Genomic DNA, 990,066 nt, shown 5'->3' on the forward strand with positions numbered 1-990,066 from the left:
CAGGCTGAATGGGGCCCTGAGCTGCCTTAGCTGGTGGTGGTAACCAGCCCACGGCAGGGAGTTTGTGCCCTATGATCTTTAATGTCTTTTCCATCTGAAGCCATCTTATGACTCTATAATTCTGTTGTGGTATTTTTTAAAGATTTGGCACAAAGGGTCAATACTTTACAGGATAGATTTGCACACAATAGTTCCATATGCAATAGATATTGACTTTTGAGCTGTCCATGAGCTGTCCATGGCGTAAGGGCCACATTCTGCTGTTTTCAAGTAGCTTGTGTGAATTTTTGTTGGTTTTTCGTCTGATATTTTTTCTTTGCACAGAAGAACAAAACTGATAATGGGAAGTTATAGGAAAAAGGAGTTACCTTTTTCCTATAACTTCCCATTATCAGTAGTGAACATTAACAAATCTCTTGTCTAGGCTATTAAAAGAAAGTTGGGATCTACATAACCATGGAAACCCAGCTTCCAGCCCCCTCAAGCACATGACTGCTCCAAGCAGGCAAAGCCCTGGCAGTGGGAGGGTCTCAGCCAGCGAACCCTGACACTTCTGCTGTTCTTCATTTGCCATGAAACTAGATGTTAAATCTTGTTTGCATTCATATTCAGTAGAGTCCTCATTGTGGAATTTGACTGAGGGAAAAAACTATACACCTAAAGAAACAAGGGAGGATTTTTTTTGTTAACTTGAGTGAGTTTTATGTGTTTTTATTACTATCATTAACTTGTGACTTTACCATGGACCTGTTTTGCTTTAGGTATTTGCACAAAATCACAAAATGAGACAGTACTTGTGAGGAGTTTAGAAAGCTTACAAATACAAAGTACCTGGACAAGGTACCTGGACAGAATGAAGGTCCTTGTTTCACCACATCATTTAAAAACAGGCTTACTGACAGTCAAACTATCAGAAAATCAAGTCTCTTTATGGAATCAACGCATAACCAACATCAGCAATACACAGAAAATCTGTGCTGGAGTCAAAAGTTGAATCTACATTTCCTATGTACCACTGTTGCCTCAGCAACAAAACCTTACTATCTTCCTACAAGAGGCTTTCATCTGCTGATCAGCTGGTCAGGTGCTTTTCACCAGAACAGACTTCACTACAAATTTAAAAACTGCCACTATCACACTTCTTCCCCTCCTCCATAAGAGAAGACTACAACCAGAAATCTTCATCAGTGTGACAGAAAAACCTGTTATCTTCACATGCCAGGTGTTCTGGATGATAACAGGGAAGGTGTTGAAACAACATGCTATTCCAACCCTTACTCTGTTTTTAAACCTCTCATTTCAACATTTTGTTCATTGGAAAGTTCAGCTTTCAACTGAATTATTTTTCCTGAGATACTGTGCTGCATAGGGCTGTTTACAGAATGCTGGCATCTTCAATACGTAAAACTAGATGGATAATCTTGCTTAGGAATAGCTTCAACGTTGTTATTGATGAGTGATGCATCCAACTTATTAGTCTTGCATTCAGAGTGCCCCCGCACATCCCAAACATTTTGCAGGGGGCTATGCCATGGGGCTCTGCAGGCACCAATGGGACTGCTCAGGTCACACATAGAAGGGCAGCACCTCCAGCAGCAAGTTCAGACTGAAATTCAACCATGCAATGGCGCTATCAGAAACCCCTGTCTTGTCTTCTTCTACACACACCTGTCAGGATTATTTTCAAACACACGTAGCTCAGTCTGAATATTATTTACTAAATCATTTTCAAAGAAACTTGAAAAATTTCTCCTTGGAGAAAAAAATAAATGACACTACATATGACAGTTGATAATCATGTTGCCTGCATCTATTTTTAAAATGATAATAATTCAATGGTGAGAGCTATGTGCAAGACAGAGCATAATATGGACGCTATTTATGTGCTCTTTTATGCGCTCTTCCTGGTGCTGCTGAAAGCCTGAAGAGGGAAAGTCACTTGGCTTAATATGAAGTGCCCATATAGAGTAAAAAAGACAGCAGTAAATGTTGAGATTGTTCATCCACTCAGCATCCAAAGTACTAAGCCATCTTCTGAGGATGAAAGCAAACCTGGAACCATGACTGCTGTTCTCTGTCTTTTCCGTAATAATTCAGTAATTACAGCTGGGACACAAGAAGTTAAATGAGTTCAGCCACGGTCAGGGTGATCAAAGATAAATCCAGAGCACTGAATATCATTCTGGAGCACATATAGCCTCATACATCAGCTAGTTTTGACCTCCTCCAGTTAAACATACTTTCAGTGAAGAATCAGTACCTAAATTTCTAGCCTTTTGTTTTGTTGATTTTTTTGTTTCTTTGTTCTGTTTTTGTTTTGCTTTGTTATATTTTTTCCCAAACTTTCCTGGCAAGATTATATGCTGGTTATAACCCACGAAGGCGTAACATAAGGTATAAATTTGCTTCTTGTAATGCAGTCCCTCCAGCAGACTGGTATTCAGAGGATGGATTACTACCAAGACCAGTGCAACCAGAATATTTCAAATGGCTGTTGGCTGACACCTGGTGTGGTTACATTGCAGGTGGGATATATCATCTCTAGAGTTTGTTTAGTTGACTCAATGGCTAACAGAAACTGCATGTTCAAGGAAACTCCAGGTTGAACTGGGAGGCACATAATGAACTCAGATACCTCAAAGAGTGTCCTAGAGACAGGTTATTTACTGCTTGGACTTGAGTAAAATTTAGACATGTATAAGAAGTGGTATTTTCTTTTAGCATCAGTATTCATTTCCAGCATCTGACAGGGAAGTTAGGGATTATTCACAATATTGCATTTCCCTTTCAAATAGATTTGCTGAAAACAGGAATTCTGTTTATATTACAAAATCTGACTTCAGCCCTATAAGTATAATGAAAGCTTTGCATCATCGATGACAGCTGTATGACAGATCTAATGTAGTGTGAAGAGTACAGTTCTCAAGTAACTGAGAGTTTCACCATTGCTGCAGACAGATTTACTCTGCTGTCAGTGCTGCAGAACATGCCATTCCCATGCCAGCCAGCTGAAGAAATGCTCTGGACAGATCGCGCTGCCAGTTGGAGTGCAAGAACACTTTCCTCTTACAAAATTAAAATGTCAGATTTAAACAAATATAGACACAGCATTGTTTGGAAAAACGTCCAAAATGAGCAGATGTAATTACATCCTGTTGGAGAAACAGTGAGCTCAGTTATAAATTGAAAAGGTTCTGCTCACTATCATTACCAAATAGATGAAGTGTTGTGAGAGGGAGAATGGGAGTGGTGGTGATGCCAACTGTTACACACCAGGCACTGGTGTGCAATGGCAATATCATTAAGTGATATATCTGGTAACTATAAACCATTCAGTGTCATTCTTCTTTCCTTTTGAACCCCTAAGAGCTGACTGAAAACATTTTAGCCGTCACTTGTAATTCCACCTGGTCATAAAATTCCTGCTGTGTCGTCAAGTGCCATGTTTGTTGAAATATTTAGAGGGAGTGAAGGGAGTTCGTTCTCTCTATTCCTTAAAGCAGCCAACTTAGCTTTTTCCTTATCCTTATGCACTCTGCATTAACCTTTTACTTCTTACTAACTAACTTAACTGTTAATGAGAAGCCCTCTAAATATTGACTCTTTAATTAAGCTCATTCCAGCAAACTGACACAGAAACCTGTCAGAGTTATTATGAGAATACTGTACTTTTGCACAACAAAAATGAAACACAAAGTATCCCTGAATTCAAGGCTTCCTAAAGCATTGGTACGCACTCCATTTCTTGGTGGAAAACTCTAAATTATCAAATCTATATGTTTTACTAAGCATATAGAAAAATATGGGGAAAGGTATTGTTGTTACCAGTTACAGAGCTGATCATTTTAACTTCATCACTTCCTCTGCCATCTGACTGCACAGAGAGTCCTCAGAGGGTATGGGGACTCATCCTACTGCTCTGTACAGCTGGACAACTACACTTAGGCATCTAGGGATTGTGCTGGCTAAACAGAGGGGGATGTTACAATTATAAGCACCTATGAAAGCAAACATTCATGGAGAATTTTGGGGCAGGGTTGTTGTTGAGTTATTGGGGGATTCTATAAATCCTCAATCTGGATTTAGGCAAGATTTACCTAGATTAAATCACACTAAAACTGCAGCCTAGAGGAGCAAAAGCCACTATAAGGAATATTTCCTTCGTAATCACAGACCTGATGTCTGAATAAGAACAATGAATGTCTGAAAACTTATCTGTGAAAAAGAACTGCAGGAAAATCTGTCTCTCGGACAGACTCTTTTATACTCACCACAAGTTACGTACACATTCACTTGGGAGCTCTTGCACTGTCATTCATAAAACATCCAACTATATTTGTTAGACATCACATTTACGTCTCTTTATGGGAATTACAAACATGTTCTTGTTCCTAATTCACTGAAATAATTCCCGTTACTACAAATCTAAACAAATAGAAGAAAAGAAACAAACTCCAAACAACCGCTGTTGATTGATGTCTGGCTTTTAGTAATTTTTTCTATTATCAGCACAACTAGTGGCTTCATACAAAAACATTATTTGACCATAAAGAGATTATCTTCTTCATATCTACATCAGGTCTTTAGTAAGAAATATGCATTCTTCATAGCATTTAGTAACAAACATCCAATTACTGGCTTGAAAAGATTTTGATGGTATGTCCTGCCAATACCAATTAAGTTGATATTGACTTCTGAATAAGTGTATTCCCAGATTTATTGACCCAAGAGTTAAATATTAATCGAGAAGATGTCAAGGTCAATATTCTCTGAAGCAACAATAAATCTTCATGTTCATCAAAATAAAAATGTTGCGCCTAATCTCATGTATACTGAAATCTGTTGCCCAGATCTCCAGTCTCTCTTTAAGTATTTCATGTCACAAAGGATGTTTACAACAGAGCAAAATGAAAGGAATGGATGAGGGTGGAGATGGAAAAGAATAGCCAGCCAACTCAGGGACTATTTTCCATGATATTCTTTAAAGTAAATCAGCTGTTGTTCCAAAGTATGCCATGAAACATTTCAATCTGTAACCAAAACAACACAGTGAGTACATGCGCGTGTCTTCATCAACTGCAGAGGTTGCTCTTATAGATCATGTGCTCAGACTATGACTCTTCATCCAAACTAAGTTAAAGTAACATAGGGAATGATATTTCTGTCTTACAGTAATGAGTGGGGTAAACCATTTCAGCCTTATTGGAAATTTCCTATTATGAAAATTTTAATTATGAATAGTTGTAAAACTAATTAGATAATAAAGAAATTTCTGACGCAAAGACATCCCACTTCTTTCCTATAAATAAAAAACACACATTCAAAAATAAGCAAGTTTCAAGGTTTCATTTGTTTCATTTGTTATAACCAAGCAAAATTCAATTTTTATACTTGATCTGGTATTGAATTTGCTTTACAGATAGTTAGAAATTTTTGTAGTTGGCTGAAGTTAGATAATATCATTTATATTTCAACCATGTGAATTATTTGCATTTGTAGGCTCAATAGGGATATATCATTTCCTGGCTACGAATCTTTTGGACTCAATGGGAAGGTGTCCAACAAAAGACTTTGCACTGAGCTTAACTTTTATCTAGCTCAGAATTAGAAAGGTAAATTCAATTTCATTAAGTCCAGACGAAGTAAAATCACAGAATTGCAGGATGGTTGATGTTGGAAGGAACTTGTGGAAATCAAGTAGTCCAACTTCCCTGCTCAAGCAGAGTAAATAAAGATAAATAAAGGACTGTATTAACATGTAGATTCATGTTCAGCTCTGGTATACATTGTTGAAATAACTTCTGTTCTACTGGAATTGCTGTCATTTCAGCTGAGCATTGAACTGGGGATGTGAAGGCATATATAGTACTCATAAAAGCAAAAATAAGGAGTCCTGATGAAGTAAGATGTAGATCTGAACAACAGCCTAGCTCATTGCCTAATACTAAATTAAACGGTTCAGATTGAAATTATGATGTGGAAGATCAATGTAGAGCCTCATCAACTAACTCCCTGTTCAATGTTACCTGCTCAAATCCTGCTTCTCTTCAACTCCTGAGACTAGCTCGGAGAAATGGAGGGAAAGTAAGATCTGGTTGTGCACAGCTGTTAGCAAAAAGCAGGCACCTTCTTTATTAGTGACTGTTACAAGACAAAATAACAATTTTTTACTTTATTGATTAAGAATGGTAAAGAGATATTTTCACTGATAAACTGATGTTGAACAGCAGACTCCAACAGAGCAACAAAATAAACATACAACTAATGCTCAAGGAGCAGACTACGTATGGAAAATCCTTAACCCAACTGATTTATTGCACAAAACCAAGACTTTATGTCTATGGATCCTTGCTACAGATGGAAGGACAAGTACTTTCAGGGCAGAAGAATAAACAGTGCGAGTTGAGATGTCAGGGTGGGAAACCACTTTCCAAGAACTGGAAGAACAGCCCATAAGACATCAGTGATTCCTCATAACATTAGGAGTGGTAAGATCATTTACCATGTTTACTCTACAACTGTATTCATAGGAAAGTAAACAATTTAAATAATCAGTATTTTGTCTCTATTGAAACGTATGGTCACAAGCTGTATGTACATGCGTTTTCTGAGTTTTTATATGAGCCCAATAAGACACAATGCAATATTTCACACACATTGTGTACTACATGGTAGAATTCAACCTCGAAGTAAGAAGTTACTTTATTTTGCATGTAGATGTTCATTAATTAGTTATTTTTCCATACAATAAATTCAGATAAACAGAGTTTTTGATCAGAAGGTTTACAAAAATCATGTCAAAGTGCATGGTCCAATATCAGTCACAGGAAACTTCAAATAATTATTTGTATTGCTGCAGACTCTTGTGTACCTCTCTCTGAAATACTGAAAATCCATCTCATCATTTATTTATTTTCACACTACTTGACACATGAGGGAAAAAAAGTGAAGAAATTTGTTCTTATTTCATCACTGTCGCTTCAGATATTTAAATTAAAATCACCTGCAGTTAACAGCATTCTTATTCTTATCTCTCAAACCTTGTTTTTCTTGTCTCTCGTTTGCTCTACTGTGAACTGTCTTTTTTAATTCCTACAGGGAAGTTCCCATAGGTCTGTTCTCAGTGGCACAGTGGTAAATGCTCTTGTCTTTCAGCTGGTAGAGCCACATTTACATTTCATTTCTCATGCCATCTAAAATCCTGAAAAATAATCAGAGATTTATGTTTCACTGTTTCTATACAGTTTAGGCTATTGTAATATGAAAATCTTAACAGTATTCTCAAATAGAAATGTCAAACCAAAAATACAATTATATCAGGTATTCAAGTGCCTGAATCTCGAACCATATTGTTCTACTGGACTGAATCTCAAGCCATAGAGTTCTAGGGGAAGAGGACAAAAGTAATTCTGTAGGTAAATACTGTGGCAGAGCAGAGAGATAGTGCAGTGAAAATTGTTTGGTTCACATTTTGACTTAGGAGTGTATTGCCATAACTGAATTCCATTTACCAGCTAAGACGATTTTACTGAAACCTGACATTTCTGAACATTTGCAACATGGAAAATAAATTAGCAATAACATGCATATGGAAATAAGCCTGATAGATTTTACAGCTATGCGTCAACTGCTATATCAAAAGCTGAAGAAAACTGCAGAGAAAACTGAAAGCATGATTCTTGTTAATTCAGATAGGAAAAATTTAGGGAGCATATACTGGCTTTTAACTGCTGTTGTTTTAGCCTTTTAATCAAACTTAGTGTTCAGGTAAAATGATAAGTTAGCAAAACTTTTATACACCCAGAAAAATGAAAACTACCACAGTCAGCTTCTCATGCACAACCCCATGAATGCCTTTCTGCCAAGCCTACAGGAGCCCCCTACAGATCCTACTGCTCCAGTTTTGGATAATAAATATGGTGATGCTTTCCATAAAATGGCTAAATGTTTGGGTGGTCTTCTAAGAACAGCATCCGTCCACTGTAAAATTCACTGAGACTATCTGACTTTGTTCTTATGGATCACAGAACTGTGAGATGATAACAAATTTCACTTTGTCCTGCCCTGTCAGATTCAGCACAGAGATGCAATTTAAACACATTATCAACTTCAATTCATTGATGCATAGTGCCATTGAATCAAGTCTACAAGAGCTTTAGTCACTCCATTAATAGGGCTATCAATATGCTTTAAGTTATGATGTACATTACTGATTTGCCACAGGTATAAGTCTTGTCCCAAATTGCCTCCAAACAGTTCTGCTCAAGGCACTTCTCATTCAGGGGGCAGTCCGGTACTAAGGTCTAGTGCCCCTTCCTTCTTCCAATTACATGTTCAGAACATTTCTTTTCTTTTGATTTTATCACTGCTTAAACTGCCATACCTTCATAGGGAGGTACTGTCTGTTCCTTCTGGAGAGCTTCACTCTTCACCTCCAGCATCCTCCAGCCTTATTGCACATAAAGCCATTGAACATCAGTGAAGCCAAGCAGAGTAGTGACTTCTGCACTCTGAACCTTTTTTGATTTGTATCTTCAGTTTCTATAGGGTTAGTCATTACGAGGCCAACATTTCTGCCTGTGGTCAAGATAAATCCTCAGGTGCTATTCAAATCCTTCCATCAGCTTCTTTCTCCTAAATGTTCAGGGATAAACATTTCAGCTTGACTCTTCTTAAAATGCAATTTTATATTTAAAAGCAAAAAAGGAAAATTGAGAATGTATAACTACTTCATCTTTGTGCAGGCACTGATAACTCAGTATTTGGATTTACAGATTGCTCAGGGATATGTATCCTTATCCCATATGGCAGCAGCCCAACCTGAGAGTTTTCCTGTGACACGGGGAACTCCCTTCCTCACTCAGCCTGGGAAAGGCAATCTAGGAGCAGACTGTGGTTCTTAGATGTTGATTATGATTCACATGTCAGTGGTAAGATCAAGGAGTTAATTTGTAGTCTGGCAATTCTTGTAGAAAACTTGTCCTCTTGGGACAGCTTTTTCTTTATTTTACAGTGTTTTAAAACCAGTGTATTTTCACTGTCTTCTGCAAATCAAATAAGTAAAAAAAAAAAAAAGTTATTACTTTCAGTGTCACTGGAAGACTTGACAGAGAAATCTTCATTCACAGAACACAGTTTTACTTCAGAGCTCAGTATTTCTCTAAGTTAAACAAGTATGCTTTGAAAAAATCTAGATGCAAAACAAACCCAAATCTAATATTTTCTAGTCCTCACTGTGCCATTACTAATTTATTCTTTATGTAATGAGCAGCTGAGTAGCAGACAAATTATTACTACTTTTCTCTGAGAGAAAAAAAAAAAAAAAAAAAGTTCTTCTGAAGCAAGCCAGAGCATTCACTAGTTAGTCTTCAAATGGCCTTGGATAAAACCAGAATCCAACAATCACAAGAAAATATTTCATAAAATTTCTAAATTTTCTTTTTCTGAAAAACACTTGTAAGGAAGGTATTCCCTTTCATTTCCTAGAATGCTCAAAATCCAGCTTCATTTTTTTTTTTTTAATAATGAAGAAAAGGCAAAAAAGCCAGAAACATAACACCTTGCTATAGGTTTTGGTCTGGTGCCATTGTAATCAGGTGTTTATGTTGTAGTAGCATGCAATAATGCAAAATACATACATGGTGGGATCACAATGCTTATAAGCCATGTTCAGGTTTTAGATGTCCTTTCCTCAGTGCCAATGACGTTGACTTTAATCCTAGTAGATGTTTCTGTTGCAAAGCAGTCGTAATAGGTCACTGCTGAACTGTACGGACAGCTTGTGTGGGAGAAAGGTTTCCTATCTGTGTTCATTATACTTGTTATACATGGAAGGGGAATGATTGTGTTCAGATCTGATTTAAGTTTCAGATGAGGGTTCAAAACTTTGACCTAACCTTAAACTTGGATTTGATGTTGTCCATGTACTGCAGACTTACTTTATAAGCTGTCTGCCTGTTCTATGTATAAAGCAGAACCAGAATATCATCACAATTAGTGTGGACTTGCCCTAAGTTTGATTCCCTTGATGTAGGTAAGATTTTGAATCTATACATTTAACTCCTCTGGGAATTAAAATATCATTTCTTGGGTTTTTCCCATGCATCTTTAAAAGCCATATGTTTGCTGTCCATTTCCAGATTCTTCTTGAGATCCATGCATGATTTACAGAACCCATTATCATTCAAGTACTTCACATTTACTTGCTCTCTTCAGCAATCTAAAATATGGATTACATTTCCATTCATATGTTAATACTGTGCCACTTGCTTTGAAGATCAGTTGTAATCATTCATCTGTTCCTTTCCTTATGTATACTTTCTGTGAGAAAATAAATGCTTGACTAGTCAAATACATACTAGAACATAATACTAATAAAAAATAACTATTGAAATGAAGTGTAAGACCTTCAGATGTCTTCATTTCTTTTTTTTCTTTTGCTGTAACTTTTTCACACCCCATCAAATTAGCAAGCTGTTTCAATAATATTAGGGTTCACTGACTTTTTAAGAAAGTGCAATCTGTAAGAACAAAGACATGCAAGTCAGTTTGTCCAAAAAGCAAGGAAGATTGGCATTTCATTCTTGAAATTTGGGATTACTGCATAATTTCATTTAAATAGGAAAAAAATACATGAGATCCCTCTAGAGAGAAATTATTTTTACATCACTGTAATAAATATATTAACACATCATATATTTTTATTTTTATTTTTTAATGAAAGTAAAGTGTTTTCCAGTGAGGATAAATGAAAAGATAACTTCTAATGATAGTCCGAAGAGATAATACTGTAGAGATTATTGGGTTCAGAACTCTTTATTGGGATCAATACTAGGAAAAGTTCCGAGTACACTATCCATTATGTCAGAATTATGCTTTATTCCCGTAGTAGCAGAATATATATTTTATAGGCACTGTGCTTTACAGGAACATGTCATCATCTTAAGAATAGTGAACACAACAGTACCTCATTTCTGAGAGCGAAAACTGTTGGGGAATCTCTGCCTGCAAAAGAAATTGAGGATTTAATGATCACAAGGACCCATCAAATTGCTACTACGTTATTTATTCAATTTTAGCTGGCAGACCAGACTCTCAGAAACATTTTTATTATAGCTTAACTAATTCCTTTCAAGAATATTCACAAGTGGTCTATTTCAAAATGAAAGAGAAGACTCTATTTTACAGAGTCTCAGCTATTATTTTGTGATATTCAGAAACTGCTGCACTATAACCTTGAAATGAAATGGTCAGGAGAAAGAAACGCTATAATTTTATGTTATTGAATATATCATTTTAAAAGTCTCAAATAAAAGAAAAATAATCCATTGTGACAAATCTGGGTTTACTTGCCTTTGATATTTTTCATTTTTTCTTCTGGTCCTCTTCCAAGTGGAAATAAAAATCAGAAAGAAATGAAGAATACTAGGATATGGAAGTAGTAATCTTATTAAATTTTGTCAGTCAGAGCTCATTTTTCCTTAAGTCTCTGTAACACCTTTCCTCTGAATTAATCAACTCACAAGTAGAATGTGGTTCACATTTTAAAAAGGGTTCTTTTCCCCCTTGAGATACAGCTAAGAAATTGGCAACTGAAAACAAATAGGGTATGTCTTCCTGGGATGGAGTTGATTGCCTCAACAAACAAGTCAGATTGACGAAACCATTGGATAAGATTGTCACAGCAGTTTCTGTATCAGACACTTCCCTGAACCATATTGCAACTCTTGATTTGCATAACTAAATATAATTTTTGCCATCTGCATAATGTGACAAACAACTGGCAATAATTTTTATAAAGCCTTTAAAAGATAGTACCTCGTAAAGGTGCCTCTTCAGACAAGCACATGTCAAGATCCACTGAACTGAGGTAAAATACCGAAGGATGTACAAGTAGCAGAAATTGGCAAGCGATCCTGATTGACTTTCTATGAATTTCTTCTACCATTTATTATTATTATTATTATTATAAAACATCACAGGGGCCATCCACATCCTATAGAAGATTTTGTCAGCAGTTTTCTCCAACTTTTTTAAAAACTATACAAAAACACATATTTTTTTTTTTTTACCTGCTGCAATACACATTTGTGCTGAGGAATTTAGCTGTAGAACCTTATTGCTATATTATGTTCTCTATCACTCCTATGATACTCCAGGAAAGTAGAAATGAGAAATTTATAACTGTAAAAGGAATCTTTTCACCCCTTTGGGCAAATATGTCTCTAAACACTTTTAAGAGGAACTTCAAGTGTTATTACTTTAGTAGGCAGTTATCTTTCTTCAAGCCACAGCTAGTACTCACCTGTCACTTGCAAGTCCACTGAACTCCCTCTCTCTTTAAAGCAATCCAAATCAAAATGGTAAAGAATCAAAATAGTTAAGAATGGTATTATTACATAACATTACATCCAAAATGCCACTGAACTAACTGGAAATATTTTAATTCTGGCAGACATATGAGACCTGCATTTGCCCTCATACCAAAATGCATCAGAATTAATTAGGGTGAACTCAGCAAGCACACTGACTCCAGTCTTTTCCCTTCTGCCAGAAGTGAGAGGGTGGGTTTGTTTTTGGTATACATGCTGTAATAGTTCCATGAAGAAGAGGTTTGACTAAAGAAAATCTAGGAGCCCTTTTCCTCTTCACAGGACCAGCAACTTAGCAACTTTGTGTTGTACTTCTGAAGGTGGCTCCAAACTAAGTTTCATTTCCAGTGAACTTCCATCTCAGCACAGCTTTCTGTGAATTGGTTTCATTTCATGCATACAGTAGAGTCACTCTCTGGTTCTTAGTCCTTACACATAGAGTGGCAAAAAGAAAAACACTGTTTCTGTTCAGAATATAATGACTCAAATAGATGATGAGATAAATGGTAATCACCAGAGAAGAGTTCATGTTTAAAAGCTGTCAGACTTTTCTGCTTATTTCAAATCTTTGCTAAAAGTAAATCACTTATTAAATACTCAAAGGATATTCATTCTGTCCTTGAATTCGTGACATCTCGTCCATGTTCACTGGACTCCACAGATTCCTGAGTATCAAATCCCTAAAATCCAGCACTCTTCACCAATCACTCTTCACCAATCACTCCAGTTTCTTCTCAGGATGAAAAGAGACAGTGATATTTATGTCTGTTAGAGCTGATCATTTTGTAACTTCATGCTTCCAGATTATTTGTCTGAGGTGACAACTTGACTCTGCGGCTCAGATTCATTCATTTATTTGTAGACACACTTAACACAAGTGAGTTGCAAACTCAGAGCATTGAGTTTTTGTTGAGGACAATGAAATAAGGCCCTGGCCTTTGAGAGGGATTTGGTAGTATTCTGTTTGTGTTTGCTACTTTTGGAATATTCTTCTGCGTGCTGTGTTTCCACTAGCTCCAGCTTGTGGATTAAAAGAAAAGCAAAGCTGGCATTGCATGTACTATATAATCAAAGCAGTGACCATTCCCAGAAAAGCAGATGGGATTCCTTCTTTTGTTTTCATTCACAAGCCTTTTGTTTCAATCTTTATTCAACATTTCATGCAGCCTGGGCTGTAATGACCATGTCCTGGTGGACTGTGATTTTGAGGAATGTAGGCATGGCAAAAAGCAGAATCAGGACCCTGAAATTCAGGAAAGCAAAATTCCAGCTGCTCAAGGAACTGCTGGATGGGATCTCCTGGGAAACTGTCATTAAAGGCATAGGAACAGCTCTTTAAGGACACCTTTCTCAAGAGCAAGAGCTCTCCATCCCCCAGCAGAAGAAATCGAGCAGGGGATGCAGGTGACCAGCATGGCTGAGCAAGGACCTGCAACTTAAACTGAGGGAAAAGAGGGAAATGTACAGGAAGTGGAAGCAGGGTTGTGTAGCCTGAGAAGAATATAGGGACATTGTCTGCATATGTAGAGATAGGACAGAAAAGCCAAGGCACAGGTAAAGCTGATCTTGGCAAGGGATGTGAAAAATAACAAGGGGTTCTATGGGTACATAGGCAGGAGGAGACAGATCAAAGACAGTGTCCCCTTCTGATAAATAAGGATTGAAAACTGTCTTCCTCAGACACGGAAAAAGTTGAGGTGCTAATGAGTGCTTTGCCTCAGTCTTCATTGGTGGTTAGGCTCCTCCCCATGTCTGCCAGGACCGTGAAGCTCTAGGTGTGGATGAGAGGAGCAGATTCCATCCCACTGTAACAGTGAAACAAGTCTGAGACCTCCTCATGAAACTGAATGTATATAAATCCATGGGGATGGATGATATCCATCCTAGGGTTCCGAGAGAGATGGCTGATATGGTTGCCAAGCTGCTCTCCATCATATTTGAAAAATAATGGCTATTGGGCTAACTGGAAAAAGGGGAACGTTACTCCCATTTTTAAGAAAGGAAGGAAGGATGACATGGGGAACTACAGTCCATTGAGCCTAATCTCTGCGCCTGGGAAGATTATGGAGCAGATCCTCCTAGAAGCTATGTTAAGGCATATATGAGACAAAAAAGGTGATCTGCGACAGGCATCATGGCTTCACCAAGGGCAGATCGTGCCTGACCAATCTGGTGGCCTTCTATGATGGAGTGATGGCATCAGTGAACGAGGGAAGGATGGTGGATGTCATCTGCCTGGACTTCTGCAAGGCCTTTGACATGGTCCCTCACCACATCCTTCTCTTTAAATTGGAGAGGTGTGGATTTGAAGGATGGACTGTTCGATGGATTAGGAATTGGCTGGCTGTATGCAGCCAAAGGGTTGTGATCGATGGTTCTGAGTCAGGCTGGAGGCCGGTCACAAGCGATGTCCCTCAGGGGTCAGCCTTGGGACCAGTGCTCTTCAACATCTTCATCAATGACACAGACGATGGCATTGAGTGCACCCTCAGCAAGTTTGCAGATGACACCAAGCTGAGTGGAGCAGGGGGAAGAGAAGCCCTCCAGAGGGACCTGGACAGTCTGGAGAAGTTGGCCATGTGAATTTAATGGGATTCGACAAGGCCAAATGTAAGGTGCTGCACCTGGGTCGGGGCAATTCCAGGTATTTATACAAACTGGTGGAAGATTTCCTTGAGAGCAGCCCTGAGGAGAAGGACTTGGGGGTCCTGGTGGAAAAGAAGCTGGACATGAGACAGCATGCATCCCGGAAAGCCAACTGTGTTCTGGGTTGCATTAAAAAAGGCATGGCCAGCAGTCCGCCTCTACTCGACTCTTGAGAGGCCCCATCTGGAATACTGTATCCAGGCCTGGGGCCCCAGAAAGAGCTCTTGGAATGGGTCTGGAGGAGGGTCGCTAAGATGATCAGAGGGCTGGAGCATCTCTCCTATGAGCAAAGGTTGAGGGAACTGAGCTTGTTTAGCTTGGAGAAGAGAAGGTCCAGGGAGACCTCATTGTGGCCTTCCAGTACTTGAAGTGAGGGTATAAACAGGAGAGAAAACAGTTGTTTAAATGGGTTGATAATGACAGGACAAGTGGGAATGGTTTTAAACTAAGACAAGGGAGATTTAGGTTAGATATTAGGAGGAAGTTTTTCACACAGAGGGTGGTGACGCACTGGAACAAGTTGCCTAAGGAAGCTGTGATGCCCCATCCCTGGAGGCATTCAAGGCCAGGCTGGATGTGGCTCTGGGCAGCTGGTCTGGTGGTTGGTGACCCTGCACACAGCAGAGGGGTTGAAACTAGATGATCATTGTGGTCCTTTTCAACCCAGGCCATTCTATGATTCTATGACTCATTGCCACAAAGATTTAAAAACTGTTTTCTAAAGGTTTCTTAGAGGAATGTGATTTATCTTCTAATAGATACAGCCCTCTCCAATTTGACCTACAAACAAATACTCATATTAAACCTTCTAGCTTGAAAATTGACAAGGGCTGATCAATCAACCTGTACATACAGGGCCGTGCCACCACATAACAGACATTGGGAACAGGAATGAGAGAGAATAGGAGAAAATACACCATAAGCCAGTAGTGGTGCAGTTCTGAAACCTACAGGAAAAGTATAACTTGCTCCATATGCCCTAGAACCACCCAGTCCCTTGTCCTCCAATTGAACTGAGATGGAGAATGTAGGGCATGAATTCATATCAGAAACTGATGCTATTGGAAGCAGATCAAATGGAAATCAAATGCGTGGAACTGTCTAGCCCCACATTCAGCCCCTGGACGTTCATTACAAGTAACTATACTGACCCCAGGTGAAACCTGACTCCTCTTCAATCCACAAGTTTTTCATTTTCTGGGCAGTTCTTCCTGTCTCTTTAGTGCCTGAATGTACTTAGCTAAATTTATCTGTTCTTTCTGCTGTTATCATTAAGAAAGTTTCTATTGGATATCTTTCACTTGATATCATTGTATCCCTGATCAACAACTCAACCTACATACATTCTGTGAAGCCTTGCAATACCTTCAGACACCAACCCTGTTTACATACGCTTTGTCTATTCTCTTTTACTAATAAAGTACTGTCACCCAACAGGATTTCATATCCCATCTGGCATGAATATAAAACAGAAACTACTTAACTGAAGTTTTTCACTGCCTGTGAAAAACAACTATTCTTCATAATAATTTTAAGGAAGATTTAACATTATGTTTTGTACTAGAATTGAGCAGTAACACACTCCTGGCGGTAACTATGGGGCAATGTACACCTATGGAGTCAGGACTGCATGGCAAAACAAAGGATTTTCAATATTCTCAGAGTGCTCCTATGGTGTTAGAAGTGCTGATCTTAGCATGTCAAACTGCATGCAGGAAATGAAAAGCAAGTAACAAGATGAAAAGGCTCTGAATTAAAAATGTCAGCAGTATAACCCTTCCAACAAGAAAGTAAACTGATTCTTGCTTAACACTACATTCCATAATAATAATTATTGTTAATAATAGCAAGTTAATTAGCCCTGTTCTGTACAGAGCAGATTGCACTAGGAATAAGATTTAGAAACTGTAACATGTCTATGGAAGTTTCTCTCAGTGGGAACTGCTTACCCAGTTTTGTGGCAGTAACATTTTGATGCTGTAAGGTAGTTCTGATACCTGCCGGCCTTTATCATTTCCTGCTAGCAGTTTTCAAGTAGTGTCCACTGACACGGTTATTTTTTGCATTATCCTAAAGGAAGAGCTGAACAAAAAAGGTGAGTTACAGAGGTATTTGAGCACATTAAGGTGCAAAGAATTACCTACTCATGACTTACAGAAGCACCTAAGTAAAATAGACTTTATCTAGACAGTAGTCATTGCCAGCCTGATCCAACTGTGTTCCCCAAATTTCCTTTCCACAGCTGGAACTGGTTGTATCTACCATGCTTGCAAGGATAATGTAATAACTTGCACACATGTTCTGCACTGCTGGAAAGTCCCTTCTCATGAGCCTGCAGGACTCAGGCTCAAAACTTGCTGATGGGCAAATTCTGGCTTGGATGTTGTCTCAGCATCTCTCCCATCAGTGGAAGCTTCTAACCTTATAATCTTTAAATTCTCACAGAGAAAAACATTTTGAAGTTTAGTATGATAATATAAAAAAATTGCACAAAGTTGTATGAAAAAGAACACTGCAAAAACACTGAAAGATTTGACATAGACAATGAAAGGCAGCCTCTGAATATTGTTTAAAATGTTTATGTGTATAAAAGTTTCAAGCAAAATCTTTGAGCAAAAGTATTCTTCTCAAGAGAAAGCACTATGCAAGAAAAATAATAAGATGAAATATTCCTTAAGTATCCATAATATCCATAAAGTGCCATTGCATTGTAGCTTCATTGGCTAAAAGCACTAATAATATCACATTAATTAAAGTGTTAAATTATCTCCCACTAGAAGTATCAGAGGTCTCCTAGCTCCAGCTGAACTGAGACACTTTATATCCCATTCATGTATGCTAAGTGAAAACCAAGAAGAGAAGACATAGCTATCTCTCAAAAGTTGAAATGAACAAATATCAAAGAGAGAGACAAGTCACAGAGTGACAAGACGATAGAAACAGAACAGTTTAGGCTGAATTCAAGGAAAAGAATGTCTTAAGAATAATAATGCCCCTGGAATAGTTTTTAAATGGAAATAATAGAATCCACAGCTCTAGGGATAAGTATAAGCACAGTAGAAAAAATATGGAAGAAAACACAGCTGGAAACAATCCTGACGTGACTTGAGATGAAGCAGATTATTTTATTTGCTTTTGTTCAACTTTAATACCTGTGATTCATAGTGGACAAAGACAAAAATTAAACAAATCACTTAAGTGTTCCAGACTTGCAATGACAAAATTAGTTTTCCAAGTCTTTTGATCGTTCCAGGAAAGTATTTATTATTCAGAATATATACAGAAAACAATTCATAGAAAGGTTTGGGTTGGAAGGGACCCCATGGATCATTAACTACCAGTGCCTATGCCACAGGCAGGGTCGCCAACCTCCAGATCTGCTACTAGTCCAGGCTGCCCAGGGCCCCATCCAACCCGGTCTTGAGCACGTCCAGGGATGGAGCATCCACAGCCTCTCTGGGTAGCTTGTTCCAGTGTCTTGCTCCGATTTATAGGAGGGAGAGGAGGTTCTTTTAATATTATACAGCCAGCGTGAGATTAAGAAACAACAGTTCAAATGTTGGTTCAACCAGTTTATTATAAGTCTTGATTAGGGTGATGGGGAAGGGGAGGACGGACACTATTATGAATTAGGGTAATGGGGAAGGGAAGGAGGGCGATAGAAAAGACAGAAAAGAAGAAGCAAGGAGTCTCTATAGGAAGCAAGAGGGAGATAGTCACCACCATGGATCCAGCGTGGCTCGTAGTTCAGTCTTTGATCTTCAGTAGTGGTGGGTAGTCGGGCAGTGTAGTTCTGTTGACAACGATGGCAACGACGACAATGACTATGGCGATGATGGCTCCTTTTCAATGCTTTCAAAGTGGTCGAGTCAGCTCTCTTTGGAGTGTCAGCTCAAATCCAAAGTAGTTGAGTCAGCTCTCCTTGGAGTGGGAGCTTCTGGCTCTCGGACCTCAGCAGGAAACTCTTTTGTTCCTATCTTCCTGGCCTTGCCAGCAGATAAGAGGGAGCAGGGAGACACCAACTTGTATCTTGCCTTCACAGGATACAATGGTATTATCCCCCAGTCTCTCATAGCAAACAGGAGTTATTTGGTCACAGGCTAGATCTTCCGCCAGTAAACTGTCCTGAGCACTATCTTCCAAAGGCAAACAGCTAAAATTGTCCACACACTGATGTTGATTGCCATACAGCAACACCCATCACTCATATTCTAGACAAGTCAGTCTTATCACAAGAAATACCTCAGGAAGCAAGCTTTAAGCCAAAAAACAAAGAAGGATTCTCACATCCAGCACCTCACCACTCTCTCTGTGAAGAACTGACATCCAATCTAAACCTCCCCTCCTTGAGCTTAAAACCATTCCTCCTTGTCCTATCACTGTCTGCCCTTGTAAAAAGTTGATTCCCCTCCTTTTTATAATCCCCTTTTAAACACTGGAAGGCTTCAGTGAGGTCTCCTTACAGCTTTCTCTTCTCCAGGCTGAAAAGCATAGCTCCCCCAGCCTGTCTTCATAGGGGAAGTGCTCTAGCCCTCTGATCATCTTGTGATGTGAAAATTACATTTGCAATGAAGTCCAATTTCCCTTGCACTTTTATTTTTATTGCCATGGATACTTTCATCTTTATAAGCATTAACATAGAAGATTGTTAAAATATGATTTGTGATATTACGATTTTTGAAAAAAAATCCTGAAATCACAGCCTTCCTCTAAACTGAGATCCTTGGAGAGAATGAATACAGCAGCATTTTCCATCAGTAGATGAGAACATTCAAATTTAGGACAATGAAAAAATGACTGGTTATTGAGAAGTCATAAATATATTCTCTAGAAATTTTAAGGTCACAAATGTGAGAAAGATTTTTGTTCACAAGGTCTCTATCCAATTTCTGTCTCAAATCTGTATGCTAGTTATAAGACAATTCTTTCAGAGAGGTATCTCTGAACATCCCTCCACCCTTCTAGTCTGCAGCCACTTGAGCAGCCACTGTCTTCAAGAAAAAGTGACAGACCTTGAGAAATTTGTAAGTTTGTTCAGAGTAGAAGATGTCAAAGCATAACAGAGCATACTGTACAGGTGTTTTCAGCAGTTCTTCCTATGATACCCTGAGGGCAATAGTAACTCCTGAGTGTTTCCCATCAATGATTCTGACTGCAATATAGAAGATGAAATATTTCAGGTAATCCAGCTTCTGTCCAGAATGGTAACCACATATATGATGATGATTACATTTGTCTTAACAATGGTATATCTCTTTATACTCCAGGAACATAAAAGTTGGGCCATTCTGAAGCTGGAGCAAATAAGCTGTCCCAGCTTTCAATGATAATAATATTTTTATATGAAAAGAACGAGTAATCAAACATGAGATTTGGGTTCTCCTAAGATGCCTTAGTTTTGTCTGTTCTCCATACCTGATTTTTTAACCATATCTGTAGACCAATATCGTCTCCATTTATTTTTATTGTGTTGTTATAGCAAATTAGTTCTAAATTTTGATTCACTTAAAAACAGTAAGGATAAATAGAATTAATACCTTTTATTTATTTAAGAATTCTTACCACATTTACCTTCATAATATATTATCTTTTAGTATGTAAAACATTTTCTGCTCTGATTCCCTGTTCTCAGATGCATGACATTGTGTATTCAAGTACATAGCAATCAATAGACCTATCAGCTCTGTCTGCTTTATTTATTACTTCTCATTTTCACTAACAAGAAAGAAATGTAAGAAGTAAAAGTCTAGTTATTTTAGATAAGTACCACGTAGTTTCCTTTTTCTTTGAAAAAGTACATAGTGTTCTAATTTCCCACTCATCATCCCTAGCAACTTATCAGGGTAGGTGGAAGCACATGCATTGTCTGCTTCTGTGCTTGCGACACACTGATTGACAGCCATGCATGTTGATCTTGCCTTTCCAATAGCAGAGAGCAGTAATTTGCTCTTCTAATTGGCTGCAAATTTCCATGGCCAGCTAGTTCATTATGAAGGAATAGAAAGAAAGACAGATGGAAGAAGATAGAGACAGAAAATCCACTACTAGAGTTGCTAGCGATTGTATTCAGTCTCTTCATAAATTGAAAATGGCTCACAACTATCTAAAGATTTCTGAAACTATAAAATGACAAGTGATTTCACTTTTCACCATCAGTTACATATTCTAAATATCAAACATTATAGATATATAGGATAATTAAATTAGTTTTTTTTTCTTCTCTTTTTTCTCCTCCTGTTAACTGATGCTTCTACTTACATTGGATTTAGGATCATTAGAACTTGCTCATATCTGGATGAGCAAAGAATCAGCCAAAATCTGGTACAATCTATTTTTCCAGAGAAATTATCAGGAGCATCCGAAGGCCAGGATAACAAGACATAAAAATCCACTGCTTTGACTAAAGCTTTAAAAGAATCCAAAGTATGTTATAATCTGTAGATTTAGGGCATTAAATCAGTGCTTAGATAAAAACTTAAGTTAGAACTAGCTTCAGAGAAAAGGGAAAATTGATAATGTCAAAGAAGTAGCTCTTTTTCTTGAATCAGAAGAGAAATAACTATTGAGCAATTAGAAATACTGTCTTTAAGGGCCAGGATTCCCCCCCAAAAAAGATACTTACTTTATGTTTAGCCATCTAAAGTTAAATATTCAGCCTAAGTCAACCTTCTAGATTAACTTTGTAGGTGAAAAGAAGTCATCTCCTGTCTTCCATTATTTGTATTAAGGAGGAATGAAATAGCCATTCAAGGCACATCTTATAGCCGGTTTAGAGCAAACAAAAATTTTAAGTTGCAGAAGTTGATTTGAAAACTACTAATCAGCTGCCTACAATGAGGCACAATAAAAATCAGGTGATCCACAAATGTTTTTGGTATTTCTGGCCAACAGTGTGCTAGTACAAGAGAAGAGGAACTGAAGTGCAGAACTAGTGAAGGGCTTAGGCACCTCAGCATGGCAAAAGCAAAATGTAGGTACTTAATGAAAAGCAGTGCAAATTTGAAAGCAAGAGAAAAGCAGAATGCAGACCAGAAAGGACCTATACTTTAGACTTGCCTTATTATTGTACTTACTAGCTTGCTCTGGGTCTTTCATGAGTTACCACCAGTTCTCTGAGCATCTCAGAATCTAAATTCCAGCATTTCACACTCTGATCAAGAGATAATAACTTTTTTTTTTTTTCCTGAGAAATATGAGCATAACAATCTTCTTTTCTTGTCTATAAGTATCTAAGGTGTGGGAGGCAAAGGGACGAGGCCAGACTCTTTTCAGTGATGCATGATGATATGACAATGGGAAATGACCACAAACAGAAGCAAAAGAGGTTCTACACAAAAGTGCATAAGAACTTCTTCACAGTGAGGGTGACAGAGCACTGGAACAGCCTTCCCAGAGAGGCTGTGGAGTCTCCTATGGAGACTTTCAAGACCCTCTTGGATGCCTGCCTGCAACCTGGTTTACAGAGCCTGCTTTAGCGGGGGGTTGGACTCAGTGATCTCTAGAGGTCCTTCCAGCCCCTACAATTCTGTGATTCTGTGATTCCCAGTTCAGATCAGCATAAAACAGCAGTTTGTGCTCTTCAAAAGAAAAAGGAAAAATGCATTAAATCTGCCAATATTTTTCTATCTTCCTCCTCATTGCTATTTATTTATTAGTCTAATAGACTAATCACCTATGAAAGAAGTCTTGAATGACATACATATGTTTTTCTAGATATCTGTGCAGGAACAGGCTTTATCGAGAGATTTTTAAACCATCTATTATTAAGTTTCTATTATTGAGTACCTATTAAACTAACTACATTCTATTTTTACTTGCATCCATCCTAACAAACTTTTCATACTGGGTGTCCAACTTGTCCTTTGATTCTGTAATAGGAGCCTCAACTATCTGACTCTCCCTTCCACCTAGATTTACCTGAAAGCTTTCAAAAAGATAAATTCTTGTGAAATATTGTTGAACCTCAACATTAATGCTACAAGTCCATATTGTTAGATGACCCTGACACAGAATACAAGACAATGTAAAATCTTTAGTCCTCAGTCTGTGTAGCAACATTTTTTTCACTAGCTTTTAAGTTTTCAGAAGCCAGTAGTATTTTAATCTGCAAGAGGCTGTGAATAATTGTGCATTAACATGACAGTGGAAGACAAAGGTTCCTGCAGATTGCATATCTAAGATTGCTGTTAATGTCTACATTACTTTAAAAGTAAACAAATTCCTACTTGGAGAGATCCAATGAATATCAATTGCCTACTTGCTAAAGAATATTAACATTTCAGCAAAGAAATTCTCAACTGTGCTATAATTTTCAAGGGATGAATTTCACAAGTAATTATTTTTGGAAAAGAAAACTTAAGCATTTGAAAGTATGATAAATTTTCAGAGATCTTATTCTCTTCATTGTCTACACTATTATGGTTCTTAACATCAAGCCAAACACTAAAATGGCCAGGTAATGAAGCAAACCTTCAGATATAAAATGTAATTTTTTGGTATTAAACTGAAAATCAATATTTTAGTGCTACATTTTAAACCACCTGCATTTATTTTATCAGTGGTTTAGTATAACAGTCCAACATGCCTGGTTAGGATGAGAATTGTGTCTCTGAGATAGATCCACATACCTCCACTGATATCAACAGGATGAGTTTTTCCCATTGATTTCAGCTGAGTTTTTGGCATGAGGCTGGAATGTAAGGATTAGGTTGCTTCTATAAGGATTCTTACTTAGGTATTTGAGCCAAGATCATCCCAAGATCAAAGGAGTTTATTTTTGGAACATGGGAAGTGTAAGTAGACCATTGCAGAAAGTTCTGCAACCTACAGCAATATGTTTCATGTTCAACTCCACAGATAAATAAAAAGCTATCGAATTCTAGGACCCACATAACTGAGCCTGGCTTATCATTTTATCCATGAAATGACTTTCACTAGTTATACTATATACCGCGTCCTGAGCTGCATTGAGGAGAAAGGACGGGCTCCAACTACAAACACGTAAATAGAAAAGAGAATTGCTTGAAGAGCCAAGCAAGGGCATCTAAATGAGAGCCAAGTTTCTCTTCTCAGAAGTGTCCATACAGAAATCAGAAGCAAAAATGGACCAGCAGGGAGAAGCAGTCAGTGATGCACTATCTGGCTGCTGTATGACTCACTAAGAAAGGTCAGGTAATGGTTGTTCATAGATGAGTCTTTGCTGACCATGGATTCTCATTGTCACAAGTGCTACCATGCAATAAGTTGCTCCTGACAACCAGCATATCTTCCCTATGTGAACATCCAACTGCAGGCCTTACGACTCTGGAAAAACATTTGTTGACCTCAGTCTCAAATAAATTAAGGCAAGTTGATCATCCAGAATGATTATACTCTTTATATATTTAATAGTTATACTTTTTAATGTCAAGGCTGGGAAAGACAGTGGAAAAGCCTTGAAGACCTGCACTGTGTTCTGGGCATAGGGACATTTCTCTAGGACAAGGACTTAACCAGATGCAGACATCACACTGAAAGGAGACAGCTCATCAACAGGCAGCTCATCAGATTTGTACTGATAGAAGTTCCTGCAAAGCCAGAACAGGCATGTGCTATGGAACTATGTGCCATATTTTCTGAAGCATCAAACATTCACATTGTAAATACAGATGGCAAAATGTAAATTGGGTGTAGCATGTCCTCAGCTGTGATTTCAGTATTATTTCTTCCATCTAATCACTGATATCTGAGAAACACTCAATAGACCCCAGAGTGCACAAAGTATATTAAGAAATGCTAGAAATGTCAATACAGCATGTGAGCATAGTCAAGGAAAGAAGGCTATTCCTTGAGATATATCCCATTGGTTCTGTGAGAACAGCAGTGTTAGCAATGCTTGCAAAAAGCTATTCCTGCTCTTGATGTTGCTAACACCCATGCTTTTATCACAGCCTCACAACATTTGGCATTTTTCCTAAATCTTCAGGAATTGTTGCTTTTTTTTTTTTTTTAATGGAAATTTCCTACTCCTTACAGGGTTATCAGAAAGTCTGAAAATGTACAAGCGCAAAAAGAGACTCAGAAATCTGCCAAAGTATCATTACTTTTAATACTAGGATTTTTGATGTGCTTCATAGTTTTAAATTGTAGTACTGGCTTCTCTTGTAAATTATAGCTATTCATTTTGGCACTATTATTCACTTAGTTATGTCTTCATATTTGGCTAGCTGTGTTACTGAGGAATCTTAATCCAATTTAAGGATCTAAAAAGCCTGAATTAAACAAACAAGAAAATCAAATAAAACAAACAAGAAACAAAAAAAAAAATGATTAGGTCTGGATAGAAAACAAGTTTCCAGTTCACAGATTTATTTTTCAAGAAATCTGATTTTGGTTAGACTCAAATGAAGAAGCAAATCAACACAAACATTATGCCAGACCAGCAGCTCCCCAGACATGGCAACCACTCAGTGAATACAGTTCCCTTCTTAAGTTTGCTCAGAGGCTTCTGGCACAAGGGAAGACGTTTCATGAGTCTCCCTGAGGGAAAGGTTCGCTGCAGTTTCCACAATTCTCTCTCTATTTTTTCCTTGCTTTTTTTTTTTTTTTTTTTTAATAAATAATTTGATGAAACACTCAATATCACGTACCACACAGATATTTTGTCAATGGTACAGCTGGACCTGATTAGGTAAAAAGTCAATAAGACTCTAGAAGGCATATGCATCTGAACTTTTCTTTCTTTTTTCCTTATTTTTTATTTATTAGAGCTACTGTTGTATTCATCTTAATGGAAATAATGACAAAAGTGAAAGTGTTTCTAGAGCAATGATAGCCAATAACCATAAATTGATGTTCCAAATTACTATTGGGTGAGCAGATCAAAAATTCTGAGCCTTTTAAACCAGCAAAGGTTTAATCTTCAATACCAAAACCAAACTCTCCATAAAAAGCAGGCAATACGACAGGTTAACAACAGGCTTTAATTGGAAACATGAGCCATGGAAAAGTGAGAGACCTAATCGCTTCTCCCAGTGATCAGTTTATATTTCTTTCTTCTTCTGACATTTAACACTGTCTTTCATCTACAATATTCTCCTTTTGAGGGTCCTATCAGGGATTGTCTGGATAGAGTATTCCAGAGCTGATGAAGCACAGAGTATCCTGTGGCACCTTGGGATGCTGCCCTTGGTATAGTTCTCTGGAAAACTGCAGAGAAAATGATGTAAATAGATCAGTGTAGAACAGTTAGATTTTTTTTTATTGGGTTCGTAACACAGTTGACTGTCAGTTAGGAATTGGTATTGGAAAGGAATCAGTAGACATATAGGGATAGATGGGGACTGAAAAATCTTCTGTTTGGAAAAGGAAATAAAGAATGTGGAAGCTGGAACATATACATGGTAATAAAAAAATTGTCTGAGATAAGCATTCAGTGACATCACGTTCAAAATAATGGTTGTAGACATGCACAGAGCACAGCTTCAAGCAGTAGAGCTTCCAGAATGAGGGATCCCACACTGCCCCGGTCTTTAATCAATCACTGAGTCTGACTAACAGGACAGGAGGGTGATGGCAGAGAAAACACTTGCCATTGCACAAAGCAAGCAAACTGACAAGTTTAATCTCTCATCTTTATTCATCTGTTTTGACTATCTCTTATTGTACGTACACAAAATGAGTAACAATGAAATAAAGTTTAAACTTTCTATCATGAGTAGTTTTGCACCATGGGCACTGCAAACAACTAGCAGGTGGCTTATGGAAAGTGTATAAGCTAAAATGAATGAATATTCATGAAGTGCTTGGATGAACAGGGAGAAGCACGGGTTCACTTGTCCCATGAAAATGGGTGAAAGTCATGTTTAAGAAGCTAGGCAAATCTTCTATAAAGCTCTAAACTGGGGAATAGCAAACGTGTTTTTCACTCCCATCTATGCCTTATTCTTCCTGATTGAATTTGAGTGAGTCTCTAATTATTTCCCTGCTTAAGTCCATATTAGAGTAGCAATATTTTCCTGCCTTACTGTGGAAAACAGTTATCCAGACATTGTGCTGATGGGTGCAATGGAACAATCTACTACTATACATTAAGATGAAAATATGTTCAAATGGATGGTGTCTTTATCACTGGAAAATGTCAAGTGAGTAAAGTACATTCATTTTTTAAAGGTTTCTTGTATGTGTTTTGATATAATAAGAAACAAACCACCACTGGGGGCAACTGAGTCATCTCTGCCCTTATTCAAATATTTTTCCTTGAATGCAACAGAATCAGTATAAAATGGAGTAATACCACAGTGAATCAGAGCTTTTGTTTTTCTCTCTGGAAGTTGCGTTAGCCCTGCAGTCCAAAACAATTATTACCATGTAATTTATTTCCACTTTATTATGTTCCTCTGAAATCAGAATTAGAGTTTGCTGGTTATGCAACAGCTCCCCATATTCATTTCCCTACACAATGAAACTTCAGTTGGGAATACACACAAATTAAGGATTCAAATCTTTCTAAGAAGTTCTGCAAAACTTCCTTTATAGCTAGCTTCTATCAAATCCCATTTGGTTTTATAAGCTGCTGAAAACTCTAATCAGAAACATCTGGGCTTATGAGCTCCAAACAGAATGTCATCTATATCTTACCTTCTTCCTTGCAAGAATCCCCGAATAACGTCAAAACGGCATGCCTTTCTTAATTCAAACATTTGGCAAAACAGTGTTATAATAAATGATGTAACGGGGAAGATCTTAATAAGAAACATGTGCACAGATCGCTGAAGGCAATCTCAAAGTATGTCAGAGTCTAAGAATTTACCACAAGGAAAAAATACTGACGTAAAAAAATGTAAAAAATGTTTATGTTCAAAGTTGTTTGAAATGCAATGTGAATAAAATGCATAACAATACCACACAAGTAGACCACAAACTTCTTTTCACATTTGTGAAGTTACTGATGGGTTGGAACAGGAAAGTAGAGATGCTAGTGCCCTGACTAGCAGCTGCTTACAAATGCATTTATTGTCCATACACACAGGTCTTTCTGTGGTGTTTTATCTTCTGTGCAGTTGAGACTCATTTCAACAATTGTGCACATTCAGCCACTTACATGGGATAGTAAAAGATAATTATCTCTCTATTTTTGATTGAAACTCAGGCACATAGAAGTCAAGTCAAAACTGTTCCTCTAATCTGAATGTAATAAGTGTCAGGCAATCAATTTATCTTACCTGCTACTGCACTGAAAAAATTGTGTTTCTGAATCTTCCATTGCTTTCAGATGAAGAAAACAGCATTTGGCCTCCATGAAAGCCATGGCCAAGATTTCTGAAAAAAGAGGTTCCAAAAATGAGTATGTGAGCTTGAAGATCATTAGTAGCATAGGAATTTGCCCAAGGACCCTCCTTTCAGATTGACCAGACTCTCTATGTTTCATCACAGTCCTTTTTTTTCCCTCTCTTACTTTTTTTTCATTCATGCATCAGCCCAACAACAGCAAGGTGTCAGAAACATGCTACTGAAACACATGATGCTCTGTAAAGTGGTGCTGGCAGGCAGGGCGGCTGCTGAGATTGCAAGCAAGGATAATATAAAAAAAGTGCTCATCAAATGTCTTGCCTTTAGGGTCCAGGAGGAATCAATAGTGAAAAAAAACTAACAAAGAGACTTGGATGTGTTCGGAAGAATGAATTATGAAGGTGGACAAGTGAGCATCCTGTCAGCCTCTCAGAAATATAAGCCTGACTTCTCTAGGAATCAATGCCCTGGGCCCACAGGCTGAGATGCAAAGGTGCTGAGAGCCTCTGAGGCTTTTGAGTTTCTTAAGGGCAGGGTAAGGTATGATTGAAAATATTTGAAGTATGACAATGCATTGAGTGGAGATGTCTCTACTGTGTCAAGTACTTGATTACAAGAGCTCAGTGACTACTGACAGTATGTATCTGACACTCAAATTTTTTGCTCCATGCTGGGCTACTAAGCGGAGTATGTCGTTTTCATTCTTTCTTCTTCATTCTTTCAACTTTTTTCTTCCTTCCTTCCTTCCTTCCTTCCTTCCTTCCTTCCTTCCTTCCTTCCTTCCTTCCTATTTTCTTTCTTTTCTTTCTTTCTTCCTACCTTCTCTCTCTCTCTCTCTCTCTCTCTCTCTCTCTTTTCGTCTTTTTCCTCAGAGTTTCTCAAATTCTATTTTTAAAGCTGGAGACAAATTATTTCAAGGTTTAATTTAATTGTTATGTGAGGCTATGGTGTTTGGAGGAGACCTGAGGATGGCCTTTTAATAACAAACTCGGTTACTCCTAAGTATGTAAAATATTTTGGTGTTCTACAAAAATAATGCTGATTCTGTTCAAATACACTCACTGCTGAGATGCTGCACTGAGCTCCAATATTTTTAGACCATTTGGGCCTCAGGCAATCAATCTGAAGTAAATGTATTTATTTTAGCTTATCCCTGGTGTAAACAGAGAAAACCTGAGCATCAGGGTAAAGGTCATAATCCCATGGGCAACATCTGCTCCATAAAATTTGGAGGATAATTCTGACAGCATGTGCAATAAAGCTCGACAGTTTTGCTCTGGGTCTCAATCTTTTCATATCCCTCCAAATCCCTCATTCCCAAAATGTTGGCACCTGTCAAATTTTACCTGCTGTGTCTGACGGGAGTGGGTCAACTGTTGGTGTTGGACAGTGTCCCAGCAGAAGACAAAAACTACAAGCTTTCATTCCCTCTTATCTTTACTCTCTAAAACAGGAAGCAAGAGATCTCTCAGATAAAACTTTTGTTGTTGGTGGGTTTTTTTGTTGTCATTGCAACCTGTAATTATTTATCTAAAGCAAAGCTGACAATCGTGCAGATAGAACAGATAGGATTTTTATGCTACATTTTCCTACAGCATTTTGCCACATGAATACACACATTTAAAAGCTTATACTGTTTGTCTTAATTTGTTTTCCTATCATTGTGCTATAAAGCAACAAATGGCACTTATTAATTGTTTTATTCATGATTTCTTGCTTTTGCACCCCTTACAAATGCCTGACTTCTCAGTCATACATATTGTTACGAAAAATTACTTCATATGTCCTAGACAAAGGGGAAAAAAAAACATGTATCAGAAACATTTATTATTGCAAAGTGACTTATACGTGACAAGCATGTCATACAGTCTTACAAGATTTCAGATTTAAGGAGATCATAATCCCTCAGATCTCTGGGATACGTAGACGTAACACATTATTGCAGACCCATTTCTATTTTTTATCTGTGTTTACACAGATTACATCCAACAATGTCTATTTTCTGTGTGCCCTAAGTTGTAATTTATAGATATAGCTGTAATTTATATATATAGTTCATAACAAACTGTTCCTGCTCACAAGAGCTGAAATGCGTAAAACGTAATTTCTTCAGGGATATTAGGCATTGGGCTTTTATCTAGCGAGGCTATTCCAAATCCAACCTAATGAAACAGTTGGGTTAAAACCTCAGTATATTTATAGCAAAGCAGCTGTACTTATTCAAGGCATTTTATTTTTCCAAGTAAATAACGGTCTATCTTTCTTTTTCAAATTATTAGAAGGAAAAAAAAATTGGCAACATATGAAAGGAAAAAAGCAGACATAAGAAACACATTCCTAACATGGAACTGCACTGATATAATGAGGACCCTATTCTGGGAATTTACCGAAGTCGGGACATATTAGGAAGAAAATGGGGAAGTTACTGGCAGACATCTCTCTTAAACTCAGAGATATTTTCAGATGAGCTCTGGATCTTAAAATGTCATAAATCAAAACAATTCTGACCTGCAGATCCAGCAATCTTCCCTAAGCTGCATGTGATGATGCTTTACCATTATGACTGGGCTACAACATCTTTCTTTATCAAAATGAGCTGAAATGAGGTCTTACTCCTACAAACCAGTGTAATCACAGGAACACAGCAAACACTGTTCTATGCCGCTGTGCATAAGAAGTTCCATTTTGTATTAAATGAGATTTAACTGGCAATAAGCAATTATTTATAATGCTACACAGAAAGGCTGTATAGTAAGAACACATGCAATTGTGTTTTCAAGCTTAACTCTGTTTCTTGACTGTTTATTGCTTGATTTCTGAAAATGTGTGATGCATTAACACCAGGTAGTTATTTGTTTATTTAAGATTTAGGCAGATTTAGAGAAACTACGGTGATATTCTTCCATATATTTTACTATTACTTATACAGTTGACAAATTGCCACATCCCGAGGATATATATGGATATTTTTGAAGTCTGGACAAAAGAATCACATGCAGCATTTGTATTTATCAAAAGTTCCCTGTCAATAAGTCAAAGACTTCCCAAAGCAAAGCATTATGTCAACAGCCAAAACTCTCCATATTAGCAAACTTAGTTTAACACTGAAAGAGACAACATGGATCACTGAGTCCAGCCCCACATAATCTCAGTCAAGTGTGTCATTCTTACTAAGGCCAGAAGGGCGGACGGGGACAATCTCTGTCCTATGGACCACCAGGTAGAGAATGTTCCACGGGACTTATGCCTTTTCACCACAGGAAACAAAAAACTTACAGAAATGATAATGTGCAGTAGCAGGAGAAGTTGAGTCTCATCTGTGGTGTAGACCCTTGCAATATCCAGAAACTCTTATACCTATATTTATGCTAAACCTATAAAAGAAAATTCTTCCACAAAGAAAATCAAAGGACAGACATTTAGTTAATACAGGCAGCATTTTACAGCTTAAGAACAACAAGTGGTCAGAACTGTGAGAGATTTTACTGATTCCTCCATGTGCTGTTAACATCTTTGCACTAAACCTGAACTACAGTTATGAGATTGAGATAAAAAGACAGATAGGAAAAGAGAGGCTCAAGGCAGAAATGCTCGTAGACCTCAGAAACAGATTTCTAAATCTCAAAACACAGCTTTTCTGAATTACAGTGATAACCTTTTATTGGAAGCTGTCTTGTGCTTCTTTTATATTTTATCATTGCAGCACCAACAAAAGTGCACTTGAGATACATGGCTGGGGATTCAAGCATGATGACCCAGCCTCTGCAAAAGAAACATTCTCAGGGTCACACAAAGTGCCTTGTTTTTTCCCCCCATTAACAGCATGCTTCTGTTGGTTTATGTTTGATGAGATCTAAAGAGTACCCAAATTTACACCTGATAGTTATTATATACACAATCCCATGCAGGATTTCACCAGGACACGTGCCTGACTAGCAGCACAGCATCATGAGTGCCACATCAGTATCTGCCATTTCTGCTCCATGAATAAACATGGAGTCAGCCTTCAGCCTGAGCAGGAGATGGGATTGAGATGCTCCAGTCAGGACTCAGCACTCAAAGAAATCATGTTACATGCAACTTTCTTCTTGAATGCATATGTGACAACCCTCTTCCTTGCACTGTGCCCTCAGACAAGCTACAATTGCTGTAATACTGACTTGTGCCACTGGTACCTGGTTCAAGACATGAATGTTCCAATGTCAGATAATGAGGGAAGAGTCTGGTAGCTCCTCCACATATTTTCCCATGCAAATGTCTGTTTTAAGAGTACCCCCCAGTTAGGAAAATGAGTTTACGTGTTTATTTAGCTGTGGAACATCCGTGTGAGCAACAATAGAGAGGATAACACTTCATGGACATGCTTCCTTATGGAGTTTTTGTATGTTGAGAACTTCAAAGCTGCCCAGTGCAAACATCAACCTTGTCAAGTCTCTCCATAGACATGTCTACAAAGAGGAAGTGAATAAGACAGTAACTATTCTAGCAACAAAATAGTGGAGAAAAAACAACAAGCAACCACTGGATAAACCATGCATTTCCACCCACCACATTGCCTCTTTGGTGATGTTACCACAGTTGCAGTTTTTACCCTGTAGCAATGGATTTGTCTGTATTCCTGTGGTGTAATTCTGCTAAAACTGTAAAATCATACACATTCCACATGCTTCAGCAATGTTTAAATATTTTGTATTTATTTTTTGCTTTCGTTTAACATATACAAAGTTTCTTCTTAATGTTACATTTTATCTTCTCAGACAAAATATTATCAGCCACAGATCAAGAACAGACTAATTCTACTGTTTTTACGTTACTGCGATTAGTAAGTTAGAAAAAATATTTACTACCACAAAATCTAACTAGCACAGAGAAAAACTGGCCCAGGGCATTGATTCAATTCAGAGGAGAAAGCAAGAATCAACAAGAACCAAAATATCTAGTTAACCCAACAGGAAGCTGTGGAAATAGTTTGCCTCATGATGGTATGTACAAATCCAGCTTTGAGTGTACATGCTTTGAATGACCAATGAAATAAAAAAAAATCCATTTTAAGGAAGTATGCACTCTTTGCCTAACTTTTCCTACGACTTATGTGTTAAGAGATATGAAAGATGCTATTCTAATATGACCAGCCAGCTCTCCATGCATCATTCTTGATTTTTCCAGAGGTCACATCTATCTGATATGGTAATCCAGTGCATCTGAATTCAGTCTTGGTTTAGCATCAAATGTAATAAAGATGTTGAGTCCCAAGAAAAACTACTGCACTTTTCTGAGGAAAGTACATTGTTCTAAATCAGAGAGAAATGAAATTCTCCCCCATCAGGTGTATATGAATTCTGTCCCAATCCAGTGTATTAGAAGATGAATTATAATTCTGATAATCAAGAATTATAATAATCACAGAATAGTTTTTAATTCTGAAAAGCATAAGATTATGCATTTAAGATAAATATAAAAATAAAAACAAAAATAAAACAAAAAAATAATTCTGATCCTACATTTTGAGCTTTTGGAAGAAAAACAAATCTAACTCCACATTTGTAATGAAACAAAAAAGGTAATGCTTCACAGTTGGCAGGTCAGTGTGAGCTATATAATGGAAATTGTGGCTGTTGCAGCTCAGGATTTAAAACTAGGGCTATCAAAATAAAGTGATGGATGGTATGAGATGTTTTACAATATCCAAACAATTTTGCATGTAAGCAACTTCCATTGCAATGTGCTGGAAGAACAGCAGTTCTGAATACTCTTGGTTATAGTTTTCAGCTTCAGGTAACCCAGATGGGATCAACAATGCAATACTGGCTTCAAAACAGCCCACATGAGAAGGGAGTCAGGCACAGCAGCTACAAACCATCTTTATTAGAAGAGGGTTAGCTGTTTCCATAAAAATTGAATGGGTATTAGACTCAATCCCTTCAAATCAGAGCTCTGAATGAAAGAGGAAAAAACGAACTGTAGACGTCAAACAAATTTCTGGTGAAACTACAGACTAGCCTATAACACAAACATAACTAATGCTTGCTATATCAGACAATGTAAAATGTAGGCCCCAGTCTCCTCCTTGTTCACTCTCAAAGTAGTGGGAAAGAGGAGAGCTGGAAGGCAATTATGGAACATTGATTATCTTGGTAGCTCAGCCCCTGCCCTTGGGTAGATTGCACCGTACTGACAGATCACATGTAAGGTGTCAGTGAGAACACCCCTTGTCCATCTCCTGTCCCATGACTACCATTCATCATTTGAACAGCAAGAGGACAAAATTCCAGCAGATGGCACTCCACAAAACATAGCATCATCCCAGTTCTGGCTGCTCTGCAGGAAACCAAAGACAGGGCTGATGCCCAAGGGCAGAGCTTAGGGAGAGGTGATGCACACAGAGCTGATGTACCAGAAATTCTCTCAGGTATAAATATTTATAGGATTTGGGTAATGCCATTCACTTTATAAGCATAAAGTGCTACAGTGTAGAAAGCCCTCACCATCCACTGCAACATTCAGTGCTAGCAGTGTGGCTCCATGCAGCCACGTGCTTTGGGCTGGGTTTGCACTCCGAAGCAGGAACTCCTGGATGTAAGAGCTGTCTGAGCAGGAACAGTGGAGAAAATCCAGGAACAAGTTAAGAGAATAAGCTGCAAGTGTGTGTGCGTGCAGGAAATGGTAGCAGAAAAATTACTGCAATGAAGACTAAAGCTGGCTCCCGTATATGCAGAATGGTGAAAGAACCCTGATAGCTGCAGTGCTTGGCCATTTGGAGGGATCCTCAGCTCTGACTCCAGCCCTTCCTGTTCCATGTACAGCGAAAAGCAATTTCGAGCATTTCTCTTTTGCATCTAATCCTAATCTTGGCTTTTTCATTAGCTTGGGAGAGGGCTGGTGACTCCCACATTACCAAGAGTTTCTGTTTGTTTTCAGAAATGCTGCTTGCAGCATTCCTCGGAGATTTGCCTTCCCATTTGCACAGAGTAAATAAGCACACACATGTGCAACATTTTCTGAAAACCCTGTACAGCCATGAAAATTGGGCACTCCTCCACATGCCCTTTTTTTCTAAACATGAACTTTGACTTAACTGCTTCTATCAGTAGATTTTAAACATTTTTCTTTTTCTTTTTCAACAAAAAGAAAAGAAGAAAGAGGATAACGACTGAAAGAATAAAACATAGCCAAAGTAACTGCTTCACACTTCCTGGGAAAGACTGAAAAGAAAACGTTCATTTATTAAGCAATTTTACACTAGGATTTTTTCTTAATTTCCAGTATCCTCTTATCCACAGTGGTTTCACATGGCTTTTAATTATCTTTGTTCAAATGGCATGGTCCACATCCTTACTCCTTATTTCCAGTATTTGACGTTCCATGCCAGTCTATAGTCTTCATAACTGAGCTGCAGACATTGGTACTCTTGGTCAGGAATTTACAGTGTACCTTTATTCTTTATTAGGAAAGGATGACTGGGCAAGGTTGGAACTACTGATGATAGCAATTAGTAAAGAAAAATAAAAACAAAATAAGAAAGGGGAAATCTGTTGCATTGCTATAAATGTCATTATGCTAAGAATGATAATTCGGTATTTCACAGTATTTTTTCCATATTAGAATTGTATAAAAGTTACTGTTTGGTATGTTTAGATCACTTATAAAGGTCCTGTATTTTCCTTTCAGCTCAGTCAGTCACTGTAACAATGGCTTAAACCTTCATCAGACTTGTAGATATAATTTTACTGACTTTAACGTAAACGTTTCTATGTTAGATAAACAGAACAATAGAGGTAAAGCTGCCAAAAAACTCCTTGGGTGAGTTTCATGCATGGAGCTGTAGGAAGCCACAAAACAACTAAACATTTTACTTCTACTGTTTCAAGCAGTTGAAATAAGTTGGTTACTGTATCATAAAAACCTTATGATTTCTACTGACTTTGACAGATAAAAAATAGGGAAGCAAATCCTATTTCTGAACCATGAATGGATAAATATGTGGCTATATCAACATTTTAAAAAAAGATTTACTTGAAAAGCCCAAAGCATTTCTGAAACCAAGTGATTAATTCCTGAAAATTCTCTTGAATGTAGATACAAAGACATAAAAGGCAAAAGATATAGAAAATTCTAATCTGCCTGATTATACTTCTTTAAAGCTTTCTTCATTAAAATGATTTTATACATGTTCTCCTGTCATGAGTGAAAATGGACTAATCTGAAAAAAAAAAAGAAAAAAATTTCCCTTCTCTCACACTCAACTTCCCATACACACGTGCTATAAAAAAACTAACCAGAAAATACACTACTACTACTACTAAAACTGATTTGTTCTCAATTACCTATGAACAAGTCTAATTATGAACAAGTTCAGGTAGGATATATTCATTCTTTCTCACAGTCCTCTTTCCAGATAAATTCTTTAGCAGGGTCTGATAGGACAAAGGAAAATGGTTTCAAACTAGAATAGGGCAGATTTAGACTGGATCTAAGGAAAAAGCTTTTTAAGGTAAGGGTAGTAAAGCACTGCAACAGGTTGCCCACAGAGGTAGTAGATACCTCACTCTTGGAGACACTCAAGATCAGGATGGACAGGGCTCTGAGCGCCTGATCTAGCTGTTGGACTAATGGCCTTTAAAGGTCCCTTCCAATTCAAATGATTCTATGATTCTGTGACTGCAGCCCTACAACTAGCCCTTGTTAAAAGTCGTGTCTGGTTTTCCATCAATTCTTAGTCAGCACTAATTGTACACCCACTACATGCCTCTTACCCAGCAGGAAATACTGATGGTCTGTGATGCAGAAAACTCAAATATTTTTCTCTGTCTACAGAATTTTGAGCCTTTTTCTACATTACTGCTTTAAACACAAGATCATTAGAAGTCCTCAGTCCTTGAAAATGTCCTCCTTTATCTGGCATACAGAAACAGCAACTTGATAGAAATGAAGAGAGAGATGATGTATGACATGGCATGATATATGATGTATAAATTACAAACATAAAGATGATTAATTCCCGCTGGGAAGTTACATAAATTTCAGTCTTCTCGTTCCAAGTACCATTTAATAATACTGCGCGAATGCTCTTTAACCCAAGCCAGTGCTCTAACCAGAGGGCAAAATTTCGTGCCTACTCTTCCTTGAAAACAAATTTATGCACAGTATTATCAGGGTGTTTAGTTTTCAAAGCATTTTATAAGTCTTACTGAAACACAGTAGATAGGTTACCATTCCTGCATTTGCAAAGCAAGTGAAGTGCATGGTCTTGGAGCTTGAATATTTTCAAATTTATTACACTATCATGGCCTGATTTTCTAAAGCACAGCATATACAACACAGTATATACAAAATCATAGTACATACAATGAAGAATTCTATTCTTTTGTGCAAAAAACAGAAAACATCACAAAGGTACCATGAATATGCAATATGCACTGCATTTCAGTACTGCAGGCCTGATCCCAAAGCCAACCAATTCTCATTGTGACTGTAAGTATCCTGAACAATAAGAGGTGAATATTTGAAAATAAAGAGGTGAAAAGAAATGCCTTTCCTGCAATACCCTAACTCTAACACATTTTTATAAGTTGGTGAGTGTAAGGAAAGATGCTATAGACCTAACATACTTGCGAGTCATGCACACCATCTGATTAAGCCTTGCCTCCACATTGTTGTTTCTGCATTTCTCCTGTGATTTCTTGAAGTGCTGTGGTTGTTCCCCAGGTGGACATCCTCTCCCTACTGTAGGCCTGTCCCCATATCCTGGAAACCAGTTTCTGCCTCTATGCTGATGCTCCTGAGACAGCTATGGCTGTGTCATGATTGAGGCTGCTGCTAGGACCCTCGTGAGATCTGCTGAGTCCTAACACCAGGTTTTAAAAAGGGACTTAAAACTCCCTATCCAGGTAATTCCGCTCACCTTATGTTTGTTTCCAGCTCTGTTAGTTCTCTGAGCCTTTCCAAATTGCTAGAGGAGAGTTTGCATGGGGTTGACTTTGCTGAGTGAACAATTTATTTTTTCTGGTTAACAAAGAAAGCTTCAGACACCAAAATGAAAGTGAACACCTATTTTTTTTTGAGCAAGAATGAATGACCAGCACTTCATAGAAACATTCCTGAATCTTAAAGGATCCAACACCTTGGAGAAGATAGAAGGCACATAAGAAAAAAAAAAGCCAGATCCATTCCCTAGTGGTATCATCAAATACATATCTGTATCTCTTTCTGTCATCTAATTATTGTGCTTTCTGTCGTGTTGTCTACAAGGATGGAATATAAAAAAAATCAACTCCTCCAAAGAAGTTTCAAATCTGGATTATGGCCAGACACAACAGTGATTGAAGTAAGCAGATGGAAGAATAAGGGCTAGGATATGGAGCAAGCTTTTTCTTGGTAAGTAATAGTCTCAGCATAACACCTGCCTACTGCTGTCCTCTGATCACTGCAGAAAGTGAAGCGTTAGTAGTAACAAACTTTTCAAGTGCCATGGTTTTGCAAAAATGCATAAACTTATAAAGATTGATCACTCATTACAGTTAAAATCACTACTTGAATCATTTCTAAGATCTTAAAAAAAAAGAATTAGAAAGGTAGACAGTTATATTCTTTATCAAATTGAAGTAAAAAATATTAATGCCCCTTAATATAGAAATTGTTTTGATAATTAATTTTAACAGGTAAGCTACACAAATCTATAAAGACTATCTTATTTGCACTAAGAAGAGGCAATGGAAATGATTTAGTAATTCTTTTTGACCAGAATGGCCTTGCTATTTGAAATAACAACATTTATGTATCTTCCTGAAATGTACAAATACAAAACCAACATTGAAAATGCGTAATTTTTATCCATTTCTTATGAGTTAGGTTAATGTCATCAAAGATACAGGGTGACTCCCTTGGCAGTGACTGAAAATACGTTCAATCTTCCCATGAATAAGAATATGGTGGAAAATCTGTTCTGATTCTTTCTTTGCAGCATATCTTACCTTTTTTTTTTTTTTTTAAGAACAAATTGGATAATTTCAGAAAGATATTAGTTTTAAAATGAATGCTTGAGAATTTGAAAGCATACAAACTAAAAGCAATAAATTTCAGTATTTTTCAAACACAAAAATGATTTAAAAAAATCACATTTTCTTCAATGACATGTAAAAATGCATACATTTAGGTCAGACATGAAATACAGTCATAGTTGGGCCAACTAAAAATTTGGGTCCATGTAACTGAGGTCTCCTGTAAAGAAGTAAAAATAAAGATGTAAATAGATATTAGCTTACCTACATGGAATGATGCAACATTTTAGCCTATTTCCAGCACTCCTTTATAAAGTGCAGCCCACAAGAGACAAGACACTGTCAAATTTGAGACCAGCTTAGCTAATACCAGTAGCACCCCTTTACTACCTAGGACTGCCAATATATTAACCCACATAACAAATTATTAATTCATTCAAGGCTCCTGAGTCTGGAAATTATGGAGGCTATTAATCTTCATTTGGAAGAAATGCCTTAATAGGGACAATTTTTAAACTGAATTGCGTATTAGCAGCCTAACCTTTAGGTCAAGAGGTGCTCACATGTCAATTTAATGTGGAAGTCAATGGGACAATCAGAATGAAGAAGCACTACTCAATCTAATGATAGCAGAACTGATTCTCTATTCATAACAGTATTGGTTTTGTACAGCCTTATGGCACAGAAGATGTGGTTCAGTGGATGGAGTTAGGTCACATGACTCCAGAGACATACGTTCAGTTGACTCTGCCCAATCAGAATCATTGAAATGATAAGGTTCTGGGGCCTCTGGAAATTACCTAATCCATCCACCTTGCTCCGAGTAAGGTAAACTGCAGTAAATTGCTTAGGGCTGATTTGCTTAAAAACAGATGGTTTTTAATTATCTTCAAAGATGAAAACTCTGAAATGTCTCTGAGCAAACTCTTCCAGTGTTCAACAGCCTCAAATTCTTACCTATCCTCAGAAAGTGATCTTGGAGATATGTGATTCTGCCTGTTTTTACCCATACTACTTATGACATCTGTTTGAATTATAAAGCTTTCAGAGCATGAACCACATACACAATTATGTAATTGTACAGCACAAAGGTCAAGGGATCTAAGAAATCCTACTGGAAACACAAGTAACTATCTGCCTAGAAGATCATTCAAGTTGAAGGTGGAAGGGAAAACCAGACACATCCCAAATCGAATATAATTTGGTGTTCAGGAAATCACTTGATTCCTTTTGAAGTATTTATTTCTGATGACAATAGTTCTTTCTGCCTTCCTCTCCATCCTACCAAAAAATTCATTTCAAAACCATAACACACCTTTAACACCTTTATTTATCCAGGGGCATGTTCATATTTTTTACATTACCTCATTAATTACTTTGGGGTGAAAAGTAATGGACTGAGCAACATAAAGTCTCAGCAGCAGAGCTGTGGAAAAAAAGCACTGGAAAAGACAAAAGAATAGGTGCTACTGTGTTCAGCAAATGAGACCCTGGCTACAGCAAGGAAAAGCAAGACTTGCAAATAAATATTTGTGAGAACAAAATATGATTATGGCATGAAGGTTATGAGAGCTCAAACACTTAGGCAGAAGCAAACCAAAATGCCTGTCCTTAAATGAAGTATCTCAAATTAATTAAATAATCTGCAGGAAAATTCTAGCATTATTTGATTGTGTATGCAATCTGTTCCTTTTTTGTGTGTGTTTATAACTACACAATCAGTTAGTTAGAACCATTTTCCTTTTGAATAGTGATAAAAAATTCAACGCCTCTGCCAGTCTAGCAAAGACAGTATTTCTTTCATTTCCAGCTAACACATAACGAGGCAATGATAAAGTACAATATCTTTTCCTCACAGCACATGCAAACACATTTCCAAAGACAACATCAGAGTCATTTGACTTCTGAAATTTTTTCATCTATTTTTATACTCTCTGCGTTCAACACAGATCTCTCAACTGAGCAGTAGGAACTAAATTTTGATGCAGACCTCTTCAAATTGAGTGCAACTGCTCATCCTCAGGATAGGTCAGGGTTCTATGCTCTTGCCCCAGGTACTCCTTGGGAATTTGGAACTGCCATACAATATACAGGACAAAAATTTTGAACTGAAATCTTGATTGAATCTTCTATATTCAAATCATTAGATTTAGGTCATTTTATCAGCTGAAGATACAGCCCTCTTTTTACTTGAAAAGTCATCTGAAAGCCGACCTTCAGCATTATGGATCTGGCAACAGTGCAGTCCTGTTCTGTGAGCTATTGTTGATGGAAGCACCTGTGAAGAAATGTTCTTATTGAGTAAAATGGACAATAGTAGCATCACTGAGCACGAATTTTCATATTCTGAAAATAATGCCAAAACAGAACAATAACATAATTCAGCCTCCTTGAATGCACTTTTGTTTAACTTACCATCCCAAGGACAAAGCAGAGCCCATCACATGCTTTTAATCACGAATGCATCAACTCTAGGAGTATACAAACAAAATTGAAGAAAATCTCAGTGATGATTTCCTATCAGGATGCTATGCATAAGTATGGTGGTGCAAAAGCTTTTATGCCAATCATTTGGAGCACACTCTATGTGAATGGCAGACAGAAAGGATTAATAGTCTCTATGTTCATCCTGGTATTCAGGTTTTGCGGTATTTATATATAAACACTCCGGAACGAAGCCCTGGTAACTCAAAAGCATGTTTGGCATTCACCTCAGTGTGATAAGATTTTTTCCTCAACATATATCCATGGCTAGACAATCTTTCAGCACAACCAGCTTTTGGAAACAATCTGGATGTTTTTTACAGTTGTGAAAAGCATCCACAGTGGGGAGTACAGCCTTGCTGGATCCTGTCCTGCTTGGCAGGAGAAAACCCTATGCCTCCTGCTGTCATGGGACAGCACAGTTCAGCAACTCTAATGAATGTAAAAGCTTGGCAGTGCAATGGAAATAAGACATCACCCAAAGAAGTTGTCCAAAGCTTCAGGCTTGCTGAGGTCAACAAGTTGAGAATTTGGTCACTTACACTGAGAGCAAAACTGACCAAAGTGTAAATATTTGTACCAAGGTTTGTTCATGCTCATTCTGTACAGGGTGACAAGCACTAGGTGAGATTGTGCATGTTAGAGCCATCTTCTGTAAAATCCTCACTGTGTCATGTTTTAATTTTATGAAAACATATCTACAAGTCATGTGACCTTTTATGAAATCTCCACAGTGATATCTGTATGAAAAAACAACACTTCTAACTTCAGAAGTATTTATTAACTTTCATGCTCTTTGCAACCACATTAAAGCACAAGAATTCTGACATGGAAAGGTGATTTCTGTGAAAGCAGTGACAGAAATATGAAAATAAGGGTCTGAATGGACATGCTGTCACAACTTTACTGGGAACATGATCAGAACATCTCTAGAATAATGTGCTTTCATTTTATCTTTTATACGTTCATAAAATATTCATCTTCTTTCCCAGCTACGTCGCGAGATCAATCTCAGCAGCACTGTTAGTTCATATGAAATGTAAAATGCAACTGATTATAGACATGAAAGAGAAAAGCCTTATTTCAGTCTAATCCAAGGGAAATGAAAATGCAAGTAACAGGGAAGAATTCAGAGGTTTGTTAATCTAAGATATTATCATATACGAGGGATAAGTAAATATTTATATTTTAGTTGAGATAAATCACTTAATACTAAATATTATAAATGAAATGGAGATATTGGAAATTCCAATTCAGTGCAAGATACAGGCTAATCAGCATTATCCAGTGATGCAATAACTAATGCTATCCAACGAGGCTTACCAGTCACTATGGGGTAATTTAAGGTAGTCAAGAACACAAACTAGTGCCATGGTAATGGAGAAGCAGTCATTTGAAACACAGGCAGTTATCCAGCCACTTAATTTGATATTTTTAAAAATCCCAGCCACCCAGGCATTGTGTGCCATTACGGTTTCAACAGCAGTAATTCATGGTGTAAGTTGCACTCCTCCTCCCATTCACAGTAACAGATATTTGTATTTTGCTATCTTTCTAGTGTCAGGCCAGATTTAAAGGATTATTTTTCTATGCAGTTTTGTTTCTGTCTACTTCTGTCTCCATTTGTGGGTGTATACTTGTATGCAATTTACATCCAAATCTCTGTGGAAAGAGGCCATCATTTGTTTATTTTAATGGCTCTTACCAAATTTATTTTGACAGCTACTCTCCCACAGCTTAGTCCCTGGGGAGGTTGGTGACCTCCAACAAGTTTTCCTTATCTCACCTTAATTAACACTTCAGCAGCTAGCAAGAACAGCACAGGAAGTATGTAATACCGAGGCTTGATGAGAAAAGAGAGAAAGGAAACTGGAAAAGACCACATTTAAACCAAAGACCACGCAGAGATGGTCAGGAGAAAACAAAATGTCTCCTGTAATCTTTCAAACTAATTGTAAACTATGCTATTTAGATGAAACCTTCTCTTTCACTTCTTCCTTTCTGAAGGTTCCACTTATTTTTCACACGGCATGAAGACGATTTTCTTCACATATTCTTCACAGATTTGATCTCTGCAAGAGCTACTGACGCAACAGTAATAGGTTGTGTAATTCTAATATATATACATATTAGAAAATTCTGAAGTCTACAATTAAACAAAAGTTCATTTGGAAGCTCAGATGGCTAAAACTATGGATTATTTTATTTAATCTTCTTTGATTTTGTGGTAAAATAGAAAAAAAGTGTCTTTCATCAAAATATTCAGAATTTGAAGGACTTGGAAAAAAATGCTTTAGATAATTAGTTGAATGTTTTAGCATTCTGAAACAAAAATTATCAGAATCAGAAGCTGGAATTTGGAAAGAATAGTATTATTCATAATAATATTTCAAAATCAGTCTCATTAAAGACATGAGTAGCAGAAGATAATATCATAAAAAACTGCAAAGGTTAGGACTGCAGTTTTTAATAGAAGAAAGGGATCCTAAAAGCATTAAAACTCCCAGCAAAAGGTAACTAAACCAGCTAAGAAATTCTGGAGCTCTGCCAGTGATAAGATTACCTACTACAATATTTTTAAGCAACTAAGAGAATAGACTTTTTTTTTTTTTTCTTCCTGAATTTGGATTTAAACATCTGAATTCTGCCAGGTCCTAGATCAACATATGCGCTGTGGTGGGAGCTTGGCTGTGGTGTCCAGAAGCCTCACGTAAGAATAAGGCTGCTGAGTAGCTGACATACTAAATAGAAAACAGTGAAAGAGAAACCAAATTAATCATGCCTACTTAAAACCGTAAAAAATAAGAGATGAAAACATTTACGTCCAGTCACAGAGGAAGTATGTGCTGAAGAAGGAAATTTCACATTTTCTCAGTTCAAGTCCAATGTTACAAATACACGTATGAGATAAGGGAACTCCATTGCTGAATAAATAATAGTAAATAATATATATATGTATTTTCCCGTTTGGCACATGCAATACATCATTTTCCACTTGAGGAAATTCACTTATCTGAAAACGGACTATATTCTAAACACAGATAGAATTCAGTTATTTTTTCACTGACTCCATAGTGTTAGAATAGGAAAGATAATTTTACAGCTACAAAATACATTTACCAAAGTCTCACACTTCAGCTTACTTATGGGATCGGCACAACTTTAATCCCAGAAGTATAGTGATTTACAGGCTTCTGTGTTTAAAGGATCAGATGCAAAAGGATAATAGAAGACATTTATGCCATATTTGGTGAACGTGTTTCATTACGTGCTGTTGTTACTTCTAACTATACGAAATCTTTTGTGGTAGATACCCTCACATTCACACTTGGGACTGCTTCATGCTTTTCTAGGGTGAGATCCAAAGGAAGGAACTAACAAAAAGGTCTTGGCAAGTTCAACAGCTTTTTTCAGGCTCTTCAGGGGCCAAGCAGAAAATATGCAAACTCACCCACTCAGCCACGTGCTGGACATTTGCTCTGCCAGTGACAAAGATAATCTTGTTTTACAGCTACCCGTCTACTGCTGTAAAAATGCAACTGTCATCTGAGTGTAGCTGCTACAAATGAGCCCTATATGAGGTTTAATTTCCCTGCAATATATTTCAAAATCAAGATGAAAAGAAATTGCATTTCCATTAGCGCTTTACTACCCTAAGCCCTGAGTATATGAACGAGTGACGCTATAATAATAAGACTTTATCCAAGTACAGTCAGCCCAAATCTTTAAAAACTTATCTCTACTATAAAAGAATGCTGCAGAGAAATACTGTATCCCTTAGTTATCTCAGCAGCAGGACACTCCTGATGGTATACAGAAAAGGAGATCGCTGCTGTAATCTCTGTCCCTCTCAACTCTAGATCCTAGTCAACTCTCAATTTCTCAATCTTAGTCCATGTGCCTTCAAATTCCCCTCCCATCTTCAGCTGTCCATCCTTACAGATCTTTTATTTCACTTCTGCATGTTCTTTTTTTTTTTTTTTTTACTTTAAAGCTAGTTTTGTCATAGAGAGCTTTGCATCAATTCCCAGGTCCACTCAATAAAACAGATGAAATGATCTGCAACAGACGTCTCTGACTGGAGGAGGACACCATACAAGTAATACTGGGAGAACACAAACTCAAAAACTCTACTTTCCCACAGATTTATACTGAGGCTGATAATGAGTCGTAATTTAAACTTTTGTCATTATTGAAGCATTTATATGGTCTCTCATCCATGTGAATTCTGTTTAATAAGAAGAAAGTTCATATTGCAGCCTTTGGGACATTTACAGGACCTAGCCAGCTGCCTATTTTCATGTAATAACTTAATTATATTTGAGATAGATTTGGTGGAAACTGCCCAACAGCTTCAAAAGTTATTGGAGAAATAAAGGAGACACAGCCAAGCATGATCGCAAAAAGGACTGTTTCCATAGGAACCAAGACAGAAAACAGCGATACAGTTTGTGAAAAATTTCATTGCAGAGTCACTTTAATTGAAATTTTAAAAATATCTGATCAGCTTTACATCACATGCTGTAACACATGACATTTCTCCTACCTTCCCCCATCCTGTACCCAGCCAGCAGACCCTTTCATATACTCTTTTCCTCTGTATCTTGCAGAAGCAAAAACTACACTTCTCAAAGTCAGGAGGTTGCTCTGCCTGTATTTGTCAATCTTCCCTTCAGATGGAAATTATTTTTTTCGGCAAGACAAGCTTCTCAGAAATATGTGCCAACTGCTATACTACACTGCTTGCACACGTGTTAGGCATATGACAGAACAAATTAAATGGAAAGTGCACAGGAGCAGTGGGCTGGACTATCACCTGCTTCTGAGTGCTTAGACAGAGAGAAGCACTTGGGGTTGGAAATGCTGCTTCTTGGTAGCTCAGGTTATGTAGGATTTAGATCTGGTAGGTGACAGCAAGATGATTTTATAGAAAACACATCACTACCACCCCTCTCCTCATTGTGCCCTTTACAACATTCAATGCCCACCAGCTGTGATGCTGCTTCTGTCCCATGGGCAACATTAAAAAGTATGCCCACGTACAATACAACTCAATAAACTGAAGTGTGAGACCTCAGAGCAGGAAAGCGTGGCAGGGTCTGTGTACGTTCTTAATGCTGAGATCTAAGTAAACGGCTGTTTTGTTTTTCCTGCCACAACCTGAAGCCTATCACTGGATTCTCCCTTGTCAGAAGCAGAACTCCCAACCAACCCCTCCACACATTCCACAGCATCCTTCCTCCTCGCGGACTTGAGCTGAAATGTATTACTCCATTTCCTGAACTGCTGCCCAGAGCTTCTCACTGCAGTGGTTGAGCCACCAGCGCACCTCATCATCCTGCAGCTCTCCTGCCTGGGCAGGCTGATGGGAACCATTCCCGTGCCGCCCCTGGCAGGCCGGGCCCGGGGAAGCCCTGCCGGAACGGACGGTGGCCGGGTCACCTCGGACGGGAGCCGGGATCAGCGCGGCTCAGGGGGCTCGAGATGTGCCAGAGGCGGGGAGCAGCACGAACGCCAGCTCGGCGAGAGGCCCGGCCGGCAGGCGCTACGGGGCAATCGGCGGGCAGCTCAGCTCCCGGCACCTCATCCCCGGGCTCCCCCTGTCGGCCGTGGCCGCCTCGCGGGGCAGCGGAGCCGCCGGGCCGGGAGCACCGAGCCGCCTGCCCGCCCCCCGCCCGGCCGCTCTCCGCCTTCTGCCGGCCGTGCCAGGCAGCCTCTCTCTCGGCCTTCACTACCGGGTCAGGCGAGGAGGGAACGCCGAGGCAGCGCCCGCCCGACTCCGCCGCCGCCGCCACGCTCCTCCTCTCCGCGGCCGTTCCCTCCCTTTTCCCCTCCCTCTTTCTCTCCCTCCCTCCCCGCTGCCAGTTTCTCTACAACTAGTACATCCACACGCAGGGTCCCGGCCACCGCGGCTGCCATGGATATCAGCTAAAGCGCCGGCGGCCGCTCGGACCGGGCAGAGAGGCTCTCCCCATTCCCGCTCCGTCGCCCCGCGGGGCCGCGGCGCCCGCTCCCCTCGCCGGCCGCAGCGCCGAGCCTGCCCCGAGCGTGCCCCAGCGGAGCCCCGGGGGAGGGGGGCAGAGAGAGGGAGGAGAGAGCGGCAAGCAGAGCGGGAGTCGGGCAGAGCATCCCCACGGCAATGTCCAAGGGCTTGAAGAAGAAAAGCCACTGGACGAGCCGAGTCCACGAGATCGTGATCGTGCGGAACCCGGAGGGGCAGCTGGGCTTCGAGCTGAAGGGGGGCGCAGAGAACGGGCAGTTCCCGTACCTGGGCGAGGTGAAGCCCGGCAAGGTGGCCTATGAGGGCGGCAGCAAGTTGGTGCCGGAGGAGCTGCTGCTGGAGGTGAACGAGACCCCCGTGGCCGGGCTCACCATCAGGGATGTGCTGGCCGTGATCAAGCACTGCAAGGACCCCATCCGCCTCAAGTGCGTCAAGCAAGGTAAGGCGGCGGCCGGGGGGCCGGGCCGGGCCGGGGGGCGCGGGGGGCGGCGGCCGGGGGGGGAGCAACTTTGTTGCGGCAGTTTGACTTTCCCCCACCCGCCGCCGGCGGCTGGGGGAGGAGAGCGGCGCTCCGCCGTGCCCGCAGCCGGGCGAATTAAATGTGCGTCAGTGACAGCGCTTCGCCATGCCGCTGCGAGGGGACGTGGGGGGGGGGCCGCGCCGCGGGGCCGGGCCGGGCCGGGCGCCGCTCCGAGGCTGCGGGCGCTGCCGTGGGGCCGGAGGAGCGGGCGCGGCGCGGTGCGGAGCGGGGCCGCGCTGTGCTGCGGGGCGGCTGCCAGGGGCCGGGGAGCGGGCGGCGGGGCGGCGGCCTGAGCGTGCCGCTGACGGACGAGTGGTTCACCTGGAGCCCCGTGAGAACGGTCGCCTGATCCCGGGGAGAAGTGGGAGGGAGAGGCGGGGAGAAACTTTCTGGAAAGAACTCTTCTGTCTTTCCAGTTTGCGCTTATTTATTTTTGAGTGCTTGAATAGCTCCCATGCATTTCCAGGAAAGTCAGTAGGTGCAGCAGATGCTGTTTACGTGTTTGTTTCTGCCTTTTCCAACTCAGCCGAGTTGGGGTAGCTGCGAGTGCGTGCGGTGAAGCTGCTGCTGGCGCAGCCCCGCGCAGCGCAGCGCTGGAGCTCCGCTGGGAAAGCCGCGTGCCCTCGGACCGGCGCGCTGCGGCGGCTCTGTGCGGCTCTGTGCGCATCTCCCGAGCGCGCGGCTCAGCGCTGCACAGAGCTGCTCAGAGCTCGTCCCAAACTTGGGGGTTTCTGTAGTGGGAAGGGATTTGATCTCATTCATCGGAGGTGTGCGTGCTCCATAGCGACAGCCAGTAGTCTTTGCTTGGAGGACGTAAAGGTGTGTTGCTGTGACATAATTTTGCGGTTTAACTTCCTCATTTTGATGGAAAGTTTGTTGTTTGAAGTGGTATTTGTGACACTTCTGAATGCTTGAAACATATGCTACTTATTAGTTTACCTGAACATGGGAAAATTCATAGAAAGTTTGACTTTCAGGCCTTCAGAATGCGCTTTAAAATATATCCACTTGCCTACATAAGGTCAAATACCTTAATAAAGACATGCTCTGTGGTTTTCCTGTTGGTCCTTTTGGGTAAGTAGTGAAGTACGTTGTAGATCATACACTGACAGTCATAAGATGCAAAGAGATATAATAGTTCATGTGATAAGTGGAGAGGAGTGTAATGAATTCTGTCTTGGAGTGTGGTGTCATCTCTGGGCACCTGAACTCCAGGAATCTGCTCCGTAGTTGCCTCTCTTCATCAGTTTTAGTGTGAGAGGTCTTGCAGCATCTGGATTAAAAGAAGCAGCAGTGGAAGTGTCAAGAAGACAAGGGTATATTGTCTGCTAAACTATTTACGTTCTTCTTTGCAGAAATGCTGTAGATACTAATCTGCACTGATGCCAACTTCAGGTTACGATGGTATAATACATCAGTCAGTTTCTGTCCCACTTCCTCACTGTTCTTCAAATATTTCACTTCAAGTCAAAGCAATCCCAAGTGATTCACTAATATGTGTACCCTTAATACAGATGTCTGTCATACATGAATTAGGGACATTAGTCAGTCTTTTAGTCTGTAGATTACTGCAGGTTTCCTGAACGAGACTTGGAGAATGTATTCTAAATCCTACCTAGGTTATGTATATGTGTAGTATAGTAGTATATATGTATACTTCAGCATGTTAACACTGCAGTTTTGATGTGATTCCTCCAATACCAGCCAGATGACTGCATGTTTGGAAATAACAACTCTGCATAGATCTTTGGACTGACACTTCTTGGTTCAAATGATCTTTCTTGTGCTCCAGCATCCTTTACTTTGCCAAATGGAGAGGCCTTCTGGAGCTAACTTCCTATGTTTAAAAAGAGATTAATGTTTTGTGCATTTAATCACCTGATTCCTCCTTCAGTGTAATTCAGTCTAGTCGCTGCACTCCTTAGTTAAAAGCACAGACGGCAGACAGCCACGTTACTCACCAAGATAAAATCCCCAACAGTACTTTGCGGCTGTGTGTAGGAGAGAAAAAGCTGGGCAGTCAAATCTTTATGTTTTTATAACTTTATTCTCATTTTAGTTATAAAACACCGTTAGTGTGCTGGAACAAGGTTAATGACTCTATTATCATTGTTTCCGCATAATTTATCAATGATACCTCTGTAAATTAAAATAGTATGACCTTGAATGCACCATGTGACATGACTGGAGCTGCTTCTACAGAGCTGTCTGAGTATGAAGTCACAGAGATAAACGTGGAGGAAGAGTGCTGCTATTTATAATGGGATGCTTAGGAGGCTTATTTGAAAGTTTTGACTGAAATTTCACCTGTAGATGAAAGCAAGGTCTAGCAATTCAGTTTACAGATATTAATTTAGTGTAGGAAGTACAGGAAAGAAAGGTATTTCCATAATTTTTTTTTTTATATTGTGTTTGATTATACACCACCACTTCTGAAATAATGCAGTGCTTTATTTTTTATTGCATTGAGGTGAAATACTTCTAAAATGAGTCCAGTGGAATGTTGCTGTTTTATGGGAGCTAAAAGTGTTAACTTAGAAAAAATAAACGTATGAAGTAGGATTTGCTGTATATTGTGAGAAGGAGTGAACATCTTGAGAAACTAATTAGCAGTTCCGTGATGAAATCCTCCATAGTACTCTTGTAATATGACACCCAATAAAAACAGTTTAACACAGGAAACCATTGCCTGGCTTTGCACTGGGAGGAAACACTCTGGAACCATTATTGTTATCATTCAAAGCTAATTGTGAGAGTTCATTGAGAAACATTTCTTGGAGACTGTTTCCTTTTTATTGTTTTATTTATTCGTTGCAACCTACTGATAGTGCTACTGTTGGCTAAATCAGAGATTCTCTTAAAACACATTGGGTGAAATCTTGGCCTTGATGAAGTCAATGACAGAACTGTTCTAGATATCATATAAAGGAGACAGGATTTCCTCTGTAAAGGCCTATGTGTTTCTTCCTGTGTCAGAATGTTGTACAGCAATCAAATTAGCCAGGTATATTTGCAAGTTTTATGTGTTTTGAAGTTCTGCTTACTCTGGTGAAGAAAAGATCCTTACGCTATCTGAAATAAATCCTTATTTTCAATTGTGGTTGATTTCGCATGTGGGACATTTTAGATTAAGTGCTTTCTTCCCACAGATGCACAGATGCTCAGTTGTAAAAGTAATGTGTTAAGGAAAGGCATCCTAATTTGGATAAGTAATCACACTAAGAATCCTATTAGGAGCAGTGCTGTCTCCAGTTCCACTCTCTGTTTAACACTGCTGTCTGAGATCCATAGTATCTTTCTCCAGTAGTTGCCATCAGTAGGCAGTGTGGGTCCGTAATGTGCACAGACTGCACAGACTGCAACTCAGCTTTGTTTTTAGTTTGAAAGGTTTTAGGAACTGCCGATTCAACTGTACTGCATAAATCAGGTTCTTTATTCTTTGTAGAGAATTATAAACTTCTTTGCAGAATCCCAACAAAGGGGCTGAGAACATGGATTTCAGAAATTGGGAGTAGTGCAGCAGATTTTGTCTTGTCATTGTTGTGTGACACACCTCTTCCTCAAGGACAGTGCTTTAGACATAATGAGTAGCCAGATGATCTAATTGAACAGTTTAATTTACTTCTAGAAGTAACTAGGTAGTTGTGTTGCCACATGGAATTAGTGGATTCAGTAACACTGATACTTTATATTGACACTTTTTGTTGTGTCTTATTTGTCTCTAGATCATCCGACTTTGAGCATCAACTGTAGCTCCTTCTGCAAAAAGGATTTAGTACATGGTGCAATAAGGGACTTGCCTTTATTAATAAATATTTACTTTTTAATTAGTTTGTCCATGAATTTCGTAATTAAAACTGACCTTACAGTTAACTGTTATTTTCTTTAAGTCTCTGACATGCCTTTCAGAGAAGTATAGTCATAGTTTCTTTTTTTTCCATAATGATACCCTGGGTGTGTAAATAGCATGTCAGCTGGTTAAAATGTTAGTAAGTTCCTGCAGATCTCTTCGTACATATTTCTGTACATACTGTTATATTTTTAAGATGATTATTTGGTCATTTAATTTTCTTCTGCATTCATTAAATATGATATGCGTGGAGATTTTTTTTTTCTTCTTCTCCTGGATGTCAATAAATGCTGTCTTCTAAGATGTGAATGTTGTATACAACTTCTCTCCCTAATATAAACAAATAGTAAGCTGCATGATTTTCCCAAGTAAGAATCACAGGTCTCATGCAGAGAACAAACCGAAAGAACTATGAAAAATTGCATGGTTGCGTTTCTGGTACAAAACATGGTGATACTCTTTGAAAAAAAAGAAAGAAAGAAAGAAAGAAAAGTACTTCAAATCTACTCCTTTTTCCTACTTTCTGATTTTTCAGGTTTAACTTACCCTAGAAATTAAATTGGATTCTTCTTTTACCATTACTTCATGCCGTTCTTACGTTTGCCCATCTGTTTTTAAAGACCATTCTAACTGGCTTGTGACTCATGTATCCAGTGATTTACTCTTCAGCTCCTCCCAAAAGATAGTGATGTTTCATGTCAGGAACTCTGTGTCCACTGGCAATAGAATTACATTCATCTGTCTTTTTTCTTCTTTGAGAATTACAAATGTGCCATTAAAGGACAGGAGCATGACTTTGTTATGACATCATTTCCTTAAAGAAATGAAAGAATTAGGATACCTTGATTAGTTTGAGTAACTTATGCTTAAGTTCATCTCATACTCACACCTGTCTGTCTGTTGATACTCTTGACAAAAGTACCGGTGTGAGTAGTAAAATTGTCTGCCTTACTTTATACTTGCTTTCAATTCACCTGCATTAATTCAATATTGATGAAAGATACGGATTCCGAGCTTCTGCTTTCAGCATTTAAGATCTTTTCTTCGTTCCTTACAGATGAGGAGTTACTTTTGTGATATGAAAAAGTTGAGTAATTGTTCCTCTATGTTTTTTATATATAAAAGTGTGTACATGAAAAAAGTGCTCCTTCCAAAGGGATTTACATGAGGACGTGGTCATAACTGTGATTTAGGAAGGATGATGGAGGTAGGATGCTGCACTAGTTGTGGAAGCAGATGTTTCTTGTTCTTCAGTTCCTCATAGCGATATAAACAAAGGGATTTTTGAAGGTTCGGTTCTGAGGACAGAGTGGTATACCTTGACTGTACTAACATTCTGGAAAGAAGTTTTTTTCTTCCATGTATCTAACACATGGTTATAAATATGTCAGCATACAACATCTATGTTGTAGGTTGAGAGTGGATAAGACATTGTGTAGTAATGTTTTTAGGAATGATTATAATGATTATTATGGACTTCTGCACTGATTTAGGGAGTTCTTCATGTATGTTTCGGTGCATCTATGTAATGTACTTAAAATGAACTTCTTCCTTCTAGTGTCCAGTCGATGCACAGAATTATACACTATTTTGCAGTAGAAAATAAAGTCATCATGAACATTGAAATATGATTGAATAGATGGATGCCTACCTAAGCAGGTGCAGTCCGTAGTGCAGAGTTTGAAGGTATTGATTTCAGTACCAGAATGGCTATCTCTCATTTTCATTGCTGAATGTCATTGCAATGCTGGCCTTAACTGAATTTTCTAAAATAACCAGGGCTGTGAGCCCAAGTCATCTTCTGATCTCTGGAATGCGCAAAATGACTCTGTTGTTAACAGTATTTCTTCTGCTCACCTTATTTGTTTCAAGTTAGCTTTCTTTCAACCTCATAGAAATTTACCAGTAAAAAGAGGGGGTTCTTTCTCTCTGGCCATTTGTATTACTTTCCTAGTTTAAGCTGAGGCTACCACAGTGGAAAGTAAGATGGCAGAGAGCAGCAAAAGAAAAGGAAGAGTGTGAAGGGCTTTAACAAAAAAGAACTCAATCTAACATTTCTGAAGTGAACAGAATTTTTCATTAGTAATTGATAATCTCTAACACAGATTTTTCTTACTGTCTTAATGCTCTTAAATTGTTAGTGTAAGGTTGCATTTATTCAAACTTTTTATCCATAATATGGACTCCTTACTAGATGCTTAGTTGATAGAAGGCTGTTGCTTGTATATATCTGCCACATATTTACCCTTTTTACAATGGGTAAATCACAAATGCATTACTTCTGCATTCTCAGTCAGTAAATGCAGATTGCTTGGATGTAGGCAGATTCATCAAGAGGTATGTTGTGGTCATCATGACTCTTCAGTTATCTTCTCATTTATATATATTATTACTATTAATATCTGTGTAATGCTGTTTTATTTCGCCTATCAACTTCAGATGTTTCTCCTGGAGGTCTTGGATTAGTTCCACAACACATGACCTCAGTAGAGAGGGAAATAAGACAAGGCACAAGATGGATGAGGTAAAAGGTGAGAGAAAAAGTCTCAGGAAAAAAAGTTAAGAGATTATTTAACAAAATTATTACTGTTTTTAGAAGCCACATTAAGAGAGACTTTACACCCTGGGAAAAACTTCCCAGTATTGGAGAATTTCCCCAGGCAATAAAGTCTCTCTTGAATTAGTCAGGAAAAAAAAAGTCATTGCTTGGACTGTATTTCCTTGATCTGCCTTTGTTCCTCGAAATATATTGAAATCTTAAGTTAGGCTAAAGCTGACCCTTTAAAATCTTTGCAGTTGACTTTCGAATGAATAGTTATTATTCTTTCTTCTGTACCAGAAATCATAAGTTATTCTTAATATGTCTGTGTTTACATCTAAAGTTTTCACTGAAGTGGGGTGAAACAGTGGTTTGCCTCGAGAAACTGCAGAGAAAAACTGGTTTGAAAGGAATTCTCAGAATGACTTTCATATATATGTGTGTAGCATCATAGAATCATAGAGCAGCCCAGGCTGGAAGGGACCTCAAAAGATCATCAGAGCCAATCTTTTGTAGGAAAAGGAAGTCTAGGTCCCATTTCAGGAGATCTTTTTCCTGTATAAGCTCTTTTTGTTTGTTTGTTTGTTTACTTTATTATAAATTGAGATAAACTGCATCAAATATTTTCTAATGTTTTACTTTCACATGGATAGTTCCTTAACTAGTACTAAATGAAATGGCTGTGTTAGTGTTTCTTATTTTCGTACTAAGTCCTTTGTGCTTAATCAGCATAAAGAAATGTTATGTAAATCTCTCATGCTTCCAAAATGGTGCATTAGTATAAACAAGGATTAGACTATTTTAATTCTGCATTCTGTTTTTATCAGAGCGGTTTTTTATGCTTCAGAGTACTGCAGAGGCCTGTTGCAGTTGGATGCCTGGATGCTCCCGCCATTTGAGTGCAATCCTTGCAGAATGGGAAAGGCAGCAGCTCTTTAACTCTTGTTGTAGATTGGGGCAGGAGATGAATACCTCTTCAGTTTAGCATGAGCTTTGGTTAGGTTAAGTGTAATTATCCCTGAAATTTAGAGCAGAACAACTACATTGTGCTGCAAAACTTGCCTCAAAACTCAGTTCTGCCAGGATGCGAACAATGCACTTGACAGAATTAGGTGGGATGCTGTTTATTATGTTGACAATGATTGTTTTACTGGTATTTCTGATTTTTCTTTCAGTGTGGGTTTGTTATATGAGTTGTCATTTCTAAAAAGTCTGAAACCTTTTGGTGAGAAGAACTGCCTTCTAGTATGACTATTTCAAGTTGGGAGTCTCTTGTTTCTATGACAATGTAAGTTTTTATATTAAATATATAGTTAGCCATAATGACTTTCTTAGCAGTAGTTATTGGACACATTCTGTAGTTCTGTAGATCTGTAGTTCTGTTTGTCAGTGCTTCAGTCTTAGTGATAGAAACTCTAAATTAGATAGAATCAAGCAATAGAATTAAGAGAAAATACACATTTTAAACTAATGTGAGGCTTCTGCTGCTGGTAGCACAAGTCTGTTGTCTCAGTCTTTCTGTTACAGCCTCTGGTAGAGAAGGCTGTTTGAAAAACCCTAGCTATACTGCATATAGGGAATATATTTCCTGAACAATTTAGTTCTTCTTTTTATCTGCTCCATTTACTTGTGCAGGAACATTTCCCTCCCCATAAACTTCTAGAAGAATTACTGGAATTTCTGATAAGCCAATAAGAAGTGCTTTTTCAACACTCATTCTGTTTGGTCATTTTCCAGTGAAAACAGCATAAAAGACTTCAGGAAAAGAATGCACTACAGTGCTGGAGGTTTTGTTAGGAAAAAGAAAGTAAAATAAGGATTTTGGGTTTTGTTAATTAAAATTAAAATTCATTAATTAAAATACCAATTAAAAGGTCTTCTGGTTTCATACTTACATTGAGTTTTTATGTTATGCTTATGGTACTTACGTACTAAAGTACTCTTCAGAACAGATGAATCCATAAAATTTAAACATGTCTCCAGTACATATGTGTGAAATATCGCAGAGGTTTTGTGTACAGTTAATCTGACTTGAAGAAGTGTAACAGCTGCTTTGCCTCAATAGAGATTTATATTAGTGTATTTGTTTGAAGAGTAATAAAATTAATGTTTCTGAATGTAAAAGTTGGAGAAACAGAAGGTGTTTGAAGGTGTTTGCTCTCTTAGGAAACACAGCAGATCCAATTGGGATCTGCTAGGTCAATATTAACTAGATTACTAGTAAGGAATAAGCAAGTTACTCATCAGTAGCTGTAGGAACTGGCTTTAGTGAGCTGCAGAATTCCACCCTTTCTGGTGTGTGTTGAGGAGACTGGTAAAGTGATTTGCAGCTCAGACATTAAAACAGAAGTCTTAACATATATCTCTCTAGACACTAATATTATACTTATTATTAAACCATCTGAATAGCTTCCAGATTCTAAAAATCTTTTACAAAAAGAGCTTATTCAGATGTCAGCACCAGGGACTTAACCATGTTGTCCCAGCCAACCTCAGTGAATTTCAGTGCAGGGAGAAAAGTAGGACTACATAAAACTTGCTTGCGTCTTAGGCTTCCTGATACAGGTTACTAGATAGTGCTTTTGAAAACTTTAAAGATATTGCTGGTTCTTGCAATGGTAGTGATTATTACATCATGTGTGCTCTGTTTTTGTGGGTTTTATTTTAAGTCTGTCTAGCTTTTCAAAAAGGAACTGTCTAAAAATGTATGGTTTACCAATAGAAGTGGCATTATATTTTTTTCAATGCAGTTGGAAATTTAAGTAATTTATCCTTAACAAAACTTTATCACTGAAAGCATTAATAGTATTAGTGTGCCAGGACAAAAATCAGATCTCACAGAGACAGGTACTGCAAGCAAAACAGTCACTGCTGTTAGGAGTTGATAGAAGCTGATGGGACACAGTGGGTTGATGGGAAGGGATAGTGAAGTGACTTGCCAGAGATCTCAGGTCTATCAAGAGCAGAAAGAAGAGCCCTGCAGTGTAAGTTAAAAGTCTATACAAGCAGTACTGCAACCAAGTAGGGACGTGAAACCGAAACATTGTGTAAGGCAAAGCAACCTGTCCTCTTCATTTTGAGTTTCTGTTGATCGCTCGAGTAAAATATTTTTGTAGGTCTTTACATTAAAATGAACTGGCCCTACAGCGAAGCCCTTCACGTCCTCTTCTTTCAGTGCTTGAGGCCTGTGCTGTGTTAAAGGTTATTAGTGAGGGATCAGAGTAGGATTTTACCGTTTACAAACAACTCAACTTAGCTCTTGCGGAATCCGCCCTCTTTTTTCAGGAGAAAGCAGTTGCATAACAATGATTATATCCAGCTGAGATTCTGCAGTGAGGATATATATTTTTCTTTTAATTTCCTTTTTTGTCCAACAGTACTTCTAGGTTCTTTAACTAAAACTGGCACAATGCAGTGTAGTGTGTTGTCAGCATGTATACTGATGAAAAGGTTTATGTCTCCATTTGGCAATCACATAGCAGTACTGCTGACTGCATAGCGCCCTTCAGTGGGTAACTTGTTATGTAGTCAGTGTGTTGGGAGTTTGATCCTGATGTTGATTGTGAGCACACTATTGCCCAACATTTGCTTTATTAGTTCATTGAGTGTTTTTACAGGTACAGTCATTCATAGGACAAAGAAACAAAGGAAACCTTGGAAACCTGATGTATCTGGCCTGATAAAGGATGGCTGGTGTGCAGTACACAGCAATAACACACAACTATTTAGTACTGAAGATATATAACATTCTATGTGGTCAGTATCTCTATGGAATACATAAGATAAAGTGGCATTTGGCCAAGGTAACTAAGTTAATAATTCATACTCCTAAAAGGAAAAAAAAACACAAAATGCATTATCAGAGATCTGAACTGCGCTTGACAAAATAGCACTGGGATCATTCTCCAAAAGTCCATCATCTGTTCTTCACTGACCTTAATTCAGCATGCACTTGGACTGTGCATACATTCCAAGCGTACTTGTGACAGCAGGTGAACATACAGTGTTTGAAGGGTGCTAAGGACAGCCTGCACTGGAGAATACTGAGATTTTTTTTGCTTCATTGTATGTGCGTGTGTCTGTCCCACTGCCATCAGATGGATAGGGCAGCCAAATGGGCAGGCTCTTAATCTGATTTTGAGTCCATCCTGCAGAGCAAGTCTGTATAGTAATCTCCAGTGCCCTTTGGTGTAGAACTACACCTGGTAGGAATTCTTCCACTAATATCTGAAAGATTTCTATCTTTCTCCTTTTTTTATTTTTCTCTCTCCCAATAGAAAACGGAACCAAGTGACAAAATGTTGAAGTCTGTATTTTCTGATGTTTCTTTCTGAGTTTAGTTATATATGTCTAACTCTGCAACATTGCTAGACATGGGTACAGAGAAAAGAGAGCCATCTACTCAGTCACCAACTACTAGCAGTTTTTAAGTCCCTCTTTGGAAGACTTCCTATCAAGAGCTGACCACATCTCATCCTGTTTATCTTCCAAGATCTGATGGATCATAGAACCAGTGTGGCATTGCTCTGAGTCAAAAGTTTATGCACATGTTTATTCATATTTTGCTAGAAAACAGTGTTGCATCACTGCTGAGAGGCAATTTTAGATCAAATCCAGAAACAGCTGAACAGCCTAGCCTCTATGTATCTATATGCCATTTTTTTTTGCTTTGTCTGGCAGCTACCAGTACTTCTGTCTCCTGAAAACAGCCTCCAGTTAGGAGAGGTGGACCTGCAATGCATGATTTGCATGAGAACTTTTCAGAATGTCAACTGAATGGAGAGGGGAAAAAAAACCCTCTAAAAACAAACAAAAAAACCGAAGATATTTCACTGAAGTCTCCAAGACAAAAATTTGTTTTTGTATTTTAGATTATTTTTATGTCTTTCTGTTATGAAGAGCATATTTGTTGAATTTGAATTTGTGTAATTATTTTCTAGTTCAAGTGGATACATTTTATTGCAAAGTGTTTGCAATATTGCAAAAGGCCTTTGCAATGGTTAGATTTTTTAGAACTCCTGAAATCTCCCCTGCTGCTCGAACCTGCACACTGCAAGGGCTGTTTGACTTCCATGACTGTTTTGCATTTCATATGAAACTTATCTTCAAAAATAAAAGAGACCTTATGTAAGATATAAAGATTCTTACATTTGGAAAATAAAGAAATCAATTTGACTAACGCTATTATCAATCACATAACTTTAGGATTTGACTTTCAGGGGCTAGAAACTCTGCAGTTTTCCCGGAGAACATAAATTGCAGGTGTTCTCCGGCTTTCAGGATGAGATGCACATGAAGTAATTCCTTAAAATGTGTGAGCCAAATGGAGCTGCCCATGCTGAGCTGCACAGTGCCTGGCTCAGCTGGAAGTGGCTGCCAGCATCAGAAATGCTCCATGTGCCTGCTGAAGGCTGCTCCTGGCCGCAGTAAGAGCAGTCTGTTTCCAGTGCCATCCGAACATAATGTGATAGCTGCTGACTGCTCCATCCCAGGGATAGTCATAACTACTTCCACCTGGGTTTTTTATTAGTCAGTTTGAAGACCTTCTTTTGCTCATTTGCCTTTGAAAAAAAAGTTTGTCTGTTAACAATCAGCTGGGCGTCATGTTTGCTTGCAAAGCACCTGCAACAACACATAATTTCTGCTTCGCTTATGTCAAACAAGACAGCCAAGAATTTCATGTCTGTGCTGATTTATGCTCTACTGGCTGGAATTATATTGGAAGTGCATTAATTTTATGTGTCCTGCTGAGGTTTGCTTTATTTTCACTTGCCAATATCAACTACTCAGGAAAATTTTGTATAAGTATTATCAAGTTCGCAATATAGTTTGGAATATCTTGTGTTTCCTTGAGAGGAGTATTGCCAATTGACCGTAGATCTTACATTTCCATGTGTTAGAGCTGTGTTCTAAAGGTTTACAATGCAGTTTTGCCTATGGAAGCTGTACACATACACTGCCCATGATTTGTCTTTCTTAGAACTGCTTAAGAAACAAGGGAATTTAGTATGTTCTTGATTTTCAGAAACGTTTGCAAAGTTTTTCTGTGATGGCTTGTTATAAAGAACAATCTGTCTAGTGAAGAAATGTGAGGAAAGAGGCAGAAAAGAATTAGGAGTGGAAGACTGTGCTGAGTAGTTCCATCCAGTTGCCTAACAGACTACCAAGCTTTGTTAGTCTGTAGTACTGGTACTTCTGCATAAGAATTTCCATTGCAGCTACATCTTACGAGATTACATATCCTAGCATAGAATACTCTGGTTGTTTTAATAAAGGCAGATAGCCTATAATGGGAGAGGTGGTGCAATGATCAGATTTTCTGATGACTCCTCAATTTTTCTCTGCTGCTCTAACCTGTACACTGCAAGAGCTGTGTGTTTTGTATTTTATGTGAAACATGTCTTTGAAAGTAGAAGAGGCGTTATGAAATTTTGCTGGGAGCTGGAAATGTTTTGCCTTCAGAGCCCTGGCACAGATGCAGAGGAAGGATTGTTACTGGCCACATTCCACCAAAGGAAATGGAAGAAGACCAGAGCTGATGCCCTTACCATGACTGCAGGAGGAGAAAGTATGAGCTGTTCATCCTGTTGGAGAAAGGAGTGAGTTTGCTCCCTTCACAGAGATGATCCCATTCCCTTGTGCTCATGGAAGTCATGGGTGAAAGAAAAGTTATATATGTCCTTAGGTCTCGCTGCACAGTCTCCACAGAGAAACTCTGCTCTCCTCCCCTCCCTCCTTTCCTCCAACATCCCTTCCAGTTAGATTGGCACCTAAGGAGGGAGACTGCCGGCACTTCCTGCAGAGTATAGCAAGGAGGTGCTGTTCTGAACTGGTTCTGTCATACATAACCCCTGCTGCTGGAGGCCAGCACTGTCTGTGACTTAGCATTGAGTCAGGAGGCTTTCTGACCCAAAGGGCTTACTCACTAATTAGCTCTTTGCTTTACCTCTTCCTTCCCCAGCCAAGCTGGCTGTCCCACAGGCGATGCAAATGGGGCAGAAGCCGGTGCTTTGGCAGGCTCTTCAGTGGTGCCTCACAAGCCAGAAGTGATGCGCAGATGTTAGTTGAAAAGTCTCAACAGCTTATTAAAGTAGTTTGTTATTCTTCATCATGTAATATAGTTCAACTTAGCAAAGGAAATAAATGTACTTAGTTTAATAAGTTTTTATATACCTCTCATTTTTTTTGGTCAATCTGTATTACAAAAAACTTTGGAGAAGTTGTATACTTAATACATAAGTAGCTAAGTTAAGATAATATTAAGGATTTCTGAATAAAAAAAAAAAAAAGTCTTTAATCCAAATGTATCTAGCATGTTAAATGTATAAAATGTCATCTTTTCATGGTTGTTGTCTTATTTAGAGCATGCTTTCTTCGTTACATTAGCACAGGAGGTTCAGTTTTCCTCTACTGTGTCAGAGCAGACCTTAAGCAACTTCCCTTATCCGTGGGTTGGGTCCCTACTGGTATGTTGGAGTACGTTCAACATTGATCAGGAAAATTTTCTCTTGTATCACAGTATCCATTTCTGTGGTTTGAATGTATTTACATAGATAATCTCACAGTGTTTCAAAGACATTTGAGCACTTAGGTGTTGTCGTGCCTCTTCCTTGTATTTTTAAATATGTCTTGTTCTGTAGCTCAAATAACAGAACCCTCAATATATGACGTTGTTGCTATAGATGGTGTTTAATGGACATAGAAAAAAGCCTCGATATTTATCAGTATTGAGTCTTGTGGTAACCTTAGTATTTCAGTGTGAATGGAGGAAGAGTTGGAGGTAGGCTGCATAAGCACTTTTTAGCCAATTAAGACAGACCAGTCCGTCACTTTTTGAAAGCTCACTTATATAGAGTTATTTATATACAGCAGTACATGTAAAGGGATCTGTATATTATGGTCATGACAAAAGAACAGAGGTATATGATACATCTTATTTGATACAGCAGTGAGATGTGTCAGTGATAACATCACTGTCTTTAGTTATCACCTGTTCTTAACTGGAAAATCTACACATAGTTTCAGTATTTTCCATGGGATGTTTGAAATGTGCGATGATGTAGATTTTAAGATATTTGACCAGATAAAGCAGTGGGCAGGCAATCAGGTGATCAGTGTCTGGTTCTCTAGAAATCTGAAATAAATCTCAGTCTCTCTGCTGTAGTTCCCCACTGATAATAAAATCCTTGATGATAATAAAATCATACGGAGTATTAAACTAATAATACGTCTGTTCCTCAGAAAGATGATCTGAGCGCAAATCCATTAAAAACAGTGCATTTGTCTTTGGTAGTAATAAGGATCATATACTGATATGACTTGGAACAATATAATTGCTAAATATACAGTATTGGTCTGATCCTTGAAAAGTATACTTTGACAGCTGAAAGAGATCCTGTATAAATAAAAGGTAAAGGAATAAAGTTTTTTAGCTCTAGTGTGTATTTTTCCTGTTCATTTTCTTCCTGTGTAACTCCCTGGCCCCGCAGATTTCCCATATCAATTTTGAGATAGTATTCTAATCAAGTCAGTGATCTCTTCGATGGTGTCTTTCTTTTCTTTTTTTTTTCAATCTGCATGGCAAATAGAGGCTTTTCCATTAGTTGAAAAGTGTTTTTTTTTCTGCTGGAGTAGTGTATAAAAGTATTGGAGACTTTTTAGAGGTGTAGTTTCTCTCTGCTGGCTGGGAGAGGTAAGAAAAGCTCTCACAGAATGCATCATCCTGAGAATTTTACCATACTGTTTGCTGAAGGTTTTATTTAGCATTTATTTAATATCTGTGGCCAAATATTTGCATTTGAATAGTTCCAGACAATTTCTTACTTTCCACGAGAACAGTAGTTAATGTTTGTGATTATTATCCTTGCAATGGATTTTTCTCTGAGAGTCCAAGGAGCTATCTGCCCCAAAATACGTTTCCACATTACTTTGTTATTTTTCTTCTACATCTTTCTCATTTTGCATTTTTTCTGTTCTATTTCCACTTAGATAATCTTCATTTTCCATTATAATGAATAGTCTTGGAAAAAAGAAACAACAATTCTTGAAAAGGTCTTGATATATATTTTACATTTAAAAACAGAAAAAATCACCTGTCTGAACAAATGTAAGATGTAAATAGGCTGAAAGAGATTGCTTATGTTTGGGATTTTTGTTCGTGCTCAAAATCTGCTGTCACTAAAGACAGTATAAATGCTGACTGAATCTACTATGGCTTGCTCTGTGTTCATGGGCAAAATTGAAAACGTAACATGCTTCATTCTGTTCTTTGTATTTTAAGGTACCAAAGGCTTTTCTTCTACCGTTTATGGGGGCAATTTACGGAGGATAGTTTTTTTTCTAAAGCTGCTTGGGTTTTTTTCTTCTGTTTATTTACCTCCCAGAAGCTAGGTTGAATACCTTGTATTGAGTAAAAAGAAACAAGATATTTGTCTTTGATGTGTAGCGAACTATTATCCACCTGAAAATTATCTTTCAGGCTACTCCATGTTTTTGTTTTATATTTCTGATTTATTATTTATAATTATCACAGAGTCTTAGAATCATAGAATGGCCTGGGTTGAAAAGAGCCATAACAATCATCTAGTTTCAAGCCCCCTGTCATGGCCAGGGTTGCCAACCACTAGGCCAGGCTGCCCAGAGCCACATCCAGCCTTTGAATGCCTTCAGGGATGGGGCATCCAGTATGTCCAGCATGAAGAGTTATTGGGAAGGATTTGCTGTTATTCAGTCCTCTAGAGCACAAAAAAGCCGAGATTTTATTTGAAATGATCTTTGATTCCATTTTTGTACTCTAAATAAATGCTATCTGAACCCATCAAAGATACATAGAAGTCAGATACAAAGAATAACCACTGCTGTAATTTTTTATCTATAATCTGTAATCTGCTGCCCACAAAACAATTGAGATGAATGATACTATGAAGTCCAGTTGCACAGTTTGAAAAAAAAATCTCTATATGGTAAATTACTATTGCAAACCTCTGTTCAGAATGGAGCAGTGCTGCAATACAGCTGGTGTAACAAGCAGAAGAGAAACTCTAGGTGGCTGTGTCTCAGTAGCTGAAAAAGTAGCTTATAAGTGAAACATACATAAGGTTGTTGTTATGATCACCTTGTCTGGCAGCAAGGCAGCCATGAGTTACATTTTTGCATTTTGCACAATTCTGACTCTTTTGTCAGATTTGGGTTTTAAAAATCACCCATCAGCTGCAGTGCAGGTAGACGTATGCATTTTGCCAAGCGGATGTATCAGCCTTGGATATATTTCTATAATTATGAATTTCTAAGGTGAGAATTTTCTAGTGTATTCTAATATAAAATCTTCAGTTTAGCAGTAAAAAGGAGCTCTTTTACTGGTTGATTTACAGAGTGGTTAAGGTTAGTATTAGATTAACCTAGAATGAAGGCAAATTATTTTTCTATATATGATAAATGAAAGAGAAACATAGGTAATAATGAAGACTTAACCAAATTTTCCAAAAGCAATTTTAAAATAGGGATTGACAGCCTTACATGAGATTTACCTGAGAAACTAGGAGCGTTTTTTGGATTTTCTAAAATTTTGTTGTTTCATTGATAATTTATATAAATGCTGAGCAACTCTATCTTGTCCTGATGTTAGAATTATGGGTGCTTGATGGTTTTGAGCAGTAAGCCCTGAGATCAAGCATCCAAATAATTTTTAAATTAGAGTGCTGAAGTTGATTTTGAATTAATGAAATTCATAGCTTCCCTCTGTCATCATTGATCTCATTAGGAAGTATGGCCACCTAATGTTTTTGAAAATGGTGTCCTAGGATATTAATATTATGAGCTTCTCAAACCATAAAACATTGAAAAAATGGAAGCTTTAATACATAATAGTCAATATTAGGTTACTATAGGCAGTGTCTACTTGGGGATGCAATTGTGTACACCTACAGCCAAACGTATCAAGACTAGGATTTTAAAAGGACATGAGAGAGTAGGAAATTACTAAATTGTAATGATCCTTTTGCAACTTCTTCTGACAGAGTGAGATTTCAATAGTTGGTTAGCACAGAATCCCAGAAAGAGCAGTAGGACCGTTGAGCACTGTTGATCACCAGGAATTGAGGCCAGAGTTTGTTTTGTATTGGCTGTAAATACAACCTGACTTCAGTCACCATCACAGCTATCTTGTTCTTTGGGGTTGCAGTGTAGGAGCTGAATATGGTGGGACTGTTTTCTGTTTTCTGCTCCCTTGTGATGTGTGGTTTAGTTCACTTAAAAGCCATTTAAATTTCTGACCAGTTCATTTCATTTGGTATTTCCTAATTCCACATAGCAATACACGCACCTTATCCAAGGGCAGTGAGCCTGGAGTATTGTTTGTTTGCTGCATGTGCTTTCAAAATAACAGTCCCCTTTATTGAAGGGGAAAAGAAAATGGCCATATGTATAACAGGTGCTTACAGATCACTTCTTGTATTTGTGGAAGAGAGAAATAATAGGATGAAGGTGAAGAGGAGGTGAGATGAGGGCTTTTTTTTTCCTTCTCTTCTTTAGTGGGAATGCCACACATTCACCATAAATAATTAAGTGACCGTGGCTTATTCAGATGTTTTTGCTTATTGTAAAACACGTTGAAAATCCCAGGTTACATATTCTTCAGAAGTGGTGAGTTGGAGGATACCAGTAATTCTCCATTTACATAGCTGCAGTGTGAAGCTCTGCACACCACAGAGCAGCAGATCTCTGGCTGAGAAGGTCAGCTCGTGCATTTGTGTGGTGTGGATTTGGAAGGTAAAGAGCAAGATATTTGTTGTGCAGGTCTCTATGTAGTGGTAGACATGTCAGACCTAAGAGACCTGGGCAGCATCTAGCATGGCAGCCCTTAGCAGCCTTGGGCCCCTATGCAAGCATGAGGAGATGGGTGTATCTGGCATACTGTTTAGGACCTATTTGTACGATTTGGAACATGTGTACAGTAAGTTGTTCTGCATATCTCCTGCAGCCATTCATGCAGAAATTTCTGAATATCCCACTTACTACAAGAATTGAGAAACTTTGTGGATCCCTTGTAAAAGAGAAGGTTGTTATGTACACTTACCACAACATTTAGTCACTGCCAGACTGCTTTTGGCCACTTGATATGCAAAAATCAGTATTTACTAAATAAATGTAAATATATACATTACATTTCTGGAATGACTGGCAATAGATACGGAGATGTGAAAATTGCCTCAGGAGTAGGTTTCTTTTTCAGTATCAGCATCCTATCCTATGGAAAACAAAACAAAGCCCCACAAAATGAAAACAAAACAATGCCCCACAAAATGAAAACAAAACTAAAAGGAACAGCACTGAGTCTAAATATAAATTAGTTAACTCTTTGATTTTAATATGAGCTACTTATAAGAATAAGACCAAAATTTTGATGCTTCAGTAGTGCAGAAAGATGGTCCAATGAATCTTTGTCATCAAATAAAATTTGATTTGATTGTTGTGATATAAAGTCTAAGATTTTTTCTTTTGTTTGATCATAGGTGACTCCTTATAAGCTCTGTATCTGTTGGTATTCGCTTAAACAGTACAAAAGCAATAGAGGATAAAAGTAAAATTCTCTCTAATGATCTTAAAAGTACATGTGTTAAAAAAATATAAATGAGTTTTGAAGGATACCATAAAGTTATTGAAGGATACCGTCAAATTTTGAAGGATACCATTCCTTTCAGTACATAAATGGAAGCTACAAGAATGAAGGGGAGATGCTTTTTAGCAGGCTCTGTGCTGATAGAATATGAGTAAATGATTTCAAGCTTTAAGAGGGTAGATATAGGTTAAATACCAGGAAGAAGTCTTTTGCAGTGAGGGTGGTGAGGCAGTGGAACAGGTCACCCAGAGATGTGATGGATTCCTCCTCCTTGGAGACTTTCAGGGTGAGGTGGGACCAGGCTCTGGGCAGTCTGATCTGGCTGTGGTGTCTCTGTTCATTGCAGGGAAGTTTGTCCCTTCCAACTCTCAGGATTCTGTGATACTTTCTAGAGATTAAAATTCCAATCCATTTAAATGATGAGAAAACAAAACTAGAGATGGATTTTATGTCCTGGTTTTGGTGTTTTTTCATTGGATGGCAAAAGAATAAATTAATTTCTTTCTTTACTCCTATCTTACCACTGACATGGTCACCACTACATGGTGTAGTGATTTGCATGTTGTGATGGTGCTCTGTACATAAGGACAGCAGATTTGATCTCTTATTTGTGATGTGCTTGTGACTTAATCACTTTGGGTAGTAACTGGAACAGATAATCCCTTTGGAGATTAAGGAAGTGCTACAAAATCAGAATATGATCTTGCAATCCTTGATTACTTGACCAAGGGCCATCAGCTCTGCTTTTTGCTGCTTCTGCTGAAAGATAGAATGGCAGCTAGTGAGATTTTCATGTGGACACTTCTGAAAACTTCATGCACTCATAGACTCTGCTGATTGTTGTCCAGAGTGCGCGTGTTAATACAGGATTATGACTGTGAAAGCTTTATTTATTCTAACCTAAATGTGTTTGTGTACGAGTGTGAATCAACTGGTTTTAATTCCTAAATAGGTTGAGGAAAAGTAGAGTACAGCTCTTCTTTGAAAAGCAGGAGAGGTTTCTTCTTCAGCAGCTTGGCTGGATGTCCTCTGCTTCTCTGTTTTCTAAGGATGTATGGATTAAGGAAAGAGGAAAACCACTTCCAGCTGCTTGATGAGTGGGTTGGAACAGCACTACCCCCTAACGATGATTGAAAGGTTGTCCTTTTTTTTTTCTTTCCTCCCATATCTGAAAATCCCTTAAAGATTCCTTAAATCAGAGAATCTCTTAAAGATTTCATAAACAATAGCAGAATGACTATTTTTGGTTTTGCCAAGTTGTAGTAGTTTGTGATGTTCAGGACTCACCAACCCAGTAGCCCTTTGCAGTTCCTCCTTCCAAAATCCTTTGATCTACAGGTGAAAGCACAGCTCGTTTCTCAACTTTCATACACAGTGTTCTGACCGTTGGCTCATGTCAATTCCTTAGTGCTGTGTTGTCCCACCATAGGAAGAGACATATCTTCAGTGCAGTTTTTGAGACCTTACATTGTAAAACTTCTGCTCCATTTACAGAAATGAGGAAATTGGTGAGAGATCACTGCTAAGCTCAGAAACAGGTTGTAGAAAATATTTCTTACATAGATTTCAACTGAGAATGAAGCATAGGTTACTGGAAAGTGGAGTGTCATGGACGCTGAGCCTCTGTGAGGAAAAGAAGCTTATGGTGGAGATAGTTTGTTTTTTTTTGTTTGTTTACTTGCTTTTTTGCATGTTTTTTTTTGTTTTGCTTTTTCCTTTGAGCAGCTGCAGATAAACAACACTGTTGTTTTGTATTGTTTTCTTATCTTCTGCGGTAGGAATATCTAGAAACATTTGGAGACCCATCCTAATCTAATTATTGTAAAAATCCAAGAATCCGAACAAAATTAAAACAGGCCAAACAGTATTTTTCTTGGTTTTGACTAATTAACAGCTTATATTTGAAGACTGATTTCAGCATCTCAGGGCTAAAATGGCATACCAATAACCAGTTCAAGCTGAAGAATGATGCTTTCACTGTTTTTAGTAAGTAGCAGAAGCCTGAGAATATCAGAGCATCTGTGCTGTTTTCCCCATAGGAGCATATGCAACCGCTGTGCGGTAGTTCACATACTAAAATACATAGTGCCCAAACTGGGTGAGCAATTTTTTAAGTTGCCCTCATACATATTTATAGAGTGAGTGAGTTATGAGTGTCTGGCTTCTCTTTACACTTCATTGTTAAAATGTATGCCTATATGATCAGATATCCATTACACTCTGCCATTTCACTGCTCAGCCACTTTCCCAGGGAATAATTTATTTATCCTTTTTATCTGCTTGTTTATAAAACTAGTATAGAAATGAATTCTACATAAGAGAAAATGAGATTTTGGCTGGGGGAGGAAATATGGAGCATAAGAGAATATCTAGAAACCCTGTAGGCTGAGAGGATGCTCTGTTTCAGTGATGTTGTTACATCCTTCAGTGGTACATCAATTCTGTATTATGTCGGAAGCAACCCCTGCAGTTTCCCAGCCAGAGTGTCTTGTGAAGTCTCTGAGTCAGCAGATAATGGAGACAAATTTGGGATTTAAGAGGATTCTTAGAAGAGACTCTTTTTTTTCTTTTACATTTACATCAAAAACCAGAGCTTCTTAAAAGCACTTTCTTGGTCTTGCTATATTTAATTCCTTTTGCTTTTATTCAAGTGCTGAGTTCTGTATGTTAAGGTTTTTATACCATCCTCATCACTATTGTTTCTGAATGCTTTGAGTACTATACAAAATGACATGACAAACATCTTTCACATGTTGCTCTTTCATCCTCTCCCCAGGGAAGAATCTTGCCTGCAGTGCTGTGTATTTGTAAGACTTTTGTTGCTAGTTTTGTTTTTTTTTTAAACTATATACATGTTGCTGTAAGTTTGTCGGAACAGGGTGGTTCAAAAGAGAACCCTTTGTATTTGGAGCAGAAGGAGGTGAAGGTTTTGAATTATCATCTAAGTACCTCCCATGTAAATCTGGCACAGGGTAGTAGTATTCCACTGCTTGCTCTCTGGTTTTTAAACCTGGGGATATTTTTATGGGCTTTTACAAGACATGCTAAGGGGTTACTGTGAGAAGGCTGAAACAAAAGAATCAGTTTTGCCTTTAGCTCAGAATGTGGTGAGGTCAGCGGTCATCCTGATTTGTGTTTGTGATCTGCTTCCAGCTCCTATGAAACCTCTATATGGGACAAATCTCTCTCATTCTGTTGCTTCCCTGCACAAGTGACAGGCAGGGGATGTTCACAGATGTGATTAGTCTTGAGCTCTGTGTTCAAGTGCAAGCCAGCACTATGGCAGTGGTACATTTTACAGGAATATCAAGGCAAGGAAATGAAGATAATCTTGGCCCTTCTGTGTACTGTACCGAGTGCAATGAAGTAATATGACAGACAGTAGATTGAAACAAATATTCTTACTGTCAGTGTTGCCTGGACATTTCTGTTACAGTGACCAATTCAGACGGAGCCTAAGGCTGCAAAATGACCTTAACTGGCAGAGAGAGCTCGTTGAAAGTCACTTCTCAGGCTTTTTAGGAAACTGGCTGCAAAAACTGCCTGTTTGGTTCTGGCCAACTGCTTTTGATTAAGGCCTGAAAGACGTGAAAATATTTGCTTGAGTCTGGGCTTAAGAAGGTACTGCAGCGGACAGACATTTTTTCTCCTCCTTTAAAAATGTAGAGAATATCTACGACTTGCCTTTAACTGAAACTTTTTTTTTTCTCTTATCTGACCAATTACATAATTTTAGAGCTATATTTGAACTACTTTCTCTTTTCCATTGCATGTTTTTCCAAGGCCATATAGGTTATACTATAATAACATTCATTCTTATGTTCAGAGTTGCAGAAGCACTGATTCTAGACACGTGAATTTATCCATGAGTGTTCAGCCAAATCTGGACTTTATTAGCTGACATTTTAGGACATGTCTGATCTTAGAATTCATAGCTTTTTAAGACCCCACATCGTACCTGCTGTATAATTTTCATAGATAGGTTTCTTTTTCATGAAGGCTCTAACATTGTCTTTTTTTTTCGTTGCTCAAGGTTGTCTTTTAGAAATATGCTTCAGCTTGATTTAAGGTTCTTAAGGGCAAGTGATTCATGATAAGTGAAGTGTTCCCCAGTTAATTATTTAAACCCTTAAAAAAAAAAGCTTCATTTCTAGTATAAGTTTCTAGCTTGATCTTCTAGTAGTTGAACTTCATTAGGCATTTCACTCAAAATTAAACAACTCTCTAGTATCAGAAATCTCCTTGCATTCTGAGAAGATGACTAAATTACTCAACACCTGACCCTTATTCAGTAATATTTGTTTTCCATATTTCCAGGTGTTTCTGTAGCTCCTTTAGAATAATTCCAAAATTATCAACATCTGCTTAAAGTGTAAACACCAAAATGAGAAACGGAGCTCTGAATGGTGAAACTCTGGGCATTGTTTTATTACTTATGTGCTTCAGAATATGCATGCATCATATAAAGTTACTTTTAAAATCATCTTGTAAGTATAACATGTGAAAATAGCTATTCTGACAAATGCTGTGGGGAAATAAGACAGAGGTCAAATATCTAACATTACTTTGCAGTGAAAAAAATAATAATCCATATTAACCAGGAGTCTGTCCCCATCCAGGATCTTTGAAAACAGAATTATGTCATACTGAGTGGCGCCCTTTATCAGTAACCCAGTCATTAGCGGTGCCTTTAAAGTTGAAAGCAAAGACAAAATGAATTTGTTGGATGGACTGCTTACTGGATAAGGAATTGTCTGGATGGTTCCGCTCAAGAGTTGCTTTCAACCACTTAGTGTCCAAGTGGAGACTGGTGATGAGTGGCAGTCCTCAAGGATCAGTGCTAGGACCAGTGTTATTTAAAATTTTTGTAGGCACCATGGGCTGAGTGCACCCTCAGCAGGTTTGCAGATGACACCAAGGTGAGTGGTTCAGTTGACATGCTAGAGGGAAGGGATGTCATCCAGAGGGACCTGGACAAGCTAGAGAGTTGGGCCCATGCCAACCTCAGGAAGTTCAACAAGGCCAAGAGTAAGTTCCTGCGCCTGGATCGGGACAATCAGTGCACAGATAAAGGTTGGAGAATGGCTTGAGAGCAGCCCTGAGGAGAAGGATTTGGGAGTGTTGGTTGATGAATGATTCAACATGAGCTGGCAATGTGTGTTCACAGCCCAGAAGATCAACCTTATCCTGGGTTACATCAAGACAAAGTACGACCAGCTGGTCGAGAGAGGTGATTCTGCCCATCTACTCTGCTCTCATGAGACCCCGCCTGGAGTACTGCATCCAGTTCTGGAGCTCCCATCACAAGAAGGACATGAAGTTGTTGGAGCGGGTCAATTAGAGGGCCACGAAGATGATCAGAGGACTGGAGCATCTCCACTACGAAAAGGCTGAAAAGGGCTGGGGCTCTTCAGCCTAGAGAAGAGAATACTCCAGGAGGACCTTAGAGCAACCTTCCAGTACCTGAAGGGGGCCTATAGGAAAGCTGGGAAGGGACTTCTTATAAGGGCATGTAGCGACAGGGTGAGGGGAAATAGTTTTAAACTGAAAGAGGGTAGGTTTAGATTTAGAGTAAATATTAAGAAGAAGTTCTTTACTGTGAGCACTTGAACAGGTTGCCCAGCGAGGTTGTGGATGCCCCCTCCCTGGAAGCATTGAAGGCCAGGCTGTATGGGGTTTTGAGCAACCTGGTCTAGTGGGAGGTATCCCTGCCTATAGCAGGGGTTTGGAACTAGGTGATCTTTAGGGTTCCTTCCAACCTAAACCATTCTGTGATTCTATGAATTTTGTGAAGTGCAGTAGGGAAGTGGGACAAAATGACGTTTGGAGATTAAACAATTAATGAGTCAGCAAGCTTAGGGAGCATTCCTAATTGCAGTTTCCCAGATGTGATTTTGCAACAAAAGTAGCAAATCAGTTGGTTTCCCATGCTCCACTCAAACACCATAATTGCTAGAGGAAAAAAAGAACAGTCAAGATCCATTCTCTTCCCGGAAGGATGGAGTTAGTGTGGTAACAACCACTCAAATGAGGGCAATACAGCTCTCACACTGTTTAAGAAATCCTACTGTAGTTCTGACATTAGGCTGGTCATTACTGAAACTTCAGCCTCAGCAGATTAAGCTTGGTCTAGCTAGACAGTGTGCTACGTGCTGCACTTTTCTCTAACAGAAGATAGCCTGATTGTTTAGGACATAGAACAGTTCTTTTAGGCACCAGCACCTAGAAGACAGTGCAGGATCTAATCTGATATCTGGTGTAGATACACCTTCTGGCTGGCCAACAGAACTGCGTGTGTAGGTTCAGACTGCCTTCCAGTGACCGAACACATCAAGATCAGGTAGCACGGAAAGGGACATGAAGGAGGCTAGTAGTTCAAGGGACAAGTATGTGGATCTGCCACTTACAGGGAATAAGAATGGAGAGCTAAGAGGCAATTATGTAGAATGGAAGCGATGCAGAAGGGAAAATTAGATCAAATGAGAGGAGTACTGAGAAGAATACGCAGATCCCAGAAGGAGAGGTGCAGAGGGGTTGGTCACATACAGGAGATGGGAGCATGAACCTCATTGCTGAAATTCCTAAAGACCTGCTTGTTCATCTGATTTGCACACTGCTGCCTTTGGCTTCATTTGCATGGCTTACATACCAGAAGATATGATTTGCTGGTGAAAGTTATTTAATTTATAAAAAAGCAATTTAAGAAGCACACTATCAAGAAGGTGCTTAGGGCATGAATAATTACATGTCATATAGGAATACAATGCCTTAGAATCATAAATAAGAGAAGTTTAGCAACATTATTTCAGTTTGTAAAGTTTTTACTAGAAAGCATGTCAGTATAACAAGTAACATATTAATGTCTTACCATGGTAGTAGTCAACACAATTTTTGCTCTGAGCAGAGTGAATGCAAACCATAAATAGCTAGGGCTTTATATAGTGTTTTTCCCCCATCATTCTTAAGATAAAATGCTAAATTGCATCAGCAGAGTCCTGCAAGAAAGTGGATTATTTTTTTTTTTTCCTGCTTTCACTTGAAATTGTAGTTTGACAGTAGTCTGTCTCGTAGACTTGAGTTTACTGGTCCTTGAGATTGAAGCTTACAGCCCTAAATTCATCTTCTGCATTGTGAAGGCAGAGAGTTAGGATCCTCAGGGTGCATGGTGCAGGGTGGGAGATGCTGCTGGTATCCTTTGCATATCCTCCTGCTACGAAAACCTGCCCATTGCCTATATGTGTGATGCATGTGTACAGCTACTGCTTAATGTAGATGCTTGGGATACAAGTGGTCTTTTAGAAGAGACCGAAAGAAGGGTGCCATTTACCTTGGGGTGTGTGTGTGTGCTTATGCACTTGCCTATGTAAATTGTAAGATCCCTTGACCAGGAAGTGGGAGGCATGAGTAAATTCTCTTTTTATTTGCTGCCTTCTATTAAACATCCTCACCCTAGATGCCAGGCTAGCTTATAGCGATAAAATAGTGATAAAATGCACAGTACTTAGAAAATTATATCATGTGAAGAACCAAAAGCTCTGCTTTCACTTTATGTTTTTTTCTTTAACTTTGCCTTTAAAGAGTGAAATCTTTGGAGCTGAAGTTATATTCTCTCGCCATTTATCACATCTAAGGAGGGACGTCATAGCAGTTGAGAGCATTTTACTCTGAAACACTCTTTTGGGCAGTTAATAAGTTGCTCAGTATATGAACTTATCAAAAACCTGAATTTAAATGCCTAAGACTGTCCAACCCACTGGTCTATATATACTTAAATCAGCATAAGAAGAGTGCCTTACTAAGTTGTGCATAGTAGTGGCTGCTTTTTTGAGATCTGGGGATAGGTCAGAATTTGATTAACCTAATTTGTCATGGAATACATGGGTAGAATTAACGTAATATTTATGGGAATCCTAACCTGGTTCTTGTGTTGTTTTGTTTTTTTTTTTAGCATAATCCCTATAAGGTCTCTTGCTATAATATGTTTAAGATAAATTTCTTTTTAAAAATATTAGAAAGGATTGCATGATTTAATTCTAATTACTAAATATTACTTGCCTTATACATTTGAAGTTTAAACATTCAGTAATCGTTTTTCCTTTGAGAAATGTCAGAATTACTGCTGGCTCCATTTATTTCTCATTCCATGACTTCCACATGAGTAAGGTCATGCCACCATTCATTTTACATCTGATTTTAAGGTCAAATGAAGAGTGAGACTGAACCTTGGTTACTGGTAGGCAAATGTATTAGTAATTTTTCACATTCTTCTGGTCTTACATGAAGTGCCATTACCAAATGAAAATATGATGAATCATAATCAGTTGGCATTTGATGTGATCTGGTAGGAATGCTGAGAACTGGCTGGAGTGTTGAACTGAGCTTGATCTAGGACTGATATTTCTTTCTGAATTTGATAAACAGTCTTTGGGCCAGCACCTTACTCCTATTAGCATTCCGTACCTGGATTAAGACTTACAGTGAGCAGATTGAGCAGGCCGTATATTTGCTACAGTTGAGTTTTTACATAAACAAAACTCTAGAAATAGCATGAAAAGCCACTCTGTGTAGGAGGGCAGTCACTGATACGGCTGCTTTGTGAGCTTTCAGGGTAGAGAGATCACTGGCATGTTTCAACACTGTTTACCAGGCATGCCATGCTCGTGTAGATGATAGGGCTATAGCTAGTCATCAAGTTATTACTCCAGAATTGTTATTACTCCTCAAGCAACAAATTATTTTGATGTAGCACGAAGAATTATGGGTATTAGAGAATGAATGGAAGATTTTTTTTTTTCCATTTTCAGCATCTCTGAGTTCTTTTGTGTGTCTGCCCTGTACTGCTTAGTGCTCAAGTTTGTATTATGACAAATCTTGGAATATAGTATCTTTCCCTGCAGGAAATGAGCAGCATAGAAAAAGCTTACACCTAAAATTTCAGGAAAATTGAAGCTTGCAGGATAAAGTAATGTTTTGCACTGTAGACAGAAAAATAGTACATCAATAATTGACTGGATACTGAGATTTAGGTCCAGTTTCACGCCCGCTTCTTTTTTTGCGTAACATAGCTATAAAGAAACTGAACTGGCTTGAATGCTATGCTATAACGCAGACTGTGTTCACACCACACTGATTATGGTCTGTCTGCTCAGGCAGTAAGCAGCTTAGGATACAGACTTTTTCTTCATACTGAACCTACCAGTATCAGATCGTGATCTCAGGGGATTTTGTGTGGTATACTTCTTAATGATATGTGAATAGCAGCTCTACGTAGTAAAGCTCATTCCTTCCATGACTCCAGAAAATACTTTTTGCTGATGTCTTCTGTATATAGAACTGTGAAGTGTTTTAAAATGAGCTTAGAAGTTGCCCAGTGTGGGTGTGGAGTGTCTCCACAACCCTTATTTTTCTTTTCAAATGTACCTGGTAGGTTTAGTTCTGGTGATTTTGTTTGTTTGTTTCCTCCTGGTTGTTTTTTTTTTTTTTTCCCCTTCTGGCAGAATCTTTTTTTTTTTTTCATAGCATATACTAATTTTAGAAAGTTAATATAACCTTTCAAATTTCCAACTTGTAATTCAGTAGTTTATTCTTGACTATATATCAGAAGTTACATAAATGGTAATAGTGGTAGGATGTTAAAGGGGTAATTATCTACACTATTTCAAATGCTTATTTCTAAGTGTCTCATTTACTAGCAGCACTTCAAAGCGTTCTTTTCAAAAGAAAAAATACATCTGGTCATGAAGACTTTTTCTAGTAAAAATTGCCTATCAAATTTAGGTCTGGACAGTTATGCAATGAATCAAAATAAAAACTATAGTCCTGATCAGTACACTCAGCGTATTAGTAAAGTCATGGGAGCTAGTGGCGCATATCATAATTGAGAATTGAGTCTTCTTGCATAGACAGAACTTCTGTGAAACTTAGCTGCTGCTATTTTGTTTTCTAACATAACTTATTTATATAGAATCTTGATTTTACTTGAATATATTTTAAATAATTTAAAATAAGGACTGTATATTTAAAATCTATTGTAGCAAAAACCCCTTGGAAGCAGTAAACACAATAGAATGTATCTTTTAATTCTTCTGAGGATTTTATAGGTCTTTCCATCTGGCAGATTAAACAAAACAAAACAACAAAAAAAGAAAGAAATACACTGTTAGATCTAATGGATAAACTTGTTACACCAAGGAGAAGTTCAGGTTACAGAAAAATTCATGTGAAGCAACATCTGTGTCACTGTAGTGGTGCCTCTGAGGAGGAAGAGGCACTAGCAGTGAATGAATGAGTTGGCACACTCTGATAGAGAAAAAATGGTCTTTGTAGGTGTAAGGCATAGAAATTTGCAATTAGCTGAAGGTACATGGATATAGGGATTTTTTCACCTTGTTGTGGGCAGACGAATTCCTCAGGTTTGTTTTTTGATTTGTTTTGTTTTTGTAGCCAAAATGTGAAGTTGTTTTGTGTATTTCAGTTTATTTTTTCTTCTTGCAATATGAGAACAATCCAATAGTTGGTAAAAGGAAAGTATGCTAGGTTTTGAAGAGAAATGCCCATTGCCTTAGATCCACATCCCAGAGGGTCCCCTGAGAGTTCTTGGTTTCTCAGAGCTTTATGGTGCTTGGCAGCTTTTAGTCCCTTACAGTGAAACTCATTGCAGTACAAAGCCATCCACTGAGGCATTGTGCTTAGGTTTCAGGAGATAGAGCTTCAAATTCTATGAAGTCTTTAAAATATGAAGATAATTTTTAGGAGTTCAGATGATGAAACAGGATCCAGTTAGATACTGTGTAAGCTGACTACGTGAATGGTGTCTGGAGAGCATTCCCACTGCTCTCCCTGCACCTGCATTGCAGTAGTACTCACACATACATTTCTCAATTGCTTTCCTGTAAAAATCCTATTTGGGTCACTACTGAAAACAGGATTCCAGCCAGTCAATAAAATTTTATTTGGTAGGAGTTTTACTCCTAGATAAATATAAATAGTGGAAAAAAAAAAATAGAAAAAGAATGATAGAAAGAAAGAAAGAAACAACAAAAGATGCTAACACATCTAAGTAAATGTAGCATGTGACCAGTGGAATCGAGTTAAGAAAGAGTCCAGCTGTACAAGACAGAAGTGTTCCTTGTGATGAGAGATGAGCAATGCATATTGGGTGTGCTACTGATTTGGAGAACAGTCATTCTATTTTTGCACTGTCGTAAGCAACTACCGCACAATACCTCCTCGGGAAGGCTGTTACAATGCTACACATTATTTCAGCTGTACTTAATATTCTGCTGGCATTTTCTTGATAAATCTATTTTTAAAGGCTACAATGAGGTGGTAAATGTTCATTCAACAACAAAGAAAGCTGCAATTAACAATTTAAAAATTTCTGAAAGAGAAGCAGAAGTTCACGAAAACAGTAGTGGATTCTGGCACTTTTGTACAGGAATTCAAAGGATATATGAATAGTGCAGGGATGGGCATGCCTCTGGTGTGGGTTTGTACAGATCACAGAACAACATCTCTGTCCACCCTCTTCTGTAAGAGAGCTGCAGAGGTGTCTTTAAGACCCAAAAGCTGTGATTATCCAAAATCTTTGATCCATTAGAAATTCCATCTGGAGCGCAATGAGTGATCTCTGAGAACCAGTTAGTGCCTTTCAATGTAACAAGTTGGCTGTTTAAATGACCAAATTTGCCTGGAAGAGCCTGATGTCTGTGAGGCTGTACAGATCTACTGGTGCCATCGTTATGTCCCTCTTTCTCACCCCTTTAAATTCTCTGGTTGGTCTTCTTCAAGACCTCGTTTGTCACAGGCAGCCCCATGTCAGCTGGTTCCAGAGTACACCTGTATCTCTTCTTCATATGGGAACAGTACACATGGCATCATAACTTTGCCAAAGTCTCACAGTGTAATGAACTTGTTGCCTAGGAGTGTTCCAACAGATTGGTCACCAATGCAGTATTAAGGGCAAAAAAGCTGAAGGGACTTGCACCATGGTTAGGTATAGCTGCCCTTGCTCCCAGATGAAATGTCTACTTTGAGTAAAAAAGTTTTAGACTTTCACTATTTTTGCCATTCGGTTCTTTCTTATATGCCAGGTGGACTGTTGGGTGGAGAAAGACAACACTCAGCTTTCTGGAGAAACATCTTGGATGTCCACATAGGGTTCCAGTGTTCTCTGATCTCTGGTAAACTTACACTGCAGTGGGACATCCAATAGTCAAGATCATGCCACTAGTGTGAGAGACCAAGCTCTTTCCGAAGACAGTGTCAGATCTTGGCATGGTCCCCATCCTGTAGCAGGCAGCACTTATGCCTGAAACACTCCAGCATGTGCTCTTTGCATTGGGACAGCCAGTCCTCCTCTTCCTCCTTCTGCCAGCAGGCCCCCGCTCAGAGGCAGACAAGACTCAACTATTCATCCTCAGGCCATCACCATTTGAGAACTGGCTATGAGCCCTCTGACTGAATTGCACACATCTGCCAACTGATGTGAAAGAGGGCATGTTCCAGGCACACAGCCCAGATCGTGGAGAAGAGAGTTCTTCCTTCCTCCTTCTGGACAGCAAGCAAGATTTGGACATTGGTGAGTCTGTTTTGGGGTCTGAGTTTGGGAGAGGGGAGATGTATTGGGATACTCCTGGATGATTGTAAAGGGAGCAGGTCTGAAGTTGTAATCGTTTAAAGCAAGGCAGGGACAAGGACAAGCTCATATCAGAGAAATGGGTCATTTTCATGATCAGGATGTAGCAGCTTACGAATTTCAGATTGTCTTGAAAAAAAATGCATGCTCAGCTATTACCTGTGCGACAGTCTGACATATCTCTGATCAGGAGAGTCAGGTTGGGGTGACAGCCTTGTCCCTCTCTTTATTCCTAGAGTCATCACAGGAAATGGCTTGGAATGAATGGATTTTCCTGTATCCTGCTACTTGTCCAGCAGAAGTTGTGGCTGCAGAGAGCACACCAACTGTGTACAGATCTCCTGGCTCCAACAGTCCTGTACAAGTGCAACTAGGCCATAACAAAGCTCACCAAGAGAGAGGATGATCAGGAAGCATAGCTGCAGCAGAACTGTGTCAAGCAGAGGTTTGGTACATTTGAGAGCATCTGAGGTAGAAGAACCATGTGGCACATGAGGAATTCCACACACTTACGACTCCAGACACTAAAGCTTGACTGCCATGTTCCTGGGAATCTCTAAAACTCCCAATCACATGGAGACACATAGTCATCCCACCTCATTTCCAAGCACAAGTACTTAAAGGACCTGATATGCAGGCTAGCTTCATGAGCTTTTGTATTCTTAAGCCTAGGAATTCTACTCAGAAGGCTGCATCAAAGGGCAGTGCAGCTTTGGAAGGAGTGCCTCCAGACTTCTTGAAACCAGCAGTGGAATGGTTCATAGCTCTTGGTGGGACTGAAGGTCACAGTATTCTCTATTTTGTTTCTGTTTTATTTTTGTTGTATTTGACCCTGACATTTGCAGGATGAGGTGCTTGGTCACAGTCTGATAATTCTAATTAAGATTGAATATTTTGTAATGTAACGAGTAAGTGGCCATAGAAAACTAGAAACTTTCATATTTTGCTTAGTACATTTTAACATTAGCCTGTGCTAAGTGGATACTATTTATTAGGTTGTGCTCGAGAACATTGAATATTTTTGTACTCTTTCTCTTTATAATCAGCCAGAGCAATAGAGAGCAACGAAGGCCCCTTTGGGGCATGTAATTTGTTTGAACTTGAGGCCTTCCTCCCTAAAAATGGCCAGTTTCCCAGTCTTGTGTGGCAGCACTATCTTGACCTGATGTGGTCCCACTTAATAGGGGTACGCTTATGAAAATTTATGTATGGGGCGATTCTGCTTGTGGACTCTGAATGTCTGCTGAATTCAACAAGAACAGCTGTCCTCTTTTTAAATGTGTTTTCTTTTTGCTTGTCAGTGTCCCATTGTGGTAGGTAATACACAGAGTTAAATATTGGTTGTCTGTCAGGTCTGTGCCTTGCCAGTATCTTTTTTATATAAGGTAATACAGTTGCCTTGCACTTGTCAAACTGGAAAACAAATGTGGTAATGAATAAAGTAATTTTTGCACTGTACATTATGTGACTGTTCTCTGTACTTGGTGTCCTTTGGAAAGATTCTTAGCTTTATATTTGCCTCAGCCATCCTATGGAGTTTAAATTCCACTTGTTCCAGAGTTGGGGGACAGTCTGAAAATGAACTGTTAGTTTCTTATAGAAAGAGAAAAATGGGGAATTTGGCATGGGCTGGAAGGACCTGATTCAACAGCACATCAGTTGTACTGAAGAAAGTAACAAACGTTAGCATACATGTGACTGGTATTTTTTTTCCAGGAAAACTTGAGGACTTGGCAGGCATGTGGGACATGTGCTGCTGTTCCTTATGTTGAGCGCTGAGCACTTCTATAGTTCCCAATGGATGGAGCTCAAACAAGATTGTTATTTTCTTGCATTAAAAAAAATTGCTTTTGATGAAGAGATAGGGAACTTTGGCATGAGATAACTCATAAAAAAAGCTACTTGCTGTCCGTTTTCGTGTCAGTTAGAGTAAAAGCAGTCTGTTGTTTGCAGGTCTTCTTCAAGATGTGATAGTCTGTATCTGACTGTCTCAGAAAGACAAATGTGAAGAAACAGTGGAGGAACTGTTGAAAAGAAAAAAAATGAGTTTGAAAGGATTGGAAAAAGAAGGGAGATTGAAACTGCAAAACAAAGGTGATGCATCATGCTGGCAGAGGGAGATCTTGATAGCAGAGGGAAGGCTTTGCAGTGCATCCTTGTTTCCAAGTGCTCTGTTACTTGGGTTAAGTCTCTGCAGGAAATTTTACCTGAGGTAGACTCAGAGACAAAATTTCTATCAATTTAGCATCTCACTGCACAGTCACCCTGATCCTATCAGGTGCTGAGTGCTTCTGCGTTCCTTTGCTGTCAGAGGGAGGAGAGTTACTCCTCTAACTTTGCGGAGTCAATATTGTTGGTGCTCATCCATTCCAAATTTCTGTTACAACGTATCTTCCTTTCTGAAATGCTGCTTAATACAGCAGTTCCTGTTACTAATCCAAGTGATTTTAAACTAACACCAGGCAACTACTGTGGGTTTTCTTCAGGGAGAAAACAGCCATAACGTTGACAAAGTTAGGTGGCATATTTTTTTCCTCACGGATTCTTTCTTTCTAAATATACCTGTTAATCTATATAAACACAGAGCCTCCACTAAATGCATTTTTGTTAAATTTTGAATTTTGTTTTTGAGCCCGTGACAAATATTGTAAACAAGCAGTAACTACCAGTGCTTTTGCGTGCCTTGAACTTGATCAAGAACTATTTGCATTAGTGCATGTATTTTGTGGCCTTTTGGAATTAAACAGAGAAGACAGCCTTTCAGGAAGTCTTAATGCCTCTCCATATGGCAACAGTGGCTTGTTGTGCACATGAGGTTTAATTTCTTCTCAGCTACGAGACTTCTTAGTTTCTAGTGCATGCTGTGTTCCTCTTATTTTTTAAAGGAGCAGAATGAAACTGATGTAAAAGGCGCAGTTCATTAACTCCTATTTGTGTGAAACTCCCTGCAGATATATTTTTTTATTAGAACAATGGAATTTAGTGTATTTAAAGATCTGGAATTTCTCTTATTCAGTGAAATAAGTTTTAATATAATTATTTGGTAACAGGAGAAAAAAATTGCTGTATGAAATTGAAGAATTTGCTGGAAGGCCTGTTTGTGTCTTTAGAATAATAAAATAAATTAACTATAGATTGATACAGTACAAGAATTACAGAATATGAAACAATAATACTATTAGAAACAGTTTTTTTCTGTGGTAGGTGTGATTAGCTGGATTGTATCTGGTCTATAAATTTAATTAGAAATTAATAATCAGCACCATGGTTGTCTGAACTGCAAGATTAAGTTTAAAAACTCACTTGAGGTTTACTTAATCTGAATTTGATTGGTATCACACATTTTTTAATGTCAAGAGATTTGATTTCCTTAACCTTAAAGAAGAGGCGGGGGCTCAGATGCTAGGATCCAAAGTAAAATCCAGTATACTAAAGTCCTTGGAGGATAAATCTCACCAACCCAGACAGCAATCCAGCAAATTTACTTTCCAGGACTGCACAGCACATCAAGCATCTCTTTTTTTAGCCTGAAAGCTTCCTGGTTTTCTGTTAGGAGGAGATAAGTGCTTATGTTCTGCCTACACAGTATTTGCTGTTGGGTTTAGGCAGGGAATCATTTATACCTCAGCTGAGTCCCCTAAGAAACCCCAGGCAGTTAGGAAATGAAGCGACTGTTTCAGGCTGAATGACTGACCATCCTCCCATGCTGTCTAAAGAGCATCCAAAACACTCAGCTCCTGTGATACATGCAGGTAAGGGCTGTATGAAGGCTGATGCTATTGTCGATTGGCATTTCTTCTAGTGCTTTCCTAAAGATAGCTCTTACTGGAGTGATATTAGCCAAGAAGGGAATCCCTATCTTTCCACACTGCTCTTCATGAAGCATGAAGGTTTCACCAGACGTGAAATGAGTACAGTGTTTCCACACTCAGGATGAACATTCAGGCATACACATTCTTTGTGTTAGAATTGTCTGTTGAGAAGGGAGGCCATAGAAAACAGAACCATTTTTGCCTTTTTGTCTGTTTTTCAACAATATCCCTTAGAATTTGTGCAAAGTCGAAGTTTGAACAAACCAATGGACTCACTGCTCTACCTCTGTATTGTTAATGATGTGTCTCTGTGTACGACATATGACAATCCCTCATAATTCAGTTGAGTTTTGTATTTTGCTAGTGCTTCGTGCCCTGCAGTATGACTATTCAGTTATTGCCATGATTATAAGCATTGATCCACTTCCTGAGGAAGTACAGTACACAGCACTTTGATACCTGGAGTTGCACTTCATCTGTGCAGCCCATATCATATTAATGCAAAAAAAAATCCCTTCCATTAATTACTAACACCAAGCTCTTTAATATATATTTAACGTAAGAAGTGTTATCAGATCTCTCTCTCTCACAAGGCATGTAGAAGACCTTGCTTTTGTCAGTCTGCTTGCAAATGTCCTTAATAAAACCCAGTGACTCCAGCTCTTAGTCTGGTGGCACATGTATACAATGCTAACTAAAACAGCAGGGATCTGGACAATTATTGTTGTTACAGTTGAAAATTACAAAGGTTTGATCCAAAGCAATGTTCTTAAGGTGCTGAGCAGCCTTAGCTCCAGGAACTTTAATGAATTAGAAAGCAGGGAGTGAACTAAATTGATCTGGCATGAATTAATCAAGATACCCCATAAGCCACTTAGCAGAGTAAAACGGAGCAGTGTTTGAGTGGTCAGACATCGCTATGTAAGATACTGCTCTAACTCTCAACAGGAAAGTTATGTCTGGGGTAGTACATGATTATTTCTTCCTTGATGGATGAGTAACTTGCAGAATGATGAAATAAGTGGTGAAAAAGGCCTTAACTTGAATCAGTTTTAGAAAACTTATATTTTTTTGATGAGCAACATGCATTATTTAGTTAATTGCTACTTTAGTCCTTTTTATAGATACTAATTATGGTAGTTTGAAGAGTGTATTGGAGAGAAATATATCTCCTCTTCATCATAGAGTTCCATGTGCACTACAGCATGAGAAGATGGGGACAAATACTCCTTTTCAGGTCAGAAGCTACTATGAGAATTCTGCAGCTGTTGAAACAAGGTGATTTCTTTCTGAGAAAAACATGACCTGTACAAGTCAATGAGAGTAATGTAGGAGCTTTGACTCATGATTATGTAGCAAATAGCTGCAGCACTTTCAGATGCTATCAGCCTTGTAATAGAGATGTCAGAGGAAGTACATATGCTCACATTTTCAGTCACGCCAGTAAAAAGCTGATACTGTAGCTCAAGCCAACTTTTATCAAAGTGCTGCAGGTACTTGGAGAGAAACAGTACTATAATGGAGTTGAATCAGTCCAGGCAAGATAGAAGGAGGGCTAAGACATCTTCTGCAATAGTTTTTGGGCTTTGGATCTCCATCTCCAAAGAGGTCACAAAGCCCATCTAAATTTAGGAAAAAGATGCGCAATATTTGGCAGTAATACTCTTATAAATTTGGCAGTACATGTACATCCTAATGCAGAGTCCAAGGAACAGGAAAATGGGTTTCTTTTCTAACGAATGCCATACTGTTCATTATTTCTGTACATGCTTCATTTTTGAGAATTTCAGTTAGCGTCTGGACTATACCAGCTTTTCACTTAGGCATGAACATATGCAGAAGTTTGTGGAGACTTTGTACACCAGAGTGACTCCTGCTTGCTTCCCTCACATTTCTGAAACTATCCTTTGTTGTCGGGTTTAGGCAGCAGCTCTGAAAACAATGTCTCTGTAAACCCAGGACTTCCAGCCGACCAGCCTTCCAGGCTTATACAGAACTTGTATGAGTGTGAACAAACGTGCTTGGAACATAACATCACTAATGGTTCAAAGACAGCCCGGAGGTAACAAGCAAGAGCTATTCTTCATGCTGCTTATCCACAGCTGTGTAGGCACAGTCAGGGACTTGAAGAGGAAACACTCATTTTTTTGATTGCTTCCCTGAATTTTCGACCAGTTCCTAAGGAGTTATAGCTGTACCTGCAACAGGTGAAGCAATTTGTCTCTTCAGAAGCTGAGCCACATAACAAAATAATCTCTGACATATTTTTGTTGAGTTTTGCTTTTTATGGGCAAAGAGATTATAAATTCTTATTCAAAGAATAATCATGTAAAAATGGGGATTACATTGGAGACAGTATGTCCGAAATTCTGCATGCTCAACAGTGATAAATTATACCACTTAACGTATCAGGAGCTCAGTGAAGCAGTGTTTTCTGAGGATGCCTAGAACTGGAGAGTTCTATAAAGTAATGGAAACATGTAGTAACTGGATTTCTCAAAGGGTAAAACAATTACAAATGAATGTGTTTTAAAGAACAAGAGGATATAGGGCATTTCATGTATTTAGTCCATTCTTTCCCCATGAGACAAATATTTCTGTGAGTAAATGAGAAAATTATCTGATTACAGTCACTAAAATAATTCATGTGATTTTATTCATCGTATAATATGTCAAGAGGAGATGCATTGCACCCATTGCTTCTAATATTGGCAGGGCTAGAAAGGAGACTGCATTACAGACTGAAGAATGCTACTTCTGACAATAATATTGAGCCTAAAGCCTTTTCACACAGTAGAAAAAAGAGCAGAAACTACGGGTAGTATTTCCCACATATTTTATGGTTTTGTTGAGAGCCTCTGATGGAATTCATACGAGCTTTAAAAAAAAAACTGGTGATGATGTGGGCTTAGCTATTTTCTTCAAAAGCAGAATTTCTTGACAGTTCTTGTCCGCTGTGCTGGATGTGCCCTCACCAAGTATAAAAATTAAGGTAATGCTTCAGCTGAATCTCCTGGACCTTTGTGTACCTTTGGGAGTTCCACAACAGCAAAGATAAAAAAGTCAGTGGAAAAACAACAAAACAGAACAAGCAACCTTGGCTGAGGATTCGGGTTCTTTTCCTCTGAGAAGCAGGAAAACTTTTGAGTTTTCTTCATTACTACTACTGGAAGCAAAATCCTTGCAATAGCAGCTGGCAGCTGCTCTGAAGACTGTGCTTTGTCTTCAACAATATTCTTGTTGGGAACACGAAATTCCAGAAGTCTGTCATGTCCTCAAGACTGCAGGCTGGGATTACTTACCTTTTGCAGTTTTCTCTAGAACTCCTTGGACCAGCAAACTCCCTTAACTCATTTTCTGCTCTGTATAAAGATCACGAAGCTGACTTTTTGCCTCTGAAGCTTTGTCCAAAGACAGAATTGGTTCTTCCTGGTGTAGTCACCTGCGGTGTTTCTCTCCTATTTTAATCTCCCTATTATCTGCTGCTTGGATCTCATCCATAGTTTATAAGAACAAAATGGTTCAGCAGGTAGGTTTTAATCCAGATTTGGATTTAGGATGAAGTATGATCATATTTTCTTTTGTAGCCTCTTCCAGATTCTTATTCTTTTTACTTATCTTTATCTAAATTAGTGAATGGGGGAGACTGGTGACCCATTGCTCCTTCCCTTAATCAATGGCCACAGAGGAGTGTTTGCAGAGGTTGAACCCACTCAATATGTGGAAGCTGTCTTCTCTTTTTATCTTCATTGTTCTTCTAAATACTCATTTGATACAAGAGTTCTGGTTTACCTGACTAAGGGCAGGGGAAAAAAACATGAAACAAATAAAAACCAAAAACAAGAAGAGTCTTTAAAAGTGTGGGAGAATTCATAAAAGCTAGTCTACCATGCATTTTTCTCTTGTATTTCAATTACAGTGTGATTACTAAGGTGGAAGTTTTAATTAAAACTTCTTTTTGGTAGTCTAGGTATTTAAAATGGCTTTCACTCATGTGCTTTTGAATATGACATCAATTGAGATTATATTTTGTGTCTTGAGTGACCAGCCTTTCAGTGTCTTAGAGACCTTCCCCCTCCTTTAAATTTCATTAAAATTAATTAGTGGGCTGAAAAGTGTTTGAAAGGGCTTGATGGATAGTTGGAAAAAAACATGCTTGCTTAGGATCCATCTCATTAGTCAAGTATAAGACAGAGTAAAGTGTTCATTACTGCAATGTTCAGTGCAATCTACTCCAAATTTGGAAAGCATTCGGTTTTCAATTTTTAATGAAAATTTTGAGCAGCTTGGGATTTTGTGTTCTTTAGACACAAAAGCACTAGAAAGTAGAAGTTGATGGAACCAGCTTTACAGTACATGGGGAGGAATCGCATCATCCTTCTTCACCCCTCCACACTGTTGAATTTGATATTAGTGAAATGTTCAGGTCTGTAGGTTGTAGCTTTCTATTCTCTAATCTCAAATCCAGGGGTTTGCTTAGGGTTTTCCAAGGGAAGTACTGAAGAAATCTTCCAAAGTCTATGGGGACTGTAGCACAAGAGGAAAGGTATTAGGTTTGCCAATGCCCATTTTAATTCAGTACTGCATGTTGGTATCAGCCGATGTCTAACAAATAAAAGAAAATAACATGATATTTCTATGGTTACTGAACTAAAGCTATAAATACATACATGGCTAGCATGTATGTATTAATCTAGATAAAATGAAGTACTCTCAGAATGTCCATCATTATAGGAATGATGATTTAATTAAAATAATATATTTCAACTCAGAGCTCTTCACAAGCCACAGAGAAGCACAGAAATGTTGGCCTCACTAACACAGAGGAGTTAGTGGTTGTATGAAAACATGATGCACAGCAATAGGAAGAATACAAAATGTATGGAAGTATCTTTCAATTCAAACCAAAGTTATACTGATAGGAAATTTGCTTTAGGGTCCTTTTGCCATTTGATCTGCTTTCAGATTGTTCCCACGTAAAAAAAACAAATTCCAAAATATCCTCTTCTAGATTTGCCCTCATTTATATGATACTGACCTCTTATTTAATTTAGTTTTAATAGTGGTTTTCTCCAGCACTTTAGAATTTACTGTTCTTGCTTTTAAGATACTGATATTCTGAGTTGCTAAACTGATTATATGAGTTTGCATAAATTGAAATATGTTTTTGTGTATTTAAAATATTTCTAATATTTATGTTTGACCCTTTGATCTTGGTTTAAAAGCTCCATGAAAAGTCTGACTGCAGTTCTGATGCTTTTTTTTCTGTAACACTGAATAACTGCAAGAATGTTCTAAATTTGAGATGCTTTTACTGTTCATACTTTTCTAGTCATGCTTGATGTACTTAAGCAATGAAGTGGTAAACTTCTGCCCAGAGTTTTGGGGATTTTTGCAGAGAAATACAAATTTACTCTTAAATTTTGCTGGTAGAGGCTATTTGGAATACTTACAACACTTACTGCAGAATGTGATTGCAAATAGGCATGGGTGGCTTCACTCTTTTTTCTTTTTGATGCTTACCTGGCATTACTGGATTTAACCTGACCAGATGTAGTATGTTGACATACGCATTGTATGACACACGAAGTTAAATCCAGTTCCCTTTTAGGCCTTGAACAACTGATACTTGTTTCAGTAGAAAATAAGAGCAATGTAGCATAGCCTGTGAGGGAACACACTGTAAGCTGTTTATGAGTAAAACCTTGACATTCTGCTTGCTTTCATCATCTATTTTATGAAACCAAAGAGTGAAAACAATTTTAAGTACTGAAAAGGATATTTTAAAGGTTGTTTCAATATGTGCAATATTTTCTAATTTAATAATAGATTTAATTTATAATCTAAATGACCTTCATCAACTTGAAAGAATTTCAGATTTGACACTTTGTGAAATTGTTTCCATTAGAAATTTTACACATCATTTAAATCTGTGTGAAGAAATACAGCATCACCAAAATTTAGCAGTGGAGTCTGGCCAAGTAGATTGTGTCTGTGTCATCCTGTACTGTATTTCTCAACCTTTTCAGCCCATTGACCTTTACTTCAAGCAAAGAATTTTCACGCTCCTCTTTGATTTACTATTAAAGTGAAAACAAACAAACAAAAAAAGCTGAAATGTTAATGAAAATAAGCCTGTGTAATTTATTGGTATGTCTGTGTTTTAAAAAGTTAATGCTTAATATTCAGCCTTGAAGATTAAAAGCTTTTGGGGAATAAGCTTTGCTATTCTTTGTATTTGATTTAAACATCTATCACTTGCAGCCTGTCTTAATTACCTTCATGAACTCATATGGATTCCAGAAAACCTCTGAAGTTCATGAATTTTCTAGCAACTGTCCAGTATTTGTTCAAAATAATATACCACGTAGATGGAAAGTGTTAAATGTTGAAAGCTACATCTTTACAACAAAGTCTGCTAAAGGGATGCAGAAACTGCTAGAACCTAGGCTAGTATCCAAAAAGAAGTCAATAAATTGTTCCCAAGAATTGCATCTTAATGACAGTCTGTGGATAGCAGAACTTTCTGTTTTATGAGCTCTTGGTGCAAAAAATGTATTTTTAAAATCAAAATTTAATAAAAAATATGTAAGCCAGCAATTTACTCGATGACTGGGAAAATTAGGTTTTACACAAGTTTCACCTTAATGCAGAAGGCCACACATAAGACTGATTGGCTTCAGCTCTGGTTTGCTCCTCCCAGGGTGAAGAGGCTCAGAAGAGACCTTATTGCTCTCTACAATTTCCTGTAACGAGCTTGTAGTAAGGTGGGGGTTGGCCTCTTCTTGTGTAACTAGTGATAAAACAAGAGGTAGTGGCTTCAAGAGTGGTGAGGCATTGGAACAGGTTGCCTAGGGTGGTGTTGGAGTCACTGTCCTGGAGGTGTTAAAGAAAAAGGTAATGTGGCACTGAGGTATGTGGTTTAGTGAGTATGGTGGTGGTGGGTTAATGGTTGGCCTGCATCTTAGTGGTTTTTTCCAACCTTAGTGATTCTATGATTCTATTCTAATATAGCCACAGTTACTTTCAAGTGATTAAATGCCAGTGGAGAGACAAGAAAGATGAGAAAGTAGGAAATGGTGAGGAAAGAGAGATTCTTTTCAGTAGTTATTCTTTATCGTATCCCTACAAGTTTGGGTGCTATTGTCTCTACAGGAAAATTATTCAAGATTCAGAGGTGTTTTTCCCGTACATGATGCAATACACCTGCTTCTGCCACATGGTCAGCAAAGGGCTGCAGATTATTTCCCCTTCATACCATTTAAAATCCAAGTGCTGAGGATCTAGAACTGCAAAAAGATTTGCACGTATAACAGCTTGCACATTGCTTATGTTTTTTGAGGGTAAGTTTTAGGTAAGAAAAGATTGTCTTCAAGTCCATGCTTCCTTCCATCCTCTCTCACTCTTCTGGGACATAGGTGTTGTCTTTAGCTGGTGGGAACAGAACCACTAAGAGAATGGCCTTTCCTCTGTGTGGTGACAGTGCACTTGCCAATCCGTTGAATACAGATGGAGATTGTTCCTCCTCCTTTCTTCATCTGTATAGATCGTGAAATATGCTGCTTGTTGATAAGCACACTGGTAAATTTCCAGCACTAGAGATTCAAACTTTTATTCAACAAGGAATAATGCTAATAGAGAAATGCTTCCTTACCATGTTGCATCACAAGACAAAGATAGCTAGCATTACACAAATGGGTACAAAGAGGAGGAACTTTGCTGTTTTATGTGGCTGCTCAAATTACTAAGAGGCAAAAACTCTTTAAAGAAAAAAATTATTTTTTCTAGTTTAGAGTCAATAAATATGACCAAAAGAGGCACTTTTCAAGTAATAAATGTTCAGAGCTCAACATAAAACCTCAGAAAAGGCAATTTATACTGTTGGTTTCAGCCATTATTTTCTTTCTGTATGTGCAAATCATTCTAGGCTTAATACATAATTCACATATGTTAGTAAATTTATTTATTTTGATAACATGTAAAGATTTTGTCTAAAGAGAAAGAGATGTGAAAGCACAGCTACTAAGTAGGATCATAAGATAGGATTCATTATCTTCACGTGTATGCTGGATGTTGTCAATAGATCATTTAATATAATTTGGCTCCATCACCAACATCACACAAAATTTAAAAGGCATTAGCAAGTTAAAAGGCAGAGATGGTCTTATTTAGATCTCTACCTATTGTGTTATCTCTGAAATGATAGGAAGAAAAGCCTAGAGACTTTAAAGCCTTCTTTGCATTGTTTAAAACTATTAATTCAAAGCTGAGAAATTCTTCGTTGGTCATAGGATTCTGTGATGACATAGAAGGGAGCAAGTTTGTAATTTCATTTCAATTCCTTCTCTTTTTGTTTTCCCAGCAACATGTTGAGCCTTCTTCATAAGAATTTTTGTCTTCCTTAGTTCACTGTAGACTCATATGTATCAGAGATGTCAGCAAGTCTAAGACCAGTATCTGGATAGAAAAAGATGATGTGATGCATCGTAACTAAACAGCTTTTAAAGAAAGCAGCTCAAGTAACTTCCCAATGAATGTCACTGTAAAATCAGAGGACTTAAAAGATCAGAGATTCCATCTTCAGTCATTCCTAGGGCATCAACTACAGTAGGTACCTGGCAGACATTGAGAGATGAAGCCTCCCTGCACACACTGAGCAGTGTGCCAGAGAGTAGTGTTCTACAAAGCATCTTATGTTTGACAGGCAGGAAGTCCTGTTTCACTGTGTTCCAAACTCCCCATGCCTACCGAAGTGGTATACCAGTAGTCCTGTCCAAATAAGATAGGACTTAGCTGCTTACCTACTATGTATACATATGTAGATGTTCATTTGCTACAGCACAGCAAGCTCTGGATACTGGCTGAAGAAGACTGCACAGCAGTCTTCACAGCAGTCTTTACTGAAGCATGAAATGGGGAGATTTTTTCTTTACAAGATTCTCTATGAAGAATTACATAAGCGGGCAAATGATCAGGTCAGCCACCTCTTGTGGTAACTCTGGGCAAGATTACATATATTTTAATGCCCCCCTAAATTGTTGTTAATTTCTCATATTTGTTTCATGATCTTGCATGTAGTATTTTTTATGATGTAAAGTGTTAATTTCTATTTAACAAATTACAAGATTGAGGGTTTATTTATTTACTTTTGGAGTTAGTTTTTGTTACAATCTCATTGCTTTGAGGTATTTTAATGCAGAGTTTGTCAGAAGTGGTGAAGTAGTTACTATTTATTAAAGAGTTGTTTGCCTACAAAAGATGCAATATCATGAAACTGGTCCATGTCCTGCCAAGTGACAACTTGTTGTATCCAGAAGTTGCTCTCTGAGCTGAAAATACAGAATTCAACATTATTTAATGCTGTTTTGATCTCCATGACATTGTTGGCTGCAACTTTTTATCCCAGTAGTATTGTCATTGAGGGTACGGGAATGACCTCCTGGAGAATTTCCAAATAGACTTGTACTTTACTTGTGATTCATTATTCATTAAAGGAGACAATCTATACAGCTTTTTTAGGGTAGTCTAGTATGGCGTGCTGCCTCATCCCTTGTTCTCTTCTCTGTTGATAAGAAATAGAGGCTGAGTTTTCAGGCATAGGAGGGCTGCTTGTCTAAAACAAAAGGCAAGAAGATGAGTGAAAAACTGTAAGGCCCTGTTTTAAAATGAAAATTTAGTGTTACACAGAATTAGTGTAGCTAACAGAACACAAGCCAAACACCTGGAGTCATGTCCCCAGCACACATATGCTCTTATTGTTGCTCCCTTCACTTTGGCAGCTAGGCAATGGCCAGGTGATAAATCATAGAGCCATACTTAAGAACTAGCAAAAAGGCTCACACAGACCTCCACTTCCACCAAACAAAAAATGGAACTTATTAAACCAATTTCTCCATTAGTCCCTTTTTGAGACTGATTTAAGTTTAAAAACTTCCAACAACCAGTTCTGTAGTGAATTAGGTTGCAGCCATCTTGGAGTTGCAGTATTCAGAGGTGGTCTTGACAAAAGTATATACCAAAGTGGCATTTCTCACTGTTTTTGGATGAAGGGCACAGTCCATGGGTCATACTGGCTGAGAAACCCAGATGGCTGAATCTGCTGAAATAATATGTTGCTTTATTCACAGTGATGATTAAGGTGATGTGAAAGGAAAGAGTATTGAAAAAAGCACTAATAAACAAATTATTAAAGGCAGCTGAAACAATAAAGTGAAAGAGATTAATATATATATACTGCAGTTATTCTGATGCCCATGTTTAGTATTTAATTATGCCCATAATAGACATTTTAGAAAATAGCTGGAGGACATCCTTTCTCATGTACTAAGCTTCTCTTGCACAAACAAAAGCACTGGGGGATGCAAGTCAGCATTTTATTAATTGTGTAAAATTGAAGATATCAAGATAGGCAGTTTAATTTTGATTAAGAATATTCCCCAGTCCAGAGTAAACAGTATGTCATTTTCCTAGAAATATTTTCCAGCTATGTAAGTAGTGAATAGTTCTGCTTAATGTTGAATTTTGAATAATACAGATGTAACTTTCTGAAATACCAGGCATCTGTGACTTTTAGCACAGGCCTTTATTTCTCCCTTCAAAGACCAGAGTTCAGCAAATTACTTACTTGTATATGTAGTTTCATGTGTGTAGATGCTCTTATTGATTTTAGCTTAAACTTATAAGCTTTAAAGCTTTAATTTGTTTAATTACATTACTGAACTAGGGCCAGAATTTTTAAAAAAAAAAAAAAAAAACACTTCATGAATTGAGTTCTCAGAGATGCTATAAGATTCAATTAAAATTTGTAAATCATTTATTATGGCATCAGTCAGTACCCATTGTTAATTTGTACTTTGTTTACTGATAAGCTCAGGATAAAAGCCTGTGTGCCAGAAGTGGAACATACTTTGCTTTGCAATGATTGCACTATGTGACAGCCCCAAGGAGGGGCATTTTTCTGTAGCAGTATCCTGCATTGTCACAGGAGCATCCTACAACTACAGTGTTAATGAAAGGAGAAGGAGACTATAGAATGATGGAGAAAGCCTCCACAAACTGATGGGGGTGGAAAAAAAAACACAGTTGTAGATGCAGAATGTGACATGATTTTCCTGCTTTTTTATTTTTTTATTAGCTTTTAAGCAAAAAAAAAAGATCCTTTGATATTTTCTTATCTGTAATTTTAAATAAACCACATATAGTTTATTTATAGGGCTCTCTAGGGTCAGGTCTATAACTAGTCAGAGCTTATTTAAGTCAGGACAGTTGCTAGAGAGATAGCTTTAGCACATAGGGTGGTAGTTATCTGGAAATGTATCATCTGATGGAAGAAAAAAAAGACAACAAAAAACCAACCAGCTAAAACCAAAAACCACACTTGAAAGATACTTTGCCCTTTGAGGGTCAGTATAATCCTGTCAGTATTTAAAATGGATTTCCGTACTGGCAATGTGACTGCAGTTGGTTCTGCACCAGGTTCCTGGTTCAGTGAACAAAACTCAGAGTCTGTGTCACTTTGAAGATAGAATAGTCTCTCTCAGGACGTACTGTCAAACGTCTGATGAGATAAAGTGCTGAAGCTTTGACTGTTTCTTTAGTTATGCTTTGACTTCAGAGTCCTTTGGGTTATTCTTTATTAATCTGAAGAAATCACACCTTCTGGCTATTTCACTCTGTTTGAATTGCTAAACAAGCCTGACTACTCAATTTCTAATTCCAAAGGAGTCCTCTAGATGATATGAATGACCTCAGGCAGTATTTCTAATACCTGAAGTGTTTACCAGATTTAGGTACTAGATGTGTAGTCAGTATTACACAGCCCTACTATGGGAATTTCTTCGGAGGCAGAAAAGTCACAGCAGCAGTATTCTATTTTTTCAGGCTTAATCCTCAGTACTGCGTATATAGTCTTCAGTTCTCTGTGCTCTTGATCCTAACTGACTAGCAAAAAAAATTAATCACTCTTTCATGTTAGCTATGGTTGCTAGTTTTCTTGGTTTTGGTGTATCACAGAATGTTCTACTTCACCTTCCCACATGGAAACTCTTAAACCCAACCTACAAGTATTGCAATTTGAGAAATCATTCTCACATAGAACAAGAGACGAGGTAACTTCTTCGTTAGTTTCTTACTTTATCTATAGGCTTGATCTCAGTTGTTATCCCCAAATACCAGTTGAATAGTAAATATGAGTGCTTTATAGAATCTGGAGAACAATCATGGGAGTTTTAAGGAAATTTTTCTCTATATCACGATGTCAACTAAAAGCTGCCAGAGCCAAGCATGAAGAGAGTTCTCCTCCTACTGAGAATTTGCTGGGCTCTTCTATTTGTATTATTCACTGATACGCTTATTGAACGTTGAAGTTACTTAATGTTTTAGGAGGCAGTGTATTTTCTTAAATCTATTCATCCCAGAGGGCAGAAGATTCAATTCCTTCTTTTTTACACTACTTAGCGCACAATAAAAGCAAGAATTCAAGGGTAAAAATTCGAGGCTGGCAGTGCGTACTCTCTTGAGATTAATTGTTGTCTCAAGTTGGAGATATTGGCCACGTATTCCTTTATTCTAAAGTCCTTTTCTGTTTTTGTTTTAGCATTTCAATTATACTGAGTAATTCTGCCCTGATAATAGCTTCTCTGAAAATAGATGTTGTTTGCTCTTATTTTATTAGCAATGATTCCTGATGTAAAATGCTGTGGAGGATGAGAGATTGGTAACACAGTAGGTTATTTATTAGCTGCTGCAGTAGAGGAACTTGGCAGAAAACCATTCCAATCTACTGATTGTTTTATGTTTTGAGCAAAATAAGCTTAATACTTCAGATAAATTCCTAGTTAATCTAAGTATTTTCATTCTTCTGTAAAAGAATTCCTAAAAGCATCTTCTTTAAAGGTTATATTTGCAAGATCTCAAAAGAGCCTCCCATTTCCTTCATCCCCATTCTGTAGCTTTTTTAGCCATTTTCCTACTCTTGGGTCATTCTGGATGTTGACTGTGCTCCAGAGGACTCTCATTCACTCACCTTTCCTTTTGCTTCTTTCAGATGTATAGAACTTCATGCCTCAAAGTCGATTTTTCTAACTACCACCTCTTAACAGTTATCTTTGCTTGTCCTAATGGCCCAAGTCCTCCTGATGCATGCTGAGAATTAATGCAGGTTAGTTAGCAGGATGCAGAGAAATGGTGCAGTGGTGCAGTTCTTCAAGAAGATGCTAGTATGTGCTCTTAGAAATCTGGTGAGGTCACTCAAGTCAGACTACAAATCAAAGTGTAGTCATAGCGTAGAGCCTGAGTTGTCCTGCAGCAGTAAGTCCTAAGTTAGTATGGACGTGAATGAGAGAGTATTTGTGGCAATGTAGACCTTGATGCATGGAGCCACCATAACTCTTACACAAGATTTCCACTGGGTTTGACAGTCTACACTGAATCACACAACCCCACAGCTATTACTAGTACCTAGGCTGTTTGAATAGAATATGTGTTTACATCTTTGTGACCAGAATAGTAGAATAGATGTGTCATGAAACTGGCAACAGTTTTCCATAAGAACCATCAGAAAATTGTGGGAAAAAGGCTGTTCTAAGGACATCTCATTGTTCTGTGACAAAAACTAAAGATTGAAAAACCTAAAGAAAATGAACCTTTTCACTCCGGCAAATAAAATACCAGGAAAAAAATATCCAATCAGCTGTCTGAATTTTATTAAAAATATTTATTTGTTTTTCCTGCACCTACCTCCAACTCATTTATCTCCCATCTCACCTCATGCCATCTTATTCCTCTTACAACCCTCACCATGCACTTACCATATTCTTTCAGTTTATTAGCTCCTCAGGCTGTTCCAAACGCTTCTTATCTCACTCCATTTTCATGTGCTATCTCCAGCCACAGAATGAATTTCCTCACCTATAAAGATTTACACCATCTCAGTTGTTTCTCAGTTGTTTCTGAATAATCATTTTTTTCTTCTGATCTTCAGCCTGAACATCTGTGGTAATAAATGTTATTTATTCTTTCACTCATTAGATTCTTATTGCTCACCCAGATGATTTTGCTCTTTACCTTTCCTTTGCATTGTAAATTCCTTTGTATTGGTTCTCTAAGAATTTATAGTGCATCTGTTTTCATGAAACTGTGCCTGGCTTTCTATTAATGATATTTGAGCTGATTTGTTTGAATCTATGGCATTGAACAACTCTGTGACCTTCAAACATGCTCTGAAATTGTGGAGTAAGCATTCAGGTTGATAAACAGTTTTCACTAGAATCATCAAAAAAACTTGATTTTATGTTTTTTGTGAGGGAGGAATATACTTACAATATTTAACTATATATTTTTAACATAAGATTTTGTTCAAAAAGAAGTTAATTCCACTTTAATATCAGATTTGTGACCATTTTCTTGCTAGATTCAAGTCTGTTAGCACTGTTCTGTAGAGGAAATATTGCTTATGTAGATCCATTTTTCTATGAATATGAAAGGGCATGAATATTTCCAGAATATTAATGACATTTAACTCTGGTTATAATGTTATATCATATACTGTGCTCTCATTTTTTGTCTTCTCCCATTCTCTGCTTTTTTCCCCAAAGCAATAGAAACTAATAAATTTTAAAGCTTGGATATTTTTCTTGCAAGAACTGAACCAGAGCCAAGAAGAAAAGGAAGAGTCTTCTGACTGAATGATGTTCTATAACAGAGGTGTTGGGAGTAATTTGTTCAACTCATGCTAAAATAAACAAACAGATGCTCTCTAAATTTCTTTTTATACTAACAATGTTTCATGAAGTGTAGAGCATAAACTGCAGTGCTACCATTGAGGAGGATGTCTGTAGCTTATTTCATTCGTTTGATGGCATTTTGGTACCTCACACACATATTTTGAGAGCTCCACTTCTTTTCCAATATGGAAGATTTTCTGTTTGTCCACCAAGATGCCTTTCATAATAAAATAATATATTTTCATTTATTAATACCAGAATTTTGTTCCATTATTACATGCTCCTGATTTTTCAGAAATTGGTGTAAAATGGAAAAAAATCAGGCAACAGTTAAAACCAGAAATCCTGCATTCACTTTGTGGAAAATAACCTGTGGAACAGGGTCTTAGTCACAATACAGAATACCAGCACTCTAGTACAGCATATGGTTTCTTAGAAACAAAAAAATAATTTCATAGTGGATGGATGCAATATTGAAATTGTATGAATAAACTTCTGATATTAAAATGTCTGATAACATCATTAAGGATTTTTTGTTATTATTCAGATGTTACTATTTGAGAATTGGTGTCATTAAATAGAACTTCCTTTCTCTACGGTTAGAAGCAAGAGGAATGACTCACCTATCTAACCATAAGGGCCTCATGTTATGAGACACATGCTAGAGTATCCATAATATTTGCTTTGGGTATTAATTTATACCTTCATTAATCTTTTTAAGCTGAAAGCTGGTGATAGGAAGACTATCTGGGATCATTACATGAGATATTTGTGTTTACCATGATGTGGAGTTCAGATTAAGACAGCTGAATAGTTGTACGTGTATGAACTGAGTCTGTAGCATCCCATTACAGCAATTGGAGATACAGTCAGTAAGGATTAGCTCAGGTGTATAATGTAAGTGCATGCTGCAGCTGGAGATGACAGAATATATCACCTGGCTTCCAGTGGCTATCCAGGAGCATGCAGTATTCCATGGCTCCTTTGTATTATCTGTCAGTCCACCTGCATATGCAATGAATGCCCTTAACAGCATTCAGATCTAATGCTTAAGCAACCACATCCCACACAGTGAAGACTACAGACTATTCTGCTCACCAGGAAATATCTGTCTAGCTCTCCACTGACTATCTTGATTAGAATCACTATTGACTATAAAAGTATTGTTGATTCAGTTGACCTCACATAGGTAGTTGGAGCCACTGAGGTTTCCTTGAAATATCTGAGACATTGGGGATACTTGTGTGGCTCTCAGATATGCCCCTGCATTCTAGACTGGTACCTGAAGGACAAGTGGATTTACTATAGCACATGTAAGTGACATCAGGAGTCTACGTGTAAGCCATGGCTTCAGTTCACTTTAGGTATTTTATTCTGTGAGTTGAATTCAGTCTGCACTGTGCATCTCACTGAAACAGATGTGTTTTATTTTGTATGTTAAATCATATATATTATGTTGAATTTTTCCTTAAAAAGTAATTGAATAATGCTGACTGGTGCTAGTTTTGCTAGCAGTACTAGTTCTGATCAGCAAATAGTTTCCTGAATAGCAAGTGTAAGGCTAAGAATACTTAGGCCTTCTCTTTTTCATCCAGTATGACTGCACTCTGTTCTGTGAATGAAAGGGCAGAAAAGTACCAGCCTTTGGCTGATATCGTAGATGAACAAGCCAACATGCATTGCCTTCATTGTAAACTGCAGCAAATTGAATGCCCTACTCCTATAATATAGCTACAAATTATTTTTCCTCACACGGTACATAAAACTTTATCGTTTTTTTTTTTTCCCCAGAAGTTTGTAGACTATATATTTGCTAGTAAATAAAAATTTTCCTGTGACATTTTAAATTGATCTGATTCAAACAGTATTTGAGATCACTAATTCTTGTGATCTTGAAAGGAATGGAATGGAATGGGCCTTATAGACCATATAATTCCTTTGCCATGGGCAAGGGACATCTTCCACTAGATCAGATTGTCCAAACCCTTTCCAGCCTGGTTTTGATCACCTCAAAGGATGAGCCATCCACAGCTTCTTTGGGCAACCTGTTACAGTGCCTCACCACCCTCATAGTGAAGAATTTCTTCCTAATGTTTAATCTAAATCTACTCTCTTTTAGTTTAAAACCATTGCCCCATGTCCTATCACTTCACTGTCTGATAAAGAGTCTCCAGCTTTCCTGTAGTCCTCCTGTAGGTACTGGAGGGCTACTCTAAGGTCTCCCCAGAGCATTCTCTCTAGGTTGAACAACTTCGACTTCACCAAGAAAAAAAGGTTTTTATGTTATATCAAGTGTTTGTATGAAGCTGTAGATGCTAGTAAGAGAATGAAGTTCTTATGCGTTTAAAATCTCTTTATGTGTAGCTTATGTGTTGTGGTTCCTTCAGAGAATAGTACATTTCAGTGACAGTTTCATTTTTTATTTGTACATATGAGCTGCCACTGGAAACTTGTCTACAGGGATTTTTTTTTCTTGACCTCACTATTGTCTCTAAAATATATATGTGTAAATATATATACAAAGGACTGCTTTGTAAATATTGTCTTCTAGATCTGTCCACAAAGTTTTCTTCCAATCATTCTTCACCATTACTGTTACTTAGATTATATTTCTGTATTTGTTTAGATTATATTTCTGTATTCACCTTCAACTTTTGCATAGCTTCTCTTCTTCCTTACACAAAGGACCTCTTTTCCTGCCTTTCTCCCAAATTTCCAAATGCAGATAACTTTCCCTTCTCTTCTTACTTATCTTCAGACCTTTACTTCTTAGTAAGTAAAGCTTACTACTTAGCTTCTTAGAACTTCATTTGTGAATTTGTCCTATTTAAGTGGTTAATTCCTATTTATTTCTTTCCCTACCATCTTTACACTGGAAGAACAGCTCTTCTTGTTGCAAGCTTTTGTTTTGTTACCAGAGCACTCCCGTGGTGGTTGTGCTTTGCCCCAAGGTCCTGGAAGAGGCAGCCTCTACTATTTAATCTAGTCCTCGCCCTTCATTTGGTTTGCTGTGTGGCTGGAGAATATCAGTAATGCATATATAGGTGAGTTTTCCAACTCTGAAATGAATGGGTTAACAATCTCCCTCACAAAGATATTGGAAGTATTAATTATTTAGCACAACTCATTAACAGCTACTGCAGCTCTTAATGATTACTTACTACATCGTAGAAAAGGTTTGTTCTCAGTGACTTTTTAAGGATATTGGATACACTTCATCCAGATGATTATTTCAACTGTAAAAATTTTAATAATTTGGGAGCCATTCAGAGACCTTACGTAAAACTCTGCCTTCCGCTGAGTCAGTTGGAATTCTGCTCTTAACATCCCTGATGCCAGGATCTCATCAATTCCCCTGTGACCAGCTGCAAAGATAGTATCTGTCTGCACCAATCTAGGGAGGAGAACTGCAGCAAGACTGCAGTGGTGCTGGTAACTCTGTGTTGGACAATGGAAAGGTACTGAACAATAAAAAAGGATCAGAAAAATACTTTAAAGAATCAAGGAGCGGAGAAAGGTCCAAGGGAGGAAATCAGCCTTTGTTACCATCTACTGGAGCCTTATCCAGTATGAATAAAGATTTGCATTCATTTTGGCAGACGTGATGGTGCTCTTTTGACTCACAGTTAGCAGAAATAGAAATTCATGGCAGTTGTAATTGCTCAACATTGCAAGTGATAATTTCAATATTGAGGTTTGTTCTAACAGCTTTCAAGTATGTGCTACTCTGTGAGTACTCTGGATTTTAGCTGCATGTAGTGCAGACATTCTCTCTTAAGGAAAAAAATATTGTAAAACTTCTGATGCTTTTAAGTTTTGGCAGCTTTCCAATAACTGTAATCATAATGTTCATTTATGCAGTACCACAACCCTGAGTTGAGGTTTTAATCATTTTAATTAAGGGTATTATTTCATTCTAAACTCAAAAATATGGGTATAATCAGGAAGTATAGTGTTATCTTTGACATTGATGTCACTATTGGGTTTGCCTTCATATGCACCATTTATCAAGCGGAAAATAATTGCTGTTGATAGATTTCTGTTTGTCTGTGTTGCTTTTAAAACTAAGAATGTTGCAATTTGACTATGTAAGGTGTTCTCTGTGCGAGTGCTGTGTAGCAGTGAGCAGTTTCTGTGTCTATGAGGCCAAACTGTTTATCTAAGAGATGCTATATACCAAGATGCTGCAGTTTCTACTGGCATTGTTTTCACTTAGTGAGAGGCTGGGACTTCTCAGTGCCTTTTTATAACTTTATAGCTTCTTCTGGTTCCATAGCTTGTGCTCCTTCTGTCAGCTTTCACACAGATACTGCATCCCTGTTAGCGATCATTTCAGTTACTGTGCTATTTGCAAAAATAATCTGATTCTGTGTGACCACAGTAAATACCCTACCCTAGGAATTAAGTCTTAATCTCCCATTTTGGGTTGGTGGCCTAACAGCCTTTGTACTTTCTCCTGCTTTTAGTGTGTTCTGCTTCTTCCTTCTGCCCCAATGCATCTCTCATTTAGTTGAGCGAACATCTACTGATCTGTCCATACCAATATTATACAAACTTCTGATTCTCCAGTGTAAGACCTGCTAACTGATTTTGCTTATCTTACTTACTCCTGATCCTTTGACCCTAAACAATGGGTAGACTGGTTGGCTTCCAGTCCTGTTTGGTTATTTTCCATTCCCACTGCAGTACCATTTAACACCTGAAGCACTTTTAGTGACAGTCTAATCAGAGTTCATCAGAGACCATTGACTTTGTCATTCATTCTCTGCTTATTTGATAGCTAGATGTGAGTATATATTCCTGCTGTAAAAGTTCTTCTGCCTCACTGACCACTCTCTGACTACTGATGTGCTGTTTCATCTCCGTGTAGATCTACAGTGTCCACCCTAAGAGGCAGTCGTGGTTCCCCAGCTGCTAATGGGAGAACCAGTATAGAAAGATCAGATGTTGCTTTAAAAGATTTTGACATCTTCACTAGGTGATAAAAGATGAGAGACATTACCTAAATAGATGCTGGACCTCTTTGGAAAAATGCTTGAGATAGGTCAAGTGATAATTATTTTAAAAGAGGTAAGAGGGTTAGAGCTAATGTGGACCATCACAGTGTGCGACCAGCTGTATATCATGAGCTAACTGAATTTTATCTAGCTTTTCCTTTCTTAATCCTAGTTCAAAATGTAGACTTTCAAATATTGTATGACTTCATATTTCTTTTTACTGCAGTTTTTAGGTAAACCAATTTCCAACAATAGACACTGGAAAGGATAAAAACCCTAGTATTTATCATACAACAGCCTTGTTCAATTCTTTGTTTTCTGGAGAATTGAGGGTAAACCAAGGTAAATCTTTCCTGTATTCTACATGTGCTTTCTAAATAAGGTGCTTGGTGTTGAGCACTAAGCTGTGGAAGAATTTATCCATCTGTTCCATAGACTGCTGTAGCAGTCTTTCTGTTAATAGATACCAGTAGTAACAGGTAGACTTTAAGCTGCCAAGCCCTAAGATTCACATAATTATTCTGAAATTCCTGCCTTCATGGCAGTGCAGGGTAGCTGATATCTGTCCCAGCTTAAAACCCCCTTGCTCATGCCTGCATCATGTTATCCTGAGATTTGGTGGGGTCTGTTTTACGGAAATTCTTACTGCATGTTGCATCAATTCCCAAACGGTATAAAATCCTCTGTTGTCATATCTGATTTATTTTTATATTCAAGGTTGTAATTTTAATACATCTGTTTTCCTGCCCTGTCAAAGCACTTTTATCACCAAATCTCATTATATCCTCACTACCTGGTGACTACAGCATATTGCAAATAAATTTTCTGTATGCCTGTTGCTTATTTATGAAACATATGCTCAGTGTTTGTCCAATACTCTGGAAGCTTCTCAGAAGGCAACATGCAGCACCTGTTCTTGGTTAAGGAAAGGGCTGCTGATTCTATCAGAGACCTATTAAGGATCCCTGTGCTGCATGCTCAAAACTCCGCTGCCGAAGGGAAGAAATAAACTGAATAACATTTATTGATTGGTTTCATTGATGAATGTCTGCCTAGCCACTATGTTGTCCTCATTCAAATCCTTCCTCAGGATTTTTCAGTGTGCTACCATGCATTCACAGTAGAGCAGCTAGCAAGTATTGGCTGCTTATGAAGCTAATCATCAACATCTGCTACACTCTTCACACTGTTTATGATTTTCCTTACTTACTTCCTGTCGTATATTTAATATGATTCCAAAACTTGTGGATTTAATATTTTTCCTATACAGGTTCACAGCTCTAAATGCATATAGGTGCATCCCTAGTATGAGTAAATATTTTTAATAAATTTCCAGCTTGCTTCAAGAAGGTGATCTATGAGAGAGCTGCTAATTTCATCCACAAGAAATATTTACTGCTCCATCTCTTTGGGAGAGCAGCTTCTGTGCAAATAGATTTAAAACCTCAAGATGACTCACAGATCATCACCTGTTTGAAGAATTCCCATGGATTTGTGGAACTGGGACTTGCTGTCTCTCCAGTTTTATTTAGGATCTTCTGCTAGCTTTATGACCTAATTATGTAATACAATCTGCCCTTTGATTTTCAGTTACCAGTCATTCTGAAGTATTTTTTAATGTGTATGATTCTCTTAAAATTCTTAAAAGTAATGTAATTTATTCTTACTATTGCTGTTTTTAATAACCCATTGTTAGAGGTATGGGGCTTTATTTAGATAGAAGAATGTTTGATTGTAAAAAAGATTTTTAAAAAGTCTGTTAATTTTCTGTAGGACCTCTGTAGTACTTCATATGAGGACACAGAGACCAATGAAAGGTAATGCAAGAAATGACTGAAATTTGTGTTCCTTTTTCAACTAGGTTAACTAACGTTGCTGGGAATGTGGTTAGGGAGTTTTAGGGGGTCCTTTGCTGTTACCGTGCATTCTTTTACATTTGAAGAATCTTTTTTTCTTGCAGTTTCCTTCTTATCTAAATCCTTCCCTAACAATATTTTCCTTACCATGAGGCTAAATAGCTTACAGTCAGCCTGATCCCAGAACATCCATTGACTCCATCTGAATTTTCCATATAGAACAATTCCATGGCAAGGTGTTAAATATTAAATCCACTGTAATATTCTACTCTGCTCTTGTGAGGCCGCATCTGGAGTACTGAGTCCAGGTCTGGAGCCCCCAGTACAAGAAAGATAGAGAGCTGTTGGAGAGGATTCAGAAGAGGGCAATGAAGATGATCAGGGGACTGGAGCACCTCCTCTATGAAGACAGGCTGAGGGAACTGGGCTTGTTCAGCCTGGAGAAAAGAAGGCTGCGGGGTGACCTCATTGCAGCCTTTCAGTACCTGAAGGGAGCCTACAAATAGGAGGGTAATCAACTCTTTGAAAGGATAGATAACAGCAGGACAAGGGGAAATGGATTTAAGTTGAGGGAGGAAAGATTTAGGTTGGATGTCAGGGGGAAATTCTTTACAGAGAGAGTGGTGAAGTAGTGGAACAGGCTGCCCAGAGAGGTTATGGATGCCCCGACCCTGGAGGTGTTCAAGGCCAGATTGGATGAGGTCCTGGGCAGCCTGGTCCAGTGTTAAATGTGGAGGTTGTTGGCCCTGCATGTGGCAGGGGGTTTGGAGGTTCATGATCCTCGAGGTCTCTTCCAACCCAGCCATTCTGTGATTCTATGATTCTGTGATTTTTCATTATTGCTTTGAAGTGTCATTGAAGTAGATTTAATGGCCAAAGCTGGGGAGGCAGCAGAGAAAAAGTTGTTCACAAAGTCAAGGACTCTAATGTACAAATATGAAGGACAGAGAGTCTGCATTAATCAAATCTGCCAACAAGAGATCCTAAGAATTAATGAGTAGCCAATTAGAGCAGTTTGTTCTCACATAAAGACTAAATGCCGTATTATACCATTGATCCACACCTTAAACACCCATTGATTTTTTACGAGGTGTTTCATCTATAAAAGGGTAGTTAAAGATAAAGCTTTTTGTGAAAATTAATTTGAAGGCGATAAAGGAAGGTATAACTATAGTATGCCAAATTATTTAAGAAGATCTACTTTTTGGAAACTAGTACATTACAATGACATACGCTGTGTCTGGAGCTGGACTGCCTAAAGAAGGACATGGGTTTACTCCAGCTAGTCCAGAAAAGAGCCACTGAATATGGGCTTGGAGCATGTCTTGTGTGAGCAGAGCCCGAGAGATCTGGGGCTGTTTGATCTCTGCTAGCAGAAGCATTTTTTCGTGGTCAGACCAATAGATCTTGTGCAAAGAGAAATTACATTGTTTTTTCTTAGACTAAATGGTTCTGAAGAACCATACAGTTTTTGCAAATAAGAAAATACTGTTCAAAGGGAGGAAAACACCAAGAGTTAGAAAAGGAGAACTAACATTAGTTCAGGTTAGATATCTGCAGAGGTAGCATAAACAGGAGGGGGAACGGCTGTTTACGAGGGTGGATAGTATAGACAAGGAGGAATGGTCTTAAGCTGCAACAGGGGAGGTTTAGGTTAGATATTAGGAGGAAGTTTTTCACACAGAGGGTGGTGACGCACTGGAACAGGTTGCCCAAGGAGGCTGTGGGTGCCCCATCCCTGGAGGCATTCAAGGCCAGGCTGGATGTGGCTCTGGGCAGCCTGGTCTGGTGGTTGGTGACCCTGCACATAGCAGGGGGGTTGAAACTAGATGATCATTGTGGTTCTTTTCAACCGAGGCCATTCTATGATTCTATGATTCTATGATTATTCTGTCTGGGGACTCAAGGTTTGTGCAAATCTATCCAAAATTTAATTTTTCTTTTTCTTCACAGTAACATTTTTTTAAATTTATTTTACAGTTTGAGTTAATTGAACAACATAAAATGTAAATAAGCTGTGCAGCAAAGCAGTGCTTTACACAGAAATAGAAACCTATCTGGCTGATCAAATTTCTAGCCTTTGACATAAGGTTCCATTGCATTAATTACAAATTACATTGTGTTATATGGTAGGTTTCGTAATAAGAAAATCTATTATAGTTACAATTAATATGTTGCAGATAAAGTGACTTAGTAGAGAAGATTAGATTTGCTCTTCTTCTATAAAATGATTGGTTTTGAAGGGATACAAGAAAGTGAAATTACATCTACAATTAAAATTCAGTAAGAGCCAATTTCTTGACTCTTAACAGTGCTTTTAAAAAGTGCACGCTGTATCTCTAACACACGTTTCAGCAGACTTAGAGTAACTGGAAAGTAGCATGAAGATAGTGCTGGCATAAATATGAAGTTAGGCGTGATTGTTCTAAGAAAGCATGAAACCAAAATAGTACCGGACATGGAAGCAATGAATACCTTTATGTTTAAGATATGCTTACATGAGAGGAGATTAATGATACATAGTTGTGAAAATGAATTTGTTTAAATCTGAGCTATTTCCTCTTTTTGTCCTGGTAGGTTATGGCTTAATGAGTATTTGTCAAAGTTAATGCTGTGAAACTGAGCTGTTGCTTTTTCTTGGTGAATAAAACGTGTTGTCTTCCTTTGTATTACGGAGTCTCTTTTAAAAAATGAAGAGAATGCAATGATTAATACATACGCTGCTAAATTCTCAAAAACTTGATGCAGCTGTGGAACAAGAACATTTTGCTTCCTGTGAAAAAGTAATGAGCTGTATAAATACAGGGATCAAAGCTTAAAGTTGCCTGCATATGATGAACGGCTTATCTCTTTGGAAACTTAATCTTTGTTCAGTTTCTTGATATTCTGAGAACTGCTGTCAGACTTTTCCTTACTTGCTCATTCAGTATCACATTCATTATGGTGCTTATGGTCAGCATGAAAGAAAAATGCTTGGTCTCTTTATGAGGTGACATACTTGGAAATAATACAGCTGCTACTGCTGGCTTCACAAATAAATAAATAAAAATAACTCATGGCTTCCCATAGAGCAGCAATGAAGCAAAGCTTTTGTCAAGCCTTTATCAAAGGCATTTGGCATAAAAGAAACAATTATGATGATAAGTTTTAACTGCATAGATATACCCTGAATCTTGATCTTTTAAGAAGCCAGTATAATCATACATTAATTAAATATATAAATCTATTTTTTTTCCTAAAATGTGTTTTATTCTTAGCCAGATATTATTTTAAATAAACATTCTTCCTTTGGTTGAACTAATAGCAGATTTTCTGGAAAGGATAATTTGTCTTTTCTTAAGGAATTTTCAAGCAAGAAAGAAAGTCTGACTTGAAGTATTCAGTGTTGAGATTGTTCTCAGCTTTCTCTGTCATGAAGCCCTACCCAAGGAACTGAAAATACAATTCCTATAAAAAAATATACAAAACTGAGAACCTGGGTGATAAATAAATGTCTTTGCATGAGATACCCATAACTTGTGATCATCTCGGCTGTATTTAATTTGTAGAGAATTTTTACCAGAAATGAGATTGCAATGGTATTACTCATCATTCAGATATTGTTTAATAAATGGATTTATAAAAACATGCTTCAATTAATTTTAGTGAAGTAATAAGGTTCAGTGTAAGGCAGTATGAGCATTAGTGAATACAGACTCGTATTCAAGTTGAAATTAGTATGAATTTGGGAAGACGATAAACAAAGCTCTGAATACTTGATATTTTCTGTAGTTCATGTAAATCATGCAGGCACTGCAAGATCTTAAAATTATATGCAGAGAGGCAATATATTAAAATATGTTAGCCCAGTATATGAAGCAGTACTTAGCAATAATGTTTGATGTTGCTGGTTTGTTAGCTGCGTTGATCACAAGATAGAAATTGTGTTAGCTAACCACAGTTGCCAGAAGCACCTTTAACTGTTTCAGGTTAACTTCTGTGGTGTCAGTGGAGTTACTTAGGCTGTGGAAGGTGAGGGTAGTGCTAATTTAAAGCACAGCTGTTTACCTGAGCATGCTGCTGAATGTTCAAACACTGCAAGTTGCAATTGAACATGCCAGTGCCCTGCAACATTCAAACACAACTGCACTAAGTTCAGGGTGTTAGGACTTAAGCGGTGTCATCTGGGTCAACTTTTCATAGGACATATGCTTCAGTTTGGCATAAAATCTTACAGTGTGTTTAAACACTGAGCAAAAAAGTAATAGTTTAATGCTGCTTATCTGAAAGAAAACTTTGCATTTGGTTTTCATAGGTCCTTTTTTTTTTTTTTTCTTTTTCTTTCTATACATTGGTTTCATCTTGAAAACTTGTTTTTAATGCTTGTGTTTTTTTATTGTTAGGGTTTTCTGAGGCAAGAAAGTTCTGGCCTATGGAGAGGTGATTTCTTAAAGCTAGAATTAGCGCTTCTGCAATTTCTACTATACTAAAGAACAGTTATTCTTCATGCATTGAAAGTCTAGCTCAAGTACTCAAAAATTTGTACACATATCCCTGATGACCTAAAAGATGTAGATTCCATGACACGGAACATCCAGAAGAGAGAGGTAGGCTGATGGAGCTCCTGCACCTTCAGGAGCACAGGCAGGTTTCCAGAAACCTTCTAGGTAATTAAACTCAGGTTTATATGAGCAAAAGGAAATTAAACTGTCTTCTAATCATATTCTCTATTTGAAATGTACATACATGTATATACTTAACTGTAAACAAATGAATAGTCTCATGCAGCGCATTGGTCATAGTATATACAGTTATTTTGAGAGATTATCTCAAAATATCTTGTGAGATCTCAAAATACATTTTGAATCTTCTTTAGAATGTCTTTTGACATCTTTTATCTGTGGATTGGCCTGGGCAATCCGCTTTTGTTGTTCCTCCTTGAGCAGAGAGGGTTGGGTGGATGACTACCAGAGTTCCCTTCCATCCTGAACAAATCTTCAAGAGACAGTTGTTTATAAGCAAATCATGAGCTAATAGAGAGCATGCTGGTAAACTGTGCTCGTAAATGTATAGTTCTGTTCTCACATAATTAATAATTCTTTCATACTGAACAGTACTGGGCTTTCAGCACATTGTTTTTTTATTGTTTTCTTTTAATGTGGATCTTTGAAAGGTTGCATGATTAAAATTCAACACATATATAGTTGCTTGCAGGGTAAGAGCCTAAATGATATCTCATAAGGTTGTCTGAAACTGATACTACACTAGATCCTTTGCACAAGCTTCTTGTTTGCCTTCATGTTAGCCTGAGTCTTCCAAAATCAGATTATTTCCACCCTATCTGAATTCTCCTCTATAGAATGACATTGTTCCTTGGCTGTGCAACTAGCCAAAATCAAAGAATTTTGAGCACATTGGGGAATTCAGAACATGAACTGCTGGCCTCAGTATTTTATCACTGCTAAATTAGGATAATAATATTTTCTGTTTTCTCAGGCTGCAGGAGCTGACCTCAGAACTGTATTGGACTTGACTCTGCTGAACAGATGTTGTAATAAGATGATAAAAAAAATCTAATTTGTTCCGTAGAGGAAAGGAATGGAAAAGTATTTTATTTACATTAAGGCATAACTACATTAAAACAGTTCAATGAAACCTACATATTTAAGAAAGGTATTACTAAATAAGGTTAGTACTAGGGTTTATAAAGTACTTATCTACAAGCTGGTGTATCCCTGGTTGCTATGTACATATTGATCCACTAAAAATATAGCAGTGAGAGCTCCTGGAAATGGAATAGAGAAAACTGGAAGCCTAATGAGGCAACTTGAAAACTTGAGGCTAAGTGGAAAGTCAGCACAAATGACCTGCTCTATGGCAAGAGCTAATCACAGTCATTTGATCCAGTTGTAGTATGCCTCCATCCATAGAGCAAAGGCTGTTATCCTCTCCCTGTACTAACCAGTTGCAGATTTTTGTTTTCTGGAGCAGCTGATTTGAACCCAGAGTCATCTTTTTTTCAGTATATGATTCCCATGCATAAATTGGAATCCAACAGGTGTGTATTCCAGCTGGTGAAATCATTACCTTGCACATTTCTAGGCTCGTGACCTCTAACAGAGACTGCGGTGCTCTGTGTTTTGTCAAATTCCTCATAGCATCCTCATGCCTGAACACAGCACTGAAGAATGTTCAGTGGATTCTTATGCAAGTCCATTGAGCTTGGCAGGAAGAGTGCCTGCGTGGCCGTGAGAGCAGGGTTGGTCTCTTTTCACTGGCAACAGGACGAGGGGACATGGCCTCAAGTTGTGACAGGAGAGGTTTAGGTTGGATATCAAGAAAAACTTCTTTACAGAAGGGTTGTTAAGCACTGGAATAGGCTCCCCATGGAGCTGGTTGAGTCACCATCCCCGAATAAATTTAAAAACGGTTTGGATGTGCTGCTCATCACGGTGGACATGATTTAGTGGTGGGTTGTTAGAGTTAAGATAGTATGGTTATGTTGTGGTTGGACTTGATGATCTTGAAGGTCTTTTCCAACGTGAGCAATGCTATGATTCTATGATTCTAAGCTTTTGCTTGGGTTGGGCCTTCCAGATGTGGAAGAGCTGCTAAAACTGAGAGTCTGGATTACAGTTCTTGTCTTCAGCCCTTTCTGGATGTCACCCTAACTTGAATAATGCTATCCTTCCTAAGTATGGATCCAACCCATGAAACTGCCAACAAATAATGGGCATTTTTTGTCTTTTGTATAAATTACAGAAAAACATGCACTGTCCTTATTTTAGGGTAGCATACAGCAAAGCTGAATGTTCTATATGAATGGATTCTTTTAGTGTTTACATTTTTCTATTATTTTGTTCATCCTTAAATAAAAAAAAAAATCATTATAAATATTTTAGATGTTTTCTACTTGTAAGTTCTTTTCCCACAGCTGGTGGTCTATTTTGCCAACTTGGGTTAAAAGAACGTCATCAGTTGGAAATCTAATCCATATTAAAAACAGTTAGAAGGAGAATAAATTACTACACCTGCTAATAACTCCCTACTAGTCTTCTTGTTTATTTTCAAGGTTTTCTTCCCCTCTGCTCTCTCTCTGATCATTCACTCATTGCTGTGAAAGGCCGTACTCCCATTGACTTTGCTAGGTGCGGGCTTTAAAGCTTCACAGAGGTGGGTGCAAGGCTCAGCATCTCATGCTGGACTGCCTGGAGCTGCTCTGGGGCCGCTCCCCACCATTTGTATTCATGTATCAACACTGCAGAGGCTGCTCTTGGTAGAGATTTTGGCATGATGTTTGAATCTGCTAGCTGTGTCCCGCTGTGGCAGAGCAGAGCATAGGCAAGCTGATTTGACATGCATCTTGTGCCCTCTGAGACCCTGGCAAGCAAGGAACTGACTGTGCAGGGAAGCCGAACTATGCCCAAAGGATCAAAATATGCACAAAGCCATAAATTAAGGGGAAAGAAGGAACAGAAATGCTCATAAATAAATTGATAGCTTTACTTGTGCGTTTATAAAATATATTCTGTAGCACACAGGCTCCTGAGCTCATCACCTTCCACAGGGCACCTAGGAGAGTTGTGAATGTAAAAACACTACCAGCAGATGGAAAGCTGCTACGTTCAGCTTACACAAAGCTCCCTGTCAGCCTCTGACTCATCTACCCACCTGTCAGCCAGGTCAGGTTTGACATGTGCTTTGCTTTCTCTGCCTCAGACTGATTTCCATCCCATCTTAGCTCATGGCATGCCCTCTTCACCTGGACCTGCAGGACGACATCACCAACCTCCCGTCAGATCTTTTCTCAGTGGGGTCTCTTTTAGGATGCCTGAAGGAAAAGAGGCTATGAACAGTGAAAAACTATGCAGGAAGTTTGGCAGAATCTGGATATCTAATAAAATCATCTGTTTTTTTATCATCAGATGATGATTTTCAGCTGATTACATATCAAAGTACCACCTCCTCACCCTCTCTTCTCTTCATGCATACATACAAATAAACTGTCAATAGCCAGTCCTCCCTCCAATTCAGCATTTTGGAAGTGAGACAGTGGCTGAATCTGTGTGACACCCACAACTCAAAAATCCACAGCCACTACAACAGTGCAGCTACTCACCTGGTTCAGCATTTTCCATTAGCCAGTTCCAAATGCTTCATGAAATATGTTACTGCCCCTCAGTATACAAGCTATACAACTACAAGCCTTAGAAGAGAAATTTCTTGCTGTGTCCAAGTATCATAACATCTCACTTTTCCTGCAGAAATTTTTCCTAGTTCAGAAGGATATTTTTGTTTGTCACATGCATACCTTTTCTGTTTTATTACTATTCTTCAGCCCCGAAGTAATGATTAATTTCTGCAATGTGTGCATGATTTTCATCAGTTAGCAGAAATGATGATTTAATTCTCCTGTAAAATGATTTCATCTTAGATATTTCACTCGCCATAACAGCTTGATTGATCTGATGTGAATACTTTTTTTTTATTACAGTAAATCACTGTGCAACTTTACTACAACATTTTGTTACTTCCTTACTTCAAGAGATAGCTCAAAATAATTACACTTCATTTTCATTTTGAAGCTTAGTTGTTTTAAATGAGTCATTGATAAAACTGTTAATTTCCTAATGTAATTCAGAATCCAGTCTGCTAATTTTAATAGCCATCTGCTTCACTCTGAGTATAAGTGCCTGGTTCCACCGTGAGTAGTGCTGTCTGCCCACCATAATTTTGTCTTTTCCCCTATGCTTTCAGCAGGCACACTTCTGAAGATGTACAGGATACAGCCTGTCTCATTTAAATACTCATTACTTTCCTTTGACTGCATGGGATTTTTCAGCACCTTGAGACTTACTGAATCAGATCAGGTACCAACCGCCTCCATTGAAAACAGAGGAAAACAAACGTTACAGAAATGCATTTGGTATCCAGCCTGCCCAACTCCTTTTGGAGGTGGGAAGCAGTGCACCAGCGACTACCTCTTACATTTTAATAAGGAGGCTTTTCATCCAGGTAGGGAGCTATGGAATTTTAAAGAACCCATGAAAAAAGAGTAAGGAAAAGACACCAAATTTTAGCAGTCTTAAAATCACTATGCTGGGCCCTGCATTACTCTGTGCATTAAAGTTCTAGCTTTTGCCCCCTGCCACCTGTGTTTTACCGTACATAATTACTGTATTTAAAAACAAACAAACAAACAAAAACACACAACAAAACCAAACTGATCCAAGAAGAAAGGTCTAAAAAAAAATCTAGATTTCTCCTTTTTCACCAAAGCCATATGCACAGAGTAACACCGTAGGGTAGGCTTCTTTCTGCATGCTTTCTCTTATGACTTCAAGACTCATGAATAGCTCCTTAGAGTAACTGCCCCACTTCAAGTCGCACTCAGGATATCCATGGAGAGACTTTCCAGGGAATATCTGGTTGCATAAAATATTGTATCAGTTAGCAAATATAATAATAATACCAACATCATCATATCATCATGCCCAGAAATGCACAAGTGAATAGGTTTAAGCACATAAGGAATTTTCGGGATGTCTAGTGGAATAGATAAGGAATTCAAATTTTTGTTTGAAAACAGAGTAAATCACTATCCAGAACTTCAAGGGGACTTTATTACCTTACCTATCAACTCAGACAGAATAGAATTACACTTAGTTTTCCCTTTAACATAAATGAAATGATTATGAAATACAACATAAGCTTTAAGCTGACCTTCTGAACTTAGCATATAGAAACGTGAGGAGAGAGCCCAAACCAAGCCATAGATGAGTCTGCAGTGAGCCTACCTTCATTAACACCTTAATTAGCACCAGGGAATTCCCTACCTGCTGGTTGGCCTTTCAGTTATCATTATTCCTTGGTGGGAGTCTAATCAGTATGCCAGCTGCAGTTGAGAGACAGTTTCTTCTCTCAGTCTGTAAGTGTAAAGGTGTAGAAGGCTCATTAATTACTGGACTCTGTGTTAGTGGATTTGGCTAAACAGATTGATCCTTTTTGTTAGCTTTATCACTACCCAGTCCCTCTGATCTTCTGTTGCTCTGGTGTGGGTTGATGCAGGAAGAGAAGGTAAAGTGTACTTGAAACTTGCTTGGGAGGAAGTAAAGAGTCTCAATTAACATGATGAGTCAATAGGAGGTGTCCTTTTGGAGATGAAGGAAGGTATGTGTGCATAGTTGGGTTCTAGGAAGAACTTTTAAGGCTGTGCAATGTGGAATAGATTAACTTGTATTTGGGGGGGGGGGGGGAAGGTAGAAGATGCAAAACTTGTACTAGGAGGTAAAGTGTTATGGAATGGTGTGTAACCTCATGAAAGCTGAAAAATCTTATTTTTGTATTATATTCTACCAGCAGATAAAATTACTGGCACTTCATATGGTGCTATTATGTGTGTTGCTCCTGGGGTAAGGTCAAATACTCAAGTTGTTATCCCATATACTGGATGAAATGTATGCAAGAGTTTGCCAGGAGCTTTTGAGATCTATTCTGATTAGGGAAGAATTGATTAGAATGCGTAAGGCAATAAAAGTTGTTTTTGCAGAGTTAAAAATAGTGTTTTTATGGAAGTGTAAGTGCTGCAATCATCCCTTTTTTTTTTTTTTTTTTACCTTCCTTAATATTGAAGAGTTTGATCTGTAGATGTTTGAAGTAGAAGTTGAGCCCTGTACAGAAACACACTGCACCAAATTCTCCACTCGGAATCTCATTTTGAAAATAATTTTCATGGAGACTAGTCACAAAAGTAAGTGAAGGTGTAGTTGTATCTTTGATTGTATCTTTGACTCATAGACTATGTGGATTTTAGTTGCAAATGGTACACCTGAAGGAGAGGAGTGTTTTCTCCTTCTGTTTCTCTCAGTCCTACCTGTTGTGGAGTGCTTTTTAATTATTTACCCGAGGGTTATAATGCACATCCTGCTAGCTGGTAACTGATTAGATTTTTCTGCACCAGATAACTCTGCAAGAGTGACCATGATCCCCATCATGATTCCCCTTTACGCTCTGAGATAGTTTTCTCTCTTAGTTGATTTTCAGTGGCTTTAGGGCGCTCATGTCCTGCTGCTCTCCCAGTAATTAAATTTTATTCTTGATCATGTAGATTTTGATCATTTTGATGATCCTTTTGGTGTTGGAAAAACATTCAAAAAGGACTTTGGTATCTGTTTTCTTATGTGGTGGTGTCTTATGTCCTGCATTTCAAATGGCTTAGAGTAATATCTTACACTTCTTGGTTTTTATTTTTCATTTTTGGTGCAGTGTTTTAGCTAGTGAATTTTTTTTTTTAAATCCTAACTTCTGTGTGTGGAAAGCTGAGTGAGAAACCTACAGCTAGTTATACCTCAAGTTGAACCACTTGACGAGTTGAAGTGTGGTCTGTGTTACATAATACTGATCACAAAAAGCCCATGAATTCTTAAGTATGTACTTTGATACTGCCTGTCAGATTGATTTACTCTATGTAGATTCCTCCACATGCATCTCATGCATCACTTCTTGTGAGATACCTGAATAGAAAGAAATTCATCTTGCTGAAGTCAGTGGCACAAGAATTGGGCACTAAGCATGACTCTGGATTGTAGCATGTGCTTTTTGCTGAGAGCTAGTGTTAGGGTCCCTAATTTTTCTTTTTTTCTCTCTTTCTTCATCTTTTTTTCCTTCTTTTCTTCAAGGAATTGTATTCTTAATTATATGCATTTTTTGCTTACAGATGGATAAAGTATTTCTATTACTATGATCTATAGCTGAGATTTGGGGAAATCCATCTTAAATTCCATGATTTTCTGTGTAATGTAACCTAACATATACTTGGAGTGCTTTAAGGGAGGATAAATGTTCCCTTTTTTCTGTCTTTAGATGTTCTTAACTATTTTTGCCTATTAGAGCTGAAAGTTCTTCAGAGCAGGAAACATGTTTTACTTTGTATATCTGTACTGGACGTCTCCTGATTTCCTTTATTTTTTATTTTTTTACTACTGCCATTACTGTGCAAATAATGATAATAATAAAAAAATCATAACTGCAGTGTTCTTTCTGCAAAACCTGTTCAGTGAAGTACTTGCTCACTCTTAAATCTGTTGTTGTGTGACATCTCATAAAGAATGGAGTGTGGTCTTGGATACATCTCATAAATTATTGCTGTCCATGTTGTGTAATGTTCCTTGGCTGAGAAACATAAAAGTATGAAATACTGTTTAACCACTTCCCGCAAAGCACTGTAAACTCCAACATCCGTAAATATCGTTCTCTTATTTCAGTGCAGTTTACAAAGAACACAGCATGACTTAAATAAAAATCTCATGTTTGTGAGTTGGTTTTTCCATAGCCGGTGACACGAGGGTTTCTCAAGCCACACTTGTATCTGCTGCTACTGCTTTGCTGCTTCTGTGTTCTCCAACTTTTGTTATGCAATGCTTGGTAAGGTCTTTAAATCCTAAATAGAGCTGGGAACTGAAGATAGGTATATTTATTAAATCTAACTATTGATAATGATTTCTCAGTATAAAGCAATACATACTCTTGTAACATATAAACAAGATAAAATTCAAATGTACTTGGAATAGCCTATAGAAAAATTCCAGTTAAATTTCATTATTTAAGTCTATTTGATAAGTGTATATGAAAAGATAGAACTTCTTAATTATTAGTAAGAGAAGAATATGTTTTAAGTATGTGCTACATAAAGATTTTTTTCAAAGCTTAAAAGTGAACTGTTAACAGTAGTTTTGAGTGCTTTTTTTTGGTCATATTTCAGCATGGGCTGGAATTAGAATTAAAAGCAGGACTGTTCAGTACTCATTAGTTTGAGCATCAACAGTAGGCTGCTGCTGTGGGGACAGTGTGCAGTAGATCTGGAGACTTTGCTTTGCATAGCTGAAATGCATAAATTAAGAAATGCATCTATGCTATCATCTGCAATTAGTAGGTATGCAGTTGGAAGGTGAAGTATGTTCTACTTATCCGGTGTTTATCCACCAGACTTGGATTTAGAGAACCAGCATTTGGACTTTTTCAGTAAGCATCCTTGCACTTCTGCAGTATTCTGGAATCAGTGTTGGCATTTGAGAAGGCTATTACTGATTATTTTGGTTATTTGGTCACCTTCTGGTACGTAACATATACTCATCATACAGAAAGCACTTATTGGAAGCTGTCATTTTCAGTAGGTGGCAGGAATGTTCTAGGAATCATTCTTTGATTCTATGAACATTCAGCAATAAAACCACTGCATGCCGTACATTCCTTAATAAAGGCTTTGAGGAGACTTCATTTGAAAGCTGCTGTGTCTACACTCAGTCAGCTGACAGAAAGATGAAAGAAGGAGGCAAAGATCAACTGGTTCCCAGTCTTCTTTCTTGAACTCCTCCCTGTCCCGTGCTGGCTCTGCAGTCCTTGAATCAAATAAACTTATGACTACAGATCTTCTTACTAAGCCAGAATTGTAGGCTTCAATCACTCTGAGGTATTTCTGTTTTGTATAACATGAAGTAACATATTTAGACGACACACAGAAATTGAGCATTTGATCACTGAGCATTCAGCTGGGCTGTTTCTGTTGTGGATAGTTTATTAGCCAGAAAGGATCAATTTAAATTTTCAAGGAAGTTCAAAATTTCTTTATGCCTCAGTGCCTAGCATATATGTGGAACACTAGTCCAGTTGTTAACTCTGAAGAATTGATTCAAAATGAAGTTACTCTACTTGAGAAACATATTTCAGGAGAAGCCAGGGATGCTCATTCATTCTGTGAACTGGCATAATCTCATTGTTGCACTGCGCATTTAGGACTCCAGAACTTTCCTGTGATTCTGAGAACTTTGGCAGCCAGTGCAAAGTGATGTTCTATTTTTAATTTATTTTCAATTTAATAGCAACATGCAGGTAAAATATTAGAACTTTTCAATTAAATTTTTCTTATCATGTTGTTAATTCATCTTGTTGGATGGTTTGCTTTTCTCTATTCACCGAATATATGTATCATATATTATGATGATTATGGAAAGGTAAATAACTGTGTTCCTTAGAAGCAATATAACATCTTACCATTGTGTTTTAAGTTGTGGCAAAGATGACAAATTAAATAACACTTGTGTAGTGCACATAACAGTGCAGCAAATAAAACTTTAAAGATAAATAAAAGGCTTCCATGGAATACATCAAACGGAATTTGTTCTTAGGAATAACAAACTTGTTTGTGGTTCTTTTAAATGACAAACTAGAAAAGGAAAATATAACAATAACATGAAACAGAGATGGAGTTTATGCAGTGGTAGGAATTAGGTTATTTTGCTCACAAATCAATTCAAATGAATCCATTAACCTATTTTTTCCTATAACAGAACATTTATATAAATATTAAGAATGTGGATTTCATGTATTGCACATGGGCACAGAAAAATGGCTGCAAGAGATTTTGCAGTCTTTGTAGCTTTTTGTATTGAACCAGTGATCAAATAACCAGGGAAGTCCTTTGTGCAAACATTACTACATGTCTAACAAATCATTTGGTTCTTTAAAAAAAGACTTTCTAAATGTATTATCTCTTCTAGTGCCATTAGCCTGGAATGCATCTTATGTTGTTTATAAAGTACAATGTACATTTGCAGCACTAAGAAGCTTTTATTAGTAATTAGGTCAATAAAATTCCCATTTAAAATCCCTTTATTATCTATGTAAGTGACAAATTAACCCTCTGCAGAAATCACATATATTCATCAGACCAATAATGCACACTCAAAGGATATCTCTAAAATTAATCAGTAATATACCGTAATAGATAACATAGAAAGCATGCAGATTACATTATCAGATAAATTTCAGTAGTGTGTCTCTATTTAAAATAACTTAGACATCCTCATGTATACTTGCCATGGGCTGTTCCTAGTTTTAAATTGTCAGTTTTCTCGACTGAACTGTGGAACTGTCCTGTCCCAGTCGTTCAGTTGTTCTCGTTAGAGATTCTTTAGTAATATAAGTGATACTTGAGTTTCTTAGATATACTTTCTATTATTCTATGAAAAAGTGCACTTTTCACTTTTGGAGGGTTTTTTGAGTGAGGTTTTTAAGTGTTTTTTTTGTTGTTGTTGTTTTTGTTTTTTGTTTTTTTAGTAATGGATTTCTTAGCAGCTTGTTGTGAACCCAGTTTGTTTTGCTCTATCGCCGGGACCTTTTCTTAGCCTTGAGTAATATTCTCTTCGTAGCTCAACTAAGCACTGCCTTCCTCCATGCTGTCATTGCAGCACTTGATGTTAATTCAGTGTTGTACCCTGTACGTGTCTCTCCTTAACATTTGTCTTGCAAAGCTGTCCTTTCAAGTCATCTTCCAATTCTCCTACAGACTTCGCCATTTCTGAAAGCTCTTACCTTCCCAGTGTTCAGAGTGAGAAAAGGAAGTGTGTGTGTGTGTGTGTGTGTGTGTGTATTTATTCCCTTCCAGCTGCCTGTAGGCCTGTTTGTGAGCTCATATGGGTTTCAAGCACACTGTACATTCACAGTGCTCAAATTGATGTATTCCACAGTAAAAGCTTTGGGTTGTGTTCCCTTGTCAGCAGTTTTATAGTATTGGTTATGATGCTGCCATTAGCATTAATATGCTGCATCCATTTAAAGGCGATGTGATTGTTGCTAGCTGTGCTTCTTGTTTGCTGAGCTTATTTTGTTTTACTAGCTTTTATTTTCCTTGCTGTTCTCTGATGTAAAGTTTCTAAAATATGCACACGTAGCTGCAATTTTCCTCCTGAGGCAGTTCTGTTCCTTTTAAAGGTCTTTATATTTGGGTCTGGCAGAGTATTCTTCCCTCTGCCTAGCTTTTGCTTTATCATCTTTGGCAATCAGTAGAGAATGTTGTCTGTGGTTCCCTTTATTTTATCTCTGCATAGTGGCACCTTGATTTGCTTTTTATCTTGCCTTCATGTATTTTATAGAAAGATCTGCTTTTATTTGAGGGGCTCTGAGAAAGTGTTAACTGAGTTTCAGTCACTTGTTTTATCTACAGGGTGAAAAAGAATAGTGAAACAGAATTTGGTTATTCTGTGAAAAGACTGACAGTCAGAGTAGACGAATATTTCACACATCCTTTTCTTCTTGGTTAAGGTGACAAGGAATGCATACATTTCTGTGCAGATACTTGTGTAGTAAAACACGTTATTGCTACACACTTCCTGTATGAATTTTGGGACGTGTGAGTGTTCACATTAATGTCAATTTCTTTGTATCTTTGTAACTTTCTACCTAATGAATTTTTTTCCTCTCTTTAAATTTGACTTTATTCTTCATGCAGAAAGTCAAAATACTCAACTTGTCTTCCGTTTCATGCTGAAAACAATCCTATGTTGACAGTAAACGTGCTCAAATACTACAACAGAATGATTTACAGCATCTTCCACTTAATGCTTTTGGATAAATAAGATAAAAACTGATTTAAAAGATAAGCTATCTGAATTTGTGACTATTTCAGACTGAAAAGTGGTGGCGGGTGCCGGAAAAGATCTGGGAGCAGATGTAGGAGCACTTCCATGGCTTTGCAGTCTGAGAAGGAAGCCTGTGGATCTTGAAAGCATCGCATTTGTGCTGTTTTAAAGCTTTATTTTGAAGTATCAGGTGTTTTAACCCCATCCCGTTTTCTTACCATAGATGTCTAATAGAATAATCTTCTGTGCTTTAAAACCATTGCATTTATTTGATTCAAACTGCACTAGTGTGAGTGCCTGAACATGAAAGCATTCATTTCTTTTCACTGCAGCTGCTTTACATATGTAGGTTTACTCAGCAGATGCAATTTTTGTCTCTTGTTTGTTAACATAGTATTTAAATGAGGTTCTAACATGGTGAGATGTACTGTTAAGATGTTGTGTTCATGCTACAACAGCTCAATGCCTGCTGCTATATTTCATTGTCACAATCAGCTAAAACATGAGAGGATTTCTCTCTTTTTAAGAGTTGCATGCTTTTGATAATTAGATGAAAAGAGAAAGCACTGCTCACAACATGGAAAAGGGAGGGGAGGGGTGAAGTTCTTTATTAATGACCATTTGAAATAATTTGCTAGTCAGTCTTGAAGAGAGAAAACAACCATGTTCTCATCAAGAAGCCCACCTTAGAAGACTGACACTATTGAGTATTTCCCCTGCCTTACTCATCTGTACTTGGAAACCTGTTAGATTTAATTTTATAGTCACTTAATCCTTGCATGTAATATTTGCAGAGAGACTGTTGTGTCACAATTCTCGTTCTTACCCTCTGTCAAATCAAAACACAGTGCCGACAATCTGCTCTACAACCTGTCAGCTGTCCAGGGTTGTCTCTGCTCATGCTGCTCGAACAGATTTCTTGAGCCTCTGCTTTGGCTTTATTTTTTGTTCTTTTTATTTTGGTGTAGTATTCCCCTTGGCTTCTGCTGTTGCTTTCACTTCTTGATTTTCTTAGCAACCCAATGGTAGTGTACAAATCTGAAGTCTGTGAGTCAGAATTCCTATTATTCTGAACTCCTGGAAAGTCTGAGAGAGTTTGCAGTCACTCTGCATTTCATGGAGAACTGGGCTGAATCTCTTTTTCATCTTATAAATGTTATGGTATGAAGAGAATTTTCATGATCAAAAATATGATTTTTGGGGAGGGGAAGGAATGTCACTGAGGTGTTGGAAATGTTTTTTATTTCTTTGTTGTTCTTTTTTATTTATTTATTGCTGTGAAGGAATTTAACAAAAGAAGTTGGAAACCTATTAACTGAAATCATCTACCTCTTATCATCTACCTTTTATGATCGTAGCTGTTGAATGGACCTGATGTTTAGTTTTATGTCCTTTTGGCATTAGTCAGTCATGATACAGATCTTCTCAGAAGCTTGTGACAGCCTGTACATCTGTGGCTTTTGTTAATTCCAAACAAGTTGTGGTGGACAAACTCCGTGGTTTGTTTGTTTGTTTCTTAATTGACTGCAAAAATATACAGAAAACTCGGTGTTTTTAAAATGTAACATCAGGCCTTGAGTGTATGAAAACATAGGTTAGGTCGGATCAGATGACTGCTACTTCTTTAAAATGGCATGATTCTCATGTGTTATTGGTATTGTTGTAAACTGCTGGTCCCCTGCCACAGAGTATATGGGTACAGAACTAAGCAGTTGACCGAAGGGTGGGAAGACCTCAGTTAAGCATCAGTTTGCTTTTAGTGGACTTGGAAAGCTTCTGTACAAATTTCCTGACAGGCTTTCTTCCTAAGAAAGCTCACTGTATTTGAATCACTCTAGATCACGATTTTTTCAATGATTTCTCTTTAAAACTGAAATGAAAGCTGTACGTATTCTTGTAAGGGTGCAACCAGCAGTTGTTGACAGTTTACAGATAAAACCGTTCCAGAACAAGGGAATGAAAAGCTACATTAATAATGGGTAAAGTTATTTATGTAGAAATGTGACTGTTGCAGAAATGAAACTACAAAGGTCTCATTCCTCATCACCTTTTTTCTTTGCTGTTTCCATGCTCTTCTCATGCTGTCGACTACCTGTGTTTCCACTTTCGATTAGGACTGGTCATTGAAGTTCTGAGCAGTTCATTGTCCAAAGTCCATCAGAATCAAATAGCACTGGATAAATTAAGTATAGCTTTTCCCTCTTGTCTGAGACCCCTTGTTCATTATAGGCTTTTGGAGATCTCTGTTGGATTGGTTTCCACTGAAGGGTACTTTATTCTAAAACAGAACTGACAGAGTAGGTGATCCTTTTCTCTCTGCTTTTCTCATGGTCATTCAGGGCATACTTCTTCAGTATTCAAATTTCAGAAGGAGGTTCAAATACCTACTTGGCTGTCATGTACAGAGTGAGTTAAGTAGGGAGAGAGATTGAAAGAAACTCCAATGTGTCTTGTTTGATGAGATTGGTTTGTCATAGACTAGTGGAAAAAATCAAAGTGAATCAGAAAGTGAACAAATAAGATGGCACATGGGTCTACCCGCATCTGGGAAGCTTTAGAATCCAGTTATAGTTCCAGTTCCACTTGTGATTTTTTTTTTTTTTTTTTTCCTAAAGAATAGTGTTTTGACCTTTCCATTTTCACCTGTGACCTATGCAGATGGCCACAGGTCCAAGCTCAGGCTTTTCTGCCGGGCCAACGAAGTACATAGTTTGGAGCAAATCGCCCACCCTGGAGGAGCGCTTGCATCTCAGGAGCTCTGATCTGGGCTTCGCTATACTGCAGAACTTAAGAAATGCATGTGAAAGAAAGGATTCTGTTCCCTCCAAATGAGGGAAGTTAGCTGCAATACTTCCAAAGATAATGCTCTGAGAAGCTGCTGGATAAAAGTGGGGCAACTATTTATAACTTGAATATTAGATGACCCCTGGACTTCCTTGAAGGTAGATTTGAAAATCTTGTTTTAGAGCAGGTGCTGATGTATGAAACCTGGGTAAAGAAGAGAATGCTGAGGATTTGCAGATGAATATTAGATTTGCAGCTCTGTCTTCTCCATGTTTGTCCTAACTGAATTAGATATCTTCATGTTCAACTTGTTCTGTCTTTCTTTAATCCACCTCAGTCTGTGAACATGCTAATGGAATTAGTTAAGGCAGATCTGAAATATAGATTTGTAGAATTCCCTGATGCTCTCTATGGTGAACAGTTGAACTCAGAGTGAGCATCTTTGATTTAGATACCCAAATTGTAGCTTTTTAAACTTGAAAAAGATTAATCTTATCTTTCCATGCTAAAAGGAAATGTAAGAACACAACCAACTTGCTTAAATGTTTCAGAGTAAGTGAATGACCATTTCTGTATTTAGCAATATTATTAATGATTTTTTTTATTTTTTTTTACCCATCTTAAAGTCTTGTGTGAGCCTTACACTACACTAGTTTAAAACATCTTAGATTAACTATTAACATTTTCTGAGACCCACTTGCCCAGAATTATTATCATCTGCTATATAATGGTAATGCTAGATCCCATAGCTGTGAATATACTTTTTGGCTCTTTTTTTTTTTTTTTTTTTTTCTTCTTTCTTAGTTCTACCTGATCTGAATAGTCATTGTACATCTTATTCTAAGCAGTGTAACTGGATAATAGGTATAAGGAATTGGCTGAACAGTTTCTTTCTGATAGATGGCCCCATACAGTATAGCAAATAGCGACGAGTGGCTCTCTTGGAAGGGTTTGATCAATAAAATTCCCCTGGATTTATGATCCCATTGTCTTTTGTCTCCTTACAGACTAGCAGTTGCTGTTCTTCTAGGCCTGACTGGCATTTGATTTATAAGGTGAAACTTTCTGCTTTGTCCAGTTAAGGCTGTCATTATAATACGCTGATACTTTTAAGGTACCAAATAGTAAGATACAAGTCCTCTTGTTGATGGTTAACTAGTTTGATGCTGAGGTTCTTACACTGTGAGATCCATGTACAGTTATTCTGAGGAAGTTGGAGGAGTTCAACATGTATTAGTACAAATGCATTGGAATGCAGCCAGGCACCCTCTGTTACAGGTTGTACTCAGTATGGGTGAATGTAAGATCAGCTGCAGATGGACTGGTAGACTGGCAAAGACAGGACTCTGGATGTCTGTATTATACAACACAATGTAAAACAGGCATCAGTGGTGAGAGCATTTCCCTGGGTTTACTCCTACTTAGCTTCTGCTCCCTAGCTAGCTGCTGCAGTTTAGGTTATAAGCCTTGGTATAAACCCCTTCAGTTTTCAGTCATAAATATTTTATCATCAAAGCTCAACTGAACCTTTTTACTAATTTGCTAACTCTCACTGGTCTCTGCTTAAACGGCATATATTTGACTTAAAATCAATCTGCTGAGATGCTAGTGTCCTGATTATCTCCATAAATCTAGAATATATATATTTTTTCCTAGAAATATGTTGAATTTCTACTGATTTTACTTGGGCAATACTGGAGGGTCAGGTAAATCCATTTCCTAAATTTGAAATAAACTTTGGTTTGGTTATTCGGTTTTGTTGTTTTAAAGAAAAAGATATTTCAACTCAGAAGGGCCTTTAAGGTGTAGAGTGATGGCTGAGATAGCGTCTATATTATCAACAGCTGGAAATAAAAAAGGTGAGGAATGGCCTATAGGCTTGCCTAATAGGCATAGGAACTGCATGTATGAGAAACGGAGTGATCTGGATGTTGGCTTTTATTTATAGGAAGGAGCAGCTTCGATCAAAGAGTAATGTTCAGGAAGGATGCTTATTGCTCACCAAGTTACAAGCCTGCTTTGCATCTCTGCACATATTTTCCTCAGTAAAAATATACTGAAATTAATAGGAATGTGTAATCACTGGGATTACACAAACAAAAACAAGATAATCAGTCAGTCTTATTTACATACTGGACCTATTTGACCTTAACTGTATTCTGTCTGCAATATTGCAACTCTTACATTAATGTTCTTGAGTTCATTTTTTGGATCTAGAGATTGTGCTGCACAGCACCATTTATCTAGGGAGATAGGTTTCATACTATTATTGATGGTAGAATTCTTCATGGTAGAGATTTTTTATTAATGAGAACAACAAAGACTTTGCTGATTTGTCACTTGTTGATAACTTGATTCTTTAAAGTATTCCACCCCTCTTTTAGACCCTATTTTTCTCTCCAAACAATGACCTCCAGTAGGATTCATTAATAAGAAGCAGGACATTTACAAGAAGGACAACTTACAGTAATATTAGCGTGACATTTTTATCTGGGGTTATCCAGCCAAGGAGGGCACACAACCATTGGGTGACTCATGTTGCCCAAGAAGGACCTTGGAGGATTTGTGGAAAACACAGCTGTGCTCACTGTGGGACCTTTGACTGCTTTCAAGTCTGAAAGGCTGAAGTTACACCTCAGTGTAGTTGCATCACCAGCTTCATCAAGTTTCTGTGACTCTTATTTCTTGCTGTTCAGCTTTGCCCCTACATTTTGCTGTATCTATTTGTTGCCACTGTACTTACATCGCACTGTGTCTGTGCTGTCTTAAATTTCCCTGTTCCTCTGAACTAATGTTCCCCATATAACCCACAGCAAAGGTAACTGTACAGAACTTTTCCTCAGTGTTTAGCAAGGAATTCTAAAACATTAAGTTGTATATCCTGAACAATATCTTATTATGATGTGATCAGTTTCCATCTTGAACTTTATTTGCTCTATGATTTTTCACCGTCACCAAATGTTACCATTCCCTATGGAGTAAATAAGTGTTTAAGACGTATACTTCTTGATCCACTGGAACATTCTCATAAGATAGTATGAATCCAAACACTTTTTGTTGTTGTTGTTGTTTGTTTTTCCTGTTTGTTTGTTTCAGATATCATGAGTAATTGCTTCTTAAAGCTCAAGCTCTATGAAGTTGTACTGAGAAAGCTTCAGGTGTAAAAGTGGCAAGATGTTAGTCCCCATGTTTTTGGGAAAAAATGATAATGTGACAATAAAAGTGCATCAGCAGTGGAAAGAAGATAAAATCCCAAACCTTTCTTAAGCCAAGCATGCAATTCTCAGGGTACCAGATGGTGTGGCAGAGTCGGTGAGGTTTGTGTTCATAGAAACCATGTGGTCTGAAGCTCATTATCATTGTTCTCAGGAAATATGTTACAGTCCTGAAAATGTTCACTGGTAAGCATTCTACTCCTCCAGTTTTTCATAGCATTTGAGCAACAATGATCAGTTACTTTTGACAAGGTTAATGTTATACCACATTTAGGGGATATATTTTACTGATGAAGAGCCAGTGTTTTTCAAGTATATAATGTGATAAACAAACTTAATTAAAAAAATTCTGATAACTTCAAGAAAATCTAAAATGTAGTCCTTTTTCTTTATAAACAATGCAGCTTTTTAAATAACACTGTCAAAATAGTATGTTTGTTTCTAGTACTATACTATTACATACATACTGCTAAAAATACTGTGATATGTTTTGTATCATGATAAGAAGTGATGAAAGGTCAAAACTTTTATTAAAGTGTCCCGCTGAAATAAGCTGCTGTTAATTTCACTTGACTTTCAAATAGGAATCTAGTATAGAATTTTGTTGTTTTGTTTTAATTCTAACAACTCTTTTCAAATAAATAACAATTCCCTGGAGAATTTATAAGTTCAGACCGTTCAGTTGGTTGACAGTGCTGAAGTCTGTAAAGTACTGAAAAATGTTCAAATAATATTTTTTCTGTTTTTAACCTTCATGTTAATAGTGAGGAGGCACTTAAACGCTTCAGGTCCTATTTAATGTTAAGGTTTGTGGCTGAAGATTGTAGAAGTTTCTTACTCCTTTTCTATTTTTTATTAGTACTTTAAGCTATATCAGTTTACTGTTCGGATGGAACTGGCAAACTTTCAGTGAATGTCTTTGCAATGTTGGCTTGATTCACTGACAATAAAAGACTGAGTAGAATTTCTCTGTGAACATCTAGGTTTCTGTGTAGTAGGATTTGCAGTTTATAGCATGGATATGCTTTTTTACTGCGCCTCTGAAAATCCACCCACATTTGGCAAAGCTGTAAACATTTGAAAAATTGTATTTCACACGTTCTTGGTAAAGTCTTGTTAGATTTTCTTAGCTGGTGCATTTCCAAAAGATTACACGTGCCTTGGATGTCCGCCTCCCTCAGATAGATCAAACTTTCTTTGAAATCATTGCTCTGAATTGGGCAAGTCAAACCAGTCCAACTAGGAGAACAGAAATCAATGAATTTGCCTTTCTTGTCTATTGGTGAGCATCCTGCTGAGATCAGTTAGCACATCAGGATAGATTAAACATTAAAAATTAAACCTCAGACGGGATACAGACTGGGCACATAAAGAGAATGTTTTGTGGTTATGAAGTGGTGAGACGGAGGTACTGTTTGCTAGTGCTTGTGTGGGTGGCCAGCTGTGCATGGGAGCCGGACTGAGTTTAGATGAGCATCATAGAAAGGAGTTTCAGCTGGGAAAAAAAAGACCAAAAAAACCCCACAACCCAAAAACAAAAACCAGAATTTAGGTACAGTTCTATTTGGACTTTGTTACTTGGTGCTTTCAGTGCCTGTCAGTATGTCCTGTAAAATAAAAAATACTTCCACATGATTTTTAGAATTCCTTTCCTAGGTAGCCAAAAAAGACATATAGTTATCTTTTTTTTTTTTTTTTTTTTTTTTTTTTTTCCCCTCTCTCTCTAAAAATATGAATTGTCCTTGTGATATTCCACATCTCCTTCCCCAGATCCATGAGTTCCTCCCCCTGCACCCAGTAGTGATGGAACTGGGCCAAACTGGGACCATAACCATTGACAACAGTAAAGCACAGGCACTTAACAAATAGCTCCTTAGTTGCTAGCCTGCTAGCTTAGGAAAGAAAGCCATGTTGAGACTTCTGGAAATATGTGTTTCCCATTATGCATGTACGTCATTGTTCTTTTGGCCCATGCTCAGTTAATAGGTCACTGGCTGTAGGTGGAAACGCAGAAATTATCTTCCTTTTGTTGCTGTTCAGAATATAATATGGCATACACTCTTTGCACAAGGATTCAAAGTCTGAAGCAAGAATGTCTAGTTTTTAACACGTTGTCTTCTGAACATCAATTGAACAATACCTTTTTAGAACACAGAATAACCAAAGTACCCAATTTCTTCACTAAGCATTAACTTAACTATTGGCAGAAAATTCCTAAAGATAGATAAGATGATGCTGAAATGCTCCAGTGAAAACTTTTTTTGTTTCCCCCTTTTCTAATATCATTCCTTTGTTTCAAAGTAAAGGAAAAAGACGGAGACATAAATTCCTGAACTTGGGTGCAGATTTTGATTTATTTTACTTGATTTATTTGGATAAAGCCAAGGTGAAGGCTTAAAACTGTATAGCTTCCTATAGCTGTTTATTTTTCTGATTATAGAATCCTTATAGTATCACTAAGGTTGGAAGAGACCTCCATGATCAGGTAGTCTAACAGTTCACCAACCATCAATATTTCCCCACTAAAACGTGTCCCTTAGTATGACATCTAAATATTTCTTGAACACAATTACAAAGTTTCTTTATTTCTCCTCAGAAACATGGTTATGTATACAACTGGATTTTTCTGAGATGAATCAGCCGTAAAATCAAAGATGCCCTACAGAAGAGAGACTCGGGCTAGCATGACTAGGCTTTGCCTTGTTTGCTTCTGGAAGCAGAGGACAGGAATTTGACTTGGTGCTTTGAAAGGGGTAGTTTAGACCCAATCCAGATTTCATTGAATTGAGTGGAAAGTGTCACTATACTTTCAATAGTAAAAGAGTTAGACCCTTTATTAGTCGCTTTAATAAAGTACTGTCTCAAGTGGTTGCATTCTGCTGCATTTTATGTTTGAATATGACTGCCTTGCTGCAAATGATCCGGTTATTGTCATTTCGGCAGCAGCTGAGGCAATTTCTTGAACAGATTACTATTATGAGGAATGGTGTGTAGAGAGGAAGGAAAGTTTAGTGCCCACTTGAATTTTTTTCAAGGGCGGAGAGCTAGAAACACAGAAGTTCAAAGAGGAGCTGCATTTCTTACTTCTAATACATAGTGCTGTGTTCCAGAAAAGATGAGAGAGGGAGATGTATGTGGGTATGGAAAACATGATGTGGAATCACTGTTTCACTTGCACTTGGAGCAGAGCTGCTTCAGCAGGTCACAAGAAGGTAGTTATGAAACTTTCGTGCTGAATGTTGTGTGGAGGAGGTGGATAACAACGCTTCTGTTCTCTAAGTAGGTAAATGTGGTGTCCTCTCTTTCATTTTACTTCAAATAATGCATCTAAATGCCTTAGCACAAAGACAATAGCTCCAAAACTGGAGACAAGAAAGTGGTGCTAGCGCTTAGCTCTGGCAGGCTGTGGTGGTCTGAGTTCTGGGTTTGGTTAGTTTTGATTGTGAAATCTCATACCAGAGTTAATAAGTTGTCTGTAAACTATTGTTTTCCTTTTTGCTCTGTCTCTCCCCTCACTCGTTTGAGAAGAGAAAGAGAACATTGGTAGAGTATGCCATCCTAGCATGCTGTGATCTGCCCACGCCCTTGGAAATTGTCTCAGCAGTGGCCATTTTGCTTACCTAGAAGTGCTGCAATTACTTCCACACTTGGTTTGTTTCTAAACTTTAGCACTTAAGTGAATTTATCATCAAACCCAAAGCACTGGAAGTGGATCACATAAGGGAAAACCTTTTTCTCCTTTTCCCAGTCTCTAGTGGGTCATGCCATAGTTTACTTCAGTGCTTTTATGTTGACAAATGTAACTGCATACATGAAGCTGAAGAAAAACCTGCCTTTGTCTTACAATTTTTCCCAATGCTTGTGACTTAATAGCTGGGTTTTTATTTGTTTGCTTTTTACTGTGACCAGATCTTTTGCTACTTTTCTGCTTTTAGCCAGGTTTAAAGCTGTGGGAGCTCAGTCAGCTCTCTCCAAGATCTCTGTGGCACATGAATATCTTGTTTGATTCTTCAAAGAGCTTGGTGCTTAAGCACTGAAGAATAAGAAACTAAATTACCAATTTTACAGTCTGTGTATCAGTCCAAAGTAGCAGAGGATCTGCCAGGGTGTTGGGCGCTAGTGGAGACAGCTATTGGTTTTTTTGTTTTGTTTGCTTGTTTTTTTTTTTTTTTTTTTTTTTTTTTTTTTTTTTTTTTTTTTTTTTTTTTTGTGCTGAGCATTTAGTGATGCATCTATTGGCAGGGTGAAAGAAAGCATTTCCTGCCCCTACCACCACATTTTGCTTCTCCAGTATTCATGGTAGTTTGCACAGGCTTGAATAGTTACGTATATATATTTATGAATTAGTTGCTGGAGGGTTGTGTAAATCCAAATTTTACTTCAGAGATGTGTAATTTCTGATTTCATTTGTGCTCTCTAATGATGTGCATTAGTTATAAACCTTGCAAGTTTTTTTTACAGTGCAATGCCAATGAACCTCCTTATCACCACCAACTAGTCTAATGTTTCGTTTCAGATCTGTTTATTATTTCAAGCCAAAATCTGTTACGTTAGCTTCCAGGTAATCACAAACTAGAGACTAGCATGAACTTACCCCTTTGTATGGGTTTCTAGAGTTTCTAGAGTAAAGAAATGAAGAACTGACATTTGCATGCATTGTCTTCCCAGCAGTGTGTAGTGTAAGAGAGAATAGAATAATTTAGAGTTGGTCTTTCATTAACTGCAAAATATGAAAATTCCCATAGGAAGCAAACCGAAATATCACCCAAATCACAGCAAACAACTTTATTGATAAGAGTACATTTGGTAAATGTTACAGACATAAAGTAATAGGAGAAAAAAAAAAAAAAAGATGTGAACATATGCACACAATACATCCTTGTTTATTCTTACTTTTTATTTCCTTTTATTTTTACTCTGAAGTGTACTAACAACCAGGTTGTTAGTATAAGCACAAGGCTTCGAGGTAAGAGATTTTTCCTTTGGTGCTTTTTCATTCCAATAGCTGAAGACTTGTTTTATTCCAGCCCCAAGTGGAGTTGAAGGAACACTGATTTTTTTTTTTTTTTTTTTTGCTTGTTTATTTTTCACTGTAACTCAACCAAGGTTCATTAGAAAACCTTTGTACTTCTGTGACAAAACAAGGTGCCTAAGAAACCAGGTGGAGATAACCACACTATCTTTCATCATTTTGTTAGCTTCATCTGTCCAAGTTGGCAAGTTTTGTGGTAATATATGCCAAGTGTTCAGGATTGCTTGTTTGGCTCAGCAGCAATGCTGCATGGATTTAGAACAGTTTGGTTGGTCACCTTTAGCGCACTTCATTTGATCGCTTTTTCTGACCCAGTTCTTTGTCTTGCTTAATGGCTTTCTTTTACATTACATGCAGCCAAAAAAGAAATCTCATTTTTCTTTCAATTAAAAACAACCCTTTTCCACCACTGAAATATTTCATTTCCAGCTCTATTCCATGCAACATAAAAATTTTCACTCTTTTAAATGTTATTTTCCTTAGGGACTAGATTTCAAAACAACACAAGAAAAGTTTTCCTGTCTGTCCTATTGTTTGATTTACAGTACTCTGAAGTCAAAATTAGTCAAGATTAAATTAGCCAGCATATTTCAACTTATGAACATGGATATGTTCATGATATAAATCATTTTGGAGATGGTATCCAGAAGCTTCATGTAAAGTGAGCACTTAGAATTCTTGCTTGAAAAAAAAAAGTACTTAAAATCTTTTTCTGTTGGAAATATGATTAGAAGAGCTATCCTTAAGGAAAATAGCAAATTAAATAGTTTCACAGTAACATATATATATATATATACACACACACACACACACGTATATGTATATTCATTCTTAATTGCTCAAAAATATTAATTATATTTTTAGCTCATTTAAATTTTGATGATGGTTTTCATTTAGAAGAAAATATCTGTGTACGTGAAAAATATCAGTTGGTGAACAGGTGCTCTGTAATGCAGATTAAAAGGTCTGATATCTGTTACAGAGTCTAGAACAGCTCATGACTGTAAAGTCACCTGTATTAAATTTGTAGACATTCCTGGAATCACTTCCCATTATTACATTAGTGCTAATTTTTTTCTTCTCATATTAAACACTTACTTGCCTTTAGAATTCTACATGAGAGAGCGTTCAGTAGCATATTCTTAAATCCCATTGAATGCTGAGAATAAATCATATGATAGAATCATAGAATGGATTGAGTTGAAAGGCACATTTAAAATCATCTACTTCCAACCTCCCTGCTGCAGGTAGGAACGCCTTCAGTCTTTCCAGGACTGGGGCCTAAACCAGTAATTTTTCAAATAGATTGGTAGCATACGAAGTTCATGAAGGACATTTCCATTGTTAATACTACCAGCATTCATCTCTCTTGGTGCTGATAGTGGGGAGATAAGAATAAGAGGAAACTACAAGGAAATCTAAAGATTTTGAATATATCTACTTTACATTTATTGAATTTTATGTCTATCCTTCCTTCAAATCTAATTTGCTTAGTGATATGCTCAAGCACCTTGGTGAAAAGGCTGCCAAGAGAAGTTGTGGATGCTCCATCCCTGGTGGCATTCGAGGCCAGATTGAATGGGGAATTGGGCAGCCTGATCAGGTGAGTGGCAGCCCTGTCCATGGCAGGGGCATTGGAAATGGATGGACTTCAAGGTCCTTTCCAACCCAAGCTGTTCAGTGATTCTGTGAATTGAAATTTTCTCTTTTCTCTACCTGTTTTTTATTTTGTCCATTACTTGGGGTCAAAAAGTGATGGAGGCAGTATTTGTGGGATAACTCGCATAGCTTATAGTCTAAGAATACAGGATAAGCAAATTCAGATGTTCAAGACATTTTTGTTTAATTTAGACCTTCATCTGATTTCAAAATATACACAGGTATATGTGATGTGCACTACTGGGCAGATATTTTCCTAAATTCCTTTTCAAATAGATAAAATCGAAGGAAGGAACTCTAGCGATGGATAACTTGATAACATCCCTCTTTCTTGATTATTTTTTACTATGAATCTTAAATATGTTCAAAGGCATCTTTCTATCATTGCACCAGATGGGAGTAGCTTTGTCACTTAACAGAATCCAAATTGACTTGAGCATATCTTTGTGTTATTTATTTTAATGCGCTTCATTTAATGTCTCAAAATGTTTTCATTTTTACCCCACTTAGTGGGTTGTTTCCAAAATTTTCATGCAATAGCCTTCCCTCTCCCCACCTCTGCCAGAATGAACAATCGTATTTTATTTCTTATTCTCTCAAGGGGGGCAACTTTTGCCAGACTTATGTTTGTTTTGTCTGCCTGCCAAACTCCAGCAAATGTCTTATTGTGTAAAGGATGTTGTGGCCAGTCTCCACATGATTTCAGAAGGTTCTTATGTGTTGGGTTTTCTGTTTTGTTTTGTTTTTTAAATTGTGGGGTTTTCTTCAGTCTGTATGACACAGCAGATAAAATGATCTTCAACTAAAGAATGAGTGTAATTATCTTCTTGCAGAATTATAAAGGTTGAAATTATCTTTAAAGCCTTCAGAAAATAAGAGCACAGCATGGCTAAATCTTTAGCTTCTTCATGAAACAAATATCAGCTGTCCAAGAATTTGTTGTTTAAACATGGCATTTACAACTAGTACAATCCAACAGCTCTTTGCTGTGTTTACATGACCCTTTAAGGGCAAAACTTATGTTCACTCATATTCTTCTACGATCAATGTAATCCTGGAACCTGCCATGAAAACTTGATTTCGGTAGTTTGGTGGTTCGTTTGTATGAAACTTCTCAGGAATCTGGCTTTGTTTTTCCACTGTGGATAATACTCATGTAATTCTGTCTGCGAAAATAAAATCATATGCAAGGATGAAATGGCTTTTTTTTTTTTTTTTCCCACTGAACTATTTATCTATTCAATTCCTCAAAATATTAACAATGTGGATGTTTAGGCTGCCATCTAAATATTACAGTGTGACTGGGGTTTGATTCCTGTAACTGTGACCTCAGCCAAAACAAATAGTTACAAAAAATGTTAGAAATATTTTTGTTCTGCTTTTATGATTTTTTTTTTTTTTTTAAATAGAAATGCGAACCCTTATGTTCCATGTTGCTGGGGGGAGGGGATGTCTGGGAAATTTTACCGATGCTTGGAAGCAGGATGCTGAGGATGGTACCAGGCTCTTTTCAGTTGTGCCCCAATCCTAGAGGCATTCAAGGCCAGGCTGGGTGAGTCCCTGGCCAACTTGATTTAATTGTAGATGTGCCTGTCCTGAGTAGGGAGTTTGAGCTAGATGTTTCTTAAGGTCCCTTATAACACAAGCCACTTTATGATTCTGTAGTGCATTAAAATCTGTGACAAAAGTACTCGTTTTCCTCTGGCGAAGTATTTGGGAAGGACCTTAGGGAAGTGTCATGTCCTAATGTCATAATGGGCTGTGCCCATTAGCCCATTGACATGTAATATGCTCTATTTTCCATAATTAAGGTATTCCAAATGAGTCCCTCCTTATAATGTTCCCTTTCTTCTTTTACTTTACCTACTTGTTCAATAGCAAATTCCAGTAGAAAACCATTGCCATTAATTCTAGGCAACAAACAAACATTTAGAACAGTGAGTAGTTGACACCAGTTTTTCTATTCTTGCCCCATAAATCTGATGTTACAATCCAGTCTAACTTTCAAAAATGTCACAGGAGAAAGCAAAGAGACATAAAAGCATTTCTTTCCAGTTTTGTAGCATCATGATAGTGAACTCAAAAGAGAGATTTGGCATTTGCAGACTGACTGTGGATGTAGTGCCTTCAGATCACCTTTATTTTGGAGTGTTCTTTCTGATTTGAGTTCTCTCTGGTTTGAGCAAAAGCAACTAGAAGAGGAAAAAATTTCTACATGGCCTTACAATGTCTGGGTTTGTGAATCTTTAGTGCTTTGATGCCTTGAAACTTATGTGGATGTTTACAACCATGAAATAAGACCAGGTCACTGTGGTATCACTTTACGCTCCCTCCAAAAAGGTATAAGTCATCCATCAGACATTAAGCAGTGGAAGTTTTGACTTGCTCTGCTTCTCTAAAGAGAAATGATCATGTGCTAATTTGGGGAAATGAGAATTAGAAACGGACAGTTACTGTAGGTAAAGTATGTGACTTGAAGTCTGTATATGGTGCACTTCAAAGAGTGAATTCGAAGTCCCCTTTCCTTTTTTTTTTTTTTTAATAAATAAATAAATATCTAAAACAGCATAAAAGGGACGTGCATCACAAATAGGCAAAGTAAAGCAGTTGCTGTTGAAAGAGTCAATGAGATTTGTTTCTTTCTGTACAGAATATAAGTAGCTTGAATGAGAGTATTTTGACTAAGTATCCTGTCTTGTGTTTTGGTTTTAACTCCGTGATAGACTTTTTGAGCTTCCAACTTCAAAAAAAAACAGACAAAAAAACCCAAAGTTTATCATCACTGTCTCTGAGACTTCTTTCCTAAAGACTTACATTTTGGAATATAAAACTCAGTTTTGATTGCATATAAGTAGTAGTATGTAGAAACTGCCTTGTGGTACTGTAATGCTCAGCTCTAAGTACTCCTCAACTACTTGCACCAGAGACAAAATTGAAAAGAATCTGCAATTTCTCTGCCATAAATTGAAGCCAGCATTTTAAGGCCATGTAAGATAACACTACAGTAGAAATGGTGATGATGCCTTCTGTTACCACTAGCTGATTTTTTAGATTGGAGAGAAGAAAATGAGGAAGATGAATGATGGGGGAGGGAAAGATAAATCATATATCTGCATGCAATAGCTTGTCTCAGAGATGCTTTAGAGTCATCGAGGAGAGGACAAGCGATCAAGTTTGAAGTTGAAAAATACATCTTTGCTGCCATTTTCTTCATGAGGTAGGTGATTGGAAGCTGGAGGGGTTTTTGCTACTCTCGGTTACCAAAGAGTAGATTAAAAAAGCAGTGCATCAGATAAAGCCCTGATTCTTCAGGGCTCTTCTGGGCTTTACTGTGTGCTGATTGCCCATGGCAATGTTTGCTCAAATCCAATGAGCTGTTTGAACAAAATGTAAAGTGCTGGCAACGTTAGAGCAAGAGACGGAATGTTATCTACCCTTCCTAAGGCACACTGCAGTGTAAAGGAACTCTGTGGATTTAGAGAAATCTTTCAACAGATGATGAGCAAGATTAGTCTAAAGAGAACCTTTGAATGGGACAAGGATTTCTGTGACCTGTCAGAGGAATAAAAAAGAAGTCATCTGCAATTTCATTTGGCTGCATGATGCACAACAGAGATGCTACAAATTGTGTTATTTAGCAAATACTAAAGTTTGGTGCAAGGATGATAATGAAGGCTATTTTTAAGTGTATCTCCTGGACCTACTGTGCAAAATTTATGACTGGATAGTACTTTGTAGTGAATGAAGTTTGTACTTACCCTGTAAGAGACTGTAAAATATTCTTGTAGAGTTTTGGTCTGGAAGAAAAAATATTTTAGCAATAAGGAAAGGAAAGTGTGCTTCACATGTCCTCTTTTGCTATTTTTATCCTGGCTGGGATAAGCTTTGCCAGGATGCAGAGATTAAAACGGAGCTGCAGAATAAATTTCGACTGCACAAGCGAGTAAATCATTACCTGAGGTTTGAATTTAAACAAAAAAATTGAACATAAACTCAACTCACTTCCAGACTTGTAAACAGATGACACCACAATCATAGAGACAGGTTTCAGGACACAGAAAGAACAGTCAGAAGTCACTGGACTCTATATGTTTAAGGTGGGCTTTTGCAGTTGTGCCATACAGACAGCCTTATTTTGACATATATACATGGCCACACACATACATGCACTAATACACTACACGGATGCAATTCTTAGTTTAAAGATGCCCTACTTGATGTTGAATCGCAGGGAGAATTCAGAGGAATTAAACGCATAAGAGGAGGGACGAGGTAGAAAAACTAACAAGCAAAACCAGCTATAGTAATGAATACATTTTGGAGTAGTTTTGGAGTTGATTGCTTCGTTTTTCAAACTGATTCTTGAAAGGGTAACTTTTTTTCAAAAAGGAAAGCAAATTAGTTTGGTTTAGTGGTTAGTTTGATTGTTTTTTTTTGTTTCTTTTTTTTTTTTTTTTTTTGCTCTTTGACTGGCTTACTACCTAATATATTGTGGAGGAGAACATCAGAATCACTGTGCCTTCTATCCATTGATGGTGAGCGTGACTACCATAGTAACAACAAGAAAATGTCAGATTTCTAAGAAATTGTCTTTTTCCTTTCATCCTTATCTGTAAAGTCTGGATTTATTACTTGGCCTATTTCTGTACCATTCTATAACTGGGTTGGAACAGTTGTCAGTGAAGATTTAATAGACTTGCACGTCAGAAAAGCAGAAAGGAGAGTGGGGAAGAAGGTTCTTAATACTTCATCAAAATTTTATTTCTTTGCTTTTAATAAAATCTATTTAGGGAAACATAGGACTCCTGGTTTATTTCTGAATTCTGTAGTGTATGAGGAAAAAAACGTCACACTTGCATAGCTCTAAACCAGACAATTGCTCCTTAGTCATTTTCCCTCCTGTAGATAACATCTTCCTGACTGAATAACAAATGGCATCAAACTCCTGCCATTTGTCAGTCTGTAAACTGTCTCCCTTGTGCCTCTCTAGATACAGGATGGACTTCTGGCTTTTCCAAAAGTTTACTGTATGCTGTGATCCAAACTGCTGCTCTTTGGCATTTGTGTTGGATTTGCAAGGAGCTTTCCACTGGTTCAGCCCTTTTGAATGCACAAGGGTGTTGGTAGAGGATACCCTCCAAAGCCCCACAGAGTAGAGATGAGCATTTTGCAGGAGCTGGGCATTAATGCTCAGGGTTTTTCTCCTTCCAACAGTGTTCCTTCTTAACTTACAATGATAACTGTGCTGCTGAGCTGTTCTCTTTTGATAAGGTAAGACCTAGCAATATATAAACCTGAGTTATTTCGAAGAACTTCGCATATATAAGTGTAAAATTACTACTTGTTTTTAAGGAAAATTCTAAAGCACTTTATTCTGAACGAGAGATTACTTTATACTCAGCATACCTAACAGGAAATAATGAAGAATGAATCAGTTCTGTGGGCAATAACTGTACGTAGTTATGATATCAGTTAATAATTTGTATTTGGCACACTGAAAAAAGTGTAAATTAAGAAGTTAGTGCTTTTATTTCTACTTTTCATTTATGCTGATTCTTTCATAAGTTAGTGGAGCAGATCATTGTTTAGCTGCGTGGGACTTCTGGAAGTGACTTTCATTCAAAGTGTTTACTTTGATAGAGACTGTGGTAATGAATGGTGTAAAACAGTCCAGACTGCTTTCCAAAATGAAAATCTGCATGTGAGCTTCATAGTCGATTGGGCATGTCAGTATTGAAATATTACCATTTATTCAACAATTTGATGTTGCCATTTCCAGGGACTTTAGTTTGGCTGATGTTGCTTTCTTTAGGTATAAGCCAAGTTAGGCTGGAGGAGCAGAACTGCTTTCAGTAGGAATGTGTCTGTTTCATGTATAAGTGGTTGGTAATGAAATATTCATTTTTAATCTCAGAATTGTCACATGCTTCTGGAGAGGCGACTGCCAGGCATGCCCAAGTGTTTGGATCTTCCTCAGTGTTGGTCCATTTTTCTTGTACACATTTAGTTGACTCCGGATTCCCTTTGCCCATTGCATTCATATGTACTGTTAGGTTATGATCCTGTGGTCCAAACCAGACATGGCTCACACTGACTTGATGGGAAATCATTCCCAGCTAAGAGTTTTGGGACCTAACCAGCTGAATGTGTGGTGTTTTAGGGAAGCAGCAGCAGTATTATCTGCTTTCATATCAGAAATACTTATAAAAGCATTAACATTTCCAGTCTCTGTGTTAAGCAATATCAGCTCTTCAAGTTTTGGCTCCAGTTTTACTTCCTTCATGCTTGCACAGAAATCCCTATGGATGGGGGAGGAGTAAGACTGTGAAAACTGACTGTGAACTTTTATAGGTTTTGCTCCACATTTCCCAAATCCTTCACATAAACATCCCTTCTTTTTCCTTTATCGTTTTCTTGGTAGGAACCAAGGAAGTTTATCTTGCATGAAAAGCAGTTTACATGGCTTATAGAAGCAAATGGAAGCAGACTGTTGTGAACACCGGTCCTAAGTGCTCGGAAGTTAGCATGCCATGGGCTGGGAGGTTATGCAGTTGGTGGTTTATATGGTGGAAATAGCAGATACAAGGTAGTCAAAATGTGTTATGGTCTTGAATACAAAGGATAAGCTTAGTCACAGCTGAGATATCTCATGTCGTGATCTGAAAATTTAGGAGAGGCTTGTATGCAAGCAGAAAGTTCATATCCTGGCTTTTTCCTTTCTGCAAGCGTGCAGAAATGCAAGAGATGAATGAAAGGCTGTTGAATTCAATGAGAATTGCTGGGAATGATCAAATCAATTTCTTCACTGATGACAGATACGTCTTCTGACTGGATGTGTTTGCCAGAAATCCAGCAAAAAAATACAACAATACATTTAAGGTACTTCAGGATTATTATTGTTTAATATTTGTCATTGAATATGCCAGCAGCTTCTGTTGAAATCATATAGGAGTGAGAAATACTGTTTTATTGACATTATTAGTGAAGAATAACATAAAAATGATATTCTTATATTTAAAATAATGAGGATGTTGCCTGGGAACTTGCAAATTCTTCTCATTCCTCTCTTATCTCAAGACAGGATCAACTATATGTGCTTCCTGGCAGATGTTTATCTGATTCTTTCTTAAAGATTTTCGGTAATGGAAATTCCATAGTCTTTGTAGTCATTCTGGTGCCTTTTTTACAGCGGAAGTGTTTTTTCCTACTCTCTATCCTGAATCTACATTACTGCAGCTCAAGGTCATTGCATAGACGAGGAGCAGCAACTTCCATATATTTAAATAAAACTTATTTAAATAAGATCCACCCAAATTTTTTGTTGCTTAAACACCATTCATTCTTCTTTCAAATGTTTAACCTAGGATTGCACTAAAATCTAAAAATTGTAGTGTAAGGGATATATCTACACTTACAGTGAAAGTGGAGTGCTTTAATTGTAACTCTTAATTACAGATCCTTTTTCTAGTGGGTAGCTGTGATGCCACCAGTGCTTGTCATGCCAGAATGGGAAGAATACAAAGCATGTGGAATATTAAGAGATCATTATCATACAAAGATAATGGGTGTATTATTTTAATAATACAGCACTTCTACACTACTCTCAAGTACGTATCAAGTTCTTGTTTTAAATTCTATGTGAGTTAATATGTAAAATGAGTTCTTATTAGTTTCGGAAATTATGTTATAAAAACAGTGTCAGAGATGGGAGATTATTTTTTGTTTACATGCGTTAACATAAGGAACTTGTTTGTTTGGAGTTAAAAAGTGTTCAAATTGAAGATTGCAGCAAGCAGATTATAATTAATTTTACAGTTCTTCAGTATTAGGTAAACCATTTCCAGCTTTTCCTGATATTTTTTCTTAATTACGTTTTGAAATGCTTGTGTTCTATAAGGCTGAAAATTTCACCCTCTCTTTAAGTTCAGAAGAATTTGCAGTTTGATTTCTGATGTCCTGAATTATATTGAATGCATGGCATTTGCACTCACGTTTGCTTATTGATTTGTTTTGTTTTGATCTGGGAGTAGAAGCAGAACGATCCTAAAAACTTGTTGCTGAAGTGAGGGACTACAAATAGAGCGTAAGATGGAGGCAGAAGGATTAGCTTGAAAATCCAATTATATTAAAAAGAAAATCAAGTCAAGAAAAAGGAGGCTAAACTGTTCTAAATGGAGAATGTAAAAAAAACACCAACGTGCTTATGATCTGCCAGATGCAGGGTTAGGACTGGCCATACCTGCACAGTGCAGCGTGCCGTGGGGTACATTTGTTGTCTTACTGTCCAGATAGTTGGCAGATCACTGACAACCAAAGCTATCTCTCCCCAATCCCCGTTGAAATGCCAGTCAATTATAGACTATACATCAATCTAATTACATTTTAGATTCAGTGCAAATCACTCAGTATTAAAAGAAGTCTTTCTGCTTGTAAGATGGATTTCCGCTAATTTTGCTCTAGCAGCAGCATGTCTGCAAGCAACTTTGCTGTGAACTCCTGGCAGTGGGGGCAGGGTGTTGGAGTGGGCAGAAGTGTAAGTTCAGAGATTCTCATCAGTGAGATCCAAAAGTTTGTTACACACAGGCTATCTGCTCTCCTGATTCTCGTTCACAAAAAAGAAAAAATAATAATAAAAGAAAAATGTTGTATTTGCTGCTGCTTTTCTCCTGAAAGACAGGTCAATAGCAAATAGACACCATCTTCTGTAACCTCTGGTCTATGCAAGCTTTGTAAACCTCATGAGCTTCACTGCTGTGGTTTCCATTTATCTGTCATACCTAATTTTGTGGTATTTCAGTGGCCCTGACTATTCACAAATGTCTCTCTTCTCTCTGGGGATATCACATTCTGCACATTAAGGCCTTACCATTCTTGCACCAACCAGAACATTCTTGAACCAACCACTCATTAGTTTAGAGTAGGGATGAACGTTAATTTTGTTTGCATATCGGAAGTTGTGGTTTGTAGAGAGAGGAAACTCATTGATCTGAGCTCCGTAAGTGCCTGGTGTACGTGTTTTTGAGATGCAGGAAGCCAACTGATCTCTGAACTCAATAGGTCAGCAATCCATGTGGAGTGTAGGTCACGTACGGCAGTCTTTCTTTTTAGATTAGCGGTGCTTTAAGCAATGAACAGATATGCTTTCTCATAGTCAGTTATGAATTGATGACTCCAGCAAATCAGGTCCATTTAACCTTTTATATTTGCAGTCATTACCTTGGGATTGCTAGCAATTTCTGCTGTAATATATATATGAATGTAGGAATCCAAATTACATTTTAGATCCTGATAAAATGAAAGTATTTGCTAATTTAATTATACACTTCTTCTCAGCAATATGGAATTAAAGGTGGGATTCATGTGACTGAATGTAGTCAACCTGAATACATCCTAGAATAATTACAAATCCCTGCAGAACATGAAAGGAACTTGTAGCGATCAGCAAAATATGTGATTATCAGTCACAGTGGAGTTTGTAAGGTAATATAAGGAGAAGGTTTTGAGTTATGTGGTACATATCTTTGTTTCTTTGGAAACAAGAACACTGCTAGCAGAAATCCTAGTTGTAGTTATTAAAATCATGCAATTTCAGTAACATAATTAAAAAACAAAGTTGCAGTTATCAAATAAATACTGTTTCAGGAAAGTAATTAAAGCAGAAAATTACCGTTTTGTTATACAAACTATAGTTTTAGGAAGCATTATCCCAAGTATTTGCTGGTATGAAACACATACTGATAAATTTTGTGACTTTCAGAAGAATTCCGACATGATGATACATTGAAGGAACCATTAGAAGCTGTAAGCATGGATGTTGTAAACTACAAAATTCTGTTGTATTATCATGAATGTAAAAATTGCTGGTGCCATCTACTGGAGAGAAAACAGAGAGAACAGAGATAGAAGCTGAGCAGTGCCCATCAGTGTTAGAAAAGAGAAGCTGAATAATTCCCATCCTTAGTACAGAACTAAAGATAAACATGATGGGAAGATCAGGTTGTTTCTGAGTGCTTACTAATGAAATGTCTGAAATAACTGAAAATATCTGGATCCTTTCTAGGCTCCTGTAATTCCTTATGGTCTGTGTTTGCTAGGAAGAAGAGCAGGGCTGGATATGCGTAATTCAGTGGTTTTAAGTCATAGAATTGCTCAGGTTAGGAAAGACCTTAAAGATCATCAAGTCCAACCATAACCTAACCATACTACTGTAACAACTCACCACTAAATCATGTTCATCATTATGAGCAATACATCCAAATGGTTTTAAACATATCCAGGGATGGTGACTCAACCAGCTCCCTGGGAAGCCTATTCCAGGGCTTAACAACCCTTTCTGTAAAGAAGTTCTTCCTGATATCCAATCTAAACCTCCCCTAGCGCAACTTGAGGCTATTTCCCCTCATCCTGTCACCACTGAGAAGAGTCCAACCCCGCTCTCACTGTAAGCACCTTTCAGATACTGGAAGAGAGCAATAAGGTCTCCCCTCAGCCTTCTTTTCCCCAGACTAAACAGCCCCAGTTCCTTCAGTCTCTCCTTGTAGGGCACATTCTCCAAGCCCTTCACAAGCCTTGTTGCCATTCTCTGGACCTGCTCCAGCACCTCAATGTCCTTTCTGTACTGAGGCACCCAAAACTGAACACAGTACTCAAGGTAAGGCCTCACCAGTGCCAAGTACAGGGGCAGGATGACTTCCCTTGTCCTGCTCACCACACCATTCCTGATACAAGCCAGGATGCCATTGGCCTTCTTGGCCACCTGGGCACACTGCTGGCTCATATTCAGCTGTCTGTTCATTAGTACATCAAGGTCCCTTTCCATCAGGCAGCTTTCCAGCTACTCCCCAAGCCTATAGAGTTGCCTGGGGCTGGAGTTTGTCTCAACAACTTTATCCTCTTTTTCTTTAGCTTTTAAGTCTTAACCAGATCAATTTCACAGAAAACAATTGCACAATTTTGTTCAATTAATGTTAGTGTTGAAGTCCCCATGCTCAGGTTAGACTGGGGAATGCTCTTTTTTTTTACTTCATAGGAAGGGAAAAGTTTCTAGGAAAGCAGGCAAACGTTGGAGAAGCTTGAACCAAGACAACACCACAACATATCAGGATGTATAGAATAGAAATCAAAATTCCAGTTTTTAAGAAGAAAATCACAAGAACAAAATCTCTCACCATAAGAAAGCATGGTTGGAGTTTAGGAAATTGAATTGCTTGGGTTGTTCTGGAGTTCATTATGTTCTGGATTGAGCCTGTTTTTTTTTTTTGTTTTTTTTTTTTGGGTTTTTTGTTGTTGTTGAGTGGTTGAGTTTCTTTTTGTTTAAGACTACACCTTGGTTTCACGGAGGTCAACATCAGAAGTCTTGATTATTTTTGCCTAGGTAGGATTTCACCCACAGGTTACTTGGAAACATGAAACTTCCTCCCAGGCCCATCTCCAGGGAAGAACTGTGCTCCAGTGTGTAAAATTTCATTTCCTTACAGTGCAAGCTTGTAAACTTTCAGATGATTTTATTAATTTGACTGTGGCTTAATTTAAGGTTCAAGGCTGAGGAGGTGGCCACTTTGTTAGAAGCCAGTTTGAAATAAAAATTCAAAAGTTCTATTTTGTTTCTTTATCCTTCTACTGCTTTGCATATATTCTCTGTATGCCAGGCTTGGAAAGCGTCTGAAATTCTTCCTCTCTCCAAAATGGATGGTGTGAGATCACTGTGGACTACAAAGGCATCCCCTCCTCTCCTGGAATCTCTTCCTGCTTAGAGATTGCCATCTCCTTTCTCTGCTTTGGAGGAGGGAGTGAAATCCTTCACTGTGCTGTGGTACCAAACCAAGGTCTGGTTCTTGCATGGTCTCCTGGGGAGTGAACAAGAAGTGTCCCAGTACTGAGGTGGAGGCAGAGACACAGGCACAGAAGCCAGGTACGTTCAGACAGCAATGGACTTGGAACAAAACCTTCCCAATCATCTTCTAATGCATGTAGTGTGGAGTTCATCCCCTCCTTCTGCATGACCTGAAGTACCTGCCAGATGGGCTTGTCCACATGTTTGTTTGCTGTGATACCACCAGATGTATGACTGGAAAGGGATTTAGGCAGGATGGTTCCTGCCTATCAGGAGAGAAGAATGTGGGGAAGGAAAGCAGTTACAGACCGAGAAGTCTTAAATTACTGGAACAGCTTTTTTTTGAGAGGGGGAAAAAAAAACATGGAATGTAGGATTTCTGTGGATAACTATGGATTATTTTTTATTTCACTGCTTCATTTATTGCAGAAATTGAAGGTACTCAGTAAATCAGACATAAAGGTAAAAGAGGAAGGAGTGTCTTGCATTTAATGCAGGTCAAATATTCTGAATGACTGAACTAGAGTATTGCCTGTGCCGTTGAACTCCTGTATTGTGTTAACCAACTAGTTTAAATCTGATTTCTCATGGAAAGGAAATCTGGAATCTCAGGGGTGTACTGAGCACTCAGAGTTAGCAGAGCCCTTATACATTTTGGGCATACAACGCCCAAACAATGTGAAGAGATCTCAGCAAGGAGAACTATTGGATATTTTTAACTGAGCTCTAAAATATGTGAATATGTGCTATTTTAAACTCTTATCTGTCTCATCTGGAAAGTGAGGATAACATGTTTTCCTTCCTATAAGTTGTGTTGAGAAAATAAACTAGTATTTATGATGTTGTTAGAAACCTTATCAAGGAACATTAGAAACATTCCCTGGGAAAAGTAATTCATTCTGTCTGCAGTGCATATTTGAATGGAGTGCACTAAACTAAAGCATATGGTCACATACTCCATGTACTGAGGAAAAAGCCAGATTTTATTTGTCTGTTCGCTGAGCATTGCCAGCTATCTTTTATATTCAAATGGGCAAAGGTTCTTGCAGAAGAGTTTGTATATGGTTGTACGGTGAAGAATGTCATCATAGTGCGTACAAGCAGAAGGGGAACAGTTATAGCATTCCATAACTTTTTCAGTATGTACATAAAGATCTCATTGAAGTTTCAGTCAAGTGCTGTTTTAATGGATTCTGCTCTCTTGCTGAGAGAGAGCCAACCCCACATACTTTTAGTTTGCACAAAGTTTGTGTTCCAATTCTTTTCCAAACATTATTCTTTGTTACACTGATGATGCAAGAGTGAATCAGTAGACATCAATGTATATAGATGGTGAAATTGCCTTAAAAAGACTCAAGGCAAACTAGAACAAAAAATAATTCTTATTTTGAATATGTTTTTGCTATTCAGGTAATTTATGATCAGAGATCATTTGAGTCTGTGCCAGCAGTACAAGTCACTGCAAAGATGACTCTCAACTGTGAAATTCATCAGCCTATCCAAGGTCTATGCTGTTTAAAGTATTGTTAAATATATTCTTACTTGTGTGTAAAACCTGAATAGCAGCATTATATTATCATCCTGTTACTTTTCAAGGTATTTGACAGACATTAACTCCCATTTAGGACGTCAGTAGTGCAGATAAAACTAATGGATTTATCTTTCTATTGTTTATGCTTTATTTTTAGTATACATGGCAACAAAAGCTTTTGTGTGTTTTGTGTGTTTTTGCTGTTGTTATTGTTAAGTTTTTTTCGTGTTTGATTAATTCACCATCACTGTTGCAAAGCTGTCATATTGTAAAGGCACAGCGCTACAGCACTCATCTGTGTGTATGTGCAAGAAAGAGCTTCTCATAGAATCATAGAATGGCCTGGGTTGAAAAGGACCTCAAAGAAGATCATCTAGTTTCAAAAACTCCTGCCATGGGCCAGACCAACATCAGACCAGCTGCCCAGAGCCACATCCAGTCTGGCCTTGAATGCCTCCAGGGATGGGGCATCCACAACCTCCTTGGGCAACCTGTTCCAGTGCGTCACCACCCTCCGTGAGAAAAACTTCCTCCTAATATCTAGCCTAAACCTCCCCTGAGATTTCTAAGGAAGGACTTCTTTGATTACTTTTTTTTTTCTTCACATTTTTAATTTTTTAGTATTTTAGGATTTAACTACTCCTTGTAGATTTGCAGAAAAGCCTCAAACAAATTTCAGTGCTTTGTTTTCATAATGATGTTATAAGTCACACAGGTAGAATTTGTTGAAAGTATTTTGCCAATATAGGCAAAATAGGAATACTAATCAAGGATATTGCAGCAATGTAAATGTATCTGTATCACTTTTACATCTAAAATATAACTTCATTTTATTGTAAAAACAGTAGAAGTTCTATATCAGATTCAGCCCAAGTAAATGGCAGTATTGTCAATTGATCTCCCGTCTCTTGCCAACACTGTCCATGCTGGCTGTGTTTGGCTGCACTTCTCAATAGTAGGCATTTGTCTGAAGCGTGAGAAGTTCCTGAGACTGACACATCTATGTTATTATAGTAGCTATTCATATTTAAAAATCAATAACTGAGTTAGCAGCAGCCAAAGTCAATGCAAGTACTTTTTAAATGTACCTTTCTCAGATTATTTTTCTTTTGGTCAAATTTGGGTGAACTAATTTAAAAACAAGCCTAGGCTTGATGTTTCAGTTTAGTGTATTCAATATTTATTTTTACTCTGTTTACGAGTTTCAGATCCCATCAGGAGATAAAACTCGAATGTTTCTGGATTTCTGATTTTTGGAGTCTTCCATGTAATAAGGTTGCTAGTTTCTTGCTAAGCAATTTTTCTTTCTCAATCAATAGAAATCATTTATGTTGGTAGGTCAGAGGAGGGAGAAGATCAAACAAAGTTTTAAAATCTTGTGGTGTTTTTGGTTTAGTACAAAGGCATTTCAGACCATATGGTAAGCAAAGCCTTACTGGGTAAGCTGCTCACTGCAAAGATGACTTTTCTGTGCCTTGGCTCCTGTAGTATTTTCTAACAGAAGGAGACAGTGCCACAAGAAGATTTGTTCTGTTTGGTGATAATAAGCATCGCTGGAGAGGTGAAACAAAAAGCATTTCCTTGAACTGATTGTTTTTTTCCTTTCTTAGGCAGGTGATGGCATTAAATAAGGTCTGAGGCAGCCTCAGGGTTGAATGGGTGATAGATTTATGTGATTTCCTAGATAATTAGAGACTTTTAGCAACTTTCATCAGCATTGATTCTCATTGGAAAAAAATCTTGGAGGAGGGAGAAAGAAGAGTTTGCATTACACTTGAGTTAAAATCCCAAACACATCAGAACAGAAGATGTTTGGTGGACCTGTTGTTTTATGTTAAGTTTCCATAGAGGACCAGCCCTGCTGGGTAGTTTTGGCAGCATCCAGCATCAGTCTTGTTGATGAAATAAAAATGGCCCTGCCAGCATGGAGATGTTTCCTGGGTGATGTTGAGGGCTTAAATTAAGAAAATGGGTAAAAGATCTTTTTCAGAGGCCTCATTTAAAAAATATTTTTTTAAATACAAAAGCTAAAATTAAGTGAATTAATCTTTCCTAAGACTGGAAATTTTCTCTCTTCTCTGCCTAAAAAGCAAGGGAACTGTTCCCATAGCCATCTGCATTGTGGGAAAGATGAGGAGGTGATAGTTGTTTAGGTCTGGAAAATATTTCATTCAAATTTAATTAAAATACTGTTAGGACTAAAGAGCTGAGCAAGGCTTGTTATTGTGTGATACTACCTTCTCTTTTATGAGTAGCAGTTTCTAGATTCTGCTCGGTAATAAGTCTGGGCAGCTTCCACTTCACCAGTGAACAATCTATGTTTTGCAAGATTCTTTTTTCATTATTTTTAAAGTATGATTTAAAAATTGGTTACTGGAATTTTATTTTGATGAAGTACAACGCTGATAAGCAGTCTTAATTAATTACTTGTGAGCTGCAGGTGGGTGTCAGAATCATACCCACTGAGGGGAGAGGGGCTCAGACCTAGCCCTAAGAATGGGACATTGGCAGTGGTGGGGTCCTGTGGCCTTTCTGGGAAGGCACTGATGGCCCTATGAGCTGTACTGGGGTCCTGGGCTGTGGACGGGGGGTAGGGGTGCCTGGAGATGGGCAGGAGCATTGGGGTCTGTGAGTGCACTCAGGTGCTGATATTGGATAAGGGACATTGTTTTAGCCAGTGCTTTCAAAAATTGATGGGAAGTAATAATGCTCAGTTATTAGAAACACTGCATTAAGTATGCCTGGAAGTCCATTTATTTACAGTTAAAACAGGACCCATTATATTATTCAGTGAGTGCTGGGATGAATGAAAGAAAGTGAACTGGCTGCTTTTTATTTGCAGAAAACACAAAATATACAGGAAAAAGCAAGCCATTAACTGTCCCAGTGCTTACAAACTATGTGTCACCAAGCTTTTGATGAGTTTTAGATACTGAGACCTACTCTGTACTGTATCATTTTACCTGTTATGGAAATTATTGACAGTAAACATGCTTGCTAGCTTATGAATAAGCTGTGCTGTGGCTGGCTCTTTTATCTGAAGTAATTACAAATTCTCATAATGTTATATGGTAATGTATCAGAGAAGAGAGGCTTTAGATGATATGTGGATGAGACATCTTGGTAGATCTGTGACTGAAGTCCCTTCAGTAGCTCTGGCAACAACTGCATTGTAGTTAGACTGGAAGGTTTTCTGCCAGCTGGGTAACAGAGCATGCGGCTGTGCTGAATTTAGAGTCTTTCCCAGACCTCAGCACAGAGAGGGCTGTGGGATGGAGAGCACAGCAAATTACCAAAGCATCACAGTCTGCCAGATCAGACCCTTCACCTGAAGAAGGAGCCCTTAGGGAAAGAGTAAGTCTTGAGATCTCATCTCACTTGGGATTCAGGCTGTAGCTTGGATTTGACAGATGTCTTCCTACTGACTAAAGACACAAGTACTATGTGTTATGGTGTCCTTTCAGGTGTGAATGTTTAAATACACAAGGTTTGACTGAATTTTTTTCATAATTCCCGTTAGTCCCTTACACTGCATATGTCTCAATACTATCATTTGAGCTCACTATACTTGAGCATATATATGTAAAAGCCCTGTTGTTTTTTTTTCTTAAGATGGATTTGCTTAAGCAGAGTATAGTCTTGTCTAGTGTTTATTACACATCATATCAGAGATGTGACTCTACACTCCCTCCTGAAGTTGTGATTTGAAGAATTAATCACATGGTATCCCTCCTTCCCCATGGGAGAAGAGGGAGCAATTAGGAAAAACTACTCTATTGAGCTAAGGAAACTAATTTATTTAAAGGAATGTGAGATAATACAGAATAATTAAGAATAATAAACCAAACAAACCAAAATGGGAGGAGAGAGTCAGTCTGAGTCCTTATCGGCAGGCACCCATGGCTGGTCTCCTGGAAGAACAGAGAGCTTTGTCTCTTCATGCAAAAATGGAAATCAGCTGGGGAGTAATAAGGACATCTGGGAGTTGTACTCTGTCTCTTCTTAGTGTATCTTCCTCTTGGAAAGCCAGAACCCATGTGAGAATAGCTGAGACTGCCAGTAGTGCAGCTCCACAACACCAAACAGCTTGATGCATGATGTCCTGATATGGAATATTGATAAAACTTAGACACCTGAGTAACAGGAAAACAAACTAGTAGCAACTGAAATCATATCTGAGCACACAGTTGGCTTCCATCACCGGGCTACAAGGTAAAAAGTCAGCCAGAGGAATTTGATCTATGATATCAAGTTCTGTGCTCTGGGAGCACAGGGGTTCCACTGCACTTAAATGAAAGTGTCTCTCAGATTGTCTAACAAAAACAAACAAAAAAAAAGTGTCTATAACTACATTATGGTGCAAAATGTAAAACAAAAGTAGTTAATCATAAAATGGTTTGGGTCAGAAGAGATCTTAAAGATCATCCAGTTTCAACCCCCTGCAGTAGGCAGGGCTGCCACTCACCAGGATGGGGCCCTCTGCTGCCTGTCCAACCTGACCTTGCACACCTCCAGGGATGGGGCATCCACAGCTTCTCTGAGCAACTTTTTTTAGCACCTCACTGCTCTCTGAGTAAAGAATTTCCTCCTAACATAATACTCCCCCCTTTTAGTTTAAAGCCATTACCCATTGTCCTAACACTATTAGGCCATGTCAAATGTTTGTCTCCCCCCTGTTTATAAAGTCCCCTCAAATACTGGAGGGCTGCAGTGAGGTCTCCCTGTAGCCTTCTTTTCCCAGAGTTAAACAAACACCAATCCCAAGATGGACCACTGGGGGACACCACTCATGACTGGCCTCCACCTGGACGTATGGCCCTGGCATGCCCTACAACTGGACAGCCTTACGTGGGACCCCTACCTGCATAGCTGTATGCCCAAATAACCTCTTATTTTGATGCAAATGCCCCAAACAGCCTCTATTCTCAGAGCTCTAAGAACTCGGACTCTTATCCTATGAGGTTTTTTCTTTATCTTGGAACGAATCATGTCAGATTTTAAAAAGCTATGAAGTGATTAAGTGCTGGGTTGGGCAGAAGGTTACTTCCATTTGCCTGCTCTGCCTAGTGCCCTCCTTGTTCAAAGGCTTCTGGCCCATACAGAATCCTTCAAGACAGGGATGTTTTGCTGCAGTGAGTCTGCACTCTCTGTTATTACTTAGAGCAGACCTATGCAAATCTATGTAGCATGGCCATTGTGGGAGCCACAGGCAGTGTTTTTTCCATAGGAATGCGCATCATGGGCGGGATCACCTGCTTTTACTACTCAGGCCTTTGGTGCTGACAATGGGATGAGTATTTCCAGCATGGTAGTGGATGGATCTTAATTTGTGCACATAAACATCTTCAGTTTTTTTCCTAACTGTAGCTTGTCAGCCTTCCTTATAACACACAGCAATTCTTGGGAAAGAGATACATTATTTGTTACCAGTTTAGGTAATACTATTCGTTACTATGATTTTCTTTTTATAAGCTGGTACATATAGTGGCATAATTCCTCTTGGTTTTGTTTTGTTTTGTTTGTTTGTTTTGGAACTGGAAATGTGATGCATACAAGATGCCTTTAAAAAGTCAACATGTAGCAATAATTGTGCTAGATATTAATGTGATGCTCTTTCATCTTACAAGGTTCTTCTCCTGCAGAGCACATAGACAAAGCATTGGTGGTGCTCCAGAAGACCTTATTTGAATGCTCTGTGGATTGGCCACTGCATCCATGTGTTAGTGGGTGGCAGGCTTGAATATGTTTTAAGTGACTGTTCACAAAGTGCGTTTGTTAAGAAATAGCACTCTTACCACTGGATGCTATGGGTAGTAATTTACATCAGTTAAAAGGGATGTGAACTGAGGGTCAGGAATCCTCTCAGCTGCAAACTGGTTTGACGTGCAGAGTATGCTAGATGAAAATCACGCTATTTTCCCAGCCTTATTTCCGTATTCCTTCTTGGTTTCTGTTGGAGACAGTGTCTGGGATGAGGTGGACCTGTGTAAGAATGCCTGCTGTGAGCCAGAGCACTTTTGTATAATCATCTTCACGATTCAGGGTAGAGGTATATGGTAGGCAAAACAATGGTCCCAATTCTGAATAAATTAAAGCTTTCGATAAAATTATCTCACAGTGAAACAAGCATTATTTCCTATGACATTTATATAATATAGCTTTCAGGGAAACTTAGAAAGTGTTCAAGTAGTACAACAGGAGGAAACCTTTTGGCCTCAGAGCCATTGGAGAGGTAATTACAGCAGTTGAACTGTGGAGGTTCTTTTCACTTCAGCTTGATGCACGTAGTGTATGCTTTGCATAATAATTGTATAAAAACTATAATCTTAAGTTGCTCGCTGTTCTTTGGTTCACTGAGATTTACAGTTTAAAAGAAGTAATTCAATGTGCATCATGGTTAGAGTGATGTAATGGAAGGAAAGCTAGTGGAGAGGAAGATGCATCAGAACTCAATCACTGCCATTAGGAAAATGTTGATAAAAACTCTCTTCATGCTTTATAAACACTCAATGGATCAGTTCCAAAAGCTTCTCAGTTAATATTTTTGACTAATAATTTAGATTAGTCATCCAAAGCCTAGTTCTTGCCTTTTACAGAACTCAATTCAGTGTTGACAGCACTGGTTTCAAATGGATTGAGAGGTGGTGGGGGAGCAGATGGAAGAGCAAAGATGTAGGTAAGTCAAACGTTCTTGTGTGTGTGACTGAGTAGCCCTATGGGGTTGCTTTTGTCAGGAGAGGAGCTCTGCAATATTGGATCTGTTGGCACAGGGTTGAAAGTTTCTCCACTTGTTTTCCTTAAAGGGATTAGTGCCAGGTAGGCAGTGAGCAGACATTTGTGTCCTTTCAGTTGCTTTGTTGGTCACTCTTCTCATTGAGAAACTTGACTGAAGCTTGAGCATGCAGTCATAGAGTTGGGGCTGCCTTCCTCCTCCACAACAGGCTTCTTGGGAGATCTATCCTGATATCCCAGCCCTTCAAAGGTAGCACCAATCAGATATTTTGAGTGTCAATTTTGAGCTACTTCCTGACCTCCAGATGCATCAAAACAAATTCAGAGGAGAAAGAAGTTCCATTTGATTTCTATATCTGTAGACACTTGGAAATATCTCGAGTTCACTTCTGCTTATCTTTTCACAAGCAGATCTTAGGGACAGATTCCTTAAAGTATATAAAAGGGCATATGGTCTCTTGGCTCTTGATTTTCTTACTTTTGCAATTTAGTGGAGATGGGTAATCTTTTGACTTCGACTTCTGCTACCAGTGAATGACAGAGAATGAAACAGAAGGAACAAAGCACACATCTAAGACCTCTTTTCCCAAAAGATGTGTACTCAAAGATATGGTTTTCTTCTTCTTCAGGGAGGAAGAAGATATTAGATGACAGCATTAATATACAAGTAGCTTTTTCTCCAGGTGGAGTTTGAAGTGCTGTAAATATATACTTAAGAGTCCTACAGCTACAGACTCCCCAGACTGTTTCTCATGTTGCTTGGGAGGCTGGAACTGAGATAAAAAGAATTTCTTGACGCTTATGAAAAAATAACACTTGGCTACTTCTACAAAGTGCCAACACCACTGTGAGTTTCTGTGCTGTCATGTCTGTACCAGTAGCACAGCTGATGTTGTAGAAGACTTCGCTTTTTCATTCCTGCTCCTCTCTTCCCATAACTAGAGGGAGAAGCCCTGAAAACAGGAGAAAAGCCTCTTGGGTTACAACACATTTATTAGCCTATCCTTCTGGCGCTCCACCTCCCAGGTACATACAGTCTTCCCTGTATTTTATGAGGCTAAAAGATTTGTCAGCCCTAATTTGGACTTATGTCTGTGCCCACGACATACATGACTGTCTGAAAAGGTTCCTTCCTATTTTTAATTCGGAATTTTTAATTCATTCTTTTTGTCTCATTAACCAAAATGGATTATGTTAATCCTTCCCAGACTGCAGATTAGAGATGATTCTTCATCTGCCATGTCTACACATTAAGAAAAACCCTCCAACCCAAGTTTTTGGCATCTATGTAATAGCAGTGAATGGAAAAGTCTGGAATATCATATGACACTGTACTCTTTATTCTGCAAATGATCCAACAGTTGTGCTCTCTTTATGATTTTCAATCTTTAAAAACAAGGAGAGGGAGGGGAAGGAAAACAAAAACAAACCATTTACCCAGCAGTGAGAAACTGTGTCAGAGTGTCAGAATGCTGTGTGTACTTTTTCACCTCCCCTCTTGCACTGCAGAGGCTTCTTTGAAAAAGTGATACTACAAACACTGTAATCAGATGCTCTGGCAAACCCCACCTCTAATGCCAGAGCAGGAAATTTTGCAGAAAGCTTGAGGCTAACCAGAATCAACCGTACATGTGTGTGAGCAATTTTTTTAATGTATTTTTCTGTCAGAGTCCACAGAAAGGGATGTGTGCTGAATGGCAAGTCTGAAGCGGTTCCCAAAGCATACCAAGAGGGACTATCATTTTGCAAGTGGTTTCTGGAGTGATACCAGACCTCAGAGCAAACCACATGGCTTCTAACCCACCCTTCCTGGAACTGAGCCTTGCTGTTAGCCATGAGCTTTCAGCCTGGGAACTGAAAGCTGACTGCAGCTTCTGATGGAAACTGGGGAAAAGCTGCAAACAAACCTTGATAGTAAAGATGCCAGCAGAGAAAGAGCCATGTGGCATGGATGATAACAATGCAAGGTCATAGTGTAGGATCTTGTAGTGCCCCTGAGTAGAGGTGTGAAAAGCAAACCAGGATTTCATCTATATCTGGAAGAGCTGCTGTTTCTAGGGCATCACTTGCTTTCCACAGTAAATAGTGGATTTTCTTAATTTAGGACATTAGCTTTTCCCTGCCCAATATAAATTTAATTTGATATAAAAAATATTTATAGCTAGGCAAAGGTCTCTTCTGATAAAAATATTAAAATAAATGTTAAAAAACATAGGAGATAGAAATGTATTCTGGTGACCATCATTCTCTCTACCCAAAGACAGAAGAAAATTATATGCTATTTTATTCATATCATGATTTCTGATAATAAAAGAAATAACTGTTAAACTAAGAAGCTGGGTGGAAGACATAGCTTACTTTAGTAGGAGCTAATCTTGGAAGAATGTTAACTGAAGATAGGCAGCTCTGACGTGTGTGTGTGTGTCAGAAACAAAACTATAGCTCCTGGGGAAAACTAGCTGGGAATCATAAGCTTATTTGCAAGTATGCTTAGTAAATTGGTGTTCACTTTAATCCTCTCCAATAGTTTCTCTGTACTGAATCATATTACCCTACTGGCAGAAATCAAGATCCCAAATTTAATCCATTTTTAAGAGATTCATCTACTTGATTGTCAAATGTTCCTTAGTATCCGAAATAACGAAATGAAATAAGTTGAGAACCAGGCAGCTCACTGAGAAACTGTAATATCCACTGAGTCTCTGAAAATAACCACAACAAAAACAATTGTCATCTATTATGAAAAACAGTTTTGTTCGTGCTTGGTAGCCACTATGGGATTTGTACAAAGAGATCAGAGGGTATTCAAGAGCCTCTTGCAGCTAATAAATATTCATCAGCTTCTTGGGCTCTAGGTAGTATTTGCAGGGAGAAAACACACCAGAGCCAATAAAGAAACCTGCCCCAGAATATTCTTATTCGCTGTCAGACAGCCTGATGTCCTGTGTGTGTGTGTGTGTGTGTGTGTGTGTGTGTGTGTTAACGTGGTACTAGTTATAAAGCACCTTGTGGTCTCTTCAAGTTGCAGGACTCATCTGAGCAGGTGATAAATGGGATGTCTCCAACTAGAAAGGTTGCTGCTATATATCTTCGCGTAGCTCTCCAGAGCCAGATAAAGTATGGGAAGGAAGCAGCAGCAGTAATATTCATGCCTTTTGCTGAGAAGGCTGGCTCGCAGCACTGATTAGTATGAGAGCAGGATTTTCAGCATGCTGCTTCCTTTGTTGGGGAGATATAAGTTATCAAATTCATCTCTCAGTTCATAGTGACTCAAGATAGATACCTCCATGAAACAGAACGAACTTTATAGCTAAGACTACAAACCTGACTTATTCTCCAGTTGGATTGAGAGCAGGAATGGGAATAAGTCTAGTATCTTTGTACATCTCGGTCCTATTGCTTCATTTAATGCACTTTTTTCTTATGACCATGAAAATGATCACTTTACGCCTTTGTTTAGGCTATTTAGGGTAGAGAATCTGCTTAAAAGGTTAGTAGATCCCATTGAAAGCCCTGCTGGCAGCGTTATCCACTTGGATTTATAGCTGATGCATACTTTCTGGTTGGTCCTAAAGTAAAAGATTGATTATTATAATCATTTCTTGAGCTGGAAGCCTTGGATAAGGCTAAGAATGATACTTATCATTTGGAAAAATCCTAACAGCCATGCCTACACATTTCCTTAGTAAATTTTATAAATATTTATTTTTCCTTTCAAGTACAGTCATTAAAATTATAACTGCTCTTACAAATTAGAAGTGTTAAAATCATATTTCCAGTAATGAGATCTGCTTGTTAGAAAGCCATGGTGTTCTGAAAACAGTAGTATGTGCATTTGCCAAAGATTTATAATGGTCACCTGGTTGGTGCCCAGTTTGAGCACATGTCTTCTTCAGTGTGCAGAATAAATAAGAACGCAGAATTCTTAACTTAGAACAGTCCATGTTTAAGGAATAATTATGTTTCACAAACAGGAGTTCATGATGCCAGGAAAATCCTCTTGTGATAACTCTCCATATATCATTATACTAAAGAGTTGGAAAACTCTTTTATGAAATTAACTCTTATTTTTCTTTGATCTAGTGCAGTATGTTTGCTTGGTAAACCTAGAGAACATTTCCTGGTTCATAAATGTAATTTTTTTTTTAACAGAAGATGTCACTGTAATAAATTGGGCACACTGTGCTTGTGATCTATGATAAGAGATGTTAAATAAAAAAACACTAATGAGAGATAATTCCTCTGTGATTTAGGAAAGCAAAATGGAGTCCTCATTATAAAAGTTATAACAGTCAAATAAACTCCAGGGTTGCTTGATACTAGCAGAGGAATAGATAATTACGGCTGTGATTGAAAGTTGCCATCCATTTTAATTGATTTACAAGCATTATTAAAGGACATAAAATGAAAAACAAAAAACCCAACACAATAACTTTAAAATATATGTAGTTTACAGTTGTGGCAGGGTAGGAATCTTAGCCTGTTATTTTGTGAAGCTACGACTGCTGACAGAGATTTTTAAGCAGAAAGTATGTAATACTGTGGACTTGCCAATATTTTTTGCATGAGAAAAACTATGTTTTTCCCCAGGATTTCAAAAGTTTTCTCAAAATCCGGCACTTTTTGTGCAAAAATCTTAATGGCATTAGTAGCTCATTTCCATTCATTTTCCCTGGGGAAATGACGCTTCTGCAGTCACTCACTCTCTGGATGCAAGTAGTGAGATGTGAATGATAATTTCACTATCAGTTGTATAACTTCTGCCAGGTATTACAAATAAGTGAATTTATTATTTATTTATTTATTTTTAAATTATACCCATATAATTATGGTACTGCAGGGTTTGAGAAAATGAGGAGTAAAATGCAGAGCTCTGTTCTGAAGGCAGTGATATTAGACGTTGTGGAATTCGTTTGGGAAAGAGCTGATGTAAATGTTTTGTGCTTGCCTATTACATTTACTGGTATTTGTCTTGTTGTGGTCTCTAAATAAAAGAGTAGCTAATCCAGATAGAAACGTAAAACAACCCCCTTTAGCTTCTTCACTTTTCATTCTGTGTCTTTTTTGGTTCCTGAAAAACTCACACTGTTTTTCTTTCCCCTGTTACTCCTAATGCCTGTAGATTTTTCTAGGAGAAAAATAAAAGTTTTTTTTTAAATACTTCTTTGACTTACAGCTCAAGAATAAATGAAAGCCAAGAAAGACCTTTTTGCCTTTAATTTGTCATTAAGAGTTCACAACATCTGTGGAGTTTTGATCCATTTTATGGGCATGTTCACTCCACCACATGCACATGACCCCACACTGTGGACTGCTTCAGCCTCTCTGTTCCTTTATCCCTTCTGACGGGAAAAAAATCACAGGCAAATCCCACCCCAGGACCATTTCTGGATTTCCCAGCTCTCATGTATTCTGTGAGTGCTGTCCTACGCATTGACCTTGTTTATCATAAGAAGATCTCTCTGCCAGTATTTTTTTTTTTTTTTGCTTTAAATGTCTTTTTTAGTAGTTAATAAATGTGTGAGACATTTCTTTTTCTCTCAACTGCTACCATATTCATATCTGCATCCCCCTTAATTGCGATGCATGCAGAAATATCTCTAATAGAATGAGCACCACATTTTTCAGTGTCACTGCAGTCTCATCCATCAAGAACTTTATCCATGACTTAATTGTATTAACCTTGAATGATTTTACTAGTTCAGCAAATCACAAAAGAAAAAGCCTCTACCATGTCTGTCTCTCTTCTTTAAATGTAGAAATGGCTCAAATATATAGGCAAATAAACACAAGCTAGCCATTCATATATTGCTACCCTAGATTCATTTTACTGGATTTCAAAAATTGATTTCTGTTTCATTAGACTGAGATTTACGGTGGGCAACAACAAAAAAATCATGCTGTTCTGGGAGCGCTATTACTTCAGCCCAGAATATATTTTCAGAATCCATCATGTAACTCTTGCTAATCATATTAAAGATATCAAAACTTTTCCTGAGTATGTTTCCTTGGTAATATACAAGGCTGATGAGTCCACATAGAAAGCAGTACAGTATCCACCAGCTTCTGTTTCCCATTGAGTGTGTTTTTCAGGACAGAATCAACGATTCTTCCAACTCCAGTATCATCTGTCTACTTCAAATCTGCACGAAATTTGAAAAAAGGTCATGAAACCTGCTGGGCATAAGATGAGTCATTGACTCTTCCTTGCATAAAAGACAGAAATATATTATCTAGGGCAGAATTTTGGAGGAGAGAATAAAAATTTCATAAAAAAAAATTCTCAGGAGTGGTGGTGGCATCTGTCTTACGATCACAGAACTAAGATACTGTGTGACCAAGGTCAGGTTAGTCTGCTTTTGAATTAACTTCCTTTCTAGGAGTACAGGCCTAAAATGATGGCCTACGTTCAAAGACTTGAGTTCTTGATTTTACACATTTGTGATGTAATCATGCCAGCAAAAATGTGAACACAGAAAGTCCCTACCTTTACTGAATGTAAGCAGGAAATATTTTCTTCCCTTGTTCCAACCAAAACAACTTAGTTCACTTGTGATTTCTAAATCTCTGAAGAGCGGCACAATAATTGTACCACACAAACAGTACAAAAAGTGTCATAGCATGCAGAAAGTAGTAAGTGACAACATCCCAATGAACATAGATGTGTGCATAGATAACCCACACTTGTGTCACAACTCAGGACCATTGAACTGCTACATTTTAGCAGGAAAATGTCTTGCGATCTCTGGTGTGCTAAGTGCAGACAACAGAAAAAAATCAGAGATGTTTTAAGTGCTCAAATCTTGTGCAAAGACACTCTCAGTCATCTGTAATAGTTTTCTATATTTATTCCAGGCACTCTGAGCACTTACAGTGTTTTTCTTTGCAACTTACCCCTTAGGTATGTTCTAGTTTTGGTTTTGCTAGTGAAGATGGGTTTAACTCAAAATGTTTTTCATTTGTTATTTGCAGCTGGTGTTAACAAAGTAATACCTGGAATTTGCCATTTAAATAAGGCTTTGAACTTAATAAATAATTTAATTAAAAATGAAGAGTTATCTATGCATCACATTTGTTTAGTAATTTGTCTGCATAGTGCCACTGTATATGGATTTCTTTTCTGTGATACAGTTGATTAATCTGTTCTGACAGCTACTTAATTTTACGAGCTAAGATTTAGGGCTGATAATCCATTAGAAAGTGTTCCTTGTGAGGTGCTTGCCTCAGGCTAGTTCCTCGCTTAAATAAAGAGTCCTCTAACATGCAGTGCAGCATCTATGTACATGTACCTGGGTGTGTTTGAAATACGAGGTCTGTCTTTGATACTGATCTGAGAATGACATAGAATTAACACTGAAAACTAGCATGTCTAAATGCTAATATGGTATTCTTGTTTTTCTCTTTCTGAAAGAGGAATTTGTTAGTCCTTGTTCTTTCCTGCATTTATCTTTTTTTTTTCCTCATAAATATGCTGTTGTTTTAGTACATGAGTTAAAAATATGCCAAGTATTTGTAATATGCTATGATTCTGAAAATGTGCTTTGTTCGTGCTATTCTGGCTGGACAAAGAGATGAGTAATCCAGGCAGAGCAGCTGAAAGAAGGAGGACCAGAAACCTTTCTTCTCAGCATCTTTATCCTGAGTAGGGAAATTACCTCTTGCATCCAGCCAGGACTCCCCAAGGTTCTCTGTGCAGGTGCAAACTCAGAACTTCTGGGTAGAAAGAGTACCTCCATGTGCCAGGGACAGATTCAATTTTTCTTATTATGATACTGTTCTAATCTTACTCTGATGCATTTTTAATATCATTCTCATGCCAGAAAGAGCTTGAAGTGCGTTCATCTCATTCTAGGGAAGAAAATCCTAAACGGTAGACTTCTTTGTTTTTTAATATCTCTATTAAGTTGCAGGGAACTTGTGAAATCTGCAAGACTGCAAAAGTTCTGGTGGGTGATGAGAGAATGCTGGGGCTGAAAATTCTGTGACATCTCTGGATGCTTCACTTATTACTGGGCCAAATATTTCTGTAAATAAAAAAAAAAAAATACTTGTGAAACATTAATTCTTTTCTATCAAAAAAATTCGAATCAAGATAAATATAAGATAAAAGGAAAAGATGAAAATGGGTGAAGAGAAATGACTTACCTGCTAGGACTGAAACAATAACCACTCCTTTAAAAATATCATTGATAGATAACATCTAAGACTATTTTTAGACCGTATTTTTATTCATTTTTATTTTTTGACAGATGACAGAAACATTTTGTTTCATTTAAGTTTGCTTTCTGGTGTCTTAAAAATGGCAAAGCTATTTCTTGTTCTGTCCTAGTGACATTTAAGCAAAATTGAACAAAATCTGTATATTATCATAACAGAAGCTACAAGGAAGGACAGCTGTAAGAAGTGTGTGTAAAGCTGTTTGAGCAATGATATTGCTTTCCTCCTTCATAGCAAAAAGCAAATATTGCATGTAAAGACACAATGACAGGAGAAAAACTGGGAACTGAAAGGGCAGATGGGGAAAATTTGTGCCAGAGGAGATTTAGATTAGACATTAGGAAAAATTTCTCCTCTCAGAGAGTGGTCAGGCACTGGAATGGCTGTCCCAGGGAGGTGGTGGAGGCACTGTCCCTGGACAGTGTTCAAGAGGTGGTGTCTGGATGAGGAGCTACAAGATATGGTTTAGTAGCTTGTGGTAGCAGTGGTGATGGGAGGAGAGTTGGACTAGATGATCTTGTGATTCTATGTGATCATGTGATTTTTGTGATCTTTCCAACCTTGTGATTATATGATTCTATGAAAAACAGTAAGCAATCTAAAAGATTTTGGTGGGGGAAAGATACCAATAAGAATGTAAAAGTATAAAATGGAATAGTGTGTGTAAAAGAGGACAGAAAAGGAGAACAGTGAGCTAGAGATTAAAGGAGCAGTGGAAAAATTAGAATAAAAGAGGAGGTGATGTTTAAGAAATGCTGAAATTGTGTTTTCTTGAAGAGATATTCTGGTGACACTAATGTCACTGAGGCTTGCAAAAATCGTTGCTTCTGGTGAGGGCACTTCACAGTGCTAAACTTCTTGGACAACACCAGCAATTTTCTGTTTTCATAAATAAAGGCTAAAAGCAATCAGTGGGAATGCTCTGGTAAGTACTGGCTGGTGAAAATTCCTCTCAAAATGCTTTTTCTAGTCTTCTGTCCACTGGAGTTTTTGAAATATCTCCACATTGGTACTGTTCTCACCTTCCCTCAAACAATTATTTCACAATTTAAGAAACTGTGAAGAGATCTTATGAAGCTAGCTTCAGTCTTTTGCATTTACTTAGTGCACACCCATGTGCTAATATGAGGCAACTCTTGGTGTTGGCCTTTGTTCCTTAGCCAGCCTTTTGCAAGTCTCTGTGTGAGCTGTTCAGCTGAATTGTGCGTATACACAAAACAATCTTGTCAGCTAATTTCTTTCACTTCTCATGTCACTTTGTGGTACTCTCTCTTCTTTTCTGTCCTGCCTGCAGTTTTTCCTTACTTTCCTCTATGCCATGAAGTTGAAAGGCTTGCATTTTTTGTGAATGCTGTAGTGTGTTACTGCAGAACCCTGCAGAACCCTCTTATATCTGCATGCTCTCTACCTCCTGATCCTTAGTGGGAACTCATAGTTAAGCATAATGTTCAAGATGCCTGTGAGGACATGTGGGAGCAGAAGGTAGATGAATTAAGAGCCTAATTAGATAAACAAATCAGTGGTTTTATTTTATTTTTTTTAACTGCAGCCCATATTGTTAATGGGGTGAAATTCCTTCCATGCCCAAAACTAGATGCAGTTTGTGATGCTGAACTACTATCAGTGACAGTCGTGTCCAGCACACGCATCCAAAGTTACACATTGAAGCCCTTATTTATGAGAGACAAGTTGGCAGGTAGTTGAAATAACCCAGCATAAAGAAAAACAGAGTCTTGAAAAGCAAACCTCATTTGTTGATGGCTATCAAGTATTCTACTAAGAGAATAGTGCAGTAACAAAACCTTAGTGTAGCTTTACAATTACTTTTATTCAAGGGATCTTTATGTCTTGTCAAAGTCCTGAACTGTACAGTGCTGCATGGCTTCTCCTGGTAATTTTGGATTCGGTGCATATTTCTATCCCTGATCCCAGTTCCAGTTTTTCAGTGCTCCAATTGCATAAACACTCACTTTTGGTGCACGTTCAGCTCCTATCTTTCAGTGATCTAAAAAGAGTAAATTATGCCATCTATTGAATGAAGAATGCAAGTAGGTCATTCCTACGTGAGTAACCTAATTTTGGCTGTACTACACACAGACGAAAGATCCATTCCTGCCCTCGTCAGTGACTGCCATACGTGTTTAAGAAGTCATCTGAGGACAGAACAATTGGGTAGTGACAGTTCTCCAGAATACTTTGAGCTGTGGAGTGCTGGAACCTGTCATAAATATCATAAATGATATTCAATAGTTGTCAATGGATTTTTCTTCAATAAATTTATCTAGTCATTTTGTGAATGTAGGTAAGCTTGAGAGTTTTTTTTTAGAGAGGCAAACAGCTAAACAGCAAGATATGTGAAGAAATATACTCTGGACAAATGTATCATGAATCAGCATCTTTTCATTCTACTTAATCTTTGTACAATAGGGCACTGAACTCCCTGGAGCCTTCTCCAGGCTGAACAGCCCCAGCTCTCTCAGCTTATCCTGGTAGGAGAGGTATTCCATCCCTGGGATCATTTTTGTGGTCCTCCTCTGGATGTGCTCCAGCAGGTCCACCTTTCTTCTGTACTGAAGACTTCACATCTGGATGCAGTACTCCAGGTGAGGTCTCATTAGCGCAGAGTAGAAGGGCAGGATCCCCTCCATTGACTGCTGGCCACACATCTTTTGATGCAGCCAGGATGTGGTTGGCTTTCTGGCCTAAACTGGCTACTGTATGGAGTAGTTACCTCATCTTACCCTGCCTGAATTTTTTTCTTCTTTGGTTGTTAATGTACAGGAGAAAATAAAGAGACCTCTCTTTAGTTTTGAATGAGCTTCCTAAAGCCTCATGTAAGTTTTACTAAAGCCTGTGGCAAAACTTGACAGCTGCAGAGAAGAAAGTTGTACATTCCCCTATCACTTACAGGCTGTTCCCCTTGGAACAATGGGAAATTCTCCAGCTATGTGATGCATAGCAGAGACAAGAGGAGATCCTCCAAAGGCTGGAACAGTGTTGACATCAAAAAGCATGGAAGAGGCAGATACTTGAAGCATTTGCTCTTACTTTTTTTCTCTGCTTCCAGATTCTACGTAGAGTTCATTGAACACAATACAACTGCTAAATATTTTAAATTCAACATACATGTCCCTGGTGTGAAACTATTGTATGTACCATGAACATGAACATTTTGTTATCTTTGTTAATAAGATAGCCACAAATATGCTTGTCAAAGAAATATTGCAAGGAGTTCATGGGTTCATGCTGTTCATGGGTTCCTCACCAAATGGACATTGTGTTCTGGGAGGAATGGTTTCATTTCTGAAATCAGAATCCTGGAATCCTGGAATCAGAAATTTTCCTATTCATAAAGAGCGACTGAGTAGTTTTAGCACATAGCTTACTTACAGAAATGGGCAATGCATAGGAAACTTGAATGGAAAAGTTAATATTTCTGGTAATTAGTTAATTGGCAGCATTCATGGTACTTTCCCATAATTTCAATTAGTTCAGAATGATGCAGAAAGAGCCATGGGAGCCAAAGTTAAATTCTGAATTTCATCAAGGCTCTGACATAGTTCGGGGCAGTTCAGTAGGAAGTGATGCTTCTGAACAGCAGAGTTTCTACTAAAGGGTGCTGTGGGTGTGGATATGGATTGTAATTTAGAAACTCAACAACCAATTTCTGTTTTCTTGGCCTCTGGAACAAAGTACTAGATTTAGAAGAGTTATATTAACTGGCCAACATTGAAGTGGCCAACTGTCAAGACTTTGAAAACATATGGGCATATTTGCCACTTGAAATGAAGGTAGTTACAGACAGAGGCATTTCTGGAAATCATAAAACAGGCCTTCATTTGATTCATTTAATTAATTTACTTTTTATTTCCCTTTTTTTTTCTTCCCTAAGGTACTCAAAACCAATGTAATCTATTAATTCAAACGAATGCTTCAGTATGTGTAGATGAAAGGAAGCTGTTTGGGCTTCAGTTTGGTGAAGGCATCCATGCTCGTTTGCCACAAAGTCAGGACTTCTCTTGTTCAAACTATTCTGATAAATCCAGGTTCTTCTGTTAAACATTATTTCTCTCTTCTGTTAGAATTTGTTCAGTGATAATTCCTAAACTGCTCCACTTGCGTTTTTATCATTAGCAATAATCCTAGGCAATGTAAAAAAAAATATATATATATATATATAAACAAGATTTATTACAGAGTTTAATTACTAAAAAACTTTAGGAAATCTAAAATAAAACCTGTTAAATATACTTGTATGCCTGAATATTGGTAACAGTATTTTAAATCCTTAGCCAGAGCACAGATTTACCTTCCACAGTAGAGTATTTAACAGCAATTGTTTGATGTTATTGTAAATTTTCCGGTATTTATTCATTTTTCAAAACTAAATTCTAACTTATGCAAAGATACCTGTTAAAATAATAAAACCAATTGTATACTTGGATATTTTCAGTTTTCAAGAGCCAAAATCCTTCCCTGATCTCAGCACAAAGAGCATAATTACCAGTCCATTTGTTAAGATTTCTTTGGCAGTGATCAAGTGTATTAGTGGGACATACAGGCTTTGTTCTGGGTCACATGCAGCAAATGTACCCAATTCTATGGGTAGCTTTTATCTCCCAGCAGTCAATTCCCAACTGTGCCACTTCATGTGTTGACCATAAAATGAGGTTTATCTTTCTGAAGCTTGACTAAGCAGATTTGGATATTACAAATGCTCCACTGAGAGTTTTAATTTACACTGTTTAGTCTTAATTTCTTAGCCTCAGCATGTTTACAACCTTTTATATGATCATACTTGTGTACACAGTTAAAACATCCTCTCATCTGCGTGATTGTTGCATAAAAATAGTACTCTTAGAAAGCTGAAACACTAATTTAACAATCCCTCCCTGCCTATTTTGTCTTCCATCTGCCCTCAGAGAACCCACTTGTCAACTTATTTTTTCTACTTCATCATTTCACTGAAATGCTTTGATGGGACAGACAGAATAGGCAAATTTAAGGGTGATGTTTCTGAAACAATATAGTGCCCTAGGTTTGTAAGTTTTTAATAAACTTGATGGATAAACTTCCAACAATAACTACTGCCACAGATTTTGAGAGCCGAAGAAAATCCTCTTGAAATTGCCTTATTTTTTTCACCTTGTTGGACAAATGGCATTTTTTGTCCATATATAGGTTTTTCTGGAGATAAAAATCATCTTTGAGTTTAACTTGAGCTCAGCAAATAGTTAAGACTTAGGAAAAGTATAGGCCAGCCATGCTACGTGCTCCTGGTGCCATCATACACAGTTCATGTGGTTTCCTTGTACACTCAAGTAAACATCATTGCAAGCAGAGAGAGTGAGAAAAAGGGACAAGGGTTTATAATTTCAGACGGGAACGGGTAGAGCTGTCTTTGTATTTATTCTGACACAGAACCAACAGCAGTCAACAGGAGACACTTGTTTTGCTCTCCCACATTTTAAACATTGCTGTCATCTCAATGCTTTTTATTAAAGAAGTAAACATAAAGCAAGTTTTTGGATTACTAGGCTTACTACATTTTCTGCTCTGTCACCTGTCCTTTTTTATGTGTTTCTAGTGCGTTTGACACACTCATGTCTTCTAAATTAAGCTACAGGATCATGGTATCCTGATTTGTTTCAAATCATCGTGTATTTGGAATAGCTATGTGGCACCATGGAGGAGTTAAAGGTGGTAGAACAACAGCATAATTTCCTCTACTTTTCCTTCACCCTTGTCTTTTTTTTTGTTTGAGGTTAGAGAGCTGATTTGGAACAAAATGGACATTTAGCAGATTATCATCTTTCACTTCGTGCATTTACTATCTATCACAGCGGGTTTTCAGTTTTGTGTAGGGCATCTTGGCAATGCTGAAGTACAAATGCATCCATACATACCCTAGGTAAGTGGGAAAGAGGCATTGTTAAGAATGGTTTCCTGAAAATGTTTTTTAACTGCCACAGAGATCCTTTCTCTACCCTTAAGTTCACGTTCATTCAAAATATGTCACTAGGCCTTGCATGGTATAGTGTCTAATATTATACTTATTCAAAAATGTCATTAAGAAAAATCCAATATAATTTCATATTCACAATATTTATCAAAAAAACAGCCGAATTTTTTTTCCATCATTCCCTCTCTAGTATTGTACAAGTCATCTGCTATAGTCTGGAAAACTAATTTTTTGTTCTTTCTTGTCAGAAAAATAAGTTCAAATTTTAGCTTTGCATTATGAACTGTAGTTTTCATTAGTTCCTGTTACCACTTTCCTATGGAAGTGATGTAGGTGTTTGTGTCTTGAATTGCATTGCTTTTAATTCTGTGGTTTCCCTTGAGCGTGGAGAATTGTGTTGGGATATGATAGGATTTAAAAAAATTGTATTTAGATGGTAAGAGAGAAGCACAGCAGTGCAGGGTGAGCAGTCAGTGCTGCATACAAATTCAGACCAATACTATTAAAATGGTCATAGCTTTAAAAATAACAATAAAAAAAATTAAAAATAAATTTAGTCACTTGACAATCAGTTTCAATAAGTTCTATAAAAATTTGTTGTTTTGCCATCAACTAATATCTGTTTAATTAAGGTGAGTAAAGTATTTATCAAAACAGCTCGTCTAGACTTGGAAGTCTTTTTAGTATGCAAATTCATGCAAGTCAACTCATTTAAATTGGATAAATAAGAGTTGCAAAGTCAATCTCTCTGTTTTCTGTTTCCCTCTTTTGCTTTAAACTGTATGTTGTTTTATCACACTGTGAGAGACAAATCAGAAAATCTAAGTCAAAATCTCTTGGGATTGCCTTAAATGGCTTATGTCAATTGTTTTGCACAAACCTGGCACATTTGATTCTTATTCACCATAAAATATTGCTTAAATTCCTAGAAGAAAACTTAGAGAGAATTATGGGAGTTACTGAATGTCTTTTTCCAAGTTACTGAATTTAAATTGAAGTACTTTGAAATTTCATTATGCTTCACTTTTTTAACCACCAGCAAAAACATAATAGCCATGGCTGCCATAGCACAGCTATGCTTGTTTTACAAAATATGCCACCAAGCACTCTCAATAATTGCTTTCTTTACATTCATATTGAAAATTAATTTACAGTTGTCAAAAGAAGTGATACAATCATCCAAACAAATGACACAACTAGTAAATTAGAGTTTTTTCAGTTAGTGATTTGAGAAAGTGATTTCACACTTACGCTTCTCTCACGCAATTACATGATGGCCTGTCAAACCACCTGCTTTTAAAAACGGCTCATTAAAATGTGGAGTTATGTCAAATGCATCTCAGTGAAATACGTTCCCAAATGTTTTCATTTTAGCCTGTCGGTTTCCACAATGTGTGGCAGAGATGTTTGCTATCTTCTGTGTACCTACAGGCAATGACTGATGGGTCTTATTTCTCCAAGAGTATTTTTAATACTTTCAGGCTGAACTTTCAGTTCCTGCCCTCTTGCCTGGCCTTACGCACTGATTGCTGGTTCTGGAGTCTTGCATGTGATCTTTGCAGTTTCCCTTTCCTAAATGTAAATTCACATAAGTGAATTGCACAAGCAATTTTCACTTCTTTTTTTTTAATCATACACTTTAATCTTGACTGTGAATAATTAAGAGTAGGATTTCAGACTAGATTTTCACTTAAAAGGTGTGCCCAGTAATCGTGCTGACCTGAGATGATAAAAAAAAAATAAAATTAATCACTGTACTCATCCCAGGCTGCTGTTGGATTCTGCTAGAAGGAGCAGCAAAAATGTGCAGTAATTAATTGCTCTGTATATATTCCACTGCTAGCTCTCTTCCTCCTTTTAATACATTTGAGTGCTATTATCTTTTCTGAAGTCTTTATGAACTCCTGTGAATAATAAGCACTTATGAAAAATTACTTAACAAATATAATCTGTGGCACTTCAATCCATTATAGTCTTTTTCCACCCAGGTTATCTGCAACGAATAAATCACGCAGGAAAGAGACAGGGAAAAAAAAAAAAAAAAAAAAAAAAGGAAAGAAAAGGAAAGAAAAGAAGAAGAGAAGAAAAAGTATCAGTTTCTTTTCTCCACAGTGGGTATGATATCTTATATGTGGTAGCAGTTGGGTACCATCTTGCCTGGAAATTTAAATCCATGAGCAAACTTTGATGCTGAAAATGTCCATAGTGCTTTAGTGTGCCATTTTACAAGTGGTAAAACAAGAGTTCCATCCCTATATTCTTCCCAGGCCCCCCATCCCTGCTTCCACTGCTTATACTTTTTTTCCCTCAGCCTGACCAGCAGGTCCTGGCTCAGCCATCCTGGTTTCTTGCCTTGTTTGCCTGATTTCTTATTCTGGGGGATCAAGAGCTCTTGTGCTCTCAGAAAGGTGTCTCTGAAGAACTGCCCAGTCTGTTCTGTTCCTGTGTCTCAATAGACAGTTTTTCAAGTCATCCCATCCAGTAACTCCTTAAACAGCTAAAGTTTGCTTTCTTGAAGTACAGACTCCTCTCTTTGCCAGGCCCATGTTCCTTGGGATCACAAACTTGACTAGGGCATGGTTAGTACAGCCCAGGGTGCCTCCAATCTTGATCTCTTTAATGATCTCTTCCTCATTGGTAATGGTGATGAAGAGGCTGTGTGTGTACAGACTGTGTTGCATTACAAAAACCGTGGCACTCAGCTGGCAGATAGGGGGAAGAGATACACGTGTGTCAGTGACCTTCTGAGGTTCTCAGGATTTGTGTTGGGTAATTCTCCCTCATCCTTAGGGCACTGCTCATGATTTTTGCATTTCTTGGTATTGGTGTGCCACTTCTTTAACTGCGTTCTGTTAATAATGCAGTAGAGTCCTTTGGTCTTAGTCCAAATATTTTATGAATGCATAGAGTGCTGCTATTTATTAATTATTATAGTGTGGCAGATAAGTCCTAACCAAAATTACAGCCCCATTATGCTAGGCAGTGATGCATTACAAAAACAGAATGTTGTTCTGCCAAGTAGTTTTATAGTTTTTGCTTTTCTGTTTCACAGAAGGGAGTTAAAGGCACAGCATGAAGATATATCTTTTCTAATGTTACACAGAAAGACTGTGGCAGAATCTGGAAGACCTTATTTATCTTAGTCCGCTTCCTTAAATGGAACAGCATTTTCCTTCCTCGCAGTAGTTAATAATATTTACTTAAAGTGTAGCTAAGCTTTCTCCCATAGTTGGTGAGAAATGCTATTAAACTATAGTTCAGTAATGCCATAAATCTAAAACAATTAACATATATTCACTAAAGCAAAGACTTTATGGTTTTAATATTTGAGAGATATAAAGACTATTTGATTTAAAGCAAACATGTGTCTGTGCATGTTGTATGCAAATATTGTACTTGTTTGTGTTTTGCTTTTTCCCTAAAGGAATGAACCAATTACTCCTCTCAAACAGAGCATGACATATACTAAAGTAAATGATTAAAAAAAAAAAAAAAAAGTCAGTTAAATTGTGCAGTTATGGTAAAAACAAAAGTCCTCTGTGAATTCAAGAAATTTGAAATTGGAGTACAGCATCTCAAGAAGAAAATTATAGTAGATATTTTCTGTGCTATAAATGCTACTGCAAAGAGTTACGTAGATCTTTCTACTCCATTAGGTTTAATTCACCTTCAAGAATATGGGATTCCCTAAATTCCAAGTGTGGATGTACATAGTTTCCTGTAGGTATCTGAAAAGCATTGATGTGGTAGTGCAGGGAGAGAATCTAAGCAAAATTAATAAATAAACATATAAATAAAGTTGGTTTTATTTTTAAGAGCAGATAAATGCTGTTTCTCAGGCTTTGTATGTATTATACTCTGTGAGTGTTTTTTGAAGATCTAAGTCGTGGAAATGCAAATGCTCTTAGCAGTTCCTGTCCAGCACCAGGTTCTGTGAAGCAATGGGGTTTTCTCAGATTCACTGCGCAGAGACAGATTCTGTCTGCAAAGGGTGGAATAGACGTAAAGCCCCTGTCAGCAGATCTCGGGATCAGAAGTGAAGGCTGATATGGATGCATTTTGTGAAATATTTTATGTCTTCATGCTTGCATACAGGTATTTGTAGGAAACAAGTAAGTATTATTTGGTAGTTTTTAAGTAAAAAAAAAAAGTTATGTGTGCTGTGGACTTCATTACAAGAAGCAGCCTTAGTTTAGTACATCTGGGGTTTAGTAACCACTGGGAGTGATTTGCAAGCTTTTCCTTACTTTGACTTCTTTCACCAGGACAGTTTCTTTCCCACTGAGTGGTGTCAACAGGGAATGTTGGTAGCAGTCCTTTAGGTCTCTTTTGTGATATCCCAAAGCCCATTGTCCTCCCACTGTAGAGAACTTGCAATTGTTTTTGTTCCTACCAGCTACACAGGAAATGCCATGCCTCCCTATTGCTTGCCAGGCTCAGGAGGCATCTCCATATCCAGAGCAAGGCAGAGGTACCTGTAAGTGTAGGGGTACAGTTGAAAATGGTCTTCAGATTAAGTTATGAATTACTGGAAATAAGAGCAGACTTGGAAGCTTGAATCTCAAAAGAATCTATAGATAGTTTAGGCATAAAGACACAAACATGCCTCACAGCAGAGTCATTTTCTACTGAAAAGGAGTTTAAGTTTACTGAGGAGTGAATGCAAGGATTCAGGTTGTGTAAAAACCATCGCATCTTGTAACTGTGCTCCTTAGAAATCATATAGCGTATCCTTCTGTGATTTTTAGGGAGACAGACACTTCATTTTATTGATTTCTATAGTCTGGTAACCATGGTGTTAATTTTGAAGGAAAGTGAAGATTTCTAGGAATTCTAGGGCAATTTCAAGGTAACTGACAAAATTTCCAGTGTAGCAAGTGAGGTAATTCTTAATAGCAGTGCCCTTGACACATGACCATTCCCAAGAGGCCTTAAAATTGCTTCTCTGATAAACTCTGATAAAATTTGACTCATTTTAGCTAATATTAATGGATGCTGATAAGGAAACCATGTCTTCCAGATTGCTAAGTTAACTGAACAGTTAACTGCGTAGTAATTAAGTAATAGTAACTAAGCAGAAGAGAGGGAAGAAGGCCTTGAACTTAGCAAATTTGTAACTGCGTGTTTAGCAAATGGTGTCTTTGCAATTTATTATATCTAAGCTTACTACTTTTGTCTACATTAACTCAAATTTTTGTGTCGAAAAGATCTGGTACTTAAAGACTCAGATTACTCATTTAAGGGAGAGCCATAAAAGTCTTTAAACAAAGCTCAGCCTGAATTGTGACTGGAGGCAAGATTATCACATCATTAATAAAATGCGTTCTGGAACCTTTTTGATGCCCTAAGTGACTTTACCTGGTTTTTATTTCCAGATCAGCTTTCTTACTTGATTCTTAATTGCTAATGTGCAGTGCCATGTGAAATCCCCAGCAAGAATGTACTTCTGAGGAAACCAAGAAAATGGAGAAATCTATCAAAGACTTGCTGCTTGTTGTTGGAAAAGGATTTGCAGAAATGTGGCATCGGGCTAGAAAAACTGAATGTGTGAGTAGCTATAGGTGGAGGAGTCTAGGGTGTGAGAAGGGAATGAAAGTCATTCACAAAACTTCCCTGTGGCTCTGAGTATGTGAGAGGGGCTGCCCAACAGAGAGAGTGTTTAGGTTCATCTGAGAGTGCTTTGTGGGTCAAGACCAACTTACCTAGAGGTAATACATATAAATGCTTCAGGACACACCTTTTCCAACTACCTTCTTAATAAAAGATGTTATCTTTCCCTGAAAACCTGGCTATTGTAGTCAAGATGATCTCAAGATAGCATAGTTAATCCAATTCTATCTGCATATTGTTGTGTTCAGAAGACCTGGCAACTCTTTGGTCATCTTGAGAGCTATATTTCTTTATGTTTGTGAAGGACTTTTTTGTTGCTTTCTAGGTTTGCTTTTTTTTTAACGGTTTCTCATTGTCCAGTATGTTTTTTCATTCTCCTTTTTTTGTATGACTCCTGTTCTCAGTCTCTACTGATATAAGTTCTAATGTAATTAAGGTGCTTAAGACAGACTATTGAAAAATATGAAAGAGTAAATTAATCTTCTGTAATTTTGTTGGAAGACATGAGCTCCTGACAAGGAGCATGTATCTGAAGGGTGGGTGTCAAGTGGATGGGGCCAGGCTCTTTTCAGCAGTGCCGAGCAACAGAATAAAGGATGCTGGGCACAAACAGGAACATAGGAAGTTCCATACAACCCTGAAGAAGAAGATATTTTCTATGAGGGTGACAGAGCACTGGAACAAGCTGCCCAAAGTGGTGTTGGAGTCTCTTTCTCTGGAGATATTGAAAAGCCACCCACATGCCTTCCTGTGCAGCCTACTGCAGGTAACTTTAGCAGGGAGTTGGGCTATATGATCTCCAGAGGTTCCTTCCAACCCCTATGATTCTGTGGTTGGCTGCACTCTGTGACTAATTCTAATCTGAAAATAGGGCAAATTAAGCATAAGATTAATGAAATCACAGACATTTAAAGTACAGGAATGAGGCCTACTCCTACTTTCTCTGGGAGAGTGAAGCTGGAAATGATCTTTTTCTTGTGACTCGGTTGTGACAGTACGTTTTATGTAAAATGGAAAGAAATCATTCATGATGAAGATCTAATTTCACTTCGGTATTCATTCATTGTCCACCATCAGGTCTGTAATTTACCTTAGGCCACAAGTTGCGAAACTGAATTAGTGTATTAAATCCTTGGAGATGTAAGGAATGCACACACAGCATGAGGATAATCCTTCCAACTTTTCTTTGCAATCAGGAAGTTAAAGAGAGAAATGTTTGAATTTCAAAGCCGCCTAGAGCATGTGGAAGGAAAATTAATAGAAGAAATTCCATTAATTCCCTGGGCCACTTTGGACCAGCCATTGTTTCTGTGAAAGCTGGTTTTCATTCAGGAGATCAGTGGGTGTAGTGCATGTAATGACATCAGCTGAAAGCTGCGGAATGTCATTATTCTAAAGTTACATTCAGAAAGAGGAAAGAATAAAACAATACATTGTTTTGAAAGGAAAAGAACAACATAGTAAACCTCTTACTGTACCTCTTGGATCCTGCTTTTAAAATAAACATGTTCTCCTTTATTTCCTGAGCATTAATAAGTACAAAGCACATGTATTTAATAAGTTCTGAAGCAGTAAGTTTTCATTTTGCAGTTGCCTCATTGTGTAATCTTATCCTACCTCAAGTTAAAGTATGCTCTGAGTCAAAGAGTCAGAATATCTGTTTGCCTCGTTATGGCATAATCAGAACTTGTTCTGTGATAGCAGGTGGCAAATGAGTTTTTAAAAATGTGTCCCATTGTAAAAATAATTCGGCACATTTTTTTAAAAGGTTTTGTTTTAGGCCCTGATTTTGTTGCTGCCTTTGTTACTCTTTGAACTTAGCTCTCCTTTACTTAACAGTAATGTGTGACTGCCAGACTGCATGTAGCCACTTGTTTGGACAACAAGGATCTAATATTTCTTAAGTAGATATCAATTGAAGGGATTTCTCAATCCAAATTTTGTTCATTAGAGGACATAAATAGGCACTATGGTTGAATTGAAGGGGAAGACTTGTTGTTCATAACAATATATATTTTTTTTAATTCTGTTTTTCCTTTGAAGTATTTAATACAAGAAAAAGATTTTGGATGTTGTGTAAATCAGAGATCAGATACATATCTAGGACCTTACCTGCAGAAGCAATCATGCTTGGTGGAAACTGAGATGAAGGATACAGATGTGTTCAATTTTAATTAAAAATTAATCTCACTGAAACTACGGATTAATACATATCTTTACTGAAGAATTAAAAAAAAAAAAAACAACATATATTTCTCTTATCAGAGAACATTGCTTGCTAAAGTAAAGGAAATAAAAATATGCAGGGCCAGAATTATTTCCTATTTATTCCAGTCTAAGCCCTCTTGAAATGAAATTCTCAGGTATGTAACTAGAAATGTAATCCTTGCACAGCCAACAGTAAAGGGATAACATAGTACAAGAGCTTAGCAAAGTACAATTAACAAAATTACAAAGTCTACTGCATGTATTGTAAGTAAGATGGTTCCTAAATACAGAAATACTTTTCATTATGAATATATATTGTATTTTTTTGCTGGAGAATTTACACCCCATATCGGCTAAGAATATTTTATTACTATAGTAAAGTGTAGTTGACACTGATAGTATTAAGAAGAATTTTTATGTTATGCACTGCTGACCTCTGTTGGCTTATTTCCACTATATAGCGATATTTCTTCCTCTGAATATCATATATGTATATTTGTTTTAATTTAGGCAGTTTTTTGTAGCAGAATTTTAAACACTTTAGTAGATGTGTTACTTGTCATGCATGAAGGCACTCGTTAATGAGATTTCCCACTCTCAGGTAGTCAATAGAGAAAACATTAAGTTGAGAAGAGGATTTGATAGGGACTCATGTGTATGAATTTACAGGTAAGCTTAAATAGTTCTACTGAAGTGGGGCCTTGGAAATGCTAAGCTATAGATACTAAAATAAATGTCCTAGTTGCAGTTTTTCTTTGCCTCTTTTAGTAAAAAACTACTTTTGTTTTAAAAAGAGTAGTTTGGCAAATCATCAAACTGTGATATGACCTAATTGGATTTGAAACTTCAACATAAAATTTAAATTGGAAAAGATATTTTACTGTGGAAGATTCTCTATTGATTCCCTCTTAGAAGTAAATGCCATAAATTTATGTTGTGTTTACTCTAATTAATTTTAAGTCCATACTTAATATCTTACAACATCTTTCTGATGTTTTTACACAGGTGCATTTGTAATAACACTAGTGTTTTGGAGCAATTTCTACCCTACAGTCACCTCCACTGGCTAGTTCAGTTAAGGTTGTCTGACTTCCAAAACAAGATTTTTAGTAAGAGCACTCTACTAATGTCACTTGGTCTTCAGAAGTGGATAATATGATGTAGATTTATTTTCCAAGATTGCTGTATCAGAGAAAGGGTATATGTTAGATCTGTAACTATTAATATATCCTGTGGGTAAAGTGATGCCCAACGTGCACTTTTTACCTGAAGTCATTGTATGGGGTAGTTCTTAAGAGAAATGTTGCTTTTGAAATGAACATTTCAATCCATCAGTACGATTTACTAAGTAGAGTATTGCACTGGAATTTCAGACCTTAATGACTAAACTGGCCTGAGAAAACAATTCAAGGAAAATGTCTAAGAAGTAGATTTGACATCATTGCCATTTCTGTTTCAGGTTATAGAGGCATCTCCTAAGGTAGTGATGATTCTCACTGTGAACCGTATAGAATACTTGCACTAATATATGCAGATATGGAAGCGGGCTTTGATGACTACTTCGACCTCAAAATTTAAGAGTCAGGTCCAAAATATTCTGGGATCTTCTTTATTTCTCTCCTGGGAAACATAGGAAATAACTCAGAGAAGTAAAATAATAAAGGTTCGAAAATGCTTGGGGAGCACACAATCCCCATGGATAAGTTATATAACAAATGCACAAAAAGGAGATAATTTTTCTTCTTTTTTATCACTGTCAGAGAATAATCAGGAAGTTTCTAATCCTTTGGGATTCCTTCAGATCTAAAGCTACCCAATTATGATGTAGTCATAAAGTGAGTAGGGCCATCTTTTTGAAACAGAGAAAGAAAGTGCTGTTCTGGCTGTTTCTTCCTGAAACTTCTGCTGGTGAAAGAACATTTCAAAGGTCAGTTCCTTCAAAGCCAGCTCTTTTTAGACAAAGTGTGTTTCTTGAGAAATGTTTCGTAGTTCTTTGCTCTTATAAGCAACTGCAACTTGCTTATTAGGTCAAAAATATCCCACTGCATTAAGCTAGATACAGTTGTACTGAAAGTCTTTACTGACTGAGAGATTACTGATGCTCTTGCTATATGTTGAAGAATTTTCCAGCCTCACTCTTAGCCGATGAGGCTGTAATGTTCAGGATATTTTCAGCTAACCCTCAATTTTAGGCTTGGGACACATTCTCAGGAATAAGGAAGTAGTGGGGATCTTGCTGTAGATGGTTGGAGGTAGAGCCAAACGACAAGAGAAAATAATATCCATGCAGTAAGTGATGACTGGGAGGAACAGCAGGGAAAGCTTTAAACAAACAAACAAACAAGCAAATAAAGGTAGAAAACATTGCTGAAGGACAGGCAGAGATTAGATGTAGATTGACAGGAGGCTTGGCTGTAAAAATTGAGCAAAACTAGCTCTGTATTGGGTTGGCTGCCTGTGCTGTCTAAAACCTAGTCTGCAGCAAAAGAGAGCAGCCAAGTGCCCCCCAATCCCTGTGTGCACTTTTCAGTGTCTGGTTTTCTGGAACTTTCAGGAGATTGGTTTGGAAAAGGTGATGACCCAGATCAAGTGAGGTTGTAGTCCAACAATCTCAGTGAGCACAGCCTGATATGGCTCTGTTAGAGCTAACAGAGCAGTGCCGCTGGGGGCATGAGGTTGATCCTCATCTTTGATGGGCTGCATCTATGACCAACTGGTGTCTGAAGGGTGAAATTTCCAGGCATTTCAAGTGATCTGTTAAACTTTGCACTAATGGCTATCGAATCCTTCTTCACCATACCACAATGGATGCAACTAATCATTTTTTATCATTGCACTAAGAACTGTCTTGTTTAATCTTACCTTATAATATATTCTATAGCTGTGCTAAGCATATAATAAGGATCTAAACATAATCTTTTCTGAGTTTTTTTAGATGAATTTTATATTATCACAACTATTATTTTCTAAGAGAAAGTATTTCACACACACACACACATACACGCACACAAACAAAAAAACAACAGGAGAAATTGAGTATTTTCCCCTGGAAATATTATAAGATTGAAGCAAGAACAAATGCTCTCCCATTTCCTTTCCTTGTTTGAGCAATCAGCCTTGAAAAGCTTGAAATTAATAGAAAATGAGAACCTGAAAGATTGTATTTTCAACTCAGACTGGTTCATCTGATTCCCACAAGAATTTTACAAATTAGATTTCTCTGTATGTCTGTGCAAGTATACACTTTCGTAATGATGATATAAGTACTGTGTTGGTTTCAAAATAAGATCAGACTCTGTACAGCTGCAGCTCAGCGATGAACATCAGGAACCACTGAGAAACAATATGATGCTCATAGAATCATAGAATGGCTTGGGTTGGAAGGGACGTCAAAGATCTTCTTGTTGCAATCCCCTGCTATGTGCAGGGTTGCCAGCCACCAGATCAGGCTGCCCCATCCAACCCAGCTTTGTACACTTCCAGGGACAGAGCATCCCAGCTTCTCTGGTCAGCCTGTTCCAGCTCCTCACCATCTTCTCAGTGTAAAACTTCCCCTTGGCATCTAACGTAAATCTCTCTTCTTTTAGTTTAAAGCCATTCACCCTTGACCAAACACTATCTACCTGTGAAAAAAAATTGCTTTCTCTTTTGGAAGACAGCTTTATTAAGCTCTAGTGGTTGTTTTCCTTCAAGCTTACTAAGTCCTCAAGTTCAGCGGTTCCAGAAGTTTAGAAAAAATTGTTGTGCCTCAAGTCTCCGTTAAGTCTTTGGCAGGATGATTTTATATTCTAATCTCTAGACAGCAGTGAGTGAACTGTGTTAATCAGCGTTACAGCTCTCTTGCTTCATTAATAGCACCTAGCAAGAACATTCCTTAAGAAAAATATCTTTTATAAGGTATAAGGTTTTTATACATTTAATGCATACATTTATCTTCTTAAAATATTTATAATAGAACGACTGTGTAACTACTCAGCTTGAGATTGGTTTGTGAAAAGAGGGGACAGCCCTTCGTGTGTACAGTGAGTAACTGGCCCAGCAGTGTGAGGGCAGAGAGCTCTCTGTACATCTGCCAGCAGCAGCACACTTCAAAGTAATGGCAGGATAAGGAAAAGCCTATGGAACTCTGCAGGATTTTGTCTCATGCACTGGATTAAGTCCGAAGGTCACATACTCTAATGATAGAGTCGCACGATGTTAAGAATTTAGAAATTCTATCTCTTTAGAAACCAAAGAAAAATCAGAATTATAGAATTGTTTGAGTTGGAAGGGACCTGTAAAGGCCACCTAGTCCACCTCCCCTTAATGAACAGGGACGCCTGCAGCCAAATCAGGTGCTCAGAGCCCCATCCAACCTGACTTTGAATGTCTCCAAGAATGGGGCATCCACCATCTCTCTGAGCAACCTGTTCCATTGCCTCACCAGCATTCTCGTAATAAAACTTTTTCCTTGTTTCCAATCAAAATCACTCCTCCTTTAGTTTGAAACTATTTCCCCTTGTCCTACCACAACAGACCCTGCTAAAGAATCTATCCCCTTCTTTCTTATAGCCCCCTTTTAGATACTGATGCAGTAAGACAGACGTAGCTCCAAACAGACTTGTAACTGGGGCAGTTTGCTGCTAGCATGCCAACTGCACTGAAGGTGCCCACAAATACGGTGTCAGGGCTCTGTGGCCTTTGCTTCATGGCTGTTTTCTTGGTGCTGTGACGAAGGCTGTAAGAATCTGAAGTTTTCTTGAAAAAGCTCTGTTGTTCCAGAAATAGATTTAACAGTCATTTGGTCTCAGCACCTTCAGAGCACACATGCCCTGTGTTCATGCATTTCAGTCTCCTTTCTTCTTCACATGGTCATGGGTTATTAAGTAATGACAGGGAACAGTGAGTGACATGTACAAAAAGCAATTAAACGTCATTAAAAGCGCTGGTGTCAGAAGAACACCCAGCTGTCAGAGTTAAGAGCATGTCTAAATTCTCTTTGTACCATGGGTGTTTGTTGTTTTATTTCTTGGTGCCACCAAACTGCATTTGTGCAAGGGAAGTACTTGATTGATGATATCCAGCCTGGTGGCCTGCCCTGCATGAGTGCAGCTTAACATTTCCTATGGCTGAAAATTTTTCTGCATTAGCAGTATGGGGAGCTTTAATTAGGCTTTACAGCCACAGGCAGTTCTCTTGCCACATGAGCCAGATGCCCCAAGAGCACCTGTTTCAGTCTGTTGGCCTTAGGATTGGTAACTTTTCTAATGTATGTGGAATTAACCTGTATGAGTAGGAAATTTTCAATGTCCAGAAAGACCAAAGTGTTTTTACCAGTTGTTAACAAAATAGTCCCTTGTTTGGGGCTTCTGTTTGGCATTCTGTGTCAGGAAATGTAGCCAGCTGCATAGCCGAGGGCAAAGAAATGACCGTCCTTATACCACTACTAAATGGGGGCAAGACTGAGATGCTCTCCCTGTCTTATCCTATACTAAAAATAGAAAGATATCAGATACTGGGAAAAAAAAAGGAAAAAAAATCCTAAATACCTATTGCTGCTCTAATTTTTCCAAAATAGGGATAATATTTTATGGAATTTCAGAATTTTGTTTTGGTGGTTGCTGCCTATTAATACCACTTATATAAACAGGAAATTCACTGTCTAAACACAGCGGGGAGGCTAGGTAGTGGTTCTGCTGTATAGGAACTTTTTAATTTGCCCCTTAAAGATAAAAGATCTTTGTGTGTCTTAGTGGTGTACTTCATTTTTGTTAAAGCTACAGCAGAATGGCAAAGTGAAGTTCAGCAGCACAGTGAGTTCATGATTACTTGTCCCACTAAGGTTTCTGCTATAGTACCAGGCTGCAGTGTTGTTTCAGGTGCTGCTGTGTTTCAGGTGAGAAGTAAGGAACGGTAACAAAACTATTTCTAGAAATATCAGAACTCCTCTCCTGCCTAACAAATCAGGAAAATATTTATTTGAGGACTGTGTACAGACAGCAGAGAGAAAAGACATTTGGTGTATCTAGGAGTTCTGACTTGGGAAACTCCAGTAGTGCTATAGGATGTTTGCATTTGCATTGTGGAAGTGTTCCCATGCATTAAGTCAAGAGTAGCTGTTGGGAAAAGTGTTATCCTCATCTACAGGGCAACCAGCTAAAGCTGTTTGCACATTCTGCAATACCAAGCAACCATTCAGCTGGAGAAGAAAATAAGCTATGAATTAAACTGAGAAGAATCTATAAGTAACAATAGTAACAGTTTTAAGCTAAGTACTGCTTTTGTGCTTGAAACCTTTTTGGGTCCTCTACCCCAAATGATGGAAAGAGGTACACAGTGTCATTATCTTGAACACTCTGTGTCTCCTGAGATATTTGGCAGATGCTGTTTCGCGTTAGCAGCAGGATGTGGAAATGCAGACCCTCAGGTAGTGTGATCCAGACTACCAGAGACAGTTGCACAGGTGTAGGGAACAGAAACCAGACCACATGCTGTCCAATATATGATACCAGTTATAGCCATACAGAGGATTTGGTCTCCCAAACTGTCCACAGAAGTTCCTGTAGTCCTTGAATATCCACTTGGTATTTTTACATTGCAGTTAATTCTGTGCGATGCAGTTAAATATTCACTAATGCTGTGACTTAGTACTTGCTATGGTGGGTGGTTCTTAGACACTTTTCTATCCAGGAACTGTGTGTGATTTAGGGTGAAAAATGAATGTATGTTTCACATCACCATTTGATCACTTCAGTAGTTACTTGCACATAGCCTGAGTTGTAGAAAAGTGTTTTTCACAAAGACTGGAATAGTTGGAATGAAAGGCTGCCTATAAAGTGCTTATTGCTGGAGGATTTCAGAATTTTATGTTAAGTTTGAAGATAAGAGTAGTTTTGCATATTTTCTTCAACAGGCCTTTCATCTGAAATAACAATACTTAGCACTTTCCTGCTTCAAAGTGCCTTATGGATGATAATTCCACTACATCTCAATGATACAGTGAGCATTTCACTTGCCCAAGGCAATGAAGGGAGTTGCTGTCAACTACAGGATTAAAGGAAAAAGGAGAAGGATGTGTATGGAGAGGAATATTTTCAGAAAAACTTTACAACTGTCCTTTACTCATGGAAACTCCTCTTTTTCCTTTGTCTTTTCCAAAGTCCAAATTTCAGTAATAAATGCTGAGAGCATTAGGAAAAAGAAGTGAGAGGCGAACATCTCAGGTTTGGATTTGTTCGTGGACATTTCTATTTGCAGCTCATTACACCTAGAGATCTGGTGCTCTGCTGTCCAACTTCATGTCAGGTCTTAAACAGTGAGATGTAGATAATGTCTGCTGGGGAGGGGAGCATGGGATCTAGTCCTTGAGATTATCTAATGTAGTAGAAGCAGGGTAATACTGCATGCCCTTTAATGAATATATCGGGGTGTAAAAGTTAAAACACAGCCCAACTGTTGCTGTGCTGAATTTTCAGTTTCTGTTTGTATCTACAGAGGGCAGCAAAGAGCTTTAGTTTAAAACTGCAGCAGTTAACCTGCAATGTCTGCTTTCTCTTTGGTAATAGCTTTAAAATAACCACGGGAAAATATTTTCAGAGCATTCTGTAGTTTTCTGAATCCAAGTATAATGAAAGTTCTGCTTGGGGTGGCTTCCAATTGTGAGGTAGCATGGTCAGAATTAACAATCTGACCACAGGCAAAGGATGTTGCCAAATCTAGGCAGTCTCATAATCACAGCTAAGCTCAGTTCATCAGTCTCAGTGCCTCCAAGTGATGTAGAATATTAGAAACAGAATTTTTAATGACCTTTTGGAAACCTATTCATCGTCAAATCCACAGCCTTGAAAAAGCTGTCTGGATGCATGCCCCAGACAGATTTAGCCAATGCTGAACTGAAATTCACCACTTTGTTACTCTTTGAAAGGAAATCTTGCTTCCTCATACACAGATATGGCAGAAGGAAAATACACTGGCAGGAGTGAGAAACTGTTTATGAAGTGACTGAAAGAAGATGGGCCACAGGGTGTTTGAAGGGAAAAATCCATAAACATCTTGACTTAGAGAAAGAGGGGAAAGACAGGCACAAGTCCACTTTCCAGTGTGCTCAGTGCAGCTGATTCCTTTTAAGCAGAGATTCAAGTAGACCAGGATGTTAGCATAAAGTCCATACCCTTGCACCTGAATTTTTCCTTGTATTCTCTATTATTCTCAACTACCTGATTTAAGTCCAAATTTGGTGACAGTGAAATTAGTGGGAATTTTGCCAATAATTGCACTAAAACGAGCAGGAGTGCCCTTAATGAATTCCTTTTGATCTTGTGTGTTCATCTGCAGTGCTGTTGCAGTGTTCTGTATTCATGCTACCTCTGATTACCTGCATGTATGCTTTGTGATGTGTAAGTATGCCTGCCAGCAGTGTGCCTGTGTGGCCAAGAAGGCCAGTGGTACCCTGGGATGCATTAAAAAGAGCATGGCCAGCAGGTCAAGGGAGGTGATCCTCCTCCTCTACTCTGCTCTGGTGAGGCCACATCTGGAGTACTTTGTCCAGTTCTGATCTCCCCATTTCAGAAAAGACAGGGAACTGCTGGAGAGAGCCCAGAGGAAGGCTGCAGAGATCACTGGGGGCCTGGAGCATCTCCCATATGAGAAAAGGCTGAGAGACCTGGGACTTCTCAGCCTGGAGAAAAATGAGGGAGGATCTTGTCAAGGTGTGTGCATGTCTAAAGGGTGAGTGTTGAGAGGATGGGGCCAGACTCTTTTCAGTGGTGCCCAAAGAAAGAACAAAGGGCAATGAACACAAACTGGAACATAGGAAGTACCGTCTTAAATGAGGAAAAACTTAACATTGAGGGTGACAGAGCACTGGAATGGGCTGTCTGGAGAAGCGGAGCTTCCTTCTCTGTAGATATCTGAACCCCTATGGCCACTTTCCTGGGTAACCTACTATAGGAAACCTACTTTAGCAGGAGTTGGACTAATTGTCCTCCAGGGTTCTCCTCCAACCCCTATGATTCTGTGATTCTGTGACTTATTTTTTTATTTTTATTATGGTATGTCACTTGTATATTTTGATTCTTTGAAATAGATGGAATAGATTAACTGCTGACCCTGACCTCATCCATTGACTAGAATTAATCTCCATAACATCCCTTCTGAAAGGCACAAATTAAGATGTAGGAAAATTCATTTCTACATAAATACTTCCTTAAAAACCATTGGAGTGGTGAAACACTTGGCACAGGCTGCTCAGAGAGGTTATAGAGTCTCCATTCTTGGAGGTACCCAAAAGCTGGACGGGACCCTTAGTTGCCTGCTGTAGGTGACCCTGCTTGAAGCAGCTGGGGCTGGACACAGGATCTCCAGAGGTCCCTGTACATTTTTAATTATTATGTGATTTCCTACCCCTGCTCAGCATAACTGGCTTGGCAACAATCAACAGTTCTGTAAATCCAGTAAAAGCTGTGTTAAATGTTTATTTGGATATAAAAGTTAACACTTGTTTTAAATTAATTGGATTATTTTCCCTCATAGCCTCAACACAGTAAAACACCTTATAAAAATGCATTATTGTTTAAAAGGTGATCTTCCTCTCTTGCTGCCTGATTTGCACTGTGCAGATTTTTTGCCAGTGTTATAATTTCCTTTGCATCATAAATGTTCTGGACTTCTGGACTTCTGATGTCATTTAGAAGTCCTGAGCACAAATAAAATGTTAACCTTGCTAGAATTCTCTCAAAGATGTAAAGAAAACAGGCATACTTTTTCTTACTTTCCTTATTTTATAAATCTTGAAATATTTACACCAAGAAATAAAATAGAGCTGTTACCAAACTGTGAAAAATTAATGGCTGGACATTCCTGAAAGTCAACACATGAAGTTGTTACTTTGCTTTTACAACCTTAATTTTTTTTGTGTGAGAGCTTTTTCTTGGCCATGAGACAGTATAAAAAACAATATATTTTTTAAAAAAACAACATAAAGAAGATGAAAGCAAAACCTAAAGCTCCTGTGATCATTCAAAGAACTCCTGGAAGAGAGGACCAGAATGAATTCAGCAATGACTATACTGTTCTGTTTGGCTTGCATTGGAGAAAATTTTTGTTTTTTTGTTTTTTTTTTAATTTCCTGATTTCATCTCACATTAATCATTCTCAGATGTTAGTTCCATCATTTACTAATAATCTCTAGCAAATATTGCTTTTCTATTCTTGGCAACAGCATTTTGAGTACTTAAATACTGTTTGCATGTTTAATGTACTCATTACTTACTGTAGTTTTAGATTCAACGATCCTGGTATGGCTTGTTTGTTTTCCTCTATCCTTCTCTGTCCATGGCTGACAACTTTCTTGACATCCACTAGTTGTGCTTTCTGCTAGCCAGCAGAGAGTCTGCTACAAGAATGTAAAGTAGCATTTTTAAGTAGATAGAAAATGTTTGAAAAAGGACTTATCCTAAGGGCTATTCCCTGTCTAATTTGGGAAGTCTTCCAAATCTCTGAGCTGGAAATCAGACCTTACCCCTTGAGGTGCACATATTTATTTGGTTGGGAAGAAAAGCTATCTTTTAAGGTCCCTAAGGAGACAATGTATGTAGGCTGCTCTAAAAGTAATGCCTCCTATTTATTTCCATGTAAATTACAACAGATACAAAGAACACAATAACACTATTTGATAAAGAAAAGTCTCAGCTACAAAATGCTACTTCTCAACATACTCATCATCATTAGCTATGTATTTTCACGTGTTAAAATCTGCTCCAGTGGAGGTGACCTGCTATTTCACAGCTGCTATGACGGTGTCATTGTTATGAAAATATTGTCCCTGCAGTTCATCTTTCACTGTCCCTAACAGAGGGAAATGAGAAGGCACCAAATCCAGATGATGCAGTAGGTGTGGTAGGACATGGTAGGCCATGTGCTCCACAGTCTTCAAAGTGATTTGAGACCTGGCGTTATCATGTTGCAAGAGAAAAATTTTATTCTCTGGTTTGATTCTGGAAGCTCAGCCTTCAGCTTAGTCAGCATTGTGTTGTAGTGGTCAGAGTTGATGCTTTGTCTGGGTTTGAGGAAATCCATTAGGGATCACTCCTTTCCTATCCAAAAAGACAGTGCATATCACTTTACATGCTGAAGGCTGTACCTTGAATTTTCCTTTGATGGGAAATTCACATCTCATCACTCCATGGATCACCGTCTTTACTCCTAGTAGTAGTCAGCTACTAGTGCTGACACCGTCTCTCATCACTGGTAGTGATGCAATCCCAGAAACCGTCACCTTCAGCCTTTTATTAGTTCCATAGTTCCTGACAAACTTACATACAGTGTTCTTCCTGTTCTGATGTGAGCACTCATGGGGCTCACCTGGCACAAACTTCGTGATATTCCAGTGTTGCCACCGTAATTTCCCATGTATTGAAAGCATACACAGTTTCCTGGTTGTAATCTGCTGATTCATGAGAATGAATTGATTTAGGCACTCCTCAGCAAGCATACCACCACCATCTGCCTCTGACACAGTGAGACAACATACTAAAATAAAAGGGATCACTTTCAGAGCAACCCTCATCCTTTATCAGGTACCAACTGCAGTTCAGTTGCATTGATTTACTTTGGCTGAATGGACTCAAAAGAGGTTTGTCTGATCTTTTCTTCCTCCTTCATCCACGTTTCTTTCTTAAATACCTGAATAATATTGCCATGGACCTTCTGTTTGTAATAAAATCTACTACAGGATGCATAGAATTCTCATTTGAAAGACGGGGAGTAGATCCACAGTCATAATAATACATTTTTCACATGTTGTCTTGTTGTATGCAGCTGTGATGTTGGTTACTGGGAGAAGGCAGGAGAGAATTACCAGAGAGGAATCCTCTGTGGTGCCTGCAATGATTTCTGCAGGAAAAAGGTGTAAGGAGGAAATCTGCTTCCTCGTGAGCAGCCAGGTCAGCTGGTACTTACTGGCTCCAGTCCTGACATAGCAGAGTAAAGAAATAAGTAGAGAAAGAAGTAGTTGAAGGACAAGGAGTAGTAAAAAGAAATATTCTTTTAACACTAATCTGGGAGCAAAGCTCAGGATATGCATTGTTGTGTTGTTATTTTGAAAAAAGTAGGAAATTAGAAACTATGCAAGTGTTTCTGTTTGTGTTGAAATGTAAGATTTTAGGTATTCATGGTTCTCTATGTTTTGATTTATTTGAAAATAGCTCAAATTTAATGAATCAGAACACCTGAAATATCCTTAAAATAAATAATTACAGAGCGAAACAATGTTTTAAGAAAACTAGCCCAAACCTTGCTATGTGCTCATTCTCACCATGCAGAAGAAAAATACCCCAGTAGAAAGAGGCTCAGAGGCCCTTGGGAAATGCAACCTTATATGCAACTCTGCATGAGTACTCTGAATGAGTGCTATTTTTCTTATGATCTCTAGAATGTCTTCAAAATCTTGCTTTGACCTTTGTGGTGAGCAGAATGAAGGAGTATGGCCAAACAATGGCTAAGGAACCACAAGAAAACAGACATTAGTGAAATAAGCATGGCCTCAATATCAGATTCTGTTTATTATTTTTTTTAACTCCCTTGTTTAATGCTCCATGAAGTACCATTAGCTCTCCCTCTGGGTTTTAAGAGTCCTACTTTGTAGGTGATGGATCTCAGGCATCAGTAGGTCATCAGGGACTGGTGAAAATGTTGCAGGAAGTTTGAGAGGAAAGAATATACCCTGAGGACTCCGTAAGAAAAAGCTAGTTCCTGGCTTTTTGTTTAGTACCTACAGATTTGAAGTGAACTGTTTCCTTGCTCTTCTGCTATACCTGTAGTAACACTGGTTTGCCAGCCCTGTATTCGGGAGGTGGGTGCTTCCTGCAATGTCTTGGTTATTTTCCCTCTGACAGGATTCCACAAATGCTGCAAGCCTAAAAATTAAAGTGTACTATGAAAAGAAGACAGTCACCATAGATTTTCCAGTGACTAATGCTGTGTAAATAGTGTCATGGTACTGTTGGATTTATTTTTAATTATTGGAACAGCCTAGGGAAGTGCTGTCAGAGAGCAGTGATGGCCTGTCCATTGCTCGTTTGGGCATAACACAGGGCTTGGCTTGAAGCAAGTTGCAGTGCAGATAAGTGCACTCAGTGCCTGAATTTTTTCTGCCTTTCTCACTCTCATGCAGCAGAAATGTAATCTAGAGCTGCAACAGAATTTAATACTAGGGCAGATCCCTGTGGAGTAGTAACTCCACTATACATTTCTCAGATTAGCCATAATCGTTCACTTACCTCCTCCTTCTATTGTTTTGGTACGTTTTTGAACAGTTAGGAAATTGTAACACTGCTCTGTCAGAGGTATCATTGATCTATTTCCCCCTTTACTTAGTATTTTCTTCTGAGAAGTTTCTCTCATTAGATTCAAATTAGCATTGGACCCAATAAAATCTTATGAGGTTTTTCTTTATGGATTTGCTCACGTTTTCCTATGCCAGCTTTTCAAGGGTTTATACATATGGAAATACTCTCAAAACAGAATTTGAATAAGCTGAGAGAGAACAAATAATGTACTGATGGTTGGACTAGGTGACGGTTGGACTGGATGATCTTAGAGGTCTTTTCCAACTTTAATGATTCTGCATACAAAGCATATCTTAATGTATTCTTGCATACAGATGTTGTCTTTTCTTACTCCCTATTGCAGTAGTTCTGTTTTTATGAAATCACTACTGTTCAGTCTTCCTCAGTATTCCTCCTTTTCAGAATTAGACGTGCACTAGGATGCTGATTATTTTTGCTGTTGCAGAGTTGAGTCAGCTCACTGCAATTATAAAAACAGTTTATTCTATTTGTTTGAAAGAAATGATGATACAGGAGTAAGGTTATGCTGAGCCAGGTTCTTATTTGAGGAGAGGAGTTCAAAGAAGAAAACCTGAGTAATGTTGCAAGCTAGGAGATCAGTTAAGTAGCCAGGACATGAGACATGAAGCAGGACTGCAGTGTATTTGAGGCCCTCATGTATTTGAGACATCTGCAGAGAATATGCGGAAAATATATACTATATACTCTCTGCATATATGCATATATGTATATATATATATTTGGTAGGCAATAGAAATCTGCCCAGTGCTCTAAGTTAACATTACTGTCTTGCAGTAGGAGGTGGAGGTAGATCTCAGATTGTTAGCTGTTTTCATTCCATCTCCTGCTTTCTGTATCTCTGCCTTTTTTTTTTCTTCTTTTTTTTTCTTCTGAAAGTCCTGAGCCTCTGAAAGTCATTAGGAGGAGAATGCTTTCAGAACTGCGTATCTGTAGGTGTTTGTGTCTAGATTATCATTCGTTCTAGAAGCTTGAAGGCACTCTTTTAATCTTGCATCCTCTGCTCCCTGCAGAGGTTTTGCCATGTTTTTCAGGAGAGTGCCTACAGCAATGCACTGCAGCAGCTGTGGGTGCAGAGATTTCAGGAGAGCCAAACTTGTCTCCAGCTCATTGAATTCAGAGGATTACTGCAGCATAAGCTGTACTTAGTGTCTAAACGAGTATTTCTTTCAAATCGCTGTCAGATGAAATCTTCTCAACCAGTCTTAAGCACATACATTTCAAATGCTTTGGAACATCAATAATCATAACAATTCAGAACTTGGTATCTAGATGAGGAATGAAGGTCATGAAACCACACTGCAGGATGTCTCTTTTCTGCCTTTTGTACTTTATAGAAGACATTCAAAGGCTTGTGACTTGTCCTGTGATGGCAAGTAATGCATAATGTCTAGGTGGTAGAACCGCTTTGAGCAGGCAGGGAAGGGTTACAAACGTGGAGAAGAGTGATATGCAGAAATAAATTTTAACTGTTCCTTTTGAACCATGATGTTAGCATCAATTCTGATGCTCCTGGAAATTCTGGATGGAAACAGCAAAAACTGGCATTCACTCCTTGCAGAGTGCCAGGATTTTCTCACAGTATGAAGGAGATCATCCCCATGAAGCTATTAAAACATTAGAATTTACAGTTACAGGCAGTTCAAAGGTAGAAATAACATGTACAACTGATTTTTCATTATTAATGTGCAGAGCCATCCAGTTCCTCATTGCAGCTGTTGTAGTGTGTGTCAGCTCTAGCCGCCCTGAGAGAAGACGGGAAAGGAATGGCAGAAAGGCTAAAATATTATTGTTCAGAGGGTCAGGTGGGAAGAAGGATTTGTTGTTTGAGGCTCTGTGTACATATAATAAGGGTATGTTCACAAAATGACAAGTGGTCAAGATAGCTTCTGCCTCATCTGAGAACCCATCATCTGAAAAGCAGTTACCACACATCCTGTCACCTGGAAAGAAGTAGCAAGACACATTAGCTAATCTGCTTTCATGGCTAAAGGAAGATAGAGTATGTTGGTTTAAACCATTGTGAAACCTTCTGTTCACATCTGTATAGGACCAAGTGTGCAGTGACTGAAGCTGACAGACAATAGCTCAGTTATCTCAGCCACCAGACTTCATGCTGCTGGCCTTGGGAGAAAATAGGGGTAAAGAGGATGCTGTCCTCCTGCTGGGCCTGGAGAGCTGAGGGAGCCTGAGTGAGAGCCTGAAGTGCAACCCCAGCCAAATTCCCCAACTACCAAAGATCTCCCATGGCCTTCAAGATCTAAGAAATTCCCAAAAGCTTCAGTAAAGATGTGAATGTTCAGCATTAGCAATGGAAATGACATGATGTGTTTCTGATGATGTCTAGAATGCAACTATTTTGCAACTAAACTTGGAGAAATGTAATGGAAATTGAAATACATTCTCTAATAAAATTAAAAATCCGTTTATGTCATTCTTTAAATTTCTTCCCTTTTAGTCTCATATGTAAGATGGTTAAATTTATGTGCGTATGCTGAACTGAGAGTTATACAAGTAAATATTTTCATATCTGTGAGTAAGATTAAATGAGGTTGTACATAGGGTTTCTGTTACATGGTTCTTTTTTTTGTGAAGATGTTGTCACAGCCTTTCATAGAATCATAGAATGGCTTGAGTTGGAAGAGACCTTAAAGCCCACCCATCCCCAACCCCTGCCGTGGGCTGGCTGCCTCCCACCAGCTCAGGCTGCCCCTGGCCCCATCCAACCTGGCCCTGAGCTCCTGCAGGCATGGGGCATCCACAGCTCTATGGGCAGCTGTGCCAGGCCCTCACCTGTGCCCTCTGAATGAAAAAAAAAATCCTCCTAATATCTAAGTCTCCCCTCTTTTAGTTTAAAACAATTCTTCCTTGTTGTATCACTGTAAGACCATGTAAAAATTCAGTCTTGTTCCTATTTATAAGCTCCCTTTAAGTACTGGATGAGAAAATACTGTTACTCATTTCCAGTAGCTAGCATATTTTTTCTTACAGGCTGCAGTTGTAGTAGTAGAAACTCGGCATCTTTCCACAGGTTTTTGTCTACAGCTATCTGCAAGTTTGCTCCTATTTATAAAAGAGCAGGGATAAATGCACAAAATAAAAAAATAAAAAAATTCACAGAAATTTCTAAAGCGTCTCAGCTTTTATTGTGATAACACCACGTCACTACTCAAATGCAAAAGTTTTAAACATGGAGATCTGCCTTCACTCAAGTTCTGGTCTTTAAACTTATTCTCAGAAAAAAGAGGATCTACCCTGGCTTCTGATTGCTCATCACATTACCTAACCTAATGCAAGAGTGGTGTTCACTAGTTAACCTGCATTACATGCCTGTGATGCATGTAATGTTACATGTGTGTAATTCATAAAGTTAGGAGTGTGTTTTCAGCATAAAATGGAGACCTCTGCAACTCCTCTTGTTTTATTCTAAATTTTGGAGGACGTGAAAACCATGGGCAGAGCTTGTATAGATTTCAAATGAGTAATAAGGATGCTGCCTTCTCTTGCTCCTGATGAAGATTTTGCTGCTTTCTGAATTTTTAGCAAAGTTCTTTAAGATTCTGCAAACATGTTATTGGAACCCATCACTGTCTTTAAATGTCAAAAAATGAGCTGATATATTTTGTAAATTTAAAGCAAGTATTTGCTATTCCTCATAGAATAGTCCAGTATCAGTCCTGGGTGTGGATAAAGGGCTGCAGAAGAGCGAGTAAAATTCTTGCCTGCTTACCTTTAAATTAATTACAAAGCAGTTACGTGCACAAATAAGTGCACAAAGTTGCTGTTTCTCCCTTCCTTTCTCTTTTCTTGTCATTATTTTTACATTATATTGCACTTCCCTTCATTCTGTAATCCCCTGAAACATTTCACATTCCTGATTTTCACATTTTACTTCTATCATTTTCCTGTGCCCAGTCAACTCTGTGTTGTTCATAATCTTTCCTGTTTTCATCCACATCTTTATCTCTCTACATCCCTTTATCTATTCCCTTTAAAATCTCCTTATCCTAGATCCAGAATATACCCTAACCTTACTCATGCTGCAATCTCCATCCCCTGGCTTCGATGACGTGCGTGTTTCAGTTGCCCACTTCAACTCACAAGTCAGATGTTTATCCCTTCTGATTGCTTTTTCTGTGAGGCAACTGTTCCTGCCCCACTTTGGTGTAACAGTCAGAAACGCTCGAACAGCTAGTGGGTATCTATTAGTATTAATGCAAAAAAAAACCCTTTTTGAATCTTCCTACTTCTTCATCAAATTAATGTGCTGTAAATCAGCGCAGAAAGCTGAAGAAAGACTTGATGTAATATTTGCTTCAGAAATCTGTATTTGTCCTAATTCTAACCCGGGTGCATAAAACCTATGAAAAAAATCTCATTGTCATTACAGTCCGCAGTTGGATCACATTCATTATTATTATAGAATCATAAGGTGATTTGGGTTGAAGGAACCTTTATGATCACCTAGTTCCAATCCTCTGCTATAGGCAGGGACACCTCCCTCTAGACCAGGTTGCTCACAGCCCCATCCAGCCTGGCCTTCAGTGCTTCCAGGGAGTGGGCATCCACAACCTTTCTGCGCAACCTGTTCCAGTGTCTTACCATCCTCACAGTAAAGAATTTCTTCCTAATATCTAATCTAAATCTGCCGTCTTCCAGTTTAAAACTATTTCCCCTTGTCCTGTCACTACCTGTCCTCATAAAAAGTTCTTCCCCAGCTTGCTTGTAGGCCCCCTTCAGGTACTGGAAGGCTGCTGTGAGGTCTTCTTGGAGCCTTCTCTTCTCCAGACTGAAAAGCCCCAACTCTCTCAGCCTGTCCTTGTAGGGGAGATGCTCCAGCCCTCTAATCATCATGGCTCTCTCCTGGACTCACTCCAACAGCTCCATGTCCTTCTTGTGTTGGGAGCTCCAGAACTGGATGCAGTACTCCAAGTGGAGTCTTTTGAGAGCAGAATAGAGGGGCAGAATCACCTCCCTCGACCTGCTGGGAGGTGGACCACACACTTCTCTTGATGCAACCCAGGAACTATTATTACAGTTAAATAGCTGTAGACTATGAAAGTTCATAAGGACTCTATAAATACGTAAATCTTTTGAGCCTAGTTTCTGAAAATCTCACTGTCAGTGATTAAGTAGTATTCTATCTTCTGTACATCACACTGTAGTTAGTTTCAGGAAGAGCTCCAGCTCAGCACCTCCTGACCATGGCTTTGCAATGTGACTTTACCTGGAATTGAAGTGGTTCTCCCCTCTTACACTCCCTTAGTTCATAGGCATGAGTGACACTGATTTTTGTCCTAGCCTTTTGTCTGGTTTCTTGCCTTACTGTACTAAGTATCTCAATTTTTTTCTCATTTCAAAGAATATTCTGGGGGACAGTGCTAGAACCTTACCTCAGGAAAAGATGGTGCTGAACCAAGATGATCGTATCGTGTGGACAACACTCTATTAAAGAAGGAAAAGTGTGCTGATCTTATCAAACCTGAACTTACCTTGAAATAAGTTAACATGAGAAAGCTGCATGTCTTCCGAGTGGATCCTGCCCTATGCTCTGGCGTTTGAGCCAGAGAAGAATAGATAGCTGGAATTTGCTAAGGATCTGTCTTTCCAACATCACTGCTCCCATCTCAGCCTTCTCAGCAAAGAAATGACACTGAGTACAGCAATCAGGAAGGGCAATTGTGTTTCTTCAAATGTAGGGAAGATGGTTTTTGTAGTTTGTTAGTAGGAATCTTTGTTCTTTTCAAGACAAGCTATTTAATGCATACATATACACTTAGCACTTCTGGTTAATATTGTTTGTTTAGATACTTAATAAAATATCCAGTGAATTTAGAGCCTTCACTGATGTGAGTATACAAACATCACATGTCCTGCCTGAGTGAACTTTCTTTTTTTTCCCTTTCTTCACTTATCTATTCATTTATGTTACTCAGCACATGTTGTACTTTAGCACAGTGAATTTCAGTGATAGGCAGAGTGATTACATTCCACTTATATATTGGTTTTCAGTGCAGTTATGGATGGAACAGAACTGAAATGCAGTGTAAATACTGGAGGAAAACAAACAAACAGAAGTCCAACAGAAGCACTACTCCTGTAGGTAATATTAGTGAAATATGTTGAGTTTTTTCTTGTTTTGATTGAAGTGATGATTATTCTGAAAAAATATTTTTATAAATCCCAATGAACAAAGAGACAAGACTGCCTTGCGTTTATCAGCATTAGAATGAAAAGGAGAATTTTGTATAGAAAAGATGAAACAAGATGTGAAGATGTCACATATGAAACTTGTATTTTAGATTCTTGTTGGAAGCTGAAGTAAAATGGACTTTTTGGATTACAGAGATTCAGTGGGTGATTCAGTGAAGGCTTTACTGAACAGCTTCTGAAAAGATATCAACAGAAATATGAACAGATTTGGGTAAGCTGGGTTTGTACTTTTCTTGCTAAGTTAGAGTGCTATGGGACTTCCTTCAGATTTCTTCAGAGATGAAGTTTCCTCTTTTTTTAACATTCAGAAGAACTGAAATTCTATATAGTCTTAGGGATCCCAGAATCAAATTGAATCAAATGGTCAGTAATTTATTAAAATTATATTTTTTTCATTACTATAAAAAGGCGTATGACACGTAGCATGCATGAGGAAGAAAAGTACACAGAGAAGAGAAGCAAAGACTAAGTTTGTCCTGTTACGTGTGGAACAGTATTTGGGATACGTGGTGAGTTTGCAAGACATCTGAAGTACTTAACAATAGAAAACAGTTATAGGGTATAGCATTTGTATTCTAGAGATTTTATTCTATTATACAACTTTAAGAAGTACTCAGGGATGATAAGACGGTGAGGGAAGCTAACTGATTTTTTTGCAGTCACATTGGCTTGTCCAGGGTTGTTATTCTATAGCTGCTCTTCACAGAAATGGAGGACTTGCCGCAGGCTGAGGTGAGTAAGATGAGAAAGAGCATGGTTGCATTGATTTAAAAAAAAAACAACAAAAACAAACAAACAAAAAAACTCCACAGAAACTACAGTTAGAAAACAGCATAGGAATTTTGATTTTTATATGAGAAGGTATTCATTGATAGGTTAAAAAAAAATTGTTATTCAACCTGGTTATGATTCATTTGGAAAATGATTTTAAAATTTGCTGACGATATCAAGTTATTCTGCATATCAAAAACAAAAACAAACTGGAAAAGCTGCATGTCATTCATAACACTGAATAACAGAAACCCGATGGCAGAGGACAGGATGTTCAATTTTGGAAATGCAGAGTGATGCAGATAAAAAACAACATTCCCTTCTTTTGGCTAGGCAGTGAGCAGCACATGGATAGAATCATTTTGTTTTCTGTACCTTATAAAACATCCAGGATTCTCTTATTTTTTTCTCTTTTATCCTTTAATACTTCGGGATCTGAAGTTACCAACTGGTGGTTTTCCCTAAAAAATAATTTTGCTGTGAGCATAGTATGTGTATTTCATTTCAGTGGTTTTGTAAATGCACCTTAGTAGTGATACAAAATAGCCATAATTCACTCAGGTACTAGAACTACACGAAAGGATGACTGGGCTATATATGTACTATGTAGATGGTTTTCCCCTTGTTGCTTTGGGCAACCATATGGTTAAGTGCTAATGTTCCTGGAGATTGAGTCTATGAGGCAATAAATGGCTTTTATAGTTGATTAAATGCTGAAGTGCAGCTGTAGCTACAAAAGCCATCTCAAGCAGGAAGTATGTTATTACTATTATGGAAAGATAAAAGGGAGAACATCATGGGAATAGGAATGTTCAAAATTTGGAGGCAGGGGGAGAACAGAAAAGATAATATTATCATGAAAAGTATTTTCAGGATAGATGGGAGCCAATACTATTAGTCTATGATATTTGCATTTTTTGAACAAATTAAGATCCATAATATATAACTAGAACTGTTAACATAATCTGTGAAACTTTATGCTATGGACGTGATGACATTTAGATTTTCAGCTAGTTTGGATTTGAATTAGGATCCTTGTTTTTTGAAATGAGCTTTAAGAATGAATACTAGATTATGCAGAAAGAGTATTTTTGTACAGTTTTTTTAAATCATTGCTGGTTCCAACTTACCTTAGGTTTGGAAGTGGCCTATTAATAGGTCTTTATAAGTTCTGCTCTCCTAAAACATCTCTCTCTGCCTTGCAAATGTCTTTTACATCTACCAGAGGTCTGGAGGTAAAGGAACTGTGGAAAGAACAAAATAGGAGTGCTCTGAGGTCTTTCTGAGACAAGCAGATAAAAGTCCTGCAGCGTGGGCTGATAGCATCTAGAGGATTTATTTTATGTCATATTTACACAGCTGTGTCCTAGTCTTAGAGTTCTCCATGAAGGCCAAACATCCATCAACTGCTGTCCAGAGTTCCAGACCTGAAGATGAGCTGAGAAACAAACACTGTGCTGGGCAGAACTGCTTGTTCTTGGCTTCTGCATTGCCTGAGATGCATGGAGGTCTTCAGGGCTACAGCTCCTGAACCGTATATTTAGATCAGTGTGTCTCTTTTCCATTTATTTTAAGAGGCATGAAGTCATAATTCAGTCATGAAGGCCCGATTGTTCCTGTTAAGCCAGTAAAAGTTTTTTTTCCCACTTATTTAAATGGAAGCAGACTTAAGTCCAATACAGTAACATCCAGACATTGGAAGAGAAAACTGAAACCAGATTGTCACAAAGTATTGCTGTCATTGTTTTGGGATGTCTATAAGTGAAGGTTTCTTGTAGGCACCATATATTTAATTATTCAATGAACATCACTTATGTTTATTTTGAATAACATGGGAAAACACTTGATTAGACCTTGTGCGTGTATATCTGTAATGCAAACAGTGATGATAGGGACAGAGTTGTTCATGATAGTTCTCTTTCTGTAATGTGATCCTGATGAATGGAAGCTCCAGGGACAGAAAAGTCAATCTTTACTCTGAACTACAGTTTCTGCATTTAATTTCTTGCCTTGTTTCTTTAAAGTATTAAATGGGGAGGTTGGTGGCCTTGCATGTGGCAGGGGGTTGGAGATTCATGATCCTTGAGGTCCCTTCCAACCTTGGCCATTCTGTGATTCTGTGATTCTGTGATTCTGTGAATGGCACTGGGAAAAAAGAAGTTTTCATATTGTTACTTATTCATATATAAATGACAATATTCATGCCAAGAATTATTTTTGTTTGTTGTTTTCATTAAAAATACAGAAGTAGAACAACACCTGCTTTTTTTCGGAAGTAAATTTCTTTTAGCCAGCCCTTGAACAGGTTACAGTTCCTAACTGGAAACCTTAACTATATCAAGCAATTATAGCAACATAGATTCAGCCAGGTGGGACGGATCTCAGGAGGACATCAGCTCAAAGCAGAAGCAGCACTGAATTCAGAGCAGGTTGCTGAGGGCTTTGTCCAAATGGGTCTTGGAAACCTCCAGGGGTAGAGATCCCACATCCTCACTGGGACACACATTTCAGGGCTTAATTAGCCTCATAGTAATTTTATTTTGTACATTCAATAGGATCTTCCTGCTTCAAGACATGAGTGTCACCTCTTTCTTCTGCACTTAGTGGGAGCTTGGATCTTCTTGGTGACCCTTTTATTAGGTATTGACAGGCTAGAGTCCCCTGAAGTCTTCTCTCCAGGCTAAAAACCCCAGTCTCTCAGGCTGCCCTCACTGGTATGTTCTTATGCAGTTGTGTCTGTTCTCTCACACCTTCAGCATCTTGACCTGTTAAGCACTTCATTAATTGAATATGCTATTGTGTTTTTCCCAGAGTCAGATTATTTCTAGTATTATTTGTTACAAATCTGAATCTCTTTTCAAAGTGGTAACTAAACAAATAGCTATTAAAGATTAGTCATAGACAATGTCTGTCTGAAATTATGTGAACCCATAATTATATTTTTAGTCAATGGAATTCATTATGATTGTGCTCAAAAAATGCTGATGCATACCTTTGTATTTCATGTGCTTTAATCCTTAAATTATCAAATCATTTCTGTCTAGGGAATTATGTTACTTCAGGCTCCTTTCATGTATTAATGTCGGGTACACAGAAGTGCATACCTCATGGAGCAAGACGAGAGTATTGAACATCCACCTTCTGGTACACACAGCAGGGATCTTCTCCTGCTTTAGTTGTTTGTTACACCAGTCCTACAGTCATCTTCAGAGGCAGCAGACCACTTGCAAAGGTAGCCCATGTCAGAAATTTTGCTTTCATTACTATATAATTACCTATAGCATCTAAATGTAGCACAAAAGGTCTTGAATTTATTACTACATAATTTACAGAATTCTCAAGAGAAAGCCCTGTGGATTTTAATTTTCCAATAAATTGAGTGTGATGTCAAGTCAGTATTCCACTGTGCATGCAGAAGATAGATCAGAGGTTTCTCCACAGGCCTAATTCCTTTACCATCTCTGTGAGCTGCTGGGAGCTGATGAAACAATCAAGATCATTCTGTGGGACCCTTATGAAGACTGAATTTTATCTACTTTTTCTCTACTATTCCAGTGTGTGGATGGGCATTCAGAGCTGTTGTATGATTTATCCACAATATTTTCATAATTGATTTGAACAGTTATTTACCTCTTTTATGGCTAGCATTTGTACTTAGGTAATGTTTTCACTTTTCAACAAATGGCATTGGCATCTATTGCCAATTTTATGAGCAGTTAAATTTAACAACAACTAAAACACAAAAGAACACTACATGTGATTGTGCTTTTTCTCCACAAAGTTGACATCTGATTAAAGACAAATCTAGTTAGGTAAGAGAAGCTGCTATAGGTGAATAGGATGTAGCACAAGATAAATGGGATTTCATAAACCCCTGCATCTGAAGGAATGATATCTTTCAGGTTCTTGATCCATGGAAAATGAAGGCAATGAGTGGGCATGTGAATGAGGTATCTACAGTTGCAAGAAATGTATGTAGGTTTTGTATACTTTGTGTAGGGCATGGGATTGGAGTAACTTAGGCCCTGTACTCTCATGCAGCTTTGTGTTTCTGGAGAGCCAGAATTTTCATTGATGTAGGGGACAAAAATCCTATGAAGTGCAGATTTGTAGCACTTGGTGACTCTTTTAATGCATTTGGTACAGTGAATAATTTTCCAACTTACCATAAGCATGAATCTTTGTTCTCCTTTATTTTTTGTATTGATACTGGCATATTGCTGTTTTGTAAGCACAGATACCTGTTGCAGGGAGGTTAGTAGCAGTGATAAAGGAGCAATATCTTACCCACTTTTGTCAATATTATTGTTATTATTCATTATTTTTACAGCTCCCCAATGTGTGCTAGGTACTTTGGGAAACAATCAGAACAATTTAATGCTTCTTACAATACTCCAATAACTGGGGACTTTTTTACATATACGTAAAGCTCTAGGTAGATAATTTTCAAGATATTCTGCAAGCAGTTATCTAACAGCCATGTGTCACCACATTATGTTGAGCCCTGCTGATTTTTCCTGCTCTTTTGGTCTTTCCATTTCATGAGGGAGGCTGTGACGATGACATATGTTGTCACTTTGCTTTATATCTAAATGCTTTCTATCTAAATGGGCTTGCACTAATTATGATATAATTAGAGAATATCCTTAGTTGTGATTGTGTGTTTGAATTGAATCTAGGCATACCTAGAGAGACTAGCGTATGTCCACAATTGTTCCTATGAGTCCATGCTCCCTGCTTGAGCTGGACCATGAGGGAGAGTTTATTTTAATGGAGAACAAGGGTGCCCAGTGCTTTTTGCTCTAAGTCAGCTCTGGTTCTGTTATAGTCAAATCTCTACATGTCTATTTACATTTAGAGCTATTGCCGGTTTATTGCAACAGTTTGCAAGCTGAAGGGATCGGTTACAACATACCTTAGCACCTCTGGTTCATGTTTAAGGCCACTCTGATTTAGCTGTGGGCAAGTACTTGCACTTGGTACATCTCTGTGTACATCCCTGGTAGCAAAAATTCAGAATATTTCTTACCTGCTAGACAGTGAATCATAGAATCATAGAATCATAGAATCACCAAGGTTGGAAAAGACCTAAAAGATCATCCAGTCCAACTGTTCACCTATTACCAGTAGCTCCCAATAAACCATGTCCCTCAACACAACATCCTGTCTTTCCTTGAACACCCCCAGGGTCAGTGACTCCACCACCTCCCTGGGCAGTCCATTCCAGTGCGTGACCACCTTTTCTGAAAAGTAATACTTCCTAATGTCCAGCTTGAATCTCCCCTGCCGTAGCTTGAAACCATTCCCTCTGGTCCTATCACTAATGACACGAGAGAAGAGGCCGACCCCCAGCTCACTACAACCTCCCTTCAGGAAGGTATAGAGAGCAATGAGGTCTCCCCTGAGCCTCCTCTTCTCCAGGCTGAACATTCCCAGCTCCTTCAGCCTCTCCTCATATGGCCTGTGTTCCAGACCCCTCACCAGCTTTGTTGCTCTCCTTTGAACACATTCCAGGGCCTCAATGCCTTTCTTGCAGTGAGGGGCCCAAAACTGGACACAGTACTCGAGGTGCGGCCTCACTGGTGCTGAGTACAGGGGAACAATCACCTCTCTGCTCCTGCTGGCAACACTGTTTCTGATGCAAGCCAGGATGCCATTGGCCTTCTTGGCCACCTGGGCACACTGTCGGCTCATGTTCAGCCGAGCATCAATCAATACCCCCAGGTCCATTTCCTCTATGCAGTCCTCCATCCACACCGCCCCAAGCCTGTAGCGTCGCCTGGGGTTGTTGTGGCCGAAGTGCAGGACCTGGCATTTGGTCTTGTTGAACCTCATCCCGTTGGCTTCATCCCAGCTCTCCAGCCTGTCCAGATCCCTCTGTATGGCCTCACTACCCTAGGCAGATCCACACTTCCAGCCAATTTGGTGTCATCTGCGAATTGACTGAGGGTGCACTCGATGCCCTCATCCAGGTCATCAATAAAGATATTGAAGAGGACAGGCCCCAGCACCGACCCCTGAGGAACATCACTCGTGACTGGTCACCAGCTGGACTTAACTCCATTCACCACCACTCTCTGAGCCCGGCCCTCCAGCCAGCTCCTTACCCATCCTAGCCTCGGGCTGCCAGCTTCTGCAGGAGAACACTGTGGGAGACAGTGTCAAAGGCTTTGCTGAAGTCTAGGTAGACCACATCAACAGTCTTTCCCTCATCCACCAGATGGGTCATTAGATCATAGAAGGAGATCAGGTTGGTCAGACAGGACCTGCCCTTCATGAACCCATGCTGGCTAGGCCTGATCTCCCGGTCATCCTGCACATGCCGCATGATCTCCCTAGTGAAGAACTAGTTGTCGTGTATGATACAATTCAATTGCACTTGGCTTTGCTATTCAGTTAAATTCATTTTATTTTAATTTATATTTTATATGTAACATTTGTATGTTATATGTAGCAAATATATATTACTTTCCTTGAATGCTTTTATGCTTGGAACATTGTCATTGTATTTTATTATTAATCTTGAGGAAGCGTCATCATAATGTTGATGAGTTAAATGAGATCATTTCTACATTCGATATCGAATCATGTATGCTTAAGTCTGCAGCTATCAAGAATGTGCAAAACAAATGGACTGTGACCATCTGTTGTCATTCTTAAGCAAAGCAAAACTGATTCTCAATTATAATTTAACTTTTTCTTTCATTTGTATTGACGATGAGTAAACTGAAATGAAGAGCAAATGCTGCAAGGTTTATTAAGAATAGAAGTTATATTGAATGTGTAAGCGGAGTGCTGGAAGCCCAGCTTGTTAATCAGATTGGGAGTATTATAGTTGACATTGTAAGCGGGTGCAGTAGCAAAAGAAAATTAAGTGCTATTTGGACTAGACATTTACTATTTCCATTTGTATATGAGATTTGGGAAGCACACAGGTTCTGTGAGCAAGCATTTAAATTGTAGAGAATGTGCTTCTGTATTTAAAGGGTAGACAGAATTCAAAAGGTATTGAAACGAGCCTATTAACTGGAAACAGTTCCATTATCTAAGAAAAAGAAGGAGGAGGATACAAGAATTCAGTGGAGCATAACTGATTCCATTTATGTGCTGGAATAAAATCACTGTGATAGAGATTTTTTCAAGCAGCAGCTTGAGGCAGATTGAAAGTTACTCATAGAAACAAGTTTAAAAAAATCTGTTGTTTTTTTTTAATGCAGGTTTTTAATGATAGAGGTGTTTTTATAATATTTTTCATTTCAGTTAAAGACCGTGTGTGTTTGTGAGGGGCTGCATCCTCTCAGCTTTCAAGAGTATTTCCCTAGAGTGGGTATTACAGCAGTTTCTTAAAAAGATATGTAGGATTTTTTAATATTGAATTTTGTGAGTGTCCAGACAGTACAAAGTTTCAGTATCTATTTCTAGTAATAAAGATATTTTCCCATACCCTTCATCCTGGCACATCGCAGAAAACCCTGCGGGCTGCAGCTCAGATCTGCATACCTGCAGGTGTTTCCTGCAGCCATCTACCAACTTGCAGGTGAGACAGAAACTGCTCATTAATGCTTAGAAACAGCGTGAAGCTCCACGAGGGAAAGAAAGGAAAATTGCTTTTAAAATTATCTTCCTGTCTTAGGTTTGCCGAAGGATCCTTTGTATTTTAGTATCTGAGTTCTCCTCAGAACTGTGTACAGTGTGAAATGCCCCAGAGCTGCTGGCTGCAGGGATCCAGATGGGCCGCACTGGGGCTCCCTGCCCCACTCTATCCAGGAAGGGCCTCATTTCCCGGAAGTAATACAGCTGTGGGAACTTTCTTCTGTCTTTGAAGGGCAAAAATTTTGCCATAGCAAAGCATCAGTAGCCTTTAGAGGAAATGCCTAGACTTCTAGCATTTTGTTTCTGTTAAACAGACAAAAGAACATTGTTGAAATCCATTAAATTAAATCACTGAATGTAAAAGGTCTTGAGATTAATTTGGTTGTTGAAGCTTGCAGAACATCCTTATGCAGGGGGTTTTGTGCCCTACTCAAACTGCCAGGGCAGAGGAGCTGTTCGCACTTTCAAGTGTAAAGATTGTCCTGGGTGATTTGAAGCTTCAGACATAAAATTTCTACATATTTATTGCTATAATTTTCCAAACGAGACTTGATGCAGTTCTGACTTTCTAAGGCTTCAGCACTTCTACTGCAGAAAACTTTCCCAATCAACAGAAGATGGAAACTGCCAATACTTCAGCAAGATTTGTTACTGCCACCTGGAAGCCTGAAGGACAAAGTTGATGTGATGTGCAACCATAAGTACGCAGATGTTCATGGGGAGACAAAATAATGTGGATATTTGGTGGCTAGGAGAGGATTCTGAGCCTCAAGCAATGTTTCAGTTGGAAAAGTTTGTCTGATGGTTCATTGACCCAGTATCTATCTGTACAACTTCAGTAGATTTATTATTTGGAATTCTTCAATGGAGATTTTAATTAGACATACATTCGTTTGTTAATTTCATCAAGTAAAACAAAACAAATGCTAAGGAAGGAATTTATACTATGTATCTATCAATTTGGTTACAGTTTTCTTTTGCCTCCCTCCCCTTAGAGATTGTTTGTAAATAGAGGCGGCAAAAATGGTGTAAAGCTAATTCATTTTCTTGAAAATAATTCCTGCCTTCCTATTGATCCATCTCCAGGACAGCAGCCTAGATAAGGCTACTATTACATGGAAGATATTTTATAGTTTTCTTGAAACAACAATGTCAATGCGGACCAAAAAAAATTGAGTTTTAGGCAGTATGGATACTGAATAAAATCAAGATGAAGAACTATAGAACAAAATCAGAATATACTCGTCAAGATCGATAGTTCCTTTCACCTTACATATTCTGGAGCTGCAACATGAGGCATGTGAAGGAAGAAGTAGCAGTAATAAATATGTTTGGAAGAAGAATTGAGAAGAACAGAATCAAAGCATGAAGTAGTGATTTTATGTTAAAAAATAGATCCATTTTACATATTTATTTTCATTTTTAAACAGAAAAAAACATAGCAGCATTAGTCTGGAATAAAGCTCCTTAATTTTTTTTTGTTGAACACATTACGTTTGAATGAGAAAATTGATGCACTGTTGATGTAATAGACAAGGATTTACGCACATCAAAATTGTTCTTGATGGATTAATTTCTAGAACAAAGCTGCCACTGTTTGAAATAGTATATGACATATTTTTGTAATGATTTCAAATGACTGAAATCACTGCTTTTGAAAAAAATAGGTATTTCCTGTGAATACTAATGTATAACATGTTCTTTCCCTTTCTGGAAGTTAACCATTGCTTTTGTTGCCTTCTACTGCAGCATATTCATAGAACTGTGACAAGGCAGTCGTGGTTTTTTCATTTGACAAAGCATAAGCTATATTTCAAAAGTAATTTTTTGGCTTTTTGAATTGAAATGTTTGTGAGAAACACAAGGTGCACGTCTTTCAAAACTGTTACTGTCTATTCAGTGACTGTTGATCCTGAAAAAAAAATATTTCCATTCTGTTAAGAATATGGTCTAATGCTACTGAAGTGAACGGTGAGAGTCCATTAGATCTTAATGGGTTTAAGGTCATGTTAGCAGTGAGAAAGGATATTCTGGAACCGATAGCCTTATTGCCTCTTGGTCATTTCAGTTTAAGCTTTGGAATCAGAAAAGATGAATCATGTAAAACCCATCCATAATCAGAGATTGTATTTCACTGCAGTTGAGCACAACAGAACTACACATCATAATTTCATCTCTTCTGTTAAGGCTTATGAGCTGCTCTAGTACTGAATAACCTATAGAAGTTAGTAAGCTACCAGCTTCTTTTCCTTTCTGAGTCTGTAATGCACTCTAATCCGTATTAAAGATGTGATAGTGCTGATGTATGTGCTCAGCAGAGATACTTGGGAGTAATCAACCTTCCTGTTGCTGAAAGGTATCTTATTATCTAATAAAATTGGAAATTAATGTTAATTTTTCATATTTTCTGTTAGATTTGGTAGTGTTATTGCATCTAAATGACATATTTTTGTTACTTCACTGTATATTTGTATGTGTTTGTGTGCGTGTTTATACTGCGCAAAATCTTGATAAAAAAGCAAGTCAGTGCAGTACCAGAACAGCTTACTGTCAACATGAGGCTGAAGTAACAGAATTAAAAGCACCAGATGACTTGATTTTACTGAGATTACATCTTTTCAATACTTGTACAGCTTTATCAAAATCTGGTATTACCCAACTGTGAGGATAAAGGAAGCAAAAATCCAGAATTCAGTACAATACATGAGACATCTATATTCTCCCTAACTTAAGAGTGAATTATTTATTTGTTGTAACGATATACAAAATAACAAAACATAAGGCTCAAGCTCAAGCTGTAGAAGCCATTTCTGCTTTCCTTTCCATTTCTCCATCCCTGGAGGAGTTCAAGGTCAGGCTGGACAGGGTTCTGAGCACCTGTCTGTGTTCACTGCAGGGCTGTTGGACTGAATGGCCTTTAAGAGTGCCTTCCAACTCAAATGATTCTGTGATTCTATTAACTTTTTTGGTAAAACCTCCTTCCCAATAGCACTGAACTATGTTCTTCCCCATAAAATAAAAACCATTCCAATGGATTCATTGACTACAAATTGAACACATTCAGGAAGAGAAACTTAAAGACTATTTCTATTCTAGGTATTCCTGACCCTTGCAGCAAGTGACAAAGTATGGCTCCATTGCTATGTGGTTTCCAGTGACAATGGCCACTGGAAGCTTAATTAACCCATCCCTCATACTTCATGCATTTAAAAATTTCTTCAATTCTGAGATGCTTTTTGTAAGCTAACTCCTTATAAGCTACCTCCAAACACGTGAGGGGTTACAGCAGTCAGTGAGGTCTTCAAAGTGAGAATGACAAGCTTGAATTTCATATTATTCTAGAGAACATAATGGGTTTTAGGACTTTGGCTCCATTTCAGCGAAGTACTTACAGCCAAAGAACAGTTCCATTATGTAAATCTATTTATAGAGATAGATGAATTCCCTCTTCAAAAGGTGCACGTAACTCATTATCATTAAGCAAATTTATGAGTTAGCAATAAGGAAAAAATAGAGATATTAGCTTGTGTGGTTTTTTGTTTGTTTGTTTGTTTGTTTAATATTTATTGATACATTTATTTTGGTAGCAATAAAATCCAACCATTGTCTTGTGAAGAAAAAATATACATCAGACTTATTTGCAGGATATCTCTGGGAATCAGAGACTGTTTTGACATGCAGAACAGAACATGATGTCTGTCATTCACAATTCGAGCTGGAGATGTTCATGTCAAGCTTACATTTAAAAAAATTCATCAATCACTAATGATTCATAACTAATCAAATAAAACTAAGAAGAAAATCTAGAGCAGCAGCTATAAGTATGCCTGTTTTGCAATGGAAGTCCAACAATATTCTCCCTTCTACAGCTTTTTTAAGATAATTTTTTAATTCAAAAATTGTAAATCATTGATCTGTAATTCATTATAAGATCCTGAAGTTATTAGTGAAAATTCAGAGGATTCAAATGTGAAGATTCAAATAAGCCTGATACATACTTGGCAGACTCATGAGGCATTAAAAAAGCATATTTGATATAAAGGAAAAAGTAGTTAACAGCTTTGAAGTTTAGAAACTATACATGTTTTAAGTTCTTTAAAAATTAAATGAAAAGCAGCAGTTGTGCTTTGGTTCTGGCACAGGGTTCAAATACAGCCTGCTATCGGGCTGCTTTTTGTTACTGAAATCTTATTGTTTTCAGATTTCAGTCACTTAAGAGCTCAATATCTATAGGAAATGATAGTTGGGATTTGATGGGCAGTAGTGAAACAAGGGGAAGATGTGACAGAAGATGTAATGGAAAAATTTATGCAAGAAAGGATGAAAAATTCAGAGAATAAAAAGGAGCCAAAATAGAATAAGTGCTGGAGAAGTGAAATTGGAGTAAGGCTGGAAGAATCACAAACCTTGGGGAAAGAATGCAGGGGACGAGGAAAAGCCCAGAATGATGTGGCAAAATTGTGTGTTGATAATAGAGCAGACAGTGCCAGCTAGAAGCCTGCATCTGTTATTTCTTGTCACTAAGTAATGTAAGTTTATGATGTAAGTTCATCATAAGCACCAGTTCGTTGCTGCCTTCCTCTGCAACTATTGGTGGCAGTAATATCAGCAAGGCAATCTCCTCAAGACTTTTCATTAGGGAGAACTGGCAGTATGGGCACCTCTTACTAGGATAGTCTGCCATTGCTGATACCTACTTATTTTGCCTCTGCCTGAAACTGACCCTGTGTTCCTCTCCAGGTCGTAAGTCCCTATAGAAAGAATGCACTCTTACTGCCAATCCCTACTCATTTTGCACTCCGGATTATGTCCCAGAAAGGTACCCACAGAAGACATTTCTCTTTTTTTTTTCTAATATAGAAAATTCCTTACAGTTTGCTAACTTTTCATTCTTCCTCAGTGTTCCCCAAGCCCTTGTTTTTTCCCCCCACAATATTGTTGTCTCAGAGCACAGGATAAGTGGTGATCACTGAACCAGTAACTACTCAATATTTCTTTTTAACATCAGCCATATGGTAAGTCTGTGATCATTGCCTAACTCGGTCAGGGGCTTAGAGATGTAAAGCTTCTTATGCCTTCGTTAGGCCAGCTGTTTCTATTTGGAGGCTGAGTATCAAGCATCCATACTCCTGAATTTATCTAAAAATCTTACAATGAATATCTTAAAAAGGGAGCATTTAAAAAAATCTGGCCTCAAATATGTGCTGAGAATTCTTACCTAAATAAGCTATCCCTGTCTAGTCAGAAAATGACTTTTCTTCTTTTCCAATCCTTCTTGTTGGTTTTCTTCAGTTCCTTAATCAGAATATCAACCATCCCGTCATTTTAGTATTTAACCAATTTCAGCAATATGTCACAAAGGAAAACAAGAATATTTCATTTCCACTTTTATATTAAGTACAGATCAAATGGTTCTGTAGCAGCTGGTGGTAACGCAAGAAACATTTTCTGTCATACTTGTTTAAAATAAGCTTACCAGCACTATCGTAAAAGCAGAAGCATTACAAATTAAATAACTAATTGTTGGTAACATTAGCATAACAGTTTTCTAGTAGCTTATGACTTTACTGAAGGATTATTATCAGATATGCTTTAAATGCACCTTATCAAATAACACATGAAAGTGCTTCAGAACATGAATAAACTCCTCAGTAAAATAGTTCCTGGCAGTAGGGAGAAAGAAGTTTGAAAAATAAGAAAAGTGTATAATGGCTGTGCACTCAGAGTGCAACTGGCCACTGCCACACAGGAGTCATCTATATGTGTGTACAGTGCATCCTTACCAGAGCTCACCTGAGTCTTGTCTTTGGCTTGCCCCATAGCCAGCCCAGGCACTGATTACTGATTGCATTCCCACAGGTGTGCCTGCTGCTCTCCTAAGGTTAAACAATCAGGTAGGCAGAAATTATGCTCATTTTTCAATGCCTTATAATGGAAGATGAAGAGTATCTGAAGACATCTGCTGGAAATAATATGTCATCAAAAAGGTGAAGTACTTCCTCATCTGCAGAATGATGGTTGCTTCTGCCTCTCCTTCCTGGCTGGGGAGCAGTGGTGGAAATAGAGCTTAATTGCAAATCGAGAAGCCCCACTTTGGAGTTCATGATCACAGTTAGTTGTTCTCAAATTGATTTTTCAGGATTAATGTTGCATAACCTATATTCTAGCTGCAGAGCCTCCACAGAAGGAAGTAGAGTTTTGTGAGTCATGGAAAAAAAAGAGTTTCAATTCAATAAATAGAGCTGTAGTATATGGGTGAATGCGGCTGCTCCTTATTCTGACGTTCTGCGGTGTCTCACAACACATGTTTCAGTAACTGCCTGGCAAGTATTGACTTTGGAAACAGTGAACTCACCGTCAACGTGTTCAGAGTACCAGGGAGTTGCTATTATAGTCCATCAATGATTGTAGTTTTGTAGTTGTACACTGTAGTAAAAAAGCCCATTTTCTTTCTGCCTCTGGGTTAAGAGACAGTTTCCTACACTCTGTAATTATGAGCCAAGCACCAAAGAATTAACACTGTCCATCTGACAGATTCTGTGATACTGTGTGATTGCTCCTCTGGAAGCAATAACCGTTTGCTGACCTATAAGTTCTTGCAGGAGGTTTATTTTATTGTTCCATTCAAACTCATTTAAGGAAACAAGAATTTGAGGAGATGCTCCCGAGGATGATATAAGTAAAGCTAAGATAGCACGGCTTACTCACTGATGTTTTCAGAGCTTTAATTTTAAACAGCAAATGGCACTGTCATTGAGGCAATCAATTTAGAATGCCAAGGAACATTTAGATAAACACAATATCGTCTATTGCATAAATCCAGGTACAAGGGAAAAAAAAAGAGGTAAGTTCACTAATGGAAGGAAAGACTGACTATAGCACAAAATCTAAATACAAATGGAGTATTGATAAGAATTCAAATGTCTGTTTATAATGTGTAATCATTTCAGCTTAACACCATGAAGACGAAAGAGTGGGAGCCAGGCCTTTTCCGCATCGAGGTCTTCTAGACAGATGTAGTCTACTTACTGTCAGCATATGATGAAAATGCTGTCAATTAGCAAAAATCAATCCCTGTCCTCTTTCACCAGAACAGCAATAAAATTCCCTTTCATTGTCTGGCAAAGCTAGCAGGGAGGGAAGGTAGTCCTTCTAGCTGGGAAAGACCAGTGTGCCACTTGGTAATCTCTGGCAAGCTCCAAGGGCAAGAGCGTGAGCCCGCCACTTGGTAAAAGAGGAGACAACTTCATTTTCTTGCTTATTTATACTACTAGGTGATGTTTAGCTAAGTTTTATGCTTAAGGATTGAGGAAATGGAGGCAGGTAGAGATAAGTAATTTTCAGTCTTGTGTCCATTGTTTCAGGCAAAAGTATGCAATCTGTGTCTTGGTTTTGGGTGATGAAGGAGAGTGGGATATGAAGAAAATTAGATCTAGTGTCGAGATGTTGGTGAGAATTATTTAGGAAACAGATGAAGAAGCATATTTTTTGTGTGGGAACACTGCTTCATAGACATTGATGTAAAATATGATCTTGATTGTATTGCTATAAACCACCAACTTTAGCAGTAAGCATAGCTGAGAGCAGAAAATGTTCTATAAAACAGTCATAAAATTCAAAATAGTGAGAGGTGATAGGAATTTGTTAAAGTGGAAAAGACACAGGTTGTGTGAGAAGCAAGGCCTGTATCTGGAGATCCAGATGTGCCTCTGCTTGTTGTGAAGCCAGGTTCTTGTAGTAACAATGGCCTTGCATGAAATTCAACTATGTAAGTCTAAAGATGAACTAGACTTGGAACTTCTGTCACCTTTTGCTTAAAGTTGTGGTAAACAGGAAACAATTTTTCACAATCTTGTTCTCTGATATTTTTGGCTTGTTGAGTTCAACCATAAAAGCTGACATTAAGTTTGAAGTAGTGAATTGATTTCTAAGTGTGGACAGCCAAAGGCCAAGTTCTCATTGACATAAAATTATTAAGCCACGGGGTTCTGAGTCTGAACGCTACCACAGATTGTTTCCACTTACCACAATACCTGTAAGACAAATGCAGATCTTAGGTAAATGCCTCGCTTTAAATCCCTGTGGCAAAACTACTCTAAAATCTTTCGTAAGTACTTAGAGTGACAGCAGCTGAGAAAAGGGTCTGAACGGGAATTGATCTTTGCGTCTGTATAGGTCACTGTCATTGAAAATGTCTTTTAAATAAAAGGGAAAGCAACTGCTAACAGATTTTCAGTAGTGACCTATGTTCTTGAATAACACGAGGAAAGAAGACCCAGACTGCTGCCTGCAAATGTCAGAAGCTGTACTGTCCTATGGTCACATCTTGGACTGATGCTGCTTTTAATCTGAAAGTTCTGTGTGGTTCATTTCACCATCTTTGCTACCATTCTTGCAGTTTCATGAAGGCTGTAAGCTTTGCAGAGCTGAGGCTTCTTCTGACAGAGGCATCTTGCACCAAATATAATAACACTGCACTGATCTCACTTGTTTATGCTGCAGTAATAGAGAATAATAATGTAAGTTGTAATAGCCTATTTGGTACATTGGAAGTTAATTAAAAAAAATTAAAAAAATGTTATTTGGAAATTAACAAGGCAATACTTAATTTTACTTAACAGCAAAACCTGAAAGCCCTGCTGTTATTAGGAGCTCCGTGGGACCTGCTGTGTGCACTTTGAGTCTGTTATTCCAGTGATAATTTTAGGATGAGCAGTATTTATTAAATTGCTCTTAATACTCCTTCTGCCAATTTGTGTTTGTGATTAGAAAAGCAATCCTTCTGCTTGTTTGTGAATATTTATAGTGTATAAAGACTTCAGATATGACCTTGAACAAGAACTAGTTTATTTCATACCTCTAATTGTGCTCCTCCTTGCTTTAGCTCCAGGATAGGTACTTCCTACCATAGCGAAAACACTTGAGATGAGTTGGGAGTTTCCTGAGCTTGTTAATGAAGTTTGCACTTGTTCCACATTTGTACTGAATGGTGAACAGTTTATCACAGAATTATAGAATGTCCTTGGTTAGAAGGGACCCACGGGGATCATCAAGTCCATCTTCTGGCTACACACAGAACCATCCAAAAATCACAGCCTGTGTCTGAGAAGGCTGTCCCAATGCTTCCTGAACTCTGGCAAGTTTGGTGCTGTGAGCTTGGACCTCCTTATTTTAAAACCTGGAATGTGTGGACCCTCCCCATTACCAGCCTTTCCTGTATATCTGTGCACAAAGTCTGCAGGTTATGGGGAGTTCATGAGGTTATTGTTAGTTTGGATTTAATGCATCTTTGATAGTTGAAGAGTAAAGCAGCAGAGAAGGTGACCACAATTCTGTTGACATTTTGGTGGCAAAAGTGGCATAAGTGTTTCCTTTTTACATCATTTATGCATTTGGGGTCAGTGCTAGGAATTGTCATAAAATTGAGCCTCTGCTTCTTATAGGGGTGGGAGAAGTGGCTGTGCTCCTTGTTGCTGTCCTTCAGAGGCTATCCTATCCTAGTTTTGCTTTTAACCTTGCAGTTTCTTTCACCGTGTAGGCAAACCTACAAGGTTTCACTTGACATAAGAAAGCATTTGAAATCTAATATAAAAATATTATAGTAAACAAGCTAAAGAAATGTTAAGTAGTTGGAGAAAAACAGCACTCATTAAAACTACTTCTGTCAGAGGATCAGAGAAATTAAGGACTTTCTATTCGTCCTTTAATTCCCCACTGAGCAGGTGTAGAGTCCAAGTATAATACAAATTATTTCCAGATTAACCTTTTCTCCCTATTTTGATTCTCATTCTCTAACCACAGCCTCTGCACTGCAACATAGATATTTTCATAGGACACTCAGCTGGAAGAAGCATTAGTCTTGAAATATAAGACTCTTCAGTTTGTATCCTGTTATGGATTATGTAGTGCTTTTCATGTACTATAGTCCAAAGTGTTTTACTAAGCAGTGAATTATAGTAGAGATGTTGCTATGAATGCAGAACTTACCAGAGCTGCTGATACAAATGCATTAGAATGTTATTTTTTGAGTCTGGATGTCGTCACTTGCAGCTATACAGGAGATGGATAGGGATGAGTCTTTTGCAATATAGATGTTTGCTTTTATAGACTAACCAGAAAAAAATGAATCCAAAAGTAATATTTGTCAACAGGAAAGCTGTCTTAGAAAAAAGGTTTTTTTCTATCCTGTAAAAACATAGCAGAACTTGCATGAAAACTGCAAGTAGGAAAACTATTAATAAACATGAAGCCATATTCTACTGTTTTATTACTTATTTATGTATTTATTTTATCAGCAGCTAGATTTGCACTAGGAACTCAGATACTGTATTTTCCCAGGAATTGCAGAAGTCCACAACCAGAGACAGTTCTTCTCAGAAGAGCTCACAGTTTGGATAGATCAGTCATGAGCAGATTTGAGTGATTTGCATATTAGATATTTGCATATTTGATATTTGAATCTTCATGTTTCTTGTCCCCTATCCCATACTTTAAACCCACTTACTTTTCAAGCAAGTCCTGGTTGTCTGCAGCAGAAAAGCACGAGACGTTTGTCTTTTGGAGCAGGTGGATTATGGTCTAGGTGTCCCACTTCCCAAGTATTCACAGAATGCATACATAGAATTGTAAGAGCAGGAAGGGACCTCTAGAGATCCTCAAAGACCAAACCTCCTGCCAAAACAGGCTCCCCAGACCAGGTTGTGCAGGTAGGCATCCAGGTGGGTCTTGAACATCTCCAGAGAAGGAGACTCCAATAACCAAGTGTTGTGACAATCAATTCTTCAAGTCCCGCTACACTTAATGGTCCAGTGCCTTATCATTTGGACAGGAATGCGCAGATTAATTTTTTAAGACGGTGTTTTGTTATATTTGCCTAGCTTTTACATCTGTGCATGAAAGTCATACACTGAGTAAGGTCGGTTTTTTTCTCTGATTATTAGACTGTAATTCACAGCCTTTCTACTTATCACTCTTGAATTTGAAGCCTGATGTAAACAGACATTAAACTATTTCAATTAGTCTTCGTGTTTTAAGAAGTGGATAATCTATTTAGTGTCATTTATCTATGAAACACTGGAGTAAATGCATCCAGTGGATCAAATCAGACAGATTTCTTTCAAAATCTTTCCGGAGTTGTTCTCTGCCACCAAGGGAGGTCAGCTGCAATTACCTACATAATTTTTTTGGAAAGTCACTAAAAACAAGCACTGTTTTCTCTTTTTGCTTTGTGGGTTTATTAGCTCCCCTGTTCTTGTTTTGGATTGGTTCATTCTTGCCACAAGAATGGTGGTATGTTATTATTTTAAAAAAATATTTAAAAATATATCAATGGCCTGTTAACATGAGGTCTTGCTCCATTGCTACAGGACTATCCTTTTTTTTGGTCAGGGAAGATTGGCTGTAAGTTAAAATAACAAGCTCTGTGTTCTGCCTCTTGCTCACTAACAGCTTCTTCACTGCCCCTGAGCGATTCACTTAAACTTTCCTCTCTGAAAACTGTGGATAATAATGAATTGAATACTTCAGTATCTCACAGGGTGCTGAAAAAAAAAAAAAAAAAACAGTAATAACATAAAAACAACTTCTGCTGGATAATCCGTAATGAGAAAGCAGTATAGCAAAGAAAGGATGTGTCACTAGTCATATTTCGAAAGAAATTGCTATAACATATAGCATAAAGATTGCATCTGTTTCAGGGAAATGCACCTTCCAAGTTGCTAATAAAGAATAGCATCTATTATATGCTGTCAGGAAGGGAGAAGAAAAATTTCAGATGTGCAGTGGTTTGTCACTGTTCCTGATATGTGCTCCAGCTCAGAGATTGTCTTGGTGTGTGCAAATGTCTGTCTCATACTGGGAGGCCCAGGCAGGGCATCCGTTAGCACTGCAGCCACAACCCCATGGGTGCAAACTGGGGTCGGGAGCCTCCTCCCTCAAGAAACTCATGTGCAGCACTGAAGTAGTTACTACTATTTAAGGTCCTACAGAGCTTTACACGTAATCGCTCTCTTTAAACCCAGTGAAGTTGTTGTACTAACGGACTAACTAATGTTTTAGTGGGAAAATATTGGTGTTGGATGGATGGCTGGACGGGATGATCCTAAAGGTCTTTTCCAACCTTGGTGATTCTATGAAGAGACCTTAGATGCTTTTGGACTGGAGCTGTACTAATTTATCACTTCTTGGCCCTAAAGATCCTGCAGTGTAAGCAGGAATCCTTAGAGTGTTCCTTTTGTGCAGGAAACTCAGGTAGGTATCTTTGCTGTTAATGGTTATGGACCGTTCTCTCTGAGGAGCAATGTTATTCATGTTTCTGTGGTTGGAGCTCAGTGTGCCTGATGTATTAGTCACCAAAGAAATAAAATGTCTGACATTTCTTCGTTGCGTAACTTTTATTATTGTGAGGAAATTAGAGAGCTTGCTAGCACAGACAAGGCCATAGTCTGGCGTGGAGGGGGATGGGATGCTATCCAGCTCCACCTAGCACTTCGATAGGGAAAACAGTTTGAGAGAAGTCGCCTATAAAATAAATGAAATTGCTTGGCACTGATAAATGCTATGGCAATTATGTGGAAGTGATAGTAAATGGGAAACTGTAAAAGTTCATTTACTGAAATGCATAAATATTCTGACCGAAGGAGTGATTAAGACCCCATGTATCATTCCTGCCACACGTCTCAGATAGCAGTACAGAGCAGCAGGGCGATATCCCAGCGTTCGCCTTGCCGAGCACAGCCCAATGAAATAGTCTGTTTCTTTGCAGCTTGTCAAGCAGTTGTGTGAAACGTAAATCTAATCTAACAGGTTATGTTTTCATCAGCCGGCACAGATGATTTTTAAAATTTCACGTTGATTTAGGTAAGGCTTTATTCAACTCAGTTGGATGAGGAAGCTATATGCCTAAAAATCTCATTCCTTTGGTTATGCTGTGTTTGGTAAAAAGTTGTTTTTATGGAAGGGGCAGCAATCTGTTCTTAAAATACATAGGCAATCTCTTATACTTGACTAACATTTAAAGCTGTCTTATGGAATCTGTTTCTTGCCTTGCTCTTAGCCATTTGAACTTTCCTGTTGTCAGTAAAATCTATAAAAAATGACAAGGAGATGCTGGTTTTGTACGCAAGTGAACTTTGAGCTCTTCTAAGACAGTGGTCACAAGCAAAACCTGAACTTCTCTGAATTATTATTATTTCTGAAAGCAGAAATGTCTGATCTTTAGGTGCACTTGATGTTTAGCTCGTCCAGCAAGATTCCTAAAATGAAAAGATTCCTGCAGTGGCACAAAAGTAGCCTAGAGTAACTGGTGCCTAGTGTGGGAGATGGGGTTCTTCTGAAGTTTCATAATCATTTACCCATCAGTACATTTTGGACAGCAAATTGTTGGAATAGATCACCTGTAGCTGCTGTTGGGCGGTGCCTTCTGTACAAGCATATTCAGTGCTTCCTCCATAGTAAGCACCTGCACTGTGCTCTGCAGCTTTAGGGACTGCTAAAATAGCCCAGAAGGAAAAGGCATTGTGAGTCCTGGCTTCACCTTTGAAGCACAGAAAAATATTTTTCCTTACTCAACAGAATACGGAAGTGTGAATGTAATGTTGCTTGGTTTGTGTCTATCTCCATTCATCTATAATGTGTTGACTGCATTCCTGTATCATTTAAATTTTATACACTTTTTTTTGAAGATGACCTAGAATGAATTTTTAAATTTTCATAGCATTGATTTTTTTTTATTTCTTAGGTAGAATAACTAAGGCATAAGTCCAGGAAGCCTAAATCAACTTACAGTGAGGTTTTAGGTAAAATTATAGACTTTATTATACATTTGTAAGAAATTGCTTTCAAATTGCATGACATATCCATCAATTCTTTGTATATTAGAGGGTGATATGCAGTAGGAAATACTGTCAGAGACTTCAGGAATTGAATTTATAGAAACACAGAATGGTCTGTGTTGGAAGGGACCTTGGTTTTTTCCAACCCCCTGCCATAGTCAAGGACGTCTCTCAATAGACCAGGCTGCCAAAACTTCTGTAGACTACTTGTTCCACTATCTCACCTCCTCCATAGTGAGTAATTTTCTCCTCATATGTAACGTAAACCTACTCTCTTTCAGTTTGAAATCGTTGCCCCTTGTCCTATCACATGCTAGAGACATGTAAAAAAAAAAGTCTCTATCTCTTTTGTAAGTTCCCTTTAAGTACCTGAATGAGGTCTCCACAGAACTTTCTCTCCTCCAGGCTGAATAAGCCCAGCTCTCTCTGTTTTCATAGGAGAGGAATGATCAATCCTCTGAGCATTTCAATACTGCTTTGCTGATTCCATGGCATGCTGCATAGAACTTTATTAAAAAGCAGATTTTAGATTTCCTGTTCTTAAAGGACTCTTTTTTTGGTATTTGTAATTCCTTTTTTCAAACTGTAGCAACAACACACCAGTTAGTACATGATTTCCTCTTTAGAAACTACATCCTGATTTTACAAATGTAACGATTTTTGGTAGGTAGGCTGTAGGTGACTGAAGGTACTGTTTAGATGGGTAGAATAAAAGCTGTTGCTTAGACATATTATGTTCTATTTTTAATTTTTCAACTTGTATAAAACATCACCGGTACTTTCAGGACAATTTAAGATTAAAATCATGTATTCATATATATCCATCATGTATCGTAAGTGGCTTTTTTTCCTTTGAATATAAATAAAGAACATCTTAGTGTAAAAACCTCATATCCATTCAGCTGGCATTAAAATCCCTGCTGAGCGCGGAGTGCCAGGATTTCACAGTCAGCCTTGCTGAGGCTCAGAAGCACGTTCCATTCAAGGGGTGTCATCCAAGGATGTACTGAGCTTTGTGTCACTTTGAGTGCTCCCCGAGTGCTGCTAACAGACCATGGCAGTGTGCTTGCAGAGCGTGGTGCCTTCTGCCTTCACACTTAGACAAGTGCTGCGAGTGTTTTGTGTGAAATGTGAAAATGTATCATGAAAGAAAACCCTTCGAATAATAGATCTTTCAAAGTCTTTCCCCCGTGTAATACTGTTTGTCCTTCAGAACGTGCCTACTGCATTTTATGTTGGTGCTTTGATGGGTCTCTTGTTGCTCTTCTGTGAGTGGCTTCATAGGTGTAAAAACTGATGGATGATTGATATTTTGGTCTTTTTGATAGCTTCAAAGACCCATGTCGGTACTCATGGAAAGTTGTGCAGAACAGATTACTAAGACAGTAAGGCTGGGAGAGAGAAAGTACAAAAAGAAATATTTGTTAGTCCAGAGGTGATGCAGGATTAATGAGAAAAAAAAAAAATTAAGAATATTTTTTTGAGGGGGAAATCCTTTAAATCTTAAACATCATGTAGGAAAGAGGAAGGCAAACTACTTGCTGAGGTATTGCTGTACCTCGTTAATGGTATATATAATTGATGTTGTTTCTAGGAACTGAAAGGCTTTGTATTTAAAACTGGAGGACAGCTCCAAAAATAATACGTCCTAATTTATGATGGTGGCCCATGATGTCAGAGGCATGGCAGTAGAGGTTGAATCTTCCAAACAGGATCCTGTTACGTGTTGTTGCCATGTGACAGATGGCAGCAGAGGTGCAGTCTGAGAAAATGGCATCTGACATGGAAGTGCATATGAAGCAAAGGTATGGAATTGAGATCCTCCATGTGGAAAATGCACCCCTCGACATTCATTGACAATCGCTGAATGTTTATGGAGATCAGCCACTGGATGTGAGCACAGTGAGGCAGTGGATGGTGCATTTCATCAGAGGTGACAGAGACAGTGGGGCATCTCCACTGGTGTAGGTTTTGATGAGTGTTGCTTGCAGGCTCTTGTTCATTGCTGGTGAAAATGAATTGCTGGCTCATCGTGGTGACTATGATGAAAAACAGTGTTTTGTAGCTCAGAATTTGCTCTATCAAATACTGTTACTGTGCTGTTTGTATCTGTTGTTTCCATGAAAGTAAAATAAGAAGCATTACTTTGGAGCAACCTACCAATAATACTTCATCAGCCAGAGTTTGAGGCAGATCATGGGTAGGTCATGCTGTGCAGCCTTTTGTTCAGATGTTGTGTATGGTGTATTGTAGGTCTAAGCAAGAAGTGCAACAACACTGATTTTTGGATATGGAAACATCTTTGAATTTGGCAGTGATGTATAATTCTGCCAGTCCTCATTGAAGTGCTGTTGCCCAGTGCAAAAAGAGCATTGGGACAAAAGCAGCAAGAGCTGGTTAAACTGCTACACATCTAGAAAGCTTTTCAACCTGAATCGGTGACAGGCTTTAACAGAGGTCAGCAAGGTTCACCACTGGCTTATAGATCTTCTTTGTTTATAGAAGTTACCTGATAACTCCTGTTATCAGCAGAGGATGTGCAAGTTGTTGCTGACCAGATTGCCAAAGCACTGAGAAAAGGCAAAATACACTTATCCTGACAAAGCAGATCCAGTCCAGAACACCTTAGACTGAAGCCAGTTTCTGTTATGAGCAAATATTTCATCATCTGATGTCCAAGTAGTCTGTTGTACTGTGACCTCTGTGTAGATTTTGCTGTTTTATATCAGGTATGTCAGCTTTCCTTCTCACAGCTGTGTTTCCATACATAGTTGTCATAAGCCCCTGTTTAAATATATGTGGTCAGTATAAAATATCAAAATACAGCCAGAATACTCTGATAAAACAACAACAACAACAACAACAAACAAACAACAGACACACATTGTGAAATCATCTTTATTTTTGCATCATTAATAAAGCAGTTAAAATCCTGCAAACTGTATTATTTGAAGTTTTTATGTCCATGCTGAGACAATTTATAGGGACCTTGACTGATTAAAGATTTATTGAGCGAGACAGATATGCAGTATTTCATGTCCTTGCTAATTAAGAAATGTGGCAAGAAAATATTTCATTTATTTTTCTGCAGTAATAATAAAAAGACGTCAATAAAATCCTCTCCTTTTATCTCTCAAATACTTGATTTTTTTTAAAGTATCTTTCTTTAAAACAATCAAATTGTTAAATAAATTGATAATAATGGATACCACAATCGCAGTATGAGAAGTTTGTTTGAAATATTTCAATTGGTAATAAAACAATTATTGTGCCTCTTTAAAAAGGAAAACTAAAATGTGAGAAATGCATCCCTAGAAATGCAATAGGAAAATACAAAAAATACAAACTAAAGACAGAATCATAGAGTCACCAAGGTTGGAAAAGACCTACAAGATCATGTAGTCCAAATAATGCCCAATTCTTCTTTTCTTAAGCAAATTATGAGTATATTCAGGAAACTTTAACTTTTTTATACTTCTGAAATACTTAAATTTTAAATTTGCTGCTTCTACCCCAAAATAACATTGTTCAAATGCAAAGGCCTGTTAATCGCCTGCAACTGGTGACAGAACAAACAAGGCAAAGAAGAGAATGGTTAATACTGCGAAGAAAATCGACTCAGTATAGATCACCGCTTTTCAACGAGGGTAACTGAACAAGAGGGTTCACCATAGAAATGGAAAGCAGTAGAAATGGTCGTGGAATTTCAGGAAACAAATCTCATACAAATGAAAAATGCTCAGATTTAATTTTATTGAGAGGATTTAATAAATGTATGTTGGGATTGAAAATCTAATAATATGAAAAATTATTTATTGATCTTCAGAATAATTAATCATAATTAATTTCAACATTTTTCAAAGGCTGTGAAGATGTACAACTCAAGGCTTATATTCATCTCTACTTTTAGAAATAGATATTGATCAAATGTAGAGTCAGTTATCCCATGTATGTATGATACGGTATTCTTGCACTCCTGGGTATTTTGTTTTTAACTTGTGTTATAAAATGGATAATTCCTACAGAAGCAGGAAATTATATTAATATACAGTTGTTCTTTAGAACTGAAAAAAAAAAACCCTAAAACAGACCAAAAGTTAAGGTCCATCTGTCTTCTACTGGACAGAACACTGACTTCTTCCATGGGCTTCCCACCTTTGGGCAGTTTTGGATCATATGTTCTGTGTCACTGAGAACAGAGGAGGGCAATTGGAGGTGGAAACTCATTGCTTTGTCTGCTGAAATCACCTATTGCTTCCATTGACTGTAGAGGCAGTTTGCAGAAATTACAGTGTGATTCAGTTCACCTAATTTTAGACGTATACAGGCATTTGTAGAGTGTGCTTTGTGTGACGTACTCTAAGCAGCTGCTTTAGGATGAATCATGTCTAAAAATGTTCATTTCTCTCCTTTTAATGTAAGAAATGTGTAAGACTACTTCATAAGTAAATGTTTCCATTTTCTGTGTGGGAGAATAATTAGGTCATCAGCAATTCTGTGATGAAGGATTTATTCTAAATTCATTTTGTAAGGGCTGCCTCACTTGACCTAAACAATCAAGGTCCACTTGCTAAAAAGAAAGAACATTAATGAACATTAATATAATAAAAGACAAAGAACGTAGCTATTGCAGTTAATAATCCATACAGCTGAGGAATACACAATTTCTGGTTTGTTTCTCTAAATGCTGAATGAAAAGGTACAACAAGGACTGGAAGTCAGAATGACTATCACAGCTAAATGTCTGGAAAGTAAGGCTTGTGCTTATCTGGCTTTTGCACAGCAAATATTTGTGCAAGATGGAAAGTAGGAGGGATTGGGAGTTACCTGCACCCCTTGCTAGAATACCCTGTGGGCTTGTGCTTGGCATAAGCTTGGCGCAACCTGGGTTTAGTTCAGTCACCTTCTGCAGAGGAGAGGTGTGAACACAGATCTCATAAGCACATTTCTCAAAATCTGAAAAGCCCCCCCAAAAAAGTGAAGGAGAGCATTCATTTCTGCATGGCTTGTGAATGAAAGGGCTTGTGCACATGACTGCAGAGATTGGATGGGTTGGCTCTGTGCCCAGGGAGTTTAAGGTTTGAGTTTCCTATTCCTTAACCTGTGTAGTCTCGTGTGCCACCCATCAGTTGCAAACACCTTTTTTCTGTAGTATCTTTCTCTTTGCAGCATTGTCCATTCCAACAGCCTAAGTCAGCTCTATGGATTCCAGGTGGGAAACGTTAAATTACAACAGTCAGTTTGCCATGTGAGTGAGTGCACTTTTAGAAGGAGACGTTACTGCTGAAATGTTAATGTTTTATCATAATAGAAATCTGCTTGCTGTTTCCATAGACATACTGATGTAGATGCTTTCATTCATGAGTTGAATGATCCACACAGCAATAAGAGAAAACTTAGGTAGTATCAGAGGTAGCACTGAAGATGAAGTTAGAACCTCCAGCTTCATCCCTAACTGAATAACACAAATTTAAAGCTGTATTTGTTTCTCCATTACTGAGATCTTTTTTAAATGTAGAATTATACTAGTGTACAATGCATAACTAACATGTAACTATAGTTATAATGTATAACTAATAATATATAATGCAACGTAGGTAGATATTGTAGATTGATGGTCAGAGTGCCTTGGTAGAGTTTCTATATAGATTCTATTTAGAATGGCCATATGGGAAATCTGTGTGCCCACCTCTTAGTGCAGGATGGGGACTGCCATGGCTCTTCTGCCCTTAGCAGTCTTCCTGAACTTGACATAAAACACACAACACATGTGGGGCATGAAAAAACTGATCTTCATTTGTTGACACTAATTGCAGGCTGCATAGATCTTTGTAGTTGCGTGCTTACAGTGAGCCCTGTCTGAGCCATCGAATTGTGCTGGGGAGTGTTTTGAAAATAACAAAAAAAAAGGACTTTTCTTACTGCTTAGGGACCTATTAGGGCAAACATTTCAGTATTCATAACAGACCATATAGTTTACTGAACCATATTGAAAGACACTATTGGAAGTCCAATGGGTTTTAACTATTTTCAGCTTTATTGCCTTGTGGAGAAGTATTTTGTAAGACTCCCTCTTCTGCACTGCAGGAAAATTAATCTTTTTTGCACTAAACATGGAAATTTTGAAGCTATAAAGCAGATGAAGCTTAACTCAAGTACCTCTAAGTAATAGACCTATACATTATTTGTTCCACATCTTGTGGTGTAGTTTTGTTTTTTATTCTTCTGCCTAAAAACAATGACAAAATGTTGGCCTGAGACTCCAATCAGAGGAGTTGACACGTGAGTCAACAGCATGCCACAAGAATATCCAGCTGTCAGATTGAATTTATCATTTGTGTCAACAGACTTGTTAAAGTACAGATAATTGCCTCTCACTGGACTTCAGAGAATTAGGTCAAAACTTTATTTACAAAACTGAGCAAAAACAAGCTGCCGTTTTATTTTATTATAACATTGGTTCCTACAGCAGTGTTACAGTCTCACCTGAACTTCCCTTAGAGAGAAACTTCATATACACAGTACTGCTTTCTAAATGAACCTATGAGTAAAGAAGAAATTACCAGACCCTTCAGCAATCAGTTAACTTAAGAACACATATTAAGTGGGAAGTATAAATATCCTTATCATCATGTGATCATGTGAGTTTATTTATATACCAAAGACACAAAAATCACCAAAAGTATTCACCTATTACGAGCAGCAATGTGTCTGTAACCAGGATCAAGCATTTTAAAGTTAGTGTATTCTTTCCCAAGCGAAGTACGGCTTTCTTGGAAGTTCAAAATAGCCCAGATGTGTTCATTCAAGATTTTGCTTTGTTCTTGGTCTTATACCAAGCCAATAAATAATAACAAAACAAGCAAAAGAACAAAATAAATATTTAGGTTGAACTACCAGAATAGATTGAATATGCTGTTTTGCACTGGAACATCTGTAACTGCTTCTTTGTGAAGTAACTGTTATTTCACCATTAAAATGTGACTGCTCCCAGTACAGATTCAGATGGAAATACTGTCCTTCTCAAGGAGGGCAAAAAAAGAGGTGTTCCTGTGGGTGAAAACCCAAATTTTCCCATTCTGTCTGAAGCACTGTAACCCATGTACAATGCTTTGGACAGTCAGTGCCCTACAAAAGGCAGCATGGACCTTGGTGGTGGCTGGTGAAGGAGGAAATGGAATGGTCTTTGTAGCAGCTGAACTGATTTCAGTTTATCAGCTCCAATAATATTCAGTTTTTAGAATTGGCTCTTCCATCCTTCCTTGAAGTCTTTTGAGTCAGATATGCAGATAAAACTGAAACCATCTCTTGAGAAAAGCTAAAAGACTGCCATCAGAGCTGTGAATAAATTGCTGAACCAATATCAGCTTTTTAAATTTTCCTGAGCAGCTGCTTAGATCTACAGTAATTACATACCTCTATAAAAGACCACAGCTTCGATATGTTGTAAGGGGGGAGTCTAAATTCAGTTCATTTACCATCAATGGCTATTCCACAGCTGAGATACTAAGCTATCCCTTGTCTTTGTGTCTCTGTTTAATGTGTAATTATGGCTTTTTAATTGCATTTTAATGCCACCTGGTTTTTAATTCTACATGTTCTCTTTAGGTATATTTTCTTCATACAAAAGATGAATGAGCATATTAATTCCAATATTTTTGCAAATGCATCTTTTTTTTTTTTTCCTTTTGAGATACAAAATTTATTTCCAATTAAAAAAAAAAAAGCCTAGATCAATTTTTCATAAGTTTCAGTACTGTCATTAAAAATATCCAATTATCATAGAATCATAGAATGGGTTGAGTTGGAAAGGGCCTTAAAGCCTACCCAGTTCCAACCCTTGCTGTGGGCAGGATTACCACCCATTAGATGGCTGTAAAAAGTCCATCTCCCTTCTGCTTATAAGCTCCCTTCAAGGGTCTCCCCAGAGCCTTCTCCAGGCTGAACAAACCCAGCTCTCTCAGTCTTTCTTCATAGGAAGGTGCTCCAGCCCTTTGAGTATCCAGCTCTCCTCTGGACCTGTTCCAAAAGCTCCACATCTTTCTTATGCTAGGGATCCCAGGATCCCTATACTGGATGCAGTACTCCAGGTGGGACATCGTGATGGCAGAGTAGAAGGGCACCTCACCTGCCTCACCCTGCTGGCCATCCTTCTTTTGATGCAGCCCAGCCTTGCTAGAATTCAAAGACGTTTCCCGGTCTGCACAAGTTTCTGAAAATAAAATATTTTCAGCATGTGTTCAGCTGAGATGTTCCTCTGGAGGCTGAGGTATCTTAGCAAGTGGACCTTTCTTCCAGGATTAGAAAAGCTACAAATTTCAGCAACCAACAGGATTGGAAAGCTTGCTAAAGGCTTGCTACCTTAAACCAGTGATAGGATGGTGATGAGGAAAGTCTTGTGTTGTGAGGCATTTAGTTGAAACAGAGTACTGGAATAGAATTTGCCTGTTGGTAATGTGTTGAGGATGGGAGAGGGAAGGGGAGTAGCTGATAAGCAGGTGGCTGAAGATGAAGGACTTACAGATGCGACATGATGAATGACTGAAAACTCTCTCTGAGCGAGCTTGATTAGACTTGTTCAGAAACAGAGTCAATGAAGTCTTTGAGTACTTGCAGGTTAAGAACAGGAGTCTTGACATTTTAGGTTTCTGTTCCCAAAAGGGAAATCCAAAGACTAGAGCTGAGCAACCAAATTCTCTTTGTAGTGTAAAAGAATAGGGAAATATTTCAAGCAGGCTTCATTTTAATCTCTGAAATGTGAAGATGAAGTAGTTCACTTGGCACACCTGAGGAACAGATTTTTATTCCCTATCTAATTTCAAGGACCCAGTGCACATTGGTTAGAATCTCAGGCTCATCCTGCTCAGCCGTAGCTATAATGGGCATCAAACAAATGTGCGTCTGAGACCTTAAAGCAAGTGCTTCCAAAACTTGGAGTATTGCTTTGCTTTGGAAATCTCAGTTTTAGTTTTTTTGTACCTAAAACAAACTACTGTGAACCATATTTCAATGCTTTTTATTGGACTGGGCTCCAAGCATGTAATACGAAGTTGCAAAGGGAACAAGGGCCCGTACATAGTTTGCTACTGTTCTTTCATAGTGTGAGATACAGTATGATATATACATATATGTGTGTGTTCTTCCTGTGATAGCACTAAATAGGAGAATGGATGCCGGGAGAAAGGCCAAATGGTTCTAGCACTAATCGCTGCGACATGGAAATGATGTGCTTTAGTTTCATTCACTGGAGTCGGTGTTTTATGTAATAATGTATAATCTTGCTTTTTTTGATTGGCTGGCAAATTAAGGAAGGTCTTCATTCATTTGTCAGCGTTCTGTTCTTGAACTTCAGAAATGGGGATTTTTTACAAGGCTTTCAGTTTAAGATGTTTCGTAAGGCCAGTATGGTATAAAAGACAGGATTATAATGCAGTTAAACCACTGGGCAGCATTATGCTGTACAGCCATAAATGGTTTGAATCCAAGGACAAGGCTTTTGTGAGAGTTTGACTATTCATAAAGTAGAAAGCAACAAATCAGCCAAGCATTTTAGTAAGTCTTCAACAAGTTATTTTCTCTGTGCTGATATGTACAGTAATCTTAATAGGTCTTCCTGGTGTAACAGACTATGAACCAAAGTTCATAATATTAACTTGTACTGTGTCATCTAAATCACCACTCTCCTGCCAGAAGTACACTGCAAAAATAGTTTTGCAGTAAAAGACAAAGAACGATGGTTGAGTCACACATGGGTCACTACAGAAACATTTTAAGAGATGTTACCAAGTAATGGTTGCTGTGCAGAACAGCTCGATTTATAGTCTTGCTTTCTTCCAGAAATGTCTGTAGAAAAATAACAGGATGTAAGTTTTGCAGAAAGTTAAGAAACTGGAAAGAAGACCTACTGGAATTCATGCATATTTTATTTCTTTTAATATCTCCCTTTCTTCCCCTCCAAAACAGCTTTTAGTGGATTCTCAAGTGATCCTTGAGTCTACTCTAGAGACAATTTTAATGTTGTTTTTCTGGTGGGATAAAGTGCATCCATATGTCTGCTTTATTCAGTGTCTCTAGTTCTCTCAGCAAAATTGCACTTTGTTGACAGAAACACTTTCTGGGCTTTCAGTTTCTTCAATTAAAAGTTTAGGAAAACTGATCCAGACAGATTTTGGATCAAACTTTTGTTTTGGTCACATCGCTATATAATGTGATGCAAACAGGTTTAATATTTCAGTGGATGTCTGAAAAAAAATGACATCAAAGATCCCAGTTTCTGTGTCACTTATCACTGTTGTGTTTTAAGTCCTGCCTGGAATCAAAGTGGTTTTCTCAGCAGAAGAGAGAAAGAATTTCTGAGCAGAACAACTTATTCAGTTTCCCTATCTAATTAAAAACATACAAAAACAAAACAAAACAAAACAAACTCTCTTGGGTCAGAGCATATCAGCCTTGTTGAAAAGCTGGACATGAGCACAGCTTTATGCTATTGCAGCTGCATCTAGCTCAGGTCTCCTTGTGTGTTACAAGGTGCCAACAGGACTTCTCTCATTTTAAGCATGTGGTAAAGGTAGGTGTTTATGTCTCAGCCCATCTATTGGCACTGGAAAGAAATGGGTTGTCCAAGACATGTTCAAGTCATTCTCCCCTCTCTGGCATCTCTTTTAGTACTGGATGATAATAGCCATCTCAATGTATTGACTGCACAGGGAGACCAAGCGACTAGTTCAGTCTGGATGTCTGATTCCAGTAGCTAAAGATGAGTTAGATTTTGTCTATATTACCATTTTATTTATCGTCAAAGCCAGTGAATCTTCAAAAATCATTAATCCATCAGCTTCAGGGATTGTTTGTTTCAATTTTATTTTTTTCCTTTCCTATATCTGCAGCATTAGCTCCCTGACAATTCAAAATGACATAGAATCACAGAATGGCTTGGGATGGAAGGGACTTTAAAGATCACCCAGTTCCAACACCTGCCATGGGCAGGGTTGCCACCCACTAGATCAGACATCAGAGTTCTTTCTGCCTCCATGTCCTGTTTGGAGTTTGTAACTTCAGATTCGTGTTAGAAAATGGAAAGATCAGAAGGAGAGGAAGTGAGTACAAAACCAAACGGATGAGAAGTAGAATAAAAATAACTTCATTCAGTGCTTTTTCTCTATCATTCTCCTGAATTATAAATGTGAATTTTTTATTCAGGATTAGGCAGAGCTACAATGCTGTTGCACTTTGGAAAAAGAGAATATGAGGAGAAGCAAAGTGACTGATGGGAATTGTACTAACAACCTGACATCTCTACTTTTACACAATTGAATATACGAGATGGGAAATTGATTGCCTTAAGTAAAAGCAGAGATTGTATGCATATATGTATTGTAAAGCTCCTATTGTATGGAATCCCCAAGACTTCTCTGAGACTCATCAAAACATTTAAAAAAATCTTTCTGTAGCAATACAGCAATTTTCTTTTTGTTAAAGTATAGCATGCTGTGGTTGAAAGCTCGTAATGTGAAAATGTTACTGCAAAAATATTCATGTGCAAATCGGTTTATGAAGCAGAGTAGCAGATTATCTGTGAAATGTGATTTTTCTCATTTTGTGTAGGTATGTGCAGGATTAGAATATCCAAACAGAGTAAATTTAGCATTTGCAAGGTTCAGAACGCAACTTCATAAACATGCTGTTTTTACAAATTGCTTTTAAATGATGGTTTCAAACGCACAGGCTGGTGGATGGTCTACTCAGATAGCACCTCAGTAGGAACTTATTAGACAGCCCAGGAGGTGCATACTTAAACTGATTTCATTATGTGGAGGGAAGGACAGCATTATTCTACTTGACCTTCAACACATAAAATCCAAGTCGTTTTTTGACCATCCAGTATGCTTCCAGGGAAAGAGAACAAGATTTTATATATTTTAGAAGTGTATTTTGCTAGATGCTCAGCTTTCTTGTGATTGAACGGGAGCCTTAATATCACAGTAGAGCTATATCAGTCTTTTGATAGGCTTTTATCACTTTTTAGATGTTCATTCTTGCAGATAAAAGTTATTCATACTACTGAAAGATAAGAGAAGTTCATTGATTTTCAGCATGTCCCTTCTGCTTCTCACCAGCAGTGGGCACAGCTCTGCTCTACACATCCCTGTTAGGATGACTCTTTTCAAAGCCCAACACCAGCCACACCACCACAGTATGTGACATCATGTTCTTAAGAAGCTTGCTACACATTCCACTGATGCTCCGTGTCTTTATTTGAAAATAAGTTGTAATTTAATATTTTATATCTAAACAGTTATCTTCCGTATTTTTGTTTGAAGGAGTACATGACCTTATAATGGATGAAAGACAATTCCTGAATAATGATACCATTTACAATCCAAACTTAGATTGCTTTTAAAATGAAGCGAGTAACATTTTTAAAGAAGTAAAGAAAGAAAGCAACATTTACTGCTTTGCTTCTTGAGACCTTAAATAAAACAACTAGAAACTAAATTAGGTACTCCCTTTCTTAACACTGGAATAGACAAAAACATCCTGGTTCAGAAAAAAGCCTCAAAACTCAGAAAGCCTGTCTCCCATAAGCGTTTCGTAGGGGAATGATACTTCCTGGAGAAATAGCCATCCAAAGTACATTTCTGTAAAATGTACAAAATCATTTTCAGAAAAGAGCATTTTTTGCAGTTTAGAAAGTAGAAATGAAAATTAGCACACCAGCAAGAAAGGATTGTACTTGCTTATGCAGAGCAAACCAAAATCAATTTATTTTGAAAGCAGTAGGACTTCTGGATGCTGAAGGAATATATCGGAAGGCCTTGAGTAATGAAAACTTTTAATTGTAGTGCTAAGAATTAGGATGAAAATGTAGGAAAAATCTGCATCATTAATTTTACACGTCCTGTAACATGTAAGATTGCCAGAGGAGCGATTCAAAAAAGTGGCAGTTTAGTTAATCAGTTTTGCAGTGTTTCAGGTGTGGGACAACACCGCAGTTCCCACTGTTGCTAGAAAAGAAGTCTTGATTATAGAAGATGTTCAAGTGCTGTACCATAGTTATAGGCACAGATAAGAAAATTAAAGTGTGTTTTTATTTAGATAAATTGTAGGAAAGTAGAATTTCTAGTTTAATCTTGTTAACCAGAATGACTTTCTGTCTTCTGAAATGTGCAAAAAGGAGTTTGGAAATTTCAACAAGTATCTTTGATGTATTAGAATAATTTTCTCATTGTTTTGTTCTACTCATCAACTACTCATTCAACATTACTCTTCTATAAGCTTAGCAGCATTTGAATTATGTATAGATAATGCTTTAGGAGAAAAAAGAAAAAAAAAAAAAAAGCAAGAACCTACCTTCAATAACATTTGCCTTAGCAGAAAGAGTTGTATAAAGTATATCCCTGGAGTGTAAGAAGAATGTTAATGTTAGACAATTAAGCCTTCCGAAGCAGGGAAATGCTGGTTAGGGTTGAATGAATAGCATTAACTCTGTCCCTTGTGCACATGTATATTCTGGTATTATCTAATGATGTGATTGCTTACAGTTTATCACTTAATATTGTATAATGCCACGTATTTGTCTTCTGCAGCTTTAGCTCTGTCTCTGTTACTAGGTATGGCTAATAATTACAGTACTCTTAAAAATGAAAAAGAGCTGGTTTACTGCTGGTCTTCCCTCTATCTATCCAATTTGAAGTGAATATAAAGTAGACTTTAAATGCTTTTACATTCATAGTTTTATAATTTTGAATTTGTGTAAGTGCCTACTAGAAAAGAAACTGAGTGGTTGGGAATCTCTATGCTTAACATATCCCCAAAATATTTCCTCATCTTTTCCTACATTTAAAAGGCTTAAGAATATATTTTTTTCAGTTATAATGAGAATTTCTGTGTTGTAAAACACAGAACCTGCTTTGCATCAGATTTATAAAAAACTATTTCAAGATTTTGGTACATATAAACTTTAATAATATAGCTGAAAAATCTGGAAATATATAAGTAAATGGGAAGTAAATATTTCAGAGCCTTTTGTGCAGTTTGACTGCAGGTGGAAGACCAGTTTTCATTAAATAGGAAATAATGCATCTGTCTCATCCTGCTCAACAGATCTCGGGGTAGGTGAAGCATTTTGGTTCTCCTAAGGGCATATCCAAAGCACATTCCTACTGAGTACCAGCAACCTCCATTAGATTTAAATGAGAATGAGCAGATGCATCACAATGAACTTCTATTAGCTGGAATATTTAAAAGGTTATCTTTTTCTGATGATTTTAGAGCAAGATGATTTGGCAAATGGAGTGAGGAGTGGAGCAGGTTAAAAGGAGAGAGAGCAAGACAGAAAGAAAGATTATGAAATGAAGGTAACATCCCCATCTGGAGTACTGCATGTGGTGTCCAGTACAGCAGAGACATGGACCTGTTGGAGTGCGTCCAGAGGAGGGCCACAAAAATGATTCAAGGGATGGAACACCTCTCCTACCAGGACAGGCCTAGAGAGTTGGGACTGTTCAGCCTGGAGAAGAGAAGGCTATATTCATTAAAGCCCTATTCATTATCTAAAGGGGAGCTACAGGAAGGATGGGGACAGACTTTTTAACAAGGTCTGTGGTGATAGAACAAGGGGAAATGGCTTCAAGCTTAAAAAGAGGTGATTTAGGTTTGATACAAGGAAAAAATCTTTTTCAGTGAGGGTGGTGAGGCTCTGGAACAGGTTGTGTAGAGATGTGGTTGATGCCCTATCCCTGGAGACTTTCAAGGTAAGGCTGAATAAGGCTCTGGGCAACCAGATCAAGCCATGCATGTCCCTGTACGTTGCAGGGCAGTTGGACTAGCTCACCTTTGAAGATCCTCTCAAACTCCAAGGAGACCATGATTCTGTGATTCTGTGATCCAGTGAAAATCCTGGCTTATTTCTGATCTGTAGGACATGGGTGGACAAAATCAGTTGCCTGTGCAGCTTCTTAAATAGTGTCAATATTTAGTGTCAGCCCACTAGGCGAGTTTCACCATGAGCCTGTGCTATAGCTGGCTCAGGAGAGTTCTAGAAGTGGTCTGGAGGATGCCTAAATGAGCTGGTGCAAGGCTGATAGTCTGTATGTCCTGTAACTGTGGCCAGCGTTCTTCATCTCAGCTGATATACACTCAGCATCTGCTGACTGTCGGCGCTCAGTCAAGTTAGAGAGCTCTCACAGTTTCTTGTAGCATCAGAATAGTTCTCTGAATACTTTACTGTGTTCAACATACATCTTATATATCATTCACTTACAAGCCAGAAATTCCTGCCCCTCTAATCAGTTAATTGGCCTAGCTTCTCCCTAACAACAGTGATAAAGGATGAAAGGTTTCTTAACTGTAATAAGATTAACAATGCATACAAACAGAACCTCCTGTTTACCCTTAGACGCAAACAGATACCATTTGCTCTCTGTTTTACACTCCAGACTCCCAAGGTTTCACAGTGATAGGGTCTGTCAAGGGGTCTGATAAACTCTTTGCTGACACACTCACAGTTACATCTTCCCCCCCTGCTGACTTCAGAAGAAGAAATGGTTGGCTTTCCCATCTCCACAGAGCCTGACCCAGCTCTCTTCCAAAATGGGCTGTGTGGGCTTTCCAGGGAAGCTGTTTGAGTTAGACTGGATCAACTAGGTAAGTACACAGGCTTAGGTAGCAGTAGACTTCTTTTTTTTTTTTTTTTCTTAGTTTTATTCTATCTTTTTTTTTTCTTCTTCCTTGTAATACCAAAATTTCCTAGGCTCAGATCAACCATAGTATTTAGACATTCAGATCTTACTTCATTGCTTGACTTTGAAGTCACAGTGAACACCTTTCCTTTTTCAAATTGTTCCTGAGAGCATATTTTGTGCTGATCATCTCTGTACCTGAACATTGTGACTAATGATGCTAATAAATTATTTCATACTTTGCTTTCTAATTGTTCATTATTTTTCTTTCCCTAAATAGTTATCTTGCATCTTGTCTTTTTCTGTACGCTGCCAGTTGGAAGAGCATTATTATTGAAAGCCTGATGCTCTTCTGATGCTGAAATGCTCTTAAATATACAGCATTCTATAGGCAGCATGAAATAAAACGAGGCTATTCAGAAGAGCTAAGAGTTGGTTTCGGATGGTTCCTGTAAAGAGACATTAAAATCCCTTTGGTATCAGCAGTGATGCAATGGTGGGGATGGTGAGCGGAGAGTCTGTTTGCAGCTTTGTTCTCTGTTCTTTAAGTGTGATATAGACAAATTAGAAATGAGCCACAGGGAAAAACATCCAGGAGATGTACTAACAGAGAAATTCAGTGTCGAGCTGTTCGGCTCAACAATGCCGGGGGGGCGGGGAAAAAAAGTAATTTCGTTGACAATATAAACATTGCTTTTCATGTGGCTCTTCCAGGTACTTCATCACTGTAGAGAAAGGGAAATTTTCTAGCCAAATGACTTGAATCTTGAGTTAGAGACATTCAAATTTAAATAAAGCTATTAAGTTTTAAGAGCAAGGCCAACTGAACTGTCAAAAAAGGAGGGAGGTTCCATCTTTTCTCATCTTCAAGCCTATAGAATTTTCTGGAAAGTGCTGCAGCAAATATAAATTAATAGGCTTATTGCAGGGCTTACTGGTTGAAACGTAGTATGTCAAAGTTCAGACTACATGATTTGATGTTTTCTTCTGACCTTGAATCTTAATGCATCTAGTTTCAAAATACAACTCCATGCATTTGCCCAACTTTGGAGAGGTATTTGGTCCTATGGTCTTTCCAACCTGCAACCATCAAATTAAAAATCTAACACTTCTTTGTGATACTTTTCAATTCCTCACATTTGTGATGCAGAAATTCAGGTGATGTAATTTGCCTTAGAACATGAAATTAAAAAAAAAAACACAAAAAACTACTACTACTAAATTTGTCTCATGTGCTTGGTTCCCTGTTTACAGACATGCAGATTGCTCAGTGACATTTTTCTAACCCAGTCATTTCAGTAGCTCTTGGCAGCCTGACTACTTCGAATCTGGAACTCTGAATAAATTATTTATTATATCCAGTATTTTTCAGTTAAGTTTTTCTTCTTCACAGCGTAGCAATTGGCTATAACAAAATACATCCTTTTTTTTTTTCTTTTTTTTCCCCTTGTGGTATTCTATTTTGGGCACAAATGAGCCCATGGATGAATAACAATAAAACTGAAAGTAGCAGTAGTATTGGTTATCTCTTCAGTTCCTGGTTAGGGCATAAGATAACCTTTATGCGTTGATAATGGAAGAAAAGAAAAAAACAGAAACAAAATGCAAGAGGCATAGCTTACATTAGTAAGGCATGAAAAGAAAGAGTTGATAACAACAGAAGAAACCTGCTTACAATGATGAATTCATTCTAAATTATTGCCAGAACACTTTATTAATGGATAATGATTTATTCCCAGCCCAAATCAATCAAATTTGTGTGATCACATTAAGCTAAATTCCTCTGAACTTTTACTGAAAAAGTTACAAATAAAATCAAAACATGCTTTAGTCATCAAAATACTCAGTGAAATATGTCTACGTATGTTATACATTCCATATCCACAGCTGCTGGATGGGGAGATGAAATCTGTGGTCACTGCAGTTTGTTCTTTACAGTTTACTTTATTGATGATAATAAGCAGGAAAGCGAACCAGGAATGTTCTTTTGAAGTAAATATCTAGAGGGTGTCCGCTTTACCACGTTGTAGTTCACCCTGTGAAGCAGTCTCGCTGGGTCTAGACTGGATTTTTTGAATGAAGATAGACCAAACAGTGACCAAATATGAGAGACCGCTCAGCCCATGGGACTGTACAAATTCCACAAAACCCATCTAAAGCATGTACAGTATGGATGTTAGGTCCTCAGTTGCTTTGCTCTACCAGTCTGCTACCATTGCACAGTACTATTTGGTAGGTAGCCGTTCCCAAAAGTATGCAGTATTACCTGAAAATTTTAAGAGGTGCTAAGATAGTATCCTCAGATGTTATCTTCAACCAGAAATGTGAGTTATTTCACACATTGACTATTCCCTTTCTGAATTAGGGCATCTCACAGTACTTCCTTCACTACTTATGAATGAACACGTCTTTCATGTGTTCCTTAAGAATGGAGATTAATCCTTTTTTTCTTGGTATCTTTGTTGTTGTTGATTAGGAAGATACCTGTACACTGCAGTACAGTACAGACTGCTCAGTCAATTTTCTTTGAAAATTTCCTCCTACATTTGTTTAATAAAACACTCAAAATCAGAGACCTGTGCTGTACTTCTGAATTCACCTCATGAATAAGATCATAGCTTCAGTTGAAGTCTGTGTTTCTGATGATTTCTCCAAGCTTCAATCAGCCTTACACTTTAGAAACGTCTTGACTTTATTCATTCATTCATTCATTTACTTATTTATTTTCGGTGGAACAAGTGTGATTTGCACTTCTCTCACCTTCTGTGTAAGACTTCCTTGGCCCTAAGTGCTTTCTCTCAGGAGCACACTGTTTTCATATAGAAAGCTAGTAATGAACCTGAATGGTCTGTTATAATGACATGCATATACTATTGCAGCTTGTTTTAGATAATTCTGCAAAACAGCAAATCGTTAAAAGGGGTTCTGACATGATATTTTATTTATGTTTTTCTTTAACTGCAAGCAAAAGCAGTTTTTTTTTCTAAATATTACAGAATCTGAAAGTTTGGTCTTACTATCCTGCACTGATACAGATAGATACAGATTTTTCCTTTTTTATGAGGTATTCCCTCCGCTCTGAAAACAATTGCATGAAACATGTGTAAGGACATAGATACATAGAGGCAAACTCCTGGCTTTTACTAAATGATGTGAAGCTTATTGTAGGTATATTGGATTTGTACCACCAGAAGGAAATGAAATTGCAAAAGTACAGACCTATGACTTTATGAGGTGTGCAGCAAAATTTCAACAAAGATGTGTAGGTGGAATTACAGGTACAACATTCACATCTGAAGCACCTTTATGGCTTTGTACCATACATACATCGATATTGACGTTAACATGCATAGATTAAGATGGAGAAGTGTAGCTATTATTTCACACTTCAGTGGCTTGCCACATTCTGTACTGCCGCATGATTGTAGCCCACTAGGTTTCTGTTTTAATTAAATAAGAACAACTGTGAAAATGTAATAAATTCTGTTTGAAATAACTAAGCATATTTCTGAACTTCAGACTGTATGGATTTCAGTCCAGTAGATTATAGCCACGGGGGTTGTGTGCCTGAAGGGTAAAAAAAATAAAGCTAGAATTCTGTCATCTCATTTTTGTTCTCTATTGTGACACCCTCCTGCTCCTGGGGATGCAGAGAGCAATTTTAGTCCAGCTGTAATGCTGCGTTTTGCTCTATGGCTCAGCAGATTGGGGTATCACAGAAGAGCAACAGCAGTCTCTTCCCCAGAGGTTGAGGGCATCGCTTCTCTGCAGGCAAAGTGCATGATCTTGCTGGAGTACCACCATCTGCCTGCCTGTAGCTCTTGGGAACAGTTTCTTTGTTGAAGCATATTATGTAAGCCCACATATTTTGCACAAAGTAATTTTGCATAATGCACAGTATCTCTTTTGGTCTTGTATATTTCTGAGGAGTACTAATTAGATCAAGACAAGGGGACTCAGCTAACTAACTAAGACTGTCCCAGAACGTAGGAGCTTCTTCATGCACTGTGCACCTGGTTCAGTGCTCTAAAAGCAAGCTTTGTCCTTTCATGCTGAAGTACTGTACACAAAAGGTAGCCTTGATTGCCTAAATGCTTCTGTTTTCTGGACTTAGCAACAGATGGCAATTTGAAAGTGCTTATTGTCACTACATAGGCTTTTTCTTTAAATTATTATTTTAAAAATCAAACCTATTTTTGTAGCTGTCTGAAAACAAGGTAATTTGAAACTACCTTGTCTTTGCTTGCTGGGACTCTGCTTGTGTTGACTAATGCAGTGACAGGAATTCATGTGGTTCACGTCCATGCCTCTAAGTTGAGAATGTTGTTGTCACTACACAGAAAACATTAAGTAGGAATTACGTAGAAATATTGCATTTGGTGTTCAGTTATTTGTTTGCTTGTATTTTATCCTGCTATCTTTTTGTATGTGCAAACTAGAGGGAATGTAGGAATTGTATCCTAAGTGAGTAATTCAGAGGTAGAGCTAGAGAGAATGACTGCCCTGTTGCACGGCAGCCCCTTATGGCAGGTGACTTGGTTTTTCCTTTATCTTGCCAAAACATTTCCCAGAGTACTGATCGTAATGGCACAAAGCTGGACTCAGAACAATTCCTCTGATGTGAAATGCCCTGATATCTGTAACTGAATGTTAGAGCTGGTCCAGAGGAGGCCATGAGGATCATCAGAGGGAAGGAGCACCTTTCATGCCAAGAGAGGCTGAGAGAGTTGGGGTTGTTCAGCCTGGAGAAGAGAAAGCTCCAGAGACATTACTGAGGTCTTTCAGCTTATAAGATAGGTGGAAAAATATTTTTTACCAGGACTTGTAATCAAACAAAAGGAAAAACTTTTAAATGCTAAGAGGATAGGTTTAGGTTGGATATGAGGAAGACGTATTTTAAACTGAGGGTGTGAAGCACTGGAACAGATTACTAGAGATGTGGATTCCCTATGCTTGGAATTGTTCAAGGCCAGCTTGGATGGGACTTTGGGCAACCTGAGCTAGTGAGAGATGCCCCTGCCTATGGCAGGGAGTTTGGACTAGACTATCCTTAAAGATAAAGATCCCTTCCAGTCAGAGCCATTCTGTGATTCTATGAAAATTGCTGGATTTAAGAAATACAAAAATAGGTCAAAAAAGTTGTTGTAGTGACATTCTGTAGCAGACTCAATTCATGGTACTACATGGTACTGTTAAGATCTCAATAACTTTATTTTACTGATAATTTTTCATATTGAGGTATGAATCAACATTTTTCCAAAACAGATGCTGATTTGATTGTACTTTTACTGCACTTCTTTGAAGCTTGACTAATGTGATGGATTATGCAAAAAAAAAAAAAAACTTTTTTTATATATCAAGGTAAGAAATTGTGTCTGTCATGCTCCTGTGCTACAATAGCTAATAAGTTTGTCACAATAAAAGATGCTTCACTGACGAATTAATACTCTTTCAGCCTTCCTTCAAAACCAGGCAAACACCTTAGTTTAGTTGTCTTCTTTTTTCTTTCTCAAACTCATTTAGGCAAGGGAAAAAAAAAAACAAAACAACACACTTTTGGTTAAAAGGCTTTAAATTCCCAGGTCAATGTGAAATTAAAAACCTGAGTAATATATAGCCTTAGAAATATGTATGCTATACTTTCTGTGGGATTAACAGTTCTGCCTTTTTGTAAAGCTCTAAATATTAAATCCACTGCTAGTCTAACTATTGCATATTAGCATAGCAATATTATTTCCAGAAGTGTTGTCTTAATAATTTCTTATTACTCCCTCCCATCACAGCTTCTCGCTTTTTTTTCCTCTCTTTTTGACTTGAAATGAATGTCATGAAACTTGATTCAAGAAACCAGATTTTTGGGTGAAGGTTTTGTGTCTGATAACATATGTATGCAATTCAGTTTCAGAGGTTAGCAATGATTTTTGGAACTCTGCTTTCAAAACTAAGTTTATCCATTGCAGACTGAGTTTGCAGTTCATAAGCATCAGGAGTATAAAGTTTGCAGAATGGTGCTCTGCTATTTATGCAGCAAGCTATTAGAAAACCAGGAAATAATACATTATGATAGTGATTTTTCTCAGTACATTATTGTTTCAGACTGAGATGCTATAAAGACTTGAAAAAAGTGAGCTCGCATGACTCAGATACTAACCTAAATCACACTTTGTAACTGTTATTGGAATTCATACGATGGCAGTCTCTGTTAGCTTGCTTTCCTCATAAATTGTGTGTTACTGGGATTTTTTACCCAGAGTAATCTTTCTCTTTTTACAAAACGTCAGCTCACAATTCACAGCCTGTTAATATGGCAATATTATTTCCAGAAGTAAGGAAAATAAGTCTCTATCTCAAGCAATTAAAATTGTGCAGCTATGATTTAAGTAGAATACGTTTCAAATAATTCAAGTCTGATAGAACTATGCAACAACTATTCCAATCCAGTCTTTCATATTTTATTCAAGGAACTGTCAAAGTTCCACCACAGTTATCTTCCACAAAGAAGATAAAACTAAAAGAGTATTAGAGAAGAAGAATATTAGTGTCCCTAGTGGATGAACAATCATCTTATGACTGTATTCATAGAAAACAGGAATATTAAACAGAACAATAACTTTTTCATTAAAGATGAGGAGCTGCCTACTATTAGGAGGAGCTGGTTTTACCAATCACAAAGCAGAAATGAGAAAATATTTCTAAGATGATTCTAGAACATATTCTTGTTCTAATTTTGCTTAAATAATGAAACTAGTAATATATTCTTCATGGAGTAAGACTGATGATCTGTCTGTGTAGTTCTCAGCACCTTTTTTTAGGAGCAAGTAGCTCAAGGAGGAGCCCAGGGAGGACTATGGAGAATCTGGATGCAGAGAATAGAGATGACTTTGGGAACAGTTATCATGTAGGTGGATGGTTCCTGAGAAGAAATGTCTGAATATGCTTTTTCTGTGAGCGTTTTTAGCATTAAAGTTGCTTCTCCACCAGATGAGCTCAGGAGGGGCATTGGGGTTTCTGAGTTAGGTGACTCACCCTTACAGCACAGAGAATTAAGCTGACAAAATGAGACATAATTTGTACCCAGCCAGAATGAATGTGCCTACTTATCACCATTATTATATATCAGAGATTAATGCTTTCCCATTTCAGCTTTTCCAGAGAAGTCAATTTGTAACTGCATTTTTCTAATGAGCATGTCAGTAAGAGGCACACAGAAGCATGGCATTTGTTTTCCAGATATATACACGTAAAAGTGAATATTCTGAGACTGTCTGATTAAAAGATAAAATTCTTATGTTCCCAACTTTTCTATTGGACATCTGTAGCTAATGTGGATTTTCCTAGAATTCAAAACAGCTTCCTGGCAATGTATTCAGCCCAAGTATAAATAAAAGTGTTTTTCTGAAGCTAAAAGCAAGCTTCTTAATTCTATGCAAATGTTTTTAGTATGCTACAGCTAGTCTCTGGTTAACCTTATTCAATGAGTTTTCAGCTTTATGGGCCATTAATTTTCCAGGCCTTTTGAAGAATATCTGTAGGTGTTTTATCTCCATGTTGCAACTTTTCTTGTTGAAGTCAGTTGAGAGCTTTCCATCATTTTCTCTGGGAGCTGTATTTGGGAGTTAGGTTGCATAGCAAACAGTGGCATTAACAAGATTCAAGTCCTGCTGTGGTGTGCTTTGTCCAAATACAAAGATTTCTATGACTGGGAGCATCTCAGTGTCTGGTAGTAAGTAAGGACTCTTTGAAGAATTCTGTCAATGTGTTCAAATTTCAAGATGAGAATTGTATCCTGGGCTCTGACTGTTCAAGCTGAGACTGTCATTTTTGAGATTCTCACTTTTAAGTGAATCTATAATCCCTTACAATGTAGTCAGTGATTTTCAAAAACATCTGCAAAGGTGATTATTTCCCTTGTAGTAAGTCTTGTAGGAACAATTACAGTCTTTTAAATATCCCAGTAGCAATCATTAATGTTTATGTGTAAGTTATCAGTCAAATCAACAATATACTAGAGGCACCTACAAACAGCTCTGTTCTATAATGAGGAAGTGCTGCTTTAGTGAATTTAAAAAATCAGAGTAAATGGCAGTTCATTTCCAGAGAGCCTTGGTAGCAGCCTTCATACTTTTTTTTTTAAACTTTATTTGTACATCTGCTGACTAAAACATAGAAGAAAAAACATTAATCTTCTGAAAGACTGTTCTCTCATGAAATGCAGCTTGATTTTTTTTTTAACCAGCCAATTATATAATGGTTTTCCCAGTGACTGGAGTCAATAACTGCATTAAGAAGTCAGTTAACTACAGGGACCAAAGCAAAGTACTTCTGAACAGTAAAGATACAAAATAGTTTTACTACTTAAATGACAGTTCTCTGAGGTTAACTTGGGAGTGCCTATCTTAAAGTCAGTGTTACATCTGTCAGCAGACTGTGGAATATACTGCAGCTGGTTTCACAATGAAAGGCACGACTGGAGATCTAATATTTTAATAAGACCTGTAGCTCAGTAATCAGAAACAAGATACAAAATGCAGATACATTTAGCTCAGTTGACAGTCTCCTAGTATCATGCACAAGCACAGTACAAACTGGAGTCTTATATTTCAAACACATGCTTGAGGTTAGCCACAAAATTAAAAAGATAATTCAATGTAAAATATGTTTTTACATTTTTCTGAGGAAGTGCCTATCCCTGATCTCCCCTTGTTGCTACTGCAGGGTGTCCATTGGCCTAATCACAAACTGCCTAGTAGCACCTGTCTCAGGGCGCATGTGAGATGGTGGGAAACCAAACATGGGTTGTCCTCAGGTAGCGAGCTGCCTGCATCCTTAGCAAGGCAGAGAGTGTACTTTGGTCAGAGAATATGCAAATATGAGCCTGTCTCCTAGTCCAGGAAGAACAGGAAGAACATAACTTTCATGGAGTTTATGGAAGTACATATTCAAATAGGACATACACCCAAGTCTGAGCATTTGGGGATTGTTGTGGAGGTAATTATTAAATATTAGGCTAGATTTTGTTTTATTATTAACACAGTCTACATTCTATACTGTCCCTCTGCAATTTATCCCATAGGCCCTATGCTCCTATGTTCTAAATCCTTAAATTTTTAATGCTAAGAGAAGGAAATAAAAGGTGCATCTAAGGATAGAAATATCAGTGAGCGTATGGGCTCACTGCATATGTATATCCTATATAACATATCAGCAAAAATACACTAATATAATCAATGCATAGAAAGAGAAGGAAAGGTTACAAATAGTAGGCTGCAGTGTAATTGCTGGGTTGCAGCATTAGCCAATGGTTGAGCACTGGGTGAGAAGGCATGGCCAATCCAGGGAACTCAGGTGCAAGCAATACGCCTGAGTAATTGGAAGGGGTGGATCACAGAATCACAGGGGCTCCACTCCTCCTCACTGTTATGTAAGGCCTAGCAGCTGAGAGAATAGTGTTTCTCTTGATAAAGATTACAATCCTCTTGAGCTGTTACTGGTTGTTGAAAGGGATTAGTTGATTTTCTTTCATTACCTGCTATAGCTCTGTAGTCTGTCTCCCGTGCAAAGGCACAGTTATCACCTTCTTTTGCCGCATGTGGGCTGTTAGAAGAGAAGGCCATTTCCAATTAGAAATCTGAATATTGTTGTCTTTCATTATATATGGCATGTAGAAGAGGCACAAGATCTACTGTTTACCAAAACCCTTACTCTCTTAATTTAGTGAGATCTCCATTAACATAAGTGAATTTATCAGAGTGGTTCAAAATATAAAAGAAAGAATTTTTTTCCTGAGGTGTCCAATTTTCCTTCATAATTTCCACATATTTCTCTGTTACACTTTATCTTACTGTATAGTCTACAGAAAGATGGGTAGCTCACCCATTATTTTTTGAGACTTTCAGGATAAGACTTTTGATGTCAGATTTGGCTGAAGGTAGTGATGGAAGACAAAAGTTCAAAGACTCACAGAGTTTAATGTAGAGATGGAAAAGATCTTAAAATAGTAATGTGCAATCTTCAGATGATAACTGGAATGCAGTACATGCTTTTTATGACTTACAGGTGTTATTGTACTTTTTTCAGAATATTGTTATGGTGATTATATATTTAACATGGAAACCTAAAGTAACTTCCAGGGTTGGATATGCCCAGTGTACAAGGATAAGTGAAAGCTCCTCTTAGCGCTAGATAAGATTGCTGGGAATCCTTTAAGCAATAGGTTTAGTTGCGGATTGCATTTTAATAACCAGTCCTTATAAAATCCAACCCATATTTTGTTATTACTCAGGAATTTTCGTATCTCTTAAAAAATATTTTATTATTTTCTTACTGTTAGTAGTTAAAAATTAAAATTAAAATTAAAGCCAATAATTTCATACTGGTTCTGAAATGTTAAGTACATGACATCTTTATTAATCAGTTCAAGAGGGCTTCTGTTTAAGTGTTCATATGAATGATGTTAAACACCAACTCTCCTTTAATTAATGCTTTTTTTATGGATTTTTTTTTTTTTAAGCTTATTGCAATAAAGTATCATTCAGCTATTGAAAACAATACCTGGTGGACATATCTTATGTTTCATTCAAGAACTTCGTTATGAGTTAAGAGTAGCTGTCTGCAGAGGTGAACATTACTCTTTTCCTGAGAAGACCGTCTGGGGAAAAATCTGGATAGGAAATATGGTGATAATTTTTTTTGTTTAAAATCTTTTCAGTTACCATAGGCAACTTGCAGTGAGGAGCCTGCCTAGACAGTCATGTTTTAGAGCTCTGGCTTACACAGAATTTCTCACAGATATGTACTGCCAGTCCCTCACTGCTGCTCAAGCTTTGGTCTTCCAAATAAACCAATAAATGCTTTGCTGATTTTGATCATTTACCAGTCTAGAGCTGTGTGGATCTGAAGAACAGAACAACAGGTCATCCCAGATTAGGTCTTACATACAAAAATCTCTATTATCTTTTCATTCTGACATGTATTTGAGTATAGAGTTTCTGAATGGATGACTGATAGAAACCGTTACATGACAATTTCAGGTATTCTTAATTCTTACTGAGCCATTTAAAAAAAAAAAAATCAGAAATGAGCATTTAAGCTGCATACACAGCTTTTTATTTATGATGGTCTTGATATTCTTTCACACATACACAAAAAATAATAATAACAATTGCAGCTACTTTCATGAACAAAAGACTTCCTTTCAACAGTAGAAAAAAAAAACTAATAAACCACATATTCCCATGTCCATTTTAAATAATGTGTTTGGGCTAATGAATTAAGAAACCATTTGGGCTAATGATAATTAGTGAATAATTTGGACTAATGGTTGAGAGGTCAGTTGGATCATCTGTGAATAATGAAAGTGAAATTATTCTGGCATGCACTAAATGGTAAGTCTTCTACTGAAGAGGAACAGAAAAAATCACTTGTCAGATATCCATGCGGGCATGTCATGTTAGAAATATAAAGCTCCTCGATAGCACCTGAATAAATATTTGGGTTGAGACTTTCAAGTCAAATAGTCATGCTGCATCTGATAAAAGGCTTTTCAGCCAAAGCATTTGACCTGGCTGAAAGTATGTGTCACTTGTTTGCAGTCAGAAATTGGAGCTTGTTGAAAACATTTTGTGGAAGTAAAGCAATAGAAGGGAGATAGAATGCCCATAGTCTTTTAGTATAAGCTGTTTCAACAAGGTACGCGTCCTAACTTACTTACTTAATTTTCAGACACAAGACTTTTACAGTTGCAAATCTAGACATTAGAGTTTGCTTACTCATAGATTTTTCAAGCTAGGAATATTTGTGGAACCCTGAGAATCATTGAGCCCAACTCCTGGCTTTACATGGGACCACCTAGACTTCAAATCCCTTATCTGAGAGCACTGTACAAACGCTCCTTGAACTCCAGCAGCTCAGCACTGTGCCCACTGCCCTGGGCAGCCTGTTTTGTGCCCACTACCCTTTCTCTAACCCCTTTTCCCACCCCTCCCCTGACACAGCTCCATGCCGTTCCCTCAGGCCCTGTCGCTGTCACACAGAGCAGAGCTCAGTGCTGCCTTCTGCTCCCTGTGAGGAGCTGCAGCCGCCATCAGGCCTCCCCTCAGCTCCTCTGCTCTGGGCTGAGCAGCAAGGAAGGGAAAGGACAGGAAACTTGACAGAAATATATTAAAATACTATATAAAGGTGCACATTTCTCATTAAGTTTGTGAGTAAAACATGCAGACGCAGCGTTTTTTTAGTTCAATTTTAAGGTCTTTTCTGTCAAATATAGTTGTAGTTATGAGTTTGCCACCATGACTGGTAGCTAAAACAGACAACACTTAAGAAGGAGGCCATCACTGGGAATGTTTATTTCCCAGCTAACAAAGTAATGGGATTCGTTGGAGTGAAATGAAACTGAAGCCTCTAGTGAAGAAAGTGAAGAAAAAAAAGCCAAAAACCCTAAATGGCAGAAAGCTTATGAATGTTCCATAATGGAGTTGTTAGCCTCCTCCTGTGCTCGAAGAACATTTTTAATTATGGCCTCTGGGTTAGATTTTGAAAACTTGTGCTGTATAATACCCTTGACATGCAATGGGACTCTTCCTTTCACTGACGTACAGTGAGCAGGATGTGGCCTTTGTGAGCTCCTTGTTTCTGAGCTCCTTGCGAGCTCTGTTGAGCTGCCTTGGGGCTGGTGGTGCAGTGCTACAGACACTGGCAGCCTCTGAGCCTTCTGAGGTGCTCTGCTGTGGTCTTCAGGGAGTATGCGGAAGCTACAGGCTTAGGTGCATGTCAGGAATATTGAACACTTTAATGATTTTAAATAGACTAAGAAAAGGGAAAGTAATGGAAGGCCAAATTTTCCAGAAATCAAGTCAGTCCTGGGTACCAGATACTTGTCTAACTGAATTACATTGTACCACTAAGTATAGGTGTGCTGCTACTTTCTGTAAAAAAATGCTGCTGATTGCTTCCCTTTCTATGAACTTAATGACAATGTCGTTTAATTTCCTTTTTTTCCTGTGAAAGTAAACCGACTGATAACATTTTCAATCTTTTGTTTCAACATTTTCAAGGACATGGTCCCATTATTCCTCCTCTTCTCATGTTATTCTTGATTTCTAAGCTATCTAATTTGAGATCTATTTCACTGCTGTTAAATCATGGCTATTTTGTATTTTTGTGAATCACTACAGCTGCTTAGGGCCCCAATCTACAGTTGTTATGTTTTCTTCAACTTGTACTTTAAAAGGATCAGGCTGCTGCTCAAATGCTCCTGTCGAGAATTAAAAATATCTGGAAAGCACATCTGGAGTCAAATCAAGTATGCTTCTGACAAGCATCTGGTAAAGCACAAAGGTTTTTAGGGGGGAAAATCAAAAAAGTGACAACTGAGAAATGAATTAAAAATATTGCATCTGATTCATCTCATTCAGAACTCTGGCATGGTTTTATTTTTTAACGCTTTCCAGGATATAAAATTCATTGCTTTTCCAGATACCACAAAAGGTAGTTTATGCCCAAAGAACTGAAAAATGCCAGTAAGGTCAGAAAACAAAATGAATTTCCTTTTAAAGAAGAAAATTTGTTGACAGTATAGATACTGTCTATATTTCATCTGACTGCTCTGTAAAGTAGACTTTGCTCACTTACGGTAGATTCTCAGATATTAAGAAAAAAATGTATGTTTCTCTTACTTTAGAAAGCTGATAAGTTCATTTTTTTCTCCTACACAATCTGCAAATCTTCAGAGGGCTGGAGCACCTCACCTATGAGGAGGGGCTGAGAGGGCTGGGGCTTTTCGGCTCAGAGAAGAGAAGGTTCCAAGGAATCTTTAGAGCGGCCTTGTACCTGAAAGGGGCCTACAGGAAAGCTGGGGAGGGACTTTTTATAAGGGCATGTAGCAACAGGACGAGGGAACCCTCAGGATGAGGGTTTGAAACTGAAAGAGGGTGGATTTCAATTAGATATTAGGAAAAAATTCTATATTATGAGGGTGGTGAGACACTGGAACAGGTTGCCAGGTGAGGTTGTGAGTGCCTCAACCCTGGAAGCATTGAAGGTCAAGCTGGATGGGGCTGTGAGCAACCTGGTGTAGTGGGAGGTGTCCCTACCTGTAGCAGAGGGGATGAGAACTGCATGATCTTAAAGATCCCTTCCAACCCAAACCATTCTATAATTCAGTGGATCTTACTTTTGTTAAAAACTTCATTTCTAAATTTGTTTGTAGCAAATAGAAGGCTGTGCACACCTTCTCTTGTAAATACTCTTATAAATATACCTTATTATACTCCAGTTTGGAATGACATGGTCAAGTAATGACTGCGTTTGAAATAAAACAAAAAACACACTTTGAGGGTCAGATATCTGTGTAGGTTTCTAAACTTACTTATGTCATAAGTTGAATGATTCAGGTTTATGTCAGTGGGCAGGCTGCAGCTGTTGTTCTTGAGCTGGCATTTTTTCAGGCTGCCAGAAAGCATGTGCATCACTGGGTATGTTCTGTATATTAGAGCAAGAAGAGCAAGAGCTGCAGGACCTTTACTCTCTGCAGCTGATCAGAAAGGACAGCAAAATGCAATCAAGAGCAGAACATGTTTGTGCAGCCTCCTCTAGCATTCACCTCCACTGAAATCTTGTAAAAAAAAAAAACAAAAAACATGGCAGAAGTAAGGATGGTCTGGTCTGCAAACAGAGACCATTACTAGAGAAAAGGTTAGTGGTACCAAAGTAGTGCACTAAGTGGCTTAATCTGGATCCCGGAAAAACAGATCTGTATGAAGGTTCTCAGCACATGGGAACTGGGCACACAGGTATTACTTCATGTTTGTTGTGAGTGTGGACTTCTTTCTTTCTCTCTTCTTTTTTTCTTTTTTTTTTTTTCATTTTTAATTAAAGTCTGCTGCTTTTGCCTTGAGCTAAAGATGACAGAAATTATTTATAAGCTTTTTCATAAACTTGGCGCAAAAGGTTTTGAAGTTATTGACAAAGGAGCATCAATAATGAAATTACGGATTTGTAATTGAGAGATAAATAGTAATAGCTATAAGGAGAAATATATTTTAATTTATTAGCCTTTGTACTCTGCAGCGACTTTCAAATAATTAGGTGGGAATGTTTTTTGTGGCTTTTTATGGGAAAATCTTTACAGAGAGCAAGTCGATAAGATTTTTGGCAGGTGTTTCAGTAGCAAATGCCATTTCCAAAAGGTATTTTAAGGTTAAATTTATGAAGCAACAAGTTAGAGATCAGTTTGATTGCAATTTCTCATCTGGGCAATATGTGTCAGAATGCAGTGTTTTAAAGATTTTCTATACTTTTCTTATGTCTGTATTGCAGAGGGGGAAGAAATGCAGTTATTTGTAGACTTTTCCCCTGTAATTATAAACATGATCCATACTCCATGTTAAAGGAAATAGAGAGGAATTCTATCAAGAAATGTTTATTAATCACATTGGATTAGACACTTTGATAGTGAAACAAGTTAGACTAGTCATTAGCTAAACAGTACTTTAAATTGTTTTGTTCTAGACTTGTGCTAAGAGTGGTAAATACAGGGTTCTTTATCTCAATTTTGTTTTCCACATATTTTTGCAGCATGGTGCTAAAATATTGTATTAGTAATAACTCTTTTCGGTGATGAAATTAAAATATGTACTATTGTTTGCTATAGTCTCTTTTTCAGATGTAAGCAGTACTGGAAATAAATAACACAAAGGATTTTATCATGTTTGTATAGTCATTAATTACAGCTAACAATTAGTTCAGCTGCATTTTATTTTGGCTACACTTGGACAAAAAACACTGAACGTTGCCGAGACATTTTGAATGAAGTATTTTATGTATAAGAAATGGGTAGGAAATTGTTCCATGGTCACAAGAAACATAATACTTGATAATGTAGTATGTAGATATGTATGCATGTACTTACGTAATAATAACAATAATTATGTTACCAGTTTGTGCAGGAAAAAAAAATGACATCTGACTGTATTTTCTGAACAGATTTAGCCAACTGTCATTAACTGTTTTTAACCTTTACACCGTCATCAATACTAAATAGTATTATATCAGCTGCATGCCTGAACTGGGAAGCTTTGTGCTTCTGTCATCTGTCTTGACAGAAACATGAAGGAAAATGAGCTACCGAGACTTTAAAAAGTGATTCATTGCTTCCATTAAAGCAATACGTTTTTAAATCATGCTTTCATTTTTCTCTTCCTTGACAGGAGGCATTGTTGATAAGGACCTTCGTCACTACCTCAATTTACGGTTCCAGAAAGGTTCGGTAGACCATGAGCTCCAGCAGATCATAAGAGACAATCTCTACCTCCGCACAGTGCCATGTGAGTAGGTGGAGATGCATAGATCTGGTTTCTTAGTGGCAACAGACTATCTGAGTTAATGCTGCCGAGGCTATTTGCAAAGTGTTAAGAGGTGAACTGTAGTTGAAGCAGTCTTCTTGTAAATAGATTAGTGGGTTGGTTTATGCCTTCCACATTACTGGAGAAGAAATGAACTGTCTAATTCTGAATTAATATCTGAAACTGCTTGATGTTTTCGTAGTTGTAGCTTTCATAAACTGGCTGTGGAATAATAATCTTTTTCTTCAGTAGTTGCGAAAGGCACAAATTAAAGAAAAAAAAAGCAGTTTTCTGGGCTGTTTAAATTGATGTCCAACAGAGAGAGTTTGATCTGCTTCATATTTCACAGTATTACACTTCACAGAATAATACTTTGGAATTCAAAATGCATCAGGCCAATATAGGAAACATGTAAACTGGGAGATGTTAGGTGCAACAGGCATGGCAATGAACGTTCATAATGTGTATACATGTTAGTTCTCTTATTGTTCTGTGAGTCAACTATATCCATATCGAAGGTATTTTGAAACCTCTAAAATCATTTTTATAGCTGCTGAAATTGTCTGATTCTGCAGGAGACATGAAATTAAGCAGAGTAACATAAGACATGTCAGACTGTCACAGCCATGCCTTTCAGAACAGATCTACTTGGCTGACAGGCAACATATCAATTGCAGTGGAACCAAGTTTCCATTATTCTTCCCTCAAAATAATTGCTTGGTAGACATAAAAAAAGTTATTCTGTTTTTTGGCAAAAAAAAAAAAAAAAAAAAGTACATCTTTCAATTTGCATGCTTGACACTGGAATGATAGGAAGATGTCCTAAATAAGTGCCTATGCTATTTATATATGGCAGTGGGTGGGTGGTCTTTGAAAGCCATCCTGTTATGAATGCTACTGTACAACTTCTTCTTTCATTACATTGAAGAATTGAGCTTTGAAATGCCAAAAAAAGAGGCTCAATCATTTTGCATTTGTTTTGGAAGCTGAAAATAGATAAATATAATGTCTTAATTTCAGGAGTTCTGTAGATCCTTGATTAAAAAGGAGAGCAGACAAAAATTAAAGACTATTTACCTGCAGGATACTGCAGGATAAAACAAAACACATTGTATCTTGGTAATGTTTGTGATGAATTAGCTTTGTCTGAAAGTACTGAGAACCAGAGCTGAAGAGCAAAGGCAAGTACAAAGAGGTTTTGAGGTTAAATCCCACTTCTTAGGATGCCTGGATAATTTTTACCGTAGAAGTATACTTACTATAGTCCTATCACCCAATTCTTGATGCTGGAGATCCAGATTTAAGATAAGGAAAATCTAACCATATGGCAAGTATTGCACACAGGTACAAGGTACTGCATATGGGTAGTAAGGACATGATGACTCAGTTGATTTACTTATTTATTTCTTTTTAATCAAGGCAATAAGAAAACACTCTCATTGATCAAGAGAATACATTAGCAACAGGAGCAAATTTATCATTCAAAAAGGAACAAAGACCAAAATTTGAAACCTGTTACACAAAATTACATTTTCTTTCTGCTGCAATTAATGCAACTTCTCTGTCATTGTATATGGATAGATTCTTGATTATTGTATTGTCATCTGAATGGTTTTAACTAAGTAAGAACCTTAAAAAATAATAGAGTGACAGGATGAAAGCAACTGAATCTTGAGGTAAGTAGTATGTTCTTGGGTGGAGTGGAAGATGGCCTTCAATGGTAGTGTGTGGAAAAAATAGTACCCAAGCCTAAGTAGCCTGTTTATTTGGAAATTCTCTTGAAAGTTCTATGAAAATGTCTGTGATCTAAAAAAAAAGACATTTAAAAATTTAGGCAGAGTGCTACATGGTTTGCTAAGGAAGTTTTTGTAATCAAGTAGATGAAAAGGACACCCTCACATAGATTGCAACCCAGAATTCCCCTCAATCATAATTGAGAGGAATCTTTTTAAATCCAGTTTTATTCTGTCTCTGTTGTTTGTGTTTAGGAGAAAAATGATGAAAACTATTTTCTTTTTTTTTCTTATATAAATTGTTATTTTTTGAATTGTGAGCTTACTTTTCATGGATGATGATGTAGAAAAATTTCTCCTTAACGCAGTCAATTTTTGAAATTCTGTAGGCTGATATTAATGGGTCCAAACACTAACAGGTAGGGAGATGATTTCTCTAGCATGCAGTAGTGTTTAACTGGCTACAACATTGCCCACAAGTTCAGTGAATAATGAGCACAGACTAACATGCACATTGCAAATCTTGCATCAGATGCTGACACAGCAACAGCAGCATTCAGTTGGTCAAATTTTTGTGCAAAAAAATTGCAATATAGAGAAAGCCAACTGTAGATGATACAGCCTTTATTTCCAATGGCAAAGCTGTAATATAAAAAGGAAAAAAATGACAAATAGGTGGCAATCTTTTGCCTTTAAAAACACACCTACAATCTTTTCTGAGTTATAGAGGAATAATTGCCAGTGAAACCAGAAGGACGTTTATAAGACAGTCTTTGACCTTAAGTTTTTCCTGTCTGTTGCTTTTGTTCAGATTGACAGCACTGTCCCTAGGAGGGCAGGGGGCATGACTGCTGGCTTCTCAGCCATTGGCTTTCCAGGCCAAACTCATACTTCTTTCACTTATCTGAAATGAGGGGGTGCTTTCTCTGAAGCAAGGAATCAGAAAAACAAATATATACCTGCTTTAAATCAGGATAAGCCAAATGTATTGAAAATGGGTAAGATGGTATTTATCGGATAAAAATTTGAATTGTACATTGTATTTTATTCCATGTTAACCAAAGGATGGATAAATAGAAACACAGTGGATCAGTTCTGCCCTCTGAAACGATCTGCTATGAATGGGACAAATTGCTTGGTCCCTTGGGTTTCTCTGTTTGTATTCTTGCAGTGCTGCTTTCTACCAAATTGGAAATGACTATGTGATCCTAAGAATCAAATGTTGCCTTCTATAAGCCATTGCCATTCTTAGTGCCATATGAAAGTGACTCTTAGTGCATCGTCAACAGGAATTACATACTTGTATTCTAGGGGAGAATGTAGTGCAGTTGTACTTCCAGCATTGGAGATACAGCCGTTAACTAGTTCTGTCCCCAGGGCTGTGTGACAGCAGTAATGAAACTGATACATAAACAAGAAAATGAAAAAAAAGTTCTGTTAATTTGAAGGTTAGTTAGAAAAGCAATAGAGCTTTCAATAGAGAAGGTCAGGAAACTGAAAATAAAGATATAGTATTGTAAATAACAAAAAAGAAAATTACCCTTCGAAAGAAAGACAGTGGTCTTCTTTCAAGACACAGCTCTTTTTTCAACGCAAGCAGGAGGACTGGACTTCAGATGCTGAGAAACCTGAAGTAATGCAGGAGAGAAATATGCTGAGAATCTTAAGGAAATCAAAGAATGATAAAAGACAGTTCTGGAGAAAAGAAAAGCTTACAGGTCTCTATACTCAAAAGATTTCACTAAACCATGTTTCATGCATTTTCTTCTCCCCCTTCTGTTGTATGGATTTTAAGCACAACTTTCATAACCTAAATTTATTCAGAAGTTGTTTAGGGGCACTGACTACTGAGGTGTGTTGGAAAGCCATGGTAAGACATGTTAAACATAGATAAGTGATCCTTGATTTTCTGTCTAAGTCTGGCCAAGAGAAAGGTCATGAAATGTATTAGGACTGTGAATGCTATGGACAGACAACATTTAGTTGTGCTGCAATTTGTGCTTTGTATGCACTGCATATAAACTGCAGTTGCCACATGTGTGTGCACCTTTCTAGTCCTACTGTAAGTAGAGATGGCTCTAACTTCATGTCATCACAAGAATGAAGCTTTGAGGTTAATATGTGGCAGGAAAACAATTTTGGTAGTAACCATCATGGTCAGTCCTGCTTCATTTGGTATTTCTTTCCATAAGTTGCAAATTTCACTTCCATAAGAATTTGCAAAATAGTGGAGCTGTGATTGAAAATAGTCTGTATGGTTCTCTCCCAGGCAGGGAATATGAAATGATAGTGGAAGTGATTAAAGTGATTAAATAACACTGTAAGAAGTCAAACAGTGACAAGCTGATTCATAGAAGTAAAAAAAATCATCTATTAATTTGAAGAGATTACCACTGATATCCTCTGGGATATAACCTCAGATTGACAGTAGTAATTGGGCTTGCTGAAATGAATGGCTCTATCCCACTGCACTTACATACACGAGTGGAGATTGCAGCCCAGACACCTGGCATGTGCTAGAAGTGATCATGTGAAATAATAAGAAAAGCGATAGAGAAGTTTCCTTCCTAGTGTTTGCACTTAGAAAAACAGCAATGATGGAAAATGGTAGGAGTGGTATGCAGCCCTGGCTTATTGCACTAGATAATGCTGTATCACTATTAATGCAGAAGTCTTGTAGAAAGAATGGTTTATTTAGGACATTTGTCAGATACACAGGAAGAAAGGTTCAGTCTGTGACAGCCAAATTCTGTATGTGTGCAAACAAGGGCAAGAAATACAGTCATTATGTGCTAGAGTTCTCCAATATGTGAAATAGTGGTAATAATTCCTTCCTTTGCTTAGTCTGCCTTATGATTGTTCTGTGTTAGGACAGTATAGGTACCAGACTGGAATCTGTGATCACAATATCTTTCCTTTCTGCATTTATTTCTTACTTTTATTCATCCTCTGTATATAATTAGACTATTGGGTCATTGTTATATTGCATTGTGAATGACTTTAAAAAGAGCCACGCATTCAGACATTATTTTGTTCAGTTCTAGTATAATCCAGTCCGTGTACAAATAGATTTAACCTACATTCTGCAGTATCGTCTGTGTGCTGTTAAAATGTTACACACTGCAAAGTGCTTCTGTTTGTTGTCTAGTCTCCTTTCCAAAAGACAAGCATGTGTAGTGTAATATTTTGTTTTGACCGGACTTCCTTTTTTTTTTTTTTTTTTTTTTTCTGGTCATGTATGAGAAAGTTTCAACCATTAGTTTATTTTCTTTTAAGATAGTGAAGCTAATAAGATAAGTGTTTTCTACTTGGAGCAGAAGGTGCTGCAGGGTAGTAAGGAGACAGCTTTGGGGCAATTCACTCCATACTTTCAACCCTGGAAAAAGCTCCATCTCCACAGCTATCATAGATTTTTCCTTTAGCAGAGAGGATCAATATTTTAGGAGGCTGAACTCATTCACAGTTTTCCATGAGTACCAATCAGAAAAATGAAGGAACCTCTGGTTTTCCAAGTATGGCAATATGATGTGACTTTCATCTCCTCCTCCTGGCACTGGATGTGAGAGATGTAATCTTGGAAGATAAATTTTTATTGGTTCCAATACTTTTTGCTACTATATAGTAATTACTATTAAAAGGGACTAACCTTTTAGTCATGGTAAATTCTGAAGGAAATTCCAATTACAAACTAGTGTTTTCACCTGAAGTTTCTGATTTGAGAGCTGAGGAAAGAGTGGGAGAGTGAAGTGGGCGGTAAGTATATATTTGGTGAGGGTACACACAGTTCAGGAGCACTTTGTGTATTTCTGCTGCTCTGAATAAGGATATGAGGATATATTTGTATAATTTATATTTGAACAAATATGAATCCTTTCAAATTTCTTTCATAAATACTTTGTTCCTCTTCTAAAAAGTCTAATAGCAAGAGCAAAGGGGAGTGTGAAACAGACTTGCCAGTGGTTTCATATATTTTCCGTAAAAGTTAGTTCAGTGTCAGAAGTATCTTTGAAGAGTGGAAATTCAGTGCACAGCTTTGTTCTTAAAATAAACAAATTAAGAAGTCCAGATATTGCTGGTTGAAGTTCTGCTAGTTTGACGTCATGTGGATCTATTCTTAGGATAAAATAACCTGTGCTTAGCACACCATGCTGCCAAGAAATGCTCGCATCTCTGCAAATAACAGTACCTAACTTTAATGACTACTTTATTCTTTCAGACAAGTGTTAGTTATTGCTAAGCCTCGACTTTGATGGCTCAGAATAGAGCAATGCAGTGCTCTAGGGAAACCTTGTTGTTGTGTATCTACCAGAGCACACCTCCAAGATGTATTTAAAGCAGAATCATTGGCCTGTTCAGCCTTTTTTGTATGTCAAGCAAAATTAAACCAAATCAGGTAATTACGTGAGGTGAGGGCCCTGCTATGCTATATGCAGCGCAGCCACATGTACCTTAGGATTATGAGGAGGTCACTGCTTCAAATAACTGACAGCCTAAGTAGAGGAGGCAAAGAACAGTGCGTGAATAAACCTAAAGCATAGTCAGTGCTGGATGTTAGATGGAACAATGTTTAAACCCTGTGGACCTTCCTTTCTTTTCCATTACACGTAACATATTTTCCACTTACCACCTGGAAATGCGCACAGTAACACTGACATGTTTCTCTGAAGGCACTGGGACTGTCTGGTTCTGGCTTATGCATCGTTGTATTGACTTTTCCATGTGAATTTATGGGTGTTTTTGTCTGTTTCAGAGCAGATGTTATTCAATAAGTGCAGTCAGCAGGTATGCAGTATTGCTCTGGCTCACAGTGTGTTCGGGCTGCAGGCACTGCCTTGCCATCAGTGTGAAGTATTGTTAGAATAGAAAACCAAGCAAAAAAAAAACAATGTTATTTTATTTATCACAGTGAATTATGATTTCATCTTAATTAAGATCTAGGGTAAACAGATGCCCAAACTATATCTACAAATTGCATGGTTGATGGAAAACATTGCACTGTTTGTCATGAGAAACAAAACACATTTCTGTCAGCTTTGCTCAGAAATTTCTCAATTCTACATAATGAAGACATCAACTCTCAGCTGTTCAGTGACACATCCATCTGTTTTAAATACTCACCTTAAAATAATAGGAAACCAAATAAAATAAATACAGGTCAAGATGAGGAAGATATGGAACGTGTCAGATGTGATGTAACTCTAGCATCAAATAAGAACAGATGTAATAAAATAAAGAGCAGAAATTGTGTATCAACATGATCTGTGTGCAGTAAGCCATGGTCAGTGTAGTAGTGCCTCCAGTAGCCCCATGTCTGAGATACAAAAGTACCCTTTTTGTCCCATGATGTCATCTTTCTCCTGTATCTCCAGCATTTGATCCCATTCTGTACACTCTTCTTCTTCCAGACTATTACTGCTATTAACACATCATCATCCTCTTGATTAGCTATCAGTCTAATGTGGAATATTCAAATCATTCTGTCAAATATATTTCAGTGTTACTGAATAGGGAACTGTTCTTACTGTGGAGATAGCAGAAGCACGTTTTGGTAAAAAGAAATAAAATGCAGAGATTCCAGATTGTATTTCAAAAGGATCACTGAAAGCAGTGATCTGGATTTAAATGCAAAATGGTCTTATAATCTCACCTTTAAAATTCTTGAAATTTTAAAATTTTAAAATTTATTTATAATAAAATTTTGTATAAAATAATTTATAAATCATTATTAATTATATAAAAATAAACCCTTCTAGAAAGCAATATTTTTTTCTAATTATAGATTAGAGATCCTTAGTATTCTCATAACAATAAATTATGTGTTGTTATTGTATTAATGTATTTCCTTTGTATTTCATGTAATATAATCAGTAATGCATATAGCATCCTCATAAGATATTTTCAAATTGTTCTCAAAAATAGTTGATCATTTTATATTTAGGACAGACTGAAATTCACTCTGTGTGGCCGATGGCATAGTCTTTACTTGCATTCTAGTGGCTTTTGCTAATGACAAATCACACACCACTCATTTCATGTCATCTGTATTTTATGATTCCCATGTTTGGTTTCGACTGACATGCAACCTTTCTTCTTCAACTCAAATTAGTGCTGGCATGTGTTCTTCAACTCGTATTAGTAATGGCTTCACTGGATGCTTGACCTGACTTTTGGCATTTGTTAATCACATAGAAACAGAATAATATAATTTTATTCAAAGTTTTAAATATGCACCCTCGTAATTTTGCAAAAATAGAATTCATTTTTTCTCTGCAGAAGAAATGGGTGGAGTACTTCCTGGAAAATTTGATCACAGGTGTGTCAGTAATCATACAGTAGAATTCTCTCCTGTTGTGTTTTACGTGTTTTACAGACTCCTGCCCATCATTAGTATCCTTTAGTTCTTTGAAAAATTTAAACTATGATTTAAACTTCGGCAAAGTTTCCTTTGAGAAGGTGTTTTTACAGGTTTCCTAGTAGCTGTAGCAGCATTGGTAAAATGCTTTTGCTCTGCCGCTATACGTATGTACAGTGCTGTCATTTAGTTTTTCACATTCTCAGTTAACAGTTGCAACTTATGCAACCTATCTCAACCTGATACTGAGCCCCTCAGTCTGCCATCATCATGCAGCTTCTCTTGGTTGTGCTGTGCTTTGCTAAGTTGCAGCTGATGAGACCCATCTGGCTGCATGTATTTTTCCTGACCGAATAGAAACAATTTATTTGCAGAAGATGGCAGAATCATTCCGTTTGTACAAGTAGAGGGAATTCAAATCCTTAAGGGCAGACTGAGGCTCTTCCAGTTATTTTAACAGCTTTTGGCAACGAATTAATCTTGTACTAATTTCCTTGGTTATACCAGGTCTTTGGGGTATACATCTTTTATCATTCCTCATTGAACTCATGTACTTACAGATCATAGTTTGTATGCTAATTTCCTCTTGCATTGTCACCTAGTAAAAAATGCCCACAGAATAACTTAGAATAATATGGCTTACAATTTTTGAGGATGAAAATAAATGGTTATCCAAAAAATATTTTTGAACTAGATTAAGCAAGAAAATCTTCAATTGAAGAAGATTATATGAATTACTGACATTCAGGAGGTGCAGGAATAAATTAAAGGCAGGTTAAAAGCATTCAAATTTTTCAGTGGTGATTAGTTGGTACATCAAATTCCCTTTAGCGGCCAACACTAGCAGATTATCACTGAGAAATTGCTTATATAGTTGCAGCTAAAGCAACTTCTTCATGGTGTTTACAGCTTTTGGGTTTGCATGTGGCTGAATAGAATAAAATATGATGTAGTCACTTATATGTCTAAAACTACCATAGGTACCTTAGCCATCATTCATATTCCGGTTACTTTATATTTCTTAGCAATGTAAAGGACCTAAAGCTTAGATTCACAAGGGGACATAGGCAGACTTAGGTAGACTTTTGGTGCTTGTCTAGATCTGTGATTATCAAATCTATGCTCTTTTGCCGTCTAGCTCTAGGGAGAGATAAAATGCTTACATTTCTGTTGGTGTAAGTTCTTGTGCAGCTGAAACATGGGTATGGACAGTCACATCTCATGTTGGGATTGATTCTGTGAAGGAAAGTGGTCGATACCCCCTGATATTCATATAAAATGAACCAGGTACTGTACAAAGCACAAAGTCATTGGTTTTGTTTGAAAGCATACCCGGTGGGGAGGAGAGAACACCCCATGCTGTCTCTAAGCTTTAGCTGGCCTGCTGCTCACCAAGCTGGCAGTTTGGTGTCCGATTTCAATCCTCCATCCACTGGGCAAGAGGAAGGATGAAAGGAGGCTTGTGGCGTGTGTCTGTATGTCTTTCACAGGTTGGAGAAGATGGCTCACACCAAGGCTGTTGTTTAGGCATTAGAACATTGTAGGTTTAGTTTATATTATAGACAAGGCTCCTTCCAAATATATCTCCAATTATATTTCTTCTAGATAACCTTCTCAATCATGGCATAATAAAACAGACCAGTTTTATATTTTTCTTCCTCTTCTTTCTTTCCAAGTCTTGTGAGAAGAAATGTACATTTGAATGAGTCATTCTGCTCTTCAAGTTTTCATTCAAGGAGTATTTGAAATAACATAGGGTTTCCCATTGACTACCAAGGGCTATGGGGCAAGTTTTTTTCCTGTGCATCAAACAGAATGGGTTTGGATATGAAACAAAATAGTCTTATAGATTAAATCTCTGTTTTTCTCTATACTTGAAAAACAATTATCATTTCCTGCAGTGCTTGAAAACTTACCTTGAGATCATCAGTTCCTTTCATCTACAATGCAAGTGCATCTGCTCTTGTTTTGTGATTGGGGCACGAACTTGCCACTGTCTAAATACTCAATTAAAATTGTACTGACTCAGGAATGTGGTAATTAGTGCTAGAGACAATTTTGTAATCTGGGTGTTCAAGCTATCACAGACTAGTTGTGATTCTGGTTTTGTATGTTGTAATGCCATGTCCTGAAAAAGAGCGATGAATTTCAGAGAAAATTTTTGCTTTCATCATCTTCACAAAAAGAGAGTTTTTAACTACTCCTATTCTTTCCTGTCATTATCCTCAATTTGCATCTCCCAACTCTGAAGTGTCTGGTAGGAATTTGTAGAGATTATTACCTTTCAGAATCTTTAGAATCAGATACAAGATTATTTCTGGCATGTAACAGTGCTGCTCTTTCCAAAGCGGAGAAAAGAAGAGAAAGAAAGGCCAGGATATCTGAGGGATTCATCACTGGCCATGCTTCCACTAACCTCTGTTTCTTTCTGAAAATATTTGAAGTCCAAAAGACAATATTTCTAAGAGCCTTTTCTTGCCTACTAAGAAGTGAAAATATCTAAGTCTGTGCTTTAAATTATCTGTTTCTGTTAACTAGTTCTGAATTTTTTTGAAAGTTCTGAAAAAGCAGTAGATCCTGAAGGAAAAGAGAAGGCTTCTGCATTATGCAGTTATACTGTCCCTGTCCTTCTTTTATTAAGTGTAGCAGACTGAACCAACAACAATAAAAACAAGGAGGTGTTATTTCTCCATTAGCATCATAAACAAAAATTCTGAATAAAGATTAAAGATTTTGTTTTTTGTTGTTTTTTTTTTTAAGTTACAGATTTATGTTCCTTCATTTACAAAAGAAGGAGCCTCAAAAGAAAAATAGTGTAAAGGACAATGGGAAAGATAAAGTAGGAGGTTTGTTAGAGAAAAAAAAGTTCTTTGCTTTTTGCGCCTGATGTTTTTTGTCCATCAGATAGTGGAGGGGCATGAAAAGCAGGTATGTCATGGGAGAAAATGAAGTGCAGCTTTGTAGTCTTTCCTTTAGCTCAGTATAGACCTTGGAAGTGACACTGTAATTTGTCAGTGATGGCTTCATGCAGGGAGCAGTGTGCACATACACTAACTCTTCATAACACTGTGGCAATATTAGATCTTCTTTTGGTAACTTTAGGTCAAGTGAAAAGAATAATGACTTAAAAATTTAAAGATTCTGCCTGAAATTCTAGAGTAAAAAAGATCACTATTTTGTATAGAAGTAACAACCATTTTGAAGCTGCCTTTCAAGGTCATGGTTAAAGCTCAGTAAAAAAGATGTTAAACATTCAAGTATGACATATCTCAGCTTCATTTTTAAAAAGCAGATCTGCCCTTATAAGTCCCTTACATTTCATTTGTCACCACAACCTACTAATGGTATTTTTCACTGACCTTGAATAGATGGAGAGGTTGGTGAAGGCATGCATTTAATCCCATCTGTGCAGAAAGGCAGAAGTCTTCCTGACTTGGGTGAGAGTGACCGGAGGTTCACAGCATTGCTGTTTTCATTAAGGACATGTTGTGACACGAACTGAAATGTAAAGTTTAGTAACTGATCTTTTATTCTGCTTTTAAAACATCTTTGCTCTCAAACAATCACTGGACTAGATGAAAGCTGACTTTGAAGAGAATAATTAGGTTTTTGGAGAGACAGTAAGCTCTGAGCAAAAAATGTATCTCTTGTCCTCCCATTGAGCAAGCCAACGAGTTCCTCCCAGAATACACATCACAGGATTAGACCACAAGACGTGTCTGTGAAGCTGTTTGAATGGTGGAGGGAACATGTAGGTTACATCTGATGATGAATTTCTACATGATTGTGTGCTTCATTGAACATTTTCTTTAAATTCCTGATTTTTTTAGTAATCAGAAAAATAAATGATTGTTTTAGACTGAAGATTGCCTTGAATTCAGAGTCTGCTGTGAATGTAATTTTTCTAAAGGCAGTTAAAAGAGGCAGAATATTTTGTTTCACTTCATGCAGCTTTTTCTGAAGCAGTTACACTTTTGTTTCTTTCCTTCCCCTGTGAGTGATTAAAAAGAAGGAGAACACTATCACCTTGCTTACACATTGTGAAGTAGTGTTGCTTCCAGGGAGATTTAAACTTACCAGAAAAGAACATAACTAAAATTACATAGGAAGTGTACAGAGGAGCAGTCGTAACTTCGAGCATAGATAGGTTTTACCAATAAAATAAAACTTAATCTTTCGTGAACTTTCATTGAATTGAAGAGGGAGTTAATTTAGTACTCCGTGTTCCTAGTTGAATTCTGTAAGAATATGACAGGTCTTAACTTTCTCTGTTTTATAAAATAACATACCACTTCCCGTGCAATACTGTAATGTTTATAGCAGCTTAATTTTCTTTCATTATATGATTCCATTTAATGAAGTGATCTGCACAACGCCAACAGCCCTTCAAAGTTAAAGCTTAAGCAGATCAGTATGGTCAGATCCATTAAACGCAAAGCAAAAAGCACTTCTCACATCTGGCCATAAGAATTAGTAAAGGTCTAAGAATTGTATAGAAATAAGATATAATGAGTGGTTATGAAAACCTGATTCTCACACTGATTTTGTCAGATGCTATGTAGAGAAATGGTCATTTTCCAGGTTTTCTGAGGAACTTATTACCACATTGTACGTAAGGGTACATCAAGCATGGGACCTGAGGAGCTGTACAAATGATTCTGCCATGCTCCAGTGCTGCACTGTTCCACTCACATTCTTCTGTTGCAGCATCATCATGGCACAAGGTTGAAACTTTCTTTTTTTCCTGTTCACTGCAGATGTTAAATATATGCTTATAGAAACTGCTTCTAATTCACTGCTGTAACAAGAGATAATGATACAATGGGAATTTCCTTAGGAGAGGGAGGAGCATTTCAAATGGATTGCTCTCTATTTTGGTTTATCCTGTGTGTATGGCACTGTGCACAGTTGCCCTGTTCCCTGTGAGTCATGTATTGTCACTGTTGAGATAGTATTGTGCAGAACAACTGTGTCAGAGGAATGTGTGTCTCTGTACAGCACGCTGTATGCTGTTGTGATCACTCTTGATACCTTAATTCTTTTGTACCTCCAAGGGAAGACCAGAGATGATGCTCACATGGAGATCTTGGGAACACTTACAGAGCAGTTTCATTGGCCAGCTGCAACAAGGTGATGGCTGTGCCTTTGGCGGGAAATGCACAAGAGAATGAACAGACAATAGTGACTCTGCAGTCTGGTGGGAAGGGATCTCTTTCCTTTCAAGTTTACCTATAAAAAAACTTAGGTGTTCCATTAGGTTTGTCTCTTTGGCTCCATGAATCTCACAGAAGTGTGCTTTCAAGCTTATTTTTCGGTGACATGTGCTGCCAAGTTTGAGATGAAAAAACTGATTCTGATAGAGCCCAATTTTCACTTCTGGAAGCTGAAGAATATCACATCAACTTGGCAAACATTCAACAGCTGTCATATTACCACAATTGTAGTACTTATAAAATACATCCCTAAGCAAATATGCAAGTTTTTATTTTGTTTTGATCTGTGTAGGATTATTTAGAAGATTTTGAGTCAGAGTTTGAGCTATGTTCTCATTATCCTTGGTTAAATTTGTAATTCTGGCATTTATTGTGTTAAATCTAGTTATATACTGCTTACCCACGTGTGTCCATAACAAGCTTGAGAAGAAGTCAGCAGTTGTGTAGCATGGGATGGACTAGCAGTTAATTAGTTCTTCATCAGGGTAGGGAAGAGATGAGTAAGGCTTATTAGGGTATATTTTAATGACTTTGCTTCAGTCATCGGAGATGAATACATAAACATTGCTTATGCATTCATTCATGACAAGCAGCAGGAGCACAAATATTCTGCTAATAATCTGGTTTTATTTCTCTCCCGCAAAAGCTAGGACTTGCTTCTCTGCATTTCATCCTATCGATGAATTTAGTAGCACTGCAATATTGCTGCTTATTGGATATAATTGGCAAGCAAAGAAGTCACTTTTTCTAATTTTTCTTTTCACTTTCATCTGGTTTTCTTTTTTTATTGTATTACGCAAATGAAAAGCACAATGCAGTGCAATTCTGTTTCTTTCTGAAAAAGACAGATTCTCTTATTTAACCACTGGTATTTGAATCTACAAAACTGCTACTTTAAGTATGATCTGTGTTGTTGTCTGTTCATAGTACCTGCAGTTATTGTATTCATACATGTATAGAAAACACAATGGCCTACATAAATGTGCATTTGAAGAGAAACAGCTCTAATTATTGCTTTGTGTTCCTGAAATATCAAAATAATTAAGTTTTGCAGCATTTTTCTGCAGAGAATTGTAAACTGCTTTGTTCTTCAAAATTACAAAAGAAATTAGGTTAAAATCTCATCAGAGTATTGTAGAAGTTTGCAAATGTGAAAAGCAGCAGCTTTATTGTTTCCATTAAGTAATATGTTGCTACTGTCAATTCAACAGCAAAGCAAAAACAAACAAACAAACAGCAAAAAAAAACAACAAAACATCACTGAAGTTCAGTTTAAGAAAACTGTATTTTATTTTTATGTTTCTGAAATAATTTACTCTTGCAAGCTAATTTTTCAACACAAAACTTCAGTGAAGTACCGATTATCATAATTGCTGGCTGGAAAGGTACACCTTGTCCAGAATCTTTTCTGTCACTTCCACTCATTTTTTTCTACGTATGATAATAAATGTTTCATTGTAGTTTAAATTTTACAGGCTCTAGTATGCTGAATGCAACTTTTAATAGAAGATCTACCTAGTTTTCCCTTTACAAAATAGGAAAGAGAGAGCGTCCACTACTGGGATTTGATGATCTTCTGGAAGAGCAAAAGTTTTATAAACATAATTTTAGCCACTGGAAACAGTGACTTATACCATTGAAATGAGAAAGGACGTGGGAGGTGAAAGATATGTTACTACGTGGATGTTGCAGTCAGCACAATGAATGCACTGCACAAATGCAATGAATGCAGTCAGCACTGATCATGAGGTGCAGAAGAGAGAAATGGGAGGAGCAGTCCAAGAGCTGGCCTACAGTTTGACTGTAGATGCCAGAAGCAAGCAAATGTAGGTAGGAGGAAAGATGATGATGAAGGATGAGGAGGAATAGGGATGTTAAAGGGCAAAAACTTCAAATTAAAAAAAAAGATCAGAGAAGGCAGCTGCCCAAACTGCACTTGACATACTTGGGTACGTGACATGAGCTTCCTCTGCAAGGATTGGCTGGATGTGGACTCAGAGGGTGTTGTGGGTGGTCAAAGCTCTAGAACAGAACTCAGCTGGAGGTAATGTACCATTCTCACCTGGAATATAATATATGCTGCCATACTACCAGTGTTAGGCACATTCCTCCCCACACTGCAGACGGATTAAGTTTGTGCACTCATTTATGTAGATTTTCTATATGGGAGCTGTAAGAGGGAGACGTGATAAAGGTAAGGGAGGTTGTGGTGGTGTGTTCAGAGATAGCAGAAGGGTGAGTGGAGAAAGTGGATAGGAGGTCCTGAATGATAAACGAGGAAAAGAAATAATTTTTACAGGACTGATTGAAGTGGCAATCCTGAGGAGAAAATACTGATTGCATTGTAATAGAAATCCAAAAGGAAATAAGTTAAAGCAACAGCTAAATCAAGACATTTTCTAATTTTTTAGTACTATGCTTTGGAAGTGTAATAATGTTCAGTCATAATTTACAGAGTAGGAATAGTCATAATTTTTTTTTTTTTTCCCCCTGCAGGAAACTGTTTTTATGAAAAAGAAATAATTAGATTATCTTGCTTTCTTCCTGCTTACAGTGCTAGCAACTCTAAACAGCACTCTTGAAAAAAAAATCAATCTCATTTTAATGTAATGTAACTTCCACACTAAGCGAGTGTGAACACTGAAATAATTTTGTAGTAGAAAACCCAGTATCATTTAAAATATTAAAATAAAAAATAATCTTATGGGGAAGGCTTTTTATGCATAGATTTACATTTTTTTCAAATCTCTGACATCAAGTTTTTTATGCATTTGTTCTGATACTATGGGAGGAAAGGAAAATAATAAAATATATTCTGGCAATTGCAACTAAGATCTGGAATGATACAGAAGGCAAAGAAAAGGAAAGCTTCTGAAAAAAAGCAGAATCTTGTTTGATGCATGTCTAGCTCAATCATCATGGAAGTGAGATTATATTGTTTATTTATAGTAGTTGTGTAACGCTTATGTGAGTCATGAGATAATTAATGACACTTGAGTTCATGAACTTTGTGCCAAACAGGTATTTGAAGGACTCCGTGCCTTTTGCGTACAGAACAGCTTTTCCATACCAAAGAGGTGCAAGTATATTGAAAGTAAAATGATTCTTGATGCAACCACCAGTTTGCTTGCAAGAAAGATAGTTGAAACAAAAGTAGATTGAAATTTACTGATCTCAAATGCCAAAAAGTAAATATGAATTTGACCAAGCTTCACAAAACTTAATGCTGGATCTGGCCCCCTATGCTATAAAATATTAATGTTGACATGTGACTAGAGATTAAACTTACTTAGGGTAAAAAAAAAAAAAAAACACAAAGCATTTGCTTTATTTTAGGATGTTTCTTATTTCCTGTTTGATACTAAGAGGTCACTTAGCTTTTGCTGAAAATTCACTTTATACACTCAAAAAACAGGAGAAAAAATAGCTCTTGAAGGATTCCCATGAAGGTAGATTAGTAAAGTTTCATAATGTGTTTTCATATAACCAAGTGTAATGTGAAATGAAGGAGCTTTCAAATAAGACACACTTAGTTATTATTGCTAAAATTAAACCTTAAAATGTGACTCAAACCAGGAAAAAAGAACAACAAAAGCAGGTTGATTTCAAATAATGACATAGTACTATATGTAGTCTTTTTATATCTTATTTCCAGTCTATCCCTGTAAAAATTCCTCTCTTTCTGTTTTACAAAACTTCGTGACGTTGTGGGTGTACTGGGAATTTTATTCATTTTTATTTATATTTCCATATGGAGGACCTCTCCTATGAAGAAAGGCTGAGGGATCTGTACTTCTTTAGCTTGGAGAAAAGAAGTCTCTGCAGAGAGACCTCATTGCACCTTCCAGTACTTAAAGAGCTTACAAGCAGGAGCAAGACCAACTTTTTACGTTGTCTGATAGTGATAGGAGAAGGGGGAATAGCTTTAAACTGGAAGAGGGTAGATTTATATTAGATGTTAGGAAGAAATTTCTTACTCAGAGGGTGATGTGGTGCAAGAACTGGTTGCCCAGAGAGATTGTGTGTGCCTCATTTCTGGAAGCATTCAGGCCTGGGTTGGATGGGATTCTGGGCAGCCTGATGTGGGTGGCAACGCTGCCCATAGCAGGGGGTTGGAACTAGACGATCCTTAAGGTCCCCTCCAATCTAAGTCATTCTAGGATGTATTCAGTTTGTCTAGGAATTTGATTTTTTTTTATTTTCATGCTTATGATAAATAAACAAGTATTCTCATACTTTTCAAAAAGGGGAACATTTCTTGAGAAAACTGCTAAAGCATTCCTTATATGAGTAATCTCTTTGCACTTGTGGTACACTTATGTAGACTTTCTTTTAAAGAAGATATTATAGGCCTGTACAATAAATATATATATATATATTATTTTTTTTTCATGAAAGAATGATGTAAAAAGATGGAAAAAAAATCATTCAAAAGTTTTAGACTTGTTTTACCAATATGGGACTTTAAATACAGTTCTAGATCCATGAATAATAAATAAATAGTTCAGTATGAAGTTTAAGTAATATAAATACAGTTAAAAGGAGATTCTGCAGTACCTTTGATTGAGCTTCTATAACCCAAAAGTCCATTTCTTGACTTGAATAATCAATTCTGAGTTCTTGATCATGACTTTATTATTATTATAAAACTTAAGGCATTTCTACTGCAGCCAAGAATCTCTAATTATTATTTAATTTCTTATTTATAATTTTAAAAACATAAACAGTTCGATAGGAGTGAGAGAAATATTACAACCTGCTGTGTTCATCACCCTAGGGAACTGTTAACTATCTAGTTATTGTCATTTGCAAATTCAAGTACAACTTTAGTGAAGAAGGAACAGCCCTGTCTCTTTTCAGTAATCCATGTTGAAAAGTAATGCTTATTCTGTAGATGAAAGCTTCTCCAGTTGGGCTATGGCACAGAAAACGTTGTAGTTAGTATAGTTAATGACTCTCATATCAAGGCCCTCAGCTACACACTTATACTGTAGACATTTTTATAGGAGAAAGTAACTGCTAAGAAAAATGTGAAGTATTACTGCAATGGTGTGCCCCAAATATGTGCATTAAGATCCAGATATCCTTTGTCAGGTGTGTCATAGCATTCTGCTCAGTAAATACTGAATAAACTCTGAGTAAACATTTGGTGTTTTGATAAGTGGAGCAAGAAGAATATCATTTGCTTCCACAAACTAAGTTTACCTTTTACTTTTTTCCAGTTTATTTTCTCCTTTTTTAATAAAAGATAAGCAGTATATGTCTCCATTAAATAGGAAGAAAGCAAAACCAGGTTGGTGTTAGGATAAGCACCAAAATAAGTACATATATGTTCATATGTAAAAGTGTATACTTATATTATTTATAGATTTTATTCAATGATGTTCTTTCTGGATAAGTGAGGAGCTATTCTAAGTCAGTTAATTTGGGAAATTTCATGGCCAATTGATTGGACTTCTGTAAAATAAAAGAAAGAAAACCTATCCAGAATTTCCTGAGAGACAAAAACAGAAGAAAATCAGAAAACTTTAATCTCTAACAATCTCTAACTATGTTTAAAAAAAAAATATTAGGAGTAAGTGAAGAGTCTATGAGGAACAAAGAAAATATTTATCAGCCAAGAAAGCAAGCTTATTTCTAGAGATTGCTAATTAAGTTTTAGAAAAATACAAATGAGTAAGACCTTGCAGAGAACTAAACAAAATTGTACCTTTTTTTGGCCACATGAACTGAGAGGAAATAAAGTAAATAAGTGAAAATGATTGCATTTGAGGTAGAAGCAAAACTAAGAAATTGTCTGGGTTTGTAGGGGAGCAGATTATCTCCACATAAAAGTATCTAAAGTACTGAAATATGAAACTGCAAGTTTGATATCAAGATGTTTGTTACATTTATAAGATCACAAGTAATACTTTGAATAACAAACGGAGAAAAAAATTAGAAAAACACCTCATGAAACTGCGATTTTATTTGTTCAATTCTACAGAAAGCAAAACTGAAAAGTAATTTTCAAGTGACAGCAAACCAGAATGAGCTAAAATACCTACATCGAGATTGTCCCGAACGGTTAAAAATTTCAGATCAATCTGATCTTTCTTCAGTGGCATGATCAACCTTATCAGCACAGGATATGCATTATATGTAACCTACTTCTAATTCATTGCTGAAATAAAGTTTGGTGAGACTCCATCAGAAATACTTTATACTGTTTTGAATACTTGTGTTCAAGAAAGATGATGCAAATTGGACAAAGTGCTTGGAAGATCTGGGAGACTGCTCAGCAGACACAAGGGTTCATCTTACTAAAATAACTGAGCTTAATTACTTTAGGAAAGCAGTGATCAATATGTAAGAAGTGTTATACTGAACCTCTGTAAATAGATTCTGAGAATGAATAATAAAATGGGGAAAAAAGATAAAAGAAGTTGAATAAATGGGTAAAAACTGAATATGAATACATTAAGTCTGGAAATTAATGTACCTTTTGAAAATCTGATGGTGTCTCATTTAAAGGGACCCTTAGTTTTAAATTTACAACAGTCTACTTGTGTTTTTCCTATGACTGCAAATTTGATTATAAAAGGAATTTCCTTCTATTTGTTTCTTTACCATCTATGATTCAGCAATTCATCTTCAGTTTTCTGTTTTCTTACCATAGCCCCATTAACACAACGGGGATTTTTCTTGACATAAATTTAAGGTTTTTTCAGATTAGCAAAATATTTAGTATATGTTTAATTCCCATTGAAGTCATGGGTTACTAAATTTAATCACTAAAGCAGTAATTACTCAAACAAATAAATGTCTTTACTTTGTGTAAGTAAACCTGAGTGTAGATGATTCCAGTGATATTTAAACCTTATAAAGATAGAATATAAATTATATGAATTCCAGTGGACAGTAAAGGTTAGTGAAAGATATTCTTAGCCCCTTTAAATAAAACAAAACCATTACTGATGTATCAAAAAATGGGAGTTGTTCTCTGAATTTGAATCCTGTGAGGTATGTAGACAGAATTATGATTGATTGTTCTAAATGTAACAACTACAATTTTTAGTTTGGTTTTCTTTTGGTTTTGTTGTTTTTATTGAAGCATAAGTGAGAAGTAGTGAATGTGCTAAATGGATGTATGAACTTCCATGTTTTGGCAGCTTCTATTAAAGCCAGGTACCAGTCAGGGCTAAGATAATTAGTGGAATACTCATTAGTAAGAAGCAAAAGAGGACAAATGTGACTTTATTTTCAATGAAGATAGAGGAAATCTAGAAAAAAGAAAATAATAGCAACTAGTCACTTAGTAAAACTTGTTTGCTTCCGTTTCCGTAATTCTGCTTCTGACTATTGAAAATTAAAAGCCTTGTTTATTATATTTATAAAACAATAATTTCTAAATTGGATACAGTTTTTGACCATATTTATATAAGCTGCTTCTTACAAAAACACTAATTTGTATCTTTAGTACTTTGGAGAGGATTTTATCTTGGCACTAAGTGGTTGCTTTGCTTATTATCTCCCTAAATGGAAGGGAAAAAAAAAGTGGACGCATCAAGAAAGAAGCTTGATTACAGAACCTATTCACAAGATTTTTACATTTTCTCTAACAAATGTGGCAGCATTTCTTGTGATTTTCAACTGTGAATATTAAACCGTTTTTCCTAAATTTCTCTAAATTTGAATGGTATGTTTGTAAAGTATTGTTAAATTATTGCTGTATCATAGATTTTACTAAGAAAACAGATTTATGCTGTTGTCCTCATTTGAACTTGCATGTTGTCTGACTTTTTATGTGTCTGACTTGAGGACTGCTCAGTAATTACACAACATTCTCAGTAGTAAAAACAATGTCTTGATTTATGAAAGTCTTTCAAAGGAAAGCATTCAAAAATATATAAAAAGCAATCCAGGAAGCCTTCTAACGGGCTTTAAACTGTGTGTCAGAGAGCTACTCAATGAGTTACGCTGGAATTTCCAGACTAGTCCCGACAATGGCAGTGGCAGCTGTTATTGCAGAACTTTATTTGTGCACAATGAGAAATGTCATTTCCCTTTCCACTTTCTGAGCTGGGACTTATGTCCCATAAACTTCCTCTTTCCCTTATCCTCTTCTTCTCATAGACCATCCCTTATTCCTGCAGATATCCAAAGTCATCTTTGGATTAAGCCTACAGGTTATGCTCTAGTGTAATTACCTCAATGCAGATGAAGGTAGAAACATGCATTCTCTATGTGGTATGAGTATGCCACATCAGTGTGTTTGCTACATCTCACCTGGACAAATAGTCTTTTTTCCGTGAGGAAAATTCTATTCCAACTCACATAACTAAGATAACTGCAAATGTCTAATGAGCAGATTTTCTTAACTTCTATCTAAGCATTAATACATGTGAGACTTATTTATTACCAACTTTGAATATGGCATGGATATGACCTGACATTCACTGCTTGTCTTCTTAGTATCATGAGCTTTAAATATCAGAGGCTAACAGACGTTTTTTCTTTTACTTACTATTACTGTAGCCTTTTCACCAAAAATATCACTTTGGTATTCCAAACAAATCAATGACTCAATGAATACTGCTTACTTCGAAATCAAAATAGTTCTTTGGTGGCATACCATTAAGTAGTGATGAAAACTCTAAAATTGCTTTGGTCTTACTTTTAGGCAACAAGACTTGAAGGCTGCACCTCTGGCCAGTGCTGTTTTTTGTGGTTTTTATTATTATTATTATTATTATTATTATTTTATTTTGGAGTGTTCCAAACAATAAATAAAGGTTGTTTCACCCCAGATGTATGACTTTACACTTCCACTTCTCAAACTTGATGAGGGTCTTGTCATACCATTTCTTTAGCCTGTCAAGGTATTTCTAAATGGCAGATAACTTTCTGGCATATTAGCTGCTCTTCCCAGTTTTGTTTCATCAGCAAAGTTGCTGAGGATACACTGTGTCCCTTCTTCCACGGTCATTAATGAAGATGTTAAACAGGACTGGACCTGTTGTTGATCCCTGGCATACTCTTTTAGTTACTGGCATTCAACTAGCTGTTTTATTTTTCTTTTTTTTTCTGCTGACCACTACCTGCTAGGCCTAGCCATTAAGCCAGACTTCACCTCACTGTCCACCTATCTAGCCTATACATCAACATTTTATCTTTGAGGGACTTATGGGGGACAGTGCAGTGTCAAAAATCTTACTGAAGACCAGGAATAATGTCCACTGATATACACTTGTCAACTAGGCCAGTCATTCAATCATAAAAGTTTTTCAAGTTGGTCAAGTGTGACGACTTGTTTGGGAACACATGCTGGCTACTCCTGATGGTTTTCTTGCCAATCCGGTGCCTAGAAATGGTTCAGAATTTTCTTCACCTTCCCAGGCATTGAGATGATGCTGACTGGTCACCCATCTTTGCTTCCACCCTCTATATGCTTCCTTTTGGTTTTGGAGTTCTGCTAGGATGTCCTTGTTCTTCCCTAGAAGTCTCTTCTCATTTTTTTTGATTTCTTATTTGTTGGATGGACTGGTGTTGAGCTTGAAGGAGGTGATCCTTGAATATGGACCAACTTTCTTGGCCTTATTCCATAGGACTCTTCCAATCAGATCTTGCAGGACACCAAAATCTGCTCTCCTGATGCCCAACATTGATTGGGCTCCTGCTTTTTGTTCTTGTCTTTACCATGAGAATACTGAACTCCACCATCTTATCATCAGTGCAGCCAAGGCTGCCTTTGATCTTCACATTCCCAACAATCCTCCAATTGTAGTCGTTTGTTTTTTTTTCATTGACTATCTGCACAGACTAAACAAGCATTTTAGGCACATGTGTTAGGTACATGGAGGTGATGAACCCCACCTATTGTCACTATTCTATTAATTCATCCCCTTGCATTCATGGTGCTAATTTTGCTTTTGATAGGTAAAATGTTCATCCTTACCTTCAGCAATTATTTTAAATTATTTGGCTGTCAAATGTCTTTTTACAAAAGTAGTTCTGTCAAACATTAACATCTCCTATCCACCAAATTATAATGAAAAATAATTCACTTGGAAGTATATATGAAGAAAATGGCATTACAATTGATTCTTCTTTAGATTTTTTTTTCTCTTAAGATGAGTTTGGACAGACAAGAGTCTTTGCAGAACTGAGATGCCAGCAATGCATCACTGTAGTCAACTTTTCATCTAATATTTTATAGAAAATCTTTTGTATAGGTTATGTAAGTAATCTTCAACACATTCTAAATTATATCTGAAATGTGTGAAGGAAAACCTTGGGAAAATGAATAGTTATTAGAAATTTGAGTTATTTGGCGGCTTATTCTTCAGAGGGTGAAAAACTCACTGCCACTTCCTCTACACAAGGGAGGTATGAAAACTGGAAATTGCTGTCGTTAGTAGTCCTGTTGACCACTGACTCTTATTCCATGGAAAGTGAAATTCCACTTATGTTAGGAATTAATGGACTTTGTGGAATTCTGCTTTTACAACCATACAAGCTTTATGGGCTATACGTATCCACATACCTTATTTTACATTCCTTCATAGCTCCCAGCATGAGGTTTAAAAACTATAGAACTCAGGATTTTCTCTGGCTTTTCTGAAGTGTGGCCTTTGCAGACATCCTTTTTGAAGCTTAAAAACACTCTATAACAGAACTGGCATTGACAAAGTCTATCCAACACATCCACTATCCAAGCCATCATCCTTTTACCATGAGATGAGAAAGAATAAAAAAGAAAAGAAAAAGAAAGAAAAAGCTGAGGTACGCGAAGTGTCCTATGACATGATAATGAAAGTTTGAGGTTGCAAATATTTTTAATATCTACTCTGAGATACGTTTTCCTACTGAAGAGTTCAGGATGTATCAAACTACTTCTGCTCAGCTGAATTTTTTTTTTGTTGTTTTCATACAGTACTTGAAATAAAACATTGATTTTTGTCAGTGCTTGTGAATTACCAATGTGTACAGCTGACTGTAAATAATAACAGTTTGCCCAAATATGTAATGAATATAATTCTCATTTTGCTGGTGTGCATTAGCTGACTTACTACTGCCACTTGCTATAAGTAACATGAATTGAGAATGCTTGATATGATTTAAATAATCTAAAGTCATGTACGGCTGTTTTTTCAAGTGTTTGCCAGCCTGAATAATGACATGCTTTCATTGGCATGTCATAATAATACTGCTGTAGAATATATACATCATGATTACATGAGTTAGTAACCAAGGAAACAAAATTGGCATTGTACCGGTGTCCTCCAGGACATGTATAATTAAGGCCCTGTCAGGTTTTCTAAAAAAGATCTCCAGTGTTTTGGGACTTCACAGCAAACCTGTAAAATGTTGATATACAGATTGAAATGTAAGAGGTGAGAGAGAAGGCACTGCATCAAATATAATGCACTTGTCTTTATCTACGACTTTGTCTTTGATGGTGTTTGTTAGCAAATTCTACATGCAGTTTTTGATATTTGCTGACTTCTCTTTTGATGTCTTCTCAGTTGCTCACAGGAAGCAAATGCCTCAAAATTTATGGCTCCATTTCAAATTCAAGCCAACCATTGCACTGAAATCAGTAGTTGTTGAAGATACTGGGAAAATTCCAAATGGATTAAATTGTAGGACTAGAGTTCTTATAGATAATATAGCTCCCTATATTGTGATCTTTATTCATCTCACCTAGTCTTAGATGGAAACCTAGTTCAATTTCATGTGAACCTCAGTCATATGGACACCTAGACAAGATGTAATACAAAAGTATATCATATAGGTCATAGAATAGTTTGGGATGGTGAGGACCTTGAAGATCATCTAGTTCCAATGCTCCTGCCATAGGCAGGGATACTTTCCACTAGATCAGGATGCCAAAAGCCTGATCCAGTTTTGAGGAATCCTAAAGGAAGATCATATCCACTTGAGTACATGCACCTAAACTAGACAGGAAAACCTTTAAAGGCACTTACCTCTTTCCATTCACTACATAGCTGATTAAGATATTCAGGAAAACGGTGTCCAAGATTAGGCAGAACTGAGATGACTAAGATGGTCAGACAGAATCCATGCCCGCAGCAGGGAGAGCTTGGTTCATGTAGTTCAAATCAAATCAGGATTGAAGTAGTGCATTAATTTATTAACAGCACGCAATTTTCTTGCAATCAGTGAGCTATCACAATCAACCAGTAAGAACCTCCTGCAAGATCCCAGGCACACGCCGGTGCTTTATCCCATACAGCCCTTGCAGGCTGCTAACTCCCCACGGTGCCCCGGAGGGAGGCAGGTTGCAGTGTCACAAAATAATTCATGATAGTGACAGACCTAAATTTGGCTGCAGCTGTTGCCACCCTCAGGTCTTCCCCCAGTGTTACGAATTTTCATGTTTTCAAAGATAATGTCTCCTTCAATTTGAAAATCTCTTTGTAACTCGCACCAATGTTTAATTCAGCTAATGATTATCTTCCTTTCTAGCATCATATTTGGAAAATACCTGCTCAGATGCACTTAATGGCAGTAGTTACACTGATCATTTTGCCAAATATGGGCTGTGCAAGCATCTCACAGATGCCCTCTTGTTCTCCTGTGTAATGGAAACAGGAGCTGTGTAGGGAATAACCTTAGTCTGAATAAACTCAGAATCTGAGCTTTGGTGGACAAGAAAACTTTTCATATTTCAATATATGCCCTCTACATTTTGAAGAGGGCTACGACTGGTTTTAACTTAATTTTCTGACCTTCTGGTTTTGGATGCAACAGTGTTCATAAAATCTGCACATTTTTAATAGGCAGGCTTAAAAGTTGTGTACAACATACTGACTGCCTGAGTGCTTCTATTTCTACACCACGTGCAGCTCCATAATTATTTTGCTCTCTTAGTTTTGTGGATTCTTACAGTCTTAGTAACAGTTTGATTTGGGGTGCTTTTTTTTTTCTTTTCGCTTTTTTTTTCTTCTCCTTTTTCTTTTCAGGGGAGGGGTTTGTTTTGTTTTCATTTTGCTTTGTTTTCTCCATATAACAAGAAGAGTTGTATACTGGCAGTACAGGTAAAATAATGGCGTAACACTTCCCTCAAATCAAACAGCCAGTGATCTCTAGCACTTGACAGCTTCACAGCATTTCTGATAATTTTAAAAGAGTACATACTATCACTCAGAATTAATATCCTGGAATCTGCAAATAAATTATTAATGAAATATACTCGTAATAAAAAATCTTAGAATATCAGTCTTCCTTGACTGTCAAACATGGTGATATCCTGTTAATTTGCATCTCTCGGTAGAGCTGATAGTTCAGGTAGCATGCAAAACTTTTTTTGGTCTAGAGAATAAATTACTTCTTACTTGACATCTAATCCATCCAGCAAATGTGCAGGTGCAGGAAAGATCTTCAGACCATTGAAAAAGCAGGCTTAGCAGTATCTAAAAGTGCTTTTTTCTTGCCTAAACAATAACAGTAAAAGCAAACCCTCCTTCCTTTTCCTATTTTGTTCAATGCTTTTTGAATATATAATTATTAAACACAAAAAAAGTCCACAGTTCAGTGAGTTATAGACCTCTTTCTTATGGGTATGGAATAAACACTTTTTGTTCTGTGAGTGTGAGACATAAAATGTTCATAGAATCACAGGGCTATGGAACAACAAAATCATATAATCACAGAATAGTTTGAGTCAGAAGGGGTGTCTAAAGGTCATCTAGTCCAGCTCCTCTGCAGTGAACAGGGACATCCACAGATAAATCGGGTGCTCAGGACGTCATCTAGCCTGACCTTGAAGGTTTCCAGGGATGACGCATTCACCACCCCTCTGGGCAACAAGTTCCAGTGCCTCGCCATCCTTACTGTAAAAAACTGCTTCCTTACATCCAAACATCTCCCATCTTTTACTTTGAAACCTTTTCCCTTTGTTCTGTCACAACACGCCCTACTAAAATGCCTGTCCCTTTCTTTCCTGCATCTCCCCTTAAATATTGAAAGGTCACTCCAGGTCTCCTCAGAGCCTTCTGTTCTTCAGGCTGAACAGCCCAGTTCTCTCTACCTGTCCTTGTAGGGGAGGTGTTCCATCCCTTGGAACAAAAATACCTGGCTGCAAATGAGCTTATCTGATATGTTCATGAACTTCTTAAAAATAAATTGTTGTAGAGGCACAAGAGAAATGTGTGAAACATTTGTCCTTCCAAATACATAAAACAAATACAATGGTCATGTTTCTTTTATGCTGCATCACATGAAAATTTTAAATACATTTCACAGCTAAGAAGTGCTATCACTTTGGGACTCTTTTTTTTTTTTTTTCAACTTTCAGTTAAACGCATCTTCATAGTACTTAAAAGAACCCATTTCAACAGTTGGGTCTGCTATGGACTTCTTACTCCTGGCTAACTGACCATGATGTGAATTGTACATCTGAAATCAAAGACTATTGAGCAAAATCAGGGTGGCTTCTAGCATGCGTCTGAGAGCAACACAAAACCAGATGACTGTTATTGTCACACACTGTACAATAAAGATGCAGGAGCTGTTATTTTTCTTGCAGCACACAATTGCATGAAAATAATGTGGTACAGCACAAAAATTGTTCTGGAAAAAAAAAAAAATCTCTCCTAAACTGTTGTCATGGAAAAGGAATCTTTTGAGAATGCTTTTAATTCAGCAATGTTTCAGTGGGCTTGAAAAAAACATATGAGTTACAGCCAGCTAAAAAATGTTCATGAGTGAATTACAACCTGGTGTCGTATCCACACTGTTTTCTCTCTTGTTATATATTTTAGATTTTGTTTTTCATAATAGCCTCAATTGTAGGACCGTGGAAGGGTCTCATCTTTCTGCTTTGTGCATCTGTCAGACATAATTGCTCGACAAGTTGCAGTGTAATAACAGTGAGGAAGGATTCACTTCATTGTTACCCCCAGACCTCATATAATGCATGGAAAATGTCACCTCACTGGGAGGTCCATTCTCTAAATCTCTGGAGCTGAAAGATTTAAAATTACCCTATTTTGGAGTCTTTTATAGGGCAGGTGAAGCAATCTCAAATTACATCTGCTTATGATTTCAATTTAGGAGTAATTTCAAAATAATCAATTTTGAAAAACATAACAACATTCATTTTTCACAGTATTTTTCACTGTTTCCAAGGTAGAAAACAAAAAGATGATTGGTCATTCATCTGTTCAGTGTGGTTTCTGGGATCTGTGTTCCAGTGAGCACAGTTAAGGAGTACATTTAGGAGTACATTTACATACATCAAGTCTGAGTAAACTCATCTTTGTGTCTGTGAAGAAAATAGTTCAAGATAGAACAACCAGCAACAGAAATTCACAATGCTTGGGTTGGAAATAAGATTCTATTTCCTAACAGTGAGGGCAGTTTCCTGCAAAGAACTTGTACTTAGAATCAGAGTTCAAAGTCATAAATATGTCTTTGCTTGCAGTCACAGAATGGCTGAAGCTGACAAGAAACTTTGGGACCATCTGGCCCAATCCTGCCCCAGCAGGGACTGTCAGAGCAGGGTGTGCAGAGCCATGGCCAGCTGGTTGTTGGAGCCAACAAGGAGATCTACAGCCTCTGGGCATCTTGTGCCAATGCTCCATCAACTGCAGAGCACAGCATCGCTTCCTCCTGTGTTCCAGTTTGTGCTCCCTTCAGTAAGCATCACTGAAAAGAGTCTGGCTTCATCATCTTTTCAGCCTCTCTGAGTATTTTGGACACTGATGGGGACATCCCTATTGAACCTTCAGGAACTAAACGGTTCCAGCTCTCTCAGCCTCTCCTCACAGGAAAGGTACTCCAGTCTCTTCATCATATTTGTGGCTCTTTGCTGGGCTCTCTCCAGTCTCTTGTACTGTGCACACCTTTTTCCCTTGAGCTGGTGCACTCAGAACTGGACACCACACTGCAAGAGTGATCTCACCGGTACTGAGTAGAGGGGAAGCGTCACCTGCCTGAACCTGCTGCCAGTACTCTCGCTAATTTAGTCCAGGATATGATTCTTAGGTGGCTCATGTTCAACGTGGTGTTTCCCAGGACACTCAGCTCCTTTTCTGCAGAGCTGTTTTCCAGTTGGTTGCTCCCAACACGTCCTGGTGCCTGGTGCAGGACTCTGCATTTCCCCTTGTTGAGTTAGTCACTCATGGAAACTGGAAAGATTTTGAAATTCTTCAGTTATAAGATTATTTTTAATTTCTTAAAGAAATAAAAAAAAATAGTAATAAAGAATATATATATATATACACATATATATATTTATTTGAATTATTTGTTAGGTCTGCCTTGTGTAGGTGTACAACGAGATGCATTGTTCTGGCTCAGCATGAAAAGCTACCAAAAATATGTGGTGCCTAACCTGAATCAGAAGGAGCAACTTGAGTTTCAGAAAAATAATGACTACGTTTTAGTATTTTTTTCTATTTTATTTTTTAATTAATATCCTAAAATATATGAAACAGATATTACCATCTAAATTTAGCTTAGTCTTTCATGTCATGAAGTACAGAGCAGAACAATAATGACAAAATGATTAACTATTGCTGAGGTTTAAGTGGTGGTGAAGTAGTAATCTTTTTATTGCTGTAAGCAAAGTATTTCCTACATCAAAAATAAAAAGAATTTAAAAATTTCAAGCAGGTGGCAATTGTTTATTATTTGAATGAGTTCTTGCGGAATAAAGAAATGTTCCTATTGTAGTCAACTCATTTTTTATTTTTTAATTTCAAGTTTAATTAATATTTATCCATAAGGAAGGAATGAAAGATGCTCTTCATTTTATTCATCATTTAAAGGATGAAAGGAAGAAAGCAACAACACTTGCTTTAAAAGTGGATGTTTTCCACCTAGTTTAGAAGTACTAAGTATTATTCTCCTTATTTTTAATATTTAAGAACGTGTCCTCCTAGAACAGGAGTCTAACAGATTTCTGAGTTTTAATAAAAACAGAAATGGTCAGAAATGTTCAACATCTTAGTTACTGGTGATATCATTACTGCCCTCAGAAGTGCAATAGAGATAGTATTCTACTTTCTGCTCTGAACCTTAGCTGAAGTGGAACAGAACTCCGGGTGTGTTAAATGTATGTTCCGGAAAAACAGATGATAGGTCAATGCTGAAGAGAAAAAAAGCAAACAGAAAACAAACAAACAAACAGCAACAAAAAAAGAAAAAACCCAACCACCAAGCATGCAAATTTAGGTTTATCTCTTTGAGAGAAGACAATTTATAAATATGATTAAGGCTTTATCTGAGATAACTCTATGCCAAACAGTTCTCCCTGTCCTTGTGGTACAGTGGCACATCTAGAGTTTCAAACCACGTATTAGCTAGAGTTGGAACAAAGCTGGTGGGTGAAATTCGATGGCACTGAAAGATTATGTTGAAATGAGCATTCCTGCAATGGATGTAGGAAGCAAGTTAAGTTTGTGACTTAAGTATGAAGTGAACAGCTAGGACAACTTACATTTTAAAAGTGTAATACTAAGCTAAGAGCCTCTTTTATTAAAAAAAATAAATTCTTAGTGCAGATGCCTATGCAACCGTGCCAATATGTATAAAAATCTCAGGTCAGATGGATTTATACTCCGTAGTACCCCATCATCATCCTTATCACAGGAATGGAACTATGTGTGCAGTGTTTTCGGGGAGCAAAGAGAGGATTGAATTGAGTCAAGTGGTTTCTGCTGTCCATGTCAGAGCAGTTCTAAGGTAAAGAAGCAGTTCTGTCTTGCCACAGGTGACTAGTCTGATTTTTAGTTTAATATTGACTTAGTGAAAAATAAAGAAATAAATACAGGCCTTGGTCCACTGCGTAACAGTAATTGAGTGTGAGGAATTTTATCTGAAATAATATGTGTGTATATATATATATTTATAATGAATCACAAGGTGTATTTCCTGTCTGTCACCTCATTTTTTGAAATACGGATGTCAAGGTAATGGTGGAAGAATTAAAAATGATGCTAAAAATGAGAACTCAGTATGAACTTCAGTTAATCATAGTGATAGAAATGTCACAAGTGAGCACCTAAACATATGGACAGGAAGGCAAGAACAGAAACACATCCCTGCAGAAAGGAGACAGTTCTGTGTGAGGACACTACTTATGTTCTCCTAATTCGGAAGAGCTTTAAAAAGCATCAAGAGTATCATCTATACTGAATCATTTATCATTTTGAATGGCTGCCCTTGGATAACTGTTGAATGAATTGGTTAAAAGATTTAAGATATTTAGCTAACTGGAATGTTGGTATCATTTTTGTTGTTGCATTTCTGCAATGCCATATCCTACTTGAACAAAAACTTGTCATGAAGTCTTTTGTTTGCACATTGACACATTTCCACTTCTAAGGCTTTCTGGTTGTTTTTGCCAAAATGTACATTAGTTAGAAAAGTAAATGTCCATATTCACCAGTCATAGCATGAAGCTGCGGTTAAGGGTCACAGAAGCAGTGATATTATCAGCAGAGAAGACAGTAGAAAACAGTGGATACAGACCCTCCATTGTTTTTGTTGATTAAGGCAGAATTTTTTGCAAAAATACACAGACCCACTCTTCAGTCTGCTGCCAGTGTCTGCAGCCTCTCCACATGTAGTCATGCGATTTTAGATGCTTTTTCTGTGAGGTATCCCTCAGAAAGCAGAGCCTTTTTTTCTTTTTCATGTGTGCCTATGATGTTTCTATACAGCTTTTTACAGCTCAAGTTCTCCTTTTGGTCCTTCTCAAAGGTTCAATTATGGGAGCAGCAAGTCTGCTGCTTCCTTTTCTCAGTAATTCTTAAATAGCCCATATAACAAAATCTAAAGCTGGTGTATATAAACAGCATTTGATCCAACACTATTCTAGGAAAGTTGTGTTTAAAGCCACTGTTTTCTCAAATTTTTTGGCATACAGCGTTATATGTACATTTTACTCTGAAAGTAATACCTTCTATTTATTTCCATGGAAACTACAACAGGTACGAAGATCACAGTAACACTATTTGGTAGAGAAAAATCTCAGCTACGGAAGACACTTTTTCAGCAGTCACCACCATCATCTATGCGTTTCTGCCAGAATAAACAAGAGCCCATGTGCTAAGCTCATAAAAATCTGCTGTTTCACTGTTACGACGATATTGCTAGGAAAATGTTGCCCACATAATCGATCTTTCATTGTCTAGAATACATGGAAGTCTGAAGGTGCCTCGTTCTTCAAGAAGAAGGTTGTCTTTTTCTCTGACCTACTTCTGGATGTTCAAGCCTTCAGCTTAGGCTGCATCATGATGTCAGAATTTAAGGTTTGTCCAGGTTCCAGGAAATCCAGAAGGATCGCTCTTTTCCTATCCCAAAAGAGAGGGCACATCACTTCACTTGCTGAAGGGTGTGTTTTGAACTTCTCTTTCAATGGGGAATTCACATATTGCCTCTCCATGGACTTTAGTTTCGACTCCTGACACATTTGCGTACAGTGTTCTTTCTTTCCTGTGTGAGCATTCATGGAACCCACCTGGCACAAACTTTGCAATATTCCAATGTTGCGATCATTGTTTCCAATGCACTGAAGCTGATATTGAGCTCTACACACATTTTCCTGGTCGTAATCTGCTGATTTGCATGAATGAGATGCTCTTCATTTCATGATGATAGCTGTGCATACCCATCTAGAATGTAGCTTGTCTTTCATGTTGCTGATCCCACTGCTGAAACGAATAACCCACTGTCTCCATGTACTCACATCTACTGGTTGGTCTCCATAAACATTTAGCAAGCATCAATGAACGTCAGTGGGTCCAGTGTTTACCACATGGAGGAATTCAGTGGCACAACTTTGCTTCACACACACTTCCATGTCAGACGCCATTCTGTCAGACTGCCCTTTTACTACCACCTGTGACACAAAACATATCTGAATATTGGCAGGAAGATTCAACTCTACTGTCATACCAACATCTGCCTTTGATGTCGTAGGCCAACATCATAAAATGAGATGCATTACTTTTGGAGCAAAACTCGTAATTTGTATTGCTTTTTATCTTTTCCATTTAAAATCTCTCTTAAGCTAAAACGTTTGAACTTAAAAATGTGTTCCAATTAACCCAGTCAGACTTAGCTAGAGAAATGTGAGTTGAAAGTTCCCCCAGAGTTACGCTGAATTGCAGAGCCTTGCCTTTTTCTTTACAGAATCATAGAATCATAGAACGGATCGGGTTGGAAGGGACCTCAAAGATCATCTGGTTCCAGCTGCCCTGCCACGGACATGGTTGCCAACTGCTACATCAAGCACTAGATCAGGTTGCCCAGGGAAAAGAAATGTGGAAATTTTAGCAAATATTAATGGGTAGGATATGGTAGCTAGGAGCAAGATAAAGAAGTCTTAAAAGCAAGCTGATCTCAAGCTGATGCCTCTGCTTTAGGAACTCTGTCTTTTGGATAATATTTCAGTTACATTTTCATACAGATTAAAAAAAAAAAAAAAAAACGAATTTGAAACATTCATTCCAAATCTAATTTAAAAATCATCTTCAATATTTCTATCCGCTTTTAGATGTGGAATGTAATTTAATTCTATAATGTATTTGACCGATGTTAAAACCTGCCAGAACACTGATTCCAGCAGACAGTTTGCATGTCTTAGGCTTTTTGTATCCATACAGTAGAATAGATGATGCAGGCTGGTGCATACTATTCCTAAGAAAACACCAAATCCAATACTACCTTAACAGTTAGGCAAATAGTTAAAGTAATGCAGAAAATAAAAGTACTGTAAAGGGAAAATAAATGTTGTGAGAAACTGGGGAAAAAAAAAAACACAACAGCAACAAATAAACAAAAAATAAAAATAAAAAAAACAGTTTTCTACCAACAATACCTTTGTTTGTTTTCAAACTGAGTTTTTTAATATGCTTCTCTAGAAGAGGAAATGAATTGTTTCATTAAATAGGTTCTTTTATTAAATGTTCATTTGGGGACTTACACTGCAGTCTGTTAAAAAGAGCAACGCTTCCAAATCTGTCAGAGTAGATCATGTAGGAACTTGAAATATGCAGAATATTTATTTAAGAGGAAATGGCCTATGGAATTATTGCTGATTTTAATTTTTTTTTTTTTTTTTTTTTTTTTTTTTTTTTTTTTTTTTTTTTTTGCATGCCAAATTGTTGTGCTGCATCTGGAAAACCTTAAAACTATTTGTTTCTTGCAGAATACATTGTGTCACGACTACTGTGGCAGTCTGGTAATTTATTCACAAAGATTGCTTGATGTCTGATCTTCATCAATACTTAAAAGTTAAGGACAGTGTTATTTTTAGAACTGTTAAAAAATCTATTTGGTGAAAAATAATTATTGATGTTAAAGTGTCTTCACAGTATCTATTTCAGTCGTCATTTCTGTCCTTTTTTCCTTTTTGTGATGAATGGAATACCCTTAAAATTTGTCAGTGATGTCTACATGCTTTCTGTTTCCTGTATGAGGTAACATTTTGGCCATTTGGAGGCCTGATGAGACTACAGAATCACTGAAATTGTGGTTGGAAGATACGTGAATAGCCCAAGCTGCACTCGAAGCCATGCATTTGCTACTCGATCCATAAGTTTACAGAGGACGTGAACTTGCTTCACCTGTCATCTAGTAGCCATTAATGGTCTAATCAGGGTAGCTAAGGCCATCTGCTCTTCTCCATCACTCCTCTTGCATCTGTAATGAGAAGAAAATTTGGAAAATTCCTAAAACCTAAAATTTCTACACAGTTCAATATTCCTGGGGGGGAAAGGGGGGGAGAGGGGGGAAGACAGAAAAAACATCTAATATAAAAACAATAAAAAATTTAGCTAAACTGTACATCAGTCAATTGATGACATGCTAGGAGAACTTTATTTTATTTTTTTTAAACGAAGCAAAACAAGACAAAACCATCCTTAGTTGTTGCAATGCTTGAAAATGGCTTTAAAAAAATCGAGTTTCTTTCCAACGTTCCTGCCTTCACAGGCATCCTGTTGGCCTAAAACATGCACACAAAAGTTATTCTAGTATTGAGGCTTTGAAAAAAATGGGCATAAAGATCAAAGTAAGAAATTCTTAGGAGAGATGAAACAGCATCCTATATATTTATTCTAATATGCATCCTGTTTCTGGTGTTATTGAAGACTGTGCAATTATGGCTATAAACTTCATTCATAACAGCTTTGTAATCATGATTTGTTAAGTCTCAAGCAATCTGAGACCATGCCAAGGAGACTATGCAGGTATCTACTAGTGGCTATGAAAGACAACTGAAAGCTGTTTGTAACCTGGGCATCAGCACATAGCCAGTGCAGCATTGCACCATCCTCAGCTCTGTTCAGGGCTGGAAATGGCCCTTGAACTCTTTAATTGGTAACTTTTAACCTGTATCCTGCCTTTGGACCAGAGCTGAAAGTCTTCCTCAGCATTGTATTGCTGCCTGGGCACACATGTGCTCAGGCCAGTGCACATAGGTTCAGATGAAAGCATGATCTGAAGTCATGGTTTGATTCAGTAACATCAGAATAGGCCCTGAAGTTATTATTTATGAAGTTATTATTCATGGAAAAAAAAAAAAAAGCCAACTTAAAGTAGGTCCAAACTGTCTGTTGTTGTTGCTGTCATCTTTTCTGTACATGTGCATAATCTATTCAGTAAAAATCTCTAATCCAAAGAACTGTGAAACCAAAGCCGCAAAGTTTTAATGATATGTCTCTGAGTAATTACCTGAGGTTTTGTCTTTCTTTTTTTTCTTTTTTTTTTTCTTTTTTTCTTTTTTTATTTTTATTGCCTCCATTTCAGTGGTTATAACTAGACAGCTTTTTCACAGGAAGCTTTTTAATGGGATTCACATTCCATCTCACAAGGCAGGTACCTAGTTTATCTCAATAGATTTCTAATTACATCATTGAATTGAAAGGAACTGACTCCCTGAAACTACCACCTTCCTTGGTCAGGGAACACAATAAAGATTTAATGATAAAGACCCTTAGAAGAGTCTTAAAATTCAGCAGCTGCGAGTGACTCTTCTTGCTCCTGGAAGCCAAGAAGTTACTGTTTGTCTTGTAGATCTGTGAGGATTGTAAGGAGTTTACTGACTTGACAACCACCAATCCTTTTTGCCATGTGAGTTGTTCCTTTGTTACAGTCAAGTATCAGCAGGCAGTATGAAACAAAATGGGAGCTTCTTATGTAGATCTTTAGGCATAATATCTTTGATAGAATGTCTTTACTCAGATCTTTCTCTTCCCTCATCTTCACTGCGTTAAATGGGAAAACTTTTTTCCAAGCAATAGTTTTATCTGTGTCTTCAGACCTTTCAGTGTGTTGTTTTTATTTCGAAAGCTTTTCTGTTTGATTGATAAGAGATAACAATACAGTGGGAAGGCTTTACATCAAAGCAATCAGTACATCTTGTTTTGAATAGTAAGTTGATTCCACGGATACATTTGTTGTGAAGTGTTGGCTTTCTGTGTCAGTGACAAAGTCTAGCTTCTTGTTTTTCTAGAGATCTGCATGAAAGATTCTTAAAAAGCCTATCTCTGCTTGACTGAATAACTGGACCTGCAAATGCTGGTCTTCCACAGAAGGTGGCTTGGGTGAAACAGCAGTGGATTTTGGCAAGCAGAAACATGAGTCCACTCCAAACGAAACAGAATAATCACAGGTGTCAGCTTCATCAAAGCTGATGTATCAGCATTCCACCTCAAGAAAATTCCTCAAGTAATAACAACTCAATAAAAGTTCCTGTCCATGGAAGTCTTATGTTACTGAGTCTCAGAGCCATCCAGAACCCTGCAGGAATGTTGCTGTGGGCTCATATTTCTGATCAGTCAGCCCAGCACCAGGGCTGAGAGTTTCATTGCTGATGTCAGAAAGTGCTTTTGTGGGTAGAGTAGCCTTTTCAGCAGCTTCTCTGCCTGTAAGAAAACTGAACACAGCAGGATACCTTTATAGGGGGCATTTTCATTTGGAGAAACAGCAGCTTCAGTAACAAATGTTTGTTATCCGGATGCAAAGTGAGATGATGTTGGTATGACCTAGTAACACTGAAATGCAACCTAACCTTTTATAGCAGAAGAAATTGAGGAACAAACACAAAGAGAAGATGGATCTGTCCATAGGTAATTTCCTTCCATCTGTCCCATGGGTGATAGTTTGCTTAAAAATGTGCTAATATATGTACTGCCCGCATACTGTGTATGCCTTTCATGATTCCTTAACCACTTGAAACATATTTTACAATTTCAATGAGTAGAAATGCCTGGAAGCAAGTAGTTTAAAGATCCAGCTCTCTCTCTTCTTCCTCTCATCTGTCTCTTTTCCCACTACTATCCTACCTAACACATGCTGTTCAACCAAGCATAATTTCAATCAGCATAACATGCAAAGATCATTAAAAATGAATAGGGCAATGTTGTCCACAAATCTTGTTTTTGCTTAGAGCACTTGTCAGATGTTTTCCTTAAGGATGAATCCTGATCCATTCTTGTATGGTAATAAGAAATCATAGAATCAGTTATGAGGTTAATCCAAACGAGGCTGGGAACAATTCTTCCTCTCACTGTAGTGAAATTTCCTGAGAAGGACAGTTTGGATAATGTCTCTTCTTTGTCCCTTCTGTCTGGTTACACACACACAGACAAACACGGCATCCCAGCCACCACTGCAAAAAAAGGTGAAGCAGAGAATTCTTGTAGATCAGTGACAATTCCTAAGATTTAGATAGACACCTCGTCTTGTCAAAATACCAAAACAAGGTAAGGCCAAGCCAGAAAGTGTCTCACTCCCAACATGTTTGTTTTGTTTGTTTGTTTGGGGTAGGGATGGATAGAGGAGGCCCAAGAACAAAAGAAGAGAACTGTACCAATCTCCAGTCTGTATCAGTGAGACTTCAGGAGCTCACCATAGTGTCATCAGGTGCAAGTGTAAGCAGAGGCAGTCTGTGGTTCTCAGGCTGCCCTTACCTCCATGAGATGTTTTAGATGGCAAGCCTGCCTCCAGTGCACCCTCAATTTTGTGAGGGCTTCTTTCATCATCTTGTAATGAGAGATTCAAAGTCTTTGATTAAAATATAAGGTCAGCTAAAGGGTCCTTTTTATGAGTGTGCTTCTGGGTCATACAGAACCTTAAATCAAGCATCTGACTGCTATGAGAGCTTAATGGCACTAAAATTAACATCTGAGAAATGTTTTAATGCTTCCAAAGCAGTTTAGGATGAAATTGTAATTTCTTTCTTCTTACATCTATGTAGAATATGTCAGTACTTATCAAAGAGGTGCAGCCAGTAAAAGAAAAAGAAAAATAAACAAAAAACAGTTCTGGAGTGTGTGAACATTTTCCAATGAGACTATCATCATCAGTCTTAAGCAGGAAAGAGGTGCTCCCATCCATTATATTCAGCATATGAGCATATCACAGAAGAATATTAAAAATCAGTAGAGAGAAAATGCAGAGATAAATGTTACCAACCAGATAGACTTTGAAATTTAATATTTCATCCTTTTTTTTTTCTTTCCTGAGAGGAATCAGTACAAATTCTTCATTCCAGACAATGGAATAAAAACAGTTTTTAGCCTACGGTAATTACTAATTATCATAATCTTCACAAGGACCTCCTCAGACGGACATGAGTGTACCTGGGGATCCTCAATCAGATTGAATGGATATTTTCTTCTTGCTAAATAAAGCTAGGAAATTTGGTGCGAAACAAATTAGCAAAATTTGGTTGTTCTATGAAATGATAATACAGTTCTTTATTAGCACATCTCTATTTAATTGAAACACAATGTATCTTGCATTATAATGGTTCTCTAGAAATGCATCCTGAAAAAAAGGAGTAGCTTTTTGAGGACTCTAAAGCATTTAATTTAGGAGATGGAAAGTCACAGTGTAGAAAGCCATAAATCCCCACCTGTTCAAATAGATCTACAAAATATTCACATTTCTGACAGCACTAAAAGTACAAAACTAAAAAAATTACATATTTTTATTCCGTGCAGTGATATTCAACATAGATTTGCTGCGGAGCAGAAGAATTTCAAAGCAGTTGTAATTCCTGTTCCCATGGCCATTGGCATCAGCGACAAGGTGCATACAGAATGCCAAATGTTTTGGGACTGATTCCTTTGCAGGTCAGGAGCAACTGCAATGAAATTAGATGTTTGATGCAGCTGTTTAATGTAATTAAAAAACTCAGTACTACTTAAATGTTCAGACTAATATGTCTAAATGTGAAAACTCAGCTTACATGTGCCTCTCTGTTCTTTCTCTGCTCCTTCTTCACCGTTACAAAATAAAGCAAACATTAGCTTTAGGGAAATTTTATTTGAGAAACCTAAGCATCAAAATGAATTAGGCATAATATATTTTTGTTTTATTGTTAAAATGAGTGTTTCCTTAGAGAACTGTGTGCATTTATGTCCACCTGTGAGTATAGTCTGAACAAAATTAATTCAGTATAGAAGATTAACATTGACTTGTTTAATTCATATCATCCTATACTAATGTTAAGGTCAATCAAAATCAGATTTCTTGATTTTGTCAGACTACTATAAAATCTTTTATGCCCTTCATTGTGCATGCTTTTGTATCAGGAATTTACTGCCATTATCCCTAATGCTTCAAAGCATACAGCACCTTTATATGTTTGTTACTGTTATGTTGCTGGTGGCCCAGGTCAGCAATTTCACAGCAAAAACAGCTTTTAGATGCTGTCATCTGGCTGTTTTCTTTTTCTGCTTTTTTAGCTAACAGTTGCATTTCTTATATTTGCAGTCATCACTAGCAAGACTCAATGGGTAGAGAATTCTATTGTACAAAATTATACTGACCTCCTAACTATCAAAAATGTTCTATTTTTAACCAGTTTCATGGACTTTATGAATTCAATTTTATCTAAGAGGGACAAAAAAGTTACTCTTTACCTTTTTTTTTTTTTTTAATTTATAGAACATATCAATAACTTCCGTATTCTGGACAAAAAGAAAAAGTTTAGCTGGTGCCAGGCATTCCATTCTTCTATGGTATTCATTTTCCCTACAAATAAGCTGGATCATCTAGTGTCATCTTTTCAGTAGTATACCCTTTCATCTCACCTTACTTCCTCCATGTAGATACTTGATATTGAAACTCTGTCCTTCTGTCAATACTTTGGTCATGAAAGTTGATAAAGACCAAAAATTAAATAATCTTATTCAAGATTCCAGAAAACATGCAGTAGATCTCAAGTAGTCTATAAAACAAAAGTTGGGCCTAGCTTAGACTTCACTTTGGATTTTAGTGTTGTATGTTAAATTAGCACGAGAATGAAATGTGAAAGGACCTTATGGCTGCTTGTCCTTTTACAATTTTCTGATAATTAATTTTCAAAGCAGGGTATTTCTTTTGTCACAGTTTAGTAAAGGATTTTTTCCTGCTGGTGTGACAATTGTTGCCACCTGACTAGTATTATAACTGCGTTCATTTCTGTTTTCTGTGTATTTCTGTTCTGTGGATGCTTGAATGCCAGGTGAACTCTTAGTAACTCATCCACCATCTTCAGGCATAATGGACAAACAAATACAGCAAATTTTTTGAATGGCATTTGGCTCACTCTTTTCTGAGGTCCAAAAACTATCGTTAAAGTATGTTCTAAATGCTAATACTAAAGATGAGAAAGATGTGTGATAACAAAACATTTTTAATGGTAGCTGCAAAGTTCCATAGCCGAGAAATTACTCTTGGCCCTGAGAAAGACTGATTAAACTTGTAGACTTCTTTTAGGAAGCCATGTTTGGAATCCTCTTTCATCTCAATGAATTTTTATTCAGTGACTGAAAATATAACTTTCTAAATGGTTGGCTAAGCAACCTTTGAATGTGGAACCTGCATATTTTAGACAGTAAAGATTTTGTTTCCCTGAGTTTTTCAGATTATACGATCTTCCTAAATATCTGTTGTGGAAAAGAATGAGAAAGTTATCCATTTGCTAGCATGGAATAGTGTGTTGTTAGCAAACTTAACAGTATGTTCTTTCTAAGACAATTGACTGGGGAAATCTCTTGGTTTATGTATATGGCTTGGTCTTCCAGTTCACTGTGTCACTAAGAGAAGGCTTTCATTTTTCAGCATAAGAACTTCAACTTCTTAAACCAAGTGACTACAAGTTAAGCAATAAGTTTACATTTCTTTAGAACTCCTAGGAACCGCTTCAGTAACTCAGCCAGTAGAGGGAACTCTAATACAGTACATTGCTAGTGACCCAGGATGGTAGAATAGACTAGCATCAGAAATACAGGACAATACAAAGTGAAAATACAGAATCACAGAATCATAGAATGGCCATAGGATCATGAATCTCCAACCTCCCTGCCACATGCAGGGCCATACATTACCATCATATGCTGTGTGTAAAGTAAAGAACTTTCTGTATAAGTGCTATTAATTATTTTGTGAGTTTTTAACTCTCGGTTTTCTTCCACTTCTGTTCTCTTTGTTATACCCTGTGGCACCAATTCACATCCACCTTATTTAAGGGATGGATTGCCAATAACAATGTCAAAGTTCTAATAGTCTGTATATATTACAGATCATATACCATTGTCCCTTTATGAAAAAAGTGGCCATAGTAAAAAATTAGGATTTTGTATTTTTTGTGATTCTTGTAAAATATCACAATTAAATGTCATAATAACAGATAACACTCTTTCCTTGAATGACTGGCACATGCCCTTTGGAGGATGGAGAACAGATTACAACCCTAAGGCATTCTAGTCACCAAAATGAAAGTTGAATGAGATTTCCTTTCTATGTTAGGTCCTTAAAAAGGAGAAAATAACTTTTTTTTTCCTTCTTTTTTTTTTTTTCTCTTTAAATTTTTAGTCTCTTGAATATACTTTTAGATGAGGTACCAGCATCCCTAAGGCTCAGTCATCATTCTATAGTTTACTGCTTTCTTTTTGTTGTCCTTACAGATAAAATGTCACCATGTAGGTTGATCACTAAATTGGTTTCTTAGAGTAATCATTTCTTGTTTATTCTGAACTGTTATAAGTCAGCAAGTGCATGAAATAGATGTAGCATGCAATTTGAAGTCAAAATCCTTCCGAGGTCTTTATCAGATAGCCTTAGTTCTGCTCCTACATTGCACTGTGACGTTCTGTTGTTTCTACACATCAATGATGCATTCTGTAAGAAAAAAAAAAATGCAAAACCTGAAGATTTTTGTAAAGCTTTTCCAAGATGTATGTGCATAATTTGGAGTATTCGGAATGACAATCTCACATAAAATTGAATAGGACAATATGATTTTAAAGAGTTGTTTTTTTTTCCTCATAGAAAGAAGAAACATCCTTGCACATGTTATGTGCTAGTATTTACAGCGGCAGCATTTCAGACCCGTGCACAGCTGTGAAACAGAGCAAATGTCTAACCCAGCATCTGTTGGAGACTTGGCAACTGCCTTGGCCATTACTGCTGAAGCACACTAGTTGTTTCTGTTCTACTTATATGCATTTCTAGACTTAAAATTGCAGAAGGACCGGCATATTAACAAGCTAATCTTTTTTTATGGAGTGCCATACAGTACTTTCTTTTTCAGATTGAACTCAGCTTAGATTTCCAATATGAACTTTTTTTTTCTTTTAAGGTCATTAATGGTCATTCAGAACTGGTTGTTAATAACAGAGATTTCATGGAACTGGGTTTATTTTGGTTACATACAGTTCTTCAGCAAACGTATGCAATGAGAGGTATTGCTAGAGGTAAAAAGTACAATATACTGATCTGGAGGACAGGGAGAAAACAGTAATTATTACAAAGTGTTCATAAATAGATTATTCTTTGTAGGAAAAGTGCTGTGTGATGCATTGTGTGGCCCTTGCATTTTCTGGAGAACTTTTTCCTTTTTCTGGCATTTCCACCAACTGCATAGGAAGTTTTTGCTTTTGTTGTTGTTGGTTTTTTTTTGTTTTGTTTTGTTTTTTTCCTGTTAAAGACTTTACGATATATATAGTGCATGGTGTGTCTGTGCAGAGAAATTGCTGGTCTGCAGTACCTCATGCCGTTGCTGACATCTAAAATATTTCTCATTTTGCACATTAGCAATGTTAGCAATTGATTTGAATTGCTACTGTGTTACTCTAAGTGATGGAATGGATAATAATTTCCTAAAGTAAATGCAAGGTACATCATACAATATTAAAGGAAATGTGTAAAGGGCCACACGTAAAAGACAGGAGGGTAATTTGATCTCTGTTCAATTATTTAGATCACATTTCCATTTCAGTAGGAATTAGTGATGTGTTGTGTATTTGATTTATAGAATTGTATATGCAATCATAGAATCATAGAATCACCAAGGTTGGAAAACACCTCCAAGATCTTCCTGTCCAACCATCCACCTACCACCAATACTCCCCCACTAAACCATCTCCCTTAGAGCCACATCTAAATGTTTGTTGAACATTTCCAGGGACAGTGACTCAACCACGCCTCTGGGCATCTGACCACTCTTTCTGAGAAGAAATTTTTCCTAATATCCAATCTGAAGTGGATTTGTATGAATTGGTATTACTGATTGTACGGATCAATGATTGTATGGATTGTCTGGATTTGTATTAATGATTTCACGTTTTTGATTGCAGTTCAGCAAGCTTCTGGGTTCTTTCTTTTATATGGAGCATTTTTTTATTATTTATGTTGAATTGAGATTTGATGCTTATGGTGCCAGTGCAAAGGTATGCGATAGGACAGGCATAAAAGAACAAGGACAGAGATTAAAATATTTTTTTGTTGTTACTGCCAGTCATTAAAGTATAAACTAAATCCAATGTGTAATCAATATATTATTAATAACTGTATTTATTTCTGTTTTTCACATTCTTATTTGTAACATAATATTCATTGGATATTCTATATCAGAAGATAAATGAACAAAAAAGAGGTCCAGAATTCTTGCCTTTCCAGTGTCCAGAATGAAATAGAAAACAAATGTTCACATTTGTGAGTGTAGTAAATGAATCTGACCTTGCTTATTTCCTGATCAAGTAACAGTTTGGCCTGTGTTTTGCTGACCTCACTTAGAGAGTTTAAACTGGATGTTCTGACTAGAATCTAAAAAGCAGCCAGGCATTTGGCACCCATTCCCGCCATGCTTAATCTTCACTTCCTTCTGTGAATACTGCCCTACATAAATTGCGCCAGCAAGATGATTTTGTAGTGCTTATGATGAGTTGAGCCATGTATCTGCTCAAGTGGAAAATCCAGAATGCATTTCTGCTTCTTATAAGTTCTGAATTAACAAAATTAATGGAGAGTCACCATTGTCCCATGGAACCATAGGTCTAGGACTCTTGCAAGTACCACCAATGGGAAATACATTAGCGTGATTCTAACTAAGTGTATGTCTTTTACATACTTGACATGTCTTTAATGTAAACAATATATATATACATGCAGTACATATGTATTTTGTTTTGTGAGATGGGATTATGCTCTTGAATGACAAATCAGAAAAAATTCAGTAATCCTTTACTTCTCCTAATTGCTTCAACCCAGCAACATAAAGAGATGAATAAACTTTCTATATAGAAAATAGGAAGAAGAAAATCAGTATTTGACCAAGGAATGATAAAGGTCATAATGCTGTTGTTCTGTTTACTTTAGCTCCTTGCCAATCTGCCTGTTGCCAAAGATGTACTTCATGAAAGAAGATAATTGATGAATCTTTTATGATAGATAAACAGGAAGATTTCTAGAAATGCATGTAAGTCATGCATATAGGCAACTCTCACGTCTTATCAGAAAGAAATAATATGAAGGATTTAAAATTCACATTTCTCAAATTATGATTGGATTCATTCTCACTATAATGATAGAGCAAAGAGGATTTTTTCATTCAATTTAGAGGCCATTCAGCACTTTTACACGATCATATCCAGACAATGTTGTATATTACATCATTTCCAGGTACTTATATGATCTCATTATAGTATTATCTGTATACTTCACAGTTTTTATTGTGTAACTTTACGGTGCCTTTGCAAGCAAGAAAATGCACTTGGCCCCATTATTCAATTAGGAACTGAGACACAGTTTTGGAAATGGTTAAGAAAATAATGGTTAGTTGGCTCTAGAGTGTTTCAAAGTTTTTGTTGATGGTTTTTGGTTTTTTTTTTTTAGTTTTCTATTACGTTTTGAAGTGGCTTTTAAATTTTACTTTCAAATTCAGATAAAATAGAAGATCTTTTATATCTTTCACTGTTAGTCTAGACAGATCTCTAACAAAGAATAGCTTCTTTTCACATACCATTGTACATTTATAAAGAAAATTCTACTTTTGATCTGGTTGTTATACTCTTGTTCTAGAACTCAGATGGGTGTGGAGGGCATGAGTCATCCTGTCCTGTCCAGGACAGGGTAACTAGCTCTGCAAATTGTGTGGAGATCTACGAACTAGGTTGTTAATTAGAATGAAACTCACTCAAACTAATTGGATAACATAGCCAAAACCACAAAAAATCAAAACAGGTAGTTGAAGTTATATCTTCCCGTTCCTCATTCTATGTTCTAAACATTAAATGATCCTGTCTGTCTTTGACTTCAATTACAGTCTGATCTCCTGATCTTAATATTTCGAATATTTGGAGACCTTAGGTTAGAGTGAAAGTTATCTCACTGAAATTTTGGCTCCACTTATTTTAATTGCCTACCTCCTTTAGAATGTAAAAATGCATTGCAGTGGTGCTTTTTCCACTAACAGTGGGTATTAGAGTATTATTTCAAAAGTGCATGTTGATGTGATTCCATAAAAATTAGTGTGAGCATTTGTGACCATGAGTTCGTATAAGACAGGTCAGAATAACTTAAATGAGGAAACATCTATGTAGAAAAGTATATATATGTGCCTTTAGACATCTCAGAAATTCAGGAAAAAAAGCTGAACAGGAAGATATTTCTGTATCTACAGCATTTTATTGGTGATGCTGTGGTTTTTGATTTGATCACTCTTTATTCCTAAGAACAGTGATAGCTGTGAGGTGGGGTATGTATATGGATGTTAATCATGATACCGTAGCAAACTACGCTCTTTATATTATATATCTGTTGTTCAGTTACAAGTTCAATTCTTTATCTGTAATCATAGTACTGTGCTAAAGTAATTGATAACAGGACCTATATTCATGATGGGATTTTGGAAGAAGTAGAACATTGTGAACTCTTGGCATGATTATCCTAACTTAACCAGTAAGAACACAGTCTGTAGCACACAGAGCTTTTCCTACTTGATGTACTAAAAGTTTTTGTTTTATTTTGTATTGTGCCACTTGAAAGCCAGAGCTATGTAGCCCTGATAGGCATGTAGGTTTCATATTTTTCATGTTTCTGTCTGGTTAGGGAATGCGCTGAAGGTGGTGCCAGCATTTTAGTGATTCTATAAATGATAAGTGAAGTCTTGAGACAGGAGATTTTGCTGTATTTCATGAAGGCCCTTAAGTCACACAAAGTGATGAATTGTGTGGCCAGGAATGTCTGTGAGAAGCCTCTGGTTTGCTAGGATTTACAACATAGTCCGAGATAGTCTTGTACAGTGACTCAAACAATACACGAATCAACTGAGAGATTTGAATTTGTGTATCATTTTAGTTCACCAAAGCCCTGCACAAGGCAGAACTGTTTTCTTTATATCCTGTTTCTATCCCTGAGTCTCAGTTCAGTTTCATGTCTGAGGCTTAGAATTTTTGTAATGTGATCTGTTTTATTTATATCAGGTTATATTTTTTTTTCCCCATGTATCGAATCTAACAAAAACAACTCGTAAAAGTTCAAGACTTTTTTTAAGTGTGAAAAGGGACAAGGCAGAATGTGGTGATAAGTAAACGACTTTCTGCATCTGATGTTTGTTTTGAGTAGTTATTAAACAGAAGTAGTCTTTGCCCTCTGAAGTCAATGAAACCACTCAGGTGACTAATAGTGTAAACTTTTGGAAGAGCAGATCTCAACAGGAGAGACAATGTAATAAATTCAAGCTAAGTTATAGTACCTGTTAATAGAAATGAGCAAATATTGATCATAAGGGAGGTAAATAAGAACTAAATGGAAAATTATATTAAAAAAACAACAGAATTCATAACATGGAAAACTGTGTGATTGGGAATTAAGCTATGTTAGTGAATTTTGGCAGTAAGCTTAATGATTATTAACAAAATAGCTATTTTATAAAAAATAAAAATACAGAATTTGTAAACCACGGCATAGCCTTCCATACGCAAATCCTCAAAGATCTCCTTTCTTTCACTTGTGCTTTTTTACAGGTCACTTGCTGTGTTTCTAATGAATGCAGATGTGAGATTACTGTACAATTATACACTTTCATGTCTAAGTTTTGAAACAAGGTCTGTGCATGTTGAGTGCATGTGCAAAAGGGCAAGACAGTGTCTGTAGGCATTGGTTGTAGGTAGAAGCACTGAGTTAAGGAATTGATAGTGCAAAAATTGATCATTACAAAAATATTTTATGGTTGCTAAATATGGTAACTATTAGGGCTTGAATTAAGAATGTCAGTCAGTCCTGTAGTCTCAGGAAATCACTGTGTGAAACAAGTGCTGAATACTGAGGATTCAAAGGACTCAAAGTACTGCAGTAAACTAGTGAAAATACAGCAAACAAAAATTATTTTGTACGGATTGTATGAGCAATGTACAATTGTATGGGCAAACATTTGAAGAAAATGAAATCCTGATATAAAAATGACTGTTTCTTCTACTTAGATCAGTTTCAGTATAACATGGTAGACTGTTTTGGTGCCTTACTATACTATGTATATGATTTCTTCCACTCAATTTTGGTATTATTGAATAATTTTACTATTCGGCAAAAAAAACAGAGTTTTTTACACATAAAAATAACCAGTTCTGCATAAAGTAAATATCAAAACAATTGGAGATGAAAGTTGTATTATGGTAACAAAGTAATAAAAGCATAATTATGAAATATAAAATTTGTGGCTTGCATCCTGATAGACATAGGAACAAGAAGTTGAATTCATAGTTAAAATAAAAGTTCAGAGACTTAGACTTGAGGTGGTGTTGCATCCCCTCTGTGAGGGACATGGAGTGAGATCCTCATGCTATTCCTAAAGAAGCAAACTAGGGCCTCATACTAGTTGAAACAGGAGCAGTTCCAGGTTTTTTGTTGTTTCTATGGAAACAAAATCCCACTTTGTTTATGAGGCAGAGGACATGGCTTATAATGTTTGAATTAAGGGGACAGAGCCTTGTACTAAACAGGTGAGCCTCAAAAAAATCCGTGAAATCAAGACTTGTAAACCCAGCCAGTGGAAAAGCAAGTATCAACAGAAGCTCCTCTGATCCACTTGTTCAGTGGTGGAGAAAAAGAAAACATCAGCTCCTGCTTTAGGGAGGATGGATCACTGCTATTACGCCAAAGTGTGTTTCGGAGGTTCCTGAATTGGCTTCTGTCTCACACTCAAAACTGCCACATCTGAACACTGAAAAATATTGTTTCACTTCCAGCTAAATGCACTTTAATAGTTTCTAGACAGCCATAAAGCTGTGAGCAGGCATAATTCTTCAAACAGGATGTAATATCTACTGTGTTTCATGATTATCCAACTCAATCTGATTCTCTACAGATTTCCAGCGCTGCACACTTTTGTATAAGATATATTTCTAATCGAATACATTCATTTACTGGTTTGGATATCTTTATGTTATACTGTGAGGATTTATCAACCTGCCCTCTACATTTCTTTAACAAGAAATGATTTTGTTTCATGATGTCCATTAACTAAGGTTACATTTTACTTTTTCCAATGTTTTTTCAGTGCATCAACTTCAGGAAGTTTGGTTGCAGGTTGGTAATTCAGACAGAAGTAAATTAGGCCCAAGAAATAGGCTAGATGGTTGACTGTATAGAATGTGTACACATTTGATAGAAACTATTTATTTTCCTAGAATTATTAGAAAAAGCTTCAGCATTCAAACTTGTGCATCCATCACAGTCACACTGCCATCACTGATACCCCACGTATAAATGATTTTACCTCCAGTGATCTCCAAAAATCTGTACCAGTGAAGTCATTGTAGGTATTAAGAATTTGATTGTAGTAGCAACCTCTCTCCAGTAAACTAATAGTCTGGGATGATATTGGGATGAATGCTTTTATATACTATCTTCCTCAAACACGTTGCACAAAAACATTTGTAGGTATATGCCTCCACTTACTAATATTAGAGTTAATTATTCTGAGACTACTGCTAACTACTGTCACTTGGACATTCTGGTTGCTTGTCTTAAATTCATATTGTGTATTTCTGCATCATAAGTGACATTAGAGGCTTTCATGAATGAGGTTTGATGGGTTGATTTTCTGCAGTAACTCTGAAGAACATATGGTCAAAATATTTGGAGAGTCTTGTGCATCTGACTGCAAGTATGGAAGACATGAGATGGACAAGTTGCCAAAAGAATGAGGTTAGGATTAACACTGATTTATTTTTTTTTCTTTGATTCGTTTAGTCAAACACATTCGTAAGAATTTCTCATGACTGTTCTTTTTCAAAGGTTTCCAGTAAACCCAAAGGCAGTAGCCGTTTTGTTAGGTTCAAATACAGTTATATTTCTCTGCATTCCAGCTCTCTGATATTTTAATGGTTAAATAGAAGAAACCTATAATTTTAATCATCATTTTAGGGTTACTTAATTTTGAGAAAACAAGATAGGATAAAGGATTAGGTAGTGCAACATATTCTTGTTTCTTTCAGCTTTCTGCTCAAACTGAGGTCTTCCTGATCCATAGTGAGTAGTTATTCAAAACCAAAATGAGGATTCATTTACTGTGGTGACAGAGAAATGTATGAATAATGACTGTGATACAAAAGACAAAAGGTTTGACAATGAAAGATGAAAAAAGAAAAAAACAAACAACCTAGAGAATGCGTACTATTTTCTGATTGCTCTGAACTTTTATCATGTTATTTGGTGCTACTTATTATTCAGTGGCAATTAAATATTATTAGCTTGCTTTTCTCCTAATTTATTTTTGTTGGTTTTTTTTTCTGAAAATCATGTAATGCTGTGAAAGCTATTGAACATTGCGACAGAAAAACATTTCTGTCTACATCTTACTCTCATATATTGCGACTAGATTATTAGTTTGAGCAGGGTCTCACAAGTGGAAGTCAAAAACAATTTGTCTCTTTGGATGCTTTGTTAAATTACATGCACAGCTATTCTCGGAGTTTTCCTGATGATGCTGTCTTCATTTTGGACTGCTGTTTTGACATTTGTGAAGTTTTAGCAAATGCTTCAAGAAAAGGTCAGTTTATAGTGGCATTTTCCATTTTCAAAATCTATGGAAAGGACACTGGATACAGGTTTATATGATAAGCCACTGTGGGTTTAAAACCAAAGCTTTGTTGACCATGTTTTGGAATACTTGTTTTTCACAGCCTTGTTTCTAACTTTCTACTAAAAAGTTCCTTTCATGTAAGACTGGTTTGAATATCTTCCTATGTTACTTTTTCTTTTTTACCTAGTGTTAAATATAATAATAGTTTACAATTTTTGTGTTTGTCTAGATTTCTTGTTTAGTTTTGATTTTGTTTTGTTTTGAATACAAAAAACAGAGTATTGATAAAATATAGGACTAGAGTATTAATACCACTGACCTAAATCCAAATAAACAGAAGTAGCTCTTGTGAAACTTCCCTGTGAATTCACCCCAAATCAGGCGTGCTGTGGCTATGCATGCAAACATTTTTTTTCCCATCCCACTACTGGGTCATTTCCATGCGTCGCTGTTTCTAACGGCTTAAAATACACCAAAACAATGAGTAATTGTCCAGTGCCAATACTTTCTGTCACAGTCATAGCTTCTGTCACAAATGCTATAGAGTGGTTTTACTGTTTTGTTTAAAAAGACCATTTATGAATGTGAGTATGTCACTGAGCTTTATTCATGTTTTCAAAATAAGAAAATTCCAGCTCATTCTCTCTGACCTGATCTCTGAGGTCTCTTCCAACACAAGCCATTCTATGACTTTATGATTCTATAGTATTTCGTAAGAGAGTTATGATTCTTTGAAGTTCCCTAAATTCTAAATAAGGAATATTGCCATTTTTTCAGAAGTACATATTTTTTGAATGAGAAAATAGATGGGGATATATATTTTTGTCTAGATATCAATATGTTCCTGATCCCTGAGAACTGTGTGCCTTCCACACACAATTCCAAAATTGTTTTCCCTCTCTTATTGGCCCTCTCATGTGCACTTCCTGATCTTCAGTGCTATTTTTTGGCTGTCATACAAACTCTCTTACATAAGCATTGAATATGAATATTTATTTTAGCTTTGGATCCAGTCTTTAGAATTTGGGTCACTCCTCCTAAAGACTAGCAAGGATGTTTTGAAACACAATCATGTAGGGATCTCCATTTTATCTCTCCAGAAGTTGAACAGCTGATGTCCTATTAAACAATAAACCTGTTTCTATCAAAGTTAACCTGTTAACTTTGAAAAAGAAAATATTAGACATTTTTTAACATTTCTTAGGAAATAGCATAGAAAAATATGCCTAAGTATATTTTTTAACTTTTGAATTTGCAAAAACACAAGGACCAAATATTTAATGATGAAGGAAATGGCCTTTAGTCATTATGTACTATCCAACTCTTATGTATCAGTGTGACAGAATATGTAAACTGACCTTTTCTTTGAATACATTAAAATAGAAATTCTCCTGAATTTCCGGTCTGCGTGTATGAAACTCATTAGAGCTGTCAGATTACCTGTGCTCACCAATCTGGTAGGATAATATGATGTCAATACTTCATGGGGCCAGATGATAAAAATCCCATGAGCAAAAAGGCTCCATTTAACTTAGACAAAAAGACTACTCAGGATATCTCAATGACACATATTTAGTCAAATATTATATAGTCACTCTACCATCAGAAAGCAGAGAGATCTGATTAGACATACTTGGTGAATTTGATGGATGAGGAAGATGAAAATGCCTACAGCAACATTCTTCATTTCTTGAGACCCAGCAGACTTTCATGTGAATGTTCAGCTTTTTCTAGCTTTCTAATTTTCTACTTCTATATTTTTGGAGTGATTTTTTTTTTCCCCAGCATTCGCTTAGCATGTCTTTATTGGTACACTCATAGAAAATAGCTTTGTTTCCATTAAGAGCAAATATTTTACCAATTGTTTACCTCTGTTTTGGCTGACCTACTTTGTGTCATAAGAGTGTCACCAAATGAAATCTATGTTCATGCGTAGTTAATGAACGTGGTTATTAAACAGATGTGTTACAACTAGGTCAGTTCGAATACACATACCCAGCCTCTTCTGAATTGCAGCTGTACTGTTACGTCCGGAGATTTCACTTAATAATATTCATGGAAGAACACATCACTCTAAGCAAAAATAGTATAGGTATTTAACTCATTAAGTCATGCTTTGCTTTAAAGAAAATATGTATTTAAAAGTAATTTTCAACTTTGTGCCTATTAACTTTCAATAGCAATGTTGTGTTCTGAAAATGGCAAGGAAACAGAAATCCAATAGATATACAATGTACAATCTTGGATTTTGCATTTATACTTCTAACCAAAAAAAAAAAACAAAAAAAAACACAAGAATTTTGAAGAGTTTTCCTTGAATATTATCTGCATTTATAAAAAAAAACCATGATTTATAAGATTTCTTTTCTTATATTTTGATCTAACTTGATTTAATATTTTTCATGGATTTCTCTTAGTAACTTCTTTCAGTACTGTAATTTATTACCTTTCATGTTGATGCGTTTGAGCCAGATGAACAGATTGCATGAGTTATTTCTTTTCCATACTAACTAAATAATTTCATTAAATGCATAAGAGCTTTTTTTATTATTCTTCAGCTCAAAGCAGTGAAACTTACTAAAATTTACAGCTTAAGATCTCTCAATGAAGGTCCCTTTTTTTCCCTTCTTTGTGTTTATTGTATATTGTTTCTTCATGAAAATTCAGTACCAGTGAGAAACCTGCCAGCAGACCAATCACCTATCTGACCTAGTTCACTCAATCTGAGCAACAGTCCATACTACTTGTAATTGACTAGTGGCCGTGTGGGGAATTTAGGGCATCTATCTACTATGAAATAGGCTAACTGAAAATTTTTAGCCTAAATTTCCAGTACCAGAAGGTTTTAGGATTCAACAATTCCAAATATGAATTCAAGTAATAAAATACTAAAAAGTTAAGAATACAATCAAGTTTTTATTGTAGTGTTTGGTTACGTACCAAGGTTACTGCATGAGTGGCCCCTCTGAAATCACTGAAAGTAATGATATGCACAGAGTTAACCCTATATGTCTTCTTTTGCTGTCTCAGTTTTTGCCTTTGCTATGATAGGAAAATGAGTTTAATGCACTTTTTAAGCTACTGTAACAAAACTGAGTTGAGCTTTGTTTTATATGCCACCATATCTTCTTTAAAGCCCGTGATACACATCAGCTGAAGTTACTTGAAAAAACATCATTTTGAGATTTCAGTAGCCTAAGAGAAAAGAAGTTTCATAACAGAAGTAACAAATGTGCTCTCCTTAGTAAAAACTACATATTTGGAAGGTATGCAGAAATCAACATTAAGACTGGTTCAAGTTCTAGAAAAGCTACCACAAAATCCAAGTGAGCAGAATGTATTAAGTATAATAAAGAAATATAGAGCTGATTATGCAAGTAAGCAGCTATGGAGGATGTACTTACAGAAGAAGTAATGTCTGTGAGTAGAAACTTTCTACTTCAAAAGACAAAGACATAAGAAAAGCGATAGCTTACTACAGACCCAAAGGAAATCAAAGGAGAGTAGATAGCTCTCCAGCTCACTCTGAAGAAAAAGGATTTTTCAGTTGAGTAGACTCTAGAATCTTTTATTGTGCTGAAAAATCTCAGTTGACTGTAATGGTAGTTAAGACACTTAGCTTAAGTGTAGACACTTGTATGTAGGTTTCTTATTCTCAAACTTTTTGCCCTTCATGTTTTCTGAGGAATATTCTCTAGGTCAAGAAGACCTAGAATTGACACAGGATTTACTATTTGAAATCCTGCATGGATCATTCTATTGAAAAGAAGAGATTCAGTTACCACATACCCTGTGAATGGTATGTATTTTCTCATAGTTCAGAGCTTTCATTAATCAGTAGCTGTACCTACTATGTTAGGAGAAATAATAATGGTATTTCTAGAGACATTGCCAAGCTTTCATGTTCTTGCGTGTGTGTTTTTATTTAAAAAAACACCCATTTTTGAAGTTATGTTAATGAAAGAAAAATCATACTTTATCCTGTGGATAAAGTGGGCCTTTCACTTCACTCAGAAGTCTCCAAGTGAGTGTGGGGGTAGGTACACAGGACTGAGGATGTGCAGAGTAACATTCAGAATTAGTCGAAGTTCCTGCGTGATGAAGCATCGAGTATGATGACATGATAGCCGTGTGCCGATCTGATATTCCCTTTACAGGCCTTGATGATCAGGGCCAAATCATACACAGTAACAGGCTCTCTAACACGGTTAGAATTGTACAAGGTTCCTTCCTTCTTTGAGGTTAGCATCTAAATTGTGAGGTGTAAACAGTTTGTAAGAGACGGTATCTCCTAATTCAAATCTTTTGTTCTAACAGTAAAAAATCCACCTTTTAGAAAGTAAAAAATAAAAACTGAACTCGAAGATAATAAATAAATCACTAGATTATATATGTTTCGCTGTAAGAATAGTAAAACTCTTTGAGGAAAAAATGCAGTGCATTGCTTGATTTGAATATGTCAAGTAGTCCCTGAATTACTTATCTAAACATTTCACAGTACTTTAGAAATAACGCTGCATATTGTTTCATGTTAATGAAGTGATGCCCTTTTGGCTATATCTGGATTAAACAAAATCTTATTTTCTAACTGATTTGAGGTAATTTGCACTTGCATTCTTTCCTGTATTGAAAAATCAGTATGTCTTCCCTTTCTGTCACAGAAAGGAAACTGTTCTGTATAAAATAAGGATTAACTCTAAAAATGAAACTAGGAAAAAATGCGTATTAAATATGTTTTCTTGATGGCTTTAAAATATCTCAGAGGTAAATGAATGCTAGATTTATAGTTTGATAAGAAGTTCACATCTTTCTTACAGTTCTGAATCATCTCTGTGATTTGTGATCACTTCCAGTGCCATATTAAACGCAGGTACCATTGCAACACTGGTGACTATTTTTCTGCAAACCACTTGCTTGATCAATTTGTGATTTACTACTGTGTTAAGTGCTTTGAGATACCCTGAATATGAAAGAGGAAACAAACAACAACAACAAAAAATCAATTATGCTGTGTGTTATTCTGTGCACATGCTTCCTAGCATTAGAAAATTTGTTGAAAAGATTATAGAGGAGTTCAGACCAGCTGATCACAATGGTTCCCTTGGGCCAAACAAAAATCTATGACTAAATAACTAGCAGCAGCTTCTGTGAAGAAGTGAAAATATAAGGACTACTTTAGTGTTGAGAAACCATTACATTCTAATAAAACAAGAGAAATTGCAACTCTCTTTTCTCTTATGACATGTCGTATGTATTAATCTATTTTTGTTTATCCTCTCTTTGGAGAGTAAGTGAATCTTTTCATCAGTTTTGTGTTACTTCAATATGTTCCCTCTCATTTGTAAAGAAAATAGAACCATTGTAATGCACTCTAATCATTTACATAACATGTTTTTACAGCGGGAAGAAAAACATCCTCGAGCAATAACCTCTGTTGTCTACTATGAAATTACTAGCATTTATTTAGGGTACAAAGTCTAAAAAAAGTCAAAATTCTTATCACAAGTTATTACAGAGATTATCAAAAGAAGAGGAAAATTTAACTGAATTAGTGATTTAGAAGTGGCAGGCATAATTCTTAGTAAAACACTGGTTTCTCAAATTTGCCATACTCACTCAAGTGCCTTGACCAGGAGTGAGACTTTGCAAGAAGATGGGCATATATTTTTCAAATGCTGCTTCACAGTATAGGTTTTGTTGGTTGATTTTGTTATCGGGAAGCTTCTAGTACAGTTGCCTTAAAATAGATAACCTGATTAAATCAATGGTCTTACTCCCCATTACAGCAACATAAAGTATGAGTACATTTTGAAAAAGGTCAAGATGCGTTAACTTTTTGAGTCATCCAAAATACACAGAAAACCTGCTATTTCCATGTCATTTTTTTGTGTTTTTTTTTTTACAACTGATACACATGAACTAAACTAGGGGAGCTAAAACTGGCATTGGCAATATTCTAAGGAAAGGTAGCCCATATCCAGGAACTTGTAAATCATATAATTTCAATAGGAAAGAGTAAGGGTGAGTCTAGGCATCATACTAATTTGTTGACATTTCTTTAATTATGATCTAGCCTCACCAGTACTTCAGTAGAAGTTCTTGCAAGCCCAGGGTGAGTAATGTTTCCTCTTGGAGGATCTCAATTTGAACACTAAGCCTAGGCCTCAGGCTGAGTTTCTTAGTGGTGAACTCAGTAGAGCTGGAAGCCCAAGTGATCATCGTTGGGCCAGGAAGAATAACCATTATTATCAAATGTATCAACCTTATGACCTCATATGACAGAACCATGTAGTGACATTCATGATGTGATATGATTATGATATTATATCTGTTAATCCACAGCATACCCAGGAATTGTTTCATGCACACTCTCAGTATGGCAGAAAGTGGTTTAATAGGGCATAGTCTAAAAAAAAAGTTTGGAATATTAGAAAGACTACCATAATAATCAGGTGAGATTCTAAACAGAATTTTGTTGTAGAACAGAAACTCTTGCAAGAATACCACCATTTCATCATGGCAACTGATGAAAAAATAAAATAAGAAAGTCCAGGTAATTATAATAAATAATTAAGATTTTTTATGTATCAATCATAGTCAAATTGCTTTCTATCACTTCAGTTTCTATCATTTCTACTATTCTGCCTGAATTTCCCATAACCTGATGGAAACTGGAAAAAAAAGGTAATAACATTCTGTCAGTTTTGCACACATTTAGTAAAGATATCTTTTAATGACAGAAAAATGTTCTATTTACACAATATGAATTAGAACTTTGAAGAATCAACTTCGGAGGTTTTGTGTGAATGAAAAACCTCCTTGCTAACATTAGTACTGGAAATGCCTGTATAGAGGATCAGGCATCAGCATAATATTTGAAAGTCTTGTTCCAGATATTCCAGAATATTGTTTAGATACTGAAAGTGCCTAGAAAACTCATCTCCAGTATATGATTTTTCCTGCAGTCATGGTTGTTCCTCAGAGTGGCTTTGAAGACTCATAAACCCGTCCTACTTTAACCAAACATCACAAGATAGCTTGATTTGAAAACGACTATCTTTCATGCTATTTATCTTTCTTATGCTGCGCCCAGTGTAGTCTTGCAGGCTAGATTTTACACTAATAAAACCCAATGGAAGGCATGACTGGGGACCATTAACCTTTAGAACATAAAAAGCTTAAACTCAAGGAGTATTTCTGAGCCGTCTTATAGAGCTTTGAAGCCACTGCCTTCATCCTTCATCTAAATTGCTTGAATTCATTTTCAGGGCTGATAAACTGTCAAGTGAATTATGAGACATAGGCCTTGGGTTAATTTATAAAAATACTCCTTCACTAATGCTGAGCAAATCCACCTTTCTTTGTGGAACATACTTTCTTCAGCTTCCAGAACAATCTTATTTTGCCCCTTGCCAAGCTTTGCATTTTTCAATTCATAAACAAACAAAACCCCAGCTAATTTAGGAAGCATTATTATGAGGGAAATTTTTGTATCACGTGTTTATACTTCTCAAAGTGCATTAGTAGCAATACAGTACGTAAAAAGATGAAGGTTGTTTATTAATTTTTTTAATAAGATGAGAAAGTCTGCCTTACAATACTGTCAGTACTTCACCTGTCAAAGATGAGTTCAAAGGAATAATTCATCTTTTATCTTCCCTTATTCAATGGCTAGACAGATTGCAATTTATGCTTATCTGGCTAGCTGAGTTCAGAGAGAATTAACAGGAAAATCAGTGTGATTCAGTTACCTTTCACTATTAAGTTCTGGCTCTATTTCCATATGTATTTGCTATATGTAGTATGGAACTAGAAATAGCTTGACTGTTTCTTTTTAATTAATTATTTTGCTTATTTTATAAACAAGAGGGAGACAATATCTCAGGCTATAATGTTCATACGTATTCCTATGCAAATTGCTAGCATAAAACCAATCAATCACCACCACGTTATGTTTACCTTTGCATAGATATCAAATTGATATTACTTTCATATTAAATTATTTTTATGTGTGGACATAAAAATGTATGATGATAGAACTGTATAAACTATAGTATAGATTGTCTCAGTAAAAAAATGTGAACATTAAACTTCTCTGGAAAAATAGAAAAGAATAAAAATTGTATACTACTCTTTATTTTTCATACATCAGTGTAGTCTCTCTAACGTGGGTAAAATCTACTTACTCTTCAATCTTTGTAGTATATGCTGATTAGTTCTCAAATCCTGTATTAACAAGATCGTTTTCCTGGTGATGCTTGTAAAGACCTCACATATATAGTAGTTACAGCCTAATGTGCCCCCAGACTATGTTTAGATTTCTTAGTACTGTGTAAGCATCTGAAAATCTAAAAGTCCTTGGGGATGAACAGAGCTTACAAGGCCATCATAGACTGTAAAAAAGACTGATAGAGAGTACTTCTTTTTCAGAGCTGTTGTACTGTAACTATCACCATGTAACTGATTGTTAAAAGCTCCATTTTGATAACTTTACCAAGAAGTTTCCATTATTTATGTCCCCATTTGAATTGCTTTCAGGAGTGAAATAAGACTTAGTAAATGTGCATCTTGTTTCCTTCAGCATATTTTACTGAAAAAACACCATCTAGGTATGGCATATTAAAAACACTTTCTATTTGAAAACAAAATACATAAGATGGTAGTGTAAACTCAACAGATAAGTCTTCAGAGATCTTTAAACTTGACTGTATATTTGACACAAATTACTGTAAAGTTTTGCAAAGAGAAATAACATTTTTTTCAGTTGGAATACTTTGGAAAAAGTTACTTTTTTTGTTCCGAGTTTTTTTCTTGGCCTGCATGATTAGGATGGTAATGCTCTCAGACATCAGAAGTGTATTCTGAAACTTAATTTACTCAGCACCATAGACATTTAGAATTGAAATGCTAAATGTTATGTACCAAGGTTCCTAATCTTACAGAGAGGATCACAAGAAAAACTTGGAAAGAACAAACACAGTGCATGCAGATGAAGGGTGTGGAAGAAAAGTGGAGAAAAGAGATTGTGTTTGCATGGCATTGCTTATAGCCCTCACTCTTATCACAGTTCTCACTCCTAATCATCTGCACAGAGGAGTTGATGGCAGTCCTGCAGTTCTCTTCTTTCTGAGTGTCATCAAAACTCCATTATGTTCAAATGCAGATGCCTTCAGACCTCATCACTGGACACTGACAACTCAGTCCCACGGTAGAAATGTTCTCCACAGTCGTAATACAAAGTTCTTATCAATTAAATTACCCAAGTAAGCCACATAGCTGCACATCTGTGCAGCAGATCCATTTAGCTCAAACCAGTCTTCCTTGGTCAATGATCTCAGCCTCAGTGAAAGGACCATTTCTTCTCTAAGATTTATGTTGCTCACACTATATTGTACAAGCTTAAGTAGAATATAGTAAGAAAAATGACGAAATATAAAAGAGCTAAGGCTGATCAAACATGCTTATTGTAACAATGCATTTATTTTCAATTAGTCACCAATGCAAGGTAATAAATTGATTGTGTTTACTAATTAAGAAGAAAATGAGGAAAGAGGCTGAATATTTATTCCAGATTTGCAGTTTAGAGTATTTAAAATGCATGACAAGCTACAGTCTTGCTTCCTAATTACTTAGTCCCTGTCACTTCTCATTAACATGTAAAACACGTTATAAACATAGTAAAGGTGGAGTAAAATATATCCTAAGGGGAGGAGGAAGACTGGAAAATTGCTTTGGGCAGTGTGATGATGAGAGTGTTTCATTTGCAGCTCATCTGTATTCCACTCCCATGGGAAGCTGCATGTATGAGATTTAAAGCAATCATATTTTCTTTGTCCTATGCTGGAGTGGTTGTTGCACTTAAACAAATTGATCTGCAGGTTTTAAATTACCTAGAAGGAAATTATCATGCAAAATCTAAGTCTCTCAAAAAGACTGAAATATATTTAGACTAATAATATTCTTTTAAAAAAAGAAATAAAAACTGTTTATAATCTTAGGCGATTATCCTGAAAATAATAACTTTGTTATTAAGATGTGTTGATTCATAGCAATCTGTTAGCAAAAGTCACCTAAGTATGTAAAAAATGCATTATATGAAAATAAGACAACATTCAGAATATGGAGAATAAATTGTTAATTAGTGAAGTTCTTTGAAAACTGGAGATAATGAATTCTATCAACTCACTTAATCTTGCAGTATTTATTCTTCGATTTTTGACTTAGAATTTTTAGAGTTGGAAGGGACCCTTAAAGGTCATCTAGTCCAACTTTCCTGCAGTGAATGGGGACATCTACAGCTAGATCAGTGCTCAAAGCCCTGTCCAGTCTGGTCTTGAATGTCTTCTGTAATGGTGCTTCCATCACCTCCCTGGGCAACCTGTTCCGGAGCCTCACCACCCTTGTTGTAAAAAACTTCTTCTTATGTCCAATATAAATTTATCCTATTTTAATTTGAAACTATTTCTCCTTTTCCTACCACAGCAGACCCTGCTGAAGAATCTGTCCCTTTTTACTGCTCCCCTTCAGATATTAAAAGGCCACTTTCAGGTCTTTCAAGAGCCTTCTCTTCTCCAGGCTGAGTAGCCCCAGCTTTATCCACCTGTCCTCGTAGGAGAGGTATTGCACTCCTTGGATCATTTCTGTGACCCTCTTCTGGACACACTCTGACATGTCCACATCTCTCTTGTACTGAGGAGTCCACATCTGGACTCAAGACCCCAAATGAAGTCTCACCTGTGAAGGGTAGGAGGGTAGGGTCACCTCCCTTACCTTGCTGGCCACGCTTCTTTTGATTCAATAGGCTGTGCCCTATCCTTTCATCCCCCAGGTTTACTGATAGGGAGATTGTCATGAACCAGGTGCAAAACTTTGGCACTTGGATGTGTTGAACCTCATGATCTCCTGGACCCACTCTTAGAACTTGTCTAGGTCTTTCTGAATGGCATTCTGTCCCTCAGGTGTGTTGACTGCACCACACAGTTTGGTGTCATCCACAAACATACTGAGAGTATGCTTGATCTCAATGTTGATGTCACTGACGAAGATATATAAAGATATAAGTATATATATATAAAGAGCACTGTTCCCAGTACTGAACCCTAAGGGACACCACTTGTCACTGATCTCCATCCAGACTCTGAGCCATTGACCATCACTCTCTGGTAATGTTCTTGCAACCAGTGCACAGTTCACCCATCAAATCCATAACTTTTCAATTTGGACAAAAGAATGTTGCAGGAGACTGTGTCAAAGGCATTACTAAAGTGCAGACAGATGACATCAGTGATTCTTCCCTTCTACTGATCTTCTACTGATAAGCTATGCCATCATAAAAAGCAACAAGGTTGGGCCCTTGGTGAAGCTATGCTGGTTATCCCTTATCACCTTTCTCTCTTCCATGTGCCTTAGCATAGCTTCCAGGAAGATCTGCTCCATGATCTTCCCCAGCACTGAGATGAGGGTAACAGGTTGGTAGTTGCCTCAGTCATCCTTTCTACCCTTCTTAAAAATGGGTGTGATAGTGCCTTTTTTCCAGTCAGTGGGGTCTTCACTTGACTGCCATGACTTTTCAAGTATGTTTGTGTGTGTCTTGATGACTACATCAGCCAGTTCCTTCAGGACTCTGGGATGCATTTCATCAGGACTCATAGATGTGTTGACTTTCAAGTTCCTCAAGTGGTTATGAACCTGATCCTTGCTTACAGCTGGAGAGACAGTGTCCCTCTCTTAGCAGCTCCCAAACCATCCACTCAAGGCCTGTGTGTAGAGCAGTCGCTAGTGAAAACTGAGGCAAAAAGTTGTTGAGTACCTTAGCCTTCTCCTTGTCCATTTAATAGATTGCCTGTGTTGTTCACTAGGGAGGTTACCCTTCCAGACTTTCCTGTTCTGGTTGATGTACCTATAGAAGCCTTTTTTATCCTTCTTCACAACCCTATCCCCTATCCAAGTCCAGTTCAAGTTTGGCCTTGGCCTTCCTGTGACCCCATCCCTACACAGCCTAGCAGCATCCCGATACTCCTCCCAGGTTACCTGTCCCTGCTTCACTGCCTGTGCATTTTGTTCTTGCTCTCCAGTTTGACCAGCAGGTCTCAGTTCAGCCACTCCTGGTGGAGACCATAGCTAGATTTGTTGGTGCTGCCACACCGCAGCTGTCCACCTGCAAAGAAAAACTCATTATATATAATTTTATATGTAACTACAAAAACAGTTTCAAATCTGATTCATTCTAAACATTAGCACATTTTACTTACTCCAAGGATTCATGCACTGCAAAAGCATCAAAGGCTATAAAACTTCATTGTGAATCAACTCAAAATAAATTTTTTCTTTTAATTTATTTACCAGCCACTGACTGATGAGTAGGGCAGAACTAGAAAATGCTGTCAAATACTGTACTCAAGGCTGAGGGGAAGTGAATATTTAAAAAAAAAAAAAAAAAGCAAAACAACTGTGGTGCTTTTTTCTCTGTTGTCAACTGCTTTTGAGTCCCTTATTTAAACTGGAAAACTGAATTAAAAGTCTTTACCATCTTCTTGTAGTCAAATTTCATGATGCTTTATTAATAAAATATTTTGGATGAAAAAATTGTTTAACGACAACTGACCTATATGTATTTCACTTAAAATTTAACACAGCTATTTATTTCGCTCCAAAAAAGAAAAAAAGAGAGGTGAGTCCTTAGCTTGTTTGTAGCACAGCTGTTATAATTAGCCTGCAGTACATAATTGGATATATGATGTATATGGCATATTGTGTTGTAATTTTTTAGCAATTTCCGTGTAACAGTGTATTTAAAAAAAGAGATATCAGCAAGTGATTAGTGGACAGCTGGGGCTTTTGGCAGGAAGGATTTCATACATTTCATACATTGGGTATTTCATACATCTAGAGTTTACTGAAGCATTTAATATTGAGGAAAGGGTGACTTTTCTGTCCCATCTTGAAAGAGATGGGATAGAAACAGATTTTTTTTGTTCTGGAGCAAATGATTATCTCATTCCCCAGCTTCTGAAGATTTTGACAGCAGCCAGTTTTCCTAGGTCATGCCCCATTATCTGCCATTATATCTACTTACAAGGGAATAGATGAAAAGTTGCATTGTGCTGCTAAAATGATGTAAATGCTGTAGCTGGCAATCGTGGAAGTAAATCGTGGAAGTTTTGAGCTGGTTTCACTGAAAAGAGTAGGATAGTTTGCTTGCTTCTGAGCCTTTTTTTTTTTTTTTTTCCCCCATGTCAGTATTTTTAGGAAGAAATTCTGTGCACACGTTGAAGTCAAGGGTCTGGAGATACATATTTTCACAAATTGAAATTGCAATTTTAGAGCTCACTTGTGTAGCATATTTTTAAAGTAGATGACAATTGCTGTGCACTAACCACACCATCAGCACACCATGTGGTTTACTGAGCGTAATGATCTAACAAGCAAAAATGCAGCAAATGGTCACAGTGAGCATCAAGTGAACTTTAAACTTACTAAGTAAAGACAGAATGAATAGATTTGAATAGATGAGAATGATGAGAACTGGGATGAGAGAGGATTTTCAGCAAGTGCAGACAAGAATGACATGATTCTCAGGACAGCTGTATGCAGGGCTATGTGTGGAAATTGAGTCAGTTTTCATCATGCCTTTTGGAGGAAGTCAGTGTTAAAAATCCATCGGTTATTTCAAAAATGAGTTCAACTGATTGTAGGAAATGTATGTTATCTTTTGGTAAAATGCTTGCACACCAAATTGCCTTAGCATAGCAGGAGATGTGAATTAAAGCAGGGTCAGTCATGATACAGTCATGGTTTTCCCAGAAGGGAGTGAAACATAGTCAACAGCAGGACTTTGGCTGAGGGATTGGAGTCTGTAATTTAGTAACAAACTGATGATAAGTTGGTATGGACTTGTATTTGAAATGAGAGTATTTAGAGACACTGGTAGATGCATGCGCTAAGTCATGCAAGAGGAAACGTCTTTGCTGGCAGTGATAGGCAGCGGGAGGAGATAGGAAATGACAAGTTCATTTTTCTCAATGGTTTTGTAAGGCAGTGTGAGACAGGAGGAGAGATAAGATTGCCGGGTGTCAGCATTCTGGCTGGCAGGCAGCTCAGGGCTACTTAGCCCAGGTAGATCAGCAACCACTGTGAGACTGAAAGGAAGGGAATAACTGCTCTTCCCATCTGCTTGGGTGGCAAACACTGAAGAGCTGCAAGCTAATCCCCTTCTGGGCCTCCTGGGAGATCAGAGTAATGAGGGACAAAAGCACATATAGAAAACAACACGCTTTAGCAAAAGCATGCTAGTGGGGAAGGAATGTCAAAGAAGCTCATGTTTTGCACTCTCACTTTGGCATGCGTAGGTCTCCCAACTGCTCTCTAGCCAAGAGGTTATTCCCAGGTAGATCAACCTGAGAGACCTAGATGATTGCCTATTTCCTTATCAAGGTGTTTATCTACCTACTATCCTATCAGCATTTCTCCTTACTCTGTTTAGTGGGTCTTAAAAGAGCCTGGCTCTAGGAATAAGCACTTCCGACATTCTCTTGACTCTCCCCACCAAGTTGCCTGAGAAGAAAAGATGAGCACCAAAAGTAATCTTCAGGGAACTTCGGGGAAAAAAATTAGGTGGGAAAAGACATGATTGCAGGGTGTGGGTACATGTTACAGTGAACTGGTGTTCTCCAAACATTAATTATTTCTGCCTCCGTACTTGTCTTCTGCTGTGTTCTGTGGGTATTTTTACAGATCAAAAAAAAGGACTAAACTGTATGAGAAATGTCAACAAAAACTTAGTTTTTGTTAACAAGGACAAGAAATAGTTAAAGAAAGAAGAAAAAATGGGCAGTTAAGAATAGTTTCCTGGTAACCAAGGATAATGTGAAGCACAAAGCAGAAAATAAAAATTCAAATAGAAATTGGGGAGGAGTTAAGTACTTTGGATAAAATTTTGCATTTGAAATCTGGCCTGTTATTAAAATTTTCTGAGCCAGACAAAAAATACAAGGCAGCCTGGGAACAGTGCTCAATGACAGCGACATTTCCTGACAGAGTAATTCTTTGCATATCAGTTGTACTAATAGCATTCAAACTGACAGCAACAGTTTAACCCATTCACAAGAGGAATCATCTTTCTGCAAGACCAGTGATCTTTGTTTTCATTTTGATGTCAATCTAGCTTTGTACTGTACATTTTAAAGGTACTATTAGCTTTAAATGATTAGTGCTAGTATGATAAACTTAGCTCTCTTAGAAATATTTTACAGCAGAATCATAAAAAAACCAGCAAGTTGTCTCCTGCAGAAAAACTTAGAAAATGAGAGGTTTTGCCCTTTTCAAAGCCAGGTTGAATGAAATCAGTTCCTGCCCAGGGCTGTTTTCTTTATTTGACCATAAATGAAAATAATATTGAGCATCAGAAAGTGTTTTGTCTCCACAAATACCCAGAGCTTTTCATACAGTTTGAACAACTGCCAGTGCCATTTTCTTCCAGTTTGAATTGGGTTATATTTTTTACATTAGAGGCAGGAGACCCTATCAGACTGGAAGACACGAACATCAGATGAAAATCAGTTAAATACGTCCATTCATTATAGAAATTATTCTGCCAGTATAAAGCTTAATCGTGGGTGGGAATGGAGAGAGACGAAAATCATGTATGACTGGCCAAGCTCAGAGGTTTGGAAGCTGCTTTAGATGCATATTCAGTTGTCCTTTGGAAACTGCCAAGCCTTATAAATGCTTTCCAGGCCTATTTCTCTACTCTTACAACACCGCTAGTTGCTGCAGAAAATATCACCAGAATAAATCTGCAGAAATGACACCCTGCCATTGTGCTGGGTTGTACTGAAGATGATGGGTGCATGAATAGACCTTAAAGACAAAGCTTAAGTAGTCACTGAATGAAGTTATGGTATGAAGAACTCTCAGGTACGGGAGTTTTGTTTACTGATGCAAGATATGGGCTAAAGGAAGCAAGAAAAGAAGAAGAGGGAAGGGCACTGTAGGTAACCTCCAAGACATGAAAGCCTGTGGATTGTAACATATGGCTGTTTTCTGCCTAGCTATTGGCCTGGATTGTGAATAGGTTATATATTGTGTTAAGAATTTGAGGAATGAGTCTTGGAGAAATCTAGGCAAAGGGAACAAGGACAAAGTCTGAAGAGAACTCCATAAATAAATAAATAAATACATAAATACGTAAATGATTAAATGAAAGCCAAAGAGGAAACTAAATTGAGAAATTACAGGAAAAAGGAAAAAATAGTCAAAGAAAAATAATGAACACAGTTGGAGTATTACAGAAGATCAATACAGAAATGTTAGCTTAAAAAAAGTCAAACAAATTGCTCAACATAACTCTGAAAACTGTGATACCTGACAGCTGTCAATGTACTGAGGTTTTATGACCACTTTTGAGAGTCATTCTATGAAGGCAGTATTTACCTGGTAGCCCACATAACATTAGTTGCAATAGATTTTTCTTCAGAAGTTTGATCTCTCGTCCTATGTGGCCTTGAGAAATAAAAGCTGCAAAGCACTCTCAGAGCTTTTAGTGGAGGGAATTCAAAATTTTACGTGCTGAGATGAGGGAAAACTTTAGCTAGGTGAATAACCAGCATGATGGAGAATCAAAGTGTAACTGAAAGTAATGGACTTTGATCTAATGAAATTTCTTTTAATAGGCCTCGCTTGCTGGTTCAACACTGATTTGAACAATGTACTTAATCCAAGTGAGGAAACTGCACAACTAGTTGAAGTCTTACAAAAACAAATATACTATTAAATGCACGTGTCCTGGTTTCAGCAGGGACAGAGCTGATTTTCTTCATGTCTGATATGATGCTGTGTTTTGACTTAAGGAGAAAGACAGTGCTGGTAACACACCAATGTTTTAGTTATTGCTGAGCAGTGCTGCACTGAGCCAAGAACATAATCAGCTTCTCATGCTGTCCTGCCAGTGAGGAGCTGGGGGGGCACAAGGCGCTGGGGGCAGACAGAACAGGACAGCTGGCCCAAACTGACCAAAGAGATATTCTGTACCACATGACATCATGTGAAAAGACAGTGAAGCTGAGGAAAGTGGCGGGGGAGGCAGCCACTGCTTGGGCAATGGCTGCAAATCAGTTGGTGGGTGGCAAGCAATTGTGTTGTGCATCACTTGCTTTGTAAATATATGTATATATTATTATGATTAATATATTTTTTACTTCCTTTTCTGTTTTTATCTCAACCCATGAGTTCTACAATGCGTTGTTTTTTTTTTTATTCTTCCCTCCATCTTCCTGGAAGGAGGGGAGATCGCCCTGCGGTGTTTCACTGCTGCCAGGCTGAACTCCAACAGCATGTATTCCCAACCCAGTCCTGTAATGAAAGACAGATCATCTGAGCAGGTTTAATTTTATGTAACTTCAGTGCTCTTAAAGCAAGTTGTCTAATTTCATGCTAGTCACAAAGGCTTCCTTTCCAGTAAATGGAATAAATAGGCATATCTGAAAGATAAATAATCTGGCCTAGTTTAGAAGCTATTTTGGGATGAAATGTATTATCTTTAGAGGTGCTGGTTTCTCTTTGACAACGAGGCGACCTTTCAGTGACTGTCTCAGAGTAATAGACTTAACTTCTAGACCCCTACATTATGGTAAGTCAGTTTCATCCTTTGTTACATGAAAGAGGTTGAAAGTGTAAAACACCGTTCTGCCAAAAAATAGTGTTTTAGGGTTTTTTTCAGAAAATATGAATTATTGCCTGTTAGTAATTCAAACCTGGAGTAATTCAAGAATCATCTGCTTTGTTCTGGCACTGTGTTCTGTTTTTGTGAGTCTGTAATGCAAAGTATAATTAACAGAAGTTTATGAAAACTTTTCATATGAAGACTCTTCAAATGATGTATTAAAGTAAGGAACTATTTTTTGGAAACTTTATATTTCCGTATTTCATATGCTCCACTGAACAGCATAGTAAAGTTAAAAATATCTTCCAGTATGAATTTTTTAACAAACAAAAGTCCTTAGATGTTTTAGAAAAATCTATAAAAATAGAACAAAAAAATCAAATGTAGAACAGCACATGGGAGTGTAGCTTAGTTTGATAGGTGACTACAGATTGCTTGAACTTTTTTTTTTATTTACCTGATAATTAGTCTTTAATAGGCTATGGTGCATCCTTAGCCGACAGTTTCTCAGAGGCTTTATATCTGTGTCATCTGTGTCTGAGTTGTGTACTTCTCAGGGTACCAAACTACACATGATATGCCCATCTTCTGGGCATTTTCCTTTTTTATGTGGAAAAGTTCTACAATCTATATTAAAATAACTACTTCCATAAAAATATGCACAATGCTCTATTTTCATTTGAATGCTTGGATCTTACTGTTCCACAATGCTTATTGTTGTTGGCCCAGTTGTTTTAAGTAAATACTTGGGTTTACAGGTGTGCATATCTCTTCCGTGGCAAACAGCCTTTGTGCAAATTGCTAATATGATGTAATGAATGGCAGATACAGTTGTGGTACCATTTTGGTGTATACACATAACTGTGTAATTGAAGGCCTGCTTTTATTACTTGCATGATAATCATGACTTTTTAATATAATATTAATTTCATTTTGTACCATTTTGAAATTCAACACTCCTGCTAATAATCTTTTTACCTCTTTTTTCTTAGTAATTTTGTTTTACTGTTTACTGTATAGGCTTTAAAAATAGGGGCCAACTCTTAGCAGAATTTCTGTAGTGCCACTGTGATGTTGAAGCTATAAAGGACACAGAATAGCATAACGTTTTGACTGAGTACAAGAGTCTGCGCTGTACCTTTAAAATTGTGGTTTTCAAGCCATGTGTAAGAACAAGCAACTAATTAGCTACATGGCTTTCAGTAAAAAGACCATAGGAGTGGATTGCCAATGACATATTTAGCTGTATCCTCACAAGTGCTGTTTTCTGAAGAACACATCTACTCAGAAGATTTGGTTCTAGGTAAGTAGCCATGCTTATTTTGGGTCCCTAGACTCCAATCTCTTTCTTATTAAAACAACAGAATAACAATCTTACCTTTTTCAAAGTAGGTTAAGCAATGAGATGAACCAACTTCTTGGAGAAGTCTTCGTGGTAAATAACCTGAGGCTTGCTGTTCTCTTGCATGAGAGTTGGTGTAAGAAGTTAACAGATTTAAAAAAGAAATCTTTGAGGACCAGAGGGACAGGTGAAAATACTCTGCCATTTATGCTGGAATCTCCAAATTAAATGAGGAATGATGAGTGCTGTGGCAGTTCGTGGAGGTTTGCAAATGTTCTGGTACAATCTAAATAGCAAGTCGGGGAGGTGAAAGTAACGCATAGGAAGGTCTGAGGGCCTGCTTGCAAAAGATGGTGTGTGCGTGTGAATTTATCCAAACCTGATTTCTCACTTCTGTTTTAGATGAGGAGATGATTAACTGCTCTGATGGTTAAAAATATATATATATTAAAAAGTAAATAACTATTGATTAATTCTCTGTTAATTATCAGAAAGCACTACAATAGTAATATTGAACATTTAACTCCGAAAATAGAGAGCTGTTAATAAGGAACACATGAAGAACTTCAGTTTCCTGCAGTCATTTAGAGCAGTGATTAGTGCATCTTCTCAGCCTCTTAATGGACTATACATGTCAGTAACTTTGGGAAAAGTCAATGGAGGCAAAAGAGGTGGCATGTACGGAGAAAAGTTTTGGTGGCTAAAAAGTTAATAATTTCCTGTAAATCAACATCAATTTTATATAATATATCTTCTAGCTTCTGTACTCAACACCAAAACTGTTTCTTTCTAAGTCTGTATCACATAATTTGATGATATTTTAATGAAGTGAAGTGAAAATATGATACTGTTGTTTACGAAGTGAACTAATCTTGTTTGAACCAGCACAGGCTTCTCCTAGATTTGAGAAGAGTTTGAGTAATCTTGGAGACTTCTTAAAGTGAGTGCAGAAAAAATCGTGACAGAAAAAAACTCCAGGAAAAAAGTGATCTTATGTGTATTGTGTGATGTAAATGTGTAAATATTATGAGATTTTTGAAGAGACAGAAGCAATCACAATCATATCTCAACCATAAAGGAAGAAAGAAAGGGCTGATGATTATTTTTTCTGAAATAAATCTGTCTTCTAAGAAGGAGATTGTAGCAATTCTGTAAGAGCTGTACCCATTTATATCAGTTCAAATCAAATTACAGTTTGTCACAGCATATTCATTTTTTAAAATATTCTTAAGAAATAAATCAGTTTGAAAAATTAAAATACAAAATGATAACATTTTTCCTTATTTGTTCAAACTCTGATTTATTTCTCTTAAAGAGATCTAGAAAAATATTACTCTTAAATACAACAGCTACACTGCAGAAGTCTCATTAAACCTTGGCATGATGATGATGGTATGATGGATGTCATATGTCTGAAATCTTGAAAACGTGAAATGAGTGAAAGATTAAATGTAACAAACGTGAAAAGATGTGCCTGTATAGGCCACCCTCCATACTGGTCTGCTAAGGGTGTGAGATCATGGGAGAAAGAACTTCCTCAAGCTTTATCTTTTTTTTTCTTTTTTTTTTTTTTTCCCCTCCATCACCAATAGGTTCAAACATGGATGTTAAAGAAATACTGCTAATTTGTGTAAGAAGATTTGTCATTCACAGTCAGGAAGAATCTAGTCATCTTCAAAGCATAGTCTGTCAGTTCAATTTAAGTAGTGCTGAGTTTGTGATTGAGTGTATTAAAGACACTGTCATTAACTGGCCATGAAAACGTTATCCTGTCTATCAGTAGATGATGATAAAATGCCTTTGCAGTGTTTTGATTAACATATATAGTATTGCACCTAGAGATATCTCATATCCGATTCTCATACCTGATTTTGTACTGAGAAATTATTTTTGGATATTTTGGTGTAATTGTGGTACTGAATACAAGAGGATGGATACCATTATTGAAAGAGGTGCAAAACACTGACATGATTAAGGTATTTGCAGTATATTCTTTTAATTGGTATTCATAAATGTTGTGTGATGTCTCTTATTACTGAAATGTCAATGATAATATATTGTCAGTATATTACGATATACCATAAAGGAAGTAGGTGCAATGAGATCTCAACAGTATATCAAAAGTAATTACAACTCCACCGAATAGTTTTGACAAATTTGAGACTTTTTTGGAAGTTGTTTTTGTTTTTGTTTTCTGGTTAATTTAAGAAGCCCCAGAAACATCTATGGCAAACATTTAGCTCTGTGGGAGAAACAAGAGAAAAAAAGACTGTTTCCAAGGTGCTTTAAAGTACAGTGTATCTAAATCAAATTAAATATTAATGGTTCAGACATCTACTGGTATAACACCTTCACAGAAACATGCATCAAAGGGTTTCCGAAGTTATAAAACACTTATCCATGGGATTGCAGAGAATGAGAGTGCACCTGAAAGAAAAGACATCCTGAATTGTTTCACAAAATATGAAATTCTCTGTGAGTGCACTGATGGGAGAGCTTTAAACAAGTAACTGTAAAATCAGCAAGGATGTAAAATAGATTCTGTATTTAAAATAATTCATAAAATTACTGTGTGAACTAATTAAAGAAGACTAGAGGGAGTTTAATTGCTTGAGGCGTTAAAATTTAGAGTGGATGAGACACCAGGGGGTCTATTCAAAAACCTTTGAAACCTTTTGAAGTCATCAGAAGGCTATCCCCTGAATTTCAGCAGTTTTTTGAGTCAACCATAGATTGTTGTACTAAAGAAATTATTCTCCATTGTTTTGATATGCAAGTTCTTCTCTTAAAAATGTTTTCCGTTTTCTGGCTTAAGCATTTCTAAAGATAGGAGAGGATGAGGAGAAATTGGTTTTTTTATCCTTCATACGAGAATTAGATGTAATATGAATAGTAATGAAAGCATATTTCCCATTACTTAAGGTTATATATTTCCATTTTCCCCTATATTAATAAAGTACATGAATCTTGTTTTTGCTAAAATTTCAAGGTCTTTCACTACTAAAAAAAAAAAAAAAAGGCAATAAATTTTCCAGCTGAAAATTACTGTTGGGGAAAAAAAAATAATTATATATATAATTTTATTAATATGTATAATAATATATATATATATATAAATCATAAATAATATATAAATAATTAATATATATATATAAAAGTAACAGAATTTGGAGTCAATGAATGCAATTTTTTCATTATCATTCATAATTCATCATGTTGTGAAGATGTGTGGACTCTAATACAGACTCTAACAGAAGAGAATCGTCCATTTCCTTAAAGTTTTTCATTAGATATTTCGACACTTTAGAATTAAATTTTTAAAACACTTTAAAATGGATGAGTACATTCCATTAGACTTGCATATTCATAACTCAGTTCTTTCAATAAAGAACAGAAAAGTCTATGTGAACTATAACTTCTATTTCTGTAAGTCTTGCAAAATTCCTGTACATAAGAATGTACATATAAGAATACATGTACATAGAATATGACCCAATATAGACCCAGAAGTCCCTTCCAGCCTCAAGCATTTGATGATTCTGTGAACCAACAAAAGTTAAAACATATTACTAAGGACATTTTCCAGATGTTTCTTGAACAGTGACAGATGTGGTGCATCAACCACCTCCCTTGGAAGCTTGTTCCAGTGTTTAAACTCTCTCCCAGGAAATATTTTTTTTCCTGATCTCCATTCAGAATATCACGTGATGCAGCTTTTTGCCAGTGCTTTGCATCCTAAAATTGATTTACAGGGAGCAGAGCATGGCACCTCCTTCTGTGCTTCCCCTCCCTATGGAGTTGAAGAGAGCAATGAGGTCACTTCTCACCTCCTCTTCTCCAGCCTTTAAACCCAAGTGTCTTCACCCTCTCCTTGTAGGACATGCCTTCCAGCCTGTTACCAGCTTTGTTACACTCCTCTGGATAGTCTCAATTATCTTAATATCCTTTTATATTGTGGAGCCCAGAACTGCACATGTTATTCAAGGTGAGGCTGCACTAGTGCTAAATATTGTGGAAGAATCACCTCTTTTGACTTGCTAGCTGTGCTGTGTTTAATGCACCCCAAAATGCGATTTGCCCTCCTTGCTGCAAATGCTATTGGGCACTCTCCATCTGCATATTCTTTAATTAAATTGAATATTCATGAGCACACAGTGAGCAAATATAGAATCACAGAATCATGGAATTACCAAGGTTGGAAAAGACCTCCAAGATCATCTTGTCCAACTGTCTACCTGCCACCAATATCTCCCCACTAAGCCACATCCCTTGATTTAACATCTAAGAGTTTCTTGAACACCTCCAGAGATGGTGATTCAGCCCCCTCCCTGAGCAGCCCATTTCAGAACCTGACCAATCTTATAGGGAATATTTTTTTCCCAATATCCAACCTGAACCTCTTCTGGGGTACCTGAAGCAGAGACAGTAGAGGCCAACCCCCACCTTACCACAAGGTCCTTCCAGGCAGTTGTAGAGAGCTATAAGGTTTTCCCTGAGCCTCCTCTTCTCCAGGTAAACAACCCCAGTTCCCTCAGCCACTCTTCATAAGACCTGTGTTCCAACCTGTCAACAGCTTTGTTGCCCTTCTCCAGGGCCTCAGTATCTTTCTTGTAGTGAAGAGCCCAAAAATATATGGCAGGCATTTATAAAACCAAGTACACTCATCTGTATGTACAAGCTTTAAAAAAAGCAAGTTTGCGGGTGGCATCAACATTTGCGATGCAGTTGACACACCTGAGGGATGAGATGCCATTCAGAGAGACCTAGAAAGGCTCGAGCAGTGGGCTCAGGTGAACTTCATGGGGTTCAACAAAGCCAAGAGAAGTGTCCAGCATCTAGGTCAAGGCGACCCCACTATCAGTACAAGCTGGGGGATGTAAGGATGGAGCACAGCCCTGCCAATAAGGACTTGGTGTACCAGTAGATGGGAAGCTGGACATGAGCCAGCAATGTGCACACAGCCCAGAAAGTCAACTGTATCCTGGGCTGCATCAAAAGCAGAGTGGCTAGCACGTAGAGAAGGGTGTGATCCTGCTCACCTATTCTGCGCTGGTGAGTCTTCACCTGGAGTACTGAGTCCAGATGTGGAGTCCTCAGTACAGGAGAGACATGGACTGTTTGAGCACTTCCAGAGGAGGGTCACAAAAATGATCAAAGGGATGGAACAGCTCTCCTATGAGGACAGGGCCGAGAGAGGTGGGGCTGTTCAGCCTGGAGAAGTGAAGGCTCAGGGAAGGTCTGAGAGCAGCCTTCAGTATCTAAAGGGAAGAATATAAGAAAGATTTTATCCATTGAAATTTCTGTTTCAGTGTTTCTGTTCATCCATAAAGTGGTTCATATGTGTTTCATACACTGTAATAAACCATTCAATGTCTTTCAATAAATCAAAATCAGATATGTACAGAATTGGATCTGAAGAGCCAAAAAAATGATATTTCAAAAGTATCCGTGTGCATCATTAAGTTGTAACAGCAGAGTTGTTAGTATTTGTATTTTATTTTATCTATATTTCTCAATGAAATCATTATGAGCTAGACAGAAATTACATTCCTTATTCAGGAAAAGGTTAGGACTGGACCCATAAGTAAAAGGTAATGTAGACATTGATTAATTTCTCTGTGGATCAGTTACATGGAGAACTGGGTTCCCCTATAATCCCATATAATATAGGATTGTTGCAGAAAACCTCAATACTAAAATTCTGCAGATTGGCAGCATCAAGACAGAGTTTAGGCAAGTGCGTACATGATTGAGTACTGACATTAAAGAGGACATGGGAAATATCATCCTGTCTTTGACCATAATAGAAAGGATGACATGGTGGACAAGATAGTTTGATAAAAGATTCTTAGGTCAAAAAAAAAAAAAAGCCATCAACAATTTTTACTAGAGAGCAAATCATCAATGCTATGTTTTCAAATAGTGGGAAAGATTTAAATCACAATACAACTTTATGTCTTTCCTGAATACTGTTACATTCATTTATTCTTTTCCTATCTGTTCATGAGAAGACTTGAATGAATCTTCTTGATAATATTCTGTGCATGCTAATAATTATTTCTGAGATGCTAATTTGTTCTGTGATGTTTCAGTTCCTAAAAGCTACTGTTCTATGGAAATAGAATCAAAAAAACATAACCAACCAAAAGAAAAAAATAAATAAAAATAAAAAAATAGTAACGTGGCAGCCATTCTTGGAAATTTTTACTTTTACTTAAGAGCTTCTTCGCTCCTTTTAGTATTTATAGAATATTTTCTTCTCAAAATACTGTGAAAAGATGTAAATCAGAATGTCACTGTGGAGATGGGAACCTGATAATAAAATAGGTATTGTAAATTATTGGAGGTCACACAGAAAGCTAGTGGAAGTCTTCAGAATAGATCAGAACATTTTTGCTCATGATTCATGAAGCTTGTGCCCCTCAAGTGCAAGTAAGATTTAATAATCTACTTTTCTGTTTACTGTCCAGGAAGAGAAAAATCCTAACCTGAAAAGCTAATTTCTAACAAGACATAATAAAACAAGAGAAGTGGCTTAGTATATGACATGCAGGCACGTAAAGGTAAAGCTGAATTGTATATCAAGTTTCCTCTAGGGCCCACATCTATGAACATGGAAATATGGGAACATAACCTGAATGATGAGGCTGTGTAATTCCCTGTGTTATTTTAATATTTATTTTCTGTGAGGAAATGCTATTTGCATATGAAACAAGTCAGATAGCAAAATGTTTATGAACAGCAGCAGCTTATTGACAACATGAAACATATCTCATTATGTTTCTCTTCATCCATTCTGAAAACTCACTAACTGCAAGAAATAAATGTTTATTGCAGCACAAGTTTTAAATCAATTTTCTCAACCAAGGTAAGCTTAGATTCCAGTTTAACTGCAGAAATATCTGAGATAGCGAAGGAGAGAAATGGAAGAAGTAAATAGCTTTTCAGTCATCTAACATTGCCTGATGATGCTGTGGGCATTTTTATGTTTTGTTTTTATATGTAATTTTTGCATAGACTAATAATAATTTTGAATTATATTAAGCATTTATTTCCATAATCTTCATTTACAATGGTCCATTGCCATTCACTTGAATATATAATTCTTCAATGAAGGAATTTCTATATTTACTGGTAGATAACTAAATATTTTGTAAGGTTGCAAAAATCATTATTAGTTCCAGTTGACATTTAATAAGCAGTCTTAATAAATAAGGTGAGTGAAATTTAAACAATTAATTCCACCAGAGAAGGCTGTCTTTGAGCACATTTAATTGGTCAGATGCATCTAAAGTTCTCTCTCAGTAATGTAATGTTGTGTGCACAAAGATATTTCTCTAGCATTAAACATTATCTCTCTGAAAATTAGTTGCTGATAAATTAGGTGCTGATAGGGAGCCAGTAGAGTGCAGTCAACTGTGAATGTGAAGATAGCACTATTTGCATTCCTTATTATTCATAAAGAATTACAGGACGCCCACACATCTGACATGATTAGAACGCATGAACAGTAGATTAAAAATCATAGTGAATTGAACACAGAAAATGAAGTGGAAAAGAAAATACGTTTTGTCCATTAAAAGAAAGAAATGTTTGTTCAGTATTTCCTAAATGCTCCCGGAATTTCTGTGCCGGCTGTCTTCTCCAGCAACAGAAAGTTTTACCCTTCTTTTTAGAATTTCTCTGCCTTTAGGTTTCAATTGATGCTATTGCCTAGGAATTACATCAGAGAGCATTTTGCAAACCCTAAGTGACCCTGACAGCTCAGAAGTGCTATTTTTTCCTGACTTGTTTTTCATGTTCTAGGATTATAACTTTCAATTGTGTTAATGTAAATTTCTAATATTTAAAGACTATTATGAAGTAAACATATTTATCTTAAAGAGTGGTAGAATGGATTTGAATCCTTCCATTCTGCTGAGCAAAGGTAAATGTGCTTGCCCTAAATAATTACAGATAGTAGTATCTGTTGTTATTAAAATATGATAAAAGGTGTTCTATAATATGCTTGGAAAAATACATATCTGGAAGTCGGTGCAGAGTTCACAGGCGGGGAAGCTGTTCCTAACATCACTGAATTTTGGATCAGATCTCCCGAAGTTACCAAAGAAGTGTGAGACTGCTTTCATTTAACTTGCAGGTTTCATGGCAGTCTTGAGTTTCTCTTTTATGGCTTTCAAGCTGAAAGAAGCTCATTGACATTTTCTGACTGAAATCTGATTGACACTTTTTTTCCCCAATAAAAATAAACTGATATTGTATTAAGCTCTGCATTCGAACTCCTAACACTCTACTGGACGCTCACCCTGATACTTACATTGGTAAACCCTAATTCAGGAATAATTCTACTAAAATCATGCTGATTGCATTCTAGCATTTGGTTGTGTTTGCATGAATAGATGTATCCAGTCCTCTGTTCGTTCTGACAGTATTCCTGACCACTGGTCAGCCCTGTTCCAGGTGACGGGGAACTATGTTAGAGTGTAGAGCCTGAGGCTGTATGCCTTTGTCACAATCACACAGTTTCTGAATCAGAAGGTTAAAGAAACAGTGCTTTTGTTTGATTTAACAATCCATTTGTTTGATTTGACAATGTCTGTCATAATCTTTGACCAGAGTCTTCAAAGTCTCCAGAAAGGAGACTTTTTTAAATTATACCACAAATGTTAAGAGCTAGTTGTACTTAGCTTCTGAGAGATTTAATGTACTTTCTTTACTGACCATGATAGCAGAAGAAATTTGAAATTGGCAAATACAAAATAAAGAATATGAAAACATATACTTGGGCTGTCTATGTACCTCACTAGACCTAAGGATATTGGAATTGTTCTTCTGACAACCAACGTGCCATTTCAGGGAGATTTTTTAATAACTCTGCTTAGTGCACAGGAGCATTCAAATAGACAATGATTAAAAAAAAAAAAAAACAAGTAGAAAATAATATGGACAGACTGTATTCGGTATCATCAGGTTAAATATTATTCTAAATTTTAATCTCCTCATTTAAAGAAAGAAATCGAAAGAATTTGGGAAAAAAAAATAGAAATGAAAGAGTCCTTGAAAGGCATGAGGAGAGCTTGAAAGGTCTAAAAATCTTGTATAGAAGGCAACTAAGATTTAGTTTAAGATTATCATTAGGAGTAATGATAATGTAATCAGGACTCCTTTTGTATCTTTTATTGTTATACTGAAAGAGAGAATAGTCACTAAAATTGAAAATAGTCACTAATACTGAATTACAAGGTGTTTAATTATTGTTATTTTCCTTTACTTTACAAAATGTTAAATTAGACTGTGAATAAGTCAAGATTTAGAGTTCGGAAATGTTTAAGAATAAAGGAGATGTGTGTGAACATGAAGAACACTTGCAGTCACATCAGATAAAGCATGTTCTTTTTAGATGGAATAAAAACCCATAGATTTCTGAGTCTAGGTCAAACCATTAACTAATGGTGTTTTTTTTTTGCCTATGGGTTGATTGTTTCATAATTGTCAACTTAAGAGTTCCTTTCACCTTCATTTGAAGTGTGGGGTGGTGGCCTCTGTCAAAGATGTGATACTGGATTAGATGGATAATTGGTCTGATTCCTTATGACAACTCAAATAAATCTCTGTAAAATCAAAGTAAAAGGGAAGAAAATCAACCTCATACATTTCGCTGAAGATGAAAGTAACTGCCTTGTGTGCTGTTCTTTTAGGGGCTAGGGATTAACACTTGCAAGTATTTCTGCTACACCTAAATAAGCCAGTAGTGAGGATTTCTGGAGATTGTGCCAACATGCAGTTCATTGCAGAAATAGCTGTTCAAATGTAAATACTGGAAAATGAATAAAGTTATATAAGTATAGCTTTTTGCCTGTACCAATAGTCTTCTGCAGCCTCATTCACCCAGGCAAAATACATCTGTATTTCTACACTGTTCATTCCAGTATGCAAGCCAGCTTTTTTGGGTGGTCCTGTGTGCAGCCAGAAGTTGAATGTGATGATCCTTATGTGTCCATTCCAACTTGAAATATTCTGTGATTCTATGATTGTATGGTTATATTTGACCAGTTAGTTGTACCATGTTTTGCTGCATATACTTATTCTTCTGGAAAAAAAAAAAAAGATCCAGTACTGAGTTTGTCTGCCATTTAGTCTAGATATAGAAATTTTAGGCATTTTTGGTCCATTAGATTAGCAAAGAAGACAAAAATATATACTAACTTTCAACATTGGCATTATTACTAGATCTGTATAACGAAATCATCAGTTCATTAGGAAAATAGCAGGAACAATTCTTTTTATTCTGAAGAGTGCTTGAAAGAAAGAGTCCTTTCCTTCTTTGGCTTTCAAGGAGAGTATGCACAAACAGCCATGGGTTATATTTAACAAATGCAACAATAAATTTTTCTTCTGCGCAATCAACAAGTATGTCAGAACACAGAGAACATTCTGTTTTTTATCCATGTTCTGTTGCTTTTTGTGTCTGTTTTTGTGCTGTTTTGGACAGCTGTGATCACTGGAAGGACAAAATGCTGATCACAAGATGAAGGGAAGCTTAGGAACAAAAAAAGAAATGATGCTTCTCAAATAAAAAGATCATATAGAAAAAAAAAAAAAAAAGGAAAATGCCAAGATTCATTATTCTCAGAATAATGTGTCTCATACTCATCTTTCTGTAATGACCAATATTTGGATCCAGCAGCACTGGATGTTAGCTGTTGATAGGAGTTGATTACGTACTTTGGGCCATTTCAAAAAAGCACCGGAATAATTTAGTTACTAAAAGTTTGATAGAGAGAAAAACAATAACAACAAAAAGCATTAAAAAAACAACATTTTCTTGATAGACTGCTTGTGAGGTGGGAGAAGGAAAGGAGCCAAGAGTGTAGAAATATGAGGGCAAATAGTCTTGACTACGCTGGATTTATAGAGTAGCATTTGGAGCAGTATGGTACTCCTGATTTTTAATGCCAGACATACAGGAACATCTCGAGCAAGTCATACATTCCTGGTGTCTCTTTCTGTAGATAGCTGTACTTTGCCCTTGCAACTGTATGCTTCTTGGTGCCGTGGGGGCAAGTGGGGCATATTTAAGCCTCACCTGAGCCATCCAAGTCTTCCAAGCTGTTGGACAAGGTCCACTGAATCATTTACTAATTTCTCAGTCAACCAGTACTGTCTGATGAAAGCAAGAAGCATGTTAGAAGAATTTTGTTTTATTGGAAGAATAACTCTGATAATAGCACCTGGTATGTGTGAATGGTGGAGACACTTTCAGCACTGAAAGCCCAGCATCTATTTTGTATAATGTTTGTTATTAATTTGTTATCTTAGCACTTACATCTTTAGATTTACCTACAGTCTATGAAATGGTAAAGAATTCTCTCAACAAGAAGATTGCAGTATTCTTTTCCACCTGGCACAAGATGTTACATCTCTGGAAATATTTTCCCATATCTAGAATACAGCCAATCGTGGGAGAAATATTTGTACTGATATATATGTAACATATGAGTAGCTCATTACAAACAGGTACCTTGGAGAAGAAAAGGCAGTGCTTTAGCCAGGAATTAAGATAAGTTTTAGAGGTATCACGGGACTGCTTAGTGCATTCATATGCCAATTCCTTTATTTTTAGTATCTGACATCCGAGGCCTAGTGATAGAAACAAATCCTCCTGCTGACTCGCCCATATTCTTCCTTGTCATGCCCGGATTTTTCTGAGAAGCTGTGCCTGGGAATTGCAATGGTGCAGGAGGAGATTCTGGAGTGTAAAGTGGCATTTATTGGCCATATTGACACAAATGTTTTGTTTTATATTGTTCAAGTGTTAAACATATAAACACTTGCATGTTTGAATACAGTTCATTTGTTTGGGATAAATCTAAATCTTGGCATATTAAGATTTATTGTCTCAGCGTATTCTGTAGCAGTATCCTGTCATACGTCAAACAATTTGGATTCACAAACACCAGATTTTTGTCAGTTATATAGGGAACTCAACTTGCATAAATCAGACACAAAACATATGTATACACTTACATGTAACATATGTATATAAGTCAGTCTCTGCAGGAAATACAATGCTGAGCTATCTGGAGAGTCAGATAGTCCTTTCTCTTTCATTTTCAGTTCAGCACTCTACTCTTTTTCCCATTTTGTGGTCCCAGGTGTGAGAAGCAGCTGGTTGGCTGATCTTACATAAATGATCAGCTGTGTCTAGCACATATTCATGGAAGAGATAATTGCAGTGCAAAGGTACACAACTTAACAGACCATACTGTGTCCACGTTAGTATCACAACCTTGTCCATACAGCAACCAAATGTATGTGAACAAATACATCCGATGTAATTGTTCCACAAGGTCCTCTGCATGTTCAGTGTAGAGATATTTCAAATATCAAAGAAGACCTTTTGGGCATCTCAACATAACATTTCATGCACAGACTTCATAACATATTTTTCTTAGGGTGTTTTGTTTGTTCGTTTGTTTGTTTGTTTGTTAGGAAAAGATGTAATTATGGTTAATGCCATAATTGGCATTACCAAATGCCAAAATAATTATTGATTTTTTTGTTATCTTTGGTCACAAATGCTGATAATAAGGTTGATTGATTCATATTTTGTATATGTGATGTTTTACACTATCGACAAATGACTGGAATGTGAAGTAAAAAAGTTGCATGCCACAGTCAGGAATGACTGATTCTAGACAGGAGCAAGTTTACCAGTAATACAACCTGCGGGATATGAGTTTTGCCTATTCGCTTTATGAGGTATTTTTCAGAAGGAAAGGCCATTCTCCTTGAAAAAAGTCACACAGTAACGGTGTGGATCGGATATGGAGGCTGGAATGGAATGGACTTACTTCCATTGTTTCCTTTCATACTCTGAGCTTTTAGCCCTCTTTACAGGGCTAAAATTGCATTCAAACATTATTCTAAAATTCTAAAAATGACCTAATATGTTACGTTATGTTTGGTTTTGTTTGTGGTTTTGTTTTACAAGAGTATAATTCTAGAGCAAGAGAGGGAATTTGAATGGTTAAGAACATAGCTGAGATTAATTTCGGAACACTAACTTTGTTCAAGGTGGACAAAGAAGCTTACACTGCTAAAATAGAAATTGGGCAAAAGTGGGACTGGAAGTAATGGACAGTGATAGATTGTGGATTCGCAAGGTATTGAAGAAAAAAGATGTGGAGCCGATAAATGATTCTCAGTGAGAAAAAAAACATCCACTGAGACATAAAACAAAACAAAAAAAAAAAGAAGCAAAGCAAAGTGATGACAAGGTTGAGCAAATGGTAAATGGATGAGTTGATCCATAACTGAAACTCAGACTGAGAGGTGGTGCTAAGGAGTCAAAGGGGATGTCACTGTAGCTGCATCAGCTACCCGATATAAAAACAAGACGTTCTGTGTAAAGGAAAAGCTCAGTAAGCATTATTTTCTCTTTATTTTCCTCAGTCTATGTAAGCATTGAAATTCTATGTGGATCCATATTAGAGCTCTTGAGGGCCCAAACATTGGCCGTGTTCATATTGTAATAGATAAGAGTGGAGGAATTGTTTTATTCATAACTCGTTCACTTTCTTTGAGTACTCCCATATCTCAATTTTGATTTATTTTTCTGGGTATATACTTAAGAGTAGTAAAGCCAATAGGATTAGTTGGTAAACTGCATGCAGTTTATTTTGCTTATATTAAATGTGGACATACTGAATGATAAAGTCATCATTATCACGTAATCAAGGCTGAGGCACCATTGTGGAGCTGTAAGCTCAGGAGCTAATCTTTTCAAGGGCATAAATCTCATCCTGGAAGAAAGTATTTTCTTTATGTGGACAGATGGGCTTTATTCATAGTAGGCAGCCTTCTTCCCAAACCATGAACATAGAGGCAAAGTGGATTTGTCGTCTGTTCTCACAGAAAATATCTTTGTCTGAAACATCGTGTTACTGAAGTTTGTTCTACCTTCTGACATGAAATGGTTTCCTGGGACTCGTCTTTCACAGACTGTCTTTGGAGATGACTGTAATGGTGAATAGGTGTCTTTCACAGAATTTCCATAGTCCTTACTACTCTCCTCTAGTATTTTTTCCATCTTTTATCTTCTTGTAAATTCCTAGATCATAGAGGAAGGATATAAACTAAACAATTTCATTTCCAGTGGGCAATTATTATACCATAATGATTGGCCCTATGGTTTTCTCCCCGACAGAGACAGAAAAAACAACTTTACCTTTATTCTTCATGAGCTACAGCTACACAGTTTGTATCTTAAAAATTGGCCTTAGGGAGACAGTTCAGTCTTGTCAAAATCTGCCACTCTGAGTGTGTTTCTGCCCCACACTCTCCTGTGTTGCAGCTGTGACTGACCTCTGCAAAGTCTTGTCACGAATTCATGCAAGCTTTAACTATTTTTAATTTTATAGGTAGGAAAAAGAAAGAGATTTAACGAAGCAGGCCACTGAAGACAAAATTTTAAAATGCACAGCAGTTTATCCTGCAGTGAAAGCCAGTGCCTGACAAATAAAATTGCAGCAACAATAAAAGAGAAGTGTCCCAGTCTACAAAGCTAATGATACCTCTGGTAATTAAGATACAAAACTTGTGTAAGTGCTGTGGTTTCTAATGTATAGCAGAGCTGGTGGAGCACTTTTGTCTACTCTATTTTCTTTCTGAGTGAACAGATAATAGGTTCATAGTTTAAGTTGAAAATAAACTGTATTACAACATTAAGTCCTTAATGATTTGACCATTTGAAGTACAATTGAATATTTCTAAAAAGTGGTTGTTAGTTTTGCTGGCATTTCTGAGTTTTAAATGAGAAAACGAATGATATTTTAAATTGAATACTTAAATACTCAAAAGAAATCTTGCCATGAGCACTTAGAGAAGTTAATCTCTACTTCTGCTTTTTATAAATTGGGGAAAATGGCTGGTTTCAATCTCTTCTTTAATGGATTTACTTTAGTGATAGTGAGTAAATATCTTACTGAATAGGTATTATCTTAAAATAAAGTAATTTTTATTCAAAAGCAAGCTTGCTGTCGTATGATTTAAAAAAAAAGTGTAAAGCTACATAAAGCTTTGAGATCACAGAAGATATAGCATTATTCTTATATTTAGCTTGTCTTTTTTGCAGATAGCTATGCAGACTTTTCAGATGGAGCTTTGAATGACCAACAGTCACTTTCAGTTAATTAACTCTCACATCTAAACAGTGGGGCCATCATTTTTCATCCAGTTTCTGTTTATTCTGCATTGTCCATCTGGAGTCATTAAAGAAAGAATAACAAAATGTTCTGCAGTGTGTTCGTGGATATGTATTTGTGCATTTGTATATTTTGGGCATTAAAACCCATTTAGTTTTTACCTGATTATAGAAGAGGCATTCATCAGCATCTATCTGTAATTTGATTTTATGCTGACCCCATTTCCTACAGGGTAATATTTCAAACTGTGAATGCAACAAAACTGTCTGGCAGCAAAGTCCATGGAGCCAAGTAGAAATATGCTACTAGATAATTTGATCCTTTTCTTTCTGCACTTTTGATTGTCTTATCCTACTCTAGTATCATTTACACCACACAAGCCAATTGGAAACTCATTAGTCATTTCCTGAAAGTTAGTAAAAATGAAATGGCCGGTGATTGCTTTTTCTAGATATTTATGAATGTTCTAATATAAATTGGTATAGTGGAATATATATATATGCTTACCAGAACTTTAGTGTTGGAGGGCAATACAGAGGTATGTTCAAAAATAAAGTGCATTGCACTGAATAACTCTTGAAGTCTAAGGCAGCATACATGTAAGTTGTTCTGAAAGTAATGCCTCCTATTTATTTCCATGGAAACTATAGCAGGTACAAAGAGCACAATAAAAATATTTGATAGAGCAAATTCTCAGCTACAAAACACTATTTTTCAGCACAGTAAGCTTCATTAGCTGTGCATATTTTTGTGGCTCTCACCAAACCCTCAGTTTTATGGAAGCACATTAGTATAAAGTACTAACACTGCCTCAATCTGACTGACCTGGCATTTGCTGAGTGGCTCTCACTAGACCATACCTGAAGCTGTATGTAATGCAGAAAACATATGAGATCTTCAGCACGGGAGATCAAAGAAGATAAATTTAGAGGCAGGAGCAAACTGTTATGTTGCCTTGTTTGATGGTTGGACTAGATGATCTTGGTGGTCTTTTCCAACCTTAATGTTTCTATGATTCTCAGCCTGCTTGCCTCATAAAAATTGCACCAGCGGGGGTGCCCCACTGTTGCTGTCACCACAGCAGAAACACACCACCCACCACTTCACTGTACTCACATCGTCTCACTGTACTCACTTCACTGTACTCACATTGGTCTCCATAAATATTCAGCAAGCATCAGTGAATGTCAGTGGGTGCTATTTTTTCCACATGGAGGAATTCAGTTCCACCCCTTTGCTTCATCCACTCTTCCATGTCAGACACCGTTCTGTCAGACTGCCCCTCTGCTGCCATCTGTCATGCAGCAACAAAAAGTAGCTGAATACTGGCAGGAAGATTCAACCTCTGCTGCCATGCCAGCAAAAACCACCTTGCCTAACTTTTAATAAAATAGAAGGCATTACTTTTGGATCAGCGTTCATATTTGATATCTATCCTGCTGACCAGTTTCCTATTTGATGGTGAAATTTTTCTGAATTTAGAAGCAAGAGGATATGATAATTCCGTTTTTCAGTTAGATTGAATTACCCTATCTGTAATATAACTCCACTAAAGATAACAGAAATATGCCAAGAAAGAGTTTGACCCTACTACATATGAAATTTAGCATTTAAATAGCTTCTGGGTTGTGTACAGAGACCTTAATCAATTTAGTCCCATGCCAAAGCCATATAGGATGAAAAAAATACATATAAAGAATTGGAAATTGAAATCAGAATGCATAGGCAAAATAAATGCAAAGTTTATTAAGATCTCTTTTTCAGGCTGAGGAAATTGTTTTGAGTTTTACTTTCCCACCTGACCTCCACCCATAAATACTGGTCTGAGTAAAATAGTCCTGTCATTGAATTTCGAGTGGACAAGCATGAATAATGGATATTTCTACGGAAGTTGTCAGCAGAAAGAGCAGAACATATTCTCACTTTAAGTGGCTATAACAGTCACAAACAGGCACTCTAATGTGGTAACCACAGTTGTAGTCAACATCTACTGCAATCTGTCCTCCACAAACACCTCTCTTTATTTTTGATTATTTTACGGCTTGAGGCACCATCAGGCAAGTTGCTTTCCTTCTCTGCAGGAGCTGCCACAGTCTGTTTTGCCAGTGCTGTGAAGTGTATTGTGGCTGAGAATCGCTGTGAAATTGAGAGCTGGGCAAAGAGAGTAAAAATAAAAGGACAGTCAGGAGGGCAGAAGGGAAAATGGAACAAAATTGCATACATATCAGAGAGGATTTTGTCGGTACATTGATAAAAAAATCCCTGTGGCTGCGCTCATGTAGATATTGTAATGAGCAGGGCTCACTAGCAAGGGCAGAGTTTCTGGTCCACAGCAGAGACTCATTGGCTTTTGCAAAAAACTACCCAAAAATCCTTAAGACTTTCTTTTGAAAACTAATATATATATATATAATTTTTTTTAATTTATTTATCCTTAATCCTTATTTTTCTTATCCTTCTTTAAATGCATGGATTTCTAATGTCAGTTATTCAGATCTGTTGGTGAAGGTGCCAGCACTCCTTGGATTTCATGGCCTGTCCATTATGCCAGCGCTCATACTGAGGTCTGTTCCCTTCTCCTGCCCCTTTTATCAAAATTGCACCTTACTTATTGGTGTAGCACTTTATGAGCTTGCTACAGGCGAGACTACAATTGTGATACACTTACAGGCCCCAGGTATGACAATTAGATAAAGACTCAGTGGATACTGAGAAGTTTTTCAGGACAGCTCGATGGCTGTCCGTCACTTTCATATCAGTTACTCTCAAATAATTCTACTCTGGGGACTTCTGTGACCAGTTATTACCTGTTACATCTGTTTGAAAAGGACACAGAATGCTACTCTGTGGATAACTGGTGATTGATTTTAGTGCTCAGGCTAAGAAATGCTGAGAAAGGCTTTGTTCGTTTAAGACCTGTGGGTGGAAGATTTTCCACTGTCTTAATGAGTAGAGGAGCAGACTGTGTTGTTATGATACTGTGTACCTCAGAGAGAGCTTTTAGTATCTGAAAATGTCCTATGCAGGGAAGCTGAGCAAGGGTGCTATTCATGTACTTAGTTACACGGAAGCTGCAATGAAGGCCTTTAAAGGTACACCCACAAGACTCGTTCTGGCAGAGGATTTAGGTCCCCTTATATCAATCCCTTCTACGTTCGTTTGAACTTGGGCTTACTTGCCTTTGGTTTTTATGGGTAAGCACAGTATTTCTGCAGATGTAAGAGAGCAAATAATAATAATGTCATTTAAACTACCTTTAAACCTGGAAGAGTCTTTACTGACTTAGCATATGAAAAGACTGAAAAATATTTTTACCCAATAATATGTGCTGAGAGAGAGACAGAGACAGAGAGACCCGTGTGTTTACTTTTCTTTGCCTTCTGGTGAATTTCTTCGTTGACAGTTGGTTCCATTAACATAACTGCTACAGACAAGGGTAAATAATGCCATTATTTTAGAGTCCCAGAACAGACCAGTTCATTTTTGCTTTTGCATTTTGATTTGTTTCCCCCGACATGAGCCTGGAGCTCTACTATTTTCTGCTAAAACTTTTACCTGTAGAGTGCAAAGAAAAGTGAAAAGGCCTGTACCAGATGTCTGCTGCATGCTTAATGTTTTTCACTGTGTTTGTCAATTAGAGCATTAGATTGAATGGTTCAAAGACTTTGCAGACTTGGCAGAGCTTTTTCTTTGTAGCATCATTTTTGTAAGAGGCAAGGATCACAGATCCACACTTCCTGTGCATGTCTGTGCCTTTCATATTCCCTCAAAAAACTTTTGAATGTATCGACGTATTTGAACTCAGTGTGACTGACAGAAGTAAAGGGCTCTAATTAATTAAATAATTAGATTTCCACAGATTTATGAATGTTTCAGTTGGACATCAAGGTCAATCAGTCACAAGACACTTCTATAGAAAATCATGTTTTATTAGTTCCAGTGATGTCAGAACTTTCTGCTGACTTTCATAAATCATTCAGCTAATCTGGTGCTAGGGAATATAGAAGCACACAAAACAGATTTACGTGGCTGTGCGTTATGTGGTTTTTGAACAGTCCGGATCTCAAAAGTCCTTATAAGAAATTTTGATGATAGATCAGCAGCCAGTAAAATGTACATACCTAACATGAATTCATGACTGAAAACCTTGGATGTTAAGTGGCTAAACATTTCTTAGAAGTCTGTGTATCTCCATCTTTACCAACACATATAATTTTGATAACATTGTGCTTCCGAGCGAGGAGAAAGCGTTAGCATCTACTGTATCTCTTCAGTCTTGGTCTTATGTTGATTTTGAGGATAAACTGAAGCTGTGAGTTCCAAGTTCCTCTCTGATTCTCTGAAAATAAAGATTTGGACATATAAAAAATAAATAAATAAATAACACTTCAGGTTTCTCCATCAACTTTCTGGAAACATTTTTATTTCCTGAGGTGCATTAGAAATATTTCACAAATATAGTGCAGTAATCAACTACAGCTATAAAAATGAGATAGTTGCCTGGCTTTCCTCATGTTTAGCAGAAAGAGATAGGTGCTTCAGGAGAGTAACACATCTATCCTAAGATAAGTATTAAAGGTAAGTGGAATACATCGCCCTGTGGAAGTTCCTGTCTTGTTTTGTAAGGCAGTCCAGATGACCAGCTTAGACTTGACAGCTAGCATTCCTGTAGCTAAAATTAGATGAAATGAATCACTCATCTGCTCTGCAAATTGACATATCAATTTCTATTGGACTTCATGTGAAGTAAAGCATTCCTCCATGTAAAACAGGCAAAATCCAGTTATTAATATTCCTTTAAATCATCTGTTGTATTTGTTTTTTATACGTATTTAATCATTACAAGTTTGTCCTCATATTTCAAACCATAAAATGAAGGTCAGTATTCAAAGATGAGTATTCAAGTATAGTCACTAAACCTAGTGCCTAGAGCAGTGTAATATCTTCCTTAATCTAGTTGGGAACCCAGAGACTGATCTTGGTTTTGTGTTTTCCCTGAAGATTTTCAATTGCTTACACTAGAATTATTAATTGAGAACTATTTGCCTTGACCAGTCTATGTTATATTCTTGCATCTCAAAATCTCTGAAATATTTATCGTTTTTGATAGATAATTGGTGTCAACTCTATGTAAAAGTTGAGCTCAAAAATCTACAGTGTGCTAGTTAAGGAATATTAAAGACTGAAATTTTTCTATGCTGTCCTCTCTACATTTATTCAGAAATTCTGCTAGGCAGTATTTAGTTCTATGTCTAATCAATCAGTTTTATTGTACCTGAGGAGTTTGTATTATTCCCCTAATTCATGATAAAACAGTGTGCCCTCTGCTAGGTACTGTGTGGTTCCTTTTCTCTGGTCTTCAAATGCAGTCAGTCTTGAGAATTTGGAAATAACTTATTCAAAATAAAATATATCAACTTTTATCACCTATCAGTACAAAAGATCCCAGTAGCCATAAGCCCACAAGCAGCATCTGTGCTGCTTCTAAGTAAAACTCCTCTTCCAGACATTTTTCTCACCTTTCACACACAGGCACACGAAGGACTCTTGGCATTTTCTGCTACTTCATCTCTAAAACTGACAATAGTCTGTTGTCTTCACTTTAGGCTTCCAAAACCTACAGAGACATTGCAGCTGTGAGAAAGTGAGATGGATCCTGCTCCTTTGTTGTGGTGAACCTAGATTAAGTGTGTGTGATGCCTTGGTCATTGCAGCAAAGGATTGGGCACTGCATGGGTTCAGTCACTGTCAGCTGGTGAAATGGGAAATACTGAGCACATTTCCTCTGAACACATGGAAAAACACTGTAGATTTTGGTACCTAAAGTAACACATCAGACAGAGAGATGCTGTAGTGCACTGCAGAATTGCTGCTCTCCAGGCTGCAGGAACTGCTGACATATATATATCAGTCCCCAACATTTTACGTGCTCCTAATAGCATGCCTCACATTCTAAAATGTGCTTAACGAGGACTACAAGTGGTGCCTAGAAATATAGCTTGCAGATGTTTGAAGACAAGATAATGAAGCTCCATACATCAGAAGAGTGGCAATACTCAGTCCACCAACTCCACATTCAGAATTACCATTTCATTCCTTCATATGACTATGATGCAGGATTGTTAATAAGTCAGCTACAAATCAACGTTACTTTTGAAAATATGGAGAAGGGGACATTATCACATTTATTTAAATAAAATTAAAAAAAAAAAAAAACAAAAAAAACAACGTGCAGAACTGACAAGGTTATTTTTTTTCTTCACTCCTTGATGTGGTGTTATAAATCATCCTTGATGTTTCCTTCATTTTATTATCAGTATCTGTGAACAAGCTTGAAGTAAGTTGATTCTTTATGAGCTACGACATCCATCTCAAAAACAAGACTAAAAATTCAATCTCCAGAGGAAAAAATTAAAATCATTAGGGAAATATGGAACAGAATGTCTAATCAAATGATTATACTGGATGAAGGAAAACCATGATTTAGCAATGAGACATTTTGCTTTGTAGTTAGAATTAACTTGATAATTATAAAGAGTTATGAATTTTGCCACTATTATTTCTTTAGAAATATGTAGCTGATTGAGAGAGAGGATTTAAAAAGTGTTTTTAACATCAGGAAAAAATTGTTTTGAACTCTAAACTACTAATATAGAATTAAAGTATACATACACATACAAAGCATATCTGTAACTGCAAGAAAGCTTAATATGCTTCAAAAGCATAGTATTTACTAGTGAAGGTAGGAACAGATGAGGGAAATATAGACAGTCAAGAAAGCAAATGTTGCTCCTGCCTTCGAGAAAGGTAAAAAAAAGAGAAATGAAGGAACTTCAGATTAATCAGCCTCACCTCACTGAAGGTGATGGAGCAAATAATCCTAAAAGTTATTACTAAACATTTTGAGGACAAGAAGGTGTATGGGGATAGTCACCATGGATTTGTGAAGGGAAAATCACATCCGATCAACCTGCTAACCTTTCTATACTTAAATGATTAGCTTGGTAAACCAGAGGAGAGCAGGAGATGACATTTATCTTGACTCAAGTGGGGCTTTCACAATCTCGTCATGCTCTAATTTAGCTGATGAAGTGCAGGATAGAAAAATGGAAAGTGAAACGGACTGAAAACTGCCTGAACGGGGCTCACACAGTCATGGTAAGCTGCACAAAGTCTAACCTTAGATGTAAATCTGTAATATGCAGACTAATAATTAAGCAACAAAAACATCTCACTTAGCAGAATGCTGTGAAATTTATACACTATTTTGTAGACGTGCTGATACAATAGAAATTGATTTATTTTTCAGGTAGGTGAAACTGCTAAGTTTAAGTTTAGACTAAGTCGTATCTTAAGGAATGCCTTTGTGCTGCTGTGATGGCTTCTGTGATTGAGCAGTGAGCAGGTTTGGAAAGCAGATCTGTCCCAGGATTTATCCTTTGGAAGTTCCTTGCTCACCTTTGGGCCATATCAGCATGTTGAACTGACATTTTTAAGAAGGGAACAGAGAAAATGAAGCCATATGTACACATAAACTTTCTGCATCTCTCTCAATGTGAAACTGTAGGTGTAAATCAAAGAACAAGATTTCAGGAACAAGCCAGATAGCTTGGAACAGCTGCAAATTATAAGATTTTTTTCCTGCTTCAAATATATCCTCAATTACCTTTCATTTATTTCACTGTAAAAATTACTTAACACTATATAATGTTGAAAAGAATAGCGGTTTAGGCAAAGTTATACTTTTCACGTTGAAACAGGACTACTTTGACAGGTTCCTATAAGATTGACTTTAAGCATATGTTTTAATCTTACAGAAATGAGAAGTATTCTTTTTGAAAATGAGTAACTAGATCTGTATGCACGATCTCACAATGTCTGTTGGCCTCTAGGAACGGCATGGAGCTGTGTCAGGGGAGGGCCAGGGGGGTTAGGGAAAGGGTCTGCACCAGAGAGTGGTGGGCACGGAACAGCTGCCCAGGGCAGTGGGCACAGTGCTGAACTGCTGGAGTTTGAGGAGCGTTTGGACATTGCCCTCAGACGTAGGGTTTGAATTTTGGATGGTGCTGTGTGGAGCCAGGAGCTGGACTCTGATCCATATGGATCCCTTCCAACTCGGGATATTCTATCATTCTGTGATTCTATATTGTGTTACAAATGAGGAAAGAAGTATTTCATTACTGATTGTGTGATGATCTTTAATGTTGCTTCAAACCCAAGCCATTTTGTGATTTTGTGATTGTCATGTAGTAAATTCTGGAAGAAAGCTAAGATTGGAGTGTGGTCATTTCTGTCCTTTTTTAAGTAGCAAAATTGTATTATTATCCACTCATTTATAATCTGGAAATTGGCCTTTAAGTTATGTGGCTGGAATTTGTTAAATAATGAATAGGTCCCTTGAAGAATTGGAAGCCTACCATGAATAGATTTGTCATATTTTAATGTATTATTATTATTACTGTAATGCACTTTCATTGGAGAATGTTAATGTATGTAAACATTTCTGCAATTTCTACAGTTACTAACAAAGTTGTTAATTAAAGCAAAAATTAAATTTTAATTCTCCAGTCTCAGTTGTTACTCTTAAAATTATACAAGATAATTTAATTCAATTGTTGTCACCCATACTTATTGCTATTATGAAGAGAAGAGGAATTTCTGTGAATTGGCATGGAATATGAGGTGTCTTTCTGCTATGTCAAGCAGTCATTTGAGGTAACATGGTGAGGAATCATGCAAATCTTTTCTGTTTTACTCATTAGTGTGGTTATATAAAACTAAGGGGTACATTTGCAAAATGAAGTACTTTGTGAGAGTTCCTACTTCATTTTTTGGGACCTCAGTTGCAGAACAGGAAGTCTATATTTTCAAGCCAAGCTGAGCATCTCATGTTCCTGCTAAGGCCAGTGGAAAGTATATAGCTCAGCTCTTCAGAGACCAGAAAAAGAGATGTTAATTGGGAAGTAGGTGAGAAAACCCTATCAGTAGAACTTCTGATTAAATGAACTCTATTCCTAAAACCAAAACAGCTACCTCCTTCCCCCCTCCCACAAATTCAGAGGAGAAAAGTAAGAGTCTTACACAGACTGGGAGCTATAAAATGTTTTAATTGTATACATATTTAAAAAAAAAAAGCACCAAAACTAGACAGTTTTTTAAACACTTTATTAGGTACCTATCTAATTGTGCATAGTGATGACAACTACTAAAAAGGTCGGAGGAAATACTAATCTGGAAACATAAAGGTATTTAGGTTTCTGTATTTGAGTATATAGCTATATTAAACTACTTCCATTAACTAGATGAAGAAGAAAATGAATTCTCAAATGTCTACATCATGAAACAGGAATGTTTTGCAAATTTCAGCTTAAATAATATTACTGCTTCTAACAGATTTATCCAGTAGCATTCAGTACCTGGGACTTGCTGACTGGCTACTTTCCATAAACGCTAGGAAACGCCAAAAGAAGTAAATTTTCTATTGTGAACAAGCAATGTGTTATAAATATTGAGGCTAAACTGATATCATATTTTTCTGCATGCCAAAAGTATGTATCTAGTCTTTCTCAGCTCTCTCTTGATGTTAACTCATAACAATAGCAAACCTTTTATACAGAAGATGAGAAAGAAAGCAGGTACTGAATGTTCAGACTGAATAAAACAGCTGAAGAGAATGATGTTGAAAGTGGCAAGCATTGGCTATGAATGTTAATTTTATTATATATGTAACTTTATCAGAATTTAAACAGAGAAATAAACTGCTTCTGAAGATATTTGAAAAGCAAGAAAGTAAAAGCATTTCTCTTATTCAGAAATAACACTATTCTTTATACTACACTAGTTCCTTTTCTTAAAGAAATAATGTTTATCCTCAGTACATGCTGCTGTTTTCACTCCCATTTTTTATATCACTTTCAGATCAAAGTTAATTCAAATAGATTCTGGTATTTTATTTTGCCTGTCCATCAATGTGCTCAATAAATTTTGTCTGTGGACTGTGGCATTCTAAATGGAATTTGGCTTAAATTAAGTTTACCTCAAAATCTCTAAAACCGCTCTGTGTGAGGGAGCTGCCTGTGCAACCAGCATCATGCTGTCTCCCAACTGATGTTCTTTACCCACCAAGTAACAATTAGGCATTTTTTGCCTCTCCCTCTTACTGTCCTTCAGGCATAGTGACTGCTTCAGCAGGAGGTGAAGAACATATTTAAAATTACATGGCTATCAACATTTTCTCAACTAGCAATCGGAATAGAATGGTTTATTAATTTTCCACCACTTTAGCATCTTCTTGAACGTAAGCTGCTAAATTCAACTTTATCTTAGCACTTTTACCAATTGTAATCAATTCAGAAGGCAGCTAATTTAAAAAGGTATCTCATATATCTAAGTGCTTTAATAGGTAGTTGATTGTTGTCTATTTGTTAAAGTGGATACCTCAAATCTTGGCTTCTCGTGGCATTTGGCTTCCCAGATGGGCAGGTGCTTTTGAAAGTCCCGTTGCGAGTGTTGATGATACTGTCTTTTCCTTCTTCATGGGTGCTGAAAATCTTCTAATGATATATTTGATAGTGTGATACATAATATTGCCTTCAAAATCTTCCTTTCTATCAGATAAACTATTAAATAGAGGAGTTTATGATAATTTTAGTAATGCCTGTCACTGAATTCTCATCAGTCAGCAATATCATACTGATACTGTAAGTGAACTGGTGGTTCATCTGTCTTCCAAAATATGAGTATCTGTTAACATACTCCATATAACCTATGCAGCTCTGTTTACAGAACCTATGTTAACGAAATGAACCACAGTAATTTCCACATCTCATTTAGACTCCTGCTTTGGAACAAAAATGAAATACCTTTCTGTCCTTTCTGACCTTTTCTTAGGTTGGGCAGAAGTAATTTTTTTTTTTTTTTTTAATGAGTAAGCAAACTTCAAATGGATTTCTTCCAATCTAAATGTCTTGTTTTGCTCTTCAGGAAGCTGATGTGTTTGCATCAAGTTTTACAAGGCAGCACGTCAGCACTTGAAATAAGAAGTACAAATTGTCCATACTGGAGTAATGCAATTATAGTGCAATTAATGCTTCTTTCAGGGCCCTCCTGCTTTCGTTAGTGCACAGGAATACTTTCCATTCATAATTCTCTCCATGACAACTCATAAAATGAACAGTTTGTGCTCATTTTGTGCTAGTACTCATTTTGTTTCTCAGTCATCCAAGACCATCTGCACATTCTTTTTTTTCTGAAGATATATATTTCCATTTAAAATCAGCTTGCAGTTTTTTGAATATAGTAACCAAATACTGTGCTTGAAGACCTCTTTAGATGAACTCAAATACTTTAATTTCTTCTAAAGTTCCTGTGGACTAGGTACTTCTTCTAACAGTAAGCACATCTTTTGAGTATATATAGACTTATTTGTATCTGTTTAATGCAAGAAGCCTACAGTAATTTGTAGCTTGCTTTTTAAGCTGAGTGTGGTTTAAAGCCTAGATGCATTTCAATGCGCAGAATTTTTTTTTTATTCTAAATCCTTCCCAAAAATCCAGTAGAAATGAGAAGAGAAATGAACTCAAAGCTGTCTTTCTGAAAGACTAACTTTTGGCAAGTTGTTATTATGACAAAACCAATTTTCAGAATTGTCTGTCTCTTTCTTCGAAAAACTCTCCTTCTGAGTTCATCTGATAGCAGAAAGCGACAGTAGTGAGAAAACATACATATTTTGCTCTGTTACCCCAACACATTTTTCAGCAGTTTTTCTCTCTCCTTCCAAGACTGTTACTTCTGTACTGTTCTTCTTTAGGAAAACTTATAGGGCGGAGCACTTTTAGATAGCTTCCCTAAAATGAGAATTGCCTACTACTGAAATGCTATACATTACACTGAATTATTTTAAATTTCAACCAGATTTCCTAATGCAAACCTTTTCTATATTGCGTCCAATGAATTATAATTAGTGTTTTTATTTTTATTTTTAGCTACAAATAAAATACAGCTGTAATGACTTTGGGGTGGATGTGGGAGGGAAAAGGAGAAGACACAGAAAATGCCCTAAAGTGAAGCAAAGCATTTCAGTCATAAGCATCAGGAAAAGAACATCAGGTAGAATTTATGTACTATGCTGCTCTGAAACATCCAGGTCAGATTACAGTTTAGTTCAGCTCCACCATTTTCTGGAACTAACCATATTCTTTACTAAGAAACAACAGCTCAGCACACTCCTTCATCAGACAGTCCGTCTGCTGATTGCTAAGAAACCCTGCAAAGAGCCTGAGGTTGGGAAACATTAGTCCTGCACATATTCTTCCAAAAGTAAAGAAATTTGTAGCATATGCCTTTTCTTTTTTTGTACTTAGAAGTAGTGTAACCCACACAGACAGAAGCTATTTATATTTGAGAAAAACTATCAATAAAACATCTCAGTCTCTTAGTAACTACAGCATCCAGCGATTGTAGTTATTATTATTACTCTTCCATCCTGTTAATATGGTCAAGAATGGGAAAAAAAAAAAGTTTCCTTTTGCCCCACTGCAGTAGCATCTCAGCATTTAGTTTTTCTGGCCACAGCCAGAGCCACCTAAATCAAGTCCTATGTAAAAATATATATGTGTTTTTATATTTTAGCGTCCAGAAAATTTAGTGTCTTTGAAATAGTTGAAGCCACATCTAGAAAACCTGCAAAATTCAACAGAAGTGAAATTCCAGTTTTTGGAAATTAGCCCGACAAATGAATTGACATGTATACAATTTGGCTACAGATCTATAAATTTCCCTCTTTAGCCTATTTCACAAACTAACCACTGGTATCTTCGCCTCTCAAAATCAAATTGTGGGAAATAAGGAAATAAATGATTAATCTTTGCTCTCCTCTTTCATAGCAGTGGCCCGCCATAACTTTTTGCCATTCTGTTTTTGCAGATAATATAAGAGAATATCAGAAAAGTACTTCTCTTATTCCAAAGAAACACAGTATTTTTTGGCCTTTAACTCAGTATATCGTCTTACCACTCCGCCATGGCATGTGTTGCTTTTGGAGATGGGCTGTCACAGATATTCCCAGTGGCTTTTGCAAGCTTGAGAGGTAGAACTCAAGTGAGTTAGACTGGGCTGTCATGTACTGTAATTCTTTATTTTATACTCCTTAGAAGGTTTAATTTTTCTGAATGGATGCTCTGTAAACCGTGAGAGTCCTAAATCTGTATTAACTGTTTTACTCATTAATTTATTTTGTCAAATAATGAGATTTCTAATGAAGAAGGATATAGATTTATATCTGATTTATTTCAGAGATGTTGACTGTAAGAATGAATAGCTAAACTCAATAACCCACCCATGCCACTCTCCCAACAAAACAAACAAACAAAAAGAAAAGAAAAAAAAAAACACTTCTAAGACTTAATTAGGAGTCAGAGGCACAATGATTATATGCATAAAAAAAAATGTTTATAGCAGAGTGAGGAAGGGCGTTTTAATGAAATGCTGAGGATGCCCCTACCTCAGTGTGAGTATTTCCAGAAAAGTATATATGATTGTTTGTAATAGATAAAAGGTTTTGTGTAAATGGCAAAATAATTTGCTTACCTATTTTGTGCTGATAATAATGCAAATGTTATAATTAAAGGAGCCAATCTTCGTTTGTATCTGTGCTATACAGGGATAATCAATGTAATTCTGAACCAAGAATGAATGAAGGACTTCTAGATTTTCCTGCAAGACCTTGACTACTTTCCAGACAAATGCAGAAAAACATGTCCTACACCTACCGATTATTGTATTTGGGATACAATGTTGGATTCACAGCAAAATTACAAAGTTGTCACATACTATGATTTTTCTTATGATGTGCAATTTGCTATTCAGTGAGGGAAAAATGTCTTTTTCTTTACACCTGCAAGCCTGAAGATTTCACATCTTTTCTTATTATTCAAAGAACTGATGATATAGATATTATGTTCATAGAAATACATGTGCATATAATGTTTCCTACAATGGTCTCATGTAATTTGTGAGCATAATTAAGCCCCGCAGCACTGCTAAGTTGCACTCCTTTTCATAAATGGGGAAACTGAGGCACTGCCATCCTGAGTTTCTCATACTCATTTAACAGAAACCAGGGACTCTGACTGCCAGCTGGTTGATGTGAACGGTAACAATGCACGCCTCCATTAACCTGATCTGACTTCAAGTACTGCCATTTCTTTACAATTTTGTACAACAAATGTTTCATTTGCATTAAGCTGTAATGTTTGTTGACATTTATATTTCATCAGCTATCTCAGTTCCACATGGCTCTTTCAGAAAGTTCAACTTTCCTAAGCCGTATCATAAATCCATTTTTATATACTCACATTTTTCCCTTTTTTTTTTTTTCCCCCATTGAGTTTCTACCCTTCTCTGCAAAACCTCATCACTATGACCATGCAGCACACTAAGCACACTTTAAAATACTTTTTACTTTCCTGATGATTTGTTTCATTAGTGACATTCTTCAAATCAAATGTACCTAATCCATGGTTCAGTCTACTAACAGGAAATCGGTTCAGTGAACAGGGATTTATATAACAAAAGAAGTGCTCACTTAGGGAGTACTTTTAATACTTCATTCATTGAAAAAAAATGCTAACCTTCAGATTTTTCTGACTTTAATGCTCTGGTGTTTCAGTTTGGACTTAACTGTAAATGAAAGCCTTCGAAAGCCGTATAATCCATCTCTCTCATATTTGCTGAAGCACAAGTTTCATGGTACATGAACATTTTTTGTTTCTTTCATCAATTTTTTTTTTCTTCTGTAATTATATCAGCTATGTTACTTCCAGGCATGCTTAATTCTGTTGTCTGTTCTACTCTGCAATTCTTATCAAAGGCCCAAATGTCTATTGTGTTTTATATTTATATATTTTTTTGTTAGAGACTGTAATCCCTCCATCTGATTATTATTTTTGGGGGGAAGGGTGGAAGGTGGAGTTGTGAAATGTTCCTCTTTCTATGTTAGCTGTAATTCAGCTACTGGGATCCTGAGGCTCAACTGGTGTTCTATTTTGAGTTGTGGTTATGCAGAGAAACGCTGTTCTTACTAAATAGGTCTTGCTTTTGTATGCACAGATTTTTAGCTGTTTCCTGAGATGGGAATTTCCTGTATTTCTCTGATGGGAATAAGTATATATTTCTCTTAGATTTTCCGATATAGGAAGGTGATATAGGTACTGATATAGGAAACTAAACTTGACTGCAGGTTATTGGATTATCTTATCACCTCACCAATTAGTTTAATTTACTGAACAATTCAGTGTTCTAGGGAAAGACCAAAATCTGCTGTCTTCACCACAAGTGTTAGCTTGACTAGTTTACAAAGTTGTTAATCAGTTATGTTAATGTAGAAAGCAGGGGTCTGTGCTGGGTCCGGTCTTGTTCAACATCTTCATCAATGACCTTGATGAGGGGATAGTGGCCACCCTCAGCAAGTTTGCTGATGATACGAAGTTGGGAGGATTGGCTGACACGCCTGAAGGCTGTGCTGCCATTCAGCGAGACCTGGACAGGCTGGAGAGCTGGGCAGTAAGAAACCGGATGAGGTTCAACACAAGCAAGTGTAGGGTCTTACACTTAGGGAGGAATAATTGCATGCACCAATACAGGCTGGGGGATGAGCTGCTGGAGAGGAGCTCTGCAGAGAGGGACCTGGGCGTCCTGGTGGACGACAGGTTGGCCATGAGCCAGCAGTGTGCCCTCGTGGCCAAAAAGGCCAATGGCATTCTGGGGTGCATTAAGAAGAGCGTGTCCAGCAGGTCGAGGGAGGTGATCCTCCCCCTCTACTCTGCCCTGGTAAGGCCTCATCTGGAGTACTGTGTCCAGTTCTGGGCTCCCCAGTACAAAAAAGACAGGGATCTCTTGGAAAGAGTCCAGCGAAGGGCCACAAAGTTGGTGAAGGGCCTGGAGCATCTCCCCTATGAAGAAAGGCTAAGTAAACTGGGTCTGTTTAGCCTTGAGAAAAGAAGACTGAGAGGGGACCTGATCCAGGTTTATAAATATCTGAGGTGTGGCGGCCATAGCGGTGAGGCCAGTCTCTTTTCAGTGGTACATGGAGACAGGACGAGGGGAAACGGACATAAGCTGCAGCACAGGAAGTTTCGCACGAATGTGCGTAAGAACTTCTTCACGGTGAGGGTGACGGAGCACTGGAACAGGCTGCCCAGGGAGGTTGTGGAGTCTCCTTCTCTGGAGATATTCAAGTCTCGCCTGGACGCCTACCTGTGCGACCTGGTGTAGGGAACCTGCTTTGGCAGGGGGGTTGGTCTCGATGATCTCTAGAGGTCCCTTCCAACCCCTACAATTCTGTGATTCTGTGATTCTGTGACTTCAGTGTGAGGGAATGAAAACAAGCAAAACCCTCAAAATATTTCAAGATAACTTTTTCAGGAAAATGGAACTGAGCTCAATGAAAGATTGTGCCAAATTTTCCTTCAGGAAAGAATGATTCTGTAGTGTTTTTTATTATAGGTATATAGGTCATAAAATACCAAGCTCTTTCTACTGAGTTATGTCATGTTTCTTTTATTCTTTCATTTTTAAATCTAGTAAAATAACCTCTGTCCCTGAGTGCAAATGACATTGCACAAGTTCAACTGGGGTTAAATTATTAATATCAGTCCATTTTACAATAGAGGTAGGAAGCCATATAAATGATTATCAGATTTGGATGATAATAGGGTTCTGAAGAAAGGAAACAAAAAGAGCTCATCCATAGTCATAGAATCACTAAGGTTCATCCTTGGTGGTTCACAAGATCATCCAGTCCAACTGTCCACCTATCACCAGTAGTTTTCATTAAACTGTGTTCCTCTAAATATTCCTTGGACACCTCCAGGGTCACTGACTTCACCACCTTCCTGGGCAGCCCACTCTAACACCTGACCATTCTTTTGGAGAAGTATTTCCTAACGTCCAGCCTGAATCTCTCCTTGAGGCCATTTCCTGTAGTCCTATAGACAGAGAGGAAGCTAACCCCCAGCTCACTACAACCTCCCTTCAGGTAGTTATAGAGAGCGATAAGGTCACCCTTGAGTCTCCTCTTCTCCAGACTGAACAATCCCAGCTCCCTCAGCCAATCCTCATAAGGCCTGTGCTCCAGACTTGTCACCAGCTTAGTTGTCCTTCTCTGGACATGCTTCAGGGCCTCTGTGTCTTTCTTCCAGAGAGACCAAAACTGAACACACTACTCAAGGTGTGGCCTCACCAGTGCTGAGTACAGAGGTACAATTACTTCCCTGCTTCTGCTAGCAGCACTATTTCTGATACAAACAAGGATGCCATTGGCCTTCTTGTTCACCTGGGCACGCTGCTGGCTCATGTTCAGCCAAACATCGACCAATACCCCCAGGTCTGTTTCCTCTACACAGTCTTCCTGCCACTCTGCCCCAAGCCTGTAGTGTTGCCTGGGGTTTTTGTGGCCAAAGTGTAGGACCCAACAAGTTGGTCTTGTTGAACCTCATCCCAATGGTGTCAGCCCAGCAATCCAGCCTGTCCAGATCCCTCTGTAGGGCCTTGCTAACCCCAGGCAGATCAACACTTCCTACCAGCTTGGTGTCTTCATCTGCAAACTTACTATACACTCAATGCCCTCATGCAGGACATCAATAAAGATATTGAAGAGGACAGGCCCCAGCACCTACCCCGGGGAGCACCAGTCATGACCTGTGATGTGAGCAAGAATTATGTAACGTATTTTTTTCATCTTCACAGATATTAGAAATGCTTTTTCCTTATGATTTCTCTCACAGATTTTCCAATGCAATTCAATGGAATTTGATCAGTCTTTGCAAATTGTATCCACATGAGTCAGGTGCATATCTTCTACACACAGATTCATAATTTTCAAAGAGGTGTCTTTGATCTGCTTTCAGTCACAGCAGTGATCCAGCTCTCATCACTCATTTCTAATGATTCTCTTCTTTCCCTCTGGGATACTTATCTCATTAAATGAGCTGCATAGATGACAGTTTTAACCATGCCCTAAACAGGACGGAAGTTCCTACTAATATGCCCTTGTGAAAGACAGAACAGAAGCAGTCCACCCAATAACTATCCTATCAAGTTTTAAATTCAGGATATGCTTTCTGTTACCTGGCCTGAAAGCAATATAGTCTTCATATTCCACTCACTTGATTTTCCTGTTGTTACAAAAAGCCAGTAGTATTCAATAGGCTACAGTGCTACTGATTCTTGGTATTGATTTTGTATTGATTAAGCAATTTGTTCTTATTTAAGAATATCTGTAAAATAGAATGTTTTGTTAGGACATGAAAAAATTGACTAGCAGAAAAAGAATGCCAAAAGTTTTAAGTAGTGACTGCAGTACATTCTCTTACTGATTAGTAACTACTATTCCTTATACACAGTTGAAATAACTTAATACTCTCTATATAACTGCTGCCTGCTTCATTACTTGAAATAAAATGAGAATTGTCTACAAGACAAACAATTCACAATTTCCTTCAAGATCCAGGGAAAGTTATGGAGCAAATAATCTTGGGTGAGATCACACGGCACATGCGTGGCATCCGGGGGAGTAGGCACAGCCAGCACGGGTTCATGAAAGGCAAGTCATGCTTGACCAACCTCATCTCCTGCTATGACTGGGTGACCAGACTAGTAGATGAGGAAAAGGCTGTTGATGTAGTCTACCTAGGCCTCAGCAAAGCCTTTGACACAGTCTCTCACAGGATTCTGGGGAAATTGGCTGCCAGTGGCCTGGAAGGTATACCCTTCTTTGGGTAAGGAACAAGTGGTGTCCCCCAGGTGTTGGTGCTGGGGCCCATCTTGTTTAATATCTTTATTGATGATCTAGATGAAGGGATTGAGTGTACCCTCAGTAAGTTTGCAGATGACACCAAGTTGGGAGGTGGTGTTGATCTGCCTGAGGGTAGGGAGGGCCCTTCAGAGGATCCAGAGAAGCTGGATTGCTGGGATGAGGTGAATGGGATGAGGTTCAACAAGGCCAAGTGCCGGGTCCTGCACTTTGGCCACAATAACCCCATGCAGCGCTGTAGGCTTGGGGATGAGTGGCTGGATGACTGTGAAAAGGAACAAGACCTGGAGGTGTTGGTTGATGCTCGGCTGAACATGAGCTGACAGTGTGCGCAGGTGGCCAAGAGGGCCAATGGCATCCTGGAATGCAATAGAAATAATGTGGCCAGCAGGAGCAGGGGAGTAATCATCTTCCTGTACTCAGCACTGGTGAGGCCACACCTCAACTGCTGTGTTCAGTTTTGGGCCCCTCATTACAAGAAAGACATTGAGGCCCTGGAATGTGTCCAGAGAAGGGCAACGAAACTGGTGAGGGGTTTGGAGCACCAACCTTATGAGGAGTGGCTGAGGGAGCTGGGATTGTTTAGTCTGGAGAAGAGGAGGCTCAGGGGAGACTTCATTGCACTCTACAACTTCCTGAAAGGAGGTTGTGATGAGGAGGGGTTTGGCCTCTTCTCCCAGGCAGCAAACAGGACCCGAGGAAATGGCCACAAGTTGTACCAGAGGAGGTTTAGGTTAGACATGAGGAAAAACTTTTTCTTTCAGAGAGTGGTCAGGCACTGGAATGGTTGCCCAGGGAGGTGGTGGAGTCACCGTCCCTGGCAGTGTTCAAGAGGCATCTGGATGAGGAGCTACGAGGTGTGGTTTAGTGGCTTGTGGTAGCCATGGTAATGGGAGGACGGTTGGAGTAGATGATCTTGTAGGTCCTTTCCAACCTTGTGATTCTATAATTCTATAATTCTATGATTCCTTGTAAATCTCAGGGAGTATTAGACGTACAATTAAGATCCATAAACTAACCAATGCCTGAACTCTCATTTAGGAGACACTGTAGAAAAATTATATTCATCCTACTCTCCTTTTACAATGAAAAGTTTTTCAGGATCACATTTTAATGGAACAGCAAGGCAGAAAGATTTGCAGAAAAATATCCTGTTTGTATTTTGTGCTTGCTAGGCTTAAAGGATCTTTTAGCAACAGTACTAAAAATGTACTGCTTAAAATTGATATTTGTCAAATTTTATATCAGAAGTTAAGATAACATTCTGAATCTGAAAGGGTTGAATGAATATATACAGGATTTTGTTAGATGTAACCTTTGACACAAGAATTTTGTCTTACTGGAAAGCGGGTGCAGTGAGGTAAGCTGTGATATTAGAAATCTTGACATGCATGTCAAAAATGGGTTTCTCTTCATGTGAGAAGTTGATCACCAGAATAAAGAAAAACGCAGTAGAAGAAAAACTAAGATTAGTCCGTTAGCATTGGGTCTGACAACTGGGTAAAGGCCTGGCACTCTGGAAAATCAACAGCTGCCTAAATTCTGAGGAGACTGTGTGCTTTGGGTACCAGCTCATAATTGTACATAAGATAAAATTTCCAGCTGAAGTATCACTAAATGTTCAGCTCTTACTATTACTTATGACTTTAACATATAGAAACTGTAACTGTTCATTTGTACTTTAGCATTTTCTGATGTTGTCATCACATAGGGTGTAAGATCTAGGAAATGTTAACTGTGCTTCTAGGTGTAATATTCTCTGCTGATACCAATAGAGAATTGTTACAATTGGTAGATCAGAACATTTAGCTCTGGTAAGCAGGAAAGCAGATAAATTATTGCATTTTTTAGGTAATCTGTTAATAAAGATTAATTAGTGTTATTTTAAAAACATCTTAGTATCCTGCATTAGCTTCATTTTCAACTAAACACAATCACTTCTGAATTCAAAGATTTTCTGTAAAATCTGTGCTGGTCAGGTTTCTTCTACCAAAAGTGTGGTTCCTTAGTGAGTTGCGGATAATTTGTGATCCCAAGATTTTCAACATGTTCAAGATGTTTACAGAGACAATATTTTTATTTGTGCTAGGAGAGAAAGAGAGAAAGAGAGAAAGAGAGAAAGAGAGAAAGAAAGAAAGAAAGAAAGAAAGAAAGAAAGAAAGAAAGAAAGAAAGAAAGGGAAAGAAAGAAAGAAAGAAAAAAAGAACAAAACAAAACAAAACAACAAGAACAAAAGAGCCATCAAATATTATTATATTAGTATATATTATATACTAATAAATATTATTTATTAGTAACAGACAGATTTGACTTCCAGGTGGCGTACACTGTCAGTGCCTATAGAGTGAGTGGCATTACTTGATCTTTGAAGGCATGAAATATTAGAAATAGTAATTGCATAATAAAGAGCAACTGGCATGGTAGTAGTTTTGGTTTGCCTTCCTCTTTCAGAGTGTGTAGAAATAAGACCTGTTTTTTTCAACCACTCTGAAATCTCCCCAGGAAAGAGATTCTTCCATAGCTCAGCATACTTTGTGGCCTCACATTCAACTCCAGCCTATAAACTTCTACTGAAGAGAATAACTTGAGCTAGGACTATTCTTCATCCACAGTTGCCATGTTATTTAGTCACCTACACATTAATCCATGATCTATCTTATGACTATAATGTGTTGCTAGTGTTTGGAAGTGTTGAATTTGTTTGATATTTGGTGTCCTCTGGTGTCTCTACAGGATGTATGTTATTTTTTTGAGAATATGTGGGCTTTACCCTTCAGACCTCACATTTTATAATGCTTGATTTTCCTACCACGTACTGAGAAATGCTGTGACTGGAAGGGGATTTCTGGCAGAAGGTGCCTTGGAGACAATATAAGCAGTTCTCACAACATTTCAACAGTTTGACTGTGTTTTCATTTAAGGCCAAATGTTTTTTTTTCTGTCTGAATTTTCTAAAGCACGTTACATGGGTGTTTTGTTTGTTGTGAAGAGAGAAAAAAGGCTGCCTCTGATTCCTAGGGAGGCCATTGCTGAAGATGCATTCAGAAATTCATATATCACAGTAAACCTACAAAAGCCACAGAGTTAAAAGAGAGATGTGAAATATACTTACAGAACTCCACCACCTTTTTAAAAAGAAAGAATGCTTTCATGCTGTCAAATCCACAAAATTGGTCTCTTCCAAATCTGGTGGTTGATCTCAAGAATGAATTTTTTACTCAACCTTTCTTAGCTGCCTTATTCATTTGTGTCTTCTGTCAATTGCTTGTAATTTATTTTTTAATTGGCTTTAATCTTCAGATTTAGCAGGGGAGACAAAAGAATGTACAGATAAATATAGATTTAGAAATCATATCCATATCTTCCTTACTTACTTTTCTTACTTACTTTCCTCTCGTAATGTCATCACAAAACCTTATTTTCCATAAGAAACCAACCTAACAATTGCTATGAGTTGCACCAATGAATCTCCACTCACTTTTGGGAATCATTCTTGATTTATATCGGTCTGAGAGTTAATTAAACTCTGAGCCTTAATGAGATAATTTAGGTATAGATCCTGCCAGGGCATAGCATGTGGCTTTTTACAGGTGAACAATTCCATTGAATAGGCTCAGGTTTTTCACCTTGTAAGTATTTGCATCTTCAGATATTTAGTTACAATTTCAAGCTCTGACTAGTCTCTTTAAGCTTTAAAGAGAACGTGTATCATTCAAATGTGTTTAATACTTGAAAGAAGATTAGTAATTGCAACTGTTATGACTATAGTGAAAATTTATATGTCTGCAATCATGATAATTTCTGATTCAGAGTTACTATGAAGTAACAGTACACAGTGTACAAGAATGCCTTATCTCTGACTCAAATATTTTAGAGCAACAATATTAAAATGCATGACTTCTACTGCATATTCCATGGTGGTTTCACACTGATGTCTAGATAGACTCCACCACATTGCTTTCTCACTCTTACTTCTCAAAGGAAGAAGGGAAGAAGATACAAAAGAAGGGCTTAAGGGTTGAGATGAAGTCAGGGAGGTTGCTCATGAATTACTGTCATGGGTGAAAAAGACTTGATATAATGAGATTAATATAATTCATTGCCTATTATTATCAGGCTAGGGCAGTGAGAAACTAAAAGCCAACTTAAAATATTGTCCCCCCACATACTGCCTCTTCTACATTCTCCTTTCCAATCGCCCCTCTCCTCTTCCCCCAAGTGTTGCAGGGAAACGGAATGAGAGCTACACTCATCTGTAATGCTTCATTTCTACTGCTTTTTTTATGGCCACTCTGCCCCTGCTTTAGCGTGTCTTCCCTCTCACTGATGAGATTGTTCCTAAACTGATCCCAAGTGGGCTTCCCACAAACTGCTACTTCTCAAACACTGTTCCAACATAGGTCCATAGCTCTGGACTCATCCTTCAGACACTGGCTCCAGCACTGTCCGCACGAGCAGCAGCTCCCCCAGCCTGCCTGCCCCACCACAGTCTCCTCTCCACAGGTTGCAGCTCGGGCCCAGGGCTGCTTCTGTGGGTGGATCCATGGGCTGTGCCTCCTTCAGGCCACATCCACTGCTGCAGTGTGGGCTCCTCCATAGCTGCACATCGAGATCTGCTCTGCATAGTGTCCATGAGCTGCAGGGAACTTCTCCACGTCCAGAGCACCTCATGCTTTCCCAGAACACAACCGATGTCCCTCATGGCTCATCTCTGGCCAGCACTGGGTGCCTTTGGAAGCCTCTTGGAACTGGCTCTCATCTGACATGTGCCAGTTTCTGAGCTCTTCTCACAGTAGACAGCCTCTCAAAAATAAATAAATAAATAAATAAATAAATAAATAAATAAATAAATAAAAGTCTTGCAGTGCGTTTGAAGAAGGGAAGGGAGAACACTGTTCCTGAGAAGTAGGAAAGTTGCTGCAAAAGCAAATGTCACTTCGAAAGAAAAAAACAATTTGAAGACTAGGAAAGGAAGGATGGAGCAGTAATAATAAATAAGCAATAATAAATTACGTAATAATAACATACACACAGAACAGCAGAGGAAGATAATCCATGTAAAATGAAAGTGCAAAATGCTTTTTGTATCTGTGGTCTGCTGGGCTGCTCGCGGCCGAAGAGAGTGTGGCTGCGACAGGGACTGCCGCTCTCCAAGGTGCTGAACAGAGATGAACGCCGGGACTAAACGGAGAGGAGCAGGTTGAGGAGTAGCAGTCCGTTTAAACCGGAGACGAAGTAAGACCAAAATTCCTGAAAAAAAAAAAAAAAAGAAGAAGAAGAAAAAAGAAAAAAACAAATAATTGGATTAAAATGTTTACAGGAAGCTAAATCATACAAATATTACTTTTTTTTTTTTAACATTTCATTTCATTTATTTAATTAATTATTGGATTTGAGATTGTACATCTTGTGCCATTACACTAAGGTTCTTATTAGTAATGTGTATCTGTGTGTTTCTGTGTACTCATGTGCAATATTTACTAAAGGTTTGTTCTACTAGTACAAGCTTCCACTGTAGCATTCCTTGTGAATTAGATCTAATCAGTGATATACTTCCATTCTGCTGCTCATACTGAGTTAATTCCCTCTTCCAGTGGGCAAGCACACTGCAGAGTGTTTCATTTACTTGTCATGGTGAGATCAAGAAATCTATTGTTAATTATTATGGTTTCAATTCCCAACTCAGCTGCCTGTGTCAGATGTGCCATTGTGTATGTATTTGACTATTAATGAGTAAATGGAATATTACTACATGCTTTATGAATGTGAGGCTTCTTGTAGGCATACTTTTCCAGAAAGAAACATTAATAATGATACCAAAAAAAATCTGACAGTTTTTTACACAGCTATCCAATACTGATTTAAACACAAATCTGAAATTATCACTTATGCATGCTCACATAGGAATTAACATACATAATTCTTCAGACTTTTAAAATGTATTTAGCATACAAAAAAATATTTTAAAACAATATATGAATAAAAAGATTGATTAAATACTATTAGTAATAACATTTAAATGTTTCTATTAACTGGAAAAATGTTTCTACGTATATGTAAAATTATGAAAATATAGCAAAAAATAATACAATTAAAAGAGTGTCTAATTCATCAAGTGCCCATTATACTTGATATTTACAAATAGATGCATTTGTATTTATGCTTCTGAGTAATTTCATCATAGCTTTTTGTTAAGAGCTATTGCTTCAAACAAACAAACAAAAAATCATAAGAATTTAAGTTTAAAATTCAAACCTGTGGAGCTCCCAGAAAGTCCCACAGATTGGAAGTTTTAGAATGTAAGTGCAGTAGTATGGAAAAATGTATATATTGTCTTTTCATATGACATGGAAAAAAAAAAAAAAGAAAACAGAAAACAGAAAACAAGTCACAATTTTCAATTCTTACGTCTCTCCAGAACAATCATGTTCAAAAGTTAAAATCAGCCATTTCATGGTAACATTCTTATTCGCTAAAGAGAAATAAAACTTACAGTCCCTTATAAGTTACTATAGGATTTAAAATAACAAATGTGGTACCATTTTGTAAGCAGCGAACTATGGAGTTGGAAGGAAATTATCAAGAAATGAGCACAGTCACAGATACAGGAGGACATTCCAGAACTAGTTTTGAATAAAATAGTTCACATGCTGTAAACTCAGAGCAAGTAGAGCTTTGATTTTTGTAGACAGTGCCACAAGAGTTGCATAATTATGCTGCTGTTTAATAAAGACTTTGGCATCTCCGTATAATACTTATTCTCTGGGAAGAAGGGAAAGAGGTCCTGTAATAAAAGAAGTGTGCAGAGTGAGTCAATCAAGTACCACTGGAAGAAGAGGTCCGCACTGTGAATATACCAGTAATTGACATCTTGTGGATACCCCCACTGTAATCCAATTAAATTTTATTGAATTCCAACAGGGGGAAGCAGTAGAGTTGCAAATCCTCACAACTGTCTACCATAGGCCATCCTCTTTACAGGCACAGGAAAACAATTAAAAATTTACTTATTCAAAATAGCACACTTAATGAAAACACTGTCTGGAGAGGACTATAATTATCTTCTTCTCATCATGGGCCTGTACATGCATTACAGAGTCTTAGAGAGAGAGAAATGATAGAGCTATCCAAAGAAAGTTGGATAAATTGATATCCTCCAAAAAACACATAAAACATTTTTAAGCTTTTTCCTTTACTATCAATCTGTTTCTATTTAAGTTATTGACATTGTGGTGCTTATCAATTAGATTATGGTGTTTGGTCTTCTCTGAAACATGCGTCTCACAATAGGTTGGCAAATGAACAGGTAAGAATATTTGTAAATGTTAGAGTTAACATTCCATCCCCAGAGCCCTCTACAAATTGATGAGGCCTATATGCAAAATTTATGTAATGGAATGACAGCCTTTTCATGAATGGAATGTGACGCACATGCATAGATTGACACTACAGCACTGCAGACATCTTAGATGCAGAAATAAATTGTGTACAAGTCTTTCTTCTTGTTGTTGTTGAACGGTATTAAAATGTAGTTTTTTTTTTTTTTTTTTTTTTGTTACTGTTTTATATGGATAGGAATTATTCAGACTAATGATCACTAGCATACATACACACACATGTACACATGTATATATATGCCAAAGTCAAGGGTAATGAGTCTATGATTCTGTGATTCAGTGATAAAGCCCTTGTATCTTGAGTATGCCTTCAATGTGTACCTAAGCTCTAGGTTCTAGACTATCAGGATATTAGCTCTGAGACTTTTAAGTGGCTATACACAGTCCAAACTCTTGTTTTTGTATTCTTAAAAGCTTTCCTTTAGCACTGACTTCTGAGGCAACAAGAATGGTTTACTGTTGACATCAGCGTTGAATAGTGTCCATCTGCTTGATTTCCATTTTGCTCATGCAACTTCTTTAGAAGTGGTGTGACTCTTTTATTGATTCCGTAAGTTAAAAACAGCATGGATGTCCTACCAAGATGGCTGATGTACTACCACCTCAACTTAAAGAATTTTGTTTATTCTTATTCTTCCATGCTTTTTTTTTCTTTTTTCTTTTTTCTTTTTTTTTTGTCAATAATTTTTCATCTGATCTTTGAAGAAGGGAAGGTACCCATGCTCTCATACTGTGCCTTCCCATAATTTGACAAGACAATGCACGAGATCCAAAGGATACTGGTATTAACCTTGCTCATCATGTCTTGCTTGTTTATGTCATTTTTAAAAGTCAGAGATAATGACGAATTCATTCCACAGAGAGGTCTGCATTAACTGCTATCTCTAGCATAGGTCACAGCCTACACATATCAAATGGCCTATTTATGTCACTGGGATAGGGCAATGTCTGTACCTCATCCTTCTGTTTCTCTTTCCTCTTAGCAACGTTTCTCCTCCGAACACAAAGGACTGTAGGTACACCCAAAAAACAAACTTAATTGATTCCAAAATTGTTAACTGTCACGATTATTGTTTCTGGTATTTCTGATGGGATGTTACTTAAAACACTGTCAGTACTAATTCTGTAGTAGCTTCCTCAATTGTATAAATTACGTGCATAACATGCATGCATTTATATATTTTTACTCATCAGTAATATTGATATAAAGTCTCAGAAGTTGAGTTTTGTCTGCTTTTAAAATACTTTTGGAACATGGACTTGAAAATTCTACTTCTGAAGAATAAAAGAAAAGTAAAGCATTCATGCTTGCTTGCTGCACAAAGTTCAAAGTCTTCATAAACTTACATGCTGCATCACTTTTCCTACTGACTGGATACAGTTCTGTTTTAAGGATGCACCTCTTTTACTTACATATAAATGAATTGTGAAACAGCACACCTAGTTCTGTGGCTTTTTTTTTTTTTTTTTTTTTTTTTTGAATAAATCCAGCCTTAAGGCTGATTAATATTACAAATAAAATTGAATGTGTTTTGTTTTTTTATGTTGATATATGCTTTTGTTTACTGTTTTAAAATCAACATTGTGAGCACTGAGAGTATTTCTATACTAAAGTAGACCATTAATTTATTTTCGTCATGCCTCAATAATTTGATTAGTATTTGTTGTTGTTCAAATTAAAGCTCTAATTTTTAAAACAGTATAATTTAAAAACACTGATTTTGTCAGGAAACTTTCAAATTCCTCTCGGGGATTACCAGAGATAGACTTAATGATAATATAGTATTTACTTCTTGAGGAGTAAAATATCGGTTTGTATATTTTTATTGTGAGAAGTATTTTTGCACGCTATTTCCAAAACATAATTATTGTCTCCGTGTTTGAGACAGATTTTCATCCGCATTTATTATACGATTTTGGTTAATTATATTTACTTGTATGCATATCTATCTATCTATCTGTCTATGTTTACATATACCTCTTAGATGGAAGATAATCTTCCCATCTCTTCCAGCGGATTAATCTTGTACTTATTACTGCATCAACACATACATCAGAAATTCTTGTTCTTTTCGTGTTGTATATCAGCCTAGAGATTACAAGAGGGTTAATGGGAAGTCTAAAATCAGTATTTTATTTCTTAGAAGTTAAATGACTCTTTGCATTTTCATTAACTAAATTGAGCATTAGACAAATGATTACAGCATTTCATTGTTGAAAACATATAGTATGTTCTGCTTTGCTAAACTGAATGTTTTTGGATGCCATCACACGCATACATAAGATGCGATACTCCCGCTCTTCAAGAAACCCACTTGGTTCAAACAGGAGCCCTGTGCACGTTGTGACTTAACTGCATGCTAGTTTTTGTTCATATTAGGCTGGAAATATTGTCTTGCAGCCCCGTGATTTACATGGTATTATGACTACTGTGAGTGAGCATTTGTCTTTTCAGCAGTGATACTTGAAGCCTGTTTATTTCCTCAATATATGTATTGCATTGACTTTATAATACCCAATAAGAGATTGCTGCTAATTTCTGAGATAGAAAATATTAACTTGCATGCATTTGTTATGAATTCCAAAGAAATTTGAGTAAGAAGTACTCTGTATGAGCCTTATCAAATGATTTTCTCAGTTGAGTATATTCTATTTGATCCATTCTAGCAAATAAATTATTACACTTATTTCACTATTGCTATTTCAGGAGGGTGAAGTGAAAAATCTTCTCTCTGCGGAGTCCCCAAAGCTCGCAGAATACTATTTACAACTAGAAAATGAGATGTTTGAGTTGGAACTGTCTAGTTGTCTTGTGTTCATATGATACCTATGGCCTTATTTCTGTGTTTGTTGAAAAGGTGTTTGAGTGTTAGGGAGGAAGGCACTAGGTGCTCTTCTACAAGGACATGCTTGCCTTAGCAGGATAAGTTCTAAATTTTTTTCAGCATTTAATCAAACAAAATCTAGCACAAGCTAAACTCCAGAGCTTTTAATATGGTAAACAATGGTAAAAAGTTTCCCATTTGTGTACTTTATATCATAAAAAATGATTACATGGAAAGCGAAGTGTGGAAATTTGAGTTCTGTGTATTGTGTCGTAGAAACTGAATTGTGGTCTGTGAGCGGACGTGCAGTTAATATGAGAAGGGTAAATGTCATTTATGATATTATTGGAAACATTGGGAAGTATCGGAAGAGCCTGTGCTGGATGATGGATGGCTGAGTAGGTTTTCTGGCTTTAACTTAGGCTCTAAGAATCTTAGGAGCCTGGGCTTAAATTTGCTCTGGAATAGTGATACATCTATACATAACAAGTATTTCAGACTGATTAAATATGAGTACCTACTTTACCCTTTTTGCCCAGTTTTGCAAATATTTCCTGTTTCCTAACATTTTACAATAAACGCAAAGGAGATATGTGGGTTGCTCTGAAAGTAATGCCTCCTATTTATTTCCATGGAAACTACAACAGGAGTACTCTTTGATAGAGCAAATATTCTCAGCTACAAAACACTGTTTTTCAACATAGTCACTACCATTTGTTATGCATTTTTGTCTGCATGCCACGCTCATAAAAATCTGCACCAGCGGAGGTGTCTCACTGTCACTGTCATGACTGCTGAGACTCACCACCCACCACCTCACTGTGCTCAGATCCACTGGTTGGTGGATCTGGATCACATTCTAGTCTCATTAAACCTTAATTCTTAGTGATAATTGGAGGTAAAAATTAATTATTCTATCAAGACTTAGAGTCTTTGTTTCTTACAAGATTTGCTCAAAACTTGTTGTTTGCAATTAAACTTTTAAATTTTTAACTTTTGTGAAAATAATTGCTATTTTTGAAAACTTGGCAGTAACTGGGACTCGCACAGAATCTGGGACTGCAGTTTCATTCATTCTCTCTTTTAGCTCTCTTTGAGCTCCAAAGCCATGCATAGTATGGTAGCTTTAATCATGGAAAGCCAGGGAATGGTGTCATTAGATTAGCCACTCTTCATAAAGTCAGGTTTACATATAGTGGGGCTTATGTCAAAGATATTTGAAATTACAGCATAATAATACTGGGGTAATTCAGTCTGGAGAAGAGGAGACTCAGGGGAGACCTTATCACTTTCTACAACTGCCTGAAAGGCTGTTGTGGTGAGTGGGGGTTGGCCTCTTCTCAGAGATAGAAGTGATGGGGCAAGAGATGGCCTTACATTGTGCCAGAGGAGGTTCATGTTGGGTATTAGGAAATGTTGTTGTTTTTTTTTCTCAGAAAGAGTGGTGTGACATTGGAATAGGCTGTCCAGGAGGTGGTGAAGTAACCATCCTTGGAGGTGTTCAAGAAAGAGTGGTTGTCACACTGACAGATGTGGTCTAGAGCGGTCACAGGTGTGGGTTGTTGGTTGGACTAAATTATTTTATTGGTCTTTCCAACCTTAATGATTTTATGATTCTATGAATATATAGAGAGATAATAATTGTTTTCAGTTGGGTATGGATCATTTGCTGTTCAGATGTTAAATATGGCTTCAGCATAAATATTTAAATATTGCTTTGAAAGAAAAATACAGTCAGGAGGAAGCTGAAAGGGACTTACAGAAGCAGCATAGCATCTGTTTTCCAATATGAAATATAATTAGGTATAAGAAATAACCCCTTACCTAGAGATAACCCCTTACTTAAGGGTAACCCCTTACTTTTAACTATTTCCAGTGAGAAGTTTAATTACGTATCTTTCCACTGTGCTTGCTTTTGTGTACTGCTGGAGGAGAACTGGAAAGCAGAATGCCTAGCGATCTCTCAGAGCTGTATTTTTCTCCCTGCTTTGTAATGTAAATGGCCAGTTTGAAAACCACCACGGATCCCTGCGCACCATCCCCGAGCATCCTTTCTGTTTTTAACGGCGAGATCACCTGACCGCCACCTAAAATGCCCCCTGCGCTGGGAAGCAGCGGGGAGCGATGGGGCTGGGCTCGGCGGGGGCTGTAGAGCTGTAGGGCTGTAGGGCTGTAAGGCTGTAAGGCTGTAAGGCTGTAAGGTTGGGGTCCGCGCGGAGCCGGGCGGCCGCCGGGGGTGGGGACAGGAGAGGCAGCGCCGGGAGAGCCGCTGCCTCAGCCCTGGAGAGGCAAAACAAAAGAGCTCGGCTGCAGTTTGGTGTGTGTCTGGCTTAAGCAGAAGATTCGAGACATTCGTGCCGAAAAATCAAAGCACAGCTGAGACTACATCTTACCGGGAAGGTATTTTCTGCTCGCAGAATGGGCTGGATCGGTACAGGTGGTTTGCAGATCATGCGAAGACAGACGGGCTGAGAGCCATGGAAAGGTGGGATAACGCTCTGCCTCTCTTCCTTGCTTTTTCTTTTTCTTTTTTTTCTCTCTCTCTCTCTCTCTCTCTCTTGGTTTATAAAGCAGTGTAGCTGGGACCTGAGACAGGGTCAGTTAAAGTGATTAGATGGGTTTTAATCCCACAAAACAAAATCAGAATCAGAGGCGGTGCCGTGCCCAGCCAGATGTTCAGTGCAAACTTGGGCTGAGTCGGACTTGCCTTGCATGGTTCTTGGGTTGCTTTTGATGTTGTCTTTGTTTAGAATAGTTCCTGTATGAAACACCATGCCTTCAGAGGGATTGCATGCTTCTTTCACAAATTGTCAGAGGACTGTTTGGTTGCAGTTCGGTTTTTGCCAAGGAAACGGCAAAGGAAGGCTTTGATGATGTTTATGGGAACAGAAAGGGACAGTGACTTTGGATTTCCAGTGATGTTGGCGTGGTTAGAAGTTGAGCTGTGATTGTTGTTGTACATTGTCTGTATTGTAACAATGGGCAGTTCAAGTGGAGCAAGTTTGAATGGTCCTTCTTCAGCAATTCCAAATGCATTTCACTCTTGTGCTCTTTCGCTTCTCTCCAAAAGCAAGAAATGTGATTTTTTTTTTTAATTTGAAAAAAAAAAAAGTCAACAGAATTTTTGAAAAGGGTGAAAGACATGAATATTTCAGTGTCATACTTACATTTGCAGGGTTGTTGTTATACCAACATGCCTTAATAGCTAAAAGAAAGCCCAGCTATGTCTCATTTCTCTTGCTGGGCAGATGCATTTCTTTTGTTCTTGAACATTTTTCGCTGCCTTTTTAGAACAAAAGGCATTTCCTTTTTTTTCTTTCAGCTTTGTTTTTTCTTTAATGGCAGGAAGGGAGTTACGTACAAATTAGCAATTTTGCACAGGTTAATGCTCTGCTTCATTCTGAAGTAAACTGCCTTAAGGTATTAGGAAGAAAAGGGGTGGGCAAACAGGGGGGAGGCTTGGCCGATGTCCGAGAAATATTGAATTCAGATGGATTTAAGTCATACAGAGAGGCATACATTTATCTGTAGCTGGATTTCAGCTCCATGTCATGCAAAATCTGCAGACCATAGCAGGGAGATTCTTAGCAACCAATAAATCAGATTTGTAATGGGCCTTTAAAATTTGTCTGTGAGGGGTGACTGCCTGGGTCCCCTTTGGCCAAATTAAGATGCAATCTGACAGTACAGTAGCATCTGTGTGCTGACATTTTCTGGTGAACCTAGTGAAAAATGGCTCCATATCTCTTCTTCGGTTCCCAAAAGACGGTTTCTGAATAGCCATGCATTTTTCTCCTGTATTGTTGTTTGTTCTAATCACCGTTCTCCCTGATAATGTCTGACTGCCTTGTTTTGCTTTGCTTGCTTTAAAGTCTCTGTTTGAAGAGCTGAAGGACTGTGGTTGTTGTACCCAAAATCAGAGCCTCATGCCAGTAATATTGCTCACACACACACACACACACAAAAAAAACACGTTTGTTGCAGATGAGTTGTATACATACCACTAATAAAGCAGTTTCTGCCTGTGTTGCTGAAATTAGGTAAATGGGTTGGAAAATGTGTCTTAGAAAACGTGCCACCCGTGATATAGGTAGAAAAAAGCACCAAGTAGAGAGGGTAACTGAGAGGTAAAACTGAAAATCCTTAAAAAAGGTGTGAGAATAGATTCCTTAACAGGCAGCAGTGCACCTGTCAGTGCAGTGTCTGTTTATCCAGGGGAGAAGTTCACATTCAGATACTACAAGTCGGAGCGGGGGAGGAGGGGGAGAGGCACCACTTTAACTGTACTACTACAAGTGTGCTTCTGGGGAGTGCCTCGCATTGAGCAGCACAGCTCTGCCTCGGTGGCCTCAGCAGATCTTCCAGCTGAGGAAAGCAGGGGGTGGGAGATGCCTCCATCTGTGCGTGGTGAGCCGAAGGCAGGGGAGCGAGGAGGAGATCCGTGCCCTGTAATGCATGGGGTGGCAGTGGAGGCAGCTCCGCTGAGAGCCGCTTCTTTAACGTGAGGTGAGGTGGCTCCAAGGAGCAAAAGTAGGGCAGGCACGAGACAGAAGGATGGCTGCGAGAAGTTGTGAGTAGTGTGGATCCTCTCCAGAAAACCTGGCCAGTGCTATTTTTGTGACTTCCAACAATGCCTAGGGACGCTTTTGAAAAAGCAGTGAATCTGTGCTTGCTCTCTCATTTAAGGAAATAGTTTCTCTTTTCAGCAAGAGAGGAATTTTAAAAGCTTCCCTTCTAGAAATCAAATGCTATAAATATCGTGCCATTTACTCATTGCAAGAAGTATTACATTTTAGTTGGTACAGTTTAGTTGGTATAGAGCATATTGTGTGGAATATTCATAAAACCCCAAAATGTTACTTTCCAGACTTGTTCCAATCTTTTTAGGTTAATTTTTGTAGCCGTAAACGATTGGAGTTGCAGTAGAAAATTCCACTGATGCTGGAGAAGAGCGAAAATGGAACTTTAACACTGCTGCAGCTCCCATTATTGCTTTTGTAAAGGTAGATCATTTGACAGTACTAAACAGTTTGCTTCATGGGAAGTGACACAGTTGCACTGTGGGAATGCAGAAAAGCAAACAAACATCTTGCAAACCATCAGACAAGCAAAAATGTCAATGAGAGATATTCCAGATAAACGGAGATGAAATGGTTTGAGTGACTGGAAGATTCCAGATGCCTAATTCACAGTGGCCATACTTATAAAACAAGAGAATGCAGAAGCTAAACCAAGTTAGGCTGATTTCCTGATGTGCGTGTACATAATCAGACACCATGGAAATCTGATGCAGAATAGAAGCAGGTTCGTTTCCAGAACTTGCTGCACCCTTTAGAGAAGCTGGATTGAAGGTTCACCAAAGGCAAAAAAGTTTCTAAATGACAGGAGACGACCAAATGTAATCCAAATGAAAAACACACTCAACTAGTAGCATTGTCTATTGATTATATGATTATTATTTAAAACATTGTCTAAAGTGACTTTAACAGTGAATTTGTGATTTAAGGAAAGAAACAAGGCTTTGTACATTTATTCTCATTACAAAATGAAAACGGCCCCAGGACCTTGCTTGCAAATCTGTGTATTCTCTGGATGAAGCACTGACAGATTGAACTTCAGTAAAGAGGGAAAGGAAAAGAAAGGCAGAAATAAAATGGTGGTGCTTTTGAAATTTCTCACCATAACTTTCTACAAGCTGTGCAGAGATATCCTATGTTTTTTCTTCTTGTTGTTATGTAACTTGAAAATAACAAGAATGAAATAGATTAATGTGTAGTATGAAAGGAGAATCAGCCCCAGATTATTGAACTTTGAGAAAATTGTATTTACATTGAAGCAGTCCAAGTAGCGATTGTCAGTGTTCCAGCTGACAGACTCAGCAAGCAGCCCACCTATTTCCCATTTCAGCAGCAAGTGCCTGTACAGAAACCGTCATGCTCTCACTGCAAAATAAGCCTAAGAACATTAGAAGCTATATAGTTTTCCCAGTTGCCCTAATGTGACCAGTTTAAATAAAGTTTGTTGCAAATACCATCACTATAACACAGCTGATGATAGCCTGTAGACACAATAAAACAGTATGGTCAACAGAATTTCCACTATCTTTTTATTCTTCTTCTTTTAATAAGGATTTCTCAACTACTCGTCTGTCATTGTTTCTACATGTATAGAGCATATTCCAGACCCATGCATCTTCTCTACTTCTGGCACCAGATAAATATTTCAGAGACAGATCTATCTCTTGTCATTGCTGTGGACTGATATTTTTAAAATTCCTCTCGTGGCTATATTATCTGTAAAGATGATTTTTGTGGTAGCCTTTGGTGTTGATATATAGAGCATGTGCAAGTATTAGTGACTGTGTTGTCTTGTAGAAAATGAAGCACAGCAGTAGTGTTCACTTAAAACTGTTCTGAGTGGGTTTGTTCTTTCTCTGAGCATGGAAGGTCAGTTTGACTTATTCAGCTGGAGACAGAAAATCACTCTAATCTGGAAGGATATTTTTAACCTGCCCTCTCCATCTTTTCCCTATCACCATCCTGATCTCTTTGTTTCCTCCTTCTATTTGCCTTAGCACTCACAAACTTATTTATTTGTGTAAATCTGTTTTGATTTGACCTTGTCAACCATCTGTGACTCTCCCCTGCCCCAGCTCCATGCTCCAGGACAGTGAGATACCTTCTGCTCCCTGCCCTTTTTCTGGTTTGAGTGAACTCAGAGATTAATGCATGGAAGGAGATTGTCCTGAAAAACATACCCAGATACCTATGAAACTCGGTATTCTACATCTCACCAGTCTCCCTACTACAAAAAGGAAATGATTGTTCACCCCAGTATTAGTCATATCTACAGTAAAGAACTTCGTCAGTATTCCTATGGTTAAAACTGCCAATGGCAGTAATGAGAGCTGGTGGCTTTCTCAGGATATTGTGATCATCTGAATCTGTATCCTGAATGCATATATCATCACATGAATGGCCCTAAAGTAGAGCGTGATTGTTAGGGTTTAGAGCTTAGTTCTGCCTTGGATGAATCCAGTGCCAAGTTTCACTTTACAGTAGAGACCACTAGTAGAGAAAAGAAAGCTGATCCTGCAGAGGATCTCAGTTTCAATATATTTTTGAGCCTTCCAAATAACGAAAACAAGCAAATAGAATTGACAGTGGATGGCCACTGATCCTCTAAACTCCTCAGAGTGTTGGGCCTTATAAAAACATGAACCACCTCCAAAAAATAATTAAAAAAATATATCCTAGGAAATATTTTTTAATCTGAAGGCATTAGGAGTTAAGTCTTTACAGCCATGACAATTCCCATTGACAGACATGCTCATAACCCAGAGGTGATTAGAATACAAGTGAGCATGGGTGTGGGAAGCATTCCAGTAGAGAGCACATCACAATAAAAGCTCTCCTTCTCAGTTATCCCTTCCTTTCTAGTAAAATATATGAATTGCCATGATGTAAAGTGTGCAACATTATTGCAGCTGGAACACTTTTTTGATGACAGAGACAACATAAGTTGTAAAAGCCCATCCTGCATAACAGAAAGTAAAGATTGCTGGAAGTTAGTAAAGATTTAGGAGTTGTTAGGATCTGGATTGATTGGAGCACAGTAATTGGATATGAATAACTTCACTCTGGCCTTTGTCATACAGCTGGCCATCTTCTAAGAAACCTGCACCAACGGGAGTGCGCATCCTGTGCTGCGCCTCTGACACTGCACCCAAGGTCCTGGCTTCAGTCATCAGGAGCAATAACAAGGCTAGCCAAAGCTGTTGATGTGATTGCACCCACCTTTGTGAGCTGTGCTGGCAGAAGTGGTGATCAGTTATGAAGATGATAGTGGTCATAGAGAAATGCAAGCAAGTTGAGCCTGCAGGTACGAGACCTCTAGAGCGGAGTTCACTTTTTTCCATGGATTTTTTACAGCCAGCTCCAGCATGATAGAAACTACGAAGGGTGACTTGGTAGCACTCCATCATACTATCCAGTCTGACACATTCCATCATTTTTTACGTCAAGAGTACTTTAATCTAGCAGTTAGGCTAAGGAGTAGTGAGGAACAGTGCTTTCCTCACTAATTAAGGTTCTCTATCATGGGGATGGGACCAAGTGTGTCTAATAGCAGATATAAAATATGGCACCAGCTTTCTGAAGTACTTGGAAAATCTAGGACATCTGGGGAAGTATACAGAAGGGTGAATAAAGAAAGCTGATCAGTCCATAATCCTTCAGTGACGGTGATTGGGCCGACTGAAGGTGCACATGCCTCCATCTTCAAAGCCTTCCCACACCACCTGAAAGTCAAGGACTTGTGTCTTCTTGTGTTTTCTTGTTCAGAATGTATGATAGAAAGAGCTGATGAGGAATAGAAGCTAGGAGTTTGCACTAGTGTGGGCATCATTGCATCAATTGCTTTCGAGTTCCTGCACCCAGAAACACTTTATTGGGTGGCTGGAGTCTATTCTAGCAGTAGAAGGACTGTGATGCACAAAAGGACGGGGTATAGCACAACTTTCCTAGCTCTCCTTTGCATTGCTGGATTTTAGAAAATGGAATAACTGAGGAAAGAGTCCATTCCCTTCACCTCCCTTGTGTCATCACAACTATTGAATGCCGGTCTCAAACCAGCTGCAATTTTTCAGCATCCCAGAACACCTGCATCCCAGAAAATCCTTCTGAAAAAGGGAGAGAGTGGCCATGTAGTGCTCTGTACTGTGTTTTTTTTTCTTCTGCAGATTCAGGTGTAGTGTATTATCCTTTACAACCTTGAGCCATGGAGAGTTTGTGCACTCTATAATTATGCTTCCTGTTACTGCCTATTGCTTTGTGAAATAGATGCTCTGATGAGGATTCAAAACTAAACTGGAGAAGAACGTTTTCTGCCACTTTTGCAAAATAATGGTAGTGTTAATTTACAGTAGTAAGTCCTTTATATGGAAGAACCTGTGTAAAAATATGTTGCGGCTGATACATAAAGGAGTCACATTCCCAGTGCTGGCAGTTCACTTCCACAAATAATATTTTGTATCTGGGTAGTTATTTTTGACTAAAAGCTCATAGAGATTTATAGTGGTTCATGAATGCTTTACAACTTGTGAGCCTGAGACAGAGGAAGTCCATGATCATCTTTACACAGAGATGACTAAGTCCCTTCTGTAGAGATAGTCAGAATCTCACAGTCCTTCCTAAGAAGCTTCCTTAATTACTCGTTACTCTTGAAATTGTATGCAAATTTGTTTTTAAGCAGGTGGACCCAGTTCCCAGAATGACTCAGTAGCAAAAAAGGAAACAAAAGCTGGGTGTTCTAGCTGCTGTAATGCCTGCTTTTGTGCCCTCCTTGACTTGAGCATTGCCTTCTATGAGATTCACCACTTTCTGGCTAGAAAAATGTAGTCTGCCTTATCTCACCATGTCCTCTCCTGGAATTACTCAGAGGAAGTGAGATACAGTGGACACTTCATGCACTGTCTGTTAGGATAAAGAATATATGCTGTCTTGTTGTGTTTCGAAGAATGGTCCAGAGAAAATTCTATATGGCATAGCTGTGATAACACACAGGCAAGAAATAAATACAAGAAGAAAGAGCACCAGAAAATTTAGCTGCTTTGGTATAATCTGCTAGTTCAGCATTACAGTACTTGATGCTACTGTTCTTCCTTTGTCAAGACTCTTGGCAATAGCTGCAGCAGTCCGCAGCATAACAGTGTTTCTACCAAAGGTGCTCTAAAAGCAAGAGAAATTCTTGTTGCTGTGTATTTCCAGAAGATAAGCGCAGACCATCCCTGGCAGAGGCACAGTGCAGAGCGACCGACTCCTGAACATACTCTTCTCCCAGTCATTTCATTTTCCCACTTCCATTTGAGTAGGAAGGTCCCATGTGCCCCCACACTCTCTCATGGGACTGACCATGCTTTTAGGAAGGTTCTCAGTTTTTCACTGCTCACACAAGGAGCGTGGGTGGGAGTGAGTGCAACTATCAGCACCAGTGCACCAAAACAACCAGTTCAGGCATGGCAGCTCATGAAAGTGGAAGATGATTTCTTGCACTCCTACCATACAGTATTTGTGTGTTTGTTAAATCAATTCTGCATGTAAAGCTTAGTACATGCAAGTTATCCACTGTGATAATATGTGATCAACCATCCCAGATTGCAGCTGAACAACAAATACAAGAATTATTGTCAAAGTATCTTAAATACTTGATAGGAAATTTACTTCCTCAGCTTGAGGAAGGCAGAGGAACAACTGGAGGAGCAACTGAGTATTTGGCCCAGCACTGCCAGTAGTGGATGCTATGGGAAAAGTAGAAGATCCAGAGCGATACAGTGTAATACTTCCCTTTTATCTTCCAATTTTTACCATAAGGTACCAAGATGCTGTGATGTGTTTCAAGGGATGTGACATTTTTTATTTAAAGCATGATGGTTATGTGGTTATATAATGCAGAAGAAGTGTCACTTTTCCATCATTGGTTTAATAGGTACATACTCAGTGATACCTATGTAACCAGACCTCTGCACCTCAGTACACAGTGAGCCAGCCATGGGGTAAAATTGGTTTGCTGTGCCTTCACCTGAACTTACTGCTGCCTTGCTGATGAGCATTGTATATTCAAGCACACAAGGTTTGCCTGTCGTCACTACAAATACTTTAAAACTTTCTAATTTTGGCTACCTCAGCATAGAAATCTGAAAATTTGCTTCATTTATAATAAACACAATTTTGCACATGAGTCATGCCCAGCAAATGCAAAATACTGTAATCCAAGAAAAAAAAAAGAAGGAAAAAAAAGGTACCAAAAGAAACCCTTTTAGGGAACTTATTATAAAAAATATATATATACTGATGTGTTTGATACAGTGTGCATCCTCTGCTGGAATTATAGAAGGGTCCTGCAAGTCATCTCTTCTCCGTTCCAGGAATATTTATCCTCACTTCTGCAGACGTGCCTTTCAAATATCAGTTGTTCTTAACAATGTACATACAGCTTTGGTTTCGCTATTTGCACATCCTGGCTAGAGTTCTCCCACCTTTGTGGATGTGAGTGGGTATTGGTAAATAGGCAGATATTAATGAACAAGTATTCATTTTGTCTTCTTGTGTAATGGAGATGTCTCTAAAATTGGACAGTTCCTGTTTTTCCTTAGAATTGCTGGTCCTCTCTGAAATGGCTGTATTGGAGCATTGACTTTAACCCTCCATGCTGAAATAGCACTGACCATTGTCTGCACAGGGTTGTGACCACCAACTGCTGCATCAGAGGGAGCAGGGGGACAGTGCACATTAAACAAGCTGAGTGGGGGGCAGAGAAGATGAAGCACAGAGTCTGTAGTAAAGCTCCAAAAAGGAAAAAAAACACAAAGGTTTATGGAGAAATGAGGAAAAACAACAACAACAAATACAGTTATGAGAATTGAGAAGGAGAAATGAAAACGAGTGAAAGCAGAAACAGGAATTCTCTTGCGCATCCTCAAACTGTCATGGTAAAGAATTACAGATTTTCCTTCACTTCTCCATGGAAATAAAACAATTATCATGAAGCTGTTCTGTTTTATTCTTCAGAGAAATGACAATAGCAGCTTCATATCTTGTGAAGTCTTGACACTGAGAAGAGTTGCTGTCTTCTTTATGGTTACTGTTTCATTCAACTGCCAGAAGGCTGATGCTCAGGTACCACCATGCTACCTTCACAGAAATAAATAGTTTTGCCTTATGGGAGCTCAGATATAGGGACATAAATATCTTCATCAGGAAAAAAATATATATGTGGTCTGCATGGTTTACTTTGAACTGCACATGGAGTTTTAAACCAGAGTTGAAGTCCCCTACCCAAGCTTTCGGGGTAATGGGGTCCTTCCCTTCAGCCCCAGGCACTGCTCCTTGTCTGCTGTGTTTATGCTATTGCCTCTCAAATGTTCATATCTTACTGCTGAGATTTTCCCTTTCCCAGAAGGTTGTTTTGGAAGGGGTCTGTGCCAGGGCAATTGCTGTCACAAATGGGTTTGTATGGGTTTTCCCAATCCTCGTGAACTGTGGGCTATTGAGGGAGGAAAGTTTGGATCCAGTGCTGATTCTTTTGGGAGAGTGAATGTGGGAGACACAATCTTTGTGGTTTTCACCTCCATTCTTGCTTGTGAGAAGGGACAGAGAACGAATGGTGTGAGAGAAGCCCTCTGTTATCCCTGCTGCTTCATGGCATATTATTATATGAAAGTAAGAGATAGTAGTGCACTTTTTTGACAGAAAGTCACCTTCTAACACTTTCACAGAATCACAGAATCACAGAATTGTAGGGGTTGGAAGGGACCTCTAGAGATCATCGAGACCAACCCTCCTGCCAAAGCAGGTTCCCTACACCAGGTCGCACAGGTAGGCGTCCAGGCGAGACTTGAATATCTCCAGAGAAGGAGACTCCACAACCTCCCTGGGCAGCCTGTTCCAGTGCTCCATCACCCTCACCGTGAAGAAGTTCTTACGCACATTCGTGCGAAACTTCCTGTGCTGCAGCTCTTCTTAATGCACCCCAGAATGCCATTGGCCTTTTTGGCCACAAGGGCACACTGCTGGAACTTTGTCGTTCACGTTCTTTGAAACTCAACCTGAATGCAAGCTGCTTGAAAAAAGCTTTAAAATTTTATCTTAAAGTTGCTGAAGAGGAAGTGTCTTCACTCCTGAAACACACTGAGGCTTTATTACAAGCCAGGTTCTGATCTCATGCACAGTGCTGTGAATCTGTTATTACTCACTCAAAATAAGTGGTTCTGTCCTAGCAGAGAAACAAAGCAGGTTCACCCCGTGGTTCTGGGCAGTGGGATGAATTCATTCTACATTACTGGCACTGTAAACTTCTCTGACACAGTTCTGGTGCTTACTTTCATCTGGGTAATTAGAATTAAGCACTGTGTTCCTCTTGCAATTATACTAAATTAAGTTAAATCATTCTGTTTCCAGCCGTCTGTTACACTGTAGAAAACTTACTTTAGATAAAACTCACCCTTTCATCTTACTTTAAAATTCTGTGCTCAGGAGTGTTTCCCAAAACATGTAAATGCGTATTTAAAACACTCAGAGCAAGTCACCTCTGTAACAGTGCTACCATTTTTTCTCAGTTCTCACAGTTAGAGATGCAGTAACTATCAATATGATGCAAGTTTTTTTATGAGTCTGGAATAACGAGTAGATTGTTGGGTTTGACAAGGAGAGGTGCAGATGGTGGTCAATGTGGAGTCAGTGGCAGAATATATATTTAAGTGAATGTTTAGGATAGCAACAAGGAAGACTCTGGGGCTTGAAGGGCCCATGGGTCAGAAGGTTGTAGAGCAATAATACCATGCACTGTTTATAATGAATTCTTTTCCCTTTTTATTAGTCTCTCTAAGATCATTCTTTTTTTTTCCCTCTTTAAGATGTCTACTAACTTATTATTTATTACCTATAATATAGTATGTCCTACAGGTCTTGATCAGCGCCACTTATACACATTTCTAAGGAGAACTTCAGTGCCTGCCTCCAAGGGAAATCATGTTCTGTTGCTATATAAATTATTTCAGTTGTTTCAGAAATTCAGGATTCTTAGCAGGAGATTCTTCTAGGATTGTATAAACCATATAGTATGAAGAAAACAAATTAATCCATAATGGAAAGAGAGGCACTAAAAACTTTATATACAAAATTATAGTTCTCTGCTCCTTTTTTGTATAAGGGCCAAACCTGAAGACTTGCTGCATATGAGGAACAAATTAAATGGTTTGATAACCTCCTGTTAATTAGAAACAAAATAACCACACACTGAAATGATCAGAATCTTAACATTGTGTAAAAGATTGCACTTCTTTTTAATTAAAATAACTGTACCATTTTACTGAAGTGTAGAGCTGGAAGACACTTCTGGGCCATTAATTTCAGTCTTTCTTCATTCATAGACAAGTGTATCTTATAATCCCTTGCATAAGCATAACAGTTTTGCTAAATAGATGGAGCACTAACTATGTTCTCATCTGTTATCAATTATGTCATTGATCTTAGTGCTGTGCTCTGTTCAACAATTAGCTACACATATCACCTTCACTGACCTGAATGAAGACGCATTGCAGAATAATCTCTCACCCAACAGTAAGATTTGCTTCCTTATACTCTTCCACTTGTCTGGCTGCATTGTGATCATATTTTCTCTCTACTGAATTCTTTTCCTTATTATTTGTTTTAAAGTCATAGTTACAATATAATAAATAACAGGTAATTTTTAGATGTGTCAGTCAATACAGTGGACAATCCTTTCTAATCTATGTTTAAAAAGTAAACTTAGTTGAGCAATTGTTTTCACAATATGTTTGTTTTACTTCGATAGCTCAAGTGCATACCTAGCTTGTGTCAAACAAACCCAATTTGGTAATACAAAGAAATATTTTCCCTGGTACTTGAATGGAGGCATGTACCATACAAGACAGGGAGGTTATTATCCTCTTAAAAATGCTTGATGGTGAAACTGCATATACGCCAAATACTGGATAAATGACATTTTGTTAAGTTTAGCCCCTCTAACTGTGATGTTTGCTGTGTTATTCATTAAATCTCACATGATTTTAACTTAAAAGCAGCTATGTCACAGCCCTTTGATCACATTACATCTTTTCATTTTCATGCTTCCACATTTCAGCATTATCTTAAATTAATCTTCCCGTGACCTCAGTTGATCCAGACTTTTATTAAAGGATTTTCTTATAAAATTAATACAGTCCAGTCCTTCTATGGTGTTTTGTTGTAGGGATCTCGATAGTCAGTAGTCGACAGCTAAAATACATATTTCATGAGACTGGAATATTTCATTTCTGCAAAGCAGAACCAAAGAAGGGATTTTCATTTATATAGCACCCACTTTATCATGCTAACAATCATTCTTTGTTCAGCTCCTGAAGCTAATAAGATGGGGAACAAATAGGTAATTTTCCTTTCCTTTCCTTCCTTCCTTCCTTCCTTCCTTCCTTCCTTCCTTCCTTCCTTCCTTCCTTCCTTCCTTCCTTCCTTCCTTCCTTCCTTCCTTCCTTCCTTCCTTCTTCTTAAAGGAGGGAGAGTGACTGCAGTAGCATGTTTTACAGCAACACATGACTCATGCATGTAAGATCCAGACAGGCAGAAACAAATACAGTTCAAGCACTGTACTAACATAATTCTGTTGCAAATAAACTTTGATTGTTCTTGAAACTGCATTTTCAGTCATATATTGTGTAACATAAAGAACCATGACATGTACATGTAGCTTTTGTTTCACCTAGTTCTTCAAAATAGGAAAACTGGCTACTAAGAGCTACTGTGGCTCTGGGCTGTTAAGTCTCTAGACCCTTCTGTCAAGGAGAATTCAAGCCACATGTCGGTTTACAGACAGCATTGCCTGCAGAAAAATTAGAGACAACTTGGTAGTGAAGTGCTAACTTTTAGCTATATTCACAAGTGTCTCTCAGCTCTGAGATGACACTTTAGAAAGGGACACATTCCCAAATGCTTTGAGATGCTGCTTTTTAAGTGACAAGAGGAGAGTGATGGAAGAGAGAGCACACTAAAATCAGGTGCAAAAGAAGCAACCAATGGCTACATATGGAAGACTGGGTGCTCTAGCCTTTCGTAAGAGGGGAGTGATTTGGAATTTATGTATAAAAGCTGCCACCAAGCTTTTATGGCCACAGCACTGAAGACAATCAAAGTAAAAATCAATTTATTCCACATTTGGTTGAAAAATATGTTTAGCCTCCTGAAACACTCATTCTTTTTCCTGCAAGAGCTCTGTTGTAAGACCTATGGAGTTCTGAATGAAGGATGTAAAATGTACCGCACTGACCGGCAAATTCTTAATGAGGGTTTCTTTTTTGGTAGTTTTATGTGATAATGTATGAAAAAAAAAAAAGTAATTAGACTGCTGTGCAAAGATAGCATTTGGTAAACATCTGGAAGATTTATTTATCTGTCATAAGAAATGTAAATCAAAAAGTTTTCACCCTATTCACACACATAGCACACCAAGAGGAGCGCATACCATGCTTTTCAGCCCATTTAGTTTAATGTTCAGCAGGCCAGCATTTTGACTCATCGAAGAGTCTTGCACTTCTGCCCCAGTGATGTCAAATTGGCTGCGCCCAGCCCTGCACAGGAGTCATTCTTCCAATAGCAGTTCACATCCTCCAGTGCCAACTGAGCTCTCTTAAACTGGCAAAGGTCAATGTTAAGGGGATTCTGTGTGCTAATGTTCACAGCATTGATGGCCCAGCAATGAATTAGTTGCAAATTTTGGTTCAGAACAGTCACAGTAAAGGAATTTGACAAAAATGACAAGATATACAAGGATTGTACACTTAGCGTTCGTGAGCATCAATTCAAAATTAACGGCAATGAAAAAGTAGCAAATAACACTAAGGAAAGTGTTAGGACTTTTGACACAGTTTGTGGTAAATAGAGAAATAATGAAGAAAAATGTTGTGCATTTGTTTAGAAAATAACAAAGGAATTAACATAGTAGGAAGCTGTGTAATTGCTAAAGGAAGGATATTATTACTTTTTTCATTAAACTGATGGTGGTGTTAGCCCAAAATTCAAATCTGCAAGGAAAATGTTATTGTGAAAGCAGACTGCATAAAGGTCAATAAGCAACTGGAGAAACAAGTAGAAATTGTTCCTGCTGTTGACAGGTTTTTCTAAACAAGCTGAAATCACAATCCCCAAAGATTAACTCAGTTAATTTAGAAATTACAATGGAAGAATGTAGTGGCTAGTGCTTTACACTATGCTAACTTTGTATAATTGCCAAGCCTGTAATGGGGCAGTGGGATCCAAAAATGAAGAGTGGGAAACAACAGAAATCACTGGGATGGCTCAGCTCATTCTCATTGTTATATGACTTAGTAATCCTGCTCTCATTAAGATTCATGTAGTTAATGAAAAAGGCACACTTTGAGAAAGACACTTCTAGCTGTAATCTACCTTAATGTAAAGCTTTCTGTGTTTATGCTTTGAAAGTGCTGACACAAGCTGAGAGCCATTCATAAAGCAAGTTTATTTTCCAAATATATCAAGTACGGAATGCACAAAAGAGCTTTCAGAAGAAAGAAGCATTTCTCCGAGAGTCAGATCTCAAAATACAAGTTATTAGCCTAAAAAGGTTCTGCTTTTCATCTAAATCTTTTTTTTCTTTTTTTTTTTTTTCTTCTTAAATGCTTACCCATACCTTGTGACAGAAATTGTGTAACACCAGATATAGTGATTTTTTTCGGATTCATTTGGAAACATCCAATATTCCTGCTCAAACCTTTCTTAACTTTAACTAGAGATTTTACTTAAGGCTAAAGCCTCTCATGAAGTATTAAGGCTGTCCCGGCTTTTCCTATTTCATTTCTTCAACCATACAGTTGAAGAAATGAAAGTACTAATCCTTCTCAGCATGGCTTTTAGTTCCAGGCAGAACAGGAGTTCGCGGAGCAGTTGGACCATCAGATTGCATCATGCCTGGAAGCTGCATCCCACATTGCCATGGCAATGCCATACAACAGCTTTTCTGAGCTGTACACCTAGATGGAGCAGCAACTCCCATCGGGTACAACGCACAGCTCTAGCAGGGCATCTCATTTTTGATCTTTTACAACTACATATGGTTGAGATGAGTTGTGAAGTTTGTGCATGTGTCCAATCTAGTTATATCAGTAGAATCTGAGTTAGTATGCATTTACGTAGCCTCTGTATAACTATAAAACGCACTCGCCTTCCATATCAATTATGCAGTCCTATGGGCATCCACCTAAATCTCTGAATTCTACTGATTTCAAGTATGTCACTGAGATGAGTGTTTGTAGAAAAGCTTTTGAGATTCTTCTGATATGAGTCCTTTGTGTTATCTCCTCTGAAATGTCACTTGTCTGAGTGGTGCTGTGGGCTGGGATAGCTGCAGCTTGGCTTTATGGTGGTACACAGCACTGGAGATTGGACTGAGAGTGAGTCAAGTACTGGGTTCATTTGCTTTGCTTTTTGATAACAGTCTAGCCTGTAATCATATCTAAGTCTCTAATGCCTTCAGTCTTTGCTCATGAAATACAGAGGCTGATAATGTTGCAAGTCCTGTTGCCATGTAACATCCTTAAAAATTAGACATGAAATAATATATGCGAATATGCTTTTTTTTCAGAGTGACTAGATTTTTATTATCAGTTATAAAATCACACCTTCTCATAGATGGAATTTGTAGACTGTCTTACAAAGATAATGATCTCATTTTTTAGGGCTTGTTGATGGATATTCTAGTCACATTTTTGTCTACAGTTTTCATGAGAATGCTGCCACTTCTATCAAGTGCCTAGCAAGTTCCATAAATAGCCATCTTTGGGACTGCAAGGGCAGGGAGAGGAGAGCTCATGTATAACAAAATTCCACCTAGATTTCACATGTTAGTTTTTGCTATGCTGGAAGTTATTGGAAAAGATGTTTAAGACTGAAGCAAAGGGTTGTACTTCTCAAATAATGCTCATCATAGATGTGCTCTCCATTCATTATTATTTAGATCTCTGCTTCAGGCTAACTTGATTATAGAAACCATTGCTCTACAGAGGAAAAAAAACTTCAGTGTTGCAACTCTAAAATTGATGAAAGGTTTGTTTAAACAGTGGGAGAATATTCAGTTCACCTTAAAATCATCTTTCTTGTTGAATTGAGCACAGTGTATATCAGTTTGGGAGAATGAATGGTGCTGATGGTCTTGTACTTTACATAACTGCAGATACTGTATTTAAAAAGCAACACTTCAAAGTGATTTAATGCATTAATTGGATAAAAGTAAAAACAAGTCAGTTTCTAAATTAAGGGAAGTTAATAAAGCTGGCAGATCCTTGGAAAAAAGAGACAAATTCTCTTTGTATTTTACAGGATTCTTCTGAAACGTGTTTTTTGCTTTGATACAGCCTTGATTAAGTGTTTCGGGGGTAAAAATCCAATTATGACTAAACTCAGTGTGTTGAAAATACCCAGAAGAGAACTTAAATCTAATTGATGTATCTGAATTCATATTCAAAGTGAGGAATTACCTAACATATGTTTGTAAAGCATTGTACCAGTGTTCATTCCACTGCAGCATTTTTCATCTTTCAAGATTTTTGGCCTCAAAAAATTAAAACAACCAAATCCAATATTTCAAATGCAGTAATGGCTTTTCAAGCTTTCTTAATTGTTCATACTGTGTGGTGGGTTAATGGATCAAAATTTTCAAGCGCACTTTCCTTGACTTCAATTACTATATTTTGTCACCTTTGGAAAAGTCATTGCGTGTCTTTATACATCAGTAAGTAACACTGTGGATAATGATACCCAGTGTTCAATTAAAAAAAAAGTATTGATGCTTACAGTTGAAATAGAAATGTGAAGTACTGCTAGTACTAGTGCTACTAGTTTTCCAGTCTTTAAAACCAATATTTTTGTGGTTAATTAATTAATTTAGTGTTATTCTTTATGTAGCTAATAAAGGCACTGTTTCCTCTGTAATTGTAGGGTGCTGTGAATGTAGCCACACCTAAAAGGATAAAGGTTTCATTTTTCATTTCAGTGGCTGAGCAGATGGAATCCAACAGTAAGAAACCAGTGAGATAGTAATGAATTTGTGAATTTTCACTTTAAGGATATACTTTAGTTTTCTTTTATGTATGAGTTGAAAGATGAACTTCTCTCCAAGCTGAGAAAGATTTAGGACTACACCAAACAAGTTGGCATGTTTTATTGGCAGAACTCATTTGCTTTCTTCATGCTGTGCAAGCTGACACGATGAGGTTGTAAAAAGAGACAACAATACCATAAGAGATAGTTAAAAAGAAAACTGGGGGAAATGTAACCATTTTATTTTCCTCTAAAACGTAATTTAGTTTTTCCAAGCAATGATAAAGTACAGGTATTTAAGATGATACCTGGAAGTATGCATATGTCCCAGCTGGATGCTTAACTGAAAATGCGTAGCTACTGGCTGGTGTGACATCGTAGTGATATTGATTTCTGTGAAATAAATAAATAAATAAATCAGCAAAGATCAATTAATGCCATGTGCTAAAATAGGTGGAAAGCAATACTTCCTGTCAGTTCCTTCATTTGTACATATGGTCAGATCTCAGGCAGAGTTGAGTTACCTGCCATGTGGATTAACTCTGCAACAATGAAAGAGATGCAGATACGTTTTCATAGAGCTAAGTAATGCCTGGCAAGATTTACGTTAGCTACAGTGCAACACGAATCCAGGTACCTTCTTTCAGTGCTAGTTGGAGCTGAAGTGGAGTTCCTGAGCAGCACAGGGCTTAGTGATGAATCAGTGGGTCCCTGCCTCCCTGGGCAGAGCCTCTGCACCAGCTCAACATGCTCAGAAGTTTGCTCAGGGCAATGATAGGCCTATGACTGGGTGCAGCACCACAGTGGGATACTGTAGGGTTTACTAGGCCTAGCTAGCACTGAAACCACCATGTGCTGATGGTAGTTTCATAGCTCCCAGATGGTCGAGCTTAGCACTGGACTGGGAGATTTCTGGTGCATTCACCTGCTTGAGCTGGTTGCAGGCAGTTGTGCAAAGTGTGTATGGAGGAGTTTCCATCTCCCTCCCAGCCTCAGGTACCACATATGTCCACCAGTCACAAATATCATGTTTCTCTACCATCCCTGCTGATGCTAAAGTATCTTTACAGGGGTTGTGTAAATAGAGGTAGTTCAAAGGCAGTGCAAGAAGGATGCAGCAAAAACTGTGGGCACCTTTTCTTTGGCTTTATGAGTTGTGGATGAAATCTTCTCTGTTAAAAGAATTATTTTTCTTCTGTGAGATCTGTTCTATTCTCAGTTTAGCATTGAGAAACTGAAAATACGCTATTTTTTTACTTGGTGTTGGTATCAGTTTTTTCACAAAGCTGTGAAATGGATGAGCTTAAGAATAATTTGCATAGTTATTTCTAACAAACTTAATTACAATGAGGTTAACTGAGGATAAATACAGACTGTTAGACCTTGGAGTGACTGCTCCCCTTAACCTCAGATCACTAGTCTATGATCCTTACTTCTATTAATATAACGTTTTCTCTTGGTCCTGAGGCCATGCTGCTAGGATGTCACATATGAAAGATGTACAGTAGAGCTTACTCTGCTTATCTCTGGGTTCATCAATGCCCTAAAAACTGTATGAAGGAGGGTATATGTTTACAGGCAATGCATAGCAGCCCTGTATTTGTCTCATTGCTTCACATTCTGAGGAATGCATCCTTGGTATCTCAGGCAAGGGTCAAATAAACAAGCACAAGCAGACCTAATTTAATTATATGGCATAATTAAATGCATTTGGGAGGATTTGCTTTTTTGCTGTTAGCTTCAGTTGTTCAGTTTTTGTTCTGGAATCATTTAAGTGAACATTTCAGATGTTAGGGAGCCACTCATCGGTTTTACCAGTGACATGCATATGTTTCTCAAAGGAAACACACTTTAGTCTGTGACTTACTCAACACTTGAGAGGATAAAAAGGAAGTTATAGAAACTGTGAAATGTACTATATGGAGTGGCTGTTAGATCCCTATCTGATATAATTGGAACTTAGTAGGAGCGCTCCATGGCCGAGGCAATGTGAAGTATGGCTGCCATGAAAAGTAACCAACTAAAGAGAAAAATAACAAATACCTATGAACTCAGGGGAATTATATTTAACTACTGGCCTCGGATGAGGTACTTCTTTTCTTACTACCCGATGGCTGTAACAGACATCAGGTCTTTTACCAATATCAAAATGATATCAGAGCATTCCGGTTATGTCACCTTTTTATGTAGCGGTTTGCCTGGGTAAACTGCATGCAAATATGTTCCAGGAGCTTTAAAGGAGCGGTGCCACAGGGATCAGAGCATTCCCCCTTCTGAAGGCCTTCACCAGCTTACAGTAGGTGCATGAGCTGATGAACTGCTGCCTTCTGTTTTCCCTGTTATTGTGTTGGGCAGAAGGTGAATGAAGTCATCATATTCTTTGGAAAGTGATTGCAACAGAAAATACAATTCTGTCTTCCTGGAAATCAGTGGTAAAAATCCTGATTTCTGTAGTGTCAGGGTGCACATACTCTGCATGTGCATAACAGAAGGCAGGACCAGCAGAAGCTGGACTGTCAGTTAATTTTAGCCATACCCCACAGCAGTTGTGCTTTGCACATACCTAACATCTGTCATATTGCACTGGATTTTCCTATCTAGACCCAGTAATAGCTGCCTGTCTGTGAAATACCTAAATACTAAATTCAGCTACATGAGTAATGGTAAACTGAGGTGTGCAGAAGCAGGAAGCAGGCAGCTCAGGGACATGGCTGTGCTACAGTGCCAGGTTTCTGCCCTCACAAGTAAACATAAACTCTTGTTCTAGTGTCTGCACAGCTCAAGAGCTACAACTGAAAGCACGAAAAATGCTGTCTGTTTCCACTGATTTTCAAACCAGCTGCTAATTGAGACATAACACTCCTGCTGTAATGCTGGTGTATGTGACAGCTCACACCCATTTAGTGTCTATTAGTGTTATTCTTCTTGCTTGAGAAGCTAAATCTGGCACCACATTTTACAGCTTGGGAAAAGATCCTATGAGGAACAAAGTGCTGGGATACAGTCAGAAGTGTCTAGTCATTAATAGCAGCCACCATTTCAGTTCTCAAAAGTGCCAGCATTAGTGTCTGACAGGAGACTATTTGTTAAGGAAAGGAGGTCTGTTTTAAAAGAGAATGTCCTGGTAGGATGCCTATTAAAATAACAATTACAGACTGTAGAAATAGCAGCTCTGGAGGAACCCTGGAAATATTTTCTTTTCTTCTATCCATCCTGTGCAAAAACTTCTGTGGATAGTGATCTCTTGAGTTTATTAAGGGGACTCTTTCAAGGCTGACAGACCAGAAATTTGAACTTTCCTAAAACAAACAAGCCAACCCTACGATTTTTTTTTCCCATATAAAAGTATTACAGCAGTACTCAGCACTTCAAAGAGTAGGCATTTTCAGACTGCAGCAAGGAGGGGATAGCTCGAAGCATTGTTCATAAGCCAGAGCATCCTTCATTTCTAGGGAAACTGCTTCAAGTCAGGTAGTAATTTAGAATACATCCGTACTGTAGAGATAAGTCAACATATCGCTTCAGAGCTGCCAATAACCAAACGTATACAACAATCCCTACTTTCAGCGTGCAGGCACGTGAAGCTTAGCCTTGCTGCCTCATTAGCAGAGCAGTGCTGTTGTGGTGAGATCGACCTTTACTGATCACTGTGCCCTGCTGTATAGGGCTTATTGATCCTTGCCAAAACCCGCAGTCTGACTTTGAGGTCTCTGATTCTATGCCCCTGAATTCTGGTGCAGAAATTACCTTTGATTTTCATAAATGGTTGATAGTTTTTGTTCCTGTTCTGTGCTCGTAACATTTATGTACTACTTCTGGAGAGCATTTCCATCCTGCAGCAGGCTGTCTGTAAGCTGGCTCCAATCCGCAGCAGCAGTCTGGTCTCAGTGATTAGGGAGCTTCTCTCCTCCCTCTTTGTATCTGTGATATCAGTTTGCTGCTGTCTGGAATTAATTTTTAAGCCTGACAGCATGTTTGTGGAGCTGTGGTGTAGAATTAAGAAGACTCAGACTCAATCCCAAAACTTCCTAGGCATTTTGTCTCCAAAACTAGTTGGGGAAAACAAAAATAAATCTATATTAACCATCAACTTTGGGAAAGAGAAAATCCACAATTCCTAATTCAGCAGTTGCAATGGAATATACGTTTTCTGTAGGAAACTGAATGTTTGCAAACAGCTCCTGTGCCTGATATCAGTATCTGAAGTCATATCTGGAGCAGATGGTGGTGTCCACCACCTACTCCACGTGAGACACGACTGCTATTGAAGTGCACGCCCAAGAAGCTGGCTTTGTTCAACACTGCAGAAAGTTGATAAGGGAGGAAGAAACTACAAAGAGTAAGGGGGAAAAAAGGATCGAGTGAAAAGGTGGGTCATGTTTCTTAAAGGCATGAGGCTTTAAGAGCATGGAAAGGTCAGCTCTGCTTGTTGAGGACCAGCGTCTTTTAATGCAGTGAAGGATGCTGGAGGGGAGGCTTTTCATGCCATGTCTGTTTACATTCAGTCCTAGGAAGAAGGATTACCATCTCCTTTCCAGCACTGTGGAAAGGATGCCACCATCCCACTCATCTGCAGGCATGTGAAAACAGTGGGGGAAATTAAACTCACAGGCAGTGATTTATTGTGGCTTACAGTGCTTCCTGTGTGCAAGTCAGAGATGATAATATCCAAAACACATGCCACTACCAATGTATTAGCTGCAGTGAAGCTCTAATCAGCATTAAATGAAAGCACTTGTACAGGTATCCTAACATTCAAAATGGACAAGCAGCTGAAGAAATAGTTCTGTAGTCCTTGTAAAACCTTTCAGTAATATTTTTGAATTTCTTTGGAAGTTCAGCTTCTGCAGTCTGGCCAGATGCACCTGGAAAGGCACTGGGCCATTAGAACACCTTTGTATGCCTTTAGTCCTTCTTTTATCACACTAGCAGCTCCAGGCTCTGCGCTGCCCATCCTTGCTGCTTACTGCTGCAGTCTGTGTACAAGATCCGTCCAACAAGCTTTGCACCATTTTCAGCACATTATCCAATCTTTACCCTGTGCTTCACAGCCTCACACACAGAGCACTCCCACAAGTGATGCAGATATCCTTATGGCTGCACAGAAGACCTCGCTCTTCCGGCTGCCTATTGATTGTCATTTGTGAGCCCTGCAATACCCACTCTTCTCTCCTGTGAGTTCTTCCAAGCTACTCTGTGAAATTTGCTGCTTTTTCTGCTCTCCCTATAAGTCACCACCTCCTTCTCCTGAGCTGTCTGATGATTGAAACCGATATGAGATTTTTAAAGCATTGGAATAATATGTAGCACTCTCATTATGTTTTCATAAGTGCTAGCAATAATAATGTAATATTGATTCATCAGATTCCACACTAGAAAACTCAGCAAGTCAGCAAGATTGGGAGAAATGATCTCTAAAGGTGCCCTGTAATGAAATACTGATTTAAAAATTGTGATTGTGGAGCAATAGTGAATATTTTCACACACTCTTCTCTAGACGAGAACTTTAAATAGGAAGGCATGTATTTATATACAGCTGAATTATGCCAGTGCAATGTTCCAGCAAGGAAAAAAAAAAAAAAAAAAAGATTGAAAACAATATATACTATACTAAGATAGAATAAAAGGAGAGCTGAAAGCTGTGCCATCCCTTCCGGCCTTATGACGTATGTGTGGGATGGTGGGATGAACTCAGGGTTGAGCATGCAATACTGGAAAACTCTGAGGTCTGGATTGCTGCCTCCTTGGCTGCATTTCTTTCTCTGTAGCCTGAGCTAGTGTTTAAATTAATTTATTCTCCTGTGGCTGCTCCCATGGAATACATTAGCTATTCATAGGCATTGAAATCTATCGAGCAGGGAGGGCACTGTGCGAGAGGAAATTTGCATTAACCAGTGTGGCTGAGATGTAAGCTCTGTGAATTAGAATATTACTTTAATTACTGAGGACAAATTCTTGAGGTTGCAAAAGAGTATTCTTGCCATCTGCAGACATTTCTTCTTCTGAGACAGTTTGGGTGATGGAGGTGCTGGGGAAGCCCTTCCAGCTGACCGCACAGGGACTTCTTTGCAGATCATTAAATTATTTGAGTTGGAAAGGACCTTTAAAACAAGTCATCCAGTCCAACCCATCTGCAATGAACAAAGACGCAGCTAGTTCAGGTTGCTCTGAGCCCCATCCAACCTCATCCAGACTGTCTCCAGGAACAGGGCATCCTCTATAGGCCACCTATTCCGGTGCCTCACCACCGTTACTGTACAAAAATTCTTCCTTATATCCAATCTAAATCTCCCTGCTTTTAGTTTAATACTGTTTTTCCTTGTCCTGTCACCACAGATGCTGCTAAAGAGTTCATCCCCTTCTTTCTTACAGCCCTGCTTTAGATACTGAAAGCCTCTTCTCAGGTCACCGAGGAGCCTTTTGTTCTCCAGGCTGAAAAGCCCCAGCTCTCTCGGCCTGTCCAGATAGGGGTGGAAATGATCCCTTGAATCATTTTTGTGGCTCTTCTCAGGATGCACTCCAGCAGGTCTGTGTCTCTCCTGTGCTGAGGACTCCACATCTGGATGCAGTACTCCAGGTGAGGCCTCACCAGCACAGAGCAGAGAGGCAGGAGCACCTCACTTGATTTGATATACACGCTTCTTTTGATGCAGCCCAGGATACAGTTGGCTTTCTGGGCTGCAGGTACATTGCTGGCTCATGTCCAGCTTCCCATCCACCAGTACCCCAAGTCCTTTCTGAGAGGGCTATGTTCCATCCTTTAATTCCCCAGCTTGTACTGATAGTGGGGCATGTCTTGACCCAGATGCGAGACACTGCACTTGGCTTTGTTGAAGCCCATGAAGTTCACCTGGGCCCACTACTAGAACCTTTCTAGGTCTCTATGAGTGGCATCTCATCCCTCGGGTATTTCAGCTGCACCACACATCTTGATGTCATCCACAAACTTGCTGAAGGTGCAATTGATCCCACTGTCAATGTCATTGATGAAGATTAAGCAGCACCATTCCCAGTACTGACCCCTGAGGGATACCACTTGTCATTGAAAGATATCAGGAACAGCGTAGTTTTGGGTTTCAGAAGAAGAAGAAACTGGGACAAGGATCCTCAAAAGGTTACATGGAAGGAAAAGTAATTGCATCCTCAATTTGAAAGCTGGACAGGTATGAATAGAGGTGCTAGACACCTGAAGATTTATGGGGAGCAGCACACAGGGCTCCATTTGCAATATTCTGGGGGCACTCCCCACCTGGGTGCTCGTGCCACCGTCCCACTCTCAGAGCTGGATTTGTCTGGCTGCCTGCTGGTCAGGGTTCTGGATTTGCATCCCTGATACTCTTGAATCAAAAAATGCCAACGCAGTGCAGTAGATAAACATGTGCTACCAGTACTGTTGACACAGATCAGATATTCATACTTTAGGGCTTACTTCCCTTGTTTGCTGGTTCGCCCAACCACAGAAAGAAAAGAAAAAGGAGAAGGTGCAAGAGGCATTATGGGGGAATAGCAGCTGCTATAAAAAATCAACCTGTATATTGAACTGTCAAAGCTGTCAGAAGCCAATCATTTCCTGTTGTTTTTGATAGCAATTGGAGGCAATCTCTTTTCCCCTTTGGTCCCTTGTTCTTGAGAGAATTGATCCATTTAGCAGAGAATTTCAGTGAAGAAATTGATAAAGACTCCAAAAAGATCAGATGCAGATGCTGATAGCATCATAGAGGTGACATCCTGACGCTGGAGTGGGCAGCGTGTCAATTTAACAGAAAATCACACAGTTATCTGATGAGCTGTAAAGTGTCACCTCCAATTTCCTTTTCCTGGGACAGGAACAGTACATAAAAGCCAAAAGCTGTGGGGTGGGCTCGTCAAGACCTAACAAACAGAAAGGGTATAAGGCTTGCAAGGCTGATTTTTAAACAAATTTAGGTTTTATTTGTTTAGGTTTCTTTTCATGATCTTTTTACTGCTGGAAACAAGTGCTCGACTTTCTTCATGCCAGCAAGTGCATGCACAGAAGCAGTTTTCCTCCCTTGCTGCTCTATGTGTTTTGTTACTGCAGGCAGAAAGCAAATGAGATATGCAGAAACCCTACTGTCTTGTTCTGTGAAGTGCTCATAAAGGTGGGATGCTTATGCCTTTCTCCTCACCACTATAACAAGAAGACAGAGCAGACAAATATGGCTGGGAAAAGCATGATGTGTACAGAAACACCAGTCTAAAAGATAACTGCTCAGTCAGATCTTTTGAAAGCAGTGACTGCAGGTTGGTGTCTCTGATAGCAACATTCATCTCTGCACACAACTTTCCACCTGTCGAAGAGGATGGGTTTGGATGGATAAATAAGTGTTTCCCTCTTTTATTCTGGATACACAAGAACAAGTTTGAATGGAGTAATTACAGAGCAAACTCTGCAGCCCAGTAGGTTAGCAGTAAACAGCATCACTTCAAAAATCCTGCATCTTGTTGGTAAACAGTTCAGAATTTGGCTTCTCTCATTAGACAAAGTCTGCAAACATCAGCCTGGATGTGAAGCAGCACCAAAAAAAGTTTGGAATATTCAGCTCTGAGTTTTGTTTCGTCTTCATACTTAACTAAGAAATTTGCAGCAATTGTGATCTGTTTAAAAGGGGAGGGGGACAGATGGCTCCTGTAAAGTTGGTTGCTCTCCAGCAGCTTTATTTCTATAACTTTACAAATGTAGCTAGGATTTTATAAATAGGTATCCTATGAACTGCAACACGGCCTGTGAAATTTAAGCAGCTCTTGGATTAACCTCTGAAAAACTGATTTAGTTTAGCTAAACACTGCCAAGTCAAGAGTTGATTTAAAGTCAGTTGCCAAGCTATATACTGTCCTCTTCTTAGCAAAAACATAGCCTATTTTTAAAGCTCCTATGTTTTCTCATGCACCTTTCCAGGAACACAGTCCAGTCCCACATCTGTCTGTGTCTGCTTCCCCTTTGACCATGCTCATTCTGCTGCAGACCCCAGCATTCTGCCATTAGGACAAGGGAAAACAGTTTTGAACTAAAAGAGAGAAGATTGAAGTCAGACAGTAGGAAGGAATTCTTTACTCAGAGGGCGGTGAGGCCCTGGCACAGCTGCCTGTAGAGCTGTGGGTGCCCCATCTCTGGAGCTTCTCAAGGCCAGGCTGGATGGGGCCCTGGGCAGCCTGAGCTGGTGGGGGGCAGCCAGCCCATGGCAGGGGATGGGAATGGATGGGCTTTAAGGTCCTTTCCAACTCAAGCTGTTCTATGATTAAGATGCATTTTAGACATGGCAGCACAGTAGCTTCATGCACCTTCAGATCCCTAGGCAATATGCCGCATGGACCAGGGTAAGGAGAGGCGGGAGGGTAGAATGATCAACCAGCGACCATTCCATGTATTCATACATCACAGGGTCCCTGGGTCCAGTTCAGGTACTCAGTGTTGAAATTACTGTGGTAGCTGGAGAGGAAAGCAAACTGATACATAGTCTATAACCCAACAGCTGGCTTTGAATCTTCTCTGAGCTAAGCTCTAGGGATCAGGTATTGCTAGTATCTGTTAACAAGGGGAAAGTCATGAGAGTTATGTTGATACTTTGCGTACAGTAGGGAACTTGAGTAAAATGCAGAAAAGCCTCAAGAATGGGCAGATTGTGTCTCAGACAAAGGATTTTTCTTTACCAGGAAACTATTTTGACCAGCCACCTGTAACTCAGAAATCTCAGATGAAGAATTATTTTCCAGAAGTCTTTTTGATAACTGTTTTCTCACCAGCGTTAGAAAAAAAGAATGCTGAAAATGTGGTGTATGTCATTTGTGCCTTCAGGGATTCATTAAAATTCAGCTAACACTTTCTTCCACAGATTCCTTCAGTAGTAAGCCAGTTGTTAAGAAAGACTGTAGTGGGACTGCATAGGGCTTACTGTCATTTGCAAACCTATAGACATTAAGGAGGGAAAGAGAGAAGCAAGAATGGAAAGAAGAAAAAGAGAGAGACAAGGAAAGAAAGGGAGAAAAGAGAGAAAGAAAGAATGAAAGAGAGGAAGGGAAGAAAGGGAAGGAAGGAAGGAAGGAAGGAAGGAAGGAAGGAAGGAAGGAAGGAACGGAGGCAGGGAGGGAGGGAGGATATAGTCCTTCCCTAGGGAGAAACACAGTACTGTTCCTCTCCGTTTCTTTGTACAGCTGAGATTTTATTGCTTGTTCAGTCACAAATAGATGTGATTTTATAGAGGATGGTTTCACTATAATGTACTTTTAGAAGTCCATCTCTAAGGATGCAGATGTCGTAGTTGGAGAGCTACGCTCAGTCTCTAGCATTGTCCAGATTTTCCACCTGACCAGGAGTGAGTTCCTGTCTTAAGCATTTTAGTTCTTTTATTTGGGATGATGATACTGTTCAATCTCAATGAGTTCTCTGCAACACATTACAATGTCTGGAAATGAGCCCAAACTGGGAGCATCTCTTTTCAGTTTCATTCCTATCCTATCCCATCCCACTTCATCTTAATTGCAACTCCGCCATTCCTTTGTAGATGGTTGAATATGTCAACGCTCAGGTGACTATCAGTATGCATTGTGTGGTCTTTTAACCAGTGCAGAAATCACTAGTGGCTTAAATTTGTATTATAAATGCTGTGGGAAACCTGTGCCATGACTACCAAATTGAGTTTTGCAGTGAAGGAGTTGTCTGATTGTCTCAACAGTGCCTGAGCTGTGACTTCAAGCTTGCTGCACACCTTCCTTGTAAATCTGCTTCTGGCTGCAAGGGGAGAGGAGCTTGAGGCATATCACTCCCTTGAGGTGCCTCTAACTCCCTGCAAAACTAAGGCACGTTAGGAAATATAACATTGGCATAGGTTAACAAGTAAATAACTTACTGTGCCAGATAAATAATTTGTTCTATTTCTTGTTTTATATAGATACAGCGTGTTTTTAAATTTCTTCTTTTCTTTGAGAACTTTAACAATCTTCAATAACATTTGTCCTAGTAGTTTCAAAATCAAATGCCTTCCAGTGTATCCACATTTTCTTAAAGATTGAAAATAATTTGTTTTTAAGAAGGTTTTCCAATGAACCTTAAAAGAAAAAATAGCATTGCCTCGTCTGTACACTCGACAGAGGACAAGAGAGCTGCACAGATATTTAAAGCTAGGAAAGACCATTCTGATTATGTAGTCCAACTTTATGCATATCTCTAAGCACAGAATTTTACCTGATAATCCCTGAAGCAGAGGGAATTATTCTTCCTTACTATATTAGCAAACACTATTAGGCATAAGAACCTCTGCTAGGGTTCCTGCATATCTTTATGCAAGACTTTGCATCTCAATTTAAAGGCGATTTAAAGATGAGTCTTGCTTCCCTTGTGCCAGCCCATCACACTGCTGTGGGCAAGCAGGCGGCAGTGCACACAGCCACATAATTATCAGATAGTGCTATGGTGCTTTCTCTTATGCACTACATCTTCAGATAGAGGAGCCTTTTCTGGAAGCTCAAAACCAGGAAGAAATGTGGCCGCATCGCCTGTTCTTCTTTATGGGTTCCCACAGTCCTGTAACCCCCAGTGAGACATAAAATATCTTCAGGTAATGACAGGGTCCTCTGCCACTCCGTGGCTTTGCTGCTGTGCAGATGACTGGACACAGGAATATTTTTCTGCACTGCTGAGTGCTGCATTGGGCCACAGCTGGAGTGCCAGCAGGATCCAGGTGCCCAGAGCCAGGCTGGGGGTTCCTCATGTACAGAGCTTTGCTTAGCAGTAGGTGATGAGCCAGCCAAGCCTCAGAAATGTGACATGAGACTTTGGGGCATTTAAAATGAGGAGGAAGGGAAATAATCATTATGTGATTACAGGTTAGCAAAATAAATGGGTGAATTAGGTGGGGTTGTAAAATGCCCCTTTGTATGCTGCATGCATGATGCTGCCTCCCGTGCTCCCATCCATTTTGTAGTACAGCAATGCCATTGACTTTGATGTAGTTTTTTGTTATTATTTATTTACACGCATCTGAGATAAACACAAAGCCCAGTATCTTTCCAAGCCATCCATCTTTATTTCTGGAGAACTACTTCAGAGAGAAACAGCTCAGCCATGCGTAAGGGGAAGTCATGATCAGGCTGTAAGATGTGCAGTGGCACATTGTGTTATTAGCTCCTGAGTGGTCTGGTTTATAGCACAAATGAACTGAAACATAGTATCATTTTTTCCAGCTTTGGAGAAATCAGTTTATAAAGCAGACCAAACTATGTCAATAATTGTATTATTAGTGTTTATGAAAACTTATGCTGTCCTAGTATATTTTCTGCGGTGTACTTGAGCTGTGCCTGTTAAAATTGGAAAATACATTCCAAAAAATGTGAAAGACTGGGTTTTCAGAGAGCTTAGTTTTATTTCTTTCCCAAGTTCCTGACGTAGGTTATAGCCTTCACTGCCTGTAATGTCTACTACAGAAGTTGTGAGCTTTTATATGGGATTCTGATCTTAGTGAATCAGATTTTCTCCCTTAGTGAGTTTCTTTTGCTTCTGTCTGCAAACACATGAGCAATGTAAAATTACATATCTCGTGTATATGCTATTCTAAATTGATAATGTCTTAGAATGCCCTCAAGAATAACGCTTCTCCTGCTGTACACAGCAAGAGTACAAAGCTGCACAAAAAGAGATTACAATCACTTAGTGTTCTTTTATTTCACTACTGTACTTTGGCTTCTGATGAGGTAATGAGCTGAAAAAGATGTTGTGTATAATCTGATTTCAATTCAAATGAGGTTACATACATTCACCCTCGGAAAAGATTATTCACTAAAAAAATACAAAAATACTCCATCACCACCTAAGTAGTTTGTGAAAAGCTTCAGATTTTCTTTATTTTGAAATTTCTGGTTAAAGGGGATGGTCTGCCTTTTGTAGACCAAAATTTTACAGGCATTTCTATTCCCTGGGGGGGGGGAATTTTCTCAGTTTGTTCCATTCTGCTACACAGAACAAACTGGAAACGGTGTTGACCACATGGTTTTTCTTTCTTGGAGCTCTGAGCTTTCTAACTCTGACTTTTGCTATTGGCACTGCATTGCTTTCTTTTGCCATGGAGGTAAAGGCCTTAATTTGCACCAGGGAGGTTTAGGTTGCATATTAGGAAACATTTCTTCTCAAAAAGAGTGGTGACATATTGCAACAGCTTGCCCAGGGGGATGCTGGAGTCACCATCCCTGCAAGTGTTCAAGAAAAGAGTAGATGTCCATGGTTTAGTGGTCATGGTGGGGATAGTCAATGATTGAACTAAATGAGCATAGTCTTTCCAACCTTAATGATCTATGATTCTTTCGGAGTTTCCCCTTGCATGTTGACTGAAAAATCACAACCAATACAAGTTTCCCTTGCCTCAGTCTGTGCTTATTTAGGGCTCTTAACAGATAATACTCTGTTAAGTATTATTAAGTAAAGGCAATGATTCTTTGCTTGTCTTATCCATAGAATCATAGAATGGCCTGGGTTGAAAAGGACCACAGTGATCATCTAGTTTCAACCCCCTGCTATGTGTAAGGTCGCCAACCAGCAGACCAGGCTGCCCAGAGCCACATCCAGCCTGGCCTTGAGTGCCTCCAGGGATGGGGCATCCACAGCCTCCTTGGGCAACCTGTTCCAGTGCCTCACCACCCTCTGTGTGAAAAACTTCCTCCTAATATCTAACCTAAACCTCCCCTGTCTCAGTTTAAATCCATTCCCCCTTGTCCTATCACTATCAACAGTTGTTCCCCCTCCTGTTTAAATGCTCCCTTCAAGTACTGGAAGGCCATACTTTGATACAAATTGTCTAGGCCATCATCATCACATGATTGAACATATATAGTTTTCTAAAACTTTAATAAGAGACTACCTTTGGACTTTACCCAATTATATAATTTACCCATATGTATTCATTTTACACTTAAGATTTCTTACCAGAGCCTGAAGAGACAAGAAGGGCAATGGTTTTAAATTGCAAAAGAAGTTTAGATTAGACATAAGAAAGAAACTTCTCACAATGAGGGTGGTGAGGCCCTGGCACAGCTGCCTGTAGAGCTGTGGGTGCCCCATCCCTGCAGGCACTCAGAGCTGGGTTGGATGGGGCCCTGGGCAGCTGAGCTGGTGGGGGCAGCCAGCTCAGGGCAGGGGGTGGGAATGGGTTGGCTTTAAGGCCCTTTCTAACCCAAGCCATTGTATGATACTATGAATCTTAGACTGATGATCTACCTGTGGCCATCAAATATCAATATTGGTCATAGATATGATACAAAAAAAGTATCACTATCATTCCAGTTCTTTTAGATTGTCGGCCTCAGATCAGGCCCTACATTTCTGTTGTGCAGCCTGACAGTGAATTGTAATGGTAAGACTAATTATAATAATAGATGCAATAGTGACTTCTCTGTGCTGGATGGATTTTTCAGTAACTTATTGAAATCACTAATCCCTTTCATGCCAGCTATGAATAGAAGTGCTTTCCCAGCACTCACCAAGAAGAAAAACACTCTGTGATCTGTTATCAATTCATAAATCTGTATCTCACAGTTCTTGCAATGTGACTGATAGTCTACTTAAAAAATAAAAAAGTGATGTATTTCATACAGAACCAGTCAGAGATTATAATTACACTTCATAATAGCACTTAATGTACACTAAAAGTAATACTAATATTTCCCTTGTTACAATTTCCAGATACAGGAATTGCAAAGGCCTGTGTTTTGTTTTAAACACATTATGCACACAAGGAGACTCTAATCGGAATGCCTTTTAAAAATCACAGTAAGAATGGCTACCAGATTCTACTTGATATATGATTCTCCTGACAGCTTCTCCAGCAGTACAGTGTCAACCTGAACTGTATTAGCATTGTAGTGCAGCTGGAACTGACCGTGTCTGTCTGAGCGAGGTGCTACCACTGGGAATGCTGGAGGACAGAAGTACATCCATGTGATTTTGCTGCATGTGTGTCAGTCAGTTTGGGAAGCGTTTGACTGCCTGAAGGGAGCCAAAGCAGTCTGACATGAGGACTGTCTGTAAGAACAAATGGCCATCCCTCGTGGCCAGCAGAACTGTTCCTGGAAGCAGAACAGCCAGACTTAGGAGAAGCAGCTGGCGGGATGCCAGTTTGACTCCTGGGGCTTGCTGTGCTTTGCCAGATTTACAGTGCTCTTCAGCCTTCCATGAGACAATGCATGAGAGGGGAAGTATTTCGTGTGCTGTTGTGCTGATGACTGGCTGGGCAGGGCTTCACAGCTAAGAAGAAGATAATTCTTGTAAATCTCTACCTGCTTGATTTCAGAGATTTCAGTGGAAACTGGCTTTGGCAGAACAGAAAAGGAGTAAGAATAGAAGTAAAAACATTAACAAACATATCTCTAATCTTTCTCCGTAGAGTTTTGCAGAGTCTGTTGAAGGCAAGCTTTTATGCATGGGAGATGAACTTGTCTCTCCTGTGCTGTCTGGTGACAAATCTCAAAAGCCTAAACATTAAAGTTGCAATATATATTAACTGAATGCCTTTTAAAATGCTGCTTCAAAAAGACAACTCGTGATTTTTTATTATTAAAAAAACCCTGCAATTTACTTTTAATAGAGGATAAATCTGAAATTCAGGACTGATCTTTGAGATGCACATATTATTTTACTGCTTGTGTTCTGAATACAGTCAAACTTCCTTTGTAGTGAGACACTAAAAATAGCCATGCCTGTAATGTACGTCATGAGTCATAAATCAATAAGAATGTTCTGCAAGACAATCTATTGATTTAGTGCAATTAAAGTAAAACATCTATTTTAGACTTCTTGAGCTTGTGAAAAAAGGTTGCACTTTTCTCATCTGATTGTATGTAGGATTTGTTCAGAGCCAGTCCTGATTATGGTAAAGAGGAGCATTTTTTAATTTTTCACGTTTATCTATCTTAAAAAAATAAGCAGATATGGTTAAGAGAGAGGAGTTAAGCACAAAAGAAAAGTGTTTACTCAAATACACTTTTAAAGAATATTACTAATAAACTGTTCATTTAAAATGCAGTTACTCAAAGTACAATGTATGAGTGATAAAAAGTAGTATGTGTAGTACTTTGCAGACTCAGTGTACAGCTGAAGTCTGGCTTAAAATAGATGAGTTTAACTGCATGTGTACTAATTTAACTTCTTGTTTTGAGGAAAAACAAAGAAAAAGAGAGAGAGGAGCCACTGACACCATGTGGAAAACATAGAAAGTGCCATGCATAGTAGTTATTTCCTTTCCAACTTGATTATCTGTAATATCTCTTCCTTTCTGATTCATCCGTTGTTAATAGGACAGGGTGAATAAGGAATGGTACTCCAGGGGAACGCAGTCATTTACAGCTGGAAATGCTGTTCCCATTACTAAGGCCACATCTACCACAAAAGATCATGGAGCAGAGTTGACTGGGACTGGATTAATAGAACTCAAGTTGGCAAAATCCTACTGTCTGATCAGTGGACCTGAGAGTCATGGGAAGCCAATAGCATGCTTTGAGGAAGAGAGTGGGCAAAGAGGTTTTGAATGTAAGTTTATGTATTATTGATCTGATTATAATAGCTAATGAGTGAAATGCCAAGATGTATGGCCAAAATACTGTAAATACAGACAAGATATGTCCTTCTAGTGAGAACTATTGGTGATAAGTGGATGGTTGGACTGGATGATCTTGTAGGTCTTTTCCAACATTGGTGATTCCTGTGATTCTCTGATTTATTGTTGGGGAATGGGAAAAGGCATTGGTATTATCTTTTTTTCTCAACATCTGCTTTTCTGTGTGAAGGATAATGTAACCCTCCTCACTTAATTTTACGGCAAAGTTTAAACCACTGCCATCGTTTAGAACAGGATTTAGTTTTACCTGCAGAAAAAGAATGTTATCAGATGGGAATTAACTAGAGGTAAGATACAGGAAGGAAGGATACTCCTCCAGAATTAAACCTTTTTTCATTCAGTGTTCCTACAGATAAGAATATCCTGAATAAGGTATAAATGAGTGAGGCAAGAAGCACAAATTCACAGAGAAAATGCCTCAAAGACATTGTTGTCTCTAAATAAAATGGCTTTGAAAGCATGGAAGTGATAACGGCTGCCTAATGGTGCAGTGTCTCAAGAGAAACATTCACCGCCATAAACAAAACTTCTGTCTCTTTCTGAAGAATGTTTTACAGATTCCTGTTGTATCATTCCTTTTCATGACAGGTACATTTCAGTGGATTTTTGAAAGATTGCTGAGACATTCTAATAAGCTCCGAAAGGAAAAATGGCATTAAAAATTCTTTGACTTCAGTTAACCTTTTCTTTGCTGAAGAGCTTCTGTTTTGCCCCAGTGTATGTGATATACGCTTTCAAACTAACTTTTATTTCATTCTCTATATAATGACTTAAATTGTCTGCTTTCTTTAATGAACTGATTCATGTGCCCCATTATGGTCTTCTACTGTGCTGTCAGTAACAAGTTTGAATTATTTGATACTTGTAATGAAAATTTTGCTTATTATATTCCTATAGTCTGACATTTAAGTTAGATCACTTATTCGTATGTTCCTTGAGCTAAATATGTAATTAAAATACTGAACTACTATGAACCAGCAAGGATACCCATAAATATGTTGACTGATTCTCATAATTTCTAATTTACAGTAAATTTGGTTTATAAAGGGAAATCTGTTTATTACAACACAACTTATTTAAAAGGAAATACTTAATAAGGGAATCTTAGAACTTTTCTGAAAATAAGCCAAGAAATCATTAGCAGAAGCTAATGATGAGCAGTTGTTATACAGTTGTAATATGTAATCATACTTAGAAGTGCCCCATTGGTGTTCAGAACCCTATGTGAGCTGGGTGAAATCTTAAAGTTTAATCAATTCCACCTGATTTCAACACTTATTTCTATGATGCATAGCTACTGTTTATTTTGTATATAATATAATTTTGTTAGTCTGCTAGTGCTCAGTTGCATCAAAGCAGCTGTGGTCTCAATAAGCCTGTGACTGAATGAGTTGTGGGTTAAAATTGTATATTGGTTTTGAAAAGGGTCTTTGTTTGTTTGTTTGTTTTGTGTGTGTCTGCATAAGAGCATTGAGATTTCTGGATTAATTTTGCAACACTGTGAAGTTCATAATGTTTTCCATGATGCTGTTTTGTATCCATTTGTGCTCCAGCCCTCCAAATGATAGACACTTAGAAGGACACTTTCACCTAATTAGATCCTTACTTAAAATTTTCAGAACACTTCTAAGGTCTGGAAGTGTCCCCATTTGTGGACAACTGCAGAACCAAAGCTTTGCTGAACAAACCAATGCCTTCAATGAATAAGGTCATTCCACTGAATACTTTTAAAAAATATTGTATGCAAAAAACTCAACAAAACTATAATTTTAAAACTGCAGAAATTTGAGGCATAACTGAAGACACCAAGGAGGTTATCTTTGTTTTAGTTAAATAATAGCTGAGTTTGAAAATTCTGCTACATACAATTTTTCTTTATAATTGTTTTGGTGTATTGTTTACCCTACATTCCCAATTTCTGGCAAGCTCTTTTTTTCTGTAACACTGTCATTGACCTGACCTGCGAAAGATGATCAACTTTTAATTTTTCCAATAGTTTTTAACTTCTTGTATTTAGAGCTCTGTTAAAACACAATTTCAAAGTGAACTGGAAAACTATACTGAGTTCTTGGAGTATCAGAATTATTCCCTCTTAACCTGACAGACATAAACATTATGAAGACCTGTATAAAAATTTCAATGACATTAACACTAAAGGACGCAGTTCTGGTTGGTTATTGTCTGCCCAAGCTTTGCAGGCAAAACGTACTTGGAGATTGCTATCTTATTGTTCTAATATGTAATGATCTCCTTATTTTTCCCCTGGGATATTTAGGAAACTTAGGCTTTTTATTTTAGGAAGTCCTGTGAATGAGTCCTATGACTACAAAGAGAATTCTGTTCAGTATTATTAAAAAATGTAGGAGGGAAATGACTCTGCTTAGCTAATCTTACACTGCAGGATTTTTTTCCCTTGATTTCTCCTTGGATTGCATATGTGAACTTTCCAGACTCCTTCCCTGCTGGGTTCTGGGTTTTAACTCATTGTTCTGTATGTCAGTTCTGACAGACCCCTGAAAGGACACTTCCAAAGATGAACAGATAATTGTTATAACCCAAATAAGTACCTGGAAGATTAGCATTAAATGGAAAACAGTGAGGAAGAAGATAGCTATTTATCATGCTATTACTGGAGCTGGACATTGGTAACAAGTTGTTTTTCTTCTGAACTTAAAAAGACATTTGCAAATAAAAGTAGGAAAACTCCAGAAGAAAAATATGGTCAAAAAGTTTCTGCACATCCGCTTTCACTTGTGACTGATCTCATAATTAGGAGCAAACATACAGATATATCTTTGTGCCTTGAGATATCCATGTTTAACCAAGTATTAATTAATTAGAAATGAATGCGATTATTCATATTGACTCTTGGCAATATGCTCTTTAATGTACTGGTACCAAATGAGTAAAATCTGAACAGGAATGGAAACTTTTAAGACTCTTTAATTTAATGAATTTCATTTTATCATCTTAAAACCATTTCTACCAAAATGTTGAGAGACTGAAAAACTGAGTCTAAGTTAATATCTAAGGATATGAAAGCATAGTCCAGTGCAGTATTCCTGCATACAGACCAAAAACCTAGGCTTGTGTTTAAATACAGCCAAATCTGTTATAGAGTGATAAAAGTTTGCAATTCCATTTTCCCAATCATGGAGAATTAGTAGCAACTTCTGAAAATCTTGGATTAAAGTAGTTTCTTCATGTAATTATTTTAAGGAAGCCGTTGTAAATGCTGTGAAGCCTGAACCTGCTCAAACATCTTTATGTCAGTAGCTCAGTGGAGGTCAGTTGGATGGATTGAGCACACCGTTTCAGCTTATCCACTAGGAGTTTCATGAAAGGGTTGTTTGTTCCCTTCCTGACAGATCTGTGCATTCCTACATCATCTGGCAGCTTATGTTTCATCCAGAGCAGGTACACAAGTATGTTTCTATTGATCTCACAGCAGTAAACATTGCCAACATCATGCCGATCTTAAGACAAGGTAGAGTTGCCAATATATACCAGCACAGACTATGCCTGATCTGGGGGAAAAAAAATGCTTTTAATCCAAATTTAACCAATCAAATACATTATATCACATTTGAAATGGCAATGTGAGTTGATATAGAGTCAACACATTGTATCTTTTGGTCATTACATTTTTGGTTTGGCACTGGGAGCCGTCGAGCTGGATTTTATTACCCAACATCATCTGTGAGTCAGCATAGACATGAGAGTTTTCTACTTTGAAATCCCAAAGACAGTGATATTTGCTTTTCCTTCTTTCACTTCTCGTAATGCTACCAACTGATGTTTTCTGATAGCTGATGTAAACACACTTACACAGTAAGTAAATAAATTTTTAGAAGCTGAATATATCTTATATTGACTTGAACTCTTGTTTATCCAACAGACTAGAACTGTTGTAAGTTATTCTAGTTCATTGGATAAGTACATAATTACATTTTAAAGAAAGGGAGATAAACATATAGGAGAAGTATCAGTGAGGAAGATCTTTGATAGCTGTAAATTGCTACAGATTCCTTAGAGTACATCTAAAAGTAGATTAAGTTTTAATCAATATTATACACATATTTATGGTTTAGAGTATACTAATCTTTACGCTAAATGAGTGATAATGCTATTAAGGTAAAAACTAAACAGGAAATTGTCTTTAATTTTATTATGTGAATGCTCTCTCTTTGCCTATGCTTAGTACTACAGATTTTCATGAGAATATATAAGAATTCAGTTACTCCTTTTATAGAGTCACAGAATCATAGAATGGCTTCGGTTGGGAGGGACCTCAAGGATCATGAAGTTCCAACCTCCCTGACACAGGCAGGGTTGCCAACCACTACATCAAGTTACTAGATCAGGTTGCCCAGAGCCCCATCCAGCCTGGCCTTAAACACCTCCAGGGATGGAGCATTCACAGCTTCTCTGTGTAAACTGTTCCAGCACCTCACCACCCTTTCAGGGAAAAAAATTCCTCCTGACATCTAATCAAAATCTTACCTCCTTTAGGTTAAAACCATTCCCCCTTGTCATATCACTATCTACCCATGTAAAAAGTTGATTTCCCTCCTGTTTATAATCTCCCTTTAAATACTGTAAAGCTATAATGAGGTCTCTCCACAGCCTTCTCCAGACTGAATGAGCCCAATTCCTTCAGCCTGTCTTTGTAGGATGGGAGCTTCAACCCTCTGATCATCTTCATGGCCCGTCTCTGGACCCTTTCCAAAAGCTCCACAGCTTTTCTGTGCTAGAAGCCCCAGACCTGGACACAGTATTCCAGATGGGGCCTCACAAGGGCAGAGTAGAGAGGACAATCTCCTTCTCCCTACTGGGCACCCCTGTTCTAATGCAGCCCATTGGCCTTCCAGGCTGCAGGCACGCACTGCTGGCTCATGTTAAGTTTCTCATCTACCAAGACCCCTACATTCTTCTCAGCAGTGCTGCTCTCAAGGAGTTTTTCTCTCAGTCTGTATACATATCTAGGATTACCCTGACCCAAGTGCAAAACCTTGCATTTTGCTTTGTTGAACCTCATTCAGTTCATGTGGGCCCACCTTTCAAGTTTATCAAGGTACCTGTGAATGGCATTCTTTCCTTCTGCTGTATCAGCTGCTTTACACACCGTGGTATCATCAGCAAACTTACTCACTCGGTCTCATCATCTGTGTCACTGATAAAAATGTCAAAGAGTACTTGCCTCAGGACAGGCACAACACTCATCACTAGCCTCCACCCAGACATTGAACCATTGACCACAACTGTCTGGCTGTGACCTTCTAACCAATTCCAAATCCACCTAATAGTTCACCCTTCAAATCCGTATGTCTTCAGTTTAGAGATAAGGATGTGGTGGGAGATCATGTCAAAGAATGGGCTTTAAATGGAGCCTAAAGGAGAACTTGTATAGGCTATATGAAAAGCAATTTTTTGTCCCAAGCATAGTTGCATTTCTAACAATTTTGAGTATCTACACTTGAAGTCAGCTTTCTGTCCTACCTGTGTGTATTTATTACACAGAACAATAGGGTTGAACTAATATTCATTCTCATTAAAGTTAATAGGACTTAGTAAGGATTCTTGAATATGACAACCATGAAACATGAAATGCGATGAAGTTAAAACAGATACTGCTGACCATACAAAAGATATACCCATGAGTCATAGTCTTGCAAATTCTTTCTCTGGATTTTTTCTTCGGGATCTTAAGGCAGCTTGTGTTACCTACCATGACATGCAGTTGCTAGAATCTGAAATGAGATGAGTTAATGGCATTGCATTATTTCCTGATGACAATTCTATTAGCATATGTCACTGCTTTCACTTATAATTCAAGTCTCTGCTTGTTTGGTGCTCATTGCAAGGGAAAATCTGCAAGGTTTTATATTTCCATTTCTTTACAAATGTTTTATACAGCTTCATAAAGCTGAGCAATGCATTCAAATGAAGAACTAATTTGTGTGTTCTATTGGCTACGCATAAATGTGTTGTCATAATTTAAAATCTTTGTCAACTAGAATGACCTACGGTATATAATTTTTATTTATTAGTTATGAATTGTGTGATATTTTTACTAAAATAAAAAATACAGATAACCATTCTATACTCTGTTTGAACATTTTTGTTTACAATCTAATTCATTAATTAGTTGTATGGAGCCAGGCATTTATTGTTCTACTCTGGATGAAAGATTTCAAAGTACAGAAATGAGTCTTATGCACCGCCAGTTCTACCAGTACTCCCAGAACAGAGGCTGAAGCAGGGCAGCACTGTAGAGCAAGTGAACAACCTTCCATTCCAGGATGGCATGAGTTGGATTCAGCTGCATCTTCAGACTGATGTCACTTGGTTGCTTAAATGCAGAGCAGCGCTGAGCTGGGAAGTAGCATGATGGGTCACCTTATTCTGTCTAACTGCTGGGTTCTAATTCTGTTCTTTACCTCCTGAATTCAATGCAATAGGCATGAAAAATTTGTATTGAAATTTGGGAGAGATTAATTTGACTTTGGAGAGGTGAGGGGCCAGCAGTGAGGGAGGGTAGATAACTTGCTCAATACATAGCAGTTGAAGAAAGCAAAAGAAAGATAAAGTGGGAGAGATGAAGACAGCAATGATTGGTTAGTTGTCCTGGGTGGAGTCAGTAATGCAACACTGGTCTTTAGAAATGAAGATCAGGAATTTCTAAGAAGCCATAGGTGGGGAATAAGTTATTATGGACAGAGACAGATAAAGAAGACATGTAACTGTGACAGCTTGAGAAAAAGGAGTAATTGCTCTGTCAGCATGCCAGTCAGTGAAAATGACAATATAAACTGCATTTAACCTACAAAATAAACAGTTTGGATAACAAACTAAACAAAAAATACCTTAAAAGCAACAGTCTCTTCTTAAAATAATGCATATATAGATCTTATAACTTAACATGATTCAGAGTTTAGAAATAAAATAAATTCATACTACCTATGTTTCAGTACTTAGCTGAAGCATTAAGTTAAATTCAATACAAAGTTCAGATAATTAATTGGTATTTAGTAAAGCAGTAATCTTCCAGAAAATACCCAAACTCATTAAAAGTATTAAAAAAAAATAACATTCTTAGCAGGAAGAATTTGCCCTCCCAACATATGTGCGCGATTTTTCCACGTGCATTTCATCTTTCAATTTCCTGAACAAGATATAGCTGTTTTCCTGGAAAGTGCATACTCACTCAGCACCAAATCTTTTGTCACAAATAGGTTTATGTTCATGCAGGCTGAATTTCACCATGAGTCGGTTTAATTTCCCCTCTGTGGTTAATGGAGAAAGATCTCCATGAGTCTGATCTGAGTTGTCTTCTGTTAGAGTTCCTCTGAGCTGAAAGTAGGTGGGATAAATCCAGGCCTAAATAGGAAGAAAATGCATTATTGTCTAATTTTATTCATAATTATTCACATTTTATAAGCATGTGTTTCCATTATATGAATTATGACTGTTTTTCTCATATTCTAAGATTTGTTGCTGAAGTTATGCTTCCATCTATGTTAGAAACAGAATCAAAGAAGCATTTTGACTAAGACCCTTAGAATCACCACCATCAAACCATGTCCCTAAGCACCTCATCCACACACCTGTGATACCTCCAGGGATGTTGGCTCCACTACCTTGACTAGATGATCTTAATGATTTCTCCAGCTTTAATGATTCTGTGACAGAAGCCATCTAAATCCTCAGGAAATCTCTGTTCCTGAAGCTCAAAAATGTCACTGGATAGGCCTGTGTGATTTGGTAGGCAGTTGCTGGATAAACCTGAGTCTATTTCTCCTGGTGTTTTTAAACACAACAAAATGTTAGTAAGTTCTGGATGACTGGTGGCAGTGGCTGTGACAGTGTACTTATTTCATTTGTGCACAATTAGGGACAAACAGCCATTCTCTCACAAAGTGAACATCTTCAAAAGCTATAAAATCAGTAACCAAGTATAGTGTGGGTGCCCCCCACAGAGCAGGAGGCCCCACAGGAAGGACTGAAGGCCAGGTGGGATGGGGCCCTGGAGAGCCTGATCTGGTGGGTAGCCACCAGCCCACAGCAGGGGGTTGAAATTGGGTGGGCTTTGAGTTCCCTTCCAACCTAAACCATTCTGCAGTTGAATAATCAAAAATGCAAAGAGAGATTAACAACTTTAAGACAGCTATGAACACTTTACCTTCTAAAAGACTGCATGGAAGGATTTTCTGTGCATTAGTGAAACACCTCATTGCAACTTTAAAGACATACTCAGAGAAAGGGTGTGGAACAGATTGCTCAGGGAGGTGATGGAATCACCTGGAGGTGGTCAAGAACTGTGGAGATGTGGCACTGAGGGGCCTGGTTAGCGGGCATGGTGGGGATGAATTGGGACTGGACTGGATGATCTCAGAGGTCTTTTCCAACCTTAATGGTTCTGTGTGTTAAAAATTCTGCCTTCCTTGACAGCTCGCTCCGATGCCTGACCTCCCTCTCCGTGGTGAAATCTTTCCCAGTAACCAATCTAAACTGCCCCGGTAATGTTTAAGGCCATTGCTTCATGTTCTATCACTTGTCACCTGGGAAGAGAGACAGACATGCCTTTCACTGCAACCTCTTGAGGACAGTATGACAGTCACTTCCCCATTTCTGCCAGCCAGACTATTTCTCATGCAAGTCAGGACACCGTTGGCCTAGGCACAGTGCTGGCTCACATTCAGCTAACTGTCAGCCAGTACCTCCAGGCAACCTTTCCTACTCTTCCCCATGCTTATACTGCTATAAGGGATTGTTCACCCATGTGAAGCACTCAACATGTGCCTTTGCTGAATGCCATACAATTGGACGCTGCCCTGAATGTTGCTTGCCCAGATCCTTCTGCAGAGCCTTCCTTTCCTATGGCAGATTGACATGCCTGTCTAACTTGGTGTCATCCACAAATTTACTGAGGCTGCCCTCAATTCCCTCATCAAGATTCTTGATTAAGATATTAATCAAAACCTGCCCCAGTACTGAGTTCTGGGAACACTACTTGTGACCAGATTTAACTCTGTTCATGACATACCTTTGGGCCTGGCCATCCAGCCAGGTTTTTAGCTAGCCGACAATATATCTTTGCAAGCCATGACCAGATAATTTCTCCAGGAAGAGGCTGTGAGAAGCAGTATACATTGCTTCTCTAAAGTCTAGATAAACAATATCCACAGCCTTTCCCACATCCACTAAGTGGGTCACCTGGTCATAAAGGAAATCAGCTTGGTCAGACAGGATCTGCCTTTCATAAACCCATTCTGATTTGGTCTGATCACCTGGTTGTCCTGTACCTGTCCTGTGATGCACTCAAGATGATCTGCTCCATGACTTCCAAGCACCAAGGTCAGACTGACAGGCCTTTAATTCTCTGGATCTTCCTTCCTGCTGATTTCATAGAAGGGTGTCACATTCACTAACTTCCAGTCAGGTGGGAACTTCCCTGTTAGCTGAACTGCTGCTAAACTACCTTGGTGAGCTGTATGGGGCTGCTGAATCACAGCCTGAACCTTTGATTGATCACCTGAGGTGAGCAGTGAGTCAGCCATGGGAGCACAGGTGAAGGCAATTCACCTGTGCTTCAGGAAGGGGTGGAGCCTGGCTGCACCTCTCCTAGACCCATTTAAGAGCTGACTGCCAGTAGGGAAGGATCTCTCTGGAGATCTGCTCCATCAGGAGTTCATCTTGTGAGCCCAGGACAGGGTGAGTGACTTTCTCTTATTTCTCCAATATAAATTCTATTAGCCGAGCTCCTGGCTATATATATCTATGCCATCTGTATATCCATTGATTAAACAGTGAGCCCTTCCTTCAGCACCACTGAGTGGATCCCATCCAGACCTATACAGTTGTGTGTGTCCCAGTGGTGAAGCAGGTTGCTAGACATTTCATCTTGGGTTGTAAAGGCTTCTGCTCTGTCATATCTACCAGCACAGAAGGTATTGAGTTAATTTAGCCATCATTAACTGCCAAATTCCAATTAATACAACTATAAAATTGAGCATATGAAATCGAGTTCTTCCTCTCTTTCCTATAAAAACCTTCATAGGACAGAACACAGCAGTGGTGATATGTCAGTGATTATTATTCACCCAGTATTCCTGTTCCTTGCATTATCCTTATATGCTTTTCTTTTTTTCCTTTAGTTCTGTGTAGTTCTATGTCTTGCTGTACAATAGGAACTGATGGGAACTCTCCATTATAAGAAACTGTGACAGTTTTAGGTTTTTTTTAGGGCTGACCATGCAGTTGTTTAAATTAATTGGCAATTGTTAATGATCTGCCTTCTCTTGGTTGGGTTAAAGCAATTTGCACAGCTCAGGGTTGTTTTAGAGAGCAAATATAGAATCATAATTACAAGAGAAAATACAAGAAACACACAATGGCTAAGACTGCAGAAAAGAAGGACAGTAGTTTCCTTTGTATCCACAATCTGACACTTTGAAATTTATAAAGATCTTGTTGCTCTGTTGTTCACTTTTGGACCAGAGATATGGTTGGGGATTTTTTGTTTATATTTTTTTGTTTTTAACTTGTTCTTTGAAGGTTAAGTTACCATTATATCTGATATTTTCTTCTCACGAGTGCAAGCTATTAGCTGCTTAGAAATTGATCATTTAATATTCTATGGATAGAAAGTAAGTAGTTAGATCATTCCAGAAGTGCTTAACAAAGGAAGAAAACCTTCACTGCCACCATTTTGTGTATTGGAAGACAAAGGAAGGAAGGTGGGATGATTTCTCTGCTGTCCCAGCAGTACAGTGTTGTGCGCAGCAAAACAACATTGCATTCATGTTTTCAGATTAAGGCCTTATGCGTAGAACCTAGATTACATTTAACTTTCTTAATTTTTGATTTTTTTTTCTGAAGAAATCTGACATTCCTCTAATTCCATGTAAAACCAATTTATGTACTCTCAGCCTTTCCTGGTGCTGAGCTCACTCCTCATTCACTGACTTCTGTAGCTGAGAGTATTTAGCATTTATTAGACAAAATCCTTTCTAATTGTAAATGGGGAATGAGTCAGCCTGTTCCAGTCATGATAAATGAACCTGATTAAACATTTTGTGTCAAATATAGCACAGTGGAAAGGAAAGTCAAGAGTAAGTGGATTGAGGGGCTGCATAATTAGCAAGAATGGTGCTCATTCACTTCAGGGCGGTAACGCTGTGCAGCAACGTCAACACATTGAGGTTAGGAGAATTACAAAATCGTTATGAGCTCTGTTCTCCACTGGAAAGCCAGTCAGGCAGTGTGTATTTAGCTTTCTGGCCTCCAAATACCCTCTGAGCTTTGTGTGTTTTTGTAGTACATGCCTCAGACTTTGAAGGTGAACTGAATGATTCCCAGTGATCTGCCTAGACATCCACTGGAGGATTCACAAGTCTTCTGCTGGAGCTGCCAGTGGGATGCTAACACTGACAGCTGTGCAAAAGCCAGCCAAGACAATAAAGCAAAAAGGAAATGGTTAATAACTGAAAGAAACACTCTGTTCTCTACAACTTCACATTTATGTTGTGTTTTAATTGATTCTGAATCTTAAATGTCCAATTTTATTGTGAAGTGTTATTAAAGCAAGTTTGTTCTTTTTTTGTTGTTATTGTTGTTAGTAACTTTCTACTTATTTCTGCCTGTGAATGGCTGTTTTGCAGCATTTCTCATGATTAAGAAACCTGAAGTGTTTGCTTCTCAGTTTTCTGGCATATTCTGATATATACTGGCAAATATGGAGAAGAGGAAAAGAAAGAAAGGAGAGTATATTTTATGCATTTGCAGAGATTTAATAAGTATCAGACTCTTCTTAGACTAAAATTTACAGGGCTGCTGAAAAATGTTCACTGCATAGAACTGGAATTTTGATTCTTGGCTGTAAGACTTTTTGCCATAGCTACACTGTGAGTTTCAATATGCAAAATATTTTTAGTGTGACCACCAGGGAAAAACTGCAAAGCTGGCAATTAGCATCTCCCATGTTTCAGATGAAATACCAATAGCACAAAAATCTGCAATCCCACAAGAGCTCATCCAGGAGTTTGACTTTGCAAACACCACTAAAGTATTGAGGATATGCAAGGCCTGTAGAATTAAGCATTCGTGCCAGGATCAAGCGTGGAAGAATGCAATGAGTGTGTGAGAGTCTTTGTCATTTAGCCAGTCTCTAACATTTTCTTGACCTGACTGCTTGAGAAACAATTATGAATTCATTTGCATGATGGGTGGGAAAACACAGTGCACGCTGTGCTCAATGACAGCATGCTTTTCAGCACGGCTTGTTTTGGTGCAGTCCACCAGCACTGCCATCCCCTGGCCTTTTCTGTCTCCATAGCTTCACATCCCTTCTGCAGCTCATTGTTGGGCTGGTGGGATCCAGCTCATGGGATCTCTAAGCAGAAGAGGGCCCACACAACTGCATGGCCAACTTAGGAGGTGCCAAATGATGAGATGCATAAATACTGCCTGTGTTTTATAAGGACTGGAATATGAGTCAAAGAATAATGTTTTTCTACATAGATCATTTCTCAACTTTCAGCATCTTGGTAGCTCATCTGAATACATTTAGTCATCATTGTTATCTGTGGCCAGTAAAATATGCTGTCTTACTTCTAAGGTAGCCACAGAGCTTGTGTCTCATATTTCACGATTACTCCAGACATCAGTGACAGATTTCTATTTCAAAGCACAGATGCATTTCTCAGAACAAATACAACCTTCTCTTGAAAACTCGATGGCAAATCACACACTGATTCTCGGTAGCAAAAAAAGGCTTTTTTTTTTTTCAGTTCTTTTGCATGTGGATTTCTTGTGTTCAGAGCAAATGTCTCTCGTGATTTATTAAAATCTCACAAACTCAGTATGCTTAGAACAAATACAACTGGAAATATTAAACAGTTTGTACAGCAGAACTAATTCAGTCTTAAATTCTGTGAGGAGTGATTTGATACAAATATGTGGAAACAGAAGTGTTAAATTTCTGCCACCTGCTTTTTTTTTCTTTTTTTTTTTCAGTGGATATATCCTGGAAGTCCATCTGCCCACTAAAGGGAATGCAATTGACACTCTGTCTTTTGAGTCTTCAAGCCACTGTCTCATTTCAGATTTATACCTGCAATTTGACTGTACTGAGGCCATTTGGCAAACATATGCCCTGAAAGCAGTGGTGAAACTGCCAGGAATTACATGACTTCCTTGGTTAGTGAATAAATGGTGAAAAGCAACTAAGACTCTGATCAGCTGTGATTGTCAACACCTCTCTCAGTGTTGGCAATCTACTAGCAAAGCTAAAACAGTCTGTAATCTGGCCTTCACTCAAGAAAATATCACTCTAAACTGGTAACATTGCCAACAGCTATCCCATTTCAAATCTTTTTACTTAAGTAGTTAATTGACTTACTTTTAATCTAAAAGCCCAAGAACTTTTAGAATGTTTTAGTTAGATTGATTAAACATCTGAGAGCATATATGCATGCTTTTAGATATAGCAGCAGAATTCAGTGTAACGTATCAAGAGGTAGTGTTGTTATTCTTAAAGGATCTTGTATACAAAAATATATTGAGCTGATTCTGTTATCTCATGGATTCTGTAAAAATTAGGATGAGTGAGCCTTTAGCTAAGCATCCTCGTTTCAGTGTTCCAGGACTCAGTCATGTTAGTTCATGTTTAGATATAAATATTTTTATGAACATGTGCATATATGTGTTTGTGTGTATTACTTATGTGTGCGCCTGAAGAATTTTTTTCTGTATCTCTATCAGATGATGAACACAACTTCTGATTGCCTTTCTTCTTTCTCCTTAGTTTTTATCCCCTTCCATTTTCCTGTCCCAACCCGTAACTCTGAAACAGGTTTCCTAGAGGAGAGGTTGATGTCAGTATTCAGAAAGCATTTGAATGATGCCCTCAGTAACATTCTTTAACTCTTGGTCAGCTCTGAAGTGGTCAGACAGTTGCTCTTGATAATCTCTGTATATCTCTTCCAACAGTTTTTCTCTCCTCTCCCTTCCCCCCTCTTCCCTCTTTCTTGTCTTTGTCTCCTAATAACAGAAAGTCCAGTTCTATCATCCTAATCAATATCATCACAAAATACTTTGGTTTAGTCTTCAGTTACTGAAGTATGTTTATTTCTTCCCGGTCTATTCAATACTTCCAAATTTCCTTTCTTCTTGGATCTCTCCCATAGAAAAGCATGGGAAGAGATGGCTTCTCTCTTCCTTGCAATACTCCAGTCTGCTGTTCTGATTTAAACATGGAAGCATCATAAATGTCTGTAATTTTCTTGATCATAGGCAATTTAGAAACAGATTTAAACATGTGGAAAGATAGTGGATTTTTATGAGGAAAGTCAGGAAACATGCTATCTGCTTAGAAGTGCTGAGGAAGCAAGGAATCTGAGTTCTGACAGGGGTTTAGATGTTGTTTTTATGATCTCTTTGCTTTCTGCCCATACCTTTGTTAATTGTTACTGTCCCACCAGCAATGGAAGCAAAAGCAATATTCATACTCTGATCCCTCAACCACTGCTATCCACAGCCCTATGCTTTGTCCCAAAGCACCTTCAGCAGAGGTTTATGTTAATGCCACTCTGTGATTGGCAGTACTAGAGAAACTGGTATGTTTTATTTCTGACATGCCTATTTTTGCACTGCTGTTTGCCACGAAAGCACAAAGCAGACTGCCATATTGGCATCACCTTCACCCATGTCTACGGTATCCCAAATAGGCTTTCAGTCTCAAAACGCTTTACATTTCACTTCACTTTATTTTGTTCTTTTTTTTTTCCTTTGTACTGATTTATTTTACCATCCTGGTGCATCACTGTCAGTGTTCTCCTTCCTCACCTTGTCTGTTCAAGTCCGATCACATGTTAAAGGTCTGATGCTTCATTGTGCATACGTGGGAACAGCTTTAAATAAATAGAAGTACTGAAAGATTTCATGTAGCTGCTGTTTCCAGAGAAACCACTTTTCTCTTGTCTGGGCATGTTCAAAGAAGGTAGGTCAATTGTGAGCTAAGCATAAACCTTACAATGGCTTTGGGCTGTGTAAACAAATAAGAAAAAAAGCAAACAAGTTATGATGAAAAAGCTGCTTGTGATAAGAAAGTATTGAAGCAAATTCTTTTAACGCTTAGATTGGTGGATGTGTGAGACGGTGTCTCCAGGGATAAAGGTAGAAGCTGATGGGAATGTTCTCACTTTTCTGAGTTTTTAAGTTTTTCTGATTAATTCTCTCCCTCTTTTTTTTTTCCCCTTTTCATGTTTTCTCCTCTACTTAGGTACTTTAATTTTTTTCTTTGGCTGCTTGTTTTTTGATTGTCTTTATTATTATTTCCTTTTTTTTTTGTTGCTGTTGAGTTTGAGTTTTTTGAGATACATTTTGTGAACTTTACTATTTAGAAATTTTTCCATCCTTGCAATGTGTGAGACAGAGCATTTTAAAAGACTTTACTATCATGTGTCTTCTCCTTGAGATTTAGATTTACATTTATCAGCTTTATCTTGCCTTATCCACCTATAAAGATGCAATAATCACCTAAAATCCGAAAATGCCTGCATTTATTAGAGAGAAAATTATAATACTTTATCTTATTTTCTTGGCAGGATGGTTTTAGATCCTCACTTCCTGCCATTCCACTCCAATACAAGCTTGACATTTCATCCTATACAACCCCATAATGCATTATACTAACCAGGTGGTGACCAAGGCTGTATTTGAGTTAAAACAGGAAAGGGGTTGCTCACCCTTTTCCCACCACTCCAAATATCTCAGTTCATCATACTGCTTTGATGTACCTGATCTACAGCAAAGACCTTCTGAAACAAGGGGAAACAGCCCTAAAACATAAGGACATGAAAACTTAAAATGATTTGCCTGTGTGTTTTTTTGTTTTTTATTATTATTATTTTTATTTTGTGTTTTTTTTTCCTGTCTTTGGGAGTCAAAACCACTTATTTTGGATATTGGATTAAAAGCATCAGCTGGAACAGGTTGTTAAGAAAGACTTCTTAGGGCAATTGACACTGACCTGTGGATGACAGAGGTAGAGGTCTCTTTCCTTTCCCAGCAGTGGGAAGCCATTATGAGACTTTCCCTTTGTCATGTTTCTGTCGTTATTTGAGCTAAGAATCTCTGTGTCTGTCTGTAATTCCAGGGTAGCACTGACTGTGTCTTCTGTTTCTCTCTATCAAAGGCTGGATGAGGTTGGAAGGGATGTCTGAAGGCAGTCTGGTCCACATCCCATCCTCAGGCAAGGACACCCAGAGCATGTCTGTGTCCAGGCAGCTCTGAAATACTCTACAGGCTTTCTGGACAACCTGTGCCAATGCTCAAACACTTTCATCTGACAGAAATGCATCTATCTAACTTGTCATCTCAGCCCAAACCAGGTTTTCAATCTGATTCTGATCTCAGTTAACTATAAGTCTGTCAAGGTCGAGAAAGTAATTCATTTATACTGATGTTAATAAGATCAAAATTCTTACAGCTGCCTTGCAGGGAAAGGTACTGTGTTCTTTAAGCAGCCAAAATGTGGAGCTAGGGAATTTCTGCAGTGTGAGAGGTGGAAAGGTAGGTAGAATATGGGAGTTTATTATTATTTAGAATATAATATAGCAGCAATGTACCAAGGGGATGTTTCTACTGTTTTATCTGGGGGGGGGGGGGGGGGGGAAAACAGTATTCCTTTCCTGATATTAAAAAAAATGGTATTAGTAACAAGTTTAAAGTGCAGTTTAAACTTCACTCCTATAGTCTATTTCTGTTCCATTGAGAAGGAATGGTCTCTGAAGAAAATAGTTAGATCAGTTTACCCCAATAAGAGTTTATAAATTGTTTTCAGGTTATCATTTATGATTATTAATTTTACTGGGAAAAAAATACAGCCCAACCAAAGTAGCTTTAATATTTGAGTGGGCTTTTGTTGTTTTTTTTTAAGTGAAGAAAAGAATAACTCTGCTCAGGAAGGCATATTGTTTGCTGATATGTTTTGATTGCTTGGATAAATGGCCTAGCAATTATGAAATTGTTATTCTGGTAATCAATTATTTAGCAGAACAGACCTTTCTTGTGATAATAATCAGGTGTCCTTGGTGACATTTACAAAGTACAAGGGAATACACTGAAGACAAGCATATTACAAACAGAAAGATTATCATATGCCAAGTAACATCAATTACTTTACTTGATTTAAGGAGTATCTCAGTCCTTTATGCTTGAGACTTTTAAAAAAATTCTTAGAATTGTATGAAAATATATTTGTTCTGTACGCAACTGACTTATCAAATCTAACTTGCACTTTCCATAATCTAAATATCTAAATAAAACGTAGCAGCATGGTAGATTCATGAAAATTTTTCATCCATCTCATCGTCCATGCTTTATTCTATGTATTTCCACTATCTCTGCTACTTCTGTTACTCTTTTGCATTTCCTTTCCCATTTTCTTAGCAATGAGCTTCTCACCAAGATTTGCTTTTTATTAAAATTCCAGATGATTTCTCCAAGATGAGCTGTTCTCGTGAGTAGGCATCTTCTAAAGAAATACATGGGTACTTCCATGTTATCTAGATGAAAAGAAACTTATTTCATATTTTTAAGGAGCACTAGATTTTGTGCATTTCCGTGCTTAATACTAGCAATGTACATTTCAGAGATATTTTAATGGATCTTTCTAAGAATTTGTTATCAGCTCTGTAACAATTTTAATTAGTGCTCCTAAAGCAGTACATTTCAGATATTTTTGGATCTGTTTCTTTAGCGTTACCAAGTAAGGCTTTCTGAAGTCTGTTTAAAGTAGATTTTATCCCTGTATTGTAGGAATGGATCCTTGCCAAGTCCCACAGTTAATTGGTCCTGTGACTGGTGACTGATAACATGCTATTTGCAATTCACATTGCAAAACTGATTGTTGTGAACAAGTAGATTCAGTTTTTCCCCTCAGTTTGTGCTGCCTGAAATAATGCGTGATTGTGAATGTATTTGCTTAGTCTCTGCTGGTCCTTCTAATGGGACTGAGGGCTGTAGTGAAAAGTCTGTATGGGAGTCATACTTCTTCCCAGGAAATTAGAAGTGGTAGACTAAAGGCTATCAGGCACATACATTTCCAGAACTCTTACCTTCCTTGAAGGTTCCCCTTCTTCTACATTGTGAATCTGTGAGGCTTTGTGATTTCCAAATCCAGGTTTTCTTCATTGTCATGGAGTGGAGGACAAGAGGAGGGGTCCTTGAGAGGAACAGAGCAGAGGGCATTCAGTCCCCTTTCGGACTGCTCCAGCCTCTTTCGTTGTTTGAAATTGAACCTGGATGAGCCATTGTGAAGCATTTTGCAAATAGATGTCCTAATTCATTGGACCACTGTCACTACCTTTCCTTAGGAAGTATTTCTTGAGCTAAAATACAACATTGTGATTTTTTTGGGGGGAGACTAGCTTTTGCTGAGAGACTGGCTGAGAGGGAAATACAGAGATAGGAACCTTTCCCTCCTACACAGGCTCCTTTCTCTGCTCATTTACTAACCAAAGATTCAATTTTTTTTAATTGCTATATTTAATTGTTATATTGTTTTTTATATATATAACAATATAAATATATTATATATATTATATATATATTATATATATAAATAACAATATAAATATATATTCTATATACTTTATGAAAAGTTAGAAAAAAATCAGATTTAATGTGAAACCCATGATCCTTTGTTGTTGGAGCCTGTATCATTAATTCCATATTTATTTATTGATAGCATTCTTTAAAAAATATAATTATTTCAAAAATTATCTGTTTCCTTCTATGTCCCTCTGCTTTCAGATGCCTACATCTATCAGAATATTATTATATTGATAATAGTTGCCTTGAAAATTGCATATGTTTTGAGAATTTCTACCTTCTTATAGGAGACAAAAATAGCACAGTTAGACAGAAACCAAGAAAATATAAAGTCAGCTCCATCTCAATAGGCATAATACATGATATAAACAGCTAATATTGTGCCATGTATTTGTCTATGGTATTGATGGGAAAGATCTGCTGTGGAGGACAGTTATAATTCCTTTTTGGCAAGATTTTTATTTGAGTATAGGGAATTAATTTTATGTTAGAAGCCTTTTACTACCTGCTACTAACTTTGCTTTATTTTAAAGAATACCTTATCAGTAGTTCTGAGAGAAATTAATTCTTCTGAGACAAAATGGTGATAAAATCATGACTGTTAAATATTAAATGGATTTATGATTAACAAATACATCCTAAAATTTTACTATACTATGTTCCTTATTACCTCATTTGCATCTTTTAATGATGTAACAGTGCCATTCCACTGTATCAAAACACTGTGGTGTGAGACAGAGCGCAGTGGAAACCTAATTTTTTCCCTCTGCTAAGTCTAATTCTCTCTGATTCCTGGGAAAGAAGGTGGAAAATATTACAAGGATGTGGAAAAAGAATGGAAGTCTCAAAATTTCTTGCTTCATACCAAGATTGAAGAAAAAAAATATTTTTTCAGGGCTGATTTTAATGCAACACATAAGAATTGGCATTAATGGATACAGAAATATAAGAAGATGAGGGAATGTCTATGGGTAGAAACAAATTAGTAACACTGAATGAGATCAGTAGACATAAAAGGACAGGGATGTGCAATAGCATGGTAAGTCAAATATTAAAAACAAGGATGAGGAATATGATTCTGTTAAAAAAATATTGCTGGAAATATGATGAAGTCCTACTTTGATTATATAATGACTCTTCTGTAGGCTTTTCTGATCAGAGTGAAATTTAGAACGTGTGCACTATGTCAACAGGGAATATGAAAATTATGGACCGTTTGGTCACTATCAAACATTGAAGACTCCCAGAAATAGCCTGTCCTTACTAACAACAGTAAGTTCTAGTAACTCTGTTTTTGTCTCTGCATTTGTCAGTCAACAGACAAACAAGAGAGAGGGTTGGAACTAGGTGATCTTTGAGGTCCATTCCAACCCAAGCCATTCTGTGATTCTGTGATGTCGTGTGCCTATTTTCAGCAATTTATTATAGAAGTTCTCATGGAAAACAGACTGAATGTTTATAATTTATTTAGTTTTAATTAAATTGAAAGATAAACAAAGATAGGTCTTTAACTGAAGACCTTAATTTTGAAAAATGAAGTCTTTGACAGATTAAGATAAGTAATTAGTGAACCCAACTGGAATGAAGAGCTGGGGAATCTGAACATATACAAGACTTGGAATGTAGAAAAAGCTGACCTCAAGTGCATACAGGACTTGTGAACAGATTTTGAAAAGAATAATAATTAAGGGCATAGTAGTTGAATGAGGAATGCATCAGGGGATTACTAAGACTGATTGTGCTAACACTGTATCTCTCTTTATAAGATGACTGATTTTCTGAAAAAGTAAATAGCTTTCTACAAACAAAGCAAATTTGTTGGGGTTTCAGAAAAGCATTTAATATGGTGTCACATAGGAGATTACTAGGTAAACCTGGGGAAGTGAAGATTAACAAAAGAAATGTGGGCTCATGAACCATAAAAGACTCTAGCTAACAATAGCAGGCTTTGCTAAAAGGGCACCATTGGCCTAAAAGGGAAGTCATTAATACAACTAATATAATTGTTATGATAAACTGTGTTGTATATTTTCTTCAGTGATGTTAGTGTAAAATACAGACTATAGATGAATCAATGCAAGTAGTGAATGGAATATCATAAATATATGCAAAGTATCATAAAGTATGAATGAGATGAAACATAATATTATCTGATAAAAAATATAATATTGCTTTTGAGTAAGTATTTCTGGTATAATTGAGAATCTCATCAACTTGAGATGTTGGAGGACAGAAAATAAAGTGCTGAGACCGTATCTGGAATATTATGCACAGTGGTGGTCATGAATATTTAGGAGAACAAATTTGAATTGTGTTAGGAACAGAGGAGGATTTCATCCTACTGGATGTGTTAGGAGACTCTTTTATGAAAGAAAAGAGAAACACTTGACTTGAAGAAAAAAGGAAGTGTTGATAAATGATCACTTTGTTCCAAGGTGCAAACACAAAGGTGGTAAAAGAGATACTTTGCTGAGAAAGCAGTCTTGGCACACGAGCAAATGGGAATAAATTGGCTGTGAACAGATGTTGGTTGGAAATTGGAATATGTACCTTGTTAGACCAGGGTTAGTAAGGTTAAAACCTAAGTTTTAGGTGAAGCTCATAGCCTTATGAAAGAAAAATAGGATGTCAGTATCTACAGGAAGAGTGGATTGGATTGAGGAAGTTTGTGATCTCCTGCATGATGTATTCAAACAGAAATGCAGATAGACATTGTGTATCTTGTTTGCGTACCATGCCAGGTTTTGTAAAGGTCATAGGACCTTTACAAAGCAGAAAAATTAAATTATTCCTACCAATATTTGTGCATAGTAATACGTAAGTATTCAAAGTATTTATTTAACACATCTGCCATACTGATATCCCTAGATGTGAGCATATATTGTTTGTAGCTTCCAAAAACACCAATTTATCAGTTTGCTCATGGTTATATTACAAGCCAGTGACAAAAATTGAACTGGAAGTTCACAAGATGTGGATCATAATTTCTGATTATAAACTACTTTTTGTTAGGTAATTAGTTTGTTTGTTTTCTTGCTTTGGAACAAGGTGTGAAAAGTTAGGAAAAAAAGTTGTTGTGAACACTTTTTTCCTAATTTGGGATTCTTTGAAGGCAGTTTGTTCTCTCATAATTTTGTTTATTCTGTAGTAATATTGCCTAAACATTGTTCATTGTTATGCTGATAAACCAAGAGTAGATTGATATGTAAGCAGGTAATACTAATTCCAAATAGTAATAAAATTATATGTATGTAAACCCAAGATGATCTCATTAAAGTAATAAACTCAGAAGGATATTGAAGACCAGATGGAAATCCAAATAGGAAAATCTATAATAGGACATAAGGATGCAAATTACCCAGAGCTGAGTTTTTCCACATTTAAATGTAATTCCTTATGTCATGAAAAGATATATACATAAAATACAATCTGTTAAAGTATTTGTATTGAAATCACAATTTCTAAATAGATGTACTTTGAATTCTTCCAAATTAATGAATATGTATGGAATTGTTACCTTCCTTGCAAAGATTCAGTGGAAAATGTCAGGCCTTGTGGGATGTGGGATCCAAATTTCTCTTTTAGTATCTGCAGTTTTTCAGATGATTTGTGCCTGTATACATGCATATAAAAATATATTCACTGAACAGTTTGTCCAATACAGAATATTAAAAAAAACTTACTTGTAATCAGTGGGATACTTATTGTATATGTTAGTGCCCATTATTCTTTCTCTTTTATTCTCTGTTGAGAATTATCAGAAGGGTCTGAATTTGACTGGGTAGTGAAGTGCAGAAAGAACCATCGTCCTAGCTTTAGAGATCCATCTGCTGTTCTTATAGCCAGTATTGCTGCATTAGAAAAGCTGTCTACTTCAAAGATTCCTTTATCACTTTATTATAGATCTTGGTTAATTAGTATCCTATTTCAGACTTGCAGCCTGTCTTTATCCACAGACCACCATCTTTGTCTTTTGGGTGTGGTGGATTTTTGTTTGTCTTTGCTGTGGAAAACATGCCTGGAGTGGGAACAGGGAAGATTTGTAAAACCTAGCAGAAAACAGAAGTGCATTAGGACATCTGCTGAAGGAGCAAGTGTTTCCTTTGAATTGTATCCCCATCAGAAAAGACTGCTGATATCATACACAGACCATTTGTGAAGCACAGCCAGCTGTTTAATTGAGTTTAACCCTATGTATCATAAAGGAAACAATAAAAGGGTATATGCATCACCTCTCTTAAAGGCCAAGAACCAGATAAAAGAAGAAATGAACACTATATAGTATTATTCACACGCTGACTAGTATGAACTGTGCTGTTCTATGAAATGCTCTAAGGGGGAAAACAGACACTGATTGTTTCTGAACTTTTTTTTTTCTTTCAAGAAAATATGTTGATGTCAAACAGTATGGAGCCAGTCTTCAGCATCCATATCTAATTATTACCATTACTAAAAAATCTGAACATTTAGCAGTGGCCCAGGTTCCTGCAGTAAGGGAACACTTCATTTCCTAGACACACTGGCTGGCCCTAGCCTATAGCTCACCCTCATTAATATTTTTTGCAACAAAAAAGAATCTGTCATTCGGGATAGAAATGTCAGGTATAAATCTTCAGCCAGTTTTATGCTTCCTTTCCTTCCGCTGCTTCTTTCCTTCAGTTACTCAATTTAAAGAAGATTCCTACGGGGGTCTGGCACAATGCAAAACAGAGCAGCTGGCAATCCCTAACGAGCAGAACAGTCCCTGTAGCCCTTCCAAATTAATTGATCCTAAGTCATCCCTTAAAATACACTGCTTTACGCTAAGGTCAGTTTGGTTTTCAGTCAGTCTGCAAATCACGATAGCAGATAAATGTCTTGAAAAAAGCCTGCCACGTTGCTGTTGTTCGGTCTTGTGACAGTTTTAAGCAGGTAGAGGTGGAGAACTTGTTACAAGTGCAGAATAGTCAGATCTCACAAACTTTTAAAGAAAAAGCCTGGAAACATATTTACTATTTTGGAACTTGAGAGGGGATTGAAGGATGCAGTGCATATTTTAAAGATGAAGTTAGAAACCACCTCCATTGCAAAGCTGACAGTAGAAAGGCAATGCGTGTATTTTTGTGTATTACGGACTTAATAATACAACTAGCCTTCTTAGAGCTGGATTTCTTTTAGAACACAGCCAGCATGGAACATGGAGAGTATTCAGCAGTGAGCTGCCAGATCTGATCTCACCCTGCTTTCACTCCAGCACGAGCTCCAGTGGAGTTACCAGAAGTCAATGGAGCTACTTGATGTTTTCACCTGAGGATATTAATTTGGAATCTGGCCTATGCCTGAGTAGTATTTTCTGAAGCAATGTTTCTATTCTAGTTGTTCATTGAAGCTGATATTCCTGCCATTAGAAATCTACTGCAACGTTCTTTCAACTAAAAGCTCTTTTCCAGTAGAAGTGGAGCATTTGTTATTGATAATGCTTTTTCCATTTGGGCATTTCACACTCTTGATTCTTCTGTTAAGTCTGAAGTGATTTTGAATCCTGTTCCAGGATCTAAACATAGAAAGGGCTATTTTTAAATTGAGAATGGTGTAAAATCAGCTGCAAAGCTGTTAGGGCAGCCTATGGGCTGCTTCTTCTGAAGGGTTGAGCTGTATTAAACCAGTAACTTATACAAGTTGATTATGGCAGGAGTTCTGCAACATTAACTCAATGAACTGCAGTAAGTAGTTATGGATTCTGCTCTGTTATTTCACTTGAATCTTTCCGTACTAAACCTGTGCTTATATATAAAAATTTCCTCCAAATTTAAATAACATGCCAATATTTTTTATTAATAACTTCCTTCCCCCTAAATCCTAGGTCCTGTGAGTCAATGAAACAGGAAAGTATCCTAATGGTCGTCTGTATCAAAAATTTCATGTTATGAGTAAAGATAGCTAATTCTCCTTGCAGAAGAAAAATGAAGATTTTGAAGTTTCAGAAGTGAGGCAAGCACAAGGTCTATGGAGTTATTCTTTATCTCATTTTCCTTACCACTTTCACAGTAAATATAGACAAAACTATTATTTTCTCATTTTAAAAGGGAAAAAAATCTGGGATAATTTAAATATTTGCTGAAGTTGCTTGTAATAGCTCTTGAGAGATATTAGATTCATCTGAACACTTTATTAGAATTAATATCCTTTACTATGATAATTTGTTAGTCACATAGTGCTGGTTGTTTGTTTAGGAGTGTTGGAAAAACACTCCTAAACAAAGTGGCTGTTGAAGTACACATCTAGTATTACTTTTCTTTATATAGTCCAATGTGATTGTCTTGATATCCAGAACAACCAGCTCAGTTAAAGTCTGTAGAACAGATCTCTTTATCTTTTCACTCCTTCCAGCATTATCTTCCCCAACTGAAGTGAACAGAGGGAGGATGGACAGAACCTTCCCTGCTATCTGCCAGGACTTAGGTTCAAACTTGCTGGATTACTGACTGCACAAAGCATATATGATTGGCATGTAGCAGAGTTGTAAGGTCCTAGCTACCCAAAGGTCAAATGAAACCCTCTTTTCTGGAAACACGTGCATGTTTTTACAAATATGTTTTTTCCTTTGATTGTGGATCATTGTTTTTTTTCTTCAGAAGAGTGGGGAAGAAGGGCTGCAGCGATTCAGAAATGCTCTCTCTTCTTTAAACAAAGTTTTTGATGTTTCTTCCCTCTGTTTTTTACTGTGTGAGTTCAGACTGAGGATGAACACAGAAACAATGATTCTTAGAGTGCATTCCTTTAGTTTTTCTTTCAATAACACCGCATTTGAATCTGTAATTCCCTCTTTCTCACTTCTCCAAGCCACAGGAAAGTCTAATGAACGTGCAGATTTTGGACTACTTAGATGGCTGACCTTTAAGCATAGATTGCATTTTGCTGAGGTATTGAAGAGAACCAGGATATTAATGTTGGTTTAAACCCTATTCATAGGACTAAAATGCATTAATATCTACATTAAACCATGATGCAAGAGTGTGATCGAGAATTCTAGTCATTTCTACTAGGATGAAGCAGATGCTGCTCATCAGCATTGAGAACAGTGATGGCCTAAGCTGGCTCACTGTATTTGCATTGCAGTAGGATGTGAACATTCATTTGTTCAGTTCCTGCATGTTATCTAAGTCCTGGCAGATTTCAGCTGAAAATTTGTAAGATGTGCTAACTGTTTCTTGAAATCAAGCAACTTTAACCTGTCTGCTTAATTGCACACAGGTGTGTTTGTAACCCAAGAGACTGTATTTTAGAAATAAATAACAGTAGCGAGGTTGCAATAGCAATCATCAATTTTAAAACTCAGTAGCTCAGCCGTCTCAGGCTTTTCCCTCAACGTGGACAGAAATAGCAAAAGTGTTTAAATGGAATAGGAAAAAAAGCCATGGGAAAACAAAGAAAAATTGTGATGTTATTGGTGTTTTTTTTGTTTGTTTGTTTGGTTTTTTTTTTGCATGTTTTGTTGTTTTTTGTTTTAACAATCTGAAACATCTGACATGTCTGGTACTTAAGAAATTTAATACAGACAGTGGTGTGGTTTGTGTCCAGTGTGCTGGATCTGAGATTGGATCTTCCCATGTGATCAAGTTTGTTCGCTCCAAATGGTCAAAGGCCCACACACTCAATGCTTTGCAAACTAACAGCGGACATTTTAACCATCTGCTGGAACAGACCCCTTTACACAAACCCCAGAGTTTTACAAATTGTTCTTGCTTGAACCCTACTACTTCTGGAAGAATTGCACACTTCTTTCAATGTAAAGGGCTCATGTGTTGCAAAGTCTACAATATGAAATTCTTCCTCTCTACCCCCTGCATTCTTAACTGTTCCTCCCTGAAGTACATTTCAACTTCTTCTGTACATTTACTGCTTTTTGCCTGTTTCGGTTATTGCTAATATATTCAGTAATTTTTTTCACCAATATGACATTAGTGAAGAAATCTGAAGAGAGTTCTGTCCCTTGCAGAAAAAGAAGAGTGTTGAGAGTCTATTGAAAAGGCAGAAATTAATTAGTTAGCTGACTCTCTTCCCATAATAGCAGACTATTTAAAGTTTCATTTAAATATTCTTAAATCAACATACAGGTGATAAAGAAATAGGAAATTTTAAGAAGGAAACAGGTTTTGAGTCCTGTTCAATTTCCTATTGTAGACTGGGAGTCAACTCTTTGAAAAGGTAGATAATAGCAGGACAAGGAGAAATGGTTTTAGATTGAAGGAGGAAAGATTTAGGCTGGATATCAGGGGGAAGAAGACTATGATATCTTTACTTTTATGAGAGTGGTGAGGTGCCTGAACAGGCTGCCCAGAGAGATTGTGGATGCCCCGTCCCTGGAGGTGTTCAAGGCCAGGTTGGATGGGGCCTTGGGACGCCTGGTCTGGTATTAAATAGGTAGGTTGGTGGCCCTGTGTGCAGCAGGGTAGTTGGAGCCTGGTGGTCCTTGAGGTCCCTTCCAACCCAAGCTGTTCTATGATTCTGAGATTTTCATAGGTTAAAGGTTTTAGTCTATGATTCTTTTTTTTTTCCAGCCTGAGTCAGGCTAAAATAGTACTACAGCTGAGACAGAAGCTCAGCTAGAAGAATTAGTCTCAGTGATATCTGTTGAAGCTTTAAGCGTTGGCATGTTCATTAGGAATTATTCATTCCTGTGAATGAATCCTTGAGATCTTTTCCAACCCAAGCCCTTCTATGACTCTATGATAATTTTACATACAAAAGAAAGTAAACAAATGGTATATTTCACTCTGGATGACGTGAAGTCTTTGATCCACACAGTGTAAAAATGGATTTTAATACATTTTATTTTCTATTTCCTTCATAAGTTCTTTGTAGTACTCTAATCAGAATTCTGACTATTTCCTTTCTCCTCTTCCTATCCTTTCTTTCCTTCCTCACAGAGAAACATGCTATGTGTTCATTATAGGTCCATTTATCTTTACATATTTTTGTTGCAGCTTCACTGTGCTCTATTATATTTCTAAATATAAAAAAAATCATTTTTACTTCAAAATCTGAAGGTCACTAATTAGCTCATTTGTGTTCCATAAGACATGAAACATTGTAACTTCCATAGCAGCTAAACTGAATATAAATGGCTCATTAATCTTAGGCATATCAGAGTAAGTATCCAAAAATGGATGGCAATATAGAAAAATAACCTTGGAAAGGAAAGCACAGAAAAATTAGACAGTGTTTATTGTCATGAAGTGATGTTATGCGCTCTGTAGACTCAGTGATGTAAGAGCACAATGCAATGCTGTACTTAAAGAAAAATGTTTTCAAGAAGCAAAGAGCTTGTTCTACTGAGCAAATTATTTTATGTAAACAGTGAGATTTATTACAGAAGCTTTGCCAAAAGTCCTCCCAGAGCAATGCTCAGCACCTTATTAATTTTTAAAGAAGGAGGTAGTAGGTAATACATTCAGCAGAAAGTTTCCTTCTAGGACATGGTGTTTCCATGCTGTTCCCTGGTATTTTATTGCTGGCATCTCCAGGTTCTTCAGCAGTGTACTGAAAATGCCCCAGAAAGCCTGAGCAGTTGAGCTGCACTCAAAGCAGTGGCCTGGAACAAAATTTGTACAAACATCAGATGTACAGAAGCAGACCTCTGATGGTGGCAATCTGCAGAGGATTTGGGGTCATTTAAGTGAATGTAACAAATCATGATCATGATTTAGCATAATCACATATAAGCAGGAGATGAAAACTTATTCTCTACAGTTTTCAGTGATTTTTTTCTTAGTGTTGCTTAGTGCAAGACAAAGTGGAAGTTTTCATGTATAAACCTGAGGACTTTAATACTTTCATTCACTCCAGTGGCAGTGAAAAGTGAAAGTTTTAAGTTTGTGTGGGTTTTATTTGAAACTATTTCAATAAAAACGGGAAATATACAGTGTTAAATAGTTTAAGTGTGCAAAAGTCAAAGAATAATAAAAATGAAACAGTAAGTCTGTAATGCCTTGTTTGCACACATTTGTTACAAATTTTTGAATTGACATGATCTGACAATGCACTTTGATTTTAATGAAGTTGACTTTCCAGTTGAAGAATCTTCTTCTATAGTAATTAAGATTTTATTCATTTTCCAATTAAAGTACACTAGAGAATTGCTTATTCTTTCCTAGTGTTCCTTCAGAAAGAAACAATAACAAAAAACAGGTCTTTCAAAAAGATTCAACTTGGATAAAAACCTCCTTGATGAAACCATGAACCCCTCTTCATCTCCCAGTCAAAACACCCAAGCCCAAATTGTTCTTACCTTATCAACATCCTTCTGCAAATATTATGGCAGCATGTGAGAATGGTGGGATTGCTGATAGATTTTGAATAGTTCTGTGTTATTTTATTGGTTTTGTGTGTTTATTTGTTTTAAGAGAGATTTAACAAGCAGCTTGAATCCTTTTTCTTTCACTTCGCTGCTAGGCAAGTTGCCATTCGTATACTGGTTGCTGCAGGTGTGAAAATTAATTCACATTCCAAGTCTAACAATATTTCTTTAGATAAAGAAGAAATTTAAATATTGAAAATAGATGAAACAGAGCTCTTTCTATCTTTCAATTTGAAGAACTCACCCAAGTTTTGTTACTTTTTTTTTATCTTGCTTTACACTTTTTGTTTTGTGGATGCAACTTCAGCAAAGACAATATTAACCTTTTCATTTTCTGGTACTCTTGATGAAAACTGCAAAGGAGATTAATTATTTTCTGTACTATTAACAGCCAGTGCAGTATCCCTCTGCGAGGTTTGTTCATTGTGGCATATCTCATGTACAAGATTGGAGGTTTCATTTGAAGGACCATCTTGTCAGTTAAAAGACAAACCTGTTGCAGGCGAGCACACTAAAGAGATGTATGAGCTACTTCCAATATTAAAAGGTTCTTTTGTTCCTGCTGGATCTTTGCTTCCATAAAAGAAATATGCTGTGCAAAACTGTCAAATACTCAGATTCAGTTTTATTAATAAAGCTTTCAAAATGACATCTGCCTATGTGAAACCAATATTTTTTTTTTTAAACAAATAAAAACTCTGACCTCCCATTAAACAATAGCCTCTGCCTATTACATCATCACATTGTAATTAGATCTATTACCAAGAACTGTATGCTCTTATTTTGAGTAAGTGAAATATGTGATATGATTTTAATTGGTTTATGTGTCACGCCAAGTTCACTAATGCATTACAGCCTGCGTTGTCCTGCTGCTGAAGGAAATGTTTCCTTCAAAAAATGAGGCAGTCCACTGGAATCTTTCAGAAATATTCCACTGCATCAAATGGCAGCATTTTCTAAATTAGATTGGAGACTTAAGCCATCAACAAAGTAACTATTACCTCCTGCCTTTCCCCCCCTCCTCATCATGTTAGACAAATCCCTGCTGAAGTATGTCCTTTCAGTTCTGGTGCAAAACCTGCTCATCAAGAAGCACAAATTCTCTTTTTATTTCTGCAACAGGGTTCAGACTCTTTCTGGCTACTCAGATAATGAATAACACTGGGCAGCTCATTTCATCTGTCTCCGTATATAGCAATTCTGCAAATAGTTCTAAACCCATCTTGGAGATTTCTGAATGAGGTATATATACACTGTGGGCATAATTTGCAATGAATGTTATGGATATCACTCTTATATCCAGAAATAATCATATATAGCAATGTAATAATATATTTGCTCGTAGTAGAGATGTGCCTGCGTCTACATCATACTCAGCATATCCGGGAGGATTACAGTTAGCTGATCCAAATTCACATCTGAAAGAGTTGAATCTGTTTGTTTTCCATCTACTCATAAATACAATTGTTTATTTTAAAGTTATTGTCGATACTGATCAAGTCTAAATGGGAATAAAAAATCAGCTGTTAAAAATAGAGGGAAAATTAACTTAAATCTTTTCCCAAATAAATGTTCCTTTCAAGTGCAAGATTTAATTAAACCAGATGATAAATTAGAATTATGATCAAGTTATTATAACCAAGTGATTGGCAGAGATAAGGGATATTATTATTAATACCAGCTGTAGTCTGCAAGTAAAGATTTTTGCAAACTTACCCTATTTATATTACGTTATCTGTGCAACTTCCCCCATAAGTGGGTAGTAATAAGTAAGTCATAGAAACACAAGTGTACATTCATATATTTATTCTTTTAAAATTATTAGTAGCAAACAAATGTTCTGTCTAAAGATATATTCTATCAAATACATCCTTAGTCCTTGAAGAGAGTGTTTATGATAACTCTCAGCTACAGCACTGATTAATATGATAAAGGAAAGTCTTGCAAATTACTTTATGATTACTTTATGATTTTGAACATCTCTCTTTATTTCTTAATTTAGAAAGAGTTCACTGCTGGTGTTTATGATTTCTAGACGTAGCTCTAACTGTGTAAATGGTTGTAGGATTTATAAAAATATACACACATGTGGAGCAGATAGCTTTTGTAATACTCTTCTATTAAATGAACCTATGGTCTTATATGAACCCTTGAAATAACATGGAGAACTGTTTATTCTACACATTGCAAAGAAAGCATCCATAACATAAGCAGTGTAATGAAATGCAGTAATGGAAATAACTTATTTAAAATAATATAGAGTGTAGAATTGATTTCAGTATTATTATTTTTCTAATCATTAGTGTTTGGATTCATTTTAAAATAAATTTAAAAAGTTTTGATTCCTGATGGTTTATAACTTTCCACTGTCTCTTTTTCAGGTTGCTTCCAAAAATACAAAATTTAATAATAGAAATGTCCTACTAGTTGCATTAGAAAGACTCAATTACCACTTACAAAATTTGAATTGCTGTTAAGTGGTTTTGGACAGAAGGTAAACTGTGTCTTAAATTAAAGAGAAAATGCATGCATATACAGGGCACATTTGCACTGCTGAGCTCTCGATGTCAAGAAAGCAGCAGAAGTTGTGTATTAGAAACAAGCTATTAGTTATTCAACTGAGTATTGCGAACTATGTCTTTATCTTGAACTGTGGAAGTTGAATTAACTTGATAATTGGCTTCAGTCTGTATAAACAAAAGGGTAAAAAATAGAGAAAAAAAAGAAAAAAAGGACTAGGTTTAAAAAAACAGATGTCAACATACAGAAACCAGCAAGCAAGGTAACAGATCTAGCCGTGTTCACTGGAGAAACATAAAAATTATCTACTAAGGTATAAAAAAGACCATAAAGAGGAAATTAACCAATTATTCTCCTTAATTAATAAACATATAACTAGGAGTTATGGGCTTAGTCTTCCTTAGACAAACTCAAGATTAAGAAGTAGGAATAAACTCTAGAGAGTACAGTTTTGCAATTACATATTCTGCCAATGGAAAATATAGAATTACTGTTGCAGAAGTTATTTAGAGCTTGTAATACATATGTAAAAGAAACTTAATAGGGATTGGATATAGGCAGCTTTGAAAATTATGAGCATAGGAATACACGTCCAGCCATAGATAACAGCCATAAAATAGTCTCATTAAACAGTCTCATAAACTCTAGCGGTATCAAGAAAAAGGGTCACAGAGTCTGTAGCCATGGTACTTGCACTAATCAACTCATCAACAAATGACATAGAGAAGTGCTTGGGGCAGATGTTTTTCAAACATTTTGAGACTACATGACCACAGAATCCACAGTGGTTCAGCAAAGTGGCTAGGGCAGGAGATGCTCATGGGAGACCATGGAAAATTCCCTCCAGGCCTTCAACAGAGGTCTTCTGCCTTTCCTTAATGGGCAGATCTGGTTCTGGCCTTTCCCCATTCTGCAGTGATTTATAGATGGCGTGTTCTGACAAGATGATCCCTGGACCTCCTTGAAAAGAAAACCCAAAGATGCACATGCATCTGCTTGGGAAGAAGAAGCAATTTTGAATGTTCTAGGTATCTTATCTCCCTTTGTAGTCTATAAACACAATGTATAATCAGAGTAAACTAATTTTATCAGGTATTTGCAACCATACACTTCCATCTATGAAAATCAAGGCTGTCCTGAATCACAATGAAAAGCAAATACTTTTGAAAAACCTGGGGCAGAACCCACAAGGAGGATTTACTGCTGTTGTTTGAAATATGCACTGTAATTTATGTTTTAAGAAAAACGGGGTTCATTAGCTAAATAATCTTTATTGGTTTCAGTACGCTTGATTTACATTAGGAGTTTTATTAATGCATTTAAACATCGTCATTTAGAAGCTGTCATAGCTTTTGGATTCTGTTTACAAGGCAATAGGTGCGCATAAGTAGTGCAAATTCTTCCATGCCAGACTGTTTTGTTTCCTACCTCTCCAGGAGATAAAAAACTGATGCCTTGTATAGAGGAAAAGGCCAATATTTGAAAGCATGAGGCAGTGCTTCGATACATCTAGATTGGTGTGTGGTGGAGGTGGCAATGTTCACTTCTTAGCATGTGAAATTTTGTAAATTTCTTAGAGTCAGTAGTAAATAAATCAAAATAGCAGCAGGAGACAAAGGAAGAAAGAGCTATCTGAGCTTCTGCAAGTCCTTAAAATGACATTATGATGGCCAAAATAACTGATAACTGCCTAGAAATCTGAACTGGTGTAAGTCTGTGTCAAAGCAGGAGAGACAATGACAGAAATGATGCAGCTGAATATGTGCCTACTCAGTTTTGATGCTGCAAATGTTCTGAGTATTTCTCCCAGTACTATATTAGCCTTTACTAAGTGTAGTCTGTCAATGTGTTGTAATTATTCAACCTGCGAAGACTGTGTGTGAAGTGTTTGTGCATGCCTATAATTACAGAATGGGTGCTTTTAATGATTGTGCACTTTTAGTAAAAGATCCGTGTTCGTATAGGTATAAAACAAAACACTGTGCTTGTTAATCTTTTTTGAATGCTATTTTCTCAGATGCTTCAGAAATTAAAAGAATAAAAACCATAAGAATAAGATAAAGAAAAGAATGTAAAGGGTACTGAATAGAAATTGGCTAAGAAGTGGTGAAGTGTATTTTCAGTTGTGATTTTAAACAAGTGAAAGGGTTTATGAAGCAGAATCATAAAAGGAGACTAATTCAGAGAATATGATCTGCAGGGACTTAATTCCAGCAGTATTTAGAGAGGAATTTTGTATTTTACCTTTTCTTTATTGACATTTGTGTAAGTGTATTTAAACTTATAACCTGACTAGAGGGATTTATAATAGTCTATAGATGCCTGCAGACTTCTCTCTATTTATTACTATTTTATGCAAACAGGCTGAAATTTTATGCAAACATTCAGGCTTTTCCCAAGTTTTACCTTTGGAGCAATGTCCTATGTAGAAGGCATTAACGATCTGAGTGATGATAGAGAATGCGAACCCTGTAAATACATGCATCCAGTCTTGCTATTGTCTTTTTTACTATGTCTACCTCATCTACCATCTGTAGCTTAAAATGGCTCTGATTTTGGATTCATCACATTATGAGCAGAAGTAGAGAACATCAGTCCTTTAAAGTTCTCATTTCCATGGGATGGAGAACGTAGAAGCACATAGATACGTGATACTTCAGGAGAAGGAAGGGTCAAAGAAAAGAGATGGAGCAGTACTGCCCTAAAAATGCAACCTCGTCAGCACCAGTCTGTATATCTAATGCTCTGAAGGAGAGAGGAGGTTTTCTTCTTTATATCATGGTAAAAAGCCCCATCCTTAAGAATATGGGGGATCATATAGGATCATGCCTATGTGATGCCTACAACCTTTGCTTTACCAAAAGCCATATTTAAAGCTTCTCTGTAGACATGGAATCTGCACTTAGTCCTTTTCCTGACTAGGTGGCATTATTTTCAGAAATTATTTTCAGAGCAATCAAAGTCTTTTAAAGACTTTTAAACCATGGTGCAATTGTTATTATGGAAATATGATGTGACAAATCACACAACTGGAACACTAGAATCAAGGGCTACTTTTTTTTAGAAGGGATAAACATAGGAGGTATAGGGGAGTTGTCCTCTATGGACGGATTTCAAAGAACTGCCTCTGAGAAACAGCTACATTCAGATTGAGACCTTATGGGTTAAAATCAGAGACCAGATCAAATCTGGTGGTTGAGGTCCACTACAGGCTGCCCAGTCAAGGAGAGCCTGTTGACGAGGCCTTCCTGCTTCAATTGCAAGAGATGTCACACTCACAGACTTTCATCCTGATGGGGGATTTCAACCACCAGGATGTCTGCTGGGAAGGCAATACGTGCGGATGTGAACAATCCAGGAGAGTCCTGAAGTGCCTTGAGAATAAGTCCTGGTCCAGGCGTTAGACAAAGGAGAAGTATTACTGCATCTGCTGCTCTCCAATGCAGTAGGATGCATTCTTTAAATTGAACTCTGTGTTACAGACATATTTTTGTAATTACTGTATTTATTATTTATTCATGTGTATGCATGTTCTTCTGTATATTATTGCTTCAGCAATATGTAGTTTGCCAAAATAGCTATTTCACCAGTCCACGTGTGGTTTAGCCAGACAATAATGAATGAAAAATCCTGTACAGATCTTTGGAAAGGGTGATAAAAGTTGCATTGTTCTTCCAGGCTTTCACTTTATATTATCCATGGTGAATTAATAAGCAACTGCAGAGTCAGCAGACAATGCTGAGATATAGAAGTATTGCCCAAATGTTGAGGTTTACTGAAAATGGCATGGTGCTTTCTTCTGGTTGTTCTTCAAAGGTCTGCCTTGACATTTTTACCCTTTTTACCTCTTGGCACATTATTTAGGGAATTGTTAGCATCTCTTGTGGACCTTGCATTCATCTTCAATATGCATGTTTTTCTCTGCTGTCAAATCTCACAGTTAACTATATCCTGAGCTCATTTTCTCTCTGTACAGATATTCTTGGTGAAAATAATCTGAAGCAAAGTGTACAGGGCACTGTCATCCCCAATTTATTTCCAGTCACGCATAGCATGAACGCCGTAACTATAAGCACTTAAAAGGCACATTTATTAAATGTTGGGTACAGGCTGGGCATCATAGTATATATAATCATATGTAAAATGCTTCTGGGTTTGACTGCCATTTAAAATGATCTTGATCATAATGAAACCCCAACTTCTGTATTCAGTCTCACACATTATTTCTCTAACACTTCAGGATAACATGCAGATATCAAGAATAGACTTCGCTTTTCTGTTATTAATTTTTTAGCCTGAATCATTTTTCCATCCCTTCTAGCATTTTCATTCTCATAAGTGCTGAGTTAATAATTTTGCCACTTGTACCAGCATTGTTTAGAGATTAATAAATGTTGCATAGCAAGGCACAGGACGTCATGGCATGACACAGTGCAGTCTTTCATAGGAGTTTTCATGTGTAAGATTTGTTATATTTTTAAAAGCCTAACTCTGTTGTGTGCTTGAAGATTATGGTGTTAATCTGCCAAGATCCCAAGCAAAACAAAAACTATCTGAAATTATGACAGATTTATAGATCACCTGTATTAATCAGTGACTGTTACAGACTACTGGCATGGAAGAATTCATTTTCATAATAAAACCTTTTTGATGCACAATTCAGAATTCCTAAGAATTTTTGTCTTGTTCCTTGGACACCACTGAAATTTTCAGTGTTGTTTCTAGAGAGCATATCCCCTGCAGCATCCTGGGGCTGGATGGAAATAGGGACTGAATTATACCACTAGAATGGCTCTGAACCAGGTTTGGTAAACAAAAAAATAAGTCTCATAACAGAAAACACCATCTGAGTCATTACATTTGTAACTGGTTTGCAAATGCACCTTAGGAGGATGTCACCTACAGGTCAGCAGTTCAGATTAATGACTGAAGGAGACATACTGAACCTATACTGGACATACATGTGAGAGCTCATTCTAGTATCTGCTGAATAGATGTAGAACAACACATGGAGGAACAGAACAAGAAATCAGTAAGAATAGACTGAATTTTCTCCTTATGTCAGGAGTTTGTCCTCTCAATAGCACATGCAAACAGAAAACACGAGGCAGATTTTTCTTGCTGCAACATCAACTTTGTTGCTCTAGTACAGTTGAAAGCATTGCTTTCGAAGTTTTCAGAACAGATCTATCCACCTTTATTAAAAGAAATCTGTAAGAAAACAGAAAGAAAATAGATTGCAATTTCATAGCAGTTATGGTGTGTATGCATACCCCCTGCTTTCATTTCAGGCCAAATATTGAATGTCAGACTTCATTATATGTTGACTTTTTTATGGCCACAGAATCACAGAATTACAGAATGGCCCAGGTTGAAAGGGATCTCAAGGATCAAGAATCTCCAATCCCCCTGCCACAGACAGGGCCACCAACCTCCACATTTAATAATAGATCAGGTTGCTCAGGGCCCCATCCAACCTGGCCTTGAACACCTCCAGGGACGGGGCATCCACAACCTCTCTGGGCAGCCTGTTCCAGCACCTCACCACTCTCTCTGGAAAGAACTTCCCCCGACATCCAACCTAAATCTTCCCTCCTTCAACTTGAAACCATTTCCCCTTGTCCTGCTGTTATCAACCTGTTCAAAGAGTTGATTCCCCTCCTGTATATAGGCTCCCTTTAGGTACTGAAAGGCTGCAATGAGATCACCCCGCAGCCTTCTTTTCTCCAGGCTGAACAAGCCCAGTTCCCTCAGCTTGTCTGTGTAGGGGAGGTGCTTAAGCCCCATCTTCGTGGCTCTCCTCTGGACCCTCTCCAACAGCTCTTTGTCTTTCTTGTACTGGATGCTCCAGACCTGGACACAGTACTCCAGATGGGGCCTCACAGGAGCAGAGTAGAGAGGAACAATCACCTCCCTGTTCCTGCTGGCCACCCCTCTTCTGATGGAGCCCAGGATACCATTTGCTTTCTGAGCTGCAGGCACACTGCTGGCTCATGTTAAGCTTTTCATCCACCGGGATCCCCACGTCCTTTTCTGCAGGGCTGCTCTCAAGGACCGCTCCTTACAGTCTGTATGGATGCCTGGGATTCCTCCGGCCCAAGTGCAAAACTTTGCACTTTGCTGTGTTGAACCTCATCAGATTCACCTGGGCCCATCTTTCAAGCCTGTCGAGGTCCCTCTGAATAGCATCCCTTCCTTCCACCATGTCAACCGTACCACTCAGGTTGGTGTCAACAGCAGACTTGCTGAGGGTGAACTCGATTCCCTCATCGATGTCATTGATAAAGATGTTAAAGAACACCGCTTCCAAGACAGACCCTGGGGGACGCCGCTCATTACCGGCCTCCACCTGGACATAGAGCCACCCTCTGTCTGCGGCCTTTCAATCAGTTTCTTATCCATTGAGTGGTCTACCCATCAAATCCACATCCCTCCAATTTGGAGATAGGATGTGGTGGGGGACCATGTCAAAGGCCTTGCTCAAGTCCAGGTAAATGACATTGGTCGCCTTCCCCTTGTCCACCAATGCCATCACTCCATCATCGAAGGCCACCAGATTGGTTAAGCATGGCCACCTTTATGAACTCCTAACTGAAGGCATTTGTGCCAATCCAATAGTTTAGTATTGTAGTAAAGTACTGTAAAATAACAAAGTAACAGAATTTGATACATTACCTGAAGTGAAATTTGAATTTTAATTGTTCTATTAAAAAAATAAAGTGGCCCTATAATAACAAGGTGGTTTTCATTTTTATCACTTTTGATACTCTGCTAACCAGTCTGAAGTCTGTAATATATCTGATGACATGACATAAAATGTCGTAATAATACATTTTATAGCATGAAGGTGAAATGATTTCCCTTCACGCTGTGAGCCAGATATAGAAGATCGTATTGCAAATGGTGTAGAAAATTTATACAACGAATAGTTGTTTTGTTTTTAGAAGGAATGGATGCCAGAGAAAAGCTACTGTTGGTAAGAAAAAGGTAGATATATCAAGGAAGGGCACTGTGTTATTCAGTTGAATTTCTAAACACATTATAAGAAATGTTTGTATTTCAAGAATAAAGTAATGTTTTCCTAATTACCTTCCACAGCTGGAAGAGCTTCTTTTTCTTACTTTTGTGCTGGAGTGTAGATGTTTTAGGTAGCAAATTCAAAGTTGTAACTTAATTCTGACATTAAATTCTGTATTGCTGAGTACACAGATACATCAATTGTCCATATTTTATATGAACTACCATCTGCATTGGGACTTTGGTTGTCAACTTTATCCCATTTTATATTTTGTCCTTTTTTTTTGTATTGTTTTGCTTGAAGTTTTATAGTGTGCAGTTTGCATTATTTCTCATCAATTTTCTCTATTTTCACTTTTTCTGCTAACCTGAAAAACGTGACAAATAGAATCTGTGTGAGAGATAATGAGATAATTAGGAATCTTTGTTATTTTGAAATTTGATCAAACTATTTTATCTCTTTTTTTTTCCCCTGTTGTTTGTTGTGTTCATGCAATAAAACAATGTAAAGCTAAATCATTCTAGAGCACTTTGGAGGATGTAGCTAAAAACTGTTCTAAGTGAAATGAAAAGAAGGATGAAATGACAAAATTTTTCTAAGTAGGACCTAATTTCCAAACAGGAGAGAAATACCAATATTTAGCCCATCTGTAGAAATTGTTCCATAAATAAATATGATATGATAGTAAGTTTTGCAGGACCGGCTAAATTATATTTAGTTTACCTGGACATAAAATGTCAGCAAAAATATTGTCTCTTCCAAAAATAAAATAGCTGTTCATAAGCATTTCTTAACCAAAAAGAAAAAGTGGCCACCACCACCACCAAAAAACAACTACAGATGATTTGTGTAACTGCACAGTATCACTTCTTATAACAGAGAGCATTTTACACCCAAACCACTACTTTTTAAAAATTTGTTCCACTATCCATAGTATTGGATAGTTCATTCAAAACCTCTTTAACAGAAATGCAGAGTTCTCAGTAACAATCTTTACATACCTTCATCATCAGACTGCACCTGCATAATCAAGATGTCCATGACAATTAAAAATTAATTTCAAAACTGTGAATTAAAGAAAAATTTAAAAGCCTGTTACCACTGTGAAAACATATGTTTACTTCACGTCTGTACCACCATAGCTTTGTGACACACAACCTAAAACAGATGGAGAAATAACATATCCCCCCAAGGACCATTTCATGAGAATGTGCTGCAGAGCTGTCTGAAGTAAATATGAATCCAGTCATTAGTTTTCTTTGACAGCTTATTATATATGTACAAAAGAAAAAGAAAAGATACCATTCCAATGAACCTATTTTTCCTAGCTCTGTATTTCCTGTTTGACAAAACTGAAGCATTACAGCAATGTAAGGGAGCTGGCTTTACAGGATAAGATTTTTAACTTCATCTGTGTTCTATTTTTAATTATAATGTATATTTTATTATGCATAAGATATATTTAGTGCATATATAATGTATTTTTATGTATCGTGCCCCTTTATGTATCATGACCTGCACAAGAAAACCTATCTATATTTCTGCATACAGACTGTTCCATTGGTAATATCTCTGCTGTTAATAACAATTAGCAGGAATGAGTTCCTGCAGGGCTCCTGCAGGGCTTTGGAAATGTGAAGTGTTAGAGATCTTAGGTTCTTTGTTCAAAAAACATTACTATGGTTACTTTTATGTAACATATTTCAGTTTTTATTACTGCACTATATTTGTCAGCAGAGGGCAAATAGATGTTTTTTTGTAGCATAAATGATCATTCTTTAATGTAGAATACATTTTGTTTCCTATTTTTCACTCCCATTTATTGCCTTATTGTAAACAAATTATAACATATTCCCTGGCTCCATTTTTACACCAGATAACAATTCTTGAATGTCTTTGTGTTTGCTAACCAGCTAGGGACAGGAATACATGATAGGTGCAACTGAACACTCAGAATGGTCTCAAGTGCACATGCTGTGTATGTAGTGAAAACTCTGCTACATATCTTGGACTGTGTTTGACACTTAAGTGCCTGAAAGGCTATAGGAGTTCTCCCTCCTGAAAAGAAAGTTTTTATTGTGGAATCAAAACCATAAAATACATAAAGCAAAGACTGGGGCTGATAATGCATTTAAACTTCACTTGCAGAAAGGTAGAAACTTGTCAGGCACTTGCTATTGACTCACAGTAGCCATTTCTTGTCCTGATAAAGTTATTATCATGGGATCATCAAGTAAGTTGTCTACAGGGATCTTTGGAAATCATTTTGTCCAGTGCTTTGCCCACAGCAAGACCAAATTCAAAGTTACAATCAAATCCAAAAGTAAAGCTTGCTGTACGGGAGCTGCTAGGTCACAGCCTGACCTGGGGACTGAGCACCTGGTGAAGAAGTATGGCTGGCCTAGGGAGCAAGGCAGACTATTTGCACTTGTGCTCCTCATGTAACCGTCTGGGGTGGACTCAGTGTGGAGACAGCCTGGGCTCAATAAGGGCCAGTCACAGAAGGGAGAGCATCTCTTGGAACTGGACTGCTTCCTGAGAAGGAGTTCTGTATAGGCAGAGAGCCCTTCCACTGTTCGGGTGAGTTCAACATTTCTTCTTTATAGAAGGCTTCTTGGCTTACTTGTGAATTCTTTGCCTGGCATTACCAAGAACATGTCAGAAGCAATTTTGCTTCTTTGTGAGTAGGGCATGTATTTCTCAAGCCTTCATCGAAGTGAGTATCTACAGGGATACACAGTTCCTCTAGACAACCTGTTTTAATGCTTGATTGCTTGTAGTGTAGGCTTTTTCCTCTTAATAACCTTGGTATTAGTGTTTTCTGCTGTTTCAATCCTTATATTTGGCATAACTAAGGGAAAGCTTAGGCTAAGGAAAGAATTTCCACATCACTGGTGAGAAAAAGTACCTTGATAAATATTGTTTCGGTTGAAGGGAATACACCTATGACTGAAGAAAAGAGAATGCAATACCAGTGTTAGCAGTAACTTATGTAAAATATTTGGTATTGGCAGCCAACCTCTGAAAAAGAGCAGAAGGGTTTTAATTGCTCAGTCCTGGCAAAATAGGATTCAAGATAGTTTTTCACTAGAACAAGAGATTTGAAATGGCTGAACTATAAGTATGCAAGGTAAAGATCATACATCTTCCACCAACTAGAGTTTGTGATTGAATAGTTATACCCTACTATTCTTATGGTTGAAAGCTGCTACTTCTGTGTTCACTTACCTGACACTACAGACAGCCCAGCTTGAGGAAGACTAAGGGTGTACCTCACAAAGAGGAAAATGCTAAGACTTCCATAGATAAATCCATATGTTTGTAGTAGTTTGACTCAAATGTTTGAAGAAAAACCAGCAGTAAGAGGATATCTGTGGTAATCTTCAGTTTTTCTGTGGTAGGCATTTAAATGTCTAATGGTATCAGATAGTGTGGCTGAAAACTGTCATTAAAAAAAACAAGTCTACAGGTTCAGTAACAGGTTAGAGAGGTCAGGGGAAAAAGAACGATGAGACATCCATGCTGCCATAAAACCAAGCCTTGTGGTATATGAGGTGATGTTCAGTATTGTCTTCTATGTTTGTTCTTTATTCTTGTTTCTTCCTGCTAAGGATGCTTTTGAAAGAGTTTAGAAAATGTTATATTGTATCTTGTGACACTTTCTGTTAGCTTTTTTTTTCCTCCTGGTAGAAGCGTGTTTCATTTCATTCAACAAAATGTAGTTCTGTTTGCATTGGCTACCATATAAAAACAGTTCCTTCTGCAATACCAGTAGCTGGATCTCCCTAATGTTTTGTCTGTGAAATCTGCTGTTTCTGCCAAACACTTCTATTTATTCACAATTTGAGGGATATTTTATGGGTCTCATACTGTCCACAGATATTTTTTTTCCAAAATGAAAACAAGAAAAACCTTACAGAAGAATTCATGGAAGCTTAATGTGATGTAGTAGTATTCTCTGATATTAATTAACTATTTCACCCACTGTGAATTGCTTGATTATATTGGTTTATAGTATAGATAAATAAGCAGCAATACAAATAGCATTATTTATGGTATGATTTTAGACTGAAATTAATACTTAAGTCTAATGAGCTTGATTTCAGTAAAGTTAAAAACTTTGAGGCCATAGGTTTACTTTTAGACTAATATGAATTTATAAAACTACTTAGATTTAAGCTAGTTACAAATATGATAGCATGCATTTAATTTCTTCCAAAGTGTATTCTTTCCTTTAGAGCCTTGTAGACAAAAACCCCACAGCCACAGTTTGGAATGCCAGGAACTGTAGAAGTGATGGCAGTGGAAGACTTGCCTTGTCTGAGCCAGTTTGACTTTGTGCTTTTTGTCTTGTTGCTAATCAAAAATCCAAGAGGCCATACTTGGCTTTCTTTGCCATAACTTTTTTGAAGTAGTGACAGTCTGGGATGCTTGAAGGGCTGAGTGTGTATTAATATAAAAATCTGAATGAATCACAGAAATATGTGAAAGGGATGCACAGTTCAGATCAGTTCAAATAGGAATATAACGTACTCCCTCTAGTGATGAAAAGGTCATTTCTAAATTTTTCCATTGAAATGTGGCATTAAGACTACAAGGTGACTTACTTAAAATTTTGTTGACTAGTAAAAGCAGTGTTTTGCTTTCTGGTGCTTCATGGCATTATTGCATACATACCTGAAGTAATAACAAGAAGCAGAAATGTTTCTTTAGATTATACTTGCATGTAAGCTTCTAGGACATGGATCACCATCATTAATTCATTTTCTGTGAAGATTGATTCACAGAATTTATCAGTGGTGAATTAATTTTATCTACTCATAAAAACAAATTCAGAAAAGAATAACTGTGAGTTTTAAAATAAATAGGCCTAATTTCCTATTTTTTTTCCTATTTTTCTAATTTTCCTAGAATGTGATCTAAGATTCAGTGTTCCTTATAAAGGATGATGCACAAGTAATACATATTGCAGAAATTAGATCCAGTGGATCTGTAAGATTATGCAGTAATTATGATTTTACTTCATTTATAATTATCTTTATTACATGTGATTAGTCAACTAGTGTAACTTGTATACACACAAGACTCTTCTAGTTTAATAAAAATGTTTATTCCCTTTGAAGGCTTCATTCTTTAAATGAACTCCGTGTACTGAAAGCTGTGCTCAACAAGCTTTCTTCTTGTGGAGTTCAGCCAACACAAAGTAATGTTGTTGCCATTGTTGTACTGTACTTTCAGAAAACCATTTTCTATAGCTAAGTCAAAAAATGTCTTGCCTCATCATTTCTGTTCTTCAAGGTCAACTGATTCAGACTAGTGTTCTTGTTGAGGTTTTCAAGACCTAAAAAGATGTTATTAGATAACATTTAGTTCAGTTACTCAGGGGATTTTTTTATATTGGAATCCAAATTTCTTATTTGAAAAAAAGCAAACTTATTAAAAATGTAGAATGGACCAGGTTGAAAGGGACCTCAAGGATCATGAATCTCCAACCCCCCTGCCACAGACAGGGCCACCAACCTCCACATTTAATAATAGACCAGGTTGCCCAGGGCTCCATCCAACCTGGCCTTGAACACCTCCAGGGACGGGGCATCCACAACCTCTCTGGGCAGCCTGTTCCAGCACCTCACCACTCTCTCTGGAAAGAACTTCCCCATGACATCCAACCTAAATCTTCCCTCCCTAACTTAAAACCATTTCCCCTTGTCCTGCTGTTATCAACCTTTTCAAAGAGTTGATTCCCCTTGTGTTTGTAGGCTCCCTTTAGGTACTGAAAGGCTGCAGTGAGGTCACCCCGCAGCCTTCTTTTCTCCAGGCTGAACAAGCCCAGCTCCCTCAGCCTGTCTTCAAGACCTTCATGTTATACCATAGTGTTTAGAAGTTGAAGTCACAGATTAGTATGAAGTGTAGTTTCATGAATTCTAGACCATGAAGTCTAAGGCTATTTCCATTAAATGGATTAACAAAGATGCTCCACCAGTGATAGGCTGCTGCTGTCCATTGGTTGATAATTTTGACTGGAAGATATATTGAGCTCCTTGGCTGTCTATAGTACTATGAAGTGGGAGTTGCAATTGAAAAATCTGTCTGTTAACCTGGAATAGCTGGTAGATTACTTGAACCGGCTCATGCAGAATAGCATTCAACAGCTGTCTAAAAAGTTCAGTTGTGTGGAAGACCTGAGGCTTTTTAGTAACTGATGTGAGAAGCCATTTCCCTAGGAGCAGATGACTCCTACCCTCTGCTTAGCATGATGGCTCAAGAACTGATGCATGTAATATTATTGTGTTGCTACTCTAGAAAGGACTGTGGCAGTCCCTTGTCCTTCCAATAATAAGAAGAAATAATAATAACAGTATTGTTAACTAAGGATTGCCAAGTCTGCATACAATAGTATGTCCCAACTAAACTGAGTGATCACAGCAGTGCAGATATTCAAACAAATTAGTGATGTCATGCACCATACAAAATGTGAAGGAGACTGAGCTGAAATAAATTGCTGGTCTTCCTGTTTTCCATCACAACAGTATAAATGGTAGCAGTAGTCAGTACTACAGCAGTGTAGGTCACCACCTTTCCCTAGAAAGTTTTGGTGCTCAAGCGTCCCAAAGGAGACAGTTCTTCTCTACGCATTCTTCAGATAGAAGATGAAAACACTTTATTTCATCTTTTCTTCTGGTTCTGCTGGATTTTCATCCTTATATTGTGCACAGTCTTTCTACTACGGTCATGCTATATATCTGTACATTATTTATCTTTGGATTTAAGTGATGTTAGGCACTTCCCTTCTGACTTCTCTGAAATAAAATTTTGTTTTTCACTGGTATTAATAGAACTTAAGCCAAAATAAAATATTGTATGTAATTTGTCAGTAATGGGCCAGTATACTTTGGTTTTCATAGAGGTGTATCTTTGATGTATGCTGGTTTGCTTTCATTAAGAACACTTAAATGAGGTTTTCTGCTTCTTTTTCTCTGAAAAGAGGAAATGGTCAGTTGCCATGCAAATAATATGCACACATATGACATTCTTCATGACACAGCTCATGATCTGTGCTTTATTGAGGCTCATGACATGGAACTTGATGATTTCAAGGTCCTGTCCAACTCAAGCCATTCTGTGATTGTATGTAGCTCTCATTAAGTTTGTACCTGATTATACTCACATCTCAATGAGTTTCTGTATTTTTGCTGTAAGAGTAAGCTCACTTCCAGGGTCAGATACAGCTGATGTTTCTTTGTTCTTTTATACTTTTCACATTCTGGTTGCCAGCTTAGCAGACGCACTACAGTAACTTAACCATGTATTGGTGTACAGTACTTGAATTAATCAATGGATATCAATAAGTGGTACATTTTACTCATAGGCAAACATTCAGTATACAACACTTCATATGGGTTAACTCAAAAAGATTTGCCTGCTAAGGGCATTTCAGTTTATTACATACATTCTTATCTCGGTTAGAATTTTCTTTCAGAGTTTAGAGGCTATTCATGTTCTTGTTACTTCTTGTCAGCAGTTTGTCTCAATATGCTCTGATTCAGATTCACATTCTGTTTGTAGACAAAAACAAAGTAAAAAAAAAAATTAGTGAACAGTCTACTTGTTGTCTGGTTTGTCAGCAGTATGTTTTTTAGATGAGAGCAAGGATGCTTGCCCACCTCCTGCAACTCCAAAGATCATTTGTAACAAGCACAATTGATTGAAGTTGCCATCCCTTAGCCAGTGAACTACTTACAGCAATGATGTATTTGAACCCAACTCATCCACAGCTAAATTACTCAGAAGTACAAACTGTCCCCTGCTAGTAGCTCCAGCCATATTTTAGATAAGTGCTTTCCAGAAAAGTGATGTTTGGATACTTTGAGAAGTCTCTTAACAGGCGTATTGATTATCTGCTGGGAGAAAACACTGAGGACCTACAGGGCCTTCACTGGATTTATCTAGTAAAAGCACAACTTTTCTTTTAGTATAACTGAATGTATGAAGAATGATAAGGTCAAATTCTTTCGATTGTCTGAAGTCCTTCTCTTTTCACACATAACTGTGATGTGGAAAGTTATGTTTCACTGAAACAAGGAAATTGTCCACTTGCTGGAGCATGCAGACTTCATCAGATGGTATTCACCAGGGCTGTAGTCTCTTATTCTTCATAGTCATGATGTCTAAATCTGCTACAGGCACTTGAATGTTTGTGAATATGCTACCAATCGACTCCTGTGCAATGTATTCAATTTGTTACTGAAAAATTACATTTCTTATTAATGTGAGCTGAGAATAGTTTTCGTCCTAAGAACAAATAGGAAGAGGTCTGTTTCAAATAGCTTTTTATTTCTTTATATGAGGAATCGTGTGGTTTTTCCTGTGTTTCAAAATAATGCACTTCTATTCTGAATAACATAACAAAGTCTTCCATGACACATCTCTTCAAATAAGAGGAAAAGAACACCTTTTCTATGTCACTGTTTAAAACTGGATTTTTGAGAATGTAAATCATATGTTTCCCTGAAATTTACTGCATATGTTCATAGTTCAGTCCAAACTTTATTGCCTTCGAGGAACAGTGGATGAGGAGTAATTTTTTTTACTAAGGAGTCCACAAGGTTAGTGTGAATATCCTACTTCATTTGTTTGAAGTGAGACACTATGAGAGAAAAAAGGGAACAAGATGCTTTCTGTTACTTTAGGAGGCAAGAAAATGTGCTTGCTATGCCAACATGCAGAAAAGGTACATTATTTGATAGTCCATAACCTCCACATGAGAAATGTGCTTTTACATGGACAGGGCAGCACTGCCATGAGAAGCAGCCTCACGGCACAAATCCTCCTTTTGCTTAAAGCATTCCTTCAGCATGTTGTAGCATCCTCCAATAAAACATGATGCCTAGCTCCAATGGGATCCCTGCTGAGGGAATATCATTGCTTGTGTCTCAGTTCAGCTTTTTCTCTGATGTCTGGATAGCAGTTGACCACCAGGGATTTCAGCTGTGAAGCTGCCAGTGCTGTTGCAAGCAGTATTGCACAGTCAATCATTCATTTCTTTGAACTCTGCTCATTCAAAGTGAGTGCAACAGTACCTGCTATTACATATGAAGGGGATTTTGTCACCAGACCAAGGCCTGGGCCAGCTGTCTAGTGAATGGTGCACAGATTAGGCTGCATATATCAACTCTGGGTGTGAAAGCTAAGGATTAGAACTGTCAAAACAATCTATGGGTTGGAAGAAAGATAACTGTAATGGAAGTCTGTTCCAGCAGAATCATCTATTGTAGTTTTCCAAAGTGCTTTTTGATTCAAAAGAAGAGATGAGCCGTGGATTGGCTTATGCTCCCATTCCATGTTGGATAGATATTGTATACCAGGACACAACTATGGAAACTATGAGGAGAGACAATTTTGGACTTGTATTGAAGACAGCCCTGATCTAAGTACTATTTTTTTCATTAACATATATTAAGTAAGTTCTCCATTTTGAGAATAAACCTCGCACATCTTTCCGTATATTATCTGCCATGATCAGTAAATAACCTTTAAAGTTCTATTATTGTTTCATAACATTGATGCATTAACTGTCTATTCGGTACTATTAACACAAAACAACTGAATTGAGTTTGGCTTAGGAACATCTGTGGATGGTTTCTATGGTAGCCTTTTTCAGTCCCTCTTTTTACTGCCTCTCAAAGTAAGACTGATCTATAAAATCCATTTACAAATATTTTGAGAGATTTAGCAGCAACAGCTAAACACTTCACAAATCCCTTTTCAAATATACTATTAAATAGACATTATACAGGATGACTGCCTTTGTAAGTTTGAATAAAACATTTAGAGTTGTTATCAGTATTTTTCCAGTTCAGAAGTTGTTATTTCTGGCTTGGAAGAATCTTTCAGGGTATGTTCATGGTCTGTGTATGACTTAAGCAGGTTTCAATTTTCTGTAGCAACATGTATGAGTTGCTTAGAAAAGTCATCCATAACAGCTTACCCATGAAGTTGATAAAATGAAGTGGTATGCAGATGTGTTCTGTTGTTAGTAGTGGAAATGTTGACCCTTATTCCAGATTTGGATTAGTCAATATCTTCCAGGATTTCTATGAGTCCTGAGAGTATAGAATATGCAGTATGAGCAGATGTTTTGCTGTTGAAGTTTAACAGTTCAAATCTTAATAATACTTCCACTGGATACTCCAATCACTTAGATTTTTTTCATAGGAAAAACCTAATTGCTAATCCGGAGTAAAGATTTACCTGTAATAGCTGACTGTATAGCAGACCCACTCACATCTACTGACTACTGTGCAGGTAGTTCTTTAACTATATCATCTCATGTCCTGAAAAGTTACAAAAAAGACATTTTCCCAGGAAAAATACCATTCTACCAAAGACCTCAAGAAAGCATGTTCTGATTAAGCTTTCCAGTAGTATAAAGGATTTTGCTTGTGATTTAGTGTATCTTTATACAAAACATCAAAAGCTAGATCTCAGTGTCTGATGACTTTTATGCATCTAAAGAAACATATAGAAACACATGCATCTGAATCAAGATGCCCTAATCCATGAGTTGATTCTTCAGGTAGTTCTTTTCTGTACTTCCATGTAATATCCATTTCTTTATAGATGCACAAAAGGTATATGTGAGTGTAAACAACTAAGCCACGGAAGTCAAAGTCTAAAATCCCAAAACTGGTGATCTCTTTCATTATGCTTTATGCTTCAGTTTATATTCTTACATGCAAGAGTGGAAATTCATGAAAGAGCAACACATAATATGCAAAATGTACTAAAATTGTACTTCACTGATTATTTACTAAATCTACAAGTTCAACATTAATCAAACAGTACCCCAACTTCCTACCATCCACTTATCAACAGATGTTCAAATTTTCATCATCAGATATTTCTTTAAAGTGTTAATTGCTTTCTTCCCTGTCTGTTTAGAAAGCTGATATGGTATTTTTCATGACAATCATGAAAGAGCAACCGATAATGGGAAATATTGCAGGGGTGACTTCCTACAGCCAACTTTGTTTAATCAGAAGCTACTGAATACATATTGAATCGGGGGAGGGGTGATATCTGAAAGAGTATATGCATCTGAATGTAATACTCCTTCTAACGACCAATCTGGAGCTTCTCTAGTTCACCTAATGATCATGTCTCAAGTTAGAAGTGGTGAAGGTGTAGAGAAGCATAGGTTGAATGCATATTCATTCCATAAATGGCATGCCTACCTTTTACTCTGTGCACTGTAGGTCTCAAATCCAGAAAGTTAGTGACTGTTTTATGCTATAAAATACTAAATATTGTCTGTTACAAACTGGGATACAGTCACTTAAGACTGCTTTTCACAATTTTACATTTTACTACTTTAGGAAAAATCAAAACAAATAATAATATTAATCCCAAGTATGCCTAGAAACTGTCAGTGATATGTTGGCAGGAAACGGAAAAGGTCCTTTATAAAGCACATGAATCGAACAACTAGTAATGAAACTATTAGTTCTATGATGATGTCCGGCTAATTGCTTTTCCCCTTTCTCCAAAAGGCTGGATCAAAAAGTACTTAAGATAATAGTAAAAACACTTTCTTCCAAACAGTGTCTGACTTCTTTCCATGTACAGGTAAAATTAAAAATAATGCTGCAGTCTCACAATTCACCAATAGCTAAATACCTGGCATTGCTTCGCTGTACCACTCTTAATCCGTTTGCTAGTGGAGTTTGGATTGATTAACCTGAAGATATTCTTCAGGATAAAATCTGTCATTTTCTTCTTTATTCTTCTTTATTAATGCAGTTTGAAGCTACTAGCCCTCAAAAATATTTTCAGGGATGTGGAGTTCAGTCCTTTGTCTCTGTAATTCTTGTAGAGATGCATTACAAATGGCTGGTATTGAACACCCAGAAATATGAAAAACTTTTCCTCTTTACGACCCATATCAAAAGGGGCCTATGGTGTTTTGTTTTATTGTGTTATGACTGGTATCGTAAAAGCTTGGAGCTTCCTGCCTGGTAGTACCTCTAAAATCACTTGACTTGAAAATGATGCTTATTGTTCTCTTCAGCTGGGAATTTAGTAGATCAAGACAAATGTGGTGTTTCGTTGCCTAATGCAGTTGGTAATGTTACAAGATAAGTTTAATTTCCCATACATTTCAGTTCCTCACAGTAATAGCATCCCTGAGTACTTTGGCAAATGAACAAAAGAGTTAATTAAACATTGTTGAAATTTTCTAAGGCAAAGCGTATACAAGGTCATAACAAGGGCTCAGCTGAAGTTTATTAAAGATTAGCAGTCTGTTTCTATGGGAGGGATCCCTCCAGCTATTGTAATGTATGACAGCCTGGCATACTGCTTTCTGTGGAAACAACAAGCTGTTGTACAACAGAATTACAGAACAACTTATCAGTAGAATGACTTAGAAGGGCTTAATATATTGAAGATATTATTATATTTTGTTCTGTTTGTAGCAAATAAGAGCAGTAAGGTTCTATTTTCCTCCATATGCTTGGAAAATGAATCTAGAAGAAGGTCACTGAGCAGGAAACTAGATTGTTACTTCTCATTTATGCTGTAAATGCTTGTGGCAAAGACACTCCTCCTTCTGTACTTATCTCTTGCAGTAGGAAACGTACAGCTCAATAACAGTGAAGGTGTCTGGATAGGAAAGAGGTGTGCCATGTTTGCCCTTAACTTGCAATAGAAATGTGTATTAATATATTAATATATCTAGGAGCCCACTGAAAATTATGCATAACATTTGTGAGTACATATTGGACCTTTGAGAGACTAAGACCTTTATTTCTGCTCTCATGACCATCACAGAGACTGTAAGGGAGTACAAGTATGAGATCACGGTAATGTTGTCAATGACCATAAGTTATAGATTCATTACTGTGCAGTGATGAATTCTTCTTGAAGATATGTCTTCTGTATTGAGCAAAGGATGCCTCATGTTTACTGTCGTAGTTCTGGGGCTTAACTAATAGTCATATTCCTCTGCTGGCACACAAATTTTCTTGTCTTATCACACATTAAGTACATGGAGTTAGCAATAAAAGGAATGCTGAGAGTATACCTTTCCCACTTCTGAAAGTAGCGGAGTTGGAAAGAGGCTGTGAAGACTCAGTGATGCTAAGGAGCAGAAGTATTTGCAGAAATCAATCAGAGCATCTTGTTTTGACATAAACATTAAAAAGTGGTGTGGAAACTGGTGTGAAGGTTACCAGCACTGGGTTCTTCCAGAGCTAATAATCCTATAATTTTTTTAACTAACAAGGGAAATTTGGATTAAGTACCATATGAATTCACTATTTTTTCCAATCTGCATTAGTAGTCAACATTAAAAATCCACATTAAAATGTTATTTATTATTCCCAAAGCTTGTATAAGCAGTATTTCAGTTGCTACTGAACTAACACGCTCCTTTTTTTATTCATTGTAAAGATTTCTTAGCTATCTAAATTTATATCCTTGGGTGCCTAACATTTTTTAAAAGAAAAATACACTTCTAGAGGGTATTCATGTAAATGGCACCTTATTCCTCTCCAGAAACACAGCACCATCATATAGCATAACATTGAGCATGGAAAGCCTTCGCTGAAATGTGATAAAGTACAATTTTTCTTGTGTAGCACAGAAGGAATAAGCAGCAAAGGTGTTTTGTTTTGTTTTTGTTTTTGTTTTTTAAATATCAGCCATGTAGGTTAAATACCTCTAGAATGTAAAAAGTATCCATCTTGGAGTTATAATAAATCCAGACAAAGTAGTGACTCGATGAATGACCCTAATACTGTTTTGGAGAGCAAATCAATGAGCTATGCAAGCGATGCTGATACATCCTGACTGCGGTCAAGAATAGCCTCTGGTTAAAAGTAATGAAATACCTTAACATAGTCCAGTACTTTTTCATTAGGAGAAATAGAATTTGAGGGTGAGATTATGAGAATATTAATAATTGTTCACCCTATTTTTGCTTGTTGGTTTCATCACATTTTATGCTTGTTCATATTCATAACTCTAAATGTACAACTACTTGGAAAAGTTCAGGCTTTTTGCTTTTCTGTACTTCATAATTCCAGTTGCTGCGGTTTGCTTTAGATCCTGGTTAATAATTCAGAGTAATTTTTCTGAGTGAGAGCAGATCCCTTTGTCATTGCATAACTATTGCCTACCATGAAATATTTTAAGAATTAAAAGACAGAGAATTTTAAGAGTGATTGAATAAATGATATCCAGTTGTGGCTACTGGTAAAATAGTTTGAAGAATAAAATAAGCTTAAAGCTGCTCTTAATTGATTATTTCATCACTGTGGTCTGTTCTAGACTGTTCAAGCTGACCTTACTCAGTCTTCTATAAGGAGGATACCAGTTACTGAAATTAATAGTTGTGAGAAGTCAGTATTAATGAGTTTAACAGCCTTTTCAGGTTTGCAGATAAACAAGCTCATTAAAGCCTCTGCTCTGAAATGCTATGAGTACTCATCCTCGTGAAGTCAGCCAGTCGGTATCATTTCAGATTGTGTAGACCAAAGCTCCTGTAGCTCCTAAGGGAGCTCCACGCTGTCTGACATCATGTTTGTATGGGCCAGTCAGGGTCACTTGCAAGTTACTCCTTGTGTGTCTGCAACAATAGACTGCATTTGTCATAAATATAAATAGTGCAAATGTGCCATACTGCTTTTGATCCTACAAGATCTGAAAGTATCGTGTTCTTTTGCAATAGAATTCAAAGATTATTTTTTCATACATTACCATGGTAACAAAATGGTAACTAGGTCCCTATGTTCATTTTACATTAATAAAAGGCTAAACATAAGCAGTAGGAACTATTTCCTGTTGAGCCTTGACTCTGTATAATAAAAGATGTTGTGTTTCTGTTTAAAAAAAAGGCTTGAAATTAATCTTTTGTTTTAATTCTTGGATCACTGTACTTTTATACCTGCCTATCTGTCTATGAGTGTAGCTAAAAGCAAAATCTATTAAGAACAGTTACTATACATTAGTTTAAAAGCAAGGAAAAGTAAAGATTGCCTGTGATCTACAAGATTCCTATATATAGACCTCAGTGCTCAGATTTTGATGGGTATTTAGGATTCTCCAGTACCTGCCTCTAAATCTGTTAACCTGCACATTGCATAACTTATGATGCTTACAGAAAGGTATAAAGAAGGCAGAAGTATTAATAGCAGCAACTCTGTTCCTCCAGGGTAAAGGAGTAAAAAAGGTGATAACTATTGATTACTCCATTAGCCAGGGAATTGCTTTAACCATTTGAAAGATCTCAGGTCCTCCAGGCTGAGGGAATGAGAACAGATGCAGGAGGAAAATGGGACTCAGTAAGATTTAATTAAGGGCAATAAAATTCTGGCTGGGATGGAAATGCTATACCTGAGGTAAGAGTCACCCTGAATATGTGCAGGGTGTTTTCAGTAGATCATGGTTTGCTCTGATTGCCATTTTCTGGAGGAAGGGAGCAGTTCCTATCACACAGGAGTAGCATACCATAAAACACAGAGCTCCTGGATCAGGGTGCCTAAGGATTCTTAAAGAGTGGAACCTTTCATGTTGCTGAATGACAGTATTATCTCTTGACATTGCAGGAGAAATATTGCAAATAAAGGTAACTGGCAAGAAATTTTCTAGAAAACTTGTTTTTCCTTGAAAATATTAATTTGTGTAATTTACGTATTTCCATTCAGTCTTCATGAGAAATGATTCTTCATCCTGGGGTTTCTTCTGCAACCATGGGGCACAAGAGGGACAGGGAAAGCATCAGATTCACCATTAGCTCTTTAGTCACTTAGTGAATCTAGTGGGAAAACTTAGGAAGACTAAATCAAGAAACTGCTGTGTACAGTGACACCAGTGACAGTAAAGTGCAGTTCTGGTTCTTTCTGTTTTGCAACAGAAATCTTAGTTTGATCTTGAAGTAGAATGGGAGCTGTTTGAAATTTCACAGTGTTACAGAGCAAGATAATGATTGCATCAGCTGCTCTAAATACAAGGCATCTCATGGCTATTTTACATGTGGGAATCAGTGTGTAATTTAAATGGAGAAGTGTTAAGCAGTGTGTTAAGGATACGAAGTCTGTATATAGTTTGTAACTGGAACATGAATTTCATTTGAAAGTCAGGCAGCACTTAGAATACTCAATTCATAGTGCAGGGCACATGCAAACATTTTTTATGTACTTCTCATATATATGCCATATATGAAAGACTGCACCTTGGTCACAGGAGGACAGAAGATTCCAAATGAAGACAGATTCAGAATCTAAATGCTAGTCCATTACACTTCTGTTGACATGTTGACAGCAATGTGAAAGTTAATTCTAGGCAAATTGTCCAAAAGCAGATTACCAAAGCAGAAAAATAAAAACCAGATAACTGCATCTGGTTTTGGACCTGCTATGAGACTTCAAAGTCATCCTTGCTGGATAAGACCATAGAATATCCATATATTTAAAATAAACTGCAGTGTATTAATAATACTTAGAATCACTGAGAAGGAGCTCAGTAGATAATCTGGTTCAACTTTCCACTTAAAAAAGGGATTACCACCATATTTTTTGTAACTTGTATTTTTTTCTGATTCGTCAGTGATTGTTAAACTCTCCGTAATCTTAGTTTGACCACAAAAAAATACTGAAGAAAATAGTAAATTAGTGGTATTAATCTAATACGCAAGCTTCTTCCCAGCTCCCTGTCTAGGAATATAATAGCTGTTATTTGCTGGTTTTCTTCTCTCTGTGACAAAGATACTGTTCCTGTCAATAGACAGCGGGAGTGAAACATCCCTCAGGAGAGTGCATGCAGATCAAACGTCTGATGCCTGAGCTGTTAGTAATGCTCCCAGGAACTCATGGGCTTGCTGGGATCCCTGTGCTTCTGCAAAGTTATCAGAAGGGACTGGAGATCTTTGAGGATGCTGCTGCATCTCCAGGGGTCGGATATTCCATATGGAGTCTATTCAGCATATATAAGGATGCAGCAAGTGTTTCAGTGCTTTAGTTGTGCCCTCCCTGAAATGCAACAGTAATTATTCTGGTGAACCCACTTCTGCAAATACGAATCTCTCAGAAATGGAGTGCCAAGTAAGAAGGATTTTACTTTTAAATTTTGAGATGAAAAGAGTATTGAAAATAGACAAATGAAGGAATGAGTGTCTTATCTATCAAAATATATTCCTGATGTAGATTTCTGGAAATTGTAGTTTCTCAGGTCTTTGCCATAGACCCTCAGGGTGCTTATGAGGAGAGAGAGAGAGGTGCTTATGATGAGCAGTCTGGGTGGTAAACTAACACACCATTAGGTGTGTGCTCACAAGGGGTTTGGATAACTCTGAAGGCTATCCAGCGCTTGGCCAGTGCAAAGCACAAGCCAGCAGGATTCACTAGGAGAAAAAGTAGCACTTGTAATGCTGTTCATGGCACAGAAATCTCCATTAGAACTTGCTGAAGAGTGGAATTTGGTTTGAGATTGACAGCTACATTTTAGGGCTTAATTCCATTGCTTAAGCACAGGAAACTAGCAGTAAGTGAAGTACCCAAGGGTATTGTCCTTTTCTCCTTGCTGCAGTTCGAAAAGGATGTGGGTTTCCGTGTGTCCTTCATTTTTTTGCAACTTTCCTTTGATGTGAGATAACTCAGGCACCTGCCACAAAAAGTCCTGCATATAGCTCAATGAACTGAACTGCCAGCGTGTAGGCAGCTGAATAGTTCTCTTGCTTCTACCATTGATAAGACCTCTGACTTTAATAGCTTATGCATGTGGAACAACTTGTAGACAACTGTATTAATCTCACAAAGGATCTCACGCAAAATGATTCATCAGGTTTAAATCCAGTGTTTGGATAATAGGCATCAAAATATGGATGAAATAGACTGATCTGAACAGATTCCTGAGTCACTGCTGTGTAATACGAGAGTCAGAATATAGTATTTAAGGTTAAGTGGATTAATAACTAAGGAAGAGACAGTGTCTTTTGCACAATATTGTAATGCTAAACTTAGTGGACAGAAGAGGAAGACTTGGTTTCTATCAGCTTCCTTGTGCCGACAATATTGAAACCAAGCCTTTCAATAGTGTTGAAAGGTTGCAGCATAAATACAGTAGCATAAATAAAAGTTGACCGATTAAGATATTTAAAACAGTCTGAATAGGACCTAGAAATCACCCATCTTCAAATGGAATTTTGAGTGTTTCAGTAAAAATGGGGATAGTCTGGTCATTTAAAAAAAAATAAACGTGGTGGGGTGCTATTAGGAAATCAGGTCAAATTCAGATTGTTCTTTGCAAACATCTCACCTTCTCCTACCTAAATCTGAGTCATTTCTCAGCATGTATGAAATACTGTCTCTCAGCATGTATGGAACTCTGTCATCTAGAGATGGCAATAGAAGCAATAACTAAATTTAAGCATCTTTGCAGTTTGACAGCATAGTTGGCAGGTGATCTAGGCCACTCAATCTGTCAAGCCTATCCATTTATCAAGCCCACATAAGGCATGAAACAAGCAATATGAACATAACCCTTGTACATTTTCTTACAGATTTATTGTTTTGAGTACTAAATAAATGTTTAAAAGAGCACAAAATTGATTATTTGCAGACAAGACTTGTTCTGAAGCTATGAAAATGCATCAAAAATTCTTGGTAACTTTGCTAGGTCTCACTGTGACAGTCTTTCTATAGTAAAGCAAAAGGTATAGCATTATAGCATTATCATGCTTTTTCATCAGTGAAAATAAATAACTTGAGTCCAAAGAGCATCTGGCCCAGCCATACACAGGCATCTCATATCCTGTCAGCTTCAACAAGTGTAACTATATGGTTTTGAAAAACATCTTCAAGAGGGTGATGTGCTATATAATGTGTTGTATAAACAGTTTACTTTGTAAATTTTACAAAACTTTCAAGCAGATCATTCTAAATTTAGGTCATGCATTTGACAGCATGTCTTTCATTTTTATTAATAGGCACCACAAGGCCACATAAGGAGGGGGAGGTCCCTGGTGTGGACTATATTTTCATCACTGTTGAAGATTTTATGGAATTGGAGAAAAGTGGTGCTCTCTTAGAAAGTGGAACATATGAAGGTAAGTATCCTTTTACAGCTAAATCTGTTCCTTATTTCTATTATGCTTTCTTTCTAATACGATGGTATTACATTGGGACATATCATCATAATGTTTCATTGCTACTGATACTGCAAATTTGTGAAGAATCCTATGGTAACAATGAAAATATTTATGTATGTGAAATCTAAATGCAGGTGAGTGCAATATAATTTTAGAATATTATACCACTTAAGAGAAATAGTATAATACACTGCAATTATAGGAAAGAAACACTAGTTCTTCATGGCAAAGACTTGAAAATATTTCCACAAAATTTAAGCTATCGACTGCATTTTTAACATAGGATAAATAAATTCTAGAACAGAAGTCAATTGTAAGGATGACACTTATTTGCATATGAGATCCTGCAAATATGAGTGTATGTCAGAGGTTGAAACAAGAAGGGTTTGCAATGACATACCTGATGGGCTTTATAAAGTTACTGGAAATAATTGATTTCATTAATATTATAGAAGGGTAGGAGCTGTCCTAACAGCTGTACTAGAAAATATCTCTACATGGGGCAAAGAGCCAGCAGTTTCATACAGATCAGGGCTTCTTAGATGTGATGATTTATCTGAATCACACAGAATCACAGAATGGCCCAGGTTGAAAGGGACCTCAAGGATCATGAATCTCCAACCCCCCTGCCACGTGCAAGGTCACCAACTTCCACATCTAATACTAGACCAGGCTGCCCAAGGCCCCATCCAGCCTGGCCTTGAACACCTCCAGGGATGGGGCATCCACAACCTCTCTGGGCAGCCTGTTCCAGCACCTCACCACTCTCTCTGGAAAGAACTTCCCCATGACACCCAACATAAATCTTCCCTCCCTAACTTAAAACCATTTCCCCTTGTCCTGCTGTTATCTACCCTTTCAAAGAGTTGATTCCCCTCCTGTTTGTAGGCTCCCTTTAGGAACTGAAAGGCTGCAGTGAGGTCACCCCGCAGCCTTCTTCTCTCCAGGCTGAACAAGCCCAGTTCCCTCAGCCTGTCTTCACAGGGGAGGTGCTCCAGTCCCCTGATCATCTTTGTGGCTCTCCTCTGGACCTTCTCCAACAGTTCTCTGTCTTTCCTGTACTCCAGATGGGGCCTCACAAGGGCAGAGTAGAGAGGGTCAATCACCTCCCTGTCCCTGCTGGCCACCCCATCTGATTTCAAATCTTTCCCAAAACAATTATCCTGACAGTGAAACTACCACAGACAGCACAACAATTACATAGCAGAGCACTTAAATAAATCCAGGATTATGCTACACTATTTTAAACGTTGTGTTTCTTATGATTATTCTAGTATTTAAAGTAGCTTAGTAATGGACAGATCCTTTAATTTTCAATTTTGAAAGCAAAATATCCAGAAACACACTTTTCTTGTGAAAAATGACCTGTACGTATGAGAATACATGTGTGAGTAGAACCACTTTCAGGAAGCAGGCCTGTATTTTTACCTTGTAGCAGATAAAGCAATGAAGACTTTTTTGTCCTGACTTTGTACCTGTCAAGGAAAGCATCTGGAGATAAATAAGGAGCCATTCACCCCAAAGAAAATCATTATCTATGTTATAAATAGCAGAAAGTGCAATCCTTTCCCACCCAATCAGCACAAAGCACCCACTGGAAAGTAAATAAATTTTCATAAAGAGTTATATCAATACAGAAATTGTAGCATAGATTTCCATTAAAGAAGGTTGAATAAAGGAAAATACATCTTCTTTTCCTCTTCTGTTTTTCCCCACTGTCTGACATCTAATGGTAGAAGCTACATAAATATAATTAATATTAATTAATAGATTAATAGATATATAACACCACAATTTTATGTTCATCTTACATTCATTAAGTAACAAGACTTTCTTGAAGTATTGTTACCTGAAGTGTTTGAAGCTAACATAAAAGAAGCTTAAGTGTAGTCTGTCTTTGCTTGACCATGTAATTTCATTAGTTTGTAGCAAGTTTGTGGAGATTGAACTGCTAGGTTAGATTAATTTACAGTGGTGTTCTGTCCCTTGAGGATACTGAGAGGTGTCTTTTAATAACAGTTATCAGAGATGAGTGGACAGCAAGGTGAAATACTGGTTGTGGAAGTCAGTGTAAGTCCTTAAGCCAATTGAGGACTTAGCCAAAGTCATGACTACACAGTGTCTATCACAGATGACGAGTGCACTGAACTTAAGCAGTCAAAAAGTAAATGAAAGCCAAAATAAGCTCAGCTGATCAATTTCTGCAAAAATTATTTCTTTGACCAATTTCCAGGTTTCCCAGTGGGTAAATACATTCTGACAAATAATAGATAATATAATACCTTTCTATCTATTACAATAAATAATTGATACCATATTCTAAAACATACCTGGTTTGCAGATGCTGCTTTTCTTGCTCTCATATAGAAACTTCTATCCAGGGCCTTAAGTTATAACTGTAGTAACTTCTTCAAGAAATAATTTTGCTGTTTGTTCAGTCACAAATTTCCTGAGCACATTTAGCCTTCAGCAATTAATTTTACTGTTGACAATCATACCAACCAGAGCAAAGAAATTTTCAATTCCCCCTACCAAATCAGGATGAATTTTGCTTCCTTTCAACTTACATATGTGTGTTATAGGAGCTGGATTTTCTTTCCTTATCAACACTTACTATCAGGCCTTTGAAATCAGTCTTAAAAAATCTTGTAAATGATTATTAATAAGCTATTTTTCATATTTTTTATCTTGATGAAATTGTTCTGTATTTAGCTAAGTTTCTAGAGTTCAGCTGATCCACCACCTGGTGCTGATATTTTTTTTACAACCATGACTGCAGTCACAGAATCACAGAATTTTTGGAGTTGGAAAGGACTTTTTCAAGGTCATCTGGTCCAGCTCACCTTCAATGAACAGTGATATCTACAATTAGATCAGGTTGATCAGAGCCCCAACCTGACCTTGGATGTCTCCAGTGATGGGACATACCTCTTTAGACAACCTGTTCCAGTGCCTCACCACCATTATTGTGTAAAATAAAATCCAAATCCTAAAGATTTCATTATGCTTCTATTTAGTAGAACTCCAATTTCCTGTATTGATTAAAAAAGAATTCTGATCTGGCATAGAATGGTAATGTCATTGGGAATATAACTTAGTTTTTAACACAGATATTGGGGTAAGGTAAAATACCCACATTTCTGTACCAGAGGAGGAATTATTTCTCTGTAGAGAAAAAGCCACCTGCCTATATTATGCAAAATAGTGTTGCACAGGGACAACCCGCAGCAAAATAATCCACACTTGTTTTTCCTAACCCTGAGATGAATGTCCTGTATGGACATAGTCATAGATGATCTTTGAATTGGTACAGTATGTACATATCAATAAAATACATAATAGCAAAGCTGTAAGAAAAAAGACAAACTGTGTGCATCTTTTACCACTGTCTTTTACCATTCCTACAGTAGAAGGGTTTGCTTGTTATGCTGTCATCGCTCTGATCTGTCAAATCTTGTGTAGAGACTTACTTCATGGATCGCTGCTTCACAGGTGGTTCTTATTTCCTTACTGTATCAGCAGAATTTCTCAGTCAGAGCAGCATATCAGTAAACTGAAAGTGTGCTTGAAATGTATGTAGGTTGCTCTAAAAATAATGCCTCCTAATTACTTCTATGGAAACTATAACAAATACAAAGAATACAATAACACTATTTGATGGCGTTTTGCAGCTGAAAATTTGCCTTATTTTTCAGTATAGTCACTACCATCAGCTACGCATTTTTGCCAGCAGTGAACAAAAGCCTACCTACTGTGCTCATAAAAACCTGCACCAAGGGAGGTGACCTGTGGCATGGCATCATTGCCAGGAAGATGTTGCCCATGCTGTCCATCTTTTTAACAGTTGGAATAGATGAAAGTCACAAGGCACTAAATCTAGACTATACAGTAGGTGTGCTGAGACAGTCCAGACAAGACTGACCTGCTCCACGGTCTTCAAACTGGTATGGTGCCCAGTGTTGTTATGCTGCAAGAAATATGTTATCTTTTTCACTGTCTTAACTCTGGAAGTTTGAGCCTTCAGCTTACTCAGCAACACTATGTAGCAGTCAGAGTTGATGGCTTGTCTGCATTCTAGGAGATCCAGAGGATCACCTCTTTCTTACCCCAAAAGACATTATACATCAGCTTTACTCACTGAGGACTGTGTCATAAACTTTACCTTTGATGGAGAATTCACGTGTTGCAATTCCATGGACTTTTTTTTTGACTCCCACTTGTAGTGGTAATACGTGTCTTCTACAATTCTGTGATTCTGTGATTCTTTGATTCTGTGATTCTCACCAGGAATCATGTGATCCAGGAAACTGTCACCTTCAGCCTTATATTGGTTCAGTAGGTCCCAACATACTTGAATATGGTGTTCTTTCTGTTCCAATGTGAGCACTCATGAGACCCACGTGATGCAGACTTTACAACATTCTGACATTGCCACCATTGTTTTCAGCGTACTGAAGCTGATATTAGGTCTATATGAAGTTCCCTAGTTATAATCTGCCAATTTGTGGGAATAAGCTGATTGAGACACTTCATTTGGTGGCATGACAGCTGTGCACAACTGTCTGGAACATGGCTCTTCTTCACATCACTGTTGACACTGCTGAAATGCACTACCCACTGCCTCATTCTTGATAGCTGGAGACTGGTCTCCGTAAGTATTCAGAAAGCATCATTGAATGTCAGTGGGTGCCTATTTTTCTGCATGGAGGAATTCAGTGACATACCTTTGCTTCATCCGCATTTCCGTATCAGACATCATTTTATCAGACTGCCCCTCTGATGCCATCTTATGCACAGGAACAAAACGTAATGGAATACTGATGGGAAGGTTCAACCTCTATTGATGTACCATCAGCATCTGCCTCTGATGTAGTGGGCCAACATAACAGGAGGCATTGCTTTCAGAGTAACCCTTGTATATTGGGTAAGAATGCCAGTGCTCATAGACAGAAATATAACAGCTTCGATATTACTATAAAACTCAGATATGCTAAGGCACATGATTGAAGGTTATTTATTGTAAGATGACTTAACAAAGTATTGATAATGTAAGAATTGAAGAGCAATGCAGTCTACAGGTAGAACTGCTTTTTAAAAGAAGCGTAAACAGTAGCAATACCAGAAACAATAAATCTTCCATATATGCACACTCAAGGGGAAAAAGAAATGTGTTTGATCTATAAGGATATATCTGCATTTCAAAAACAAATATTTTAGCCATATGGAATTTTGTAAGAAATAAAGACATGGAAAACTTTTTCATATCTGCTAAAGATGTGACAGTTATGAAAAGAACTGAATTTAACCAATATTCCACTGGATAACATACCAAGTAGTCTTTTCTTCTGAATTTTGTTTACTTCAGCAGGCCTTCATAACAGTTACTTTAGCAAAGACATTGTATTTACTCAGTAGAAGAACAGTCCTTAATTTTATCCTATGAAACACAAGTATTTTAGTTACTGTGCCATTAATTTAATCCAAAGTTGGGTTGTTTTTCTTTGTTTGATTGTTTGGAATTATCTCAAATTCATTCACTGGTTAATTCAAATCTTGCTGAAACTATTTTAACTACTGAACAGGCATCTGGAACAGGGGTATGTTCTGATTCCATTCACCTGGGATGTGCAGTCTTCATGCCCAAGGAGATACTAAGTTTTGCATAGGCAGTCATTCGTTGCCATCTTCCAAGACAAATTTAGACCATGTGAAGACAAAAGTCAGGCAAATACTTCTCAGTAATCAATTTAATTTTGTGATCTACAAATGTAAAGTGTGACTGAAGTACTGCTCCAGGTTGGCATGGATTTGTTAATTACACCATTGTGGTGACAATGGCTTTACCAATGGTGTTTGATACCAGTGATTTTGATTCTGTTCTTCCATATAAAAAACTGTAGGGAATCCAAACATCCTCCTACTTACTGTATGCAATGCTCCCTTATGAGCAGGGCATCCAGAGCACTCCACAGCAGAAGGATACAAAGGAAATTAATCAAAAATAATAAAATGCTGCCTTACTAAGACTTGAATATAGTAGTTAAAGAAATATTCTGATTTGAAATGATAAGCAGAGGAACTGTCAGGGTAAATGTGCATAGACAAAGATAAAAATAGTCATTAAGAGGTCATATGTTTTAACAGTAGAAAGTGTTTTCAAGGGCACAGAGAAATACAATGAGATACTTTAAAGATTGCATTCCTGTTGCAAGTGCAGGGGGGGAACTGAATCTCATTCTCATCATTAAATAGGAAAATCAAAGTATTACTGGCATATTAAAAAAAAAAAAAAAAAAAAAAAAAAAAGTGGAAGCAGAGCAGAAGCCCAAAAGTCTAATGCTAGTTGCATTTATAATGAATAATTTCTAATTTTGTTAATGCATTTTAAGGCATTGAAAATCATGTTTCCTTCATTTTTGGGGGGGTGAGAGGGAAGGCAATGAGAAAGCTTTATCTAAGTATTTTGTCATTTTTCTCTGATGGTGACCAGAGAACTGTTTCTGAGCATCCCAGTGTACAGGCTAGTGCTCTACCTCATAGAATGATAGAATATCCTCAGTTGGAAGGGACACACAAGGATCTTTGAGTCCAACCCCTGGACCCTAATGGACTCTACACAGGAACACTCAAAAATCAGACCCTATATCTGACAGCACTGTCCAAACTCTTCCTGAACTCTGGCAACTCGGGGCCGTGCCCACCGCCCTCTGGTGCAGACCTTTCCCTAACCCCTTTTCCCGCCCCTCCCCTGACACAGCTCCATGCCGTTCCCTCGGGCCCTGTCGCTGTCACACAGAGCAGAGCTCAGCGCTGCCCCTCCGCTCCCTGTGAGGAGCTGCAGCCGCCATCAGGCCTCCCCTCAGCTCCTCTGCTCTGGGCTGAGCACACCCACATTTCTTTTAACCAGTTGTGTCAGGCACAAGGTCAGGCTAAACACTGTCACACTTGGCATGGTAGACCCCATATTTCTGCTGGCTAATTCTGCATTTTTCAGCATAAGTGCATGTAGACATTTGATTTATCTAATTTGTTTTCTGCTGAGATTCTATGCCTACCACAAGCAGCAACTTACTCCCAGCTCAGGATTGCTTTATATCACATCAGCTGGTAATTTCCTAAGGAAATCATTTGGATGTAATTTACTCCAGCAATAAACATTGTTCTTTGCTTGTGTATGTTTGCAGTATATTGGGTAGGACCAGGTGCCACAGAACGCCTTTTCTTTGGATCAGTGCGCTCCAGAAAACTCCAATAGGCCCTCTTGAAACACCTGACAATGCACTTTATTTTATAGCAAAAGTTGAAGAGCTCCAAGGGGATCTCTGCATCAGAGAAATCAGGAAATTACCTTAACCTTCATCTTTTTACCTCAACCAAGTTGACCATATCTCAGCTCATCCCAAGACATGCTTATTTTTCAAAATTCTGTGCAGTCACTACCAGAAATGTATTACCAAATGGAAGTGTCCAGACAAAAGTAATGCAAATTACCCGGAAGGCTGTAGGGAATACATTTAGAGAACTCATCAGATAGAGCTTTGTTGAGTAATGATTGAGAAGCTCAGAGAATTTAAAATGTGTGAACCCCATGGATGAATAAAGATAATTTGAAGTTAAAATAAGTAACCAGAGCTAATGTGATGTAACTGGAAGAGATGAACATTTGGATTTAACGCTGGGAAAAAATTTTCTCATAATTATGTGATTAAAATGTTAGAATAATATTCAGAGGTGGTGATCCAAGTTTCATCTCCTACGAAGTTTAAAAGTAGTTAGTAGGAACAGTCACGCACTAGTTATAGGGATTAATTGCAGTCTATACTGTAATATTGTCTACTTCCATACATTATTAATGCTACCTATGTGACATATTAGGTTTTGACTTCTTATGAAAAGAGCACAGCCAGTTAGTGTGTACATTTCAGATACATTTCTAACTGAACTTTGACAACACTAGCATGTGTTGTGCTGCTTTAGTTTAAATGCAAACTGTGTTCAAAGAACTCTGACAAAACCTGTACAGGCTATGCTACCAGGCTATTGCACTGATAAGATGCATTTGTCTGTAGGTATTACAAAAGATGTTAAAGAATTTAACAACTCAGATTACAAATTATGACATGTGTCATTGCTCTGGAGAAATGTTTACCTTCATTGCTCAGTTACAGAGTTCTACATAATCTAATACATTACTGAGAATGCACAGTGTTTGAATATCTTACCCCGTTTACATGCTATTAATCATGTAATTGTATTCCTGTGAAGTTGATCTGAGTTTCATATCATTTTGAATACTACACAGCAGTATTTGCAATATTTCTAATTATTCCCTTTCAGGAAAAAAAAAAAAAGAAAAAAAGTTGTGTTCCTGTAGCAAATAGTAGTCTGCTATTTTCTACAACCCACAGTCTAGTAACTGGAGATTCCTCCTAAACCACATGTAGAAACTCCTTATTGCTACAGTGGTTTCCTATGGTTTCCTATTAACAACTTCCTGTGAATCAAAGGCCTTCTTTTTCTGAGCAGACCTTCTTCTGAATCTTTCTTGCCTTTCTGAAAATAGTTTTAACAATTACCCTTCAGAACATTTCCTCCTTTAATCACCACAGCTTTTCAAACATGGTAGAGAATGACCCTAAAGTAACATCAAGCCAACTTCCTTAGCACCTTCAGATGCATTTTATGTATTCCTACAGGCTTATGTATGTCCAGAAGACCAAAGCAGTACCTAAATTGATCTTTCTGTACTGTGGAAGCACCTTTGCCAGTGTTTGCATTTAAGTAAAGATCTCAAAGACCTGTGAGCAGCAACCCTTGCCAGTAAAGGCTGAGGGAGCGAAGGCACTGGGTACCTTTTACAGACTCCCCATCACTTGATCATCTATCACACTTGGCAACACACTCTCCCTGGTCTTTTTAGTTCTATAGTTGTAGAAACCTTTTCTGTTCTCTTTCATGTCCTTTACCTGTTCTAGCTCTCCCTCTTTATTGGCTTTCCTTCTGTGCTGTGTATTCAGGACATGTTTCTGTTTTTCTTCTTGGAGAGCAGTGTGAGAAGGATGCTTCTTACACACCTGGAGTGAGGAGTTATCTGGGAGCAAAGGTGAACATTAGTCTCCTACGTGGTTTGCAAAATGATCTATAAAACCAACCTAAGACTTCTGTATGCTAACAAAGATTGGACTGTAATTTCTCTATTCCTGTGCTTTCAGCAGAAAGCATTTTGCTAAGGCATAAGCATTCATTTTTGTGACATTGTGAGGAGTTGTTTGGTTTTTATGGTTTGAGGTTTTTGTTCTGTTTTGTTTTTCTGAAACCTAGCTTTCATTACTTGCTTCAATAGCAAGGTATTCTAAGGCTTTGCAGTACTGCATACAACCCTGTTTGTGGCTGCTATGGTAGACTCCTGATAGGTAAACAAAAAAGAAAAAGAAAAAGAAAAGAGGAAAAGAATGGGCTACTTCTTATCAATATGATCTTAAGGAAAATGAAGGGCATTGAGGGAAGCAGGCTGTGCCAAGTGTGGAATAATTCAATATAAATGTTTGAGAAGTGCCAGGATTTATATGGCTAATTGAAAAGAAGGATTCAGCTACACAGGGTACACACTGATACAACTTTTTCAGCAAAACAGTTACATTACTTCCCAAGTGAGCTAATTAAAAAAAGATAAAAGGCCAACAAAAAGCAAGCGCTAAAAGCAGTGTTTGTTTCAAAGTGCAGAGTTTCTGATTAAAGAAACAAAATCAAAAATAAACTATACTGGGTTTAATCAGTATTCAGCTATAGTTATTCTGTTTTACATTGTATGTAAGTAAAAGAATACCTTTTTTTTTTTTTTTTTTTTTTTTTTTTTTTTGCATATGGAAGGCTTCAATTTTATTTCCAGTAAAAATAGTGGGGACAGGGATAAAAAATCAAATCCGGCTATTCTGATATAGATTAAAATATAGCAATTCAGTTGATGACTTATATGTCCAGTTATTTTACATCATGTAGACAGAAAAGAAAGTGGTCCAAAATATAGAATAAATGTTTAAAAATTCCAAGGATTCAGTAAAGTCTTACACAAAAAAAATGCAACAGTACTGAGAATGGTGCAGGAGAGAAGGTGCCACAGTGTCTGGAAACTGAGTGGATTTTTTGAATTTAGTTTTATCTAAAAACTGAAGTCTAAACTCCTTCAGTCATCAATAGGAGGAGACAGGATGTGAGTTATTCATGATTACAACATGTTGGTATCTATTCTTTCTTGGGACTGCTTGAGATTAGAGGAATGCAAAGAAAAATGTTGCTGTGATCTTAGATCACCCCTGAATTAGATTACATTCTCAATCACCAAATTTGGAGCTCCAGAAGAAAATCTACAATAAGAAAATTCTCTCTGTCTGCCTGAGGAGAATAATAAACTTTTAAAATGATGAAAAGAAATCAAATTCACCTTTATGTCCAGGGATAGATATCTACATAGGATCTCTCATAGATATTGAGGGTGACTGTAGGCTAATGACACAGTTCTTCCTCTGTGTTCTGTGCACATGAATGCTCACCCCTAATAAGCACAGAGGTTATAGGAGCTTTAAATGAAAGAACCGGTCTGACCTTATTTCTTGTTGCTATGGTGTCATTGAGCCCCAGGCAAAGACCAGGAGCCACTGACTAGGTGCAGTAAAAGCAGGGAGAAAAGGACAGCCTTTCCCTTAGGAATTTACAGTTGCAGCATGAGATGAAGGACAATAGATGAAAGCAGTCAGTAGGGGAAGCACAAGAAGGTAAAAAAAGCAACAGCAGTGAGTCTCAGTGGACTGGAATTTGATTGTTGTCATGATCATACATAGAAACACTTCAAAGGAGGTATGAAATCATAAGATTAGTGATGTCATAGTGTGGATATAATTAGTTCTTCCTGAGGGGATGTCAGGAGTAGTGGGGAAATGCAGAGGGATTTTATTTTGTAACAGCTGGTGCTAGCATGAACTAGAAAGGCAAAAGGAAATGCTGAGTTGAGTGGAATCATGCAGGTGAGGTGATGGGCCCAGAGTAGAAAATAAGCAAAGGAAGGTGGATGGGGTGAATGCTGTGTTGAATAAAAGGAGCTGGTAACCTAACCAAAGGTAGACAATGGAGAAGGATAGACAGTACATGACTGAATCGCTCTTAGGAGTGTGAGTAGCATTCCTTCATTGTAAGAAGTGGAAGGCTGCATCACTGGGAAGATCTGGGAATGGTGTAGCTCACAGTTACTTTCTTGCAGTTTAACAGTAAATGCATTAGATTACCATTTACAAATGGAAAAATTCATTGATTTTGCAACGTAGAGCTTTACTACGAATGTTAGTTTCTGGTATGGGAAAATTTCATTCTAAGCGTTTTTAACTCACTCTGTTAAAGAGAATTACATTCAGCCTGGCTTACAACAACCCGAGAAGGGCTATTCCAAAACAAGCTATTTTGCCATTGTATATTATAGTAGCCGAAGTAAACAGCTTACTATCACAGAATATCCCATTAGTGGTTTTCTATGATAATGTTTTGAAAGACTTTTGTGTAGAGAAAAGGGAGAAGGTGAAAGCATTTCCTCCTCCTCCGCTAAATATGTGCAAGACCTGTCAGAACCTCAGTGGCAGAGGACACAGGCTGCGGAGCAGATCCTGTACCACCACTGTCTTGAGAAGCTCATTCCAAATGAACACGGAGAATGCCAATAAGCTGGAATCTCCTCACAATACCCACACTTGGGATATGTCAGACAGTAGTTTGCTTTATGAGTTAAGCCTAATTAAAAGCCACTGACCGTTCATAGCTTTGTATTCTAGTCCTTTGAGAAAAAAAATCTAACTGGTCTGCAAATGTTGATTGCAGGTAGTTTTCTCGGTAATCCCTACCACACATTTAATTGTTGTATTTTTGCAGCCATATTGGTACTCTGTTTAGCATAGAAACCCCACAGCTAAAAAAATAGCAATAAAATCTCGTGTAGGATGCTGAAATTGTTATTGTCTTTGGAAAACCTCTATTCTGCCTGAGACAGGATAAAAAATCTCTTAATCAATGAAAATGTAAATTAAAACTCTGATTCTGCTTGAGAAAATATGAAAGGGGACAGATGGTATGAAGACATCTGCCTTTATATACTCAGTGGTGAAATTCAGCGGGGAAGGGAAAAGATGCAAATAAAAACGACGGAAATAAAGGAATTCCCCTTACAGCACTATTTACCAAACACCCTCCATGACCTCACCTGGCAATATCCTTACAGTATTAGTTCCTTTGCTACTTCATTAGTAGCCTTTGCTACTTCATGAGCCCTCATATTGAGGGGCTACCAGCAATGTTAGGGAGGGGCTTTCTAGATAACGCAAGGCTCTACTGGTAAACAGTGTATATACTTCCTTGAATGGAATAAAGCAAGTTGTTTGGTTTTTTTGTTGATTTTTGTTGTTGTTGTTGATTTTTTATTTTATTTTATTTATTTTATTTTATTTTATTTTTTCTATCTACAGAAGGGATGAGAATGTTGACTTGTCCTTACTAGGACTTTATGTAAGGGTAAGGCATAAATTCCTGGCACAAATTAACAGGAGGTGCTTTGTGTTATGAGGATGCAAAACTGACTGTGGTTCAGTAACCCTCTTCTCTTGCTCTTCTGTAAAAGCTCATAGAAGAAAGGCGGAAGTATTTTAGGGAGGTTATGAAGTGAAAAGATTATATTATCTTCTAAACTGATGCTTAAAGTGACTCAAGACGGGGTAGAACCTGTACCTGCAGCCTTCCAGACTAGGCAGTCTTTGCTCGTACAATTCTGTATGCTTTTTTATTTGATTCATTATGAGCATTATGAGTAATTTACTGCATTGTAAGCTGATTTTTGACTCATGGTACTAGTGATTTTATCAGCAAAAGCCACATGGGGAAAAAGGGCAATCACTCCAGGCATAATAAGATTAAAGGACAAAGTCTGAGGAGAATCATACAGGTTTTTGAATGTGTCATCAGCCTCTCATCTTAAGTTTCTAGAATGAATGTTTGGAGCGCTTACCTTAATGGCACAGGGCTTGTACAAAGCCTGTTTTTTTTTAATATAGCGTTTTCCAACAGTGAAGGCTAGTATGAGCTCAAGAAACCATTTTATTGAAGTGCAGCACTCTGATTAGATAGACAAGGTTCTGGAAGAAACTTGCATTACATACACAGTGACACTTTCAAGAAATAGATTTCTGCTCTCATAAATACATTGTTCATACAATATGCTGCTAGTATATTTATAAACTGTATTTTGTCGTTGTTCTTGAATTACAGGTTATAGGTTCTACTGTTTTCAGCATTGCCACAACCTGTCAGATTGTCAGTATGCCTTTATTTGCTTTATTTGTAAAAAGAGTTTGGACAAATGTAGTTATATTGTTTTATAGCAATCTTCATGCAATTGAACTGCAATTTACATTTATAATTGCTTTCCTTTGCTTCTTTATCTCATTCTTTCCACCTCTCATTCTGAGGGTGCTCAATACTACATTGGTTTTTGAGATGGAGTTTTTCAGAAGGGCTTAGTAAGCCCCTTTCTACATAACTTTTCAAGGAAAAAGAAGGTAAAACAAACCAGCTATCTTTAATGTTTTATTTCTGTTCATTGATTAAGGGATAAAAAAACCTCTTCACAGCATGTCTATTTTATCAACTGAAAAAGTTTGCGTGATATGTGGCATTAAGGCACACAGCATTCAGATAAAAATAAACATTGAAAGCATTGAATAGCTACTTCTCCTGAATGTTTTCATACTGTGCATTTTCATTGTGTGAACGAGTCAAGAATTGACCAGGAAAAACAGCATGTGACTGGGAGGTTATTCATGTTGTCACATTAAGTGTATAGCTTCTTTCTCTTAAGCAACTCCTAGAGGCATTCATTTTGTTCTCTATATTGAGGACTTTAATTCTAACTTCAGGCATGGTAAGTTAAATGGTCGGTGCCGAAGGAGTTAAGTAGATGCAATTTATATATAATTTTAGCTACTAAAGATCTGTTTAGTATCCCAGAAGATGACATCAATTCAAGGGCTGAATTCTCTTCAAACAGAGAGTAGCGAAATGCATCAACATTTTACCCTACTGGGTAGAGATATGGAGACAAGCTACCATTTTCATCAGCAGTCCTGACGAGCATACACTTAGAGGAAGTCAACTGTAAAATTCCCTAGGACTGAAAAAGAAATCTGAGAGGTAGAGGTCAAGTTCTAGGTCTAGTTATATAAGTAAACCTGATATTATTAAGTTTCATACGCTTTGACATTTCAGGGACCGTTATCTGATTGACAGATTGTCAGTCTGTCTACTCTTGTTCTATCTGGCACAGACTATGGAATGATCATCCTCAGATTACAGGCTTACAGAATCCCAGAATCCTTTAGATTGGAAGGAACCCCTTCAGATCATCTAGTCCAACCACCTTGCTCAAGTAGAGTCAGCTAACTGAGGTTACTCAAGGCCATGACCAGTTGGGTTTGAATACCTTAGCAGTTGAAGACTCCACAGCTTCTCTGAGCAACCACTTCCAATGTTTGACCACCCTCACTAAGAAATTTTTGTTGTGTTCAGATGAGTTTTACCCATTTTTAATTCTTTTCCATTGCCTCTTGTCCTGCCACTGGGCAACACCGATAAGAGTCTGTTTCTGTCCCATCAAGTATTATACAAACTGATTCCCCTTGAAACTTCTTTCTGCAGTCTGAACTTTTCCAGCTCTCTCATTCTCGCCTCATCAGCCCACTATGTCCTAGGGCTGACTGGATGGAAAGCAGCTCTGCGGAGAAAGACTTTGGGTTTCTGCTGTACGACAAGCTGACTGCGAACAAGTTATACATTCTTGTGGCAAAATTACCAACAGTATCCTGGTCTGCATAATAAAAGGCCATTGTCAGCGAGTCAAGGGAGGTGATCCCTTCTCTCTGTTTGGCACCAATGCGGCCACATCTGAGTACTGTATCCATTTTAGAGCTCCCTAGTATGAGAGCTGTGCTCATATTGGAACAATAACAGCGAAGGGCCTTGAAGATGATGAAGAGATAGGAAGATCTTTCTGATGAAGAGAGGATGAGTCAGTTGGGACAGTTTGGCCTGAAGAGAAATCTCAGGTACAAAATGGATTTGGAAGCCACCAATTGTGTACTTGTGGATTCGTTACTTGGGTCAATACTGTTCATCAAACATACAATATAAGAGTGATAGGATGCATTGTGTAGAAAGGGTCAAGGTATTTCAGAGAAACCAGGTGTGTGCTCACCAGAAAAGACTCTTCCCTGTAAGATTGTACCACATGCCTTTCCTTTCTTGCATGCATTGCTTTATTAAATGGAGTGTCCTTTAAGTTGTCATTTCCCCTGACCGTTGACTTGCCTACCACATCTACAATTTCCTCACTTGTTTGTTAAGGAATCTCTGCCTTCCCCATAATTCTTAGTTTAAAGCTTTCTCTACCACGCTGTCCAGCCTCACATGCTTCTGGTTGTGTGCTTTGATCTCAAGAGCCTCTCTCATTCTGCATCATTAGGGTCTTACTAAGAAATAGATGCCGATCTGGAATTCTTCTGTTGTTTTAAACTTATCAAGATCAACCTCAGAGTAATAAATTTTGCCATTATGTCCTATGGAAATACTGTTCTGATTGTTGCTCTTGTTCTACTTAGGAAACAGCCTGTAACTTCTGGCCTTTGTTATTACAAGCCCATGTTATTCACTTTTATGTCATTACTGTGTTTCCTCTACGTGAGTTTGTGACGAAATCAAGATCCTAAACCTTCCTCTACATTTTAAGGTACCACTGTATGTATGATATCCAGCATAGTTTCCATGTGAGAGTAGAAGATTGGGCACATAACCTACAAAATTTACACTTTCCTGGAACAGTTACTGGAGTGCTACAGAGAGCAACCTATCATGCCTGAAATTACATTAAGTACAATATTTAGGTACCAATTCATATTTAATTTCACACTTACGATTGCCCCTTACCAGCAGAAGTACTATCTTTGTCTTCTGTCCTTGCTATGCTAAGCTAAAGAAATCCTGTTATTTTAGTCCCTTCCTAAACAAAACTCCAGTTAAAATTTCCAAATTAAACAGAGATCAGGTAACTGTCTTTCTTCTTCAAAGAGTTTTTAAAGCCTTGCACAGTTTTGAGGTCAGAATAATGAGTCAGTATGTTTTTAGGTATTCAGATATTCTTCCCCCAAACCCCTTACCTAAATATTGATATTCTATTAGCTATTCTTCAGGCATATAATTTGTTAAATATATTAAAAATCCTCATTTCTAGTCATGGAAGTCATGTGCTCATTTTCTGCAATGGATGTTATCTGTTTTCCTGGTTAAAACAACACTGAACTTTTATTTGCCATTCTACTTTTTTTGCTCCTATATTCTGTAACTTAAAATGACAGCTATATTAACTCCTTGCTGTTAACACATGAATGGTTTCTAGAAGCATCTTCATATCTGTTGCTACCATTTTGCTTTGGTATTGCTTGGTGACTGCAAAGTTAGATGTTTCAAGCAGTAGGAGTCCAAAAATAAATGATCTAACCATAATAATTCCTGGTATAACTAAATCTCATTTATGTATTTAATTACCGCTGACTGTCTCACCTTCTGGCAAACAAAATTCGTCACGAGTAGGAAAGGAAGGGGGATGCTTTGAAACAACTTCCTAAATAACATAAACTAGATAACAGTTTAGTAGATCATCAGTTTTATCTGTCAGATGTCTGAATATTTATGATAGTTTATGTATTTTTCATTTGCAATCAGGCACTTGAGGAAATGAATAAAAGTGCTTCACAGAATGCTATTTTTCTCATTTTCCTGAATATGCACTGAGGAAAATTAAATAAATGATAGAAAGGAGGGCTGGTTAAGACTTGTCAGGTCACTGAGATTGTCTGCCTGCCAACAAAGCTGTGTTGCCTGCGGTATCTGCAGGTGCTTTGTTTCAGTCTAATTTTAAATGACTCATACATTGAAGCACTACGTCCCTTGGGAGACAGCTCTGTAATCTAACATCCTACCACTGAGAAAATGCTTCCTGATACTTGGCTGAAGATTTCCTTTTGCACAGCATCAGTGCACTGTTCCTATTTATATCCAATGCAGCCATCCTAAATAATTTCTCTTCTTAATCTGGGTTTGACCCTCCTAAGAGAGGTAATAATTGTATTCCTCCCTGACTTCTCCCACCCAGTGTTCTCACTTGTAATTTATTCAGTCTAAGTATTTCTAAAGTATCCATAAATACTTTCTAAATTTTCTTAGAATCAGTGAATGGATTCTTTCCTGACTTCCCATCCTTTTTTTTTTTTTTTTTTTAAATTGGTTTTTGGCACTCACATGCTCAGAATTCTGGACCTGATATGTAAATTATCAACGTGTCAATTCACTGTCCTTGTTCCAGTCAGTGCCCACTGTCTTTTCTGCTTTAACACTGTTGTCTGAGTGTTTGAATGAGTTTATCGTAAGTAACCTGGGACCTTATCATAAAGCATCACAAGAAGGAAGAAGTGGAATCAAGGTGAAAAAATGATTGGGAAAAAAAAAGAGAATAAGCAGGTGAAATTAGAGGGAATATGGAGGTTTTCAAATGAAATATCTTTTGCAAGTGATGCAAAATTGCAAGATGTTTAGTAAACAAAACATTGAAGTACTGAAAAATAATGTGGGATGGATGGAAATGCAGTAGATATTATGAAGCTGAAAAACATGAATCTGGTCTATTTGCTTACAGCAGCAAAAGCATATTTGGGGAGATTATGCTTCTTCAAAAAACAAACACACCAAAAGCGATTCCATCCATGATTTAGTTCATATCGGAACTGATTTTGATAAGTTCAGTAGTCTGTGGAACTTAGAGAAGATCACGTTGATGATGCAAATTGCCTTTCCCTCTTAAAAGTCCAGGAAAGGACTCACTACCACAGAGTCACACTATGAATTTCATGTTCCATGCTAGGCCATCCTTCTACCTCCTTCAGGGCCTGAATGCCAGCTATCATTGTTTATTAATGACTTTATGCCAGCATTTTTTTCCTGATATAATTTATTTGCAAGTCAAATCAAGAAAAGAGTACATCCTTTCTCTCCGCACTAGAATTACTTCATTTTGCCCTCTGCAGACACTATCTCTTTCCTGCACACCTTCACTGACTTATGGCTCTTCTTTTGATACATTCTTGTTCTTGTTTTCATTACAGCAAATGTAAGAGAGGAACTCTTCTACCTGCTTCTTTTATTATTTCCTCAGGGGTGATGCTTGTTAGTACAAAGTGCTCCTTTGCAACTTTCAAGCTTCCCCAGCCTTTTCCAAACTAATGGATTTCAATGGTAGCTTATGAAGGACAAGGTATCTTAAATCCCCACAGAACTTCTTTCTCAAAATTTAATATTTTTCTTCCATGAAAAACATGTCTTAATAAACACAATCAATAGCTTGTTATCATTTTCACCAGATTTTCCAATTTTCATTAGCTCCTTGATTATTTCATACTCTAATAATATTTATTTTTTTTCTTTTTTGTTGTTATTGTTTGTACTTTCTAGTTTCAGCAATTTTCTCTCTGCTGGTACTTGTGAGATATATTTTGCTATAAAATCTTTTCCTCTAGGTAACATACACTTTTTTGAAGAGCTGTGTTTAAGATATATTTTCACATAACAGATACATTTCTGAATGGCCCCACATGAACCATCAGTAACTAACTGAAAATGAGTATCTTTCACCTAGAATTGGAAAGCAAGGTTTGCAACTGCAATGAACTGAGATAGCAATAAGTTTAGTAAAACAGATCTCAATGAGTCTGAGATAGGATCACTTCTGAAATGCGGCAATAACGAAAGATTTGAAACATTTGTAGAACTATATCTGAGCATGTCTCCCATAGTTCAGAGCACTTAATTTAGATTCCAGGCAAATCAAACTTGCTCCACAAGTAAAACATTTTCTTTTCAACCAAAAAAAAACCAAGGAACAAGTAAAACATTGCAATTTTTAAATAACCAGAATGACAACAGCAGAATGGAAGACAAACAAGGCAGTAAAGAAGGGATAATGCATAATGTGGAAAGTTCCAAAAATATCTAGAAAGGACTGGCCTTTTAATATCAGAAAAACCTTCTGAGAAAAGTGACAAGATCAGGAAAGTGTATATGAAGGATAAGAAATGCTTGATTCTAAAATGCACTAAATAGTTTTGAAAATGGCAGGAGTTTGATTAAAGCTTTGGTTGAATAAGAGCAAATGTTTCAATACCATAAATGATGTATATTCTTAATTAATTTATACAGTAAAAGCGTTAAGTCTTGGATTGTCTTAAATGTTTTTTGGTTAAAAGTTTCCTTACACTAACACATATTTTCTTACCTATTCAAATAGCCAAAATCTTCTTGAGGAAATGTAGCTTATGTTGCCCAAATAGTTGTATGTTTTTTTAAGAACAGAATTCCCTTGGTTTTCTTGAATAAGACAAACCATTCCAACAAGAGGCCACCTTTTCTGGCATAAATATGTCCAGTCTGTGGCTTTTCCTATTGTGGCAGTATCAATTCCATTACATTTTGTTGCCATTTGACGATGGCAGCGGAGGGGCAGTCTGACATGAAAGTGCATATGAAGCAAAAGCGCGTCCCTGAATTCTTCCATGCAGAAAAAATGGCACCCATTGGCATGCACTGACACTTGCTGAACATTTGTGGAGACCAACCAGTGGACGTGAGCACAGTTAGGCAGTGGTGTGTTTCAGCAATGGCACCAGTGGCAGTGGGTCATCTCTCCTTGTGCAGACTTTCACGACTGCAGCATGCAGGCTCGAATACATCGCTGGCAAAAAATGAGTAGGTAATGATTATGAGTATGCTGAAAAATAGTGTTCTGTAGCTGATGATTTTCTGTCAAGTAGTGGTATTGTGTTCTTTGTACCTGTTGTAGTTTCCATGAAAATAAATAGGAGGCATTACTTTTAGAGCAACCTCCTGTATATTTGCTAAACACTCAGTGACATAATAAATGCACAATTTTCATCATAAAAGATAAATTAAAGTTTATAGAAATAAAGTTGAATGCAACCTGCATGAAATAAATTGAAATATATATAACTAGAAGCAACTTATTGCCACTACAAAATGGCTATCGTATGACTAAGAAGACATTTTAACCTGAAAACTATGAGACAAATTTTGCTGTTTAGGTTTGGGATATTAAAGCTTTTATTTTTCTATCTTACAGCAGCTATCTAAAGTAAAGTTACGATGTACTCATCTAGGTCAGCTGATGAACCTAAAAGAACCTAAGCTGGAAAGTGTTAATCTCTGTTTTGTTACCACTTAGGATTATATTTTCAGTGACAGCTACCAAAAAATATCTTAATGCATACTGTTTAGCAAATGACTTTGAAGTAAATGCTGTTAAGAAATCAAAACATACTAAGTAATATATCTAGTGGCTATTACTTTGGGAATTGAAATACCCCTTTGCTTTGGTACACAACACGTTTGCATTCTCCGTTTATGATTTATTCTGTGTTCTATGTATCCGGATCTCTGCAGATACATCAACAGCCATTGTGGTTGTTCCTTACAGCATTTCCATAAACACACTGCTTTGTGATTGCCTTCACTTTACTATTTAAGCAAAAGTCTTCGCTGTGCATAGATTTTCATATTCTCAGTGTTCCTTATTATTGCAGAACACCGATAAACTGAGGATCCTGTACTGAGAGTCATGTCTTTGGTGATTATTTCATTAGTAAACAAAGAAATTATATAATTTATGATAATGTATCCCAGCTTTTGCCCAGTTACTTTGAGTTAAAATTGATCAGTACTCGTAATAATTGAAAACTCTTGTGACAAAAATCTTATTAGTGACCAGAGTGAGTTGGAAGGTTTTCTATTGATTGCTACATAAAGTTTGCATTCAAGTTCAGGTTTGAATTACTTTTTAGAAAAAAAAAAAATTCCAAAGAAGAAATAAGCTGTCAGTAGTGTGAATAAAGTAGACTGAGTATTTTGTTTGATTACTCAGAGTATTTATGTATTTATTCAGTTTAATTTTTAATAGAGTCTGGATAGAACAGTATGATGAAAAGATTAAATGGTCTGTATACCTGTGATGAAAAAGTGATTGCAAAACACACTCTCAGATATTTGAAATTTGTAAATGTCAGCAAGGAATAGCGGCTATTTAGGATGTCGTGAAAAGTATTAGTGGAATAGCCAAATGAAATTAAAAAGAAAGGAGCTGATCTATTTCTCCATATTAACTTCTGACAACAAAAGTCTTTGGAGAATAGAGTATTTTTTAAAAGATTCAACAGAAAATGTCTCACTTAGGAAAACTGAAGGTAAAATAATGAACAGACTGAGAAATTCATTTTGGGAATTATGATCTTTATTCTTTCCAGAACCAGTTTTAAGAAAAAATAAATATTTTCTATCAAAAATTTGTTTTTTATTTTTTACAAGTCACACAGTAAGTAAGTATTGCTTATTTTTTATACAAGGTTTGGGCAGTTTTCATTTAGATTATGAATTAGAATTCTCTTTAAGCTAAAATGGAAGGTCACAGAAGAAAATAACATCAGGCTACAAATAAAAGAAATTTGTTTTTCAGACACTAACCTGCCTGTATGTTTCTTTTTTGTCTGTTAGCTGCATTTTATTCACCTTTTATTAAACATTTCAGTAGTACTTGATATTCTGTGTAGGTTTTCTTTTGATATTTAATATAGAGCTTCTGAAAGATGCTGGATATATAGCCAAGAGCATCGGAGTGTTCTGTTTACCTACCGGATATCCAAGCTCACCTACACCATTTTAGCTGCTGCTGACAAAGCAGAAAGATTTTAATTTCTAGTAATCTTGGAGGAGGAGGATCACAAAATTAACTGTCCCTAGAAGATTTTGTGATGCTGACACAAAGATAGGAGTCAGTTCAGTGTTAAGACACATGTGTATAGAAGTCTGACATCCCACTGCTGTTGGTTAATTAGATCCAATTAATTAGTCAGAGAACGCTGTGAAGGGATTCAGCTGATCAGCCACTAGATGTCAACTTTAGGCTTTACCAAATAATTCCTTTTGACTCTGTGTATTGTATCAATCTAGGAGATTTCAGTTACTCAAACAAAGCATTTTTTTAGTATCATTTAGAAAAACATACACTAACAGGTAGTTTGGTGATATAGATGCAGATTTGCAAAATGAAAAGCACATATACTGTGGTCCCAGTGCCTGCACTGCAAATATCCACTGAGTTATGCTCTATCGCAGTCTTGCAGAGTGAATGCCTTTGGTAGCCAACAGACATGTTCAGGGTTAGCTTCATCAGAAAAAAAATGCAGGTTTTGTGTCCTGAGATGTTTCCATGTGCATGATACATGGTAAATGGGAACAACAAGGTACATCAAACAATCACTTCTGAATTCTCAAATAATGCATTCTATTTATTTCCATGGAAAGTACAACAGATACAAACAGCACAATAAAACTATTTGATAGGACAAATTCTCAGCTACAAAACAGTTTTTCAACATAGTTACAATCATTAGCTGTGTATTTTCACCCACCAGCAATGAACAACAGTCTGCATGTTGCACTCATGAAAATCTGCACCACTAGAGGTGACCCACTGTCTTTGTTGCCACTACTGAAATGCACCACTCACTGCCTCACTGTGCTCCCTTCCACTGGGAGACACTTGCTCTCCGTAACTGTTCAGCAAGTGTCAATGAATGGGCACCATTTCTTCCACATGGAGGAATTCAGTGGCACACTTTTGTTTCACATGCATTTCCATGTCTGACACCATTCTGTCAGACATCCCCTCTGCTGCCATCTGTCATATGGCACCAAATTGAATGGAATATGGGTGGGAAGGTTCAACTCCTGCCATAATACCAACATCCACCTCTGATGTCGTAGACCAATGTAATAAAATAGAAGGCATTAATTTGAGAGCAGCCCTCATATATCTAGGCACTGTGTATCTCAGTGGACTTCCAGCTGCTGTTCCAGAAGGACACATCTCCTGTTTCAAACTCTGTTTCAAACTCCCATTTCAAGTCTTTCAGTCCTTATTGTCCCTGATATCTTTCTGAGTCCAGCTCTGGGGCACTTACATGTGATCAGCAAGACTGTATCTTCATCCTTACTGAGCATCCTGGAAGTTTGTGCATTAACGATAGACACCTAAGTTCAGATGTTGTTATCGACTGCCCTGTCCCACACAGTGAAATAGATTGAAGTTACAAAGTTCAGTGTCAGCCCCCTATTATCATTAACAGTGGATTTTTTGTTGCAGTGACTGAACCTTTTTTTCCCATTTCTGACATTGCCAATTTTTTCTACATTCACTTTGTGCTCTAGTTTCACATACTTCATTTTTCATTTATATTCATGTTTGACTAATGTAATATTTATACATTTGGTCTTGGCATCCAGTGAATGCTAATGATAGTTAGATGTTTTCTCGGTCCCAGAAGGATCAGCAAAGACTTTTGTTAATTACACATTGCTTATCACTTAACATCTCAGACAAGTATTTGGCTGTGTGTCAAATGCCTCTAGCTTGCAATTGTAGAATTCAACTATGGAAGATTTGAGAGTGCTCATTTTTCTACTTTGTTCTCAGCTATGTTTCCAGTTTCTATAGCTGGTAGTCTCATGGTCAATATTTTATCCAGAAACTGATAGCCTGAATATGGAGTCAATTTCAGACTCCAGTAGCCAGACTTTGAGAAGGTTTCCTTTCCATGAACCATGGTATTTTATTTTTTAGATAGATGTTCTCAGATGCAACGATAAACAGGTTGGTGTAAAAGTAGCTGTGAGGACCATATCTCCCATTAGCATCTCCAGTATGGCAGATGTTCCCATAGTAACACAAGAAGGAAATAGTCCTCATCATCTACAGTCACATCAAAGATGTGCATAGCTGTTCAGGATGAGCCGTCTTACAATAAGTGACAAAAATTGTAAATGCTGAATAAATACTGTGAATGCTAAATGCTAAATGATGAAAATAAATAGATAATGCTCCATTCAAAGAATGACTTGTTTTTCTCATTTTGTTTGATACTTTCTGCAATGTTCACAGTGATGGGAAAAATCCATCTATGGATAGAATGACTATTGTATGATGAGATGAAGTGTTAAAAGAAGCCCAAATAGTCAAAACTGATGCCTGGAAAACAGGTCTGGTGAAAATTGATCTGGGGCTAAGAAGCCAAGAACAAGTCCAAGTCTTCTTCAGAGTTTGAGATTCAAATGGCCACTTCATTTTACACCCTGATAATTCACTGCTACCTTTTTCCCCATTTCTCAATGGTATTGAAGGTATAACTCATACTTAGCCTCCTATATATTACAGTTATCAGATCGAACTGCTGGTAAAAAGAAAGCCTAAGAATTTTTTGCACACAGCCTGACACAATTAAGTGTCTCCTTAAATGACTCACTGAAAATAATATGAATAATTCCAAATGCTGCTGAATCTGAGTCATCTGATTCACTAGTTTATAAATAGCTCAGATACCTTTGCTTGCTTTCATGCTGTCTCTAGCCATTGCAGTTCATTAAGATCAAATGCATGTTGCCTTTCCCCACTATTTGGATTATTCAAGCTATTAAGAAGACACAGGAGTGAGGGAGAAAATCATGAGAGCTTTTTTGTCGATATTGTTGCTAAGGAAACCTTCCTTTTTATTTCAGTGCATGGGACACTACTGTCATTTTGAGCCTATCTTGCAAACAGACAGCTACAGAGAAAGCTATCAGAGATGAAAAACAGAATTAATGAAATCTTAGACTTCCATTTTAGGTTGAAAAAGGGTTGTACAAAGCACTTGAAAAGCCACTTGAATGACCTGTGAGTTTACATGCTTTTTAAACATCTGATGCATTTTGAAGGGAATACTGAAGATGACGAGTAAGACAGACTTGTGGGTATCTTTGGACATATTTTATGTAAGCTCCACTTCTTTCTGTATGCACATCTTTGTGGTGTGTCATCAGTTAAAATAAGCAAAATAGAAAATATCTGGCTGTAGTGGTAAGGAATGTTTCACTCTTTCCATAGCCATCCTCTGCTCCTATCTGTGCAACCTTGCTCTCTCCTGCCTGGAAAGTTTTCCTGACTTAGTCTGATCAGTTTTTAACTATTCTGTCCTTCAAAACTCTTTATGAGCCACATTTTTTTTTTTTTTTCCAAAGAAAACCAGATATGTATTTTCGTGAAGAGTAATCATCATGAATTTAGAAATGATAAAGAAAAAATGAAAAGCTCATTGATCAAGCTTAGTATTTTGGCAGAGCTATTTTAGTGGTGGCATGGGTTTGCGAGGCTAAGTATTTGTATTGCCCTGTGTTTGCTGTGCCACGTTCCCCATATGAGGTGCCTTAGGGCTTTTCTCAGAGAAAAAACTCTTGTGAGACCCCACTTCAAGTACTGCATCCAGATCTGGGGACCCCAGCATAAGAACGACATGAAGCTGTTAGAGTGGATCCAGAAGAGAGCCATAAAGATGATCAGAGTGCTGAAGCTCCTTCGAAGAAAGGCTGAGAGAGTTGGGCTTTTTCAGTCCAACAAAGAAAAAGAGGAGGTTTAGGACAGATGTTACAGTGACTTTCCAGTACCTAAAGGGACTTTTTACATGAGCATGTAGGACAAAGACAAGAAAAACTTCTGTACTGGCAGGGGCTGAACTAGATAATACTATATATATTTTTATATATATATATATATATTTTTTTTTTTTCTCATTTGTGATGTTCTAATCATTAAAGCACCTGGAAGATGAATAGTACTAAATAAATAATAAATTTTGAGTGATCCTTTGCAATATTAAAATGCATAAGATGTTTCTTAGTGAGTGGGGATTCCAATTATTCATAAATAAAATCAAATAGATTCCTAACTTCAAAGCTTGTTGTCTTCACACTGTTTTCATCTTCTCACGTTTCTTCTTTCCATTGTCCACTCATAACAGAGACATGGAAGCCAGTTATTCATGAACAGGTATCAGAATCGGTTACAACATTCACATGTTAAGGCTTTTTCAGACATTTGGGGAAAACTGTAGTTTTTTCAGATACGTTTATGAATCTGCCTTTGACATGATAAGTTCTCAGCAAAATATAAGAAGCTGCCTTCATCATCAAGTCACATTGAGCAAATACAAACTGTCCATCAGTTTAGCTTTCATCAGATCAAGAGAAGTAAAAGTTTGATTGCAGTCTTTCTTCCATTATGCCATATACTGTGACTGCAATTAAATGTGTAAGCGTGTAATGGCATGATACAAATAGATGAGTAAAAAACTGGTTGAATGGTGGGCTGCAGAACCTAGTGGTTAACTGTCTTCATTCTACATGGATGCCAGTGACAAATGAGAAGTTTATCCTGGCACTGTCATCAGGGTTTCAGATAATACCGAACAGAAAGAATAGTCAATACGCTTGAGAGCAAGACTTCTGAGGGATCCAGATGGCCAAATGTATTCTGAGCTTTATGAACCTGAGCATAGCTATAGATCTGGATAGATGATGAAACTTTCACCACAAGGACATCAGAAGGTGGAGTAGGCTGCCCAGGGAGATTGTACACTCTGTGTCCTTGGATGTTTTCAAGAGTCAATTCAATAAAGCCCAGATCTACCTGGTCTGACTCAACAGGTCACTCCTGTTTGAGCAGAAGGTTGCACTTAGCAACCTCCTGAGGTCCAAGCCCATCTGAATTATCCCATGATCCTTTGATTCTAAGCATAGCTATATGCTCTACTGATTATGTTTAGCTTAAATAAGTCACAGATAAAAAACAGCTGATTATTGTGGGAGCCTAGCTAGAAGCCAAAATATCTAGGGAGTTTCTTTAATGCGAGTGTTGATAAAAGCCTTGATAAGAACATACCTCTTTCTTGAACAGGTGAAAAGAGGTTATTAAAGTGAATGTAAAGGATTATATTTGCATCATTTAATGACAAATTAGTTGAATTTTGACTTTGTGCTTACATAGTCAAGGTTATAATGTGTCAACGGTCTGGGATGGATTTAATATATTGTATATAATTCATTCTTCATGAAAAGTTACAAAACTGTAGAGGTAGCTAATATCACTCATGTATCATTTTTGCACCAATAGCTTGTCATGCAGCTGCTGTCAGTAACAGAATGGAATCCATACTCCTGTACATATACACCCTTCATTGTTCTCAGGTTTTGACATAGATCTCCCTGCTACCTAAACTTTTGTACATCCAATGCTCTGCAGGTTTCTCAGTGGTAATGATTTATTACAAAATAAATGATTCAAAAAATATTTGTCTATTTGCATTGGCTTATCACTGCTGAGATTAATTTGTTTTATTCTCACAGCTCCTTTTGTGCAACACCGCCCCAGAGACGTCTTTCTTATGCATCAGTAGTTATTAAATAGTGTCTAAAAACAGTGTTTTCCTATAGAAACTGATAGACAAAGGACATAACTTTCAGGGTGATTTCAGCATGCGTTTAACTGAATCTTGTGCTACTCAGTCTTAGAAGCCAAGACTGAAATGTCTGTAAACAGACGTTTTATTGAGTGGAGAGTGTAGATGGTAAAGGACAGACAACACCTGAGTTAGATTATCTAGGTAAGTGGTGAATGGTTTACTTGTGGTTTTTGTTTGTTTGCTTGCTTGTTTTCATGAAGGAAAAGTCTGGGGCACACTTACAAGGGTCATCTTTTATTTTTCTTATAATTTGTGACACCTAAAAGGTGTAAGAGCATAGAAAAATACATTAACTGAAAGTGAGCTCCTGCTCTGGTATCAGGGCAAAGATATAAGGTGATTGTAGAGCAGAGAATTAAACCAGCAGGACTTGGGAGGATAAATAACCTTTGTGTATGAAACTGTTTTAAGCTGTCCTGGCTGTTTCTTCCCAGTTGTGGTGCATGCAGTTTAAGCAGGAAGATGACAAATCAGGGGAGAGAGTTCATGAAAAATATTATAGGAGTAGGAAATGTGATTTATGTGGGTTGCTCAGACCTGAATCTGTCTAGCTTAGCAAAATGAAGCTGAAGGGGTGACTTTGTCACATTTTGCAAGAACTTCCATGGTGTTTGCAGAAATAGATACCAAGTAATAGATCTTCAGTCTCACAGCCAGCATATAGCTCCACGGGTTGTAACTAGAACCTGCTCAGTTAGACATAAAGCACATGTTTTTAGCAATGGAGGCAAGTAATTAGATATGGTTACCATGTATTAAATTTTTAAAGTTAAGGCTGGATTTATTTCGTAAATGACAGGCAATAATTTGAATAGCAATTAATTCAGGGACGTTCACAGGAGGATGTGTCCACAAAGGTACCATGTTATTTTACAATCCGAGAACCTGGTTACTATCCCTTCTTAGTAACTAATATAATTTCTAGAGGGAAAAAGAGAAGGAGCTTATTTCAGATTGCAGTAACTTCTGCACAGCCGTGCTTTGAAGGGCTTATTTCAGATTGCAGTAACTTCTGCAGAGCCCTGCTTTGAAGGTACATCATCACATCGGTGCGTCCCCAGCAGTGACAAATGCAAACACCTTGGGCAAGGTCAGAGCTGGAGCAGTCCCATAATAGGAGTCCTTTTTCTTTCCAAACACAGATCAGAAGTTGTGATGCTATGTTGCACAGCATCATGAGTGAATCTATTTCTGGCACTCTCAGCACTCACAGCAGATGGGGCCATATAATAGTTTTGGCATTCCCAACATGCTGCTGCCAGTGTGACACTGGAGGTGGGAGGGCATGGTTAAAGAGCTACTCCCACGAGGCAAAGTGTGAGGCACAGGCATGTCCAGTGGCGCACAGGCAGGATCTGGGGGCATCGCTGTGTGCTGGGAGCCTGTGCAGGTACAAACGCACCCAGAGATGATGTGGGTGCTCTGCTTGAGTATTTATTGCACAGTACATGGGACACGTGCACATGAGATTTTGGCTGCTTAGCAACTCCATAACAAGACAGTCTCAAAAGGACACACCGTCTGTTTATTTTATAAATGTAAAAAGTCCAATTAAAATCTGCATCCTATGTCCCAAAGAACACTGGAGCACTATCTGCTTTTATAATGCCAAATAGAATTATCAGTGTGGCACCTCCCCACCACAACAGCAGTGCCAGAGGCTTCTGATAGATTGTTACTGTGCAACGCATTGGCCTCTTCATCCAGCAAAAAGCTCCCTCTGGTTTTCTCTGCTCCACTCTGTAAAGAGCTTCATTAGCCAGAAATTGGTTCCCTTGCAGTCAGCTTAAATAAGTATCAGTGTTTTAAAAATAAGGTTTCATTTTGTGTATAGGAAATAATTGTGAGTTTCAAAGCATGAGTGGGCAAAAATCTTGAACAATATTGTTCTTAATCTCAAGTGTATTTTATAACACATTTGCTACAATTCTTAATTTAAAGCGATGTTCTGAGACTGAATTGGCAAATGCTTGTGAGGGAGTTTGAAAGTATTAGAAAATGCTATAGGAGACAGAATACTAATTATTACTTTTATGGGTACTGATTGAAGATTTACTCAATTATTACCTTTTAGAAATAAAACAGATAAGAAGCTATAATCTGACTGAGTTAGAAAGAATTACTAGGAGGAAAAGATACAGAATCATACAGTGGCTTGGACTGCAAGGTACGTTGAAGATCATCCAATTCCAAATTCCCTGCTGTGGGCACCTTCCAATAGGCCAGGCTGCCCAGGGCCCCATCCAACATCTCTGAACATCTCGAGGGATGGGGCATCCACAGCTATGCCAGTTGCCTCAGTGCTCTGTGAGTAAAAATTTCCTCCTAACATCTAAACTATATTTACCTTTTAGTTTAAAATTGTTCCACTCTGTCTTGTCACTATCTGCCTCTGTAGAAAGTCAATCTCCCTCCTGTCTTAGGGTTCTATCTTAGGGGGAAAAAAAAAAAAAGTTTTCAGTTCAACTTTTTTTTTTTTTAATTAAATCAAAATGTAATCGTTTGAACGAGAAATATCTGCTGGCTTTCCTCTTTGAAAATAGTTCTGCATGTTAACTTTTCAGTTCCATCTAATGCGAGTCTGGAGAGGTTAAAAAAAAAAAAGGGAGATGAAAATAACAAGTGGCTATTAGTGTGTATAACCTGCTATTTGATGTTGTCAGTGACTGACATATGCATAGATAGCAAATAAGTTAGATTTCACTAAAAATCTTCCCTGAAGACATTTCCTAGCCAGAAGTCAAAATAGAAGATAAATATTTTTAAAAAGAACTTTAAAAAAATTAGACCTTCATTTATCTTAAAATGTACAGTCTGATGATTAATCAGCTTGGCAATTTATAAAATATGTCATAAAATATGGGTAAAAGAAATATCTATACTCACAGAAATCCACACCACAATTTCTTCAAGTCAATGACTGAGTTTTATCTGAAACTTTGCAAGAAACTTAAGGCTTAGAGGTAGAATATGAAAGATTTGTATGTGAGGGTAATGGTAAAGACAAAAAAGACTTAATGGGTTAAAAGAAACTTGCATCTTTTATTTTGCAGTGTTTGAGTTAAATTACTTATGTCAGTATGACAGATGGATTTCACTGCTTTGCTAAGGCATTGACAGACATTCTCCCTGGAAGCAGATGCACTGGTGGAGGATATGTACACCTTGGCAGCTTAGTTGCCTTCTCCTACCCCTCTCCTTCTCATAGTTCTTATTTATCTGCCAGCAGAGTAGTTTATACTTGACAGCCCTACAGTCTGCTTCAGACAAAATCAGCTAGAAGCACTTGCATGAACTATCAATAAGAATGATGCTCCCGTAACAGGGTAATGATGAGGAATGGGGGTCAGGTATAACTTCCACTAGCCTCAGGTTTTTTGTTCCAAATCTGCGACACTGCTGCAGTCCAAAAGCTATTTTGGGAACTTTACACAGAAATAGGTCTTGCTGAGCAAGGTTAGTGAATATTGTGTCAATGCCATCTGTAAAAGCTGTAAATTTAGTTCTCCTGGACAGAAAACGTGCATAGAAATTCAGTGTTTCCAAAGGAAATACAAAAGCTTTGTAGTAGGGAGCTACTAGTGAAGTAGTTGCTAACATAGCACTTTAATGGCACACAGCAGCAACTTTTCGGATCATTCTGAATGATGCTTTTAATGTGGGACACACAGCTTAAAAATGAGAACAGACAGTAGCTCTCTAAGTTTTTCCTTGCAGCCTGCTCAGTAATCACCATCTTGCCTTTCTTCTGAGGATCTCGTTCCTATACATTTTCCATGCCTTTGTAACCTTTGATTTTCTGACACTGTGAACCACATAAAGCAAGGCTTACACCATTGAATTATTTTATAGTAATAGTTACATATTCCTCTCATTTACTATACATTTTGGCTGGAAAGTATAAAGTGCCCTCAGGCTTATTACCTGCATCACCGTATCATTGTGCTCACCCTTGTAGCTTCAACACAACAAATCTGTAGTGCAGTAAGCTTTGCAGTTTAGACATATTGGTTCAAATTTGACTGCAACAACTGTCCTCAATAACATCACGGAGCAGAACTGAACAGGATTTGGCCAACTTCATATGGATAACTTATTTTTACTATTTGGGGCTGTCGTTATTGTGCTTAGCACAAACAAGTCAAACAGACCGAGTAATAGCTGGTCATAAGCAAGAAGAAAGACTACACTGTTGTTATAAATACTAATCTCTGTTGCCAATTATAGGATTAAATAAATTAAATATATAGCTGCATATTCCCACTGACATGCTGACCAGGTCAGGGACAAACTAAAAACTGTTTTCAACACTCTTACTCACGTGAGTGCATGAGAAATCTACTCTGTGGCAAAGCACCATGTGTATGTGTGAATGTGTGTGTGCGTGTGTACACCTGCACACATCTGGCTACATGAGTCGCCTTATTTTCTGATGTGGAAAACAGACCCTTCTATTTTCTGTGGGGGTCTACACATCATGCTTTTGCACACATAATTTGGCCACAAGTCTGTAGACCAGCACTAGAGGAGCAAAAGAGCGGCTGAGGTCCCTGTGTTTGCTCAGCCCAGAGCAGAGGAGCTGAGGGGAGGCCTGATGGTGGCTGCAGCTCCTCACAGGGAGCGGAGGGGCAGTGCTGAGCTCTGCTCTGTGTGACAGCGACAGGGCCCGAGGGAACGGCATGGAGGGGCGGGAAAAGGGATTAGGGAAAGGGTCTGCACCAGAGGGGGTGGGCACAGAACGGGCTGCCCAGGGCAGTGGGCACAGTGCTGAGCTGTCGGAGTTCAAGAAGAGTTTGGACAGTGCTCTCAGACATATGGTCTGATTTGTGAGTGTTCCTGTATGGAACTAGGGATTGGAATCAGTGATTCTTCTGGATCCTTGTGTCCAGAAGGACTTGCTTCCCATCAGTCAGCTGATGACTATGTGTCTAGCTCCAGTCATATCTAGTCCTTATCCTTAACTCTTTCAGAGTCAGTGTTGTGACCCATGGGTCCTCTCCACAGCAATAGAGTGCGTCTATTTCTGAGGTCTCCCTTTGCATCCTTCTGCTCTGGCAAATGAAGTAACTGCGGCCTCTTCAGTGCCCTCCATCATGAATACAAGCCTGTTTTTGTCTTTCACTCCAGTATCACCAGTACACATTAAAAATGGTACCTCTATAAACAAATCCTGTTATGCATTGATGGATTCATCCCTTCTTTTCTGACCATTACTTGTTTGACACCTTTATGACAGTGATGACTCAAGCCTATTTTCTGGCACTAATAGCTGTAACTGAATACGCCCAGAGCATATGCACCTAAAAGGGCAGAGTTAAGAAATACTGAGAGGCACTGAATTGGTGAGAAGCCAGACTGCTCTGTAATAATGCATTCTGACTCTTCAGAGGGAAAGGTGGCAATGGTCTTTAGACAGTTTGTAAGGCTATTCCAGTCCAAGCAAGAATGATGAAGAAAAAGTTTTCCTGCCTTCTTGGGGCAGAGGTGTGTTCTCCTCTTCTCTTTCCCCACCCCACATGTTTTTGTCACATCTCTTTGTTCCTGTGTGGATTTTTCCATGTTCAAATCAGAACTCCCATCCTTTGAAGCTCAGGTCAGCACTGGGCAAGGCACTGGGCATTACTGTTGCCAAGAGCAGCCTGTCCTCTCTCAGTTGCATGCTTGTGCGTAGACAGGGTCAGAGCATGATTGAAGGGTGAGAGATGCACAAAAGCAGACCAGGCTTGAAATTAAATAGTCTTTGAAGCTTTTTCTTAACTAGTCTCACTCTGGCACAGACCCCTGCCTTAGGGGGATCATCCAGTGGAATAGCAATGACCTGGAGCTCCTGCTCTGCCCACTCAAGCATGCAAGGAGGAGAACGTATCTCAAAAAAGACCATATGAGAATATTGGGGCTGCAAAAAAAAATGTTATAAAAATTGTACATTAACATTAAAAGAATGAAGATTTTAGAGTTTTTTTTCTGAGTACAACTGATTTTTTCAATAATAGTGAATGCTACACAGAAAGAAAAAGATGGAAAAATCCTAGTGGGTTAGACCTTTATCTCTTTCCACATTTATTACTGGTGCCAATGGAGTAGCTGTCCTAATTAAAAAGAACTTGCCCTTTCAAACAGAGGAGCTGGATTCTGATCCAAATGGCCTTGTAGAAAAGAAATTGCTGAATAAAGTCATTACTGTAATTAACATTTATGCTCCTAATGTTAACAGTGTACTTTTAAAAGGAACCAGGAGCACAGCCATTTCTCCTTAAATCACCTAGTGGTCTGGTATGGGCACTGATTTTAATTGCCCTTTGGTTATCAATTTAGACAGAACTACTAGGGGTGATTGCATTGTAAATCAGATATATCCAGAAAGTCATTAATGAGCTAATGAGTGATAGATATTTGTAGTGATGAAAGACACAACTGATAATGCTTATTTAGCAAAGTAGCGTACTTAAGTGTTCTCTGTTGCATATAGAAAGAAGTGACCATATACCACCAACTAGATAACAACATACTAGCTATTACACAGTCTGTCATGTGGTTTTATCTTCCAGTCCCTAGCATTAGCCCAGTCCCCTGTGCTCTAGATCCCTAAGCTGTTCTGTGATTTGTAATTCACTGAGCTGTAGTCTGAAGCCCTGCATCTCAGTTTGACTTTGTTTATATATTTCTTGTCTCCCTTAGCATAAATCATAAAGACAGCTTAATTGGTTTATATTTCCGAAGCAGTTTGAAATGTGAAACGTGTAAGTGTTCAAGGTTGTTATTACTTTGTGACTATTCCTGAGCCATTTTCTTTCCAGAATGAAAATTAAAGAGAAATTATTTGCCATTTACAAGAGTAAATACGGTGAATTCTGTCATAAATAATCACTCAAGTATCACAAAAAAAAAAAAAAAAAAACCTTTGTTTCACAGAACTGCACTTCTTAAATGCTTGAACTTTGCATCTCTTTCATAACACTGTAAATCTATTAACATCACTGGAAGTGTTTGAGTTATGCTTATGTGGAAAGAAAATTGAATCTTTGATATCTGTATCTGCAAGGGAGTAGTCTTGTGAAAGTATAAAGGTTCTAGTAAATACAGATCTTCCACATAGGTTTTGCTATAAATGAAACAATCATCCTTTTAATACACTTACAATTTAAGATTATGATTTTTTTCACAGCAGGAATATCTATACTTGCATCAGTATTTAAAATATAGAAATCTTAAGGATCACTTCTCTCAGAGATGCATATTTTAAGGAAATTTACATATACCTAACTGATGTGGTTTTTATTTTCAAGAATAACTCTTTGCCTTTTCTGTAGGACCTAACTGAGCATTACCAGGGAATTTTTATCAGCTGCAGTGTTCAAAAGCTAAAGACAATCAGAGACAGATGTTTTTGCATTTAATTCCCTTTGTTGCTTCACTGGCTCACAGGGCAGAGTCAAGAGGTATCCATGACTAAGTAGAAAAGTCTTTTACCCCAGAACAGGATTTGAGGATCAGGAATGAAACAGCCAAGCAAAACAAGGACAGCCAACAAAAAGTAGCCTAGGGCAACACAGTGTGTCAATGGGAAAGAGAGAGATAAGAAACACTTGGACAGTTGTGCATGTTGGCTTCAATCTGTAATGACTGTGCAGACCACACATCAAAAACATTTGGCTGTCCTTGATAGAGAACAAAAAAAAGATACAGGACAGATTCTTCAGCTGTTGCTTTTTTTTTTTCCCCCCCCCTCAGTTGAAATTTTTAAGCAGTCAACCTGGTAAACAACAGTTTGTTTACTCTGTTTTTAACTAGTTGTCTAATCACCTCCAGGCAATAGTTAGATGTTATCTCAGAGAGACAAACTAAATGGTGTGGTTGTGTTTTAACATCTCTTGTTTCCACTGCTTATCAGCTTTCACTAGGGAAAAATCTATTTGCTTTGTAGATTTCTAGCATAAATTAAGTACAAAATTTGGACCATCAACTCCAGTAACAATTAACTTAATCTGCACTGACAACTTCTGCATTTCTCCAGTTCTTTCTATGCAGAGATCTTTGGCCTTGGGACCATAGTGTCTATTTGTGCCATCATGGCCAAGAAATGAGTAGGAAGCACCTAGATACTACACATTTCCACAGCAATCTTATTCACGCCCAGATAATTTGTAAAATGAATTCTGACATATGACAAAGAGCACATACTCTTGTGGAGTGATACTTTCTTGATAATCTTGAGGCCAGTTTCCTGGTGATCTTGTAGCTGAAGCAACAAGAGTTTATTTAGGATCTCACATCGCACTCCCCAGTGTGCTGTACCTGATTGAAAGTGATCCTCCGTTCCGCTGGGAAGAATGACATTGTAAAACTTATTATTTCAGGTACTTAATGAAGAAAAACCTAGAAATGGCCCAATTATATAGTTTAGGAATGAGAAGACTCAAGTGGACCATCTTCATTCATTAGAAAATATAGAATCATAGAATGGTTGGGGTTGGAAAGAATGTTTAAACACCATCTAGTTCCAACTGCTCTGCCATGGGTAGGGACACCTTTTTCTAGATTAGGTTGCCCAGAGCCCCACCCAACCTGGCATTGAACACTTCCATGGATCACACATGGATCCAGATCACACATGGATCCACAGCTTCTCTGGGCAAACTATGCCTTATGACTCTCATAAGGAAGAATTTCTTCCATATGTAATCTAAATCTCCCCTCTTCAGTTTAAAGGTGTTACCTTTGGTCCTATTAGTACACTCCCTGATAAAAAATCCCTATCCAGTTTTTCTCTTGGCCCCCTTTTTCTACTGGAAGGCCACAATGGAGTCTCCCCAGAGCCTTCTGAACAAGCCTAACTCCCTCAACCTTCCTTCATAGGACAGGTGCTCCAGCCCTCTGAGCATCTCCATAGCCCTCCTCTGGACTCACTCCAACAATCCAAGATTGCTTCCTTCCCTACTTAGTTCTTCCTTAACCATGTGATGAAATGGCACCAGGAAATATCTATCATATCAAACCCTAATATTAATTTGCTTGGTTCTAATCTGTGTGTGCAAGAAGTCTATCTAGGACAATCTGCAGATGCCTTCTTAGGAAAATGAGACAAAGATTTCCTGTGTACCTCTCCAACTGACAAGACAGGTTTTCCTGTAGCAGCTTAAATGAGTGAATACAAAAGTTATAGGTATATATTCTTTCTGGAAAAAGAAAGTTTGAAGAAAACGTCAGACAAAATAAACAGCCTAGAGTGCTTCACTGAGGTTGTCAGAAGGGAACTGGAGACAACAGGTTTCCAACTATAAATCCATTAAAATGCTACTGTGAAATTGTAAATAGATCCTTATAAAACAGGTCTGTAAAATTATTTCCCTATAAAAAGGGAAATACAGGACTAGACAGACTTGAGGAGGATTATTCCAGCATCTTGTTTCCATCAAAAGACAGTTAAGGTAGTCAGAACTGTGAGACCTCAACAAGATACATTTTTTAGCAGACTCTTTCATGAGAAGGTAGAAGTTTCAGATTAACTTTAGTGTCATTCTTTGAAGGGTGATGTCAGATGTTGGGATTGATTTAAGATGTATAAAATACAGTAAAATAGTTACTAATATATTTATCAAGCTGAATTGTTGCACAGTTTTGTTCCAGTGTTCTGCATTCATACTTTTGTGATTCGTGTTTGTAAAGTTCCTTAAATAAGTTGCAGTAGCCTTTTAAGGAATGTTATTTATATCTTTCACTTCTGTTACGCTCAGTGTAAAATCAAAACTTGGGAGCTAAAGGTCTCTTTATATTTCCTGGCAGCTGGGAGATGTATGATGATGTGCAGTATCCACAGCATCTGATAAACAATCATCTCCCTTCTAGGCCATTATTTAAAATTGATTTATTTTGCTGCTCAGAGGGAAATACAAACTTGAAGAATATCTTGGAGAAAGAAGGTCAAGACCTTAATCTTTGTGGAGCAAACCTCCTTTCCCATAGCCACCTCCACCTAAATTTAACACAGGATAGTTTATAGCTACTTTATCTGAAATGTATTTCCACCTTCTATCCACGGGATTCTAAAGTCTGATGGGAGAACAGTTATTTCCCAACTGCAAAAGATTTTGTGTTCAACAGAGTTATTTTTATTCACCTGGCTTGGACTTGGAAGAAATTAAAGAAGTAATGAAAACACTTCAAGCAGTATCTATTCTTTAAAGGTGAAATTGTTCTTTCTCCTTGATTCTTGTACTTTTAGACATAACCGTATGTGCCTAAATTCATAGATGGGACTGCTAATAGCTAAAAGAATCAGTAACAAATGAGGAATGCCGAATATTGTAGGATAAAACCACTCTAGTACATTCTTAAGAGAAAAAAAAAATAGCCAAAAGAAAAAGAAGCTATATAAAATGGAAGAAATATGGAAGCAAAGATAGAGAAAAGTTAGGAGTATGAAATCTCCAAAAAAGAGTGAAGCACAAAGTGACTTCCCCAAGGAAAATATGTATTTTTAAATGCATATTAATTCTGTATGTCTTAATTTGGATGTCTTCAAAATTTCTGATAATCAGATTTGATTCAGACCACCTCCTATACAGACATAATATACTGCATCAGTTTCATAAGAATTGATTTCACATGCTGGGTGGATGGGGGAAGAGCGGTAGATGTAATCTACCTTGATTTTAGAAAGGCGTTTGATACTGTCTCCCACGACATCCTTATAACAAAGCTGAGGAAGTGTGGGATAGACGAGTGGACAGTGAGGTGGGTTGAGAACTGGCTGACTGGCAGAGCGCAGAGGGTCGTCGTTGGTGGTGCAGAGTCTGGCTGGAGACCTGTAACCAGTGGTGTCCCCCAGGGGTCTGTGCTGGGTCCGGTCTTGTTCAACATCTTCATCAATGACCTTGATGAGGGGATAGTGGCCACCCTCAGCAAGTTTGCTGATGATACGAAGTTGGGAGGATTGGCTGACACGCCTGAAGGCTGTGCTGCCATTCAGCGAGACCTGGACAGGCTGGAGAGCTGGGCACTAAGAAACCGGATGAGGTTCAACACAAGCAAGTGTAGGGTCTTACACCTAGGGAGGAATAATTGCATGCACCAATACAGGCTGGGGGATGAGCTGCTGGAGAGGAGCTCTGCAGAGAGGGACCTGGGCGTCCTGGTGGACGACAGGTTGGCCATGAGCCAGCAGTGTGCCCTCGTGGCCAAAAAGGCCAATGGCATTCTGGGGTGCATTAAGAAGAGCGTGTCCAGCAGGTCGAGGGAGGTGATCCTCCCCCTCTACTCTGCCCTGGTAAGGCCTCATCTGGAGTACTGTGTCCAGTTCTGGGCTCCCCAGTACAAAAAAGACAGGGATCTCTTGGAAAGAGTCCAGCGGAGGGCCACAAAGATGGTGAAGGACCTGGAGCATCTCCCCTATGAAGAAAGGCTAAGTAAACTGGGTCTGTTTAGCCTTGAGAAAAGAAGACTGAGAGGGGACCTGATCCAGGTTTATAAATATCTGAGGTGTGGCGGCCATAGTGGTGAGGCCAGTCTCTTTTCAGTGGTACGTGGAGACAGGACGAGGGGAAACGGACATAAGCTGCAGCATAGGAAGTTTCGCATGAATGTGCGTAAGAACTTCTTCACGGTGAGGGTGACGGAGCACTGGAACAGGCTGCCCAGGGAGGTTGTGGAGTCTCCTTCTGTGGAGATATTCAAGTCTCGCCTGGACGCCTACCTGTGCGACCTGGTGTAGGGAACCTGCTTTGGCAGGGGGGTTGGTCTCGATGATCTCTAGAGGTGCCTTCCAACCCCTACAATTCTGTGATTCTGTGATTCTGTGATTTGCTACTAATATTTTTCATGAAAAAAAAACTAATTAGGAAACAGAAACAATCTCACATATTCTTACTTCAACAGCCTTTTCCCAGTCTGTCTGGAAAAAAATAGCTCTTACTGGGAACAGCTGAGGTCCTGGAGCAAGAGAAGATGAGGAGCTGATCTGTGATGTTGGAAAGTTTGACAGCCTGGCTATCTCTGCTCCTATATTTGTGAATTTAGAAACTTCCTCTGCTATTGCATTCACTGGCGGCCAGAACACTCTTGGGCAAAAATCCGCAGCTATAATTAGTGATTTAATTTTAATGTAGATGAATAGACAATCCTGAAGCCAGTTATTAAAATGTCATTAGTTGACACAGAAGTTAGCATATCTGCCTAATGTCTGTTAGCAGAAGCTGCGGAGACCAACCTAAATGAGAATGCTGCCTGGGGAAGAGTCACAGCAACACAAGTCATCCAAAATCTCCCTGTCTCTGGGAAACAGCTGGTGAGCTCTTGCCAGAAAATGTTCAAGCGTTTGTAGGGAATGCATTGGTGATGTAAGCACAGCATTTTCTTAACACTTCCCTGTCTGTTGTAGCAGAACCCTGAGATTTCTGGAAGATCATGAAGCCATAGAATCATTGTGGTTGGAAAAGACCTCTAATATCATCTAGTGCAGCTGTCAATCCATTAACACCATGCCCACTATTCCTTTTGGGTAGCTTTGGCCCTAGCAAAAGCCCAAAACAGTAAGAAAATAGCAAGGATGAAAAACAGATTTTATAAAAAGTAGCCCTGGGGTTCTATATATCCAACAAATAGGGAATTATTTCTGTGTATCATGTATAACTAAGTCTGACACAACACCAAAAGTAAATAAACTTTACTTTTTATTTTTAACTCAGATGTTAATGTATCAGCAAGGACCAGAGAAATAAACAATCTGGATTCAAAAGCTTAGTTGGAAAAAGTAGGGAAAGACTTCTCCGGGATCTTCAGTCGCTGGCTGAACATATAGAAACTGAAGGTTAGCTGCAAAGTTTAACTGTAAAGCAAGAACAGCGTAGAAGTTTAGAGATGTGTTCAAAAATGTAACCAGAAATCTACACTTAATAATAATTTTTGTTTTCTTAAATCTTGAGAGGTCTACTTTTTCTGACCTTTTTACCATCTTAATGTCACAATCATCTTGAGCAAAAATAATATAAGAGATAATATATGAGAATCTAAAATGAAAAGAGTTTAGAAGGCATTATTTTTGAATCCCACTTTAGCATCAATACCAGGAGTTCGGCAACTTTGATCCATCAAACAGCACTACAAAACCAGCATGAAAATGTATGAACCCAAGAACAAAATCCACTCACCCAACCTTACAGTAGTGATTAAAAAAGCCCTAATTATAGTTCTAGTCAGCCGTCAAAATAAATTACTCACTCAGGGTGAGTGGGTGAAAAGCAGTTTGTAAGACTTCCTTAAGGAGGTGGTAATTGTCTTGAATTTTGTTAAAATACATCACTAATTATATTTTAACAATGTCTATGTACTGTTTTCCTCTTCGGGAATCTTATAAGGTGGTTGCAAGAATTTCAAGAGAAAGCTTCAACAGTTTTAAATTTTCCTACATTTGCTCTGCAGAGCATGTTTTATGGCATACTAAAGAAAGGTCTGAATTCCATGCATAGGTAACTAGAAAAATTAGAATAAAATAATACCATGTGAATATGCTGATTGATTGAACCACAAGTATGTTACAAAACCAAATTAATCCTGCCTACTTCCATGGTAAAGCGGTGTGTGGATCTGACAGAGCAGTGAAGTGAAAGAATAGTAATGCCACATGGTTGGCCCCTGGAGGCCTTCACAGACTTCATAACGTCCATGAAGCCCACATTTAAGAAATATTCAAAATCTGTTGTACATAGATGTCATAACCTACAAAGGTGTCTGCAACTCATTCACCTCGTTCATACTGAACATTTATTGCAGAGTTTATGAGACCACAAGTCGCTTATGATCTTGCCCTGCTGATTATGCTGCCAGTGCGTTGGGGCTGCCCTACGTAATATTAAAATCACAGCTTTTCATTTCTGCTGTCTTCTGGAGCTTGCCAAAAATGTGCACTTAAAATTGCATCCAAAGAATGCTCAATTTTCTGCAGTCTAGAGAAGATTGAATCCTACTGTCCCAGGGCTTACATTCTATAGGCCACTACAGATGGAGATACAGTTTTTAGATCTCTTTTCATTGTTACGTTTAAAAAATGTCATTTTTGTTAGCTTTTTACTATCACTTAGATGATGTTAGAGCATCTTTATTATGTGAGGGCTGCTCCCAAAGTAATGCCTCCTATTCTGTTATGTTGCACTATGACATCAGAGGTGGATGTTGGTGGTATGGCAGAAGGAGTTGAACCTTCCTACCAACATTCCTTTAGATTTTGTTGTCGTTACAGATGGCAGCAGAGGGGTATCTGATGTGGAAGTGCATATGAAGCAGAAGTGTGTCACTGAATTCTTCCATGCAGAAGGAATAGCACCCATTGACATTCATTGACACTTGCTGAACATTTGTGGAGAACAACCAGTGGATGTGGGCACAGTGAGGCAATGGGTGATGCGTTTCAGCAGTGGTGACAGAAGCAGTGGGTCTCCTCCACTGATGAAGATTTTTATGAGCGCATTATGAAGGATCTTGTTCATAGCTGGTGAAAATGCATAGCTAATGGTGGTGACTGTGATGAATAATAGTGTTTTGTAGCTGAGAATTTTCTCTATTTAGCAGACTTATTGTACTCTTTGCAGCTGTTGTTTCCATAGAAATAATCAGGAGGCATTACTTTTGGAGCGACCTATGTAAATAATAATTTGAAAGCTGCTTACTGATGTATGCAGTGGGCCTCAAGAAATTAACAAATGCAGCTATCACCTTTGAAACAAATAATAGAACATTCTCATTTATTATTTTAATTAGAAGTTTAGCCAATTTTGTTTACACAAACTCCATGTACAACTTCACTGACTTTTTTTTCATGTGTATTTGTGATCAGTGTGATCAAATATCAAATGTACACCTTATATCCCATCAATAATTAGACTTCGTGCTACTTTCCTCTTAATTTAGTATCAATAGTCAGTGGCCATATAAGAAATATGAGGAAATTTAGCATTCGCAGTTACTGTTCTAATAACTGAAAAACAAGATTTGTCTTTTACATTTTGTTGTGGCTGATTCACACAATTTTAACTGATACTTCAGCAACTGAAAGCTATATAAACAGTACAGACAAATCAATCTAAACGAGAGGGCTGAGTAAGCAGAAGTTGGGGTGTATTTGTTGCTGGATATTGTTTCATCCAACTCTGAAAATAAGTGTGAAAAGAAACATGTATCTCATTCTGGGCTTAGAATCTGAATCCCAGATCTGAGTTGGAAATATTCATATTAAAAGCTTTTGGCTCTGGCACATCTCTTGTGTGATTATTCATTCTTGCTATCATCTCCTAGTTCCTCAGCAACATCTTTATTGTAACACATTTTTAGACTAGAATTTTTGTTTGTTAAAGGAGACCAGTGAAGCTCTGGGAACTTTTGAAATATTGCCATTCCTACAAAACCTGATGGTTTCAGGCTGGACCAGGTACTTCAGGCTGCATGGGAGCACCCTGATCAATGCAGGGGAGTTGGACTAGACTGACCTTCAAAAGTCCCTTCCAGCTCAAGTGATTCTATGATTCCATGAAGATGGAGATTCAGATCTGGCAAAAAGCTCTCCTTCCCCTCACTTCCCTTCTTTCGCTCCCTGCAGGAGGAATGAAAGTGGAATGTCCCATCCTGTGCCACATATTTGGTGTTTTCACATCGGTATAGGGAACATTGCTAGATCTGAGCTGTGTTATCTCATAAGCGTGATGACTCTTCTGCTTCTGTACTCCCACCAAAAAACATTTTTTCTTTCCCAAAGGGCTTACCATTTCAGAGGAAACAAGTTCAGATCTATTGCTTCACCATCAAATACTTTATCGATAAAAGTTGTACTACTTCCTGAGATAAGTGAGTTCAGGTTAAGAAAAAATACAGCTTTTTTGTTAGCCTGTTCATTTTTTGTCTTTTGTGCCCCTCTTGATTTCCTGATCTGTTCTCTGTCACCAGGGCGAACCTCCCCAGTAATTTTATCTGACTCTTTGCAGAATCAGGGAGACCTTTTCACACAGCTTAGGAGTGGCAGGGAACACTCGCGAGCTGTAACTGTGGCTTCCAGGCCATTTCAGCAGCAAGGTCAGGCAGGTTAGGTTAGACCATCTCCAGTGTTCAGCTGCACTTGGAAATAGGAGCACTGAGACAAGCAGTCACAACAGTGAGATAGATAAAGCAGGATGGCATTTCTGCAATTAAATACTCACTTTGCACTGCCTGTCTGCATGAAGGCTTTTTAACCAGGTCTCATGCAAAGAGCTTAGCTTTAGTGCTGCTGGCTTGAGCTGACCTCCTGACTTCGTGCTGGGGTGGCAGGGAGCATGCACACATTTTCGAAGTGCAGCCAGGAGACACCTGAGGAAGAGGGCAGCAGTACTGAGCCAAACCTAAGGGAACTGTACCCTGCACCCGTCTCTCCTACAACTCCTTAGTAAATGTTAAAGCCAGTAATATAAGAACAGGGAGGGCATGCAGAGATACAGCTCCACTCCAGCAATGTATGGAACACTTGATTCTGAGTTTCTTACTACATTTAACAGACTTGCACAATTCTTTCTTCTTTGTCTTTGTATTGTTGCTTTTTGACTGTTTCTGTGATACTGGCTGCATCTGGCAGTGAATGCCACTGTTTGCTCATACTATGAAAAAGAAAAAAAACCAAACCCACATTTCTTTTGCCCATTTTAAATCTGTTAATTTCATTGGCCATCCTCTTGTTCCCATGCAGTGAGAAGCCAGGCATCCATTCATTTATTTTCTAGGCACTTTCCCAGGTTTCTCCTGATTTTATACGTATCTGCCATATCCCCCTTCATTGTCTGTTTTCCAAGCTGAAAGCTCCGAATCAATTTAAGCAGTTCCAAGCTTTAATTGCCCTTCTTTAGTTCTCCCATGTAATTTTTGAGAGGCAAGGACAGGAACAGTAGGCAGCATTCAAAAGGGAGGGTACTATAGGGTTTTGCGTAATATTGGAAAGGTGTTTTCTCTTTTGTGCTCCATTCCTTTTTCCTAAGCTTCTACATGTATGGTTCTTTGACTACCAATAAGCATAACATCTGTTTTCTCTTTCAGTAAGCTTTATTTATTTTTTTTTATTAATTCACTGGCTTTTTTAAATTGAACACAATTGAAATTATTTCTTTGGTCTGCTTTTTGTACATGCAGGAAGCTGAACTGCAGTGCCTTATTATCAGTATTTCAACAATATCAATTTGAATCTATCTCAGGCAAGACAAAAGAACTGCTTTTATCATAGCTTTTCCAAACACCATTGCAGCAAAAGTTATGTTGTTTAAAAATTTAGTCTCTGTATTATGCCCAGATATGACATTTGCTTAGGCTGTATGAGAGGAAATGCCATCATTATAATGTTTTGTCTTCACTGACTTGCCTAGCACATTACCACTAAGGTTGGGAAGTCCATAGCAAGCCCTTGTGCTAAGCTCAAAGGCTTAGCTGAGGAATTTCAAGGCCAAGATAAACCTTCTTTTTTTTTTTTTTTTTTTAATGCAGGTTACAATTGACACAAATTCTATTTTTTCTTTAATAGAGCAGTGTTCTTTCATTGAAACGTCTAGTCCTCAACCTATATATTTTTTTTCCTTTGGAACTCCATGGATTTTTTCATTATTTTTAAGATACACTGATTATGTCAAGATATGTGGTCCACTATATTATTTTTATTGGCACTACTTATGAATGTATTTAATAAATATAGATAGAACAGATAATAGTGCAAAACTCAGTTTTAAATCAATGGTTGGTTGATCATAGAATATACAGTCTTATGACAGAGCGCATAAGTTGGAAATTGCATTAGATTTTCAGTTTGAAACTGAAAGAATGGAATCTACGTTGGATTCTAATGTTAAATGTCCAGTGTTTCTGGGACTGTCCAGCCTGGAGAAGAGAAGACTTAGAAGGAACCAGTGCTTATAAATACCTAATGTGCAGTAGTCAACTGGATGGGCCAAGACTCTTCAGTGGTAACCAGCTACAGAACAGTGGGCACAAACTGGAACATAGGAAGTTCCATACAAACATCAGGACAAACTCCTTTACTGTGAGGGTGACAGGCTGTGCAGAGAGGTTGTGGAGTCTTCTCTAGTGATATTCAAAACCCACCCGGGTTGAAGCAGTGTAAGCTACTTTCTTGGGAGCCTGCTTTAGTAAGGGGCTGGACTAGATGATCTCCAGAGGTTCTTTTCCAACAACTACAATTCTGTGATTCTGCAATATATCGTATTCATGGACTTTTTTTGTTATGACTTTTGTCTGTCTCCCAGTGATGCATACATTCAGTCAGTCAAAGTGAAGAAGTGTTTAATACCCAAAAATAGAATGAGCATACCCTTGATTTAAAATGTCTTTTATTCTTAATCCTCTTATCTACCATTCCGAATATTAGCATTAGTGCTAATTACTACTGCAGCAGCTTTTATTTGACAGTGGCAGAACTAAGAACAAGAGGATAAAAGCCAAGGCACCACACTTTTAATTTCAGTTTGTATCACATCAGACCTACTACCTTTAGATTTCTGAGCTGATATTTATGAATTTGGTGGACAATTTTTTTTAAAGCTTATGGCAGCACTTTGACTTTCAGACTGATAAAAGGATTTAGGTTAGGGAGGAATTTTTTAGATTTAAAAAACTTGCTTTTTTCAAAATATGTACTGTTTCAGAAGTGCTTCTTATCAATAAAGATAGTATTGTACTTACACAAGTAGAAAACTAGATTTTCAATTTAGCTGCGCTTTGACCAGCAGTTTTCAGGTATTCTCAAAATACCCCAAACAGGACAGTAATTGGACCATCAGAGCTTGGAAGTTTGACAGTGACCAGGTCTGATTTTGGCACTGTTCAGAGATACGGTTTTGCAAGTGCGTCAGTGTTTATTTCCCTTCCTCTTTTAGACCCAAAGTCCCACTTCCCTTCTTTAGCTCCCTTAATCAGAGAAACTAGAGCATGGGAGGACAGGCAGCAACTAGCCATGTGAAGGCACAGCTCACTCCTCACTGACATCTGGGTTCCGTATTAAACCTGCTGCCATCCCATAAGATCACAAAAAAATCTTCAACAGGTCAGTTTTTCATTATGCCAGCCGTAAGTCCAGAGTGAGCATGAAGGCCATTTAACACACTAAGTTCCTGCAGTGTATTACAGAAACATCTGTTATGAATAATATTTTGCTAAACCACTGTGAAAATTCAAAATATTCAGTACTTGTAAGACTGCTCAGTTACTTACTTGTATTGAAGTGGTCATGTGGCTGAACGCTGTAATTCAGGGGGAACATACAGGAATGCCAGAAATAATATTTACTCTACCTGCAAAATGCCTCTTACGATGCTTTATTGAACAGATTAACACATTTCTGTATCTGTTTTACACTCCTAACGTAGTTGAAATCATTCTTGCAAGTTGCATTATTATTTGATTGAAGTTCTAAATTATGGTCTAGAAATATCTTCAGCACCTTCCTTAGGTAGGTGCTTTTTCCTTTGGAAAAGTATCTCAGAGCTAGGCAGTATATTTAGTTTTCCCTATTAACTGTGGAAAATCTACTGATAAGGCATGCGCACTGCCCTTCAAGTTAAACTTTAGATGACCAAAAATAGCTTTGTATAAATAGTATTACTGTCTTTATGTCTTTTATTACTCTTTATATTCTCTTCCACAAAGGATTCACTAATATTTTCAATGTTATTTTATTTAATTGTGTTAATATTTTGTTTTTAACCATACAAACAAATTTGAGCTATCATTTTTGAGACCAGATGTGCTAAAAATACAAGCAAACCCATATAGATAGATAAGATCACACCGCAGTCCACTCAATCTAATGATCTTTCTGACAGAAAGTGGATGATTCAGAAGTTGCCAGAAATTTCATGAGACAAATAGAGAGTAATCTGTCAGCCACCCTAAATCTTCTCAGAATTTCTTAGTGCTCTGATAATTTTAAGCCCCAAAGCATAAGGTTTCATCTTTCTTTGAAAATATATTAGCATTAACTATTACAAGAAGGTTTGCGCACGAATAGCAAAATTTTGACAAATATGAAAAATGAGATAGTGCAGGCATTACTGGAAACTGCAAATCTCTGTATTATTGAATAATTATTTGCTTTCGAAGCAGGTAAGATAATTTTAGGAGGTATGAAAATGATGTAATTTGGTGAGTAATCAATATGTTTATGGTCCTTTTGATGCTTCAGAAACTCTTGTATTGTGGCATAAATGTTGATTTGTCTTAACTAGTACTTTGAAACAAGAAAACAGCTCTGATATGCTGCCTGTTTCTTAGGTAATTGAGTGAGAGAAATATTAATTTACCCTGTTAAAGTTTCAAGAAGTGTTGGTATGAATTTATGAGCATGATTTTTTCACTAGTGTTGGCATAAAAAAAAACACTATTTCATGAAAATTAAGTTTCTAACTTTGTGGAAAACTTTTTGAATTCATATTATCTCATGAACTGGATCCTACAGCAGAAAATGCCATTAATCTGAACCAAGGGAAAAAGAAGCAGCAGATTCACCTCTGCTAATTTGTGTGTTTTAATTTCTCTTATCTTTCCAGACAACTATTACGGCACACCGAAGCCTCCAGCAGAACCAGCTCCATTATTGGTAAATGTAACTGACCAGATCCTTCCAGGTGCCACTCCTGGGGCTGAAGGCAAACGTAAGAGGAATAAGTCTGTGAGCAATATGGAGAAGACAGGTATTGAACCACCTGAGGAAGAAGAGGAAGAAAGACCTGTGGTCAATGGAAATGATGTGACAGTAACACCAGGTCTGTTCTTCCTTCTTACTTTGCAGTGCATTTCTGTTATTCACAAATTCCCCAGTTATCTCCTACAATGAGAATATGTATGCTCAAGTAAGTCTTGCATGACTGGAATTCTGAGTGATAGAATCCCTGTCAAACATTAAACAAAATGCCTCACCTCCATTTTGGAGACTCACTTCAGCTACAGTCAGGTCTGCCTGTGAGCTAATCACCCTGAAACCACTCTGCAGTCTGAAGAGAAAAATTTCTTCTTTCTGATTGCAGTTCTGGTGATTTGTTTTAGATTTGTATGTTAGGAAATCAAATCCAAGCACCTTTTTCTCTTTATTGACCACAGAAGGAGTCTAGAGAACTGCAATTTGGTCAAATGAATTCTGTCTCTGTGCTTCAGATCTCCTCGCTCTCAGAAGCTGATATTCACTGCAGAGTTAACTAGATTAGTATAAAGGGAACTTTTATAAATTGTTATTAAATCTTTGCAATGTAAAAGTGAAGCTGTCATCACATTAATAAATTTGTGACAGTGCTGATGAAACTTAGCAGGCAACACTATCAAGAAGGACCCTTTCCAGCAACATTTCAGATGCTGCATAAAGCTGATAAGGGTTTTAGATGTCTAGTCCTAAAGGCAGCTGTTGTTTTACACTTTGGATTATAATTCTTCAGAAAAAAGGGGCTGAAGATACAGACTGGTGTCCTGAGTGAGAGAAGTCCAGGCTTTTCCCAGTCAGCTTCCCCTTCAATATTGCAGCGAGTCATCATTTCAAAGTACTTTATCCTTTTGATTCTGAAATAACATGTAAGAAATTACTTTTTCTTCAAGTAGGAAATGAAAGAATTCAGACATTTATATCTCTGAGAAATACATAACTATGAATTATTCTTGGTTAACTTAGAAATTCAGGAATAAATGATTGAAATAGAAGTCTGTAATGACAGCCACACACATATAAGAAGATAAGGAGTTCTATAAACATATAGGTATCTGAAACAATAAATCCACTACCTAATCTCCTAAGCACTGCAAAAAGGATTTTCATACTGCAGATTCTGTGTGTTCTTTTTTTCTCCTTCTGCATTATAAAGTGTACTGAATTGGTTATCCTTCCACCACAGATGTATTTGTCACTTGCTTTTCTGTAGAAGCTGACTAATATGCGGAAGCACCAAACCCGTCTCTGTGTCCAATGGGCTGTCAGGTAGTGGTGTGGTGGGAGTGGGCCTCATTCTGCACACCAGAGGGCTGCAACATGACACACTGGAGTTACTGTCACGTTGCTGTTTGAGCCTCGCTCATCCCTTCCCCGCATCTGCTGGCAATGCCCTGGCACTTAGTGCCCTTCCTATACAGCTAAGCATAAATGGGTGAAGCCCAGAAATCCTTACATAAAACATCAGCACTGGCTCTGTTGCCAGGATACTTTCAGAGCGACAGAGGCAGGATTTGGTATGTGATGTGTATTGCGGAAACCATTAGGAAGAGCATTATTTGCAGTTATTTGAAATGTGCCACTTAACCTACCATTGCTCAGGAGTAATTTCTGGTGCAGTGTTTCAGTTCTAGATGGATCAAGGGGAGATGTCTACCTGCTTTTCTCTTTGCATTGTCCACCACCGACTGGCATCTCCCAGGCAAATTCTGTGTGACCACAACAATGACTAGGCAGCTACTGGCATGCGCTGTGTTAAAAAACAAAACACACAAGCACTGGAGTACAACCTCTTTCCTCCCCCTCCTCACCCCCCACAAAGTGATTCCTGTAGGTGTGGCCAGCAGAACAAGCAGTGCCTGTGTTGGTGCTCGTGGTTTCATAAGCAGGGTTTTGTTGTTCAGTCACACTGATTGAGGACTTTGGGGATTGTAGAAAGCAGCTCTGTACATACATGCTGCGTTGCTTTTGTTGGGGTGTGTAGCTCCCACGGGCTCTGTTACTGCAGTCATTTTCTCTGTCAACTGTCAGAGCCTTAGCTGCCTCTAGAATGTACATGTATTTGTCATCTGTATCTTTGAACAGTGAGGGAAAATAGAATGTGTTAATTTTTGTGTGTTTTTGTTTGTTTTTATTGATTTTATCTGGTTCTTAGAAAGAAGCAACTACGGCAATATGTTTGTTATTTTAGTTTAGAAAGTATGTTCTGTTCTAAATGTCCCACTTATAAATGGAGATTTTTTTATTAAATATAAGGCTATTAGGACATCTGAGACATTGATACTTTTTTTACAAATACTCAGCTACTTTACATCTTTTTAACTGCCAAAGCGATCAGAGTACTGGCCAGGAAAAGGGCTGCTCTAATACCTAGGACTGCAAGGCAGAAGCAGTAGCAGTTCTAAGATGAATCCAAAGGAAATAAACCTGTTTTTATCAGGCCAATAGGCAACATCTTTAGATGCAGAGGTCTTTATGCCTTGAGTCTGATTTTTCAGACCACTTTTCATTGTTTGTTGAGATAATCTATGTGTCTGTAGAGTTTTATAAGTAGGATTCAGTTTTTCATTCACACTTTGTTTTACAGGCCAAAGTTCCCTCGGACTTTTGTACATAGACATTATGGTGTCTACATACATAATTGTCTTCTTGTTAACTTGCGTTTTAAAATGTGTTTTTTCTTTCTGATTTTTGTCTCTTATCCTCATCCTAAAACCTAACAAGAAACCAACTTTAGGATGAGGTGTTTGGCCATGTTAAGATGACATCTCAGTCCTTCATCCCGGATCAAGTACTGTCAGCACACAATAGTATCTAATGAGGAATGGATCATATAGTAAATGATGCACCTAAATGTCTTAGTTTTTGTTAGAGATATTTATTCTTTCTTAATAGAAGGGAGAAAGATTAACAGAGCACAGATGTTTCAGGTACTTCTTTTAGGTACTACCTCTGCAACCTAGGATTATTAGTTCAACCTACACATACACAGGAGCCTGGGTGGCTAAATTTAAATGAGAAATCCTACTATTTACAAAACAACCATGACAGAAGTAATCTGTACTTAGCTGTTGAAATGGTCAAATCTAGAGTTAGTGCTGGGTTTCCCACTCCTAATGCAATTAGTGGACTTCTGGTTGTTCTGAGTTAGGTTTCTGCCATTCACTGATCTGGATCAGATATCTTGCACCTGAAGAACCTTTTTTGATGAGCACTGTAATGAAATCAAAGATTTTTGCAAATATCATGACAATAGTGATAAAAAGATGCTTGGTCGAATAGCAACCTACTTGTCAGACATTCAGATTTCAGTACTGTTGTTATTGTGTCTGCAGAGAATTAAGTCAGTCTCCTTCCCAACTAGTGTCATGATCTGACACTGTGCTGGTCATATTTGCTTCACGCTTCTGATTGATGAAGTGTTTATCATCCAAACTACAAAAGAACCAGTGTAATGTCAGATGAATGTTTATGTATGTATAATAATCTGACATTACTTGGGTAATAAGTTGCACCCAGAGAATGGAAGTTCTGGCAGGCTCAAATTAAGTGAAGAATAAGATATGACATAGAGTTTCAGAATGATCTTTTCATGCCTTAGGTTGAAAATGAAGCAAAAGGCTGAAATCCCAGTGTTGTCAGTCACCACACAAGGTGCAGCAGTCCTAGAGAACAGTTTAAACTAGCTCTTTTATTATTGCATAGCCATGGCAGCCAGAGGAAAGAAAATCAAAAAGAAGACACTTAAGAGATTTTTAAAAATATGTAAATTGGTATCCATTAAAAGAGGGTAGATTTAGATTAGATGTTAGGAAGAATTTTTTTCCCTAAAAGGGTGATGAAGCAATGGAATAGATTCCTAAAGAAGCAGGATCCCTGAAGAGTCCCAAGGCCAAGTAGGATGGGGCTTTGAGGAACCTGATATAGAATGGAAGATGTCCCTGTCCATGGCATTATGGCTGGAACTTGATGATATTTAAGGTCCCACGAACAAAGATGTTAAGCGGTACCAGTCCCAATACCACCAATTGGAACCCACTTATCACCAGTCTTCAGCTTGACATCAAGCCGTAGACTGCAACTCTTGGAGTGTGGCCATTCAACCAAATCCTTATCTACAAGAAGTCCATCCATCAAATCTATGTCCTTCAGTTTAGAAACAAGAATGCCATGCAGATAGTGCTTTGTACAGGTCCAAGCAGATGACTTCAGTTGCTCTTCCATGATCTTTTAATGTTGTAACTCTAAGTTTGTCAGGCATGATTTGCCCTTAATGAAGCTATGTTGGCTGTCAGCAATTGCCTCATTGCCTCTTTGTTGTCCTTGTGTCTTAGTATAGCTTGCAGGAGGATCTACTCCATTGGTCATGCTGGGCACAGAGGTGAGACTGACTGGACTCTAGTTTCCGAGGTCTCTCTTTTTTTTTTTTTTTTTTTTTAAACCTTTTTAAAAACGGGAGTTATGTTTCCCCTTTTTCCAGTCACTGTCAGTCTCCAGATTGTCATGACTTCTCAAGAATGATGAATAGTGACTTAGTGATTTCATGTATCAGGACCCTCAGATTCATCTCATCACATCCTATGGACTTGTGTATCTTCAGGTTCAACAAATAGCTAAAATATTGTGTAAGAGCTATATAGAGAATATATCATCTCATCCAGTAAAATTTTTCACTGCTGATATTTGAAATACCACAGAGATGGACTTAGGCTATTTAATGTTATGAAGTTAGAGGCCCCTTACAACCAAACCATTCTATGATTCTGTGACTTTTTTCCCCAGTGTTTCTTGTGTTCTACACATGGGATAATTTGCTGGTGCTCTGCTGGTGCCTATTCTGCCTCTTCACAGAACACTCTCTGAGATACTGTGCTAAATTATTTTAGAAAACTGGGCCATGTTTTGTAGAGAGAGTAGACGATTTCACTTGATGAAAAGTCAATTGTATTTTTCAGTGACAAAAGTATTTCTGGACATGTTAGGATTTCTATTTGTATCAGATGTTATCTGATGATAGATACTTGTGCTCATAGCATATTACCATACTATTTCAAGCTTTAGTTGTACATTTAAGGTACTACCAATTTTTAACCAGGACTTCTGTTTTTTTATCAAATAAAATGTTATGTAAGAATATATATAAACAGGAGAAAGGAAAAAAAAAAAAAACCAGCAAGGTGAATATGTATGCTTTCTGGAATATATGAAGGATAGATACGTGTAGAAAAAGATGAAATGCCATTGTAATGCTGCATTCCAGATAACCAACAACTAGAACATCCATTGTGTAAAACTAAGTGTTACTAAATGACATTAAGTAATTCTTCCGTAATTGCTTGGGTTTTATTCACAAGATACTTTTTTCTTTATTACTAAAACAAACTATTAAAAATAATGATCCAAGAATTAATAACTCATGAGATTGGCTTTAACATAATTATATTTTTAATTGTTAAATAAGCATCAAGTTCCTCTTTTTCCACTTAGTTTTGATAGCAATCTCTGAGACAGGCTGAAAATATTTCTTGTAGTCCTCAAGGTTTAATTTTCACATTTTTTTCTGTCAGCTTGTTAATATAGCTATCAAAAGCTAAGAATCTGACCTCTTCAGACCTGTGGAAAATAAGATCCTGAGAAAGAACACATATTACAGATATAATGCTAAAATCCTAGGACATAGCAATGTCACCATGCCTATCAGACCAATGGGCTGGCCATTATTATTTACAGCGCACCCATACACCAAGTTTATTTTTTCTATTGTCGTCATATGTGCTATCTGACTTTATATCTTGACCTCGTTTAATCTGTGCAGCAGAATTCCCACAGTAGAAATGTGGTCAGGACTTGTGTAGAAAACAATTCACAGTGCTCTAAATGACGCTTAAAACAGATGAAGATTCACTTTTACTTTATAGAGATGAATTTATCTGCAATTACATCATCCTTTTCTCGGTGCATGTAGAGGTAATTTATCCTCCATAATAACAAAATGCCCTCTATATCCACCTGTTCAAAATTAAAAATAAAAAAAAAAATTCTCCATTGACATTAAATTCTTGAAAATGGGCTTTGTGCTTCTGCTGAAAACCTCCTGTAGCTGAAGACAGAAGGCTCTAAATTGCATATTCTGACTTCCTATCTACTATGATGCTTGCTCTCTTTTTCGAGTAGTATTATTATTGACTGAGCATAATGCATAGATATCCCTCACACATTTCTATCCCTCTGCTATATTTTTGTTAGGAATATCTTTTCTCTTTCTAGACATTTGCTCCCCATCTCCATTTTTACAGCTGATAGTGGCATTTTGCAGCAGACTTTGGAAAGCCAAAGATGGGGAAGTTTGTGAGTGGCACATAAGCAACAGATGACTGCATCTCCCCTGGGATCCTACTGCTCTTTTGTGGGATTCAGCTAAGCAAAACTTGCAACTTGCACTTGTGCCTCTTGTTAATTCATTTGTTCCCACAGGCAGATTCACATTTCCCAACAGCATAAAATACTAGTAACAAGTAGTTAAAATACAAGCATTTAGCAGCATGAGCTGCATATGGCTGTAAAGCTATAGACCATCACTCTGATTGAGACATGATCTAATATATGTAAGTGTCAAAAGCCTTTTTTTTTTTTTTTTTTTTTAAGATAATGACAGCTATGTCTACCATTTCTCTGTAAGGAACAACATCTGGTACTCTGTCAAAATATAAAAAAATAATAGAAGAGTTTGGCACAATTCCTTCGTGCTAAATCTTGACAATTATTCACCACCTCCTTTGAAGAGCTTATGTGCAGGTGGTTTGACTGCTGGTTTCCCAATGTCCTTCTAGGAATTAAAAATAGATAGACATGAAGTTTTTAGGTTAGATATCAGGAAAAACTTCTTTACTGAAAGGATTGTTAAGCACTGGAATAGGCTTCCAAGGGAGATGGTTGAGTCTCCATCCCTGGATGTGCTTAAAAGCCATTTAGATGTGGTGCTCGGGGACGTGATTTAGCGGAGGGTTGTTAGAGTTAGGGTAGTATGGTTAGGTTGTGGTTGGACACGATGATCTTTAAGGTCTTTTCCAACCTGAACAATTCTATGATTCTATGATTACAGTTTCATTAGCTGTTCTTCTCCTTTTTACAAAATGACCTAATTGTTTTTGAGGGAAATTAGGTGCTCAGAAATTAAGAATCTAAACTATCTAGAAGCCTAAAATATAGAAACCAAGACTTTCTGTCCTGAAGTTTCTTGTCTCTTTAGAATCTCAAAATGTGTATTCACTACTAGCCATGAGTCTGTTTCGTTGGTTCATGAAGTAGCCTAGGTTTCATTTCATCAGGCTCTGCCAATTGCAAATGGCTGCTTCATCTAAATTATACCTGACCCGTTCTCTGTCCATTCTAATCTGATTTCTTTAGCCCTACTGCTGATGTTAATTATGTTCGTCATTTAATCATAGGTAATCTTTTTGCAGTAGTGACTGAGGCAAAATGAGCACTAACTGCCTTGTGGTATTATGTTTGTCATATATTATTAGCTTTCCTTCCCACGTATTGGAATGAATCTGCTTTTAGTCTTCATATTATTAATGTACTTACAGAAAGTTTTCTTGTTACTTTTCATGTTCCTGACCATATCCCATTTTCTAGGCTGCTTGCTCTATTTTACTGCTACATACCTGTGTGTGTTTTTTTAAGTGTTCATGCTGAATAATTTCATTTTCTTTTAGTCTTTTGTACAATTCTGTGATAGTGAGCAATTGGTGAGCATTGTTCATCTCCTTTTTTTCAACCCTAGCATTTTTTCATTGTATTTTCTTCTCTTTGTGTTGCTGAGGAGGTGAGGTGAGAGTGCGGTCATCCATCAGCCAGCCCACTCATCTCAATATGTAGGGTCATTTCAGCCAATTGAATCACAGTCAGTGGAGATTCAGCAAATACATTCAAAATATGAACTTATTTTAGCTGTAGTTCATTTGGTCAAATACAGGGGTCTTTCTGTTTCAGTGTGATCAAGCTCCACTTAAGTGCAGCAGAAAACAAGGATCCAGGATCCAAGGATGAGAGCCTCTCTCATTGAAGCAACAGGTTCCCATCCATTTTTGGAGGAAACGATAGGTAGATAGACCAAATGATACAAACATATGCTTACTAGACCAGTCAGCCAAGTGTAATCATCCCCACGGATGAGGAAATCTCTTTAGTAGGACAAGTTATCTCAAGCATCCTTTCTTGGAGTTAGCAGTAGTCAGACAAAGTAATATCAGTGAACAGTAAAAGACCAAGCACTGAAAAAAGGTTAGGAAAGGAAGACTTCTTCCTCAATATGTTCATATGTTCTCGGTCACGATGACACAGAATTACATTGGCTATAGGAGGCATTTGTCATTGTGGAAAATTAAGCCTCCCACAGATTATATTGGGATTGAAATCACAACCACCTTATATATGGCTTAGATATAGATGTGAATTCATTAATGTCATATTGTTTTCTTTACCTATGGATATTATGTGTGTGTTTACTTTTTTAATTAAAAATGATTTGTTTTCTGCGGCAAAACAGGGTATTTGCTTGATGGATGTGTATTTTGAAAAGTTATGAGACACGAGACAGTATCGCTGCTGGATATGAGGCTGCGTTTTGCTCAGTGTTAACTGCTGAAGGAAGGACTCCTGGGACAAAACAAGCAAGAACTCTTTGACTCATTTCTTAGCTCTTTATTAGTTTCTTGTTTCAGTTTGTTTTTATTGCTTTACTTTCTTTTATTGTGTTCCAGATAAAAAATGTATCATCAGAGGGACTGCTGTGTAAATCCAATAATTTCTCTCTTTTTTTTACAGTTCGTAGAATGTTTGTTGAAGACTTGCACCCACTATATCATCCATCATTAATTTAAATATCCAAAAACTGTAATTTTTCTTCTCTTGTAGAATCAAGCGAACATGAAGACAAGAGCACAGGTGTCTCAGGTGAAGTATCTTCTACCCAACCATGCCCTGCACCAGGATATACTCAGCCTGAAGAAGCAAAGGAGGATATGGATGTAACAAAACAAACAAAGCCTGAAGAGAATGATGACTTGGGCCCACTGCCTGATAACTGGGAAATGGCTTATACAGAAAAAGGGGAAGTCTACTTTATTGAGTGAGTGCTATTTCTTTTCTTTCCAGTAGATATAGTGTATTTAACTGGATGGTGAGATGGTTTGTATGGTTGAGTGGAGCACTGCTCTACTTTAAAACTCCATTGATGTTATAGCTATCAAGGCTCCCAAGAGACAATGAGAGCCATTCTGTCTTCTTTTCAAAGAAAAGCTTTTCTGCTGTGCTTAGTTGTGTGGTCACTGGAGTCTTCCTTCTGTAGACAGAGAGGGATAGGATTGACTTTTGGCAATTTAAGAGAAGACAGAAAAGCTAAAATCTACCTAGTGAGTAGCAGATGGAGACCATGATATATTTAGAAATGATAAAAGGGATAAATGGACAATGAGGAGAATTAATGTAGAACATGTAGAAACATTTTCCTGGTATGGTATATGTACCTATTGCTACTGTTGTTAATTAGCCAACTCACTGAATGAACGGATATGAAAGTTCCTTCTTCGCTAAGTGCAGTCATTAATACACATTATCAGAATAAAAATAGAGCAAATGAGTGAGTTCATATTATCTCATGTTTCACAAAAAAGTGAAAGGAAAAGCCAGTGCAATCATCTGCACAGCACTACCTAAAGAGGAAGCAGTAGCATTCATGTTTGCTTTAAGAACTGCCTCAAACAATTTGGAGTGTTAGTCATTATTCTGATTACTAGTAGGTAAAAATAACATTTGGCTATGTCACTTTTATTTTAAGTCCCTTATTTCATGTAAGATTTTATGACAATCTCATGAAGCGTAAACATATGATAAGAATAAAGTTTGTGTACATTATTTTTTCCTAAACACTGACATGACCAGCTATAGCTTCTGGCGAATGTAAGGCTGAAAAGAGCAGTAACTGTTAAAAAATAAGTGTCTTTGCTGAAAAGGGCAAAAATGTGCTTATTCTAGAAAAAAAGAATAAATATAGTAACTTTGCCCGAGCAAGCAGAGAAGAATTAGGATGACTTCAGGGTAAGCTTAAACCTTTGTTTCTTTCTTAACAAACCACCATATAGAATTTTTCTGCATATATTGAATGCTCTGATAGAGAACAGTGAGCAGACTGAATTATATGGTACTTTTGTTTTACTTGATGTAACAAAAACCTGTTATGTTTGAGAGATGAGGTTTGGGGTGCAATCACTAACACACCCAGCTGTGAATACTGAAGCAGGCCATTTAATAGAAAATAAATAAGTAGTTTCTAAAAAATGCAGTGAATGAAAATAACCCAGCCACTCTATGCAGCAGTCATTCCACTCCTCATATTCCTTTGATGTTACAGTTTACTTCCTATCCTGAAAAAGCTCTGGTTTACACTACCATTTTGACAGCGCACATCATTCACTTCCACTGATGGAACGAATGTTATGTAAAATAAAGAAATCAATCAGAGGTACAAGCTGGGTAGAAAGCCTGTTAAAAGGACTCTTTACTGCTGGAATTATATTCTTGAATAATGTTATTGCAAAAAAATGTGGTATTTCATGTCTGTAAAACTACCGAATTGTTTACTGGAATCCCAGTAAAGTAACAGTTATTTGATCATCTGGGTTTTCGCACTACACAGTCTTCACAGGGTTAAGTTGGAATGTAATGCCGAGGGAATGCTGTTAAATTGCCTCTTTGTTTAGAAGTCACTTTGGTTAATGGCATAAAGAGACTCCATTTGCTTTCTCAAAAAAACGGAAAGATAAAAAGACAACAAAAACCTATTTGTCTAACATCTCCCCGAACAGTAGTAAAGATTATTAAATAATAGATGAAAACCAAACATTTTTAAAGTGTACATCATGATGGGTGTAAAAAAGTCATACTAGGCAGCATCTTTTATTACTTTATTTGAGGCTCTTCTGAATTGTGGCTTTGAACCCCAAGGACTTCAGGCTGTAAGCTATCTCAAGTTCCAGATTGTCACAGGTATACTCAGGGGTCTTAAATTCATTCATTCATTCATTCATTTCATTCACTCGCTTCAAACTAATACTTAAAATTTGCATCTGATTTCATTTATTAGCACTCCCATCAGAAGAACGTGGCAGATTTACAGAGAGGGAGTGTCTTCAGGAGAAGAAAGATAACTGTAGGCGGTATTATTTATTTGTTAATCATTAATGGCCCAGTTAGCATTTTGTAAAGCACACTGGAAGGAATTTCCTCTGCTTTAAGCTCTAAAAGAAAAAATCAAACACCAGATTAACTGGATAATTCAGAGGATGTTGCATTTTAGAGTATGACTCAGTTTGTTTCTTCATTTCTTTCCCTTTTTTTGACATAGGTGCATGACCCTATGTTTACCTTTATTAGCATTCACAGACAGAACAGGAAGATCGTCCCTGCCCACTGCATAATACTTACCACTGTTTTTCAGGAAGAGCTACTGAAGTACATTGCTTGGGTTGCTTCCAGCCTCCCTTACGTATGGAATCAGATTTTTAAATACAAGTACATACCACATGAATAGGAGTTGACCTCCAACATTTACTTTCATTTGGAACGTATGCTAATGAGAACATGCAATAATTAAAATACTGTATATAAATTAGAATATCACCAAAAAAGAATCCAGTTCTAATCCTTCTTCCCTACTTTCAATAGAGATGATGAGTGTGACTTATTTTGGTGCTGTTTAAATTGTAGCTGATTTTTAGTTTTTCCCTCTCCTGGGGTTAAGGAAAGGCTGAAATTCCCCATAGCCTTCAGACTTCACCTTGCCAACAGCTCTCAATCCACGTACTAGAGAGAGGAGCTTTGTGTTGTCCTTGCAAAGTCAGCAGACATTGGCTCTGATGGGTCTCAGGCATTCGATGTTTGCTGTGTTGCCCAGTGCAGTGCTGAAGGGAATGTAAAAGAAGCAAATATCTTGGTGCATCTACTGTAATAGGCAGTCAGTCTTAAATCCAGTACTCACTCAACTCCCATACTACATCGCTTCCACCATTACATCATAGACCATCCTGTAAAAATGGTCTGTCATGGTTTTTATGGTACTTATTTCTAAAAGGCAGGATTGATTTTGCCTCTCTCTGCAGCCCTCTCCACCTAGGAAACTGAGCTCTCTGGAAGGGTTGCAGAGTGCAAGACATTAAGCCAGGAAGAGCTACCGGTCATCAAGCTGAGCTACAGTTAAGCCTTAATGAATAGTCTCAAGGACATTGCATAACCCATAACAAAATCAATTTAACTTACTCTGTTCAAAGCACTTCTTTGCTAATACAACATTATTGGTTGTTTTATTAGTGAAGAAAAGTCTAGAATAAACTTAAACCTCTGTAATACATCAATAAGAGATCATCTTTGAACTGCGGTGATCATTTTTAGGAGAATTTGGACATGTGAAGTTTAAGAAAATGCTTTCCTGTGCATCTCACATATATGAAGTCTCTTCCCCCATTAACACCTCCTTCCCTGATCTTACAATCAGCATTGCTTTTTGGACCCGCTGCAGTATCTTTTTTCAGTTAGAAGTACTTTTCATGAGAGTGTCGTAAAAGACTACAAAACACCCATAAAATAGGTCTCTGCCAAGGACTCTCCTCTTCTCAGTAAAAAACAGCCATTAATGTTTTGAATATAGCTGGTGCTATTTCAGATGTTACCTGAAGAGATGTACAGCTACAGACTAGAAAAGTAAAAATCTGACCCAGTTTGTTTCTAAGAATATTGCAGCTGACTTCAATGGGATCAGTATTTCTAAGTTTTAAGGTAGGAAAGTCTTTTGACTGGCAGGAATAGCATGTTTATCCTAGCATCTTGCTTACCTGAGGAATCATTGTTTATTCAACTCTTCCTGCTTGCTCATCAGTTCACCATCAAAAAGCAAAGTATATTAGTTAAGCATAGCCACATCACTGAATTTGATCACCTTTATCTTTCATAACAGAATATGCTAGAAGTATCTGCTCAAGATTACTCCCATATCCTGCAGCAACTGTCCGTCTCTTACGAGCTAATTTGGGTCTTTTGCAACTGTGTTACATCATCAGCATACCAGTGTGTAATACTGAGATTTGCCGTACCTCAGTTTTGCAGTTATTTCTGCAACTTTAATTAATGGGCAATTAAGGTGGCTTTCCAAGGATGTTTTCCACATGCTGTTTTAATGTGCTCTTCTTCAAGAAACAAGTATCAGTATGACTGTATCATCTAGATTATTCTTAATCATCAGCTTCATGTGAATTTGATCGTAGATGTCCATGATGCTTTTTCCATCTCTACACGTTGTGTTGAATCTGTCTGTTTCAGTTAGGCATAACTGTCACTTCTCCCAGTCTTTGTCTTTCAGCATGATGCACAGTGGGACTGGAACCAGAAAAGATCACTTGCAGTTTCTTTCTCCTGCAACCAGTTCCTTGTCTTGTGACAAATTACTTTGGAGTGAGGGACTGGAACTGATAGAAACTTTGTAAATACTTATTTTTTTATTCTTTTATATTTTGATGTTCTAAAGACATTCTTAATGTGTACCAGTGCTAAATATTCCTTAACTCTCAACCGCTTCTTAATCTATGCTGACATCCAGGCCAAACTGTCAGCTCAACTCCTGTTGTCTTTCCTCACTCTTTAATTTCTTGTCTTTTCCCCAAATGTCTCTGCTGCTCTGCAGAGTTCCTCTTTTAACACCTTTCTTCTGATATCTGTAGTGGTATTATATTCTTTCACCTTCTTTCCTTTAAATGAACTAGTGGACTCCATTCACCTAGCTTGCTTTCCAGCATTAGGTATCAGTATAAACCACTTACCAAGACTCTTCTTGTGGTCAGTGATGAGAGGTAATTATCTCCAGTCTGATTCACCAAAGGCAAAGGGTGAAATTCATTTACCCCAAAATAGGTGCTTTTATTAGTAGAAATCCCCTAGGATATTCAAGGGTACAATACAGGAGCGTGTCAGTGTTTGTCAGGAGTACACTTTTGAAGGAAGTGCGATTGTCTCCCTCACTGTGATTTGGTTCACGTGTCAGAATACTGAAATACCGAAATATGAACTGAAATATTTTCACATGAAACTAAAAATAGTTATCTCCGGGAGTACAAACAATTGACTTCAAACTCTGACAGGGATTCAGTCCATGGCATCAGATTAGAGTTAAAACCTGTTTGGATTCCTTCTGAACTAAATCATATCTGTATCTACTTTAGCAATATCAGCAGACTGCAGGGTGAAACTCTTGGTGCTGATGGCCCAACATCTGCATTCACTGTCTCTTTCCAGGTGCCCTGCACTGCATTCCTGTGAATGGCTGAAGTGCACTAGGTGAGCTCTTGCTGTGTGTCATCTGGTTCAGATTCAAATGAAGGAAGTTTGCTCAGTGTAAATTAAGATATTCACTTGAATCCTGATCTGAGTCAAAGCACTACTGTAAAAGTATAGTAATAGCCCAAGTTATATATATGGACCTGGCAGACAGGATACAGACCCAATGCCGTTACAGAATGGCAGCTGGAGACCACTTGAAAGACACCATAGAGACAAACACGGTATTAAGAGCATACATTTAGGTCCCTAATCCCACCCTAAAACAAGTAAGATAAATTATTCTGTATAGGAGCCTCTACTTTGAGTACAGAAGAATCCTACAAAGTTAGCTGTGTAGTTTCTAGATGGCAGTCACGTGAAATGAAGTCCATTCTTGGTCACAATTTAGATGCCTGATTCAAAGAGAGTGCTTTAAGCAGCAGAAATGACTGTAGGAGACCTTAAGCATTTATATATTCCTTCAAAAATCTTACATAAGCATCTTCTGCTCCTACAGATGCCTAGAGGCACCACCACTGTATTTGGCACAAGTACATAAGTGCTTACTACTGCCCAGGGCCCTCAGGGATGCACAAAATGGGCATCCTCAAACTTGTACCTCTTAAGGACCTCATATTCCAGGCACACCTAACACAAACCAACAGTGTGATGTGCAACACAGAGTGCAGTCATATCTTCTCTCATTCTCATCATAGCCAGAAGTGGAGTCCCTTCCGCATCTCTCCCTACATTTATGCAAGAAGTTTGGGAAGTAACCCACAAAGGATGAATTGCAAAATGGTGATTTTACTGCTCAGTTTTTTTGTCTGTCCCCCTACATGTAAATTGCTTGAAAATCAGTTTCTCCAAAGCTCTGCAGATAGTCAAATCTGAGGTATACAAACAAGGGAAAGGAGTAAGCATTTTAATATGAAAGTCAGGTGGCCTATAGTGCACCTGGTTTCTCTCTGTCTCATATACTCTCCTTTGCTCAAGCTGTTCTATTGAGGACCATCTTGAATGTTGTGCTTTTACAGTAAAAACCCAAACAAACCCATATGTGCTGTCCCCGAATACACTGAAGCAGCACATTGGTAAATACCCATTTTGAAATGCCTTTCACAATAACGTGCAAATTACATACCTTGCAAGAGTCACAATTTAGAATAGATCTGCAGTGTTTTCAGAAGACATTAAAGCTATTGCTGTCAGTAAGTGCTTTCTGTATTCCCTTCAGAAATGTTTCAAGAGATTTTCTGAGAGCTTTGTTACCACAAAAAACTTCATCTGTCTATGTGCTTTAAACTGGCAGATTGCTAACACCAATCTATCATATTAAAAATCTTAAGTAAAATAATATACTTCATGACAAATAATAATAAGTTAGTTAAGATTCCTTAACATTCCTTAACATTGTTAAGGAAGAAGAGCCACACTCCAAGTATTGGTTTTCTTAATACCTGAAAGTATGGACAAATATCCACTGAATTTCTAGAGAGTCTTTGGTGCTGGCACCAAGCTCTAGTGATAATGGGAAACTGGTTATGAACAGGCTGCAAAGTACTGAAAGCAGAGCTACGAAGAGAGGAAATGGAGGTTGAGTCAGAGTTTCTGAGAAGTATTCTGCGCTTCTTTCACTCCATTTAAAGCAGCTGAAAAATGTTTTGTGTTTTTTTTCACGTAAGTTTATAGCTTATTCTAATTGATATGGTGGGACACTGCAATAAGCTGTTTCTGGCAAGTGTAAGTGCTTGGTAAAGAGGATTTAAGTTAACTTTCAGTAGTTAGTATATTGACTTTTGGCTAGTATAGTCAAATAGTAATCATTTCTGGTGGAATTTATTTTGACATTATTTTTCAACACTGCAATAAACCTCAGGTCTAAAATTGTTTATATTTTGTACAGCAGTTAATAAATCAGACTGAATTTGCAAATGTTCTGCTATTCTCATGCTCCACCTCTATTCGGCAGAACCAAAGAGATTTTTCATTCACTGCTTTCAAGGTTTCTAGAATTAGAAGGTTGCTGCTGATTTTAAGACATTCTGAGGCATACCTGGTTGGTTTGTCAGCAACCATGTATTAGTTCAGTCATTGTAGCTATTAATCAATATCATGGAAATTGTGTAAGTATAGCCTTTATAAATCTGCCCATTAGTTATGAGGTATGGTTATTGCTGAGTAATGAAACAGTGGCCAGAGGAAAATGCTGGTGAAGCCACAGCTGTATTTCTCACAGGATGCTTTTGTTGCATCGCTTCATGCTCATTCATCCAGTGACAACTGCTCTGGATGTTTGTGCATTTGTTCCACAACCGCCTCTGTTATTCCACAACTCATTCATAACTAATCTGCAAACCCTCATTCCCTTCTCCTGGCCTACCTGCAGGACTCCTTGAAGTGCACACATGGTTAGATATGGTGGTGAGGCAGGACAGCTTATCCTCTATGCATTTTCCAGGATTTTTAGTGTTTAAGACACATTAAAATGTTCATAGTTTTTGCAGCGGATATGTGTCAGAGTTACTTTTGCCATTGGTATTAATTTGACCATTTTACTGTTCTTTCTGTCTTCTTACCATTGTTAAAACTTTCCTACCAGGGCTTCTTTTAAATGAGCTATATGAGCTAAATGTTGTCTCTCTGTAGCTTCTACATATTCTAATCCATTGCAGAGCTGAATATGGAACAGGCAGAACACTAGGACTCAGAGGAGTTGACATCTTCCATGAGTTGTCCCTACAACCTGCCTTGGGACATTCAGACAGCTAGCACTACCAAGCCCTCATTCTTCCTCTCATTTTCAGTTTGTTCTATCTGTGTGGAGAACAAACTGCCTCTTTTGTGTCTGTGCTGTTGACTAATCTCAGTTTTAGTCCTTTCTGGAAGACATAAAACAGGAGGTTATAATAGAGTACAATCATAGGATCATGTGAATTGGAAGAGATCTCTTCAAAGGTCATCTAGTTCAACCCGCCTGCAATGAACAGAGACATCTACAGCTAGATTAGGTTGCACAGAGTCTGGTCCAGTCTTACCTTGAATGTCTCCAAGGACAGGGCTTCAGATTAATCTGAGCAACAGTATGGCATATGGAAAGAGAAGTATCTTTCCAAAGTCTGAAACTTAAAAGCTGGCACAAGGGAGATTGGGAGAGGACCCTGTTATATGTAGCTCCTCAGTAAGAGAGAAGTAGACATACAGAGGCAACCACAGTGCTGTAAAGCAGAAGCACTTATTTTCTTCTTTTACAGAGAGAAGCATAGTGGTAGTCAAGTGTTTACTCAGTGTAGGAGTGTAAGTGCGCTGGGTACCTGGTTGCTAAGGTGATCCAAACAGTTACCTCTAAGGTGGTTTTGTAGAGATGTTAGAAAATGGAGTTCATAGAATCATAGAATAGAATCATAGAATCATTACGGTTGGAAAGGAGCACTAAGATCATCTAGTCCAACCATCAGTGCATCCCCACCATGCCCAGTATGCCATGTCCCTCAGTGCCGTATCTGCGCTCTTCTCGAACACCTCCAGAGACAGTGATTCCATGTCCTTGGGCAGCCTGTTACAATACCTCACCACTCTTTCCGAGAAGAAATTTTTCCTAATATCCAATATGAACCTCCCCAGTGCAACTTAAGGCCATTCCCCCTTGTCCTATTGTTAGTTCTGCATTCTTTCAGATAGAGTTGATCTTCAGAAAAGGAAAAGGACTTCTACCATATGCTGGAGCACCTGTCTGGAAGTACTTGAAGCCTGTATATTGCAAGTGATTCCATGAATTTCTGTATGAATGATAGAGCAGGTGCGGAGCAAGGGAGCAAGCATAGAGATGAATAAGAAGCAGAGGGGTGATTTTCAAAAGGTACTTTGGTCCTTGTGCTTGCTTTAGATAAAAGTTCTTGTGGATAATTTAAACTTTTGAGAGACAGAAAGTAGAAGAGGAGATTGGGTGTTGTAAGACCTCATCTAGATGAGATACCGTCTTCACTTTCTGAAATGCTGCTGCAGACTGAAGGATCATTCTGCTGGAAAAACTTTTGACTTTTTTATTTAGTTTTAGTTTTGCATGGAATGGGCACAGTGGACAAAACTGGAAGGCAGTAGTCCTCTTGGCTTTATGAAAGCCACATTTACACTGAAGGGAAGCATGTCTGTTCGCTTGTTGTTGCTTTTGGTTTCAACAAAACCCTCAAAGGATGTAATTCAAGTAATTCACACGTTTAAACAATAACAATGAATTGGGCTTATTTTCAGCTTGGCACCTGTCTTTGCAGAAGCCTGGAAACTCATTTCAGGCCTATTCTAGAAATGTCACAGGGATATTTTCAGGGCTGGTGAACTGGTCTGTTCTGCTCTTGTGCAGTCTTATGAGGCAAGCACCAGCCAGCCAGCTTACAACAGAGTTGACCATTAGCACTGGTTCTGCCACTGGGTCCTTTGGTGGTTACGGACAATTGCTTGCTGTCTCTGTGACTCCAGTTTCCCATCTTTAAAATAGGAGTGATGGTTTTTATTTCCTTTCTAAAGTGCTTTGAGATGCATCCTATATCACAGCAAAAATTCCTAAGTGTAGTCGTATATATTTTGCTCTTTCAGAGCTGTAGGAAACTATCTGTGAATCCCTGCAACCAGTGGGGGTCCCTGCAGTCATTCAGAATTGATAGCTGGGAGTCAGTGGCGATTGCACAGACATGTCCATACTCCAGAGTTGCCACTGCAGCTTGTACCGATAGCCCAAGCTAGTGCCTAGCACTGGCACTGCTAACGAGGCAGCCGTAGTAGCATGGAGCTCAGTATGCTGCTGGCTGCACCCAAGGAGCTGAGAGCAGCCCACGCTGAGCTCCACGCTGCTGCAACAGCGTCACTGCCGGTAGCTCCACTGGTTAATTTAAAGCTAGCTCAAGTATGTCTGCAGAAGCCGCAGCTAGGCAGTGACTGCGGTATAAAAAGACACCCTACAGGAGACCACAGGCAGCCAAATCTTCAGAGAAAGCATCTTACTTACATTTGAAATCAAGCACAGGCTGATGGCATGGTTTCAAACTCGCTTTACCTTTAGTTTGTTGTTCTTCATATTCTGCAGATGCAGCCATGTTCCTAAAATAGGTGAAGATTTCATTTTTCCTCCTCACCTGTCACAAATGGTGTTTTAGACTAGGATGTGCTTAAAATAGGAATTTAAATGCCTCAATTTTCATTTTGTTTGCCATTTTAACCATACATGATGCTCATCTCCTTTTTTTTTTCATCCAAAGTGTGTAGGAAGACTTAATATTGTGACAACAATGCTGAGCAGTAAGTACTATCACTGTTTTCAGAGATGGAGAAATCAAGACAGAGGAAAAGTTACCTGCCATGGCTTAAACAGTGAGTTAAGGTGTAAGAAAGGGCTGGTACTATGCATTTATTTTTTCCCCGGGGGAACCAGTGCTGTTTGGACCACGTGGACTGTATCAGTCAGCAACTCACCAATTAACCGTTGCATCCTAAGCCGTTTTTTTGCCTGGTCTCCTGTTTTTCTACACCTTATGCTAATGTTTATAAGACAAGTCTTAAGTATACTTTACAATGACATAGCAAATTAATAATAACCTAAATAATTCAGTACTATATAAAATGTACGGAACAAGCATCCTCCTAGGGTGTATCATATAAATAAAACATGGGTTAGAATGGACTATGAATGATGGTATTGTAAGAAAGGCATCTCAAAACATAAAGGAGTAATGATCACATCCTTTTCTGTTTTATAGCCTTCCTTCTTTAACATACTTTAAAAAAAAAAAAAATTGTTCCAAAATTCAAATGCTTATGGTAAAGGTATACATTGAAAAAATCTTGGTGTAAGTCTCATTAGGTGTGTTAAGTGTCAATTCATTTGACAAAATAATCTCTTAGAAAACAGTTTGCATCAGTTCAGTGCTATTTCATGGCTGATTCCTCAAAGATCTATTCAGAGTATAGAAAGAAGCCACATGATTCATTCAGCTTGTGCATATCTTTTTTATCTTGATAGAAGGATTATCTATGAAGAGATAAAGGTTTGTTAAACAAAGTATCATTAATCACTCTGTCCGGAAACATAGTCTTTGCAGGAACATGCTGTAATTTGCATTACTTTCGCTATGCCTTGCCAGTGCTGCTGGTGAGAAATAAGAAACCTGCTTTTATGAAAAGGACAGGTTTAAGATGAAAATAATTCTATCCGAAAACTATGAGAATGGTACAGAATCCTGCTGCCTGCACTCGTTCAACGGGAGAACACTGTATTTGTAATAAATTCCTTTTGCTCTGGATGAGTTCTGCATTTTCAATGAGGTTAACTTGGCAACATTCTAGTTGATTTTAATAAAAATAGCTGCTTTGAGGACAGGGAGCTGAGGTTGCCAAATTTACAGCTGCCTTGCACAATTACTCTTACACCTCCTTCAGGGCTACTTAGAACCAGTAAGCAAATTAAGTGTATCGATTGCAATTTTGTTGGACTAACCTTTTTTTCTTAAGGAATAAACTTGATTCCTTTCAGTATGTGTCTGCTCAGAGTGATCTCTTTTCTTTTCAGCCATAACACAAAGACAACATCATGGCTGGATCCACGACTTGCGAAAAAGGCTAAACCTCCAGAAGAGTGCAAAGAAAATGGTAGGTTATTAAGTTTTCGTTGCTGCTCAGAGGGGATTTGCCTTTGTGTGTGTGTCTCTCTCAGTTCTTACAAAAATCAGGCATTTGGGGGAATGATGAAAGGTGTTTAATTGCTGCTTTGGTTACAAGCCATAAGTGATACCAATTCTCAGTGTGCCATGTGTTTCTGCTTTTTATTCCCCTTTCTGATGCTATCCAAAGCTGAGGATCACAAGTGTGTTTTCTGCCTGTTGTGTGTGTGTGACTCCGGGACTGACCCTCTCCCTCATCTCCTACGGAGAACTTTGGTCTGCAGAACAGAATCCCTTTTCAGATTCTGAGCTTTTAATCTACAGGCGATTCAATGCATAAGGGAAGCTAGCAGCACCGTGGGAATATGAATATTGTTTGATTTGTATTTAAAGGTACAGTGCTATGCTGTTTAGTAGCCAATTTAAACAAAATAGCGTCTGATAAAGCACCGTGTGGGAGGGAGAAAATAGATCTGTGTCTGTCCGAGTTTGTGACTGCATTTGGGGGTACTGCGTTGTTAAGGCTTTTAAATTTATCAGTGTAAATAGCATGGGGATGCTTAGAGGAGCTGCGGCTGAAATGCAGGAGAGATGAGTTGTATATCGACTAACTCTACAAGAGAGATGGAATACACATCTCCTCAAACTACTGCTTATGCACTCAGTATGATTTTTATTTTTCCTCTAGTAAAGTTTCAGGAATCAGAATCATTTAATAAAGCCAAATTAAATATGCACAGTGGTGGATCTTTTTCTGAGGAGTTTTGTTTTACTGTTTAATACTTCAGTGTTAATTAAATGAGCCAGTTAAGAAGGAATGATTTCTAAAGAATGCTTCTTGTTTTGCTATTATGAGATATAGAGAATTAGATGCATGCATGCTATTTACATTATCTCAAAGCATTTTAGTATTTTAAACTGACTGATAGGCTTTCATGTACTGCGTCTGATTTATTTTAAATTTTTTAAAATGATTACATTGTTTAATGTAGATATTATTAATTGAAAGAAAACTCAGTGCAATTTTGGGCTGATAAAGTGTCACTGAAGAGTTGCTGGTTGTGTGAAATTTAGGGGTAATGATTTGATATAAACTGTTCCATTTTTGCAGACGACTTCTTTTTTGAAAGGTTGCTTTATTCTAAAAATCCCTTCCTTATTTCAGCAGTAATTCTGACGTTCTCTTCTGACATCAGAAATTATATGTCTGAATGATTTTGTGATGCTTATTCCAGCACTTACAACAGTAGTCCCTGGAGTAAATTCTGTACTGAAAAGTGTTACTGAAACAAAACAAGGGCACAGGAATTCTGTATTATAGATCTCTCTAATTACATATATGAAGGAATACTCACAGAAAAACCAGGAGAAAAATCTAGCTATATCTATAAAGTAACATACCATATTACTTGGAGTGAATGTGTGTTGCTTTTTCTTTTTCTTTCTTATAACTGTTATATTGAGATCACAAAAAATACTGAAATATTAAAAAATAGCAGTGTTTGATATAATTTTAAATGAAGATCAATGCATTAAAGAAACAACATTATCTTACAAATATTTGACTACTAGATTATTGAATGAGGATAGTGTTCTGGGTCATGCTGTACTTTAAAGTTACTCACCTCATTAATGCAAAGTACTTGAAGTGAAGCTTAAAAGAGTAGGAAGAGGTCTTGTACTCTTATAGAGGTTGTTCTTGCAATGTCATCCTCTTTTCCTAAGGTTCTTCAGTTGCTCAAAAATTGTTGCTGTGGTTTTCTGGTGTTTTGTTGTTTGCTTTTTTTTTTTTTTTTTAATGTCTAATACCTGCAGAAGAAAATCTCTTAAAAATGCCTTAAAATGACTATACCTTGCTCTGAGGTCCTCCGCCATGGTGCTTGTTACAGCACACAGGGGTATGGAATTTTCAATTAGATTTAATGTCAGATCAAGGAGTAACACATTTAAGCTACAACTTGGTTATCTTATTTATATCAAACATCTTTTCTGTTACATTTCATGATTTATTATGGCACATTTTTACTAAGAGATACAAAAATTTAGAACATGCTGAGATAGGAAATGATACGTAACGTCCTTCCATATCGCTATCTGCATAGCTTGTGTTTTCATCGACATTTCTTTTGCAACATTTGAAACTTGTATTGATTCCCTGAGATATACTATTATGCTCTTATCATCTATCAGATCCTGCCATCAGGTTTTCATCTAAACAACCCAACTTTCATATTCTCTTTCTGTGCAAATCCTGCCAAATCCTTCTTCATTCTGCCACCAGCACACCATCTCCACCCCTGACAAAGTCTGAGCAGTGTTTAATATTTGAGTCCTCCTGATGTTTTGGTCTAACAGTACTGAAGACCCCCTCTGCTCCAAGCATCTCCTCTCCTCTACTTTCAGCTCTTCAGTGTTCTTTTGCCGAAAACTAATTTTCCACATATCCCAGCATTCCATACGTGCAAATCTCAGTGCTTGCTCACTTCTATTTGAAAGTCTGAACTAACCTTCCAGCACATCCTTCCTCTTGGAAGAAAATTTGACATCTTTTCCAAGAGACTGACAAGCTCTACCAAGTTGAGCTTTCTCTGCCTTCACGCTGTGAACTCCTTCTGTTTTCCTTTAATGACAGACACTGCTCTTACCCCCTTTGTAGGTCAGGAGGTTTTAAGGGCTGATTTTTATTTCTGTCTCTGTCATGACCTTCTGAGTGAGTTTCAGCAAATTACTTTGACTTTTTCTCCATCAGATCTACTTAGATGGCAGTTCTTTGAAGCAAGAACTGCCTCTTTCCTTGTTTGTATGGTGCTTGAATTTTGTAACAGCAGGAAAGAGAAATGGCTGGCAATACAAACTGGAATATTTTACACATTTCTGGTATTTTTCAGAAAGTCTTGACTTTATTTTTTTCTGTCCTGAAAATAAGATTTAAAAAATTGGATTTGTCTGGTTGGAATACTTCTTTTAAATTTTTTCACATGAAAAATCATAGAATCGTAGAATGGTTGACCAGTATTTGTCTGCAGATAAATGTAGTTCTGCACGCTGTAAGCCAGATTCCCTGGTTGCTACATTTTACATAAAATTATAGCACATAGCAGACTCCTCAGATGTGCATTCTTACAGCTATGTCGTGTGAATGGTCTACTAACAGAGTCTGTTCTTTGGGAAAGAATATGGAAAAGAAGTACAAGTCCTATAAGGCAATAAAGTGTAGTCTAATATGGAAATGAGCTTAAATGACAGATCTGTTAGAAAGTTTAATTTTGATTAAGAAATGAAGTAATTTAATTTTTCAAATTCTTTAATCCATTTTAGGAAAAATTCCATTCTGGAGAAAATTGGGGATTAAACATCTGTGGAAATTTCCTGAGATCTGAAAATCACATTTCACTTAGTTCATTTCTAATCCACTCCAATCAGGAGTCTCCATGACTCTTACTCTTCTCTTTCTTTTTATGCCAACCTCCTATCGCCTGCGTCTTCATTTTCAAACACAAGTAGAGTCAAAACTATAAATAAAGCTTTGATTTCACCTATTATTCATCTGTCATGTGCCTTTTCAGCTACTCTATACCGACATACTTGACTGAAAAGAGCGATGTTTATTTAGGTGAGGGGAGTTGCCTTTTGACTTCATTGACTGTGCATACCAGCTCTATTTTTAACAATGAAGGGGCACAGACATGTTTCATGCATAAATACCTGGTACTTTCAACCTCCATATACCTGTACCTTGCCACTTCAGGGCATGTAGGACTTTTCACTCTAACTGAAGAGTTTTCTCTCACTGTTTAGTGTGGCACAAGTGGTATCATCCAGATAGCCATGAATTCAAGAACTCAGTTCTTCTTCCATCTTCAGGCCAACTTCATCACATTGATCAATCATCACTAAACATCTCAGATCCTAATCTCTCTTTCTCCAATTTAATTTAAAAAAAAAGAGAAAATTGACAATTTATTGCTATAACTGATTTTTTAATTCTTGATATATTTATTATGCCAGAAAACAAAACAAAACAAAACAAAATCAAAAACTTGAAGGTGTATGTTAAATTCCAAATCATAAGGATGGTCTCTGACTAGGCCATCTGCAATCTCAAAGTAGTAACTGTCTTACAAATGCAGGAAGCATTCATATGAGTACACAGGTCCACTTTTCCTTACTTTTTTCTAAAAATTTATGCAGTACGTTTTTAGCTGGAAACATCTCATGTGAGACACAGGAGCACCTTTTTCTTTGTTAACCTCTTTAAAAAGTGTTAAGAATTAAGAAAAAATTATTATAATATGATTTTGTGTTATCAATGCCTTAATGCTAAGTCTCAAAATCTCACAATTTAACATACAGTCCCATTTCATGTTGCTGATCTAAGCTACTGCCTTGCCATTTTTTGCATACCCCTGCATACTAATACTAGAAATAACTGAAATCCTGCAGTTAGTCTGCATTTGATCATTTTGCTTGTTTCCAGTAAGTGTTCTTCCTCTCTAAACCATCCAACTCTGGTAGAAAGACAGATTTTCAGAGATGGAAGAAAGTTTATATGGGCAACTCTGACTCTGTTGTTATATCTCCACAAATGCAAAACAGGAATACCAAAGAAGTATTTTCTCAAATTTCACCAGGCTTTGTTAAAATTAATAATTTTTCATATCATTAGATTCTTTGATTATTGTTAAAAAAAAAAATAAAATCTAATACTTTCTCACCATATTTAGATTTAATACATCCCATATTTCTTTTTAAGAAGTTAAACCACAAAACAAACATTTCTTTTTCTTATTTTTCGGATTTCTTTTAGTTTCTCTGCCATGATTAAGCTACAAAATGTCTATGTTTGCATACACCTCCTTCCTTTTAGCAAGTACAAGTGGCTCTACTGTTAAATCTATGCATAACTCTACCGAAATTACCACTCTTAAGTAAATCACAAGCATAATAAGAAATTATTTGTCATTGTTTATCTGATTCTTCATCATCATGTTGTAAGATGTCATCTCTTTATATTTTCATTTTGTAGATGCACTTGATGTGTGCTATTTTTATGAGTGAAGCATTAGTTCTTGATTCTTACATTGTTTTCACTGGCAACCAAGATGTTAACTTGTCTTGTATGGATACTGTTTGTGCATTCCAGTGCCCACTAGTGGCAGTGTGTAGTAGCTAAATACTCGTCTGCAGATAAGTTTTCATTTTACTGAAGCAGTAGTAGCCTTGCATTTGAAACCAAATTTCTGTTTTCTGGTGAAAAGGAGTTGGGGACTTTTTGGTGGGTTCGGCTGCATCTGTAGCAGAGATTTGCAAAAGAGTACAGGTAGGGGAAGATGTGGAAGGAGGAGGAAATAGCATACCATGCTGATTGGGCAAAGCATCAGCAGGACATCTTGTAACTACAAATCAAGCCCTTGTTTCTATTGAATGAATGGAGCCCAGTATGAGCTGAGAGAGGATGCTAGGAAGCTTTTGGGCTTTTTAAGAGCCCTGTGTGACCCTGAATACTGTCTCTTTCAATATGATATTATGCTTGTTGCTACTCTCTAATTTTTCTGTAAGTTGTAAAAATCTTTTTTTTTTTTTTTTTTGCATGTTTATGGGGTTATTTTTGTTTTGCTTTCTTTTATTGCTTTTTTGTTTGTTTTTCTTTGTTTTTTAAGTTGCTTCTGAAAACTTCCTTAAGGATTCTCCGGTATTTTCTACCAGAAAGCCTGAGCAGCAGCTGAGCCAGGGGACTAGGTTGTGCTCTCACATCTTTAGCAGCACACTGCAGTCTATTTATTTTACTTATAGAATTATTTTAATTTCTGACAGTCTTTTGAGGTCACTTTTTCTTTCTGTGGGAGAACATGATAAAAATTCCACCAGAAAAAGTAATGATCACATAGTGTCAAAAATCAGTCATTTACCAGAAGATGAGTAAATCAAAACATAAAAAGATGAATAGCCAAAATACATCATTCTGACAAAGATTTTGCATAACTTAAGAAGAAACAGCCTCAGTTCTTCCGAGATTACCTTATGTCATTCCATCCACTTCCAGCCTTCCTGTTCTCTCATTCTCTCAGGCTCTCACAACCCTTTGTGGGTTCCCCAAGTTCCAGGACAGCCTGCAAGCTCTGAGCAGGCTGGGCTGGGCCATCTGCTTTGCTCCCATTGTAACGTGCCTGGGTGCAGGAGCACCTATAAAGCATCTTCCCCTTCACATTTGCTGATTTTTACATGTCATTTAATGTGTTTATCTTTGAGACATCTGTGACTCAGCTAACTAGCAATAGATTCAGACTTCAACAGACAGACAGTATGAACACACAGAGTTAATTTGCCTCAGACACCAAAGTGGAAAGAGATATCAGCTTTGGAAAAGTGTTTTTTCACTTGATCACAATAAAAATTCCTAGAATTATACATGTCATGATTGATATCTAATGTTAAGCACTAGTTTGTTCCATTTTGTTCACATTTGTTCCATTACAATCAAGGGCCTACAGCATTTTTATTTTAAACCCTATTTCCAGAGAATTATATTTGATGTTGGTGAGGATAGTCTCTTTTTCAAACTTCGAACCGGCATAGATTGTTGCCTTTAAATTCTGGGATGTTGTTGGTTATTAAATAGGTCAGTATATTAAATAATGTTTTTATATGGGATGATACATCGTGACATATAAAAAGACCTCCACCTACTTTGTTAGCAGTGCATATGGGCGCTTTTTCAAGAAAACTGTCTTGGAGAATTTTAGCTCAGTGTTCGTTTAAAACATACAACTAAGCTACAGATGATAGGATTGCTAAATAAAGGCCACAGCACCCATTTCTAACAGAGTTTTCTGTCCATAGTATGTGACAGCCATGCAATTCACAAAAAGCTAGTTAACCTCTGTTATGTTTTATTGTGGGTTTTTTTGTCCTGATTTAATAAAGAATAGCTGTCTACTGCACTGAAAGACTTTCTGTGTAGTCATCTGTCCATTTCACAAGAAAGTGCAGAGATATTCAAAATGAGTTTAACTCTTCACTGAAGCTGTTTGGAGGCTGTACTCTAAATACGACCTGGTATTTTCCATGGAAAATACAGGACTGTTTTGTCTCAATATGTACACATTAAGTGATTGCCAGCAAGAGAGGAAGTTTGGGATGGATGACAGATGCCCAAAGGAGTTGCTCTCCGTGAAGGGACAAGCAGGGATTTCCCTGTTGTAACGGATCAGGTACTGCTGCAGCATCTGATAACTGATTAGAGACCTATTTTTTTTAATTTTAAAACACATAAAATTTCTCTATTACAGCCTGGAAAAGATACTGTGCTGTAAGTGTGAGAAACATTTAGTAAGCTCCTCTGCCAGATGGGGTGCAGAATATAGTGTCAGATTAATCAATCCAGAGAGAAAATATGAGAGCAACAAAGAGCATGACATTGTCCCTAGACATTTTAACCTCCTCCTCTGGGATGGGTTGAGTTGCTGTGCCAAGAACTGTTGGTTTTTTTCCCAAGGGCAAGTAAACAGTGCTTGCAGGGTTGAGCTGAGAGTGCCATGCACAGATGAGTAATTTTTTAAAACTGCAAGTTTTTAAAACTGCTCTGCAAATGCTTTTTAATTCAGGCATCAAAACCCTTCCTACTCAAGGCCTGAGTCACTTTTGGGTAGAGACTGCCCATCGCACACTCCTGCCTGGTGGCTTTGTGATACGAACAAATGACTAGGAATTAGGAAATTGATTGACAGACTACCAAATTCATTTTCAGTTGTGACTTAAATCCAGGTGTTTCCAGTTGATAAGAATACTGCACTTTTAAACCACAGAGTTATTACTTAGTACTCTATTTTGCAATGTACTAACCCTTTTTTTTAAACAGCATTTAATGCCATCAGTTTTGTAATGGATCTGTCATTACTTGTAATAATATTGATCACAGTAAGTTTTTCTGCTATTTAAGTACATGCTTTTTTTTTCAAGTTGCTTTTTAAGTTTTGAATCTATTAAATAATAAGAGGAAATCTCTTGAACATTTCTAACCATTTGAAGGGCATTTTGTGCTGGCAATGCCAGCTGGAAATTCACTGACTGAAAAAAAACCTTCAGTGGTGAAGTCACAGTAATTATAATAAAAATAAGAATGGAGGGTTCTTCATTAGTAGTTTTTGTTTGTCTGGGAATTCAGAAGATACTTCACTGGACAATCTGGTTGCAGTGACACATATTCTGAGAGAAAATCCTGTTCATCCTTGAGTAACACTGAGGACAGAAGACTCTTCCACATGTCCATACTTTGGGTTGCCCATGCCTTGGGGCCAGCCCTAGGCAACCTGCTGGAATCTCTCCAGGAGAAGCCTGAGGTGCAGGAGTGCTTCCTTGAAGCTTGCTTGTCAGCGTGATAGATAAGTCCTTAAGTTGTAATGGACTATTAAGTATTGCGTTGCTTTCAGAGCCATTACAGTTTCTCATTATAGCAGATATACAAATCCCTGTGGAGTATTAACCTTAATCTTAAATAGAGCTAATAATTGCAAGGACAAGAATGAATAAAAGTAAGAAAGAATGTCTATTTTCTTTGATTGTTTAGCTAGTACTTGGCTGTTGTGTGCTCAGTGCTCCCACTACTCACCTAGATTATGTGTTCAAGTGGGAAGATCGCTAGGACCCACAGAGTCCCTGCCTGAATAGGTACTGTCAGACTGACAGCAACTTGCAGAGACAAGATTGTCTCATGATCTTAGATGTGGAAAAGCACAGGCTTTCATTCAAATTAGTTCATGACATTACGAAAAGAAATCCATTCAAGTGTTTTATGAACTGGTGTCCTGTAAGCATATCATTTGTGTGGCTGGGAAACTTGCTTGTAAGACGCTCTGAGATTCTGAGCTATGAAGTTATATTGTTGATATATGGTTCCCTTAAGGTTTAAATGTTTATTAAAGCATTTAGAATAAATATCCACTGTAAAAGTGCAGTACGTTCATTAGTGATATAAAATGTAATGAACATTTATTTTAAATTGCAATAGGTTTTGATTTGTAAAACTTTTGCAAATTATTATTTGATCTCAGAATAAAATAAACACATTTATCAATGACGAACTTCTAAACATGGCCAGAAAGCTGAAGCTAGCATGTTAGTGCAGCTTGAACTACTGAAATAGGACCAAGGCTACATGACCACCACAAAATGGATATTTTGAGTGGCAAAATGAATGGCAGTTTGAGTTTCTGCTGGTTCCACTGTAGCTCCTCACATTCAGTTTCTAATAGCATCCCTTTTTCACTTTGCTGCCAAGTTAACTAGCTAAGCTTAAGTAGTTTTCAGCTGGAATGCATAATGAAATTTAGAAAAGGAGGGAGAGAGATTTTTAAGCTCATCTGGAAAAACAGGGACAGAAGTTTAACAATTCACATTTTAACGAGCTATAAATTGAATTGCACTCACCACTGAAGCAGGTAGCAAATCTCTTACTGACTGCATGAGGTTGATTTTTGCCACCAAAGTACAAACGTTTCATGGTGGATATTCCAAATTGGAAAATTCCTAAAGAAACTCGTTTCACATAGAAAAGAATTCATAAGGTCGTATTTGGCAAAGATTGTTCGCAAGGCCTTAGTGCAAATGAAGAACAGAAGGTTGAAATTTCTTCTGAAATATTATTTAATCATAAATAGAAATCAGACTACATGATTTTTAATCCTATTCTCTCTATAGCCTTAATCCTTCAGTCCTTGACCTCTAAATGGCAATGAAGCATGATACGTTAAACAAAGGAGACTTGTGGAATTATACTCATTACAGTATGACCAGCTAGCCACATTTTTATTGTTTCTCCTTCCTCTGGCTTTTTTATGAAATCTCTTGTTTTTAACAGAGATCATTAATTAAAAAGGAATAGCAATCTTCTCCTTTTTAAAAATTAATCTTCATAATGGCCTTATTTTAAATTTCTTCCAGAAGGTCAGCAATCTCACTGCATTTAAAGTAGAAAGTGATATGATGTTCTTGACTGGAAAGTCTGCCTTGTTGTACAGACCTACTGGATATTTCTAGGCAACCAGTTCAAAGCATATTGTTACTACAGAGGAAATTGAATGGCTCACTAATAACTCTAATAACACTCACTGGTTTTCAGATACCTTAAAAGGGAGGTTATTTGTCATTTTTTTTGACATTCTTTGATTGCTCTTTACATATAATACAATGTATCTATAGATCAGTGAGGATGAATGCAAACTTATCTGTGCATTAGCAATTGAGTTTCACAAAATACACAAATACCACAGGGTTTCTCTTGAGATTGTCCCCCTCTACTCAGCTCTTGTGAGGCCCCATCTGAGGTACTGCATCCAGGCCTAGGGCACCCAGCACAAGAAAGACATGGAGCTCTTGGAACGAGTCTAGAGGAGGACCACTAAGATGATCAGAGGGCTGGATCACCTCTCCTATGAGAAAAGGTTGAGAGAACTGGGCTTGTTTAGCTTTGAGAAGAGAAGGCTCTATGGAGACCTCATTGTGGCCTTCAAGTACTTGAAGGGGGCATATGAACAGGAGGGGGAACGGCTCTTTACAAGGGTGCATAGTGATAGGACAAAGGGGAATGGTCTTAAACTGAGGCAGGCCCATCTCTGGAGGCGTTCAAGGCCAGGCTGGATGTGGTTCTGGGCAGCCTGGTCTGGTGGTTGGCGACCCTGCTCATAGCAGGGGGGTTGAAACTAGACAATCTTTAAGGTCCTTTTCAATCCAGGCCATTCTATGACCTAAAATTCACTGTATTTACAGCTTTCTGACTCCCATTTTCTTTTTTTTTTTCCCTTTTTTTTTTTAATTTACTTTTTTTTTTTTTTTAATATATATATATAACATGCTTTACAAAAGGTCTCAGTAATTTGGCTTTTGTAAGTTCTGAGTTCTGTGCTTTGACTCCAGCCCAGTCTCCTCAAAGTGAGTGCTGGAGTCCTCGTTAAGTAGAACTGGAAAAATCTGTCTCAGCACTATGTTCCGTATTTAAGTTTTGACAGGTAAAACAGCACTTTACCTGTCTTTCCTGACAAATACCCTGCAAACCCAGTGGCTGATAAGCACTGTTTGTATGAAACAAAAAATACAGCGGTACAGTTTCAAGCTTTCCTCCCAAGTGGAAGGAACATGTAGGTGTTTAGTATGTGGATTGTGGCTGCTGCAAAACAGTTGGGAACAGCAGAGCTGCATTTTCAGTATTCATACTGGAAGGCTTTGGAATAGTGACTATAAAATGTGAAAAGTATAAAAGCATAGATGTGTAAAATTCAATGCAGACTGCATAAAAAGAGATTTGGATTTGTGATGCTTTAAAATACTGAAATTGTTTCAGCATAGAAACATAAAAAGGAAAAAAATCTCCCCAGGTCTGAGAAAATTCTTGAGTCTAATAAAGGTGGGGGTAAAGGACTGGTGTGTCCAAGCAGATGCAGTCATCTCTCAGGATTATCACCGATAATTTTTAAATCTAATTAAATTATACAGACTACAGTCTAATGTTTAATCAAAATAATTATTTCTGATTACACATTGTGGTGAAATAGTACATTTTTGTTGCCTATGAAACTGTGAAAATGAAGAGCAGATACATTTTTCTTCTTTCCAGCTGGATTTCTGTAATGTAATTTCTCTTAAGTACTCCCTGATTTCTCCATTTTATTTTCTTTTTTCATATGCAATTTGTAATTGTAGCGTACCTTTTTTATTATAAAGCATACTCTTGTGACATGAAGGTTCTCCCTTAAAGAACATCATTCTACACTTTCTACTCCTTTAAGAAAATTTCAGTGATTCCAGTTTTCCTGTTATGGAAACAGAAATGCTCCATCCATTTGGGTCCAAGGGAAAGATGAGGACAGACCCCTTGTCTGTAGGAGCAGGACAAAGGATAAACAGCTGGGTTTAACAGGGGTCTTTAGGCTATAGGCTATTGCTGGTTATAGCCTCCGTTGGTATTCACTAAAACTGCCATATTTTTCTGGTGGTCCACTTTGTAAAAAGCAACATATCAGTGTCTTTTCTGCTCCTCATTTGTCTGTGGCCAATTTCTATGTCATGATATTTCTACTTGGGGATTTTGTCACTACCACTATCTGAACTATTTTGCCTCTTCAAAATTCAGAGAATATGACTGGATTTGGAAGGTGTACATTAATACACAAGACAGAGCACTGTTGCTCTGATGAGTACTGAGAAAGATAGAGAAATACCTTAAACTTTATGACTACCCAACTATTAAAAGACATTATATTTCAGTTGCTACAAAAGAGGCTTTCAAAGTTGTTTAAACTTTGAGTTTTATCCCCTTTATATTTTTGTTTTTCAAATGTGTGAAGCATTTTGTGACCTTATTTCTTCTCTTACACTTCTTTTTCTCATGCTTCCCTATGACATCTGGTTAGCATATATCTTCATAGTGCATTTGACATCTATCAAGTAGTTCAGATTACTCATTAAATGTAGGTGTTAATTTTTGAGAAGTCAAATTTTATTTTTGGATTTCTGCTGGTCCAGTGTTCTCTTTTGTTTTGCTGGCTGAAATGGAATCAAATACATACTTTTAAAAGAGTAGACATTAGCCTAGTAAGAAGTAAAAGAAAACTTTTTTTCCCCCAAGTATTTATCCTGACAGCTGTGAATAGCTAGTAGCTTAAGGAACTTAAAAAATAACTGAAGTATCTCTTCAGTCTGTACCATCCCTAGGTAAGAATAAGAAGAACTGCAATGAATTAATGTTAATATGGGAAGGTAATAAACATACTTTCATGTATTACTCAAGCATCTGTAATAATGAGTGATGTTCATACAAGAGAAAAGATAGCTAGAAAAGCTGGCTGACAAATCATATTGATCAATTTTTACGCTAATATTGTAAAAATCATGCAGATTATTTTTTTTAAGAAGCCCAGATAGACTATCCATTAGTTAAAAGAGGCAGGGTAATGCTCCAAAACCCACTGAATGGCTTTTGCTGAAATCCACTTACGTGGAAAGATATTTTGTCTGTAAGAAGGAGGTTTGCCTTTTTCTCAGTATAGGCTCCAGTTATTGATCGACTTGAAGGGTTTCCTATTCAGATGAGGAGCGTGCTTTTGGAGATTTTGTTTATGCAACAACAAATATTGCAATTATGTCTTCATGAATATTCATTCCAGAGAGAACAATGTATATTCTGATGGCAGAAAATTTGTGTTCAAACACTGTTTATTCTGGACTGTGTATGTATTCATGATAAGTTTTCACTTCTAATGGATTTTCAAAGAGTGTGACAGCAGTCATTGACAATTACATCATGTCTGATAGCCAAACTGCATGTGTGCTGGCTTTCTTCCCATGATTATTGGAATGCTTAACAACAAACAAAAAATCAATACGCACAAACATTTCTCTGCCATCCATAATGTCTGAGATACTGTTCTACTTACATTTTCTTTGTTTCTTCTTGAGTTTCACAAAAATTTAATAACTTTTTCTCTCTTCTGAATGTTCTTACTAATGACCTGACTGGTAGAAAGCCCACCTAGGATCCTAGATTTAGAATATTTTTGTTACTTACTTCACTTCTTCATCTGAGAAAGATTTGTACTGTTAGATTCCTATTCCTTTTCTGGGGTAGCAATTGTGCTCCATTTTGGCACAGTAATTGTCAGATACTGTTATTACCCCAAAAAAGGGGAAATGACAGAGCAGCTATCTATATAACCTTCCCAAACTGACCCCCACATGGGCTTCCTACAGGCTGCAGCTCCTCAAGCACTGTCCCCTTGGGCAGCAGCTCCCCCAGCCCTCCTGGGCTCCTCTCCGCAGACTGCAGCTCTGGCCCCTGCGGTGGTATCCATGGGCTGTGTACCATGGGCTCCTACATGGCTGCATGTGGAGATCTGCTCCGTGTTGTGCTCATGGGCTGCAGAGGGACAGCCTGCCCCACCATGAGCCTCTCCTGCTGGGAGTTTCTGCTCCGTACCTGGAGCACCTCCTGCCCTCCTTTGGCACTGACCGTGGGGGCTGCAGGGCTGCTTCTCTCCTATTTCTCTTCCAGCTGCTGTTACACAGCAGTTTTTTCCTTTCTTTAACCTGCTTTCCCAGATGCATCCAGTGTCACTCATGGCTCTGGTCTGACATGGGACAGCACTGGGCTCTGCTCAGTGGCAGCCTAATCTAGCTGTTCCTGCCGTTCTGATCACTGTATGTTCTGAGCCACTAGTTCTCTGTTTTGCTATTCTGCTCTGCTGATGTGTACAGAGATCATACTGATGTTGCTGTAGGGAGCTATATAGGGAGAGTAGAATATTGAAATTCATTACTATCGTGTGCAACTGAGAGATGTTTGAGTGGGAATGCTGCCCTTCCTTTTTGCTGTTGTGCTGTGCCTTTGATATGCCTCAGTAACCATCAGCTGAGATTTTGTACAAATTTGTTCTGAATTTGTGATTGAAATACTGCCACCATAAATTTGATCCTTCTGAGAACTGAGACTCAGCTCTTATTTTTTAATCATTATGTGTGGCCAAGTACTATTTCAGCTTTGCATATATTCATGCACACCAAATTTTGCAACACCAAGAAAAGCAAGATAAGCTGTAAAACTGATTGAAAGAATGGCGGATGTTTTCTCGCTAGTTCTCGTCCTATGCAATGTATTCCCTTCTCTGTAAATCTTTGAGTTTAAAGCCAGAGACATATTTTCTCCACAAACCTAAAGTGTTGCCTTCGGGAATTTCTCATCAAAGAAGCTGAACTATAAGGAACGCTGTGATCAGCTGTTCCTGGACCGCATAACTCATACAACGTGGACTGTTGTCATGCTGTGATGAGAGTCCCTGATGAGATATGCCAAATTCTTCACTACTTCTTAAGTTAAAATAATATATGGCTAACACTGAATTGAAATGAATGTGGAATACCTAACATAGCTTGCATTCTACAGAACGTTGCTACTGAGTGGGGCTTTTTCCTAATGTTAAGTTTATTCTTCACTGTACAGTCATATGTATTCTTTAACATAAAAAGAAAAGCTTGGAAAATAAAGCCAACTTGCTCAAACTTTTGGTCAGAATGATACACTAGGCCTTTCTCTACCTTGCAGTTCTTTTCAGTCTTTACAGTTTTCATAGGCTTCAGTCAAAATCGTGAAAATACAATCCTTTAAAAAGTGTTACTATGTCTATCTGACAGTAGAAATCTTTTGTGTCCAACCATACATGTGATGGTGACTGGAAAGACTAGGTATCTATAGTTTTAAAGCTGCTTTTATTCCTGGACAGATGAAATCTGGTTTTCATTTTATTTTACCTACTACTCTTTTTTTGTTGTTCTGAAAAATTATCATTATGATATTAAGTGAATGAGGATTGTCTAAATCAGAATGGAATTAGAATTAAAATTCTGGAGATTTTTTGTGTTTCGAAAGCTGAAAGAAAGTTGGGCCTTGTGCTGAACAGAGATAAATTCCTACTTTACACATAATGAGGAAAACAAAATAGGAACATAAGGTCTTCTCTGCTGGCTCAGAATAGCTCTCTGCCTAACCTGTGTCCTGTGTCTAAGTACAACTTAGAGCAGATGGTTGGGAAAAAACTATGAGAAGCCAAGCAGATATAATCTTCTCACACCTTCCTACTTTCTATCTCCCAGTTTCTTAAAGTAATGCTGAGCTGGAGGCTGCATAAGGTTCATTGTGCTTAACTATCCTTTATGAATGTGTTTAATTTCCTTTCAGGTCCATTTAAACTTTCCTATTTCACAGCCTCTCAGGGTAATGAGATCCACAGTTCAGTTATGTGTTCTCTGGAGATGAAAAAAGCAAAATAAATGCTTCTTTGTTAAATGGCTGCTTGCTGACAATTTCACTAGGTATCAGTGATATAATCATACTTCTTTATAATGAAAAACACTAAATAATAATTCCCTTTACAATAATATATATTATTTCTAATGTCATACACTGGTATCACACGTGGTATCTGTCCAGGAGAATCATAGGCCATTGAATCTCCCTTTGCAGATAACTTCTTACCAGATCTGATGGCAGGGGCTGCCCCTGCTAGCTCTGCTTTTCAGGTGAGATGGCCACAACTACAGATTCTCAGGATGTGAGTGCCATATTGATGCCATAATGATGTTTACTGTTTTAGTCTCAATTCCTTTCCTGAGTCTGCTAATGTTCTCTTTGGTTTTGTGTGCTGCTGGGCTTAAGCACGTGTCTTGAAGATTCTTTTTTCCCTGAGTGGTAATAACAACTTTAGAGCTCGTCATTACGTATGTGTGTGTATGCAGAGTTAGGGTTATTTTTTTCCAATGTGCGTTTCTTTGCATTTATGGAGATTAAAATTCATCTGCCATTTTATCAGTTAGTATTATGAGGTTGTTCTTCAGCTTCTCACAGGCAGTTTTAATGTGATTATCCTGAATAAGCTTTCGGAGGCTTGAATCAATTTCCCAGCATCAGGAAGGTGACTTCAGAATCACAAGATCTTAAGAAAGAATGTGTGACAATTTTTATTTACCTTCATTTTACTTGATCTTTTGAGATGACTATTTGCATACTTTATCCACCAGTGAAATTGGCTAAAACTATGCTAAAAAAGGCCAGAAAGAGAATTAATATTGTGATCCTGTTTCTGAAATGGCAGATTTATGAAAGCTTGATAACAGCATCTCAGTCTAATTATCTGAATTGAATTACTCCACAGAAACAAAACCAGCTGGCCCAGTTCAGTGATGTCAAAGAGGGATGCTGAAATCCACAGCTGAACACCATGAGCTTTGTACTTTAGGCACCTCCAGAGGGTGTTTCATCTTACCTTAGCTTTAATGCTTAACCAGACATACTTGCCTTGTGGCACCCCTTGCCTCCCAGGCATTTGAGAAGACCTAGCCCTGGTTGTGAATAGCACCGGGCCTTTGAAGTAGCTGAGAGGCTTCACATTCTGGTCTTGGCAAGCACCAGGCAAGGCCTTCACATTTATTGATCCTAAGGCATCTAACCAGGGTAGGAGAAATTGGCTCTGCATGAGGGCAAATTGGCCTGATGCAGCAGCAGAGACAGCCACTGCCTTTCTTTTCTTTCATGAGACACAACAAGCCTTTTACACTTGCCCTTTATCTCCACTCCTCTGCAACCTCCTGTTGATGTCATACTACTAAAGAGCTCGGTAGGAGGTGGACAACAGGCGAATTAGTTCGGGAACAGCATGCTGGCTTCCCTTCCTTGACTTGAGAATATTTTCAAGACTCTGCTGGATGTCTTGTTCCTAAAGGCAATACGATTATGCTGGGATAGAATCTAGTGCTCTAGATTCAGCAAACTCTGTTTGATGGCTTTAAGCCACTGCAAATAACGGGGAAATTTTGTAATGTATATATATATAATGTTTAATGCATATATATAATAATGTTTCAAGAAATATTCTATTCTTCTAAGAATTATTGAAGAACTTTTCATGAAAAGATAAAAATTTGGAGCTAAGTTTAAGCTATCTTTGCCCCCTAATAAGTTTTGAAATGTGAAGAATGAATGCTGTAGTAGCCTTGAAAATGTTAAACTGTTCTTCAAGTTTAAAAAATTTAAGAATTACAGGAAATAAAACTTGAAGCTTTAGAAATTTGAGCTACAGTGAGATATCTTTGGAGTAGACTTCAGAAAGCACTAAGAAAAAGAAGAAAAACCTTTCTATTAAATGAAGCTTTCAAGCAGTTAACAGTGAGATGGAATGGCAACTTGGTGACCCAGTGTATGGGTTCTTTCGGCTTATTCGGATTATATTCACAAATTCAGATTTGTTTGTAGTTGGAGAGCATCACACTTCAGCAAAACTCTCCTATAGCTTAGCAAACTGCAGGACACTACATCTGGGAGTTTCTGAATAATTTATCTGAAGTAATGAGTATCATCATGTGATGCTGTATCAAAGCAACTGCTCAAGTGAAAGCCAGCTGGGTACAGCCTTTGTATATCAAGTAGTTGCTTGAGCTGTCTCTCTGGAAAAATTAGAGAACATAATGAGGAAAATTAGAAAACCTGGGGAGCAGCCTCCATGGATACCCATTTGCAAGAAATAATTTGATTAGTGTGAAATCTGCAAAAGTTCATTATTTACAAAGCTCACTAGCATTGTAAAAGAAATGCATGTCTGTATACACACATCTATTTATACAGCTTGGACATCATATGTATAAAGTGTGAGAGGAATACTTGGTGTACTTATTTTTCTATATCAGCTTTATGAGACACTAATAGAGTATTTATTTGCTCAGAATCTAAAAGGCACTCATTTAATACCCAACAGAAGTTTTGGTTTGAGTTTCCCAGAAGGCTTTATTTAGTCTCAGTAGAAGTAGATGCCTGAAGATCCAGGAGAGGCTGACAAATCACATCTGCTAAAATAAAATGCGCAGATCTGCTAAGTATTAGATTGATGCTTTTATGAGGCATGTATATTTAAAGTGCTGTTTGTGCCCACTCTGCACAATGTTGATGAGAGTCACGAAGTGCAGAACTGAGAGAGGAGTACTGAGCTGACGAATTTGCGGTGGAGTCAGTGGATGCTGCAGCTGGTCTGCATCGCTCAATTATCATCTTGCTCTCAATATTGTAACTGCTTTTACTAGCCTGCCTCCAAGTAAATCTAGTGTCATAGTGATTTAATAATAAATTAATTTAAAATGCACCTTTTGAATCCACCTTTTAATACGGTAGAAACAGAAACAATTTGATGATATGTTTGTATTGATGGCTTTTGTATCTTTGGCTACCTGTTATTTACAGGCACGAGAGAAATACTGCTTCATAAGGTTGTCATTAGCCTGAGGAAAAAAAAAATGAGGGCATTGATTACAGACATGAATTCAATAGCATGTAAACTAAATTACCAGTTAGGAATTCCCAAATGGCCAAGAGCACAGCCTGTCTGATCTTAGCAAAATTCTGCATTGCAGTGGAGAACTCCCCCAAGGATACATTGTCTTCCGATGTTGACCTTAAATGAAGACATGCATATCCTTGTTGTTTGAAGGAAATAGAATGGAAGATTCTTATTTTCAGTATAAGTTTGGAAGTGTGCTAATCCAAATAAGATCCAAAAGCAAAAAAGTCTGTAGTAGTTCAGAGTGAAAGGCATATTTCTTTAAGGTATTTAGGTGCATTCCTGTAGTGCATGAAAACAAGAAGAGTATTCTCAGTACATGGAATATGAATATTGCAGCATTATTCTGCTACATGGGAGTTGGAAAGTTCAGATATCTGCATAACATTTTTCTCTAGTATTGCATACTAACTTAATGCAATAACATTCCTTGAATTTAAAAATAGCCAGAAAATTATGATGAAAAAGAAATTCAGTTCATAAATCAATTTACAATATTTGCAGGATGAAGAAACTGTTTTTTTATTTTCTCTTTACTTGGCATGTCATGAAGGTCTGCTGAGACTAAATGAAAAGGACAAAACCCGTCTCTTCTATAGAATTGAATGTGAGCTAAGATTTTGGATAGTAACAGGAACACAGCTATACATACTGAGCCCCACAGTATTGTGATTTTATAGACTGTCAGATTTTTAATTATTGTAGTTAAATGGCTAAATATAACCTAATTGTCATAAGAAAAATCTAATTGTGATGAGAAAGCTAAGCTTTCATTTAGTATTGTGATATCCATTTAACTCTTTAAGCAAACTTACACTTGTTAGCCATGAATGGAAGATTCTAGCATGAAAACGTCCAATGAAATCCTCAAGTTTACGTCTCAAGTTGCTTATCAGCATTTCTGGAGATGGCTCAATGAGATCATTCAAGAAAAAAACTTCAATGGGAGTATCAAAAGTATTGTCCCAAGAAATACAAAACACTCTCCTACCTTCTCATTTACAGGAGAGATTGGTAAATTGATCTGCAACAATTCTTTTACCAAAGACTGCATATTCTGCAGGGAATTTCTGCAATGGTTGTTACTCAAGGAATTTTGTTTCCTTCCCTGTCCAGTTAATCTCACAAGTACTGTCTGATACCACCCTTTGCCCTTAAACTGGATTCCAACGATGAGAAGTATTCTCTACTTTCTGCTCCCTCACTTGGCAAGGCAAGGCAAAACAAAGATAAAATTTAGTCCCTGCTGGCTACTGAAATTATTAGTGTTAAATATTTTATCACCATTGGGCTGAAAATTGAGTTATTTATTATCAATTGGAATGCCATTCTGGAGTTCCACTACAGTTAGCACTGAGCTACTTTCATTATAAAATCAATTTCCTGGAGATGCCTATCTCCATTGGTTTAATATATACCACGTTGAAAGTTGGCGAAAAAGTGCTGGTGCTCTTCCAGAGTAGAAGTACTGATTGCTGAAAAGGGGGTGCAGTTAAAATATTTTAAAAAGCAATAGATTTTTCACGTGTCGTACTGGCAAGTATTTTCAAAGCCTAAAAGACACGGCTTTCCTATTTTCTACTTAAAAATACCAATTCCCATTTTATCTGTATGAAACACAGCTCCTCCAATTCCAGCCTGACTGTCTTACAAGAATTACCTTCTGCTTAGTTCCAAGTACCCTTTCTTTTTTTTCTCCCCTCTCTGTTGTCCTTCAATGGACTTCTTCACACTTCAGCTTCTAGCCTTCACTACACCAGTGTTGTGATGGAGGAGCAAAGCTCAGGCTTGCCTAGTGGAGTCGTGACTGGGATCGTAGATGTGGGCTTCTTGGCTCAAGAGGGACCTGAGTTTGCCTGGAGTGATCTGTGACTTCAGACGCTTGCTGCAGCACAGGGAGACGTTGTGCCCAGCTCCGGGCTGTGGGGTCTGAGGGCTGCCCTGCAGTAATGACAGGGTCACCCACATTCTTCAGATTTCAGACCAGTAAATCCCCATGGTAACTGAGAACATAAAACTTATTCAACATGGACAAGTTTATGGCTGCCCTTGCTTACGCTCTGACAATGTCACTGCAATCATAAGGTTACAGGAACAATGAGGGCACTACATCGTGCTGTTAATGAGTCTGGGTTTGGGCCATTCTAAGAGGATTTTGCAGTTTTAACAGTTTTATGTGCCTACAGATACTCTTAGTCATAGATTAATTAGGATATTTTTTCTCTTTAAGTCTTATTACATACATCTCCAGAAATGGGGTTTAAACCTGTCGTTCTTGAGATTATTTAGCATGTATAAAAAAACAGCTTTCTTTCCGTTTGTCTAGAAGGCTACCTCAAAAGATAGTAAACTGTTTTCAGTCTTTTAACCTTCCTTTACCTCATTTTTATTCATCCTGTTTCCCTTTCTGCCTCTCTCTCCATCCTCACTCTTTAAGCGATCTTAGCATCTGCTAAAGATGTCAGCTCTGCAGATACTGGCTTTCTCTTTATTGGGCTTTTAAGATGCTGTTAATTCAGGAGTAAGTAGTGTCAGTCCTGTATCACAGATTATCTGTCATGGACTTCTCCCAGGCCCCTGTTTAGAGAAGGAAAATCTATACAACATGTTCTTTATCTTCCTCAGTGGAGGCTGCTGAAATATTTGCAGATTGACCACTGATGATGAATTAGCAGGTAACAGGTATACGCTAATCTGTGTAATGTCACTGTATCAGCAGCTCTGTGTTTGCTGGCATTCAGATTATTAGCCCTTTACAATTGTGCTTACTTAGTATTTGGATGGCACAATATATCAAATAAACTTAATAGAAATGCATCACTGAAAATGCAAACTGAAGGCCTCAGATCCTAGGCTAATTAGAAAAATCCCAGACAGAATGAGAAAGGAAGGAAAAAGTGGAAGTTTATGTGTTCAGTTTACTAAATTCTGCTCTGATTACTTCTTTTATAGCAATTTAACCTTTACATATTTGTTCTTTTGCTTTGCATTAGGCTCCTTGGCAATTTTCTCATACATTTTTCCTTATCAATAATTCCTTTCTGTTTGATTTCTGGATGTTTTTCATTTATTTATTAACCTCCTCTTTTCCTCACACATGTACTTTAGCTTGGCATTTCCCTATCGTCCCTCTTCCTTATGAGCTCACTTGAACTCAAAGCCCCTAGTTCTGCAGTCTGCCCTAGGGTCTATGGGAGCAGGTGTCTATCCATTTGGGGTGTCCTTACTCTTTTGACATGCTTCACTGGCAGGACCGGGGCTGGTTGTCCGTCTGCTCCGATGTGTATAACAGTGAGGACAAAAGGCAAGGGACAGTGACTTTCCAGAGTGTCAGGTCAGAACTTCACATCCTCATTTGACTTTACATGGCAAAACCACACCATCCCCCTCTCAAAGACATCTCTTTAGATTTCTTTTCTCTTCAGGAAAGGATGCTACTTATCATGGATGAAAAGGATGACTCCAAGGAAGATGTTTTCTGCATTTTTTAATATCCTGGCTCCAGTGCTAACTCTAGGGTTTCCTCCAAGCATTCCACTTCAGACCAGTGAGGTTTCACATGTAGTGCTCACATGTGCCCACTTCCACTCAATGGACTAGAGAAAAACCTAAAGGATGATCTTAGCTCTGCTTGCTCCTAGTTCTATAGTCTCAAGAAAATTGTTTGGCTTTGAGTTGTCTAAAATTAACAATAACCTACTTGTTCATCAGACTAACTGTTCTAATTTCAGTATTCTTCTCTTCCCATAAAAAACAAACCTTTAATTTGTTTCTTTCAGTTTAATTCTGTGAGCACCACCATCTTTCACCAGACAGGTCTACTCTTCTGTCTCCACATAGGTACTCATAACCTTCTGGCTCCTACCAACCATCTAGTCCTACTTTGAGCTCAGTCCTCTTAAACACTTCCAAGTCCTCATAGCCCGAGGTATGGCCTGAGCCCACACATTCTCCTATGACTGCAATTGCCAAATGCATTGTGCAAACATTGTTAGACACAGACGGGGTGACTTAGCAGTAGAAACTTCATGATTCCATGAATTCCACTGTTCAGCAATTTTAATTTCGTAAATGTCATACTTGAGATACTCATTAAGTGATCAGCTTCTAGTAATCTCCTCTCAGCTGAAGAAGGACACTATCTGCTAATCTAGTGTAAGATTAGAGCAGGTCAGTTTTATATTTTGGCACTGAAAATTGACTTTAAGTCATGCATTGCCATATTGTATGTTTCTACTACATTATCTTACTTAGCTGGTTGAAAGGTAACAATCAGTCACTTTCTGAACTGTTATTCACCTATTCCTGATAGTGTGATCCTGTTCTTGTTCCCGAATTAAGAGTGTCATTATCAACTTGTTTGATTTTGCACGTATATGGGTGAAGCTGTCACACAGCATAGTCACATCTGAGGCCGATACAAAAGCAAACATCTGGTGACTATGCTTTATATATGCATCACCACCAACAATTCCCAGTGATATATTCTCCATGAAATGTTTTCGAGTATAGCTCAGACCGTCCCAGAGTTAGGCAGGACTTCACCTTCCAGAGAGAAAGGACTTCATCAGATACAGATACTGGGCATCCTGGAATAAGCAAAGGATTATATTAAATGACAGATAGTGGGTGATTTGTCTCCTCTGACCTAAACTTGCAGCATAGACCTGTCCTTTAACACTGTAATGGGGAAATATGAAGAGTTTTGAGGCCTTAAATATTTGTACCAGCTTCCTTATCACAATGAACATTAATTCAGTAGCACAAGATTCATCTGAATGCATATTATGTACAAGACAAGTCAATCATTTTTTAGTTAATAATTTAGCATGTCATTTTTCCAGTTTGCCATTTGCAGCTGGCACTTTTGCAATAGATTTTATTTTTCAGACATCTTTTAGTGAATCACTAGATAAAGCAGATGTGACAGTTTTCCATTAATTATATCTCTGTATTAAAGTCTAATGAATATATGAGTTCCAAGGCAAAGTCTCCAATAGTGCCAAAGTAGTGGTAGTTAAACTACCACTTTTCAGTGGTTAAATTGGGAGGTGATTAAATATTTGTATAGATATTCACATTGTTGTATTAATTTCAAATATTATTTATGAATAGTTTGCCTCTGGGACTAGAATGAAGGCAATCCAAAATAACGTGTCATGTCCTTTCACCTCAGTTACTCTAAGCCAGGTAGGAGTACTGCATTTCAAATACAGGAAAGAAGAAGCCATGTTGTTTATCTACTTCAATTTATAAAAAGTGAAGTTAAAATATCCAGTGAGAGTCTAGATGTCTTTTAAGATAGTACAAAGTGAAAGGTATGAAAGATGAAAACAGCTATTTCACTTAATCTAGGACAAGAAATTAAAATCAGAATGCAATACATAAATGCATTCATAACTTTGTATCACAGCTCTCCCGAATTTCATGACTTCACAAATCCCTGATAAAAGGGTAATTGCATAAAGGTCAGATGTGAATGATTTGGGGACACATAATTAACCCAAAGGCCAGACTTTCTGTGTTGTCTGAGTCTAGAAAGGTCTCACAAGCTGCATCCACTGAAGGGGATGTCAGTGAGAGGAGTTTCATTATGCAGACACCCTCAGGAGGTACTGCTGAGTGGATGCACAATTTGGTGGGTTTCTATTATGAGCTCATTCAAGGGTAGATAGACTAAAACTTAAGCTGCGGACAAAGATCTATTTCATTGATTACTAGAACTACCTCATCATTCATTTCCATGATTCTTATCTTTTTAAACAAATGGAAACTTTTCATTTGTTGTTGTTGTTGTTGAAAACAGCAACAAGTGCCATCTTCAGGAAGTATGGACACCCTTTCTCATTCACCTTTGTTCTTTTTCTGTCAGCTTTTTCACTTTGTTATTGGTATGCCATAATACTGACAGCTTTTATGCTTTGAACAAAGCATAGCAAGGAAGTTGCTTTTGAGATGTGATCATTCCTTTGGATGACACAAATGTGGACTGATCCCACTTACTTCAGCTTCTGTAACTGTGCTACCATAACTGTCACCCCTCACCTTGTTGAGTCTTTCTGAGACACCGAATATTTTCTGGGGCCTGGCAGAATTCCAGAGAAAGAGCTGCTGTGTTCCTGCTGAAATCCTCAATAAAATTTCCATATAATTCAGCTGCAGTGTATTCCAGCATAGATTTTTCCTTACTACAAATAGACCACTCCTGTACTTTGCACTCTTTTTTTTTTTTTCCTATGAACTACAAAAATTAGCTTTGCTATGGTTACATTTAGAACCCATTTCTCTTTAAATGTTATTTTTTTCTAAGTTCTTCAAAATCCACATCAGTGAATTTCCTAGATACTGCTATTCCTCCTAGACTGAAAAGAGGGAATTACTGTTGCAGATTTACTTCCACCAAATTCAGTATTTCCCAAGAAAAATACATGAATACTTGTTCTTTTCTTGGAAACACAGGTACTTATTGAGAGTCCCCATTATGCCCCTAATAGACACACATTGTTCATCTCACCTAGCCTCACTGGATGCACATGAGCCCATCTCTGTTCTCTTCTGTCAGCTTGAATCTAACGTGGACTGACACATTGCTCTTTCATGGGAAATAGCATCCATAGACTTTTTGGCATTTTAAATAAGCCCTGCTTGCTTTCTAAATGCAGACTGGAAAGAAAGTCCTACGACTGATAGTATAGTGGGTTTCTCTCCCTGACCCTTATCTCACTGGGAATCAAGGAATTCTGATGGTAAAACATCTGACATGAGTGATAACCAATAAATCTAAGATATATTTCCTTGTACGTGATACCCCACTGCTAAGTAAAATAAAATGGAAGAAAATGGAATGAAGGAAAATGAGATGGAGAGTTAGCTAAAACAAAGATGGAGAGGACTGTCCAAAGCAAAGAGAATCCAGACAAGCAGAGAACAATAGTGAAAGCTTAGAAGTTTATTTGGGAAGTTATCTCTTTTGTAAACATTCTCTTAAAGAACTAATGAAATGGAACTTTTTTTGTTACTCATATTATGATGCCTACTGAAATTCTGGATGCTTAGTGGCAACTGAGAAGGGAACATATTTTTAAAGTGGGTGGTCTCAAAGCTGACTACACTGTACCAGGAAACAAGGCAAGACGTATTTGTGTTCCCATGAATGCTTTCAGGCAGTGAAATCACGAGGTTAGCAAAATAGAGTTTTGGTCATAGGTAAAGTACGTAGTTCCTTTCTTCATTTCATAGAATTGTAGAATCAGAAACACTCAGCTAATCTTTTTCCCTTTTACTACTGCTACCACAGTGAATGCAGTGAGAGGTTTGCCACATGTGTCTTGCCGTCTGTTGCTGTTGTTGGATTGCAAACTCTTAGGCACAAAATCTGAGCACCTCAGAGCATGACCACGCTCCTCCTAGTGAAACAGCAAAGAACAAGGGAGAAAAGATTTGTACTGATAGATTATCTTTGTATCACAGTAGTGTCTCAAGAGCAGACAAGTAGACTTAGGCAATAACTGTTGCATAAAGAATTGCTAACTGCTGGCATTAACATTCCTCCTTTTCCAAAATGATAGGAAATTCAGTGACAAGAAATAAGTGTATAACTCATCTGAAGTGTCCCTCACCCCACATCTCTAGGCAGTTGGGAAAAAATCATAGCTATATATTTTATCTCCCTCTTTTTTAAGCAGAGCCCTAGTATACCATTTACGCTCACTTTATATGTGGAATTATCACAAGATTGTCCTATATGCATATGTGATCTATTAAAAAAAATAATACTGATAGCACCACTTGAAGAGTTAACCTCCATCATCTACTACTGACAGATATGAACAATTGAAAGCTGACTTTTCCAGGGAGATGTGAACCCTCTTCGTTTTACCCTTGAGAATTAAACAAAGACTTGATCCAACAAGATTACATCAGTATATACCAATTTGTTCTAAAAATCAGAACAGTTAGTACTCTATATTTCACAGTCACCAACACTTACAATGTCCATAATTGGCTTCTAATAGCTATTGTCACTATATGAGGTGCAAACATGAGCTCCTTTCAGAAAGAAATGTGAGCATTGGAAGCATATGATTTGTGTCTCTTTTACCCCTAATGTATTGCCAGTATCACATGATTCACATGGTAAATGCAGCTTCTGGCTGTGAGATTTAGGAAAAAATTATGCTCATGAATAATGTGTTTTTATTCCTTCCAGTTGATTTCCTGAAAACTAGGTGATCTTTGGACTACTTTAAAGATTTCTGATACTTAGAATCATAACTTCATACATTTCTCCTTACATCTGTAGCTTCATCTAGGAAGCCTTGATGAGTATAAGGGACCTCTTAAATTTTTTTTTAATATTCTTTCACTTGGGTAAATCAAATGCAGTCCTTAATGAAAGGAGTAGTAAAGAATTACACAAAGCATTTCTTAATACTTGTACTGCAGCTCTTTAAAAATAATGAAGGTAACATTATTTCTAAAATCAGTTTTCTCTGTGTTATACCACTCTTTCTGTTGTTTTCTATCTAAAATATTAATCTACTCCTCTGTGAGGCTGATGTTAAGCAGAGTATGGATACCATTTCCACATTCAGCTCTGTTAGCGTTACACTGCATGTTGCATAGGCTGACTGGAGATGATGTATGTCCTTCTCTTCTGAAATCTCAGAACCCCAAATCTAATCAAGCAGCTAAGTCCTAAGGGAAAGGCCAGGATACATAATGCTAGGGCAAGGTGATGGGCACGAATAGTAAAAAAGACAGCTTATTAGTTTAAAAGCCCTCTTTTCTTCTTTATATTAACTGTTAATGCTTTCTAAAAGAAATTTCAGAGCATAGAAATTGAAGGATTTTCTCCAGTTTAAATAAATTAAAGTAGACTTTCCACTACGATTCTTCAAGAATTCATTTAAATTTGAAGGAGTCACTGAAATTTGAAGTCTGCACAGAACCTGCAAACTAGAAGAAATCCCATCACCTTTATGACTTGTCAGCCACTGGACTGGAATGCTCTTGTTTATTTTTCTGTAGGTCAGTTCAGTAATTCTGACTGTTAAAGGATGGTGAGTATTGATGGCTAAGCAAAGAATGCTCAGGAACTTTAAGGATCTTGAAGAATTCATCTTACCATTTCTTCTGTGGAATTGGTTTGATTTAGAGGGGAAAAAACGATACTGATCTGCCAAAAAAAAAAAAAAAACTGGTAATAATTCAACGAATGATTTGATAGAGGTTTTTTTTTAATGTATCATTGGTTTTTATTTTGTTAGTACTCAGCAAGGAAAAAAAGGAAATTTAATTAAGTAAAAAGAAAAAATACATAAGTAATAACATTAAAACAGATGCAAAACATTAATCTAGCTTATGTATACCAAACCGAAGATAAATCTGATTCTCTGTCTGTGCAGGAAATATTTTGGTTCCAATAAAAGAACGATACCAACAGCAAAGATTTCCTGCTTTTCTCAGGATTTTTATTTTTGAGGTTAAAATATAGCTATTTTAGATTTGTATAACCAAATCTAAATATATTGATCAGCTTAATTTTTATTCCTGATATTTCCAGTGAAAATGATGATTTTATTCAAAATGTGTTATCATTCTCATTTCAACCACCTTTTCCTGAGGTGTGAGAAGCAGTACATTTTTTTGACATTTTGATGTCCAATTGAGAGTGACAGAATAAATTATTTTTTGGGTTTGATGGTTTAATTCTCTGTGGAAGTTCAGTTTGTCAGATACTGTTAGAGCTTACCTGCCCTAGAAGTATAGAGAAGAAAGATAGCCTGTAGTTCATGGTGGCTGGATTTTCTCTCCGCAGCAGGGCACCTTGGACATTTCACTGAACACTGAGTAAGGAGATATTGATAATATCATGTGTTTAAATCACATTGTGCATTCTGCTCTAAGCACTCTGCACTCAATACTAGGTACTGTAGCTCTAACTGCTTTTTTGATTTTTTGTTTTATTTCTGCTTTTTGGATCTAGCTCTCCATGCCTAGGCATGAGACATTCAATAACTGATGTTCCTAGGTTAGTTGCCCTTCATCACTAAACAAAATTCATTTGGTATTTGTGCCTAGCATTAGTAATGACTGTTCTGTACGTGAACATCAGAATCAGAAAATCTTTCATCTGACTTTTGATTTGGATAGCTCTGAGCTAATAGATTTTGTGCATATAGTAGACTTCTTGCAGAAGAATTCATCTTAGGGGTACAACTGATAAATAAGAAAGTATTTGTTAAAAACGTTGGAAGTATTGTCTTCCATGAGAAATAAATAACCGAAAATGGAAAATAAATCTTCTGTTGTTCTTCATTGTGACTGTAAACAGTAGGTGGTATGCTGTCATAGCATAAGCATAAGCACTTTGCTTTTCTACTTCGGTGAACATTCTGTACTGCGTCCTGCAATATTTATTAATGCTCTCCTCAGTTCAACGAGGATGTTCTAATGAGCCAACAAATGCAATAGCTCTGATGTTCATTTATGTGAAATTGCATTATTTGGATATTGCTTCATTCAAAATAAATCTAAGTAAATATTAGTACATTTCACAAATGATAATGGTAATGTGTTACCCAAACTTGTTTAGGAGATTAAAACCACAGATAAGAGAGCAAATAAAAGGTATGATTTACACTGAATCATATTTGCCAACGATTCTGCATCATTAGTTATTCCAGTGAGTAAATGCAACAATAGAAACCATTTTTTCCTGTAACAATCTAAATTTCAGGTGGACATCTATCCCCATAGTAGCACCAAATACCTCTTACCTTTGAGGAAATACTACCGATTAACTATTCCTGACAGTGAAAATAAAACTAAGAATGAAATCCCCTCCGACACAGTTTTTTGTTAAATCTCTTTTTAAATGGGGTGTGAAAAATAAACAAGTATGTTATGACATATATGCATGTTGAACTGGGGAAGTGTAAAGCTGTGTGTGTTTGTGCATCTGTACGTATCTGCAGTTTATCAGACTATGGTCTCCAGCCTTGCCATACAAATAAGGCAAATGAGAAATCTCTAACCTCCACGCAGGGTGCTGTCATCATGTCTTGTTAGAGGACACATTTTTCATGCTCACCTGGTCCAACTGCTTGTCTTGATGCTGGGGATACTTGACCCTGAAATTGTCAAAGGGATGTGAGACTGTCTTTTATGTATCCCATAGTATTTATCATAAGGATAAGGGTATGCTAGTGTGCTCAAATACTGTCCAGAACATAGGCTGAAACAGTAAAAATGGTCTTATATTCACAGAATCACAAGTTGGAAAAGACCACGAAGATCATCTAGTGTTAACCCATATTCCCCATGTCCACTTAACCATGTCCTCTGTGCTACATCTTCACATTTCTTGAACACCTCCAGGAACTGTCTTCAGTACTCCAGTTTTTCACTGAAGATTTGTGTTTGTTCAGGACTCGCTCCAAAGACATTGGGATAACTGAACAAAGAACATTACTGGCTCTGTTGTGTGTTTGATTTTGGTTACTCCATACTCCAAGGAGTGAATTTGAAATACCTGAGGAAAGCAGTGCATGTTTACCTTTCTGGACCTCTTTTTATTCTCCCTACATGCCTTTCCCACCCCAGACTGAAATACTGTTAGCTCAACTATATGCTGTGAGAAAGGTACTTGTGTGTCAGGGGGCAGCTGAATCCACTCAGCAAAGCATATAAGACTTTGAGCAATGTTTATTGTTTTAACAGTCTCTGTGACTTAGCTGCAGCAAGAGGCTCTGTCAATGCGTAGTAAACAGGAGGTGATTGATTTTATAATCTCATGAGAGAGGTCTTCCCTACCATTTGGCTAAAGCTCTGATTTCTTTTGCTCTACTAAGCCTACAAGCTATAGGACAAACAGCACTCTAGTAGTATTTTATATGTTTAAAAAAAGAAAACCTATTTCCATCTTTCAAAAGTCAGAATTGCAGGTGCAGGAGGTCAGGACAAGCTCCCTGCTGTTTGGTAGCATTGCGCTCTTGAAAAAGAATATTTTTGTTGGTTTTTTTGAAAGCAGCAGAGACAATTTTCATGCCAGCTTAGCTGTGATAGGAACGTTCCTTTTATATAATTGTATTTGTATGAACTGCAACAAATATGTTTTGTAAAGCAGAAAAGAAAAAAAAAAGAAGAAAACAATTTAGAGGTGTTAGAGGTTAATATAAAACTTGTGCGCTTTCAATGAAGACAGGATTTCCATAATATATTTCTAATGTGTTTGGAGTTTCCTCATATCCTCCATGAGGTCAGTAAAACTCTTTCCTATGGCTGTACCATAGAAAGGGAGTTCAGTTAAAGGCTGAGGCTTTGGGGCATACAGTGTTTTAACTTTCATTCTTGTTTCAGCATTGTACACCTTTGTACCGCTTTATATCTATAACCTTTTTTTTTTTCCTGTGTTGATGGTGAATTTAATGAAAATTGGAAGTCTTGAGAATACCTACTAAAAATACCTTTCCAAAAACTGTTATTCTAGGAAAACATTTTAGTTTCACTTTCCACATTGAGGGAGCGCTTAGTTTGTCTAGAAGTGGTTGAGAGAAATTCCAGGAGTTGCAGTGTTGAGGCCAGGAGCACCCATCCTGGTCCTGAATCTGCAAGCACCAAGGCGGGCACATGCTGTGACCTCTGCACTTCTCAACTAGCTTCCTCTAAATTCAATGGACTCTACCCATGGGCAAAATTAGAAAATCATTCTACATCTCTTTTTGTTCTCCAGGCTGCACTACGGTCACCATGCTGTCTTTTGCAGTGAACTTCCAGTGTAGACTCTGCACGCTACCAAAGCCAACATTAATTTCAGTTCATTGTAGAATTCAGGCAAGAGATGTGTCTCTGAAAGCTCTTATTAGTTTAATACAGCTTTTAAATAGCATGGGAGAGTGTTTTTCAAAAGTAAGTGCCACATTACCAAAGTTTTTGTGTATGAATTGTAAAATGTGTTAATTCAATGCTTTTACTAGAAAGAATTTTGCGTGCCAGACACCTAACACATAAAATTTTAGGATAAATGATTTAAGACACAGAAAATCTTCAGTTAACTAAAGATGGCTATAAATAGAATGCATCAGCCATCCTAAGCCACCAATAACTGTGCTTTTCACTGTGTTATTACCTATTCATCTCACTTCTTAATTCACGGTATTCCTTCAAAATTAAGTCCCGCTTGCTCAGTCTGATAAATTAAATCAGTTGTACTGTATTAAATGCCAGTAAAACCCAAATATCATTTTACATCTTTGTATTTGTCCAAGTTCTTTGAAAGACAGTAAAGCCTCTAACAGTTTTAGCATTTTCTCTTAAATATTTTTCACTTATATTACTGACAAAAAAATGTGCTTGTCAAGAAAAACAGCAACCAAACATTTCAAGGTACTTTAAAAGGAGCACCATATACTATGTGCTGGTTGACAGCTCAGTTTTGGACAAAGCTATTATTTTCTTTAACATTTAACAAAACTTGCACACCTGAAATTGTGTTGAAAGATAATATTAAGTTATTTAAACTTCTAGTCAGCCTGTCAGGGCTTCAAAGCCAAAATTCTCACCAAAATTCTGTTCTAGCAGCTGAGGTGCAGTTTCTCAGATAGTGTGCATCCCATCTCTTTCTGTTTTACGAATCATTTTAATGCAGTTTGTCGTAGAACTGAGGTGCTTCTATTCGTATTTTTCCTTAGTATGTCATTGTTTCCATTTTCAGTCTTACGTAGGAATTCATAGAAGCAAATGAATTATCCCAGGTGAATGTATTCTTTAAGTAAAGCAAAAACTTTATACTGAAATAGGTAATTACTAGACAAAATCAGTTCTGGCTTTTTTCCCAGATTTTTTGTCAATGTCAAAATGAAAACTGCAAGAGAAAAAAAAACACAATAGGCAGTGTTATGTCCTAAATCTCCAGATTTTTTTCCTCCGAGCTGTCATTACTCATTGATAGGCTGTCTGATGTGTGCTGGACAACTTGTATGACATTCTGAAGGATTGATTTTGATAGGGTAAAATTAGTCATGCTTGTGTCGTGCTTAGCAAATTTCTGGTATATTGGAAAGTCAGCATTTATTCTTCAAAATTATTTTTCTGAGCCCTAGAATTGAGGACATAGTATCCCAAGAGAGGATAATTCCCCACAGAGCTAAGTTCATGTCAGCTTTCCCTTCAGAGATGTGGATGAATTTTAATTGGGTGCACCTGGGACTGCCCCCAACTCCACTGATTTCCAACCCAGGCAGGGTCAAGTCTCCATGGTCATTAGGTTGCATTTGATGCTTTGAGAAAGTGTCAGTCGAAATTTTATAAATAGAGCTTGTGAAAGAATGCCTCCATCTCCTCATTTACAGTTCTAGCAAAGCTCCATTAGAAACACTCCAGATATTGAAACGGAGAATGGGAGCTAGTTATGTAACCTTTTAATCTATTGGCACTTGACAGCCCACAAAACAAACTTAGAAAAATTGTAAAATAACAGAAAAAGTAACTTGATACTTTGCTCTATACATATCTAGGAAGTGCAGTAAAAAGAGTTATGAGCATCACAATCCCTACACTTCCCTGTCTCACACTGTGCCACTCTCCCCAGTCTCTTGTCCCATGCTATCCAACTGTGAAACAACCAGAAGTTGTTTCTCTAATGATCATTTTTTATTCCAGATTTGCAGACGGGATTAGCTGTCTCTAATCTTTTCCATGGAACTGTTAGTTTTAGGGAAAGACATGTTGTTGCTCTAAAAATTGCCTTAGTTTATAACAAAAACAAAGGACTGTTTATAACAAAAACAAAGGACACCTTCATCAACAACACAGACATCATTGAGTGCACCCTCAGCAAGTTTGTGGATGACACCAATGAATGGTGCATTTGATAAACTGGAAGGAGGGGAAGCCATCCAGAGGGACCTGGACAGGCTGGAGAAGTGGGCCCATGAAAACCTAATGAGGTTCAGTAAGGCCAAGTGTGCTGCAGTCGGGTCGGGGCAATCCCAAGAATTTACCTAAATTGGGGAAAGATGTCTTTGAGAGCAGCCCTGCAGAGAAGGACTTGGGGGTCCTGGTGGATGAGAAGCTGGACATGAGCCAGCAGTGTGTGCTTGCAGCCCAGAAGGCCAACTGTGTTCTGGGCTGCATTAAAAAAGGGGTGACCAGCAGGGGCAGAGAGGTGATTGTCCCCCTCTACTCAGCTCTTGTGAGGCCCCATCTGGAGAACTGCGTCCAGGCCTGGAGCCCCCAGTACAGGAATAATGTAGAGCTCTTGGAGTGGGTGCAGAGGAGGGCAACTAAGATGATCAGAGGGGTGGAGCACCTCTCCTATGAGCAAAGCTGGAGGGAAGTGGGATTGTTCAGCTTGGAGAAGACAAGGCTCCGGGGAGACCTCATTGTGGCCTTCCCGTACTTGAAGTGAGTGTATAAACAGGAGGGGGAATGGATGTTTACGAGGGTGGATTGTGATAGGACAAGGGGGAATGGTCTTAAACTGAGACAAGGGGAAGTTTAGGTTAGATATTAGGACGAAATTTTTCACACAGAGTGTGGTGACACACTGGAACAGGTTGCCCAAGGAGGTTGTGGATGCCCCATCCCTGGAGGCATTCAAGGCCAGGCTGGATGTGACCCTGGGCAGCCTGGTCTGGTGGTTGGCAACCCTGCACATAGCAGGTGGATCCTTTTCAACTCAGGCCATTCTATGATTCTATGATTCTATGACTGGTTTTCTCTGAAAGCAGTATTATGGAACGTATGGTTCTTGTTATCTGCCAAAAGGAAGAATTCCTACAATGTCTGTGATCTTTTATAACAGAAAAGTTTGTTCTCATCTCTTTGTCCCTGGGGAGGACAGTCCTGGGGCCTCACGTTACTCCTCTAATACATTAATAATCTTCCCCACCTAGATCTCACTGAAACTTCCATTGTTATATGCCATCTAGAAATACTGCAGGAGAGTCATGTCACTTTTCAAAGCATATCTGAATGAGAAAGGAGAGCAAAATCATGTCTGACTGCCAAGAACACAGAAGAAAATGATATTGCCAGCAAGAGTGCTTAGTGGAGTGAGACTGGATGCGTGGAATATAAGGACTGCATTGACTATGGAGCCTTGAACTCAAGGTCAAACTGAACACAATATCACAATTAGTTCTTCTGCTAAGTTTCTTTACACTTTCAGTTATAATAAGTATATTACTTATATAATAAGAATATATAATAAGTATATAAGTAATATTTCTTGAGAGAAAGACATTTCTGATGTGTAACCTCATGACCCAATCACGAGGGATACAGAGAAAACTGAGGTGCTCAATGACATCTTTGCTTCAGTCTTCACTGGCAAGCGCTCTAGCTGCACCACCAAGGTTGCAGAAAGCAAAGGTAAGAACTGGGAGAAGGAAGACCTGCCTGCTATAAATGAAGATCAGGTTTGAGACAATCTAAACAACTTGAAGGGGCTTAAGTTCATGGGACCTGACAAAAGCCATCCACAGGTTCTAGGGGAACTGGTGAACAAAGTTGCCAAGCCGCTATCATATTTGAAAGATCATAGCGGTCTGGTGAAGTTCTCACTGGCTGGAAAAGGCGAGTTTTCCCCATTTTCAAAAAGGGAAAGAAAGAAGATCCAGGGAACTACAGGCCACTCAGTCTCACCTTTGCCTGGCAAGATCATGGAGTAGATCCTCTTGAAGGTCCCACTGAGGCACATGGAAAATAAGGATGAGGTGATTGGTGGTAACCAGCATGGCTTCACCAAGGGCAAATCATGCCTGACAAACTTGATAGCCTTCTATGATGGAGTTACACTGTCAGTGGATAAAGGAAGAGCAACAGATATCATCTACCTGGACTTGTGGAAAGCATTTGACGCTGTCCTACATGACATGCTGATCACCAAATGAAAGAAAAATGGACTTGATGGGTAGACCACTCTCTGGATAAGGAATTGGCTGGATGATCTCACTCAGAGAGTTGCAGTTAACAGTTCAGTGTCCAACTGGAGACCAGTGACAAGTGGCATTCCTCGGGGATCACTGCTGGGACTATTTACCATCTTTGTAAGCAAAATGGACAGTGGGATCAAGTGCACCCTCAGCATGTTTGTAGGTGACACCAAGTGGTGTCATTGGCATACTAGAGGGAAGAGTTGGCATCCAGAGGACCTGGACAGGCTTGAAAGTTGGGCCCATGACAACCTCGTGAAGTTCAACAAGGTGAAGTGCAAGTTCCTGCACCTGGATTGGGGCAATCCCAAGCACAAATACAGGCTGGGCAGAGGATGTTTTGAGAACAGTCTTGAGGATAAGGATTAGGGGATGTCAGCTGATGAAAGGTTCAGTACAAGCCAACAATGTGCACCTGCAGCCTAGAAAGCCAACTGTATCCTGGGTTGCATGGCCAGCAGGGTGAGGGAGGTGACTCTGCCCCTCTACTCTTCTCTTTTGAGACCCCACCTGGAGTACTGCTTCTGGTTCTGGGCTCCCAGCAGAAGAAGGGCATGGAGCTGTTGGAGTGCATCCAGAGGAGGGCCACAGAGATGATCAGAGGGCTGGGAGCACCTCCCTTCTGGGGACAGGCTGAGAGAGTTGGAGCTATTCAGCCTGAAGAAGAGAAGGCTATGAGGGGGACCTTATAGTAGCCCTCCAGTACCTGAAGGGGGCCTACAGGAAAGCTGGGGAGTGATTTTTTGTAAGGGCATATAGCAGTAGGACAAGACAAAATGGCCTTAAAATGGAAGAGGGAAGATTTAGACTAGATATTAAAAAGAAATCCTTTACTGTGACCATGTGAGACACTGGAACAGGTTGCCCAGAGAGGCTGTGGATGCGCCCACCCTGGAGACATTCAAAACAAGGCTGGATGGGGCTCTGAGCAACCTCATCTAGTGGGAGGTGTCCCTGCCTATAGCAGAGGGGTTGGAAATAGATGATCTTAAAAGTCCCTTACAACCCAAACCATTCTATGATTCTGTGAAAGATGCTAAGCCACAAAGCAACGTCAGATGCTACCTGAAAATGTGTCTATGGATCAACAGGCCCAAATTCTCCAATACTGACCCAATGTGTTCCTCACTGACCAGCTGGGATTTTTAAGAGAAATCACCATGTTTGAAAGGTAAGGATGGCATCAGAAGACTGCAGGTGAAGAAGAAGATGATGTGAGAAATGCAATTTGACATTGTGATTCAACCTATGTAAGGCTGCAGAAATGCTGAAACTTTATCATGGAAATCTAATTAATATTTCTTGTTCTTGATGTTACAAATATCTATCTTGGCACTGAATGCTCATATCTCTCTGTCTAGCTTCATCAGATCTTTGTCTCTTTGTTTCATTAAATTCCTACTGGGACAACCTTTGATAGAAACCCACTGAAGTTATTCCATAACATGAAAGTCTGCATCTCAGTGATGTACATTTTAATTGGTCAGGGTGCTGTTCATGATGCATCAGACAGTTCCTTTACAGTCTTGTTCATTATTTACTAGAGTATAGAGAAGTAATTATCATTTTTTTCTCTTTTTCTTTTTTCTTTTTTTTTGTCAGATTGGCTTGTTAAGAAGTCAAATAAATTTTGAGTTTGAATTGCATATGTCTAGTTTTCAACTGAAATAAGTACACACAAATATAACATGCAGAAGTAAGTGTTTACTTAGGGAACCTAGTAACTTCATTCTTTGTGATAACTTACTTGCTTTCCCTTAATAAATGAACAGAACTTACAGACTTGTGTCATTAATTCTATGTGGGAGCTGTAACTACTGTTCCATTCAAAGTCATAATTTAAATAAGGCATTGCCCTCAGTCCATATGAACACAGGAGATAGAGTACCATAACAACTAGCAGTAATTGACGTGGTGGAGCTATTTTAGAACCGTTTGAGGGTAGTATACTTGATCTCCACCGGTAGTCTGATTTCAATCATACAATTGCAGTAGAGACTATTAGCATGACATCATCTGTGATTTGTGGCAATATGAAGAATAAAAGCATTATATACACCAAGTAACATGTTTATATCTCAGCTATAATATGATGTTGGAATAAAGAGGGAACAAAACACCCTGTCTGAATCTGGTAGCTGAGATGATGAGGAATGATCAACATCATGCATGGGGTAGAGGATGTCAACAGATTTCCCTTTTGCATGCTGGGAAATGTAAATGTCTTGCTGAGCTGTCTCAACTGGAATATTTTTAGTACTGCTTGAAAAAGGGGAAAATTCCTCACTGAGTGTAGACCTGTCTTCCTATTTGCTCACTTGCAGGGAACAGTGTAAGGTAAGGTCCCTGTTCTCAGAGGAAACCAAAATGGTGATTTCGTTGCTTCATGTGTCCTCTTCAATAATAATTTTAGGAACAGCAGGAGAAGAAAAGATGAGATCAGAGATAGGAACAAGCACAGGACAGATCTGGTAGGGTGGAGGGACCTGAGGAATGTGGTGCATTTGGTGACAGAATTAACTTCAGGGAAAAGGGAAGATGCCACTGATTAGAGCTCTTCTGACTCCTTTCGCAGTTTATGGCTGTGGTTCCAGGTTGTTCGTGTTTGTAAACAAATGGACATTAAATGTGGGAATAAGATGGAAAATTCTATATGAACCTGCATACTATAGACAAAAATAGGAGAGCTTATGAATAAAAGGATGAGTAAAAACATGCTGGCCAGCCTTCCCCGTTGGACATTACTCCTCACATTCCTATGTACATAGCGTGTGTTGCCTGTGGTTACATGTGTTCCTTGCCTTGAAGAGCTCCCACAGAAAAAGTCACTAAAGGCAGACTACCTTCTAGACTTGGGATTCCTCATAGCAAGGACTATGTGAATTGGGAAGCATGGTTATCTATCTTTAGCTGCTCAGGTCTTTTCTTACCAGGGTTGTTATCCAGAAGAGCAATGGCCGGATGATGTAGCTGGGGACTGTAATGAGCTCAAGATACACAGACTGAAAGTTACTGATGTATTCTGTAAGTAAGGATGGGAAAATCAAGCTGAGCATGAGGAGTGGTGTTGCCAATAAAGTTCCAGACAATACTGAGTCATTGGCACGTGTGTTATTCAAGACCTCTGGCAGGTCCTGCACCTAAACGGCGGTTCATACGGCATTTCTAAGGCTTGGTAGTTGAAAGAAAACTCTCTCTGGAAGCCAAAAGCTGTCTTAATCTGAACTTAGTGACATCCTGATTCTACTCTCTGTCAACAAAAAAACTAAGGTGATTCTAGAAAATTAGTTGGAAATGTGAGAGGAATGACTGTAGATGCTTTCAATCTCTGATTAAGCAACACTTCCCTTAACAACATGGGGAGGAGGTGGGGAATTAGCCCTCTTAGATAATACCTGAAGCTTCAGATTGTCTTCATTTTTCTCATCATAGAGAAAAAAAAATCCCAGCTTCTGCAGAAAAATTACAAGTGTTTCCAGCCTGTGGGGGCATGGCATGGCAGGTATTTCTGTAAGCACTCTTGTGTTTTTAAGTGGCTCCAATTATTTCTGAACAACTAAGTAGAGTGTTCATTAAGCATTTCCCTTAAATGAAAATGATGACCTACAAAGTCATGTTAATTAAGAAGCACAGTGAGTCAGTGTGAAGAGGTTCTGTTAGCACAAACAGTGACTCCAATCCTGCAAGCTACTGTGTTCAGATTTAGTCCTCGTTCACGTTCACAGTAGTAGTGTTAAAAAATCTTATTTCTGATTGTTGCACAAATAAAAATTGCTGCAGGTCAGCTCAGAGCAGGAGCTGGCACAGTCTCATTATGTGATTTGTGAGCTGTGTCTGCTTTTTGATTATTCTGGCCAGAGCGCTCTTGCTTATTGTGATCAGGAGCAGTGCCAGTTTAACCTGTTGAGAAGAGAAGTTGAAATACTCCAGGACTACTGGCTTTCTAGGTCAGTTATTTGAGCTGGCATTTTACAGTTGAATCATTGCATTTCAGCCACAAGTCTCATTTAGCTGTAGGAGGCTCTCTCTGTCAGACACCCTCCAATTAGTATAGCAAAGCCTGGGCTGGGGCATGAATTTCTCCTCAATGAACCAGTTCGGATGTGCTGAGTTTCATATGTGCTTCATGTAGTGCATCCCGTAGCCTTCACCTCACTGTCCCACAATTTCCTCTCAGCCTTTTTCAGCACAGTCCCACCACATCCACTTGGAAAACCTATCTAGCTGCTGGATCTGTGACATGTGAGATCGTAGCACAGGCAGAGGCCTCTTTTAAACTGAAAGAGGGGAGATTTAGATTAGATGCCAGGGGAAAATTTTCACTGAGATGGTGGAGAAGTGCTGGCACAGGCTGCCCGGAGAAGCTGCAGATGCCCCATCCCTAGAGGAGTTCAAAGCTATGCTGGATGTGATCCTGGGCAGATAGAGCTGGTGCTTGATCTGATGGATCTGTGGCAGGGGCGTTGGAACTTGTTGGTCTTTGAGGTCCCTTCCAACCCAAACCATTCTGTGATTCTGTGATGAGGCTGTGGAGATGCACTGCAGCAGAGTTCATAGAATTATGCAGCCCAGTGCTGCAGTGAGTCCTTCTGGGCAACGTCTTGCTGACCAGCTACAATTGTTTGGCACCTGTTCCCTTTACACAACATGCCTCTTATGTGACCAATACTTGTACCCATATGCCCATTACGCTATCACAGCCTGGAAAATTCACTGGACTTGGCACTTAGCATCTGAAACATTCAGACTTTGGGAAGATGAGAAATGTCATCCTGGTAGCATGCACACTTCATCCATAGTCCTCTCTGAGTACATAAGATAATTCCTGCTAATACAACACTGTGAAAATGTGGAAACATTTTCTGAGATAAGGATTTCTCCTTAAAACTACAGGAAAGAAGATTTTAAATTTATGCTTTTTTAACCCTTTTTTAGAGGGGCTAAAAGAATCATTTTGTAAATGCCTGTACACCATGATACACCCAATACCAGAAAAATACCAGAACCTGGGACATTCTTCCTTATATTTGCTTAGAAAGCACCACTGCTTTCTTATAGCTGTTAATAATCTATGTTAAGAGTGGAAGATTGTTATCTATCCAGACACTTTACTTTTTACATTCAAACAAGACTAGAGAGTTATTAATTGAAAACAACAAACAAAAATAAGAATTTAAAAGGAAATCTGGAATTAGCAATTTTCCTCATGAAAATTTTAGTGTGATTTTGTGCTTAGTGTTACAATATTGTATGTCTTGCCATTGCTTCTAAGTCAAATACGTGGCCACTTGCTTTTTTGTATTCAGTATTCAAGGGCATATCTCTGCTGATGTAAATTGTGACAGCTCTGTTGAAGCCTGCAGAGCTGGGACAATACACACGAGCTAAGATCTGCCCCTTAGTATTCACCCCCATCTGCTGTGTGACTCAGTCATATCAGAACTGCCGAGCACCTGCTTGCCTGATGTTTTTTTAATGAGTTGAATTCTTTGTGTTGGGTTTGTGTCTCTGCCAGGTTCCAGTTTAATCACATATAATTTTTAGTGTGAAGTTTCACCTTGGGTTTGAACTTGCAGGCACAGAACAAAAAGTCTTGTTTCTAGAGGAACTTGCATAGTAATAATAAGGATAATAAAAATAATAGTAACAAATAGAATGCAAGGTGAGTATTTCAATTCATAGGTTATGACATTCAGCTTTTATGAATAGGAAGGTTCAGTTTTCCTAGTTGGACAGGAAATAATGAGGATGACCCGTATTCAGTAACAGTGTGTGAAAATTAACTAAAGATTCATGTAGCTAAGTTAATGAGCTCTTATATTTAAATGCATAACCTGGCCTATTTGTGTAGACGTTTGTTGGAAAAGATGTGTGTGTACACTTTTTATTGGCTGTCACTGAAGTTTCCAGTCAAATCCTATATTCAGTATGTAATAAATCAAACTCAGAGGGTTTGCTAGTAAGTAATATGTTTGGTTAAAAGTATCCTAATCTGCATGAGGCTTGCCTTCCCAAGAATTTAATTTTCTTATTTAACTTTCAGATCAGAGTCAATATGTGATATGTTTTTTCAAATAGACTGAAATACGCTTACTTAAGTAATAAAATGTGTTATTTATCAGGAAGTTAAAGTGTCAGTAAGAAAAAGCAGCTGTAACATCTTGGAATCAGTCACATCATTTTCTGGCAAGCTGTTTCAAAAACATGAATACCCACCTTCATGAGTTCCACTGTTGGATTTCTGAAAAGCTTAGTTTGCCATTATTATATATATATATATATATATATATTTACACTTAACAATTCTAGCCTTGGAGGAGCATTGTTTAGGAGAAAATAAATGGGCACATACAAATTTCTAGACTTACTGTAAACAGTTTATGGATATGTTAGTAGTGATAGCTGAAGTGGCTTTGGAAACATTTGATGATGCTAGTAATATTAACTTGGTAGTTCTGTTCCACTGTATGTCCAAGAATCCAAGTGTATTATGCAAACTCCCAGCCATTAGCAAAACATAATAGATTATCAGCCTGTGATGATAATGAAAAGTTTGCCTGAAGGTGCATTTGAACATTTTAATGGAATATGTTAGTAAAGGAACATTTGCATAGAGTCATAGAATAGATTAAGTTGGAAAGGACCTTGAAGGTCATCTAGTCCAACTCTTCCGCAATGAGTAGGGACATCTACAGCAAGATCAGATGCTCAGAGCCTCATCCAGCCTGACCCTGAATGTCTCCAAGGACAGGACATCCACCACATCACCGGGCAACATGTTTCAGTGCCTCACCGTCCTCACGGTAACACTTTTCTGTATGTCTAACCTAAATCTCCAGTCTTTTAGTTTGAAACCATTTCCCCTTGTTCTGTCACCACAGAGCCTGCTAAAACTCTGTCCACTTCTTTTCTGTAGCTCCCCTTTGTTACTGACAGGCAGCTATCAGGTCACTTCACAGCCTTCTCCAGGCTAAACAGCCCCAGCTCTCTCAGCCTGTCCCTGTAGGGAAAGTGTTTGATTCCATGGATCATTTTTGTGGCCCTTCTCTAGACGTGCTCCAACAGGTCTGTGTCTCTCCTGTACTGAGGACTCCATATCTGGATGCAGTACTCCAGGTGAGATCTCACCAGCACAGAGTAAAGGGGCAGGATCCCTTCCTTCACACTGCTGTACATTCTTCCTTGGTTGCAGCCTGTCCCAGGTCCTTTTTGGCAGAGCTGTGCTCAGCTGTTCCATCCTTCAGTTTGTATTCACAGTGGGGATTGCCATGACTGAGGTGCAAGAGCTTGCATTTGAATTTGTTGCATCTTTTGAGATTCTCGTGGGCCTGCTTATAAGAAGCGAGGATGAAAACAATATTGCTCATCTGTTGAAATAACAGGAGAAACTGGGAGCAACTGTTCGCTATCCCTCCATCACAGTAAGGATTTCACTGAATAACCCCCATCCACATTGTCATAAGATAGAAATAGCCAAATATATTTGGTGAAAGATTATATATAATTTTTGTTGGACGAAGAAGATTGTGGATCATCATTTCTGTAACTCACAAAGGAACGACACCAGGGAGCCACTTCAACATGATTATTTAAAAACTGAATGCTAAAAAAGTGTTCAGATACAGATCTCTTTAACTGCATGTCTCGGATTGTATTTATTTTAAAACTGAAATAATGTTTTCCATTGCCCTATTGCTTTTAGAGTCAGTCATTTGGGACAGCCTGACAAGAGCATATAAAAAAAATTCCTACAAATCTGTCTTCCTTTTCTCTGCATCCTGCATCTTTTCATGCTGCCTTTTCTATGTTTCCCCTCATATTTTTCTGTGACTGGTGGAGTGTTGCTGGTGCATATTGTTTCTGCAACCTGAAGAGGAAGAGTGCATCAGTGAAAAAGTTAAATTGACTGTCTACAGTGCACTGTCAAATCACAGATTTAACAAAAACAAACAAAAAGAGATTGATGCTTTTCTTGGTGGCTGTTTCTTACAATCAAAGTTAAGAGTGTTTTGTTGAAATCTGTTTGTTTTTATTTTAAGTAAATGGTCTTGCTTTGCAGAATGTTATGCTGTGAGCATACACTTTCCTGTTGTTGATCAACTCTGGGCAATGTCAGATGCTTCCGAGAAAAGCTCAGGGAATACAAGAATGGCAATTAAGGATTAACTTGAATTAAATGAAGTTTCCTCTTAACCTACATTAGCTTGTGGTATGACCTCAATCTGAAGGACATTCTTCCCTCAGTTATTATCACAAATACTCTTCATAATTATAAATTGCTAAACCTATTTTAAATCCTGTTAGTCTCTCTGATATTGTGTGGTAGTGAGTTCCCCAGGTCTTATAAAAGAATTGATTTCTGTCACTTTTAAATTTACTGCCTTTAAATTTTCTATTTAAATGGGCAGAAGGAAGATAACCATGTTCAATTTATTTTCTGCATATCCATTTGTAAAACAACCCCCATTTAAAATGTTCCAATATTTTCAACCTCCCTTTGAACAGAATTAATTTGCCTCTACCTTTTATATTTAATACTAATTAAATTCCCCAGTGTGATGCTGAGGATTGCCTTGTCTACATCTGTCACGCATTACAGATAGCCCTGGGCCAGACACTCTTCCAAGCTATTTCTATACCCCTTGCATTGTGTAGATAGCAGACACAAGCTGGAAGAGACAACTATTAGAGCATTTTTCATCCGCTACCTGATAGTTGGGATGCAGTAGATGTAGCCCTTATTGACAAGCTGGAGTGTTTTTGAGTGGGTGTTGAAGAGAAGCTCCCAGTTCTAATTCTCAGAGTATTCTCAGAAATATTTCCAGAGGTCACAGGAGGAGACAGGAGCTGATGGAACTGGAAGCTTGCACTTGCATCAGTGATGCAGTACTTACCCTCCAGAGTAACAAGTACTGTACTTGTGCTCTTGTATATGGCAGATGACGAGCAGTAGCCTGCATGCTATACAGTGGCTGACTAGCAGTGAATATTTCTCGTCTTCTCAGATGAAATTTGGTGGTAGATGGAAGAAGGAGAAGAGTAATGGAATGAAAGGAGAAAGATTTAAAGGCATGCATCCCTATGAGAGGTGACTCCAGAGTCCTCCTAGAATGCAGTCTCGCCTAACCAAATGGACAAGTATCTTTTCATAGGCCAGTAACTTAGCTGGAGGCTACTGAAACAACTTCAGACCTCTTGGACGTATCCTTGAGGCTTGATGATAAATATGACATCAGCAGTCTTTTGAAAAGCCCAACATGCATCCAAAACTCCCAGCAACAGCTGAGTTGCCTGAGAGCAGTCATTTAAAGCATTTCTGAAGGCAAGGAAGATAGATGACTTGAAAATTTGATTGCAAACCTTGACCCAGAGATACCCTTACTTTACATTATAAGCAGAATGTGGTATGTGTCTGGGAATGTTATATCCTGCATACAGGAGATCCTTGTAATTTTTGTTACGGAAAAATCCTATGATGCTTTTTCTGAAATTCTGATCAACCTCCAAAGCAAGTACACCATAGAATAATAGAATGACTTGGGCTGGAAGGGACCTTAATGATCATCCAGTTTCAACCACACTGACATGGGCAGGGACACCTCCCAGTACACCAGGTTTCCGAAGTCCCCAGGTATGGGGCATCCATAGCTTCTCTAGGCAACTTCTTCCAGCCAGTACTTCACCACTCTCTTGAGTCTTCCTAATATCTAAACTAAATCTACTGTCTTTTTGTTGAAAACCATCACCCCTTGCCAGTGTCCACAATTTCCATTGTACTGGGGGGTAGTTAATTTCCATGGGCCTAAATAACATGTTGAGAAGAAGTGTTGTCCAAGGCAGTAAGTAAGGAAATTATGTATTTCATAGTGATTTTTTGTAAACCTCACAAAGACATGTACTAAAACTACAGCTAGGGAGTTCTAAACCAAATTAACAACTAATATTGTAACAGTTCAAGGGAAAGTGTCTCATTAGTGCTAGTGGAGCAACTGTAACAACTGTGTGTACCTCGGCACCTATTAAACTGATAAGCAAGTCCAACTGCACAACTTCATTAGCTAATTGTACTGTGAAATCACTATTTCAGCTTCAACTGAAAGTATCAGAAAAGTAGTTTCTTAAATATCAGATAAAAGTGTTGAAAGAATTAATGCCTGGATCTATTTAAACAATACATGTCTGGTTGCTTGGTGTTTCTTACCTGCCAAACATGTTGCCGGACGAGATTAATTAACAGTATATCTAATCAGAGGTCACATCACCTTATGTGGATCTCAGTAAGAGACTTTTGTAATGTGAGCAAATAGCACAACAGATCAGTTGTGAGTGTAGGTTGTAGGCTACACTATAATGTCTTCTGCCAGAAGGAACAGGATAGTTTGTAGTACGTGTGCTCCCAGAAGCCAAGAATGATAGAATTTGGGTAACTTGGAATCATAGAATGGAATCATAGAATCATAGAATGGCTTGGGTTGGAAGGGACTTCCAGGATCATCAAATAAATCAAGGAATGCAGTATCTTAGAAACAAGTACTTATAAAGTCTGATTTTTTCATTTATTCCTCTGTTATCCCACACCCAAGAAAGGCTGTGCATGCTATAGTCATGTTGTGATAAAAAGATACATGCTGCTCTCTCAGCTGTATTTGTACAGAAGTCTACCTAGCCATGACTACAGCCATCAACAAAGTGTCAGTTTTGAAAAGTTCAGTGAATTTTTTGAGGCTACAAAAAGCCATATTTGGCACGAAAATGTTCTCCATATAGATTCTAAATCCCGTTCCTAGGAAGATATTTTCTGAGGTAAGTCAGGATTCATAGATTTTTATCATTGTCCCAGCTATTTTTCTCTGATCTTATTCTAGGAAATAGCCGGATCATTTTACTTATAATTTTCTATCACAAATTCTAAACAAGTGTAAAGAAAGTATGGGAGCAGTCAGGCAGCCAGGTGGCAGGCAGTAATTGTGAGCAGCGCTACCTACAATGTAAGGGTGCTGCTTCCAAACCACTACACCATGTCCTGGCTAACGGCTTCTCCAGGAAAGTTTTCTTATTTTCTGTAACTGCCCGGATAACCTCCTAGGTCTAGGCCCACAATTTAATCACCGCAATTGCCACAGAATATTGGACTAGCTGCTTTACTGTTTCCATCTGTTTGATGGTGAGTATGGTCCCAGTGGGATGGACTTTCTATAGTTTAGGTATTAGGAGGAAGTTTTTCACACAGGAACAGGTTGCCCAAGGAGGTTGTGGATGCCCCATCCCTGTATTATTTCTTCTTCCTCTCTAGATCCTAAATTGAATTGAGTCATACTTCAGGCCTTAAGCATGTTTGTGGAAATCATACTGAATTTAGTTTAAAGAGACAAACCAGATAGATTCCCGTCTTCTAAGATGTTGCATTATGGAGATGTTAACATCAGATACCATGGCAGGATTTTTACATCCAACTTTTGTTGGTTTATTCTGTGTTATTTCATCAAAGAAGTTAGAAACAAATGAGTTAAAACTGATTAAATGAAGTTGTTTTCTTGCGTGGCTTTGCATAAAAATAAATTACTTCAAAAAATGAAGCGCTATTTCTAGCTGAGGTTATTTAGGATTTTATCATAAGATCATAGAATCATAGAATGGCCTGGGTTAACAAGGACCTCACAGATCATCTAGTTTCATGCCCCCTGCCATGGGTATGGTTGCCAACCACCAGACCGGGCTGTCCAGAGACACACCCAGCCTTGAAATTTTAAATATAATAATGGTATGTTCTAACTTTAATTTAATATATTCCACAGTAAGTATGGAGGTTCCTGAGTAAGAACTGCAAAGCATCGCGTGAATAGATCCACAAAATCAGAGGCACATGTTTGGGTGCCTGCTCTGTTCTGACTGGCAGCTCTTCAGTCCCCTCTCTTCCTGAAGCTGAGTGACTGCACTGCTGGGGCTACGAGCCCAGCCTGATATACCATCATTTTGGTTTGGAAATATTTATAATTTTCCCTGTCATTTACACTGTGCACCAACAAAGCAAATATCTTTGCAATTTGTTTCCAAAGCCCCTCGAGATAAGAATTAACTGTAGTACGGTTTTCATAGATTCGTTGGTCACCTGCCATCCTCCAAAATCACCAGTGATATTTGATTTTCTGTTATTTCAATCTGATACTGAAAAGAAGTGAAACATTGGGTTTATACTATGTTATTGAAGTAGGATTGCTGCTTTTAAGCATTCTTTGACACAGTGTGCTGGGGCTTGTGCACCAGGAATAAAACATTTTAGTAGTAAAGGATTCCAGATGAACTAAAAAAAATTGCCACAAAGACATTGCCATCTGTTGCATCATTCAGTGATTTTAGATATTAGTGTGCAAGAGTTTATTAAACATATTGGATTTCCGTATTCACGTTTTCAATTCTTAATATCAGTCACATGTGTCTTCTTTCCACCAAACGTGGCAGTAAACATGTGGTGATATCAATAACAAAAATATTTACAAAGCAGTATTTCACAGTAAGTGATCAAAAGTGAATCATATTATATTTCACAGCGATTTTAGAATGTAACCTAATTGCCACAGTAGACTGAGGACATGAAGAGAGAAAGCCAAAGAACTATGAGCAAGTGTAAAGCTCTGTATATTTCCAGAGTAATGATTTTACCTACAGTTTTGTGCTTCCAAATAGAAGAGTGAAAAATACAAAACAGAATTTCTCTTTCTGAAGTGTTCATGCATATAGAATTTTTTCAGCTACTTTAATGACAGCATCAGTGCAGTAATTGCCTTGCTGTTTGGAAAGTCTGTTTTGAAGAATATCCTTGTGGTAACTTCTCCTTTCATCCTTTTATTTTAATCTTTATTTGGACAAACAGACTATAAGAATTAGGAGATAATATACTGTAACTAGGAATGAGGAAATATTAGTGCATAGGCATGGGATCTTGACACTAATGACACTAATGCTAGGAAAATAATAGAACCCCTAATTTAGTGTACTGGGACTGGCTGGGAAGGAGTTGACTTTTCCCACAGTATTCCCTGTAGTACTGTGCTTTGCATGTGTAGTTTGAGCAGCACTGTCATGGCACTGAAGTTTTGTCTAGCAGCAAGCAGCCCTGGCATAGCATCAGCTCCCCCTGCAAAGACCAGTAGGCTGGGGGTGAGCAGGGGCTGGGGAGGGAACACAACCAGAACACCTGACCCAAATTGACCAAAAGGATATTTCATACCATATGGCATCATGTTCAGCAATAAAAGCTGCAGGAGGGGAAAAAGGAATACTCTTGTTAGGAAATCATATGTCTTCCAGAGTAGCTGCTACCCATATTAATGCCCTTCTTCCCAAGAAGTGGCTGAAGGTAACTTACTGATGAGAAGTGTGGAAGTTATGGATATTACTGAAAGCCAACTCAACTGAACTGTAACTCAACTGAAACAAACAAAAAAGAACTGACTTGAACATGAAATGACCCTTATTTACATATTGCACATTGCATATTAAATATTCAATGAATACTGAATGGTAAATTCAATAGTCAACCAGTAAAAACACTGAGTATGTGTAATTTCTTAATCTAGTGAGAAGAACACTCCCTTTTGAAGAAAAGACCTAAAATCCAAGTTCTTCTTAATTAAATAAATATTCATAAAAAGTGAGAGACCAAATGAAAATTCTTGCATTTTAGCTGAGCACACTGCTTAGACCATACTTCTGGAAAGCAGCAAATCTTAGTTCAAATCTCTTCTGAACAAGAATACATTACCATGATGAGGAGTACTTGCACTTTTCAATTAAAGCAAACAAATACTATCCATTATGAATCTCACCCACAAAAAATATCAGCAGCCTAATTTTCAACTTCTGAAGAGATGTGGATGAAAAATTTATATGATCTTTAGGCAAATTTACTTCTCATCCAGCTTTTTTCAGAACAAACGTTCAGTATAAAGTTTGACTTTTTCACATTTGGTCCCTGGTTACGGATTTTGTGTTCTTGTAGAATTGTGGAGCCATTTAAGTTGGAAAAGACCTTCAAGATCATCAAGCCTAGCCATCAACTTGACCTACTGAGTCCCATCAGTTTGCCATGACCCTTAGTGTTTGCACATCTTCTGCCTGCACATCTTCCGCCATTCTCCTGGGCAGCCTGTTCCAAAGCTTAACCATTATTTCAGCTTTCAGTGACAGTGAAATCCCAGTTCAATTCTAAATTTACAATAGTGTTGTCCATGTTATTAATTGTAATTAGCATTATCTGATCCATAATCCATGTTTGGCTGATACTCAATGTTCTTAAGAGCTAATCCCAAAGAATATTATGAAGTGAAAATACTGGGAAATGAGACGAATGGAAAAAAATGGAATTTCATCACTGTATATGAAACTCTACTAAGAATCTCTTACAAAATAATATTTTACAAAGCTATCTTCTGAGATTGGAGGTGGATCTTTCATTATGATGCTGGGAGGTAGCACAGCCTACAGTCGTACAGAAAATCAGGAGTCCTGGACTCCCAGGCTTTGCTACTGATTTGATGTGTATCTGTGAAAAATTCCATCTTTTAGCACTTCAGTATCCTCATCTGCAAAAGTAAGCATGATAATATTTGCTTACTTTATTTGAGATTCAAAATCATTGATGTATTCAGAATAAAAAAAATATAAATCTGCTGCTTTTCCCTTTCAATAAAATGGAAAAAAATCTTTTTTTTTTTTTTCTGAGCATGGTTGCCCTCTATGTGAGCAGAATATGTTATTAAAAGGAATATATAAAGAGAAATTCAATAAGAGCACTGCATCTACTACTATTTGTGCCTCTGAAAGTATCCCCATTTTAGTGTTTCAGCAGTTACACTGATAAATGTTTCTTCTACAGGTAAAACATCTGTGGTTTTTGTAAAATAAGTAGCCAATATGAACAATTTTACCAGCTCTAAATTTCACAGGTTCGTTTCTGAAGAACTCAGAGCAAATAAATATCCTTTTTACTGACTTCAGTGTGAGTTGACCCAAGAGAATCAATACAATCTATGGTTATCAATCTCAAAGCAACTTAAATGATGGTACCAACAATAACAATTCTGCCTTCAAAACCAGGTGCAGATATGTTTTCAGATTTTACCTGTTAAGCTGTTTGCTTTAATACCTTGATCCAAAAGTACAGTTTAGGCTACCATATCTAAATGCTTCTTAACATAACATTATGGCATTTTGTAGATATTTTGAAGTAATCTGCAAATACATATCAGTAGCCACGTGTACTGGAAAGCTGAGCACAATAGCCAGATTTAGCACTTTATATGGAAAATATTCTGCAAAGCTGCTGGAGAGTATTTATTCAACTATGCATTTGAAAAACAAGTATTGCTTTGAGCAAGCAATTTAAAGAACAAACATAAAATACCTCAGCAGTAGGGCTGATGCCGTAGAGATCTATGATTTACCTGAAGTCAGCACATAAACTCTTGAATATAAGGATCCTTACAATTCAATAAATGCTGAGCTGTAACTAGAGGGAAATTCAGTTCTAATTCAATAGAAACATACCTGTATGTCCTGGAAATCTCAGGAAAGCAAAAATGCTCAATAGAATGTCTCAGAAGCCAAAATGGAATCTGTCTCATTTTTTAGCATTTTCACCATCTGCTTCCATCCCAACCTGCTGCTAAGAATATGGAGTTGTTTTCTGGTTTGCTGTTTACTGTAGCTAAAGTTCTTTTTATTATATATCTCAGATAAAAACTTTTATGACATCCTTCCTGACTTTGTGTTTGCATAGGAGCTATCCAGGATAAATCTTTTTCTATTATCACTGTGGATTTTTTTTTTTATATATATGACATGTTTTGACCCTGCTTGACCTGTTGCTACTATAGGTTTCTGACTAATAATTTGTATTGTCACAGAATGTAAAAGACAGCCCTTTTCCGTAGATACCAAACAAACGTAAGTATTAGCTGATCTTTGCCCTGAAGAACTTACAATATAAGTAAATCTCTTGACAACTTCAGTGCAGAACAGCATAAAATCAGCTTTCAAGACATGTTGAGGCGATGCCTGACAAGCTATTAGAGGTCTTCTTTATCAAAAATAGCTTTTATGCAGCTTTGTGCTGCCAAGTCTATCCAGGTCTAGGAGCAGAGTGCACTGGTACTGAAGTTATTCCTTTGCGTGGATAGTACAGATATGTCTGCAGACTACAAACATTAGGAGAATATTTAGTCCCTCATGTTCAGAAGAAGTTTTGCATATACAAAAAAAAAAAAAAAGAAAAAAAACAGGGCTTGCGTGGATCTCAGAGCAGAATTTAGATGAAAGAATTTAAATTCACCTTTTCTGTTTCTCTTAATTTGCTTTAATACTACGGATTTTTGTTTTTTCACATTCTGCTTTTTTCTCAATCATTACAACAGCTGTGTTTAATGAGCTGTAACTGAAATAGGTCAATAAAACATTACCTGCATGACAAGAGAGAACCTACTGGGTGTGCAAGTGTGATTAAAACTGCTATAACCTAGATTTCACTGAGATGGCATGTACAGTTATGGATTAAGAGAGCATTTTTGTGAAGTAGAAAAGCGAATTTCTCTCTCAATTGCAACACATTGCCATTAAAAATATTTAGGAAAAGAAAAGACCTAGACAGTAAAAGCTGGCAATCAGCAACACACAGATGTGTTCCAAAGGCATGTGCACCCTGAATAGGCTGTGCTTTGAAACACATCTTGGAGTCAGAGTCAAAGGCTGAAGCTGAAAAGAGCAAAAAGAGGAATAACTGTTGGAAAAAAAAAATTCTTTCACTCATTATATTTTTATGCATTGTACTTTTTGTGCACTTGCAATATCTTGTATTGGTGTTAATGTGTAGTTCTCTAAACATTTTCTGCAAACCATAATCCAACAACCGAGACAACTAAGAACCATTGCATATTAGCAAACTTTCTTGGGCCTCTCTTCTTTCCAGGGTCCAATAGTTCCATGAGGCTTTTCTAGTCAGATGTTTGAAGAGGTTAAAGTCTGTTCTCCTGAGATCCAGCGCTGTGAGCTTGATTTCTACCCTTCTCCTTCCCTCCTGAACTCCACCATTTCATGTTGACTGCAGTCAGGGCGGCCCTTTACCTTCATATCTCCAACACATTTCTTCTTTTTGATGAGTATGAGGTCCAGCAGAGTGCCTTTCCTTGTTGGCTTCTCTTGAGTAAGGAAGTTCTTGACACATTCCAGGACCGTCCTGGATTGCAGATGCCTTGCTGTGTTGTTCTTCCAGTGGATATCAGCATGGCTGAAGCCTCCCATGAGAACAATTGCCTATGGACATGAGGCTGCTCTTACCTGTCTATAGGGGGCTGAATCTGCTTGTTCTTCCTGAGAGGGGGTCTGCAGCAGATACACAGTATAATGTCACATTTATCCACTCTTTCTTTAATCATGACATGTATGATCTCAGCTGACTCCTCATCCATTTCCAGGTAGAGCGTCAGTCACTTTACCTGCTCTCCCATAAAGGGAAACTCCTTCTCCACGTCTTCCCATCCTATCTTTCCTTTAAGGCATATAAAGACTCCTTCTTCCTTGCCTCGGTAATTGGTTGTTGTCAGTCCAGTCAGGTTTGGCACACTGAGCATTACATCATTTTGTAGACCTTCAGGATGCTTTAATATAATTAGTGTGGTGGAAGAATGCCGTGTGAATGACTAATATATTATTTGCCTTATATCTGCTTCAAAACAACAGTGGCAATCACACCTAGCCAGGCTGACAGGCCCACCTACAACTTCATCAAGAACCAGAAGTCTTGTGAAAAGTCTTGTTTGACACAGATTTTGTGGAAATCACAACAGTTCTTAAGGTTTCTTATTCATTTCCCATTCTAATTCAGGATAAATCAATCCACACTAATAGAGATAGAATGTAAAGATAGATATATATTTCTTTTTCAAAGAGAGCACATTTGTGGGAAGATGCATGAGGACGGAAATGTGGATCTGGAAAAAGTGTCTCTTAACAGTGAGTGGTTGGAAGAGTTAGAGGAAGGAAGGGAGGGAGGTGGGAGGAGAGGAACAAGAAATAAATGTAACTCACCTATAGAGAAACTGAAATTAGTGGAGACAAGTTGGCCACATTCCTACCTTCCATAGCCATTTACACTACTGATCTGCCTTCTGATCTTCCTCTGAAGACTGCAATCCCAGTGAAGTTTGGCGTTAAACTTCATGTATAGGTAATTATCCTATCTTTTTCTGAAGATGAATCTAGTACACCTATATTTTTTAGAAGCAGAACTTTGAGTACAGGAACTTTTCATCCTTTTCTTATTTCTAGTTCATTTTTAACATTCCATCCCTGTGTATATGTGAAATGTTGTGTATTCAACTGAAGGTTAACCTGGTAAAAGACACTCTTATTACAGAGTAATACCCACAGCTAGCAAGAATTGTAGAAAAAAAAAGCACAACCTACTAGATATTTTTCAAGAAGGAAGAAATCCTGATAGAAAGAAGGAATTAGTTTGGAATGAGAAAATCTAGACTTCTATTAAAACTAAATTATTTTTTAAAAAAGGAATTTTGACAGACTAGTATATATAACACTATAATTTGAAACTCCGAGGACTTCTAATGTGTGGGCTGGTACTTTCTGACACATCAGATGTAAGAAGTGTACATATTGAGCAATTCAGATTATAGCTCTTGAAGGACTGATTGTATGAAAAATATACTCAGAGCCACTGGTCAAAGATAACATCAAGTTCTGTAACAATGGGAAAAGGAAGTAATGAGAGAATCTGTAACAGTAGTAACAATAGGAAGAAAGAGCAGAGAAAGAAAGAAAAAAAAGAAAAAACAATATTATTTAGTATTTTAAATTTAAAACTGTTAGCTTTTTTTTTTTTTAGCATTCCCTAATTTTTATGGAGATTTTTTATAAGGAACATTTATCTTTGCAGCCTTTTAGTTACGCTAGTGATAGAGTGTTAATGTACCATAATTTGCTTCCGCACTGCATCATATCTTTGCTGGAACAGATCACACTTTCTGATTTTGTTATTTCAATTTTTTTTTGTCCTGCATCAATTTCATATAAATGGAGTTACAATATGAAAAATAACCTAAAGGTGCCAATCTAGTAATTGCTTCAAAAAGGACAACAGAAAAGACACTATTCAGATTCCAAGTTTTGCTTTCATAATCTGCTTATTCACATTTGTTTTGATTCTATTGTTTATTGTATTTGATTATAGCTCTTTGAAAATAGAACCTTCAGTGGAGGTTCCTATTTTCTGGCCTCCTGATAACTCAGGGGGTATCATAAATATCCATTACGAAAAAAAAAAGATTCAGAGGTAAAAAATATTAAGGTCCTTTTTTGTGCTAACCTTAATAGATCAAGGTCTTATTCAGGGTGGAGAACAGAGCAGATTATACATTTTATTTGGCTATCTTTTCTTCTTTCCAAACATTTTCTTCTGCTTAATGTGATTTGCATTTGAGTCTAAATCAAATGCTGCAGATCTAAACTTCTAAATAAATTGAAAACTGAATTTGATATTCATATTTGGCATCTCAAGACCATTTGTATCACAGTAGTCAAATTATTTTCCTCTTTCTTTAATATAATTTATTCTTGCAAGACCAATTGCTAATGTCCTTGATTTTGCTTTTTTTAATTATTTTCCTTTTATTGTCACAGTCTGTAATTGCCCTTAGTAGCTGAAGCATTTATTAATTTATCAAAAATGAAAATGATAGGTGGCAAACCTACTGATTTGGCAATAGCAGTAGTTTCTCATAACAATTTTCTTCCTGTTAACCATTAAATTAGCTAAAATAAGACAGACACCACCATCAAATGTTCTTGTATTCTAGGATAAGGTAAGGGACACTGGACAATTATTATGAGTTGAACTCTGCTGCTTCCCCTGTGGTAGTGAAGCTGTTTCAGGTTATTTGGGAGAAGTAAACCATGCAGTGGGACAGATACTGCCCTGTTGTCTGTGCAGAGCTGAATCCCACAAGAACTGGGCAGCATGCAGGCATAAAGACTGCACCAGTCAAGAAAGATATTGCAAGTGGGAGATGCTAATTCCTGTGTCCATGCACAGTGGAAATTTCCACATGACGTGTGTCTGTGTTGCATGAAAGAGAGGCTTGTTAGCATAGCTGTGACTTGAAGAAAACCTAATATCTGTAACAAACTCAATAATGTTTGCTTTGTATCACAGTGTGAGCCCTTTATTAAGTACTTCTCTTGAGGAACCATTCTGATTACACAGAACAGTGTAGTCATCAATATACTCTCACAGTAAAATTTCTAGTATTTTAAAGATTTTTTTAATGTGTTCTTTTTGGACTAAAATGAATAAACTTCTCATAGTCATAAACAATGGACAGTTAAAATGAGATGGCAAAACTTTCATACTAACAGTAGTTAGAGAGAACAGAACAGAAACATGTACACAGATGAATAGAAGGTCCCATCATTGAAGGACAGTTGGAACTGTAGAGTTGTCTGTTTGCAGTGAATTGTCTTTGTTATTGTGCAGAAAGCATTGTTGCCTGTAATTTGTAGGTCAAGAGGAGCCTCCAGAATCCATGTTTTTTGTGTGAACAGACAGAATTGAATTAGTGTTTTTCAAGATTACTGGGACTTTGATACTAGTAGTGCTGTGATTATTCTTCATACTTTCATTGGATGTTTCTTCTGTGCCATTCTGGATGATATTTGAAAGTCATGGTGATCAGGTGAAGTCCTGGTGACTGGAAGAAAGATAATATCACACCCATTTTTAAGAAGGGTAGAAAGGATGACCCAGGGAACTACCAACCTATCGGTGCCAGAGAAGATCATAGAGCAGATCCTCCTGGAAGCTCTGCTAAGTATGTGGAAGAGAGAGAGTTGATATGGGATAAGGATGGGTCCTCGATGATGACATAACTGTATCAGTGGACAAGGGGAGAGACACTGAAGTCATCTGTTTGGACACTGGTAAGGCCTTTGACACAGTCCCCCATAATGTCCTTCTCTCCAAATTGGAAAGATGTGGGTTTGATGGGTGGACTGTTTTATGGACAAGGAACCGGTAGCAAAATCATTCCCAGAGAGTGATAGTCAATGACTCAGTGTCCTGATAGGGATCGGTGACAAGTAGTGTCCGTCAGGGGTTGGTATTGAGACCAGCGCTCTTTAATATCTACATCAACGACATCGACAGTGGGAACAAGTACATCCTCAGCAAGGCTGTGGATGACTTCAAACTGTGTGGTGTAGCTCAAAAGACAGGATCCTCCATCAAGAGGAACTAGCAGTGGGCCCAAGTACATCCTCAGCAAGGCTGTGGATGACTTCAAACTGTGTGGTGTAGCTCAAAAGACAGGATCCTCCATCAAGAGGAACTAGCAGTGGGCCCAAGTGAGTTTCATGAGGTTCAACAAAGTCAAGTGCATTTGCACCTGGGTCGTGGGAACCCCTGCTATCGGTACAAGTTGGGGGATGGAACAAGTTGGAACACCCTTCTATCGGCTGAGAGAGCTGGGGCTGTTCAGTCTGGAAAAGGCTCTGGAGAGACCTGAGACAGCAGCAGTATCAATAGGAGGCCTATAAGAAGGAAGGAGACAGACACTTTTGCAGAATCTGTTGTGATAGGACAAGGGGAAATGGTTTCAAACTAAAAGAGGGGAGATGTTGACTGGACATAAGGAAGACGTTTTTTACAATAAGGGTAGTGAGGCACTGGAACAGGTTGTCCACAGAGGTGTTGAAGACTCTTCCCTGGAGACCTGTCCCCAAGGTCGGTCTGGAACAGGCTCTGAGCAACCTGATCTAGCTGTAGATGTCCCTGTTCACTGCAGAGGAGTTGGACTATATGACCTTTAAATGTCTTTTCCAACTCAGAAGATTCAATGATTCTACTATTTGAATGTGGTTTGCTGTCTTAACTAAATATTGATGAGGATGTTGCTCTCTCACTTCATGTTATCAAATTACTTCAGAACCTTGGTGACATCTGAATGGCAGAAGTCTGACCCATATATCAAACAGTGGGCATGGTTTAACTCAGAGATAGTTTGACACCGGTTCCTTTTAATTGTCCTGTTAAACAGAAATGAGAACGACCTTAATGGTTGTAGGACTGCAGTTGTTCCTGTTTCTTGCAGGTTAAGATGTTCTATTTGTTGTAAGAGCACAAGTAGCTAGCAATCTGAGCAAATAATGATAAGGCATTGTGAACTTTACCCACCCCTCCCCATTTAAGAACAATCTACAACTGACAGCCCAGATAGAGACCGTATTTACCATGCTTAGAGTTGTGGTCTGAAGACAACTGTGTGGTATCAATTGCCTTTATTGAAAGAACACAGGGAAATGCATGTGTTCTTAGAAGAATCTTATAATGACACTGATATAAAACTGAGTTTTAATCTTATAAACTCTTTATCACAACAAGCATTCACTAATGAGTGAACATCTTAGGTTATAAGTGTTTTAAAGGAACAGCAAGATCATAATGGAAACATTCAAGGCTCTGACAACCTGATCTAGCTGTAGATGTTCCTGTTCAATGTAAGGGAGTTAGACAAGATGGCCTTTTAAGGATCTCTTCCAACTCAAACAATTCTATGATCCCACAGTCTTAAAACCGTATTGTTTAACTTCAGTTCACTTCCAGACTTGATACTGGATACATGCTCAGCTTCTCCAAACACAGAAGTTATAAAGATTCTCCCATCTTTAAGTTGCACAGTACAAATTGCATAAACACTCACAGGAGACAATACTCTCTTCTATTGTCCACAGGAAATGGAAAGGTATCTTGTTTATAACTGACTCAAATAATTAATTTTAAAAAATAAATAAATAAAGGAAGGGAAGCTAAAAACAGAATTTTAAAAGACACACAGAGAGAAATGGAGGAACGCGTGGGAAACAAAACTGACAAAGAGAACCCAATGGCAAATAATGGAAAAGTAAAGTCTGGAGAGAAACAAGCAGTTCAAGGCAAGTGCAGGAAAGGTCTGTCCCGCCATTGTGCCATCCATAGCAATGTATTTTCTTCCTGTCATTCTCACATTGATCCTTTCTCATTTTCAACTGTCCTATCTATTGTCCTTGTCCCTGTGCCCTTTCTCATCTTTTACTCTTGAAATGGTAGAAGAAAAAAAAAAAAAAGACATTAAAGAGAAGAAAAGACATTAAAGAGAAGAAATAGACAATTTCAAAGTAGCACTATCTTCACTCCTTCCACTTCCTTTGCAGTTGCACAGCACAGATTTTCTTGCAGCACCAGCTGCATTGTGTAATTAGGACTGCAACTGCAGAGTGGAAAACTAATACATTTTTATCATTTTACTAAAAAGGCTGGCAAAGGCCGCCTCTGCCACAGGTGCTGCAAGTGTTCATTGCCAACTGTTTTACAAACATGGCAGTTTCACAAGTGACTTTATCAGTGGAGCAGAGAAAAATATGCACCTAATATGCATGTAGCATGCAATTCCCTGCATTTGTGGGACTTCTTAGAAAAGATTGGAGGCTTATTTCGTCCCTTGATACAGAAATAATCTTTTCCTGTGAGAACAGATCAGTGAACCAAATGTAAACCAAGCCTCTGAAATGCAAGTACCTAATTACATCTCAAAGAATAGTTTAAATCCACAAATCCTGATTGTAGCTCAACACAAAAGGCACACCTACGAGCTGAGCATACATATTCCATAGGCATGTAACATTTTCCTTAAAATGATAAGCCTGTGCTGCATCTGAAAGTTAGGGATCACAGCCCCAACCTTACTTTCTACAGACATAGCAAACACTGTAATTATGTTGTCAGGAGAGCCCATCCACAGAGACATGAATTGAACTCTTGCAGCTCTTTCAGATTATAATTGTAGTCTCTACACTTGCCCAGCAAAAAAGTCCCCAAAAATTCTCATTTCCTGAGTTCTGCCTGCAGATGGTTAGAATTTACTAAGTTTTATAAGGACTTGTATGGGAACTGCTGAATCATGGCCTGAACCTCTGACTGACCATCTGAGGTGAGCAATGAGTCAGCCCTGGGAGCACAGGTGAAGGTAATTCACCTGTGCTGCCGGAAGGGGTGGAGCCTGGCTTCACCTCTCCTAGACCCCATTCAAGTGCTGACTGCCACTGAGGAAGGATCTTTTTCTGGAGGTCATTGTTCATGGAGAATATTGTGAGCCTACAGCATTGATAACATTTTCCATTTATTATCTTCCTGTTGCAATAATCTTAGTTAGCCTAACTTTCCTTTATATTTCTTAATTATAACATCTGTACATTCATTGATTATACAGGACTACAAATGTTTGACAAAACATAAGCGGTCACTGAAAGTTGTGCTATTTGCTCTTTGCATCACATTGCAGCTATGCTTATTTACAAATGACAACATCCAAATCAATTAAAAAAAATGTTTCCTAGTTTTGCCTTTATCATTTATACTTGCTTGCGATTTCTGTAGTTCGTTTATCTGTTATCCTCAGATTTCTTTTTCCGAATGTAGGGACAGCTTTGGTTGAACAGGAGGTTCTATGTTTTTCTCCAGGCTAATTTTCTCCTTGTACATGTTGTTTTGATTGAAGCTTATTATTATTATGCAGTTGCCCTTCCTACTGAGACTTCTGAACAAAGCGGTTGGTGTTGAGGTAACTCTGCCTAAGCATTCAGTCTGATTTGTTCTCAATTTCCCAAAGGAGAAATCCTCAGAACATTTCAACCAGGTGCCACTAGGCCAGTTAATAAAACACAAGCCATTTGATTACTTCTAAGCTGGCTCGCAAAGGAATTGGAAAGTATAAAATAGACACAGACAAATCTGAACTGAAATGAGTAACTCGTATATGTTTAATCTTCATGTTTTGTGATACTGTAGGGTCTTTTTAGGTCTACTCTGTTCCAACTTTGTAGTAGACTGCACCCCATTTGGAATAAGGTATAGGTGATACAGTGTGGAGGGTCTGGATTTTTGAAAACTTGCAGACATCTTGGTATTTAACGAGCTGAAGATACTGGAGAACACTAAAGAGCAGAAATTAGAAGACTAATAGAAAACAAAAAACAAATGAAATGAAAGATTTGCTTATTATACTACTGAGCTGGAACAGTTTCAAATTGGCTTTCAACCATTAAGTACGAAAACAATTAAAATAATTTAAGTAATGTAATTAATTAGAGTGACTAATTAAAATAATACCTACATAGAAATCAAAACTATCATATGGGACAAAGCAAGGGCATACACTGCAAAAAGTTTACTTTCTGTTTGTGAATAACTCAAGTAGATCTGTTGCTGATTCAAATATTATGTTTAATGCAATCATGAAAGTAAGATATATCATCTCTCAGCACTGATTCTTTTGAGTAACTTTAAAGTCCCCTGATTTATGCAAATAGGCTACTGCTCCACATAAATGACAAAGTGAACAGATAGTCACATCTTCACCTAAGTGTTGTGGATATGCTGCTTTTGAGATAGCAGCTATGAACTAATTCCTCTCAGACATTCTGAGACTAGGAAAGGCAAACAGAGCAACAGAGGTGCTCTTGAACAGCAGAGCTCAGGGGGACAGGTTGCTGGTGTGATTTGCAAATAACTGCAATGTTTGGAAAAAATTAATAATAGACTGCAGCTTCTTTGGGGGAGGATGGGGTCTTCTTGAGAGAAGTAAGAGGCTCTTTTCTTTAGGAAAAGAATCAGAAGGCTTTTGGAGATACGTAATGATAAACTAGGCTTGCTGAGAAACCACTTGTCCCTCTGTTTTAATCCGTCCTTCTGTTCTCCTTCCATCTCTAGGCAATGTTTGGGTTACTTGCCTACCCTTATGTAGGTTCTACACTGAAAAGAGGAGGGGAAGAGGGAGTGGAGGATGTATGTGTTGCCACTTTTCATGACATTGCTGAACATAAAAGTTAAAAAAAAAAAATTAAACTTTAAAGATAAAAGCACTACATGGCCTTCCTTTTTTTTTTTTTTTTGTTCTTCCTACAACATTAGCTACATGCCAACATTAATGAACGTTGAAATATGAAGAAAACATGTTGTTTATTATTGTCCCACACGATTAAAAGTCTTGATGGAAAAGTGACCCACAAACACAATTATTTTGTCATTGTCACAAATTGGTGTATTAACTGAACACTACATTTGCGAAGTGCCCCTATAAATGCAAACAGAATTTATGTGTGTTAGATTAAGAAAAGAGCACACTCTCCTGTTTCTCATGTAATGTTTCTTTCTGATGCTGTCACAGAAACATTCTGAGAGAGAGTTTTGGCAGATGGCATTACAATTCAAATAAAGAAAAATAAGCTTCTGCATTCATACATATTTCCTTGTCATTCAAATGCCAAGGGATTTTTAACACAATGTTTAAAGTATGGAGTGACTCAATTTCAGTGTCCTCATAAATATAACTAATGCATAATGATGAATAAGTTATGATAAGAACTTTCAGAAAGCAGTTATATGCAACTAAAGCAGATTTTTATCTATTGTGCAACAAAGCAAAAAGTAATAAAATGTGAGCATTTTAAAGTTGTCACCCTAGACAAGACAGTGAAGCCAATAAGGAAACAAAACCAGATTCTAGTGGCATTTTACTAGTATAAGTCAAGAATTGCTACCTCAGCTTCTCTAGTGTTAACCTGAGTTTTCCACAGTACACAGAAATCTCTCATCAATCGTACCGATTTATCTATTTCATGAAATATTAGTTAAACAACTAACATATCTGGGTTACACCCACCCTGAGTTGTGAAAACATTATTTAAAAGCATGGTAGTCATGGAAACAGATCATGTAGGAAGCATTCTTTGGTCTGCTTGTATGCTACTTCATTGGCTTCTTGGAAATGAAATAGAGAAATGTAAGATGTCTTGTATTCAGAAAGAGAACTGATTTATTTAATCTCCATTCATGGTCAGTATGTGATACTTGGAAGGCTGTTGTGGCTCATCACAAATGAGTAATACACCTGTGCAATTTTACAGTCTGGACAGGAAAACTTGCTATCAGTGGACCACTTAGATTATTAGTTTATTCTAAGCATAGAATATAGTTCTCAGCTGTGTTTTTTCATTATCTCTATAGATACATTTTTCTATTTCTTTTTACATGTATATTCATTTTCCACTCTGGCCTGTCATATCAAATCAGGTAATAAAAAATTAACATAAAAACAAGGAAGAGAAAAAAAAAAAACATGCTATATGCTTTATTTTGAAACTGTGACTTGAGAATTTCAAGGCCCGGTGAAACAATGAAGTCATGAATCATACATTCTCAAAGTTGACTGAAAATTTAATTTTCACTGATTTTAAGAATTCTCCCGGAACAAGATAGAATTACTCATTTCACTAAGAAAGAAGGTCAGGGGAGTTGAAGAAAAGGGGTTGCCCTTTATGTGAAGGAGCAGCTTGGAGATATTGAGCTTGCTTACAAGAGCTGGCTGGTAGAGTGTCTGTGGGTCAGGATCAGAGAAGAGGCTGGTAAAGGGTGACATCATGATGGGATGTTGACACAGGCCCCCTAATCTGACCCCCAAGTAAGGATCACAATCAAGTTTTCTTTAAACAATTTGTGAAGAAGCTTCTGTTCACAGATTCTGTTTTACTTGATTGGAAACTTACTTGATTGGAAAAACCCTGACATCCATTGGATGGGCAACAGGGGAGGAGGCAAGCATGCAACAAGGCTTCTGGAGATTCTTAGGGATAACTTCCTGATACAGGTATCAGATGAGTCCATGGGGGTTGGTGCATACCTGGACTGATTAGAACTAACAGCTAGAACTAATGGGAGAAATGGTAATCAAGGGCAGCCTTGGCTATAGTGGGCATGAAGTGGAGAATTTCAAGGTGCTGTAGCAGAGGAGCTCAGGAAACTCTCAGATGTTAGGCCCTAGTGAGAATGCCTCTGACAAAATAAAAAAGTGAGTCCTCTGTAAATATGATTCTGCATACCTGAAGGAGAAGGTGGTGACTGGGAAGAGCCAGTGTGAATTTACCCAGTGCAAATTGTGTCCAGCTAACCTGACTGCTGTGATACTGATTTTTGTGAATGAAGCAAAAGCGATCGGTGTCTTTTACCTTGACTTCAGCAAGATTTTTCTCTCTGTCTTCCACAGTATTTGTGTATCCCAGTTAAGGTGTTACAGTCCAAATGGATCTAGAGCTACATAGGTAAATAACTGTTTGAATTACAGAACTCAGAATAGTGATTAATGGGTCATACTATACCAAATTATATGGCTAGGGGAGTATTACGGGGGTTTATAGTGGAGGTTGTCATGTTTTATGTCTTTTCATCAAAGTCTTTGCTGCTGAAGGAGGCAGCAAAATCAAGTTCGCTGGTGACTCTAGTTCGGGGGGACTCAAGTGGTTCAGTTCCATTTAATAAATGGGAGCAAGTTCAGCTGAGGGCCACCGAGATGGTCAGGGGTGAGGGGATCTGCCATGTGAGGAGAGGCTGAGGGTAGTCCTGCTTCCTTCTTAGTAAATTTCAGCACTGAAAATAATATAGAATCTGTAATTTGGGTTTCTTACAGACTAAAGGGCTTTTTCCTTTCTTGTATTGGCACTTAGGAGGTATGCAGCTAGCTTAAGTTTGTTGAAGTTTATCTATGAATTGAAGATGCTAGTAACAGAATATCTGGCTGCTTTCTGTGAGGTCTACTGTGCGTTATTAGCAGATACATGTTTCTGTGGGGCTTTTTAGGTCAGTAGCCAAACTGAAGTTTTAGGTTATATAATAACAGTAACTTCAGTAACTCCATAAATTCATGGGATATGCAGTTAAACATTTAACAGCAAAGGAAATAATATAAATAAATGAGGAGGTTGAAAAGCAAATAGAAGAAAGGCCTAACTTTGTAAGATCAGGCAGTTGTTAGGCAGAAAACACTGGTTTGTGATAAGTCTGAATCGATACAGTCAGTAATGAAGTACAAGTGCTGAAAGATGTGAACATCCAAAAGATCAAAAACTGTTTATTTTCATCCTGTTTTCTTCAAAGCCCAAAGAATATAGCGTAAAGAGGCTGTGTTAATAAAATCAGTTGAAGGCAGAGTAGAGCCAATCAGCTGTGCTTCACAAATTTATAATGAGGTGCAAAGCTGATGAAACTCAGGGCTCCTTTTCTGTTGGTGAAATCAGTGCACTTGTGGCAGTCACTTCTATGTGCACGTCTGAATGTTGAACCACGTGTTGATGGCACTGAACTCGTCTGCATGTGTGTGAGCAACCACCAAGGCATGTGTTGAACTTCTCTGACAGGTTTGCATATTGCACAAAGATTAGCACCAAAGTAACTTTACTGCTGGCAGTGCCCACGTTTTCTAGCTCAGAGCTAGGAGCTGTGAGGCTAAGGGCTTCAGTGACTCCATTTAGATTGACCCTTTGTTGTATTGAAAATGAGATGATGAACATATCAGTGAGTAAATGATTCCCAGCTATTCTTGTTTAATTATTCCATGTAGGCTTGGATGCATTTATGTCCACTCACTAGGGCAAGAACTTGTAGCTAAAACATGGATTTTTTTCACATTCATGGTAGTATTGAATTCCTCAGCAGAAGTCACATCAATGACAACTTTGAGATCAGCAATGAGTTGTTTTAAACACTCTCCCAAAAAAGTCTATCATACAAACCAAATGCCCAGCACAGATAAAGCTGGAGTACAAGTAGAGAGCAAAACAAAGATTGGAGAGAAAAGAAAAAAAAATTAATAATGAACACTTTCCAGTAAGTATTTCTACTTAAATCTATTATTTTTAAATATACTGAAAACAGTATTTTGTAGTTTTTTTGGATGAAGCCCTGGCACAGCTGCACATAGAGGTGTGGGTGACCCATCCCTGGAGGTGCTCAGGGCTGGGTTGAATTGGGGCCCTGGGCAGCCTGAGCTGGTGGGGGGCAGTCAGCCCACAGTGGGCTGACTAGATGGGCTTTGAAGTCCCTTCCAACCCAAGCCAATCTGTGATTCTGATTAGAAACTGTGTTTAGTCTTGAAAAGGTCTCCGGAGGGTATTTGTGGTGGGCTGACCTTGGCTAGCCATATAGCTAGCTGCCATCAAAGCCTCCTTCCCACTACCTCCCTCCTCAGCAGGACAGGGAGAAAACAGACTAAACAACTCATAGATTGAAGCAAGAACAGGGAGATCGCTCACCAGATACTGTTGTGAGTGAAACAGACTCAGCTTTGGGAAGATCACTAATTTGTTACCTATTAATAACAGAGTAGAGGGATGAGAACTTAAAGAACAAATTAAAACCACCTTCCCCTCACCCCATTTTCTTCCTAGTCTCAACTTCAGTCTTAAGCCTACATCTCCTCCTCCCACAAGCAGCCAGGGGAATGGGCAATAAGATCACAGTCAGACTGCTCCTTCATCCATATTCTCTTATTCTCTACCCCTGCTTCAGCATGGAGTCCCTTCCACAGGATGCCATCCTTCCTGAACTGACCCCATGTGGGCTTCCCACAGGCTGCAGGTCTTCAAGCACTGCTCCATTGTAGGGCTGTATCGCAGTGCCCACCCTTCAGGCGCTGTTCCGCTACTGCCCCACTGCAGTGACTGTTGTAGCTCAGTAATTCAGTTATTTTTTTCACTGTATTAATGCAAATCTTAGTAAATCTACAAGTCTGCACATCAGAAGGATCAGCTAACATTAAAAATATCCACACTGTTGGCAATGCTTCACGTGGTAACAATCCTGGGAAAAAATATTTTTGAAATGAGAGTAATCTTCAGTCATCTACATTCTGCATAATTAAGGATCTAGCATGTCACAATGCGCTGCACAGAAGGAAGAAGATGCATTTATCAGATGTGAATGTTACTTAGACATTTGTTTCCACTGTGCGAGAATAAATTATATATAACGTCATTTTATTCATGAGAACAAATTGCACATGAATCGTTTGTGATTACAGACAGAACATAAACAGTGATGACATTGTGAAACTTGCTGGTGTGAGAATGGCAGTTGGAGAACACTAATTTAATTGCAGTTGAGCTGACATGGCTTAGCTTGGAGTTGGTACACTATGCTAAACTTTCTAGGTCTTTCCTGATAGGAAGATTGAATTCGTTTTTGCTATGGCGGTGAGGTTATCCATCCTGCCTTTGTTGCTGCTCTCGCTGAGATGCTGAACAGTTCTAACTAACTTTTTTATCTAATGTATGTCTCTCATGGCTTTTGAACTGTGTGCTGGCATAGAGAAATCCATGTTAGCGATTGCTAACATTGCAATTTTTCAGCTTAAGGCAGTGTCACTTGAAACATGGCTGAGTGGAGGAACCAGTGCTGAAGCAAAAATTTTACTGTAGCATGTAAATGCTTTTTGTTGCTGGTTGGTTAGTCCAGAGTTCTCATATGTTATGCAGTGATGTTTCCTACCAGAATTCACATCGCTATGTGAGTATAGGTTAAATACGCAGCTTTCAGTGAGCAATTTATCCTCTGTTTTCTTATGGCAGCCTATTAGAGAAGTATTCAGGAGCAGCAGCCCAATTTATAGAATCACCCCTAAGATCATCTAGTCCAGCCGTCCACTTGCCACCAATATTTCCTCACTAAATCGTGTCCCTTAGTACATTTGAAAGTTCCTTGAACACTTCCAGGGATGGTGACTCTGCCAACTCCCTTGGCAGCCTGTTTCAGTGCCTCATCACTCTTTCTGAGAAGAAGTGTTTCCTAATGTCCAACCTGACTCTCCCCTGTCACAACTTGAGACCATTCCCTCTTGTCCTATCACTATTATGCGGGAGCAGAGGCTGACCCTCACCTCTCCACAACCACCTTTCAGGCATTTATAGAGAGCCAGAAGGTTTCCCCTGAGCCTTCTCTTCTCCAGACTAAACACTCCCAGTTCACAGAATCGTAAGGGCTGGAAGGGACCTCCAGAGATCATCAAGTCCAACCCCCCTGCCAAAGCAGGTTCCCTACACACAAGTAGGTGTCCATGCGGGTCTTGAATATCTCCAGAGAAGGAGACTCCACAACCTCCCTGGGCAGCCTGTTCCAGTGCACCCGTCACCCTGCTCCTCATGAGACTTATTTTCTGTATCTATTTTGCATATCAGCTTGGCAATGTAGACAGGTGCTAACAGGAGCATTCAAACCAGAGATCTCCAGCCCTCTGCTCCTGTGGCGCAGCACAGCACACCCTGAGCAGCACCCGCTCCCTGGTAAGCAGTGTGTTGTGCTGGAGGGTATGGCAGGCTGCATGTTTCTGTGTAAGCCAAGAGATGAGGACCGCTGGCTTAGACTCAAAGGTAAATGTTTGCAAAGACTTTATCTCTTAAGGAAACTGGAAGAGTGTGCAATTGCAGTGAGCCATGCAGTTTTTTAACTTTTAACCCAAATAATTTGTTACTTTCTGTAGGAGGTAACTTACTTGAAAAAGCAAAAAATGAATTTGAAATTAGGAGAAAGAACAGAGAAGAAAGGAGAAGAAAGGAAAAAGAAATAAAGCAAACACAGGCTGTTGACTGGAAAAGGGTGGCATTTTTCTGAAAAATATTATATTTAGGTTAGGGGGCTCCTCACCTGTGCATGGGTGTTAACGAGGCAGGGCAGATGACCCAAACTGTTCCACATTCTTTTTGATAACATTTGCAATGGCGGTTTTTCTTTCTCATACTACACTTTCTTTTTACTATATAAATATTTTGATTACAGCTGATTCCAGAAATATGATCTCATCTTTCTTTCCAGCCTGTCTGCAGGGTAGTGACACAATGCTGGCTGTTCTGAAACCCTGAAAGGTTTTTTATGATTCTGTAATGTAGTTAGTAATACATTAACTTTAGGAAAATTAATCTCTGGGTTTGTTAGTTTTTTTCATCTTGGCACATCGAGATCTAAAATGTATTCCTTCCTCTATCCACAGAGAAGATTAAGTGGCACCATCAAAAATCATTCTGAAACACAACAGCCTTCAGAAGGCAGAATAAAAGCATCTGGACCATTAACATAAGCAGGCTGTGATGAAAAGGCACTGCCACTGATTATTAAAATGACCTGTTTGAATTTACATTAGTCTTTCCTTTATTTTTTTTCCTTATTTTCCTTCCTTCTTTCTGTCTTTCTTTGAAGATACAAGGGCCATTGTTAACACTGGGCATCTAACTTTCAGAAGTACAGCTCCTTCTGCATTTAAAAGCCTACCCAGATGCATACTGAGCAAAGTATCTGAGTGTTAGCTCTGCCTTTTTGATCTTTTTTTGGATGACTGCTGCAGCACCAGCTAGATGCTGCTTCTCTCATGAGGGATATGAAATGCAAAAATCTGGATCATATGCACATTCTATACAGATTATCTGGCATCTTTCCATCCACTTGTATCAGCATTGCCAAATGCTGTACAACCTTTTACTCATTTTTAAATAGTGATTTTACTCAAGAAAAAGGGCTCAAGAAGAGGGCCTCAAATGGATGATACGAGGGGGTATGTGAGAATATAATATCAAATAAAAAATAAAGCATAAAGTTTTTTTCCTCACTTTACAAAGAAATTCCACCAGAATCAGTAAAATTGAAAGACTTGCATGACAGAATTTAAGCCCATGAAAATGAAGACTTCGTATACAACATAGTAACCATGAAACTGTTGGCTGCAGGAATTATAGGTGAATGCTTTGTGCTAGAGCTATCAAATGAATGTCAGAGAGATCTGTAAACTACTGCTCCCTCCCAGTTCAAATCATGATGGCCAACAGTAATCTCCTTTTATTAACGTTTACTGATCACTCTCATCCTTAACGATCATCGTTGGACACAGTGAACTGAAAAAGAGAAAATGCAATGCCCTCACCCTCAATTTGGCAAACACTTTGCTTCCTATTTGATGAGGCAATAAAGTATTCCTGTCCTGTAATCTTTCATTTCAACAGTGAAAAATGGAATAGATGCCACTATTTAATGTCGTGAAAAATAATCAGAGCGCTTCTGAAAGCAAATGTAGCAGGAGATTCTTTCATCAGAAGCCCTGTAGTAAACTATACTCTGCTAACCTGATCTGCCATACTTTAGGAGGGGCCTTGGGCTTTGTGTTCTAGCTATTTATTTTTACTCGTCGACACAGAATTTTAATGAAATAGAGCTCTACAGGCTTCATCTTCATTGGAAAAATAAAAACAGAGCATAGCCTTACATGGAGTTAGTATCCATCATATATACCAAGGTATTCTTTTATTTCCTTTCTTCTGAACCCATGAGTATTTCATGATGTTAGATAATCAGTGGTTCAACCCATGCATTTAAAAGTGGGTTCTCCACAATATCTCCAATTCATTAAATTTTTACAGACTTTTACACGAGAAAATTGGACTTGCCATTTGCATTCTCACAGCTCTTTCAGCCCATACCTTGTTATGATGTAATGCTTCATTTCTTTAGGGGAAAACAGACCAATATGTTAACAGTAAATCCTCAAATTATTTCAAGTTTTTATAAATATGTAAAACAAAACATATCCTCTGAGTCTGTTTACTTTAAAGTATATATTTACAGAAATATAATACCTACTTTTAAATTTTCACAGAACAGCTAAGTTGTTTTTTTTTTTTAGTTGCATAGCTGAAAAAAGCTCCGTGTACTAACTCACATTGGAAAAAGGATGTATGCACACATTTCTATGTGTGTGTGTCAGTGTGTGCATGTTTGTGTATTTCTGAGCATGCATGGAATTTATCAGTGCTCACTGCACTTTTCTCTAAGTGAATTTTAGGTGGACAGATACAAAAGCAACGTGAAGTTAATTAGATGAAAAAAAAAAAAAACAAACCTGTGCAATATTACATTACAATAAAATGTACCTGTAGTATTTAAGCTAATATTTTATTCTACATCATGAAGAGGACTACACTAGGAATTAAATTTACTACAGGGGAAGTACAAGATTTGCAGCTTTCTTTTTGAATGTTTATGAATTACATCCCAAGTTCTGTCCCAGGATATACAGGACTGTGTGAACCAGCACAGGGACAGTTTCCTACAGAATTTACTGAAGTTCTTGGCAGATCTGGATCCAACATCTGCCTGGCTTCTCTGCCCACTGAGTCTAGGATACCGGCCCTGCTATCTCAGCATTTTCAAGATCATTACATTAATGTATTTAATAATTGTTAATATCTGAATGTTTTAGGTTTCTTCTCTATTTCAAGTGTTAAGGCTGGCTTATGGCTTATTAAGATGTTAAAATACCTTATTCTGGTTTTCGCTTCCATGTACTTCTATGTACCATGATGTCTCTCTGATATACAACTAAGCTTTGCAATAGCACAACTTTGAAGACCGTGGAATTGCTATCATAGTTAAGACAAATAGAACAAACCATTCTGGAGCATTTAGACATTCTTATACGTAAGTGACAGGAGTTAAACTCTTTTCCTTTCTTCTAGACCAACATATCTAGGGTTCATAGGAAAGAAAAAAAAGTTCAAAAAGCAAAGTGCTTGTGTGTGTCTATATGAGTGTTTGTGTATCTATTTGGAAGAAAAAAAAATCCCTCACTTCCTCTTGCAGTGATGTCATACAAGATATGCTACTGTTGTTGACTGGCACAGCTGTTGGAACAGTAAAGTAGTTCAACTAAAATGTGTTTTTCTCAAGACTGAGATCTTTGTTTGCATGCCAGTTTTCTAGTTACTGCTACTTGTGGTCACCCTGATGTGTGTTCAATGTTTGGCATTTGCTTTGGTGACTTTATCTGACCTCACTATCCAGTTATTTCCCTTAACATCCAGCAAAGATCTGCAATTTCACTATCAGAAATCGAAGCATTTTGTATTTCATTTACTGAGAAAGATAAATCTTTGTTTTTCAGAGCTTCCATATGGCTGGGAGAAAATTGATGATCCCATTTATGGCACTTATTATGTTGAGTAAGTTCCCAAGTTCAATATTAAGTTGCTGTTATTGCTGTTAATATGTCATAATGTAATACTAGTATCCTCTGCAGTGCTTAGCTGGCAAGACATGGGTGCAGTTACTGAATTTGGATACAAATGGGTACAAACACTGAATGTTATACTAAAGGTATACCAGGAATTCTCAGTCATCAGTACAGTTAATGTGACCAAATATATTTCAGTGTGTCTCAAATCAGTGACTCAGTCATTCAGTCATTCTGTTTCTGAGGGTTTGATTTCAGTTGGAATTTGTAAAATAATGTATTAATTAAATAAGTGTTGTACTTTTTCTGTAAGATTTGGATATCCAGTGAGGTGCAGATCTTATTAGTCAATGAATAAAGCAAAGCATAATCAGTTTAGCTCATTTAAGACTGCTTTCCTTTTCACAAATTTTCACACTCTGCATATAAAATTTTAGGTCTGTTATGTTTTATTTCACAACACAGTCCTTGCATTCATTTTTCATATTTTATTTTAGTCGTGGAACATGAAACTCCTGTGTGCAAAGGGGAATAGAAAGCTTTTGTTTGAAGTAATAGAGGAAGCCCGTTACAGGTAGTTACTACATAAGATAGGTAAATCAGAGAGATGATTCTATAGCTATTTAGCCTAACAGAGTCAATCAGATTTATGTAAGGTTAATGTAGATTCAACTTGTGATACGTGCTCAGAGTGGTCAGTTTTTATTCTCTTCTCTCCTATTAGGGTCTACTTAAAGTGCATAGGTCACTACAAAAGTAATGCCATCTATTTATTTCTGTGGACACTGCAACAGATACAGAGAGCATAATAACACTATTTGATAGAGCAAATTCTCAGCTACAAAATGCACTTTTTTGATGTAGACATTACCATTTGCTCTACATTTTCACCAGCAACGAATATGAGCCAGCATGCTGCAGTCATGCAAATCTGCATGACCATCTGGAATGTGGCTTGTCTTTCACATCCCTTTTGCCAGTGCTGAAATGCACCACCCACCCCTCACTGTGCTCACATCCACTGCTTGGTCTCCATAAACGTTCAGCAAATGTCAATGAACGTCAGTGGGTGCCATTTCTCCTACACAGAGGAATTCAGCTACACACCTTTGCTTCATTCACACTTCATGTCAAACAGCGTTCTGTCAGACTGCCCCTCTGCAGCTGTCTGTCTCACAGCAACAAAACGTAACAGAATATTGGCAGGAAAGTTCAAACTTTACTGACATACCACCAAAATCCATCTATCCATTGAAATAATTAAATAGGAGGCATTACTTTTGGAGCAGCCCTTGTATATAGCGGAGGATAGAGAAAGCTGCAGCATTTTTACAGACTATTTGTTTTGAGAAAGGTCTAGCCATTACTTTTTCTTAATTGAAGAAGAGAGTCTTCAAAGAGGATAGTACCTGACCTAAAATTTTAGTTTCAGATCCTGGCACAACGCAGTAAAATTATTCATTTCAGACAGAATAGAAAATGTTCATTTGCGTGTCACATCATTCCCTTGGTCTCTTGAATCCATACCAGTGCTTTGATTACAGGATCACTCTGGACATATGCTAGGACTGCAGATTTTCCAGACCATGGCATATGCAGCTGTTAAAATGCACAGGGTAGAGCTGGATAGAGGGATCACAAAAAGATCAAGTTTCAGAAGGGTTAGAAGATGTGTCTGAGAGACTCACCTTTCTTCATCGTTATAACAGCAGCTTCGCTAGGCCCCTTGCAAAGCAAACAAACAAATGGAAACCGTGTCTGGCCACTGCCACACTGAGTCCTCCTGTCCCATTCTCCAAATGCAGTAGCATCTGCTCTGCCACTTTTTGCCCCTAGCTGAATCCTTGCCCTCAGGTGCAAGAGCAGCAACCCCATCTGCTTTGCTGCTTGCCCAAGCCAGCTTAGTCATTATTCTTCTCTACCTAAAGGTAAGTCCTTAAGTAATGCCATCAATTTGTGGCTGAGATCCTTTATGAACCTCAGAGTATTTAGTGGTTGGTGTATCTTTGTACTTAACCTCCCTGAAGATTTCTGCACATACAGTTATAAGCTGCTGGGTGTATTCCACCTTGGTGGTTTTTAATGTATTTTGGTGAGTAAAAGGTGTTGTGCAACTTCTGTGTATTACTTACTGAGCCCCCTTTGCTATTAGTGCAGCCCAAGGCATTGTGGCAGTGATGAGGCTCACACTTCCCCTCAGTTTCATCCCCATTTCATGTCCATCCACAGGTGAATAGACACAAGGTACTCAACGCAGATGTTATCAAGCAGTTACATATTTCAAGGCCGTTACTGCCAGGTTTCTTCATCCTACTGCAGATAAGATTTGTGAAAAGATATATAAAACCTACTTGTAAGCTCAGAGGATTTAAGAAGTGAAATTAATGTTCACAGGATTGCATTAAACCTGCAGCCATGCTAAGTTCATAAGGAGTTTTATAGTCAGTAAAGCACAGTTGTACTTTAATTTGCTGTCGGAGCTCAATTAGTTTGAAACAAAAATTGCTTCCCATTTTTCATTCTAAAAAGTAGAAGTTGCACCTTTTTTATTACCAGTATTCAATGGATTAGTTCATTTTTAACTAGATACAATCAGTTAACATTAAACTGTCTTAATTATGTCGTAATAGTGGGGTAAATCATGGAAAGCAGTGTCATGAACTTTCTCACATTCAAGTCCAGTTCAAGTTTATATGCAGGCCTTTAAAACTGTCAGTGAAAAAAGGGCTCATGTTCCACTCACTGACTCATCTGTATCACATGGGAGGACTGTAAGGAAGGACAATGGAGTAGAGAGATTCGGGTTCACTTTATGAGAGTTCCAGAACCTGAGACCAAGAGATAATGTGGAAAACAAGCAAGGAAACAAAAACAAAGAAAATAAAAAGGTCATTCTGGCAAAGTTAACTAAGTCATACCATATTTGCAAATTCTGCTGAAAAAATCAGGTCCCCGGTATAACTTCATCACATAAATCATGCATGAATGTAAGTTCAAGACACTATTAAAATTTTAATTTGGCTTGTTATGAAGATCCGAGCTTCATCTGTAAGGTGTAGACATCTCACATGAATGAGAAGTGTTTGGTATACCTGGGTTAACTTTCATGCAATTCTCTCTTAATTTATGAACTAAGAGCTAGCAGCACTTATCTGCACAAGGCTATGGAGAGAATGTGGTTGTTAAAGTGCACTGGATCTTTTCAGCATTCTAATTGACAAAAGATTATTTCCCCCTTTAAGGATGATTAACCACAACACAGAGTTCAATTTCCTGACACAGCCTCTGTAATAGAACAGCTAAATTGGCCATACAGGTATTTATTCTAGAAAAATGTATCACCTTAACTTACAATTTCTGGCAATGTTCTGTTATTACTCAAGAAGAAAGCCTTTCCAGAGTTTGTTTTTTTGTTGTTGTTGTCATAAAATAGTAGTGACTGAAAAATGTGAATGTAAAGAAGACTCATTAATAAATTATCCATCAGAATGTCTGTCTTGTAGGTATCCTGATCCTCATAACTGCTTGATGGGTTTTAACCACAAACTACTAATGAACAACTATCCATTACAGTAGCTAAGGAGAAGAATAGGCAAAAATCCTTCTGCTGATGCATGTTTTCAGGATATCTGGTGTTGACCATACTCCTCATGATGACACAAAATTCACCAATTCAATTTTGCAGTTAAAAGCAGCCCAAACCCAAACCCTACAGCTTGCATACTGTGGGCTAACAGTATGAACAGTATGAATGAGCTGACTGCTCGTTCTTCTGTGCAGGGAGATAGCAGGGTTCCTAGAACCAGAAAAGTGAGCAAAATGCACCATGATTCTTCTCTGGAATTTTTTTATCTGGAATTTTATCTCTGGAATAGGATTTTTATCTTTGGATAAGGTTTTTACATTTAATATTCATAGTATAAAATAAAGTTGACTCAGGACCCAAAAAATACTTATGAGAGGGGACAGAGAGAGAGGAAAAAAAACTGTTCATACAAGTTGATGAGAAGTCTTATCCCACAGGTGTGGATTAGTTATATTCCTCTAGGTAGGCAGTCCCCAGTCTTCCTTCTGGACCCCAGTTAGGAGAATAGCAGAGATGCAATTTTTAGGTAGGAAGAGAACGAAATAAAATTTTCAAGTCAAGAGAGAAATGCTCACTGAATTAGTTGCTGAGGGCAGTGAGCAATATAACTAAACACCAAAGCACTTATTTGTAACCATCTCTAAAACTCACATTTAGATTGTCTTATTAAGGCCTAGTTCAGTAATACCTATTTTGTATGCAGTTGAAGTACCCAGATGAAAGGCTAGAATGTCCTTCCTTTCAAGGAAAGTACTTAGCTTAATAACTTCATTCTCAGCTAAACTCATCAGTAGCAATTTTTCTGATTTAGCCATGGAGCTCTAGAGCACTTAAAATTGCACAATAGGGAGGTGCTTCTTGTCTCATCAATCTAGGAGCATATATCCAGTTTAACTGATAAAAAGGACTGATTTTCTGTGTAATATTCTTTTCTTTTTTTTTTTTTTTTTTGGCTCTTATTGGGCCCAATATGTAACACAGAATTTGTATGAATTTGATGGAATTTTCAGTGTGTTTTTGAAATGGCACTCTACTATAAAACAGTCAAAATAGGGAAATAAATTGGAGTTAAGAATTACTGAGATTGCATCAACACCCTGAGGTGCCTCAAGTATCTCTGCTAGTCTTCCTGTCTGATATGTTAGAACATAAAGGTCATATTCAAGATAGTTATTACAGAAAACATTTCTGTCTAAATATACTAAACCACAACTCCAGCTCCTACTAGAAACTGCTGAGAAGCAGCTGATAAGAAATTCTAGCTGTCGTGGCAGTATCACAGGAGCTGATTTTCCATGAGCCATTGACACATCCTATATTAGGTAAAATCCCTCTTTTTTAATCACAGGACCACGTGTAAGTTTTGACTAGGGGCACTGGACTGTGACCTGCTGTTACAGCAAAGCTCTAAGCATATTCTAAGGTCCTACATAAAGGCAGATGTATAATGTGATTTGGAATATCCATCACCTCTGCATTATATGAGACAAAAGTTACAGGAACCCCAAGGTCTTCTGGAAGGGCAGCTGAGGACTGGGATAGGATATTTTAGTGCCTCTAAAATAGTGTTTGATCCCTTTGTTTGGGCAACTAGCTCAATATCCTGTGTAGAAAACTTGTTTTCATTCTTATCAAATGCCATCATAAAACAAGCTAGACTTTTATCCCATAAATGCTATTGGAAGCTGTTTCATAATTTCACACTTCTGCTTGAAAGAAGCTTGAAGATTTCATGACTGAAATCCTGACATTTTTAATATATACTACTATTTACTTCCAAATATATTCATAAAATGCAGCCATATATGAGTATTCATTCCACTTGAATAAAAAAGCAGAACTCCTTTGGTGTTCTGTCATAGAATACTCTCTCTTTCACTGGTCTTCATGTAAAAACATTTGTTGTGGATTCATTTTATTTGATCATGGGAGATCAGAACTTTGTCTAGTATTTCACATGATGTTTCACAATTTCCTTTTGTAATGGCAAAAATAGTATTTCTTTCATAGTACTGGAATGCATCACATGATAAATAGTAGCATGAAAACTATCATTTTCATGCTCGTATTGGTATTTCAAAATTATCCTATGATCATTTAATGCATGTGAGTCTTGTCTTCCTTCATTTTTAACTGATGAAGTTTCTCTCCCTTCCATCATACATATCTAGGTTTGCAATGGACAAAGGTGATGAAAACTGACCCTGACAATTACAGCAAGGTCTAAAGCCTAGGAAAGCAAAGCCTGCAATCTTAATCAGTTAGTATATGGAAGGAAAGAAACAAAAATAATCTTCTACTTTTGTAGTATAGTTTAATATTTATAAGAAAGCTATTAATCAAAATTTTGCAGTACAAGAGTGATTTAGCTGCCACTTGAATGAGATAGCCATGTTAACAAAATAGCAAGCCCAGAATTTATAATATATTCTTCCTGTCATTAAATCAATGTATCTTTTCATTACATTAATCTTTGTTTTCCAAGGATAATACTCTTCCTTAGGACTTAATGACTTCCTTCAACTCCTCCTTTATATCATTTCCACTCATTTTGTTTGAAGTAATGTTAGGATCCGAATCCTGAGGGACCTGAGTAATGCTTAATGTTTGGTCATAAAAGGTCATCTCAAAATAAACAGAATTCAACCCATTTTGAGATCTCAGAAGTTCTCAGGTTGCCACTCCAAGTGCTTGAAGCTCGTGATCAGGATTGACTTTGCAGAAAAAAATTAGTAGAGAGTAGCTTAGTAAGAATAAACAAGGACTGATGTGTTTGAGACTGTAATTTGCATTGTGTATTTACTTCCCCAGAACACTATCTGCAGCGTAAAACTTTTTTTTACTTGTGATCCTATCATGACCTTATCTTTTAGAATTGTTCGATACTTCCTCCTAAATCCCTTGACTTCTTCACAAAAAGTGAGAAACACGTAACAGAAGTGTAGGACTATTTGTTATTGGTAAAATAGACACTTTATCTTAAAGTATTAAAATCAAGGATAAGATTAGAGTAAGTAGTTAAGATAGTAGTTTCAAGCAAAATAAAGACAATGAGTGATGTAATGACAGGTGTATTTCCTGACTTGCTACAGGAAATGTAATACATTTTTTTAAAGGTGAAAAAAAAAAAAAAAAAAAAAAAGGTGTACAATGGTTATTTATTCTCCAGTTCATTATTTATGCATATATTTTTAATCTACCATCTGACTTAGTTTCTGAAACGTCCTGTTTTTCTGTACAGCTTAGCAGATACGTAACAGAATTAAAAAGAAATAATCCTCAGTTATTTTCCTATGCTACATATATTTCTTTTTTAAGCAGTGATCATTAAAACCCTATGTGTGCCAGGCTTTACCTTTTCTGTAAGTAATTTTATTTACAGCTAAAAAATAACAGTGAAAAAATATTGGTTCTGTCCCTTTGAATCATGCACAGAACAATGTTTGTACTAAAGACATGAGAAACTGTTGTTGTAGCACGCTTCAGCAGTACTGCAATTTACCATGTAGTCCCATAGATCAAAACCATTTGCCTGTAGCAAAGTTCAGCATATTGAAATGATAAGGCACTTTCCAATGCTGTTCATTATTTTATGCGCATAGATTGTGCATTTCTCATCCCCACCAAAATTATGCAGAGTGTAAGGGACATGCTCAGGCCCATTGGGGTTTCATAACAGTATCACTATCTAACCACACACACCTCAGTCACATCCTACTGTGAAAATAATCATTTTCCCCAACTGAACCCAATTTTTAATCAAAACCAAATTTTTTCCAGCCACATAAATAGAAGAACACAATTTGAAAACCCTGTGCTAGAAGCAAAAAGGAAACTACAGCAGCATAACATGCCCAACGCAGAACTTGGAACAAAGCCTATGCAGGCCCAAGGTTTCCGAGGTACAGTACCATGTCAGCCTATCTTAGTTAAGATGAAAGATCCTGCTCTCCTGCTACGCGACAATGATTTTGTCCTAGTCTGATGGAAATAAGAGTGTTGCCAATTCTCACAATGTTATCACCTGCCTCCTAGCATTTTTCTCTCCTAAAAGCCCCAGCTCCTGGAGTTGTGGGACTCATGAGACACCTAAGAAACTCTAACCTCCAGAGTCGCAGGAAAAAGAGACCAGTTGACCGTAGTGTTTCCTGAAGGCTGAGAAACAGAATGCACAATAAGAGCCCCAAAGTAATTTTCTAAATAAAATAATAACTTCTATTCTTGGGAATGCGTGACTCTCTCTTGAGCACCTGAGGTTGGCAACACTGAAATAATTAATTGTACTTTCTGTAAATTACCTTTAGTTGATGTTTGGTATGTTTCTTAGCTAGCTCATCTAGCAGGCATCAATTAAGTTAAAAGCCTCAGGCACTGTGCTGTAGGAGTTTACAGGAATACAGCCTCTCCATAATGTGAAAATTAACGTGCTTACAATGAGCTGTGTAAGCAGCAAAAAGTACTGGTAGAGACAAATAAACTTTAACATGAGGTTCCAGCCGGAGAATGAGGCTTCTTCTCCTTTGTGATAGTAGGCAGCTCCTCATCAACCCTGCCTAGGCCCAAACTCGTCCGCCTGCGCCCCATTCCGCAGCGGTCCCACAGTGTGAATGATCTGTCCCAGTGCTGGCGCAACCCCGTTGGGACACGCGGGCCGTACGGTATGTCCTGCCAGCCCCACTGCACTGCCCACTTAGCCAGATGAATGGAAACCACCACCTTTGCACATTCCTCCTATCCTTCTCTACACAGCAAAGCATGGGAGCGAGGCAGTGAGAGGCTGCAGCAACCCACATTGCACACCGGGCATGCGGCAAGGGGACAGGAAGGTGGCACCGCCATCACGGCGGTCAGACCTGGCACAAACCCCATGTGCCTGGAGAGGAAAGATCACCGAATGTTTATCACTGTTTGTAACACATGGAATGAGAAATACAGGGGATATTTCTCTTATTGCAAGTGTGAGGGAAATTGTACAGAACATATTACTTTGTAGACAAAGCTCGATTTATAGTTTAGGGAAGAGGTTTTAAAATTGCCTCACGTATCATTTTTATTGTTGTAATTATTTTAGCTACACAGTATCCACTTTTAAATGTATTTCTAATATGAAAGAATATAATTCCCCACTTATGGCTGATCTGCCATAGATTAAAACACTTTTTAAGCTTTGTTTTAATATGAAAACTCACAAATATTTTTTTTTTTTTCCTGGAATGCCTGCACTCTTTATTTCCTCTATTTTCATATGCTGTCACACGCTGCCAGCTGATATTGTTATCTGCTGTCCCTGCCTGTCTATTTTGACTAGATCAGAACTTTTGTCTTTCTTGTTTGTGTTGACTGATGTAGAAAAACCACTCTTCACCCGTGATGCATCACAGCTAAAGGGGACTTTCCTCAGCACCACTCTTAAGAAAAGCAACATGGGTTTTGGATTTACCATCATTGGTGGGGATGAGCCAGATGAGTTTCTTCAGGTGAAGAGTGTAATTCCTGATGGGCCTGCAGCACAAGATGGGAAAATGGAAACAGGTAATTAAGATGGTTCTTTTATGTAAGAAATATAATGATTTGTGATTTCTGAGATTCTCTCTGTCCATAAACGCATGCATTTTTCCATACCAGTTGCTGTGTAGATGCCTAACAGTTCCTCTACAAGAAAAGATAACTCTTCAGATAGAAATTCCTCTTATTTTTTCTTAAATTGCCAAGTAGCTCATCCTTTCCTTTTCACAATATTTTAAGGGAAGAAAGATCTCTCCGTTCTACATTGAAATAGACTGAGAAATGCTCTCCATTCTACTACATGAAATCTAGTTATAATGTTCTTTGGTTTTTAGCCTATTTATTCAAGAGGAATTTCTGCATGGAGAGGCAGAGAGAGCACAGTCTACTAAGGGAAAAATTCTGCCTTTAGAAAAGATAGCTTTGAAAAACAATCAAAGTCGAGTCTGATCCAACCTTGTTTTCATTAGAACATCAAAATGAGTTTTCAGTGTGACATATGGAGATGTAGGCATCTGTGGACTACTAATAAAGAATCTGCAAAAACTAAATGAAGAAAAGAAACTTCTGAAGAGATCTAATGCTGCTATTAAGATCTGGATCAATGCTGGAAATACTTTCATATCTATAGATTGATAAAAATTGCAAAATGCCTTAAATGTCTCTAGAGTCTATGCATGGATGAAGCATTTTTGAAGGAAAATGAAGTCAGTTTCCTAGTCAGCGATTATCTCCTGCAGGAGAATAAGATGGCAGAACGATAAAGTGGAACAGTCCCCAGCCACCAACCTCCTGCTCAAAGTAGTGCTAACTTTGAGGTTGGATAAGATTTCATCCACAGGAGCATAGAGAATGCTGAAGGATGAGCTGCTGCTGGCTCCTGTCCTGCAACCATTCTCATGGTGAAGATTTTTCTTAATTTTATCTGATGTGGATTTCCACTGCTACAGCTGCTTACTGGAGACTGTCATTCTGCATCGGCACAGCCCTGTCACTGTGCAAGTTACTCTTAAGCAGACCTTGTTCCTCACGTACTAGTTAGACTGAGCATTGACATCAGGACTTATACATAATTTTCCATCCATTTCTCACTAACATGTAATAGAAGAAATAGTAGTTTGGGATTCACATTATCTTCGCAGAAAACCCAGTTCGTGGTGGCCAGAGTCACCATGGAGATGCAGAGAATTTTCTAGCCTGAGACAGTTCACTGTGGATGGAGCAAAGCAGCAGAGAATGCTCTTATATTCTGTTACAGTACAGGGAGCAAACATGTAAACGCACATAAGCACAAATAATGTAGGTGGAGTAGTCCCACATGATTTTTCTGGAAATTTCTTTTCATCCTTGTTCTGGTATTGCAAAGGAATAATTCAGACCATCGTAGTTTATTGGAATAAATCACCCTAATCTTTTTCTGTAGGAATCTGCAGGACTTTGCAAGTAGGAAGTGTTAAGGTTGTGAAAAGTATTATTTTTAAAACACTATAATTTGCCCAAAGTCTTGTATTACTTTCGGCATGATGTTTCTGATGCCATATTAATGAATTAATAAATAATTTATATTTTACAAATAATAAAATGTAAGAAAGAAGCAGAACATAGATTGTTTTTTGTTGGTTTTATTAAAAAAAAAAAAAAGTCTACTGGCTTTTTAATTTTCAATTCTTCTTACTGTTTTAACTTCAAAATGCAACTTGGTTGCCAAAGGCAAAATTAAAGTAGCAGATAAGCTTAGTAACATGATCTTCATATCTTCTAATATTTTGTTATTACCTTATATGCTGCATGAGAGATTTTCCCTGCTACTCATAGTTTAGCATTCTCAGATGCAGCACCCAAATACCTGCAAGTGTGTCTGGCGTGGGAAATGGTTGTGAGGAATTGTTCATATGGAGTACTTTACTATGGAAAAGAGAGTGTCCTTACATCTTTTTTAAATTCTGATGTTGAAATTCAATATAGATGTCCTTGATGTTCATTACGGTAGCCACAGTCTGTAATGGGAATACATGGGGAAAAAAATGAGCTTTGAAATGAATCTTAAAATAGATTTTTTTTTCCAAAGGTAATTAATTCATCTTAAGAATCCATGATAGAAATATACATTCAAATATGCTCTCTAATTATGTTAGTCTGTTATATGCAAAGTTAAATTTCTGAATAAATTCTGTAGGCAGATGTCTTCATTTTTGTGAAGACTGACAGAGTTCTGTTGTAAAGTAATTAGAGAATCTCAGGCTAATGATTGTGGCATCTAGCGTGGTTTCTGTGAATATTTGCAGTAATTCCTAAATATGATAATGGAAAACTGGGAAAACTTATTTAAGGTCAGAATATTCTTAAAAGCACTGTGCAGCCAAGCGATCGCATACTCAGTACTTTTCAAACTAACAATCAAACTATGATTCTCTACCTATTCAAACATTGTACAATCTAATTAGCTGGAGATATGGCCGTCCAAGTCCCATTAACAGTGTTTGTTGATAAAGCTCTTAAAAGCCTGTGTTTCAAAACTACTTGAGATTACAGATTTTTGTTTTGTTAGGTAGACATCATTACATGATGAACAGAGATTTTAAATAGGTTTTAAACAGAGCTTTTGAAATAGATTTTATTTATTCTTTTGACATGAACCGTGTGTTGTGCAATTTATGTGCACTCCTGCTACAATCACAGTCACGGGAGGCTTTAATAAGCAATCAAAATATCATATTGTGTCAGCAGGGTACCATAGTAAAAAGCTTGAGGACAATGGCTCTACAATCTATGAAGCGACATGGATGTGAGGGATAACCACAGGTGCTGGTGTACCCATCTGTGGTATAACTCTGGACTCTTTCCCTTGCAAGGTTGATGCTCTTTTATTTATTTTATTTGTTTATTTATTTTGGCAACTGGTAAACAAAACGCTAATGTTTCAGACAGGCATCAGACATGAGAAAACAGTAAGGAAAGACACATCTCCTACACCTTACTGGATCCTGACTGCATGCTTGAAGACACGAGGTGGACTTACTCTAACTGTTAAAAAAACCAAACTCATAGAAAACTAATATTTTAAACTTTTTAATCATTTTACTTCTCTACCCAAAAGCTAGTTTAGTGTTTAGATACAAGTACAGATATGAGAAGGATGAAGCTATGTAAGTTTCATTGTGATCCTTTTAACCTGATGGCAACACGGTGATGATTTCACCTGCAAAACAAAACAATTTTGGATTTCATCACTTGGAACACCAAAGCTGCTGCCTGACAGACTTGTCATCACTGCATTGCTATGAAACAATTAGTGCAGCAAGGCGAAGTGAGTGCACTGACATTACAACACTGCTCAGAGCACAGTGCTGGGCATTAAGAGGTATTGCTGTAATTGCTGCAGACCCACAGCAAACCTCGCAAGCAAACTCAGAGGAGCCGCATCTCAGTGGATGCATCAGAAACAGACAAAATTACATTCTAGATCCTATTTGCCAGATGTTTTGGAGTTCCTGAGGGTTGTTATGCACTTGTGTAAATCTGGCATCTGTGATCTAATGCCTTTTAGAAAGGCATTTGCAGTATTACTAGGACAAGTTTTAGCATTTGGAGTACAATCAAGCTGCTGGATATGAACATTACACCCCACAGCTTCTCCATCTACCTCAAGACAGCCTAGGAGATACTCATACCACATACTTTCCTCTGAGGTTCCATTGCTTTATCTTGGCTGAAGCCTCACACTGCCAATACAAAACTGTCTACATTTAAGGAGCTGCTGAATCCCATTAAGATGCTGAGTGAAAGTCACTGGTAAAAGACTGCATGAACGTGTAAAGATTTTTATACAGTGAATGATTTTGAATGACTGCCATTTTAAGGCAAACAGAGTTAGGCCTGCGGCTGACTTTGATCAAAGTTTAAGCTGCAAAAGCTCAAACTCTCCTCCAATTCTCAAGGTGATTCAATGGATTAGATAAACTAAAACATACATAACCAGGCACAGGAAAGATTTTCACTAAGCACATTTTCCTAAGCTTAAGTTCCTTTGATAAAAGATTCGAGAAACAACAATAATGCACAAATAACTAACTGGGTTTGTTGATGACCCTTTTGACTGATAAATAGCCATGGTCATTGCAGGATGAACTTCCCAGAAATGTATCCACATCTGTGATGAAGTCATATAGCTCAAGAATTTGAATCAAGAGTGGGAAATATTCTCTCTCATTTCATCAGCCAAGCATACACTTGGCCATCTGCAAGATGGTAAATTATCTGTAAACAATGCAGACTTCAGCTTTTTTTTAGAATCTGTTCTCTCAGAAATTATAGCTTTACTATATTTGTTAATCTATTCTAGAAATAAAAATAATAATAATAATACATTTAAGATAAGATTTAGCTAATATAAATATAAATGTCTACATGATAGGTGTCTACGCCTATTGGTTAACACTACCAGCAGGTTAAGTAGTGTTAACCAGTAGGTGTACACACTTGTGTAGGTTTCTATATTTGTTAGCTACTCATCAGTGGAAAAAAATATCCACCTTTTGTATGATCATTTTTAGATGACTGTAGAGAGATGAAGTCTAGAATTAGGTGAGGTCTGTCTCACATATACCACTCCGAATTTCTGCTGCACTTGTGAGATATCCAAAGGGAATAAGCTCACTGTTAGAAATACTTGATGGAAAGATCCACAGCCTCGTTGATATCCGTGGGCCTATTATCAAGTTTTATATCAATCTCCTATAGATAAGGAATTCTTCAAGGAGCTTAGGTTACTCAAAACGCAAGCAAATTAGGGAGACTGTGCATACTTGTTGATCTACAAATTCATTAATGTTGTTATTCACTTGAATAAGCAAACATGAAGTGATAACAGGAAGGCTGACCCTACAATGTTCCTAATCTTAGGGAATAATTATCTAGTTATCATTCATGCATCTTTTTGCATCATAACACTAATAGTTCACCACCTCTATAAAAATTACAGTACTCAAGAGAGAAGGAATTCAGTACGTCTGCAAAAAGCTTGAACTTACCACTGGTTTGTTTCCATTTTGTTGTCCATTGTGTTTGTCCATTGTCAACTCAGATGAACAAACCATTATCTCATCCAGTATCTGATCAAGTGAGATTTAGACTGTCCAATTACAGCAAAGAGGAAATGTTAAACAATATATGTATGAGGAATGCCTTCAATGCAAATCTAAATTTAAAAAATGCATATTTTGGCAGTCAACTAAGAAAGTGAATACTGTAAGTGAATATTGTACAGGACTTACTGTATCATGACCACATGCTACAGTACCTATATGCTTTTTCAAACAGATCAAGTCCCTCTCAGATGCTGTCAGTCAAGATCCAAGTGACACTGACATTGTTCTCTTTTATAGTATTTCCTCCTCTAGCACCTAGCTGGTTTCTGTGATTGTCTTATCAAGAAGTTCACTAGCAAGGGCTCAGTGAAGAACTGTTCACAAGCATATGTAGGACTTCATTTCCAGCAATACCAGAAGTTGTCTGAAATATAGTTAGCCCAGTTCCCTGACACTCCTTCACCAGCTCACTCAACAGCACCAGAAAGATTGGTGTCACAAATTAAGGCATTGGTTTTTGAACACTAGAGACTGCGTTGCTACTTGTAGTTCTGAGGAAGGAGTGTCATCATTATTCCTATGAATTTCCAGGCTGAAACACTGTTTTGAGATACACAAATGCCTCACCAAGTGTCAATCTTGCAGGTGCAATCTTATGCCATGCAGCAAGTGTATGAGATTGGAACAATGTATACAAATCATTTTGAGTTATCAGACTCCCCTGATTCAGCCTGGAGAAGAGGAGGATAAGGGGAGACCTTTTCAATGTCCGTGAATACCTGAAAGGAGACTGCAGTGAAGATGGAGCCAGGCTCTTTTCAGTGATGCCCAGTACTAAGGCAAGAGGCCACGGGCACAAACTGAAACACAAGAGATACCATCTGAACAACAGGAATCACTTCTGTGCTGCACAGGTGCTAAATCTCCTGAAGCCACCTGGCCATGGCCTTGGGTGCCCTGCTGTGGGTGTCCCTGCTATGGCAGGGTTGGGCCATAGGTACCCAGAGGTCTCTGCCAACCTCAGTCACTCTTTGCTTCTAGGATTCTATGATATTTCTCCCCAGAATAGCTTGCAAGTCTCACATGACTAAAGCCAAAACAGTTCAAGATGTATAAAGGCTGCTCCAAAATTAATGTCTTCTATTTTATTACGTTGGTCCACTAAGTCAGAGTGATATGGCAGAAGAGGTTGAACCTTCCCACCAGTATTACATTACATTTTCTTGCCATGAGACAGACGGCAGGAGTAGTCTAACAAAATGGTGTCATACAAGGAAGTATGTACAAAGTAAAGGTGTGGAATTGAATGCCTCCATATGGAAAAAATTGGCACCCATTAACATTCATTGGTGCTTGCTGAAGGTTTATGGAGACCAGCCAGTGAGTGTGAGGACAGTGAGGTTGTGGGTGCTGCGTTTCAGCATGGGTGACACTGACGGTGGTACAGATTTCTATGAGCATGGCAAAAAAAAGCAAAAAAATTAATATTAGCTAAATTTTAGAATATAAATGTTTGTATTCCTCTGCTTGCAGAAAAAAAGCAAAAGTAAGTATGATCCAATTATACTTAAGAGATTTCAGTCTGAAAACAGATGAAAATGTCACAAACTTTCTATTTGATTTCACATATTTAGTCTGTCACTTCAGCTAGTGGAAGTGATATGACTTGCATTTTTGAATTCTAAATGGTGACAGTAAAAATAATACTTGCATTTAAGAATATTAATAGCAATAGGGCAACAATGCAACAAAAAGATTTTCTTTTTTTGCAACCCCTTTCCCTTCCATATTTTAAAGTAAACAATTAATTGAACTCCATATGTAAGTAGAGAGCACTTAGGTTAATGGAAATTTTGAATGATTGTTTTCTAACATTTTTTCATTATGCTTTTGTGTGTTTCTGTTGCTTTCATAAACTTTCTACAGTGGTCACTGTAATATTGTAAATTTCTATTTAAAGTAGCCAAAGACCTGGGATAAAGTGCCCACTTTCCTCACAAAGGTAATGAGTTCTAATCTTGATGAGGTTCCTATTACAGTCTTTTCTTCACATCTTTATTTTGGTACTCACTAAATTTCAGGGTACTCTTTCAATGGTAAGCAGAACAGACACTAAAAAATTCCTACCCATATTTCTTATACCACACTCTGTTACTGTCTGGGTCTGAGGGTTTTGTGTGCATCCTTCCAATTTCATTGGTTGGCTGGTGGGATATTCAGTCGTCTTGTTTTCTCCCTAAGGTGCAGAAAATCCATATGTCACTATCTGTTCTGTCTGATACAGAGCTAGAGCTTGAGTCCATGTTGCTTATCTGTCAAGCTACTCAGCATTCATTAAGCACTGCATACAAATCTTTCCTATTAAAACCATCCCACTTTGCATAAATATTCCTCGAGGTATGAAGAGAGCTATTGATTCTTTTTAGCTCTGTCATTTGGCTATTCCCCTTGAAGTTTTCAATTAAAATTGTTTATACAAACTGGAAGAGCAATTACAGCAGAACATCTAACTTGGATTTCAAAATGCTTCTGAGAAAGGACTGTGTGTTCTTTAAGTCATAAGAATAATTAGAAAAAACAAATTCTTAAGAACTTCTTGTCTTCACTTTACATGGTGTCTCACCTCATGTGATGATTTTATTTTCTCATTATTATGGGACTCAGTGCTACCTGTCTCTGTGTCTTGTTTTTTAGCCCTAAATTTTGCCATAATTCGGAAATTTGAGGAATCTTCCATATTCCATATTGTTCTATAACATTTAAGCATTGTACCTCACTTCAAGGTTGTTAAAAGCATCACATAAAGGATCACAGATCCCTAAATAAAATGCCAATTGGAAGGGAAAGGTTATTTCTAGAGAACTGAAAATACAAACACTTAGAGTGCAATTCAGATGGTTAACATAGGTGTCTAGGACCATAAAAAGTGCAAGAGATCCCACCTACCCTCTTGATGCCATTTGAGAAATGCAGAAATCTCTTCTACATCCTGTAAATCCATATACACATCTTAAATGGCCAAGGCTATGGAATGGCATAAGCAACTAATTTCCTCTGGTATCTTAAGAGTGAGTTAATTAACTTCTTTGTCTTTCATAGTCATCTATCACAGCAAGCAGTGGTTGATTCATTACTGACTCTTTTCTGACAATTTTTAAGGATGTTTCCCCAGCCTAATTCAAAGCTCAGTCATGGTTTATGAACACTTGAAATAACAAGCAGAAATCCTTTGGCTATTCAAACAAGACTAAATGGTGAGCTCAGGCATATTCTGGAGATTATGAATTCACTTTCTTCTTATAATCCAGAAGGATTATAAATTCCTTCTTCTCATTTTGGAACAGATATTCCTGGTGCCCATAAAATATACACCAATTTTAGGACTGGACAATGTATGTGCTTCTTATATATTCTTATAGAGACTCTTACTCAAAAGAAACTTTTTTTTTTCAAGTGAAACAGGAATCTGGACAGTTTAACACTCTTTCATTTTTGTTTGAAAAATAATCCATATTTATAGGCAAAAGTTCTGGTAAGCATTGTTTGTGGTATTTAATTCATTCTGGGGAAAAAGAAAATCACAGGTTACAGAACATTTTGATTTTCAGTTACTATTCTAAGAATGATTATCTTTGCTTTCTACTTAAAATAGTAAAATATTAGTCACGCAAGTAGATGAGGTTCCAAGTTACGTTCATGTGCAACATAGTTGTCTGCAGGACTTTGTATACAAACAGATCTCCTTGTATATAATAAGTTAATTCTAGTACTTAAGCCATTAGACAGTTCTTCCAGTACCAGCCGTAGAAAACTGAAGAAGTTTTAATAGAGATGGCTGAGGTTTGAGCGTGTCCAGTCATGCTAGATTCCACATGCACGGTAACAGGCTTCAGCTTTTCCCAGATTTTCACACCTGTTACGTTTTTCTTTAACCAAGAAATGAAAGCTGAAGCATTTTAATGAGAAGAGAGAGCATAATGCAGATGTGGTTTGCAGTACTATGAACAATTCTGTTTCTTATGGGCAAACAGAATACAGTGTAAGACATATTTACTCTGTTTAACCTAAACCACCAATCTGGGTCTTTGTAATGTAAGTAAAAGGAGATCTGGTGCTACAAGCATCATGGAATCATAGAATCCTTAGCACTGGAAGGGATCTTTAAAGGTCATCTAGTCCAGCTCCCCTGCAATGAATAGGGGCATCCACAGCTAGATCAGGTTGCCCAGAGCCTGATCTAGCCTGGCCTTGAAAGTCTCCAGGGACAGGGCATCCATTACATCTCTGGGCAACCTATTCCTGTGCCTCACCACTCTCATTGTGAAAGATTTTCCTTATATCTAACCTAAACCTACACTCTTTAAGCTTGAAACCATTTCCCCTTGTTCTCACACAACAGGCCCTGCTAAAGAGTCTGTCCCCTTCTTTCCTGTAGCTCCCCTTTAGATACTGAAAGGCCACTCTCAGATCACCTCACAGCCTTCTCTTCTCCAGGCTGAACAGCCCCAGCTCTCTCAGTCTGTCCTCGTAGGAGAGGTGTTCCATCTCTAGGATGATTTTTTGCAGCAGTCCTCTGGATGTGCCCCAGCATAGGTCGTCTGTGTCTCTCCTATACTGAGGACTCCACATCTGATCGCACTACTCCAGGTGAGGCCTCACAGCGCATAGTAGAGAGGCAGGAACACCTCCCTCTCTAACTTCTGGCCATTATTCTGAGCTGTGAGGGCACATTGCTGGCTTGTATCCAGCTTCCCATCCACCATTATCCCCAGGTCTTTTTCAGAAGGGCTGTGCTCAATTGTTTCATCCCCCAGCTTGTACTGGTAGTGGATGTTGCCTCAACCCAGGTGCAAGACCTTGCACTTAGTTTTGTTGTCATGAAATTCACCCGGGCCCACTGCTCAAGCCTCTCTAGGTCCCTTTGGATGGCATTCCATCCCTCTGGCATGTCATCCGCACCCCACAGCTTGGTGTCATCAGCAAATTTGCTGAAGGTGCACTCTGCCCCACTGTCAGTGTCATCGATGAAGATATTAAAGAGTATCGATCCAAGCACTGACCCATATGAGACACCACTCCTCACTGATCTTTGAGCCATTAACCACCATTCTCTGGACTTGATCCTGCTGCCAGTTCTTCATCCATTGAGCAGTCCACCCATCAAATCCCTATCTTTCCAATTTGGAGAGAAGACTGTTGTAGGCTACTGTGTCAAAGGCCTTTATGACATCCAGATAGATGACATGAGTGGCTCCTCAGTTTTCCATTGATACAGTTACACCATCATAAAAGGCCACCAGGTGCTATACCTTTAGCATAGAACGAGATCATAAAGAAATTAAGAAAGGTGGCAAAATAAAATACAAAATAGTAAAGGTAAAAAAAAGCAGAAATTCTGTTTGGAACATGAACACATCACAATATGCACAATCTATGCCATGCGCAAGACCAGAGCATATGACAGTTCTCAGAAGCCTATACATTTGTTCTTCAGTCTGAACTCCATCATACAAAATCTGCAGACTCTCTAATTTTGACATTTTAGGTTGGTAGCTGATAAATACATTGTCATAATTCTGATATTTATTAGGACAGCTTTTGTAAGTTTTGGAAGTTGCCAGTTGAGTAAGCAGTGTGCAATGACCTCAGTGCCTGCCAAAAATGCTACTGTTGCAGAAATAACTTCTCTCCTATCAAGTATAATTAACATCTGTCTCACATGATTTGGCTATTTGTTTGAACAGACAAAAATATACATAGAAAATAATAGTCATCATCATCTCATGTGCAGTTTCATTCAATAAATAATGACATCTTATTCCTTATAAAAAGAATAATCTAGGAGGGGTAAAAACTTCTTTCTGTATAAAGAGATGATGGGGAAAGTGAGATCATACTGCACTAATGAGGTTAATAACCTAGAACTGTACTTTTCAGTATCATCAGCCATTACACCTTCAATTTTCTTCTAATTTTGCTTATATATAATTTTATTGTAGCATTCAATTATCAAAACAAAATGTAAACATTCAGCTCAGTTTCAGATTTTTTTTCATTTTGTATTAAAAATTAAATACAGTAAGAATGCATAAAACCCAAGCGTTCAGAAATTCAGCTCTTCATTTGCCTTGAATAGTTAAAAATTTTAAACAGTACAAATTTTAAAGCAAACATTTAAAGCAAATTTTAAACTCTGAATACTTGAGCATCATTTAATTAATTACTTTTAAGTTACAGTTTCTGCTCTATAGTAGGGTGGGGAAAATTCAACTTAGCACTTATCAAATGTACTTCTTGAACAGACTAAAATCTGAGAACTTCAGTGTCCCCATCAAAAATGAGAAATAGTCAATTCAGAGCTTTGTAAAGTGGAGTAAGTAATGCAGTTAGCATCCCCCATTGTAACTAGTTCAAACAGTGAAGAAAAGAAACCCGATGGAGGTTTATCATAGCAAGATGTCTGAGTGCTATATGTATCTAGATGTGTGGGGTACATTACAACAGAAGTCTGTGCTAAATCACATGTACATTCGTTCTTTTGTCAGTGTTCTGAGTCTCTTATCTGATGCATCACATAAAATAAAAACATCCAGAGTTGCATTAGAGAAGAAAAAACATTTTCAGGCATATAAATTACATTCCAGGAACTTTGTGAACCTTTAGCTAATGGAGGTTACAGAGACATTTCATGTAATTCTGTTGTGACTTCACTTCTAAGGCATCCTTTGCTGTACATTACCAAATTGGGATACTAGAGCAGAGCACTTCTCCTCTGACCCTGTTTCACTTAGCCTTTGGAAGAAGTGCAAAGTTTATTTCACCACTTATACATCTGCCTCTTTATAATTGATGATACTGACATTTAAAATAAAATAAAATAAAATAAAAGGCTTCTTTGTTTAGAAACCTGTAATGAAAATTTCTTGCTAACATGCCTGAGCTGTGGCCCCAAGGTGGGCTCCGGTGAGCCAAAGGGTCTGTCTGCAGCATAGGCACTGCCCCTCACCAGACCATACTACCAAACCAGATATCACCCTTGCACTTAGCCCATCAAGTTATTGGTGGGCTTTTGGTTAGATCCCTCTGTAAATTCAACAGGAAAATCATGCAGCGTCTCAGTGCAACTCACTGTACCAAAATACTTAGCACATTTTTTTGTTCATTCTTTTTGTATCACTGTAAAAGGTATCTATTTTGAAGTTGTTTTTTTGTTGTTCTGATATCAACAAGAGAAGTATAAAATGCAATTTTTTTTACCTCTGGTCATTTTCCAAGCAGGTTAGAGTGGCAGCAACATTATTCAGACTTCTAAAAAGCTTTCTGTACTCTGATAGATTGTCTTGAGCAGTCTGTTTAGTCTGTTCTATTCCAATTATTTTCTGTATATCAGACAGTATATTTTTTAGGCCACATTTGACTGCATCATTGCTTTCATCAGAAGGAAATACAGTCAGCTATTATATAAGAGATTCAATCATATCTAGTGCAGTTCTACTTATTTAAATATATTTTTTCTGAATTATTTTGCGAAAAAAAGGATAATAATAGTAATTATGCTTGAACTATTGTTTATGACAAATATGCTGCTCCATCCAAGGTGCTGACCTGATGGATTTTTATTTCAAGCTCCATCATGCTGTAAATACTGTCTTTTTATAGACTATTCAGTTCTGAATGAGGGATGGTGAGATTTTAAACACTACATTTGCTACAAGAATGAGGAATTTTCCTTTCCTAGGATGTAAGATATGTAATTTCAAGTCAAACGGAAGTAATATCTTAACAAAAATGTTGGCATGCAAAATTTTCTTTAAAACTGTTTGAACTGAAAGTAGCATTTGCTTAAGAAACTTAAGTGAGGAATCAAAACCAAGATGTTCCTTATTTGTATGGACTTTTAATTGATCTAGTTCAGCCAGAGGGCCACAGACTGGCGATGTTTATCTAATCCCAACCCAGAAAATGCATCTCATAAAATACATAGTTGTTTGTGTGACCTCCTTACCACCAATACCTTCTATTTACCAAGACTCTTAAAATTGATGATTCTCTTAAAGCTTGGAAAGCAGCATGTTTATCTATAGAATATGTGTAGGTATAGATACAATGGCCCAGTGTGACTGTGGCTCCAAGCACTGACACCAGTATCAGCCCTCCCTGAGGCTGGTCTGCACACTGGGTATTTTACAGCAGCATCCTATACAGTCATTTTCAAAGGCATAATCTCAGCCAGAGTATCACTGGAATAATCCAATTCTATGTCACCCTTCCACATATATTTTTTTCTAAGCTAGTCTGTTAGAGACAATCCATTAGGAAACAATAGTGTATTCTATATAGAAAGTATCTGAATGTATCTTTAAATGATCAATAGATAGTACTATAATATTGGTTCTGTACTTGAATTATGAATGTTTGTGGCAGACAGCTTTTATGTGTGTTTATCTGTGCGTAGATGTGCTCAGGATGAATAATTCCGTATAATTGTATATGTGTGTGAATAAGTATGAATATATGTACACATTTAATATATATTAAATATATATATATATAATTTAGTCAATTTCAGGAAAAAAAGTTCCAGGTTTCTAGGATTTCATGGAGATAGATGAACTATATCCTCATTTCATAATGTCAGATATCATGAATATCATTGGGGGCCTCTGTGTTAGGGATCAGCCACTTTTGCAGAGGGTCAGTCTGGTCCCAAAATTCATTTCCAACACCGAAATGCATCCACATGTTGATGTAGCCTTTTGTGGGTTGTGCATGAGAATTGGGAACTAATTCTCTTCCACTGTAGCTTCTGTACTAAACACCCTCCAACTTGGATTTACAGGAAGAGCTGAGCTTTCCCTCTACTGGATGTTCTATCCAATAAGCAGCAGGTCTAGATTTAGACTGCTGTTCTCTCTCGATTTCTCTCACACAATCTTTAATGCAGGGGAAGGGAAAAACCAGGACAAGTGCAAGAGCAAGAAGGGATTACACAAAAGGCTCAAAATCAAGTGATAAATAAGAAGTGCTGTCTTGGTATTTCAAGATCTGTTTGAACAATGCAAATGCATCAAATGCATGTAGGCAATCTTCAGTCTATTGTTCTCCACATATGATTGTTTTATTTTGAGCTATGACTTCGATATCATAAAAGAAATCTGAAACAATTCCTCTCTGAGTGAAGACTGGAAGGAGAAAATTGATGGGTTAAGCCAGTTAGTCCTCCTGATGTAAGAGCAGCTCTATCCAATGCTGTGGTATACTTACTCCTTGATGTACTATATGTTGTACAGCATTGTTGTATCTGCTTCAGCAGACTGAGCAAGAATTTTACATTTTCTTGCAGCATCAGCAAGTTCCTTTCCCCGATCTCAGATCTGACAGAGGCTACCATGATAATTTTTTTTACCTCTGTTTGCATTTTGCAATGGCAGTTCTTAGGATTGGTATGTATATATAAAACCAACTCCTTCAGAGTAATGTAAATGTTTCATGCATTGTAGCCTTACTATTATACTTCTATCAGTGATGGAATTAAATGTTCTTTTAAATCCTGATTTGGCTGGAAAAGAGAAATAACAGTAAGCTTGTAAAATTTTTGTTCTTTTTTCCATCTCTTTACACTTTAGTCAATTTGGTGCAACAGTATTCATTAGCTGAATGCACATTTCATATTTTTGTGTTTAATTCTGTTTTTTAATTTGATAACACTCACATAACTAATTTATCTTTTAATGGTGACAGCTTTTAATCTCTTTCACGTCTTGTTGGTGTCTGAGCACATCTGGGTCTTACTTAGGTATTCAAAATCTTTGTTATGCCTCTAGAACATCCTTCCCAAATGGATTCTATTTGTCCAAGTGGAAAAAAAAAAAAGAATATATTATCAGTCATTTCAAACTCATTTTAAACAGTTTTGGTTTAACACACTCCCCATAGCTACAAGGCAATGACAACACAGATGATTTGTTCTACTTCTTTTCAGAGTCGGTGGAGAGGGAAAGAATCCTTCATTAGAAGAAATTCAGAGATTGTCTAAGAACCAAGTTGGGAAAATATTTAATTAGAATCCAAAGTAAAAGCTGACTACACTCCCGTGAAGGAAAAGCACATCTGATATGTGCACACAGCTCTTCCTCACAAGAGCAGAAAACTTGCCATCTGACTCATAGCTCATTTTTGACAATTCTGACTGTAATTATTGTAATATTTTCTGCATTGATACGTTTGGGGTACATGAAAGGTTATTTATGTAGGAACTGTGCAAATCCCCTTCAGCTTCCTTGGCCAAAGTATAGGACAGTGGCTGCTGATACTGGATAAATCTTATTCTAAACATCCTCTGCACCATGTTTCTCCTTTCATTGCTAGTATTCTTTACTTTCTTCAGTATTTCCATTTTAAGTGATGTCTTCACTTTCTCTGTTCCCAGTCTTCTTCTGCTATGCTGGCTTGCAGGGAATCCTCATCTTTTGCTGAGAGCCACAGCCTGAAGCTCATCATAGGGGGGAGGGTGTCAGCCCCATCAGAGCACAGGCTGTGCTGTGCCTTCAATCACAAGAAAACACAGCTTGAAGAAAAGCATCACCTATGTTATCAGCAGACTTTAGATCAGTTGGAACTTTAATTCTCCTTCTAAATCATTACTGCTTTTGAAGCACCTAAAGATATTTGAATAAATGTGAAAATCTGTGTACCTCTATATTTCTAAGGTGCATTTCAGACAAGTTCTGCTAGGAGTGCTTCACGATGCTCAGCATTCAATCTGCAAATCATTGTAATAAATTCTGGAAGCTGGTAAATTCTGAGAAGGAAAATGAATATGGTTACCACAAATATCAGTGTTAGTGCCCTCTCTATTTATGATCTCTGTCATATAACATTGTATAATGAGGTTGAGAAGCATCTGATGCTAGTTATCCCTAGCATATGAAGTCATATGTAGAACTAGCAACTTTACTGTAATTACATTAACAGCATTTCAGACTTTTTTACTGCATAAACCTCATTTACTGTAACCAGTTAATCAGAGTGTAGTCATAGAATTGTAAAGGTTGGAAAAGACCACTAAGTCATCTAGTCCAACCATCAACCTACCAGCACCACGAATATGAATATGCCTTGCCAAGAGAATTCATTGTTCTCTCGTATGGTATGATAATACATAGATTTGTGAAATAATAGTGGAAAAATTGAATAGTTTCTATCCTAATGGAAATAAAATGATAGAACTTTTCAGAAATTATTTCTTTCCAGTATTTAACTGTAATCCCAAATATTTATTAACTCTTGAGATCCAGTCTTGACAACGTTTCAGTAGCACTTTACAATATGCCAAGATCACTAGACATTGAATACAACGACTGATTTATTTAGCTTTTATGTCTATAAAAATTGTCAGTGCTAAACAATTTTGGGGTCCCTTGCTGAGGAGAGCTAAATTTCTGCCAGTTTGGAAATGCTGTGATCTTCTAAATATTACCTGCGAATGTAATAAACATTCTTTCACTAGTATAAAATTAGGAAAAGAAATGTAACTGTGATATTTTGTAATTACACTCTTTAGTTCATTGTTTTCAATTCTCGTAAAAGTTTAATAGATTTACAATTTGGTTTATTGTCCTATGAACAAGGACACATTTTTTCCTGCTATAGAAGTATCCATTGTAAACCCTGTGAAATCAAAGCACACTAAGTTAAACAAATGCAGAATCCATTCCCTCAGCTATGCTGAACTTTGCTGGTAGGACACAGTTATTTATAGAGATGTCTCCCTTGCCATTGTCAGCAGATCTGGATTTGATTTGACTGATTCATGAAGACAATTTGGGGATTATTCTCATGAACCTGCAATTTCTTGATTTTACTAAATGGAGAAAGAATTAAAATAGACAAGGATCTTTCATTGTTGTACCTAGGGTTGTTTGGACATTTTATTTTAACCTTGGGTGAGTTTCTTGGGATTGTAATCCCTACAGAATCAATAACTTTTCACTGTACATTTAAAAATGACTCATATATGCAGCTGTCACCCTACTGTGAATTTTGTCTGGAAATTGCTTTCTGACAGGGCATCTGTGAGCAGTGTGCGCATGCAAACCTTAAAAATTAGCAATTTCATACTCAAACTGTTATAAGAAGCAAAAAGAACAAATGTAGCTTTGATACAAATTACTATCAATTTTTAAAACATTCCTTTTGTGAGAAAGATTCACCAGCATGTTCAAGGCAGAAACACAGTCAGTAAGGTGGTTAGGAAATTGTTTTTAGAGACAGGGAAGAACAGAGCACCAAGCCCAAGTCTGTTTCCGTTCAGCTTTCTCTAGCATTCTGCTGCTGACATTTGCATCTCCAGATCTTCCTGATCTTTCCATCCTTGTATCCTATTGTGTATACTGTCATCCATTGCCACTCTGTAATTATCTCCTGTCTGTTACATGCTGCATTCCTGCATGTGTTTCTCTTCTATGCTTCTCCATCCGCTTTTTCATGCAACTTTAAAGGAAATTTGCCAATTGGCCATCTCATTTCTCACCATCTTCATAGGTTGCCCAGATAAGTGTAAGTTGTGCACAAAATAAGCTTGAGCTAAATTTTCCAAGAATAGCTTGTCACTGTAGCTACTACCTCCAATTGGCCACAAATTGTGTTGTTGATGGACGTGGAAGACCTTATTGTTCTCTACAGCTGCCTAAAAGGAGGTTGTGGCGAGGTGGGGGTCGGCTTCTTCTCCCAAGTAACAGCGATAGGACAAGAAAGAATAGCCTCAAGTTGCACCAGGGGAGGTTCAGGTTCGTTATTATGAACAATTTATTCTCCAAAAGAGTGGTGAGTCATTGAAACAGGCTGCCCAGGGAGGTGGTGGAGCTACTGTCCCTGAAAACATGGAGATGTGCTGCTGAGGGGCATGATTAGTGGGCATGATGGTTAGACTAGATGATCTTTGAGGTCTTTCCCAACCTTAATTGTTCTATGATTCTATGAAACAGTACATCCTCAGGAGAGGAGGAGGCATCTACTTTCTCAGGAGCAGGGTGGAAATACTTTATGGAAGCATATGTAAATAAGTGATAATCTTTCAAGGAAAAGTTTAATATAATGTACATTTTGAGAAGGTCTTTTTAACTAAAGGCCACCCAGGGATGATTCTTAGTGAGAACACTAGGAGATGGCAAGCCTACTGAGACTGCTTTTTCGGTATGGACAAATAGAGAAGTCTGATATGGGATGACAGTCATTCTTAATAACTTGTTTTAATTTACATTTGCTCATTAGCTAATTAACAATAAATTTAAACATGTAGAAAATTAATGCTTTTCTAAAGAGGAAGGTAGTGTGTTGTTATATACTATCTTTATTTGTATAATCTGAGCTTTGTCTATTGAACACTTACTGGTATATCCATAACACAGCTTCATTTCTGTAAGAGTTAGATTCCAACCATTCAGCTGAATCCTTCCTTCTCACTGGAAAATTAAAGAATATTTACCCTGCAGTGGTGTTACTATTGTTCAAGTATTTACTACAGGAAAAGGGAAGCCACACAAAAATGTGTCTCTACAATGCTATAAACTGTACGGGAATAGTGAATATTCTAGTCTCCTTCTCAGAACGCTAATAAGCCAAAGCTGAACACAGAGAAGGCGAACAAGACATATGAGGAGGCAGATTAAATGCTGGGAGGTTGAATAATCCTCATAAAAGGAGAATGTGTTTCTTAGTCCTGCAACTGTAGCAGTGAAAATTGACCTTTGTCTAACCAATGGTAGGCTGGAATTTCAGTTTTTTTTATAAAGCAGGTGAGTTTTAAATAATGTGGTAGGTGGGCTTTTTTTTATTATTATTATTATTATTTCCTCTATTTCACCAATAAATTATTAAGCAAGCTGTAATTTAGATTCAGTGTAGTGTTCAGGAATAGGCTGAAAAACAAAGGAGAAATTAATCAGTGGTGAAGGTGTTAAATTGTTTTGCAAAAAATAAAAATATACTGTCCTTGAAAATGAGTGATTGGTAGTGAAAGAAGCTCCAGAGATAGTCAGATAACATTTGCTTGGAAGGAAGGTCAGTTAGATAATTGATTACCCTCTATTAGCCTGGAAAAATTACAGTAAAGTCTGAAAAAAGGAATTCCTCTATTGCTCTTTACTACACAATTTTAAAATAATATGTTTATACATTCCTAAGAAACTATTCTGTAGCTTTCCTGGAATAGAAATGATGTTAAAAGTTCTCTGTAGTAGAAGTAATTCTGTTCATGATTTTACTATTTAAAAAAAAAGAAAGAAAGAAAATAGAGATAATACTAAGATAAACTTAATAAAGATTGAGAAGAGTTTATAAAACTCTTAAGTAAGAAGACTCTCGTACTAGAGTTACATTTGAAGAAGATATTTGTTAATGAATTGGTAACCATAGATGACTCTATATTAAATGTACTGAGATACTCACAGGTAGTAGGCTAGTAGTTGAAATACATATATTTCACTGGGAATTATTTTACTGATTTAAAAAATGTAAATTCTTTTTAATATAAATATAATACTTCCTGTCCTTGAAGTTATATAAAAACATTAATCTGTGGTAATCCAGACTTTTTTTGAAGTGTTTGTCTGTGGTGGTTTCAGGGTGCCAACCTTGTGCCTTCAAGATGCAGCAAGATTTGAGGATTTCTTTTTATGTATATCCACACACATACATACACACATAGATACTCTAAATTTCTAGTTTGGCAACATTGCCAAGGAGGTGGCAATAAATGATCAGACAGTTCATTATGACTGGCACAAGGTGTTTAGACAGAGACAAGTTCTTCAGCATAAATTTTGAAAGTGATTTAGTGGTGTTAATAGCAGTGCCCGGGACAACAGTAATTGTAAACATTTCTTATGGGAAGTACTTGAACACATATAATGATTGACCTTGCTAAAAAACACATTAAGGCTGCACTTTCAGTCTTGGTTCCCATTGGCTTCACAGCCACAATTTGCCTCTGAAACAAGCACCTGATTTCCATAGGTGCTGAATGCCAGCAGGTGCTGTGGTCAGCAGAACAGAGACCTGAGTGATGGCACAAAAAGCACATCACACCTTTTAATCTTAGCTTAAACCTGATAACAAAATCAGAAGGTCTTCACTGGCAGCTGAAATTAGGCATCTGGATAAGCACTGTGAGTGGATCAAGAATAATGGAGTATTGAGCAAACAGTCACAATCAAAAATCAAAATCAAACCTTACTGCCTTTTACTAGAAACACCCAGCTTCATATATATTTCAGCATATAAAAACATTTGTACATGTGCAGAAAATGCCCTTCACCAGGAACAGGAGGCATTGCCTGCTTCCCAGTGGGGAGAGGCGCTGCTCAGTATTTACATGGCTCTACCATAGCCAATACCCTTTGGCTGTTGGGAGGCTCACGGGCCTACTTCCCTCCTCCTGGGAGCCATTACCTAGATAAATGTGATGCTCCGAGTACGGAAATAAAATGTGTGTACAAAAAAAAAATGTGTTGAAAATTCTGACCTTCTTTTTCTAAAGGAAAAAAGGACTTGATTTCTGCGTGAGCCTCTGCATGGTGACACCTTTTAAAGTGTTCCCAAATAACTATGCAAACATGGCATGCATTTTTTATCTTCCTCTTCACATCCACTGATGTTTTGTCATTCAGTTCATTCACACCAGGAGTTTCAGGATGAGAAACTGGTTCTTGCAAGCAAAACCTAGATACGATAGGCTTACATAATTTGTAAATAAAAGGCTGCCTTGGAAATTTGACTTTTTTATTTTTTAATGTGGTCTTGTGTCCAAATTACTTATCATCTTTGGAATAATTACTGTTGTGGTTTAACCCGGCAGGTGGCTGAGAAGCACACAGTCATTCACTCACTCCTCCCCTTCCCAGTGGGATGGGGGAGAGAACAGGGGGAGAAAATTGTAGAACTCATGGGTTGAGATAGAACTATTTACTAAGATAGGGAAAAGGAAAAGGAGAATGGTTATGCCTATTTGTATACATGTATATGTATAGGAAGGTATATAACAAGTGATGCACAAGCAATTGCTCACTACCCCTCAACCACAGAATCATAGAATCACAACGTTGGAAACGAGAAACAACCTGTAAGATCATCTAGTCCAACTGTCTTCTCATTACCACTGCTACCAGAAGCTACTAAACCATATCTCACAGCTCGTCATCCAGTCCAATGCCCAGCTGGCCCCTGAACAGGGGAAGAGTAAAATAAACTTCCTCCTTTGACCTTCTGCTTGATGTCATGTGGTATCAAATATCCCTTTGGCCAGTATAAATCCTAATGCTGTTCCCTCCCAGCTCCTTGGGCCTTTCACTGAGGATGGTTTTGGCTCTGTACAACACTGCTTAGCAACAACTATAAACATCAGTGTGTTATCAACATTGTTTTCCTTCCAGAACCAAAACATCATACTAGACACTCCAAAAAAAACAAAAAAAAAATTTTGTCCCAGCTGAAACTAAGACAATTACTTTTTTTTTGGAAAGTAGCTGTTTAAAATGCTTTCAGATGCTTGAAGAAGTGAGAAATTGTTTAGCTCAGATGAGAATCTGCTGCTCTTTAGCACTTTACGAGCCACATTCAAGTATTCTTTTGCTATTTACTTACTTTCATTTTATTCTGCAATTTTTCATATTTACACTGGATCAGCAAATAATCAAGGTCTTTGGATTTTTTTTTTGAATGTGTTTTATTCCTTCCCCCCAAAAATAAAATAAAATAAAAAATTAAATGCTTCTATTTAAATAGCTTTTACCACTGTATGCAAAGTACAAACAGAAATGTAAATAGTTTCTTCCACTAATCCACATCTGGCTGGGTGTAATTACATGATACATGCTGGTTAAGCACAAAAATTTTGAATAGACAGCTTTTTAATTAGGCATGTGCATTGGGTCAGAGCAGAATTAAAACGGGTTCTGAAAATTTGATTTGATAAAAACGGCACCTGCTTACTCAACAGATCTGGGTCTTGGGTACAGTTGCAGTCATGTCTGTGTTAAATCCTCCCCCTTGAAGAGGAAGCAAAGTTCTGAACAAGGGCACTAAGTTTTATTCTGACTCACACGTCAGTCCTTCATATGGCAGGGACAAATCTTAGCTGGAGTTATGCACTTGTGCAGTGATCCTTTATAGAACTGCTGACTTGAAAATGTGATAAGCAGCTGTTTGCCTCTATTGCTCAGGTTTCATTAAGAGGAAAAGTCAGGGCTATCTGACCATGTCTGAGGGCCCGAATGCACAGAGAAACATTTGTATTTCATTTTTGCCAGATTTAATAACTAATTATTTGTATTATGCTCTGATTTTTCCTGCAAACCTCAAAGAGCCCAGTGAGTGAATGGCAGATATTTGTAAGGCAGTGACCTGTCAGCTTCGCTGTTTGTCAGCAGATGGGTAAAACTTTCTGTAGAAGATGAAGACCAGGAAATAGCCTTTCTCTGCCAGTCTAAAAAGATATATTTTAATGGGCTGCTCAGCATGCTCACACACCAGCAAGTTGTCCTGAAATTATTTCTGAGCTAAAAGCAGCTGAGCATCATGTGTCCCAGCAGCCCTCTTCATTTCAGTTTTAAATGTGTAGCCCTCTTCCAGTTTGTGGCTGTGGCTATGATGAGAATGCACATCTCCCGACTAACAGGCTTGGTAAGTTTTAGCAGTTAAACAGTGAGAATTTCCTTGGCAGGTATTTTAGCTACTTCAGTATTAATATGCAATAGCCACTTCACTCTGCAACCTTCTTTAAGAAGTGATTATAATTCAGTAATTTTTATTTTCAAAACAGGAGTAATTATGTGATTAAAATTAGCAAAATTAGGTCCACATTAAAAAAAAAAAAAAATAGGCTTCCACTGATTGCAGGGTCCCAGGTTTTATCTTCCATTTGTAATACTTATGCTGCTACAGTGTGAGTATCTAGAGCCGAGTTGATGTTATAAGGTTCTTTGAGAGGTCGCTGTAGAAGAAAACAGAAATTCTGTTTACATAGAGCCTTTCAAAATCTCATGTGTTCTAACAGATGACTATACCCACTAATAACAGAAACTATTCACACACTGAATTAACACCTATGGAAAGGGAAGTGAAGCTGAGGCTCGAAGTTTCAGAATATAATTTGGTCTCTACTGTTTAACGAGCTGGTCTCTCATGTGCTGCTTCCTTCTTTGTGCTGCTGCTGGTAGATGTATGTGCATGTACAAAAACTTCTCATTTCTGAGGAGTCTTCTCCTCTTCCGTGACCATCAGTCACATGTGCTGTTATTGGAATTACCGTGACATTTTGTGTCTCAGTGCTGGAAACATGTCAGCAGCTCAGAATTTATTAGTAATAGGCCACAGTGCCAGCAGTATTGCAGTACTTTGCAAAAACAGAAGACAAGGTCACTGCTGGGAAATGACAGAAGTAGCTAGCAATAGCAGTACATAACGTGGGTGGGCAGGTGTAGCAAAAACTTCAATAAAGTCATCACGTTGTTCACCTTATATTTTGTTAGTTCTGAAGTTCATGCAATATATGCACATGCAGAATTTGAAGTGTATGGCTGAGAAATACACGTAGAAATGAGTAATGCAGAAGTTAGTAGTTGTTACAAAAGGTATAAATGCAGAAAAGGAAGAGGAAAAAAAAAAAAGCATCCTGAGTCTCACAGAGCTGGTTCTCCTTGTGCTCCTATGCTGATTTGCCAAACCATGGGCTGTTTTCAGCTCCATTGCTGTAGACTGCATTGGCTATGTGGGGAGAACAGGGCTGCCTCTGCCCCCACCAAATCACAGAGTTTCTTCTAGATTGTGATGAAGTCATCAGTTAACAACAAAGACCTAGTGTGCCTTCTTTTCTTTGAGTTCAGACTTGGAAGTAGAAAGGAGTCTGAGTACCAATGACAAGGGCCTTCCAGGAAGCAGTTCAGTTCACTGAGGTACCATAAAAACTCCAGTTAGGGGTCTGAATGTGCAAGAAACAGTAATGATAAGAAATTCACAGATGTCAAAAAAAAAAAACCTCACAGATTGAATTTGGATCAAGCACTCCATGGGTGAAAAAAAGTATTTTTGCAGAGTTAATAACAGGTCTCCAGATTCTGATTTGACTCTGTAATGTTATAAAGGACAGAAATGTAAGTAATAATCTGTCATTAGGAGGTGTCAAAGCTCACAGATTTCTTTATTAGTCAGCAGGCTAATGATAATGATAGTTTACTCCTGGATTTTTGTTTATTTGATTGCTTTAAAATATACAGATAACAGAACATTTAAGCAAGAAATCAGGGATTGATTCCATTTATATTACAGGAAAAAGTAATTAATAATAATGAAACTTTAAAAAGCAGAACAAGCTAGTCAAAGTGAAATATTTTGGACTCTGATGGATATGCCTGTGAACAAGACATAGAATTTTGCCAGGTCTAACATACTACATTGTATTTGACAGCAGGGAACTGGGTTCAAACCTATGATCCTAAATTTGTCAGTCAAATGCAAGAGCCTGAATAAGGCAGAGGGAACTCTGAAGACATTTTGACAAATTTGGTTGCCAGCAGTATCCTGAGTGAATTGTTTCACTCAATACTGAATTGGGATGTTGACTGATGGAAAGTGGAATCTGTTCTTGTGATGGTGCAGGTGTTTGAGATGAAGGACAGAATATTTTTTGCCCACTTTACTGGGTAGCAAAGCTGCTACTTCATCGAGAGAGTGCCATTCAACTGCCTATTCTGCATAGCAGCCTTGTCTCCCTTATCCCTGAAGTCAGATAGGATTGGTAGTGCGTGTGCAGATTTTTTAAATGTTGGGGAAATGTGGGAGAAGACATCATAATGGGGACACTGATGTGCAGAGATGTCTAATTTAGAGAAGAAAAGACATGATGGGATCTCATCAGTGTCTACAGTACCTGAGGGAAGGATGCAAAGAGGACAGAGCCAGGCTCTTCTCATAGCTGCCCAGTGCCAGGACAGGATGCCGTAGGCACAAACGGGAACACAGGAAGTTCCATCTAAACATGAGGAAGCACTTCTGTGCTGTGTGGGTGATGAAGCAGTGGCACAGGCTGCTGAGAGGCTGCGAGGTCTCCTTGATGATTTTCAAAATCCACATGGCCATGGCCCTGGGCACGCTGCTCTGGGGTCCATGCTGAGGCATGAGTTGGGCCAGATGGACCCAGAGGTCCCATCAAACCTCTGCCAGTCTTTGACTGTGGAAACAAACTCTATTCAGTTTAGTACATTTAGTTCTAAAAGCCAGACAAAGTATGATGCTTAATTTAAACATTTCGCAGAAGTTTGAGGGGACCCACTCACTGTGGAACTGTGATTTCTGGAGGCAGACTGTCTTGCTCAAATACTCGTGCAGGAATTATAAAGGAGATAGCAATTATGCTTGTCCATATGCATCCATTATTATTAGAAGCAGCAGGAGGTAACTGCTACAGGAACCTTTCAGGAAATTTTCCTAAAGTAGAGAGGTTTTGAACTCTGCATTAGCATGGCACCGTCTCTGTAATGCTCTTAACTTATCTCTCTCTTCCTACCAAATGCTGGGTATTTTTTTCTGTGTCAGTAATAAAAAATTCTCAGCCTGGCAACTGAGTTAGCTGGAAAAAACTCCTCCAATCCAGAGATATATTTGAACAATTTCTGAAATTAACCCCTTTTAATCCTTCTTCATGTCTCATGATCTGAAACTCCTTCCCAGGCTAACACCACTGCAGCTTCACCATGAATTGAACTTGGTAACTCATACCTTCCTCCTCATCCCTTTTAACCTTCAGCCATATGTTCACCATATGACAATATAACATTATGGATCTCAAACAGATCAACTGTGAGTTATGGCTTCAGAGTGTGCCCTAGATACACTGTTCACATTAAACCTCAGAAAGCGTAAGAATATTTAAAAATGTGGATAGAGGAAATGTTGAAGAATTTGTGAGGGATAATACAGCTTCATTATTTTGAGTAGTTCTTACCCAAGACCTCTGAATGTTCATTTCTGCCTTTTCAGTGACTGGGGGAAGGGATGACTTCAGCTGTATATTTTCTTGCCATGCCTTTTGTGCACTGGCTAATTTCTTTTCACTGGATAGCTATTGTTACATCAGTTAGCTTATCTAATCTCCTGATTTCTGAAAAACATCTTGTTTTAAGCTTTAAAACACAGGCAATGCTGTACAAATATATAAAGTGAAGCAGACAAGGTTTCCCTGCCATGCACAAATAATGCTTTGATCCTTTTGCACCCTCTGCTTAAGTGTTGCAAGAGAGGATGAACAGATTGCTCTCCTCCCACTACATATCTGCATTGCCAGCACTCAGGGAAATAAAGACTGCATGGATTAGAAAGTTACAGGGGTACAATGAAGGCGTAAGCTACTGCAATAGGAGCATGTATTGAAGAGGTCTCAGCTCAACAGTATCCACCCTATTATGAGCAATGTCAGCCTCGCTGCTAATGTGGAAGCCAGGGATGAGAGAGCAGGTAAGATCTTTCTATAGCAGGGCATGATCAAATCACAATGAATTGCAGCTGCTGCCACTATAATGTCATACAGCAAATTCTTTCTCTCTTTAATATATTGACTTTCAAAAACTGTTTTTATAGCGTCAGCTGCTTAAGACTGAAGTACTGGAGCTACTTCTGCACCACCTATAAAATGAACATACTGCTTTTGCTTATAGCTTGAAATCTATTTATCACACATTTAAGACTGTATTTGTGGCTCCTATTATTTGTCAATATTATTCACAAACACTTTAACAAATTCTGTTCACATTTTTTCCCTGAACACTCTCTGAAGAAATCTTTCAACAAATCACAATTTGTGCACAGGCAATTAATTACTGTCAGGTTGTTAGATAGTCTGACTGTGTGGGAATTGACCATTTCATTTTCATGTATAAACAATCTTTGCCTTTTCCTGCACTGGCATCTTGATGATGCTCTTTTTTCCTCAGTTTGCTTGATTAGATCTTTTGATTTAAGCACTTGAAAGATGTAATTTCACAAATATACTCAAAGCAATTCCACATAAACTACCTCTTCCTCCCCAAATAATTCTCATTTTATTGCTGAGTTTTGAAATATCATTATAAAACAATATGTTGTGATAAGTCAATTATTGAACTGTATACCTTGTAGACACCTCATCGTGTTGTCTGTATAAATGATTTTTTCTTCCTAATTAATGGTAGGATAATAAGAAGATTTAAAAAAAATAATTCAACTTGCAGACTTCTCTAACCAAACCTTCCTGTTGTTGTTTCATTAAAGTGCAAACCAGCTGTGGTCAACAAACTATTCTGAATATTGTTTTTACAAATCACTTATTTTTATTTTAATGCACACTGTAACATTACCTTAAAATTATTTATGAATGTTAATACATATATCCATTCTAACAATAAGAAGGAAAACAAATCTGTTTCTGAAATTTCCTTAAAAAATATGATTGGTGCAGGAGCAAATAGCCCACAAATAGCCTGTTGATTTGAAGCATTCTGCTTTCATGCATAATGTTCTGACTGCTAGTTCTGTACAAGATTCTGAACATAAAAGTAACATCTTTATTTTCATTTGACAAGCTGATTTAGTTGAAATTTGGAAATCTTAAACTGTCTTTCTGGTGTTTGTCTAGATTCCTTCAACTATAACAGTTTGTCTAATAAAAAGCTATTATATCTACGTACCAAATTTGTCCTGTCATCATGCTTAAACCATCACAGCTACGGCAAAATACCACTGAACTTTTCTTCAATATGGGAGATTCAGTTTAGTTTCTGCCTAGAATAGGAAGTGACTGTAGTAGTTCTGGATGTTTTATAGCAACAACATTTAATAGAAAACTGTCAATATCATGTCCAATGAAAGAAGTATTTCTTCAATCATGTTAGCTGAGCTTTTCATCTCTGTTCATTGATTCTCATGTCCACAAGTACTTACTATTTCCTTTCTTCTTTACTTTTACTCTTCAACAAACAATATTTCTTAATAAGAAGCCCTCCAAATAAGCTACCACTGTATCTTAAAAAAAAGTCATATGTGGAGTACACTGAAAAACGTAGAAAAATAGGAAAGAAAGTTAAGAAAAGGTATATTCCTGAATCCAGCTTAATTCTCCAGCTGTGAGCTACCACAGAAAAGAAATAGTACAACCATTGTCTACCTGTACATTTGTTGGCAGACAAACCAATTTTTTGTCTCAGCTGTTTGAGTCAACAAGTTGGTCTAATCTATTTTATTTTTTTAATAGAGATCTATCTCATTAAAAAAAAATCTACAGCGTACAGTTACTAAAGTTTTCTCTTATTGTCACTCTCTTCTTCTCTTTCCAGGTGATGTGATTGTCTATATTAATGAAGTTTGTGTCCTTGGACATACTCACGCAGATGTAGTCAAACTCTTCCAGTCTGTTCCTATTGGTCAGAGTGTCAACTTGGTGCTATGTCGTGGATACCCTTTGCCCTTTGATCCTGAAGATCCTGCCAACAGCATGGTGCCACCCCTTGCAGTAATGGAGAGGCCTCCGGTAGTGGTAAATGGAAGACATAACTATGAAACTTATTTGGAATACATTTCTAGGACTTCTCAGTCTGTTCCAGACGTAACAGATCGACCACCACACTCCTTGCACTCCATTCCAGCAGATAGTCAGCTTGATAGCACATTCCCACCACCTGCCCATGATGATAATGTATCAATGGCTTCTTCTGGGGCCACCCAAGCTGAACTTATGACCTTAACCATTGTGAAAGGGGCCCAGGGCTTTGGCTTCACTATAGCAGACAGTCCTACAGGACAGAGGGTGAAGCAAATTCTAGACATTCAGGGATGTCCTGGTTTGTGTGAAGGTGACCTCATTGTTGAGATCAACCAGCAGAATGTACAGAACCTGAGCCATGCAGAAGTAGTGGATATACTTAAGGAATGTCCTGTTGGAAGTGAAACTTCTTTGATTATCCATAGAGGAGGTAAGTTTGGAAAGTCTGTACGATTGCAAAAATGTGTGTAAAAGGTTCTAAACCATAAGACATCCATATATTCACTACATCCTTGTGTTCTAGATGGGAAATTAATTTCCATGTTGTGGGAGGTAACACTATTGGTACTGGATAAGTATGTCTGCAATTAAGTATTCTAGGCAAAATGTTTGTGTTTTGAGTGTCAACAATCCCTACTCTGTATAAGGGTAAAACTAGAGTATTTCAGGACCTTTCACCCTTCAGTATTATGTGTGATGTGTGCAGTAAACTCTTATCACCCCAACCCAGTGCTGCAAGCTTTGTATGTATTTTCTTATATTGCATAATCAAGGTAGATCAAAATTGGAGCAGTCTTTCAGCCATTTACAAGATTATTAGTCTGTATAAGCTCTTTTGTGTCTTTTTTCTTTGTAAAATTCCTGTATAGCAATTGTTTTGTTTCTTTCTGAACAACAAAGATCAAACAAAGCATATTTTTCTCTCCTTTAAAAACTAGCTTCTAGCAACTTCGTTTTTGGGATTAACCTGACACAGTAAACATAAATATGCACAATTAGAGAGGGAGAGTCAATACTTATCTGTAAGAAAGCAATAATGACAGAAATCTGAACACTTCATCAGTGATAAGTAGCAGCTTTTAACAGTTTAGCCAAACACATTTTCATGATGTTTTGTTATGAGCATTTATTTTAATAGTAAGACTTAATGTCTTTAATTAAAGATCTTTATTCCTCTCAAGTCATTCATGTCACTGAATGTATGTTACTCTATGCTTCAAAAGAAAAAGAAAAAAAGAGGGGGATTCTATACGGAAATGTCTGTTACTTTCATTCTAATTAGTAGAGTTTGGAAAGTGAAGCTCTAGTATTTTTATGTGCCAAATGTTTTAAAAACTAATAGAGCATTAGAAGAAGGAATCTGGTCATATTTTATCACAAAGTAGAAATAATAAACATTAGATGACAAATATCTGCAGATTCACATAGTCAGTATTTTTAATAGCTATGTGTAAAGGAATGACTTACAGATGACAGAATCTAACATTTCCTTGAAAGAAAACCTAATTAATACTGATGAGTAAAAGCCAGTGGTGTTATGAAAGTATGTAGACTTAGAGAAGGTTGCTATAGAAGTTACTATTCAGTCTGGTTTTATTTAACAGATATTAAGAATCTGAAGAAAAAAAAAAAAAAAAAGAGTAAGCTGCATTTTTTTCCTTGAAAATTATGAGAAATTAGGGAGCATTACATGGCAATAAAGAGCATGAAGGGAATTAGAAGGGTTAATAGCACACCAAAAGATGACATTTTGTTTTGCAAAATGAAACCTAATCCACCTCAAGAGGAAAACAATTCAGAACACCAATCTTCAGAGAGAAGTGGAGTGTGAAATCCAGTATGTTGAGCAAGCCTGAGTAATAATAGACACCAAAATAGATATTTCAGCAATCAGTGCTGGACAGTAGAAAAAAAAAAACCTGAAGCAAAACATACTCAGGCCCGTGAGGATAATTTCTCTCTCTCAGGAGAATTTCTTCTGAGAACACAGACTCATGCTCAAAGCAAGTTGATCGACGTATTGGTTTAACAAGTTCTGCTACATTAACTGTGCTATGGTTGTTTTATATACAACGTCATGGAAGATGAGATATAATGTACTGAGCTCAATCCTCAAAATATATATGTGTATTTACACTCTTTTGCCCTTTTCAGGCTGAACACAGAGGTGCAGGTAGTTATAGTTGCCCAGTCGACACAAAATATGTGGTCCAAATGCAGTAACTTATTCCTGAGTCTCAGCCTTCTGTTGATGGGAGTGAACATTGGTTGGATTTTCTTCATTTGTTTGTTTCTTTAGCTATGCAGCAAAGAGAAACAGAGCATGGTTTGTTCATGGCAAAACAATGACTCAGTCTAGAGGAACTGATTGGAAGCACTATGGAGTGATGAAGTTTAATGGGCCGAGACAGAACAAATGAAAATTTAACTTTACCATTAAACATTTCCGTACATAATAAATAAGGAATATATTTGACTACTAGTTTGTTAGCCTTGGAAATAGTCTCAGTAAATAAAAAGCAGAGGTCCGTTTGTTTGAATGATTCAAAATAAAAAGTGAAAAAGTATGGTGTATGAGACAAAGCTTCACTACCTCAGATGTGACTAAGTCATAGCTTAACAGAAATAGGTGAATGGTTGTAGGATGACTGCCTGTGGTTTCACAAATCTGTAGGGAAAGGCAGTGCATTTGTGTGACCAAATATACACTATAATATAGGTAATGGTGTCTATGCTGGTCATCACATCTCCTTTAATAGTCACAGAAGATAAATAGGCCTTTCTAGGATATAATTCATGTCATTTCAGCGTAGATGTTTTGAATAAGTCAGCTGTACCCTAAAAGTACATATTCTCTTTGACTGGCTGTAAGAGAAACTGGGGATAGCTGGTTCACACATATCTCCTACAAAGAATGAATAAAAACTGCTTGTATGATTTAGACGTGAGATAATCTGAATATAAAACAGAATTCTAGTTCTTTGAAAACCTGCTATGATTCTAAAATATTTAATTGTGACACTGTTGAAGCAAGGCATACCTTTTCATTACTCATATATCCAATTTTTATTTTTTACCCTTTAATGTGTAGTGACAGATGGATAGTACCATCCCTTCTCATCATTACCATATGCATCCTGTGTTTAGCATCCCATTTATAAGATTAATACCCAAGTAATATTCCTGCTTGTGGAAGAGGGAGAATGTTTTGCATAAGGTTGTGTGTTGCCTTGTAATGTGTTCTGTCTTTGAAATGGATATGGCCTGACTGCGTAGTTTACTGTCACAAATTCATTTTTGTAAGTGACTCAATTTTTCTCTCATCCAGTGATCGTTGCTACATTGGAGACACAAAACAGATCAACAGTGGCTTAGTTATATTCTCACAACAGACAAAAAGCATTTTATACAGCAAAGAATGTTCTCCCTTATGCATGTAATATGCATACTACAGCATTTAAAAAGCTTTTTTCCCTCAAGCTCATGAAATCAACAGCCAGCATATGCAGGGAAAGAAGAGACTTCATATTTCAAAAGGATGGAGGGAATGACTGCACTCAAGTGTGATGGTATCCCGAAAAGAGAATATCTGAACCATCACTAAGTGGAGACGTGGTATTGGATACAACAAAGTGCTTGATCCACCATTGAATTTTTAGTGTAGTCCTCTTAAATTTTCTAAGGAAACAGTAGTCATACTCCTGCTTCATTTTTGTTTGATTATTTGTTTCAAAACAAAGGGAAAAAGGATATATTATGTCTCAGAAAATACTGAGCAGCATTGGTTTGGTGAAGTCTGTGATAATCTATACTAGAGACCTTATACTCTTCTTTCTTTTTACCAGTCAGCTTTGTTACTAAATACATGTGCTGCTTTGTTCAGTTTCTTTGCATATGTTCTGGCTGACCAGCCATATATTTCCCATTTATTATAATAAGTTGAAACAAGTGTTCATATTGATAAATGCATATATTTTTTTAAAGGAAAAAGAAACAAAAAAGGTAAAGAAAATATGGTGGAAAAGTTCTTCCTATTTTCTTTAAGTAGAAAAAAGATAGGAAGAAAAATATATAAAAGTGTTTTGTTACTAAACAGATTTTTTTACTTCTCCAGATTTGATTTCAGCCTTTACAGTTAATCCACAGTTTCTTCAGCACTCTATCTTGAGGACAGGTTGCTGAAATAGTATGGAACTATGGTAAAGTAGAACAGAACAGAACAGAACAGAACAGAATAGAATAGAATAGAATAGAATAGAATCATTCATAAATGATAGAATCATTTGAATTGGAAGGGACCTTTAAAGTTCATCTAGTTCAACCCACCTGCCATGATCAGGGATAGCTACAGCTGGAGCCCCATCCAGCCTGGTGAACTTGAATGTCTCCAGGGTGAGGGCATCCACCACCTCTCTGGGCAACCTGTTCCAGTGCTTCACTACCCTTACTGAAAAAACTAAATTTTTTTTCTTATATCCTATCTAAATCTCCCTTCTTTTAGTTTGAAACCATTTTCCCTTGTCCTATCACAACAGACCCTGCTAAGGAGAGCTGGAATGAACTTTGAAGGTCCCACATCCAGCAGCCTGACCTACTCAGGACTGACCTGAAGTTAAAGCGTATTAATGTGGGCATTATTCAGATGTCTCCTGATGAACACTGACATTCACCAGGCACCAGACACCTTACTAGAAAGCCTTTCTCAGTGTTTGAATACTGTCTGAAACACTGAAAGTATGAAATATCTATCTTTCTGGATGTGTATAGAGAAGAAACTCTGCGTTAGACCAGAACAACTGGAAAAAAGCAGTAGGAGAGCGACTGAAGCAGAACATACCAAATCTTTGCAAAGCAAAATATTCACTGATTAGAATATCAAAATTGTGGCATGTTAAATGAGCTATCCAAGTACCTGTGTACTGTATCTTTTGAACATAACTTTGAAATATGTGAACTTGTAGACAGCAGACCAGCCCCAAATTGTTTCTATTTATAAACAAGCTGGCACTCCCAAAAGTAGGACTATCAGGACAATGTCTGAAATATTGCTGTTAAGTAAATCTGAAGATAAATGCATGAAGCTGTCAACTCCTAAACAAGCATTGCTGAGTGAAAAAAAAATAAAGAAATAAATAAAAAAATAATTAAAAAAAAATTAGAAAATTAGAAAAAAAATGCAAGAAATGTGATCCTGACAAAGTTCCTACTTCAGACAGCTGCTTTATAAGCGGGGAATACAAACATGAGAAACTGAGGCTGGTAGTATGAAACAGAGCCAGAGTTGCATCGTCTATATTACTTTATTGTTAAACAACTTCTGGCATGGGACTCGAATAAGCCAGCAGTCAGTTTCACCTGGACAGGGTAGGGGAAATCAAAATGAGGAAGAGATTAAATTATGTAGATGTAAATTGTGGGAATGGCCAGGTCTCTTTGTTTGTTTGTACAAACCGCCATAGAAGTTTATGATTCCTCTGGAATGCTAACAGATACCATTACATCACTTGCAGCATCAGCAATTCCTACAACAAAAATTTCAATCAAAATAACATTCCTGCCTACTTTAGTGAATAAGCTTAGTCCTTCGTAACAAGGAGATATCAGATATCATAACAAGGATATCTTGAGTACCCTTTCCTTTGACTGATCCTCTGATACCTCTCTGTCACAGAGATAGTTTTTTTTAATGCAGAATTGTTACAAGATGGCTTTCAATTTGTCCGGTCTAGAAAGCTCATGCTCCTCCTCTCTTTTGGAAATGCTTCACAAGGCAGTAGCATCTCCCAGCTAACTGAATCTGACACAGATGGTTCCCTTGGTTCCAAGATCTCATAGCTTTGACTCTGCTTCTGCAATTCTTCATTCAAAATGTCACTGACAGCCTGGTGCAAACTGGAGACCCTGTATCTCATGGCTTACTCATTCACAAATCCAGACTTTCTAGTTAACTGTCTAAGGGTTTGAATAGATTAAATTATCGACATGATGGCGTAGGTTTTTTATTTGGGTCTTTACAGATGTTTTCTATTATCTTATTAGCTCTTCTCTTTTAGATTCTTGAGACGTTGGTGATTTTTTTCCCTCCAGTTTCTCCCTAAAGCAACCCGGGCTTGGTTTCATTGTTTTGTATGAGTGCTATATTTGAATTAAGAGCAGTCTGTTCATACTTTGTTCATGAAGGTATCTTTGTTTCTGTTGTCTCTAATCAGAGATATTGGGACATGCAAATGCTTCCCACCCCGTTGTTTCCTCTCTAGACTTTTATTCCAACTGTATATTTGCTCTTGGTCCCTATTCTCTTGGGGTTTTTTTGGAAGTATTCTGTTGTTGAGAGGAAGTTAATTCCATTTGATGATGTCCGGAATTTTAGTCCTGCTGTGTTCTTAAATGGCACATACCTTTTTCTGAGCTTAAAGGAAGTTTGGTCCCTCAGAGGGAATGTGTGTGGCAACATACAGTCAAACAACTGAACCACTTGAAGTGAACCCATAGGAGCCTAGAGGTGAACCATGGGCACTGCTGACCTACAACAAGTCAGTGATGTAAATTTCTGTCCAATGTGCTGCTAGAACATCGTATTTCAATTTTCTCTTTCTGACTCGTCAGCCCATTCTGCCTGTTTCAAAATTAGTTTCTTTCATGTGACATCATAAATTCACCAATTTCCTCAGCATGAGCTCTCTCTAAAAGTATCCTTCTCGTGCTGGGTTTTTAGTTCTTTCATTTTTTTGCTTATTTTTATTGTTGCCTTTTGCTAGTGATGATAAAAATTCTGATTTATGCTACATTGTCCACTTCGTTGGCTTTGTTATTAGGTGTAGTACTGCCCTTCTTTCCTCTTGCTATTATCTGCTTGTCCCTTCCTATCTTTCCTGCACATAAATTGGTATTTTGTGCAAAGTAATTTAATAACATCCTTTTGAGAGAGACAGTCCTCTTTCCTGTGTTAATTCCAGGAATAAAATCTTTGAAAGATCTTTAGAAAACATTGTCACCATGCAAGAAATACCGCTTTCATATTAACATAACTTAACATGGAAACTCTGCTTCATTTTCACAAGGCACATCTCACCCTGCAGAGTATCGTATTTTTATCTCTGAGAACATGTGCTCTCCTAGTAACCTTCAAATTATTTACTTTTTGTCCTACACATTACAACTGTTTTATACTTGGGATTATCTTGAAATATTTTAAGTACCTTGTAATTATTTGATATTCAATTTGCTTTAATAAATGTTTTACATGTTATAGCAGGTAAACTAAGAAGTCAATTACATATATAGCTTAGTTTACTAAGAGAAATGGTTACCTCTCAGAAGCACAGGGAATGACAAATTTGAACAGAGGGAGCCACAAAAGGAGATCAGCTACCTTAAAATTTGCACTAATGAGACTTCCATATTTTTTCTTGTATAGCTCTGATTAGCAGTGAAACAGTGTGCAATTGCTTCCATATTTCTGAATAAAAGGGAAAGAAACCATAGATCTCCTTAATGAATATGGATTCCTGAAAAAATAGACATCAATAACAGTTAGTAGCTATTAGACTGTATTAATGGAAATAGTATTAATTGCATTGCGTCAAAGTGGTGGTGTTATGGTTTTGCTGCTTCTTTCTTATTAATGTTCGTGCACTGTGTGGTACATTTGTGGATAATTTTGCAAAGCATTAGATAAATCTTTTTAACATATATTGCAGAGGAGGTTTTTAATGACTATTAGCAAGCATTTTGTTTCAGAAGTACTTTTATTATCAGTGGTACTGTTTTCTAATATGAGCTTATATGGTCTGTACTAAATTTGAACAGTACTTCCATTAAAACTTATGGGGATGCTTTCCTAGGGATGTGTGTGCCTAACTCTTGATATTAAGAGGAGTTAGTTTGCACACTGAGTGGAGAAATAGGTCCCTTCAGAAAATCTTGTAGCAAAAAGAAATTCAAGTTTATGGACACAGACTCCCATCATGGCATTCCATAAGGGCCTACACAATCTGGTCCCATTATTAGGTCCGTATAGAGACTTGCCATGCAACTGCTTCCTGTGCTGGGGAGCACAGAGCACATTTGTGTCCGGTAGCTGCAGTGCATGTCATTATTAGAACACAGGAGCTCTATTGGCCACACTGCAGACTGTTTTCAGTCTTACTGATATTAGGTGAATAAATTAATACCAAATAATAACTGTTTGAGAAAAACAAAAAACAATTTTTGGCTTGACAACATTGGAATTTGGCAAGGACAGAAAAGTTTCTCCTCTGTTTTTACCAGTAATATTATCAGAAAGCTGTCCATTTTGTATGTATCTTGATAAAAAATCACATTTTTTGTAATCAAATAACTCCTAAGCATGGTACATGGGAGAATCAACTGCCATACTAGAGTAAGAAGAAACTAATTATCTCCATAGGCTCTGAATGATCTCCCCCTTCCTCACAGGAAATCTGAAAGATCTCAGTCTTGGGAGGGAAAGTTACATAGCTGAACTCTTAATACTACCATAAACCTATGCTTGTGTACTAAGGCATGTCTAAAATTTAGTCTAAATGTGTTGAAGAATGTTTCTGTTGGTTCAGTATAATCTAAAGTCCTATTAAAAGACATTTGTTGGGTTTCCAAATCTGTTGTCAAAGTACCTTGTGTAGACATTGTGACATGGTGATTTGTAATATAGTGCAATATTTAATAGTAATAAAGTAAGCTAATACACTATGAAAAAAAAAAAAAGTGAGTACATCATCTATTGTGCTACAGACATTAGACACAGCACTGGGAAGATGGGAAGGTGTGATTTTCAGGCACCACCCAAATCATTTACATAAGCTACAAATCTCTCTTGGCTTCTACAGTTTGCCTGTTATCGAGTTAAAATGCAGAAACTAAATTAGACTTCTATATGAAAGAATTTTCCCTGTGCAATTCTTTAAGCAATTTTATTTTACTTTCCTAAAAAGGAAGAAAGACTTTAACATAGCTACACTTACCCTCTATGAGTAATGCTCATCTTCTTTATTTTTTTATAAACCAAGAGCATACATTTATTAAATACAACACAGCCCTTCTCAGAAAGCCTTAGGGTGACTCATAATTCAAACCCAATCAAAAACAACACCAGGGATGCATCAACCTTTGCTGTGTCACCTTCAGATTACAATATAAGAACAACATGGAAGCCAAAGTTGTCAGGCACAAACCCTTAAAGTTGACTCTCAAGTGTGTCAGAACATATTTCTAAAAGAAATAAATTACTTTCCAAAGCCAGATTTGTCATAACTTGGAGCAGTATTTCAGTGTATAAGAAATACACTGTGCAGTTTTTCCTGTTTGGTAAATGGGAATAATTTTGAGTTCTATTTATTATTACTATACTATTAAATATTCTCTTTATTAACATGAGCTAAAAAAGAACACAAACTTTCAGTGTACACATTCCTAAGATCATCTTATTTTTAGCTTATGTTCCTGTCTCATGCAAATTATATTTAGTGGGCATCATAGGATAGTTTTTTCTGTCATGTAAGCAATTTATTGCATTTCATGTGTTCTAGGTGAATTGAGAATTTCTATTCAGACATAATTAGAAAAAGATGCTCTGTGCAAGAAAAGTAACATCCCAGATTTTAAACTTTAGAATGAGAAAATATTTTAAAATTACTTTAAAATTATTTTATCAATCAGTTTTCATTTCCATTAGTTGTTTCATTTCCCATTTCCCCATTAGTGTGCTAATATTTTAAAAGAAAAAATGGTGATGATGATGAAAATAACAGTAATAATAGTAATATAGTTTTTCTTAAAGAATAAAAATAATACATTATGTAATACTTCCGTGTTTAGTTAACATCATAGGGAAAGTTTACTGACTATGGGAAATATCTCAGTAGTATATGCATATATTTTAATACCTTTAATAAATATGTTTGTCACTGTAACATCTTTTTATTTATGAAATTATTTCTGTATTTAATTAAAAACAACTTGTTCTCAATAAAAGTAATGTTACTAGGGATCTGGGACCAAGCAGTCCCTCTCCATCCCAGTATAAACACTACAGTGTCTCTGAAGTAACTGAGAGGATGTCTTAGTCCATTCCTTAGGGGAAGAATGAATGATCATCTGGATGATTTTTAACTTCTTTCACAGTACTTCTCAGAGAGAAAGAGAAATTGTTATTACACCATATTAAATATGTATTATAAACAATTTTTTACATATATATGGAAGTTCTAAAAAAATCTATTTAAGTAGAAGGAATAAGGACACACTTTTTTACGTCAGCCTGCCAGCTCTCAAGCTTCATTGAGATTACATACACAAATAGGAAATTATTCTCACAGTATCACTGAAAAATACGGTGATGTTTGTTTATTTATTATCCAGCATACACAAGAGACCCAAGGCTGGTGGTGTTGGCTCTAAAAGGGGAGCAACCAGGTAACCTGAGGCAGCTAACAGGGACTACTTAGCCATCAGTTATAACAATTATTTCCACTAAGGTCAATTTTCATTAAGCAAGAGGTTGTGTCATGCCCATTCACCAGGGGTATGCACAGAACAACTGACTGTATTTTAAGTATCTGTATTATCACAAAGTTAGAACTTTTCTCATGTACCATAGCTAAATTAGGAATCTCACCTATGCTACTGTAGAATGTAACCCAAGTTTGTGTATAAAAGGGTAGTTATAAATATGATCTTGCAGAAAATGTATTACTTCCAACTAAATACACATTCATCTCTTTACACTGACATTACAAGTTCGAGTATAAAATGAAATTATTATGTAAGTGGACTTTTTTTAAGGATTTAGATGTAACACTCCCACTCCTTACTCAAAAAAAAAAAAAGTAAAATTAGTTTGGCTTACATTGAATTGATAAACTGGTTAACTGTTTGATCTTTTAATGTAATTCTAAATAGAAAACCAGTGAGGGAATATAGTTTTAATGAGCTTCCTCCAGAATAAGTTCTTTGCTTTTGCTTATGTAACACTATAGAAAATATAAAATCAGTACTGGTGAAGTTGACAGATGGCAGAGAGATGGGTCATTGTCTTAAGGCAGATGATGTTACTGTTAAAGAGCAATGTGGAATACTTTTAAAGTCAAGCAAACAGTAAGTGTAAGTATTTTTATGCAGTCAGCACACATTAATTCCTGAAATACAGAGCAAATAATGCAGTCAAAACTTGTCAAAGTGCTTTTGAATTGTAGAAGATAGCTAGTTGAGCAGAACATTACAGTGAAAAAGTTCAATGCAGCACCATTTCTTAAAAATTACCTTGCTTATGTATTTTTCTCTGTGAGATGCCATTAGTAAAGTATTTGTAACAAAATCCATGAGATGCTGTTCCAGGTCGTTTTTCTCTGCTTTGCAAAATCCTATTCATTTTCCTGTCTTTTTTCCATTTCCCACATTTACTTCAACACTATGTGACTCTTGTTTACACTGTGCAAACGTCAGGTCTCTTTCTCTGCTTTTAACTGGTTTTGGTATGGTCAGTAATGACCTGAAATTTGGGATTTCTGAGGATTTTCTGTATGATTCTTTATTAGCAAAAGTACTGGCTGATTCAATCATCCACATGCAAGGTAGTTATGAAGATGTTTCCTTCATATCCAGCTCCTACAGTGCATGTCATTTCCTGTGCCAACAATTAAGCATTTTATCTCAGAATTCATTTCCTGTGAGTTGTCATGCAGGCACTTGTTCATTGAAAGCTTGTAGAAATGGTAAGAGGACATGGCTTGCAAAAAATGCTCTAAAATAAAGCTGAAAGGATACAAACCGGATAGTGAAGAGTAAGGGATTCAGAAAGTACATTTTCTAGGTCACATAAACAGCTCTCTAAGGAGTCATGTTCTAGGGTGACTTTTTTTTTTTTTTTTTTTTAACTAGATGCAAGGCATAACCCTGACCTGTTCCTTAAAGAAATTTGCGGTTAACATAATCTGTTTGGACTAGGTGATCCTTGAAGGCCCCTTCCACACACTGAGAGACACATTGCCAGTCTCTATAGCCATTTTGCTCTGGGCAAAATGTGGGGACCTGCAGCCTAATCCAGGAACTTTCTGATTGGAGCAGGAGCCTCAGATGCAATTTAGTTTAGATGTTCAGAAGACATTGCTTACTCACAGGGTGGTGAGGCACTGGCAGTGCTGCCCAAGAAAGCTGTGGATGGGGGATTTCTGGAGGTGCTCAAGGCTGGGTTGGCTGGGATCTTGGGCAGCCTGAGCTGGTGGAAGGCAACCCTGCCCATGGCAAATGTCTGAAACTAGGTAATCATTAAGGTCCCTTTTAACCCCTTATGCCATTCTGTGATTGATCTATGATTGATCTAAGCTAGGTGTCTATCCACAAAGAAGGTTAATGATATCCTGGGCTGCATTAAATTGAGTGTTGACAGCATCTTGAGAAAATTATGCTTCCCCTCTGCTCAAATTGGTGAGACCACAACTGGAGTGCTGTGTCCAGTTCTGGGCCTGCCAGTACAGTAGAGATGTGGACATACTAGAGAAAGTCCAACAGAGGGCCATGACTGGAGCACCTCTGCGAGAGGAGGCTGAGGGAGCTGGGACTGTTCAGCCTGGAGGATGTTCAAGGGGGAATCTGATCAGTGTTCATAAATACTTGAACGGAGGCTGCAGACAGGGCAGAGCCAGTGATCCCTTCAAACCTCATCTAGTCTGTGATTCTGTAATATTTTTTAATTTTAAAAGTTATATATTTGAATAATTTTATAATGCAGTTTGGTATTTTTTTGTGTGTGTGTTTTTGTTTGTTTGTTTGGCTGGTCTGGTTTATGTATGTGTAAAAGCTTTGAAGCTGCCTATGAAAGGAAGTCTAGGCTGATCTAGCTCAAATTTTTGGCTCGGTTGGTATTCCATCTCAGGTGGGAAGTAAGTACCAAATCAAGGCCAGATACATTGCCACATAATAAAAAGTAATTTCTTCAAGAACTTCCAAGGTGGCACATTCTGTGTATTGCAGATCAAAGGTTTGAATGCAGGACCTAAGGAATGATGATGCTTCTCTCCCTGAGCAGTAACTCCAGAATCATTTCTGTGTACCTGTTTTAATTTGAGTTAGTAAAAACAAAAGGCAGAATTACACAGAAATTGTAAGGATTTCGGAGATTTTTACAAAAAAGGGAAAGTATTGTTATATCAGTTTTACACTCTGTGGTGATAAAATACAAAGATAATGTGCATCATTGTAAATCTGAAGTCAGTAATGGAATTCCAAATGGAAATCTGCTGATACATCTTCAAAACCTTCCCATTTGATATCTGAATCTACAAACATTGTGTTTCAAAATATACACAGATGGCAAATAATAGTAAAAATAAAAAATGGTTGTTTAAAATGCAGTATAATACATAAGAAATCATTCAATTCACTTTGGATTTCTCTACTAAAAAAAAAAAAAACTATTTTAAATTAAAACCAATAACTTCAGGAAATAAAAATAATGCCTGTGAAATTCTGCAGGTGGAGGATTAAGTGTAGTCTCTAGATAATATGAGTCAATTCTATAGTATTCACATGTATTTTTGTTGTTTTTGTTTTGTTCTGTTTTGTTTGTTTGTTTGTTTTTGAGTTCCTATATTGCCTCTAGGGAAACAAAGTATTGTGGCATAACAAGATAATATCTTTTATGAACTAAATCAAAATACATCTATTGCAGAATGCTGGTGTAGAAGTTGCAATTTGAATGCATTTCTGACTTGTTCAAAGTCAGCAAAGGGATGAATGATAAACTCATGATTTGTGTTTGTACACAGATAGGCCCGTTTTTACTCATGGTGTGATATTGCTTTTGGACATTGCTTTTTTCAGTTGTCAATGGTAAACTTTTATTGGATTAAGGGGAATTACTCATTGCTGTTATCTCCCTTGTAGAATCTTTCTTGGTACAGCGCAATATTTGCACAACTTTCAGAATAGTATTCAATGGAAGATCAGATTTTTATTTTTTTGTGCTTTGTAGTATGTATTAATATTTTAAAGTTGCATTAACAACTTCTGAATTATTGTGATGGTTTACCTGGTAGGCAACCCAGCACCACACAGCCAGCGGAATGGGGGAGTGAGTCAGGAAAAAAGTAAAACTCATGGGTTAAGATAAAAGCACTGTTCTTCTCCTGAAGCCAAAACATATAATTGTATCAGCCACTGTAAAGCAAACTCTATCCCAGTTGAAATAGGACATGAATTCTGAATACTTGGATGTATACTTTTGTTGAAATTACAGTAGGATTGGGATTGGTTTCCTCTGGCCTGTGAAATACTATTAAAACTCATCCTACCAAGATTGGTTTCAAGATCTTCTAAAAATTTTTACAGAAAAAAAAGCAGTAACCAAGAGTAATTTAGTTTGCTTTCTTACACAGGAAGTTACAATTCTGAAAAAGGGAGGACATACATGATATGTACTCTACTCTTTCTAAATTTGATAATTCTGAAGACTAGGCCAGCTGCAGGGACCACAAGGTGCTTCACGGTTGTCAGCACCATAATCTTCTCTGTTTAACTTGTCATGTTTATGCACTGTTCCAATTTTCTCAGCATTGAGAGGTTATTTCCATTATGTTAGACATGTCGTCTAAATCCCAACTGTCTGGAATCAATTTAAATTCCTCTGAGAGACAGAGTACTGTCACAATGAACAAAAAATTACTTAAAGGTTTCTTGCTTTTCCATGTAATGCTTTCTTTTATTACTTAGCACTTCCCATCTATCTTGTCAGGATCCTTTATCAACATCATTTTTAAATGTTCTGTTCATGAAGTTTTTTAAAGAACTGTATAGGACTATGTGTGATCAGCACACAATCTAAATATCATATAAAACACATCAATACTGCTGCACTCGTTTGAGTTAAGGACACAGCCCTTCTTTATGCTAATTGCTTGTCTCTGAAGCCACAGGGATTCAAAAAAATTAGACATTTCTCATTGTTTTGGGTTGTTTTTTGTGGGTTTTTTTTGCAAACTTGATCGTCTTGACCAATTTATTACGCTTTATGCTCCTTAGGGTTCTGTACTGCAATAGTGTCATGTCCATCAATCATAATTTCTGTCTCTCCAATTTTTCTTTGACTCCTATGATCTTATACTAAATCTGAACTTCACATCGTCTCACCATTATAATTTCAATCACTGCAAAGCTTTTACTAAATTCAGCTTTGTATTTCTTAAGTCAAATGCTGAGAATTACCTCTTAACTCTGTAGACATGAAAGCAAAGAGATTTCCCTCTACTAGGTATGTATAATTGTGGGCAATATCAAATCTTCAGCAACTCTAAGCCAGGTAAATTACCTGAAAGTTCAATCAGAGAACTGAGCATTTAGAAATGCATTTTTCTCTGCAGTTTTCTTACTCGTTTAGACAAATACTTGCACTTTGTACATCTACTAACAACCCCTGCCAAATATTCCACTTTCCTACAGTAAATGATATTCCTTCATAGCTAAGACTCAATCATAAGAAAATAAAAATCTTGCGATTAGTTTTCTTTCTACCATTATTTTTGTCTTTCAGTCTCCCACTATCTGCCAACCTTTCTGTTCTACATGAATCCCAGTAACCACGAATGAACTGATCTATCAAACCGGTGTGAAGGAGCTAGAAAGAGTGAAGCAATTATTGCTTTTAATCAAGTCTGGATATGAAGAATCAAAAAAGCATGTCTTGCTTATTCCAGTTTCCACCACTGTGCCCAAGCAGTATGATTACCTTTTCATTACACTGCCATCAAGTGTTTATCATTCTGCCACGTGGTCTGAAAATGAGCCAATTAGTTAACACACCTGGGCTCCTGACACTTCACATTGTCACAGAAGAGATTTCAAAGGCAAGTCAACAAAATTCAGAAGCATGGTGACAGCTTAATCCATATTGAACACAAAATTCTGAAGTTACTACAGTGTAATTTGATAATAACGTTTCAGAAAGGCAGTCAGATGAAACTAGCAGGATCTTTCAGATTATGTAATTTAACTTGTTTGTTCCTTTATGATGAACTTTTTTCTAATGCCCCAAACCTCAGAGAAATCAGGACTGGAAGTCTAAGCTCAGTTCTGAGCTCACTAGCAGACAATTAGGGCCATCTGAGGTACACTGGGCTATCATAAACTTTACTGTAACAGCAGAGTGAGTGAGATTATCCAGGGTAATAACCAAAGCTCTAAATTCTCTCATAGATTTTGTGTCACACCTGCCAAACCAGTACATATTTCTGAGCAGCATCGGGTACAGCACATTTGGTACTAGACCTATACTTCTAAAACTATGATTTTGCATCTAAGTTTCTAAATCACAAGTTGCAGCACTGAAAGTAAGGTGTCTGCAGATCAGTCTTTAAACACAAGCAAATGGCACAAAACTGCACCAGAGGAGGTCCAGGCTAAGGCCCAGACATTGAGAAAAATTTCTTTACTGTAAGGGTGGTCAGACACTGGAACAAGCTTCTTAGAGAACTGGTTGATGCCCCATGCCTATCATAGAGAGGCATTTGTATAACACTCTTAATAATGTGCTTTAACTTTTGGGTATCTGTGAAGAGGTCAGACAGCCAGACTAGATGATACTTGAAGGTTATTTCCACCAGAAGTTATTGTATTCTATTCGATTCCGTTCTACTCTGCTCTAGTCTAAATTTGTGTTCGCTATAGCTGATGTAGTCTTCAATTAGACTGCATAAAATAACTTAATGCTACTTGAGTTGACCTGATGCATTCCACCTCGTCTCCCACCTATAGGTCCTCTGTCACAATTAGCAATACCACAAAGATAAATATTACAACCCAAAAGACACTGAGATGATATCTGGAAAACTTCTGTACAATCAGCAAAGTACAGACAGTTTTTCAGTTCACTGTATTGTTGTCACCTCTGTTCACTTAGCTGAAAGCAACTTGGTTCTTGGATGTTTAGCCTCAGTAGCATGGTTTATCCCTACTTCCTTTGTGCTGTCTTTCTGTCTCCTATTAGAGTGAAGCATTGCATTGCAAGGTTTCCCATTCCCATGACTGTTTAGTGATGGAGACCAAGAGCGTTTCTCTACATTTCTTTTTATTATTTATTTTAGGGGGTTTTCTGATCACTGTTTCAAGATTAGCTGGTTTTCAAATTAGGACATGGAAGCCTTGGCAACAATGTACAGAGGTGTGTGGAAATTTGGGAACAAGCACCTGAGGAATTTGGGAGACATTTGGGAGAAAACAGGGATGCAGTGAATTGAGCAGGAACTGGTAGTATAGATCTCAACACTAAATTTCTTCTGACTCCTTTGTGTCCATATCTTAATGTGAAACTCTCATGAATGGCTTTAAAATTGAGTTGTTCTTTTTCTTCTTTTTTTCTCTTTTTTTCCCCAACAGTTGCTGAAGTTTTTTTGTGAGTGCATTTTTAGGAAAAGGCCTTTAGGACTCTAAGTACAAAGTCCTTATTCTCCATCTACATTTTAATGGAAAATATTGTGAATAAGTTCATCAAAATGACAGGCCATGATGTAAACTGAATTTTCTCTAATGTGCTTAGAAACTGTAAAAGCTTAAATAGAAGGAGATTATAAACACATACAGAAACAAAAACAGTGGCATAGTTAGACAGAGTTTCTGACTGTCAAGAGAACTCTGAAAATGCAGTGCTGCAGTCCTGAAAAGTTAGTTTTGCAGCTTAAATTAGCTTCTGGTAAAGTCAAGCTGAACTGTCAGACTTGTTCATAGAGTCTTTAGGGGAATGGCAAAACTCACAGTCCAATCTAGAAGCTGCCAAGATTCGGTAGAGCAATTTATATTCTAAATTATCTTGCTGATCCAGCATATGTGTCATATACAAGTCATTTCATCTTGCTCTGGTCAAGGGTAGCTGCTTGCCACAATATGTTTGCTCAAGAAAGAGCATTATTTGCATTGTTAGTTTGTACAGCATTAGAACAGTATGGCAGAAACTGTAATCCTTAGCCTGACTTGGATGTGTGAAGTTGGAATAGGTTTTGGCAGCAGTCATTGGAGTACACACCTGAGCAAAACTGGAGACACTTCAGAGGAAATTTCCTTCTTCCAAGCAAAAGGTTCTTTTGCTTGTATGTACAGAAGAATCCTCTTGACCTTTTCAAGATGTCAGGAGAATACACAACCTGCAAACAAACTTCTGAGATCTTTCTGAAGACTTCATGTGTTACACCAAAGAACGTAGACTTTAGCTAACTGGGGTAGTATTTACATAAAGTGCACCTATTATACACTTCAGTGAGAAAAATAACATTTCATCCAGTGCTAATTGCAGTTGCAAACCACAAAGCAGAAAATGGATTAAGGGATTTGAACTTTTAGTGGAATCTTCTTTAATAAAATGAAAGAGGCAGAGGTTTTCCTCTGTTCTGTAAAAACGTCTTTTTCCATTTCAGGTTAAGTTGTCCCAATAAAATCTGTTCTGAATTGTACTGTAGCAACATCTTCTCTGTTCTGAGACATAGCTGCCCTTCAGATAATGTGGTTTTCTATCAACAAGGAAACAAATCTGTAACTGTGTACGTTGTTCTGATAATAGGCACCAGTACAGTCTTATCACCTAATGCGACATTCTGTGTTTACTATAAAATATCATTTGTGGAAAGTTATCAGTTCTTGCTTACCACATAAAAAGATGCTTGTTTCAAATATATACTTCTCATTTCCAGAAATTTTTAAAAAATTGTAAATTTTTATCATTTTTTCCTGCCTCTAGTATACTCGAACATGAGAAATTCTGACTGAAAATGTTGCATTTGCCTCTTGCTGTTTTAGCTATGACACAGAAATTCTCTGCTTCACTTCCAGATTAATCAGGAGACAATATTTGGTCTGTTGGGGCTTTTTAGTTCCAGAAATTATTTTAAGTCTCTGACCGATAAGCAATTCACAGAGCTGCATGAGACAAGCAAAATAAATAGATGTATGTCCATTAGAATGTAAATTAACTCATTACTATGCCAGCTGCTGACCTTTTCTGATGGCTGCATTCTTGCTAACAAAGACTCTTTGCTATTCATGAAAACAAAAACTTAGTGGTAGCTTGAGATTCTCTGGTGTACTTTAAAGGAAATTCTTATAGATGCAGGTGACCGGTGAGGGTCAGAGCTTGAACAGCAAGCACATGACTTTGAATAGCTATCCTTTCTCTAATTATTTGTAATGAACTGAATGTTATCAAGAAATTGTTGCTTGACATGACAAGGTCAGTGAGATTTTATGAACAGCACAAAAAATGTTCCTTATGTATAAAAAGATGATTATTGACTTAGTATCTGGTCTCACAGTCAATTAAGTTTTCATATCAGTTCTATAGATCTCAATGAGATGAGATCCAGTTTAATTTCCCCAAGTGCCCCTCTTCCACATCATTTCTGATAAACCTCACTGTCTTACACTTTATGCTACTCATTAAAAAATGTGGAAGCTTGAAAGGATGAAATACAGCATTGTACTCACATTGCCCCCAAATTACCTGGACATGAGCCAGAGACATGCTGCCCTGATGAGTTCTAAAGACTCAGCTGAACTTCCTGTGGGCTGTGTTTGCTCTTTTCCTTGCACCTTAATAGAGTGATTTTCTGTGGTCAGGAAACATTCGTTCTTCAGAGTCACTTTTCATGAGTTTAATAGGCCAAAGAGAGTGAAAAGCTGCTGATTTCTGTTGGAGCACTGCTTCTATTAGTGCTACCACACCTGGACTTGTGATCAGTTTCTATCATTGTGCGTCTCTTTTAGGCAAAGCTAATTGATAACACCTGGGCATATATAAGTAGCACTAAAGAAAACAGGTGTGGTTCACAATTTTATTAATCTGGACCTGCATTGTTATAACTGGTGGCTGTGGCCAGCCTTTGTTTCAGCGTAGCACAGTGCTACATCAGTTATGTGTCATGCTGCCAGTATGTAGGCCACTGTAGCGGGAAGCTAGCTGGTGTCAAAAGACTGTAAATTTAATCATATATAGCATTGAGTACCCAGTCAAACCTGATGCTTTGTTAGTATCTCCCCCTCCCCCTGCCCAGTGTGGGCTCTGTTGGTTTTTGACTGATTGCATCAACAGCCAAACTGATCCTCCACCATCACTCTGAGGTACATTTGACATCTGGACTAGCTAACTATGTTTGAGGAGCTAGATCTCCCTGTTTTCTTACACCTACTCTTTATTCCAAGGTAAATTCTCTTATTGCTTGAGTAAGAGCCTGATGCTTAAAGCTATTCGACAAAGACAAACCTTTGGGAAAGAAAAAAAAAGGTGTAATAATGATTGTCTTAATTAGAACCTGAGCCACTAATTGCCCCTCCCTACACATCACCTGGTGTTTTAATTATGACATGATTGTTTCAAACACCTAGTTGTGTTGATAATTTCCATCTATTTTAAGTTATTGTTTCCTTTTAGGTTTTGTTTACGATAGCATACAACTTAATTGAACGTACTTGTTCTCCTTGATAGGGTTTGTCTACCTGAATAGGGGAAAATATTTGAATAATTGCAGTGATGTTATATCTTTGTTTGAGGTTCATGAGAAACCCATTTTCTCTCCTAGCAGCTCTTTTTGAATATTAGTCTGAAAATATTTTATGTCTTAAGAAGTGAGCCCAATTGTAGCTCGAGTTCTGTGCACCTAATCTACACATACCAGGCATAGATCAACAAAATGTAAACATACAGAAGGAGGGGTCAGGTATCACATAAATGACAAGAAATGGTTCCTTGCATCCTGCTAAACGTATCAGGAGTTTCAGCTCTTGGAGTAGTCATACACTGTCATACCTGTTTAAAAATAACAGGTTATTGGAACCTCTGCAATTAAGGCCCACTGTAGACAACTCTCACAATGTCAGTAAAAGAAAGAAAAAGCATGGAAAAAAATCTACTGTGACAGTAAATTTATACAGAAACTTTTATAGGAAGGAAAACTTTTGCTGAAGTGTTGTCACAGGGACTTTGATGTTTGTGGAGTAAGTTAATGCTCAGGGAGTGCTCATCAGCCATCTGTTCATTGACTTCCAAACATCTATATGAGAAAGGTCTGTGTAGTGCTTGGGACAGCTTGGCTCAGAAAGCCATATGCAGCAAGGCTTTTAGCACACACACCAAAAAAAAAAAGAAAAAAGAAAAAAGAAAAAAGAAAAACAAAGAAAAAAAAAAAAAAAACAAGGAAAAAATGTACAAGAAGCCCAGTGAAAGCTAATGGGCAAAACTCTCACTGTATCATCAGCGAGACAGGCGATGTGGAGGGAAGATGACGTGCCCTGAATACTGCTTTGGATGAAAAGGTCTTGTTTTTGACACTGCTAAGTTCCTCTCTGCAGCACTACCGCATGCCATTGCTGCAGAAATCAAGGTGTTCACAGGCTTCAGTTTAATTACATGTCTGCCTCAGAGATGAACATCCCTAAAGGTCCTGCGGTTAGGTGACACTTACATTGGTTACTTGTGACTTAACAAAGCCTCAAGTTTTCCAAGAATCAATACGAAGTAGTGAGGAAACTTGCTTTGTCTGGTGGTTAGAAGAAAATGGAGATGAAAAGTTAGCAAAAGTCGTGCACAGGGCAGCAGACTAATAACCATAGGCTCATTTTATATTGCTGATGTTTGGACTGATGCCAAATATAGTATTTTTAACGAAATAAAGAAATCAAGGCATGGTCATATCTTGCAAATGTTCTAAACCTTGTCTGATAAGAGTCTTTTGGCAAACTGAACTTTGCTACAATGAATACTTACTGAATTGGAAGTAAAACATATATGAAATTTGTAATCATATTTTATCATAAAAGCATGCTTAAACTTGTATATAGGAAGAAATAAAGACAGTAAATGTGAAGTGATTTGTTTTTTCTTATAGAAGAGTTTCATTTTAAAATAAAAATAGAAGTACAGCAGCCTAAAACTAGAATTTTCCTTGATCTGAGGGAAGAAATATATATATATATTTTCCCCAAAAAGCACTATAGTCCGATATCTGTTTTTTGTTACCAGTGGTTCTTAGTACAGTAATAACAGTTCCCTGCTCTGATTTGCAGAGAAGCTCAATTTGAAAGGTGGTAAATATAATTAATAATTGAATGTCAGAAATATTATTTCCACACTGCTTTGCAAGGAAATGTAATTCTGATTTTTAAAAACCATATTACTGCTTCCTCAACTTATTTATTTAAAATGAAACCATTAACATTTTTATAAAGATGCTGGCCAACAGCTGCTGTATCTTAGTGTAGTTTAGGTAGCCATTATTTAAAATCATTATTTACTGAAAAGTAAATTTGGAGAAGTATGGGAAGTTACATATTTTATTGTCACATGGTTACACATTACATCGCATTTCACTGCATGATGATGGGTGTAATTAAACTTTCATTTAAAATGAATAAAGTGATGTGGTATAATTCAGAAAACGAGCTGCAGCTTATGCGGGAGAGCAATGATGTGAAGGAATGGCTGTCAGACACATGGGTGAGCAGGAAACCCCCTATGGGAAGAATCAATTGTGTGAAGTACATTTAGGTGGCTCTAAGTTGACTTTTATTATTTCAAATTTTAAAGTATATGTCTCTGTATGTGTTTATATGTGTGTATATACATGTATATATATATTATATATATATATATAGGTTCTCAGCTATTCTATTTTTTCTAGATGGCATCCCGTGAAGTTGGACTATTGAGGTTTGGGAGTTGGAGAGGGGAGTAGAAATTTGGGAATGGATTAAGGAGGTTATAAGAGCTTATCCTGTGTGTGCATGTGTAGTTAAATGCAAGCTGTTGAAAAGGTTGAGTAATATTAGTACTGCGTGAATACTCGAGAAAGCTGTACTTCTTGGACAACAATTCTCAGTCTTGTCTCTAAATCAATAATGGATTGATGCCCATCTGCCGAGTGCTGCCATCCAGGCAGGGTCCCACCATCTCTTTTGGAGAAAATACAGCAGGAAATGGAACCAAGGAAAAAAGCAATACTGAGAAGTGAGGCCAAACCAAGTGCAAATCTACTGCTTCTCACTGCCAGCTGTATATCTGGCTGCAGAAGGCCAACATAGTTAAGTATGCAAATCATTAGGATGTGTTCTTCAGATAAGCTTCCAAGCCTCATTTTTCAACATATACAGGAATGAGTTCTGTAGTTCTGTAGAACAATATTAAAAGGTGAAAGAAGGGAGCTTGCAGACCCCAAAGGAAAGTACATTTTGTTTTTATTCTTTTCCATGTGAAGTTTCTGTTATGCTTACAGTATATTCCATATGCATTTATACTCCTGAATTCTTTCATTCTGGGCATTTGTGGTTCACATCTATTATCCATAATCAGCGTATGGTGAATAAAATGACTAAAGGGCACTTCCGTTCAGATTAGGAAAAAAATATACAGTTCATCTGAGGAGACATGCTACTTCAGGAAAATTAAAACTGTCATGAAGTATATGTAAGACAGAAAGAACATTATGGAACTAGACTTCATGCCTAGCACCTAGTGTTTGGCATAAGTGCCCAACTGTCTCATCTTACATGGGGCCTTGATCTAATATATGAATTGAAATCTGAAGAACTAATTTTAAAATCAGTTCATCTTTCCAATGTGCTTTTGTACTCATGTGGATATCCAGTACTTCTTTTAAGTCTCTTTGGATCTTTTACCTTCGTGGAACTCTATACCCATTAGTTCTCTTAATATAATTTCATGCTGTGTGAATAAACATTGCCTTTTCTTTGTTTTGAGTGTAAATGTTATCAATTTTATGTTGCAGTATGTCATTATTTGGTTTATAAATACTTATCAGAAATTTTTACTATCAAGTAAAAATATGATAAGTCCGGAAGCATAATTTTTTAGGTGGAGACAGTAAGTAAACAGGGGAGGAAATAAAGCATTTCAATCTGACTTGAAGTAATTTTTGCTGATGATAAGCTATGGGACGTGCAGCAGTATCAGTGGGCAGGGAAGGCTACCTCTACAAATATTCCTCAAACACCAAATCAGTGCAGGTCGATTTGAGGCATCTTTCTGCAGACGTCCTACGAGTTTCAAGTCTTATTTTTAGCTTTCAAGGGAAAAATGTTCTTTAACTTTCAGTCTCATTAGATGTATAGAACAACAGCAGGTATGAAAAATTTCGAATTTCTGTCATTCAAGATGTTAAGATTGTTTCTATTACAGGTGCTGGTGGTGGCACACAAGCCAGATCTATATAGGATATCTGTTATCTCAGCTTGAATTTGCAGATGGGAAGAAATATGTCTACTCTTTAGTAAAGAAGTTTCTATCTAGACATGGCAGTCAGTGAACATAAAACTTTCCAGGATTACTTTTCACAATATACTTTTTGTTTAAAAACACTGTCAGTTGCTACAAAACAGCCAGTGTTTGTCTGCAAACACTGCAAAAACATTACCTAATTATCACGGAATTCCGGGAATGTTAAATGTTATTTACAAACCCAATTACTTTTGTTTTTCATTTGTAGAAAAATATTTTTCCTAGTTTCCTTGTGATTTTAATTGTTTTTCTAAATTCACCTTGGAAAATGAAATAACGAAGTCCGTACTACTCTTAATTAATTTTTTTGAATGAAAGAGCAGCCTTCTTCTGGGAGGTCTCAGATTAGATCTTTCAACATTTGTGTTTCTGACCCAACTATTTGTCATGAGCTTTTAATCTTAGGAATCTCACAGGCTTTTTTTTAGCTGTTGTTAAAATGAGAATGAGTTGTTTTTGCTTTTTTTTTAATGAAAGCTATGTGAAAAACATGCAATTTAGAAAATGTGCCCCAATATCCTTTGAAATGCTTGTTTTTATTCTCGGTGTATTTAACTTCTTGAATGTTGTGCTGCGTAAGAGACAAATAGTGTTTACAATTAGTATTTCAAATCATCTCCTTTTATGAAAAATGACATATCTGGAGTTTTAAACATTTGTACGCTACAGTAGAAGTAGTAGCTTCAAGTAGAAGTACAGTAGAAGTAATAGCTTCAAGGCTAGGTTGGATGGGGCCCTGGGCAGCCTGGTCTAGTATTAAATGTGGATGTTGATGGCCCTGCCTGCAGTGTGGGAGTTGGAGCTTGATGATCCTTCATGTCCCTTCCAACTCAAACCATTCTGTGGTACAGTAGGTATCAGTCAGTGGATAACAAGGGAAGTAAGTAGTTGTTTAGAAGAGATGGACGTGTGTGACCAGTTGCTAATGGCAAAAGAAATAGAACGATATCAGAAGACACAAGCAACTTCCCCAAGACTTCGCTGCCTTGCCTAGATGGATGAAACAATTCCTAGGCATTGCCTCTAAAACAGTCTCTATTAGATTTATTTCTTTTAATATGATGTTCTGAATTGCTTCTTCTTAAAGGTGTGCTTGCATTTGACACATTACTATCAGGTCATTTGGTGTCTTGTCCAATGTCTGCCAAGAAAATTGGAAGTCCTTCTGTTTAATTCTTTTAATTTCCATGCTGTTTGTAAAATATGGCAATGATCTCAATGGCTCCATATGCATATATATATATATATGTGCTTACATATATATATATATATACATGTATTTTTCTTAGAAATTACCCCCTGTGGATTGTAATTTCTTCCTGTGTGTGTACAAAGTTTTTTAATATGTCAATATTGTCAGCAGACACGTATGAGAATGGGAGCAAAGACATCACTGAGCCTCTATCCTTTAAGCACCAGAAAAATCTGCTAATGTTATTTTTTGTTTATTTCAGGTTTCTTTTCTCCATGGAAAACTCCAAAGCCTGTAAGTTCCCTTTCAAAATTATACACATTGAGTTCGTAAGATGACTATCATTCAAAGCAAATTTGTGTAGACTTTCATCTAACCCACCTGTTCCCAGCTCGTGAGACACCTCTCAGCAGTACCCCAACTCTAGGTGAGACACAGCATCAGGGGTGGCCTTGTTAATAAGCTCTGCAGATCTATGCACTTGGACTTCTCCTGAGTGCTGTTTGGAGAAAGGAACTTTAGGATGGGTGACAGGAAGCAAAAACATAGTGGCTCAAAAATTGGAGTCTGGAAAAGAAGGCAGCAGGAAGCACATCACTGAGGCCAGTCTCATTGGCCATTTCTTTGGAGTAGAAAACATGCAAATTTTTGTTTACAATTTTTTGAGAGTAATTTTTACTCTTTTTCACATTAGTAGGTCTAGAGTTATTTTTTTATAGCTTTCTTATTTTTGTGTTAGAGTGTTTTCATGCTAAAACTGCACAAATTCACATCCATTCATATTGGATAGTGGCATGTTTATTGCAACTACCATGATTTGGTTCAAATCATTGCTCAAATTATAATTGAGCAATGTCACCAAACCATAACCCAATTTAGATTTCATGCACTGCATACAACACCATGCTTACACAGTTTCAAGAGTGCTTTATCTGTATGTTAGCATTATGGTGACTCTCGTTGCCAAACTTTCTGTGACTGTTTAACTAATTGATGTGAGTTCGGGAAGCATAATTCCTCTTATCTTTATCTGCATGTGAACTACTTTTGTTAGCAGTATTACCCATAGCAAAGCAGTAGAGATAGAGATTTGGAGATCAGAAACCAGCAAACAAGAATTAGATGTGTGAGACCCAGTAGAACTTTGTGAATTGATCTCATTTCTTGTCCTTCCTCCAGGGAAAAGTTCGTTCATCAAAAATAATTGTTTTCCTCTCTCTTTTTAAAATCTTCTTTAAGTATTTTAATTTTATTCAGTTTCACATTTTGAAAGAGGTAAGTGTTTGTTCTATTACTCTGCTATTCTCCTAAAAACTAGGAAACTTTTTCTTCTAGTATCACTTTCCCATCTTTCCTCTTCACAGTGATGACAGGTAGTTTGATTCATTGACTTTTTATTCTTTATCATTTTCCTTACTGAAGGCAAGCCCTAAACATTTTTCTCCGCTATTATATTAGGAATTTGTACTGACCCCAGCTTAAGCATTGGGGTCATAATCAGATCTGTTTCTGGAAACCTTTAAATTTACACTTCCACAATATAATTATATCCTGCGTATATGTTTATGTATATCTTAGATAATTCCTTTAGAGCTGGAGGCACTATCAGAAGTATTATTGTGATTTTCATGTGGGTTGCCACTCAGGCTAATTTATTCAATATAGGATGCATTTATTGCTCTGCAAAAGATACCTGAGTGTACATTAGGTACCTTCCCACACTGAAGTTATTTCAATAATAACTCAAGTATATGGCACTTTATTGCACAGGATATACTCACCCAGAGCATCTCTCGTATCACATCCTAGACACCATCTTTTATATCTTACCCATCACCTCTTTCTTGAACAATGTTGGCAAGATTTGAATACAATATTCCTTATCTTCATTATTAGCATTAGTACCTCCTCCATTTAAATATTATACCCAATATGTACAAGTGTGTGAGTCACCTGTTACTTACTGAAACACCTTCCTTTTCTTCAGTTCTAATGAACCAGACCTACTTTCCTCAAAAACTCTGGCAGAAATGTAGGTACTCAACAACTGAAAATGGCCAATATTTGAATTCTCTTTCAAAATATGAAGTTAACAGTGTTAGACACTTTGGGATGTGCTGAGTGATAGTTAGTTGGCATATTCTTCACAAAGACTCTCAAGCATTGTTACTCTGCACAATAGTGTTGAGAAAGCCTGAGCAGAGCTCACCTGCTGAGCCAAATGCCTTCTGAAAACAAGGAACTGGAGTTGAAGGATAATCATAATTTTTTCTTTGGACTTGCAGTCATCCTTGACAAAGCACTGCTGATGAATACTAGAAGCTGGTGATACTTAATTACATTTCAGTTTGCTTCTGAGAGTAATTTTTTGTGGAATTAACTGATTATTGGACCATATGAAAGAATACACTATTCTGGATCCTCTGCTAGCCTTTGCTTCAGCAGGGGTAACAGGCAAATATTCATTGCCTGGGATAAACGTTTGTGTTTTGTTTAACTTAATCTTTTCAAACATATTTGCTAACGGAATTTAATTACTAGCCAGCTCCTTCAAAAATAGAAATCCCCAGTATCCCTAAGTCATCTTTGCACAGTGCATATTATCTCCCTTCTAGACTGATGTTCTTCAGAGACCAATAAAGGCAGTCTTCAAGATTGGATTGAGGTAGCTTTCATGAATAAACAATACACTCCTGTGTACTTTTCACAGGAGTCTGGTCTGGAAGAACAGAAAAACTTATTCCGTGCTTGGGAACATGGTTGGATGACAACAGTGTAATTTTTGTTAGAAGAAGGAAAGCACAAGTAATGAGAAAATCTGCATCAGAGTAATGCTCACCTTGTTCTGTATTGTATCATTCAACTAGCTACTCAAATATCTGCTCTAATAATTTTGCATGTGGGGATTATATATTCTTCACATGAAACTGTAAATTTTATTTGCAGTTGCAGTTATCTATTTATTTCTCCCATTGCAGTTAGGTATCTTCATGCATTCTCAAAAGGTACGACATTAAGATCATTCAGTTGCAATCCAGCCTGGGCACTTCTTCGTTAAGCACTCTCCTCAGTTATGTATTCTGCTGAATCTGATAGTTTTTATCTTCACAGTCACACAAATTTTGCCTTTAGTAGAGTGCTTTCCAATAACTCAGGGCATTCTGTAAGAGACATTCCACATGCTGCAGGGTAGTGCTGGGTCTTAATCCACATAGGATCATATTATCTGAGAAAGATCATGCCTTCCCATGAGAGACAAATGACAAATTCAACCAAGTAATTTTAAAGCAGTACAATGCACATCTTTCCTCTCAAAAGACAGTGAAGGGATTTGATAATTAACAGAATGCCTGATCTTCTTCTGAAATTGCTGTCTTGTGGCACTTGCAGTTTTTGCAAAACAGCTTTATTCTCTGTGTGTTTTTATTCCAGGTGATGGAACGATGGGAGAATCAAGGCAGCCCTCAGACAAGCCTATCTGCTCCAGCTCTGCCACAGAATATTCCCTACCCACCCGCTCTTCACAGGAGTTCATTTCCCGATTCAACAGAGGCCTTTGATCCACGGAAACCTGACCCATATGAGCTGTATGAGAAATCAAGAGCTATTTATGAAAGTAGGCGTAAGTGAAAATCCAGTTCATCCTGCTGGCCATTTAATATTTTAATTTTTTTCCTATGAATGTGTCATTGCTGACACAATTCTCCTTAATTAACTTTTGTGATTTAAAGAAAGAAACTATAATCCCAATTAATATAGGGTATTTCAAAAAATCTGCACTTGCATATTTTTTGAGATCTTCCTAGATTTTAAAGCTTCTTTCGCGGTTTTGCTTCCTAGTATTTCCATTATCCTCATTTGATTGAAGTCCTTAATGAATAGTATATATGCCGCTCTATTTTGATGTGCTAGTTTTCTTTATGATTTACCAATAAGAGGATGTGAAATTATCAATATAGTTGTTACATTTGCTTTCAGATCAACATTTATAGAAGAAACTTCCACTTTCCTTCACTTGATAAAAATGGCTGTGACAAGTTATGACATTGTCTTTAATAGTTAGAATGAAATTCATAGTTAGAAAACAGTACTGAGCTATCAAGATGCCTATCTTGATTTAATTTTGTTTTTAAATAATTTACCACATATTTTCCACAACAAGAATAAAAGGGTTAAACTCATGCATTCCTTCCCATAAAGAACATTTTTTTCAAAATTGGGAGTTTTTTCACTGCAGTTTTTCCTTGCACACATCACCTTTCAATTCATTTTATAAATTACTATATTAATTACACATGAAATATTGCACTACAGCAAATAAACTTATTTATTTTAGATGAGCCCTAATCTATCATGATCCATGATCTTGGAGTGCAAAATGGTAAAGGAAAGGAAGGAAATATACTGTTGTCTTCCACAAGGGTTTCTCAGTACCTTGTCCTTAATTCTTTAGTTACAAATTCAGCACCTCCTGTTTGGCTTTGGTATTTCCAGTCTTCAACATTGCAGGAAAATAAGAGTTCATTTTACACCAACTCTAAATTAGTTTTAACCCTAGTATCTAAACTGCATCTTGCATTCCTCTATTGTTTGCCACTATGACAAGTGCCACCATTTTTCACCGCCGTGTAAGTGGAACTTCCTTGAATAGAAATTGTCACCTTAAAATTCGCTTTTCACAGTCCAGATTTTTTTTCCTTTTTACTTTTTTTTTCGTTCTTTCAATAAGTGCTTTTAATGAAGTTCCAAAGTTTAAACCTCAGTGCTAAAACAAATTAGTGGCATTATTCAGCAATACCATGTATTTTATTTACCCTAAATATGGATCTGTGGACTTACCAGACCCCCTATAAAAACTATAAAACTGCTATGTAAAAACTATAAAAACTATAAAAACTGCTTGATCTTTGATTATGAGCTGTTTCAGTGTCTTTTATAGATATATAGACAGACTATAGATAAATATAAAGAATATAAAGATTTGCCAGAGCAGAAATGCCATTCCCCAGAGTGCTGGCATTTGGAACTATAAAGAGAAATGAAAGAAGTGAAGTATTTCATAGTCAGCAAGGGTTTTAATCCTCTCTCTGAAAACACTCTTGTCTTTGTTTATTGCTTTAAGGAAAGGAAAACCCTTTGTAAATAATTGCTTCACATGTGGATAGTTTCTATATGTGAAGCATTTAAGCAAAAATCTGAACTTTCCATTTAACAAGGTCACAATTCTCCTGTGTGGTCAAAGCTACCAAGACAAGAGTGGAAAAGTACAGATTTCCTATACCAAAAGAAATATATTTGAAAGACAATTAAGAAAAAATTATGTACCTCGTATTTATATATGAAATATTTATATTGCACTTTCTTTGGTATTGATCCTCAATATGAATATTTCCTTACCTATAAAATTTCCATAAATATTAATGAAAGCAAATAGGCTCAGTCAATGTTTGCCCTAGGAGCATAGGACTATGGGAATATAGACCTGATGTCAAGGACAAAGATTAGCTTACAACCTAAGCCAGTGACACACTACACCAGAAGATACATTGCACCATTCAATAAAAGAATGAAGTGATTCATTATCATTTGTGGGTGCCTTCTATGAGTTTTCTGTTTGCTTACTTGACCAACATGAACTCCAGTCTTTGACTGGTAGAATCTACTTTGTACAGGAGCACTTGTTATGCCAGAGGAAGAATGGATAATTCATAGGTTGGAATTACGCTAAAATGTGTGTTTAGATGATATAACTGTATTTGAGTTCTGTCCAAGAGGGAAATAGAAACTGGCAACCTAGCCAAAATAAGAATTAAAATCATGAAACTCCTAGGCCAAGAACAAGAAAGTGAGGGATGAAAGCAAGACTGCAGTAACTGCTCCTCTCAGATTTCTAAGTGTCCTGATCTTCCAGCTGACCCTGAAAGCTTTAATCTCTTTTCTTCTGACTCACATGGTAAAAACTTCTCCACTATGCTTTGATTCCACTATTCCCAACCAGATCTCTTCTGCATTCATTCATATCCCTTGGTCATAAGTAACTGCTTTCAAGCATCTTTCATGTCCCTGACTTTTTTATTTCATAAATGCCATCAGCAAATCCGCAAATTCAGTTTGTCACGCCATTGTTTTTGTTGGGTTTTTTGTTTTTTGTTTTGGTTTGTTTTTTTGTTTGCTTGTTGTCTTATTTTGATTTGATTCTTTGCATAGTGCTAGCATTTCCTGAAGTGAGAGGAAAAAAAAAAAAAAAAAAAAAAACAGGCAGGAAATCCATTACTGAGTCAAGAAGTTGTCATCCAAATTGAGTATATGGGAGGCAGTTCCAAAATAATACACAGTTAGTTTCCTGCCATGTGGCTGTGTCAAGCTGGTTGTCTTTAAGTGCACACGAAAAGTTCAGCCTTTGGTATTTTTTCAAGTCCTCCTTATCTCAAAGCAAGCTTGCCTTATCTCTTGGCAAGATGTGAAAAGAAAGAGATTTGTCTCCTAAAAATAGCACAAGAAAGTGAACAATCATGACCTGGAAAACTCAGAAAAAGTAGTACTGGATTTTGGTTCCCTTCACTGGGGGCTGTTATTACACAGTTCACTTTCATACCGCTAAAGCTCTGAATTTCTGTCGATCGGTTTATCAGAGGATCTCACTGCAATCAGCAGTGACCACATCACCAAGACCACATCAAAGCCTCCTGCTTCCCCATCAAGGAGATGGGTGCATTGTGCATCACAGTGTAGTGGTGTGAGCACAAGTGACGTGACTCAAAGCTGAGCAAGAGCTAGAACAAAGAAACTTTATCGCCAGCTTTTGCTCTGTCCACTAGATATGCTCACCCATACCTACTGATAGCAGGAGAGGGTCTCCAAGCATGAAGTCACTGCAAAAGAAAATCATTTTCATTCTACAGAAGTGTTTTTCTGCCCCAGGTGTAGGGCCTGCATGACCCTGTGCAGTAGGGACATTTCAATCTTTAATGATCACAAATGAGAAGGACCTCTACAAAACCTGAAATGATTTTGTAGAGGCTGTTCTGGCAGTATGGATCTGAGATGAATCAAATGATGCATAATTAGAAAAGTGGAGTGCAACACTATTTTGTAAGTTACAGCTCCTTGGAAAAATTTTTGTCACCTGTTAGCTGTTGCCTGTCAGCTCTTACCCATCAGCTGCCACCTTCCTCTGCTGTCACCTGCCATCAGTTCTTTTCCTCAGCTCAAAATAGCCAAAAAGGAGTATAAAGTGTTTCCCAAGATTGATGAAGTCACATCCTCAAAAATAGCTGTCTGAAAGTAAAAGAAGGGAAATTGGTTTTTTACTTCTTTCTCACTCCTTTTTGCAGCTACATCTCTTCTGCTTTTTTTTTTTCTTCTCCCCATTAAAGAGAACCTATGCAGCTCTCTGCTGTCAACATTTTCTACCAGATTTAGAAATGGAGGAGAATCTCTGCTCAGATAATTGGATTATTTTTCATTTTTTCCATCCACATATACAATTTAGATGTCTTAAAGACAAATCCTTTAACTTCTTTCTCCTTATGAAAACTCTTGCAGTGTAAGTGACAGCACTGTGACTCTGAGGATAATCATACCTCATTATCATGAGGAAAATCAAACATGATACATCAGATCAGGAATTTCATGTTAATAAAACAAATTGTGAGTACATGTGAACCACTTGTTAGAGCTGTAATGAGCGCTGCAGAACTTACTCTCCTGAATTTAACATTTTTGCCTTCAAAGATTTTCCTTATTTTATTACTTATATGGAATGCTGTTTTTTTACATACGCAGTCAAAAACTGACTTTGTCCAGAAGCCTACATAGGCAGACATCACTCAAACAGGGACACAAAGCTGCTGGGAATCATAATGCTATAATCTCCCATTATAAAATGTGTAATATAAATTTGGCTTTATGTTTCTCTAAAGAAAACAGCAAAATGAAACATTTCTTCATAGTAATTAGGTTACATTTCTCTTTCAGTCAGTGCTGTAGTACAGGAGTGGCAACGTGACACCGAAATGCCAGTAGAAAGAACAAGATAAGCTAGTGATAAGCTCTCATTAAAAGTGAATTCTGGACAATTACAGCCCCATCTTTAGAAGAACAAAGATTCCTTCTTTCAAAATCTCCCATGTTAATTTCTCTCCTCGCCATGGTTTCATGAATTTCCCAAGTTCTTTTCAAATTTACCATCTATCTATCTTATGTACTGTAACTCCTTTTTCTTCTGATAAACTGGAAAGCAATCAAAAGCAAAGTCCACCAACAACAGTGAAGCCTATAGATAGTAAATGTATTAGCATAATTTATTAGCCTTTATGAAAATAAGAGTGTTTTCTTACAGAAACTTAAGAATGACTTTCACTAAAGGTCACATCAGGCATTTTAATACAAATTCCCAGGCTGCCTTTCCTCTGAAATATAATTTTAGAAATTCAAAACAAATACAATTTCAGATATCAGCAATAGGAAAGATTTTTCACACAATGTTATACAGATCAATAATGTGTAACCTTGAAAATACCATTTTTGCAGAAAAGTACTAAGGCCATCAGAGTTTTCTAACTCTGATACTCATAGAACTTTTAAAAAAGATGGAGTGTATAGAACCAAATGCATTATCACATGAGAGGGTCTATGGCACAGCCTACATAAAACCAGAATTTTCTACTTGGTGCTTGTTGGCTGAAGGCCAACACTCTTAAAAAATTGAAGGAAATTTTCCATGTCACTATTAGGACCATTTTTTCAGACAGTATTTCTGCCCCTCACCAGCCGCCTTCTCACCCCCCCACCCCCCACCCCCCCCCCAAAAAAAAATCCTCTTATTTTTTTTCCATTTTGCTTACCTTTAGTGCAGGAAATTTCACATCTTGTTTATGGTGCTTTAAAATATATTTAATTGGAAACTAATCAGTGTAATTCATAATGCTGTGATAGTGTTTAATACGTAGTAATCTGATGTATTATAGAAATATGAATGTACGGGTGGGGTGAAGGGTTCTAGTTTGAAATTTTCCTTGTGCTCAGTTTGCTGTATCACCCAGCCTCTCTGCTCAACAGTTCCTGCCTCAGTGAGATATGCCTGCCTTCACTTACTAAATAATAGACTAATTTACTAATTATTGTGTATTAGCATCAAACTGGTCCTTGACCTAGAGTATGAACAACTGGGTTGTAGAAAGATAATTTCTCTGAGTAATTTCCAGACAGAACGAGTTGTTGTTTTCCTTACATCTGTTTCTACCCCCAGCAAGAGATTAAGAGCTAGAAAAAGATTAAGACTTCATATTACTAAATGAATGCAATTTTTTTTTCTTTTGTAAGAATTTACTATTAATGAAAGGAGAGGAAATTTAGCAGACCAACTTCAAATAATTTCATGTTGTTCATCTCTGCAGAAAGAATTACTCACCATGGCAAAATGGATTTGTTGGTTATAAGAACTGACAGTGAAACCAAAAGCATTTTCAAATGGAATTATAAGAATTCCATCATCACAGTACTGTGGATGTAAAGTGCTTTTGATTGCTGGATTGTAAAGTAGATCCCAAATGACCTACACTAATCTGAAGTGTCAGTTTTACAATTGATTGCAGTATTAAAGATGCAGTATTCCTTTCTCTCAAACAATTTACAGTTTATTAAGAGGCATACAAATAGATTTTCATTTGTAAAGTAATAGGGTGCACATTAGAAGTCAAAACACTAGTTTAAGTATTTACTGACTTGCAAGCATTGGAAATTGGTCACAGATTATCATCTCCTGCAGAGCAGGGCATGAGACCAATGGGAACAGCATCACCTGTGTGCAGCTTCAGTCTGCTCCTTGCCCACATTTGGAAAGGGCATCATGATGTGATCATATTCATCCTGTTCATTTGTAAAACTCTCATTTACCTTAAGCATGGATAGAACTGAGAAGCTCAAACATCACTTTCATTTCAGGAATGTGTCTGGCTTATAGTTTATTTCATTTTCATAAATATTTATTTTTTATTTCAGTTTCAAAACTACGAACACTTAAAATGAATTGAGATTCTGTAAATTATTTTAAATTAAACAATAATCCAGATCTGCAAGCCTTTTACTATCCTGTCTTCTAATAACAAACTTACCCTTCATCTGACCTGGACAAAATCTTGTTGTACTACAAATCTTTCCAAACCAGTGTGTCCTGTGCTCCTCCAGAGAAAAGTAAGAATTCCTTATATAACTGTGTGCATGTCATGCCATGAGTAAGGTAGTATTTTTCCTTGCTTCTGACTGTCTAGAAATTCCTAGAAATTTCACTTCATATTATGATGTTTAGAAATAAGATCTAGGAAGCTTAGAAATGACTTCTAATAGAGGCAATTCTACAGCAATACCTTGTCTTTAATTTCCATATAACAGCTAGTCTAATAAAAGCTATTACAAATCTTTCTTCCTCTAGAAACAAGACCTTACCAAATTAGAAACTTTGTTATGTCCTCCTCTAGACAGATGGATAACAGGAATGTAAGACATTTGGTTCAGGTGAGGTGACCAACTTTAGAGAGAATGGAAGCAGCTCTTAACCACTTTCTATAAGGAAAAGAAACAAATCAAGCAGACTTTCATTCTACTTATTGTGAATTCACTCCTTTCCTAGAAGTGATAGAGAAGTAATCTCACAGGTGACTGGCATTTTAGCCACTGTTTGAGCTTGCAAGTCTGAATCTCCGTTTTATTTTATCCAGTTTATTGAGAAAACTGGATTAGCCCATGAAAAAGGAATGTCTAGAGGAAATCTTCAAGTATAAAAGTTACTACAGAAGAAAAGAGAAGAAAGAAGTTCTCCTTGTCTACCCAGTTAAGAAGTAGTGGGATAAAACTGTAGCATGCTACATTTGATAAAGATTATAAAAGCAACTGTAGATGTAAGGATATTTTATAAGTACTTCTAGGGATTTCTTAGAGAACCTGTAGAACCACAGTAAGTAGGAGTTTTCAAGAACAGGTTACAGCAAGTGAACCCAACAGGGAGCAGATGGGCTGAGGTAAAGCAGGGGATGGCCATACAAGCAGCAAACAGCTTCACAATTCAGAACTTCCTTTTGCACTGCCATCTACTCCAGCATGCAGAGTATCAGCAGTGAAATAACACTTGGAGCTGCTGCTGCTGCTGCTGCTGCTGCTGCTGTTGCTGAAACAATCTGTCCCAACAAAAACCTCCTCTTTTGCCCTTCCAGCTGCACCCTTTCCATGCAACAGCAGGGAGGGCTCTGCTGCCATCACATACATGTTCAGCTGCTACTGTGAAGGACAGAGGAAAGGAAAAGACATATTTGCATGGGAAGGACAGGCTCTGTGTGTAGGATGCTATTGGAGGTTCCTATTATCCAAAGCTGTCACCTGAAATTACCAGAACTGGATAACTTGGAGATAGGCAGTCTCATTTCAGAAATGTTTTGATGTCTGCTTCAGTCTGCATAGATGCTGAGTGAATGGATAATAGTCTATGATTGTGTTTTTTTAAACCATTGAGATTAAAAAAAATTGAGATTGTGTTCTTTTAATCTATTGAGATGACACCTACAAGAAACACAAAAAGGCAAAAGAGAGAAAAAAATCAGTTAATATAGGTGCCTTGATAGTGATTTCTTGAGACATTATGAAAAAAGAACTCATTCTTCTCATTATGCTTTAATTTTACAGAAGTAAAAAATGTAAGGTGTGGACAGGGAAGACACTGGAGAGGCTCTTCTCATACTGGTGAATCCTCTACCCAGCCTCCCTCATCTCCCTCCTCTCGTCTCCCTCATTAAGACTTGCACAAATCGTAATGCATTCTATATTTGCAGTGCTGTCTGCATGCACTTCAAAGATCCGTTCATAGTTGTGGTGGTGGGCAGCCTGGTCTCTTTGTGCTGCCCTCTCCAAATATGCCTTCTGCTGCCATATTTCCTAAAGGTGGAGACAGGACGTTTAATGTAGTCGAATATTAGAAAGCTCCAAAATGCACTTACTGATAGAACAGGAAGTAAATGGAAAGTTTGGAATTGCCATACATAAAGGTTAGTTGCCTATAAAAAGTAATTCACAGGTTTTTTATAAAAAAGATCTTGCTAGAGTCTGTCAGCATTTGGTAAAATTACCAGTTCAGTTTGTTCTTAGCAGATAGAAGACATCAGGATGTGTAGAAATGGTATGCATTCTGCCTGGCTCGGAACCAGTGGTCCTTCTTCTTGTCTTGAAAACTGTTTCTAGGGTCTTTGAGCCTGGGGTTACATGAGTTTTGGGGGTACATGAGTACCTGTAACCTGCATTTGAGATGGGCAGATGTTGCCAATAAAACTTCTTATTTTATGTTAAATGTTCTTCGGATCTCATCTCTCTTTTGACGTTTTTTACAAGTTGCTAACAGCTTGCCTATCACATGAGCCCAGACACTTAAAGATGATGTTCTATTTTTCGAAGTGCCAGAAAGAATTACAAAGATCCTAGACCCTACTGCTGGTAGCAGATTCCTCCTAATTGGAACGCAGCTTTGCTGTGTTTACAAAAAATGAAGGTCTGCACTTTGATTTATCTTTTTGGCACTCATATGTTTTAAGAACTTTTAGGCTTGATTCAACAGCTCAGCATAGCAAAATAACAAGTTTCATATGTGTGAATTTCTAAATTGCAACAATAGCAAAATCTAGATGTTGAATGGTAGATTATGAATAGTAATGACAAGTAACAGCAAGAGACTCTATATGAGATTCTTCAGAGAAAAGATACCCATATTGGATCAAAAGCCAGGTAAGACTTAATGACAGCATCTCTGAAGGAAACTAGCTTATTGACTGGCACTTTTGCTTGAGTATAGTCAGAAGTTTCCCAAATGGTACTAACTGACAAAAAAAAAAATTACTATCTTAACAAGTTCTTTCCCAATTTGTCGGAATTTGAGCACATTTTTTCTTCTTTCACTTTGCTTCTTGAGGCCAAATTTATGGGATATCAGAGTGCCTGGAAGCAGAACCAAAAACAGAATGAACCAATCTTAGAGCAGCTCATAAGAGTAATTTTAGCTGAGTGACCAACAGAAAAGGGTTGGGTGCTCATCTTATTGAGACAATCAAGCTGAAATTGCTTTCTGTACATTAAAATAATGGAAAAGATGTGAGTAAAAAGAATCATTTCTCCAAGTTTGCAGTGGAGCAGCATCTGTGTCCAAGGTGCTGGTTTTCAAGAGTGGTACTGGTGGAATAATTTACATTTAAATAGCGCCTCTCATTTGAGATATCTCCAATCAGTTTATAAAATCTAAAGCATGTGAAGGAACTATCTTTCACCTCTGGAGTGAAGACATTCAATCACCTAGGAAATAAAACACTGTGGCCCACGTGACACAACTTACGACACAACAGGCAAACACAAGTATAATTGGAGCACAATAATCAAAGGGGTGTTTCTGTCCACTCGATTCTCTAGACTGAGGTAAGCAGAGTATCAGTCTTCTGAAACAGAAACCATGAGCAGGTCATGTCAATCATGTAAATACATTTACCAAAAAATAAAGAAATAAGGCATTTGGTAGTATCTATCTTTATTTTTAGGGTAATGTGACTGGTAATGATATTTTAGTTTAGAGTCACATGAACATGCTAGTGCTTTATTTAACTGTTTACTCTCAGTAGGCCAATGCAAATAACTTCTGGTCTAGGATGTTTTGCATTCCATTCTGGATACTGCAGGGATCATAACACAAAGTCTGCTACAGCATGTCAAAATCATCAGAAGAAATGTGACAGTGAATTTAGCTATGCATTTGTTCCTGATTCCTCTAATGCCAGCAAGGTAGCTGTATGTGAAAACAAACTAATGATTAGTGCCCTGTATGCAAAATGCATCTACCTTGAAACTACCTGCATGAAAAGTGAATTCACCTGTATTTGTCTTTATGTACAACCGTTTGTCTTCATTGGCCTCTGGCAAAATCTTGTTCTTCATGATGATAAAAGACAGTTTGCAGTTGAACTGGATAGAAGCAATGATCAAGTCATTTAAACACAGCCATTAAACCTTTTATTTTATTGCTGTGCTTGAGTAAGCACAAATATTGTCACTAAATTCCATAATTATAAATGCATTAACAGTTTTATCTTCATCATAAACAATCTTCTGTTAAAGCAACGCTACCATCATGCCATCTCTTTCACTTTACTTAGAAATGGACAGAGTTCTACATGTAGCAGGAACATATACATGTTCTATCTATAAAATCAGGAAGGAGAGGAAGAGGAAAAAGACGCGCAATAAAAATTGGAAATTGCCCTTTGGTAATTCAAAATACAGCAGAGAAAGTGATGCTGCATCTTTAAATAAATTGAGAAATTTATTTCATCTTTGATTCCCCATTTTCCTATTCAGAACAAGTGCTGCCCAGGACTGGTTTTCGAGTGGATTCCTCTGGCAAGTATTATTCAGTCTTCATTGTCCTGTAAACTAATTGTCCTTCATTTTACGTTTGAGTAATTCTTCTTTCTTTAATCATTTCTCTAGATTGTGGCCAGTCATGGCTGACCAGTCACCATTTTATCTTTGTATGAGTTTTGCAGTGTTATAGAATGCTAAGTCTTAATCTTTTTATACAGTAGGTTTGTATATTGAGCAAGAAGGATTTATTTTTCCTCAGCAAGTCTTTGTGTATGTTTTAGTGTTTTACATCTGCTTTCGCATGTTAGTGTTCTCCCTTTAACTTAATAATTCTCTATAGCTCGTGTCCAAAATTTATCTTAAGCATTACTTTGTGCAAAAAAATGAAATTAAATCTATCTTTTGCTAAAGGACAGAACTGATTTATTATGCAGACCAAACATTCCTTGCTACCATACTTATATCTTATTCTATAAAAAAGTAAAAGCAAAATATTTCAAAAAAAGCTTTCTCTGGTGCTTGAATCGACATTGGTCTTGTACAGTGGAAATGGATGTGATTGAAAAACAGCAGTGTTTCATTTCCTGGTGTAATCTTAAGTGAACAGTTAAAACATGACATCTCGTACAAAGAAGGCTGTTTTGACAATCCCTCTGAAGTCTATTCTAGCCCCACCCAGTTTGCATAGGGCTCCTAAATTAAATATGATTTGGGGCTGATTTTGCATACCCCAGTAGAGTTTATAAGTTGAATAGGTTTGAATGCTTTTTTAAAAAAAACTTTAATTATTTTTATAATGACATGTATATTTACTAGCTTTTCCTCTCTATAAATATGAAGAGGAAACATCCAGAAAGACTGTAGAATTACTACAGCCAAGCTCTTCGTCTTTGCTTTAATTGCAGTGTAGATGAGCTTTAATTAAAACAAAAAAATCCTTCTCAACACTTACAGCATAGCTTCAAATACTGGTTCTATCATTGTAAAAATCATTTGGCATTTGTGCAACTTGACTCATACAGAAAATGAATTAATCACTGCCAAAAATATATTTTCTCAATACACATTCTAGAAACAAGTACACTTATCAATGTGTAATCCACGTTGGAATTCAAGTGAATACAGTACAGAAATGTACCTGGGAGTTGATAATCACATCTGCACCTACAAGATCTCACTATTGTTCAGTAGTAATCTGTTCTGGTGCCTTTACATTTGAAGCAAATTCTCTGTCAGGAACCAAAAAGCTGAATTTCTCAGTGCTCTTTATCATCCTCATTGTGCAGCAATCATTAGATTGCAGCTTTTCCTATACCACTCTTGAATTCATGGGGAGCCAGCTGGTTTTATAATGTAGCAGAGAGAATTGGTTTTGTCTCTTCAAGCCCAAATTATTATTTTAAAGAGTATTCTTTTACACAAGGGAAAAGAAATAAATAAAATGCTATAATTATAAAAAGGCAATAAATTTACTAACAGGAAAATCTAAAGTTATTTTTCCAGTGCACACATGCAGAAAAGTAAAGGAGGGCAGGAAACATTATTCTTGCATAAGATACTTGTATTATAAATTCAGAAATACTGACTTCAAGATAAAAGTCTCTTTACAGTGAATCTGGTAGGACATAGGATATTCAGATGAATTACGTTGGGTGGAAGTAAAAGTAAACTCTGTAAAAGACTATACTAATTTAGACTCAGCTTGACTCCTCTGCCTGCAAACCTGTTCATTTCTTCCAATCTGGCACAAACCATGAGGCTCCAATATAGCTTACTAAAGGAAAAAGAAAATAAAAAGACATATTTTCCATAATGAAGTCATATTAACCAACGATTTGCTGTCTATTGCAAGGCCCAGAAGTGTCATTTTACTTCAAGTATAGGTAATTTTCTTTGTGAGTATGATCAATTGAAAATCAGCTCCAGCAAGAAAAGGCAAAAGTCAGCTTATGTAACAATCCGTCGTAATGACAAAAAATGCCAGAATCATAGAGAACTAAGCTCTAAAGATATATCAGAGGAAATGTAATCACTTACACAGTTAGGAGTACTTGACCACCATACATTTAGGAATATTTTAGTAAGTAACATACAGTAGTAGAGATTCTAAGTAAATCTACAAAGCATGGGCTACTGTAGTAAGAACATGTCATATTGAACTTTAAAAAATGGAGAAGAAAAATCAGCAAGACTTTACAGCATATTTTCAGTTAAAGAGAAATAACTACCAGTATGGTGGTAGACTGAGACATAATGCAAAAAAACAATGGTTGTTTGCAACAGACTAACCTGATAACTGTTTTTTTCTACCTAACTAATGGCACGTTTAATCAATCTAGATTTCAGCTGGACAGTTTACTGATCGCTACTTGCAACTGAGGCACTTCCATGTTAGCCTGGAGAAGAATGCTCTTAACACAATATAAAGAGGAATGTCTAGAAAGTGGATAAGCAGTTATACTAAAGGGATGAGTGGAAAGCCTTGCAGTAACTCTTCTGTTTCATTTTTATTAACGATCTAAGCACAAAAACAAATGGTGGAAGTCAAATCCACATTCAGGCATGTCATTTCAGGTATCTGGAGTGGAGTAGTTGTCTCCAGACCAATGGAGAAGCATCAGTGCAGCCAATGGAGTCATGTATGACAACAGTCATACAAGCATGAAAGGTGAAACAACCAGCAACAGCAACGGAGGAAATGCTCTCAAGTATATTAGTCAGTCAGTGGACAAGATAATATGGTATCTCAGTGAAAAAACAAGTGTAATCATGGCGTGTAAAATCAGTAAAAAATGCTGGAAGAGGCAGGTGACCTAGTGACAGAGATCATGAAGAGGCTCAGATACACAGTGCATTCTTTGTTTATGTCTCCACTGAAAAGGTTTCTGTGCTGTTTGCTTACAAAAAAAATTGTGATAGCAGGGAGCTGGACTAGATGATGAGCTAGATAGTTCTTTCCACACCATTTCTATTGCTCAGTGGGACAAAAAAGAGCATTACTTTTAAAGGCAACTCACTTTCCTGAGAGGAGTTGGCAGAAAATAGGTTCTATAGACTTTCACCTCTTTAGTGAAAAGGTTCTTCTGAGCAAGGGTGTAGCTAGAGTTAGTTAATCCAAAACTGTATTAGAACTCAGAAAATAAGAAAATCCCCTCATACCTTTTCATGGCCAACCTGTCTTACGTGGTCCATTCTAGACAAATAGAAAAATAGACTCATTTTAAAAAATTAATGCCTCTTATTTTAGAGTCTGATCTGATATTGGTTATGATCAATGTTGGAAATGTATGTGTTCAAGTGAATTATTCGTCTGTGTGCCAGGGCATGTATTTTTCATGTCTGAACTTTCTTATACTTGCCCAACTCTGCATATCCACTCATGTGTGCACCAAAAAAAAAAGTAAGGCTTAATTTGTAGCCAACTGCTGGAAGCAGTGCCTTTGACTGTTAAGACCTGCTGTTAGATCCTACTGTGTCTATTTGCAAGGTAATCTCCCTAATAATAAGCCAAGTTCTTTGCTGTATAAGCAAGTCAGGTAAGGATGGAGTATTGTTTTCATCTTGAAATTCCTTTACCTCTCACAACTTTTGAACAACCTTTGCATTAAATTAACATACACACTTCATATGTTCTCTTATTCAGTGTTGAGAAACATCAAATAAGTTGAAAGAAAGTCAGAATAATAAGCTGTTAGGATCTGTTTGGCTTTCTCTTTAAATATATGAAAAGCATGTTCATTTTTTTTAGAGCGGTAATACTTTCATTTTACCAACTAAGGCATTTGGGACTGATTCAGTCTCATTCCTACCAATATACATTGCTGGAGCAATGTACCATGCTGCTTTCTAGGGAGGATTTTTATGGCATGATCATAGTACAGAGACATTGCATGTAGTTCTGTGTCTACCTTTGCATGATCTGACTAAACTAAATCAGTTTTAATTCCAAACTGGATCTGGGATCTGACCAACCCTGCAGTTTGTGAGATGTCCACTGATGCTCTGTGGAAATGAGTAAATGAGAGTGGCTGAAGCACAGTATTTCAGCCATCTGTAGTTCCACCCCTCCTGAGGAAACACGGCATGACTGGAGACATTAGGAACAGTTTGCTGAAATAAACCTACTCAACCCTTGTTGTCTTTTGGGGTTGGCAACAAGCTGACATGCAACAAAAGCTGTCACAATTTATAGACTGGAGTATACTTTGTAGAAAAGACCATTCATTCTCATAGCTTGTCTTGCTTTTGCTGATGAGCTCAAAGTATTTCTGATTATTCAGACAAAGTGATAGTCAAAACAAACACTTTCATAATCCCTCGACTACTTACAGTTCCGTTTTATACTATTTGAAATTTTATTTAAAATTTCTCTTTTTGAGAGCATCAAGACCCAAAACAATTAGCTTTTCCAAATGAAGCTAAGGATACTTTTAAAAGAAAGTTTTTTAAACTGATTTTTTTAAAATTCTACATTCCTAAACTGAGACATTCCAGTGCAGAACATATGTTTACAGGCATGTTATGCAGGCATATGGAAGTGCAGTTTTAATGATTTGTAAAGCTGCTGAGACCTTGAGTAGCATTATGGAATTCAAGTAAATGATGTTAGTTTTCAGTTTAAACCTTAAGACTTAGAGGCTTACAATGATAGCTTTCATGAAAATTCTTTATTGGAGGTAATACCTGAAAGTGGAGTACTTAAAAGCTACATTATAAAAAAAGAAACATTGGTTTCTATGTGTGTGGAACTAAAATGGCCTGTAATGATTATTCATCTTTTGTAAGTTGGACTGATAATTTTTCTATATATCTTTATCTCCCATTTGAGTTTATTTTCTTTAGGTTTTAACAAATTGCAAGGAAAATACAGATTAAATGCCAGAGGTGGCTGAACAGAAAAATATTATGCAGTCTTAGGAGGAAGGCACTTTCATAACCTCTATTTTGGAAAGACTTTTTCAGTTCTGTTCATCTGTGAATGTGCTGTAGTTTGGGTTTAGTGTATTTTATTGAACATAATCATTCTGTAGGGCACTTACATTTTCAAGTTTCTCTTCCTTGTCTGTGTACAGTGCATTGTGTCCCATTTGTTTCCACCAGCTCTAACAAGGCTGCCATTAAACATGTGCAATGAACACAAAAGGGGAGGGAAGGTGGTGAAAATTCTCTGGGAAAAAAATAAAAATAAAAATAAAAATAAAAATAAAAATAAAAATAAAAATAAAAATAAAATAAAAATAAAAATAAAAATGATTTGCTCAGTGGTGTTTCCCTTTAAACCAGGTCCCGATTATAAGGAGTTGGATGTTCACCTTCGGAGAATGGAGTCTGGTTTTGGCTTCAGGATCCTTGGAGGAGATGAGCCTGGGCAGCCTGTGAGTTATTTCTTCCTGACTTTCCTTGTTTCGTGTCTAAATTCTGTGTAAAGTCAGAAAAAAAATAATGCATAGTAATAATACAAACTGAACTACATGATGATCAGAGGGCTGGAGCACCTCTCCCATAAAGAAAGGTTGAGGGAACTGGGCTTGTTTAGCTTGGAGAAGGCTCCAAGGAGACCTCATTGTGGCCTTCCAGTACTTGAGGGTAGCATATAGACAGGAGAGAGTACGAGGGGGTTTATATGGATTGATAGAGGTAGGACAAGGGGGAATGGTTTTAAACTGAGACAAGGGAGGTTTAGGTTAGGTATTAAGAGGAAGTTTTTCACACAGGGGTTGGTGACACACTGGAACAGGTTGTCCAAGGAGGCATTCAAGGCCAGGCTGGATGTGGCTCTGAGCAGCCTGGTCTGTTGGTTGGTAACCCTGCATATAGCAGGGAGATTGAAACTACATGATCACTGTGGTCCTTTTCAACCCAGGCCATTCTGTGATTCTGTGACTTCTTGAGCACTGTGTTACAACTAAAGCATGTTTTTCTGTTTATCTGTAGATAAAAACAGGGCTTTCAGGTTGTCAGCATCTGAAAGATGTCTCAGTAAATTAAGCTAGAATCACCAGGTTTGACACAATGCATCACTCAACACTTTCCATCCTGACTTTCCAAGACTGTTTTAACTTTAGGGAGAAGATTTTAAAAGACAAACTATGCAAGACTATGCCCAACTGTTTACATTGTAGGCAGAATACATATATGCATAAGTTTAAAAGATACTATTAATAATGCCGTTTATTTCCAGAATCACAAAAGGCCCCACCTGGGAGCTGTAGTCTGTGCTCCAGGTTAGATAATATGATCATGTGAAGCATGTAGCATATAAATCTTGGCTTTATTCTGTTTGGATGTAAACACTCCCTTAACTAAAATACCAGACAAAGCCCACTTAGATTTATCACAGGTGAAAACAGGTATAAAATATATACAATTTTAGAAAGAAATGAGTATGTATTTTGGTAAGCAGTAAGATGTGTATGTAAATAAAATGATTTGAGGAGGGAAGGCAGAATTGGTACTTCCTCAGAATAACTTTGATGATATAACATAATAATGATGTAAAAGTAGTTTGTTAGGGAGGACTAATCCCATATCTATATCGATGACATTTTATTATCACAACCTTATGTGTAGTCTGAGTTCTGTGTTACCACTGTGAACCGTTTCCAAGGAAATGTATAACTAATTGATAGGTCTGTATATTCTGTATTCGGATTCTTACACAGAAATACAATTGTCATTCAGGCATTAACACTAACAAATACATGATCCTAAGAAAAACAGAAAATCCTCTATTGACAGCATCTATCAAAAATATCAAAGTATCAAATATGATAGTTTACTGATGCCTCCTGTAAAACAAAACAAATGCACTGTATTCTGGAAAAGATACTTCACGAAGTGCAGATTGAAACATAAAGACTCTATTTGAGATTTGGGATGGATTTTCAAAGCTAACCAAGGTGTGTTTATACAGAAGGACTTCAGTATCAAAATGACACTTTCATTGCCAGCACTTGCAAGTGTGCCTGAAGTCACTCTGGCATTGCTCTGCTATGCATTTTGTCCCAGTGCATCAAAAACAAGCCACGGAGCCACCGTCCTCACATTCTCCTAAGCATTTTCCCTGTCCTCTCTGTATGGCCCAGTCAGGGTGCATTCTTTAAGCTTGCCCACTGAAAGCAGCTAAAAAGAAAGTCTCTCAGGAAGTAGAGGAAACAGTCTGTTTTATCCTGCAGAAAATTGGCACCTGTGGAAGATTTGGAAATCTCTACCTGCTTAGGACAGTAGCACCTGATGGCAATGCCCACCTCTTGGGAAAGTGCCCCTAGCTATAGAGCTGCTCAAGCATTCTTTGGAAGTCTCTCTTGATTTCTCCTTCAATTTCATTTTTCATTACAAATGGATAATTAAGTAGTCACTGAGAGTGTGTTTGGCTCTGCAGTTTGGAGGTTTATGACATTCTCAAGGGGAAAAGTGCAGCTGAAATGCCTCATCCAGAAGATGATCATTTATATAAAATGAAATGATTTCCACCTAAAGGAGGGAGTGAGCACTGATTTAGAATATCTAGTACTCTAACAGTTAGGAATACTTGCATGAGTTGTGAGAGACATGAATTTATGTCTCAGCTCAAAAACCCAGCAGAGGGGGAATTCTGAAAGGAGTCCTTTGCCCCCCAGCCATAGTCATTATGCAGTGAACTGTCACAGAGGAAGCAGCTCTTTCAAATTTCTTTTCAGCAAGGGACTGTCCTGGCTTTATTGTCTGAAGTCAAACAAATGCTCATAGCTGTATACCATGTGCAGTGATATAAGCACTTGCTATTTTTGAAGAGCAGGAGTGGAATGCTGCCTTCGGTGTACCACCTCCTAAGATGCTTCTCTGTCCAACTAACAATTGCTCTCAGCCTGCACTTAGCCTCAAAGCAGCTGTCTCTATTTCAGGGTTTGCAAACACAAAAGCACTTACCTCCAGATGTGTCATTCTCACAGGATTTATCCCTCCCCACAGACCATTTCTCAAAGCGCCCAGGAATGAGAGAACATAGCCTGAGACTGAGGAGCCTACGAGGCAGAAAGGAACCTTAGAGTTAGGTGGTACAGTGCCAAGCATCTCAGCTCTCACTCCCTTTGTGCCTGTCCACCCATTTCACTGCCCACATTCATCCCTAGTAAAGAAGACAGACATGCTCCACTTAAAAAAAAAAAAAGTTTCCATCTCGTTTGTACTCCAAATACAAGAGCTCTTAACTCTGTTTTCTCACCTCCACTGCTTCCCTGCTCCCCCACAGACAGCCCACCCACAGCCTCCTATTCCTTTCTCCTCCAGAAAAGGAGCAGCACCTTCTGCCTGTGCTCCAAACCTTGCATTTCCTATAAAATGAGAACTGAGACTCTTTGAAATGGTTGTTTCAGCTCTCCTGCTGTGCAGCCAGGTAACACAGAACAAAAAGAAACTTTCCTTGCCTTTTGTCTTTGTGATTTGATTCCTCAAAAGGAGTATGGATTTTTCAGCATAAGCCACTAAGTTTCTCAAAGAGGCAGAATCCACATAAATTTTTTCAAAACAATAGTACTGACACTGTAGAGGAACTGTAACATAGTTTGCTTCTAGTTACACTAGCTGCTCAGCACCTCAGAAGGAGAAAATGCTGCTAGAATAGTCCACTTCAAATATTTGTAGGCATAAAGATGCTTTCCAAAAGAAAGACTTACGTTTATGAAGGTGTCTCAAATATCATGACTGTGGCTTGTTCTAGTCACCTCTTGAATCTCATGAGATCAAGCCACCAAAGGTATTTATCACATCTCCCTGTGGCCTGGCAAACTGTAGATAATGACTCTATTAAAGGGTCATTGCTGAAGCTACAAATTGCCATCCCAAAGTGGGGAAGTATTTTGAATACATTCAAACAGCTTGTACTCAAAATCACAGGAACATGCACATAATTACAGTAAGAGTTTCTCCTTTTCAACACGACCTGGCTGGGATTCATTCCATAAATGCCTGCAAGATGTAGATGAGCTGCTCCAAAAGCAGTGCCTCCTATTTTATTATGTTGTCCACAATGTCAGAGGTAGATGGAGGTATTGCAGTAGAGATTGAACCTTCCCACCATTATTCCCTTACATTTTGTTGCTTTGTGAAAGATGGCAGCGCAGGGCAGTCTGGCAAAATGTCATCTGGCGTGGCAGTGTGTATGAAGCAAAGATGTATCATTGAATTCCTCTGTGCAGATAAAATCACTGACATTGGTTGACTGTTGCTGAATGTTTATGGTGGATGTGAGAACAGTGAGATGGTTTGTTCTGTATTTCAGCAGTGGTGACAGCGATGGTGGGGCATCTTTGCTGGTGCAGATTTTCATTAGTGCAAAATGCAGGCTCTTGTTCATCACTGGCAAAAACACACAGCTAATGGTGGTGACTGTGTTGAAAAATAGCTTTTTGTAGGTGACAATTTGCACTATCAAACAGCATTACTGTGCTCACTGCTTCTGTTGTAGTTTCTATGTAAATAAATAGGAGGCATTACTTTCAGAGCGACCTGCAGTATTTTATGCTCAGTGCCAAGAAAGAGACATTTCTAAGACATAACAGAGGTCTACAGAGCAAAATGTTAGGGTAATTCAGACCACACATTAGGAGCTCCTATTTTTAGCATTGGTTAGAGTTCAGAAGATTATCTTGGATCTAGACATCACAGACATTTAAAATTAGGTGAGATTTATCACACCTTAGATGTCTATTTCATAAATTTTATTGCATGCCTGTGAATCTATTCTATTTATATTGAGAGAAACTGAAACATAAAGTCAAGTAATTAGCAGGTGTCACAAAGAAATTCAGTACCAAAACAGGCATTAACATGGATGAGCTATAAAACCCAAGCTTCATATTCAGATTATGCTGTGTCACAATCTTCCTAATCCTAATCCCACCATTTTGCATGCTTAATCTCAAACAGCGGGTGAAAATTACCTTTTTTCTCTACAACACCGTCTTTACTGCCATAAATGTCATCATCCTTTTCCTTATGCATTCAAAGTAATCTCAAACCTGGTAATATAATCCTGATAAATATTTTGTTTAATTTGTGTTTTGCTTGTAGAATTTATAGCTATTATGGAAACTATTTAGCCATGAAATGAGAGCGCACAGTGGATAAGAAGCAAATTCAAACATGGAAAATGAGAAAGGAGAATGAAGTCATACTTGCTTCTACATATGCCCAGTAACAGTTACGGTGGCCGTCGTCTTGGCGAACAAGCTACCTGCAGTGTTCGAAGTAGCACTGCTGCTTTTGTCCAGCGGTGTCCTTTTGTGTAAATCAGGCACACAATCACATTCCGCTGTAGACATTGAAAAGATAAGAAGTAATTACTTGGTTTGCCCTAAGTGGAAGGAGTTTTTGCACTTTGCAGTATATACTGATGCTGTGAGCTGCCTTTATGTTTCTTCAAAGTTTAAAGATGCACAAATTGTTCAATATTTTGGCAGCCTAGAATCAATTATAAAGAAACTGCAAATATCCAGTAATGCAAAAGAAGGAAGATAATCCCTACAATCCTACAAGCTAAAGAAGCTACCCAAGATAATTAAGAAAAGTTTTGACAAGATAGAAAAATGCAAAGGTTTTGAGTTGCTTTGTGGAGATTCAGCTAAATTTGGCTTTGCACAGATCATTTCTTCTCCAGTGAAGAGGAATAACTGCATATTTCATAGCTGGATTTTTCACAAAGTGTTTTCTAAAGCTTTGAGGTGTATTCTTTCAGTGTTTGAAGAAGAGAATGGAGAACCTGAAAGAACATCTCTGGGAACTCAGCCTGGTATTGCTTATAACATCAGGAAGCAGGAAAATGCCAAATCTTGTTCTGTCTTTGCTACGTTTTCTAAGCAGAAGTGAGCCAAAGACAGGGCAAAAAATGGGGAAAATTCTGCAGGCTCCATACGGGGAGTTTCATTTAAACACTCCGTTGGGGTGCTTCCAACTGCAGCTGAGACCACAAAAAACAAGACCACCTGTGTGACTACAACATCAGCCTTTTCAGCTCTTCATGAAAAGCAATACGAGACGGCTTTTATCTTTTATTATTTAAAGTGGATTGTCACACAGCATGTCACATCCATCATTCTGTGCTCACTCTAGCACTGAACAGGAGAAAAGAAAATTTGGAACTTGCTCTGTGAATGCTTTAATATTCTTTCAAAGAAAGCAAGATCTGTTAGAATCAGTCTTGACTATTCTACCAGTTATTCCACAGGGGAAATATGTATGTCTTCTTCTAATAAATTATGTGGATTTATGTGCACAGAAAGTGGAGAAAGTCATTAAAAGGTTCTGAACAGATTTTTTACTATCTTATATGTCCCATACAAATTACTTTTTAATATCGATTTGGGAAAACAACATCTGCACAGAGTAAGCTGACATTTTTTCATTTTGCTAATCAGTTACTACTTGAGCAATTAGTCCTTATGAATTGTAATATTTAATATAGTACTTTTTTTTTTTCCCCTAAAGAGTCCCAAAGCAAACTCTATGTCAAGAGGTCATTTCCACAACTGACTTGAACTGCATTATAGAATGGCAGAATGATAGAATCATAGAATCATCAAGGTTGGGAAAAAACACTAAGACCATCTAGTCCAGCCATGATTCCATCACCATGCCAACTAAATCATGCCACATTACTCCAGGTGCTTACACAGTGCAGCAGTAAGTAGCCTCAAGTAAGAAATATGCAGACTAACTAAATTTGAGTTAACAGGACCATTAAATTGAATTAATCTGTTTAGATATTCTGCAAAATGTAGGTTATATGAACTCACCATCCCTTACAGATAAATTGTCTTGATTTGAAGATAGCAGGTTAATAATCCTGAGATCAGGATTTCTCTTTCTCACCAAAAGCAAGAAAACATCTTCAGTCATACCTACAGTGCAGGAACATGGCTTTCAGGAATACGCAGATCTTGCTGAGTCACAAACTGTATCTTAACAGAAAGGGAAAATGTCTGTATTGTTCATGGGGGAAGTGTCTGTGCTCTGTATATATATCAGGGCTTTGTTCCTTTGCTGCCTAGATCCTCATCGGAGCAGTAATTGCAATGGGCTCAGCAGACAGGGACGGTCGCCTCCATCCCGGTGATGAACTGGTGTATGTGGATGGGATTCCAGTGGCCGGCAAAACCCACCGATATGTGATTGATCTTATGCATAATGCTGCCCGAAACGGGCAGGTGAATCTTACTGTGCGGAGAAAGGTGCTACCTACGGGTGAGTGAAGAAGACTGGGAAAAACAGCTCACTGCTATCAGCATGAGCAGGTTCTGACAAATAGAAGTGAATGTTTTCCATCATTTGAAGAACAAATAGTTGTGAATATGTGTCCCTTGTTTCTGTGATGAAAACGCTAATGCTGAGTGTTGCTTCCTGCAGAAGTGGGTGTCCCACTGGCAGCCCCGGTGTGCCATGATTGCTCTGGGTTTGTTCTGTGCTGTCCTGGTCTGTGCTGTCTCCTCTTGTCTGCTTTTGGGACAAAATGTTTACATTGAATTAAAGCTGTTAATGCTGACTGTGTGTATAAGCAACCAGAGAAATTCTCAGAGACTGTTAGCTCTCTAGTACAAGGACTCATTCCATTCTCGTATGTGTTAAAAGCCCATTTCTGGTCTCACTGATGCCATTTGGAGATTTTTGCCCCAAAATACAAGGTCAGCTGGCTGAAATCGTTCTGTAGGGAGGAAATGGCTGCTAGGAAGCAGGGCCACTTCCTCCCTTCAAGCAGACACTTCCAGGGAGTAAAGCTAAAACAATATGAATGATCTGAAGTAAATAAAATTTTTAGAATAGACTGAATAACATACAAACTTGGAAAAATGTGCAGCAGCATCTGTCGAAGTGGACTGCTACTGTTCCTTATCCAAGAAAGAAGTGTGTTGTTTCTAACACAGATGAGGTTAGTGCAATTTGCTGAGGCACCAGAAATGAGCACATCTTCAGCTGTTCTGTTGCCCACCTCCTGTGCCCTGGACTGCTGTCGCTGCCTGAGCTGCTCCCCTCCACTCCCCTGCCCCAAAGCCAACCTCAACGCACCCCTCATCCTACAGCCCCCTGTTGCAGCCCCATTTTGCTGCCGCGGGACTGACTTTCTTCTGTTGCCAACTGCAGAGGCCTGCAGCCAGAAAGGGCCCCCTCCGCCCGCCGCGACGCCCCCCTGCAGCTCCCCAGGCACTAGGAAAATGGCCAATAACCAAGGTAATGCGCCGGGTGCTTGCTAGCCAGCTCCTTACCCAGCTCTGCCTGGTGATATTCAAGACCCATCTGGACACTTTCCTGTGTGACCTACTGGAGGGAACCTGCTTTAACAGAGGGTTGGGCTAGGTAGTCTCTAAAGGTCCCTTCCAACCCCTACAGTTCTGTGATTCTGCTATTTTACGTAGGGGTAGAGAGGGGTATGTGTTAAAATTCAGGGTCTGAGACAGTCCAGTCTCCTGGCACACAGAATGGAGAAAGCCAGTGAGACACCTGGAGTTAACCTGGGTCCCTGAGAGCGCCATGCTGGGGAGCTTTGTGTATAACTCATTAATATTTAAGCATTTCTATTGATGAACAGTTTTAATCGTCTGTCTTACAACATAAGCTTAGTGGGAGACTTTAAAAATGACTGCTGTGGGCATAACTGAAAAATGAAGTACGAGCACCTTAGCCACATTGCATCCAAGGTGGCTGTATAGATTGGAGAGCACTGAGGCTGCCCTACCCTCACCTGATGGCTGACAGCTGATGTCCATGTATTATCCAGCCTGAGACCACCGCCTCACACAGAGCTCTCCCAGGCTGGGAACAGACTCTCATCAACCAGAAGCACAATTTGATTAGGAAACCACAGATTAAAAGGCCATTTCTTCACAGGCAGAAGCAAAATGTAATTTTTCTGATGAATATCTTTTGCAGAGTTAACAATCAGGTAGCTGCTTGAACTTCTTCTCCTTTATCTTTGTTTTCCTATGCTTGCTTAATGGCCTTCAGTTGCATTTATTTATGTCCAAGCCAGCTCTTGGTCATTCTGTAGGGTAAGATAATTTCCTTTCTGTTGAAGCCATACTGATACAAATGGCATTCAGTTTTCTGAAACATGACAGCCAGAAAATGAGATCTCTCTTGTCACCGACTATGGCATTTAGTTGCAGATTTGGTTCAATAACTCTTGGAGATTTTCAATTCTAACACAGGAGTACAATAATTGTTTGTTTTTCTTCCTCCTTATTCACTCTAATCACTTTATTCCATAGTTGCACAAGGACTACTAAAGGACACACTTGACTGAGAAAACAGCAGCCTGGCCTTGGATGATGTTTATTTTATTAATTCATACACATTGAAGGTCTAATTTGCGAGTTTTCTTCCTAGGATGCACATGTGCATGCATAAGCTCTCCGTGTTCAGAGCCCATCATTGCTGAGAAGATGTATTACTTACAATTATCTGAAAGTTCTGCATTAAATCTCAATATGTAATGATCTGTGTAAACAACTTAGATCTGCAAGGAATATTACTCCTTTTGATTTTTCATCTTTTACCCTACTGTTTCTAATTGCTAAAATGCTAGTACTAAAAAAGTGTTTAATCCCTAAAGGTTGAAATTGTTCTCTGGTTTTGCTACTTTAAAACAACAGTAAAGGACACCACTATTCCTTCTGCCCTTTCCAACTCATCACAGAAGAGCATCTTCCAAACCTTTAAATGAGCACTGCTTCTGTGACAACACCCACAGAAAGACTGTGATTATTTGTCATTGTATAACTGCTCTGTTCCATAAATGCCTTGTGAGCATGCTAATCAACTTGTAAGAAGAACATTATGCAGCTAATCCTAATTACTCTGTGTTAGCTGCTTGTTTAAATTATTTTAATCCAAACACAAATAATTTATATTGGATTAGACGGTCACATTTTCCTCTTGATGACAGATCCACCAGCAGACAAGGGAATGGTGCTTACTAACACTTAGCCATCCAGATAGCCAATGTTTTTACTTCCCTCTCCCTTCTGTTAGACAGTTTAGCACTGAGTATTCATGCTTACTTTATCTGATTGCCCTTGATTTCTCTGCATAATCGTGCAGATTCCTGTCTCTCTGCATCTATTACAGCTCCCAGCTTAATACTCGCAGCAGTCTGGGCCACAGACAGCCAAGTGTATTCATGTTGCATTAGCAAATGTACTGTAAATTGAGATCCACTGAGCAAGTCAGACTGTAAAACTGGCATGACTTATATTTTAGGAGAGCCATGCCCAGAGAATGGCAGAAGCCCAGGCTCTGTGTCCACGCACCACAGCTCTCCAAGAAGTGACTACGCGACTTATGCTAACAGCAATCACGCTGTCTCCAGCAGCAACGCGACTCCCCCGGAGGGCTTCACGTCCCACAGCCTGCAAACCAGCGACGTGGTGATCCACCGCAAGGAGAACGAAGGGTTCGGCTTTGTTATCATCAGCTCCCTGAACAGGCCTGAGTCAGGGTCCACAATCAGTAAGTAAATAATGGTTTGCAGCTTTGTTTTTCCAGTTCTGCCCCAAGTTTAAAAAGAAAAAAAAAAAAAAAAAGTTATTAAAAGCTGACACCTGCTAATTAATTGTTGCACTAATTAAAGCTGAAGGGACCCTCAAGGTTGTTTCCAGAGACACTATTTGTCTGCTGTGTATTGGACAAACCCAGAGGTTGTTCTCGCCTCTGAGCACTGCTTTATTCACGCGTTTGGATGAGTACAGCAAAATTCACCCACAAAGAAGATTTTTCTCTCTTCTTTTATCCCAAAGAGATACTCAACAGGTAACCACCAGGGATATAATTCACATGCAAATGTATTTATTTATTTATTCATTTATGTATTTATTTTTAGTCAAGGTGAAGTTTAGGAATTTGAAATAAAAGCTGAGGTCATGAGTGCACCTGTCCAGTTAGGGCACTGCAGAAGAAATTTGAATATTTGAAAACTTATCAGATAAAAGCACAGGGAGATTTTTTTTTTTTAATTGGCTGGACCATAAAAAGCACAGAAGTTACCACTGAGTACAGGGGTTGATAAATACAGATAAATACAAGTCTGAAGGATTATAGCTCACTTTCCATCTGGAAAACTTAAGTTTGCTGGGGTTCAACTTCATTGCTTTGATACAGGCCATTTGAGATGCACCAGGTACATCAAGGGATAGTACAGGTAGTTGGAGCAGAGCACCTATAGCCATATCTAGTGGCAGCTACAGGCACAGAGGCACCCTTGATTGTTTCAAATAGCAGCTGAAGCTTAACTGGCTGAATAGAGTCCCTTGGAAGTAGGGTCAGAAAAAGCTTTATTTTGAGAGAGATACCCATCTTCCACCAAATCCATCTGAAACTTTGACTGTTGGCCACTTCTGAAAAATCAAGGCAAGTGAGGCCATTCGTCATTTTGCATGTTACAGCCTAATTCAGTCCTTTCCCCGCATCCCAAACATGTTTAGAAGAATCTGTTCTTTAGCCCAAACTGATTTCTGAGGAAATAAATAACGTTGGGGCCACACTGCAGCCTCTACATCGAGACGAGAAAAGCGCACAAGACAGCATACAAGATATGGAAAGCTGTATCTTACAATAGCAAATGAATTCAGAAAACTTCTTTGCAGTATTTCATGACCATGCAGTTATTTAAAGAGTTCCTTTTCGGATTACCTCAGCTGAATTTCAAAATTCCATGATTGCTAGAACGAATATTGTAACAAAACATGGATAATTAGCCACTTGGGACTCTGAGTTTTAACTTTATCGAATATAATAGCCCTTTGGAAGTTCTTTGCAGAAGACCAGATAGAAAAAAATCTGTAAAGGGCACTGTGATACATACATATTAATCAGCTAAGCTAGTCATGAATTTTTCAGAAAATTATTTCACAGGTAAGATATGTGGTTGGGGGAGATGGAAAGAGAGTAAGAGAAAATGCCCAACCAACCAAAAGTTCTGAGACTGAAATACTCTAAGGAGCACAACAGATTCAGGTTCATGATCCCACTTTTCCTCCTGACCTCCATCATATTGTGGTATGCCTTTCTTTCTCCCCAAGCAAGTAGATAGCCACCATTGATGAGTAGCTGAGCACCTCCAGTAGTAACTGAACATGGCAGTTGGCTGTGCAAGTGACAAACAAATTTATTCAAATAATAACTGCATTGGATTTCACTGATCCCAAGAAGCTCTCAAATCCAAAGTTTGAAAGAACAGCAATGAACCTAAAGATGACATTTACTGTAGACAGTGGCAGAACAGAAAATACTATTTCTAGGTAAATTCTGTACCAAAAATTTAACAGAAAAAAAATGAGCTGAAAATGACAATCTGTCAGCAGCAATAAAAACAGGCTAAAAATCTTTGGCCATTTGAATTTTATGGGAAATTTGTTTTCCTTCACTAATATTTATTTGGGCAAAGTACTTTGGACTGTATTACCAGTAGCACAGCCAATAAACTGAGGGCAAGTGATTATCTTCCTTTACCCAGCACTCATTAGACTCCATCCAGAATATGGCATCCAAGTTTTGGGCTTTTTGGTACAGAATATTGTAAACTGGAACAAGCTCAGCAGCAGATATTTAGACCTCCTGAGGTCCTTACAGCCTAAATTAACCTAAAATGCTTTGATCAAAATGCACTGCCTGAGGCAGAAGGCATACTAATGGAGTTGGAGAGTAATATCCAAAATATAACTTACATCAATATCAGAATATGGATCTTCATTGTATTGTGTCCTGGTGGACGACAGGTTGGCCATGAGCCAGCAGTGTGCCCTCGTGGCCAAAAAGGCCAATGGCATTCTGGGGTGCATTAAGAAGAGCGTGTCCAGCAGGTCGAGGGAGGTGATCCTCCCCCTCTACTCTGCCCTGGTAAGGCCTCATCTGGAGTACTGCGTCCAGTTCTGGGCTCCCCAGTACAAAAAAGACAGGGATCTCTTGGAAAGAGTCCAGAGGAGAGCCACAAAGATGGTGAAGGGCCTGGAGCATCTCCCCTATGAAGAAAGGCTGAGTGAACTGGGTCTGTTTAGCCTTGAGAAAAGAAGACTGAGAGGGGACCTGATCCAGGTTTATAAATATCTGAGGTGTGGCGGCCATAGTGGTGAGGCCAGTCTCTTTTCAGTGGTACGTGGAGACAGGACGAGGGGAAACGGCCATCAGCTGCAGCATAGGAAGTTTCGCACGAATGTGCGTAAGAACTTCTTCACGGTGAGGGTGACGGAGCACTGGAACAGGCTGCCCAGGGAGGTTGTGGAGTCTCCTTCTCTGGAGATATTCAAGTCTCGCCTGGACGCCTACCTGTGCGACCTGGTGTAGGGAACCTGCTTTGGCAGGGGGGTTGGTCTCGATGATCTCTAGAGGTCCCTTCCAACCCCTACAATTCTGTGATTCTGTGATACTGTGATTCTGTGTCTTGTACCTTGCTTCTCACATTAGTATATTAATTTGATCAAAGGTTCTGCTATAGTTCCAGTGTTTTTGGTTTCAGAGCCACTTATTGCCAGCTTATGTATTCCCATGTAGCACCAAACAATGCTATGCAGACATACCCTAAACATACACACTGAAATTTTCATGTAGCAACTGCAAGGCAGCTCTGAAAAAATCAAAATGGACAGAAGAGATCAGAAAAATAATGTCATGTTGTGCCAAATGCTGATAGGAACAGCATAGCCTTCAAAGTCATCTCACTGGGAGCATCTTCAGGTCAAAGATAAGACGGATTTGTTTGAGTGAGTTATATCAGCAAAAGAGGATAAAGTGCATGAGTAAAGAACTCTGTTTGAGTGGTACATCCAGGAGCAAGTCATTCTACCTAGTACAGAGTCAGAGGATCTCAGAGTGTTAAGAAATCTAAACAAATAAATGTATAAATAAATTCATCTGACCAGGCTCCTGGCCTGTTCCTAGACAAAAGATTAACTTCCATAGCCCCCAGTACAGTTTATCATGCTTTCCTTTAGACTTTGTTCCAAGATTAAAGGGTGACTTGGCTCTCATTTCTTCTCCAGAAGAAACTTTGACCTTACTCCTTGCTTTCTATTGCTAGGCAGGCTACATGGTTTGTCAAAATTCTGTCAGCTCCAGTGGTTTCTGTGAAATATTCAGTGTCATGTGCCCAGCTGAATGCCTGGAAGCTATAAAGCTTAGATTTTCATTTTTAGTTTGATGTGGATCCCAACAACTTTGGCCTCAGAGGCTCCATGAGCATCTTCACAGGTTCTGTGGCTATGATGGAGGTCTCGGTGGCTCCAGTTAAATAACTGTAGCCTATAACTGAAATCCCACCTTAAGGAATACTTTCATGCTTCTCCTAGGAAAAATATTCCCAACATGTGGTTCTGTTAGGCAGAGCTCCCCCAAGTCCCTGCCATCCTGCCACAAGCAATGTGAGAGGCTTTGGAGGTGCAGAGGTGTATGGGGTGGCATTGCCTCACATGACATGAGTCTGACATGTGAGTATCACATTATAGCTGAAGTCACTGAAACTTAAATAATTAATCTAACTGTTGTATTACAAGACTTTTAATCAATTATCAAACAATTAATCAACTGTTGTATTTACAAGAATACTTAGTAGTGTGTGTCATCTATGGTTAAAACTCTTTCTTTGTGAAGATTTTTAGGGCATCATGATGAGTTCTCTATCTGAATCCTTGTAGAAAAGCACTTGAAGTCAAATGGAAATTGTCAAAAGGGACACTCTCAGTGAATTTCTCCTTGAGCTTGATGGAATGTGTTTGTTCCTACAAGTTTCACATTGTCCTGTTACTTCTACTTTGTTTTTGATGTAGGTCCTTCTAGGGAGAGAATGTGTGATTCCCTGTAAATCTCTGAACACCCTAATTTCTGTAAAAAAGAACCATGTATTGTAAGCAGATGTCATTAACTGGAAACTGCCAGTGAAGATTGGCAGTATTTCCAGGTATTTTACCCTAACAGTTACTGGCAATTAGCGGAATTACTAGGTGAAAACAAACTGAAATTTCAGAAGTAACCAATAAACAAATAATTAAAAAAAAAAAAAAAAAGTTATATGATCTTTCTCTTGTTTAATAAAAGAGAAAGTATAGATTTTAATTTGCCTGTATACTGCTTATGCCAATGACTACTGAATTTTAAAAACATTAGAAAACAGAAACTAATGAAAGAAGGTTCTCTCATTTCTCAGAACATGCAGTTTTAACTAAAAATCCAAGAAAAGTCTTTGCTGGCTACAGAAAACAAGAGTTCTGAAATAAGTCCCATTCAGCTTAAGTTCCTTTGAACCTGTTGCAGTTTAGAGATTAAATGCATTTCTTGACCAATGATGACTGTGATCTGAGGCAGTTATCTGTGCTGCAGTTTTACCCATGCTTCTTTCTGAGTAAGAAGATACCTGGGGATACCATTTTTTGTGATCAACCTGCAAACTGAAAAGAAAACAGAGCTTTGGAAATAAGACATCCATCTACTCCAGCTTGAAGCTCTTTGGAACATGGCAGTGAGAAAACATGAGCAACAGGTGTCTTCTGTGGGACATAATGGGGACTCATGGGCCAAGGGTCTGGTTTCTCATTTCTGCTTGGCTTTGATATTCAGGTTTGAGTTGTTTTTCTGCTTCTTCAGCTTCAAAAAGGCACTTTCCAGGTTTGTTTTTTTTTTTAATTGATATTAAAATTTGGAGCTGAAAGACATTTTTCATGTATTATTTTTTTCAAATCAATATATACAATTTAGAACACAAGGGAATGACACAAAGATGTACCAGGGGAGGTTCAGAGTTCATATTAGGAAAAGTTTCTTTACTCTGATGGTGGTTAAACACTGAAACAGGTTTCTTATCGAGGTGGTTGATGTCCCACATCCATCAGTGTTCAGGAGGCATTTGGATAATGCTCTCATTAATGTGCTTTAACTTCTGGTGGGCCCTGAAGTGTCCGAACAGTGAGACTCGATGATCTTTGGAGGGCCCTTCCAATTGAATTCTAATTATAGTTGTAATTAGCAAGAATAAAATAACAAGAGATAAAAGAGATTTTTTTTATATCACTAAAGGCCCATTGCTGCATGAATCACTCAATTGGCTACTTGATATTTTTGAAAAATAAAGCATGGAGGATCTTAACCCACTCTAGTCCCTACTCTAGATGAATCCTATCCTTCAGTATGTTCATGAATTGGTCATTTGGACCTAATGGAGCTGCTCATGTGTTTTCTAAGATCAAACTCTGTGTAAGTTTACTTAGAACAAACTTAGAGAGGAAATCAAGGTTTTGTCAGAGTTCATTTTGCTTTGATGGCAAGCCTTTTAATGTACCCAATTTGCATCAATGTTTTGCTGCCCAATTTTTATTAGGTCTTCAGATTTCTAAGCTATGTGCACTCCTTCCCTCCTAGCTTCTTAGGCTGGTGACAAAATCATGCTGTGCAAGTCAATATCCTCAGTATTAGCACACAAAGGGAAGTTTCAGGTTGTAGGTTCATTAATCTTGTAAATAAAAGGAATTACTGACATCTGCAGGTATGCAGCATGCCACTTGTAGTTGTTTTTTTGTGTTTGTTTGGGTTTGAATTTTTTTCTCCAAATGAGTGTGACTAATAAAAAACATAAATTTCAGGAACATATTTTATCTTGATTCAGTAATTAGCTATGACAGAAACTCTACCATATTAAATCTTTCCAAATTTCAGATTTTTCAGGTGCAATGAAATTACGGATGTTTACATTTAATATATTCTTCCAACTAAAACTTGATATGTTGGAGTCCGCTGGCTGAATGAAAACTCTCGCACCTTTTGAGAACTGAGGACATAGTAAATATTCATGTGATCAGCTGTATTACATTGAAAAGGACAGCTGGCTCAGGAAGGTTCACTTGCTTGGTTTATTATCTATAGGCATTAATATTAAAAAAAGATTGTGAGAATTTGTATTCCAGAGAGTTTAATAGAGGTTCAATTTTTTCCCCCTTAACTGATCATTTTTGACATTTCAACACTATGTAGAGGAAAAACACAAAAGTTACTCTTTACAAGATATAGTCTTAGCAGTTACAACTAAAAGGATTGAATAAAGAAAATTCTAGATGAAAAAAAAGAATCATTATTTGATGTTAACATCCTGTTAGAATCTACTATTTCTAGCATAAGAGTCTCACAAGTGAGAGGAAACCATTTTTATTTCCAAAAGAGCAAAAAATTAATTGAAATAAACAGTGTTGGAAGAAGTATTGGTATTCAACAGCTGCTCTGGCTTTGTGTAGAAGTGACCCAAGCATATGGACCTTCAGGTATAAGCCACTAAATTTCTTTTCTATGATATGAAGGCGTGGGAAATATTATGATTTTGATTATGAAGAGTAGAAGTGGGTAATTTAATCAAATAAAAATATTAATGTATATATGTGAATTTGTAGTTATCCACTGTTTAATGAAAGCAGACCTTTCCCACTTCCTAAATAGAAATAATTCTTTTTAATCATTTTTCCTCTTGATTATTTAATTTAAGCTCTCTTTTGATGATGAACTTAGAGCTGAGCATTGCACAATTAACCACCTTCTGGGAAAGCATCATCTGCTAGGTGCAAGCTCTGTGTCAGGCTGGATTCCTAACACAAATACTTTAAATATCTGAGAGAGATATAGGAAGAGAGGTTGATGGCCTCAAAAATCCTAGAAGCTTAGGTGCTCTCTTTATTCAAATCTCCCTTAAGTTACAGTTTTTTTGTTAAGTGCACTGCAAAAAAAAAAATTAGATCCCATCTGGAGATCCATTGTTAGGCACTGTTCCTGCAGCACTGCTGTTCTTACTGGGTTCTTTGGGTCTAGGGTTATGGCCTTGGAATAATGATTTTTCCTTAAATTAGTTATCTATATGTATTATTCAACATTTTGGATCATCTGATGGTAGTAGGAAAAAAATATATGTGTATCTGGTTTGAAGGACTGTGTATTTTGTATACATATGAGCAGTATCTCATTAATTTCCCTTGTTTCTGACAGTAGAAGTCTGTATAGATCACTGTTTATGCATAGTATTTTTCTCTTGCAGTCTCATCCACTGCGTAGTCTGGGAGAAATAAGAAATTACTTGTCCTATAAAATGCCATCTTATCTTCTGTACTCACTTTTAGCTTGAATAATAGCTAAAAAAACCGTAAGCGTCTTTATAGCCTACTAGTCTTTAATGCTGTAAATTATTGGATCAAATTCTCTGCAGAGTCTAATCCAGGCACGTGGTGCCACTGTTCTAATTGTACACATTTGGAGAGAAGCTTATAGTGAAATCTGAATAGAAGTATGAATAAGTTTGTAAGATTTTTTAAGGTCAAGTGGAGTCATTTATCACCAGTCAAGTGATCTGGGACTTCCTTTAAAAGGTTACATTATTAATTGCTCTGCTTAGATAAAAATAAAACCCTGAAGGTGTGATTAAATAAAAGATCTGAAGTGTTAACAAAGCCCTCATGAAATGCCCTACTCCGAAGGTGCTTCCTAGGAACAGAGCTGTGATGATGGACAATGCCAGTGAGATACCTGGGAGATACCAGCTCCACATTACCTTTGGTCAGGCATGGTGGCATGGGACAAGTGTGCAGCAATAGTGGAGCCAGCTCTTACGGATTTGTCTAATCCCTTCTTGAATCCATTTATTCTTCTGGAAGGCCAGAGGATTGCTCCTCTGTCTCTTGTTCAAGTTCATCACTGATACTATGCTCATGGACAGTTCTTTTGAACAGAGTCTGGTTTCCTTCTGACTCCACACTGTCTTTTTCTCAGTCTTTCCTAGTTCAGTGCTTTGTTTTTCAGGATGGGGATATTGGATCCATCAGCAATGCTCAGACTTTAGGTGCATGGTAACAGACAAGCAGTACATCATTTCAGTTGCTACTCTTTTCCTAACTCTAAAATTATATTTACTGTTCTGTTGTGGTAATCATCTTAGAATCTTAGTATTATTAAAGTCAGAAAATACCTCTAAGATCACCCAGTCCAACCATCAACCCATCTCTGCCATGGTATCATAAATTACATCATAAACTAAGTCCTTCGGTGCCACATCCGCACTGCAAGTTTCTTAAGCACCTCCAGGGGTGGTGACTCCACCACCTCCTTGGGCAGCCTGTTCTTTCTAGAAAAGTAGACACACTAATTACAGATCTTCTAGGCAGTAATAGTTAATTTAGGGCCCATCTCTGCTTAATCTTAGCAGTGGGTATTTTTTCTCCATGTGCATAATTGTGCATTTCTTTCTGTGAAATCTTGTCTGTCACTTCACTCAGCCCACTCAGTACTGCCAGTTTTAGATGTGACCGTTCTGAATAATAAAAATTCTCCATCATGGAAATTCACAGCTCATGTCTACCTTTGTTCCTTAGCTTTTACCTAATTAATCCCCTATGAGTAGCTCCATCTTATCTGTTCACAGTACATATTCTGCCACCAAAGACTGTTCAAAACTTAAAAGTTTTCTAACATAGTAGTAGTCAGGTTTTCATAAACTTGCACATAAGATAATCTGCATCTCATTTGAAGCACACATACCTGTAATTAAATACTTAAATAAATTCTTCCCTTCCGTATGCAGAGCATGATGGCCATAGTATTGCTGTTTAGGAGGAGGTCTGGGCAGAGCTCCACTGGAGAGAGCAAGCAGCAACCAGAAGCTAACTTGGATGGTACTAGGAGAACAGGAGCCATGGGGCAAACTTCCCCTCATATTATCTAGAAATGCGCAGAAACCAGCTTCTCCTGAATTGTTGTGGGTTTCAATAGTAATTCATTGCATCTGTCCACTAAGCCATGATGTAGCATTTCAATGGTCTCCTTGGCAAACTCTGATAGGGACATGAGTTCCTTCTGTGAAAGCTTTTCACTCTCTGCTGCAGCAAGATCATGTGGCAGTGCATTGAACCAGTATATCCTCAAATGAGAAGGACTAAATCCTCAAAAACCAAAGTGCTGTAGAGAAGATGCTTGATAGGCGTGAGCACTGTTCTATTTCATAGCACTGCATGACAAACTGATCCCAGAACATTTAGTTACCTTCATCAGACAGGCAAAGTCCATTTGGTTTGGAAGGAAGAAATAGGGGAAAAAAAGTTCCTTCTCTTTTTCTTTCCATTTCCCAGGATTTGGAGTTGAATCAGACTGTCATGGCCATCCCACCCCCAGCTTTGGTTTTAGCAGAAATCACAAACACGCAGACATCTGCTCTATTCACTCATCAGGTGCAAGAAGTCCAACAGAAATTTTGCTGGCAGATAAACAGGATTCCCCGCCCTCCTTTCCCTTGCTACTGAAGTTGTGTCCCTACGTAAGTTATTTACACTAGCAAAGACATCTTTAGGGTTAGCAATGGCAAGCATGGGGATTTTATCTATGACATCTCATCTGCAATGCTTCTCCTTTCTTCCTACTCAATTTCTTGCTCACTCATATAAGGCATTCATATTTTCAGATCTCTACTGATGTGTAGCACAGGCAGGGTAATTTCAGACTGCTCCTGTATTGCATAACAGCAACAACAATGGTTCAGTCCTAGCTTAAATGATTCTTAGTGGTGCTTTATGAAACAATTTGGTCAAGGGCTTTCTGTGAATGTAAATTGTTTCACTGTCAATTTACATTTTTACTTATTTGAGGAATCTAGGCATCAAGGGCAAAATAAAATCAAGTTATTTACAGAATGAGGCCAGTTGCATATTTAAATGTATAGAATGACCACAGATACTTAGATAAGCTATTTGCCTGTTTCCTAAGCAGTAAAATATTTCTCAAGTAAACTAGCCTTACCTGTATTACTGAAGTCATAATTTAATTTACATTCTTGCCTGAAAGATAATTGTAAGAAGCACACAATCTGGTTATGGCTTTCGCTTCGTAGTATTCACTTAGATTTCTAGTTCTCAGAAAATTAATTTATAACACTGTATGCAACACTTTCATCCTTATTAGAAGCAAAAATCACTGTGAGGACTGCATATTGTGACTTTGCATGAGATGCGCAGTCTGTGTTTGTCATGATCACCTTCAGGAAATACTTACAGGGGATTGAGAAATTCGTTTTGCAGTGATGGAGTATTCTGAAAATATTCCCTGTTAGTGCTTTGTTTGATAATAGCATTGATAGCCAAGATATCTCAAGGAAATGCTGATTCGTCTTTTGCTTTATCTTTTCAAATTTCTCTTTAGATGTTAGAATGTTTAAGGATATATTATTTTAAAAGGAAAAAAAAATGCTTTTAAACACCGTTTGGAGGTGGACAGTGAGGCAGAGCAGCTTTGGGCTAAGTTTGCTATGACTGACGTGTGGGATTGGCAGGGAATTCTCAGGCACTATTATGATATTAATAGAGTAAACAGTCAAATGAAATTGTGATAAGCGTATTTTGAGTAGTAAAAAGAAAAATACCATATTCTTTGGGAGGAAGATGGAGAGATGGGAAAAGTCGGCTATAGCATATCCATTTTGGTAAAAATGGGAGGAGAAACACCAGGAGAAAGAGAGTATATTTAGAAAATTCAGTGGGAAATGAGGGAAAAAACGGGACAAGAGAACAGATGGAGCACACAAGGAAATGGAGAACCACAAAGAGCAAAGGCAGCAAAGTTGATCTGTACAGTTTTAAGAATGTGTATGTGTTTGTGTGCTTCTATTTGATGTAGTTAATGTGTCTATACACATACATAATTAACTGCAAATTCATGCTAGCATGCATCTAATTAGAAAACTGCACATCTCTATAAATCTTCAGTATGATTTCTGCTTATGAATTAACATGTTTGTGTGGAGGAGGAGAACAATATAGTGAACCCTGGGCACTTTCGGTAGTAAAATCTGTTTGTATCTAAAATAAATCATGTCTGTAGAGCCTCTATTACAAAATACAGACAAAAGGATTCTGTAAACTCAGAGGTGGGAGACAATTTAAGACTACTACTTAATGTGCAAATTTATCCCCTTCAGTGTTTTAATGCCTTATTCTTCTTCTGATCTGTTTATTGTCTTGTTACGTGCCTGGTTTGTAAACTAGCTGAACCATAAAACTGACGATGGGCTTGGTATGTATATGCCATGTACATCTAGATTCTGATTTTCTAGCAAAATCTGTGTTGTTTTAATACAGATGGCATTGTATAAGGGCGAGTGTTTTATGCACAAAGTATCTTTTCATTCAGGTGGAACTTTCTCCCAAATTAGCTCAATTGAGCTCTTCTGTTTGTGAGCACCACCACTTACTGCTGCGTAAGCTAACTGTGACTATTCTTCCTTGTCTAGCTGTACCCCATAAAATAGGGCGGATAATTGATGGAAGTCCTGCTGATCGCTGTGCAAAACTTAAAGTCGGAGACCGGATCTTAGCTGTGAATGGCCAGTCTATCATTAACATGCCTCATGCAGATATTGTGAAGCTAATTAAAGATGCAGGTCTCAGTGTAACACTTCGCATCATTCCTCAGGAGGGTAAGTCAATGGCCCTTAAAAACAGGAAGAAAATTTTGAGTAGCCTCCAATTAGCTTGAATTATGTCAGTGCTTGAAAGAACATCTTTTGTTTCACATTCTCAGCTGTAACATACAGTACACCAAAATTACAGCCTTAGAATCAGCTGGAATAATATCTGAATTCTTGAAAAGGTTTCTTGTTATGCAAAAGGTATTCAAAGGAAATTTGGAGAAATCTGAGAGAGAACAGATTAATAGAAACTCAGTTTTCATGTCTTCTGTAAGAACTGCCTTTTACATGGAAAAGCATCCTATAAGAGAGCTGGATTTCAAGTTCATGTCCTTTAAACAAAACCTTTAAGTCAGCAAAGTGACTGACAAGGCACTGCAATGGCTGTCACCAGGCATGTTCCAATATCAGCTACCTGTGACAAAGTGATGTGAAGGAAGAGTTCAGATTTGGTAGTTTCCTCCACATGTGCAAGGATAAGAGCACAAGGCAGGGAAGACACAAAACTTTAAATATCTCCTTTATAAGGTGAGGATAAGGAGACAGATTAATTATTCTGATTATTACTGCACAGGCTTATCAGTGGAGTTCCTTTGATGTTGGCTTCATGGGTTTAAGGTTGATTTCAGGACTTTTTGTAGTTTAATGGTCTGATTACCATCAGAACCAAGAGAGTCACGTACTCGAGGTAATGCAATTACTTAATTACTTAAGTGACCCTCACTTTCTACTGTTGCATCCAGCAACTGGGTGAGGAATTAGCCTGACACTGGCCATGGATGTGCCTATTTTGCTAAATGAACTCACTGAAGGGAAGAACACATAAACACACAAGCCCAGAATTCACCCCGGAGCTCTGCAAGAACAGTAGTGTATGATCACCAGAGGTCAGTTTCGTGAGCAGCTACAAACAAGTGTTTTGCTGTATGCAGTCCATGCAGTTTATTTAGGACTTCCTTGCACACTGAATAATGCATATTAGCAAATTACTGACATTTAAGTATTTCCCATTTAAGTAAATGGGAACATTAAACTAGAAGGAAAGCAGATGTACCCCTGGGATGCAGTGCTACAAGCTGCTCTCGGTTGCTGGTAGAGCAGTTTGTGTGCAAGGCAAGGCTGCCCCATGTGGCTGGGTGACATTGGATGCCTCATTTGCCTTCTGGGATTAGCTTCCCAATTTATAAATCAGGAAGAAATCTAATACCTCTGTAATGTACTTTCAGGTGAAAAATGCCATATAAATGCAAAACAGTTTTAGAAGCAGCTTATGATTTGACTTGTTCATCCATAGTTATGAGAGTAATGTAGAAACCAAGGACAATATTCTCAGTCTCTGCCTCTGAAACTCTGCAATACAAAAGAGGCTCACAGATGCAAAATGGGCAATTAAAGCCTTAAGCATAGTAATTACACAGACAAGTATTGCTTATGCCTGCATGAGGAGCACTTTAAGTGCAGATATACAAGCTTTTTTGACGATTAAGCCTAAATTGAAAAGATTTTTAATAAAGCATCCTAAACTTTTAGAACAATTATGAGCATAAATTAAAGAAGCAGAAAGCCGTTATAAGCACAGTCAAATGGGACAAACTCACTCGTTACAAAATGTAAATTAAAATAGTTCAAAATTCAAACTAGATTCAAATGCAAAGATCTGGGCAAGATCTGGATCTTGCCTACCTATTGTCTGGGTATCATGCCACACTGGCCTCACTCATTTTGTTGCAAGCAGGAATAAAAAAAAAAATACAGTGTGTACTTTGCTGTTGATAATGTATATATGATGACCTGTGCAATTCTCCATCCTCTGGCAATAGGAGTCTCTCATATGCTTCCGAGCAATGCTGAACCAGTGTGTTGGGAGAAATACATTTGATACAAGTTTGATGCCAAATGTGTCTTCAGTGTGAAATGTGAAGGTAGAGTGTAATGCCTGATTGTAGAAAGCCATCTCCCAGCCCAGTCTCTACATCTTTTTGAGTTTTACATTGCTTGGAAAAAGGAAGGCTGGTTTTCTGCAGTGTGAAGCCCTGGTCATTTGGCATCAGTACAGGGAAATACATTGGTTTTGCTGGTTAGTCATAATATTTTACTGTTCACAGTCCCCAAAGATGTAAAAACTACAGGGAACTCTTGTTGAGCTGAAAGAGCAGCGCACCAGTGGTTTAGCTTTCATGACAACATCTCTCATCCCATAATAATGCTGAGAGCACTAAAATCGTTCATTTTCTCGAAATGAAAAGTTTTCAAATATCAGTATTTCCAAGCTTTCGTAGCAACCATGACACATGGAAGCCATTTGCCCTGTTCATTTGGGTTTTAAATAATGAGATTGTCAACTAGAGCTGCAGAATTGGCCAGGCTTTCAGATCTCAGAGAATACCAAGAGGAGCCTATTAGCCTCAGACGTCTTAAATTGTAATTATAACCCAAGAGAGCAAAAGGGACAAATTATACATTTCTGGAGTGCGACTGACAATGGTCATCATCTACCTTTGTCCTTTGTTAAATGCCATTCTGTGACAGCTCTTTAATCTCTGGCTTCCCATTATGCAGAGCTGAACAGTCCAGCCTCAGCACCCAGCTCGGAGAAGCAGAGTCCCCTGGCCCAGCAACACAGCCCCCTGGCCCAGCAGCAGCAGCAACAGAGCCCTCTGGCCCAACAGCAACAGCAGCAGCAGCAGCAGCAGCAGCAGCAGCAGCAGAGCCCCCTGGCCCAGCAGCAAAGCCCCATCACCCAGCACAGCCCTGTGGCACAGCCCACACTCCCACAACCCCTGCAGCTGCAGGGACATGAGAACAGGTAAGAAAATAGCAACTTCACAGCCTGCAGTGCCCTGCTGGAGATGGCATGGGCTCTGACACCCAGTGCTGCTGGGATCATGCTCACAGGTGGTAAACTGTGCTAACACGTCTTCTGTGAGTAGCCTGGGCTGCATCAAAAGCAGTGTGGCCAGCAGGTCAAGTTTGTCCCCTTCTACTCCGCTCTCATGAGAACCCATCTACAATTATTACACTCAGCTCTGGGGCACCCAACATAAGAAGAACATGGAGCTGTTGAAATGAGTCCAGAGGAGAGCCACAAGGATGCTTAGAAGGCTGGAGAACATCTCCTTAGAAGAGAGGCTGACGGAGTTGGGATTGTTAGGCTGGAGAAGAAAAGACTTTCAGGAAACCTTATAGGGGCCTTGCCATAACTTAAGTGGCCTACAAGAAGGCTGCAGGACTTTTTAGCAGGGAGTGTTGTGACAGGACAAGATATATGATTTTGAACTAAAAGAGGGAAGAATTAACTTAGATAGTGGAAAGAACTTATTTCCTGTGTGGGTGGTGAGGCACTGGAACAGGCTGCCCAGAGAACCTATAGATCCCTGGAAGTGCTCAAGGCCAGGCTGGATGGGGTCCCGGACAATCTGATCTAGTGGAGGTGTCCCTGCATATGCTAGTGGGTTGGAACTAAATGGTCTTTAGGTCTTTTCCAACCCAGTTCTGTGATTCTATGACTTAATATTATTCTTAATAGAGAACTGGCCAAACTACTTCAAATATCCATCAGGATCATATTTTTGCTAGGGAACTGAATACTGGCATATTCCCTGCTAATAATTTCATCAATAGCATAGTACTTTCTTACTATGTTATCAATCATAAAGCAGATCTATCAACAGGTGATGATGATATGGCCTTTTTTTCCATTATCTTGTGTCATTTTCTTTTGCTCATTGCAGTTCTGGAGTCATGAAGATATTTTTTATTAACAGGTTTTCTCCACGGTGCATAATTTTCCAGCCAATTTCTCATGTATAACTTATTTATGTGCACTGAAAAAGTTTATCAGAGATGGAAAAGAAATAGCAGGGGACAGATGTATTAAATGCTTAATATATCAAAAGCACACTCATGCTATGCAATGACACAGCTTTCTGTGATCTCCAGTCAACATTATTTAGTCTTCAGATTAATTTTTGGTACGTGAAATGAAGCTGATTGCACTGTCTTTATGCTAATCTTCAGCAACTGACATAACATCAAAGCCCTTGTCCCCAAACAGTAGGTACTGGTTACAGAATTTTAACTTTTTGCTGCTGGTGATACTTGACTTCAGTTGTTATGCACTGCACCCTTTTCTTGTTCAGCAGATGTAGTACTTTCACTTGCCCAAAAGAGTTTTCTTTCAGTTAGTCACACTTGGCAGATTTCTTTCCATTATATTTTACTAAATATTTCTCCAAAAGTGATCAGTTTTTAAAAGGCATGCACTTCTGATGAAATGCAGTGTACAGCTTTCACAAAAGTCTCTCTGGATAACTGTAAATCAATATTTAATATCTGCTGATCTGGGAATTTTCAGAGGTGATCTGTAAATGTTACTAATTAAAGTTTCATAAAGAAATTTTATAATGGTCTAACTGATAGTCGTGATCTATAATTGGTCATTAGTCCGTTTACCTACTCAACAACTGTAAATAAAAGCATTATCATCTTAGATACAGCTGTGGTAGAACATTGAGAACCTGCCTAAGGTTGACTCTTAGTCCACAAAAAGGACCACTATTGCTAGTTGTAAAGTGACTGTTACCAGATTTTATAAATATGATTACATCTGGTTTGTTTAGTCACATACATTGCTTCTGTATCAAAATTAAAATACTAAAAGATGCTTAAAACTCTTAGGGATCCTAATCAGTATTCTTTATTTCACTGTTAATAAGGCTCAGTATCACATTGAGCCTCTTGTTCTCCATCTTCTTTTTACATGGGATTAAGATGCTGAGTAAAGAAAGTGAGAGGATTGCATGTAGATTACTGTAGATACTGTAGATGTACAGGTTTTGAAAGATTGTTTGACAGCGGGCTATTTCCATCTTCTCATAAATGCTAAAGGGAAGTAGTGGTTCTGGTACTTTCGTGTCTGGTGAGACACGGAGTTAACTGAAATTGGTGTGTGGGAAGACCTGCCAGAGAGGTTTTATAACTGCACTATCAAAGTAACAAAATTCTGAAACATATCTAAAACATTTCAAAATTTTTGTATTGATTACTTATCTTCTCAGAGATAAATTAACATGAGCAAAACCAATGCTCTCCTTCATCCAAACTGCCATTTATTTCAATCAATAAATTCTTTTCAAAATTGCTTTCACAGTTACATGCACACACGGTCACTCGTTCAACTGCAGCACTACAGAAAAGTCCCGTTTTCTTTGAAACGTTAGAACTCATCTTCCTTTAACCAGCTGACAATTAAAGCAATATTTTATTTCTTATTAATTCCTCATTAACCAAATTTGTTTTCCTTTTACCCTGTGTGACTTCTTTCAATAACTACTGATTATGTCCTGTGGGCTTGCAGCCAGGCACTATTGCAGGGTGTGCACAGTAATAATAAACACTGAATTAACGTGTTTTGTATCTAATGCCTTTCATTAGAAAGTTAACAGCTAGTAAAAAGAATGCTTCCTTTTTTAACTTTTAGAAGTTCACAATAATAATGATTTATATCACTGAAACAGAGGGGCTATGAAGGTCTGCACTGTTGTTTCATTTACTCTATAGAAATCTTAATTCTGGAGAAAGAATGTCATAAACTTAGTGGACTCTTTTATGGTAAGCATTGTTGAGGTGTTTACATGCAGTTTCATCTTCCAGGCAGGCAAGATAAAAGGGAATCAGGATGCTTCTTTCTGTGTCTGTCCCTCTGAGCCTAATCCCAATCTCACTGATAGCAGCTGGAAAATTGCACAGTATGACCTGAGGGAGAAATGCTTATGCTCGTGTTTCAGAAGTGCTCGCCGATTTTGGATGCCTCAACTATTTACCCTCAAAAGTTTTGCTTATCTGTGAAAATTTGCTCTGTGGAATTTTGCAGTCAGGCAATTTGCTTTCACTCTTGGATATGGCATGTAATGCATATTTCTTCACACTTCTTCTTCTTTCTGAAACGAAGCCATTTTGCCTTTCTCAGTTATAGGTCAGAAGTAAAAGCCAGACAGGATGTGAAGCCTGATATCCGACAACCTCCATTTACAGACTACAGGCAGTCTTCAACTGACTACCGCCAGCCTCCCCTGGACTACAGGCATCCTCCCGTGATGGATTACCAGCAGCCACCACCCCTTGACTACAGGCAGCCACCCTTGCTGGATTACAGGCAGCACTCTCCTGACACCCGGCAGTACCCCCTGTCAGACTACAGACAGCCCCAGGTACAAAATGCTGACAGCTCTCCTCAATGGAAAGCACTGCAGTTGGAAGAGAGAGATCATGAATTATTGAAGCAGCTGACGTTACAAGAGGAAAAGGCACCTTCATTGTTTTTACACTGAGTTACTGTTTCTGTGTAGAGGACATGAATGCAGAGCCATTAATATTAATGAAGAACCTTGTGATCTGCCAAATAACGCTGAGTTTCTAATTGTGTGACTACAGTGTTAAATAAATGCTATTTTTGAGGTACTGGAGAGTTAAAATCAAAGTTCTAAAATAAGCTGTCCTTGTATCAGCAGAAGTACTTAGGTGAGATGGCAATTCTAAAGGATTGTTGAAAATCAAGATTTTATCTAATCCAAATAAATAAATAAGTAAAAGTGAATCCTGATCGATAAAATTACTTTTTTGTTGGTAGTAGTCTGGATGAGGAGAAACAAGCTTGTGCAACCAGTTTCTTTGAGATCAGGCATGATCTCACAAATTCAAATAAATATTAGATGAACCTTGGAAAAGACTCTGCTGATGATAAATATTTACTGAAACTTGTGAAGGTTTAAGGACCTAGCTTAAAGTCCAGATGAAAATATCCTCCTTTCTTCATACATGTATGCAAAGGGAAAAAAAAGAAAGAAAAAAGGGCCACAAAAGTAAAAAATATATTAAATAAGACAGTATGTTTTTCTGGACACTGTGTGCTGAAACCATATATAGACATTATTTTTGTGTCTGTGTTTTTCAAGCCAGATACATTAACTCTATCAATGGAAATATCCAAATTCTTAAATGGAATCCAGAGAAACTTCTGAGTTTATTCATTTCTGTTTCAAAGAAGGAAGTATCTGTCCCTATGTCCACAGCCTTAAAGACACTTTTTAGCATCTAGAGATGCCTAGGCTGCCCATTTCTCACCGATCTATTTAATTCTCTGTCAACTGGTATATACAGCTCAAGTTTGCTGTTGTTTTCCTCTTGATCCCATGACTTTGCACATTTGGCTGCCAATGGATCAGCAGCAACAGAGCAAGTTCCTACTGAGATTCCTCTGTGGTACTAGTAGTTCAGATCTGACAAGGAAAACCTGGAAATATGAATCTCAGTCCCTACAGGATGCAGAACAAGTGAAGTTCAAACGCTTCACTTCCCACCTCCTCCTCAAGGCACATATTTTACCTGAAGTGAGGAGAGTTGCTGCACTTTGTGACTCCATACCTACCGAGCAAGATGAGTTGAAGCACTGGCACAGGTTGCCCAGAGAAGTGGTGGATGCCCCGTCCCTGGAGACACTCAAGGTCAGGCTAGATGGGGCTCTATGCACCTGGTCTAGCTGCAGGTTCCTTGTTCATTGCAGGGGAGTTGAAGTAGGTTGCCTTTAGAGGTCTCTTCCAACTCAAACAGTTCTATGATTCTGTAAGTTCTGCCAGGAATTTAGGAGGTGCCTCTACTACTAATGTTTGCATTATATTCCTGTTAATACAGGAACTGCCTGCTATCCCACTTGCCAGATCAGCACTTCTGTGTAGACATAAAACCTTGCCCTTTGGTACCATGACAGTATTCAGGGTGAATGTGGAAATCACCCTGAGAGTTTTGATTCTAGGTAATTGCTGCATGACATCATTTCAGGATAGTTTAGATGTAGGCGTTTACATTTTGCTAATATACAGTTTTAATGACCAAAACAGTTGTTCTTATTCTCATCTATCCTGACAGTGCAGAATTATACATTGAAGGTGCATTTGCTTGTATTAATGAGTAGATGCATATTTGAAGAGATGTATTTTAAAGTTTTTTTAATGCCTATTATGTCACTGATTATTATTATGGTTAATTGTCTTTCATTTTGTTGTTGTTGTTTTGTTTTTTTTTCTATATAGGACTTCGATTATTTCACCGTTGATTTAGAGAAGGGAGCCAAAGGTTTTGGGTTTAGTATTCGAGGAGGAAGGGAGTACAAAATGGATTTGTTTGTGCTGAGGTTAGCAGAAGATGGACCAGCAATAAGAAATGGAAGAATGAGGGTAAGTAAAATAAATTATAAAAAGCTTGTCAACTTTAACAAATGTATTTGGGATGGAATCAGACAGATGGGGTCAAAGAGAAAGTAGTTTTCTCTTAAAGAACCAATACCAAATGCCTTCAGTAAGACAATCTTGTTGTGATCAAGTTGAAGAAACAACTTGAAATTACATAGAATCTTTGTGGAAGAAATGCATTAGTTTTTGTTGATAATAGCTTTTATTTTGTTGTACTTTTTTTTCTTGCACTCATATCAAAGCATCTTCAAAATCTCTGTGAAAGCATTTAGTACATCTTTGATAGTAATATTGGCATAAATAACAGTTATTTCTCTAGTCACAAAAGCAGTGGTAACTGTGAGACATTTAGCTGATAGTTATGATACTGAGGACATGGTCTGTGTTAACTTACTAACTTAATCAAATTGCTGTCCTACTCTTTGATGATTTTGTTCATTGATATAATTCAAATGGTAGGGATCAGTTTTCGCTTTTTGGTGATACACCTCTTATTGCACTTGTGTCCTTTACAGCAGTAATAACAAATTTTGCAAATACTGTGATTGTTAAACGGATTCTGTTTCACAGTCATAACAATCTCATTGTTTGACTTCATACTGAAAAAGCATTGCCGTCAGTCTAGGTATATAATTAGTATTTTTCTGTTTGTTATTTTTTAATTCACTCTTAATCTGCCACTTTGCAGAATTTTAGGATTAATTTAGTTCTCAGTTGTAGCATGGAGTTTAAGTTCCTGATGCTGGGAGCTTGCATAGAGAAGAAATGGCATAATCAGTCTCTGCAAGATGGAAGCCAGATGGGTAACAGGAAGTGGAGAACTATTTCCACAGTGTTTGCTGTGTGAAATTGACTAAAGGGGCATTAATGTTACAGATAGAACTTAAGCTGATGAGTATTTTTGGTGTTATCGTTCTTTCCTGCACTAAACAGTTCCATGAAACTTGACTGCTCTTAATAAAAGGCCATAAGCAAGATATACATTATCAGACAATGTGACTCGAAATCTGGAAAAAATAGTGCATTTAATAAACTCTGGAATCACATATTTGGAAAAAATATTGCTAAGACAACAGAACTTGATGTACAATGCTTTTGGAGAGGTTCATTTCAAGTAATAATGTGTACCAGTCAAAAATAATCTAATACATTAAAATCTGTGCATCATTTGAATAAACTAGTACCATAGAACAAAGTTATTCACCATGTGTGCAGCATAAATACACAAATATATATATATGTATATATATGTATATGTGTATATGCTTAATATGTATTATTACACAGCTTTCTTCAATTTCATTAGGAAAAGTCCTGTAACTTATCATGAAAAATGTTAATTTATTTTCTAAATTGGCTTATTTTAAATCTTGTTGATGAGCCAGAATACATAGCCAAGTCTAATTCTGGACAGGTGGCTGAAACTTGGAGTTTTCTCTACCCAGAGTTTTCTCTCACAAGCACCACTCTTTGAAACCAGCTTTACTCTCAATCCCAGTCATTGAGGCTTGGGTTGTATTCTCCTGTTTAATACTTATTTTAACCCCCTCAGTAAAAAACTTCCCCCCAACATCCAATCTAAATCTCCATTTCTTTAGTTTAAAACCATTCCTCCTTGTCCTATCACTATCTGCTCTACACTGTCTATGTAAAAAAATTATTTTCCTCATGTTTATAAGCTCCCTTTAAATACTGGAAGGCAGATGATAGGAAGAGAGACAGAAATTGAAGCACCCTTCTAGTTTCATCTTCAGGATCATATGAATTCCAATGAAGCTTGGGTGCAGATGAGAGAACAGACTCATAGACTGAGGATAGCAAGTGCTGTAATTCATGGGATTCCATTGGCCCTGCCAGAACTGTCTGTCTCCGAAAAGAATTATGGAGGGGGGAGAAGGTTTCATAAAGCTTGTTACCCCGTTTGCATTTCCAGCTAGAAGTCTTGATCTCACTTTCCCCTGGGAATGGCATGCCAGGGAGTTAGTGTTTTTATTGGAAACAAATCCACAGAGGAACTCTCCGTTTTAGGATTGCAAGATCTAAAATAGTCTTTAATTGCTCTTCATGACCAATTGAGACTTCTTCTTCAATTTTCTGCTGATTTGCTCTGGGAACCTGAAAGGTGGAAGACTACTGATTTGATGTCATACAGAGTTCATCAGTCTCAGCTGCATATTGCTTTTCCACCCAAGGACCACTTTCTGACAACCTATATATATACTGCAGTACATTTTAAAGTTTGACAACTTATTGCCTTAAAAAACAATTTTAAAACTTTCACAGTCTTAGTGCCCTACTCTTGGTTCTGGTACTTTTACATGCACTCAGTCTTTTGTTTGGGCTCGTATACTCTCTGCAGAAAGCAGAAACATAAATCCTCATTTAACTTGGACTCATCCATCACAACACATAGAAAGGAAACATCCATCAAAGGACACAGAAGTCTGCAGTGCAAGCGTCCACTGCCTGCATGGCTGGTAAACTATTCTCAACCAGTGTTGCATAGTCAAAGCTATAATTACATAACTTCATATAAATCCACATGTCAAGTCAAAAACTATGGTTAATATTGTCAGGATTTTACTGCATATCATGGATAAGAGATGTGAAATTTGTTGCAAAAGACTTCTGTGGAATGTACAACTAGTACAGATTCCCCTTAATTCTATCCGTGGAGCAGAAATCAAGCTACAGGTAATTCTGAAGCCTACTACAGCAACTGTCTACAGAACTTGAAAAATGTGTCTTAAAATACTTTCAGTAAAACAAATGAATTTTCATAAATAGCAAGATAGCTTAGAAGTATCGAAGAAAACTTTCATTAGATATAAGGCAAATACAAAAGAGAAAATGATTATCAAGAACTTTAAATGTGAGATGAATTCTCTGAGACCTTCTGAGTTCTAGCCCCAGAGCAGAGCAATAATATGGCATGTGCTGTAAGTAACAGCAGTAGTAAATTGAATCAGTCATTGGAGTTGAGGAACATAACACTGACAATGTGGAGCACAGTCTTGGAGCTTTTGGAGATTCAGATTCTACCAGCAACAATTTTACAGGTCTATTTAAATGAGTCTCATGATAGCTCATATTTTTCTTCATCTCACACTGAGAACAATGATCAAGCATTCCCCCTTATCATATCACTACCAGACCGTGTAAGAAGTCGGTCTCTCTCCTATTAGAAGCTCCCCTTTAAGTACTGGAAGGCCACAATGAGGTCTCCCTGGAGCCTTTTCTTCTCCAAGCTGAACAAGCCCAGCTCCCTTCACCTTTTTTTCATGAGAGGTGATCCAGCCCTCTGACCATATCTGTGGCCCTCTTCTGCACTCTTCTTGTGCTGGGAACCCCAGGCCTGAATGCAATACTCCAGATGGAGCCTCACAAGGCTAGAGCAGAGGGGGGACAATCACCTTCCTCTCTCTGTAGGCCACCCCTCTTTTGATGCAGTCCAGGATACACTTGGCCTTCTGAGCTGCAAGCATGCACTGCCAGCTCACATCCAGGTTTTATCCCTCAGGACCCCTAAGTCTTTATCCTCAGGAACTGCTCTCAATTATTCTCCCAAACAGTACTAATATCCAGGACTACCCCAACTGAAGTGCAACATCTTTCACTTGGTCTTGTTAAACCTCATTAGTGCCACTTTTCAAGCCTGTCTAGGTCCCTCTGGATGGCATCACTTCCCTCTATTGTATCAACTGCACTAATCAGCTTGGTGTCCACAAAGCTGCTGAGGGTGCCCTCTATCCTTCTATGTCATTGATAAAGAAGTTGAAGAGCACTGATCCCAAGACAGAGCCCTTGGGGACACCACTCATGGTTGACCTCCACCTGGACATAAATCCATTCACAATGACCCTCTGGCTGTGGCCGTCCTAACAGCTCTTTATCCACCAAATAATCCAGTCTTCAAATCCATATCTCTCCATTTTAAAGATAAGGCTGTGGTGGGGACCATATCAGAGGCTTTGCACATATTCAGGTAGATATCATCAGTTGACCATCTTTCGTCCACTGATGACACCCCATTGTAGAAGGCCACCAGACTGGCCAGGCATTATCTGCCCTTATGGCCATTCTGGCTGTCTCAGATCGCTTCCTAGCCTCAGATGTGCCTTGAGGATCTGCTCCATAACCTTCCTAGGCACAGGTATGAGGCTCACTGTTCTGTAGTTCCCTGGGTCTTCCTTTCTCCTTTTTTTGAAAATAGGAGGGGAACCATCAACTGCTTTCAGGAGAGTTGTAACAAATACTCAAAATGTTTCCAAGATGTATGAGATCTCTTCTTGCTGTGAATGGTATCTACAGCAGCCAGCATGCTCATTGTAACCAGCTTCAAAGAGCCTGTGGCTGAAGACTGCAAGAATACAGAATATATTGCACAATTAGGCTTATTGAATGTGAAATTCGTGAAGAATGAGGACAAAATTTGCTTTTTAATACACAGTGTACTCTGTGTCATTTGTCACTTCATGAGTTACATCCTTTTTTTCACTTCTACCATAAAAGTCATACTTCTTATCTCTGACAGTTCTAGCTTCATTGCCTTGTCAACTCATTTTTCTCAGTGTATGTACACCAGTTAGCCCTATCTCTAACTTTCTCATATCTACCAACACAATTTTTCTCATTTTTGAATATATTTGTAAAACAGACTTCTGAAACACAAGCACCACAGAATTTTATATCTGTCATGCTTTGCATTCTTTGGCTTTTTGTTTTGTTGCTTTTCTGCTGCCAGTGCTCCTCTTTATTTCACTTGTACAGACTTGGATCTAGAAATAGACACAAGGAACAAAATATTCCTACAGTGTATATTGTGAGCTTCCATGCTGTTGCTGCATAAGAATTTGTGAGGCTTCAGTCTGTTCTAGCTTGCCAAATGAGCAGTGTAGTGAGACTCACCCTCTAATAGTAACTAATAGGTGATGTGGTCAGGTTCATGGCATTCTGCAAACTAGCAATCTGTGTATTTCATCCTTTCCCATGATAACAGAGTTCACATCACCTTATTCAAAAAATTTCATCCAGCTACATCAAGGATCATTCCTAGAAAAAAAGGATACAATATTCAAGAGCCAATGGCCAAAAAAGGCAAGCAGCCAAGAGGAAACCGCTCTCTTATTTAGAAGGAAACATAACTGAGGTTTCAGAACATGGAGGGCATAAGCATTTCATTTGAAATTACTGTCAAAACCCATGTACAAACATTCAACATTATTCAAAATTGTCATTTTCTTCTTTGCAAATGTCTCAAATGAAAGGTTAGGTAATTGCTTCTACTTTTTCTTTCTGATGACATAGCCTTTGCATTGCTACTTACAACAAGAGGGGCAGAGTGCTCATAAAAATCATACCTTGAAGCCCTCTCTTATGCCATGGGAGATATAAGCTTAAGACCACTTAAAAAGCCTATATGTTGGGCTTCAAAACAGTAGGGTGATAAGTGAAAGTTAGATATTGCTAGCTGTATCCCCTAGAAGAAACTAATTAGGATCAAGACCAACTCTTCAGGCTTCTCTAGACAATATGCAGTATGTTTTCAGATATCTATCTGGACTCCATAAACTCTGTACGGCAGTAGTTTAACAAGGGAATGCAAACAATCTCCTCAGAGCCAGGCACTCCCATATGTTTCAAGTCATACACTCGGAAATAAACTTGAGGTATTGATTTCACTATATAAATAACGAGAACTGAACTGTAGGCAAAATTTAGAGCAGCTTCAGGTAGTTATATCCCAGCAGTGTTGGGAAGGCTTTTATATAACAAGCAAAGCAAAAGTCTTTTTCTTCCATGTTCATCATAGGATTTTCTCATTCTGGCTTTCTTTTTTGCCTCTTGCTTGGTGTTCATCTAGTTGCTTTATAGCAGACCTTGATTTATAGGTTTTTAAAGATGAAAGTCATCTGTTTCCACCAGTGTAGTTATCTTTCTATCTCTGAGGCTTAAATTTAACTCAGCTTCCATAGTTGCATGTCCTCGTGCAATGTATCATCATTTTATATTAAAAACATCTTCAGTAGCTAGTGTCTGACATCTCAAAGAAAAAATCCAAGCTGAAATGGAAGGGCTGCCACGTGTTCTGTTTTGTGAGATTCCTGATCCACTGCCAAACATTGTACCAGAAATACTGTCTAGCAGTCACATGCAGTACCTGTAGCTTCAGACAGGTGAAGAAGTGCTGTCTCTTAATCCTTGTGATTCTATTCTCCACACATTTTACTTTGTTCCTTCAGTCTCTCCAGAAAAAGTTTTTGTAGGATTATCTCAGCTTTTTGGAGCTTTCTGTAGCTCCAAAGGCAAGAGGTAAATGTGAAATAATACCACAGAAAAAGCTCAGGAGGAAGAATGAAAAATTAATTTACAGAAAGGAGAAATCTGTAAGAGGAGGTTGCTGTGCAGACCCCACAATTTGCACTGGCTCCTCACTGGTGTGAACCCTCACCAAGATTTTTTATTAAAGACAAATGTAGTGTCTGTTTAAGCCACTCCACTAGTCCCACATCAGAGGGCTGTTTGCTAAGATCTCCTTTGGAATTGCAGAGGTTACAGTCCATAAGTATGGTCAGCAAGAAGTAGCTCAGTTCAGCTTGACAGTGATTAAAGAAAAGTATTAAAAATACAAGTAGTTTTCACACAGTAGAAATAATGGATGATAGTGACATCTCCTTATCCAGTTAAGAAATCTACAGCAAAGAAACTGGGAGAAGGAAGGAGAAAAGGCTTGATCAATCATTGCCTGCTTACAAATATTTAGTGCAATCACAGTAACAAAAAAAAATAAACCAAGGATTAACCAGTGTAACACTTAATTTTTGCCACAGCAAACTTTGTAGTCCTATTCAGGATCAGAAAGAATACCAAACTCTTTGAGATACGGTCCTGAGTGACTTCAGCAGAACTCCAGTTCTTAAAAGGCATTGAAGTCTATGTTAAGAATAACACAGATAAGCAGATGTTGGAAGACTTCTTGCTGGTTACAGAAAGCATAAAGGTGAAAGGAGCAGTGATAGGTCCTAACAGCCTGAAAAGTCTTCTTTGGTGCATTGAGTAATCACTATACATATATATACATACAGTAGTCACAGTAGGGAGTCAGTTGCAGGTCAGTCAACAAGAGTAAGGGCCTGAGAAGGTTGTCAGAAATTACATTGAAAAGTCACTAATATTTATATGCTTAGATATTTAAAAATGGATGTTATGCACACACCTAAGGGAAAGAGGGATGCCCCTGGAGCATACAGTGCTCCACCAGCTTGTTTGACCAGGGTCTTGTGCACGCATCTAACAGACAAATGGCTCCAGTGAGATTCATGTCACTTAAGTAGCCAGTCTTTCCTACATAACTAGCACTTACCCTTAAATTCTGTGGCATACCTGTCTTACTTTATGCTGTAATATAAATCTTACCTTCATAGTAAGCGTTCAGTGAATGTCAACACTGTCATTACAGTAGAACATAAAGACAAAGATATTCTTTGTCCCATCCACTTATTCTGTGATTTGTGATCCATCTGAACAGTACAGTAAGATGTTTAGCTATGTTTTCCCACTGAACTGCACAGACCCTTGGGGTAATCTCCTTCATGTGCCAATTCCCTACTACATAAATCACTGTCCATCCTCACTTGTAGCAAGAGTGGGTGTGATTGATCTGAACTCTGGGAATTCATCTGGGGTATCTGAGCACTTGAGCTGTATGTAAGTCAGACTGTGATGAGCAGAGCTGGGTACTGGGCTAATGTGAGTGGTAAAACTCAAGGAATATATTGGCATGTAGATATAAAGCTGATCAGCATTCTTGTGTCTGCAATAAAGAAATGCAAAATAATGTCCTATAGGATGCTGAATATATCTTGACAGAGTAAAACCTTAATAAATCAGGGCTGGATTAACTGTATGTGAATTATTATTCAGCATTTCTCAAAAAAGCTGAATAATAGTTGTATTTTTTAAATTTATCTGGAGAAAGATAAGGTGAAAGAACATTCCCATCGCATGTAATTAAAATAGTACTCTTAAAAATGTACTCTGTTAGGCACAGTCAAGGCATCTTTCTAACTCTCTGTGTAATAGCAAAGTCCTTCAAAGGAGCAAAATAATAATCTTGCTGAAAATGTCTTAGCATGAATTTTTATGAATAAGGTACTTACTTGGAAGGCAGACACCATATTTAATTCTGTATTTTATAGAAGCTTTATAAATCTTTCGAGATCTAAAAATGAATCAGCTCTAAGTTCAAAAATCTAGTGTCTGCAGTTTTCGAAAAAAATAAAAATAGACCAAATTATGTCGCTCTGACACCTGAAACATTTTGCCCAGCCTCAGGCATGACAAAGGCAGCCTCTCTTCTGTGTTTTCCAAACTACCACAAGCCAGAACTAGAAGAGTTCACATACAGAGGTGAAAGAATATGAATATTAGACCCATTCCTACATCCCACCCAGCCTAGTATAATCACTCCAGAAAGGATGAGTAGGTAATGCTTACCTTAGCAGAGGACTGTAGAACAAATATCAAATGATTTCTCACTGGGTATAACAGCAATGCCCCTGGCAGTCAGCATTGTACAGATCTCTTATGCTAGAACTTTCATTCTTAGTATTCAGAATTACTTCTACCCATTTATTTGAATGTGGTTGTGCTTTTGACACTATTGATACACTCCATCAAAAGTTTCCAAAGATCAATGTTTGTATTGTTAAATTATTTTTTTTTTTTAAATTATGGCTACAACAGTAATATTATTTCTTCCTCATCTCCATATCTCTTATTCTACTGACCAATGTCATACCCATCTTTTTTTTGCTTGAGTTTAGCAGTCTCTTTCATCTTTCTCATAAAGGAGCTCTTCTTCACTGCTGACCATACTCACTGGTGTCTGAACCATTTCTGGGTCTATCACATTCTTTTGAAGGTGAAAGTGCCACAGCAACCTGCAGTTTTCAAGATTCTGTTGCTCTTAAATGAAATAACAGTTTCTCCTTTAATCTCTATTTTTTCCCTAGTGGTTAACATTCTGTTTGCTTTTTTGACTGGGCTGACATCTCATAGAACTAATCACAAGGATGTAAGATCTGTCTCTTCAGGAGTAATGGTTAATTTAGAGTGACTGTGTGTGTAATTTTCCACACATACTGCATTGTATTGTGTTGCCTGCAAATCTTGTCATTCAATCTTCAGCCTTTTCAGCATGCCATTACGCTGAACAGAATAATCACTATGGTAAAGTCTTTTGATTGTGAAAATTGACCACTTATTTCCAGCTTTTTTCCCTTTGAATTTAATCTCTTACCTAACAGACCCTATTCTTTCTCCATCCACAGCAGAGCCTTTACTGAAGGCTCTTACTATTAAAAGCTTTCTGAAAATGTCAGTATATTAACCAGATCACATTTATCTATATAGTCATTGTCAACTTCAGTGACCAGCAATAGTTCCGTGAGGAATGGCTTCCCTCTACAAAAGGTACACTGATCCTTCTCTACTATATCATAATTATCCATGTGCCAGCTAATGGCACACCCTCCTTATTGCTTCTGTCCGTTTGCTGGAATGAACAGGAGACTCATTGGTTGCTTTCCAAGACAGGTGTCACACTTGCCACTTCCCATTCCTCTGCTATTAGGCCATTTACTGATCTAGACAGCAGATTACATCCCGTAGTTCAGCAGTTTCATATCCAAATTCCTTCAGAGTTGAGGATGAGCGCCATCTACATCTGGTGGTTTCTTCCTATTCTTCCTATTTTCTTTATCGATTTGTTCTGCAGACTTTCCCACTGATACTGCTGTTGGAATCATTCTCAGGCTGACCTCTGTTGAGCAAGCCCTTTGCATAAGTTTGGCTGCCCTCCTCTTCAGCGAACATCGATGCAAATAATTTTTTTTTTCTTTTTTTTAGTGGTCTTTTTAATCTTGGAACCTTTCTTTATCTTTTTAGAATTTGATTCCCTGGTCCTTTGAAAGTATATTCTTAATTCTTGTTTTAGCACTTTCTTTGTTAGAGGTCTTTTTTTTTCTGTTTTCCTGTTTGAATGCAACTTTGGATGAAGCATTCCCCATGAACATTTATGCTTAGGATTCTGCAGAGGATCTTTAAAATCTGCTTGTCAAATCTCGAGTTTGCTTTGCATTTCCCTAATGGGACTATCTGAATTCATCAGGGAGACAGCAACATTTTTTTTCTTCCTTTTTAACAGACTCTACTGGTTCTCATCCATGATTGCAGTGGTGAAATAGCCGTTAACATTACATTATTCTACACTGAGTCATTCCAGCTCTGTTTAAAAATGTAATGTTACACACTAATAAGGTAATGAATTTTCCTTTTTTGACATCTTTAATTCACATACACGAGTTATTTTGCAGCAGTTCTGCAGAAGAAATCAAGTCTACCATAGAACTGTAAGTCCCCTTTGCTGTCCTGCTAGCCACCAAGCACTGCAAACCTTAATTTCTTTTGTGCACTCCTCACTGTACGCAGACATGTAGTCATATGCATTTTCCAGTTTCCAAGCTCTCTTTCTGTAATAACAGCTCTCATGTTCTTCCCCCTCTCACAAGAAGGGGAAAAGGCGTCTTCCCTGCTGTTTCCCCGCTTAAACAGCTGAGAAGAGAAGAACCAAAAAGAAAACTTGATACTCTTATTGGAGTTTGCTTAAAGTGAGGCATGGAACACATCATTGTAATTCCTCCAAAGAGAAATGTATTTCTCTTACCAAGAAGTCCAAGCTTTTGTACCAACAGTACACTCAAGCTACTGGAAATACACCATGGGATTTCTAGGCACAACAAATTCTCTGCAGTGAGGAAATTTGCAAAGCAGATATGTAGCGTGTGCTTACATCAAGGCAATGATATTAGGGCTCAAAATCACCTGGAAATTGACCAAGATAGATATTCTGGAGTTGCTATTTTATTAATTTTCCAAGAACAGATAATCTCTCGGCCTTTTGGACTCATCAACAATAACAACAGCAACAAATAACATGCAAAATCCAAGCTTCAGTTATAAAAATGGAATGCCCATATAAAAAGAAATTAAGTGTAATTAGTCTCTTTCCTGAGGTTTAATTAGAAAACTCATTAATAAAATGACAGATAGCAATGCCCTCTGCACAAATCATTTGAGACTGCTTTTTTTTTCATCAGATTTCCTCATTTAACAGGGTATGAAAATGTGCATCCACAATTAATTTCATTTTGTGCAACAGGGAACTATACACCTGCTTAGAGATGTGCTAGCAGAGGCAGATGTACACAGGGCTATCACAAGCGGTTTAGAAACAGTTGAACAAGGAAAAGCTTCTTAATTACAGTAAAACTATATGTATTTCTTTTCGATTTTGCCTGCTTCCGAAATTCTGTTTGCGTATGCTGATTGGCTTTTTTTAACAATACAGTTAATAATTATTATAAAATATGGCCAGAGCAAAGATTCTGAAGCAAAGCTCGCATGTATTGGTGACTCTTTATTCTAATGATTCAGAGAAGCTTTACAATTTTCTTTCTAATTAACCTATCAATGGTGATGTCGCTTAAACACTCCTTAGGAATATTATCTTCTCATTATTGCCAGAAAACATGGTGCCCAATTTTATACCTCAGTTGTTCTTATGCATGGATGGGTAGTCTGAATTAACTTGAACTGAAGCAGATTTTGTTAAGAGACATTTCCCATACACACAAACTACTTTCTTATTTACGTTTAAGTCATTAATATTCAACTTTAAAAGCATTAAGCAGAGGGAAGCTTTCAGTGTTTGAACAATGTAAGAATATAAGAGAGGAGCATTGTCTTCATCAAATGCCATCAGATCAAGAGAAGCACCCATGAACTTGGGTAAGCGTTTATACAAAATGCATATTCTGCCAGGGACACATTTGGTAGGAAAAAAGAAACACAATGGGAAATAAATTTGTGTAAAATGGCCAGATTCATAGCTGGAACTAGCATGTTTCTTGAGAATAAATACAGATGGCAACAGCTGTGCAAGCTTCCCAGGCCACCTTGCCAATGCACTTCAGCCTTTAGCTGGTGGGTATGTCTGATTGCTAAGGCTTTGTTGTCTCTGCTGAAGACTGCCAGGAAGGTTAAAATCAGGGCTGCTGCCATTTCTGGGGGTTGCTATGATTCAAGGCCTGCTATTGAGAACAGGAAAGGGTCCATTGACTGGTTTGCATGACTGATGGCTATCAATGAGTTGTGTTCATTATAACTCTGCACACTGACTCTGTGTAATGACATCTTCAAGTTAGCATTTATTCTAGAGTCAAAGACAGTCTAAGGCTTTATGAGATTAAAATATCGGGCTTCATGGGCAGCACTCTCAAACCTTTCCTGTGCTGTTAGTGGGTTTAGTGATTAGGATGCATGCATCCTCTCAGGCAGTCATGCAGAAATTCCACCTGAATTGTGTGGGAGCTGGAGGTGTGGCTTTACAGGCTTGGAGAATTGTTGTTGTTGTTGTTAATTTCTTAAGAAAAATGAAATCCGTAAGTGCAAAATGACAGAGAAACTGAACACCTTGCAAAAATGATAATGCTGCTACACTGAAGCTTATCTTTTAGAACATTTGGGTGTCTCATGTTAAAAGCTTTATATCTCTACAGAAAGCATTGTGCTGAAATTCCTCTTAAAAATAATGGTTTGATATTCAAATGTGCCACATTCAATGAATGGAGCTAATGTCATAGGGTCATGCCCAATAAACAATTCAGACACTCAAACCATGTTGCTACAACTCCTGTTAGGTGGCTGGTGTCCTATTAAATGCAGAAGGAAGTTTAAGTGAGTCAGATGGATATCCAAACAGTCGTCTGCAAGGAAAGTATAAAAGGTAATAAGGTAACAGAAATACATTAAAATAAATACGAAGAGAAGGAAAGTACGGATCCATCACTCACTGAGAATGTGTAAAAACCTGAAGTATTCAGTGTTTTCTTCCTATCAATCTTCATCAAAATGTTCAGAAAGATCATCTTTTCAACAGTACACATTTCAACAAAAACAAATAAGTAGACATAAGAGTAAGGAAAAAGATGCTTAAAGAATTTTGAGATTAAAGTCAGCTGAACTTGCTGATGTTTGTGTATGCTCAATGACTTAAAGAAAATAATTTCTACACTATTTGTGATTGGTTCTCCAAGAACTCATGGAAAACAAGGAAGTTAATGGCAGACTCAAGAAAGGAAAACATGTCCTCTACATCTAAAATAGAATAGCAAAAGTTCCTTTAACTTTCATTTTCAGAAATAATCTGTGACGAGTTATCAAAAAGTTGAAAAAGAATGTGAACAAAAATTGCAAAAAATAAACCTTGTCAGATCAGTCTGATTTTCATTTCTTATTTTCACTTTTATTTCTTTGTGCAAAACTAGGAAGAAGAAGGTATGAGGCATCTTCTGTTCACCTTTCAGCACTCCCTTATAGGAAATTCATAGAAATGGGATGGAAAAATAGCATCTAGGTAGAGTCGCTGTCAGGTAGTTTCTGAAAATAATCACTCTCAAAGGATACCCTGAGTGGTTTGCTCCTGAATTACAAGTGTAAAATTGAATTACAAGTGTGATGAAATAAGCTCAATTCAACAAATTCATTAATAACTGGAGGCTTATTGCTAAATAGCAAAATTCATTGATGCCAAGAGGCCCTTGGTCAAAGAGAGCATAAAAAGACTTAGAGTTAGATTTCAGAATGAACTTTTTGTACTGAAGTAGTCCATATGAAATGTGCTGTGCTTCTGTTAGTGCAGAGAAATCAGATGCACTATTTAAAATAGGGAATAAGACTGTAGGGGATAAATTTGGAATTTAAGCAAACCATGAGTCACAAATCTGATGTGCTACAAAAATGCAAAAATCTCATTATGGAAGCATTATTAACCAGAATGCTTCTCCCACATGGGAAGAATTTTATCATTTTGATCAGTTCTGCCTACTCCCAGCTTAGTAGTAACTCCAGTTTGGGGATTGTGTATGAACTTGGAAGTACCCCAAGGAGAATTACCTAAAAAAGATCATGTGTGGCATGGGGATAAAGCTGTGGGAACCAGCTTTTAATCCTGAAAGGAGCACAATGAGGGTTCACTGTAAGACAGGCTTTCTAGACCTACTTACTCTCGTCCTAGCCTTACCTCTGGCCTCACCTTGGTATATCCAAGATCCTCTTCAATGATCACTGGATCTTGAAAAGGTAGAAATATCCCCAGAACAAAATTTTAGGTCTGTCTCTCTCCCAAATGAATGATCTACACCAGCAGCATCTGTCAAGGGTCATGAGAGAAAGGTTTGTTTTATGACAAGCTTTTTGCTTTCTGAGCAGAGTAGAGGAGAAAGCACTTCTGGATGCCTGGACTGAGAGAAAGCGCGTGGTGTGAAGGCCTTGTATCAAACATCAGAGAATCCATACGGGCAGGGGGAAGAAAGGAGAGGTTATAAATGTTAACTTTAGAAAAAAGTAAGAATAGGAATCTGTACCTTATTAGATGCACAGGAAACCAGTTCTCAATCAAGATTTTCTTTTTGTCTGAATTCCCCAGATATGAGGAAGCGTAATTGAAGCTCTTCCCAGGGCAAGGCTGTTCATAGCATTTCTCTTCTCTGTTGTTTTTCTTATCTAATCCGAGCTGGACCTGTGCTGCACAGCTGCCGTAATTCAGTTACACATCAGTCAGCCACAAGACACAAATGTAGGGAAAACAATTAACCCTCTGCTCCTGCCACTATTTATTTTTCCTCTGGTCTCAATCCTTGTAATGGAAATTTCAGAGTACCCAATTTTTGTGAACTTGTGTCTTTACTATCCTTTTTTTCTTCTTTAAGCTTTCCAAGGTTGTTTGCACATATGATTTTGTATTAAAAAGAGGAACTATCAGATCAGATACTCGCTGCCTACATAAAAAGCAACCTACTGAAATACAGAAAGTTTACACTAATACAAAGTAGTTCCTGTACATTGACCAATGAGAACAGAAGAAAGGCAAACAGCAAGGGAAAATGTGGCATTAGCATAACCTTTTTACATATTAAAATGTATTAAAATCTCTTTCTGTCTTTCTGCTCTGCAGTGCAGGGGATTTTATTTGACGGACTGTGTGTGCTCTGAACAACGTTCACTGTTTCTCATTTTGAAGGCTATTTATCAAGGAGTGGTAAAAACAACTCCTCCATTTGATCTAATCTGGCACTGCTTTTCTCAAAACACGCTAACAAGATCATTCTAAATACCTTCTGCAAAACGTGTGGTACATCCAGGCAGCACGGCACAAAAACAAGAACTGTTTTCAAGCCTTTGGAAAGTGCAGCCTGACTTTCACAGGATTTCTATGAGGATTTTGTTTTTTCATGGCATTTGGAAGCAGGCTCTCTCGAACTGGTGGAATTTCATCTGCATTTGTCCTTCCATGTGGGGAGAGTGCTATAAGTCTATGTTTAGTCTTTGTGTGATGTAAGTGGTAAGAGGGGTTTTCTGGTCTTGCTCTGAGCATGTGAAGCAGCTACATCCAACTGGCCCTGCAAAAGTCAGGGTGACACCGGAGACCTTCATGGCCAACCACTGCGTGATCCCAGGAGCACATCTGCTGTGCGTCACTGCTGGATGTCAGCAGAAGTATCTAAAAATCCATACTGCATGCTACATCCATTACTCCTAACAGAGAAAATCCTCTAAGAAAGAAATTTGCACTGCAAAAAATATGGCCTTTTGGCATCAAATAATCCTGAATTTTTCCTCCACTGCTCAGTCTGCAGCAAATACCAAACATAATAGCAAGGCTCTGAGGTTTTATTTGAATCAATGACTTTTTAGTTAAATAAAGTACTGGAGGAGATTGCATGCAGTACCCTGGAAGAGTTCTTAAAAAGACTGCAACTCCTATTGACAAGGTATGAATTCCTATTGAGAAACACTGGTGTAGTGCTTTTAGTAGCATTCTTTCTGTCTCTGAACAGAAGTAGGAACTAGAAGACTTCTTGACATCCCTTCCAGTTTTCTTTGATGCAAGCAGTCTTGTTGACATTTCATATTATGCAAGTTTATTTGGTAAATACTGTATTGCAGACTCAGGAAGGAAAGAAAGCCTCTGGAGGATTACACTTTCAGTTGTCAGAAATACAATAGCAGCAAAGAAAGCAGACAAAACAGAAAGCATTCCAATGTCCAAGGCCAGCAAAGAGCTGGTTTTGTCAACAGAAGCTTGTAAGAGGAAAAGGAAGCATTCATCATCCAGAGATCTGTATAGTCTCTTTAAAACCCTCTCTTGGATGTACGCAGCATTGTTATTTCAGTGTGTTGGGTGTGCACAGCTCCCCACAGTGAGGAATATACAGATGCAAACCGAGGCAGGTGTGACCCCCCCTGAGCAGCTGTGCTCTCGTAGCACTGATAAATGAGTTTGCTGAGCCCACCCAGCTCAGACCCTCATGCAGCTCTCAGCAGCCAGACTCCTGGACACGCACCTCTACCGACACCAGGATCTCCATCCAAGTGTTCCTTCTAACAGCACATCTGCAATGCAGCTGCAAAACCTCACCTCTGGATGCTGCAGTGCTGCTCATACAGGGCTGTCATCTTGCCATGCTGCTCACTGGACCATCCCACAGAGTTAGTGTGTGACCGTGGTACTGCACCAAGCTGCAGTACAACTACTACCTGCTCTATGTGCTGCCTGCCCTGCTGACCATGCAAAGTGAGCACTCTGCTGCTCAGGGCGGAGGTTTCCTGCACCCAAAGCTGGTTTCTCTGTGAGTGAAGGGCACAACCAGAACAAGGCAAGATCCGAGGGAGTTCAAGGAGGGAGACACAGACAGTAGTGCCCTGCTTTGTAGCTAGAGAGAGAGAGGCAGAAAAGTACTAAGGAGGCTGAATGACTGCAAAGAAGCCAGGAGAGCAGCAACAGAAATCTGTAATCAGAGCTGTGGGGATTGGTGCTCTGAGCAGACACCCCAGTGAAAACCACCTGTGGGTAATTAGTGCAAATCACACTCCCGAGAATCCAGCACATGTGCTTGATCTTGGTAGTGGCTGCTGCAGCAACTTGCCTTTCCTTCTTTAGTCTGCAACACTAAACTTGGTGCGAAACCTTGCTGCCAAGATTTGGATAGTCAAATGGTAGATCTCAGTGTTTGTACTCTGACGCTTTCTTTTCTCTGTGAAAACAGCCAATTCCATGCAGCAGTGGTGTTCTCAGGCTGGTACAACACCACAAGGTGAACCGTAGCATGGTAACATGCTTCCAGTGGTTCCAACATATCAAGCAATTCACAAAACCTCTTTCATATAGACAGCACAAGACAGGTTACAAACACATTACTCTGATTTCAGCAGCAGATGAGCAGTATTTGATACATCCCATTCAGAATCCATCTTGGAGGTTATTTAATCTGCCAGTGATATCCTTCAGACAGACAGGAACAAATTTGCCTTGATGTGTCTGCCTGTCATTCAAGTAACCTGTGATCCATTGAATATGTCTCTTCCTGAAATGCTCATTTTCCTGCAATTCTGTCTGACTCAATGTTCTTCTTACCTGACAGGTAGGGGATCAAATAATTGAAATCAATGGAGAAAGCACAAGGGACATGACACATGCCAGAGCAATAGAGCTAATCAAGTCTGGTGGCAGGAGAGTGCGACTGTTGTTGAAACGTGGAACAGGCCAGGTCCCTGAATATGGTGGGTTTTCATCTTCATGATTTTCTATGTGCATGAACCTATGTAAGTTAATTGTATTGCTTTGGTGTTAAGTAGCAGTTGTGAATTAATATATTCTCATGTGCTAAGATATATTAAGTATGGACTTAAGTGCTTACCTGAGTACAGATGGACCTGTTCACATTTAAATGCTTTCTCGGCTCAAGGCCACACACAGATGTATGTACATCACTGTCCTCTGCTGCCCTCCCAACACAGGCAATGGCTTAGAAGATGTGCATTGGAGGAAGCACTTTGAACTCTTTAGAGGATATCTCTGAGTGTGCTGGGAGTTGCTGATTTGCCTGTAAGCTGTCCTTTCCTCTACTGGTACCTCTCTGCACATTTTCAATCACAGCAGACAGTCTTGTTGCCACATCATTTAGAGGCTCAGATTTAAACTCCAAGCATTAAAAAGAATGTACTTTGACAACCCTACCCTCTGTGTTATCTCTGACAGTATACACAGACAATCAAGTAGAAGCCAAGTCTGAATAGAAAAGGAAACTGCTGACTGTGATGAGAAAGCAAGATTCATTCTTCTCATGTTACATTTCTGAGACTCTTTCAAATATTCCAAAGTGCGAGCCATTTAGACACTATAGAAACCTTATTTCAGTGCTGAAATGACAAGAAATAAAAATAAGTTATCCAAACGTAATTCAAAAACAAAAAGCATTTTTTTAAACATTGAAATTAGGTCTTAAAGAGCAGCATGACCATGTCATATGTTTACATAAGTTCTATGACGTATGCAGCTGAGCCTAAAATATCATAGAAAAATGATTTTTAAATAAACGTTCCTTTACATCTTTATGCTAGTTCTTCCAAAAGTCCCTTAAATTTTTCTAATATTCTGTTTGAAGTTCCAGAATCATTTCCCATTAGAATCAGTAATTGCAATAGCATATGAAAATGCAAAGTAATACTTAGGTTTAAATGTAGGTTCAGGTCAGTCTTTGTTATCAACAAAAGCTCATTACCTCAGTTGGAGGCATTAAAGTCAGTTCCACTGAAAGCCAGTGCTTTGCCAGCTCTCAGTCTATGTGGTAATTGCTCTATTTTCCTCTCTGAACGAGAGCCAATCCTATGGCTCAGGCAACACTTGGGATAGCGCTGGTTGCATTTTTACCAGCTTTCAAGAGGTTCTGGGTCAGAACCTGCTCACCTGGTGATAAAGTTGGTCGGTTGTATATTTTGTGAGAGGGAACAAAGCCAAAATGGCTAACAGTGATTATGGGAAATTGGAACGAAGATTATAAATAACAATTTTAGCCAACCCCTCCAGGAAGACCTCCAACAGAGATTCAGATCACCTCCAAAACTTTTTTGTAGACAGAGGTGCATCACTTTTAATAAAAGAATAAATAAGAGTCCACTACTGACGTAGCAGTAGTAATCCTTCTCAAATAGCAGAGCCATGTTCCAGCCATTCTCAGGTTCCTTGGAAAATGATTTAATTTAATGGGGGTCACGGGATGCTACTGAGACCAAAGAATCCGTGCCAGACTTGATTATAGTTTGGAGCCTTTCCAAATCTGCCTTTCTTAAGTTCCACCTTCTGGATTGCACTTAAACCTAGGCCTGTGGGAGATCTAAAATGTTCATGCAGTCTTATAGATCTGTACCTTACTACAAAGTCATAAGCAAATATAAATACATGGGGAAAAAAACATATTCAGTGTATATAGTATTGTTCTGGGAAAACAAATCCTCTAACAGATGTAAAGGAGCATGAACTTTCCTCTCCCCAAGAGTACCTGATTGGGAAATATGGATAAACCACTACAAATCTGGGTGCAGTTTGTAGTAATAGCAGGACAAAAATTAGATGAATTCACATGTAAATTTAAAGTATTGCTCACCATATGGAAAGGTTTAGAGGAAAGGTGATGTAAAAATGCAGATTTATTGTGATATATGCTCTAAGGAACTATTGGCACGAAGGCACATGTCTAATGCTGGAAATTTGTAGGTCATGTTGACAGTTGTACTTGATGATCTTAAAAATCTTTTCCAACCCAGATGATTCTATGATTCTATAGAAGTTGCTATCAGGAATTGCTGTTTAATGAGAGAGTTAATCATTTTTGTAGCTGCATCACCAGCTTACTGTTCCACATGGGAGAACTAAGTAGCAGTGCTTGAAATCCATGTTTACCTACTGCTCGGAAACAGCAGTAAAAGTGTTCAAAAATTACTTTGTAATGTACACATAACCTACTGAAAGCATCAGAGCAGAGTAATATCTGCATGTCTGCAGTTCTTAATGTGAACATGACACAGGCAGAGAAAACACAGGACTGTGTTCAGTCTGCAGGTGAAATGGAAACAAAATAAGCAGCTGCTTTTGGAAGATCTGATATTTCAGTCCTCCATAAGTCCTTTCCAAAGCAATAAAAAGTGTTATATGAATAAACAGAAAGTGCACATAAAGATCAACAGCATCTTTTTTGAAAGTTATAAACAAATAGAAACGATGAACACCAAAGGGCGCTTCTCAAGAAGGACAGAATTTCAAGGATAAGTCAGCATGCTGCAAAGTGTTTATCAGAGTGCTGATGACAGAAACCTCCAGAAAATAATGTATTTTCCAAATTAAGGAAAACTGAGCACAAGTAAGATTGTGACAAGTAAGCACAAGGATAAAGTGGACCTGAAGACATCCAAGTATTTCAAACACAGCAGTTATTTCTCCTTCGCACCAGAATTGCTTTGTTGAGCAGACTAATTGGAGCTTTTTTTTTACTGAAAGAATCACTCTCTTTTGTTCTTAGCAAGTACATGTCAGAAATCTCTTTTATCACCATCAATGTCCAGCTCTGCAGCCCCTCAGATGGAAATAGGACTTGGCTGAACATCAAAATGCAAGGCTGTAGGGTTGACTGGATTGCAGCAGTGGTGTGGCACAGATGACTGGAGAGGAATAGAAACAAAGGAGAAGCTTATCAGGATGCTTTCTTGGCTCTTCTCTCTCAGTCTCTGACAAGTAAAAGGTCAGGGCTTCCTAAATCAGCTGTAGGCAGGCTCCATTTCAAGCCCTTTCCAAGAGCAGTGGCTTTCAGACTCATGGTGTTAAGAAGGAAGGTTGCCTAGGATAGCTGAAACTAACTAGCTAAAAGTGCCACGTTATTGTTTTTCAGTCTTTAACTTTGTATTTTCTTAGAGGAACGTAATCAATTCTTTTTAAATTTCAGAGCCATTGTTCTGTTAGCACAAAATATGACAGCATGAATTTAAGTATAAGAATTATCAGTGGGGGAATGCTGTTGTGATTGGCATCAGTGAAAGCAGTGTTAAGAAAAAGCCAACACTTATAAGAAAGTGATCTGTGAAAGAGAAAAATGTAATCTGAAAAGCAGAAAGATTTCAGCAAAGAACTGAAGAGCACTCCTGAGAGAGTGTAAATCTGAATGAGACATGTCTGTTTGTGGCACCTGGAAATCCGTCCTTGTAAGTACATCCCAGGAAACACCGGCTGAGCTGAGGTACTGCATAAATCTAGGGAAAGGAATAAAGTGTGCTAAAAAAACACCATTTGCTTCAAAGCCAACTGCGAATTCTGCAAATTCCAGACATCCCAGAGCACTTCAGAGAGAGAAGGTCCCATGTAGCCAGGAATTCTGTGCTAGAGTACCTTCTTCTATAAGAAGATATGTGAAGGAGTAGAGATACGATAAATGCTCTGAAACAGAAGCTGATTCACAGCAGAGTACACCAAAAGAAGCTTAGAAAATGGATATCTTATCACCCAGAATTGCTGAACATGTTTGCTGAGGATAAGGATAGCCAAAGGAACTGGACTTCCACAGAAGCTGAATTGCCACAGCTCATCCAAACCCAAAGAACAGCAGCATCGTGTTTCATGGGAAATAGTTTACCAGATTTGATCTCCAAAGAATCAAGACCACAGTTAGAAATCATATTATTGTGCAAGTGCTGCTGGGGATCCCAATCCTTAGTGCCCAGGGATTGCTGCAGGAAATGCCAGGTTTCATACACATCAAGATACACAACAATCACAGCCAACGTTTTGGCACTATGCACTTCTCAGCCCAGCAATAAATACAACTTGTTTAAAGCAGCAGACCAAAATCTTTCTCAAAATGTCTGCTTAATTCCCAATTTGTGCATCTCTCAAAGTTATTGGCTTCAGCAGGAGCTGCTGCTTGCTCACACGGTTATCTAATTGTAGGCACTCGTGTTTTTCTGGCCTTATCCCTATCTATAACACCATCAGAAACACATCTATGTTGCACAGCTGAGCATTGGGATGAAGAGGCATCCCTAAAGGCAAAACGAGGGAAAATTGTTCACAACATCCAAAAATAATAACATTCAGGTTTAAATAAGACTAACAAATCGCAGCTTCTCCATCCAGCGATGAGCTCTGAAAGAAGCAGGCTAATTCTAATGACAGATCTGCCTCAGGAAGCTACAGCTTTCTTCAGCAACAACCAGAATTATTCTAAATATCAGTGGAAGAAGGTCCCTAGGAAAACCTGTGATGTTTTAAGTCTAGGCAGTGCTTCTTCTGGCTTATTGCTGCTAGCATTTCCTTTCATTACATAAAGCTACATTAGAATATGTAAGTAATTATAAGAAGTGCTTGAAAGTAATGTATTTTACAATAAAAAAACTGCAATCTGGGTTAAAAGGTGGAGGAGGCTGAGGCGTGATTAACCTCTAAATGGTGATTTGTGGGTGAACTCTATCCCAGCAGCAAGGCACAACATCCACCCCCAGCCTGCTTCCCTGCTGGTGCCAAAAGATAGAAATACTGAATATCACCCACGAGAAACGTTTTAACGAAAGCCAAGGAATCAAGGCTTTCATAGCAGGACTTCACTTTCTATCAAGTTTCTATCAATTTTTGTCATTTTTCATTTAGTTTTAAGTTGTTTAGCCTGCAGAAAGTTGGAAGTTTTATGCACTCCAGTCCATTCATATCACTGTTTATGAAAAACCTTTCCCTCCTTTGGAAATCTGGGTCCAGCCTTGCATGTGCTGTGCTTGGACGATCAGTATCAGTGAGGTCTGACACACAAGGGCTCTGTGTATCATGGTTGGCTGTCATTTCACAGAATCTTAGAATATCCAGAATTGGAGAAGACCCATAAGGATCATTGGGTTCCAACTTGATGGCTCTGTACAATGGCTTTTCTTTACCTTTCTCTGTGCATTTTCAAGATGGGTGGCTTCACATGAGGCTGTCATGTACAAAACCCACTCTCTATGGACCACCATAGAATCACAGAATGGTTTGGGTTTGAATGGACCTTTAAGATCTTGTAGTTCCAACCCTTTGCTGTAGACACTGACACCTCCCTCTAAACCAGGTTGCTCACAGCCCCATCCAGCCTGGCCTTGAGTACTTCCAGGGAGGGAGCATCCACAGCCTCACTGGGCAACCTGTTCCAGTGTCTCACCACCCTCACAGTAAGGAATTTCTTCCTAATATCTAGTCTAAATCTACCCTCTTCCAGTTTAAAGCCATTTCTCCTCATGCTGTAGCTACATGCCCTTATAAGAAGCCCCTCCTTAAGATTTATGACGTGATTTTGCAAACTAAGGTTTAGATTAATTTTTACTTACTTAAGGAAGAGTTGTGCACATGACAAGTAAAGCTTCAGTATACATAAAGTCATTGCTGGCTAATAGATGAAAGTTGCCAGTTATTTAGCAAGGAGCCATTTCTGAAAGGTCCTAGTAACTCTCAGTTCATGTTCTAGCACTGCCCCATTGACTGAGACAAAAAATGTCAGAGTTGATACCAGTGCAAGGATTTTTCATGCAAACTGTTTGGCAGAGTTCTAAAATTTGTTAAACCTTTTGCTTTTCATTTGTCATGACTCCTTCAAAAAGCACCTCGAGATGTACTCTGCACACACTGTTCAGGTGACTCTACCTCCTGAATATATACATGTAGCAGTTGAAATTATTCACTAATACTTAGACTTACAGCATGCTTATTTGTCTCGGCTTTACAGAAATACTTCTTTCCTGTTACATATGCACTTTATACTCGGGTCTTCTAAACTTACTAAGAATTCTCTGCTCTAACAATAATGAAATATCTTTATGTCACTGGTTCTGTTAATTCTAATGATTGGTCCTAGGCTGTTCCTCCCCTTCCTTTAGGAATGGTACCTTCCAGTCTCTCCATGTGCATGAAAAGTGACAAGCATGGGTCCCCATATTTCTACTTATTGGGCCACCCTAAAGACACGGTTTGTAAACTCTGCATGTATATTATCTTTCTCTAATATGCTCTTGTTTCTTGCACTTGTTAATTGAATATTTTCTACCTTTTTCTTACACTCTTGCTCTCTTAGTCGTTTCTAAATTCATCTCTCCTTTTATAACTGGTTATCTTAGATAACAAAGCACACCTATGCATTTTACAGAATTACTTTAATATCCTGCATATTTGGTTCTTAGAGTTCCACTACTGCTAGTGCAAGAAGCACAGCCATAGGTCTGCTATGTATCTGTTTTTCCTCATGACAAAACTACAGATAGCCAAAGCCATAATTACCCCCATCGCTGTGGCCCTTGGCTTACTAAAATAGCAGTGATGTGAAGGTGGAATTACATGCTGATCTCAATTCATATTTATATGCGGTTTCTTGAAGAAATGACTAATGTAAAATTGAAGACTATTTGGGAACCAGTCTGTAAGGCAATATGCATTTTTTAAACCTGGTGGCTTTGCTGAATTTATACATAACACTGTGCACATGATTTCAAGCTATTTCCCTGAGATCCGACTGCACAAGTTATTCAGATACAAAAAATTTATAATATACGCTTGTGGCCCAGAAACGATACCTGGAAAGCAAAGGAAAAGGAAAATGTGTTTTTCCTAGCTTTTCTTGATTGCTGTCATCACAGAAAACCCAGCAGTGTTCAGATGAATTCAGTCACCCTGCTATTATTGACTTTGCACACTGTAGTGTATTTGCTCTAATTATAAGGCAAGTTTCACGCTATTGAAGCAGATAGATTGGAAAAGGAAAGGCTATTCCCAAAGCTGTCCTCCAGCTACTGTGCTTTGAGCAGATCCTCACAGAATTCTTGCCCACAACACCCCCATCAGAAAGCTGTGTTTAAGTGACCAGTTTGGGGCATGCAAATCAGGGTAATTTAATCAATTGCTTGCAGGTGTTGCCTGTTAGAGCTTATTTCTGGTTTGTGCCTGCAAAGAAGAATGTTTGGAAAGCAAATGTTCCCTTGCGTTTTGCTTGTGCAGAACTGGACACATGTAGAGGCCATTGGAAAATTGCAGCAGTGTAATTCAAGAGTCTGAACTGTATACATCAATGTCTTTCCCCATCTGGTGTGAGATCCCTCAGCAGCACATCGGAAGTTCCTAGGTAGCATAAAACCCTGAACAGCACCAGTGCTTGCAGTCATCCTTACCTTAGTTCTGCTTTGCTGACCTTGGTGCATGAAGAAAAGTCATTCAGAGAGATCATGAGGTTAGAAACAGACCTGGTGGTGGGGTCAGTTTACAAGTCTCCATTGTCACAGCAAGCTGCAGTTCTAGCATAAGTATTGTACATTAAAAATCATTAGCTTTGTTTTTTCTCAGGTAGCATAACAAACACAGGAAATAAGTCTTTCTGAAACAGGTAGAAATTCAAATTCTCTATAAATTAGCTTAGTTATGCAGCCACACAGCTGATTATTTATTGGGCAGGAAGTGTTGGGGCAGATAAAATAAAAACATCTGTCTTATAACATGTTTCACTTTCCCGTATTTTTAATGGAACAGTGTGGTGGGACAGAGAGGGATTTTCCTGAAGAGTCAGTTTTGCAAGGAGGCTTGTTCCAACCAGATGTACATGCTACCTTCATTGTAAAAAGCCCATCTCTTAGAGCCCTGATCAAGGATGTGAATCAAATCTCCCGGCACAGGGAACAGGTATATCAGCCTTTCTGATATGTCTTAGGAGAGGCCCCTCTCATGACATTACAAGTCAGTCTTTCATGAGTCTGCATTTCTCTCACAAGAGTTGTCCCATTTTGTGTAAATAATCATTTATTGAAGTTATCAGTAGGCTTAGTTGAATTTAGATATAGCAAAGGAGAGATGCAGTTGCTAGAAGGCGATTTAGAAAGTATATCCAGATAAGTGATATCTGCTTAGGTCTGTGCTTTCATGCAGGACAGGTTAGCTAGTGAGCACTGTATATCTGTATTTGCAAAAAAGCATGAAAAAATTGGGAGCATACATTGTGTTTTTGTTGTTTAGATATAGAAAATCTCCATCCTTCAGAAATCTTCAAGCAGCTGCAAACTTCAATCTTCTAATTCTTTAATTCTGTTAGTATGCCAGAAGCTTTTATCTTTGGATAATACATGGCTAAAGCATCTGGGCCTGAACATTTAAGCCAGATACATCTACCTGTTCAGAGTACTGATCAGATAATCCTATTCATCCTACTTCTAGTACTCACTTTACAAATCTCCAGAGCTGAGGTTGGGTGTTATTTGAAACTTGAACTAGCCCATATATCATTCATCTGATGTGAACGCAAAAATCAATAGTCATTTTGGAAAAGTGCCCTTTCATTCAGGGACCACCTTGATGGAACTGTGAACATTCATTCATATTCACGCTGCATTTCCAATACCACCTTGTTGTTTCTAACAACACCAACTTAATTTCAGGAACCTGCAGTGTGTTAAAAACAAAACAAAACACCAACTTAACCAAATGAATCAAAACACTGGTTAATAAAATTGCTCTAAAACCATCAGGCAATTGGAATATGAGCCCCCACAGGTTCTGGCTTTTTTATTGCTACAAGTGAAAACTGTTCAAGGACAAAATTGAATATTAAAATTTGTTTTGCAAACATGTCCTTTTTTTTTTTTTTTTAATAAACGTGTAGCAGCTGGCAGGAAAGTAGAACATCCTTCTGTTAAGTCACAGTGTATGTGTAGGTATACGCACAGCAATTTTCTGTTTTAAAAAAAAGACACATGGACCTTTTATATTGGTATCCTTGATACAGAAATAGAAAATGCACTGTAGAAAGGGAGACAGATGGGAAGACTTAGTGAGTTTTGTGGGTATGTTTTTGAGCTTCTAATGGAGCAATACCATTTCCCAACATTTAAATACGGAAATACCAAATCCATTCCATAGTCCTAAATGTTGCTTTTGTAGTTACACCTCCAGAGACTTTGGTTAGTCCAGCTGAGTTCTCTAACCCATCCTCCCCCAGTCTGTCTAATGGGAATAGGAGTATTTACTTACTTACCTATCTCATGAGAGTGTTAAGGGACCTTAATTATTTAATGCTTGAAAAGCACTTTAAAGATTAAAATTCCTAGCTGACTGCTGAGCATTATTGTTAAAGCAGAACCTCATTAATCCGTATGTGTTATAATCCACACCAAAACTGGCAGTGTTCCTCCACATCTGAGCAGAGATTTAATAATAAGGATGTTGAGTAAGTTCTCTTATTACTAAGGTTTAATTATGATAATACAATATACTGGAGTACATTTACTAATGTGGTTTAAGGAGTAGCTAATTACATCTAAACTACAGTGGTTAAAACAGATGAACAAACATTATCCTTGCTTTTGTTCACATGAATTGCCTTTTTATAACATTTTCTCTGCAGTTTCCTATATTTCTGTTCAGTTGATGATATTAGATGATAAGCACACAAATTAAAGGGCCTAAGAGAACACAACTGTCTCTCCCAGTCTTCACTGCATTGTTTTTTTTCTTTTCTTCTTGCAAACAGAGGAACAGAAAAAAATTGAATTCAGTGACTGTGTCTTTGCAATTTGCCATAGAACTGAGTCCAGTTTTCTGCTCTTGCAGCATAACATGGCACACAATCTCTCTTACCACTCATATTTGTCTTTCTCACTCACAAATTCACACTGTGCCCCCAGATTAATAGCATGACTTCATTGCTCCATGGTGCTGTTCATCAGAGTTAGTTTCCCTGTGTCTATGGTGATGTCCTTACAACAATCGTCCACCGTATCAGTGAGAACAGTATGAAGACATAAGCTGTCATCCCTGGGGCCTGACCCAATAATTTTCATAACAAAGATTATGCAGTAGCTTCTTTAATTACTGGACATTAAGGGTTCTAAAGCCCATTCCACATTTCTTCAGCACAGCCAATTTTCTGTAATGGCATGTATTCACTCAAAAGAGCAGAATCTCTCATCCATATTTTGATGTGAACATTGATTTGGAGGGGTCAAACTTCATACCCTTCTGGAGGGATGCCAGAAGTATTGTGTGCCCACCTCTGCCTTGAAATGCACAAGAACATTTTATCTTTGCACTTCCCAATAGTCTCTAAAAATATCAGCTGAACTTGGGATACGATGACTTTGAACTCATTTAAGTGATAGTTTAAGTGATCTGTGGTTATCCAGGTGTAAGAGGTTCAGGTTTTTAGCTTGCTTAAAAGATTCCATAAACAGCTGTCAACTCTTCTAGGGACACAAGCACAGCTATGAAAGTACAAGGAGTTATATAAAATACAACGACCACAATCAAGGTTTATTGGGAAATCCTTGCCAGAGGCCTGGTGCTATGATACATAAATCTAAATTAAACTTAGAGCCTCTTTTGGCTCTAGTCGTCAGCAAGTAAAATTTGATATGTCTAAATGCTCATATAGAGCATTACATAAAAAAAATTCCAGTCACTGGAGAGAAGGCAAGCTTCTTCTGTGGAAGGCATTGGTTGCAGTTGGTCCAGCATCCTGCGGTGTTTGTGGCCCTACAGCAGGGAGAAGCTATGGGAGCTTGTGAAACCTGCCAGACTTCTCACAGCTCGTTACTCCTTGCTTGGAAGAAATCATTCAGAAAATAAAATGCTTTTTTTATTATTATTTGACAGTATATGCTAACTGTCACTCTCCAACTCATGTTTAGCAAACGTGACCATGGAGAATATTACATTTTTTTAGCTACAGCAACACATATGCAGTTCAGAATTTTAAACATCTGAGTTCATTCTGACAGCACGTACTTGGTGTTTGCTCATTAGGAGAGTAACATTACAATACTGCATTCACTTATTCATTCACATCCATCTCATTAGACAGTTTTCAGAGAAAATGGTCTCAGCGTCCAGAAGATGTCAGATGTCACAGTAATCCCAACAGCAAGCCTGGTCATAGGGCTGACCCTTCAGTGCCCAGTGGCCTTGAGTCTGAAAAGAGGTAGCTGAAGAGAGACGAAATTAATTCAACAGCTTCTAACAATAGCAGGATAGGAATATTTATGCATGAACATTGTAAATAAGGATGCATTTGAACCAAGTTCTGTATTTTGCTTAAGATCCCGCTGTGATCTGAAGTGAGAACTGCCAACACATCACCTGCTGGGAACAGCTTTCTGAGGGGCATTTGATGAAACAGTCAAAATGCTCTGAATTCCTTACTTATTAACTAAATTTTATTATTATCTATGTATATTTAATAATGACATCTATTTATTGACCAGACAGGATGTGATGCCTACTGGCAACACCCATTTTAGCTGCAATAATTAATAATTTTTAATATTTAATTTTAATTAAATGTGTAATATCTAGCTCTTAAATTATTCAGACTTTACAGAATGTTTTTCATTAATACCACACATTCTATTAACATATTTATGAACACCTTTTATGACTTAATGTGGCTTAATTCTATTAATAAAAACTAATTTTAAAGTCATTATCTTTTCTAATTATACAGTAACTTCTAATGCAGATAGATTTTCCAGCTCCACTGTGGTTCTGGAAGAAAACTGCTGAGTTTTCTGCAGCTTCTATTCTACTGCCTGAGTAGTCAGAAGATAAAACACCTTCTTTACTAAAGGGATGAGTTTCAATTGACTTTGTTGCTCTGATCTGATAGATGTGAGATGTTTTGCACTCCAAAAGCTGTACCAAACAACTTGAAGGACCGAGTGAATCATAATGGGTAGTTGGAGTAGCATCACTCAAGACTAGCACTTAGGCTGTCCATAGACTTAACACTGACACAGCAGTGATCCATGTAGGATAAAAGCACTGTGAAGACTGCAGCTTTCCATTTCAGCTGTTCACAGTATTAGTGAGTAATCCTGCAATATTTACACAGATGCATTAACTTAATTCAAAGAGAAGTCAAATTTACCAGATTCACTTGGATTAGTGATCATGATCATTTATTTAAATATTTAATGGCTAGGAATATCTATTAGATCCATGTCTATTGAATTGTCTAAAAATGCTCTTGGAACGAGCGATAAGTTGTACACTCATAACCATCTGGCCTTACGGTTCATAGCCAGGAGACTAGTACTGCAAAACAGTAAGCTAATTTACTAAATCAATTAGCCTGTTTCAGTTCTGGAATATAATATATAAATATATTAATATATTTGTATAGTGTGGCTTTCTTTCGTTATTTTTTCCCTTTTCCATTACAATGCAAGTTTAGGTCATTTTTTTCTGCAAAGAAGTTACCTTTTTCTATACTTGCTATTGTAAGAACAGTGTTAAAATCACCTGTCCTGTTCTATCTTCTGACTGATGTTCTTGGAGATGATAGACAAATGATCCAGAGCTTAGGTACATACAACAGAATTACAGTTAATTGCTTATGGATGTGCCTTATATTTAAGAGCTGAACAACAGCAGGATGATAAAGTGAGACACAGCACCCAGGCTCATCCAAGCTCCAGAGACAACCCTGCCTATGTGCTTTCTGGGACACTCACACCCTGAGTGTTTCTGAATTCTTTAGTTATCTCCTGTATCAACCTGAAAGTTGTCAGGCTGCTTACCCGCAGTCACTCGTGTTTGCTAAAAAGGGCCTGATATGGAGCAATGGGTATTACAAATCACCATGGCAATCCACTCAACTTTGATCTGTGGTTTCCAGAAAGACTTCCCAGAAGGAGCTCCCCAGCACCAGTTATGTGCACGTTCAGCTGAAGAGCAGACGTATTCTCAGAGGTCTTCAGAGACACTTCTCTTTCTCTCTGTGAGGCAGTTAAATGATTATCTCACGTGATTAGGCCAGTAAAAAACTGCTGAAGCAGTGCTGTAATTAAACAGCTAACTCAAGGAACAAGATTTACTGAGGATGCATTGGGTTTAAAGTAGAATCTGAAACAATATAGAGTGAGAATAGGAACTCCTCAAGCTAGATCAATCACTTCATGTTTCTTTATTAACCACTGTTAAAGTAGTAGTTACATAAAAATTTGTACCTGTTTTCTTCCATAGCACCTTATAAAGATTACTGACACACAAATCAATGTGTGTGATGACTTTCCTCCTTCAAGAAAGCATTTTCCTAAACAATTTGTTAATTTTTTTCCCTGCAGTGTGCTGTTTTGCCCTCTTTGTGCCATATCTAAGCTTTTCCTTTCTCTCTTTTCTCTTAGTTCCCAACAACCAACATCATCTCTCGACCTTCTGCAGATTTGGTCTCCTAAGCATAACTAACAATCTGCTCTTTTTGAAGTGTGTTTCTGTAATTCTTAAATTAGATTTTCAAACATGAAAGAACTTTTTCTATAAAAACTCCATGCACAGTACAGAAATGATGATGAAAGTGAATTTTACCTGAGCTGAGATCATTCAGAGTTTCATCAGATGGCCCTTGCAAGGACTCTGTGAACCATCACTGTTGTAAAAATATTTGAGGCATCTAGATAAAGGATAAAATGAAAGGTGGATATAATGAACCCAAAGGAACTGAATTATTGCTCATCGGTAATAATTAGTAACATGAAAAGAAGTAGGACATCAGAGTATGAATTGCACTGGGAAGAGAACAAAGCAGGAAGCAGAGCTGTGCTTTCCAGTGTTGGAATAGGTCAGTGACACATTTTCTGCAGATAATACTAAATTTTTGAAGATATAGAGGAGATAAATCCTTCACTTACCCTATGTTTATAGTCGTGGATCTTCAATTCTTGTGGACATCTGCAAAAGTCATACCACCAGTAACTCCCATGAGTAGTGGTACCCCCCATCCCAGTTTGAGACCAATGCTGAAAAAAAAAAAAAAACAGGTGATGACTTTGATCACAGAGAGACTGGAACTGGCATTGTTTTATGCTTCTAAAACCTACGAATCATCCTACTTTTCTTAAAAAAACACAGCACAAAATTCACAAATAAAATAAGCAGGGACTGAGATGCCAGTTCATTTTCCTGTGACTGTTCATGTCTTCATACGAATCATTCCAGTTATTCTGCCCATCCATCCTCAACCTTTGTAGAAAACAACGTGCAAAGTCAAAATAGTAAATTAATAGAAAGCAGAAAAATTCCACTCACATTTGCAAGTTACTGTAAACTTTCGTGGTCACAGGGACATTACTGAGCCCAAACAAGCAAGTAGGATGATGGACATGGTACATGATTGTAAGAAACTGTACTAGGTTTTTATTGCATCATAAACAAGACTTCACAATATCAAACTGATTAACTGTATTTGTAGGAAAGGAAAAGAGTTTATATGCCAAATTAACTAAGTACGACCTAGATTTATTGTTGTAAAGGTAAATAGCATGCATGTCGTTTTTGAACACAGAATCAACTTGTGGCACCCACAATACACTGTTAAAAAGGCGTGAGGGCAATGCTAAGGAAGAAAGGACTGGCCCACATGGCCATGGAGCCCGGCTAAGGGAAAAACTGTGTCACAGTAGAAGGATCCTATGAAGGTGCTGGCATTGAGGGGATTGGGTGTGGAAAACAACAGTGGAAGAAAGTGGATTTCTCTCTTTTAAGTCAAGCAAAGGCTGATTTGTGAGAAAATATTTGTATACCACTATTGAACAATTAACAAGATGTGGAAGTTTATAGCCAGAAGTAAGGAGGGTGCGCTGCCCATTGCCACAGACATTTCGGGAAAGGACAGGTAGGAGAATGGCATACTGTGCCATGGCAGCTGAACAGAAGGATCAAGAGCTTGTCTAACAATCCACACCTCAGGGAATCAGTTATCTCAGGAGACAAAAGGTGCGCTACATCTGGGCTGTGGAAGCTCCAGGATGAAAGATTAAAGATTCTTTAAATATTCTAAAACATCCCTCCTTAGAGAGTGCTAAAGGAAAGCTGCAGGAGGCCAATGCAATCAGGAACATCACAAGCAAGTCAAGATGTAATGAGAAAGAGCCAAATGCATTCTTAGTATAACACTGCCAGCATTAGTGGATACTCACCAGGGGACAATTTGTCCCATTTTTGTTATTAGCAGCATCTCTAAGAACTGTTTGCCACCTTCTGGCAGTACATAATTTCAGACAAAAAGAAGGAAAAAAAAAAAAAGCACCATATTTTGTATGTGATCAAAAACTCCTTGATTCCTCAGGAAAATAATTTTAGGAAGATGTGAAAACAGCTGTTTAGACGTTTCAGGAAATGTGCAATTCATACTAGCGAAAGAATGCAAAGCTTTAAAATATTGTTCATTATTCTCACATTTAGAAATATAATATGGCATTGAGATCTTATTGTATTTAATTAATAAAGTGAGAAGTTATTTCTATTATTTAAATTTCTATTAAATATTAAAGAAATTAATATTTCTATCTTCTGCTTAATTTTATCTGGTGAAAAATCCCAGATTGCTGATAAACTGCTGAGCAATTATTTAAAACATTTTAATGCAAAAGGAAAACCTAGCAGCAAATCCAAAGTGTGATCTCTCTTGATCTGAGATTTCAGCAGAGCAGATAAGAGCAAGGCCAGATTTAGATGCAGTCTTAGACAGGCAAACTGTAATGAAATCTACTACAGAAATTTACTAAATAAACACATCATTAGGCTAAGCTTGCTACCTGGGCAATGCTCAGAAAGTAAGACAGGCACAACGCTTCTCAATTAGCCGTAAGGCTATGGGCTTCTTTTGCTGGTGGTTCAGATGATCACCAGCAAGCACTGGATCCAGAGAAAGGACTAGCTGTTAGTTAGGAGAGGATCAAGTAAGTGAGTGATAGCCTCATTCCCTGTCTATTAAATACGCATAAGCTGGCACAGCAAAGTAAGTTACTCACGTGTGTGTCAGTTCTGCTTCAAATAAAAAAGCCTTAGGACAGAAAACTCCTGTTCCTGATGCTTTCCCCTTGTCCCTCTTCCTCCAAAATGGCTGCCTTTGTCTCTTGTCCTCCTCCTGCACACTGGAGATCATGTGTCTATGGTGTGTCTCTTAACTCAGTTAGCAATTGAAGCCTTGCCTGAGAGTTATGTGAAACAGGTCACAGGTGTGTCATTCTTGCACATTCCATAGAAGAGCCATCAACCTGCAGGCCAGTCACTCATGGGAACTAAAAACCTCCCAGAAAACACCTACTAAATTACACCAAATCAAATGCCGTCACTGTGACTGATGATAGTGCTGCCCTCTGGTCATTTATCTTGTCTAAATTGGTAGGTCAAGGGAGCTTTTCTCCCTTCAGAGAAAGGAGGAAGGCATCTATTAGCCTTCAGTGAGATGTATAACTTTGAAAATTCATTTCTCCCTCAGCAAGTATGATACCCAGAGTGACAAAGTAAAAGCACAAATTTAAAACTACATCATCCCTAAATCTCTCCTGTAATTTCAAATGAATTCAATATCCTTCACTTCTGCTTGGAAGCTGTTAGGGCATTAGTAGTTTGAGCTCTATTAAATATACACGGTCTTCATTTTGCCCTTGAAGGGAAAAAAGAGTAAAATCATTGCTCTGTCTCTGGTTGAGTATGCTTGCAAAATGTTTTGAGATACTTTGGGATAACAGACACTAAATGTAGGTTATGTTTGTACTTAACTCTGCAGGTTTTATATAAAGCTTAAAAATTAGGACAAAACATTATCTTTTTCAGACATACTAATAAGTATCTCCAGAATGTAGGTATAACTTTAGAACACGTGCAAAAGGAAATTGTTCATTAAATTGCTCAAAGAATAATATTTGGCATTTTTCTTGTGTTTATGTTTGTTATGGAAAAGCAATCATTTCAGTGTTGGTTGAATACTTCCAAATGAACTCTTACGGTTTACACAGACCTCTTAAAAATATTTATATTTTGAGCTATAAATTACTTACATTGCTGTGCTTTGCCCCACACTAGTAATGTTGGTGTTTCCCCATAATTTTCAAATATTAGAGAAAAGTTGGTTACAATATCCTCTCATCAATTTTGTCCTCACCTGCCAGGGAAATCTTGCAACAAAGGCTGGCTGTCATGGACATCTATCAAAACTGAAGAAGACTTTCAAACTAATTTCCTTTTATTTAGAAGGAAAAGCAAGTTAGGTTGGGTTTTTGCTGTGCTTGGAGCTTATAGAAAGTCACTTCTTCAACTTCTTACACACAAGTACTATATCACCAGAGAGTAGGAATGGCAATTTTGTTTCACGGCAGCTTTTTCCTTCAGGTACTGGAAATGGAGCTTACACAGATGTCTGCCCCATGAGCAGGTCAGGCTCAGTATATCACACTGCAGCAGTGGCTCACCTGGAGTTGTCCTGTAGCCAAATTCTTCCCCAAGCTATAGCTGCAAGACTTCTTGCTTGGTCGGTTGTGTTTTAATTTTGTTGGTGTTTTCTAGGGGAGAAGGAGAGATCTGATAATATTTATCATGCTGCAAGTGCTGCAAGTTCTAGCTTACAGATATATATATATGCATATTATTACGTGTAACAAATATGCCCCTGCTGATTCACTCTGAAGTTGGCTCTAACCCACTACATTTTCTCACTGCAATACTTGGTGATTCCTCTTAAAAAAAAAAAAAAAATCAAAATTCAAAATTGTCCATTAATCAGCCGGGGCAGGATTTCCCATCACTACCCTATCTCCAGGGAATAAAACAGCAGAATGCTCCCATAGATAACAAGTACAGCATTATCCTTTCTGCCCCAGAGGTGCAGCGAGCAGTGTTTGCAGGCCTGTTTTCACATGGTGTTCTCCTTGCACTTGGACAAGAACAGCTGATCTTTGAACAGGGGAACATTTTGTGCAGTAGCACTCTCATTCTCCAAGAGCACCTTCCTGCTCCAGGCCATTTGATGCTTCTGCTGGTGCGCAGCTGATGTTTCCCAAAGTAACAAGGTATTTCCATAACTTCAGCTGCTCTCTGGGTCTCACTCAAGATCTGATTATGGCCCGCTGGCTTTCACTACCTCTCAGTGAAAAGCAACATCTCACAACAACTAGGAAAGGAAGACAGTAATTAAATCAAAATGATCTTCATTTCTGCTGTGTGCGGAGGTGTGCAACTATGCCATAAGAAGCAGAAACTGAGCTGAGGTTGTTTCCATTCTTCATTCTTACCGATCACGTACTGATGATTTAACCAATGAAAACCACCCTGAGTAGTGTGCAGTGCTGTGGGGCCCCTGTGTATCCACCTCTCTCTGTAGGGGTTAACTCAGGCTAATGTAATCTACAGGGATCAGCATAAATTAGCTTGTACCGAGCTCCATGCTGCTGCAAATTGATTAATTTGTGAAGACCCGAGGTGGTGTTCAGCGCTGGCTCAGACACCTTGCTGATGCACAGATTCACATTGTACTGCGTGGTCCCACTCTAGATGTAAAGAGATCAGGCAGAGGGACTGGGACCCCCTGAGGGAGCGCTGGTTTTTAGGGCTAACGAAAGCAGAATCTCCTGGATTTTGGATCTACGGAAAGCCTGGGTGGGGTCTTCTCCCTCACCACTGCGGCCTGCAGAATTACAGAATTTGAGAATAACCCCACAGAAGCAAATGCTTTTTGTAGACAAGCGCCTAAGAGCTGATAACTCTACATGTCTGATCCTCCCATTTCTTTTTCCTCCTCGAGTGCCAAGCAGGGAGCAGATGGTACATTACTCAGCCTTAACTGGAGGGTAAGGAAGTGTGATTTGGAAAAAAAAAAAAAAAATCAGCTGGGACCCTCAGTCCATTTAGATTTTAAGCTCAAAGTTTATTTGTCTTACACAGAACCTGTACTTTCTCCCCTCTCAAATGCTAATCCTCTCCACACATATGCTCATTATGCAAAAGCATATGACAAACACCATCTGGGAAAATAAACAGCTCCTCAGCTAACCGCGCTGCTCCCTCCCCTTACGTCACCCACCTCACTGTTGTCTCTCCTATTTTTATCCACAAAACAGCAATCACTCAATCAAGCTATTAACTTAAATGTGCTGTCTCAGTCAAACAAGCTGCAGGTCCCAGACTGGGCAGTAAATCCCACTCCATTTTTCTAGATGATGTGCATCTTCACGATAATTTGAAAGCAGTCACAGCACCGAGAAAAGCAAATGTAGATTTTAAAGGGCATTTGGTATCACTGAGGGATGCTAGTCCAGACCCGCAGAAGCCCGGGCTTGTTTTCCAGCTAGAAGGTTATGTTTTCTCCTCCGTGAAATATGCAGCTCTTGCCACAGGTTCTACCTCGTTTCCATGGATCCCTGAGACACATTCTCTAAATAGAGAGTGACATTAGCCAAGTTCAGTGATTTCTCTAACCTCAGTGTAGACGGGTAAGAATAAGAGCTGTGCTGTCATTAGTCGTGACAGATTCATTGTCTGCCTGAACGTTAATCAAAAGAAATGAGGATCAGATATGCAAAAGAAGGCATTTGGCTGTCTCAGAATATTGTGTTTTGTACTAGTGGATTAAGAAAACCATCATGATTCAGCAAAGGACATGTCTATTTAGCTAAATTAAACAGAATCTGCACAATCCAACCATGCTGTGTTGAGGCTAAGTAACCAGGAGACATTCAAACACACAGCCAAGAAAGAGCCTTAGCGGCTGATGCTGTGATATAAAGGTGGAGCTTTGTAAGTACCCTGCAAGAATTGTGGTGCCATAAACACTGCAATATTCTATCTATTTAGAAAAAATATGAGACAGAATTCAATGATGACCTTATCTGAGCTACAAATTCTTGTCAATTATTATATGCTTGTGGGGACATGTTTATAGATGGCAGAAAGTCCTCCTCATTTGTCCTCAGAGACAGCACTGATATTGCCCAGCTAAGAAATACATTATATGGCTACAAAAGAGGCAATTTGATTTCATGAGCGCGTCGTTATTATTTTAAGAATAATTTAATGTAGGCAGAGAAAGGCAGAACCTATATAAAAAAAGACAGAAGTTTCCAGCATGTGCAGTACCAGCCCCGTGGTTCTTACTTTCTCCTGGGCTCTTTATTTATTTGGGGGAGAGTGTTTTATTTTCATAGAACCATAGGATGGCTTGGGTTGGAACAGATGTTAAAGCCACCCCCAGTTCCAGGCCCACCAGCTCAGGCTGCCCAGGGCCCCATCCCACCCAGCCTTGAGCACCTCCAGGGATGGGCACCCACAGCTCTCTGGGCAGCTGTGCCAGGGCCTCAGCTGTGCCATCTAAGTAAAGAATTCCCTCCCATTGACCCCACTGGGAGTTTCACTTCCCCTAAAAGACTGAGTCTGATTCTCAAGCGTGATTCGGGTGCTGATGTTGCTATATGTGTGATGTGCATGATGTGCTGAGCACACCCTGATGCTTTCTCTCTGTTGCCACCACAGACGAGCCAAGCTCCTGGAGCGCTCCCGCTGCCGCCTCCCCAGGTCTGCCGGAAGTAGCTCTGTCCCTCGACGACATAATCTCACCATTATCCTCATCACACATAGCCCCACCCTCTGACCCTTCTCACCAGATAAGCCCAGAACCAACATGGGATATCAAGAGGGAACACGATGGAAGGAAACCAAAGGAGCTTTCGGTGAACGGCCACAAAAAGAAAAGGTTAGGAGAGCAAAGAGAAAGGTCAGCAAGTCCTAAAAAGGCAGACAGGTCAAAGCACGACGAGCCTTCTTGGAAAGGATATTCAGAAGGCAAAACTAAGGTGACGGATGGTGGCAGGCTCAGCTCAGAAAGCAGAGCGGTGGGACACAGCATTATGATGGAGGCTGGCGCGAGAGAGCACGTGTGTGCTGGAGGCAGTGATGAACAGTTTGGGAGGCTGAAGAAGCCGGAAAGCAAGAGGGGAGGATCTCTTAGCAAAAGAGAAGATCACAGATCCACAAATGCCAGTGAGAAGAAGTCAGCTGCAGCACCTGACCATGCCAAGCTTGATGCAGGTGCTACCAAGACATACAGTAGCAATCGCTGCAGCTCGCCTGGAAGCGATATGGATCACAGCCAGAGGGATCCTGATGGGAAACCCAGCGAGTTCCCCAGGAAGGGACATCTCCACCCCATTAGCACTCGCAGCACCAACACTACAGTTCGGAAGGCAACGGTCTCCCCGGGGCCGTGGAAAATCCCCGGCTCGGATAAGCTACCTGGCGTCCTGAAGTCTGGTACTTCTGCCATGAGCAGATAAGCACGGGACTGTTGCCCTCTAACTGTCTCAAATTGACGCAGAACATTCTTCTTAGTTGTTGTCTCACGTTGATTTATTTTAATTTATTTTAACTATCACACATATACACAAAGCATTGAGGGATGAAAACATTAGTAATTCCATGACAATGTGCACAGTATCTAATAAGTTCAAAAGCATATAGTCAACACAGAGATTTGAAATTGACCCTAAAGTCCCAGTTCCATTTTAGGGACTTTGGCAGCTATGGAAGAAACCAAAACAAATGAAGGACAGTACAACAGAGAAGGATAGTGCAGTGTAGCTTTAGCATATTTTTCCACTGCATGAAGGACTTGGATTTCATTCAAACTTTATATCAAGAAACTGGAACAAGTTAGAGCAATCGCAAACTGGAACATCGCCTTAAATAAAACTGCACGGAGCAAGCTGAAACTGAGAGAATCTTTTCACGGAGCTAAAATGTTGTAAATAAATTGTTCTTGACATATCTAGACAGGGGTTAAAGGGTTTCTTTGGAGCATTTGGAACTGTACGCCCATGACACGTCTCCACTGTCACCACTTTGGGATAGTCCACGTGATACCCTGTAGCACAGTTCACTGGATGCTACAGGAGGAGTTGGGAATCTAGTGGATTAGTTTCTGTGATACCATTTCTACTGCCATTTTTGTGAACCAACCATGTTTCTGTACATTGGAAAGGAGTTAGGGTGGAGTTGTATTTGCAAATTATTCTCCAAAGCAATTTACTACAGGTTCCCCAATTCCTGCAGAGTAGCACACAAGCCAGTTGGCCAGGCTCGAAACTCCAATATCCCCAAGGCCCTTGCAATGAAAGGAAGATTGCTACAGAGAAAAAGCTGCAGTTTCCTTAAGGAAAGGCCTTCCCCTCCTGCAGAAAATGATAGTTTCACTCATCAACAGTGCTATGTTTCATACCTACCCCCATTTCGTTAGGATGCTCTCACCTTCCATACCCTCGCTTTGGCAGAGCAGGTGTCGTTGAGGCACGTAACAGTAATTAGAAATACATTTTTTGGTGCCCTCAATCTGTAAATTCGATATATTTCCATTTTAAAAATGGTTTACATTTTATCATTTCTTCCCTACCTCCATTTTTTTTTCTTTTAATTTTAGTCTTTCTTGCTTGTCTGTTTTGAATTTCAAGCCTTAAGTGCCAGGTAAACATTCCAGTCTGCCTTCACAGGAGATAAGTCTAAGTTCAGTCAGTCAGTCACTATCTTGGTTCAAAAAGATGTGTGTGTGTACGTATAAGTGTGCATATGCTTATTTGTCTGTCAAAATTAAAATAAAATAAAAAATCCTGGGCAATAATATATTGGTAATTAAAAAAACAATCACGTAGTCAAAAATTCAGAAAGATTGTTCTCAAGCAATCTTAGTTCCTCACATGCTCTGCTGAAATGTTAGATTAAGATTGGCTTTGTTCCAAGAAATCAGCACATGGCTGTATGTCTCAAACATTGCACTGGACTGAGAAATCTATAGGCATGTTTCTTCCTGTCCCATTATTTGAAAAGCCTCAAGTAAAGGATTTTGCAGCTTTCAAAGAATTATTTTCTTCTTTTTTTCTTTTCTTTTCTTTTTTTTTTTTTTTTTTTTTTTTTGGAAAAGGAAATTCCATGTATAATTTCTGAAAAAGCACAAGTCCACGTAGCTGTTTATAAAACTATTATTTAATGAAAAGAAAAAAAAAAAGAAAAAAAAAAAACAGAAAAAAAAAACAACAAATCTTTATCCCCTGAACTAGAATCCAATATAATTCCAATATAATTTGCCATTAATTTATTGAATCTGATTTTGGACAATGCTTCTGTAGTGTAGATGCATGTCCCAGTATCTTATTTTTATGTATAAAGAAAGCAAACAATGAAATTTGAAAAAACAGTGGAGATTATGCTTGCATAAACTCTAATTTGCACAGTTCACAGCTACTCCTTGTGCAGTAATTGCTTTATGCGGCTGTAATCGATAACCTGTGAAGACAGCACATCATCTAAACCCCATTCCAAATAATATTTCTGTGTAGTGTTAGCTGTGAATTTACCCTGTACAGCTCTATCTCTATAAATATAATTCCATGTATTAATAGTCACAGAAAGGCTGTAAGTGAGCAACTATTTTTATGAAACGCACCACTATGGATAAATTAACTTTTACAGAAATCTTGTTTACTGTATGATATTCTAAACCACTGTCAAATAAAATATATATCCAAAAAATCTTTTTTTTTTTTTTTTTTTTTTCAGTTGTACATAGTCTGTGTTAATTTTGAGTGACACACTTCGGTGTTACACCGAGAAACATCATTTGCATGTAGATGAGTAGAATTAATGAACTACTGCGTGATAGAAATGGGAAATCTCCATTTTGATTTTTTACTCCAGAGAGGGGAACAATTAATGAATTACATGCAGACAACCAAACCAATTCTGTGTGGGCACGGTGAGGTGCAGGAAGATATACAGGTGCAGGGAATGTCTGCCTGGATTGAGAGGCATGAACTCGAATTTTCTTTCCAGTCCCAGGAAACATGGGAACAGGGCTGTCAGAATCCCAGCACAATAGAGACACATCCTGAGCATATACAATACAAGCAAAAGGAATTTTGTGGCTCTAAGTGCTAGTTAGAACCTGTAAATAAAAAAGGCTTGTTCAAAGGCTGGGTAAAGGGAATAATTTGATTTCCAGTTTGCTTTATAGAAGAATCATGAGAATGTCAAAAGAACTGTGACCAGACAGTCTTCTGGAGCCCAATCCATCTCTCACTGAGCAGAGCAGAAACACGCTCCTTACCTTCAGTTAGGCAAAATAAATTGCCACTTACAGACTATAGGCACTATAAGTTGGGCTGTCTGGAAAAGAACTGATTTTTTTTCCACACAAATGTGACATATAAAAAATATATGCATTTCCTTTTTCCTTAGAAATTATGTTTAAAAAGTAACAATTTGCCTTCATCCACTGAGCCTGTTTCAGCAGAGCTGCATTTTTCAGAAGATTGATGTTCCATATAAAGAAAATCAACCAGCTGAACTAATAACATAATTTTTCATTCCAATAAACACATAACAAATTTGAAGTGTCTTTAATGCTCCAAAAACAGTTGTTGCTCCTTAAATAGTTCCATTTGCATAGCCTGAACTGTGAGCGTGGGCCTGACTCAGCTCCAGCAGCACCATGGAGAAACCACTGATGCAGTGTAGACTCACCCCTACATGCTTCTGCCCATCTCCTGTAAACAACGCAGCATAGTGACATAGTGTTTGCACTGTATTGTCATTCCTATGGCTCCTTTTTATGTATGAAATAACACAGGAAACACACAGGAAACCATCAAAGCATGCGTTCTTCTCCTGAGTGCTGTACTGAATCATAGAATCATCGAGACTGGAAAAGACACATAAGGTCATCTAGTCCAACCATCCACCTACCACCAGCATTGCCCACTAAACCATATGGGTCTTTTACAGAACAAATGTCAGCAGTGGTTCCTAACCATCTCCTCTAAGCCCAATTTCTAATTTTGTCTGTCTTTCCCCACGTCTAGGGAGGAAAGTAGAACTTTGCTTCCCGTTATTCAAAATTGAACTTTTTCACCCCTATCAGCCACCTCTGATAAGCCAGTAATGTTTTATTAGTCTTTATTGCAGTATCCAAGCACACATGAGCTTTGGGCAAGGCCCACACTTGAGGTTGAATAGCAGAGCATGTGGACAAGCCTGTGTTCCAGGAGTATCTTCATTGGGTGTTACATGAAATAAATAAAGGTGGCATGGGGGAATGCAGTGAGACTAAAGTGGTCATTTCAATGGCATCATGGTTTGTCAGGAGCCATTTCCTAGACACAAGGCAAGCTGTACTGTCTCTGCCCAAAAATTTCATTAAAAAGCCAGAAAAAAAATTAAATGATGAATAACTCCCATTCGGTCTTGCCAAAAAATGCCATCTTTCCCTATAGAAATCTGCTGGACAATTCTCATCATTTAGTACAGCAGAGCTCAGGCTGCACTCGTTTCACTACATTACCATTCCCTAGACAGGAGGGACATTTGTAGGCCACAGCCCACCTGCCTACCTTCCCCATGTCTTCAGTGCTAAGGCTGCTAACACTTTAGCACCAGTGCCACTAGTTGCCTGCCAGGAATTGATGCAGAAGTTCAGACACCATTTCTCCCCCCAGTATTTTTCAACTCCCATCTAAAGAGCAGCCCACCACTATTGCCAGGAATGCCTGATCTGCATCAAAGAAGAGCTTCAGCCTGATGTCCGCCACCTCTACTGAGTATTGTAATCCTAATTTAGCCTTCTACATCCCAGATGCCCTTGATACCACAAAATCTGTTCTGAATCTCTCCTCCTCTTTCACAGCTCCTCATTAATTTATTCTTAATCATACCTTTGCAATCAGTTCTGTCACCTTTTAGTGGACTGATTCTTCCATTCTGCTTTCTCGTATCCTTCAGAACTTTGTCTTGCCCTCTCTCACCATCTGACTATTTACTGCTCACCCAATCTTTGCTTTCTCTATCTCAGAAGTTCCACATTAAACACCTCTGCTAAATCATTCATATTGGCCAATTCACTGACATACTCCTGTGTGTCATATAAACATTTAGACATGCCCAACAGCTTGTACTGAAGGCCAACCCAAATCACCTGCCTTTGTTACTAGAAACCATCAGTAGCTACTGATTAAGACATTGCAGAAGAACACAGCTCAGCTAAGGAGGACATCACCTTCCACATTTCTTTGTATTTGGAAGGAAGATTTTTGTGAAGGGGGGAAGTCTCTTGGTGCACTACCACGGAGCTGAAAGATAGAAAAAGCTTTGGCCTTGCCCAGGGATGGCTGATCTCATTAGGGATTTACTTCTGTAAGTTCCCAAAAGACTCCTTTCCCTCTTTCATCCCCTTGACTCCTAGGATATTTTCTGTAATTGTTGCTGAAAGGGCTACGCAGGTGAGGCAGGCTGCCTGCTCTCATCACTGAGAGAGAGCTCGAAGAGACCGTCCACGTGGGGCTTCATGTCTATTAGACTCAGAGGCTCCCAAAGCTGTTTCTCCATCTGTCACATCACAGCCAAACATCACCTTTACCTTCACAGCTGTCATGGAAACAGAGAGCTTTTTTAATTAGCCATTCCTCCCAAAGGAGAACCCTCCATCTGGACAGCAGCAGCTGTGCTTCAGAAAGGAACAGCCTCAGACCTCAGCCATGCCCCAAGGCCTGTTCTGGCCCACCTCAGCACCCAGGCCTGGCCATCAGTCTTCCCACTGCCCACCTGTCCATAGCCTGGCTCTGCAGAGACCTTCACCATCCTGCAGCCAGCAAACATGCTTTCAGCCTGCCCTTCGGTGTCCCAGAGTATTTGTCTTGGTGTTTCTAACAGTAATGATGTGATCTCACGCTATCCCCATCGCTGGTCCCCAAGCTTCAGGAGTGTGGGTTGTTTTTAATATGTCGTCAAGACATAGTAACAAAAGAGATACTGCAGATTGTAACCAGTCTAAAAATGATGCTCTGTCCTTTCCTGCTTTTAGTGCCTCTGTGGCAATAAGTCATTCTACTAGTTTGGTTAATCAATAAAGAAGGTTTTGCTCACAAGGTACAAATATATCAATTCTAAACACTTGAGGGAAAGCTGGAGCAAACAGACCCACCCTCACTCACACACAGGGCCTGGAGCCCATCTTGCCCTCCTGCTCAGGAATTTGCCACATGTCCTGTCTGAGATGGGTAGTTTTTCCTCTCAGAAAAAAAAATATCATGATAGAATCATGAGTTGGAAAGGACCCCTAAAGGTTATCTAGTCCAACTCCCCTGCAATGAACAGGGAATAGAGTCATACGTATACATATACATATACATGTAAGTATGTAACTTACACAGGGAGCTAGACTTGTGCAGGAAGCTATCCATTTTCCACAGATAAACTGTTGTAAATATTTTAAAGGTGGGAGATATCTAAACTGGAAAAAAAAAAAAAAAAAAAAAAAAAAAAAAAACAGGCAAACCAGATGGCAGGAGAAAGACGGGAAGAATGTTCTTTCTGTGATGTGACCACTGGCTGACCTGCTCAATTTTCAGCTACTTCAAGCTTTTAAGCTTGAATTAAAATGAAAATGAAAATTAATTAAAACTAAAATCAAATAAAATGTGACATGTTGCAGATGTGCTGAGCTGCCCCATCAGCAGGCTGGCACTGCTGTGACATTTCGGCATGAAAGCAGCAATTGCATGCAGGAATGTCCCAGACCAACAAAAGGCCACCCTGTAATACTTCTTCCTATTCCTTTTCCCCAAGGATTACTGCATGCTGCCAAGGGATAAGCCTATTTCTTGTACAGAGGTGCTGCAGATGTGGAGACAGTGGGAGGTGAAGCTAAAACGGGACAGCAAAGCCAGCAGTACTGTGAGAGACCTGCACCAGGAGACTGCAGGAATGAGACACGGGCAATCATCAGTCTCTTTTCTCCTGGTAAATATGGGCCATTGCTGTCACTGAAGCCATCTGAATTTTTATAATGCTGTTCTAACAATCTACTAAGAAATATATAGTTTTTGATTTCTGGATTGCTATTTGCTCAAAAGTAGTTCAAAACCACATGAAACCCAAACAATCCAAATACTGCCCTCTCACGTTGGTGGGTTCATGCACAGCGCTAAGGTTTCTCTTCATACATATGTATTATATTAATGAATTTTGGTGTTTGTACTTCCCCAGAGTGATTAAAAGATATGCCAAGAGCTTTAACCAAAGTATTTTAAAAATTGTGGTCCATAAACCAGAAAATTGTTCACACTGTCTCTACATCAGAGACTACAAAAAGCCACACTTAGGTAGCTCTTTAGGTATTTAATTCAGCAGGAAAATCAAACCTCTCCCTGCACAGTCCACAAAGCTCTCTGTGTATGAAACATATATTCCAATTAGCACTTCACTCACACCAGAAGTTTTTGAAAAATAAGCCCAGCAGGGAATGTGGAGCATTGCAGTGTTAGTATAAAATATTTCAGAATACCTCCTAAAGCTCCACACACCATGAACAATACTGACTGATTACTCTTTGAAATCACTCCAAGTAAGAGGAATGCAAGCATGTCTTCTGAACTGCTCCTGCTTTCTGCATCCCTATTTTTGGATGGATCTTAGGAAAAATGCGGGTGGATATTAGGTTTTGGTTGGATAGTAGAAACAGTTTCTTCTCGGTAATAGTGGTGAGGCACTGGCACTAACCAGGGAAGTGGTGTAGTCACGGTCCCTGGAGGTGTTCAAGAAACATGTAAATGTGGCACTGAAGGGCGTGGGTTAAAGTGGTGATGGGTTGGTGGTCAGACTAGATAATCATATAGGTCTTTTCCAACCTTAATGATTCTATGATGCTGTGATGGGTTTTGGGGTGGTATCTGGCAAAGCCATGCCATGAGTACCACCTGCCAGCAGCAGCAGATCACAAAGCTATTTCAGGACACCTCCACTGGCATGCAGCATCCCCACTGTCTTGAGAAGCATGGAGAATGTTCCTGCACAGCATCCAGCTGAGATGCTACAGTCCTTCATGCTTAACACAATTGAAAGAGCCTGCACTAGCCTCTGCTGATAGAGCATGAACAGCCCCATTCCCCATAGGCAGTCTCCTCCATCAGCCTTTGTCCAGCTCTCTTCTCTCTTCTCTCATCCTGCTTCTATATATTGAACTTTTCTTATGCTGGCAAATATACAAAGGCAAATGCAGCCTGAACTGATCTCCTCTACACCTTCAATCTCCTGAGGTCAACTATTACATCTCTGCTTCACAATTTTATAGGTTCACTATATTCTTTGATTAGCAGCTCCTTCCCAGACTAAGTGGTTTTGGAAGAAATTCAGAGGATTCAGTAGCATTTTTAAGACTACTTGTTAAAATGTTATACAAATTACAGAAAACTTATTTATATTTCATCCCCACTTATAAGCTTTAGCATCCATGAGCTCCATTTGCTACTGCAAAATGCCAGCAAGTACCCCAGCAATGGGAGTATCTGGAGGTGATAAAGTGACAAGTGAGTTGGTCCTGGATTCCACTGGAGATCCATGCTTACAGCTTCTGACTCAAGTGTCCATGCTCTGCTCTACAGAACCCATCCACTCCCCTTGTTCATGGAGTTTTCAAAGTCCAAAAGAGCAAATGATGAGCCACCACAGTGGAAACCTCCCTTGTTCTCCCCACTCACTTCAGACATTTTCCTGACACCAGCAGGACCAGTAATAGTATGCAGAGCAGCACAGAGCCCTACCACTATCAGCCCAGCAGCAGGCTGGCTGGGGAGTCACTGCTTACTCTGGAAAGGAAGATGCTGATTTTTGCCAGTCAGGTTTGCATTGCCATCCATTGCCATCCTGTGACATGACTAAGGTAGAAGAGTATTTGGAATCTTTTATCCAGGATTAGCTGTGGAAGCACAGCAGGCTCAGATGGAATAAATGGGCCCTACAAGGCAAAGCAGAGCAGTAAAAGTTGTTGCTGTGCGGCAGCCACAATTATGCTCACATCAAACTACTGAGTACAGGAACCTTAGCCAGTGTAGCCTGAGGTACTGCAAGGAACTATCATATCTTTGTGTAAAAGGTTGCACTGAAGTAATAGATAAAGAAGCAAAAAGGCAGTTATAGCATGTGAAATACACAGTGTTAAAAGATCCACTAGTTTTAATGGCTTCTCTTACTCCACTCATTTTAATTCTTAGCACTTTTTCTTGCAGAGTCTTTGTATGTCAAAATGTCAATTCATGCTAGTTTTTATGGGACACAGAAGTGATGGGAGCTGGTTTATGGGAAAGGCAGAGGGGCTAACAATTCTGCTCCTGACTTCCCCACGGCCACAGCACTGGGAGAGACAGGTCTGGTTAGTGGCTTGGTGGTACACATTTTGCTGGCTGCTTCCAATCAGACCTCCTCTTGGTAAAGGTGGCTTTGGGGAGCTGAAGGCAGCCTTTGTAACCCAAAACACAGAGAGAGGAAAGTGAGTGAGATGTGGGTACAAAACAAAGATAGACATGGTAACAACAGAAGTGTCACAACACAGAGGATGGATGACTTTACAGAGGAGCCAGGACTGCATCCTGAGCAGCTGAGAAGTCTTAGGCCATCTGAATGGCTTCTCTGCCTCTTGGCACAGTTGCAGCACCCCTCGTCCCTCCGTGACGCCTTACAGGCCTCAGTCACCCTTGCTTGTGGCCTATCATGGAGCCTGGGTTGGGAGCAGCACCACAGGGTAGAGCACAATCCCCATAGCCTCATATCCAACAGGGACAGCCCCAGCCCATCAGATGCATGCAGGCGTTGAACCCATCCCACCACAGAAATGGTGGGCCCCAAGGCATGACTCTATGATCATGACCTCAGACAAGAAACTCAAGGTCCAGGGAGCGCTGAGGAGGCTGGCAGAACTTAGACATTGAAGGGGCTGACTTCATCCCTCTGAACCAGCCTGGCTTTGTTCTCCAGTGCTGACATTCAGCTGTGAATCCCTTGCCACCAAAGACCTAGTTCTGGCTTTTTTACCCAAGTGGAATATCTAGACTGAAGCCTTTGGCTGCCCAGTAATTTGAGGCATTAGTCCAGAACGTATGAAATCAAACATGAGATTGAAATTCAGATCATCTTTGAGTCAAAGAATAAACTTGAACTTTTCATTTCCATTCTAGGCTATGGGATATACATTGGCATGGTTCTGCTAAAGATCTTCAATTCTGTATGCAGAATTGCTTATAGGAAAGAGAAAATTGACTCTAAAACCCAGCGGTGATCTTCTCAGCTTTAGCAGGAAGCATTAGTAGAAAATGCAAACAGCATATTTTCTAAGGTCTTTTGGTAGAAAAGTGATTCACCAGTATAACAGAAGCCATAATTCTTTAAGAGGAGATGTCCTTAAAGTCATAAATACTCTATATAGTCATAGAACACTCATAATTAGCTAATATCACAGCATTTTAAGAAATTACTCCAAATTACTTTGTAAGTATGTAACCTTAGGGTACTACCAGATATTTTATGATATCTAATGGAATCAAGGCATGAAAACGCAGAATAAAACTGACAAAGGAAAAAATCACCAAGTCATAAGAACTCAAATCACAGCAGCATAGTTGCGTAGATTGACCTTTAGTCTAAGAAACCCAATGAATGGTATCCAGATACACTGAAGAAAATTAATACTAGATACACTTACAAAACTATGATGAAAAAAGTAGTTATATATATTTAAAAAATACGACTCAAAATATGAAAATTTGCTGGAGAAGAAATGTCACCCCCCAGGCTGATATCTGGTCAACCTAACACCAATTGAGGTTAACTTCACAAGAATAAAGCTTCTCAACCAAGATCTGTAATCTCTACTCTCTCTGTTCATTATGCACTATCTTTTTAATTAGTTTTCCTCTTTGAAACTTTTTTTTTGAGTATTCCTATGTCTGCCAGAATGGCAGCTAACTATTGCATGGTGAGTCACTGTCAGGAGATCAAAGGACATGTAGCCTCAATCAATACTGGGAATCAGAAACCAGCTATGCTGTACTACATAGCAGAGGCTCCCGAGAGCACAAATATAGGACGATGGCAGAGGAGCTGCCCCAAGGATGCATTGCAGGAATAGGATGACACCAGAGTCCCAAGGTCACAAACACAGAGCACAGCATACCAATTAGTAGTCCCAAAGGGAATGCAACTTCAGAAGCTGGCAAGCACACATTTTAGGGCACATCAAAAAACATAACATGAAATATTCTGCATTGGATGGCAGCACAAAGAAGGCAGCAAGAGGGTAGAAAAGGCAGTCATGGGCTCTGCAAGAACAAGATAGAAGGAAGCATAGAGAGAAAGGAACTGCTACAGTGCCATCCCCTTTGAGTAAGAATTCTGTTGTGTACATGCAGCAGTTCCTCATCACCTCTGGCAGAAAAAGTGAGCTGTTTTTTGGTTTGCCGTTTGCCACACTCTTGTCATTGCAGCAGTCATTTCTGAAGGGTTGTCTTCTACTGTCACTGGATGGTAAGAGCAATGCATTGCACGTGCATGTGTTTTTTGCTCCAGCTTTCCTTCATGACCAGGTGATCTGCAACGCTCATACATAACAATAAGCAATTCAAGATTCAAGGCAAGTCCTCATTCCCTGCAAACATTTATACAGTGCAGAACAAGTGAGACTGAGAATACTCAGCAGTGTCGTAGTTAGGAAGATGGAAGTTGGTGTCACAAGCTCTGTCCCTGTTCCAGATTCTGGCAGGATACAAATACAGAGCAGGATTCAACTCATCCAAGTTTAGATCTCTACACTGGCACCAACAGGCTTTTTATACTCAGAGGAGAACAACAGGCCCCTTTGGAAAGAGATTAATATGATGCTTTTAGGGTGAGATTAATCATTCTCCAGAAGCATCAGTTTCCTTCCATTGACTGGATAGAGTGTGCAGAGTCACGCCAGACTTCTCAATTTTTGAACCTAGAACAGATTCATCCCTACTGAAATGATCCCAAATGTCTTCATATTCAAGCATTTCTTGAGAGCGTCTATAGGATCAGGCTGCATGAAGGAGATGAGAAGGGAAACCCCAAAGGTTCATCTGCAACACCTCCACCCCAATGCCTTTAGCTGATGCAGGGCTGCAGCCCTATAGCAGCTGAGCTGCAGCTCTGCTGAACAGAGACAGCCCAGAATAGGGCAAAGGTTGGGTTCTGTGAGGATCAGGACCTGCCTACCCTGTGTCCTGCTGAAACCAAAACTGCTCTCACAGCCACTGCTGCTCCTGTGCCCTCATCGTTTGAAGAAGATGCTTGGAACGTTAGAAAAAAAGTGAGCAACTCTGGGTGCCACAGGTTTGTAAGAACAAATATTTCCCAAATCATCTAATTAGCAACTAATTTGCTAATATTTGCAAAAGCAGTATGATGATAACTTAAAGACTTTCTTTCTGAAGTTCGCATTCTTTTCACAGAACTTCTGTCCTCCTCCCTTTGAGACAGCACTGCTTTCCACTAGATGTGTGTTCGGGTGCAAAGTGACAGCAGTTCAGAGTTTGACACAAGCTGTCAGAGAAAAATGTCTCTTTCTAGCAGGGAGTGAACACAGTTTCCCTCACAGTGTAATCCCTGCACAGATCATCACAGCTCCTTTCTTCCAAGTGTTGTGCCTGCAAAACACATCATAGAATCAGAGAATCATTAAGGTTGGAAAAATCCTCGAAGATCATCTAGTCCAATCATTGAACCATCACCACCATGCCCACTTTGCCACGCCACTCAGTGCCACATTAGCACATCTCTCCCTGGCACATAGTCCATGATCTCAACTTTAACACTGTTTAGCCAATTTCTTTCTTTTTGAGTGATTTTGGTGATTATTTGGTCTACTTTTTTTTTCTCCCCAAATTGCCTTTATGGATTTCTATTGTTGTTGTTTTAAAAGAATTTGGGATACTTTAAAAATCTCAGCCTGCGTCTGTCAAGGAAGTAGGAGTATGTCCTCCTGGACTGGAGAGGAAATCCATGCCTGGGTATTCTGTTCTGCCATCAAGGACAGAGCAGAAGCAGAAAGCCTTTCTGCATCATTACATGTGTGTTATGATTGATGAGGAGGAGAAAATGAAAAAGAATTTTGCTGTCCAAATGGGAAACGTGTGCACACATGCACACATGAACATGCAGACAAACGCATCCATAAACCACACAAGGACCTTTGCCAGTAAGACCTCTGTGGGCCTAAAGATCTCTCACATTGGAGTTATTTTTGACTTTCTATCATGAAAACAGACATTTGACATTATAATGCATTTCAATGCTTGGCTAACCATATATTTTCAGCTGTATATGTGAAATGATTATTCTGTTCTCAAGGAATTAAAAGACAACCCTAATAAAAACAACAAAGAAAGGGCTTAGTGAGTACCATCTACATCATGCCTGAATGCCAAGGTACTTTGTAACATCCTGAGTATTCTAAAGGATGCTTAAGGGATGACAAAGAGACAAAGCGATTAGAACTTACCCCACTGCACAGCATGTCAGCACTGGTAGAAGGGTATGGTCATGATATGCTGAGCATCGTAGCTGAATTACGTCCATCCTGGAATTAACCCATCCAGGACTTTTTGTCTCACAAGAAAAAAGGAGATGACAGCACAACCAGGCAAAGTCTGCAGATATGACACACTTATACCTTTCAGGTTGACGTTCAGTTGCTGCCTAAGAGGGCAATTTTCAATTTCTTACATAGGAGATACGTTAACAAGCTGTGTTTGTAGCATACAGATTTTTGAGAATGGGAATTCAGGAATTATTTTTTTCATAATCACTTTTACAAGGAACAGTTTTTATTTCCTTCTAATATTCCCACTGTGGAAGAAAAAAGAAACACCTTTGAATTAAACTAATGCCAGTTGTCTATTACCGGATGGCACAAAGAGAGACAGACATTAAGGACTAACAACATTCTGTAACTAGCCTGACCTTAAATTACAGGAGGTTAATAAATCACTTCAGATGTAAATTTCTGTCTGCTCTCACCTTGAGTTCTGAATGCCTTCAATCAGGTGGCATAACGGAATCTGATGATCAAAGGCTGCAACAGCTGGAGGAGCGAGCCTACAAGCTGGGGAGATGGCTGGGACTGGAAGGTTGGGCTTTTTGACAAAAAAGGCTTTGGAAATTCACTCCCTCAGGAGCCTGTAAAACCTAACCAAGGGACAGAAAAGGTTTCAATAACAAAAGACAGAAAGGCTTGTAAAGCCCAGCGTGGGTGGGGACTTCAGTGGTTCTGGTTGGGCACACAGACACACCATGGAGATGGGAAGGGGAGGAAGAGGCTTTAGGGAACATCACGAGATCACCACCCAGGCTCACAGCCATGTGTGGGGCGAGCTGTGACCAGCAGGGCTGTTTCATAATGCTGCTACCTGGTAGGAGAACAGCTGATGGCAGCAGCGCTCACAGACCTGCATAGTGCTCCATGGGCTCTTTCCAGCAGTGTGCAAGCCAGCTGAAGTAATTCTGATTTTCCTCTGCTTAGTGATACTGTTTCTTACAAAGCATGCTCATTTTAGGGAAGTAAATTAGGAGTTAGCTTGTCTCTCCATGTTTAGGAAAATTCTAGAGGGGCAAAAATACTTTGATTGTATCTTTACAGGAATAAATTTTATATAAGCTCAAAATCACATAAATTAGAGCAAATTCCCTATGAAATAAAAAATAAAACTGGCTCAGTTGAAGTCAAACATGAATCTGTGGTTTTGGGCTCATGGAGGTGACACACAGCAGCGGTCCCTGTCTCTATACCAATCACAGCCTGGCCACTCTGCAGCCCTATCACAGAATCATAGAGTCATTCAGGTTGGAAGAGACCTCGAAGATGACCGTGTCCACCAAGCCATCCCCACCATGCCCTCTAAACCATGTTTGTCAGTGCCATGTCCACACATTTCTTTAACACTTCCATGGATGGTGACTCCACCACCTCCCTGGGCAGCCTGTGCCAGTGCCTCGCCATTCTTTCTGAGAAGAAATTATTCCCGAAGTCCAACCTGTATCACTGTGAACACAGAGAACCAGAGGCAGAGCTGCCAGCCTGTTTTCCTGCTGCTTGTCACTCAGCTTGGATAGCAACAAGGACAATTTAGCCACGGTTTTATTTACTATTTCCTACTTTATATATAACACAAAGCATCCTAAATGCACACATGGCTCTATAGCTGCATGCAGTTTCATACATTGAAGGCAATTTCTCGCAGAGGTGACGACGAACTGCAGCACTTCAGCAGAGCTATGCCTTCAAAACGCAGCTTTCAGTCCCCACCTGCAGGCAGGACGGGGCAGAGCGCTCAGTGCACAACTGGTGCCCAGCACCCGGTATCTGCACATGGGATCCTGCCGGAGCCGTGCCTCGGTGACTCATCAGCCAGAGCTTTCGAGACCCTGGTGCTGCAATTTGCCTGTTATTCTGTTCTACAGGGTGTCAGGCTGGGGTTAAAAGCACAAATTTGATACATGCATATATGTGTATTTCGGCAAAGTGACAAAACGCGATCATTTTTTAACTGGGAAAAAATGATTGAGTGCAAAGCACTCGTGATCTCATGTCAGACAGAAATTTCATTCTAACTAACTAGAAGAAAGCCAACTAGTCACATAGCAGAGATGTACCCATTATACAACCAAACTCAGACCAATTCCCCTATTTCCAGAGCACCAATGGGATATACACACAGGAAATTTGGGGACGGGGTGCAGCACCCCGTTGCTCCCTCAAACTTGAGCACCCACCAAGCCCCTGTCTGCACCAAAGTTCTTGGTTTCCTGGTAAATTGCTGCACAGACCCAAAAGCACTGAAATCACAAAGGTACATTCTCTTCAGCAGAGGAAGCTCCAGGAATTCGAGGCTTTGATGGAAGTTCACCTTCAACCCTCCCACATGTGAGAAGGTTCCAGCAATAGCCAAGCCCCCTCCCTCGCCCACTGACGGGCAGTCTGCTCATCGGTGCAGGGTTACTTGGAGTTGTCAAAAGTCATTTCAAATCCCAGCAGCAGCAGCAGGCAGCAGTCTGGGAATGAAAACATTAACCCCCACTTCCAGCTAGCTGTGAGCTGCAGTTCCACTAGTTCTGAATGAAAATCACTCTGCAATAAGTTTGTCTTCCTATTTTTTGTTGTGGTGCAGACCTTAAATTAATACATTTTCACAGCTGAAATAATGAGTTTTGTTCTATTGTATCTGTCTGATAATATACCTTCTAAGAGAAATGAGAGTGATTGCTATTTGAAAACACAAGCTTCGTGATTTTTTTTCGTTTCATTTACAGTATCTGCATAGATAAATAATAATAAACACAAACCCAATCCGTTTCCATCACCCCAGCAGAACAGGATTAATTTACTATAACAAAAGCGGATGGAAGCATCAGAAGCACTCACTCAAAATATGCTCGCTGTGACTAACATCATGAATATGATCCTCCCCCTCTACTCTGCCCTGGTAAGGCCTCATCTGGAGTACTGTGTCCAGTTCTGGGCTCCCCAGTACAAAAAAGACAGGGATCTCTTGGAAAGAGTCCAGCGGAGGGCCACAAAGATGGTGAAGGGCCTGGAGCATCTCCCCTATGAAGAAAGGCTAAGTAAACTGGGTCTGTTTAGCCTTGAGAAAAGAAGACTGAGAGGGGACCTGATCCAGGTTTATAAATATCTGAGGTGTGGCGGCCATAGTGGTGAGGCCAGTCTCTTTTCAGTGGTACGTGGAGACAGGACGAGGGGAAACGGACATAAGCTGCAGCATAGGAAGTTTCGCACGAATGTGCGTAAGAACTTCTTCACGGTGAGGGTGACGGAGCACTGGAACAGGCTGCCCAGGGAGGTTGTGGAGTCTCCTTCTCTGGAGATATTCAAGTCTCGCCTGGACGCCTACCTGTGCGACCTGGTGTAGGGAACCTGCTTTGGCAGGGGGGTTGGTCTCGATGATCTCTAGAGGTCCCTTCCAACCCCTACAATTCTGTGATTCTGTAATATGAAAAGCTATCTTCACTGATTCCAAGCTACAGATGGATCTTGGCAGAAAGGAAGCCAAAGGAAACAAATGTAATAGCTGCAAAATATGTAAAGATGACATGGAGAGGAAAGTCTAGACAATGTGAGATGATTGCCATGTTTTCCTGTTTGGAATGAAAAACGCCGCTTTTGATTGTTCTGAGCTTGATCTGCCGAATGCACATCACTCTTCCAACCCATATGGGCAAGTGCTCTGCCATATGTTTTAGAATGTGGTGTATCTGGAGATGCACTACTGCTGAAAATACAATAAGAAAAGAAAAAGGAAAAGGAAAAGGAAAAGGAAAAGGAAAAGGAAAAGGAAAAGGAAAAGAAAAGGAAAAGGAAAAGGAAAAGAAAAGGAAAAGGAAAAGGAAAAGAAAAAGAAAAAGAAAAAGAAAAAGAAAAAGAAAAAGAAAAAGAAAAAGAAAAAGAAAAAGAAAAAGAAAAAGAAAAAGAAAAAGAAAAAGAAAAAGAAAAAGGAAAAAGAAAAAGAAAAAGAAAAAGGAAAAAGAATCACATGAAGTGCTGCCTACGGATCAGAGGTGCACTAACAAGAAGGTGGAGCTTCCCAGGGTCTTTAAGATGAACACATCTCCTCTACCACATCTTCCCCTCTCAGTGCTCATTGCCTTCTTCCTGCCCACAGGGAGTACCTCCTGCCTTCCAGCTCCAGCTCCCCACCGCCTCGTGCAGAACAAAGACCCATAGGCAGACACCCTTCTCCCTTCCCACTGCTTGGGAAACATGGGAGGAAAACCCATGCATGAGGACACATGCTTCCTTCTCCTCCACGCACCTCCTGCTGCGCTCCTTCCTTATGTCTCCATCTCTCTGTCTCCCAACTGTGCTCCCTTTCCCTCATGCCCTCAGTTCATTCCCATAGGAACAGGACACTGCTCTGTCATAAAACCAGCATTTGCTGCAAGCCATGAAGGGAGCTGTCAGCTGATGGCTAACAAGGAGTAGCATGAGGACTCTGAAAACTTCTGAATACATTGAAAAAATCCTTATGTTACTGAGCAGAGCATCCAAACAGCTTATGCAACCCCATTTCCTATTTTTATCTGATACAGCGTTCTCCTGCATGGTTGTCATACCTCAGCATATCCTGGTTAAGTCAGGCTGTGTGCACCTGAATGCAGCCTGTCTCTGATCTTTGAACATGACAGTACTGAAGCTGGTTATTACTACCTGCAAAACCATACCTGCTGCAGTTTTGGCAGACTAAGAGCATTTGCTTCTAGTCCAACATTCAGGAATTTACTACTGCTAAATCTTTCTAGCGTCTTCAGCCAACAAAAATTAACACTTAACATGTTCAGAAATGCACTGTAAAGAATAAATGATGCTCCAAGACTGTAATTCAGTACGTACTGCCCATAACTCTGAGCATTTGCATCCTGCAGCATGGTGTCTGGGGCTTATGCTTACAACTGCATCAGAAGGTGTCTGGAAACAATTTCTCCACCAATACCTGAATTACACAAGGAGCATTGCAGGGAGTTGGCAGTACTGCTTGTTGATCTCAGTCGCTTTTTATCTCTTGCTTTACTTTGTATTCTGAGACAATGAAAACCTTCACAGTTTGAAAACATGAGTCTGTGTTTGGAAGGAAATCTGAAATAGGCACGCAGCACCAAATTTTGGATATCCTGCTGAGTAAGAAACAGAAACTGGTTTTCAAAATAGAGGTTCAATTATTACTTACATGAAGCATTTGTGTTACTACAAAATAAAAATCAGTGGAGAATGTCATTTAAAAAAATATGTTACAAAGTAGAAATTCTGTGCTTTTAGAAACTGCTTTGTCAATGACTATTTGAGGCATCGAGGATTGTAAACCAGCGTTTGGGAGAATTATTGCTGCTAAGTTGTTGTTCTGGCTGTAAGAACTTTCAGACTTTTAGTGCAGAACATCACAACTTGGCTTCGCTTCTTCCATCCTATTTTTCCCTAAATAGGAAAATCTACAGATTTCATGATGCCTGCCCTGTGGTCCCTTCCCCAACCTTGGCTCCAAGTCATGGAGAAAGAAAGTGTGCGTAAAAGTGACCCCTGCACAGAGACAGCTGTGCAGTGCTTTACACCCATATTGTAAGCTGACATGGCTATAGTGTCACTGAGTTACTTCACATTGCCAGGCATGGAAAATTCAATGTAACACTACAGAAATTCCACAGGGGACTTCAAATCATAGAATCATTACGGTCATCCAGTCCAACCACCAACCCATCCCCACCATGCCCACTAACCCATGTCCCTGAGTGCCACCTCATCTCCACGTTTCTTGAACACTTCCAGGGACAGACTCCACCACCTCCCCAGGCAGCCTGTGCCAGTGCCTCATCATTCTTTATGAGAAGAAACTGTTCCTAATATCCAACCTGAACCTCCCCTGGTGCAACTTCAGGCTATTTCCTCTCGCCCTGTCACTGTTACCTGGGAGCAGAGGCTGACCCTCTCCTCACCACAGCCTCCTTTCAGGCAGTTGTAGAGAGCTGTAAGGTCTCCCCTGAGCCTCCTGCTCTCCAGGCTGAACCATCCCAGTTCCCTCAGCTGCTCGCTATATGACTTGTGCTCCAGACTTCTTTCTCACTAAGGTACAAGGAATTTTACATTCCCAGCAATATCACAGCAATATCACTGTCCTGACTGTTCAATCTCATTCATTTTCTTGTACTGCAGTGACAGCCATTGGTTTCATAGAGCTGGGCTGGGATCTTGCTAAACGGAAGTCACAGCAGGTTCAGACCACTGGATCAGGAGAAGGGAGGATCTCAGTATACCACCACCTATGAGCTCCAGGTGTTAATTCCTTATCAGCAGTACTGATTTCAACAGGCATTAACCTTGCCTTTAGTGAAAACAGAGATTTTTTAAAAATTATTTTTTACAACTGGATCTGGGGTTTTACAGTGTTATTTTAAAGCACCAATGATTACTTTGCATTTTATCTCAAGGTAGATTACTTGCACAGTTAAGAAAATTTGAAAGAAACAAAATATAAAGGTGGTGGCAAAATCTATTTTGCTGGTCCCAGAAGTGCATCCCTTGGCACTGTATTACTGGGCCAAGATAAAGGATGTTTGGGGGGATCTCATAATGCTCCTGAACAGACAGAAATGTCTCTGATTAGTACGTACTCAATAGGTTTGAAAAATTAGTACTCCTTCAGCAAGTCACAGCAACAAGTGAAGCATCTGTTGCTTCCTCCAAGTTATAATAATCATTTTGCAATTATCCTTTGCATGCTTTGAATTTCTAATTTTCTATTTTTATCCAGGAAGGGAGGATTTGTGGCACTATTGGAATGCACAGTGTGCAGACGTGCATTGCAAAGAAGAATAGGACGTAACAGTGCTCTCTTACTGCTGTGCTTTGCCACCTCAAGGCCAACATTTTTGCCTGTCCATGCTATTAATTCCTCTCTGTACACAATGAGAATTAGTCTCATTTCAGTAGCTTGGCTCCAGTCTGTTCCAAGGTCAGTGCCAGTGACCACTGTTGCGTGAAGCTCCACAATGCACTACCTGCAGCCAAAAAGGCCGCTTCAGGCTGCATCCCCTCACCGTAGTGCAGCTGGAATGGTGCAGATGCTCATGGTGTAAACAGCACCGAAACAAACCATGCTAAGAGAAAACTACAACTGTGTTGAAATAGCAGACTGAGCATGGCAGCAAACACGTGAGCTGCACTCGGGGGAGGACGACGCTGCTGAAGCCAGCTCCATGAGCAGCAAAAGGCACAGACGTGGTCACAGCCTGTTACCAGCACAGAACTCAGCCTGTGGTGTCACAGTGAGTGTCACAGTGGGACTGTTTCTCCCATCCATATTGGTCAGATGAACAAATAGCTCCCAGATACACTTACAAGAATAACTTCACAGTATGGGTTTACAAATGACTGGAACCAGAAGCCTTGCTGGATTGTTTTTTGCATTATTGTTATCTGCCCAGCAAATGCCACTTGGCCAGCTAATGAGAGGCTTGCTAGGAGAATTTGTGACTCGGCTGCAAAACTGCAGCCTGAAGATAAGACAGGAGAGGTGCTGGGAAAGTCTTATCTCTGTCACCTCTACTCCTTTAGAGATAGGCAACCAGATTCCAGGTGCTAGGGGAACACACACCACAGAATCCCCCCTGCGCAAACTGTGAGGGCGTGTTTCTGGGGAGGTTGTAGACCTCTGTAACATTGTATTTTCACCCTCACTTACATCCACATGCTATTCTAGCATTGTATGTGGTTGTTCACAGGGCTGTCACCCACCTGCCTGGTTGCACTCCCAGGCTAAGCAGTGAGCTGCATGGAGATGGGCAGCTCACCAAAGGCAGTACCCAGCTCAGGGTGAATACTTCCTGAGCACCAGTTCGTGATGCAGAACTTGTATGTGAAATCTTCATTTCCAGGAGTAAGCAAAAGGGAAAAAAAAAAAAAAAAAGAAAAAAAAAAGGTTGTCTTCAATTTTTGCGGTTGCTGAATTACACAATTACACAGCTGTGGACACCAAAGGCTGCACTACTGAACAAAACGTAAAAGTAGGATTAATCTGCCCTCATTTAGGCATTTCAAAGTTTCACTTCTGAATCCAAATTACCCATCATTCCTTATCATTTCCTTTACACTCAAGAGGGAAGGACCACAGAGGATCACTAGAACTGATATCAGGGATCAACTATATGAATTCCATTCTGAAGGTAAGTGTTCTTGCTGAATGCAAAGGAAGCCTTGGATCAATTCAACATCCCTGGAACTCAGGTCAATGAGTCCTTCACAGAACATTCTTTACCTGGGAGCCCAGCCATGGGTATGCTGAGAGGGACATTCAGAGCTGTTGGATGGTGACTTCCTTAATGGGAAACCTCCTACTCCTGACTGCTGTACTCAGTCTTGGTCCCCATTAGAACTACTGCTGAGATAGTTTAATGAAAGATCAGCACAGTCCTTGACGTGACCAAGTAAAATGGCTCATTCCCCACACACTCACATCCTCACTGCTTCACTGCCAAGCCACCAATGAAGTTCCATTTATTTAACTGCATTTTTCAATTAGCCAAGTAATTCAACTCCCATGCATTCATGGGTATGAGATAGAGCAAAAGCAAAATATGCCATTTAATTCACAAGCATACACCAAGAGACTTGAGTTTGGACTGTGGCATTGCCAGGAGGCAGACACCTAATCCCTGATAAAATTCATTAACAATAAGATTATGCACGGCAGGCAGGAGCTGTTTGAAATAACTGCTAAACTAAGGCCCTGGGCAACCTGTTTCGTGCCCACCGCCCTCTGGTGCAGACCCTTCCCTAACCGCTTTTCCCGCCCCTCCCCTGACACAGCTCCATGCCGTTCCCTCGGGGCCTGTCGCTGTCACACAGAGCAGAGCTCAGCGCTGCCCCTCTGCTCCCTGTGAGGAGCTGCAGCCGCCATCAGGTTTCCGCTTCCGCTCAGCCTTCCCACTTTCATGTCCCTCCTTTGGACGCTAATAGCTTTATGTCCCTCTGATGTTGTGGCAGCCACACTGCACCCAGTGCAGGAGGTGAGGCTTCACAGCACAGAGCAGAGCAGGACAAGCTCTACCCTCGCCTGCTGGAAGTGCTGTGCCTGCTGCACCACAGGGTATGATGGACCACCTTGGCTGCTTCCTCAGACTCAACTTGCTGCCAGCCAGATCCCTTTTCTGCTCTTCAACTTCTCAACTCTCAATATTCACAGGGTTCAAAATAACCAAACAGGACAAATGACTGGCGGGGAACAGCTGACCAACACTGAGGCTGATTGCAGAGCACAGTTCTTTCCTCATGTTCATATGGAACTTTCTGCATTCCTGTTAGTGCCCATTGCTCCTTCTGTCACTGAGCACCACTGAAAATAGTCTGGTCCCATCCACTCAACACCCACCCTTTAGATATTTATATAAACATTAAGGAGATCCCCCTCTGCCTTCTCCAGGTTGAGCAGTTCCAGGTCTCTCAATCTTCCCTCATACAGGAGATGCTCCAGGCTCCCAGTCATCTTTGCGGCCTTCTGCTGAACTCTAAGAGATCCCTGTTTTTTATTTTTATACACACACACACACACACATTTTTTTTTAAACCAGAGGAGCCCAAGACAGAACACAGTACTCCAGATGTGGCCTCACCAGGGAAGAGCAGAGGGGGAGGATCACCTCCCTTGACCTGCTGGCCCTGCTCTTTTTAAATGCACCCCAGGATCCCACTGGCCTTCTTGGCCACGAAGGCACACTGCTGGCTCATGGCCAACCAGTTGTCCAGCAGGACACACGTGTTCTTCTCTGCAGAGCTCCCCTCCAGCAGGCCATCCCCTAACCTGTACTGATGCATGCAGTTACTCTTCCCCAGGCACAGGACTCTGCACTGACCCTTGCTGAAGTTCTTCTCCACTGAGTTCTATAGGCTGCTATTCAGTGAGACCTGGCCAGCATGGCCTTCTGGTGTGTCAGCACCTCACGTCACACTCCTGCCTGAACACTGATAGATGCTTGGATTCCACACAGAACTTTCTATTGAAGGAGACAGCTTTAAGGAAGTCAGAACTGATAAAAATAGAGCACAACTTGAAATAAGCCAGTAAGCAGCGATGCATCAGTCATATTCTATCCTCTTCAAGTTCCACGAGCATTTTGGAAGATACTAAGTAAACATGCATTATGTCTAAGATACTTCCTGGCAATATTTTTAACACATACACAAGAACTCTGTCACATTAAGGTGCCATCTAGAGATGAATGTTTAAAAGAATGGCTCTCAGAAGATGTTAAATTCTTACTGTATAACACTGTCCTTCATTACCCTCAAAAGAAAATTTTATTTGTAAACCACCTACATTTGGAGCAAATTTAGAAAGTGAGCAAACGAACACAAGAGCGTGGTGCAATCTGGTGCCAAATTCTCAGCAGCCAGGGAGATGCCACAAGTGAAACATGTCCAAAAAATAAGCTTTTGGAAAGAAAAAAATATATATATTATATTACATTAAACAGTCAAAATGGGGATTAAAATTAACCCCTTAAACAACTGTGAAATAGGGCTGAATCTGTTGCAGTATTTTTCAGATGGAAATGTTTATTTGGAATCTGCATGTCCAGTCCTATTAAAAAATTACTTTGTATAACTAACACGTGTTGGAAAGCTTCTGCTCTCACAATAAAGTTCAATTTTGACAGCCAGCAACATTTCCCTCCCAAGTGTTTTAAATCAAACAGAACTCATATTCGTAAGCATGGGCTTAAATCAAAACAGGCAGACTCAGAAATGTGCTGGGTATTACTAAAAGATACAGCTTGCTGCACTTCTTTTCTCCTTTTTCACCATCAACCATAGAAAGCTTTATTCCACGCCTGATCACACTTGCAGTTACAAAACATGTGGCAAAAGTAACCGTTAACATGCAAGATCTGCCATATTTCTACTTGCCTCCATTTTCATACTGGATTTTCCATACTGAGGGATACAATAAACCTCTCCCATTTTTAAGATAATGAATATATCTAATGGTAGCAAATAAAAGGTTTTTATTATTTTTAATTTCATTTCACACATATTTTACTCTTCCCAAGTAACCATTGTTAGTGCAACAATCCAGCACAGTGATAGTTGCTGAGGTATATGTGGTTAAACTAATTTCCCATTAAACCGAAACTGCAACACATTCCCACCTTCTTTTTTTTTTTTTCCTTAAGGTACTGAAAGCAGTATATTCCCTGTTTAAGATTTTTTTTTTTCAAATAATTTCATTCTAAATTGAAGAGTGGCTTTGAAATAGTGACAAGCTGTAAAAGCAACAGCTTCATCTTCTATCCCCTAGAGAACTCCTGCTGCGCTTTTTTCTTAAAACATATTTTGTGCAAAATTAAGTTCTGTGTAGGTCTGTACCATAATTTGGAAAAACCTGTATATAAAATGTACTTAATTTTTTTTAAAACAATCCCAGCATCAGACAACAGAAAAAGAAGAAACAGATCAGATGCAGCCGAAGTTTCCACATGAGAAACTAAAGATAGTATGTTCTTAAAGCTCCAGTAATACATTCTTTCAAAAACCAGAATGCACTTTGGTCATTAATAAACATTAGTACAGAGGCAAATAAAATACAAAATGCTTGTTTGTGTTGCTTTATATATAAAAATAGTTTTATACCACAGAAGTTTAAGATGCATTACTGTACATGCTTAAAGGTTCTGAAGATCAGCAGATAGAGTGTAATGCCCCACCTCTTATAATTACTCATCATTTTTCAGTATGAAGCCATTATTTTAGAAACAAAAAATACAAGAACGCTTGAGCCTGGTGACATTAATTCTCCTAACATAAGTTACTTCATAAGTTACTTGAAACAAAATTTCCACTTACAAATTAATTGTATGAGGTGAACATTCACAATGAGTCAGTATGAGCAGGCCATGTGAGAGGCAGTGTCAGAAGGTAGAGGAGCTCACGCTCACTGGAAAGCATGAGGGAATACCCCATGCTGGGGAGGCGTAGGGCAAAGGAGATTAATCTGAAGACACAAATATGAGAATATGAGGCTTCATTCATTCTGTTGTCCACCAGAAGAACTTGTTTGCTATTTAGTTGTTCTTAAACTTCCATGTGGTATGAATGGCATATACTATAGTGTACATCAGGAGAGCATCTATCTTACGCTCAGTCATTTATAGCATTCCTTCCACCAGTATGTCTTTTGCCTATTTAAATATTTAGCTTTAACATATAATATATACTGCTCCATTGTTCACCATAATATATTCCAATTAATATACATTTATATGTATATATATATAAAGTTTCTCATTAAAAGTAACAATAAAAAGTGCAGATATTGAGCATGCACAGTCAGAGCTGCGCAGAACAGCTCAGTATTTCAAATAAATACAATATTTAATTTTTATCAAAATATTATACAGTATGGTAACCATTTACAATTATTGCTCTAATAAAAGTGTTAACAAAGAGCACTTGTTGACCTGTTATGTAATACCTTATTACTATCCCAGGATATTTAAACTGCAGCCTAAATCAGTTTCGATCCTGGAATTATTCAAAATATTAAAAACTCCCGCTTGTTTCTAATAGTAATATAAAATATTTCTGCTATCTGTCATACTGTATTGTCAGTACTTTGTTTCACGTCCTCTTTATTGCAACCAAACATCAATTGATGTTCTGTTGTCCTCATAAACGATCGGTGCAAATAAAAAATCCTAAGCCATGTTACCACACTTAATCAAAACTCAAATGACTTCCATACAGCACTACCGCAACTAAAAATGTTCAACGTTGGCTTCAGCTTTAACAACAAATACAGTAATACAGTGTATTCAGTTGCTAGGATTTCAAGTTGTCAGACACTCAGTTTTTGCCCTTCCCAACTCTGATCCTTTCCAAATCTAAACAAATATTTTTGAAAATAAAAATGTCAACTAAAATGAAAATAAAATAGCGAGAAGATGAAATAAATACTAAGATTGCACAAGACAGTCAGATGTAAACACTTCTGTTTTCCAAACAACATCCTTTAAGAGGTTGTAGCTTCTGAAATACAGATTCAGTGGCTGCTTTGAGGCAGTTTTGTCAATGAATGAGCTCTTCTATAACACTGTTATCTTCTTAGCATATTATCAAGATTTGATCTTCCAGAGCTGAAAAAGTTAGAAAAATGTTAAAACAGCAGTATTTCCAGTTCAGTTTCTATTTAGCAAAGTTGCAATACCATGTCTATTTCTTATCACGTGCTGCATTCAAAATTTAATAGAAAAGATAAATTTTACATTCATTTACTTGTAATATAAAAAAGAGTAGATGTAAGCAAACTCAATGGGTAACTGAAGGCTTTATGCTACAAGTTTGTGGAAAGTAAGGTGTCCCATACCCTGAATCTTGGAATAATTTCCAGAGTTCATAGAATTCAAAGAGGTTCGGAAAGTATGACCTAATAAGACAATTCTCAAGCCATAAGAGCAAGGCTGTAATGTTAGACACAGTAATACTGCATCTACTGTAGTACTTCACTGCAATACAAGACAAAGATACAAAAACAGTGAGGAACTCGAGAGAGAAATCAGATCTGGAATACAAGAAGTTAAATAAGGTCTTCTACGTGGCCATCTAAGTGTCTCCTTATTCATGTCTAGGAATTCTTAGTGATTACATGTCCTAAATAAAGTCAAAACACCACAAAACTGCAGAAAATTTTAGGAGGGCTCCTTTGACAACCTCATCACTATTCTTCTGATACAGCTTAAATTTCATAACCATTTTCAAATAACAAATCTGCTAGCTCACACAGATAAGAGTTAATTATTTTACAATATAAGATTCCACTATTACAACATTCTGAACACCATAATAAAGAGAAAAAATGGCTGGAAAATAGTTACCTTCAGATTAAATCCAAGCAGGTCACTGATGACACCAGAGACAGCAGACAGGATGACAACTTGGGTGATATTATAAAGGAGTGGATTCATTGTAAGCCCATATAACCTAAATGGACTATCCAGTTCCTAATAACATGAAACAATTATATAATTTAAAGAGCAGAAATTACACAGTTTGGTTTTTGTTTTAAGTATCCAAAGGAGTTTTTCCTCCATTTAAAACTGCTTATTTTCTTGCCATTATTTACTTTAAAACATCAACATATACTGAACTCTGAGAAATCAGTCATAATGTTTCAGTCATAACGAGCAGGCTACAAGAAATTCTGCCTTATGCAGCACGTTTTTAGTGTCAGATTTCTCTGGGTACTTTATAGACTATCATTTATTTATAGACTGTCATGCCATTAATGATATGCCTGACTCATGTCTATTTAGGTAGCATCATTACATCCAGTTAAAAAGCAACATTCACATTAATGACCCATGATTTCATATTTTTGTTATGAAAAATAACATATTGTGGACTCCACTCTGACTCCCCAATGTTACACGCACTATACATGGAAGAATTCATGCCAGTGATTTTTAATGAACAGACAAATTGGCATAAAAAACTGTATTGAATTGTACACCTTATTTGTGTTCAGGCACATACTGATTGCTATTAGATAGTTCAGGCAGTCTCCAATTAACAGTGGAGTACAGCATTTCCCTGTTCTTCTGCTTATGAAAACATGAAAGAAAATAGCTATTGTGTTCACTAACTGTTGATCGACAGCATCTGAATAACCCTTCACAAAATTAGAGGCTACCCATGTAGAACATCTGTCAGTTTGCTTGTGGAGCCAGGAAAGCACAGAGCTACTTTGTCTGCCAGCTTTTTACAATTCCTCATAGTTTCCTAAAAATCACCTTCAGTGTTTAACTGAAGAAATAAATAGATAGGCAAAAGGAAAGAAAGATATTCCATAGTGGCACAAGACTACTTCACTACTATGAAAAATGAACAATGTCTATCCTAATACAATTCCCTTTCTTCTCTATTACTTTGGAGAATAACTAGTAATGAACGTAGATAGAAAATGAACATAAAGGATTTAAAAAAATACTAATGATCATTTAACTGCAAATGTTTTGCACTTTCACTAGAATGATCAAAACATCAGCCAAAGTTAATCTCTAGCGAACTTGAACAAAGACCTTTTTTCACCAGTTTTGCAATTCTTAGTGAGTGATCAAAGTCATCCAAACTTTCCTGGCCTTAAAATACGTGAGAAAGAAGAAAATATGTTTTAAATATAATAAAGGATTACATAAAGTGTAACAACTATCAGAACTTTCAATTCTTAATCTTTCTCCTGCATTACATCCTGGGTCTTGAACAAGGTTTTATCACTCCTATTTTAATAAAAAAGTATTTCACAGCTCTGAATCTTCTCTGAAACAAGGTAAAATGAAAATGAACAACCATTCCACTCAAATGCAGTGTGGTATTAAACTTTGCTGCAAATACAAAAAAAGCAAGATTCCAAGGAGAGCAGAAGAGAATTTCTCTTTAAGGAAACACTTTCAGCTTGTGGGTTTCATCTCATCAACTTTGGGAGTAAAATAAAAAAAATAAGTATAGTCAGCATTATATAATTAATTTCTACTACTTAATTGTTAATAAAAGCTCTTAGCAATCCAGTCCACTTAACTGCTGAACATGAAATAATTCTGTTGATCACTAACTATTCAGGATTCATCTAATGCTCCCATTTGGGAGATTTGGAAATCCCACCTCACTTTTGGGCACATTCTCATAGAAACTAAGGGGTGGTGTGGGATTTGTGTCATGAAATCCACCCTTGCTGGAAAGATCATGATGCTGACACATTTCTGTAAAGAGTAAAACATGAAAAGTGGTTTGAAAACAGCATGAATTGCAGGGAAAACAAGGAGCGAATCACACCAAGAATTCAGCATCCTGTCAACTACTTTTCACCCTGTTTTCTATCAGAACACCAACATTTCAGCTCATCAGATATCCAAATGTGATGCATTTTGTCTACTTGTCCAGGCTCCCCTTGAATCCACATAATCTTTCTGCATCCACAGCATTTTTGACAAAATACTTCCACAAGCCTCCTTCTTTCTGCTTGTTCCAAAAACAGCTCTTGAAAAACAGCCCTATTGTCCCTCACTATAGAGATACCCTCAATATTTGACTCATCCAAGCACTCCATGACTCTGGTCCACAGCTCTCAACTTAGACAATTGCTTTGTCAATCTTGAGCCCCAGGCTACTCAGTCAGTTCTCACATGGGAAGTTCTGCCTGCTTTTTTGAGACGAAGGAGCCACAAACACTGTTGAAGTTGAGGCAGTGGGGAGTCAGCTGACTGGAGAAAACATTCCATCATTTCAGCTATTAGATAACTACATGGGAATCAAAGGGGTAAGTGACTGGAGTTCAATGTGTGAAAGAACCAGGCAGCAAGGTCTTAAAGTACCACTATATGCATAAATAAGTAATAAAATTAAAAAAGAAAAACATCTTAATGTTCTTGAATTATTTTGACTGCAGAGCAAAGGTACGTGTACTGAAAATTTTGCCCTAGATTTACTGAATGATAATCCAACCATTCTCTCTTTTCTCTACATGTGGAATAAGCATCAACTGTGCTATACTCAAACATGGCAGGACGTGTTTGCAGCACAGCTTTGAAAAGAATTTAAGGGGAAGAAAAGACCTTTACATTTGCAAATCATTTCTGAAGAACTGTTTCACATCACCACGCTATCTTTGACTAAATGAAAGAGTTGATTCCCTGAAGGTGAAATCAAAATGCAGTTGTACCTCTTAACCCAAGAATAAATGAATCAGAAGCAGCATTTTAAGATCTTCAGTGTAACAGCAGAATGTGTGACAAGATCTGAATACTGAAAGTTGAAGCTAGACAAATTTAATTTAAAACTTGCACATAACAGCAGAAGTGATTCTGTGACAGTAAGTAAAGACAACATCGAGTATAATCAAGTTGTAGTTTGAAATGCTAATCAGTATCAAGTTTTAAAAGGAATTATTTTTGAGGAAGAATACAAATAATTTAGTAGCTTATTACTAGAAATAGATATTAAGTTTGAAAGCCAAATTGCATCATTTCATGAGGGTTCCTCATCCTGTACATCCTAAAGCATCTTCGCTCCTCCTCCATTAAAAAACAAAACTTACTGCATGTAATAATTATTTGTAATTCACAACAATAGCAACATAAGAGATTGAAGAAGTATGAACAGGTAGCATCACTGTGACAGTTATGAGCAGATTTAAGCCAAAGGATACTGCAGAAACAACACAAATGATTCAGTAAGCTGTCCATTCTGCTTCTAAGTTATCAATAATACAGTAAATCTATTTTAATTCTTACCTTCAATAACTTAGTGGCAAGTTTTAAAACATTGTTCACTAGTGTCAGTTCCTCCTTCTTATTAGGCTTTTTCTCCATTTTCAAGTACAGATTTATCTGATTTAAACAGAACATAAGTATCAACACGTTTGCAGAATCTAAAGGAATTCATTTGAAAGCATTTAATAATAAACTAAAGTGATTATTCAGTACACATGATAGACATTTGCAATGACATTTCTGCAAGCACAGGATTTCCTTTGCTTTGTTCTTAATTTTTAAGGACAAATACTGCCCCAGTTCTATACGAAAAGACAATGTTTTGTGATACAATATTTTACACTATTACAGGAACAATCTTAAAGTTTAATGTCATCTACAAACCAGACAAAAAGCACCACCTATGCAATGTCTGCATATTTTCCTTCTTTCTTTGATAATTGTTTGAGGTTTGCCAATTCATTTTCAGATGTTATTCTTTAGTGTGCACACCTTATAGGCTTCACATTCCCAGAAATTCTTGCATCGACTGAAATGATAAAATGTAATTCTGCTGAAGTATAATTTCTTTCAAAAAGATTTGTGTCACTGAATAGTTCACAAACACCTTCAGTGCAGAAAATCCTCCTAGTGCCTTGAAAAATATGAATTATTATTGAATTAAACTCTCTGTTGCTATAGAAGAACAGTGTATCAATCATTTCAACGCTTCTGGAATCCAGACTTCTTTAGAACACTGCTTCTGAGAAAGTTAGTTATGAATACTAGTTCTCCCTTGGAAATCCTGAAACTCTTGCTTTCCTTCTCAATTGGTCTGATATACATGCTAGACCTGGCAAAGTTCAGTGTTTTGCTTTTTATTTAATTGCAAAATAAAAAATTAAAAAAAAAAAATCTGACTTTTCATTTCAGTATGACAGCCATTGACAACACATTAAAAAAAAACAACCAGCATTATGTTCAAGAAGTCCTTCAAATGACAAACTTCTACCAAGCTATAGCAGCAAAGTTGCAGGAAGGAAGCGATGTTACCGGGGTTTGTTGTAAGGTGGTTACTGAAGTAAGGACCTCATCATGTAAGCAAGAATAACTGAATATTACTGTGTCTCCCTGGCAAGTTCACTGTAAGCTTGTACAACTAAGTTAAAATCAAAATGATACTAATACATTGCAAGGCAAATTAAGCTCCCAATCTATTTCATTCCAACGTAAATCATGCTTTTAGAGACAAAGGGATATCAGACCTTAAATATGACATCACATTTTTCAGCAATTCAAGCATTTAAAAAACAGGAATAAACTAAGAATAGAAATTCTTAAAAAAAATAAAAACAGGAGAAGACAAACCCTAGGAGGGTTACAAATCTGTTTTAATGTTTACTATGATTTCATTAATTTATCAAAAACATCCACGTTCAATTGCATCCTTTGAAAAATAAGGGGACTTTGAACACACACCTACATACCTATTCTGAGGCTTGAAATGAGCAAGAAGACCACCTGATCAGAACATGATTTGTGTTTTTCTTAGCAAAGAATGCCATAAATGAATTTAATTTACAAGAGCAATTAGAAACACTTTCACAGGCAGCATACAATCTAAAATGCTTTGGTCAAAAATGATGAATATTTTAGTTTCCAGTCACAACTCCAATTCATTAAAGTCATAGGTTGAATGTAAAGCACATTGAAGAGCTTGGATCTTGGCTGACAAAAAGAATTCACAATTTCACTTCATCTGTTTGAATCTGAGGGCTAACATTTCTTTGGGTTGTTTTGTTTTGTTTTTATTGTGATTGTTCTGAAACTTCATTCTCTTTTTGATACACATCAAACCACTGTCTGATTTTCAAGCATATCAGTTCAGGTACACTTTTATAGATCGTTGTCTGTTAGACAACAGTTTCAGCTTAGACCCACGAAAGGCCAAAATATCAGACATTTATGAACCTGGCATAAGATGAAAGCAAATACATTATGCTATTGAACCTGTACACGTAACCACTCCAAAATGAGTTTTACCTAGAGTTCTGCATATGCTTTCTATTTTCTCAGAAAGAGTCTCATATTGAATTATATTTTCCTTTTTATTTCAGGGAAATGCATTATAATAGGATAAGCTGGATTCAAGTACAAAATTAAGTGATAACACTTGTTAAACTTTTACTTGTTTAAAGTTCAGGGGACTTAGACTGTTGCTTTCAACTTAAGGTTTTGAACTGGCTAAAATGCTTAAGGGCTGACTCTCAGAAAGAGTGTAGTTTAAAAACCTATGAAAGCAAAAAAAAAAAAACTAGAGTTTCTCTGTCACTCATTTGCCTTGCTCTTGACATTTTTTTCAGTATCTACAGAAATAGAACTTCAAGTTGTAAGGATCTTAAATAACTTGTTTCACTACACCACATCAACTATTAAATTCCAACCATTTAAAGTCATCTAGAATGCATGCCTAAGAGCTAATTGACAAATGATTTATTTAGATAGAAAAACGTATATCTGCACAAATTCTCACCTGCTCAGTAAGTAATATTGAGGTATTGCTGTATTTTTTACTGGTTTCAGATCCAAGAGTAACAAATCTCAATAGAAAAAGTGTTAGTGAAATGCACCAAATTACTAGTTCCCAATTGTAGTGACAATCAAGGAAGATCTCATGCATGTGAAGCAGCTGTAAGCAAAAGGGAAAAATTAAAATCGAGTCCAGATTAATATTTATATTGCAATATAAGAAAAGAATTATGTATTTTCCCAACACCAAAAATAATTTCCCAGTAATAAGGGTTGTTTTCAGGCATTAAATATCTTTAATCATAATTTAAAATCAAAATTCTTTAAATGATATTAGGACTGAGAAAAGGTTGAAAAGTGAAAAAGCTGAAAGAAAGTAAATTCAAAGCCTCAATCAGAATTTAAATGTTTTTTCATATTTCTACAGTAACAGAAAAATGTATTACATTCTATGACAATTTTACACTCTGTTTTGCGATTTCAAAGACACATGTGGGATAAAAAACAAAATATGCCTTCAAATATACTGAATTACATGGAAAATTTGATTCAAGTAGTGTAATTGCTGAATTACATTCTTATTAACGTATTTATAGTTCACTACTGTGAAAACACATTAGCATTAACTAGGGAAGGAAATGGAAAATACAACCAGAAGTCATTCAGAAACTTACCTGTACACTGAAACAGAAGGTTGAGCACAGACTTCTTAGTAACAAGAAATCTGATTTAAGCATAGATGTGCTTCCAAAAAGATATTCCACTAGAGGGCAGGCTAATACAGCCAACAAATTCATCAGCATCTTCAAATTGTAATTGTTGTAATATCTTTATGAAGCACATCTTAATGCCCTATGTTAGAAAAAACTCCTGTTTCAATTACAAAATGAACAATGAAAGAAGACAGATAAGAAACAAAACAGTAATAACACCATGCCAGTAATTACTGTTTCTTTGGCTATTACAGAGTGGCATAGTGATAATATTCTAAAGTAAATAAATTAATACAATGAATGTAGCTTAATCTTCTGAAAAGCTCTAATAGTCGTTACTGATTTTTCAGTGAGGTCTCTTATCTTAATAGGAACCATCACACAAAAGGCAGTCTATTTTTAAAAAAACTACTTAAGTCATGATTTCCTCACCTGTGCACAACAGATAAACACAACTGAGATAGTCAGGAGGAAGGCAGATGAAACTATTACATCAACTGAGCGCTGAGGACCTCGACGCTGAGAATAAGAGAGATGCATATGTGAGCGAAAATCCACCTAAACCAGCACTGATGTTCAGGGCATCCGGTTATATTTACTCTTTGAACACAGTTTGCTCATAGCTTGCAATTTGGTAATCTGAGTTCCACACAAAATACAGGAATTAAAAGTACAGCTCCTACCAAATATCCCCAAAGGCATTTGAGATAATTCAGATGCAGACAATTAAGGATAGCTATGATAAAAGAATACATACACCACTTGTTTAGTCAGCTCATTCGTGATGAGAAGCAGCGAATTCAGTACAGCACCGGGCTTTAATTCCCAGTATCAAACCAGTGCTAACAACACTTTGGACTCAGATTGCAATGGAATATCAAGATATAATTTCACATAGCTCTTTGTTTTCACTACTTGCATCTTTCTAACATATAAAAAATCATAGTCGTACATCACTCTCCCATCAAGGTACAATTCTCTCACATGACAATTCCAAGAGAGGAAGAAGGAAAAGTTGGGAAACAAATACATTGTGATGAAAGATCCAATGTCACTATATCCAGTTTTTTTTTTTTATTCTTAATTGCTTACTGGTATAACAAAATCTTTACATCCACTGAACATTTTCTATGTCCTTTCTAATTAAAGAATTAAGTACACTCTGTTGCAATGAAACACGTCCAAGTCACAATACGCATCTATTTCACACCTTCGTTCTCATATTTATGTAATTAGCAGTGTGTTTGGAGAAAAGTGGGAGGTGCATGTATGCAAGGTATAATCTTGGAACTTGGAGAAAGAGATAGAAGATTAATTACTGGGAAAAAAAATCAAGTACAAGTTGGTAGTGCAGGAGTACGTGCTCTTATACACACAGTGTTTTGCCTGTGTGAAACTCAAGATGTGCACATACTCCAACTCATTTACTTACAGATGGACACACAACCAGGTAAGATGCAAGTGTAATTTGGACAAATGCTATGCCAGTATCTGCCAGTGGCACCACTGTGAGAAGGCTAAGTTCCTTAGCTGCTTGTCTCCACTCCTTTACTTATGCAAGTGCACACCTTACGGAGCTGCCCAGTGAGCCACATATATCAGCAGATGGAGGTGAAAATGACTGTCCTTCACTGGTTATTTTTCAGTTTGTTCTGAACAAGCTTCTGACCACTGTGTGACTGGGCTTCTGTTTGCAACAACAGAATTATAGAGAAGTTTCTTGCGCCGTATGAGGAGGTGGAATACATAGGTAACAGTTGTGAGGAAAGAAGGCAAGACAGTCTCCACATCAATGTCAACATACATAGCTTTTAAAGCATGAGAGCTACATTCTACTGCACAAATGCTGTTATCCTTCTTTCCTCCCACACAGCAACACATTACAGACTAGACAGAAAAAAGCCTGCCATGCTGTAGGCACCAAAGTTTCATTACATAATGCACAGAGAAAAATGGAAAAAAAACTTGCAAACTCAAAAAATGAGCTAGGATCATCAAAATGCTCTGGGATGAAAAGAGCATTAGAGGGCTATCACTTGAGACAACTCATTATTTCAGTTGAACAAACAGTAAAGAGATCAAAATGTCTTACAAGTCGTGGGCACAGTTTCTAGCTTCTTGTGGTATGTATGCACTCACAGCATAAATATGCACACAAGCTGCTTTGCTTCATAAATTCCTTGTATGTTAATGACACTAACTGTGGAGCTCTTACAGTGATTTATTGTCTGTGTTTTACCACAAGTGATGATTTACTCACTATACTCACCTGAGACACATCCCTGCTCTAATCACTTAACAGAAGACTTCTACTCTGAACACACTCATATCTCATACCAAGGTGAAAAACATTCTCACCATCTGGCTGCTTGCTGATGCTGCTGGCCAGAAATCGGCAAAATAAAGTGGATTGGGCACACATGCACCAGTAACTGCACACAGAGGACAACTCAGACTCAAATGCCTACTTTTCACCAACAGCACATGGGACTGTTTCTATTTAAGTGGTAGCAAAAATTTACGTTATTTTACCTTTAGATAGGACCTGAGAGAAAGCCACATTTTTATATTCTGTACTTTCTTCAAACGGAAGTGAGGAACCTCTGACTTTCTTGCCCTTCTGGCAGATGTTAGATGACCAAAAAGTTTAGCAAAAAGTAGCCTCTGCAGGGAAGGAAAAAATAATGAAGCTGTTAAGTCATTTTTGAGGGTGCTAAAAAGAAAATGGAGAAAAAGCCTCACTTAATATACAATGTACAATGCATCGAGGTAAGGTAAAACATATTAATTACAACACAGAAATAAAAGATCTAAAAAGGAGAGACACTGAACAGTTTTAAAAGTCAAATTAATTTAATGAAAAAACAGAACTACAATTCCCCTTTTCAAGTTTCAGACAACAGATCTACAATGCTATTAACATTTGGGAGATAATCAAACAAGTCCATCACTTGCATTAAAGACTGCTTAATCCAGAACTTTTTTCCAACAGAAATGGCAACTAAAGCAGTTCAATGCTACTTTACTGTACTGAATCCCTTCTTTTGGCTACAATGTAAGAAAACTACTTATCTTTTTTCTTTTCCAGGCTAGAAAGTAACTACACTAGGGAGCTAGTGAGAGAGTATCGGACAGCAACATTGCCAGTCTCTGGGACAGAGGTGTCAGCAAAGCAGACAGGGCTGAGGTCTGGACCAGACTGTTTCCAATTATTCTCAAAAATATTTTGAATGAAACACGCTGGTGGAACAGTCTAGAAATTCAGAGAGCTCTTTTACCAAATTTCTTTCTCCTTGAGGAAAACTGAAACAAACCAGGTCATGACTAACAACTGGCCAATGAGTTGAGTCAGAATTATGAAATAAAAGGTTTTACCTCCAAAATGCTCTTATGCAAGAAAAAAGCTTAGCTACAGAGCTTGAAGGACACTTAAGTCCTTTGTATCTGGGTCATCTCCTAATCTGTAATCCCATTGAAGTATCTGTAACCGTTGATCTACAAAATCTCGAGGCAACTATGAATACAAGGTGAAAATATCCACAAAACCAAATAAAATATAAATTAAAAAAAAAAAAACCCAAAACAAATTATTTGTTTTGGACTAAACCTCTTAGCTTATTTTATGTACCTGTTTGTAAGTTCTCTCTGCCACACACAGTAGGAAAAAGAAAATCCACACTAGAGACACACGGACCACAAAACTTATAACAACCATTGAGAGAACCAGTATGTCTCCATTTGATCCAAATGCTGTAATGCAAAGTTCAGTGGCAGAATGTGCAGCTAGCTGTTCCAAATCTTTAGCTTGGGAAAGTCGAAATACAAATGGCATTAAACCCAAGATTAAAGATATGATGTTTCCAAAAATCTGATAACCGATTCCTGGTATATAGCTGTTCACCTAAAAGCGAAAGAAAACAAAGCACATTGCAAAGTTTGGAACTTATCTTGTCCTTATTAATGTCACTGTTTTACTATTGCAACAAACACTTTACAATGTGTTACATGATATGAAACCTACAACCAAGCATCTTTGCAGTTTACTACTAATAAAAGGAAAGTGCTCCAGGAGCATTTAATACACAGCAACAATCACAAATAAACACCAGCAACAAAACATTGAAATGCTTCAGTGTATATTCTTGCAGTAAAAATTAATTCAATACTGAATTAGCAAAATTCAATCAATCAGACTTTGTTGTTTACATGCTGCATCTTAGTCTAAAAGTCTAATTGCCTTCTGCTTCTTGATTTTTATTATATGATTATATAATTTTATATGATTTTTAAAAGAATCAAAGCATTCACAGTGCAGTAGGATTGGAATTCTGTTGTGCTGCTATGGCTTTATCAAGGTTTACTTCTACTGTGACTGCACCCAAAGCTATATTATTTCTGAGGCAGGTACAGAGATCTGAACTAAGTTTGTGAATGCTGTGCTTTCTGACAAGTTGGAAATGTCCATATCAACTTGTCAGAATTACTGACAATTGTCATAAACTATGCTAAGATTTTATGTAACCCTACTAAATATATAAATCATCTATGCTGAAAAACAGTATGATATCAATCATAAGGAATGCCAGGAATCAGAAGACATTCCATTCATCCTCTTTACACTTCTGTTTCCTAAAACAGAAAAGCTTTCTTTTCTAATCAGCATCCAAATACTCAGATAGATGTACATCTAGCCCAACATATTAGTTGTCCATAAGAATGAAGGAGATAAATATTCACAGCATATGCCACTGGAACAATAAAACAGAGGCTGGCTATGTTATTAAGCACCCAGCAATGCAAATGTATTTTATTATCACACCACTCTTATGGTGTGTACAGCTACGAGAGCTGTAAGCATGAGGGCTACTCCAAAAGTAATGTCTCCTATTTTATTTTGTTGGTCCATGACATCAGAGGCAGATATTGGTCATGTGACAGTAGAGACAGTACTTATTTTTGAACCTAGATACAGTATCTGTAAAAAGAATACTCACTCTGTTCATTATCATACCACTGATTTCAAGCACAGACATATCTGCTTTCTTGCAGTCATTCCCCTCCCATACAATTGCACTTATTTTTTCTAGTCCTGGATTCAAACTATGGATCCAAGGCAAGTGACTCTGGGGAAGACAAGCAATACATTCCATCAGAAATATCAACCTATTGTTATGTCAGTGTTTCTTTGTCAGGAATACACTGACCAAAAAAAAAAAAAGCACTTAAACTGACACAACTGTTGTTACATAGCATTTACTTCTCCTGCATTACTGTATGTTAAATACTCAAAGTCATTCACTTCTTTCCCAATAAATAGCTGTGTGTCTCTTGGACTCTAATCAATGTACGTTGCCCCAACGGCCAAGTAATTTCAGCTTAAGTAGTGAATGCACATATTTATTTACTCTAATCAGAAAAGAACTAAGTGAGAACTGAAAGACCCAGAAAATGCTGAGGTAACAAGTGCTGCTGCAGCCACTTGTTGATTTCCCTCAGTCCTGTCTCACTCCTCTCAGTTATAGGGGATCAAAACTGATCTCAGCCTTTCCAGGTTAACCAGCACTGTTTGAATCAAATAGAAAGGGGGCATATTACCAAAAATTTATCATATCATTTAATAAAAGGGGAGTGGGGGGGTTATAACTTGATTTATCAGTATTTATCCGAAATTTTTCTATACTGCTAAGTACTCAATTGCCTCCTTTCTTTTCCATTAGAGGGAAAAAAAAAAAAAACACCTATATTGTTAACATAAATTATAGCTGCACAAAGACTTTCTTAAATATAGATTTCCACTATTTTCCTCTAGAGGGAGTATCTACACCAGAAGCTGAAATGCAAAAATTTCACAATCTACAATGAAACAAATCAACAAAAACATTAAACTTCAAAAAAACATGGAATACAAGCAAGAACTAAAATAAATTTTAAAAGCAGAGAGTGCAGAAATTCAAACTGCTTTGGGGGTGGATTTTGTTGGTTGGTTGGTTCTCTTTTTTTTTGAGGGGAGAAAATCCATCATTTTCAGTTCCAGTTATGAGTGAACAAGCTTATCTTTTGAGACTCTTTTTCTCAGCTATCAGTAACATCATCTCTTGTATTAAATTCCTTAGCACTGATGTAAGCAGTGCCAACATACACTGCACATTTAACAAGAAAAATATTTCACAGCAGGCAACTTAGTGAAAAACCTTGTAATACAAACATAACTGGCACTGACACCTGACTGTTTTTTTTATCAAATGAAGACTAGCACATGATCATCAGCTATTAAGTACGGACAATGGATTCTGTCCAACTAACCCAAGGCAGGCTGCAACTACAGTGTTGCCCAACAAACACTAACGTTTTCAGAAATTACTGCCCAGGTGTTTCTATAGAGTAGTATTAAGAAAAAGAAATGATTAGCTTTAAGGTAAAAATAACATGAAAAAAATATTTTATCTAAAAAGAATACAGATATTATAAATGCATAAAGAAAATAAAGAATAGATACATAACATCAGATTACATTACGTATTTTATCTTGCTGTGTGATTTCATATATATACACACGCATACAGAAACAAAAATATTCCCTCTGATATATATATGATTCTACCACAGGAAACTTAAATCAATTAGTACTTGTCCTGAACTAGAATCCTAACACAAAAATATTCTGCAGGCTATTACAGTACACTGTCATATCCTCTTCATCTGACAAATTAATTACCGAGTAGCAGAAATTCAATTTTCCTTGTTTTAATTCTACCAAATCACTTTGGCTCTGTTACTTCCATTTAATAGAGAGTTCTTTCTCCCAGGCCCCCTGAGCACATGACAAAGCTGATAAGACTGAAAATGTACGTGCTGTAGAAGTCAAAATCAGGAGATACAACCAACCTGATGAAATGGGTCATCTCTATATTCTTTCTTCACACATGGATTCATTTGAGGACTTTCTACATCTGTCTCACTAGTACAGGAAGAGTGGCACTCTGCACAGTGTAGGAGGTCCTCCCACACATCCTCAGTTTCTGATTCTGGCCTTGCACTCTCAGAATCCTGCCTGGAACTTGAACACCGAGAACTGCAGCTAGTACCTGATTTAGGTGTATCCTGAAATTAAAATATTCATTGGAATTAATGCTGGTTTTGTACTCTATTTCCTTAACAGAAGAGTTATTTAGTTCAAATGTAGCAAGTCCACATGCATCAGTTTTGTACGTTCTACTCATTACATTTCAAATCAGAAAGTATTATATGTTTACTGCACAGTTAGACATCACACATACAAGTAATAATTCATGGTCCCTGATCCATGGGGGATGGGTCATACAGTGAAGACTCAATTCACACACGTTAGGAAGTAACTGTTTTACAGATTTTTAAAATTCATTAATTTAGAGCAATTATCAAGCCTGTCTCCAACTTCTGATTTAATTAGTGATAAATTAAGTCCCTTAAAACACATTACAGCTTCATTATTTTAGTGAAAATATTGAAGAAACAAAAAAGGCTTAAAGGCATATACACTGACCTGCAATTAGTATAGAAGAGTGAGAAAAGCCTAATTCACTAAATACTTTAAACTGATTTGCCACTTCGTCCTTCTATCCCATGTTGTTTGATTTGAACTACTTTACCTAGTTATTAACATATCTGTCCCTCCCCAAATCGTTAGCATAGCTTTTAAAAAAATTCACAAAAGGATAAATCAGATTAAAGCAAGACTAAGGGATTTAGAGGACAAAGACTTCCTCTTTAGCTTCATCCACAGAAACTGGGAACATGGGGAATAAAAAAAAATAAGCCTGAAGTACAGTGACACAGCAGATAGGCATTTGCAGATTGTGTCTACTTCAGGTGCAGATTCAGAATTGCACTGCCAGACTCTACTCACCATACAGTGAGGGATTCTTTCAAAAAAGGGGCAAGAAAAAAGAAGGTCTGGAGGAAGAACAGACAGATAATTCTAGCTATCCAAGATCCGAGGCACCCAATAGCAACGTGGATGTCATTTTCCTAGTTCTAAAAGAAATGTTGGTATGCCCCAGATGTAAATTTCTAAAATTAATTGCCTATAATAATCTATAAAAACACCAATTTGATTCTCAGTGTCCACTGTTACGCTTCACGTACCTTCCCAAAGACTGTGTGTGAGCTTCTTTGAAGACAGGCATGCAACAGGTGTAGAGAGAAAGAATAACTGAGTATCCATACCCAGTACTAGGTACATGTGTGATTTACACAGTCATGCATAAAAAACTAATTATTTTAAAGAAAGTGTAGTTGAGAAGTAAGCATGCCTCATGATTTTTAAATTTTGCGCACTACTGACATAATAACACAGAAAAAGATTATGCTTGAGAGATTTAAATACCCCAGTGCCTACATATAATGCAGTCTGATGTTTTCTTCAGAACAAAAATGCAGACCTCTAAGCTCCTTTCAATAGTTAGATGAACCAATTTCCTGCAAGACAGGTCTTAAATGCAGTACCGTCCTACTCATGACTATCATCTGCCAATTCCTTCTTAGAGCAAAATTCCTTTCTTTCTCCTATAGTTTATCTCAATATTATGCCCAATTTTCTTCACTGAAATACACAATCAAGAAATACTGCAGCAGGCCTATTAATTTAACATGACTTGTAATGCATTACCAGCTGAAGAAGAGTTATTTGTTCTTCCTGAAAACCTCGCTTCATATACTTTATGCAAGCAATTTTGTAAAGAAATACATAGCAGAAGTTTGCTCCAAGCTCTTTTTAGTGAGATGATAGAATACCAGTACCAAAGATAATATCTGAAATATTTATTCTTTATAGAACATGGTCAGTACAGGGTGCTGAGACTTGAACTGAATGAAGCAAGAAGCTTAAAAAGCTATACCTCAAACAACGACTGACAAGCAAACATCAGCTTCTGTCCTGTTTTCCCTTATCTTGAAAGCACATCCACTGTTTTATATATATATATATATATAAAATACGTGTGCATATATGTATATATTTTACCTATTTTATATATATATATACACACACACACATTTTTTTTAAATACAAAGAAAGCTTTCAGTTTTCAAAACTACTGTTTCATTTCCTTTGTAATCACGTTGAGGGAAAAGAGCTGTTAACAACACAGAAAAGCTTCCTCTTTCATGGCAGCAATCACAGAGATAGGGGGATAAAGAGTGAATTATTACTACACACAGAGTAAATTCATGTTTTTTCAGTTTCTGAAGGTATCTATACACAGTCCTCCCTAGACAACATTTTAGAATTTTACAGCTCTAAGGTACCTCTTGGAAAAGAAGATATATTTAAGATGGAAAAAAAAAAATCATCTGCAATCACATCTGTCCAGCTGCACTAGTATGCAGTCAAGGGACATTTTCTGTAATACGAAACATTTCTAAGTATCACCCTGTTCAGAAAGCCTAAAGTAAAAATACATAGGACATCAACCAGTTAAAAATGAATTAGCCTTCTTGATCTCTCCATCTGAAGTTTGTGATAAGTGATTTATAGAAAATTAGTTAATACTTTTATGCAAAGCATAAACTTCAAGACTTTGTAATTATTATCAGAGAAAACGGCATTATATGAACTCTTCTAAGAAGGCATTACTTATATCAAGTGGAAGGCTTGCTTATGATGCTCTGCCTGTTAGAGCCACCCACAAGCACACTCCTGTGAGAACCAAAATTACTCTGCACATTCTTTTCTCATCGTCCTAGTTGAGGGAAAAAAAAAGGTGGGGCAAGTACAATTGTTAAATAGAAAAGACACTGCAAAAACCTCAAAGTTTTGTTTATCTGTTAAGTTGCATACCATCAGCAAAAAGAGCGGAAATCCTTTAGAATTAAAAGAAAAAAGAAGCCCTCCCCCACTTCTGTCTTTCAGTGTCTGAACTCTTACAACTAAAGACTCTCTAATATGGAATTGCTGCCTTCCTCCTCTTAGCTCTGATGTTAATAAATCTCTTAAAATTTCAAGTTTTTGTGTGTTTTTGTTGCAATAGAACACTAACAATTTTGTTGAGATTTCACGACAATATTTTAATGGCTTTCAACTAACATGAAGGAATGAAAAAACAGGCAAACTATCAGAGGACTTCACAAGAAGGTTGGTGAATCGAAAATACGACGTAAATGGAGAAAAGCAGCAGCACTAGTATGATGAAAATGCTACTATTGCCAACTACTGCTGTTTCTGTAATAAATCAAGTTTTCAAAAGAGACACCTGCTGCTAAAAGATAGCAACAGAGTTAACTGAAATCTGATGCAAGATGTATAGGATATATCAAAGGATCTTAACAACAAATTGAAAAATGTGACAAAGCTCAGCTGAATAAAAACCTCAGAGTTAAAACTCTGTCATACAAAAAGGAATCCCTCTCCCTCACTAGCATGGCTTCAAATTAACATAATCCTAAAATGTATAAGTAAAAAGTATAGGAGAAAAAAATAAATACCCAACAAGAAACGTAGAGCTTCAATCAATTTACATAAAAGAGGCAACAGAAGAATAGATACCTCCAAAGGATAGTGTTTCTTATAATGGTGAGACTTTCTGTTTCGAAGCGCGCCATCACTGGAAGTGCGTTCTACATTGCGGCGTAAAGAGTACCCGGTTTCAGGCCCCTCCTCACTAGAAACTTCATCTGATAAATTTGTCACAGTCCTGTGAGTCTCCTAGTGCAAGAAGTAGAGTATTAGTAAGACTTAACACTCATATTTACCAATTCTAAACTATTACAATCAAATTTCTTTCTGCAATGTTATGTATGCCCTGTTAAAGTAGATATTGCATTTTCAATTGTAAGAAGTGATACAGCAGATATTACAAAATAAAACTGTAATATCAAAATAAACATTTCTCAGACAATGAGTAGCTAGTTCACATTTAGCTGGCATTCACATTTTAAAGGCCTAAATGCAAGTTACCAAAAGGTTTGAGAAAATATATTTGTGATAGCAGACTCACGCTTAATTATCAACACATATGGTACAAAGTCAGCATTCATCTCTTTCAACTACAAAACATTACAAGGTTTGTTTGTGAAAGACTGATCCAGATAATACATTTATCACACTATTTCCTTGATTTCCTGAAGTGAAACCAGACCTGACAGCAACAGGAAGAAGAGAGTGCAGTAGAAGATTGGTCAGCTGTCAGAAGCTTTCTGTATCCTCTCATTTATTGTGACACCACTGCACAGAACCCTGTAAAATTTCCTTCAGAGTTGCATTGTCATCAGTGAAATGACAGAAGATCCCTTTACCCCTGCGACTTAGGCATCTATTTCTCTTCCATAATGAGCTCTGGCTTCTGAGATGCTTCAGTGTCAACTCATCTCACTTTCTTAACAGATGAGCTGCATAAAGAGGGACATGCAGAATACATAAACAACGTACAAACACAGACAATAGTCTGTGGGGGCTTAGCTACTATTTTTCAAGGTGGCAACAAAATGTATATATTGTCCTTTGGAATTAGAGATGAGAGAAATCTATTCTAGCCTCTGACAGCTTCTCTTTAATGCAGATATGTTACAACATGATGTTAAACATGCAGAAAACTCATCAATAAAAGCCTTTAAAAAAAATCTTCATTTGTTGAATTTTGTCAAGAATGCAAAATGCTTGGAATTAATGAAGACAACTGAATCACAGTAACTGAACCACAGTTTCTGCTGCTGCTGCTGAGCAGACCAAAAGACTAAAGTTACTGCCCTGAGATGAACTTCATCGCACCCATTCTGACTTAATCATATGGATATTTATGGGAACTGTTAAATAAGTTGGGTACGAAACCTCTCACAAAATGCCTTTCCTTTATAAAGATGTATATGCGTATACTTCCAGCAGAATAACCCTTCCCTTTGATTTTATCATGAAAAACAACCTCGCAATGATTGATCAATGATTATATATACTACCGAGCCAAAGTCAAGTAAGAGAGCAGTAATGGCAGTCATTAGCAGTCATTAGAAGGCAAATGATAATGGAGCCAGGAAAAAATACTTTGGAAAACCTATTCTGTAGAACTGCAAGATGAAAATAGTACATCCAGGAGATAAACAAATCCAGAATAAAAAGTTCTCCTTTCTTTCATAACTGTTTATTCTGCTTCCATGTCATCCTTATTTCTCGCTTCAGGAAGCTATATCTATTTTACTGAGAGGAAAATTGTCCTTTCCTCCTCTTCTACGAGGACAAACTAAAAGAAAAGAAAGATGATTCCTGATTCAGAAGTAAACATTCAGAATAAACTCAAAATTACAAATTGCCAGTAATATGAAATTTGTTCCATTTTGCCACAAAGGCGGGCCTACGTACACCAAGAGCATCAAAGAGGCAATAAAGAGTAAGTATGTTGTTCAGCTGGACTGAAAAAAAGATTCAAGTGACAGCATATGAAATTGTGCACTGAATTACTGAAGAGCAAAGAATGTTTAGATGTCAGACAATAAGGGGCCTCAGACAAGAAAAAGGAAAGGCTACATATAAAAGAAATAACATGAGAAGACTTAACATGATTTTAGCCTCAGCACTCTAAGTTTAATTTCATTTAAAATACTTTTAAGGATAACATAAATGAGAATACATTAACAGCATCACACAAATACAGCCTGCATATCACCAGACAAACAAACAATCCTGCTCTGAAAGCAACATGGCATACTTACCTTGTGATGGCTGGGGGTGCTGAAGGTCTCTCTCATGGTTGTGGTGCTCCAGCCCAACTCTTCTGGCTTAATCACCTCACAGAGACGCTCCTGGGCCTGTGTACATTCTTCACTGCTTTTACCTGTCTTTTTCCCATCAAGGGACACGTAGCCATTATCAGTCTCAGTGGATTTATCTATTGAGTTTTTTGCTTTCTTAGATCTATATTTGAAACAAATGTAAGCATTAATTTAATGACTCTCTTTTTTTTTTTTCCAGACTAAATCCTGTTCACCCTTTTCAACTCATGTTTTAGTTTTATTAAGATGAACACAAACAAATAAAAAGATACTAACATCTGATGAAATGTCTGTAAACTTACTTTTAATCTTCCAATTAATACTCACTATTCTTTCCTATAAACATTATAAAAGAAACAGAGTCCGAAAGAAAATTGTATTATTAGGTACAGAGAGAAAAGGAAACCGATGTTTTGCAACTAAAACATCACAGTATCTTTGGCAACAAAAGAACCAGAAGCCCCAAATATAAATGAGAGTTATTTGCTTTATTCTTACAAAAAAAAAAAAAAAAAAAGTTAAAATGTTATTAACTCAAAGCAAATATGCCATTCATTTCTTACAGCTGTGAGTGTGCTCTGTTAGTACTTTCTGACCGTGTTTGTTTAAATTCACTCTGCATATTGACAAGTCTGCTAACCAGAATGTGATTTACCCTTTCCCATATATGCAGTAACACCCCAGTGACATAATTCGACAGTATCTAACAAATACAGCAATTAAGCTTGTTTTAAATAACAAACCTATCAATTATGCTTAAGTATTATTATTCTTATGAGAAGTCTAATACCAATCTATTATCTTCCATAACACTGTCTAAAAGTCGAGGCCACTATCTAATCAGTAGATGTAGTAGAATATCTAATGCCACAAAAAAAAAAAAAAAGCCTTTCAAAAGCAGAAGTTTGGATGATTGCATCTCTAAATTAGAAAGTATTGTTGATGAAGGAATGAAAATGCAATAGCAGCTTTCTGCCTCACTGACAGAGATCACTTTAAAGCAGAGTGTTTCACTTTGGCTTCTGTATCTCAGAATAAATAACAAGGAAAATCTTTACCCAGAAAGCAATAAAATCTTGTGTTTAGTAATTCCCAGAACACTTCTGGAGAAAAAAAAAAAAAAAAAGTAGTAGTAGTATAAATGAAAAATACAGACTTCATTCTTTAGATTCTTGATAGTTTTATCAACTCTGTGTTTAGTGGTTCTGTGGTTCTTTTGTTTTATAAATCTAATCTAATGTTTTGCTCCTGTAGGGGAACATGCATTGCCCTTCTCCTTCAGGAAGCTCTGTGAGAACTTGGATTACACAGAGGATTTAACTCCTCTATAATGCGTACATCATATGAACTGGGACAGTTGATTTACATTGTTCCTGAGATAAGGTACTCCATATACACAGTGGAGACCCACCAGCTAGGGAAGAAAACTCAAAAAGGAGCAATTAATCTGCAAGACTACGGACAAAATAACAACCAGAAAAGTCAGTTACTGAGACTTTTCATCCTTTATCTTCTTTAGTCTCATTCCACCTTCCCTCAAGCACTCCAGGAGAAACACTAACTGGCATTTTTTAATTATTATTTTTTTAAAAAGCAGCAACTGCTACTCCACTTCCCTTGTAGAAAACTACAGAACTTCCCCTTATCTAGATCCAAAATTCTTTATTGATTTTATTTCTAAATAAGTGAGTAGTACTTTTTTTTTTTAGGAGGAAGTTTTTCCACACAGAGGATGGTGAGGCACTGGAACAGGTTGCCCAAGGAGGTTGTGGATGCCCCATCCCTGCAGGCACTCAAGGCCAGGCTGGATGTGGCTCTGGGCAGCCTGATCTGGTAGTTGGCAACCCTGCACATAGCAGGGGGTTGAAACAAGATGATCACTGTGGTCCTTTTCAACCTGGGCCATTCTATGATTCTATGATTCCATCCTATGATTCTAAAATCAGCTGAAATACTTTTGGCAGTTTCTATATATTTGCATGGATCAGATTTTATTACAAGCTTATAAAGAAGACACAGCAAGATACTTTATCATGGGCTCTGTGGAGCAGATTGCAAGCCTCTTCCTGTCTGCAGATTAGCAATGTGTCAGCTTGCATACAAACACAGTTTTTGTTTTCAAAATCCATAAAGATGACCCTTTAAGACAGTACTGAGGCTTTGGGCAATCAGCTCAAACTACTATAAAAAAAACTCTCCTAACTCATCTAAGCTGCAAAACTTATTAGAAGTTAAAGATTTCCACAAGTGGACTAAGGACAAATTCCTGGCACTGGGGTTTCACAAGAACATCTTCAGCAGCATCACAATCTCAAGCCAGTTAGCCCACGCTCTCCATGTCGCATTCCTGCTTCCTCATTCCCAGTCCCACTTTGCAAACAAAAATATCTGCATGACTTTGGAAAAGAAAAATTACATGACAAAACTGCTGTGAGAAAAAAGAAAAAAAGGTTATTTTTCATCTGGATAAGCTGCCATGGTTCATTCTCAGACATACAAACCTCTGCAGCTGAAGAGTGACTAAAAGCTGCCTTAGCATTCTCAGTCACCCAAAGGAAGTGAAGAAGGCAAGGAAGAAAGTGAGTCTTCCAACAATCCTCAACAGTCCAACAATACTGATTGAAAATCAGTATCTTCACTGAGCAGATAATGCTCAAAAGTTTACAAGACCACACTCCCAATGTACCAGAAAGAAATACAGAGACCAATTTAGATGTAGTGTTACACAAAAGAACAGCTGTGGTGTCTATTACTATTGCTCTGTTTAAACCAGCTTAAACTACACACAGACCAAATTAACTTCTGCAGCATTCTTAGATATTTTTTAAATTTTTCCAGATTTTTATTTCCAGAATGTAACGTAACACAAGATAAAGCTTTACCAGAGGTTAAGAACACGAATCACGAATACAACAGACACATTAGTGTTGCAATATTTAAGATGCAGCATGCAGAACAAAACAATGTAGTAACTTGCAGTATCCCTTTTCTTCATTTTGTACCAGTTCATAAGCATATATTCAACTTTACTAGTAAATGCTGATGTATAGCACTCTGAAATATATCAAGCTTAAATGCTTCTTCCAGTCATTAGAACATGCATCTTCATGGCTCAGTGATTAAATGCCATGCTTGAGTCCTGAAGGTTTTTCCTTCAGAAAAATGCGTGATTTTATGACAGCGATGGCGACCTATGTGCATTCTCTCCATGTAATTATCAAATAATGCAATCAACTAAAATATAAAATTTTCTCGTTGGATTAAAATTGAAAAAACAAGCTAGTTCATTCCTGACACATCGCAAAGTGTAGTCCTACAATTATCATAAAAATCAGCCAAAGTTACTTTGCATTTCTACATTTGTTTCATCAACAATTTCAGAAGGCAAAAAGGAAGAGGTTAATGCACATTCAAACACTGAGCTGAGTTTACTATTAAGTTTTTGTCAATTTATTTTTTGTTCTTATCTAATCAGCAGATTAATGTTTACTTCTCTGGAAAAGGGATAGTGCATATCTCACACATATGTAGCCTTGAATAAATACAAACCCTGATAAAAAGAAAGCGGCATGCCAGATATCTCTGAAGACAGCGCCAATACTGTAAGAGGTGCTTGTACCGTAGCTCTGCACTGTTCCCTCCTGTGTGTTATCTGTGGTACTAGAGCCATCTCCTTCCCTATGTACTTCCAAATGTGCTGCTTTCCTTAATTTCCTTCATCAGAAGAGATTAAAATTGGAAGGTAGCTTTATAAGTGCAATCTACTACTTCTATAACGTGTTCAGCAGTTTTAGGCATGCAAAAACAAGCAAAATTTCAAGACATGTTGCTAAAGGTTTATCGTGTTGATTTAACAAATTCCATTTACAAAAACTAAATTATAACAGTTATTCATCACCTTAACACTTAAATACAAGGTAAGATAAATTTCATCTCAGAGGCTAAGGCCTGCAAAGTTTCACTACTGCAGGTTTTCCCACTGTAATGGGACAGTTCCCTGCAGCAAACCATATACACTGAAGTGCTGGAAGACTTTCAGGTCTATGCTTCCAGTACCTCCTTTAACACATTTCTCACAGATCGCTGGCCAGTACTGCACAGAGTTCTAAAGCAAAACTTGCAGTAATGTGTCACTCCATCAGTATTCAGTCACAAGCTCTTTTGAGGCAAAAACATCAGATTTAATGTATTAAGAAAAACAGTGCACAAATTAGTAAATGCACAAATGTTAGAGCACTAATCAAGCACCCATTTTAAAGTTTCAAATAAAAACGGAGCTTCAATTTCTCATCCCTTGTGAAGCAGAGACTGTAAATCCCTACAATTTTATGCACATTCTTCAGAATAGTTCAACAAACCTAAATGATAAGTACTTTAATACAGACTATACCTTCTTCTTTTAACCCCTGTGCTGGGAGGAGGCTTAGGGGTTCGTGTTGAAACAATCTGACAGTGTACAGTTCCAAGTAGCAACATGAGCCATATTGGCCCAATTACTTCAGTCAGAGGTATATTATGTGGGCTCTGGGCTGTACAGAATAACACTACAGCAGCAACTGGAAAAGAAGGAAGATGAAGTTGAGTTCAATACTTGAAATGTCTGGGATGGCCAACTTATTATATGACTTATCTTAAAATGAGAAGCAGTCACATGCAGTTCTTCACCTGCATTTTAAACCAAGCTTGAAATTCAGAGCATGGAATGACAATTACAATAAAATGAGAGACAGTAATCAGTAATTGACTTATCTTCATGCTCATGTCTTCCTTTACACTTGTGATATTATAAATATTGCTCAAAAAATGGTAGCAGAATGAAAGGCGAGGGGAAGGCATTTGCAAAGCTAGGTATGACAGGAAGTAAATTCATACTGAGATGACAATTTAGTAGGAGGAAAAAAAAAACAAAATCAAGCAACAAATTCTATGCTTCAACCAATCCAGATAAATTTAGTCCTGTATCACTTGAAACCAACACAGCACAATCCAACAAGTCAGGTGAGCAGAGGAGTCATCAAACAAGGAGCTGGTTTCCCTGACAGGTTGTATCCCTCCACTTTGGAGATGCTTAACACCATGCTGCACATTGCTCTGAGCAGCCCATGACAGCTAATGATGCTCTGAGCAGAGGTTGACCCCTGGGGATGCCTGTCAAGCTCAGCTAACTTGCGACTACGAAATCAAACATCTATTTCAATGCAGACTCGTAACGAGAAACTCTTTAATACTTTAGCTGAAAGCATTTTTAACTCCATATTCCATTCAAAAGACAAAATTTCCCATACGCTTGTGTATAAATTTTCTAATAACAAGGAAAGCTCAAAGACAAACCATGCACATTACAAGGTAGTCCAGCTGAAGTGACCAGGACTACAACTAGCATTTGTGCTTGGAAAAGTGGCAGCTTCCCCTTCATAGAAACATAGAATCATTAAGGCTAGAAAAGACCTCTGGGATCATCAAGTCCAACCATCAACCCATCATTACTTGTTAATCTTATAACCTTATAACATGCTTCTCATACACAGCCAACACCCACAGAGCTCTTCCTACTCCTGTTACACAGCCCAATCATTTCTACAACTTAGAAAAGCTATTTACAAGCTTTAGGTCAGAAACAACAACACCTTTTTCTAAATGAGTTCATCTGAATTTCTCAAACAAACAGTTAGATTCATATGGTATAAAGTGTACAGAAATAGCCTACTATGCAATCTGTGTAAGTATACTGATCTGAGTACAACAAGCTCCACAGATCCACTTGAAATAATTTTCGGGACTACGTATCCACAAAATAATTTCAAACTTCACTATAGATTTCAGAAAACATGAGTCTATAGACTGCACACCCCTCCCACGAAGTTTACACAGATTTAACAAAACATTACCAACCTCCCAGTCCTTTCAGTAACACAGGAAGGAAATGCACAAATTTCTGCACAACGTGCCAACATGCTGTGATTCAAACTACCACAGAACTGCTCCTACCAACAGCTTAGGCTTCAAACAATTTCTCCTACCAGTTTCAACTATTTCTTTCCTTATTTATTACATCTGGACTGGTATTTTCCTAAATGACAGTGCTGTATTTTGTGAAACAAACAAATGGAATGATTTCATTTAGAGCCAAAAAGCTCTATCAAAGTAGGCAACTACATTTCAAAGACCAAATCATTTATTTTTCAGTACTAAAAGCTTTGAAATAGTTGTATCACCAAGAATTTTAAAAATGCATACATACATAAATACACATCTCATCAAAATAAATTTATAACTGCTATGAATATTCACATTTCTTGTTTCATACTAAAATACACAGTATGAGATACATACTAATATCACACATCAGTTTTCGTATTAGAATATAGAAACATTTTAAAAGTGAAAATGAGGTAGTGGTATAACCTAAACGGATATGAAATCAGAAGAAAAAACTTTTTAGTTCTACCTTAACTTACCAGCCTGTTCAATGACCTTCAACAGAAACATTTCCTTGTTTCTCTTTCTCTTATCACATAGTTTTCTAATCATAATTTATTATAAAGTGAACAAATGTAAATAAAATCTGGAGTTTTAATCTACAGTCAGGGAAAAAAATTTTTTCCTTTACTGTTACTATTTAGCATAGTATACTCAGAGGCTAACATATGCAATAATAATTCTTAAGCACCTATCTAAGAATTTGGGATAGGGAAAATTTTTGACAGCTTACATGAATGTCATTATAGTTCAAGTTTGGGGGCACCATCACTGTGAAACAAATTTATAGCTGCTAACATCAAATAAGAGGTACTGTATTTTTATTCTTCCAGTTCTAATTTTAGATACAATTTCCAAATGATACAGAAATTTGTAAGTGTGAGGACTGAATGCAAAACTGAAAAGGTAATCATCATATTTTAATTGGATTTCAGTAGATAACTTATCAGTCGTTTAGTTTTTCAGAGTGCTTAAACTGCTCCCAACTTGCATTGAGCTTCTGATTTGTTTTTTTGTTGTGCATGCTTCCAATACACTTATTCTCTTACTGACTTTCACACTGTTAGATATTGACTCATTACATTACATTCTTCCTTCTCTAATTTTCCACATTTATATTACATATAATGAAGAGAAATACAGGCTTCGAATACGAGAACTCGTGATTCATCATCCCATTTAAAAGCTGAGAATTTCCTTCTGTTTGTTATAAAATGACTTTGCACAACTGTTAATCTAGGAAGTGTAAAATTAAGATGCATACTCCCTTCATGTGCAATGGAAAAGTTAGCAGAAGCATATAGAACTATAAGTAATAGATTCATCAGCCATCCAGTAGCAAGACTGAGGTATGACTGAAATATGAGCTTAAAGTTTACTGCCTCTGATGTGACAAGATAACCCATGGAAGAACTGGAAATTGATCACACATCATCCTACTAGGCTGTGCAAGATGTATAATAGCAGGTTCAGCATTCTGTGCAGACCAAGAGCTCTTATCAAGAAGCACAAGTAACAGGACTAATCCTCATCCAGAAAATCAAAGGTTTCTTAGGTGACTCTCAGTCTTGAAATCAATTAGTCCTAGAAACCTAAATTATATACAGAGATGCCAAAATAACACAAGTGCTAAGTGCTGAAGAAAACCTGTGAGGAAATGCTCAAATTTTCAAAATGTCTCCTTTATATAATTGTAAAAGAGGAACTAATCATAAGACACTTTTGCAATCTATTCCAGCATACATTGGAAGGAATTTTAATAGTATTAAGTGAACAAAGCAACATATAGAAGTAGTAATGGTTAAATTAAAGCATTCAGTCGAAGCTGATCCTATAATCCAATTCTACCTTGAAGAAGGTAAAGAACAAGCAGCCAGAAAAAGATGACTCTCGATGTCACTTGTAGCCACCACCTGTAGAAGAATGGAAAGAAAACAACTCTCACGATTCCTTTGCGGGTCAGAGATGTCCAGGGACTTTCGGGTTTTGCTTTAGCAAAAGCAGATCCTTCAAAAAAAAAAAAAAAAAGAAAAGAAAAGAAGGATGTATTTCATTTTATGACTAATAATAAATTGAGATGCTGAGTAGTTAGAGACAGAGGATTAGTAATTAAATGTAATTATACATAGTTCTAAATGCATCTACGTTGATGGTAATCAACATGGAGCGCTGCTGTAGCCAGGAAAGTGGAATACAGTTGAGAAACATGCAGCAGTATCAGTCAAACTGATGACCAGCTCTAGGGGAAGGGAAGCTACCCAAAGACTAATTCATCTGTCTTTTCTTTTATACCATTTTTCATCTCAGTCATTCAAACACTCTTTTTTCCACATCCTACCATTACTTTCCCTTCTTACTCCCTGCAAATTCCCACTTCTCTGGCATCTAGAAAACTGTTCAGTATTTGCTTAGAGCTATGGCTTTAAGAGAGTCTGTGTATCCATGTCACCCACAACTGGATCGTGTGCATGTGTGTAAGCAACTCCATGACTGCTAGCAAAGACCAAGGATTCTGCTAATTCTAGATCTGAATTCAACAAGCACTACAGGAATGTATTTTTGAGGACAAGCTGGCTGCTGGGCTCATGGAAAAATAATCTAGATAACACTTTCCCCAGCCTTTGTGAGGTATGAGGAAAATTAAATAAAGATCAAATAAAGATTAAATACTTCTTGAGAAGTCTTACATCACTTTGACCTTGTTGTTTTGCTCTTGAAAATGTGTAAGAAATATTTAATGCCTATACAACTGTTACTCTTCCAAAATTTTGACATAATTTTTCCTCAAACCATCAGAAGATTTGAAAGAAGTCTGGAAGTATGGAAATAGGAGACTGCTGAACTGATAATGCCCAAACTATCATCCATAGAAATCCACTGATTTCTTTTTCTCAAACCTAAGTCTATTCAAAACTTAAATCCAGTTTTTTGAGCCTTCAGCTTATGACGAGACAGTTCATTTAAACCTGAGAAATCTGGCTTCTCCTAGCTCAAGACTTACCTCGCACAAGATCAACATCTATGAGGTCTGGTTTTACATGTCCTGTTTTCTTTGGTTTGTTTCTCAAACCCTGAAATATGCAAATATTGAACATGAGCATATACTGACACAGAAGACAAAAATAGTGTGATGTGCTAATAATGATGTGGTCAGTAATTGTGTTTAACCTATACTGTTCTTAAGGATTCAGACAAAAGTCAACTTCAGAGACTTCAAGTACTATAAAGCATTCTGAGGTACAAGGCACTAATCAATGCCTTTTCACACTTAACAGTCCAAACAAAACCTGAACAATTACTGACCCAACTACGTAGATCCAAAATGTTGTTAAGCACTGAGCACACATTCCCCATGGCTTTGGGTTATACAGACAAAATCTGCACACACTTGCAATAATTAGTAGTACATTCATATTAGGTTTCCAGAACTTTTGCCACAAATTACTTTCCTGAATCTTTTCTCCTTCAATATCTAGTTAAACTTCATCAAATGCTGTTGACTCCTCAATTCTAAAACTAAACAGCAAATCACATCGTAATGTAAAAGCCACTAATCAATAGCAAGTTCTGCTGTCAGAAGTCTAAATTCTAGAAAATTATTGGTATTCCCAATACTGAGCAAAGAGCAGCCTATTAAAAAGGAAAAGTAAACAACACAGGAAAGCAGCAGAGAAAAAGAGAAAGCATCTATTTATACTTCCTTTTAGAAACAGCATCTTTCCTTATGGAAGAGCCAAACGTCCTCGCAAAACTGTCCAGTTGATTCTTTATGTTAAGATGTGATGCTTAGAGACAGATATTTGTGAGTTTATTTTGATGTCTTCAGATCAGGCTCCTGGTCACATTAGCTAATAACGATTCCATGTACAATTCAGACATAGTAAAATATAGTAATTCAAAAAAATATTGAGGATACAAATGGAATTATAATGGAAGTGATTTAACTGTGTTCATTCAAATAGCAGTTCCATTTGCTGGTGAACTGCAGATTTCCAACACAGTCATATTACATTCATGTTTAAAAAAAATAAAATGTATTACATAAGTATACGCATTAAATTTAGATAAAATTATACAAATTAAATGAATAAAAATGAGAGAAAGATTAATGACATCTAGCCGTGTTAATCTTCATAGCAACTACATAAAGCATGTTTTCAAATAGCACAGCTCAAAATATTTCTTGCCCTTAAATTCAGCTGGACTTATTTTTAAAATAACACAACAATATAAAAACCAAAACCAACAAAAACAAATCACTGTTGGCAGGGAACTAGCTGTATAATCAATACCTCGTAGATCCATTAGATAGAAGAGAGTTTGCTTGAAATTAAACAAAATTAATACATGGAACTGATGGCTGGTTAGGACAAAATGTATTCTTCAGATGACAAATGCTGTTTTACTGCAGACTTCGCACTGCTTAATGCACAAGATTTTCATAGGTCAGCAGTCTAAAAACTGCAGTAATTTTATGTGGAAGCCCATACTTAAAAATTGTATTTACTGTAACTCCATAAATAAATATTCCTGGGAATTTTTGCATAAGCAATCCACTCTATTTCAGAAAAGGTTCTAAAGATTAAAAATAGAAGATACTGTATGATACAATACATTTCAACTGTACTGCTGCTTATGGGCCTCGTGATTTTTTCCTCAAAATTCTAAATAAACAGACATGTGCATCTTAGAAAAAATAACCCACTGGAAATACAGACAGTCCTATGAACAATTTACCACTGTGCCTATTTTCATTCTGCAGAAAGAACATTTCAAAAAAAAAAAAAAAGTCAACAATGAAACTCAATGCATCTTTCATTGGGAGAGCAGTGTGACATTCTTAAAAAATGTCACTGGTCAAATCTCAAATGCTTTCAGTGTCCATGAACTATAGTGAACTGGTAGCTCTACTTTTTGCCACACACAATGAAAGAATTCCTTTTATTAAGATGCAATTTCTCAATTCATGTGTCACAAATTTGTGTGATGTATGTGGAAAACAGTAGTGTTCCAAAATAAGGTTAATTAAGAAATAATTATATTCCATACTATTCAGGTCCATCCAATTAACTCACATAATTTCTATTCAGTACTTAACACATTTCTGCTACCTAATATAAAAACTACAAAGTTTAAATAAAAGCTCTTAAAAAATAGTTACTGTTGTAAAAACTCCACTGCACAAAGTTTAAAAGTAATAGTTCAGTTAAAACTACCCTATTAATATTAATTTATACTACTGGCAACAATTTTTATTTTTTTTTTTTTAACTAAAAATAACTTCTTGGTTAAGTTCTTTATTAACTTCTTTAGTTAAGTTCGTTTATAAACAGTGTTATAGTGGCTTTGAGACAGAAGCTTTAATGTATGACACCTGAACGTAACAACCTGTTTCAGTGCTCCCTTCATTATGCTAAGTCATGGACTCCTTAAGGTTGGAAGAGACCTCTGAAGGCCATCTAGCCCAGCTCCTCTGCAATGGACAGGGACAGCACAGCTAGAGCAGGTCATCCAGGGCCCCATCCAGCCTCCTCTTGAAAGCCTCCCCATCATGCTAATTCTTCTTCTGGGTGCTATCATTTCTGCCATTGTTTAATTTGTTAATTATCAGCCTATAATCCAAACAAGCTGAATTTCCCACAGGCTCAAGACTATATTTGCAATAAATTAATTGAATGTTGCCCTGTCACACAGCAGCTACAAGCACTTCTGTTGTAATGGCAATTGGTTTTCACAGTCACTGACAAGACACTGAAAATAAAGCCATACACCAACACCTTCATTTGAAATTAGTTGTGCTGATATCAAGAGCATTTCTGCACCACCTCTCTGCATGCTTCAGACAGCGGGTACCACAAGATGCAATTGTCGTGCAATAGCCTTCTGATCACATCAACGTGTGGCAGCAATCAAAGCTGCACCTCATGTGGCACACAGCAGTACTGTGCTAGGGAGGGCTGCCCGGCAGCTCCCAGCACCTAAGCTGCACAGCCCCCGGGTCTCCCCGCAGCTGCACTCAGCCAGCTCAGCACCAGCAGCAGCTCAGGTCTCCTCGTGCTGCCTAACGGGGCACGTTGTACAACTGTGGAGGTGTGATGTCACAGAGATTCCTCATCAGGCTCAGAAGCACTTCTGAAAATATAATCTCTGATTTCAAAGCTAATCTGGAGATTTTGTAGAGAGATCAGGTCGGTGAGAGCTCCCGTGTAATGATCTCCCTAACGTATGCTATTTAGCTATTGAAGTAGTGGAGAAGAATAAACAAAAACCCACAGGAATGCTGAAGAAATGTGTATTTTACTAATGCTAAGAATTAACACAGCCTGTAAGCTCATGCAGTAATAGCGTATTTCTTGTGTGCAGTACTTGAAGAGAAAAGGTTAATTGCAAGAAAACACCAGTGGAACTAATTTTAACATCACAGAGTATGACACAATCTACAATCAGCAGAAGTATTACACATAGGATTGATTGTTTTCCCCAGAACACTGTAGCAATGCGGCAGACACTGATGGCACTGTTAGTTAAACCAAAATGCAAAAAACTGCTGTTAACTGCTTTCTCAGGACACAAAGCCTGAAGTACTTACCAGTCTAATAAACTGTACAAAACAATGACAGCATCATAAAGGAGGAAAAGTGAACTGGAGGGATAAGGTAACTAACTGAAAGTAAGGAGAGCTCAGATAACCGACGTTAGAATTCATCACAGAGTGAAAGAGAGGCACTCATAAACTAAGCTCTGGCTTAAGATAATAATAAAAAAAGCACTGAAGTACAGACGGATGTAGAACTTCTAAATGCTGTAGATTTAGCAGTCATATAAAGTAAATAGAGTACACTATACCAGTTTCATTTGATTACACTCCAGAAGTGTCTATTTTTGCTTCACCAGCATTGAAGAATATCCCATACATTGTAAATTACATCAGCATATACAATTACAGATTACTGATAACTGGCAAAAAAAAAAAAAAAAAAAAAAAAAAAAAAACTTGATATACTGTATTACCTTGATTTCTCTTTGTTCTACTGATTTTTCCCATATTTGTTGATCATATGCCCCAATCTAAAAAGAACACAAAACAGAATCTAAATTAGGTTTTCAAATAAATTGACTGTACAAAATCAACCTATCTTTCAGACAAACATGAAGACAGCAGGTTATCTCCTGAAGGAGACTTATTGTCCAAGCAATCATCATCTTCCACACTCCATCTCTACTGGGCAGGACCTGGCTGACCCAGAACTCTGCTGCTCTGCTGAGCCTGACAGGCTGAGGCCAGCCAGCCCAGAGCCTCAATGCGAGGCTGCCCGGCCTCAGTGCAGCTGAGGAAAGAAGAAAATACAATTCACAGTTAGCTGAAGCCAGATCTTCCACTCATTATTTTAGAACGGCTCCCTCTACATTTCCTGTTCCTCACCACCCACTTTTACAGCTCCATTGTCTTGAGTTCCATCTCTTCAGACTGCAGAGCAGCAGAAGTTACCAGCAGGCTGGAAGGCAGCTAGATTCCAGGTCAGGGAAAACTCAAAATGCAGAAAGAATATCAGGAAACTGCCCTTTTCCCCAGTGAATCACTGATGAAATAACACTCCTAGTAGACCTATTTTGAAATTTAACTAATCTTTTCCTTATACCATACTGTACTATTTTCTTTTCCTGAGAACAAGCATTATTTGAAGATTGTCAGTTCTAAGGTTTCCAAGACTCTCATCAAGCTGCCAGTCTATTTATTCCCAAAGCTCTTCTGAAGATCTTAGTTTTGTCTGAATGTGAACAAGCTTTTAAGTTAAAAAATTGTAGTAAAAAGGAATTGGCTTTCTCCAGGCTCTACTCTTATCACAGTTTTGTAGAAAACTTCAGGTATTTATAAGACTAAAGGTAAGACAAAGTGGCAAGAATAAGTCAACATGTGAGACAATGCATCTTTCTAAGAAGTTACCAAAGAGAAGCAGCTTGCTTTGAATAGCGCACGCAGAGCTTCCGACATTTCTCAGCAATGGTCTGTTTTACAGTGCAGAATTAAGAAACAGCTTGGGTTGCAAGGGACCTCAAAGCCCACCCAGCCCCAACCCCCATCAGCTCAGGCTGCCCAGGGCCCCATGCAACCTTGAGCACCCGCGGGGATGGGGACCCACAGCTTCTCTGAGCAGCCGGTGCCCTCACCAAACGTTTTTAAAGTTTTCTCCTTAGCCATACATACAGACACACACGTGCACCCACACTTACTGCCCTCATACCTGAACCTTGGTTCCTGTTACCAAGCTCTGACCAGTGAAGCACTACATTGATTTTGTGTCACAATAGCAAGGCAGATGCATGTATGGAAGGAAACTTACTCAAAGTCTCTTTATTGACTGTAAAGAAAGCTGATACAACCAGCTTCGTCCAAACACCCGATGGGAAGGAAAAAAACCCACTGCTTGATTACTCCATGGCTCATTTTCATATCTCCTTAGTACTTCCTATTCACAAGATACAAACACCCAAACAATTTCTAGCTCACTAGCCTAAAATACCAAAAGAAAAACCTACCGATTTTTTAGTAATAATAAGACATAGCACCTTGCACTTAGAAAAAGCACATATACCAGGGAAAATAATGGAGAAGTCAGGCACTGTACTGAGCAGATTAAGTGCTTGCTATAATTAAACTAATTAAAATAAAACTAGTTTAAGAGCTGGCTCCATCTGGATAACCGCCAGCAATTAAAAAGTCAATATGTTGAATAAGCACTCCACCCAGATGTTTATATCAAATTGCTTTGGCTTCTTCCTAAATACATTTTAAATGACATTTCAGATCTTCCTGTTTTTCATGACATTTACATTTTATTTCTTAGAGTCCTAAGAGAGTTTTTTGTATGGCTTAATATTGGGTCTTTCCCCCCCTCGCTTCCCAACAAGCTTTCTTTCTACAAAGACACAAGAGTCTGCCTCCCACTTCATTGTGCAAGAAACAAACGTGGAGGCCTTTGTGCCAAGGAAATTGCAAAGCAAACTCTGTATTTCTAATCCCATTCATGACCGATACTGTTTTAGGGTTGAAAGAGTCTTTAAGAGAGTTCTTCACATAAACAAACAATAGATCACTTGTTATAGGAATTCTGGGAAACAGATCCCAGAAGACATCTGAAGCAAGTCAGTCGACCAAATTTCATTTGGGCTTACTCATCTTCTCCCGCAAACATACTAGGCAGCAGCTTCAGTCTCCAAAACACACAAGCAGGGATTTTGCCATTGACATTTTCCTTTTAACATGACTCCGTAACGTAATTATTTCAGTAGTAGGTAAAATAAGAGAAGAGGACCAGGAAGATGGTCTTTTACAGTATGTACTGGCCTGGCCAATCTTTTCTGATCATGGTCAATTATCAAAATCTGGAGTATAGGGCTGTTAAATAAAGGCATACTGTTGCAAACAGAAAGGAGTTCTAGGGACAGCTACAGAGAGCAATTATCACTACAATCTCTTGCAAATTATTATTACTTTTTTTAATCCACCCAATTTTGTATTTTGTGCTTTAGGAAACCTTTTGGGGCACTTTTGGGAGTGCACATACAAGCTCAGCCCATCAAATCTGCACCTGATCTTCAATTTCCCTTCTCTCAAACAGCACAAGCATCCATCTATACTTCTCTTGCAAACCTATCAGAAGGAAACACAAGCAAATAAGTGCATCATTGAAAAGTAACATACTGGCACACTTAATTTCACACATTAAACAAAAATCCATAGACCCAGTGTGACTGACAGAAAACATAAATAAAAAACAGAGACATTCAATCTTTTCTGCTACCCAACAACAGGAAAACTTACCTATTTTCTCACCAATACATCCAACAGAACTCACTGAAAAGAGATCTCCACTGACAACAAGTTGCAATATGTAATAAATACTGGACATGAGAAAGAGAACAAGCTAAATGAGAGTTAGTGAATGAGGGAATTCAAGACTAAAGTTACTACTAGCAAGCCTTCCCAGTTTTAAATTGAGAGCATCAGGCAATTATATCCTCAGAGAGTTCTGATTTGTAAGTATTTACATTTATATTGTATTCCTTGTTAAATCCAAATACTAAGTTGTCTGAGGTTTACATGTGGGCTCTCTCTGGCTCTTTATTGCTCAGTTTTTTGAAACTGTACGTATCAGAGGGACACCAAAAAGAAAAATACCTAACAGTGCCCCAAAAGTTAATTTCTGAAGGCAATCAGGAAATAGGCTTGTAGAGATAGAACTGCCCATGTTTCTATCATGAAGAACTTAATATACACAAAACTTGATCAAAGCAACGTTTTCCTTCATAAGCAACTGTCCCCAGGGCTACAGAGGTGTTCAAGGTTCCTATGTGTGGAATCATTAAGTTGATATTAAGACCTGCATATACTGAAGCTCCCAAATCTACCCCAATTCTCTCCCATTACACCTGCAAATTTTGCAATATTCTTCAAAGAAGGCTGAATGAAAAAAAAAAAAGGCTGGAAATGCCTTTTTTTTTTTTTTTTTTTTTTTTAAGTGTACAACAACTAAAGCTTTTAAAATCTGCTTAAAACTTTGTGCCAGACTTGGCAAAATAGTCTGTCACTGGCATTTTCAAGCCATTAATCCAACCTACAACTGGTTGTTTTTTTTCAATTAAGCAAAGTACACAACACTACCCCAATTTTTACCTAATTTATCACAGAATTTATCCTCATTTACAAAATAGCTAATCAAAAGTGGATCATAGGCTGTACTCTACAGCTTTTTTTGTTTGTTTAAGGATTTAGCAAAAAATAAATTAACCTTAAAAAACAAAACAAAACAAAACTTCCTTTCTTTCTTTCTTAATAATTTGTTAATTCAAGTAACGTGATAAGCCTATATTTTAATTGTTGCTCTTGAATGGCTGGAAATGGAATGGGCTACCCAGGAAGGTATTTGAGTCACTGTCCCTGGAGACGTTCAAGAAACATTCAGATGTGGCACTAAGGGACGTGGCTTTGTGGAGAATACCGCTAGTAAGTGGATGGTTGGACTGGATGATCTCATAGGTCTGTTCCAAACGTGGTGATTCCATGATTCCATCACCAAGCATGAGCAACAACACATCCCCTTGTAGGAGACATGTCAATTGCATGCTACAGATGGAATAAATTGTGGTACAACAAACCTGTTGTTTGTTGTAGATATTTTGGAGCAGATATTTTGTATTAATTTAGTTTAAATCATGCACCACAGGCTTCCTCAATGACAAGACTCTATCCAGTCTATCCAAACCAGTTACCTCTAAAATATTCAGTCAAGACAGCTTGCTTCAATAAATGCCCCAATGAGAAGATTAAAGAACCCTGCTCCGTTACGTATTTGTAGAATTACCAACTATTCACCATGCAGCTGTTACAAGTTTCAGCACATGCAAGATTACTGAAGATTGAAAATCCTGCTGATATTCTTTCACAATGGAAAATGTTGCTTCAGGTGTAGCCAGAGAGACATCAAGGACAGAAAAAGAGATGTGGGTGGCGTGACAGCAAGTTCCACCTAGAAGGTGTTGGAACATTTTAAACTTTTATATATATATTTAGAAATATTTAACCTCATTTTTAGAATTATTTCAAGGTGAAAACAAACCGTAACCCATTATTGCAACTTCCAAAAATTGTCTCAAATTGAAAACTTACCGAAAGCATTAGAAGCCACTGGACTCATTCAAACACGATACATGTAAATATACTTCAAACCTTTCTCAGAAACAAGAGATGCAAGATGAGCTCAACTTTGACCTCATAAACTGCACTACTTCAAGTGAGCAAAGGAAGTTCATGTAGCTTGAAAAGCAGCAATAAACTCAGGAGGTTAGCAACACTTGTGCTTCTTTCTTCCCAACCAAATAGCTCAGAAAGCATTTGAGCACATTTCCTTGTCTATCTAAAATGTATTTGACACTTTTATAGCTAGTTTTTATAACAACTAAACGCAATTTGTCTAAGTTAAGCTATTGGAGACAGCTCATTCTGGTTTCAAACAAAGCCCAACGCTAAGGGTTTCTGCACTGCAAATTATTGCTTCCCAGTCTTTCTCATAAACAGATCAATGGGCCACGTGTGCATCAAGACTGAATTTGAGCTTTGTGAATGACACTGATATTCACTTTAAGCTAATGCAGCGATGCTATCAACGTGTAGCCCAATACTCACAGAGCCTTCGGATTCTAATGGAATCGATCAATATTTCAGGAGGCATTTATAATTTATGGCAAAGAAGGCTAATGAAGAGTATAATCCTAAGAATACATCGCATTTCCTGCTGGATCTTAAAAGTTTAATGTTTATCCATAATGAAATCTGCACGCTAAGCTTTGTCCATTAAAGCTGCTACACATTTTTACAAGCAACATCAAAATACTACTACAAACCCCAAAGGACACAAGGTACAGAGTCTGGTGAATAAAAAGTGAAGTTGCTTCCTTAGGCTGTCTACCAAGGAAATTAAGTTTTTAACATCTTATTAAAAATACTTAGTATTAGCATATTAGCTACTACACTTTATTAATTTTTACAGCCCAACATTTTTCAGAAACTGTACAAACCTGCAACAGAATGTTTTTAGTATCGAGACTGACGTATAAATAATTTACACACATGTAATGTTATTCATTTGAAAAAACAAAGCTTCTTATTAAGTTTATGTTGAAGTATGCATTTATGGATATCAGACAAAACATTTTTTATTTTGTCAATGCACAGGACAAATTTATTAGAAGTTACTTTAAACCCTCTTTTATTTCTACCTAACTGATCCACATTGCAGTAAAGGCAATAACTTAGTAGTTCAGCAGTGTCGTTATCTTTCTTGATTTTTTACTAAGACTTCTTTTCTTTCAGGATGCTTTTCCATTTTCAAGGTGTTTGTTGCCCCCAACCCTCAGTTCTTTTATCACTGATACGTGAACAAGACAAGCTAAGCTAAGACAAAACCAGTTCATAGCCAGAGATGTTAATATAATAGCTTTAGCACTGTCTGCCAATAGAGACGAGTTTAGAAACTTTTACTCAAACGTAGAAGTAAAATGAAGAGATAAAAGCAGTATAACCTTATGTGCAAAGCTTGGAATTTAGGACTGCTGAACAGCTACTAAAAGATTCTGGGATTCCCTTCCTTCTCCCTTACTCCCAGAAGGAGAAACAAAACCAACTGTGCAGAGTAAAATCATAGAATCACTGTTCCAGGGCCTCACCACCCTCAACGTAAAAAACCTTTTCCTTATATCTAACCTAAACCTACCTTCTTTCAGCTTACAAATGAAGAATTGTTTATTCTTAATTGTGTGAATTACCAACTAATGAGCTGGCAATAATTTCAACTGCAGTGAACTAAGAGCCATTCCACTGAACAATAATTTTACCAAAGCTTCCTTCAAAGATACTATTTCCAAAGTACAATAATGGATAATTAAACATTTATCATCTATGTATTAATACTTTCTCTGTATCAATCAATACACATTAACTCTTCTTAACATCAGCCAGCTTTCCTTATTGTCCTGAGTAACAGTTTGGAGATTTTAGCAGATCTGCTAAAAACATGAAAGACCTTATTTTAATCTCACATTTAACAAAAATTTTATGCATAAGAATATTCAGAACTAAGTACAGACACAAACACTTCATATATATTCAGAATACACAGTAAAGGAATTACCAAGACCCACCCTAAGCCACTTCCTAGTGACATACAGTGGACACTAGAAGTAACTTTCTTTAGGTCACCATTTCTGTGCATTAAAAGAACTACTCAGTAAAAAAAAGAGGAAAAAAAAAAGCACAAACTGCACGAGATTCCACTTGTCACTGAAGTACACAGCAATCCATTATGAAGTTCACTCATCTTCAAATCTCAGACTAAAGGTATCAAAGAACTGTGCAGGCTGGAACCTCTGGAGGACACTCAGATGCTGTGCGGAGCAGCTCCAATGACGGGGTTTCTCAAGGACTTAGCCAAGAAAGTTCTGAAAATGTCCAGAGTTTGGGGATTTTACAGCCTCTCTGGGACCGTAACTTAAAGTCTGGCAACTCTCACAGTAAGCATTTTTTCCCTATACCTGAATTTTCCCTATTTCAATGTGTGTTTATTGCCTCTCTTGCAATCCCTGCACGCCTCTGAGAAGTCCTGGCTCTGTCCCTTCATGGCCACCCGGATGGCAGCTGTGGCAACAGTGAGCTCTTCCCTTTGCCCTCTTCTTCAGACAGAACAAACCATGGTCTCTCAGACTCACTGTCCATCACACGCTTCAGCCCCAAACAATCTTCATGCCCTCCGCTGGGCCTGCCAAAGAACATCAATGCCTTTTCCTCTACTGGACAGCCCCAAACTGGGCACAGCACCTTACATGCCGTATCACAACCTGAACAGAGAGGGACAATCCCTTCCCTTGACCCACTGCCTACACTGTGGCTACAGCCCAGTCATTCTTCAAGGTTTAAGCCCTCAGCAACATTTTTTTTTTCCTTACAATTATGCGTTTGCACAAAATGAAGCACTCTCAAGAAATAACTGGACAAAGAAAACCACGCAGACAGCCTCATTATTTAGTACTGTTCCCTGAAGACCACCAAAAATCCAGCAAGCTCACCATCACTGCCACTGTAGTGGCATTTTGAAACAGCACTGCCCTTACTCCTGATTACTTCCACTTCCCACAGCACCCGTTCCTTGTGCCAGCAACATCCTGCTGTGTGACTGAGAGATAAATCAGTTCTCTCGGGAAGAGAAATGCTAAATTATAGCTTCACGAGGCATAACGAAAACAATTCGAGAATCGCTCTTACAAACACAGGGAATTGCAGCTCACTCGCTCTCTCTCACAGATACATTCAGCTTCTTACAGTTTAAACTGCATTCGCACCCTGACAAATTCACTCAGTAAGTGCATGAATGTCAGCAGCCAGGCACAGCATACAGCTGCTTTGTTCAGCCACACCGTGGGTTTGAGAGATTCTGATCAATTGCGTAAGACTCAGTAACTTGAATTTTGACTCACTGAAACAAGGTGCTGAAGGTAATCCCCATTACTGGGTCAGCTGACAACCTGACAATTTCAGTACTACACAGAAAAGCAGCTTCTGCCAGCCCCAGTTCTGCCAGCCACACTTCTGATGCAAGCCAGGACACCGTTGGCCTTCTTGGATGCCTGGGCATGCTGCTGGATCACATTCAGCTGGTTGTCAGCCAACACCCCCAGATCCTTTTCTGTCAGACAACTTTCTCCACCCTTCCCCACGTTTATACTGCTGACTGAGGTTGTTATGACCCAAGTGAAGCATCCAGCAAGTAGCCCTGCTGAAAGCCATACAATTGGATGCTGCCCATCAGCGTAGCCTGCTCAGATCCCTCTGCAGAGCCCTCCTTTCCTCTGGCAGATCAACACACCCATCCAACTTGGTGTCATCTGCAAACCTTTATTGAGGGTGCACTCGATCCTTCATCCCTCATCAAGATCATTGATACATAAACAAACCTGGTCCCAAACTGAACCCTGGGGAACATCATTTTCAAAAATAGTCAGCTCCGATTCTTGTCAAGTTTTGGCATTTGAAGACTGACTTTTTTGAGAGTTTCAGCATCCCGAGTTCTCAGTAATACAGCCACACACCCAGACCATTGTGCAAAAACTGGTTTGTGTGTGCCAGGGTCACCAACGCATCACATTAATTCGGTACCAAAAGGGAAATCAAGTAGTTTCAGGGTATGGTATAATTACTGTTGCTTTCTTTATTAAGCTGGAAAGTATAATCTTAGGCTAATGAGCTATAAAACACTAAACATTACAGATCTTAAAGCAATTACAACTCTAATTCTGCCCTTTAAAACCATGGCAAAGAAAACATCTCATTTGTTTTGTTGTGCCCTTTAACAGCAGTACCCAAAGGACACCCAAAGCAGCATAAAGCTGTGCTGGCAAAGTTAAATGATAAGCAATTAGATGCAGGATTCAGGTTCATTAAGTTCCATTCTGCCTTCACCGGCAACCACTCCCAAGAGTTGGAAAAACTTAATTCTCTCCTGCAATATCGTTAACAAATGTGTGCAAAGCCTTCCATTTTTGTAGCAAAACTCCTGCGAGCGTTAAAAATCAAAAAGCTGTTATGGTAAATTCCTTGGTTTACCATGGGTTATTCCTCGGTATATCCTTGGTTTTAACACAGAGTTGTAAAATTGGAAATCAGAGCAGAAGTTGCACACCTACTACTATCTGTAAGCCTTGAAAGTATTATAATAAATGAACGCAAAGATTTTAAGTTCTAAGCAGTATTTCAGGTTATGACCGATTTCATTGTTTTTAACCTCAGGTGCCGTTATTGACACAGCACTTCAAATACGCACACATGATCCTAAGGCTATTTATTAACAAAGCACAGACAGGCGCCTCTGAGCTCGGCAGCTGCCAGGGACGGATGCAGGGAGCGCAGACAGCCCCGCCACACCCGCTGCTGCAAGAGCCGCGCAGCCACGTGCTGACAGCAAGCCGGCACACGCCTGTCTGACCTCCCTGAGACACACAAACATCTCAGCAGGGCACTCCTCCATACGCCCAGGAGCTCCGCAGCAGCTCCTTTATGCACCTTCCTACACAGCCAGCATGCCCACATCTCACGCCATCGCTACGTGCAGCAGCAGGGAAGCTCACATTGCCACTAGACCAGGAAAGCGACGTCCGTGAGGCCCTAATCTCAGATAACAAACCTGTGTTAACAAACCCTGCAATCCAAATAAAAGTAATGAAGAACTAATAAAGCATTTTTACAAGGCAGTCATAAAGAGCTCCTCTGCGCTATAAGCACACTGCATCTATTGCAACAACAAAACGCAAGTTTACACAATAAAAAGTCTGACCTTTAAACGATTAAGCACATTACTAAATCATCCTCCCGTGAGAAGCTCCATTGCAGACAATAGAATGAGTCACACGAGCAAGGAGCCTTGGGTGCTGCTCCTTGCAGAACCTGCGTGCCAGCGGCTGGAAGAGCTCCACTGCGTAACTCCGCCACAGAAGTCCAGAAGTGCCTGACTTTTGAGGAGACAGCAGACCTTTGAAATTCAACAGAGGGGAATCTAGTGCAAAATAAAGGCGAGTTTAAAAATATACCAAAATTGAAAACAAAGCCACGTGGATTAAGTTATCTATTTAATATCTCTTTCACAATAAGCGTCCGCCTATTCGAGTACACTGTTTCTCTATATTTGACCATCAATAATCTAAGCTCTTCATGTTCTTTGTTAGGATTTTCATATATCAACTCATTTATGTGAAAAAAACCTCTCCAAAATAATTGTTCTCATTTTATCATATAGGCAAGCCATTAGTCTGAGCAATAATTACTGCAACCCTAGTTCTCTTTTGACCCAGAAACAATGTTTTACTGCTAAGTATTGATTTCTCCCCACTTTCAATTTCAGCTACAGCAGTGAGGATTCAGCAGACTTGAAAAGCAAGGCAAGAGGGACAAATGTGACACACTTAGAATTGAAAGCCAAGTTCCCCATTTTGCCATCATAAGCAATCACATAATAGAAACGTCCCAGGAGGAACAAGAAAACATGCCTGCTATCCACTCATCTCTAACACAGTTCTTCCATTTCCTAGTTTGAAATTTAAGTACAAACAATGAATCCATGGAGAAAAAATACTGTGCATGTAAACGATGGGGGAAAAAAATCAGGGACATGGGTGGAAAGTTCAAGATCTTCTTAGGAAAGGATTATACACAGCACTACAAAGTTAACAACTTCTAGGAGTTATCAGCCTGATCCAGGCTAACTCTCACTAAATTGGGACCCAGGGATCACCACCTAATTATCATGAACACTTACATGAGATGCAACATCTCTGAATTTGTCCTAAAGTAAGACTCCACTCTCTCATTCAGAAAGAAGTTCTGAAAGCTTCTTGATTGCAATTGATTGCAACTCAACTTTGTTCATACCATGGAAAACACTGACATCAGGTCAATGCAACACTACATCCCTCCTGAAGACAGCCCAGTCTTTCATGAAATAATGGTGGTCACATATCACAATCCTTTGCCTCAAAGACAGTTTGTACTTTCTGCCTGAGCAGACCTTTGTGAAAACCTGCAGACTTGCAGCAGTATTTCTGTACTGATAGCGAGGTGTCCTGTCAGAAGCAGTCTCCCAGGAACAGTAAAACTGAGGAATGAGTTGTTGGCATCCGAACCAGAAGGTCTGCTCTGCTCTCTGTACCATCACAGCACAGGGACTCGTCAGAAGACCCTGCATTCCTAGCACCAAGAGGAGGGAAAGTTGTGGTGATCACAAACAGCATTTCTTTTCCTAAGCATCCAACAGGACCACAGATGTACCTCAAACCAGGAAAAAAAAAAAAAAAAAAAATAGACAACAGAAAAAAAAAAAAAGAGCAGGACTTTTGATTAAGATTTCTGGAGACTTGAGACTCTTGCTCACATCAAATGACCACTTTCTACATAAAGATAAAGCTGAATGTCATAATAAATCTGTCCATGATTGTTCACCATCACCACCCAAAAAACCTCAGAGGCCTGAGGAACAGGTAAAATCAGTTTAATCTAAGATTTTTACAATAAGCATCCCTTTTCCCTTCCATGAGATCCCTCACTGAATTCCATTACATTAAATCTTCCACCAAATCACCCTACAAATCTCTGTAACAACTGAAAGGACCCACAGTTAAGAAATGGCTTGAAAACACCACGCAATTCCACTGCACATGGCTGCTTTTATGTACTTCATCCATGCTACCACAGGAAGAACCAGGACACTATCAAGGATTTACAGCTATGTGTGCACATACTGGAAAGAGCAAATGGATCTGAGAAGTAAAGCCATGTAACAGCAATTCCAAACTTGCTACTGAAGAAATTCAGCAAGATATTTTTTGACTTCTTTTTTTTTAATGTACAAATAAGAAAGTTGCCATCTACAACTCTCCGAAGCGCTGAAGAGATCCAAGCTTCTCGTAGGCACCCAAGGGTTGGTTGTACTTTAATCTGCCCATATAATCTTCTTTATGTGGACAAAAATAGTTTTTCTAAAGCTTGAATGAGGGGAGGGAGAGAGTATAAAGCACAAAAAAATTCTCATTAAGTTCTGAATGATTCCCAAATTTTTAATACATAATTGAATATAGAGCATAAATTAAGTAAGGAGAATTCATTTTTCTGCTTTTCCAAATGCACCTTTAATTCACAGTTGAGAAGATGACATTGTCAGGTTGTCAGTACTGTCAGATTTGCACAAGTTATGGGTGCTTAAAAGTAAAAGTTAATCACAATTTCTATTTTGAAGACCATTGCCATTATTCCCTGTAAGAGCAGTATGTGTACTCCCCAAAGGAAAGCCACTGGACCAAGGAAAACAGGAACCTACCGAAGCATGGAGAGATAAGGAAAAATAGAACAAGCTCATCACACCTTAAATCCGACATCTAAACTCAGCAAAATTCTCCATGCTTTTAAAAACAATTTAGCTGAGTAAGTCAACCAGTACACAAATGTCAAGAGGATACAATAACTTGAAATTAACTAAATAATAAGTTAGTCAGACATCAATATTTCTCTGTACAGATATGAAACAAAATGTACACAGTATCAGGAGATACTGTAACTGCACATCTCCCAGCCAGATCTTTTTTCTCTTTACTGCTTCTCTCCACTCTCAGTTTTGTTTAATTGATTTCTACAGAAACCTCCCTTGGCTCTGGAATACATCAATCCTTGCTACTAACAGAGAATGTATGAATTCTTACTTTCTACTTAGATACAGTGATTCTTTAATGTACTATTGAAACAGCATTCTCCTGCACACGAGTAATTAATCAACATTACACTGAAATCAATAGCCAGACCAAAAGCAGTTCTATCCTGCAGGGTATTGGTCATTAGGCATTTATTTACTTTCAGAGGCAGACTTCCAAGCTACTCCCTTTCACAGAACACCAACCAACAACACAGCACTACTTACATTTATCATACTTTACACATACAATGCAATAAGCAAACTTTTTTTTTTTTTCCCTTGAAAAAACAAACAGAAAGCTTACCTTTTTCTGGTACCAAACTATAGCATCAGTTACTTTGGACGCCATTTATTCCACTGAATTCACCCAGTCATTTTAGGCTGTTAACAGAAAGAAACAGAACTTTACTTCCACTTTCCAGCGTAACACAAGTGGCACACAGATGTGCTGTATTATCTCAGGAGAACCTCGGGGAAGTTTCATTAAATGCAGAAGGCCACATAAGGATTCTGATGCCAAGAGATCAGTGCTTTATAAAACGTTACGAAAAGCTCATACAAACTAGTAGGTATTTGGGGAACAACAAAAACAGCACTGATCACAAAAAAAATCTGTTCTGGTTACAAAATTAATCCACTCGGGAAGAGAGACCAAAGCTAAGGCAGAAGCAGCTAGAGAAGAGTCGCACGCCTGTTTTAATGGTAACAAACAGGAAGAGGCTTTGGGGTTTTTTAAGCATTGAACCAAATGACAGTGATATGAGAAGGAGGAACTCAGCCTGTGTAAAACTTTCTCCTTTGAAAATGGCTACGAAGTATTGTTTTGTGCAGAGTTAGCACTGAAGAAAAAAAAATGAAGAAAATAAACATTACAAAGCTGCAGAATTAAAATGATCACATTCCTACAAATCACTCTTCCATTCCTGTCATGGTTCGGCCACACTCTGCTTTTACTTTTACATGGAAGAGTAAGAGAACTAATTGTCCATTTTCTCTCACAGCAGACATTCTTTAAAATTAACTGAAAGCACACTTGAGAATTACAGAGTCCTTTCGGGATGTTTTATAATAATATGCAAGTTCTTTTATATATGAATGTATTGTAACTAAAACCAAAACCAAATATTTCACAGACTACTTGAGAACAGATTAATAACAGTGAGGTGTACGCAGTGCTCACATTCCATGCTGTTAATTAAAGCAGGAAGCAGCCAGTGAAGCAAAAGGAAGAAAGAATCGGAAACGAATATTTTCCAAAACACCTCAGTACTTGTGTTTAACAACCATTCAATTCGCCAATTCCTTTTCATTCTCTATCTATGTATTAACAAGTATTCCAAACTGAAGCCCAGTTAAAAAAGAGCCCATGGGGCGTACTGAAGTCCCTCACTCTACAGATGGAAACAAACTATGCAATAGATTGAAATCAAACCTTTCTGAAATGCCAAAGCACTAGAGTAAGTTGTGACACGGTCTGATACATTCTTCATCACCGAGAACTCGACATGGTTTACGGGAAAGAAAAAAAGTAGCAATGAATTTTCCAGATCGTACATTTCTGTGTAAGGACACGGCAGGTAATATCTCTACAAGGCCCATCCATGCTTCCATCTCCCAGAGACTCCTGGGACAAGGGGGCAGACGCATGGGAAAACTCCATGCTGCACTGACACCCACTCCTTCGTTCCGCCCTGCCTCTTGTTGCACACCGTGAGCTACTGCAGAGGTGCTGTATTTTTAAGTTGGCATATGCATTTCAAACACTATAGTACAGATCTTCAACAAACAGACTCATTGTATAGCAGCTTTTGTGAATCTCCAAGGAGCATAATGCAGTATATCTTCATCTTTCAGTTCTGTGTTTGTTTTTTTAATAATACTTACAGCATCTTTTGAGTATTTTATTTATGATTTTTAACAGTAAAACTTCAATATCCTTCATACAATGTTAAGGAAGATTACAACACAATACAAAGGAACAGCTCTGAAGGAGCTCAGAGCTTCATTTCAGAGTTATCACAACAGTGCTTTTAGAGCAGAACAGTGTCAGTCTTCCACTGTTGTTAACATCACCATGTAAGACACATCAAGTCAGTTAGAAAGCAAAGCCATCACTTGTATCAAGAACTGCAATTGGGTCTGTAATAACAGTGGAAGTTTAACTAAGAGTGACTATCTGCAACTAAGAATTTATCAGCACAATAAAGACTGCCATCACAGACTTCTATCTAACAGACCCGGCTATACCTTGCCATATTACAGTTTGCTTACCCTTCCTTCTCACCCACACAAAGCTTAAAACAGGATTTGTTTTCTTGTTTGCAAACACTCCCATAAACTTCAGTATAAAATACTTGGCTCCATAACTACAGACAAACCAGTGCCAGGTCCTTTGACACGCACAGCCCTCACACACAGCACGACCTACGTTTGCTCAGTCACAACGATGGCAGCCCCGCTGCTCAAGGAAGAATCTACACACCAACAGCACACACAGGATTTGATCACACTTGTATCCCTTGCCTTCCCCTGCCTTGTGAATACAGTGTGGGCACATCTTAAATTTCTTCTCATTTCTCCAAAAGTAACCCTCTTCAGTGTTAATTAAAGCACTACTGAATTCCACAGCACACAACCACAAAGATGTCCCAGCTCACCAACGTGTGTGGAAATACCTCCACCAGGAGATACCACACGCTTTCTTCAACAGATACACGGCACTTTCTGGTGCAACACTGAAATAAAAGGTGAAAAAATGCATTCAATTATTTCCAGACAATGGTTCTGCTTGAAAGAGCTGTGATTTGTCTGCCTTTTTTGAAGGCAGCAAAATGAGTTTAATACATTTGGCCTGCAGGTAAAATATATCACAATCTTCAGAGTTGGAAGGGACCTTCAAAAAAGCTCTCTGACAAGAGACTGCAACAAGCTCAGAACTCTGCATGTTCTCTGCATGTTCACATTTTATTCAGCTGACAATTTGTATTGCTATCAATCCCGAAGTCAGGCTGTATGTGCTGGGCTCTAAGATCCATCAAATGGGCAAAATGAGCACATCAAGGCAGCTGACACATTACACAGGCACAACACAGACACAACAGAGCATCGCCTATTCTAACTTGTCCTCTATCTGATTCTCTCTGAATCTATTTCATGTTGCACATCAAACACACACACGTGTGTTCGACAAGGACCTGCTTTTACACTCAGCTGCACCACATTGACTTGTACGCCTTGTGCAAAGTCACTACAGTAAGATTAGCTTCATCTTAACTAGCTGGAGACTTAAGGGCAATATTAAAGACACACTGTAACTCAGATGGAACACTGAAATACATAAGCTCAGTCACATTTCTGCAACACTTACCTGAGCCATTTATTACCACTTCATCAAACCTACAGTTAAAATTAATAACAAGCGACGGATTTCTGGATGAAATTCATTACTTGCTTGAAACTAAAAGCAGACGACTACATTGATCCTTATTCAGACGTGGGGTTTTGTAGCTGTTTCTTTTCCATTTCAGAGCATAATCATATTCCATTTTAAATAAATACACACTACACCCTGCAATCAAACAAGCACTTTTTCAATAGCCACCAAAGTGTATATTTAGATGTTTCCAGCAATTTAAACGCTCAGTCAAGCAGCACACAGCATTTATTGTGTAACACAGGATTAGATACCAGATATTTTACTCATAACCAAAATGTTTTGGAGTCCCCAGCCAGACACAAATGCAAACCTTCCTAAATGACAGTCTACAGACAACAAATTCTATTTTGAACAATTGAATTCTATTTTGAACTCAGAAGTTCTGAATAAAGCTGTGCTCCTCATACCAAAGGGAGAGGCCAAAATAAAGACTTAGAAATACTGGAAGACTGAATAAGCAATGACAGTGAGCACAAAAACATCACTGAAAATACAACACAGGCAAGAAAGTAGTAGCAAATGGTTGCTTTTCTTGTCAGTAAACACTGTGAATCACTAAATTCATATTTATGATTTATTCTAAATGATAGAATAGAATCCTAGAATATTTGGAGCTGGAAGGGACTTCTGAAAGCCACCTAGTCCAACTCCCCTGCAACGAACAGGGACACCACAGCCAGATCAGGGTGCCCAGAGCCTGCTCCTACCCGGCCTTGGCAGTACCCCAGGAGGGAGCGCCCACCACCTCTCTGGGTGACCTGTTCCACCGCCTCACCACCCTCACTGTAAAAGACTTTTTCCTTATATCTAACTTAAATCTCCCCTCTTTCTGCTTGAAACCATCTCCTCTTGTCCTATCGCCACAGACCGTGCCAAAGAGTCTGCCCCCTTCTTTCCTGTAGCTCCCTTCTAGATACTGGAAACGTCTCAAGGAATGTCTTTCCTTTATAACAATGCTAAGGTGGATGGTCAGGATATCACCCAGCCACGAGCCTGAGGGCCCATCTCAGCTCACTATGAATAAGAATGAAGGGCCATCACTAAACATCAGCAGCAGTACAACCACACAGCTGTGGCATTTGTCCTACAAGGTTTTTAAAATGCTATGAATTTTTCCTCTTTCATTGGAAGCTGCTGAAGGTGGTTAAAAGGAAAAGAAAAAAAAAAAAAAAAAAAGACTGTATAAAACCATGAGAACAGCAGAACTTGGTTTGGACTGCTTTCCTTAGCTACCTCTGAAGCGACATTTGTATCACATACTCAAAAAAAAATAATAATAATAATAAAAAACATTGTACCTGCTGGAATGTAGCTGAAAATTTAAAGAGGAAAAACCCTTTCTCTTTCTTTACTTCCCAAGAGCAACATAAAAATAGAAGTTACCATTACCATCACATTGTTGTCATTATTTGATACTTTATTTTAAGTAAGTCCAATAAACGGCTTATTCACATTATGCATCCCCTGTTGACTCTGAAGGTTCTTAAGTCAGGAGGTAACAAACCAACAGCAATATCAGTGTAATGCAGCTGCACCACCAGCACTCACCAAGAGACATCCTTCCTCCGCACACATCCATGGGGTTGTGCCACCATCACATCCTTGAAGCAGTGTTTCAAACGACATTCTTTACATGTGCATTACAAATAAATCATTAGGTCCACATTTCCCTTTTTAAAAGGAACATCAAATACCACATAATGCACACAGTGTTCTGTTAAAGTACTTTATCTATGCGGTATTGTCTTTCAAACAGCATTTCAGAATTGCAAATGGCATACAAACAAATGAGAAACTTGTCACACCTTTCAGGGGAAACCTCATATTGCTTTCAGCTAGCCTTAACAGAATCCCAACCAGCTAAAGGGAAGAGGAAAGAGACAATAAAAAAGAATTTAAATTAAAACAAAAAAAAAAACCAGGGTACTGCTAACCTAAGGATTCCATCCAGCAGTCAGCACAACAAGGACTCTTGCTGCCATGCCAGCTTAGGCCCCCTAAATCGCTGCCTTGTAATCCAAGGTCAGACTAGTTTGTAAACAAAAAGGAATTAACATACTTGCTCTCCCAACAGAACATCAAGTCTGCTAAATTTGGACACCAGCATTCTTGAGATATTGTTCATGAACGAGATTCTCAACCCTTGTTTTTCACTCCATCTATAATAATTTTTAATAACTTAAAAATATATACATACCAACCAAAAAATTAACCGGGGAAAAAAGCACTGAACATCTCAAGATACTTGTTTAGGTGAGGGATAAACGAGGCCAACAACAGCAACATTGTGATGTGAATCGTGCTCCATGCTTGTTGGCTGCATATCAAGCCCTGCCCTTGGCGAACACAGACTTAATAAACGTCATTTACCATGACACCAGGCATCTGGCAGCAAAGCCACACCTGCCTGTGCCTCAGGTAAGACGTCACTTTTAAAGAAAGAAATAATCCCTCAGGCCTCTCGATTTTGCCCACAGTCACGGTATTTGATCCCATTTCCACTGCTGCATACTTATTCTTTCCTAGAAGCTCACACCCCTTATCACCATCCATAACAGAAAGTTACTGCAGTTACAGAAAGTTTAAGAAAGGGAGAAAGGAAGACCCTGGGAACCACAGGCCAGTGAGCTTCACCTCTGTGCCTGGGAAGATCATGGAGCAGATCCTTCTAGTTGCTGTGTTAAGGAACATACGAGATGGAGGTGAGCTGAGACAGCCAGCATGGCTTCACTAAGGGCAGATTGTGCCTGACCACTCCTTTTATGGAGCGATGGCATTGGTGGACAGGGGAAGGGTGGTGCACGTCATCTACCTGGACTTCTACAAGGCTGTGACATAGTCCCTCACCACATCCATCTCTTTAAACCGGAGAGTTGTGGATTTGAAGAATGGACTGTTTGATGGATTAGGAATTGGCTGGCTGGACACAGCCAAAGGGTTGTGATCGATGGTTCTGTGTCAGGCTGGAGGCCAATCGTAAGTAGTGCCCCCCACTTTGGACCAGTGCTCTTTAACATCTTCATCAATGACAGACGATGGCATCGAGTGCACCCTCAGCAGGTTTGCAGATGACACCAAGCTGAGCAGTGCAGTTGACACACTGGAGGGAAGGGAAGCCATCCAGAGGGACCCGGACAGGCTGGAAAAGTGGGCCCATGTGAACCCAATGAGGTTCAATAAGGCCAAGTTCAGGGTGCTGTACTTGGGTCGGGGCAACCCCAGGTATTTATACAAACTGGGGCAAGATCTCCTTGAGAGCAGCCCTGCAGAGAAGGACCTGGCGGTCCTGGTGGACGAGAAGCTGGACGTGAGCCAGCAGTGTGCATGTGCAGCCTGGAACTAACACAATCAGTTGAAACTAGATGATCTTTGAGGTCCTTTCCAGCCAGGGCCATTCTTTGATTCTATGATACAGCTATAGCACAGAGCAAGCAGTGAGAAGGAATTTTGATGGAAAGGAGGCTTGGCTTTGGCATCTTCACTTACACAATAAAAACTCTCCAGCACTTGCAGGGCAAAGCAACAGCACAGGGAATAACTGCCTCCCAGGGAACGCTTGTTTTACTAGGGAATTACAGAACTGTGTGAATTAGCAGCAAAATATTGAGTATCAGGATTTCTGACATTTATTTCAGGTTCTGGGAAAAGAACATTGAGTGCAGTTGTTGCAACTGCTGTAGCCATTTCTGGAATCTCTGTCCTCAGCCTTAAGGTCTGTGTAAGTTTCCTAATTTTGTTCCATAACTGGCTTCTTTTCATGGCTCCACTGGAAACAACGCGATGCTATTTCACAGCTGCCCCATTGACAACAAGGGGGGAGAAGGACTCTGAACTGAGACATCTCGGATTCTACACCTCCCAGAGTGACTCCTGAGCCTGCTGCAATGCATTTTAAATAGCAGAACATTTCTAAAACTTCAACATATTCTATCGTTCAATAAAGTGGAGAAAATTCAAGCCTTTAAAGGGGATTATAATGAAGACAATTTTGCCTCTTATGAGAGATGTTAGCTATAAAATTGCAGTCCAAATGTAGTAATAGCTGTCAGAATGCTAGATCTACAAGACAGCTCTAGAAAGGCTTTAAAAAAAAAAAATAATAGAACTCTATATGGTTGATGTCAAGGCTTGCTTTTTTTTAATTCCTGTTTTTTTTTGTGCTGAATACTGAACAAACACATATGCACACCATTAAAAATATCTGTAGTCTTACAATAAGAAACACTTAAAATACGGCAAGGATACATCTGCTCTTAGAACTGTAACAACTTCATTAAGAAATATGATTTCTATCAACATTCTCATTTCATTAGTACCTGCAATCCTCTTAAGAAACACTCAAAAACAATTCCAAAATACAGTGGCCACCTCGAAGTAAAATGCAGCACTGTTGTTCTCCTCCTTGTGTCTCCAAATACACCGGTGATTTCCTGCAATAAATCTTACCCACTGGAAGTATCTACTTGCTGTTTAGTAAGGAGTGTTTTTCTGTCACCAGGCAATGCAAAGCAGAGTTGTGGCTTCTCGATGAGTGTAGTCAGGAAGTGAAAAACCACTCCTCAGTGACCATCTTTGCATCACGTTCCACAAATAGCTACCCAGCAAGTTTCTGAAGCAGCTCAGGCACGAAGCGGCTGAGCTGTCAGAAAGCTGCAGGCTCCAGTAACAGCCACCCTTCCCCAGGAATACAGCAGGGAATGCTGAGCCTGTATTTCTTAAGAAGTCTGAGTGATCCGAGCAAGGAACGGCAGAGTAAGGAGCTTTACACGTGTATCTGCAAGCTCCTCCGTACCATCATTAAAAATGGAACACCGCTGTACCTGAAAGACTATCTGATAGGGGCAGCAATCCGTCCTGTTTCTGCAAATGAAGATTGTGTCTTAAGACTATCAGTATTTTTGGACATCCAAGCGATAAACAAGAGCAAGTGATAAATCACACACGGACTATCAAAGAGCCTTTGCAAGGACATCACAGACTTCTAAGGAGATTGCTGTTTGTGAAAAGCAAACGTTGTTAAGAGTTGAAAAACAGCCAGGAAATTGAACAAAATTTTGAGGTTAATATTCTTCACTGCAATAGACTAATTGGATAATAAAGATTAATTAGCAGCATCCAGTCTGAATAAAACGGGCCATTTATTGCCTACTCAGGTGCCTAGAAGCTACTTAAATCCCACAGAGCTCACTTGCTAGCCCTCCTGTTCAGCTCCAATGCAAAGCGCATACAAATTCCAGGTTGCTAGCTTGGGAACACAAGTTCTCATTCACATTAGCAGCACCCAACCCCAAAACCACATTCAGTCTTCCTAATCTGCTTTCTTGATGCTTCCCCAGCTTCCTCATTTCTGGTCATGCTGTAGTGACAGAGGTGCCTTGTCCAGTACAATCCTGTCCTGGCGACGAGTTCTTTCTGGAGACACCGAGTTAAAGGCACTGGGGATGAGAGCACTCAGAAACCAGCACCTCCCAAATAATTTGACCATTACACCTCTGTGAGGAAGACCCACAGACATCCATCACAGAGCTGCTCCAGCAGGTGTTGGCAGCAGCTTGACTAAACAGAGATGCCCCACATTCCTGCTGGCTCCTTGAGCTCTGACAAGGGAACTTGGAGCAGATATCACTCCCTGAAGACACTGAAGGTACTCCCAGGGCAGATGAATAAAGTCATTGCAACCTAGTGAGTCTTCACCACTTTTTAAATCATCCTGAAGCAGAATTGCCATAGCCCACCTTTCTGCCCAGTCATTTCCGTTGCTCTTTTTACCAGCACTGGAGCCCATTGCACAGCAAATAGCATCAAGGAACTCGCTGCCATGACTCAATAAAAACCTAGTTTTCAGCCAAATTAGCTCCACAGACCTTCTGACTCGGGAAAAGCCATGGCCAATGTTACTTCTCAGACTGAGGCAGCTCTGACTGGAGCAAACTCCACCCAATCTCCGCCTGCATCCTCCCCAAGTACCAATCGCTTGTCATTAGCAGATCATTTGAACCCATTCAGATGATTTCCCCTCTCCTCCTCCCTACAGCAGTGAGAATTTTTGTGAAGTTCTAGACCCTTAAATTGAGTGAATTGAGATCTGCCTTATTACTACAGGCCTCAAGCTGCTGTAAATAGGTCCAGTGATGCTCACTGTATTCATTTGTTACACATCGGAGAAAAGGAAAAGTGAAGAAGTAATATTTCCAAATGGCTTTACAATTACATTATCAACACTAAAGAAATAGATTAAATTTAACAATAAATAGGCAATATAAAGAGAATCTAATATCAGTAATGCACATTATAGGGTGGGTAAAGTGATCTGCTTACACTACACTTTAAAATCAGGTATCTCAAATCTGGAAAGGAAATTAGGTAGCTCTGTGTGCTCTGCCATTCAATATTCTACAGCCAAAAGAGCACGGAGTTCCCTGAAGAATGAAAACACTGCAGTACTGCTGTTAAGCAACCTGGCCAGAAATGTATGTATTTTGTTTAAGGATGAATACTGAAATACTGTGGAAAGGAAGGAGGATGCCCTGAAAAGGGCTGTGAATTATTAAACAATTTAAAATCTCTCCTGTTGAGATCAGCAAGAATTAAGTGAGATTTTAATAAATACACAGAAAACATAGTAAAGAAAATAGCAGTTAGTAATAAAGGGAACCTCTCTGTGAGCTTAAAGTAAAGCAAAGCCAAACTCTTAACAGAGAAATGTTATATTGCAACACAACGCGACTGACAAACCCAGTGCCACAGGAAGTCACTGAAGCCAAGGACTTCACTCAGATTCCAGAATAAAACAGCTATTTAAACACATAATAACACTAAGAACAAAAATACACACACAGCTGAAGGAATCTAAAGCCTCACAGCCCAGAATGTCAGACAACATCCAAGCAGATCACCAAGACCTACCTGTCTGGCCATATATACACTTTATGTAGCTGAGCCCACAGCGCCCAGCAGCAAATGCCAAGGAGAGAATACAAGAGTACAACACGGCAAGCAGAGAACACACTGTCCCTTAAGGCAGCTGAGCTCAGAACACTGCTCAGCCGTCTGAAGGCTGGCATCTGCTAACCACCTAACCCCAAAAAGCAGCTGGTGTTGGCCAATTTCTGAACACAAGGTGTGCATGACTTCATAGTTGATGCTAAGTGGTTTTAATTTCTTCTCCCACCTTGCAATTTTAGTATTTAAGAGCGAGAACCACAAATTTATTTGCAAACAGAAGTCAATGCAATGCTTGGAGTCAAGCCAGCAAGTGCATCACCCAGACTTTCTGGAATCCACCCATCAAGCCCACCTCAAATGACACAAGAATAAAATCAAGACTGAGACCACGTCTCATTTAAGCAGTAGCCCCGCTAAAAGTGAGTTTGAAAAAAATCACTTTTATGAACAAATTAAGAAAAAAAGAAAACAGTTCTATAAACTCTTCATATCCTCCCTTCAACTGAAAATAAAAAAAAATCATATATATATTTCCAAATTTACTGATAACACAATGGGTATCTGTACATATGTACAAATGTGTGCTCTGACTTGGAAGCTGGCCCTGCTTCCAAGCTCAGATGAGCTAAGTGACTTCCAGATATCCCTCTCAACTTATGCTATTCTATGATCACATAGAAAGTACTCCCAAAAATTACATTGCAATGCATTATAACCCTAATTACAATCAGGGACTGTAATTAGGATTCCTCCATAGGCTATTTATTAACCTCTTTGTATTTCTTTCAAAAATTTGAGCTTGACTTCTTCAAGTAGTTTCCTTTGTAACCAGTCAGACCTTTAGGAACCTTTAGCAGCACTGGAAACTCAAACAAGAAAACACAACATTTAAAGCATTCAAAGTCTCTTCTTTATCATGCTGCTCCATATCTCGGAGTAAGCAGCGGTCAGCTGTCATTGAACAGCAGCCCAAAAGTTTTATTTTGTTTTCTCCACAAAAAAGAAAACAATGTTAAAAAAAAAAAAAAAAAGGAAAGGAAGAAAGACAGAAAAGGGAAAGGGAAAAAAAAAAAAAAACCCACAGGCCTATGCTGCCCTGTGGGTAGAATTAATTTAAGCCTGTTGTCATTTTTCCATCTGCTGTCCTACCAGCCCCATCTCACCTGCACTACCAGCTGCACAAACAACTGGGCTGAGCAAGCAGCACACCACGATGGCTCACAGCTCAACACACAGCACTGCCAGCTGCTGCTCTCCTGAAGCAATACGGGGCTCTATTCTAACTGCCCTTCTGCTGATCGCTGTGGGCCACCACCTGTCAAAAATTTCACAAGAATTTGTCACCATGCAGGTAACATCTTTCATCATCGTCAGACCTGGTTGTGTCATCTGACTGACTGAAGAAGTCACTCAAATGGGAGAAGACGGACAAAGATTTAAGTATAACAGAAAGGCTTGGGTTGGAAGGGGCCTTACAGCCCACCCATTCCCACCCCCTGCTGTGGGCTGGCTGCCCCCCACCAGCTCAGCTGCCCAGGCCCCTGTCCAACCCAGCCCTGAGCACCTGCAGGGATGGGGCACCCACAGCTCTACGGGCAGCTGTGCCAGGGCCTTGCCACCCTTTGAGTAAAGAATTTCCTCCTAACATCTAACCTAAATCTCCCCTTTCAGTTTAAAACCATTCCCCTTTGTTCCATCACTATCAGACCATGTAAAAAGTTGGTCAAGTAATTGCACGGGTTTTGTGCTCTCGGGAAGCCCAGCACAAAGTTCACAGAAACTGTTAGGTCGTGAATCTGTAGTGCATCGATCATGTTAAGAACTTCCTCACAGACCCAGAAAAACTGCTTCAGCATTCTCACAGATTGTTTCAGAATTCTCACTCACAAGAGTCCTGAGAAAAGGATAATAAATGAAATTACTGTTTCCTTCCCAATTTCTACTATAAACGAAGAATAAGACACAGTATTTAGACAAAGTAAGGGGAGCAATATACACAGCTTTAGAGAACTGGGAATGAAATCACATCCCCTGCTTCCCAGTGACCCCTGCCAACTCAAAGAGAAACTACACAGCTCAGCCTGAGGAGCTGAAGCAAAGCCCAGTGGAAACCCAAACACAGCCACGTGCCCCTTCCATTGCAGAACCGCCAGCCCAATAGCTCACACCCCACTCCACAGCTCACAGCCTTCCAAGCTCCCCCAGAGGTAGCACTGTGCAGCACTGGGTGCCACTGGGACAAACTTTCCGGGCGAGGCGAGCTGAGTCTGCTCTGGGAGAAGGCCAGCACCGCTGGAATGCTCCAAACGTTCCACAGGGCTCAGACTCGCTGGCAATTTATTTGTATGGCGCATTCCACATAATGCAAGAGGAAAAAACCCTTCTGCAAACACTGAATTAAACAAACCAGGTTTCCAAATTCTTTTTTGGATGACTCAGACTGTTATAGCCTCTATAATATTTATGTCCAGAATACAAACATACACTGGCACTAAAACATAGCAACTGAAAATTCAGCTGCACCAACACTCCACTTTAAAAGGGGATCAGGAGCTTAAGTGGCTCAGTTCTGAATGCTGCTCTCAATCTTTGCTTTCAGAACTGTTTACAAATACTGTAAGGGAGAGCTCTGGGGGGAAAAAAAAGAAAAAACAAAGAAAGAAAGAAAAGGAACTGACAGAAGTGCGATGTGCGTAAGTCCATCAGTCTGCAAACACCTCACCAAGACAGGAATAAGGCTTCTCAGGAAAGGATTATCCTTTCCAGGGAGTCGCAAAGAAACAGGCAAATCAAAGAAGATCACTAAAACTCTCAGAGCCACAGAAATAGCCAAATACACAGGGCTATTTATAACCCTGAGATTTGTTTGAGGAATGCTTTTAGCCTCCAACCCAGCAAAACAAAAGCACCCCAGCATGGGAACGGAGCCCTCAGCGACCACCGCTGCGGTGAGGGCATCCGGGGGGGGGCTGCAGGTTGCCTGAAGCGAGGCCCTGCTGCAACGGACACCGCCAGCATCAACAGGAAGATGGAAGCGGGTGAGGTGCTGATGACACACATCATCCCTGTCAGAGAAGCAGAGCGCCAGAAGTGTTAAACAAGCCGCGTCTGCTGCGGGAAGGCGCATCTTCAGCAGAAGAAAAAAAAAAAAAAAGCATTTCGGAGTGTTAATTTAAGCACTCTCAACAAGTTTTCCAAATAATTACTTTCTCCGGTTAATTAAGACACGGGAAGGCCGGGAACGAGAGGCAAGGCAGCGGCGCTGCTCGCCGGGTGACGGGCAACGTGTGGGAGCGCCGCGAGAGAAAGGCGCGGGGCGCTGAGGCGGCGCAGCCCGCACACCTGAGCCGCGCCGGGACAGCTCCGGCACCGCGCTGCCGCTTCCAGCAACGTTCCGCGCGGCGACGCCCCGGCCGGGGGGCGGCACGAGGGTTCGAGCGGAGGGACGCGGCCGGCACCCCGCGGGTCAGCGCGGGAAGGGGAGAAACGAGATGAGGGAGAGAGAGCAAAGGGGCGGGCGCGCGAGGCGCACGGAGCGAGGCGAGCTCGGGGATGGGGGTGCTGAAATCCGGCGTTTGTAAGGGCGGGGAAAACCGAGAGCCCGGCACCCGGCACCGGCTCCGTGCGGCTCCGGGCGGGGAAGGGCCCGACGCCGCGGCCGCCCGCGGACCCCGCACCGCCACGCTCCGCTCCCGCCGCGCCCCGAGGCCGCGCCCGCCCCGCGCCGGGGGTCGCCGCGCCGCGGAGGCCGAGGGCCTCGCTCCCCCGGGAGGCTCCGATCGGAGGGGCCGAAGCTGCCGCGCCCCGCCGCCCCGCCAGCCCCGCCGCGGCCCCCCCGCTCACCCACCCGCCCCCACACCGAGCCCTGAGGTGAAGTTGGCGCCCCCACTCTCCCCACACGCCCCGACCTTACCGCTCCGCGCGCCGCAAACAACGGGCAGCGAGAGGAGCGCGAGACTGCGAGGAGCGGCGGCGCGCGAGGCAACAGCTGAGGGCGGGGGGAGCAGAGAGGGAAATGAGGGAGGAGGAGCCGGCGCGCGCCAAGCTGCAACCACCGAGCGCGCGCCCCTGAGGGCGTGAAGCTCCGTGGCGGGCGGGAGGAGACGGAGCGATTGACGGCGCTCTGAGCGAATTGGCGACGAGGGAAAGAGAGGGAGGCGGGCTGAAGGACGAATCTTCACGAACCGTCGGCACGGAGGGGGGCGGCCTCGTTTTGACGGGCGTTTCGCTGACCCAATGAGAGCGGGAGCACGGTAAGAGATGCTTCCCCGCTGGCCAATAGAGAGGGAAGGGGGGCGGAGCTTCCTGTGGCAAAGTGGGGTGGGCGGAGCCGCGCTGCCTGCGCGGAGCCGGGCGGGCCGGGGATGCACCGGGACTCTGCGCAGGGAGGCCCGGGGCCGGGCGGTACGTAGTGGGGCGAGGGGCTCCGGTGTCCGTCCGGTGGGCGGCTCGGCCGTGTCAAGCCCGACTGAGGCCGGCCGGGCGGGCTGCTCCAGCGCGGCCCTGAGGGAAGGGCCTCGGGTGCCGAGCGCCGGGGGTTGGGAAAAAAGGCTCCAAAGCTGCGGTCGGTCGGCACGGAACTGCCCGGGCCGCACGGCGCGGTCAGGGCTCCAGGCTGCCGCAGTCCCAGCTGTCAGCTGTAAGGTTTGCGTTTGGAGTGTTCCTGTGGGGAGCCCGGGTTGCGCTCCCTGTGGGCCCTTCCCGCTGGGCAACCCCGTGCTTCTGCGCTTCCTTCTGCCCATCCCCTGCAGGCCCTGCTGTCCCCGCAGCGCTGCTCGGCTGTACGGCAGGGAAAGGAGCGCACAACAAAGAGCGAGTGAAAGTGCTTAACGTGGGCCTACGGGAGTGCGTCCCGTTGCTCAGATACCCAAAGTCAGCCTTAAAATGTCATTTAGTTGCTAGATTTATATTTAGTTGGACTTCAGTTCCTACGACTTGTAAGTGACTTTTGAGCTTTACAACTGAACTTGTAGCTCTGCTGTTTGTTAATGTAGAGCTGAATGCTGTGTTTAACTTTCTCTGTTTTCCTTCTAAATAAGATATAATTAGCTAACACAGTATTCTAATTATTGTGCTCATCCCACCGAGGTCAGCAAAACTACTTGCACAGTGTCTCTCATCACTGATAATTTTCACTTCCTACTAATTACAGGAGTCCTATTAGGAGCCAACAGCGTTTTTGTTTTTATACTCTGCCACTGATATTACTTCAGTGCTTTCACAGAACTGGTTCAGGTGCATACCAGATTTGCATCCCTTTCCCAAGGTTAGCCATCTTGTGACAGTTCACCTCCAGCTGTCTGCAGGTATTGTTCTTTCTTTCCTTACAAAATATGGTCACATTCTCCTTGTCATCAATCCCTCCATCACTGCCATCTGTATCCCCAGTTGCCAGCTTTAGATTTTTTTGGCATCCCGTGCTTGTACTACAGGACTGTGAGATCTCAGAAGTACCCTTGGATTTTTTTAATTTTCACCCCAAAAACACCTGTAGAACTGAATAGAGCCCCGCAGTTCTTGTCCACTCGTGCAGGTACATCTCTTAACTACAGAAATGAAAGGCAGCATCACGTCCCTTGCTGGGGTTTTTGTCTGCTTGTTTAAATTCTGTTACATGGTGGTTCTGAACCTCATGAAATGAGCACCTTTTAACTAAGAAGCTCCATCTAACAACTCTTCTGTAGCTTTCTTTCTTGTCTTTTTTACAATAAGGGTGGTGAAGCACTGGAACAGGCTGCCTGGAGAGGTGGTGGATGCCCCATCCCTGGAGACATTTCAAGGTCAGGCTGGATGTGGCTGCGAGCAACCTGATCTAATTGTAGATGGCCCTGTTCATTGCAGGGGAGTTGGACTAGATGACCTTAAAGGGTCCCTTCCCATTCAAATGATTCTGATTCTGTTTTCTCTAGAGACAGTTGATAGCGCCTTCTTCGAGTATCCAATAACCCAATACTTCTAAGAGTGTTGAATTTCCTTTTGCCTTTCAGGCACAAGTTTCCAGTCTGCTTCTTTGGTTTCTCCTTCCTTCAGTTTGCAGATAAGAGGTTCTCCTCCCTGTAGTGCCTGTCGTGATGATTTCCAGAACGAGTTCTCTGGAATGTTTTGATGAAGGGAACGCTAAAAGTTTCAGATCACTGCAGTCTTCACCGTAGCCAGCAACTTGTACTTGAGGATCCTGGAAATACTTTCAAAGAGCGGGAAATACTTAAGGTGGATTATTATTGTTCTGTAGTCCTGTCTGGCAGCTGGTTTATGTGTGTTCCTACAGCCAGAGCAATGCTAGCTGAACTTCCATCTGTTCTGTTTTTTTTTTTCAACCAGCCTAGCAATTTAAATCCTATCTATATGTTGCTGCTCAGCTCTGCCCCATCCTCGAGGGTGGGTCCTAGTTCTGCCCTTCAGTAACAGGCTTTCATCACACCATTAGGCAGTCTGAGCAAGCTAGAAAAATACTATTTAAAACTTTATTTTCGCTTGTTCAGCTCAAGAAACTGGCCTGGGGTCACCCAAGGGTCAGAGGGAATTGCTGCACTAACAGTAACCCCAACTTAGATTATTTTAGGCTTGGCCAGATCTGTTCCTTAAAATAAATCCCACTTTTGCCATCAAAGACTTGGCAAAAATGAAAGTTGGTTGAATCACAAAGCAGGTGACAGAGGGATGATTCTAGCGGCATACAGAATGCCTGTCCCCTAGTCTAGTTTAGTATTCTAATGTGGGAGAAAAAAAAATCCAATTAGAAGGGAAATGTTGCTAATAGTTTTCTGCCTGTTCAGGGAGTTGAATAGACTTAGTGGATCTGGTGAGCATCAGTAAGAACAGCAGCCACAGCAGGAGCCAGGAGTGCTGCCAGGGAAAGGGGCTCGTCCTGCCTCTCTGGGAGCTGGCAGGGAAGGTCAGATGCTGGGGTTCTGTCAGCTGGAACAAAGCAAAGTTCAGTTTGTTTCAAGCAAAACAATATTGGTTTTACAGAATTAATTTTTATGACATATCTAAATCTCAAATATTGAAAATAATTGCCTATGAAACCTATTTTAGCACTGTTTCACTGGTATGTAATTATTCATTGTTGTAGCTTGGACGACTAAGGAGGATCATAGTTCTTCCTGTTCCTGCTTTAAAGTTGGCACTTTAGACTTGCAGTGAAAGTCTTCTGGCAGCTGTAGTGGTTAAAAGTCTCATTTAGGAATATAGAAACCTTTATGAGTGCAATGGCTGATAATTTGTTCCTGTTTTTCTTTCATCATGACTACACTGCAATTTAAACATACTACCAGGCCAGTAAATAGAAGTACTCCTATCAACCAGTGCCTGCATACTTGAGATACTTGCCACAAAGCAAGCATTAGCCATAAGCTTCAGTATTTTAAGATTGCTGTTTGACAGAAAGAGGTGCTATTCCTGGGCACAGAATATGCCTGGTGGTTGTATAATGACTGCTTCTGATGGCCCTCTGTGTTTTGTTTCGTTAGGTTGCTGACCACTTGCCAGACTTCCTCTCCAAGCTGTTTAAATGAGAATGTCCCTGGCACAAAGAGTACTACTGACATGGCTTTTTACATTACTCTTCCTCATCATGCTGGTGCTGAAGTTGGATGAGAAAGCACCATGGAACTGGTTCCTCATTTTCATTCCAGTCTGGATATTTGATACTATTCTTTTAGTTATGTTAATTGTAAAGATGGCTGGACGTTGCAAGTCTGGCTTTGACCCTCGCAACGGCTCCCAGAACATCAAGAAGAAAACCTGGTATCTCATTGCAATGCTGCTTAAATTGGCCTTCTGCCTCGCCCTCTGTGCTAAGCTGCAGCAATTCACCACGATGAAATTAGCCTATGTATTTATCCCATTGTGGGCCTTGCTTATTGGGGGTATGATTGAACTTGGATACAATATTTTTTACGTAAGAAGAGACTAAGCTGTGTGTGGCTCTCCACTTGGAGATTTGGTACTGATTTGCTGGATTATTAGTTCTGCCACAAACGTGGTCCCTAAGCCAGAATGCCACCTAAGGAAACACTCTGGAGACGTGACCTATGCCAGGCTGAAGACCAGAAGTAGACTTGTACCATTTTTTATTTTCAAATGGTCATGTAAATAAAAGCATTTGTTCCAGATGAGCAGTTTTAATATGGTTGTTTGTTATATGGAGTAAAGTTAAGCCTTTTCCCATGCAGATAGATAGCAGAAGGAACCACAGATGTTCTATCCCACTGAGTTCAGCACTTAGGGGATCCTTGTAAGGAAGATATCTGTGTCTTATGCTGTCACTCAAATTTAAGTATCAGTAACAAATGGAAGCCACTAAAAAGAGCACAAAAGTAACTCGGCGACATCTTTTTGACTTAAGAATCCTCTTTTAGTATGAAAAATCTGAAACTAAACTGAGTTCTTAAGTGCTGAAACATAAACAATATGTTCACCTAGGGAAAAAATTAGTAGCTGAACTATGGCAGCAGCCCAAGTTTCAGAAAAGAGGAAGAACACAATGATTATGATCATCTCTCCTAGTAAGAAGTCACTTGTGCTTCAAGAGACTGCAGCTGCTGTAATGCATTTGTACCTGCAGGAAGTGGTATTTTAAGGAGAAAGATTTTCAGTGCTATGGTGTATTAAATCCATGGAGGTGAAGCTTTGGCTTTTCAGAGCATCAGCAAACACAGTGTGAGCAAAAGTACTTCTTCACATAACAAATACAATGAATGGGACTTCTGGGAAGATCTGAACAAGAATCCTATTGTGTGGGCTGGAAGTGCTCTTCCAGGAGCCAGGATAACATCAAATTCAAATCTAAGAGCTTCTTAAGACATCATTATATACTGAATATGCTGATTCATTTACGTTTTCTGGGTACAGAAAACAAAAAAAAAGTTACAGTGAGTGAAAAGAGCCAGGGAAAGACTTCTGAGGTAACAGCAAATGATTAGACTAAAACGCCTCACGGGAAAAATATTAACTAGCTGCATTCAACTGTATGTCCTCTAAAAAGGGAAGGTCATCCTCCATCCCTAGATTTTTTGCTTGCTCTTCAACCATACAGACAGACATGAAGTAAATACATGGCAACCGGGACCTGTTGCAGCCTGAAGCACTGGATCATGGCTTGGAACACAGGCTAACAAAGGATTTTTCAGCATCCATTCAGGCTGCTTCAGTGTGGTCGGCTGCCCTATCTCGTAAATGGGGAAACCAGGGAATGACAAATCTTTCTATTCAGCCATTGTAAAGAATGTTGTAACATCAGCTTTTGCTAAGCACATTTGTGTACTCCCAGTTTACAAGCATCATGATTTATGGAAAGCTGAAATAAACTTTTCTTCCCTCCAGAAGGAAAAAAAACAATGGAACAGCACATTTCATTCCTTCGGTAGCTGCATTCCTCTTTGGGAGGCGTCCCTGCGTCCTGCTTAGCTCTGGAGAAGCCTTCAGCAATGCCTACTTGTTCAAGTCAGACTCTTGCCCACTCCTGAAGAACAGGCTTGGGCATCTTCGTGAACTTGAAGTGAAAACAGTACTGCAGCTGGGTGTAGCTGAGGGATGCTGGGGCAGGAGGAAGGGCATTCACCTCAATGCAAGCTCCCCAGCCTGCCTGCTATGGGCAATGAGTGCACATACATACATGACATATGGAACAGTCAGCGCACCTTCTCTGGCTCCCATGATTGAGATGCATTCTCTGTTATGTCCTATGGCTGGCAAGCTAGGCTTCATGTAAAATGTTTATTGGATGCTTGAAAAAATGATGGAGAAGGTGAAAATTACGCTAAAACCCACCGACCTCCAAATCATGGTAAACTTCTCTGAGCCACTTGCTACAATCACATAAACCAGCACCTGAACTTAGGTGAGGGGGTCTCATCCTGAATAAGGCTTGATGGAGAATATGACAGACTCACCAAGCCCCACTTACCTGGATGCGCTATCTTAGGGCACCAAGTGTACGAGTGAGCATCCCTGGCCTTTCCGCAGCTGAAGGGAGAAGCAGCAGCAAAAAGCCAAAACTCCTGCTCAGAAGAGCAGTGCAGATTTCCTCACTGAAGCTGCTGATGTTAACAGATGGTTGTAACTGATGGGAGAATAGGAACCAGCCTCATTAGGACCTGCTATATTACAAGATGAACTGCAGAAGTGACTGTGCCTCCTTCACAAATCCCTTCTGGTTCACAGATGCACTTACTATCTGGAAGCACTTACTATCTGGAAGCTTACCCAGTTTACTAGGACTGAGCACAATTGTTTCAAACTCTTCTCACTGGTGACAGGATGAGGGGAAATGGCCTCAAGTTGCACCAGGGTAAGTTTAGGTTGGATATCAGGAAAAACTTCTTTACAGAAAGGGTTGTTAAGCACTGGAATGGGCTCCCCAGGGAGGTGGTTGAGTCACCATTCCTGGATGTGTTTAAAAACTGTTTGGATGCGGTGCTCAGGGACGTGATTTAGCGGAGGGCTGTTAGAGTTCAGGTAGTATGGTTAGGTTGTGGTTGGACTTTATGATCTGTAAGGTCTTCTCCAACCTGAGCAATTCTATGATTCTAAATCTCCTCAGAATTGCTGCCTACTCTCAGATTTTTTTTTTGTTTTGGGGAGATTTTGTTCTTCATCCATTTTTAAGGGTCTACTTAAAAACCTTGAAATAAATCTCTGATTCGAAGTGCTGAAGTCACAGTTTCTTCCTGGTGTCCTGCATAGGTCATGCACAATTTCATTCATCAAGAGACATTCATAGGATGCAGCCACCTGGAAGCACTGAATTTTGCAAATTTTTTCTTGGTCTTTTCAGAGGTACTTTGATGAGAAAAATATCCCTTTTGATTCAGTACTTCATATCGGTTCTAAAGCTGACTTAGAGCTGCTGCTGCGATACCTTCGTACTCTTCTGCCTTTTTCTGCTATCAGAACTTCATTCAGAAAAATCCAAAGTTCGCTCTGACTCTCCAGAAGCTGATGCAGCAATTACAGCTGTTTATAACTACCACATTCTCAAAGGCATTGGTTACAGCACTGAACCAAGATGAGTGAAACAAAAAGGCAGATTTGATAAAGCATCGTGAAACACAGAAAGCTGATGCTGAGATGGCTCATCCTGAATTGCCAGAAGTCACACCAGTTACGTGGTGGTACAGCAGAGAACGCCTGTCCCAGTTATGTGGCACAGCTGTGACATGGAGCATGGGGAGAGATCTGCTTCAGAATGCAACTGAAAGGTTTTCTATTCTGAAATGAAACATTGTTGGTCATATCCTGATGACTGATATATATTATATAGATAATATATATATATTGATAGCATATATATGGTGATAAATATTCTACATCATTTATTTCTATTCAGATCATTCATACAAGCTTGAACACTTCAGCATGCATTATAGATGAGTATCTACTTTTGTCAGATTCAGGAAAATAAATACTCAATGCACATGTGTAAAAGACCATGAGACTAAATTTTTCCATTACGTATTTCTATTGCTTTTCTTGATTTGTCAGCATCGTAGAGTAGCATGAAGTTCTCTGTTCTTGTACTTGGAAGATACAGTTGTGCAACATACATCCCAAACTTGAACCTGAACACTTTAAGAATGTGCATACATGCATTCCAAATGTACTGCTTGGCACGGATGACAACATTCAAAATAAGATAGCACAGGACTGAGTTACAGGATGACTTAAGAGATGAAAGCAGTACTATTTCTGACAAATACACACGTAATACAGAAGCAAAATCTTTATCTCAGGGAAATTTTCACATTTGCCCAATAGAAAAGTGGTCTAATTGACAAGGTTTTCTCCTTGGGACTCTACGGAGTGCCTTTCTCAGCTAACAGCCCAACAACGCAACCAGATTTAAAAAACAAAAATTCCATGGAAATCAGCCCTTAAAACACAAGCCTAACCTCTGCGACACACCACATTCTCATTCAGGTGAAATGGAAATCAGTTGGTAGAAGGAAACATATTGAAATAGTTATTGAAAAATAAAACTTGATAAAAATAGAACTTCAATCTGCTCCTTTAATCACCGCATCAGAATATCACATCCATACACCAAATGTTGAAGGAGTATTTAGGACGAATGACCTCATCAGAAAGCTGTCTATCAGCGTGACCAGAACACAAGGCAACCGGTGGTTCCCTGGCACTTAAGTACAGAACAGCTCTAAAGCAGAAGCAATAACAGCATCACAGTACAAAGGAACACAGCGGCCCGAATCTGATACACGAGACTGGGAGAGTCCACATTCCGATGACTCTAACAGAACTAGCAACCTAGATACCATGAAGTTAATCACTGCTTCTGGGTGAGAAGCTGCACACACAGCAGAATTGTTTCTTTTTTTTTTTTTTAAGAAAAATGAAATGAGTGACCAATGGGAGTCATAGGTTTCCAAGTGTTCACGTGTGCAGGAAACTCAGCAGGATTGGCACAAAACATCAGCATTACCTATTACACAGTTCTTAAAGTGCGTTTCATCCACCTAAAAAGGACCAAACAAACAAGCAGTAGCAAGGACTCACAACCCAGGAAAGCATTTTTAACAGCGTCTCACAGCAATCAGAAGTCATCCTTCCCATTTTTCACTCGTACACATTCACAGTCAGGTCAAAGGCGCTGGCTGCCTGCAAATGAACTCAGCTTCGTTTGACCATCACAAAAATGAATGCAATTACAGCTGAGAAGCCTGCAAAGATGTCTTACGCCATTTGATCAGAATTAGTACAGCTTTCATCAATAGGGTCAGGTGGTAACCCCTCTCACAACGGGTCTTGCTCCCGTGAGCATAAAGAAAGCATGGATTTTTTTCATCAATTCATCATTCTTATTCACATGCACATATTAGAAAATGGTCATTTTTAAACAAAGAATATTTTCCTTATGTTTCCTGGAAGACTTCTTCAATGTTCCAAGTCCATAACATTCTGCCAATCTGTTTGTCAACCGTTTCACGTTTCCATTCCCTACGTTATTTGCAATGCCAATGTATTTACTGCGCACGTGTATTTTTACTTAAAAATTAATTTTATTCATCACCAAGGAATTCTTTCACAGATGAATACTTAAATCATCACCCTCTGAAATAATACTTTATTTCTAATACTAGATAGAATTAATATTTCCATTAAAGTATTGAAATATTCACTATAGTAACAAGGAAGGGGAAATCTGCATGCCAGCAGTACCTGTAATGAAAAGGCTGTTTTGGAGTCAATTTGCAGGCATCGGAGGGCTGGGGGTGACACAACACCAGTAACACCTGTACGTAACACATGAAGCCAGCTGCCAGTGAGATGCAAAAGCTCCAGTAATCGTAACAAAAACAGTAACTACCATGTTGAGAGCTATTGGTAGGGTCAGTAACAACGCAGCTCTTTGCTATCCACAAAAACGGTACAGGATCTACGGAAACATCTCTGAGGTTCTGCACATGGTGTCATTAGCTGGGACAGCACGGCAAACACACGGATGTGACCACCACTGCAGTACAGGCACTGTGCCTCGCATGGATTTTTCCCATCTGCAGAAGAACATGGGCCAAAAGAGAACACCAGAGATTTCAGCCAAAGCAACAGAAAAAACTGAAATCCGGAGGGAGGAAAAAAGCAACAAGCAAAGTCTGGTGTCAGTGCATCGCAGGGCAGGAAAGATTTATTGCTGGAGCAAAAGTCCGGATGTGAAGCTGATGTATGCAACAGGAGCAGAGGATATCGCATAGGACCACTTGACACCAAGATTTTTGTCAGACTAATGAACAACTTGGGAGCTGAAATTCTCAGAAATTGTCCTCCCTCTTGAAAAGCAACCATATCAAGATGAATACACCACAGGTAGAGGACAAATTTGGTTTTCAAAGCTAGCCAAGTGTATCCCACTGCAGCTGGTCGATGCAAACCCTGTGCACATTTGAGTACAATGGCAGTTCCGACAGCCATTGGTTGTGTACTGTTCGTGTTCTCTCTTCGAGCTCTGCCTAACAGTCAAAATCTAATTTCTCTCAAAAATAAACAGTGCATAAAAATTCTAAGAACTGCTGCTACTTCTCTCTCAGAATTCTGAAAGTGACAAAAAAATGGGTTTAAAACGTGGGCAGTTAAGAAGCAAAATGTCAGAATGAAGACATACCTGAGCAGAAGTTTGAGAGCACACCAGCCAAGACCACTGAGCAGGCTTTCAAGTGGAAAAAAGTTCTATTGTAAGTATAACGTCGTATTTGCTACTCTATTTTCAAATATTGATTTCTTCAGTCTAGAGAGGACCCACAGTACAGAAAATAGTCTGCCATCAAGGGGGAGGGTGATGTAACTGAAATCCAACAGGAAAAAAATTGAATGCTCAGCATACGGATCAACAGAATACAAATGAGATTCAAAGGGGGAAAAGAAAAAAAAAAAAAGCTGCATCTGTCAAGGCTGGCTGGTTCTCGTAAAGCTGGAGCTGCCTACTAATGGATTTGAAAAGCTGAGTGCTGGGTAGAAGCTACAACCTGCAGCTCCTCCCTGCTCTCTGATGGCTGGCACAAAGAAAAGGAATGGAAGGCTACAGAACGGCGTGTGTTCGCAAAGCCAGGAGATTATGGGTGGAAATTTCCAGATTGTTCAGAGAACACAATGGGAACTGAGAGCACATTTCTATCACAAAGGCTCAAATCCTTACATGAACCAATTAACACCTCAAATCTGAGTATGCAGGAGTCGTAACTTACCACGTCACACATGAACCATTTGCTTATGGAGTGAGGGGAAGCGAGATCCCTGAGGCTGCAAAACTGGTAGTCATCTTTTAACCAGAAGTCATGAAAATAGCAATTAGATTTCGCCACATCCAAGAGATTCATGATTCTATTGCTTCTCTAATACATAATTATGGCTACGTAAGAGTAACGTTTAGCAATTCAAATGCTGATTTAATTAATAATTCCTCAACAGACCTATTGTAGATTTAAACACATTAGGGCACACAACAGGTAAATGGCTGATTTCAGTGCCAGGCATAAGTACAAAGTAACAATTTTAACAACCTAGGAGCAAGAAACATTTGCACCAAAAGGCCCTCGGGTAGTTGAACTAGACAACACCTGGGAAAGAAAACAACATATTGTTCTATTGCTACAATTGAAGCCAAAGTGATCACTAAGCATATCAAAGGTCTTGATTTGTGCCTCTGAGGATGTGTAATTTTCAAGAAGCCATAGGGAAAAAAATTCCCCCAAAAAACCTGGAGACTTTAGGGCTTCAGAAATAACAACAGGCCTAGAATCTCAAGTTTTAAATATTTAGTTGAAGGACAGGCTGCAGGGCAGGTTACTGCTGTTTGTAGCTACCTGAAAAAGAAACAGCGTTCAGATGTGTTTGTACTACACAGCAACACATTACACACAAATAAGTTAAATTACAGTGTTTGCCATTACCACATCAGACGCTAGCTAGCCTTGTAACCTCTTCTCTCAGAACACAGGTTAGGAAAACTACAGAGTTCCACAAAGTAGAGAGAGGTGAACAGTCAAACTTGGAAACCACTATCATTTTCCTGATGAAGCAATTGTTACTTCTAACCTGGGACTCCAGGAATCTTCCTACCAGACACATTGGCCAGTCTATCTGTACTGCCTTGCACTATCAGCACCTGGAGCAATCCTAATCCAAATTTGCCTCAGTGAGCGTCAGGCCACCGCTCAAGCTATACTGGCTTCAGTTTGAGTAACCTCTTAAATAAAACATTCTTTGTTCTAATTTAGTCAGATAACCGATATGAGCTTTGTTTCTAAAACGTGGAAAGGAATATATGAACTGTGGCTTATGCAGGGGGAGGAGATGAGCACAAAAGGAGTTTGCCACCCTGCCCGGCTCAGCTACACAGAGGCCGGCAGCGCTCCTGGAGCCCACTGGTGTCCAACCTCCTGACACAGGAAGGCTGCGGGTAACGTTTGTCTCTGTTCCGCATTAACATCTGATGACAGGGTTTGGAGGGCGCCTTTAATGAGCAGCTGTGCAGGGAGGACTGATTTTGCATTCTGACTTAATCTTGGCTGACAAAGAATGCCTCCGCTCTACCTCAGTTTGCTGCAGCTCCTCGCTCCGCAACGGAGTGAGGGCATCCTATGCCTTAGTGCAGGTAGGAACAGAACCATTGACAGAGGCAGTTTAACTGAATTATTTTTTGCAGACCCAAAAATAAAACCAATCTGTTATTATGAACCTTTATTAAGCGGCTCACGTTTCAGTATAAATCACACTAAAAAGATTTTTAAAAAAGATATTTACACTACAGTGCTGACACATTTAAAATGAAAAAATTGGTATAAATAAGCTCTATGGAAAAGCCTGGAATTGTCAAAAAGAATTCTGGCTCATCTTACAAAAAATATATATGTTAAATGTCAGCTCTACTCTAAAACCTACAACTCAAAATTATTTAAAGACTTCTTTATGTTAAACCTGCAGTGTTTACAGTGCATCTGGCCCTAAGTGCTTTGATACTTCACAGTTATGGACAGGCACTGAGGAATGTTACAAAGCTACATAACTATCTTCTGTAACAGATGCGAAGGCAAGTCACAAACTCGCCTCACAGAACTTATGAATCTTTACATTATTACATCATTAAGTTTAAAAAGGAATTTAAAACAATATATACAAATTTAGCACAAAAAATCATCCTCTCTTTGTCCATGCAGTTTTGGATATGAACTATGTTGTCTCGTATCATCCGGATGTACGTGACTGCCGGGGCACAACTTGCCTTGTAAGTCCTTGCTGCCAGGTTCAAATTTGGAACCCATTTCCAACTTAAACGCCGTCAATTCAACCTGATCCAATCTAGTCTGAACATTCTGGCCCCTGCTGTCATGGGGTGCCACAGTCTTTTCAGCAAGATCAACATTCATGGGTTCTTCTTTAATTTGGTGAGATGCAATAGGTTCGTGTTTTATCGGCATAAATTCCTGCTGCAGAACGTCTGAAAGTTTGGCGTCTTCGGAGGTATTTTTGCTTATTGTACAAATCCTGCTGTCAGTCTGAAGTCCCATAACCGAAGACTTGGGGTCTGCAGAGGTCCCTGCTTCGAGAGTGCCTGCATTTTGAGAAGCTTCTTCTTCCGAATGATACAGCTTGAGCCGGATGTGCCACGCCAAGCTGCACACCGCTGAAACTGTTTTGAACTGGTGCACAACATTCCTCGGGATAAAATAGATGTCGTTATCAAATAACTGAATTCTGGCATATCGAATGCCTTCCCTTCGCAGCTGATTCAGTTTTGCATCGTCAACCCACTGGACACACTGGAGGGAAAAAGAGGGAAAAAAATTAAGGGTGAAAACTTTGAGGTCTTGCAGAGGACGATTAATTAATGGGTCACAGTGTGCTTACCTGTGAGAGTGGAGGCTCATGCAAGTCCAACTGCATGCGCTGAACTACCTCTAAGAAGTCCTCAGCATGAAAACAAATTACATCTTTGGTTATTCGAGGCTGCTCAGACCTACAGGAAGGCAAGAATGCAAGAATTGCACGGTCAGAGGCTGAAACTAACATGGTAAAGAGAATAATAAAGGAAATCTGCAAAGGATAAAGGAAATCATCTAAATATAAACTCAGGAATTCTAACATAGACCACATTTCAGAGAATAAAAGCTGACTAAAGTTCAAGGATGCTGATTAAATGAATTATCTTAGTTTTTCATTTTTTAAACAAGTGCTAGTATAAGAAGCAATGAAAAGTCAAAGCTCCATACTTTTACTGACTTCCATCAGCCTCGCAAAGACAGGTGGTCCAGATATGTCAGGGTTACTCTGCCAACACTTTTTAGTGTGGTACACCCATCAGGTACCTCAAAGCACACCATAACACTAGGGAGACTGCTGCCAGCACTGCTCGGTATCTCAGCCTTACAGACCCTGTTCAGACTTGAGAATAAAGCTGGTTCTAATTCATCTGCCACAACGCCAGAGAGCAGCAAGCACCAGCATCCTTCACAGCATCCCCTGAAAACACACCAGTGCTTGTACTAACTAGACAGCTACAGAGGAGCAAGATCTGAATTATGGCTTCCCTGAGTACTCAAACTGTTACAGGAATTCACCTCGTGTCCCACAGCACCTCTCTGAAAGAAACACCATTTATATAATAATGTCTCCAAAGGAATTATCTAGAATTAGTTAACAAATGCCACGACAGCTACAATCCTTACCACTTCCTAATCTAAAATTAAATTCAGTTCTTCTACATAAACACATAAAACTAAGCTTTGCATGTGGTTTTGAGGGATTTATTCCCCTCCTCCCCCCACCAAAAAAAAAAAGGTTTTAAGAAACATCTGTTGATGAGATGCCCTTTGCATCTGGCTGCCATGCAGGCACAGCGCAGCGGCCGCATGTCCCTGGGGAGCTGGGTGCCCTCCTCCTCCCAGCTGGGCCACGCGTGGGATCTGCTCCCTAAGGCAGAACAGATCCATGCATTTCTGAGCACACCACATAGATTGCTGACCGTGTTTTCAAAGCACAAGAAGATAATTATTTGTGGTTTTTGCATACGTATGGTATTGGTTTTGTCCTAAGAAGCAGGCAGTGATGCAAAGTTTATTGGGCTTTTCAATCTGAAGAGATGCATTCGATTCAGGTCATGACCTCAACAAAGAAAAAAAAAAAAAAACAGTTTAAGCTGTTTACAGAGAGAAAAAAAAAAAGCCTGGTTTAACTACTGGGAAATTTTTTACATCACATATTTTACTCCCAATTTTATGAAGATTGGGACATCTCACTCCATTTGTTTCTATATCCTCCATTTCTATATCCTCCTGAAGAGGTTTTCAGCACTGAAAGCAGAAAGCTTAGAGGAACCAGCTCTAATTAACAGCATGAAAATACCTGCTGTGTGAATCTACTTTTTATAAGTCAGTTATACAGTTACATTTTTATCTTTTAAAGACATCTAGTACAGTTTACATTAGGAAAGACACATATCTGCATTTGGAGCTAATGTCATTTGTAAATTAAGTGAACTCTTAACTCAGATGTACATACAGAGAATATTCACATACTAAAAAGGATTTCAGCCCAAAGCCAAGTTTCCACAGCAGTGTTTACTCAGTGTTTTAAGCATTATGTCAGGACACAGGGCAGTAATTGTAATTGTTTTTTTTTAATCATTACTTTTCTTCTTACCTATATACATAAGCAACAAAATGCATTATCAACTCTGTACTGCAATCGTACCACAAAACATGGCATTCTTCCTGTAAACACAGCAAATTGCCAGGGAATTTTTAATTCTGCATTTGCAAACATGATTACTAGCAAAACAACTCTGATATTCTATTTTGTACAATCTGAAGCAAGTGAAATGCTCAGGAAACAGTTCACTTAGATGTCCAAAGAGATTTTCAATCCAAACTATGAGATGCCCTGGCCACAGTGAGCTACCACACTACTACTTCTATAGTTAGACCAAGGGATTGTAAGGCTTCCTGCTTAAATCCTTTAAAAATATCCAAGTAGGCCGACACGTAATTACTACTTTTATCACTTGAGCAGTAACAACAGTTTTACAGTCCTAACAATTTGCAGGAGGAAACGATGTTGCTGCCCCAAAGAAAAAGAAAAAATTTCAATCTCATAACAGCACAATCCCTTCGTAAAGGGATAAGGATATGTTTATTTTCCTTCTCCAAGTTGTTGGCAAGCACAGTCACAAATAAAATTCTTCAAGGTAAGGTAAGCTGTCCATATAAACATTCAGTTGTAGGTATACAAGAGTGCCTTAAATTCTAACACAGATACATTCTGCCCAAGTACCCAACCAAAACAAGCCTGTGTACCACCCCTACTAGTTCTCTGCACATAAAGCAAGATTCTTCTTCAGTATCCTCTGATCACAAAACCCAAGATTAGCATCACAACCACAGCCAGCACTTCCCAAACAATTCAGCAGCTGAGGAAAGCAATTTCTTATGTTTTAAGTGCTTTTCTACAAACGTTCCCCTACAAGCACCAAGTAGCTATCCTTCCATGCTCAATTCAGTCTCACACTAAATACAAACTAACCACTCAGATCAGCAAGTCTAAGAATTACTTTATTTTCTCCTCACGAGAAAGAAAATATTTTAATATATGGTATCTCCTTGTTACAATGTGTGGTTTTATTTCCATCACTCCTGGCATAGCTCCAAGTTTCACTTTTGTTGTCAAATACAGTTTTCAAAATTTCCACACACATTGCTTTGTTTAGTATAAAACCCCTCACAGTTTAAGAGTCAAGGTAAAGATAATAGCTGAAATTATTTTAACGTGTTGCATTAAAGTAATGATGTGTCATTATACAAAAGAAACTAAACAGGGCTTGTAAGTACAGCATGGTACCTTTTCAAAACTGTACCGACAGGCAGAAAGAGAAAGAAGTTATCACAGAGGTCAAATCTAGCTTGAAATAAATCATTTTTATTCCATCAATTGTGTTATATTTTTCCCTCCTCTAAGAGAATCACAGAGTCACCAAGGTTGGAGAAGACTTCAGAGATCATCCAGTCCAACCATCCACCTATCACCAATATTTCCCACTAACCCATGGCCCTCAGTGCCACATCTAAACATTTTTCAAACACTTCCAGTGATGGTGACTCCACCACCTCCCTGGGCAGTCTGTGCCACTGCCTCACCACTCTGTCAGAGAAGAGGAATTTCCCAATATCCAACCTGAATCTTCCTTGCTACAACTTGAGGCTATTCCCTCTCATCTATTGATAGTTATGTGGGAGAAGTAGCCGACCCCCACCTCACCACAATCTCCTTTCAGGCAGTTGTAGAGAGTGATAAGGTCACCCCTGAGCCTCCTCCAGACCTGTACAATCTTACAAATCCTGACTACAGACAATCCTGTTCCCTCAGTCACTCCTGACAAGACCTGTGCTGCAGACCCCTCACAACTTCGTTGCCCTCCACCTCCGGGGCCTCAATATCATTCTTGCAGAGAGAAGCAATTTATTACATATATCAATTCCAATTTTTTCCCCACATTAAAAGATGCATTTTCAGTCTCTATGTTGAAGTGAAATGCTGATTCTTTCTTCCTCTCCCTTAGGCTGAGGTTTGTTTGGTAGTTCTGCCTATCTCCAGACCACTTTTCAATTTACACATAAATAAGTTTAAAAGGAATTTTAATGGAGGTTGGATAGATTCTCTTTTCCACAAGCTTCAACCTAGAAGAGAAGATGGTGGTTTCATTCTGAAAAGCATAAAAGATGGGAAAACTTACTTGTAGAATATAAATGAAAATGTTATGATATCCAGGAGGAGACGATCTTATTATAGAGGGAAGGATAGGAAGTTCCCGGAGAAATTTAAATCAAATTAAACTCTCCCCAGTTTCTAGGGACAAGTTTGTTTTCTCACATTTTCCTTAATAAAGCTTTGATGCTCTCTCCAGCATTCCCTCATACACACCTCCCTCAGATTTACACAGTAGCTCAACTCTTGCTCTACTACCACTCCTCAATCCTAATTCACTCCAGCTTCTCACAACCAGAACAAGCTGGGATTTTGAAGCTCCACCTGTCAAGAACTTGATGTGGAAGTAAACCATAAATATCAGAGCCAGAAATAAGAACACATTAACTGCTGAGCAATCTAGTTCTCTCCCAGCGGCAATTATTTCCTATCTCAATTAACTCTTGCACTGTAACATAAATCTGCATTATCTCATCCAAAGGGAATTCTGGGCAGGAAGATAGGAAGAGCAAAAGGTGGTTCTATTTAAGAATACAAAGGTAACCTCCAAAACTAAGGTCATTCCCCCAAACCAAGGTCAGAAGTTCCTGAAACAATGATTCTTTGTTCTGGGCGACAGAGCCCACGTGCTTTTGGGGTTTCCTTATTCAGTCAAAATGTAAATAGCTTCTAACAAGATAAATTCGTTTCCTGAATCACACGTGGGAATTTCAGAGAGACACTCAAGACCATCACACAGACTCCAAGAAGATTCTTCTTATGCAATCTACCATTAGTAAGTTAGAGTTATAGCAGCCATGACTTTAAAGCAAAAACAAAACTTTTGCTCATTTCCAGACAACACACAGAATTGCCAAAACGCCTTCACCTGCACCTCTGAAGCAGAAATTCAGCTCAACATGCACATGTTATTTAAACTAAAACAAAAGTGTGAAGTAGTTTTTATATCCAACGTAACTTGATTACAGGAATTCAATCATAGCTACTGAAGTGCTGCTGCAAGGCACCTTTCCAGTTGCAGCCACACTGCAAGCTGTATGCAATCTTTTAAAGGGCAGACAAGCACAGCTGGTGCAAAGAGAGAGAGAAAAAAATCCAGTCATCTACAAAGCATTATTTAAATACCTCTAATGCTAGATTAGCCTATTGAGTGCTCTGTCTTCTGATAATAAATGGAAATTGAGGTAAATATTTTCCAGATGCCTAGCTGAGTAAGTCAGTCAACACATACCACTCTCCACAGTGCACAGCCTTCAACACTCCCACAGCAGCTGTAGTCTGTCGTTCAAAACCTTGTCCTATGTGATCTGCATGGGCTCGTGTCCGGTCTTCAAATAGCATTTCACGTGGTTCACTGGTTCGAGGTAGGTACTGCAAGTTTTTTATTTCATTGGTAGTTCTGTAGAAGAAAAATAGTATTGGTGATACAGAGATTTCCCTTAATTATCTAATTTCTACCCACAGCCAACAGGATGGTGAGACTATACAGTCAAATGAGAAAGACAGTAACCCTTACAGCAAACAAAATACGTAACGAGCTAAGCAAAAATCAGAATACCAATGCAAATAAAAAAATTAGTCAGGTTCCTAAGTACATGGGACTTAGGATGAGTCAGCCTCTCTCACCTACACGCCCTGACAAAGCGCCCAGGAGTTCCATATTTAATGTTAAGCCTGGAAGCCTGGACCTTCAACCTTGCCTGAGCTGTGCTATAAGAGCATTCAGCTTCTACTCGGCTAACAGTGTGTGCAACAGTTTGATAAACACCACAACCGTTCCTCAAGCAGTTTTTACCATTTGTGTTTCCACTGAACAGTTAGAAAACATGCATGCATATTTAATTGCACACTACAAAACTAGGAATGAGAAGCAGAAAGATTATTTCTTCAGAGTTTAATGAACATGGAGGACACAACGCAGAGGTGAACAGAGACACAAGACCTTTTCCTGTATCCAGCCTGAGCTTGCACAAACATTTTTTCAAGAGCTACTTAGAATGCCAGGTTGAAAGTGAATCTTGAGAGTGTGTGATCTACTTTCCCATGCACAACTACAGTAGGTTGCCCAGAGCTGTCGCCAGGCAAGTTCTGAGCATCTCTCAAGGCAGAGACTGCACAAGCTCTGGAGAATCTCTTCCAGGATTCAACTGCCCATACAGTAAAGGGGTTTATTTTGTTGCTCTTATTTTAAATGAAATTTCTTGTAACGTAGCTTGTTATGAATGAGCCATTCCCTCATGTCACCAGGCACTGCTGAAAAATTGTGATTCATCTTCTTTTCCCCCTCCTATCAAATGCTTTTACAACACTGCTGTGATCCCAGCTGAGCCTTCCCTTCACAAGGCTAAATCCCAGCTCTTCCAGTAACCAACTTGCATGTCACCAGATCTGCTCCAGTATGCCCAGGTCTGCCTTGGACTGGTGAGCCCAGAGAAGGGCACAACGCTCCAGATGTGTTACAGTAAGGGCGAAGAATGATCTCCATCAGCATGCTGACAGTACTCCTCATAATCCCATCCAAACAGCTGCTGACCTGCTTTGTTACAAAGGCACAGTGACAGCTTACAGTCAATTTGTCATTCATGAAGACTGGCAAGTATTCATCTATCAGGTTGCTTTTCAGCCAATCAGCCTCCAGCCTGAACTGATGCACACTTCCTCATAGGTGCAAGATCCCAAACTTCCCTCTGCTGACCTCATAAGACCTAGGCTGTCAAGGTCCCTCTGGCTTAGCAGCACAACCCTCCCGTGCATCAATCACTCCTACCAATTCTACACTGTCTGCAGACTTGCTGACGTCCCATCATTAAATAGAATGTTGAACAGAGACTATCCTCCTACTAGACTTCGAGCTGCTGATCACAACCCTTTGAGCACAGAAATTAAGCCAGTTCCTGATTCATTTCATTCTTATCTGTCTAGCTTGTCCTTCATTAATTTGAGCGTTAGGAAGTTAGGGCAGACAGGTGTCCAATCTTCCTAAAGCCAAGATAAACAACAACCCTAGCATCACCCTCCTCCATTACTCCAATCATTTAGTTGTATTGGATGGATTAACAGAATAAAAGGAGTTGGAAGGGACCTGTAATAATCAAATCTAAAATTCTAGGCCTATGTCTGAGAGCATAGTTCAAATGCTTCCTGATCTCTGGCAATTTGGTACCATGACTCCAGCCCTACAGAATCCATGCCAGTGCCTGTGGCCACCACCTTCCTAAAGAACCTTTTCCTACTCCCCATCTTGACCCTCCTTTGACACAGCACCATGCCACTCCCTTGGATTCTTACTGGTATCTCCAAAAAGATCAGCACCTGCCTTTCTACTCCCTGTCATTAGGAAGACCATCAGGTTGATAAGGCATGATTTCCATTTATTAACTGATGCCAGCTACACCCAGTGTATCTATTATTGCCCCTCATGTTTCAAAGTCGCATTCCTTCTAGGGTCAAAGCAAGGTCGACCGGCCTGTAGCTCTCCAGGTCTAGCTTCTTGCCCTTCTGAAAGATTAGAGTGATATCTGCTTTCTCCCAGTTCTCAAGAACATTGGCCAATTGCCATGACCTTTCAAAGACAATCAAGAGCAGCCCTGCAATATGATCAACTCCCACAGCACTTCTGGGTGCATCTTGCCAGGCCCCAGGAGCTTCTGCTTGTCTCATCTGTTTAAAACGTTCCTTAATCCAATCCACCTCCACTGAAGGCAAACAGTCCTCATTCCAGCCCTCCAGTTGTCTTCTAGACCTGGAAATACTGGAGACTAATCTTACCAGTAAAGAGCAGCACAAAGGAAGCAGTGAGTAACTTGCTCTTTGTTTCTCTGTGACCTCTGCCCCATTCAGCAGATTACCTAAATTTTCCCTAGTATTTCTCTTGCTGCACATACACCTGCAGAAGTCCCTCTCATTGCCCTTCACATTCTTTACAGCTTACCAAATTCATCTCCAGATAGACTCGGACTTTACCTGCATCCCCTTCACAGTATACTCCTGAGGCACGTGACCCTGCGTCCATCTTTTGTTTGCTTTCTTTATATACCTGAATCCTGAAGAAGAGTGCTCCAAAGACACCATATAATTTTCAATTTCTGCAGCAGACATCCTCACTCTCAAGCTAGTGCTTATATCCAGTACTACAAGAAAACTTACAAACAGGATTTAAGGCTGGACATCATCTTTCAGATGAGAGAGAAACCCCCATCCTTTGAGGTCTCTGAAGATCCAATCACACTTAAGAGGAATGTCAACACCAGTCTCCAGGCATGCAGCAATAGTTGTATGCCTATTTACATTTCCCTGCAGTTTTCGCCTCACTATATTGTAAATTCATTGCATGGGGAAAATCAGGAATATTCAGATGGTAACCTTAAATTCTTCTTAAAACTCCTGAGAGAACCAGCAGTGCCCTTGGCCAGACAGTAAATAATAAAAATATTTAAAAAATAAACAAAAAAAACACATTATCACCAATCAAAACTACTCTTGTAAAGCAAATCAACTTAAAATTGTATCTTTTGAGATGAACGCTTTCAATAATTTACATTAAGATAACATATAAACTAGCAAAATGTTAGAAATAAAATAAATTTTTAAAGAATGAATAGTAACCAAACACTTATCAAGCAAAATACGTCAACATACCTCTTTCTTTTGAAAGGTGACTTTGGCATGTCAGCCACGGGGATCATCTGCTCTCCTGGACGTACCCACATAATGGGACCGTCATCACTGTCTTTACGACTCTCTAATTTTAAACTAGAAAGTGTTCCCCATGGCAGCGTACACTAATGGGAAATACAAGGCACAATTTTGAAGTGAATTAAAAATATATATATATACACACACATATATTTAAAGTAGTCTTTATCTGTCACAGTGAACACGTTTATTAAGCAACTCAATTATGTAAGTGAACATCACAGCACAATCACTTGATTTTACACTACCAGAGCATCATCCCCCTTCACCCCCTCCTATTCCCTTCTGTCCTTACTTTTAAGAAGGGTGATTCTTCCAACATATCAAGGAATTCAGGAAAGTAATCCCCCACTTCCTCATCAACTGCTCCAACCAGGCTGATCTGTCTCATTGGGCCAGCTCTATACGTACCATGAGAGTATGTTCTTTTTACCTATAAGCAGAATATGACAGTTAAAGTTACACTGAGGTCACTATCACTCCAAGTCCGCATTCAATAAACACTTTTAATCTGTGTTTACATTTTCTGATTGATATCAAGTCCTACATAAACCCTCATTATACCTAAGATTATTAAGAATTCAATTACTACAAAGTCAGCAAAGAGAGAAGCTCCCATTAAAGATGAATTACAGGAAGTACAATTGTCATACAAGTCTGAATGCAAGACTGAGTGAATGTTGTCTTTCAAGAAAATTATATTCTGAAAGCAGTAACTGTGAAAGACTATTCAAGTACAATCTAAGCAGTTAAGTAATAAATAAACATTCTTACCTTGATTACCTGATCTGCATACTTAAGTCTAACCAAATTTTTACCTTTTCTGTAAGTTATGCAACATCCTGAGTTACAGATCATTACATTGTGAGTAGTTCCTCTGCTAATCATCCTCTCCAGCACAGCCACTCTGTGAGTCCATTAACTGGACTAACTCCACAGTAAAGTGAAGGCCCACAAAGGGCTGGTACAGGAAAAGAGAGAATGACAACCACTCATTTGTTTTTCCTGTGCTAAGACTTCTTCCGCTCTCCTCCCACTTTAAAGGCCACAACATTCACCCCAAGCAAAAAAAAAAAAAAAAAAAAAGCTTTTTAAAACTCAAACAGAAACACAGCATTAAGGTTGTTCTGTTTTTAAGTAATCTTATCTGTCTTATTACATGAATAAAACACTTAAGCACAAAACTGATCAGGATCACTTCCCCTTCTGGTTTCCTATTTAACAGGCTAAACAACACAGCAGTATTATCAGATGAAATATGACCGAGATCAAAACAGAGGGAAGAGCAGATGGATTACTGCACAAACAAGTACAGCATTTCTCTTGCACTGCATCTCTATGCATTCTGCATCCAAAGCAAGGAAACAAAAAAAGTGCAGGGAAAACAATGAAGCACAGCTTAATTATGGTCTTCACCCAAAACAGACTATTAAAATTCCCATTAATTACAGCAGGGCAGAGGATAATTAGCAGCAACTCCAGAAAAGACTAAGCATACAACGCAGAACAATACTGCGCCCTCCTCAGAAGCTACACTGATGTAACAAGATGCCTTTCAGAAACTTAGAGCCAAATCCTCTTCCAATCAACTCAGTCACACACACTCAGGCCACAGAGGACTGTCAAACAGTACGACTTACAGAATGTCTGAGTTAATGTGATGGCCAACCATGACAGCTGTATTGAGAAGAGCAGCACTTCCCTATTCCCCAAATCCTTAATTATACATCCCTGGAGCTCTCTTGCACTGACACTGCTGATTTTGTTACAAAACAACAGCAAATAGTCATTTCTATTGAATCTCCATCAGTCAGTCCTCAGCTATCTGCACTGGCACTAAGTGGCAGGAGCTCACGGGACGAAGGCACTTGGATAGGTAAGGCACGCATGCTTTTCATTTATGGCTTACTGGATAGATCCATTCTACAGCACCCAAACAACACTTTCTGAAAGTACAGACAGTCATAAATGTATCAATGACAGTTTACTGATAAACCTAATACGCAAGTGGATGGGTCTTCCACTGGTATAAGTAGCTTAGCATTCTGCCACTCTAGGTCAGGACACTGAGCTGGCACTTGCATTAACATCCTTGAATTTTATTTATTTTTATCTTAAGAAAGAGATTTAAATAAGAGGTAGGCCATAACAATGAATGCCTGGCCAGAACAAACACAAAGTCTGCCACAGGAGACAGAAGCTGGCAGTGAGCAATGTATTCTGAAGTAGCTGTAGCTCTTCACTCTCTTCCACTACATCTTCCTGCAGCAGCACACACACTCTGTGATTCAGAGCTGCAAGTAAGCACACAGTGACTTTCAGCTGCTCCTGAGAATCTGCTACCTCATCTCTCTCCCATACTGGATTAGAACAGAAAAGTTCATATGGAAGGGACTTTTGAAGACCACTTAGCCCAACTGCAGGACTATAGCATCCTGAACTCTAGACTAAGGGCAGGGGCTGAGTATTCTGAAGATAACTGGTCTGAGAAGATATTGAGAACCTCAGCCTTAGTGGTAATGTCCCTTGTCACATCCAATAAATGATGGAGATTCTCCTTGGCCCTCCTCTTGTTGTTAATGTACTTGTAAAAACATTCTCAATTATCTTTAACAGCGGTAGCCAGATAAGTCTTCATAGGGCTTCTGAAACAGGTTGCCCAAGGAGGTTGTGGATGCCCCATCCCAAGAGGCATTCAAGGCCAGATTGGACGTGGCTCTGGGCAGCCTGGTCTGGTGGTCGGTGACCCTGCACATAGCAGGGAGTTGAAATTAGATGATCTTCAAGGTATTTTTCAACCCATGCCATTCTATGATTCTAAGATTCACTCTGTTTTTCTAATATCCTTTCTGCATATCCTAGCAACATCTTTGTAATCCTCCTGAGTAGGCTATCCTTCCTTCCAAATATGATCAACACTCTTTTTTCCACTAGAGTCTCAGCCCTAAAGGCCCTTTTAAGAGCCCTCGGGCTTCTCCCCATGACTTCACTTCTGCCAACTACCAGAAATGGGTAATAACCAGAGGGCCATGCCAGATCAGGGAGCTTCCTAGTAATGTCCGTGACCCAGGCCTCAGGGAGACAGCAGACTTTCCCTGTGGCTCTGGTTAGCTTATTTGGCCCTCCGTTCCCTTCAGAGGGAGCCATGTGTGACAACCACCCTTCTTTCATTCCATGCACTGGCAGTCTTGACTGGCTGACAGCCCCAGACAACTCTCTGGATGGATCTTCTTCAACATCCCCACCGAGCTGTCCTTCACATTGCAGAGCCTCACACTACTGTGTAAGGGCACCTGGGAAGGCAAGGCAGGCAGGGAGAGGGTTTCCCTGCCACCCCAAGCAGGGACCTGTTTCCACTCCTCCCCTTCTCTGAAGTCCCCTCCTCCTGTCCGATGACAAGAGAGTAGGAAATCCACCACTACTTGCACAGCATCCCCCAGTGCTTTTCTTGCAGGGATAGCAGGGAGCAGCTCCACTTGTTATCTCACTCCATCATGTTCCCTGATCCTCCTACCTCCTCCTTTAGCTGTGCCACCAGACGGAGATGATCGCCCACCTCCTCACACCACACACACGGTATGCCTCTTCCTGAACAGAAGTTTCAGGAGATGCATCCCAGCATTTTTATTACAGTACAGTTCCACCAGTGTCCTTTTGTGACTGCAGTCGATACTATCACTTCACATACTTCATTCACATCACAGCTGAAATCCTCAAATAACGAAGGACAGATAGTCCAACTATTTAAAAGCATGATGACTTAATATTCTGTATTTCACTGACACAAAATACAGTGCAGTAGTTGAAAGAATTCCAACCTTCACATAAAACAATCTTGCCAAGGCAAAGTAGCTATTACACACCTCTAACTCAAGAAGAGCTCTGACAACGTTCAGTCTCAGTTTCTCTCCATGTTTCCAATACATACCCTGACAGTTTTGTTTAGTTCGTTTTTCCCTCGATACAAAATACCCCAATGAGAACAAGCAACATACAACTCATTTGGTATCTGTTGGTAGCACTGTTTACAAGCCATGCTGAAAGGTAACTTTTACATGTGAAACAAATAATGTAGGCTTCTGATGTCATTCCATGTGAACTGATCCTCTGTTCAACACCATTCAATAAATGAGAACAGTTCTGCTTTGAAGACAGTAGGCTGCCACCATCCATCAAAGAAGTCTTCTGCAGAATCTTACACATTATGAGATAAACAAACAATGGTACAACATGTGTTTTAAGCTAAAAAAAAAAAATCTATTTCGTCATCATCTAAGAGGAAAAAAAACCTTATTATAGGGAAACTTGTGTAACAGCAAGCATCTACTAATAACCTTTACAGCTTTAACCAATCAAACATTCAGAAAGCTTAAAAGCAAGGTGAATTCTACCTAAAGTGAAATTCTACTGAAAGCTGAAACAACTGATGTGATACATATAACATATAATGTGAAGAATTCCTCTGACCACTGAATACAGGCAAACACCGCAATATGTGAAAACAGACAAATCTTTAATGGTAAGAAAATGAAATAGCATGCAAACTCTTCAATTTCTGTGGAAGAAAAATGTTTTCAGCACATCCCCTCAAGTAGGAGAACAGACAAAAAGTATGTTCAAGCAAGCAGGATTTGACAAATCAAAAGGAGTGAACATCAGGAAAATCTCTCCAAAGATAAACCTGCAAGAGCTAAAAGAGAAGGATGGGAAAGAAAAATAAAAGAAAAAGATTCCCAGAACTGTCAGAAAGAAAGGATGACCACTCACCTGAAAAGTGACTACGTGAACATCAGAGTCATCACCACTGCATTCTTTCCTCTAGCATACTCACTGTTCTTTACACTACCCAAATACCCAGCATCTACTCCAATTAACACAGGAACATGGAATATGAGACTTCCGAAGGTGCCAAGGGTCAAATTATATCTCTGAAGCAGTAAATCGCTTGCTGTCACAGAATGGGATTGACTGTGTAGTCTTGCACTTGTCCCTCTGCCACCATAAATTAAAATCATTTGCTGACTTAACAATAAAACCAGCCATGTGGGAGCAGACAAAATTTTCAGCTGGATTAACAAGCCAAATTGGCTCACCACGAGGCTGAGAAACACCACAGCTTGGCACAAGGACACACAACTGGAAGCAAGAACAAGGACATCCTCTTAGCAGCAAGAGGTGCTAGACAGGCTCTGACAACTTGTACAACCACACTTCAAATGGTGCAAAACATACAATGCTTGTCCCAAATCAGATGGGTTTCAGGATGATCATCCTCACCTCTCCTGGAGTAACAAAGCAGGCAGCCAACAGAGAAAGCAAGCTGCAGCAATTCAGTGAGAACTCAAAACACGTTCTTCAAGTGTAAGATAAACACACAACCTTATACAAACAGGTGGTGAGAGAAGCAAGACACAAACACTTGTCCTAGATGCACCTGGGGGGGGGGAAGGGGGAAATAAGCCAAGTGTTTCAGCCTAAAAAATAAAATGGTAAAACTGAAAGTATGGATGTGTCAAAGAACAATCAAGCCAAACAAAAACAAACCTTTCTTTCAATGACAGCATAGGCGTTTTCAAAGGATAGAAACAGAATCTAGTAACTGCAAACAGTGGAACCATTTCATCACATAAATACCAATATGAAAGGCCCTGCACTGTGATACTACACTTTGAACAGTGTACACTTACCAAACCTCCCTGCTACAGGAAAGGTTCAAAACAACATCTTTGAAAGGGATCTAAATGCACAGGATGTAATTCAATTTGAATTAAAGCAGAGAACTATACTCAGCTGTATCTACACATAATTGATTGCACATAAAAATGAAAAGAGGAGTGACTCACTTTGCAAGAGCTGCTGCTACAACAGATCATAGATTGCTCAGAAAGGCAGGAGTAAACAACCAAGAGCAATCATTTGTGAGCCACCTGAAGCAATCCTCTCATACTCCTTTACAACAGCAACATACCAGACAGACACTGGTCTTCTTTTTAAATTCAACACCAAAGAGAAGGATTGACTGAAGAGGGCGTAAAGAGGGCTCAGCAAGAGTGTATCAGTTAAGGATATAAGGTGTCAAACTGGGAAAACACTGAAAGAGAGGCACGTGGTGCTTGTCTTGTCCACTACTGATAAGAATAAAAGGAATAGAGGGAGGATTAAGGTAAGAGGACAAACAAGGAGATTGTTCACCAGATTCCCTTGGGAAGTGTGGAATCACCTAGAGATCTCAGCAAGCACATCAGATAAGGACTTGTCAGATAAGGCTTCAAACACAGTCAAGTCTTGCCTTGAAGCACAGGAACTGTTTTGTATTGCTCAGGACTTCTTCTACCCGCACAAACAGTGCTTCTTCTCCGACCAGGGTGAAGAGCAGGAAAAAAAAAAAAATAAATCAACCCAGTAAGCACTGCTACAATTGAACATGAAGCCTGAGCTCTGAGATTTTAGCAGGATACAAAGTCTGCAGCTGCCCAGCACAAGGACACAGTCACAGCTTCAAAACGTTAAGTAGTTTGCCTAAACAGCGCTAACAAACTAATCTCAAGTGACACGAGCTCCAAGCAGGTGGCAAAAGCTGATCATTCAGGAGCATTCTTCATAATGCTCCTAAGAACTTGGTAAGATTCAAAGCTATCGGGTAATTGATGCAGCTATCAGTCTACAGGGATGAAGGAATGCAGGGATGGACACCTGAGCTAATTCCATTTTGTCTAGTTATAGAAATGGAGTTATCAAGCCTCAATCAAGAAATGATTCACAAAAGAATTGTTATATGAACAAAATATTAATTTATTTAGCAGTGCTTAAGCATAGACTGGAGATGGCTGATGTACAACTCTCCAGTTTCTCTCTCTTCAAAATTTAACAGCTCACTCTGATGAGACAGAACCAATCCCAACTCAAACCTACTGTAACTTGTCTCACAAGCTTCACCCCATTTCTAATCTCCCAACAAGAGAAAATACATCACTTCTATCCGACACAGCGGAAAAAGAAATTGATAAAATGGGGTTGAAGCTCACTGAGTACTGAAAGAATCCAGAAGAAGAGAAAAAAAAATTAAAGTCACCTCTGATACAATACTCTGATATTTGTGCTACAGGCTTAACTCATTCCTCCTCCTCTGGACTTTTCATACACTTTGGTCTTTCTAAATACATGTCAGGTTTGTCAGACTGGTTATACACATCACAAAGAGGTCTCAAAAACAACCAAAGAACTTCACCTACTAATGTCGGCCTCATTTCAGTGTTTTAGTTCAAACTAACAGTGCAACAGCTGAGTTTAATACTAAAATTAATACTAAAGAAGGTTGAGACAGATATTCAAAGCAAACCAGATACACTAAGCTCCTACCTGGGCATGCACTCATCTTTGTACAGGCAGCTCAGAGCACCACATAACAAGAGTACAGAGCTTTTGCAATGCAGGAAGAGAAACTACCTTTAAAATTTCAAGGCAATACAGTACAACAACACTTAACCTCTTCAAGTTCAACAAAGAATTCAGCAAGAAGGGAAAACAATATCAAACTGCACCCATAAAAGTAACAAGTTATGTAATCATTTGGTACTTTTTTAAAAATTTAGATACAGAAAACTGAAAAGAAAAAAAAGAGGTAGGTGATACTAACGAATGAGATTCATGCAACAGAAGTACAGCTAAAGGTCAAAACCACAACTCACAGCCCTCAGACCTGAAAAGGCCCTCTGGCACCTGTGGGGGTGAGCCCTGCGGCACAGTACCACTGCTACGTTCCCATACTCCTTCCCATCTCCTTCCAAACACCTTTGATACTGGCCCCAGTCAGAAAAGAAACACTGAGCTAAGGAAACCTAAGCTGCAGCAAGTCAACTGGTAACACGGAGAACGTATGTAGACAGAAGATTTTAAAGTAACAGCAGTAAGGAAAAGTAGAATCAATAGCTAGGCAACCAAGGTATTGACCACTGTATTCCAGATAAGAGTAATGCTGTGTAAAAGACCATATGAAGAAGTCTGGCATAGACGTATGTACATCATTTATACACATGGCACCTCTTACATGAACAAAACTGTAATAGGAGCCAAGCACTCCGTCATGCAACCAAATCCTGACAAGTGATAAAAAGCTGCAAAAGCTTGCTGAAAAGTAGAGAAAACAAAAGGAAGACAGCAGAACTAAGCCTCTAGACAAGGAAAATGTAGATTTGATGACTACGAAGTCAATGAATGATTTGAATGCTACAATGTGAAGTTCAGCCTCTTTCATCCACTACATTTTCTGTTCTTCCTTTACTTACAGTAGGGTAGGGAAATGATCTCAAAAGCAATGACCACAAAACTGATTCAGCTGTGGATATTACTGTTGTAACATCAAATTAACCAGTAACAGTTCCATTGCAATTCACAGAAATCAAGTCCAGGCATTTCTTAAGTATATCTTTAAGATGGATAATAGCATAGGTTACGTTTCCATTGATGCTGCCCAAGAAACACATACACAGATCCAGCTTCCTTATGTGAAATGGCATCAGACAGAACAGCTCCAGGGAGCTCCCATAATGTATCGTGTAAACAGAATCATTGCTTTGCTGGTGAAACTCAGGAACATTTTAGTGGATTTATAGAACATTCACATTCTGTGGCAGCGGATGGTTTCTTTTGTTTGTTTCTTTTCTTTAAACCAGGGCTGCAAGCATTCCCTTGCAGCAACAATACAGTTCTATACACACTTGCAGGTGACATGCATGACTTTTTCAGCAGTGCTCCATACAAATATTTATGTAGTAAAAACAAAAGCATATCTTTTTAAATCAAACACAGTGTGACTCACATTTGATCTCCTCATAACAGTCTAAATAAGACTAAAATAGTTAATAGGTGTCCCAAACAACATTTAATATTCACAAACAGGAATCTATTTCTAAGCAACTTAAACAATTAATTGTGAACTAAAGTTGACACAGACAGAAAAATTGGACTAAGTATCCTCATAAATAGTATTGGGTTATCTCTAACAGCTTTACACAATACTCTCATTACCAAGATTGCAATCTAGAAAAGTACTTTTTTTCCTAAGCTTACAGGACCTGAAATACATTACTGCTGCATACAGACTATTTGTATCATCTACAGCAAATTTATAAATAGCAGAAGTGGTGTTAACAGTAGTGACTGTTGTGAGACTATACAGTCATCTCTCCCTGAAAATGAAAACAGAAAGAAATTGATTCAGAAGATGCCTGCCATTTTGCCACATGGCTTAACTGCTTTCAAGGGAATACAACTAACTGAGGGCAAATGCAACCAGGAAGGATCAAATTAATAGCTCTATGAACCACTGTCAAGTTCTCCTTTAGGAACAGATTTAGAAGCCTCAAACTACATACGAAGTTACTTAACTGTTCCCTACAAAGGTTTTATGTGTAACGATTTTCTGATGTATTAAAGTACTTCAGTTTTTATGAAGAAGCTCATATAGAAAAGCTACAGTTTAGATGCTCAGAGAGCTGCAGCTAAGTCATTTTAGCCCTCAGAAACTCAGTTAGGTTTCAGACAGTGACAAATCCAAAGAAACCTACAACCACATGCATGCAAACATTTCCCCTCCCACACAAAATGCACTTTTCCTCAGTTAATGAGCTCCTCAGCACTGCAGAACTAACAAAGAACAACCTTGCTTCTAGTCTTGTTTCATCCACTCAGCACAGCTAAATGGTGACTGCATTCTAAGAAAATCCATTCACAGTTGTTTGAAACCGTTACACGACTTTAGAAAGTAAAATATATAACCTCTTACCTGAGCATGAAAATTTGACATAGTCGTTGTCTCTATATCTTTCTTTCCCAAAATCTCCATTTTCACTGGTGAATTGGGAAAATTAAACGAAAAGTAGTCTAAAAAGTCAGGTAAATATGTAGCTGCCCCATGAACAATACCCATTACATAGTAAGCTGCACAGTTTTCATTTTCACTAAAAACCAGACCCACAAACTCTTCTGCAAATCTCTCCATCTCCACAGGAGATAAGTGGGAGAGTTCATTACTGTAGGCATGGATAACTGATGCACCTCCGTTAGGCTGGTGCTCAATATGAATCAGCTGTTTGAACTCCAATGTGTCCAACCTTTTGAGTTTATTTTGAACCCGTGGCTCCTTTAACGAGACAAATGGAAACTCACTGTTCTCTGGTATCTTGGACTCACAGTCCTTCTTGGGATCCATATTTTTCCCATTGAAATCCTTAAGATGATCATCTATGATGCCTTTGGCTTCCTGATCCTCAACATCAGAAACCAGTCCTGAGCAGATAGTCTGAATGGATTTGCTGTACATTTTTGGACGCTTCCTCTTCTCATTCTCTTTATGTTTCTTTTTCTTTTTCTTCTTAACCTTTTTTATCTGTAGCTCTTCTGCATTCATTTTTGGTTTCTCCTTCCCAGCTGTCAAAAGAAAAAAAGACCTTGTAAGCACCTTCAGACAGAATCACTTATCCAGAGATCAGGATTAAGTTATCAAAGCATTCAACGAGGCACACAGAGAAGCCAGCACCAAGCATCCCAAATTGCTTATCTTAATGAAAATGACCACTAGGGACAACCGCCGTGATCAGGCTACAACTGCTGATTAACATACAGGGGAAGAAAAACAACTTAAAGCAAAAAAGAAAAAAAGATTTCCAGGGCTACTCTCATAACTGATCACAGACCACATCCACACTAAGTGCTCTTCAGCAACTTCTAAACCAGAAAGTTCAGATCAATTACACAACAGCTGTCCATAAACGTTGCCAAACAAGAGATTTACAGTCAATGCATATCAACCATCAGCAAGCTGCTTACAAATGTTGCTGCTATGACCTACCTTGTCAGATGGCTTTACATGGCATTCTTCCAGAAACAAAATAGAGCTTTGTTGAAATAGATGTGGAAAACCAAAAACCTGACCACACGCTTTTTTTTTTTTTTTTTTTTTTAAAAAAGAGACCTCACAACACTTCAGCTTACATAATATGCAAGTTAAATTGAAAATAAGATGTAAGGGCACATTTGTGCATGTAAGTAGTCATTAGTAGACACTGTGTTCAAGCAATACTGAAGATAAACACACTCTCTCTATGCGCTGTTCTTCCAGTGCTTGGGGGTGGGGTCAAGTGCAGGAATAAATGAGATAACCCAAAGACATCCAAGACTTCAGGGCAATCTAACAAAGCAGTTGATACAATCTCATATCATGATTTAATAGAATCAAATTACTAAACAGGCTACATTCACAATCAGCAATTCCAAATAAGCATGTTCAGACACGGAAGTTTAGAGAAGCCTTGCAATGAAATACACAATTTAAGTAACCTCAGATTTACAAATGTTACACAGCATATTAATTTCCAAGGCAGCCTCTACTGCTATGTTGCAGTAGACTAATTTAATTTTGCAATCCTCAGTTCAAGTAATTCACAAAGCAGTCCTTACAAAAGTAAAAAGATCACAACTTCGGGTGAATAGAATCACACATTCTTGCTGGTAATTAAAAGGTTTGGAACTGGAACTTACGCAGATGCTGGAAGGAAGCAGCAGCAATTAAGCCACTTGCCTCTCAGTTTCTTGAGGTTTGCAACATCAGTTACAAACGCCTCCGGGATTTCTGAAGTGCAGGCAGCAAGCTCGTTATCCCCTATCTTCTATTTTCTCATCTCCTAGCGGGAAGAAGTGCCCTGAGGTCACTTGCTGCTTGCTTAGCCTAAACAAGGAAGTGGGCTCCTGGATTTCTTAACCTAATCCACACAGTTAAGAGCTACAAAGACTCCCATCTAAATCTGATTTAATGTAGCAAACTACCAGCACAATCTCATTTTTAGCTAACCACATTCAATTGTCAGAAGGCACAGGATCCTCATGAAAATCTGTCCTTGCATTAGACTAAATTTAATGTAAAAAGAGCATAGACCTTTGCAATAGTACTGCTTCACCTGGTAGATACAAATCACTATTTCTTTGTTAACATCTTCTGCCACAGCACTTTTTAAATCTATTGGCATGGGAAGACCAGGAAGGAAAGATACACGTGCAAGCAGCTGCCTAATCCTTACAGGAGTGAGCAATGACTCATCAAGGATGCCAAAGTACCTGAGGGAAACATCATCACTCGACACAAATCAACTGCCACCCACATTATGGTACTGGACTGGTGTCATTATGGCACTAGCTTCATGTGAGGAAAATAAAAATAACTCAGTGGCTTATGACAAAAGGACAGTTCTGTATTACATACCATAAAATCTCAACCCAAACCTCAGAACACAGACTACAGAATTAGGCATTCTCCCTCCTGACTGTCAACACACCAGAAGAGAGTATCCAAAAAATTGCATCACTCTAAACATGAATATTCATTGCTATACTGAAGGATACTTGAAGTCCAACACTTCCAAACAGTATGGCCATAAAATATGGAATTTGAGTGCTGAATGCAGTAGCAAGGTAGAGCTAGAGACAGCAGGGGTTACCTGCCAACCTGTTTTTCTCACTTTGAGACAGAGCCCACATCTTTCCAGGGACAGCAACTCAGATCCAGGACTTGATGTAGGCCAGGAAAGGGATGGGAGTTCTATTCATCAAGGTTACAATCACTGGCAACCAAATACAACATAATCTGAAATTAAAGCAAGAAGCCACTTGCTATGTGTTCTCTTATATTTTAATACATCTACAGTCATCAAAAGAAGCCCTCAGACCAAAGATTAGTACCTATATGTCCTAGCCGAACATCCAGCAATTTAGATGACTTTAAATTACTACTAATTGCAACGTAGGCTATTTGTATAGGTTGTGAACCTGTATTTGCACAAAACTCTCTCAAAAATTGCCAACTTCAATTTCTACAGCATACAGACAGAAGAAGAAAGGCTACCTGATTTTCTTTTTCACTCTGTTCCATTCTCTATCTTTGACTGGATCTCCTGAGAAGTCTTTTCAAGTAGCAACCAATTTAGTTCAATGCCTTCTGCAAAGTGCCATGGTTGACTTTTGTCTTTTTGAATACATCACCAAATACATTTCAGAGGCAGCTCAATAAATGAATGACAGAACAGACACTTTTCAGGTTACAAAACAGCCCTTAAATTAGGTAAGTAAGGTCTTAACAGCAGTGGTGCTTTTAAAACACTCTAAAAGCAAACATCAATTTAACATACACAATTAAAGTTAGATAGCTTGAATGTACGCCACTACATTAATAAACTACCAAACTGATGCACTTGGTGTAAATGTATCCAAAAAGGTCTGCAGTCAACCCAGCTGTAAAAACAAGTTTAGTTAACTTAGTTTACACCTACTTAAGTACTCTAAACCTTCTTAAGAGGGATTACACACACCAAGGCATTTTTGACACAAAGAACATCTATCATTTCCTGGGTTTGTTTTCATACCATCTCCATGAAGCTTCCAGAAGGAAAGAAAACAGCTAACCACAGGACTTTTCTTTTAAACCTGGTATCCAACACAACTGCCCTTTCAGCTTTAAGGGAGATTTTCTGTTCACTTTGAGTACAAGCACAGTAACAGTACAGACTGGGTTTCTGTTGTGGGGTTTTGTTTTGTTTTTTTGGGGGAGGGGGAGTTATTTGGCTTGGGTTTTTTTTGTTTTGTTTTTGCAAGTTTTTTAGTTGGTTGCTCATTGGTTTGTTTGCTTGTTTTGTTTGCTTTGTTTGTTTGTTTTACTTTTGCTCACAGATTGCAGGAGTTTTTCTTATACATATCAAGTACTAAAAGTTCATCTGTACATGCTTGCCCAGGTAACACGACGGTACAAAAATACCAAGCCAAATAAATACTTGCTGGCAGCCCCTCATCTCCAAACACCTCTCTCCCACAGATCTTTTACTGAAGCCATTTTCAACTCCAAACAAACTGAAAACCAAGAGAGCAACAGCCACAAAAAGATCAAATAGCTGTAATAAAAACCCACCAGAACAACTATGATGGGAATTAACAGAGCTGCCTGAACTGCTGCTTGAGCTAGGGAGAGAGAGAAATGAAAATGGCCATCCCCACCCTTGGGAGACAATGTATGAATGCTCTCTTCAAGACTAACAATGCCAATGGACAGGAAAAAGACCTTGAGACACAAAAGTCACAAGAAGGAGGACTTCAGGTAGGACTCTAAATAATCGCAGAATCAAAGACATCTGAAAAAATTACATACCAACATCTCTAAAGGCACTTCAAGCAGAAAATGAGAGAGCCTTACTTGAAAAGCTGGTTTGTCATTTTGAGCCTCCCTCAAATTCACACAGGCTTAAGCTACTGCCTAAACAAGACTGCAATTCTGCTAAGAGCTCTATTTTCATACTGGCAGCAATGATGTACTTAGGAAACATTATTTTTAGAGTATGCACCAGTCTGATACTCCGGATGTCATGTTTCTCAGAGAAAGATTTTTGTATTATAAACTCAATACTGGCAGATGAGAAAAATGTCAGATTCTCAGTTATTTGTTCAGCCTTCAAATATGGATGCATGACATAGCTGAGCATGGCTCATGGCCATGGATAAGCAGAGCCCAACTCCCCGCTCATCTCTCTCCCACAGCTCCTGGCACACAATTCCACAGCACCTCCTCCTTGTACTGACTGATGCTCATCTGATTGCAAAACAAACTGACTCGACTTAACGGCTCAGCAGAAAACTATTTGCTTGTCTGCTGCTACATCAGCGAACAGAACTGCTTCCTGGCATTGCCTGACAGCAGCTCAAGCACGGAAAAAAGTGACAGCGTGCAAAGAGGACAGCAGCAGCAGAACCAGCTCCTGCCAGTAGCAGTCTGATCTGCTCAGGTAGGCTGCCCACCCCCCCAACCTGCCTTCACCTGCCCACTCCAGGCCCCAAAAGAGGCTGACTTCTTAAGAGGAAGAAACCCTGTACACACAATACTGCTTTAACACACACACACACACACACACACACACACACACACACAAAGAACAAAGCAAACCTAGCAAACCTCATTGCAAAGACTCAGATTTTTAAGTCTTCCTTTTTTTTTTTTTAGTTGCACATTAAACTGTAATATCTTGGATGAAAATTCCTTCAGCTACTATAGCACACACATCCACTGCACTGTGCCTATTCTTCACACTGCCTTGACATCCACTTATACCCAACTTTAGAGCACTTGCATTCAATTATTATAGCACACAGCTGACATTTTCCTCAGGAATACAAACACCAAACGGAAAGCAATGACTTCTAGTAGTAGTACTCTTCAGCAAAACCTGAACAGAATTCCAAAGAAGAACGTGGCATTCTTTCAGCCTCAGGCTTCTGCTCTGCTGAACTTAAACGCGCACTCTGAAGTAGGTGTTTATAGCTGTTCAGAAGTTGTCAAGACTTGAACAGTGAGAGGAATCAGTCTGCTGAAATACCACAATTCCTATCAGCAATGCCCAGCACAGTGCTTCCACCTTCTTCTTCTTCTGCACTATCTGTAGAGAGGAGCAGAACCACATCCATTCAGTCACTTCACTGCTGCATATATACAAGTGCTGTAAAGCAAAATGTGCTGCTTCTTCCAAAACCTATAGTGCTGCTTTGACACTTGGAGAAAGGTTGCCATAAAGAAAAGAGCTACATACACGCAGTGTCTCTTTCCTAGGACGCCAGGGAAGTTGTCTCATTGCAGACAGTCTAGAATTTGATGAAAATGTAAGAAAGCAATCCAAAAGGCAAAATAAAGATCTCAACAGTAACACTGACATATCCAAACTAGCTTTGGTTTAAGCAGTATGAATGCAGCGCTTGATGCAAGCTCATTTATTTCACTTCTCAGCTAATTAATACCGAGGCAGTAACTCACAACCCAAAGCTTTCAAAACAGGTGTTTCAGTCCTCTCTAGCAATCACAACATACGTGTACCTAATACATATACATAGAACTGCAAGAGTCCAGCATCAACCAAGCTATGAGACATTTTGAATTGCACGACAACATCTTGTCCCTATACTCTGAGATGCATTAAGCAAGCACCTATGAACAAGGCACTTTTTCCACTGTATGATTCAGAAACATAACAAAGAAGTCATAATCTTCATCTGTATTTAAAAAAGCCTTTTTTTTTTTTTTTTTTTTTTTTTTTTTTACTTGAAGTGTGAGTCAGAGAACTCATCTGAGACTCCAGGAACAAACAATAACAGGGAAGAAAAACTCAGTGCCCCTAGATGTTTAGAGACCTCTTCCCCTTGAGCTGGTGTTAAGAACAGACTGAGCTCACACTTCCCTGGGGTACAAAAGACCCAAGAAAAATACATTTTAATGTCATGTTACTGCTTGGCTAACAATATCCTCATGATCAGAGTTATAGAACTTGAACTGTATTTGTCAAGGAATGAATACAGATTTCCATTCTTCACATGCTGCTCATGCATGCATATAATCAGCAATAACACAACTCCCTCTGGACGATTTTTAACCATCTTCTATGCAAATCAGGTCCAATGCACCACAAATATCAGACAACTAACCCAGAGGAGGGCAACAAAACTGGTGAGGGGTCTGGAGCACAGGCCTTATGAGGAGCGGCTAAGGGAGCTGGGATTGTTTAGTCTGGAGAAGAGGAGGCTCAGGGGAGACCTCATGGCACTCTACAGCTTCCTGAAGGGAGGCTGTGGTGAAGAGGGGTTTGGCCTCTTCTCGCAGGCAAAGAACAGAACCCAGGGAAATGGCTGCAAGTTATACCAGCGGAGGTTTAGGTTAGACATGAGGAAAAACTTTTTCTCTCAGAGAGTGGTCAGGCACTGGAATGGCTGCCCAGGGAGGTGGTGGAGTCATTGTCCCTGGCAGTGTTCAAGAGGCGTCTGGATGAGGAGTTACAAGACATGATTTAGTTTGTGGTAGCCATGGTAATGGGAGGACAGTTGGACTGGATGATCTTGTAGGTACTTTCCAACCGTGTGATTCTATGATTCTATGAACCCACCACAAATACCTGCATGGGAAGCTTCTCTCTGAAGTTTGCTTGAAAACTTATTTACTGCAGTGCCACATCATCCCTGGCACACGCAGTGCAGGACCTACTGGCTGGATTGAGATCCAAAACTTGGGAATTTTACAAATATTCCAGTGCACCATTATTATTACATAGTACTATGTCATCATTTAAAATGATAACAAACAGCCTCAACTTTGGAAACTGCAGATTAATTCCTTCCAAATGCACTTACTTGTATATAAGTAAAAGAAATCCAGTTACCTACAGTGCTTTGCTTTGTCCACAGACTTACTTAATACTGCACATTAGCAGAAGCCAGAGAGCTCTTTTTCATCCAATTGTTTCAACTCTGAGCTTGTAGCCCTCAAAATTATTGGCAGAGTAGGGAGTACTTCAGAAGTTTCAGAAGACATCTCAATAATAATGCCAAGTCGCTCCTTTATCGCCACAGCCTTCCAGCTGACTGCCAGCAGCAGCAAGGAATAATCATTCGTAACTGCAAACAGCCACTGAAGTCAGTTCTCACTTCCCTGCTTTGGGAGAACTCAGTCACCAAAACTGCAGAGCACTTGGTGGGAGGCCACACAACGGAAAAAAACATCAGCAAAGAGCCTCAACAGGGACCACTTTTTCCATATTTTTCTCCAATTCAACTCAACGACAGAAACACTGAGTCTTCTCATTCCTCATTTTAGGAGGCACGAAAAGCATGAATAAGCTGCTGGTAATACTACTTGTTCTGCAGCTTAACATTAGCCTGGGTACTTGTCAGCATCTGCAAAACATTACTTAAGTCTTTGGTGCTGTACCAACCATCTCCTAGTGCGGCACCGTCAAGAAATTCTGCCTTCTACTCTCCAGTAGGGGGACAGGTGAGAAGTACACTCATTAATGGTCTTTCCTTTCCTCCCACAGTCCCATAAGGCCAGTCAGGCACACAGCTCAAGCACATTACGCCATTCTTACTGCAACTCAGACTTAAGGTACTGACATACAGGAATCAAGATTCATCTCCGCTCCACCTCTTCAGACTGTCTTCAAAGAATAAGCACAGAAACTCCACTTTGAGCCACAGAAAGATCAACTACCCCTTGTCTTCCAGAGAGTTTAAGCTTCATCACCACAGGTAACAAAAAAATAGCACAGAACAGGAGTAGCCAAGACCCCTTTCACTGACCCGTAAATAAATAAAACACGCAGTCCTAGAGAGCAGGAGCATTACTGGAAGTACTGCCACTTAAAATAGAAAAATAGGAACAAAAATCTCCGCTGCCAATAATGACACAGTTCTGTACAACTTCACATCTGGATTTTAAAAATACATTATGGAGTGGGAAGTGTTGATTTCATTATCTTCCGCCAATGAAGCCTTCTACTTCAAGAAGCACGGGAAGCACACAAGCTTCCTTCACCCTGCTATGGAAAAAGCACACTTTCAAAGCAGGCAGAGTAAACCATACCAAACCTCTTGAAGACTTTGATCAGTTCAGAGAAAAAAATATTTTAATTAATCTATGACATAGAAATTATAATCACGGAAACAGAGTGGCTGAGGTTGACAGGAAGCTCTGTGCCCCTCTGCCCAACCTGTCCCAGAAGGGACACCCAGAGCAGGGTGCACAGGGCCACAGCCAGGCACCTTCTGGACATCTTCAAGGAGGAGATCCGCAGCCTGGGGACAGCTGTGCCAGTGCTCAGCCCTCTGCACAGCACAGCAGTGCTGCCTGGGGTTCAGATGGCACCTCCTGTGTTTCAATTTGTGCCCACTGCCTCGTGTCCCAGCACTGGGCACCACTGACAAGAGCCCGGCTCCAGTGCCTTTGTGCCCTCCCTTCAGGTACTTAGGGTCCCCCTGAGCCTCCTCTGCCCCAGGCTGTTCAGGCCAAGATCCCTCAGCCTGTCCTCAGAGGTGCTCCAGTCCCACTAGTCTTCATAGCCCTACATTGGGCTCTCTCCAGTAGCTCCAGAAAGGAAGCCCACTTCACACGTAGCACATGTTTATCTTTTGCCCTGTGACTGTATTGTGTGCATCCAGTCTGCCTGGAATCACCTAGCAAGTTAACCAAAACGATTTACTAGCAATAACAGCCTGAGGGCAGAAGCACTGATCTCAAAGGAAGAGCTTTCCATAGGTATGACAGCGCTGCAATTCTCTTGCAAATCTTGCCTTTGAGTTCCTTGTATTTGAAATAGAATCATTAAAAAAATTAAGATTACGTCACAGTGATACATGTGTACATTATGCCCACAGCCTATGATTCCTACTTACATCCTTCAGACAAATTATTTGGACGTTTTTCAATCAAAGAAATTACACAAAGAACTTGTCAGCCTGCACAGGTTTCACAGGCAGCAGTGTGGGGTTTGGGTTGTTTTTTTTCTAGTGGATTTTTTCCCCCCTCCTTTGATGCCAGAGCAGCTTTCCTCTTCCTCCAGCTGGCAGCTGCTGCCATGGTGTCACCTGTACCACAGCAGGGATCACCCAAGTCCAGCACTACTGGATCCACTCAGGCTCTCAGCAATCCATGCCAACTGAAGGCATTAGCTAAGCAGGAGTAGCACAGGCAGCAACAACTTCAGCAGTAGAAACGAGGCAGCCAGGTAAAGAGGAGGGGAGGAACAAAGGGCAAGTGGAAACAAAGATGTCTGCATAAAACAGCAATCTACTGGCAACACAAGGCAAGCACATGTATTATCTCTGAAAAATGTCTGAGGCCCCAGGAATGAGAGCTCTGCTCTCAGATGATCTCATCACACGTACCATACCTGTTATTTTACATGTCTTACTCTGCATGCATTTATTTTACAGGTAGAAGTTGGCAACTTGCTGCATACAGTCTGTGGTGGGCTGCACCTCCTGTGCTCTTACCTCAGCATCTTCCATCCCCATCCGCTCAAGTGTATTAAATAAGGAACACGCTTGAGGATTTGTGGAGGAACACAAAGACCAAATATAGCAAGTGGGAAAAAAGCACACAGTATGACTCAGATGGAGGTCGCATGCATACAGATTTTATAATCGCTTCTGTGCAAAACCCATCTATAAAAAAAAATCTAGAAGGTTCATAAGAAAGTACAATTAAACGTACTTCCAGAACAAAAAAAAGCTTTCGAAAATTATCTGTACATACAGATTTTAATACCAGTAAGATAAATGTTTATTCTCAGCTCTTCCCTGTATTTTGATATTCCATGAGCCAACACATTTAATCTTGTAGACACACATTGACAATTTCTCCTACTGCATTTTTAGAAATAACAAATATCAGGAAAATAGGGCTGACTTTCTGTTTTGTTTTAAAAGGAAAAATGGTACTGTTTACAAATAAGCCTTTTTCTTTTTCCCCTCTTCTTCTTGCAGGCCCCCCCAGTAGCCTTTAACCATGTCATCACAGCAATGCAAAAATTCCTTACAAAATATTTCAATTTTCTTTTTTTTTTTTTCCCCCCAACCATGCAGATTTTTGGAAGTGCACAATTAAATTGCTTGTATTTCCTTAACGTTTAACAATATGCTTGTGCTAGGTTTTCTTCTTCTCTAAAAAACACAGGTCTCTCTTCCAAATAGAAAACTAGAGAGAAGAAGCAGCAGCAGCAACTACATAGTCTTGTTCTGCAGAAAACATACCTGCTAGTGCAAAACGATGACAAAAAAAAAAAAAGCATTTAGCCCTAGATGCATACAAAAGCCACCAGGCTCACTGAAAGAGCAAACGTTTCCTTTAGAAAGTCAGGAGCTGGGGAAAAAAAAAAAAAAAAAAAAAAAAGCCCTTTCAGAGTTGTCCTCCAAACTAGGGCAAGTTGCTTTCAACAGAAACAGCAACACAAATTCAGGCAGATGAACAGCCCACATCCCTAAGCTTCTCAAACAGTAGTAGCAAACTCTGCCAGCGTGCAGCTCGAAGCACCAAAATCAGGCTTGGACAGCAACTCCCTAAAAAAACACCAAACCTTCAGTACTGACTTCCTCTCCCGAAGCCAGCCACCCTTATCTTGGACACGTGGTTTAACTGTCTGAAGCTACACAGCCTATCACCACCATGACCTTAAGGAAAGTCTCAAACAAAAGGCAAAAAAAGGAAAAAAGACAAATTGAAACACTAACACCACCTTCACAACTTAAGAATAAAAGCATTCAGCACAGTCAGTGACATTTTTACAACAAGATCTGGACCTGACCCCTAGGAGGAAATGAGCAGTCTTCACAGACAGGCACTGAAGTCTGTCTTTGCTCTCAAGTCCACACGGTGAATTCTGAGCTGAGAATAAGAGGGCTTAGAGCTTAATTTTGTTCCAGGAAGAAGATATCCTTAGACAAAGAGTTACTAACCTTTCAGAAGGTCACAGAGATGCTGACCACAGACACATACAAGTTGCACCTTCAAGCACATCAGCCTTTGCTTTCTAGTCCTCAACTCAGCACATAAAGCTACATTAGCAGAAGTAATCAGGAAATGCTGTACAATCATCACAGACCACTTAAGCACACCCAGGCAGATCTCAGGAGGCCCACAGACATATCCAGAACAGGATATAAACCCAGTGGAGGGAATCTGCCTGCTTTCCTAATGACTGCTCTCCTTTCTTTTCTTGAAATAGGAGCCATTTCTGCAGGACACCACAGACACAGCAAAACCAAGCACTGCCTCTACAAAACACTGCTGTGCAATTTCTAAAGGAAACCTAAAATATGATTCTTGTCTGATAACAGATACCAGGAGACTGTGAAACACAGACCAGGCACTTAACCCACTTACAGCACTGTTCTATGTGAGAACAACATACTGTGTTATTCAACTAGCTCTAACAAGCAGAGGTAATCTTATGCAACCCCTGTGGCACATTTTTTTTTTTTTTTTTTTTTAAACACCTACTTTAAACAATGGAGCACCACTTCAGGTGCAATATCCTCATTAGGTGTCTCTTATTAGACCTGCGTAACAGGAGCTGCTGTCTTTGCAGTTCTTACCCTGTGCCCTATCTCTATCGCCATTCAGCACACGAGGCAGGAAAGGACAGCACAGAAACACAACCTGAATATTCTCACTGTTAAGGCAGTTACGTGTTGCTCAGTATCTCAACCACCAACTTCCTTCCACACTGACAAAGACAAGTTGCATCTTTTCACAGGAAGTCACCAGCTTGAACATTCCACAACGTCTAAGCTGATATTGTGAGATGTGATCAGCACAGGTGATGAGCTGCCAGTTGCTAATGCAGTTACTTGGAGCTGCATTTATACTCTGAACTATGACACAGTAATTACACAACTGCATGTCCATGACCTCATATGGACGCACTGAAGATAGTGTTTTGATTTGGGGGTTTTACTTCTTGTTGTAAATGAAATCCTACATCAGATATAGCAGCAGAAAAATCAGAAATTTGTTCTTTAACTATGAAAGCAGAGTCTGAAAATAAAAAATATTGGATCTACTCAAACAGCCTCAACAAATGCAGAGGGATCAAGAACTGACTTTACTAATGTGCTCAAAGGGCTGTGATTTGTAGCACAGAGCCCAGTAGGAGGACAGCCACTACCAGAGAATCCCAGGTGCTGATACCTTGGGACAATGCTACACAACATTTTTATTGATGAAGGGGATGATGAGACAAAGCACATCCTCAGCAGGTCTGCAGATAGTGTAGAACTGGAAGGAGGGAGCAGCTGATGCACAAGAAGATTGTACTGCCAAGCCGGAGGGACCCTGATAGGCTGCAGAGAATTAGGCCAACAAAAGTCTCACACAGTTAACATGGGAAAGCACAGAGTATTGCACTGAATAACAAAGCCATGCCCCCATCCAGGCTGAAGACAAAACTGGCTGGAAAGTAGCCTGGAAGGAAAGGAGTCGGGGGTCCTCACAAATGACAAACTGACCATAAGCCATCATTAACAGCCTCCTGGACAGAATTATGAAGAGCTCTGCCAGCAGGCTGATGGAGACAATTCTTTCATTTAACTAAGCACTGGTGTAACACATCTGGAGTGTGCCAGGAAAATGACTGTGTGAACACAGCATCATTCACAGAAAGAGAGGCTGAGAGAAGTAGGATTTCTCCCTGCAAGGTCTCTCCACCCTCGACAGAATCAACAGCTACTCCCAATTTAGCATTGTCAGGAAACCTGCTCAAAATACCCTACAGTTCTACATCCGAGTCATTTACTGAAAGCATAAAAGAGAACTGGCTCTATAACAGAGCCCTGGGGTACCCCACCAGTGACTGGCCACCAGTTTGATGTACCCCCACTTACCCTTTGACACTACCTATCAGCCAGTTGCTCACGTTATGTTTTTGTCTAGCTGTAGAGGGGGCATTTGGTCCAGAAGGACAGTGTGAGAAACAGTATAAAAGCTTTACTGAAATCCAAGAAGATAACATCTGCTGGCTCCACTTGGCCAACTAGATGGGTGACTTTGTCATAAAAGGAAATTAAGTTAGTTAAGCAGGACCTTTCATTCGTGAACCCGTGTTGGCTGACACCAACAACCATACTGTCCTTCAGGTGTCTTTCAGGAACCACTGTGCAAGAAGCACTGTGGCAAGAGTTCTATTTTTTAATTGCAGTACCTAACACAGTTGACAAGTTTATAATTAAAGTTTTAAATTACAAGCATTATAGCAGCTATGGTGAGAAAATGGCATTTAAGTTAAAATAAAAAACTCAGTATTAAGATTCAGCACTCAATCCAATTACAAAGGTTTTCAATACTGCTAAGAAAAATGCTATGTAGTTTAACCTACCTTTCTGCAGTAACTTGATTTCTCCATTTTCTTTCTTTATTTCATTCATTATTTTGTGCTTCTTCTTCTCTTTTTGCTTCTTTTCCCTTTCTTTCATTTTCTCTTTGATTTGAGCTGAAATGCAAACATTTTATGATTAAGTGGGAACAGCAAGCTTTGTCGCGTGCACATTTTGCATTAGTATTATGCAAGCCCTATTAAGAGGATAAAAGGAGTTACAAGGAAAACCCAGGACTTACAATATGAAAAGCTAATATTTATCTGTTGCATAATTCAACATAAGCTTATAGAACCTAGACCAGTTTTGTTCCTATTACACCAGAACTGTATCCAACAACTCAGTCTGTTAGCTCTACACAGTTAACAACCATTTTTATTTACTCATACAAACCTCTGTCCTTATTTTTCATCCGGATGCAGCTCTTATTTCTAGAAACTCAAGCTCCACACATTCGATTAGGAACAGGAGAAGCGAGGGGTTTCTATTTTCCTGGATGTGCATCTGCACTAGAAATCTCACCTAACTTAAGGCTTCCACAGATAGCTCGAAATATGAAAGGTTTTCAACTGACAAAATAAGTCTTTGTCAAGTTCACCAGCCACACCCATACTGTGCTAACAGCAGTAAGGTATGACTAAGAGAATCAGATGTGAGATGGAAAGGAATGCCAGCTTACCATTTGTTGGAAAAAAATCTGTATTTTCATAGAAGATCTAATACAAGCAGTTATTATTCATTTACTTTATTGCCAATCACTCCATATTGTCATGGCTTTGTCAATAAAAAGTAAAGTCCTTAAGCATGCTTTCTACATGAAAATACTAGAGACACACACACACAAAAAAAAAGCCTTCTAGGCCTTCTCTTTTCAAGCAGACTTTAGAATCACCTTTGAGGTGAAGCATTTAAGCCTCACAACCAACACTGCAGGTCTCATTTCTCAGACAGAAGCCAGGTATCTCCTCTATGGATTTACTGGGCTTTTTAACCTCCACAGGGAAAGAGAAAACCCCACTTCAGGCTTTTACACAATGGTGTGTTTCAGAACACTTTGTCAGTAACACAGCTGAGAGACAACGCTGATGTGCCATTTATGGTGCCTGCATTCTTAACCCCACATGGACATAAGGAGAAACTTACTTTACCCCACGCACTCACAGAAAATAGACGCAGGTATCTGCAACACTAACAAACTGGAAATATTTACCAAAACCAAACAAAAGCCTTCAGTTCTGTAATGCAATATGTGACCAAACTATTTCTGAAGCATGTCAATAGAAAAAGAGCAAGGGTTTGACAGTCATCTACATAAACAAATGCTGTAACGACAACTCTGCAGCATTCCTACCTTTCATTCTAAAGTTTTTGAACAAAGCCATGGAACTCATGTCCCCAGCAGCCAGGAAGAATGCATTTTGGGTACAGTCAAAACAAATGAAATTTAAAAAAATGAACAGAGATGGCAAAAGACATGTCTGCTGTCTATGCACAGATCAGTGCAAGCGGTGGAGAGAGAGAGAAATCTCTGATGGCACAAAAAAATCCCAAGGAATAAGGCAGCCGTGCTTCAAACTGTCTGAAGTCTTAGTTCTAAGCAACTGAAACAACCATGCCCAAGACCAGGCCTCCAATGGTTCTGTGACAGAGGATGCCAAATCAGACAGATTTGTGCAGCAGACCACAGTACCCAGACATTCTTCTCAGCACCACAAATCTGTATTTCCTAGCAGCAGATGAACCAGACGTTAATCTTCCTCTCCAATCGGCTGCCCTCACACAGACAAACTCCTAAATTGTAAATCCCAGCAACACAGAAGTATGAAGTAGGCAATAAATTATACAACAGATTTGACCATTCTGAAAGCAGACATTCACTCTGCAAGGAGGCAGTAACAGCAGGCTTGATTTGGAGCCTGCATCAGTGCTCAGCTCTGCCAGGATTACCATTATCATGGAAAAAAACTGAGATTTTCTCCCTATTTGCATACTGTTAAGAGGTACACTTGACTTCTATCACTTAGAAATCAAAGAGAGATTGAAGAGCACATACAAATGCTGAGCCTGGTTGAAAGAGGATGAGAAAGACTGAAAGAACCCTTTATTGTAAGCAGGAGACAAGCATCCCAGGCTGAGGAATCATGCAGTTCTGATAGAAGCAATGTGCAAGAACAGAGAATGAACCAAAAGTCTAAAGAACCTCCACTTCATTTTCAGATCTAGAAAGCAATTAGCAGGGATGATGGTAGCAAGTTCCAGCCAAAAGAAACAATGGAAGTGTCCTGTGACCTCCTCCAGCAACAGCCACAAGCACACGGTGCCTGAAGGGACTGTAGGTGCATCCAAGGAAGGTCTGAAACAACTAATTCCACTGCAGAAATGACAGTGCTACCACAGGACCAGAGCACGGCCTGTGGAGGGTAAAAACAATTGAGAATCCCAGCCTACAAGTACAAACTGTCAGGTTGCCTCCCTCTGAACTGAATTTTCAGGTCAAACATTTTCAGAGGAAAATAAATGTTTTCTAGTCTGGCCGGCAGAACTCACACACAGCTCTCAAGTTCTGCAGTGACAGATGGCCCATTTCACAGCTTCCAGTGGGACACAGAGATAAAACACAACCAAATTCCCATAAGATTCAGTTTACCACGAAGGAAACTGCAGTCAGTAACCTGTAAAGCACCCAACAGAGTGCACAGTCCGTACACATGGTTGAGATACACATCTGGCATCTAACAAGGACGGACAAGCTCAGCTCTCCAGTCTCCACAAAACTCCTGCCAACGTACGGAGCTGCCCAGAGCATCTGCTACAGTTCAATGCAGGCTGGAGCTCCCTACGAGTCTCCAAAATGCCCCAGAACAACATCCCTTTGAGTGGCTTCTCCAATAGAAAGGATCAATCCCTGCAGCTCTACACCATGTAATCCAAATCTCACTTTCTCAACCAAGAAACAAGAAAACTCTTCACGACATGAAAAGCCCATTTTAAGACAAAATGGCCCAATATCAGGCAATTTACAACCTACGTGTTGTACAATTAATGACTAATAGGACAAAACTTGTTTCACTGAACAAGTTAACAGCACTTGGAACTTCTCATATAGCTCATACAGCTGTTCAGAGATCTAGCAGCTACTGCTGATACCAAACCTTGCTTGGTCCCTGCTTCACGTGTAGAGCAGCTCCACCTCCTAACAGCAAAAAGGTAGAGGTGATTGTAGTAACCCTTCTGTGTCCATAGGATACTCTGCAGTGATCTTCCTCCAATATCACATCTAATAAACAGATGTAAGGGGAAAAAAGAAAAGGCTGGAGCTGCAGCAGTTAACAGGATAAGACAGTCCTCCAGGTGAGAATGTAATACAAACAGCAGCACCCTGGGACAAGAGAACATCAAGTACCAACAGCTACTGCCTTGGTATGTCACAGCACTGCCAGGGGAACGGTTTGCCTTCACTACGATGGAGTACTGAACACTCAGAAAAGCAATTAATGAATTGAGAACTTTCATATACTAATGAGGAGATCATCTGAGTTCAGAGGAAGGTGAAGGGATCATTTGACTCAAATAGAGAAGACCAGTATTAACAGAAAGGTCTCGCACTGAAAGACAAAAAACAGCGCATGCACAGCTACCAGTGACTGGGAGCTGGATTCAACACTTCTACTCCAAAAACCATCCCACTGCACTCACTTTTTTCAGTTAAGATAACAAAATTAAATAGAAGAAAGCACACAAAGGCACAAGTTAGTCACCACAACAAGTCACCAAACAGCTGTGGAACTTTCTCCCACAGGGTTGCTGTTTTGGGGGAGAAGGGGGAAAGAGGCACTTTCTTAAAAGCTAATTAAAAAGTATTTAAAAAAATAATGAACAAAAAGATGCTCAAGTCTAAATAAAAGAATAAACTAAGTCCTATGATACAGTATAGGTTCATAGAAAGGTTTATGACCCCCCTGCCAAAATGTCATCAAAATTGTAGGTTACCTTTAAGTGAAGCCACAAGCATATCTACATGTTAATAACTGCTTTCCCATTCCAGCAGGCATTTTCACAATACAAAACTCAGTTTTATTTAAGCTAATTTATGTGTTCTTTCCCTCTTTTAACAAAGTTGGGATAACCAAAAGATTATTCAAGTACTGAATATGAGAATTAGACTTTTTTTTATTACATGGATCAAAATAATTTTAAATTTTTTTTAAAAAGTCCTCCCAAGTCTGCTCTGTCTGCTCAGAAAATGGAAAATATACCAATCTTAAATGTTACCATTGCAGGGCCTTGAGGGGAAGACGACAATCACGATGCCATCCATCACCTTGGAAGTGACAGGAAAAAGATAAACCATATACGATTCCAATTTAAAAAAGAAAAAGCAACAAAACGAGCCTCTGGGAAAATACCAGTCCTTCTGCTGGACATCTGAGCTAACACCTCCAGCTTCATCAGCACATCACTCATACCACAGTCCTTGACCTTAACATCAACCAGAAACCCACGCAATGCACACGGTGAGAACCCAGCTGGATGATGGATGCCCCATGTTGCTCACCACCAGGTCCTGACACAGGGAACAGCCGGCAGCTATTTCCCATTAGCCCAATGCCTACTTCTGCTACAATAACCTTCTTGTGACATAGGCCGCTCAAGGAAGCCAGCAGTCCACAAAAGCCCGACTTACGGCTCACTGGATGCGTTTCAGGGACTGCCTCCAAGGAACAGGTGATCCTGCTCACATTATGCCATAGCAGCAACTTTTGCCACTGTCTTCTAACAAGCACAGAATGGTTGTGGTACAGAAACAGCACATCCATGATCGAAATGCAGCAACAGCAGCGTGCCTTAAAGGGCTACATACAGACAGAAAAAGTCCATTGTGAAGACATCTTGCACCTCCTATTCTAAATGAATGCACACAACTAACTGAATTAATTCAGGCTGTAAAAGGAGTTTTCCACTTCCTAACTAGATATCTTCTCACAGTGATTGTAATGCCTTCACGAGCAATAAGTACTAACACAAGTTGACAGATCGTACCACTGAGATTTCAGAGACGTGATCAGTTCTTTACTGCAAGCTTTCAAGAGGGAGAAGGAAAATCAAGAACATACTGAGTAAGTGAAAAACGCTCTGCACTGGATTATGCACAAAGTAGCAGCTGTCACATTGTGAAGTTTGCACCTTCAGGCCTACTCTGCAGCTTGGACAAGTCCGTTTGCGCGTTACGAGACAAGCTTCAGAACCTTGTCAGGAGCCAAAAGCTGCAGCTGCTTCGCATCAGCTTTCCAGATGGTAACCCACATTAGTAGTCAGCCAGAGATTATGTTCAAAGTATCCTGCCTCTCCCTCCTCCCTTTGATTTAAGGGCTGTCACTGCACATCAGGCAAAATATTTACAAACTACTGCTAATGGACACCATCAGTATGGTGAACATCAGCAGTACCAGAACCGAAGATAAAGGGGATGAGGAGGGCAGCCCTTCAGTCATCTTTCCATTGCTCTTTCCTACTCTCAATGTAAATATCCATAAAATAAAACCTCAAAAACTCACCTCAATGTGGTACACAGACATGTTACGTACATATAATGTAACCACGTTAACGGTTTTGTCACCTGCATTTGTATTCAGTCAGACAACCCCTGTACTGTTGTTGAGCACACTCCTGACTCATCGTACAAAAAGAAACCTTTAAAATATTTGAGACAAAAGAAGTCCCAGCAGTTTTTTATTAAAAAAAAAAAATATATATATATATATATTTGATAGACATCCCATTCAGTAATTCAAGTTTAAAACACACAATATGGCTGAAGAAATCCCCTTGCCAGCTGAGGGCATCCCCCCAAGCCCTCCACAAACAGGAGGGAAGGAAGATCTTTTTCAGAAACAAAAAAACCTGCAATTACTTCCAACTTCATCTCCACCATTCCTCTGATCTTTGCAGTTTGAAAGGAGTCCTTCCACATGCAGCGACACACGAGCCAATGTGAAGCAGAAGCACTGAGGAATTGCATCAGAAATCAGCAGCAGAGAACGTGGCAGCTGCAAAAACAGCCTGCAAAGAGGTTTCAGGTCTGACCACTCGATCCACTCCTCTCATTTCAAGTGAGAAAAACGACCTGCAATTCTACAACCAAAGGACGTGGTGTATCCAGACAGGAACAAAGAATTCAGAGGAGAGGCCTCACAAGCGTGGATGTGACTGCTGAACTGAGAGCAGCTGGGGGAAAAGATGGTGTTTAACAGGACAGTACTAAAAAACAGGGAAAAGGAAGGAGAAGAGATCGGAAAAAGGTAACATTTAGCAGAAGGAAAAAGACAACCTACTTCATTCAGATGATGGCCCCAGATCTAAAGCAGGGAAACAGAATAATATCCAAAGCTTTCTCCAACCCAGTTTAGACAATGAAATGAGCCTCTGCCAGATGCAAGTTGGACTCAAAAAGTCTGAAAAGCGCTATATTCTACAGGTTTACAAACCAGAAGGGCCAAGCAAGTCAAAGCCACAAAGTTATCCGAAGAATCGCTGGCAACTGTTCTAAAATACTATTTAATCTATGTTTCAAAGGCAGCAGGAGGAAGAAAAAAAAAAAGACTAAGAGGTACAGAACCATACTCAGCTTTGCTTTCTTGCTCGCATGGGAAAACCCCATCAGCAAGTTAAAAATACCAATCTCGTTTTGTAATTGCTTGCATACTGAGGCAGTCTTATCAGCAAAGACATCATTGAAAAAAAAAAAAACTGAAGGAGGGAAGGAGAGAGAGGGAAGCTGTATGCAGAAATGGCAAGAAAACAGAGAAGATGTTTGATGAATTTGGCTCAGGCCCTGCAGTAAGCCTGGAACAAAACAAAACACAAAAACAAGCTGCCCTAGGCTGATGAAGTGGGGAGTGGCTCATCTGAGCTTTGCACTGCTAACAAAACTATTTCAACTATGAACTGCCCGAGCAGACTATCAGTTAAATAACTAACTGAACTGGTATAGCCATAAACTGGTAAGGCAGACATTTCCATCACATTCACGCCATGTTTTTAAAACAAAACTAGTTACATAATTTTTAATTCCACTACCCAAAATGGACTGGCCAAGTAAAATTTAAGCTTATTTTAAACAGACTCAATCTTTCATTTGCAGGATAAGTTACACAGATAGCAAAGTGTTCTTCCCAGTTCTCTGCATGCCAGACCATCACCCTGAGACTTGCTCTGCTCCATTCACCTCCTCCAGCCACAGGCTGGCAGGCCTGGCTATGACTCTGCAAGTTCAAGGTTCTTCCAGTGAAGGAAAAGATCAGAAAAATCATTGAACGAACATTTGTTCAAGAAAGGAAATACGAAAACACCTTTCAAAGTCATCATCCACCTGTGCCATAACCAAGCTCAACACCTCGGGCACCTCACAGCCAGGCTCAGCAGCCTCAGAACCGCACTGCAGGCCAAGGACATCAGCTCTCGTACTCAGCTCCTTTAGAGAAGATAAAATGGCAGGTGCCAACTCCTCACCATTTCCTCCTCATGGTGTCAACACACCATGCTATCAGCACTACAGTTAGGAGAATGCTATGGGTACCACTCCATTTGCAAGCCTTATGATGACCATTTTCCAAATCCACACCTCACGTTCCTCCACTCCCCATCACTGTGCACCGTGATGCCTCCTATCTCATGTTCCTTCACTCCCCATCACTGTGTACCGTGATGCCTCCTATCGCCCCACAGTCCCAGCAGCCTCATGGCACACATCTGGTCATTCCTCCCCCTAACTTCACTCCTCATTTTCCCTGCTCTAAGCCCACACAGGCCCTTCCTGCTTTACCAGCTTTTTCTCCCAGCTCAATAAGTGCTCCATGCAGAAGGGTATGCACACAGCCCAACACAGATCAGAAGCCCATCTCCTAGCAGCCTCCTCAGCACCAAGCTCACTGCACCTCTTGTATCTACATGCAATCCACATGCACTTCAGTCGCAAAGAAGACAGTGGAGTTTTTGCACCTTCAGAACATCGTAACAACCATGCAAGTCTCACCTGTCCCACCTGCTTATTTTTCAGTCGCTTCCATTTCTTTTAGATCACAGCCTCCTAAGCTGCACCATTTTCCTTCTGGCAGGCAAGAAACTGACATATCTATCAGTTGTGAATGCTAAGAACAGTACTGCCAATCCCATGTTGCTGCTCATTTTCCATGGCACTGCAAGCAAAGAAGGCAGTCTAACCACAGACTGCAGAAAAAGCAGACTGCATTTGCCTGCATTAGGCTGATTTTCAGAAAATATTACCAGCTGTACTTATAACAGCTTTTACAAACTCATTCATTTAGGAGGGACACATTTTATTCCTACCTTCTCCCTCTACAATTTGTGCATGCATGCCTCTCAGATTTTTTGGTTTTGTGGGTGTTTTGCTTTTTAATTATATGAAATCCTTTAAGTTGACCATCGTCACACCTGCAGACTGCCTACACTTTTCTCTCTCATCCTCCTCTTCCTCTATCCTTCCTTGCTTTCCCACAGCATCTAGCTACGACCTTTTCACCCCATACCAAGAACAGAACCACCTCTCTCTTGAACAGCTTTGAATGCTAATTCCTCCCTCCTTCATGGAAGGATCTTAAATTCACTCACTCCAAAATACTGCTGCACCCTGAAATCCTCTGGTATCCTCTTCTAGAACACGCCACCCTCCCCCTGCCTTACCATATTCATTCTTCATCTTCCTCTACAGTGAGCATTCTGAATGCCCTCCCTCCTTTCCCTGGGTCATTCTTTTTCTCCCTGCATCATAACTGCCTTCCTCCCTTCCTCCTTCCAAGTAAATTATTCACACTATCAACAGCACAAACCTTATCTTTAATCTACAGTCCAATATGGAGCTACTTCTAAAAGGCAGGATGCTCAAGGCAGAGAATGCAGTGCACCCCTCACTTCTGAAAAAATAAATAAATAAATAAATAATAAAAAAAAAATACACAGTTCAGTGAATACAAAGTTTTCCAACCCTGCACAAAACTGTCACCAAGTTATAGCTACAGAAACCGCTTCCTCTAAACAAATCTTGAGACCCTGATATCATAAAGGGATCTTTTGCCTTGGAAAATGTTGTTTGCTGCCTGTATTCAGGCTTTCAAAAACAAATTAAAGCTAAAAACACCTGTTCTGAGCAAACAGCAGTTAAAACTTCAAGCACTCGTGCTAGTCACAAAAAGCATCCTTCCCTGCTACAGGATGTTCTCTATCAGGCTTCTACCAGGGTAAATAATGACTCCATTGACACCATCACTGTCATCACTTCTCTCACCAACTTGCAAGACTATTTCATCCCATTACTGTAATACTGTTCTCAGAGATTTATTAGCAGAGTGGCATAGGGACATCATGGCAATCCAAGTGAAAATGGTTATTATTTCCATATTTTGGCAAGGAAGATACAGTGGGAGTTTCTCAGAGCTATCGTGGACAACAAAAAGGTTTCACCAACACTAAGTGTGTAATGAAAATCATTTCTAAAGATTTTTCACAATTCATCTTTCAAATAAGAATGAAGAAAAAGCAGCACATCAGAACTGAAATATTTGAAAGCATTACAGCGATGCACTTTGAGCCTGCTTGCACAGCAGCGATCAAGACCCCAATGGGAAGATGCATACAATGTGCTGAACCAAAAGAACACCCACAATTCAAGAAAAGGACAAAACCCAAATCTCAAATGTAACCTGACTATCTAAAGCTGAACCAGAGACTCAGATACAAGTGGGAAATAGCAGAAAACGCAGCTGGACAAAAAGTGGCATACTGAGAATTCACCTTCACCTTGGAAGCACCATGTAGAAGCCAAAACCAAAGCAAGCTTGGTCTATGTAAATGCTAGAATTTATCTTTCCTTTGAAAGAAACTTCGCCGGAGCAAACGTTTCAAGTTCTTTGGTTTTTAACATAAATGCAATCGCACCAACATCTGCTTTAAAGTCACCAAAGACAGGGAGAGGATATACTGGAAATAAAGAGATTCGTGCACTGCCTCGCACTTTCCAAGCACCCACCGTCAGTCCCTGCCAACACCAAGTTCGGCCTAACACCTTATCCCACCTGGAATGGCAATTTTAGTTCTTCCCAGGAAGGAGCCAAGGCAGTGCTCCCAGCCCCGCAGCATCGCTCAGCAGCTTCCAGCCAGCGCGGGCGGCCAGGAGCCCCGGGAGCAGCGGCAGGAGGCGCGCAGGTCAGCACGCCTCAACGCAATGAGCGCGCTCTGTGACATGGCACGACTTCGTCCGTCAAATTAATCAATGAGATCGCTTTTAATTCTTCATAAATATGTTTCGCGTAAACACGCGGTCTTCTCCGTACCAACGGCAGAAACTCAGTTCTGCTCGCAGATCTCCAGGCAATCACCAGACACCCTGACTTCCCTAATAGGTAAGAAAACCTCAGGCCTCTGGCAGCTTCTGCCTGACGCCATAGCTAATTCCACACCCCCTTTTTTGACAGCGTTGAAGGCGGTCGGGCCGCCGCCGTCTTCCCGCGCACTTACCGCTCGTTACGTTACCTTACCGCTCGTTACGTTACGTTACCGCGCTCCCCCCCCTCCCCTGCTCGGCGCGGCCTCCGTTGCGCCCCGCACCACACCGCTTCCCGCCCCGTACGGCGCTGCCCCCGGCGCCCCGCCCCGCCGCCGCTCCCGGCTCGGCGCCCACCTTTCTGCAGCAGCAGCTTCACCTCGCCGTTCTCCTCCCGGCCCGCCGCGCTCAGGGCCCCGCCGCCGCCATCTCCGAGCGCGGGCAGCGCTCCATGCTTCCTTCTCTCCTTGTCTCGCTTCTCCTTCGGCTTCTTGGGCTTGGCGGCCTCTCCGGCCGGAGCCGGGCGGTGCCGGTGGTGGCGGTGCTGCGGGCAGGACGGGGAGGGAGAAGCGGCGGACGGCAGCAGCAGGGCGGGCGGCAGCAGCTTCCGGGGCAGCGGCGAGGGGAAGGCAAAGCCGGCCGAGCTGACGGAGGGCCCAGGCGGCAGCGCGGCGAAGCCCCACGCAGCGGGGTTCCCGTAGCTCGGCACCGCCGCGGGCAGCGGCTGCTGCTTGCCGCTCCCGCCGCCGCCGCCCCCTTCGCCGTTGACGCGCTTGGCGCCCTTCGGGCCCCTCTCGTCGGCTCCCTTCAGCTTCTTGGAGGCTGGCTGCGACCCGCGGGAGGCCTTCGCATCCGGGCCCGGCCTGACGCAGAACGGCTCTCGCTCCGGCGACGCCGCGCCACGACCGGAGCTCGGCGGCTCCGCCATTTTGCGCTCCTGCTTCTATTTACTCTCGGCTCGCTTCAACCGACAGAACCGGGAGGGACGAGGGGGCGCCCCCTCCTCGCCCAATCGGCGGAGGCGGCGCCGGAGAGACGGCGCGATCTGCCAATGGAGTGGCGGGGAAGGGGCGGGCTCTGAGGGGATTGGGGACGGCGAGCTCGGCCGAGTGCGTAGTTGGGGAGCGGGGGCTGCGGGCGCTGCAGCTCGAGGGTGGGCGGCGCTGGGCGGGGCGGGGTCCGGTTCCAGCCATAACCCCAACCCGAAGCCCAGGTCGGAGGCTGTGGCGCGGGGCGGCGGCCGGCGCGAGGGACTGCGTCACGGGGAGGCGCTCCTCGGAGCCGGCGCGGTCGGGCGGAGGAGCTGCGACGCGTGAACTGACCGCGCGTGGCGGCGAGTTTCCTTGGGAACGCTCCTTTCCGACGCAGTGGGAAGAGCAGGGCAGCTCCCGCTGCGGGCTTTGTCTGTCGGGCCGCTGCCGAGCGGGGCGCTTTGTTGAGTTTTGTGTTCGCTGCGTAAGATGGATAAAGCCCGGAGTTGGGCTTTGGGATTGGTTGCGCTGTTCTTTCCTGCTTCCTTTTGAGCTGCTGCTGCCGGGCTGTACGATAACCTCACTGCTCACATCCAGACGTGGCCCGCGCAGAAATGTACCGCCTGCCCGAGGCAGGAAGAACAGCCCGTGCCTTTTAGTTCCTCTGCAGATGAGGAGTTGATGTGCCTCGTGGCGACTCTGCAGGCTGTAAAACCCTAAGTCCCTGCTGCTATCCGCAGCACGTCAGCGGTGCGTCGAGTCCGTTCAGCGCGCTTCTGCTTTGGGTGAGATATCGCTGTTTGTTCAAACTCTCAGCTTTGGGAACGTTGAGAACAAAAGAACAGCGCTTCCAAGGGCTTCGATCTTCAACAGGAGGACACCCTCGTGCTTTCGCCCAGAGGAAACTGGCACGGCCCCCGGAGCCTCCCTGCCAAGCCCAGCCCCACACCCGCGGCCCAGAGGCAGCGCAGCCGGCAGTACGGCGATGTCTCCTTTGCTTTCCCTGGTAGCACGTTCTGCTTGTAAACACAACGCCAAGTTTTTATTAGTTCGTTCTTGTGAAATTTCCATGGCAGAGCGAGGTGACGTAGTACCCAATTGTGTGTAATTGTTGCTTGTTGGAGTGCAGCGTGACTAATGTTTGGAGGCTTTCTGCTGCTATCTCCTACCTTCTTGTCAGCAAGGAAAATTATACGACGCCTGAAATTCCAGTGCCAGCTCTGTGTTTAAGTTCCCCCAATCCTCCTACAGCGTGGCGTATGTGAAATAGGTGTTGTCCTCAGCCCTTCTTCGGCCCTTGCAGAGTGACAGAATGCATTAAATTGCTGCCCCACCCTCACGGTGAGCATCCATCCCAAAATATTTAAATCAAATATCCATGTGTCTTTCTTTGTAAATGCGGGCCGTTTGAGAATAGGTTGTCTTCAGTGTTACAATAAAAAGGCAGGCCTACCTTCAGTATTGCACACAATATTTTACTACACTTTGATAACAGTGGGAAGGCAAAATCTGTACAAAGCAATGAAAGAGCGCATCTTGCATAAGTACCTGTTTAGAATCACAGATTCATTCCAATGTAAAGAAGAAACAGCAGAATAAATGTGTTTATAGTAAAACATTAGGCACTGTCCAGTTCTGGGCTCCTCAGTTCAAGAAAGACAGGGAGCTGCTGGAGAGAGTCCAGCACAGGGCTGCAAAGATGGCTGGGGGCATGGAGCACCTCTTGTGTGAGGAAAGGCTGAGAGACCTGGGGCTGTTCAGCCCAGAGAAGAGAAAGCTGGTGATTTCATCACTGTTTATAGATATCTAAAGGGTGGGAGCTGAGTGGATGGGGCCAGATTCTTTTCAGCTGCCCAACAACAGTGCAGTGGACACAAACTGGAACGTAGGAAGTTCCATACAAGCGTAAGGAAGAACCTTACTGCGAGGAGGACAGGATGCTGGGAGCTGCCCGGAGAGGTTGAGGACACTCAAAACCCACCCAACCGCTTTCCTGCGTAACCTGCTGTAGGCAGCCTGCTGTAGCAGGAGCTGGACTAGAAGATCTGCAGAACTCCCTCCCAACTCCTATGATTCTGTGAAAAATGTTGCCCTAAACCAGACTGTAACAGAGTGGTACAGCAGTGGCTGTGTGGCAGCCCTCACCCTGCAGTGGCTGCTCTGAGATTTACGAGCTTGAGAGCCTCTGTGGGAATCACTCATCTGCGTGGCTGCAGCAGGATACGGAACCCACAGTGCGCAGACAATAGGAGCTGAGTTTTTCCAGAAGACTTTAAATGGATTGTGGAAACTAGATCGACGTGCTTCTCTCTATCATTCTGTGTGCACGAGGGACATCTGTGATCATTTTCAAGACCATAAAAAAGAAAAGAGGCAAAACCATAACAGAAAAAATGCCAGATGTGTATCAGTTCAGTGTCCAACACACATTAAGGATAAGCTTGGCAGAGTACTGCTTACTACAAACGTGTTGCCACTTTAATGAAAATAATTATGAAGTATCAAAAGCGAATGTAATGGATTATTAATCAAAACACTTGTTTAAATACACCATCTTGTTGCACCTAAGTGCTGCACACAGACGGATCAAATGCTTTTGGCTTTATACTCTTTGCTGCTGACCAGAGCAATGCAACAGAACCTTGTTGATGTCTCCAAATAAAAATACCGCTTTCTGAAACGTTATTTCAGTTCTTGACAGCCCCACCAGCTTGGTTTCCATGCACCCATTCTCTTGGTTTGGCGTCCATTCAGTTTTTAGCTCAAGCGTGGAAATAAGTGTGCCAAGAGTAAATTGAAAACATTTGATAACACTTAGGCATCTTTATACTGGTTTTTTTATGTTTTTTTTTGTTGTTGTTGTTTTTGTCTACAAAATAAGCAAAATGCAATTATTGCTGCTATTACTTTTTTTTCTTGCAATTCATTAAAAGCCAATCTGTTCACCTTGGGAAATCGAGGGGAAAATGAGCCTTCTTGTGCGTAGAGAATGTGCTTACGTCATGTCACAGTGTCATTAACTTTAGAAGACCAGAAAAGCATTGTTTTCTATAGCCACAGTTTTCAGAACAACCAGTGGCACATCCAAGCACTTTGCAATTAGCACCCAAACAATTGAACTGGATGGGACAGCCGGGACTGGCGCGGCCCTGGAGTGGCAGCTGCTGACAGCACGAGCCTCGTGCAGCACTCGAAGAGTTCCCACCCCGTGCTGTGCTCTCACGTCCTTCACAACAGGCCAGAAGGAGTGGAAGTTTCCCCACGGCCTTTCCTCTCAGAAGCAGCTGAGGAACTTGTCCCTTTTCTGGCTGCTCAGGGTCAGACATTTGGAGCAGGGCAGACAGCCAGGGCCAGGAATGCCTTTTATTACAGCGTTCATCTGCCAACACTCAGAATCCATCAATCCCACAGAAGGGAGGAGCTTACGCTGCAGAGAGGACCAGAAATAATCACATCATTTAATGCTTTTCCAAACACCATCTTACTGCCAGTCAGCTCTTAACGCTGTGTGACGGCTTGCTCTTTCTCACTTAGCTCCTGTAGTTCTTTTCTGAAGCATGGAGCAATGGGGCAAACTTGGGAAGCACTGACCTACACAGTTTCAAATAATACCTTCCTGCAATTGAAAAGACAATTTGTTTTGCTGGTGTCTTCAAAGGACACAAAATAATGAAGGCTATTTAAGGGGTCCCCAGGAATTTTCATTTTAAAAAAGTGTAATTAATGACAGAAACATCAGTATGAAAAAGGATGCAAGTGAAGCAAAACTCTACTTCCCTTCATTTAGGAAGGGAAGGGGAAACAGAAGTCCTACTCATTTGTTTTTTCCAGCAAATATTCACTTAGAAATGAGTTTTCTGCAAACACAGCTGCCTGTCAGTGACTGGAGTTTCAGCTCTGAGTGTGACAGAGGGCTCCGTATTTGCTCTCCAGGACAGGGAGCTGCTGTAGCCACGTTTCCAGGAACAAATAAGCTGAACTCTATCTGCCTGGACTTAAAATAGCCACATAGCTCATCGTTCCTTCAATACCAGCTTGTCTGTTCTACAGGAGCCTTGCAGCAGAAGAACTGCGGGCTTCACAACACAACAGCAATAGTGAATAGTATTGTAAATCTCATTTTTACCAATACCCTTATATCAGCATGTCCTTCAATCGATTCATTGGTTGCTTTACTGAAGTGAAAATACCAAGACTTTTTCAAAGATGAGGAAAATTGATCAATAAAGCTAGATTAGGCTGTAACTGAAGGATGAAGGAATATCTTATGGGCTTTCAAAGGCCGTTGTAACTGCAATAAAGATATCAAGATATCTGTAACAGCAGATACACTTTTTTGCATGTAAACAAAGTTCTTTGTTCAATTATAATACAGACATTACAAAAAATACATATACCTATGTATATAGAAAGGCATGTATACGAGGGTTGCTCTGAAAGTAATGCCTCCCCATTTTCTTATGTTGGTCCATGACATCAGGGGCGGATGTTGGTGGTATGGCAGTAGAGGTTGAACCTTCCTGCCAATATCACATCACATTTTGTTGCCGTGTGGCAAATGGCAGCAGAAGGGCAGAATGACAGAATGGCATCTGAGATAGAAGTGTGTATGAAACAAAGGTGAGGAGCTGAATTCCTCCATGCGGAAAAAATTGCAGTCTGACATTCATCAACACTTGCTGAATGTTTGTGGAGACCAACGTTCTCCAGTTAGAGTGGATGTGAGCACAGTGAGTGGTGTATTTCAGCAGTGGTGACAATTATAGTGGGCACCTCTGCTGGTGCAGGCTGTTGCTCATCGATGATGAAAGTGTATTGCTAATGGTGGTGACCGTTGAAAAAATAGTGTTTGTAGCTGAGAATTTGCTCTATTGAATAGTGTTATTGAGCTCTTTGTATCCACTGTAGTTTCCATGGAAATAAATAGGAAGCATTACACTTGGAGGAACTTACACACTTCATATCAAATTCAATCTCTGCAGCAGCTGCATTCAGTGGGAGCTCCACGTAACCTCCAGCACATGCCTGCACTATGTCATGGGCAGAGGAGTAAGAGTGGTTCCAATTACTGCCCATTTACAAACGATTCCCAACAAACCTGTTTTAGTGGTAGTGTGATCAAGACAAAGACTACATCCATCTAGAGAGGTGGTTTATTTGGTCTCTGACAGCATTAAGCAAAATCAAGTTATATCTGAAAGGTTCTATCAGAAAGCTGGGGAACACCTTTTCTTTTAAGTGCTCCACATACCCTGAAGTGAATAAAGTACGGCCCAGCAGCTGTGGGTAACTATCAGCAAGCAGAAGGAAACTTCATACAGAAAATGCCTAGACAGTAAGAAGTTTCATTATTTTAGTTGCAGAGATTGTACAGAGCTCGGAAATCCAAGGCATTAATGTGCCTTGTCATCCCCATCCGGAACTCCCTGGAGAGAAGCTCTTGCTGTTCTCCTCTCATAAAACCTTGGAATTCATTTATTGGGCTGAATTGAGGTTACTGGGCTTTCCCAGCTCAGGCCTTAATGCTTTATCTCCGCCTTTTGCCGCTGTTTCTGTCCTGGAGAAAAAAGCTGTAGTTTTTATCTAAGTAAATCGAGCAACATTGTCTCTCTTTTTGTTTGTTTAGTTTTTTTTTTCCCCCAAATGTTGTAATAATTTTTTCTTCTATACAGAAGCAACACTCACTGTGCCCATATACTCGGTTGTACGAAGCAGCTGAACAAGGAGGAAAGGGTAACTGCAGGCCAGGCCAGGTAGCACTGAGGGGTAAAATCCCAGCACTGCACAGCCTGAAGGCAGTTCATCTTTCACCGTTCACCTCAGTTTCCCACTCGTACAAAGAACAGTAGCTATGTGGAAAGCTATACAATAAAGAGCTTTATGTCTTCCCACAGGTCGTGCTCCCATTGGAGCTTCTTGGGCCAATGGCCGCAGTGACTGCAGGAAGCAGCTCGTTCAGAGTAAGTGCTGCAGGGAGGACAAATCTGCTGTGAGAATCCTTGGGTTGTCTCTGTTGTACTGATGTAACCAGATTGTTGTGCCTGAAGTTTCTAGACCATGCAAGTAGAAAAGTCCTCAAACGAGGGCTGGGTAGGGGGAAGATACTGCAATTACATCTCATTAGAATATACTTACACGAAATAAGGACACCCAAAGCATTTAAATGTACATCTTGGGTGGCATGGAAGGGTTTCGGGATCCAGTCATGATGGGATGAACGATGTTAAAGCGAGCCTAACACAGAACGACCACACCTGGATCCTGAACACAGGCAAGAACCCAACTCCTCCCCACCTTGCTGACATCACACTGCAGTGGCAGTGTGCTGAGACACGCACAGTCCTGCCCTGCTTGGAGGCAGGAATGCTGCACACACCATGGGCAGCCCCAGCCTGCAGCGAGCGCTGGGGCAGGAGTCAGCAGGGCTGCTGGGCCAGAAAGCAGCCAGACCATCTTTCATGGAGAAAATGGAGCTTCATCACAGGAAGAAGAGATACTGGGAAGGTGTTACTTGATACACGAGTATCACGGAGCTAAAAATAGGCCCCAGCTCACCCTTTGAATATCGTAACGGAGGTTCGCTGCGAGATGCCATGAAGCCACACAGAGTGCTGTTCTCTGGGGTTACTGTTTCACGTGTTCTGCTCTCTAGCAGAGTGAGGATGTGTTTCATTGCTTCAAGTACTGAGGTAGGCGCAGCAACACAATGAGCTGTTCTGCAAGAACTCCTGTGGGTTTCATGGGTGGGGACAGATGGTGCTCCAGGGCTGACCCACTGCCACAAGTGATGCAGAGGAGCCCTGAGTTAGAACACAAAGCACAGAGATTTGCAACAACACTTCGCACAGCCTGGGTGCTCTGACAAGCTCAGGAAGAGAACTGCTTCTTAGCAGCATTCCCTGCAGGAGGCAAAGCCTGCTGCAAGCCCACCTACCAGGCGGAGCTGGAGAAGAGCCCCATGCTTGGTGCAACCAAGAGAAGACAGGCATTGCTTGAGCTCCAATAAAGTCCTAATTCCTTCATTGGTTTTTAATTAGAAAAGTTAAAAACAAAAACAAAAAGCTATTTTGTGCACCAAGGGAGCCCCAAACCAAGTGGGACTCAGTTCCCCTAAACTGAAAAACTGAACAGGAAAAATAAATGAGTAACGGAGTTAAACTCAGGGCCAGCTTGGATAGCATGCAGTATCCAAAATGTGAAGTGCTCATTTACCTACAGTTCTATGGGGTAGATTAAAAAAAAAAAAAAAGTCTACCACTTCAGTGTTCTTTTCAGCCTCTCCAAACTTGTATTTATTTGCTGTCTAAGGACACAGAAGGGGAAAGAGCCAGCCAGCAGCACTGCTGAGAACTGCTAGCTGTTGCACTAGTCTCAGTACAATAACAGCTGATTTACATGATCAAAATCATTGCTTGTACTGCTTCCTTCTTATCAGCGCAGTGCACATTTGCAGACGTTCAGATAAATATACATTCACTGCACAGAAACGACTTCAAATTGCCACTGTTCAGGTGACACTTAAAGGTCTGAAAATCTAAACTGTGCCAATCACTGCTTCTGGGCTCATCCCTGGTCTCCCCACCTCCCCAGGACGTCCCAAAGCAGCATCCTTGCTGGCTGCCACCACCAGTTTCTCTCCCACCTGGGCAGTGATCTCTCCAGGACCTGTTCAGACACAGAAACGCCCATCCCTGCACGTGAATTTTATAAAAACTCAAACCCCAGCAATTTGTTTAACAGCAGAGACTTCCCTGTGCTGCACCCCTGCTGCCTAACCACACCTCTCCTGCCCTCCCAGGAGCTCTCTGAGCTGGGAACCTGCTCAGCAAGTTCATTTGGGTTTTCCAGCACCCGCAGGCACTGGCAGCTCCCTCCCTGTGCCCGCTGCCATTCAGCCACCACCATCTCCCTCCTGAGCCAGCACCAGCTCCCTGTTCCTCCTGCTGCACCCACCTCACTCTGCACCAGGCAGAGATCGGGATGCGTTACCTCCATCTTTTGGATGAGGTCCCACCAGGCAGCCCCACTCCTGCAGGGCTCACAGATTGCTCTCTGCTCACCCCAGGACGGGGCTATGAGTCACCACCTGATTAACTTGTTACAAAATCACAGTACATGTGCTTCCCCAAAACCACCCCAGTGGTGCGGGCTGTTCACACCAACTGGAAATGTAACCCCACATTACTTAGCAAAGCTCACAGGCTATTGCAGTTTCTGAACTGTGTTGTGTAAAATACTGAACTATTTTATTTTAATATTATGTCTAATTCCCAGCCTTCAACTGGTGGGTTCAGTGGTATTCAGGTATCACAGCAGCATATAGAATTGGCTCTACCAGCTCCAACCTTCTCTCACTTAACGGTCGTCAGGGCATGAAAGACAGACCTTTAGCAGGGGTGAAATTCCAAAGAGAAGTGTGCTGGGCAGCACTGGTATCACACCATCTAAGTGATATCATCCAGTTGCATTCAGCACAGCATTCTCAGCAAACCACAAAACTATTCCAGAGATGCAGCAAGGCAGTGATCAGCAAGAAAAAAACACGAATAGCAAGACAGAAAGAGCTGATTAAAAAAAATAAATAAATAAGTGTAGCTGAAGATTTAATTTCGGATTAACAAAGCTGATTTTTTCCTTTTGCCATTAGGCTGGAGATAGAACACATGCAGATAGGCACAGTCCTGCAGCACAGCTCTCCTCTGCTGGCCCGTGGCACATCCAGCATGCTGCCCTTGGTGCTCTGTGTTATAACCATAGCACGCTCTCGGAACAGTGCAGCTCTTCACTTGACTGGAAAGCCCAGTCCTCTGTGCAATCTCAGCTATGATATGCTTAGAACAGTATAACTATCTGAGCTGGAAGGGACCTTTAAAGGTCCTCTAGTCCACCCCCCCCTGCAATGAGCAGGGACACCTACTGCTAGAGCAGGTGCTCAGAGCCCCATCTAGCCTGGCTTTGAGTATCTCCAGAGATGGGGCATCCACCACCCTTACTGTAAAAAACTGCTTCCTTACATGCAGTCTAAATTTCCTGGTTTAGTTTGAAACCACTTCCCCTTGTCCTATCGCAACAGACCCTGCTGAAGAATCTGTCCCCTTCCTCCTTACAGCCCCCCTCCAGATACTGAAAGACTGCTCTCAGGTCTCCCCAGAACCTTCTCTTCTCCAGGCTGAACAGCCCCAGCTCTCTCAGACTGTCCTCACAGGGGAGGCGTTCCATCCCTTGGATCATTTTTGCAGCCATCCTCTGAGCACATTCCAACAGGTCCATCCAGAGGACTATATCTGTGTTGCTCAAAGTGGGAAGCGTAGGAAATGTCCACCTCCTCAGCTGAAATCCCCAGCACAGCACTGACTGCTGCCCTTAGCAGAGCCCCAGAGCGCAAACATGAGCCTGCACACTCTGCTCAACAGCCCGGCACTGAGCTCCCTGTGGCTGCCTACATGCCCAAGTTACTCACACAACTGCTTGCAGGATTTAAGCCAAAATGCAAAACCTGATTTCTTGACTTGGCGTCACCACAGTAAGTATTTCATAGGGATGCACTATGCTGCAGCGGTCTGTGGAAAAGAGAGCCAAGATATACAGCTGCATAACAGATCGAGACCTGTTCCCAACTAAGCCTGCAGGGACACCAGCCCTCAGGAGTTCCCATTGCTGGATGGGAGCAGCGGGCCAATGAGGCTTTCTTCACTCACAGTCTGCATCAAGAGAGCTCTGAGCTTTGCCATGCAGCCTTCAGGACAACGCAAGTTCAGTGTTTGGTACAGAGCTGGAGGGTGACTGGGGACAGCACAGCATTGCCTCAGGGCAAGCGGGAAATTCTAGCTTTACTGACAGCCCAACACACAAATGCACATTTTGATCAAGTGTTTGCATTGAAAAAGTCAGAAAAAGTCACATCAAAAGAGCCTGGCATCCAGTGGCTGCTGCTGAAGATTGTTTCTATCCTCATACCGCCTAACAGGCCCAGAACACACTGAGGGTTCAGGAGGGCACTGCACTGGCTTGCCCAAGCCGCACTGTGCCCTAATTTCACACACTCCTTGCACTTAGCCCAGCTTTCAGCTCACACAGCAAAGCCCTTCCTGGAGTCACTTCCATCCTCAGGTGGTGCCTGGAGAGCAGCAATGACACATGAAAGGTCCTTTGCCTGCAGCATCCCATCACAACACACCTATGGCAGCAGCATAGAATCCCATGCAGCTTTAAAGGCTTTTAGACTGAATTACAACTCTGCTAAAAAAGCAGGACGCTGGTAATGCTCAGCACGTGACTTTCAGAAGACCTATGCTGCCCTGCAAACCCTGTGACAGAGGGAAATGAATTCTTATACGGCTCAGTAGAAAGCTTCAACTCACACTTCATCTACTTAGACCACTATAAAATGGTTTGCACTTCTAGAAGTTCCTAGATGGTAAATCCCCTTGCTTTCGAGCTTGCATACCAGCATCATCCACGTTACTCTTCATTCCAGGCAGATAACTGGGTTAATGCCATTCTCCTGTTTCACAAGCATCAGGAGAGCTAATGGCTGCAACGAACACATGTACACATCCACACGTTGCTAGCATGATGGCACCAAAGATTACAATAAACATTTGAGAGGCCCACTGCTTCTACACACACACCTTAATAGATACAGCCCCAGCAGAGCTTCAGAGACACTTCAGTACCCATGGGAGTGTGCGTATGTAATGCTTGAGCTTTTTGCCTCTCAAAACATTTAGTATTTGTTTTCATTCCATGCTTTCTTCTTCACTCTGTCTCCTGAAATTTCATTTTGGATTACGGTCAGCTGGCTCCCTTCTCAGACGCCTTGGTACCAGTTTCTAAATCACTGTGGTTTCAGATGCCTCCTCACTCCCCTAAAAGCCTTATTCCTTTTTCTGAATTCTCACCCAGAGCAGTGAGCACAGGGCCACAGCCAGGCACCTTCTGGACATTTTCAAGGAAGAGATCCGCAGCCTCGGGGCAGCTGTGCCAGTGCTCAGCCCTCTGCACAGCACAGCAGTGCTGCCTGGGGTTCAGATGGCACCTCCTGTGTTTCAATTTGTGCCCACTGCCTCGTGTCCCAGCACTGGGCACCACTGACAAGAGCCCGGCTCCAGTGCTTTTGTGCCCTCCCTTCAGGTACTTAGGGACACAGATGAGGTACTGCTGAGCCTCCTCTTCCCCAGGTTGTGCAGGCGTGGATCCCACAGCCCCTCAGAGGTGCTCCAGTCCCTGACATCACCATAGTGGTCCTTCACTGGACCATCACCTGATGAAAATGACTGACATTAAAATACCCCATTCTAACTGCAGACTGTAAATATCCTCCCCTGCTGCAAAATCCCCGATTTCTACACATCCAGCATCCCTCCCGTATCCCCACTTGCTCTCACCTGATCTTTCTGGTCTCACTGCATCACAGAGTTGCTGGTAAGGCAGAACCAATGTCCTCAATTATAGCTCAACAAAAAGTATTTTCCTGGATGTATATAATATCACACAGCAGCTGAGAGCACACAGTCCCCAAACTGAAGTTAGATCAGCCCATGGTCATGTCCTACCCAATGTGTTTAAACCAAAGAGAATTGCCCTCAGAAAGTGATGCAGCTTTCTGTCCACTGGGAACTACCGCCTGAAGCACGGTTTAACACTTGTACAAAGCAGCAGAACGCTGCTCCAAGGCAGTGCAACTAAGGACTAAAAGCAGCTATTGTGGCAGCACAGAGTTTGGAAGCCTGCTTGTGGTATTGCCCTTCATCTGAATCCATCCTTATAAAAGCCCACTTCCCAAGAAAATCAAGCTCTGATGGCAATACACAGAAGCCCGGAGGTGATCCTTTCAGACTTCTTGTTTTGCACAGGTGTGAGTGAGAAACTTCTTTAAGGAAAATGACATGCAAATGCAGCAGGCTTTCTTAACAGACACTGAGAAGTGTAACTGGACTGAGCAGTGCGTGGCTCTTTGCCACACTGAGCCAACTGCATACCTGATTCATGCTGCACTTCAAAGGCTGAGGCTAAAGAACCCTGGGAGGCGGCGGAGAAACAACCAGCACTGGAGTTACACTCTGGGAAAGAATGTATCAGGCTGATTTCAATACAGGTGGTCTAATTATTTGGTCTAGTTCAGATCCAGCGATAATTTTTAGGAACATTAATGAAGTATTCTAAGTCTCTCAGATTCAATTTCAGATAAACCACAGCAAAAAAGGTCTTGCTTTTTCTGATTAAGTTTTTGACGTGGTTTGTTGTTTTTTTTTTTTGTTTGGTTGGTTTTTGGTTTTTTTTTTGTGTTAGACTGAGTAACAGTTTGAAGTTATGCTGTGCTCATCTCTGTATCGCCCACAGACACAGTGACCTGGGCAGCTTTGGCCTTGCACTCAAAGCTGTCAGTTTTCCTGAAATGAAATAGGGAAAATATTAAATTCAGATGAACGTAAGCGCGCGACCATGAGCTGTAAAACAGATCTACCAAAGACTGAAAAACAGCAGCAAAAAAATAATAATAATAAAAAAAATAAAAAAAAAAATCAATGCAGGATGGTTTCAGTTTCATATTTGAAAAAGCAAAGCTGAGGATTTGCTATGACAAACTCAAACTTAGTCTGGAATACCATAAAACTCATGCAAATCTAAGGGGAAAAATATGAGCCCAGAAGTTCTGCACGGTACACATGATTTCTGACAGCCATGGCTCTGAATCAGAGTCAAATGTTAAAAGTGAATTATCCACAATCTGTATAGTTTTATATATTCCTGGTAAAGAGAAATGAAATGACCCTGAAAGTACACATCTAACATATATTTGGAAGTTTTCTTATGGAGCAGCTGCTTCAAGAAGTCTGTGCTTTGGACTGCCCAGAGGTAACAACAGCCCAGCACAGAACTGCAGAAGGTCTGTGAGGGGGAGGCAAAGTTCATCTTCTCTGCAAGGAGTGGAACTGGACCACCTTCATTCTGCAGGCTGCAGGACTGTCCTGCTGTGCCAGCTGCTACAAAGCAGGTAGCCACTGATACAGGTCAGCCCAAATGTCATCTGTGAGTGATTTTTTGTTAAATGAGTAATTGCAAAATCATACCTAGGGGAGCTAAGGTGAAGTATTTCAAGCACATTCAGTTCTTTGAAAGCACTCCCCAGGCAGGCCTGTACCAAACACACGGGGATTTCTCCAGAGTCCAAAACAGTTATTGCAGGTTATGTATCTTTTGGAAACGGTTTGCAGGGCTGCCATCTGTGCATTAGTTCTCCTTTAGCAGAGAGGCCCTAAAGGTACAAATAAACAATTTGACACAGCATTTCCATGGCTAAAGTTCAGACTAATAGACAGTTCCTCTACCAAAAATAAGCATTTTTACTCTGAACATGTCAGGCATTACTGCTAGCCACAGCTTTAAGTCATTAATAGAGATGAAGTCCTGAGGATCACTATTTGTATTCACATACAAAAGCTATAAGCTAAGCCAGGCTGCCACCCTTCCATCTATTTTACACTGCTTCTGAATATAGTTGTTTTCTTAAGAGTAAAAACACCCATACTGCAATTTTTACTTTCTTTAATTTAAAGATTCTATTACAGAAAAGTTTAAGGAATCCTTATAAGGATTAACTCTCGATGTAACATACTGCCAAGATACAGTGTAGCTGCAAGGGCTCTACTTGAACCTTCATACAAAGTTTTTGCTTACATACAGAGTCTCCGAACAACGAAAATGGTACTTACCATTGGGAGAGAAGACAGTGGTATTTAACAGTCCTTTCACCAGTGTGTTCTGGTTTTCCCCAAATTAGAAACACGCCACATTCAAATTGTAAAACTATTCTACAGAAAGTTGACAGAGATGAATTTTCTACAAATTGCAACTGATGAAACATTAAAATGAAAACTAAGGAGTGTTGAAGATGTAGAATGGTTTCTCTTTTACTGGCAGGACAAATATACTAGAAACATACAAATATTTTCAATCATCTAATTCCAGATGAACTCAAAACACTGAAGTAACATACACAGGCTAAGAGAATTCAATATTGTTCCAAGGCACTTACTGAATCTCTGTGACTAGATGAAAACCAGAACAAATCAGGTCTGACAATTAAACAGTATATAATATAAAAATAACCTTTTGCTTACAATTTACAAAATGTATTACAATCTTTATCTCTGCTAACCTGCAATTCTGGCTGTGTGTGTCCAGCAATTCTGTAAAAAAAAAAAAAAACAAACCCCAGAAACTATTTTCTAAAACTTCAGGGCAAATAATTTACAAATAAGGTACACAAAAATTTAGATCATGCAGAGATTTCTTACATCTTCTGTTAATATTTTATGATTGCAACTTTATCAAATTATATACTTACTTGCCCTGTACATATACAAAATAATGCATACACGGTAATCAAACGTTAGCAAAAAGTAGTCCATAACACAATCTGTCCGAAGTATTACTATATTAACATATGTCTACAAGCAGCGTGTAACAGGGTTAAAAGACATTAAGGCAATAATACTTGAAGTTACAAAATAAATCATATGTAATACTTTCTCCTAAGTGTAATAAGGCAGGTAGATGGCCCCAGCAAAAAGTTAAGTTGTAATACTGGAATCCACTGTTGTGAACAATGTTTAAGGTTTTGCGTGGGATGTACTGTAAAGGTGTACCATTTGGTAGTTAGATCTACACTGCTCTGTGTTAGTTGCCCCCCAGAAGAGTGGAATACTATTTTTCTAGTTCAGTGGCACTTGAGTTTTCCAGTATAATTTATTGATAGTATGTCCATAAGTCTTGGATCATGTCCATTCTGAAGGTGGCTCTCTTGGTCCTCTGGGCTTTCCGCAGCGGTTACCAAAACCTAAAGAAACATACGTGTTTAATACTGCTGTGCACTTAGGCAACACCACCTCACAAATGTTGGCAGCAGTCAGAAGGACCACTGTAAGATGTGCTCCAGCTCCTACATAACAGCTATATTCTCAGGGCTAAGAAGGCTGCCTTCTGGTATCAAGAACTCTAAAGGCACTAAAGCTATCGAAAATGCAATTATATACAAATTGCCCGTGTCTGTATGTCACTATTTAAACCTCATTTGGAAGGCACGTATCAGTACATACAGTATTCCAGCCTTTGTTATTATTTACTGATACTCTTCCTCCTGAGTACCAAAGCAGTTTTTCCCAATGTTATTTCTGAAAGCTTCCAATGCTCTACAGAGGTTATATCATAGAATCATAGAACTCCTCAGGTTAGAAAAGACCTTAAAGATCATCAAGTCCAACCGCATCCTAACCCTCATTAAAAAAAAAAAAAAGTGATTAATGCCCAAGAACACCCACATTTCTCACTCTGGGTAAAAGTGTTAGTGACACTGATGAGACAGGGCCAGCTTATTTGGTTGGGTTTTGCCCACTGCTAAATTGGAGGAAGGCAGCAGCAGCTATCCAAACCAGTACTGTTAATGAAATCTTCTATTTCAAATATCAAGTGGTTAGCTTTGAATGAATTCCAATTACCAATATCTGTTATTTCTGCGGGAAGATCTGAAATTTGACCTCTTGGATCACTGGAACCAGAAAAAGAAATCTGAGGTAAAACATCCGTTGGTGTTTTGTTGCTTATTTCAGGACGACCTGGAAAACAAAGACACACTCCTTGAATGCAGTGCTCATTCAGGCAGAACTTGGTGCTATTTTTAACTACAGCTCAGTTTGGAACATTAAGTGCATCAAATACTGTTTACAAAAATAAGGATTAAACAGCACATTTTTCTTAAAAACAATTCAAAATTGTTCACATGCAGATGCTCAGCAATTCCAGTGACACATCCCTGCTTACCAAATACAAAATTTCCTTTTAAGGAAGTTTGAAAGGATATCTAAAACCCCCAGAGGTCACAAAGTACCATTTAGTACATCAATACAAACTCATCTGTCCACATCATTTCTAAATGGCAGGTGCTTAAGGACACATTAAGTAACTATGTATTCCATTATCACCTATTAGCAAATCTGTAACATTTTGGAACACTATTCCACTGTTTAAAATGAGCTCTACCAAGCATTTAACACAAGCCCAAATGGGGACTGTAACAGCCCATCCAAGCATGCACAGAAGGTGTGTGGCAGATCAACCAAGATTGCAGCTGAAGCTGTTTGTTTGATCAGGTTGCTGCACTACTGAACAACAGCTGATGGACTGCTCTCCTTACTGAAACCTTTTCAGAAGATCAAAACTGCAATGCCTTGCTAATTATGCAATGCACACACAGACACACACCTGCTACTCTACAGTTTAGTAAACATGAAATAAATTTACAAGCTTCCACAATTACTACTGCAATAACACAGGAAGGTTTTAGTTTAGCTTAATAAAGACATTTTTAACAAAGATGAAAAATCAGTAATTTTGGTCTTAATTACTTTAGCATACCAAAAGCATATTACTTTTTCAATGTGACATAGTGTTTCCTGAGAAAGCAGGTAGTAAGTTCAAGGAACAGACAGCTCTTTCAGAAATGCCAATTGAAAATTGTTTTGAAAATATGCCTAAAATACTTGATGAGCCAAGTCAAGGCCTAAACATTTTTGGGGGTAGAAAATATGCATTTTGAAGTGAGAGATTCATTTGTTGCAGGCCTACCATCATTTCTAGAGACGTGCTGAGGAAACAGAAGCACTGTGGGCTGGAAATGGCTTTTGAAGCAATCATGTTTCTTTTCCAAAGTTAGAGCATGAAATATTTGCATTTCCAGAAGAAAAAATTGTTACTTTCTGATCTTCTAATAAATATATACCCAATGCATTCTATCAGTTCAAATGCCAGAGTTACTTGAACTGTCTCTTCTTACAGGGTTGCTAGACAAATTGGTAAGTGGAAAAAGCATTCTTTTTCATAATGAAGAAAAAAAACAATGAAAATGGCCACAACCTTTTCCATCACTTACCAGGTAGCACAGGTGAAGTTGTTTTCAAACCCTGTGAACAAGAAATATTTACAATAGTATTATTAAATGCTTTTTATTAGTTTGAAGACAAAAGGAGTTTAAGATGAAAATATCCTCAAAGAATACACAACATCTGTGAGAATATCTGCTTATTCCTGCACTAAAGACTCGGTATAACACAAAAAATGTTACAGTAGCTAATTAACACTTTATTATCAGGACCACACTTAAAATTTCATAAAAATCTGAAGGGATCACATCACAGACTGTTTGCAAACTTGAATAGTTTTTCTCTCAAACTAAAGTTCCTGGAAATTCACATCTGCTTTTTTGGCAATCTTTTAAATAGTGTGCAAAGGCAGCAGTAAATCGTCTTCGGGGGAGGTGTAGAAAAAGGCAGAAATGCAAAGAGAATTTGTGTAAATTTGTAAATTTTTACCGAGTGTTTGCTTACACTGACTGACTTTGAGCAACTAGTAGATTGATGTGAATACTGAAATTCAGTGGTTAGAGAAGGGATGGCTTAAAAATAAATATAGATACAATAAAACCTTCATGCAATGAAGCTGGTTGTCCACATTTTACGAGCTCTCTGTTTTTGGAAGTTTTCAAGACTCAACTGGATAAAGCCCTGGTCTGACACATACTTTGTGCAGGAAATGCAATTAGAAACAGCAATTCCCTTCCAGTTCAAATTGTGCTATGATTGAATAAGGGCAGGAGCAAGCCCTGTAAAAGCAGTTTATTTACATTCTAGAAGGTGTAGTTTAAGGCATATTAATGATGACATTGCTGGACTTTGAAAAACAGTTTTCTTGGAAGCTCGTTCTTCACACATCAATTCAGCAGCTAAGGCAGGGCACAATCAGCTGGCTTGCAGATGCTCAACAGCCCTAAGTTTTTTTTGTATGTATTTTGCTTTTTCACTGTAGCTCCAAACCAAACTAAAAACAAATAATTAGTACAGACTCATCTCCTTTGCTTACCGTATAGATTGTTTGTTCAGGGAGATGCTGATCACGCAATGTGCTCCACTCAGACTGTGCAATCATAGCTGACTTCGGTAAGGGTGTGCCTAGGAAGAATTACATGAAAATCTTCATACTTGAATCCTCTGCATGGTGAAGCATTAGAATACAGCATTAGAAATGTGATTTAAAGCAACTTATTCTAATCAAAAGCTTGTACAACCTGAAACTCTCTTCAAGAAGGGTTTTCAAGTTCCAGGAAGGCTCGACAGCAGAAGCCAAACACAGGACTGCATTTTCTATTTAAACTTTGTATCTTTAGGGGTTCCTACCCAATACAAGAATTTTTCAGTAGTGTTTTTAAAATTTTACTCAGCAATAATAGATCTGAAAAACGTACAGTAAGCAGAAAAATAGCCCCACACAAGGGCACCATTATCAGCTTTTGCTGAAATAATGAAAAAACACAATCAAAACTGAAGTACTTTTAGTGGCTTCAGACCTGAGGAGATATGTATTTCTTGTGTTCTTACAGAAATCTTAAAATTATGTATTTTCCTACCACAACATATCGAACAAAAGGATCCCTTTGACTCAATCAGCTATACTTACTGTACGTTGTTACACACTTACTGCACTGCTATTTTTATGCTGAAAATACCTGCATTATCTTCTTCAAACATGTTTCTGGAAGTTCTGCACAGTGATAACAGCCCAAAACCCGAGTAAAAAACTACTCTACCCCAGGCTTTTTATGTTTTTCTTCTTGGTTGTTTGTAAGATACCAAACATGATTCTGTTTTGTGACTTAATTTTCATTTATCTTTTTAATTCTCTGCAGCTGCTAGTTTGATGAGTGAAAAGCAAAGATATCAGCAAGTTTGTAAGTATCATTTTTCTCTTGCAGCTTCAGGCAAATAGCAAACTGTATTTAGCATAACAGGACTTGTTCACCACAGGCACTGCATTACGGAATGTCATTATCTTTTGTTCTTTCCTCTCCACTTTCTGCTGCTAATCTCATTCTGGGCAAAGGAAGTCCTGTGTTTTCCTGCAGTAGCAATGCCACGTAAAATATCAAAGGAATTCTCCAAATGGAAAAACTACTTTATTTCCATACAGTTCAAACTGAAAACCAGCTCCACTAGAACCACTGCTGACATCTCCAGCATACTTAAGTAGCACACCATTTGGTCTGAAGTTGAGAAGTAATTTGACTGCGTTCAAGTGCTTGAAGTTATCAGGCAAGCTCAAAATAATCAACTAAATTTACTAGATTTCATTCCATTTTACAATTTGCTCTAACACCTCAAAACTAACTGAAAAGCAGCAGCATCCAAGTACAACACTTTCTCCACAACTATCACATAAAAAACTCACTTGGTTCACTTGCTAATACAAATGATTCCGGTGTTCTTTCTGGGAGTGGGGGAGAAGAGTCTTCACTATTATCAGCATCTAAATGAAATTTAGTTAAGACATTTAGTTAAATTAAACAACACATTTCTGAAGTCAATCTTTTGATATGAGAGACGACCCTAAGCTAAAATGAGAAGCGCTCAATAATAGTTCCATATAACACAAAAAGGAGCAGACTGACTCTGAAAAACAAGTAACAAACTGTAAAAATTGAGTAAAACAAGATTATGTCATTCCTGTGAATTCAGCAACATACCAGCACCAAGGCTGTACTGTTATTTCAGAATAATTGTCATATGCAGTTACACAGAAAAAGATGCTGTGTTTCTCCCATTCTTTATCCTACTTCTGACATCTTATTTTACATCTGTGTGTTGTGTTCTTAACGCATCTACATGAAGAGATATGTATGGAAATAAGCGTTCAAACAGTGATAAATAGTGACTGCCTTGGGCAATAAGGAAAAAGTCAGTACTGCCACAATAACTTGGTTTTGGAGGACCTGCATGCTATTTGAGGAGGACTGCTTACTTAAATGTTAAAGAAACTATGACAAAGTTCTCTGCCTTTGCTTTGTAGAACAATTTTTATGTACCTCAGGGTTAAGAACTGCAGGTACATTTATATGCTTGTTTTGTTTTATGTGTATAAATAACAATTACAGAATCTATGGAGTTTTTAAAGTTGGAAATAATTCACCTTTCTGAATATGTGAGCTTTGAAGCAGCTGGCTGCATCATCAACTGAACTCATTCTTGCCAGAGAAAAAGGCACAAGGTGTACACAGTCCTGAAGCAAGGGCATCACTGTAAGGACTGCCTAGTGCAAAAGTCTGATCTACACAGAGAAGCACTATCACCTTCCAGCTGCACAGTTTTACCATTTCCTTTCTTGGACTTTGCACTGTCAGTTTCTGAGGCCTAATTTTCTTCCCAGTTATGTCCTCCACGTGATTTAAGTGTGCCAGCCTGACTGAAAACCAAAGCTGGACATTTTAGGACCCTTTTACCTTTAATGAAGCATGCTGGCACTCTGCGGAACTGTTCTTGCCTCATTTTGTACAAACTTTCCTTGCTCAAACAATTTCCAAAAAGCAGTAAGATTTTCAAAGCATTGCTGAGTTCATTGGTTAAAATCATTACTGAAGCAGAACTTGGATTAATTTCACATGAACAGGATTGTTACTTTGTGTCTTCCTGGCCACAGACAGAAGAGGAGGAAAGTAGGGCTAAATATTTACAATGCTATGAAAACACAACAGCCAAATCAGAGCAACTTCCAAGACTGCTACAGTGGAAGAAAATGCACCTACATTTTTAAGATCAGCACATCCACCAATAAGCACAAATTTCTACAGGAATTTCACACACACCATACTTCAGCTACCCAAAGCTGGCACTGTTATAGATATTCCCACTAAAACCAAAGCAGCAAAAAAATCAAAAAAGTAAAATTCTAACACGAGGAAAAAATGTGGCAACCAATAACAGAAACCAGCAATTAACTATGCAGTAATGCTTCTGAAGCAGGTTAGTGAGGTCTGTAGTTCCTATAATCTAACAGACACAGCTCTCATGAAAAACTGAGGAAGAGTTACATCCTTTACAAAGCTGCCACGCTACGCCATTTAAATTCCCATTTAAAAATCTGCACTGTAAAGAAAGTAGCCCCGTTCTACAGATGTAACCAGGATAAAGACTAGCACTTCTGAAACACAGTAACACATACCTTTGCCATCTTCAGAACACATTACAGCAGCTGAGTCTTGCCTAGCAATTGACATTGGCAATACTTTTCTGGCAGAAATGTTTTCGGTAGTAGTGGCAGCAGAAACAGTGGCACTTGCGGTTGAAATATTAGATGCACTTCTGCTCATGGTTCCGTCAAAGTTCATTTCATCTGTGTCAGAATCATCTGAATGAAGAGGATTAGTAAAACAGAGGGGTGCTCGAAGAGAAATAGCACTATGATCACCTTTATCACTGGAAGGAAGTTCAACTGTGGTGTTCGATACTAGAGAGAGAGCATTAACCCCGTGACATAAGCCATCTGAAGACACCTCTTCAGACACTGATGTACGCAGTGCATTTTCAGGCCCGTGCAGCGACCACCTGGCATGTCCCTTTTCTGTTAGAGGCAGACGATCTGGTCTTGGTGGAGCATCAGAAACCTGCTGGCCCTGCAGACTTTCTGGTGAAGGTATTAAGGCTGTGTTAGACTGTGGCACGCTGCATTCCATACATGAGTTTTTAGAAGCATCCACAAATGAATCCCCTGAAACCTGCTCCTGTGACTTCAAGTTCTTATCAATGACAGAGGATGACGCGGGCTTAACTTTAATTGCATGTCCCCTGTTCAACAGGGAGTTCCCATCAAAGCTTCGTGGGCCTTCCTGAAGAGGTACTTTCCTGATTTCAAAGCTCAAGTTGCGCTCCAGCCTTTTCTCCATACGTTCACTGGGTTCACTCTTTCCTGAAAGTTCTGTGGTTTTATTATAATTCTCATTGAGGTCTGTTGAATGCTCTGATGAGACCATGTGCAAAACTGGCTTTGGATGGTATCTGTCATTGTCCTGCCACACCGTAGTAACTGTCGGATAGGCTGATGGAGGAGATGGTGTTAAGATAGGTGGTACTGGCTGAGGCTCCGGAGGCTGCAATATTTCCTCTTTAGCATCTCCTTCTACAAGGCAACTGCAAGAAACAATGATGTAAGTTTCCTGTATTTTGATAACATTTTAGATAACCACCTGTCTCTGCCACAGTAATGCTTTGATACCAATACTGAACTCCCAGAAGCACTTCCACTGCATACAAATGGCATTTATAACATATGACTAATGGACCAGGCAAGAATTATGTCAACACACACTAAAAGTTTTTCAGTATAACAGGGTATAAATTCAGGCTAAAGCTAATCCTCACTGATTCTTTAAAGATTGCTCACATCCTTTCCCAGAAGCATTCCTTCAGAGATCTGTCTGCCAGGCCCTCTTGCGGCAGCATTCCAGTACTCTTGGCTTTCTTATTTAAGTAGTAGCTCAAAGGAATTCAGTGTACAGAATATAATTTTCAATAAAGCTAGGAAAAAATTCTTTAAAAGATCTTATATGAGCTAGAATACAGCTTGTCCAATACCAAACATCTTTCTTTATTTTCCTTCGTAAGTCCAGAAGGATTTCACTATATTTGTGTATTTAATTGTTTCACCATAGATGCAAGGCTAACAATGCAGATCAAATTTAATTGACATGAGGGAAGCACTATAAAAACATTCACAGTAGAGTATCATTCAAATTATAGTGCATATTAGCAAGATCACTGGCAATTATTGCAGCTCACTTTCAGCTTTTTCGAAGGAGAAGCTCTACAGGCATACAGTCAATTGACTTTCACACTATACACAGATATTTACTATCAAATATTTTGCACAACTAAGATCCTGTCTACAAATAGGAATCATTTTCATTTCAGAGCCTTTAAAAATATTTCCTTTCATCACATAAGCAAAGCAAATGAGGGAAAAGAACAGAAAAATAATTAAGTACTTTAAAGAAACAACGGCTTCGATCCAGGTAGATATAATCAAAACAAGATGAACAAAGGTTTGCAAAGGACTTCAATTTGGCCACATGCTCAGACTGAGGAATCGGCCCAATGCTGACAAAGACATTCATCTTCATGAGAAAGTAGTACACTAGTGCAGAGACACAAGCCAGTACAATGTCCAGGACAGTGATAAGTAGAAGACAGATGCTCCCAGCCCCCTGTGCTAGACAGGTTGTTCCCAGAGTTCTTTATTGACTGGTTCAGGTGGTCCCAGTATCAGGGTAACCTTGAGTAAATCCACAATCAGTTAAACCCCATACATCTTAAGTTTTTTTGAGATAACTACAAATCACCCAAACCCAGCTCTGCAGCAGGAGCCCTAGAACCTTCTCTTGCAGGCAAGGTTATCACAGAATATTCTTTTCTCTTGAAAGGTTACTTCTAGACCTTAGGCTTCCTTTTGTATTCCAATACCTTGTAGAACTGAACCCATTCAAAGAAACCCATCGCATTACTTCTGTGAAATATACTTCTATTAACAAAGCTGAAGACAAAAAGCAGAGGCCTTCAAAAAGGCAAAAGCTCCTCCTAGCTTGCTAGATGACAGACCTGTCTGTCTGACAGCATTTGCAGTTGTGGAAAACTTGAAAGAACATTAACACATCTAACAGACCTGGAAGGTGTGCCAGTAACAAATCTCACACTGTAAGGACCAGCAGATGATCGGCAGATTACATTGCCCAGACCTTGTGCATCCAGGGTGTTGACATGAAGCTGCCATCCTCTCAGTAGCAGTCAATCATACAGTGCTAACCCACTGATGAAGGATGAGACTCGACAGATTTTGCAGAAGAGAAAAATTTCATGACGTGCCATCAATTAACAAAGAAACCAAGCCTCTGGAGTTTGTAATCAGAAAACTGAAAAAGCTTTTTTTTTTTTTCCCCCTCACTTGAGAGAAAGCAGGCGAGTGTCAGCTCCATGGGCCAAAGGATATTTACCTCCTGAGCCAAGGTTATTAAGAAAGTATTCATTAAAAAGGTAGGTAAAAGGCTTATATGGGAATCATAAGGCTCCAAGTTACATTCATTATCCTTTCAGCACATTACCCAGTAATTTATGGTGAGGTTTATTCTCACACTGCTCACTTACATCAGTCTATCTTTGTCTGCCAGCAAAACAAGAAGCAAGAATGATTCAGAAATCTTAATTGCATTTTCAGAAAGGTTACTGGAAAGCACAGAGGACAATCAGAAAACCTCAACAGCTATAAAACCGAACTGCTACCTCTTGCCCAAAGACATGCCTCTTTTGTCTCACTTAAAAAGCATCAAACACACTGTTTCTACTAAAAACACAGTGCACTTGCTTGTAAGAGTTGTAGTGAATAGGGCTAGAGATCACAGCATCGCACAATGATTCTTGACAGTCTATACACAAGTGAAAGATATCAGGCAGGCTTTCATCATCTGCCTACATGCCACAAATAAAAATCAAAGCAATACTATTAACTCCCCAACTTGCAAAAAAGGTCTAAGAAGGATTTAACCAGAGCAAATTGCTGAGACTATGAGGAGCTATGTAAAAAACAGCAGATTGCTACCCCACTTGGATATTCTGCAATTCCAAAAGTTTACCTGGTCCAGGGCAGACTATAGCTTGAATTTAATCCTTGTGATTTTCTTAGCATTTTCTTAGGATACAGCAGTATGAAATGGATAACCAAAACCCTCATACAAGGGATTCCAAACTGAAGAGAGAATTGTTTGGATTTTCATTTATCTGTATCTCCGCCCACCGAAACGCTGCAAGTCTCCAGCTTCCAAACTCTCTCTGAAATTACTATCTTTGTATTTGGAAATCCCCAAACCCAACTCCTGCAGCCATCTCAGTTACTTTCTTCCATTCTCTGCCTGATCATACAGGGTTGGGCCTCAAATAGCTTCTCCTTTTCAAGTGACCATATACCACCATCTCACTTTACATTAAGATAGAAGCAACACAAAGCACATAAAAACAACTTTGGGAACCGTTTTGCTGTTTTATTGTTCTTCAAAAATGAATGAGTTAGGAAATAAGTTCTTTGTCTGAGTTAGCAAAGTTGAACAAGAAAAGTCTTACTCCAACTTAATACACACTAAGACAACAGGAAAATTTCCCTTCAGTTTTCCCCCTCCTATGCCAGAAGGGAGAGCTCACACACGGAAATGGTTACATGCTCCCTTTTTACCAACTATGATTCTTTTAAATAATCACCACTAAATCCTCCGACTGAACAACGTTTGCCCTCACTGACCTCATTTTCCTGACCCACTGTTATATTTACAATCAGTAAAACTAAGTCCTTATCTGGTACAGATATACCATTAATCATTAAAATTAACTAACAAATTAGTATTAAATCAGATATGACAAGACCACAAGTTCATAATTCTACTCAAAATTCGTTAAGATCTTCACTGATTACTGTTTAATGACATCTCTTCTCCATTTGATTCTCTTGTATCAAACTGCCCTGTTGAGGTTATGCATAGAGCAGATGATAAAGCAGTGCTATGCAAGTCAGCAACACAAATTCACACCCCTGTTTAGTCATCCTCCTCATGTGCTGCTTAACAGTCATTTAAGTTATTTATTAAATCTAATTATTTTACTCAGAAATGAGAACATAGAGTGATCAAATGGGAAATGCTCCATTAAGAAAAAATCATTCCTTATCATATTAACATTGAAGAATATTCATACTCTGAAAATTAGGTGACCGGTGTTTGGGAGCTTTCTTTCTTAAGGGAAATAGATGTCACTCGGGACTTCCTGGCTTTCTCTGAGCATGCAAGATTTTTTCCACTTTACTAACGTCATAGGATTATTATTACACACACTCTGCATTAAAAATAATGCTTTTGTTTCTTTATGGAAAGCAGAAATATTGGGATAAGTATACCTTTAAAAGCTCTTCACTAAGCAGAAGCTATTTCTGAAAGTCTTGCCAGACAATGTTGGGCATTATGGTCTGACGCATAATGCTTTCTTTGGGCACTTCCTTCAACAGCTGTGCTCTACAGACACTTCTCCCCCAAAAGGCAGAAAATTATCTCAACAGCTAACATGATCCCAAAAACAGGAAACACAAGACAGTATAATAAAAATAGCTTGATTGAAAGTTCCAGGAAAGCTCATGAAAGTGGATATTGAGACAGAAGAGATTCAATGAACTGAAGGACAACAGACCGTTGGAAAATACTTTTCCTGTATTAGATACAAGTTAACCCTGCATTGCTTTTACATAGCACTAAAGCAAGAATTTCTCCAGTTCACTTGTCAAATCAGCACACTAAAAAATAGATAACCTCCTCATAACTCAACCCTGACAACGTCTCTTTGTATGAACTGTTACCGACTGCCTGGTAATTCTACCACCTCTGTACTTCCACAGAAGTAACAATCTGGGGATTTTCCTTCAGTAATCAAGACAGCTTTTTCACCTGTTTTTACTGCCACAATCTGAACAGCAAGTACAGTACCTTACTGCCAAGTCCTGCTTGCCAAATACTTCAAACGCAGTGACTGACCCCTCAGCTGCCAGGTAAACCATGAACCAGGTGCCATCTCCAAGCTATGACCCAGCCAAAGGACTGAGTGGTGGGAAGCTGCATATGACAACTGTGAGGATGTTTCTAGACAGTTACTCAAAGGCTTATTTAAGAAACAGAACTTGAACAGTTGTGATAAAAGTTTATGAGCATAAGATTATTCAGCTATTTGCTGAAGTAACTGACAGCACAAAATGGGGGTAGGAGGAATGGTTGAATACACTGCCTGTTTCAAAACGTTTGGCACTTGCCTCCAAAATATTAAAAAAAACATTTTAAAGCAAAAAGTTAAAAGAATGTGAGAAATTTGAGGCATATATCTATTCCTCCTGGAAGTCACAGGAGTCTATTACTGGTAATAAAAAAAAAAAAAAAAAAAAAGGAGTTTGTAGCAAGACAAAAAAAGATTTATTACAGGAAAAATACTTTCTGATACTAGATTTTGTTTAAAATTGCAGTGGCTGATACAAAGATTTAACATGCTTTCAACTTGATTATATACATGTCATTATAACACACAATCTTGGGAGGAGTGCTGTTTTTCTAATTTTTTAGAACATTAAACATTAATTTAGGGCCCTTCTAACCCTAATGAAAAAGGGCTATATTATTAGAAGCAGGGCAATGTGGGTTCAGATTTAAATAAAAGTTGGTCAGTGGTCAAAAGAAAAAAAAAAAAACAAAAACACTTCAAGCAATCCATGGCTATTTTGTGAAGCATTATGTAGGATTTTATTGTCAGATAGGAGACTGATGTCAAGGACTGTCGCTCTGATCAACTAAAAATAGATACCAAGGCTCTACATCCTCCCTCATAAATGACACAGGAAAATTAAACTTTGCATAAGCAGGCAGAAGTCAGAGAACTTAAGCATTAAATCACTGCTATCCATGTGGAAGAACAGTGCAGTTTGGGGAGATTATCATCAACAGTACTACAGATAATGTATAGAGGATGCATGAGAAATAAATAAGGAAGTCACCTACTGGAGATTTTTGGGGAGTAAAATTTAGTCATTAGACAGAACTGCAAGCACAACCGAAAGATAAGTCAAACAGCTATAATATTTTAATATTTTTTCTCCTTCAGAGCATGTATGTCTTCAGTGTGCTGCAGAACTACAGAGTTGTTAGCTTTTGTGTGTTTATGCCTCAATTTCTCAATTTCTTTCAAATTGTGTTACCTTCTGTGTACATTCAAGAGTTTTCCACAGCCAACCTGATTAAAATTAACTTTTTTTTTTTCTCCCAGTTATTTTAAAATGAACTACTGAACACACAAATAGCTCAGAGACTGTTTGCTAAACACATCGTCTCTCCAAATTCTGATGTACCAATTATCTCCTGTGGACTGAAAGCAAAAGCTCCAACTGTAAATATATGTCTTAAATAGCAAATTAAATATATATGCAGTTTGATTATCTACGGTTGTAAATGTAAGACAAAATTTAGTTACGCACTCTTCCCACCTTCAACTGAAAATAGTTAGACAAGTCTCACAAAGAGGGAAAGAATGCTTTTCAAGCAATATTGAACACAGACTTAAGCTTCAAAGTGATTTTCACAAGTAATTGCAAATTATAAAGCCAAGCAGTCTCTAGAATAAGGTGCTGATGTATGTTCTCAAAAGCATGAGCTGCTCCTGGTTACCTTAGTAATAATCAAGGAGTAATAGTCTCTTTTTTTTTTTTTGTTTGCTTAAAAGTTAACATTGAATGCAAATTCTGTGAATGGAACCAGCCATATTCAGAAGTCTTGTAGCAAATGAATTACACTAAAGCATTACAAAGTGATAAAATGAAAGGTCAGAAGACAATACAATTCTAGAACCTGTGTATAAAATACAGTAAGATACTACATGTGGGGGTAATAAAAGAGGAGAGGCAAGAAAAACCTTCCTGGGAAAAATTCTACAATTTATAGTGGTTAATCATTGGAAAGTGCCACAGAAAAGATGCCATGACCTCATTCAACACATTAAGCTGAAGTGTATCAAAACAAATAGGAGTCAGAATCATCACCATACCATGAAATGTAGTCCTGAGATCCAAGCTGGATGGAAACGCATGTTTAACAGTTACATATTTCATACTAAGATTAAATTCAGGTCTTCCACTGCTGTCCTTATCATGGAAAAAAGTATTAAGCTATTCCACTACATTCATACTACATAAAACCCTCCAGACCACAGACAGTATCATACTATAGATTTGTAAAATTATCTCCCACATCAAGAAAATAGATGCAAGTATTTTGTGTACACACAACTATTGGAAAACAAAGTGTTTCCTCAGAGCTTCTTCCATGAAGGATGCAGTTAATGGTTTTTCAAAAAAAAATTATCTCCATTTTAAAAGGACAGCAGCTTTGCTAAACACTTCCATCTATTCACCTACAAGAAACCAACCTTCCTGCCATTGTTGGCAGATAGGAAAGTATTAGTTCATGGAAGAAAGCCCAAAAAAGACCAGGTTTTATGACAGAGATGAAAAGACACTAACTTAACTGTACAGTAAAGAACAGTGATCTGCAGATAAGAGAGCAGATGCATGCCTAGGTATGAATTATATACACGATTATCACATGACTATAGAAAAATGGCAAGTAGTGACCTAAAATTATTTCAGGAAACATTAACTAGTAAGGGCATTACCTACTGGATAAAATCATATCTTCTTAAATAGTCTCTGAGTTAAGATCTCACCACTAACACAGATTACAAGACTTCACTGTTATAATCTGTATCTACATAATTAGATACAATCACATTACCTTCAATCTAAACAAGGTTAAATGGTGTTATCTACACAGCACAAACTGTTGTGTTTGCAGAAAGCTACAACTCTTTTTCATCTCTCAATGTCATCTTCTCTAACTTCTGCTTCAAGTAACAATTAATGAGTTAAGTTAACCGTAATAACTACTAAATTCTTATTTAATCACTAATGATTATTACCAAATACTATTTCCAATGTTACCTTATTGCAAATACCTCTCTGAGATACAGAGACTGAGACCAGGCAGGATCACCTGCCAAAGGCCCCCACATCTTTTCAGGTACTAGCTAGGTACACAAGAGCTTCTTAGCTCATGCTCAGAAGTTAGGTACCATTTTAGGTAAAGGTAAAAGCAAATGGACAGACAACATCTAACTCTCCCAAAGTCTACATACTTTAAAAACTAGAGTGGATTTTATTATTTTTTTTCTGTTGAACGGAAGGTCCGGTGAGACCAATTTTCCACTTACAAAGTGAAACAATTTGGTTAGCGTGTCCTAGTCACTAACAGTCCCTGTTTGTGAGGTAATGTTTTATCCAATACACAGATAATCTTTCCATTATGCTTTCGCCTCCAAAAATGAGGGTTCTAACACTCCTTTAGCTTTTTTTCCTGTTTTAATTTTTTGCAGAACTGTGCTTTATTGCTGCTATAATCGAGTGGATCAAGTAGATCCATCTAATCTTATTTACTTGTCTACTTGTATTTCATTATTGCAAGACCGATAAATTCAAACACAGACTTTACAAAGATATCAAAGGTTTCTGTTTACAGAGCTGATTACCAGACTTCTATTTTCATTATATATGTGTTTATAAATAGAAAAAAAACAAAGTCTTTGTAGTATCAGTAGTTTGATTCTACTTGTTAACATACAAAGCAAGTTAATCTGAGAGCTTAAAATACTGTATTATGATGATTAAGTACCTGCGGGTCCGTGGAGGCTTTGGTGGTGGAGAATCCTGTTTCTGAGCATCTGAAGAACTCACAGCATTCTCTGTATTATTTTCATCCTGATAAAAAGAAAACGTTTTCATTCATAGCTGTAAAGCTGATAAGCAAAATAACTAAGTTCTGAAGATCCATAACACAAGGCAATACTTAATTTACAAGTTAGTAAGGTTTAATGCATTGTCTTAAAACATTTTCAAATCATCTCCCATTTGCCTTCAGTAAAGTTTAGCTTACTTGATAAAGCATATATCAGGAAAACCATAAGTACATAAGATACATATTAGATATGCATGCATTTGCACACATTCAAATTTTTATATATACATATTTCTACGTAGAAAAAACAGTATGCAAGAGTCTGAAGTTGATAAACCATCTCCATACACACACTACCAAAGCCAAAGATCCAATAAAACAAAGGAGAAATGTAGTGCTCTCAAGTTCAGCGTACAATAATTATTATTTTTTAATCTCCAATAATTTCATTTTGAAAAGTGAGTTTAAAAACAAAACTACAAACATTTCTAATGTATGCAGTGGATTTCAAAGGACAATACCAAGTTCAGACAACAGAACCCTTACCCTCTTTCAGCCAATCTGTTCACAGGAGGTGACAGAGACAGACATCCTTTGCTCATACAAAACAATCAAAAAACTCCCTGTTAATTAATGTTTGTCAAATGCAAATGTGACAAACATTTTCTGCTTTGGAAGACAGGTGATAACTAAGTTATCTCAACTACTAACTACCCTCACATAAATTCCAATTGAACATGCTACATGCACACTAGCAGTGATGCCCTATTGTTTGTGTGTCAGTGTATTGTGCAAGCCCTTTCAGACAAACTAAACAAGGAGTTCCTTGTCCTGCTGACCACTGCAGTATACCTCTCAAGTATTTTGGAGTGAGATTCAGTTAGCAGATAAAAGCCACTCACATTTAGACGATCACAACTGAAGCTTCCATAATTGTCAGCCAAGCTCGACTGGTTTCAAGCCAGAAGACCTCACATTCTAGAGACCAGTCAATACAACAGGCATCAAAGTAACAGACCAATCAGCTCTACTAGTTGAGTCTCCAGCCTACATTACAAGCAAAGCCTGAGTTCCAAACCACGGTCTGCCATTTTTTGTTTCCAGATACAAGCTTTTACATTTTGCAACATTACTTTTTGTCCAATAAAGGACACTCACTCAACTTGCCGAAAAGCCTACATCTTTATGAAAGTTTCTCTTTAAGTCAGTTTAAAACTATAAACAGTGACTTCCTTTTCCCAAAGAAACAAAGAAAAATAAAGAGTATCTGACCAACTGATGATGTTGCACCTAACTGCACTCTGAATAAGCTCTACCCAATGGATAACAACGTGAAATGTACTGTGACACAGATTAAACACAGATTTACTGCATCAGTACTACATCAACAATCATTCTTAGCACAGAAAGTGCTGACAACACAACACACCACTCGGAAACTGACTGTCCAGAAAAGGAGAGCAAATGAAATGGCTGATGAGATAATAAGAAAAAACAAACATCAGTGTAATGCTATATCTGTAAATTGAATGCAGGACTTCATATTTTAAAATAACGTCTTGATGCCTTGCTTTCCCACAACATTCTAAAAGTCTTTTGGGCCCTTAATTTTCTTAAGTTTAGCTTCAAACTATTCCAGACAAGCAAATTTGAGAAACATCTCTATAACAACATTCCAGACATTGATGGAATGAAAAATTACAAGGACATCTGATCCCTCTATTACTTTCCTGTCAAATACCAAAAATAGTAAATTCTAAGTTTTTGGCTTCAGGCACTGGGTAACTATACACACTAATTTTGTCCTTAACATATATGAAAACTAACTTCATTGCCTGCATTCAGGCACAGAACCGTTCAGAAAGCTGAGGCCAAAGAAGCGGGGGTTACAGCATCCAACATCAATTCAGTTCTCAGCTCATTAGTTGTGTCATGTCCCTCCATCTCCATCCCAGGCTATGAAAGTTCTCTGACTGCCTCCTGTGCGTAGCCATCGCTATGGATGCATTTAGGGCTCAAAAGGCACTTTTGTAATTGTAAGAACTAGCAACTAGAGCTAGAAACAATGAATGCAACTGCACGCTGTAGGGCAGGCTGCTCTGCCTTGTTTCACCACAGCACTTTAAAGCTTCATCAGGCAGAGATACCAGAAAGTGCGAGATTGCACAGGAAGGGTTTCCTACCTTTGAGCACCAGAGCTCACCAGAGCAGAAGCCTACAGTAACACTGATGTCACATTTAAGCCCTGGTTTTCAAAGAGTTACTGGCAAAGTATTCCTACAACATCAACTTCAACTTGTCTAGGACATAACCCAGGAGCTGCATCCCTGCTCTTCTGTTTGTAAAGAGAGGCATTTCTGAACAGAACTTTGCATGAGATACACTTTTCTCCCAGGCAGAAGAAAAAGCCTATTGAAGAAACTAATATACATCAAAAAATTTTAAAGTTCTATATTCATACAGTGAGTAGCTCAGTCTCTGTTTGAGACAAGCAACAGTAACTGAAGAGACGCTGCAGTATTCTGTCACACACTGGGAAGGCTTCAGACAGACAGTATGCGTTTAAGAGATTTCAGTTCTGCATTAGCTTATAAATCAGGATCAGTTCACTTTTAGTCACTTCAAATTAAGAATAAGAACATTATAGGATTGTCACCAAAAAAAAGAGGAACACTGCTGAACAGACTGAGGATTTCAAGATAAATTGATTCACTTTTATACAATTCATACCCCAGGAGGTAAAGGATTTTTACTTAAAATGCTGTCAACAACAAGGAAGGCCAGATGCACTACCCCACACAGGAGAGAAGTCTTTGCAATAACTTTAACCTGCTGCAGCATTTTAAAATAACTGTGCTCAGTTACTACTGGGCCTATTCTTCTTACTTTTAACTGAATAAATACTGCTTACTGAGCTCTCAGAGCAAGTCTGTTACTTGTTCTCAGCTGTCATGAGAGGTGCAAAGAACCAGCATCTTAAGTATTCTTGAGTGACACCAAACTCAGAGATTTCACCTTTTGTCATAAATATAAATAACTGCATTGGTAACCATGCAGAACAACAGAAAAGTATGACTGTAAAAGCAAATGTAGGGTATCTCACAGGAATGACCTGATCACTAAGAAGAGCAGATGGCAGTATTAAGAAAAAGCCTTCCAGCCTTCCTAATCACAGCTTACTGGCATCAGCCAACATTGTTGGTTGTCTGAACAGATGTTGTATTTTAGGGCAGAATATTATTTTGAAAAGAAAAGTATCGGCTTAGGAAAAAAAGAAGACAACATACTATTCAATTAAAAAAAAATAATATAATTTTGTAAGAGTGCAAAATGACCTGTTTTCTTATTGAAGAAAGTTTTCTTACCTATGCTATCTAGGCAAGCTTCTCACTGGAAGAAAACATGGGTAACAGTATGCATATAAAAAAAGAATAGGAACTTTTCCTAGGTTTACCCTCTATATTCCTCAGATGCTGAACAGTTCAAGTGTTCCAATACACATATACTAAAGTTCTGTACATATATATAAATATGGTTGTGAATGGAGATAAATCATGAGTAGTGTTCCCTTAGGGTTGATGACTGAGATCCGTCCTGCTTATTATCTTTATTGATGACCTGGACAAGGGGATTGAGTGCACCCACAGTAAAACAGTAAATCTGCAGACAACACCAAGTTGGAAGGAAGTGCTGATCAGCCTGGAGGTACGAAGGCCCTACAGAGGGATCTAGACAGTCTGGATCAACGAGCTCGAGGCCAGTGGGATGAAGTTTAACAACATCAAGTGCTGGGTCCTGCACTTTAGCTACAACCCCAGGCAATGCTACAGGCTTGGGGCAGAGTGGCTGAAAGACTGGAAGAAAAAGACCTGGGGGTGTTGGTTGAACACAAGCTAGCAGTGTGCCCAGATGGCCAAAAAGGCCAATGGCATCCTGGCTTGTATCAGAATCATGGTAATCACCTGGACAAGAAGCACAGGTTATATTGTTCTGTATAAATACGTGCAGAGTAACTCATGTTCCTTTGCTAATGAAGACCAACAAGGAATTCTCACAGCAGACACCGTTTCTGAATTCAACTTGGTATGATGACCTAAATTTTGCTATCATCTCCCAAGGGAAAGTCTCTCTCACCATCTGTAACCTCCTGTGTTCGAAGTATGAAACCGAACTGTCACTAAATGACTAAATAGAGAATCGCAGTTCTAGACCAAGTCTTCCAAGGCATCACCTACAACTGAGAAATCCGCCCAGGAACTGCAATATTTCCTTTTAGAAGTCACAGAAAATGTCGTGTCAGCCAGAAGCTTTTTGTACTAGTAAATTACTAGAAGATATCCCGCAAAGGCTCTTCCAGAAGTAATCTCATGGTTTCCCTCAAAAGGAATCAAGGCATTCCTTTAGTCCTTATTGCCTGAGAACCACAGCGCATCAGCAGATAAAGGAAATATTAGACTGAAATAATACACTCAAATGATTCGGATTGAATACAATTTTCTGATCATAGACAGCAAGATATATGTCTCCCAAGACAGCTAAGATTTCTTTACAATGCTATAATGGTCCAAAATCTCCCTCCAAGATGCAAAACAGCAATGATAATTGCACTGGTGAAAACTTTTGGCCTAGTTGTCAAACCATTAATGTTTTGAATATCCACATTCTTCTTACAGCAGCAGATTCTTCCACAGCTTCTAAAAGCACAAACTACAGTAACAAATGTGCCACTTTTACAAGAATAAGTGATTCGTAAGAGTACTAACAATGTCATGTTCTGAAGAAAAAGTTCTATTAATAAAGTGGATAAGGGAAAACCAGAAAGACTTGCAGTACTGCAGCATGGCTCTTACTGTCAAGATGTGACAAAATTCAGTAAGAAATATTTCTCAGCAGTAGTATACTTATTGTTTTTTTTGTCCTTTAAACAATTTGGATTTTTCTACATACAAGACATTCAACTTCATGAAAATCCATCTGATTCACTTTTCCATGACAAACATGATATGCACTTCAGCCCACAGAGATGCCCCTCAAATAACTCAAAAATATTCTGACATAACTCTGATATCTTATTAGATGATCAACACAAATCAGCTCACATCTGTTGCATAATTTCCAAAATTAAAACTAAGTGTAATCTTTTGATTTAATAGAAAAAAAAAAAAACAGAGATGGAAACTCCAAACAGGATGACCAGGAGATTCAGTTGAAGGAAGGCTGAGTCTAAGACTCAGCTTGATATTTCAAACCGAGTCATCAAGTCTTAGACTCAGCCCCCAGTTAACTGTTTGAGACATCAAGAATCCAACTATTCAAAAAGGGAATAAAAAATAGTTCTGATCATCAAATTTAGTACCTCACTCACTTACCTGGTTGTGAAATTCCTACTTCCAAGCAGTATTTCACCTTTGCCTTGGAATTTGTCTAGTACTGGGACAGTTGAAAGTACGATCTGTGTCTAAAGAAACCTTTCTTCCACTTACTTGTGCTTTAGACACTGCGTATTATTTTAAACACATTTACAGTTCTAAGAATTCACAATAAGTACAACTGTGTAATAGTATGTAGTAATTATATTATACTATTCTACAAGACTTTGAATTCTTCTCTCAAAATGTAGTAATTAAGATACAACCCTAACTGAACTCTAAACATGAGTGCATTTTTGTTGACTTTGTACAGTATTGTTTCCAACAGGGCAGAGTTGGCAAGTTCACAGGAACACACGTTCAGCATTGTGCCTAAGTTACATCTCTATGAATACTACTACTCATTGCCAATCAGATAAACTTTTTACTGTGATGTTGCTGGCAAAGACTGCTTACAAAGTGTAACTCAATTCAAGAAAAGCAATTGGACAATAAAACTACAAATTCAACCTTACGGAGTACTCCAAAACTTCAGATAATACATAATATTCATAATATAACAAGCAGGCAAAACAGAACACATTTCAGCATCCTATAATAGTACTATATCAGAAGTAGAGCCATTCTTTTATCTGCAATTGTTTTCACTGAACACAATTAAAACCCCTCACATAAGCAGGATTCTACACTTGTAGTATCCATATTTCCACAAGTATTGGTAATAGAAAACATTTTTGTCCATGTTTAAGAGATGCTCAAAGCCAGAAGACAAGACACAATCCAAACATTCAAGAACTCCACGTATTACTCATTTCTAACCACCCATTAACTTAATGAGTTTATTCCTATATACCCATTCTAACACTTTTCACTTGCCCCACTACTGCTATAAATGATAAATGTTCACTTCTGATAGGCTACATTCTGATAGATTAGGATCTAGGACAGAATCTAAACATATTCCACTACATTTAACAGAGTGATTTGAAAACTTCCTGCAGCAGGCTTAGTTTCATCTCAAAGTAAACATACATTCCAGGGCACTAAGACATGCATCAAAAAACTATGTCACCTCATTCAGCACTTCTTCCAGACCACAGATATATAGGAATATATGTCAATAACATGAAACATTTTTGATTCTAGGAAGAGTGCAGATACAGGTCAGATCAAAGTCAAATAGCTAGAAGATACTGCAGACTCTTATGCCTCTTTTTTTTTTTTTTTTTAAAGACAAAGTAATGTCATTAGGAATCTATTTTGTACAAATGTAATGAATCTACATATTCCAAAAGCTACCACATTTATTTATCATAAGTAAAATGAAAATTCCCACTCCAATTATGCTGAATATCAAACTCAACTCACTTAAAACAATCTGCCCTACCCACATTGTACTTAGCCTACTAGGTTATTTCAGTGATGACTACAAGCCTCAGAACTATTGCATGAATAGACAGTTTTAAGAGAACTAACAGAAAAATGCCTGCTTTTTTTCCAGGAATGAAAAGTGTTTTAGACTTCCTACAAAGAACCATGTAAAAATGCTAAATCCCTAAAATTAAAGATTTTTTGCAGTGAAGTGCAGTAGTAAGATAAATGCAAATCTACTGGTTTAAAACTGGGTCCAGCACTACAGTGATGGCAGGGAGGAAGGGAGAATAAAATTGGATGAATTAAGCTCAGTTCATACACACAAACTTATGTGCAAACTGAGCATTTCATTTTAACGTGTTCTTCATGACACCATTTAACAAGTAACTCGCAGAAAGTCAGACATTTTCATTTTGTCATCAGCTTTTGGGCAAGTAATGCCAGTCAAAGCAAGATACCAAACAGTTCAGCTGTCAACTACTATCACCTCACCAAGATACCTCAATCTAAACTGATGTATGTGCTAAGTTTTGCTTTTCACCCATACTAAAAATTCTTTCTATTACTTCTCCCACCACAGTTGGCATTTGGTGTATGTGGCAACTATTCTGTTATTTATCAAACTTAACTCTTACAATCAAATTTCAGTGTAAGCTAAGTACAGAATAACTCCCTACTCAGCAAAAAGCACTTGTAGTGCAAACCAAGTTATTCATCTTCCTTAACAGGAATGAACAATTAAAAATAAGACTTCACAACAAAAACCTCAACCACAGTTGCAACTGATGGAAACTCATATGGGAAAGGCACATACCACTCCATCTGCAATCTTCCAGTCCGTACAGCTTTCATATTTTTGCAGTTGCTTTTCAAACAGTTGTGCTATGGCTCGATGGACAAGTTCATACTGCTCCTATAGTAGTTTATCAGATAAAAGTTAGTGCACAAGACCTTTATATAGAATTAATGGTATATTATCATAAGGTGCATTTTAAAACAAACTATACCTTTGTCTGCACTGCAGAATGCCTTTGCGTCCTCATTTCCTGTATTAAATTAAATACATTGAACTCTTCAGGTATTTTCTGAAATATAGAAGGAAGTCAATTATATGGATGTAACTGCTTGTAAAAATAGCAATACTTTTGGATGTCTAACTTCTGCAAGTGTAAACAATCAATTGACTAAAATGAACTAAAAATTCTTTTATAAAGCAATTCTTCTCCAGAACTTGTTCTTAAACATTACATTTTGACCAGATGAGAGCATTTAAAAGCATTCTGAAAACGAGACATTCAATGGAAGCATTAACGCGACACCTGAACATTAACATTTCAAAGTTAGAAACCCCAAGAAGACATTATCTCTGTACATTCTAAATATCAAGACTTCAAAAGCTGCAAAATCAGAGATGCTGGAAACAACATTCAAAATTACTTAAAACTGAAATACATCCAAATGAGGAATATAGTTCAATGCTTTTTTTTTTTCCCAAAAAAAATAAAAACTTGATGTCAATGGAAAGTTCACACCAAAGCATGAATGTGATGAAGGTAAACATCCAACCTGTAGTAAGAATTTCAGAACACACAGACATTTCATAGTTTCAGAACATTTGGAAGCTCAATCAATTGTTGTTATGAAATGAGGAATGCCATAATTTTTTCTTATAAGGTTCCTTACCCCAGCTTTAAGCAAATTCCATGTATAATCTATGGCACAGATGGCTCCTGTTCTTCCACACCCTGCACTTTGAACATAAACAGGTACATTAGAAACTGTTTTAAATGGTTGAAAAAGCACTACAATATTTTCAGAACCCAAATTCTGTTCTGGTTCTATAAAACCAAAAACATTTAATTCCCCCACCTATCATTTTAAGCTTAAACCTATAACATTTTCAAATAACAAATTTAGTAGAGCAAAATTAAAGCTTTCAATGCAAGTTTCTTGTGGCTGACCAGAACTGCAGTCATGAAAGACATTTTGATATTGACTTTTTCATTGCCTCTTTTCTTGCACTATTTCCAGTTACCACTGCTTTAACAATAGCGATTTTATCAAAGTTTAATGACAGATACTAAGCAGAAGAATGGAACACATTTAAAGAGTTTCCACATTTTTTGGCTTCAGCAGCACATCTGTATTTTCTGCTTGTTATTAGCAAACAAGTTGAAAAAAGTGACAGTGACCTGTAGCACTTATTCTTCCTAATGCACAAACACCTATTTTTCCAGATAGAGTTACAGTGCAATAAATATGTATCATTACATAGCTGTGAAGTTCTACTGGCATTCAAGAAAAACAGAACGAAGTGAAACTAATCTCCACGCTAAAGAAGTTCCTTTTGGATTTAGACCCAATTGCTTAGAAAGGCAAGTTATCTGCGTGCTTCTTTAAGACGGAAGATTTCTATAACACTTGTATAGAACATCCAGAATTAATAAGCCTCTAAGGATTTATAATTCCCCGGCTTACTAACACAACTGAGTATTTTCCTACATACAGTACATTAAGCAATGTTGATAACACAATAATGTTTGTTGTTGCCTGCTAAGCCAAGGCAATTCACAGCCCAAGGAGCTAGGAGGGAAAAGAACTGGGACAGTTGACTTAAACTGGCCAAAGAGATATTCCATACCACATGACATTAAGCAGGAGGAGCTTTGAAGGGAGGGAGTTAATTGCACCCTCTTCTGCAGCTTGGGGGGCTAGCTGGGCATCACTCCGGGGGTGGAGAACAATTACTCCTGCATCACTTGCCTTTTTTTTTTTTTTTTTTTTTTTTTTAAGATATATATGTATATATCTATCTTTATATGACTATATATGCAATGTAATATATATAATATAATATATATCATCATACCTGTTTTCCTTTTCTCTATCTTAGTAAATAGTTTATCTCAACCCGTGTGTCCTATTTTGTTGTTTCTGATTCTCTCTCCTATCCCCCTGGGAAGAGGGGGAGTGAGTGAATAACTGTGTGGTATGAAGCCACCTGCCAGGCTAAGGCACAACAAACGATCTTCAGAAAGTTTGTCCTAATGAGGATCTGAATGTTTTAAGAGCCACGGGGATAATGTTCTCAACTGAAATAGAATTCTACTGCAACGTGAGTTTAAGACAATGAGGACTATATCAATCTGAGCCAAGTTTTGACATGAGGAAATATTCCTTCTTAGAAAACAAAATAATTGCAATTTGGAATCAAACTAGCCCATCTCCTCCTAGAAGTCTAAATTTCTAAAATGTATATAAACTTTAAAACTAAATGTACTTGATACCTGCAGTGTATGCAGATTGGTACATCTTCATGTTCCTGGTATTCTCTCATCAAACTGATCATGTCCAGAATAGAATCAAAAGACGACGGGACATCATGGTCAGGCCAGTTAACATAATGAAATTGATAGACACTACGAGTTTCCTAAGGGAGGAGGAATGAAAGTTGTTAATTATAATGCATATTTGAGGAGCTTGTGTGAATTAAATTATTTGGTGAGGCTCCTTAATAGCCCAGACAATCAAAACCATTTTAGTATATATAAAAAAAAAAACAACCCTACAACTGACAGCAGCTAAAAAAAAAAAAAAAAAACCAGGAAATTCTGAAATGTTTGTGTACTACTAGTGCATGGGTGAAAACATTGCAAGACAGTTTGCTGAAGGAGTAAAGAAAACACCTCGTGAACATATGGGATACAGGACCCATAATGCTGCACCATCTTACAGATTCTCCGTCCCTACAGTCTTAAACTTTGAAAGGATGAAAGGAAGGCAAAGACCATCAGGAAACCACCCCCTGTTCCAGTCATGCTCCAGTATCTGGAAATTTTCAGTCATGTCACTTTGACAGACTGCAAAATGAAGTGTGCATGCAGGTAAAAATTGAGGAACTTAGAATAATTCAGGCTACATCCAAGCTGGCTCACACTTGCAACACTGTCATACACTTTTATCCTAGTTGCTCATTTTATAATAGGACTTAGGTAAACAGCAGGTTTCAAAATACATTAGTTACTCAGCTACCAGAATTCCTTACAGAACAGCTCAAATTCTCACTTCCACTATTACCCAAAGTGCCCACAGTAAAGCTACTGGTACTGCAGCTCTCCACGCTGTTGTCACATCTCTTGATTCCAGCACGCACTCAAAATAATACACTGGAGAGGCAGGAGCATGACAGTTTTATCATTATTACACGTTACGGGTTAAAGGACCTACGCTATCTTCTGTTTAGTAATCTGAGAAGCAATCTGGTGGACTTTTTGAACATGGAAATTTATATGATCTTCCAACTGAAACAACTATTTTTGTTTCAGTAAATAAACTTTGATTAAATCTGTGAAAATACTGTAGCTAGCAAAAGAATACCCAGTGTAATAAAACAAAAATAAATCCAACTGATTATGTAAAATCAACGTCATTGGCAGGGAAGACAAATACATCCCTTTAAGGTCCATCAAGAACTTCCACTTAATTACATTTAAGGAGTTATTTTTCCACATTGGCAGAACAGTCAAAAAATAATTTCTAAATCTAAGCTTTTTATATATAAATTAAAAATGAAAAGGACTCTTCACAGTCCCCCTTATTGTAACTTTTTAAGAAGCCCATTGATTTAGTTCATAATAACCTTCAGCTTTCAAACTAGTTTTCCTCACGGCAATCAGAGAACTTCCTGTATTCATACAACCTAATTCCCTCCATTGTATTCTGAATGATATCCCACTGAACATTCTACAGAAGGGACAAAAGTTGTCCTTACTCTAGAAAATTAGAAAATATTCTAGAAAGTGTGTTGAAGGGTCTTTCTGCCACAAAAGCACATTTACCTCCTTGGTCCAAGACTATATTTAGAATTCTTCAGGATAAGCCTGTAATTCTCTGTCAGTGTGTGTTTTACTACACAGCATAGATCTTTTACTATTGAGAGGATAAAACCTCAAAGAAATCCTGAAAAAAATACAGAAGTCAAGCAGCTGAATATGATTTGCATGTGTGGTATGGACAAGCAAATAATGAACCCCTTACAGTTTCTGAAGTAACCGGTTTTCAAAGTTTGGGTAATAAAAATACCTGATTCTGCTTTGGGGTTTTTAATCTTTTCGGTTTTGTTTTTAATTCATCGTACCAGTAAATGCTGCAAAAACCAGTTACTGTTATGCAGTTAATTGCTGCCATATCAGAAAACTCATAGGATGGTCAGTTATGAGCATTCAGAAAACACCAACAGAAATGAATTGCTCAGAAGCACACGTCTTGCTGTGGCTTCCCAGGTGTTGGCAGCAAACACAAATCACCCCTCAAACAGCGCCGCATTAAGAAGCGGTTTTGACAACTGCTGCGATATCAGTTATTGAAATGGAATAAAGCACTGCTGAAGAAAATAAACGAGTTATGTTGTAATAGATTATTTCTTAATAGATCATGCCAGAAAGGATGACAAGGATTCTTTAAAAGAGATTGTCAACCTTTCTATTTTTGCAGGAGTGTTCCACATTTATTTTTTCATTTACTGAGTTCATTTTAAGAAAAATACAGTCACCTCAAATTTGGCATTTAAGTTCATTCATGCTTAGCCCTTACATGAAAATACAAGTGTTCTTATTTCATCTAACAGGTTACAGTTCCTTCTAACAATCAACACATCTGATATTCAGTTTATAAAGCAGATTTCATGCTTTACAGCAGCTCTTTGGGACTAAAGATTTTAACCAAGATAAATTAACTATATTTTCCACAATGAGACAGATTATAATCTTATTTAACTGCCAACAAATACTATATACAAATTGAGTTACCAGACATATTCTTGAACACTAAGATAACTCTTCAAAAATTCAGCTTAGCTCTCTTTTAAAAGTACATTTCTACTTCATCCTTCTATATAATTACACACATTTCTCCCATGTTTCCCCTTGCAGAACTTTACCAAGCAAAAAGACAACACAACTCAACTTCAGCAAGAATATACCACATTTTTCACAAATATTACCATTTTAAATGCACAAAACTTTTTTCCCCCCCAAAGCTACAAATAGAAATCTTGGAAAAAAAAAAAAATCATGATATTGTCATTCTTGCTTTATTTAGCAAGACAAGTGTATTAACGGGCCTAAGAAATATCCCTTAGCATTGCAAAGCCCTCTTAATTAAAAATGAAAGTTTGAGGAACGAATTCGAACAAGTACTTACACTCAGCCTAAAAAAACCTAAAAGGAAGCAGTCTCTTTTGATGAGTTTGATTCAGTCTGTGGTCATGTTTTCAGTTTGGATAAAGAATAAAATATTTCTAGGTTTGCAGCACTTTCCAGTTGCTAATGCATGATATTAAAGCCCACATGCCTTTGTCTAACCAAAAAGAAAGGTAGTTTCACTACTCTTTTCTTATGTACTATAGTTTTTAACATCACTTCTATGTTTGACAATTTACATACGTACAGAATCATCACCTAAAAAAAGTGAAGAGATTTTCATCAGTTCCCTTCACTGTATCATTGTAGAGAACTTTCTAGGCAACCATTAAGTCACAGATAAGACCAGAATTCCTCATGTACTTACATTTTGAAATTCAAGTAATAACGTTCTAATGAAGTAATCTGTTCTTGCTTGCTCAGCTTCCTAAAGAAGATAAAACAGTAATGAATGGAAAAAAGAGACAAACATATGTAACTAGAACACATAGAGGGCATAACTGAAATCCAAACTCAGAGTTTGTTTTCATTTTTTAATTTACAGTTTTCATATCTGTTATTTTCCCAAAGATGGACAATTAAAATGTTGATTCTAAACCAAAACCAACATATCTTGCTGTAAACAATATACTTGTGAAAGATTTTGCTTTTACTTAAAATAAAAACTGGGGTTTTCCAAGTGAATAATTTGCACCTGAAACCGTCATTAAGTACAAGCATTACAATATACTACTTTCACTTTATTTCTCCATGCATTTTGTTCATCTAGTTTTCCTCTCCCAGTTATCCTTCTGTAGCACTTCTCGTCTAAACTTCAACCTCTTATCAATCTGTATTTTGATATCCATTCCTCAGGGATTATTTTCAGTGACAGGGGCATCTGAATGGGTTTATTGTCATTATCTTGGTTGTGGCCAAAAAAACAAATCTTCTAGCCTCTCAGAATTTTCAAATCCACTGCTGGCACTCCAAAGAAGGTTTATACTGCCTATACTAAGCAATACTGTTTTATGTAAAACATCAGTAATAGCACAGTTCAAAGACACCTTAAAAATCATGTGTTCCAGCTTTCCACAGTCAATTTTAGGAGACTGCATATGTGTTTTTGTTTCCTTCTCCTACTGGGTATTTATCATTTTCCATCAAGACAACAACTGCACTGCCTTGCAGGTTTAAAGCAGATATTGCATACCTAGTGGCAACAGAATCCATATACATCATCTTACACAGTAAGATGATTTATGATCACTCGACAGTTCTACTCAAGTACAACGTGAATCCACGATTCAGGTTGTACTCATATCAGTACAATCTAAAGGACCCAACAGAAATTTCAGGAGCCCTTTTTTCAGCACATTATGCATGTCTAAAGAGAGATGCATGTAAGAAAAAGTAGCAGAGGTTATGACAAAAGAGGACAGGCATTGGAAAAGTGTTTTTCAAGACTTTGAGGAAGAGTGGAGGAATGGAAAACAGATGGACTGCAAGGACCCAGAAATAGTTTCCCTTTAAAATATATTACTGAATTGCTACTGAATTGGTGTAAACAAGTATTCAAACAACTAAGAAGAATAAAGTGTTAAGGCTGTTCTACTGACCTGTAAGAACAGCAATAAGAGAAAGTGACAAAGACCCGCTGTCTAAATCAGCCTCAGGCTAAGAGGAAGAGACATTGGTACATTGATATATTCTTACATTTATATAGCAGCCATGAAAATTACAAGCAGTGAGTGACGTCAGATATCTTACAATAAGCTCAGAATCACCTACATGGCTTCAGCCATTACAATGAGAAGTAATCACAGCAAAAATGAAAATCCCAAACCAAAAATGTTTGTCAAATTCATGGTCCACTGCATTATATAAACACTAATTATCCAGAGGCAATGTCCAATCAAGGAACTGCTACAAATTCATTGCTAGAAGCTGGCAGCAAGTGTAAGGAGAAGGATCATCCTATACAGTTTATTTCCTCTTCTTTAGTTAAGGACTTCATCACAATGTGATAGGCTGGATGGATCTTGGCATGATCTGAAAGTGAAGTCTTGACAATGTGATCACTGCTCCAAGAACCAGAAGTGTGACAAAACGGCCTCAATTTATGGAATAAACAAAGATAGACCACCAGATGTATACAAGGGCAAGCAGATACTACTTCCCACCCAGGAAACACCAATCTTACAATCCTGTAATTATTTCTGTGGTTATGCTCCTGCATACCTCATTTTTACTCACACCCTGAATGCCTCACAATTAATCATAGAATCACAGAATCACAAAAGTTAGAAAACACCTTCAAGATCATCCAGTCCAACCATCCACCTCCCACTAATATATCTCCACTAGCCCATGTCTCCTAGTACCACATCTAAACATTTCTTGAACACCTCCAGCAACAGTGACACCACCACCTCCCTGGGCAGCCTGTTTCAGCATGTAACCACTCTCCTCCAAGCCTTCTCTTTTCCAGACTAAACTTCAGTTCTCTCAGCTGCTCCTCATGAGACTTGTGTTCCATACCTCCCACCAGCTTTGTTGTCCTTCTCTGGCACATCCCCGGACCTCAGTGTCTTTCTTGTAGTAAGGAACCCAAAACTGAACACAGTACTCAAGGCATGGCCTCACCAGTGCTGAGTACAGAGTAATGATAAACTCCCTGCTCCTGCCGGTAGCACTATTTCTGATACAAGCCATGATGCCATTGTAAACCTAAAGATCCTGTCAGGAGAAGAGAGGAAAAAGTCTAGTTTCTACTTTCTCTATTTATGATACCTAACTTCATGTTCCTCAAAAAAAGTAAACCAATCCAGTGTTACTTTCATTTCTCTTACACACCTAGAAAGCATAAGCGACAATAGGAAGAAACAGTTACTTGAATATTATCTACGTTCTTGATCAGCTACAGACATTCAAAACTACATGATGTAAAGTTAAAGAAATGGCACAAAAAGAAACAAAGCCAATGCACATGTTCCCCGCTTTAAAAAAAAAAAAAATAACAAGGAATCCAAAAATCCTGTAAGACTTACATGCACACATTGCTTTCCACCATTTTCTTTTGCGTCTGGTAAAAATTGATATTGAACAACTGAATGTTTCTTCCATAATACAAGGCCTGACACGAGTAGAGTACCTACTGCAAGCTAATGGACCAATAATTCCACAAAACTCTTTTATAAAGCTTAATACTTACACATGAAACACGAAATGGTCCAAAAGTTACTGCTGCTTCTCCATACAATGGCCAATAACGTTCACATTTTTTCTGTTGAAGCAAAGAATCCTAATTTAGTTGGTACATGATATTGAAAGATGGTTAACAACTGAAAGAGCAGACAAGATGACAGTTACTAATGCCTTGTTTTCTACTCTATTTCAGTTAAAGCCGTCTCTTAAGAAAGTAAAGTGTCCTTTGTTTTGGTATAACAAATACAACAAAAAATCCACAAACAACTAAATCAATAAATACAGCCCGTGGAGTCTTTGTAAATAAGAACATGAACTTCAGTACTGCCTGCAGATGAGCAACCATGCATCGTACAGAGGGAGGCAACAAGAGCTAATCTAGTTTTTGCCCAAGTTCAGAGTTAAGAATTGCAGAATGCTTTTCTTCCTCTCGGGTCTTAAGAATAGATTTTAAAAGAAGGATTGTTTTTGCAGCTGTATCAATTGAGAGGAAATTCTGAAAGAACTGGTGTTTTGATAGTTGGCATACATCTCACTAAGACGTACTTCTTTAATTCAAAATAACACGACCAGAAACAGACCATTAGTTCAGTTCTGTATCCAAAGACATAATGCATATCCTGATGGAACTCCTAGATAATAACACAACACTATGAACAAAGAAGAGCAGTCACATTCATTCTTTCTTCTGTGCATAGGAATAAGTGTATTCTCATTCAGTCCTGGCAGTTTACTTTTATAGTTGCAGAATTTTCTCTCTCTCTCTCTCTCTCTCTCTCTCTCTCACACACACACACACACACACACACACACACACACACAAACAGGTAATGGCATATTGTCCTACACAGGAACTGCTCACTTAGTTTTGTATTTAGTACACTTACCCTTCCCATTTCAAATTCTCGACAGGCCATTACAATTATCTGAAAAGGAAAAATGTTAGCTAGCTTTAGATAGAAGAAAGATCACAAATACTTTACTGCTTGCTTGTAGCTAAGATAACACAGATACTCCTTAACTGGCTGCTACTGAAGGGACTGATCTGTAGCTGCACATTCTTTTAATACTAAAATAGTGTCCAAGTTTTATTCTGCACAAAACAAGCCAGAACACTAATAAAATATTTAAAACCTACCTAAATTGAATCATTTGAAATCACTGCAATCCTATATAAATATCTTATTCATTTAGCCGGACTGTACTACTGTAAGAATGCAGAACCATTTGCTAAATACAAGAAAATGCACAGCTGTATCTGTTTATAACAACATAGACTGCTTTTTTAAATCGGTGCAAAAAAACTATGTCAAAAATTAAAACAAGATTGCTTAGGCAAAGAAATTTCAGGTATGATAATCTGAATAACACTACCAAAAAACACCAAAAGGTAACCTACTTGTTACAATAGTAAGCAGCTATCTTTAAAGGGTCTGGTGAAAAACAGACCAACAAAAAATATTTCAGAAACAAAAATTTCTTCATTGAATCCAACTTGAATAGTACTTAAAATTTAACTCATGACAATAACTGATTGAAGAGATTCAGAAAATTCAGAAAAACAAGTTATCCAAAATTAGCATAACTAAATGGTATACACTCATTTTGTTTCTAATGCTGCTTCTGCATCTGATTGTCTGCCCACATTAAGAGTCAATGGTGAGGTCTCTAGCAGGAGAAGGGATTAAGTACTGACCTGTTCATAAAAAGACATGACTTCATATATAATAAAAATTATTACATCTTATTACTTCATTAATTTACAATGACACACAGGTGTTAATTTTGTAGTTTAAGTAGCATTCTGAGACAAACCTCTGCTAAATCACCACCAAAATTCTTGTTAATAGCTAGCTCAAACAAGAAATACAATCAATGTACCATGAAATAGGGTAATACACAATTCCTGTTTTTAAGTAGGTACTTACAGCCACATTGTATTCCCATATCATCCTCCAGAAATCTATTACTGTATTTGCTAATGGTCCCTGGGTAGCAACATACGCCTTCGGCCCATGTACTCCCTAGGATTGCACAAAGGAACCATTAATGTTAACAACAAAAATTTATCTGCACTGAATAAAAAGCTTTCATTTATAATTACGTAAAATTAGAATTCTGTTTTTGATCCAACAGGAAAGGTGAACGTGAAATAGGAATCCAGTTGACATTAGCCATAATTTTGCCAGTGATTTCAAGTGGGCCTAAGATAACGGCTACTGTACTGGCAGAGACTGCAACAGAAAGCACTGAGTTAACCAGTTTTGTATGCTGCAGTCCTGAAAGGTATCTGTAAGTCTGCACTGTTTATTACATATGTCATGATCATGACTGGAATATTTCTTTTTCTGTTAAAGCACTCCCTTTGAAAAATTCAAGGAACACAATTATTTCAAAAACCGAAGATTTTTAAGTGCTTATATAAAAGGGTTGAAGACATTTACAGTGCCTTGGTTTTAAGAGTGTTAGGGACAACTCTACTTCTGCCATGAACATCAAGAGTGCATATAAGCATGCACACTTTGTCACACACAATGCCTCACTTATGTTCTAAGAACAGCTTCTCTTAATATCTAGCATTTTCAACAGCATCAATTGTTAAAAATATTTCTATCTGAACTTTGCTACGGTATAAAGTTCCAGCTTGGTTGTCTGTCACCTTAAAATGAGATTTTCCAATATTATGTTTAAACCTAAAGCAATGTAAGTTACAATATTGCCCTATAAATGGCATTAGGTTTGTAAATCTATTTAAGCCACAGTAAAAAACATTTTTTCCTCCCGGCTCTGAATTCTAATCTCAGGGTAAAACACAAAAGCTGCACTGATCTGAAATAAAAGCTTCGACCAAATTTTAAACCCGTAAAGATAATAATTCATACCTTAATGAAGTTTGCATTGATGTAGTCGGAATCTTGGGGGGGAGTTTTCAAGGTCAGTTTAACTCGGCTGTGATCAACTAAAAGAAGAATATATTTTTTAATGTAAAGAATTACAATTTGTAAATCAATATATAGCAGTAAATGTGGAACACACTGTAAATAGAGTTTCAGAAGGACATATTAAGCCTTGAAAAAGTGTTCCCAAAAACTGCATCACAGAAACAAGTCAGTTAATGAAATAAACCTGAAATTGATCATTAAGGAACATCTCGACATTTCCTATAAGAATACATCTTTGGAGATCAAAATTCCCAGAAAGCTTTCAAAAATACCCTTTACTACTTAATTTGTTCTGCCAACATTTTGGCTGATGCCAGTGTTTCCTAGGAAGCACCAACATATCATTCAAACCATCTCCACAATAAGAACCAATTTAATGTAGCACCACAACAAATTGGAAATGAAGAATGAAAAAAGTATCCTATGGATTTGAATTGGAGAGCAGGAATATATACAGAAACAGCATCTGCCCAAGCAGTTTCTAATACTTCCTGCTTCCAGGGTTGATTCCTAAGCTATAAGGCAGCTGAAACTCTATTAAGAGTCTAAATTAGATAAAAAGCAAAGAACAAGTCCATCCAAAAAGAGGAAATATGAATGGTTTTGGGGTGTTGAGACGTTTTGTTGGTGCAAAATATCACTGATAATATAAGTGCCCTCAGGAAATATGTGCTGAGTGTTAATTCTCTACTGAAAACTCTTCCAAAAAGCCCAAGACAAAGAATTTCTTTCCAGAGCCCTGATAACATGCAGAAAACATTTGTGTCACTGTGTGGTGCTTCCTAAAACAGGACAAGCCTCGATGAATGCAAAGGCAACACTAAAATAAATACCCAGAGAAAGCATTATAACATACTACACTGTAATATACTATCATATGTATAGTGTAAAAGCGTGAAATCTTCATAAATATACAGTGATGTCACAAATGTAATACTAAAAAGTATTCTTAGATGATGGATTAAAGTAATTAAAACTGGAGGCTAATGAGGGCTCCTATCTTTCCAGCACAGTAGATCCAAAATTCTAAAGCAGCTGCCAGATGTCAGCACTTCCAGCCTTCCTTCATCTGCCACAGCTCAGCTCTTCTCCCATTTTAGCTCCAAAACACAATTCTCCTAAGGAAATTTTACAGCAAGCTCCAGGTTCAGAAGATTAACTGTTTTTGGCTTTTTTCTTTCTTTTTTTTTTTTTTTTTTTTTTTTTTTTAAAGCTTTATACATAGCTTAAAGCTCTGCTCAGAATTACAAATTGGTGTCTTCAAGTCATCAGTGAACACCATGGTTAATTTGAGTGTCACTGAGGATGGCTTAGCAAGAGAGTACACACGGTCATACTGCATTTTCTCTGAAGCCCACATCAAGTTAGTATTGAAGTACTGATCTCTCTGGTAGCAGTAATCATTTCTGATATACAGGGTTAATCTCCTATTAAGCTGCATTTGTAAGCTACCTTCTGGATTTACAAAAACAAGCAAAGTACCATACCCATTCTTCCTCACAAACATCTTCTAGCTTTTGTTTCTCTGTCAAGTTGGTCTCCCATCACTTCACTGCTAGAACTTTTCGGCATTCAAAGATACTCTCACTTCAACTGAATGTTTACCTTCAATTTTCCTCACCATCAGCTTTGAGGTTTGCTCATTTTCCCCACTGTGATCTGTATATCCTTTCAGATCCTAATGCCTCATGTTTTGATTTTTTTAATGTACTAAAAGAAAAGCTCATCTCCCATCCTAGCTACGGCCACTTATTGCCATAGTGACTATTGTGTCTCATGGATTCAGCCTCAGTGCTACTGAATTTTTCTTGTATTTTTATCTAATTATCAATAAGCCTGCATGGAAGAAGCAGAATAAAGGTATCGTAACAACAACTTCCTCTCTCTCACTGTTCCCATTTATCATTTTTCCTCACAAATTAAAACAAAGCCCAATAACATTTCACTGTTTTGCTGCTTTCGAGTTCAGTGCCGTGCATGTCCTGCCTTCTCACCACAGCAGTAGCCATTATGCCCACCTTGTTAAACAATCTGGGGCCTGTGGCTCTGTGGCCAAGCTGACTGTTGGAAGCATAGTTCCAAGCTCTGGAAAGAGGTAAAAACTCAATTTCTAGAGAAACAAAACCCACAGGTACATCACAGTGTGAAACGCAAAGTTTATTACCAGAATATATCTTGAAGCTGAAAGCTAATGATGCCTAAGAACATTTTCAGCGTCAAATGGATTATAACCCTTCAAACACTTCTGAGAGAGCTAAGTGGAACAGACTTGTCATTAATCTTCTGGGATATGAAAAATGGCACTTGTCAGAAGACCAGCCTTTAATCTTGCTGACAGTTACTCGTATTGAGAAGCACAGCAAGAACTGCTGAGATGTGTGGCCTCACAAGATGCACAAAGTGAACTTGCAACACACAACCTTGTCACAACAAAATCTGTTATAACTATACACTTGGTTTTAGAATTTAAAATTCTGCTCTGAGTCACATTTTGTGTGCTCAAACATGAAACCATTTTACTTGGCCACAGCAAAATACAAACAGAAGATACTCAACAGTGATAGCTCTCAGACATTGCTTGCAGAGTATGAACCAGCAAGAAAAGATCAATTCTACTTCAAACCACAAACATGGGCTTCCTTAAAATCTCAGTGAGATATGCTGATGTTCATTTTCTATCACAAAAATAAAAAAAAATACACAGTTAAGGACCCAGTAAGGTCCTAGACTATTCTCAGTTAAAATGAAAGCCTCAGCTTGATACAGTTTGAGACCCAGCAAATATTTTATATTTGGGTGATAACTTTCCCAGCAAAATACATAAATCTCCACTTTGCCTGCCAAGTCAAAAATAAAAACTCCAAGAAATGATCTTCCAAAGCATCTCCAATTTTGTTTGCTGTTGTTAGCTAAATAACAAAATTTAGAGTACATTAAGAGTAACAAACCTTTTCCTTTATCCTCTATTAACAAACAAATCAGACTTACATGGTAATATATCCTTGTATCTGTTCTTCTTCACATTCTCTTCCTTTTCACCAGTGGCTGTTGGATAGATCTTCTCTGTTCTGTATTTTGTGGATAATCTTCTTAATCTCTGAAATAAAACATTCACATTATCTTTTCAAGTCTTAAGGCAACAGAGGCATGGCTAGGTATCAGCTTCATTGATGTATGTGGATAAACAGATCACCCAAAAAAACTTCCTCTATCCCTTTACAATTTTCACCAATTTATTTATTTAGTTATTTATTTTTAAGCCTGATTACCCTGCAGGTACTTTTTGCTCAACAGCAGTTTACAACCAACTTGGACAGACGGAACTCTGGAAGAGCTGCTAGATCGTGGTCATACAGCTGTATTTTAATTAGAACACACACTGCTTTGTTAGGGAATAAGGAGCGCATTATCAAGAATACATGTGGGAAACAAACATCTGTTATTGTCCGGGATTCCTGGAGGAACATCACAGATCAGGGTGGCTTAAGAACAGCTGTTATTTTGCTGCTGAGCTCACACTGACAACTGAGCAGGAAGAACCTGGCTTTGGGCAGCTATCAGCTCCTAACACCCAACTTCCACTGAGTTTCTAGCTCATCCAGATTTCTCTGGTTCTTCCTTCAAAGGCCCTGCTGCTCAGGTATACGCTGTTCTCAATAAAGTGAGTTCAGCAAACCTTCTGTCACCCACAACACTGCTTGCAACTTTCTGACCCTGCACCTATTGCAAATCTTCTAGATTTGAAATAAGCAAAGCCTCTATTGATAAAAACCCTCCCATCCCTTCCTGTAATGCAGGAAATAAAAGCAGGAAATAAAAACGGGCAGCAGGAAGACAATTTTAAAGGTATTTCCAGTGAGGGGGGTCCTGTGCAGGGAGGGGGATACAGGTTGCTCATGCTTCCCCTTCATCTTTGATGCTTGAAAATCAGCCCTGATCACTCAAAACATTTATGGTTTTCTTTTAGGTGGCGGAATTGTGGAAGGCTGGTTGTTAATTAGAAATGCACATCGTGTTTGTCACAGATTGCACAACAACATACAGACAGGACTTCAACTCTTGAACCAGTTGGAAAGGCACTTTTCTTCCTGAATTCTTCTAAGACTACAAAAACACTTGGAAGACTCACTGCACTCAACCTAACCAAAAAGGAAAAATGAGTTGGTAATTCAACTCCCTCCAATAACTCTTCCAGAAAAAACAGAAAGGAAAGAAAGAAATTTAGTATTTCTGCTACTTACAGAAAAATACTTCCATGAAATTTGGACACAGTGAAAAATATGTAAATGATGGACAGAAACTGCAAGGATTCTGCTAATATGCACACAACTCCATAAAAGTGGTGTTTACAGAGCAAAAATAAAGACGAGTTTTAAAAAAGCATGTAGAGAAGCTCTATAATTCTCAGAGAACTTTTATGGCGGATGAAGCCACTGAATGCTAGGAAGAATAATGGAATTAGTGCACTGGATTGTTTTCTTTTCTTGTTCTTGTTTGTTTGTTTTTTAACACTATTCTTGTAAAACTTACAAAGTTAGGTGGAACAGAAAGTCTGACCAAATGCTGACCCAAGTGCTAAATATATTACCTGAAAAGATTATTCAACTAATAGAAGGATTCGATTCTTGAGCAGACTTGTTAACAGCCCCAGGCAAGAAGATTCCACGCAGACCACGCTAACCTTTCCAACACTAAAAGCAAATTCACAACCTGTATATATACTTCTCTGAAAGAGTGGTCAGACACTGGAATGGGCTGCCCAGGGAGATGGTGGAGTCACCGACCCTGGAGGTGTGCAAGGAACATTTGGACGTTGTGTTGAGGGACATGGTTTAGTGAGAACTGTTGGTGATAGGTGGGTGGTTGGACTGGATGATCTTGTAGGTCTTTTCCAACCTTGGTGTTTCTGTGATTCTGTGATATAGTAGACAGTTGGAGAACTCCAGTTTATAACATGGTACAAAGAATATCAGGGAATGGTGAACCAAAGAATCACAGAACGGTGTGGGTTGGAAGAGACCTTACAAGACCATCCAGTTCCAGTCCTCTGTCATTGGTCAGGGACACCTCCATTGGATCAGATTGCCCAAAGCCCCATCCATCCCACCTGAACTTTAACACCCCCAGGGATGAGGCACCCACAGCTTCTCCGGGCAACTGTGCCTCATCGCCCTCTGAGCAAAACATTTCCTCTTAAAAATGCACACAGGACTCACTGCCCTATTTAACACTGCCCTTATCTTTGTTAAATTAAAACAAAAGTTGGCAGTGCTAAGACTGGACACTGAACTGGGAGTCTACAAATAGCAAATATAATTCAGCTATGTCAGCCAACAACTGTAAGACTGAAAAGTAGTTTGAAATAAGTGATGAGCCTCCAATCCAAAAAACACAAAACCCCACAAAAAGAAAGTGATTCTTCCCAAGCATAGCCACAAATATGCTCCCCATCTCAATATTTTATTTTTCATCTCCTCTTATTTTTCTGGGACAAGTGCTTTGATTGCGCTTCGAAAAAGTAACAGAGTAAAGTTTAGAGGGAAAAGAAACTTCTAAACACTATGAATAGAAGCAGAAGTTGTTTTCTGTGAAAAAAAGACACTTGAGGAAGTGGTACAGGAGAAATAACAGGTATCAAAAAGCACCCTAGGAAGATGGTCATTTCTGCTATGCCTATTTTAAAGGTGGGAAGAAAAAAAAAAAAAAAAAACAGTATCATGGTATAATATGGAGCTTAGTTTCACACTGCAAGGTGAAAACACCAGAAATGGCCCAGTACCAACTTTCATCCCCTGGAGACCAATGAGATAATTCATCATATCCTTTTCCCTTACAAAATCTGCAAAATAGAGTGGAAAGCAGGACTAGCACAAGCCAGCTCTGAGGCAAAGACCGGGAAAGAAATGTGGCAGAATACACATCTCTGTTCCTAAATTACTTTTGGATTCATTCTTGTCATGCATATTTGTCTGCTGCTTTGTGATATGGGTAATAGCAGGTGAGTAAGCACAGTCATGAGAGCAACCAAAAAAGAGTAAGTATCTTTATGCTTCTTTAGCATAGTACTCTGAGCTACACAGAATAGTACCTACTTTATGCTTCGGAAGGGAATGTCTTGACTTAAAAGTAAGGAAAGAATTCTGAAAACTGAGCCTTGAATCACCAGGAGGAGTAGAATTCACACTGCATGCAAAAGGAGGCTTCTGCACAAAGGCACTGCAGTGTGCACACAGCCTGCTTCAGGGTGCAAGAGATGCAGTGCTTCCTAGGCTACAGCCTGGAGTGACCAGAGCAAGGAGAATGTGCTCAATGACAGAACGGGGTAATGGCAGGGCAGAGAAAGAAAGAATTTTGTTCAGACTATGTTAAATCATTGAAAGATATCCAGCGAGAACTGTCACGGTCTCTTTCATGCTAATTCATCATACAGAGCTGTCTGCAATACAAAGCAACGCTCACTTGGGCTAAGTAAGGCAGTAGAACTGCCAGGAGACACACAGCCACACACAGGGACACAGACCAGCCCCGCACCCCTTCTACACTCACCACAACAGCTATTCCAGGACCTCAGAAACCTTCATTTGCATCTTCCTTTAAGAACAAAATTGACAAAAAGTAACCAAATATTTGTGACAAAGAACTACATTCACAAGGCCTTAACTTTCATTCTCATTAAAAATACTCGAGTTTAATTCTGCTTGCTCACTGTGCTGTGAAGTAGTTACTGGGATGGTGACAAACTCCATCAGGGTGGGGGTGAGTCCTTGGAACAAGGTGGGTTTCAGAAGCCTAATTCCAACTTCCACTGTAGTTTTATATTCTGTAAAATGATTAAAATTCTACTTCAGTGTTTTTAGCGAGACAAACCAACTCTTAAAATCCAACGCATGGAATCCTACTGCACGAAAAAGAACTTTGTCCAGTCAGTTTAGAAAACATTTCTGACTTTCACAGTCAACACTGTGTGTCTATTTTACACTTCAGAAAGCGTGACAGATGAAAAACTGAACATGAGCCAGCAGTGTGCTGCAGCTCGCAAGGCCAATGGTATCCTGGGCTCCATCAGAAGAGAGGCAGCCAGCAGGGACAGGAAAGTGATTGTCCCTCTCTACTCTGTTCTTTTGAGGCCCCATCTGGAGTACTGTGAACAGGTCTGGAGCCTCCAGTACAAGAAAGACAGATTGCTGTTGGAGAGGGTCCAGAGGAGGGCCACGAAGATGATCAGAGGGCTGGAGCACCTCCCCCCTATAAAGACAGGCTGAGGGAGCTGGGCTTGTTCAGCCTGGAGAAAAGAAGGCTGCGGGGTGACCTCATTGCAGCCTGCCAAAGGGGATTATGAAAAGGGGGATAAAATATATAGGGATTAAAAGGGGATTATAAAAAGGAGGGGAATCAACTTTTTACTCAGGTGATAGAATAGGGGAGAATGGCTATAAGCTCAAGGAGGAAAGGTTTGGAATGAATGTCAGGGGGAAGTTCTTCACAGGGAGAGTGGTGAGGTGCTGGCACAGGCTGCCCAGAGAGGCTCCATCCCTGGAGGTGTTCAAGGCTGGGTTGGATGGGCCCTGGGAGGCCTAGTCTAGTACCAGATCTGGACATTGGAGCCCTGCCTGTGGCAGGGGGTTGGAACTTGTTGATCCTTGGGGTCCCTTCCAACCCAAGCCATTCTATGATTCTGTTAAGACACACAGCTTAATTCTAGAAAAATGCTGTTTGTGGAATGAAGAAAATATTTATACTCACTTTGAAAGCTTGTAACTTATTTAAGTTATCTAAGCTCTTGTGCCTCCTTCCTGGGATCCTCCATACGGGACACATGAAAAATATTCACCAGGAGTTTCCTTATTCAAAGCCCTCTGCGACTCTCCTAAGACTTAGTTTCTAAAACCTCAGCATAAAAAGCAGATTGAAGCAAGCATTGCTGTTCTGACTGTACCTAAGGAACAACACACAACCGCATTAAACTCAGCTGCTGGAGTGCTCCAAGGCTTCCACAACCCATTTGCCACATGATAACAGGCAACAGCCACAGGCTTCATAGGTTCTGTATGGACAGCTGTGGCAGCAGGGTTGGGAGACAGCACTGATCGCACAAGAACATATTTTGCTTCTCAGAATTCACTACAGTGTATCAAACACTCAAAAAATCTGAACACTGAAGAAAATCTTCTATAATAATTCTCTTAATAGTCGAAGCATAAAACGACACCAGGACACACTTGAAAAGAAGTGATGTATTAATGCACTTATTTCCTAAGACATCTCTTTCCAGCATAAGCTTAATATTTCTTTGTGCTTACTGGCATGTAGGGGAAGAAAAACACATGCATGATGTTCAGCTATGCTCTCCTCCTAGTAATTTAATACACATTAATAAGGCAGAATTCCCAGTCCTCTTATGCAGAGAGGAAATTATACCTGTAAGGAACCCTCCTAAAACCATCTTGGTTCTGCAAGTATTTTAGCCTATAGTCCTTCCAAATCTAACTAATGTTTCCCCACATCATTTTCTGATCACTCAGAGCTCTGGGAAACACCTGGGCAGGGTGATGTGAATGAGTTCAGCTGGAGCATGGACTCTCAGAGGAGCCACGGGCACCTCTGCAGCTCCGGGCTGCACAGGAAGACACAAACACATGCAGAGACCTGGCTGCCTTTTGTCACTGCCAGCACAGGAAGCACGGAGCATTTCTGGGATTATGCCTTTTCTCACCAAGCCTTGGGAGCATTTGAGAAAGAGCCCATGCTTGTGGCAAATGTCAGTCTTTTCCCAGTTATTCCTGTCAGCTTGCAAAGAACTATTTTTAAGAATTTCTAGACTTTGTGCTGCAAGGAAAAAGCTCTCCCAAACACTAAGTGTAAACAATGACAGGAAAATGATCCAATTCTATTAAAAAAGCTTCACTGTGTCTCAACACTTCCGCATGGCGTTGGCTGCAAGAAATAGTTCAGACTGAACCCATTTCTCTGAAATGAAGCCCTGAAATGGGATTGTGTTGTGGTTTCAGCCAGCTAAGACAGATTGCAAGCTGAACTGATCAGAAGAACCAAAGTTCTGAGGGAGCCCGTACTACCTCAGCTCTCCCTTCTGGCAAAACCCACTGACACTCGAGCTCTGGGCACTCCTCCAGGGGACTGCTGAAGTGACTTACAGACAGGACTGATATAGAGAGTCCTCTGAGAGTTCCATCTTCTGTATTTCACTGCAGGAAGACAGCTCATCTGAAAACTTCTACTGTGTTCAAGGAGGCTTGTGTGAACCCTCTACAATTAGGTAGCAAACTGGGAACCACACTGTTCCAGTATTAGGTGACTATTGCATTGTGTTATCTTAACTTAGCTGGCTGTTTTCTCTGAGAAGACAGGAGTTCACCTTATTGCATCATTTACAGATTTAAATTCAGTAAAGAAGCATTAGTCAAGGCAGACAGCACACACAAGGAAACCCTCTGCTTAAAGGAAATAAAGCAAAACACTGCACTACCAAAACTTCACTATCCTGTACTAAGTTACTAACATATGCCACAAGATTTTCAGCTCTTGAAAACAAACACAAACAGAAGAAGGAAACAAAACATGAAGACACCAGAAAACAAAACTCATACCATCCTGAGGTATATATATATGGTATATATACCAGAGAACCCTCCTGCTTAAGAGCATAACTTCCAGGTGACTGGATTTGCTACTATCCTCTTATTCATTTAGCCTTTAGATTCCAGTATTTTTGTGTGTGCACTGACAGAATAAGTGTATTAAAAACTTCTCATCTAACCCTGAACTTCTCAAGTCTTCCTTCGAACGCACGCAGCTTTTATCCATCCTACCTCGCTGTGTGATTACAAAGGTAACATGTTCCTTCAGAAAGCTACAGTGAATAATTTCTAAAAGAACGTTTTTACAGCACTCCAGTTGATTAAGTGTTACAATGGGATCAATCAGCAGGCCTGCAAAAAGAGCCAAGAGCTTCTTACTGAAAAAAACTATTAAAAAAGTTCAAAACTGAGCTAACTATAACATACAACATACGCCATCTTTGTATGTCAGCCTTCCATACCAATCTTCTCACCAATTCCTTTTTCACAAGCAGTTCAGCTTTCAAGTCAAGACAGTAAGGGCTTGAGTTGTCCTCCATACAACCTTCTGCAAGCTTTCAAAAGAACTAATATTCATGTTAATACAAACAAATGATGACTTCTTTTGTGAGAACTGTTAAAACTTGCCACGTAGCTATGCACGTCAGTCTACCAAATACAATGCATATCTTGCACTAAAGAAGAAAAGAAAGTTTTCCCACCTCCAAAGCTTTTTTGCAATCTTTTCTTCAGGAGACTGTAGATGCCAACTCTGTCAGTATTACACAATTTTACCACCAGCATTCCAACAGCTCAGCTGATTTGTTCAAGAAACCGACAGACACATTTAAGTCTCATTTCAGTTGAATCTGCATTCAGTTCTGACTAGGAGTTTAAGGTCTTATCATAAGATGCCTATAAATAACTGGCACAAAGAATTGGCTGACTGCTCTGTTCTCATTGCATGCGTACTTCCTTAGCAGCAGGAAGCCCTGTACCACAGCACAACAAGGGTACAAAGAGGAATAACCCTCCCACCTTCAGCAGCTTCCTACAGAAAAGGTTCAGGCACACTGGGGGTGGGGGGAGGAGGACAGGCTGTTTATTGTAGCCGTTCTGCAAGATGTCATCTGCATGTGCTCTCAGCACAGGCATTTACAGAGCCCACAGAACCACTGCAGGATTCAGCAGCACAACCACAGGTCAGCTGGGAATGTACCCAAAACCCTGAATCATGATGTAAGCATCTTGCTGTAAGGCATCCAGAAGCAAGAGGAAGACTGCTCAGTCTTGTTACATCCCAATGATTTCAGCTGCTCGTACAACATAACTGCAAGTGGTTTCACTGATGTTAGGCAGAGATGTACCCATAAATACAGATGTACGCAGCAGTTTGAACAGTGTCCTCATTTCAGTCAGCAACAGCAAGGAGAAAAACCTGCAGCACCAACAGAGAGGAGGTCTGCTGAGAAGATGGGCCCAAAGCAAGCCTCAGAGAAGTGGGATGAGCTTTCCACTTCACTTCACCAGAGCTGGAGCACTTTTGCCCATTTCTAAACCCAAAACTGATTGCAGGCAGAGGTAAGCATTGTCTTCAAAGCCTCCCTTTCTTCTCTCAGCCAGGAGGGGAGAGCACAACACAGACCATCACCCAGACAGATCTAGCTCTGAAGTCAAATGCTGACAGTCCTGAACATGATGCTGACGCTGTCAGTATCATACCTGAATTGAGTGACCACTTATAAGGAGCGTGCCCTTCAGCAGAAACAGAAATCAAAGCAGAGACATGTCCTACCTACCTCTTCTACAGCACACTTAAAGTTTGATGGGGAAGTCAAAACCTGATGGGTATGATGGAATAAAAACAGATGCCAGAGTAGGGAGTTACCACAAACAAGCCATGGAAGCACAGAAGGAAGAGCCTAAGCATGATTTGAGATTTTCTCCTCCCCAAAGACAGGAGGTTTCACTCCAGCTCAGTCAGGCATCTGAAATGAACCCAAGCTTCAGAGTTGTACGAGAGGCAGAGCCAGCGACCATTGGCAGCAACTCCACAGCTCCTTCGTTTCAGTGCTTCTGCCTTACCGCACATTATGTCCCCAAGCAGCAAAAAGCACTCTGAAAGCAGGAGCTGTAACAGACAATACAGATACAGTACAGCCCAGACAAATTAGAAACGTTAGGAACTAAGAAGATATCACCTAAACCTCCTTCTTCGAAAAACATTTAGTTTGCAAACATTTTCAGGGAGAATTAACATGGTTAAACAATCTGTTGCTGTTAAAACTTCTTCCCAACGTCCTTCACCACTCCCTTGCTGTTGGCTTCACTGTATGCAGAATGAGGCATCAAATTCCAAAGATCATCAGTCAAACATTTGGACAGGGTTCACGCAATAGTCAGCCTCCAACTGCACATTGCCTTTACCACACTGCTGAGCTGTATTACGTCCTGTCCCCACTTGCCCCCACAGCAAAGTCAGCTGTGGCTGCTGTGGCTCTTATCAGCTACTTCTTGCCCATGGAGCTGAGACAGAGGCACTGCCCAGCAAGGATCACAGAGAACTACTTGATGCTGAAAAGCTGGAGCCTAACAAACCCTCTAGTAAAAAGCACAGCTGTGTATGCTCAAGAGGCATTGCAACTAAAATCCAGCTTGGGGCTAAATTACCTTCCTGAAACATCTGTGGAACTCAAACTTGCTACTCCTTTCATTTATATGACTTTCTTTAGTAACTGTGACTCAACTTCAATCACAGTTGAATTACTATGTGATGACATGAGCTCAGTGTGAAACATGCTGACGTTGGATACGCGAGCAATAAAAGGGCATTGGTTTCCCCTCTCACCAGAAGTCTAACAATAAATTTCTCTTTTTCCCAGAAGCAGGCTTGAACTTATATAGAAATACACTATCTGCAGAGACTTTTGGAAGTGTAGAACCCCTATTATTCAGCAAGCAAGATGAGGATACCCTTCACTGGTTGTGTTAGTTTGTAATTGGCAAGTATAGCAGCCACAAGGTTTTAAGGACTGTTCCTGTAAAAATAATAATTAAAAAAAACCTCATTAATTTTCCAGACTTATGCACAAAATCACCCTTCTGACATCAGTACATCCATGCAGTAACATATATACCACAGTTGAGTTTATTTAAGTATGCAGTTGACATGAAAAAAAAAAAAAAAAAAAAGAGAAAGAGGGAAGATGAAGGGGGAAATAAAGGTATCAAATAGAAAATACATTTCTATTAACTGCAGAAAACACACTTAGAACTATTTTCACTCATTCTTTGAGGCTGTGTTTGGAAGCCAAGGAATGTGCTACTTATAAAGAGGCTATTTATGATGGAGTTCAATTGTATTTTAAGAGCCAGAAAGAAGTAGTCTCATTAAAGATACAAACTTGTACTAAGACTTCAACTGCAATAGCCCTAGCAATCACTACCAGGATACTTACACATAGGCAAAGAAACTTTGCATGATAGTTGTGGATATCTGTTGCACCTGTCCATTTCTGGTTAAGAAATGCATCCCTATCTGTTTGAAAGAGCTCACCTTTCCATCAGACTATGCAGAAAGAACAGGGAATGTAGGAGCCAACACCATTCTCAGAGCAGAAAGCCATAAAGAAACTACTCGGACAAAAGCAGGCATCCACAACCTCTCCGGGCAGCCTGTTCCAGCACCTCACCACTCTCTCTGTAAAGAATTTCCCCCTGACATCCAACCTAAATCTTTCCTCCCTCAACTTAAAACCATTTCCCCTTGTACTGCAGTTGTCAACCCTTTCGAAGAGTTGATTCCCCTCCTGTTTGTAGGCTCCCTTTAGGTACTGAAAGGCTGCAATGAAGTCACTGCACAGACTTCTCTTCTCCAGGCTGAACAAGCCCAGCTCCCTCAGCCTGTCTTCACAGGGGAGGTGCTCCAGCCCTCTGATCATCTTTGTGGCTCTCCTCTGGACCCTCTCCAACAGCTCTGTCTTTCTTGTACTGGGGGCTCCAGACCTGGACACAATACTCCAGATGAGGCCTCACAAGAGCAGAGTAGAGAGGGACAATCACCTCCCTGTCCCTGCTGGCAAACCCTCTTCTGATGGAGCCCAGGATTAATTAATTAACAGGATATCTCAGAAACTCTTCTACATTGCAGACCTCATGAGGCATACATCTAATTGCAAAGAATTCTACAAAGCCTCCCTCCGTGCCCACACCCTGCAGGCAGCCTCTCAATCTGCTCCTTTGTCAAACACTGCCCTTCTACAGCACCAAATTTGAAAAACCATAAAGCTACTCAAGGCAACAAGTAAAATGAACCTGGTTCAGGCAAGCATCTTGTCAGTCAAGATGCTGATCATGTTTTTCAAGTAAACCTCAATTGTTATTGCTTTCCAGAGCTGCATATTTACAATCCAGAAGGTAGAACAAGACCACTTGTTTGATAAACAACAGCCAAAGCCTCTATCTGGGATACAAACAACTTTATTCAATACACCCAGTTCTGGATGACAGGTTTACTTCCAGGAATTTCAGAAATGTACAGGAATACTTTCAGATGTAACCTCAAGATTCTTATCTGCAATTCTATCTCTGGAGTAAGTGACATAACAAGAAGAGCCCATTTCCTTTCTTGGGAAAGGAAGCTGTTCTCATCTGAGCTCTGAAGAAGTGTTTGACTCGGTGCCAATTGCAAAGAGCGTGTGAATTTTCATAAGAATTCAGGCCAGACCAGGGTTTTTAAGAAGAGAAACACTGGAAAAAAAATCCCAAACAAACAATTTGATGGAAAGGATTTCACCAGTAGAGTTTCTTAACAATACAAAACCATCACAAAAACACAACAACACACACAGCTCTGTATTAGTCCCGTCAGACATGTTCATTAATGACTTATCACTAAAAGCAGATTATGCTAATAGACTTTCTGATGACAAAGCTAGAAAGCAATCAATAAAGCAGATGAAAATATTACAAGAAGCAATGAAGTAGACTACTGAGACAATAAGAAGTACACCAAGGTTTAAAGATACTGATAAAAGCAGCATGTGAGAAAGTAACAGTGATGGTAGCCATGTGACTAAGAACCAAATGAGCTGAGTGACAGTTTGTAGCTGCTTCTAGCTGTCACACAAAGAAATGAGACACAGGACATCCCAAGCTATGGCTGTAAGCAAAGAATGTAAGCAATTAATAAAACACCCTTAGCACTCATCAGCACAAGATGTAATGTTTTCTCAGGAAGAGGAAGCAGTATTTTCATTTTTAAATACTGTCACCAAGCATTTCAGTCTAACGCTCCCATTTTAAGCACTGCCAGTCTACGTTTTCTCTGACAACAATTCTTTTTGATTTTAAATGCCTTGAAGCTGCCTCATTTTAACCTCATTTAGAAAGTGGTTGCAGGGTAAACAAGCCTCCCAACAGTATGTTATTACTTAACAAGTGCTTGGGCAGAATGACTTAAACCCTCAGAGATGAAACAATAACCCACCACAGGAGCACTACCTGCTCACAGACAGCTGTTCAATAGCAGCACCCTTAAGGTATCATACCTGGCCATTCAACTATTCATTTTCTAGCAGTTTTTATTTCCTTCATTGAAGAAGTTGGATCTCATTAATTCACCAGAAATTTCAGTTTTTATCTTTAAGCAATATTAATGTTAAAATAAAAGCTAAATGCTGCCCTCTGCTTAGAAACGTTTCAGGAGAAATTGTGCTTTTGCTAAAACTTGTCCTGCCGCTCAGATGCCAGCTGAGCCACCAGATGTGTGGGACAAGCTGCAGAAAACACTCCTGCATGTCATCAGGCTTTGAGCTTCATCAAAAGGAGAGGCCCAGACCTGAAGGCAGCTTGGAGGGACTCTTTGTCTCAGAGGTGCAAACTGCCCCATCTGCCTCTTCTTGCAGCACAGGTAGCAGCTGCTCCACATAGACTGGGAGGGCGACTGAGGAACGCAGTATCTTACATCTTATTACAAACAACTGAGACTCACATGCACTCAACAGAACTGAACAAAACGCTCCCAACAACAACAACTGGTTTGACAGTGCAACCCTTAAATCTCAAACCCCAAAAGAAGTTACTTGACATTGGCCAGGTTGCTTTGTCAGTTGTTTTGGGTTGTTTTTTTCTTCCCCTTTGAGAAAAATCCTAAGGATCTGAACAAATTTAGGCAAGAGCCTAACAGACTAAACACAGCCATAGAACAGCAGTTTGCTTGCAGAGTGCATATGGAACCCATCCACTAGATGTCAGTGTCCTCTTGGGCAGAGGAAACACTGGAAGCCAACGAAAAGAAGGTGACCTGCAGTTCCTGCTCGTCAGCTCAACTGTTAAGGAGGAAATCCTTACAAAGCATCCCCTACGGTGACCTGTGCCCCCACTGAAGCAGCAGCAGCAGAAGTAATATTTGTGGCTGTCACACAGAACAGTAACACAGTCCTGGTCCCAAGGTTCAGCCAAAAAAGCACTTACTGCTATAAATCAGTTTTGTTCCATCAACTCAATCAGATTATTGAAATAGTACACACTGGAACTGAACCATTTACTGAGAATTGTCTCTGCAGAGCTCCCTGCTGCAAAACCTAAGTCTTAAAACCATCAAGACAGACTCAAAATCATTACTTTCCAAAGAACATATCTGTACAGGGACACAAAAAACAAACGGGGCCTTGGGGCATCTCTCTTATGCGGAAAGGCCAAGAGACCTGGGGCTGTTCAGCCTGGAGAAGGTGGGGACAGATCTCATCAATGCTTATAAATAGCTAATGGGCAGCAGGCAAGTGGATGAGGCCAGGCTCTTTTCAGTGATGTGCAGTAGCAGAACAAGATGCAATGGGCAAAAACTGCAACTCAGTAAGTTCCACACAAATGTAATGAAAAAATTCTTGACTGTGAGGGCGTCAGAGCACTGAAAGACACTGACCAGAGAGGCTGTAGAGTCTTCTTCCATGGAGATATTCAAGATCTACTTGGAATTTTCCTGTGTGATCTACTGTCTCAGGAACCTGCTTTAGCACAGGTTGCACTAGATATCTCCAGTGGTCCCTTCCAATCCCTAGGATTATGAGGAGAGTCTGAAGATCATGAGCTGCTTCATAGAACACAAGGGAGGAAACGTACAGCACATATCAAAAGACATGAAGGCATTCAGAATTGGTGATACAAAGGCTGCACTTCTGCTTCCTAGTTCTTAAGATGACCAAAAAAAAAAAAGTAACTAAAGTTCACAAAAGGTAAACCAACACACAGAACACTTTTGGGAAAAAAAAAAAAAAGAAAAAAAAAAGAATAGTACTTTTCTAAACCTAAATGAAGCCAGGCCTAAGGGCTTAGGTTCAGAAACAATAGATTAAATGCTTATAGCACAGAGTGAAATTCTTTTAATAGACGTAGAAACACCACACCTACAGGGGGAGAGAGCAGAAGTCAAAGTTCAGACACATGTGCCTGCTGCAGGAAGAAAGGGTGGGTGAGTGCTTCCATGAGTTTGCACTAAACCTAGATACTCATAAGAACTGTATGTGTGAGCCTAGAAGGAGAACACCAATATAAAAGGAATCTTCTACTCTGGATAGATTGGGAAATTAATGGCAACAGGGGAACTGACAAGGGACTGACAGGCCAAAGGGGAAACAGCTTCAATACAAAAGCACAGACCAGCAAGGTTGGTTAAGGTCTGAAGGGAAGTCAAGCTGAGATTCTGTAACATACATGGGCACAGCTGGGACTGCATAAGACCTCCACTATTAAAGAACCAATCACAACACCGACAGCAAGCACAAGAAATGTTCTCATGAAGGAGACAGGGAAGACTATGAAGCTTAGAAAACAAGAAATTCATTTTAGAACCATAACACATGCCAAATTAGAAAGTACTCAGTGAGTCACAAGATACAGATTTCTCTCTTTTTAAAGGAATCACATCAGTTTCCCAGAGACACCTCTCACTCAGTGTCCCAGCAGGAAAGCCATCCAGGTCCGGGCTCAAGCAGGTGGCTGAAGTCACAGCCAGAAGAACCACTGCCATATCCTTGCCAGACAGGCAAAGCACATTCACCACAACTTTTTCCTTTAAAATGGGAACTAAAAAAAAAAAAAAAAAAAAAGAGGAAGTAGAACAAAAAGAAATTACACAGCAGTAAAAGAGTAAAGCATTTATAAGCAAGGCCAGGATGGGCTGTGAAGCAGTATCAGTGCAGGAACTCAATGTGCCCTGAGAGAAATGGGGAGGATGGCTTTTTTCCTTTTTCTCTCTCTCATTATCCACTAGTCAGAAGAAAGGAATAAGGCATTAGGCTGGAACATATTATGACATTTTTTAATATTCTGAAAGAAACTCTATAATACCCGAAGATCCTAAAATTCATCTAAATCATCTTTCTCCCCAGTTAAGAATACATCTGCTGCACAATGTGACACTGCGCTTTCCTGGCAGCTTTATACCATCTCCTCCACGTTCCTGCTCTGCCCCAAGTACCATGGCTGCCATCAGGACAGTCTTCAGATCACTTCAGCTGTTCGTTCCTTCATAAAACAGTTGTTTTGTTTTCAAGAAACCGCATCTCCTACCAACTCACATTTGCCTGAGCAAGTCTTTCATAGTTTTATCTCTTGGCTCATAGGCTGAGAATACAAAGAAAGCTCTCAACTGTGCTCAGTAAGGAAATCATTTCAGGCTTTTCTACCCTTGTGCACATATATATGATGAGAATACTCTGCTTGCTGTTCTGTCTTTGTCCAAAGTTAATTATTTTGATAATGTAAATGAACAAGTGGCCCACTAAAGCAACAACAGCAATAAGGAGAGCATCCCAACCAAGTCCCAACTCCAACAACATTTCCTACAAGTTTTATTTATGCTGTATCTGCATCTATTTCCTTTCTGGTTTAATAATTAGTAAATTAGAATTAATAATTCTGTATTAAGTATTTAGACACTATGAAAACACTAATGGATTAATGGGATTTGATACAACTCTTCAGTTTCTTTAGACATTATCAAAAATATAAGACAACAAAAGTAGATCCTTGGTCTTTACATTTCATAGGCAAATTACAGCTATAACACCTGAAAGAAAGTAAATATTTTGTGTTCGATTCTTATGGCTCAGTTCAGACTTAGGCCAAGTTTTCTCTGGCTACAACTGGAAGTGCGCAATGTACACTCATCTCCCTTTCTCCATGGTACATTAGGGGAGCTAACACATGGAATCCAAGGAAGAACAGTTTTTGGTTATCGATATGATTCTAAGATGTGGACAGAGGTACATCCTACTTCTGCAGTTCTGGAGGTGTTAAAGCTTGGAGTGAGCCACGTTGCTTCTTCAAGACTGCCAACCCCCTTCATAATCAATGAACTGCCATTAGAATGGAGCTCCATCCCCACCAGCTGCAGACAAAGGGCAGTCTGACTGCTTTTACTGTCTGGGAAGCAACAGTTAACACAAGGAACAACAGCTTCTTATACAGTCAATTTATTGTTTTCATATCAATCACTTCACAGTCGCCCCAGACAATTTAAACATTTTCTTAGACTTTTCTTTCAGTTCTCTTTTCTTTCATCTTCTCTTCCTAAACCACTAATCTCCTTTATTGCAATTTCTTCCCCATATCAGAGCAAAGGCTGTCTTTACAGTAACTCGTTACTGCCACTGGCTGCAGCCCACAATTGCCCATCTAGGAGCAGGAAAGTTGCTCAATACAAAATGCCTCTTCTCTGTTTATAGACACACTTCAACAAACTCTTAGACTGTGCTACAGCTGTGGTAAAATTCATAGTCTCATACTGGAGAAACAGAAGACAAAGACAGAATTAACAAGGTGACTCGGTGAGAAGCTCCGACTGCCAACAAATCAGAAGAGACACCGGAGAGATTAGCATTACAAAGCTCATTGTCTGCAGAAATTGGAGCTATGCCTTATTCGATGGTAAAATCCCACTGAATATTCCTGGCACAAACACAGCTTGTTCATTTTTGCTGCCTCTTTCACTCAGCATTGCACGACGTGCCATCCCTGCAGCCAGAGGGATCACAGCCCACTAACCTGTGTGCACCCTCCTGACACCACACCATCCCCACAGGGAACCTCCTGCTTTTGAGCATCTTCCTCCTGAAACTTCTTACTGCTTATTTCTCTTCAACTCTTTGAAAGGGTAGGTAACTGCAGGACGAGGGGAAATGGTTTTGAGTTGAGGGAGGAAGATTTAGGTTGGATGGCAGGGGGAAATTCTTTACTATGAGAGTGGTGAGGAACAGGCTGCCCAGAGAGGTTGTGGATGCGCCGTCCCTGGAGGTGTTCAAGGCCAGACTGGATGGGGCCCTGGGCAGCCTGGTCTGGTGTTAAATGGGGAGGTTGTGGTCCTGCATGTGGGAGGGGAGTTGGAGATTCATGATTCTTGAGCTCTCTTCCAACCCTGGCCATTCTGTGATTCTCCATCAAAATAGTTTTTTACCTAAGAGGGGGTATAGTTTATAGCATCTTACCGAGTACAGCTTTCAAAGTAGAGAATTGACACTTAACTACACTTTAAGGTAATGGAAAAGCAGGTTGGAAAGCACCGGTCATGGCTCATCAGAGTGACAAAACAAGCAGATGAAACACAGCAAGAGAGGAAAGTTGCATTATGAAGTTACTTCCTCAGAACAGATCTATCAAAGCTACACAAGGAAGAGCTAGATAAGAGAGAATAGAGTCTGAAATGTTAGAGTAGGGTAGGAAATAGTAGAAGTGAAGTGCATTTGGATTTTCATGTTACATTAAAAAAGAACTGGGAAAGCAAGGCACAGCACTGAACAACTTCGGTGGAACAGGCTGTACTGCTATTTACATCCACGAAAATTACTTGACTTGCTTTTCAGTGTGGAAACAGGTATGTCTTAAGTTAGCAAAAAAATCAACTTCTAAAATCCTAAAGATCTCACTGCCTACTACAACACCTCTAGCAAGGAAATAGGCCAGGAACTGTGTGCAGTTTGCACTGGGGTAAGATATGCTCCTTTCCAAATTATAAAGGCATCCAGCACTCACTAAAAGATACTATTTTAACCAAGTAGGACACACATCTAATTTCTCAATCTTTCTTTCCCTCAATGGACGTGGCAGCATTCCAAACAAAATCAATAGCTTTAATATACCTCAATTTAATTCCAACAGTCAGTTAAGCTGAGCCTTGCAGCAACATCTGCTTTAGTTTCACTTGTAGGAATAGCAGCATTTTCCTAAAGCTTTGGCACCTTTAATCATTGCATGGTGCCTTCCCTCGAAGGCTTCCTTCCCCTCATTCTGTTTCTAGCACTGCACATCAGTATTCCAGTGAGCAACAAGAATGGCTATTAATGCTAATGAGTCCAGACAGGAATACACATTTGTCCTTAAGAGACAGTAAGGGCACAACAAGCAATAGGATGAGACGTGCAGCATTACTGCCTCCTGACTTTAAAATGCCAACTACAGACACATACTCTACAGCCAAGGAGAATCCATTCATAGGAGCACTGAAGTACCACAGACTCATCAGGATGCAGGTATCTCCTCCAGCATACATGATGGGGGACAGACTCTCATGCAGGAAAGGCCAAGTATGGCCAAGAAGGCACTACGTACTAGAAGCCTGCATCGTGATCCCAGTGCGAACTGCACTGCTGCTCTCTTTCTATTGACTGAACCCTTGCAGTTGTCAGGGCTTCACATATTTCAAGGTCCTCAGAGTAGGTCTTTGGTCTTCAGGAATCTTTGTAATAAGCAAGTGTTAAGGGGAAGCATTCAAAGTCTGCTGGATAGGGCTTTGAGCCACCTAGTCTAGCGTAAGGTATCCCTCCCTATAGCAGGGGGTTGGAACTAGATGATTTCAAAGGTCCCTGCCAACCCAAACCATTTTGTGGTTCTATGGTTTGAAACTGCAGTTACTCTATTTGCAGAGACAGATCCATAAGCAATATTAACTGGCCCAATACTAACCCTGGAACATTAATCCTAGTAAAATGCCCACGGCAATTTGTAAGGAACAGCATGAATGATGATTCTTACCAAGACGACTTCCAACAACAACCAAAGAAGGCTTAAAATGTACCAAACTACACCACAGTCACTTGCCTTCAGTTCATTCAATCCATAGTAATTTGTATAAACCTAATGCTTATTCTGAAGTTTCTCAAGTACAGGAAGATAAAGATGAGGACAGGCACATTGTTTACACGATTTTCCACTCCCTCCTTCCACTCAGCATTCACAAAGAAGTAAAAACTCATGGTTTAAAAATAAGGAAACCATTCTAGAAGTACAGTGCTAAGGAGAATAGTAGTAAAGGGGAAGGGAAAAAAGAAGCATTCAGAAGCAGACTGGAAATAAAACATCCAAGAGGGATCGCTGTTGATATGTGCTCAATCAAATACACATGTTGCAATTTGCATAAGATCTGAAACAAGTACTAAGCCCAGTGGAAAACTACACACTTGAGGGGGATAATTCAACTACTAGCTGACAATTGTAGAATTCCTAAAGGGTACTGTGTTTATGCAGTGCTTAGAAGAGATCCAACAAGCTCAGGACAAATCAAGAGACAGCAGCAGACGAATGCAGAAGGAAGCCCACAAGTGCACACGTTTCTTCTAGCTTGCAAATGCCAGGGGAGGTTTTTGAAGGACACATATTGTAACATACACACTTTGTACCAGCAAAGTTCCCCAACACACAGTTTCTTCCGGAGGCATTCTCAAGCCCAGTTCACAAGCTTAAAGGTTTGATGTACTTTCCACTCAGTATGACATTCATATACACATTAAGCTGGCCTAACACAGGAAGTGAAGAGTTGTGATCTCTCCAAACAAATCTTCAGTACAAGCATATAAAAGCAGCGAGATGAATTCCTACGAAGAGAGCATTTCATGTTTTCAGTTGCTGCCTGTTGACATTAAATTCCAGAACCACACTAGCAGGAATCTGTTATGTTAACAGGGAAAGGGAAAAAAAAAAAATCATAGAGCTCTTTAAAGTAAATATTGTCTATTCCAAGAGGAGCGATAGTCACAGAACAGGCCACAAGGAACAGCAGCTGGAAAATGCACACAATCAGCAAGATTTAGTGAATTCACCACTTCAGGACTGAGTTCTGGAGATTTTAAAGCAGTGAGTACTTCAGTGACCCCACAACATCTAAAGGACTCAGCTATGAGATGCGAGGATAGGAGGATTCACTTCTGCATCTGCTTTCTCAAACCAGCTCCAGTGATTCCCTGACATGCCCTATAAGATCCTCCCATCAAACTAAATTCACGCTCCTATTTACCTCTGAAGCACCATCAGTATCTCTGAAATATGTCAGTTCATCACTTCGTTATATCCTTGACTGAATTCTCTTTTTACTTGCCTACTATTTTTCCTCAATTGTAAGCACGTCCTGGCCTGATGTACATTTAACGTCTGGAAGTTATCTTCACCCCTAAGAGCAAAAAATACAATAATCACCAAGGTTGGTTTTTTTTTTTTTTTTAATATGCAGACATTTTTCACTGGATGGTCACGCTGCCTTACATTACCAGACACGGAACATTTTTTTCTATGAATACAGGAAGGGAAGCTTATTATGTATGCTACAAGACTGTACAAACAGGATGCTGGCTTCATTTTCACACAATCACCCATTTAAACAGTGCAATGCTTTTTTAAGTGCTGCGCTAGGAGGATGTGTTGCTATTGCTTTGCACCAAAAATACCATCGTGTTTAACAACCTATATGTGGCCAGAGCCATGCTCTCATTCAGGGCTGTCTGTAGTGAAACTCACCACCACTGGAACTAGCGAGCAATTTTAGCATTAAATATTTCTCTTTAGGAAATGGCAGTCTATAAGCAACGTCTCTCGATTCAAATCATTCATTTACAGGCTACAGATTCATGGAATTAGTAAAAAAATAAAAATACACGTAGGCTTCCCTCAGCCATAGTTTGATGTATTCAGGTTTCTACCTGCTCTCTTCAGATAGAAAAATAGTAAGTTGGAGTTCTAAGCAACTTGCAGTCTGCATTTTCACTGTAATTAAATTTAAAAAGATCGTTTAAAGGTTAAATTTCATCATCTTGATGAAAATGCTTAAAAAGTATCTGGCACCAGTTTAGGAAACAACTGGTGCAACATTTTTACAGAACAGTAGAGCAATTTTATGATAATTCCCACAGCAGTTCTGCGGAACAGCCTTTGAAAAACTTCTTGCATTTGTAAAGGAAAATATAAAAACGTTGAGAATGCAGATTTGTGAGCAATTTTTGTAAGACCTGACGTCCAGCTTAAGGACAACTTACCCTGAGCACTGAGTTTGGAAAACACACTGGTGTCCAAAGGTTTAAGTGCAAAGCCCTGATGTTAGGGTTTCATTGCAAAAACCCGTTAAAGAAAGCAAAGTAACATTTCCCCTTCTGGGCCTGCATTTCATGAACTGGAAGGAACAGAAAAGTCCATAAAGAAAGAGAACATCTCTTCCTGAACAATCAACTCCAGTGAGTGCTTGAAGCACTTCACAAGATCCTTCCACATGCCTAAAAACAGTCATTTTTCTCCATTTCCATTAACACACCGTTACGTTGATGCCACCTCACAGGAAACACTCAGTTTACACTCAGTTTGGTCATTAAGAAAACCAACAAGGTACCTTTGTGTGGTGCACTGCTAAAAATGGAAGTCTCAGACAAAAAGTGAAGGACAAAACAGTCAGTGATCTGGGGAGGCTCACTGTATCTAAGAGATTATTTCCTTCCTTTCGCAGTTTGGGCAGTAGGGGTGCTGCCCTGGAGGCAATTTATAATGAATTCATTTCTGCAGGAATTCCCAGGTTCTTGAAGCAGATAAGCTAACCTACATATATCCTTCCCTCCAGAATAGGTTCTCATTTTCCAGCTTTATTTTGAGTTAAATGATCCCACTGAGTACTCCTTCTGAACAGCTGTATTCATTTCAATTAACCATTACCTATTTGCTGATCAGAATATGAGAGGCAGTAACTAATGAAGAAAGCACAGCTACAACTCACAATCCCGTTTTCTACGCAAGAAGACAAAAACTGATGTAGAAAATAAAAGAAGACTTAAAATTGATTTCTACACATGGAAAGGCAGTAAAAAGAAGCTGAGCACTGCAGAAATGCAAACCCTAATATATTTCCCACCACAGCAGCCCATCAACACCTTACAAACCCCAGACATCCCCCATCGAAGTGCAGCACACTGTACCCATCACTTGGGCACTTGGGCCCATCACTTGTTTGTTGAGCTTGTTCTGTTAATTATTCAGTTCTGTTCAGTAAGGCTGTGCAAATAGTGGGCAACAAACCTAAGAACATCTGTACCAGTAGGATGCTACATACAAGTGTCATACATGCCACCAGGAGTGCACTGAGTGCATTGGGAAAAGACACTATTCCATCACAGGGTTATGCATTAGAAAGTCAAATACTTGTCCAACAAGAAGTAAAACATTTAGGACAGAGTGGAAGACCACTCATGCTTCTCAGGAGCTGTGCAGCTCCCACAGCAATCAGTCATTTCACCATGATGTGTAACACACACTGGCGAGTCCCTTGAGCACTTACGGACAGGAAAGCCATATAACATCCTTCGAAATGGGGACCCAGACAGCTGTCTTTATCATGTACCATCATGGCATAATTCTAATGTAGAATTCTAATATAAATGATAGACAACAGCTATTTAAAAAAAAGCAACCAAACAATGGAAGAAGTTCACTATTCCAGACCAGAAAGCGCCCTCAAAGCTCTCAGAGGTGGTGAGCAGCTTGGAACCACACCTACTGGGCTCTGAAGTGCAGCCAGACCTGCATGGACCAGAACCTACAGCTGCAGCTCTCCAGCTCAGCAGAAGAAACCAGTTTCTCATCTACACTATTCACCCAGCAGCAGATAAGATACAGAGCACATCTCTGCTATCATTGCTTACGGCCCATCCTCAACAAAAGCACAAAGCGTAAGCCATGTCAGTCGCATGCCACGCTTTACTTTCAGCCTGCCATCGACTCTCCCTGCTTAGTTTTGTCTAAAATAAGAAGTTTCAGCCACTCGTTCCTGTTGCAGTCCTGCTGCACAACAGAGAGACAGTCAGTACCTCTCCAGAACCAAAACAAGCGCTGCTCTTAATCTCACCGATCCATGCAGAAGTCGCTCTTCCTGCGATCACAAAGGGTACAAAACATCTGTGAGGTTTTAGATAAAAACAAAACGCAGATGTCATCCACATGAGCCAGTAGGAATGACAAGGCAACAAGACAGACTCACTACACAAATGCAGCAAGATGCAAAACCGTTTGAGAGAACACCACTGAACACCGACCTTAGAAAAATAAACAAAACCAGCTGGGACTTACACGACTACATAAGAAGGGAGTTAATGAAAGACAAGTTTGTTTAAAATTTACAAGTTCAAAATTGTAACTAAATAAGAGATGAAAGCATGCTCTTTAAAGCAGTATGGCTTTAACTAAGTTAATTACCCCCCGGGAGCTTTTCAGTCCATCACTTTAGACACTGAAACTGATAACTGAGACTTCTTGCCTAAAACTAATACGTTTTAGTCATGTGTAACAATCAAGGCCTGCCCTCCAACAGACACACAAGTAAGGGAATAGCCCTTCCCCTAAAAGAGAAAAAAAATCTAAATTACATGGATAAGCTTATGATCACTTAACAGCTGCGGTAGAAAGTCTGTGATAGTGACCTAAGCACTGAACAAGGCAACTAATCCATACAGCACTTGCTACTTTCACACTACTGAGTTCGTTGCCCATGGCACATTTAATAACGCTCACCAATTTGACTGTTTTTATTTGATTAAGGGAGTTCAGAAGGAAAATAACTAAAACAATTAACTGTCAGGAGTATAATGGCAGAACTTCCTTCAGAACTGCTGATGCTTCCTTCTAGAAATCCTAATGAATGAAACTCATCTTTATTTGCTTTTGCACTTTTGATCTCACAGACCTCTCAGTCCACAAGAAAACATCATTCATAGCTTCAATCCTCTTACAATAGCTGTTTTTCCTCACTGGGGCCAGTAGCTACATCAGCTAGCTGCTTTTTACTTGTTTTTTAAGCTGTTGATGTTACAGCAACATTACCTATAAGCACTCCCATAAATTGATTATCAGCTTCTTAAGAAATGAAAATATCCATTTGCAGCAAGACAGAAAAATTGGGTCACCCAAACTAGGTCATCCATTTATACCTCTTATTTAGTATCCTCAGGGATTTTTTTCTATATTATCTTTTTTGAACATAACTCTTAAGACAGTTAAAGCTGATGGCAGAAGGGAAGCTAGAAGAGGCCCTCCGAGATACAAGCTGTAACTTTCCTCTGCAAGTCTCACATGATTTAATCATTCTGATATCATTACTCAAAGACACTTCAAAACAATGGCTCCCAACTCAGAACAATGGTCCTTCACTGCCCTCTCTTCCTCCTCATCTTTTGAGGAACTTGCTTTCCTAGCAGAGCTCCTCATTAACTCTTGTACTGTCTCAGTGGCACTGGGCCAGAGCTGCACATCGTGCCTGGAAGGTGCAGGATTTGAGACAGTGACCCAACGGTGCAGCCACAACTCCCAACTCTGGATCCAAACCCCACAGCTGGATCAGGGTGCTCTCCTTCCAGGAACATATTCTGACCAAATTTGATGTTTGCTCATGAGATGAGTTTACACTGTCAAGTTCTTAATCAGATGAAACAGGAAAACCAGGAGCTTAACCTCTTTGCAACATCCCCATGCTAGTTAGCAGAACTAGAACTGAATATCCATGCTTCACTTAAAGAAAATCCTGCACTTCCCAAAAGCACCAAGAGCTTTTGCACTACTCAATTCATTTATATTCATTTATGCTCTACTCAGTTCCACAACTGATCTTCAACGCCTCTCCCTAAACAAAGTATTTCAGACAATCAGGAAAATTATCATCTATCCTCTGCTTTCAGTTCTACCACATGTACTCGTGGTGCTGCTCCCAGCACTAACAAATGCATTGCTATTCTCTCTGGGCCAAAGCTTCCTACATACTAAACATATTACAGCACAACTGCAGCACCATGAGTTCCTTAGCACACAACCCACGAATTTTAAATAGTAACAGTGAAGAAAATCAAACAATTCCTATTTATTACAGATTAATGGCTTTCAGATTAATTCGAAAAGTTTTGGGCTTTCGTTGCACTTACTACTAACAAACGTGTTAGATAAGCAGATATTCAGATGAACCTTTCCTTGCCTGCAGAGCTGCTAACTTCTATTTAGCAACAACTCCACACAGGAAAAATAGCCTGAATATATCATAGTTTTAAGGTAAATTGTGCACACCTCAAAACAAGAAACTGTTTCTCCAGCAATCGCACATATGCAGAAATATACAGACATGTGTACCAATACGTATAGACGTGTACATATGGGGCTGTGCAGAGCTCCAGATTAGAATGCAGTGCAGATGAACCACAGTGCTCTCAGACATCCATCTCTCTCAGCATCTGCCTATATAGGAAGTATGGATCTGTGCATACCTGCTTACACCGAAAAGCACTGTAGGATTGAGATCCGAATAAAAGCTAAGTACCTGACAGGCCATTTACATTATTTGGGATGCATGATGCATGCCACGAAGTGCAATGATGAGACTACCACATGCTCGTTCCTCCTGGACATTTTTACAGTATCCAAAGCACGCAAACCCTCAGTACATAAAACAGGAGAGAGAGCAAACAACTTATTTTCTCTGACAAAACCCAGAGCATTGCCCAACCAAGTTGTTTTAGTTTCATTTGCTTGAAAGAACTACTGCAATTTTAGTTTGCAAGATCTTATATCCCAGAGTCTCTATAGGAGCTCTGTGGTTGTATTTAGCCACCCCTACAAGAGCTCAGAATGGCATCTTTGAAACAACAGGAGAAGCATTCAGAAGAGGACAAAGCTGTCAGTTTCATGGCGTTCAGAAAACGTTGTATTTCATATAACGTCTCCAGAAGAGCAGTTCCCAAAATTCCAGAAGCCTTGAAGCTGAGGGTGACCGCAGTGACCGTGCTCCAAGCAGAAGTACTGCACAGCAAGGAAGCTCTGGGCACGGTGTGCAGGACTTCTCATCGCTCACAAGGAAGCAATTTGCTCCCCCCACACGCCCCGGATCGAATTAACAGCATTAACTGAAACACAGTTAGCGGGAATAAAGCTTCAGGAATATGTTAACACTCCATGCAAAGCCTCACGCGGGAGACAAAACAGAACAGTCATTTTCATCATGAGCCAGTGGTCTGCGACCTACTGGCATCTGTAAGAGCAGAGTTCCTTATGACACATCAGCGGACTTCTGGGCACATTCTCCAAGGCCAACATCTGTCTATCACAATTACAGGAAGACGAACACTCAGAACTGTTGATGCTTCCCCAAAACCCCCCGCTTTATATGAATTTCCTAACAACCTGTACTTACACTAAGTAAAATTTGTCTCAGTCTTCTTTAAAAAAAGCAAGCACTTTCATAAATTAAAACTTCAGAGGCCAGTGAGCTTAGTGGACTCCAAGTGTTTTCCCTAGTTTGGCCAGAGCAGATACAAACTGTTTCTCTTAAAAAGCCACTGTGCATTCTGTAATGTATGTGATGAATTGGAAAGCTCATGCTTCAAACTGTGTTATAAGCATGAAACTCATCTAGTAAGTAAATACTACAAAACATCACGTCCAGAAGTATCTATACACTTCATTTTTTTAAGAACACATAAAAGTAATTGATAATGTGTTCTGGAGACACACGACTCGTACCTCTCTCTGCTGATTTGCCTTATTACATGTCCTCTAAAACAATTATATTCACAGGTACTCCAGAGGTACATTAGTGGTATTTGAATCAGAGTTCACACAAATGCACATCAGTGTACAGACAAGCTTTTAAGAAGGGTGTTCCCTAAGTGCTGCGGTTATGGTTGAATGTATTGTCCTCTCCTTAATGGTATATTAGATTGCACAAGAATTAGGAAAAAAAAAAAAAAAAAATCAACAGCACACTTATCATCAGTATGTGGGCTTTTACTCTGTATCTGAGTCGTCCTGATCAGTGACTTAGAATTGCCAGCATTGTCATTCCACTGTTGGTAGTCTCAGCTATTTTTGAGGTGATGCAATTTCCTCAGAAGTAAATAACATCCCACCTCCTCTTTTTTTCATGAAGTAATGAGAGAGCAGGATCTAAAATTAAATTACACACACACACACACACACACACACACACACACACACACACACACACACAAAAGAGACCAGGAGACTATAAAAAACCTCTTTATCTTCTTCAAATGAACGATTTATTCAAGATCCCTTTTGTACTTTAGAAAACAGCAAGTCAAGTTCTTCAATACCTCCAAACCCAGAAGTCTGAGCTCTGATGGACTGAACAGAAGACAGGAAGCAATGCTCACCTGTATGAATTAATTACCAGCATTCTCTTGAACAAAAGGTATAAAACAACTTAAGACCTAGTAACTCTCTGCAAAATCATTAAGCAACATCATCAGCAGTATTTAGATTGATGATCCAAGACAGGACGGTCTTAATAGCACTGTCTCCAAAAAGCTGAGGGTCTCCTACATGGTAACCAGCACGAAAAGCAGAAAGACTTTCAGCCATTCTCTGTGTTCCATAAGAACAGATTAGTCGGGGATATAACCCCAAATGTTGTCAAATAGATATATACTGCAAAGCATTTGTAAAGCATTATCTCAAAAAATTAAATGCTGTTTCACCACTCATATTTCAGTTCTCCTATATTACAGTGGCAACCTATATCAGAGAAACGACAGCATGACAGCAGCAGAACACTCCTGCTTAGAATATCAATAAGAAAAATAAATATAATAGCTGTGGACTTACTAAATGAACATCAGCAAAATGGTATTTATTGAAGTTTTCCTAAAAACTAGAGGCTAGAAAAACTATTTTCATTGAGAAAATGCTTGACTTCCAATCCTTGTTTGAGATGAGACATATTCGTTGCAGAAAATGAGAATTCAGGCCAGGTGGGTTGTACCCATACAACACAAAGCACCAAGAGGAAGCAATCTCCTCTTCTTACCCAGGTATCAGTGTCAGCTTGCACGTACTGCAAGCACACGAGTGAAAACCTAACCTTGATTACCTGAGGCCCACCTGTCCCTAGAGCCACAGACATCTGCACACAGCAAAATGCATTGGCAAGCCTCCACTGCTGTCAGACTCACGCTTCACTTAAACCCAACTGTACACAGCCGTAACACTCAATAATAAAGTCCTGCTTACTTATGAATGCAAAGCAATTAAGATTAAATCCATCTGATCTCCAGTAAAAGACAATATCATTTACCTCGTAAGCAGAAATATAAATAAATATGCCAGCCCTCCCCCTTCCAAGTAGAGCACGCTCCCAGGGACACCCAGGGCATCACTAAATAGCAGCTGTATTGATCTGCACTTTGGACTTTAAGCCAGACCCAGCAGCCAAACCCAGCCTACCTGACCACAGCTCCAGCATTTTTAGCACCTCCTCCAGAACTTGCTGGCACCCACCTGTCAGATAGATTTAGTTCATTCACTGTGCCCTAGCCATAATTCTGTAAGCCAATTAGTCAACACTCAAAGGCAATAAAGATGTGACACAAGGAACCGCCTTCAGTTGCATTCACCACTATTCCATTCCTATTTTTAGATTCCATTTTGACTTGGAAATGAAAGGATGAGTAACAGCAATTCCTTTTCTACAAACATGCCATTGCATTGCAGCAACAATACATCCTGCGCTTACATGAGAAAATAACGCTTTCCTCTTCCTCCCCACAGCATCATTGCTAAATCTTAAAGGAAACAGTATAGAAGCCTTTTGCACCCTTCAACTCTCTTCTTTTTCCTCCTCAATCACCCCAGTGAGCACCTTAGCATCGTGGTGCAAAAATAATGACTACATATATAAATAAAAATCCCAACAGCACAACAACAACCACAAGCCGAGCATGATCTGAGTGAAAATAATCAGTAACTGCGATTCTCATCGCCACGGTAACCTTTATCTTCTCTGATACATGCAGATGAACGCTGAAACTAAGGTGAGTATTCACACCAAGGAGCAGCATCTTGGTTTCCTGGTTTTCCTGTAATTTATTATGCAGAAATAAAATAAGAACGTTTGAAATAGAAAAAAAGACATTTTGGATGTAACCCGTCTTTGGGACATTGCTTTGGGCATTTAACGCTATTTCAGGCAATACACCTTTATCCTGAAATGCCTTAACAACTGGTTTCTGAGATCCTTTTTCTCACGTTTCCTTTTCAGCAGCACTTGGTGCTCCATGCGAGCAATAGGAAAGCTTAGGGCTGGGCAATTCAAGTGAAAGCAAAATAAACACAGCGTTGGAAACAAAATCGACTTCTCCACAGAGCCGTCACTACGCAGAAGAAAGGATGGCACAACTGTTAGTGCAGTAAGGAAGCTCAGGCATTAGGCTGCGGATCAGCTTTGAGACGGCAGAAGCCGATTACAGATGTAACGCAGACAGCGCCTAGCAGAAAGGCCGCCAGAGCCCGGCACCCTGCGCCGCCCTTCCCATAAAGCGCATCCAGCCCGTGCGAGCGAGGCAGAGCGAAGAGCACGGCGCGAGGAGTCGGGCCGCGTCCGATAGCAACGACACTGAAACCATCACTTAAACGACGGGATTCTGCCAAAGCGTTTAGCCCTCACATCGCGCCGCGGCGACGCTGCGCCAAGCTGAGTCCAGCGGCACAGCCCCAGCCCCAGCGCCGCTCCCCCTATTCCCGCCCCCCTTCCACTCCCCCCCCCGTTTCCCACAGCCGCGCACTTCCCGACGCGGCCCCGCCAGCCGCTTCCCACGGGCCCCCACCCGGCGCTGCCCTCCGCCCCGCGCTCCCACCGCCCGCGCCTTGCGCAACATCCGCGGCCCCTCCCGCCGCCACGGCGCGATGCGGGGCTGACGGCTGCGGATGGCCGGCGACGCGGGGTCACCCCAAACGCCGGCGGATAACGACAGAGGGAGAGGCGGAGATGCGCGCACGCGGCGCTCGCCTTCACCTCCGCGACGGGTCACAGCGCGTTCTGGCATTGTTTGAACAATGCTGAGAGGTGTCAGCGCCGCGGCCGGCAGCCCGAGGAGATCGCCTCCAGCCCTTTAACGGCCCTTTAACAGAACGGGAAGAACGAGACAGGAAAGGGGCGACTCCCGACGGCTTCCCCCGGCAGACACCGATCTCGGCCGGGAAGAAAGGGACGGAGCCGGTGGGGGATGGGAGCGGGGGGTGGGAAGGAGGATGGATATCCCCGGGGGAACACCCGGCACGGCTCCGCGGGCGGCACCGCGGCCAATGGAGGTTGGGAGGACGATCCCCCCCTGACACTGAGCGCGGCGGCCCCGCACGCAGAGGCCGAGCCCCCCCCCAACACACAGGCACACAACTCGCCGTCCCTTTATCTGCCGAAGGAAGGAGGACTGTGTGTGTGTGGGGGGGGGAGGTCGGACGCTCCCGGTGCCTTTTTCCACAGCTCCGGGGTGGGTAAGCGGGGAAGATCCTGCCGCGGAGCGAACCGAGGCCCCTCCCCGCGCAGCGCGGTGCACGCCACGGCCGCACGACGCCCGGCAGCCCGGCTGCCCCGCTCCGGCCGCGGGAGGCGGCACGGCCACGGCCCCGACCCCCGGCCCGCTCCCCCCGCGCCGCCGCCGCCCCTCACCATGAAGTCGCTGGCGAAGTTGTCCTCCCCGTTGTGGTCCGTGTCCTTCATGGCCTGCACCCGCTTAATGAATTTCCTCAGGATCTCCTCCTGGCTCATCCTGCCCCGCGGCCGCCCCGCCGCGCGGAGCCCCAGCCCCGGCCCCGGCCGCCCGCTCTCCGTCTCGAGCCCCTCCGGCCGCCGCGGCCTGCCCGGCCCCGCCTCGCCCCGCGGCCCGCTCGCACGGCTCCCTCCGCTCACGGCCGCCCGGCCGCCTCCCGCATCCTGCCTGCCTCCGCCCGACCCTCCCCAGGCGCCGCCGCCGCCACAGGGACACGACGAAGTCCCCACCTCCTCCCCCCGCGCAGGCGCGGCGGCCCCCGGCCCGGCCTTCCCCGCCCCCGCCCCTCTCGGAGAAAGCCCCACCCCCTCGGCGCCCATTGGCTCTATCCGACGATCCCCTCGCCCTATTGGCTGCCCGGCACGCTCATCAGCAGCCGGCTCGGCCCCCGTAGAGAACCTCGTTCCGCTCTTCGCCTCGCCCCGCGGTTTCGGCCCCTCCCGTTTCCCACGGATGGGCTCTTCCGAAGGGCGCTGTACTGGTGCTGGAAGGGACCACTCGAAAGGCGGGAGAGGGGGACTGGAAGTCCGGGTGGAGCGGAGCGGCGTTTTCTCTGGCCGGAGTACAATGGGATTGCGGCGGACGCCTGCCGTTCCGGGCCGGGCGGTGCTTCGCGGCGTGCCGGGACCCGTAGTCGCATCGGCGCCGCGGGGAAAGGCTCCGGCACCCGTCCTCATCCCTTCCAGCGGATGGCAACTCCTCCCTTCTCCACGGAGGAGAAAGGCCCCGCGGATGGCAACCGGGAAACCGTGGAAAGGGGCCTCGGGGCCGTGACCGAGGCGGGGCCGGACGGGCGGCGCCGCTGTGGTAAAGGCGGAGTGGCGGGAAGATGGCGGGCGGCGGCAACGGGCCGCTCCGGGCGCCGCGTCCCGCCGCTGCCGATGCGCTCTTCTAACAAAAGTGGCCCCACGTGTGGACGGAGCACTGCCGGAGCTCCCGGGGCGGCGGGAGGGGTCAGCGAGGGGCGGGGCTGAGGCTACGGGGAGCGCCCGCTGCGCGTCCTGGGGACGCGTCTTCCTCAGGGAGCGGCGCGCGTTCTGGTGGCGTCCGAGAGCCGGCGGGAGGGAAGAGCGGTGCTGCCGCCGGGCTTTTACGTGGGGAAGGTTATTTACGGTGACGTGTTACTAACCTGAGTTATATCGCGTTTAAAACGCTGCTTCTGCTTTGTAGTGGGCTTCAATAAAAGCAAAAAGGACGAGTTAACGTTCTGAGTCTCAGTTTTAAAAAGACAACAAACGCTCTCCAGGAGAGAGATTTTGAAGTTAATTCTTTGGGAAGTGTGACTTACTGTGTTTTGAGAATAAAGCTGCTGGGTATTTTCCACCGTATGTACAAATGTATGTCATTTCTTCATAGGAAAAATTAGTCAGCCTCTTTAAAACGTTGTATTTGTGCCCTGATCGCATGTGTAACTTCTGCTGAACCTCACGTTAGCATAGCAAAATAATTTGAAGCATGCATACAAAGCCTTATAGAATAATAAATATACTACATCGAGTCTCTTAAAGTATAGTTGTAATAGTGGACAGGTGCAGGGCATGCACTGATGTGGTGAATTCTGTCCTTTGTAGCAGTCTAATGCTGAAACTCAGTGTTGAGGAGCATTGCCTGCTGAAGGCACTCTGTCCCGTTGCCACTTTCCTCCCATCTTCCATGTGGGGCTGTGCCATGAAACCGGACAGGGAACTGAGCTGTGTATAATTCCACTGAAAGCTTTTTTCTTCTCAGGTGACTCAGTTAGCTATAACACAGAAAAAAGCCTTCATGTTAGCTTGTTTTTCCTGTAGCTATCTAGGGTATTACGGGTTTAGATGACCACTTTCCTAACAATTAGCTAAATGGTGTGTTACCGCCCTCAGCCCATTTCAGTGCCCATTAATTTAACACCAGTTTCCCAGTAAAAGAAAATGTTGAGCTGTGTAGGACTGAACTGCGGCTGCTGTACTTGGACACGTTTCCTCCCGCTGCATCTGCTGCAGTAGCAGTCATTTCTGGCAGAGGTTGGGAAATGCAGAGGGTTAGTGTTCTTGCACGATTTGCCAGAGGCTGCAGCCTTCTGTAAAAGGGTTATTTTAAGCAGTTGATGTTCATGGGGACTAACGTATGGCAGATATAAAGATGCATCAAGGAACTGAGGCAGGGAGTCATGTCTGAGCTGAGGCAGCGAGGCTTGAAGCTCTCCCCGCTGCGCTGGAACCTCTGTTCCACTGCATGTGAGCACTGGCTGAGCACCACACAAACACATCGGCTGTCAGATGTGCTCCTCTTCACGTCCCTGGCACCGCTCTCTGTAAGTAAGCTAATCAGTCCTGAAGAGCCACCCAGACGTCTGCTGTTCTTGCTTGAAACCCTCTCCTCCTTTTCCTACTCTGGGCCTCGTTTTTTCCCTCCATTGACAAGGAGCATTACAGAAAAAAAAAAAAAAAAAGTAAAAAAAAAAAAAAAAACATAGCCACAGATAGAAAGATCAAAGAGATCACACCGGTGAGATGTGACTGGTGCCATCAGACAACCTTTTCATGGCACCTTGCTTGATTTCCTTCTGCCTCGGGCAAGGTTGCTATGTTTGCTCAGCAGTTATCCTGGCAAACCTGATAGCAGTGCCAGATGGCAAGTAAATTTAGAAAAGTGGTATCTGGGACAAAGCAACCAATTGATGAAAAGTCTTGAGCATGAGTCTTCACTCATTTATTTACGCAACAGCATTGCAGACTTGATTAGGAGAGAAGGAAAGGTCGCAATTTCTCACGTCATTTTTGCTGCCTATTAATAGGATCCAATTTATCCTTCTGGCCTAGTTCATAACTGATACCACAGTGTAATAAGCTTATAAGTTATCAAATGCAACAGTGACCTTTCCTCTGAATTAAGTGATAAGAACATACAGAGTCTCAGGTGTTGTCTAAGTGTGTCACTAACCAAAACAGACTTCTACAAAACAAAGCAGTTAGAAATACTTGGGTGGAGACTTCTGCTTAGCACTGTTTGCATATGCACGTGTGTTTCAACCTAACAGCACCAGTTCTACCTAGCTCAGCCCTGCAAATGTTGCACTCATCTATCTCATCTCTTTGCTGTGAGCACAGAAACCTAAACTTTCAGCAGCAGAAGCAAGGCTTTAGCAGAGACTTTTGATCTGAAACTCAAACCGTCTGGGTTAAACCCAGACATCTGACCAATGTAGCATATGTGCATGAGTGTGTATTTGCGTAACTGTAGGAGAGAGGTGGAAAAAGAGAGCACGACACAAGCTGAATTACTCACACTGTAGACAGAACAGGAAGCTGCAAATAAGGTCTGTACAAGTAAATCGGGTTGTCTTACCAACTGTCCTAACAATCCATACAAGTATGGTCCTTGGAGGAAGTCAAATGGATCACGCGCAGCCTATCTGCTGTAAATCGTGTTCTGCCTTGCCATGTACTGCTTTGGCTGCCACGAGGAAGGAGCACATCCAGGCTTGCTGTTCACAGGCAGCTTCCCAGGTTCCCACAAGGTATCTGTGTTGATGAGTGAATGCTTTGTGTCCAGACTGTGCCTGTACCCAGGTGATGGATGAGAGTTGCAAATCTCCCAGTTCACCAACCTTTGGTTTTCCCAAAGGCTGTGATGCAAAATGGGCTCTTTGAAGCTATTTGGCTGCAATGCCAATTTGGGCCCTGGTGTAAACTTGGAGCTATGTTCAGAAAACACTACACTCTGCACAAAACTCTGCTCCAGGAAGACATCAAAGAACTGCTTGTGAGGGAGACTGGAAGACCCCTATAGGCCAAATAAGGACATCATCTCCTTTGTCCAGCAAAACAAGATGTCGTGCATGCCCTGCAGTTCAGCATGACTACATTGCAATGATCGCTTCATCACCAATTTCTCCTCCTCCTTGCAAGAATGTTCAGTTTCTCCAATTTCAGCTACCAGTATGAAGTAACCTATTAGTAATGCTGATGTATTTCTGTAATTATAGCTACATTCTGATCAACATATGTTGTACATAGAATCTCAATTAATTTTATCTGTACTGAGAATCTGAAAAGTTTATTTTTATAGTCGAGATCATTTGGAATAAAAGTTAGAAGCTGACACTCATAGGTTGTAAATAACACTCCTGGAATATGCTTTAAGTACAGTTGGCTGGAAGTTTTCTAAAACTGTGGTATTTCAGTGGAAAATGTTGCTCTGTAAAAGTTAAATTTCCCACAGGAAACAATTTTTCCCTTTTTTTTTTTTTTCCTGCTTTCTGACAAAAACAATGCACTGTAATATTTACAGATGCAGAAATGTGTTTACCATTGAAGACAGCACAATTCGGGATGGGGAACCAACACATGAAAGAAAGAACTGGAACGTAGAATATGAATGCCAGGAAGCTGTTCAACAGCTCAAGGGTACACATAAAATGTTAAACAAAGTCCAAATGAAACATTTGTCTTTGATCTGACAAACTGAAAAGCACTGTGTCTCTCCACAAATGTCAAAATGTTTCATGCTGGTTGAAAATAGTTAAATGAAACATTCAAGACTATCAGCATGAAATACTTTTTGTATACTCTGACCCTCAGAACATTTTTGCATTTAGTCACTTGTTTCTGACGAGGATAAAAAAAATCATGTCAGGTTTTCTGTCTGAGGCCAATTTACCTTTTAACCACTTTGACTGTAAGCAACGAACTAAGCAATGGGAATCCCCATGGATTCTTAAAGTACTTTGAACACAAAGAACACCAAGAACATTAAACCTGAGGGAGATGCATTGTAACTTTTGTATACAACAAGTAAACTGTTTCAGATTTAAACCTGAAGCTAATCATTTTTTAAATGAGCCATAAAGTCCTGATCTCTTTATAATATGTTCCATTCATACCAATTAAGTGCCATGTGACCCTTGAATTTCTTGACATTTACCTCTGTAACCTTTAGTCAGGTAATGACAGACTCCTATGATTACCTCTGAAAATACTGCTGCTACAATTGGATTTTACTTGGCTTGCTCAGTTTTTAATTATTTGCTTGCAGTCTTTACTACACCTCTTCTGGGATTCATTGCTCAATATTATTAAAACACATTAAATACAATATTTCTTATAATATTTTAGATCATAATTACTGACATTCATAACCCATGCATAATTTGGGTTCCCCTGTAAGTGTAACATCTCCCTCCCCCCATATGCATGCAGTTTCTATACACAGAAAAAACCTTGCTCTTGCTGTGGTCCTTATTGTAACAGCATTCAAGTCTAACGTGGTTTTTGACATGCAACTGAAACTAACTACACTAAAATAAGCACATGCATCGTGATCATCAGCCTCAGCCCCCACCAGGACCTGTTACAAAAGGAAAGCAGCTGTGCACTGCTGTCCAGACACAGAACTTTTCTGTTTAGCATTTTCAGGTTTTCATACAATTAAAGATGCACTCTGTTGGCTGAGGTATTTTGTTTGATTCTTGCAGATGTAAAAGAAAGAAAGAAAGAAAGAAAGAAAAGAAGAAAGAAAGAAAGAAAGAAAGAAAGAAAGAAAGAAAGAAAGAAAGAAAGAAAGAAAGAAAGAAAGAAAGAAAGAAAAGAAAGAAAGAAAGAAAGAAAGAAAGAAAGAAAGAAAAGAAAGAAAGAAAGAAAGAAAGAAAGAAGAAAGGAAGGAAGGAAGGAAGGAAGGAAGGAAGGAAGGAAGGAAGGAAGGAAGGAAGGAAGGAAGGAAGGAAGGAAGGAAGGAAGGAAAAGAAAAAAGTTTATTTCAGAATACAATATTTTCTGCAAGATTTTAACCATGTGGGAATAAAGAGCACTTCGGACACAAATAAATTGCTGTGTGCCTTTTTGATCACTATTTTTTCAAGGGTTTTGTTGTATTTCAGATAGGTGTGACTGTTATTTATGTTTCACCCTCATTTAGGAACACTGAAATCAGCGGCAGATCTGATCAGCGGTATTGAACATGAGAGGAAAAATGAGCAGCTATTTTCCATCTGTATCTTTTGACCGTATTCAAATTGGGCATAACATTTCTAAAAGAGGAACAGTGCTGTCCTTGGATGATGCTGCCCGCCTGACACAGGTCGGTTCTGCTCCAGCAGCTGCACACTGTTGTAGACTGCTCTGGGGCTGCTCCAGGGAAACCTCATTTGCCTGCTTCTGATAAAGCCTTTGTAAAGGGTATTCCCCAGGTGCAGCAGCAGCAAATCTGAAATGGAAATACCAGCAGCAGAAGGGAAGCCTGCGCACAGGGCATGGTAGATGTTAGTGTTCCCAAAGCTTTACCTACAGGGATCAGAAATAAGCATTAACAGAATCAGCATGTTTAGAAAGATAAAGGGAAAGGCTTTGGGTGTTCTAATTACAGGCACTCACTCAAAAATTGGCTTTGAAAAGGGTTACTTAAACAAAAAATAGTTTTTAAGTACCTCTTTAAAAAGAATCCAAAAATCTTGCTTAAGTGAATCTGAAAGATGTGTAAAAAGCAAATATACTTTACATCATTTGTTGCTTAGTGGTTTTTATTGTTGTGTTGTTGTTTTTTGTCAACTTCAGCAACAACAGAATTAATGTGTTTTTTATCAGTTCTCTTTCAAGGTTCTTGTCATTGGTGTAACAAGATTTGTATTGTCCTTAAATAGAGTTCAGGCTAATGACTGTCTCTATCCTTTTAAATTAAATGATAAAAATTAAAATATTTTCACTTCTTTAAAACCTGTCGTTACTAAAACAAAAGTAGAACTGATTAGACAGTATCTGAGCCATAATGACAAGACGCTGCTCTTTTACCTGGCATTGACATTCTCTGGACAGACACTATGCCATTTCATTCTGACAATCCTAATAAAACAATAATAACAAGGTCTGGGGCTGCTGCTACCAATGCATCAGAATTGCTGGGAAGATTGAGCTCTCCAAGAGTTCCTCGTGTGAGCTGCCTGTTGTTGTGACCATTAGTAATTATATTGGCCAGCTCAGATTCTCAGCTAGTCTGTAGATTTTTAAAAATATATATATTTTTAATACTCTCTTAAGGAACCAGTGAGCTCTACAATTCAAGAAACAATAGCAGACTAAAGTAAAAAAAAAAAAAAAAAAAAAAAAAAGGGAAAAGAAGGCTAAAGATACACCTCCCCTGCCAGCCCATTAAAACTGTACTATAGGGAGCCACCCTATGTGCAATCAGATCTATTTTTATTTTTATAATAACTTCAAACAAATACGGGCATGGTTCTGACTTTGTTTTCCCACACATTTCAAGAAGAGGTTTACAGTTACATACATATATATTTTAACAAAATGACATAAACCTAACGTATTCCACATTCATTTATATTCATATTTCTTTATTTGAGAACACAACAATAGCTCCATTGTGCAGCACGGCACTGCTCAGATGCAGAAGGAAGGCTGCACAGGGGCTTCCAGAGTGGTCCAGAAATACAGTGGTGACACCACGCTGGCTCCAGTAAACAGGAAATCGAACCAGGATGTAAACTGGACTGCTTCCATATTCAGTAATGCTCAGCTAAAAATAAACAGCTGGAATAGAGGTAAGAAAGCCAATTATCTCTTGAATTCATTTTTAAAATTACAGTTTTCAAGAGCTGACAGAACATTTCAGATTATATTTTTTAAAAGTCTCAGTGTTAATATGACTATTTCTGTGATGAGATTGCACTTATATCCAGAGGGGCTTGCATGAAATGGAGAAGAGAAAGTCTTTTCTTTTGGAGAAAAATAAGGCCCTGGAGACAGAAGTTGAAGGCAGGCATGACTGCCTTATACACACCTCAAGGTATTTTTAAAAAGAAAAACAGAGAGAAGATTCTACTTTAGCTAGTAAACAACATTGTCACAAGAATAATTAAATCCATTGAGTATGAAATCTAGAAATGTTTAGGCATCTTATTCCAAGAAGAATGAGGAGTTCTAAAGCAGCCCATGCAGAATGGCATTACACATTTCTTGTGGCGGCATCTCCCACAGTTCTTATTCCCTCATGAATTCTCTGATTTCTAACCATGCCTTTCTCAGAAGACAAATCTTTCAGAAAAGGAGTAACTCTGCAGCATGTATTTAAGCAACTGTATGGGAACTGCTAAATCACAGCCTGAACCTCTGATTGACCACCTGAGGTGAGCAGTGAGTCAGCCCTGGGAGCACAGGTGAAGGTAATTCACCTGTGCTACCAGAAGGGGTGGAGCCTGGCTGCACCTCTCCTAGATCCCATTTAAGAGCTGACTGCCAGTGGGCAAGGATCTTTTTTGGAGATTGCTCCTCTTGGAGTCTTCTTAGAGCACTCAGGACAGTGGTAACCTTTCCATCCATTCTTCTTTGGTGTGATAACTTGTTTAGTCTAATTTTCCTGGATATTTCTTAATTATAACATCTGTATATTCACTGATTATACAGCAGTGCATTGCAACAAACCTTTAATGAAGATTTCTTTCTGTAGAATTCCTTTTTTCTCTGGATACTATGGTTTGATGTATATGGTATTTTTAATGGAAACACTGAAAAAATGTGGCAATTCATTCAGCCTTTATTACTTCATTATTTCCATTAGATACGCTAGATGCCATAGTATAGGCTTGGAGCATGGCAAACTACTAGCAATAGAGCAAAAAGAAGAGAAAATAACCTCACACATAGATGAGATCTGTGGAACTGAAGTTTTGAGCCATAACTCCCTCAAATTCAGGAATAGATGGATATAGGATATGAATGGGAAAGGACTAGCACAAGTCATTAAGTTCAGGCTCCTGCTGTAAATATGTATACCTGGACATATTTCAGTTAGTAACACTGAGTTCCATCTCAAAATAAATCATGTTCTTGCCTTTGCTGGCCTTACTGGGTGACTGATCCAGAATATCCGTGCCATAGTGTTAGGAGGCTTTTCTGACTTCTGACCCCACGCTTGGAAGCACCTTTTTTCCTTTGCCAAAATCCCTTCATTGCGATCACCTTTGTCATATTATACTAGAGATGCTACACTTTTATTCTCCTCTAATGGCATAAACCTCTAATTGCTTCTAACATGCTGTCTCCTTATCTGGAGAATTGAATTAAATTGTTAAGCTGAACCAATCTTTCTTGAATAAGGACGATTAGATATGTGCTAAGTTCCAGACTATGTTTTATTGAAATATTTCCCTACTATCTGTGTCTGCTTGCCAGGGATGAAGGCTAAAAGATAATGAATAGGTGTAATGTTGATGGAGAAGAGAGCACAGGAGGAAGGTTAGAGTCTGTCTGCTTAATAGTAAGCAAGAGTAGACTGGCATGGCCCTGGACCGTTCTTGATACCTAAGAACAGCAGCAAGGAATGGTCACAGGGGTAAAGTGAATCACCCTAATGGGTAGCCACCAGTATCCTCACCATAAAACTTGTATTGCAACAGCAATATGGAGCAGGCATCAGTTAACCACAGACATTCCTAGCATATTCCATTAACAGCTAATCATTGGTGTGAGTTTTGTGACACTGATGTAGGACACGCTAGCCAAGGAAGCCAAATGATCCAGCATTTGAGGAGGTGTCTTTCTTCAGAAAGCATGATTCAATCCTGGCCCCTCAGGCCTAGTGGGAATGCTGGATAAGTACATAAGTAAGTCACCCTGTATTTTCTCCCCCTTGAGACCGGGAGAGCTTTCTTAGGAAGACAGAGCCTGTGGGATGAGGAACACAGAGACAGTCTTGGCTGCGAGCTGAAGATCTTGGTTCTGGAACCATTGTTCTGAAGTTGCCTTGAGGAGACAGGTGGGGCCTGGCTCGCTTGAGGCTCCAAGATGGGCATCTTCAGCAGCACGGGTAGAATTTAAGCAGTTGCCATGTGAAAGAGGAATCACAACATAACAGGGTGTGGAAGCACAGAGGGTAAGGGTTTTTACACAGCCTGGATGATGGTAAGATGTAAATGCAGACTCCATGACAATGCAGTTCAATTGAAATTCCAGCCTGTTTCTATTCTCAGTGTCAAGGACTTCCTTTCTTCATTCTTGCTATACTATTGATTTGAATATGTCTTTCATGTTCTGCCATAAAAAAATGTCATTAGTAAATGTCATTGTTTGTTAGTGAACAGAACTATTGAATGGTGCTGTGCCCAAGATGCCCAAGACTGCATTTTGAGACATTCCCCTTGTAAGCAGCATCCCAGGAGATCACCTCTTAAGGACAGCCCACTGCTTTCTTTGTTTTAGAGATTTTCATATTTACCTTATGTTCCTTGAACTAATCACCCCTGACTGAAGCTGCATAATAAAATATGTGACCATTAAAAAAAGTCATGAAATTTCAGCTTCTGCAAGCAGACTATTATGATGGAACATTCTTTCAAAAAAGCAGATTTCTCTGCTGGCAATTCTATTGACACTTGTACTAAATGTGATGGAATTAAATAATTAGTGAAATCAAAAATATTAGCATGACCTATATAGCATTCAGCAGGTAAATATAATTCCATTTTCTGAGTACAGTGACTTTGGGCTTCTTTGTTTTATAGTAACTAAAATAGATACTTAAATCTATAAATTTATGAACTAAAATAGAGGAAGAAAACAATGATTCATCTGTGATAAAAGAATATTTGCACAAAGAATGAGGGTAGAATCCAATGCAGCTTCTGCATTTCAGCATTAGCGGGGGGGGCAGAGCAGCAAACAAAGTTATGCTTTGGTACAGTCAGCATCTTGTATGTCGAAGAAACAACAAACCCAATTCGAAGATGTGCACAATAGAGAACACGCCTGAGTACTTAAGGATGGCAATATTTGCAAGCAATACACAATGTAAGAAGCAAATCTTTTCCATCAATATTTTCCTGAAGTTTCAGCACATGCTCTGTGATAGATCCACTGCCTGAAATATTGGTATTTTTTTGCAAATGGCCATGGGTTTTATGTGTTGGAGGGATGTATCCACAGAAGAAATGGCAAGGAAGTCTCCTGCAATAAGCCACATAACTGACAAACATTTCACAGATCAAATCTGTTATAAATGCATACAGACTGTCCTAGTGAAGATACCTGCAGAATCTATTAAAATCTCTTTGGAGTACATTCTTTTCCTCCCAAATAAGTAAGAACCTGAGAGCTTGTAACATAATAATCCAATTTTTATTTTTTTTTTTACTCTATCTGGAAGAGGCAATGAATAGGTAATATAGTGGCTGAATGCTTTGAATGCTAAATATCAAACTACGGAGAACCAAAGTACTCTCAGATCCACAAGGAACTCCTAAAACAGAATGTTAAAGACGGCGTTTGTACTGCCTAATGGCTTTAACATGCTTTTAATTTTATCCTTTATTTCCATCATAGAAAGACAGGGAAGTCAACAGACTCATGGTATTGTAAAACTAGTAGAACAAAATAAACTGCCTTTTAATAAGCTCTGTAAAATTGCAGATCCTGAAAAGCCTGATCTATGGCTGAGTTCACATACTCATATCTGCATGCTGCCTGAGCCTTTTGTTCTCCTTTGTTTCATTCTAGATGAAATTTGAATGGTCTCTTAGATTGCTTGCAGAAATGGACATCCAAAAAACAGCATTAGCAGACACCAGGATAAGCATGGTACAATGAGGAAGAGGTACTGTGGTGTTTGTAAAGAGAGGTCACACGTCACAAATCTACCCAAGTCTGCAGATAGTTAATAAGCCATGCTGGCAACATAGATCTGCTTGATACCATCTGCCTGGATTTTCAGAAGCCACTGGAACAGTTGCCTCCCTAGAGGCTATAGAAGAAGATAATCAGACATGAAGAAATGTCCAGAGGATGGGAATAAGGGAGACGAACAAATAATTGCCTCTCACAGTAGAAAGAATCACGTGTTGTGTTCCACATGGCTCTATGCTGAAGTCTGCATTGCTCAACACAGGTCACAATGATCAGAAAACTGTAGAAAAGGAATGAAAATGTTTGCTGATAACGGTGAATTAGTCAGTGATATAGACTATAGATGATTGCAGACTCAGAACTTCTGACCTAGTCACTTAATGACTAGGCAACAAAAGCTCCTTGTCAGGAGATGCAAAGGGAATACATACAGGATGCCAGTAATCACTAGAAAAGGAATCAAGAACATGTGAGAAAATATCCCTTTGCTGTTGTATAAACACATGACACACCCGCAATCTCCAGAGTGTTTATAGTTATGCATTCATCTGAAGAAAGATAGAGAAGTATGGTAAAATACACACAAATTAGTGCAAGAATGTGCATTAGTAAGTGTGGATACGGATACAGAGCAGTTGCAGTAAAAAGAACAATTGAATAGATGAAGGCCTTTGTGAGTAAAAGCACTAAAAAAACATGATAAAATAAGGATTGTTCTGGAAAGGTGAGTAGGAAATAATTTTTTTTCAGTATAAAATATGAAAAATCAAGTAAAAGCAAGATGCCAGCCTCTAAGAAATAATAATAATAATAATAATAATAATAAAGAGCAAAGTCTTCATTCATATAATTGAACAGTTAACCTGTAGAACTTGAGACATTGTGGATGCTGAAAATGTACCCGAATTAAAAAAACAACCAAAAAAAAACAAAAAAAAAAAACCTAATTTGCTGAAAAAAAGGACACCAAGATCTATTCAATACGAAACCACAGCATCTGGTTTAGGGAAACCCTAGAATGATTGACCACTAGAAGCTCAGAAAATGTTTTGGGAAGGCTCTGTATAGGATCCTTATA

General features: G+C 38.5%; 5 protein-coding genes and 1 long non-coding RNA gene across 27 annotated transcripts; 3 read left to right on the top strand and 3 right to left on the bottom strand.

Annotated features, from left to right (window-relative positions):
• Window positions 1–47,534: 47,534 nt before the first annotated feature.
• MAGI2 (membrane associated guanylate kinase, WW and PDZ domain containing 2) lies at window positions 47,535–757,753 on the top strand. 11 transcript variants are annotated; one of them, XM_085216633.1, is made up of 24 exons: window positions 47,535–48,207; window positions 250,133–250,249; window positions 457,839–457,958; window positions 506,086–506,301; window positions 515,148–515,361; window positions 527,155–527,234; window positions 598,898–598,955; window positions 606,333–606,454; window positions 607,082–607,210; window positions 607,902–608,084; window positions 636,505–637,140; window positions 662,445–662,476; window positions 665,615–665,804; window positions 681,851–681,942; window positions 688,594–688,786; window positions 689,681–689,767; window positions 691,796–692,044; window positions 703,821–704,006; window positions 706,557–706,803; window positions 709,966–710,206; window positions 712,085–712,228; window positions 729,787–729,925; window positions 736,085–736,173; window positions 750,480–750,778. In XM_085216633.1, the coding sequence occupies exons 1-24, from the start codon at window positions 47,907–47,909 to the stop codon at window positions 750,534–750,536; spliced, it is 4,122 nt and encodes a 1,373-aa protein (XP_085072759.1). In that variant the 5' UTR covers window positions 47,535–47,906; the 3' UTR covers window positions 750,537–750,778. The 11 variants fall into 11 exon arrangements, with proteins under 11 accessions (XP_085072759.1, XP_085072766.1, XP_085072782.1 ...); XM_085216640.1 differs by lacking the exons at window positions 736,085–736,173; window positions 750,480–750,778 and adding an exon at window positions 757,611–757,753 and having other exon boundaries at window positions 47,536–48,207; XM_085216600.1 differs by lacking the exon at window positions 736,085–736,173 and having other exon boundaries at window positions 47,544–48,207; window positions 665,615–665,798; window positions 750,480–753,048.
• Window positions 757,754–775,371: 17,618 nt separating this feature from the next.
• Window positions 775,372–837,798, bottom strand: PHTF2 (putative homeodomain transcription factor 2). 3 transcript variants are annotated; one of them, XM_085216661.1, is made up of 18 exons: window positions 837,660–837,798; window positions 823,670–823,746; window positions 810,596–810,652; window positions 806,586–806,655; window positions 805,433–805,591; window positions 801,996–802,161; window positions 801,155–801,319; window positions 797,546–797,747; window positions 795,390–795,548; window positions 791,753–791,968; window positions 789,862–789,990; window positions 788,496–788,768; window positions 787,400–787,531; window positions 785,300–785,386; window positions 784,159–784,314; window positions 781,668–781,763; window positions 778,257–778,382; window positions 775,372–777,518 (listed from the first exon to the last, which is right to left on the bottom strand). In XM_085216661.1, exons 2-18 carry the CDS (start codon window positions 823,712–823,714, stop codon window positions 777,498–777,500), a joined length of 2,259 nt encoding a protein of 752 aa, XP_085072787.1. In that variant the 5' UTR covers window positions 823,715–823,746; window positions 837,660–837,798; the 3' UTR covers window positions 775,372–777,497. The 3 variants fall into 3 exon arrangements, with proteins under 3 accessions (XP_085072787.1, XP_085072791.1, XP_085072800.1); XM_085216665.1 differs by lacking the exon at window positions 837,660–837,798 and adding an exon at window positions 831,118–831,303; XM_085216674.1 differs by lacking the exon at window positions 801,155–801,319.
• A 233-nt stretch (window positions 837,799–838,031) lies between these two features.
• TMEM60 (transmembrane protein 60) lies at window positions 838,032–841,863 on the top strand. 9 transcript variants are annotated; one of them, XM_085216711.1, is made up of 4 exons: window positions 838,054–838,150; window positions 839,459–839,526; window positions 839,734–839,956; window positions 841,219–841,863. In XM_085216711.1, exon 4 carries the CDS (start codon window positions 841,260–841,262, stop codon window positions 841,662–841,664), a length of 405 nt encoding a protein of 134 aa, XP_085072837.1. In that variant the 5' UTR covers window positions 838,054–838,150; window positions 839,459–839,526; window positions 839,734–839,956; window positions 841,219–841,259; the 3' UTR covers window positions 841,665–841,863. The 9 variants fall into 9 exon arrangements, with proteins under 9 accessions (XP_085072893.1, XP_085072855.1, XP_085072872.1 ...); XM_085216737.1 differs by having other exon boundaries at window positions 839,777–839,956; XM_085216720.1 differs by lacking the exon at window positions 838,054–838,150 and adding an exon at window positions 838,899–839,052.
• Window positions 841,864–849,925: 8,062 nt separating this feature from the next.
• Window positions 849,926–894,722, bottom strand: RSBN1L (round spermatid basic protein 1 like). Of its 2 annotated transcripts, XM_085216701.1 has the most exons (9): window positions 894,060–894,722; window positions 883,369–883,482; window positions 869,819–870,079; window positions 869,436–869,500; window positions 859,947–860,084; window positions 859,595–859,737; window positions 856,188–856,355; window positions 851,108–851,216; window positions 849,926–851,019 (listed from the first exon to the last, which is right to left on the bottom strand). In XM_085216701.1, the coding sequence occupies exons 1-9, from the start codon at window positions 894,628–894,630 to the stop codon at window positions 850,381–850,383; spliced, it is 2,208 nt and encodes a 735-aa protein (XP_085072827.1). In that variant the 5' UTR covers window positions 894,631–894,722; the 3' UTR covers window positions 849,926–850,380. The 2 variants fall into 2 exon arrangements, with proteins under 2 accessions (XP_085072827.1, XP_085072820.1); XM_085216694.1 differs by having other exon boundaries at window positions 869,436–870,079.
• Window positions 894,723–894,789: 67 nt separating this feature from the next.
• Window positions 894,790–901,695, top strand: LOC116216527 (uncharacterized). The gene is made up of 2 exons (XR_004159435.2): window positions 894,790–895,458; window positions 895,547–901,695. It is a non-coding gene; the product is annotated as an uncharacterized LOC116216527 (long non-coding RNA).
• Window positions 901,696–908,204: 6,509 nt separating this feature from the next.
• Window positions 908,205–977,643, bottom strand: PTPN12 (protein tyrosine phosphatase non-receptor type 12). Its single transcript, XM_085216690.1, has 18 exons — window positions 977,289–977,643; window positions 946,959–947,067; window positions 943,911–943,987; window positions 942,957–943,052; window positions 941,916–941,954; window positions 941,036–941,107; window positions 938,210–938,269; window positions 934,930–935,072; window positions 933,326–933,392; window positions 932,650–932,727; window positions 932,457–932,555; window positions 924,837–924,922; window positions 915,719–916,683; window positions 913,952–914,029; window positions 912,590–912,678; window positions 911,604–911,634; window positions 910,174–910,290; window positions 908,205–909,515 (listed from the first exon to the last, which is right to left on the bottom strand). Exons 1-18 carry the CDS (start codon window positions 977,385–977,387, stop codon window positions 909,454–909,456), a joined length of 2,367 nt encoding a protein of 788 aa, XP_085072816.1. The 5' UTR covers window positions 977,388–977,643; the 3' UTR covers window positions 908,205–909,453.
• Between the last annotated feature and the right edge of the window lie 12,423 nt (window positions 977,644–990,066).

The sequence above is a fragment of the Meleagris gallopavo genome, chromosome 1 (assembly GCF_905368555.1).
Source record: "Meleagris gallopavo chromosome 1, MGAL_WU_HG_1.1, whole genome shotgun sequence".
In the NCBI taxonomy this organism is placed as follows: Eukaryota; Metazoa; Chordata; class Aves; order Galliformes; family Phasianidae; genus Meleagris; species Meleagris gallopavo.

Excerpts from the sequence above, each read along its gene's own strand:
- RSBN1L (XM_085216694.1), bottom strand. The coding sequence starts at position 894,630 with ATGGCGGAGCCGCCGAGCTCCGGTCGTGGCGCGGCGTCGCCGGAGCGA. Across the intron at positions 883,483-894,059 it reads GAAGCTGCTGCTGCAGAAAG|CTCAAATCAAAGAGAAAATG; the intron begins GTGGGCGCCGAG and ends TTTGCATTTCAG. Across the intron at positions 860,085-869,435 it reads TGTCAAATTTTCATGCTCAG|GTAAAAAGAACATACTCTCA; the intron begins GTAAGAGGTTAT and ends TTCTGCTTATAG.
- MAGI2 (XM_085216585.1), top strand. The coding sequence starts at position 47,907 with ATGTCCAAGGGCTTGAAGAAGAAAAGCCACTGGACGAGCCGAGTCCAC. Across the intron at positions 688,787-689,680 it reads GAGAAAGGTGCTACCTACGG|AGGCCTGCAGCCAGAAAGGG; the intron begins GTGAGTGAAGAA and ends TGCCAACTGCAG. Across the intron at positions 692,045-703,820 it reads TGAGTCAGGGTCCACAATCA|CTGTACCCCATAAAATAGGG; the intron begins GTAAGTAAATAA and ends TTCCTTGTCTAG.
- TMEM60 (XM_085216767.1), top strand. The coding sequence starts at position 841,260 with ATGAGAATGTCCCTGGCACAAAGAGTACTACTGACATGGCTTTTTACA.
- PHTF2 (XM_085216661.1), bottom strand. The coding sequence starts at position 823,714 with ATGGCGTCCAAAGTAACTGATGCTATAGTTTGGTACCAGAAAAAG. Across the intron at positions 787,532-788,495 it reads CAGAGAGAACTTACAAACAG|AGGCTACTTTTTGCTAAACT; the intron begins GTACATAAAATA and ends CCTTCCCTGCAG. Across the intron at positions 778,383-781,667 it reads TTGCCACTAAGTTATTGAAG|GAACTGGATAGTCCATTTAG; the intron begins GTAAGAATTAAA and ends TCATGTTATTAG.
- PTPN12 (XM_085216690.1), bottom strand. The coding sequence starts at position 977,387 with ATGAGCCAGGAGGAGATCCTGAGGAAATTCATTAAGCGGGTGCAGGCC. Across the intron at positions 912,679-913,951 it reads TGTATTAGCAAGTGAACCAA|GCACACCCTTACCGAAGTCA; the intron begins GTGAGTTTTTTA and ends AATTCTTCCTAG. Across the intron at positions 909,516-910,173 it reads CGCAGAAATAACAGATATTG|GTTTTGGTAACCGCTGCGGA; the intron begins GTAATTGGAATT and ends ATGTTTCTTTAG.